Here is a 1153433-nt window from a genome sequence, read left to right as displayed (position 1 = left end):
ATCGGCCATTTCAAGGGCCCACATGGCTTAATTTCTAATGCGTCACACAGGCCTAGGCCTTGCAATGGCACACATACAAACATATCAAACCATACATTTACCTGTACTGTGCAAGCTGTGTTGTACGTACCTGTGAGTGAATTGACTCTGTACTCCATATTCTCCTTCCTAGGCACCGTCCGCTGGGACTAGCGATGAGAAGGAGGAATCCTCGCGTGTACCGGCCGCTGGTGGACCTGTCGACAATGGAAGAACGCCATATAATACTACGATACCGACTTGACCGAGCCTCCATCCATGAACTGTGTGCCCAGCTGGAGCCAGCCCTGATGTCCCCCATCCGCCAACCCACAGGAATTCCCCCTCTAGTGCAGGTTCTGTCTGTCCTCCATTTCTTTGCAACTGACTCATTCCAGACAACAGTGGCCATGTCATCTGGGATGTCTCAGCCTATGTTTTCCAAGATCTTATCCAGAGTGTTGTCTGCCCTGATGAAACTCATGCGGAGCTACATCATTTTCCCAGAGGAGGGTGATTTGCCTACAGTGAAAGCTGATTTCTATGCCCTTGGACACATCTCCAACATCATTGGTGCAATTGATGGGACCCATGTGGCTTTAGTCCCCCCAAATGACGATGAACAGGTGTACAGGAACAGGAAGAATTACCATTCAATGAATATCCAGGTGGTCTGTTTGGCTGACCAGTACATCTCCCATGTAAATGCCAAGTTCCCAGGGTCAGTGCATGACGCGTATGTTATGCGAAATAGCAGCATTCCCTATGTGATGGACCAGCTACAGAGACAGCGTGTGTGTCTAATAGGTGACTCTGGTTACCCCAACCTGCCGTGGCTATTGACCCCAGTGAGGAATCCCAGGACCAGGGCAGAGGAACGGTACAATGAGGCCCATGGGCGTACTAGGAGGGTGATTGAGCGAACCTTTGGGCTTCTGAAGGCCAGATTTAGGTGCCTGCATGTGACAGGTGGATCCCTAATGTACTCACCAAAGAAGGTGTGCCATATCATCGTGGCGTGCTGTATGCTTCACAACCTGGCTTTGCGACGCCAGGTGCCTTTCCTGCAGGAGGATGGTCCAGATGGTGGTGTTGTAGAAGCCGTGGAGCCTGTGGAGAGTGAAGAGGAGGAAGACTCTGAGGACGACACAGACAATAGGGACAGAGTGATACAACAGTATTTCCAGTAACACACAGGTAAGAATCACCCACGCCATTTCACAATTGCTTATAGCCTCCTGCATCTGTACTTTCTGTAGTTCCCCACAGATGTTTTTCATTAATTTTTGCCTTTCCCTTCCCTTCTCAGTGCTGTCTGACTCAGTACCTGACTTCTGCTTGGTTCGCCCATGAAATACAGCGTATTGACATTGGTATGTTGTCATGACTAATTGACAGAACAGACATTGAACAGTAATATGTAATACATTTGTTAATAATACAGCATGACTCAAAACAGATTTGTGTGCAAAATGTGATTTATTTACAGTGCTAGATATCGGTACATGTGATTCTAAGGGTGATGGGTGGGGGAGGAGGAATATCCATGGCAGAGTCCAGTTCTCAGTCTCACAGGTGCATTGTCCTTTTGCCTGTGGAAGGATGGAGCATAGGCAGTTCATGGTTGGACAGGGTGGCAATGTGGGACAGTGGGAAGACTTGAGGGGGTATGTCCTGCTGGCGGGGGTCTTGACATCCTACTCTGTCTTTTTTTTTGGTCTCAGGCTCCTCTTACGGGGTGGTTGTTCTTCAGCAGGAGGTGGGGTTCTGGGGGGGCTATCGAGGTGTTGGGACCTCCTGTCCACTAGCGCCGGCGGAGGTGGTAGGCTGTTCCTGGTCCGGGCTAGTGACAGGGGCCCTGTGTGGTGCACCATGGTCCCGCAACGCGTCCTCTATCCTGTTGAGGGCTAGGACGATGGTCCCCATTGCGGTCCCGATGATTCTCAGCTCCTCCCTGAACCCCATGTAGCGTTCCTCCTGCTGTGCCTGGATCTCAGTGAACCTGGCCAGTACCGTCGCCATCGTTTCTTGGGAGTGGTGGTAGGCCCCCATGAGGGTGGTGAGGGCCTCTTGGAGAGTGGGTTCCCTGGGCCTCTCCTCCCCCCCCTGTCGCACAGCAGCCCTCCGAGCTGCCCGGTTTCCCCCGGCCTCTGTCCCCTGGACGGTGTGCCCGCTACCACTGCCCCCAGGTCCCTGTTGTTGTTGGGGTGTTGGGTTAGCCTGGGTGCCCTGTAGTGGCAGACACACCGCTGATTGAGCTGTCCTAGAGACAGAGGCATGGGCCCGCTGGGTGGGAGCTGTGCTGGTGTTGGCAGAGGGGGTCGGGTCTGGTGTGGCCTGTGGCTGCCTGAGGGGAACCGACTGCCCAGAGGTCCCCGATGGTCCGGGCTGGTCATCAGGTTCACTGTCGACAGAGCTGCTATCCTCAGTGTGGGCCTGTTCCGGTGGTGGGATGGACACTTCTGGACCCTCCTGGCTGGTGTGTTGTCGTTCGGGTCCTGCATGGGGTAAGAGAGTTTGGTTATTGTTTCTGTGTGTGCAATAGCGTGCGTGTTATGGGTGCCCTTGTCCCCCAGTGCAGGCATTCCCTTGAGGGAGGTGTTGTGAGGGTAGTTAGTGGGGGGGGGGGTTTAGTGCAGTGGTCATGCTTAGGTGATGGGTGCCCATGATTTGTGTTGGCATGCAGGAGTTGGTGTTGGGATGGGTGGGTTGTGCTGGTGAGACATTGTCAGGGAGGATGTGTGCTGGGGGGTTGGGGGTGAGGGTGGGGGTGTGGGTTGGCATGCTGGTGGGGTGGGGGGGATATAGTAGTTGAGATTGGACTTACCAGATTCCATTCCTCCGGCTACTCCAGCGAGGCCCTGAGGATGCAGGATGTTCAAGACGTCTTGCTCCCACGATGTAAATTCGGGAGGGGTGGGTGGGGGTCCGCCGCCAGTCTTCTGGACCGCGATGTTGTGCCTGGAGACCATCGATCGGACCTTCCCCCGTAGGTCGTTCCATCTTTTGCGGATGTCCTCCCTATTCCTGGGATGCTGTCCCACCGCGTTGACCCTGTCCACGATCCGCTGCCATAGCTCCGCCTTCCTGGCTATACTGGTGTGCTGCACCTGCGAGCCGAAGAGCTGGGGTTCCACTCTTAGGATTTCCTCCACCATGACCCGGAGTTCTTGGTCCGAAAAGCGTGGGTGCCTTTGGGGTGCCATGGGGTGGTGTGGGTGAGGTGTGGGGTGGTGTATGTGATGAGGAGTATGTTGGTGAGTGGTGCTTTGTGCTACTATGTGGTGTGTGTGATGGTGTAGTGTGCCTCAGTGTGTCTTGCTATGGATTGTCTGCTGTGTCTCTCTCTCCTTCTCTCAGTAATTATGGTCGCAGGGGTTTGTGGGTGATGTGGGTGTGTGTTTTATAGTTGGTTGATTGTGTGGGAGTGGTGTGTGTATGTGTATCAGGTGTGTGTATTTCAAATTGTCCAATGTGGCTGTGTTTTGGTGATGTGTGTGTATTCTGACCGCGGCGGTGTGTAGCGCCAATGGAATACCGCGTTTGAATGACCGCCGTGTGGATTTGTGGGTCGTAATGGCATGGGCGTATTTCTGTTGGCGTGACGGTGGAGGTTTGGTCATCTCCAGTTTATTGCTGCCCGCTGATGTGGCGGGCTGCAGTGGAGGACGGATTTTTGGAGGTTTGGCCGTTGTGGGTCTGAATGACCGTGGCGGTTAACCGCGGCCGCGGCGGTGTTATGGCGGTCTTCTGACCGGCGGTAAGGGCCTTTTACCGCCGAGGTCAGAATGACCCCCATAATTTCAAAGAACGTCTCCTATCTTTTCTTCTATGGATAATGGAGAACGGATACCCCCTAAATGCATTGGTTCACTACTTTCCTGATTCTTAGCCTCTTCTTTTTTCTCAGCATGTACAACACTAAGACATGAATTATCTCCTCTACCTTTTTCACCTTTTCTTTCAATTAATCGATGATCAATTTTTACGACTAAATCGATAAATTTGCCACAATCTTCGGGCGGGTCTTCTATCTGAGACAAAACGTCTTTCAACTCATCTTGGAATCCCTAATAAAATAATGAGGTTCTTTTACTCTCTGGCCAATGGGTTTCTGTTACTAATCTATTGAAAGTGGTTACATATGTTAAGAGGTCTTTATTCCCTTGTTTCAAATTCAATAACTCAGTATCACTGAAATGCATAAAGGTGTGTTGAAAAAAAGTTTCTTCATTTAGGATTGAAACTCTGGGAAATTCTACAAAAGACGGTCATCATTTTGGGCTACGGGGATAGACCAATTAGCAACATTCGCTGCAAGGTACGAAAGCACAAAAGCAACTTTTGCAGCATCATCCGGAAAAGCTGCAGGCCTGCACAAAACTGCAAATTTACTACTAGCGCCAGTGAATCTTTCTGGCGGAGCCAATGGAACTGGTGTAGGGGTCACTACAGTGAGTTTCATAGGTGTTGCTTCTTCAGGTGTAGTAGGTTTATTAGGAACAAAGGTTGGTGGTTTGAGAAAGGGTTTGTCTGTTCTGGGAATTGCACCTAACCATGGTTCCCCACTAATCTTGGATTTCTCAAGTTGTTCTCTAAGGGAATCATTTTCCTCCCTCAATTGCTTTACCTCAGCCTGAACCTGCATCAGAGCCCGCACAAGATCCTCCATGTTGACCTCTGTCTGAGACATCTTCGCACAGGCGGACTTAATTTTCGTGGGCTTGGCTTTCTGACAAGACCATGTCCACTCACCTGAATTCCAGGTTCCGCGGGAACAAAGAGAATAAAACCCTCATCCCTAAACACTATACTCTTGTATCTGAAATGAACAGGGAACGACCAAATAGCCTCCACTGGAAAAGGATAGGGAACAGGGATTTCGGAAGGGAAGAGAAACAAAACACTGATTCACGAAGGACAGTCACTGTTGTTCTAAGAAAGTTACCTCAGGGCTTGGTGCAGAAATTCTAAGAACAAAAACAAATCAAAAACAAAAGACCTAAAAAAATTACAGAGGGCCTGATTACAACTTTGGAGGAGGTGTTAATCCGTCCCAAATGTGATGGATATACCACCAGTCGTATTACGAGTTCCATAGGATATAATGGGCTCGTAATACGGCTGGTGGTATATCCGTCACTTTACCGTCACTTTTGGGACGGATTAACACCTCCTCCAAAGTTGTAATCAGGCCCAGAGTCTTTTAGCAAAATAACAATAATTATTATCATTTGATTGGGCAATCACCTAGTCTTTCAGCAAAGTCAAAATAATTATTAGCGCTCGATTGCTCAACTATTAAGCACGCTTTTGTAACTCACACCAAAATCGTTATAAAATCAAACTTATGAATTTGTCTTTTGTTATTCATTTTCACACAATAGATTTGCTCCAAAACAATCAGAATAAATATTTAAGTTTGCATAGATATCGAGTGATGCTTTCAGGAGTTCACAACACTTAACTTCAATGCTGCTTTTAAAAATACTTCTCACGTTGTCTTTGGAAAATAGTCTTGTACCACGGGTTTCTCAGCATCAACGAATGTCTTTCATAATGCACCAAAAGGTCACTAACCTCAAGAAGGCCGAAAACAGGGAGACAAGAGGGGAATTACTCACTAACCGACTTCTCCTGGATTGGTTTGATTATTTGGGGAAGATGGAATACTACTCATAAATTCTCCAGCCGCTGCGAAAGTAATCTGCTCCAGAGAGGGAAGCTCCGATGAAGCCTTGCACTGAAAAGACGACTCCTGAAAGAATCACTGAACTCCAGCTGAACCGGGAACACCTGCGAGCGAAGGAAGACTGAAGCCAAGCACAGGAAACACCTTGGCAGTTCTATTTATAGACTGGTGATGAGTCATCAGACACATGCTGGTGATGAATTATCAATCACTTCTGATGATTCATATGAAGGAATTCTGGTGATGAGTCATCAGACACATGCTGGTGATTAGTCATTAAACACTTCTGATGATTCGTATGAAGGACTTCGATGTCTCCATAAACCACTTGGCACACAGTTAACAAATTAAACAACACTTGCTTTTATCAATATACACAAACATCCAATGTAGTGTTCCTCACAAGTTACAGGGAAGTTCTGTGCTGTAAACACATTCATGACATGTTTAATTGTTGTTCATACATACTGATTTATTTTGTGGGGGTGCAGCAAGAAGCATGCATGTGTGAGTGTGAGTCCTAACGCTGTTGCGATCATATTCCAGTTTAGTCACGATAGAAGTAGTCAACATGTGCCCTGGGAGGTATATTCATTATATGCCAATCATTGCAAGCAGTGTTAAGAATGGCCATCATATCCCCACCTATTACACCCTTCAGATGCCAATCATTATCATCAAATACTTAGGTACTTCCATTCTAAGACAGCAATGTAATTATGTACCTGTAACTGGCATCTCATCACTGTTTACCCATATGCCAAGCATTGCCATCATATGCAGAGGTGCGTACCTCGTCATATGCCAATCAATGCTCTCATATGCCCAATACACTCAAATGCTAGCTATCAACACCATAGGCCTAAGCAGGCAATCCAGCCAAACACTAGACATTACCATCACATGCCCTGTAGATGTCTGTACTTTCATATGGTCTACAGCTATTTTCCTATTTTGCTAGTCTTGTTGCTCGTCAGTCCAAGCCAGGTGGCGGGTCATCTGTAGCACTCGGTCAGGTGCAATCATTTGTCTTCCATTTCTTCAGTCGTCTTCCGTTGCTACAGTCTGGGCTCTGGGTACACGGTCAGAACCTGCTGCTTCCTCATGGTCACATAATGCACCTGCCGATGGCCCTCCTTCTTGGCATATGGTGCACCAGCGCGATGTCCCTTGCTCTTCACGATAGCCCCATCTGGCATACGCAGTTGCCAATTTAAGTCAGCACATGGGCAACAGCCCGATCGCTGCAACAACAGCTTCTTTCATGTCTACCCCCTCTGGCATAAGGAATCATTGACTTTAGTCTGCACACGGACAATGGTCTGTTTCATGCAACAGCCATTTTCTTCATGACTGCACACTCTGGCATACAGAGTTACTGACTTTACTGCACACTGACAACTGTCCAATTGGTGCAACAGCAATTATCTTCTTCGCTATAGAGATCCCCCACTGGACCTTGCTCCCACCACGTAACTTCCTCCTCCTCACAGGGTCCTCTGGTCTTGACAGGTAGGGAGGCAATGGTCCTCCAGGCTCAAGGGCAGTTGGTCTTGATTTCTGTGGGAGATGTCTCTTCACCCATCTGGGCGAATTGCAGACCTTGATCCCCTGTGCTGGTCACACATGGTAGAAATCTTGCTGGCTTCTACACATTGAAGTACAGGTCAGGCTGGCTATTTGATGGCTGATGACTTTGGAGCTTCCAGCTCCCCTTCTTATAATCCATTTTCAGACACAGATATGATTTAGTGGCTCATGCTTTGAAGTTTGTTTTATCAGGTATGCCTCCTTTGAAGTATCCAATCATCTGTCTTATCATTTGCCCAGAAAGCAGTCTATCAAGCTGAAGCGACTCTATCCCAGATAACCCCATAAAACAGCCCATGGGAGTTATTCATGGACCACACCTCAGTGTCAGCTTCACTGATATGTGCATGATCCTGTTGCATTAAGAACAGTCCACACCAAACTGCCACTCCAGGTCCTCTTTGAACCAGTGCAAAGCAACCCAAATCTGGATTTATGTAGGCATGTAAATATGTGCAGGCATACTGCGCCACCACAGCTATGATCTTGCAACATGTTTCAGGACGGTACTGGAGGGCTTTACAACTCTTGTGTGGACACCTGAAGTGTTCTTTTATGATTCCAAATGTCCTCTCTATGACATAGCGTGTAGTTTTTGTGAGCAGGCTGTATCTCCACTCACTCCTTGTACTTGGATTTAAATAAGGTGTCAGTATCCAAGGCCGTAATGCATATGTATTGTCTCCTAAAACATTACGAAACAGAATTCGGTATGACTTTTCACTTTGCATGCTAAACGATGTGTAAAAAATGTAATATGGCCTTACCAAGTAGAAAACTGCCACCAAAATTGTTGATCCCACTGTGGCGGGAAAAATATATGAGTGATGCCTGGAAATCGGGCTACAAGGTATGTTAATATATAGAATGTATCACCCACAACTGGTATATTGAGAGAATGACTATTTTTGTAGGTTCTAAAAATGATTTTTATTAGCAGATGGACAGATAGCAATGTGAGTACCATCAACCCATCGTATGACATTGGGAAAATGAGCCGGGCAATAAAAGGATATTTTTTGCATATTCTAAATCTTGTCGAGATGCAGGAAGATAAATACACTCATCAATTCTGGACAACATAACATCAAAAAACTTATGGAGAAAATGTGACAATGCACTTTTGGACACTTCCCCTGCTTCTGCTATTACTCCCTGGTAACTCCCAGATGCTAAAACGTATAGGCAATTCAGTGCCTGCACATGCAGTGGAATAGCATTGCTTCTATCTGTGGGGGGTCTGTAGGTGTGGATGTAAATCAGCAATCAATTCTAAAATGACCTGACCATTGAGCCTGTATTTATCAAATATATCCTCCTCATTTTGATCGAACAGGGTTACCCTAACCCTAACAATCCTTTCCTGTCTCCTCCTCTGCACCAGCCAAAATTTGCATCCTCCTTGCCAAGGCATACAATGTTGCTATTGTGAAAGGATCTGATGCATCTTTGGACTGTTTATGCAGGCTGCACCTGATTGGCACCTGATAGAAATTGGAGATAATTGCATTTCCTAAAATAGCATTTTTCAACTAGTCACAATGAGGAAATGCTACATACATATAAATTACAATTTGCAGCTTGGAAATCACAAGTTTTTATTCCTTGTTTGGATTCACAAAAATAGCGATTTCCGAAAGGAAAGAATTGCAGTTTTGGAGCACCCAAGTTGCCTTTCATATTTTCTGAAAGGGGCTTTTGCATTCGCATTAGCGACTCGAACCATTTGTGAATGTAAAAACCTTTGGTACATCTGGCCCTTAATATTTTTTGGCTCTTTAGTAGCAAATCCCGCCATACCATAGAAATGAAGACCAAGCACCCTACACCACTTTCATTTGATGAATTGATTTTAAAGATGGAAATGATAATACTTGTGAAAGAAGTATACTTACAACGAATTGGGCAATCCAAGAGATTTTGGACAAACTGGGGCCCCTTTGTGGGGTGAATTATCTAAATTTAACTACACTTCTAGGATAACTACCTATCTATTGACTCCCATAGGTTGAACCTGCTCCTGTGTACCATTTATTCTCTCTATATATTTTTTTCTTTTTCAGATGGGTCGAGAAAGATAGTGTAAATGTCGATATGAATTGGTATGTGCATTCTCTGTCTTTGGCCAGTAAAAATAAATATGAAGTAATATTGGATACCACACTGAAGTGGTCCATGTTTTCATTGTAAGACAACCACGATCACCTGGCTTTCAATGCGAGCATAACCGACAGCGGCAGCACAACTATGTAAATGTGAGCACATTAACAACACAAGACAATAAGTCATACTTTCATGATTGAGGAGCGCACATATTTCTGTGAACAACAATCTCGTCTATTTTATATTCAGATAAATGAAGTCCTCAGAACTCAAAAAAATGTTATTGGAAATGTTACAGATTTCCTATTAGAAAATATAAAATGGTGAAATGTAACAATAGTAATTCCAATATTAATTCCAAATCCATGTATGGACCAAGATACACACCTTGCTATTCGGATGTGAAACAAGCCTTACGTCAATGGCTAAGCTGACCTCTATTGAGTCTATCGATATTTCAAAGGGGGCAACGACAGAAGGAAGAGAACAGCCACACAATGGCTGGTGGAAATGGCTTTGCATGTAGGTCACACCAATTCAACAAAAGTCAACACTTGACTGACGCTATGATAACACCACTGGGTGGCCTTATATGAATGGCATTCAAACACCAGCCCATTTGATTGAACAGGTATTTGAATTTTAAGAGTGACGCTACATAACTTATTATCTCTTTTGACTGTTCAGCATCCATTACACAGAGCAGTCAGTCATTTTCACGTATACACATACACACACATGAAAATGACTTCTCGATATTTTTTGTCTGGGTGACCTGTACGTAAGAACTGAACATTTTAGGTTGTGACAAAATTAACATGCTATTAATGCCTCAAATCTATACCACTTCTATTCACCTGAGTTGGGAGCTCAATTGCCATTGGCTGCTTTCTTGATGTCTATGCTGGCACAGTAGCTTGCTCTAGAAGTTTTGCGAAGACACTGTCAGTACAACACATTGCCACACACATAAGAAAAACATCAGCATCAACACTGGCTTTGAGTATTTTTGGGACTGCTTTAGCTCAGCATACAAACAGGAAGAAATACTATTAAGGGTTTTTCATTAAAGGTTCTTAATGAGCCGACTTATAAACAGAGGGAAGCAGTCCTGCTCCTTCTTAATGGCTATTTTGTAAAGTCTGATAAAAAACACATATCAGCATGCACTGAAAGCTATATTATCAGAACTCCCATTGCAGCTCACTCCATCGGCAACCATCATCTTCCTCATTCCTGTCACCTCTATGCACCTCAGCATCAGCAAAGGACTCGCCATGGCACGGCTCGGAGCAGTACAACTCTGTCGCCTCCGACATCTCATCTCCTTCAGCATTTGATTCGTCTGGAGCCACATAGTACAGTAACGGATTTGGCCAAATTTCGTTTTTAATGATCTCCCAATATTCTTCGGAAGCACCACAGTTGTCTGTGAACCAATAGAAGACACTTCCTTGCCTTCCAGTCTTCCTCTTCCTCTTCAAACCATTTCTCTCCATCTGGCAGCGGCACCTGGTCAGGCCCTCTCCTGCTTTCCATTTGATCTCAGTTGACTTGATGCATACTTCTCTGCCCTCTTTTTGGCGAAATTCCTTGGAAAGGACTCGGTTTTCAAAGTACGGATTCTCTTCAAAATGAAATTCCATTCTGTAACTGTCTTCAGAGTCTGTCAACCGTATCCGGGTCAGATAGTGCAACACTTCTTTGTCCACTTCCTCCAGCAGCTGGCGGAGCCGAGGGTGACCCAGCAACGCGGTCGACCAGAATTGGGGGATTTTGGAGATCAGCTCGGACCTTCTCTGGAAGAGTGGTTGACACAGGTTATTGTACTTGATGTTTATTTTCAGAATCTCTGAGCTCCCCTGTCTGTCTAATTTGTTAATGTCACCTTGCACCTTCTCAAGTTGCCCTACGGTGTCCTGTTGTTCCTGGTCTGAGACGTCTTCACCCCATTCATGGTAAGTGCAGCTAACTTCGGTTTTACTCGTTTTGGACGTCGGTGCCATGGTCAGTGTTGTCTTCCTTCTATCACATTTCTTCAACTTTGTACAAAAAGAGGGATCTGGTAAGTTTCATCCACGCGTCTTCTGTGTCCTCTGAACACAATACAAAATACTGTTTCTGTCAGTGCTACTATGTTCTCAAGTGGCCTAAAGTGTTGTTTAGGGGCTGCTAATAAAATGAGGCAAGCTGAGCAGGCCCATCTCAGTGCCTTACAGAAGCCATTGTTGTTTCATCATTGCATCACAGGCTGAGCTGGTCCTGTCATATCTGCAGGGCAGCTATGCGCTTGACACAGAGGTCATATCTCCCTTCAGTTACAGCTGGTAGTGACTCAAGGACTGATTAATGAAGGTACAAGCATGGAAACGTCTCAGAAAATTGGCAGAATGTTTTTGTTCCAAGTGAGTTTGCAGCTCTAAAGTGTGATTTACAGTCCAACGAGATCATAGCAGAATAATACTGATTTACAAAAACATTATCATGGACTTGAGGTAGACGTCTCAACCTCCGAGGCACTTTCTCTGAACAAACAAATCTGGGCTTGCTCTATTTTGATAGCTGGATCAGAACCGACATGGGATGTGAATCAGCGACTCAAGCACAGGCCAAAACACATTGCACCAAGTATCAGACTAAAGATATAATTCACGTTTCTCCCTAAAGGAAGTTTATTGAGAAACGGGATTGTATTAGTTTTGTTTGCCCCAGTTCTTCTTGTGTATGTAAAATGTTCGGAAAAACTGGAACAAAGATCCTAAGAGCTGGACATTCCTTCACATTCTCCTACAGATTCTGTGACACAGAGAACTATGGGTCTGATGCAGGAAAGAAGTTGCGATAAAAACATACATTCTGAGACTATGAAGGGCAGAAGTATAACATGTCCAGAGGACAACTGTATGTTTCCCAATGCACGAGCCCACATTCACCTAGGGAAATCTGTGCCTCATGGACAGTTTGCATGTGAATTCAGTACCAAGGCCTTAAAGGACGTAGTGCGACATCAGTGGGTTTCAGTCGGAAAGCACTGGTTCATGTCACTGCAATAGGTAACAAAGGCAAGCCCCTTTCATGTCCCATCCTTCTCCTGTATCTTTATGTGTTGGATGGTGCACTTTCTGAGTCAAAAACATTTTGGACTTCCAATGTGTCTTAGGTTCATTGCATCTTATGGTTTAGCAGTCACAAGGCCTAGTGATTTTGAGAATTGCACATTTTGCGACCCACAAAACCATTTAGTAAAACAGGTCCTCGGTATGGAAACAGGTGTTTTTAGGCATGTTTCCAATATTACACCAGTGACTTCTAGAACTTGATTTAATTATGAGAGAAGGCCCATCCATAATTAGTGCCTTGGAAGGGCCTTTCACGTCTGTATCGCTGACTAGAAGGGTTAAGTGAGGTGGGGGTCTCTAAGGGAGACAACGCCCATGGCTGGGGTCTTCAGTAGCCAAGTAGTGTCTGAAAGACAGTAGTAACACCCTTTCAGTCATTGCAGTTGCCTGTCTCTCTCTGTCCCGCACGACTGAGCATCAAGCATCTACATTAGGAGTATTGGAGAAAGAGCAAAAGACAAGAGCGGTGCTGTCTCTTTTATGTAACGTTTTTCTCATCCCTATCAGATGTAAATACGTCCATGCACTCTTTCACAGCACTTCACCCCTATAAAGATGTGTATACTTCTAGTTAAAGTCATTACTCTAAACTGCATAGTTAGAGAAATGCACACATTTTTCCTGGCAATCTTGGACTTTGGTACGCACCCTAAGGCTCCCATAGATACTTCGAAGATTAAATGGAATAACACTCACCTTTGGTCTAGAGTTTGCAGCCATGAAACCCATTTAAGTGCTATTACTTTACTTTTCTCTACAGCAGAGAGATGAAGGCATGGACGTCAATTCACCAAAATGCCAGGGGTAGCGGAAGAGATATCATGTACCATTTAATCTTTACTTTCACTCACACACATGTGCTTACACAAACACACATTCATTCACACACTCACGTAAAGTGAACCATTTTGCCATGCTTAAATCTTCCTTTTCAGTACTTATGTCACACCTAAATTTGGCCCTAAACACTCCTAAGGCAGGGTGCTTAGAATTAAAAAAAGTAGGACATGTGTATTTAAGTTTACAAGTCCTAACATTGAAAACTCCTATAGTAATTTTTCACTGTTGTAAAGCTATCAGTCCCATACATTGGATTACTTTATTATGCTTAATGAATGATAACTTCAGTTTGGTAACAGATAGGGAAATGCTTCTTCCACTCAAATGAACTGTAATTTAAAATCCTCTTTGATTGTAAAGTTGAATTTTAAGATTCTGCTCTGAAAAATGCCACTTTTAGAAAGTGTCCAGGGTTGCATGACTGAATGACTCTCCTGTGGCTGTTTGTGTATTCTTTCCAGCCATGGGGACAAAAGGGCCTTGGGTGTGGGGAAGGGTGTCTCTCTAGTGAGCGGGTTGCCCAGCAGTTGTACTCAGCCCTTCGGCAGCTTCAAAGTCTAGCCTCAAAGATTTCCACCCTCTTTCTGACTTCTGAGTGTTGCTTACCCTGTCACTGAGGAATGATGCTTACACTAAGCCTGTCTGCTGTTTACTACCCAGGAAAGGAGGATTGTTAGAAAAAGGGGAAATCCCCCACCCACAGGCTGGCACTGGGGATAAATGTGGCACCTTCAGAACCTCTCAGCGTAACGCTCCCCGACATGTGGAGAATTCAAAAGAAGGAATGCCCTGTTACCTGATGAAGGAAGATTTGACCTGCTTGCCATGAATCCAGGCTCCCCAGAAGCCACTCCAAGAGTTAGTTGGCTGACCTCCTGTTTGAGCTACAGGGATACAACAAGCTTCCAGAGGCCTATATGACCATCACCAACTTCTTAAGCCCTGCTGATGGCCTCTGCTGAAGGAATTCCTGATTCCAAAGAGCATGGTTTCCAGGTCCCAGACTCTTGGCTGGCATCAGAGTGTACTTATCCTCAACTCAAAGAGAAGATACAGAAGTTTTGGGCTCCCTGCAACTGCAAAGTGGGCTATTTACGCCCAGAAATGACTGCCTGCACTGACCACCAATGTGAAGCTACAAAGGAACCTTCAGCACACACTGACAGTGATCATTCCTTATGACTACCAATTTACAGTTCTGGTAATGAGCAGTTCTGTGTTCCAAAAGCAGCAACCGTCCCAGATAACCAACCTGCTCCTTGCATAAATAATGACCTCCTCATGGCGCCTGCCAATGCGAAAGACATTTCCTTGCACAGACTTGAAAAGGTAGCTCTCAGCCAGGATAACCTCTCCCTGTATCTGTCCCGTGATCCTTCGCGGTTGGCCCGATCTTGTCACTTTACCCTGGTCCAGCATGACCAGATGACCACGAGTGGCACTTTGTGCTTTTTGGTGCTACTTTCACCTAAAACTTTAAAAACCTATATCTCCAGATCTACGAATTGGATTTTTGTCATTTTATTTATTACATTTTACTCTATTTCTCCAAAATTGGGACTTTTCTTATGTTATGTTTTCTCTTCGTTACTCTAAGGTAAACCTGGCTGCTTTTGTGACACTCTACCAGAGTGTAAAGCACATGTTTATTTAAAGGCTCTTGTGGTTTACCCTGACATGGATTGTCTTTATTATTTGAGTAGAGCATCCGTCTGTCTTAATGAATAACTCAATTACTTACACTCACTTACTAAAGCTTCTGTCTGTCTTAATGAATAACTCAATTCCTTACACTCACTTACTACCCCAGAGGGTTACCATTCGAAATTGTCCATAGCACCTGCAATGTTTTGAAATGAGGATTCATTTTTATACAAAATTCTTTTTATTGATTTTTAATAAAACATGTGACATGTTGTGCAGAGAAAGTGAAATGGTCTGACAGATACAGCAAGTGAATCATGCAATGTAAAGGCAAAACATTGTTAATAAATGTAACATACCTTTGGGAAGCTGAAAAATATAATTAAATATTTTTCACTCCCATCCTTCCTTTATAGACTGACTTGGAAGAAGTGTCAAAACTGATAAGTAGCTGATGACTGCCCGGAGAAAGTTCCATGCATTCTCATTTATCTTGTCAAAAAATCTGTGGGGCACCTCCAATAGGGAGTTTTGAAGAGCATACAAAAATTTAGGGACCACAGTCTTTTCATAAAGGGCCACTCGTTCCAAGATAGTGATTGGTAGTTTATTCCAATTTGTTGTCTTGCCAGCAGCGTATTAGGTAACAATTGATATACATGCCAAGACATTTAAAGTTTCCATTTGGACGATTTGGGCCTGATTTAGAGTTTAGTGGATGAGATACTCTGTCACAAATGTGATGGATAACCGTCTGCCATATTACAAGTGTATTGTATCCTATGGCACTTGTAATTTGGTGGACATGATATCTGCCATGTTTCTAATGAATATCCCATTTGCCAAAGTCTAAATTAGGCCCATGGTTTGCAATGCCAACTAACCACTTTCATTTCACAAGAGACTGGGATCTTGGTTATCTTCTCCCAGTTGATAACCCATCCTGATGCCTTGCCACACAATGTGAGTCTCTACGTTTAGCCTCTGACTGGTCGACTCTGGATAACTCAACAAAGGAGCATGTATTGTCCCAACAGACATATGCCGTCTTTTATGCCTCCCACTAATTAAAAAACCTGAATCAAAGCATCAGGTGGGATCCAGGTTGCAAGCAGATCCATAGCCAGAGCAAATAGCAGGGTTGCCTCTCCCAGTCAGGAAAGGTGGAAACTCACTGGAGCCAAGAGATTCCTCCATTTGCATACCAGCAATGACAACAGATATTTGTTCTGCTGTTAGAGGCGTCTCAAGGGATTCCCTGTCAGTGGAGTGGAGGTTACCGTCATGTCAGATCATGGAGAGGTGCAATATAAAGTGCCATAGTATGTTGCAAACATCTTGCCAATCACCAAGGCCACAGACAGGAGGTCTCTGGAGGACTTGTGGATTGCTTGGGTTATCCTAGATGCCAGCTCTTGGCCAGCCAAACAATAGAGAAGTTTACCAGTCCTAGAGGTGTTTCTCCAGTAGCAGGAAGACAAAAGGGATGTGTTGCCTGACAAACTGAAGAACTGTGCCCCTTTTTATTTTATTGTTGAAACCATCTACATTACAGTATATTATTCAATAGTCAGCCATTTGTTTGAGGGAGATGGAGTGTACTGTAGTATGCTGCACAAATTGAAATTGGCGTCTGCCTTGCTGTGCATTGTGAGCTACTGAGGAGAAATTTATTATTGTCAACTATAAAAAAATCCCCCCACCCAACAACACCTACTCATACTTCTTTTCTTTAATCATCTGTTGCCTGATATAACACTGATATCAAATTAAACAGAGGACTTGCCCAATAGTGTCATTTAAAGACAATGCTTGCGGTTTGGGAAATCAAATACTCCTCCATGAGGATAAGGGCAAAACCCTTATGGTGTTTTGATTGTCTATGAAGAACACTAAGCCTATGTAGCATGGTGTCTATAAGTTTAAATATCATTTGTTTGTCATCACTATCACAAGAGGATGCAATATTTTAGGATGCAGATGCTGTTGTGAACAGGAAGGATCACTGAAGTGAGTGTCTGCGGCTCCGGGAGCCGCAGCAGCCACCTTGACTTTTGTCATTATTATCAGAGACAGTTGAGGAGACCACCTGTGACCCTTTTGATGCTTGGCCTTCATCCTCTGTGATCTCCAATGGTGTAGCCAAATCACTGCCTCTGCTATGTCTGCACTGTATCTCCTTGCCTCCATGCTCTGCAGATCCACCTGACCTCACTCTCTGGGATTAGGTAATATCAATGGGTGGAGGCTGACATCTTCCTTCTCAATGACCCAGTCCAAAGACATGGGATTTGGAATTAAACATGACCAGAGAATAGATGAATATATCATATGTTCATGGCTCTCAGTATCTGCTTGACATTTTCAAAGGTTTTATGTCCCATTATGTGAGTGTTGTCAGGGTATATCATGATATTTGTGGACTCAAAGAGGATCAGGTTCATCATGTGCACTGCCTGAAGGATTTCAACACGATCCTTATAATTGAATATCCTGGCAGTCAAAAGTTGGGGCACAGCTACAGGAGGAGGCACTGAGTCAAGGGCTGTTACAGGAACTGTTTAGGCTTGGAACACTCAATTAGCTCTGTATTCTAATGAAGCAGAGATTGTTCGTCCAGGAGTGTTTCCCAGCATTTTCCGTGCATTGCACTATCATTTTATACACCAGAGAGTGGTGGTTTGGGGTTGTTTTAAGTACTTTGAGTTCTTTGGTTCAGCCCTCAAACTCTGTTACTCTATCAATGACAATAAGTAAGTCTTGCTGGAAGACAGCCACATCAATTCCCACCTTCTCAGTGTCCTTTTTTAGCGGTGTCCAAGATGTTTGGAGTGCCATAATTAAGGTACTGCAGGAAATACAGCTATTCTCAGAAACCTCAAGTTGCACAAACCCCATCTGAATTGAAATTCAGCTCTTAAGAGAGACCATTGAAGCCATAACTCAGGTTCTAAATCTGCAAGGCTACAAAGCAGGCATTCCCATTTTTTGTCCACTCACATTGTACAGAGCTGATAGAGAATAAAAAAAAACAATACAGCTTGAATAGTCAATTAGCATGTGAGTTTCAACACGTTAGTGCAGGCACGAAAGACAGAAATCAAAGTAGTTCAGGAAAGGTTTTCAATGTTATAACAGGCAAAAGGTTAATATGGCAATGGCAGAAAGATAAACACATTCCACAAACTGACACCACAGTGTTTCTGAGCCATGTAAACTTAAATGTCCGCCTTCACATTCAGTTATGGATATGTTGCCCCCTGTGAAGACCACTTTGACCTCAGTGTTGCCTGCCTGAAAGTTCTAAGCTCACTATACTTTGATTACCCTGATCGAGACATCCTTATAACCAGTAAAAGCTTTAAATGTAAAACACTTCTCATCTAAATACCAATTACAATATTATTAGTTTTTAGGGCCCGATTCGCAACTTGGCAGACGGATTACTCTGTCTCAATGGTGATGGACATCCCATCTGCAAAAATCTAAATCCCATTATATGCTATGGTATTTGAATTTCAGCAGATGGGATATCTGTCACCAGTGCAACGGAGTGACCCATCTGCCAATTTCTAAATCAGGCCTTTGGTCTTCACTACTTACAGAGCACAAAACATCAACGAGCATGAAATGTTCAGGGACGAGAATGACGACACTCCAGCCCATACTCTGATTTTCTTTAGATTATGTTCAATCTTTTAGGGAGCAGCAGAAGAAAAGGGAAAATAAATTCTGTATTTCAAAGGCATTAACAGTGAAACCTATCTGGTCACACATTAAATCTCAGAGGCGGAGAGTACAGTTCAAAAGTTTATAGCAAATTTAGGGCCAAACTAATAGAACTCAATCTCAAGAACATGCTATATAAGTACAGGATCACCAAAGGTGGAGTAAAGAATCAGACCAGATTACATTTTACAAGCATAAGGGATACAAGAATCTCAGTTTCAGCGTTACAGAAAATGAGGACAATTTCTGATGAACCGGGTACAAGTCACGGTCTTCTTGTCTAACCATTTGAGAATCTATATTAATCAAAATGTCCTCATCTAAGCTAAAGAAATTCTTAGTTAATTCTCAGGCAAAGTATAAGAACTAGAGAAAAATATTGGAAATAGCTGGAAAGTGTCAGCAGGACAGATACCTCAGTAGATGTTCTGTGAGAGAGATATTGGGTATCAGAAAGCCACACCAAGTAATCAAATCATAGAAGCCTGTTCCTCTCCAGGTCTCCAAAGGTTCTTCTCTCGACCAGTGGTAAAAAGGTTCTCCCCCACCTAACTAGATGCATTCCAATGAAGCCCATAGAACCTTCGCGAAAGCTACGTCATCACCACCAGTAGTTTTCCATCTTCTTTGCACAGTAGAAATTGGCAACATCCAGCAGGCCTTTCATCCCACAAACAAGCACCAAGATGACTTTGAGTGTCTCCCAGTTCATAGCGAATAGAAGAGAGACTCATCTTCATCAGTTCATTATACTTTCTCTGTCGGTGTCAACTATCTCAAATACACATCATGCCTTTCGTGAACTATAAACTCATGAATTCGCACCGGCAAGAAAGGAAAAATACAACACAAGCAAAACTGCACGTTTACAGTTAAACATAGGAAAACAACAATTTCAGGCCTTCAGTCAGGTTAAGCTAAAATACGGATTCAATGCATATTCATGTCACCTGGTTATACGTGCATGTCTCTTCATATGTGAATTACTGTGATTATACATACTTCAATCATAATACCATTATTCAAATGCATAAATGTAAATGCATTTACTTGTTACATTTCAGCAGGTGATTCAACATTAAACACATGTATACAAGGTTCGCTATTGTTCTACTTATAAGAGCATCTTAAAGTATATGGTTCAGATACACCACTCAATATTAATAGTATTAAAGCAAACAGTATATATATTGTTGATTACACTTTGATTACTTTTTTAACGCATAATGATATTATTAAAGTTTCATGTTATCAAGAACGATTAAGAAATTGACTGTTGGCTGCCAAACAAAAATATGTTATTTACTGGAAAAGAAATGTCTGAAATACTGCGAATTATTTGAACCACTGGTAGTTCATCTGGGAAAGTGGTGTACTTCAGACCATCACTCCAGACAGAGACAAGCCATGTGCAAATAAGAGTTGTCCCTCCTCTGATAGCACCAGTCCAGCCGATACTGCCAAGCCAGGTCCCCTTTAGATAGCAATGTAGGAACAGCAGAACGTTTATTGACTGCAGACAATCATCCATCTTTTTGTCTTCTTTACTGAAGAACTTCATATTCCAAACAAAAAAATATCATAAAGCAGTTAACTAAATTACAAGTTAGATAATCAAATCAGATCTTGAGAGAAACAAAAAATAATGGGAGTGAAGAGATAAAAGTTGTGTGTTCTCTATAAACAAAGTCCTTAAAGCCGCAAGGAAAACTGAGTTTCAAGATAGGATATTGTGCTTCTTAAAATCACAATTCCCACTGCATTGCCAATGAAATGTCAATCAACTGGAAAGAAAACAAAACATTTTTTTTTTGATTTACTGACAAATCATCATAACTCGTAATGTCATCCATTCTGTTTTTCACAACAAGGTGCTGGATGCTAAGGTTTCTCTGAGTGAGCCCTAAAAATAGATGTGTGAATCCTGGCATCTTGCAGGATTAAATCAAGACATTCGGCACACGGGCTGGAGGGGATAAACAACGGACCAGTGAAAGCTTATACAGGTTGGAACACTAGATCACTAGCTTCTCATTTGACTCATACACATTCACTTCACGGGGCGGGTTCATTTCCAGGTCAGAATTGGTGGAGCCATATTTATGACTTCTTTTGGACATTGTTCTTGCAATAAAAAGAGTTGTCTGGTTGCATTGGATTTCTGGTTTGGCTGCAGTTCGCACCCATTTTGTATTCCTCTCTGTTGTTGTTTTCTTCCCTCTCAGTCCCATGGTTCTTGTTAGTCCCTCCCTAGCATTGTCCTTTTGGTTGTGCTGTTGTTTGTCCACTTTGCTAGTAGAAGTTTACAGAGAGCGTTCATTAGCATCCACAGCACTTTGTCAGAATTTTGGTTGAAACCTTGTTCATTATAGCTCTATCTATTTCTGAAGTCGTGTTTTGTTTGTTATTTGTTGTTTGTTACTCAACGTGTATTTTTTACTGACCACATGACCTCTGCCTTCCAGTTGGTCAGATCAAGCTATCTCTGTAACATCAAACCAGGGTGGTGCCATCCCTTGAATAAAACAAGTGCAAAGGAGAGTGAGCTTCAGTCCATGGTTTCTCTCTCACTCTCTTCTCTTGTCTCTCCCGTTTTCTGTGTCTGGTGACACGTCCCATTCGCCTCTACCACCACAACGATTCAGTGATGGCAGGGGCTTTCAAATGGTTCGCAATTCCGAAACCTGACAGCATAATGTAAGATCCTCTTGACTCACCTACATAAAATGAAGCGATACATAGGAGAAATATTTGTCCTGAAAAATATGCAGTTTTGATTTAATCACTTAGGTACACTTGTGAGCTCTTCTATGTTTATGTTGTTCTACAGGTTGATTAGAAATAAATTACCTTATGCTTTTTGGTGTAGGTGCTAAAGAGAGAGGCGTGCCCTTTTTCGTACCTCAGCTACTCAGTTTACTCATGGCATTACTACAGACGCATCTGGAACTCTCTGATATTCCTGGAGCCCCATTGAATAATTTGAGCTGGTGGTTTCCGGTGCGAACACCAGCACTTATTTTTGGGGGCCAGCAGTTGTTTTCTGCATCTGGCATTTACTAAGAGCAAAAGACACATATGTGAAAGACGGCGGAAGAGAAATGTTTAAAAGCATCACAAAGGGAGAAAGCAAAAAGCTGCAAAAGTGAGCTGAAGGGGCAGAGATTGGCTGAAAATGGATTAAAGAGGCCTGGGATGGTGTTAGGGTTATTATGCCTCAGTATTCTGTGCTTGCACATTTAAATGCAGCAGCCGCATGTTTCAACGGAGAGGTTTGGGCATCAGCATGTTTTTATTTACAAATTAAGCACTGTGGAGCCCATGAATCTAAAATGATGTTGAAAATACCTGCAGTATTACAATAGCGCCCAAAATGCCTCCATGTTACTAGCACTCAAGCCATGCAGATCCTCCTCTGTTCGTGGCATTCAATGATTTTAATGGATGCAGACTTAAAAATCTATGCAAAGTTCTAGAGGAGAAAATTATTGTTTATTCTCGTGGCTTCCTGAGTTCTGGATCTGGAGAAACAGGTGCCTTCTTCCCTAGTAGCAGTCAAATTGGAGAGAATCATATATTTCAGCATTAGGGTCCAGATTTTCAAAACTGTCATACTACACAGGGCAGCATTCAAAACTGCTGCACTGCGTGAGAGGGAGAGAGCAAGGAAGGACTATATCTATTGAGATACAGCACTATCCTACTCTCTCCCTAGTTCTGGCTCATAATTAGGCTGCCAAGAACCACACACACACATTTGCAACATAGTGCAAAGGTGTCTGCATGAGCCTAGTATAGTTTTTGTAATGGAATGATACCCTTCAAGTACAAAATACTATGGCCCTCATCACAACCCTGGCGGTAAATGGCGCCTACCGCCGTGCTGATGGCTGCCAACATACTGTGACCGCGGCGGTAATCCGCCACGGGTATTATGACCCACACTGAGAATACCGTCACAATACAGACACCCACACAAGATCGCCACACCAAAGGTCAGTGATAAAGTGGCGATAGCAAAACCCACACCGTCACGTCAACAGGAATACGCCCACAGTATCACGACCCACGAATCAACGCAGCGGTCTTTCAACCGCGGAAAACCACTGGCGGTACCCACCGCCACGCTCAAAATACACACACATTTACAAAACACAACCACATTGGACAATTGAAAATACACACACCTGATACACATACACACACCACACCCACACACCAACACACCAACAACACTATAAAACACACACCAACAGTACCCACAACCCCTTACAACCAAAAAAAGAGACCAAGCACAGAGAGACAAGCAAAGAGCACACACTCACTCAGAGGCACAGAACGCCATCACCCATGCACCATCCACGCACATCACATTTTACATCCCAACACATCACCCCACACACATTTCACTCACACCACATCATGGCACCTCTAAGACACCCCAGGTTTTCTGAGGAGGAGCTAAGGGTCATGGTGAAGGAAATCATCTGGGTAGAGCCAGAGCTATTCGGATCACAGGTGCAGCAGACGTCCATTGCAAGGAAGATGGAGCTATGGCGGAGAGTCGTGGACAGGGTCAATGCCGTGGGACAGTATCCAAGAACAAGGGATGACATCAGGAAGAGGTGGAATGACCTACGGGGGAAGATGCGTTCCGTGGTATCAAGGCACCAGATAGCAGTACAGAGGACTTGGGGTGGACCCCCACCTCCTCCCCCACAACTAATAACATGGGAGGAGCAAGTCTTGGCGATTATGCATACTGAGGGCCTCGCAGGAGTAGCAGGAGGAATGTACCTTGGTAAGGCTAATCTTTACTAATTTATCCCCCCCACCCTACCTGCATGCTATCACATACCCCAACCCGTACCCTCACTCCCATCAATCAATCACCTCACATCCACCCCACCATCACAACCCACACATCCCGATCCCAAGTCCTGCATGCAACAACAATGCATGGACACCATCACAGACCTGCATGGACACCCATCACCACAGCATGCCCAGTAGAGAGACCCACCAAGCCCACACAATCAGCATTTCACACAAGGCCAAGGTGAAAGGGAAAGCACCAATCTAGAAGGGAAATACTCCCATTGCACAAGATAGCACACACAGATACAATAACAATGCATTTACATCACAACAGGATCCCTACCCAACGTCACCGGACAGAAGTTGCCAGCTACATCCAGTCCCCCCACAGAAGAGGCCCACAGTGGTGACAGCAGCTCTGCATGTCTGGATCATGATGACCAATCTGGGACCTCTGGACAGTTGGTTACCCTGCCACTGTCCCAAACCACCACAGAGCCTCCCTCCTCAGGAATCACCACCATAGCACCCACCCAGCAGGCCCATGCCACTGTCCCCAGGACACATCAATCAGCAGTGTGTACACCACTACAGGGACCCCAGGCAACCCCACTAACCCAGGATGATCAGGGACCTGGGGTCAGAGGCAGTGGGCACACGGTTCAGGGGACAGAGGCACAGGACAACAGGGAAGCTGGGAGGACTGCTGTGTGACAGGGGGAGGACAGGCCCAGGGAACCGACCCTCCACAAGGCACACTCAAATATCATGGGAGCACATCACCATTCCCAAGAGACCATGGGCACGGTACTGGCCAAGTTTCAGGAGACCCAGCGGCTGCAGGAGGGACAGTACATGGGGATCAGGGATGACCTCACAAAAATCTACACCTTCCTGGTCACCATAGCAGGGGTGCTGGCTGATATGGGCAAGACCATGAGGGAGACAGTGGCACAACAAAGGGCCCCTGACACTAGCCAAACCGATGAACAGCCTTCCACCTCCGCTGGTGCTAGTGGACAGGAGGCCCCACCACAGGACTAACAGGCCACCAGCACCCCACCCCCTGCACAAGGAGAACCACCCTGCAAATGGTCCCTATGATCCAGGCAGAAGACAGAGAACGTTGCCAAGACCCCCGTCAGGAAACAGGACCCTCCTGATTGTCACCCTTCTGTCCCACTCAGTTACCCTGTCCACCTTGAACTGCCATTGCTCCCATTCCTATCCCCCCTCAGACAATGCACCTGTGATGCCATGAGACTGGACTCTACCATGGACCTTTTTCCACCATCATCCCAGCCCCTTGCACATACCCCTATACTTATTAGCACCTTCAATAAACACCCTTGAAACACAGACCAGTCTGGAGACAGTCGGATGATTCACAAATGTATTACTACAACATTAGCAAAGCAGTGCAAGGTTTATGTTCATTTACACATGTCAATGTATGACAGTTGTTGAGCAGCAGTACACTTAGCATAAGCCAGAATGGGGTACACAGATCTGAAAAAAAGGAAACCCAAAGAGAACAGTCAGTGTCCATAGACAGAGGGTAGGAGGCTGCCATGTACAATGTCCTAAAGTATACTGAAATGTAAAGAGGAGTTACAGTCTCTTACCTGTGTTTCACTGGAAGTACTGCATCATAATATTTGTTCTGTTGTCAACATCTTCTTCCTCTACCTCCTCTTCCTCACTGTCCACAGGCTCCACCACTGCCACAAGACCATAACCAGGCTCATCCTCCAGCAGAAAAGGCACGTGGCATCTCAATGCCAGGTTGTGCAACATACAACAAGCCACGATGATCTGGCACACCTTCTTGGGTGAGTAGTACAGGGAGCTACCTGTTAGATGGAGGCACCAGAATCTGGCTTTCAGGAGGCCGAATGTCCTCTCAATAATCCTCCTAGTTTATCCATGTGCCTCGTTGTAACGTTCCTCTGCCCTTGTCCTGGGATTCCTCGCTGGGGTCAGTAGCCATGAGAGGTTGGGGTAACCAGAGTCATCTGCAAATATCGAGGGACAATTGTGAGACACACACTAACCCTTAGGAACAACCGCTTTCCCAGACACCTACTCATACTGTGTGGGGACCTTGGGCTCACCTATTAGCCACACCGGTGCGTCTGGAGTTGGCCCATCACATTAGGGATGCTGCTATTTCACAAGATATAGACGCATTGCACAGAGCCAGGATATTTGGCATTCACATGGGAGATGTACTGGTCCACCAAACACACCATTTGCACATTCTTCGACTGATAGCTTTTTCTATTCCTGTACACCTGTATATTTATGCGAGGGGGACAAATGCCACATGAGTACCATCAATGACACCAATGATGTTGGGGATATGTCCCAGGGCAAAGAAGTCAGCTTTCACTGTGGCCAAATCCTCCACCTGGGGGCACACGATGTAGCTGCGCATATGTTTCAGCAGGGCAGACAACACCCTGCTCAACACGTTTGAGAACATTGGCTGAGACATCCCCGATGCCATGGCCACTGTAGTTTGGAAGGAGCCGCTTGCCAGGAAATGGAGCACTGACAGGATCTGCACTAGAGGGGGGATACCTGTGGGCTGGCGGATAGCTGACATCAGGTCTGGCTTCAATTGGGCACACAGTTCTTGGATTGTGACACGATCAAGTCTGTATGTGATTATAATGTGTCTGACCTCCATTGTCGACAGGTCCACCAGGGGTCTGTACACCGGAGGATGCTGCTGTCGCATCATCTGCCTTAGCGGTTGTAGCCTATGGAGGAGAACGGTGAGCAGAAGGTAACTCATCACATAGATAGCACAACTGTGTCTGAATCAATGTTACAGAAGAGCAGGGTGTGAAATCGAGAGTCAGTATATGTGCCAATATGTGTTGTGACACAGTTAGGTGCCATGGCATGTGCCCCCCTGAAATGGCGGCTGCCTGACCTGTGAGGAGGGACAAGGGGAAATGAGGTAACTGCGCTGGCATTGTGCAGCATCGCGGTAGGCGGTCTAAGACCCCCGCGCTACTCGGCATTGGTTATCTTTGGGCCCTATGGGTTCCAGGAGCCAATGGCGATGTACGCCGGCAGTGACGGTACACACCCCCACGGACGTCACCGCCATTTTCTACCCATTCACTCACTTGATACCAGACCATCAACAGGAGAGGACCTACACTGCAAGTGCCTCTGTGACCTGAGTCTGGAAGCGACAATGGCTCATGTGTCTGGGGAGAGGGCCCCTGCTTTCACTGCAGAGGAGTTGGAGAAACTGGTGAATGGGGTACTCCCCCAGTACACGCTACTTTATGGTCCTCCAGACAAACAGGTGAGTACACTGTGAGCATGATGCGTCGGCAATGCCTGTTTGGAGTGGTGTGCATGGAAGCCACATGTTGGGGGGTGCTGAGGCGTCCTGGCCAGTCTGCTGCTTTAGAGGTGGTCACTGTATGTGCGTCAGGGCATGGGTGGGAACTGGTGGGCCATGAGTATGATGCTCCGGATGGGTGAGTAATTACATTTTCCGCTGTCTTTACCCTCTAGGTCAGCTCCCACCAGCAGAAGGGTATTTGGCGTGCCATCGCCAAGGAGGTTAGGACCCTGGGGGTCTATCACAAGTGGAGCACCCACTGCCGCAAAAGATGGGAGGACCTGTGCCAGTGGAGCAAGAAGATGGCGGAGGCCCAGCTGGGGCTGGCCTCCCAACGTGGAAGGGGTGCCCGTCGCACCATGACCCCCATGATGTTCGGCATCCTGGCAGTGGCCTATCCAGGGTTGGATGGGCGCATGAGGGCATCACAGCAGCCACAAGGGGGTGAGTACTGTTTCAGACAGTTGACTTTGCGTGCTTTAGGAACCAGCTGGGTGGGGGATGTGGGCTGTGGGTGACCCTAGGCCAGGGCGATCATGCCAGGGTAGGTCCCTTGTTTGCAGGCTCTGAAGCCCCCCTACCCCAATGGTACAAGTGGCCAACTACTAGTGTGCATGGTCCTGTGGGTGTCAGGTGTGCAGGTGCTGGCGGGAGGCATTGTACCCCATGGGCTGGTGACTACCTTAGTGAGTGGTTGGGCATGGCCTAGTGCATAGGGCAGCTCAGTGTGTGTTGAGTACGCCAACAGTAGTGGTGTTGCTGGCATTGACCATGTGTGTGCTCTGTCTATTCCCCCCTTCTTGTTTTGTCACCATGTCCTTGTGTGCATTAGCATCATCTGGCAGAGGAGCAGAGGCACCGACGACGGAGGGAGCTGCATCCCACATGACCCAGGACGGTGAAGCCACCAGTGGGACGGAGGGCGAGGGGAGCTCCACGACGGGGACAGGTGGGGAGACCAGTGACAGCGACTCCTCCTCTGATGGAAGCTCCCTGGTGGTGGCGGACATGTCTGTGCCCACCCCAACAACAGGTACAGCCACAACCCCCCCACCAGCACCGTCCTCCCAGCAGCCCCTCAGCGTGTTTCCTGTGCCACCAGGATGGTGGGCATCTCCTTCGCCCCAGGCACCTCAGGCCCTGCCCCAGTCAGCCCTGCTGCCCTCAGTTAGGAGGCTATTGACCTCCTGAGATCCCTCACTGTTGGGCAGTCAACCATTCCGAATGCTATCCAGGGTGTCGAGAGGCATTTGCAACAAGCAAATGCATACCTGGAGGGCATTCGTTCTGGTGTGGCGGCCCAACAGAGAGCATTTCAGGCTCTGGCCTCAGCACTGATAGCAGCCATTGTCCCTGTGTCCAGCCTCCCCCCTCCAACTTCCACTACCCAGACCCAATCCCCTTTACCTCAGCCTATCCCAAGCACACCTTCAGACCAGCATGCACACACATCAACACACAAAAGTGGCTCAGGAAAACATAAGCACCACACATCATCACACAGGCACTCATACAAGCACCGTACCCATGCACACATACCAACATCCACCGCCTCCACTGTGTCCCCCTCCCCATCCTCCTCTTCCTCCACCTCCCTCCCAGTATCGTCTCCACTCACACCTGCATGCACTACATCTTCATCCAATGCCTCCATCACCAGCACGCCCATCACAACACACCCTTCATGAGCAATCACCACCCCTACAACCATTCACACGTCCCCTGTGTCCTCTCCCAGTATGTCTGTTAGCCCTCCTCCCAAAGTACACAAATGCAGGCACACACCCACTCAACAGCCATCCACCTCACAACAGTCTCCAGCCCATGCACCTTCACCCAAACTCAGCAGACATACACCTCCTAAAAACTACCTCTTCCTCCACTCCCACACCCCCCATCTTCCCAACCCAGTCTGTCAAAAAAACTTTTCCTAGCTAATGTTGACCTCTTCCCTACACCTCCCCCCGTCTTTCCCCTAGTGCCAGGATGTATAGATCCCAGGCCAGCACCTCAGCCACCAAATCAGCATCCGTTGTGATCCCTGGAAGTCCGGGAGGATTGAAGGGCGCACCCGTCAGCTGCCAGTGTGTCACCTACAGATGGTAAGGACCACCCAATTCCGCCACCTGCCAAGGTTAAGAAGGGGCCGGCATGCAGCAGGGAAAACTTGCACCACCCACCCAGCAAGGCCTCATCCAAATACAAAGAGGACAGTGCCAAGGTTCCAGCAGCGACTACCAAGGTGGGGAAGGGCCACAAAAGCAAGGGCAAGTCACCTCAGGGTTGAAGCCTCCTGGTGATGGGCTTGTGACCACCATTTCCCCAGACAGGCCAGAAACCTGTACCACGGTCAGCACCGCCACACCGACCGCCACCTGCACCGCCACCTGCCCCGCCATCTGCACAACCCCCTGCACTGCCACAGAGTGAGTCACCAGCATCCTCCACAGTGATCAGACATCCGAGGCTGCTGGAGACGGTCTGCTCTCTCCCTCCACTACTACAGACACCTGCACGGGCAGCACCGGTAGCATCTCCGCCGCAGCCACCATCGCAGCCACTGCCACCTGCACCGCCATATGCACTGCCACATGCCCAGCCGGTACTACTACATCGGACATCAGCAGCATCCCCAGTGGGCAGCCATCCGAGGCTGTAGGAGACGTCTTGGACCCTGCACACACCACATGAGGCACCACCATCAGCACTCGCACTACCAGCAGTTTGCAGCCTAAGTCGCCGCAGTATGGAGTGTGGCTCTGCCTCCATGGAGTATCATGCTAACTGTTCCCTGCACATCTCGCAGCTCAGACACCCAGGTGGGGGTATGGGAACTGCCACACCCCAGGTGCAGCATCACTGGGCACAAGGCCCCCTCCAGAACCAATGGAGAGATGCATCCACTCCCCCCTTTCCTGGGCAGGATGAAGCAGACTGGGCACAAGACCCCTCCAGAACCAGTGGAGAGATACATCCACTTACCCCTTCTGTGGCAGGATGTAGCAGACTGAGCACAAGGCCCCCTCCAGGACCAGTGGAGAGATGCATCCACTCACCCCTTCCTTGGCAGGATGAAGCAGACTGGGCACAAGGCCCCCTCCAGGACCATTGGAGCGATGCATCCACTCACCCCTTCCTTGGCAGGATGAAGCAGACTGGGCACAAGGCCCCCTCCAGAACCAGTGTAGAGATGCATCCACTCACCCCTTCCTTGGCAGGATGAAGCAGACTGGGCATAATGCCCCCTCCAGAACCAGTGGAAGAAGGCATCCACTCACCCCTTCCTTGGCAGGATGAAGCACACTGGGCACAAGGCACCCTCCAGAACCAGTGGAAGAAGGCATCCGCTAGAGAGACTGTGGCTTTGCACTCCCCAGGACCAAGCAGTGGGCAAATCACCCACTAGAGAGACTTGAAAGACTGTGGCTTTGCACTTCCCAGGACCAAGCAGTGGGCAAACCACCCACTAGAGAGACTGTGGCTTTGCACTCCCCAGGACCAAGCAGTGGGCAAAGCACCCACTAGAGAGACTTGAGAGACTGGCTTTGCACTCCCCAGGACCAAACAGTGGGCAAAACACCCACTAGAGAGACTTGAGAGACTGTGGCTTTGCATTCCCCAGGATCAAGCAGTGGGCAAACTACCCACTAGAGAGACTGTGGCTTTGCACTCCCCAGACCAAGCAGTGGGTAAAGCACCCACTAGAGAGACTTGAGAGACTGTGGCTTTGCACTCCCCAGGACCAAGCAGTGAGCAAGCCACCCACTTGAGAGACTGTGGCTTTGCACTCCCCAGGACCAAGCTGTGGGCATGGTGCCCCCTCGAGGAGCAGTGGCGTAGTACCACCTTCAGCTGAGGTGCCCCCCCTTTCCCATCCCCCCGAGGTGCCTGTGTTTTTTTGACCTGATGCCCCTGCAGTGTTCTTTCCGTATTGAGGCAGGAGCCATGTGTGGGCTTCGCCCATGATTTTTGGGAGCACTGGTCCATGGACATTTACAAGGGATAGTGTAGGGCCTTCTGTAGATAGTGTAAATATTTGTATATACTGAATTATTTTTAATCAATTGCTATACTGAATGTTCCAAAATATCACTGGTTAAACTCATTTCCTTTCGTCCTTCCGTTCTTCCAGGGGGTGACGGGGTGTATCTGTCATGTTGTTGGATGTGTTAGTGTGTATGGTGTTGTGGGTGAGGGTGGGCGGTGAGGGTGTTGCGTACCATGTGTGTGTGTAACTCTCTTTTACCTCCCCCCCTCCCCTGTGTGCTTGGTGCATTACTCACCTTTGTCGTCACCTTCTTTTTATTTCCTGGTGTATTAGTAGATACACCAACATGGGGAGGACCTGAAATTCGAGCTCCATGGCGCCCTGGTTCATTATGGAGTGTCGGAAGGTGAGTGGTTCCCCTTCAGTGTAGTGTTTCTGACGTGATTTTGACGTCGTTGGTACCGCCCTGGAAAAGCTGGAGGATTGAACTCCCATAATAGGGTGGGTGGTACATTGTCTTCCGCCTGTCTGTTGGCGGCGACCGCCGCAGTGTTTGTTGCTACCGCCCTGGCGGTCAGAGTGTTAAAGTGGCTGTCTGTGTTGGCAGTTTCCGCTGTGGGTGTAATCCATTTATTTTACCGCTGGCCTGTTGGCGGGTTTACCGACGCTTTAACACCAACCGCCACGGTTGTAATGAGGGCCTATGTCTACACTAACACAACTTTTTCCACGTTGTTTCTGTGCTGTACAGTGCAGCAAACATGCAAAGTGGGAAAAGTTCTGACAAATAAAGGCATTTCTCCTTTTTAACACCTGCTTTCTATCAGTGAAATTTTTTGGTACCAAACACTGTCCACTATTGTTAGTAGATAGTATTTTGCGTCAAAAACCACAAGTCGTTGTGCTGAAGCATTTTCATCCTTCACAGGAATCCATGCTCATCGAGTCGGATGGATCTTTGGACACTGCAACTGGGTATGGTAGAACCATTAACACAATTTCAATACAACCCAATTAATTTACACACCATGACCAATGTGACCACTAAAGGAAAACTCCAGTCAAAAATAAAGTAAAGGGTTTCTTTTTACAAACTCAAGCTCAAAGTCATGTGAACAATTTGCTAAACCAAGTTATAAAGATACATAATCACCAGTGGTTGCCCAAGGCAACAACATAAATTCAGGTGAATTAACATCAACAAAACTAAACGTTCAAGATGAACAATGCATATCATCAGCAATAATATTTGTGAAACAGAAATTTTGTGTTGGTCAGGATTAGCAATCACCAGTCAAATCAATTTAGCAGAGTCATAGTTTTAGCTGGGCACAGGAAAAACCCTGCTGTAAGCTAAAATAGGGAAACACATGTATGGGGTGGAACACATGTGGTTAAAAGACGAAAAGGACAAAAATAATTTGGAAAAAGAAAATCTTGAGCAAAAGGAGACTAACTAAGGTGGACAAAAGATAGGTAAAAGGGGAAAGCATTATGTCAGAAACTCAATCAGAGTCTTCTGAAAGGAGTTAGGGTAAAGAATCTGTAAGTCTCAAAGGGGCATCTCAAAGGGGCAAGTGCAGAGAGGAAGATACCTCTCCAAGGGGCTCAGCATAAGGATTCTTCGTTAGCAAAAGTCTGATCACAGGGCCTCTGGACATCTGCAGGCATTGGAGGAATCTGGAGAACTACTTCAAGTCCAACTAAACAATTGTAAGTTAAACCTCATAAAACAATTTGACTCACTCCAAAAAGCAGTCCCCATTACATTGAAGGGGCATCATGCAATAGAAATCGATCACATTACTCCAGGTTGTAACATTAGCTTCCATTCCTAGGTCTGCTCATGGGAACATATTCCATAAGTGTGACTCCACGTAAGTTTGAAACAATTGTATTCAATGGCAGTCCATGTTCCACTATGTGCCGTTCTCACAGATGATAGGATACATTCTCTCTATATCTAAACAATAGGGCCTATTACCAAAATCTAGTCTTCTCATGGGAATAAAGTCTGAAAGAAAACTCATGTTATAAAAGAAATGAATCAGCATTTCCTGCAAAGTCACGAATTGCAAATCTAACAGGCCTCACTTAAGCTAATGCTAGTGAATTAAAGCAATGCATATAGGGCCTGATTTAGAGTTTGGCAGACGGGTTACTCCATCACAAAAGTAACAGATACCCTGTCAGCCATATTATGATCTCCCTGGGCTATTATGGGTTGTATTACGGCAGACGGTATATCAGTCACGTTAGTGACAGAATAACCCCCTCTGCCAAATTCAAAATCAGGCTCTTAATTAAGATGTTTTCCTAAATACACTTTGATTATGAAAACTTATGAATTCATCCTTAATAATGCTTCCAATGCATGCATGTTACATTCATTTTAAAGAAAAAGAACTCAGTTGATGCATTTCATTAAGTATGATAGAGGTACATTTCTTTCATTTTTGCACACATGTTTAATTCATTAATCATTAGAAATTCAATATTGTTTCAATATATTCTGTTAGTCTAAGTCCTATACTAGAACATTATATCATTTTAATCTTGCAAACACTTGACTCAATTCAAATACCACCTATGTTGAACTCTACATTAGTAAAATGTGTCACTACAATTTCTACATTCATGTTAGTGCTTCGATTAACAGAAGACATAAACTATCACATTTTGATTACTTTTGTGACATGAGGGATGACACTAAGATTTTGACTACATAAGTCCCTTCTTTGATGGCAAAGTGCCATCACAAAGTACTCACATTCTCATTTTAATGAGACAGTTCAAAATTCCAGAGTCTTATCCTGATAATGTCTTCTGTAATCTTCAAACCGCATAAGATTACAATAATATATACTTCTCCTAGTCTCCATTTCAGTCTCTTCCCTTCTCTGTCTATTTCCTTCTCTTTTTTCCTTCAGACATTTAATCAATATGTATAGGCCAAGTGCAACTAGGGCACACAAAGCTGTAATAAGCAGGGGTCTTAAGATGGTTTCCACAATTCCTCTTCTGAAGTTTCCAAACCATCTCCCAATGGCTGAAATACCACTACCAGTAGCTTCCCATGCACCAGCAGCTGTCAATCCTGTCAAATCCTTTTTCAGGTCAGTCATGTTTGCAATATATTTTCTTATCTCCTTACTGTTGTCAGGGATATATGTGCAGCATTGTTGCTCATGTAACATTTTGCAAACTCTGCCTTCTTTTGCACGAAGAATGTCTAACGCAAGATGATTTTGCTAAATCATTGATCTCATAGCAACCATTTCTGTGTCCATTAACAATATGGCACCTCCAGTGTCTGTAGATAACTTACCTACTTTTGTTGACAGCTTTCTAATCTTGATATCATTCAAGATGACACCTACTGATGGAATTATGGCACAAAACATTTCTCACATAATCTTTGAAGCACTGGCTCCTCTTTTGACTCTAGATTTAGATTTATCATCCCAGAGTGGATCATTAAAATGGTCCACATGATATATTTTTGATAAAACTACTCCCAAGTAACATGTACCATACCAGTCTTTTGGCAGCTTGTAATAGGTATTTTTTCCACAAATGAAATAAACACCTGGTATGTTAGAATTCTGTTCATTCAGCATGAAAGTCCAAACACCTTTAAACAAAAATACATATCTACATTCACTAGTTCCTACAAAATGTGTGTCCGTCTTTGATCTAGGTCTATATATACATAATTTCCCTATATGTTGTCAATGTAAGCCTAGGAATCCTTGACTTGCAGCCACTGAGTGTGTTGTATCTTTTTCCCAAGTCTATAAACTACTTCTTTTTCTATTTTGGATTTTATTGTTCTTCTTCTCTCCTCAACTTGTTCAATGAACTCCTTTTCTACTGGGCTAAGTATGCAGGTCAAATTATTCTTGCATGCACATATTGTTCAAAATGTCAATGTAGGTTCAAAGAAACCTACTGTGTCAATATTTTTCGCTTTGGCAATGCTGCTCCTGTTTTATAATGGGGACAATTGAAAACACCAGATCATAATTTGAATAGAAGTATTGATAATACTCCTGCTGATACAACAGTGTTAACAACAAACTACAGGAAATTCCATAGGTTAAGGGTAAGCTATGATAAGTGATTCCCTCACTTACTGATGATAGCAATTGTGTACATTCTTAGCAATCTACAGCTTCCATGGTATCTACATATTCATGCAAAAGCTTATAATACACATTGGCTACAGATCACCTCTAGAATCATCAGTTTGTAAACAATTCTCATCTTTGTACAAGGGATCTTGTTTTACAATGGACTTTGCTAAGTTTGGGGCACTTGTGGATATAGCTTTCTCTGAATCACTCTCTAGGAACAAGCTCAATTCAGTGAACATCACTATCATCATAATTACTATCACTACTAATACACCTATGCATACGTATTTGCGTTTGCTACATCTGTTTTGATTAATCTCCATGACTTTACCAAATTCAGACCAAAATCCCAATTCAAAAATCAAATATCGAAAATGCAAAGCAGCTTTAATGTATCACTGTCTCTTTTCAGTCCTTTTCATTCATGAGCAAAGCAATAATCAAAAATATTTTCAAAAAAATGCAAATTATTCACGAAGTTCCTTGATCTTGTAGAAAGTTCAAGAACTTTCTTCTACTTGCAAATGTTCAAAGATTGTACCAAAAGGTCACAAGTCTTTAAAAATGGCACAGTTTACAATCACTAATAATCACTTCCAAATGTGATGTCATGAAGCAGCAATGAGATTTCAAAGTTCAGCTCCACAGCAATTTCAAGAATATTGAACTGGATTTGAATTGTTAGCACAAAAGGTTATACATTCCTGCTCCCAGTCATTGGCAGCAAAATATGTCCATTCAAGTGCTAAGTATCTGTGACTTGGTACTCTTTTCCTTTTTTTCCTTCTGTTTACTTGAGTTTCAGAATCACTGTTACTCTGACTCGACTCTTCAGTCTCCTCAGCAATAGTTGGAGTCACTTTTACAGCTGGTACTAAATGCTTCTTAGGCCAGTTATTTGCAGTTACAACTCTTTTATTTAGCACGACTGATCCTTCGTCATTATCAAAGCTTGCATGAGTCAATTGAAGGTGTATCTTGACCCTTCTGTACCATTCACTGTTGTTGACTCGCTCAGAACCCAATCAGACTGAGTTGGTGCAGCTGCAGCCACTTGTCCAAGCCCAACAGCTTGACTAACCTGATCCCTCTCACTTACTGTAACCAACCCATCAGTAACAGGTGCTGTATATCAAGGGGACTTGGAATTTTGCAGGTATGGCTCATATTTACCCAGTTCAGTAGACCAGCACACTTTACTGCTGTAGTAGTAGTTTCAGGCATGTCTTCCTCATGTGCACTTTAATCATAACCCAGTCACCGGGACATAAGTCATGACAAAGCTCCTGCTGTGGCTGTGCTGTAGCTTCTACAACCTGATAAGACAAAGAACAAACCATGTCAGCTAGTCCTTCTCAATAATCCAGAACCAAGTCATCTGTAATGTTCAGAAGCACATTTGCAGTCACTTCTGTCAATCTCATGGCTCTCCTCATAATATTTTCAGGAGGGGATAACCCTGTCTTTCTATTGGGTGCACTGTGCATACTCATTAAAAAAGGAGGCAATGTGTCTGGCCATTTCAAAGTGGTGGATGCACATACTTTCTTCAGTGGGGACTTCAATGTTTTATTAATCTGTTCTACAGATCATGAAGCCTCAGGTCTTAGCTGTGATGCAATCTGTTCTCAACTTGTAATGCCACACACAATAATATGAGGATCTTACTAGTGAAATGAGTTCTGCATCTGATTCCAATGAGGTCGGAAAGCCGAAATGAGGAACCAACTCCCTAAGCAACAGCTTTGCCACTGTGTGACTATCATTTCTCCTTTTTGGGTAAGCCTTGACCCACTGTGAAAAATACAGACAGCAAATGGGATGTACCTTAACCCACTGCACACAAGTAGCTCTATGAAATCAAGTTGCATTCTTTAGAACGGTCTTCCTGATCTGCCTATATGACTCAGTGCAATAACTGCATGTTTCCCTACATTCATCTGCTGGCATGTGGCTCATCTCTGGCACACAGCTTCTTCAATCAGTGTGAATCTGGGGTTAAACCATGTCTGTCTGAATGTTCTGATCATTGCATCCCAACCTACACGTGTCTGTCCATAAAAATGTCTAGCCATAGGGAACAATAAGCTATTTGGCAGAAATTCTCTTCCATCACTTGAAACCCAAATGTCATCTCATTACTTTTGACACATCCTGCCCTGATCCAACTCTGTTGTTCTTCCTCTTTTCACTTCTTCCAGCAATCTTTAAAATTCTTCCCAAGTATCAATAGCAGTTCAAAATAAATTTTGACTTGGCTCCTCACTGTTTTCAGTGCTCCACTCCCCAGTAAAGGAAGTGCAGCTTAGTGTGCAATATATAGCAACTTCATCAGCGTACATATTTTCTAAGGTCACATAGTCAGCAGATTTTCCATGGGGGATGCATTTAAAAACAACAATTTTTGCAGGCAACTGTAATGCATTCAGTGGATAGTAAATCTTATCACCGTTTCAGATAGTGGATCTAGAAATGGTCATAAAACCTCTCTGGGACCATAACTGTCATAAAGCATCAACAGCACCAAAACCACACTGACTATCAGTAAAAATGGTCACTTTAAGCTGTTCAGAAACACGGTAGACTTTGGTAAGAGTGACCAGTTTGGCTACTTGGGCTGAAAAGACTCCTTGAAGCCAGGAGGCTTCTATCACACCTGAGTCAATGCAAACTGCATAACCTGCATTCAGAATTCCATCTTTATCTCTTAAACAGAAGCCATTGGCAAACATGATACAGTCATTGTCAACTAAGGGGACATCTTTAATGTCTGATCTTCGTTTGGTGCAGAATTCAGTCACACTGAGACAGTCATGCTCAACCTCATCCTCTTGGTCATCTGCGTTTTCAACAGAATTGGGCAAAAGAGTAGCTGGATTTAGAATATTACTGTGTTTAATGTTAACATTAGATAAGACCAATATAACCTGCTCATAGTGTGTCAAACAAGCACTTGTAAGTTACTGTGTCTTTGTACGAGTCAACCAAATTTCCACTGAATGGGGAACAAAAATGTTCAGGGGATGGCTTTCTCTCAGCTCTGAAGGCACTCATGCAGTTGTCATCCAATGGTACCAGATCAGACACATCTTTGTCTTTTAGCCTCTGTAAAGGCTAAGCCAAAAGAGAAAAGTTTGGAATCCACTGACGACAGTAGCCAAACTTTCCCAGGAAACATTCAGACTTCTTCCTGTGTGACAGGAGGATTAATTTGCATGAATGCCGAAATTCTGTCTTGGGCCACATTTCTTGCAGCTTTCTCAATGTGGTGACCTAACTACAGAACTTCCTTCTTGCAATACTGTAATTTTGCAAGGGGAAGCATTATGTCAGTTTTTTCCTAAAGGATTCAAGAGACCAATTGTATCTCTCCTGCATGCTTCACGGGTGGTTGATGCAACAAACAGGTAATCAATGTACTGGACTAAGCCTGAATGATAGGACATTTTAAGGGACTCCTCATTGTTTTTCAAGATCTGGTTAAAAATGGATGGTGACTCAGTATACCCTTGAGGAGTTCAGCACCATGCCAAAACATGACTGCCTAATTTGAATGCAAAGAGGAATTGACTTTCCTCGTGGAATAGTATGGAGAAAAATCTATGGCACTAATCAGTAACAGTAAACCATTCTGCTTCATAGGGAATTTGAAATAAAATCACTGCTGGATTTGATTCCACAGGACAACATGAAACAATCACTTTGTTCATTTTCTAAGATCCTAGACTATGTGGTACTTTCCATTGGGCTCCTGCAATCCTAGAATGGGAGAGTTAAATGGGCTTCCTAAAATTTCTTTCAAAATACCTTGTTCAATTGGACTAGTAATTAGGGGTGTATTTCCTTCAATTGTCTCTGGCGTCTTTTTATATGGGGTGTCTTTGGATACACTGTATTTGGCTTCACTGTTACTGAGAAATCACAAACTTCAGGGGTCAATGTGCCTTGTAATTCTTCTGGCAAATCATTATGTCAGCATTGGGTACAATGTGACACTCGGGTACTGCTCTACAATCTTAGGGCACATCTTTTTCATTTGTCTGAATTGCTATTCCATGGGGTGTGCAGCTAATCGAACAACTTAGCTTACATGGCAGATCATGTCCTAGCAAGCTCTCAAGACTTGAATCGCAAACCAATTTTTACAGGGACGTACCCAGTTACAGGGTTTGTTAAATGTTTATTTGTGACTCCTACAACCTGAATTTGTTTTGCTGAAAGGGTCAAATTTGGCACTTCCTTTGTTCTGACAGTTGAACGTGTAGCTTTACTGTCAACCAAAAATGACACACCGTATCCCATTACGTTGGCATTTATAAAGGGACCACATTGATCTATGTTAGAAATGGGGTCTTTATTTGGCAGTCGGTTTGCACCCTGTCCTAGTAGGGACCCTCACTGTATTCAGGATAAGGGAGATACCCGCTCAGATAACCCCTGCTCACCCCCTTGGTAGCTTGGCACGTGCAGTCAGGCTTATCTCAGAAGCAATGTGTAAAGCATTTGCACATAACACACAGTAATAAGTGAAAACACTAAAATGGACACCACACCAGTTTTAGAAAAATAGCCAATATTTATCTATATAAAACAAGACCAAACACAATAAAAATCCAAGATACAGTAATAAAAATATGAATTCTGCAAGATTTACTCAAAAATGCAGTTCCTTGAAGTCGATAGCTCCACCTAGGGCTAACACGGCGTCGTGATCAACAAAACCAACAGTTCAGGCTGGCCGCAGTGTTGCGGGCCAGCTACGGTGTCGGGAAGACACGCAAACAGTACTTTGGATTTGCAGGGCGTCGTGATCCTCATGGGGAGCTCCAGAGAGCAGCGTTGCTGATGTCGTGTGTCAGTTCCGGAGTTGGTGCAGTAGTCATCGGGCCCTTGAGGTCACACGCGTTGCGGATCGAACTCCAGGCGAATGAAGTCAGGTGCGCCGGTGTGGATGGCATCGGGGCTGTGGTGCGAAGCGGTACGATGCGATGTGCAGTGCTCACAGGTCACGGTGCAGGCAGCAGCTCGGTGACGGCATCCAGCGGTGTTGGTGAGACCAGGGCTGCGATTTGAAGTGGGGCGGTGCGATGTGCAGTGTCCACAGGTCATGGTGCAGGCAGCGACGGTGTCGTTGCTGAAACGCTGTCGTTGGTAGGCCCAGGCTAGTGGTGTGGGACGGGACGGTGGTTCGTGACCCTCACAAGCGGTGTCCACAGGCCACGATGCAGGCAGGATGCCTGGTGACGACACAGGAGTCAATGATGCTGGTGCCGGTGGACCGGGGCTGCAGTGTGGGATGGAATGGTGCTTCGTGTTCCTCACGAATGGTGTCCACAGGCCACGGTGCAGGCAGCGGCGCCGGTGTCAGTAGGAAAGGTGTCGTCGGGGATGCCCAGGCTGCGGTGTGAGCAGGCGATGCCGGAGTGCGGGGCCCACAGGTCGCGGTGTGATCAGCGGCTCAGTGAAGTCACCCGATAACGGTGCTGGTGAGACCAGGCTTGCGGTCAAAGCGGGGCAATCTGACTCCGTGCAGCGTTGGCAGGTCACAGTGCAGGCCAGCAGCGTCGATGGCGGCGTTGCAGTGGTTTCTCCTGTTGAACAGCACAAAACACACAGTTCCCAGTGCTGCAGGTCAAGGAAACTAAAGCCTTTGGTGTCCCTGAGACTTCCAACAGGAGGCAAACTCTACTCCAAGCCCTTGGAGAATTTTCTCAAGCAGGACAAACAACAAAGTTGACCCTTTGCACTCTTTTCAGGCAGAAGCAGCAACTGCAGGCCAGTCCAGCAAAGCAACACAGCAAAGGGACAGTACTCCTCCTTCAGCTCTTCAACTATTCTCCTATTAGGAGGTTCCTCTTGATTCCAGAAAGATTCTAATAGTCTGGGGTTTTGGGTCTTCTTCTTATTCCCAGTTCTGCTTTTGAAGTTGGCAAACTTCAAAGCAAAGCCTCAAGTGTTTGCAAGATCCTTCCTTGTCCAGGCTAGGACCCAGACGCCCACCAGGGGTTTCGGAGACTGCATTGTGTGAGGGCAGGCACAGTCCTCTCAGGTGTGAACGACCACTCCTCCCTCCCCTCTAGCTCAGATGGCTCATCAGGATATGCAGGCTACACCCCGCCCCCTTTGTGTCACTGTCTAGAGAGGTGCAAAACAGCCCAACTGTCAAACTGACCCATACACACAATCAAAAAACAAGCAGAGTAATAGAACGGTTTAAGCAAGAAAATGCCTACTTTCTAAAAGTAGCATTTTCAAACAGACAATTTAAAAACCAACTTCACTAAAAGATGTATTTTTAAATTGTGAGTTAAGAGACCTAAACTCCAGACTTTTATCTGCTCTCAAAGGGTATCTGCTCTTTAAGGATATTTAAAGGCAGCCCCCATGTTAACCTATGAGCGAGATAGGCCTTGCACAGTGAAAACCGAATTTGGCAGTATTTTACTGTTAGGACATATAAACCACACTAGTATATATCCTACCTTAAAGATGCATTTCACCCTGCCCCTAGGGCTACGTAGGGCCTACCTTAGGGGTGCCTGACATGCAGTAGAAGGGAAGGTTTAGGCCTGGCAAGTGGGTACACTTGCCAAGTGGAATTGGCAGTTTAAAACTGCACACACAGACACCTCTTTGGCAGGTCTGAGCCATGTTTAGAGGGCTACTAATGTGGGTGGCACAATCAGTGCTGCAGGCCCACTATTAGCATTTGATTTACAGGACCTGGGCACCTCTAGTGCACTTTACTAGGGACTTACCAGTAAATCAAATAAGCCAATCATGGATAAACCAATCAACAGTACACTTTACACAGAGAGCATATGCACTTTAGCACTGGTTAGCAGTGGTAAAGTGCCCAGAGTCCTAAAGCCAACAAAAACAGGTCAGAAAAAATAGGAGTAAGAAGGCAAAAAGACTGTGGATGACCCTGCAAAAAGGGCCATTTCCAACAATCGACTTCTAAGAATGCTGCTAACAAGCAATGCTCATCATCTGAGCTATCAGCTTGGAGAAACTCTGAAAGTTCATCTTCACTCAGGTCTATCAGTGGAATTTGTGATTCATGGTTGCACTTGCGATCTGGTTCATGTTCTTACTGTTGAGCCATCAGGGCTTGAGGTATTTGTATCAGCTGTCCTGGGGACACCTTCATATTTTGTACTCAGGGCTTTTGAACCTGATTATTGCCTTGAGATTGAGCAACTCCTACACTCTGCACTTGATTATTCACATTATTATAGGGACACTCCCTTCTCCAATGTCCTAAATTTCCACAAGCATGGCAAACATTAGTTCTCTTCAATGTCTGAACAACAACAACATTTCCACTCTGATCTACATGAACACCTAGGCCCTGATTCTAACCCCGGCGGTCTTTGACCGCCGGGGCGAGGGTCGGCGGGAGCACTGCCGACAGGCCGGCGGTGCCCCGCAGGGCATTCTGACCGCGGCGCTTTGGCCGCGGTCAGAAAGGGTAAACCGGCGGTCTCCCGCCGGTTTACTGCTGCCCTCAGAATCCCCCATGGCGGCGCAGCTTGCTGCGCCGCCATGGGGGATTCTGACCCCCCCTACCGCCATCCTGTTCATGGCGGGAAAGCCGCCATGAACAGGATGGCGGTAGGGGGGGTCGCGGGGCCCCTGGGGGCCCCTGCCGTGCCCATGCCAATGGCATGGGCACGGCAGGGGCCCCTGTAAGAGGGCCCCGCAAGGTATTTCAGTGTCTGCCTTGCAGACACTGAAATACGCGACGGGTGCTACTGCACCCGTCGCACCTTCCCACTCGATTACGAGCCGGCATCCTCGTGGGAAGGGAGTTTTTCCCTGGGCTGGCGGGCGGTCTTTTGGAGACCGCCCGCCAGCCCAGGGAAAAACTCATAATACCCTCCGCGGTCTTCTGACCGCGGAGCGGTATTATGGGGGCGGAATTCTGGCGGGCGGCCTCCGCCGCCCGCCAGGATTAGAATCACCCCCCCAGTCCTCTACCTCTGGGCTGAACTACATTTGCCACTTGTTGTGGCACACCTTGCGTTCCTCTAGTATTCACCATAATTTGTGGGCTCTGACTAACTTTCTGTGCAGCCTTCAATTGAAGCACCATTACCTTTTTCTTTAACCTTCTTTTGCTACAGTTCTAATTCATTACTGCAGTATTTTTCATACCGCAGGATCTCATCAATTGGTTTGTTCTACCAACAAATCAGGTGCTGCTGAATCATCTCACTAATGTTGGCTTTAATCCTTTCCTTTTGTCTCAATTGTCTCTGTACCACTATGGTGTTTGAAAGCACATAACAACCTTTCAGAGTATGCATGAATTGACTCTTTCGACTCCTGGGCCATTCTGTCAATTTTTTGCCATCTTTCAGGGACACTTTATTTTTTAAAGACTCAACAACCTTATAATACTTGTTCATCACCCCTTCAGACGGCGCACCTGTGACTGAATCTCTCAGAGGTTCACAATCAGGCCAATCAACATGCACCTTACATGCATTCTACAAATCAGTTGGAAGGACGATGTCAAACAATGTATTCAAATCCTCCCACACACATTTCTAAAGTTTCACGAATCCCTCTGTCTGTTTGTACCACACAACTGGCTTCTCTCAGAATTTTGGGTAATCATATGTGAATAACAAAATATTACTCCTACTCCAGGGCACGTGAATATAACCTCCACCTGGTATTTCTCTCATAGGCATCATTTTCACATTGTCCTTCACTTGATTTGCTCCTGCTGGAGGCACATTTGCCTTTGCTTTCTTCTTATCTTGTTTCTTTGCCCATCTGCCTTCTCAATTATTTAAGGCTCCCATTGTTTGAATGCGCATAATGAATTCTTTAATATGCATTTTTATTCCAGGAGACCTCGTGTTAACTATGTCTTTTGTACTGAACTCCCATCTGTAATTTCTCTTCAGAGGCTTTGATTTCTCTAAATCCACATCACAATTCTCTTCTACTGCCACTAATTTCTCATATGCCTGTTCTGCCCATTGAGTGATGCCTTTGCTCATGAACCGCAGTTCGTCTTCAGTGTAAGTTTCTAATTGAGTTGTGCTCTGACGAACCTAGATCATTTCATTAAATTCTAATTGTAATCTGGACACATTCGCTGATCTATCTCTCTCAGGGGTCTCTTCTGTCCTTGTGTTGCTGTTTGTTATACCTGTTGCACCTTGGGGTCGCAAAATATTTAACCAATCAGTTAACTGTTGTGCTGTGAAACCTTTCACGCTTATATTATTTCTCTGCAATACGTCTCCTCTTTGCTGTCTCCTATTCTGCTAAATTGGGGGATTAAATTGTGATATGCTGTCTGTAATGGTAAAGGGTACTCATCCTACTGGAGGGCTGCAATGCACATTTTGAATCTGATCAAGTCTAAGCATGAATGGAAGTGGATTTACCTGTGGAAACCATGCATCAGGAGTAAATCCTGTCTGGCTTGTTATTATATTTGGGTCTCCTATTCAAGTTGGGCTTTAACGGCCTGATAAGAGATGCAGACCTCTCCATTTCTGAACTTGGAATACACTAATCTCTGCACACCAAGTGGTGACCAAGGAACCATATGAGTGGTCTGATTCTGAGTAATTGTTATTTCTACACTTTGTCCTGTCAGGACTGTGCTATAGCTGCAGCTAGTACTATTGACAAGGCCAAGCGTAGGATACTGCATGTGGAATGGCTGTCTTTGCTTAAAAATAAACCAAAGGTTTCTAATAAGAGACCCAGAATGGCACTGATTACTGCTTACCATAGCTCAAGCAATGCGTGCTATAAGATTCTTCAGCAACACTGGCATGTCCTGGGTTTAGATAGCACATTTAGGCCCTCATTTCAAGCCTGGCGGTCGGTGCTAAAGCAGCGGTAACCCACCAACAGGCCGGCGGAAAACAAATGAGATCACAACCACGGCGGAAACCGCCAACATAGACAGACACTTTAACACTCTGACTACCACGGCAGTAGCAACAAACACCGCGGCGGGCACCGCCAACAGACAGGTGGAAGACAATGTACCGCCCACCCTGTTATGACAGGCCAATCCGCCAGCTTTTCCGGGGCCGTACCAACGGCTTGAAAACCATGGCGGAAACAGTACATCAAAGGGGAACCACGTACCTTCCAACACTCCACGAAGAACGTTACGCCATGGATCCTGGATTGCAGATCCTCCCCATGTTGGTGTATCTTCTCATACACCAGGAAGTGGAAAGATGCCGGCGGTGGCGACGATGGTGAGTACTGCATCTAGCACACAGGGGAGGGGGGAGGGAAAAGAGAGTGACACACACACACACGCAGCACGCAACACCCTCACCCACAACAACATACACACTAACACATCCAACAACATTACTGATACACCCTGTCACCCTCGGGAAGAACGCAAGAACAAAAGGAAATTATTCTAACCAGTGCTATATTGGAACATTGAGATATAGCAGTAGAATTTTAAATAAACAGTATATACAAACTTTTACATTATATACACAAGGCCGTACACTGTCCCTTGTAAATGTCCGTGGACCAGTGGTCCCAAAAATCATGGGCGAAGCCCACACATGACACCTGCCTCAAAACAGAGAGAACACTGCAGGGGCATCAGGTCGAAAAAACACATGCACCTCAGGGTGAAGGGGAGGGAGGCATCTCAGCTGGAAGATGGTACGACCCCACTGCTCCTCGAGGGGGCTCCATGCCCACTGCTTGCTCCTGGGGAGTGCAAGGCCCAGTCTCTCAAGTGGGTGGTTTGCCCACTTCTTGGTCCTGGGGAGTGCAAGGCCACAGTCTCTCAAGTGGATGGCATCTTCCACTGGTTCTGGAGGGGGCATTGTGCCCAGAGTGCTTCATCCTGCCAAGGATAGGGGGAGTGGATGCCTTTCTCCACTGGTTCTGGAGGGGGCTTTGTGCCCAGAGTGCTTCATCCTGCCAAGGATAGGGGGAGTGAATGCCATTCTCCACTGGTTCTGGAGGGGGTATTGTGCCAAGATGCTTCATCCTGCCAAGGATAGGGGAGTGGATGCCTTTCTCCACTAGTTCTGGAGGGGGCTCTATGCCCAGTGATGCTGCACCTGGGGTGTGGCAGTTAACATCCTCTCACCTGATTGTCAGAGCCACGAGATGTACAAGGAACAGGTAGCATGGAGAAACTCTGAAAGTTCATCTTCACTCAGGTCTATCAGTGGAATTTGTGATTCATGGTTGCACTTGCGATCTGGTTCATGTTCTGTTGGGGGGACAACCATTTACTGTTGAGGCATCAGGGCTTGAGGTATTTGTATCAGCTGTCCTGGGGACACATTCATATTTTGTACTCAGGGCTTTTTAACTCTATGAATTTGAACCTGATTATTGCCTTGTGATTGAGCAACTCCTACACTCTGCACTTGAGTATTCACATTATTATAGGGACACTCCCTTCTCCAACGTCCTAAATTTCCACAAGCATGGCAAACATTCGTTCTCTTCAATGTCTGAACAACAACAACATTTTCACTCTGATCTACATGAACACCCAGTCCTCTACCTCTGGGCTGAACTACATTTGCCACTTGCTGTGGCACACCTTGCGTTCCTCTAGTATTCACCATCATTTGTGGGCTCTGACTAACTTTCTGTGTAGCCTTCAATTGAAGCACCATTACCTTTTTCCTTAAGCTTCTTTTGCTACAGTTCTAATTCATAACTGCAGTATTTTGCATACCGCAGGATCTCATCAATCGGTTTGTTCTGCCAACAAATCAGGTGCTGCTAAATCATCTCACTAATGTTTGGCTTTAATCCTATCCTTTTGTCTCAATTGTCTCTGTACCACTATGGTGGTTGAAAGCACATAACAACCTTTCAGAGTATGCATGAATTGACTCTTTCGACTCCTGGGCCATTCTGTCAATTTTTTGCCATCTTTCAGGGACACTTTATTTTTTAAAAACTCAACAACCTTATAATACTTGTTTATTACCTCTTCAGACGGCGCACAGGTGACTGAATCTCTCAGAGGTTCACAATCAGGCCAATCAACATGCACCTTACATGCATTCTACAAATCAGTTGGAAGGACGATGTCAAACAATGTATTCAAATCCTCCCACACACATTTCTAAAGTTTCACGAATCCCTCTGTCTGTTTGTTCCACACAACTCGTTTCTCTCAGAATTTTGGGTAATCATTTGTGAATAACAAAATATTACTCCTACTCCAGGGCACATGAATATAACCTCCACCTGGTATTTCTCTCATAGGCATCATTTTCACATTGTCCTTTACTTGATTTGCTCCTGCTGGAGGCCCATTTGCCTTTGCTTTCTTCTTATCTTGTTTCTTTGCCCATCTGCCTTCCCAATTATTTAAGGCTCCCATTGTTTGAATGCGCATAATAAATTCTTTAATATGCATTTTTATTCCAGGAGACCTCGTGTTAACTATGTCTTTTGTACTGAACTCCCATCTGTAATTTCTCTTCAGAGGCTTTGATTTCTCTAAATCCACACCATAATTCTCTTCTACTGACACTAATTTCTCATATGCCTGTTCTGCCCATTGAGTGATGCCTTTTCTCATGAACCGCAGATCATCTTCAGTGTAAGTTTCTAATTGAGTTGTGCTCTGACGTACCTAGATCATTTCATTCAATTCTAATTGTAATCTGGACACATTCACTGATCTATCTCTCTCAGGGGTCTCTTCTGTCTGTGTGTTGCTATTTGTTATACCTGTTGCACCTTGGGGTCGCAAAATATTTAACCAATCAGTTAACTGTTGTGCTGTGAAACCTTTCAAACTTATATTATTTCTCTGCAATACGTCTGCTCTTTGCTGTCTCCTATTCTGCTGAATTGGGGGATTAAATTGTGATATGCTTTCTGTCATGCTAAAGGGTACTCATCCTACTGGAGGGCTGCAATACACATTTTGAATCTGATCAGGTCTAAGCATGAATGAAAGTGGATTTACCTGAGGAAACCATGCATCAGGAGTAAATCCTGTCTGGCTTGTTATTAGATTTGGGTCTCCTATTCAAGTTGGGCTTTAACGGCCTGATAAGAGATGCAGACCTCTCCATTTCTGAACTTGGAATATACTGATCTCTGCAAACCAAGTGGTGACCAAGGAACCATATGAGTGGTCTGATTCTGAGTAATTGTTATTTCTACACTTTGTCTTGTCAGGGCTGTGCTATAGCTGCAGCTAGTACTATTGACAAGGCCAAGCGTAGGATACTGCATGTGGAATGGCTGTCTTTGCTTAAAAATAAACCAAAGGTTTCTAATAAGACACCCAGAATGGCACTGATTACTGCTTACCATAGCTCAAGCAATGCGTACTATAAGATTCTTCAGCAACACTGGCATGTCCTGGGTTTAGATAGCACATTTAGGCCCTCATTACAAGCCTGGCGGTCGGTGATAAAGCGGCGGTAACACCGCCAACAGGCCGGCGGGAAAAAAATGGGATCACGACCACGGCGGAAACCGCCAACATAGACAGACACTTTAACACTCTGACTACCATGGCGGTAGCAACAAACACCGCGGCGGGCACCGCCAACAGACAGGCAGAAGACAATGTACCGCCCACCCAGTTATGACAGGCCAATCCGCCAGCTTTTCCGGGGCGGTACCAACGGCATGAAAACCATGGCGGAAACAGTACATAGAAGGGGAACCACTTACCTTTCGACACTCCACGAAGAACATTACGCCATGGAGCCCGAATTGCATATCCTCCCCATGTTGGTGTATCTTCTCATACACCAGGAAGTAGAAAGATGCCGGCGGTAGCGACGACGGTGAGTACTGCACCTAGCACACAGGGGAGGGTTAAAAGAGAGTGACACACACGCACGCGGCACGCAACACCCCCACCCCCCACCCTCACCCACAACAACATACACAGTAACACATCCAACAACATTACTGATACACCCCGACACCCCCTGGAAGAACGCAAGAACAAAAGGAAATGATTCTAACCAGTGTTATATTGGAACATTGAGATATAGCAGTAGAATTTTAAATAAACAGTATATACAAACTTTTACATTATATACACAAGGCCGTAGACTGTCCCTTGTAAATGTCTGTGGACCAGTGGTCCCAAAAATCATGGGCGAAGCCCACACATGACACCTGCCTCAAAACAGAGAGAACACTGCAGGGGCATCAGGTCGAAAAAACACAGGCACCTCAGGATGAAGGGGAGGGAGGCATCTCAGCTGGAATATGGTACGACGCCACTGCTCCTCGAGGGGGCTCCATGCCCACTGCTTGCTCCTAGGGAGTGCAAGGCCACAGTCTCTCAAGTGGGTGGGTTGCCTACTGCTTGGTCCTGGGGAGTGCTAGGCCACAGTCTCTCAAGTGGGTGGTTTGCCCACTGCTTGGTCCGGGGAGTGCAAGGCCACATTCTCTCAAGTGGGTGGTTTGCCCACTGCTTGGTCCTGGGGAGTGCAAAGCCACAGTCTCTCAAGTGGATGGCATCTTCCACTGGTTCTGGAGGGGGCCTTGAGCCCAGAGTGCTTTATCCTGCCAAGGATAGGGGGAGTGGATGCCTTTCTCCAAAGGTTCTGGAGGGGGCATTGTGCCCAGAGTGCTTCATCCTGCCAAGGATAGGGGGAGTGGATGCCTTTCTCCACTGGTTCTGGAGGGAGTATTGTGCCCAGAGTGCTTCCTCCTGCCAAGGATAGGGGGAGTAGATGCCTTTCTCCACTGGTTCTGGAGGGGGCTTTGTGCACAGAGTGCTTCATGCTGCCAAGGATGGGGGGAGTGGATGCCTTTCTCCACTAGTTCTGGAGGGGGCTCTGTGCCCAGTGATGCTGCACCTGGGGTGTGGCAGTTAACATCCTCTCACCTGGTTGTCAGAGCCACGAGATGTACATGGAACAGGTAGCATGATACTCCAGGGAGTCAGAGGCATACTTCATCCTGCGGTAACTTATGCTGCAAACTGCTGGTAGTGCCAGTGCTGGTGGTGGTGCCTCAAGTGGCGTGTCCAGGGTCCAGGATGTGCAGATGGTGGTGCAGGTGGTGGTGGATGTGGCGGAGATGCTGCCGGTACTGCCTGTGGTGCAGGTGTCTGTAGTGGTGGAGTAAGACACCAGACCATGTCCGGCTGCCTCGGATAGCTGATCCTTGTGGAAGATGCTGCAGACTGATGTTGTGGCAGCGGCGGTACAGGTGGCAGTGTAAGTGGCGGTGCAGGTTGCATTGCAGGTGGCGGTCGTTGCGGCGGTGGTGACCGTGGTACAGGTCGCTGACATCTCTGAGGAAATGGTGGTCACCAGCCCCTCACCAGGAGGCATCGTGCCCTGAGGTGACTTGCCCTTTGCTTTGTGTCCCTTCCCCACCTTGGCAGTCACTGCTGGGACCTTGGCACTGTCCTCTTTGTGTTTTGATGAGGCCTTGCTGGGTGGGTGGTGCGACTTTGCCCTGCTGGATGCCGGCCCCTTCTTGACCTTGACAGGTGGCAGAATTGGGTGGTCCTTCACATCTGTAGGTGGCACACTGGCAGCTCTGACGGGTGACCCCTTCGATCCACCCGGACTTGTAGGAACCACAGCAGGCACAGATTTGGTGGCTGTGGTGCTGGGCTGGGATCTAGACATCCTGGCCCTAGGGGAAGGAACGGGGGGAGGAGGAGGGAAGAGGTCAAAGTTAGCTAGGAAAAGTCTTTTAGACACACTGGGACGGGAAGATGGAGGGGGTGTGGGAGTGGAGGAAGAGGTAGTGGTTGTAGGAGGTGTACGTCTGCTGAGTTTGGGTGAAGGTGCATGGGCTGGAGGCTATTGTGAGGTGGATGGCTGTTGAGTGGGTGTGCGTTTGTGTACTTTGGGAGGAGGGCTCACAGACACACTGGGAGAGGACACAGGGGATGTGTGAATGGTTGTGGGGGTGGTGATTGCTCGTGAGCGATATGTCGTGATGGGCGTGCTGGTGATGGAGGCAGTGGCTGATGATGTAGTGCATGCAGGTGTGAGTGTAGACGAGACTGGGAGGAAAGTGGAGGATGTGGAGGAGGGGGACACAGGGGAGGCAGTGGATGTTGGTATGTGTGCATGGTGCTTGTGTGAGTGCCTGTGTGATGATGTGTGGTGCTTATGTTTTCCTGAGCCACTTTTGTGTGTTGGTGTGTGTACATGCTGGTCTGAAGGTGTGCTTGGGATAGGCTGAAGTAGCGGGGACTGAGTCTGGGTAGTGGAAGTTGAAGCGGGGAGGCTGGATACAGGGACAATGGCTGCCATCAGTGCTGAGGCAAGAGCCTGAAATTCTTTCTGTTGGGCCACCACGCCAGAATGAATGCCCTCCAGGTATGCATTTGTTTGCTGCAAATGCCTCTCGACACCCTGGATGGCATTCAGAATCGTTGACTGCCCAACAGTGAGGGATCTCAGGAGGTCAATAGCCTCCTCACTGAGGGCAGCAGGGCTGACTGGGGCAGGGCCTGAGGTGCCTGGGGCGAAGGAGATGCCCACCTTCCTGGGTGAGTGGGCACGGAAAACACGCTGAGGGCCTGCTGGGAGGGCAGTGCTGGTAGGGGGAGTGGTGGCTGTACCTTTTGTTGGGGTGGGCACAGATGTGTCCGCCACCGAAAGGGAGCTTCCATCAGAGGAGGAGTCGCTGGTATCCCCTCCTGTCCCCGTCATGGAGCTCCCCGCGCCCTCCGTCCCACTGGTGCCTTCACCCTACGTGGATTCACCCTCATGGGCCAAGTGGGATGCAGCTCCCTCGGTCGCTGGTGCCTCAGCTCCTCCGCCAGATGATGCTAATGCACATAAGGACAGTGTGACAAAACAAGAAGGGGGGTAGACAGAGGATACACATGGTCAATGCCAGCAACACCACAACCATTGGTGGACACAACACACACAGAGCTACCCTATGCACTAGGCCTTGCCCAACCACTCACTATGGTAGTCACCAGCTCATGGGGTACAATGCCTAATGCCAGCACCTGCACACCTGACACCCACAGGACCCTGCACACTAGTAGCTGCCCAATTGTACCATTGGGGTAGGGGTGTTCAGAGCCTGCAAACAAGGGACCTACCCTGGCATGATCACCCTGGCCTATGGGCACCCACAGCCCACATCCCCCACCCAGCTGGTTCCTAAACCGTGCAGAGTCAGCTTTCTGATAATGTACTCACACCCTTGAGGCTGCTGTGATGCCCTCAAGTGCCCATCCAACTCCGGATAGGCCACCACCAGGATGCGGAACATCAGGGGGGTCATGGTGCGATGGGCACCCCTTCCAAGTTGGGAGGCCAGCCCCAGCTAGGCCTCCACTGTCTTCTTGCTCCAGCGGTGCAGGTCCTCCCATCCTTTGCGGCATTGGGTGCTCTGCCTGTGGTAGAACCCCAGGGTCCGTACTTCCTTGGCGATGGCATGCCAAATACCCTTCTTCTAGTGGGCACTGACCTAAAGGTTAAACAGAGGGAAAAACTTTATTTACTCACCCGTCCGGACCATCATATTTATTGCCCACCAGTTCCCACCCATGCCCTGACGCACACACACTTACCACCTTACATGCAGCACTCAGGGAACCCCCCAACATGTGGCTTCCATGCACACCACTCCAAACAGGCATTGCCCACGCATCATGCTCACAGTGTACTCACCTGTTTGTCTGGAGGACAGTAGAGTAGCGTGTACTGGGGGATGACTCCATCCACCAGTTTGTCCAACTCCTCCGCTGTGAAGGCAGGGGCCCTTTCCCCAGACACTGTAGCCAGACTCAGGTCACAGCAGCACTTGGAGTGTAGGTCCTCTCCTGTTGATGGTCAGGTATCAAGTGAGTGAAGAGAGAGAAAATGGTGGTGACATCTGCGGCGGTGCGTACCGTCACCGCCAGCGTACATCTCCATTGGTTCCTAGGAACCATAGGGCCCAATGAGAACGAATGCGGAGATGCGCGGTGGTCTTCGAACGCCTACCGCGATGCTGCACAATGCCAGTGCAGTTACCTAATTTCTTCATGTCCCACATCACAAGTCAGGCAGCCGCTATTTCAGGAGAGCACATGGCCTATCACCTAACTGCGTCACAGCACATATTGGCACACATACAGACTCAGGATTTCACACACGCATTCTGTAACATTAGTTCTGACACAGTTGTGCTAGCTATATGATAAATGACTTTCTGCTCACTGTTCACCTCCACAGGCTACACCCGCTGAGGCAGCATATGAGATGGCATCATCCTCTGGTGTACAGACCCCTGGTGGACCTGTTGACAATGGAAGACAGACACATCATAATCACATACAGACTTGATCGTGCCACAATCCAAGAACTGTGTGCCCAGTTGGAGCCAGACTTGATGTCAACTATCCGACAGCCCACAGGTATACCCTTCTTGTGCAGGTCCTGTCAGTGCTCCATTTCCTGGCAAGTGGCTCCTTCGAAAATACAGTGGCCATGGCATCAGGGATGTCTCAGCCAATGTTCTCAAACGTGTTGAGCAGGGTGTTGTCTGCCCTGCTGAAACACATGCACATCGTGTTCCCCAGGTGACGGATTTGGCCACAGTGAAAGCTGACTTCTATGCCCTGGGACATATCCCCAACATCATTGGTGCCATTGATGGGACCGATGTGGCATTTGTCTCCCCCCCCCAGAAATGAACAAGTGTACAGAAATAGAAAAAGCTACCATTCGATGAATGTGCAAATGGTGTGTTTGGAGGACCAGTACATCTCCCATGTAAATGCCAAGTATCCTGGCTCTGTGCATGACGCCTATATCTTGAGGAATAGCAGCAACCCTCATGTGATGGGCCAACTCCAGAGGTATCGGGTGTGGCTAATAGGTGAGCCCAAGGTCCCAACACAGTATGTGTAGGTGTCTGGGTATGGGGTAGTCCCTAAGGGAGTGTGTGTCTAACAGGTATCCCTCAAAATTTGCAGGTGACTCAGGTTACCTCAACCTCTCATGGCTACTGACCCCACTGAGGAATGCCAGGACAAGGGCAGAGGAATGCTACAATGAGGCACATGGGCAAACTAGGCATATTATTGAGAGGACTTTTCAGTCCTCCTGAAGGCCAGATTCTGGTGCCTCCATCTGACAGGTAGCTCCCTGTACTACTCACGCAAGAAGGTATGCCAGATCATTGTGGCATGCTGTATGTTGCACAACCTGGCATTGAGACGCCAGGTGCATTTTCTGCTGGAGGATGAGCCTGGTGATGGTCTTGTGGCAGCGGTGGAGCCTGTGGACAGTGAGGAAGAGGAGGCAGAGGAAGAAGATGTTGACAACCGAACAAACATCATCCTGCAGTACTTCCAGTGACACACAGGTAGGGGACTGTAACTACTCTTCACATATCAGTTAACTTTAGGACATTGTACATGGCAGCCTCTTAAACTCTGTCTATGGCCACTGACTGTTCCCTTTGGATTTCCTTTTTTCAGTTCTGTGTACCCCATTCTGCCTTCTGCTATGTGTACTGCTGCCCAACAACTGTCATACATTGGTATGAGTAAATGGACATATACCTTGCAATTTTTTTCCTAATGCTGTAGTAATACTTTTGTGAATCATCAGACTGACTCCATATTGGTATTTGTTTAAAGGGTGTTTATTTAGGTGCTAATGAGTATAGGGGTATGTGCAATGGGCTGGGGTGATGGTGGAGGAATGTCCAGTTAGAGTCCAGTCTCTTGATATCAAAGGTGCATTGTCCAATGAGGTATAGGAAGGGTAGCAATGGCAGTTCAAGGTGGACAGCTTAAAAGAGTGGGACAGAAGGGTGACATTCAGGAGAGTCCTATTTTCTGGCGGGGGTCTTGGCAATGTTCTCTATCTTCTGCCTGGATCACAGGGACCGTTTGCGGGGTGGTTCTCCTTCTGCAGGGGGTGGGGTGCTGGTGGCCTATTGTTCCTGTGGCGGGGCATCCTGTCCACTAGCGCCGGCGGAGGTGGAAGGCTGTTCATCGGTTTGGCTAGTGTCAGGGGCCCTTTGTTGAACCCCTGCCTCTCTCACGGTCTTGCACATATCAGCCAGCAACCCTGCTATGGTGACCAGGATGGTGTAGATTTTGGTGAGGTCATCCCTGATCTCCATGTAGTGTCCCTCCTGCAGCCGCTGGGTCTCCTGAAACTTGACTAGTACCGTGCCCATGGTCTCCTGGGAATGGTGGTATGCTCCCATGATGTTGGAGAGTGCCTTGTGGAGAGTGAGTTCCTTGGGCCTGTCCTCCCCCTGTCGCACAGCAGTCCTCTCAGCTTCTCTGTTGTCGTGTGCCTCTGTCCCCTGAACCTTGTGCCCACTGCCACTGACCCCAGGTCCCTGATCGTCCTGTGTTTGTGGGGTTGCCTGGTGGCCCTGTAGCTGTGGACACACTGCTGATTGATGTGTCCTGGGGACAGTGGCATGGGCCCGTTGGGTGTGTGCTGTGCTGGTGTTTCCTGAGGTGGGAGGCTCTGTGGTGGTTTGGGACTGTGGCAGGGGAACCGACTGTACAGATGTCCCAGACGGGCCAGGCTGGTCATCCTGATCCAGGCGTGCAGAGCTGCTGTCATCACTGTGGGCCTTTCCTGTGGGGGTACTGGATGTAGCTGGCACCTCCTGTCCGGTGTTGTTGGGTAGGGGTCCTGTTGGGATGCAAATGTTGTGTTATTGTATCTGCGTGTGCCATCTTGTGCATAGATATGTTTCCATCTATGGTTATTATTAGCAAGGCACCTTTGGGTTGTGTGAGATGTTACTGATGTGGCTAAGTGATTGTCACTAGTGTGCATGCTGTGGTGATGGGTGTCCATGCAGGTCTGTGATGGGTGTCCATGCAGTGTTGTTGCATGCAGGGCTTGGTTTTGGTATCGGTGGGTTGTGATGGTGGGGTATGTGTGAGGTGGTGGGGTGATGGGTGTGAGGGTAGGGGTGGGGTTATGTGATGGCATGCAGGTAGGGTGGGGGCTATAGTAGTAAAAATTTGCCTTACCAGAGTCCAGTCCTCCTGCTACTCCTGCGAGGCACTTAGGATGCATGATCGCCAAGACTTGCTCCTCCCATGTTGTTAGTTGTGGGGGAGGAGGTGGGGGTCCACTGCCAGTCCTCTGTACTGCAATCTGGTGTCTTGATACCACGGAACGCAACTTCCCCCGTAGGACATTCCAACTCTTCCTGATGTCATCCCTGGTTCTTGGATGCTGTCCCACGGCGTTGACCATGGCGACGATTCTCCACCATAGCTCCATCTTCCTTGCATTGGAGGTCTGCTGCACCTGTGATCCGAATAGCTGTGGCTCTACTCAGATGATTTCCTCCACCCTGACCCTTAGCTCCTCCTCTGAAATCCTTGGTTGTTTTTGAGGTTCCATGATGTGGTGTGAGTGATATGTGTGAGGTGATGTGTGAGGTGCTGTGTTGTGATGTTTTATGTGATGTGCGTGGATGGTGTATGGGTGATGGTGTGCTGTGCCTCTTGGTGAAGGTGTGCTCTTCTCTCTCTGCTAGTTCTAATTTGTTCGTTGAAAGGGTTGTGGGAAATGTGGGTGTGTGTTTTACAGTGGTATGAGTGTGAGGGTGTGGTGTGTGTATGCGTGTCTGGTGTGTGTATTTTGAATTGCCCAATGTGGTGTCGTTTTGTAAGTGTGTATGTATTTTGAGCGCTTTGGTATGTACCGCCAATGGTTTACCACGGGTGAAAGACCACTGTGTTGATTCATGGGTCATGATACTGTGGGCGTATTACTGTTGGCGTGACGGTGTGGGTTTTGCTATCTCCAGTTTCTCACTGACCTTTAGTCTGGCGGACTTGTGTGGGTGGCTGTGTTGTAGCGGTATTCTCAGTGTGGGTCATAATACCCATAGCGGAATACCACCGTGGTCACGGTATATTGGCGGCCGTTGGCCTGGCGGTAAGCAGAATTTACCGCCAGGGTTGTAATGAAGGCCTTAATGACTTGACCTTCCACTAGACCTTTATTAACGTATAGCAGGAACAGAACATCATGTAATATACTTTGCCCCAATTGTTTGACGCAAGACACCAGACAGGTTGCCTCCGGGTGGTTACAATCAGAAGCACGGGACTTCTACAAGTGTGGGCATTGCAATTTGTGTTCGTATGCTGTGGACAAATTTAAATGTTTTCAGTATAAGACTTCAGAGAAGTACACTATCAATGTGTTTATCAATTATAACACCAAATGTGTGGTATATTGCATTGTATGTGATTGCCAACATATCTACTTAGTAAGTACAATAAGACCATTAAAAGAAAGGATACAGGAACACATGCGTGCCATCAGGAATGGAAATGGGAACTATCCTCTTGCATCCCACTTCTTGACCAAGCATAAGATCTATGACTTGGCAAAATGACGTTCCATGCCACTGGAGTGGCTGCATAACATCTGAGAGGTGTTGACAGAGTCCGGACTCTTCGCAGTTTGGAGACCTGTTGGATCACCAAACTTAGAGCTGTTGATCTAGGCTTGAATATAGACCGGGAGTGACATGTGTAAAAAACTGCTTTTTATGGGCTGTTTCCGATGGCTTTGTTCCTCTTTGGCCATCATTTATACATCCAATTCACTATTAGAAATAGAGGGGGTGATTCTGACCCCGGCGGTACAAGACCGCCGGGGCCAGGGTCGGCGGGAGCACCGCCGACAGGCCGGCGGTGCCCCGCAGGGCATTCTGACCGCGGCGGTTCGGCCGCGGTCAGAAGAGGCAAACCGGCGGTCTCCCGCCGGTTTACCGCTGCCCTTAGAATCCCCCATGGCGGCGCAGCTTGCTGCGCCGCCATGGGGGATTCTGACACCCCCTACCGCCATTCTGTTCCTGGCGGTTCGCCCGCCAGGAACAGGATGGCGGTAGGGGGTGCCGCGGGGCCCCCGTAAGAGGGCCCCGCGAAGTATTTCAGTGTCTGCTAAGCAGACACTGAAATACGCGACGGGTGCAACTGCACCCGTCGCACCCCTGCAACTCCGCCGGCTCAATTCTGAGCCGGCGTCCTCGTTGCAGGGGCATTTCCTCTGGGCCGGCGGGCGCTCTTTTGGAGAGCGCCCGCCGGCCCAGAGGAAATGTCTAAATGGCCGCCGCGGTCTTTTGACCGCGGTGCGGTCATTCAGCGGCGGTACCTTGGCGGACGGCCTCCGCCGTCCGCCAGGGTCATAATCAGGCCCAAAGTCTTTTGTTTAAATAAAGATGTGTCATCCCTCTCTTCTTCCTTGTTGTTTTCTCTATCTTTTTCTTCTTTTTTCCAGTAATTACTGTGGTTCTCTGTTTCTTTCTGCACGTTAGGTGTCTTACTGGCTAGGTCTATATTGATTTGCTTCATACCAGGGGCTCACCTGGGTTTATTGCGCAATTTGACTGTTTGTAAGCCTTGGAATTATGCTTTCCTCTGCTTTGTGTCTCAGATTTTGCCCTTCGTTGCTGTAATAAGTTATCTTTTTGGTGCCCCTTTTGTAAACATGTTAATTATCACTTAGGAAGTACCTCCTTGTAATGCATGCTGTGCGGTATGTCTGGTCATGATATTTGAGCATAAGCGTTTGCGCTGGTAACGTGTCCCTCTGGGAAGTATTCTATTCTATGCACCCCTGGGTCGGGCAGTTTCCCGTCACAAAGTTATTGTTTGTTTTTACTGTGCTTAGGCTCGGGTTGTACAACATGACCATTTTTGCACACATGACTATTATTATCCTTAGGGAACTTTCCCTCAAGAGTGGTTTACTGTAGGTCATTTAATTGTGACATCAATTATCACTATTCCTCTCGAACCCTAGATGGTTATTTGATACATTTGGGATACTTATTATGGTCAATATTTCCTTCCAAGATGCCGCTTAAGTTTTGCACTGTTTTGGTTTTAGACGATAGTCTGTTTTTGATTTCCTAGGCCTTCATATATGCAAGATTCAGTGTGTGAGGCTGTGCCGCCATTTGATTGAATCTACAGCAATTTTATTCCAGGTGAGACCATACATGCAAACAAATTAGTGTCTTCTGCGTTCTGCTGCCAGGTGGGATTCATGGATCCTCTTATTTGTATGGTTTTAGATTACACTGTATGTTTACTTTTTCTGTTGCAGTACTCAGGGGCTTATCATGGCATCGTCGTATGCTTAACTACAGCATCTTGGCTACCGGATCTCAGATTTGCCGTCTAATTAGGTATGTAGTTTGTTGGGACACAGTTGGGGAAAGGCAATAATGGATTACATGGGTGTGTTTTGCTGAGTACAAACATTTTAAAATGTGTTTTTTGGCCTTTTTCCCTGGCCTTTGTTTTCTTTCAGATTTCACGCTTAAGGGTGCCGGGTTTCTGGCCCCCGTCAGACAGGATTTAAATTGATCTGCTGTTAGAAAAATTGGGTCTTCGGTTGGCTGTCAGTTTACCCCATGTCCCAACAAGGACCCTCACTCTAGTCAGGGCAAAGGAGAAACACACCTGGTTAACCCTCACTCACCCCCCTTGGTAGCTTGGCATGAGCAGAAAAGCTTAACCCAGAATCAATGTGTAAAGTATTTGTACCAACACACACCGTAATATGTGAAGACACACATTATTATTATTAATTTTATATTATGACCGTTGGCAGCTCTCCGTCCTTTTACGGATGGAGAGCCGCTAACAGCCATACTGGCGGGAGGCGGGGAAGTGGAGGTTGCTCCACCTACACCGCCACGCCAACAGAACACTGCCCAGCGAATCATGTCCTGTGATTCGCCGTGGCGGTGTTCTGTTGGCGGTGTGGTGTCGGCGGAGCTGCCCCCATGGCTCCCGTCCCCTCCCGGAGGATCGTCGGATCAGGTAAGTCGATCGTCCGTGAGGGGAGGGGGGTGGGGGGGCGTTGTGTGTTGTATGGGTGCATGGGGGTGTGCGTGTGTGTATGTAGAGGGGGTGTGTGAGTGCGTGTATGCTTGCGGGGGTGAGTGCGTGTATGTCTGTGGTTATGTCTGTATGGAGGTGTGCGTGTATGTTTGAATGTGGGTGTGCGTGTCTGACTGTGTGTGTGGATATAGGCATGTATGTCGGCGTGTGTGTGTGTAAGTGTGTAGGTGGTGCCTGCGTGCGTGTCGTGTGGGTATGGGTGATGTGATGTTGGGGGTCGGGGTGGGGAGGGGGGCCCTGCCACCTTTGGGGGGTGGCATATGGGAGGGAGTCGGGGTGGGGGAGGGGGGTGTTTGAGACCCTATCAGTGCCAGGGATGGAATTCCCTGGCACTGATAGTACTTACCGCCATGGATTTCATAGCGGTTCAAACCGTTGGAAATCCACGGCGGTAAGCCGGGTCAAAATACCGCCGGCGGTCTAGTGAGGGCCGCCGGGCTGGAGACCCGGGTCTCCAGCCCAGCGGTCGTCTCCACCCTGGCGGGCGGAACGGAGAACCGGCGGATGACCATGGCGGAAACCGCCATGGTCATAATTCCACAAAGTAAGACCACCAGCCTGTTGGCGGTCTTACCGCCGGTTCTCTGCCTTCCGCCAGTGTCATAATGACCCTCAAAGTCTTCTTCGTCTTCTGTTACATGCCCACTTTCAAAAAGTTGCATTTTCAAACTCACAATTTAAAACCCAATTTTACCAGAAGATGTATTTTTAAATTGTGAGTACAGAGACACCAAACTCCAGATTTCTATCTGCTCCCAAAGGGAACCTGCACTTAAAAGTTATTTAAATGCAGGCCCTATGTTAACCTATGAGAGAGATAGGGCTTGAAACTGTGAAAACCTAATTTGGCAGTGTTTCACTGTTAGGACATGTAAAAAACACCTCAGTACATGCCCTACCTTTCACATACACTGCACCCTGCCAATGGGGCTACCAATGGCCTACCTCAGGGATGCCTTACATGTATAAAAAGGGACGGTTTGGGCCTGGCAAGTGGCTACGCTTGCCAGGTCGAACTGGCAGTTTAAAACTGCAGACACAGACACCGCAGTGCCAATTACACATACATTTTACACCAGAGCAATTGCACTCTGGCACTGGTCATCAGTGGTAAAGTGCCCAGAGTACCAAAAACAGCAGAAACAGAGTCCATCACACAGTCAAAACATGAAAAGCAGAGGCAAAAAAGACAGTGGGGACCATTCCAAGGATGCCAGATCTAACATCTGTTTTTTATACCAGCTGCCTTCTAGAATACTCTTTATGTGTTATTTACTACGCCTCTGAAATTGTTTGCATAATTGTATCTGGTACACAACTTTATTGACGTATATTGCCTGTGTATCTTAGGCATGGAGTACACCCATTCGTAAATGGACATGAGGGTAGCTCTAATTTGCTATGTCTCTTTTTATCTCTCCTTTCTTGGTTCTCTTGGCCCTGGCTACGTGTGTCCCGGTTCATCAATTCTGTGGGTGCAGGGTACTTGCCCCTACCTTGGTAAAGGATATACTTGTGCCACTGCCTTTGACTTTATCAAGGCCTTCTTGATGTTGAATCAGACTGGGGGTGATATTTGTGTTTTTTATGTAATTTCTTTTACGGTCACCATTGCTGGGGATGTACTTCTTGAGTGGTTTGTGCATAATGGGTGACAGTGTGCTCTTCTGCCTCTCTGTTTTCAAACTCTGACTTTTTCTGGCACTCTATGTGCACACTACATATTTTTTGGTTTGGGTTGTGTTCTTTCTTTGCATTGACTTATGGTCTTGGGTACATAGTTTACAGTTGTTATAAGTGTCTTATATACACTTATGTTGCATTTTGGTATGGGATTGGTATTATTTATGGGAATAGTTTCCGTATTATGTTGTGCTTATGTACATTTTTCTTTAATATTGTGCTTTTGCAGCCTTCAAAAAAAAAGTCAACATCAATTAAACACATGCTGGTTATCTGTATCTCTTGGAATTAAAAGATTTTTCTTTTATTGAACTGATGCTCTTACTGGACTGGTTGGATGGTCCTTGCATACTTTGGTATCACTGTATTTCTGCTCTAGGTGTACTTTATGTGCATGTCTGTTGTGTGATTTTTTCCCATATCATATGGCACTACTTGGGTTGCAAAGTGCTATTATCTATTGAACGGTTTATGTCGATACAATTGGCACTTAAGGAGGTGCTGTACACGACTGACCACTGCTACTTTTCTCTTTTATGTGTTATATAATAATAATTAATATGTTTAATAAACACACTTTAAAAATGCAATCTTGTGAATTATGAATTCTTCATCAATAATGCTTCAGATATATGCATGTTAGTTTCATTTTAAGCAAAATAAGTCTGTTAAAGCATTTCATTAAGTATGATAGAGAGGTACATTTCTTTCATATTTGCAAACATTTTTAATTCATTAATCATTACAAATGCATTATTGTTTCAATATATTCTGTTCGTCTAGGGCCTAAATTATAACATTATGTAACTGAAATCTTGTAAATACTTGATTTAATTCAAATACCACCTATGTTGAACTCTACAGTGCAATTGTTACATTTAAACCATGAGTGCTTCGATTAACATAAGGCATAAACTGTCACATTTTGATGACTTTTGTTACCTGAGGTATGACACTAAATCAGTTGCATGGCAATGCTCATGTACTACCATGGAACGCCCCCTTGATACAGAGTAACTGTTAGACAACTTTCCAGCGAAAAACAAGTTTTTCGCTTGAGATTTTAAAAAACATTTTACACAGGTTTGCAACACTTTGTGATGCAAACTCAAAACAAAACATTTGTAAATCTGCCTCCCAGGGTTTCAAATTGTGTGAAATGTTTTTCAGAATTGTGGTAATCACTTCATGGACTGACTGGTTCATTTTGGTGAGTTGGGAAGCCATGCGAAAAACCATTTCTTACTGATTATTCCGTACTAACTAAATACACTTTAGCACAAAGAAGATAATGAACTGTTGGAGAAGAGCTGGAAATCTTTTACTATTTGCTTCCAGGTCAGAAACAGTAATAAACTATATGATGCAGAAAATATGCACAACTGATTGAAATTAGGCAAAAAGAGGCAGAGGCAATGCCAGCAAGCAGTAGTCAAGCTACCCAGCATGGTCCCTGCAACCTTCAGGGCCAAAAAAAACATAAAGAAGGAAAAGGGGTTAAAATAGAAATTAACAAAAGTGTAAGGATAAAAGAAAACACCTTAATATACAAATTCATTCGAAATGAGACAAATATTTGTGAAACCGAACTCTCCAAATAAATAAGAGGAGGCAAGTAATTAAGGCATAACCGGTTGCAGTGGCAAGTAAAGGACAATCTCTTCCATGTAAGACCTGTTGAGGAGCTGTCCCAAAACCGGTGGAAGAATCAAGGCCTTGAACAAGAAGTGTTTCATCAATGATCAGCATAGGCCATGAGCCTTCTAAGTAGTCAAGCTCTCTCTCCTATTCTCTGAACTACGAGCACCACTGGGAGGCATGGGAAAGGGGTGTGGTGATGGTGGGGAAAAGAGAAACCATTGAGTGCACATAAAACACATATTACTCCAACACAAATAAGTATATTTGTAAACCACAACGTTGCACGGACATATAATCTTGTAAGTAGAAAACCTACATCCAAAATAAAGCAGTAACATAATGCACATGTGGCAAAAATGTAAATAAGTGTTGCCGCTGCCTGCAACAAACAAAGAAGACACGTATTCAGTTTCAGTTAATTATATCAAATTTACTCTGATTAGTGGAAAACAGTTTGTTATTATGGTTTTTAGGAATTTAGTTTTTCAGTCTTTTATTGGACTGTGCTACAGTAAAAGATAATACAAGATATTTGTGGCCTCATTTAGACTTTGCAGTATGGAATACTCCATCACAAACGTGGTAGATGTTCCTCCCTCCATATTACAAGTGCATTATAGCCCACAGCACTTGGAATACTCCAGATGTGATAACCCTCACATTTTGTTCAATGAGATTAAACATTTTCATGACCAAAGGCTAGCGTTATTAATCTAAATCCTCTAATGCCACTCCCCATAGCAACAACTTTAAGGACTTGTTAAAACACATTGCAATGAAACAGCTCTACCCTACCAAAATGCTGCATTTCGATTAGTTTCTAGATGGTCCATATCTAACCAGACGATGAATAACTAGTACCTGAGATGAGTACCATTACACCATACGGTATCAGCACTTTTTCTCCCCCTAATAGCTGCTTTGGAAATCACAGAGTTCCATTAAACAACTAAGCACTGGGTGATATGCTGCTGGAGACAACAGCTTTGGAAGTTTTCACTTTTGAGTGCAAAAGGCTGAGTAGCTGAAAATGGTTCCTCTGTTTCTGCTACAAGGATCTGAAATAAATGAGTCGCTTGAAAGTATTCCTTTCATTTTGTTTGTATTATATATTTAATATGTTTTCATTAATTAACTTTGAATGTACTTGTTCGATTGACTGATCATCTTTATTCGAGCATATAAAAATAGATCTTGAAAGATAACATGTTCATCAATACGGAAAACAGATAAAACTTAAATAAATATACAGATAAAATCTATAAAAGATATCAAGCCACATTGGATTTAGTCATGATGTTTTAACAAATGAGCTAGAATTCATATAAGGGTAACTGGAACAAAATGGTCCTCCTCAGTGCTAAAGTACCTTTTAAAAAGTAACCAACAGCAAAAATACTTCCATGATCATTTAGCAGTTTCAGAAAAAGCAAAGCAACCCTACACTTGGTGAACTTACAATTTCGCAATAAGGGTAGCAGATAACGCCTTGTAAAGGTCATATAAAAGTTACAGAAAAAAGGCAAAACATGCAATGAAGACTGAGGAGATTGCTCGTCACACAGATAAAGGCAAATATCAGCAGCTGAGAATTGCCCTTGTGGTAAACACAGCAACCAACGTTTGGACCCCAGCCTAAGCCGAGTCAAAAGTATTAATTCATATACATTCTGTACTTACAGCAGATATGGTGCAGTCCCCATTCACATTTGTATCATGCAGTACTCTCTTACCGTGGGCTTCATTAGCTCTTCAGCTTCCCAAGCAGCCTGCCTATATTTAACAAAACAATCCTGAACGAGGCTTTTGTCTTTTTTGAGTTTAAGTATGGTTTGTCAAACAAATGGGGACAGCTCAAAGCTATAGTAGTGTCCCTAATATTTGAGTCATGGGATATTTAGCTCGAAGGTGCTGGAACGTCAATCCCTGATAATTGCTCAATTGAGTGTTGCTTCTTTATCAGCCCAGATCGAGCACTAAAGCACCAACGGGGCTGCATTGATGGTATATTGTATTTAATTTAGGAACGTTCCAGATGTGAGGAAACGTTAGTTGTTCACAGAGGAACACACAACAGCCTTTGATAAAAACAATTCTCTTCCACCTGAGTGGAGCTAATTTCTCTATAACCCCACACCTCCATTGCATAAGTCACAATTGGTAAACAGTTCCTTTTATAGATTTCTAGAATGGGTGCAACAGGTTTTTACCTAATGCTGGCATCAAGGGAAAAAGTAATTCCCACCTCACGTGATAAGGGGGCCACCTTACCTTTAAGACAAGGGGACCAGGAGCAGACGTCATCAAAATCCAACCCCAAGTATTAGAAATACTGCATTTGACTCTAAATGGAGAAGTGTGCTCTCCATTGGACCCATATCTAACTGTGGTCATAAGATCCTGATGAAGGAGTCGTAGGTAGGAGGCCCAGCCCTTGTCAAGACCTATGGTCAGCAGAATATCCCAGAGCTTTGATCTATTAACACAATTGAACGCACTTATTAAATCCATAAATGGTAGGTGGCTAGAAGTGCACTTTGCATATTTATATTTAGCGATAAGTAGATGTAAATTGAGGCACTGTTCAATTGTACCTATGCCATTCTTGAAGGCATATTGCACCTCGGAAAGAATGTCATTTTCATGCACCCAGGAAATCAATTGCTCCAAAGCTACTCTACCAATTAATTATTTTGAAAGTGGAGTCAAGTAATGAAATAAGGCAGTAGCACCTTGGTTCGTGAGCATTTCCCTTTTTAGGGTCGAGCGTGCAAGCGCTCTGGCCCGTGTTGTATTCTCTCTGTGGGCTTTTAACCACGCCCATGCCACGCCTATCAGTTTGGTTGGTTTGTTGGCTTGCCTTTTAAAATTTGCTTGATTTCATTTGTGAAAGGCATGCATACGTCATGCCTTTTCTGGTAGCAGCTAGGCGGTTATAAATCAAATGCAGCTTAGTTTCCAGAAGCTCATCAAGCCTAACACTCAGGGTATCCCACATATCGACAATCAATGAAGACAGGATTCCCAAATCATCCGCTCTATGGGGCCCTGATGCTTGTGTGGGTTTTGATGGTTTGGCTTTCTTAGCCTTTTTCCTCCTTTTAGCTGTCGGCCCAGCATCAGACGAGCAAACTGTAATTATCATGGTATTGATGGCAATACTAGCCGGGCCACTCTGTACCATGCAGTCCCTTGTTAAGGAGACATGCCCATTTGGAATGTGGGGAGAGGCACCTATAAGGTTAGCAGAGCATGTAATCGGTGTCCCCATGGAAGGGGACAATGTGTCAAGGTCCTCAGATACAAGTTAACATTGCGTTCTGCCAGTTGATTTCATTTGAGACCGCCTGCACTTAAAAGACGATCAATTGAGGGATGCAAATGAGTTTGTGGGCCTAAAGTGGCACCAGTGTTAGTCTTTCTTTTACCTATCTCGAACAATAGACATCAGATTTTACAAAATGATAAAAAGATAAAAACTAAAGAAAATACCAGAAATAGTACATTGCACGCGGTACCTTAGAAAACAAAGAGAGGAGATAGGCAGGTCTTTGCAAACCCAGAAGAAAAAACCCCAAAAGGATAGGCCCGCCCAGCCTCTCATGGTCTATGATGGGCTCGTCTTGGCCCGGTCTTCGTCCGGGACCATGTCTGGGTGCGTCCCACACACATCCGGTGATGCGGGTCCCTGGATGTTCTTTAAGCACCTCCTGCCGCGGGAAGTGCATTGGTGGCTCCTCGCTGCCATGGGTGTGGCTTTGGCATGTAGGCAAGAGCCCCCAGTGACCAATACATAGGGGGAACCGACATTTGGCCGCACCACGGTCAAAAGACCGCTGGTGCCATTACAACCTTCCCTCTGGGCCGGCGGGCACTAACATTGTTAGCGCCCGCCGGCCCAGAGGGAAGGGGGCCTGCAACACTGAAGCCGGCTCCGAATGGAGCCGGCGGTGTTGCAGGTGTGCGACGGGTGCAGTTGCACCCGTCGCGCTTTTCACTGTCTGCTAGGCAGACAGTGAAAAGCAGGCTGGGGCCCTGTTAGGGGGCCCCTGCACTGCCCATGCCAGTGGCATGGGCAGTGCAGGGGCCCCCAGGGGCCCCAGGACACCCGTTCCCGCCAGCCTCTTCCTGGCGGTGAAAACCGCCAGAAACAGGCTGGCGGGAAGGGGGTCAGAATCCCCAAGGCAGCGCTGCTTGCAGCGCTGCCCTGGAGGATTCTCCCAGCCGGGGGAAATCCGTCAGGAAACCGCCCGACCCGGCTAGGCGACCGCGGCTGTACCGCCGCGGTCAGAATGACGAATGAAGCACCGCCAGCCTGTTGGCGGTGCTTCCGTCATTCGCGACCCTGGCGGTCTATGACCACCAGGTTCGGAATGAGGGCCATAGTTCCCCGTGCTGCAGGTCCCATGGTGTGCTTTAAGTGCCTCCTGGTGCAGAAAGTGCACTGGCGGCTCCTCGCTGCCACTGGTGTGGATAGGGTGTGTATGCAAGAATCCCCCACCATCAATACAGAATCCTCCACGCTGTGGGTCCCTGGGCATGCTTTAAGCACCTCGAGATGCAGGAAGTGTGTTGGCAGCTCCTCGCTACTGCCGGTGTGGCTGAGGCATTAAGGCAAGAGCCCCCAGCCACGAAAACAGAGTCCCCCGTGCTGCGGGTCCCCAGGTGTGCTTTAAGCCCCTTCTGGCACAGGAAATGAGTTGGCGGCTCCTCGCTGCCGTGAGTGTAGCTGGGGCACGTAGACAAGAGCTCCCAGCCACCAATACTGAGTCCTGAGTCAGAAGGAGGCAGGGTAGTGATACCCAGACCCCCTTGGTCTGGTAGTGGGGTTCCAGAGGGACCCACCTGGGCCAAAATTGTTTTTGTTTCTAAATATTGCCACAGATTCGAGGAGGAACTGTGAATCTGTAGGAAAATTTAAAAAAGAACAAATACTGGCTCCTCCTGGGATGGGCCATGGCCTGGGGGGGTGGCGCATATAATGTTTTTGGGGAAGGGTGCATAGCCCCCTCCCTGAGTCTCTGAGAGGCCCTGGGGCCTTATTCCCCAGGGCTGAGGTCAAGGAAGAAGAGAGGGGGCACGTGACACCTCTTCAGGGGTCTAATTAGGTTCCAGGGACCCCCATCCACCAGGGCCATAGTGTATTAAAAAGGGGCAGAGGCCCACACGGCCACTGTCTCCAAGTCTAAAAAGGCCCCAGAGCTGAGTAATAAAATGAAGCAAAGGTGGACCACACCCCCCTCCCTAAGCCTAGTTAAGCCCCGGGGACCCCATCCCTCAGGGCCGAAATGTAAATTAAAGGGGGTGAAGGCCATATGCCCCCCTCTGCAAGCCTTAAAGAGGAACCAGGAACCACATTCACTGGGGCTGTGACACTTTTTAAGAGGGAGGGGGGCCAGGTAGCCTCTCTGAGCTTTCATAGGCCCTGGGGATCCTATCCCCCAGGGGCAGCCACACAGCATCCCTGAGCTTTCATAGGCTGTGGGAGGCCCCATACTCCAGGGTCGGCTCACTGACTGTGTCCCAGGGAGCCCATGACCCAATAGTTTCCCTGCCCATACCAGCTGGGTCAGTTAAACATGTGTTTGTTCCCATATGGCGGGAGCATTTTTACATTTCCCACCAAACAGGAGCAAATATTAAGTCTGCTCCCAGCCGGTGGGAGATTTAGAAATGCTCCTGCAGGCTGGGGGCAAACTTGTTTTCTTTTCCCTGCCCGCACTCCTGCGAGCAGGGACACAAAACAGTCTTGGCTCTCATTATGAGCGCGTGGGGGATCATAAAGTTAATTAACGGAAAATTAAATAAAATAAAAACTTACCCGCTCCTCGACGCACCTCTTCTCCATCTCCTCAGGCCGCAGGCAGGCTCCCCGCCTGCCCTGCGGCTAATACTGACGCTGCTCAAATCGAATAGCACAATATAGTGCTTCAGTCCACATTGAACATTTAATTTTACATGCCATAAGTGTACTTTTTACACCATTTACAATGGCCTTTTAGTAAAGTTAAATATGCCAAATGGAGTTTTAAGCCAATCTCAACTTGGTTTTAGTGGTCAGAGTGCGTACACTGGGCACTGGACAGTATTGTCTCAGAGTTTGAGTACAAAATATCCATCACAAGTCCCAAAAACAATAAATGAAAAAGAAGGACGACCATCCTAAAAAGGTGTAAGTTAGCTTTTCTCAAAATTAATGCAGTTGGATTCTACATTCATACATGGATTTAGTGCATTCTACAACCTGTGCCGTTGTACCTCCATGTTTATCTTTTTCTATATTTGATAGTCAATTTGATGTGTTTTAATGTTCTATTATATATGGAGCCATGTGAGAACACTGAATCTTGAGAGCATGTTTATACTTTTGATTGTAGGTGCAGTAGAACTATGCCCTTTGGGTATTGTTAATATCTGGACATACTTGCCCTACCCACTGAGGTGACATGCTTCAACACCTGAGATCTTTTCAAAAGTGTAGAAGAGTATAGTTAATTCTACCAGATAGTATTATGTGTTAAAAATATTCTAAAGACTGTTAAAATTTTCTATAGGTAAACTAGGAATTTTTAGTAGAGTTTCTGTGGCAAGGTTAATGATGATGCAGATAGTAGTTGGAATGCTAAGGATTTTTAAATATTTTTTTAATCATGGTTTTCATCTTTAGTATACACAAATGAATGTATGACAGCTGGATTGTACATCAATCGTACATTGTCAACACAAGTTGCAAAACAACATCTCAGGATGTCAAGGGACATCTGCAATTTTAGAAGAGATTTCCTCTCTGATAATAGTGTGGTGCTAGAACACGATGAACGGGGAACCTTTTGCTTCTACCCACTTCCCTGTGTGAGGATCACGCACCCTAGAGCGTAACAATCTAGTCAGCTTGTTTGAGGTATTGTGGGTCTGGAACAGTCAATCAGGGTAGTGGTCCAACCACCCCCTTGCCCTGCTGCTCGGAACACTGTTTTTGTTATGGTCCCACTCCGCCCTCATCAATTGTGAAGGCTATAGAACCTTAAACCAGAGATCGGCTATGGGCTTCATGCAAATACCCCTCTGGTCCTCTTTTTGGAGGCCTGCCCTTCTGCAATGACTCAGTTCTCTACCTTTGTTTTTCACCTGCAGTGCGGTGGGCCATCTGCAGATCACCAATGCAGAGCTATGTCCCTCCGTGTCAAATGTAGAAGCAAGGCCCCATGCCCAATTTGGGGCCTCGACAGAGATAAGAAAGGCTAGGGGCGTGGCGCGGCGAGTCCTACTGCCGCACGCCGCATCCCGAGCCGAACATTAGGCTGCCGCAGCAACAGTAGGTCCCCCCTGGAGCCCCTGGATTGTGCAGAAACAACCGGAAAAATTGACGAATCAGCAGAGGGGCATGAACAGAAGAGGCATCTTCCCAAGAACATTCACTAAGAGGATATCCTTTCTAATGAATCAGATACTGAAGATGGTTCTGGAATATATGAGAGTCACATATTTCCTGTACTTCATATTCAGGTTCATCATCCACCAACAAAGGGGGAGGACATGTGTAATGTTGGGAAAAAGGATCAGGTATATAGGGTTTCAACTGAGAGACATGAAAGACTGTATGGATTTTCCAGGTTTGGGGTAAATGGAGACGGAAAGTTACAGGATTAATTTTCTGAAGAATACAAAAGGGTCCGTAGTACCGACGCTTAAACTTATTTTGGGAAAGACATAGGGGCAAACATTTTAAAGATAGCCAGACTTTATCTTGGATGTGATACGCTGGAGCCTCACTGCGTTTCTTATCAGCCAGTCTTTTCATGTATCTTTTAGTGACTAATAAATTAGATAGAATCAGTCTTTGAATTTTCTGTAGTCTTTTAGAAAGAGAGGTGATAGCGGGAAGAGCAGAGGAAGTCTTAGGAGTAGTAGGAAAAGAAGTAGGATTGAATCCATATGAACAGAAAAAAGGAGTGACCTTGGAGGCACTATGGACAGTATTATTGTAAGAAAACTCTGCAATGGGAAGATAAGTGCTCCAGTTACTCTGAGTGGAAGTACAGAAACAACGAAGATATTGCTCAAGTCCCTGGTTGAGACGTTCGGTCTGCCCATTGGTTTGAGGATGAAATCCAGATGATAACGCTACACTGATCTTCAAGATCTTACAGAAGTGTTTCCAGAACTGTGAGATGTATTGAGGTCCCCTGTCTGACACAATGCTTTGGGGAAGACCATGGAGGCAAAAAATGTGTTGAATAAAGATCTGACTTAATTCTTGTGAGGTGGGTAATTTCTTCAAAGCGGTAAAATGAGCCATCTTAGTAAAGGAATCTACTGTTACCATTATAACCCGGTTTCCAGCTGATGGAGGTAACAAACACATAAAGTCAGTTGATATCGTGTGCCAAGGAGCTGGTGGAACTGGTAATGGTTGAAGTAACCCTGCAGGCCTTGTGCGGGGTACTTTTGCTTGAGCACAAATAGGGCAAGATTTCACGTATCCTCAGTGTCATGTTTCAACGTAGGCCACCAGAAGGATTGAAGAAGTAATTCCTGCATGGCTTTAATACCTTGATGGCCAGCTACTGAGGAATCATGACACATCTGAAGTGCCTTTTCTTGCACTTTTTTAGAAGGGAGAAATAAGGTGTCCTTGTATCCTTTATGTTCACGTATCTTGGAACGCAGATCCTTTAGCTCTTGTTCTGAAAGGGTTGAGTATTCAGATTGTACTTCATCCAGGAATGACTGAACTACACCAATGATCTTGTCTGGTTTAAGTAGATATGGTGACGGGGTATGAACACTATTGGTATAACGGCGAGATAGGGCATCAGCCAGAATAGTTTGAGATCCTAGAATATAGGTAACATAGAAATCGTATTGACTAAAGAAAAAGGCCCAACGAGCCTGATGACTGTTTCGACACTGAAAATTGCGTAAGCATTGCAGATTACGATGGTCCGTTCTTACTTCAAAAGGCTCCTTAGAACCCATGAGAATTTGTCTCCACTCTTAGCAGGCGGTCTTTAGAGCCAACAGTTCCCTTTCCAGTACTGAATAATGTTGTTCAGAATCAGAGAGCACATGGGATAGATGTTCTAAACCATTGTCGTCTTGTAGTTGTAGTAATACTGCCCCAATGGTTCTTTCAGAAGCATCCTTAACAACAATAAGTTGTTTATTGGTGTCTGGATATCTTAGTATGGGTGCTTGGGAGAAGGCCAGTTTTTAGGTTTTGAAAAGCCGTTTCAGCCGCATCTGTCCAGATGAATCCGTTTCACAGACTCTCTTTTTTGAGTTTGTGTAATTTGACTGGTTTGTTTAGCAAAGACCAGGATAAATTGAGGGTAGAAGTTGGCCAGCCCTAAGAAACATTGAGTTTCCTTGATTGATGAATGGGATGGCCAAGCTAGAATGGCTTGAACCTTTTCCGGATCCATAGAGATACCAATTGGACTGATATGATAACCCAAATATTTCACCTCAGTTTTATCAAATTCGCATTTCTGCGGTTTACAGAACAGTGGATGTTGCCAGAGTCTATTTAAGACTTGCGTAACATGTGTAGAATTAAGTTCAAGGCATCTGGAATATAGGAGGATATCATCCAAATAACTCATTACAGTGTGGTTTAACAAATCGGAGAATATGGAATCCATAAATCTTTGAAACACTGAGGGGGCGTTAGTTAAGCCTAAAGGCATTACCTTATACTCATAATATCCAAAAGGAGTCCAAACGGCAGTCTTTCACTCATCTTTCTCGTTAATATGCAAGAGATGATAGGCTCCGCAACGATCCAATTTTGTGAACCTTTGTGCCCCTCTGACAGCCTCCAGAATGTCTTTGATTAAGGGTAGTGGATAGCGATCTTTTATGGTGATTTTGTTTAATCCACAAAAGTCTATACAGGGACAAAGCTCTTTCGTCTTTTTTGGTATGAAGAAGAGGGGAGCCCCCGCCGGAGAAGAAGATGGTGTAATAAGACCACTTTGTAGATTTTCTTGTATGTAATCCCTGAGAATCTTTCTGGCTCAGGGAGAGAATACATTCTCCCAAAAGGAACAATTGTTCCAGGTTCCAGGGGAATGGCACAATCATAGTTTCTGTGTGGAGGTAATATGGGCTTAGATGTTTTTTTAAATACGTCTTGAAATTCCAAATATTGGCTTGGTACCTACTGGACTGCATATATGGAAAGCCCTACATTTGGTTCTGAGGTTATTATCTTTTTGGGAGACCAATAGGTGTCCGAGGCATAACAATGATCGTGACAGAACTGGGAAGACAAAGAAATGGTTTTGGTTTCCCAGTTAATATAGAGATTGTGTCTTATGAACCACAAAATCCCTAGTATTATAGAATGATTGGGGGAGGAAATTAAATCAAAGGAGACATGTTCCTGATGTTTCCCAAATTGTAGACCTAAACTCGCGGTGGTAGCTATAACAGGACTGGAGGATAGTAAAGATCCATCTACAGTGTGCACTTGTTCTGGAACATCTTTACGCAGTGTTGGAATTTGTAATATTTTAGCCCAGGTCGTATCGATATAAATGCCACTAGTGCCACAATCTAATCATGCCAGGGTTCTTTCTTCACGACCATCAGGTAATTGCAGGATAACATGTAACATAAATAAAATAGTGGCATTTTCCTTGGAAGAACTGATGGAAGGTATTGCAGAACATCCCGTGCCCTCCCTTCTCACAGAGCACGGGAAGTAGCGTTTCCCGAAGACTTCATAGGATGAACTGGACAAGTACGAAGCTGATGGCCAGCGGCACAACAATAAAGGCACAATCCTCTTCTCTGTCTATCTTGACATTTGCTGGTTGAGAGTGGACAACGAGCAGTATCTACTTGCATAGGTTCTCCTTCAGTCTCTCTAGATATATGTCGAGGTTCTTCAGGACGATGTAGAAAGACACGTGAGGTGCTTGGCTGGGAAGATCCTCGATTCTTTCTTTTCTCCAAACGTCGTTCTTGGAGACGATATTCTATAGAGAGAACTAAATCCATCAGACCTTGAAGATCTTCTACTTGGGTAGAGCGTACTAATTCATCTTTAATTTCTTCTTGCAACCCTCTGCGAAACAGAGTTACAGAGGTACGCTCTACCCATGTTGTCTCAGCAGCCAATTGTCTGAAGCGTGTGATGTATTGAAGAACATCTTGAGTGCCTTGTTGAATATCTCAGAGCGCTTCTTCAGCTGATGCTTCCAATCCTGGGTGTTCAAACATTTGTTTGAATCTATGCACAAAGGCTGAGTAATCAGACAACACCGAGTCGTTGTCCCGAGCTGAACATTCTGCTCGACTCCACGCAAATAGGATAGCTGCTGTACATATAACAACACAAGTTACCCACTCCGTGTTGTTCCTCTAGTCGTGCGAGCACTAAATGTGCTACAAATGAATGCTCATTGTGAAATTCCTCTTGAAACACAAGCAGTGGTTAATGGGCAGGATAGGGTGTTCATGGATTTGGTGTAAGAGCACCATATGCATTGGAGGCATACTGGAAATTACACTGCATGGGCTTTTCAAATGTGGGTCATGTCTTTTTATTACCCAATTTGCAATGGGAGGGTCATTTTGATTCTTGCATCTGGGCCTGTTTTCTGTCTCATACCGACCTGAACCACAGTTACAGACACATTCTGGGTTCTGCTACGAAGCATTTCCAGACTTAATTTAGTTTCCCCCCTGGGGTGTTTGCAAACTTAATCTTGTAACCTTTTTTTAAAAGTGGAAGAGATCTCTGTAGGAGACATATTTGCAGGTTGATGCCCTTGACCACTGCATTCATTGAGAAACGAAGAGAAGCTCAGAGTTGAATAGTATCAAAGGTTCTCCATATCAGTTTGCTTGATGACAGCACACTTATGCTGAAAAGTGTGAGTGCGTCAGACCTTATTAAGTAAACTTACAAGGAAGATGCCTATAGGCCGATGGATCTTTTGACTGCGCTTTGAGTAGTTCCCACCATATAACTCCGTACCAATGCAAATCAATAGTAAATAACAATCAATGACATCAATAATCAATAGGAGTTGATAATTTTCACACACCATGACCTCTCGGCCATGAATAACCACACCTTTGTGTAAAAGTTAGAATGTTTATTTCCCTAGATTAACAATGCTAATGTCACGTAACTTAATCTCAAAATCAAATGATAAACATACGGAAACAATACCAGCTGACCAAAGCGGCAAAAGAATCGCAATCTAATCAAAGCTTGAGCTACTACACATTCTAATATTACAGTACAAATTAATAATGCGAATAGCTGTGCGAACCAAATAGCATACATTTAGATTCAGCAAAAAAAAAGATTATTACATATAGTGAACTTCATCAGTGAGAACCCTAACTAACATCAAATTAGAGTAGCATGTTTGGACTTCATGCAGAACAATTTAGTCACACAAATTTAGAAGAACATCTAACTATGGCTCTGTCAAAATTAGCAGTTGGTACCAAGGAACAAGGGCAAATAGACATTACAATCAGTAACATCCTCTTATACCTGTCCTCAATATGGTTCAGCAAGCTGTGACAGTCTTTGTCAATAGAACATCAGTTCGGTCAGCAAGAAATCCGGATTCAGCATCAAAGTTCAGAATGAGCAAAGTCTGTTTGTGCAGTTCGGAAAAAAATAGCTGAACATGAAAAACTGAAAATGGGCAAATGCTCTGCTCCTCTCGGTGCTGTCCGTCTAAGTTAGATTTCCTGAAACTACTTCCCACGTCCTTATTGGTCAAAGATTTGCATGTTTACATTTAGCCCAATGAAAATAAAACCCCATATCTAAAGTTTTACTACAAGTTTCACATGTCGATGATTGGCTCCCTTTCTCCTGTTGCTATCGTTCAGCTTGTCAGGTATCAATGTTGTTGCAGCTTATACTCCAGTCAGTGCATCCATTGTCTTTTCCTGGGAAGGTCACTCTTACACATACTACGTTAAACATTGCATCCTAGCTAGTACAGCATCTTCTAGCAAACAGTTTCTCATGAGAATGAACTTCAGATACAAGCACATAGTACAGTGAAAAATCACAATTTAATCCTAGTTACAAACATCCAAGTTATAAAATGCCAGAATATGCAGCTTGACATGAGGCTGTGCAACTCGGCCCAGAACTTACTAAGTTAAGGCCTATGATTAATAAGGCCAACACATAGGGGGTCATTCTAACCCTGGCGGTCCGAGACCGCCAGGGCTAAAATGACGGAAGCACCGCCAACAGGCTGGCGGTGCTTCCTGGGCCATTCTGACCGCGGCGGTAAAGCCGCGGTCAGAAAACCGGGTCCGGCGGTTTCCCGACGGATTTCCCCCGGTTGCCCAAATCCGCCATAGCGGCGCTGCAAGCAGCGCCGCCATGGGGGTTCTGACCCCCTTCCCGCCAGCCTGTTTCTGGCGGTTTTTACCGCCAGGAACAGGCTGGCGGGAACGGGTGTCCTGGGGCCCCTGGGGGCCCCTGCACTGCCCATGCCACTGGCAGTGCAGGGCCCCCCTAACAGGGCCCCAGTATGCTTTTCAGTGTCTGCTTAGCAGACAGTGAAAAGCACGACGGGTGCAACTGCACCCGTCGCACACCTGCAACGCCGCCGGCTCCATTCGGAGCCGGCTTCAGTGTTGCAGGCCCCTTTCCCGCTGGGCCGGCGGGCGCTATATTGGCTAGCGCCCGCCGGCCCAGCGGGAAAGTCAGAATGGCCCAAGCGGTCTTTCGACCGCAGAGCGGCCATATGGCGGTTCCCGCCAGGCGGGCGGCGATCGGCACCCGCCAATGTTAGAATGAGGGCCATAATGCATAATCCGCAATATGACATGTTACTATTTAATCAAACATAAGCTCAGCATTTCATATTAATGAGCCATTAGTAAGTACACTTCGTGAACATTGGCAGGCACTTGAGTTGGCACAACTTCAAATGCGTGCATTATTTTTCTCTATGTTTATACCTTTTCTATGCAAATTCAACACTCAGAATACATGAATACTCATTAATAAACCCGGTGTTAACAATCCCTCCTCTGATGACTAAATATGTCATCACACTAATAAGGGGGTCATTACAACATTGGCGGTATAAGGCGCTTACCGCCCTGCAGAAGACCGCCAATACACCGCCGCGGCCGCGGTAGACCGCCACAGCTAATATGACACACATCACGGAATCCGCCGAAATTCAGACACCCACACAATACCGCCACACCAAAGGTCAGCGAGAAACTGTCGGAAACACATCCTCCACCTCCACACCAACAGAAACACGCCCATGCCATTATGACCCACGAATCCACGCGGCGGTCTTTCAACCGCGGTATTCCATTGGCAGTACACACCGCCACGCTCAAAATACACACACATCTCCAAAACACCGCCACATTGGACAATTACAAATACACACACCTGACACACATACACACACCACTCCCACACACCCAATACTATATAAAACACACACCCACATCACCCACAAACCCCTACGACCAAAAATTCAGAGAGAAGGCCAGAGAGACAGCACAGAACAGACAACCCCATCACACAGAGGCACACAACACCACCATCCACGCAACATCCAAGCACAAAACATCACTTACCACTACACTCACCACACTCATCAACACATGCACCACCCCACACATCACACACACCACCCCATGTCACGCCAAAGACACCCCCGCTTCTCCGAGGAGGAACTCAGGCTCATGGTGGAGGAAATAATCCGGGTAGAGCCACAGCTATTTGGCTCACAGGTACAGCACACATCCATAGCCAGGAAGATGGAGCTATGGCAAAGAATAGTGGACAGGGTCAACGCTGTGGGACAGCACCCAAGAAATAGGGAGGACATCAGGAAGAGGTGGAACGACCTACGGGGGAAGGTGCGTTCCACGGTATCCAGGCACCACATCGCGGTACAGCGGACTGGCAGGGGGCCCCCACCTCCTCCCCCACAACTAACAACATGGGAGGAGCAGGTCTTGTCCATCTTTCATCCTGAGGGCCTCGGAGGAGTCGTTGGAGGAACGGACACTGGTAAGTCTAATTTTAACCTTCATACCCCCCACCCTACCTGCATGATATCACACACCCCCACCATCACACCCTCCCCTATCACCCTAAATCCTCACCTATCTACCCATGACACCAACCACCCATCCCAACCCCAAGACCTGCATGACATAACTAAGCATGGACACCCATCACCAAAGCATGCCCACTGCACAGACCCACAACACCCCTCAACCATCAGCACACAAGCCTCCACACAGGAATGCCTGCACTGGGGTTCACGAACACCCAACCATTGCACTCCATGAAACACACACATGCAATAATCATGTACTTATACCCCCGCAGGAACCCGAAGGAATGTCACCACACCAGAGGGTCCAGACAACACCACTCCACCCCCAGAAGAGGCCCACATGACGACAGCAGCTCTGCCCCACTGGATCTTGATGACCAGGCCGGACCATCGTGGGCCTCAGGACAGTCGGTTCCCCTTGCCCAGCCACAGCCCAACACCGAGCTTACACCCTCTGGTAACGCCAGCACAGCACCCACCCAGCGGGCCCAAACCTCCCTACCCAGGACAGGTCAATCAGCGGTGTGTCCCCCACTACAGGGCACCCAGGCTAACCCACCACCCCAACAACAACAGGGACCTGGGGACAGTGGTAGTGGCCACACGGTCCAGGGGACGGAGGCACAGGAACACAGGGGAACTGGGAGGGCTGCTGTGCGACAGAGGGAGGACAGGCCAAGGGAACCAACTCTCAACGAGGCCCTCTCCTCCATCATGGGAGCATACCACCACTCCCAGGAGACGATGGCCACGGTCCTGGACAAGTTGCAGGAGACCCTGCGTCTGCAGGAGGAACAATATTTGGGGTTCAGGGAGGAGCCCAGGACCATCGGCTCCGCCCTGGGCACCATCGTAGGGGTGCTGACGGACATTCAAAAGACCTTGAGGGACACCGTGGCACTCCAAGGGGCCCCTGACACTAGCCACGACGATGAAATGCCCACCACCTCCGCCGGCGCTAGTGGACAGGACGCCCCGCCACAGGACCAACACACCAGCACCCCATCCCCTGCAGACGGACAACCACCACACAAGCGGGCCCTGCGATCCATGAACAGGACAGAGCAAGATGGCAAGACCCCCGCCAGGAAATAAGACCACCCTGATTGTCCCCCCACTGTCCCACTTTGTTACCCTGTCCAAATCGGAACTGACCTAGCTCCACTTCCAATGCCCGGATGTGCAATGTTCCTGTGAGACTAATAGACTGGACTCTGCCATGGACATTCCTCCACCATCACCCATCACCAGTTTACAACCCCCCTTCATTTTTTTGAGCACTTAAATAAACACCCTTGAAACACTAAAAACAAATGGAGTCAGTCTATGATTTGTAAATCTGTATTATCAATTACAGTTTCATAATGGGTTTCCCATTGGAAGGCTAACATACCTATGTCACACATCACAAGCCCTTCAAGGATGCAAACAGTTGACACGTAGGTTACCACACTTGTGAAACTGAAATGGAAGGGTACAACTCCATTAACAAATAGTGAGTGAAATGTAGGTACAGGATAGAGGTAGATGTGTGAAAGTTAATGTAATGGTAAAACTGAAAATGTTCTCACCTGTGTGTCACTGGAAATATTGCTGTATGACTGACTCCCTGTTGTTTTCATCTTCCTCAGCTTCATCCTCATCATTGTCCACAGGCTCCACAGACTCCATAGCTGCCACAACACCGTCATCTGGATCATCCTCCTGCAGAAAAGGCACCTGGCGTCGCAATGCCAAGTTATGAAGCATGGAGCAGGCGATGATGATGTCGCACACCTTCTTCGGTGAGTAGAATAGGGACCCACCTGTCATATGGAGGCACCAGAACCTGGCCTTCAGGAGGCCGAAGGTGCGTTCGATCACCCTCCTAGTCTGCCAATGGGCCTCATTGTAGCATTCCTCTACCCTGGTCCTGGGATTCCTCACTGGGGTCAATAGCCAGGAAAGATTGGGGTAACCAGAGTCCCCCAATAGCCATACACAGTGCCTCTGGAGTTCACCCATCATATCAGGGATGCTGCTATTCCGCAGGATGTAGGCGTCATGCACAGAGCCAGGGAACATAGCATTTACCTGCGAGATGTACTGGTCTGCCAAACAGACCATCTGGACATTCATGGAATGATAACTCTTCCTGTTCCTGTACACCTGTTCACTCCTGCGGGGGGACCAGAGCTACATGGGTCCCATCAATGGCACCTATGACGTTGGGGATATGTCCAAGGGCATAGAAGTCACCTTTCACTGTAGGCAAATCCTCCACCTGAGGGAATATGATGTATCTCCTTACGTGTTTCAGCAGGGCAGGCAACACTCTGGACAACACATTGGAAAACATAGGCTGGGACATCCCTGATGCCATGGCCACTGTTGTTTGAAATGACCCACTTGCAAGGAAATGGAGCACTGACAGCACCTGCACATCAGGGGGGATTCCAGTCGGATGGCGGATTGGTGACATCAGGTCTGGCTCCAACTGGGTACATAGTTCCTGGATTGTAGCACGGTCAAACCGGTAGGTCAAGATTAAATGTCTCTCTTCCATTGTCAACAGGTCCACCAGCGGTCGGTACACCGGAGGATTCCGCCATCTTCTCATATGTCCCAGCTGATGGTGCCTAAGAAGGACAACAGCGAAGAGCCAGTCACTTTTCATCCAGGTATGTACCCACAGTTACACACAAGACTACAGCAGACACAAAACCCTTCCTGTATGTGTGTTGAGTGTAGGCCTCAGTATGTGTGACGCAGTTGAAAATGATTCCATGTGGGCCCCTGAAATGGCGGCTGCCTGACCTCTAAACTGGGACAATGGGATTGTGGGGTAACAGCGCTGGCGTTGCACACCGTTGCGGTAGGCGGTCGTAGACCGCGGCGCAATGCTGCATTGGTTAACATTGGACCCTATGGGTCCCAGGAGCCAATGAACAGGTGCGCCGGTGGTGATGATGCGCCCCGCCGCGGACGTCACCGCCGTGGACGTCACCACCATTTTCTATCTGTTCAATCACTAGATACCTGACCTTCGACAGGAGAGGACCTACACTGCTAGTGCTGCTGTGACCTCGGTCTGGAAGCGACGATGGCTGCTGCGTCTGGGGAAAGGGCCCCTGCCTTCACTGCACAAGAGTTGGAGAAACTTGTGGATGGGGTCCTCCCCAGTACATGCTACTCTACGGTCCTCCAGACCAACAGGTTAGTACACAGGGAGCACGTTGTAGGGGGCTAGGCCTGGGTGGACAGGGCTGGGTGGAAGAGGGAAGGGGCAGAAGTCATACTACAGTAAAGCATGGGAATAAATGGGCCACATGGTCAGAGTAGGGAGGGGGCCACTCACATTGATGGTGCTGTTGGTAATGACTGTTCCTCTTTCCTTGTGCATGTCATGTAGGTCAGCGCCCGCCAGAAGAGGGACATTTGGCGTGCCATCGCCAAGGAGGTCCGGACCCTGGGGGCCCACCAGAGACGTGGCACCCACTGCCGTAAGAGATGGGAGGACATTCGCCGCTGCAGCAAGAAGACGGCGGAGGCTCAGCTGGGGATGGCCTCCCAACGTGGGAGGGGTGCCCGTCGTACCATGACCCCCCTGATGTTCCGGATCCTGGCGGTGGTCTACCCGGAGTTGGATGGGCACTTAAGGACATCACAGCAGACACAAGGGGGTGAGTACACTCTCATTCTGCGGACTTTGCGTACAGTGGAGGTGTCTGGGTGGGGAGGTGGGCTCTGGGTGTCCCTAGGCCAGGGCGAGTTAGGTAGGCAAGGCCCCTCCGTAATGTAGGCCATGTGGCACTCTACCCCACCTCAGTAAATTATCAAGTTGAGGTATAGTTGCCCCTGTGGCATCCATGTGCGCAGATTTCCACCAATGCCATGTAGGCCATATCCCAGAAATTGCATGTGCAGAGGGCAGGAGCACGGCGTTGTGCATGGGGCTGCTGCGTCTGTCTTGTCCGCCAACGGTAGCGGTATGCCATGCACTAAAACTCTCTTTGTTCTGTCTCCCCCCCTTTTCCTGCTCTCCCTGTCCTTTTGTACATCAGCATCAACAGGTGGAGGTACAGTGGCACCGGAGCACGAGGGAGCTGCATCCCACATGGCCATGGAGGGCCACACCACGGACTCTGAATACACCAGTGAGACGGAGGGCGAGGGGAGCTTCACGTCGGCCACCGGATCACCAACCAGCGACACAGACTCGTCCGCCGATCTGAGCACCCCTGTGGTGGCGGCACCATCTGTGCGCCCCACTTCTACAGGTACAGCCACCACCCCCCCTACCAGCACTGCCCTCCCAGCAGCCCCTCAGCGTTCGCCCCGTGCCCGCTCACCCAGGAGGGTGGGCATCACCTTGGCCCCAGGCACCTCAGGCCCTGCCCCAGTCACCCCTGCTGCCCTCAGTGAGGAGGCCATTGACCTCCTCAGGTCACTCACTGTTGGGCAGTCTACCATTGTGAATGCCATCCAGGGTGTAGAAAGGGCGTTGCAACACGGTAATGCATTCCTGGAGGGCATTCATTCTGGTCAGGCTGTCCTTCAGCGAACCCTGCAATCTCTGGCCTCAGCACTGATGGCAGCAATTGTCCCTGTGTCCAGTCTCCCCCTTCCAACTTCCTCCACCCAGACCCAATCCCCTGTACCCCAGCCCATCCCAAGCACACCTACAGACCAGCATGCACACAAGTCAGCACCCAAAAGTAGCTCAGGCAAACATAGGCACCACACATCCCACAGGCACTCACACAAGCATCACACCCATACAGACACAGCAACATCCACTGTCTCCACTGTGTCCCCCTCCTCCTCTTCTCCCTCCTCCCTCCCAGTCTCGTCTACACACACACCTGCATGCACCACATCTACAGGCACTAGGACTCGCACTAGGACACCCAGCACCACACGCCGCTCACCTGCACTCACCACCTCCACTGCCATTTACACGCCCCCTGTGTCCTCTCCCAGTGTGTCTGTGACACCCCCTCCCAAAGTACCCAAACGCCGGCAATCACTCACCCAACATCCATCCACCTCACGACAGCCTCCAGTACCTGCACCCAAAACAGCTAAAGTGACAACTCCTACAACCAACTCCTCTTCCTCCACTCCCAGACCCCCTCCAGCTACCCATCCCAGTGTTCGTCACAAACTGTCCCTCTGTCAAATTGACCTGTTTGCACCCACCCCCCCTCCAATTCATCAGTCCCCTCGTAGCGCATCTGCCAAAAAGCCACCAGTACCAGTGGTGCGTGTTCCAGGTTTTTGGAGTGCACCGTCCACCAGGGCAGGCAGTAGGACCCGGAGCCAAGGCACTGGCAGCCCACCCCCTGTAAAGGCTCCGAAATTGAAGAGTGGACGACGGGACCGTGTCAAGACTCCTGGTGGGACAACAAGTGAAATGGGATCTAAGGCGATTGGTGAGTCAGCTGTAACTCCAAAAAAAGGTGGGGAAGGTCCAGAGGAAGTCTGCCCAGCCTGTTGTGAGTGTCACGGTGGAGAAGTGCACCATCATTTCCGGCGGTCCAGACACAACTGCCAGCACCGTCGTCACTGGTCCAGAGCCCACCGCCAGAGTCAGTGCCCAGGAGGGCCCAAGTATCGTCACTGGTCCAGAGACCACCGCCAGAGTCAGTGCCCAGGAGGGCCCAAGTATCGTCACTGGTCCAGAGACCACTGCCAGAGTCAGTGCCCAGGAGGGCCCAAGTATCATAACTGGTCCAGAGACCACCGCCAGAGTCAATGCCCAAGAGGGCCCAAGTATCGTCACTGGTCCAGAGACCACCGCACAAGACACAGCCCAGGAGGGCCCAGATATCGTCACTGGTCCTGAGACCACCGCACAAGACACAGCCCAGGGGGGCCCAAGTATCGTCACTGGTCCTGAGACCACCGCACAAGACACAGCCCAGGAGGGCCCAAGTATTGTCACTGGTCCTGAGACCACCGCACAAGACACAGCCCAGGAGGGCCCAAGTATCGTCACTGGTCCTGAGACCACCGCACAAGACACATGCCAGGCGGGGCCAGGATGTCACAGCCCCGCTGGGCAATGATGGAACGTCATGCCACACACCAATGTCCAGTGTGGAGATCGTCATGCCACACACCAATGTCCAGTATGGAGATCGTCATGCCACACACCAATGTCCAGTGTGGAGATCGTCATGCCACACACCAATGTCCAGTATGGAGATCGTCATGCCACACACCAATGTCCAGTATGGAGATCATCATGCCACACACCAATGTCCAGTGTGGAGATCGTCATGCCACACACCAATGTCTGTATCAGAACCGCCATGTCAATGCACCGTTGTACAGGGCAAAGACCGCCATGTCAAAGCACCGCTGAACAGGGCAAAGACCGCCATGTCAAAGCACCGCTGAACAGGGCAAAGACCGCCATGGCAAAGCACCGCATAACAGTCCAGAACCGCCATGTCAAAGCACCGCTGAACAGGGCAAAGACCGCCATGGCAAAGCACCGCTGAACAGTCCAGAACCGCCATGTCAAAGCACCGCTGAACAGGGCAAAGACCGCCATGGCAAAGCACCGCTGAACAGTCCTGAACCGCCATGTCAAAGCACCGCTGAACAGGGCATAGACTGCCATGGCAAAGCACCGCTGAACAGTCCAGAGACCGCCATGGCAAAGCACCGCTGAACAGGGCAATGCACCGGGTAGGAATGAATGGCCCACCACATCAGGCATCCTTATCCCATGTGCAGCTGGGACAGTGACAGGACACTACCTTTCACGGGGAGACTCATCCAGTCTGGGCACCAGTCACCCCCCAGTACCAGTATGGACCTGCATCGACTTGAGAGACTGTGGCTTTGCACTCCCCAGGATTGAACAGTGGGCAAGCCACCCACTGTAGAGACTTGAGAGACTGTGGCTTTGCACTCCCCAGGATTGAACAGTGGGCAAACCACCCACTGTAGAGACTTGTGAGACTGTGGCTTTGCACTCCCCAGGATGGAACAGTGGGCAAACCACCCACTTGTGAGACTGTGGCTTTGCACTCCCCAGGATGGAACAGTGGGCAAACCACCCACTGAAGAGACTTGTGAGACTGTGGCTTTGCACTCCCCAGGATGGAACAGTGGGCAAACTACCCACTTGTGAGACTGTGGCTTTGCACTCCCCAGGATGGAACAGTGGGCAAACCACCCACTGTAAAGACTTGTGAGACTGTGGCTTTGCACTCCCCAGGATGGAACAGTGGGCAAACCACCCACTTGTGAGACTGTGGCTTTGCACTCCCCAGGATGGAACAGTGGGCAAACCACCCACTGTAGAGACTTGTGAGACTGTGGCTTTGCACTCCCCATGATACATCAATGGGCATGGAGCCCCGTCGTGGATCTGGCTTTGCATTCATCTGGCTGAGGTGCCCCCCCTCCCCTTCCCCCTGAGGTGCCTGTAGTGTTTCTATCTGATGCCCCGGCAGTGTTCTCTCGAATTGTGGTCAGGTATCTATTGTGGGCCTCGCCCATGCATTTTTGGACTGTTTGTGCATGGACATTGTTGTGTACATATCTGCAATACTTCTCGGATTATTTATGTAAATATGAGTGATTTTGGAATACATATATTTGTATATTTTTGTATGACATGTATATTGGCACATTATAATGTTTTCCCTAAATTTGCATTGTCTTTGCATTCTTCCGGGGGGATTGTGGGTTGTTACTGTTCTTTTTGTGACTGCATTGGTGTGTATGTTGTACTATGCGAGGGTGGGGGTGAGGGTGTTTGGTGGGTGTCCCCCTAACTTTTGCCTCACCCCTCCCCCGTGTCGTAGGTGCAGTACTCACCAGTATCTTCTGCGCCTACGTCGCTGTTGGTCGTGAAGGAGCAGAAAGACAAGGGCAGGTAGGATTTGGAGTTCCGGCTCCATGGAGTCGTCGTTCCTCGTGGGATGTGTAGAAGGTGAGCGTTTTCCCATAGCAAAAGCTGTTTCTGCCATGTTTTTATCCACGGTGAATCCGCCCCGGAAAAGGTGGCGGATTGGCCTGTTGTGATACTGTGGGCGGTACATTGTCTCCCGCCTGTCTGTTGGCGGTGACAGCCGCGCTGCTTGTCTGTACCGCCGTGGCGGGCGGTGTGTTAAAGTGGCTGTCTTTGTTGGCGGTTTTCGCCAGGGTCATAATTCCCTTTTTGTGTCCGCTGGCCTGTTTGCGGTATTACCGCATCTTTAACACCGTCCGCCAGGGTTGTAATGACCACCTAAATCTTCCCACACAAAATTTGCTTTTGCTTCAGCTTAAAATTTTATCATCTCTGTTCCCTCAAATCTTCATTCCCTTTTTGAATTTTACATAAACAAATTTTCCCTTTTCATTTCTTCTTTCCTCTCATCATTTTTCACTTTCTTCAATTTAATCATCCCACACAATTTACATATTCCCCATGCTCCAATTAGGCAAATCACAATGATCAATATCCCTTGTACGATTTTCAATATTATCCCTTTCCTAATGCTGCTGAGCCAATTTACCACTGAAGCAACTCCTTTGCCAACCTTTTTCCAAATACCTGGTTCATTCAACTCTTTCAAATCAGCATTTTCATTAGTCAGATTAGTAAGTAAGCTTCAAATTCCTTTATGATTATCAGGAATATATGAGCAGGAATGCCTTGAATTAAGGATTTTGCAAACTCGGCCATCTTTTGCTAAAAGAATATCTAACGGAAGGTGGTTCTGAAGAGTCATAGATCTTACTATAGCCACTTCTGTATCCATTAGGATCATGGCTCCTGAAAAAATTGTCAGCGTGTTGTCCACAATAGTAGACAACTTTCGAATCTTTATAGAATTCAGAACAAATCCTACTGAAGTAATCATTGGTCCAAATATATCTCCCACTTTACCAGAAGGAGACTCTCCTTTCCCTACTGTGATATAATTCAGTCATTTTCAGAAATCTTTTCAAGTCAGTTGAAATATCTTTGGAAAAACTATCCCCAAGTAACATGTGCCATACCATCCTCTCAGAAGACGGTAATAAGCATTAGGTTTACAAATGTAATATATACTAGGAATCGCTGGATCCTGTCAATTCAACATAAATGTCCATTTACTCTGAAACAAAAACATATGTCTACATTCACTCGTTCCCACAAACAAAGTGTCAGTGTGAGATTTAGGTCTGTATACACAAAGCTTCCCAACGTGTTGCATATCTAAAGCTAATTTCCCTTGTGTTTTCATTTCACTAAAAGCATAACATTTATATAAGTCCTTTTCTCTAAGTCTTATTCTAACTTCTTCTTTAATGCCTTTCTCCTGTCATCTGTCTGATCTAAGAAGCTCTTTTCTAGTGGTGTAAGGAAGCATGCCAGATTATTCTTGTGCTCATGTTCAGTCCCAAAAGTTAACGTAGGCTCGAAGAAACCCCTTACTAATACTATGTCATAGTCCTTAGCTAGTCTACTCAAATACCTAATTATGGGGACAAATGAAAACACTACATCGTGGTTTGAATAGAAATATTGGTTATAGAATCTTGTTAGTAACAGACTGCAACTTATACAAGAAGTAAGAGCAAACTATGATAGGTAACTCCTTCTTCGACTGATGAAGTAATCTGCGTACACACAAAACAATTCCTTGCATCCATCATCTCAACATACTCACACAATAAGAGATAGAAGACATTAGAAGAAAGTTCCCCTTGTGCATTGTCTACGTGCAGATACCTCTCATCTAACCTAAACCTCTCTATCGCTGTTAACACAGTAGTCATCTCTAAAGCTGAAGTATGGTTGGCTTTACTCTTGTGAAGAACAGTCATATCCAAAAATCATGTCACGCACGATATCATGCCTACAATTGCTAAACCAATACTCATGTATTTACGGCACCTGTTCCTTCTATCCTGCTGGCTAATGTTACTCATGATCTGTAAAGAATCAGAAAGTAGAAGAGAAAAATATATAATTATGCAGCAAAGAAAACAAAAACAAATCTTCAATCTTCTTTCAGCAGTTATGTACAGCTTTCAGTCTCACTTCTATTATCCTTTTTCTCGAAATTGGTTAGTTTGTCAGAAGTTGGTTTAGCAGCCTGTCAAATCAGGTTATCTCATCAAAGCTGGTTAGCAACGTCTTTTCCGGTTACTTTCAACAGTCTCTTTTTCTTTGTACCTTTTCTCAATTTGTCTCAACTGTTCAGTTTATTGGCTTCTTTCAAGTGTCAAAGTATTGACCTGGAATGTCTCGATCAAAAGAAAAAGACAAAAATGATCTTTGCCATTCGATTGTTGTTGCATATGCCCATTCAGGACCTGTGTACCTTCGACTTGCCATTCTCTATCTCTTCATCTTTCGGTCTCCATTCAATTCTCCTTTACTCAGATACTCTCTTCTTGTCGTATCTACTTCTTCCTCAATTGTTGTCACAACAACTTCTTCCTTTCTCTTTGCTTGTGGCTCCAGACACTTATCTCCTTTCAGTGGACCCTTGGTCAATGCTCTTTTTAGTGTTGAACTCAAAACTTCTTCTTGCTCTGCAGGAGTTTCTCTTGACGGACCTGCAACTGGTTCGGGAGGAATCAGACCCCATTGGCTTTGATCTGCCTCAACTCCTTCCCCCTCTCGGTCTGCTGTTTGCTCTGTTTGTCTCCCAAAATCGTCTTCTCAAGGGACAGCCCTCCTGTGACTAGACTCTCCTGCTGTCTCAATCGAGATTTGTTCGCTGTCAATCTCCTGGAGGTCTTCTCCTTCATCTCTCACAGAGGTGACTGAACAGTTCTCAATGTGCCCAGATCCGGTCTCAGATCCTCTTTCTTCTCTTTCAAGCTCTGAAGTTTGTCTGGTTGTTGTTGGTACTCTCAACAACTCCTCTTCATTGTCCAAAGGACATGCCACTTTTCCCGTGCAGCTGGCGTGTATCCAGTTCGGAACTCCAGCACACTTTGCAGCTGAGGTAGTGATCAAAACTACTTGGAAAGGGCCTTTCCAATGAGGTTCCAGACACATCTTTCTCACATGTTTTCAGACCACAACCCACTCACACGCTCTCAGGTTGTGTCCTTGCTCTTGTGGCAGATGCAGTTTAGTGGCTTCCACCTGCTGAGAAAATGAGTGAACCACATCAGCCAGACCTTTGCAGTAGTCCAACATCATATCATCTGTTATGTTTTCAAGAGCATTTGCAGGAAATGCTGGCAACCTCATTGCTCTGCCCATGAGGATCTCGTGCAGTGACAATCTTGTCTGCCTGTCGGGTGCGTTTCTCACTGTCATCAGAACTAACTGCAGTGCGTCTGGCCATTTCAGATTCGTGGATGCACACATTTTCACCATTCCTGATTTCAATGTACCATGCTGCACATGGTTATTTAATTACTTCATTGTTGAAGTGACTTCCTCTATCTGATTCTAAAGAGATTGGAAACCCAAAACGTGGTATCAGTTCCCCGAGCAGCAGTTTTGCTACTGTGAGACTGTCATTTCTCAGTGTACGGTACCCTTCAATCCAATGACTAAAGATGCAAACAATCACTAACACATATTGCAAACCTCCACACAAAGGCATCTCATTAAAATCCATTTGCGTTCTGCTGAATGGACCTCCTGCTCTTCCATTGTGGCTCAAATTAACCTCTGCCCCTTTTCCCATGTTCAGTTGTTAACAAATGACGTAGCAAAGGCAAACTTCTTCAGCAACTTGTCTAAACCTTGGATTGAACCATTTTTGTTTAAAAATGTGAATCATGGCATCCCTCCAAAAATGTGCTTGACCATGAAAATACCTAGCCATTTGAGACAACAAACTGTTCGGCAAAACCAATTGAGCCTCTTCTGAAACCCACAATTCATCCTGTCACTGTACACATTTCATTTTGCTCCATGATTGTTTTTCCTCCCTATCAACATTATTCTGCACTGTTCTCAATTCTTCCAATATATCTATTACATGCAATGCATAACTTGAACATGTTTGATCTTCTTCATGTAACAATTCCCACTTATCCTTGAACGATATACAATTCAATGCGCAAAACCTTGCGACTTGATCTGCATGTCCATTTCCCATTGACACAAAGGCCCTCATTACAACCCTGGCGTTCAATGTTAAAGCGGCGGTAATACCACCAACACGCCGGTGAAAAAGAAAATGGGATTATGACCACGGCGGAAACCGCCAACATAGACACCCACTTTAACACTCCGACCATCATGGCGGTCACCGCCAACAGTCAGGCGGAAGACAATGTACCTCCCACACTATTATGACAGGCCAATCCGCCACCTTTTTCCGGGGCGGATTCAACGCAAACAAAAACACGGCGGAAACAGGACTTGGAAGGGGAAACGCTCACCTGTACACAACCCACGAGGAATCAGGAAGCCATGGAGCCTGAACTCCAAATACTCCCTGCGATTGTCTTCCTGCTCCTCTACCAGGAGCACGACCGACAGCGGCGACGACCACGGTGAGTACTGCACCTACAACACAGGGGAGGGGGGAGAGAAAAGAGAGTGACACACACACGCAACACGCAATACCCCCACCCTCACCCACAACAACACACACACCAATACATGCTGAAACATTACATGTACACCCCCCAACCCTCCCTGGAAGAACACAATGATAAAAGGAAATGAGTTCAACGATTGTAATCATGTAAAATCCATTAGTCAAAATTTTATATACACTATAAACAAATATGTACACCAAGAATTCAAGTCCAGGTACTGCACCAATATAGTCCGTGGACCACTGGGCCCAAAATGCATGGGCGAGGCCCACACAAGATACACGATCGAAACGGACAGAACACTGCAGGGGCATCAGATGGAAAAAAAAAGGCACCTCAGGGGGAAGGTAAGGGGGGGCACCTCAGCCGGATGAGTGCATGAAGCCAGCTCCACGAGGGGGCTCCATGCCCATTGATGTATCCTGGGGAGTGCAAAGCCAGAGTCTCTCAAGTCTCTCCAGTGGGTGGTTTTCCCACTGCTTTATCCTGGGGAGTGCAAAGCCACAGTCTCTCAAGTCTCTCCAGTGGGTGGGTTGCCCACTGCTTTATCCTGGGGAAGGCAAAGCCACAGTCTCTCAAGTGGATAACAGTCTCCACTGGTTCTGGAGGGGACTTTGTGCCCAGAGTGCTTCATCCTGCCAAGGACTGAGGTAGTGGATGCCTATCTCCACTGGTTCTGGAGGGGGCTTTGTGCCCAGAGCACTTCATCCTGCCAAGAACAGAGGTAGTGGATGCTTTTCTCCACTGGTTCTGGAGGAGGCTTTGTGCCCAGAGTGCTTCATCCTGCCAAGGACTGAGGTAGTGGGGGCGTGGCCTGACCGCCGGGCAAGATGGCCGTCACTATGTGAGGCTCTGCCTGGCCCGGGGCCGTTTATCCGTATATTTCCTCATCTGACGATGCTGGCGGGCGCGAGCCTAGTGCACCCTGCTAGAGGAGCCCCTGGGCTGCTTTTGGCGGCTTGGGAGCAGTGGTGCGGTCGGAGCAGCTGTGGAGAGACGCTGGCGGGCCTACTGACGCAAGGCGCAGGGCGGGCGAGCGGACGCGGAGGCCTGCGACTGTGTCCGGAGGTGTGTGGCCGGGAGCAGAGCTGTGCAGGACGCGGAGCAGGCGGGCGGACGTGGAGGCCCGCGGCGGCTCCTGGAGGTGTGTAGCCGGGTGCGGAGCCGCGCCGGGGGGCTATTCGGCGACGCGGTCGTGTCGCGGCCCTGCGGCGCGCTCGATCACGGCGGCGCGGCCGAGGAGGAGGCACCGCTGGGCCCCGTGATTCATCGGGGGCCTGGCGGCTTCAACTGGCGAGGAGGAGGCCCGAACGGAGGAAAGCTACCGAGGTGAAGCCTCTCAGGGGGACACTTGAAGTTCGCAGTTGCTCTCCCTTGGCTGCTGAGGAAGAACCGCCCGAAATACTTAGACGGGCCCCCCTGGGGGCCGCTACTTGAAGACACGAGGCAGTACCCGGTTGAGGGCGGTGAAGGCTGTGATCGGGGGGCCCAAGGAGGGTGAACGAGCGACGACTATCCGGCTGGGCAATGTGGGCCGAGCGGGCCTGAGGGAGCTGGCAGAAGCTCTGGGGCCCTGTTATTTGATGACTTCGGCTGTTGGTTCTGGCCCTACGGTGAGTTCTGCGCTGGCTGGTGGGGCCCCTGGATTTTGGGCTCCCTAGAGACTGGTTCTAATTGCTTGGTCACGGACAGAGGTGTTGGTGCAGAGTGGAACAATGGGCAAGGCTGATCAGCGCCAGGCCAAACTTACCTTTGAAGGGGGGAAAAAAAAGAACGCTGCTGCCGGCTCCCAGACCTGTGAGGAGACGAACGGAGAGGATGGCCCTGAGGTATCGGTGAAGTCCATGTTCTTGAACCTTAAGACCAGCCTGGCTGGCATTGACGCCAAGCTGGATCATGTAACTGAACAACTCGACCGCATCAGGGCACGTGTAGACGATCACGACTCCAGGTTTGAGGTCCTGGAGTCACGCACATCTGAGATAGAGGACGCACGCCAGGGTGACAGGGATCAGATTGCACGAATGGAGCGAATTCTTGAAGTCATACGCAACAAGAACGAGGACTTGGAGGCAAGATCCCGCCGTAATAACATTCGCATTGTGGGGCTGCCAGAGGCGACCGAGATGGGCCGAATGGAAGACTTCATAGAACAGATGCTATCTGATCTGTTCACTGGTGAGCTCTCCCGATGTTAGTGGTTGAGAGAGCTCACAGGTCTTTGGGACCCCAACCCCCGCCGGGGACTCCCCCATGCCCAATTATCGCACGTCTGTTGAACTACCGTGACGCTGTACTCCGTCTGGCACGGGAGAGACGTTCGTTGCTTTATAAAAACTCTGAAATAATTTTTTTCCCAGATTACACCCTCGGTGTGCAGACCCAGAGACGTGCTTTTCTGCCGGTTAAGCGACTGTTGAATCAAGCGGGAGTAAGCTTTACCCTGCTATACCCTGCTAAGCTGAGGGTGCGTCACGAGGGTAAGATGCTCTACTTTATGGATCTGAAGCAGGCGACCAAATTCGCTCGGCAGTTGCCTAAGAGACGGGAGACTGCGGAGCGCCGGGGCCGTGGCGATGACGACGACGCTTTGAGTGACAATGACTAATAAGCTCCGATCGCCCTGATGCTCATTGTTGGAGCCGTTTGGGTGCGCTGGCTTGCTCCTTGCCTGGATCCGTCAGCCTGATGACTTGTAGTTGGCCCACGGGCCCCTCTCTCCCGGTGTCAGCTGGGTGGAGAGGTACCAGGTCGGTTACAGCCCCTAGGATGAGTCCTGTTATTCACAGTTTTTTTCTCGAGGATGGTTTTGGGGTCAAGATGGGTGGGTCACTGGTTGGGTCTGATTGGGGGGCCTGAGTGGGTGGGGGGTGGGGGGTATCTCACATGTTTGTAGTGTATTGTTCCTTTCTCTCTGTATGGAAGTTTTCTTTGATCCTTTGCTAAATCTATGGCAGGTGGTGGTAGATCTTTGCGTGCAATGCTGGCTGATTGGTGACCGGGCTGAGGGGTGAGGAAGTGTCTGTGGTTAGATGTTTGACTTGGAACGTGCGAGGGCTTAATGATAGAAGGAAAGCTCGACTTGTGGCTGCATATGTTAAGAGACACGCAATTGATGTCTGTATGCTTCAGGAGACGCACTTGGTGAAGTCCACAATATGTAGACTAAGAACTGGGTGGGTAGGTGAGATGCACTGCTCCACGTACTCCGGTTATTCCCGTGGAGTTGCAATCCTTCTTCGTAAGGGTCTGCAGTGGCGCATGAAGAAGGTCCTGGTAGACCCAAACGGCAGATACGTACTGATGAGCGGTGTGCTAGTAGACAAAGCGTGTCGCCTAGTTGCTGTATATGGGCCGAATGTTGATGACCCAGGTTTCTTCTTGGAGCTGTGGCGTTTGGTGGAGTCGCTGAGGCCAGGTGCGGTGCTCTGGGGGGAGATTTTAATGTAGTGCTAGATGCTAAGATGGATAGGGAGAGCTTGGCCAGGATACAGCATGTTGTGGCGGCTAAAGCCTTGGAAGGCGTGATGCGAGATGGTGCGCTGGTGGACTTGTGGCGACAGCGGCACAGAGAGACGAGGGAAGGTACATGTTTGAACTATGTACACGGTAGCTGGTCTCGAATTGATCGCTGGCTGGGTACCAGGGATATGTTGGCCTGGACTAGAGAGGTCGACCATCTCCCTCGTACGTTGTCGGATCACTCGCCGGTATGTCAGGAATTGGAGATACCGACTGAATTTGGTAGGTCGGTTATGTGGCGGCTGCCTAGGGGGGCGCTTAGGGATGCGGCCTTCCAAGAGGAATTGCGTGAGGCGATTAAACTTTATTTCGCCGAGAACCAAGGATCGGTTGGGTCCCCAGGTACTCTTTGGGAGGCTTTTAAAGTTGTTATCAGAGGGGTCTGTCTCTCGAAACAGCATGGAATAGCTAAAACTCTAAGGCAAGAGATGGCTGAAATTGAGGCGCGGCTCGCTGAGTTGGAAAGGCGACTGGCATCACACTGGTCCAGTGATGTTCTTGCGGAGATTCATCGAGAGGTATCGCTGTATGAGGAGATCTCCCTTAGGGAAATTTGCTTCCTCGAGAGGGAGGCGCGCGCCAGTATGGGGAGGGCGAACGGGCTGGACGTACACTGGCAGCTTTACTACGCAAACCTTGGGCCAGTGATTATGTCTCTGAGGTCATGGATGGTGAGGGTGGGAGCGTGTCGGGATCGGGTGGAGTTATGCAGGTGTTTACCGAGTTCTACACGAGGCTTTATGTGGCTCCGGCGGGCGCCAGCGCGACTGATGCACAGGTGATCTTCGAGGATATTGCGCTAGTATGGTTCGATGAGGTGCACAGGAAATATTTAGACGAACCATTCTCAGTAGAAGAGGTGGCTGCGGCCATTCGTGGCCTGCCCGGAGAGAAGTCGCCTGGGGTGGACGGCCTGTCCCCCGCGTTTTATAAAGAGTATGTGGATATTTTAGCCCCCCGGCTGTTGGCGGTCTATTCAGAAGCCCTGGAGACTGGGTCGCTACCGGCCTCGCTCCGGGAGGCTTTGATAGTGACGATCCTGAAACCTGGTAAGGACCCGACTCGATGCGATTCGTATCGTCCGCTTTCCATGATAAATATTGACAACAAAATTCTAGCAAAAATGATCGCGGCGAGATTGCAACCTCTCCTTCCTAGATTAGTGCTACCGGATCAGTCGGGTTTCGTCCCGGGAAGGTCTACAGGCCACAACTTACGCACCTTTTTCGCGGTGGCCGGTACACTGGTAGAGGATGATAATGCAGCAGCTGTTTTTCTGGACGCAGCTAAGGCGTTTGATTCCTTGACCTGGGAATACATGTTCGCTCTGCTGGGTAGGGTGGGACTTAGCGCGAGCTTCCTTCGCTGGATTAAACTACTTTATACGTTGCCCACTGCTAGATTGCGCATTAATGGGAACATATCGGCTACGTTTCCGATCGCGCGCGGCACTCGCCAGGGATGCCCGTTGTCCCCTCTCCTTTTTGCAGCGGCGATGGAACCCTTGGCGGCCCGGCTTCGACAGAAATATAACGATAGAGGATTGCAATTCCGGCAGCGTCCTATCCTGATATCTGTGTACGCTGATGATATTGCATTATATGTACGGAATCCTGACCAAAATCTGGATATGCTGCTAGATGAGATCGTGCGCTTTGGTACCTATTCAGGTATTACTATTAATTGGTCTAAATCTGTGGTGCTGTCTCTGACACCCGGAGTGTCGCGGTATGACTCTCGATACCCTCTGGTGTGGGCAGATGGCCCGGTGCGATACTTGGGTGTACAGCTGAGTTGCGCTGTGGAGGAGCTGTGGCAGGCTAACTATGGGGCTGCCCTGGCGTGGTTGGAGAGGAAGGTTGAGGCCTGGTGGGCCTTTCCGTTATCATTGATAGGGCGTATTGCCATTGCAAAGATGGTGGTCCTACCGAAGTTTTTGTACCTATTTTTTAATCTTCCTCTCCCGCTCCCGAGAAGCTACTTAAAACGTCTGCGCTCGGCACTGATCTGTCTGGTATGGGCGGGCCGACGCGCACGCATTTCATGGGAGAGGTTGACGCTGTAATTTGAATTGGGTGGGCTTGCTGCGCCAGATATGGAATTATACTATCTTTGTGCTCAGGCGTATTTTGCGTATTACTGGCTGAATCCTATCCGTTTTTGCCGCACATGGCGCCTGAGAATGACTCTGTATGGCCGGATGACCTGACTCGGGCATTTGGTAGACATGTTCCGTCCCGGGTGCGGGCGATTGATACGGTGGCATGCACGATGCGGGCGTGGGGTATGTTGATGTGGCGGTCCGGGGTCGAGGTCCCGTTCGTCCCTTCTCTGCCAGTAATGGCGATAGCCGATGGACAGTTGTACCGCGACGGTGGAGTACGTGGGTTTCTCCGAGATGCCGGTCTGACTGAGATGAAAGATTGGATGGTGGAAGGTTGCCTGCTTGAGGTATCTGAGGTGCTGGCTGATCGTGAGTGCACGGCGCTTCAGCGTATGTATGTTATCCGAGTCCATTCTTTTTTGCGAAATCGCCTGCGTGGTTCGGTGGAGGCACCTGTGGAGTTCCGTGCACTGGAGGTTCTTTGCTGTGCGCAGTCGCCTAATAGGCTGGTCACCAAATTATATAACTGTATGCAGGAGCAGAGGAATAATCTCCGAGAACCGTCTAGGCTCGCGTGGGAGGCAGACCTGGGAGAGCCCATCTCGGAGGCCTTGTGGAGTGACTGCTGTGCGCAAATGAGACCGTTGACACCAAATTATAGATTTAGACTGCTACACTTTAAATTTTTGCACAGACTATATTACACTCCAGCGTGGTTGCACTCCTTGGGGTTGCGTGAGGATGTGCACTGTGTATGCTGTCGGGCGCTGGGAACTGGTTTTCTACATTTGGCATGGGAGTGTGCGGATGTTTATGCCTTCTGGGTGGCAGTTTTTAATGCAATCTCTGAAATGGTCGGAATAGAGATACCTGCCAATCCTAGAACCGCGTTGCTTGGGTGCGTGGAGGATCTTCGGGTAACACATAGGCGCTTGGTGGGTCTGCTATTGCTGCTGGCCAAGCGTAGAGTGGCCATGTGCTGGGGTGGGACGAGAGTGCCGCGCTGCTCTGAATGGTTAAGCGATGCTGCTTTTTGTCATGATCAGCTCATGGTCTACTGGAGCTTGATGCCTGAAGGGTCTAGACCCAAAGATATTTGGGCCCCGTTGAATAACTTCTTAGCGGCCCAAGTGGAGTGAGTGAAATAATTGAAGAAGCCCGGACTGTGTTGTTACCCCCCTCTGTCTGCTGGCATTTACGCCAGAAAGGTGAACGATTGCTGATGCCTGGCTGTATGCCCTACCTGCCTCTTTTGTTTGTATTGGCTGTTGTCCCCTTTTTCTGCGGTATGATACTGCCACTACACCACTACTAGAAGCTGCCCTGTGGTAGATTGGTACGGATTCTGTCATCAATAATGGATTGGGTAGCTTAAAAGGGCAAATTAGATTGCAGCGATTAATGTGTGCCTATCTGATTTTTCCCTACGCGACATGTACCCTGATATTGCAGATGATGGCAATTTTCTTTTGTTATGATGCTATGAAGGGACAGTTGTTTTCTTTTGTATGTTAATAAGATAAAATCAATTAAAAAAAATGTAAAAAAAGGACTGAGGTAGTGGATGTGACAGTCAACTGACAGTGGGGCAACATGGAAGCCGCCCAGGCCCCTGGAACTGACCACCAGCCTCGTATGAATGACCACTGGGGATGGCAGCCATGTCTGCGGTGTTTCCACTGGCTCAGGAAGTGGGGTGGCCGCTGGCGGTGCTGGCGGCGGGCTCAGTAGCGGCGGTGCTTGCGGAGGTCATTGGGCAGCGGTGCTGGTGCGAGGCTCACTGACCTCGGTGCTGGCGGCGGTGTCATGAGCGGTGTTGCTTGTGGCGGGCTCACTGACCTCGGTGCTGGTGGCGGTCTCATTAACTGCAGTGCTGGCCTCACTGACCTCGGTGCTGGCGGCGGTGTCATGAGCGGCGGTGCTGGTGGCGGGCTCACTGACCGCGGTGCTGCTGAAGGGCACAGTGTCTGCGGTGCTGGTGAAGGGCTCAGTATCTTGGATGTTGGCGGAGGTGCCAGTGGCGGCGATGCATGTGGTGGTCTTGTCCGCCGTGCAGGTTGGCAGGGACGTTGATTTGCCTTTCTTTTTCAGGCCCTTCCCCACCTTGGATGATGGTGCAGCTGTCTTGCCACTCCCAACTGTTGTCTTGGCTGAGCCCTTGGTGGCAGGTGTTTTGGCCTTCTGCCTCCAGGATGTGGGCAACATCTTCTGTTTTGGAGGTGGGGGAATGTCCTTGGACTCGCTCCTTGGGACACTGGCAGCTGTGTTGCTTGGCGCACTCCAGAATCCAGATATTTCTTGCACCACTGTGCCCGGTGATGTGGTGGCTGAGGTGCTGGGTTGGGACCTGGAAAGGCAGGCCCTAGGGGACAGACAGGGGAGGTGTAGGGAAGAGGTCAACATTTGAGAGGAAAAGCTTTTTTGACACACTGGGATGGGTAGATGGAGGGGGTTTGGGAGTGGAGGAAGAGGTAGTGGTTGTAGGAGGTGTTCGTATGCTGACTTCGGGTGAAGGTGCATGGGCTGGAGCCTGTCGTGAGGTGGATGGCTGTTGGGTGGGTGTGTGGCTGCGTTTGTGTAGTTTGGGAGGAGGGCTCACAGACACAGTGGGAGAGGACACAGGGGATTTGTGAATGGTAGTGGGGGTGGTGACTGCACATGAGCGGTGTGTGGTGATGGGTGTGCTGGTGATGGAGATAGTGGCTGAGGATGTAGTGCATGCAGGTGTGAGTGGAGACGCTACTGGGAGGGAGGAGGGAGACGTGGAGGAGGGGGACACAGTGGAGGCAGTGGATGTTGGCATGTCTGCAAGGGTATGATGCTTGTGTGAGTGCCTGTGGGATGTGTGGTGCTTATGTTTGACAGATCCACCCTTGTGTGTTGAGGTGTGTGCATGCTGGTCTGATGGTGTGCTTGGGATAGGCTGAGGTGCAGGGGATTGGGTCTGGGTGGAGGAAGTTGGAGGGGGGAGGCTGGACACAGGGACAATGGCTGCCATCATTGCAGAGGCCAGAGCCTGAAAAGCTCTCTGTTGGGCTGCCTGGCCAGACTTAATGCCCTCCAGGTATGCATTGGTCTGTTGCAACTGCCTCTATACACCCTGGATGGCATTCAGAATGGTAGACTGCTCAACAGTGAGAGATCTCAGGAGGTCAATAGCCTCCTCCCTGAGGGCAGCAGGGCTGACTGGGGCAGGGCCTGAGGTGCCTGGGGTGAAGGAGATGCCCACCCTCCTGGGTGAGCGGCACAGGACACACGCTGAGGGGCTGGTGGGGGGGTAGCGGCTCTACCTGTTGATGCAGGGGGCACAGAGGGGCCCACCACCACAAGGGAGCTCCCATCAGAGGAGGAGTCGGTGTTGCTGGACTCTGCTCCTGTCCCTGCCGTGGAGCTCCCCTCACCCTCCGTCCCACTGGTAACTTCTGACTCCATTGTCTCAGCCTCCAGGGCCATGTGGGATGCAGCTCCCTCCTTCTCCGGTGGCACAGCTTCTCCGCCTGATGATGCTAATACACACAAGAACAGGGAGACCACAAAAAGGGTGGTGGTAGAAAGAAGAAAGACATTTTCAGTGCATGCAATACCGCTACCGTTGGCGGACACTACAGACACAGCAGCCCTCTGCACTACACCATGAACTTAGAGTTCCCTAATTGATCACAGGGACATGGGGTACATGGCCTATGCCCGATTGCTGCACACCTTAAAGTCACAGGAGCCTTACTAGGTGTTGATGGCTCTTACCACTGGTGGGGTTAGGGTGCCACTTAGCCTGCCTCACAAAGGGTCCTTGCCTACAAAGCTTGCCCTAGTCTAGGGGAACCCACTGCCCAGCTCCCCCACCCAGACACCTCTAATGCGCGCAGAGTCAGATGGATGTGACGGTACTCACCCCCTTGTGACTGCTGTGATGCCCTCAAGCGCCCATCCAACTCCGGATATGCCACCGATAGGATCCGGAACATCAGGGGGGCATGGTGAGACGGGTACCCCTCCCACGTTGGGAGGCCATCCCCAGCTGGGCCTCCGCTGTCTTCTTGCTCCAGCGGTGAATGTCCTCCCATCTTTACCGGCTGTGGGTGCTCCGTCTGTGGTGGACCACCAGGGTCCAGACGTCCTTGGCGATGGCACGCCAAATATCCTTCTGGTGGGCGCTGACCTAAAGGAATAGTACAGGGCAAAAGGAAAAACTGTAATCGTCCGGACCATCACAGTCATTGGCCCACGTTCCCACCCTTGCCCAGACGCACATACATTCACCGTCTGATCATGCAGGCCTCATTCCCCCCGTATCTTCCATCCAGACCAATACAAACAGGCATTGCCCATACAGCATGCTCACAGCGTACTCACCTGTTTGTCTGGAGGAACGTAGAGTAGCGTGTACTGGGGGAGGACCCCATCCACTAGTATGTCCAACTCCTCCGATGTGAAGGCAGGGGCCCTTTCCCCAGACACATGAGCCATCATCGCTTCCAGACTGAGGTCACAGCAGCACTTCCAGTGTAGGTCCTCTCCTGTCGAAGATCAGGTATCAAGTGATTGAACAGACAGAAAATGGCGGTCACGTCAGCGGCGGTGCGTACCGTCACCGCCGGCGTACATCGTCATTGGCTCCTGGGACCCTTAGGGTCCAATGTTAACCAATGCAGGATTGCGCCGCGGTCTTCAACTGCCTACTGCAACGCCAATGCCAGCGCACTTACCTCATATCCCCTTGTCCCACATTACAGGTCAGACAGCCGCCATTTCAGGGGGCCACATGGCATTAATTTTAAATGCGTCACACATATCTAGGCCTTGCATACACACAGAGACAGGCACATAGCGGATTGAGAAATGTGTGCAATAAAATATGTATTTTTCCTGCCTCAGTATTGGCTGACTCTGTGCTCGCTGTTCTCGTCCATAGGGCACGTCCGCTGGGGCCGGTGATGAGATGGCGGCATCCTCCGGTGTACAGACTGCTGGTGGACCTGTCAGCAATGGAAGAGAGACATGTAATAGTCACCTACAGACTTGATCGTGCCACAATCCACGAACTGTGTGCCCATTTAGAGCCAGACCTGATGTCAGCTATCTGCCATCCCACAGGAATCCCCCCTCTAGTGCAGGTCCTGTCAGTACTCCATTTCCTGGCAAGTGGGTCTTTTCAAACTACAGTGGCCATAGCATCAGGGATGTCTCAGCCAATGTTCTCAAATGTGTTGTCCAGAGTGTTGTCTGCCCTGCTGAAACACATGTGCAGCTACATCGTGTTCCCTCAGGTGGAGGATTTGCCTACAGTGAAAGGTGACCTCTATGCCCTGGGACATATCCCCAACATCATAGGTGCCATTGATGGGACACATGTGGCCTTGGTCCCCCCACCCGGAGTGAACAGGTGTACAGAAACCAGAAGAGCTACCATTCTATGAATGTGCAGATGGTGTGTTTGGTAGACCAGTACATCTCCAATGTGAACGCCAAGTTTCCTGGCTCAGTGCATAACGCTTACATTTTGAGAAATAGCAGCATCCCTTATGTGATGGGACAACTCCAGAGGCACCATGTGTGGCTAATAGGTGAGGACAAGGACCCTATACCGTGTGAATAGTTGTCTGGGGCTGGGGTTGTCCCCAAGGGTTAGTGTGCGTCTAACAGTTGTCCCTTCGACATTTGCAGGTGACTCTCTGTACCCAAACCTGTCATGGCTACTGACCCCAGTGAGAAATCCCAGGACAAGGGCAGAGGAATGCTACAATGAGGCACATGGGCGAACTAGGAGGGTCAGAGAGAGGACCTTCAGCCTCCTGAAGGCCAGGTTCCGGTGCCTCCATATGACAGGTGGTTCCCTCTACTACTCACCAAAGAAGGTGTGCCAGATCATCGTGGCCTGCTGTATGCTGCACAACTTGGCTTTGCGACGACAGGTGCCTTTTCTGCAGGAGGATGGTCCAGAAGGGGGTCTTGTGGCAGCTGTGGAGCCTGTGGACAGTGAAGAAGAGGAGGCAGAAGAGGAGGACATAGACAACAGAAACAACATGATCCAGCAATACTTCCAGTGAGACACAGGTAAGAAGACATCACTGCCTCCTACATCTGATAAAATTGTAAGACCTATCGTCTGTCTGTCACTTTCACCCAGTGTATGGGCCCTGACTTGTCACTTTGCATTTCCATTTCACAGATGTGGGTCCCACTGTGTGACCTCTGGTATATTACCTCATGGAATAGAGCTGTGTGACATAGGTATGTTGACAATTTGAATGAACATTGGTATTTTCCTCAGTTATTGCAAATACACATTTGTGAAAGCACAGACTGACCCCAGATTTTTTTGTGATTCAAGGGTGCTTATTTAAGTGCAAAATGGTGGAGGTGGTATTAAAGTGGTCAGGGGTGAGGGTGGAGGAATGTCCATGGCAGAGTCCAGTCTATTTGTCTCACAGGTGCATTGTCCAAAGGGGCATAGGAAGTGGAGCTAGGTCAGTTTAAGGATGGACAGGATGACAAAGTGGGACAGAAGGATGACAATCGGGGTGGTCTCATTTCTTGGTGGGGGTCTTGGCATTGTTCTCTGTCTTTGTCCTGGATCTCAGGGGCCACTTGCAGGGTGGTTCTCCATCTGCAGGGGGTGGGGTGCTGGTGTTGTTGTCCTGTGGCGGTGCCTCCTGTCCACTAGCGCCGGCAGAGGTGGTGGGCAGTTCATCGTCCAGGCTAGTGTCAGGGGCCCCTTGTTGTGCCACAGTGTCCCTCCTGGTGTTCACAAGGTCTTTTAGCACCCCTACAATGGTTCCCAGGGTGGTATTGATGGATTTGAGTTCCTCCCTGAACCCCAAATACTGTTCCTCCTGCAGCCGCTGGGTCTCCTGAAATTTGGCCAGTACCGTTGCCATCGTCTCCTGGGAATGATGGTATGCTCCCATGATGTTGGAGAGGGCCTCGTGGAGAGTGGGTTCCCTGGGCCTGTCCTCCCCCCTGTCATACAGCAGATCTCCCAGTTCCCCTGTTTTCCTGGGCCTCTGTCCCCTGAACCGTGTGCCCACTGCCACTGCCCCAGGTCCCTGCTGTTCTTGGGGTCGTGGGTTTGCCTGGGGTCCCTATAGTGGTGGACACACTGCTGCTTGACGTGTCCTGGGGACAGAGGTACGGGCCCGCTGGGTGGGTGCTGTGCTGGTGTTTCCTTAGGGGGGAGGCTCTGTAGTGGCCTGTGATTGCGTCAGGGGAACCGACTGCCCCGAGGTCCCAGATGGGCCGGGCTGGTCATCTAGATCCAGTTGGACAGAGCTGCTGTCATCACTGTGGGCCTCTTCTGTGGGGGGTTTGGACATGTCTGGAACCTCCTGTCCGGTGACGTTGGGTAGGGGTCCTGCAGGGGTGTAAAGGCATGATTATTGCATCTGTGTGTGCCATGATGTGCAGTGGGTGGGTGACCCTGTACCCCAGTGCTTACATTCTTGTATAGGACATTGTGTGATATTTGGTTTGGGGTCTGTGTGGGTATCTGTTGTGGACATGCTTTGGTGATGGGTGTCCATGCTTTGGTGTTGCATGCAGGGCTTGGTGTTGGGATGGGTGGTTTGTGATAGTGGGACATATGTAAGGAGTTGGAGTGATGGGGAGAGGGTGAGGGTGAGGGTGAGGGTGGGGGTATGTGATAGCATGCAGGTAGGGTGGGGGAAATGGTAGTTAAAGATTTGACTTACCAGAGTCCATTCCTCCATCTACTCCTGCGAGGCCCTCAGGATGCAGTATAGCCAAGACCTGCTCCTCCCATGTTGTTAGTTGTGGGGGAGGAGGTGGGGGTCCGTTGCCAGTCCTCTGAATTGCAATGTGGTGTCTTGAGACCACGGAACGCACCTTCCCCCATAGGTCATTTCACCTCTTCCTGATGTCATCCCGTGCTCTTGGGTGCTGTCCCACTGCATTGACCCTGTCCACGATTCTGCGCCATAGCTCCATCTTCCCTTCCTAGATATGGAGGTGTGCTGCACCTGTGATCCGAATAGCTGTGGCTCTACCCGGATGATTTCCTCCACCATGACCCTGAGCTCCTCCTCACTAAACCTGGGGTGTCTTTGCAGTGCCATGAGGTGGTGTGGGTGATGTGTGAGGTGGTGTGTTTTGTGATGTGTGGGGTGATGTTTAGGGGTGTGTAGTCTTTTGTGCGTGGATGTGTATGAGTAATGGTGTAGTGTGCCTCTGTCTGCTGGTGTGGACTTTGCTTTTCTGTCTCTCTGCTTCTTCCAAATTTTTGGTTGTAAGGGTTTGTGGGTAATGTGGGGGGGTGTTTTATATTGTATTGGGTGTGTGGGAGTGGTGTGTGTATGTGTATCAGGTGTGTGTATTTCGATTTGTCCAATGTGGTAGTGTTTTGTAAATGTGTGTGTATTTTCAGCGCAGCGGTGTGTACCGCCAATAGAATACCGCGATTGAAAGACCGCCGCTTGGATTCGTGTGTCATGATAGTGTGGGCGTATTCCTGTTGGTGTGATGGTGGAGGTTTTGTTATCGCCAGTTTATCACTGACCTTTGGTGTGGCGGACTTGTGCGGGTGTCTAGATTTTGGCAGATTCCGAGCTGTGGGTCGTAATAGGTGTGGCGGAATTCTGCGGCGGTGTGTTGGCGGTCTTCTGCATGGCGGTAAGCGGGATTTACTCCCAATGTTGTAATGAGGGCCAAAATCTTGCGATTTCAGATGTGACTGCTTTTCACCACGGTATTTAGATAGCTTGCAACAAATCTCAGATTCTCTCGCCATTTCTCACCGGTGCACCATAAGAGGTCATGAAATCTCTCTGAGACCACAACTGGCCAAAATCATGGACTAATCCAAATCCATACTAGCTATCCGTATAAATGGTAACTTTCAGCTGGGCAGAAACATGGCACGCTCTAGTAAGGGCTACCAGTTATGCTACTTGTGCAGAATATACTCCTCGAAGCCAAGATGCTTCCAGTATACCAGTAAGTGTGCACAGGGAATTTCATGCTCTCAGTACTCCTGTATTGTCTCTTAGACAGGAACCATCAACAAAGATAATTTGGTTATTTTCTTCCAATAAGGTGCCTCTAATATCAGGTCTAAGTTTTGTGCACAGATCAGTTACTTCAAGACAATCATGCTCAATGTCTTCAAACTTTTCAACTTCAACATTTTCATTTGGAAGCAAGGTTGCCGGGTTAAGCACTGTACATCTTTTCAATGACACATTTGGGAACCCCAAAATATTTGTCTGATAACGTGTCAACCTAACACTTGTCAGGTACTGGGTTTCGGTCCGGGTAAGTAAAACTTCAACTGAGTGAGGGACCATTATGGTTAAAGGGCACCCCGTCACAATACCTTCACACTGTGTGAGGCTCTGTCCAACCACTGCAACTGCACGCAAACAGCTGCTGCAACTGGGTCCAAAGTAGCTGAAAAATATGTTACTGGGCAGTTTACACCTCCATGGGCCTGTGTCAAGACAGACAAAGAACATGCATCACGCTCATGACAAAACAACATGAAGGACTTAGTGTACTCAGGCATACCAAAAGCTGGAGCTTTACACAAACTCTCTCTCAATTCAAAAAACGCTTTCATGCAAGCCTGGTCTAACACTAGGGGATCAGTGACTTCTTCATGAGTCAACTTCTACAATGGTTTGGAAATGACTGAAAAATTGGGGATCCATTGGCGGCGGTAGCCTACCATCCTTAGAAACATCCTGACATCTCTCTGCGTGGTTGAGGTACTGATCTGCAAAATGGCTGTGACCCTTTCTCTGGATATTTTCCCTATTCCTTTCTCAATATGGTGACCCAAGTATTTCACTTCTCTCTGACAGTATTGTAATTTTAGTGGAGACACTTTATGACCATTCTTTCTAAAATGATTCAGCAAGGCAATTGTGTCATACTTGCACGCGCCCCTTGTTTGGATGCAAGCAACAAGTCGTCAATGTACTGTAATAATGTCGATTGGAAAGGCAATTCCAACGACTCCAAATTATTTTTCAACATCTGATTGAATATGGAAGGTGACTCTGAGAACCCTTGAAGAATTCAACACCAACAGTAAACTCTCTCCAAAAATTTGAGACAAAACAGAAATTAGCTTTCCTAGTGAAGAGGCACAGAAAAGAAGGCTTGTGACAAGTCTATAACTGTGAACCATTCAGCATTCCATAGAATCTGGAACAGAATCGTGGCTGGATTTGGCACCACGGGGCAACATTTGTCCACAACGCCATTTATTTTTCTCAAATCCTGGACAATTAGAACTTTCCCAAAAGGCTTTTTCAATCCCATTATCAGTGAATTACATGGGCTGCTCAACACTTCTTTCAAGCCCCCTTGTTTTAGAAATTCTACAATTATGTGAGCAACCTTCATAAGGATGTCCTGTGGCATGTGATACTGGGGAACCTAAGGAAAAATTGTGTTTGGGTTTATAGGAACTTTAGCTGGCTCAACTCCCTTTATCAGGCCAATCGCTTTCCCTGTCAGATCCCACACCCTCTATTTAACTGTTCCCTGTAAATCAGCAGGAAGCTCCTTCACTGTGAACACTGGAAATACATTAATCAGGGGGTACTCCTCATTTATGGTCTCACACTCTGGGGCATATTTATACTCTGTTTGTGTCGCATTTGCATCACAATTTTTGACGCAAATTCGGGGCAAACCTAAAACCATATTTATACTTTGACGCCCGACCCCGCAAACGCCACAATTCCGCCTTGTGCATCATTTTTTGGATGCGTGAAACCACTTTGCGTTAATGACATGCAAGGTAGGCGTTCCCATCCCAAAAATTACTTAAAAACCTGTGCGCCATATGTATCCAACCGTGCAAAAATGCCGCACGCCTGGGAGGCAGAGTCGGAAAATGTCGCACAGCCAGATTTGCGTAAAAAATTAATGCCTGAGTCAGGGCAGGCGTTCAAATGGGCAACCACACCAGTAATTAAGGAAAACACACAGAAGCAACATCAGATCTCAAAAAGGAAGACATGGAGGGGCTATACATCCAGCATGCACGAAGACGCAGAGCACAGGACCAACAGCAGCAGCTTCCACCACACCAACAGGGACCCCAAAGGCAACGCCGAAGGCAGGAGAGGATATTCCGGACCAGGGCAACCCTCTGGGCCTCAGGGAACATGACATCATCCATGGGAACAGACTAAACTGGCAAGCTATACAGCAGCTGCTGCACAACATTGAGCTACAGTTGGCACCCAGCTTGCAGACACCCCGCACCATTCCACCAGAGACCAAGCTACTAGCTGTCCTCCACATGTTGGCAAGTGGCTCTTTTCAAACCACTGGTGGCCTGGTTGCCGGGATCTCACAGCCCTCATTCTCTGCCTTCCTACCCAAGGTACTGGATGCCATCATTTCCCTCACACCCCACCGCATCAGCTTCCCCAACACACAGCAGAAGCAGCAGGAGACCGAACAGGGCTTCTACCAAATCAACGGCTTCCCACACATGCTTGGTGCCATTGAATGCACACATGTCAGGATTGTGCCACCTGCTTCAACCGAGCAGCTATACCGCAACAGGAAGCACACACACTCCATCAATGTGCAGGCCATTGTGGATCACTGGGGATTGATCACCAACATCGTGGCTAAGTATCCTAGGAGTGTACATGATTCATTCATCCTCCGCCACTGCACCATCAATCAACACTTCCACGATGGACCATATGGCAATGACCTACATGTTGGTAAGTACAGAAACCCACTTATATACACACTGCACCGCAACCCTGTAAGACACACAACACATACATAACTACATTTACACATGGCCAGGAAGACATTGAGGTTGTGACACTGCTAGTCATGTTTGATATCCTGACCCAATGGGATATACACCTATGGATAAATGACAGATGCAAATAACAACAGATGGCACTTCCAGAGCCACAAGGGAACAATTTAAAACCACACAGTGACAATGACATGGCCTTAACTGGAAGTACAACTTGGAAGATGCATCCTACAATATCACATCAATAACACTCAATCACACACCCTTCCAAGCAATATGTACTGTGTAAGGGGTGTGTAATGTGTTTTGCTGCAGGACAAACACCATGAGACACATAGCATGATGATGATGACTCTAATGAAGGTGACATGGAAACATTGAGGCAGTACCACCATCTCACATCACTCCTGGGGTGACATTGCCCGCTAACAATAAGCAAGTGCACTGTGCTAACAACACATATTGATGAGACACTAATGCAAAATGCACACTGCTACACATACCGATTGAGACAATGACACATATACATAACAGATGTACAGGCACATGGACCTTCTTACACTAAAACCTTCACCCCAACAACCAAGTTAGCCAGCTTACCTCGAGCAGGTTCAGTAGTGTACGTACACGTTTACACAGGAACCAACTCGGTGAGGGCACAAAAATAGGTTTGCATAGAACTTGTCACACATGTGATATTTGTGCATTGTCAATTGTCAACACTTCAGTGCTGTCAACTTATGAAGATGTGTTGTACATTGTCACCTAGCCAAATCAAAGGTCCTCACTGTTGTTTTTCACATGCCATTACATATGTTGAATACGATGGGCTGCTCAGGCCATATAGTGCAACCGTGTTACCACCACCGTGGAATCAAATTTTCACATGACAAAATGCATGGGAGTACACAATGTACTGCAAGTGTACAAAAATACTGCTGGTATCCGGTCAATCAGCCATACACCAGTTTAGATAATTAAACAACCCAATGCTGATAGTACATCCTAGAAGCCTAGGATTCCACAAAATAACACAATCACAGATGAGTCACAGACAACACAAGATAACAACTGCAATGCAAAGAGATAATCATGGTGCAAGCGACATCAAAATATTTTTCACTCATTTTCTCTTTCAGCTGATCAGGGGTATGGGATCCAGCCATGGGTCATGACACCATTTGCCAATCCAAGCACAGCGCGGAGCGTTCCTATAATGAGGCACATCAGAGGACATGCACCATAGTAGACAGGACTTTTGGCATCCTGAAGTCACAATTCAGGTGCCTTGACATCACCGGTGGCAGCCTCTTATATTCACCGGAAATGGTCTGCAAGATCATTTTGACCTGTGCCATCCTGGGCAACATATGTGTAAGGATGAACATTCCCCTCTATGAACCAGAGCCACAAATGGCTGAAGAGGAGGAAGAGGAGGATGTTGTCCATCAACATGAGGGGTACCATCCAAACACTGCAGCAGGATTGCGTCGGAGACAACACATTGTACAAAACTTCTTTTACCTCTACTTACCATCACCACTGTCTTACCATAGGTCATTAAACACCTCACTTCAATACTAATTCATGGACTGGGTAATTAGTTATGCATCACATGATCCCTAGGAATCATAATCATAGTTTAGCCTCATGGAGCATTGCAGATATACAGTTTAGGATACTGAAAAAAGCCACATCATATTTGATGGGTATGAATGTACACCCAAATTCACACACCGTGGAAATGACCTATATCCTGTCCATTTCACATTTGAAGGGCAATATCACAGAAGCACATCTATGGCACATATCCATGTTGGCCAAATGATTCATTGCAGCATATGGCACACAACTAATACACCATCTATCATAAGTTAAAAAACTGCTTCATACATGAGACAGTGGATGTGCTATTGCATTGGTAACAGGAATGTATGACCAGACCCTTGACAGCAGTAAGTGTGACATCATCTATCTCTGCAAGGAGCATGTGTGACAAGAAGTCCATCTAAGCTGAAAATGGATAGCACAGGTGCCCCAGGTATGACAAGCATTGCTCACAAGACATGCCCTGCACATGCCATCCCAGGATATAAGTCCTTCCACAGGCATGTTTTCAGTCTCTCCCCAACCTTATCCAGGGTGCCCTGTAAATGGACTATTTGTACCCTGATAATCTTTCATCTACACACACTTAGACTCACATTTTGACTCCAGCCAGGCTTTAATCTGCATCACCATTGCCTTTTCCTTCAACTTTCTCTGCTTCAGTTCGATCTCATCACTACAGTACTTTGCATACTGCAACACCTTATCGATCGGCTTTGCTTGCCAGCAAATCAAATGACTCTTCATCTGGCTAATTTCAGGTCTCAATCCTTCCACGAATCTGAACACAAAATTAATCATGTCTTTCGGCTTGATTATTTCTGTACCACTGTAATGCTATAAATGCCTGCAACAATCTCTCATAATACCATGTATTGACTCTTTTGCTTCCTGAGCTGTCCTGTCTATTCTCTGCCAATCAATGTTCTTGAGCGAGATTCTTGTTTTCAATCATTCATTCACTTTATAGTAATATTTCATTATTTCAGAAGATGGCGTACCCCTATTCGGATCTCTCTCTGGTTCTTTTGTCAGCCAATCTATACTCCTCTTACACTCCATTCATAAGTCAGCTGGAACTACTATCTCTAACAGCGTGTTCAAGTCTTCCCACAGGCACCTTGCAAGTTCCACAAACCTGTCGGTCTGCTGGCACCATTCACTGGCTTCTCTCTCAACCTGGGATAGTCATTTGTAAAAGACAGTATGTCACTTCTGCTCCAAATGAAATGGACACAATTCCCTCCTGGTATCTCTCAGTGGAATAATCTTCACCGGATCTTTGCCCTGCTGCACATTTGAAGTCAGCTCCGCAGAATCCCTTTTCCTTTTATTTCTTTTCTTTTCCCATCTGGCTTCCCATTTGTCTAATGCTCCCTATGTCTGGACGCTTTGGAGTAACTCCCTAAGGTGTGCCTTTATTCTTGCAGATCTCATGTGTTAAAAGTCTTTTGTTTCAAAATATAACCTGTAACTCCTTTTCAAATGATTTGTCTTCTCTGTTTCTGTGCCGCACTTCTCTGCCAGATCTGCTAACCTTTGATGCACGTTGCTCACTTCCCTTGTAATTTTTGGGCACAGATATCTCACTTCTGCTTCTGTGTAGGACTTTAGTCTGTTCACACCCATAGTCCCTTCAATGAGCTCACCCGCTTCCTTGTCTCATATAGTTCAAGTACTCCTCTCCCCTAGGAGCACTCTGTGGGGTGTTCAGTGTCTAACCATTCAGTCAATTGCTGGGCAGTCAGACCTTACAGCGAAATGTTGTTGGCCTGGGCATGTGGCACTTGTTGCACAACTGTATTCGGGGACTGCGGCATCAGTAATTTCAGGCTGTGACTGACATTCGATCCTATGACAGTATCTGGAGGAACTCCTAATAGACTAAACTCTAGCAATGATTCAGACGCTTCAAAGGTCTGTCCCACAGGTGAGACCACTCGGATCGTCTCATTGAGTCCTCCCCTCATTGAATTCTGACTCAGGACTCCCTGTCCATTTGCACTGTGTTTCTCTTGTGCAAACAACTGGTCAACTGGTACAACTGGACCAATTGTAACAGGTACAGATACAGTATTCGGGCTTGGTCTCAGGGTACTTAATTCATGTATTCTGGCACATCAGTACGGACCTGTCTGACTGTGTCCCTATTATCAGAACGTATGTTGGCACTGCTTGTGACTGCACTTGAGGCAGTAAAAGTGGAGTTGGCTCTGTCTGAACCAACATCGATTTCGGGCCAACCTGTCCTGTTGACACTATTAGGTTTGTGGCAGTTTCCACTAGAGGTACGTCTCTCCCTTTAAAGCACTCTTTAAAGCTTTGAAAAAATCATTTTTGTGACCTTTATGTAATTCAAATCAAATCAAGCAGCTGCCAATCTGTGTGCGACACTTCTCCCTCACCAATCTATCACAGGGCGGTTCCAATGACGACACACTCACACAGACTGCGGCTTGTCCTCCCAAACTCAGATTCACATGAAACTAATGCAAAATTATTGCGAGCACTAAAAAAAAATCAAAACCAATTTCTCAGTTTACTACAGGTAAGGTAATACAATCGCTTCAGAAACTTTACAGATTTTTCACTGACGAATTTCGCTCTAGCAACTACGCGCTCTTTCTCAGTTTCCCTGATTTGCAAGCAAAATCTGACCCGCAAATTTCACTCTCAACTCATCAGTCGGTCCGTCCTGGTGCACATAGGACTCACAAGTCTCAGTCAAAAATTCTTTGACTCACTTTGACTCACCCTCCGACTTGTCGACCGTGCCCGATCAACCTATTAAACAACACTTAGGGTCCATACACCAACAAACACGTGGACAACTTTTTAGCACAAAGTGCCAAACATGTGAAGTTACACGACTTCCCTACTCTCACACTTTGGAGTATGCACACTCCTTCTACAACTTCATTTGGAGTACCCAACCTCCCTAAACCCTTACAAATAACACAAGTCACCTTTGATTTGCATAAGCTGTGCAAGCGCAAAACCTACTTCATTGACAACGTCACTAGAACGCCGAGAACATCTTCAAAAAATCATTGGTAAGCTCCAAGATTCTGGGAAAGTCATTTAAGTACTTAGGGGCACATTATCTTTCCACTTTGTATCATCGAATCGAAAAAAAAACAAAATGTCACCAAATTTTCTAATTATTTTGCTCTTTGTAGGATATTAACCCTTACCTTATTACCATCTCTGGGACACCTGTTGTTTCTCGCTTACAATCTCTGGGACCAAATACTCTACTACCTATCTCTGGACTGTATGATGGGCTCTTAATGAGACAAACCATGTACCGGGCATCTTTGATGGGCTCTTAAGGAGACTAACCATCCTCTGTTACCATCTCTGTGAGCGCATCAGACCTTACTAAGTAAACTTACAAGGAAGATGCCTATAGGCCGATGGACCTTTTGACTGCGCTTCGAGTAGTTTCCACCATATCACCCCGTACCAATACAAATCAATAGCAAATAACAATCAATGACATCAATAATCAATAGGAGTCAGTAATTTCCACACACCATGACTTCTCGTCATGAATAACCACACCTTTATGTAAACGTTAGAATGTTTATTTCCCTATATTGGCAATGCTAATGTCACGTAAATTAATCTCAAAATCAAATAATAAACATACAGAAACAATACTGGCTGACCAAAGCGGCCAAAGAATCGCAATCTAATCAAAGCTTGAGCTAATAAACATTCTTATGTTACAGTACAAATTAATAATACGAATAGCTGTGCAAACGAAATAGCATACATTTAGATTCAGCAAAAAAAAGATTATTACATATAGTGAATTTCATCAGTGAGATCCCTATTTAACATCAAATTAGAATAGCATGTTTGGACTTCATGCAAAACAATTTAGTCACACAGATTTGGAAGAACATCTAACTATGGCTCTGACAAAATTAGCGGTTGGTACCTAGGAACAAAGACAAATAGACATTACAATCAGTAACATCGTCTTATACCTGTCCTCAATATGGTTCAGCTGTGACAGTCTTCGTCAATAGGACATCAGTTCAGTCAGCAAGACATCAGGATTCAGCACCAAAGTTCAGAATAAGCAAAGCTGCTTGATGCAGTTCAGAAAAAAAAAATAGCTAAACATGAAAAATGGGCAAATGCTCTGCTCCTCTTGGTGCAGTACAGCTAAGTTAGATTTCCTAAAACTACTTCCCACGTCCTTATTGGCCAACGAATCGCATGTTTACATGTAGCCCAATTAAAATAAAATCCCATATCTAAAGTTTTACTACTACAAGGTTCACATGTCGAGGATTGGCTCCTCTTCTCCTGGTCCCATCCTTCAGCTTGTCAGGTATCAATATTGTTGCAGTTTATACTCCAGTCAGTGCATCCATTGTTTTTTCCTGGTAAGGTCACTCTTACACATACTACGTTAAACATTGTATCCTAACTAGTACAGCACCTTCTAGCAAACAGTTTCTCATGAGAACGAACTTCAGCTACGAGCACATGGTCAGTACAGTGGAAAATCACAATTTAATCCTCTAAGCAACCAATTTATAAAACGCCAGAATACGCAGCTTGACATGAGGCTATGCAACTAGGTCCAGACCTCACTAAGTTGAGGCCTATGATTAATAAAACTAACACATAATGCATACCCCCCAATATGACATGTTACTGCATTAATCAAACATAAGCTCAACATTTCATATTATTAAGCCATTAATAAGCACACTTTGTGAATATTGGCGGCCACTCAATTTGGCACAACTTCAAATGCGTGCATTATTTTTCTCTAAATTAATACATTTTCTATGCAAATTCAACACTCAGAATACATGAATATTCATTATGAAAACTCAGCGTTAACAAAAGCCATGTTTATTTTGCAAGATTGCTTTTTTGCTCCTTCCCATTATTGGATTTGAGGGTGTTGGTATTCCTTAATAACATGGACTTTGGGTTCTTTATCTGTGATTTAAAGTTCCCCTTCCAAGCCCAGCCCTCCCTCGTTGATTACCAATCAAGTCATACCTAAAAACAGAGGTAAAGTGTTAAGCCTAAGTAAAGAACAACACAATTAGCAAAGTCAAATAATTCCATTAACCCCTATGGTGCCCAGGATAACTGGTCTCGCCATCGGCCACGGTTTCCCGATGCCGAGGAAGGGACCAGCTCGTCCTTCTACGTGCCGTCGGGGGACAGCTAGCGCTCCCCCCAAGGACCAAGCACCCCCTCCCCTGGGCAGGGATGGATGGTAAATCGCTTCCCCTTCCACCCCCGCACCCCCCAACCCCCCATGGCTTCTAGCACGGATCGGAGGAGAAATGCAAAAGCATCATTCCTCCGATCACGTGGAGGGGGTGAGAGAGGCATGAAAGGAGAGGAAAGACCTTTCCTCTCCTTTGCTGTCTCTCTCAGCATTTCTGGGCAAGGACCGCTCCCCAGGGGGGGCAAATTATTTTATGCCCATTTCTGCCCCCCCCCCGGGGGAAGATCAGCCTAATATAATTAGGCTGATCTGCCCCCAGGGGTGGCAGAAACCCCTTGACACCAGTGACCTTTTTTTTGTGTGTGTTTTTTTATGTATATGTGGGGAGCGACTCCTTAGGCAAGGGTCACTCCCCTGGGGGCAAAATTAACTGTAGGCCAGATCAGCCTATTTTTATTAGGCCAAAAATTAACTCTAAGCAAGATTGGCCTATTTTTATTAGGCCAATCTGCCGCCAAAGAGGGGCAGAAACCACCAGACACCAGGGATTTATTTATTTTTGTCAGTTTCATGTGAGGGGAGCAAATTTGTTTTAGGCCATTTCTGCCCCCCTGGGGGGGGGGGGGCGAAACCTCGAGGCACCAGGGATTTTTTTCTTTTATATGTGGTGAGCGAACCCTTAAGCAAGGGTCGCTCCCCTGGGGGCAAAATTAACTCTAGGCCATTTCTGTCCCCCTTGAGGGCAGATCGGCCTATTTTTACTACTAGACACCAGGGATTTTTTTTGTCAGTTTCACATGAGGGGAGCGACCCCTTAGGCAAGGGCCACTCCCCTGGGGGGGGGGATTTGTTTTAGGCTATTTCTGCCCCCATTGGGGGCAGATCGACCTATTGTAATTAGGCCAATTTGCCCCCAGGGGGCAGAAAGCTCTAGGCACCAGGGACATTTTTTTTTTATATGTGGGGAGCAACCCCTTAGGCAAGAGTCACTCCCCTGGAGGCAAAATGATCTTTAGGCCATTTCTGCCCCCCTTGGAGCAGATCAGCCTATTTATTTTAGGCTAATCTGCCCCCAGGGGTGGCAGAAACCACTAGACACCAGGGACTTTTATTTTCTGTGTCAATTTCACACAAGGGGAGCGACCCCTTAAGTGTTCCCCTTGGGGCAAATTTATTTTAGGCCATTTCTGTCCACCTTGGTGGCATATCAGTCTATTTCTATTAGGCTGATCTGCCCCCTGGGGTGCAGAAAACCACTTAGGCACCAGGGATTGGTGTGTGTATGTGTGTGTTCTGTTTTGGGTAAAGCCTCTTTGGCAAAGGTCACTCCCCATGAGGGCACATTACTGTTGGCCATATCTGCCCCCCATGGGGCATATTGGCCTATTTCTGTAAGGCCCACATGCCTCCCAGGGAGGCAGAAAGCCGACCAGATACCCTCACCCCAAATAAATGGGGGCAAAGTTGTTCTGTCCACCGGTGGGCAGATGGGGAAAATACCCCTCATCCACACCGGGGGGGCAGAAAGCCTACTAGATGTCAGGGAATTAATAAAAAATAGTGGTGTGGTGGCTACCAACCAGTATGGGCATGATTATGCCCCCACCCCAACTGAAGAGGGTAACAGTCTTTCAGCTCTCCCCTACACGCTAAAACATCTTATCCCATGGCAAGCAAGATCATATTTGATTATTTTGGATTTTGGTTTTACATTTGGGCCACGAAAGCTTGTCTAACTCTCAAAATCGTCCCACTTCGAGTGGTGAGGGCTGCACTTTTTGGACTTTGGCTGCCAAGTGGAAAAATCCACAAGACCTAGACACATCTGAAAACTAAACATCTGCATGAGTCCAGGGTAGTGTGCTTCACATGCACCAAGCACCATTTTCTTACCCACAATGTCTAGCAAACCTCCAACTTTTCTGGAAATCACACATTTTTCTCTTATTTTTGTGATGGAACCTTCCGAAATCTGCAGGCATACACTAAATTCCTACCACCCAACACTGTCACATCTATACCAATAAAAATTCTGCCCCACTTGTCAGCCTAAAAATATTTTTTTTTCAAACTGCCCTTTTGTACCTGCTTTGGTTCCCCCACAATTTTGAGATGTTTTTGGCTCTTCCCTGTCACAGGCACTCGGCTCACCTACACAGTGAGGTATCATTTTTACTGGGAGACTGAGGGGATTGTTGGGTGGTAGGAGATTCATCCCGGTGCGGTGATCCTACACAGAAATGTAGAAAAATGAGATTTGTTTAGCTAAATTTGAGGTGTGCTGAGGATTCTCGGTAAGAAAACACTAGGGGATCCACGCAACTCACACCTCCCTGGATTTCCTCGGGTGTCTAGTTTTCAGAAATGTTTGGGTTTGGTAGGTTTCCCTATATGGATGCTGAGCCCAGGACCAAAAACGCAGGTGCCCCCGCAAAAACAGGTAGTTTTGTATTTGTTAATTTTGAAGTGTCCAGATAGTGTTTTGGGCAATTTCCCTTCGCGGGCACTAGGCCTACCCACACAAGTGAGGTACCATTTTTATCGGGATACTTGGGGGAACGCTGGGTGGAAGGAAATGTGTGGCTTCTCTTAGATTCCAGAACTTTCTATCACCGAAATGTGAGGAAAAACAGTTTTTTGCCAAATGTTGAGGTTTGCAAAGGATTCTGGGTAACAGAACCTGGTCAGAGCCCCACAAGTCACCCCATCTTGGATTCCCCTAGGTGTCCAGTTTTCACAAATGCTCAGGTGTGGTAGGTTTCCCTAGGTGCTGGCTGAGCTGGAGTCCAAAATCCACAGCTAGGCACTTTCCAAAAAACAGCTCTGCTTTCTTTGGGAAAATGTGATGTGTCCACGTTGTGTTTTGGGGCATTTCCTGTCGCGGGGACTAGGTCTACCCACACAAGTGAGGTACCATTTTTATCAGGAGACTTGGGGGAACGCTGGGTGGAAGAAATGTGTGCTCCTCCCAGATTCCAGAATTTTCTGTCACCGAAATGTCAGGAAGAAGTGTTTTTTTGGCCAAATTTTGAGGTTTGCAAAGGATTCTGGGTAACAGAACCTAGTGAGAGCCTCACAAGTCACCCTATTTGGATTCCCATAGGTGTCCAGTTCTAAAAAAATGCACAGGTTTGGTAGGTTTCCCTAGGTGCTGGCTGAGCTAGAGGCCAAAAACCACAGCTAGGCACTTTAAAAAAAAAGCTCTGTTTTCTTTGGGAAAATGTGATGTGTCCACGTTGTGTTTTGGGGCATTTACTGTTGCAGCACTAGATCTACCCACACAAGTGAGGTACCATTCTTATTGGAGGACTTGGGCGAATGCTGGATGGAAGTAATTTGTGGCTCCTCTCAGATTCCAGAACTTTCTATCACCGAAAAGTGAGGAAAAGGTGTTTTTGGCCAGAGTTTGAGGTTTGCAAAGGATTCTGGGTAACAGAACCTCGTGAGAGCCCCACAAGTCACCCCATCTTGGATTTCCCTAGGTGTCCAGCTTTAAAAAATGCACGGGTTTGGTAGGTTTCCCTATGTGCCCGCTGAGCTAGAGGCCAAAATCCACAGATAGGTACTTTGCAAAAAACAGCTCTGTTTTCTTTGGGAAAATGTGATGTTTACAACTTGTGTTATGGGTCATTTACTGTCACCGGCATGAGGTCAACCCACACAAGCGAGGTACCATTTTTATCGGGAGACATGGGGGAATGCTGGATGGAAGGAAATTTGTGTCTCCTCTCAGATTCTAGAACTTTCTGTCACTGAAAAGTGAGGAAAAAGTGTTTTGGGATAGATTTTGAGTTTTGCAAAGGATTCTGGGTAACAGAATCTGGTGAGAGCCCCACAAGTCCCCCCATCTTGTATTTCCCTGGCTGTCTAGTTTTAATAAATGCACAGGGGTGGTAGGTTTCCCTAGGTGCCGGCTAAACTAGAGGGCAAAATCCACAGCTAGGCACTTTGCAAAAAACAGCTCTGCTTTCTTTGGGAAAATGTGATGTGTCCACATTGTGTTTTGGGGCATTTCCTGTCGCGGGGGGCTAGGTCTACCCACACAAGTGAGGTACCATTTTTATCGGGAGACTTGGGGGAACACTGGGTGGAAGAAATGTGTGCTCCTCCCAGATTCCAGAATTTTCTGTCACCGAAATGTCAGGAAGAAGTGTTTTTTTGGCCACATTTTGAGGTTTGCAAAGGATTCTGGGTGACAGAACCTCGTGAGAGCCCCACAAGTCACCCCATCATGGATTTCTATAGGTGTCTAGTTTTCAAAAATGCACAGGTTTGGTAGGTTTCCTTAGGTGCCGGCTTAGTTAGAGGAAAAAAATCCACAGCTAGGCACTTCCCAAAAAACATGTCAGTTTTCAATGTAAAAATGTGATGTGTCCATGTAGCGTTTCTTGTCGCAGGCATTAGGCCTACTCACACAAGTGAGGTACCATTTTTATCGGGAGACTTGGGGAACACAGAATAGTAGAACAAGTGTTATTGCCCCTTGTCTTTCTCTACATTTTTTCCTTCCAAATGTAAGACAGTGTGTAAGAAAAAAGTCTATTTGAGAAACGCCCTGTAATTTAGACTGCCGAATTCAGAGATGTGCAAATAACCATTGCTTCTCAATACCTTATCTAGTGCACATTTTGGAAATACAAAGGTTTCCCTAATACCTGTTTTTCACTCTTTATATTTTACCAAAAGAATTGCTGTACACCCGGTATACAATGAAAACCCATTGCAAGGTGCAGCTCCTTTATTGGCTCTGGGTACATAGGGTTCTTGATGAACCTACAAATCCTATAGATCTTCACAACCAGAACCTTGTAGATTTCCACCTCAAGGCCTGAAGTCAAAGGAACAGAAGAGGAAGAAGAAGTGGGAATGGGCTTTAGTAAACATTCTCTGTTGGTGCCATACATCCTCCAAAACACCACTCTCACGTATGGAGACTGGTGCAGTGCTATTAACTGCAAACTATGCCAATGCACACAAGTTTCTCTATTCACAACCATTATTGCAAAATCAATGTGCGTAATTTTCAGAAGCATTTCTAATCAAAAAGAACATAATAAACACGAAGAGCTTTAAACTGTCTAGACCACTTGGCAAGACTTCAGAGGGAGGCCAGTTAGGCACTACCCCCGGGTGGAACTACAGCACCTGAAAGCCTATAACGCTGCAATCAGAAAGGGCCTACCCAGAACATATTATGAAGGGCTACGTACAAGACTTCAGGGGTGGAAACCAAATAGAATCTTTCTATACCTCATGGTACACAAGCCGTGTCTCAGAAGACAGTTTGAGGGGTCCCTTGGCATCATGTCTGTCACAAACTGTTGTAAAAAAAGAGGGCAGGGGGAAACTTTGGGGACAAAACGAAAATAGTGTGGATGTTGAAGCTGCTCAAATGGTCGCAGACTTTGGTCTTTACTCCTAGGAAAATATATTTCATCCAGTATAATGTGTGTTCAAGGCAAGGGGTGATTGTGCCTGGTTCGTGGACATGCTTTTCAACGTGTCTGGTTGTAGTAATACGAATGTCTTATAGCATCACTAACTCAATTATCAGGTAATTTAGAAATGTAATTTATAGTTGCGTGTATATAATTTTTCTGCATCATCCTCATGATCTTGCCACTCGAAAGAAAAATGAAACATGGAAATGGTATGTATATCCAAACAGGGCTGTCACTTCTCTGCCTTGCATTTTATATGCCTTATTTTTTTCATTATTTTCATGTACAACATAAAGCAAACATAGGTGCCCATCGAAATATTAGTAGCGTTTGCGCAGTTTGTGTCAAAAAGTATAAATATGGGCCTTAGGGTCTGATTTATGAAAAGTAAGCACCGCCTTTGCGTCATTTTTTTTACGCAAAAGCGGTGCAAACTTAAAAAATATAATTATATTTTGTAAGTTTGTACTGCTTTTGCGTCAACAAATTACACAATTGTGGCTCTAACTTTTCATAAATCAGGCTCTTAATCTCCTTGTGCATAAAAATATGAATATGACCTAGTGTGATATAATCTGGTGCCCATGCAAAGCGCCCTTTGGCCAAGTTCACGATATATAAATAAATACGTGGTCTCCTGCACGTCACATCTACTCCAAATGGAACGGTAGGAATTCTGAGCTCTAGGGAAGCTGGGGAGACATCACAGAGCTTCTTGCAAGCACAGTTTAGATAAAACAAAGGTTGCTAACACAAAGCAGCGCTGTTTGTGTACACAGAGGATGTTTATTTTATTTTTAACAGTTCCTTTCACAAACGTGACCGTCACGGCTATCCTCCAGAAGGGATATGCGACTTTTCCTTCGAGAAGGGATATGTGAATGCGAACTATGTGCAGAGAAAATGTAGGCTATGCCGCGTTATTTGGTTTGTAGTATGCTGGGAGGCCATCATCTTCAAATGCCATCAGGTCATCTGAATTTAATCAGAATGTTCACTCAACATGGCCAGCTACACATGCCTTTGATCTACCGTATATGTCACACAGTAATTATAAAATGCATTAATGATGTGTTTAGCCGAAATGCGCAATGATGCAATTTTCTTTGTTTGCGCTGACTATATGGTATTGTTCTACATTATCAAAGTTTCAGGAGCACATTTACTATTTTTTCACAGAACATAGCACCACAACCAAATTTGCAGTGCTGCATTGCCCAAAGGGGAAAACATTACATGGACACATATGAATTGAGGGGCATATTTTAGAGCCCCTATCACCACAGGAGTGTTACTATTAATGTTGCCCCAGTGGCGCTGTGCACTGCACTGTATTTACAAGGTGGTGTTAAGCCACTTTTTGTGGCTTAATACCATCTTGTAAATATGGCCCCTTCACACGCATCACTTTGCGAGGAAAGGGCGTGCAATGGGTGTTGCTGTGGGCATGCCACAGCAACACCCATTGCATTTTGATGCTGCCCCAGATTTACACGTTTTCGTAAACCTGAGGCAGCGCCAAAATCTAACAGCATCCCAGGGGTGGCATTCACAGGGCACAACGAGGAGAAATGCTTTCATTTTTCCTCGTATTTTTCTCTTTCTGTGTGTGCTGCATAGAATGAGCAAATTGCCATTTAAGAATGTTTTTGTGCAGGAAGGTGTTTTTTCCTGCACAAAACCAATCTCCCTCTCAATGCAGCCATCCTTGCACAATGGTGCAAGGGTTGCTGCTTTGTCTCACAGCAGCAAATTTAGCACCGGCACAGGGGGAAACACAGGGGTGCACCTTATTTTATTAAATACAGCGCATCCCTGCTTTGTTAAAATGACGGTGTTGCGATGCTGCCACATTCTGTGTAGCGATGCACACCGTCATTATCCCTTACATCTGGCCCTATGTTTGGCCCGCTACTGTTCCCATGCTCTGGTACTCTAATTAGGCTGCCTTGCAAGATGTAGAGCAATGCCCTGAGCAACGGTGCCGAAGTGAGAATGCCCCATTTAGCACAAGATTTCTACTTGAAGCATAACCCTCCGGTACAAATTCCTCTGACTAGACAAACATAGAAGGATCTCACTCACGGGATTTGTGCCATGCATTTCAGCATACATGAAATCTGTGGGAGTATTTGGAGAAATTAAAACATATCCTATTGTTAACGCTTGCTTCAAGAAAGCGTTCGTTTTTTAACACAAAGCTCTGTCTGGCCATCTTAGCATATCAGACTCTGCATCAAAACCCTTCCATGAGTGTTTGTTTTGATCCACCCTAGTAAAGTCCCTCTAGCGCGAAGCAGTGGAACCCTCTTTTTGGGCTCAGAGAAGGGCCACATCTAGGGCAGAACACCTTTCACACTGGGGAATAAATACCAATGGATTGCGTTGCATCACTTTCCAATGTCCCAAAGCCTTAGTAAATCTAGGCCTCAATGTCGTCCTTCACTTATAGTGACTCTGCAGTATCAACTATAAACATATCCAAAAGGTAAGTTGATGTGAATTGAAGAAGAGTAAATCTATATTTTGGGTATATACTTAACTTAATGATTTGTTGTAAGTCAATGCTGTGCAATAATGTGCAAGTCAACATTATCAATCTCGATATTGTCAAACATATCACCCATAAGAAAGCAATTTCATACTTAGGCCACATGCCATGCAGGAGTATGCGTAGGGTGAAAAAAAGTAAATGCATCATTCAATAAAATTCATAATACAAGGAGGAGGTGGAAATGTCAAATGCAAAACAAATAGAGAGATACGATTTTATAGACTGCTGCGAAAAAAAACTGCTCTGCATGGTATTGGATGTGTACCTCTGCCCTGAGTGCCCAACCGTACTGTTGTCTGAATGCCTAATACTGAATTTTGATGTCATAGGCAAACACAGACCATACATGTACACCATAACATAAACATGTCTCATGGATAGTGGTCTTGTTGGAATGTGACAGACGGCCAAAGCTCTACCCTCATAGTGGTGGAAGGCTACCATCTTCACCAGGAGTTAAGCAGCACAAGCACAGTAGTGTTAGCATACCATATAGAGATCAGTCAGAATGAACAAGCCCTTTTAAACCTAAGTCACTGGAGTGATGCCTACAGACTCTTTCTCTATTTTTGCTTTGTGCTTCACTTACCCTTGGCCTACATTGATTAGATGTGAAGTGCTGTGCAGTGCAGGAGTGGTGACTCTGCAAGTGCCGTGTATGTGCCTGGGAAAGCAGTACTGTGCATTGTGTGCATGGTAAGTGCATGTACTAGGTGTACGTGCAACTGCGAGGAGTGCATTACATGAGAGATGCAGTGCTGCACAGTGCCTGCATGCTGAGTGCTTGTACTGGGTGTATGTGTACCTGCAAAATGTCCAATACATGAAAGGTGTAGTGCTGTGCAGCATGTACATGGTGAACATGTGTTTTGGCTGTATGAATGCCTGAAGGTGGCACAATGCAGAAAGGCTAGAGTACTGAGCAGTGCATGCAGAGTGAATGTGTGTGTTGAATGTATGCATGCTGCCACAATAGATGGAGGTAATAGTGCTGGACAGTCTGTATGTGCTGTGGACATGCACGGAGTGCAAGTGTACCTGTCATAGTACATTACATGGAGGATGAAGGGTTGCCTTCTGAAAAGTCCAGGCATGTCAGGTGAAGACATGATGAGGTAGATGAATCCCCCCCAAAGATAGATTTGAGTATTGCTGCATTTCTTGTTTGCGGGATGGGACTCACTGGAGAAAGTAAAGAGAGCGAGAATCATCCTGCACACTTCAAAGGATGCTCTTTGATTCAGTGAGAGATCAAAAGGAAGGGGCCTGGACACATCTCAGGAAGAAGATGGGCTGATAAGGGAATCAAAAAGAGGAGGACTGGGAGCCCGGGATTAATCTATTGATGCACATATCATTGTTACTGACATCCAGGTTTGAACTCTGGTCACTCCCATGGCCTGTGTCGTGGGACTAAACTTTGGAGCCTCTCCTGTTGTGACAGACTTGTATGTACTTCAAAAGAAGAAGAACCCCAACATAAAACTTTAAAGACCCAGACCATAAATCACATTTGGTGTCTGAAAATAGACTATAAGAAGGAGAGGTTGAGACCCTAAAAATATGTAAAGGGGGTAAGCTCTGTGTGACTTCTGCCTGTGTCAAGGCCTTGAGGGCAAGGCCTGCTAGTCTCCCTGCTGGATGATGAGGCATCAATCAGGAAAGCCAAGACCACCTGCCCTGAAGACTGGAGTAGCAGTGCCTGCCTGCTTGCCAGGACCAGGATGCCCTGTGAGGAACAGTAAAGCATTGGAGGGAGCAAGGTTCAGAGGGGAGCACTTTTGAGTGGCCTCCCATTGTGAGGCATGAGGAGACGGATGTCGCACTGTTCATGTTGCCTGTGTGCAGATTTGAGTTGGCAATACCCATATGCCAAGAGGGGGCCTCTTTGAAGATAGCTCTGGCATGAGTGCCATAGAGTAAGGGCAAGACATGTATGGCCCTGTTGTAGGATGCTTTATGCCAGAAAGGGCCGCTGTGGAAGATACTGTCTGTTAAAAAGGGTTGAAGTTTGTAGCCGCTACCCCTTATGCTGTGTTCCTGATTGCCATGCGGTAAGGGCTGGTGCCTTGGGTCGCAGTGGCGCAACAACCCCTTAAGACCGCAGAGGCTGCCAGAAACAATGGTTCCTTACAGATCGGGCCAGAGGCTGAAAACTGTGAACCATGGTGACCAGTCAGTCATGAGGAGCAACGGGGGCTGCAACTGACCCGACCCTGTGAACAGAGTGAGGATGCAATGAAAGCATTGCCTCATCACTTGGATCTAGATCAGGAGCATTGGAATCAGGACCCCCTTCTCTGGAGCATGGAAACATACCTTGCAGAAGGAGGGCAAAGACAACTCTGAATGCTTCGGGAGCCAACCACGTCAGTTCAGATAAGAGCTTTTCGGCCACTTAGTGTTGCCACACCTTCCACATGCAGGCGACCTACTGGGCAGGACTGAAGCTGTGAAAATGCCCATGGACTGGGCACCCTCCACAACAGTGCACGCTTCCTCTATGCCAGAGCAAGTAAGACTGAGTACAGGCCTACCCGACCTCTGGGTACTCACTGCTAAGAGCACAGCGCTGTCAAGACACTTGACTATTTGCAAAGAGTCGGAGTGGACACTTGAGTTAAGGCTAGTAGTGAGCATTCCCTGGCTGTGGCCACCAGTGAATGTGGAATTACCCCAATCACACTGTAAGGGGCAGGTGGGAAAGGGATTTGCCATTGAAGCCATAGAGCCCCGATCTCAAGGAGGAGAAACTTTGTTGCCTATAAATGTTATATGTAGCCTTTCTTTGCATGATTAGAGTGAGAAATACATTTCTTCTTTTATTATAGAAATAAGTATTTGACCCTGACATTGATTTATTGCTACTGTTGCACTTGTTTGAGCTACAAGTCCTATTTAATAACCTGTATCCACTTCTTCTCCAGAAGGGAGACTCACGGCCTGATTTAGAGATTGGCGAGTGGGTTACTCTGTCACAGACATGACGGTCATCCTGTCTGCTGTATTACAATTCCTTTATGGCCTATGGAAATTGTAACTGTCATGTTTGTGATGGAGTAAACCCTCCAACAAACTTTAAATCAGGCTCTTAGACTGCTTGTTCACATCTACCACTGACAGTCAAATGTAAAAGGGTTACTTGGCCCAGTTGCTGCAGATCCATAGTAGTTCGGGACCTACTTCATCAGGAGTAAACAGGCTCAACCCTCAGATTTGGGCTCTGTAACCTCCTGGTGCCCTCTGTCCTTCTGAAAGAGGTTCTGATATGGACCCAAAGGGCCATAGCAATGAGAAGCAATAGGGTTTGTGAATATTCTTGAATTAGGCATCATATACAGTTCAGCAACTGGCAGCAACTCATTGAATCACATTCAGACAAGTGGACCTAAACAAACCAGGCACCCAAATGATTTAGAGGTAGTAAATGCAGTAAAGTGATCAAGCTGACTATTACCGTCTTTTGTATTTATCTGTTCCAATAAACACTCAAAAATTAGAGGCAATTATCTTATCTTATCTGTTTTTGTTCAGCACATTTTAACTGTTTGTTTGGTCCCTCTTCCAGAAATGTCACACCCTTTATGATTCTAGCAGCCTGCTTGACTGACAGCCAAATGATATTTGAACATAGTGTTTAGGCAATATTATTCGAGGAGCATGACACTCACAGATGGTTATTGCCTGGGATGGTGCTAAGTGCCAGAACTGAAAGGCTTAAATGAAGACACATTTTCTGTAAAGTCACAAATGTTTTCATTATCTGTGTGAGAAAATATTAATCAAACAGCAGCAAAAACTGCCAGTTGATTCCCCGTGTTGTCAAGAGCTCCAGTGAAAAACTTGAGTACTGCCATTCTATATTCATGCATGTCAGCTGTGAGGGTGTCATGGACACCAGATTGCTGGAAGAGGATCTTGGTAATGTGAAGCATTTCCTGTGCAGCATGCCAAAAAAGTTAGCATTGTGGGGTTATGGCAGATTAGAGACCAAAGACCGCCTCAGCTGCCAGGGGGGTGGGGGGGAATCGCAATCGTCCATAAGTCTAACATCTGCCTGAGCACACACTCCGAAGACCCCACAAGCCTGATGGAACACCTTCATTTCCAACTACAGAGCAGCCTGACATCCACCCTCAGGGGAACCCTCATCTACCGCCCACCTGGACCCCCCACACTCTTCGCCGATTCCATCACCGACTGCATCACCACACAAGCCATCTCAGCCACCATCTACACCCTGCTGGGAGACCTTAACTTCCACTTCCACAACCTACAAGACCCCAACACTGCATCCCTCCTAGACAAAATCCACAGCATAGGGCTCTGACAGATCGTGCCGGAACCAACGCACTCAGCAGGACACACCCTGGACCCCATCTTCACCACAGGAACCCCTGTCAGCTTCAGCCTAATCTGCCATGGACAGGCCATTGATGCATCCATTTCACCTTCAACACACCCACCGCCCACAGTCCTTAGCACCAACCATCTTGCAGAAGCTGGGCTAAAATCACTGATGACCAGCTCACCGCCACACTCGCCAACTCCGCTCCCTCCATCGCCCACAACGACGACCCGCAGCACGCACCTTCTACCAATGGATCGTGGACTGCTCCAACACCATAGCCCCCCTCAAAAAGAACAGCACCCGCCCTAAGAAAGCCAGCTGTTTCACTGCAGCACTCGGGGAATCCAGAAGCACTTGCTGACACCTCGAGAAAATCTGGAGAAACACCAAATCCACAGAAGCGCAAAGCAACTTCAGAGCCACTACCACTGCACACCACTAACTCATCAGAAGCACCAAAAGGAAAGCAATACAAGACAGAATCTCCTCACATGAACACAACAGCAAGGATCTCTTCAGCATCATTAAGGAGTTTGCCCAACCCAACAGTGAAGCAACAGACATCCCACCCTCACAGGACCTCTGCGACAGGCTCAACAATTACTTCCACCACAAAATCAAGACCATATATGACAGCTTCAACAAGGACAACCTACGCGCAGAACCCCCCTCCACTGGATTCCGACACCAGCAAACCAATGATCACCAACTGGACCCCCCTCACCACTGAAGATACACTGAAGACAATGAAGTCCATAGACTCCGGGGCTCCCCACGGAGCCATGCCCCCACCACATCTTCAACAGCACCGCTGACATCATCGCCCCCAACCTCTACTCACCATCAACCGCTCCATAGCTGAAGCCTCCTTCCCCGACGACTGGAAGCATGCCAAGACCAACCCCCTCCTCAAAATACCCTTGGAAGACCCCACCGACCTCAAGAATTTCAGGCCCATCTCCCTGCTCCCATTTCCAGTGAAAGTCATTGAGAAAGTAATCAACAGCCAACTCGCCACTTTCATTGAAGATCACAACATCCTCGACGCCTCACAATCCGTATTCAGAAAAAACTATAGCACTGAAACTGCCCTCCTGGCCTCAACAGACGACATTTGCTCCCTTTTGGACAAGGGAAAAACGGCAGCACTCATCTTCCTAGACCTCTCGGCGGCCTCCACGAAGCCGGCATCAGAGACAAGGCCCTTGACTGGATCCAGTCCTTCCTCTCAGGCAGAACTCAACGAGTGAGACTTGCCCCCTTCCTCTTGGACCAAACAACTAACACCTGCGGGTTCCCTGGAGTCCTCCGTCAGCCCCACACTGTTTAACATCTACATGGCCCCGCTGGCCGACATCGCCAGAAGCCACGGAATCAACATTGTCTCCTACGCTGACGACACCCAACTCATCCTCTTCCTATCCAACAAACCCAACACAGCCAGACACAATTCCCACAAAGGCATGGGAGCAGTCACCAACTGGATGAAAAACAGCTGCCTACAACTCAATGCGAACAAGACAGAAGTACTCACCATGGGTCCTCAACCCAACGAGTGGAATTACTCCTGGTGGCCACCCACCCTCGGAAGCCCGCCCTCCCCCATGAACCAAGCCAGTTACCTTGGGATCATCCTGGACTCCAAACACAGCATGGACCGCCAAATCAACTCAGTCACATCCACCTGCTTCCACACCCTCCGCCACCTACGCAAGACCTTCAAATGGATTACCCTCGAACACAGAAAGGCCATCACACATGCCCTCATTACCAGCAGATTAGACTAAGGCAATGCGCTCTATGCCAGGATCAACAATAAACTCACCTGTAAACTACAGAACATCCAGAACGCCGCCACCAGACTAGTCCTTGATCTGCCTCGACAAAGCCACATCTCTCAAAAACTGTACACACTCCACTGGCTTCCCATAGAGAAAAGAATCACCTTCAAGAGCCTCACCTACGCACATAAAGCCCTCCACAACACCGGACCAGCATTCCTGAACAGGTGACTCAACTTCCACGTACCCCACAGGACACTACGTTCAGCCCAGCTCTCTCTAGCAGAAGTACCCTGCATCATGAAAACTAGAACAAGGGGATGCTCTTTCTCCCACCTCGCAGCCACAGCCTGGAACACCCTTCCTCTCAACCTCAGACGAACTACTCCCTCCTCAAATTCACAAAGGAGCTAAAGACATTGCTTTTCGAAGAACCTCCTCAGTGATGGACGCTACACCCCCCACCCGCCACCCCGCTGCACCTTGAGACTCTTTGTGGGTGAGTAGTTGCGCTTAACAAACACCTGATTGATTTATTAAAACTGTGAGGGATAATATGGGATTTAGTTATATATGGCATGATATATATTTAAAGGTGTAAGTAAGCACCTAAATATCACAGCAAAACAATATACTAAATGTTGGAAAGTAGATTATTAGTTGGGGGGGGTGGTAGTCCACCTCACCACAGGTAATAATGACATTATCATTGTTAGGTCCAGTAAGGGTGTCAGTAATTTAAACCTGAGTTCAGCTCAAGGTAGTAAAGGCACAAAGCAGACAGGCGTAACTTAAGAAACAAAACATTTCAATTTATAAGAATAGGGAACATTTTAATGATCAAAAAGAGACCAGACCAACACAAATTCAATAAGAGGATGTGGAGATATGAATGTTTAAAGTTTTAGATCAAAAAGTGCCAAAAAAGTGCAAGACCCCTATTGTCAGCAACTGGTCAAGGGACAAGAGTAAGGTTGAGGCAGACGGCAATGGAGCAGGACAATGGCTACAGAGATTATGTTCATCCCAGTCGGAAGTTCTACCTTCTGAGTTAGTCTATGAAATGAAAGTAAAAAATCTTCAGCAGGGCCAGGAAGTAGGCTGTGGCTGAGTTGAGGTTTAGGAGGACGGATACCTGTCAGATGAAGTCCTGGTGAACTTATTGACTTTTGGTGTGAAAGCTGGGAGGGGAAGATATTAAAAATTTGCAACCAAGAAAGGTTCCTTACTGTCTGAATACTTTTGGTGCCTTTGCCTGATGGAGATTTCTTACTTTGGACTCAGGGCCTGATTTAGATATTGGCGGACAAGTTACTCCATTGCAAAGGTGATAGACATTCCATCCACCAATATCTAAATTCCATAGGATATAATGCGATTTAGATTTTGGCGAACAAGATATCCGTCACTGTTGTGAAGGAGTAGTGATCCGTCAATATTTAAATCAGACCCTTAGTCACTTTTTTAGCTCTCATATTCCTCCAGTGTGGAAAAGCTGCAAGCTGTATCCAAACAGGGCTCCAGGAGGCTGGCTATCTTCTCTGCAATGTCCCACTGAAACAGATTTGTTGCTGCAGAAAAGCTCAGAGCAGAAGTAACCTGAACCCTTGGCCCAGAGGCAATGCAAATTCATTGGATTGACTTGGCAGGTTGATCCCAGACTTCTGTCTATTCTTCAGACCAGAATAGTTGAAAAAGTCCCAGCTTTTAGGGTTAGGCAGGAGCAGTAGACTCGGACGCTTATCTAAGGGCCCCAAGACCTTAGGGACACCACTTAGGGATCAGCATTTAATCTAGTAAAAGTCACCAGCATGATCCAAGGTAGGTCAGGTTGGAACTAGCCAGCTTGGCGCTTCAGGAAAGTGAGAGTTTGCAACTTTTGTGTCCCTGTAACTTAAGAGAAGGTTAACCAACTGACCCTTGGCATCCATTTCTCAGTTCTGCGTACAAGTGGGAGAAGGTCCAGTCCTTGGGGGTTCTTCACAAGTCACAATAGTGGGTGTAGTCCTTCTTCTGTCCTCCACAGGTCTAGAGGTGTTCTGAATAGGGTTCTGGTGACTGCTACATTTATACCTAGTGTCATCTTGTGGGTTGGGGAAACTCTTGGTCAATCCCTAACCAATGGGGTAAATGTTGCAAGAGGTGAATCTACCCGCTTTTGTAGCATGTTCTATATGTTTTAATGTAAACTATCCCACAGAGACCCTTTCTACCTAAAACCAACATGGCAGAATTTTTCTTTCCATGTGTAGAGCTCCCTGTTCCCACTCAGAGGTGTGGCTATGATAACCCTTATCCTCATAAGGAAAGTGGAATTAGATGTGAGCTAAATCTTCCAGTGACAGGGTAGGCTTCCATTGAAGCTGAGTAAGGGTCCCGGCACAGCCCCTAAGAAGTCCATCCTACTTAGGAAGAAAAACATTTCCCCACACTCAATCCCTTGGTCGACTTTTAGGGGTCAGAGCACATGCACTGAGGCCTGATCAGCAGTGCCCCCAGAGTAAAAGAACAGCAGCATCAGCCCAGAAAAAATGTGGGTGATCATACTAAAGGAGGCATATTAATTCACTACATAATTAGACTAAGGTAAAGCTACGGGCTCTTAGTCAAGCACTAAACATTCTACAGTGTCCTCTCCCTCTTTCGGGTGCCCATCCAAACATGTATGGGCACAGGTGAAAGTTTACTAAGAAATATTTTGATGAGGGGCAGCCAATAACAGCACAGCCGATTTGGGAAAAATAAAGAAAATAAATATGTGAAAAACAATTAAAAATATAAACATAGGGTTCCACACTGTATTTTCAGTTTTAACACATTTAAATCATCACAAAAAGTACCACACTAATACCTACTAATTATTGTGCTACGTAAACATTTTTTTAAAATGTACAGTTCTCCCTGTAAGATATGTAAAAAATTATAAATACATTTCCCTGACTATTATCACTTTCGTAAAGTGGTAATACATAGGGAACAGCAATAAAACCTAATAACTACCTAGACATAAGGCTCTCACCCAGAAAGCAGGGAAAGTGTACTGAAAAGTACATAGCTCCCTTTTAAGTTTTGTGAAGATAGCCATTAACCAATCAGATACTGCCTTCTTATTGGCATGAACTGGACTATACCACAAAGTTCCCTCTTTATACTGTGGCACAATATACTACTAAGTATGTAAACATTGGTAACTCTAACAGTATGTACACTATTTACACCTACTACTAGAAATAAATATTTACACCTCATAATATTTATTCCTGACACATTACAACTACATCTGTTCACCCACTTTCACGCGATGTCTGTTTCAAGTACCATACTCTACATCACTCCATTCTATGCTACACACACTACACCACTCTACTCTACATCACTCCAGTATAGACCACTTCACTCTTTGAATCAACTCTTTGCTAATCCACTCTAATCTCATCCACTGTATGTCACTCCACTCTACTGCACTCCACATCACTCCACCATTTTTTCTACTGTACACTATTACACTCTATGTCACTCCATAATACTGCTGTCTACGCCATTATATTGTATGTCCCTCCACTGTACGCTACTCCATTCTACCCTATTCCATTCTACTCAACTACATACTACGATATTCCACTCGATGCCACTCCACTGTGCACCACTCCAGTGTACACCACTCCACTGTATGCAAATCCACTGTATGTCACTCCATTCTACACCACTCTGCTCCACAAAACGCCCACTGTATGGTATTACACTGTACACCACTACACTCTATGCCACTCTGTTGTATGCCACTCTACTATACGCTACTACACTCTACCCTATTCCACTGTGCAACACTGCACTCTGTGCTATTCCACTGTATGCTATTCCACTGTATGGCACTCTACTCTACATCACTCTACTGTTCGGCACTACAGTCTATGCTATTCCGCTCTAGGTCACTCTACTCTACACACTCCACTCTATGGCACTTCCTGCATGCTACTCCGCTGTATGACCCTCCATTGTAAGCTACTCCTCTTTGCGCTATTCCATTGTATGCAACACCACTCTACGACGCTACCCTCTACTCTATTCCACTCTGTGCCACTCCATTGTATGACACTACACTCTATGCCACACCATTGTATACAGTTCCACTGTACACTACTACACTGTTCCTCACTCCACTCTACATCGCTCAACTGTATGCCGTTTGATACTAAGCCACTCTAATATATGCTATTCCACACTATGCCACTCCATTCTCCACCACTCTAGGCCACTACACTTTACTAGACCTCAATCTACGTTACGCCACTCTACACTGTTCGACTCTACAGTCTTCTACTCTATGCTGCACCACTGCACCACATTCTACGCCACTCCGTTCCATTCCATGCCTCTCAACTTTCCATTATTCCACTCTATACCACACCAGTCTATGCCATTCCAATTCCACTGTACCCACTCCACTCTTCGCCACACCACTATACAATACATACAACTACACGCTATACAACTACACTTTATGCTATGCCACTGTACACCACTCCACTCTACCCAACTCCACTCTGTGCCACCCCACTATGTGGTATTCCACTGTCAGCTGCTGCACTGTATGCCACAGCACTGAACACTACTCCACCCTACTACAGTTCACACTATACAACTCCACTCAATGCCATTCCACTCAATGCCACTATACTATATGCCACTTCACTGAACAAAAATCCACTTTCTGTCATTCCACTCTATGTCAATCCACTTTGTGCTATTTCACTGTATGGCACTTTATTGTACACTACTACACTCTATGCCACTTCAGTTTACACCACTCCACTCCACTCTTCTAAACTCCACTCCATGCAACTCCACTCTACACTTTCCACTGTATGCCACACCACTGTACGTCACTACAATGTACAACACTCCACTCTCTGCTCTTCCACTGTATGCAACTCCACTCTATGACAATCCATTTTACTCTATTACAGTGTATGGCAAACCCCTGTAAGCTACTATACTTAACGCCACTCCAGCTTACAACACTCCACTCCACTGTACACTATTGTATTGTGCACCACTCCACTTTATGCCACTAGATACCACTCTACGCTATTCCACTGTATGCCACTCCACTCTACGACAATCCACTGTAATCTATTTCACTGTATGACACTCCCCTGTAAGCTGCTACACTGAACACCACCCCAGTGTACAACATTCCACTCCATGACACTCTACGCTATTGTTTTATGCACCACTCCACTCTATGCTACTAGACTCTACGCTACTCCACTATATGCCACTTCATTGTATGCCACTACAGTCAATAGTATTTCACTCTACACCACTCCACTCTCCACTACTTCACTGTATGTCATCCCATTCTACGCCACTTCTCTGTACGCCACTCCACTCTATCCCACTGCAGTCTATGGCACTCCATTCTATGCTATTCTATTCTACACTACTGCACTCTATGCCACTCCACGCTTCACCCTCCCGCCAACACCACTCCACTGTGTGGCACACCACTCTACATTACTCCACAGTATGCTATTGCACTGTATGCCACTCAACGCTAGGCCACTCCACTCTAAGCTATTCACTGTATAACACTCTACTCTACTCTATGGCACACCGCTCTATCCCCCTAAACTCTGTGCTACTTATGCACTCTGCTGTACCTCAATTAGACTGGACACAACAACACTGTAAACAACTCCACTCTACCCCACTTAACTTGACTTCACATCACTCTATGCTATTCCACTCTAAGCCAATTCACTCTATGCCACTCCAGTCTTCACCACTCCAGTCTACACTACTGAACTGTACATGACTCCACTGTATGCCACTGCAGTGTACACCACTCCACTCTACGCTACTCCATTCTATGCTTTTCCACTATAGACCTCTACACTTTACCTCACTCTGCTCTATGCCACTCCACTCAATGTCACCTTACTAAATGCTATTCTATTCTATCCCACTCCACTCTACGGTATTCCACTGTACGCTACTGTACTATACATTACTCCACTCTATGTCACTCTACTCTGCCCCACTCAACTGTATGCCATTCGAATGTACGCCACTTCACTCTACGCCACTCTGCTCTACGACACTCCACTGTACTCTATATCACTGTACTCCCCTCCACCTTACCACACTACATTCCACTACATTCCACTACACTCTGACACTAAAACGTATGTTACTAAAGTGTACAACACTTCCCTCAACTCTTCCACTCCACCTAATGACACTCCATTTGATGACACAAAACTGTACGTTTTGAAATACATTTTTATTAAAATAAAAATAAAACATAAACATTCAATAAAAAAAAAACAAAGGTTCAACCTTTGTTATAGTTACAAAACTTTTATTTAATTTTTTCTATACAAACAAAACCTAAACTACACAAATATTACAATTTCTAAAGTTATAATTATATCTCAAATATATAATGTATGCCTCACCTTTAAATTAATGTAACTTTATTTATTCTTTAGAAACAAACCAAACTTAAACTACTTAAACATTATAAATGTAAAACTTATACCTTTAATTTTTAACGTACACAACATCTTAAAATTATTTTAACTTGCGCACCTCCATACACAATCTATTGCATGTGTTAGCCGCACCACTTTAACTATAATAGCCAGTCAAACACACTAATCTAACTATATTTCCTCTGAGGAATGTAATTACTATTCTTCCTGAAAACATAATTTTATTGCGTTTCATATTTGTTTTAGGTAGTCAATGCATAGATGCTTCGAGTTACATCACAGAGTAATGCAAGTCGGCTCACCAGGTTGTGTATTTGTCCATGTGGGAAGATTCTCAGTATGGGTATAGTCTTGAACAATTCCCAATCAATCTCAGTGCTGTGCCTCTCATTAACAATATGCGTACATCATATGTATAAAAGTATAAAATCATCAAGTACTGAAAGGCATAAAACTACTAACCCTAGAAAGAGGCTCTCTGAAGAAAATGTAGAAAATGAACAAAAAGTCAATCAAAAATAACAGAAACCAACACTCTGATCCCAACTTGATCTGTCGTTCTTGTAGATTGTAAGAGCTGCTTTGCTATAAAGCTCTAACCCATTGGCTATCGGCAGATGGTTCCAGCCCGTAACAGTGACTGTGGTCCCCCTTCTACCATTCCCCTAATCAGAGAGGTCATGACAAATATCAGGGAAACGGGTGGGATGGAGCCATCTTCATCTCTTTAGGGACAGAATTTCACAAGGGGATGTACTATGAATATTGGAAGTCTCATCCTAGTTCGTCCGCCCGCCATCATCATCCCCAAATCCTGCCTTAATTGCATCTCAAGCCTGATGGAACTTGGGTGTTATACCTGGAATCCTTGGCATGGTTTCCACGAGTCTTTTTACCTCTGTCTCCTGTATTTTTGGCTGTGTGCTGGATTTAGTTTTTGCTGGCTTTGGTATCTTGAACACTTCACCTCTGCTGATCAGTGCTAAAGTCCAGGTACTCCCTGTGTAAATTGCGATTATGATTAGTTTTCTATGATTGCCATATTTGACTCACTAGTAAATCCCTAGTATAGTGCACCCTGTGTGCCCAGGGCCTGAAGATCAAATGCTAGTAGTGGGCCTGCAGCACTGATTGTGCCACCCACATGATTAGCTCTGTAAACATGTCTCAGACCTGCCATTGCAAAGTCTGTGTGTGCAGTTTTAAACTGCCATGTCCACCTGGCAAGTGCACCTACTGGCCAGGCCCACACCTTCCCTTTTAGCACATGTAAAGCACTCCTAAGGTAGGATCAAGGAAGCCCCATGAGTAAAGTGCAGTGTATTTAAAAGGCATGACTTGTACTGGTGTGTTTTACATGTCCTGATAATGAAATACTGCCACCTTTGTTTTTTAACTATTGGAAGGACTATCTCTCCCATACATTACCATGGGGATTGCCTTGAAATATCTTTTAAGTGTAATTTCCTCTTGGGAGCAGATAGAAATATGGAGCTTGTGGTCTCTGAACTCACAATGTAAAAATATATCTTTTAGTGAAAGTTGTTTTTACATTGCATATTTCAAAATGCCACTGAAAGTGGGCATTTTTTTTGTTAAATCTGTTTATTGGTATTTTAATTTGGATACAACATACATAATAAAACATCACTGTATAAATGATCTGTTACATATCGTGATCAGGCTGTTATACAATCACGCATAGCCAGCAGAAACCAGAGATATGGATGAGAAAAACATATCTGTACCATCCGGGCATCACCTATTATCACCAATAAGGCACAAGTGGGGTGGTGCATATCAAATGTTGGGAAACATTGTATCCCGTTTATACAGAATAGGGAAAGTCAGAGATACATGAGCTAATAATTGAGTCTATAACATTTTATAAATAGTGACATTATGGGGCACAATGTAATCCAAGATAGGAAAAATATAGGGGGTCATTCTGACCTTGGCGGTAAAAGGGCCATACCGCCGGTCAGAACTCCGCCATACTACCGCCGCGGTAAACCGCCACGGTCATTCTGACCACCAACGGTGAATCCGCCAAAAACCCGACATCCAAGGAAGGCTGCCTCATCAGCGGGCCGCGGAAAACTGGAGATGACCAAACCTCCACCGCCACGCCAACACAAACAGCCCATGCCATTCTGACCCACCAATCCACGCGGCGGTCTTTCAACCGCGGTATTCCATTGGCGGTACACACCGCCGCGCTCAAAATACACACACAGCTCCAAAACACTGCCACATTGGGCAATTTGAAATACACACACCTGACACACATACCAACAACACTCCCACACATCCATACAACTATAAAACACACACCCACATCACCCACAAACCCCTACGACCGAAGATCAGAGACGAAGGAGAGAGAGACACATCACAGATTAGAGAGCTACATCACACAGAGGCACACTACACCATCACACACACCACATAGAAGCACAAAGCACCACACACCAACACACTCATCACCATATACACCACCCCACACCTCATCCACACCACCCCATGGCACCCCAAAGGCACCCACGCTTTTAGGACCAAGAACTCCGGGTCATGGTGGAGGAAATCATAAGAGTTGAACCGCAGCTCTTCGGCTCACAGGTGCAGCACACCACTATAGCCAGGAAGGCGGAGCTATGGCAGCGGATCGTGGACAGGGTCAACGCGGTGGGACAGCATCCCAGAAATCGAGACGACATCTGCAAACGCTGGAACGACTTAAGGGGAAAGGTGCGCTCTATGGTCTCGCGACACAACATCGCAGTGCAGAAGACTGGCGGGGGACCCCCACCCACTCCACCCGAATTCACAGCATGGGAGCAAGAGGTACTAAACATCCTGCATCCTGATGGCCTCGCTGGAGTACACGGAGGAATGGACTCTGGTAAGTACAATCTCAACTACTTCACCCCCCCAGCATGCTAACCCCCACCCTCACCCCCAACCCCCCATCACACATCCTCCCTGAAAATGTCTCTCCAGCACAACCCACCCAACACCAACCCCTGCATGCCCCCACAAACTATGGACACCCATCACCCAAGCATGACCACTGCACATACCCCCCCCCCCAAAACACCCCCACAACACCTCCCCCAAGGGAATGGCAGCACTGGGGGACAAGGGCACCAATCAATGGCACGCAATAGCACACACAGAAACAATAACCATACTCTCTTACCCCATGCAGGACCCGAACGCCAACACACCGGCCAGGAGGGTCCAGAAATGTCCATCCCACCCCCGGAAGAGGCCCCCAGTGATGACAGCAGCTCTATCGACCTGGAACCTGATGACCAGCCCGGACCATCGGGGACCTCTGGACAGTCGGTTCCCCACACACAGGCCACAGCAGACCCAACCCCCTCTGGGACCAACAGCACAGCTCCCACCCAGCGGGCCCATGCCTCTGTCTCTAGGACAGGTCAATCAGCGGTGTGTCTGCCACTACAGGGCACCCAGGCTAACCCACCACCCCAACAACAACAGGGACCTGGGGGCAGTGGTAGTGGGCACACCATCCAGGGGACAGAGGCCGGGGGAAACAGGGCAACTCGGAGGGCTGCTGTGCGACAGGGGGGGAGGAGAGGCCAAGGGAACCCACTCTCCAAGAGGCCCTCACCACCATCATGGCAGCCTACCACCACTCCCAAGAGACGATGGCGAAGGTACTGGCCAGGTTCCAGGAGATCCAGGCACAGCAGGAGGAACGCTACATGGGGTTCACCAATCAACTCACCAACATCTCTACCGCTATGGGGAGCATAGTCCAGGCCCTCAACCGGATAGAAGACACGTTGCGGGACCATGTGGCACCACACAGGGCCCCTGTCACTAGCCAGGAACAGCCTACCACCTCCGCCGGCGCTAGTGGACAGGAGGCCCCACCACAACCACAGGCCACCAGAACCCCACCTCCTGCTGAAGAACAACCACCCCGCAAGAGGAGCCTGAGATCAAAAAAATCGACAGAGTAGGATGTCAAGACCCCCGCCAGCATGAGACACCCCCTGAAGTCATCCCACTGTCCCACATTGCCACTCTGTCCAACCTTGAACTGCCCCTGCTCCATCCTTCCACAGGCATATGGACAATGCACCTGTGAGACTGAGAACTGGACTCTGCCATGGCCATTACTCCACCCCCACCCATCACTGTGTTTATATCATGTACCATTATCTAGCACAAGAAATAAATCACTCAATGCACTGAAATCAAACAGGAGTCAGGCTGTATTATTTACAAATGTATAACACATTACCGATCAATTATGTTCTGTTAACTTTGTGCTGAACACATACTGAGATCAATAAGCATTAGTCCATGGGCTAACCAAGCAGTAGTCACGGAGTGGGTCATACAGCACTGAAAAGGGAAGGGAAAATCAAACATCAGTTTAAAAGAACTGGGGGGTCATAGACAAAGTTGAGAAGCAGGAGGCTTGCAGGAAAAGTAAAATGGCGTGGTTGATTCTTACCTGTGTGCTACTGAAAATACTGTTGGATAACTCTGTCCCTGTTGTCTGTGTCGTCGTCTGAGTCTTCCTCCTCTTCACTCTCCGCAGGCTCCACAGCTGCTTCAACACCACCATCTGGACCATCCTCCTGCAGGAAAGGCACCTGACGTCGCAATGCCAGATTGTGAAGCATACAGCAGGCCACGATGATCTGGCACACCTTCTTTGGTGAGTACATCAGGGATCCCCCTGTCATATGCAGGCACCTAAATCTGGCCTTCAGGAGCCCAAAGGTCCTTTCTATGATCCTCCTAGTTCGCCCATGGGCCTCATTGTACCGTTCCTCAGCCCTGGTCCGGGGATTCCTCACTGGGGTCAATAGCCAAGGCAGGTTGGGGTAACCAGAGTCACCTATTAGCCACACACGTTGTCTCTGTAGCTGTTCCATTACATAAGGGATGCTGCTATTACGCATCACATACGCGTCATGCACTGACCCAGGGAACATGGCATTCACATGGGAGATGTACTGGTCAGCCAAACAGACCACCTGGACGTTCATAGAATGGTAACTTTTCCTGTTTCTGTACACCTTCTCATCGTCTTTTGGGGGGACTAAGGCTACATAGGTCCCATCAATGGCACCAATGATGTTGGGAATATGTCCAAGGGCATAAAAATCACCCTTCACAGTGGCCAAATCAACCTCCTCAGGGAATATAATGTAACTCCGCATTTGTTTCGTCAGGGCAGACAACACTCTAGACAAAACTTTGGAAAACATAGGCTGAGACATTCCAGATGACATGGCCACTGTTGTCTGGAATGAGCCACTTGCAAGAAAATGGAGGGCTGACAGAACCTGCACCAGAGGGGGAATTCCTGTGGGTTGGCGGATGGGGGACATCAGGGCTGGCTCCAGCTGGGCACACAGTTCATGGATAGTGTCACGGTCAAGTCGGTATCGTAGTATGATGTGGCGTTCTTCCATTGTCGACAGGTCCACCAGCGGTCGGTACACGCGAGGATTCATCCTTCTCCTCGCAAGTCCCAGCGGACGGTGCCTAGGAATGACAACATGGAGCACAGAGTCAAGCCAATCACTGGTACGTTCACCACAGCTTGCATAGCACACGGGTATCTATGTTTTGAAAGGCGTGTATGTGTGGCAATGCAAGGCCTAGGCCTGTGTGTCGCAGTAGAAATTATGCCATGTGGGCCCTTGAAATGGCAGCTGCCTGACCTGTGAAGTGGGACAATGGGATGTGAGGTCAATGCGCAGGCGGAGCACACCGTGGCGGTAGGCGGTCGAAGACCGCTACACGGAGCCGCATTGGTTAACATTGAATGCTATGGGTTTCAGGAGCCAATGATGATGTGCGCCGGCGGTAGCGGTACGCACCGCCGCGGGCGTGACCGCCATTTTCTATCTGCCTAATCACTCGAGACCTGATCATCCACAGGAGAGGACCTATACTGCAAGTGCTGCTGTGACCTCGGTCTGGAAGTGACAATGGCTGCTGCGACTGGGGAAAGGGCCCCTGCCTTCACGTCTGAAGAGTTGGAGAAGCTCGTGGATGGGGTACTCCCCCAGTATGCGTTACTCTACGGTCCTCCAGACCAACAGGTAAGAACACCGGGTGCACATGGAATAGGCGATGCCTGTGTGGAGTGGGGCGGATGTAAGTTGGTGGGGTGGGGGGCGAATGAGGAGTGCAACGCACGACAGATGAGAGCATGTGCCATATGGCAAGGTTGGGGAGGGGGGGCCAATCACATCTAACATGCAGTAAGTTGATGAATGTTTCCTTCCCACCCTGTACATGTCACATAGGTCAGCACCCATCAGAAAGTCGAGATTTGGCGTGCCATCGCCAAGGAAGTCCGGGCCCTGGGGGTCCACGTCAGACGGGGCACCCACTGCCGCAAGAGGTGGGAGGACATCCGCCGCGGAACCAGGAAGACCGCCGAGTCACTGCTGGGGATGGCCTCCCAACCTAGGAGGGGTGCCAGTCGTACCCTGACCCCCCTGATGTCCCGGATCCTGGCGGTGGCCTACCCTGATTTGGATGGGCGCTTGAGAGCATCACAGCAGACACAAGGGGGTGAGTATCAGCACATTCTGCTATCTTTCTGCGCAGTGGAGGCGTCTGGGAGGGGGAGGAGGGTTGTGGGTGACATTAGGCCAGGGCGCTTTCTGTAGTGTAGTCCTCTCCCTTAGGCATGGCCCTGTGCTCCCGGCCCCCACCTCTGTAGGGTGACAAGTACAGCTATTGATGGTCCAGCCTCACACATCTGCGCGTTTGTCCTCTCTTGACCTGTTGTCTTAGTCAGAAGTACTGAGTAGTGTACCCCGAATGCGCGGCTTAGTGCATGAGGCTCCTGTGTCTGTCCTCTCCGCCAACGGTGTTGACATTGCATGCACTCAACCTGGTCTTCTTTTTTCTCCCCCCCCCTTCTTCTTCATCTTCTTGTGCATGTGTGCATTAGCATCATCAGGTGGAGGAGATTTGGCATCGGAGCACGAGGGTGCTGCAAGTCACAAGGCCCGGTGGGCCCAGGAACAGACACCGAGGGCACCAGTCATCCGGAGGGCGAGGGGAGCACCACAACGGGGACCGGTGGTGAGAGCAGCGACACAGACACGTCCTCGGATGGGTGCTCCCTAGCGGTGGCGGAAACATCCGGGACCCCCGCCTCTACAGGTACAGCCGCCACCCAGCGCACCAGCCCCGCCCTCCCTGCAGCCCCTCAGCCTACGCTCCGTGCCCGCTCGCCCAGGAAGGCGGGCGTCTCCTTCGCCCCAGGCACCTCAGCCCCTGCCCCTGTCACCCCTGCTGCCCCCAGTGCGGAGCTCATTGACCTTGTGAGGACGCTCATTGTTGGGCAGACTACCCTTTTGAATGCCATCCAGGGGGTAGAAAGGGAGGTGCATCGGAGCAATGCCTACCTGGAGGGCATTCATTCGGGTCAGGCTGCCCATCAACGATCGTTCACTGCTCTGGCCTCAGCACTGACGGCAGCCATTGTCCCTGTTTCCAGCCTCCCTCTTCTGACTGCCTCCAGCCTGTCTCTGTCTCCTGTTCCTCAGCCTATCCCATCCACACCATCTGACCAGCCTGCACACACCTCAACACCCAAGGGCAGCTCATCCAGACACAAGCACCACAGATCCCACAAACACTCACCCAAGCAACACCCAGATGCAGACATTCCAACAGTCACTGCCACCCCTGTGTCCCCCTCCTCCTCGTCTCCCTCCTCCCTCCCTGTGACGTCTACACTCACACCTGCATGCACACCAACATCAGCCAGTGCTTCCATCACCACCACACCCTCCTGTACAGTCCGCACGCGTGCAGTCACCACCCCCACTGCCATTTACACGTCCCCTGTGTCCTCTCCCACTGTGTCTGTCACCCCCTCTTCCAAGACACACAAACGCAGGCAGCCACCCACCCAACAGCCATCCACCTCACGACAGCCTACAGCACCAGCACCTTCACCCAATGACAGCACACCTGACTCTCCTACAACCACATCCTCTTCCTCCACTCCCATCACCACTTCTCCTACCCTTTACCTTGGCCCTAAAAAAGTTTTCCTGGCTAATCTTGACCTCTTTCCCTCCGATGACCTACCCCCTCCATCTGCAAAGAGTCCCAAGAGCACCACAGCCACCACCAGCCCAGCTTCGGGTGTCACTGTTGTGCATGGGTTCTGGAGTCCACCCTTTGCCAGCAGTGACACCTCCATCAGCAGCAAGGACACATCCAGCCCCCCCCCCCCGGCAAGAGGACCAGGAAACACAAGGGCCGCCGTGCGAGGACTGACACGGCTGCCCCCAAGGAGCAAACTTTGCCCACTTCACCAGCCACATCATCTAGGGGAGGCAAGGGCCCGAGAGCCCCATCTAAGGAGCATAAGGGCAGCAGGGCGGAGAAGTCAGGCAGCAGGAGCGCGGAGCAGGTGGGCCCCACATGCCACATCCCAGCTGGAAAGGAGGACACCAAAGGGCCCAGGACTCCGTCCCCGAAGGGTCCAGAAGCATCACGGTCGGAGGGCGACTGAGAAGGGAGTACAGGCCAGGTCTGGCTCCCTTGACCTACTGGATGTGCACCGCTGAACAGGGCCCGCCGTGGAGAAGAGCACCGCTGAACAGGGCCCGCCGTGAAGATAGGCACCGCTGAACAGGGCCCGCCGTGGAGAAGAGCACCGCTGAACAGGGCCCGCCGTGAAGAAGAGCACCGCTGAACAGGGCCCGCCGTGAAGATAGGCACAGCTGAACAGGGCCCCGCCGTGCAGAAGAGCACCGCTGAACAGGGCCCGCCGTGGAGAAGAGCACCGCTGAACAGGGCCCGCCGTGGAGAAGAGCACCGCTGAACAGGGCCCGCCGTGCAGAAGAGCACCGCTGAACAGGGCCCGCCGTGAAGATAGGCACCACTGAACAGGGCCCCGCCGTGCAGAAGAGCACCGCTGAACAGGGCCCCGCCGTGCAGATGAGCACCGCTCCGCTGGGCCCCGCCATCTCAAGCACCGCTCCGCTGGGCCCCGCCGTCTCAAGCACCGCTCCGCTGGGCCCTTCCTCTCAAGCACCGCTCCGCTGGGCCCTTCCTGTCAAGCACTGTTTATGGTTCACTGTGCCCACCATGCCTCCTCCTTGAGCAGTGGACACTGTCATCCACCAGATGGACTGTGGCTTTGCACTCCCCAGGATGGTGAAGTGGGCAACCCACCCACTGTAGAGACTTGAGAGACTGTGGCTTTGCACTCCCCAGGATGGTGAAGTGGGCAACCCACCCACTGTGGAGACTTGAGAGACTGTGGCTTTGCACTCCCCAGGATGGTGAAGTGGGCAACCCACCCACTGTAGAGACTTGAGAGACTGTGGCTTTGCACTCCGCAGGATGGTGAAGTGGGCAACCCACCCACTGGAGAGACTTGAGAGACTGTGGCTTTGCACTCCCCAGGATGGTGAAGTGGGCAACCCACCCACTGTAGAGACTTGAGAGACTGTGGCTTTGCACTCCCCAGGATACATCAATGGGCATGGTGGCCCCTTCGTGGATCTGGCGTCGTGGACTCATGTGGCTGTGGTGCCTCCCCCTTCCCTTCCCCCTGAGGTGCCTGTAATTTTTTCATCAGATGCCCCTGCAGTGTTCTCTCCAAAGGACTCAGGTCTCCTGTGTGGGCTTTGCCCTTGTGTCGCTACACTGTAGCACACGGACTGTTCCATTTAACTTTCATGTACAGGACTAATTGCCTCGGTTCTCCATGGCAGTGTATATAGTATCATTTTGTTATGGATATTTTGCGTAGTTGACCGCTCCATATCAGAGTCTATTTTTTATATAAATTTTTCGTCCCAATTTATTTCTGTCTTTGCATTCTTAAGGGGGGTTTGGGTGGTGTCACTGTGCATTGTTGCTCTGCATTAGTGTGTACATAGTTTGGGGGAGGGGGTCGCATATGTGTGTGCCGTAAGCTTCCCTCCTCCCCCCTCCCGTGTGTCGTAGGTGCAGTACTCACCGTTGTCGTCTGCGCCGGAGTTCGTACTCGTGGTAGATGAGAAGGTAGACGAGAACAGGTAGGATGTTTAATTCGGGTTCCATGCTGTCCTCCTTCCTCGTGGAGTGTGTTTTGGTGTGCGTTTTCCCGTTCGTAGTCTGTTTCCGACGTGTTTTTATCGGCGGGGCTCCCGCCCCGGAAAAGGTGGCGGATTGGTGAGTTGTGATAGTGTGGGCGGTACATTGTCTGCCGCCTGCCTGTTGGCGGTGACCGCCACGCTGTTTGTCTGCACCGCCGCGGTGTTAAGGTGGTGGCCTGTGTTGGCGGTTCCCGCCAGGGTCAGAATTCCATTTTTTTGACCGCCGGCCTGTTGGCGGGTTGGCCGCCGCTTTATCACCGACCGCCAGGGTTAGAATCACCCCCATAGTGAGCTACAAGAACCAATAAGATCAAGAAACAGTGAAAACAACAATAAAGAGCTACTTGGTGAGTAGAAGGCACATCGGCAAACAATTTGAATAGGCACATCATCCAGGGAGGCGCAATAGTTTGATGTGAAACCACTACAATCAGAGAGAGCGGGGAGGAGAAGAAGACAATAAGTGGTGCAACACAGGAATTGTAGAATAGGGGTGAGACGATGTGAGGGAGCCTGGAGTTCAGAGCACGAGAACTGCCAGTGTGTCTGGACTATGGAACTGACATATACGATAAATTTAGCTAGGATTGGGTGGGGTGTCACAGAGTGAAGCGGTGAGGGGAGGAGCGGCCAATTTATCTTCTACTTTCACTAAATACGTGTCCCATAGTGTAATCCCACCATCACCCCCACGTTTGCGGCTGTCGTGTACAAGTGCCTGTGCCTCAACCGTAGCCCAGTGTAGCACCCCTCGAAGCCATTGCGATATATCAGGAGGTTTCGGGGCCTTCGAATTCATAGCAATCAAGCGTTTAAAGAGGATAAGGGCGAGATCCACAAATTTGAAATAATACTTGGACAATTTAGATCTGCAAGTTATCCCTAAGAGGCATAGAAGTGGGTCTAAAGGGATGGGAACGTCTACAATATCAGAAATATGCTGTACAACGTGTGCCCAGGTGAGAGCTATCTCAGCGCATTCCCATGTCATATGTAGGAAGGTGGCGTTGTTTTGGCCGCATCGCGGGCTTACCGAGAGAGCTCCCGGAAATATTCGATGCAGTCTATGAGGAGACAGATAGGTTTGATGGACGTAATTGAAATGTGTAAATTTCAGTCTAGCGTTCCGCAATACATATTTGACTTGTTGTAAGGCCATCGTCCATTGGGGGTCTGTGAGGGTCACTCCCAGGCCTTGGTCCCATTGAGATCTACTATGGGAGTGGGGAACCTCAGGTGTGTCTCTCAATAGGGCGTATAAATTTGCGATTGCTTTCCATTCCCCTGTCCTGGTCAATAAATGGTGGAGTATGGTATGGACTGGAGGTTCCAAGGAGCCAAGGCACCATATTTGTCGAACTACAGCCTGCAGGGCAGCATGGGCTAGGAATTGTCCGGGATCTAAATGATAGAGGGTACTGAGTGCCTGGAAAGTATGCAGTTTCCCATCTCGAAACAACTCACTGACGCGGGACAGCCCTCCCTCGCACCACACGTGGAAATCATATCGCCACTGGAGGTCATGAACCTGGGGTAGCTCCCAGAGTGGAAGCTCCGGGGAATAGGGAAATCACTGTCGACGTCTGTGGATAAACTTAACCCAAGTGGCCTTCGCCGTGCGGAGGAGCAAGCCTACGCGTGTGCCGGGCTGAGGACGGCCAAAGAGCCAATGCAATACCCCCACGCCACCTGTCATCTGGCGGATCATGGTCCCCTCCAGGGAAGGGGTCTCTGATAGCGAAGTCATAAGCCAGTGGAGTTGAGCCACAGCATAATAACGGCACAAATCCGGAATCGCCATACCCCCCTCCTGAGTTGGGTGGTGGAATACAATGAGGGAAACCTGTTTGCGGCCTGAGCCCCAAATGAGGGAGGTCAATAAACTGCATGCGGCTGCGAAGAAAGGTCTCCCCGGGAAGAATGTAAGGGCCTTGAAGAGATATAAGAACCGGGAAAGTATTAGCATTTTGGCTCTACCCATCGGGGAAAGAGGTAAACGCAACCAGAAGGGCATTGACCCACTAATGGAAGAAAGCACTCTATTATAATTGCCTTCCACAAAATCTGTGACAGTGTGATATACATCTACACCGAGATAGCGGAAGCTGTCGGCCGCCCACGGAAGTCTGTCCTAGGGAGACGTCCAAGGCGCTGCGTCGGCATCTCTGCGGAGGGGAAACATACAGGACTTACCCCAGTTCACTCGGAGGCCGGACAATTCACCGAACTGGTCTAACAGGAGGAATAAATCGGCCAGGGCAGTAGTCCTATCGCGTAGATAAATTAGTACGTCATCAGCGTATAAGGAGGTGATGTGCCAGTTACCGCCGGCCCGCAAGCCCCATGAAGTTTCCTCCTGCCGTAATCGTATAGCAAGAGGTTCCATCGCTAGGGCGAAGAGTATCGGTGATAGGGAGCATCCCTGTCGGGTCCCCCTTTGAATGGGAAAGGAATCAGATACGCAGTGTCCAGTACGAACCCTAGCATGAGGAGCCGTGTAGAGAAGTTTTAACCATCGTAGCATTTGGGGACCAACACCACAGCGCCCCAATACCCACAATAGATACGGCCATCCCAGACTGTCAAACGCCTTCTCAAAGTCTAAAGACACTGCTGCTGGACAGCCGTCCCCCCGGACAGTGTATCAATGAGGTGACAGAGACGTCGGACGTTACCATAAGTAGTTCTATGAGGAACAAATCCACTTTGGTCGGGATGAATCAAGGAAGGAAGTAGAGGGAGCAACCTGTTGGCCAATAATTTACTAAGGATCTTATAATCAATATTGAGCATGGAGAGGGGACGATAGGAACTCACTTCAAGGGGATCCTTACCAGGCTTGGGAAGGACCACAATAAGTGCTTAGTTCAATGTGGAGGGGAGCGCGCCTCGTTAGTACGATGTCTCGTACAAAGTCAATAATTTGGGTGCGAGAGTGGTCCCATAGGAGGCATAAAACTCTACGGGGAGACCGTCTGGGCCTGGAGTCTTCCCTCTGGCCATCTGTTGTATTACGAGGTTCACCTCATCAATTTGTAGTCGGTGGTCCAGGTCCTGTCTCTGTTGTTGTGTAAGGGAGGGTACTCGAAGACCACTTAATAATGGATGAAACTCAAACATAGGGGGGGTCGGTCGTGCTGTATACAAATTTTTATAATAATGAGCAAAGGCTGCGTTAATTGCTTCCTGCGTGTTGACCACTGTAACATGTTCGTTACGGATTGAACCTAGTACTGTTCGTGGAACCTCAGAACACAGTAACCACACTAATATACGTCCTGGTTTGTCACCCTCTCTATGTTGTTGCACAGAGAATGTCTTATAATCTTACTTGCCGAGTCTGTGGGAGTCCTCCCGGTGTTGGCGGCGCCGCGCGGACAGACATTGGCGGGTGGAAGGATCAGTGACAGCTGCCACTTCCGATTGCCGTATTTCGCGCTCAAGCTTCCCTATACTATGGGTAAGGGCTGATCTCGCTCCCCAGGAGGAGGCCATGCAATGGCCCTGAATCACAACCTTCATAGCATCCCATTCTGTTCTTGGGTCCCCAACAGAGCCTTCATTATGTTTAAAATATTCCGTATGGAGACCGAGTTGAGTTTTAAACGGCGCTTCTTGGAGAGCTGCCACTTGCAGCCTCCATAATGGGATTCGCGGTCTGGTTGGCCCCCATTGGAACAATACCCTAAGGGGATTATGGTCTGACCAAGTTTTACCTAGATATTCAGAGCTGCGAACGTGTGGCCACAGAAGGGAATTACAGAAAATATAATCTAGCCTAGTGTGTATATGATAATTAGGGGCATAATATGAATATTCCCTATCGTCTGGGTGATGTAGACGCCATATGTCAGATAGGTGCATAGTGTGTGACCAGCGTCAAAAATGTTTAGTGGCTAGAAGACCAGGAGTGTTTGGCAGAGGAGGAGTCGAGCGATCCATTGCAGTCTATTGAATACAATTAAAATCACTCCCCCACAGACTGGGAGTATTGGGATCTAACAATAAGGTATGAGTCAAATCATCGAAAAACGGGCCTTGTAGGGTGTTAGGGCCATATACAGAAGTCAAGAGAATAGGGCGCCCATTTAGAAGGCCGTCCAGTATGACATACCGGCCATCTTGATCAACCTGAGATCTAGTTTTCGTGAGTGGTACTTCCGGCGTGAGCCATATCAGGGCGCCTCTGGCATACGCGGAATAGCCGGTACCAAAAACTTGTCCCTTCCAGCGTCGCTGCAATTTAAGTAATTCACCATGGGTCAAGTGTGTTTCTTGCAGGCAGGCGATATGGATATGGCGCCGTCGGAGGTAAGTTTAGATTCTATATCTTTTTATGGGATTACCTAATCCACGAATATTCCAGGTTAATATATTATAATCCGTAGCCATAGGCAGCAAAAACACAAAAGCATAGCAGTACTCCCCCCCACCCTCCGAACTCCCAAAAAGAAGCGATCTCCCTCATGTCCAACGCCAAGCAGGCTCTAACTAAAAAAAACATTAGAACAACTCCCAGAACCCAGGCCTGTATCGTAACAGATAGCATGCCACAACCCCATAAAAAAGGAACAAAAGCACGTAACACTTTATGAGAAACAGCTCTGACTAAGAGATAAAGTACACGCAGTATCCCCTGCGGTCGGGGGGGGGGGTTGTATGTATCATGAAGCACAATGAAGAACATCCCAAGGACCCCAGAATAGCACCATACGATTGCGCCCTGGGGCTACGAGAGAGACCGGAGGTGCTACTAATATGGAAACAGAGGATAAAACATCACCAATATTCAGGAGCCATATATTGTGGTGTGTCAAAGATCATCAGCCAGTCTTGGAATCATCATGGGGGCACGTTCATCACCAGAGGTCTTGGAAGGTGACGAGGCCCCAGTATCTGAATCGGAGGGGAACTGAAACTTGTCGGATAAAGCCAAAAAGGAGTTGTGAGAGAAATGTGCTGTCTCCTGTATCGCTTTCTCTTGTTCAGTAACTACTTGAGCATGAGAGGGGCCGGCTTTACTTGATTTCTGCTTGCGTCGTTTGGGGTGTGGGGTCAACCAAGTGGCATCTTCCAGAGCATCCGAAGCTGAGTGCACCAAGCCCTTCGCATGCAACCAGGCCCACGCATCCTCTGGGGATTGAAAAAGTCTAGTGGCCTCACCGTCGATCACCCACAATTTAGCTGGGAATAAGAGTGCATATTTATAATTTAGTTCCCGGAGGCGTTGTTTCACTTTGATAAAGGAGTTACGTTTCGTCTGTACTTCGGCCGTAAAGTCAGGGTACGCTGATATTGCAGTATTTTCATACTGCCATGGGCCGTGGGAGCGAGAGTGCTGTAAGATTAAGTCTCTGTCGCGGAAATTCAATAACCGGACGATAATAGGTCGTGGCGGTGCCCCTGGGCGGGGGGGTTCTACTGGGGACTCTATGTGCTCTCTCTACGGAGAAGAATTTAGGGGGCTCGCCGTTTAGCACGTGGTCAATCAGCCATTGCTCCACAAAGAGTTCGGTACTGGGTGATTCAACCTTCTCGGGAAACCCCACAAGTCTGATGTTACTTCGACGAGATCTGCCCTCGGCGTCCTCTGCGCGGTTATGTAGGGTAGTCAGATCCAATTGCATTTGTTTCAGTTGGGAATGCATGTCTTGCACCGTGGGACAGAGAGCTGCTAATGAGGATTCCGTTTCTTCCACACGATCAGCCAATTTACGATGGTCGGCCCGGAGTAGGGTAACGTCTGTGGCGATTGTGTTGATTCTGGTTTCCAGGGACGTTTTGGTGTCGAGGATAGCCTGGAGAACCTTATCAAATTGGGCAGAAAGGGATTTGAGTGTAGTGTGTAGTGGTGCCAGGGTTTCCAAGACTCCCCCTTCCTTTAAGGTGAGATCAAGCTCAGGCCCCGGAGCCCTAGGTGCCTTAGGTTTGCCCATCATTGCCGCCCAAAGAGGAATACAGTGAAGCGATGGAGAGGAACACTGGGGGGAGCAAAGCAAGGAGCAGGGGCAGCAGTGTGGGGTTCCGTGAAATCGAGGGGCACCAACAAGAGCAGGCAGCGGCGAAGGGGAGTCGCCAGGTACCCCCAAAGCGTAAAGGAGTCGCAAAAGTTTCTAGGCGGGTAACAGTTAGGACAGCACCTTCTCACACCTATGATGCGACCAGCTCGAGATAGACCACTCCCTACCAGCACAAGGCAGTCCAGTAATCACCAGCATCAGTGCGCTTCCAACAGTTCTGCTCACCTCTACGTGGTTGTCCGTCACCTTGCCAGGTGCACACATAGATGAAAATCCCTCCTGGTGTCTGCGGAACGTGCGCCGCAAGTGCTATATGCAGGGTCCCAAAGTAGGGCACATTGGTAAAAGGAAGGATCAGCTGCCATATTGGGGCAGCTCGCTGCGGGTAGCCAGCGGTCACCAATGTCTCAGAGCCTCCAGAGACGTGACTCAAAAGCTCCGGGTCCTCCGGGCAGGGGCCCACAAATAATTTTGGCATACAGCGTAAGTATGTGAGGCCATAGGGAGTACAGCCGGGCAGATCGTGCGGGCCGCCGTCACCAGTGGGGGGAACACCCCGGGTGGGGGAGGTACGGCACGAGCACCCGCAGGGATGAGGGTGAGTCGTACAGAGCACGTGGTCCTCCAGCAGGTCGGGAGGTTCCGTGGGCCCGGAGGTGGGGTACGCCCACAGCGAAGGCCGAGCACCCACCCAAATTCACTTAGGTAGTGTCGGGTCCGGTCAGGGCATCACAAAAGGGGTCCCCTGTGCTGCTCCATTCAGTGCCCACTCAGTAGGTGCTGGCGTGTTAAAGTGCACCTTCTGGGAGGGTCCCCCCTCTGCTTGCGCCGCTTCAGAGCGGCGTCGAGCCGCACCGTCAAGGTCCCGGCCGCGGTGGTGTGTACGGGGCAGCGGGGCACCTCGCTACCCCAAAAATCACCAGCCAGCTGTCTCCGGAGCCACTCAGCCACCTCCAGACTACGTTCCCTCGGGCCCAAGGGCAGCGATACCGCCATGCCAGGATAGATATTCCGGGGCCGGTGCGGAGCTCTGAACTACGCGTCCGCTCCGGCCGCCATCTTGGCTCCGCCCCCTCCTGAAAGTGGGCATTTTCTAGCTTAACCATTCTGTTCCTCTGCTTGGTGGTGGAATACACATCTGGGTCAGGATCACATTTAGGCTGGATGTGAATTAACTCTAGAGCCTCACACAGAGGGAGCTGAAGTGTGCCCTGCATATTCTGATAGGTCTTCCTGTGCTTGAGTGGTGGGAGGAACTGACCCTTGTAACTGAATAGGGCTATGCCTGTCCTTACACAATGCAATCTCTCCCTAGAGTGTGTCATGAAGGGCAGGGTCTTGTGCACTACAAAGACTTCCCTTTGACGTTTGCCTACTTCAAAGGCAGAAATGAGTATAAGTATTGGACCCAAAACCCCAGCCTTTTAGAACACTCCTGGATCAGGAGGTCACTCTGCCAAGGAGAAGAGCTGAAGAACTGTTAGGAATAGCACTGCCCCTTTGCTCTGTCTGCTTTGCTCGGTTGGCCTGCAGTTGCTGCTTCTGCTGTGGAGAGGACAAAGACTGGACTTTGCTGTGCATCCTACTTGTGAAGTTCCTCCAAGGGCTTGGACTGAAGCCTGTCTCCTGTTAAGTCTCAGCGTGTTCTCGTGCTGAGGACTTTGACTCGCCAGGTGGTGCCCATTTCAGTTCCTGTACTATTGGAGTGAAAGCAGGCATGAAAACAAAAAGACCAAGGCACATTCACTCCAGATGTCTCCAGAATTAGTGTTGCTGCCCAACTCCGCACTGCTGCCTCCACCGAAGTCGTGGTCCCTGCTGAAGTGCAAGGACTGCCACCAACGGCACTGGCCTGATGCTGCGCAGCACCTCTAAAGTCCCACGACATTGTGTCAGAGTGCCATTTCACTGACGTCAGTGATATTTGACTCTGTTGTGGCACCTGTGGCCCCATGGTGTGATCGTGACAACGTGAAGTAACCTCATTGTGTCTTGACCCGCTAGACTCATCAACCCCCATCGGATCATCAGGAACTGATGCCTCACCACTGATGCTGCCTTATCTCTGCTGCCTCTGTAAGGAAGTGACTCCTCACCTCTGTAAGGGACCAACGCCTCACCTCCTGCATGGCAGCACGGATCTGATGCCATACCGGCTCCAGCAATGCCTCACCTCCCCAACTCCGTTCTACATCTTTGACTGTGCCTCGTTTCTAAGGTACTATACCTGGGTCCATGTGACTTCGGGACCGGTGCCGCACTCCCTTGCTAGTGGCGTTGGACTGTTGGGAACGACTTCATCATGATGCTGCGAAAGCACCAGTTGGAGCTATTGTGTTTTCAAGTGCTTTATTGGAATTTAATCTTAAAAAATTCATCTTTGTTTGTGTATTTTGGATTTTTGTCGTTTCGGTCTTGTTTTACTTAAATAAACATTGCCTTTTTTTCTAAACAGGTGTGGTGTCCATTTGTAATGCTTTCACTGTGTTACTGTGTGTGGGTACAAATACTTAGTACATTGCCTCTGAGATGAGCCTGATTGCTCATGCCAAGCTACCAAGTGGGTGAGCAGGGGTTATTTTAGGAGTGTGACTCCCTAACCCTGACTAAAGTGAGGGTCCCTGCTTGGACAGGGTGTGAACTGACTGCCAATTAGAGACCCCATTTCTAACATTGGTGATCAATGGTAAGCATAGGACTTGTGCTTCTATCTGACATACAGTGATTGGTGTACACTACTGCATAGTGCAGACCATTACACAACCACACACTGCCTTTTAATATTTTTGAGAAACCTCAGTGAACCAGCATATGAAGTTGCAGAGGTTGAGATTGAGAAGTTAAAATCCTACATGGTGCCTCGATTGAAACAGTTCTGCAAGGATCTAAATTGCCCTGTGAAGAGTTCCTCTAGGAAAGATAAGCTGCAAAACGTACTGAGGACCTTGTGGGAAGCAAGAGAACCTGGGAGGCTAAGAATGAGGATGTGGAGGTACCGGACCAGCAAAGAGACTTTAGGGCTCAGGGTCTGTCTGTAGGGAAACTATCTTCTAGGAGTGGCAGTAGTGTGTCATGCAGAGGTCTGACCCCAAAGGCGCAGGAGAATAGATGACAGGCCAGAGAGCATGCACTGGGAATTGAGAAACTCAAGTTGGAAGCAGAATGCAAAATTTTTGAACTGGTGCAACAAGAGAGGGAAAGGGCCCATGCTCTGGAGGAAAATAATTGGTTTTGGCTCAGGAGGTGAGTATGAGGTAGCTGGACCACAAACCCAGCAGGAATGGTGGCAGCATACTTACAGTGCAGTCTGAGCGAAGGGTGCACATTCCTATAGATCTAGTGAAAGATTATAAGAGGGAGGATGACATACACTTGTGGGTATGAGTCAGCTCTCCACATGAATGGAGTCCCTGTGGTACTCTGGGGGCAGGTCTGTGGAAGAGGTAGAGGGTAGGGGCACCTTGACAGCCCTAGGGGATCCACATGGGCCACAAACTCTACCATGAAGGACGCCCTACTCACTAGGTATGGTCTCACCCCAGAGCAGTACAAGGAAATGTTTAGGTCATACAAGAAGGTGGATTCCCAAACTTGGCTAGAATGTGTTGATTCTTTTCGCAGAGCACTGGATGGTTGGGTAAAGGGCAGCATGGTAACAGATTATGAAGGGCTGTACAATTTGATTGGATGGGAGCACTTATATGGTCTTTGTTTCCCAAAACTGTGCCAACATCTCATTGACAGCAAGTTGACTAATGCCAGGAAGCTTATCCAGGTAGCGGACCATTGGGAGATTACCAGGGTCTACAAGAGGTATGGGGGAGACTCCACAAAGGGGGGGGGGGGCAGGGTCCCCATCAGAAGAAGTGGGGGACAAGGATAAATAGGGGGAGTTCTCTGAAGGGCCTCAACCTAGGTCCCAGGGTAAGGGACCCAGGTGAGAAGAAGCCTTGGATCTCTACAGGGAAACCTGTAGAGAAGGGTCCCCGTAAGTCTTATGCATATGATCAGGAGGGTCACAAAAGAGGTGACCCCCAGTGTCCCCACTGGTGCACTGTTAAGGGAGTTGGCTAGTGTACCTCTTGGGAAGGAGTTAGTTCCAGGAGAAGGGTCGGTGCAACTGAGATGACCCTTGTCTCGCTAGGTAACAGTGAGATGGTCCAGAGGACCCTTGTGACTGAGAACACTAAGAAGTACAGAAAGCGGGTAACCATCAATGGACAGAGGGTGAAGGCTCTGAAAGACACAGGAGCCAGTGTGACTACTGTCAGGTGTCACCTGGTGACTGAAGAGCAAGTGGTTCCCAATGTGTTTTACCAAGCAGTTGCTGTGGACAACTCTGAGCACCAGTACAAGGTGGCATAGGTTCCCTTTGAATGTGGGGATCTCAGGTTCCTTGAGGGTAGCTGTGAGTTCAGCCATGCCTGTGGATTGTCTGCTAGGTAACAACCTGGAGGATTCCCCTTGGTCTGAGGTGGAATGCGGATCACATTTGCAGATGTTGGGTCTGCCTGAGTGGGTATGCGTGACCACTCAATCTAAAGCAGCCAGAAAGGGTGATCAGGAGGACCTGGAGCCTGAAAGCATGTCCCAGGTGCCTACCAGGAAGAGAAGGAGCAGGGGGCATGGGGACCCCTTCCAAGAAGCTCCCACAGCCCCGGAGGAGGCTAAACCTGAGTGGGATGCCCCAGAACATCCAGGGGAGCAGGTGGCTGGAGGATATGCCTTAGCTGACCCATCGGCAACAAAAAGGGGGTCCCACCAGGGGGGAGTTCTATGAGGCGCAGACAACATGCCCTTCTCTTTAGGGTCTGTGGTGGCAGGCTGCAGATGAGGCAGCTTGCAAAGAGGCTAAATCACATTGGATTTACTGGGAGAATGGTCTCCTGTATTGTGGGCCTAAGGTTGCTGAGCCTGGGACAGCTCGAGTGCTCGTGGTAACTTCCCTACTGGATCTGGATCATGATATGCCTTTGGTAGGACACTTGGGGCAGGACCAAACTTTTGAGAGGATTTGGCCCTAAATGCGCAAGCACTCTGATGCACTTGCACATTGTAGGTCTTGCCAGACTTGCCAGGCAAGTGGCAAGAGTGGGGGCGGAGATGCTAGGCTCCCCTCCAACCTTTCTCCATTGTGAGCACCCCTTCTGAGTGGATGGGAATTGTCATTGTGGGGAATCTGGACCCCAAGACAGCCACGGGCAACAGGTACATCCTGGTCTTGGTGGACCATGCCAGAAGGCACCCAGATGTTATCCCCCTGAGGTCAGTGACAGCACCTCTGGTGGGCCAGGCATTGATGGGGATCTTTTTCCACATGGGGTTCCCCAAGTTGATGGTATAAAACTGGGGTTCCACATTTATATCCACATATATGAAGTCTCTGTGGAAAGAATGTGAGGTAACCTACAAGTTCAACCTACTTACCAGTCCCAAGGATCTGGCTTGATTGAAAGGTTCAACGTAAGCTAAAAGGCATGATTATGAGTCTGTGACACTCTATGAGGCGTAAGTGCGATGTCCTCTTGCCATGCCTTCTCTTTGCATACAGGGAGGTACCGCAAAAGGGTCTTGTCTTTAGCCTGTTTGGTTTGCTGTATGGGCACCCTGTAAGAGGACCTCTTAGTCTGGTGAAAGGAGGCTGGGAGAAAGCTCCCTGTAGGCCACTTCTGGACATATTTAGCTACATGCTGGCCTTCAGAAACCATACTGGGTGCTTCAGGAAACTCGCTCAGGCTGACATGTTGGCTCTCATTGTACCAATGAGACTGCTGGATACAGTCGGCAGGACCACCAGGGTGTGGGAACTTAATCTAATTCCACACACCTTATGACAACTGTCAGCCTAACCCTTTCGGCCAGTTATCAGTACCTCACCAGCACCTGGATGTGGCGGTGATTTCCCCTGAGTCATTTGACATTCTGACTTCTCAGGGGAAACTGTGGTTGAACAGATCTCATCCTTTTCTCCCAGTTACATTCATCTCAAACATGCAAAGACACACCAATGCAAAAATTGGTCCAATATACGTTATTGAATCAATTGCTTTCTAGATAAATTGGCATGTACTGCAATGATTAGGATGATAAAACATAAAACATAATAATAATGTGGTGACAAAGAAAGTGAAACCTAAGAAAAGTCCCACCATAGTGCCAGAATGATAGGTGTTGGAATTTCTACCTACACCACTAACGTACTATATTAGAGCACTGCAGTGTTAGGCCTATTCTGCCTTCTGAATTCCTAGGAAGACACCATCCCCAATACTGGATTGTAGAAAAGAGGGCTCTTAGTCTACAAGGAGTCTTCTCGTATGTAGGCATAGAAAGACATCAAGGGGGTCATTATGACCCTGGCGGAAGGCCGAGAAGCGGCGGTAAGACTGCCAACAGGCTGGCAGGCTTTTTTTTGTATTATGACCGCCATGGTCATCCGCCGCTTCTCCGTTCCGCCTGCCAGGGCGGAGACGACCGCTGGGCTGGAGACCTGGGTCTCCAGCCCGGCGGCCGTCACTATACCGCCGGCGGTATTTGGACCCGGCTGAATTCCTTCCCTGACACTGATAGGGGTCTCCCCCACCCCGACACCCTCCCCTAACCCCCCACCACCCCTGCCACCCCCCAAAGGTGGCAGGACACCCCGACCCCCAACATAACATCACTCATACACACACAACACGCACGCAGGCACCACCAACACCTATACACGCACACACACCGACATACATGCCAACATCCACACACACAGTCAGACAAGCACACCCACATTCAAACATACACGCACACATCCATACAGACATACCTGCAGACATACACGCACTCATTCCCAAACACACAACACCCCCGCAAGCATACACGCACTCACACACCCCCTCTACATACACACATGCACACCCCCATGCACGCACAAAACACACAACGCCCCCCCATCCCGCTTCCCTCACGGATGATCGACTTACCTGGTCCGATGATCCTCCAGGAGGGGACGCGAGCCATGGGGGTTGCTCCGCCGACACCACACCGTCAACAGAACACCGCCACGGCGAATCATAGGACGTGATTTGCTAGGCGGTGTTCTGTTGGCATGGCGGTGGAGGTGGAGCAACCTCCACTTCCCCACCGCCCACCAGTATGGCTGTTGGCGGCTCTCCGTCCGTAAAAGGACGGAGAGCTGCCAACGGTCATAATAGGCCGAGCGGCAAACCGCCACCACTGGCGGTCCCTCGGCAGTCTTGGAAAAAGACCGCTGAGGTCAAAATGACCCCCATAGTCTCTGCAGACAGCTGCAATGAAGTGACAGCACATGGTGGCAATCTTCTGGCTGGTACTCTCCCTCTAACGTATAGGGGGCACAGAGATGTTTTATACTGAAACAGCTAATGTTCTAGGAAAACTTCCCTAACCTAAAACACGCATGTTTCCATGAAGTGGCAGAGATTGCGGTGTTCCACTTTGTGCTGGCAAAATATTGGAGATATCTTTGAGCAGAGCACAGAAAGAGAACGCCAGAGTATAAAGAATGAAAACAATTTCTGGGCAAAGAAGTATACAAGATAAAGGAAAATAAAGCATCACCGCAGAAGAGAACTTCTGCTCAGAAAATGAATAACCTGAATTACAATTAGGCTAAAGGGCACAAGCTGCAGGCCTATGGCTGAAATAATGTGCCCATACAGCTACTAAGGTCTCCTCAAGACACCCTCCCCTTGCTGGTTCAAAGTGTAGCGGCAAACCCAATCAAAACTTCATTAGAATGAATTAAAATATATGTATAAATGTCCAAGTTGACAAGCAAGCATTCTTGAAGAGGCCAAATTAAAAACTGTCCATTGAAACAGAATCATTTTGGAGATAAAAAGCCAAATTTCAAATTTAAAAAAGTCAGTGTCATTGTGAAAGCTGCCAATTATATCTAGGACAATTGAATCGAGGAAAGATCCTACTTCGGCCGGTGTTAAACAACCAAATTGATGCTGAGAAAAACCAAAGAACACTCGTGTTCCAAGACCTCAGCTCCAGCCAAGGTGGCAGTATTCCATGTAGTGCCAGATGTTGAAGTGCCCAGAGCCACTTGATCCACAAAGGGTGGCTCGTGGGAGGCTTCCCGTAGCAAGCGCACCCTCAACATGCATGTCTGGTAATGAACCCTCATCGAGAACATCAACAGATCAGTGTCCAGTGAAAGTAAGCGCCTTTTAGAAAGACACAGTTGTAGTGCACATTTGAAAAGGCATCAAAGGCAACAAAACGTGGGCTGCACACAGTTCAGTACCGTTTGAATGACAGAGACCAGTTGCACTCCAGTTTCTCAAGGAGTGGTGCACCGAAATACTGCATCATGCATTCATGTCACAGTTGCGCTGGTGGAAGCGTCATCAGTCCTCCCAGTTGAGATGGGGCAGCTGTGGTGAATGAAAAATAGCAACAGCAGAATGGCACCAATTAAGTCCAAAATAATTGGGAATCCCCCAAATACACCCAAAAGTATTGAGTGTATGACTGAAAGCATTATGCCAAATATAGATAAAAAGGTGCTGACAACCCCAGAATCAACAGCCTTAAAGAAATGTACAATCCTGGCAATATTAGACACATTAAATATTTGTATCACAAGTTCACTAAAGTGTCTCAGAAAGTTTGTATTTAAAATGGACTGTATTTCCGTGGACAACCTTGCTACTTGAAGCGCGTAGGTCTCATGTGTAGATGTAAGCGCTAAATTTTTCCTACACAAGAGCGTCTAGTCTGATCAGCTTGTCAAAATTTACATTAGAAGTAGCAATCTGGGGCCAGACTTTTGTCTGTTGCATAGGGAGAAAAAAGGACATTACAGCAACAAGTTACAACTTGGGAGACCAAAACTATGTAGGTAATTCCGGCTCGCATTCTGCAACAGCTCTCACTAATAAGAAGCAGATATTTCCATTAGAGAGCATCTGGAATGCTGGTAGAATGAAGGGGACAGGAAATCCCTTCAGATAACAGGCCAAATTTGCTGCTGAAGCATTACATGCTCCTTGCAAAGAAATCTGTTTGCAAGCCATCAAATGGCTCACAGAAGTCTTGCATTCACTGCTGCTAAAAAAGACCTCTTTCATGCCATTGAAACATTTGTAGCAAAGGGGTTGCTGCCACGCATCTTGAATGTATCTATCTCCCAGCCTTTAATATCTGCTCGCAGTAATGTGTTTCAAGCAGGATGTGAATTGAAGTGTTGAAATAGGCAGATAAACAACCCCATGAATTAGCATACTGTAGATGGTGTTTCTGCAACAGTAAAAGGCAACTTTTCAAATTTTTCAGTGTTCAGCATAGTATACGTGGCTTCTTTCTAAGCCATTATTTGTTGTTGTCACGTCAAATTAAATGCAGCAAACAGGTCCTTGGCATTGACATAATGCCATGGAATGTGACCATTTTTCAATGTCTATAGTGTCCAACCTAACTGCATACTGGACCTAAGTTGACTCTGTCCATGGTTTAAAGTTGACATGTCAGATGGCTTAATGTCAATTGCAGAGGAAATGATATTGTTGAGAGTGTAAATGCGGTAGGACAAGTTGCTAATCCCATTATCTTCAACAGCTAATGCTTTCTGTAAGTTTTCCTGATCTATTTGCCTTATCTGGGCTGCAGATTCTTGTTGTGAAAGTTTCCAAATTATAAATTGCATAAAAGAAGTGCTTTCTACGTTGCTTTCTGGGGCCTTGCAGAAAGCCTTGTACATCTATATTATTGGACAGGAGACTGAGGTGTTCTTGTACAGCATCTAGTGAAGAACGTTTTAACCATTGCTGGCATAATGTTCCTAAACTGTATGTTGTACAATACCCAAATGTTTTGGTGACACATAGCAAGAGTGTTGTTTGCTTGCTCTAAAACCCCTGTGGATTTTACAAAATGAGCATGACAACCATTTGTGTCCACTGGCCACACTAACCACCCACCAGGGCTTGAAGGTGGTGTGTTAAATGTTCCATTTTGAACCCACCCATTGAGCTGATCTTCAGTTGCATTAATGTATTTTTCCAATTTGTAAAAGTTTGCGGGAGTAGGGACACTGGGCACATTTAATTCTTTAATTTTCACCAAGCCTAAACAACTTGTCTGCTGCACTGTGTCATTTAAAATATAATTTGTAAATGTATCAGGCATGCTCTAAACTAAGCTTCCCTTCCCTGTATTTGCCAATATTTACTTCTCTAAAACCCCTTTAAATCAATCAGCTTCATTTAATATTCATAGCCTTCTACAGCCAACTGGGAAACAAAGGAATCAGAATAAATCAATGTTGTGTCAGTCTACCATACATTGTGCATTTCCATGGTGGGCAATTTAAAATAATATGACGTAGCATCTTTAACATTGTGACCAGAAAAATACGCAAACTTATCTATATATATTTTACATCTCCCCACTGGTGGGGTAGGACAATATTCCCATTGTATATAGCTAAAAATAGTATTTTGGGTACTTGCTCTATGAATGAAATAATGTCCATAATAATTAAAACAGAGAATATCACCATAATTTTCTTTTGATTGGTAAATATCTTCACTTTCAATTACAATAAAGTACTCTAATTCAAACAGCATCAACTCAACCGTTTTTACATCCCAGTCATTAGAAACAACCCCATGTATTACAGTTTGAAATCATATGGAATTTGAAGACCCTTCGTCGGAACAAACATATCAAAGGAAACGTTATCCCAAATAATACCATCAGGAACTGGTATAGCTGAAATGTTCAGTAGGGACCATTCTCGGCGGACCCTTGTGTGAAGAAAAATTTGGTTTTAGGACCTCATCTACCAGTTTAACTACAGAGCATTCAGGAAGGTAATAACCAGATATCAGTAAGAAAAAAATGATGATGAAACCAATGCAAAGAAGAAAGGTGAGTACAGTTAGTAAACGTCACTCATAGTTCCATGAATGAATGAAATTGTTATCTTTGAGCCAAGTTATCAGCTTAAATGCTCTTGAGGGGGGTGTCGCTGAAGAAGTGGATGAGCCAAAAGAGGAATCATCTCGATCCACAAAGTATCCAGAAGCGGTTAGTGCAAAACCTGAAGCCGTGTTAGGATTTGGAGAACTGACAGAAGTCTCCCTTGGTGGATCACAGTAGACAATTCCATTAGTTTGAGTTGCATTTGAGTAGTAGTCATCATTATTTCTGTTGTTTGTTGTTGTAGGTGAAGATAGTGGTATTAATAAAAGACCATTTTCACCCTCCCAAAGCTCAGGGAAGTTTCAGCATTGCTACTCAAAACCTGTAGGAGAACTTCCTTGTCTGTAGTGAGAGGGATTTGGTAACTACCCAGGAGTCCACTAGGTCTGCTGTGTAGGATTGGCCATATGTAAATAAATAAATAACTTTTATTCGGTATGAAAAAATTAATCCGTTACAATAAATAATCGTCAATACATTTGTTAAAATTAGCAATAAAACCATAAATAATAAGAACACCCATCAGGAATAAAAACATATATAACCACATACATAGAAACAATAAAATAGAAAGATTCATTCTAAAAACTCTACATTGTTACTCCAAGTAATAGCTCCCTTCAGAAATGATCCCAGCCCCTTCCACACCAATACATCTGAGGCCATCTGCAGCCACATAAAAGCCGGACGATATTGCACAAAACCCTTGGGCCTTAGGAGAGGTAATAAGAAACGAGTTCTGAATGGTGCATAAAAAACACAAAACAAAGTAAAATGGGGCAAGGTCTGTTGGGACACCCCATCACAGGGGCAGGGTCTAATACATTTGTCCCCATACTGACCTAACGGGAAACACAAATTACTTCTAATGATCCCCAAACGGAAATGGGTTATGAGAGACCTTTGCCTCACATCCTTTATCTCTAAGAGATAGCGCTCAGGACCTACCCACATCTTTAATATAATGAAATCCCTGATCGATTTTTTCCCTATGGCCTCCCCTTCCCTCCTGTTCTTCTGGATTTTTTAAAAGTTCTCCTTAACCCATTTCTTATCACACCTGGTCAGGCCTTCAGGATAATCAACCAAATCAGGCCGCCCCAAATCATGAGCCATCTTCCTTATGTGCATCAACCAGGGAATATTTTTTACATTGTCACAAGCCAGACAATCCTTTAAGATATCACTGTTCAGAGTGGCATGTTCGTTAGTCCAAATTGAAATCCATAGCAGAAGGGGAGCCAACTGAATAGTGTCCTAGACAAACTCAAGCTCCAGCTCCAAATGAAGGCTAAAACCAGGGATATTTTTTGTCCAACTCCCTATAGCCTTCTACAGAACCGATTTTCTTCCACCGTAAGGGCTCAGGAGTCCCTATACCCCCAGAGTGCAGAACCATACAGCAAGACGGGGAGGCATTTCCGCCTATAAATTTCAAGCAAGGGCTTGATGGGTTTACTACCTACCCTTACAGCAAAGTCAAACGTTGCGCCAACTGCTGCATGAAAAAGCACACCCCTTCTGGCAAAACAAGGTTTCCAAGATCCTTTTTCATAAAAAAATAATCCCTAGGTTTGGAAACTCATGGACCCTACTAATAACTTGATCCTCCACCCTTAGCTCCCCCACCCTACTCAGGGGTCTTCCACACACCATAATATGAGATTTCTTAAAATTGACCTCTAAGCCCAAAGCTGACGTAAAGGAGGCATAGGCTCTAACTATTTCCCGGAGACCATTCATAGTACGGGCCATGAGGACTGCGTCATCCGCGTATGTTAGTACAGGGATATCAGTACCATTCACCTTTGGAACATCCCTACAATGTTTCATCAGAAAATCAGACAATCCATTTGTATATAGAAGGAACAAAGTAGGAGCCAGAACACACCCCTGGCGCACACCCCTTGAAAGCTTAAAGGCCTCTGAGCATTCCCCATTCAACCCCACCCTCACATTAGCAACCGTCCCAGAATGTAAATATCGGAGCAACTCTACAATATTAGGATCCAGCCCTAGCTGATTTAATCTTTCCCATAATGTAGACCGGTTCACCTTATCAAAGGCACAGCTAAGATCCATAAAAGCAAGATAAAGCGTACCTTTCCTGGCCTGCATGTATTTGCCGATCAGCATCAATAGGTTGAGATATTGATCTTGCGTGCCAAGGCCTTCCCTGAAACCATACTGGTCCCGGCTTAAGATATCATTCCCTATCATCCAGGACTCCAGGCGGCTTAAAATAATCTGTGCCAGAATCTTCACTGAAGAGTCCAGTAGAGAAATAGGGCGGTAGGACTTAGGATCATTTCGGTCGCCCTTTTTAAACATTGGGACAATACATGCCAGTCTCCAAGAGGCAGGGATACCCACAGTAACTGCTGCATTAAGGACATTTAAGAGAACAGGTGCCCATGACTGGGGGTTCGCTTTATACAAGTCCATAGGGATCGAATCCGGGCCCGGAGCTTTATTGCTCGCACTACTCTGTATCGCATCCATAACCTCCTGGAGCGAAAACCTAATTGCTAGTTTGTGAGCCATCTCATACTCATTCTCCCGGTTATTTCTTAGGGGAGAACCCTCAAAGATACTACAAAAGTGAATTACCCATGCTTCCGGGGCGATGTTACAGCCAAGGCCCTCAGATGTGTCTGTTCTAAAGGATCCTCTATTTACCACTCTCCAAAACAGGCCAGGATCCTTCAGAGCTATGGCACGTTCTAACGCTTCCCAGGCTTTATCTTTATGTTTAATCTTGCTATCCCTCAGGGCCCTCTTATATTTCATTCTAGCTTCTTTTACGAGGACCCAATCTCTAGGATGTTTCTTAGTGGCCATCTTCAGGTTTGCCCTTGCATCATAGCATATCTTATCGTACCAACCACAATTACGTTTACTAGGTTGGCTGCTTACTGAAAAAAGGCAGTCTCTCACTGCTGCATTTACTACTGTTATTGCATTCATAACAGTTTTAGGATTAGGGGCCTCCGTCAAGAGTGTGTCCATAAATAGATGTACATTTTTCCCCACCACCCTTTCTACAATTTTTAGGGAATCCACTTGCTTCCACCCAAGCCGCCTACCCTGGTCCTTTATCTCCACTACTACCGGCCTACCTCGCCCTAAAATACGTAGGGCCCCAGGGAGTTTAAAGGATACTATAAGGGGATTGTGATCACTGAAACTCTCCCCCATCACCTCCCCCCCAGTCACCAGGTCTTTCATAGGTAGAGACATAAAGATATAGTCAATAGTGGATTCAAATCCTCTTCCCACATAGGTTGGGAGTTGATGAGTGCCTGCGGCTTCTATATCACACACATTCAGAAGGCCCATCTTTCTGATTTCCTTGATTAGAACCCTGCCTCTGGAGTCCTGCAGACCATCCACTGAATAATCCTCGCAGTCAAAAATAAAGGGATTAACCACAGTACTGAGCCTCCCCAGCTTAGCATTAAAGTCTCCAGAGACAATAGCACAGAATTCTAACCCCATCTCCCCCATTCTGTATTTCAAAACCTGAAGAACGGAAAACAGGGCCCCAATTTGGCATCCCATATCCCACACAGCGTTATAAAAGTTAACCAGTAAAATATTAAAATTATTAGAGAAAATTACCCATACCAGTAATATACCTTGGTGATTGCAGTTAATTTGAAATGCACCCACTATCTTAGAGAGGCGAATTAGGGTAACCAAGCCACCTTTTGAGTGGCCACCAAGAGACTTCACAGCTGGAATTGCAAATCTGTTATACCCATCCCACACAGACAACCCCTCTGACCAGGTTTCCTGAAGCATGATCACCTCACAATTAGTCACACACCTAATCCACGCCTTATCGGATAACTTAGCATCATAGCCCGCAATATTCCATGAGATAAGTTTACACTGTGGGGGCGCCTCTTCCCGTATAGCCAGGGTCTTGGCGCACTGTCAATCCACCCCTTCCAAGGATAGATTACTGTTAGTGACAGTTCTTCTGCTGGTTGCCTGGTGACTATTCTGACCCAGGGGGGGAAACCTACCAGAACCCGAAAACACCCCGGCACTCAATCGCATGTGGTCATAAAAATAACCCAAAGGGACCATACCAATTTTACCAGGTCTAAATATAGCAGGGCGGTAGGTAGAAAGGAGCCTTTGACTCAGGGCTGGGCATCTGACATTTATAATAATATAATCATCATCCCCCACCTTATTTTTGGGCCCAACCCATCCAATTCTTCTGGCAAACAGAATATCATTGAAATCCTTACATGAGAAATCACAGTTCTTGCTCAACCAATATCCAGCCTTGTTTGTGAGTTGAGCCGTGGACTCAGTTACCCCAGGGGCAAGAGCAGGTACATTCGTTAAAACCACCACATAAGGGGCACAAGCTGGGGGGAGATCCAAACAGGTCAATGCAGGCCTGGCCGTCTGGAAATTCAGATTATTATTCCCAACCAGCTGTTGGTCAGCCCCCCCCGCTACCACAAGTTCAGGATCAGGCTGCCTACTACAGCTAGGCCTATTGACAGTCCTATCCGCCCTTAATATAGAAGTCGGTGCAGCCGGCGCAATCTCAGCATGCGCGCCCTGACCCCCAGAATTTCCAGAATTAACCAATAGCTGAGATGATTTTCCCAGAGGCCCCAATGGCCCTGCAGCGTCCTCCGGCAGGAGCAACTCCTCACAAGGATGGGATCGTCTGGGCGGGGCCACACATCCACCTACACAATGCCTCCCCTGACTTCCTTGCACAGATATCAGAGAAACTGTCTTTTTTATGGCCGATAGTTTCGCCACAACGGGGGATAAAATCTCCTGGATAATTTCACGGAATTTTGACAATAAAATAGTAACATCACAACCCAGCTGGGATGTTTTCAATTTGGGAATCGATTTCTTTAAGGCCTTTTTTTCCTCGGGGGCTACATTTATCCAGGGGGCAGGCTGGGGGAGAAGATAATAAAAGCCTTTTGCTTCTTCTGGAAGGGCCTTGGCCACCAGAACCCTCTGTAGTCTCTATTAGCTCAATTTGAGCAGGTTCGACAGCAACCATAGCAGTACCTTGGTCTCCTGCCGGATAAGTCACCTCCACATCCACAACCTCACGAGGACCACTATCTATGGGGGCCAGACGCCAGTCCTCCAGTTCCATTGAAAACCTCCTTTCTGCCATATCAATCTCCTTTGTTACGACCCCGACAGCTCTTGCAAGGAAGGAGTCCTATGTGGTGGTACCACTTCCCTGTCTACTGCTGCCACCAACCCCTCCCATGGGGCCAGTTAACGGACCTCTTTTCCTGCCCATTTTAACAAGATATTTCAATAACGAAATAACAAACAAAACAGACTAAAAAATTGAAAATATTAAAAACCCACTAGACCCACTAAGAAGGCTCCAAAATGATCCCCAATATATAGTAAATATACAATAGTCACCCTTCCACTGGAGAGGAAAGAGGGGTGGCCCAGCCCAGCCTCTAACGGGCGATGATGGGCCATATGTTCTAGCTTGACATGATCAATGGAGACAAAGCAGTTTTCCTGCAGGTGTCCCACTTTATCATCTTCATTATGGATCTTAGTTCTATAGACTTTGGTATCATAGTGTCTCAGTCATTCATAACCCTGGGCCAGGTTCTTCTTTTCTTCAGAGATGGCTGGCTGCTTATTGGGGTTGAGTAACCTTTCTCTCTCTTTAAAAATGTTACCTTCTCCTACTGGCGATCTACCTCCCCCTTGAGTGTGCAAACCATGCACACTATGTTTTGAATACAATGCCCTCTGAGGACTATTTTTAGCTCTTCCCATTCAACCCCATGGTAGGCAACCTGATCACCAAAAGACCAAACGTAACATATCCTGAGGGACCTTCTGGTGCATAATCCAACACTTCAAGGTTTCTTGCCGTGCAGCCGGTGTAAGGCATGAAAAAAGAGCAAGAACAGAAGGGAGTACAAAGTCCCCTGTGGGAAAGGAAGTACAATGATGTGCAAATGCATATGTCTGTAATGTCGTAGTTAGAAAAATGGTTAAAAATACACCTAGATATATTAGAAACACTCAACAATTTGGTACTAACTGCTTACATGGCAATGGACACCTACACAAAAAGTTACATCAATCCCAACTCAAAATGTGTCTATACAGGTTTGTGCAATAATCTTCCCTAAACTATGATATACATAAACTGTATACCCAATAGGAATTACAGTAATCCATGATAATGTAGCAATTGCACTACAAAATGTTACAAGTGGTTGTACACAGACTGTACAACCAATATTAGCTCTAAACTGCAAACATGTCAGACATGTAGGAAGGTCACATGCTCCTTTTGTTTGTGTAATTTATGACAAACACATAAGCCTTTTCTAGTCATAAAAACAGACACACATATTTTTGGTGTAAGTGTCCAGTAATATTATGAATACTTGTACCAATATTAACAGGTCTGTCACAAATGTACAACACTAATGTGTGCATTCCAAAATATATAACAATTAAAACCCGTGCTTGCCACTGTTACAAATGAGATTAAATTAGTAACAATCAAAAAATGAGGCCAGGACAAAGGTATTGAAAATTAAATGAATTTTGAGCATGAGATACTGCTCTCATTTTATCTCATTTCATCATCAATGGGTATAGTCCACAATGTCCACAGTTGCCTCATAATTTCACTGCCTGGTACAACCTCCTCAGGAAGGAGCCTATATTGGGCAGAGAGCAGGCACCTCAATATTCTTCCTTGGGAGGGTCCTTGGGTTTGGGAGGGGTGGGTTTGGATTTGGGAGGGGCGAGTTTGGATTTGGAAGGAGGGGTTGAGAAGTAGAAGGGGTAGAAAGATGTTTGGGAGGGGTGGACTTACATTTAGCAGGGTGCTTTGGGATGTGGATAGAGTGGATTGAGGTGTGGAAAGACATTTGGGAGGGGTGGTTTGGGATATGGAAGGGGGCAGGGTTAGGGTAAAAAGAAGATCTTCTATGGTAAAATGGGTTGGGTGTTTGGCAGGGAGTTTAGGATGGGAGGTAGAAGGAGTGGTAGTGTCTGATGTATCTGTTGATGGTGCCATGCCTGTGGATGTGCTGTATGAGTTGGTTTGTGTCTCTTACTGGGTGACTGCTGCATGGGTGAGTGTGGGTGTTTGTGTACAGTGTTTGTAATATTCAATGTATGTGTGTGTATGGCTGAGGATGCTGTGGAGGTGCTGTGTGTGGTTGTGGTACCTGTGGATGTGCTGGTGCATTTGTGTGCTGTGGTGGGTGTGGATGTTTGTTTTGTGGCAGGTGTTATGTCGGCAAGTGTGGTGGTGGTGGGTGTGGATGTTTGGGTCATGGTGGGTAGGCATGTGGTGGTGGTGGTCGGGGTGTGGTTTCTGCATGTGTGTGTCTCTGTTTCTTGCTGTGTTTGTGTGTAAATATGCTGCTTGTGTGTTTTTGAGTGGGTGCGGGCAACTGTGTGCATGCGCTTTTAACAGGGCTGGAAAGAGGGATTTGTGATGGGGAAAGGTATGGGAGTCGGGGAAGAGGTTAGGGTGAGTGGGAGGCTGCAGGCAATGAGAAGGCCAGAACCTGAAATGACCTCTGAAGGCTAGACATGGCACTGTGAATGCCTCCTAAGTAAGTTAGCCTGTGTGTCATTTTGATACCAAGCCTCTGGATGGCATTCAGTAGTGCGGTCTGCCCTATAGAGATAGTCTGGAATAGGTCATTGAGTGCAACCTGGGAGACGGGGCACAGTGGTGCCTACAGCAAAGGGGACCCCACCCCTTTTAGGAGGATGGCTACGCCCAAATGGGGGGGGGAGTAAGAGGGAGGTGGAGATGGAAAAGTGGGTGGCAGACAACAATGCAGGTGGAATTGCCGCTCTAGGGTCCATCACCAGTAGGGTCTGGTCATCTGTGGAGCCCTCTGAAGATGATCTTGAGTCGCTGGTGACCTCCGTGCCAGCCCTCTTACCCCCTGTGACACTGGGTACCTCGATGCGGTTGGTGTCTGAAATGATAGTACAGTGCCCAGCTTCTTCCCTGCCGACATGGCTGCTATCACCTTTGCCTTTCCCAGATGTTTCTGAAAAAACAGATACAGCAATTTGAGTGTATCTGTGTTAAAAGAATGAAAAATGAACTTGGCTCACAAAACATTGGGCAAGTCTACATACTGAACTAGCTTCAAGGCCCTTAACTTGGCTTCTTTATCATGAGTATCTCCGGCATGTAGGGAAGAATTCCACAAACCATTTTCTCACAGTCTAGAAATTCCCCATGCTAGCACCCATATAATGTATGCCTTTTGTCTCTCATCCACTTTTGTTTTTCTGTATGACAAACGGTTTCAACAGCACATTAAAATACATAGGCCTGAATACATTACTAATCCAGTTCCGTACAGAGGAAAAACATATCCACAATTTCAAAAGAGTCATGTTTTCTGCCTTATATTGACTCATCAAAATGGAATACAATAACATCCATGTAGAGTACCAAATGTGCAACAGTGTCTTCAACAGTGAGTCACAAAGGGACTTGCCTCATCAATATTCATGAGGCAGGTCACAATTAGCAGCTGTGATGCTATTAATTGTGTTTGACCAATGACTTTGTGTTTCACCATTGCGCATATTAGTTGCTCAATGTTCACCAGTAGCACATTACACGTTGTGGTCAGTTTAGCTGCCTATTGGCTTTGACGTGGCATTAGACATTACATTTGGTATTTAGGTTAGCTGCCTATTGGCTTTAACGTGGAGATAGACATTGCAGTTGAGCTGTGTTTTTCCAAGCTGTGTTTTTCCACATGATAGACCAAGCTGTGTTTTTCACACCAGACTATAGCTGATAAGAGAGAGTACATTTGGTGTTTTCCTTTCTGCTCAGCCTTGGGAAGAGGAGGGGTCTAGGAGTTCTGGCCAGTCTCCAAAGGCTTGCTTAGTTTTTCCCAGTCTGTAAGGAGTCGTCACATTTTTGGAATGATGGCTCGGGCAAATGGCAGAGTTAGTTTGATGGAATCTGCTTTGACTTCAGACAGGAACGGAGACATCAGTTGCCTGTCTCCCGTTTGGGCAGAAAATCTCTTTCTCGCAGTTGAACGAAGTCATCAACTTGAAGCCCCAGAAAGATGAAGCTGAGTATAGGCCCTACAGCCCCACGGTGATGCAATTTTGACTTTTATGCTTTGCTTTGAAGTTATGCTATAATATAATCACATGTATTTGCTGTGTACATTGCAACTGAGAAGTACTTTGAGATATTTTGCTTTCATTGCTGCGACTACTTTTGAACGTGTGCGTCCAACCTACTAATTTCGTCTCTCAGGAACCTCGTGGTGAAGTAATAATAACAATAAATGTCTTCTTTAAACTCAGAAGTGCATTCCAGAGAGGTTCTGTAAGCTCGGTCATGAGATAAGAGCAGGAAAGCAGAACAGCAATTCAAAGTGAATGGCTATAATCACAGGGATAGTAGCCTGCTGGGGTCAGCAGACCACCATGTCTGTGATTGCTTTTGAAATAAAGCCATTTTTTATGATGTAGCATTACAAAAAGGAAACAGAAAAGTTTTCTTTTCATTTTTTATGAGTCGGCAGTGGTTCGTGGGACAACTGCCTGCTCTTAAAAAATGTTTGCACCTCCCTTTGCAAAGGGGAAGGGGTGGCTTTGGGATCTCTTCCCATTTGCGAATGGGTTACCACCAACCTGAAGTTGGTGGTAACTGCAAATGTTTTGTAACCACATTCCCAGTAGCAAAACATTCTTACCTCCCCCTGTGACTCGTTATTAGGAAGGGATGCCCTTGGCACACCCCTTCCTAGGAGCGAGCCCCAAACCCATTTTGCAAGTCGGTAAAGGTTACGGACTTGCAAAATAGGGATGAATCATGCCAAAAGGCATTTTACCAGTTGCAAACGGCATACTGGTAAAAGGCTTTGTACATCTAGCTCTATGTGATGTAACCTTCCATCTGCAAATGTCCTTTCAAGTACCACTTTTCTCACTATCATTGATTTCTCATTTGAACATAACTAAGGACACTTAAATGTAATCTTTGGTACGTGTAACTCTGTCACCAATGTGGACACATTCCTATCTGTTTCAATCAATACAGTTTGGCATAAGAATTCATGTAAGAATTCATGTTGGTTGACACAGACTGGCATAGATGCACATTTGTGAAGAATTAAGGCTTCATGACAGTCTGCAACCGTCTACATGAACTGACTTGAATGTTGCTGTGAGAACGTATTTCTGTCATATTTCAGGTAAGGATTGATGCTATTGTACATGTTTGCAGTCCTTTGTAAGCAGATGCTAATGATCATATTGTTATTGTACCAACTTACCGATGTAAAGTCTGAAACATCAACTATATCATAAGTGCATAATATGTCATGTCACAAGTAATAGGGCCTTCATTGCATACTTACATTTGGAGCATCACACCTGACCAAGTCCTTAAATGAGACATGTTTGATACAAATGTCTGTTATAACATGGATAAAATGTAGGTACCCCTTTTTCACATGCTGACAAGTGTTTACACAAAACAGTACTTGGCATGTGATGAAGAATCTAGTGAAAACCATTAGCACAAAACAATACACAAACACAGCATTAGACAATGTCTGAATAACTTACACCTCCCAAAATCCTCATCTGCATTCGATGTGTGTCAACCATTATGTGGATGCCAAACAACATTGCTTTACATTAAAAATGTTAAACAACAAGAATAGCTATATTCAATAACTCATCCCCTTCATGCTGCTGTTGAGCCCGCAACTGCCCCACAAGCTCGGGGAAGGCCACCGCAAGGGTGCAAGCATTAGGGGGTCAGGGTGCGGCACACAGGCTTGCCTCATTAGGAGTTCATGCAGAGCTGGACTTGGGATGACCTTTGGGTCCCGTGTCGGAGGTCCTTTCACCTCTTGCTGCAATGCATGCTGTTCTGCTAATGGACCCCCAGGAGCCGCACCTTCTGGGCAATGGCCTTCCAGATATCCCGCATTTGACGGGCGTTGACCTGTATGGATGAAAAAATAAACAGCAAAAGAGGTTTTGAGTGATTTGTTTGTCTGTAGTGGTGTGACACACTTTAGTTGCATCTCTCACATGCATTCCCAAAACAGTCAGTACAGATTTTTTTAAAACATTTACAATTTCTTAGGAACATACTAATTGGCAGAGATCTGTTGAATACCCTCAACACTTTCTATCTCCACATGTTACCACTCTAGGTCACAAACATCATCTAGGCCAGGGCTAGGTAACCTTTCTTGTAGTGAGAGCCACTAAAGGCCAAACAACTTGCACGTAGCCCCACGCACAGCTACATTGGCTTCATTCCTAATATTCATAGAGCCAAATGCTATGGTTTGCACCAGATACAGTGACTAAGGGCAGTATGGAAGGGCTGTCATGTGTCAGTCAGAGCATGATGCTGGGTGATGTATAAATAAGTGTATAAACAAGTGTGTGTAGTAATTGGACATACTTGTATGGATGATTGAGAACCTGGACCATTTAGACTTACAGCACAGGAACTACCTTTCCCCATTTGTTACACCATCACATGTTTAAAACATACCAATACTCTTATTTCAAATTATGGGATGTAATTTCACATGACAGAACTGCATCAGGCAACTCCACAACTCTGAAGATTTTTCTTGCACGTTACATTTCACTTATTTCAACATGGACTTTTTATGTTTTCACTTATACTAGTGGTACAGTAGCTACTGGTCACTCGCAGTGAAGGGCTTGCAGTATGTCTAATGAAATTTGGAATTATGAGTTACATGAACTGAAAATCGAGCGTATTCTTTTAGGTGACTTTTTATTTCAATGTGCAGACATTTCCAACATTGTCAAACAACATTCTGTACCAAGCTAAATCATTCAGTGCACTACACTCCAATGACAACACTTCACTCATGAACAAAAGGGGACAACTTAGTCTGTGTACAAAGGACAAGGGTATAATTTGTGATTAGTGAAACATACATAGGTGTAACATAACAGTCTCTACTCCACCAGGAATTCATGTCAAGCCTTCAAGATGTAGGATCTGCAAGACAGTGTCCTCCAAGGGAAAGAGTTGTAATGGGGATGGGAGAACCAGTACCAGTCCTCTAGGCCTCCAGGTGACACTTGGTGGCCAGGAAACGAGCTCTCCCCTGCAGGTCATTCCACCTTTTCCAAATATTCCTCCTGTGTGCGTAGATTATTAGCTACAGCATTCACTCTGTTGACTATTCTGTCCCACATTTGCCGTTTTTGGGATATGGAAGCATTTTGTATTTTTACTACAGCATTGACTCTGTTGACTATTCTGTCTCACATTAGCCTTTTCTGAGATATGGTAGTATTTTGTACTTTTACCCCAAACAATTGTGGCACTACTCTAATAATTTCATCCACCATGACTGTCAATTCTCTCTCTGTAAAATGTGAGTTCCTCCTCCCTGCCATAGCGATTAAAATATATATATCCTAGTGTCTCTATCGTGATGTGAAAAAACAAAAAAGAGAGAAATACAGGAGAATAAAAAAACAAAAAAAATAACCTGGCTGTTCAGTGGCAAGATCATCATCAGAATGGTGGTCAGCAGTGGAATGGTAAAGGATCATGGTCTGAAATGGAGTTTGTTTTATAGAGTGTTTTGGAGGTGTTCACAATTGTCTAATATATATCAGGTGTGGGCTGCTAACATCCATCAAATAGCTTCATCCATAGTACAATGGTGAACGGGTCCTGCAAGAGACTCCTGCCGTCATGGGACCACTGCCGTCCCAGCGGTGATGGAGTGCTACTTGCCAGCATTGGAGTCTGCCACATCGGCTGGGGTTTACAGCTAGCATGACAGATTACACTCTGTTGACGCGGACAGCGGCTGAGTAGCCATAGATCTAAATACGGCAGCCAGATCACCGTCAGCTTAACAGAGTCCTTGGGACCGCCTCTGCAGAAAATTGGCGGTTATACCATCAAGATCTAAATCAGGCCCTACGACTCCCATGAGCCTGGATTCTGAAGAAGAATTGAAAGTGCTTTTTGGGGAAGCTTTATTTTCTATCATTTATTTTGATTTACACAGAACTCACACACCCATACAGCCTCTGACACAACCACCCACATGGCCACTCTCCCACTCACAGTCTCTGACACACCTACACACATACCCACACAGCCACTCACACACCCATACAATCACTGACACATCCACTCACATACCCAATTACACAGTGGCATACTCACTCACACATTTATACAGCCACTATCAACCCATGTGAAAGACACACACAACTATTTACATACCCAGTCAGAGACCCACTCACAAACCCACTCATAGACCAAAACAGCCATATACACACAAACTCTTACACACCCATAAAGACACTCATATACTGATTGACACACCATTTGAGCAAGACACACAGATACTCATGCATATACAGTCACTGATGCACTGAGTGTTAGACACAAATAAGCAGTCAGACACCCACTGAGAAATTCAAACACTCACTTATGCACACAGTGAGAGACATATACAAACACCCACACACCTATTTACACACTGATAAAGCCCCCAAACTGTCTCCCATGCCAGTATAGCCAGATATTCGCCTACTGTAATAAATGTGCTGTTCTTGTGCATGAATGCTTTTGGTTGGGAAAAGATCCATGAATCTGTCGCAGAACAACATGTGTTGCTATTTTGTGTTGAATGTATGCTTTTGGTTTGGTATCCGGAACGCATCTGTGGATCTGAATGAGACAATTAAAAATAAGAGTTTAAAAACAAAATAATCTAGTATTTGGGAATAGGGTTAGCTCTGACTGAAAAGAGCCTTTTTTTTATGATGTGTAGATGATAATTACAAATAGGACAGGATGCAGTATTTCAAGTTGTTGAGATACACTCTATTGCCTTTTAAATGTACTCCATTGTTTCTATATAGTCCATCCATATCAAAGAGTAAATTGTTTTGGAATGTAGAGCCCATGGTTTAACTCTTTAAGGAATGCAGAAACCAATGTATTGACATGGTTTCTGTATTTGTCTATCTGTGGACAAAATCTGTTTGACCACTTCCACTTCTGCCTTTGGCAAATGTTTGAGAACACCAAGGCAGTGCGTATGAAAAGCACTGTTAATTTACCAACGATATCCTTTATTAGGATTTCCAGTCCTACCCAAATAATTGTGACTAGGTAATTGGCACCACAGTGCACAGTCATGAGGTCTGGATGTTGGCAATCCACAATGTTTTCAACCAAAGGCAGCAATTGATGCCACTTTACCGTCTCTGGCTAACCCAAGTAATGTCTACATTAGATAAATCCAATTGATTCTGAATGCCACTTTTTCAGGGGCTCTCTCTGACCCAAAACATAAAACTATGATCCACAATTCACACTCTGACCTTTTAGGAGGGAAGCAAAAGTAGCACACAAGAGAAGGGCACATTTGAATGAAGCAGGTTTGAAGATGAAAGGAAGTTAAAATGAAGGATAGCACCTACAAAATAAAAGAACATATCTGAGTGGATGACGGAGATGTGCAGGTAACTAAAATTAGGTAGTGATGTGAAGATAAAAGTAACTCCATCTGGGATTGGCTCTGAAAATAAATGTATGTTGTTAGGAATATGCTTGAACCTGGAACCAGTCAACCATACTTGCTACAGTTTGATTTGACACTGGTATGCTGCTTACAGAAAATAATGTGGATTTTTGGCCTAGTGGTAGCTAGAGAGTGTTCCAAACATGGTCACCATGGAAACTGAGCTAAGAGAGGGTGAGGGGAAGGGACCAAAATACTGCACTGTGAAAGTCAAAAGCAGAGTGCTGTACAAACATTGCTCATTGGGGAGTATTTGGTTTCTAGTTCAAAACTTTTAACAAGTAAAACATACATCCAAAACATTTACAGTAGATTTGTAAATGCTTCCAAGGGATTCTGTGTGGATCCGTGGACCTGCTACAATTTACATGGGTGGCCACTCTGAGCGTGCCGAATCCGCAAATCTGCAAAAAAAAAACCGACCAAATTGAGCTTCTTTAAAGGAGTCTGACAAAAGGTTAAAATACTGACCATTTAGAAGTGATATAAGAAAAATAAAAGATGAAAGGAACGTTGTGATTTGCTAAGTACAGGGCTACCATTGAAAGTACAGTGGGAAGAGTGGCGATTATTGGTACATTTGTAATGAGAGTGGAAGACCATCGCTATATTTGTGACTTGAGATTTTCACTAACAAGTGATACTGAGATAAAAATTTGAAAATAGCAAAGACATTTTTATAGGTATGCAAACTTATAAAAGGTGTATATAAATAATAGGTTATGAGTGTATATAAGCTGAAAGAAAATGTGCAAGTTCTGCACAACAGTAAAAGGAGAAAGAAAGGGGACGGTAGATGAGGATATTAAGCAAAATCATAGTGAGCAGCAAAGGAGGAAGAGATGGCTTCAGGTAAAATATTGTTATTTTATGATGCTGCTACGAATGACTGTTTGAAAGTAAACATAAGTTATTGATTACCGTGTGTCATGTAATGTTATATAATTTGTGCACAATTACAGTCAGGCAGGCACTCATACACCAGGTGACAGTCTCACAAAACTGCTTAGGTACTTATCTCTCATATAGCCAGACAGTAACTGACACACTCAGAAAGACACAATTAAAGCCATTCACACACCCATTTACTCACCTATGCATCCGCTTACATAGTGAATCACACACCTATGCAGGCACTGTCAGATCCATTCAAACACATGTACAAGCATTGATGTATCCAGCACTGAGTAAGTTACAGACACATTTACACACCAATACAGTCAATTGTACATCCAGGCACCTACCAATACAACTACTCATATACCTATTTAAAAAAACATACAGCCACTCACTCAGGCAGTCAGAGAGCAACAGAGAGACTCACACATCCACTCACACAGCAATACAGCCGTTATGTGGCCAGCACTAACAGAGCTACTTGTACACAAGCTAAAAACCACAACACCCACTAACACAGCCAGTAACCAATCTTTAAAGCCACTTGCATACCCATTAAGAGACCAATAGAGTTAGTAAGACAGCCAGTCACACACCAACATAGTTCCTTACGCATCCTGTCACACACCTAGGGAGGCACTGATACACTCACTCACATATATACTCAAATCCCCCAAAGCACCAAAAATAAAAACCTGCACTGCACCAGAATGCGTGGTGCCGGCGGTACTGCCAGGAAGAGGTGGATGGAGGACTACGGATTGTTGTACAACTGCAAAGCACCCAGGAGGCACCTAGGAGGCAGCTGGAAGCGGAGTCACCTAAGATCGAGGAGCCAGGAAAATGAGGTACGACTCTAGTATGCAGGTGCAGTGTTTCTTGAAGGCTAAAAAATAAATATAAAACCTTTTGGTGGCTCACACATGAGGCAACCCATCTGGGCAACACAAACTGATAAGGCACCAATGCTGCTGCCTTTACTCTACGCAGCTGTCTTACTCTACTCCTGTCCTGAGCAACCTGTACCTTATGGCAAATCTGGGTACGAACACTACCATTTAGCAACAAATGCACTGCCAGCAAAGGTCCTTCTGCGCGACAGTTTCAAGAATTCCCACTAGTACTAAACCCTCACTACAGTAGTCCTCCTTCAAAAACAACTGGTGCTGCCTCGGACCCTCCTTCTTTCTAGTTTTCTGCCATGAAGATTTCTGACTCATCGCCCTACTGCCTCATTATTTACCATACAGCCCACCTGAACTTCTACACCACCATACTTTGGATGCGGCAGGTCTGTGAATGTGAAGAAAAGGTTGGGTGAATCCTACCACCACAGAAGCGGCCCAGCAAGGGTTGCGTGCAGCTTGTAGCGGCAAACCTGTTTACCCATAGTCAAGGGTTCTGGAAGTCCCAGAGGAAACTCTAGCTGTCCCAGCAGGTCCTGACCTTCAGTGACCTCAACAAAAACCAGCAGTAATTTTGGGCAGCATTCAAGGAAACCACGCGTGCTTGTGCCCCTCAATCTGAGGTGTGGCGGTGCGTGAATCAGGCGACAAAGAAGTAGACAAGAAAATCTCAAGGGAAACTTATAGACGGCAAAGATGCAATCAGGAAAAGAAAGGGCTTTTCAGCCACAAGCAAAAAGAAGTAAGAAGCTTAACAAACCCTCCTCCCTGCCCTTAACGTCGAAATGGGAATCAAATATGAAGTTAAAACATCGACCCTTGATTTCCCCGATAACCCCCTTCTTTCAAAGATTTAAAAAATCAGCAAACATTCCATGCAAAATAGACCTCCTGAAGGATCCCGTTGATGCAATTTTTTCCTTACCAAATGGCTCCATGATTCTAGCTCATCCAATCTCCCCTATAAAAAGTGAAAGCACCTTGCTCTTCAAGCATGGCGACAAAAGTGAGATGAATGAGGAGGGGCAGACTGGAAAAACTGCCCTTGATAACACTAATATATCAATGGACGACAATCATAAAGAAAACGTCTGGGGGCCAATCAGTGACCTAGAATTACTGACCCTCCGGTCATCTTCGCCGTCCCCCGATACTTCCAACATTCTATCCTCGGAAAATTTAACTGACTTCTCACAAACAGGGATTCAACCTCCCCTTGAGGTAAACATAATTAGTAAAGGAGCCAAGGGGCCACAAAAGGCCAGGCAAAAGGGGAAGGGCATCACCCTCTAGAAACTATCCTCACCTTGGAGAACCCCAAAAACCCACTATCACCAGGGCTAAATCTTTCTCGACCACAAATGGATCTGAGTTCCGCCACACACACCTCTAACGGGCCCTTCCTTCATGATATGGGGGAAATCCAAATTAAGAGCAAGCTGAAATTTTAGGAACCGAACTGGACACCTCTACCCCCGAATACAGTTCCCCAAACACCTCTGTCACATCAAACACAAAAATAACTGAACCCGGAACTAAGGAGGTAAATTATGAGACTGTCTCACCTTCACAAATTATACAAAAACAACTGGATCAAAACGCTGTTTGGGATATTTTCTTTAAAACTTCCCTGCCCTATCAGTCCTCTAAAATGAATGTCCAGGTGGACCTATTAAACGCCATGGCTAAATCAGTATCAGGGATCGATCAGAAACTAGCAAACTTAAACAATTTGATAAAGTGAGCTCAGAACCTCGCAGAAATGACAATAACCGAGTGCACTTGTGAGCCCATAATCAACAAGCTGGCCTCACTCCGAGAAGTACTAAATTCAATGATAATTAACCTCAAAGAAAATCTGAATTTGAAAAGAGGGTGTGAAATTTCAGTCGAAGAATCACAAAGGCAAACGGAGGAAGTCATCCACAATGGAAATATTGGCAACAAAGCTCATGGCTACCCTATGGAAATGACTGACATGGAAATAGAATCCCTGGAATAATCAGGATCCGGTCAGAAAATAGCACCAAAGGGAAATGCGTGCTTATCAAAATCTCTGGAGATTGAGGAAAGAAGTGAGCCTGAGTTTCAAACAAATACACCTCCCCTCCTCCTCCCAAATCTGTGGGACACCGGTTATGCTTAGAAAAGCAACCCACAAAAAGACAAAAAAAAAAACAGCGTAAAGCAAGAAATGAAATGAGGGGTGTCTCCATGGGACCCCCGCTGTTAAATCCCTGCACTGTTAAATCAAGCCGTCTTTAAATCCGGATAAAATAAATGGTACGTCAATGTCTCATGACCCTATAAATAGCAAGATATGTATCCCAACGACAAGTAAATTATTTCCATTATTCAACTCCCAAACAAGGGGCCCCACCTCACAAAACCATAAGCAGCAAAATAAACCACACTCAAAGGTGCAGGTAATTCAATGTAAGGACAAAGAAGTCAAATCACAAACGTTATAGGCCAAAAAAAGCAGGATTCATTGAGCAATCTACAACAACAGGAGGCGGAAGTCAAATCAAGCCTTAGTCCTGTAACTAACATGATGCCATTTGATGAAGAGGGCATAACTATAACAGTTCCCAACACTGGATATGCTGAGCATCAAGGAGCTCAAACAGGGGCACGAACGGCTCGGCACCAGCCAAAATAGAAGAAGTGCTTAGTTCACTCTTGGAAGAAGAATCCCCAAATAGATCAGCTGTGAGGCAATTTGTTGCAAATTCAGGATGGTCAGATAGAGACTCTCCATCACAGATAGAGACGACAGAACATAAGAGAACAATAAAAATGGGAGTACTGGGGGTCTCTATAAGAAGCACCAATTACATTCTGTCTAGAGACCTCCAACAACAAATTTTGGAACCACAATATCAAACTAGGGGATTACATGACATCCTTAATAGAGGTAACATATTAAAATTGTTACAAGCTATTCCGGTTCTAAAAGATATCAAATCTATTGACATTGTCTCAATAGAATTCCTACAGGTGGCTAAAAACAATGAAGGAAGATCATATGAATCAACCCTGGTAACATGGAAGATGTTGCAAGTGCTTGGAAGAGTTGTCAAAGAAGAAATCTCCTTCTTAAAATGGGGAATTAAATTCAGCATACCCAAACAAACGGGCTATCCTGATCCTCTAGAGGACCAAATCAATATGCCAAGCCTAATAAATTCAATAGAGTTAAAAAAAAACTTTTCAGTTCTCAGATCTGCAGATGGAAAAAATGATGATCACTCCACAGGGTTCCAAGCATCTAGTACGCACCCCCTGCTGCAGCTAGATCTGGGCTGGATGTCGGAAGCAATTAATTTAGAAAATCGTCATTGACTTCCGAACACCCGAGCCCCTATGGGGCGGTCAACTCCACTTGATAAACCCCTTAAAGTCTGCTCTTGGAACATAAATGGGGTTAGATGAAATTTCAAACAAAAGACTTGACAAGCATTTAAAAAAAAAAAAATCATATTATCTTTCTGCAGGAAACATGGGCTACACACCCATTCACAATTGATGGATTTATAGTTTTTTTCCCCCCAGCAATCAGGGAGAAAAGGTTTGGCCACCAAAGGGGGATTAGCAATTTTTATTTCAGCAGAGTTAAATATTTCTTGCTCACGATTATATGAGTAAAACAAAGATTTCCTGTTAGTTAAGCTAGACGGATGGAATAAAGAACACTTAAGCCCTCTCTTGTTAATAAATGTATACATCCATCCGGATGCACCATCCAAGAAACATATATCCTCCAAACTGATTGACACAATACTAACTGCCTATCAGGATTTGAGATCCCTGGAGCTTCTAATAGCTGGGGATTTCAAAATGAAACTACTAAAACCCTTTGAAAGGGATGCCCAAACCACCATGCAAGATCATTTATGGGCAGTGCCCCAGCAGTCAATGGGGTTAATAAAGCGAGGGAAACCCAGTACAACTGCACTTTCCTTGGTTAAAGATCTCCTAAATGGCAGGTTTCCACAAGACACTCCGCCAGCAGCCACCTGGTATCTCACCGGAACTCAAGCAACAATTGATTACACGGTGGCCTCCTTATTTTAACTTACTCTAATTAATAAGTATGACATTGTAAAATCAGATAAGAGTGACCATGGTCAACAATGCCTGGAGATTGGATGTGGCGTTCCCATATTTAATTCGGCACTGACAGTACCAAGGGATGTTACCACAACGAACTACAAAAAACTTCGATGGACTAAAAAATCAATGGAATCTATTGGAGAATGGTCAATGGCGACAATTGACCAATGTTATAATGATACATCCAGGGACGCAATAAAAACCTGGTCGACGTTCCTGGATAGATTTGTGGCTGGTCTCCTCACAGTTAAATCACAAAAGCATTGTCAAACAAAAACAACCATGAATATTAAAATTTCAGTCCACATGATTAAATTAAGAAGCAAATGAAACAGACTCCTAAGATTATATAAGGCACATCCAACAGACTTACATGTGAAGGCCGACCTAAAAAAATATGGGATCATAAACAACAGGAAAATCATGTCTTTTGGGCAAAGGCCTTATTTCTAAGCAAAAAATCTAATGTACAGGGATCTTGGAAAATGATAAATGACTTAAACAAAGCCCCAATGACCCTGACCAGCTCCAATTTCATGGAATCTGTATGAACTGAATATTTAATCCACTATTTTGGTGAAAAAAAGGGAACCATTGAAAACCTGGACGATATACCAAATTTGTCAAGCCCAAAAGGATCTATATTAAAGCTCCCAACACACCCCAAAAAATCTGGAATTTTGACATTTACAACGTCAGAAGTTGTAAATTTAATAAAGAACAGTAAATATGGAGGTGCTTGAGGTCCAAATGGGATCACAAACGCACTATTCAAAATAAACCCAGCCTTTTGGGGAAAAAAACTGGCCCTGACTTGCAACAACTGTATAGAACTGGGAAGTATTCCAAAGTCATGGAGGGGAGCTATAATCCATCCGATATTTAAAGTTGGTAGTAAATTTTATTCTGAAAACTATCAATTGATTACTGTAATGGATGTAGAGGCCAAATATTATGCCAGGCTTTTAACTGGTGGAACTTTGCAGGTGGGCAACCGAGAATAGTACTATTCCCCCAACCAGACAGGCTTTGCAAAGGCCCCAGGAACTGCCACAAATATTCTAACGCTCTCCACTGTCATTGACAAATTTAAACAAAAGAATCAACCATTGTATCTGTGTTTTGTAGATTTCAAATCAGCTTTTGATTTGGTACAGCAACACCTTCTATGGGAGAAACTAGCCTCCTGGGGAATACCGGGAAATCTGCTAAAAGCCATCCAGCTCTTATACACAGATACATGGGTTACAGTTAAGATTAGTGACCGTTCCTTCCTTTCAATGGAAATTAAGACAAAACAAGGTCTGAAACAAGGCTGTGTGCTGGCTCAGTTTCTTTTTAATCTTTTTCTGTCAGATTTGACTGCGAAACTAAATAACGTGAACGCCCACGTCCCTAAGGTAGGAGACATGCCTATCTCCAACTTGTTATACGCCGACGATGTAGTACTTCTGAGTCAAACCAAAGTAGGATTACATCAGCTCATCGTCAAGTTATCAGAATACGCTGAACTAAATGGAATGGAAATTACTCAGAAAAAAACTAAAGTGATGGAAATAAGTAATAAAATCTTAAGATTATAAAATGGCACACTGAAAGGGGAGTACCTGAACAAGTAAACCACTATAGATACCTGGGCCTACTGTTTGACGAACGGGGGTCTTTCCTACCTCAGAAGCAGGAACTATATTGTAAAGGAAACACTCTACTGCTAGTTTTTCGCACCTTGAAGAAACAGCTTAATGGCCCTAGCTACTGTCCCTTGCTGCAAATTATTGCAGCCAAACTAAATTCGACTTTAGGATACGGTAGTGAAGCACTGTGTGGACAAGATGAAACCATCCTCAACAGAATCACTGGGAAAATATTTAGGTCTCTATTCAAGTTACCAGGATATACCTCCCAAGCACAAATTAGGCTGGAGTTTGGTCATATAAACCAGTGCCTAGCTAGGTAATCCAGTTATATAAAAATCTGGAAACACTTAGAGCTAACTAAAGAAAATCAGCTTTGCCAAGCACTTTGGAAGGAGATTAGTTCCAATCCTAAAGGCAAGCAAAGACGGTATTTAGATCAGGCATTAAAAGTCCTGGAAGTATGGGATCTATGGGACTCAAATCTCTCCTATAACACGTTCAAATAAATCTTAAACCGAACAGTGAAGAAAAGATCGGTAATTGTGGATAAGAGCCTATTAGCTACCAGATCACACTCTTGGATGATAATAAACGAATGCAAACTTCTGAAATATCAGCCTTACTTGGAGGCTGGATGGTCAAAAGCTGACAAGGATCTTTTCATTAGACATCGATTTGGCATTATTCCTGGTGATGCCCATCGACCCCCATGGGAATGCACCAAAACAATTCCTCAATGTAGGATGTGTGGATGCAGACTGGAAGACAAAACCCACCTGATCTGCATCTGTAACAGTTTAACCTCTTAGCTGCTGGGCCTTCCCCCCCCCCCGGTGCTGAGCCCTTTTTTGGCTATTTGGGGTAGTTCGCGCTTAGGCCTTCATAACTTTTTGTCCACATAAGCTATCCACGGCAAAGTTGCGTCCTTTGTTTCTAACATCATAGGGATTCTAATGGTACCCAGAGTTTGTGGTTTCCCCTGGAGGAGACCAAGAAATTAGCCAAAATACAGTGAACATTTAAAAAAAAAAAAAAATGGGTAAAAAGGGCTGCCGAAGGCTTGTGGTTTTTTCCCTGAAAATGGCATCAACAAAGGGTTTCTGGTGCTAAAATCACCATCATCCCACCTTTTAGGAACGGGTAGACTTGAATCAGAGAACCACATTTTTAAACACAATTTTGGCATTTTATTGGGACATACCCCATTTTTACTATTTTTGGTGCTTTCTACCTCCTTACAGTTAGTGACAGGAATGGGTGTGAAACCAATGATGGATGCTGAAAGGCTAAACATTTCTGCAAAGTAGACAAAATTCTGAATTCAGCAAGGGGTCATTTGTGTAGATCCTACAAGGTTTTCCCACAGAAAATAACAGCTGAAATAAAATAAAATTGAAAGTGAGCTGAAAAAAACAGCCATTTTTCTCCACGTTTGACTCTGTAACTTTTTCCTGCAATGTCAGATTTTTTAAAGCAATATACCGTTACGTGTGTTGGACTCTTCCGGTTGGAAGGATATATAGGGCTTGTAGGTTCATCAAGATCTCTAGGTTTACCCAGAGCCAATAAATGAGGTGCACCTTGCAATGGGTTTTCATTCTATACCTGGTATATAGCAATTCATTTGCTGAAATATAAAGAGTGAAAAATAGGTATCAAGAAAAGCTTTGTATTTCCAAAATGGGCATAAGATAAGGTGTTGAGAAGCAGTAGTTATTTGCACATCTCTGAATTTCGGGGTGCCCATACTAGCATATGAATTACTGTCCATTTCTCAAATAAACGTCTTTTTTACACACTGTCTTACATTTGGAAGGGAAAAATGTAGAGAAAGACAAGGGGCAATGACACTTGTTTTGCTATTCTGTGTTCCTCCAAGTCTCCCGATAAAAATGGTACCTCACTTGCGTGGGTAGGCCTAATGCTCGCGACAGGAAATGCAACATGGACACATCACATTTTTACATTGAAATCTGACGTGTTTTTTGCAAAGTGCCTTGCTGTAGATTTTGGCCTCTAGCTCCGCAGGCACCTGGGGAAGCCTACCAAACCTGTGTATTACTGATTCCATGAGTAAGGCTGTTGCCGAAACGCGTTGGATGTCTGTGTTGAAATAAATTGAATTTTGATATTGGAGATGTCCTGGTTCTCCTGATATTTAAGGGAGTGTTGAAGGTCATATATATATATATATATATATATATATATATATCACTTTTATATGTGGGTCTGGTTTTCCTGGGGGCCGATCGCAGCCCCCAGAGAAACCACACATGTATTGACAAAAGTGATCTATATATATATAATATATATATATATATATATATATATATATATATAGATCTATCTCTATATATATCTATCTACATAGATATAGCTATATATTTAGATCTATATATATATATATATATATATTTTTTTTTTATTTTTTTAGTAGTTTTATGGTTTCCTTGGGGGCCAAAATGGCCCCCAGGGAAACCCTACAACTACTGAAAAAAAATATTGCCCCCACAGGGGGTCGCCCTGCCCACGGGCGACTCCCTGTCCATTTATTTTTTTAATTATTATTTGTATTTTTTAATAAAATTTAGCCCGGGGGGGGGCGCGATCGAAAGTGATCGCGCCCCCCCAGGGGACACTTACATTTAAAAAAAAAAATATGCCCCTGGGGGGCAGCCCGTTTTCCGAGGGGGCCGACCCCCCCAAGTGAAATTCCTGGTGTCTAGTGGTGTTTCCTGATCGGGGGCTAGGAAACACTTTCAGGAAGGCCTCGTAAGAAATGGGAGAGTCTCCCCTTTCTTACAGGCCTTCCCGAATGTGGGGAAGGCCGTTTGGGGCCGTTTTCCCCATCGGAGCAGGAAGCGGCCGTAACAAGGAGACGTCACAAAGGGGCGGGTGGGGGGAGACATGGAAAAGCTTCTGTGTTTCCCGGGGATAAAAATAATAATAATAATAATCCTCGGTGATTTATTAACCCCCTCCCTGGTGTCGGCCACCAAAGGGGCTAAGAAATGAACGAAAACTCCTATTAAAGGCAGCTTTTAACTAAAGGGGAATACAGTCCTGTAGACAAGCAGTGATTGCTTGCTTTAATCCTTCACAGTTTGTTTTGAACGCAAAATTTACAAAGTTTTTACGCTTGATATCTAAAAAACTACAACAAGTTTTAAACTAGTATAAATGTAACATATGTACTTATAGACTTAGAGTCCTGGACTGATTCTAGGGAAACTTTTTTTCGTTCCTCACTTCAGATAAAATTAATCGGACCTTTATAGTCTTTAGGATCTTTTGTATAAAGATGTGGACACACAGAAAAAGATGTATTATTCAACTAACACAATACGGAAATAAATATACCTATAGAAATAGGGGGTTACTGTTAATAATAACATAAAAAAATGTACTCTTCCATAGAATATACACTCGGAAAGTCGTGGTTAGGCATGCAGGACTACACGTCTACACCTGGAAGGTTTTTAGATTAAAAATGGGAAGTCTTGATCTTTTTTTAATGTACAAGGGAAGGTATGAATTTATTTGTATTTTATCTTTTTTTTTTTAAAGTGTATGTACGATGCATTTGTTTTAATTAACTACGCATTTAAAATAAACTTGAACTTGAACTATATACTCAAATACTGACACACCTAGTCACCCATCCGTACAGTGACTCATATATACATTTATACATCCATACTGATAAACTTATACAGCCTGTTCCACATTGAGATCACCACTTATGTAGCTACGTACCTGCTTATAGTATGTAATGTAATGCTATGTAATGTAAAGATAAATATATTCTTTATTTGCATAACATACATCTACTTGTGTTTAAAGGAGACGATTTACAATGCTGGAAAAGAGAGAAAGAAATAAAACACAAAAGAAAGAGTGTTATTTGCTTAAACCTCAGAGTGAAAGGGACATGATGTGAAGATTCTGCTGGAAAAACAAAGTTTCTGGTAAGCTAGCTAAGGAGTTTCTTAAAATAATATGTGGAAAAATACAAAATGTGGGAAAACTTGCAAATACAAAGCAAGGTTTGAAATCAACTTAGAAAGGAGAAAGAGTAAGTGACATTGAAAGTAAAAATGTTATAACAAAACACAGAGACAGAAGCAATATAAAGAAAATTTAATGCAAATATTTCAAAGTAGAGTAATACAGAAATTGGTTTGAAACATGAATGAGTATAGGAGGAGAAATGCAGTACTGGAGCAAAAACATTTTGAGAGTGTAGTTGATAAAGCATTTGAAGTGAAGCAGAAACTATTTATCTTGATACTGAAAAAAATGAGAACCCTAGATAAAACAGTTTTGTGTATGACATAAAAAAGTGAAGAAAGGCTTATTAATAAAAGTTCCTTAATGTCTGTTTAGCGGTATCTTGGATTCCCAACCAAACGATAAATTACACTAGTTCTTATTGTCATAAATTGTTGAAAAGACGCAGCTCTGTTCTATTTCATTTAAGCAATTAATCTTCCTTTACCTTGAAATGAAGTTACTGGCTTGAAAATTCCAGAACAACCCAAACTGTTTTTGTTTTCACTTTTCTTATTTTCTCTCTTTTATAGGTAATACAGGATCGTCAACAGAAGTTGGAAGAGGAAAGCTGGGACTCTGCAGGAAGCAGACCGGAGGACGAGGATCGACCGGAACTTGGCTGGAGGCTGTCTGGAGGACGAGAAATGCTGGAATACGACTGGAAGCTGGTCGGACAACGAGGAACACTGGAACTCAGCTGGAGGCAAGCTGGAGAACAAGGAAGTTGATTTACACTAAAACTAGACTGGAGGTAGGCTGGAGGACAAGGAACTCGACTTGACTGAAAACAGGTGAGCAGAGAAATAGGTACGAGGCCAAGCAAGGCTTTAGACTCACAAGCATTCTTAAATAATAAATATGCACATTCTGAAGCACACATAGAAGTGCCAAATCACCATTGTAGATTGGTTATGAGCAGGAAGGGACACCTTCCTCACATAAACAATCATTTCCGTCAATGCAGGTACCCTTGCACCATGGTGCAAGGATGCCAATGTTGGCAGCTAAATTTAGTGCCAACGCTAGGGGAAACACAGGGATGTGCCATATTTGTGTAAATACGGCACATTCTTGCATTTCAGAAGTGATGCAGCAGGGCACTGCCAATTTTGGTGCAGTGCACTCCTGTGTAAATATCCCCCTAAACTTTTAGATGAAATTGAGGTACAATTTATACTGAAAAAAAATAGAAACTCATTGGAAAAAACAAAGCTTACAGGGACGGTATAGTTAGAGAATAGAATTTAAAAAGCTTTAAAAATTCACTGAAAAACTCACCGCCATGCACAATTAATAATTTGACTGCTAATCTTTCCTTTATATTTTTAATGAGTTATAGAAGTTGTCATGAGTGCTGTAATATCTTGGGTAATTAGCAGTGCTCGACGAGGGCGCAAGTTGTATTTACCTTAGGGCATGAATTATAGTTACTTGAAACAACTCTAACTCTAACTCCTGAATTTCTATTATTTTGTGCAAGTAAATTCAGAACCTAACTATAACGTCCCTGTAACATTTGGATTTTTAAGTGAATTTCTATGTTTTTTAATTCTATTTCCTAACTATAATATTTCTGTATCCTTTGTTTTTTCAGTGAATTTGTATGTTTCTTTTTAACGGAAATTAATTTGAATTACTATACATTAATACAACCACCGCTGCACATGGCCTTTGTCTGGGCCTGCGGCCAATCCCTTATAATCACCCAACCCTGCACCGCGCACAGCCTTTGGCCGTGCACGGCAAGGTTGACACAGGGCCTGACCACAACAAGGCCATGCGGCAAACCTCCTATAATCACCCAACTCTGAGCTGCCCACGACCACAGGCCTTGCACAGCATGGTTGGCCCTTATAACCCATCAACCCCGTCCCAATCCTTTATAACAACCCATAGAGTTTTTACAGACTTTGAATAAAGACATACCTAGAACGAGAAAATATAGGATAAATTGAAGTGAAAAATGTATTTGTCAAGTAAAAAGTGTGTGATTACATTTCGGTGTAATCATTAAATATTTAAATTGAAAAAGTAATTAAAACATAAATGTTACTACTGACACAGCTAGACTAGAACCCACATCCTTCAGGGTTTGGGCCTGAGACCTTAATCTCTAGGTCACAGGTGATTCTTTGCTATGTTGTTACCAGACATAGATATGACATTCAACCTAAAGATTTTGATGGCAAAAAGATGTAACTGTTTCAACACTGGGAATGCTTAACAGTAAATAAACAGACACACTGCATGGGATAGCAGGATACCAGGATTTGAACCTTCATTGAGTGACAGTCCATCAGCTTTACCAGTAGGCCAGAAGTGACTCGTTTTTAAAATCAAAATGTGACAATAATGTTTGAACCAAACATTTTGCTAGTGTCCTACTCTGTTGTCATTGTATGGATAGACCATTGCAATAATAGTCTGGCTCGCTCTCTCTCTTCCATCCCATTATGGGGTGGAAAAAAGAGGGTGATGCAACCGTGCAGATCGCAACCTGCTTCCAACTCCTGTGGGAGTTGGCATAGCTCCCTCAAACAGGGAACTGCTTTAAATAGAAGCTACCTGCTTGCAGGAGCAATGTTTTCAGTTGTTTCACTGCAAGCATATTTGCGTGCAGGAAAACAATTGCAAACTCTGCTTTCTGCCAGCAGGAGCTGCTTGACAGTTGGACCCATCCGTATACATATTTATTAGAGACGCAGGGAGATGGCAGTCCCCACGGCTGTGGGGGGCCCCTGGGCCCTCCTGCATTAATTTATAAACATTTGCCCCCAAGAGGTGGTGATCCTGGGGCTGCAGGGCAGGTGCGTGGTCCCACATATTTTTCTCTCAGCCCCCAGGTAGGTGGCCCATGCACCCCACAGGATGCGTGCTCCATGCACCCCTCCTTTTTTTTAGCCCTCAAAATCCCTGGGACTTGGCCCACTCGGGACAAGATAAAGGAAAAAGTATGGGAGATCGGGCTTTAAATATCTCAGAAAATTCCACTGATCCATCTGTGGATTTTTTAGAGATTTATTTAAAAAAATGCTTTTTAGCCCAGCAGGGTCCCCGGGGGGCCCCTGCAGCAAGGGTAGGAGATCAGGGTGTCCTTTCTTGTTGAAGTTTTGGCAAACAATCAGATATTAGCATGGGGACAGTTGGAACCACAGAGGATCTGCGACCCTAGATATCTATAATTTTTAACCTTCAGTTAAAAACGACTGAACAGATTTACACCAAATCACAAAAATTACACTTTCTTGACCAAGAAATAGCCTTCTACCAAATCTGGTGTAATTCCGTCCAGCGATCGGTCTATAGTTATGTTCAAAATCCCTATGGGAAAATTAATAGGAAATCTTGTTTTGGGACCCCTCCCCTCTTTTCCTTGGCCCCCACTTGACAAATCACCCCGAAACATTCGAAACAGCAGCTTATACAACTGAAGTGTACGTTTTAAAAATTTTGTGAAGATTCGTCAAGCAGCGCCAAAGTTATTGAGAAAAACAAAAAACACTCTTCCTATGAAAACTAGGTCCAAACTACAACTACCTACTGGCAACCGTCAGTAGGAAATTTATATATATTACCTAGTGGCAGTTGTCACTAGGTAGTTATAGTTAAGGCCATGTTTCCATAGAAACTGCATTTTTTTACTTACGTATATCGTTGGCATCTTTTGCGGATCTTTGTGTTTTTTTTTTAAAAGAGTGTGCCAGTGATTTTTTATGCGCATGAGAAGTTTCAGGGTGATCTGTCACGTGGGGGGCTTAGCAAAAGGGGAAGGGTAAAAAAACATGTGTTTCCTGAGTTTTGAACACAGCTACAGCCCGAACTACAGGACAGAATAACACCAAATTTGGCAAAAAGCTAGCTGTCAGTACACAGATTGTGCTTTTGGTTATTTGGTGTAAATTTGTTTGGTAGTTTTTGAGAGAATAATGGGAAAATAAATTTGTATATTTGAGGTTGTGACATTTCCATGACAATTGAAACATATTCGCTAATACGCATGTGAACAGGAATGCTGTGATTGGCTGACCGCAACCTGAGTCGAAAGTTGCTGCCACCATTTTAGGGAATGGGACAAAATTCCCAGGGCTGAAAATTTAAATGAAAAGTGTTAAAATCAGAGTTACCCTGACCCTTGGGCTGTGATATAGGGTTCTTTGTAGGTCGAATTATGACCTTGCTATGTTTTTATTTTCACACTGCGTGATATTCGTGAATATTTTGTGACTCGCAGCGTGACCCCTTGTGTAACATTGCAATGAATTTGCGAATATCGACAACAACAAAAATATTGAAAGAGTTATTCATACTTTAATTAATTCACTCATTGATGTTGTCAGAAATTCTTCCACCCATTCACTCACCCAGTCAGAGACTCACACACCCACTCACAGACCCACTCAGACCTTCTTGCACCCATTCACAGACCCACTTAGAAACTGATGCACCCACTCACCGACCCACTCACAGTCTTGTACACTCACTCACAGGCCTACTCAGAGTCGTATGCACCTACTCACAGAACCACTCATATGCTCATGCACCTACTCACAGACCCACTCAGACACTCATACATCTACTCACAGACCCAATCAGACCCTTGCACACCCACTCACAGACCCACTCAGGCACTCATGCACCCACTCACAGATCCACTCAGACTCTGACACACTCACGGACAGACCCACTCAGAATCTCATGCACGCACTCATAGACTGAGTCTGATACTGACACACCCACTCACAGACCCACTCAGATTCTCATGCAGCCAGTCGCAAACACACTCAGAGCCTCATGTACCCACTCACAGGCCCACTCAGACACCGAGGCACTCACTTACACCCTTACTCAGAATTTCATGCACCCACTCACAGACTCAGTCCAATACTGACACACCCACTCACAGACCCACTCAGGTTCTGATGCACCCACTCACAGACCCACTGACACTGATGCAGTCACTCACAGACCCATTCAGACAGTCTCACACCACTCACCGGCACACTCAGAAAGTTGAACACCCACTCACAGACTCACTCGGACACTGATGCACTCATTCACATACCCACAGAGACCCTCTCATACCAACTGACAGACCTACTCAGGCACTATTGAACCCACTCACAGACTCTGTAATACACTGATGCACACACTCTCAGAATCATTCTGTCTTACATAAGCAGTGACGGAGACACACATAGAGCATATATGCGTTTATGGAGTTATTTGCAAAATGTTGTCCATTGTGTGGTGTCAAAGAATTGTAATGTATATATATGTTGTCGCAAATATTTTAAAATGTGAACAAAAAAATATTTCAATGAACAAAATTTACAAAAATGTGGGCAATGGGGTGGCCCTGAGAAGTTCCTTGTGAGTATATGACACCTGCATGTACGAATGGATGCACAGTTTCAGGTTGGAAAGAAACACCCTGTTGCCTTCATGTGTGAAGTGCACAGCTTCACTTCTATAGATGCCATCCACATCAAAGCACAGGTTGAAGTGGTAGATACAACCCATGTGAAGGTCTCAGAGGAATGCAGAAACAGTTTTATTAATGTGTTTCCTGGTTTTGTCAGTCTGTGAACAAAAAGGATTTGACCACTTCCATTTCTGTCTTTGGCATGTTGGACTATACTAAGACAGTGTGAGGGAAAAGTGTCATCAATCGTCCAAAGGAATCCTTCATTAGGAATACCAGGCCTACCCCAGTCAGTGTGCCCAGGTTAATACCACCACAGTGCACAATCATGAGGTCAGGTACTTGATAATCTCTAATGCTTTTAACAAAGGGAGCAATTGATGGCACTTTAACCCTCTCTGGTCAATCCACTTAATGTCCACATTAGGTAAACCCACGTCTCTGTCAATATCACTCTTTCTAGCAGCCTCCCTAGCCCAAAAAACATAACTGTGTTCAACAATCGTCACTCCAACCATTGTGAAGTGAAGGAGCAGTAGCAGACAGAGAAGGCTGAGGTGAATGAGGTAGTATATAAAATGGAAGGCAGTTAAAATGGAGATGTGCTTCAGGGTTAAACAAATGAATGGTAGTGAATAAAATTAGGTAGTTAATTGAAAGGATTAATTAGTTGGTCTATGATTGGGTCTTGTAAAAATATAGAACTGCAATAAAGTCTTGGATATGCTTTTGAATCTGTACAATAAACCACACCTGCTGCAGATCCTTTTGTAACTAGTATGCCCTTCTGGAATGTTCCGTGAACTTATGACCTATTAGTTGAAGTGGGTTGTTATGGAGACTGTGATGAGAGTGTATTGGGGGAAGGGTGTTAAATCTAAAAACCAAAAGTGTTTGTGCTTATTATTTTTTAATAAGGGTTTAATTTCCTAGAGAGTGTTTGCTAATGAAGTGTGCTTTACTCTTGAAGTCATAAAACTGCCAATTTAAGTATGTTTTGGGAGTCTATTGACCGCCAGACTTGTAATAAGGCCCTAAGTCTAAAATGTAAACTTCACAATGCATTACCAGATATGACAGCTTTACATATGTATACATGATGTGCTGTTCAGAAATAATGTATTTCCATGAGTTCTGAGACTTGTTCTTCCATTTTAAAACAGGACTACAATACTTATGATTGAAATGGAAAGAAATGTACTACAGGTGTAAGTGTAGAATTAATCTGTAAAAGTTGACATGGTTGTGTTAGACATCTGTTAGGGGGGTATTGATAAATTATAGGGTGGTTTTCTATCTACTTAGATAATTAGATGTTCTTTAAAGTAATACTGAGTGAGATGTGTAGTACACGACTGCTAGCCGTAGTTAAACATGCAGTCGGTAAACATAGCTCAGGTCTGCTAGTACAGATGGTATATAATGTTCTTACACTTCCGGCTTGTCATGCCATGTACAACCTATTTGTGAAGTATCAAATACATGTTTGGTACATATTACTCATTTCTGAGATATATGTAGGTATCTTATGCAGTATGGTGCTTTCTGCTGAAAACATGAGAGATCTGATTTTTCGGTGAATAGGGTATTCATGTCCTTGCAGGCCCCTATGCAAAGTACTATGTATGGTATTCCACCCAGAAAGTAAGTGAGATACATGTTGATTAAATAAGATAGAGAGTTAGTGAGAGGTTGTCCTACAGCTACTGAAAGATTAATACATTCAGGCATGTGCTCAAACATTACTTATGTATACAGCATTATGAAAGGCAATTGCAGGTACACTGACATACCCCTATATTATGTAACAGAGGTATTGAGGTTTTTGTTCACCCACTTACAGATAGATTTACAGAGCCATACACGTACTAAAATAGGCAGTCTCATACTGGCACATGAACTAAAACATCTCACCAGAATACTACAGGTGGACAGCTACATTCACTTACATATGTAGGCAAATGCTGAAACAATCTTTTTATGTATACAGACAAATACTGCTTTAATCATGGGTGAGGCCTACTAGTGCAGAGCTTGTGTGTATGTGATATTGGTTTGTAAAACCTCTTTGTCAAGTCTCAAACTCAGATTTTTGTGCAAATATCTTACTTGTGTGGTATTACATAAAGCATACTGCAATGTGCTTAAGTTATGAAGAAATGTACTTTGCAGTTTTAGAAAGTTACTAATGCAGTTGTCGAACCTTCATCCTAGCAGTACATAAAGTATACTACTCACCAAAGAACTGACATTTATGTTTCCCAAGCATGTATCCTGTGTCTCAGCCACTGACAGAGCTACAGAGAGACTTCTACACTCACTCACATACTCAGAAAGTATGTTTATATGCAGCACTATCAAAGGTAATTGCAGACACAATCACATACCCCTGTATTCACTAAAACAGGCCTCGAGGTATTTGTTCAGCCACCTACACATATATTTACAGAGCTGTACATATATTGAAACAGGCAGTCATTTACCGGCAGATATACTAAAACATTTCATGGTGCTACTACAGGTAGACATGTACATTCACTCATATATATAGTCAGTTACTGACAATCATTTAATGTATACACACAAATACTGCTTTAATCATGGGTGAGGCCTACTAGTGCAGAGCTTGTGTATGCCGACACTGGCTACTGAAATTGTCCTGGAAAACCTGCTTTTCAAATCTTAAACCCAAGGATTAGTAGAAATAATTCACCTCTCAGATATGCCATCACGCAAGCTGCTTTGTGCTTAAGTGATTGAGAGATGTCATTTAAAATTTTAGAAACTGACTCACTCACTTGCAGACTCATAAGCCAAGCACTAAATAGAGCATACCACTCACCAAGAAACTGACATTCATGTTTCCAAAGCATGGATCCTGTGCCTCAGTCAGTCACAAAGCAACATAGAGACTTCTACATTCACTCACATACTCAGACAGTACTTATATATGCAGCACTATCAAAGGCAATTGCAGACACACTCACATACCCCTGTATTCCCTGACACAGACACTAAAGTATTTGTTCAGCCGCTCATGTACACATTCATGTAGCCATAGAGGTAGTAAAAGAGGCACTCACATAAATGCAGATGCACTGAAACATGTCTAGGTACTACTACAGGTGAACACCTAACACTGAGATATATAGGGAAGTACTGACAAAATATTGTAATTGATTTAGGCAAATACTGCTTGAATCATGGGTGAGGCTTAGTATTGCAGGGCCTGTGTGTGCTCTGTCCCTGTCTAACTAAAGTTAGCCTGTACATTTCCTTTGTCAAGTCTTAAACTCATGTTTTAGTACCAACAACTCACCTCTGTGACATGCTGTAGGTATGCCATCAACCATAGTGCATTCTGCTTAAGTGATTAGGAAATTTACTTTTCACTTTAAGAAACTTAGGAACTTGCAGACCCCTAAGCCAAGCACTACATAGACTCCACCACTCACCAAGTAATTGGCATTCATGTTTCCAAATCATGAATCTTGTGTATCAGCCAGTCACAGAGTAACAAAGAGACTTCTACATTCACTCACATACTGAGAAAGTACTGATATATGTAGCACTATCAAAGGCAATTGCAGATACACTCACTTACCCTTGCATTCCTAAACACAGGCACTAAGGTATTTGTTCAGCCAGTTATGTACACATTTACAGATCCATACAGGTACTAAAACAGGCACTCACGTGCAGGCAGATGTACTGAAACATATCCGAACACTAGTACAGGTAGGCACCTACATTCAGAGAGTTATATATGCAAGTAATGACACAATCTTGTCATATATTTAGACAATTACTTTTTAATCATGGGTGAGGCCTAGTAGTGCATAGCCTGTTTGTGCTCTCTCACTTCCTAACTAAACTTGGCCTGTAAAATCCCCTATGTGCAGCATCAAACGCATGTTTTAGTACGAATAACTCACCTATGTGATGTGCTGTATGTATGCCAACAAACAAAGCGGTAAGTGCTTAAATGATTAAGAAAAGTAGTTTCTAGTTTTAGAAAACTTACTCATGTACTTGCAAATCCCTAAACCAAGCACTACATAGACCATAGCACTCACTGAGCAACTGACATTCATGTTTCCAAAGCATGGATCCTGTGTCTCAGCCGGTCACAGAGCAACACAGAGAGTTCCACATCCAGTCAAATACTCAGAAAGTACAGATATTTGCAGAACTATCCAAGGCAATTGTAGACACACTCACATACTTCTGTATTCCCAAACACGGGCACTAAGGTGTTTGTTCAGCCAGTTATGTACACATTTACAGAGTCGTACAGGTGCTAAAACAGGCACTCACATACAGGCAGATGTACTGAAATGTCCCTGGGCACTACTACAGGTAGACACCTACATTCACTAAGATATATAGGCAAGTACTGTACTAAAACATGCACTCACATAGTGAATGATTTACTGAAACATCTTATGGCAGTACTCCAGGTTAACAGCTACATTCATTGAGATATATTGATAAATACTGCTTTATTCATGGGTGAGATGTAATAGTGGAGTGCCTCTGTGTGCTTTATCAGTGCCTATCTGAAGCTGGCCTCTAAAACTGCTTTGTCACGATAAACAGCCCTTAATATAAACTTTATAATTTATAGAACTATGATACTGATATTCTAATAATACAACTGTTTATATTGGTATTATATCATTAAAATGTTTAATGTAAAAGTATAAAATTAAAACAAAAATCTATTGTTTTTCATTTGGTTTCAGATATTAATTTCTTCTTAACTATGCACACTTATAATGCTGTTAAAAAGTCAGAGAAGAAGAAACAGAGACAACAGTACTATCTCCTCACAACTGAGAAACAAAAGGAGCACAATGCAAGAAACGTAGGGAAGGAAAAAAAAACACTGGTAAGAGAACAAAGACATTTCTTAAAATAGTATATACTCAGCTTGAAAGACAGCAAAATGGTGTATATAATAAACAAAGTTTGCATCAACTAACAAAGGAGTAAAAGTACATGATAAGGAAAATAAAACATCCTACAATGAAACACAGACTTTAGCTAGAAGGTATTGCCAGTTCAAGGAAATTAGAGTTAGGATGTTTTGTTGCAGAGTAATTCAGAACCTATTGAGGCATTTGGAGAAGTATAAAAGAAGGAGAGAACCTGTTGCACAAAAGGAGTGTGAGGATGTGTTTGATAAATCATTTACTCTGGAAAGTAAGCTGTTTATTCTGATATTAAACAGAATGAAAACACTAGATAAAATTCTCTTGAGTATGAGGAGAAAAAGTTAAAAAAAGATTGGTGAATAGAACTAACTTTTGCAAAGTTTTCAGTGGTGAATGGAGACATACTTCTAGTACTGAGCCTTTCTTTAATGAAGAGAGCTACAAGAGAATGATGATGAATCTGGATGACATTATGAGGTAAAAGATGGTTCTGCTATTGAAAAAGAGGAATTGGTACCTAGAAATGGAGATTAAGTCATAGCTGAAGAGGTGTAGGAAAGGCATAGACAGGCACCTGTAATATGTGGAGCTGTACCATTATTTTTAGTGCTCAACAGCAATCAATTGACTTCAGGTTAATTTTCTATGTATCTTTCCATGCAAAAGTCTTAAACAAAAGATTTCAAGTTAGCAAGGAGTAGATCCATGCAAAGTACGGAAATGTGCAAACATACAAGGATACTCACTTGCATGTCTATCAAGGAAAGTGTGCCAAAGCACCTTTTATCGTTTTATAATGTTAGCAGTATATCACTCTCTAATGCAAACTTTAGTCAGGAGGCTTTACCATGTGTTGACTCCTGCACTATGTCTACAACAAATGAATAGAGATCTTTTGCATGGTATATTGGCAGAGGTAGAAAAAGTTTGTGATGATGTAGTTTTGTTTTTTGGTCCTCAAGAGGACCGTAGAATAAATCACTACAAAAGTCAAACTCAGTACCTTATTGTGTCTTCAAAAACTGAAGAAGAGAATAGAGATAAGTGGCAAGAATTTGCAGCTTATTTGTTTGTAGAATAGCGCTTTGATTGTTTAATCCGTCAAAGTATATGTAAGTAGTGTTATAATACATTAGAGGACAATAAAATGACAGCCGGAGCAGTGTGTAAAAAATTAAAACTGATTTCAATTCCTCAAGACCTTCAAGATTTGAATGTTTAACAGTCTATACTTATACAATGTGTACACCCATTTCAAGCTAAAGTCCGTATGGAGCCAAAGACAATGAAGTTATCTCCACTGAGCTCCAGAAAGTTCTTAAAGAGAGAGTTGTGTACTTCCCATTAGTTTTCAAGCAACCTGTAGGTGTGCAGAATGAATTAGAAGAAGTACTTGTAATTCTAGTCAATGGTGTCCCAACCAAGAGTAAAAAGATATGGTAAGAGTTAGTAGATATTAGTAAACTAAAGAAAGCAGCATTTTGGGGGTCATTCTTACTTTGGCGGGCGGCGGAGGCCGCCCGCCAAAGTAACCCCGTCAGAACACCGCACCGCGGTCGAAAGACCGCTGCGGTGATTCTGAGATTTGCCCTGGGCTGGCGGGCGGCCGGCAAAAGGCCGCCCGCCAGCCCAGGGCAAATCAACCTTCCCACGAGGACGCCGGCTCAGAATTGAGCCGGCGTAGTGGGAAGGTGCGACGGGTGCAGTGGCACCCGTCGCGTATTTCAGTGTCTGCATAGCAGACACTGAAATACTTTGCGGGCCCTCTTACGGGGGCCCCTGCAGTGCCCATGCCATTGGCATGGGCACTGCAGGGGCCCCCAGGGGCCCCGCGGCACCCCCTACCGCCATCCTGTTCATGGCGGGTTTCCCGCCATGAACAGGATGGCGGTAGGGGGTGTCTGAATCCCCATGGCGGCGGAGCGCGCTCCGCCGCCATGGAGGATTCCCCCGAGCAGCGGAAAGTCGGCGGGAGACCGCCGACTTTCCGCTTCTGACCGCGGCTGAACCGCCGCGGTCAGAATGCTCGAGGGAGCACCGCCAGCCTGTTGGCGGTGCTCCCGTGGTCGGTGACCCTGGCGGTCACCGGCCGCCAGGGTCAGAATGACCCCCTTTATCTGTTAGAAAGTAATATTTACAACAACAATGTAGATGATCTTCAAGATATTACACATATGGAGGTTGCCACAGTTTCAGCAAAAGGTCAAATTAAAGACGTAGATCAAACAAGATCACAAGAAATGTGTGAACACTACAGTATTCATCCTCTGCATTCCAAAGAGATTATAGGAGATGCTATTGATCTCTTTCAGATGAAAAGAGCAAAAGGTGCTCCCTTGAGTGCGTAAGAAAAAATCCTTAGAAGCTCACTATTTTCCACAACTATTTTCTACTGGAGTAGGTGGTAGGTATAGTGAACGGCACACAAATACCAGCAGTAGAATACAGATCAACTTAACTTTACTCAGAGAACCCAGCATGTCGCCAGTGTATTCCTTACATATTTCTTCTACTATTTGAGAGTGACTAGTCTGGTTTATCTTATGCAGTTAATCACATTCTGAAAACAGGAGTGAATATGAAGAATCTGTCAGCTAGGTAGTTTGTTGAAAAAGTTTGTGGAAAAGATGAAAATCTGGAATACAACTTAATTAATTTGATGGCATGTTAACATGGTACCAACAAGTATTGGTATCGTCATCATGGTGAGCTGAAATGCATGTTGAGAAACCTAGAAATACCTATCTGGTTTCTGACACCCAGTTGTGATGTAGGCGTGGGATGACCTTCTTGATTTCTTACGAGAAGCAAATTCAAGGATAAAAGACATCAATCTAAAGCCACTTGGAGAACTCTGCTAATTGGACCCAGCAAATGTTTGTTGATATTTTTACCGCAGGTTTCAAGTAACAATGGCTTTCATCTTCAACAAAACTAATCCTCCTCTTAGCGAAGTGACGGATTTTCTTTTGGCGCAAAGAGTAACAAGCTATAGTTGCTCAACATATTCACATGTTGTTAAGAGTAAAGATGCCGTGATGTTTGGAACAGACACTGATGAGTGTGTTTTGTCTTTCATAGAACAGTATGCAACATGCACCATCCCAAAAGAAACTGCTGACAAAGGATAGACACATAAAGTTCTGTGATTTCAAAATCACAGGTGTGGTAAATATTGTCTTTGAAAGTCTAGGGCAAAAGTAACATTTTCCACAATATGTTGTTTTGGATTCCTACAACCTGTCATCTCAAAGGAAAGACTGAGCAGCTTTTTGTCACCTGTCAAACACATCATAACATGGAAATCACCAAAAAAAAGATACAATCTAAAACAAACAGAAGCTTCGAAACATATAAATGACTACAACCCCGTTATTCTGAAGATGTGGTATGAAAATATGGATGTACAATTTGTAGCAGAAAACTCCATTGCTGTTTCTCACGAAGTGACTTCTTATATCACATAGTCAGAGAAGACAGAAATGAAAGAGGTCTGGGAGGTGATTTCTGCACAAAACAGTCTTATCAAGTAATTATGCAGAGAAATTGGATCTTATGAATGTTCAGATAGATTAAGCTTGGCAAGTTTGTTCCCCAAGTCTAGAGGAATTGTGTGGGTAAGCATAGACCTTGCAAGCAGTCGTAATGGAGTATTGAAGTCTTTCCTACAAATTCAGTACCTTGCAGAATTTGATCCAGAGAGCACAGGCATACTATAATTAATGATCTGGATACACACTACATAAGAAGGAGTCCTCATCTTTAAAGCATGTGCCTCTATGAAGTACCTCACCATTATACAAATAGAAGTAATGCAACAGAAAATATAGATGAAGGGACTTTTTCAGTAATTGGATGTGACAGTTGTTTGGTGAGACACAACCAAGGTAATCTAATTAACCACAGAAAGCAAACTGCAGAGAGAAGAGAGTGTTTCTATTTGGCACTTTTGGAACTCTTCAAGCCTTGCCATGCTGAATCAGATTGACTTGGACAGTATGATTGTTATGAAGGTTTATTCAGTGCTGTAAAAGACAGTATTCAGTGTTCTGTGTTTCCAACGTACTTGCAGATGTTGAAAGATGAGATTGAACAAGAAGAAAACATTGCTGCTGACATAGCCAAGGAGAGTTCACAAAGCAGTCTTTTCTTTGGTGACCTACGCCAACGTACTCATGTAAAAGTCAACCTGTTCTCAAAAACACTTTGCATGAAGAAACATGAAATTCCCCCGGAAGTATTGGCAATGTGAACATTTAGTTAAACTTGGAATATAAGGAATTAGTGAAGAACATGCACCATGCATCTGATATGGAATATGAAGATATACTAAAATACAAAAGAGTGGGCGTCCTGATGAAACAGGTGAAATGTACTTTTGAAACTCACCTTATCAAGAGACTATTCCCATCTAACATTAAAGCACCAGAAATAATGGGCAATTTAATAATTAAAGAAGAGACATCTAGGGCCTCATTACAACCTTGGCGGTCTTGCAAAAAGACCTCCGAGGCTGCGGGAGCCAGAATACCGCCATTGCCGGCGGTATTCCGGGCTCCCTATTATGACTTTTCCGCTGGGCCAGCGGACGGTAACAGTGTTACCGTCCGCTGGCCCAGCGGAAAAGTCACATCAACATTGCTGCCGGCACGTAATAGAGCCGGCTGCAATGCTGATGTGCAGCGGGTGCAGTAGCACCCATCGCGCATTTCACTGCCCGAAATTCGGGCAGTGAAATGAGCGACGGGGCTATGCCTGGGGGCCCCTGCACTGCCCATGCCAAGTGCATGGGCAGTGCAGGGGCCCCCAGGGGCACCCGAAGTCCCCTTACCGCCACCCGTTCCATGGCGGTGTTTACCGCCACGGACAGGCTGGCGGTCGGGGACTCATAATCCCCAGGGCAGCGGTGCTTTCACCGCTGCCCTGGGGATTATGACCACCAGGCGGAAGCCTGGAGGTATGTTGGAGGGGCCGGCGGTATGGCCGTGGCTATTGCGCCACGGTCATAATTGCTGGCGGAACACCACCAGCCTGTTGGCGGTGTTACCGCCACCTTACCGCCGGCCGCCAGGGTCGTAATGACCCCCCTAGTGTTTGTTTAATGCCAACACTTCAACAGTGCTCCAACTTTAATGAAAAATGACTAACATTGGAGAAAGAAGATATTTTGGAAATTACAGCTACTCATAAAATGGAACATTAGGGAGTAACAGTACTACTGACACATAAACTACAAGCAAAATTGGATTATTTGGAGAAATCAGTATCCAAGACTGCAAGATTAGAAAAGCGTTTACATATCTGCAAAACATGTCGAGTTATTTTACAACATAACTTAAATGTTGAAGAAAGCTTAGTAAATAGTGCAATGGGTAAAGTTATTGATTTCATTAATTTTTCAAATAGAGAAGAAGTAGAATATTTGGCCATAAAATTTGATCAGATAGATGATGTGAAGAAGATTGGACAATATATTGTATAGTTTCTGCTTGTGAAAGATTTATATATCCGACGTAAACAGTGTCCTCTATCTTTAGTATATGCTATAACCATCCATAAATTTCAAGGTTTAAGTGTTGATACATCTTTGATTAATATTGGAAGTTCTGTATTGAAAGAAGGAATGTCATATGTTGCATTGTCACAAATTAGAACATTATCAGGTTTAGTTTTGATAGACTTTGATTAGAACAAAATTAGTGCTGATGTGAGCTGTGTAGGAGAGCACAATCAGTTAGAAAGTCTATACGCTCCTTATTTAGGCCAGTAGCCTGTTTATGAGAAACAGATACTCTGTCCAAAGTGGAAGATTACAAAACAGTCTACAGACTCTCAAGAAAAAAAGGAGAAAATAATAACACAGACAGAGATAAGAAAAGAAAACTGGAAAATGATGGTGAAATTATAGATTATCAATTGGAAAACAGTTTAGGAGTCAACTGCTATGCAAATGTTGTTCTCAATGGACTGTTCCATTTGCCACATATAGTAAACCAAATTGAACAAAGATCAGATAAGAGAATGTCTTCTGTACTATATAATTTGCTACAATATTTAATAAGTAACAGAACTGGAATAATGTTTGCTTCAAGGATCGGATGCATTTTAGATACATGTACAGGATCAATAATGTTTGCTTGCAATACTCAGTAAGACGCACAACGATTCATTATGGCCATTCTTGGAGTCTTAGAAGAAGAAGAAGAAGTAAAATTGATGATCTATTTGGACTCAATTACAAATGTAACCCATGACCGTGGAGACTGCTCTTTTACATCTTGCACTCAAATAAATTTTGAATGATTTCTCTACTTCATTTTACCGGATTATAGAACTCTGCCTTTTGACAAATTGCACAGATATGGTAATTGTAGGAAAGTACCATCTTGCCTGGCATGTTACCCCCATATTTCACTGTTTATATGTTGTTTTAGTGTATGTGTCACTGGGACCCTGTCAGCCAGGGCCCCAGTGCTCCTAAGTGTGCCCTGTATGTGTTCCCTGTGTGATGACTAACTGTCTCACTGAGGCTCTGCTAACCAGAACCTCAGTGGTTATGCTCTCTCTGCTTTCTAAATTATCACTAACAGGCTAGTGACCAATCCACATTGGCATACTGGAACACGCTTATAATTCCCTAGTATATGATACTGAGGCACCCAGGGTATTGGGGTTCCAGGAGATCCCTATGGGCTGCAGCATTTCTTTTGCCACCCATAGGGAGCTCTGACAATTCTTACACAGGCCTGCCACTGCAGCCTGAGTGAAATAACGTCCACATTATTTCACAGCCATTTACCACTGAACTTAAGTAACTTATAAGTCACCTATATGTCTAACCTTCACCTGGTGAAGGTTGGGTGCAAAGTTACTTAGTGTGTGGGCACCCTGGCACTAGCCAAGGTGCTCCGACATCGTTCAGGGCAAATTCCCCAGACTTTGTGAGTGCGGGGCACCATTTCACGCGTGCACTATACATAGGTCACTACCTATGTATAGCGTCACAATGGTAACTCCGAACATGGCCATGTAACATGTCTAAGATCATGGAATTGTCACAATTCCATGATCCCCTGAGTCTCTAGCACAGACCCGGGTACTGCCAAACTGCCTTTCCCGGGGTTTCACTGCAGCTGCTGCTGCTGCCAATCCCTCAGACAGTTTTCTGCCCTCCTGGGGTCCAGCCAGGCCTGGCCCAGGAAGGCAGAACAAAGGACTTCCTCAGAGAGAGGGTGTTACACCCTCTCCCTTTGGAAAAAAGGTGTCAGGGCTGGGGAGGAGTAGCCTCCCCCAGCCTCTGGAAATGCTTTGATGGGCACAGATGGTGCCCATCTCTGCATAAGCCAGTCTACACCGGTTCAGGGATCCCCCAGCCCTGCTCTGGCGCGAAACTGGACAAAGGAAAGGGGAGTGACCACTCCCCTGACCTGCACCTCCCAGGGGAGGTGCTCAGAGCTCCTCCAGCGTGCCCCAGACCTCTGCCATCTTGGATTCAGAGGTGTGCTGGCACACTGGACGGCTCTGAGTGGCCAGGGCCAGCAGGTGACATCAGAGACTCCTTCTGATAGGCTTTTACCTGTGTTACTAGCCAATCCTCCTTCATAGGTAGCCAAACCTCCTTTTCTGGCTATTTAGGGTCTCTGCTTTAGGGAATTCTTCAGATACCAAAAGCAAGAGCTCATCAGAGTTCCTCTGCATCTTCCTCTTCACCTTCTGCCAAAGGATCGACCGCTGACTGCTCAGGACGCCTGCAAAACCACAACAAAGTAGCAAAGACGACTACTGCAACCTTGTATCGCTTCATCCTGCCTGCTTTCTCACCTGTTTCCTGGTGGTGCATGCTCTGGGGGTAGCCTGCCTCCTTCTTGCACCAGGAGCTCTGAAGAAATCTCCAGTGGGTCGACGGAATCTCCCCCCTGCAACCGCAGGCAACAAAAGACTGCATCACCGGTCCTCTGGGTCCCCTCTCAGCATGATGAGCGTGGTCCCTGGAACTCAGCAACTCTGTCCAAGTGACTCCCACAGTCCAGTGACTCTTCAGTCCAAGTTTGGCGGAGGTAAGTCCTTGCCTCCCCACGCTAGACTGCATTGCTGGGTACTGCATGATTTGCAGCTGCTCCGGCTCCTGTGCACTCTTCCAGGATTTCCTTCATGCACAGCCAAGCCTGGGTCCCTGACACCCTAACCTGCAGTGCACAACCTTCTGAGTTGTCCTCCGGTGTCGTGGGACAGCCTTTTCTGACTTCGGGTGGACCCCAGTTCTCTCCTCTTCCAAGTGCCTGTTCCAGTACTTCTGCGGGTGCTGCCTGCTTCTGTGAGGGCTCCCTGACTTGCTGGGTGCCCCCTCTGTCTTCTCTTCCAAGTGGCGACATCCTGGTCCCTCCTGGGCAACAGCAGCATCCAAAAACCCTAAAGGCAACCCTTGCAGCTAGCAAGGCTTGTTTGCAGTCTTTCTGCATGGCAACACCTCTGCAAGCTTCTTCATGACGTGGGACATCCATCCTCCAAAGGGGAAGTTCCTAGTTCTCTTCGTTCTTGCAGAAACCAAAGCTTCTTCCATCCAGTGGCAGCTTCTTGGCACCCTCAGCTGGCATTTCCTGGGCATCTGCCCACTCTCGACATTGTCGCGACTCTTGGACTTGGTCCCCTTGTTTCACAGGTACTCAGGTCCAGAAATCTACTGTTGTTGCTTTGCTGTTGTTGGTCTTCCTTGCAGAAACCCCCTATCACGACTTCTGTGCTCTCTGGGGGTTATAGGTGCACTTTACACCTACTTTTCAGGGTCTTGGGGTGGGCTCATTTTCTAACCCTCACTGTTTTCTTACAGTCCCAGCGACCATCTACAAGCTCACATAGGTTTGGGGTCCATTCGTGGTTCGCATTCCACTTTTGGAGTATATGGTTTGTGTTGCCCCTATACCTATGTGCTCCTATTGCAATCTACTGTAACTTTACACTGCTTGCATTACTTCCTTTTGCTATTACTGCATATTTTTGGTATTGTGTACATATATCTTGTGTATATTTTGCATCCTCATACTGAGGGTACTCACTGAGATACTTTTGGCATATTGTCATAAAAATAAAGTACCTTTATTTTTAGTATATCTGTGTATTGTGTTTTCTTATGATATTGTGCATATGACATCAGTGGTATAGTAGGAGCTTTGCATGTCTCCTAGTTCAGCCTAAGCTGCTCTGCTATAGCTACCTTTTATCAGCCTAAGCTGCTAAAAACACCTCTTCTACACTAATAAGGGATAACCGGACCTGGTACAGAGTGTTAGTACCCCTTGGTGCCCACTACAAGCCAGGCCAGCCTCCTACATTGGTTGTGCAGCGGTGGGATAAGTACTTGTAACTACTTACCACTTTGTCATTGTGTACTTTTCATAAGAGAATAATATACAAAACAAGTTCAGTGTATGTACACCTAACCAAAAAGTTTTGCTTTTCTTCTCTTTGCTAAGTGCTGAAAAGTACTCCTTAACTTTCTAAAAGTTCCAAAAAGTTGAAAAAGTTTTTTTTCTGTTCTTTAAAAAGTCCTAAAACTTTTTCTCTCTTTTATCTGTCTCTAAACCTTCTTCTATCATGTCTGGTGTAGGAACTCCTCTTAATTTAGTCAATACAACTTATGACAATCTTAACTTTAAGAGCCTAAGGAGTCTCTGCATTGATAGAGGTTTAGTGGTAGGAAAGAACCCTTCTAGAGAATTATTGTCTAACATGCTCATTGAGAATGATAAGGCCTTAGCTGGCAGTTCAATTGAGAAGTTATGACATAGCTCACACTCTGACTCAGGGGAGCCCCCAGTAGGTGTGTTACAGGGTTCCCTTCCTAATCTGCCCCTTAGCAGACCTCATAGCAATGCTGGTAGTATAAGAAGCTCTCATCATAGTAGGGAGGATTTTATTCCTGAAGGCCAGGTTGTTAGAGTGCCAACTGTTAGGGACAGGTCTCCCTCTGCTCATTCCAATCTTTCTTCTGTGTCAAAACATTCCCAACCCACCCACCCTGATGACAAAATGTTAGAACGCAATAAGTTGAGAGTGGAAGAGACCAGGCTGAAGCTTAAACAGCAACAGCTGGCTCTAGACAGGGAATCCCTAGACTTAGAGAAAGAGAGACAGAGGTTGGGGTTTGGACCCCATGGTGGCAGCAGCAGTATTCCTGATAGCAATCCTGTGAGAGAACATGATTCCAGGAATCTGCACAAGATAGTTCCCCCTTACAAGGAGGGGGATGACATTAACAAGTGGTTTGCTGCACTTGAGAGGGCCTGTATGGTACAGGGTGTTCCTCAAAGGCAGTGGGCTGCTATCCTATGGCTATCTTTCAGTGGGAAGGGTAGGGATAGGCTCCTTACTGTGAAGGAAAGTGATGCCAATAATTTTACAGTTTTGAAGAATGCACTCTTGGATGGATTTGGCTTAACCACTGAACAATACAGGATTAAGTTCAGAGAAACCAGAAAAGAGTCCTCACAAGACTGGGTAGACTTTGTTGACTATTCAGTGAAGGCCTTGGAGGGGTGGTTACATGGCAGTAAAGTTTCTGACTATGAAAGCTTGTACAATCTAATCCTGAGAGAGCATATTCTGAATAACTGTGTGTCTGATTTGTTACACCAATATCTAGTGGACTCAGATCTGACCTCTCCCCGAGAATTGGGAAAGAAGGCAGACAAATGGGTCAGAACAAGAGTGAACAGAAAAGTTCATACAGGGGGTGACAAGGATGGCAAAAAGAAGGATGGTAAGTCTTCAGACAAGGGTGGGGACAAATCTAAAAATGAGTATTCATCAGGCCCACAAAAACACTCTGGTGGGGGTGGTGGGTCCAAATCCTCTTCTAATCAAGTAAAAAAAAACATGGTGCTATTTATGTAAAGTAAAAGACCATTGGACAACTGATGCCAGTTGTCCAAAGAAAAGCACCAAGCCTCCCACTACCACCACCCCTACTGCAACCTCTAGTACCCCTAGTAATAGCAGTGATGGTGGGAGCAAACCTACTAATAGCCAATCCAAGGGAGTAGCTGGTCTCACTTTTGGTAATTTAGTTGGGGTTGGTCTTGTTAGGGAGACCACAGAGGCTGTGTTAGTCTCTGAAGGTGCCATTGATTTGGCCACCTTGGTTGCTTGTCCCCTTAACATGGATAAGTACAAGCAACTTCCCCTAATAAATGGTGTTGAGGTTCAGGCCTACAGGGACACAGGTGCCAGTGTTACCATGGTAATAGAGAAACTGGTACACCCTGAACAACACCTACTTGGTCACCAGTACCAAGTGACAGACGCTCATAACAACACTCTTAGCCACCCCATGGCTGTTGTGAATCTCAACTGGGGGGGGGGGGGTACTGGTTCAAAGAAAGTTGTGGTTGCCTCAGATTTACCTGTAGACTGTCTACTAGGGAATGATTTAGAGACATCATCTTGGGCAGAAGTGGAGTTGGAGGCTCATGCAGCAATGCTGGCCATTCCTGGGCATATTTTGGAGAAAACAAGGGCTCAAGCCAAAAAGCAAAAAGGACAGGTTGCCTTGGATCCTGGAACAATGGACCAAGTGCTCCCTAAAGCTAGGGTTAGTAAGGGTAAATCCCTACCCACTATCCCTCCCTCTACAGATGATTCTACTTCTGAGGAAGAAGAATTTCCTCCCTGTGCAGAACCTTCACCAGATGAGCTGGCAGCAGACACTGCTGAGCTTTTGGGTGGAGGGGGCCTGCCAGGGAAGAGCTGAGTGTGGCACAGCAGCACTGTCCCACATTAGAGGGTCTCAGACAGCAAGCTGTCAAGCAGCAAAATGGGGATGTCAGTGACTCACATAGAGTTTACTGGGAGGAAAACCTCTTGTACACAGAGGCAAGGGATCCAAAACCTGGAGCAGCCAGGAGATTGGTCATTCCCCTGCAGTACAGAGAGTTCCTCCTAACTCTGGCACATGACATTCCTTTGGCTGGACATTTGGGTCAGATTAAAAAATGGGAAAGGCTTGTCCCCCTGTTTCACTGGCCTAGGATGTAAGAGGACACAAAATACTTTTGTAAATCTTGCGTGACCTGCCAAGCCAGTGGCAAGACTGGTGGCACTCCGAAGGCTCCCCTTATTCCACTGCCTGTGGTTGGGGTTCCCTTTGAAAGGGTAGGGGTTGACATAGTTGGCCCCCTTGACCCTCCTACTGCTTCAGGCAATAGGTTTTTGTCTTGGTGGTAGTGGACCATGCCACAAGATATCCTGAAGCTATTCCTCTAAGTACCACTACAGCTCCTGCAGTGGCAAAAGCCCTCCTGGGAATCTTTTCCAGGGTGGGTTTCCCAAAAGAGGTTGTATCAGACAGGGGTAGCAACTTTATGTCTGCATACTTGAAGGCCATGTGGAAGGAATGTGGTGTAACAAACAAATTCACCACACCTTATCATCCACAAACAAATGGACTGGTAGAGAGGTTTAATAACACTCTCAAAGGTATGATAATGGGACTCCCTGAAAAACTCAGGAGGAGATGGGATGTCCTGTTACTTTGCCTCCTTTTTGCTTACAGGGAGGTACCCCAGAAAGAGTGGGCTTCAGCCCATTTGAACTCCTATTTGGACACCCTGTAAGGGGTCCCCTAACACTTGTAAAGGAGTGTTGGGAACAACCTTTAAGAGCTCCCAAGCAAGACATAGTGGACTATGTACCCGGCCTAAGATCCAGAATGGCTGAGTACATGAAAAAAGGCCAGTAAAAACCTTCAGGCCAGCCAAGAGCTCCAAAAGCAATATCATGACCAGAAGGCTGTTCTGATTCAGTACCAACCAGGACAGAAGGTGTAGGTATTGGAGCCTGTGGCCCCAAGAGCACTCCAAAACAAACGGAGTGGACCCCATCTCATTGTTGAAAAGAAGGGCGAGGTCACCTACTTGGTTGACCTGGGCACTACCAGGAGTCCCCTTAGGGTGCTCCATGTCAATCGCCTAAAACCCTACTATGACAGGGCTGACCTCACCCTGCTCATGGCAACAGATGAAGGACAGGAAGAAGAGACTGACCCTCTCCCTGATCTCTTTTCTTCCACAAGACAGGATGCTCTAGTGGAAGGTGTAGTTTTGGCAGACTGTCTTACTGCTGAGCAGAAAGACAACTGCATAAATCTCCTAGGTCAGTTTTCTGAACTCTTTTCAACTGTGCCAGGCACCACATCTTGGTGTGAACACACAATTGATACTGGAGACAGCATGCCTGTCAAAAGTAAAATCTATAGGCAGCCTGACCATGTCAGGGACTGCATAAAACAAGAAGTTCAGAAAATGCTTGAACTGGGAGTGGTTGAACACTCTGAAAGCCCATGGGCCTCTCCTGTGGTGCTTTACCAAAGCCTCACTCCAAAGATGGAAAAGGGGAAATTAGGTTTTGTGTAGATTACAGAGGTCTCAACCAGGTAACAAAAACTGATGCTCACCTTATACCCAGGGCAGATGAGCTCATAGATACACTGGCATCTGCCAAGTATCTAAGCACCTTTGATTTGACTGCAGGGTATTGGAAGATCAAGTTATCCGAGGATGCTAAAGCAAAAACTGCATTTTCGACTATTGGAGGGCACTACCAATTCACAGTAATGCCCTTTGGTTTGAAAAATGCACCTGCCACTTTTCAGAGGTTGGTGAATACAGTCCTGCAAGGGTTGGAGGCTTTTAGTGCAGCATGTCTGGACGATATAGCTGTCTTTAGCTCCACCTGGGATGATCACCTGGTCAACCTGTGGAAAGTTTTGGAGGCCCTGCAAAAGGCAGGCCTTCCTATCAAGGCTTCAAAGTGCCAGATAGGGCAGGGGAAACTGGTTTATTTGGGACACCTGGTAGGTGGAGAACAGATTGCACCACTTCAGGGGAAAATCCAAACTATCATAGATTGGGTTCCCCCTACAACACAGACCCAGGTGAGAGCCTTCCTAGGCCTCACTGGGTATTACAGGAGATTTATTAAGAATTATGGCTCCTTCGCAGCCCCACTTAATGATCTCACTTCCAAGAAAATGCCTAAAAAGGTATTGTGGACAGCTAGCTGTCAGAAAGCTTTTAAGGAGCTGAAACAGGCCATGTGCACTGCACCTGTCCTAAAAAGCCCATGTTACTCCAAGAAAATCATTGTTCAAACTGATGCATCTGAATTAGGGGTAGGGGCAGTCTTATCACAACTCAATTCTGAGGGCCAGGATCAACCTGTTGCTTTTATCAGCAGGAGGTTGACCTCTAGAGAAAAGCGTTGGTCTGCCATAGAGAGAGAGGCCTTTGCTGTGGTCTGGGCACTGAAGAAGTTGAGGCCATACCTGTTTGGCACTCACTTCATTGTTCAGACAGACCACAAACCTCTACTTTGGCTAAAACAAATGAAAGGTGAAAACCCTAACTTGTTGAGGTGGTCGATATCTCTACAGGTAATGGACTATACAGTGGAACATAGACCTGGGAGAACCCACTCCAATGCAGATGGACTCTCCAGATATTTCCACTTAGACAATGAAGACTCATCAGGTCATGGCTAGTCTTATTGTCCTTCGTTTGAGGGGGGTTGTGTAGGAAAGTACCATCTTGCCTGGCATGTTACCCCCATATTTCACTGTATATATGTTGTTTTAGTGTATGTGTCACTGGGACTCTGCCAGCCAGGGCCCCAGTGCTCATAAGTGTGCCCTGTATGTGTTCCCTGTGTGATGACTAACTATCTCACTGAGGCTCTGCTAACCAGAACCTCAGTGGTTATGCTCTCTCTGCTTTCTAAATTGTCACTAACAGGCTAGTGACCAATTTCACCAATTCACATTGGCATACTGGAACACCCTTATAATTCCCTAGTATATGGTACTGAGGTACCCAGGGTATTGGGGTTCCAGGAGATACCTATGGGCTACAGCATTTCTTTTGCCACCCATAGGGAGCTCTGACAATTCTTACACAGGCCTGCCACTGCAGCCTGAGTGAAATAACGTCCACGTTATTTCACAGCCATTTACCACTGCACTTAAGTAACTTATAAGTCACCTATATGTCTAACCTTCACCTGGTGAAGGTTGGGTGCAACGTTACTTAGTGTGTGGGCATCCTGGCACTAGCCAAGGTGCCCCCACATCGTTCAGGGCAAATTCCCCGGAGTTTGTGAGTGCGGGGGCACCATTTCACGCGTGCACTATGCATAGGTCACTACCTATGTATAGCGTCACAATGGTAACTCCGAACATGGCCATGTAACATGTCTAAGATCATGGAATTGTCACCCCAATGCCATTCTGGCATTGGGGAGACAGTTCCATGATCCCCCGAGTCTCTAGCACAGACCCGGGTACTGCCAAACTGCCTTTCCCGGGGTTTCACTGCAGCTGCTGCTGCTGCCAACCCGTCAGACAGGTTTCTGCCCTCCTGGGGTCCAGCCAGGCCTGGCCCAGGAAGGCAGAACAAAGGACTTCCTCAGAGAGAGGGTGTTACACCCTCTCCCTTTGGAAAAAGGTGTCAGGGCTGGGGAGGAGTAGCCTCCCCCAGTCTCTGGAAATGCTTTGATGGGCACAGATGGTGCCCATCTCTGCATAAGCCAGTCTACACCGGTTCAGGGATCCCCCAGCCCTGGTCTGGCGTGAAACTGGACAAAGGAAAGGAGAGTGACCACTCCCCTGACCTGCACCTCCCAGGGGAGGTGCCCAGAGCTCCTCCAGCGTGCCCCAGACCTCTGCCATCTTGGATTCAGAGGTGGGCTGGCACACTGGATGGCTCTGAGTGGCCAGGGCCAGCAGGTGACGTCAGAGACTCCTTCTGATAGGCTCTTACCTGTGTTACGAGCCTATTCTCCTTCATAGGTAGCCAAACCTCCTTCTCTGGCTATTTAGGGTCTCTGCTTTGTGGAATTCTTCAGATACCGAATGCAAGAGCTCATCAGAGTTCCTCTGCATCTCCCTCTTCACCTTCTGCCAAAGGATCGACCGCTGACTGCTCAGGATGCCTGCAAAACCGCAACAAAGTAGCAAAGACGACTACTGCAACCTTGTATCGCTTCATCCTGCCGGCTTTCTCGCCTGTTTCCTGGTGGTGCATGCTCTGGGGGTAGCCTGCCTCCTTCTTGCACCAGGAGCACTGAAGAAATCTCCAGTGTGTCGACGGAATCTTCCCCCTGCAACCGCAGGCAACAAAAGACTGCATCACCGGTCCTCTGGGTCCCCTCTCAGCACAACGAGCGTGGTCCCTGGAACTCAGCAACTCTGTCCAAGTGACTCACACAGTCCAGTGACTCTTCAGTCCAAGTTTGGCGGAGGTAAGTCCTTGCCTCCCCACGCTAGACTGCATTGCTGGGTACTGCGTGATTTGCAGCTGCTCCGGCTCCTGTGCACTCTTCCAGGATTTCCTTCATGCACAGCCAAGCCTGGGTCCCTGACACTCTAACCTGCAGTGCACAACCTTCTGAGTTGTCCTCCGGCGTCGTGGGACTCCCTTTTCTGACTTCGGGTGGACTCCAGTTCCCTCCTCTTCCAAGTGCCTTTTCCAGTACTTCTGCGGGTGCTGCATGCTTCTGTGAGGGCTCCCTGACTTGCTGGGCGCCCCCTCTGTCTTCTCATCCAAGTGGCAACATCCTGGTCCCTCCTGGGCCACAGCAGCATCCAAAAACCCTAAAGGCAACCCTTGCAGCTAGCAAGGCTTGTTTGCAGTCTTTCTGCGTGACAACACCTCTGCAAGCTTCTTCACGACGTGGGACATCCATCCTCCAAAGGGGAAGTTCCTAGTCCTCTTCGTTCTTGCAGAAACCAAAGCTTCTTCCATCCAGTGGCAGCTTCTTGGCACCCTCAGCTGGCATTTCCTGGGCATCTGCCCACTCTCGACATTGTCGCGACTCTTGGACTTGGTCCCCTTGTTTCACAGCTACTCAGTTCCAGAAATCCACTGCTGTTGCTTTGCTGGTGTTGGTCTTCCTTGCAGAAACCCCCTATCACGACTTCTGTGCTCTCTGGGGGTTATAGGTGCACTTCACACCTACTTTTCAGGGTCTTGGGGTGGGCTAATTTTCTAACCCTTACTGTTTTCTTACAGTCCTAGCGACCCTCTACAAGCTCACATAGGTTTGGGGTCCATTCGTGGTTCGCATTCCACTTTTGGAGTATATGGTTTGTGTTGCCCCTATACCTATGTGCTCCTATTGCAATCTACTGTAACTTTACACTGCTTGCATTACTTCCTTTTGCTATTACTGCACATTTTTGGTATGTGTACATATATCTTGTGTATATTTGGCATCCTCATACTGAGGGTACTCACTGAGATTCTTTTGGCATATTGTCACAAAAATAAAGTACCTTTAATTTTAGTATATCTGTGTATTGTGTTTTCTTATGATATTGTGCATATGACACCAGTGGTATAGTAGGAGCTTTGCATCTCTCCTAGTTCAGCCTAAGCTGCTCTGCTATAGCTACCTTCTATCAGCCTAAGCTGCTAGAAACACCTCTTCTACACTAATAAGGGATAACTGGACCTGGTACAGAGTGTAAGTACCCCTTGGCACCCACTACAAGCCAGGCCAGCCTCCTACAGTAATCAAAATATGACCTGCCTAAACTGCAGATCTGACTTTATCTGTACATTGTTTCTACAAAGAACAGGAAAATACTTTATAGTAATGCTGCAGCGATGCAGACTAGAGGGTTCCAAAATGGAAACTCAAATTACAAACTTCAAAGCTGAGCAAGTATCAATTTCAGGAAGAACTTTTACTACCATGGCTATCATCTTTCACAAAGGAGTTAATACAACCTCTGGACACTACCTTTTATATTTAAAAAGTAATACTGGATGGACAGAATTCAATGAGAGCAACATGAAATGCAAACTACCAAACTCATAGCTTCTCTTTCTTCAACCAAAGTTCTGAGGAAAGGTTATGGTTAAAAAAAAGTTGTGTACAGTGTTTTCTCTATGTGGTTCATGTTTTTTTTGACATTATTCGGCCTAATAAAGGGAATGTCTTTAAAAAAGATGCTCAAATGTCAAGAGTCCTTGTAATGTTCCATAAAGGAGTTAATATATCAAGGCTATACTACAATCTCTAGTTGAAGTCTGAAATCGGAAGAACAATTATATTCGCCAAAAGTTAAAAGAATAAAATTCCTTCAAAACTGAAACAAGAGTCCCCTTTTGTTTTTCCGACCAAACATTTACATCCGAATTGAGAAAAAAAACGTACTGTTTTGGATTGTGTATAAATGGATTGTCAGCAGGATTTTTTTAACACAGTCTCTATTTCATTTTGAACACATTCAACATATTAATGCATGGTTTCATGCATCAGCTTATATATATATTTTTACATCACCTTTTTCTTGTTTGATATCCGTAGGGTATCCGGACCACACTATACCTCAGCACTGCACATAGTATAACTGACTAGTGTTATCCTTATCCCCCCTCATTCCCCTGCTATCTAAAAAACAAACTAACTGTTGGCTGTGTCATGTCTATTCTTTTAGTAATTCTAGTGAGGGGAGTTCCCCTGTGCTATATGCAGTTCTGAGGGTTAATTCTTGTTTCCTATTGCATAACAGCAGATCAGAGTCTGGTATTAATCAGCCTATGTCTTGTAGCATATATTTCAGGGTTTCAGACTAATCGTTTTCCTCTTAGAGAGTCATTTTGTGTGTATTGAAGGTTTCTAATAGCAGGTCCCACTCCATTGAGATTGGGTTCTTACGAATCCCAGGGTATTACTCCTGTCTAATAGCTGAGCTCTCTGCTTGGCCCCACTTTTTCACTTCATCTCTCCGTTCCTCTGGTCTAGGGGCATCGCTGCCTTCCACTTCCTAGTGTGTTGCCTTTTCGCTAATAATAGTGCAGGGTTTAGGATTTGTTTTTTAGTTTCTCTCCCTGTGGTTGTATTGGTATGCCCAGTAGACAGTGCTCCACACGTTTCAGGCTGCCCGGCCCACTAAGTCAGTAAGGCCCATGTTTACCTTTTTTACACTGCATTTGCGTTATTTTTTTATGCAAAAGTGGCGCAAACTTAGAAAATGCAATTTTCATTTTGAAAGTTTGCGCCGCTTTTGCGTCAAAAAATGACGCAAATGCCGTGCAAAAAAAAGTATAAATATGGGCCTAAGGGTCTGTGTTATCTCTGCCCAGTAGGTCGCCAGGTCTTGGGCATTTCCATAACATGTGCAGTAAATTGCCCCCCTCTTCTTGACATTGAGGACACTTGGTTGCAGCTGTGGATATCTTATTGATCAGTTGTGGTATTAAATATGCTCTATGCAGGATTAAAAACTGAAAAAAAAATTGTATTATGAGAGAATTTCCTAGGTAATTCAAGGGCTTTCTCCCATTCTTTATCTGTGAATTCTCTATCGAAGTCGGTTTCCAATTTCGTCTTTAACTGAGTAAGGGATATCTCGAGGTGCATTCTAAAGCCTCTATAGAGCCATTTTACTAAATGCTGACTTTCGCCCATCAGATTTAGGCCCATATTTATACTTTTTTAGCGCTGCATTTACGTAATTTTTTTATGCAAAAGCGGTGCAAACTAACAAAATACAATTGTATTTTGTAAGTTTGTGTCGCTTTTGCATCAAAAAGCGGCGCAAATGCGGTGCTAAAAAGTATAAATATGGGTCTTAGTGCCTTTACTAGTTCATGTGTTTTGGGTTCTTGTCCATTGGGTGCCCACTATGTTCTCACAAGTCTGATGGTACTATCATGTATGGTAAAGAGTGTACTCAGGAGATTATGTGCACTTATGAAGTCATTGTGTGTCATTAATAGGCCTCTATAAATAGGCTTCCCACTGTTGTACTACCTTCTTTCTCCCATCTCTCCAGTCTATGTTTTGTTAAGGTACCTGTTGCTGTGGAAAGGCTGCGCAAGGGAATGTTAGGGGTATAGGGGACCTGGAATGCGGGGTATTTTTTGCTAATTGGCAGTACCGTAGAGCCAAGCGTAGTATTAATGGGTGCAAGGGGTCCTGGAGAGCCTCTGAATAGATGTACCAGTGTAGTCGGCCTTGGTTGATGTGCATCATGTTATAGCCAATCTCAAATAAGTTACGGCCCGCCAACCAGCAGGATAGCCATTGCAGTTGTGCTGGGTAACAATAGGCCTTGAAATCCCGCATTCCTAACCCCCTCCTGCTCTATTGGGAGTTGCAGTTTAAATAAGCAAATTCTGTGGCGATTTTGTTCCCAGATATGCTCCATTAACAGTGCATTTAGATACTAGAATTTGGCCACAGGTACTATGATAGGGAGATTCACAAAGTAGTACAATAGGCGAGGCAGCATCACCATTTTAGCCAGTGCTATCTTGCTGTCGACAGTGCAATGGTAGACCAGAGTGCTATTTGCGATTTAAGCGCTGTAGTTGTTCGTGTTAGGTTTCCATCCAATACATCAGCACTCGCCCGATATACTAGTATTCCAAGGTATCGGAAGGTGTTCGGGCTGCTTGGATTTAACAGTGTCCAAAGTTTAGTGTATTTGTTATGGTCACATCTACAAAGGGGGTATACTGGTGATTTGGTAGTATTAATATGAAGGCCTGATAGTTTAATAAAGGTGGAGAAGAGTTGTGCCAGTTCTGTATGGTCAGTATGGAGATCTATAAGGTATATCAACAAATCGTCAGCATACAGAGATGTGATGTGCTCGACATCCCTGTCAGCACCATACCCCTATGTGCCATGTCCTGCTGGAGAATCTGGGCAATTGGCTCCATCGCCAGTACTAAGAACAGTGGGAACAGGGGTCAAACTTTTTGGGTGCCTCACCCAATTGGATATGCCTGTGAAACATAGGGGTCCATGAGTGCTCACGCTGTGGTAGCTTTATATAATAGTTTAACCCAGTCTATATAACTAAAATCCCAGTGAATAGTGTCAAAGGCCTGTTGTATATCGATGCTAGACATCCTGCTTATGGGTAGGTGTCCCCGCTGGCGTCCAGAATCTGAAACAGGTGGCGAATATTGAGGGAAATACTCCGATGTAGGACAAAGTCACTCTGATCCACATGGATTAATCATGGGAGCAAGGGTAAGAGCCTACTGGCTAGGATTGTGCTGAGAATTTTATAATCAGTATTAAGAATAGATGGGGCAATAAGATGACATATCTGTGCTGGGTCTATTCGGCTTTAGGATTGATGTTACCAACGCTTCTGTAGTAGGGGCAGGGAGCTGACCTGTTTCTCATGACGTATTTTATAATCTCAGCAGTTGCAGGCATAATTGCTTAGCATACAGTACATGTCATAGAACTCAACAGGTAGGCCATGTGATCCTGGAGTTTTGTTACACGCCAATGCTTAGAGGGTTTCTTTAACTTCTGTCAATGTGAGCGGGGGAGCTAGCAGTTCATTTTCTGTGGCTAGCATTTTGGGTAGATTCACTGGGTCCAATAAGCTCCATAGTGAGCCTCATAGTGTCTGTGGGGGGTGCCGCATATAACTGTGTGTAGTGTTCTCTGAAGGCCGTGTTAATTCCCTGCTGCGTGGTTGCTGGGCTCTGTAGTAGGGGATTCACTGACACGATTGGCGTGGGTTTTAGTGGCTGGTATATTAAGCGCACCAGTAGTACTCCCAGCCCGTCCACCTCGGTATATATTTTTAGAGTGTACTGGCTATAATTTACTACCCTAAGGAGCTCTAGTAGCTCTGCATATTTAATTTGGGCTTCTGGTAGATGTTGGGCCTTATCTGGATCGTGAGATGCAGCCTGCTCCAGGGGGCCTAGGGAGTCTTTTTTTGTATTTTAATTCCCGCTGTTCACTCGAGTGGCCCCCACAGTCGTACTAATAACCGCACCTCATACCACCACTTTGAAGGCTTCCCATTCCACTATCGGGGTGGAAGCGGTGTTAGTGTTTTTGGCAAAATACGTGGTGATAGTGATCATTAATTTGTCCTGTACTAATTGACTTCGAGCAGTGAGGGCCGCAATCTCCAAGTGGGAATTGGGGCAGGTATCAAGCCCCATTACACTCCTGATCTCAAATGGGTTATTGTCAGATATGAGCTTACCTAAATAACTGGCACTTGTAGTGTGTGTTTGCATCTGTATATAACATAGGAATCTATCCAACCTAGACTGTAATGTATGGGGTATGAGCAGAATGAGTATTCTCTTAATCCCTCATTGCATCCCCACCAAATGTCACAGAGGTCCCAACCATTTAGCCATTGTTTTAAGATACGAGCTTGGCGCACCGGCACTGTTCCCGGAAGGGGGGGGGGATGATCTGTCCAAAGTAGTGTCTAGGACTGTATTTAGGTCACCCACCCGCAGCCATGGATACTGGGCCCAGTCCGATAATATTGTAAATAAATGGCCATAAAATGCTTCTTGGTCTGTGTTGGGTGTATATATATTCCAGAGGACAATGGTGTTACGTCAAGGGACCCTAGTACTATGATGTATTTCCCTTGGAGGTCCTTTCATGAGTTAAGGACATTAAAAGGTACTCCCACCCTAATCTATAGTAAAGAGCCCCTTGCATAGGCTGAGTATGAAGTGTGGATTAGCTGGCCCTGCCACCTGTTACAGACTTTTATGATCTCTGGTGAGAGCAGGTGCATTTCCTGTAAAAAGGCGACATGAGTCTGCCGCCTGTGTAGTTATGCTAGAATCCTGTGGTATTTTTAATGCTCCCCAATGCCCATATGTTCCAGGTTATAAAATTGTATTATTTTACAACAGATATCATGGTCTGCTAGAGGAGCTGTAGTAAGATCTCCTATATTGCCCATGTGAACTCACCACCCTCCCTCTGCTTTCTATGACACATCCATGCAACCCAAAATGTATCCTTAATTCAGGGTCCATCAAGAAAACATTGCTTGACCAAACTTATAACCATAGTTGTAACTCTAGAAACATCATAGCAAACTTGCATGGCAGTCATGGATGGCCTACTATCCAAGTTGCGCTCAACTTGAGGCATTCAGTTTGGTTCATTTTGTTCATCATTTGGGTTGTCCAGTGCCTGGGCCCCAACTCAGCAGGCCACTCCCTACCCCAGCTATGATTCCTCCGAATATGACGTGGTCTCTTTTTTGTTTCTGTTTTTTGTTTCCCCTCTTTTCTTCTATAGTTTTGCTCTCCTTCAAGTGTCTATTGCATCAGAATGTTAGTCAATGTGAACATATGCAGCTGTTTCAGAGTCAGTCAGTCTGTACTGTTCCTGCATGTTTGTTGCTGCCATTCAAATTATTGATGTCCTCAATAAAGTTCTTCTGCAATTTGGAGCTTTACCAAGGGTAACAGTGCCTCACTGCCATTTGTCTCTAATTCACAGGCACTATCTTGAGAGGTACTTGTGCTAACCAGCGGGCGTGATGGCCTGAGAGTGGTTGCTGATTCCAATGTCCCCTGCTTGCCCTCCATCACCTGTTGTGGAGTTGGGGCTCCTCTAATCTGGTGGCTCCTGTTGGATTGACGCTGTTGGCATCTGGGGGCCTGTCGAGCTACAGTAGTGGGAGGGTCTCCCCTGTCCTGAGTAATGACTTGTGGGTAGGATTGTTCTAGCCATTGCATTTCTTCTTCTGGAGAATCATAAAAGAGTACGTATTGCTTGTGGCAGACTTTCAGGAGGGCATATTTGAGACTTATCCTTTGAAGCAGTCTTATGACCACTTGATAGGAGGCCCTTTTATATTGTACTGCAAGTGTATAGTCTTGGAATAATGAGACTCTCACATTTTCCACTGTTATGGGTGCTACTTTTCTTGCTTCTTGCAGTAGTTAATCTTGATCTTTGTAGTTTAATATCTTGGCAACTATTGTCGAGGGGGTGCTCCTGGGATCGGCTTCCTAGTCGGTACTCCATGCGCTTGCTGTACCACAAAGTATGGCGACAAGCCTGTGGGAGCTATCACCGTTCGTAGCCAGCCCTCAAAAAAGTGTGTCCCATTCAGTCCCTCGAGTCCCTCTGGCAGTCCTACTATTTGCACATTATTGCGGCGAAACCTTCCGTTGGCATCTTAAGCGCGGTGCTGTAGTTGCTCCACTCGTCGCTGCAGTCACATGACTATTGTCCCCAGGTCCTCTTGTCTAGGTGTAAGTGTGGCAAGTGACCTCCTCTGTGGTCTTCACTCTCTCAGTCAATTTGATATGGTCACCCCTGAGCAAATTTACTTCAGTTGTAATCACACCCACTTTTTGCTCCAAAAATGCATGCAGGTCTCTTATTTTCTGTAAAATTAGGTTGAGTTTATCTCCCTGTATGGGCTGCATCGCGGCGGGCATTACAAGGGATGGTGTCTTGGTCATGGAACTGTCGGACTGTGATGACTGCAGAGCTGGCTCCTGCGGTAACTGCTCCTATCTGGCCTTTCCTTTCCATGCTTATTCATTGCACTACTATTTGTCCCTGAGGATCAAGCTCTACCTTTGTTTGGCTTCCTGGGTCAGCTGTGTCCACTGGCTAGTTGCTGTCCCTTCTTTACTGCCCCAGTGTTAGTCCGATTAGTGTTAGTCTTGTTGCTCTGATTTCTGTGGAGGGGGAAACCCGGTTATGTTCCTTTCATTAGCAGTCAACCGCTCGGTGTATCCTGGTCTTTGCCCTTTGTTTTGTATTCTGTCCTTGTTTTTCGGTATATGACAGCGAGTACGGCACCCCGAGAGTGCAAATTAGTTGTATGGGTCCTCAACAGGCCACTGTTCTCAGCTGTGGATTTGTGGGTCACATTGCTTTGTCCATGGGTGTACAGCTCCTTGTCACTGCTATAGGAGCTCTTCTACGAGCCGCAGGGCAGAGGAGGAGCTTAGCGCAGGTGTCTTCACCCTTCTTTGGGCGCCTAGCCACTCTGTAAGCCCTCAGGGTCTCCCACACTCCATCCCTCCCTCCTCACGTCCATATGGCCTCTGCGGGTCTCCTGGTGAACTTGGCGGGCTTGATGGGCATTCCCACCCCATTTCCTGTAGGGAGGCCGGGCGTCCGTGCTCAGCAGGGGAGGAGGAGGGCTCCCCAGACGGGGACCCCTCTTTCAGTCTTGCACTCTCCACCTCCTGCTGCCGATCCTGAGCGTTATGCTGGGCAATGTATCATCGAGCCCCCAGCCCTCCACCAGTGTGCAGCTGCCTCTTGGGGTCTCTGCACCCCGGTCACCAGGGCTGGGCTGAGGATGCTGGGACCACTTTCACCAGGCTGCAGCAGAGGGAATCAGTGGGGAGGGTGGGGAAGCCCACCATTGGCAAGTCACTCTCCTCCCTCCCCATCACAGATGAGCTCCTTCATCGCGTCCTGGCAGTCTGCTCAGCTGCAGTCCTCACCGGCCACCATCTTAGGGAGCCATTGGGTCCGCCCACATGTGGCTGTGCTGTTTCGGCGCGATGTTGGTCTCAATTCGGGCAGTGTAATCCTCCTCCGGCATAGACAGCAGCAACGGCATCTGCTATAAGCTCCCTTGTGAACTGTGGCTGTGGTTTCACACCGATTCCAGGGCCCGAGCAGCGGAGCTCCATTCTACACGTCCACCATCTTCGGCTGCTGGCCATGCCCCCCCATAGTGCTTTACATTAATTTCTAATTTTGTACCAGATACATCATCAAATAAGATTTTATTTTTTAAATGTTTGTTTAGATTCCTATACTAACTCTAGAGGAAGCCACTAATTAATGAATTGTAGGGAGTACAATGCATAGTATGTCTTGTTTGTAGTGATCTACTGTGCAGCTTTGTTTTTAGAATCCATTGATTGTTTTTTCCAGACTGTTTAAAGATGATGCTTTATACAGATCATCGTTTATAGATGAAGTATAAAAGCTGAGAACAGTAAAACAATCAAAATGATATGTTTACTACAGTGTAATACAATATTACAGTATAAACAATCACTATTGTTTTATTTTATAACTATAAATATTAAATACTAACATATGTTTTTTCGGCCTCAGTTGCAGTTCAACAACGTGAGATTTCTCAAAACAGTTCTTGGACCACAAACATATTGCTCAGAAATACCACGGAGAGAGTTTTTGAACATAAACTGCACTTGCAAAACCTTTTCTATTAGTTTCTTTTGTCTATTTCAGGTAGTTGCACACTAACTTAATCAATTATTCAAACACTTGTTCATACAGACACATAAACAACCTTTCACTCACCCACACCCACTCACACAAGCATTCAGTCACTTAATACAACCATCACACAACCATTCACTCACCTGTACAGCTGCCCTCTCAACCAACAGTTACTCACAGAGACACTATCTCAGCCAAACAGTCAATTTTGCACCCTCTCACTCACTCATAAAAGCACTCTCTAACTCACTCATACGGGTATTTCAAACACTGATTCACTCACTAATGCAGTTACTCATACTATTACTCGCTCAGCTATTGACCTCTCACACTAGTGATCACTCTCCCATAGACCCAGTCATGTAAACACACACTCTCTCATAGAGGCACTCTCAGAAATATTCACCCACCCATAGAGCAGCTCATGCTCTTCATCAATCACCCATACATCACTGATACATTCATTCACTCACCGACACACCACTAATACACTCACTGCCCTACGCATACACACTGTCATATATGCACTCAATCACCCATACACCGCTCATCTACTCACTCAATCACCCATACATTACGCAGTGAATCCTAGTTCATTTTAATGGGATAACAGGAGTTAGCTTAGCCTCTGGCTTGCAGACTCGTACCCCCGTCACCTACTGACTTTTAACCTACTTAGCTTGCTCTGTCTTAGCCCATTTAATTATTTATTTCTTCTAAGATGGCTGCCTTGTTCATAGTTAGGCCACTTGTTATGGGTAACATTATCAGTGTCACCGCGCAAGGCGTCAAGATCAAGCACCAAAGACAAACAAACAGTAGGTGTTCACACTTAGGGATTTTCCCTATCTATACTTTCGAGGGATTGTTTATATGTCTGTTATCTATTGTTTAGGAACACACCTACGTCAGGGTTCCTTGTAGATCTGTATAAATATATCACACTTTAGACAGATAATCAGAGGGATTCCGACCAGAGGGCATCGCCACCATCGCTGATGCCGATGCTGCAGTCGTCTTGACGCTGACCCAGTCTTCGTGTCCCTGCGGAGTCTGAGATAGAGACCTCATTCCAAGGTAACGAGGGTTGGGGGCTCCTCTCATGGGCATGGTTTTGGCAGATTAAGATTAACAAACCCAGCTCTCCTGTAGGTAGGAGGTTAGGCCTTTCACATTAGGGTATTAGGGCATATTACATCTCATATATCTTTTCAACGTATTGCAAGATGGTGGGGGTCTTTGTAATAATGACTCTTGTCTTCACAATTCTGTTTCTTGCATTATTCATTATCCTAATCATTGCAGCCCATGCAATTTATCGCAAGTTGCAGTTATGTTAAATAAAAACTATTGAAACTCTACGGCATCTTTGTCATTGCCTGTGTTTGTATAAGACATGATATATCTGTGAGAAAAGGGTAATCTCCGTTTAACAACGACACTCCCTGAGATATCTTATTCTCGAGTACATGTGTAACGGCTGCCATAAATCACCTTTTACTATTGTGTTTCTGGTGAGGTGCTGCTAGTGAGCCGGTAAGGTTGGGATAACAGTTGCGACTTGTTGTAGGAAAGGTGTAGTCGCCTACAAACAAGAGTACTGTCATCCTTAAACCAGCAGTCTTGCTCAGAGCTACGACAATTACTCATGTAATTAGTCAATCATTCATAAACCACTCACACAACTAATTACTCATGTATTGACACACTCATGCACTCAGTCACTCCCCCATAGACCACTCATATACAAAGTTTGTCACCTATGCACCACTCATGCACTCGCTCACCCACCCATACACACACTCATACACTCATTCAGTCACCCATACACAACTCATGCACTCAATCACCCGTACATTGCTTATGTACTTAGTCAATCTCCCATACACCACTCATGCACTCTCTCACTTATCTGTACATGCACTCATGCACACAGTTGGTCATTCATACAATACACATGCACTCACTTTGCCACAAATACAGCACTCAAAGAGTCATGTATCAATGCAAGACCCACACACTCACTTCCTCAGTCATACATGAACTCATGCACTCGCTCACTCACCCATACACACACTCATGCAGTCAGTCAGTCTCCTATACACCACTCATGCACTTACTGACTTATCCATATATGCACTCATACACTCAGGCAATCACCCATTCACCACTCATTCACTCACTCACTCACTTATCGATACGTACACTCATGCATCAATTGCCCATACAACACTCATGCACTCAATTAATCCCCCATTTAGCACGTATGCACTCACTCACTTACTCATACATGCAATTCTCCACTCAGTCAACCACCTATACACCACTCATGCACTCACTCACCCATACATGCACTCATGCACTCACTTGCTCATATAGCCACTCATTCACTCACTCACCCATACACCACTCATGCACTTATTCACTTGCCCATACATCGATTCATGCACCCACATAACACACATACACTCACTCACATGCCTATACAATCACTCATTCACTTACTTATACATCAAGTCTCATTCGCTCACTCATACATGCAGTCATGCACTCAGTCAGCAGTCATCTATACAAGCACTCATGTAGTCAATCACCCATGCACCATTTATACATTAACTCATTCATACATGCTCTCTTGCATTAAATGATTCATCTATACATGGACTCATGCAGTCAGTCACTCACCAGTACATGCTCTAATGCACTCAGTCAATCACCCACACAGCACTCTTTCACTCAATTACTCACTCACTCACTCACTCACTCACCCATAGATGGATTTATGCACTTAGGTGATCTTCCATACATGCAGTTATTCAATCACTCACTCAGTCAGTGAGTCATTTCCTCAATGTACCAAACAGCCAGCAACTGACACCCTTTCACAATCGTACAAACATTTTCTCTTATACACACTCACACGTATCTTATCTTTTGTTTAACCAAGAAAAGTGGTTCTAAAGAGAACCATTTTTCTGAATTTTTTTTGAACAAATGTGATATTTTCAGAAACTTTTGTACATTTTTTGTTATTTGTTTTTTTTGAACTGGCAACTAGACCAAAAAAAGTCCCTTACATTTAGAGAAACTGGAAATCAAAACTAAGAAAGTTAAGAGAATTTTTTTTAGCTCTGGTAGCTTTTTACAACATTCTTTATCGGAGTGACCAACTGCTCGCCTGCAGTTGGCATTTTTGTACAATCAATGCAGAAGCTGCCCACTCTATCAAATTCTGGAACAATGTCTGCAAGTTGACTGTCTAACTCTGGTGGCACAACTTCTCCGACAGATAGTCTTGGCCCACTAAAATTTGAGGCTTCTCCAGCTCTTTGCTCCTTCACAGCTCTTACATACTGCCTATTGTGGTATGCCTTCAAATGGTAGATAGAACATGCTTGTTGTTGGGCATGGGTATTTCTCGCTTGAGCCCAGTGAAAGAATTTTCTCACATAAAATACATTTCACCAGTTGGGCCACTGTCTTCTTTTCTTCCGAAGGGAATACAAAAAGAAATCCAAGCAATTGACTACTTCTTGGCGGGAGTTTCTTCATCTGAAGATGAATCTGCTTCTGGATGTTCTTCAGGCTGCTGAGAACTACTAGATGGCATTTTATTAACAAATAAACAAAAATAATGAACAAAAGTTACCTGATACAGCAGTAGATTGAGCACAGCAAAAACAGCTTCTTCTCCCACTGCTGGTTCTAACCAAATGTGAAGACTGGGTGTGGTCTTCCCCAAGCTATAACTGAATTGATTCTTTCCCTATGAAATCCCTTTATTTGGAGATCATGTCAAATTCGCAAACGACAATGTCATTGCGAATAACGACGACATGGCAAATATGCGAAAAGCAACCAAAGAGCAATTTTACAATTCAATTAGTCACAGAAATAATAGTTTCCACAGCAAAGCAATGAAATATTGATGTGAAAGATTGGTAGGAAATGTTTGTATATATTTCAAACTTTCTGAAAAACACACTGAATTCGCTATTTATCACGATGACCGAAACACAATTACATATTTAAAAAAAATATTTGTAGATACATTACACACACTACTAACTATAGCCCAGCAAACTATAAAGTATCAGCACTAAAAGAAATATAAATGAGTAATTTGCTGTAGAATATGGAATCTGCACCTATTTCTCACACAGCTCAGCACTCAAAAACTCAGATGGAGCTGTATTTCCGCTACTGTTATTTACATTCACATGGGCTATATCAGGCATGTGCACATTAGTCCTGCTGTCTAGGGAAATAAACGTTAGTTCACATATTGTATAAGTTACTGGAAAATTTACTATTTTGAGATGATCCTTTGGCATACACTCACTCATTCACCTATGCGCCACATACTCACTCACTCATCCATACAGAACCACTTATAGATCCATGCACTCACAAACCTTAAAATACATTTATATATGTATTAACACAGCCACACAAACACTCATACACTCACTCACAGATCCACTCACATAGTCATGCACCCACTCAGAATTCCAGCCAGACAATTATTTACCTACTCATAGACCCACTTACGCACTGATGAACCCAATCACAGTTCCATACACACACTCATGTAGGTACTCACAGACTCACTCAAATACTGATGAACCCACTCACAGACCCACTAACCACTCACTTACTCACTCACTCACTCACTCACTCACTCACAGTCATCCATCCACCCATACACCTTCTAAATCACTCATGCACCCATTCACACACCAAGAGACTGGCACACCAAGTCACAGAGCCACTCTCATGCACTCACTCACACCCTCACTCTAAAATTCACAAACCCAGTCCCAGACCAATGAAACACTCATGCATCCACTAACAGACCCACTTTGACACTGCCACACCTACTCAAAATTGTATTTGGACAATAACTCACCAACTCACCCAGTTAGATGGTGATGCACTCACTCACAGTCTCAGAAAGATATTTATGCAAATTCTCACACACCATCTCAGACACTTACTCACCCACTCACAGACCAGTGACACACTCACACACCCACTCACAGATCTTGACAGGCATTCCTACACCAACTTGCATAGCCATGTTCACACCCCTAGGCCCATATTTATACTTTTTTTAGTGCTGCATTTGTGTAATTTTTTTACGCAAAAGTGGTGCAAACTTAAAAAATGTAATGGTATTTTGTAAGATTATGCCGCTTTTGCGTAAAAAAATGATGCAAATGCGGCGCTAAAAAAAGACCCACTCAGAGACTAATGCAGCCACTCACACACCCATAAGCTCACTCACACACCCACTGAGAGACCCATATTGCTACTCATACACCCACTCACCTACCTATAGAGACATTCACACACCAACCTTCAAAAGTTTCAAATTACAGTTAGTAAATAACATTTTAAAAAAGCTTAGAAATGCGCTAAAAAACAAACGTTACAAGGGTGTTTTAGGAAATATTACATTGATATTATCAGTGATGTTATCAAAGATATCATGAGTGCTGTAATTTGTGGGGTAATTAGCAGGGCATGGCGACGGCCTGGTTATAGTTACCTTAGTGCATGAGTTATAATTACTTTAGATAACTCTAACAATAGCAGGTGAATTTCTACAGTTGTGTACATTTGAAATGTGAGCCTCACTATAACGTCCCTGTAACCTTAATTTTTTTCAGTGAATTTCTATGTTTTTTTAAGTCTATTTCCTAACTAAAACATTCCTGTAACCTTTGTTTTTTTCAGTGAATTTCTATGTTTTATTTGATGCATAGTAATTTTCATTACTATTCATTATTTTAACTACTGCTGCGCACTTTCTTCTGCCATGCATGGCAGCAGTTGGCCAAAGGACCTGGCCTGTGATTAGACCCTGTAGCCAACCCCCTATAAGCACCTAACCTTGCACCACTCATGGCTTTAATCCGTGCATGGCAGGGATTGCCTGCAGGGCCTGGCCTACAGCCACACCCTGTAGCCAACCCCCCTAACCTCCCAACCCTATGCTGCACATGGCTCTTGAGCCATGTGTGGCAGGAGTTGGCCGCAACGTGTCTCTATGGGTGTGAGAATAGGTGTGAGAGGGTGTATCTTGTGGTGAGTGTGGCTGTGAGAGTTTCTGTCTGGGTGTGAGAGTTCATGCATCAGTGTCTTAGTGGGTACATCAGTGTCTACCCAGCTCTGTGAGTGGATGCATGAGGGTGCCAGGGGTTCTGCGAGTGGGTGTGTAAAAGTATGAGTGGGTCTGTGAGTGGATGCGTGAGGGTCTAAGTTGGGCTGTGAATGGGTGCAGGAGGGTCTGAGTGGGTCTGTGAGTAGGTGCGTGAGTGTCTGAGTGGGTCTGTGAGTGGGTGCGTAAGGGTCTGAGTGGGTGTGTGTGGGTGTGTGTGGGAGAAAGAGATTGAAAGAGAGTGAGAAGGAGAGAGATAGAGTGTCTTTAGGCTTTGATGGATGATATACTTAGAATGAGATATTTATGGATAAAGTGAAAAGAAAAATGTATTTGTCAAATAAAAAGAGTGAGATCACCTTTCAGTATGTGCCTTAAACTTTAATTAAAGGAGGGAATGATCACTGACACACCTGAAGTAAAACCCTCAACTGTCAGTGTGGGGGCCTGTGACCTTAACCCTTATGCCACAGGTGACTCCTTGATAGGCTATTTCCAGACATACCTATGACTTGCAACCCCCAAATGTGAGAGGAAAGAAACATGAATGTTTTGTTACTAGGAAGGTTTAACAGTCAAAACAGTAGTGAATAAACAAGCACACTGCCAAGTGATACTAGGATTTGAACCTTCAGCCTACGGAGTGACAGTACAAAAAGTTGACCATTAGGCCAGCAGTGACTCTGTTCTGCTTTGCATCCAAATGTAACTATAACATTTGTACCAAACTATTTTGCTGGTCTTACACTTTGAAGCTATTGCATGGAGAAACCATTGCAATGATGATTTTTCTCTCTCTCTTCCATCCCATTATGGGATGGAAGAGAGAGAGGGAGAGTGACAGGACCGCGGGTGAAGCCTGAAGGCCCCTGCGGTCCTAGCTGGCTCCCCGCATCCTGCGGCAGCCGGCATTGCTCCCAGAAGCAGGGAGCTGCTTCAACTAGGATCTCCCTGCTTCTGGCAGCAATGTTTTCATCTGTCTTCCCTGTACACATATTTGAGTTGAGGGAAGAGAGATGAAAGGTCTGCCTTTTGACAGCGGGAGCTGTTTAAGCACTCTCGCTGACAGAAAACGGACTTTGCTTGGAGGGAGCTGTCAGTTCCCACTAAGCCAAAGCAAAAAGCTATGTCCCGGGTTGGGCACTGTGGGACATAGCAGGAACCAGCCCTGGGAGGTGGTGGTTCCAAGGGCCATCAGTGGCTCCTTGAGGGGGGGTTACATGGCCCGTCTCCTACCAGCACAGCCCCGGAGAGGATGTAGTTCTCAAGGCTCAGGGGGTCCGAAACGGACCCCCTTAATTATTTTATTGAAGCCTTTAGGGGTGATGGTACCTGGAGCTGCGGGAGGGTGGGCCTGGTGGCCCCTGTTATATCTGTAAATGCCCCAGGGAGGTGGCAGTCCCTGGGCTATGGGGGTGGGGGCATGCAGCCCCGTTACAGTTGTAAAAGCTCCAGGGAGATGGTGGTACTCAGGGCTGCAGGGGGGCGGCGTGGCCCCCACACCACATTAGTTAAGTGACCCAGGAAGGTGGTAGTCCCCAGGGCTGCGGGGGGTGTGTGGTCCTGCACCACATTAGTTAGTGCCCCAGGGGAGTGGCGGCCCCTGGGGCTGCAGGGGGGGGCGGGTAAGTCCCCCACATCACAGTTCTATAGTGCCCCAGGTAGGTGGGGGTTCCGAGTCTGCAGGGAAGCCACCCGGTCCCCCGGACCACATTAGTTTAGTGTCCCAGGGGGGCAGCAGTACCAGGGCTAGGGGGGCCAGCTTGCCCCCCACATATATGAATGATTTTCCCCGGGACATGGCCCACCCAGGGGCTCTTGAAAACAAGCATGCATTTGTTTTTTTTTATTTTTGCCAGATCCTTGCGAATCACAACAAACATTTTTTTTAAATTGCTTTTTAGCTCTGAGGGGGTCCCTCTGGGACTCCAGCACCAGAGCTAAAGGATCAACCTGGCACCTTTTTTTTTTTTTTACATTTCTTTCTGGGACTCTGCTTAAGCAGAGTCCCAAGATGTCTGCCAACACTTCCTGGTATGAAGGGTTAGCAACCAATCAGTGCTAGTGCATTTGCCGTGCGCAAACTCTTAATCTTCGCGAAGTCATCTTGGCCAGAGATATACAAATTTAATTTTCCTTTAACTACAAGATGGATATACACCAAATACGCGAAAGCACAGTTTACATACCGAAAGCTATCCTTCTTCCAAATTTTGTGTAATTCCATCGAGTGGTTCAGGCTGTATTTGTGTCTAAAGGTCCTAGGAGAATTAAAATGGGAAACCCAAATTCTTTTACCCTGCCCCCCACCCATTTTTCTTGGTCCCGCATGATGGAGGCACTTTTTTTTTCCTGTTGAAGTGTTGGCAGCCAATAAGATCAAAGCACGAGATTGAGAGTGGATGCGAATTCTTCGCATCCCCATATATATAAATTTGGATTTTCTTTAAATTCTCTAAAAATACTGACAGGATTTACACCAAATTAAAAAAAGGTCATTTTCTGGACCAGGCCTTGCTTTCTGCCAAATTTGGTGTAGTTCCGTCCAGTGGCTTCTGCAGTAATGCTGTTCAAAATCCCTATGGAAAAGCGAATGTGGAAAAAGAGTTTTGAGACCTTCCCTTTTTCATGGCCCCCCTTGACGGATCACCCTGAAACTTTCCAGACAGCAGCTGACGTGACTAACAAATTATTTTGTAAAATTTCGTGAAGAGTAATCAACCGACGCCAAAGATATAGGCCATACGTGATATATATCATGCTGTAGCACCCATCCCAGGACTCTGGGAAATGGAGCCCATTGAAATGCATTGTAGTTAATGGCATGGTTTGAGGGTCACTAAAAGGCAAATGTATAAAGGGTGATAACATATTTTAGTTATAATATCCAGTATTTGTTGATGGCACCATACTAATGTTATGAATTGTGGTGTGTTCTAAGGTGATTTTCCCACGTGAAAAAGCCTTCTGCTGGGATCTCATGAAGCACTTTTGAGAGGAAACTGTTTTCTCTTGATTTTCCCATAAAGGTTATGAAAGGTGCTCCAGGAGCTAAAATGAGAGCAGATTTTATATAAATTCACACCATCTTTCTCCGCCATATGAGAAGTCTAACATTCTCAGTAAAACATGTACTCCTATCAGAAGCAGCCTGTCAGTTGATTCTGCTACTAGAATCTAACAGTCATACTTATGACAAAAGTGTGGCACATCTTGATTGAATCAAACTTGTAAAACTTAAAACATTAAAATTTAGAAAGGAACAAAATGATGGGGTTGATTTTGTCCTAGAAACTCTGGTTAGTGCTTTAGAAAGAAAAATTAGGACATGTTTTAAGTTAGTTCTTAAATACCTTCCTCTTCTATTTCATTAAAACATTCTGCCATTGTAGACTGAAACATGCACTTTCAGCACCACACACACCAACAGCAACACCCATTGCATGCCCCTTCCACGCAAAGGGCCCTGTATATAGGGGTCATATTTACAAGGTGACATTAAGCCACAAAAAGTAAATACGGCACAGGTCATTGCGCCACCAGAGCATCACGAAAAGTGACACTCCGGAGGTGCTAGGACTCAAAAATATGCCCCTTAATTTTTTTATGTGCAGTTTTATATAGCACGGACTAGACCTGAAGGTATTGAAGTACTTTACTTGAGCATCAGTTACATTACACAAGGGCACATTCATTTTGGTTTTAGGCATGAGGAGATTAAGGCCCTCATTACAACATTGTTCTGTAAATGTCTCCTACTGCTGTACTGATGGCCACCAACATACCGTGACCGCAGCAGTATACCGCTATGGGTATTATGATCCACACAGAGAAAACCACCACTATACAGACACCCACACAATTCTGCCAGCCAATAGTTCAGTGATAAACTAGTGGTACCAAAACCCACACCGTTAAGCCAACAGAAATACACCCACAGTATCAATCACTGCGGCAGTCTTTCAACTGCGGTACACCATTGGCAGTACACACCGCTGCGCTCAAAATACACACACACACTAACAAAGCCACACCCCATTGGACAATTCAAAATACACACACCTGACACACATACACATACCACACCCGCACACCCAATCCAATATAAAACACACACCCACATTACCCACAACCATTTCAACTGAAAAAAAGATTGCTAACTGAGAGAGAGACAAGCCAGGAGCACCCACTCAATATGAGCCACAGAACACCATCACCCATACACCATTCACGCACCTCACAGCACACACCCCAACACATCACCCCACACACCCTCACACAAAGCACCCACACCACATCCATGGCACCCCAAAGACACCCCAGGTTTTCAGAGGAGGAGCTAAGGGTCATGGTGGAGGAAATCATCCGGGTAGAGCCACAGCTATTCGGATCACAGGTGCAGCAGATGTCCATTGCAAGGAGGATGGAGCTATGGCGGAGAGTCGTGGACAGGGAAACGCTGTGGGACAGCACCCCAGAACAAGGGATGACATCAGGAAGAGGTGAAACGACCTACGGGGGAAGGTGCGTTCCGCTGTTGCAAGACACCAGGTAGCCGTACAGAGGACTAGCGGTGGATCCCCACCACCTCCCCCACAACTAACAACATGGGAGGAGCAAGTCCTGGCAATAATGCATCCTGCGGGCCTCGCAGGAGTAGCAGGAGACTGGACTCTAGTAAGTCAAATCTTTACTATTATATCCCCCACCCTACCTGCATGCCATCACAAACTCCTACCCCTACCCTCACTCCCATCACTCCACCACCTCACATATACCCCACTATCACAACCCACCCATCCCAAAACCAAGCCCTGCATGCCACACCAATGCATGGACACCCATCACTAAAGCATGCACATTAGAGATAATCACCTAGCCCCCACAATCACCGCTCACACAAGGCAAAGCTGACAGGGCAATCACAACCATACTGGGAAACACACCCATGCACAAGATGGCACACACAGATACAATAACACTGCATTTACATCCCCACAGGACCCCCACTCAACGTCACCGGAGAGGAGGTGCTGGCCACATCCAGTCCCTCCCCTGAAGAGGCCCACAGTGAAGACAGCAGCTCTGCACGCCTGGATCACGATGACCAACCTGGCCCAGCAGGGAACTCTGGACAGTCGGTTACCCTGCCACAGTCCCATACCACCACAGAGCCTCTCTCCTCAGGAAACACCAGCACAGCACCCACCCAGCAGGCCCATACCTCTGTCCCCAGGACACGTCAATCAGTAGTGTGTCCACCACTACAGGGACCCCAGGCAACCCCACAAACACAGGACAATCAGGCACCTGGGGTCAGTGGCAGTGGGCAAACGGTTCAGGGGACAGAGGCACAGGACAACAGGGACACTGGGAGGACTGCTGTGCGACAGGGGGAGGACAGGCCCAGGGAAACCACTCTCCACGAGGCACTTGCAGGGATCCTGGGAGCATACCTACATTCCCAGGAGACCTTGGGCCAGATACTGTACAAGTTGCAGGAGACCCAGCGGATGCAGGAGGGACAGTACCTGGGGATCAGGGAGGACCTCAAACACATCCAAACCATCCTGGTCACCATTGCAGGGGTGCAGGCTGACATGGCCAACACCATGAGGGAGGCAGTGGCACACCAACGTGCCCCTGAAATTAGCCACACCAATGAACAGCCCTCCACCTCTGCCAGCACTAGTGGGCAGGAGGCCCCTCCACTGGACCAGCAGGCCACCAGCACCCCACCCCCTGCGAACAACCCCTCAAATTGTCCCTGCACTCCAAGAAGAAACCAGCGAACATTGCCAAGACCCCCCCTTCTAATAAGACTCACTCTTCTGTCCCACTCTGTCACCCCGTCCACCTTGAACTGCTATTACTTCCCTTCCTATGCTCCATTGGACAATGCACCTGGACTGGACTCAACCCTGGACTTTCCTCCCTCATCAACCCAGCCCATTGCAATACCCCTCCACCTATTAGCACCTAAATAAACACCCTTTGAACAAATTCAAGTATGGAGTCTGTGGATTTTATGACAAATGTATTAGTTCAGTTCAAAGGAGCTTTATTGCGGCTACAAGAGCCAAAAAAGCGAAAGCAATAATAGATACAAATAAATACACATAATGATAATTACAAGTAAATATAATGATAAAAAGGAGTAAAAGATAAGAAAAAATGGAAAAAAAGTGGAATAAAAATGGAATAAAATGGAATAAAATTGAGTAAAATGTGCTGCACAGGACGATGGGACAGTCTTATTTGGAGTCTTTATCCAGAAGTGTTTTCCCTCTAATAAGCCAACTAGCTCCGAGGAATTTGGCGATAGCGATCACTAGTGTTGGCCTAGTGTCTGATCTGAGGATTTGCAGGGCTAGCGCAGAGCTGTGAACTCCCAGAAGTCTGCATGCCGGGGCCAGCCATTTCCTACGGGGGGCGGTGTATGCGGGGCAGGGAAAAAGGACGTGAGGAAGATTCTCGACGGGGGCTTTGCAAGCTGGGCATGCGGTTGATTCATTGTGTGACCAGCTACTGGTGAGAAGTCTTAATGGGAGTGTACCAATGCGGAGCTGGAAGTACAGTTTCCTTTCCCTTGGCGCCGTGATTAGGTCCCAAAAAGCTTCGTACTTGCATGACTCTTTTAGGTTGGCAAAGTCACAAGATAGTGTCGTGTGGAGTGCAGCCCTTGTGTCATCGTAATTTGCCATTTGCCAGTATAGTTTCTTTAGTTCGCTTTTCGTGGGAAAGACTGACGTGGTTGGTGAGTTCCAGAGATCGTCGAGCCCAAGTGAGTGCAGTGAACCCTTGATGCATCGTAGCCAGGGGATTCTGTGAAGATGGTCGGCTTTTAGGATGACCTGTAGAGCTTCAGTGAAGGTATCGAGCTCCGGAGTGGTCCAGAGACTCCTCCAGTACAGCAGAGGTCGCAGACGGGCTTTGTGTCCAATGCGTTTGATACCGAGATCCTTGAAAAGGGGGAACAGTGGGGTGCTTAGCGGAAGGGACACAAGGTTTCTTAGGAAGTTGTTTTCAGCAGTGGTTAAGTCTTGGGTTTTGGTGTAGCCCCATAGTTCAGCCCCGTAAAGCGCTGAGGAAACGGCCTGGGCTTCGAATAACTGTAATGCTGGACGAATTGGTTTTGTGTGTGAGAGGTGAAATTCTTTTAGTAGTACCCCTGTTGTTTGTTTTAGTTTTAGGGCTTGTTTTCCTATGTGTGGCTTCCAAGACATGTTGTCAGTGAATGTTATGCCCAGGTAGCTGAAAATGCCCACCTTCTCAAGTGTGGAGCCCTCTAGAGTAAACTTCCCTTTAAAAGATCTGTGGGGATTGAGGGTCATTAGTTTTGTTTTCGAGGCGTTGATTTCGAGTCCCTGTGATGAGCAGAAATGCTCGAAGCACGCAAGGAGTTTCCTTAGACCACTGGGAGTCTTGGATATCAGAAGGGTGTCATCGGCAAAGAGTAAGACTGGGATTTTTTGTTTGCCGAGTGAAGGTGCGTCAGCCTGCAGTATGAGGAGGGAGGGGACGATTTCATTGATATATAGGGAAAAGAGGGTCACAAATGTATTAGTTTCTGTGCCTGACATGTTACCCCCATATTTCACTGTATATATGTTGTTTTAGTTTATGTGTCACAGGGCCCCAGTGCTCATAAGTATGTGCCCTGTATGTGTTCCCTGTGTGATGGCTAACTGTCTCACTGAGGCTCTGCTAACCAGAACCTCAGTGGTTATGCTCTCTCTGCTTTCCAAATTTGTCACTAACAGGCTAGTGACTAAATTTACCAATTCACATTGGCATACTGGTACACCTATGTAATTCCCTAGTATATGGTACTGAGGTACCCAGGGTATTGGGGTTCCAGGAGATCCCTATGGGCTGCAGCATTTCTTTTGACACCCATAGGGAGCTCTGACAATTCTTACACAGGCCTGCCAGTGCAGCCTGAGTGAAATAACGTCCACGTTATTTCACAACCATTTACCACTGCACTTAAGTAACTTATAAGTCACCTAAATGTCTAACCTTCACCTAATGAAGGTTGGGTGCAAAGTTACTTAGTGTGTGGGCACCCTGGCACTAGCCAAGGTGCCCCCACATCGTTCATGGCAAATTCCCCGGACTTTGTGAGTGCGGGGACACCGTTACAAACGTGCACTGTACATAGGTCACTTCCTATGTACACCGTCACAATGGTAACTCCGAACATGGCCATGTAACATGTCTAAGATCATGGAATTGTCCCCCCAATGCCATTCTGGCATTGGGGGGACAATTCCATGATCCCCCGGGTCTCTAGCACAGAACCCGGGTAATGCCAAACTGCCTTTCCGGGGTCTCCACTGCAGCTGCTGCTACTGCCAACCCCTCAGACAGGTTTCTGCCCTCCTGGGGTCGAGGCAGCCCTGGCCCAGGAAGGCAGAACAAAGGACTTCCTCTGAGAGAGGGTGTAACACCCTCTCCCTTTGGAAATAGGTGTGAAGGCTGGGGAGGAGTAGCCTCCCCCAGCCTCTGGAAATGCTTTGATGGGCACAGATGGTGCCCATCTCTGCATAAGCCTCTCTACACCGGTTCAGGGATCCCCCAACCCTGCTCTGGCGCAAAACTGGACAAAGGAAAGGGGAGTGACCACTCCCCTGACCTGCACCTCTCAGGGGAGGTGCCCAGAGCTCCTCCAGTGTGTCCCAGACCTCTGCCATCTTGGAAATAGAGGTGTCTGTGGCACACTGGACTGCTCTGAGTGGCCAGTGCCAGCAGGTGACGTCAGAGGCTCCTTCTGATAGGCTCTTACCTCTCTTGGTAGCCAATCCTCCTTCCTAGGTAGCCAAACCTCCTTTTCTGGCTATTTAGGGTCTCTGCTTTGGGGAATTCTTCAGATAACGAATGCAAGAGCTCATCAGAGTTCCTCTGCATTTCCCTCTTCACCTTCTGCCAAAGGATCGACCGCTGACTGCTCAGGACGCCTGCAAAACCGCAACAAAGTAGCAAGATGACTACTAGCAACCTTGTATCGCTTCATCCTGCTGGCTTTCTCAACTGTTTCCAGGTGGTGCATGCTCTGGGGGTAGCCTGCCTCCTCTCTGCACCAGAAGCTCTGAAGAAATCTCCTGTGGGTCGATGGAATCTTCCCCCTGCAACCACAGGCACCAAAAGACTGCATCACTGGTCCTCTGGGTCCCCTCTCAGCATGACGAGCGTGGTCCCTGGAACAAAGCAACTCTGTCCAAGTGACTCCCACAGTCCAGTGACTCTTCAGTCCAAGTTTGGTGGAGGTAAATCCCTGCCTCCCCACGCTAGACTGCATTGCTGGGTACCACGTGATTTGCAGCTGCTCCGGCTCCTGTGCACTCTTCCAGGATTTCCTTTGTGCACAGCTAAGCCTGGATCCCTGACACTCTAACCTGCAGTGCACAACCTTCTGAGTTGTCCTTCAGCATCGTGGGACTCCCTTTTGTGGCTTCACGTGGACTCCGTTTCACTCTTCTTCCAAGTGCCTGTTCAGGTACTTCTGCGGGTGCTGCCTGCTTCTGTGAGGGCTCCCCGACTTGCTGGGTGCCCCCTCTGTCTCCTCCTCCAAGTGGCGACATCCTGGTCCCTCCTGGGCCACAGCAGCACCCAAAAACCTCTACCACAACCCTTGCAGCTAGCAAGGCTTGTTTCCAGTCTTTCTGCGTGGGAACTCCTCTGCAAGCTTCATCGCAATGTCGGACATCCATCTTCCAAAGGAGAAGTTCCTAGCTCTCTTCTTTCTTGCAGAACTCCAAGCTTCTTCCAACAGGTGGCAGCTTCCTTGCACCCTCAGCTGGCATTTCCTGGGCTCCAGGCCCACTCTCGACACTGTCGCGACTATTGGACTTGGTCCCCTTGTCTTACAGGTACTCAGGTCAGGAAATCCACTGTTGTTGCATTGCTGGTGTTTGTTCTTCCTGCAGAATCTCCCTATCACGACTTCTGTGCTCTCTGGGGGTAGTAGGTGCACTTTACACCTACCTTTCAGGGTCTTGGGGTGGGCTATTTTTCTAACCCTCACTGTTTTCTTACAGTCCCAGCGACCCTCTACAAGCTCACATAGGTTTGGGGTCCATTCGTGGTTCGCATTCCACTTTTGGAGCATATGTTTTGTGTTGCCCCTATACCTATGTGCTCCTATTGCAATCTCCTGTAACTTTACATTGCTTGCATTACTTTTCTTGCTATTACCTGCATAAATTTGGTTTGTGTATATATATCTTGTGGATATATCTTATCCTCATACTGAGGGTACTTACTGAGATACTTTTGGCATATTGTCATAAAAATAAAGAACCTTTATTTTTAGTACATCTGTGTATTGTGTTTTTTAATGATATTGTGCATATGACACCAGGGGTATAGTAGGAGCTTTACATGTCTCCTTGTTCAGCCTAAGCTGCTTTGCCATAGCTACCTTCTATCAGCCTAAGCTGCTAGAAACATCTCTTCTACACTAATAAGGGATAACTGGACCTGGAACAAGGTGTAAGTACCTCTGGTACCCACTACCAGCCTCCTACAGTTTCACAAACTGCAAACATTGCATTTCTAACCAACTGCAATATTAACATAGGTATAACCTGTAGTGGGCAGCAGTAAACACACCAGGAGCCAGAGTGGGGCACAGAGCTCTGAAAATAGAGATGCGAAAGGGTACAGTAAGTGGCCTTAGAAATAGGGAAATCAGGCTGCCATGTTCAATGTCAAACACAAAACTGCAATGGAAAGTGAAGTTACAGTGTCTTACCTATATGTCACTGGAAGTACTGTTGTATGAGTGATCTTCTGTTGTCCACATCTTCTTCCTCTGCCTCCTCTTCCTCACTGTCAACAGGCTCCAACACTGCCACAAGACCATCTCCAGGCTCATCTTCCTGCAGAAAAGGCACCTGGTGTCTCAAGGCCAGGTTGTGCAACATGCAACATGCAATGATGATCTGGCACACCTTCTTGGGTGAGTAGTACAGGGATCCACCTGTCAGATGAAGGCACCGGAACCTGTCCTTCAGGAGGCCAAAGGTTCTTTCAATGATCCTCCTTGTTCGCCCATCTGCCTCATTGTAAAGTTCCTCTGCCCTTGTCCTGGGATTCCTCACTGGGGTCAGTAGCCATGAGAGGTTGGGGTAACCAGAGTCACCTGCAAATATTCGAGGGATATCTGTTAGACATACTCAACCTTAGGGACAACCCCGCACCCATATACCTGCATCAACTGGGTGGGGACCATGAACTCACCTATTAGCCACACCCTGTGCCTCTGGAGTTGAGGAATCACATATGGAATGCTGCTATTCCTCAAGATGAAGGCATCATACACAGAGCCAGTATACTTGGCATTCACATGGAATATGTACTGGTCCACCAAACACACCATCTGCACATTCAGAGAGTGATAGCTTTTCCTATTCCTAAACACTTGTTCATTCCTCTGGGGGGGGGGGAACAGATGCTTCATGTGTACCATCAATGGCACCAGTGATGTTGGGGATATGTCCCAGGGTATAGAAGTCAGCTTTCACTGTTGCCAAATCCTCCACCTGTGGGAATACGATGTAGCTGTGCATGTGTTTCATCAGGGCAGACAACACTCTGGTCAACATGTTGGAGAACATAGGCTTTAATATTCCTGATACTATGGCCACTCTCGCTTGGAAGGAACCACTTGCCAGGAAATGGAACACTTATAGGACCTGCACTAGAGGGGGGATACCTGTGGGGTGGCGGATGGCTGAAATCAGGTCTGGCTCCAATTGGGCACACAGTTCTTGGATTGTGGCCCTATCAAGTCTATAGGTTAGCATAATGTGTCTGTCCTCCATTGTCACCAGGTCCACCAGGGGTCTGTACACTGGAGGATGTCTCCATCTCATATTCATCCTCAGCGGTTGAAGTCTAGGGAGGAAACCAGTGAGCAGAGGTCATATTAACACATCTATTGAAATAATGATGCATCTTTTCCTTTACAGAAACAGTATGTGACTCAGATAGTCAGTTGATGTGCCAATGTCTGATGTGACGCAGTTAAGTGCCATGGTCCGTGCCCCCCTGAAATGGCGGCTGCCTGACCTGTGAGGAGGAACAAGTGGAAATGAGGTAATTCCGCTGGCATTGTGCGCCGAAGCGGTCGGCGGTCAACGACCGCAGCGCAACTTCGCATTGGCGAACATTAGGCGCTATGGGTTCCAGGAGCCAATGGCGATGTAATCCGGCGGTGACGGTACGCACTGCCGCGGACGTGACCGCCATTTTCTATCTATTCACTCACTTGCTACCTGACCTTCAACAGGAGAGGACCTACACTTCAAGTGCTGCTGTGATCTGTGTCTGGAAACGACAATGACTCATGTGTCTGGGGAAAGGGCCCTGCCTTCACTTCAGAGGATTTGGAGAGACTGGTGGATGGGGGTCCTACCCCAGTACACTTTACTCTATGGTCCTCCAGACAAACAGGTGAGTACACTGTGAGCATGATACGTGGGCCATGAATGTATGGAGTGCTGTGTGTGTAAGCTACATGTACGGGGGGATGAGGTGTCCTGGGCAGAGTGCTGCATGTATGGTGGTCAATGTATGTGCGTAAGGGGATGGGAGGGATATAGTGGCCCATGAGTATGACAGTCCGGATGGTATGACTAATCCCTTTTCTGCTGTATTTTTCCTGCAGGTCAGCGCCCACCAGAAATAGGGTATTTGGCGTGCCATTGCCAAGGAGGTGCAGACCCTGGGGGTCTTTGACAGGCGGAGCACCCACTGCTGCAAATGGTGGAAGGACCTGCGCCGCTGGGCAAGGAAGACGGCAGAGGCCCAGCTGGGGCTGACCTCCCAACGAGGAAGGGGTGCCCATCGTACCCTGACCCTCCTGAAATTCCGCATCCTGGCGGTGGCCTATCCGGAGTTGGATGGGCGCTTGAGGGCATCACAGCAGCCACAAGGGGGTGAGCACAGATTCAGAATCATGACTTTGCGCGTGTTAAGGTTTTACCTGGGTGGGGATCTGGACTGTGGGTGCCCCTAGGCCAGGGCGAACATGGTAGGGTAGGTCCCTTTTTGGGTAGGCTCTGAAGCACTCCAAGCCCAATGGTGTAAGTGGGTATCTACTACTGGCAGGGCCCTGTTTGTTTCAGGTGTGCAGCTGATGGCGTTATGCTATGTACCCCATGGGCTGGTTACTATCTTTGTAACTGGTAGTGCATGGCCTAGTGGGTAGGGCTGTTCCCTGTGTGTTGTGTACGCCAACGGTAGTGTTGTTGCTGGCATTGACCAAGTGTATCCTCTCTCTCTCCCCCCCTTTTTGTTTTGTCACCCTGTCCTTATGTGCACTAGCATCATCTGGCGGATGAGCAGAGGCACCGGCGACGGAGGGAGCTGCATCCCACATGGGCCTGGAGGCCGAATCCACCAACGGTGAGGGCACCAGTGGGACGGAGGGCGAGGAGAGCACGACGAGGGAGACAGGAGGGGACACTACAAACAGCGACTCCTCCTCCGAAGGAAGCTCTCTGGTGGTGGCGGACACCCCTATGCCCACCCCAACAACAGGTATCGCCGCCACCCCCCATACCAGCACCACCCTCCCAGCAGCCCCTCAGCATGTTTCCTGTGCCCGCTCACCCATGAGGGTGGGCATCTCCTTTGCCCCAGGCACCTCAGGCCCTGCCCCAGACAGCCCTGCTGCCCATATTGAGGAGGCTATTGACCTCCTGAGATCGCTCACTGTTGGGCAGTCAACCATTCTGAGTGCCATCCAGGGTGTCGAGAGGCATTTGCAACAAACAAATGCATACCTGGAGGGCATCCACTCTGGTGTGGCGGCCCAACAGAGAGCATTTCAGGCTCTGGCCTCCGCACTGATGGCAGCCGTTGTCCCTGTCTCCAGCTTCCCCCCTCCAACTTCCTCTACCCAGTCCCAATCCCCTCAACCCCAGCCTATCCCAAGCACACCTTCAGACCAGCATTCACCCAAATCAACACACAGAAGTGGCTCAGGCAAACACAAGCACCAAACCTCATCTCACAGGCACTCACACAAGCACCATCCCCATTCAGACACACCAACATCCACTGCCTCCACTGTGTCCCTCTCCTCCTCGTCGTCCACCTCCCTCCCAGTAGAGTCTCCACTCATACCTGCATGCACTACATCCTCATCCACTACCTCCATCACCAGCACGCCCATTACTACTCACCCCTCACTGGCAGTCACCACCCCCACATCCATGCACATGTCCCCTGTGTCCGCTCCCTCTGTGTTTGTGACCCCTCCTCCCAAACTACACAAACGCAAGCACACACCCACCCAACAGCCATCCACCTCACAACAGCATCCAGCTCATGCACCTGCACCCAAACATAGTAGACTGACACCTCCTACAAGCACTCCCTCTTCCTCCACTCCCAAACCTTCACCCTCTTACCACCCCAATGTCCTTAAGAATGTTTTCCTAGTCACCATTGACCTCTTCCCTACCCCTCCCCACCCCTGTCCTTCACCTCAGGCCAGGGTGGCCAGAACCCATCCCAGCACCTCAGCCACCAAGTCCACATCTGCTGTCGTTTCTGCAGCTGTCAGAGGCTCTAAGGGGGCAGCCATCAGCACAGCCAGTGTGCCACCAACCCCTGCCAAGGCCAAGAAGATTCCGCCAACAGCAAAAGGTCAAGAAGGGGACAGCATCTAGCAAGGAGAAAGAGCCACAACCACCCAGCCACGTCACAAACTCCAGCTGCCAGACCCAAGGTGACACCACCATCTTCCAAGGGCAGGAAGGGGCACAAAACACCAGCCAAGGCACTTCAGCAGTCCGAGCCTGCAGGTGAAGGCCTGGTGGCTACCAGCACAACCGCCAGCACCACCACCTGCACCACTGACAGCAACGCCACCTGCACCGCCGTAAGCACTGCCACCTGCATCGCCGCAAGCACCACTACTGTCAGCAGCAGCAGCCCCAGTGGGTAGCCATCAGAGCCTGCAGGAGAAGGGCTGGAGCCTCCCCCCACCACTGGCAGCACCGGCACCTACACCGCGGCCAGCACCGCCGTGAGCCCTGCCGCAAGCACGGCCACCTGCACCACTGACAGTAGCACCACTGCCAGCAGCAGCAGCCCCAGTGGGCAGCCATCTGAGGCTGCAGGAGTAGGGCTGGAGCCTCCCCCCACCACTGGCAGCACCCCCACCAGCACCGGAACTACCACCACTGTGCAGCCGTAGCCGCCGGCGGATGGACTGTAGCCCTGCCTCCATGGACTATTAGGCATCCAGGCCACTGCAAATCTCGTGGCTCTGACACCCAGGTGAGGGACTGTGACCTGGCACCCCCCAAGTGCTGCATCACAGGGCACAAAACCCCCTCCAGAACCAGTGGAAGAAGGCATCCACTCAACCTATCCTTGGCAGGATGAAGCACACTGGGCACAAGGCCCCCTCCAGAACCCGTGGATTAAGGCATCCACTCACCCTATCCTTGGCAGGATGAAGCACACTGGGCACAAGGCCTCCTCCAGAACCAGTGGATTAAGGCATCCACTCACCCTATCCTTGGCAGGATGAAGCACACTGGGCACATGGCCCCCTCCAGAACCAGTTGATTAAGGCATCCACTCACCCTATCTTTGGCAGGATGAAGCACACTGGGCACAAAGCCCCCTCCAGAACCAGTGGAAGAAGTAACCCACTTGAAAGACTGTGACCTTGCACTCCCCAGGACCATGCAGTGGGCAAACCACCCACTTGAGAGACTGTGGCTTTGCGCTCCCCAGGAGCAAGCAGTGAGCAAACCACCAACTTGAGAGACTGTGGCCTTGCACTCCCCATGACCAAGCAGTGGGCAAACCACCCATTTGAGAGACTTTGGCTTTGCACTCCCCAGGAGCAAGCAGTGGGCAAACCACCCACTTGAGAGACTGTGGCCTTGCACTCCCCAGGACCAAGCAGTGGGCAAACCTCCCACTTGAGAAACTGTGACTTTACACTCCCCAGGACCAAGCAGTGAACATGGAGCCCCCTCCAGGAGTAGGGGCGTAGTACCATCTTCCGGCCGAGGTGCCCCCCTTCCCCCTTCCCCTAAGGTGCCTGTGTGTTTTCGACCTGATGCCCCTGCAGTGTTCTCTCCGTTTTGAGGCAGGAGTCAAGTGTGGGCTTGGCCTATGTGCTCTGGCCCAGTGGGCCACGTACTATTTTTGTGTGGACACTGTCCCTCATTTTGTATATATTGTATATATTGTACATACTGTTTATTTATTTTTTAATGTATTTCTCTAAATTTCTAATATTACACTAATTTGACTCCATTCCTTTTGTCCTTGCGTTATTCTAGGGGGTTACGGGGTGTATATGCAATGTTGCATGTGTTTGTGTGTATGGTGTTGGGGGAGAGGGTGGGGGTGTTGCGTGTGTGTGTCACTCTCTTTTTCCTCCCCCCATCCGCTGCGTGCTAGGAGCAGTACTCACCGTGGTAGTCGTCGCTGGCGTTGGAACTCCTGGTATATCAGCAGATACACCAGCATGGGAAGGACCTGCAGCTCGGGCTCCATGGCATCCTGGTTCTTCCTTGAGTGTCGAGAGGTGAGTCGTTTCCCTTCAGAACACTGTTTTCGCCGTGCTTTTGATGACGTTGGTACCGCCCCGGAAAAGGTGGCGGATAGGCATCTTGTAATACAATGGGCGGAACCTTGTCTTCCGCCTGACTGTTGGCTGTTACCACTGCGGTGTTTGTTGCTACTGCCGTGGCAGTCAGAGTGTTAAAGTGGTTGTGTTGGCGATTTCCGCTGTGGTCATGATTCAATTTTTTTTACCGCCGGCCTGTTGGCAGTATTACCGCCACTTTACCACCGACCACCAGGGTTGTAATGAGGGCCTAAGTGATTTGCCCAGAATCACAGGATGTTGAGCTGACGCCAAAACCCAAACTTGGTCCCCAGTTACAAAGTCTGCAGTTCTGGCTATAACTCTACATCCTCTCCCCTAAGTGTGACAAATAATCAAGTGATCAACTGGATAAAAAAAAAAAACATAAAGATAGCAAATAATTTAAAAGTGCTTTGTCACTTTTTAAGAACTCAGGAAATGTGTTCTAATTTTTTTGGAGTACTAACCATAGTTTCTATGGGAATAAGACCCGCTAATTTTTATAATTTCTAAAGTGAGTGCTTTAGGTATTACAGTTCTGATTACATCAAGATGACATCAGGCTTCCCACACTCTTGTAATAAATATAGAATGTTACCAATCTAGTTGTTCATTAGAATACTGTGGGGAGGTAGAGATCAGGGGCACAAACTTGGATAATTGAGGACAGGGAGAAAGATGCAGAGGCAACAGGTGAAGGAGGCTGGGCAAGCAGGAGAGTCAGTGACAGCACAATGGACCATGGAGAACAGGGGAAAGGGGGCAGGGGAAACAAACCAACCATGCAGGACTGGAAAGAGAGGCTGCAGCAATATAACAGACCATTGAGGGCAAAAGGAAGAAGCAGTTGCAGTACAACCATACATGCCAGCAAACCCGATTCAGGCAGGAGACTCCCAATGTTTTTAAGCCCAAAAGGGCTTAGAAAAGTTGTATCTGTCTGCTGCCTAAAATCTCTTTATTTTAATGTAAGTGTATGGTGAAAATCAATTCTCTAGGTTTGTTTTCAAAATCTCCCTCTTCCCACATTTAAAATGTTGCAAAGCATGGTACATTAGATCACGCAGGGCAGGAGGAATGGGGTACGGACATGAACTCGGATAACAGAGGACAGGAGAGAGATAGGCAGGGGCACCAAAGGGCAGGGGGCAGAGCAGGAGTAGCAAGCTGCCCACGGAGGGCAGGCGGGATGAGAACTGGAAGCACAACACATCATGGAGGGCAACTGTGAGACTATAATGGCATACACACAGACAACAGAGGGAAGGTGGGAGTGGGTCAGGTGCAGCAAGCTGGCCACACAGGGCAGGTGGGAGGGGCTGTGGAAGCACAGAAAACCATGCATACAAGCGGGAGGGTTAGTGGCAGTGCAACAGCCATGATGGGCAAGAGGGAGGGACATGGGTATGTATAACGGACCATGGATGACAGAAAGGAGGAGGTAGGGGCTGGACACAGGCCAGAGAGGGCAGTTGAAGGGACTTCACAACAGACAACACAGGGCAGGCAAGAGAAGCAGTTGCAGCACAATAGATCATGAATGGCAGAAGGGAGTGACAGCAAAATTCACTACGGAGGACAGGAGGGAGGGGATAGGGGCATGGAACCCAGGTTGGATGTGACAGGGACAGGAGGCAGCAATCTGACCCTTCTGGGCAGGTGGGAGGGGCAGTGGAAGCTGAACAGAACCCTCAAAGTAGATAGAAGGGCAGTGGCAGGTACATGAAACATGGTGGATACAAAGGAGGGAGCAGGGGCATGCACATAGACATCAGATGGTAGGGTAAGGAGGGTACGACTAGCATGCTGTATTATCCAGATGACTGATTGACACCTGTTCGGTATAAGTCAATAAGGACGCTCAATGAAGGACCACACGCCAATTATGAATACAATTTAGCTTTACTAGAATTTCAGGTAAATGCAGGCATTTAGCACATCAACAATACTGGAATAAGAATAGCAATGAAAAGCATCTATTCATATATAAGTACATTACAAAGAGCATCTATCTATACGTATGAGCAAAGAGTTCATTGACAGAATAAGAATGGCAATGGAAAAGCATCTATTTATATATAAGTACACTACAAAGAGTATCTATGTATACATCTGAGCAAAGAGTTCATTGACAGATATAAATTTGGATTAACTGTATACCAAAATGTGATACACTACGATGTTCAGGAAGCAGAATATAAACGAGTTGAATACTTCAGATAAGCTTTGATTTACTGCACACTAAAATGCATATTTCAATTACTGTAGCAGGCTCACACTACAATGTTCAGTAAGAAAAAAACTATAAACGAGTTGAATTCTTCAAATTATAAACACAGTGCAAGCATAATAATCAATCATAATAATAGAGCAGAGAAACAAAAGCCTTTCATCCCTGGGTGGAACTTAACTCAGTCCACGAAATGCTGGGAAGCCCTCTACCGCCCGCTTGGACCTCTCTCCCCCTCGAGAGTCACGGTCTTGGAACAGCACAACAGGGAGGCAGCTCTGGGTCAGAAGATGACAGTTTCACAACTCCATCTGCGAGCTTCAATTCCCTCACCCACCTTTCAGTGTTTAAGTAACCTGAAGCTTGGATTCTATCCCCTTCCAGTATTTTCTAGCTATGTTATCAGTACATGTCTCTTGGCTGCCTTGCCATTCCCTGGCCATTGTTTTCATTCCATCTTTTACTGTGGTCTCGTTCTCAAGGTTGAGACTGAATCTCCTTCACAGCCTGTTTCTCACACATGCAGCTGCGAATAAGTTTATCTACGGAATGTCAAAAGAAAACAAGTTTGAAAGCGAACATCGTGAATTTCTTCCACGTTGCTCTGGCTTTGGCAGGCATCACGCTCATCTACACTGTTCAAGCTAATTAACCCTTCGCGTCACAATGTCTTCTGCACCTTTCCCTATACTGATCACACGCTAAGCACAGAGGCTAAGCAGGAGAGAAACGATGGGACACAGAATTGGGCAACAGAAGGCAGGAGGAGTGGGCAGGGACATCCAGCTGAATGGAGGGGAGTGGTAGTGCATCGGACCATGCAGGGCAAGAGAGAAGGGGCTGGAGCATCGACCCGTGCAACAGAGGGTAGGTGGAGGTGGATTGGTCAGCAAGCTAACTGTTTAGGGCAGGCGGGAATGACAGTCACAGAACAGCAGCCACGCAGGGCTGTAATGAGGGAGCAGGGGTATGGGTTTGAACAATGTATGGAAAAAAGGAGACCAGAGGAGCAAACTTGGGTGGGGGCAGCACAATGCTAGGTCATATATAGATACTTTTTTTTACCATTTCATGTGCATATGTATGGTAAAGACATCTGTGGTAAAGGTAATGTGTGGTAAAGGCATTGCATGGTAAAGGATGCATGGTAAAGGCACTGGTGGTCATTATGACATTGGCGGTCTACTCCGAAGACCGCCATGGTGGCAGTAATCCGTCTGCCAGATTATGACACGCAATCACAAAACTGGCAGAAATCTGCCACAAACACAAATCCACCAGACCCAACTAAGGCAAAAAACTGTCAGACCCACCACTCACACCGCTATGCCAGCAAAACACTTCCCTCCACAGCGGACATTCAACAGCGGTCAAACATTGGTGGTGCACACCGCCGAGGTGGAATTGGGTACGCATCACCACTACAAGCCAACATTAGCCAGTTCAAAAACCCCACACCTAACACATAAACACACACCCTACACAGCCACCAACAGCACTATAAAATACACCCCCACACAACCCACAATCCCTTACAAACACGAGAAGACTGCCACACCTTGCTAGGCTGATCCCTTACAGAACTGCGCACACACACACACCAAATCCACCTATACATCAGTCATGCTCACACACCACACAACCTACCACAACCCTCTGCACAACACAAATAGGCACAAAAGCACCCACGTTTCACAGATGAGGAGTTGCGGGTGATGGTAAAGGAAATCGTCAGGATAGAACCACAGCTGTTTGGTGCACAAGTCCAGCAGATCTCCATTGCCAGGAAGATGGAGGTATGGCGGAGGATAGTGGACAAGGTGAACTCCGTGGGACGATTTCCACGCACAAGGGACTACATCCAAAAGAGGTGGAACGACCTACGGGTAAGGGTTCGTTCCATTGCATGAAGGCACCAGGTCGCCATCATGAGGACTGACGGTGGACCCCCCACCTCCTCCCCCACAGCTGATAGCATGGGAGGAGCGAGTCATGTCAATCCTACATCATGAGGGCCTCACTGGAGTCACTGGAGGGGTGGACACGGGTAAGCCACCAGTACTATCCTACCTCCACCAATTCATGCATGGCATGTCACCCCCTCACCCTTACTCTCCACACCCCACCCCATCCCATACAGTGCACCACCCCAATGACCACATGTAAATCTGTACCCATGCATGCCCTACCCACTGCAGGCATACCCTTCCCAGCACTGCATGAACACCCACCAGCAATGCATGGACAGCATTTAGTACTACCAATCCCACTATCTAACACCATACACTACCAAAGGTGGAAAGACAACACCAAACCCATAGGGAAAGGTAGTAATGCGGAAAATGTGACAGAAAATAACCCTAATAAATCAATTACATCCCCACAGTTGCCCCAGCCAATGGCAGTGGCGAGCAGGTGCCATGGCAACCCAGTCCTCCACCAGATGATGCCCCAAGTGATGACAGCAACTCTGGATGTCCTGAGCTGGCCCAACTGGGAACACAGGTCAGTTGGCTTCCATATCCCACAGTCAGTCCACCAGAGGCCCCCCCGCTGACTCAAACATCACAGCAGCCACCCAAAGCCTTCAATCCCTCTCCTCAGAACATGTCAATCAATAGTGTGCCCACCTGTATAGGGACTCAACACCACATAGGCAAGACGAAGAAGTTCCTGGTGGAAGTGGGAGTGAGCACACCGTTTAGGGGACACAGGCACAGGGGGCCATGGACAGTGGAATGTCAGCAGTGTGCCGGGGGGGCCAGGCCCAGGGAACCGACTGCCCAGGAGGCACTCACACATGTCCTGGGGCATACCAAAAATTCCAGGACAGGATGGGCCAGGTCATCACCATCATGCAGGAGATGGTGTAGGGTGTACACCACCAGGAGGTCATGCAGCAGTTGCAGGGCCTAAATGCCAACATGGCCTCCATTTTAGGGGTACTGGGTGACATGACCAACACCATGCAGGAGTACAGAGCATACAGCTGCCCACTACCACTAGCCACTCCACTAAACAGCCGTCAACATCTGCTGCAGCTAGTGTACAGGAAGACCTGCCGCCTGACCCACAGGCCACCAGCACCCTTCCCTCTGCAGCAGAAGAACCACCCCGCAAACGTTCCCTGTGGCCCGGACAGACACAAGAGACTGTTATCAAGACCAAGACCACTGCCAAGAAATGAGCCCCTCCAGAATGTCCCCCTTGTGTGCCACTGAGTCACCTTGTTCACTTTGGACTGCCATTGCTCCTCATCCTATGGTCCCATGGACATTGTACTTGTGCTCTAGACCAACTGGACCACTACACTGTAGTTTACCTCAACCTTCACCCCACTCTATTGCACTATCCCTTCATTATTGTCACTTCAATAAACACCCTTGAACACAACTGAAGTAATAGTGCTTTATCAGACAGAAATGTGCAATGTAATGAACTGTATTATCTTGTGCAAATGTCCTGTAAAATGTGAACCCATCAAACAAATGTTGTTAAGCAGTCTGTAGCCATCACATCAGTACACTGTTGTGACTACACCAACATCTGTAAAAAGGGAAGGCATAAGTGGCAGTAAATTGAAAGGTTAAGGCAGTGATTGGTCCAACACAGCTGGCACACAGCAGTCAATGGAAATGGAGACATGAACCAATCTACAGTCTTATCTGAGTGTCATTGGAAGTACTGCTGTATGATATGTGTCCTGTTGTCCATATCCTCCTCTTCTTCCTCCTCCTCACTGTCCTCAGTGTCCACTGCTGCCACAGGTGCATTGTCACACCCCTCCTCCTGCATGTAGGGCACAGGGTGTCTGAGGGCCAAATTGTGCAGCATGCAGCATGCCACCACACTACGGCAGACCTTCTTAGTGGCGTAGCATAGGGACCCACCTGTCAAATGCAGGCACCTGAACCTGGCTTTTAGTAGACCAAATGTGCATTCTACAACCTTCTGGTAAGGCCATGTTCCCTTATTGTACCGTCTGTCAGCCCCTGTTCTTAGATTCCTAACAGGATTCAACATCCAGGGCAGGTTTGGGCAGCCGGAGTCATCTGGAAGTAGTGAGGGACACACACTACACATTTACAATGGCATTGGGTAGATCTCCAGTTGCCATACATTGACATACATTGTGTGAAGACTCATGATCACCAATGAGTCACATTCTGTGCCTCTGTAGTCATGCGATCACCTGTAGGATGCTGCTATTCCTCAAGACATAGGCATCATGCACAGATCAAGGATACTTGGCAGTGACGTGGGAGATGTACGGATCTGCAAGGCACACCACCTGGACATTAATTGATTGGAAACTCTTCCTATTCCTGTAGATCTGCTCATTTGCCCTTAGAAGGACCAAGGCAATATGGGTCCCATCAGTAGCCCCGATCACATGTGGTATGTGTCCCATGGCGTAGAATCCAGCCTTCACAGTGGGCAAATCTTCACTCTGGAGGAATGCGATGTAGCTGCTCATGTGTTTGAGCAAGGTAGCCAAAACCCTTCCAAGAACTATCGAAAACATTGGCTGTAACATTCCTGTATCCAAGCCCCCTGTCACCTAGGATGAACTACTTGCCAGGAATTGCAGCACTGAGAGTACCTGTACTACAGGGGCAATAGCTGTAGCACTACGGATAGCAGGCATTAGGTCTGGCTCCAATTGTGCACACAGCTCAGCAATGGTGGCACTATCCAGATGATAGGTTAGTATGATGTGCCGGTCCTCCAGTGAAGCCAAGTCCCAAGGGGTCTGTACACGGGTGCTTGCCTCCTCATCCTCATTCTCCGCAGTGGTTAGTATCTAAGTGAGCCAAAAGTAAAATGGGTGTGACTACAGGGCCTATGGACACACAACATCATAGTGCACAGAGCATGTATGTATGTAGGAGACTGGAATTGTCTAGGTGTTAACATTCAATACCAATGACGCACATATTTATTTCCAACATGAGTACAAGCAGTAGGAAATGGCAACCGCCTGTCCTGTATGCAGGGACAGATGGAAGTGACCTTACTTTGTCGGCATTAGGCGTCATGCCGGAAGGTGGTCTGCACCACCATGCTATTCCTCATTGGCTAACGTGGTGCTTAATGAAGTACAGGAAGCAAAGATGATCAACGCTGGCGGAGATGGTGTTCACAGCCGTTGATGTCACCGCCATTTTCTTTCTACCACTTCACTTGATTCCTGACTCTCCACGCTACTACATCTCCACTGCGTGTGCTGCTGTGAGCAGTGTCTGGAACCTGCGAAGTCCTGTGCTACAGGGGAAAGGGCCCCAGCCATCACATCTGAGGAGGTAGAGAGGCTCGCCAAGGATGTGCAGACTCTGGGGGTCCACAGCAGGCAAGCACCCACTGCAGGAAACAGTGGGAGGACCTGAGACGCTGGGCCCAGAAGACCATGGAGGCCCACCTAGAGACGGCCTTCAATCGAGTAAGGGGTGCACGTCGGAGCCTGACCCCCCTAATGGCCCACATACTGGCAGTGGCCAATCCGGAGTTAGATGTGCGCTTAAGGGCAGCACAGCAGCCACATGGGGATGACTACAGACTGTGTGGTGTTTTGTATTTGTTGCCTGCCATTGGATTTGGGTGCAAGGTTCTAGTCAGTGGATGCCCCAGTATACCGGTTTAGCTATTCCTGTGTGGTCCTGCTTAGCTATGTAGGGTGGTATGCATATTTGGTATTGCTAAGTGCCTAGAATACCATGGCAGACAGGGCTTGGTTAGCCCCAGTGGGTGTGCAGTTGGTAGTGTTTGGGTTCCTTACTGCTGTTGTACCTAGGTAATGGTTTGTCACTGTGGTCCATATTGCGTAATGTAAGTCCCAGTGAGTGATTGTGATGTGTATGCCAATTGTGCTGTTGGTGCTGTGATTGACCCTGTGCTACCTTTCTCTCTCTCCCACCCTTTTTCATTTTGTCATCATGTCCATGTGTGCATTAGTATCATCTGGCGAAGGAGCAGGGGCAACGGCGAGTGGGGGAGCTGCAGCCCACCGGACCCAGGATGTGGAGAGCACAGACGCCGAGGGGACCAGTGGGTTGGAGGGCGAGGGAAGCACAACGGGGGAGATAGGAGTGACTACTACACATTCAGATTCCTCCTCCGATGGGAGCTCTCTGGTGGCGGTGGACCCCTCTGGGACCAACCAAGCTATGTCATCTTCTGCCACCCCTGTACCAGCACCGCACTCCCAGTAGCCCCCCACCCAGTTGCCCATGCTCGCTCACCCAGGAGTGTGGGCAACTCCTTCGCCCCAGGCACCTCAGGCCCTGCACCAGTCAGCCCTGCTGCCCTCAGTGAGGAGGCTATTGACCTCCTGAGATCCATCTCTGTAGGGCAGTCAATCATAGTGAATGCCATCCAGGGGCTGGGATGCTAGATGCAGGAATGCAATGCCTTCCTGGAGGGCATTCACAGTGGCTTGGCTGCCCTACAGAGATCGTTTCAGGCTCTGGCCTCCTCTCCGATGGCAGCCAGTGTCCCTGGTTCTTCTGTCCCCCCTCCAACTACCTGTTCCCAGTCCCATAGCCCTCTCGCCCAACCCATCCCACACACGCAATCTGATAAGCATGCACACAAAACAACAGACAGGACTCTCACAGTCAAACACAGGCGCCACTCTTCACTCCACAAGCACCCACACAGCCAACACCCAGATCCACATACTACAACAGCCACTGCCTCCACTGTCTCCCCTCCTCCTCCTTCCTCACAGTCACATCAGTACTCACACCTACATCCACTGCATCATCAGTCTCAGATCCTACCACCTGTACAGCCTTGCCCACAGTCACCACAACAGCAGACATGCAGACCTGCAACCCACCCCCCCCCCCATTGGCCCTAAGAAGATTTTCCTTTCCCGCTTTGACCCCTTCCCTCCCCCACCCCCGTCCTGCCCATAAGAGAAAGGTCCCAAGGCCAATTCTGTGCCCCCTAAACAGAAGGACTGGACCCGCTCCCTCCCAAACCCAAGCCCAAGGACCCCCCTCTCAAGAAGAATCCCCCACCCACCGCCCCCTGAGGCACCTGCCTACCATCTCCATGATGCACTTCCTAGTGGAGTGAGCGGGCTGTCAGGAGTTGAGTTGGGCCTTAGACGTTGCCCTGTGGCCATTTGTGAACTTTGGACTGGCCAATGGCCCTTGATGTACATATGTATAATTGTATATATGTTTATATTTTAGTATGCAGACGCTGTTCCCACATAATTAGAGTGGTTGGACCAGAGGTATGTGTACTGGCTTTCTTTGCTTCTGGGTTATGTTGATGTGATCAACTCTGCAGATGGTTCTGGGTGTGTAGTATGTTTGTTTGCTGTGAGTTGTGCATGTGGGTGTATCACTCTCCCGTCCCTCCCTTGTGTGCTAGGCGGCTGTGCTCACCGTCATCTTCTTTGTCGGCGTTGGTGCTCCTGGACTGCCATCACGTGGTACAGCATCGGCATGACTTCCAGTTCAGGTTCCACAGCGGCTGCAGACTCTTCTGTGTCCCTGGAGGTGTCTCCTTTTATATGATGTGTTTCTGCCAGGCTTTTGGTGGCGGTGATCCCACTCCGGAAAACCTGGCGGTCTGCTATGTCATAATATGGTGGGCGGGTCATTGTCTTCCGCCTGCCTGAAGATGGCTACCGCTGTGGTCAGTGGCCAGATCGCACTGGCGGTTCAGGTGATACATTGGCTGTCTATGGAAGGATCACAGCCATGGTCATAATTTGACAGTCTTCACCGCCTGCCTGGCGGCGATACTACCGACATTGCCGGCGTGGCGGTCAGCTGACCGCCAATGTCATAATGAGGGCCATTGTGTGGTGATGTTTCCCATTTGCCACACTCCTCCTTCACCGTCTCTGATTTCAATCCAATAATTGCTATTCTTAATAATCAAATCTGCTTTTTATATTAAATTTAGTGTGTTTTACATTAGGTTATAGACTGGCCTCGGAGGGAATATTGGGGCATTTATGAGCTTGAGTTCAGCTTCTGTGTTTCGTACTTTCCTATCCCTTCCACTCAGTTTCGCCAGGGTCTTTGACATCGGATTTGTACTTGTTCCTATACTAAGAACATATATTCCATCACTATGGGAAACACAGGGCCTTCATCGATATATCCTATGTATTTCTCATCATTGAGCATGTGTATGTTGCTAAACCACCCTGGCAGCTCATAAAACTCTAAGGTCACCTCCTCAATCGTTGAGTAAATGGTCTACCACTCCTACAGGCAAATCTAGCAACATCCTTTTTGTTTCTGCACTGTTGAAACACTAAAATTTTGTATTGGTAATTACTTCACATCCATTTTATTTCCAGCAGTTGAGCGTTAAGTTTCCTTCATATTATTTTCCACAAGTGTTCTAAGCTCTTCCATCTTCTAACAATGAAACATTACCGTCCTAATCTACAATGGGTGTTTTGTAATGAAAGTAAGAGTAATGCTTGAAAAGAGTGTAACTTATTCATGCATTTAACCTGATGCCTGAAAAGCGTGTAATTTATTCAAGCATTTACCCTGATGCCTGAAAAGGGTGTAATTTATTCAAGCATTTACCCTGATGCCTGAAAAGGGTGTAATTTATTCAAACATTTACCCTGATGCCTGAAAACGGTGTACCGTATTCTTGCATATATCTAGGGTTCACAAATGACCACGTAAGTGCACGGGATTGCGCAATACATGTGTGCAATTAACCTACAAATGCACATATTACATAAATGTTTTTGCAACAATGTACTTCAAGGCATTCTTATTTGTGTCACCAAAACCTAGTTTGAAAAATGTTAAACAAACGTAAGGAACAATTCCATTTATAATTTAGTGGCTATTAACAAACATTTATAAGTATATTATCCGGACTTTTCATCTCATGGTCATTGACCTTCTATCTGAAAGGAGGTGCAACTCCTTATGAAAGTGTTTGAAGTGCCTCAATTACCCAAATTTCCACAGAATGCTGTAGAACGAGAGGATGTGTTAGCAGACATTTTTGGAATTGAAAAGAAAAAACATTTTAAATGTGCCTTATGTAAAAACCTCAGTATTGTAGGTATTGTGAATCAGGCACATATATAGGAGCTTTACTTGGTAAATACAATTAACTTTTGCGTACTAATTCGAACAGACTTAAGTTACATGTACATAAATCCGATTTTTGTGTGAATAAGACAAACAGTTGTAACTCTCATCCATAGATATCCGAACTTTTGCATGAAATATGTTACACCATTTTTCATGATTCAGGTTATTGCTTCAAAGTTTCCTAGTGTGAATGTCTTGGTTAACCGCTTTTTGGTAAGTTAGAGTTTCTATCTTGTATCTATCGCCTTGTTGTGGTCTTGCACAATCTTGTTTTTATCTTGAATTACATGATCCTTTCATGTGATAACTTTTGGGTGACCCCCTGAATGTTTTTGCACTCCTAAAGTAAATGTAAACGGATTTTTATATAAACTGTCGAACAATACAATATTTTACTTTGTCGTGACCCTGTTCAGTGGGAGGTACAGACATGGATGGTGTCTGTGGGTTTGTTTTCCCACAGACAGCCGAGCACGGAAACAAAGAGATGCTGTTATTACTGTGTGTTTCTGAGCTATGTTGTCTGCAGCACATGCACAAACTGGGAACCAAAAAAAAGTTGACAGTTCAACATGAGATTTTTTTAGGAAAGACCAAGAAGATATCCACAAAACCATTAACTCTAAGTGAAGAACTCAGAACATCCAGAACCTCAAAGTAGGCAAGAGTCATTTTGGTACTTGGACAAGTCCTCTGTAGGGTGGTTTTCATTTGGTTGTAAAGTCTTTTAAAAATTATTTTGAACATTTTTATAGAAATGGCATTAAGACAGCACTTTCAAGCATACATAAGGACATTATAGTTTGATGGATATGCTTTAAAGTTGTCCTGCTCCCACAATCTACACCTAAAATATACAACACGGACAGAGAGGGTATTGCTCCCCCGGACCCACAAGTGCCTTCTATTATTGGGAGCATTTTGATAACCCTCAAAGTACTTCACGACATGCACCTGCTGAGATGAACCGAGTTCTTTAAATTCCCTCCAGGCAACATATGCAACACTTTAATGCATTAGTGAACCCTGTCATAGTGATTCATCTTTGCAGATAATGGGCCAGGAGAAACTTACCACCTGAGTGTTGCATGTTACAAAATCTCCTTCCTCTTAAATACTCCCAGATTGTAAATAAAATTAGCTTCACACCTTGCAATGCTCTTCACCTGTGCACATAAGTTTAGAATTTCTTAGAAGGACAAAGTTATATATTTTTTTCTGTCTGGCTAGGCTTCAATCTCTAAGATGACTTGGTCCACTCATGATTCCTTAAAGACACTAAAGGCCAGATTGTGATTAGCCCTCGTCGGATGCTATCACACCCAATAAAAATCCAGCATCGAGGTGTTTGAGATTGGAGTTTAAAATGGAATATGACTGCACCAAAATTTGGATTTTCGGAACACTTTTGTTTTGCCATAGACTTTAAGGTGCACATAGGAGACACTTATGAAAGGGCGTAATGGCATACAAATATGAGATTGATCAGACTTTTTTTCTCATGATTGCTCCTTTTTTAACTTGTTTACTTTTAGTGTCTTTTTCTTCATGTATTTTGTAAGACTTGTTCCTTCATTTTGTGGACTGCACTTTTCTTAGATAAGTCGAGAGTTTGGCATTCACTTGTTGATTCGTGTATCCTACAGTTCTTCCAACCTTAGGTCTGCACAAACATGTCAACTCATTTTGTCGGTATCACAATACTAAAACCTACTATATGAAATTAATTGGACCAGATATGTTAGACATTTCTACATACACTTTGGAAAGTAAAACATTTTTCACTTTACCAATGCTTGTTTCTTCATGTCTGATGCCCGTGGTAACCTCACTATAATCTTTGGCACTTCTTTATCAGTGTAAATAACGCACTGCTTGCATTAATCTACAAATATCCAGGGCATGCTGTACCATATATGCAAGGTGTTTAAAGAGGACCCGTAGGATTAGCTGCATGACTCCTAAGTGCACATTACGTGTGTTTAGACTTGTTGCGATTTTGTAGGTCGGAGTATTTTGGTGGTATTAAGCAATTTGTGGTATTCAAAATTTCTTAAACCCTCATAAGGAGTGGGTTATCTGGGAGGGATATTATTATCGCACTTTTTAGAATCCAATACCTCGGGGCTCAGTTTAAAGGGTACAATAATTACAGACTATCAAAAGTTCTTTCCTTGAAAATGGGTATAACATGCATATTTTGATGCTTTGTGAGCCAAAATCTGCATGACCAGTATTTACTAGTATTTTCGCTGGGTAACATTTGTCAGGTTTCACCTGCCAAAATATACCTGAGGAAAATTGTATGGAATGTTTGTTGGAACTACCACACGACTTGTGATTCTGATTCCTGTGCAAACAGTAGTTTTCCCAGGGATTGGAAAAAACATGAGCCACTCCTAATAAGATCATTAGTGTGCCCCAGTCTTTGGCTAGGGATTCTGTAGATCTAATTATTTGTTGCTTGTGATTTGCTTGAGAAGAGGCATGGTCAGGCAAGTGCCTATGTAGACATTTGTTGAGTAATTAGTAGTTTGCCTTTCCATGCTGTGTTCTGGGTTTCTAGATATAGACATTGTAGGAATTAAAAGGTAAAACCCTTCAGAATCCTGCCTTTAATTCGCAATGTCTTTAACTAGGCAGAACAATTGGTCCTCACACTGAAGATGGGCTTGTTTTTCACCCTGCCAGTAGAAGACAGTGGCGTTATACCATTCAGTTTGTTTGATCAGATTTGATCAGGTGTTGGGAATTAGGCACACATACTACTTAATTGAACTCCTGCTTTCCACACTTAGGGCCTCATTACGAGTTTGGTGGAGTGGATTATTACATCACAAACGTGACAGATATCCCGGCTACTGTATCACAAATTCCATTATATCCTATGGAACTTGTAATAAAGAGGACGGGATATCTGTCACATTTGTGACAGAGTAATCCCCTCTGCCAAACTCATAAGAAAGCCCTTAATCTACACCTCTGGTAGACTAGCTGCTATCAGTTGGGTCAAGGTAAACTGTGCAGGACATGGAAGTAGGTGCAAGTGGATCAGCCACTGCCAGCTTCCTTCTTCATCTTGGCTGTAGTGGCACTGGGGTCCAGCATGGGCCTAGCCTTGTTGGGGAATTACAGGATGTAATGCTCAAAGACCTGTGCAGGCAGCTGAGAGCATATTTTGCATTCCAGAAGGGGAAATTAATTTTACTGAATTATATATATAATAATGTTTTACATGTATTCATGCAAAGGAAGAGAACTGAAAGTCAGGAACTGAAGTGCACTTATAAGTCGAAATGTTGAATTATCATATGCCATTAACATGTATGCAGTATTATTCAATGTATGAATATTATGATTAAATAGTTAATCAACATTTCTATTGTTATTCCCCATCATTAGCACTTATGCGAAATGCAGGTATAATCATGTATTTGAATGTGCTAAGGTTTATGTTAAGTCAGCTGGAGATAAGGCATGAAAGGTTTTTCTGTGTTTAACCCTCAATGTGAAAGTTATGCTGTGTATTTCTTTACTTGCAGGTGGGTCTTCAGTAGTCTTCTCTTAATGAAAAGCATGTTGTTAGTTGTAGATAAGGGGGTATGGCAAGACGTATTGCCATGGATGGGAGTGTTAACAAAGAGCTGTGAAGAACTACTCCCCTCCAGGTTCTTGAAGGCAAGAATGATCCTAGTTCATCCTGATGCTTGGACTGAGAGATGAAAGTCTAATAAGAAGATACCATTCACATTTGTGTACAAACCATGGAAAGTTACTGGCAGTGACGTCAACTATCTGAATTTTGATGGGATGAGTGTCCTAGCCAGTTAGAGATTCAGATTCCTTCTGCCTTTTGACTAGAGTGGATACTTAGAGAATTAGGGAGATACAGACCTCTGTTTTCCCTTTTTCTGTCTCATGTGGTTTTGTGTTATGCACATCTCTCTCACAGGAGCTAATACTGAGCTTTCTGTAGTGCTGACACTATTAATTAATTCTCTATTGCCTTAGACTAGAAAACGTTAGGGTTTTCAATAGCCTATCAGAGTAGTTAGACCTCAATGGTTAGGCAGGAAAATCAAAGCTTAAATTCCGAGCACTGAGAATTGTCCCTCGCATCTAATTTGCTGCTACTGATGTTTTGGAATGCCTCATGTTGGTCTGTTTTAACCTAATCTGACACTTTAACTCACCTTTGGTAATTCTGTACATGTATAGAATATTTTGGTCTTGGTGTCAGGGGTATCCCTTAAATCCTAGAATTATGGGAGTTACGGGTATAGAGACTAGTAGCCAATGAATAGCAAGCTCCTAAGCTTACCCACCCATGATGTGACCACCTCCAGTGAGATGGGTTACCTTTTTCTACTCAGGACCCTCTATTCTGCCACTCCTAAGATGGCACAAATCAAAATGTAGCGCATAGACTGGGCTGCCCACCCTTGAGAAGTGGTTAGCCAGCTTGTGGGGGGTGTATATTTTCCTGCATATCTGGCCACAAGCAAATGTGCCTGGGGTTAAGGGGTGGGATGTTTCCTCCACTGGGGACAGCACAGAAGCCTTTGAAGCTCACTGCCCTAATGGCTCTATTCACTAGCCCTGCTGGGGGTGGGAGGTGTGACCTCCCTTCTGTCTCAGCTTTTGTCTCTGACTCCGGGAGTGTCCACACTATCTGTCAGAAGGTCAGAATCCTATCTTGATGGCAGCAGGCTTGCAAAAAAGTGCCGGCTGACTGGCGAGGGCACAGAGAAGTTGGGCAAGCTGTTGGGCAACCTCTGGGGTGCCACCTGAGTGCCTGCCAACAATCCCTTAATACCGGATTCAGGTTGGGGGAGAAAAAACACATTGTTTGACACCAAACCCAACATATCTAGGAATTACCATCAAGAAGCTAGCACTTGGGTCTGTCTGGGCTTAAGGCCCATGTTATCCTATGGACCGGCCTGCACTTATAGTGTACATTAATGCAAAAGACACTATAGAGACATATAAGCTTGCACTTACATGCCTCACTTTAAATATAATGCACCCTGCCTACTGTGCTGCAGAGGCCTTCCTTGAGGGTATCTAACCCATCCCCTCCCGGATGACTTCCTGGATGGACAAGGAAAGGGATCGTCTGACAGGGGAGGGCATGTATGCATGTGTGAGTGCATGTGTGAGAGTTGTGAATGCGGGGGAGGTGGTTGCATGTATGTTGGTGAATGCTGATGGATGGGGTGAGTGAGGAAGGGGGTGTGTGAATGGGTCTATTCAGTGGAGGGGGCGTGAATGGATGCATGCAGGTGAGGGGGAAGGGTCAGGAATGTGGGTATGTGCTGGAGGGGAGGAAAGGGGAGTGAATGCGTGTGTGTCAGTGGTGTTTGTCAGTGGTGGTTGACATACATACGTATGTCAGTGTGAATGGGTGTGTATGTCGCTTTTGCGTGGGTGTGTGTTTGTGAGTAGCAGTCTGTGAGTGCATAAGTGCAGGTATGTGGAAGTGTGTGCAAGTGTATCCTGGCGATAGGAATGCTTATTCCTGTCACCAGGATGCAAGACCGGCAGCTTTTTCTGGTGGTACGACTGCCAGAAAAATACTGACGGTCTCCCACGTTGTTATACCGCTAGCGGTATTACGGCATCTGCCATGCTGAAGGTGCTTACCTCCAGCCAGACAGACTGCGGAAAAACAGCGGGACAGGTGGCCCTGACGGTCTTCGGACCGCCAGGGTCGCATTGAGGGCCATAGTCACTATGAGGGCACCCATTTTGATTTTAGAATATTTTTAAAATGTGTGACCTCATAGTGACTGTATACCTAAGACCTAATTTATCATCCTAAAATTGTGCTTAGCTCAATGATCCACATTTTTTTTTTTTCAAGGGCATTTTATTATTCTAGATGCTTTTGCCTGAGTCTAAAAATTCATATCTCTAGCTCCCGTTATACAGTTGTGATGACTGTAGTGTCTTAGTTGCTCATTATATTTTCTTAATTTTTCCTAAATTAGTTTCAGAATTGTACTGTGTTGCTGTTTTGACTTTAAATTTGTTTAAACTACTTGAAGTTAACTCCACTTCTCTGGGGAATTCTCTGTTGCAGTGCTACTAGGGGATGCACATATTTTCTTGGTGTTTTGGACTAATCAAGATAATTTTTTAGGGGTTGGTAAGGGTCACCCCCTTCCAAATCAATGACCCAATTTTAGATTATTGTATTCTGCACTGCAGAGTGCTGTAGTGCTTCCACAAAGAATGCCTTTCTAGAGGGGCATTTAACTTTTTCCAGTGTTGTAGCTTTGCAGTTTTAATTAGTGCATGCTGTTGAAGGTGACAAGGCATTGACCTAAAGCAAGAAAGAAAAATGGAAGATAGGAAATCATCGATATAGGCAGTAAGCACAGATGAAGTAATGCATGAAAGATAAAGACAATAAGGTGTAGATTGGTGAGGAAAAGAGGCATCAGGTGAAAACAGAGCCATGTAATCTAGTATTCAGCAACCTCCGCACGCACAGTATCAGCCACAAATCCTCAAAACAATGTCTGTTTTTTCCCCATAAATTAAAGCACTGGAGCCTAGAATTGCTATCTCATGCTTTACACAGTGCTGCTTGTGTTGTCATCAGTGCAGGGGTGGCCTATTGTGTATATATTATGAGGGTGCAAGAAACTGGGGTATTTATTAAGGGTATTGGCTACTCACATTAAGTAACAAAAATAGTACTTGTCCACTAGTCACTAATTTAACCTCAGCTCAACACCCTGGTAGCTATGCCACAAAGCATGCAGAGTTATCTTAGAAACAATGTGTAAAGTATTTATGCTGTATTTAGGAAGGTACCCTCTTTTTTGGCATGGTTACCCCCACTTTTTTGCCTGCAAACAGTATGCTTGGACTGTTTTCACTGGGATCCTGCTAACCAGAACCCCACGATCCCAGTGAGTGTGCTCTCTCCCCCTAATGTGGTTGCTTAGGACTTTGCACACCCCACAATTGGCATACTGCTGCCCCCATAGAAGTCCATAGTTTATAGTACTTAAGTACCCAGGGCACTGGGACACCAGGGTTCTCCATGGGCTGCAGCATGTATTGCGCCATCTATGGGAGCCCATGCAAAATGTGAATGCAGGCCTGCTATGGCAGCCTGTGTGAAAAGGTGCATGCACCCTTTCACCACAAGTCACTGCACCAGGTCACTATAAGTCACCCCTACGGCAGGCCCTCCTAGTCCAGATAGCAGGGTGCAGGTACCTGTGTGTAAGGGCACCCCTGCATGAGCAGAGGTGCCCTTATGAACTCCAGTTCCATTGCATTGGACTCCGTAAGTGGGGGAAAGCCATTTTACCCATGTACTAGGCACAGGTCTACCTGTGTCCTGCTACATAATGGTAACCCCAAACCTCGGCATGTTTGGTATCAAACACGTCGGAATCATACCCCAGTATGTTGCCAGTATTGGTTGTATGATTCCATGCACTTTGGGGGCTCTTTAGAGGACACCCAGTATTGATCCTAGCAGTCTTCTGGGGTTTTCTGAGCATCCCGTGCTACTACCACCCCACAGCAGGTTTCTGCCATCCTGCTGCTTGACCAGCTCAGGCAGGGGAAGGCAGAACAAAGGATTTCGGTGGGACAAGGTGGCAACACCCACTCCCCTTCGAAATACGTGTACATGGCTTGGGAGGGATAGCCTCCCCAAGCCACCGGTATGCTTTGTAAGGCACATTTGGTGCCCTCCTTGCATAAACCAGTTTACACCAGCCCAGTTACCCTCAGTTCCTCCTCTTGTATGAAACTGGACAAAGGAAAAGGGAGTGACCACTCCCCTGTCCATCACCACCCCAGGGGTGGTGCCCAGAGCTCCTCCAGGTGGCCACTTGATTCTGCCATCTTGAATTCAAGATTGGCAGTGGCCCCTGGGAGCATCTGAGTGGTAAGGTCAGGCAGGTGATGTCACAGCCCACTCCTGATAGGAGGTCACCTTGCTAGGTGATCAATCCCCTTCCTGGGCTATTTAGGGTCTCCCTCTTGGGTGGGTCCTCAGATTCTATATGTAAGATTCCACCAGGACTCCTATGTATCATCTACTTCATCTCTGGCCACTGGAACCACAACGGGACTCTTCAAGAACCAACAATATGCCAATCCAGCGATGTCTCCACTTTGCAACATTGTTTCTCCAGCTCCTCCCAGCAAATGCAATATTTCCCCGGCTGTGCATACTCTAAGGTCGATGAGACTCCAGCCTGCACCAAGAAGTAAGAATGAATCTCCCTTGGAGCGAAGGAATCACTCCTCTGCATCTGCAGGCACCAACTGCAACGACGACCAGCAGAGTGGATCTGCTCTCCTCCGGAACTACGTGGATCCTGCATCACAGGTAGTGGTCTGAAGTGGTCCCTTTCTTCCTCTCTGCCAGCTTTCCAACAAGGGAGACAGTAAGCCCTTGCCTTTCCTTGTAAGACAGTACCCCTGAGCAGCATGACTCCTGCAGCTACCAAGGCTTGTTTGCTCCTGCTCCAAGAGATCTTCTTGCAGCATCGGCCCCCAGCACTTCTTCCTGCCAAGCACAGTCTCCTCTCTGCTGCTCCAGCAACGTGGGACTCCTCTTCAGGTGTGCTGAGTGGGCCTCATTGCGACTTGCTGTGCCTGCTGCCAATGGGGTGCCTGTGAGGACTGCATCCTCTTCTGGTGTCTCTACCAACTGCTGAGGGTCTCCCCAGACTCCCCTCCTTGGGTCGAGTCCTCTGGGCCTTGCTGGTCCTCTTCAGCCTGGGAATTCACATTCCTATTCTTTTACATTTGCCAAGACTTGTTGATAATCATCCTGCACCTCTTACCCACTGCAACCTGACAGCTGACCTGGGACACCATCTGCATCACTTCTGGGAATCCTCTTTAGCTCCTGTGCTGCACAACAAGTCTCCTTCGTCCCCTGTCGACCTGGTCTTGCATCCACAGAAGTGTGAGTAGTGGCTCCTGCCACAACCGGACACACCATCACAAACTGGACTTGGTCCCCTTCCTTTGCAGGACTTCTTCTGTCAGAATCCACCTTTGGGTTCTTCCTATCTGATCGGGGTCTTGCACAATCCTTTTCCAAAGTCCTCCTGTTGGGTTTGGGGAAAACCAGGTACTCACCTCTGCTCTCATGGTCGCTGGGGATCAGTCTGGTACTCACCTCTTGGGGTTCTTAGATCCTCCAGCTCTCCTCTAACAATTACACATCCTTGGAAGGACGAATGTATCTCGCATTCCACTTATTTAGTATGTGGTTTGCCTTTCCCCTAGGGCCTATACTGTTTCCTAATACTTTTGCCAATGCTTGTTGCTTTTATGCTCTTTACTGACTGCTAATGTGTATATATTTAGTGTGTTTACTTACCCCCAGTTTGGGAACTGCCTATTAGTATTCTAGTATTTGTGTTACCATAATAAAGTACCTTTATGTTTGTAACACTGTGTGGTTCTTTCATGATAGTGCTGTGTTACTTTAGTGGTATCACATAAGCTTTGCATGTCTCCTAGATAAGTCTTGGCTACTCATCCACAGCTACTCCTAGAAAGACCTGGCTTCCTAGACACTGCTACACTGCACTAATAGGGGATACCTGGACCTGGTATAAGGTGATAACACCAGAGGTGCTCACCACACACTAGGCCAGCTGAAGAGTACTGAAAGAGTAGCAAAGTCAAAACACAACAAAAGAACATTCTTATACCAGTTTAGGACAATAGAGTACATTTAATAAATTAAATGAACAAAATCTGAGAAGGGGAAAAAGGAATTTTAAAAGTTTTAAATAATAATAGGACCATAAGGCATTAGGTGCCAATTGCAGTTAAGTAATCATCGTAGGCCAGGACCTGTGTGTGATTTAAGGGTGACCACAGTAGAGAACATGTCAGATATCAACCCAAGAGGTCCAGCCTTCAACAAAAACCTCAGGGTGGGAGAAATGTGAATCTTCAGCTCAGCTGCAATGGACCTTGGTCAGATTGGCTAAGCAGATTTGTCACTGCCGTCCAGAAGACTTTGTAGCCAAAGCATTTCTAAAGTCCTCTGTTAAGGGGGTGGTAGGAAAAATCCGGCCAGGCATGGGCAATGGTTTCAGGACCTCAGGAACAGCACTTAGCAGTTAGGACTCACTCCAGTAGAGCCGACCAGCAGGGTCCAGGTTAGGTCCAGTCGCAAAGAGTCAGTGATGAATATTCAGAAAAGGCCTCTTTTAGCTTTTTTGTGTCCCTGTAGCTTGAGCAGGATGTCAGCCTTATCAACCTTAAAGATAGCAGGTTCAGTCCCATCTTCCATGGGCCAGTAGTGTTTTAGGAGGGTACTGTGGATGCTACATTTATGCCTGGCATTACCAATGTTGTAAATGTTCCCGGGGGTTACCCTACCCACTTTTGAAGTATTCCATGTGTGCTCTCCTGCAAACAATCCCACTGTGCCACTATATGGATAAATTCAAAATGGTGAAACCTTTCTCTCCTTGAGCTGACCATGTGTGCTCACTCCAGAGGTGTGGCTGGGGAAATAAGCAACCCCAACTCTGTGGTCTCTCCAAACCAGTTCTGGTGACAGCACTCTCTCCACTGCTTGTCTGGAGGAACAAAAGAAGGTGTCGGTCCAAGTGCCATCTACCTATGATAGGGGAGGGCCCTTTGAAGTAAATGTTGTTCCTGGGCATTACCCAAATGGGCATCCTGCCAGAAGAACAGAAAATAACCTGCCAGATCCAGGCTTTTGTCTTAGCTCTAGGGTCACAGCTGAAGAGTAATGCAAAGTAGCCTCCAGATACTTTGGACAGGGAAAAGATAACTTTCTAAAAGTACCCTTTCCTTAATATTTACTACAAGTCCACTAGTGGAGTTTATCTTATAGGCCTTAGGTATACCTTGTGCCAAATACTAGAGACCCATATGTAAGTTTAATATACCAATTAGGGTTATGCTAATTCAACCATGTTAAATGAAGGAGCATGTGCACTTTACTACTGGTTAGCAGTGGTAAACAGCACAGAGCTCCTTGGCCTGCAAAAATAGATGGGGGTACACCTTGCAAAAATGGTAATTTCCTACAGGGGGAGTTCTAATGACAGCATTACCACTTATTGTGATGCATTTGAAGAAGAAAAGATGGAGGGTTAACCCTAATGACCCCACTAAAGGCGCTCAATTAAAGACTAAAATCGATGCAGTTTACGTAGGAATCGGTGTCGAGAATATACGGTGAATTGGTGGAGCTCGCAAACAAAAAAGAAACAAACAAAGGAAAGCACCAAAACCAAACCTGTGGTCAGCTGGAGCTTCAATAAAAGTGATCTGGGCAAAAAAGTGGACCCGACCCATACTCCCGTGGCGAGGTGGACAGTTTCAGAGATCCAAATGTTACCAGTACTTCTTTCTTCCACGGTCCTGATGAGGACCGCAAATAATAGGGGCCAAAAAACGTCAACCTTTTTTTGAATAGGAGTGGTTGTTTTAATTTTTAATAATACCTACAAGGCATTGTTTGGAACACATCTTTTTTTTTAAATGGACAATAGTATTTCTTTGATGTGCCCATGATGCAACCATCTCCTCTGTGGATAACTCTATAGACTGAAGACCACAATCACATTTGCTTGGATTGAAAGGATGATCGGGGTACAATCTTTATGAACTGAAATGATTGAGCCAATATTTTTGTTTGTTTGTGTATTCTGTTTATATGTTCCCTATGTTATTTAAAGCTGATTGGAGTTTTTTATGTGTTCATTTTCTTTATCAAGGCTATTGTACCCTTTCTGATAAATTATGATTTAATTAGTTTTAGAAATGAATTGTTCCTCCAGTGACTGATTTAGGGTTTAGCTGGTCTACTATTCTTCCCTACTATTGAGCCATTCTTTCTTTTATGCATATACTTATTGTGATGCAGCCATTGTGTTCTAAACAGGAGTGCAAGCTTCTTCAGGTGGGTGTAACGGCTAATATTGCACCCATGCATCTATCTTAGAAATTGAATACAAAATAGTTGAACTGTGGGGACATTTCTGAAGAGTTCAGAGTTGGTGTATGAGCTGGTACAAAAGCTCAGAGGTTCAATGCACAAGTTGTTATAACTGATGGATAGCTTTATCCAAGGCCACAGTAAGTATGTGATTTGTAACCAGAGTTCCCATGTGAAAATGGATTTTATGAGTTTCAGAAAAGTCCACCAACTTCTCCAAAATGTACAGATTTCAATGAGAAAATGTGTTTTTAGATATAATTTGTAATAAGTTAATAAAATGCTGCACAGAGAATACCAACTGTTAGCTGTTAATGGCTGTATCCAGACAGTGGGGCTTTGAAACCCCTGATTTTGTAGGTGTCACGCCTGAAAGATTTCAGATTTCCTCATGTCAAGTGAAATGTGTATATCCTGGGTGGGCCTCTGCAGATAAATGGATAATACAAAGGTACTTTCCATCTGTCTATGGGCTATTACTGTAGGAGTGCAGGGTTGTTTGGAATGAGACAAACCTGCTGTAGAATCTCCTTTAAACTATAAATGACGACCCATTCTCTGTAGTCAGTACACTTAATATTTTACAATAATTAGTGTTTTTATGTGCTAATTGTGAGAAATTGGGTTGTTAGTTGACTGGAGTGTGAGCCATGGTCAAGCACCAGCCACAATCCCCTTGCAGGGTGAACCACAAAAAGTCACTAACTTAACCTGTGCTTAACCCTGGGTAGCTTGCCACAAAAAGCATTCAAGCTAAATTTAGAGGCAATGTGTTAAGTCTTTATGCAGTACACAAACAGCAGCACGGTGAAAACACAGAACAATAATAAGACAAATAGAGTAAATTGTAATAATTATCTGACACCAAAACCATCAAAATTCAATTAGTGGAACAAGAGTTATGATTTGTCAAAGTTTAGGCTGAAAATCACAAGTCCTCAGTTGTAGGCCACCTGGACATGTTTAGCACACAACCAAGGGTCCAGGAGTGGATGGAGACCTCATGGGGGTTTAAGACTCACTCATGCTGTTGCTAGTTGCGGGGTCGGGATAGTGGGAGCCTGTTAAGTCCCTGTGGCTCAGAGCAGGAGACCAGTTAAACTAGCCCTTGGAGTCACGTCTGGAGTCCTAGGTGCAGGTGGTGATGCAGGGCTCTACAGCAAGGCTGGCCTCTGAAAGTTCCAAGCAGGCGCCAGGCAGGAAGCAGTCCTTACATTAGTGAACTAAGGAGCAGGTCTGAAAGCCCTATTTTTTATACCCTGGTGCCCTGCTCCTAGACGTTTGGGGAAGTTTCCAGAAGGGTTCCAGGAATTTCCCGCATCACCTGCCCTGGCTCCTAGCTGGCTCCACTGATAATACAGGTTAGTTAAGACTATTATGCGGTTGCAGAGTCCAGCCTATATATGTGTAAATGGGGCTGTGCTTAGCTCCCCAATCAAGTCAGTTAATGGCCTGTTCAGGCTCTGCTAACCCCGCTATTGTGTGACTGTCTGGGGGTGAATTCGCAAAGTCTCAACTGTCAGTTATACCCATTCATGTGACATAAGGCAGACTGTAGGCAAAAAGGACTAAGGACAGGAAAATGACAACTTTCTAAAAGTGGCATTTTCAAACTTGTAATCATAAATCCGACTTTACTATTAAAGAGGATTTAACACTACAGGTTCATGGATACCAGACATGACATATCCACCCCTCCTGGTTTAGGACTTACAGTTTAATAAATCAAATAAGGAATCCCCAATGTTATCCTAAGGGAAGGGTAGGACTCACAGTAGTGAAAAAGACAAATTTGGGAGTCTTTCACTACTAGGACATGTAGAACAAAAAAGTACATGTCTTACCTTTTAATTACATTAAAACGTGAATTCAAGAAAGCCGAAATCTGCACTGTAATTTGATCAAAATTAATCTGTCTAAATATTTGAAGTTATAAATGATAAACAAGGCGAAAACGGGGTATCACCCTCGGTTCCAGGGGCGTAATATACAAAGTAGAAACAGCAGACCACCTATCTGGGGAAACATCTCTCTAATGCACTCTTAAAAGGAAGATTAATAAATCTTTAACCAATGTCACATTTCGTTATACAAATTTAATCAACCATTCTTTGTGCTAATCAGAATTCTTCCATATGCACTAATTAACTCGCCTATGCAGACTGTTTCCTTTCTCAGAATTTCCACTAAGGTTCACATCAGTCCATTAACTTTTTGGTGTTCCTTCACATACTTCTTAGTTTGATTTTCACCCTAAAGATTTGTTAAGGATTAGCACAATGGTATCTGTGTGGCACTCTAATTATTTATATTAGACAGGATGTATGTTTCTATCTTTTCTTCCTCTAACATCATTCACGTTGTCAGCATTTTAAAGAGATTGGATTCCATTCATGGCTCAACATGGACCTTTTGTCTTCATTGGAATAGACAGGTTGCTCTTTTGCTTATTGAATAGATGGTCATCTGTTTGGACCTTTTATTCTTTAATTTAACAAATAGGCTGTTTGTTTGTTTCAATGCGATTAGTGAGTGGTTAATTGAACTGTTGGAAGTCTGGTTGTTAGAATGGTAAGGCTCTTGTTTCATCACATTATTTCTGTTATTTTTACATTCCTAGGAAATATTACCCCCCTGACGAAAAAGGGCTGGAAGCTAGAAATGCATTGGGCCATAGTATGAACTGTTGAGTCAAGATTTAATTGTCCCCAATGGATTTTTATCAATGACATTTCTGAACTGTCTTGGATTTTCAAGTGGAATGTTTTGAGGCTAATTATCAATTAAAAGAATTTTGATTAGCACAAAGAATGGTTGATTCAATTTGGATAACTAAATGTGACATTGATTAAAGATTTATTAATCTTCCTTTAAAGAGTGCATTAGGGGGACATTCCCCCAGACAGGGGGTACCCTGTGTCTACCTTTTAATTAAACAGCACCCTGCCCTACGTGCTACCTAATGCCTACCTTAGGGGGGCTTATATGTAATAAAAGAGCAGCTTAAGGCTTGGCAAGGGGTTTTAAATGCCAAGTTGACATTGCAGTGTTCAGGCTGCTATGGCAGGCCTGGTACATGTTTTAGAGGGCTGCTTAAGTGGGTGGCACAATAAATGCTGCAGTCCCACTGGTACCATTTAATTTACAGGCCCTGGGTATGTGGTATAAGACTCTACAAGGGGCTTAAACTTAAATTAAATATGCCAATCAGATATATACCAATCAAACTGTGTTTTAGGGAGAGAGCACAAGCACTTTGGCAATTAGCAGTCATTAGCAGTGGTAAAGTGCACAAAGTCCCCAGGCCAACAAGAAAAAATCTTGCAAAAAGTAGGGGGAGGAAGGGAAAACATTTGGGGGTGACCCTGTAGAGAGGGGCATTTCCAACACTAATCATTTAAGAAAAAGGCGGGCCAGTGGAGCGCAGCAGCATTAGGTCTTAACATCCGCTGACCTAGGGAAATGACCAGAACTGAAGAATAGAAGGGCACAGGTCAAAGGAGTGAGCAGCAGTGCTTAATTTGAGCTGGTGGTTTTCGATGCTCAACACTGACAGTCTGCCACATAGTGACGCTCTATGCCAGATTTAGAGATGAGCGTAGGAGTGTGATGGGTAGTAGTTGTGTAGGCACTGTCTGTGGAAGTGCTGGCAGGGGCATTGTGTGCTGCAAGCTCCAGTAGCCTCCTGATGAAGGTCCAGGCACTTATTTTGTTACAAATTAAGCACTGAGGAGTTAGTACCATGCACCAACTTGGAAAAAGACCAAAGAGATAAGGAAAGAACGGTCATTTTATGAGGGTCTGCTCCACCTATCTGGAGAGATCAATTATGGCTACAAGTAAAAGGACAGGGCAATACCTTTTGGAAAAAGGAATGGTACGTACTTCCTAGTCAACCACACCTATGTTTTTAAAGACTAGAGATCCTAGGCGGAGATGATGTGATAGTAATTCTGCTGCCATGAGACAAAGGAAACTCCCAGCATACTGATCCATAGCGGTCAAAATGCAAAACAGCTTGAATCATGCAGAGGGGTAGATTTGTAATGGCAGGTGCATTGTGGGTCCGAATGTGAGACATGAGGAAGGTAAGACTTGCACTATGAGGCATAGTATATATTTTTAATTGGGGTGTCTCAAATGAGGTGCAACAAAAGCTGAGGGAACTGAATACAGTGAATCCAGTCAGGTATTGGTGCTGATGACAGCGCTGAAATAGAGAACTGAATTTCAGGAGATAAAGTGACAGTAACTCACTGAAAGATGAGTCATTTGATCTTAAAAGTCAGTGGGAGGTCTTGAGAAAGGTGATAGGACGTTCTATGGCACAAACAATGAACTGTTTGATTGTTCCAGTTGGACATACAGTACATAGTAATACTAGTAATACTATTAGAAAACAGCGCTGACACCAAGTGCTGATTTTGGTGGAATATAGCACCTCCACGTGCCAGTCCACCTGTAGCCACACTGTCCCCAACCATTGCTCCAAATAAACCATTTATGGATAACTCTACCAATGATAATTGTAATAATGTGTTTTGGTATAACTCATCACACTGGACTTCTACAGTTATTAAGGGCTGCAAAATATAAACGTTACCATAACTCAGAATAATGGCATTCACCTTACGTCAGAAAGATGGAGTACTGAGTTGGACATGCTTAGATTCATACTGCAAAACTACACGTCACAGAAAATGTCAGCAATAAACAGGTAAAAACATCAAAGAATGTCAGTCGGGAAGCCAAAGACTGACACTTGCTGCATTGTGTTGAAACTATGACTTTCACAACGAACTAGTTGAAACTTGTTAGCACAACTGCGCCAACATTTTTTGTGCAGTTGCGGTGCTTTGCTTGACTAGCGCCAAAAATGTCTGAGCTAGTCCAGCAAAGCTCAAGGAGGCCCATAGGACATAGCACTAACGTAAAAAACCCTCTTTCTGTATAGGTAATCTCTGTGGCCCCCACACTAGGTTAGTGGGGCCCTAAAATAATAACCCTTCCCACCAGTCTGGAACTTTTGTTCTATAGCTGAGGGAAGTTAATGTTTTAAGGGCTTTGTTTCTAATATTTTTGTAGTACTCCTGCCAGCCCTGAAAATGTGTAATCCACTACGCCCTCTGGGGACTCAATATGTGGTTTCAGCGCATTTTTTTCTGCCATTTTCTTTTTGTGTGGGTATACGCTCTAGGGGCTAAATATGTAGTTACCTGACCATGTTTCTTACAAATGCTATTATCATTGTGGTGTCTTCTATGGGCTGATCTAAGCATTAAAGTCATATCAACGCAATAAAATATTTGTTGCAAGGAAACTTGCCCCATAATGCTTTGCAGGGCATTACTTTTACAAAATGGTTTTCTCATAACTCAGCATGTGGTGGTCCTAGGACATTGGGACCACCTTCAAAACAGTGACCACAATGTGACCTTTCTGTCTACATCATCTCTGGGTCCCCACACTGTGTTGGTGGGTACTCCAAAATAATAACCCCTACCACCATTCATTATGTTTTTAAGCATTCTCATGTCTGACACTTTTGTTTTGCAGATGGGCGAAGTTATGTTTTACGAGCCTTGTTTGTAATATCATTGTAATAGGCCTTCTAGTCTTGAAAATGTGTAATGCAATATGTTCTCTAGGGGCTACATATATGGTTACATTGCATTACTTTCTCCCATTTTTTTATGTGATTATGCTCTCTAAGGGCCGTATGTAGGGTTACAGGGCCATGTTTTTTTCAAATGCTATTTTTGTTGTGGTGTTCTCTAGGGATGTACTGAGCATTGCAGTCAACAGACTGTAATATTCTCAGCACAAAAACTCGCTCTGTAATGCTTTACAGGGCATTACCTTTACAAAACATTTTAGCTCATAACTTAGAGTGTGGTGGTCCTAGGACAAAGGGACCACCTTCAAAATGCTCTTTCTGTCTACATCTTCTCTGGGTCCCCATAGTAGGAACCCAAAAAAATAACACTGCCCACCATTCATTGTCTTTTAAGCTTTCTCTTGGCTAGGACTTTTGTTTCACAGCTGCAATTAATTATGTTATAAATGCCTTCTTTGTAATATCATCGCAGTAGGCCTTCTAGCCCTAAAATGCCCTCTAGGGGCTAAGTAAATGGGTAAACTGCATTACTTTCTCCTATTTTCTTTCATGGGGTTATGCTCTCTCGGGGCTAACAATATGATTACATGACCATGTTTCTTACAAATTATATTTTTGTTATGGTGCCCTCTAGGGGCTGTTTTGAGCATTACAGTCTAATGCCAAAAGTTTATTTCTGATAAAGGTTTATATGATCATTGTATATGTCTTAATGAGCTCTCCTTCTTACAATTATGACCATTAATCAGGTCAACTTAACATCCTTATTACACAATGACTATTTGAACACTCTTGACATGTTTGGGTGATCCTTCTAGTTTATTTCTCCTCTGTGGATGTCTTGTGTTTTGTTTTGGGGAATTGTATTAGCCAAGCAGCAACTTTGATGGTGAGGTGGTGAACGTGGTATTCTATTGGAATTAGCATGGCAGATTTCAATTATGATGCTAAACGTCAACATTTTCATTTTTTGCTGCAGATAGAGAAATAAGGTAAATGGAAGTGCTTTAGTTATATGCAGGGTCACTGGAATTGTATGGCAGGAAAAGACAAAGTTATGAGGCAGAGTTGACCAATGTATGTGGCAACAATAAAAGTCCAGTTATGAATTTACAATACCAATAGCACAAACTCAAGGAAATGCGAGACCTATTGCATTGCAAATGGTTTTTTATTTGTTTCCATTCTGATGGTGTCCTGGATGCCGCTGAACCAAGAACCAGCAGAATCAGTGAGCTTGTAATCCAGATAGGCTGGGGTGCCGGTCATGATGGCTGTTTGACCTGGCTCTTTTTTGCAGGGTTATCAACAAATGGTTTGCCTTCTTCCTCCTATTTGTTGCTGACCTATTGTTGTTAGCTTTAGGACTCTGGGCACTTTATCACTGCTAACCGGTGCTAAAGTGCATATACTTTCTGTCTAAAATGTTTTGGGGGTTTGTCCATGACTGGCATATTTGATTTACTGGTTAATCCCTAGTATAGTGCATCAAATGTGCCCAGGGCCTTTAATTCCAATGCTACTAGTGGGCCTGCAGCACTGACTGTGCCACCAACATGAGTAGCCCTGCAAACATGTCCCAGGCCTGCCACTGCAGTATCTGTGTGGGCAGGTTTAAACTGTCATTTCAACCTGGCAAATGCACCCACTTGCCAGACCCAATCCATCCCCTTTACTACATGTAAGTCACCCCTAAAGTAGGCTCCAGGCAGCCCCATGGGCAGGGTGCAGTGTATTTAAAAGGCAGGACATGTAGTGGTTGTTTTACTTGTCCTGATAGTGAAATACTGCTAAATTCATGTTTTACTATTGCAAGGCCTATCTCTCCCATAGGGTAGCAAGGGAATTGCCTTGAAATATCCTTTAAGTGGAATTTCCCATTGGGAACAGAAAGAGAAAATGAGTTTGAGGTCTCTGAGCTCACAATTTAAAAAATCATCTTTTGGTGAAGTTGTTTTTTTAACTGTGAGTTTGAAAAAGCCACTTAGAAAGTGGGCATTTTGTTGCTTAACCATTCTGTGTCTATGCCTGTCTGCTGAATACTTGTCTGGGACAGGATGGCAGTTGGGCTTTTGCACATTCACTCTAGTCGGTCATACAAAAGGAGCTGAGGTGTGCCCTGCATATCCTGATGGGTCTTCCTGAGCTAGAGAGGTGGGAGGAGCTAACACTTGCACCTGAATAGGGCTGTGCCAGTCCTTACACAAAGCAATCTCCGACTCCCTGGAGTGTGTCTGGGTCCATGGCATGGAAAGGCAGGTTCTTGTGCACTACAAAAGATTCTCTTTGACGTTTGCCTACTTTAAACTCAGAAATGCTATAAGTACTGGGCCTCTGACCCCACATAGTTAGAATCCTTCTGGACTGAGGACATTCTACCAGGAAGAAGAGCTGGATAGTGTAGAGGTGGGACTGACACTCTGCCAGTTGATTTGCTGTGCTGGCCTGCTGCTTGCTGCTTCTGTCCTGGGAGTGAAAGGACTGGACTTTGCTTTCTACAGCCTGCTTCCAAAGGTTCTCCAAAGGCTTGGACTGTGCGTGGCTCTTGTTAAGCAGTCTCAGGGACATCAAAGACTTCACCTACCGCACTCTCGCCACTGAACTCTAGGCCACTCTTCTTTATGCAATTGCATTCTATGCCATTATACTCAACTTTGCACCACTCTCCTCTATGCCACTCAATCAATAAATCAATCAATTAATTAATCAGAGGACTTCTATGTTGAAGCCAATCACCAGGGAGGATATCCACAACTGGAGAGCCCCAAAGGCCACTCTACTGCAATCTACACCAGTGCACTCTACATCACCACACTCTATGCCACTCTACTCTGCTTCACTCTACTCTACTCCATGTCAATGCACATTATTCTGCACTATTCCACTCTACCCTGCACCACCCCACTCTGCAACACTCTGCTCTGCAGTACTGCACACTCTGCCACTGAACTCTCCTCCACTCTACTGTGCACCACTGGACTCTATGACACTCTGTTCTGCAACACTACACTCTTCACCACTGAACTCTCTGATGCTCTACTCTGCCGCTGCACTCTACTCTGTACCACTCTAATCTATGCCACTCTACTGCACTCAACGGCAATGCACTGTACTTCACTACACTCTACACCACTCTACTCTTCAGCACTCCACTCTGTGCCACTGCATTCTACTCCACATCTTTCTACTCTATCCCACACTACCTAACTCTATTCCGCTATACTCTCTTACTCTATTCTACACCTCTACTCTTCATCACTCCAGTCTATGTCACTGCACTCTATGCCAATGCATGCTATGTCGCTACACTCTACGCCACTCTACTCTGCCTCACTCCACTCTACACCACTGTACTCTACAACACTCCACTCTACGCCACTGCAGTCTTCGCCACTCCACTCTACCACGCACCACTGCACTCTACCTTGTACCACTCCATTCTATGCCACTTGACTCTACTCTCAAGCAATCTACTTTATGGCACTGCAGTCCATTCCACTCTACTCCACACTGCATTACTCCACGTACGCCATCCCACTCTTCACTACCGTAATCTATGTCATTGCAACCTACAGTGCGATATTCCTCTCTCCCCCACCTTCGCCTCTGCACTCTGTACCACTCTACTCTAAACCACTGTACTACACACCAATGTGCTCTGCGCCACTTTACTCCACACCAATGCATGCTACACCACTGCAGTCTACACCACTAAACTCTACACCATTGTACTCTATGCCACTGAACTCTACGTCACTTTATTCTACTCTGCACCACTGTACTTTTTGCCACTGCTCTCCAGGTCACTCTACCCTACTCTGCAGCCATCTACACCACTGTATGCCGTAGCACTCTGCACTCCATGACATGCTACTCTGAAACACTGCACTCCCCAACCAATTACTTCTATGCCATTCTACTCTGTATCACTGCACATTATGCCACTGCATTCTATGCCACTGCACTCTACTCTTCACCACTCTACAACAATACACTCTATGCCACTACACTCTATGACACTCCACTCTAGGTCCCCGCACTCTACATCAAAATACTCTATGCCACTCTAATCTAGTCTACAGCACTGCACTCTGTGATACTGTACCCTATGCCTATCTATTCTATGCCACTCTAAGTCACTCCACTCTACTGTGCACCACTCCACTCTACGCCAATTCATGCTACTCTGAAACAATCCACTCTATGACATTGCACTCCATGCCAATCTACTCCACTCTGCACCCCCCATTTTATGCCATTTCACACTATGTCACTTTTATCTATGCCAGTGCAATCTATGACACCCTACTCTAAACCATTGCACGCTACATCACTGCACTCTATGTCACAGCACAATACACCACTTTACTAAAAATTAATACACTCTAGGCCACTGCACTGAATGCCAATCTACTCTGCACCACTGTACACTACACCACTTCACTCTAGGCCTCTCTACTCCAGTCTACGACACTCCACTCTATGACACTACATTATACCTTACTCGTCTCTGATACTTTACTCCTTTCAGCTCGATTCCACTTTTCAACTCTCTACTCTATATACCACTGTATGACACTCTACTTCTTTCTGAGATGTGTTGCTCAACTTTCTCTTTTCTACTTCATGCCGCTTTAACCACTCTATTCTATGACACACTCCTCCACTCTATGCTACTCCACTCTCTCTCTGCCACTCAACTCTATTACACTCTACTCCACTCCACGACAATCCACAAGGCTCTTTGCCACTGTATGCAATTCCACTCTAATACACTCCATGCCACTCCACTCTATAACAATCTACACTGCTCTTTGCCACTCTAGTCTATGGCATTCTACTCCACTCTACGACATTATATTCCCCTCTAGGCCACTCCACTTCAAAACACTCTACTCCATTCCAGTCTACACCGCTCTACTCCCCTTTATGCCACTCTATGCAACTCCACTCCACTGTCTGCCACTCTATGCCACTCTGTCACTCTTCTCCATTCTACTCTATGACATTCTACTCCACTGTCTGCCACTTCATTCTAAGACACTCTGCTCCACTCTTCTTTACACCGCTCCTCTCTTTTTTACTCTGTGACACTGTACTCAATGCCACTCCCCTCTATAACACTCTACTCCACTCTACATAACTGCTGCCTGTGCCGCTCCACAACACTCTACTCCATTGTAAAGCAATCCACTATGCCACTCACTCTGTGTCACTACTCCACTCTACGCCACTCCACTTTATGACAGTCTATGCCACTCCACTCTATGCCACTGTACTCCAATCTAGGACAATCTATGCCACTTCACTCTACATCTCTCTACTCTACTCCACTTTATGCCACTCCACTTTACACCACTCCACTTTATGACAGTCCACTCTACAATACTTTACTCCACTCTACAACACCATAAGGCACTCTGTGACACTTTATGATATTGTATGACACTCCGCGACACTATGCTCCATACTACACCATTTCACTCTACCCCCCTATACCACTCCACTCTATGACATTCAACTCCCTCTACGCCACTCCATGTTACTTTGCTCCACTCTGCTCTGTCACTCCACTCTACTGCACTCTATGCCACTCCACTCTACAACACTCTACTCCACTCGACCACCTTCCACTCTACGCCACTAAACTCCCTCCTCGACACTCCAGAACACCTTATGCAACTCCCCTCTGTGCATCTCCACAACACTCCACTTCACTCCACGACACTCCACTCCTCGCCACTCCTTTACGCCATTAACTTTCAGCCATGTTGAACAGCAGCCACGCTGGTATACAACATGGCTAAAACATATTGACAAAGCCAATAGCTCTTGTATATGCAAGACCTCTTAGCTTTGCCAATGCTTGTTTTGTGACTGAAAGCATAATACAAGACATCCCGGGAGCGTGGCGGCTACAGTCCCTTTGCCAGATAATCCACCTAATTATTTCATTCACTATTTGTGTATTTTTACCACCTGTACTCTGGATTTCTGACACTACCATCATGTTATACCGCTGTCCTCTTTCTCCCCACTCTCTTCGTTGCCTGAAGTTATTACAACAGAAGGTCGGGTGTGTGACTGCACCTTATTTAGTGTCACTCAGATGATGTCACTGTGTGCATGCATCTCTAGGCAGAACCTTTTCACGCCCCCTCCCACAGGATGCCCTCCCTCTCTCAGCTGCAGTTTTCTCCCCTCCCTCGCTCCCCCTTCACGCCTCCCTTCCTTTTAGTCTCCTAAATGGATGGGACTTGCTTCAGTTAGGCACAGTTCACCGGGGGCCAAAAAGTCTGCCTCTCAGATCCCGTCTCGGTCTCTCTGACTCCCTCCACCCTCTGTGTGTGCCTCCCCTGGTCTGTCAGTCTGCTGCACTCCAACGGGAGCTGCGGGGGGAGAGAGCAGATTGTAAAACGCCTGGCTGCATGCACAGAGCCCCTGAAAGATTACTTTATCACTCTCTCTGTCTGTACAACAGCTAACAAGGATCAAGGCAGGGGAAAGAAGCCAGGGAAAGGGAAACTTTACTCTTCGATCTTCGCTGTCTTAACGTTTGTGCTGATTTGATTACTTGAATGAGGAAGAGCAGGACCTTTTTTTCGCCCCAGAGCAACATCTCATGGATTTTACCCACATGTGTGGAATGTGTTCTTGCTTTTTCGCTCTGAGCTGCTGGCTGGCTGCTGCAGCTGCAACTAGGATTGAAGGTATGAATTCATAAAAATATGTCCATTGATTATAGCACTGTCCCCTGCCTGGAATCAAGTAATTTACCCTAATTAAACGCTGTAAACTTGCTTGCTAAGAAATTAAACTAACCAGCATTGCTTTCCATGGGTCATTTTTAATGTATGTTCAGAACATTTCATTATCTAAGATACTGTGTGAGATGGGGATTTAAAAAGACACCGATTTTCTGGACTGTGTTATTACATTTGCATATCGTTTTTGCGTGTTTTTGAACTACATTCTAAAAAAAACGAGCTAAATTATTTTCTCATTATCAAGTTATCGACTGGTTTTGTGCTTAGATGCACAACTTCATGGGACGCTGAAATAAGCAGGCTTACCGAATCAATAGCTGCCCGGTTAAACGGTTACACTAGTAGAGGTGAGGGGTCAGAGAGCAGAGGGTATGGGTACCAACTGGGCTTTGATTATTTTTGTTCAGGGCACAGTGTAGCCTCAACTATGATTTATTTTCCCTTTGCGATAAGGGTAAAATAATCTAATGGCATGGATTTTTGTTGTTTCTGTGAATGATGGTGGTGATGTCTATTACATTGTCAGAGAAGAAATGTTACTTTATACAGTTGTGCCATGGGGTAAGTGATGCAATATTAATGAAGGTCAATGGTATCTTGTTTCGAATTACTTTGTTTTGCTCACTTGTCTTCTGGTTTTGGAATAACCTAAACTGCTAGCACTATACTAGGTTACCATCTTTAACCTGGTAGTGGTTGAACCCCATCCCGCTCCCATTATTTCATTTTATTCAAGGTCAGCGTAACATGCCCTGCTTGCCTAGCAGAATATGATGTAGGCTGGTCGGAAGGTGTGTTTGTCTGGAAATATAGCTTTATGGTATATGAGTATCTGGCAATTGACAGGCACAGAAAAATTAACCATCGTGCCACCCTATTGCTTGTAATCTAATGTAATGTGATGTAAAACAGATTTGCAGAGCGCTGCTAGTCACCCGTGAGGGTTTCCAGGCGTTCTAAGCTTTTAGTCTCACATGGGTTGCTACTCTTCACCATTTTGACTGGATTGGTGTAGGCGCATTGAATACAAAATGTTTTATAGCTACTCGGGGCTGTTAGGATGGTAAAGGCTACCATAGGACAGCAACTGGGGCGCACTCTGAATACAGTGCTTAAGAGTCTAGTGCCTGGGACTGTATGGTGTAGCCTTTGCAGGTAACTGTAAAGATGCAGAGATGTATGTGATTGTATACCATGGTCAGTGAAGCTTGTGTTTAAACGGTAGAATTGTGTACGAGGAAAGGAAAAGATAGCTGTTGAAAAGTCGTGGGAAATTGATATCAGTAAGACTGATGGTACTCTTGGAAAAACAACTTTACCTGTTGCTTACTGTTTCAATTTATTGACCATTCCTCACAAAATCTATATTTCTCTTCCATAGAGGATCGCTTTGCAAAGCTGGGTGAATATGGTGTGATTGTCCCATTCAGTACGGATTCCCGAGGCCGGTATCTCTCCCACGTGGTCTCAGCAGAAGGAGGCTTCAGGGGCAAGCACTCCTCACAGCACCCTTGGCAGAGGGTAGCCCGAAGCGTCCCCAATCTGGCTAGAACCCACAGCGACGAAGATAGTGTCTACTTTAACGTCACCGTATTTGGAAAGGAGCTACATCTGCGCCTCAAACCCAATAGTCGGCTGGTGGCTCCCAGAGCTTTGGCTGAGTGGCAGGAGGATTTCCAAGAGCTCTTCCAGGAGCCAGTCCGGCGGGGGTGTTTGTTCACTGGGGATATATCGGACATGCCAGGAGCGCGTGTGGCCATCAGTAACTGCGATGGGCTGGTAAGATCCCGTGGTCTCTGGCTTTTTTATTTGTAGTGGTGCCTGCTCCAGAGATCTCTTGAGAGACCCAAGGGTTAAAGGTTTGACCACTTGGGGGTGCTTTGCTGGTCTTAATTTGAGTACCATTGAGTTGGTTAAAAGTAACATCTCGTCTTTATTGAGCTAGACATCACCTCAATGTATTATTATTCCTAATGTTATAAGTAGTAGTAGGAGTCATAGCAGTAGAGTTAGTAATAGTTGCAGTAGTAGTTGTAGTAGTTTCACAAATAGTATTAGTAGTAGAAATAATAGAAGTAGTAGCTGCAGGACTGCCAGCAGTTGTAGCCCTTGTAACAATAGCAGTGGATGCAGTAGCAGTAGTATTATTGGTTGTGTCAGTAGTATTTGTATTAGTAATAGATGTAGTAGCCTAATTAGAGTAGTAGAAGCAGTACTTGTCACTGCTGAAGCTGTCGTGGCCATGTCGGTAGTAGTAGAATCAGTATCAATAGTAACTGTATCTGTATCATCATTTGTAATACTAGTGGTTGCAACAGCTGAAGCCATAGTAGTAGAAGTAGCAGTAGAAGTCGCAATAGTAGTAGTAGTGATAGCAGTTGTAGTAGCATAGTTGCATCAGACAAGATACTACTCATGTGATTTGACCAATTAATATCATGGAACGTTGCACTCTATTCATTCACTTTCTGAGACTTTTTTTGCTTGTTGACCTGAGAATATCTTATGTTTGCGAATGATGCAATCAGATAGATGCAGAGAGCGCCTCTGAATGTGTTTGAGTGATCAGGGGCACCTCTGCAATAACGATTTTGGTTCTGAAGCGCCCCTCACCACGCTCAAGGTCCTGCCTGCACTGGAATGTCCCTCGGGGGGAAGCGAGGGGGTGGCAGGGAAGTCAAGGAGCCCAATGCAGCATCCTTCCAAAAGCGTAGTCTGCGCATCAACATGCTTGACGAGTATATTTATTCATGTATTTTTAAACTGACCCTCTGTCTCCAAGTCGAAGCCTGCCAACTACCAAAAATACCTACACTTGTCCCTTGCTAAAGCCCGGTTATTTCTGGCTCAGAAGGAAACGCAGAAGCGTAGGATGGTGCTTTCCACGTGTCTGTCTGAGCTCTTTGGTGCATGTTGCCAGCTCTGTTCTTGGAAGTCCTGTTGTCCCTTGGCTCGGATAGAGAGAGGCGCCTCTGGTGCAAGGCACCCGCTGACCCATAGAGGCTGTCTCTCTCTGACGTTGTCCTTAAAGAGCCACCACAGCTTGTGGGCTTCGGTAGGAGCTCAGCTGACGAGTTAGATTTTAGTTGTTCAGTTGTGATGTACCTGTGATCATGACGGATCGTGATTTGCTGATTTTCTTCTATCTTCTGCGAATCAGAGTCCGTAAATGAAATAAACAATACGTACAGAAGAGGCTAAAAAACAGAACTGATTTACTTCCTCGTTGCCAGTTTCCCATGTGATCCCGCATAACCTGCATTTTGTGACAGGTGATGCATTCTACAATAACATGGTACTGCTAGCCAAGTTGGAGCGTTTTTAGCACCATGGGGTCCACAGATTTTTAATTCATACCAGTTCTGAATTGGCCCTAGAAATTAAGGGGTAGATTTACAAGAAAGTGGTGCATTGGTCCCGGTGCTGCAATTTTTTTGCGTCCCTCTACCGCTGCCTAACGACACCATGGTGCCCATGGAGATCATAAGCACAATAGTGTCAAAAAATTTTACGCTATTGGGGTGCTTTGCTGCACTAGCATCAAAAATGTTGACAGTAGCGCAGCAAAGCACAAGGAGGCCAATAGGTTACTATGGATTTTTAAAATTTCGCCGTTATTGTTTCTGGCCTACCTGCATCGGAATGCGCCCCCCCCCTGCATACAGTATGCCTGACACAGTCATAATGTGATGCAAGGGGTTGCAAAGTGCACCACTTTGTAAATCTGGCGCAGGTAAAAGGCCACCTTAGCTTAAAAAAAATGATGCTATGGTGATGCAAGGTGGTGCAAGGGGCTTGTAAATATGCCCCTAAATGAATACATTTTCCACATTCAATGTAAATGTTTATATCAATGCTTTGTCTTTTTCTGGATTCCTCCCTTTCTCCAACAAAAATCAGGGGCTTGTACAGGTCAGTCAAACTCTCTTGAAAGGCTGTATTGTTCACCAATGTCTTATTACAAAACTAGCAAAGGCTAGGTCTACCCATTGTCAGACTGGGAATAGGTCCAGGCACCAAAATACATTTTGCCCACATTAGTGAAGCTTTTAGTTAATTAAAAAAAAGGCGGCAGTATTAGGAAAATCAATTGTAAAAACCAGCTCACCTTGCCATAAAACTAACCCAAACTAGCTTAAAAATGGCACATTCACTGATCTGTCAGACCAGCCCATCGGGCACCTAAAGGCCAGTCCGACCCCGGATGTAACGAGGGCCCGATCAGGATGCGTTGCTGCTTGGTTCAAGAATATTGGCCAGAGGTAGTAGGGCCTTTCCTCTTGTTGGCTAAGACCAATCAACAACTTTTCTCCCTATTCTGACAGATTGAGGCTGACAGTAAAATCTGTAAAATCAGCAGTGCGAACTCCACCGGTGCTCAAAACCAGGCACTAACTCGCTCACTCTTGACCAATCTGTCCTTCATTTACTTTCAGGTACTCACAGGTTTGTTTACTCATCCACTCGCTTGCTTACTCATTCATTCCTTACTCAGTTGCTTTCTCTCATTCCTTCACTCACTCATTCACTTCCTTGCTGGTTTGCTCACTCCTACACTTCGATATTTACTCACTGATTCAATCACTCACTCCCTAGCTTGATCGCTCACTCATTCACTCCCTCACTCTCTACTCACCTCCAAACACGGGGATTTCTCCAACAAAACATTTCAGTGGGGGTTTAAGCCAGTCGTTGCTTTATTTTCATATTGTTCCTATATTTTATTAGGTCTATAATTAGCCAAGACTGTTTGATTATAAGAGGATTATATATATATATAAAAAAATACAGAGAGAGAGAGAGAGAGAGAGAGAGATATATAACCCTATTTCTCCATCAGTCCGTTGTTCATTCTTACACCCACACCAGCATGTGCAATGGGTCAGCCCACGTAAGCCATTGGCCTACTTCACTGTGATGGGATTTCTCTTCTTTCACAAGGAATGCATCTGCACAAAAAAGTAGTTCCGTTTAGTGCCAGGAGAAATGAATGTTTTTTAGACCAAAATATACTTAGATTTTTGTTTATTTCTATTTTTTATTTTTGTGGGGACTGCGCGGAAGCCCCAACAATAAAGTTGCAAAAAAAAAATGGCAGAATAATACAAACACTGACAAAGCCAAAAGGTTGGCTGAAAACGCCAGACCAATTGGCTTTAGGCATGCACATTACATTTTTAATGTTGAGAGGCTCACTAAAGTCGTGAGCTCATCCTTTTTATACTCCGGTCATTGCGGAAGAGGCTGGAGCAAGTCCTCTACTATGTTCTTTTTCATTGGCCTCTTTGGTATGTAGTGGTTCCAGATCAGTCGCCTGAAGCAGTCTGTAAACGTAATGTGCTTGTAATCACACTGTGTGGCAAATGGCTGAGTTAGGATCTGGTCTCATGACTTGTGACTGGAAAACCACTTCTTGAATCGAAGAACACACTTCTTCCAATGCAGGGGTGAAAGCATTAAAAGTATCCCAATCACGTAATCAATTAAAAACTAAGATACATAAAGATAAAATGTAAGCACATTGGTCACAGGCTGATCCTACACTTAAATAAATTTGCATTGACTCTTGGTAGAATGGGAGCATTCTCACTATGACAGAGCCAGAGATGGAACTCATAGTTAGAAGTGAAGCCTGAGTTGCTTAAGTTGCAACCGGGTAGCACTCTATCCTGTCAGCTTTTCATCTGTTTGCAAATACAAATGTTCCCAAAAGATCTGTCCACCCGCACTTTAACCTAGTACCCTAGATATGGCACAATATGGCAAGTTGCCAATAACGCAGTAGGTCGAGCTAAACAGAAGTTATAGACTGATCAACTAGATGCGTTTGCTCAACCACACGTTGTGCTGTCGAGCACGCACGTGCCTTGCGGACCAAGAAACGTCACCCACCAGCCTATAATTTTCAAGTGCAGTGCTGGACGTCAAAAGTTGACCGCGCTGTGCAGCCACTAGGAGGATGTTATGATAACGCAACCACAATAAATGTGCACAGCATTCTTTAATAACGGTATGCATCGAAAGGGGCAAATTAAAAGAAAAGAACCGTGCAATTCCGAGTTCTGAGCATCAGATTAAATATGAGCTGCTTTGAATACCTGCCGGCCACACTGGTACACTCTCCATTTAATCCTTGGAAAGTCTAGGATGTTGCACACTGTTGTAATGAGTCAGACACAATTCTCATCAAGGATTTACGCATATGGAACATGTGCAAACCGTCTTGCTAAATAACAAGATTTAATTGATGCCAAGTGTCCGAAATTGTGATGTCTGTTTGGTGCAGCAGAGCAAAGTACGACTCAGAAATTGATCACATCTGTTGGCCAAGGGTGAGCGCCTAGATCGGAGCAGGTACTCACATCGGGCATGAATACAGCACAGGGCTACATTAACAAGGCCAGCTTGAAAAATACCAAGAGCTGGCTTCTGCAGTAACTGGAGAGCTACAGGTCTCCACAGGACATAGAAGGGTAAGTGCGAAGGCAAGGAAGTAGCCAGAATAAAAACCCCGTCACCCACTTTTTACCACATTGCGATTGGCACTGAGTGAGTGATTGAGGTGGCGAAGCCCTGCACTTGCTTGCTTGCTTCCCTGAGAGAATCCTGAGAACAGTGTGGCCAAAGGGCGCCTTTCACAACTGAATTCTCATTGAATTCTGTCATCCATCCTTTTCTCCATCCTTCCTTCTTTACACCCTTTCCTTCTCACCCTCATCTTTCCTACTCACCATCAGCTATCCTTCCTCCCCAGTCTTCCATCCATCCATTTTTTACATCCTACCTTCTGTCCATCTTTCTCCCAATCCATCCTTGTCAGCCATATATCTCTCCATCAATTCACCGTTGTCTGCATGGATCTATCCATCCATACAACGACTAACTCACCCATCTCTTCATAAACCTTTTACACCGTCAATCTCTTTTCCATGCCTCCCTTTCTACTCTTCGTTCATGCTCCTTTGTTTCAAATTGTTCTCACAACCCACAGCTCTATTATGTGTATTTGTGTATTTGTAAAGCACACTATCACCCACAAGGATATCCAGGCGCTGAGCAGGTGTGTGCGCCTAGCCCTGCCTAGGGTAATTTGGTTAACTGAAAAGCCAGGACTTCAGCTTCTTGCAGAATGCAAGAAGAGATGAGGAGGCTCTTATGTGCAGAAGGAGCCCATTCCTGCTTTAGGAGTGATGTAAGAGAATGCATGGACTCCTGATATGGTTCGGTTTATGCATGGGATCTGTGTATTAGCACTGCAGAGCAGAGGTGCCTTGATGGTTGGTAGAAGGAGATGCAACTGTTCAGGCACATAGGACCTGAGTTGTAGTGCCTTCAATGTGTGTGTGAGAAGTTTGAAATGAGCACATTTGTGTATAAGAGGCCAGTGGAGTCTCTAACATGGTGTGGTGTGAGCTCTGTGGAAGAGGTTGAGGATGAGTTTGGCTGCCAGGTTGTGGATGATTTGTAGTCTTCTAGTGAGTTGCATAGTGATCCACTGTGGAGGGTGTTTCCATAGTTCACCTTGCTGATGACTAAGGCATGAGTGAGAGCTTTTCTAGTGTTGCTTGAGAACTATTTAAAGATCTTCGCGCACCTTGAGGGTCTGGAAGAAGAATGCAGTGACAGCAGTAACTTTGTTGTCAATTACTCTGAGGTTCCTGGAGAGTGGGACAGGAACGGCCCTGAGTTCGGAGGACCCATGGTGAGATGTTCTAGGGGAAGATCACTATTTCTGTGTTGTCAGTATTGAGCTTGAAGCAGTTGGCTTTCACCCAGTTAGTGGCTTCAGTGGTGCAAGTGGTGAACTTGTTTCTTGTGTTGGGTGCCTGAGAGGAAGAGTATGAGTTGCTTGTTGTCGCTATAGGAGAGGATATTGATGTCATGTGTGTGGATGCCATTTGCCAGAGGGATCATATATGTGTTGAAGAGGGTTGTGCTGAATGGTGAACCTTGAGACACTCCTCTTATTTCTTAGGAGTAAGGTGCCAGGCTGACACCTCATGTTCTATCTGTTAAGAAGGAGCAGACAAGTGGGGGGCAGGTCCTTGGATGCCAGTCTGTGTGCAGGTACCTGATGAGTATGGGGTGTGAGACAGTGTCAAATGCTGCAGAGAAGTCCAGGACAATGAGGACTGCCATGTCTCCTTTATGAAGGATCATACAATGTCATATATGATGCTCATGAGTGCTGCTGCTGAACTGTGGTTGGTCCTAAATTGGACTGCAGGGCATCAATGGGCTGGTGGTTGCTAATGTGGTTGGTGAGGCATCAGTTGATTAGTTTCTCTCTAAGACCTGCCGGGTATGGTAAGAGTGAACTGGGTCTATAGTTGGAAATTGTGGCATAGTCAGAGAATGATTTCATTAGCAGGGGCATGAACGCGGCATATTTCCAGGTATCCAGGAATGTCAGTGAATCAATGGAAGACTGAAGTTGGGTGTTGGTGCTTCACTGATCAGTAGGAGAAGATGATGTTAGTACTTTGTTGATCAGTAGGAGTACTTTGGTGAAGGCATGGTAAAGGCAAGGGTCAGATGGGGCCCCCAAGTCATACTAGCTTCTGGAAATGCTGCCTATAAACTTTTATTTGGAAGCCATTATCAACAAGGTGAGAAAAGCTATAAAAATTATACATGTTTCATGTCTCATGGCACCCACGTCCCAGTCAAAGTGCTAAAGTGGGGGGTTGCTGACTTCCTTGTACGAAGTCCTGCTTGGGACAGCACACTACCTCTTATCTGCCCCATAGTACAAGTCACAATATGTCCAACGATCGATCACAAGGGTAGGTGCAGACACAGTAGGAATGTAAAGTGCTTCTTGGTATTCATCACGTCATTTCCCTGAATAATAGGTTGTAGAGTGTGCGTGACGTAATCAGTCGTTTAGAGGCAATGAAGAGGAGAGATGATGATTGTAGAGCCACAGCTGTCCCTGTGGTCAGAAACAACTGTACAATCATCAACTGACATGGCGAGGGGAAGCCAAGCTTATTCAGGGCAGGTCTTCCTGCGCCAAGACAGACGTTTTTTCCTATTCATGATCAAACTGCCACCAGAGAAATACAGGACAGGAAAAAAATATTCAATGTTTAATAGACACTGGAAGAAAACTCTGGACTTGTTAGGCACATCCATTTTCCATTTTCCAAAAGAGTCCCAGGCATTGGGTTTTTGTTTTTGGAAAGAGTAAAAAAATGCTGACCAGTCCGGCCTGCCACAATGGCACGGTGGACTGGCCCACCATTGATTGGTTGTACTAAAGTTGCTTCCCCATTCTAAGTGGCGCAGTTGTGCCAAAAAAGGGCCACTACTTCAGCGGCGAATTCAAAATTTGGGAGATGGGTTGTGGCATGTCTGATAAACTGCATCTTTGCCTCTGCTACTCCCATAATTTGTTGGTCGGTCCATCAAACCGTAAATAAGGCCCTCCGTACAAATGAATGCAGTATGGCCCTCCTTCAATACTTTACGTTATCATTCTAATGTATTAGTAACATTTTCTGCCCTTAAGGATACTGATAAGGTATTATTTTAAGCACTTGAGTGTAAAATGTTTTTTAAATATTTTAAATGTTGTTTAACATCAACTTATAAGAACTGAGCATGACCAGTTTTCTGATATACGTTGTTGTCCTTGAGGAGACAGAGATTGTAATAATAACTGCATGAAAATAATACTAAGAAAGGTCCTCACAAGAAAAGGTTAAGTATAGTAGTTAATCTTCCTGTAGTGCAACATGCTCGTGTGGTCATGCTATTGAGTTTGTGTTCCAAGATACTTCATTCCTCCGCATAATTATACTTCATGTCATGTCATCCGTAATGTTCTGAGAGTCAGTTACTAAGCCTTGTGTTCACACTCGAAGATACGAACCAGTTAAGATCTTAGGATACATCAGCATGAAAAACGATCTGGTTTCCAAGCGGCAGCCAACTAAAAATAGTAAAAATGTGGTCATAGCCATGATTACGAGTGCACCGGTTCGGGATGCAATATTTATTTGACTCACAAAAATCTGATACTCCGTTTTTTTTTGGTATGAATTGGGTACAATTAATATTGCGTTTTACACGTTAAGCACTTCCAAATAGACCATCACATTTGGAGAATAGTGCTTTGCACACCAAAATCCACGTCCTCGTATTTTCCCGTCATTTCTCTAAATAAATATCAGCATGCTATGCTTATTTTCTGTGGGTAAAGTTCAAGGGTGTGGACTTTGTCACACACATAATTACCAGGTGTGATAAACTCCGCACAACTCTTAATTTTGACCCCCTGCGGAAACATGGGATTGCACAGTAGTGACAATTTTCCAGCCCAGTTGTAGTTAGGGCATATATGACATGTGATCACAAATATTTGCGAGAGAGATAAAAAATAATTAAAATCTAAACACATTCCAAAGCAATATCTTTAAGGGAATCTCCAATAAGGGCCCGATTGCGGGTGATGAGAGGAGGGTAAATTAGGAAGAGTTCGCAAGCTAGTTGTGCCTTTCCCCACTCCCTCACCACATGCCTGGCTGATTTATATTTATGCTTCTCTTTTCTGGAACTTTTTTTTCAGTTTTAGAAGAATCTGTGGATTCATTGATGGCAGACTGAGGCTGTGGTAAACGTGACTACGAGGCCCACTCAGTGCCTAATTTGAGCCGGTGGTTTCCGATACTCGGCACTGGCACTTAATTATCAGCACTGACACTTATAGCAGTCTGCCACATAGTGGCACTGTTTGTCTAATTTGAAAATGAGCACAACAACAGTTGTTCGTTAATTCAATATATACTGAAAATGACAAATACCTGCTGCCCAAGTCATTCTTACTGCTTTGGGGGCTTAATTGTCACACTTGTAGGAGTGTGATGGTTAGTAGTTGTGTTGGTCTGGTCATTGACAGGGCTGGAAGGGGACCCTGGTGGTGCAAGCTGCGGTGGCCTCCTAGTGATGTCCCTGGCACGTATTTGTTTACAAACTAAGCCCTCGGCCAACTTCCTGTGTTGGGGGTGTTTTTGGGTAATGTGAGCCTGTCCCTCTGTGCTTCCATGCTCCTGTTGAACTTTTATATATTATATGGGCACCCCTCAATGTGTTTTTATATAAAAAATCATGTGTGAATTCTCAGTAGCATCCTACTCCATGCGTTTTTTCCTCTACGTCCCTTATTTCTTCCCTGTTTGCTCTTAGCATGTTGTGTCTTCCAGTGGTGAGGAGCGGGCAGAGAAAAAGGAAGGGGTGAACTTGCAGCCTCACAGAGTCCACATCACGTTCGTAGTACTTTATTTAAGGATTTTTTAATACCATAATGCAAAGTGAATTTATGTAAGACACCCCGTAAAGAACCATCTAATGTTATGAAATAAGCGACCTAAATGCTGGTTACATAGAACACAAACACTTTAATAGCCCTAAAAAGAAGAGAGCATTGTAAGTGCAAATATTGAGAGTGAGAGCATTTTGAAGTTAGCGCCAGATAATGGTGAATCTAAAGTCTCCTCTGGTTTGCAGGTGAGACCTAGAGTTTCCATTATAAAAACAGAGCACACTGCATGCTCTGTGCTGAATAATGTGGTATTTTAATGATTTTGAGAAAAGCGGAGACTGGCTTTATAGATACATATCCAATATGCTACTTGATGTTAACTTGGGGCCTAATTAATACTACAGTGGTCGGCCAATTTCTTTATCCGGGAGACAAAGCAAATTACACCATCGCCCTGCTGGGGTTGCCACCTGCCAAATTTAGAAATGACCACCAAGCTGGCTGTCATTTTAGGACTCGGCTCTAGACAGCCTCATGCGGTGTCTTGAACAGAGACACGTTATTTCTGCTGTAGTGGGCTTCGGCCCGCCCATAGGCTTGCCATTTGCTTGCTCCCACGCTGCTCCATTATTCCTTCTCCCCATTGGCCCATGGCATGCATGCCTCATGGCTTTTCACGACTTTCACCTCCCCGAGAGTATCGAACAATTTCTGCTAAACATACGCAGTGGGCATTTTATCACATTGTTTCAGGACTACTTTTTAATTTTCTTTACAACACCCCCTGACTTGCTCTGCACCAGCATGCAGCTTTGTTCCTTTTGCCGCTTCTTCACATCCTCTTCCCCTCCATAACACCTTCAAGTTACTGCTTCAGGTACTTTGCCTTAGATTACGCGATGATGCAGCATTCCCACTGGCACCCGCACTTTCTAATAAAGATGCCTATCAGTATGTACCTGGTGTGATGAATGTGCAAACACACAAGATGAGAAAGAAAGTATGCTATCAACTGAAAAGACAATCCAGTGTTAATATGGCTGATGATTGAGACTTTGTTGAAAACATATTGGAAAAGACACTGAGGGGCTCTTTAGGTTCACCTCAACTAGCGGTTACTAGAAGTTTGCAAGACAAATCCATTCACAGTACCTTTGCTGCCTTTTGCACCAACTTTTACTTTTGGAGGCATGTCCGCAGCCCACAGCATGCACTACCTGCATACATAGGTTGGCTCATTGAGCGGAGCGAAGTGCCTGCAGGACCTTGCACACTTAAACACCTTCCAATGTTAAAAGAGGCAGGGAGTCTCTATGTACGAGAAAGCAGGTTGCAAGCCTTGCTCATTCAGATAATCCTGCATACAACTAGAATCAGATAACTATTACTGAAAACTATGTAAATATTTAAACCTTTTCAAATAAAAAACCTACAGAATTATTAATAGTAAACAAAGGACATTAAATAAAAATTAAAATTGAGTATAGTTATAACAAATATGTTTATTCCATGGCAATCTGTATCATAGTAAAGCCATGTGACTGTTCCAATATGGCCGGTCCTTGTCGTGGCATGTGAAGGCTGCTGGTTAACTGGCATCCATAGTCTATTTTTACTTTTGATTATTGTGTTCTGCGCTGGCTACCCCTTCTATGCCCTGGACTTAATGGTTACGTCCACCAGCACAGTGCTCATGTGCCGAGGACGTAACCATTACGTCCTCAGCACTGAGCTCAGAGGGAGCGCTAGCGCTCCCTCTGTGGGCTTCCCTCCCAAGGCAGGGATGGAAAGGGAAGCCCTTCCCCTTCCACCCAGACCCCCCCAGTTATGTCTGATGACATCAGCGTGCATTCGTGCGCTGACCTCATCAGAGGCCACTTCCTGAGCTTCCAGCGCGATCGGAAGAGAAATGCAAAGCATTTCTATTCTTCCGATCATGTGATGGGGGCCTGAGAGGCTTCAAAAGGAAGGAAAGGAATTTCCTTCCCTTTGAAGTCTCTCAGAGAATTTCAGAAGCCGGATCGTAAAGTGATCCGGCTTCTGAAATGCCCACTAAACACCAGGGATTTATTTTTGAAATGGAAATTGGCATGAGGGGAGCGACCCCTTGGGCAAGGGTCGCTCCACAGGGAGGCAATATTTTTCAAGGCCTTAAGATCAGCCTATTGTTGTTAGGCTGATCTGCCCCCGGGGGGGGGGGGTAGAAACGACTAGGCGCCAGGGATCATTTTTTTTGTTGGTTTTTCAGAGTTGGGGAGCGACCCCTTAGGCAAGGGTCGCTCCCTTAGGGGGCAAATTATACTTAGACCATTTCTGCTTCCTTGGAAGCAGATCGGGCTATTTTTATGAGGCCAGTCTGCCCCCAAGAATGGCAGAAACCACTAGACACAAGGAAGTTTTTATTTATGGCGAATTCACAGAAGGGGTCGACCCCTTAGGAAAGGGTCGCTCCCCGGGGTGCAAATTTATTTTAGGCCATTTATGCGCCCCCGGGGGCAGATTGGCCTATTGTTATTAGGCTGATCTGACTCCGGGGGGGGGGGGCAGAAACCTCTAGGTGGCAGGGATTATTTTTTTTTGTTTGTTTTGTTTGTTGGGGGAGTGACCCCTTAGGCAAGGGTGGCTCCCCTGGGGGGCAACTTGTATTTAGACCATTACTTTTAGCGCCAATTTCACGCAAGGGAAGCGACCCCTTAGGCAAGGGTCACTCCCCGGGGGGCAAATTTATTTTAGGCCATTTCTGCCCTCCCGGGGCAGATCGGCCTATTGTTTTTAGGCCGATCTGCCCCTGTGGGGCGCAGAAACCACTTAGGCACCAGGGATTGGTGTGTGTGTATGTGTGTGCTTTCTTTAGGGGGGCAGAAACCTCTAGGCACCAGTGATCTTTCATTTTTTTTATTTTTTTTTGCGATGGGGAGCGACCCCTTAGGCAAGTGTTCCTCCCCTGGGGGGGGGGGGCAAATGTATTTTTGGCCAGTTCTGCTCCCCTTGGGGGCAGATCAGCATATTTGTATTAGGCCGATCTGCCCCTGTGGGGCGCAGAAACCACTTAGGCACCAGGGATTGGTGTGTGTGTATGTGTGTGCTTTCTTTAGGGGGGCAGCCCCTTGGGCAAGGGTCGCTCCCCATGGGGGCACATTACTGTTAGCCATATCTGCCCCCCTTGGGGGCAGATTGGCCTATTTATGGAAGGCCCATCTGCCCCCCAAGGTGGGGCAGAAAGCCCACCAGAGGACAAGGATTTTTTTAATCCAAAATAAGAGGGTGGGGGTATGGCCATAACCCCACCCCAAATAAATGGGGCCAAAGTTGTTCTGCCCACCAGTGGGCAGATGGGGCAATTACCCCTGATCCACACCCTGGGGGCGGGGGCAGAAAGTCTACTAGATGCCAGGGAATGCAAAAAAAAAATAGTGGGGTGGTGGCTACCAACCAGTATTGGCCTGGTTATGCCCCCACCCCAACTGAAGGTGGTAACAGTCTTTCAGCTCTCCCCCGCACTCTAAAACATCTTATCCCACAGCAAGCAAGAAGACATTTGATTATTTTGGGTTTTGATTTTGCATTTGGGTCATGAGAGCTTGGCTAACTCTCAAAATCGTCCCACTTGGAATGGTGAGGGCTGCACTTTATGGACTTTGGGATGCTGCCATGTAGAAAAATCCACAAGACCTAGACACATCTGAAAACTAAACATCTGGGTGATTCCAGGTGGTGTGTTTCACATGCACCCACACCGTTTTCTTAGCCACAATGCCCTGCAAACCTGCAATTTTGCTGGAAATCATACATTTTTTCCCACATTTTTGTGATGGAACCTTCCGGAATCTGCAGGAATCCGCAAAATTCCTACCACCCGGCATTTTCTCATCTATACCGATAAAAATTCTGCTGTACTTGTCAGCCTAAAATTTTTTTTTTTTTAAACTACCCTTTTGGACCCGCTTTGGTTCCCTCTCAATTTCGACATGTTTTTGGCTCTTCCCTGTCACAAGCACTTGGCCCACCTACACAAATGAGGTATCATTTTTACCAGGAGACTGAGGAGAATGTTGGGTGGTATGGAATTTGTCCTGGTGCTGTGATTCCACACAGAAATGTGGGAAAATGAGATTTTATTGCTGAATTTGAGGTTTGCTGAGGATTCTGGGTAAGAATACATTGGGGGATCCACGCACTTCACACCTCCATGGACTCCCTCGGGTGTCTATTTTTCAGAAATGTCTGAACAGAACATGGTGAGAGTCCCACAAGTCACCCCATCTTGGATTACCCTAGTTGTCTAGTTCTCAAAAATGCAAGGTTTTGCTAGGTTTCCCTAGGTGCCGGCTGAGCTAGAGGCCAAAATCCACAGCTAGGCACTTTGCAAAAAACAGCTCTGTTTTCTTTGTGAAAATGTGATGTGTTCATGTTGTGTTTTGGGGCATTTCCTGTTGCGGGCGCTAGGCCTACCCCTACAAGTTAGGTACCATTTTTATCGGGAGACTTGGGGGAATGCTGAGTGGAAGGAAATTTGTGGCTCCTCTCTGATTCCAGAGCTTTCTGTCACCGAAATGAGAGGAAAAAGTGTTTTTTTTGGCCAGATTTGAGGTTAGCAAAGGATTCTGGGTACCAGAACCCGGTCAGAGCCCCACAAGTCACCCCATCTTGGATTCCCCAAGGTGTCTAGTTTTCAGAAATGCACAGGTTTGCTAGGTTTTCCTAGGTGCCGGATGAGCTAGAGGCCAAAATCCACAGCTGGGCACTTTGCCAAAAAACAGCTCTGTTTTCTTTGTGAAAATGTGAGGTGTCCCCATCTTGGATTCCCCTGGGTGTCTAGTTTTCAAAACTGCACAGGTTTGCTAGGTTTCTCTAGGTGCCAGATGAGCTAGAGGCCAAAATCCACAGTTAGGCACTTTGCAAAAAACAGCTCTGTTTTCTTTGTGAAAATGTGATGTGTTCATGTTGTGTTTTGGGGCATTTCCTGTTGCGGGCGCTAGGCCTACCCCTACAAGTTAGGTACCATTTTTATCGGGAGACTTGGGGGAATGCTGAGTGGAAGGAAATTTGTGGCTCCTCTCTGATTCCAGAGCTTTCTGTCACCGAAATGAGAGGAAAAAGTGTTTTTTTTGGCCAGATTTGAGGTTAGCAAAGGATTCTGGGTACCAGAACCCGGTCAGAGCCCCACAAGTCACCCCATCTTGGATTCCCCAAGGTGTCTAGTTTTCAGAAATGCACAGGTTTGCTAGGGTTTCCTAGGTGCCGGATGAGCTAGAGGCCAAAATCCACAGCTGGGCACTTTGCCAAAAAACAGCTCTGTTTTCTTTGTGAAAATGTGAGGTGTCCCCATCTTGGATTCCCCTGGGTGTCTAGTTTTCAAAACTGCACAGGTTTGCTAGGTTTCTCTAGGTGCCAGATGAGCTAGAGGCCAAAATCCACAGTTAGGCACTTTGCAAAACACAGCTCTGTTTTCTTTGTGAAAATGTGATTTGTCCACGTTGTCTTTTCGGGCATTTCCTGTTGCGGGCGCTAGGCCTACCCCCACAAGTGAGGCACCATTTTTATCAGGAGACTTGAGGGAATGCTGGGTGGCAGGAACTTTTTGGCTCCCCTCAGATTCCAGAACATTCTGTCACCGAAATGAGAGGAAAAGGTGTTTGTTTGGCCATATTTTGAGGTTTGCAAAGGATTCTGTGTAACAGAACTTGGTGAGAGTCCCACAAGTCACCCGATCTTGGATTCCCTTTGTTGCCTAATTTTCAAAACTGCACAGGTTAGCTAGGTTTCCCTAGGTGCCGGCTGAGCTAGAGGCCAAAATCCACAGCTAGGCACTTTGCCAAAAAACAGCTCTGTTTTCTTTGTGAAAATGTGATGTGTCCACGTTGTGTTTTGGGGCATTTCCTGTCGCGGGCGCTAGGCCTACCCCCACAAGTGAGGTACCATTTATATTGGGAGACTTGGGGAAACGCTGGGTGGAAGGAAATTTGTGGCTCCTCTCTGATTCCAGAACTTTCTGTCACCAAAATGAGAGGAAAAAGTGTTTTTTTGGCCAAATTTTTAGGTTTGCAAAGGATTCTGGGTATCAGAATCTGGTCAGAGCCCCACAAGTCACCCCATCTTGGATTCCCGTGGGTGTCTAGTTTTCAAAACTGCTCAGGTTTGCTAGGTTTCCCTAGGTGCCAGATGAGCTAGAGGCCAATATCCACAGTTAGGCACTTTGCAAAACACAGCTCTGTTTTCTTTGTGAAAATGTGATTTGTCCACGTCGTGTTTTCGGGCATTTCCTGTTGCGGGTGCTAGGCCTACCCCCACAAGTGAGGCACCATTTTTATCAGGAGACTTGTGGGAATGCTGGGTGGCAGGACATTTTTTGCTCCCCTCAGATTCCAGAACTTTCTGTCACCAAAATGAGAGGAAAAGGTGTTTGTTTGGCCATATTTTGAGGTTTGCAAAGGATTCTGGGTAACAGAACTTGGCGAGAGTCCCACAAGTCACCCGATCTTGGATTCCCTTAGTTGTCTAGTTTTCAAAACTGCACAGGTTTGCTACGTTTCCCTAGGTGCCGGCTGAGCTAGAGGCCAAAATCCACAGCTAGGCACTTTGCAAAAAACAGTTCTGTTTTCTTTGTGAAAATGTGAATTGTCCACGTTGTGTTTTGGGCATTTCCTGTCCCGGGCGCTAGGCCTACACCCACAAGTGAGGTACCATGCTGTGTGGAAGGATATTTGTGGCTCCTCTCTGATACCAGAGCTTTCTGTCACCGAAATGAGAGGAAAAAGGTTTTTTTGAGCCAGAATTTGAGGTTTGCAAAGGATTCTGGGTACCAGAACCTGGTCAGAGCCCCACAAGTCACCCCATATTGGATTCCTCTAGGTGTCTAGTTTTAAAAAATGCACAGGTTTGCTCGCTTTTCCTAGGTGCCGGATGAGCTAGAGGCCAAAATCCACAGCTCAGCACTTTGCAAAAAACAGCTGTTTTCTTTGTGAAAATGTGATGTGTCCACGTTGGGTTTTGTGGCATTTCCTGTCGCGGGCGCTAGGTCTACCCCCACAAGGGAGGTACAATTTTTATTGGGAGACTTGGGGAAATGCTGAGTGGAAGGAAATTTGTGGCTCCTCTTTGATTCCAGAACTTCCTGTCACCAAATTGAGAGGAAAAAGTGTTTTTTTGGCCAAATTTTGAGGTTTGAAAAGGATTCTGGGTAACAGAACCTGGTCAGAGCCCCACAAGTCACCCCATCTTGTATTCCTCTAGGTGTCTAGTTTAAAAAAATGCGCAGGTTTGCTAGGTTTCCCTAGGTGCCGGATGAGGTAGAGGCCAAAATCCAGAGCTAGGCACTTGGCAAAAAACAGCTCTGTTTTCTTTGTGAAAATGTGATGTGTCCACGTTGTGTTTTGGGGCATTTCCTTTCGCGGGCGCTAGGCCTACCCCCACAAGTGAGGTACCATTTATATCGGGAGACTTGGGGAAACGCTGGGTGGAAGGAAATTTGTGGCTCCTCTCTGATTCCAGAACTTTCTGTCCCCAAAATGAGAGGAAAAAGTGTTTTTTTGGCCAAATTTTTAGGTTTGCAAAGGATTCTGGGTAACAGAACCTGGTCAGAGCCCCACAAGTCACCCCATCTTGGATTCCCCTAGGTGTCTAGTTTTAAAAACTGCACAGGTTTACTGGGTTTCCCTAGGTGCCGGCTGAGCTAGAGGCCAACATCCACAGCTAGGCACTTTGTAAAAAAACAGTTCTGTTTTCTTTGTGAAAATGTGAATTGTCCATGTTGTGTTTTGGGCATTTCCTGTCCCGGGCGCTTGGCCTACACCCACAAGTGAGGTACCATGCTGTGTGGAAGGAAATTTGTGGCTCCTCTCTGATTCCAGAGCTTTCTGTCACCGAAATGAGAGGAAAAAGGTTTTTTTGAGCCAGAATTTGAGGTTTGCAAAGGATTCTGGGTACCAGAACCTGGTCAGAGCCCCACAAGTCACCCCATATTGGATTCCTCTAGGTGTCTAGTTTCAAAAAATGCAAAGGTTTGCTCGGTTTTCCTAGGTGCGGGATGAGCTAGAGGCCAAAATCCACAGCTCGGCACTTTGCAAAAAACAGCTGTTTTCTTTGTGAAAATGTGATGTGTCCACGTTGTGTTTTGTGGCATTTCCTGTCGCGGGCGCTGGGTCTACCGCCACAAGGGAGGTACCATTTTTATTGGGAGACTTGGGGAAATGCTGGGTGGAAGGAAATTTGTGGCTCCTCTTTGATTCCAGAACTTCCTGTCACCGAATTGAGAGGAAAAAGTGTTTTTTTGGCCAAATTTTGAGGTTTGAAAAGGATTCTGGGTAACAGAACCTGGTCAGAGCCCCACAAGTCACCCCATCTTGTATTCCTCTAGGTGTCTAGTTTTAAAAAATGCGCAGGTTTGCTAGGTTTCCCTAGGTGCCGGATGAGGTAGAGGCCAAAATCCAGAGCTAGGCACTTGGCAAAAAACAGCTCTGTTTTCTTTGTGAAAATGTGATGTGTCCACGTTGTGTTTTGGGGCATTTCCTGTCGCGGGCGCTAGGCCTACCCCCACAAGTGAGGTACCATTTATATCGGGATTCTTGGGGAAATGCTGGTTGGAAGGAAATTTGTGGCTCCTCTCTGATTCCAGAACTTTCTGTCACCAAAATGAGAGGAAAAAGTGTTTTTTTGGCCAAATTTTTAGGTTTGCAAAGGATTCTGGGTAACAGAACCTGGTCAGAGCCCCACAAGTCACCCCATCTTGGATTCCCCTCGGTGTCTAGTTTTCAAAACTGCACAGGTTTTCTAGGTTTCCCTATGTGCCGGCTGAGCTAGAGGCCAACATCCACAGCTAGGCTCTTTGCAAAAAACAGCTCTGTTTTTTTTGTGAAAATTTTATGTGTCCACGTTGTGTTTTGGGGCACTTCCTGTCATGGGCCTACCCCCACATGGGAGGTACCATTTTTATCGGGAGACTTGCGGAAACGCTTTCTGGAAGGAAATTTGTGGATCCTTTCTGATTCCAGAACTTTCTGTCACCGAAATGGGAGGAAAAAGTGTTTTTTTGGCCAAATTTTGAGGTTTGCAAAGGATTCTGGGTAACAGAACCTGGTCAGAGCCCCACAAGTCACCCCATCTTGGATTCCCCTAGGTGTCTAGTTTTCAAAACTGCACAGGTTAGCTAGGTTTCCGTTGGTGCCGGCTGAGCTAGAGGCAAAAATCCACTGCTAGGCACTTTGCAAAAACAGCTCTGTTTTCTTTGTGAAAATTTGATGTGTCCACGTTGTGTTTTGGGATATTTCCTGTCCCGGGCGCTAGGCCTACCCCCACAAGGGAGGTACCATTTTTATTTGGTGTGTTGGGGAAACGCTGGGTGGAAGGAAATTTGTGGCTTCCCTCTGATTCCAGAACTTCCTGTCACCGAATTGAGAGGAAAAAGTGTTTTTTGGGCCAAATGTTTAGGTTTGCAAAGGATTCTGGGTAACAGAACTTGGTCAGAGCCCCACAAGACACCCCATCTTGGATTCCTCTAGGTGTCTAGTTTTCAAAAAATGCACAGGTTTGCTAGGTTTAGATTTCCCTAGGTGCTGGCTGAGTTAGAGGCCAAAATCCACAGCTGGGCACTTTGCAAAAAACAGCCCTGTTTTCTTTGTGAAAATGTGATGTGTCCAAGTTGTGTTTTGGGGCATTTCCTGTTGCGGGCACTAGGCCTACCCCCACAATTGAGGCACCATTTTTATCAGGAGACTTGAGGGATTCCTGGGTGGCAGGAAATTTGGGGCTCCTCTCTGATTCCAGAACTTCCTGTCACCGAAGTGAGAGGAAAAAGTGTTTTTTGGCCAATTTTTAAGGTTTGCAAAGGATTCTGGGTAACAGAACCTGGTCAGAGTCCCGCAAGTCACCCCATCTTGGATTCCCTTAGGTGTCTAGTTTTCAAAACTACACAGGTCTGCTAGGTTTCCCTAGGTGCCGGCTGAGCAAGAAACCAAAATCCAAAGCTAGGCACTTTGCATAAAAACAGCTCTGTTTTCTTTGTGAAAATGTGAGGTGTCCACGTTGTGTTTTCGGGCATTTCCTGTTGCGGGCGCTAGGCCTACCCCCACAAGTGAGGTACCATTTTTATCAGGAGACTTGAGGGAATGCAGGGTGGCAGGACATTTTTGGCTCCCCTAAGATTCCAGAACTTTCTGTCACTGAAATGAGAGGAAAAGGTGTTTGTTTGGCCAAATGTTGAGGTTTGCAAAGGATTCTGGGTAACAGAACTTGGTGAGAGTCCCACAAGTCACCCCATCTTGGATTCCCTTAGTTGTCTAGTTTTCAAAACTGCACAGGTTTGCTAGGTTTCCCTAGGTGCCGGCTGGGCTAGAGGCCAAAGTCCACAACTAGGCACTTTGCAAAAAACTGTTCTGTTTTCTTTGTGAAAATGTGAATTGTCCACGTTGTGTTTTGGGGCATTTCCTGTCGCAGGCGCTAGGCCTACACCCACAAGTGAGGTACTATGCAGAGTGGAAGGAAATTTGTGGCTCCTCTCTGATTCCACAGCTTTCTGTCACCGAAATGAGAGGAAAAAGTTTTTTTTTGGCCAAAGTTTGAGGTTTGCAAAGGATTCTGGGTAACAGAACCTGGTCAGAGCCCCACAAGTCACCCCATCTTGGATTCCCTTAGTTGTCTAGTTTTAAAAAATGCCCAGGTTTCGTAGATATCGCTAGGTGCCGGCTGAGCTAGAGGCCAAAATCTACAGCTAGGTACTTTGCAAAAAACAGCTCTGTTTTCTTTGTGAAAATGTGATGTGTTCACGTTGTGTTTTGGGGCATTTCCTGTTGAGGGCACTAGGCCTACCCCCACAAGTGAGGCACCATTTTTATCAGGAGGCTTGAGGGAATCCTGGGTGGCAGGAAATTTGTGGCTCCTCTCTGATTCCAGAAATTCCTATCACCGAAGTGAGAGGAAAAAGTGCTTTTTGGCCAATTTTTGAGGTTTGCAAAGGATTCTGGCAAACAGAACCTGGTCAGAGTCCCACAAGTCACACCATATTGGATTCCCCTAGGTGTCTAGTTTTCAAAACTGCACAGGTTTGCTAGGTTTCCCTAGGTGCCGTCTGAGCAAGAGACCAAAATCCACAGCTCGGCACTTTGCAAAAAACAGCTCTGTTTTCTTTGTGAAAATGTGATGTGTCCACGTTGTGTTTTGGGGCATTTCCTGTCGCAGGCGCTAGGCCTACCCCCACAAGTGAGGTACCATTTTTATCGGGAGACTTGGGGGAATGCTGAGTGGAAGGAAATTTGTGCCTCCTCTCTTATTCTAGAACTTTCTGTCACCGAAATGAGAGCAAAAAGTGTTTTTTTGGCCACATTTTGAGGTTTCCAAAGGATTCTGGGTACCAGAACCTGGTCAGAGCCCCACAAGTCACCCCATCCTGGATTCCCCTAGGTGTCTAGTTGTCAAAACTGCACAGGTTTGCTAGGTTTTCCTAGGTGCCGGATGAGCTAGAGGCAAAAATCCACAGCTAGGCACTTTGCCAAAAAACAGCTCTGTTTTCTTTGTGAAAATGTGAGGTGTCCACGTTGTGTTTTCGGGCATTTCCTGTTGCGGGCGCTAGGCCTACCCCCACAAGTGAGGCACCATTTTTATCAGGAGACTTGAGGGAATGCAGGGTGGCAGGACATTTTTGGCTCCCCTCAGATTCCAGAAATTTCTGTCACTGAAATGAGAGGAAAAGGTGTTTGTTTGGCCAAATTTTGAGGTTTGCAAAGGATTCTGGGTAACAGAACTTGGTGAGAGTCCCACAAGTCACCCCATCTTGGATTCCCTTAGTTGTCTAGTTTTCAAAACTGCACAGGTTTGCTAGGTTTCCCTAGGTGCCGGCTGGGCTAGAGGCCAAAGTCTACAACTAGGCACTTTGCAAAAAACAGTTCTGTTTTCTTTGTGAAAATGTGAATTGTCCACGTTGTGTTTTGGGGCATTTCCTGTTGCAGGCGCTAGGCCTACACCCACAAGTGAGGTACTATGCAGAGTGGAAGGAAATTTGTGGCTCCTCTCTGATTCCACAGCTTTCTGTCACCGAAATGAGAGGAAAAAGTTTTTTTTGGGCCAAAGTTTGAGGTTTGCAAAGGATTCTGGGTAACAGAACCTGGTCAGAGCCCCACAAGTCACCCCATCTTGGATTCCCTTAGTTGTCTAGTTTTAAAAAATGCCCAGGTTTCGTAGGTATCGCTAGGTGCCGGCTGAGCTAGAGGCCAAAATCTACAGCTAGGCACTTTGCAAAAAACAGCTCTGTTTTCTTTGTGAAAATGTGAGGTGTCCACGTTGTGTTTTCGGGCATTTCCTGTTGCGGGCGCTAGGCCTACCCCCACAAGTGAGGCACCATTTTTATCAGGAGACTTGAGGGAATGCAGGGTGGCAGGACATTTTTGGCTCCCCTCAGATTCCAGAAATTTCTGTCACTGAAATGAGAGGAAAAGGTGTTTGTTTGGCCAAATTTTGAGGTTTGCAAAGGATTCTGGGTAACAGAACTTGGTGAGAGTCCCACAAGTCACCCCATCTTGGATTCCCTTAGTTGTCTAGTTTTCAAAACTGCACAGGTTTGCTAGGTTTCCCTAGGTGCCGGCTGGGCTAGAGGCCAAAGTCTACAACTAGGCACTTTGCAAAAAACAGTTCTGTTTTCTTTGTGAAAATGTGAATTGTCCACGTTGTGTTTTGGGGCATTTCCTGTTGCAGGCGCTAGGCCTACACCCACAAGTGAGGTACTATGCAGAGTGGAAGGAAATTTGTGGCTCCTCTCTGATTCCACAGCTTTCTGTCACCGAAATGAGAGGAAAAAGTTTTTTTTGGGCCAAAGTTTGAGGTTTGCAAAGGATTCTGGGTAACAGAACCTGGTGAGAGCCCCACAAGTCACCCCATCTTGGATTCCCTTAGTTGTCTAGTTTTAAAAAATGCCCAGGTTTCGTAGGTATCGCTAGGTGCCGGCTGAGCTAGAGGCCAAAATCTACAGCTAGGCACTTTGCAAAAAACAGCTCTGTTTTCTTTGTGAAAATGTGATTTGTTCACGTTGTGTTTTGGGGCATTTCCTGTCCCGGGCGCTAGGCCTACACCCACAAGTGAGGTACCATGCTGTGTGGAAGGATATTTGTGGCTCCTCTCTGATACCAGAGCTTTCTGTCACCGAAATGAGAGGAAAAAGGTTTTTTTGAGCCAGAATTTGAGGTTTGCAAAGGATTCTGGGTACCAGAACCTGGTCAGAGCCCCACAAGTCACCCCATATTGGATTCCTCTAGGTGTCTAGTTTTAAAAAATGCACAGGTTTGCTCGCTTTTCCTAGGTGCCGGATGAGCTAGAGGTAAAAAAACACAGCTCAGCACTTTGCAAAAAACAGCTGTTTTCTTTGTGAAAATGTGATGTGTCCACGTTGTGTTTTGTGGCATTTCCTGTCCCGGGCGCTAGGTCTACCCCCACAAGGGAGGTACCATTTTTATTGGGAGACTTGGGGAAATGCTGAGTGGAAGGAAATTTGTGGCTCCTCTTTGATTCCAGAACTTCCTGTCACCAAATTGAGAGGAAAAAGTGTTTTTTTGGCCAAATTTTGAGGTTTGAAAAGGATTCTGGGTAACAGAACCTGGTCAGAACCCCACAAGTCACCCCATCTTGTATTCCTCTAGGTGTCTAGTTTTAAAAAATGCGCAGGTTTGCTAGGTTTCCCTAGGTGCCGGATGAGGTAGAGGCCAAAATCCAGAGCTAGGCACTTGGCAAAAAACAGCTCTGTTTTCTTTGTGAAAATGTGATGTGTCCACGTTGTGTTTTGGGGCATTTCCTTTCGCGGGCGCTAGGCCTACCCCCACAAGTGAGGTAACCTTTTATATCGGGAGACTTGGGGAAACGCTGGGTGGAAGGAAATTTGTGGCTCCTCTCTGATTCCAGAACTTTCTGTCCCCAAAATGAGAGGAAAAAGTGTTTTTTTGGCCACATTTTTAGGTTTGCAAAGGATTCTGGGTAACAGAACCTGGTCAGAGCCCCACAAGTCACCCCATCTTGGATTCCCCAAGGTGTCTAGTTTTCAAAACTGCACAGGTTTACTAGGTTTCCCTTGGTGCCGGCTGAGCTAGAGGCCAACATCCACAGCTAGGCACTTTGCAAAAAACAGTTCTGTTTTCTTTGTGAAAATGTGAATTGTCCACGTTGTGTTTTGGGCATTTCCTGTCTCGGGCGCTAGGCCTACACCCACAAGTGAGGTACCATGCTGTGTGGAAGGAAATTTGTGGCTCCTCTCTGATTCCAGAGCTTTCTGTCACCAAAATTAGAGGAAAAAGGTTTTTTTGAGCCAGAATTTGAGGTTTGCAAAGGATTCTGGGTACCAGAACCTGGTCAGAGCCCCACAAGTCACCCCATATTGGATTCCTCTAGGTGTCTAGTTTCAAAAAATGCACAGGTTTGCTCGGTTTTCCTAGGTGCGGGATGAGCTAGAGGCCAAAATCCACAGCTCGGCACTTTGCAAAAAACAGCTGTTTTCTTTGTGAAAATGTGATGTGTCCACATTGTGTTTTGTGGCATTTCCTGTCGCGGGCGCTGGGTCTACCCCCACAAGGGAGGTACCATTTTTATTGGGAGACTTGGGGAAACGCTGGGTGGAAGGAAATTTGTGGCTCCTCTCTGATTCCAGAACTTTCTGTCACCAAAATGAGAGGAGAAAGTGTTTTTTTGGCCAAATTTTTAGGTTTGCAAAGGATTCTGGGTAACAGAACCTGGTCAGAGCCCCACAAGTCACCCCATCTTGGATTCCCCTAGGTGTCTAGTTTTCAAAACTGCACAGGTTTTCTAGGTTTCCCTAGGTGCCGGCTGAGCTAGAGGCCAACATCCACAGCTAGGCTCTTTGCAAAAAACAGCTCTGTTTTTGTTGTGAAAATTTTATGTGTCCAAGTCGTGTTTTGGGGCACTTCCTGTCATGGGCCTACCCCCACATGGGAGGTACCATTTTTATCGGGAGACTTGCGGAAACGCTTTCTGGAAGGAAATTTGTGGATCCTTTCTGATTCCAGAACTTTCTGTCACCGAAATGGGAGGAAAAAGTGTTTTTTTGGCCAAATTTTGAGGTTTGCAAAGGATTCTGGGTAACAGAACCTGGTCAGAGCCCCACAAGTCACCCCATCTTGGATTCCCCTAGGTGTCTAGTTTTCAAAACTGCACAGGTTAGCTAGGTTTCCGTTGGTGCCGGCTGAGCTAGAGGCAAAAATCCACTGCTAGGCACTTTGCAAAAAACGTTTTTTTTTGGTGAGTTGGGGAAAGCTGGGTGGAAGGAAATTTGTGGCTTCCCTCTGATTCCAGAACTTCCTGTCACCGAATTGAGAGGAAAAAGTGTTTTTTGGGCCAAATGTTTAGGTTTGCAAAGGATTCTGGGTAACAGAACTTGGTCAGAGCCCCACAAGTCACCCCATCTTGGATTCCTCTAGGTGTCTAGTTTTCAAAAAATGCACAGGTTTGCTAGGTTTAGGTTTCCCTAGGTGCTGGCTGAGTCCAAAATCAACAGCTAGGCACTTTGCAAAAAACAGCCCTGTTTTCTTTGTGAAAATGTGATGTGTCCAAGTTGTGTTTTGGGGCATTTCCTGTTGCGGGCACTAGGCCTACCCCCACAATTGAGGTACCATTTTTATCAGGAGACTTGAGGGATTCCTGGGTGGCAGGAAATTTATGGCTCCTCTCTGATTCCAGAACTTCCTGTCACCGAAGAGAGAGGAAAAAGTGTTTTTTGGCCAATTTGTAAGGTTTGCAAAGGATTCTGGGTAACAGAACCTGGTCAGAGTCCCACAAGTCACCCCATCTTGGATTCCCTTAGGTGTCTAGTTTTCAAAACTACACAGGTCTGCTAGGTATCGCTAGGTGCCGGCTGAGCTAGAGGCCAAAATCTACAGCTAGGTACTTTGCAAAAAACAGCTCTGTTTTCTATGTGAAAATATGATGTGTTCACGTTGTGTTTTGGGGCATTTCCTGTTGCGGGCACTAGGCCTACCCCCACAAGTGAGGCACCATTTTTATCAGGAGACTTGAGGGAATCCTGGGTGGCAGGAAATTTGTGGCTCCTCTCTGATTCCAGAACTTCCTATCACCGAAGTGAGAGGAAAAAGTGCTTTTTGGCCAATTTTTGAGGTTTGCAAAGGATTCTGGCAAACAGAACCTGGTCAGAGTCCCACAAGTCACACCATATTGGATTCCCCTAGGTGTCTAGTTTTCAAAACTGCACAGGTTTTCTAGGTTTCCCTAGGTGCCGTCTGAGCAAGAGACCAAAATCCACAGCTCAGCACTTTGCAAAAAACAGCTCTGTTTTCTTTGTGAAAATGTGATGTGTCCACGTTGTGTTTTGGGGCATTTCCTGTCGCGGGCGCTAGGCCTACCCCCACAAGTGAGGTACCATTTTTATCGGGAGACTTGGGGGAATGCTGAGTGGAAGGAAATTTGTGCCTCCTCTCTGATTCCAGAACTTTCTGTCACCGAAATGAGAGGAAAAAGTGTTTTTTTGGCCACATTTTGAGGTTTCCAAAGGATTCTGGGTACCAGAACCTGGTCAGAGCCCCACAAGTCACCCCATCCTGGATTCCCCTAGGTGTCTAGTTGTCAAAACTGCACAGGTTTGCTAGGTTTTCCTAGGTGCCGGATGAGCTAGAGGCAAAAATCCACAGCTAGGCACTTTGCCAAAAAACAGCTCTGTTTTCTTTGTGAAAATGTGAGGTGTCCACGTTGTGTTTTCGGGCATTTCCTGTTGCGGGCGCTAGGCCTACCCCCACAAGTGAGGCACCATTTTTATCAGGAGACTTGAGGGAATGCAGGGTGGCAGGACATTTTTGGCTCCCCTCAGATTCCAGAAGTTTCTGTCACTGAAATGAGAGGAAAAGGTGTTTGGCCAAATTTTGAGGTTTGCAAAGGATTCTGGGTAACAGAACTTGGTGAGAGTCCCACAAGTCACCCCATCTTGGATTCCCTTAGTTGTCTAGTTTTCAAAACTGCACAGGTTTGCTAGGTTTCCCTAGGTGCCGGCTGGGCTAGAGGCCAAAGTCCACAACTAGGCACTTTGCAAAAACAGTTCTGTTTTCTTTGTGAAAATGTGAATTGTCCACGTTGTGTTTTGGGGCATTTCCTGTTGCAGGCGCTAGGCCTACACCCACAAGTGAGGTACAATGCAGAGTGGAAGGAAATTTGTGGCTCCTCTCTGATTCCACAGCTTTCTGTCACCGAAATGAGAGGAAAAAGTTTTTTTTTGGCCAAAGTTTGAGGTTTGCAAAGGATTCTGGGTAACAGAACCTGGTCAGAGCCCCACAAGTCACCCCGTCTTGGATTCCCTTAGTTGTCTAGTTTAAAAAAATGCCCAGGTTTCGTAGGTATCGCTAGGTGCCGGCTGAGCTAGAGGCCAAAATCTACAGCTAGGCACTTTGCAAAAAACAGCTCTGTTTTCTTTGTGAAAATGTGATTTGTTCACGTTGTGTTTTGGGGCATTTCCTGTTGCGGGCACTAGGCCTACCCCCACAAGTGAGGCACCATTTTTATCAGGAGACTTGAGGGAATCCTGGGTGGCAGGAAATTTGTGGCTCCTCTCTGATTCCAGAACTTCCTATCACCGAAGTGAGAGGAAAAAGTGCTTTTTGGCCAATTTTTGAGGTTTGCAAAGGATTCTGGCAAACAGAACCTGGTCAGAGTCCCACAAGTCACACCATATTGGATTCCCCTAGGTGTCTAGTTTTCAAAACTGCACAGGTTTGATAGGTTTCCCTAGGTGCCGTCTGAGCAAGAGACCAAAATCCACAGCTCGGCACTTTGCAAAAAACAGCTCTGTTTTCTTTGTGAAAATGTGATGTGTCCACGTTGTGTTTTGGGGCATTTCCTGTCGCGGGCGCTAGGCCTACCCCCACAAGTGAGGTACCATTTTTACCGGGAGACTTGGGGGAATGCTGAGTGGAAGGAAATTTGTGCCTCCTCTCTGATTCCAGAACTTTCTCTCACCGAAATGAGAGGAAAAAGTGTTTTTTTTGGCCAAATTTTGAGGTTTGCAAAGGATTCTGGGTAACAGAACCTGGTCAGAGCCCCACAAGTCACCCCATCTCGGATTCCCCTAGGTGTCTAGTTTTCAAAACTGCACAGGTTTGCTAGGTTTTCCTAGGTGCCGGATGAGCTAGAGGCCAAAATCCACAGCTAGGCACTTTGCCAAAAAACAGCTCTGTTTTCTTTTTGAAAATGTGAGGTATCCTCGTTGTGTTTTGGGGTATTTCCTGTCGCGGGCGCTAGGCCTACCCCCACAAGGGAGGTACAATTTTTATCGGGAAACTTGGGGCAATGCTGAGTGGAAGGAAATTTGTGGCTCCTCTCTGATTCCAGAACTTTCTGTCACCGAAATGAGAGGAAAAAGTGTTTTTATGGCCCCATTTTGAGGTTTGCAAAGGATTCTGGGTAGCAGAATCTGGTCAGAGCCCCACAAGTCACCCCATCTTGGATTCCCCTGGGTCTCTAGTTTTCAAAACTGCACAGGTTTGCTAGGTTTCCCTAGGTGCCAGATGAGCTAGAGGGCAAAATCCATAGTTAGGCACTTTGCAAAACACAGCTCTGTTTTCTTTGTGAAAATGTGATGTGTCCACGTTGTGTTTTTGGGCATTTCCTGTTGCGGGCACTAGTCCTACCCCCACAAGTGAGGCACCATTTTTATCAGGAGACTTGAGGGAATGCTGGGTGGCAGGACATTTTTGGCTCCCCTCAGATTCCAGAACTTTCTGTCACTGAAATGACAGCAAAAGGTGTTTGTTTGGCCAAATTTTGAGGTTTGCAAAGGATTCTGGGTACCAGAACTTGATGGGAGTCCCACAAGTCACCCCATCTTGGATTCCCTTAGTTGTCTAGTTTTCAAAACTGCACAGGTTTGCTAGGTTTCCCTAGGTGCTGGCTGGGCTAGAGGCCATAATCCACAGCTAGGCACTTTGCAAAAAACAGTTCTGTTTTCTTTGTGAAAATGTGAATTGTCCACGTTGTGTTTTGGGGCATTTCCTGTTGCTGGCGCTAGGCCTACACCCACAAGTGAGGTACCATGCTGAGTGGAAGGAAATTTGTGGCTCCTCTCTGATTCCACAGCTTTCTGTCACCAAAATGAGAGGAAAAAGTGTTTTTTGGCCAATTTTTGAGGTTTGCAAAGGATTCTGGCAAACAGAACCTGGTCAGAGTACCACAAGTCACACCATCTTGGATTTCCCTAGGTGTCTAGTTTTCAAAACTGCACAGGTTTTCTAGGTTTCCCTAGGTGCCGGCTGAGCAAGAGACCAAAATCCACAGCTAGGCACTTTGCAAAAAAACAGCTTTGTTTTCTTTGTGAAAATGTGATGTGTCCACTTTGTGTTTTGGGGCATTTCCTGTCGCGGGCGCTAGGCCTACCCCCACAAGTGAGGTACCATTTTTATCGGGAGTCTTGGGGGAATGCTGAGTGGAAGGAAATTTGTGCCTCCTCTCTGATTCCAGAACTTTTTGTCACCGAAATGAGAGGAAAAAGTGTTTTTTTTTGCCAAATTTTAAGGTTTGCAAAGGATTCTGGTTAACAGAACCTGGTCAGAGCCCCACAAGTCACCCCATCTCGGATTCCCCTAGGTGTCTAGTTTTCAAAACTGCACAGGTTTGCTAGGTTTTCCTAGGTGCCGGATGAGCTAGAGGCCAAAATCCACAGCTAGGCACTTTGCCAAAAAACAGCTCTGTTTTCTTTTTGAAAATGTGAGGTATCCTCGTTGTGTTTTGGGGTATTTCCTGTCGCGGGCGCTAGGCCTACCCCCACAAGGGAGGTACAATTTTTATCGGGAGACTTGGGGCAATGCTGAGTGGAAGGAAATTTGTGGCTCCTCTCTGATTCCAGAACTTTCTGTCACCGAAATGAGAGGAAAAAGTGTTTTTATGGCCACATTTTGAGGTTTGCAAAGGATTCTGGGTAACAGAATCTGGTCAGAGCCCCACAAGTCACCCCATCTTGGATTCCCCTGGGTCTCTAGTTTTCAAAACTGCACAGGTTTGCTAGGTTTTCCTAGGTGCCGGATGAGCTAGAGGCAAAAATCCACAGCTAGGCACTTTGCCAAAAAACAGCTCTGTTTTCTTTGTGAAAATGTGAGGTGTCCACGTTGTGTTTTCGGGCATTTCCTGTTGCGGGCGCTAGGCCTACCCCCACAAGTGAGGCACCATTTTTATCAGGAGACTTGAGGGAATGCAGGGTGGCAGGACATTTTTGGCTCCCCTCAGATTCCAGAAATTTCTGTCACTGAAATGAGAGGAAAAGGTGTTTGTTTGGCCAAATTTTGAGGTTTGCAAAGGATTCTGGGTAACAGAACTTGATGGGAGTCCCACAAGTCACCCCATCTTGGATTCCCTTAGTTGTCTAGTTTTCAAAACTGCACAGGTTTGCTAGGTTTCCCTAGGTGCTGGCTGGGCTAGAGGCCATAATCCACAGCTAGGCACTTTGCAAAAAACAGTTCTGTTTTCTTTGTGAAAATGTGAATTGTCCACGTTGTGTTTTGGGGCATTTCCTGTTGCTGGCGCTAGGCCTACACCCACAAGTGAGGTACCATGCTGAGTGGAAGGAAATTTGTGGCTCCTCTCTGATTCCACAGCTTTCTGTCACCAAAATGAGAGGAAAAAGTGTTTTTTGGCCAATTTTTGAGGTTTGCAAAGGATTCTGGCAAACAGAACCTGGTCAGAGTACCACAAGTCACACCATCTTGGATTTTCCTAGGTGTCTAGTTTTCAAAACTGCACAGGTTTTCTAGGTTTCCCTAGGTGCCGGCTGAGCAAGAGACCAAAATTCACAGCTAGGCACTTTGCAAAAAAACAGCTTTGTTTTCTTTGTGAAAATGTGATGTGTCCACTTTGTGTTTTGGGGCATTTCCTGTCGCGGGCGCTAGGCCTACCCCCACAAGTGAGGTACCATTTTTATCGGGAGTCTTGGGGGAATGCTGAGTGGAAGGAAATTTGTGCCTCCTCTCTGATTCCAGAACTTTTTGTCACCGAAATGAGAGGAAAAAGTGGTTTTTTTGGCCAAATTTTAAGGTTTGCAAAGGATTCTGGTTAACAGAACCTGGTCAGAGCCCCACAAATCACCCCATCTCGGATTCCCCTAGGTGTCTAGTTTTCAAAACTGCACAGGTTTGCTAGGTTTTCCTAGGTGCCGGATGAGCTAGAGGCCAAAATCCACAGCTAGGCACTTTGCCAAAAAACAGCTCTGTTTCCTTTTTGAAAATGTGATGTGTCCACGTTGTGTTTTGGGGCATTTCCTGTTGCGGACGCTAGGCCTACCCCAACAAGTGAGGCACCATTTTTATCAGGAGACTTGAGGGAATGCTGGGTGGCAGGAAATGTTTGGCTACTCTCAGATTCCAGTACTTTCTGTCACCGAAATCAGAAGAAAAGGTGTTTTTTTGGCCAGATTTTGAGGTTTGCAAAGGATTCTGAGTAACAGAACTTGGTGAGAGTCCCACATGTCACCCCATCTTGGATTCCCTTGGATGTCTAGTTTAAAAAAATGCCCAGATTTGCTAGGTTTCCCTAGATGCCGGCTGAGCTAGAGGCCAAAATCCACAGCTAGGCACTTTGCAAAAAACAAGTCTGTTTTCTTTGTGAAAATGTGATGTGTCCACGTTGTGTTTTGGGGCATTTCCTGTTGCGGGCACTAGACCTACCCCCACAAGTGAGGCACCATTTTTATCAGGAGACTTGAGGGAATGCTGGGTGGCAGGAAATTTTTGGCTCCCCTCAGATTCCAGAACTTTCTGTCACCAAAATGAGAGGAAAAGGTGTTTGTTTGGCCATATTTTGAGGTTTGCACAGGATTCTGGGTAACAGAACTTGGCGAGAGTCCCACATGTCACCCGATCTTGGATTCCTTTAGTTGTCTAGTTTTCAAAACTGCACCGGTTTGCTAGGTTTCCCTAGGTGCCGGCTCAGCTAGAGGCCAAAATCCACAGCTAGGCACTTTGCAAAAGACAGTTCTGTTTTCTTTGTGAAAATGTGAATTGTCCACGTTGTGTTTTGGGCATTTCCTGTCCCGGGCGCTAGGCCTACACCCAAAAGTGAGGTACCATGCTGTGTGGATGGAAATTTGTAGCTCCTCTCTGATTCCAGAGCTTTCTGTCACCGAAATGAGAGGAAAAAGGTTTTTTTGAGCCAGAATTTGAGGTTTGCAAAGGATTCTGGGTACCAGAACCTAGTCAGAGCCCCACAAGTCACCCCAGATTGGATTCCTCTAGGTGTCTAGTTTTAAAAAATGCACAGGTTTGCTCAGTTTTCCTAGGTGCCGGATGAGCTAGAGGCCAAAAACCACAGCTCAGCACTTTGCAAAAAACAGGTGTTTTCTTTGTGAAAATGTGATGTGTCCACGTTGTGTTTTGTGGCATTTCCTGTCGCGGGCGCTAGGTCTAACCCCACAAGGGAGGTACCATTTTTATCGGGAGACTTGGGGAAATGCTGGGTGGAAGGAAATTTGTGGCTCCTCTTTGATTCCAGAACTTCCTGTCACCGAATTGTGAGGAAAAAGTGTTTTTTTGGCCAAATTTTGAGGTTTGAAAAGGATTCTGGGTAACAGAACCTGGTCAGAGCCCCACAAGTCACCCCATCTTGTATTCCTCTAGGTGCCTAGTTTTAAAAAATGCGCAGGTTTGCTAGGTTTCCCTAGGTGCCGGATGAGGTAGAGGCCAAAATCCAGAGCTAGGCACTTGGCAAAAAACAACTCTGTTTTCTTTGTGAAAATGTGATGTGTCCACGTTGTGTTTTGGGGCACTTACTGTCATGGGCGCTAGGCCTACCCCCACATGGGAGGTACCATTTATATGAGGAGACTTGGGGAAACGCTTTGTGGAAGGAAATTTGTGGCTCCTTTCTGATTCCAGAACTTTCTGTCACCGAAATGGGGGGAAAAAGTGTTTTTTGGGCCAAATTTTGAGGTTTGTAAAGGATTCTGGGTTACCGAACTTGGTCAGAGCCCCACAAGTCACCCCATCTTGGATTCCCCTAGGTGTCTAGTTTTCAAAACTGCACAGGTTAGCTAGGTTTCCGTTGGTGCCGGCTGAGCTAGAGGCAAAAATCCACTGCTAGGCACTTTGCAAAAAACAGCTCTGTTTTCTTTGTGAAAATTTGATGTGTCCACGTTGTGTTTTGGGATATTTCCTGTCCCGGGCGCTAGGCCTACCCCCACAAGGGAGGTACCATTTGTATTTGGAGAGTTGGGGAAACGCTGGGTGGAAGGAAATTTGTGGCTTCTCTCTGATTCCAGAACTTCCTGTCACCGAATTGAGAGGAAAAAGTGTTTTTTGGCCAAATTTTTAGGTTTGCAAAGGATTCTGGGTAACAGAACTTGGTCAGAGCCCCACAAGTCACCCCATCTTGGATTCCTCTAGGTGTCTAGTTTTCAAAAAATTCACAGGTTTGCTAGGTTTAGGTTTCCCTAGGTGCTGGCTGAGATAGAGGCCAAAATCCACAGCTAGGCACTTTGCAAAAAACAGCTCTATTTTCTTTGTGAAAATGTGATGTGTCCAAGTTGTGTTTTGGGGCATTTCCTGTTGCGGGCACTAGGCCTACCCCCACAATTGAGGCACCATTTTTATCAGGAGACTTGAGGGATTCCTGGGTGGCAGGAAATTTGTGTCTCCTCTCTGATTCCAGAACTTCCTGTCCCCGAAGTGAGAGGAAAAAGTGTTTTTTGGCCAATTTTTAAGGTTTGCAAAGGATTCTGGGTAACAGAACCTGGTCAGAGTCCCGCAAGTCACCCCATCTTGGATTCCCCTAGGTGTCTAGTTTTCAAAACTACACAGGTTTGCTAGGTTTCCCTAGGTGCCGTCTGAGCAAGAGACCAAAATCCACAGCTCGGCACTTTGCAAAAAACAGCTCTGTTTTCTTTGTGAAAATGTGATGTGTCCACGTTGTGTTTTGGGGCATTTCCTGTCGCGGGCGATAGGCCTACCCCCACAAGTGAGGTACCATTTTTATCGGGAGACTTGGGGGAATGCTGAGTGGAAGGAAATTTGTGCCTCCTCTCTGATTCCAGAACTTTCTCTCACCGAAATGAGAGGAAAAAGTGTTTTTTTTGGCCAAATTTTGAGATTTGCAAAGGATTCTGGGTAACAGAACCTGGTCAGAGCCCCACAAGTCACCCCATCTCGGATTCCCCTAGGTGTCTAGTTTTCAAAACTGCACAGGTTTGCTAGGTTTTCCTAGGTGCCGGATGAGCTAGAGGCCAAAATCCACAGCTAGGCACTTTGCCAAAAAACAGCTCTGTTTTCTTTTTGAAAATGTGAGGTATCCTCGTTGTGTTTTGGGGTATTTCCTGTTGCGGGCGCTAGGCCTACCCCCACAAGGGAGGTACAATTTTTATCGGGAGACTTGGGGCAATGCTGAGTGGAAGGAAATTTGTGGCTCCTCTCTGATTCCAGAACTTTCTGTCACCGAAATGAGAGGAAAAAGTGTTTTTATGGCTACATTTTGAGGTTTGCAAAGGATTCTGGGTAACAGAATCTGGTCAGAGCCCCACAAGTCACCCCATCTTGGATTCCCCTGGGTCTCTAGTTTTCAAAACTGCACAGGTTTTCTAGGTTTCCCTAGGTGCCAGATGAGCTAGAGGGCAAAATCCATAGTTAGGCACTTTGCAAAACACAGCTCTGTTTTCTTTGTGAAAATGTGATGTGTCCACGTTGTCTTTTCGGGCATTTCCTGTTGCGGGCACTAGTCCTAGCCCCACAAGTGAGGCACCATTTTTATCAGGAGACTTGAGGGAATGCTGGGTGGCAGGACATTTTTGGCTCCCCTCAGATTCCAGAACTTTCTGTCACTGAAATGACAGCAAAAGGTGTTTGTTTGGCCAAATTTTGAGGTTTGCAAAGGATTCTGGGTAACAGAACTTGATGAGAGTCCCACAAGTCACCCCATCTTGGATTCCCTTAGTTGTCTAGTTTTCAAAACTGCACAGGTTTGCTAGGTTTCCCTAGGTGCTGGCTGGGCTAGAGGCCAAAATCCACAGCTAGGCACTTTACAAAAAACAGTTCTGTTTTCTTTGTGAAAATGTGAATTGTCCACGTTGTGTTTTGGGGTATTTCCTGTTGCTGGCGCTAGGCCTACACCCACAAGTGAGGTACCATGCTGAGTGGAAGGAAATTTGTGGCTCCTCTCTGATTCCACAGCTTTCTGTCACCAAAATGAGAGGAAAAAGTGTTTTTTGGCCAATTTTTGAGGTTTGCAAAGGATTCTGGCAAACAGAACCTGGTCAGAGTCCCACAAGTCACACCATCTTGGATTTCCCTAGGTGTCTAGTTTTCAAAACTGCACGGGTTTTCTAGGTTTCCCTAGGTGCCGGCTGAGCAAGAGACCAAAATCCACAGCTAGGCACTTTGCAAAAAAACAGCTCTGTTTACTTTGTGAAAATGTGATGTGTCCACTTTGTGTTTTGGGGCATTTCCTGTCGCGGGCGCTAGGCCTACCCCCACAAGTGAGGTACCATTTTTATCGGGAGTCTTGGGGGAATGCTGAGTGGAAGGAAAGTTGTGCCTCCTCTCTGATTCCAGAACTTTCTGTCACCGAAATGAGAGGAAAAAGTGGGTTTTTTTGCCAAATTTTAAGGTTTGCAAAGGATTCTGGGTAACAGAACCTGGTCAGAGCCCCACAAGTCACCCCATCTTGGATTCCCCTAGGTGTCTAGTTCTCAAAGCTGCACAGGTTTGCTAGGTTTCTCTAGCTGCCGGCTGAGCTAGAGGCCAAAATCCACAGCTAGGCACTTTGCAAAAAACAGCTCTGTTTTCTTTGTGAAAATGTGATGTGTCCACGTTGTGTTTTAGGGCATTTCCTGTCACAGGCGCTAGGCCTACCCCCAGAAGGAAGGTACCATTTTTATCGGGAGACTTGGGTAAACGCTGAGTGGAAGGACATTTGTGGCTCCTCTCTGATTCCAGAACCTCCTGTTACAGAATTGATAGGAAAAAGTGTTTTTTTGGCCAAATTGTGAGGTTTGCAAAGGATTCTGGGTAACACAACCTGGTCAGAGCCCCACAAGTCACCCCATCTCGGATTCCTCTAGGTGTCTAGTTTTAAAAAATGCCCAGGTTTGCTAGGTTTCCCTAGGTGCCGGCTGAGCTAAAGGCCAAAATCCACAGCTCGGCACTTTGCAAAAAACACCTCTGATTTCTTTGTGAAAATGTGATGTGTCCACGTTGTGTTTTGGGGCATTTCCTGTTGCGGACGCTAGGCCTACCCCAACAAGTGAGGCACCATTTTTATCTGGAGACTTGAGGGAATGCTGGGTGGCAGGAAATGTTTGGCTACTCTCAGATTCCAGAACTTTCTGTCACCGAAATCAGAAGAAAAGCTGTTTTTTTGGCCAGATTTTGAGGTTTGCAAAGGATTCTGATTAACAGAACTTGGTGAGAGTCCCACATGTCACCCCATCTTGGATTCCCTTAGATGTCTAGTTTTAAAAAATGCCCAGATTTGCTAGGTTTCCCTAGGTGCCGGCTGACCTAGAGGCCAAAATCAACAGCTAGGCACTTTGCAAAAAACAAGTCTGTTTTCTTGGTGAAAATGTGATGTGTCCACGTTGTGTTTTGGGGCATTTCCTGTTGCGGGCACTAGACCTACCCCCACACGTGAGGCACCATTTTTATCAGGAGACTTGAGGGAATGCTGGGTGGCAGGAAATTTTTGGCTCCCCTCAGATTCCAGAACTTTCTGTCACCAAAATGAGAGGAAAAGGTGTTTGTTTGGCCATATTTTGAGGTTTGCACAGGATTCTGGGTAACAGAACTTGGCGAGAGTCCCACAAGTCACCCGATCTTGGATTCCCTTAGTTGTCTAGTTTTCAAAACTGCACAGGTTTGCTAGGTTTCCGTAGGTGCCGGCTCAGCTAGAGGCCAAAATCCACAGCTAGGCACTTTGCAAAAAACAGTTCTGTTTTCTTTGTGAAAATTTGAATTGTCCACGTTGTGTTTTTGGCATTTCCTGTCCCGGGCGCTAGGCCTACACCCACAAGTGAGGTACCATGCTGTGTGGAAGGAAATTTGTGGCTCCTCTCTGATTCCAGAGCTTTCTGTCACCGAAATGAGAGGAAAAAGGTTTTTTTGAGCCAGAATTTGAGGTTTGCAAAGGATTCTGGGTACCAGAACCTAGTCAGAGCCCCACAAGTCACCCCAGATTGGATTCCTCTAGGTGTCTAGTTTTAAAAAATGCACAGGTTTGCTCTGTTTTCCTAGGTGCCGGATGAGCTAGAGGCCAAAATCCACAGCTCAGCACTTTGCAAAAAACAGGTGTTTTCTTTGTGAAAATGTGATGTGTCCACGTTGTGTTTTGTGGCATTTCCTGTTGCAGGCGCTAGGTCTACCCCCACAAGGGAGGTACCATTTTTATCGGGAGACTTGGGGAAATGCTGGGTGGAAGGAAATTTGTGGCTCCTCTTTGATTCCAGAACTTCCTGTTACCGAATTGAGAAGAAAAAGTGTTTTTTTGGCCAAATTTTGAGGTTTGAAAAGGATTCTGGGTAACAGAACCTGGTCAGAGCCCCACAAGTCACCCCATCTTGTATTCCTCTAGGTGCCTAGTTTTAAAAAATGTGTAGGTTTGCTAGGTTTCCCTAGGTGCCGGATGAGGTAGAGGCCAAAATCTAGAGCTAGGCACTTGGCAAAAAACAACTCTGTTTTCTTTGTGAAAATGTGATGTGTCCACGTTGTGTTTTGGGGCACTTCCTGTCATGGGCGCTAGGCCTACCCCCACATGGGAGGTACCATTTATATCAGGAGACTTGGGGAAATGCTTTGTGGAAGGAAAGTTGTGGCTCCTTTCTGATTCCAGAACTTTCTGTCACCAAAATGGGGGGGAAAAGTGTTTTTTTTGGCCAAATTTTGAGGTTTGTAAAGGATTCTGGGTAACCGAACCTGGTCAGAGCCCCACAAGTCACCCCATCTTGGATTCCCCTAGGTGTCTAGTTTTCAAAACTGCACAGGTTAGCTAGGTTTCCGTTGGTGCCGGCTGAGCTAGAGGCAAAAATCCACTGCTAGGCACTTTGCAAAAAACAGCTCTGTTTTCTTTGTGAAAATTTGATGTGTCCACGTTGTGTTTTGGGATATTTCCTGTCCCGGGCGCTAGGCCTACCCCCACAAGGGATGTACCATTTGTATTTGGAGAGTTGGGGAAACGCTGGGTGGAAGGAAATTTGTGGCTTCTCTCTGATTCCAGAACTTCCTGTCACCGAATTGAGAGGAAAAAGTGTTTTTTTGGCCCAATTTTTAGGTTTGCAAAGGATTCTGGGTAACAGAACTTGGTCAGAGCCCCACAAGTCACCCCATCTTGGATTCCTCTAGGTGTCTAGTTTTCAAAAAATGCACAGGTTTGCTAGGTTTAGGTTTCCCTAGGTGCTGGCTGAGTTAGAGGCCAAAATCCACAGCTAGGCACTTTGCAAAAAACAGCTCTGTTTTCTTTGTGAAAATGTGATGTGTCCAAGTTGTGTTTTGGGGAATTTCCTGTTGCGGGCACTAGGCCTACCCCCACAATTGAGGCACCATTTTTATCAGGAGACTTGAGGGATTCCTGGGTGGCAGGACATTTGTGTCTCCTCTCTGATTCCAGAACTTCCTGTCACCGAAGTGGGAGGAAAAAGTGTTTTTGGCCAATTTTTAAGGTTTGCAAAGGATTCTGGGTAACAGAACCTGGTCAGAGTCCCGCAAGTCACCCCATCTTGGATTCCCCTAGGTGTCTAGTTTTCAAAACTACACAGGTTTTCTAGGTTTCCCTAGGTGCCGGCTGAGCAAGAAACCAAAATCCACAGCTAGGCACTTTGCATAAAAAAAGCTCTGTTTTCTTTGTGAAAATGTGAGGTGTCCACGTTGTGTTTTGGGGTATTTCCTGTCACGGGCGCTAGGCCTACTCCCACAAGGCAGGTACCATTTTTATCGGGAGACTTGGGGCAATGCTGAGTGGAAGGAAATGTGTGGCTCGTCTCTGATTCCAGAACTTTCTGTCACCGAAATGAGAGGAAAAAGTGTTTTTTTGGCCACATTTTGAGGTTTCCAAAGGATTCTGGGTACCCGAACCTGGTCAGAGCCCCACAAGTCACCCCATCCTGGATTCCCCTAGGTGTCTAGTTCTCAAAACTGCACAGGTTTGCTAGATTTTCCTAGGTGCCGGATGAGCTAGAGGCAAAAATCCACAGCTAGGCACTTTGCCAAAAAACAGCTCTGTTTTCTTTGTGAAAATGTGAGGTGTCCACTTTGTGTTTTCGGGCATTTCCTGTTGCGGGTGCTAGGCCTACCCCCACAAGTGAGGCACCATTTTTATCAGGAGACTTGAGGGAATGCAGGGTGGCAGGACATTATTGGCTCCCCTAAGATTCCAGAACTTTCTGTCACTGAAATGAGAGGAAAAGGTGTTTGTTTGGCCAAATTCTGAGGTTTGCAAAGGATTCTGGGTAACAGAACTTGGTGAGAGTCCCACAAGTCACCCCATCTTGGATTCCCTTAGTTGTTTAGTTTTCAAAACTGCACAGGTTTGCTAGGTTTCCCTAGGTGCCCTCTGGGCTAGAGGCCAAAGTCCACAACTAGGCACTTTGCAAAAAACAGTTCTGTTTTCTTTGTGAAAATGTGAATTGTCCAGTTTGTGTTTTGGGGCATTTCCTGTCGCAGGCGCTAGGCCTACACCCACAAGTGAGGTACTATGCTGAGTGGAAGGAAATTTGTGGCTCCTCTCTGATTCCACAGCTTTCTGTCACCGAAATGAGAGGAAAAAGTTTTTTTTTGGCCAAAGTTTTAGGTTTGCAAAGGATTCTGGGTAACAGAACCTGGTCAGAGCCCCACAAGTCACCCCATCTCGGATTCCTCTAGGTGTCTAGTTTTAAAAAATGCCCAGGTTTGCTAGGTTTCCCTAGGTGCCGGCTGAGCTAGAGACCAAAATCCACAGCTAGGCACTTTGCAAAAAACACCTCTGATTTCTTTGTGAAAATGTGATGTGTCCACGTTGTGTTTTGGGGCATTTCCTGTTGCGGACGCTAGGCCTACCCCCACAAGTGAGGCACCATTGTTATCAGGAGACTTGAGGGAATGCTGGGTGGCAGGAAATGTTTGGCTACTCTCAGATTCCAGAACGTTCTGTCACCGAAATCAGAAGAAAAGGTGTTTTTTTGGCCAGATTTTGAGGTTTGCAAAGGATTCTGAGTAACAGAACTTGGTGAGAGTCCCACATGTCACCCCATCTTGGATTCCCTTAGTTGTCTAGTTTAAAAAAATGCCCAGATTTGCTAGGTTTCCCTAGGTGCCGGCTGAGCTAGAGGCCTAAATCCACAGCAAGCACTTTGCAAAAAACAAGTCTGTTTTCTTTGTGAAAATGTGATGTGTCCACGTTGTGTTTTGGGGCATTTCCTGTTGCGGGCACTAGACCTACCCCCACAAGTGAGGTACCATTTTTATCAGGAGACTTGAGGGAATGCTGGGAGGAAGGACATTTTAGGCTCCCCTCAGATTCCAGAACTTTCTGTCACTGAAATGACAGCAAAAAGTGTTTGTTTGGCCAATTTTGAGGTTTGCAAAGGATTCTGGGTAACAGAACTTGGTGAGAGTCCCACAAGTCACCCCATCTTGGATTCCCTTAGTTGTCTAGTTTTCAAAACTGCACAAGTTTGCTAGGTTTCCCTAGGTGCCTGCTGGGCTAGAGGCCAAAATCCACAGCTAGGCACTTTGCAAAAAACAGTTCTGTTTTCTTTGTGAAAAAGTGAATTGTCCACGTTGTGTTTTGGGGCATTTCCTGTTGCTGGCGCTAGGCCTACACCCACAAGTGAGGTACCATGCTGAGTGGAAGGAAATTTGTGGCTCCTCTCTGATTCCACAGCTTTCTGTCACCAAAATGAGAGGAAAAGGTGTTTTTTGGCCAATTTTTGAGGTTTGCAAAGGATTCTGGCAAACAGAACCTGGTCGGAGTCCCACAAGTCACACCATCTTGGATTCCCCTAGGTGTCTAGTTTTCAAAACTGCACAGGTTTTCTAGGTTTCCCTAGGTGCCGGCTGAGCAAGAGACCAAAATCCACAGCTAGGTACTTTGCAAAAAACAGCTCTGTTTTCTTTGTGAAAATGTGATGTGTCCACTTTGTGTTTTGGGGCATTTCCTGTCGCGGGCGCTAGGCCTACCCCCACAAGTGAGGTACCATTTTTATCGGGAGTCTTGGGGGAATGCTGAGTGGAAGGAAATTTGTACCTCCTCTCTGATTCCAGAACTTTCTGTCACCGAAATGAGAGGAAAAAGTGTTTTCTTTGGCCAAATTTTAAGGTTTGCAAAGGATTCTGGGTAACAGAACCTGGTCAGAGCCCCACAAGTCACCCCATCTTGGATTCCCCTAGGTGTCTAGTTCTCAAAGCTGCACAGGTTTGCTAGTTTTCCCTAGCTGCCGGCTGAGCTAGAGGCCAAAATCCATAGCTAGGCACTTTGCAAAAAACAGCTCTGTTTTCTTTGTGAAAATTTGATGTGTCCACGTTGTGTTTTGGGGCATTTCCTGTCACGGGCGCTAGGCCTACCCCCACAAGGGAGGTACCATTTTTATCAGGAGACTTGGGGAAACGCTGGGTGGAAGGACATTTGTGGCTCCACTCTGATTCCAGAAATTTCTGTCACCGAAAGTAGACGAAAAACGTGTTTTTTGGCCGAATTTTGAGGTTTGCAAAGGATTCTGGGTAACAGAACCTGGTCAGAGCCCCACAAGTCACCCCATCTTGGATTCCCCTACGTGTCTAGTTTTAAAAAATGCACAGGTTTTGCTAAGTTTTCCTAGGTGCCGGCTGTGCTAGTAGCCAAAATCCACAGCTAGGCACTTTGCAAAAAACAGCTCTGTTTTCTTTGTGAAAATGTGATATGTCCATGTTGTGTTTTGGGACATTTCCTGTCACGGGCGCTAGGCCTATCCCCACAGGTGAGGTACCATTTTCATCGGGAGACCTGGGGGGATGCTGGGTAGAAGGAAATTTGTGGTTCCTCTCTGATTCCAGAACTTTCTGTCACCGAAACAAGAGGAAAAAGTGTTTTTTTGGCCATATTTTGAGGTTTGCAAAGGATTCTGGGTAACAGAACTTGGTCAGAGCCCCACAAGTCACCCCATAATGGATTCCGCCAGGTGTCTAGTTTTCAAAACTGTGCAGGTTTTCTATGTTTCCCTAGGTGCCGGCTGAGCTAGAGGGCAAAATCCACAGCTAGGCGCTTTGCAAAAAATAGCTCTGTTTTCTTTGTGAAAATGTGATGTGTCCACATTGTGTTTTGGGGCAATTCCTGTTGCGGGCACTAGCCCTACCCCCAAAAGTGAGGTACAATTTTTATTGGGAGACTTGGGGGAACGCTGGGTGGAAGGAAATTTGTGGCTCCTCTCTGATTCCAGAACTTTCTGTCACTGAAATGAGAGGAAAAAGTGTTTTTTTGGCCAAATTTTGAGGTTTGCAAAAGATTCTGGGTAACAGAACCTGGTCAGAGCCCCACAAGTCACCCCATTTTGGATTCCCCTGGGTGTCTAGTTTACAAAACTGCACAGGTTTGCTAGGTTTTCCCAGGTGCCGGCTGAGCTAGAGGCCAAAATCCACTGCTAGGCACTTTGCAAAAAACAGCTCTGTTTTCTTTGTGAAAATGTGATGTGTCCACGTTCTGTTTTGGGGCATTTCCTGTCGCGGGCACTAGGCCTACCCACGCAAGTGAGGTACCATTTTTATCGGGAGACTAGGGGAAACACAGAATAGCAAAACAAGTGTTATTGCCCCCTGTCTTTCTCTACATTTTTTCCTTCCAAATGTAAGACAGTGTGTAAAAAAGACGTCTTTTTGAGAAATACCCTGTTTTTCACATGCTAGTATGGCCACCCTGGAATTCAGAGATGTGCAAATAACCACTGCCTCTCAACACCTTATCTTGTGGCCATTTTGGAAATACAAAGGTTTTCTTGATACCTATTTTTCACTTTTTATATTTCAGCAAATTAATTGCTCTATACCCGGTATAGAATGAAAACTCATTGCATGGTGCAGCTGATTTATTGGCTTTGGGTACCTAGGGTTCTTGATGAACCCACAAGCCCCATATATCCCTGCAACCAGAAGAGTCCAGCTGACGTAACGGTATATTGTTTCCAAAAATCAGACATGGCAGGAAAAAGTTACAGAGTAAAACGTGGAGAAAAATTGCTGTTTTTTTCACCTCAATTTCAATATTCTGTTATTTCAGTTGTTATTTTCTGTAGGAAACACTTGTAGGATCTAGACAAATGACCCCGTGCTGAATTCAGAATTTCGTCTACATTTCAGAAATGTTTAGCTTTCTGGGATCCAGTAAAATGTCTCAATTGTGTTGAAAAATGGGGTTTTCTATTTCAAGTCAGCCTGTTCCTGAACGCTGGGAAGATGGTTATTTTATCACTGCAAACCCTATGTTGATGCCATTTTCAGGGAAAAGCCTTCTTCTGCAGCCCTTTTTGCCCATTTTGTTTTTAAAAAAACGAAAAGTTTGCTGCATTTTGGCTAATTTCTTGGTCTCCTTCAGGGAAACCCACAAAGTCTGGGTACCTCTAGAATCCCTAGGATGTTGGAAAAAAATGACACAAATTTGGCATGGGTAGATTATGTGGAGAAAAAGTTATGAGGGCCTAAGCACAAACTGCCCCAAATAGCCAAAAAAAGGCTCAGCACAGAAGGGGAAAAGCCCTGGCAGCGAATCAATCAATCAATCAATCAATAGATTTATAAAGCGCGCTATGTACCCGTTAGGGTTTCGAGGCGCTGGGGGGGGGTGTTGCTGCTATCGTTCGAAGAGCCATGTCTTGAGGAGTCTCCTGAAGGTCAGGAGGTCCTGGGTCTGGCGTAGTGAGGTGGGGAGAGAGTTCCAGGTCTTGGCAGCGAGGTAGGAGAAGGATCTGCCGCCAGAGGTCTTGCGCTGGATTCGGGGGATGATGGCGAGGGCAAGGTTGGCAGAGCGTAGTTGGCGTGAGGGAACGTAGAAGTTGAGTCTGGAGTTCAGGTAGCAGGGTCCGGTGTTGTGTAGTGCCTTGTGTGCGTGGGTGAGGAGTTTAAAGGTGATCCTCTTGTCCACGGGGAGCCAGTGGAGGTCCTTCAGGTGGGGGGAGATGTGACACTGGTGGGGTATGTCGAGGATCAGGCGGCCGGATGCGTTCTGGATGCGTTGGAGTCGTTTGATGTCTTTTGTTGGGATGCCTGTGTAGAGTGCATTGCCGTAGTCGAGTCTGCTACTGACGAGGGCTTGGGTCACCGTCTTTCTGGTTCCTTTTGGAATCCACTTGAAGATCCTGCGGAGCATGCGGAGGGTGTTAAAACAGGAAGAGGAGACAGCGTTGACCTGTTTGGACATGGTGAGAGCGGAGTCGAGGATGAAGCCGAGGTTTCGTGCATGGTTGGCTGGGGTGGGTGGGGGGCCGAGGGTGGTGGGCACCAAGAGTCGTTCCAGGCCGAGGGGGTGCGCCCGAGGATGAGGACTTCCGTCTTGTCGGAGTTAAGTTTCAGGCGGCTGTTGCTCATCCACTCGGCGATGGATTTCAGTCCTTCGTGTAGGTTGGTTTTGGCGGTGAGGGGATCTTTGGTCAGGGAGAGGACAAACTGGGTGTCGTCGGCGTAGGAGATGATGCTGAGGTTGTGTTGGCGGGCCAGTTGTGCGAGGGGGGCCATGTAGACGTTGAACAGCGTTGGGCTAAGTGAGGAGCCCTGGGGGACGCCGCAGATGAGGTTGGTGGCTTTGGAGCGGAAGGGTGAGAGTCGGACTCTCTGGGTTCTGCCGGAGAGAAAGGATGAGATCCAGTTGAGGGCTTTGTCTTGGATGCCGGCTTCGTGGAGACGGGTTAGTAGGGTGCGGTGGCAGACTGTATCGAAAGTGGCTGATAGGTCCAAGAGGATCAGGGCTGAGGTTTCGCCGTTGTCCATTTGTTGTCTGATGTCATCTGTGGCGGCGAGGAGTGCAGTCTCAGTGCTGTGGTTTCGTCTGAAACCAGATTGAGAGGGGTCTAGGATGGAGTTGTCTTCTAGGAAGTGGGCGAGCTGTGCGTTGACGATCTTCTCGATGACTTTCGCTGGGAAAGGGAGGAGGAAGATCGGTCGGAAGTTTTTGAGATCGTTGAGGTCAGCCTTAGGTTTCTTGAGGAGGGGTTGGATTTCTGCGTGCTTCCAGCTGTCCGGGAAGGTGGCGGTGTTGAAGGAGAGGTTGATGGTCTTGCGGAGTTTGGGGGCGATGGTGGCGTCGGCTTTGTTGAATACGTGATGTGGGCAGGGGTCTAAGTAACACAAGGGTTTAAGTAACACAAACAATGCCAGCTCTTGTTCATGCACAGGTCTCTCCAAAGCTCCAGCACTTTGTGGTATGGGTGCAGGCTTCCCAGCATCGGCTTAATGCTGAGGGTGTGTTGTCATCCCCGGCCAGCCGCATGTCTCGACCTCATTGTTTGGTGCCACCATGTGAGACTGACGAACGTATTGCTGGACCCGTGCGAGGGTGTATACACAGCATACAGCACATTTACTGCAATTTACAATCAACAGCTGCGCCAAAAAAAAGGGAAAACATTTGGCAACTTACTAGGGTAGATTTTTTTTTAAAACAGGAATTTTCAAATTAAATTGGATGGAAATGGGGCTTTTTTGAAACAGGACAATACTAAAAAAATACTTTTACCGCCTTTTAATTGTACATACTTCCTAAATAGTCTGTGTTGGCACGTACTCTTCCGTAGCAACAAAGGGGAGCCATATTGTTGAGTGTCGATTTCACTTACTTGATATCATAAATAAGGCCACATGGATTTGTTGGAGCTGTATCTTTACTCCCTGTAACCTGGCAGATATGCTGCCATGTCATTTATTTAAGAGCACTTTTTATGAGCGCACCTAGTGCCACAGAAAGAACTACAAATATTACTATGCAAACATGCACACATAACCCACAGGCACCTCCTCAAAAGTAATAACACACCCCTTTGAAACACACCAGCAACCTCACAAACATAAGGCTAAAAAACATTCGTATTAACAACGTCAAAAGCTCAGAACGTGGCCATTGCGAGACTAACTGACTTTGCCAATGCATGCTAAAGCTTTGTCAATGCTCTCTACAGTTGGTGCATGGCCCTGTGAACATGATGGAGCCCTGTACCAAACTGTTTTCTTTTTTATTTTCAAAAAGGAAATCCCGAAACAGGATTTAATTTTTGAAAATTAAAAAACACATCCTTTCTTCAGCATGGGACTCCTCTCACATGACAAGGGAAGCATCTAGCAGTGTTCACTACCTCCTACCTCTGATGTTTTTCCTCTCAATGACGGGCAGTAAAAACTGTCTTCTAATGCTGTCCATCTACATACAGTGGTTGGAATTAGAGGTCTGCCTCCAATGGCCTTTACTCTGCGGGGCTGTCAGAGGGGTTTAATCATGATAGAGATGGATTAGTTTCCGGCATAATTAAACCTAAGATACACCCATATAAAAATCTGGCAAGAGGACCATTATGTTGACGATATAGATAATCCATTTTCTTTGTGACAGAGTATCTATACTGCCAGGATATAAATTGGTCCCTTGATCTGAGACTCAATTGAAATTCCTTGACGTTCTCTTAAAATTAGAGGAACATATTCCCAAGATTTTTTCTTCAATAAAAGTTGGCTGATAGTCATTCATTTTCTTCAAAAGAAGCTTGGTAATTTGCTTCGACAACTAAAGCATAGGTTAAGCCAGTTAGTCAACTGACTGCTATTCTGGCCCCCACTTCTCTTTTGCCATCTGAATTAGGTATGAAATAACATTCTATTAGGATTTAAGGTTGATGCTACAGGATGGGAATCTTGTGACAATTGTTTAGAGTGCAAGAAAGGTTTACCCATTATTATACCCATATTTCTTGCTTTCTAAGGTGTAGAATGGCAGAAACAGATATGGAGATTTGGGCATCAATAAGTGTTGCTCGTAAAAATGGATTTTAAGGGCCAACGCTGAAGGCCTTTGATTTACCTTAACATTGCTGAAAAAATGTACTACCCAGTTGGGGATGGGATGGAGGTTTCAAAAGTACAAAACTGTAGCTGCCATCTACTTATGAATGAATGGGAATTTTATTGAAACAGATAATAATAAGCAAATTCCAAACCCAAATCATGGAAATGTTGGTTTAGATGAGTTTACAGCTCAACTATAGATTTGTCAACTTTTATCTTTTGGTGATGTTTTTTCTAAATATAAATAGATGATGAGGGTAATATAGAGAACTGATGTCTAGTGGCCTAAAATAATCAAGATGTTGCATTGGTCTTTGTTATTTTTGCAGAGACTTATACCTGCCATGGGGGAAGGCTGTTTCAATGCTCTGATAAGTGCAAAACAAGATTAAATACTAGTAATGGGGTATATATATGTTTTCGTTTTTTTTGTATTTTGGCCTGGAAAAGAAGTTTTCTAATATGACACTCATTTTCATCCATTGAATGAGTGAATCTGTTGTGCATTTCATGTTCTGTGATGTAGTTACTAGAAAGGTGATCCTCCCTATACTGACATGCCAGTAAATCAAAGAGACGATTACATCAAGATGATTTCACCTTGACTTAGCTGTAGAACTAAAACTGCTAAGACAGCAGTGGGAATATTGACACTGCCAGGTTAGCTCATGGCAGTTTGAGATAATGATCATACCGATGTAACAGGCGTGTCACTTGAATAGCTATTTCATAGAGGTCATGCCAGTACTATACAACCACCAGCAAGCATTAAGGATCAGTTATTTGCAAGAGAGAAGAGTTATCGCAATTTTTGTTCCCAGGGCTAACACTGCTGCAACGTTTGAGCACTTTAACCATTCCAGCACTTCGTAATATTATGAGGATGACGGGAGTTGCTCTGGGGTTGACAGCTTGCCTATCAAGGCTAGAGAGTGTTCATAAGCTAATGTAAGGGTAAATGTGCAGGCATGTTGGTCACTGGAGGGAAATGTCTTGGAGTAGAGTGTGGAGTAGGAACAGAATATGCTGAGTTTGACATTTGTTGGCTTACGGTGTTGATTTTAGTTTGGAAGAAGTTCGTCGCAGTGGTATCACAGAATGAGTTCAGTGTTTCTAGGTTTTTGGTGATGCATTCACGGAGGATTAGGTTTTGGGCTATTTTGATTTGAATAGTTAATTTGGATTGTTAGCTGCTAATGCAAGTTTGATGGAGAATATCATTTGTTTTCTTCTTAAGATTTGTTAGTAGTAAACGTTGCTATCTTAAATCAGTTTTACAAGATTTAGCTTTGTCGCCATTTAGGTTTAATCCTTACAACCTATTTTATTTGTGGGATGATCCAAGGGCAATTAATTTATTCATCTGAAAACATTGGCTTGGTGACCATGTTGTGTGCAGCAGTTGAGATGTGTGATGAAAGGTGTGAAGAAGGCTTGATTTGCAGAATAAAGCTTTTTAGTGTTAGCTTGTGAATGGCTTAATCATGGTGTGGTTAGGTTTCAAATTGGCAATTCAATTGACATTTCTTGTCATAAAGAGTGGGATGTTTTATGTGAGATAAGAAAGGGGTTAATTTCCATCACACTCTTGCAAAGAATTTGAGAAAGTATTTTCAATTTTTCCAAGGTCTTTTCTTATGAATACGTGAAGATTTATTCAGTATTTTTGGTTTACAAAATAATACTGCATACCCCCTCAATAATTCGGACATTTTACACATCTTTGGCTAAGGCAAGGGGTATGTAATGAGCTCTTTCAAGGCTTCAGTACAAAGTGTATATATATCAGCATTTAAGTAAATATATTATGTTGATTAGTCAGTGTTCAAGAGTTAAAACATTGTTTTATACTGATCAGTCGCTAAGGACTGGTAATAATGTTCAAGGTAAGCCCTGAACGATGTTTGTGCATATGTGTTCTGTATTTTCTTAAATTATCAATGCATGTTTATTGTGGTAATTATAAAGCAGGGTCTTGTCTAGGTATCAATGGAGCACTTTGCATATTAGTTGGGGAAGGTACCCACTCAAACTAATACAGTCTTATTTTGTCAGACCATTAATGTTCTGCATAGAAGTGAGAGATAGTCCTAGGCAGTATGTGTTTTCTTTGTAATGTCTGTTTTTAATTAGAGTTTGCCGTCCAAGATAATTCATGTGATTCAGTATTTGTGGCGATTTAGGATGTAACTTATCCTAGCTTCATACGAGAAAGCTATTCCTTGATCTGAACTTGTATGATGTTGCTGATGGGGAGAACAATTCACTTGCTTTGGGGCTCAGTTTATTGTAGGATCTGAATATTCAAATCTTGGCAAGGGGACGCAGTCTTTATGTCACTGGAGGTCCTTGTTTGTGGTGCTTTTTTTAAAAGAGCTGCATTTCATCAGCAGATTGGTGGATTTCAATTCTGTAAATTAGGAAGTCTGCAAGAAGCTCCATCAACATGCTGAATATAGGCTAGAGGGAAATGACCATTGAAATCCACCACAGTCAACCAGTTGTCAGTGAGACCTGGAGCTGTTCATCTGGATAACCTGATGTCAGCTGGAGAGAAAGGAGAACAACTGAAGTATGACGCCTGTGTGTACCATCTGTGAGGATAATGTGTTGATCAGGGTGTGAGAAAGTAGCCTCTTTCTAGCCTTGTTACCCCCACTTTTGTCCTGTTTCTGAGTGTATGTCAGGGTGTTTTCACTGTCTCACTGGGATCCTGTTAGCCAGGGCCCAGTGCTCATAGTGAAAACCCTATGTTTTCAGTATGTTTGTTATGTGTCACTGGGACCCTGCTAGTCAGGACCCCAGTGCTCATAAGTTTGTGGCCTATATGTATGTGTTCCCTGTGTGGTGCCTAATTGTCTCACTGAGGCTCTGCTATCCAGAACCTCAGTGGTTATGCTCTCTCATTTCTTTTAAATTGTCACTAACAGGCTAGTGACCAATTTTACCAATTTACATTGGCATACTGGAACACCCTTATAATTCCCTAGTATATGGTACTGAGGTACCCAGGGTATTGGGGTTCCAGGAGATCCCTATGGGCTGCAGCATTTCTTTTGCCACCCATAGGGAGCTCTGACAATTCTTACACAGGCCTGCCACTGCAGCCTGAGTGAAATAACGTCCACGTTATTTCACAGCCATTTACCACTGCACTTAAGTAACTTATAAGTCACCTATATGTCTAACCTTTACCTGGTAAAGGTTAGGTGCAAATTTACTTAGTGTGAGAGCACCCTGGCACTAGCCAAGGTGCCCCCACATTGTTCAGGGCCAATTCCCCGGACTTTGTGAGTGCGGGGACACCATTACACGCGTGCACTACACATAGGTCACTACCTATGTGTAGCTTCACAATGGTAACTCCGAATATGGCCATGTAACATGTCTATGATCATGGAATTGCCCCCTCTATGCCATCCTGGCATAGTTGGCACAATCCCATGATCCCAGTGGTCTGTAGCACAGACCCTGGTACTGCCAAACTGCCTTTTCAGGGGTTTCACTGCAACTGCTGCTGCTGCCAACCCCTCAGACAGGTTTCTGCCTTCCTGGGGTCCAGCCAGGCTTGGCCCAGGATGGCAGAACAAAGGACTTCCTCAGAGAGAGGTTGTTACACCCTCTCCCTTTGGAAAAAGGTGTTAAGGCAGGGGAGGAGTAGCCTCCCCCAGCCTCTGGAAATGCTTTCATGGGCACAGATGGTGCCCATTTCTGCATAAGCCAGTCTACACCGGTTCAGGGACCCCTCAGCCCTGCTCTGGCGTGAAACTGGACAAAGGAAAGGGAAGTGACCACTCCCCTGACCTGCACCTCCCCTGGGAGGTGCCCAGAGCTCCTCCAGTGTGCTCCAGACCTCTGCCATCTTGGAAACAGAGGTGCTGCTGGCACACTGGACTGCTCTGAGTGGCCAGTGCCAGCAGGTGACGTCAGAGACTCCTTCTGATAGGCTCCTTCAGGTGTTGCTAGCCTATCTTCTCTCCTAAGTAGCCAAACCCTCTTTTCTGGCTATTTACGGTCTCTGTCTTTGGGGATTCTTTAGATAACGAATGCAAGAGCTCATCCGAGTTCCTCTGCATCTCTCTCTTCACCTTCTGCCAAGGAATCGACTGCTGACCGCGCTGGAAGCCTGCAAAACTGCAACATAGTAGCGAAGACGACTACTGCAACTCTGTAACGCTGATCCTGCCGCCTTCTCGACTGCTTTCCTGGTGGTGCGTGCTGTGGGGGTAGTCTGCCTCCTCTCTGAACTAGAAGCTCCAAAGAAATCTCCCGTGGGTCGACGGAATCGTCCCCCTGCAACCGCAGGCACCAAAGAACTGCATCACCGGTACCTTGGGTCTCCTCTCAGCACGACGAGCGAGGTCCCTTGAATCCAGCAACTCTGTCCAAGTGACTCCCACAGTCCAGTGACTCTTCAGTCCAAGTTTGGTGGAGGTAAGTCCTTGCCTCCCCACGCCAGACTGCATTGCTGGGAACCACGACTTTTGCAGCTACTCCGGCCTCCGTGCACTTCCGGCGGAAATACTTTGTGCACAGTCCAGCCTGGGTCCACAGCACTCTAACCTGCATTGCACGGCCTCCTAAGTTGTTCTCCGGCGACGTGGGACTCCTTTGTGCGACTTCGGGTGAGCACCATTTCACGCATCCTTGTAGTGCCTGTTTCTGGCACTTCTGCGGGTGCTGCCTGCTGTTCAGAGGGCTCCTTGTCTTGCTCGACGCCCCCTCTGTCCCCTGACGCAATTGGCGACATCCTGGTCCCTCCTGGGCCACAGCAGCATCCAAAAACACTAACCACACGATTTGCAGCTAGCAAGGCTTGTTGGTGGTCTTTCGGCAGGAAAACACTTCTGCACGACTCTCCATGGCGTGAGGAATCCGTCCTCCAAAGGGGAAGTCTCTAGCCCTTGTCGTTCCTGCAGAAACCTAAGCTTCTACTGTCCAGTAGCAGCATCTTTGCACCCACAGCTGGCATTTCCTGGGCATCTGCCCATCTCCGACTTGCTTGTGACTTTTGGACTTGGTCCCCTTGTTCCACAGGTACCCTCGACTGGAAATCCATCGTTGTTACATTGTTGGTTTGTGTCTTTCCTGCAGAATTCCCCTATCACGACGTCTATGTCCTTTGGGGAACTTTAGTGCACTTTGCACTCACTTTTCAGGGTCTTGGGGTGGGCTATTTTTCTAACCCTTACTATTTTCTAATAGTCCCAGCGACCCTCTACAAGGTCACATAGGTTTGGGGTCCATTCGTGGTTCGCATTCCACTTTTGGAGTATATGGTTTGTGTTGCCCCTATCCCTATGTGTCCCCATTGCATCCTATTGTAACTATACATTGTTTGCACTGTTTTCTAATACTATTACTGCATATTTTGGTATTGTGTACATATATCTTGTGTATATCTGCTATCCTCATACTGAGGGTACTCACTGAGATACTTTTGTCATATTGTCATAAAAATAAAGTACCTTTATTTTTAGTATATCTGTGTATTGTGTTTTCTTATGATATTGTGCATATGACACTAAGGGGGTGATTCTAACCTTGGCGGTCGGTGTTAAAGTGGCGGCCAACCCGCCAACAGGCTGGCGGTCCAAAAAATGGAATTCTGACCCTGGCGGGAACCGCCAACACAGCCCGCCAACTTAACACTCCGACCGCCGCGGCGGTACAGACAAACAGCGCGGCGGTCACCGCCAACAGGCAGGCGGCAGACAATGTACCGCCCACACTATCATAACTCACCAATCCGCCACCTTTTCCGGGGCGGGAGCACCGCCGATAAAAACACGGCGGAAACAGACTACGAACGGGAAAACGCTCACCAAAACACACTCCACGAGTACGGAGGACAGCATGGAACCCGAATTAAACATCCTACCTGCTCTCGTCTACCTTCTCATCTACCACGAGTACGAAGTCCGGCGCAGACGACAACGGTGAGTACTGCACCTACGACACACGGGAGGGGGAGGACGAAAGGTTACGGGCACACACATATGCGACCCCCCCCCAATCATGTACTCACCAATGCAGAGCACCAAGTCACAGTGACACCACCCAAACACCCCTGAAAAATGCTAGGACATAATCATATTTGGAATAAATATTTATGTACCAAAAAGCTCCAGAAAATTAGCGTACAACCATGAAAGATATCCACAACAAAACAAATGACATACACATCAGTGTATAACTGAAGTACCAAGTCCTGCACATCCTACGAATTCAGCATGTCCGTGGGCCAAAGTCTTGAGAAACAAGGGCAAAGCCCACACAGGAGACCTGAGTCCTTTGGAGAGAACACTGCAGGGGCATCAGATGTAAAAACTACAGGCACCTCAGGGGGAAGGGAAGGGGGAGGCACCACAGCCACATGAGTCCACGACGCCAGATCCACGAGGAGCCACCATGCCCACAGGACCATCCTGGGGAGTGCAAAGCCACAGTCTCTCAAGTCTCTGCAGTGGGTGGATTGCCCACTGGACCATCCTGGGGAGTGCAAAGCCACAGTCCATCAGGTGGATGACAGTCTCCACTGGTCAAGGAGGAGGCATGGTGGGCACAATGAACCATCAACGGTGCTTGAGACGGCGGTGCCCTGTTCAGCGGTGCTTGAGACGGCGGGGCCCAGCGGAGCGGTGCTTGAGAGGAAGGGCCCAGCGGAGCGGTGCTTGAGAGGAAGGGCTCAGCGGAGCGGTGCTTGAGAGGAAGGGCCCAGCGGAGCGGTGCTTGACAGGAAGGGCCCAGCGGAGCGGTGCTTGAGAGGAAGGGCCCAGCGGAGCGGTGCTTGAGAGGAAGGGCCCAGCGGAGCGGTGCTTGACAGGAAGGGCCCAGCGGAGCGGTGCTTGAGAGGAAGGGCCCAGCGGAGCGGTGCTTGACAGGAAGGGCCCAGCGGAGCGGTGCTTGAGACGGCGGGGCCCAGCGGAGTGGTGCTTGAGACGGCGGGGCCCAGCGGAGCGGTGCTTGACAGGAAGGGCCCAGCGGAGCGGTGCTTGAGAGGAAGGGCCCAGCGGAGCGGTGCTTGAGACGGCGGGGCCCAGCGGAGCGGTGCTTGACAGGAAGGGCCCAGCGGAGCGGTGCTTGAAATGAAGGGCCCAGCGCAGCGGTGCTTGAGACGGCGGGGCCCAGCGGAGCGGTGCTTGACAGGAAGGGCCCAGCGGAGCGCTGCTTGACAGGAAGGGCCCAGCGGAGCAGTGCTTGAGACGGCGGGGCCCAGCGGAGCGGTGCTTGACAGGAAGGGCCCAGCGGAGCGGTGCTTGAAATGAAGGGCCCAGCGGAGCTTTGCTTGAGACGGCGGGGCCCAGCGGAGCGATGCTTGACAGGAAGGGCCCAGCGGAGCGGTGCTTGAGACGGCGGGGCCCAGCGGAGCGGTGCTTGACAGGAAGGGCCCAGCGGAGCGGTGCTTGAAATGAAGGGCCCAGCGGAGCGGTGCTTGAGACGGCGGGGCCCAGCGGAGCGGTGCTTGACAGGAAGGGCCCAGCGGAGCGGTGCTTGAGACGGCGGGGCCCAGCGGAGCGGTGCTTGACAGGAAGGGCCCAGCGGAGCGGTGCTTGAAATGAAGGGCCCAGCGGAGCGGTGCTTGAGACGGCGGGGCCCTGTTCAGCGGTACTCTTCTGCACCGCGGGCCCTGTTCAGCGGTGCCTATCTCCACGGCGGGGCCCTGTTCAGCGGTACTCTTCTGCACCGCAGGCCCTGTTCAGCGGTGCCTATCTCCACGGCAGGGCCCTGTTCAGCGGTGCTCTTCTGCACCGCGGGCCCTGTTCAGCGGTGCCTATCTCCACGGCGGGGCCCTGTTCAGCGGTGCTCTTCTGCACCGCGGGCCCTGTTCAGCGGTGCCCATCCAGCAGGTCAAGGGAGCCAGACCTGGCCTGGACTCCCTGTTCAGTCGCCCTCGGACCGTGATGTTTCTGGACCCTTCGGGGACAGACTCCTGGCCTCCTTAGTGTCCTCCTTCCCAGCTGGGATGTGGCATGTGGGGTCCACCTTCTCCGCGCTCCTGCTGCCCTTCCGCTCCTTTGATGGGGCTCTCGGGCCCTTGCCTCCCCCAGATGGTGTGGGTGGTGAAGTGGCCGCACATTGCTCCTTGGGGGCAGCCCTGTCGGTCCTCGCACGGCGGTCCTTGGTTTTGCGGGTCCTCTTGCTGGGGGGGGGGGGCTGGACGTGTCCTTGCTGCTGATCGATGTGTCACTGCTGGCAAAGGGTGGGCTCCAGAACCCAGGCACAACAGTGACACCCGAAGCTGGGCTGGTGGTGGCTGCGGTGCTCTTGGGACTCTTTGAAGATGGATGGGGGAGGTCATCGGGGGGAAAGAGGTTAAGGTTAGCCAGGAAAAGTTTTTTAGGGCCAAGGTAAAGGGTAGGAGAAGTGGAGATGGAAGTGGAGGTAGAGGAGGTGGTTGTAGGAGAGTCAGGTGTGCTGTCATTGGGTGAAGGTGCTGGTGCTGTAGGCTGTCGTGAGGTGGATGGCTGTTGGGTGGGTGGCTGCCTGCGTTTGTGTGTCTTGGAAGAGGGGGTGACAGACACAGTGGAAGAGGACACAGGGGACGTGTACATGGCAGTGGGGGTGGTGACTGCACGAGTGTGGACTGTACTGGAGGGTGAGGTGGTGATGGAAGCACTGGCTGATGTTGGGGTGCATGCAGGTGTGAGTGTAGACGTCACAGGGAGGGAGGAGGGAGACGAGGAGGAGGGGGACACAGGGGTGGCAGTGGCTGTTGGCATGTCTGCATCTGGGTGTTGCTCGGGTGAGTGTTTGCGGGATCTGTGGTGCTTGTGTTTGGATGAGCTGCTCTTGGGTGTTGAGGTGTGTGCAGGCTGGTCTGATGGTGTGGATGGAATAGGCTGAGGAACAGGAGACAGAGACAGGCTGGAGGCAGTCAGAAGAGGGAGGCTGGAAACAGGGACAATGGCTGCCGTCAGTGCTGAGGCCAGAGCAGTGAACGCTCGTTGATGGGCAGCCTGACCCGAATGAATGCCCTCCAGGTACGCATTGCTCTGTTGCACCTACCTTTGCACACCCTGGATGGCATTCAGAAGGGTCGTCTGCCCAACAATGAGCGTCCTTACCAGGTCAATGAGCTCCGCACTGAGGGCAGCAGGGGCAGCAGGGGCAACAGGGGCAGGGGCTGAGGTGCCTGGGGCGAAGGAGACGCGCGCCTTCCTGGGCGAACCGGCACGGAGCGAAGACTGAGGGGCTGCTGGGAGGGCGGGGCTGGTGCGCTGGGTGGCGGCTGTACCTGTAGAGGCGGGGGGCACGGATGTTGCCGCCACCCCTAGGGAGCTCCCATCCGAGGACGTGTCGCTTTCGCTGCTCTCACCAGCGGTCCCCGTCGTGGTGCTCCCCTCGCCCTCCGGATCACTGGTGCCCTCGGTGTCTGTTCCTGGGCCCACCGGGGCCTTGTGTCCTGCAGCTCCCTCGTGCTCCGATGCCATATCTCCTCCGCCTGATGATGCTAATGCACACATGCACAAGAAGATGAAGAGAAAGGGTGGGGGGAGAAAAAAGAAGACCAGGTTGAGTGCATGCAATGTCAACACCGTTGGCGGAGAGGACAGACACAGGTGCCTAATGCACTAAGCCGCGCATTCGGGGTACACTACTCAGTACCACTGACTAAGACAACAGGCCAAGAGACGTCAAACGCGCACATGGGAGATGCTGGACCTTCAATGGCTGTACTTGTCACCCTACAGAGGTGGGGGCCGGGGGCACAGGGCCATGCCTAAGGGAGAGGACTACACTACAGAAAGCGCCCTGGCCTAATGTCACCCACAGCCCTCCTCCCCCACCCAGACGCCTCCACTGCGCAGAAAGATAGGAGAATGTGCTGATACTCACCCCCTTGTGTCTGCTGTGATGTCTTAAAGCGCCCATCCAATTCAGGGTAGGCCACCGCCAGGATCCGGGACATCAGGGGGGTCATGGTGCGACTGGCACCCCTCCTAGGTTGGGAGGCCATCCCCAGCAGTGTTTCTGCGGTCTTCCTTGTTCCGCGGCGGATGTCCTCCCACCTCTTGCGGCAGTGGGTGCCCCGTCTGTTGTGGACCCCCAAGGTCCGGACTTCCTTGGCGATGGCACGCCAAATGTCGATCTTCTGATGGGCGCTGACCTATTAGACATGTACAGGGTGGAAAGGAGGAAATCATCAATGGCCTGCATGTTAGATGTAATTGGCCCCCCCCCACCCACTTTGCCATATGGCACATGCTCACATCTGTCGGGCGTTGCACTCCTCATTCGCCCCCCACCCCACCAACTTACATCCACCCCAATCCACACAGGCATAGCCCATTCCATTAGCACCCGGGGTACTCACTTGTTGGTCTGGAGGACCGTAGAGTAGCGCATACTGGGGGAGGACCCCATCCACGAGCTTGTCCAATTCTTCAGACGTGAAGGCAGGGGCCCTTTCCCCAGTCACAGCAGCCATTGTATCTTCCAGACCGAGGTCACAGCAGCACTTGCAGTATAGGTCCTCTCCTGTGGATGATCAGGTCTCGAGTGATTAAGCAGATAGAAAATGGCGGTCACGTCCGCGGCGGGGCGTACCGCGGCGGTGCGTACCGCGACCGCCGGCGCACTTCGTTATTGGCTCCTGAAACCCATAGGCTTCAATGTTAACCAATGCGGCTTTGCGCCGCGGTCTTCGACCGCCTACCGCCACGGTGTGCCCCGCCAGCGCAGTGACCTCACATCCCATTGTCCCACTTCACAGGTCAGGCAGCCGCCATTTCAAGGGCCCACATGGCTTAATTTTGACTGCGACACACAGGCCTAGGCCTTGCATTGCCACACATACACGCCTTTCAACCCATTGCCATTCTTTAACTGTGCAAGCTGTCTGTACGTACCTGTGGTTTGGCTGACTCTGTGCTCCATGTTGTCCTTCCTAGGCACCGTCCGCTGGGACTTGGGATGAGAAGGAGGAATCCTCGCGTGTACCGACCGCTGGTGGACCTGTCGACAATGGAAGAACGCCATATAATCCTTCGATACCGACTTGACCGTGCCACTATCCATGAACTGTGTGCCCAGCTGGAGCCAGCCCTGATGTCCTCATCCGCCAACCCACAGGGATTCCCCCTCTGGTGCAGGTTTTGTCAGTCCTCCATTTTTTGGCCAGTGGGTCATTCCAGACCACAGTGGCCATGTCATCTGGAATGTCTCAGCCTATGTTTTCAAAGATTTTGAGCAGAGTGTTGTCTGCCCTGATGAAACTCATGCGGAGCTACATCATTTTCCCCGAGGAGGGTGACTTGCCCACAGTGAAGGGTGATTTCTATGCCCTTGGACATATCCCCAACATCATTGGTGCCATTGATGGGACCCATGTGGCTTTGGTACCCCCAAAAGACGATGAGCAGGTGTACCGAAACAGAAAGAATTATCATTCGATGAATGTCCAGGTGGTCTGTTTGGCTGACCAGTACATCTCCCATGTAAATGCCAAGTTCCCAGGGTCAGTGCATGACGCGTATGTGATGCGAAATAGCAGCATCCCCTATGTGATGGAGCAGCTACAGAGACAACGTGTGTGGCTAATAGGTGACTCTGGTTACCCCAACCTGCCGTGGCTACTGACCCCAGTAAGGAATCCCCGGACAAGGGCAGAGGAACGCTACAATGAGGCCCATGGGCGTACAAGGAGGGTGATTGAGCGAACCTTTGGCCTCCTGAAGGCCAGGTTTAGGTGCCTGCATATGACTGGTGGATCCCTAATGTACTCACCAAAGAAGGTGTGCCATATCATCGTGGCGTGCTGTATGCTTCACAACCTGGCTTTGCGACGCCAGGTGCCTTTCCTGCAGGAGGATGGTCCAGATGGTGGTGTTGTAGAAGCCGTGGAGCCTGTGGAGAGTGAAGAGGACGACACAGACAATAGGGACAGAGTGATACAATAGTATTTCCAGTAACACCCAGGTAAGAATCACCCACGCCATTTCACAATTGCTTCTAGCCTCCTGCATCTGTACTTTCTGTAGTTCCCCACAGATGTTTTTTATTAATTTATGCCTTTCCCTTCCCTTCTCAGTGCTGTCTGACTCAGTACCTGACTTCTGCTTGGTTCGCCCATGAAATACAGCGTATTGACATTGGTATGTTGTCATGACTAATTGACAGAACAGAAATTGAACAGTAATATGTTATCCCTTTGTTAATAATACAGCATGACTCAAAACAGGTTTGTGTGCAAAATGTGATTTATTTACAGTGCTAGATACCGGTACATGTGATTCTAAGGGTGATGGGTGGGGGTGGAGGAATATCCATGGCAGAGTCCAGTTCTCAGTCTCACAGGTGCATTGTTCTTTTGCCTGTGGAAGGATGGAGCATAGGCAGTTCATGGTTGGACAGGGTGGCAATGTGGGACAGTGGGAAGACTTGAGGGGGTATGTCCTGCTGGCGGGGGTCTTGACATCCTACTCTGTCTTTTTCTTTGGTCTCAGGCTCCTCTTACGGGGTGGTTGTTCTTCAGCAGGAGGTGGGGTTCTGGGGGGCTGCCGAGGTGTTGGGACCTCCTGTCCACTAGCGCCGGCGGAGGTGGTAGGCTGTTCCTGGTCCGGCCTAGTGACAGGGGCCCTGTGTGGTGCACCATGGTCCCGCAACGCGTCCTCTATCCTGTGGAGGGCCAGGACGATAGTCCCCATTGCGGTCCCGATGATTCTCAGCTCCTCCCTGAACCCCATGTAGCGTTCCTCCTGCTGTGCCTGGATCTCAGTGAACCTGGCCAGTACCGTCGCCATCGTTTCTTGGGAGTGGTGGTAGGCCCCCATGAGGGTGGTGAGGGCCTCTTGGAGAGTGGGTTCCCTGGGCCTCTCCTCCCCCCCCTGTCGCACAGCAGCCCTCCGAGCTGCCCGGTTTCCCACGGCCTCTGTCCCCTGGCCGGTGTGCCCACTCCCACTGCCCCCAGGTCCCTGTTGTTGTTGGGGTGTCGGGTTAGCCTGGGTGCCCTGTAGTGGCAGACACACCGCTGATTGAGCTGTCCTAGAGACAGAGGCATGGGCCCGCTGGGTGGGAGCTGTGCTGGTGTCGGCAGAGGGGGTCGGGTCTGGTGTGGCCTGTGTCTGGGTGAGGGGAACCGACTGCCCAGAGGTCCCCGATGGTCCGGGCTGGTCATCAGGTTCACTGTCGACAGAGCTGCTATCCTCAGTGTGGGCCTGTTCCGGTGGTGGGATGGACACTTCTGGACCCTCCTGGCTGGTGTGTTGTCGTTCGGGTCCTGCATGGGGTAAGAGAGTTTGGTTATTGTTTCTGTGTGTGCAATAGCATGCATGTTGTGGGTGCCCTTGTCCCCCAGTGCAGGCATTCCCTGGAGGGAGGTGTTGTGAGGGTATTTAGTGGGGGGGAGGGGTTAGTGCAGTGGTCATGCTTAGGTGATGGGTGCCCATGGTTTGTGTTGGCATGCAGGAGTTGGTGTTGGGATGGGTGGGTTGTGCTGGTGAGACATTGTCAGGAAGGATGTGTGCTGGGGGGTTGGGGGTGAGGGTGGGGGTGTGGGTTGGCATGCTGGTGGGGTGTGGGGGATATAGTAGTTGAGATGGGACTTACCAGAGTCCATTCCTCCGGCTACTCCTGCGAGGCCCTGAGGATGCAGGATGGTCAAGACCTCTTGCTCCCACGATGTAAATTCGGGAGGGGTGGGTGGGGGTCCGCCGCCAGTCTTCTGGACCGCGATGTTGTGCCTGGAGACCATCGACCGGACCTTCCCCCGTAGGTCGTTCCATCTTTTGCGGATGTCCTCCCTATTCCTGGGATGCTGTCCCACTGCGTTGACCCTGTCCACGATCTGCTGCCATAGCTCCGCCTTCCTGGCTATACTGGTGTGCTGCACCTGCGAGCCGAAGAGCTGGGGTTCCACTCTTAGGATTTCCTCCACCATGACCCGGAGTTCTTGGTCCGAAAATCGTGGATGCCTTTGGGGTGCCATGGGGTGGTGTGGGTGAGGTGTGGGGTGGTGTATGTGATGAGGAGTGTGTTGGTGAGTGGTGCTTTGTGCTACTATGTGGTGTGTGTGATGGTGTAGTGTGCCTCAGTGTGTCTTGCTTTGGATTGTCTGCTGTGTCTCTCTCTCCTTCTCTCAGTAATTGGGGTCGCAGGGGTTTGTGGGTGATGTGGGTGTGTGTTTTATAGTTGGTTGATTGTGTGGGAGTGGTGTGTGTATGTGTATCAGGTGTGTGTTTTTCAAATTGTCCAATGTGGCTGTGTTTTGGTGATGTGTGTGTATTCTGACCGCGGCGGTGTGTAGCGCCAATGGAATACCGCATTTGAATGACCGCCGTGTGGATTCGTGGGTCGTAATGGCATGGGCGTATTTCTGTTGGCGTGACGGTGGAGGTTTGGTCATCTCCAGTTTATCGCTGCCCGCCGATGTGGCGGGCTGCAGTGGAGGACGGAATTTTGGAGGTTTGGCCGTTGTGGGTCAGAATGACCGTGGCGGTTGACCGCGGCCGCGGCGGTGTTATGGCGGTCTTCTGACCGGCAGTAAGGGCATTTTACTGCCGAGGTCAGAATCACCCCCTAAGTGGTACTGTAGGAGCTTCACTCGTCTCCTAGTTCAGCCTAAGCTGCTCTGCTAAGCTACCATTATCTATCAGCCTATGCTGCTAGACACCCTATACACTAATAAGGGATAACTGGGCCTGGTGCAAGGTGCAAGTACCCCTAGGTACTCACTACAAGCCAGTCCAGCCTCCTACACAGGGTTCAATAGTTTTGAAGGAAGCCAAGATGGCAACCAGGGCCAGGATGCCTGGATTGCCATTCTCACTGGTGAGAAAGACATCAGAAATTAATTGAAGCATGGTTTGAAGCATGATCCATATTCCTTCTGGAAAAGTGTGTAGTTGACCTGGTCCTACTATGGATTGCAATTGTGTTTTTGATTAATGTACATAACAATGATAGGTGTGTGCAATACTCTGCTCGTCATGCCCCCAAATCACACCTTTTTCTTCTGAAGCGTACATCACTTTCTGCTCCCCAATTGATCAAGGGTCTCATGAAGTGTGTCAGACTCTAACACAGCTTCAAAAAACTCCACTAGTTCCCTTAATCAGATGAAAAGTATGTTACATCACCTGCTTCATATCCGGCAAGCTTGCTCTGGTCTGGGCTCAAGACAAACAGTTGCAGGTCAGTGAATACATGATATCAAACCTTATCTTGTTACACCTATAGGATCCAACCATCCAAATCAGGCAGGTTCTCCCACTACTGCTCTTCAGGAAGGGACTGAAAGACAGTCTCTTCATTCACATGTAACTCTAGATGATGCAACTCAAGGTCAGTGTGTCTATGATATGCCCAAGAACTGAAGATTATTTTGAAAGATCCAACTCAGTGTATAGCGGACTTGATGAAAATCTGTTTTGCCCTTAGAATTCTTAAAAAGTTAACAACAAGCTATTGAAGTTTCCAAAAGTATTTATTTTTAACTTTGTAAAACAAGTGGAATTGAAAAGACATTGGGGGTTATTCTAACTTTGGAGGAGGTGTTAATCCGTCCCAAAAGTGACGGAAAAGTGACGGATTTACCACCAGCCGTATTACGAGTCCATTATATCCTATGGAACTCGTAATACGGCTGGTGGTATATCCTTCACTTTACCGTCAGTTTTGGGACGGATTAACACTCCTCCAAAGTTAGAATAACCCCCATTATGTTTCACAAGCAAACTATAACTTAAAATGGGGCACGCTTTGGGATTTGTACTTTCCTGAAATTGGTTACTAAAATTGTCTGCCAATGTGGAAAAGTATAATTCTTCAAATTCCTCAAAACTAATGTTGTAGATTTGAAATATTTGTTTGCCCACCATGTCTTTATCTGACTAACCGAGGCTGCTTTAAAAAAGAGAATGAACACCACACTCAGTTAAGCCGTGGTATTGTCGTAGCATGGGCAAGTAATGTCTTCCTATATACTGAGAACTGCATCTTGCTTAAAGTAGAAGAAATACACTGCCAATAACAACTGATATCACCTTCCTCATATACATTTCTACCAACGAAAATCATCCCAAGTATCTGTGAGTTCAGTTATATGATAGGTGGTTCCAACAAGGGGAGTCGTGCTGTAAAGTGTGTTTGCTGTACGAATTCCACAAATATTTTGTTTACATTTTGTTGTCATGTGAAGTGCCGCACACAAAGAGACCCAGCAACATAGTACAGTTCTGGGAAGTAGACATACGCTGAAATCTACAGCGAGCTCGCTTGCACTAAATCAGACATATTTCCTGACCCATTATCCCTTAAGTACAGAAGTACATGCACATTTTCTAAGGATGACTGTGAGAGTCTACTGAACTCCACTCATAACAGCAAACGTGATACTATCCAATATCCCAATTCTGCTCTCGAAGAAAATAATGCCTGATGTTAATTCACCGAAATGCCAGAGGTAACAGAAGTGACATCACACACCCTTTGACCCGATGGACATTACAGGGTTTCTGTCTCACAGCTTCTTATATGGTTCTTTGAAATAAGGTATTGACAAGAACTGAACACTACAGGAAGTGAACAGGGCTTTTAGAGCCCTGTTTACTGCCTGCTCCTGCCCCAATGACATCTGAGATTACAGATACGGAGGCAGTGCCAAGCGGGCACTATAGAGCAAGATGGTACCCCTGCTGACCCCTAGCTGAGGTCAAATATGCCACATATGCATGATTTACAACAGTTTTGGAGTAAAGCAAGGCCACCATAAGGACAAACATGAACGGCATTGTTTAGGTCACACACTGATTCATTCAAATCCTATAGCTGCCTTGTTCACAGTAACGTTCATGGAGGGCAATACATCCAGATACACTATTCAACACAAAGATTTCTGAAATGTAGATTTTGGTGGAATTTGCATAGGGTCACTTGCATTGAGCACATACATGTCCCTACCCTTCAGTACCTAGAAAGTCAAACACTGTTGTGTAAAGTACTTTTGTACATCTGAAAAGTACTGGAACTCCTACTAGCTGTATATACAATGCTAACCTACATGTCAATACTGATGCTCCTGGAAATAATGCTACATGTGAGTGTTTATAGATGTCAGGGTCAGGGTAAGGCCAGTATTACAGCCATAGAAAATGTGTTTTTGTTTTTTTCTGCACCACCTATTTACTAAATTTCCACATGTGACTTATTTGCAAGTTCTTGACTAGAGGTATTCTGCACAAAGGAAATCATAGTAAACTAGCATCCCAGGAAATGTTACATCAAGAGGAGTGCAGGGCATGGAGAATTGTGCTGATCTTTCTGTAGACATTCTACTCAATGAGCTGCAGAACACAGTTTGAGTTTATTTCTGATAGTTGTGTCTAGAAACGAATCCAGTGAAACATAGTAGCAGAGGCCCTAGCACGTTCTACACCCACAGCTCTTGTATCAGCAGTGGCATGCTTATGTGGGTTCCCAGAGATCATTGAAGATAGAAAAGAGTCAATGTCAAGGTGATTTGAGCAAAACAATGTTTCAACTCAAGATGCAACTTGCTTACAGTGTCTCTTTTGTAGCTGTATCTCACGAACACCATATATTGTATTTAACTGTAATTGCATTTATATTGCACTTACTACCCCTGATGAGGCATAGAAGTGCTTTGTAGTGGATATCATGCTACTTTGTAGCCCAACGTAGTGGTTAATCCATTGGTTAATAATTATCATTGTAGCATTGTTGGTCATTGGGTTAGTCTTGTGATCTAAGGAAACTGAAGAATTTCCCTCATTTCAAGTAGTGATGTGTTTAAGTTAATAGAAGTTCGGTGCAATTATCAGATCAACATAGTGTAAGTGGAAAAAGAGAGGTGAGTAAATAGGGTGGAGGAGCTTATATAGTGTGAGATAGCAAGAAGAGGTTAGCTGTAAGACTGTGATTGGCACTGACAAACACATACTTATGCCTATAACATGTATGTAAACTAATGGAATAAACAGGAATGCACTGTAAACATTTACAATCATTTAGGAGGGTTATTGCTTGTCTTTTGCGTCATGCAGGGTGGTCTTTCAGTGCAATTTTAAATACTTTTAGAGCAGGGATAGCACAGATTGTTGGTGGTAGAGAGCTATAATGCAGATGGCCTAGTTCAGTGGTTCCCAACCTTTTGACTTCTGTGGACCCCCACATTATCAGAACAGGAACCCGGGGACCCCCACTTAATCATTACTGGAATCTGGGGACCCCCCCAATGAGTCATTACTTAAAGCTGGGGACCTAATCTGTTACATTCTTTAAACTGCTGCGGACCCCCTGTGGAGGCTTCGCGGACCCCCAGGGGTCCCCGGACCACAGGTTGGGAACCACTGGCCTAGTTGACAGTATGATCAGAATGTATAGGCAGGACAAAGTGGCATGGGTTTGAAAAAGGTTTTGGTTAATTGATCACATATGTCAAGTAAGAGTGTGCAGAGCTACAATATCTGAGAAGTAATGGACTTGTAAAGCATATTCCTAAAAAAGTGCCAAGCATTGTAAGAGTGCTACATGCAGCTGCACACACACAGTGTGAGATCTGGTTTGTCAGGTCCCAGGGCAATCACATGTTACTGGATTCCAATTGTAATAATTCGAGTCATTTACCACTGGTGTCCGGGGGCCACCTTACTACTGAACCTTGACTGGATTACCAAGCACTCTTCTTCAACTCTTGGCTGCATACCAAAGGTGGTATTGTGCACTAGAAACTTGGAAGACAGTACATAATTGTAATTTCATTGAATAGGGTTACTGTTGAAGTCTATGCATACTTTGTAAACACTATGGGTGTTATTACAACTTTGGAGGAGGTGTTAATCCGTCCCAAAAGTGACGGTAAAGTGACGGATATACCACCAGCCGTATTACGAGTCCATTATATCCTATGGAACTCGTAATACGGCTGGGGGTATATCCGTCACTTTACCGTCACTTTTGGGACGGATTAACACCTCCTCCAAAGTTGTAATAACCCCCTATATTACACTTACTTGTTCAGTGAAGACCTACTTGGGAATCTAGAGTGGAATGAGTTATGTTTGTCCTGCAACCACAGCACAGAATTCCCTTTACTTACTCAGAACCATGCAAGCGTGAACATACTCCTATTAGCTCATACTCACAAGTACTTTGGGAACAATATGCTGTGACCTTCATGATCCATACATTCTATGGTATTAATGTCCAGTAGCTTGGCCTGCATGGTAACAAGAATGGTTTATAATACAACACTTATTACCTGCAACCGGAGACCCTCCTGCTCTGACTCTGTCCCTCAGTATTTCAAAGGTACGCGAAGGGATCTATTGATCAATGTTTAAAATAATTATTTTATTCTTCCTGAACTTTGAGACCATCGCACCAAAATCACTAGTAATTTTATTGTGCACCTTTTATCACAAGAGTCTCACACGACAAAGCATCACACTAAATTTGCCCATAATGTATGGTGCACAATTAGTTAAAAAAGAGGAGGGGCTCTAAGTTTTCTTGAGAGACTCACCACTGGTGCTGCTGAAGCCAGGCTTGCCAAATACCAAGGCACCCTAAGCTGCTTAGTCTTGATTCCACCTCATGCCTCTTTCTTCCACCACTCTGTGCTTTCAGTCTCTTTAATGCTGCTCTACATATCCTGGTTGACATTGCTTTTATCCCTTGTCACTGACTTTCCTCTTTGTTGTTGTATTCCTATCTTTCTCTTCTTCTATACTTCTCCATTTTCGCTCTTCTTTCTTCCTCTGGGTCAAAGTCTGATGCTAAAAAATAAATCCCGCCCCCAAAATGACTGTTGGTGCCTACGACCTGCAACCATTGGCACAAATTGCTGATGAATGTTTTTTAATCAATATAGAAAACTCAGATTACCTCCTCATCTCCCCTTCCTTGTCCCATTGTCACCTCCTGTTAAAGCTGCTGGTTCCCCTCCTATGAAAAGGAAAGATCATAGAGTATTTAGCCCCGCCTCTTCCTGTTGAACATCCTGTTTATCACCAAGCTCCAAATCAGGGTCTGATGAAAGAACAGGGAGAGAAGGGAGAGAGGTACGGAATGGGACAATGAAGAATCGGAGTAATGAAAATTACAGGTAAGTAATCCGAGCAAATACACACCTTTTGCGCAGACTATGGTTTACAACTGATTGTATGGATTTTTTATATGAATCAAATATTCTCAACACAGTTATGGTCTGTGCAAAATTACAAAAAGAATATAAACTTTGATTTTTGTGGAAACTAGGCCAGTAATCACTGCAACGTCCCGACAAAAATACTACTTGATTTTAGTTGTCTGAATTAGCACGTCACTATGCATAGAATCTATAAACAGTGGCAGCTGAGCGCGTAAATGCCGCTATTCGATTTCAGCTTCGTTGTTTTCTGAGTTTTAGAGTCAGAGACGAACTTCCTAAGAATTTTTTATATGGTTTAAGTTTGCATGATCTGAAATGTACATTGTGTAAAAGTAAAATAATCTGAGGCACGAAGACCCAGCTTAACATAAGCAGAGACGTACTCCAATGGAACCCATATGTATATAATTAGTCCGGAACTATGTCGAAGAAATGTGATTCCATCTCAGCCGGTTTCCAGAACCCCCCTCTCCCGTCCCAACCACATCTCACATGGCCCTTTGGAACAGACACCCTGGCTGCTATGAGCCACAAGGCTACAGCGAATCAGCGGGGACCTGTCAGGATTACAGCCAATAGCAACTAATTACGCTTAGCCTCCTGGGAGCATTAAAATTCACACACCCTACTCAAAAAGCCCATTGGAATTGAAATGTGTATTGCAGATATTTAATGGCGATTTCAACTCGTAAGCACTTTATTAAAAAAAAATATTTTGCACAAAAGTGAATGGATTTTTCTGTCTGCCTTTCTAAATTCCCTTCATAATTAGGGACATTTTCTCCATAGCATAGTATCTGAAGGAGTTACTCTAACCAGGACTCGTGAGACCAGGAATTTTGTGGTTTTAGGGGCTATGTAGGCCGTGACCAAAAATAGCTACTTTATTAGACATAAGATGCAAAGAAATGTATTCTACTTAAGTAGGTCAGTCAGGCACTTTTCGACAGACCACCTTACTCCGCGTATCCCTTGCACAATTCATTTGACTGCTGACCTCAACTGTGTTTTAATTCATAATGTCTTTGTTGTTCCTTTGGCCAGTTTTCCTGCTAAGCAGTTTTGGAGGGCCACCTGTGACAGTCCAGAGCCAGTCCAAATGAAGCTTTTCACAATGCCCCTTCAACTAGGACACTAAGGACCAACTTTACTAAGTTTTGTTGCATTTTTTTGATGCATTGCATCAAAGGGGGGTAGAAAATCAGTGCCATATTTACCATAATTACGCTACACAAAAGATTCCTATGGATTTTTTTTGCAAGAAATTTTGCCCACCGACAAAATAGCCCTACATTAATAAATTCTACAGCTTGGTATGGTTGTGCTCTTTACTCTCTAGGTAGGCTCATGCTCTTATAAATACCTATACATACAAACAGTGACAGCATGATTTTTGGCCAAAGCAAGTTATAATGTACTTCAAAATGTGTAGTCCTACTTGAGTAATGGCATATCTCTACCATAATGCATGTTAGATGTGTTTGTACAGCACTTACAGCCATTTGTATGGAACCCTGGTTGAAGTTTTCGGTTCTGCGCAGTGGGTGTTAATCATCACTGTGAATGGTAAATGTCTGGCTTCACAAATTTGCTTTGCGACCATGAATGTGAAGGCAGACTGCCGGATCGCATAAAAACTGTTATAGCAGATGTGAGGTATAATGCGAAAATTGCATGTTCAGTGACATGACTCCATAAACTTGTAAAGGCCCAGCACTCCAACTGGCATGGTTTATACTTACTTTTGTTTAACTGCTTTAGCTAAAACTAGAGTTTCAGATCAATTTTTTGTTTTTTTTTCTCCTCTACTCGTACTTTATTTGCTCTTGTAACCTGCACACGTCACTTTCTCCTTTCGTATTGCCTCATGTAATGTAACGTTTGTGTTTGTAACAGGCTCACTTGTAATTCCTCTCCTCTTGTATCTTTACTTTGCCTATTGTGAAGCGCTCTGACACCTTCGGGTAAAGTTGCGCTATATAAAAACGCATTAAATAAAATAAAATAAAATAAAAATTAGAGAAACCAAATCCCATCTGATAATCTACTGTTCAGATTCCATCATGTTCTTCTCCACCTGAGTCCTGTCTTAGTAGTTGCACAATTTGATCCATGTTAGAATTGGGGTCCCTGGGTGGCTATGGTAGGCACCCCAGCCAGACAGGGACCCCCACGCTAATCAGGTTGAGGGAGTTACACACCCAAGATAACCCCTGCTCACCCACTTGGCAGCTTGGCACGAGCAGTCAGGGTTATCCCAGAGGCAATGTGTAAAGCATCAGCGCAATACACATGACATAATAAATACACCTCAAAGGAAACACTACAACAAGTTATATAAAAATAAACTGTATTGTATAAAACATCATTAGACCTAACATGACATGTATCAGAAAAACCCTGCTACACAAGCAGTTGTCAGAAGATCGCACAGGTTACCAGTACTCCACGAAAGCAAGCAGTAGTCAGGTAAACATATAGGTTACTGGGATTCTGCCACACCAGCAGTAATCAGGTTGTCAGTATCACCAAAAATACACGTCATACTAAAAATGTTACCCTGAATGGCAAGTCATCGTCACCAACATAAATGCACCTGCATGAAAACATTCCCCTCTGCATATATCATGGATCCTGAGAGAATATACGTCCTCCCCAACAAGGTAAGCACAACATATATCCCTACACTAGGGCACACTGAGAATATGCAGAGATGAGGGCAGTATATTCTGTAGTGCAAATGATGCATCAGCAAGAATCACCACAATCACGACTGTGAGGCTCACAGGTCTCCTGCGCTTATGTTATAAACAGTATGGTGGGTCACAGCTCAACATGCCGATGCCGGGAGCTCCTGTGCTCCCATCACCAAGAATGCTGTACCTCCTCACTCCTAATGGGAACGGGACCTCCATTGAGGTTTCCGTCTGTCCTGCATAGGGCTAGTGACAGAACAATGCCCATGGCAGTAGGGGCAGACAAGGAAGCCCTCTGGGGCCTCCCCAAGTAACATTCCTGTAATGGTGTCCGCTGCCTCTGAGTATGTCCCACCACAAACCCGGTGGATCCGACTACAAGGATCACCGGCAGCCGCCCGTGATCAGGCAGGGTGGCCGTACCCAACACCAAGATTGGAGTGCCCCGCCCAACAAGGTCTTGCACAGAGAGTGCAGTGCGGGTGACAGGCATCCTCCCAACACTCCCTCTCACAAAAAGAGGGCAGCTTGAACACACAAAGAGGAGCCCTCAGCCCGTGCTTCCTCCTGATAGGCAACAATCAGCTCCTCTGCATCGAAGGAGACCATGGTGGTCATTCTGACCCTGGCGGTCTTTGACCGCCAGGGCGGAGGACCGCGGGAGCACCGCCGACAGGCCGGCGGTGCTCCAATGGGGATTCCGACCGCGGCGGTAAAGCCGCGGTCGGACCGGCACCACTGGCGGGGTCCCGCCAGTGTACCGCGGCCCCATTGAATCCTCCGCGGCGGCGCAGCTTGCTGCACCGCCGCGGGGATTCCGACCCCCCCTACCGCCATCCAGATCCCGGCGGTCGGACCGCCGAGATCCGGATGGCGGTAGGGGGGGTCGCGGGGCCCCTGGGGGCCCCTGCAGTGCCCATGCCACTGGCATGGGCATTGCAGGGGCCCCCGTAAGAGGGCCCCTACATGTATTTCACTGTCTGCTGCGCAGACAGTGAAATACGCGACGGGTGCAACTGCACCCGTCGCACAGCTTCCACTCCGCCGGCTCGATTCCGAGCCGGCTTCATCGTGGAAGCCTCTTTCCCGCTGGGCTGGCTGGCGGTCTGAAGGCGACCGCCCGCCAGCCCAGCGGGAAAGTCAGAATTACCGCCGCGGTCTTTCGACCGCGGAACGGTAACCTGACGGCGGGACTTTGGCGGGCGGCCTCCGCCGCCCGCCAAGGTCAGAATGAGGGCCCATGCGTCTCCTCCAATGGCAGGGAGGCCTATTGGGGTCTTCCCTGCATACAACGAGTTGCTGGGCAGCAGCTTGTGAATAGGCGGACCTTCCTCACAACAGCCGGATCACCTGAGAAGGGTTGCGGCAGGGCAGGCGGCCAGGTTCTCTGACCCCATGGTACCTGAGGGCAGGGGGTTGTCTCCGTAACCCCTCTGCATTATCCTGGCCCGATGTAGGCTGCGATTTCTGCGGCAGCTCCTCTTTATGCTCCAGCACTGAAGGAGATACCCGCTTGTCCCCTAGGGGCACTACTCAAAGCACTCTCATCTGCGCTCAGTCCACCGGCTCCTCACAACCTCTCCTGCGTCAAGGAAGGGTGAGGCACCGAGAATTAAAGTGCTTTGGCAGACAGCGCCATACACAATAGATGAGGTACTTCCTTATGCACAGTGCCCAGAAGGCGGTCTCCACACATTCAAGAAGGACCAGGGGATCTCCACTCGCCCAGCAGAGAAAATGGTACTGCATCCACAGAAAGGCAGCAGGTCACCACCCAGCCCTTGGAGACAGCTAAAGGGGACACCGAGCTGCAGGGCCCCTGCAAGCAGGCCAGTACAAGGGGTTAGAAACAGTGGCAGTCCTTCTTAGTGACCCAGCAGGTCACAGGTCAGCACAGCAGCAGAGCAGTCCCAAGGGGCTTCCTGGCGAGTCCTTCCAGCATCTGGTGTCCAGTTCTGCAGTCCAGTAGTGTCTAAAATTGTTGGGACAGCACCCTGTACTTATATCCATTTTGCACAGCTTCCACAAAAGGGGGAGAGAGAGTTATGACCAGCACTAACCAGTTCCAGATATGTCCCCTTTCTCCTTCAGCACTGGCTACAGACATTAGTAGGGTGTGAATGAGCTCTTTATGTGAGACCAGGGCACAGCCTTCACAGATGCATGTCTGCCCTGCCTCTACCTCTCCAAGCCCAGGAAGATCATTCAGTATGCAGATGTGCTCTTGTTACACCCCCACCCTCCTAGTGCACAGGCTGTCTGAGAAGTGTGCACGAAGCTCAGCTGTCACTCTGCCCCAGACGTATATTACGGTCAAGCTGCAAAACACCAGAGTTATAAGCGCAGAGAAATGCTCACATTCTAAAAGTGGCATTTTTATAATGGTAATAAAAGATCCACCTACCCCAGTAAGTAGCATTCCTCACTACCATTCCAACCAGACCAAAAATGCCTACACCACTCCTCATAGATCAGACAGTACCACTTAGAATTATGTTAGGGCACTTCCAATGCAATCCTATGAGAGGAGCAGTGATCACAGTAGTGAGAAACTGATTAGGCTGGTTGTCATTACTAGGACATGTAGTACATAAAGGCATATGTCCTACCCTTAACATACACAGCACCCTGCCCATAGTGCTTGCTAGGGCCTATCTTAGGGGTGACTTATATGTAGTAAAAAGGGGGTGCCATGCCTGGCAAGTAATGAAGGATGCTAGGTCCCTGTGGCAGTAAATTGCGCATACAGGCCCTGAGGTGGCAGGCCTTCGACAGGTTAGAAAGGCTTCTTCTGTGGGTGGCGCAAGCTGTGCTGCAGGCCCACTAGTAGCAGTTAATTTACAGACCGTGGGTATGAGGGTTGCCTTTGTACAAGGGACGTATAGGAAAATTAAATGTGCCAGTCAGGTGTAAGTCAATCATGCCAAGTTTAGAAAGGGGAGCACTTGGACTTTAGCACTGATCAGCAGTGATAAAGTGCCCAGAGTCTTAGAGCCAACAAAAAGAGGTCAGAGCATTAGGAGTAGAAAGGCAAAAAGTTTGGGGGCGACACTGCAAATAGGGCTAGGTCCAAAAATGCCAAAGGAGCCAAAAGCAAAAATTCAGAACGGTCAGCCACAAAAACTTGATGTGCAGATGCAGAACCGATCCTTGCATTTGTTTCTCTGGAAATTACACTGCCAACAGTGCATACATTAACTTGGAAAATCTACGAGTTAATGAATGAGAGAGGCAATTACAACTCTGCTTCTGAACTGTGCTGCCTGCAGCTCACGCTCTATCTCTGAGATATTAAAAGTAAATGTAACTGCAGATAACGCTTTATTGTGGAACATTTATGTGGCCTTTTCCATCGATCCAGCACTCAGAATGTGACTAAGATGCAATCATCCCTTGCAAGGAAGCTGTACTCTGTCTCTATTGCCACAGTTACTATAGCCTTATAGCCCACCATAGATAGGCTATACTGGCAATTAAAGGCCCAAGGCGAAGGGAGCAGGACTTTAATTCCCTGCAGGGAACGGCCGCATCTTGATCACATTCTTCCCCTGTACTTAGTTGTCATGTACTAGAAGGGCATTTGCATTGCTTATGCCTGTGCTGTTTGTGTGTGTGTGTGTGAGTGAGTGAGTGAGTGAGAGAGAGAGAGAGAGAGAGAGAGAGAGAGAGAGAGACAGAGAGAGAGATAGAGAGAGGGATTAAAATTTGCACTGTCAATTGTCTACTTTATTTCATTTGTGTGTGTGCAATAATATATATATATATATATATATATATATATATATATATATATATATAGTGAAAAGAAGACCCGGCACACCGAAGTATCTATTGGTATCTGAAAGGTTATTGTCCCATATTTTAAGTTGAGTCACAAATCACATAATTCAACAATCAAGTCTTGTTAAAATCACTGTTCTTTATTAATCCAGGTTGAAAATAAATAATCCATAGCCACGCGTTTCGTCCTATCGGACTTCTTCAGGGCTCATAGTCAAAGCGTGTAACGTGCTCCATAGTAGAACTCCATCTAGACGACGTAACTTGCTGAATTATCTGATTAGTGACTCAATATGGGACAATAACCTTTCGGATACCAATAAATACTTCAGTGTGCAGGGTCTCCTTTTCAATGTTTTAAACCAGGTTTCTGGTTTTCTGAGGCCTATGGGTTGGTCCTCAAGACCCGAGTACCAATAGCGTCACTAATTGTATATGTAACTAAATATGAAGGTGCGGCAATGATCACCTCGAGCCCCTTCCTATATTGAAAGAATATATATATATATATATTTTTTTTCACTAAAAAAAACAAAGGTTTCAGGGGCTGTTATAGTTAGGCACAAAACCATCGAAATTCAGCAGTTATAGTTGCCTGAGCTAACTACAACTTACGCCACGCAATGCACTGTTTATGACCTCACATATTACATCACTCATGACATGATCAGTGACATCACCGATATCGCAAATGAAATCACTGATGACATCATCCAGTGTGAGTGTTTCGTAACAGTTTATGACAGATATATACTGAGCTACTGCATAAGTTAAAGGTATATTCTCTCTGTACTACTAACAAGTGTTAGTATTTCTAACATATAACATCTGAACTATAATCCCATTTTTAAAGTGGGTATACTATTTGTGGGTGAACTAGCCACTACGCTTAATACATATGCTCTGCTGATGTATGTGTATGAAGTTCTTTACGACAGTCTAAAGACCTGATTTAGATGTTGGCGGTAACGGTCATGCTGTCAATTTTTGACTGAAAACCCATCGACCGCCATGATGATCCACCCGCTGGATTTAGTTGTTGGCGGTCCTATAGGTGAAAGCCTGCATTCGACCCACTGTCTTCCCCAAGAAACACCACCCGCGTTGACGGTACCATAGGGAAAAGTGGCTGACGGTGGGATCCTAGCACCTTTCCTGCCATGTAGATTTGGATGTGGCCTAGCACCAACCAAAAAGTGGCACTCTGACCACCATACCTAAGTTGGCGGACTGGGGGGAGGAGGTACGAACTTACCTTGTCCCCGATTCCACTTCTGTTTTTGACTGGACAGGACTGGACAACACCTTCCGTTGCTGCTGCCACCGACCCATGGAGAGAACATGACTCCCGACGCCAGGCTCAAAGGTGGGGATGGCGCATTGCCAGGGTATGTTGGGTGGGCACTGCATGGGAGTTCGGGACCACTGTAGGCATATACATTTCACAGTAAATATTTTAAATTACTGTGACATGCATATGTTGAGTACACAATGGTGCCAGACATGAATGGGAACACACTGGCACAACACGCATATCACACACATACACACTGTCATTGTGGTGTCATTATTTATTGCCAAATGAATGCTTGTACCACAATGACAGTACAATCACACTTGTCAATGTTGTCCATGTGTGCGCAGTGCAAGGGGACCAGTACTGTAAAGGTTGTGCTACCTGTTGTGTATGTGAGTGGGCGATGTGTTGTGTATGTTTTGTTGCCATGTGACACATTCAGGTGTGTGTTGTTGTTGTGTGGCAGACATTGTTGTGATGTTTGTATTTGTACCCTTCTGTGTTTGTGTGGCTAAGTGTGTAGTTGTGTTAGTTGTAGTTGTGTCATGTGTGGGTGCAGTGACAATGGTGTGTGTATATTGTGTCATGGATGTATGGCAATGTATGTTTGCAGCATGCACGGGTTGTGTTGTGGTGGAACAGCATATGGCTGATGGTGTGCATAAGGTGTGTTCTGTCGTGTTGTGCAAGTGGACACATATGGATATGGTAAAGTGCGTGTGTGACTTACATGTATTCCATAGCCACTCCCATTGCCAAATGTCCATTAGGTCCAACAATGAGCTCCCTCCATCAGCAATCCGCCGGTATGACACCGCCTGCACAGCTAAAACATATAGGTATGACGGACAGGAACCGCCTGCCTGACGGCTAGGAAGGGCGCACCATTGTGTCGCAATACATCTAAATTCAGCGGGCGGAACACCATTGACTTGACGGTCTTTTCGGGTCCGCCGTCATCACGGCTTGGTGGTCACACCGTTAAGATCTAAATCAGGCCCTAAGTTGTTTATTGAGACTTCACTCCACAGTGATAGCTGAATATAGTTGTGTTTTACGACATACTGTACACTTTTCTTAGATCTTTCTCCTTTGTGATGGACAACTGTAGTAATAGCCTGCAATAAATTCATCTGTTCACTAGGACCTCTTTCTTGGGTGATGGCTCAGTGTAGTTATGGTTTGCAACAGACTGACCTCTCTCCTGGCAACTTTCTCCAGGATGAAGAATAATTTTACTAGTGGTTTGTGAAACAGTGGCCTGTCCACTAAGACCTCTCCACTGGGTGTGTTGTAGTGATTTGTGTAAAACTGACATCTGCACTAAAATCTAATTCCAAATTGATGAATGATGTTGTGATAGTCTAGTCTGTGTGGTTAGACATCTTACTTTGGTCTTTAGTGTTTAGAGTAGTGGTTTAAAAGAGACATGACTATCCATTGAGAACTCTCTCCTAGGTGATAAGTGAGTATAGTAGTTGATAAAGTTACAGTGAACTCTGCTGTTAGACTCTCATCTGTCTCCTTTTCCTATTTTAATAAAAGGTATTTTATGAAGTATATTTAAGTTTACCTTGCCAGACAATGTAATCAGTGTTGTCATTTGAGATATCATCAGTGATGTCACTGGCCATGTTACAAGTGATGTAATGTGTGAGGTCATAAGCAGAGCATTGTGGTGGGCATAAGTTATAGTTAGCACAGGTAACTATAACTGCTGAAGTTCTATGATTTTGTGTGTATAAAACCTGAAACGAACTTTAACGCCCCTGTAGCTTTTGTTTTTTAGTGACTATCACTGTTTTTTCAATACAAATTGTACTGCAGTTTGACCCATAATACATACATATGAGATTGCAATATCTATAAGTATATCACTGCCTGTGTGTGATTGCCTGTGTGAGTGACTGTGTGGGTGTGTGAGTGGCTATATGGGTGTGTTAGTAGGTGTTTGGGTGTGTGAGTGGGTGTGCGGGTCTGTGAGTGGTTTTGTGGGTCTGTAAGTGTGAGTGGCTGTATGGGTGTGTGAGTAGGTGTGTCAGTGGTTGTGTAAGTGGGTGTGTGAGTGGGTGTATGAGTGGCTGTGTGAGGGGCTGTGTTGGCACAGTGCGCTTGCGCTGTGAAATAAAGAGAAAAAGTAGTCCAGAAATCATACGGAAAACATGGAGCCTTATATGTTTCCAATGGTTTACCGGTGCTCTCAAGGAGGACTAAACATCAAAAAAGGCATGACGTATGCATGCCTTTCACAAATGAAAACAAGCGGATCTTAAGAGGCAAGACCACAAATCAATAAAAGTGACTGATGTAACATGGGTGTGGTTAAATCCCTCTAAAGGGAGATTAGAAGATGGATGGAGTGCTTTGCGCTCACCCCTAAAAGACAACATCAGAGGTCTGCCCTCAGGAGGGCTGATGACCTGACATCCATGGACCATTGGGCCGTGGTTTCCCTGGATGAGGCCAGAGGCGAAATGATGGTTTGCCCAACTCAGAATAGAGCCGGTGGATCGAGAAATTGGCAGACAGGATATGATGTTCACCAAAATCTAAGTAAGGCTATGTCCCTGTTTCTCATCATCAAAAGGAGAGTGTGTTTCACACTTCTGATTGTGCACAAATACATAATGCCTGACTGTGCTTTATCTTCTTTCATTCCAATGCTTTCTGCGTGCCTACTGGTGAGGCCATACAACACTGAGACATCACTAAACACTTGTAACAAATTTTTAGAGGTAACTGGTCGTCTTTTCTTTTTAGCTATTATCCGACTTTAGAGCACACCTGTGGTATGTAAATAAACAAAATGACCTTGTAAATAGACAATAGACTCCTACGTAATATAATAGCACTCTGATTCATTTTGTTATTAGTAGAAACACACAACTATCTGCTCTTGTTTAATTTCTGGTTCAAATTCCAGTAGACGACTTTTCTTGATCTCAAAGTCTTCTTTTCTGAAGAAAAAGGCTTCTTTAACAGCTCTTTTTGTGATTTCGTTTTTAAATGTTACTTCACGAAATACTAGATTTAAAAGACTCAAGGAAATATGTTCCAGTTCACCCACATACACCGTACTATACCCCCATACACACCACAAGTTCTACCTGAACATGTTATTAAATTTTCTCAATATAAATGATGACACTCCTAGACACAACCAGTGCAATTTTTTATAAAAGTTTCTCAACACAAGCAAATAATGTTACTTTCACACAAAACTTGACATTTTAGGTTCATATTCCCCCACAGACAATGACATTTCTTACACACAGCGTGATATTTTACCCATACAATCTATTCAGATTCCTCAATACATGCCATGGATTTCTCCATAAGAGTTGCCAGAAGTCATGCCATTTTATCCACACACACTATGACATTCTCTGTGCACTCATCAACACATGGCTGGGTTACAGGGAAAGAAACATACAAAGTGGTATGTAACCTAAAGCCACAACCCACAATTGACCTCCCAGACTCAAGACACACACTGAATGTAACTAGACTTCTGTGGAGGTGGGTCAGAAAGCCCCCTAGATACCAGGGTTTATTTTTTTTAATTGTAGGGGCAGGGGGCAGCACAGCATGGGCATGGCCATGCCCCACCCAATAAAAATGGGGACACAGTCTTTCTGCTCGCCCCAACAGCAGATGGGGGCAATTTCCCCATCTGCCCCCTGAGGGCAGAAAGCCCACTAGATATCATGGATTTTTTTATTTTTATTGTAGGAGTGGGGTCAGCCCAGCATGGGCATGGCGAAGACCCCACCTCCCATAAAAATGGAGTTGCAGTCTTCCTGCCCCTCAGAGGGGCAGATGGGGCAATTACCCTCATCTGCCTCCCTGCTGGGGCAGAAAGCCTACCAGATAGCAAGGATTACTTTTTAAAATGTTAAGGGCGGGTGCTGCTCAGCATCGGCATGCCCCCACCACCTCAAAAATGGGAAAGCAGTCTTTCTGTCCCCCCAGGGGGGCATATAGGAGTAATTACCCTCATCTGCCTTCAGGGGGGGCAGAAAGCCCTCTAGACACCAGCAATTACCTTTTTTTTATTTATAGGGGTGGGGGCTGCCCAGCATGGGCATGCCCATTCCCCCACACCATACAAATGGGGATCAGTCTCTCTGTCTCCTTTGGGGGCAGATGTGGAATTTACTCCTGATCTGCCCCATGGGAGGGGGTAAATATCCCACTGTATTGCAGCAGTATATATTTTTAATAAAATAATGGTATGTTTCTTTCCCAGCCTAACATCAGGCCCCACCTTCACCCCTAAAATCTCACAGTCTCTCTGCTCCTCTGCAGACTAAAGCACCCCATCCCAATGGCAAGCAAGAGGACAATTGAGTCTTTTGGCTGCTGTTTTAACAAATGGGCCTGGAGAGTTTGGTTAACTCCCAGTATCATTCTACTTGCAATGGTAAGCAGCTGCACTTTTGGGGCTTGGATAGGCTACCCCCTGGAAAAACCTATCAAACCCAGACAGTTCTGAGAACTGGACATCTGGGGAAGTCCAGGGTGGTGTGTTTTGCATGCATCTCACACCATTGTCTTACTTACAATGCTCTGCAAACCTCAAACATTGACTAAAACACTAATTTTCCTCACATTTCTATGATGGAAACGTAAGGAATCCGCTGGAATCCACACAGCATTACCCCACATATGCCGATGATAATTGTGTGCCACTTGTGTGATAGGGCCTTGTGCCAGCCCTAGGCATGGATCCAACCAAGGTCACTAGGAGTTCCCATGCAAGGCCTCCCATTGCCCTTGGTTTGATCCATTCCTGTCACTGGCACTAGGCCTAGCCACACAAATGGTGCAGCATTGTTATCAGCAGAAGTGGGACAATGCTGAGTGGTAAGGATTTTATGGATTCCTGCAGATTACAGAAGTTTCCATCACAGAAATGTATTTTTTTAGTGAAAGTTTGAGGTTCGCAAAGGATTTTGGGTAATGCAGCCTGGTGAAAGCCATGCAAGTCACACCATCCTGGATTCCCTTAGGTGTCTAGTTATCAAAAATCTACAGGTTTGCAAGGTTTCCCTAGGTGCCTGCTGTGCTAAGGCCCAAAACGCACAGCTACCCACTTTGCAAAAAATGGATCAGTTTTGCTTAGAAAAATTTGATCCATGTTGCGTTTTGGCCCATTTCCTGCTGTGGCCACTAGGGCCACTAGGGTTACCTACACAAGTGAGGGACCATTTTTATCCCAGAAGACTTAGGGAAATACTAGGTGGAAATAAGTTTGTGGATTCCTATAGATTCCAGAACTTTGCATTACAGAAATGTGAGGAAAATGTATATTTTTAGTCAAGGTTTGAAGTTTGCAAGCGATTTTGGGTAACACAACCCTTTGAGAGCCATACAAGTCATTCCATCGTGGATTTCCCTAGGTGTCTAGGTTTAAAAAATGTGCAGGTTTGCTAGGTTTCTTTAGGTGCTGGCACTTAGCAAAAAATGTGTCGATGTTGCATTTTGGGCTGTTTCCTGTTGCAGCCACTAGGCCTACCCTCACAAGTGAGGCCCCATTTTTATCAGAAAACGTAGGGGAATGCTGAGTGGGAGAACATGTCTTGCTCCCCACAAAGTCCAGAATTTTCCATCACAGAAATGTAAGGAAAATGTGTATTTTCAGTCAATGTTTAAGGTTTGCAAGGAATTCTAGGAACACAAACCAGTGAGAGCCAAGCAGGTCACCCCATCATGGATTTCCCTATGTGTCTTGTTTTTAAAAATGTACAGGTTTGCTAGGTTTCCACAGGTACCAGCAGATCTAGGGCCCAAAAACCACAGTTACCCTCTCTGCAAAAAATGAGTCAGTTTTGTGTTGAAAAATGTGATGTGTCCATGTTGTATCTTGGGCCATTTTCTGTGGTGGGCACTAGGCCTAGTCGCACAAATGAGGTAACATTCTCATCAGGAGAATTAGGGGAACTCAGAATAGAACAGTTGTAATTACCAATTGTAGTTCTCTGCATTTACACCTTCCAAATGTATATGTAAGTCATTTTGAGAAATGCCCTCTAATTTGCATGCTAGGATGGGTATCCACAATTTTAGAGATGTGCTAATAACCCCTGCTTCTAAGCTCCATATCTTATGCCCATTTCCAAAATACATATGCTTCCTTGATACCAATTTTTCACTATTTATATTTTACCAGATGAATTTCTCTATACCCAGTAAACAATGAAAAACTATTGCAAGGTGCAGCTCAGTTACTGGCTCTGGGTACCTTGTTTCTTAGAAATCCCATAAACTGTATATGTTCCCACAACCAGAAGGATCTAGCAGATGTAATGGTGTATAGGTTTTGTAAATCGACCATCATGATGGGAAGTTACAAATGACAATTTTGCCACAAATGCCTGTATTTTCCTACTAATTTTCAATATTTTGTATTTCAACACTTTTTTAAGAAGACATTGAGGAGTCTACACGAATGACCCCTTGAGGAATTCAGAATTTTTTTCTAGTTTTCAGAAATGTATAGCTTTCTGGGATCCACCAGGGGTTTCACACCTGTTCCTACCACAACTGGGAGGCGGGTAAAAGCACATAAAATAGCAAAAATAGTCCATCTCCCAGTAAAATGCCAAACCTGTTTGAATGAAGCCTGCCTGTTCCTGAAAGCTGGGAAGATGGTGATGTTTGTGCCACAAAACTTTAGTTTATGACATTTGCAAGAAAAAAGACATTTTCTTCTACATCACATTTTCCCATCCCCTCCCCCAAAATAACCAACATCTAGATATATGTTGCCTAGTTTCTCATTCCCCTCCATAGGATTCCACAAGCCCTGGGTACTCTTGCAAACCTCAGGATGTTGAGAAAACAAAGACACAAATTTTACATGGATAGCGTATGTGGACAAAACTTTATGGAGATCTAAGCGTGAACTACCCCAAATGACCAATAAAAGATGTAGCACTGTGGGGGAAAGGCCTACCAGCGAAGGGGTTAACATGTTGATATGTAGGTTTCTTTGAAGCAGTGAGTCTTCAATTCCTAATTGACTCAGAGAAGGGTTGAGGTGGTTCTTATGATGATGTTGTTTTCTGTTTTTTTTTTTTGTGAATTGCAAAGGGACATTTTAAGTTAATAAACAGGTTTATGATACAATGTTCACATTATTATAAAAACCATATACAAACCTGTGAAATAATGAATGAAAAAATGTCATTACTTGTTCCTACTCTTAATATTCTTGTATTGTTGAAATGTTCTCAAAAAACCTTCATGCATGTAGTCAACTCATTGGATGTGAGTGTTTGGTAATGTTTAAATTACATAAAACCAATCATCCCAACTCACTGGATGTAAGTATTTGGTTATATTTATACCACATGAAACCATTCATCTCCACGTCATGCATGCATTAAATCATATATATGGTCAACTCATCATGCTATAAGTTATTTACTAGTTTCCATTTTTGTCAGAGCGTCGGCCATGATGCACTATAATGACATGTGATTTAGGGTGCTGTTAGGTGTTATCATGTCCCCAAATAAAGTGCACCCTTGACTGTAAGTATAGACCAAGCAAGTGGAAATGCACCCCTTGTCTGTAGCTGCCTTGTACAATGTAAATTTATGACCAGTGAATGCCCACTAGGTGGGTGTTTGGCACATGGTTTCAGGCAGAAGTACAGCATGAACCTTATTACATAGGCAAGGGAAGTTATTACCATTGTATAACCATTCGGACACTGTTCTCTCTTCCTGCTGCAACTGCCTCTCTCATTTCTCGATTCCAGTCCTGCTCGATGCACCTTGGTAAATGTAGTCAAAGGCAGTCCACCAACTCACACTATTCAAAGTGGTTGCTAAAAAGTTCAAGCGCAGCCAGTGCTGTAAATATGTTGACTGACAAATATTTGACACTCTTAGGGCCAACTTCCATTGGTGCAGCAGTGACAATGGCACAGGGGCCAATAGGCTTGAGGGATCCACTGAACTCTGATTATTGCGATATTTCCCACTTCAAACTGGCCAGAGGGTCCATTTCTTCCTTGCACTAGGGCCCGTGACACACTGTCTACACTGCTGCATACTCTCTGGTAATCAGGTACCATTGTGTCAAAATTTGTGTAGAGAAAAGTTACGAACTTTGAGCGCTATCAGGAATCTGAATAAATTCTAGTCCTACCACACACACTCAGATAATTTAGAAAATAGATGCTCCCACTGCCTGGCTCACTGTCTCTCGGTCCATCCCTTCAACCAACGCATCTCCATTTTCGAACCATCTCGAATCCCTTGGAGCACCTCACACACCTTGTATTTCAAAGAAGGCTCTAAAGAGTACGCAACTACAGAGGAACAAAGGAGCTTGTGTTGAAACTCGTCTCTGAGCACTCAAAGCAAACACCGAGGCTAGGCCAACCCTTGTCACTATGTAGGCATTTGACCCATTTAACACTTCAAGTTCAACTCTGTTGACACAGTTGACTGTTGAGCATCGCATCGCATCGTTGACTTCACAAGGATGAACTCTATGAAATGCTGCCTGGAGTTCTTCATGCAAATCTTGTGCATACACTGCTGCCAATACCCGCTAAGCGCATTTAACAAAAACAGAAACAGATCAGCATGTATTTACATACTTGATTCAATGCCATGCACCGAAAAAAAGAAAGCGATACTTTATTCTCACTTTTATAAAATGGCTATATGCTTTATTATGGAGGCGTGGCTAGCAATTAGCATTGTGTTGTTACATTGCTTCTTTAATGAAGAAACAGTGAAGTGGCTCTCAAATAAGCTGATACGTACAAAAAATGGTGTGAATAATGGAATGATTCAAAACTTAAGTCTACCTTGCCTTCAAATAAAAATCATTTCTGTTTTCTGAAATTTGTGAGCAGGAATATGACTCACATGTGAAGCTGAAATGAAGGCTATTTCTACTTTAGATTTGTTATACTGTTTTTAAGTATCTCTCAGTACCATCCCGCATAAGTTATTGTTATTTTGTGGTCTGGGTCCCGAATATATTTGCTTTATTTTCCATTTGACGGGACTCAGGTCACCGGCATTTAATCGTGACACATTCAGTATAATAGACATTGTCAAGATGTGGTCCACTTTTATGTAATTGACTACAAAAGCATTGGCTCCACCGTTTTTTTGTGCTTTTCAGTGTGTTCCTCCATACGGTTTTCTTTATTTTTTTCATTCCACTTCTTTTGCCCAATACATCTCTTTTTAGCTTTATTTGGATCTTTATTTTTGGCCTTTTCTAAACATGAAGCCCTGTTATTACTATGACACAGTAGGTATGACCACTTGTCTGTCTCTGTTCTTCCTTACACTGCACTGTCCTAGGGTTATGTTACATTTCCCAGAATAGTCACGATGTGTGAATAACCTTCCTTATTGGCGATGACTGGGGAAGATTGAGACTGATATATGGACTAGCCTGCATCATAATTGGGAACACATCCCTAATATTTTGTTCATGATTAATTGAAGTCGCTCTCCTCCCACACCAAATATGAAGGCAAATGAATTCTGGTTTTATTTTTGTATTTGTTTTATATTCATTTATATTTTACGTTTGTCCATTTCTACTTTCTTGACATGATAATACAATTATGTAAGAAATGTGAGCTGATACATTATTTATATTTGAGGGTGTCTTTGTATACAATGGAGAGTACCCCTCCGGGTTTGTGAAGGCGGTCTTGACGTGCAATCTTGAAATCCTGCTGGCTCGACCACAGCGATGTCGGGAGAAGAAGTAGGGTTCATCCAGGTTTCCGTCTGGAAGAGGTGGTCTGTGGAGCTCTTGATGCGGAGGTCCCAAATTTCGATTTTGTGTATTTTGAGTGAGCAGGTGTTGAAGAGTATACATTTGAGAGTTTGGTGAGGTGAAGCTGTGAGAGGATGGTGTAGCAGTTAAAGTACAGGGTGTTTAACTGTAGGTGAAGCAACAGTGAAGGCAAAAGAAAGGTCCTACCATGCTGAGAGGTGCAGTGCAGCAGCAGTGGATAGATAGGCATCCTGTGTTGAGCGTGCAAAGGGTCACTGCTGCATAGCAATGGAGAGTGATTCGACCCGGGGACGTGGCGCTGTGTGCAGTCCAGGCTTGGACAGACGCAGACAGGTTTGCCTTTTATGTGCCTTTTATGTGCTTTCAGTGAGGCATGGCCGAGCAATAGTTGCCAATAAGTAGGTCCTGGTAGGGGGAGGAGTGCGATGGGGGTGGGTTGGATCTAAAAAGATCAGGGAAAAAGAGGCTGTGGAGAGAGAAGACACAGGAAGCATGTAAGGAATTGGGGAGAGGCAGAAGGGTTAGGTGAAGCGCAGGAGCGGTGGGGGGCTGAAGGGGTCTAGGAGTGGTGGAAAGAGGGCAAAGAGGCACTGAAACCAAGGGGAAACAGGTCAAGTTTGAAATAGCAAAGCCAGAGATAGGTTTCGCACAAGAGCAGAAAGATGGTAAACATAGGTTGAGGAGTGTGAACATAGAAGACGCACAAGTGGAAGCTTGAGAGAGGCAGAAAAACTAGGCTAAAAAGTGATAAAAATTAAACAGCATGTACAAAGAGTGAAACATGAGAAAAGCAGAAGAAAAGCTAAAAAATGATAACAAGAGCGGGAACGTCTGAAGAAAGCATGCAGAGAGGCAAGGAAAGAGAGAGAGAGAGAGAGAGAGAGAGAGAGCGCTCAAAGCAGGGTGGACACATAAGAGAGTCTAAGGAGGGCCATAGCACTGGAGAGTGAAAGTAATGAGGCGGCAGCCTCAATGTGCATGTCCAGGTCCGAAGGGCCTAGAGTGGTCAGAGAACAAGTCCCATGTAAGTGGTGGGAGTTAGGCCTAGACCTCAGGTCCAGATTGCATGGAATGTGGTCCTTGAAACGATCCTTATCAGATTTCTGCATATCATTCCTCTGCTTTCATTAATGGAACATTGGAAGGTCCTCCCTCTGTGTACTCAATGCAGTTGGTACTTTCTCAAAGAAACTACAATCCTGTTCCTCACCTATTGCATTCGGAGGGCTGGAGTAGGCGAAGCAATGCTCCATTTCCCTGGATGAGAATGCCACTAAAGGCCCTTCCTCTTTCCCATCCCTGTTCTGTTGCTGGATAATGGACTCCAGTAACCAAAGGAAACTGCAATAGTCTTCATCAAACAAGGGCTGCAGTCAAGTGATGGCACCCATAGGTAGAATCATTGTAGAACTGAAGATTGGGACGTATCCTCTGATCTTAATAATGAATATCTCAACAATCCATCAGTAAAGTGTCTCAAATTCTCTCACCCGTAGAGGGGCCTGAGAATACCATATTCAAAAGATTAATACTTGTTGCATTTATCCAGTTACTCCATCTTAATTCAGTATTTGGTTGCTCTTATTTACTGTAAGATAACATCTTTATGTCTTATGGTATTTGTTTATTGCTAAACGCTACAGGTGCAACGCAGCCTGATATCTGCATTTGCCCCCTCAACTCTAGTTTAATGTTTTTTTTCATGAAAGTGCTGATATTCAAAACTTTAAAACGTTCTACATTACCCTTGCCCTTCTCATCTCGGAATATGATATTGGTCTGCTCAAGGGTCCTCTTAAATCTTTGTGTGGGCTCGCCTTTACCTGCCTCTCCACTTGTACTGCTCTCTAGATCCATTCTAATACCACCGCTCTATTGAATAACTGTTCCTGTTATGCACCTTTTACCTGTCCAAGGTCCTATTATATATGTACATGCTGCTTACCATTGTAGCAACGCCCAAGCGTTTCAGATTCAAGCTTTTCATTTGATTGGTTTTTTTTTATTTGAGCTCAAAATAACAGTTTTTAATGTGTGCCACTGTACATTAGCCAGGAGTTCCTTGATATACATTGAGCTGCATTCTTGTATTATTTGTATTATTATTTTAAGCACTTTAGATTAAAGGACTCAATTAAGATTACTAATCGCTGTTAATAAGGTTCTTGGGTTAAAGCACCCCCTACAATATTCTGTGGAAAATCTTCAGGAAACTCATTTAAGTCTTAAAAGGACCTCACAAGTCTTTCTTCTATTTCAGGTAGAAAGAACACATTCCATTGAGTGGAAAATAATAACACATGGTATTTTCAGTGCTACAGTATTGCAAATTATGTATTTACCTGTAAAATAGCTTCGAGAAATCCTGTAATGCAAACTGCAAAGGCATCAAAGGGTCAGTTAATTACCCTCTCTAAGAATTACCAATGCTGCGGGCATCTGCGGCTCAGGGCGGATAACTCCGGTGGTATGTGGAAATTTATTATGTTCTCTTCCAAGAAACCTCTTCCACGATTTATCTTTGAAGTATTTTTTATTTGGAAAAGTTCGGTGCATCACCAACGCGAGCACCTCAGGTCTTACTTAACCCTCCATCTCCAGTCTCCAACTGAACTCTCCTACATTCTTTTACAGAGCACGACAAGTTACAATTTCAGCAGAAACAACAACATTTTACCCGCAACAATTGTTTCTTTATTACAAGTTTTTGGGGAACTGTCATTCACACAGATTCCTGCATATTTTCCGGGTGTTTCACAAAGACACTTCGGATGCTTCACGCAGATAAATTATCCTGGTGAAAAACACCAGATGAATGATTTTTCTACTGGATGAGGCCAGTAACGCCTATTTATGGTCCACGTTCCAGTGATAACGAGGACCTATGTCTTCTGACGAGAGAACGACGTTTGTTAATGGTCCATTTGACTTTGATTTGCTCCCAAAAAGGCAACTGCTATGCAAGGAGGTGCAGAGAGGGATGTGCAAATATTGGCAAAGAGGAGAGTTGCATGGTCCGGCTGCTTTTAAGAACAAAGTACTGATTTTTCTACCTATCCATTGTCACACTATAGTCTTGAACAAAATCAGCCTGTGCCACAAAGTTAAGTCACAAGTAAGCATGGATCAAGTCTGAGACTTTACTATGATGACCGGAGAAAGATGGAATCAGGTTTATTTGCAGAGATATACCCCGGTGAAATTACCCTAGCATGCAGATTTTAAATTCATAGGTCGCACCTACAACAGAAATTGTGAACATTTCACAATGGGGCTAGTAAAATCCAATACATAATGGTGAACATCCAAATGCTGTAGCTTTGGGGGTATCTCTCACACACACATTTGCAGTACTTTGCCCAAGCCTACCTCCACTTTTAAACTGACAGATTATTGATGCAGTTGCCAGTTTAGCGTTAGGTATGACGATGTGCAGCAGAATTCCACTACTTTCACAGGAGATGGGGAAAGGAAAGTCTTTTCATAGAAACTCATTACCCAATAAGAGTTAAGTCATAAAGCTCACACGCCATAATTCTTTTAAAGACATTATTTATTGATTCGTCAAAAAGGAACAACAACAGTTACATAAACAATAGCCATCCCCAACCATGTCTCAGAGTTACAGGCTGTAAGATTTGCGGCAAACAATATAGCAGCAGGATTACATCCAAACTGGACTCCTCCTCAACCATGACATTATTCATCCATCATCTGGATCAATGGATTGTCCATCCTCCATTGAGGAATGCACTTGAGTGCCCTCAGGGTCTACAAATTTGGCCAGGAGTTCCACCCACAGCCCCAGGTCATCCTCCACCTTACCATAATGTCTGCATTGCTTCAGTTGCACGTCCTCAGCCACCACCCACACAACTACATCTGCCACCAATTGCTCCAAACTATGACCAGTCTGACCCATCCAGGTAAATGCTACCCGTTGTTAAGCCAGTAGCAATAATAAATGCGAACACTTAAACTCCATTTTACGGCCTTTCTGCTGATGGATGTCACCCAGTAGACAAAAGCAAGGGTCTTCCGTGACAGGCATCCGCACCGCGGTTTTTACACACTTCACCACAGCCAGCCAGAACGCATGTACTTCCGGGCAGTTCCAATTCAAATGTAGAAAAGAGGACCCCCGGAACTCCATCAGGAACAACTAAGCAGCTTACTGAGGTCCATTTGATGTAAAAGCACTGGTGTCACATACGTGAGGTGCAGAAAATGAAAGTGTTTATGTTTAAATTTAGTATTGCAGGATATAGACTGCACCAATGCACATATTACCCCACTGCTCACCATCAAGCTGTATCTCAGATGACCAGCCTTGCCGCCTGGGTGAGGAATGGGACGTGGAGTCCGCTGTCATACCTCTGTATAAATTGGAGACCAAATGGCACCCCTCCCCTCCAATTCTGACAGTCTCTGGAAAGTAAGGCGACGTGCATGGAACTGCAGAGAGGGTGGCCCATATATCCCTAACTATGGCTGCTATACTTACATGTTGTAAAAATTTCCCAATTCCTACCCTTAAGCATTCCCATGACGTTAAAACATAAGAAACTTCTTGCTTGAATATAAGTCTCCCAGTGTCCCGAACTGCCCTCTCCTCTCCCCCACCCCCCACCAGGCAAACACATCCACAGACTCATCTAGGACCCAGAATGCTGGTAAATCCACCAAAAATTAAATTGCGGGCAAAAGAAGCCTCCTCAGCACCACCTTAACAGTACATTCCCACAAAGAGGTCATGTGTCTAATAAGCTGCATACTGACCCCTCCCTCCCCCCACTATCAGAAGCTGCAGGAGAGACGATCCCCTCACTTCGTCCTGCAAGAACAATTTCTCACAGTTACACCTTCTGTAAGCCAATACGCAGCGTGCTGAATCTGGGAGTCCAAGTAGCATAACTCCAGATTGGCGTCCACCAGTCCCCCTCCTCCAACTATTGGAACAGAAAGTCCCTTGACACAAATTCTTCCCCAAAGCTCATCATCAAGATGTATCCCAGATGGCCATCCTTGCCGCCCGGGCAGGGAATGGAACGTGGACTCAGTCCACCATCTGGCCTCTGTATAAATGGGAGACCAAATGGCAGCCCCCTCCCAATTCTGACAGTCCCTGGAAAGTAAGTGACATTCGCCCAAACACTCCCTGCTGTTCTTCCTGGTTCCACCAATCAAGGTCGGTGCACTGCACCTACCCCCAGCCCATATCACTGTAGTAATGAAGGAGTGCAATCTCTGAAACACTGCACGGGGAAGAGTTTCAAACGTTTGTTGCATAGAGTACTGGTAACTGCAGAAACACCATCTTGGGAATGACCACTCAGCCCAGGAGGTATAGAAGAAGGGAATTCCAGAATGGGACAGAGAAACTCAGGCTCCAGTGGCCATCCCAATATTATACTGCATGCATTTCTGTTGCATATGTGCCACCATAACCCCTAGGTATTAGAACTGATCACTCTCCCAAAGCAGGGGCAAATGTGGCAATATGTCTGGCGCATGGGCAATCAAAGTCCCCAAAGTAAACACTAGTGATTTCCTGTGATTAATCCTGAGACCCGATAACTCCCCAAAAACACCCAGATGGTGAAATAAGAGGGGAAGGGGCCGCCGAGGGGCTGAAACATAAAAAAAGGTGCTGTCTGCATGGGATGATTAACTGTACCCACTCTGATCTCCCATCCAGATATGACCTGTCGGATTTGGATGTCTGGGGCTCCAGAGCTAAAGCAACAAAAAGAGGTGACAATGGACAACTTTGACGAGTACCCCCGCCTGCCACCCATGGATCTGAGCATAAACCACCCACTTGTACCCTAGCAGTGGGACCTGTATATCAAAGATGCACCCAACTGCAGAAGTGCACATGAAAACCCATTGCTACCAACACCTTCATATGGTTGTGCTGTGTTGAAAGCTTTCGCAATATCAGTGGAGACAACTGCCAGTTCCTCATCTCTACTTTCCACCTCATGAAGTACCTACGTTAGCTGCCATAAGTTCATAGTGGTGCTATGCCTGGGAATGAAACGGCATTGGTCTTCATGAATCAACTGTGAAATCAGCAGGCACAACTGGAGGGTCAGTGCCTTGCAAAGTACCTTCCTATCTGTGTTGATCATTGTAAGTGATCGATAGGCGGACAGTTCTGATGCATCAGAACCAGGCTTTAAGATCGTAGAGATTCAGCTGTTCCGCATGGATGGGGGGAGCACCCCAGGTTCCCTGGCCTCCAAGTATACCTTCAACAGTCAATGTGTAAGACTAGGGTTAAAAGTGTGATAACATCTGGTGGAGAAACCATCTCTGTCCAGAGCCTTCTGCCTGAGCAGGTGGGCAAGCACTGTCTGGATTTCTTCCAGGGTGAGATCTGCATCCAGATCTCCCACTCCATCAATTACAGTGTGTCCACAGTTTCAGGCTTCTGGTGGGTCTCTGTGGGCCGATGATAACATGTGTTAGATACTAGACCTTATAGTACTGCTTGGCATGCAGCATTATCTAGAGGCAGTGTTGTGTCATAGTGGTTGTAGTCTGTAGGTCTATTTCTCATGCTGGTGGCCATTATGACCACAATCCCCGGAGGGCGTCCAAAGAGTCCCTGTAACATAGGGGTGCTGAGTGTCAGTTGGGGATCATGTGCCTAGCAAAGGACTGACAATAGAGGGTTGTGTGGGAAGATCAAGCCAGTGTCTAAAGGATGGTGAGTGAACCCCAGGAGATTGCTTTTGCTGCCCCATCCTTGCAACCCAACACTAAAACTGATTGCTGACATACATTTGGAAATTTTCTCTGTCTCTCTCTTTAGACATGTTTAGTTGATGACTGAACAGCAATACTAATACATAGCAAATTGTAAGAGTCACTTGGCTAAATACTTCAGATTCTAAAGGATACATGTATGCACCTACAGGGCTCCTTGCAGTAGCCTCATGACTTAACCCTGATCAAGATGACTGAACCATTATGGATCGACAGGAGCCTTTAGAAATGAGAACTACCCTTCAGCTCAGGGATTTCAATTGAGAAAAAACAACTCTTATTTGTGGTAATATGTCTATGTAGAATTCTGCCAAAGCATCTCAAACCTGGGCTAAATTACTTATTGCAAGTGCCCTGTAAATAGTTTTGCCAATGCATCACAATTTTGGCCTGTAGGAAGGTGTTGGCACGTGCCTTTAACTGTGAGGACACAACTTCACTGGCATGTGTATTCTGCTTCTTTAACACAACAAATCTCCATCAATACATTCTGTCCTGATTTGAGAACCAAAGATAGTGCAACACTGGTGTCACACACACACACCTTTGAAAAGGAACCTGAATGCTGGTACAGTACTGCTTTCTAAAACAAATCCTGAGTAGACTGGTTAGAACCCTTCAAACCTCCTAAAGAATGTTCAAGGTCACTTGCTCACAGTGATTCAGGGTATTCTTTAAAGTTTGTTTGAGGGAGCGTATTATTTTTTGTGGCTACCCTCTGCCCAATAAAAAGGAAAAGCGGAAATAAGCTATTTTAAAAATGTAATTTCCAAATTCTATGCATGGAGGTTCCTCAAAATTGTTCATCTCTGAGAATGCAAGGTTAAGAAAATCTGCTCTTCTTCATAAATATATTTGGATATTATAGCCATGCACATACAAGTTCTGAATGTCGTAGGACTCTTACCTTTGAGTTCGTCTGAATAAATTGCCATAAATCCATGCAACACGTATCTATACAATGACCCAGAGGACACTGACATCTTCCTTCGGAGAAAAAGACAATGGCCCATATTTATTCGCTGTTTGCGCAGGATTTGCGTCATTTATTTTGGTGCAAATTCGGCACAAACTTAACTCCATATTTATACTTTGGCGCTAGACCCATCTAGGGCCAAAGTTATGGAGTTTGAGTCATTTTTTGTATGTGAAAACCTACCTTGTGCTAATGCCATTCAAGGTAGGTGTTCCCGTGCAATAAATGACTCTAAGGCATGTGCGCCTTATTTATCCTCTGGCATCAAAATGATGCACAGGAGGAGGCGGGCCTTAAAACATGCCGGATTTGCGCTGTTTTTTAACGCCTGTGTAAGGGCAGGCGTTAAGGGACCTGTGGTCTCATTTCCATGGTGGGAGACCATGGAAGCAGTCCACAGGTGCCCTTCCCTTCACCTAGGGACACCCCATGCCACCCTCGCTCACCCCTGGAAGCACCCATGGATAGGGTGACCCATCCATGGTGAGTGCAGGTAAGTGCAGGTAAGTATAATTTTATTTTTTTATTGAGTGGCACAGGGGGGCCTAACTTGGGGCTCCCTACATGCCACTGTGCCCAATTGCCATGCCCAGGGGACAGAAGTTCCCCTAGCACGGCCATTGGGCAGGGGGCATGACTCCTGTCTTTGCTAAGACAGGAGTCATTTCCATGGGGGATGTGCGTCAAAAAATGGCGCTAGTCAGGTTAGAACCAATATTTTTTACTGTAACCTGACTTGCACCATTTTTGGGTGCACAACCTCCAATCTTCCCTTTGCCTCCGCTGCCCGGTTACCATCATTTATTTTGACGCTAACCAGGCCGCAGCGCCGGCTAATGTCATTCCATAAATAAGGCGCCCGGCTGGCGGATTGGAATGGCGTTAGCCGGCGGTAAACTTTTTGACGCAAATCTGCACTGGCGCTGATTTGCGTCAGAAAGTATAAATATGCGCCAATGTGTCTTTCTTTGTTAAATATCCCTGCTTCTCAAAGTTTAAGCTCCAAGGATCCATATAGATAACATTTATGCCTAGGTGGGAACAATGCTTTTCACTTCATTTTCATGCATGTATTTTGAACATATTCTTATAAATAAGATTTAAATATTTTAATGTAGTGTAGCTGGTTTGATTGCTTGTATTGTTGTTTAATAGAACTTCCAAAAAAGTCTTCTTGTATTTGGTGGCAAGACATAACATTAACTAAAAATTCTTGCATGTGCTGTGAAATCAGAGAAGATTCATAAATCGTAGGCCAGTTGAAAACACCTGCCACACATCCATTTCCTGTATGACTTAAGATTACATGTAGTGCTTAATTTCTAAAAAAATAAAATATATTTCTTAGGAATCCAAAATCAGTGCTGCAGAATGCTTAAAAAAAAATATATGTTTAGGTCTCATGCCACATAATGCAGGATTCCTCCACCACCCCCCACTTCCTTCTTGGTTCTGTCACTCTTGCAGGATGTTTTTGATCCTTGTTTTCACCCTTTTCTGAATCTCTCTCTTGCTGTGATTCAAAGTGTGGAGATAAAAATAATAATTTCCATAACCTTGAAATGGACACTAGTGCCCACAACCTGCAAACACTTGCACAAATTAAGCATGGATATCATGGCAACAAGAAATTCTTCTATTGATATTATGAAGCTCTCTTTTATACTGTACACTGGTAGAAGACATACAAAGCATTTTCAGTATGAAAGTAAGACTATGTTTTGGCTCTTTAGCTTTTATGCTTTTATAGGGCAAAGCCCCATTTTAGGGCAATGAAATTCATTTTCAAATGTATTTAGTAGGTAAGTATAAGTAGGTATAAAATTATATCTATTGATTTACCTCAGGATCTTCCACAAGTAAAAAAACTGCAAAAACACAGCGACTACTATAACGCTGCATACATTCGTATAACTGACGTGTGTGTCATTCCTACAAATAATTAACTTTTCAAGCTTGTAGACTGGAAGACAGCTCTAAATGTAGAATCCCTGGTTAGTTTTTATACTGCTTTTTTGGCAACTCTATTACACTCAGATGTAAGTATTTATTAAGTGTAGAAGAGAAGAATAAATTATTGCTTCCCTGGGTTAAACAGAGCCACCTCGCAATATATTCTTTAATAAACATAGCATCCAGCAGGCATTTAAAATCAAGAGCTGTCTCTGTGCAATTGATTTATAAGCTTGTTGTGATAAATGTTTCTAAATCAAATTCTTCCACTTACAAATAATTTGTTGATTTGTTCTGAGGCTCGCTGTTGAATGAATCTCATAATAAAACAATTATTGATTAGTACTTCGGCTAGTTTTAAAAATATTAGAAAATATAGCAGATTGATTCTTTATGAAAACTGAAAAGCAATTTGGAATGTTTTTCAGATGATTAAACCATGTACATGGACTAAGAGCTGTAGTTCCTCTGGGTCCAGTTCACATAGCATTCGTGCATGAATAGATGGGACTTTTACAGTAGATCAGTTTATGTCAGCAGTAACTCAAAAGAAGTTCATCAATACCCAGAGAAAAGTAGGTGTGAAACACTGCCCTGGCATCCTGTTACGTCATTTATAGTTAACTATCCACAAATAGTCAAAACAATGATGTAAGCATGTTACTCTTGTTCCTACAATTGCTTCTTTTTTCAGCAATTACACTTTAGTGATCAGCCACATTATAAACTGGCTTTCCGACAAATAGGAAATTTCACAACAACACAGAATATCCATTTACTTAAACTTAAAAGTAGTTCAGAATTGTCAATTGTTGAAGTTACTTTATGTCACTCAATTTGATCAGAAAAGACTACATCTATTTACCAGCGACACTAACTTTCAAATCAATGTCATGATAAAATGTAATAAGATGTATCTATCTCCACTATTTGAAACTGTGACAATTGAAAAACTAGAAAGGTGTTCTTAAAGTTATTAAGAACAGAATACATGCAGAAAATGATTACCTTTCTGTGGTGTATTGAAAATATCATATAGTTGGTGAAAAAAGATTCCGGTAAACCTAATTATATCAAATTGAAATAATGTAGTGTGAAAAAAATGGTTTTGAAATTTAGGCTTTAGAAATTAGGATGTTTCTCAAATAACCTCTCAAAATGCTAGAGTAATCGTTCTATGTTTCACTTAAAAGAAGTGTTTAGTTTTGCTGTTTAGGAAAGTGCATGTGTGAACCAAAGATTAACAGGCTGAAAAACCCTAATTTACCCAGTTTACAACAGATAATATACACAATCAAGTTATGATAATATGCAGTAATTGTGTAACATATGAGAAATTCTGTGATGTCTTGCCAGAGGTGCAACACATGTGACAATATGCACAGGCATCTATTTTTAACTGCAAAGTACATCTGTACTGGGAACTGTATCATGAAATTCAACGGCTGTGGGGCTAGCTAGCTATCCTCCCCCCCCCCCCACCAGAGGGCCTCTAGAGAACTACAGGACCAAAACATGTGTAAACAGTTTGCTTCAAGACCACACTTTCCAGGGCCTAAAGGGAACGTTTTAATTAGAGCCCATGGCCTTAAATTTAACATTAAACTATTAAAAACCACCATGCGTTGGAAATCTGCACCAAAACAAATATGACTCAGATCAAAATGCCATTTCCAGAGTAGATCGTCTAAAAAATCACTGTGTGTGGCTCCCCTTAAGAAACTCCTGGTACCAAAACTGAAGGAGAGGTTAACTCTGTCTTCCCTAAATAGATTCTTTACCATCTTCCTAGAGGCACCAACGTTCTCCTCAACAATGTTAGCAGGAACTGTCTTTTTTAAAAACCTTTATTTAAATGTTTTCAATTTCACAATGTAACAAAGAAAACAAAAGGTGCATGTTATCTACCACGTGCCCCGTGTGCATTTACATTTCTCGCTGCAAGCTGACAGCCAAGATACATGATACATTTTGAACCAAGTCAACAAGTGATTCTAGAGTGTATACGTCATAACAACTACTGGTCTCCAAAGAGCTATAACCTGCTTTACACCCAGGGCACCTACTTTTCAGCTTCCTCCAGCTCCGAATCGTATCCTGTCCTCCATGGTTGTTAAAGCTATCTAGCAGTGATTCCTAAGTGTTGCCATCCTTCAGCACTTTCTCATATGATCGAGACAGTTGCATATGTTGCTCCTCCCCTAGCCCCCATGCAGGTACATCCTTGACCGCTTGTGTTAATTGCGGCGTGCAAGCACCCAGCCAACCAGTAGCGATCTGCCTCTTTGTCAATAGGAGTGTACTTTGCAAACACCTATAGGGCATCTTCCGCCCTTAGGGCCTCTTCACTATCCCCAGTAAACATGTCCCAATGGTGAATGGGACTGCAATCCTCATAACAGTCTACCCCCTCTGTACCACCTCTCTCCAGAACTCAAGGACCTCATCTCATAGCCAGGCAAGATGCAAAAAGGAGGCACCCTCCTCCCCACAGTGGGCACACTTTGCCTCCCCTGGTGTGGTCAAACTTATTCAGGACATGGGGCGTCACATTCATCCGATGGAGGTAATTAAAATGTCAAAGTTTGAACCTGTTATTACTGGAGACCATGAGGACCAATAAACATGCATGATTCAAGTCTATGGGGGTCATTCTGATCCCGGCGGTCAGAGACCGCCGGGGCCACGGTCAGCGGGAGCACTGCCGACAGGCCGGCGGTGCCCCGCAGGGCATTCTGACCGCGGCGGTTCGGCCGCGGTCAGATGCGGGAAACCGGCGGTCTCCCGCCGGTTTCCCGCCGTTTTCCCGCTGCCCTGCAGAATCCTCCATGGCGGCGGAGCGCGCTCCGCCGCCATGGGGATTCTGACACCCCCTACCGCCATCCTGTTCCTGGCGGGTCTCCCGCCAGGAACAGGATGGCGGTAGGGGGTGCCGCGGGGCCCCTGGGGGCCCCTGCAGTGCCCATGCCAATGGCATGGTCACTGCAGGGGCCCCCGTAAGAGGGCCCCACAAAGTATTTCAGTGTCTGCGATGCAGACACTGAAATACGCGACGGGTGCCACTGCACCCGTCGCACCCCTGCAACTCCGCCGGCTCCATTCGGATCCGGCATCCTAGTTGCAGGGGCATTTCCGCTGGGTCGGCGGGCGCTCTTTTGGAGAGCGCCCGCCGGCCCTGCGGAAATGTATGAATGGCCGCCGCGGTCTTTTGACCGTGGTGCGGTCATTTGTCGGCGGGACCTTGGCGGGCGGCCTCGGCCGCCCGCCAAGGTCTGAATCAGGCCCTATGTCTGGAAAGGGTCCTCTATCTCTGCCTCCCACGCCGGACATTCTCTGGAAGGTGAATTCATCATGTCTCCCCTGAGCGTCTTGTAAAAATGAGTGTTCACATGCCTTCCTTTCCCCTATCTAAGCAAGCCTCTCAACACCGGAGATGGCGGTGGCGCCACCAGGAAGTCATGCCACACCTCCCTGGCAGTGCTCTCTAACTTGGCTTAGTACGACAAGTATCCCGTCCCCAAATAGAAGGCCACCTGCACATCCTGTAAAGGGATTAAGACCTCCCCTGAGTAGAGGTCCCAAGCCTGACGGCATCCCCCAACTCTCCAACTATCCATGGAGATATCAGTGTCTATCTGGCAAAATGGTCCAATGTCCCATAATCCTAACTCTCTGTCAAACGGAGCCCTACAGAGTAATTTTTATCACTGTCTCCCATATTGAGGCTGTATGGGGCACCAAGAACATGACCCTGTGGGGTGTCCAAGCATCCCCACTTCATCAACAAGCATGCAAGCGAATCTCCTCCCAATATTTCCCACAGGAGTCTTTTCTCCCAGTTATCTGATTGAGCCAGTTATCGGGCCATGTGCTGCAGATGTGCTGCATAGTAATAGCGCTGCAAATGTTGGAGAGCTAACCTCCATATTCCGTTTCTCACTTAAGTACCAACAAGGCAACCCTGCTCCACTTTCCCTTCCACACCAAAGACAGCAACAAGCTTTTCAAGCCATGGCAAACAACAGCAACGAGAAGGGAAATAACCGCTGGGTGCACCTCTCGACTACCCAGCTCTCAGACAGTGTGCCCATTACCCTTAGGCAGACCCTAGGGCCCATGTTTAGAAGTTTCACCCACTTCTGGAAAGCAGTCTAAAAACCCATCCCGCCCCCACCTCCATCACCCATTGGCAATCTATGGTATCAATGCCTTTTCCAAGTTGATTGACACTAATGTCAGATCACAGTTTGCTCCCCTGCGGTCTTGTGTTGAATACATAAGTCAGTCTTCGAAAATTAAAGGCATTACTGCACACAGGTACAAAACTGCATGGATCCTTGTGTACCAGTTCCCATATACCCTCCCGCAGGCCTGGATGCCAATAGTTTACAAAGTATCTTGACATCAGAGTTTATCATGGTAAGGGATCTATAGTAGGATGTGTCCTCAGCATTCCCATCTGGTTTCAAAATAGGACAGATAATGCCTTTGCGTATAGTATGGGGAAGGACTCCTGAATCTCAGGCCTCCTGATAGAACTCAAAAGTCACTCAGATAGCCGTGCAGAGTATGTTTGGAAAAACTCCCCAGGAACCAGTCCCCACCAGGGGCCTTCAGTTTATTAAGAGCCTTTAGTGCCAACCTCAGTCCCTCTAATGTGATGTTCTTGTCCAGCTTCTGTGCCACTTCGACAGACAGGCGTGGCAATTCTACCCCTCAAGAAATGCCTGTAGCATGCCCTCTCGACTGACCTCCCCAGCTCAAAAAATGTCACAAAAGTACGCCCCCAGAATATCCAGGATTTCCCGACGACCCATCACCAACCTCCCTCCTTTGACCACGGCCCGTGCCTCCAGGATTCAACTCTTGGATGTCATGGTAGTCACCTGTTTCTTCAAGGTGGCCATCTCCACCTTAAGTTTATCAATTAACCCATCTGCTGCATTCACCTTACCAGACACTTTACACAAGTCCACCAAAGGAGATTAGCCTCAATGGAGACAGTTTCAATCTTCCACTCCAATGCCAATTGTGGCCCCTGGATTGCTGTCAGGATGTCTGCACAGAATGGCTCCCCTGAGGGGGGTTCTGGTGCAGGATGAGTGCAGGAGCCACCCTGATGAGTCTGTCTCTGTGACAGTAGGGTCTGGGTAGTGTAGTGCTACATCCCTGTGTTTCTAGAGTGGTGCAGTGCGGTGCTGCCAATTTTGTTGCAGCACAGCGCTACGCCACTTTCCCTTAAATCTTGCCCCAAGAGGGGGTTCATTTGTGCCTGTGGGCTGATGAGGACCTTTGTTTTGTACTAGTATTTCGATTGCCATAGGTGAGTGCCTTAACATTTGTATATCAGGTGCAACTGTAAAACCACTGGATGTACCAGAGTACCATACAGAATGACAAGTGAGTGGGAAAGAGTAGGGAATGCCCTTTAGTTGCAGTTATTAGTGTTGTCGACTATCCTTATTTCCTTATTTAGCTCATGTCTCTTGTAGTCGGATCTGTTCTAACATCGCGTCCACCCCATAGCAAATGGTCAATTGCGTAATCCCCTTTACTCTTCCCTGTGCATCGCTGTACTCTCCACCGACCCCTACGGCACATTTCCTCCTTCCACCATAGCACCAATGGGGGGGGCAATGATTCCCAGTGCCATGTTATCTGCCTTTTAGCCAGTAGTAGTGCCAAGTCTACAAAACAGGCATCTATATGGGCACCATCTTGGATAAAGCCCCAGTATGCAATGTTCTATTTATCTCAATATGAGTGTTCTATCAGTGATCTAAGTGAGTCTCTAACCCCTTCCCAGTAGAGCATCATCTGACGACATGCCTAAATAATGTGTGGTATATCTGCATCTTCTGTGTGCCATCTGGGACCAGTGGATGGCACCATCAGAAAGAGTGTGTGGATCTTGGAGGGTGTCAAACAGGCTCTATAAAAAAATCATAAATTAAATTAACTTAAATTGTGAATTACAGGGTATGTGAGAGGCATATTCTAGGAGGAATCACCATTCTTTGTCATGAAGTGCGTGGGCAGTTTCTGCCTCCAATGTGTCTTGTAATGGGGACAGTGATATCTGGATGTTTGGGCGTATGCATCTATTGAGCCACGTAACTAAATGGCTGCCCGTGCTCATCTCCTGTGCCGCTCGTACTAAAGCGTGGGTTTGGGATTCTTCCCCCGTCCATGTCCAGTGTGTCTTGATGTAACGCACTGTAGCAGCATGTGTGAGAAAGAGGGTTCCTGGAAGAGCATGCCTTTGGATAAGTTCTGCATGTGTGATTAGTGTCCTTCCTCAAATAAATCCCCCACTGTCAATATGCCCTGCTCTTCCCATTGTAAGAGTCTGACTGTCGACAGACCCTGTAGGTGTAGGGAGGCTGCATAATGGGATATTAGGAGCATATGGGTTAAATTTCATGTAAGACGAAGTGCCAAACATCAATATGCTAGGGCATTACTTAGTAACAATGGCAACCTTTGGGGATGGTATACCCTCCCACGTAGTAATAGAGAGTATAAGTAGCCATTACATTTCTGAGCGGGTGTATGGCCTATTTCGTGCAAGTTTATACTCGCTAATCAATACGAGAGCTATTGCAATTGCACTATTAAACCATAAACTCTATAATCCAGTGCATCCATCCCCCTTCATTAACTGGCAGCTGTAATTTCTGGAAGCTAATGCGGCCTGAGGCCCATATGAGGTCAGTTAAAAAAGATTTCAGTGTCTGAAAAACCATGGAAGGGACAATGATGGGAAGATTAACAAAATAATATAATAGCTGTGGGAGCAACACCATTTTCACCTTGGCCAGGCGGCCCGCCACCACTAGCGGTAGGTTATAGAGAATTTCACCTGGGATCGGAGAGGGGATATCACCTGTAAGAGGTTCCCATAAAGTAAGTCATTATGGACCCGGTAAATTTGAATGTCTACTTATCGAAAAGTGTGTTGGACCACTGGGATTTGTTCTTAGCGGGATTAAGCCAGAGGTAGGATGTCCCAAGAGGAGATTGCTTTTGGTTTGGCATGATTGACCCGCAAGCCTACATCTCTAAATAAATGGAGTGTTTTGGCTACAGGAGTCAGGGCCATTGTCATATCATATAAGCATATAACCTGCATATAAGGAGACTGTATGGGCTTGGTGTTCACCTGGTATGTTCCATCCCGCCCGTCCTGGTGCAGTCTTTGTGTGAGTGGTTCCATTGCCAGGAGAAACAGTAGTGGGGACAGTGGACAACCTTGTTGTGTGATACAGGATATCGGGTATTCAGAACAAATATATGTCCCCATTCAAGCTCTAGCTGTTGGGTGTGCGGAAAGAATCTTGACCTAGTTTATAAAGGCTGGCGGGAAATTAATATTTTATAATACCAGAAATAAGTAACCACTCTCTAGGGAGTCGAACGCCTGTTGTAAGTGAAATACAGCACACTCTGGGGTACGGGTTGTTGGAGACTTACATTATTTGATAAAGGTGCTTAATATCTAGTGAGGTGCTCCTTTGGGGGACAAAGCCACATTGGTCAATGCTGATAAACTGCAGAAGCAAGGGGAGCAATCTGTGTGATAACACCTTGCTAAGAATTTTATAATCAGTGGTTAAAAGGGGCAGGGTTCTATCAGAGGAGAGGTCCTCACGGTCCCTACCTGGTTTCAAAAGCGAGGTGCAAGGGTCTGGCTAGTCATGGAAGGTGATCTACCCCCCTGTAGTATGGTGCTATATAGCTTTACCAGTCAGGGGACTAAGCGTGTAGCAAACGCTGAGTAGAATTCTATAGGCAGCCCATCTACTCCCAGTGTCTTGTTGTACACCATTTCCTTAAGTGAAATGCGTATTTCCTCTGTTGTAATTAGTGCCACTAGCATTGTGTTCTCATCTTGGGAGATCCGCCGAAGTCTTAAATTATCGAAGAGCCTATGTTGAAGTGTTGGGGACGGTGCTGGGCCTCCTTAATATAGAGTGGCACAATATGTTTGAAAAGTAGTGTTGATTTCTAATTGTGTGGTGCAGTGTGTTCCCATTTGTGAGGTGACACTCAGTATCAGGTTGGGAGATCTTAGGGGTTGAATCACGTGAGCAAATAAAGTACTGGCTCTGTCACCCTCTGCATGCATTCAATTAGTGTAGGTTGTATAGTCAAAGGCTCAATGTTGCTCTAGTTTTTCTGTGTGGTGTATTCTAGTCTCCTGTAGATTTGTCAAACGTGTGGGATCTGTAACTGCTTCCTGATCTAGGACCCCCATTCGGTCTTCAGTGCGGAGTAAATTTGTCAATACTTTGTGCTGTGTCTCTGAGCCTACTGCCAGGGCCACCCCTCTGACTATCACCTTGAATACCTCCCACTCAATTAGTGATGTCGAGGCCATGCCCTCATTGGTCGTAAAGTAACTATCTATAGCCTCCACTAGTTTTTCTCGGAATGCTGTGTCTTCTAGTAAGGCTGGCTGCATTTGCCATGTAGGGATGGGTCTGGGGGAATGGCCCATTCTAAAACCATCTCCAAGGGGTTGTGATCAGAGAATGCCTTACCCAGGAAGGTCATTTAATAGTCTCGTCAAGGGCATAGGGCATACTATATGGTCCAATTGGGCATGTAGGCTATGAGATGGGGTGAAAAAAGAATATTCTTACATGCCTGCATTGTGTGCCCTCCAGATATCCTCCAGGGACTGATGCACCAACCAATTTGCGAGGGCTTGGGCCTGTTCTACTGAATTAGTGTTGGGCAGTGGAAGGTGGGATCTGTCTAGTGAGACATCTAAGACAGCATTAAAGTTTCTACTTATAACCCAGGGTATGTGTGACCACTCAGCCAGAACCCCAGAAAGCCATTCCAGAAATGTATCTTGTTCTGTATTTGGGGCAAATACGCTGTCCAATACCACTGGGGTCCCATCTAGCAGCCACAGACAAAAATATAAAGTCTTTCGTGTTGATTTTGATTTTGGTTACTTGTACTTTAAAGGGAGCCCCAGCCCTGAGACATTTGGCAGCCCTTTGGGCGAATCCCAAGGGTGTCGTAGTGAACAGTTGCCCCCTCCACTTTGCCTATAGTTTAACTGCTTCAGAGGTATAGATGTGGGTCTCCTGCAAATATATTATAGATGTTTTCCATCTGTGTAGTTGTGTAGGTCCCTATGCCTCTAATGTGAGGAACCCAAACCCCTGATGTTCCAACTCAGTATAGTACAACGTTAGTAGAGGCTGCTGCCAGGAAGGGGTGGGGGCAGCGCACAGAGCAGGGGGTGCGGGGCAGCACGCCGAGCAGAGGGCGCAATAAAAAAACAAACTTGCCTGCCGCCTCCATGTTTCACCACTCCAGCCACATCTAGTCTTCTTTTTCCTTCCCCACCCAATCCAGACGCTTCTATCATGCTGTTACACAGCATGAGAGAAGCACCAAGATTGGCCTGAGTGGACAGAAATGCCACCCAGGGAGGGAGTGGGACACTGTGCTTTGTCTCCACCCAGTTTTACATCACAGCCGGGCGGAGAGTTCTACGTGTGCATGTCAGTTTGTCCGACCTTAGATAGCCGGACAAACTGACATGCACACCACCAGTCCTCCTCCACTTGTTGACGTGAAGAATGCTGGCCCTGCACCACCCTACGAAAGCAGAAAAATAAAGGGATAATAAAATACTTTTATTATCTCCTTAGTTTTCTGCTTTCACCAGCAGGGCGATGCTCCTCCACCATAGCAGAGGGGCTGCCCGTATATAACGTTGTGGTACTGAAACCATTTTTGTGTTGTGTTTGACATTCCTGCTATTAATTTCTGTTGTAATTTACAATATGTTATATTAGCACAAATTCATATCTGATGTGAATAAAAACAGTTCCCCAATTCTAGGTCCAACAAAAGACATCTGTTTGGGCCAAACCATAATAACAAACGTATAAAAATATGAGCTATTTTCAAGGGGGTGGGAGTAGTTGTGTAGTACCTTCCATGGGATGGTCTCACCAAGGATAGGGCCAACTCAACTGGGAAAGCTATTGTCCAGACACCGGGAAACCAATGTGTAGTCTCCCATAAGCCTGCTCTCCTAAAAATTACTCCTCATTAGCAATGGCTGTAAACATTGTTTAATCCACAGCTTTAGAGATAGGGGCCAATGAGTCCCAAAATGAGAGCATAGCCCTGCAGGACAGACACCGGCACATAGGGTCTAGATGAGAAGGAAAAGTGGTTGTGTGACAGGGCAGTACAATGAGGATAGACAGCATCTTGGAGGGACTATAGCTGGGTGTTCTAGCAAATAGTTATAATCATGGCTGGAGGGCAGGTCATATCAACATATCAGCTGTCTGCGGGCTGACAGTAGGGAAAATAGTCATACTGACATTCAAGTCTGTGTCCGAGTATGCTGATCTGAAGAAGCTCGATGGGGACCTGCATTTCTGTGCTCTCATAGATGCCACTGTAGCAATTACTGCAGCTCTGTCCTCCGAGGCCGTTGAGGTGTGGGGGCCATCTCCAATTACATGCCCCGGCCTCGTCTCCAAGGCGTCCCCTGGGCGTTCCTTCAGGTCTGATGTGATGGGGGGTGGCAGCCAGTCGCAGGGTATTGTCATTCTAGCCAATCCCAGGCAGTCTCTGGGGAATCCAAAAACAGAGCATGGACAGGATGTAGGAATTTTAGCCAACCTGGAAATAATAGTGCATAAGTGAGACCCTCCTTGGGAAGTTGATTCTTCACATATTTATAGGACGCTATTCGCTGTTACACTTCATGTGTGTAGTCAGGGAAAAGTGAGATTGTAGCGTTAACCATGAGAATGGGTGCTGCCTGTCTAGCCTGTTGTTAGAGGAGATCTTGGTCTCTGAAACTCTTTGCTACCATAGGGCGAGGTGTCGAGCACTGAGTGGCAATTTGTGGGCTCGTTCAACCACAAAATATGGGACAAACCCTGGGGCGCCGCAACACTTCAGAGCCATTTTTAAATAAATAACGTTGGGTTATTCCCTCTGTCCCCTTCCGGCATTCCCACGATTCGTATATTATTGTGGCATGATCTGCACTCTAAGTCTTCAGCTCATTCAAGTAATATCCTAATACGCCTTTGAATTTCTTGGATGGCAGCAGTGTTTGAAGTCTGTTGGGGGGCCTCTATGTGATTTTCCCTTCTGATGTTTGCACTCTGGCAGCGAGTTTGCGGTGGTCATCGTGCAGTATGTTTAGATCTGCATCCAGGGAATTAATACTGTGTTTAATGGCTGTTCTTGAGTCACGTATTTCTCGAGGATCAGATAAAGTTAATCTACTGGGTGAGATTGATCCATTGAGGGATACAATCACCCGTAGCAGTCGTGGAGGGGTCCATGATGTGGTTAAGTTGAAGATTTAGCTCACCTTGTTGAGGAATTGAGAGAGTGGACATGGAGCAACCCATAGCCATTTTTCTGTGTGTGGCGATGATCGTCTTCAGAAGAGGGTCCTGGGCATATTATATTACTATATTAGGTAAGAGTGCAGTACATCCATGATGTTACAGCCAGATCTCCCTCAGGATTACTTGTAAAAATAAACCCTTGTGTTTTGTTGGAGCTAAACCCCTTGTGCAGGCGAAAGTATTTATGGCTGTATAACTCTGATCCTCTGTCTCATCTAGGGGTGGGAGCCCTCCTCGGCCTGGTTAAGTAATGTGTAAGGGCATTGCAGTGTTTACAGTTTGGGGGGGACCCAATCCAATGGATTTGTCCTTTTTAAGTAGTTTAGCGCTGATGACACAGACAGCTCCTGTGCTAGCACTCTATTCTCATAGAGGAGTGTTCCAGGATGCTCGTCTTAGAGTGTATATGGTGGCAAGCAAGCCAATCCTAGATACAATGGGACACAGGCTTCCAACTGGGAGGACCCTCAAGTCAAAGCTGAGCAAAAGTACGTTTTGTATCCCGTTTTTTGCCTGTTTAGAATTATAGGTGCTTGTTTTGGAGGCCCCAGGCTACCACTCGTAGTCCACCCTGGGCCCCACAGAGCCTGGGAGTCTTCTTTAGGAGCCATTGTCTGAATGTAGTGGAACTGTGGCTGGATTATTCTTTGGGGTTGCGTTTGTATGCCTGCCGTGTTACTCTCTATTTTCAATGTTGGAACCCACCATTGACAGCTCCCGCACCGCACCTCGTCTTGGTTGAGCAATGCACAATCAGGCAGGCCACCCACCGGTCCCAGCAAATGCTGGGCCATGCTCTCCCTAATTACTCGAGTCAGGAGAGGCAGGCAGTCAAATATATCACCAGACTCTGGTGCGCTTGAAGGGGCTCTGCTTTCCATCTGGACGCCATCACAGTCCAGACCCAGGGCTGGACTTATCAACAGCCACCACGTGGCCTTCCTCTGTCCCTGACAGGCTGCAGCGCCCGGAGGGCCACTCGCCGCAAGTATGCCAGGTCTCCAGAGCACACCTCTGCTGCTGCATAAGGTTCTGTGTTTTCCACCATAGACTCAGGAGCTGCTCAATTTAAGTTTGAGGATGTGGGACGCTGGAGAAGTATCGGATAGTGCCGACTTCCCAGGCAGCTAGTGCAAGCCTTACAGAAACATTGCCACCATGTTCGGCAGTTGGCCACGCCGCCTGGATAAATCTGTCGGTCATACTGTGACCTTAACCACCCTAGGACTAGGCAGGGATTTCCAGGTTGTACTTTTTAAGGGAGATTTGACCCTATACCTTATTAACTTTTCGAACAATGATTTTGACAACATTCCAAACTGTATGTTTCCCGATTTAACTCAATTGTGGGGAGAGCATCAGTAGAGGGGCGGCAAACTTATTTGTGTTTAGCAGGGGCTTCAATGTAAGGCTGCCCTCCCTAAGCTTGAGGAAAAGGGTGGATGCTGGTGGGGGCCCTGATCGGAGAGACAAGGAGCTGGAGATCCTCCTTAAATCATCAGATTTGCACAATCCAATGGAAGTGGCTGGTATTGGTGATTTGGGGTTGCCTACATTTAGGGGTAGGAATAGCTCATGTGTCCTTGACTATATTTCTGTCTTCAGCAACTTACTTAATGTGCTGCTGTATAGTACTATTATGTGCTAAAATATTGGCAACCACAACCCAATTGAGGTAACCCTAGGGTGAAATTCCAAGCAGAGGTTGGGCTCAGTAATTTAACGCCATTCACAGGAAATCTTAGAGTGCTCTGGAAACTTCACCAACCCGGAAAGTTGTATAGGAGAACATGGAATTTGTTTTGGGATGTCTGGATGACAGTGATGCAAATGGGGAGTTGGTTAGTTCCTTTGTGGCCTTTTGTTTTAGGATCAAAAAAATCTGTCTCCAAGCCCCCCAAACCTGTTCATACAGCCTGAGATTGTTTGATCAGGAATGCTCGGTTAGCTAATCACTCATTGCATAGGTCCCTTAATACCAGCCTAAGGGACCCCTCCGTTGTGGCTTTTCTCCAGAAAAAATACAAACAGCTACAACAAAGAGGTAGAAGGAAGGTAGAACGAAGTTGTTACCCAGCAGTGAGATGCATTGGCTCACACAGCTCAAACAAAAGATGGTAAGTCTTTTTGGAATGTTGTGTCAACTATGAGATCCGTTAATCAAACGGTGACCTCAATTAGCTGCCAGATAAATAGTAAGGCATGAGAGGCATATTTTTCCCAGATTTATTCCGTTGTGATGGAGGATCCTTGCTCAGCAATACAGGTTGCCCTACAGGAAGTTACTGCTGCCATACAACAGAGCACTGGGAGCAAGTCACTGGGCCAGACAGTGTTCCTATTTACTTAATGAAATGTAACACTATTTTATTGATCTTTCTTTTATATATTTGTATATTGTTGATTTGTGTGCTATCACATTTGTACTTTGTTCGTCAATGGAAAATGTCCTGGGAAAACTGGACATGTAACTTTTATTTTTATTTCACTTATGTGCTTTTGTGGCTGCTTCTACAACCAAATAAAGTTTTGTTAATGACTGACTGACAGACACATTAGTTCAGCTTCCTGGGCCCAGGTTTCAAAGCCTCACTCTTCTTTATTAAATCAGTTTTACTGAAATATACTTTTTATAGAATTTCATGTCAATGTAATATACAATATTCACTACATAGCTTATATGTCTTGAAAAAATAACTGACGCATCATCATCGATGCGTCAATTTTCTTGCGCCCGCCACACATCCCCTAATAGCACCACAAATGTGCTGTATTCACAATACAGAGCTGCATGGCACATGTTATAACAGATGTGTCAGATATCCTGACACATCTGTTTGAGCTAAGGTGATGCATTGGTGGAGTTGAGTCATTAAACGAACGCAACTCTAGCAATGTGAAGAGAGTCCGATTAGAAAAAGCCCTGCATCAATTGTTTGTCTGGTCAGAGCAGGCTGTAAAATTTTGATGCAGTGAAGCCGTAGGGTGACACAATGAAAAGTTGTAAATTTCACTGCCTCAATTGTATGTGGCTTTTACAGTGCGACTGTCTACACTGCTCACATCATTCTTGGCACAGGTATAATGTGGTGCAGAGTTTTCAAACTGATGCAGTGGGCCCAATGCATCAGTTTGTAAACATGGAGCAGTATAGTGCCCTGCTAGCTCCACTGCTACAACCAAAATTAATGCAGCAGCGACACAGGGGGCTTGTAAATGAGGCCCTAACTTCTTAGAAAAGAGCAAACACCTTAAAAGAAGAACCTAAATGATATACCATTTCAGTATCAGGGCTGCATCTGTCCCCATGTCACCTGTGTTAGTCATGGACACTACTCTCTCTTCCCAGCTTCGAGGGACTCGATCTGGACATTTGGTAAAAACTCATAAAAAACTAGTAATAAATGTATATATGGCTGTAAAATAAAGTATGGTATTTGTCTAACAAGATGGAGGTGTAGTGTCATGTGAGTAGTAATGACTGAGCCTTTGTTGTTCCTGAAGGGCTCCATAGAACTGTGATGTGAGTGTTTGGGTGTGGTGACTGAATTTCAGTTTTAGAATGTTGAGTTTGCGCTTGCACGCAGAAGGATGAATATGTGTAACACCAACCTCTGTGTGTGGCGTGTTCATTTAAGAGTATCTAGGCTGGAGAGGATGCTACAGATATTACTCAAGGACCATTCCTATGAGTAAAACACTGTCCCATCATCTGGAACCTGCTTTACACCACAAATGTTTGCCTAAGTGAGTTTGAGCTAGCCTACACATACCAAACTTTATATTAGGAGCAATCCAAGCTTTCAATGTAGCCTGTACAGTGAGGTGTATATTTTCACCTAGCAATGTTTTCAGTGGTTAAGGCAGACCCTGCCACTCAATATTGTCTAAAAGAACTATGGGCCAGATGTAGCAAGGCATTAGCGCCTCGCAAACGGCGAAAAACGCCGTTTGCGAGGTGCTAATGCCTGCGCGCGATGCAGAAACACATTTTGCGAGTTGAAACCGACTCGCAAAATGTGTTTCCGACTCTCAAATAGGATGGGGTATTCCCTTCCTATTTGCGACTCGCACCGCGATGTAAGTTGATTTGCGACCGCAAAAGCGGTCGCAAATCAACTCGCAGTTACCATCCACTTGAAGTGGGTGGTAACTCATTCGCAAACGGGAAGGGGTCCCCATGGGACCCCTTCCCCTTTGTGAATGATCACAAAATAATTTTTTCAGACCACTGCCTACTGTGAAAAAAAACGAAACAAAAGGTTTCGGTATTTTTTTCTAAGTGCAGCTCGTTTTCCTTTAAGGAAAACGGGCTGCAGATAGAGAAAAAAAAAACTGCTTTATTTAAAAGCAGTCACGGACATGGTGGTCTGCTGTCTCCAGCAGGCCACCATCCCCGTGAGTGCACAGACTCGCTATGGGGTCGCAAACTGCGACCCACCTCATTAATATTAATGAGGTGGGTCTTTGCGACCCCATAGCGAGTCGCAGAAGGTGTCTGAGACACCTTTCTGCATAGCAAATTGCGAGTTGCAATTTGCGAGTCGGAAGGACTCACAAATTGCAACTCGCAATTTGCTTTCTACTTACATCTGGCCCTATTTTCTGTTTTCGCACATAACTAGGGAGATGGGAAGTTAGCGGACAGAAATAGCTTATGCAAACGTTTGTGTAGTAATGATAGAGTGCCATGTTGGGCATTCTTATGCCTCCCAATGTAGTGTCAGTCAGTACTATAGCAGGTTTATGTCTAGGTTTCCTTTCTGCTCATGCAAATGTTTTAATGGAGATATCTGGTCCCTTATGACAAAGTTGGAAGTGGGTAATGACAACTAATGACAGTTATTCAGGGTACTACGAACATCTTCACCACTTGAACCGTACCCCAGAGAAACTGATGTAAGGCTGACAACCTAATTAAATAATCTTTTGGAGTTAAAGGTGCACAAGTTATTGAAGCCTATCCTTTGCAGTTCCCTATTAGCCATAATCCCCAAGTACTTTAATTTACTCACCAAACATTTGACCTCATAGCCTTTCACTAAAGCTCTGATGGTTCCCTTAGACAGGTCAACGTCCCGTATTCTAAAAAGGAAGAGACCGCATCGCTTAGTAACCTTAAAAGGGGAAGTAACCATCTTGGGTCCAACACGGTAAACAGAAAGTCATCTGTGTAGCGCACTATCTTCACGGGGCCCCTCTTTAAAAACACACTAAAGTAAAAATTTGTGCAGCCTGGCTTTCCATACTTTGAGTCTCATTTACAATCCCCTTGCGCCCTCGAAGCATCATTTTTTTACGCTACGGTGGTGCATAATAGTCTCCCACCCTATGCCATATTTACAAACTGGCGCAGTGATACCGTTGCGCCAGTTTGTAAACCCTTGCATCACATTATACCTATGCCCGGTATAGTGTATGAAAGAGAGGCATTTCCCCGCTAGGAGGCCCGCAGGATTAGCACAGAGAAATCTACAAGATTTCACTGTGTCATTCTAGTGTCATTTTTCAACGCCTGCCTGTTTTCAATTGGTCTCCCCAAGCTTTGCTGTACTAGGGTCAACATTTTAGACGCTAGTCCAGCAAACTCCCACACCTGCATCAGAAATTCTGACAAAGCTGTACTGACGATCATGATGTGCTGTATTGTCCTTGGGGAGGGGGGCAGGGAGGCGCAAGCAATCTGGAGCATCGTGATCGATGCGCCGCGGCCCTGTATCCGGTGACTTATGTTTGAAAAGTTAATGACTACAAGTTGTACAACTTAAAGTAGAGCAGAAAATCATGTTTTATCTTTGCTGTTTAAGTGCAAAAACAGCAAAAGTATTTACACTCCATCTTTGGGATGAGAAAGCCTTCTTGAGGGAACGGAAGCTTCCTTGCTCAGTCAAGGCCATGTAGAAAAGGTTTATCATTTTAAATGAATGCGGGCAGGTATACGTTTGTTTTCTCCCACCTTTTGATTTATGGATCTTTGGTCGTATCAGCAACCTACTGAGAGTGGCGTTTAGTTGCCCTCCTTCGTAAGACTGTCTGTTATGTTCAGGAAGACCTAATCCATACATTTTTTGGTTATTCACATAAAACACATTATCAAAACAATTCATCTACAATGCGTTTTTTTACATAGGCAATGGTTATACTGAAAATCGGAGTTTGATCGGTTCTTCTGGATATGATGGACACCACTATTGTAATCCATAATCAAATATTATTCGCTAGTCAACACACAAATTCATGAGATGACAATGCTTCATGTTTTCGTGTCTGTGAGGAAACTTGGAGTAAAATGCTATTTTTCTGTTTCTTCTCTTGGTTGTAGGCTGGCTTGATCCGCACAGACACCAGTGAGTTTTTCATTGAGCCTCTGGAGAAGGCGCAGAAGGTGAAGGAAGAGACTGGAAGAGAACATGTGATCTACAGAAGATCCGCCACGAGGAAAGAGCAAGAGGCAACACACGAGCAAGATGGCAGCAATGAAGGTACACAGATCGCGCAGTACACGCAATGGTGTAAATATGGTTCCAATGTGCAAGCCAGGATGTGCCTTTTAGCAGCATTTACTAATTAGTCACTTGAGGCTGTTGGCCAACAATTGATCAGATCTGCCCACGTTCAAACAATATATCCAGTACTGGACTTTGAAAATTACGATTATACCAAACTTGGCGGAGAGACAGCATTGCTGAACAATTTAGGTCATGGCTGCAGCATTTTCATACTTATGTCACTGGTTAAAATACATTGCAGGATTAACATTTGGCAGCTGGCCATCGCTTGAGTGAAATTGTGATCTAAGTCCATGTTTTGGGTCAGCTGTCCACTTCATAAACAACATAATAACTGACACTAATTGTTGGCAATATCAGTAGAAATGTCAGCAAATTAACATTGTTTTAAATGTATTTGGTTCGGTGTATGATGTCATTGGGGAGGTTACATATCATCTCATCGCTATTATTTGCAATGTCAGCTGTGGTGCCATGTGTGATCTAATGAGTAGACAATTAAAGGCCAGTTATTGTTGCACTGCCAACCATATTTGCCTATTTTTCACAAGTTGATCATAATGCCTCCTCTACTGCATATTTCTAAGGGAATATCTATGTTTTTTATTTTTTAGTATTCAGAGTACTAAATAACGTACCCTAAAATGTTTTCCATGAAAACTATATATTAAATTATAAAAAACAGATGTGCAGAGTGTAATAGGCTATCCATAAACATTGTGGAGAGTGGCCATGACTCTCGAAAAGGAAAGCAACATCAGCTATAGATTGCATCCACCTACTAAAGGAGGACATTCTTCTATCAAACCAAATCAGGGTTTATACAGCACAACTACTCACCGGTAAGGGTCTCAAGGTGCTAAGGGGGTTTGTCCTCTGAGCTTCAGTCGAAGAGCCAGGTTTTAAGGTCCTTCCTGAATTGGGGTAGCGATGGTGACTGTCTGAGATGCAGGGGCAGGGTGTTCCAGTTCTTTGCCGTGGGGTAGGTGAAGAATCTCCCACCAGCAGGGGACTTCCGTATGCAGGGTAAAGTGGCTAGTGCTTGTTGAGCGGAGCAGAGAGGTCTGGTGGGGGAGCACATGTTCAAAGAATGTAGGTGAAACTAACACTTTCTGACAGAGCACAGGTTCATGTTTTGCACACTAATATCACGTACATCTGCCTGGCAAACCAGAGCAAATCAATGTAATTCAGCACCCAGGTTTACAATGCACATTAGCAGCACAGCCACATCAAAGCACACTACTTCCAGTAATGCAGTTAATACTATTTGGGCAAATAAGGTAAGGGGAGATTAACCTAAATCATGCTGCCACTCAAGGCCCAAACACACTGGATTTTCAAATGATACCACAGTTCATTTTCATGGAGGAATCATTTGCATACAAATATTTCAGCAATATTAAATACTTTTAATGTTGTAATTATTTTAAGATCAAATTCCATAAAGGAACAAATCTTCAAACAGCGTGTAATTCGTTACTGGAAAAATGAAGATTTTTTATATATACACTATTCATATATATTCATCAATATAGCAAAGCGACAAAGAGAATTTTTAGTGTTTTTATACAAATGCAGTAGTGACACCTCTAGTCCACAATCCCTTAACATCCAAGGGACAGAAGGATAGCACCAACCTTCATAACTCTCCAGCCGCAAAAGTTCTGAGTCCTATATGCAGTCTTTCAAAACGATCAGAAATCACTCCTAATGGACTCCAGCAACTCATGTGAAGAATTGTGTCATGGAGAGTATAAGGTTGATGTTTTGGTCTCTTCAGTCCCTTGGAACTAAAGCACACTCAACGATGACTGTGAGTTCAGACTCAACATCTAGGAGTATTCCGCCATTCAGTGACAGTGACACTGAAGGAGGTGATGGAGGAATACAAACCCCATCTACAAGTAAAATACTTTTTTACAAGAGATCTGGAGGATCAAGCAGGGCAATCTGGAACAAAGTATGAGATGGGATCGAGAAGGAAAAGCTGAAGGGGTAGGAGAGGAGAGGAAGGGGCTCACAAGCAGAGAATGGAAATGAAGACAAGATCTTTGGGCAAAAAGGTGTAGGGGAAGCCCTAGAACAGCAGACAAATGTAGTCAATCTATCAAACAAAACCTTAACAGATATGATGACACTTTTGAATACAGGATTAGGATATTGTCCAACAGATAAAGGAGATGCATGTAGATCAAAGATAGACTTGTATAAATTTGTGAGACGTCTGAAATTGAAAAGGTTTTTCAAATTGAATGGTCAATAGGGAGAGAATCTGAGGACACTTCTGGAGAAAATTGTATTGAGTGACCTTTCAATCCAGGAGGTTTACAATACAATGGCTCTACTGTAAATGACAGATTATTAAGAGGTTCCAACCACTATATCAAGAGGGTTAAATGATCTTAATGTAGCACCAGATATGTATATAACTAGTGGTTTAAAAAATAAATCGAGTTGGATGCCTAAATCAGCAACAGATAGCAATATTGAAGTTTTCTATAAATTGGTATGTGAGAATTTGGATAAATGTATGGCCAAAGGCAAGGTCCAAAGACATGTAAAGAACCTAAGCTATGAGGAACCACAGGCTCTAAAAAGGTTGAAAGATGATAACGAGATAATAATCAGACAAGCTGACAAAGGAGGTAATATTATGGTGATAAACCCTTGTGATTACGATAAAGAAATGTACCTGCAACTAGAGGATGACAACTGTTATGAAACGATGAGGTATAACCCCATCACAAATTTGACTAGCAAGATAAACAACTTATTGAAACTATGGCATGAGAAATGTTTATTAGATGATAATGAGTTTATGTATCTAAAGATTCATTGTCCAAGGCTTCCTTGTTTTTACACTCTCCCTAAAATGCCTAAGAACCTCCTGTTTCCCCCGGGAAGATCAACTGTATCTGGAATTGGGGGCCCCACAGAGAGAATATCAGAGTATGTAGATATTTTCTTACAACACTTAGTGGTCAATCTCCCATCCTATATAAAAGATACTAAACACATCTTGAGCCTGTTGAGCGACATACAGTGGGAAACTAACATGTTTATGGTGACAATGGATGTGATAGCATTTTACAGAAGTATAAAGCATGAAATTGGCGCACAGGCATTGAGACATATATTGAACACAAGGTCTGCTAGTTTGTTAGATCACACAGAAATGTTATTGGAAATTATTCTAAATCAAAACTTCTTCCTGTTCAGTGGGAATGGTTCAGACAGAAACAGGGAGTAGCGATGGGTTCCAGGTTCTCTCCCTCATACACAAACCTCTTAATGGGGTGGTTTGAAGAGAAATGGATCTGGGGAACTGGAGCAGCGGCATGGCACACACACATTCTGTATTGGGGATGGTATATAGATGATTGCTTTATGATCTGAACAGGCAGTACTGACCAATTGAGGGGATTTTGCAAATGTTTGAACAATAACAATGTGAACATCAGATTCACATACCAATACGGTTCAGAACACATAGAAGTTTTGGAAGGGAATAAGACTGAAAGTAGATTATACCGTAAACCAACATCATGTAACTCCATTTTTCATGCCACCAGTGCGCACCCTACAAATCAAATAGAGGCAATACCAAATGGTGAGATGAAAAGGGAAAGACGTAATTGTAGTAAGGAGATGGACTTTCAAAGGTGCATCCAGGGTATGGGTCAGGGCTTTACACTAAGGGGATATCAAACACAAAATGTTAGAAAATCCCAACAAAAGGCTATTCAAACTCCAAGGCAAAGAACATTGGAATTTCACACTGGAGTAGAGAATAGAAGAAATAAGGACAAGATCAGAGTAGTGTTATATTACACAGAAAACTCAGTTACCTTATTAAGAATTATGAAAAACATTGGGGCATTCTAGTCCAAGACTCAACACTAAAAGACCGTATCACGAACCGACCAGAGGTGGCATGTCGAAAAGGGAAATCTGTAAAGAGCCTTTTTTGTCCACGTTATCCAAAGAATCAGATTAATGAGAACTGGCTAGCTATACAGAACAAGGGTTTCTTTAAATGTGGACAATGTGGAGTATGTAAATGGACATGGCATTCCAAGAAAGATTTTAAAGTGGGTGAGGTCAGAAATATTTAATTCAGACTCACATTAATGTAATACAGCCTTTGTAGTATACATTTTGGTATGCAAATGGGATCGCATCTATATTGGGAGTACAATTCGTCCCCTTAGAGTAAGAATTGGGGAGCATTGGAGGGCAATAAGACAGGAGGATGAAAGTTATTCAAATGCACAACACATGAAAGTATGCGACACACAGAGAGTACATAAGGAATTAAAATTTTGTGGGCTTCAGCATGTAACTAAGAACCCTCAGGGAGGAAATTGAGAACTATATCTGAGAAGGAGAGAATCATTATGGATCATGCGCTTAAAAGGGGTTGACAGTGGACTCAACACGGATCAAGAGTTGGAATAATTTTGGGGCAAATAATAAGATTATTGGAATGTGTGGTTATTATGACAAAAGCAGAATGTAATATTCATTAAAAAATGCAATAATGTGAAACGCAATGTGAAATTTAATGTAGGGTTAGGCACACACATGTCGAACAGAGACGTATTATATAAACAGAGCAGGGCCAGGAGGCAGAATAAGTTTAGGCAACTAACAAAATCATTATAATATTGAGTCAAGAAATTATGGCAAAAGTGGTATGCAACATGTAGCAAGGAAAGCACTAATATGAAGTGGGAGATGATATGCACACACATATTGAATGGAAACTTATTAAACAAAATAGAGTAGGGCCATGAGATGAAATTAACATGGGGATGTGGACCCACCCAGCTAGAGGGAGGAACCAGTAGATGGAGCTGGACATGCGGTATATAATTACGACCCAGTGTGTACAATAACAGAGATACTGATGAAGGCAGGGATCCACAGCCATTTATATTAAAAACATTGTAGAGGATGAATGAGGGAATATTGTAAATGTTGATAAAAGAAAGAAATATACTTTTCAATATAGATCGCTTGATATATTGTTGATGAAATGTGAGAACTTTTGCGAAAAATGGGAATGTACTAGTGAGATGGACTGTCTCGATATGAAAAATGACTTCGAAAGGATATTATTGTGTCAGGGACAATTGAAAGCAAAACGGGAACAGTCCCGAAATCACGAACATTATGGCTGACCAAGATGGTGCTAAGGGAATAGAGTTCAGTTTTGGGATCGGAAGGAAAGGACGTTAGTCCTCTCTCTATGATGATGCAAGGTTACGTATTTCGGGACAAACCAAATATGTGAGAATCAATTATTAGAAGGAAGCGTACTTGCGACATAGATTAAATACTAAGATTATACAGTGAGTGACGGGACTGAACTAAGCTAACAATGAGACATAAGGGGGAAGGGCGGGACTAGCCTGAAAAACTCAGCGCACTCATACCTCATTCTGAAGTTACACAGTGATACAGACAACAGAGTAGCCTATGCTAAAACTGAGGGAACCTTAGCCGGCAAATTAGCAGATTCACTCCATGTTCCAAATTTGTATAGCGATATAAACGATGGAGTGAAGTTCCTGATTAAACTATGGGGAACTTCACAATAGCAAAGTACAAGGATTAACAGAGGAATCAGGGCCATGCTATTGTTATTGGATTAGTCTGACAAACAAAGGAGTGGCCGTATTTTAGACGAATTGAAAGAATAGGGGTGGCTATCCAAGATCAAGGACACAATAAAATGAGGGGAGAAGAATTGGTTGACCATTGAGACCGGTGTTAATTAATTTTACAGGACAGGATTAAAAACATGTAGAAAATACAAGGACTATGAGCAAGGTATATGGGCAAGTCTGATTGCCATTAGGTAAGCATTATTTTCAGTAACACCTAATAAAGATATTATTTATTAGAAAAATGGATAACATTACTCGTACAGCCACCATTCTCTACCACTGTGGTTCTCAGCATGGTGGGAATTGATGCACAGAAATACACTTGAGATTTCGACAGAAGGATATAAGAGAAATTAACAAGCACAACAAGAGAGTTTCTGAGTGGATTATTGATGAGGTACTTATTTAACAGATTTAGAATGCAAGTTAGGATGTAAGGATAATATACGAAGGGTGTTTGAACCAGAATCGGTTCCACATGTGTGTGCATGCCTTTTGGACACAATCGACACATGAATAATGGATAGAGATATGGTTAGCCTTCATGTATTGATTAAAATATTTGTACGGATAGGACTTATTAACACAATGGTCAAATATGGAATTGTATAATGTGCGCACACAGATATGTCATTTTTGAGGAATTTCTTACACACCAATTTGGTTTCCACTTAAGGCATGAAAGGGAGACGGGGTGGATAAGTAATTGGGAATGGGAAAAAAATTTTAAATGACACTACATTATCGTATGTGTTTATTATTCACGGCCTTGATTAAGTCATTGTGTAACATCCCTGATGAAACACATGTTGGCTGATCTGGAGTTGAAGCAGAAGGAATAAATAAAGAAGACTACATTATAAATATAAAACAAGAAGGACATGTGCCTTATTTTTCATATAATTTGCAACATAATTTGCAATATAATTTGTTTAATGTTCAGATTTCACAACAAAGTTGTTTTTAGATCAAATGGATTAAATTAATACTTCCAGAGATTGTGACACATAATTTGCATTTTTGCCGCAATATTTACATAGCCTTGATGCATAATTTGGTCCTCAATGTATTGGCTATGACAATTGTAAAATTCTGCAGAGTGACTTGAGACCTCTAATTATGATGATGAATTCATATTTCAAATGGAGACAAGAACTACGTTTCTGTTTCATGGTTCCCTTAGAAATCCTGTTTTTTATACCAATGCAGTTTGTGCATTAAAGCACCTACACTTATCATTGGCTATAACTTAGGTTTTGCAATTCTCTCTGTGATTTTAGCAACCAAATCCGGTACCCAGGGTTCTCAAACCTGGTATGGATCCTCGAATCCTGCACCCATTATTCAAACCTCGAATCCTAAAAAAGAATTTAAAAAAAAAAAAAAAAAAAGTGGCACACTTCTGCTACAAATTCATGGACATAAGTAACATTTTGGAGCCCACCTGAGAACCGTGGTCTCAGAGTCAGCTCCTTAGCTACTTCTACCTCCATGATTCACTGTAAAGCACAGTGTCTGATGGACCATCACACTGAGCATGAAGGAGGTGTCCCTGGATGTCCCTGGATCAGCGCTTAGATTAATTAGATCAGCCCCATTTGGTTCTCCTCTCATCAGAGTAAATTTAGCATGGGTTCTGAGCTCTTACTAGCTTTTAGTGTTCATACGTTATGGGATATTGTACCCCTGCTGCACATTATAAGCATTGCAAGTCACTGGGTTCCGTGACCATATAGAACAAGCTGTAAGCCAAGCTCCTCTATAAGGTAATGGAACTCCAAAATGACTTGCAGTATTCTTTTAACACACGACCCAGGGTATTTTATTATTTATAATATATCGTTACACCATTACCTTTCCAAAAAACACTTAAATTATAGGTGTCTTGCTCTTTCATTCAAAAGAAAAGGTGTAGTTACGGACATGAAGAGAAAAAGCAAAATCTGTTGAGCTAAATTAAACATACAAAGAGCAGTTAGTAATTTGCTGAGCGGAAACATGAATAAAGATTCTATCATTGCTGTAATGATCTGTTTCCATAAATATCTCCTTTCTGCTGATTATTTAGGAAAAACATATCAAAATAAGCAAAAGTCAATTCTTGTTTTTGTTGTTTAAATTGCAGCTGCACTTATGCTCTGTGACCTGCCCTGTACCTCCTCTGGTGGCTCTGGCATCAGGCACTATGATGCCACAACTCCACTGTAACAACTTATAACTGTAATAACTTATTACAGTCAAACAATTATGCCATTTCAACTAGAAACGCCACAACACAACTGTAATAATTAAACTAGAGGTAGGCTTTTATACAGGGATTGCAGCAGGCTCCCAAGTAATCTGTTGATAATAAATAGAAAATGTGTATAGGACATTCTGCCTAGACAATGACATTATTATGCTGTAGACACCAGCCAGTGTAACTGCTTTCCAATGCCAGGATCTTTTTTCTTGAGGAATGCTCACATCTTGTTGATTGCACGGAATAATAAATCCACAAGAATGAACAGTAGCCAGTCAGTCCATCATTTTCATATCTGCAGTAACCTAGAAGAAAGAAACCAATAGTGGATGTAGGCTTACTTTGCAAAATAATTATAAATGGTGTGCAGCCTGAATATCAACCCCAGAATATCGATAGGGCACAATATTGAGGACAAAATTAAAAATATATTTTAATTGACAGATGAATCTAGATTTTCTATACCTAACACCTACTCCACATATATAAGTGTATAAATATATATATATATATATATATATATATATATATATATACAATAAATACATCTTCAAGGTACGTAGATATAGAGTTAGGAATAGTAAATCTATACTTCGCTATACATACTTACCTTTCAATATTTTGTCCCTCGATATTCTGTACTCAATTTTCTTGTACCACGATATTCTGGGGTTCACTATGCAATAGTCCAGTCTTGTAGGGTGGAATATTCAGGACACGCAGTTTGTAACAGCAAACAATTTCCAGTTGCTCTCTTTATTGAATTTGATAGGAATCTCAGACATTCTTTGCAGGACGACTAGTTGACAATTAAGATGACGTTTTTTTTAAAGGGGGAGCTACAATTCAAATCACTTGATCTCATCACTTGGGCTGCTGTAACAAACGGAGAGCAAAAGGCACCAGAGAGTTCAGAACACAGCCTGGAGCAGAGAAACGTCTATTAATGTTGTCTTTACAAAATGATCAAAACTGCAAAGGAAGGGTTGGCGCCTGCTTTGAGAGCGCATCAACAGCTCTTTTATGGATAAGTAAAGATATACACATGGAACAAAAATTTGGCAAAACTGTGTGGGCAAGTTATTTTAAGCTTATTGATTGAGGGAGGCTGGTGGAGGAGGTGAACTAGGGACACTTCAAAACGTTCACCCTATTTTTCATGTTCATGTGCAAGTTAAACAAAGTTCAGGTTTGCAGTTGGCCTCACAGATTACATCATTCTTCTTTAAACTACGGTGTATTAGCAAACACAGAAATTCTTTCGTGCCTCACGGTATGGGATGAGCTCTGTGTTAGCCAAAATAAGACTATGACATAGTAGATGTCTGAAACACCCACAGAGATTTGAAAGCTTTTTACTTCACAGTGTCCATAGCGCAGCCCAACATGGCATCACTACTCCAGTGAGTCATGTGAGAAGCTGAAGAGAAATAACTCGAGTGGATCGTCAGGGTAGTGCCTCAGTCATATCAAAGCGAGGCTTGAAGTCAGAGCTGCCTTCATTCTGAACACAGGCAACAGAAACGGGAAAAAAGCGTTAAATCACTATGTTGTACAAATGACAGGCAATATTGACGTGTGTCTACATTAAATAATGCAATCGACTGATATGCATTGTACGTGCTGCCGTGACGTCGGCAAAGAGAGGAGGAGAACCTTCATGGTGTCAGTTCAGTTTTCCCCATGTCATCCTGAAATTAGTGGTCTGCTGGAGATAATTCACAGACCTACCAACTTCACCAAAAACCTCACAGTGTGAGGAGGGGGCGGAGCCTTGGAGGGGTTGTGTGCTCCGGCTGAAAATCACCAAAGAGGCACTTTCACCCCTAACCCAGCCCCAAACCACCCCTTAAAAAAACAACCAAAAAATAGCTTGCTAAGGCTGCTGCTGATGTCTTCGGGTGTTTTCACACCCATTGATGGACGTCAGCAGTTAAAGCCTCTGAAAACGAGCTGAAAACCACTGTTTGTAGTGGCTTTCAGCTTGTTTTCCCTACCACCGTGTGATTTTGACTCCGATGTTTGTCACATGGTGACACAGTGTGAGTTGAAAGGTCTGAATTTATTCAACTACAAGCTCACTTTAGTGATTAAGTCAAGCATAAGGACAGCAACAGAACCAAAATGTCCAATTTGCCAAGAGGTTAAGATTTTTCTTGCTAAGCTCCCCAAAAGCCTTACCCTATTCCTTAGTTTTTCTCATTGGAGCAGTGTTAGACCTGGTATCCTTGTCATCCTAACTTTTTGGCCTCTGACCTCCTGTTTTTCGGACTCATTTTTGCTGGCATTTAAGATTCTGAGCACTTTACCACTGCTGACCAGTGCTAACGTGCAGGTGCTCTGTACTCTAAACAGGGAAACATTGGCTTCTCCACAATTGGCATATTTTATTTACTTGTAAGTCCCCAGTAAAGTGCACTATATGTGCCCAGGCCCTGTAAATTAAACGCGACTAGTGGGCCTCCAGCACTGATTGTGCTAACCACTACAGAAGTCTTTCAAAATGTCCCAGGCTTGCCACTGCAGAGCCTGTGTGTGACGTTTTATACTGCCATTTTGACCTGGCAAGTGTACCCATTTGTAAGTCCCAAACCTTCGATTTTACTACATGTAAGTCACCCCCAAGGTAGGCCCTAGACAGCCCCAAGAGCACAACTTACGGTGATGTTAGATTTTAAATTGTAAGTCTGAAAATGATGCTTTTAGAAAGTTGGCATTTTCTTACTTTAACCATTCTGTGCCTCTGCCTGTTTTTTAATATACTTCTGGGGTAGACGACAGCCGTACTCTCTGCGTTCCCTCTAGAAAGTCACACACAAAGGAAGCTTGGGTGTGACATTTGCATCCTGATGGCCCATCACCAGGCTGGTGGACCATTAACTGATTTGATAGAGGGGGGAGCTTGCACTGCATTCCTGACACCCGAATAGAGCTGTGCCTCTCCTCACACAACTGGTTGCATACCACCTGTAGAGTGTCTGGAACCAGGGAAGGAAGGGCAGGGACCTTGTGATCTTCAAGGTCCTCTTTGATGTCTCCTCCCCCAGCCCCACATAGACAGAGTTTTCTCAGATTATACACTTTCTGTAATTTAGTGTAAATCATTTCTGTATATTGAGATAATCACATTGTAAATTACATTGTAAGATGTAAATGTGCAACTTATAGTTACTTCAGTTAACTATAATGGGTGAATTTCTGTGTTCTTAGCCTAAAATTGTATTTTTAACTACTGTTTTCACTTTACTGTAACATAACTTAAACCTTTGTTTTTTACAGTGAATTTCTAATGTTTCTTTAAACATTTTGAAAGGTTTTTAAACTGTTAAGTTAGGCATTAACATGCCTAACTATAACATCACTTTAACCTTTGTTTTTTTCAGTATATTTCTAGGATTTTGTTTTAATGTGAAGTAAGATTTGATTACCACATCTAACTATCCAACACTCCCGCAGTGCACGGTCTACGATAGTGCTTCATTTGTTTTTCCCTCAATACTGGATTCTGCCTCTTTACTCTGCCTAGTTATACCACGTTGCTATCTATCTATACATTTTGAAACTTAATTTCTCTCAAACAGCCAAACGGGTTTTCACCAAACCACCAACAACGTGTTTTCTGGGTAAAGATCTAGCTTCAGGCCAGAATTTGTTGTACTTCTTTAAAGTTTTGGCTTAGCGATGTATAAAGTTCAGGTGGAAGATTGAGTAGGGAAAATGTGATTTGGGAGCCCCCTTTTTCTTTGCCCTGATTTTTCAAACCGCACCAAAGTTATTAGAAAAACAAAAAATCAATTTCTTATGGAAACATAGTTGTAACCATAATTACACAGTGGCAGCCACCACTGTGTAATATACCTAGCTTATAGTAAGGAATTGTAATTATCTTACTTTACATTTAAAAAATTCACTGAAAATAACAAAGGTTAAAGCAAAGTTATAGTTAGGTGCAAATTTCAGTGACAACATAATGTTTTAAATTAAAAAACACTGTATTGAATCTCAAATAACTATAACTCATGCCCTAAAGTAACTATAAATGCACTCCCGCCCGGGCCCACCTCGGGAGTCATATTTAAAAAAAAAGAAAAAATGAGCCTTTGTGTTTTTTTACTTTTGCTGTGATCCTGAGGGAGTACTGCTGGATCGCAGCAAAAACCAATTTTTTATAAAAACAAAACTTGGTAGGGGGTTCCTCTGGGACCCCTCACAAGGGCTCAGTGGAGCAAGGTAACACTTCTCTGTCTCCTGATATTATTTTTTAAAACTTTTTCAGGACAGGGAACTAAGGGGGTCATTAGAACCCTGGCGGATGGCGGAGAACCGGCGGTAAGACCGCAAACAGGCTGGCGGTCTTACCTTGGTGTATTATGACCATGGCGGTTACCGCCATGGTCAACCTCCTGTTCTCCGTCCCGCACGCCAGGGCGGAGAAGACCGCTGGGCTGGAGACCTGGGTCTCCAGCCCGGCGGCCGTCAGTATACCGCTGGCGGTATTTGGACCCGGCTTACCGCCGTGGATTTCCAGCGGTTTCAACCGCCATGAAATCCTTAGCGGTAAGCACTATCAGTGCCAGGGAATTCCTTCCCTGGCACAGATAGGGGTCTCCCCCACCCCCACCCCGACTCCCTCCACTACACCCCCCACCACCCCTGCCACCCCCCAAAGGTGGCAGGGTCCCCCTCCCCACCCCGACCCCCAACATAACATTACTCACACACACCCAACACGCATGCAGGCACCACCAACACACACACCCACACACCCCGACATACATGCCTACATCCACACACACAGTCAGACACACACACCCACATTCAAACATACATGCACACATCCATACAGACATACCCACAGCCATACACACACTCATTCCCATACACACAACACCCCGCAAGCATACACGCACTCACACACCCCCTCTACATACACACACGCACACCCCCATGCACGCACACAACACCCAAACCCCCCCCCTCCCCTAACGGACGATCAACTTATTGGTCCGTCAATCCTCCGGGAGGGGAGGGGAGCCATGGAGGCAGCTCCGCCGACACTACACCGCAAACAGAACTCCGCCATGGCGAATCACAGGACGTGATTCGCTGGGCGGTGTTCTGTTGGCGTGGCGGTGGAGGTGGAGCAACCTCCACTTCCCTGCCGCCCGCAAGTATGGCAGTTGGCGGCTCTCCGTCGGAATAACGACGGAGAGCAGCCAACAGTCATAATACGCCGAGCGGCAAACCGCCTGCACAGGCGGTCTTCCGCACAGCGGTCCCTCGGCGGTCTTGCAAAAAGACCGCTGAGGTCGTAATGACCCCCTAAGTGTCCAGTCTGTATTGGCCTCTGCAGCATTGTTGTTCATGTTGTGACCAGCCAATCTGAGCACTCGTTCTTGCAGGACCCTAACTCCCACAGGAGCCAGTTGCCCCAAGGAGAAAAAAGCTCACTAGGTCAATCAGAAGGCTCTATTCTTTTTAATTGTGCTCACTGGATTCTCTTAAGAGTTTCTCGAGCCCAAATGTCATATTTTTGTACCTAAGTTTCTCAGAAACTACTGAACAAATCGACACCAAACCACAAAAAACATGCTTTTTTAACAGGATTTAGCTTTGTGCCAAAGTTGGTTTAATTCCATTGAATAGGTTTGGCTGTAGCACTGTTCAAAATCCCTTTGAGAACTACATGGGGATTTTTACTGTTTTGGGACCCCTGTTTTTTTTCTGCCTCTCTTTTTCTGTCAGATCACCCCAAAACGTTCTAGGAAGGAGCTAAGCAAAGCAACAAAAACATTTAAAAAATTAAGGTATGGTCTTATAAGAAATCCTAACCATACTGGTACACATTAACTGTGTTTTTTCAATATCTCTGTGTGTATTTCTGCAGGAAAGTTATGGTTCAATTGAACTTTCCATTGAGGGATCTTGGAATTTGCCTATAATTGTGTCTACCGTGGTTGGACCTGCATCAAAACTGGCATCCACTTATCATAGTCCTGTAAAGTCTGACGTGCCAATTTTCATAGCATATTAAAGGGGAGTAGAGCCACTATAACACCTTTCCTAACCAGCAATCCCATAAAAACTTTAAAGAAACCCTCACCCACTAAAATTCACTAGTGGCATGCTTCATCACTGTGTCTACGATCAAGACACCTAGAGTGTGTGAGTGGGCTCAACCTCCCTGGGAGGGGGAACTTCTAAGTGATATTGTCAGTGGGATATGTAAAGTGTATGTAAAATTACCTCAAATATAAAAATGTAATGTATTCCTTTTATGGGTACTTGGGTAAGACTAAAAACAAAAAGGATGTAAAATGGGGGCATGTAAATGGCCCCATATATCTCCAAATGAAAACCGTCTACATGTTTCATCTAGGCCCAAGCAGGGTTTCACGGCTTTCCTCTGGGCCTCTCTATAGCAGATCCCTGTTATCCTAGGTGCTGGGACAGAAGCCTACACTCAGAATGTGTCAGTAGACACTATTTGTGATATATTAGTGTACATTGAGGTAGGTAAAGTGAGTCCATTCACTTGTGCAAGTCACATACTAATTCCATGAGTACGTAGGCCTGGTACCTGTAAGGATGAACAAAAGCATGTAAAACAGAATGTTAGAAATGGGGTCTCTAGTTGGCAGTTGGTTTGCACCCTGTCCAAGGACGGACACTCATTCTAGTCAGGATAAGGGAGATACTCAGCTCAGATAACCCCTTCTCACCCCCTTGGTAGCTTGGCACGAATAGTCAGGCTTATCTCAGAAGCAATGTGTAAAGCATTTGCACATAACACACAGTTATACAGTGAAAACACTACAAAAGGACACCAACTAATTGTAGAAAAATAGACAATATGTATCTGTGTAAAACAAGACCAAAGTGAGAAAAATCCAACATACAATAATAAAGATATGGATTTTGTAAGAATTAACTTAAAAATACAGTTCCTTAAAGTCAATAGCTCTTTTTGGGGCTATCACAGCGTCGTGAACTACAAATTAAACAGTTTAGGCCGACCGTGGCATCGCGGGCCAGCTATGGTGCCGGGAAGACCCGCAAACAGTACCTTGGAAATGCAGGGCATCATGATCATCGCAATGAGATCTGGAGTGTGACGTCAATGGCATTGCAGGTGTCGGTTCCAGAGGTTAGTGTGGGGGTCGTTGGGCCCTTGAAGTCACATGCGTTGCAGATCGAACTGCAGGCTGATGACAAAGTCAGGAGCGCTAGCGTGGATGGCGTCAGGGCTGCGGTGCGAAGCAGGACAATGTGACGTGCGGTGCCCACAGGTCATGGTGCAGGCAGCGGCTCGGTGACGGCGTCCTGCAGCGTCGGTGAGACCAGGGCTGTGGTGTGAAGCGGGGCGGTGTGCTGTGCAGTGTCTCCAGGTCACGGTGCAGGCAGAATTATCGTCATTGCTGAAGTGCTGCTGTCAGTAGGCCCAAGGTGGTGGCGTGGGGCGGACTAGTGAGGCGCCTGTTGCAACACTGGAGTCGATGGCGCTGGCGTTGGTGGACCGGGGCTGCAGTACGGCAAAGGACGTGCTTCGTGTACCTCACGACCAGTGTCCTCAGGCCACAGTGCAGGCAGTGGTGTCGGTGTCAGGTTGGAGCCGTGTCATCAGGGATGCAATGGCTGTGGTGTGAGCAAGGTGTTGAGGAGTGCAGGCCCCACATGTCACAGTGCAAGTAGCGGCTCGGTGACACCATCGGTTAGACCAGGATTGCGTTGCAAAGTGGGGCACGGCTCCGTGAGGCATTGTCAGATCACAGTGCAGCCAGCGTCATCGTTGACAGCGTTGCGGTTGTTTTTCTTCTGTTGCAGCACAAAACACATAGGGGGTGATTCTAACATTGGCGGGCGGCGGAGGCCGCCCGCCAATGTTCCCCCGACAAAATACCGCTCCGCGGTCACAAGACCGCTGAGGGTATTTTGAGATTTGCCCTGGCTGGCGGGCGGCTGCCAAAAGGCCGCCCGCCAGCCCAGGGCAAATCTACCTTCCCACGAGGACGCCGGCTCCGAATGGAGCCGGCGTAGTGGGAAGGTGCGACGGGTGCAGTTGCACCCGTCGCGTATTTCAGTGTCTGCTTTGCAGACACTGAAATACTTTGCGGGGCCCTCTTACGGGGGCCCCTGCAGTGCCCATGCCATTGGCATGGGCACTGCAGGGGCCCCGCGGCACCCCCTACCGCCATCCTGTTCCTGGCGGGAGACCCGCCAGGAACAGGATGGCGGTAGGGGGTGTCAGAATCCCCATGGCGGCGGAGCGCGCTCCGCCGCCATGGAGGATTCCCCCGAGCAGCGGAAAGTCGGCGGGAGACCGCCGACTTTCCGTTTCTGACCGCGGCTGAACCGCCGCGGTCAGAATGCTCGAGGGAGCACCGCCAGCCTGTTGGCGGTGCTCCCGTGGTCGGTGACCCTGGCGGTCACCGGCCGCCAGGGTCAGAATGACCCCCATAGTCCCCAGTGCTGTAGGCAGATGTAGCTGAAGTCTTTGATATCCCTGAGACTTCCAACAGGAGGCAAGCTCTACTCCAAGCCCTTGGAGAAACCCTCAAGCAGGATACACAGCAAAGCCCAGTCTTTGCCCTCTTTAAGACAGAAGCAGCAACTGCAGGCCAACTCAGCAAAGCACACACAGCAAAGGGGCAGTACTTCTCCTCCAGCTCTTCAGCTCTTCTCCTTGGCAGAGATTCCTCTTGATCCAGAAGTGTTCTAAACGTCTGGGGTTTTGGGTCCACTACTTATACCCCTTTCAGCCTTTGAAATAGGCAAACCTCAAAGGAAACTCTTTGTTGTTGACAAGATCCTGCCTCGCTCAGGCTTGGCTCCAGACCCACACCAGGGGGTCAGAGACTGCATTGTGTGAGGGCAGGCACAGCCCTTTCAGGTGTAAGTGTTGTCTCCTCCCTCCCCAATCCAGCCCAGGAGACTAATTAGGATATGCAGGCTGCACCCCAGCTCCCTTTGTGTCACTTTCTAGAGGGAATTCACAACAGCCCAACTGTCAGTCTGACCCAGACATGGAATACACTATCAGGCAGAGGCAAAGAATAGTATACGCAAGTACATGCCCCATATTTAAGTGACATTTTCAAACTGATAATCTACAAAACAACTTTACCAAAAGGTGTATTTTTGAATTGTGAGTTCAGAGATCCCAAACTCCATATCTCTACCTGATCCGAATGGGTAACTGTACTTAAATAGATATTTAAAGACAATCCCCATGTTAACCTATGTGAGAGATAGGCCTTGCAATAATGAAAAACAATTTTGGCAGTATTTCACTATTAGAACATTGTTAGACCTGGCAGCTTTTTGGCATATCTCCCCTGTCTTTTTGCCTTCTGATCTCCTGGTTTTGGACTCTGTTTTTGCTGGTTTATTGTCTCTGTGCACTTTACCACTGCAAATCAGTGCTAAAGTGCAAGTGCTCTCTGTAGGAAGTTGGCTCTGTATGTGCTATTTCAAAGTAAGGAATAGCATGCACAGAGTCCAAGGGTTCCCCTTAGAGGTAAAATAGTGGTAAAAATAGATAATACTAATGCTCTATTTTGTGGTAGTGTGGTCGAGCAGTAGGCTTATCCAAGGAGTAGTGTTAAGCATTTGTTGTACATACACATAGACAATAAATGAGGTACACACACTCAGAGACAAATCCAGCCAATAGGTTTTTATATAGAAAAATATATTTTCTTAGTTTATTTTAAGAACCACAGGTTCAAATTCTACATGTAATATCTCATTCGAAAGGTATTGCAGGTAAGTACTTTAGGAACTTCAAATCATCAAAATTGCATGTATACTTTTCAAGTTATTGACAAATAGCTGTTTAAAAAGTGGACACAGTGCAATTTTCACAGTTCCTAGGGGAGGTAAGTATTTGTTAGGTTAACCAGGTAAGTAAGACACTTACAGGGCTTAGTTCTTGGTCCAAGGTAGCCCACCGTTGGGGTTCAGAGCAACCCCAAAGTCACCACACCAGCAGTTCAGGGCCGGTCAGGTGCAGAGTTCAAAGTGGTGCCCAAAACGCATAGGCTAGAATGGAGAGAAGGGGGTGCCCCGGTTCCGGTCTGCTTGCAGGTAAGTACCCGCGTCTTCGGAGGGCAGACCAGGGGGGTTTTGTAGGGCACCGGGGGGGACACAAGCCCACACAGAAATTTCACCCTCAGCGGCGCGGGGGCGGCCGGGTGCAGTGTAGAAACAAGCGTCGGGTTCGCAATGTTAGTCTATGAGAGATCTCGGGATCTCTTCAGCGCTGCAGGCAGGCAAGGGGGGGATTCCTCGGGGAAACCTCCACTTGGGCAAGGGAGAGGGACTCCTGGGGGTCACTTCTCCAGTGAAAGTCCGGTCCTTCAGGTCCTGGGGGCTGCGGGTGCAGGGTCTCTCCCAGGCGTCGGGACTTTAGGTTCAAAGAGTCGCAGTCAGGGGAAGCCTCGGGATTCCCTCTGCAGGCGACGCTGTGGGGGCTCAGGGGGGACAGGTTTTGGTACTCACAGTATCAGAGTAGTCCTGGGGTCCCTCCTGAGGTGTTGGATCGCCACCAGCCGAGTCGGGGTCGCCGGGTGCAGTGTTGCAAGTCTCACGCTTCTTGCGGGGAGCTTGCAGGGTTCTTTAAAGTTGCTGGAAACAAAGTTGCAGCTTTTCTTGGATCAGGTCCGCTGTCCTCGGGAGTTTCTTGTCTTTTCGAAGCAGGGGCAGTCCTCAGAGGATGTCGAGGTCGCTGGTCCCTTTGGAAGGCGTCGCTGGAGCAGGATCTTTGGAAGGCAGGAGACAGGCCGGTGAGTTTCTGGAGCCAAGGCAGTTGTCGTCTTCTGGTCTTCCGCTGCAGGGGTTTTCAGCTGGGCAGTCCTTCTTCTTGTAGTTGCAGGAATCTAATTTTCTAGGGTTCAGGGTAGCCCTTAAATACTCAATTTAAGGGCGTGTTTAGGTCTGGGGGGTTAGTAGCCAATGGCTACTAGCCCTGAGGGTGGGTACACCCTCTTTGTGCCTCCTCCCAAGGGGAGGGGGTCACAATCCTAACCCTATTGGGGGAATCCTCCATCTGCAAGATGGAGGATTTCTAAAAGTTAGAGTCACCTCAGCTCAGGACACCTTAGGGGCTGTCCTGACTGGCCAGTGACTCCTCCTTGTTGCTTTCTTTGTTCCCTCCAGCCTTGCCGCCAAAAGTGGGGGCCGTGGCCGGAGGGGGCGGGCAACTCCACTAAGCTGGAGTGCCCTGCTGGGCTGTGACAAAGGGGTGAGCCTTTGAGGCTCACCGCCAGGTGTTACAGCTCCTGCCTGGGGGAGGTGTTAGCATCTCCACCCAGTGCAGGCTTTGTTACTGGCCTCAGAGTGACAAAGGCACTCTCCCCATGGGGCCAGCAACATGTCTCTGGTGTGGCAGGCTGCTGGAACTAGTCAGCCTACACAGACAGTCGGTTAAGTTTCAGGGGGCACCTCTAAGGTGCCCTCTGTGGTGTATTTTACAATAAAATGTACACTGGCATCAGTGTGCATTTATTGTGCTGAGAAGTTTGATACCAAACTTCCCAGTTTTCAGTGTAGCCATTATGGTGCTGTGGAGTTCGTGTTTGACAGACTCCCAGACCATATACTCTTATGGCTACCCTGCACTTACAATGTCTAAGGTTTTGTTTAGACACTGTAGGGGTACCATGCTCATGCACTGGTACCCTCACCTATGGTATAGTGCACCCTGCCTTAGGGCTGTAAGGCCTGCTAGAGGGGTGGCTTACCTATACTGCATAGGCAGTGAGAGGCTGGCATGGCACCCTGAGGGGAGTGCCATGTCGACTTACTCGTTTTGTCCTCACTAGCACACACAAGCTGGCAAGCAGTGTGTCTGTGCTGAGTGAGAGGTCTCCAGGGTGGCATAAGACATGCTGCAGCCCTTAGAGACCTTCCTTGGCATCAGGGCCCTTGGTACTAGAAGTACCAGTTACAAGGGACTTATCTGGATGCCAGGGTCTGCCAATTGTGGATACAAAAGTACAGGTTAGGGAAAGAACACTGGTGCTGGGGCCTGGTTAGCAGGCCTCAGCACACTTTCAATTGTAAACATAGCATCAGCAAAGGCAAAAAGTCAGGGGGCAACCATGCCAAGGAGGCATTTCCTTACACAACCCCCCCCCAAACGAAAGAGGATGAGACTAACCTTTCCCAAGAGAGTCTTCATTTTCTAAGTGGAAGAACCTGGAAAGGCCATCTGCATTGGCATGGGCAGTCCCAGGTCTGTGTTCCACTATAAAGTCCATTCCCTGTAGGGAGATGGACCACCTCAACAGTTTAGGATTTTCACCTTTCATTTGCATCAGCCATTTGAGAGGTCTGTGGTCAGTTTGAACTAGGAAGTGAGTCCCAAAGAGGTATGGTCTCAGCTTCTTCAGGGACCAAACCACAGCAAAGGCCTCCCTCTCAATGGCACTCCAACGCTGCTCCCTGGGGAGTAACCTCCTGCTAATGAAAGCAACAGGCTGGTCAAGGCCATCATCATTTGTTTGGGACAAAACTGCCCCTATCCCATGTTCAGAGGCATCAGTCTGCACAATGAACTGCTTAGAATAATCTGGAGCTTTTAGAACTGGTGCTGAGCACATTGCTTGTTTCAGGGTGTCAAAGGCCTGTTGGCATTCTACAGTCCAGTTCACTTTCTTGGGCATTTTCTTGGAGGTGAGTTCAGTGAGGGCTGTCACAATGGATCCATATCCCTTCACAAACCTCCTGTAATACCCAGTCAAGCCAAGGAATGCCCTGACTTGAGTCTGGGTTTTTGGAGCTACCCAGTCCAGAATAGTCTGGATCTTGGGTTGGAGTGGCTGAACTTGGCCTCCACCTACAAGGTGTCCCAAGTAAACCACAGTTCCCTGCCCTATCTGGCATTTGGATGCCTTGATAGAGAGGCCTGCAGATTGCAGAGCCTTCAAAACCTTCTTCAGGTGGACCAGGTGATCCTGCCAGGTGGAGCTAAAGACAGCAATATCATCAAGATAAGCTGTGCTAAAGGACTCTAAGCCAGCAAGGACTTGATTCACCAACCTTTGGAAGGTGGCAGGGACATTCTTTAAACCAAAGGGCATAACAGTAAACTGATAATGCCCATCAGGTGTGGAGAATGCTGTTTTCTCTTTTGCTCCAGGTGCCATTTTTATTTGCCAGTACCCTGCTGTCAAGTCAAAGGTACTTAAGAATTTGGCAGCACCTAATTTGTCTATGAGCTCATCAGCTCTTGGAATTGGATGAGCATCTGTCTTGGTGACAGAATTGAGCCCTCTGTAGTCCACACAAAACCTCATCTCTTTCTTTCCATCTTTGGTGTGAGGTTTGGGGACTAAGACCACTGGGCTAGCCCAGGGGCTGTCAGAGCGCTCAATTACTCCCAATTCCAGCATCTTGTGGACTTCCACCTTGATGCTTTCCTTAACATGGTCAGATTGTCTAAAGATTTTGTTCTTGACAGGCATGCTGTCTCCTGTGTCCACATCATGGGTACACAGGTGTGTCTGACCAGGGGTTAAGGAGAAGAGTTCAGGAAACTGTTGTAGGACTCTCCTACAATCAGCTTGCTGTTGGCCAGAGAGGGTGTCTGAGTAGATCACTCCATCTACTGTGCCATCTTTTGGGTCTGATGACAGAAGATCAGGGAGAGGTTCACTCTCTGCCTCCTGATCCTCATCTGTTACCATCAACAGATTGACATCAGCCCTGTCGTGGAAGAGCTTAAGGCGGTTTACATGGATCACCCTCTTGGGGCTCCTGCTTGTGCCCAGGTCCACCAGGTAGGTGACCTGACTCTTCCTTTCTAGTACTGGGTAAGGGCCACTCCATTTGTCCTGGAGTGCCCTGGGAGCCACAGGCTCCAGAACCCAGACTTTCTGCCCTGGTTGGAACTCAACCAGTGCAGCCTTTTGGTCATACCAAAACTTCTGGAGCTGTTGGCTGGCCTCAAGGTTTTTGGTTGCCTTTTCCATGTACTCTGCCATTCTAGAGCGAAGGCCAAGTACATAGTCCACTATGTCCTGTTTAGGCTCATGGAGAGGTCTCTCCCAGCCTTCTTTAACAAGGGCAAGTGGTCCCCTTACAGGATGACCAAACAGAAGTTCAAAGGGTGAGAATCCTACTCCCTTCTGTGGCACCTCTCTGTAAGCGAAAAGCAGACATGGCAAGAGGACATCCCATCTCCTTTTGAGCTTTTCTGGGAGCCCCATGATCATGCCTTTTAATGTCTTGTTGAATCTCTCAACCAAGCCATTAGTTTGTGGATGGTATGGTGTAGTGAATTTATAAGTCACTCCACACTCATTCCACATGTGCTTTAGGTATGCTGACATGAAGTTGGTACCTCTGTCAGACACCACCTCCTTAGGGAAACCCACTCTGGTAAAGATACCAATGAGGGCCTTGGCTACTGCAGGGGCAGTAGTCGACCTAAGGGGAATAGCTTCAGGATACCTGGTAGCATGATCCACTACTACCAGGATATACATATTTCCTGAGGCTGTGGGAGGTTCCAGTGGACCAACTATGTCCACACCCACTCTTTCAAAGGGAACCCCCACCACTGGAAGTGGAATGAGGGGGGCCTTTGGATGCCCACCTGTCTTACCACTGGCTTGACAGGTGGGGCAGGAGAGGCAAAACTCCTTAACCATGTTGGACATATTGGGCCAGTAGAAGTGGTTGACTAACCTCTCCCACGTCTTGGTTTGTCCCAAATGTCCAGCAAGGGGAATGTCATGGGCCAATGTTAGGATGAACTTCCTGAACAGCTGAGGCACTACCACTCTCCTAGTGGCACCAGGTTTGGGGTCTCTGGCCTCAGTGTACAGGAGTCCATCTTCCCAATAGACCCTATGCGTTCCATTTTTCTTGCCTTTGGACTCTTCAGCAGCTTGCTGCCTAAGGCCTTCAAGAGAGGGACAGGTTTCTTGTCCCTTACACAGCTCCTCCCTTGAGGGTCCCCCTGGGCCTAAGAGCTCAACCTGATAAGGTTCAAGCTCCAAAGGCTCAGTTCCCTCAGAGGGCAGAACTTCTTCCTGAGAAGAGAGGTTCCCTTTCTTTTGCTGTGTTGCAGTTGGTTTCCCAGCTGACTTTCCTGTTCTCTTGGTAGGCTGGGCCATTCTTCCAGACTCCAGCTCTACTTGTTCACCCTGTGCCTTGCACTGTGCTCTTGTTTTCACACACACCAGTTCAGGGATACCCAGCATTGCTGCATGGGTTTTTAGTTCTACCTCAGCCCATGCTGAGGACTCCAGGTCATTTCCAAGCAGACAGTCCACTGGGATATTTGAGGAGACCACCACCTGTTTCAGGCCATTGACCCCTCCCCATTCTAAAGTAACCATTGCCATGGGATGTACTTTTCTCTGATTGTCAGCATTGGTGACTGTGTAAGTTTTTCCAGTCAGGTATTGGCCAGGGGAAACCAGTTTCTCTGTCACCATGGTGACACTGGCACCTGTATCCCTCAGGCCCTCTATTCTAGTCCCATTAATTAAGAGTTGCTGTCTGTATTTTTGCATGTTAGGCGGCCAGACATCTAGTGTGGCTAAATCCACCCCACCCTCAGAAACTAGAGTAGCTTCAGTGTGGACCCTGATTTGCTCTGGGCACACTGTTGATCCCACTTGGAGACTAGCCATACCAGTGTTACCTGGATGGGAGTTTGGAGTGGAACCTTTCTTGGGACAGGCCTTGTCTCCAGTTTGGTGTCCATGCTGTTTACAGCTATGACACCAGGCCTTTTTGGGATCAAAGTTTTTACCCTTGTACCCATTGTTTTGTGAAGAGGCTCTGGGCCCACCCTCCTGAGCAGGTTTTTGGGGGCCTGTAGAAGACTCTTTACTATTTTTAGTTTTGGTTGTCTCATCACCCTTCCCCTGGGGAGTCTTTGTGACCCCTTTCTTTTGGTCACCCCCTGTTGAAGTCTTGGACACCCTTGTCTTGACCCAATGGTCCGCCTTCTTTCCCAATTCTTGGGGAGAAATTGGTCCTAGGTCTACCAGATGCTGATGCAGTTTATCATTGAAACAATTACTCAATAGGTGTTCTTTCACAAATAAATTGTACAGCCCATCATAATTACTTACACCACTGCCTTGAATCCAACCATCTAGTGTTTTCACTGAGTAGTCAACAAAGTCAACCCAGGTCTGGCTCGAGGATTTTTGAGCCCCCCTGAACCTAATCCTGTACTCCTCAGTGGAGAATCCAAAGCCCTCAATCAGGGTACCCTTCATGAGGTCATAAGATTCTGCATCTTTTCCAGAGAGTGTGAGGAGTCTATCCCTACACTTTCCAGTGAACATTTCCCAAAGGAGAGCACCCCAGTGAGATCTGTTCACTTTTCTGGTTACACAAGCCCTCTCAAAAGCTGTGAACCATTTGGTGATGTCATCACCATCTTCATATTTTGTCACAATCCCTTTGGGGATTTTTAACATGTCAGGAGAATCTCTGACCCTATTTATATTGCTGCCACCATTGATGGGACCTAGGCCCATCTCTTGTCTTTCCCTTTCTATGGCTAGGAGCTGTCTCTCTAAAGCCAATCTTTTGTCCATCCTGGCTAACAGGAGGTCATCTTCACTGAGAGCATCCTCAGTGATTTCAGAAATGTGGGACCCTCCTGTGAGGGACTCACTATTTCTGACTAACACAGTTGGAGACAGGACTTGAGGGGTCCTGTTCTCCCTATTTAGGACTGGAGGAGGGACATTGGCCTCCAAGTCACTAATTTCTTCCTCTGTGAGGTCATCATCAGAGGGGTTGGCTTTTTCAAACTCTGCCAACAGCTCCTGGAGCTGAATTTTGGTAGGTCTGGAGCCAATGGTTATTTTTTTGATATTACAGAGAGACCTTAGCTCCCTCATCTTAAGATGGAGGTAAGGTGTGGTGTCGAGTTCCACCACATTCATCTCTGTATCAGACATTATTTTGCTAAAAGTTGGAAGACTTTTTAAAGAATCTAAAACTGTTTCTAGAATCTAATTCAAACTTTTAACAAACTTTTAAACTCTAAAAAGACAATGATAAACAGGGACTTAACACACAAGGCCCTAGCAGGACTTTTAAGAATTTAGAAAACTTTCAAATTGCAAAAATGAATTTCTAATGACAATTTTGGAATTTGTCGTGTGATCAGGTATTGGCTGAGTAGTCCAGCAAATGCAAAGTCTTGTACCCCACCGCTGATCCACCAATGTAGGAAGTTGGCTCTGTATGTGCTATTTCAAAGTAAGGAATAGCATGCACAGAGTCCAAGGGTTCCCCTTAGAGGTAAAATAGTGGTAAAAATAGATAATACTAATGCTCTATTTTGTGGTAGTGTGGTCGAGCAGTAGGCTTATCCAAGGAGTAGTGTTAAGCATTTGTTGTACATACACATAGACAATAAATGAGGTACACACACTCAGAGACAAATCCAGCCAATAGGTTTTTATATAGAAAAATATCTTTTCTTAGTTTATTTTAAGAACCACAGGTTCAAATTCTACATGTAATATCTCATTCGAAAGGTATTGCAGGTAAGTACTTTAGGAACTTCAAATCATCAAAATTGCATGTATACTTTTCAAGTTATTGACAAATAGCTGTTTTAAAAGTGGACACAGTGCAATTTTCACAGTTCCTAGGGGAGGTAAGTATTTGTTAGGTTAACCAGGTAAGTAAGACACTTACAGGGCTTAGTTCTTGGTCCAAGGTAGCCCACCGTTGGGGGTTCAGAGCAACCCCAAAGTCACCACACCAGCAGTTCAGGGCCGGTCAGGTGCAGAGTTCAAAGTGGTGCCCAAAACGCATAGGCTAGAATGGAGAGAAGGGGGTGCCCCGATTCCGGTCTGCTTGCAGGTAAGTACCCGCGTCTTCGGAGGGCAGACCAGGGGGGTTTTGTAGGGCACCGGGGGGGACACAAGCCCACACAGAAATTTCACCCTCAGCGGCGCGGGGGCGGCCGGGTGCAGTGTAGAAACAAGCGTCGGGTTCGCAATGTTAGTCTATGAGAGATCTCGGGATCTCTTCAGCGCTGCAGGCAGGCAAGGGGGGGATTCCTCGGGGAAACCTCCACTTGGGCAAGGGAGAGGGACTCCTGGGGGTCACTTCTCCAGTGAAAGTCCGGTCCTTCAGGTCCTGGGGGCTGCGGGTGCAGGGTCTCTCCCAGGCGTCGGGACTTTAGGTTCAAAGAGTCGCGGTCAGGGGAAGCCTCGGGATTCCCTCTGCAGGCGACGCTGTGGGGGCTCATGGGGGACAGGTTTTGGTACTCACAGTATCAGAGTAGTCCTGGGGTCCCTCCTGAGGTGTTGGATCGCCACCAGCCGAGTCGGGGTCGCCGGGTGCAGTGTTGCAAGTCTCACGCTTCTTGCGGGGAGCTTGCAGGGTTCTTTAAAGTTGCTGGAAACAAAGTTGCAGCTTTTCTTGGAGCAGGTCCGCTGTCCTCGGGAGTTTCTTGTCTTTTCGAAGCAGGGGCAGTCCTCAGAGGATGTCGAGGTCGCTGGTCCCTTTGGAAGGCGTCGCTGGAGCAGGATCTTTGGAAGGCAGGAGACAGGCCGGTGAGTTTCTGGAGCCAAGGCAGTTGTCGTCTTCTGGTCTTCCGCTGCAGGGGTTTTCAGCTGGGCAGTCCTTCTTCTTGTAGTTGCAGGAATCTAATTTTCTAGGGTTCAGGGTAGCCCTTAAATACTAAATTTAAGGGCGTGTTTAGGTCTGGGGGGTTAGTAGCCAATGGCTACTAGCCCTGAGGGTGGGTACACCCTCTTTGTGCCTCCTCCGAAGGGGAGGGGGTCACAATCCTAACCCTATAGGGGGAATCCTCCATCTGCAAGATGGAGGATTTCTAAAAGTTAGAGTCACCTCAGCTCAGGACACCTTAGGGGCTGTCCTGACTGGCCAGTGACTCCTCCTTGTTGCTTTCTTTGTTCCCTCCAGCCTTGCCGCCAAAAGTGGGGGCCGTGGCCGGAGGGGGCGGGCAACTCCACTAAGCTGGAGTGCCCTGCTGGGCTGTGACAAAGGGGTGAGCCTTTGAGGCTCACCGCCAGGTGTTACAGCTCCTGCCTGGGGGAGGTGTTAGCATCTCCACCCAGTGCAGGCTTTGTTACTGGCCTCAGAGTGACAAAGGCACTCTCCCCATGGGGCCAGCAACATGTTTCTGGTGTGGCAGGCTGCTGGAACTAGTCAGCCTACACAGACAGTCGGTTAAGTTTCAGGGGGCACCTCTAAGGTGCCCTCTGTGGTGTATTTTACAATAAAATGTACACTGGCATCAGTGTGCATTTATTGTGCTGAGAAGTTTGATACCAAACTTCCCAGTTTTCAGTGTAGCCATTATGGTGCTGTGGAGTTCGTGTTTGACAGAATCCCAGACCATATACTCTTATGGCTACCCTGCACTTACAATGTCTAAGGTTTTGTTTAGACACTGTAGGGGTACCATGCTCATGCACTGGTACCCTCACCTATGGTATAGTGCACCCTGCCTTAGGGCTGTAAGGCCTGCTAGAGGGGTGGCTTACCTATACTGCATAGGCAGTGAGAGGCTGGCATGGCACCCTGAGGGGAGTGCCATGTCGACTTACTCGTTTTGTCCTCACTAGCACACACAAGCTGGCAAGCAGTGTGTCTGTGCTGAGTGAGAGGTCTCCAGGGTGGCATAAGACATGCTGCAGCCCTTAGAGACCTTCCTTGGCATCAGGGCCCTTGGTACTAGAAGTACCAGTTACAAGGGACTTATCTGGATGCCAGGGTCTGCCAATTGTGGATACAAAAGTACAGGTTAGGGAAAGAACACTGGTGCTGGGGCCTGGTTAGCAGGCCTCAGCACACTTTCAATTGTAAACATAGCATCAGCAAAGGCAAAAAGTCAGGGGGCAACCATGCCAAGGAGGCATTTCCTTACACTCTCCATATAAATTGTACTGTGGATTGGTTTATCCATAATTGGCATATTTGATTTACTAATAAGTCCCCTGTAACGTGCCCTAGAGGTGCCCAGGGCCTGTGAATCAAATGCTACTAGTGGACCTACAGCACTGTTTGTGCCACCACCATTAGTAGCCCTGTAAACATGACTCAGACCTGCCATTGCAGTGTCTGTGTGTGCAGTTTTAAACTGTCAATTCGTCTTGGCAAGTGTACCCACTTGGAAATATAAAGTGGTACACTGTTCCGAATAAGAGAAAAGAAAAGGAGTCCTGAATTTCAGGAGCAATGGTCCTCACACACCTTAGTTGGTGTCATGCTTCATCATCGGACAGCTCCTCGTCAGACCGGCGCTGCAATGTCTGACGGGCACCCCCCGAAGGGGGGCTCTTTGCCGGAGATCTTTTTATATATTCGATGATGCCGTGGGACCTAATATGGATCCGAGAAAAGGGCAGATCCAGAAGAGAGAGAAAGATAAGGATAAAACTGGCTCAAATCCCTCACTCAATGATTTATTGCTTGCTATTGGGAAATGGTCAAGATTAAAAAAATGTAGGGAGTGGAAACAGAGGTAATGCTCGGACACTCACACAAAACATTTAAGAAAAGAGGATGGTGGAAATAATCCACTCCTCATTACTATGCGGTCGACATGTTTCGCGTCTATGATGGTCCCACAGGATCCAGTGATGCTTCTTCAGGACCTACTAAATCAAAAAATCACTCTCACAATATCAATGTACCTATACTCCTGCTGACTACTGTTCACAGTCAAGGCGTCATCAGTCACTTACTGAGGTCAAACCGGACTGGCTTCTCTTTCCTACTAGTCACCCTAAATCAGGGGAAAAAAGGCTCAAATTAGCACTGTAAAAAATCACTCCCTCAGTACTAGAGAGTGATAGATTTGTGATGAAGAAAACAAATTGTGATAAACTGTGCAACACTCAGTGACCAGGTGGGTGCGAAGCAAGCCATGCTAATAACACATAGGGAGGCTTACCCTCTTTACTGAAAGAACAGGTTCCATGGGATCACGCTGGCCTCTTGCCTGGCTATCCGAAAATCTGGTTGGTAAGAAAACATATACCGAAATGGAGGACCACATGTTACAGTCCGACATTAGTCAATGGGATATTCCGCAAAGTAGCTGAGTATCAGTAAACCATAGCGTGGAGACAAAATTCAAAAGTAATACTTCACAACTGTGTGTAGGTATCTCAAAAACACACGCAAATAACAATATCCACACAGCAAAAAAAAAAAAAAAAAAAAGATAATGAGAAAGATATCGCAGAAAAAGATAATGCATAGTTTAGTACTGGTACATCACCCTTAGAGACGAATATGAAGTAGGGTGTTCAGTACAACCATATTTAGGTAGAGAGAGATGATCGTTTACTCTGATAGGTAATACGATATGACACAAATTGAAAAATAATTCGCCCTTGCGAGGAGTGTGAGGTTCCGTCACTACTGTGTCTAAGAGTAGTATAAACAATCTGAAAGTACCCTCTTAAAAGAAAGGCGTCTCACTTAGCCAAAGCAAGAGAGTACATAACAGAACCGGGTACGGGGAAAACAAAAAATGCTCTCATTTATATCACTCGCCCAGAAGGAAAATGTCCCAAAGACTAGAGAATATAGGCACCGTCTATCAAGATCGAGTCCGTCTGTCAAGACGCTCGAAAAGATCTATCTAGAGAGGCTGGGTCAGGGCACTTACTTTTCAGATCGCCGAGGTCCTCCGTAACACCTACCCTGGGGTTCGCGGTCCCGGATGTGATCGTCGCCCAGGGACCGGCGAGTTTAAATATAACGTGTAATAGGCGCGTATGTCTCAATTAGGGGAATCGGTATCCTAGCAACCTCCTAGTGAGTTGCAACCATATCTAAAAATAGACGATGGACTATAAAAACGAGGTGGTAAAAAACCCCTCGTTCGTGTCGGCCATCTTAAAATGGTAAATGGCCACAAATAATGAGCCAAGTCTGAAGTGATTAACCAGACATAGGACAGATCATTTGGAAATGCCAAAGATGTCGTTCGTGGCATTCATCAAGTCACACAGTCTAATAATATTGTACATCGTATGGTGACAAAAGGGGGTGAGAAGGTTGAAGACTGACATGAAAGGTGTCGTCAAAGGAAATCTATCCAAACAACAGGGATAAATACAGGGGGGTTACGAAGTCAGAACAAACATACTGTCTATTGGGATAAGTGGAACCAAGGGATGTCATCATTGAGTCCCTGACGGTGGGTATTCAAACGAAACACCCAGCGTTGTTCCAATTCAAAAAGTGAATGTGTGCCTGTTGAGTTACCAGTCTGTAGCACCACCCACCACATGTCATCTGGTGTGTGTTTGAGTTCATTGAAATGGATGCTGAGTTTGGTAGTGGCACGTGCACATCGGATATTACTCCGATGTTCATTTATCCTGATTTTCACAGGTCGTGTAGTCATCCCTACGTATCGTAGCTCACACGGGCAAGTAATCAGATACACACAATTCCGAGTATTGCAGTTAGTGTGTTTCCTCAATTGCCAAGTGAGGAAGGGTTCAAGGTGTAAAGTGTCGGTACGCTTGGTAAGTGAACAGATGTTGCAATTCCCACACGGAAAATGGCCCACGACTGGGGGAAGGTCCCATAAAGTCCTCTGTCTAGGAAGGGTGATGGTAGGTTTTGGTCGAGTATGAACCAACATGTCTTTAATGTTGGTGGTCCTTTTAAACGCAAACACAGGTTTGGGAATATCTTCACCACCACTGCAGAGGACTGACCATCTCTTATTGATTATCTTCTTCACCGTATTTGAGAAGGGAGTGAACGTTGATACACAGGTGAGTTTATGGTCTTCAGGTTTTGGAGTTAGTTGTAACAGTGACTCTCTATCACTGTACTTAGCTCGTTTGTAAGCTGTATTGATAACTCTCTCTGGGTAATGACGATCATGTAGTTTGATCTGTAGATCAGCAGCTTGGGTGTTGTATAGTCGTAAATTGCTGCAGTTCCGTCGAAGGCGTAGAAATTGTCCAAATGGTAAATTTTGTCTGAGTGCCTTAGGATGGTGACTATCATATAATAGTAGGCTATTCCGATCTGTAGCTTTTTGAAAAGTGCGGGTCTCTAATCGACCTTCCTCAATGCTGATTAACAAATCTAAAAAAGGAACCTCAGTGGTAGAGACAGAGGAGGTGAATTTGAGGAAAGGGTCCAGATCGTTTATCCATGTGGAAAAAGCGTCTACCAAGGCTAAAGGTCCGTGCCAAATGACAAGGATGTCGTCAATGTAGCGACGCCATAGCTTGATGTTTGTGAAGAATGGATTAGACTCTGGTAGAATAAAGCGTTTTTCAAAATTGTACATGTACAAGCATGCTAAGCTAGGGGCAAATGTACTGCCCATCGAGGTGCCATGGATCTGGTGGAAGAGTTTATCCTCGAACTGGAAAAAATTCTTAGTCAGGGCCAAACTGGCACAGTGCATGATAAAGTGGACAGGTGTCGTTGATTCTAGGTTGGTAGATGCAAGAGCTTTTTTAGGCCAAGGCAGGGGCAGAGGAAGAGGCAGAAGACGAGGAAGAGGAAGACGAGTCCACTGGTCACAGGAGGAACCACAGATGGTCACACGGAGCCAGGGCAAAACCCCTCCAGCAAAGATCTAGTGGTAAATTTGTCCTCTAGGCCTTTGTCCTCCGATGAAACTAAGGTACTGAACAAAGGTTTGGGATATGTCCCCACTCCTAAGGAGGATCCTTTCCGCTTACAATGCGAACTTTCTCGGTTCTTTAGAAAAATACGCTTGCAATTTTTCTTTAAAGACAGACCTACCACTGATTCCCCAGAGGATACCGGCCTTAGAAAACCCTCCAAGTTCATACCCCCACATACATCTATGCCTTGCGAGGTCCTGGCTTTCGAAAAAGCAGTCACCTCTGACATATTAAATATGCGTCCACAACGCAGATTTACTAACCAATCTAAAATTGAGAATGAGGCACTTCGAACTCTGGCAGCTGAAACTAATATCACTATTAAACCAGCACACAAGGGAGGCGCCATTGTTGTTTTGAACACAGAGGAGTATAGACAAGAGTGTCTTCGCCTCCTTGACGATGCTACCTATTATGCCCAAATTGATCAGGACCCTACTGCCTGTTTACAAATAGAGATACGGGGCATGTTAGAAGAAGCTGTCAACAATACTTGGATATCACAAAAAGAAGCAGATTTTTTGAATACGGAAGATCCCCGTATTCCTTACTTCTATTGTCTTCCCAAAATTCACAAGGGAATTCTACCTCCACCAGGACGGCCGATAGTCTCTGGCATTGGGTCTGTTCTTGAACCACTCTCGGTATTTTGTGACCACTTTTTACGACCTCTTGTACAACGGTCCTCTACGTACCTTAGAGACACTAAAGATGTCCTCAATCTGATCAAGACCATAAACTCATCAGTGTTTGTTGATGCCTTGATCACCCTTGATGTTGAGGCTTTATACACCAACATCCCGCAAGCAGCCACACTGGATGTAGTTGAGTCAGCTCTTGCATCTACCAACCTAGAATCAACAACACCTGTCCACTTTATCATGCACTGTGCCAGTTTGGCCCTGACTAAGAATTTTTTCCAGTTCGAGGATAAACTCTTCCACCAGATCCATGGCACCTCGATGGGCAGTACATTTGCCCCTAGCTTAGCATGCTTGTACATGTACAATTTTGAAAAACGCTTTATTCTACCAGAGTCTAATCCATTCTTCACAAACATCAAGCTATGGCGTCGCTACATTGACGACATCCTTGTCATTTGGCACGGACCTTTAGCCTTGGTAGACGCTTTTTCCACATGGATAAACGATCTGGACCCTTTCCTCAAATTCACCTCCTCTGTCTCTACCACTGAGGTTCCTTTTTTAGATTTGTTAATCAGCATTGAGGAAGGTCGATTAGAGACCCGCACTTTTCAAAAAGCTACAGATCGGAATAGCCTACTATTATATGATAGTCACCATCCTAAGGCACTCAGACAAAATTTACCATTTGGACAATTTCTACGCCTTCGACGGAACTGCAGCAATTTACGACTATACAACACCCAAGCTGCTGATCTACAGATCAAACTACATGATCGTCATTACCCAGAGAGAGTTATCAATACAGCTTACAAACGAGCTAAGTACAGTGATAGAGAGTCACTGTTACAACTAACTCCAAAACCTGCAGACCATAAACTCACCTGTGTATCAACGTTCACTCCCTTCTCAAATACGGTGAAGAAGATAATCAATAAGAGATGGTCAGTCCTCTGCAGTGGTGGTGAAGATATTCCCAAACCTGTGTTTGCGTTTAAAAGGACCACCAACATTAAAGACATGTTGGTTCATACTCGACCAAAACCTACCATCACCCTTCCTAGACAGAGGACTTTATGGGACCTTCCCCCAGTCGTGGGCCATTTTCCATGTGGGAATTGCAACATCTGTTCACTTACCAAGCGTACCGACACTTTACACCTTGAACCCTTCCTCACTTGGCAATTGAGGAAACACACTAACTGCAATACTCGGAATTGTGTGTATCTGATTACTTGCCCGTGTGAGCTACGATACGTAGGGATGACTACACGACCTGTGAAAATCAGGATAAATGAACATCGGAGTAATATCCGATGTGCACGCGCCACTACCAAACTCAGCATCCATTTCAATGAACTCAAACACACACCAGATGACATGTGGTGGGTGGTGCTACAGACTGGTAACTCAACAGGCACACATTCACTTTTTGAATTGGAACAACGCTGGGTGTTTCATTTGAATACCCACCGTCAGGGACTCAATGATGACATCCCTTGGTTCCACTTATCCCAATAGACAGTATGTTTGTTCTGACTTCGTAACCCCCCTGTATTTATCCCTGTTGTTTGGATAGATTTCCTTTGACGACACCTTTCATGTCAGTCTTCAACCTTCTCACCCCCTTTTGTCACCATACGATGTACAATATTATTAGACTGTGTGACTTGATGAATGCCACGAACGACATCTTTGGCATTTCCAAATGATCTGTCCTATGTCTGGTTAATCACTTCAGACTTGGCTCATTATTTGTGGCCATTTACCATTTTAAGATGGCCGACACGAACAAGGGGTTTTTTACCACCTCGTTTTTATAGTCCATCGTCTATTTTTAGATATGGTTGCAACTCACTAGGAGGTTGCTAGGATACCGATTCCCCTAATTGAGACATACGCGCCTATTACGCGTTATATTTAAACTCGCCGGTCCCTGGGCGACGATCACATCCGGGACCGCGAACCCCAGGGTAGGTGTTACGGAGGACCTCTGCGATTTGAAAAGTAAGTGCCCTGACCCAGCCTCTCTAGATAGATCTTTTCGAGCGTCTTGACAGACGGACTCGATCTTGATAGACGGTGCCTATATTCTCTAGTCTTTGGGACATTTTCCTTCTGGGCGAGTGATATAAATGAGAGCATTTTTTGTTTTCCCCATACCCGGTTCTGTTATGTACTCTCTTGCTTTGGCTAAGTGAGACGCCTTTCTTTTAAGAGGGTACTTTCAGATTGTTTATACTACTCTTAGACACAGTAGTGACGGAACCTCACACTCCTCGCAAGGGCGAATTATTTTTCAATTTGTGTCATATCGTATTACCTATCAGAGTAAACGATCATCTCTCTCTACCTAAATATGGTTGTACTGAACACCCTACTTCATATTCGTCTCTAAGGGTGATGTACCAGTACTAAACTATGCATTATCTTTTTCTGCGATATCTTTCTCATTATCTTTTTTTTTTTTTTTGCTGTGTGGATATTGTTATTTGCGTGTGTTTTTGAGATACCTACACACAGTTGTGAAGTATTACTTTTCAATTTTGTCTCCACGCTATGGTTTACTGATACTCAGCTACTTTGCGGAATATCCCATAGACTAATGTCGGACTGTAACATGTGGTCCTCCATTTCGGTATATGTTTTCTTACCAACCAGATTTTCGGATAGCCAGGCAAGAGGCCAGCGTGATCCCATGGAACCTGTTCTTTCAGTAAAGAGGGTAAGCCTCCCTATGTGTTATTAGCATGGCTTGCTTCGCACCCACCTGGTCACTGAGTGTTGCACAGTTTATCACAATTTGTTTTCTTCATCACAAATCTATCACTCTCTAGTACTGAGGGAGTGATTTTTTACAGTGCTAATTTGAGCCTTTTTTCCCCTGATTTAGGGTGACTAGTAGGACAGAGAAGCCAGTCCGGTTTGACCTCAGTAAGTGACTGATGACGCCTTGACTGTGAACAGTAGTCAGCAGGAGTATAGGTACATTGATATTGTGAGAGTGATTTTTTGATTTAGTAGGTCCTGAAGAAGCGTCACTGGATCCTGTGGGACCATCATAGACGCAAAACATGTCGACCGCATACTAATGAGGAGTGGATTATTTCCACCATCCTCTTTTCTTAAATGTTTTGTGTGAGTGTCCGAGCATTACCTCTGTTTCCACTCCCTACATTTTTTTAATCTTGACCATTTCCCAATAGCAAGCAATAAATCATTGAGTGAGGGATTTGAGCCAGTTTTATCCTTATCTTTCTCTCTCTTGTGGATCTGCCCTTTTCTCGGATCCATATTAGGTCCCACGGCATCATCGAATATATAAAAAGATCTCCGGCAAAGAGCCCCCCTTCGGGGGGTGCCCGTCAGACATTGCAGCGCCGGTCTGACGAGGAGCTGTCCGATGATGAAGCATGACACCAACTAAGGTGTGTGAGGACCATTGCTCCTGAAATTCAGGACTCCTTTTCTTTTCTCTTATTCGGAACAGTGTACCACTTTATATTTGCATATTATTGGGAGAACGTACACTGGACCGCCCAATTCTCCCTTTCCCCCCCCTTGTGTTTTGAAGTAAGTGTACCCACTTGCCAGGCCTCAACCTTCCCTATTACTACACGTAAGGCACCCCTAAGTTAGTCCCTAGGTAGCCCCAGGGGCAGGGTGCAGTGTATGTTTAAGGTAGGACATATACTAATGTGTTTTATATGTCCTAACAGTGAAATACTGCCAAATTCGGTTTTCACTGTGCAAGGCCTATCTCTCTCATAGGTTAACATGGGGGCTGCCTTTAAATATCCTTAAAGCGCAGATTCTCTTTTAGAGCAGATAAAAATGTGGAGTTTAGGGCCTCTGAGCTCACAATTTAAAAATACATCTTTTAGTGAAGTTGGTTTTTAGATTGTTAGTTTGAAAATGCCACTTTTAGAAAGTAGGCATTTTCTTGCTTAATCCCTTCTGTGACTCTGCCTGCTTGTGGATGCCCTGTCTGGGTCAGTTGACAGTTGGGCTGTTCACACCTCTCCTCTAGACAGTGACACAAAGGGGGCTGGGGTGTAGCCTGCGTATCTTGATTAGCCATCTGTGCTGGAGGGTAGAGGAGGAGTGGTCACCCACACCTGAAAGGACTGTGCCTGCCCTCACACAATGCCGTCTCCGACCCCCTGGTGAGTGTCTGGGGCCTGGCTTGGACAAGGAAGGATCTTGCAAACACTTGAGACTTTGCTTTGAAGTTTGCCAACTTCAAAGGCAGAACTGGGTATAAGAAGAAGACCCAAAACCCCAGACTTTTAGAATCTTTCTGGAATCAAGAGGAAGCCCTGCCCAGGAGAAGAGCTGAAGGAGGAGTACTGTCCCTTTGCTGTGTTACTTTGCTGGACTGGCCTGCAGTTGCTGCTTCTGCCTGAAAAGAGTGAACTTTGCTGTGTGTCCTGCTTGAGAAAATTCTCCAAGGGTTTGGAGTAGAGCTGGCCTCCTGTTGGAAGTCTCAGGAACACCAAAGACTTCAGTTTCCTCGACCTGCAGCACTGGGAACTGTATGTTTTGTGCTGTTCAAGAGGAGAAACCACTGCAACGCCGCCAATGATGCCGCTGGCCTGCACTGTGACCTGCCGACGCTACACGGAGTTGCATTGCCCCGCTTCGCACAGTGACCCTGGTCTCACCGACACCGTCATCAGACGACTTCACCGAGCCACTGCTCGCACCGCGACCTGTGGGCCCGCACTCCGGCATCGCCTGCTCACACTGCAGCCTGGGCATCCCCGACGACGCCGTTCCTGCTGACACCGGTGCCGCTGCCTGCACTGTGGCCTGTGGACACCGCTCGTGAGGTACAAGAAGCACCGTCCCATCCCGCACCGCAGCCCTGGTCCACCGACGCCAGCACCACGACTCCTGTGTCGTCACCAGGCATCCTGCCTGCACCGTGGCCTGTGGACACTGAACGTGAGGGTCACAAAGCACCGTCCCGTCCCGCACCGTTGGCTTGGGCCTACCGATGACAGCGTTTCAGCCACGACGACGACGCTGCTGCACTGTGACCGGTGGTCACCGCATGTCGCACCGCCCCGCTCAAACCGCAGCCCTGGTCTCACTGACACCGCTGGACGCCATCACCGAGCCGCTGCCTGCACCGTGACTGTGGGCACCGCACGTCGCATCGTCCAGCTTCGCATTGCAGCCCAACGCCATCCACGCCGGCACACCTGACTTCATCAGCCTGGAGTGCGATCTGCAACGCGTGTGACCTTAAGGGCCCACCGACTCTGGAACCGACACGTGACTTCAGTGACGCCGCTCTCCAGAGCTCATCGCGAGGATCACGACGCCCTGCAAATCCAAGGTACTGTTTGCGGGTCTTCCCGACACCGGAGCTGGCCTGCAACGCCGCGGCCGGCCTGAACTGTTGGTTTTGTAGATCACGACGCCGTGATAGCCCCAGTTGGAGCTATCTACTTCAAGGAACTGTAGTTTTGAGTAAATCTTGCATATTTCATATTTTTCTTGCTGTATGTTGGATTCTTATCGTATTTGGTCTTGTTTTATACAGATAAATATTGGCTATTTTTCTAAAACTGGTGTGGTGTCCTTTTGTAGTGTTTTCACTTATTACTGTGTGTTATGTGTAAATGCTTTACACATTGCTTCTGAGATAAGCCTGACTGCTCGTGCCAAGCTACCAAGGGGGTGAGCAGGGGTTATCTGAGCGGGTATCTCCCTTATCCTGGCTAGAGTGAGGGTCCATACTTGGACAGGGTGCAAACCAACTGCCATCTAGAGACCCCATTTCTAACAAACATGTAAAACACATTAGTACATGTCCCACCTTTAACTTACACTCCATCCTGACCCTGTAGCTACCTAGGACCTTCCTTTGGGGTGCCTTACATGTATAAAAAGGGAAGGTTTGGGCCTGGCAAGTGGATACACTTGCCAGGTCAAATTGACAGTTTACAGTTTAAAACTGCACACACAGACACTGCAGTGGCAGGTCTGAGACATGTTCACAGGACTACTCATGTGGGTGGCACAATCAGTGCTGCAGGCCCACTAGTAGCATTTGATTTTCATGCACTGGGAATCTCTGGTGCACTTTACTAGAGACTTACCAGTAAATCAAATATGCCAATCATGGATATACCAATCACCAATACAGTTTATGTAGGGAGCAATTGCACTTTAGCACTAATCTGCAGTGGTAAAGTGCACAGAGACAATAAACCAGCAAAAACAAATCAGAAAAAAGGGGAGGAAGAAGGCAAAATGTTTGGAGATAACCCTGCAAAAAGGCCCATTTCCAACACAGTACATTGAAGAAAGGTAAAGATTGTGGTTCTTTGGAAATATTGTTCTGGAAACCAATTGACATCTCACCAGTAGTGAGCACTGAAAACTAGTATAAAGAAATCATGATTCTGTGATGACTATACAACAGATGTGAAGAAAGACAACATCCATGGAGATATTTCTTCTTGTAAACCCCAGAGGCTAAACTGTACAGTACCTCTTTGGTGACTTTTGTGGGTAACACACTCATGCAGAGTAAAAGACTAGCATTTTTGTAAGTAAACACGGGTACCTCAATACAGGGCTTACTAGGGCCCCGAAGGGCAAAATAGAGGTTGGCAGACTCTGTGGTCACACACTGCAGACATGAAGTCAGGTATGGGCATAATTGAACTGAATTTATTTTAGGCAGGAGTTCATGAAAACACCCCCTACCTGCTTCAACACGGAGGACCACTGTCTGTTTGCCAGGTCCTGGCCAAGACATAGAGCCCACTTATCTCTGAAAGTTTTGTGTGTCAGAATGCAAAGTTCTGACAACCCGCTGTATAGCAGTTTTAGCATGTGCAAGCCCATACTGTGCGCCAACAATACCTGTAACCCTGAGAAAGTGAAAGGCTCTGTATGCTCCAGCCCCCACACAACTCCGACATCCTCCATCAGGGCATTGCATGCCAAGAACTGGCACTAATAAATGCCGTAATGCTCCCTGGGGTCCTGAAAGGACATCAGGAGTTGAAGTCCCCCATCGTGAGGACACCTGGCTCCGCCAAAGTGCCCGTGCAGTGATGGCATGTGACCTCATGAAATGCTGGGATCATCCACAGAATTAGAGTGGGTGCATATGGCACTGGGCTGGGCCGCACATTCACGTATTTATCCCAACAATGCTTTGCCACTCTGGCAGGCGCTCCAACCTCAGGATGCCACACCGGGGGCCCATGAGCCAGTACAAAATGCCCCATCTCCCTAAATCCAGACAATGCCAGCCAACTCGGGAGTGGGGACTGTTGCCAGCCATTGCATGGGCCACTGTAGCTGTGCAGTAGCGTAGTGCAGTTCATAAGGTGGCGATCCCAAGCCCCCCTTCTCCAGAGGGTCAAACAACTTGTGTGATGCCATTCTTTTCGTCGCAGTACTCAAAACCAAATCAGATAGGAGTGTGTTCAGTTCTCAAAAAAAGTGCTGCCATAGAAAGACAGGCAAGGCCAAAAAATGGTAATGCAACCAGGGTAATACCAGCATTTTTGCAATGGAGACCCTGCCCATTGGAGAGAGCGGTAAGGAGTTCCAGAACGTTAGGGAACGGTGCACTCCTGACAAAGCTATACACAGATTGCCATCAATCAGGCCCGATTCTTTATAGTAGATATTCACGTCAAGGTAACCAAAGATGTCATATTGCCAGAGCAGACCTGAATGACCCGGACCCTCCAGCTCCAACTCAGGGAGTCTGAGTAAGGGAAAAAGACAGGACTTAGTCCAGTTCAACCTCAAGCCAGAGGCCCCACTAAACATATCTAGTACTCCTATCACCTCAGGCAAGTCCCTGCAGAAATCCCACAAATATATTAAAGCATTATCCACATAAAGCAAGATGCTTCCTAGGAGGAACCACTCTGTAGGCCCCACTGAGGGCCCCAATGAGAAACCATATGACCCATCAGCAACTCCAGGGCCAACGCAAAGAAGATCGGGGAGAGCAGACATCAATTACTGGTGCCCCTGCGCACCCAAACCAGCACCGAGATTTCTCTACGGGTGTGCCCCTTAGTGACCGGCTCCTTATACAGGAGATCAATCCACTGCAATAACTCTGGGCCCAGACCCATGCGCTGAAGCACTCCACGTGGATAAGGCCAACTCAGGGTGTCAAAGGTCTTCTCAATACTTAACGAAAGGGTCACCCCTAGGAGCAACTTAGGAGGACGTTCATCCACGGGGCATAACATACGGCGGAAAACGGCAAATGTATTTCTTCCGGGAATTAAGACATTCCAGTCTGGATTGTCCAGTGTGATGACATATGGCAACAACTGATTTGCTATCAGTCAAATTTTCATTGTAAGGCTAGATTCTCAGAAACAAATTGTAACTTTAGATGTGTACTTTTACTCCTTCACATGGGGACAAATTTATAGATTTTTGGAATTCACAAAAATGTCCAGGAGTACTCTTAAAAACCAGGGCATCTTGGAAAACAGCAAAATTCAAAGGTTTTCAAAAAGTAGTCCCTGGATGTTTTTGTGAATTCCCTATGGCTGTATGCAAAGGTGGTTTTGCATGAATAATTGAATATAGTGTACAGTTATGCATATAAAAATGCCTTTGCAAGAGTGCAATTTACCTTTTTTTTTATTTACTTTTTCTCCTCCTCCTAGAAAATAAATTTCCATTTGCAACGCCTATCCCGTAAAACCCTCATCGAATTTGGGGCTGTTGCCCTCCCAATTTACACCTTGAAAACAGATACACATTTGATCTTGACCAGAGTAAATATCTGGACACTTACAGAGTGAGAATGGGCAAGTTTATTAATACAAACCTGTACATTTGTAGAACTGTTGAGTGCTCCCAAACTTGAGGGCATCCCCGACCTGGAATGCAGTTGCCTGCCCTGGTGTGAGATTTATTTAATATATAAAGGATAAAGTACCCCACAGTACATAAGGATATTTTGAGTCAACGAAGAGTTCAAAAACCATATAGAGGAACGAGGCCGAATGCTGTGTTCCTTTCTAAGGTTATGGAACTCCGAGGTGACATGTAATATCCTTATCAGGTATGCCAGGGGGTATTTCATCCCATATAATACATGATCACACCATCACCTTGCCCACAAATCACTTAAACCCTTGATGCGTAGCACTTTCATATGAGATATTTATGAGATATTTGTTGGAAACAGATATCAGAAATAATTCAATTCAAGTCAGGTTTTCTAAAAAAAAAAGGTGCATTAGCTCGGAAATGTGTAAAAACATGCAAAAAGATTCTAACTTTTAGTGCAAAAAATAAATATACTCTCTCCGCTTGTCATTGTAAGCTTTAAAATAGAGCAGAAGAAAGAAGTTTTGTTTGTTGCTTTAAACAGCTATTTAATTATGCTCTGTGACCTGACCTGCCTTTCACCGTGGTTGTTGGCTCTGGCAGCAAGCATTGAGACGTCAGACCTCAATCGATCAATCAATCAAGGATTTGTAAAGCGCAGCTAATCACCCATAGGGCCTCAAGGCGCTGAAAGTAGGCGTGCTGCTCAGTCGAAGAGGCAGGTCTGAGGTCCTTCTTGAACTGCTTCAGTGATGTGGTCTGCCTGAGCTTATGGGGAAGTGTGTTCCATGTCCGGGCTGCTAAATAGGAGAAGGATCTTCCTTCTGTTATACTTTTCCAGATCTTGGGGTTGGCTGCAAGGGAGAGCTGGGAGGAATGGAGACGTCTGTTGGGTTCGTAGAAGGTGAGGCGGTGGTTGAGGTATGCTGGTCCAATGTTGTGCAGTGCCTTGAAGGTGTAGATCAGGAGTTTGTATGTGATGCGCTTGTTGACTGGGAGCCAGTGTATGTATCTGAGGTGGGAGGGGATTCGGCTGTGCCACGGGATGTCCAGGATGAGTCTGGCTGCTGCATTGTGGACTCAATGTAGTCTTGATTGAAGCTTCTTGGTAATGCCGGCATGTGTTGCCGTAGTCCAGTTTGCTGGTGATGAGTGTTTGGGTGACTGTCTTCCTCATGTCAGGGGGAATCCTTTTGAAAATCTTCCGCAGGAGACAGAGGGTGTGGAAGCTTGATGAGGAGATGGTGTTAACTTGGCGGGTCATTGATAAAGTGGAGTCCAGGATGATGCCCAGGTTGCGTGCATGGTCCGTGGAGGCAGGGGTGTTACCCAGAGCGGTGGGCCAACAGGAGTCATTCCAGGCAGGAGAGGTGGAGCCGATCATGAGGATCTCTGTCTTGTCCAGGTTGAGCTTGAGGCAGCTGGCCTCCATCCAGGCAGCGACTGCTCTCATCCCGTTGTGGAAATTCCTCTTGGCTTGTACAGATTCCTCGGACAGGAAGAGAATCAGTTGGGTAACGTCAGCCTAGGAAACTATTTTTAGCTCATGTTGTTTGGTGATCTTAGCAAGTGGGGCCATGTAGATGCTGAAAAGGGTCGGGCTGAGTGAGGATCCTTGGGGCACTCCGCAGCAAGTGTCTTTAGATTCTGATGTGAACAGTGGTAGTCTGACCTTCTGTGTTCTTCTGGTGAGGAAGGACCTGATCTAGTTCAGGGCCTTGTCTCGGAATCTGGCGTTGTGCAGTCTGTCTCAGAGGGTGGAGGAGGAGACGGTGTCAAATGCAGTGGAAAGGTCAATGAGGATGAGGAAGTGCCTCCGTGTTCCAGTATGATGCGTATGTCATCGGTGGCTGCTACGAGTGCGGTTTTGGTGCTGTGATTGCTTCTGAAACTGGATTGGGAAAGGGTCCAGGATACAGTGTGTATTGAAGAACTCAGTGAATTGCTGGTTGACGGCTTCCTATGATAACTTGGCTGGGAAAGGGAGCAGAGAGATGGGGCTGTAGTTTGTCAGCTCCCTAGGGTCGGCGGTGGGTTTCTTGAGTAGCGAGCTGATTTTGGCATGCTTCCAGTCTGAGGGGAATGTGGCAGTCTTGAAGGATAGGTTGATGGTTCGGCAGAGCTCGAGTGCTATGGAGGAACTGGCCAACTTGAGGATGTGATGAAGGCATGGATCTGAGGGTGCTCCAGAGTGGATTGAGTTCATCAGTCTTTGGGTGCCCTCTGTGGGGATGGGGGTCCAGGAGTTCAGTATCTGGTGGGGTGCAAGGTGCGTGGTGGTGAACGGTGATGGCGGGCTTTGGTTCCTGAAGCCTTTGTAGAAGTCCTGGATCTTATGGTTAAAGAAGGTGGCAAGGTTGTTGCAGAGGTCTTAGGAGGGAGGGATGGATGAGGTGTCTGCCCAGGATTTGTGAACTCTTTGATGATGGCGAAGAGCTCTTTGCTTGTGAGTGCTGGTGTTGAGGCATGCTTGAAAGGGAGCTGTTTTGGTGGTTCTGATGTTCCCATGGTGCATGGTGACTGCTATTTTGTAGACTGTATGGTCTTCGGTGGATTTGCTGAGCCTCCATTTACATTCCAATCATCTGCAGGCACGCTTGGATTCCTGTAGTTCTGGCGTGAACCACTTGGATGTTTTGCTCTGTTGATTCCCTGCTGATTTCCTTAGAAGGGCTATGTTGTCGACGCAGTTTGAGAGCCAACGGTGTAAGTTGCTTGTGGCTTCATTAGCGTCTGATGCAACTGGTGGGAGGGAGTGGTTGAGAGCATTGGTGACCTGTCCTTATGTTTCTTTGTCTCAGCCTCTAACGGGGGGACAGAAGAGTGGCGTGTGGTGCAAGCCGGTGCTAAACTTTCTGGTGCAAAACTGAGTTAGTGCAGTTTTGCACCAAAAAGTATAAATCAGGGCCTAGGTTTCCACGTCCAAAAAATGACTTTAGCGCCAAAGTATAAATATGGAGTTAGTTTTTCACCAAATTTGCGTCAAACAAAATGACGCAAATTCAGCGCAAAACAAGTATAAATATGCCCCTTGGTGCGTCACAAGTCCCCAATTATAAAGAAATGAGTGCCTGCTGTTTATAACGGCATTGCAGAATCTCATGTATTATACCACAATATTAGCTTAATAGTATACAAGAGGGAATCACTTTACTAGTGCAGATTCACTGTTGTGAATCACAAAAGTGAATTGATTGTCACAATTAAAGCCATTTGTAGCTATATGCTGAGGATTCCTATGAAAGTGGTATTGTGAATCAGGACCCTGTTTTGAACTGCTCATATTTTCAACTCAAACTCTTGCCTAAACATTGTCCCTCATTTCTTTCAGATGCCACCTTTGGAATAGGGGAGCTCCCAAATTCCCTGGACATGATTGAGAGTAGCCTTGGAGAAGCAGAGCGCAAAAGGCGTCATGCTAAGAAGGATGACTACAACATTGAGGTCCTGCTGGCAGTGGATGACTCGGTCGTGCGTTTCCATGGGAAGGAGCACGTGCAGAACTATGTCCTCACCCTCATGAACATAGTGAGGTTTTTGGAGTTTTATTTTCTATAACGCCTTAATGAAGTTTGTGGGTAGGAATCCCTTCTGGTGTTTTTTGCGTTCCATTTAACTTGATTTTGAATCGCTTATAGATTCCAGTAGGTTATCAAACAAGAAGTTGGAAGAACATGATTAGGGAGTGGAGAATAGCAAATAAAATGGCTGGAGAAAGAGAGGCAACAGATTTCCCCTTGAATGGTCGTTCCTATTGGTCATTCACAGCACAAGTGATAGTAGTCAAAATGAGGGTCATCAGAATGCACTTAAAATAGGGTGAGGACCTCACTTCGGGTGTTACAGACACCAAGTCCAGAACTTTTTACTGACAAATCATTGATTGCTAGTCTAATTATTTCAAGGGAAAAAAGGCAAACCTTTAACACCCAGAATGTATTATACCATGACACAAAAGTCAAGGAATGGAATCAGTGCCCATAATGCTCTGGGAAGAGGTGACTACCATACCGTAAAAACTATCAAATATGGGCATTATACTGGGTGAGGAGGCGAAATGTAATTTCATCTAAAGGATAAAAGATCATTCACATAGGCACATTTGCTACGGGGCCTTCTTGTATGTTAACCATACTGCTGGATATTCCATGCCTGGACTGCAAGGATTACAATCACACAGCTGCAGGATCAGGTGAAAAAGTGTAGTTTTCAGCAACAGGGCACATAAGAGGTGGGACGGGATGGCACTCTTTGTGAAGACTGGGACACTCACTGGAAGGGAAACAAGCATCACATATACAAGAACTATTGGCTTTGGTAGTATGTTTTGCTGCCAGCATAGCTAAATGTTAGTGGCATGAAGTGTCAGAATGGTGTGGGGGAGTATGGATTGAATTGGGATAGATTCAAGTGGGATGGATTAGATTGGATTGGGGTGGGAGGTTTGGATTGGAGTGGGATGGATTGGATTGGAGTGTGGTGAGGTAGGGTGGGGTGGGCTAGATTGGACTGGAGTGAGGTGGATTGGATTGGAGTGTGGTGGATTGGGTTCACTAGTTTGCATGGGGTGGATTGGATTGGCATGGGGTGGGTGGATTGGATTAGAGTGGAGTGGGCTGGATGTATTGGATTAGAGAGGTGTGGATTGATTGGGATGGGCTGGACTGGATTGGAGTGGGATGGACTGGGATGGAGTGGGGTGGGCCAGATGCATTGGATTGGAGTGGGGTGGACTGGATTGGGATAGAGTGGGGTGGAATGGAGTAGAGTGTGGTGGATTGGAGTAAGTGGGATGGATTAGAGTGGGATGGAGTTGGGTGGGGTGGATTTAACTGGGGTGGGATCACGTGGATTGGATGGGGATGCGATGGTCTGCAGTGGGGTGGACTGATTGTAGTGGGGTGGGGTGGGGTGGATTGGATTCGAGTGGGGTGGAGTGGATTGACATGGGATGGGGTGTACTGGAGTGGGGTGGACTGGATTGGGGAGGGTTGGATTGTGGTGGATTGGGGTGGGGTAGATTGCATTGAGGTGTGGTGGATTGGAGTGGGTTGGATTTGGAGAGGTGGGGTGGATGGATTGGGGTGAGGTGGATTGGAGTGAATTGGTTTGGAGGGAATTGGATTGGCGTTGGGTGGGGTGGGTGGATTAGTTTGGGATGGATTGGATTGGAGTGGGGTGAATTGGTGTGGGGTAGGCTGGATGGATTAGATTGGAGTGTGGTGGACTAAACTGGTATGGGGTGGGGTGGATTGGATTGGGGTTGAGTGGGGTGAATTGGAGTAGAGGGGTGGATTGGAGTGGGGTGCATTAGAGGGGTGGAGTGGGTTGAAATGGGATGGGTTGGACTGAAGTGTGTGGATCGGATTGTGGTGGATTGTACCCAGATGGGTCAGATTGGGGTGGAGTGGATTAGGGTGCAGTGGATTGCTTTAAGTGGAGTGAATTGGACTGAGTGGGATGGATTGGATTGAGTGGGATGGATTAGGGTGATTGGGTGGATTAGGGTGGTTGGGGGAATGGATTGAGTGAGTGGATTAGATTGGGGTGGATTAGATAGGGGTGGAGTGGATTGGTTTGGGGTGGATTGGACTGGGGTAGGGTGCGGTGTAATGGATTAGAGTGGACTGGATTGTGGTGGATTGGACTGAAGTGGGGTGGACTGGATTAGAGTAGGTTGGATTGGACTGGGGTAGTTTGGATTGGAAAGGGGTGGTTTGGTTTGGTGTGGGGTGCATTAATTGGAGAGTGGTGGACTAGATTGGAGTGGCGTAGAATAAAGTTGTTTGGAGTGGGGTGGATTGAACTGGAGTTGGGTGGATTAATGTGAACTTGATTGGACTGGAGTGTGGTGGAGTTGGTTGAATTAGTGTGGGTTAGGTAGGACTGGAGTGGGGTGGATTGGGCTGGAGTGGGGTGGGGTGGGTTGGAGGGGTTAGTGGATTGTTAAAGAAGAAAAGATTGGGTGGTGCACCACTTTAAGTTGTAGACATATTCTTTATATTCTAATTGTAGAAGAGTCCCAGATAATTAAACAGGTGATGATACACGGTTTCTGTTGTTTTTCTTCCAAAAATTCTTTTTATTTGATCAAGAATACTTTTTATAACAGTAAGTTGATGAAAGCAAGCAGCCAACGCGTTTCGCCCTATACACTTGGGCTTCTTCAGGGCTGCAAGAGTAACATATAACCAAAGAAAAGTTGAATGATAGTGGTATTCCTGATATTATTTAATATGTAAGAACAAACAAGAAAAGTTTTTTACATAAATTTTATAGTGCAAGGCACAAAACAATATTTATATACAGTTGTGATTTATGTCCCAATGGAAAGAAACGATTTTTTATATTTGCCATAATTCCGTGTAAAAGTCAAACTCGAGTTATAAGTCTAGAAAAGAACCGGCAAGGACCATAAGAACTGTGGTAAGTAGAATAATTTAGTGAACCCTAAACGAAAAAGTGCCAGCATTACCATACCAGTGTGTTTAGAGAATATCATTGTGCATGCAATAATGGAAAGCCCTAAAAGAGAGCTGAAAAGTAAGATATTTTAAGTGAAACTAAAGTGAGACAGAAGTAGGATAAATGAAAAAATATATAAATTGGTATAACCAACAAACCACCTACCAAATGGAAGCCATAACAAAATACATTTAATAAGATAAGGTAAATGATATCCAACCTGACCGGCCTGCTACACCTATCTATCGACAAACGGCATATATTCATACCTTTTCAGGTAAGGCTGATATACGGCACTTTAACTCGCAATTACGACTTGGCCCATGTATTTAATTATAATTGGATATCATTTACCTTATCTTATTAAATGTATTTTGTTATGGCTTCATGCCGCCTTGAGCCTTTACAAAAGCCCCCCAGTCCGCTTTTATCCAATATCGGTGACATCTTCTTGGATATATGAATCGTTTTTCTTTTTGTCTTCTCTTATTTATTTTTAGCACTCTGAAACTTGGTTGTGCTCAGTCATATTTTGCAAACAACTTTTCAATACAGTTTGGAACTTACCATTTGGTAGGTGGTTTGTTGGTTATACCAATTTATATATTTTTTCATTTATCCTACTTCTGTCTCACTTTAGTTTCACTTAAAATATCTTACTTTTCAGCTCTCTTTTAGGGCTTTTCATTATTGCATGCACAATGATATTCTCTAAACACACTGGTATGGTAATGCTGGCACTTTTTCGTTTAGGGTTCACTAAATTATTCTACTTACCACAGTTCTTATGGTCCTTGCCGGTTCTTTTCTAGACTTATAACTCGAGTTTGACTTTTACACGGAATTATGGCAAATATAAAAAATCGTTTCTTTCCATTGGGACATAAATCACAACTGTATATAAATATTGTTTTGTGCCTTGCACTATAAAATTTATGTAAAAAACTTTTCTTGTTTGTTCTTACATATTAAATGATATCAGGAATACCACTATCATTCAACTTTTTTATGGTTATATGTTACTCTTGCAGCCCTGAAGAAGCCCAAGTGTATAGGGCGAAACGCGTTGGCTGCTTGCTTTCATCAACTTACTGTTATAAAAAGTATTCTTGATCAAATAAAAATAATTTTTGGAAGAAAAAGAACAGAAACCGTGTATCATCACCTGTTTAATTATCTGGGACTCTTCTACAATTAGTATATAAAGAATATGTCTACAACTTAAAGTGGTGCACCACCCAATCTTTTCTTCTTTAACAATTGGGGTGTTTTTTTCACCCCTGTGGTTCCTTAGTGCAGCAGGAATTTTTGTGGAGGTGCACACTACATTCTACTTTTTAATATTATTTGTGTTTATTGTGATTACTTGGAAACTATTAGGGATTGATGCGTCTCTTTATGAGCTTGCTGCACTCTGTTTAATTAATGGGTTAGTGGATTGGGTGGGGTGGGGTGGATTGGGTGTGTATTGGAATGGGGTGGGGTAGATTGGACCTGGTGGGATTGGGGTGGAATGAATTGGTGTGGGGTGGATTGGTATGTAGCCGACTGAACCGTAGTGGGGTAGATTGTTATGGATTGGATGGGGGTAAATTGGGATGGAGTGGGGTGGATTGGGTTGGGGTGAAGTGGATTGTATTAGAGTGGGGCGAATTGGAAAGGGGCAGATTGTTTTCGATTAGAGTGCGTTGTTTGGGACTGGAGTGGGGCAGTTTGGAGTGTGGAGAAGATTGTTTTAGATTAAAGTGGGGCATATTAGAGTTGGGCAGATTAAAATTGATTGGAGTGGCGTGGTTTAGAATGGGACAGATTGTTTTGGATTCGAGTGGGGCAGATTGTCATGTGTCAGATTGTATTAGGGTGGATTGAGTGGGGTAGATTAGATTGCAGTGGGGTGGAATGGATTGGAGTGGGGTGGATTGGGTTGGTGTGGGGTGGATTGGATGGGAGAGGGGTGGATCGGGGTGAGGTGAATTGGGATGGAGTGGGGTTAATTGGATTTGGGTGCGATGGATTGGATTGAAATGGGATGTATTGTTTTGGATTGGAGTGGAGTGGGGAAGATTGGAGTAGGAAATGTTGTTTTGGATTGGAGTGGGGTGGATTGGAGTTGGGCAGGTTTTTTTGGAGTGAAGTGGGGCAGACTGGAAAAGATTGGAGTGGGACAGATTGTTTTGGATCGGAGTGAGGCAGATTGGAGTGGGGCAGTTTGAGTGGGGCAGTTTGTTTTGGATTAAAGTGAGGGAGATTGGAGTGAGGCAGATTGAAGTGGAACAGATTGTTCTGAATTGGAGTGTGGCAGATTGTTTTGAATTGCAGTTGGACAGATTGGAGTGGAGTGGAGTGATTGTTTTGGTGTGCAGCAGATTGCAATGGAGCAGATTGTTTTGCATTGGGCAGACTGCAGTGGGGTAGATTTTGTTGGCTTGGAGTGAAGCAGATTGTTTTGGATTGGAGTGGGGCAGATTGGAGTGGGGTAGATGGGAGTGGGCATATTGTCTTGGATTGAGTGGGGCATATGGTTTTCCATTCGAGGGGGCAGACTAGAGTGGGGCAGATTGTTTTTAATTGGGGTGGTGCAGAATATTTTGGAGTGCTGTAGAATGTTTTGGATTGGAGTGTGGTGAACTGGAGTGAAGCACATTAGATTGGGGTGGGTTGGGAGGATTGGAGTGATGTGGTTTGGAGTGCATTGGATTGGGGTGGAGTTGGGTAGGGTGAATTAGTGTGGGGTAAAGTAGGATGGATTAGGGTGGATCACAGTGGAGCGGATTGGAGTGAGGAGGATTAGGGTGTACTGCACAATTATTTGTTGAAGCATCATTTCCGAAAATACATATGATAAAGAAACAATGTTGATTTGCAATATTTAGAACAAGATAATTATCATCTTTTGAGAACAGAATTCAGGAGCAAAAACAAAACATGAATGCCAAGTGAGAAAAGGTTACGTGGCACAATAAAAGAAAGTTAGCTCGAAAAAATAAAACTTTGCAATTTTGTTTGCCCTGCTGGGTACAAGCCTTCTGTTTGCAGGGCACTAGAAGTTAAAAAGAACAAAATAGTACCTCAATTTCATCAGGAGCAGCGGGGGAGCACTGATTAAGTTGAATCAATCCATGCTTGAACCCTGCTCCAAACAGAGGAATGGAAATTATGCGAGACCTGCAGTGATGAATTACGAGGCTGTAAAGAAGAGTGCCATGCAAGCCAACAAATCGTAAATGACAGGCGGGCTCCAAGCCCTTTACTGTAAACAACAGAGTCTTGCAAGTGAGACGCTTGTGCTAGCCCTTGCAGGCTCGACCCTAAAAAGCAGGGTGGGGATGCACACCTCTGTAAACAGATTACGTATTAGCATAGCCAATAAGTCTCTCTTTTAGGACCTTACAAGTGTTTAGCCAGAGCTATTGGCTTTGCCAATGTATTTAAGCTGTGTTGTAGAGCAGCGTAAGCTGTACAACTGACTGTGATTTGGGAGAACAAGGGTGGTTACACTCAGCTAATTTACAGTGGCAAAAAAGTCACCAATGTAATTAAAATAATTTGTAGTGATTTAGCTAAATTCAAGCATTCTATCCATTACTTTTTGTCTTGCCTAATCATGAATGCCACCGCACAAAATACGGATGGTACAAGGTTATATCTGTGAGATGCATAATTACATTACATTTTAAATGTGTTTTTGCTAAAGGGCAACAGGGGTGACTCGAACCCAGACCCCTTAGCTGAAAAATCAAAAGTGTGCTAATAGCAACACCCCTGGACTCTCACTGAGCCAACCTGGACTCATGCAGCACACAAGAGGGGACAATACCATTCAAGACACTGAGGGCGAGCACAGCAAGTAACTGGTGTACTCCACGCAACCACCAACTAAAGTCTTTGGAGCACCAGATCTGCACCAGAAAAGGGTGGATGGTGGTGGCCAAAAGCATTCAAGAGCGCATCCCAGGTTCAGGCAAAAATTGGGTTGAGATGTTTTGTTTACCTCGATGTATCAAGCAAGTGTCGTCAATGTGCACATCAGGGGACAAAGGGTGACAGGTACGGTCACCATGATGTGCATATCTTCTCTCTGCAGAGCCCAAGCCTTTACTTTAGTGAGGCTGTTTCTACTCTACCAGTGCGTGCGCTAAAGTGAAAGCTCCCCCTACAGCGTGAGCCTGTGTTCATGTTGTAGGTGCAGTTATTGCTCACAATTGCGTGTTGAAGTGAACACACTCCCATAGAGGTAGGCTGCGTTCGTGCCTGCCACAAGGTTTACTCTGATGGCAGTGCTCTTTAATGAACCAGCAAAAGTACGAAGGATAGAAACTAAAAATACTGAGGCTGTGTCTGATCTACCAGTGTGCGCTAAAGTGAAAGCAACCCCACCAGCACAGCGCAAGGCTGTGTTCATGCCAGAAGCTATTGTTTACAAGTGAACACTGAAGTGAATACGTTCCCACAGCACAAGTCTGTGTTTGTGTGTGCCGCGAGATTTACTCTGACAGCAATGGACATTAAAGAGCCAGCAACACTACAGATAAAAAGTTAAATAACTCTCAACTGTGGTACAGTGCGCAACGGAGCGAGTGCTGCTAGAAAATGTAAGCAGCTACGGGCAGGAGGCTAAACACACAACCACAGTGTAGCACAAGCAGGAAAGAAATAATAAAGTAGTCCCTCAAACCAAGAGATAATGAACCAAAGCGTAAAGATATAGTACTTGGTCCCTACTCTGTGGGAGGAAACAAAAGTGAAAAAGGAAGGACAAAGAGGAAGGATTGACCACTAGCAAGCAAGGATTTTTAAAGGACACTGAAACAAACAAATGAAAAGCCATGTGTGGGCTTTAAGCCCACAAAAGAAGCATAGTAAAGTATACAAGAGTCTTGAAAGCTCGACCTAAAAAAAGAAGGACTGCAGAAGATTATCCTAACATCTGAGCCACAGTCTGCACCACACTTAAATATACAAGAAGCTGCTCTTCTAAAAGGCATACAGTGGAGCCCCAAAAAGAAAAAAGAACAAAAATGATACATCTGGAAATGTGGGGTGGTGAGCATCAGTGGAGACGGATGAATTGTTGTGAACAAACACCAGTAAATTGAGTACATTAGGGTGAATCCCCAGCACATCTGAACTGTATATGGGAGTGGCTAATGGCTCTCTGTGATATGCGAAAGGTTCATAGCTTATTACATCTTACATTGATTTTTGTATGCAGTTGTACAGTTTTAAGAAATATTTGCAAGTAAGACTTCTTCCATGGTGGAAAAACATTCCATGCAGCATATGATTAAATTACAATTTTTAAAATGTTTTTTAAGAGCTGACTTGTGAGGGAGGCCACTTCGTAGCACTGTTGCAGCTGATAATGTAGATGAGGACTACACCAGTCCTCTACCCAGGAAATTGTAAAAATGTGATGGAAAGAAAATATCCTTGCTGTTCATGTTGATTGATCTTTCTCAGATGCAGTTCTGCACCCAAAACTGTCTTGTACCTTTCACAGCAGGGAAAACCTGGTTTGCTTTGATGTACGATAGGAGTCATGGAAAACGAAAGATTTCCATCCCATCTTTTCTTGCACATGGCGAAACATGGAAGATTCCTGAGGTCTGTTTGCATCAAGTCCCTTGGTTGTCCTCCCAACATTAGCATTGCCATTCCTCTGTGCTTTTGTGTCTTCTAGTTGACTCTTGACTGTGTGATCCTGTTTGTGTCATTATATCCCAGTTTGAAGTTTGGAATGTAGATCTGAAATAGAACTTGTAAATGTTTAGGGTCATGGTTGTTGTCAGTTGCCTAAATGATTCATGATGGCGGCAACATTTTTGTGTTATATACATCATCCTCTTCTATTCCTTGGACATGCATTTTGGTGGCAATTGTTATATGCCCAGCTTAGGCATCTTTGGACCTTTTCTTTGTATTGATCTTTAAGCAACACTCACAGTATACATCTGGATACAGTATGAAATATAGCAGGAAAAATACATTTTAGGTCCATCAGCAGTGCAGGACTTTTGTAACATTGTTTCTTAAGCACTTACGGGCATATTTATACTTGTTTTGCTCCGAATTTGCATAATTTATTTTACACAAATTCAGTGCAAAACGAACTCCATATTTATACTTTGGCACTAGACCCGTCTATTCCCCACATTTATGGAGTTAAAGTCTTTTTTTTGACGTAGAAACCTACTCTGTGTCAATGAGATGCAAAGTAGGCATTCCCGTGCAAAAAATTAGTCTATGGCCTTAGCGCCATATTTATCCCCACGTGCTAAAATCATGCACAGGGGGGAGGAGGGGTCAAATAATGGTGCAAAGCTTGCTTTGCACCATTATTTAATGCCTGGGTCAGGGCAGGCGTTGGGGGACCTGTGGGCCTAGTTCCATGGTGCAACAGCATGGAATAAGCTCACAGGTGCCCTCCCCAAGCCCCAGGGACACCCCCACCCACATTAGATGACAGCAGAGCATGGGGTCCCCATCCCAGGTAAGTATAGGTAAGTACAGGTAAGTATATTTTTTTTAAGTGCCATTGGGGGCCCTGAAATGGGTCCGCCTACATGGCACTGGGTACAATGGCCATGTCCAGGGGACCCCGGTCTGTGCTGGCCATCGGGGTGGTGAGCATGACTCCTGTCTTTTTAAAGACAGGAGTCATGTGGTATAGATGTTTTTGCGTCAGAAAATGACACTAGGCTGGTTAGAGTAATTGTATTGTTATTCTTCTAACCTGCCTAACGTCATTTTTTTGGTGCAAAACCCCCTTCTTCCATACCGCCAGCCAACCTAGCTAACGTCATTTTTATTTATGCTAGCCTACCCTTTGCACCGGCTTGCACCATTCAATAAATATGGTGCCCGGCTGGTGCTCAGAAATGGTGCAAGCCGGTGTTAAACTTTTTGGTGCAAAACTGCGTTAGTGCAATTTGCATCAAAAAGTATAAATCAGGACCTTACTATATACCTAAAACAATAAAGGCACACAGTTTCCAACAGAAAGAGACCATACCAGGGATCCACAAATTCATGTAACATAACTTAGAAATGGCATATGCTGGTTTCTTTGTTGATGGCATTGTACTGTATGGTACGGGATATTGATGGAATATTCATCAGTAAGATATTTAGTATGGCCATTATATCTCATGCCACCGGATTTGAAGCTTATGGTATTTCTGCCTCACAGTGTTTACAAAGGACATTTTGTATTTTTAGGGCATGATATGTCTCTTTCTTCATTTCACATTTTTCACTGTGCATCCAGTGCTTTCGTTCGGTACATAGTTTTCATTAAAGTAGAGATGTATTTTATTTTGCAAGGGACTATGCTCTGGGCAGTGTGAAAGGCCCAGGAGAAAGATATTTGTTGTGAGCGCCTCCCAAAGACTGTTTTAATAAAGTGCCCTCTATATTTCCCCTCTGAAGCTTCTATGATATTTAGCAAATGGCAGCACATTCTAAGTCTAGAGGTTTCATTTTGGAAAAATTGTCACAGGGTCACAGTGGACAGCAATGCACTGGCTACTACTTTCAATGTTAATGTTAGAAAACATGAAAGTCAAGAGTAATTATCAATGGCTGAGATAAATTCAGGCATTTCAACCATCACTTTGTGCTTTTTAGGTCAAGCGTAAGTGTACGACCTCTTGTATACTTTTAAGTATACTTCTTCTGTGGGCTTCCAAGTATTTGATTTGTTAGTTTCAGTGTCATTTAAAATCTTTGCTTGCTAGTGGTCTGTCATGCCTCTTTGTCCCTCCCTTCTTCTGTGTGGGAGCAGGAACCAACTACTGTATAATTACACTTTGTCCTGTTTATCTAGTCTGTAGGGAACATTTTTTACTTTGTTTCCTGCTTCTGTCCAGGGAACCCTCCATTTTCATTTCCAGAGCATTCTTGCTTTGAGCTTAGCTGTAAACAAGGCTTTAAATCAGGCTGTTATCTTGGTCACAATTGGTCTTTGTGGGCTCTCTGCACCCTGTCTCTGCTGCCTGGCTCCTGCCCTTCATTGGCTTGGATTTTTTTTGTTACCTCTACCAGAGCTCTGCAATCCTTAGAAACAGTGCCCACCTGTTCTCCATAGTGGGATCCCACTCGCAGCTTCATCAGTGCATCTCGGTTCACACACTTGAAGCCCTCTGCTGTGCCAGTACCAGAACCCCACACAGGCTGTCTACCAGAGCACCTCCGTTCTTCCAGTCAGTACGCCCTGCTGCTCCAGTACTAGGACCTCAGGTACAGCTCCATCAGTGCACTTCAGTTCCACACTCCAAGCCCTCAGCCATGCCAGTGCCAGGAACCCCCCCCCCCACACACTGTCTGTCAGAGCACTTCAGTTCTTCCAGTCAGTACACTCTGCTGCTCCAGTACTGGGACCTCGGGCACAGCTCCATCAGTGCACCTCACTTCTACCCCGGCGAGGTCACTTCCTTTCCTATATTGACACCCCGCTCACATACATTTCCATTACAGCAGCTCAATTCTAATATTCAGTCCCACTGCCAAGCCAATACTGGACCCAAAAGAACAGAGCACACCACAGCCAGTGCACCTCAAGTCTAACATCCAACACCACTGTTGATGGGAACCACCACAGCTCTACCAGAATCCATCAGTTATAGCATTCAGTGTACATTTCTTTTCAGTATAACGTCTCACACACACACCCTTCAGGACTCCTTGATTCTGTGGTTCAGAGGCAATGCCACTCCCATGCTGGGCCCTACCCACAGCTTCAGCAGGGCACCTCCAGGCTAACACTTGGCAACATTGGCAAGCCAATACTAGGTTCCACACATAGCTCCATTAACATACCTCACTTCTGACCTTATGTGCCCGTTACTATTCCAGTACTGCAGCCCACATACAACTCATGTCAGTGCACCTCAGCCCTAACCTACAGCGCCCCATTATTCCAATACCAGGAATTACACAGCGCTCCGTTTCTCATTCCTCACCCATTGGCTTTCTGTTATTCCAGCTCTTTTTTTTATTTCCCCCTTCCTCTTGCTACCCCTTCTTTCAAACTCGCAAAATCTTGGTTATTTCATTCCTTGTTTTGTTCCTCTCTTTTTTCGTCCTCAGGCGTTCATTCTTTCACTATTTTTTTCTCTCCCCTTCATTCTTTCTTTTTCTTTCTTATTTGCTCTTTCCTTTGACTTGGTATGCATCCTTTCACTTTTTTATGTAGATTGTTCTTCCTTGCTTTCTCTGGTGTTTTTCTCATCTTTATCTGTCAATTCACATTTTGCTATAAATCCCTCTTTTTCCCATCTGTATGTGGAAGCCACAAGTTACTTGTCAGGACCTGAATTGTCAAAGTGGTGTTCCCATTCCGTGTCTCTGGGAAATGTGCCAGATCATACATGCCCTGGTTCTTTCACTGCTTGTTTCTCTCACAATCCCTCTTTCCTTCCTCTAATGTTCATTTTTCTCTTTCTTTTCACACTTTTCATTATTTTTTCCTCTTTATCTTTTATTCTCTAGCTTCCTTCCCTTTTTCCTGTGTCTCACACGTTTGCTCTATTTCTTCTATTAATTGTACTTTCATTTTCTTGTTCTTTCTTTTCCTTCTTTATTTCTTTGCGACCCCTTTTCTTTGTTCCTTTTGTCTATTGTATTCCTTTCGCTTCTCTTTTTTTTACCCCATCCGCTTTCTCTCCTGAGGCCTAGTTATCAATGGAGCAACAGGAGCAGTGGCACCGGGCCCAGAGACCTACAGACCTCACTCAACTCTAATTACTGCTCTGTTTTCCTACCAAAATTCCAGTCAACCATTTTCCTTTCTAACTCCAGGGCCCATGACACCGTTACTAGGCCACTTGTCCTCTCCATCTTTACTCCCTACTACCTTTTTCCTTTCACCCTCCAATCCATCCCAAATGATATTTTTGTTATGGTGTTTTGAGCATTACACTCTAATGCCATAAGTTTATTTCTGATAAAGGTTTATATGAAAAGTGTATATGTTTTAAGATAGAGCAAGCAGGTAAATGGAAGTGCTTTAGTTGAATTCTGGACCACTGGAAATATATGGCAGGAAAATACAAACTTATAAGGCAAGGATGACCAATTTATGTGGCAAAAAAAGTCCAGTTATGAATGTACAATGCCAACAGCTCTAACTCAAAAAAATGCGAGACCTATTGCATTGCAAATGCTTGTTTCAGTATGTTGCCCTACTTAAGAAAGCTATGTCCAGACGCAGGACCCACAGCTCACTGTGACATGGAACGCAATTTGCAGATCAGTGATATGGCCAAAAAAAGCTGAAATATGCATGCCGTTGTTCTGATTCCATATGTAGAGGACATGGCTTAGCATTTCAGACTGGGCTCATCATATAGGTTAGAGCCAAGATTTATTTGCATATAATTAGCCCCGTCTGCATTAGCAGACTGAGAAAACAATTAAATGATGGAACACAATGCAGCCCAGAGTAATTTCCTGTGCAAAAATAAATACTCTATAAATACTCTATTGTTCATTTCACATTTCAAAAGATTTTTGAAACCACACAGCCCACACAGCCTTGCAGGCTATTAGACGGGCCGAAACAGACAGTGGTTAATTTGCGCCGGTGTTGGCATGTGGTTGCAGGCAATCGGCAGTGTCACTCAAATTGGATAATCGGGTCTAAATAATCAAATTTTGAGCAAGAGAGCATAAGGCAAACATAAGGTGAAAGAGAAAGATTTAAAAATAAGCAAGGTTGAAAAAAAAGTGTGAGTTAAAGAGACAAGACGTGTACAGTGGTGAAGAAAGAGAAATGAGAAAGTGACGATAAACTGACTTGGTGTTTGGCAAACAGTGTATTCAGCAGCATGGCAATTATTATAGCGCGGATGTGGACTTCCAGCTAAACGTCGGGCTCCAGCACTTACGTTCTTTTAACAAAATAAGCACTGAAAACAGGAGAGAGTATTTCAAGAGAGCCCTCACAAAAATCCTTCAACAATTTCACCTTGACGTTGACACATCTACTCCTGCTTTATGAAAAGACCACTGTTCCCCACCACCCTTGTATCCTGCATTTTTTCCCTCTCTGACCTTTACTTAAATAGATGACCCTGTTTTTCTTAAAAGACTCTGAACGCGGTAGTAGATCAATATTCATTGTATACTAACCTTAAGATAATGCACTTTGTTTTTAACCAGAGAATATGTAAAAAAAAAGTGTTTTCTCCTTCCGCGTAATTGCTTTTGCTCACTTTTGTTATCCTACTTTCTATTTTGCTAAACGTCAAGCTGTGGCTCTCTGTGTTTTGCTATTCAGATTAAGTAGCTGTCTGGGCGCCATATGTTTTGTTTAAAGAAACTGCTTTCACCTCATTCCTTTTCCTGCCTCTGCAGTGTTGTCTGGAGCCAAAAGTAAGATCCGGCGGCCTTTAATAGGAATCGTAAAATGTCCTATGCAAAAAGAAAAAGAAAAATGCCTTACAATGAGTTTGCAGTTGGTTTCCATTTTTATCATTAACGAAAGAACACCATGATATATGCCAAGTAGCTTATACTGTCCCTTCTCCTACTTCTGCTACTATTAATAGCTGGTTTAGTTCAATATAATCCTGCGAATGGTTATTTTACTACCTCACCTTTTGTGCCCACTCCCTTCAATCCACCCATACTTTTTCTCCGAAACCCACCCACTGCATCCAGTCCCGTCTCCCATCTGTAGTCACGTGACTGTGCGTAGAGTCAGACAACATCTAAATTAGGAGCATTACACCAACCAGGCCCAAGAGATCAATTTTACTAAAAGTCCTTCTTCTGGTTACAGTGTCCATTCATTATTCCCAAGACTTTCACTTATTTTGTTTCCAAATTACATCTAGCATTTGGACTGGGTGAAATGTAAACAATACTAGCAATGCATTAGTTCTGCCAAGTCAGAGACATTTCCGCCATACAAGCTGTAGGATGCCAAAGGGTTGGTTTGGCTATTCACAATGCTTTATTAGGGGCTGCCATCTTTGTTTGGGATGTTGCAGATGTTATGAGATGACCTTCTCAGTTGGACATTGAAATTAATTAATTAACAGTTTTAGCAGTTAACAGAATATAGATGCCTGGTACGCTGACACTTTCAAGAGGGTGTATTTCTTTGTATGTCAACAATTTCCTGTTGATTGCCAAAGCAGTTTTTAAGCAAATGTCGGTTTCCCATTATGGATTTTTCTTCCTCCTCTATGTACTGCATTGCGTTCCATTGTCTCCATGTCTTGCTAATGTTTGTAGAGCCTGGAAGGGAGCGGGCCGACACCAACTTGCCTTGGAAGATAATGACGGATAGGGAGTTCATGATTTTAACTATTTTTTCATTTTGCTGACCTTTCACTAAATTCCGAAAATGCCTTTCGTGAAAAACCCATACTTTGTGGTTTGGAAGCCTCAGGAGTTTAAAAAGGATAAGTTACAGTTTGTTGGGAAAAGATCGAAAAATGCACGCAAAGTGCTGTACATCAAAGTTGAAGGGAGACCACACAACACTAATATTCAACCCACCAGGGCAGGTTTGGCTTAAGCAGTTGTGCTGTAGTTGATGCTGTGACAAGGAAGATAATGAAGTTGGTCGGCACATTAAGCTAATATGATGAGTGCTTAGAAAGTGCCAGGAGGAAATAGTGCTTTTGGCCTCAAGTTCAGTGAAAAATCCTTCTAATGGAATACTTGATCAAATATTTGAATGACAATGTCTCAAGCCAATGGCTAAAGGTTCCTGTGCCAAAAAAGCCAGTGGCTGAAAGAAGCTGTACCATGCTTCTTATATTATGTATAAAGCACAATATAGCTGTCTGAATGGTTTATGCACCATTGCACTTCAAACATAAAACATCTGATCTCAAGATGAAGTAATAACTCAAGAAGTGTATGCACTGGTGAAATGTCCACCACCATTGAGTTGGCTTGCAGTAGGAAATTCCGTCCGTCCGCGGTTTGTCCTCCAGATTTGACACTTACTCCAGTTAATGGAGGCTTTTCCATTGCAACCCAACTCTGGATGTATCCTCACCTCATTAAGTGTTGGGCACAAAGTGAGAAATCTAACAGTTTTTTTCACTTCGCAATGCGATCAATGAAACTACAACCCACCCTAGGAATTTTTCACGTGCACTTTTTACCAGTTCCTACGTGGAAGAAATTGCACCCCAAAACTTTGTAGTAGCAATAAAACCATGAGAAAACATTGTCAGACAAATGTTTTCTCACATTGGGATTGATCTACAAAGATTACATTTGCAAACAAATGGTCTGAAGTTGAGCAGTGATTTTTTGTGAATGCAATCTGATTTTGCGAACCCACCTATGTAGACATATGTCTGTTCGCAAAATACCAAATTGGAGAGAGTCAATATTAACTAGGTATGTCGCAGTTTGTGACTCCCTGTGATTGGTTACAATCACATGAATGGTGGCCTGACAGAGTCTGCAGGCTACTACCTATATAATTGCTTTCTAAAACATTTTTTAAGCAGCCCAGTTCTTTAAAGAAACACGGAATGCTTTAAAAAGAAAAAAAAATGTTTTCCGTTCTGCAGCGGTTCAGCAAAGCAGACATTGCTCCTCTGAACAGGTCACATTGATTCTCAAAGAGGAATGGGTACAAAGGGAGTCCTCGCTTTGCAAATTAGCTTCAACCCCATCTTGGGAGTCAGTAACAGGTCAAAGGGGGTCAGTAACAGGTCAAAGGACTAATTAGTCCCAAATTATTAATATGTACATTACCGATTTACAATCGGGAAGCGAACGCCTTAATAAACCCCGTCCACATTGTGTTTCAGTATGGATTATTAAACATATTTTGCAATTAGGAAAACGTTTTCCGAATCGCAAAGTGGGATTAGTACATCAGAAAAGGTGATTTAGCAGTTGCAAACTATGTAACTCAGGGGTTGTAATCTCTAAACCACTTTGTACATCAGGCCCCTTATACCTTATTGCTTTATGGGAGATATATAATCAGGCAGAAGGCGGACATGACATTTACACCAGGGTGTTTTTCTATCCTTTAATACCAGCAAACTCAAAATAATGCTGCAAGAACTACAACCTTGCAATGGGCGTGTCCGGGATGTGGTATGATGGGATTTGTAACAAATTAGGAGCTCCCTGCCCGTTCCCCGCCCCCTTAAAACTCACAGTGCTGTTTTGCTGTGAAATTAGCCTGAAAGGTTTGAATGGTATGCCGAACGTCTCCGCTGCTGAGCAATGAAAAGGCACGTTTTTCCCCCAAGACATGGATCAGCAAGCAGCAGCGGGACAACAGCCCACTGCTTTCAGCAGTCAGCTCACAGCTGAGCAGAAGACACGTCAAGCTGCACATAGGGAAGCCCTATAAATGGGAGACTCCTGTTAAACCCTGGCAGCAGGCCAACTGTAGGTGAAGGCGGTCCTCTGTGGAGAGCGCCCCGCCATAGATGCATCAATGTGTAAACCCTTTGATAAGGGTTTTACTGAAGAATGTCTTGCACGTTTCTCTCAATATGTGTCTGTTCCAGCACCGTCCCTAATCACTGCTCATTAGCAGGGGTCCTCTTGTGAAGAAAGAGGGCCCTCTTCAGAGAAAAACTTCGGATCTCTAGGAATGCGTGGGCTTAACCAGTTAATTTTAATAACATTTTCTCTCATTTCTTAAAAAAAAAACTGCGAGCTGACTTCACAAACATGCATTGGTAAAGGCAATATGTCTGGTTTTACTTCACTAACCCATGCAACTAAATGCATGCTCAATGCTGCTTGCATTGCTTTTGCGATTGGTTTTGCCAATAATTGGAAACAGTACCAAACCAGACTTGCCTTTTTTATAGATGGCATTTAAAGGATTATGAACTGAATGCAGTTTTGTGATGAATGAGTGAACTCTTTAGAGGTAAAATCGTTTCTCATTCTTTCCAATGGAAGCACTTAGTAAAAGGCAAATTGATAAACCAAACAGCCAACAGCATGAAGTGAGCCGAGCGAGGAAGCAAAAGGGTTATTGTTCAGAGAAGGATTGGTTAAGGGCCTAGGAAAATATGTGGAAACCTTTCCTGGCTTAGATAATGTTAATAATGGTAGCCTCCAGTCTTGAAATGAAATCCTTTTTTTTAAAGCAGCCCATTTTCTTAAAGTGCTGTAAAGGAAAAATATTAAAATGTGGGAAGACATTGCGGGGTGCAGTGTGTGGCCCCTTAAAATACTGCATGCTCCCCTCGAGGTCACCCAGCACAATTAACAAAGTGTAAGCTGTCCAACCAGAACAGCTTGCCCTTTGTGAATCTGTTAACACCCCCTTTGAGGAGTCAGTGGCATTTGAAATGTCAGACAATTGATGCATCTCATTCCAAAACATAATTTGGAGGGGCAACCCTCTCATGGTACTTCCTAATTGTGATTCAGAATAAGCCAGTGTTGGGGCGGAAAAGTCCCTTTTAAGGCGATGGACCTGCACCTCTATCCTGAATGTCACTCCTGCATGGATATCTGGCTTTCAGGGGCTGATATTTGGTCATGGATGAACACAGATCATGGTTGTGTGCCATGAAATAGGCCTGTATCAGAGTACTGCAACCTGCTTAGACCAGGATTGGGGTACCTACTGCTACCCTTGTGAAGGTTGAGGCTACTGCACTTAACTGGAGTTAATTGACACAAGTAAAGGTGGTAGCATTCCCGTTTCTGTTTGATAGAATCTGTAATATGAACAGGTTTTTCTCCCAGTGTCACTGGAGCAGGGCCTACTCTCCTACTCACCCTTGGCCTGAATGGACTGCATGCAGTGCCGGACAGCCCGTGATTCCTGTATGTGTGTGCTGGGTTGCATGTGTGTGTCTGTAGATCATACATAACATGGAGACGGGTGGGTTCCATTTTGGTAGCCCGGTTTCTTTAAAGGCCAGAGAGGTGAGGACTGTATACCCCAGACAGGAAATCTCAATTGCTGATGATCATGAGGCCAGGGGTGGAACACATACTGAAAGGAGAGGAGCAAATCATCCCCTGTGCACATGAAAGGGCTCTTTGTTTCTGGGAAGAGGTACTAGTCATTGGGCTTGGCCTCATTGTCAGGAGAATGGTGGGAGTGATAAGGTTGGCACTACCGGGGAACCTTGATAGGGAGGAAAGCTTAGTCCTCTGAACCCTTATGGGGCATTTGCCAATGGTGGTTGATAGCCAGTTGTGATCCCCAAATACTCACTTGGCGTTAAATAATCATTTTAAAAAAACGAATATTTGTTGCCACAGTTCGTATGATAAGTTATGAGTCTGTGTAGCTTGTACTTCCTCCCTGAAAATCCTTTGACTCCTCGACCTGAGCTAAGTGAGACTCAAGTGCTGGATGAGGTAATACTTTCCCAGTTACTCAGGACTCACGGGCTAAAAGATTTCAACCACCAGGGTTGGGCCTTGTAGCTTGCCCAGTGACCCTCGGAAAGTGGACTTACAATGGTGGTAAGCGGTGGGGTGCCTAACGATTAGGAGACTAATGTGCAAACACAGCAGAGGCCATTTCTAGTTTATGCCTCTGTTGCAGTATGTCCAGATTTGTCATGCAAAAGTTGCATACGTAAATAATTGAGGAGCACCAGGCTGGGAATAGACTTCACCACAGTGTCCATAGATCAGCTATCAAATCTTTGTAGGGACAGAGGGTGGAGGGCTGCCAGGAGCAGGGACAGAGATGTCCTTGCTGATTTCATTAGGGACCAGTTGAGAAACTGAGTGAAAAGGAAGAGGCTGCAGTAGACTGAGGAGGGAACTATGTTGAAACACCAGGGTGAGAGCACTGCAGAATCAGGCTGTCACACCCCTTAGCACACATCTATCTCAGACACATAAAATGTGTCCCCTAACACACTTTCCAGTGTTTCCCCAATAATGTTCAAGATTCCCCCAGTGCACTCACCACCTCTAATTTCTAAGTTACCACTTTACTCAATTCATGCAGTTAATGCCGTGGGTGGGCTGAGCCTAATAGAGACCCTAAACCTGCAACTGGCTCTCCAGAAAGCTAAAGGTGAGGAGGAGAAGTCCAGGGAGTGTGAGAGGGAGAAGCTGAGGCAAGCCCGCAAAGAACAAGTGGAGAGGAGGCGGGAGAAACAAAAGGAATTGGTCCAGGAAAAGAAACTGAGAGAGCAGAATCAAAGGGATAAAGATAAGAGAATCAGAGGAAATGTTCAGAGAGCAGGAGGATGGGGAAAAAGAAAGGCAAATGGAACTGAAGAAGGAGGGAACTGCCCTTGAGAAAAAGCTTATGATGGCGGCTGGTGCTGTCCCATCTGCATGTAGCGACTCCACTTTCAGGTTGGATCTAATAGTCACCAAGAATCCAAAAGAGCTTATTTATGTGTATATGAAAGGCCCTTATACCAAGGAATAGCTTGCAAACTTTGAGGTTGCTTGTAAGGTGAAGGCATTGAGGCCCTCATTCTAACCTTGGCGATCTCTGACCGCCAGGGCGGAGGGCAGCGGAAGCACCGCCAACAGGCTGGCGGTGCTTCCAGGGCTATTCTGACCGCGGCGGTAAAGCCGCGGTCAGAAAAGGGGAACCAGCGGTTTCCCGCCGGTTTTCCCCTGGCCCAGGGAATCCGCCATGGGGATTCCGACCCCCTTCCTGCCAGCCTGTTTCTGGCAGTTTTCACCGCCAGAACCAGGATGGCGGGAACGGGTGTCGTGGGGCCCCTGGGGGCCCCTGCACTGCCCATGCCACTGGCATGGGCAGTGCAGGAGCCCCCTAACAGGGCCCCATAAAGATTTTCACTGTCTGCTTTGCAGACAGTGAAAATCGCAACGGGTGCCACTGCACCCGTCGCACCCCTGCAACTCCGCCGGCTCCATTCGGAGCCGGCTTCCTTGTTGCAGGGTCTTTCCCGCTGGGCCGGCGGGCGGCCTTTTGGCAGTCGCCCGCCGGCTCGCCGGCCCAGCGGGAAAGCCAGAATGGCATCCGCGGTCTCCTGACCGCGGAGCGGCCATTTGGCAGTGACCGCATGGTGGGCGGCGACTGCCGCCCGCCGCGGTCAGAATGACCGCCTGAATGAGGTGCCTAAGGCATCTGCCTTAATGGGGCACTTGCCTTTGGAAGGGACAGCCGTCACTGGGAGGATGGCTGTGGCATACCATATGGTATACAAGTGGACGAAGACAGTTTGGGCTGAAGCCTGCCCAGTACCTTCAGAGATTCCAGGACTGCAAGACTATAGATGGTGTTCCTTTTGAAACATGGATTCATGGTGTATTGCATGATTGGAAAGAGTAGGTAAGAGGGATGGAGGTCAAGGTATTTTTTCCATTAACCAGTTGATAGTAACGGTGCTCCACCCCACTTAGACAATACCTGACAGATCTGGCAGAAGGGGATCCAGACAAACCTGTAGTTTTGGCTGAGAAGTTGTTACCAGACAGTGTCCACAAAGGGTTAGAACAGCATGGTTTTAAGCCAAAAGATGAGAGGAACACTGCAAACTGGTGTCAAACCTGAGGGTAATGGCCAGGGTACTTCCTAAGCAGATAAGCAATCCCAGGGAGGGTCCTGTAGAGGTGAGAAGGGTATTAGTTTTCTGGTAAGGAGCACCATTGGAGCTGTGCCTACTGTGGAAGACTTTCTCTTTTTCAAAGTGCAGTGCAGAAGAGTGAGCACTTTAAAGATGTTGACATCAATAAAATGAATTTCAAAGGACAGACACTAAAGTACAGATGCGCCTTCATTTTGGCAATAAAGGTTGTTGGTACTTTGATGAACAGCAGCATCTCATCAGGATAGGGAAAGATCGCCAGGACTTCTTACTGCTGGAGCAAGGATGAGGGACTAGGGTCTGCCAACTCCTTGCTGGGTAAGGGACTGTTAGACCTGACAGCCTTAGTGTGGTCACCCCTAACTTTTTGCCTGCCTCCCTCCACTTTTTGGACACTGTTTTTGCTGGCTTTTAGACTCTGCGCACTTTACCACTGCTAACCAGTGCTAAAGTGCATATGCTCTCTCCCTTTAAACATGGTAACCTTGGATCATACCTGATTGGACTATTTAATTTACTTATAAGTCCCTAGTAATGTGCACTATAGGTGCCTAGGGCCTGTAGATTAAATGCTACTAGTGGGCCTGCAGCACTGGTTGTGCTACCCACTTAAGTAGCCCCTTTACCTTGTCTCAGGCCTGCCATTGCAAGGCCTGTGTGTGCAGTTTCACTGTCACCTCGACTTGGCATTTAAAAGTACTTGCCAAGCCTAAACCTCCCCTTTCTCCACATATGTCACCTCTAATGTGTGCCCGAGGTAACCCCTAGAGCAGGGTGCTGTGTGGGTGAAAGGCAGGGCATGTACCTGTGTAGTTTACATGTCCTGGTAGTGTAAAACTCCTAAAATTCGTTTTTACACTACTGTGAGGCCTGCTCCCTTCATAGGCTAACATTGGGGCTGCCCTCATACAGTATTGAAGTGGTAGCTGCTGATCTGAAAGGAGTAGGAAGGTCATATTTAGTATGGCCAGAATGGTAATACCAAATCCTGCTGACTGGTGAAGTTGGATTTAATATTACTATTCTAGAAATGCCACTTTTAGAAAGTGAGCATTTCTTTGCACTTAAATCTTTCTGTGCCTTACAATCCACGTCTGGCTGGGCTTAGCTGACAGCTCCTTGTGCATTCACTCAGACACATCCCAAACACAGGGTACTCAGCCTCACTTGCATACATCTGCATTTTGAATGGGTCTTCCTGGGCTGGGAGGGTGGAGGGCCTGCTCTCACACAAAGGACTGCCACACCCCCTACTGGGACCCTGGCAGACAGGATTGAACTGAAAGGGGACCTAGTGCACTTCTTAGCCACTCTTTGAAGTCTCCCCCACTTCAAAGGCACATTTGGGTATAAAACAGGGCCTCTGCCCTACCTCATCAGACACTTGCTGGAGAAGAAACCTGAACCAGAACCTGCATCCTGCCAAGAAGAACTGCCTGGCTGCCTAAAGGACTCACCTGACTGCTTTCTACAGAGGACTGCTGCCTTGCTGTTGCCCTGCTGCCTTGCTGAACTCTTGTCTGGCTGTAAAAGTGCTCTCCAAGGGCTTGGATAGAGCTTGCCTCCTGTTCCCTGAAGTCTCAGGACCAAAAAGACTTCTCTTTTTCATTTGGACTCTTCGTGCGCCGAACATTTTGATGCACAGCTTGCTCCGTGGCGAGAAAATCACCGCACACCGACGCTGATCGACGCGACACCTTCGGGGCGACCGGAACTTCGACGCACGGCCTCGCAAGGACAACGCCGCCCGACTTCCAGAGGTGAAATCGACGCAACGCCTGCCGTGAGAACGAGAATTCCACGCACAGCCTCCCGGAACGATGCGCAGCCGGAAAACAAGCCGAAGAATCCACGCACAGACCCCGGGACATCTGGTAATCCCGCGACCCACAGAAAGAGACTGTCCACGCCCCGGAAAACGACGCACGACTTCCCCGCATGAAAAATAACGACGCAAGTCCGTGTGTGCAGGGGAGAAATCGACGCACACACCATTTTTCCACGTATCTCTTCTTCTGTGGCCCTTTGCGGAGATTTTCCACTTTAAACCAGGTACTTTGTGCTTGAAAGAGACTTTGGGGGTCATTCCGACCCTGGCGGTAAATACCGCCAGGGCCGGGGTCGGCGGTAGCACCGCCAACAGGCTGGCGGTGCTCCGCCGGGCATTCTGACCGCGGCGGTACAGCCGCGGCCAGAAGCGGAAAGCCGGCGGTGTACCGCCGACTTTCCGCTGCCCATGGGAATCCGCCATGGCGGCGCTGCTTGCTGCGCCGCCATGGGGATTCTGACACCCCATACCGCCATCCTGTTCCTGGCAGGTCGCCCGCCAGGAACAGGATGGCGGTATGGGGTGTCGTGGGGCCCCTGGGGGCCCCTGCAGTGCCCATGCCAATGGCATGGCCACTGCAGGGGCCCCCGTAAGAGGGCCCCACAAAGAATTTCAGTGTCTGCTTTGCCCGCGGTACGGTCTTCTGGCGGTTCCCGCTTGGCGGGCGGCTCCCGCCGCCTGCCAAGCTTAGAATCAGGCCCTTTGTTTGCTTTTTCAAGACTTAAGACACTTTATATCACTTTTCAGTGATATCTCTACAATTTCACATTGCATCTTTATTCGTTTTGACCTACACTTATCCTGATAAATATTATATCTTTTTCTAAACACTGTGTGGTGTATTTTTGTGGTGCTATATTGTGTTATTGTATGATTTATTGCACAAATACTTTACACATTGCCTTCTAAGTTAAGCCTGACTGCTCGTGCCAAGCTACCAGATGGTGGGCACAGGATAATTTTGGATTGTGTGTGACTTGCCCTGACTAGAGTTAGGGTTCTTGCTTGGACAGAGGGTGACCTGACTGCCAACCAAAAACCCCATTTCTAACAGGGACCATCACCCAGTAAGTCAAGATGACTAGCTCCGAGCCTGAAGCACTAGCCTTCTGCCTGCCTGCCTGCCTGCCAAGACCAGAGCCTCCTGTGTGGAGAAGGAGCGCCTAGAGTCTGCTTGCCTGCTAAAGACCAGGGTAACATGTGAGACGGAAAGCATCTAGAGTCTGCCTGCCTGCCAGGGCCAGAGACCTCTGTGCAGAGGAGGAGACAGGGATCCTGTTGAGTAGATCATGGTGAGCTAAGTGTGAGGTGTCCAGTCTAGTCTGAACCATTGTAGGAATGGGACATCTGCCCAATCCTGCAGAAGATTGGGCAACTCTGAAGTGTGGACTGTCACCTGTTAGAGCGCTGTAGTAGGTGACCTTCTGTGCCAGGCGGGGGACATGTGAAGACAAGACCACTGCCTGTGAAAGAGTCATAGTTGGCAACCTTTGTTTGCCTGGAGGGGGCCACCGTAGAGTGGCGACAGAGCCGTTGGTTGCCTAGGTTCATCTTGCAAATTAACAATTGCTGCTGAAGCTGCACGAAGACATCCAACACCGACAAGGGCTTTCCTAGGACTGAGGAGGCCCGGCGCACAACTGAGGAAAGACTGCGAGAGGTTGTGAACCTTCTGAGAAGGGAAAACAGATCTTACAATGGAGCACCCTGGTACTCTCTGGATCTTCGTTTGCCAATGGTTCAGGTAAGACTGTTCTGGGCCACTGGGGCTGCTGAGGACTTGTATGAACTGGTGAACTTTTAAGGCAAAGCTTAGAATTTGGGTTCAGGTGACTAGCGTGGGCCACATCTGGGATTTGTCTCCATTGCTCAGATGGGGAGTAACCACCTTTGCTAGAAGGAACTGAGGGACTCAAAAATCCTGTTCTGGATAGCGCTAGCTCATTGACCTTATGAGGACTGTATGGATTATTTACTGTTCCGTACATGCTTTGTGTGTTTACATTAAATAGTCAATTTTTAATAAAAACTAGTATTTGAATTGGCAATCATCTCATTGCTGCTACAATTTCTAGGCTGAGTTAAGAGCATGTGCATCCCTAGCACATACCTCCCCAAAAGAAGCCTCAACTGCTCGACCTACACTACTATTGAGTGTTAAGTGCCTGATGGGGTGGTACTTAACCCAGTTAGTCAGCACCCATAGCAGACAGGGTCCAGTAGCTCCTTCTTGCCCCGTGGCCCTCTGAATGGGGTTCTGATAGCTAGTAAATCTATTTTGCAATTCAAAAGGGACTTTTGAATCACAAAATGAGTGATACATTTGAAAATGTCATTTTACGATCTCAAATCCTGTAATTTTGCAAATTGTGGGGTCTGCAACCACAAAAATGATTTGGTACAGCTGGCCCCATGACCTAAACTGCTATCCCCACCTACTGTATTAGCAAACCCATCTCTCATGCCTATGTACCATCATCATTGCTATGTTCAACATTTCAAAATGTGCTTCTTGCTGCTTATAAGTAAAAGAATAAATAAATGAATCTGTTGTACAGCTGGTTGATGGTTGATGGTTGATGGTTTATCGCAAGACTGAAAACTCTTGCAGCTGTTTTTGGTCATGCTTAAACTCAGAATGACTCTAACCCCTTCTGATTGCTTAGTTGTTTGTTAGTATACTTAGGGCTGTCCTTTCCCTGAGTCACAGATGGAAAACTCAATAACCATTGCTAACCAGTGGCGTCACCAGCTTGCCCAACTGATTCAAGTTTTACCCTGTGTCATTTCTAAAAGTGAGTGGCATGCCTACAACCTATAAACACGCGCACAAATTAACCTCCCTATAAGGCTCCCTATCTCCATCCTAAAATAACAAATGTGTTAGCTCCAACATCACCCCTGAAGGATGCCACCATAAGAGAACAGCTTTGGTCAACCTTGACTCTCAGATCACCTCTGAATATCCATAGATTCTAGAACACCTTTGAAATAAATGCAAAGCTCATTTTGTCTGTTCCCATTTTCCTTCACATTTCTGCATATTGCAGTGAAATGGAGAGCACCTTTGTATTTCTTTATGAAACAGAAAGTCACCCTAACGTGAAATAGTAAGGTTATTAGTGCTCACCGGTGCTTAATTTGAAAAAAGAAGTATAACAATAAATGTGATGCCCAAGTGTTTTCATAGGAGGCCACCAATGCTACGGGTATCCCTTACCAAAGATATCTGGGCTTGATTCCAACTCATGCCTCTTTGTGCACCTCCATACACCTCATGTCTCTCTCTCTCACTCTTGCAAGTTCTTTTTTCATTTCTGCTTTTTCGTTCTGTCTGCGTTTTCCTATTTTTCTCATCCTCCTTTCGACCATGTCTACCTTTCTCTCTCTCGCTCAAAGTGTGATGATGAAAAATAAGTCCCAGTCCCCAAATATGAGGGCCTCAGTCATACTACTTGCAACCTCGGGTATAAATTAAGCACTCTGCTTGGTTCATGTCTATCAAACACATGCATACATACTGATTGACAGGCGGGCGTGTCGCCACACAAGCCCACCAACATGGTATAAAACAGCTGCTGCTGCCGATAAAGTGAAATCAGTGAGAGCAAGTCACACATTTAGCGCATACAACATTCCTACGGTATTCTTGCTGCTCTCTAAGTCTTCATCTGCTTATGAGCTTTAGGGTATTTCTCTCCTAGTGAGTACCAGCTTTTTATGAGGAGTGCCACCGAGTCCTGCCACCCTAATCTGATTAGGCTGAGAAAAGCCCCGCAGTCCGATTTTCACAGGCGGTCAGTTTCAATCAGTAACAGTTACGATTTGGCACAACTACGGTGCTCTGATTAGCTGAGACAGCATGGGTTGTCACTTTCGGGAAAAGCTGGTTGAACAATGGAAGAGAAAAAAGTCAGGAAATACATGGGTCACTGCAAATAGCTGCATAACTTCAGAAGGAGCAAAAAGGTTTGAGCAAAATAGAAATGTTGTGCGTTATTTATATCACTCTCCACAAAAGAGCTCTTGTTATTTCTAAGCGCTGTAAATAACCGGTGTTATTATTATCACCTTAGACGAAATTTAATGTACTGACTTCGGATAGATGGAAAGCTAAGTTGGACATGTTGGGAGCTGTGATTTGCAACCATGGCTGATGTCACTGGTGAACATTATCTCACTGACCGAAGTATAATGTCTTATGCTACCATTTTCTGATTGGATTTCAGGAAGAATGTCTTGACTTTGGTTTCCTAATTAAATTTTCCTATTTTCCCTTTGACTGATGGGGGTCCAAATAAACTTTCATGTATTACTGTGATCTGATAGGTATTCCATTGGACCTTCTTGTATTGTAATTGTAGCCATAAGTAAACATTTGAGCCCGTATTTATACTTTTTGACGCTAAACTGCGCTAACGCAGTTTAGCGTCAAAAAGTTTAGCGCCGGCTAACGCCATTCTGAAGCGCCATGCGGGCGCCGTATTTATTGAATGGCGTTAGCCGGCGCTAGCAGACCGGCGCTGCCTGGTGTGCGTGGAAAAAAACCACGTACACCAGTCAGCGCCGGCGTTGGGGAAAATGGCGTTAGGGCGTCTTAAAAATGGTGCAAGTCAGGTTGACGCTAAAAAATCGCCTCCACCCGATTTGCGCCATTTTTAACAATGCCCAGACGCCATTTACATGACTCCTGTCTTAGTAAAGACAGGAGTCATGCCCCCTTGCCCAATGGCCATGCCCAGGGGACTTATGTCCCCTGGGCATGGTCATTGGGCATTGAGGCATGTAGGGGGGCACAAATCAGGCCCCCCTATGCCAAAAAATATATAAATTTATACTTACCTGAACTTACCTGAATGTCCCTGGGATGGGTCCCTCCATCCTTGGGTGTCCTCCTGGGGTGGGCAAGGGTGGCAGGGGGTGTCCCTGGGGGCATGGAGGGCAGCTGTGGGCTCATTTTGAGCCCACAGGTCCCTTAACGCCTGCCCTGACCCAGGCGTTAAAAAGAGGCGCAAATGCGGGGTTTTTTGCCCCGCCTACTCCCGGGCGTGATTTTTGCCCGGGAGTATAAATACGACGCATTTGTGTCGCAGTCATTTTTTTGGACGGGAACGCCTACCTTGCATCTCATTAACGCAAGGAAGGCGTTCACGCAAAAAAATGACGCTCTTTCCTCATACTTTGGCGCTAGACGCGTCTAACGCCAAAGTATAAATATGGCGTTAGTTTTGCGCCGAATATGCGTCGAAAAAAAAGACGCAAATTCGGCGCAAACGGAGTATAAATATGCCCCTTGGTTTTTCCCATTGGATACCAACGTAGATGTTCTTTATAGCCTTTCATTTCTTATAATGCCATTATCTGATAGAAATCCAAGTATAAGTTCTTGTAGTGCCATTATTTGATAGGGCCCCAAGTACACATTCCGGTATTGCCATTATCTGACGGCGATCCAGGTTTAATATTTTGTATTGCTATTATCAGATGGGAAACCAGATATATTTTCTTGGATTGTCATTATCTGATGGGGTCCAAGAAGACTTCTCATATTGCCATTCATAACCTGATTAGACTGTCTTGCTTTAGCATTATCTGATGAGGACTCAAAAGAGACTTATGTTGTCATTGATGACCTAGACAGAGTTTCTTCTATTGTTATTACCCAGATGAAGCAGAGCAGGCTTCAGACCATCAAGTGTTTTGTCTTCATGTCAGATCCAGATTAAATATCTTTCAAAGACAAACGAGTTAAAAAATAAATAAAGACAAATTAATATCCTGCATCAACTTCTACTACTCACTATGCACGTGTCTGAATAAACATATGATATAAGGGGCAATCATGCAATACACAACTGTACATCATATCTCTGTGAAATCTTTATTTGTTTCTAGTCTTTGAAAGGGATTGGACAGAGAGGTTAGAAAAGATAACATTTGTATTTTTTTCTGTAAGTGAAGTGATTAGTCTTTGAAAGTGCATTCCATAGATGTGGTCCCAGAACTGTAAAACATATCTACTTTTGAGGTACAGGCAGAGTGTGTAGGAATGTAAAGCAGATTATTTGTGTGAATGCAAGTGGAGTTTTGAAAAGTTTTGAGGCTCTGATATGGTAGTGACTCCTAGCTCTTCCATTACCAATGGGGTAATTGGTTACTTCCCACAGGTTACTCTACCTCCTTTTGCTGTGTTGCATGTGTGCCCTACTTCAAACAATCCCACAGTGGCCCTATCTGACTAAATTAAAAAATGGTCAAACCTTTCCTTGTGCAGGGCCTGTGTGCTCACCTCAGAGGTGTGGCCAGGGAAATAAGCAACCCCTACTATGTGGTCACTCTAAACCAGTTCTGGAGATGGCACTCTCCCCACTGGAATATGTGCCTGCCAGTGTGGGGCGACAAAAGAAGGGGGTTGTCCAGATGTCATATGCCTGTGATAGGGAGGTCCTTTGAAGTAAATCTAATTCCCTGGCATTACCCAAATGTGCATGCTGCCATAGGAATAGAAAACACCTGGGCACACCTAGGCCTTTGTTCCTTCTCTGCGCAGTGAGCAGCTTTGTCTAGAGCCTTGTAATCTTCATGGCTCGCTGCACATATGTAACTCTGTTGACTCGTTCAGGGGTTCCAGAAAGAAAGTAATCTATCCAATGTGGTTCAGTTTGTTTATTTATTTATGTACGTATTTATTTGCGATTTTTATTTCACAACAACATAGCCCGAGTGCATCAGAGTACTTTATAAGAGTACTAGTGACCAACAATCATCGCAAGAATATATTTGAGATATAACGCAGGAAAACTGAAAAAACAGACATTCAAGAATGTGTGGGAGATCACAGATTTAGCCCAAGTATCTTTCAAAGACAAAGGGGGTAATTCTGACCCTGGAGGTCATGGACCGCCATGGCCAACGACCGCGGAAGCACCGCCAACAGGCTGGCGGTGCTTCCGGGGGCATTCTGACCACGGCGGTAAAGCCGCGGTCAGAAAAGGGAAGCCGGCGGTTTCCCGCCGGCTTCCCGCTGCCCCAGGGAATCCTCCACGGCGGCGCTGCAAGCAGCGCCGCCTTGGGGATTCCGACCCCCTTCCCGCCAGCCTGGTTCTGGCAGTTTTCACCGCCAGAACCTGGCTGGCGGGAACGGGTGTCGTGGGGCCCCTGGGGGCCCCTGCAGTGCCCATGCCATTGGCATGGCATGGGCCATTGGCATGGGCACTGCAGGGGCCCCCTAACAGGGCCCCACATAGATTTTCAGTGTCTGCGTGGCAGACACTGAAAATCACGACGGGTGCAACTGCACCCGTCGCACCCCTTCCACTCCGCCGGCTCCATTCGGAGCCGGCATCCTCGTGGAAGGGGGTTTCCCGCTGGGTGGGCGGATGGCCTTCTGGCAGTCGCCCGCCAGCCCAGCGGGAAACTCAGAATGACCGCCGCGGTCATTTGACCGCGGTGCGGTCATTCGGCGGCTCCCGCCAGGCGTGCGGTTACCGCCGCCGGCGGGAGTCGGAATGACCCCCAAAGAGTCTTAAGTCCTTTTTAAAGGTAGGATGTCATGGTGTCATACTGAGGTGTGGAGGCTGGGAGTTCAAGATTCTTGCAAGGCTACGTAAGAATGAATGGTTCATGTTTCATTCTCATTTGAAAGTGAGAGGTCCAAGAGAAGAGATTGTGCTTTTGTTGACACCCGCTCTGCACTGAGATTTTCAATTTATTGATTAGGTAGATGGGCAAGGAGAAATACAGAGCCTTGTGTGTGGTTCAAGCAGTTTTAAATTGAACTTTCGCCTCAGCTGGAACTCACTGGAGGGGGAGCAGAATGAATGTGATGTAGCCAAATTTCTTGTGTCCAGTAACAAAGTGAAATGTAGAAATGCTTTACGTGAAGCTGTGTGTGCTTTGGGGGTACCTGAGAGGAATGTGATCCCATAGTTCAGTCTGGAGTGAACCAACGATAAAACACCTGATTTTAAGTCCTGTTTTGGAATGAACTGCCTGATTTCCCAGAGCAGGCTTACTCTGGAAATAGAGCCTGCTGTTGAGGAAGAGTGTAATTCCCAACAATGGTAGGTTGGCAATGCAGAAAAGAGAGGGATTCTATACATTCTTCTACAGGTAGGTTAGATTTTCTTTAAAGATGTAAAAAGAAATGGTGTCTTGGCAGAGTTAAGGTTATGGTGGTGAGTTGTACACAGGTGTGGTTTTAGATGAAGGGTTGCTTGCTGCTTGATTACTTCAAATAGAAGTTTAGGTATGTGCTTTGTAGCGTCCAGGAGGGGTCTGATATATGTTTGGGTGTGCTTGAGAGGTGCAAATTCCTTTATTAAGGTTTCCAGACAGTTAATTAATTTGTCTGTGGCAAAGTTGATATCAATTTGGGAAACTAGGGCAGCAAGATTCAGTTGAGCTTTGTTTGGACGGTCCTTAATATCAAAGTTTCTTATGTCCCTAGACCAAATGTTCTGTTTGGTTGACGAGAGGTGTTAATGCATGCAAAGGTCACTGTGAATGGGTTTAGAACGTGGGTTGACCAATCTATTGGGATTAGATGATCAGCTGTTAGGTGAAGAACTTTGGATATCATTAGCTCTAGAGTGGAGCCCTTGCAGTCTGTAGGGTTCTGGCAATGTTGTAGGAAATTATGGAGAAAGTGTCAATTTGTCTGCTGCTCTTGGTACCCTAGTGACGTACCTCAGGAAGATGATGTTGTTGGAGCTACTTACATAGAATGTGATGAAAGCCATGCATTCTTTAAAAAAGTGTTATTTTTTCCCACAGTGTGATATATAACGTTCACTCATGGATTGAGCTCACTGCAGGGCAAGATTTTCAGAGACATGAACTTGATAGAATGTCTGGCACTATTACTAGTTTTCTAGACCGGATGAATCTGTTAGAAGATCTGAGGGGTGCAGAGAAACACATTGAACTATTTTAATCATCTTACAGTGCAACCCATTTGGAATACACATTGAATCTTGGAGGCAAAATAAAAGTTCAAAAGGTTTATTACAAGTTCAAAGTCAGACTTATGTAAATGAGTCTCAAAAACTATGTAAGTACATAATTTCCAAAGGTGAGTTAAAGTATGGAATCAAGTTAAAGTGCACTAACATGAGACATAGTAAAACTTCAGTAGCAGCAATACAGAAGATAAGAAACAAAGGACCTCATTTACAAGGCCCTAGTAGCACACTGTGCCACTGGATCATCATTTTCTTTGACACTCCGGTGGTGCAGTGTACGAGCCCACATTTACAAGGCCACACAAAGGCACTGTGCAAGGGTTTTCATGGGCTTTTAAATATGGACCCCTTTTACGCCTATCACTGTGTGAAAGGGGCCTTCCATGGGTGTTGCTTGAGGTGTTCCCACATAATACACCTCGAATCTGAAGAATCTGATGGATTCCCAGGTTTACAAGTCTGGGAATGCGCCAGATTCCTACTCCACCTCAGAGGTGGCGTAAGAATGATGCAATGGGAAGAAATATCTTTATTTCTCCCCATTATTTCTTCTTTCTATGTGTGATGCATTCTGTGATTGTTTTGTGCAGGAAGGTGTACCTCCCTGCACAAAAACAATCATTCCCACATGCGGTCATCTTTGCACCATGGTGCAAGGATGGCTGCATTGGCTCATGGCAGTCATTTGTGCACCAGCACAGGAGGAGAGGATAGAAGTGCCCTGTAACTTGTAGACACGTGCATTTCTACCCTTTTCCAGAGGTGCAGGGTTTTTACAGTACAGCTGCCAGGTTGATATATTGTTTAAAAAATCATTAGAACGAGCTTTTGGTTAGCACCTTCAACCACTAGTTTTTTTTTTACAAGGCCCTTTCAGCCGTTGCCTGGGGACTTTGTAAATCACCATTTGACTCAGGCCAGAGAACAATTTTTCTCTCACCTGATGCTATTGGCTATTAGCGTGTTTCTTTCTCCCTCCATTACAGTGATTGCACAACCTCTGTGTCCTACTTCTGGGTCCCTCCTACGTGTTTTAAACTTTCCACATTGTGCTCCTCTTCTGCCACGACAAAACCCTCTCAGTCTTCTCTCTGAACTTGCTAGCTCCCTCCCGCCCCCCTGTCTTTCCCTCCCCCGGCCCCCTGTGTTTGTCTTGTTCTGTCCTACCCCTCCCTCCTTCACCTGTAGTTCCTTGTGCCCACCACACCCCTCCCCTCGTAGCACCTTCTAATAACTGCTCTCAGGACCAGGTATTTTTTCACACTTAAATGAAATGAAATGCGGGCCATCCTGATGGCCCCTTGACTTCAATATGGTTTTCTTATTCCTTCTAGTCTAAAAGAAGGAAGCTGGCATATGAGCTTTAGCTGTAGTCCTTCTTTGCTTTCCGTGTCAGTCTTTGGTACAGTCCACCTTTGGTTTCTTCTCTGGCTTGTGTTTACACTGCACGTGTTAGCGTTTTAACCCGAGAGCTTTGCCAATGCTATTTTTTAACATCCGATGCGTCAAGAAATAATTGGTTATTTTAAGAACATTAAAAAGAACATGAAGGGTGGATTTAAAGCACAGACACACTCACCTTTCTGTCTCAAAACGCCTCTGTGTATTAAACACCGTAGAAATTGAAATCACACACAAAGACACATAACCACTAGAGATTCACAGCTGATGAACATCTGTGAAAACCAATTCACACTTGAAATGTGAAAGCAAAGAATCAGTGCAGTGCACATCCCCACACTAAACAAACCTTTTATAACTTTCAAACTCCTTATGTCTCACACAAAGCTAAACCATCTATACCTCCGCTCTGATACCTACAAACTGACTTCATAACTGGGACTTACAGAAAAGTTAGCTTGCCGCAAAAGCTTATAGAAGCTAGCACTTGTGCAAATTATTGTAATTTGGCCTATTGCATATAGCTCTGTATCTATGCAAACCTGACTGAATCCCAACAGGATGGGGACTTATTTTTATAGTTCTAAGGTAATCAACATGGCGTCAAGTCTCCCTGCTTCTAATAATTGCACCGTGTAGGGTTATCAAGTGCCTAGAAAAACTAGAAAAATTCTGATTAGCTACGGGCAAGGAGGTACTTTGTTTTACATTTGTTTATGAGAATGTTCACTCTAAATAAATAGAGCAAACTACAAAAATATATGAAAAAGGTGTTTGAGTTCAGAAGCAAAAGAGAAAAGTAAAGTACATATTCCTTAAAAGTTATGTTATGTTCATTATTTGGATTGGTGCATATCGCACCCTACGCAAACCAATATCACTACAGGAAACCGCATGTAGTATGTTGACCATTTCTTCTGTCAGAGATGCCTATAATGAGATGGCCATTTGTATGCCAGGAATTTGATAATTCAGAGTCCCTTGCACACTGTAAGTCCGATTCTTAAATCTCCTTGTGCTCCTAAGTGCATATTTTGTGAACACAAAATATCATGTACTAGAACAGGTGAGGTTTTCCTAGAGGGATGTGTGGGTGTGAAGGTGTCCCTGAATCAGTACACTTGTAAAGAATGGTAAATATAGTGAATACCCACCATTTCATAATTTATTGTACATTAAAAGTCCATTTCAGGCGTTTTCCCATCCTGGCAAACATACAGAAGGTCAGCTCTGCCAAGACTAAGGTGAGGTCCTTGACTTGCTCAACCCTGCTCCCATCAGGACTCCTGCCTGATAGCCTAGGGTCTTTGGTTTCCAACCCTAAGCTGGCTCTTTTATCTCTATAGCCAAAAGCTTTCACTCCAGAAGTCTGTTCTTGGCCTCATGGTCACAGGTTCAAATCTTGGTGGTCCCATTCAACCTATCATGTTTCTGAGAAAGATAAAATGAGAACCATTGAGTTCGGTAACAATAAACATCTGTTATTGAGTCTGGACATATGTCAAGGGATGAATGCACCCATTACAAATACATATTATGCAAACAGAATTTGCAATTTTGGGGCTTTGTTGGTTCATACTTTGTCATTAATTCCTCAGGTAGACAAGATGATCTTCATCAGCTTCACACTGTTCAAAACATTAGGGAAAATCTTCATGTTTCTTCACTTGAAGGACAGAGCATGGCACTGCAGGCATCTGTTTTATCAACCCCTAGTTTGTAGCAATGCTTTCGACACATGGTTCCTAAAGTTTTGTCTGATTAGGCTCCAGATTGTGAAGAACATGGCCACCCACTTGCTGTAGGGCCTCAGCTTTGCCTTGGTAACAACTCAGACTTCCAATGTGAATGTCCTGCTTTTAAAAAATCATATAATTAGTAATTATTTTTGCCGGGTGCACCATGTGTTCAACCTCCGTTTATAAGAACCATAGATTTGCACTTTCACCCTCCACTGTCACCTTCACATCTGCATCCTTTTAATACAATGCTGTCACCCACTCTCTTCTTTATTTCTGGTCTGTGCTTATGGAAAAAAACGTAAAACATATATTCTCTCCATCTAATTTTCTCTTGTTGAGTGTGGTCGTAAAATATTTCATGACTCAGGAATATTGACGGGTCACAATCATGTGAGCAGAATATTAAGGGGCAAAATGTCAAGAGGTAAGTTTGAATATATTTTCTAAACGTACGCCACATATACACACCGTGGTGGTATATATTTTCAAGGTAGATAGATGTGGAGTCAAGAATAGCAAATTCTACCTCTGTCTGTGAACTTACCTTTTTCAAACGTTTTTCTCGATATTCTGGTCCCAATATTGTGACCAGGTGCTATTTTTAATAGATATTCCCTACTGCAATCCTCCTTTTTTAAATCATCCAATGCAGTGCCAAGGCCCCTTCAGAATAAGGGCTCTCAATAAACTGAGAATCATTAAGCAAATTTGCAGGTGCATACAAATTTACTCAAATCAAAGTGCGCAGCAAGTGCGCAACAAAGGAAAGTGGAGGGAGAGAGCAACGCATATTTCATGAGAAGGGGATCTCACTTTGAAAAATATTTTCAATGCTGAGAAATAAAAAAGGGTGTGTTACATTTTCAAATAATGGGTTTTACACTTGGTTGAAATAATGTTTAAAGCTATGGATTCACATCACAGTACTCCTGGGAATCAGTGACAGTTGCAGTTTTCGGTTGGGGGAGGGGAGCATGGTGAAATTCCTTGTAAATTCCCCAAAAGTAAGAAGTATGACATTTCCTCCATACATCATAGATACCTACACGAGAAAATTACCAACTTTTTCACACATTTTTGTGATTCAGTCCTTTTGTTTTGGATTTGGAGGTTTATGCCTGAGACAACACATTCTGCTTAATTTCGTTTTCTATCTGAAATGTTGGTGACAGTCAGGCTGCTGGAATGAAGAACCAGGACTGTGATGGAGGCTAGAGCACAGTAGCTTAGTGGTTCTATGATCTCTGAAACCTTATTTGCTAAAGCTCAATTAATGTGCCTAATACTAAATACTGGTGTGCAGTTGTGCTCTGCCCCTCGTGTTCCCGTGGAGGCTTAGCTCACTGCTCAGAGCAGATGGCCGTTCCAGAGGCCATGAATCTAAAATTGTGATTTTTGGCCAAACACGTTTTTTCCTCTTGCTACACCGTCCGGAGCCATATAGCTAGTTCTAATCGCCACCCACGCCGATAGCGTTGCCTGGCTCAGGGCTGCAGGATTTGGCTATTACCCAGACGTCATTTTGCTGTCCAAAGGGCGCAGCTGAGAAAGCTCTCATTCCGTGGCCGCTGTGTGTGGCAAGGCGAGATGGGAGGTTGTTAACTTCTCCCCTCCACCTCCGCCACTTCAGCCTTTTCTCCTAGCATGACATGCGCACCCACTTTGTCACAACCCGTAGAAATTCCCTTTTATCTCTGTAATCTCGTGAATAGGATTTCATGGAGAATTTCTTTTCAGAAGAAGCAGATTGAAACTTGGCGGGGGCGCTAGTGACAATAGCTACGACTGCCCCTTCCACTACACTAGACTGAAATAAAGGTTTGCCATTGCGGGACAGACCTTATGCCTGTCAATGCCAGTCTGCCACTGCTAGAAAGCAGCTTGCAGCCCACACTTGAAAAGGACAAGGGGAGAAAAGCGGTGAAATCATGGCGAGAAGGCGAGGCAGACGGAAGCTTGGAATTATTGGCACAAAGCATACAAAGACATCAACAGTCTCTCCGATATTCTTGAAGTCTCTCTTTTTCTAATTTGGCAAAATAGATTAACGATTGTATACTTTGGTGGAGAGACCACAATTCTCTGGCTTCCAACAAACTGAGAACAAGAGTGCCTCTGTTATTGAAATATCAATGGGCATTTCAAAATATTATCTGGCCTAATAAAATTGTTAAATACCATCAGCTTTAAAGTTTGATACAAAATAAACACTCACTGTAATCATCGGGGTCCCCCCAAAGGGGCTGTTATCTATTTTGTGGGCCTCAAAACCAAGAAGCAAAGTGAAGCCCTTCACTACTGGAGTAACATTCAAAGTTATTCTGCATTTATTTAGTTCGAAGTATTACTCCGGACATCTGCGTAATAATATTAAAGAGAACAACTTGGGCCTACATCTATTATACATTTCTGTTGGTAACAGAGCGGCGTAAAGCAGCGCAACTGGCAGCACTGATATTCTTTGACAAGCAAAATGTGTTTTATACACGAAGTTGACTCCGCGCCTAAAAAGCTTTGCATCCTCAAGCACTAGTCCTCTCGATAATGTATGCAAAAGGTTAGAGACCACTGTAGACATTCTTAGTATGCCACTCAAATCCAGATCGACTAATCTAGAGTGATGTGGCTTTGCATGAAACCCTAGCAGCAAATGATACCCGGGTAAACAATGGTCAAGATATTCTCACAGCATGTAGTGTCAATGAAATTACACACATAATGCGATTTATCCTTGGCTGGGTTCTGCATGTAGGAAATTATAGTAGAGAGTGTACCTTGTGCAGAAATCTCTTGTGAAACACTGCCAGTTCAAGTTTGTGCTGTGATGCATTCTTCTATACAGTGGAGGCTTCCATTCAACGGGGGTGGCGGGGTAAAAAAGAACCCCCAAAAGTATTAAAAAATGCTTACCTTCGGTGGAGACGAGTTCATCTCCCCTCCGTCCTCTTCCTCTTTCCAGCTGCTCCCAACCAATCACGATACTGCTGTCACCAGCATGACAGTAGCATTGTGATTGTTCTGAGTGGCCTGCTTCTCCGCTCAGACTGGAAGCAGAAGCCGTGCATGTTCTCCCCTCGGCTGTGCAATATAGCCAGACAGAAAACATGCAAAGTGCACATGTATATTTGGTTGGCCCAACCCCTCCTACAGCCCTCCTCTGGCACCCTCTCTCCAGCCCAGCCCCACCACGCCCTTTACTCAAAGGAAATATTAAAATGATAATAACATTGCATTGTTATCATTTCATTTTTCCTTTCCACACAATCCAGTGAGGTGACGCTCCTCTCCGCCTTAGCAGAGGAGCTGCCCCTGTTTTTTTATATACATATATTTTATATATATATATATATATATATATATATATATATATATATATATATATATATATATATACCAGCCAGTAGTTATAGTCAGAACCTAGTTTCCATAGAAAAAGCGTTTTTTGACTTGCCTATATCATATGCAACTTTTGACGAATCTTCATTACATTTTCCAATAACAGTGCCCTCTAGGGTCTGGTTGTGATTGAAAGTTTCTGGATGATCCGTCAAGCAGGGGCCGAGAAAAAAGAGGGGGGCAAAAAAAGTGTGTTTTCCATTTTAATTCCCGTAGACTCTTTAGACATTCCTGCAGCTCGAACTGCTGGACGGAATTACACCAAATTTGGCAAAATGGTGGTTTTTGGTCCACAGATCATGCTTTTAATTTGGTGTACATCCGTTCAGTAGTTGTTGAGATAATAAAGGGAAATTAATTTGTATATCTAGGGCTGTGGATCTAGGGAGATCTCCTGCTCAGATCTGATTGGCTGTCAACACTTCGAAAAAGATGTGTTGGCAGCCATTTAAGTAGTCAGCTCTTAGAGAAGAGAGAATGCTGGGTAGTTTCCAAGTTTAGGTGGAGAGCAGCTCCAGTATAGAGCACCCTATAACACCAGCAACACCCTTAAGTTTGCTCACCTCAGATGTCTGTTTTTCTAGCAAATTTTTTAAGCATAGTGCTAGCACAGTGTCATTCATGCCGAGCTAGAAAATGACAAAGGTGGTCATTACAACCCTGGCGGATGGTGTTAAAGTGGCGGTAAGACCGCCAACAGGCCGGCGGTAAAAAAATGGGAATTATGACCGTGGCGGAAACCGCCAACAAAGACAGCCACTTTAACACTCCGACCGCCACGGCGGTACAGACAAACAGCGCGGCGGTCACCGCCAACAGACAGGCGGGAAACAAAGTACCGCCACAGTATCACAACCTACCAATCCGCCACCTTTTCCGGGGTGGATTCACCGCGGATAAAAACACAGCGGAAAAAGGAATTTCAAAGGGAAAACGCTCACCTCTACACACTCCACGAGGAATGACGACACCATGGAGCCGGAACTTCATATTCTTCCTGCACTAGTCTTCCTGCTCCTATACGACGATCATCAACGCCGGCGGCGAAGACAACGGTGAGTACTGCATCTACGACATAGGGGAGGGGGAGGCAAAAGACAGGGACACACACACGCAACACCCCCACCCCCACCCCCACCCGACCCTCACCCACTACAACACACACACACCGATGCATATCCAAACATTACAGTAACAACCCCCAACCCCCCGGAAGAATGCAAAGACAAAAGGAAATGAGTGGAACCATTGTAATATATCAAAATACAGTAACCAAATATATACATATATAGATATATATATATATATATATATACACATTAAACAAAATATACACCACGATTAGTAGTGCAGGTAATGCACCATTCATTGTCCGTGGACCACTGGACCCAAAATGCATGGGCGAGGCCCATACTAGATACCTGATCAAAACGGAGAGAACACTGCTGGGGCATCAGATAGAAATACAACAGGCACCTCAGGGGGAAGGGAAGGGGGGCACCTCAGCTGGATGAGTGCACAACGCCAGATCCACGAGGGGGCTCAATGCCCATTGATGTATCCTGGGGAGTGCAAAGCCACAGTCTCTCAAGTCTCTACAGTGGGTGGTTTTCCCACTGTACCATCCTGGGGAGTGCAAAGCCACAGTCTCTCAAGTCTCTAAAGTGGGTGGCTTGCCGACTGTACCATCCTGGGGAGTGCAAAGCCACAGTCTCTCAAGTCTCTACAGTGGGTGGCTTGCTCACTGTACCATCCTGGGGAGTGCAAAGCCACAGTCTCTCAAGTCTCTACAGTGGGTGGGTTTCCCACTGTACCATCCTGGGGAGTGCAAAGCCACAGTCTCTCAAGTCTCTACAGTGGGTGGGTTGCCCACTGTACCACCATGGGGAGTGCAAAGCCACAGTCTCTCAATTCTCTACAGTGGGTGGGTTGCCCACTGTACCACACTGGGGAGTGCAAAGCCACAGTCTCTCAAGTCTCTGCAGTGGGTGGGTTGCCCACTGTACCACCCTGGGGAGTGCAAAGCCACAGTCTCTCAAGTCTCTGCAGTGGGTGGGTTGCCCACTGTACCACCCTGGGGAGTGCAAAGCCACAGTCTCTCAAGTCTCTGCAGTGGGTGGGTTGCCCACTGTACCACCCTGGGGAGTGCAAAGCCACAGTCTCTCAAGTCTCTACAGTGGGTGGGTTGCCCACTGTACCATCCTGGGGAGTGCAAAGCCACAGTCTCTCAAGTCTCTACAGTGGGTGGGTTGCACACTGTACCATCCTGGGGAGTGCAAAGCCACAGTCTCTCAAGTTTCTACAGTGGGTGGTTTGCCCACCGTACCATCCGGGGGAGTGCAAAGCCACAGTCTCTCAAGTGGATAACAGTCTCCACAGGTTCTGGAGGGGGACTGGTGCCCAGAGTGTTTCATCCTGTGAAGGACAGAGGTAGTGGATGCATGTCTCCACTGGTTCTGGAGGGGGACTGGTCCCCAGAGTGCTTCATCCTGTGAAGGACAGAGGTAGTGGATGCATGTCTCCACTGGTTCTGGAGGGGGACTGGTGCCCAGAGTGCTTCATCCTGTGAAGGACAGAGGTAGTGGATGCATGTCTCCACTGGTTCTGGAGGGGGACTGCTGCCCAGAGTGCATCCCTCACCCCGTGACGGTCCCAGTTGCGTCACTGCCCCTGCTGCCCATGGGCTAGCGGGGCTTGAGTTGGCTGTCTTTGCCCTGTTCAGCGGTGCTTGAGTTTGCGGTTCCTGACCTGTTCAGCGGTGCTTGCCCTGTTCAGCGGTGCTTGCCATGGCGGTCTTTGCCCTGTTCAGCGGTGCTTGAGTTTGCAGTTTCTGACCTGTTCAGCGGTGCTTGCCCTGTTCAGCGGAGCTTGCCATGGCGGTCCTTCATTGCCCAGCTGGGCTGGGGTTGGCGGTCCTCCATTGGGCAGCTGGGCTGTGGCTGCCGGGGCCCTCCTGGGCAGCTGGGCTGTGGCTGGCAGTGGCCTCCTGGCCATTGACGATCGGGCTGCCCTCCTGGGCACTGACTCTGGCGGTGGCCTCCTGGCCAGTGACGATTGGGCTGGCGGTGGCCTCCTGGGCAGCGGGGATGATGGCGGTCTTCTCCGCCGTGCTGCTCCTCCCAGACTTTGGCGATTTTTTCTGCCCCTTCCCCACCTTGGGAGGAGTCACAGCTGACTCGACACTCCCCCCGGTAGCCTTGTGAGCGGCTTTGCTGGCTGGAGTCTTCACCCTCTCCCGCCGGGCACTGTCCAACTTCTGGTGCTTCATAGGGGGGGGACTGGCTGTGCTGTGGCTCAGAGTCACACTGGCTGCCCTGGTGCCCGGTGCACTCGTCCCGGAGATTTTTTGGCTGAGGTGCTAGTACGGGACCTATGAATTGGAGGGGGGGCTGGGAAAGAGGTCAAGCTTGGTCAGGAAAAGTTTCTTAGGAACACTGGGACGGGTAGCTGGAGGGGGGTTTGGGAGTGAAGGAAGAGGTAGTGGTTGTAGGAGGTGTACGTTTGGTGACTTTGGGTGAAGGTGCATGCACAGGAGGCTGTCGTGAGGTGGATGGCTGTTGGGTGGGTGTGTGCCTGCGTCTGTGTACTTTGGGAGGGGGCGTCACAGACACACTGGGAGAGGACACAGGGGACATGTAAATGGTAGTGGGGTTGTGAGTGCACGTGAGCGGGGTGTGGTGGTGGGTGTGCTAGTGCGGGACGTAGTGGCTGTAGTGGTAGTGCATGCAGGTGAGAGTGTAGACGAGACTGGGAGGGAGGAGGGTGACGACGAGGAGGGGGACACAGTGGAGGCAGTGGATGTTGCTGTGTCTGTATGTGTGTGATGCTTGTGTGAGTACCTGTGGGATGTGTGGTGCTTATGTTTGCCTGAGCTTCCCTTGTGTGGTGAGGTGTGTGCATGCTGGTCTTATGGTGTGCTTGGGATAGGCTGGGTTACAGGGGATTGGGTCTGGGTGGAGGAAGTTGGAGGGGGAGGCTAGACACAGGGACAATGGCTGCCATCAGTGCTGAGGCCAGAGTTTGCAGGGTTCGATGAAGGTCAGCCTGACCAGAATGAATGCCCTCCAGGAATGCATTTGTGTGTTGCAATTCCCTTTCTACACCCGGGATGGCATTCAAAATGGTAGACTGCCCAACAGTGAGTGACCTGAGGTGGTCAATGGCCTCCTCACTGAGGGCAGCAGAGGTGACAGGGGCAGGGGCTGAGGTGCCTGGGGCAAAGGTGATGCCCACTCTCCTGGGTGAGCGGGCACGGGGCGAAGGCTGAGGGGCTGCTGGGATGTCGGTGCTGTTAGGGGGGGTGGCGGCTGTACCTGTAGAAGTGGGGGGCACAGATTTTGCCACCACCACAATGGAGCTCCCATCGGAGGACGAGTCCGTGTCGCTGGTTGCAGATCCTGTGACCGCCGTGAAGCTCCCCTCGCCCTCCGTCCCACTGGTGTATTCCGAGTCTGTGGCGTGGCTCTCCATGGCCATGTGAGATGCAGCTCCCTCATGCTCCGGTGCCACTGTACCTCCGCCTGATGATGCTGATGCACAGAAGAACAGGGAGACCACAAAGAGGGGGGGACGACAGAAGAAAGACAGGTTGAGTGCATGGCTTACCGCTACCGTTGGCGGACAATACAGACACAGTAGCCCCCTGCACTATGCCGCGCTGTTGGGCTCTACAGATGCAATTCCTGGTATATGGCCTACATGGCTATGGTCGACATCTGCACATATAGATGACACAGGGGCATGTATACCTGTACTTGGCACTCTACAGAGGTGGGGTGCTACATGGCCTGCATTACGGAGGGGCCTAGCCTACGGAACTCGCCCTGGCCTAAGGAAACCCACAGCCCTCCTCCCTCACCCAGACACCTTCACTGCGCACAAAGTATGCTGAATGATGTTGTACTCACCCCCTTGTGTCTGCTGTGATGCCCTCAAGCGCCCATCCAACTCAGGGTAGGCCACCGCCAGGATCTGGAACATCAGCGGGGTCATGGTTTGACGGACACACCTCCCACATTGGGAGGCCAGCCCCAGCTGAGCCTCCGCTGTCTTCTTGCTCCAGCGGAGAATGTCCTCCCATCTTTTACGGCAGTGGGTGCTCCGTCTGTGGTGGACCCCCAGGGTCCGGACGTCCTTGGCGATGGCACACCAAATATCCTTCTTCTGGTGGGCGCTGACCTACATGAAATGTACAGGGGAAGAAGAGAAGTCATTAGCAACTGCACCATCGAAGTGAGTGGCCCACATCCCTAGCCTTGCCATGTGGCACATGCATTCACAGTCCTTCATGCACGCAGAACTGTTCCCCCTTCCTTCTTACAACCAGCTCTCTCCACACAGGCATTGCCCATACAACGTGCTCCCTGTGTACTTACCTGTTGGTCTGGAGGACGTAGAGTAGCGTGTACTGGGGAGGACCCCGTCCACGAGCTTCTCCAACTCCTCTGCAGTGAAGGCAGGGGCCCTTTCCCCAGACGCACGAGTCATTGTCTCTTCCAGACCGAGGTCACAGCAGCACTTGCAGTGTAGGTCCTCTCCTGTTGAAAATCAGGTATCGAGTGATTGAACAGCTAGAAAATGGCAGTCACGTCTGCAGCGGTCACGTCTGCGGCGGTCACATCCGCAGCGGTGCGTAGCATCACCGCCGGCGAACATCGTCATTGGCTCCTGGGACCCAAAGGGTCCAATGTTAACCAATGCAGCATTGCGCTGCAGTCTTCGACGCCTACCGCGACGGTGTACAACGCCAGCGCAGTTACCTCACATCCCATTGTCCCACTTTAGAGGTCAGGCAGCCGCCATTTCAGGGGCCCACATGGCCTAATTACCAACTGCGTCACACAGATCTAGGCCTTGTCGCACAACACAAATACAGGCCAGATTCTGTGTATGAATGGTGTTCTGTGTAGACTGTGGGTACATACCTCTGAGTTGTTTGACTCTGTGGTCGCTGTTGTCCTTCCTAGGCACCGTCCGCTGGGACATGTGAGGAGATGGCGGAATCCTCTGGTGTACCGACCGCTGGTGGACCTGTTGACAATGGAGGAGCGACATTTGATCATCACCTACAGGTTTGACCGTGCCACAATCCAGGAACTGTGTACCCAGTTGGAGCCAGACCCGATGTCAGCAATCCGCCATCCCACAGGGATCCCCCCTCAAGTGCAGGTGCTATCAGTGCTCCATTTCCTTGCAAGTGGGTCATTTCAAACAACAGTGGCCATGGCATCAGGGTTGTCCCAGCCTATGATTTCCAACGTGTTGTCCAGAGTGTTGTCTGCCCTGCTGAAACACATGCAGAGCTACATCGTTTTCCCTCAGGTAGAGGATTTGCCTACAGTGAAAGGTGACTTCTATGCCCTTGGACATATCCCCAACATCATAGGTGCCATTGATGGGACCCATGTAGCTCTGGTCCCCTCCACAGGAGTGAACAGGTGTACAGGAACCGGAAGAGTTATCATTCCATGAATGTACAGATGGTCTGTTTGGCAGACCAGTACATCTCCCAGGTAAATGCTATGGTCCCTGGCTCTGTGCATGACGCCTACATCCTGCGGAATAGCAGCATCCCTTATGTGATGGGTCAACTCCAGAGGCACCGGGTGTGGCTATTAGGGGACTCTGGTTTCCCCAACCTGTCATGGCTACTGACCCCAGTGAGGAATCCCAGGACCAGGGCAGAGGAACGCTACAATGAGGCCCATGGGCGGACTAGGAGGGTGATCGAACGCACCTTCGGCCTCCTGAAGGCCAGGTTCAGGTGCCTCCATATGACAGGTGGTTCCCTATTCTACTCACCAAGGAAGGTGTGCCAGATCATCGTGGCCTGGTGAATGCTTCACAATTTGGCTTTGCGACGACAGGTGCCTTTTCTGCAGGAGGATGGTCCAGATGACGGTGTTGTGGCAGCTGTGGAGCCTGTGGACAGTGATGAGGAGGAAGCAGAGGAAGAAGACATTGACAAGAGGGACTCGGTTATCCAGCAATATTTCCAGTGACACACAGGTGAGAATACATTCCTGCCTACTACAAGTACTTTCACACTTCTACCTCTATCCTGTCTGTCGATTTCAACCAGTATATGGTAACTGAGTTGTACATTTCCATTACGGTTTCACAGGTGTGGTTTCCAACGTGTGTTATCTGCTTAGATTCCTCATGGACTTGAGATGTGTGACATAGGTATGTTGACATTACATTTGAGAACGCATTTTGTCACCCTCATTGCTAATACACATTTTCAAAATCACAGACTGACTCCAGATTGTTTTGTGCTTCAAGGGTGTTTATTGCAGTGCTAAATATTGGAGGGGGTTGTAAAATGGTGAGGGGTGATGGCGGAGGAATTTCCATGGCAGAGTCCTGTCTATTAGTCTCACAGGTGCATTGCCCATATGGGCATAGGAACTGGAGCTGGGGCAGTTCCAATATGGACAGGGTTACAAAGTGGGACAGTAGGATTACAATCAGGGTGGTCTCATTTCTTGGCAGGGGTCTTGGCATCGTGCTCTGTCTTGTTCCTGGATCTCAGGGACCGTTTGCGGGGTAGTTCTACGTCTGCAGGGGGTGGGGTGCTAGTGTGGTGGTCCTGTGGCGGTGCCTCCTGTCCACTAGCGCCGGCGGAGGTGGTGGGCAGTTCATCGTACATGCCATGCTAGTGTCAGGGGCACCTTGGAGTGCCACAGTGTCCCTCCTGGTGTTAAGTATCTCCTTCAGCACCCCTACGATGGTGCCCAGGGTGGTGCTGATGGTTCTGAGTTCCTCCCTGAAGCCCAAATACTGTTCCTCCTGCGGGCGCTGGGTCTCCTGAAACTTGGCCAGTACCGTTGCCATCGTCTCCTGGGAGTGGTGGTATGCTCCCATGATGGAGGAGAGGGCCTCGTGGAGAGTGGGTTCCCTAGGCCTGTCCGCCCCCTGTCGCACAGCAGCCCTCCCAGCTCCCCTGTGTTCCTGGGCCTCCGTCCCCTGGACCGTGTGCCCACTACCACTGCCCCCAAGTCCCTGTTGTTGTTGGGGTGGTGGGTTATCCTGGGTTCCCTGTAGTGGTGGACACACAACTGATTGACGTGCCCTGGGTACGGAGGTATGGGCCCGCTGGGTGGGTGCTGTGCTGGTGTTACCAGAGGGTGGAAGGTCTGTGGTGGCCTGTGACTGGGTGTGGGGAACCGACTGTCCCGAGGCCCACGATGGTCCGGGCTGGTCATCTGGATCCAGTTGGACAGAGCTGCTGTCATCACTGTGGGCCTCTTCTGTGGGTGGGGTGGAGATGTCTGGACCCTCCTGTCTGGTGACGTTGGGTAGTGGTCCTGCAGGGGTGTAAAGGCATGATTATTGCATCTGTGTGTGTCATGGTGTGCAATGGGTGGGTGAGCGTGTACCCCAGTGCTAGCATTCCTGTGTGGGGGCTTGTGTGATGATGGTAGAGGGGGGTGTTATGGGTATGAGCAGTGGCCATGCTTTAGTGATGGGCGTCCATGCTTTGTTGTGTCATGCAGGGCTTGGTGTTGGGATGGGTGGTTTGTGTTATTAGTACATTAGTGAGGAGTTGGAGTGATAGGGGAGGGGGCGAGGGTGGGGGTCTGTGATAGCATGCAGGTAGGGTGGGGGATATGATAGTTAAGATTTGACTTACCAGAGTCCATTCCTCCACCGACTCCTGCGAGGCCCTCAGGATGCAGAATTGTCAAGACCTGCTCCTCCCATGTTGTTAGTTGTGGGTGAGGAGGTGGGGGTCCGCCGCCAGTCCGCTGCACCGCGATGTTGTGTATGGAGACCACGGAACGCACCTTCCCCCGTAGGTCGTTCCACCTCTTCCTGATGTCGTCCCTATTTCTTGGGTGCTGTCCCACTGCGTTGACCCTGTCGACTCTTCTTCACCATAGCTCCATCTTCCTAGCTATGGAGGTGTGCTGCACCTGTGATCCAAATAGCTGTGGCTCTACCCGTACGATTTCCTCCACCATGACCCTGAGCTCCTCCTCCGAGAACCTGGGGTGTCTTTGCCGTGCCATGGGGTGGTGTAGGTGATGTGTGGGGTGGTGTATGTGGTGTTAAGTGTGGTGATATGTAGTGGTGTGTGGTGTTTTGTGCGTGGAAGTAGTGTGGGTGATGGTGTTGAGTCCCTGTGGCTGCTAGTTTGTGGATGGTGGTGTCTCTCTCTGGCCTTCTTTCAGATTTTTTTGTCGTAGGGGTTTGTGGGTGATATGGGTGTGTGTTTTATATAGTATTGAGTGTGTGGGAGTGGTGTGTGTATGTGTTTCAGGTGTGTGTCTTTCGAATTGTCCAATGTGGTAGTGTTTTGGAGATGTGTGTGTATTTTGAGCGCGGCGGTGTGTACCGCCAATGGAATACCGCGGTTGAAAGTCTGCCGCGTGGATTCGTGGGTCGTGATAGCATGGGCGTATTTCTGTTGGCGTGATGGTGTCGGTTTTGTTTTCGCCAGTTTATCAATGACCTTTGGTGGGGCGGACTTGTGTGGGTGTCTGAATTTTGTCGGATTTCGGGATGTGGGTCAAAATAGCTGTGGCGGATTTCCACGGCAACGGCGGTGTGTTGGCAATCTTCTGCACGGCGGTAAGCGGCTTTTACCGCCAATGTTGTAATGACCCCCAAAGTCTTTTGCCATTTATGCAGCAAAGTCTTTAAACATTAGCCTACCATAGTGCCACTCTTGCCGAACTGTAAATGACAAAAGCCTTTCACCACTCTAGGCACAATATCACAGCTTTCAATTGATAAGATAACATCTGAGCCAACCTGGAGTGAGCAAAAGCAACACCTGACATGTGTTTCCCTATCAAAATAGCTCTTCAGAGAGGTTTAGCTTTGTCCAGACACAAGAGAACACCCAGTTTAAGTCAAAACAAAACCCTTTCAGAACTTGAGTGACACACAAATTATGCAAAATAGAAGGGAGAACTCTGGGTAGTTCCCACAATAGCCACTGTGTAGTTATACATGAGTCAGAGTTCCCATAGAAAGAACATTTTTTGTTTGCTAATATCTTTTGTGTAATCTGAAGAATCTTTATGAAATCTTCAAAACAAGAAGTTCATCCACTTATGCCCCTTCTGGGAACATTCTGGGGAGATCTGTCAAGTGGGGGATGAGAAAAGAGGGGGACTTTAAACACTTTTTTCCCACAATGCAATTTCCATAGGAACAATTGAACAATACAGAGGAAAAGGCTGAGCAAAATTACACCAATTTCACAGACAGCTAGATCTTTACTCAGAAATTATGCTTTTTGTTGTTTAGAGTACGTCTTTTCAGTAGATTCTGAGGAAAGTAAGGTAAAGAATTTTATTGACAGTTTGTCCAGCGGGAGTCCAGGAGGAGTGCAAATTCAAAAGATAAAACGGTCCAATTGGATGAGAGAGAATTTCTTTTGGTCGGCTGGCTTACTCCTTCGGTAGTGCAGTGGCTTCATGGGAGCTTGCGCTGTAATTGGCAGGCCACAACCTGAACAAAATTGTTGTGGCCATCATTACATGGCTCTGGAACTCAATCCCTGTGACCCTCAAATTAAAAAAAAGGACATAAGGGAGAAGAGTAATGGCACCCTGACCCCCTGGATCTCGTGGAAGGTGGGTCCCAAAGGGACAGCTCCTAGGGGTCAATTTGTTTTTATTGGAGTGTGTTGAGATACTGTAGGAATTCTGCAGGAGACAGCTCACCCCCATGTGCTCTCATGGCAACCCCAAGGGGGCCAGCACGACCCCTTGGAAATCGAAGAATATGCTGTGTAGTCCATGGGTGGTTGCCCGTTAACGGGGGCCTGACTGGCTGTCAGCTGTGCGGCGGTTGGCAACCTGAATGGAGTTGGTTGCATGTCCTGGCCTCAGGGAGTTAGTTTTCCTATATGTGATGGAGATATAACAAAAGAAATTGAGGTCCCAGGGGGAAGTGTAGCCCTTAACTTCCACAACAAGAATTTGTGATCCTTGTATACAAACAAGGTTAGTCCATTAAATATTTATTTTATTCAAACAACATTTCCTCATAAATAAAATCATCATGAGTCAATCTATTAAGGTGTTCCTACGATAAAGGCACAGTGAACATAATTAACGTGACAAAAAGGTGCCAGGTGTTATATACAATACATACAAAATTGTGGTTAAAAATGTTGTGAAGACCCCTTCAATCCAGGTGTCCAGAAGTCACTCATCACATCACAAAATAATCCACAATAAATTATGTTGATGTTTCGACCCCCCATATAAGAACCAATTATTTGAGGGTCATCATCAGGACAGAAGTCATATTTTTTAGGTAGCACCTAAAAGGAACCGAAAAAACCTTTATCAGCCTTCCTACTTGCCAGAATAATATTTCGGAAAACAGTAAACGGATAACTCTCCAGTTCTTGACTACTTACCCTCAAAACACAAAATATAGAGACTGTTAATGTGACTTTCTTTCCACTGTATCCTATTCACAGTAAATGTGTCCTCTAATAAAAAAGAAACATAACAATGGGGCCCTTTTAGTATCTACGAAAGTCAAATCAAATGATCTTAGGAGGACCTTAATAGAATGACTCGTGATTTTATTTATGAGGAAATGTTGTTTGAATTAAATAAATATTTAATGGACTAACCTTGTTTGTATACAAGGATCACAAATTCTTGCTGTGGAAGTTAAGGGCTACACTTCCACCTTGGGGCCTCAAAACATTTTGTTATATTTACTTACCCGGGTCCTGGGCTTACTGGGTTTCCCTTATTTTTCTAAACATTACGGGTGATGGAGGGCAGGCCTTGCGGCGAACCCCACTTCTGCACACAGCTGAAGGCCGTGCATAGTGGGTGTTGACTGCTCAGGGGTGGGGTCTGGCCAGGCCGAGAAGCCAAAGTCCAGCCATGCACCGCCAAATGTTTATAGAAATTCCAACCATTAAATCTAGTAATGTAATTCAGATCTTTATCATGAATGAAATATTTAATTAAAGTCTTCAGTTCTGGTACACCCAATGCGTCTCCAATCACTGTGTCTGAAATCCAGTAAAAAAAAATTCAGAGGAGGCCACTTAGTTGAGCTACATCAATCAATTATAAGTCAAAACCACATATTCATTTTAAAAATGGAGATTTCTGATAAACCAACAATCACAAACGGTGTGGCACAGTGGAACAAAGAAAGAGACAATTTGTCTCCTCTATATGTAGGACTAGATATCGGATTGTCCCTCTCTTTGTTCCACTCCGCTGCACCATTTCTGATCGTTGATTTTTCTAGGCAGGATGTTTGGTGTTGAGGTGTCCCTCTCTCGCTCCCCCTGTGGTTTATAGCTATCTGCTGACCACCACCTTTGAACATGGTGTAGTGAAAGAAAAACCGATCATGGTAATCAAATGTTTGATAAGCCTTGTACTCTAGTACTTTTTGTTTGCTAGAAAAAAAAATCTTCGACCATTTTATGGTGTGCAGGCAGCTGCTCCAGAGAGCTGATGCCTCAGCCATGATAAAAGTGCAGTGGTGCTTGAGCACAGTACCATTGCCCATGCTGCACCAAGAATAGCTATGCCGCTGCTGTCTCTGAGTGGCATTGCAAAGAAGTCATGGGCCCTAATGTAAACAAGGAACATAATCCCTTCTTTTTGGCAAGATACATAAAGTTTGGATCCGGAGCGAACATTTTCTGATGAATTTTCCACCTTGTGGGGATAGCCTGTGTTTGCTGGCCAGCCAGGCAGCTTCCCATCCCGTGGCAAGATGGTTCTACTGTACATAGGTAGTGTTTTCATTATTGTTTGTAGTTACCGTTGCTACAAGGCTGCGACTCATCTTTTATCCTGAGAGAGGGACTTGGCTTGGTACATCACATTGAATGTTCTCATTGTTCTCGGAAAAACGGGACTTGCAATCCCTTTTTGTTTGCCTTTTCAACAGATCTTGTAATTGGAAATAACTTGCTTTCTTTTCAAAGGCTTCCTTTCCTTGTCAGAGCCAAATTTTCAGGGATGGGTGAATAAACTGCAATTTTATTTTTTTCCTACTGTAGCTAAACAATATTAGGTTACCGAAGGAGCAGTTACAAAGATTGTTTATGCGTGCTGCGCAATCAAAGTGGATTGTATCACCATGAGTATGTGCATGAAGCTAATGAAACGTATGGAATCTGGATTCTCCGGGTCCATTCAGAACTGTGAGCCAAAGTGTTTCTTGTTTATAACATTTGCCATACGTTTTTGGTCACAATAATGCCCTGTAAAAATTGGATCTCGTCTATGTTTAGTGTAAGTGGCAAATGACCCTTTAGCAATTAGTAGTCTTGAATGAAAATTTTAGCATTTACCTCTAGAAACCAGTATAACAGTTGAACATATCACCTCTAAGGCGTTGGAGACTACTTGGGTCCATATTTACTAACGTTCTGTGATCGGTTTTTATTACTATTTTAATGCACACCAGACACAAAAGGTTATGCATGGGTTTACAGTTCAACATAAATTAGGATTTGCATTGGATAGTTCTCAAAGTAATACAAAGTTGGGCTATGCTCTGCTTTGCGTTACTTTGTATCAAGGAGGTATTCCACTGATGGTACACGGGCTTTCCCATGCAACCACCCATGGATTTTGATGCAAATCCCTCTCTGCAAACATTTGTAGACAAGGATTTGCCTCCTAAAATCTTACACCTCTTCAAGGCTGGCATAACAAGGAGAAATATTCAAATTTCTTCTTATTTTTCCTATGTTGTATGTGTGCTGCATTGTACAGCACACATACAGAGGAGGAAGAGTATTAATGGATACTGTCTTTCAGTCGCGGCTCGTGGGTTATAAAGGGGATGGGGCAGCACGGGGGACTTGGGGGAATTAATAAAATTAAAAAACAATACACTTACCTTCCAGCGCCGCTCGGTGCCACTGCCATCACACTGCTCCTCTCCTGCAGGCACCAGGCACAGGCTCCCAGCCTGCCTTGCACCAATCCTGATGCTGCTCAGTGCTGCGTCAGGATTGGCTGGGAGCCCCAAGCCAGGGCGCTCACAGGAAGACTGGGAGCCTATGGAGGCTTGTTGCCGGGCTGGAGACAGGTTATTGAGCATGTGTATTTGGCCGGCCCGAGACGGCCAGCCAAACACACATGTGCTCTGAGGGGAGTGCACAGTGCACTCCCCTCATCCAGGTCACTCCACAAGGTCCGCCCCTTTCAGAAGGAAAGGATAATAAACGTGGTTTATTATCCTTTCCTTTTGAAAGGATTTACAGCAGTTGCTACTGGCAAGAGGGCGACGCTCCTCCTCCCTAGCGGAGGAGCTGGCACTGCTTTTTGTACTGGAAGGATCCTATTCCAGGGCGAAAGGTAATCCCTACAGAACACTCACACACTTGCACTATGGCACAAGGGTGTGTGCATTGGCACATGGCAGTCTAAAATGCACCAGCACATGCAGAGAGGAAAACAGCGTCACATCTTAACAGATATGGTGCTATTTTGCTCCCTCGCTTTCATGAACAGCAGCATAGCAATTAAATGACTGCATTGCTCCACTGCATTGTGCAGCCCTGAATTTCTGGGGGACCAGGGACGTGGGGCAGACAACCCTGGGGCGAGCTGAGACAGGGTCTTGCTTGGCTCTAAGAGCCAAAGCACGAAATGAGCCATACAAAGATGTAAATCAGCCAATAAATGTCATAAAAAAATTACAAAGACTTTAAAATTGATTAAATATATTTCTGAGTGTCCCAATTAACTATGTGTGATTGTATCACTGAACTGAGTGACATTTATTGAAAATGATATTTTTTAAACATGATACATTCAGAAATACCCCTATGCCCTGATAATGAGTTAACAAACACTTGCCAGTCATGTTCTCTATTTAATTAAATATGTTATTAAATGTAAACAAAGATTATTTTATGTTGACCATGCATAAGTGAGGTTTTCCTGTAATGAATTGCTTCAGTGAGCTCTCAAAATGAAAGTCTAAAGAAAATGATACATACTGAAATAAAGCGATGGGACAAATATGGTGAAGTAGGGAAACTGGATTTGAATCCATGGTTGCATATTATGCAGTTCGGAGGTTTTAGAGTTACATCCTTCTCTCTCCTGTTTAACACCAGAGGTCTGTGCTTTGTCTTCAGTTGCTTTAGTATTGTTATTCAATTAGTGTTGATCTATGGACTTTAATAAATAATATCACACCTTAAATCTAACTAACACTAAATACACATATAAATACATGTATGTAGACCTGAGACTTAAGGGTGTAGTTCAGAAGGAAGAAGATTTCTAAGTAGTCCACTTTATATACAGGCCACAGGAATTAAGTGGAAATAGAGGCCTGTTTGAAATTGGGCTACTGGTTGAGGCAGGGTGAAGCCCTACTCAAGCAGTAACCACAATTCTTGTCTGGGTTAACACAACCAAACCCCAAATTAACATGTTCTTAGCCTTCAGTAGCTCAGCACAAAGGCTTAACATAGAGGCAATGTGTAAAGTATATATACAGAATTTTTAATGGTAATAAAGTGAAAATTCAACACCAGAAAAATAACATACCAGTTTAGGAAAATAGAGTACAACTTAATAAATTATTTGACACCAAAAAGATGAAATTCCCATCAGTAGACCTGAAGCTATGCCCAAATGTTTAACTGAAAATCAAGCACCAAGAAGTAAATAGCACTGAGCACCTTTATCTGATCATGGTAGACTGGGTCAAGTCACAAGTCCAGGATGATCGTGATGGAGCTCGGGCCAGACACAGGACTGAGTTCAGTCCACTGAGAAAATACCTTGCGGGCCCTGGCATCGAGATGTGAAGTCCTTGCACTAAGCTGCGTGGTCCAGCATCCAAGAACCATTGACAAGGAGTCTTGTTGCGGGGCCCGGGCATCAAGATGAGTCAAGAGGCAGTGGGTTGATGAGCCATCATCGAGGAGATGTGTTGTGCAGTGATGAGTTGAACTGTCTGTGAAGAAGTGCAATGCCATGTCCTGTGTTAGTGTCAAGGGAGCCTCTGGGGCTAACAAGGACTTCTGATGCGATTCTTCAGCACTGAGGGTGAGCTTCATTGTGCTGGTTCGGGGTCTAGGATTAGCTCTGCCATGCTGTGTCTAAATGTGGAGAGATGCATCAACGTCAAAGAAGCCTGTTATGTCTCTATGGCTTAGAAAATAAGTCAGTCAAGTGACCGGTGGAGATTTACTGGAGTTCTGGGTCCACAAACACAGGCTGGATTCAGCAGGGCAGTTCACAGCAGCAAAATAATCCTGGTGCAGCAACAGCAGACCTTGAACAACAAAGTCCTTGATTATAAAGCAGATCAGTAGAGCAGACTTCATACCTGGGCAGTCCGTCTTCCTGGTCCAGAAGAGACGTGAAGAGTTGGGTCTGAAAGTCCAATATTTATATATGGTGCCCACTTTGAACTTTCTAGAGGCTTCCACTCCAGGAGGTGCATGGAATTTCCTGCCTCCCTATCCTGGCCCCAGCTTGCAAACTTTCCAAAAGTGCTATTTTCAGATTTGAGACTTAAAATCGGACTTTACTATTAAAGAGAGGTTTAAATTAAAATTCTTTAGACACCAAACTCAACAGTTTCATCTGCTCCCAATTGAAGGTTACCACTCATTAAGTGTAATAAGGAATCCAATTTTATCCTATGGAAGAAGTAAAGTTCATAGTAGTGAAAAACAAAATAAGGATTTCTTCACTACCAGAACATGTAAACTTTAAAAGTACATGTCAAGCTTTTCAAATACACTGCGCACTGCCCTCTGGGCCTTGTAGGGCCTTTCCTAGGGATCTCTTACAAGTATTAAAAAGGGATGTTTAGGCCTGGCAAGAGGTTTATCTTGTCAGGTTAAAATGGCAGTATAAAGCTGCAAATCACAGACTGCAGTGGCAGGACTGAGTCTTGTGTAAAGGACTACTCATGTAGATGACACAATAAGTGCTGCAGGCCTTCTTTACAGACCCTGGGTACATGTAGACATGTAGTATCACTTTACTAGGAACATACAATTAAATATGCCATTTGGGTGTAAGCAAATTTTACCATGTTAAAAGGAGAGAGCATTAGTACTTTAGCACTATTTAGCAGAATCCTAAGTCCAATAAAAATGGATTCAGAAAACAGAAGAAAATAGAAGGGTTGAATGCAAAAAAATGGTGAAAACAAGCCAAGGCTGACAAGTCCAACAAGGACCAACGTATGTGTCAGGATTGACTAAGGTATATGGCCAAAAACGGCAAATTGTTTGACATATTGTTCAATTGAAATCAGTTTGTGCAGCACAACATTTGGCTTTTTTATAAAGACATTTTAGCAGGAAGTTTCTAAAGTCTAAGAGTTCATGGAAAATAGATGTCTTTGCTCCACCATCCCTCAATATGTGCAGAGGCTTTGTGAAGGATAAACACCCCAAGGAGTGGCATCAAGGGACAGGAATAGAGCTTCTCTAGTGATGTTTTTACAGGTACCCTCATACTGTTGTACGATAAGTGAAGCACATGAGCCTGGCCAGCAAAGAAAGTGTTTGTAAATAGAAAAAGACAATTTGCTGCATACGTGATTAGGTAGTGCCTTATCTAAGCTGACGGTATCTGACACAACTCTCTTTCCAAGATCATTACCACAACACTGAGAAACAAATCATAACATAGGTTTATCAACTCCACTTTATAGGAGAGAAGCAAATCAGCAACATTTCAACGATATACACTAGTAGTCATAAATCATTAATTTGTTCTGGTCCCATCCAAAAATGCACACCTTCCCCAATGCCCGGACATGTTGGTGAAGGATGAGATCTTAAAATACACATTAGATAGTGAGAGAATTATGGCCCCTGAAGAAGGTGTGATTGTGTTAAAATACCTCACCATGAACTTCTCCTAAATGATATCTGATATATTCTTGCTGAGCAACAGTGAACAATAGATAATGCTTTTGTGTTGCCAGCATACGCGTAGCACACAGCACAATCAGGTGCAAGTTGCTATTCTCTGCCTAGCTCGAATTGATCCAGAGAGGCTGGAATCTGGAACCTGGGTCAGCTAATCTGCTGAACACACAAAGCACAGACGAAGACGGGACACATCTTTCCTAAGCAACAATGGGAACACATATGAACACAGACAACCCTTTTGTGAAAATACAAAAGCAGGCTTCAAAGGAGGGCATGAAACCCATAGACTAGTCATACATAGTCTAAAAGATAATTCAGTCTTCTTGTCCCTTAGCGAGATCTGACATCTCTCACTCTGACATCAACCACATTTCTAACCTCTAACACTCTCCTGTGCCTCATACCCTTAACTGCTTAACTGCGCCTGCATGTCCAGATGGACTCCTCATTTAGCCCAGTAGAATTATGCCGGTTGAAAATCACTTATATAACTTTTGAAATCATACTCTCTTCCTTCATTGCACCCCAAAGCAGGTTCACTCATATGTTATTCCCTACATCAACATCTGAACTCTAGGCAGACTACCAACTATATTACACTTAGATATTGTCTGTTTCTTTCTTCAATGCTAAACCTTCTTGACCAACTACTACACTTTCAGGCCTTCAGATACACGTACAGTGTCTTCTCAACTGTCCTTGAATTTCAACTTGCTGCAAATTAACCAAAACTTTGCTTGGCTTCCCTCCATGTTTTGGGTTTGTTTCTTTGAGGACTGTCTACATTTAAAAACAAATCTTTCTTTTGTGTCTCTGTCAATCAGAGTATTCACTGCTCCTAAACAGAATAGCATCTTCACTCAGTGTCCATCCACAAATACTACACCACAAGAGCCATTTAGCCCCAGCCTTCATGGACGTCTGCTCGCTCCTGCTCACAATCAAAGCACTATGCCTAACTTCACTTCTCCAACTCTTCCTAGTCTATGACCATCACCACCTTCACACTCTATTTGTACAAACAGCAAGATATATGATGTGCTGGGGCGTGCTGCACCCCCGCACTGGCAGTTCAGGCTGGACTGTTCCCATGAGGAACCGGGTCAAGACTGATTTGCATATGGCTGGGTTCAAACTGTGGTGGCATGGTGAGCAAAATAATGGATGGATTAAACCCAGATCTGTGACTGGGGGTGAATGTTTGATTGGTTCCGCATTCCGTCCATCCAGTTACGCTATCCCACAGCGTTTGTGTTTTGCTTTGCTTTTGCCGCCCTAAGTGCGCCGGGTATGCCCAGACGTGGGTCCCGGGCTCACTGTGCCACTGGATTCAAGCTATCTTGGCTGATGAGGGGTGAAACCCTGAAACCGGTCCCAGGATGCTTGTTTCCAGTCCAGGGAGAACTTGGCCTAGCAGTTCGGGCTGGACTGTTCCCATGAGGAACCGGGTCAAGACTGATTTGCATATGGCTGGGTTCAAACTGGGGTGGCATGGTGAGCAAAATAATGGATGGATTAAACCCAGATCTGTGACTGGGGGTGAATGTTTGATTGGTTCCGCATTCCGTCCATCCAGTTACGCTATCCCACAGCGTTTGTGTTTTGCTTTGCTTTTGCTGCCCTAAGTGCGCCGGGTATGCCCAGACGTGGGTCCCGGGCTCACTGTGCCACTGGATTCAAGCTATCCTGTCTGATGAGGGGTGAAACCCCGAAACCGGTCCCAGGATGCTTGTGTCCGGTCCAGGGAGAACCTGGCCTGGCAGTTCGGGCTGGACTGTTCCCATGAGGAACAGGGTCAAGACTGATTTGCATATGGCTGGGTTCAAACTGGGGTGGCATGGTGAGCAAAATAATGGATGGATTAAACCCAGATCTGTGACTGGGGGTAAATGTTTGATTGGTTCAGCATTCCGTCCATCCAGTTACGCTATCCCACAGCGTTTGTGTTTTGCTTTGCTTTTGCCGCCCTAAGTGCGCCGGGTATGCCCAGACGTGGGTCCCGGGCTCACTGTGCCACTGGATTCAAGCTATCTTGGCTGATGAGGGGTGAAACCCCGAAACCGGTCCCAGGATGCTTGTTTCCGGTCCAGGGAGAACCTGGCCTGGCAGTTCGGGCTGGACTGTTCCCATGAGGAACAGGGTCAAGACTGATTTGCATATGGCTGGGTTCAAACTGGGGTGGCATGGTGAGCAAAATAATGGATGGATTAAACCCAGATCTGTGACTGGGGGTGAATGGTTGATTGGTTCTGCATTCCGTCCATCCAGTTATACTATCCCACAGCATTTGTGTTTTGCTTTGCTTTTGCCGCCCTAAGTGCCCCGGGTATGCCCAGACGTGGGTCCCGGGCTCACTGTGCCACTGGATTCAAGCTATCCTGGCTGATGAGGGGTGAAACCCCGAAACCAGTCCCAGGATGCTTGTTTCCGGTCCAGGGAGAACCTGGCCTGGCAGTTCGGCCTGGACTGTTCCCATGAGGAACAGGGTCAAGACTGATTTGCATATGGCTGGGTTCAAACTGGGGTGGCATGGTGAACAAAATAATGGATGGATTAAACCCAGATCTGTGACTGGGGGTGAATGTTTGATTGGTTCCGCATTCCATCCATCCAGTTACGCTATCCCACAGCGTTTGTGTTTTGCTTTGCTTTTGCCGCCCTAAGTGCGCCGGGTATGCCCAGACATGGGTCCCGGGCTCACTGTGCCACTGGATTCAAGCTATCCTGGCTGATGAGAGGTGAAACCCCGAAACCGGTCCCAGGATGCTTGTTTCCGGTCCAGGGAGAACCTGGCCTGGCAGTTCGGGCTGGACTGTTCCCATGAGGAACAGGGTCAAGACTGATTTGCATATGGCTGGGTTCAAACTGGGGTGGCATGGTGAGCAAAATAATGGATGGATTAAACCCAGATCTGTGACTGGGGGTGAATGTTTGATTGGTTCCGCATTCCGTCCATCCAGTTACGCTATCCCACAGCGTTTGTGTTTTGCTTTGCTTTTGCCGCCCTAAGTGCGCCGGGTATGCCCAGACGTGGGTCCCGGGCTCACTGTGCCACTGGATTCAAGCTATCCTGGCTGATGAGGGGTGAAACCCCGAAACCGGTCCCAGGATGCTTGTTTCCAGTCCAGGGAGAACCTGGCCTGGCAGTTTGGGCTGGACTGTTCCCATGAGGAACAGGGTCAAGACTGATTTGCATATGGCTGGGTTCAAACTGGGGTGGGATGGTGAGCAAAATAATGGATGGATTAAACCCAGATCTGTGACTGGGGGTGAATGTTTGATTGGTTCCGCATTCCGTCCATCCAGTTACGCTATCCCACAGCGTTTGTGTTTTGCTTTGCACCCCTGTACTGGACCAGGATGTGGGGCTTTCTGCACAAGCACATTTACCTTGAAAGACACACAAGCTATGCAAGTCCGATGCAGAAGAGGCTGTGAGTTATCAGTTCATTCTGAGTTCTGTGCTGTAACGATTGAACACAGTAGTAGGGTCAAAGAGCAGTGTGTAGGACAGCACATGTTGTTGACATGGATCATATGATGATGGGCTCCACTCACAGAGAGCAAAGTGCCTGTCTTTTGCACCTGCATTGTGTAAAGTCAACCAATTTACCCTGATATCTCTCAGACATGGGGCCTGATTTAGAGTTTGACGAATGGGGTTACTAGATCACAAACATGGCGAATATCCTGTCCGCCATATTATGATTCCATTTTATCCTATGGAACTCGTAATATGGCAGACGGAATATCCATCACATTTGTTACCCAGTAACCTGTCCGCCACATTCTAAATCAGGCCCTTAGCGCATTATGTTATACAGCACTGCTCAGACACAGAAAAAGGCAAACCTTGCTAACTATTTCTGAGGTACACTGCATGATAATGAATCTATAAGTTGTGTTTAATAATGTCAATTTACATACTGTAAGCTCATAAAAACAGCCACTGGCTGGGATAAGCTCTATGCCAGCACAGTCCGTTATGATATGGCCCCATTGGCCTTATTATGAAATGCTTATTATGAATAGCTCAGTGCAGCTTCAAGCACCGTTTTTTTGCATTTGAGCTATCTTAATTTCACACATATAACTCATAATTTAAAATACTCACAGTTAATGCTTTAGACAGAATAAATTAGTCAAAAAGAAGAAATTTCTGCTCACTGTTTCCAACTTGTACTTATTATATTATATTATATTATATTCAGGGCCACTTGAATTATGTAGCATAATGTGGCACACTATGTAGTAATATTGCTTCATTATATCAAGATTTTTAGACTTGATAACCCTATCTGAGCATTGGTTGCACCTCATGAGTGCCATTTTAATACCCAAACATAGCAAAAAGCAAAAAAAAAGGTTACCAGTCCAGTTTTGCAAAGGGCCTTTCACTGCGTCCATTTTTGACCTGTTTGTCAGTGTTTGTCAGGGTGTTTTTACTGTCTCACTGGGATCCTGCTAGTCAGGACCTCAGTGCTCATAGTTTGTGGCCTATATGTGTTGTCAGTATGCTTGACTGTGTCACTGGAGTTCTGCTAACCAGAACTCCAGTGCTTATACTCTCTCTCATTACCAAATTTGTCACTATAGTTTAGTGACTCCATATTCCGTTTCAAATTGGCACACTGGACTCCCCTTATCAGTCACTAGTATATAGTACCTAGGTACCCAGGGCATTGGGGTTCCAGGAAATCCTTATGGGCTGCAGCATTTCTTCTGCCACCAATAAGGAGCTCATACAAACACTCCTTCAGGACTACCACTGCAGCCTGAGTGAAATAGTGCACACACTATTTCACAGCCATTTTCACTGACCCAGATAACTTGTAAGTCACCTATATGTCTTATCTTCAGTTACTGAAGGCTAGGTGCAAAGTTACTGTGTGTGAGGGCCCCCTTGCACTAGCAAAGGTGCCCCACGTTGTCCAGGACCAATTTCCCAGACTTTGTAAGTGTGGGGACACCATTATAAGCATGCACTACATATATGTCAATACATATATGTAGTTTCACAATAGTAGCTACGAATATTGCCATGTGAGCTGTCTAAGATTGTGAAATTGAACCTCCAATCCACATCTGATATTGGAGGGCCAATTCAATGCCCCCCTGGGGCACCACCATGGACCCCAGTACTTCCAAACCAGCTCTCTGAGGTTTCCACTGCAGCCCCAGCTGCTGCCACCTCACAGACAGGTTTCTGCCCTCCAGGGAATTGAGCAGCTCAATCACAGAAAGGCAGAACAATGCATTTCCTTTAGGAGAGGGGTGTTACACCCTCTCCATTTCGAAATAGGTGTTACAGGCATGGAATGGGTATCCTCCCAGAGCCTCTGGAAATGCTTTGAAGGGCACAAACTGTGCCCTCCTTGCATAATCAAGTCTACACCAGTTCAGGGACCCCCAATCCCTACTCTGGCATGAAACTGGACAAAGGTTAGGGGAGTGACCTCTCCCCTGTCCATCACCACCCCTGGGGTGGTGCCCAGAGCTCCTCCAGACTGTCCCTGGCGTTAGCCATCTTGGATTCCAAGGTGTGGGGACCCTCTAGGAGCATCTGAGTGGCCAGTGCCAGCAGGTGATGTCAAAGACCCCTCCTGATAGGTGCATACCTGGGTAGGTAGTCAATCCCTGTCTCAGGGCTATTTAGGGTCTCTCCTCTGGGTGTTTCCTCCGATTCGGTTTGCAAGACTCCACCAGGACTCCTCTGCATCCTCTGCTTCAGCTTCAGACCGTCGGATCAACCGCAGACTGTTTCAGGAACCACTGTAACTGCAACAAAGTATCCAGGAAGGCTACTGTGACCTGCAACTTCAGCTCCAGTCAGCAACTGCAACAGTTTCCAGGTTGTGCACGCTCTGAGGAATGCCCGTCTTCATTCTGCACCACAGGAACTGAAGGAATCCCCTGTGGAGTGTCAGAGTCACTTCCCTGTTTGAGCAGGCACTTCACTGCAACGACAACCGGTACTCTGCGACTCCCCTCCTGTCGACGAGCGTGATCACTGGAATACAGGTGGTGGATCGAAGTGATCCTGACTGTCCAAAGGTCCAGCGGTCCAAATTTGGTGAAGGTAAGAGCTTGCCTCCCCGTGCCAGACAGTACCCCTGTGCACCTCATCTTCTGCAGCTCCACAGACTCCTTTGCACTACTTCTAAAAGTTCTTCCTGCGCAGCAAAGCTCAGCACTCAATCATGCAATGCACAGCTCCCTGAGTTGTCCTCCTGAGGCGTGGGATCCCTTTGTGTAGTGCTGCAATGACCACACTTTGCAACTCCTTTGTCCCCCTGTCCTGGGACTCCTTTGAGTGCTGCCTGGTCTTCTGAGCACTCTGAAGTGCTGGGAGCCCCCTCTGGCTCCTCAGTCCAAGTTGAGACCCCCAGCTATCTCCTGGGCCCAGGAAGCGCCTCTTTGAAGCAAAACACGTTCTTGCATGAACCAAGGCTTGTTGGTGGAATCCAGTGACGCAAACAGCCTGTATCCAACGACTCAACGTGGGACATCACTTGCACCAAGCAGAAACCTTCAACTGTCCTCTCTGGTGCATTTCTGTAATTTTCTTCCAACCAGAGAATCCACTTTTGCTCCTTCATCCAGGTTGGCAGGGGCTCCTGTTCTTCCTGGACTCCTCATCGACTTCTGGACTGGGTCTCCTCTCCACAGGTCTTCAGGTCCAGGAATATATCATTGGTTTCTGGCGGGCTTGCTTGGTTCTTGCATAATCCTTTACCACGACTTCTAGTGTGTTCTGAGAAAACTTACGGTATTTAACTCTTGTTTTCCTGGGCTCTGTGTTGGGGTATTTTACTTACATTTGGTGTTCTCTTACACTCCCAGCGCCCCTCTACACACTACACTTGCCTAGGAGGGAATCTGACATTCACATTCCACTATTTTAGTATATGGTGTGTGTTGCCCTAGGCCCATTGCAATCTATTGTGTTTTTCACTGTTTGCACTATTCTATGACAATTTACTTACCTGATTTTGGTTACTAGTGTATATATTGTGTATCATACTTACCTCCAGTAGGAGTATTGCCTCTAAGATATTTTTGGCCTTGTGTCACTAAAATAAAGTACCTTTATTTTTGGTAACATTGAGTATTGTCTTTTATTGTGTATATGTAATGTGTGACTATAGTGGTATTGCAAGAGCTTTGCATGTCTCCGAGTTCAGCCTTGGTTGTTCTGCTACAGCTACCCCTAGACAGCCTAAGCTGATAGATACTGCCTACATATCACTAAGGTGGATCACAGTACCTGGTATAAGGTGTAAGTACCTCTGGTACCCACTACGAACCAGGCCAGCTTCTCAAAGCCGCAATATGTGTCGCTGCACTTTTAGTAACTTTTGAACAGTTTGAAGTAGAAACAAAAAGTATTTTTTTGTTAAAATCTACAGATTATGCAGCAGATGATTAAGTGGCAAATGCTGCAAATATGTAAGTATGCGAAAATTACTGCAACCCAACAATCGCATAATTCTAGTGACCCTGAATATATTATATTATATTATATTACAATTATTACATGTGTTACAGAGAATTTCTGAATGGTACATATGAATTTTAGATGGCTCACATTTGAAAAAAGAGGTAGACTGCTCTCCACAGAGTGTGAGAAGCTCCTCATGGTACTACCCATAGAATTCATGGGAGAAGGAGGGCATATGAAGCATGGGGTGTTGGAAATGACCCTCTTTGTCGGGTTATCCCCACACGTTTTGCCTTTCTCTTCCTATTTTTTTTATCCTCTTTTAGCTGGCTTTAGGACTCTGGGCACTTTACCACTGCTAATCAGTGGTAAAGTGCATGTACTCTCGCCCCCTAAAACTTGGTCTAATTGGCTTTCACCTGTTTGGGCTATTTAATTTACCTATAACTCCATTGTAAAGTTGTAGACCTTATACCCTGAGCCTGTGACAGTGCTACTAGTGGGCCTAAAAAACTACAGAAGTAGCCTTTCAAACTTGTCTCAGATCTATCACTGCAGTGCCTGTGCACACTGTTTACTGGCACATTGACTTGGCAAGTCAAACTACTTGCCAAGGCCTAAACTTCCTTTTTACTACAGCTAATTCACCCCTAAGGTAGACCCTAGATAGCCCTATTGGCGGGGTACTTTGTATGTAAAAGATAGGACATATATTTTTATGTGTTACATATCCTAGTAGTGACCAACAGTCTATTTTGTTTTTCACAACTGTGAGTACTGCCCCTCTCATAGGTTTGCTTTGGGATTTCCCATATATATATGTCCAAGTGGTAATTTCTGATCTGTGAGGAGTAGCATGGGCTTGTTTGGTATGTTTGGAATGTTAGTGAGAAATCCTGCTTACTGGTGTGAGGGGATTTTACATGACTATTTTAGAAATACTACTTTTAGAAAGTAGGCATTTCTCTGTGGGTGGAGTGACAGCTCTACTTTGTGCATATTCTCCATACTCTCCAGACAGCCATCCACCAGGATGTGCTAGGTGAGACAGGGTTACATCTGCATTCATCTATAAACTGATGGTCTTCTTGGGCTGGGAGAGAGGGAGGCGGGTGCATTTTACACAAGTGAAAAGGCCGTGTCCTGCACTCACACAAATGGCTCTTTACGTCCTGCTTATTTCTGGAGCCAGAGTAAGGGAGAAGGGGAAATTCTTAGAAATGGTTACATCTGACTGGAATCTTCTCCCACCGTCTAGAAGCTGGGAACTGGAGAATAAGTACAGGGACTATTGTCCTACAGTTTTTAGAGTACTTTTGGGACTAGGGCTGAACCTGTCAGAATGAGTGCTAAGCTGCAAAAATTACTCATCTGGACTGCGTCCTGTTTGTTGGCCTGCTGCCTGATTGATGTACTGCTTAAAGTACTCAACTGGACTTCTTTTCTGATTGTTACCCTGTTGCCAGCATGTCCCTGGACTACATAGGCATTGCTGGACTGTCTGGAGGAACTGCCACTACTTGCTTTGGTGAGCTGGCTTACTGCCCCTCTAGTGCCCCCATCTAAGTGTTCTCCCAGGGCTTGGTGGCCTCTGCCTGGGTCAGTCCAATTAGTGTGTGTGGTGCGCTGACTTCAGCCCCTTGCCTGCCTTGTCCATCTTATTCTTGTGGTCTCCTGGCACTTGTGGTCTCCTGGCAGGGTAAGAAGCATAATTATTTCATATACCTGTGTGGGGTCTCGTTTGTGATGTATTTATTGTGTCGCTGGTGTGGTGTGTTGTCCAAACGCTTTATATTTTGTTGTATTATGTTGTGGTATCTTATAATGCTCTTATAAAGCAAGACAGCGACCTAATACTAAGCATCACGGGGCTATAGGAAAGCACAGGAAATTCTGTGTCTAGTCGTACAAGAACTGCCCTACATAAACAAATGAGCTTTTAATTTATTTCTGAAAATTCAGCAAATTGTTATTAGACCGCAACTTGAGAGGAAGTGCATTCCAGATAATAGCTGCCCTACATGCAAATGATCCGCCGCCTCCTCTTTCTCTTTTAATTCTAGGAACATCAAGGAGGGAGAAGTTGTTGGATCATAACACTCTTTTGGCCACATGGGGGGTAATCTGATGTTGCAATGGATGATAACCTTCTGAGCATTTCCATCTATGTACAGATGGCTTTGAATTCTGTTCTCCTTTTGACTGGTAACCAGTGCAATTGGGCTAATACTGGGCCAACTGAATGCGTCTTTGGCACTCCTAATAGTAAGCGAGCTACATTATTTTTACTGATTTGTGACTTTTTTTTACATCGGAACAGAGCATTGCCATAATCAAGGCGTGCAAAATCAGGCCCTGGATGACAAGTTTCCTACAATCATGAGTTAACCATCTTAGTATTTTCCTTAAGGATCTTAAAAGCCCAAATCAGACAGCAAATAACTTCTGGGCCTGAGCCACCATAGACAGATATTTCTCTAGAACAATCCCCAGACTTTTTACCTCAGATTTAGGAAGGCTGGAAGGCCAGATGAATTGATCCCAAAATGCAGGGTTGTTTCCCAACACTAGCACCTCGGTCTTATCCCCATTCAGTTTTAGATGGCTTGCTGCCATCCGGCTGACTACCTTTTCCATACATGTAGTCAGTTTTTTTAGACTGAGGAATTCTCTGTGGATAGGGAGACAATAATGTGTGTGTCGTCCGCTTATGAAATTATTGTGAAACCAAAGGAGCAAATTACATGAGCGAGGGGCCGCATGTTATTATTAAACAGCGTGGAGCTTAGGGAAGAACCCTGTGGAACCCCACAGTCCAGTTTATATACCTCCGATAAAACAGATCCTTCCCTTACCTGAAAGCTCCTGTTGGCCACATACGACGTTAACCACTTAAGGGCTAACTTGTGATACCCGTAGCTTTCAGCCTATCAATCAGGACTGGATGTGAAACGGTATCAATGGCCACGCTTAGATCAAATAAACTAAGCTCTGCCAATCCACTCAAGTCAAGTTTAACGTCCTTGTGTCCCAGAGAAGGGTGGTCTCAGTACTATAACCCTGCCGAAAGCCAATTTGGGACTGATGCAAAAGATTGTTGGTTTCGAGGAATTTTGAAACCACTCCGTTGAGAATTTTCTCCAGAGTTTTCCCTATCCCCTGAAGCAAAGTGATGGGTCTGTAGTTCTCTGGTTTGTCTAGTTTGTCCTGGTTCAGAGAAGTTTTTTTTTTTTTAGAAGGGGCGAATCACTTCAGGCTTCCAATCTTCTGGCCCTGACTGGATTCCAGAGATTTATTATACATAGTTGTTAATGCGGAAATTACTTCCTCACCTCCATGTAATAAGATGTTCATTGGGGCAATGTCACGTGGTGAGCCTCACTTTATTAGTCTTGCTGTGTCTACAACTTGTGAACAATTCACTAATGGGAATGTGGCAAGAACTGACTTAGGATCACTGTCTAGCCCACAGGGCTCTGATTTCACTGGGAACCCCCAGTCCCCTCTAGGGAGTCATTTATTTTTTTGTCTTTAGCTAGGAAAAATTTGGTCAGCTTTTCACAGTGATCCTTTGAGGGAGGAGCACCTTTACCCGTTACTGTGGGTTTCAGAAATGAATTGATAATAGTGTACCGATCTTTAGCTGGGCAATTAGCCTGTTTAATCTTAGTACTAAAGTCGACCACCTTGGTCCTCCAAATAGCATGGTGGTCATCTTTGAATGCTTTCTTAAAGCACACTTAGTTTTCTTCATCATACCAACGTCTCCAAATCCTCTCCTGTTGTTTGCACCATTTCTTTAAGTCTCTTAATTCTGTCAAAAACCAACCTGGCCCAACCTTATCCCCTTTTAACTTCCCTACTTTGAGGGGAACCAGTGTATTTACTGCTTCCTCTATCCAGGTCTTGATGGTTGAATATTCTGAAAAGATATCACCTTCACATTTTGGGATTTGCTTGTTTAGGTCTTGCTGTCAGCTTAACAGGTCCAACTTGGCACATTGTTTTGTCAGTTTAGTCATGGCTCGGTCAGGACTAAAGGCTACAGTCTTTGGAATGTAACACTGTATCAGCGAATGGTCAGCCCAAAGCAGTCTCAAGGGCAGAGTTACTCTCATAGTCATCACATTTGAAAATATAGGGTCAAAAAGATGTCCCTTATACTGTGTGGGAAAAGTCACCACTTGTAAGATCTGTAGTCCCTTTAAATCATTTATCAACTCTACAGTTTGTAGATTTGTCCCATCATCAAAGTGGATATTGAAAATCACCTAGCATCCTGAAGTTGCTAGCTGTCTCTATGCTGTATGAGGCTATGGTTTCCTGTGGCTCTTGAATGAAGTGGCTGTTGGGCCTGGAGGCTGATGTACCAGCATGCTGGAGAAGGTAAAAGTATGCAAAAAGGTTTAATGGAAACAAAAGAGTTACATCTTGCCTCTTGGGATAAGCCTGACTGCTCTGTGCCAAGCAACTCGCGTGAACACAGGTTATCTTTGGTGTGTAACTTACTCTCCCTGACTAGAGTGGTGACTTCTGCCTGGCTGAGGTGCATACCCTAGCAAACCAGAAACTCTATTTCGAACATGGGGTCACTAGGATAACTTTAGGGTCATAGAAACCACTTAATAGTGACTGGCCAATTCTTGTTACACTGCAGCTTTCAAAGAAAATTAATACAATATGCACAATACTCAAAGTTTTCTGAAATTAGTCGGTCATTAGAAATTGTGACTTTCAGAAAAATACTCAGGTATGCAGGGCAGAGGATTATTCGGTCACTAAGTTAGATACCAGATAACTGGATCAATGTTCATTATGGCGAAGTTATGTGAACTTGTGTTGTACAATGCTCTAGAAAGCACAAGTTTATTTTTGATATGGCATATGTGTCATGGAAAAGAAATTGTATGTATATAAATATGTATGATCTGATTTGGTGCTTCGTAGGGTGAATGTATATTTCAGATTATGTCATCATGAACCTGGTGACAGGCTGTGTGGTAGTACTCTGATGTATCCCTAGGAGAGTTGCTGTGTGTGGTGTTATGAATACCAGATGTCAAGAATACAAATAGCCAAAGTGTTTTCAGTACTTCATGTCACATTGTTATGCTTGAATAAAAAGTTGTGTCCTTATGCCAGATAAGTTCAGTCGGACCCATCCTGGCAATGTGTTTAGGTAGTTTCGAGTGAATATATCAAAATTATATTTGCGTCAAAAAGCGGCGCAAACACTGCAAAATGTGCTAAGGAGAGCCAAAATGGATCCCATATGCTTGCACAGACCCCAGGAAGATGACAAAAGACCAGGAACCAGCCAGGAGGACCCACACAAGGCCCAGGACAGGGAGAAAAGAAAGTGTTGCTTCAGTACAGAGGAGCAGGAAATTCTAGTGAAAGAGGTGCTGGAACACCAGCACCAACTGTTTGTCACCTCAAAGTTGCCAATTAGTAGGAGAGAGGCAATATGGCAACAAATTGTTGACAATATCAACAGTGTGGCAGAAGTACAGAGAACAGTCATCGAGTGCAAGAAACGCTGGCATGACTGCAAGCGCAGGACCAAGGAAAAGATGGCCAGTAACAGGAAGGCAGCACTGCAGACTGGAGGTGGGAGTCCAGCACCGCAGGAGGCCCTGGACCACATGGAGGAGATGGTGGCAGCCATCATCCCAGAGGAGATTGTCACAGGGATTCAAGGACAGGACAGCGCAGACTACCAGGAGACAACGCACATGCAGGGTAAGTCACATAGGGAATTAAAATGCACAAATGTTAACTGTAAGCGGGGGGTGGACATTCCTACTACACAATGCATGTAAGTCATGATATTCAGGGAGTGGCATGAGTAAAGGGGCACGGCACGTGGCATGGGCTGTACAGAGGAAACCTGGGGCACAATACTACACAACACCAACAACCTTTGCATGGGGGTATGCTGCCATGCCAAGGATGTTGCAAAGGTAAAGCCAGGCCAGGAGGGCAGGGGACAATGTAAAACTGGCAGCCCGTCACACGTCAGCCAGTATTTTCCCTACATTAACTACGGCCCAATTAACAACCTCTGGCCATATCTGCAAGTGGAATGTAACATTGACAACAGTTGCCACTACCACCTCTGCTGTGTGTTCAGGTCAAGTAGCTAATGGCAGTAACGTCCCCATGGATCAAACACACCCAAATTAGAGGGTTCAGGATGACAATGTTATCAATCCCCTGAAATCAATACAAATGTTCCAATCCTGTCAAATGTGATTGTCCAAAGTTGCTACAAACATCAGCCATTGTCATAAACATTAGGAGGTACACAGCACTAATGCCATACCCATGCTGCCTATGTCAGGGTCCACCCTGTGCCTGGGTCACAATAGCTCCAATGACAACATGCAACATCCCAAATGTCATACTACTCAGACAACAGCATTGAGGGGGAGGACACATGTAACTGGTTACAGAAATACACCCGCACAGTCAGAGGAGGAAATGGAACACTGCTAGGACAATTAGTGCAATCCAATGTACCACACATTCCCCAACATCAGCAGTACACATTACCAGTGCTGACATCCATATCGTGCCATAACAATGCTATACATAGTATATGCTAGATCTCAGCAACATATAGGTGGATGTGAAAGATCAGAGATTGGGGCATTTCCAGATTGTTAAATGTGGTGCTAGTGCTATCAGAACACCCACAGCCAGTAAAAGGCCTCACCATGAGAATGGAAGTAGACGGAGGGTTGAGTAGGACAAGAAGGTGGCAATTCACAATTTGGCCTGAACCAACACCTAGAGGATGTGATGCTGACAAGTCCACAAACTGACCACAATACATGTGACATGCAGGTGGGGCCTAGGCCTGGGAGAATGCTAATATGAAAGACAGGAACAATGAACAGGAACCAAGATCACAATGTGAAAATAATCGGAAGGCAGGCATGCCACATTACAAATCCCACAACACAGGCACACTAATTGTACCATACCTCATTGCAGAGGACGATGGCTCTCCTGCAGATATGCCTGTCCAGGACTACCCTGATGACATGGATGACGAGCAGACAAACATCAGCCAGCAGACCCTCCAAGATGTCCTTGGAACCCTCCAGACCCCACCTTCAGTCACAAGGAAGAGCACAGAACTAGCAGACATCACAGAGGGCCCACCCACCACCCAAATTGTATGACCTGCCAGCTCCAACACAGCCTAGGACTCTGACGACCCTGGCACCAGCTTTCAGCGAACTGTAGTTGGAGTACAGCAGGAGTTGGCCAAGGAGGTGCGGGTGGGGATGCAAAATATGGCAGCCAGCCTCGAGGGGTTGTGTTTGTGCATGATGTCAACTGAAGAACAGGCAGCAGCTATGCAAGGGCGAACAACAATCTTGCAGGAACCTGAAAAAAGGTTGAAGGAAATCAGCACAGCTGTAATAGAGTTGACCAAACACCTACAACAACAATCCTGTTAACGTGTGCACAAATGCAATATTGTACCCCTCAGGGCCGACCTGGCTGCTTACCACTGTGATGTGGCTGCTATTCTTAAGAACCAGCAGCTCCTCCTTGCTGCAGTACTGCCCTTAAGAGCCGCACAGTTGGCAGCCACCAGGATGTCTGACTCCACGTCTTCAAACACTGAGGTGTGTGTTGCCCCTTCACAACCACCACCACCAAGGGCAGAGGAGACAACACACACATCAGAAGATGAAGACGTGGAACAGATCACATTTACCTATAAGAGTACCCGGTAGCACTAGTCCCTGCCACATGGTCACCTATTACCAAGTTCCTGTGCTTTGTAACATGCCAGTCTTGCAACAACTATACTCAAGCACTGTTCTTCAACCCACTGTTTATCTTGTCACCCTGCCCTGTAATTGTCTCTCACTACCTCATTGGCAAATCCTGTCCCTCTGCACTGTCTCACACTTCACCCCAGCATGTCCAATGACATGTCCTTTTGCACTTGTGTAGGATCACAATGGAAGCTGTCACACTAATGGACTCACATTCATGGACAATGTACATATAGCACTACATCACTTTTAAATAAATAGCACTTACACAACAGCTTTGTCTCTGTGTAATGTGACACATCAACCGTGATGGCCATCAGTGATTTTTACCGCAGGTCAATGATTATTGATTGTCAATACACCTGACCTGAACGAATCTTGGCTGATAACTATGCACAGTGGTCTGGATTGTACCATCATCTGCCCTCCCTGAGGGTTATTTCATAGGAAAATATAAACTATACACCATAATGCTGCGTTGTACAGAATAACGCTTCCTCAAGGGATGTCTATGCCAGAAAATAGTGCCTTCAATTTTTTCGGAAAGTCAAAACTTACGTGTGTGACATTTGCCCCAATTTTTAGCTAACACACACCATACAGCATGAATGGATGTGTATGAGCTTCCATATAAATAAGTCACCGGGCTGAACATTGTAACAAATGATAGGTGTGGGTTATGTATACCATACTACATGAGAGCATACTACCACTCACCTTACTGTATAAGATACGCTTGGGCATCAGGCCGCAGGCAGACTTAACACAGTGTCCTCAATACCAAATCTGTTAGCAAAGTATGTGACATTGGAAAAATACATCACAAAATAACCACACTTTTGGATCCATAGTAACCGGGAGTGGTGGGTGCAATGTATGGCCGAATCTTAGCTAAGTAGCTTTGGTGTAGCTGCCAATGTAACAGCTCAGTTGGGATATGGTTGCAGCATGGGACACAAAGGCTAATACAAGAGAGACACTGTTCACTCATGCCAAGGCCCTGATCTACAAGCATTTGGCACATATTGTAAAGGGTTACCTAGATATTTATTAAACAGTACAAACAGAAGCTAAAACCCGGGGAAACACCTTACCTAACCTAAACTACTCTAACTACACATTACCCACATCTGTCCCTAACTAATCTAAGCTAAACTTACTTATCACATTTAACGAAACGATCTAAACATCAACGCCCTACCCCCCTTATAAGATGGGACACATGGATGACAACATATACTAACCTAAACACATACTATCTTATACTAAACAAATATATATATATATATATATATATATATATATATATATATATATATATATGGATATATATTATTTTTTTTAACACCAAAACCCAACATCATCCACACACACATAGTAAAAAACTGTTGTAAAAAGTATGATACCCCACCCACTACTACTAACTAAACTAACAACCTATACTAACCTAACACTAAGCCCCCTAAACCCACTAATTTAAAGAGCCAGGAAAGAGGAGGGAGGGGAGGGATTCATGGCTGATTTATAAGCCTACAAGTCTTTTTAATGGCACGCACCCTCCAATTCACTTGTGCCACCTCCTGCTGCAGCCTGGTCATTTTACGCAACACACGGTCCAAGTTCCATTGCATCTGGTTAAAAGCTGCAGGGTCTATGACTGCAGCAGTGGTGGTCTGGGTGCCAGTGGAGGAAGTATGGGCCCTTGTCGGTGCCATGTCTGTAGGAGGAGGTGCAGGTGGTGCTGTGACAGGTCCTGGATCTGTGGATGTTGATGGTCCAGCAAAGGTCCCTGCTAATGTTGGTGCCACCTGGTGGTAGTGGTGGTGCTGGTGGTGGTGGCTGTGGTGGACAAGGAAGGGCCCCCTTGGGCAAATGCCCTCCACACTCCGGAGGCTCTTTCATGGCGATAACGCCTTGCCATGTTGCGGAACCCAGACACCACTTCCAGAATGTGGAGGTAACGCATTCCCCTGCGCTGAAACTCTCGAATCTGGATGGGAGTCATATTGGCAGCTGTTAAGACAAATAGAAAACCAAACATTAGGTACTTCATTGTGTGAAATGGCTCAAGAAGTAAATCAGACAATACATTTAGGGGGTTATTCTAACTTTGGAGGAGTGTTAATCCGTCCCAAAAGTGACGATAAAGTGACGGATATACCACCAGCCGTATTACGAGTTCCATAGGATATAATGGACTTGTAATACGGCTGGTGGTAAATCCGTCACTTTTCCGTCACTTTTGGGACGGATTAACACCTCCTCCAAAGTTAGAATAACCCCCTTAATGTACCTGAAACAGCCAATATCATCATACAGATCCCTGATTGTCCCTGAGGCAGTACATGCCAAGCCAGCCTACACATGTCCTATCATTAAACAGCACATCAAAACCCTAAAAGATGGGTAACAACTGGAATGACTTTGGCATCATTGTTCAGCCATTTGTCAGGTAAAAATCATGCTGCAAATCCTCCACCACTAACAGGCCAACAAATTACTGTGTTCTTGATGACAATCTAGGGCCACAAGATCTGCGAGTTGTAAATGGAATTGCCAGTATAGAATGCACTTGCTAATCATGAGTGGGTATCCTAGGTTTGGACAAGTGATTTACAGATTTACATGTCTGTGCACTAAACTTGGATCATCAGTCCTAGGCACACTACTCACAACCCTACGCCTGTGCCTGAGGGGGGGGAGTGGACAAGCAACAAATAATTTCACCCAGGAAGCTTTGGAAAGCTGTACATAAGTGTGGCCAGCACACCACAGGTAAGGAGGAAGTCCGACTAGGATACACCCAAACCTTGGACAATCCCATCAACACTTATCTTTGGAAATGCAGACCATTGTCAACATCATTACCTACCAGTAACCCATGACTAACAACAAACAGATAGATGCAAGCACACCTCTGGCAATTAGCTGCATGCACACCTAGGCCATTGTACTCAAGTGCCTCATACTCGTAGCACAACATGTGGAGCTACATGCTGCTAGGAAGTTAAACATACAGTCAAACATGTTCATTAGTGAATAGGGAAGCTGAAGTCGGTGGGTATGACTTTGGCATCCCTATTCTGGGAGAATCAGGGTCTGACTGGCTGACTAAATCACTAATATCGTCCACTGCTACATTTTCTGATGTCAGGTTTTACCCACATAACTCATCCCTATTCTCATTGCCATGCCTACAGGACTGACCTACAATCCCAAATTATGACAATACGATAAGGATTGGCCAACTCAAAGATGGGGAAAAAATGATACTCCACTCAAGGAACAAAACCGATCATTGACCAGCGCATCACACCTTGCTATGTGTCCAACACACAGGAGTCAATCATACATCATCAGCAAACACAACACAGAACAGAAATATCAACACTTACTGGAGATGTCTTGGTCCGCAAATCGAGCCACCTCTCCAATAGTGTAGGGTGCAGGTCCACCTGTAAGGCATGGAAGGGAGGAATGTGCTCAATGTCTGTGCACTGTACAACACTTCCAAATACAAATACTATGTGTAATATTAACTCAGAAAGTCAAGCCTCTCAGGCATAATGATAATGCATCCTACATACCACTGCAAACATGTACAGATCCAGGGACTCCAGTGAGTGAGACACACATATCTGCACACATGCAGTGGCCATAACTATCATGTGGTGACAAACATGCTCCTTCATTAGTTAGCAGAAAAATTCATGGAGTGTATTCCTCTCATCATGTGTATCCATGAGAAAAATGCAAAACCACTTTCCGTGAGGACTGCAATACCAGTCACCCAGACATTGTGACTAAGACCACTTTAGGACACACAGGTACAATGTACAGAGGGCCAGGGACAGTTGTTTGCCCTCAATTTGTATCATTTTCTTCGTTTGTTGTGCCACAGCTATGGTAAGTTGCACCAACCATAGAGATATGAACCTGTGTGCATACCTTTTGCCATCCATTCCTAATTTAAATGTGGCACTACAAACTCAAAATATCAGTCTAAGATGTTACCTGAGGTAAGCTATAACTTGTTACATATGTGTCAGAATCCAGTTCAGACATGTATCCGAAAACAATTGAGGGACACATTATTTCTTGAAAAAATCTGCATTTCAAACATATGTTTCCTGATACACTCACAGACCATACATGAAACATATGTTAGGGCCACATTGGCATCATCAATTGAAGTGAAGCCAGCACTAATTTACAGGCTCCTGTTGTGTATTGAAAGTTAGTCTACTCGTTGCATCAATAAATGATGGTAATGTGTAGGAAATATTGGATACCTCACAGGCAACTGTGGCCCATATTCATACAAATTTTGCACCACATTTGTGCTGCTTTTTTACACAAAAGCGGCGCAAACGTACAAAATACAATTGTATTTTGTAAGTTTGCACCGCTCTTGCTTCAAAACAGGTCGCAATTGCTGTGCTAACAAAATAGAAATATGGCCCTGTATGTTTAACTAGCATTCCACATGTTCAAAAACATTGCCTTTAGCATATAAACAAATCAGCTACTGTCACTACCGAGCATTTAAACGTGCACATTACTCTGATTTGTACTCACCAACAGGGCCACCAATCACAGTCCCCAGGTGGTCCAGCGGGTCTTGCTCCCTGGCAACAAGGTCAGCCCAGCGGTGCTTCAGCTGGTGGTCATTGTGTGGTTTGTTGTAGATTCTCTGGAGATGGTACAACACTTTTGCCCACCAGAGCCTCCTTGCCTCTGCCTTGTATCACACGACCACCTGCCTCTATCATTAAGGGTAGGAAGTGGCACACCAGCCAAATAAACCCACCCAGCTCCTCCTCTCCCATCCTGCCAAGATGAGGCCTACCCAACATGCTTGCACAAAAAAAGGGAATAAAGGGCTACAGAGGAGAATATAGGAAAAGTAGGACAGGGAAATGCAAAATAACTAAGAACATAGTCCAACTATACCCAAACTACCTCTACCCACAAAAGACTCCCAACACAACAAAGACAAATGTTGACACCACAAATGACCAAAATAACACTAAGACAGGATACCACAGACAGTTATGAAACACAAAAAGATAATTTAAAGACCACACTGGAGACTCTTCACTGACTCAATAGATGGCCAAACGTGTGGGATACAATTAGGTATTATCCAGTTAGGGCATGTTTTGTGTCAAGAGAGGATAGCAAGGCGACCCAACTCAATACAGTAACTCAATGCCTATGGGTCAATGTGTGTGATTTGGCTACTACTATTGTTGTTGTCCCACTGTGTGACCATCACAAGATGCATTTTTGCAAATCTGCTTGTCTGCATGTGGAGTCAATGTGTCCAACCCTCAGATGCTAGTCAGTGTGGAAAGGAGAGAGGACATGTGATAGTCTTACACGTAGCAACAACTGCTGTGTGCACTTCCTAGATTTTTTGGAACATAAGCACCACCAATGACAAAGCACGCACAGGATAGATAGCAGACGGTTTATCATGGCAATGTTCTAAAACTTAGCCATCACATGTTCTGGAATGTAGGATACTACTTCCTAGGCACTTGTTTGTTTACCCACCATGAGTCAGGCATGACATGGGATAATGCTATGTGCGCACTGTGTTTGTAATACACAATTGGAATGTTACGCCACAGTTGGAGTCATATAACTAAGCCATGTCTCTCCTGTGGCAGTGGAGGACCAGCAGACCAAGCAGCACATGTTCACATATTTCCAGTGGTAAAATGCACAGAGGTGTCTGGTTCATGTGTGTGGGCCAATGTTTAGCCTGTATCATTATTGGGGTCTATGTTGTCACAGTTACGTGCAGGTCTAGTCATGAGTATGTGGAGCCATTTCCTGTATCTACAAAGTATCCTTCGCAGATCAATAGAAGGAAAGCCAATGAGGAATTGAGAACACACATGGGGATGGTCCAGCTCTGTCACTGCAGATGTGTTATGAGACTGTCAACAGGGCAACCTTGGTGTGCTGACAAAGTTAATGTCTCAGGATTCTTACACCGGCAGGTGTCCTCACAACATTTGTACACAGGTTGGCCTCTAAAATTCCCACTGCATCTGGGAACATCAGTGCCTCTGTGCTGATTAATCTCACAGCTGTTCACCACACAAGCCCCATCAATATGTTGGGAGCAATGTGAATCAGGGTGTGGACTGTCAGGGTCCTAACATGTGTAGCCATTTCATACACATTATCTGATGTTGTTTGGTGTGCTGGAGGCACCCTGCCCAATCCATACATCCATACATACAGCCATGGTACACTGTCACTATTTGTCACTCATGCATACATGAAACCCAGACAAGAGATAGGCTATGATTAGGCTATTTGAAGACAAGTTTCCCCCATGGTACAATAAATAAACTGATTATGGTATACAATGTATTTGAGTATGCATTGTAGACCCACCTGACACAATACACCCAGAGGAATGTGAGGGTTGGGAAAGCATCTATGATACAAATATAGCCACAAGGAACCTTTAAGGTAACGCAAAGACAGGAGCCAGTCAGGCTAACAGGATGCAGGGTCAATCAGGATCCAAACATTTAACAAGGTAAATACACAGTGGTCAGAATGAGATTTGTCAAAGATGGAACAACACTGTGGAAACTGAAAACTGTGTTTCTCCTGTGTGTTGGAACGTAACACATTAACCCAAGGGCTGTGTTACACAGCTGATTTTTATAGCAATGCATAAAAGTGTTGTAGATAAAATGGCAGCTTCTCTGCTGTTCCAGGCAGCTGCAAGGGCAGTGCATGTTCAAATGTTGGGTCTCCATGAAGGTGCTCACAGGTGTGTGCAGCATCAGCCTCTCACAAGTCCTGTAGGTGAGATTCAAGTTCAAAGGGCCAACAGTACCTTTTACATGGGAATCAATGTACAGGTGATTACAGGTCCTACAGACTACAAGCCAGTGCATTATTTAACCTGACGGCCATGCAGAGAGAAGTACAATGACTATGGTATTCCATACTAAAGAGGGAAGCACACTGGATTAACATTGTGAGTCTGGGTGTGTTTAGAGGAGGGATTATCTGGGGACACATATTCACATTCCAGGGACCTCTGAAGAAGGGTGGGCTGAGACAGGGAACATGGGTGTGGCTAGACTTAGGACATGGGCTGCCATGTGCAGGGGATGTCATGTGAGCAATGCTAGTCATACTTGTGCTATCAATTTGCTGTTTATATGGACCTCGTGTCACACATAGTCCTTGCAAAGATAGGTGATGTAAGACTTACTGCTGTCAAGGGTCTGGTCATACCTTCTTGTCACCAATGCAATAGCACACCCACTGCCTCATATATGAGGCATTTTTTTCCCTTATTGACTGATGGTGTCTTAGTTGTGTGCCATATGCTGCGATGAACCATGTTGCCAACGTGTATGTGTGAAATAGGTGTGGTCCTCTGCTATTGCCCTTCAAATGTGAAATGTACAGGATATATGTAATTTACAGTGTGTGTGAATGTGGCTGTACATTCATACGCATCAAAATTGATTTGGAATTTTCTGTGTCCTAATCTGTATTTCAGCAATGCTCCATGAGGCTACACTCTTTGATTCTGATAGTTCGAGATAATGTTATGCAAAAATGATTATCCAGACCATGATATAGAGAATAGTATAGGTGTTTATTGACATATGGTAAGACAGTGGTGATGGATGAGTAGAGTTAAAAGAAATTTTGGACAATATGTTGTCTCTGACGCAATCCTGCAGCTGTGTTTGGATGGTCCCCCTCATGTTGATGGACAGCATCCTCCTCTTCCTCCTCTTCATGCATTTGTGGGTCGGGTTCATACAGGGGAATGTTCCTTCTGACACATATGTTGTGCAGGATCGCACAGGTCAAAATTATTTTGCACACTATTTCTGGTGAGTATAGGAGGCTGCCTCCGGTGATGTCGAGGCACCTGAATCTTGACTTCAGGATGCCAAAGGTCCTCTCGACTATAGTGTTTGGGTTTGCAAATGGGGTGATGATCCATGGCTGGATCCCATACCCCTGATCAGCTGAAAGAGAAAATGAGTGAGAACGTGTTGATGTACCTTGCCCCATTGATATCACTTTGCATGGCAGTTGTTCTCTTGTGTTGTCTGTGACTTATTGGTGTTTGTGTTATTGTGTGGAATCCTAGGCTTCTAGGATGTACCATCAGCATTGGGTTGTTTCCTTATCTGAAGGGGTGTTTGGCTGTTGACCGGATGTCAGCAGTATTTTTGTAGAGTTGCAGTACAGTGTGTACTGCCTTGCATTGTGTCATGTGAAATAGGTGTCCCTGTGTCTTAACTGGGGGTGACATGATACTTCCATACACAGAATCATGTTCCCCTGTGGTGGTGACACGGTTGCATCTATATACCCTGGACATCCCATCCAATTTCACATATGCAATAGAATTATTTAACCATCAGTGAGACCCTTAGATTTGGCAAGGTGACAATGTGCAACACATCTTGGTATGTTGTCAGCACTGACGTGTTAACAATTGACTATGCTCTAATTTCACATGTGTGACAAGTTCACTGCAGACCTATTTCTCTGCCCTTGCTAAGTTGACTCAGGTTGTAACGTGTACCTATACTACTGAACATGTTCTAGTTCAGATGGCTAACTTGGTTGTGAGGTTGTCATTTTGAGTTTCAGAAGGTCTGTATGCCTGTACATCTGTTGTGTGTGTGTTAATTTGTCGCAATGCGTTTGTGTAGGAATGTGCACTTTCAATATTGTCCCATCAAGATGTGTTCTTCGCACAGTCCACTTGCTTGTTGGTAGTGGGCAATGTGAGAGCAGGAGTGATGTGAGATATTGGTACAGCCTTTATGATTGCATGTGACCTTCATTGTAGTCATCATCATGCTATGTGTGTCATGGTGTTTGACCTGCAGCAAAACGACATTACTCACCCCTTACACAGTACTTATTGGTTGGAAGGCTGTTTGATTGAGTGTTATTGATGTGATATTGAAAGATTAATCTTCCAAATTGTACTGCCAGTTGGGGACATGTCTTTGTCATTGTGTTGTTTTGAATTGTCCCCTTGTGGCTCTGGAGTGGCATCTGTTGTTATTTGGAACTGCCATTTGTCCCTAGGTGTGTATCCCATTGGGTGAGGATAGCAAACATGCCTAGAGGTGTCACTACCTCATTGGCTTCCTGTCCATGTGTCAATGTCGTGGTGTATGTGTTGTGTTTCCTAGAGGGTTGCTGTGCAGTGTGTATATAACTGGATTTCTGTACTTACCAACAAGTAGGCCATTTCCATATCGTCCATCCTGGAAGTGTTGATTGATGGTGCAGTGACGGAGGATGAATGGATCATGCACACTCCCGGGATACTTTGCCACGATGTTGGTGATCAAACCCTGGTGATCAACAATGGCCTGCACATTGATGGAGTGTGTTTGCTTCCTCTTGCGGTATAGATATTCGGTTGCAGCAGGTGGCACACTGCGTACAGTCAATGGCACCAAGGACGGGTGGGAACCCATTAATTTGGTAAAACCCCTGTTTTGTCTCCTGCTGCTTCTGCTGTGTGTTGGGGAAGCTGATGTGGCGGGTTTGAGGGAGATGATAGCATCCAGTACCTTGCGTAGGAAGGGGGAGAATGATGGCTGTGAGATCCCAGCAACCAGGGCACCAGTGGTTTGAAAGGAGCCACTTGCCAACATGTGGAGTACAGCTAGCAGCTTGGTTTCTGGTGAAATGGTGCTGGGTGTCTGCAAGATGGGTGCAAACTGTGGCTCAATGTTGCGCAGCAGCTGCTGAAAGGCTTGCCAGTTTAGCTTGTACCTCTGAATGATGTCTTGTTGGCAGAGTCCCAGAAGGGTTGTCCTGGTGCGTAAAATCCTCTCCTGCCTTCTGCGTTGCCTTTGGGGTCCCTGTTGGTGTTGTGGAAGCTGCTGTTGTTGGTCCTATGCTCTGCGTCTGCGTGCATGCTGGATGAAAAGCACCTCCATGTCTTCCTTTTGGAGCTCTGCTGTTGCTTCTGTATGTTTTCATTAAGTACAGGTGTGTTTGCCCCATTTTAACGCCTGCGCTGACCCAGGCGTTATTTTTTTACGCAAATCGGGCTGTGCGTCATTTTCCGCCTCCGCCTCCCGGCCGTGCATCATTTTTGCGCAGTAGCATAAATAAGGCACACAGGAGTTTAAGTCATTTTTTGGACGGGACCGCCTACCTTGCATGTCATTAATGCTAGGCAGTTTCCCACATCCAGAAAATTACGCACATGCTGGAATTTTGGCGTTCGCGGGCGTCAAAGTTTAAATATGGTGCACGGTTTGCACCAATTGTGCGTCAAAATGTTTGACGCACATTCGGCGCAACAGAGTATAAGTATGCCCCCAAGTGCGGTAACTGCAAAGCTTCCAGATCCACAACTAGCGCGGCTACTACAGGACATTCCGGGTCTTCGCAGTGGAGATTCAAATCTCCCACCACGGAGAAGATGGCATAATGCAAACCCAAGGGAGGTAGAACCTTAGCCTGTGCTGTAATAAAACCGGATGCAGAGCCCGTGGGCGATAGAGGAGAGTTCCTGAGAGGACAACATTATTAGAGCATGCCAGGGAGATTTTCTATTAATTCCAGTCAAATTATATTTTTGTACACGATATTTAGGATACAAAATGTGTGTCATACAATTAGGGAAACAATATTCTGGTACCATACCATAATGTCCTGGTGCTTGGAGTATTCAGATTTGCATTAAACCATTTTGTTTTATTTAGTTTGCTTTGCTACCTAATAACACCTGAGACACCCATGGAAGGCCGTGTTTTACTAAAGTAATTGTTATGTATTTTTTAACATCTGTCATTCGTTGGCACTCTAGCACTTTGTGATGATATACAGTTCTGTTCTAACATAATACTGCAATGTATAAATGCGATCCACCTTGGAATTTAGGTCGATTTCAGTCGGTGTTGTTGAACATTAATGCTCGGTGTCAAATAAGCACGCACATCGCCTCTGTAGTTTTTGAGGTACAGAAGCGTCCAATAAGTCTCCTAAGGGGCAAGTCAAAGAACGCATAACATTTTGTGCACACATCTGAAGATAACTTTCTTTTATGATGAGCGAGAGTCTAAATTAGACAAAATGTGAACAGGGGTGCGAAAACAAATCCAGGCAGAATGGACCTGGGCTGAGCCTCAAATTTACACTATTTATCTCTCAACCAGAAATGGCTCAAGTGATAGATGCAGACATCATTTGTATTTCCTTCCTGTCAGAGGTACTCCACTTCCAAAGCTCATTTAAGGGTAGATGGCATTACATGCCCACTTTTCTTGCCTCTACTGTGAATTACTTTCATGGATCTCCCACTTCTCTTTGACTTAACATCTCTACTTCTGAGGTCTACGTGCCTCCACCCTCGTGTTTCTTCCCCTGAAATAATGTGTCACATGGCAATGCTTGCAACACTGCTTTCGCTAATATTTCTTATTATGACTAGCTTGATGATCTACCTATACACAAGGGGCCTCAATTACAAGGATTGATGCGTCACTGTGTTGCGGCAGTGATAAGTCAAAAAACGTTGTGCTCCGTCAAAATGGGTTATGATGCTATGGATGTGTCATATTAACAGTAAGAGGCACCATAGCGCAAAGACCCAAGGATGCATCAGAAATACTGACGCATCAGTGGGAACTCTGCTGCAACGCAAGAGCCTCAAAAGTGGTGCATTGCTGAAGTTGGCCTCACAACTTAAGCAACTTCAGTGATGTGTCAGAAATCTGTGGTAATGCGTCAGTTCAGACTGACACAAGTAGCCTGAAGTGCTGGGATCAATGTGAGACACTGTAAAAAACACTGTAAAATGGTGTAATAGCACCTTGAAAATCTCACATTGGTCCTGGATGTAGTGTAAGCAGTATGGTTATGTGTAACATACAGTGGGCATAGTCTACTTATTTGTATGTGGCGACCTGACTATGTGTGACATGACATAGTAAATAACAGTGTTCTGTGAGTGAATTCAAGTAGATAGTGAAATGTAAAGTGACAATACATGTATTACCTAACGTATGTGTATACTTACCTGTTGTCCTCTGGAGTACGCTGGCCTGGACTTGGGGACCACTTCCTCTTTGGAGAAGTGGCAAACCAGGCCTGTCCTTTACAGGGAGTGCACAATGTCACATTGCCTTGCTGCAGTGGATGATGATATCGTAGGTGCCATGGTTCCAAGTTGGTCAATGGGGGCCTACAACATGACTGTCACATGTGTAGACCCACTGCTAGTAGAGGAGATGTGAAAAACAGACATTCCAGTGTGTGTGGTTGTCAGAGAGCAAACATTGATAAATAAACATGAGTAAACTAAACGTAATAAATAATGTGCATTAAAAGCCTAATTAGAGAAACTCGTGTTAGAAATGTAAACCGTGCATGTTTGAAAATGTGGTTGACATGGTGTCTGCCACTTCAAGTTCTATGTGAAATAATAAATTACTGTGGAAATGTATTATTATTAACAGATAAATAATGTACTAATTATGGTTTTAATATCAGAATTGTTTTATTCTTCATGTATTGGCATCAGTCAAAAAGCCTACGTTTTAGTATTTTTTCACAAATACAGTATTGAGATTGAGATATTATGCTGACTTTATTGAAATTCTTTTGCAAACATTGTTTATTGGCAATCCCATTGAAAGCTCACAGTGGAAATCTACTGCTTTTTCATTTTGCTAATTCTGTGCTTCCTTGTGATAACTATTGAAAGTTTTAACAACGGTCTTTAGTTTTTGGTAGGAAGTAATGTTAGCTAAATGTCATGTTCTGTGCTGTGTTCCGCAATGTAAATATTCTGTGGAAACTACCGACCAGAGAGGTGCGTCAACGTGGCCCTATCTTGAAGAAGAATGAAGAAAGATACAAACTGGAGAAGAGATGCAATTCAATTAGTTGCTCATTGTCACACCTCATACTCTAGTCCAATGGGAATCTAGCTAGTGATTTTTGGGGCTTTAATTAGGCAAAGTTTTAGATGATATAACTTCAGTTCCTTCCAGTCTAGGTTCACTTCTAGTTCTGTTGCAGTTTTCAGTTGTAGTGTTATGTTCAGTTCTATTGATGACCTATGTTTCTAACAGTTCAGATACCTTAGGCCCAACAGTACTGAACTGTTGCCCTTTTCATGTTCCTGATGCCGATCGCTGAAGACCTGCTGTTCCCGTGCTCTGCTGACGAAGCCTCTGCCAACTGCTGTCACTTTTAAGAGAGGTATAACTAATGTGCATTTGTTTTCTTTGCAGGTTTTCCTTAAGAAATTCAACCACATTTTTGTTAGCACCATAGTTAGATGTTTTCCAAATTAATTTTTACAGTATTATAAATTTTGCATATGACAAAGCCCAGCCCCACACATGCTTTTTGAATTAGGATTTGGTAGCTAGAATGTCCACCCCAATAATTGAATTGAATGTTTATTAATTGATTATGATTGATTCAACTGCACAATTAATGAAATCTGTTGCTATTTTTCAAATAATCCTATTGTTATTCTGTATAATTCTTTTAGAGTGTTTAATGGTGATTTCACTTGTCAGACTAAGGGGCAGATTTAAGAAAAGTAGTGCTGCACCCAGTGCAGCGCCACTTTTCTTGCATCCCTTAGTTTCCCCCTATCGCCGCCATGTAATCGCCATACTTAAAACACTGTGCACCATGGTGCAGGGTAGGGTGCAATAGCATCAAAATTGTTGACAGTATTGATGTACTGTTCAGGGTTAGCACCAACAATTTTGCGCTTACCCTGAACAGTACATAGGGACCCACAGTAACCAATGAGGTGCCCACTTTTAATGCCCACTCTGAGCAGGTGTTAAAAGTAGATGCAAAATATGACACATTGGAACCTCTGATATTCCACTGCAACATTTTTGTGGTCCCCCTAATGGGGGAACGCCCCCTTTGCCTACATTATGCACCATGTGGCACAAAGGGTTACAAAGTGGCACAATGCATTCATTGTGCCACTTTGTAAATATGGCGCCGCGATTTTTGAAGCCTCACGCCACATTAGTGCAAAAAAATGACACTAGTGCTAGTGCTTCTTAAATTTCGGCCTAAGATTCTTCAGAGGTTTTGGACAGCCTGTGTTATTTCTGTATTGCTATCATTTGGGTTTGCACATTTTTTACATGACTTTAGTATTGTTAATATAAGGGCAATAAATGTTTAAACTTTAAGAAATTGGTGTGGTGATTCATGGCTACTTAGGTCATGGTGAGTGTAAAGTACTGACTCCTTATTACATATTTTTGTTGTTTATGGCTATTAGTTCTCATTGTTTGATTAGATGATCTTATTACTTCTGTCCGAGTCAAAGGATTTGAGTCGACCTCCGAGGGTAGTAAATGTAACTGCCCTATTACGTGACACCTAAGCCTAATTTAGGAGGTCACATGCCCACATGGTGACTTTAGATGGTCAAATTCCTGTTACGAAGCCACTGCATCAGTTCCTGCGCTCGGGTTATGAAGACGTAAGAATTGTGATGCATCTCAGGCTTTGCAAAATGCATCTAGAAAAAGTGGCACACAATAAGAACCTTGTAGATATCACTGTGTCAATGGTAAGTAGGTTTTTCCAATGGAACACCCACTCTGCATACATTAAATCTGCATGTTGCAGCCGGTTCCCGGGCAGGATTTTCTCACGCAGGCCTCAAAAAGAGACACATCTGGCCAAATGCGTCACCTTATAAATATAGAGCTACAATAGCACAGCTGCTGCGTCAAATAAATTGATGCAGCGGCAGTGCAAGCTTTTTGTAAATATACCCCAAGAAATCCTCATAATGAGATAGACCACTCTAATGTAGTTTAAAATAAAATCTGAGTGACTTGACATTTAAAATAACTGCTTAATCACATGTTTGTGCAGGGATTGAAAAAACAGGTGGTGCAGATGTTACTACAACCGTTAACTATCCCCCTGCAGGAAGCCAATAGGCCCAAAAAAGACTGTCATTCACAGAGGGCACAGACAAGGCAAGCCACCCTCAGTGATGATGTGCTGTACATTGACAGCAAATTTCAGAAGCTTCCATATCCCATGTTGTGTATGCAAGAGAGAAAATCCAGAGAAAGAGGATACTGTGACGGATAGTAATGTCACTGCTTCAGATGGCAACAACCAATTTTATAGGAACATACATTAGGCCTCTCTCATGGTCAACTGTGAAATTTAACATCTGTGCTCCGCTGACATACTGTCAACCGACAAGACAAATGGTGCCCTCCAGTCCTGAATGACTTGAGGACCGAACAAGGTAAATCACCACTGGTGACACTGCAATTTGCTAATGCACTTACGAAAAGAGAGATGAGACTCCAAGCAAATGAAGCAATATGTCCAAGGTAGAGCAGTGTTACCTAGTTGATGGGAGTAGGTAATAGTGGAAGGTACAACCAGAGCATGTCCAGGGAATGTGATTGCCATAGTTTGGTGCCAGAGCGAGAAGGATACTGTAGGGTCCTTAGTGACAATATACCACATGAGCACCATGAATTTCTGTTGGTTTACGTTTATGTTCAAATTCAGCATCTGATGTACAGGTCCAGTTGAATCACATTCTCCATGTTTTCTAATGCACTTGTTAAGTTTACGGAATAAATCTAATTTTTCCTGCAACTATCCTCATGCATTAATGTGTCACCAATGTGACTTCTAACTCACCTAAGAAGTAGTTGATGGTCACAGCAATTCACAAGTCATTCCCTCAGTTGATGTACCCCCACCTTGCATAAGGGGACTTCTCATTACCCACTCTCTACATACTCTGTATGTTTAGTGCATTCAGGCAAAACACCTCTACTTTCAAGTTCACGCTACAGTAGAATTTAGTATTACAAGACTCTGCTCAAATCTGGACCATGATTTTAAATGTGCATTATTGTATCTACAGCACCACATTGTGGTCGTTTTTTGACCAAATGAGAGCAACCACACAAGTATGACATATTCACTGATGTCTATACATAGCAGGAAAATAAAAAAATACTCAAAAAATTAAAGGGTTTGCTTGCTGGTCTTCAGCAAGACCAGGGGACCAAAGTGAGTCTAACCCATAAATGGACAGAGTAATACTGACGTTGGAGGTTGAGTTGGTCAGCAATTTTATCTTCGTGTGAACCCTGGATGAAAAATCTGTTCACTGGGTTGAACCAATAGGCTCTACATAACAAGGCATCTTCAAAACTAGATTTCAGAAATTACAGAACCTCTCAGGTTTTAGTTTTAATAAATGGGCTTGTTTCTTCTGGTACACTGTTTGAAGCATGAGAGGTTGTGGGATCTATGCAGGACTCTTGAAGTTTCATACGTGCTGCCTTTTTGAAAAACATACCATTGTTTTTAGGTCTGGCATTAGATAAAACATTGATTCTACTACAACAATCTATATAATCTACTTACCCATATGGTCTTTCCATTGGACCTCTTCATCTATTGGTCTGTTGTTGCTCCATGTACATTTTTCTTCCAGCCAATACACTGTATAGTATGATGTAATGGGCGAGCCCACTTCAGCCACTGAATAACTTGCCAGTGAGTGATGGCATTTTGCTTTGTTTACAAGGAGCACATTTACCCTTCAGTGCCGGTAGCTACAACACTAAGGGCCGTATGTACGAACACATTTCCCCATAGACACAGAATGGGTAAAACCCTTTGCTACATCTGGCCCTAAGTGTGATTTTTTTGCATTTTTTTTCTTATAGCCAATGTGTTTTGTTATTAGTGGTGGGGACCTGGCAGCTCCCAAAATAATAATGGTTCACAAACGAGTGACAAAATAAAACAAGCACAAACAAAGCAAAAAGGTGGACAGCTAACACCAAACTTAATGCCTTGACCAATGGTATTTGGACAAAATATTGAGATACAGAACTAACAGAAAAAAACAATTGTGATACAAAAATATTGTGATGCAGAAATATTGCTGATAAGAATATAAATTTTTAGGTAAGTGATATTGTTTTAAACAATATCTGTGTTGTTAATATTGTTTTCAATAATATAGTTGTAAAAACTATCATTTTAATTATCTTTGTGTTTTACTTCATGAATTAATTTTATGTTAAATATTGTTTGTGTAATTAACAATATTTTTAAATATAGTTTGTAATTTTAAGTGATTTATATTTGTTAATTTAATTTCTAATTGTAATGTATAGTGTTGTTATGGGTTTTGATGTTTGTAGGGGAACAGGATGTGAAGTTAACTATAATTAATTAACAATAAATTGATTAATTATTAATTGATTATTAAATAGTTAATGGTTAATTATGGAAATTGTGTCGTTATTATATTTTCAGTTATATATTAGGTTAGGGTTGCTGTGTTTGTGGAGGTATAGGGTGAGAGAATAATTAAGTAATATTTATTAGTTAATTATTAATTTAAAATAATTATTTAAATAATTGTTAATTATGTAAAATATGTAATAACTATATTGTTTAAGTTATATATTAAGTGTAGGTTTCTGGGTTTGTAGGAGTATAGGGTGGGAAGTTAATTCAGTAGTAATTAATTAGCAATTATTTATAAACATACTATTAGTTATTTAATTGATTATTAATTATGTACATTTTGTGATAGTTATAATTTTGAAGTCATGTATTAGGTCCAGGCATCTTTGAATGTAGTGGCATAGGGTGGGAAGGTATTTCAGTAATAATTAATTAACAATTAGTTATTCATTTAAATTATGTAATTGATTATTCAATATGTTAATTGTATTATACTTATTTAGTTTAGTTATTTTTTAAATGTGGGCTACTAATTGTGTAGGAGTATAGTGTGGGAACTTAATTAAATAATAGTGCAGATTGACCAGGCACTCAGAGAAGTATAGTCCGGTTAGATCAATGGGAAAATGTATCCCTGAGTAATGTGGATCCAGAAGCGGAGAAGAAAACACTGATTCCAAGTTGGTGTTGATCAAAGTCTTTAATCCTTTAGACCGCGTTGGTCATAGATGAGTTTTTCATTTTTGCAGAGAAACAGCCAACACTTGTTTCGTCACACAAGTGACTTTATCAAGGCTGTAAAACAATAATCAATGCTAAGTGTCGTATATTATTCAGTGTGTATACAAGTCAGAAAAATAAATAAATTGGACTCGTGCTCCGCTAATGTTGAAATGTGTGAGCATGCACACACTAGTGAGGAGAAGGTGATTGGCATGGCAAACTGTGTACTCAAAGTGTGTCCTTTAACAATATCGAGGTGAGAGGGGAAAGAGGAGGACGTGAATGGGACACCCAGATGATCCAGTGGAAAATAGAAAACAGGAGGTACAGAGCAGTTACGTATTAGGTTATTGTACAAAATAACCCAGGCGATGTGTAGTAAAAATAACACCGCGAGTGTTGAGACTGAAAGAGACGTGACAACTAAGTGACTAAAGCTGGTAGAAAAGAAAGAAGTCGTGTCAGGCGGTGGGTGGTGAAACCCACTAAAAGTCCCTGTACTCCGTAACATACCTGGGCCAGTCCGGCCAGGGAGAGTACGAGCGTGGTTGGTATGTCGGTAGGTTTGGGAGAAAGAGCTGGATCAGCTAAGTCGAGTGTGGTTTCTCCAGTCGTCGAAGAAGGGAGGCGAGGAAGCCCTGATAAGCCTCCAAAAGATTCCCTAGAAAATTAAGCAGTCTGAGGTGGAGTAGATGCAGAAGGTATAAAGTATAACTATCATGCAGAAACCTTCAAGTAAGTAACACTCAAAGCACCCGGGGGGGGGGAGGGGCCTGGTAAAGGGGTGTTGGAAGTAATAAAGACTAATCCATGGGTCAGAAGTGACGTAAGTATATGAGGAAAACGCAGAACGGCATATACCAAAAAGTTCCAAAAGGGAGTAGGTCACTTAGCGGTAAGGAACAAGTGTGTAATAGCGGATATGAGGGGCGAGGAGCTGTAGCATGCGTTAGTTACTAACCAGGATGTCCGGAGACAAAATGAAAAGAGTATCAGAAAACCAAAAGTGCAAATTAAAGTGAGCTCTGCCAGTAGGGTTACCCACCATGGGACCCGTAGTCAGTTAAGAAATTACGAAGGCACGAACACACCATAGTTTAACAAGTAACTGTACTGAGCTATACACACTCTGGTGTGTGGTGCCGGGTGGTAGATAGAGAGAAAAACCGTTTGGATGCAAGGGTCTGAGGTTCGGATAGGAGATTCAAAGAAATACACATAGCCAGTAAACATTGTGTGACCAAGTTAGTAACCTCGCAGAGGTGGTGAACGCGTATCAAGGGGGGCAGGTAGAAAGTCTTAGCGTCTGAGAAGCTAATAAAAAGGCGGAAATACCTTATAGATAATGCTCGGTTAATTAAATAATACATTAATACCATTGTTTAATTCATACATTTCTTAGTACTCATCTAAACTGGTTTATTGCTTTTATTGATATATGTATATATATATATATATATACATATACTATATTTGTACATGTTTACTGTGCAGATGAACACTTACAAGATGGTGCACACTTTTTCAAGTATTTTGTATGTATTGGAGATTGAGTCCATCTTTTATGTTTATGTATTTTGTATTTATACATGTTGCATTGAGCACTCCCCCATCCGTGAACAAGGCTACGGCTGAAACGCGTTGGGAAGAAGTCTTTTCGTGTTATTGCTAATATATTTTTGCAACTATTCGAAGGTGTCTTGACGTTTCCTTTAAATGGGATAAGGAAATATTGGATGTATATTAATGGGATTCCCGATCCCGTGTCAAGACCGCCGCATAGAGCCTCGTTATTTCGGGAATAATCTTTATTGAAAATAAATATATATATATATATATATATATATATATATATATATATATATAATTTTTCTAATAAGAGTTTATTATTTCTGGTCAACTTTTATTAAAATGTGTTGTTTTTGAAGTGAAGTACTTTCCCTGCTCCTGCACAAAATGGAGTGAGAATAGGGCAATAGTGACTATTACCCCTCCAGAGTCCAACACTTCCTATTGTTGCACAGACTGGAGTGGGAACAGTAAATTTAACCTCTCCGAAGTCAACGCTATCCCTACTGTTGCATGGACTGGAGCAGGTATATTAAATCTAACCCCTCCAAACTTCAACACTTTCCCTACTGTTGCACACAGTGGAGATGGAACAGTAAATTGTATTCCTCCGAAGTCCAACGCTTTCCCTACTGTTCACACAGTGGAGTGGGAGAAGTACATTTTACGCCTCTGAAGTCCAGTGTTTTCCCTACTGTGGAGCAGACTGGAGTGGGAATAGTACATTTAACCCTTCGGACATCTAACTATTTCCCTTCTGCTGCACAGACTGGAATGGGGGTAGTAAATGTAACCCTTCTGAACACTTTCATTACTTTTGCACAGAGTGGAGTGGGAATAATAATTTTTACCCTTCCAAAATCCAACTGTTTCCCTACCGCTGCCAGACTGGAGTGGGAATAATAAATGTAATCCCTCTGAAGTTCATTGCGTTGCTTACTGTTGCACAGCTTGGAGTGGGAAAAGTAGATCTAACATTTTCAGACTTAAATACGTTTTTAATGCTCTTTAAATATTTATATTATTATCATTTGTTTGATTTTGCATTGTTTTAATATTTAGATTAGTTCTGAATTTTTGTAAAATGTTCACAATTTTTTTTAAATATATTTGTATATATTCAATTAATTTGGTAATTGAATTAATGTTTTGCAGTTGACTTTTTAATATTTTTCTGTGTCATATATATTATTTTATATATATATTTATGATTTTTATAGTGGTACATTTGAAAAACATAATCAAAACAAATTGATAAAGTTTAAAATGTATGTTTCTATTAATAGTGTTACATTATATATATTTATCTATAAACATACATGAATGTATGATTATAATAAACATCACTGTGATACCACTTAGGCTTGTGGAATAAACACAGATATGTAAGAGCATGTGTTTATATGAATATATATTTAGATATTGTATTAAATAGTTTTATTTATTTAGTTTACATTATATTAATGTTATATGTTAAAATATATATAGTGAAAACTGTTTTTTGTATTTATTTACAATATTAATGTAAACAATATTTTTCCCTTATATTTTTTTACTTAACCGTTATAAGTAGAGAGAAACTATATTTTTATAATTTAGATTTTTCTCACAATATTTCATTTCACTCAATATTGTTGGTTCCGATATTCTGTCAGACATCCTTTGGCAATACTTGTTGGCCTTTTGCCTGAAATGGATGAAATAAAAATAGTTTGGGTGATAGGTCTTGAGGGTCTCTTTTGCATAACCGAGGAAGATGAATATTTAGTACCACTCACTTTGTGATCTCCAAATGTCCTCTTTCTCCGATGCTGTTAGGGCTCTTAACTCGTTATGGGATTTAGCTGCATTTTCCAATAAACAATGATCAGTAGATTTTTACTATCTTGGCTGGACCAGGCAGTAGAAGACACACCTCTGATTTCCTACTTTGAAGCCTCTGTAGAGCTTTTGTTATTTGCCATGTAGTTTGGTTGAATGTGTTTACATCTTCCAATGTTCTTGCCAGCATTACTTTAGAGAGGCAGCTTAGTATACAAAGACAGATGCATCGGCCAAAATCAGGACTTTTACATTGCTTCTCATTATGAGATCTCAGTTTTCACTGGATGACCCATTGCTACAAGGTTTGTTTGCCCACTACTTTCTATGGGCAGGAGTGTATTATTGTTCATTCCCATTGTGAAATTTAAACATTCTCGAAATTACAAAGTGCACAATATGTGCACACTAAGCTGTGTATTGTGGACAACTCCATTCAAGCAATAGGACAAAGGACCTTAGTACGAGTCTGGCGGCCAACAGACCGCCAGACTCACTGGTGCAGTCGGACCACCGTGGTTGTGGCGGTCCGACCGCAACATTACAAGGTTGACGGGCAGACTCACCAACCTACAGCTGTCCCCGCCAGGATCTCCAATCCCGACAGGATGACAGCGGTGCAAGTTGTAATCAGCCAAGGGAGCACTGAAGTCAGCACTGCCCTGCTGATTACAACCTTATTCTCCACCAGCCTTTTCATGGCGGTTCAACCGCCATGAGAAGTCTGGCGGTGAACAAGTACAGGAGGCCACAGGGGGGACCTGCACTGCCCATGGTATGGGCAGCTCAGCGGCCCCCAAGTCCAGCACCCTCGTATTGTGCACTGTCCGATGGGCAGACAATGGACATTTTGAGAGCGCTGGGGCCGCTGCGAGTAGCATCATTGCCACAGACTCTGTTATGAGCTGACAGGAATGCTGCTGCACCTTTCCCACTGGGCTAATGCTCGGTAATTTCGTAATAAGGCCGGTGGGGAGACCGCCACCTCAACGGCGGTCTCATTGTCAAGGGTCTGGCGGTCAGCAAAGCTGACTACCAAACTCATAATCAGGCCCAAAGCTTCACTTTTCCCAATCATCCCATCTCAAAGTCCTGGGCACTTGCTCCTGTTCTTATTGGGACATTGCCAGGGACCTGTCAACACCTGTCACTGTTGAAGAGCAACCAACATGGGCTGCGGCTACAGCAGGTATCTCTTTCACAGCCCAGGGTGTGTACCTGTATTTCCTGCTCAAATTTTTGTTTCTCGGGGAGTTACATCTTGACCATTCTGCACCTGTGCTTTTGTACACACGATGGAAAGAGCTGCTCTCATACAGAGAATTGGCACAGAAACCAACCTGATCCGAACTTCAAATCTCTACACTGCTGAAAATAAGTAAGATAAGGAGTCTGGCTGCTGGTATTCACATGGCATTCCTGGTAGTCCTTGTTGGAGCCATGTTGATTTTTCTCAGATGGTTCTAGAGCTAGGGCAATTAAAGTTTTAGGCCTACTGAGCGGGCTGATAGATTCCGAAATGTGCAGCAATTCGTGTTACAGCATGTTTTGTAATACATTTTCGCAAGTTAAACCTTCCGATTTCTATTAGAAGGGAATTGTTTGGTGTTTTCTGGACCATGTACATTTCAGTGCAGTAATAACTCAAAACCTCATAATAGACGGTAATTATCATACTAGGTAAATACCAAACACCTCTGTGTCAGTTTATATCGAGGTGATAATTATGATATCCGAATGGGGCATTTCATAATGCAGGCCATACTCTTCCTTTAGGGAAGATATTTCCCTGCTGGTAGTCATTAGGCTCGCTGCTTGTATTGCATATTGTTATTGCAAGTTTTAGGGGAAGGATAACCTACCACACGTTCTGCTGTTTTGCACAAAATACGATTTTGCACGTAGGATGTGGTTTCTGCCACTCTTTAAATTGTATGGGACTTGATGTGTCAAACTGGCACTGTCCTTCTGCCTCAGAGCTGATGAATTTGTTTTCAACTCAGCAGCTTCGTATCATTGGGTAGCCTGGCCATGTGTGAGATAGTTGCCAGCTGTTTTAGGAAGCAAATTAACTGGATGGTCAAGCATGTAGGGTCCTCTGCTGCCTGGGTTCCCTTCCTATGCTTTCATGCATGTGCACTTTTCCTAGGACGTTGACTCGAAGCTGTTGATCGCACGAGCACTATTGCTCCATGCCATAGGGTGTTAAACTGTGTATTTGATCAATATCCGATGGACGTTACCCATTTTTTCACTGTGTGCATGTATCACCTGATTGATTTTGTCTGGAGCATCTATTATGGATGGTACTCTGTCGTCTGTGCCCCCTTACACGTTTTTTATTTACTTGTACTACTTCAATGCTTTTCAGGGCCGGCTTTAGGGCAGTGGAACCGGTGCAGTCGCACCGGTATATGTATTATACAGTGATATACTATTTTTTTTCCGAGCAATTACTAATTGATTGTTTTTTATTTTGTGTTCTCTTTTTATGCCTTTTCTCACACGCATCTTACCAGGACTCTGTATTGTAGCCACTGAGAATATTAGTTTCATTGTCTATGTGTTTCATATTACCATCTTGCTTGTTCGACTGTATCAAATGTGTTTTAGGCATTTATGAACTATGTAGTGATATATTAAATTATTATTGTATTTGTTGTAAGGCTGGTAGCTGAAACAATAAACTTCAATTGATTTGAAACTTTAAGTGAATTGATTTTTCCCTAGTAGAACTGCAGGCAGGTCTTTTCATCCCAACCTTTTACTTGTTCTTAAATGGATCACGGGATCAGACATGGGGTGGGCTATGTCCTGTACAATGCAGCAAAGAAAGGTGTTGCTATGAAGATACAGCTTGATTTGTGTATGTTAATTGCAGCTCAGCCGATGAGCATCATTCCTGTCGTGCTGTAAGTCTCCTTGCCCCTGCTAGATACACCAAGTTCCGCTGCCCAAGGTTATGGCATTTTGCCTCTATCGTTTAGTACTTCGCTGGTTATTATTTGAGGATTTTGGTATATTTGACACAGGTCTCTGCACAATTATTATTTCATTGACAATGATGCGAAGTCTATCAACTTTTTAAAACTGATACTGAGGCAAACAATTACTGCAAAAACATATTTAATGCTGTTTAACCCTCTTTCATTCAAATGTTAGTTCCTCTTCAAAGCATGTGTCCATTGCCCACTGCGGCACTCTATAATGCTTCACCTGAGAGTACCTCAGAAACATCCTTCAAGTTTCCTCATTCAGTAAATAACTGTAGACCTAGCTCCTCTCAGGAAACTGTCTGAATTTCTGCATTTTGAATTAGTTATTTGTCGCACTTCATACAGACTGTGTGACACGTAATCCCCGTTAAATAGACACGAGAAGCAGACGAGGCAGGCTTTTCTAGCTGCATAGACACACATATTGACAACATCCTGGCATCTGATTACATAATCTGGTCGTTTTTTATTTTCTGGCACCTTAAATCTGATGACATTTCCATTGGCACAGGAAATTCTTTATCAATTTCAAGTGGAAAACGGGGTGTGAAAGGCACAGTTTGGGCCTATAGTTCAACATGCACTAGAAAGAACGCTATCTCACTCACTCTTGGGAAGGGTCATTTTGATTGTTGCTCTCACTTGAATAATCGCTAACTCATCTAGACTCCTTATCATTTTGATAAAAAGATGCCAGGAAGATTCTATCCAAATTGCACATTGTCTTTTACTTTGTAAAGCAAACAGTTGCTTGTGATTCATTCGACTGCTGCCAAAGGAGACATTTCAAAGGAGAATTTAATTGAATTCAAGAGCATAATCTGGGTTAAAATTTAAGGTTTTAATTTGCCTATGGATTATTCTCTGAAGCTCATCTCTAGACATAGATGGTAGGGAAGAGAATGTCAAAAGTTGGAGTTTTGTGAATGCACACATTTAAGGAAAAAATCTTTTAGTGGAGCAGTGGTTGATTTTGAAAGGATGATCGTGGGTGCATGGCCATAGGTGTATGGAAGCATCAGCTTTTTAAGGTAAGAGAGCATGGCCATGCAGTGCCCTATGAACGAGGCAGTGTGTGCTGAATTGCTGGTGCTGGACATTCATTTCGAGGTCAAAGGAAGAAACATAACCTATAGCTTTGTCCTCTCTATGGCTTTCCTTTTGTTTTGAGTAGAAATCCCCCATCTACCCTTTAGTAGCCAACCTGGAGAGGGACAATTTTGAGTACAAGAGCAATGCAGTACAGTGCTCACAGTACTGCGACAGGTGGGTGACGGTATTCTCACGCTGTAATGGAACAATTGTCAGGATCAGAAGACGGGAAGCAAAGCGTGGGAGAAAAGTGTAGGCTTGGCTTTCCTCAAATTTGTTAAGTTTTCAGTGGGGTGAAAAACACTGCAAAAGAACATTTTACTGGGAACAAATCCACAAATCATGCTTGATTGCTGAGAATTTTCCAACAGCAATGCTATGTGATAACAAATCTCGTCCAAAAATATAATTTCAAAAACACTTTTAAACATAAACTGACAAAATCTCGACTTTGCACACATCTGCTTACAAGAAATCAAGCTGCATCCATTATGAAGCTGTTGCATTCATTATCAAGCACTTGCCTCCCAACTATATTGAATTGAATTACTAACATAAATTTGCCCATTCTTAAATAATACCTGGGACGTACATTTTCTCTGATTTAGGAAATAATACAGGTAGGAATGTATTTAAGTAAGGTTGATAATTTGGCAATTGATTTTTCCAAATGCGGTTTTGCAGAGTATGTTTTACACGGGCCCAGCACTGATGGGTTGTTCTGGTTTGATTAAGGCAGCCTGGATTGCAAATGACTCTCACCACTGAGTGTAGTAGTACATGGAGATCAATCTAAAGGGTGGAGCACACAATACCCTAGAGAAGGTTTCAATCAGTGCTTAATTTGAGCCAGCAAGGTTATCAGGGGGGTCACGGTCACTTATTTTTGGGCACCAGCACTTATATGTCCGCATCAGATGGTTCCGAGTGTAATGGAGGTAAAAACACGCAGATCAGAAAACATAGGAAAAGAAAGACAGCAAAACCATCATGAAGGGAGAAAGCAGGGGCCTGAGAGAAATGAGACAAAGAGGCAGGGAGTGTCTGGTAGTAGAGAGAAGACTACCATGTGGCAGGCCGACGTTTAATTGCACAGGCCGCCAGCTTCTGAGCAGAGCTTCGGACTCCAGAACCTTTTCTTTCACAAATTAGGCACTGGTTTCAATATTCCACCTTTGGTGAGATAAGTGCTTGTGTCACAGTCTAAAGAACTGTGACAGATAAAAGCTGATTCAGAATGCATAGGCACCTGAAGAGACTATAGTGTTGAACCGAGAATTGAAAAAGATGTTGGGTTGCGAGTAACATTGGCGTTTTCACCTTTATATGATGAGAGAGGATGGAATCATTGTTAAGAGGGTCTGTGCAGAAAAAAAGTTGTGAGTTGCCAGCATTCTCAAATTTGCATCAGTTTTAGGGGAGTCAAAGATTAGGAATTCTGTGTTAGCTACATTCAGTCAAGCAGATTTCAGTCTTCAGATGTTGTAAACAGAATGGCTTCCATTTTGCTGAAGAATAAAAGATATTCTTAACCTCAGAGTTGAGAAGTCATTCTGTTATATAATAATGATCTTCAGTCCTTGAAATGCCCCATCACCCAACGACCTCAATCTAGTCTTTGTCAGTGACTAATATCTGGGTTTTATTAACATTTATATCAATTTGCAAATCAACATAATTTACATGAGCTGGCATACCGAAAATGGTTATTACATTGAGTGCATAACATATTGCCAAGTTACATGATCAGAAAAATCATATAGCAGGTTACAGAGCATAACATAACACCTATAAAGTTGAGTATCATCTGGATTGTAGCACAGTAAATATCTTTTCACAATTAAAGTTTGCGTGAAGCAAGCGGAACCATTAGTATGGGATATGTGCATTGCAAATAGTCATCTTCTATTGTACCACAGTGCACTGAAACTCTACCACAGTGCATTGAAGCTCAGACACTTTGTACACTTGTCATGTAACATGTAAGTCATTACCATATCAAATTAGCAACATTGCCTATGCTGCAATAAGACCATTTTAAGCAGCTGCCTTGGGTTACGCCCTCCCCTCCCCCCCCCCCCAAAATGGGAATCTAGACACTAGGGGCTTGTTATGTAAAGTGACCCAGGGATGCAATTGGCACGTGCACCTGCTTTCTGTAGCCTGGGGCACTTTGATGTTACAGAAGGCACATTTCAGGTTCTCACCTGTTCTGAGGCCAGGCATTATCAGTAACAAGGTAACTAGTTAGTTGTGCTCAATGGCACAAACAGGGACAATGCACCCTCACAACTGATTGCAACAAAATCCTTAGCAGCAAAAAGAACAAGTGGTAACATTACCTACTACCCACGCTGTTAGGACCTTTATAAGTTCAGAGCTTAAAAAATCTCTCATCAGTCTAGCCTCATCTATTAGTGCTACTGCCACGAGAGCATGTGAGGCCTGGCAGTGTTATTTTAAAAGACTGAGCCACAGTTACCTGATTATTCCTATATGTGGATAAAGTTCATTCGTTTTTTTCATATAGCCCACGTAATTCGCACAAGAACTATGGATTTTAAGCATACTGTCCATGAAGGGCAGCTTATGTGTAAATTGGGACTTTTGCAACACTTTTTACTTAAAGACCCCTATTTTAGGTTGAGCCTACCGAACAGCAAAGCAAATTCTGGAGTTACCAAGAATGTACATGAAGTCCACCCGTTTCTTACCATTGGTTGACTTTCCTTTCATTCTCATTTGGCCCCTTTTCCACTCAATAGCTTTTCTTATCAATGTTGTGTTTGTCCCTTCCAAGGAGCATTGGCTCTTTATCCATCTCTGCTTTTCCTGCTCGCTTTTAGGGTACTATTTTTTTTCATTTTGTTTAAGCACTTCATGAGAGTGACTGTGTTTTCCAATTGTCTTTCTCATGCGTTTTTTTCTCCCCTTTGCTATTTCTGCTCATGTACTTCTCGCCCCACACCCACAAGCTGCTCTCTCACCTCTATGTTTTTGCCGCCGCCCCACGTTCCTCTCTTTTGCCCTTGTTCTCACCGTCTTGTTCCTTCTTCGCAGTAATAATTGTCCCCTATCATCACCCCAGCCCCCCTCCTCAACCTGAAACCTGTGCATCCATTAATTTAATTATTAAACCACCATATTTTTAAACAGCACTTTAGAGTTATTTTTTTTAATTAACTGATCCTTCTTGGATCAATACATTTGAAAAAATAGTCCTTTTGTAGGCAAATGCACGTGTGTTGAAGCACCTGCAAAATGACGTGGTGGCAGCATCACCACTTTTTTGTTTTAACCTTGCTGCACAGCAGCCACAATGCTGTTCATCATGGCTGAACAAACATTAGCGAAGCTATAGGCGAGACCTACTAGCTTTACCAATGCTTGTTATCATATGTTCCTGAGAATAAATTATGCTGCATACCATTTTGGTGAGAATGATCATTGTCATGAGACATTTCTCCTTGAAACATTTCTTCTGCAAAATAAATATATGCGGTTGGCATAAAAAGAAGGGAAAAATTTAAAGATAGCCAATGATCAGGATCACAGAAGATAACATGAATGTATTAAGGATTGCACATTGCCTAAATATTTTATTAAGTTGATTAAAATATGATAACTTTGGTTTAGATGTCCACCTTTGGCAATAGTCTATTGTCCCACCACCGCATCAGGAAGGCTGTATTTCGTAGTCCCGGTGGTTCCCAGACTCTCAGATCAGGGGTGTAACTCTATAGCTTTTCCATTGATTGACTCGGAAGTCACTGTGGACTTGGTACAATGCAGAAACAGCCAGGTTTCTGTTACTCTCCTCCCCAGGACATTTTGATGAAGTGAAATCCAAGGAGTCGAGTGCTGAGTGACTAATCCCTTTCGTTTGCGGGACTTGTCTCAGGATTACTGTCAGCAGCTAAATGGTAGGCTACTGAATGGAGAATTATTTGTGTTTAATGAGCATAAAAGTTGTGCCTTCACTTCCTCACATGACTTCCAGTGTATTTTGAGCGTTTGGTTCTCAAGCTCCTTCTCCCACCAGAATGTGAACCTCGCCCCTCTTCATCCGCTCCATGCTCTCAGGAGTGTGCTTTTTACTTCGAGAGAAGAGCAGTCACATCCTTGTCTTGTTTCAACTCACTTAACTAGGTGCAATAGGGTCAGATGAATGCATTCTAAAGTAGTAAGATTGTGTTGAAGCATCCACTACAGAGGTCTTTGTGGCACTTGCAAGACATTTGCTAGTAGAGTAAAGTAGTAGTAGCTGCAGTAGTGCTTCTAGTAGTGCTACACATTTACATAATATAAATCAGTCTTTCTATAGCATGGGTGACAGCAGTACCCCTACTAAACATGCACCTAGTAACTTGCCATGATCCAGACCTGCAATAAAGCGTTGTGCTAAAGAAAGTTGCTATTCGTATGCGCTGTCTTAAGCCTCTTTATAATACATAAAAGCCTGCAATCCCGGTGAATGCCCTGACACCAATGTCCTTATTACTGGTGACTTGTGACCCTTAGGTATGTTGTGTTATGCAGCACGGATGGAGCAATAGTTGATTCCAAGCTGTGGTGGTCGTAAAAATAAAGCTCTGCCACTGTATCTGGAGGCGCAGATACAAAGGACGATCAATAGTGCGTTATTTCTGGACCGTAAAGTTCTAGTGGGGCAATAGTAATGCAATTTGTCCTTTAGGTACATGGGAGCAGTGACCATCAAAGACTTGTGAGCAAGGCAGTATATCTTAAAAACAGTACATTTTCTGACTGGAAGCCAGTGAAGAGCTCTAAGAATAGGCGAAGAAGGAGAGCCTGTTGGCATATTATAGACTGGTATTTTGCCCCACCTGTAGTTTGAACTATAAGGTGTGATTGGCTGCCATAACAAAGTGTTGCTGTAGTCCAGGTGACTTATAATTAGATCCGGGACCATTGTTTTCCCTGCAGACAATGGTACCCAAGAAAAGACTTTCCTCAGTAGCCACATGATCGCAAAGCAAGCCCCGCAGATTGAAACAATATGACTTTTCATGGATGGCCTAGTTTAACACCCAGATTTTTCACAGCTTACCCGGGGAACGGGGCTACTCTCAGTTCAGGGGTCGACCAGTCAGATGACCAAAGGTACTGAGCATTTCTGAAGAGCAAAATGTCAGTTTTTTCTTTGTTCAGTTGGAGAAAGTTTGTCAACATCCAAACCGCAGTCTTCCTCAGACAGTCCAGGAATATGTGCTTTGCACCGTAAATATCCTGTCCCAACAAGATGATCAACGGGGTATTCCCCTCGTACAATATAATGTCTAATAAATCAGCAAACTAATATAGGGCATTGCCCCAGACGCCAATCTCATGCAGTCTGCTCAGCAGTACTGCAGGATACACGGTGTCAAAGGAAGCTGAAAGATCTAACAGCATAAGCATGGCAAAAGAGCCAGTATCAAGAGATAAGGAGATGGTGTCAGTGACTGCTACCAGTGTGAGCAGCTCTAAATCACAATTGAGAAGGATCAAGAATCTTGTTGTCCTAAAATAATGCCATGAGCTGTTTGTTGACGCAGCTTTCCAGCATTTTCCTGATATAGGGCGGTAGATGGCCAAATGTTATGATCAGCATTAGATTTTTTTTAATATTGAAGAGACCAGCGTGGCCTTCCAAGCTAATGGTATTTTGGCTGAGTCTAAAGAGAGATTGAATAGCAAAAGAATGGATAGGGCTATCAAAGTTGCAAGTCTGGCAGAGACCCTGTAGGGACATACATCTGCAGGTGAACAGGGTTTAGCTTTGGTCAGCAGCCCAAAGATTTGGTCTTAAGTGAGAGGTCCGAACCTTTCTAGGTGGGGGTTTGAGTCAGTGGGAGGTGCAGTGGAATACTGTTAGAAATTGGATCTCTAGTTGGCAGAGGGATGCACCCTGTCCAAGTAGGGACCACCATCCTAGTCAGGATGTCTCAACACAACATACATTATCCTGTGCTCTCCCTCTGGTACCTTGGCACAAAGCAGGCAGGTTTAACTTATAAGACAATGTGTAAAGTATTTGTGCATGAACTCATACAGTAACACAGGGAAAACACCACAAAAAGTACCCCACACCAGTTTCGAAAAAAACAGTAATATTTATCTGAATTATACAAAATCAAAACGACAAAGGGCCAATATACACATGTCAAGATATCACTTTTTAGAGGGTTAAGTAAGTCTTAATCCATAGGAACCAGTGGTTATATCTCTTTAGCGCAAAGTACTTGGGATGCGTCAAAAACAATGGTGATGCAGGACACAGGAGAGATGAGGCGACAGAAAGCAAAGTGATGAATTGATTCCTTACTGCGAAGAGGAGGTGATGTGTTGATTCTTCCCCCGCAGGAAAGGCGATGCATCCATTTCGGGACACGCAGCCTCAGTTCCTTACTTCAGTGCGGAGTTTATGACAAGTTGAGGCCCGGGATGATGTGTGGAAAATCCAGATGCACTGTGATGATGAAACCGCAGTTAAACAGGTGCTATGTAGATTATGCAGGTGTTGCATCAATTTTTCAGCCACGAGATTGGTGTTGCATCGATTTTTCACGCAGAGCAGGCACTTTGAGGCATAGATTTTCTCTTTTAGTTGAAGTCTTTGATGGCCCTCAGACTTCTTAACAGGAGAAAAGCTGACAAGCCCTTGGAGATCACTTGCGGTGGGAAGGCAAAGTCCTTTCAACAGAGTCTGGGAGCAGAAGGCAGCAGGGCAACAAGCAGAAGAGCAGTCCTTCCAGAAAAGCAGTCCAGTTGAGTTCTTTGGGCAGCACTGCTGTCCTTCTGAAAGAGTCTTGCTGTAGGTCCAGACGTGTCTGATTTTAAAGGGAATATAGACCCAAATGTGTCTGTGAAGTGGAGGAGACTTTAAAGAGTGGTTTTGAAGTACACCAATTCCCCTTTCAGCCCACTCCTGCCTGGCAGGATATCTATCGGGGGTTATCTGTCCTTTGTATAATTGTCAGGTCACTAGCCTTTGAAGTGTAGATGAGAACCCCTCCACCCTTGAGGCCCAGGAAGACCCATCAGTATGCGGATGAAGATGCAACTGAGTGTCCTGTGTTTATGGCTGTCTGGGTGGAATGCACAGGGGGAGCTGTCGATCAACACAGATGAAGCATGAATTGGAGACCTGCTGTAAGGTACAGAGAGCAGTTATTGCACAGAAATGCTTACTTTAAAAGTGGCTTTTCTAAAATAGTAATGTTAAATCCAACTTCACCAGTTTCTCACTACCATTCCAACCATACCAAACATGATAGTGCCACTTCTTTCAGATCATAAATTACCATTTAAAAGTATATACATTTTCAAAGCTGGGCTATGAGAGGAGCAGGCTTCACCATAGTGAAAAACGACTTTGGGAGTTTTTCCTTACCAGGACATGTAAATTTTACAAGTGCATATCCTGCCTTTTACTTACATAGCACCCTGCCCAATGGGCTACCTAGGGATTACCTTAGGGATGCCTTACATGTAATAAAAGGGAAGGTTAAGGCTTGGCAAGTTGTTTTAAATACCAAGTCAAAGTGGCAGTAAAACTGCACAAACAAACCTTGCAATGTCAGGGCTGAGACATGGTTAAGGGGCTACTTATGTGGGTGACACAATCAGTGCTGCAAGCCCACTATTTGGATGTAATTTACAGGTCCTGGGCACATATAGTGCCCTTTACTAGGTACCTGTAGGTAGATCAAATATGCCAATTGGGTAGAAGCCAATGTTACTATGTTTAGGGGAGAGAGCACAAGTGCTTTAGCACTGGTCAGCAGTGGTAAAGTGTGCAGAGTCCTAAAACTAGCAAAAACAAGATCAGAAAAATGGAGAGAGGCAGGCAATAAGTTGGGGGAAGACCACCCTAGGGCTCCCAGGTCTAACAGATACAGTAAGCTAGTCTGACTCTGGTTGATGGAAAATGTTTTATAGATAGCATCAATCTTATTCTCAAAGAAGTCACCCAAAGAGTCACATAATTGTTGAGAAACTGGAATAGCCAAGGAATAAGCATGTGGCTTGATTAAATCATTGAGCACTTTGTAGAGGTATATAGGTGAGTTGCCAGCATTCTCAATTTTGTAAGAAATATAGGGGGTTATTCTAACTTTGGAGGAGTGTTAATCCGTCCCAAAAGTGACGGTAAAGTGACGGATATACCACCAGCCGTATTACGAGTTCCATAGGATATAATGGACTCGTAATACGGCTGGTGGTAAATCCGTCACTTTTCCGTCACTTTTGGGACGGATTAACACCTCCTCCAAAGTTAGAATAACCCGCATAGTTCTTAATAGTATTTATGATGTGTGCATGGTAGTTTGTGAGTGCAAGCTTGTAGGCTGCTCTGTCATCTAGGATTTTAGAGTAGCGCAATCATCTTTCCAGCCTAGCGCAGACCGCTTTTAAAGTGCTCCATTCCGAGGACAAGCATGGTGCATGAGCCCTGGAAGAGACATGCCTGGACTGCTTAAGTGTTGCTGGTTTATCAAACTGTACAATAAGAGTGTTGTGATAATTTGTAAGCGCTGTGTTGACAGCTGAGCTGTGGACTACATCTACCGGGATGAATGCCTTGGAAAACCTTTTGGTGAGATGGCGTTCCAGGCACTATGAACCTTTATTGCAACTAAAATGGACTGGTTTAAAATAACTGGCTTGGCAATCTGAAAATTGATTAAATGATCGCCCGTCGAGGTGAGAGGGAGAGGACAATCACTCTTTAAGAGTGGGGACTGGATGAAAATAAGGTCTGTGGTGTGACCAGACAAATGTGTGGGGCCCACAACACTCTGGTGGAGGCCCAGGATCTCTACATCCTCAAGAAGATGGGCGACCTCTGGTTTTGTAACATAATATGTGCATTTTTGTACACATTCTGAGCTACAACCTTTTTTTTTTTAAATTAAAGTCTATTTTGTATTAAACTGACTCTAATATTTAAATCCAACAAATGTATAACTGCTTTTTGATGTTTTTTAATTTTGTCTTTGAGACTCTAATTGTATTCTTCATGTTTACAAGCATCCTATGCCTTTCACTTGAAAGAGCAACTGACTATCAATTTAAGCTTTTTATGGGAAGGGTGACTATAACAAATGAAGCACCCTCTGCCATATAGGTTAAGAATATTACAAGTCACCTCTGAGTTCCATGGCCTTATAAAGGAACTTGGCCTTTAGCCTCATTCCTGTACATGGCCATGGAACTCCTCAGTGACTTGCAATGTGCTTATCAAATATGGCAGGAGGTACTTTATCATATGTACAAACTCAGAGTAAGAAAGGCTTATATATTGTTGCTTCTCAATATATGAGTAGTCACCACAGAAAAACCTATGTCGTGTATGTTTAGGATTTTGGCTATAGGACTCAATGTGCTGCAAGTGCTAACCAAAGGACATAATCAGGGAATGCTGTGTTACTTTAGTTTTTAGAAACTCAAATATATATGGTCATGGAACTCAGTGACTAGGGATTTATATATGAAGTAGTCACAAGAAACTATAGGTGCCATAGACTATAATACATTTGTAATAGAGGGATAGGACATCTGCCACATTATGGCAGAGAATTCCATTTGCAAAACTCTAAATAAAGCCCATATTTTTGTATTTATGCTTGGGGTATATTATTCTTTAAAATTTGTAGGCTTCTCACCCATATCACAAAAGTCTGCCTGTCTCTTCAATCCCAAGTGCCACTTACCTAATCCCCATTTGCTCTCAAATATATTATTTCTGTAAGGGTGAATTTCTAAATTATGAGCTGGGTTATGTTATGTTTAACATCCCGGAAACTGAGGTTTCTCTAACTGCAGCCTACGTCATCAACATAGGCTTATTTCCTAGTGCAGGGCATTTCGTACTGGAAGTCTGCAGTGCAAGCAAAGCTCCCCCACCTATCAGGATACAACTGTGCTACTCACAACCTTTGCCATCAACGATCAGCTGAGGCCCACCCACTCCAAGTGCCAAATTCAAGTGCTTGCTCTCTTACAGAAAGCCAAAGCCAAAAGGGCAGGGGATTGGACGTTTGGTCAAGAGTTGGCACTAACTATGGGCAGTATGGGCAGCTGCCTAGGGCTCTACTCAGTCCACCATCTTGGGGCTCTGCACCAGTGAGACACAGCTGGATTATGGAGGCCCACCGGTCCTCTTGTGCCTCCTACCCTTCCAATTGAAAGAAAGATGTCTTGTTGAAACTTGGCCCATGGGAGGGAGATCCCTGCCCTGGACCTTGCTGCTATGTAGAAGCAAGGCGAAACCCAGGGGAGGGTACTCCATCCAATAGTACCAGTTGCAAGGAGACATATTCAGCAGAGCTTTCCTTGCATTTAGGGATCCCACCTAGCTGCCCACACAGAGGCACTGTGGGATGCCTATTATCCTGCAGCTTACCTCTCCCAAGTATCAAAACATAAACAAACCTCTTACCTTTAGCCCTTTAATACCTTTAAAAAGGTGCTGAAGGTCGCTGAGAGTGAGGGGCTGCATCCCAGGAAGGGTCTGCACAAAGCAGCTTCAGGAGCAGGGGCATCTATTGTGATGCTAACAGCCCTGCATGTGTGCAAATTAGAGGAGCCCCACACATTCCCCTTCTCCCTGTGGCCCCAGGGAAAAATCCTAGAACCATCCCCGGTGTGGGCAGGGCATTTTGGTCGCAAACTATTAATACATAACATTCAGATTCCCTGTTTGGAAGGGATGCCCTGAACACGCCATTTCCAAATAGTGAATCTGTTTTTGTTTTTAAACCCAAACTGTGAATCAGTAACAGGTTACCAAATCACAATTTGATGTTTGTACATTACAAAAAACATTTTGGTTGCCTGATTCTGCGAACCGGGCTGTTTGAGACAGCAAAAATACTTTGTAGATCTAGCCCTTGGTCTCATATATACTGCAAAGTCAATTATTAAGCAAGTACATTGCGAAACTTGTTTGTCTTCTGTTTTAATGGCAGTGATATAGCTAAATGGTGAAGCGTCTGAACAGAGACCACCAGGCTGCAGATCTGAACCCAAGTAGTTGCAACTAAGTGGGCTACCCTTGTGAGGTCAATAAATTCATCCTGTTGAGTTTGATAGTGACAACCTTTATTCTTCAAGCACCTCAACACAAATGATTATCTGATGTGCAACATATACCGTTCACTGGTGGTTTATGAACTTTTAAAGTGATGGGGCATAAATATCTGCCTGAAAATAAACCGTAATCAAAGCAGTGGGGCTGACATTGTCTTAAGGAGAACATTTTGAAATACACAAAGTCAAATGTTGGATTTTGCAGCGCCTTCCCCGTGACGCTCGCCCCCTCTAAGAAATCGTGAAAAAAACGGTGGCAGATATTTACAACAGGACCTGGACCCCAGACCCTGATGGTGGGCAGTACTGGCGTGAGTCTTACCCCCCAAAGGCTGTTTATGAAGTCCTCGGACCCATGGTTGTGTCCCACTGGACTTCTAACAACTCTGAAAAGCTGGCATTTAGAAACTTTTTGGACTTTTCGATCACAGGATGACCAGAGCCATCCAGGACCAACGACCCAAGCTAAGCTGCCCAAGCCGTGACTTCTCTTGGCTGAAAAAGCAAGTTTTGCCAGTTTGAGCATTTCTGTAGCAGCAAATCCATTAAAACAGGCCCATGACCCTGCATGGTCCAGTGGAATTCATTGTCAGATGCATCTTGGTAACTTGTCCTGTTAGAGGACTCTGGAAGAAAGACTAAGGGGGTCATTCTAACTTCGGCGGGTCAAATGACCGCCGCGGTGATTCTGACTTTCCCGCTGGGCGGGCGGGCGACCGCCAAAAGGCCGCCCGTCCGCCCAGCGGGAAAGCACCAGCAACGAGGAAGCCGGCTCCGAATGGAGCCGGTGGAGTTGCTGGTGTGCGACGGGTGCAGTTGCACCCGTCGCGATTTTCAGTGTCTGCCACGCAGACACTGAAAATCAATGTGGAGCCCTGTTAGGGGGCCCCTGCAGTGCCCATGCCAGTGGCATGGGCACTGCAGGGGCCCCCAGGGGCCCCACAACACCCGTTCCTGCCAGCCAGGTTCTGGCAGTGAAAACCGCCAGAACCAGGCTGGCGGGAAGGGGGTCGGAATCCCCGTGGACCCGGGAAACCGCCAGCTTCCCTTTTCTGACCGCGGCTTTACCGCCGCGGTCAGCATGCCCCCGGAAGCACCGCCAGCCTGTTGACCCCCTAAGTACAAATGTATAAAACTTGACCAGGTGAAGGTGCCAAAAGTACCTGGCTGACACCAGGAACCTCCTGGCTGTGAAAATTTAATTTTCCGAATCTGGGCTTTTCCATTGTGATTAGCCCAAAGTCATTCCTAAGTCCCAAACTACTGGATGATAGACAGTCTTTGGCACTTAGGGGGTTATTACAACTTTGGAGGAGGTGTTAATCCGTCCCAAAAGTGACAGTAAAGTGACGGATATACCACCAGCCGTATTACGAGTTCCATAGGATATAATGGACTCGTAATACGGCTGGTGGTATATCTGTCACTTTACCGTCACTTTTGGGACGGATTAACACCTCCTCCAAAGTTGTAATAACCCCCTTAGTGCTTTTTGGGTTCATTTTTCTCGAAATCTTCTCAAATCTCAAATTCATATCCCTGGTTGCCCTTATTCGATTTGTTTCTCATTTTTGTTATTACATTTTGTTCTATTTTCCTAAATTAGAGTGGGATTTTTATTTTGTTGCATTTTTGATTTTCAGCTCTTTTGACTCTCCTAAATGCTTTAAATTGTTTCTAAGTTAAGCCTGTCTGTTCTGAGCCATAGATACCAGGGGTTGAGGAGAGGTTTAAATTACTGAAGTCTTTGACTGAATTGAACCGGTTAGTGTCTTTATTACTTGTGGTGGACTTCCGTCCACTCCAGTTATTAACTCACTTTCCTACATACTGCAAAATGCATATCAGACTGCTTCCATATGCCTTGAAGTTAAACTTGCCCATGTCAAGTTGGCTTTGCTGGACCACAGATTAACAGCGATTCTGTTCTGATGGATAGCCAGAATGTTATCAGGAATGATAACAATGTGAGGTACTGGCCAGGTTGAGCCCACTGACTCCTGTGATCACCCCCACAATCACACCCAATTTTGCACTGAGACATTTATATATGCAACACACATAGACACACAGAGGCTGTTTTCACCCGCATGCATCCCGACTTACCTACTGGTGATCCTCTGGTTTACCACCAGCCCTCCTTTGCCTGCACTGTGAGGCCCAATAGCAATTGGAACAGGACAGGAGCCTGGGCACCTGGAAACTGGAATGACTAACAGCTTCCACTTCACCTGCCAAGTTACTCCCTCCTCTGTCAACTAGCAGAGAAAGGAAATCTAGGGCAAGACTTTGCCTGAGTGAGGCTGGTGATTTCAGCACTCCTGGCTCTGGCTAATCTATAGGGACTTTTTTCACATGTAAACTGGATGTGGAAAGAGGGTTACAAGTCAGCGGTCCTCCTAAATGGAGTGTGCTAATAAAAGGGGTTGAGAATCACTAACTAAACCGGTAGCCCATGTTCAGTTTAGTCAATGGTTGTGTGTGTGGCAGCTAGAAAGTAATAGTGTTCCACACACTACATAATAAGGAGCATATTTATAGGCCCCTAGCGCCACTTTGCGCCACATTAGCTTCAATTTTTTACCCTAATGTGACCCAGCGAGGCCAACATCCTCACACCATATTTATAAATGCATGCATTGAGCCACTTTGTAATCCTTTGCGCTATACAGTATGTGCCTGTGCCAGGCATAATTTATGCAAAGGGGCGTTCCTCCATTCGGCAGGCCGAAAAAATGGCGCAAGGAAATCTAACAGATTTCCTTGCGTCATTTTTTACGGCACTTTTAACGCCTGCTTAGAGCATGCGTTAAAAGGGGGCTTCCATTATTAATAATGTGCTCCTATGTACTCTGCAAGAGTAGCGCCAATATTTTGGCGCTACTCCTGCAGAGTACATCAATAGTGTCAATAAAAATGACGCTATTGCACCCTACCCAGCACCACAGTGCGCCTTATCTTAAAAAAACGGTCCACCATGGTGGTGGTAGGGGGATGCTAAGGGGTGCAATGAAAGTGGTGCTGCACAATATGCCCTTAAATATTTTGCCACCACTATTAGAATTGTGGATGAATAACTATACGATGTGGATGTTTTCAATGAAAGCTTTTGAGTGACATAGTAAACTTGGCCTTCATTCTCATTGCCTGTGATGTCAGTCAGTGCCTTAAGGTGAAAGAGATCTTCCATTTATAATTTTATGTAGAATAAGACCCCTCTCTATTACTATGAGCCAGTAATGGGCATTGATAGGATTCATGGGAAAACCACAAAAATATGCCCACCCAACACTCTCTTAGTCATAACACCCCATCACCACCACTCTAAATATGTAAAACAAAATTCCAGACATCCTCAAATCCGCTACCCTCTCCCCATCAGTTATAGCCTTACACCTTCATGGTAATACAATTTACTAGTTGTGCTGCCACACACCACCGCATCCCTTAGCGGTTCCTCAACATTCCTATAAATGTTGGTATTTATTACCTGAGACCCTTCCAACATCCCACCAACTCCCCTGTAAAACCTCCCCCTTTCCCTGCCAGAATAATTCTGTTCTCCTGGTATACATGTATACCATGTTCAGTAGCGGTGGTATATGATAGAGATGCTGGTGAGCAAAGCAGAATTCCACTATCTCCTGCAGGTCAATATAGGAGAAATGACAGAAGGCAGCGTAAGGAGCCAGTCCACGCCTTTCCTGGGTCCGCGGAGATATTTTAGGTTTAGGGTACTTCTTTCTGGCCAGTAGAGAACCAGAGTTGGCTGCGGATAAGTAGCCGGAGAGGTGTGTAAAGAGAGGTGGGGAAATGCCTCTTCCAGACAATATGATGTTGCAGCAGTGAAATACCACTGTGGGTGTTCACTGCCGTGATGTGACAGCAGTGAACGATCAGGATTTGGGTGCACTATGGTTGTCGTGCATAAGGTATGGATGCCGTACACAGTCTGTAAATAGCCCACAATATTATCATAATCTTTAACTATTGTGTTAGATGTACCAAGCCATGGTGCAGATCTTGGAACTTTGCTATTTCTCCCCTCTCCACACGCCATCTAGGCATCATATCTCCCTGCAAGCAATCCTCATTCTTGCTAATATGGCTTTTTTCCGGAACAAAAAATCTTTCCACACCTTTCTGGAGTTCATAAGCAGGAAAATGCTATTTTATTATTTTTGGAAACAGATATTCCCCCAGGGAAATCTTCCCTGCATGTGTTTTCCACATGAAAGTAATAGTAGCTGCAGTTTTGTTCTTTGTTTGTTGCTACTTGCAGAGGAATACTATGCAGGTATCCACCGAGCAAGGGGGTTGGGGGTTGGACCAAAATAAGAAAATGGTTTAAAGGATGACCGATGTGGATTTAAAGCTTTGTCCTCTTGACAATCTGCTTTTCAAACTCACTGAGGTCCAAAAAGTTAAAGGAATGCTTCAATGAAAACACAATGTTGGCGTTTCGGTTCGCTCATTATATACGGATGATGAAATCCGACCTATTGCCAAAAAGACTTGGCGTTTTGCACTTCTCTGTGAAGCCACACAATCCGAGCTTTTTAAAATGTGGCTGCTATTAAATATATACTTGCAACAGATGTGTCAGCCACCACCTTTGCCAGAACTGCGCATCTCAATTAGATCCCTCCAATTTCTTGGCCACAATGGTTTAACGGTGCAATCTGTGGGCTATCGGAAGAGAAGTTTTTGAAGCCAATGAAAGTATGAGGCATTAGTAAATAAGATTAGAGAAGGTTCGTATTCACCCCTGATGACATTTAAACAGACATAACCTGGAGAATGGTCAATACTTTCTAAAGCACTATTACTATGCGGCCACTAAGCCCGATTTGGGTGCAAATTTCCATTTGTCAAGATTAGATTACGATGTGAGCGATTAGCATGGGGCAGAAAGGGCACGTGCGATGTCTGCGCAGCTTGGACCAGGGAGTAATAAGTGCTACAAACATGTTATTCCTCATTCAGAGATTAGAAACTCGCAATTGGGTGCCAATTATGGTCCAGCTGATTTGTGGGTCCGTCGTGATCGTGCCCTAGTAAACAAATTAAATCCTACATGTAGCGGAAACAAGGAACCCTTTAACTCCCATTTTGGGACTTGAACTGTATGAGACAAAAGTCTGGGGGAAAAACACAACTAATACCTTCTTTTCTCATCTGATGGCACTTGATGCATTTGCACTTTCTCTTATACACTGTCAATTAGGACCTTTCTTTTTTTTTTAAACAAAATACTGTTTGACGGACTTTATATGCCGTTTTAATTTCCTTTACTGTTATTTATACTGTGGATGGTATTACTACAGATGTAATTACTTGGCTTGTCGGAGCATCGGCATATTCGCTAGTAAAGAGCTGAGCACTTCGGAAGATTGCTTGGCAGGCTGGGAGAATGAGGAAGCTTTTACTCAAGTCTAGCAGATGAGTGACTGTGCCAAGCCCAGCCCTCTGCATCAGGAACCGCAAGCAGCCTATCCAAATTTACCGAAGAGTCATTCTGCTTCTCAGTAAATTAACACTTCCCAGTGCTCCGCCCCTCAGTAAAGTGAAATAATTACTTTTTCTATTATTGCTCCTATATATCGAACATTCTTGAAGCAATTACAGCTTGGATGCTCGCAGGCAAAAACAAAAAGATAGAACTGTAATGACAGTGGCGCAAGTAGCATCTGTCTTTAGACAACATCTGAAAATGAAAATGTTTGGACTAACTCAGAGAAATTGAGGAAGTTGTTCCTAGAATAAACCAAGATGTGTATTTGTAACTCTGTTGGATATGTATACCGGTTCTTGAATATGTGTATTGTTATCCAGCTCAGTGGTTTCCATTATATAAGTGGACCCATCAGCATTTGAACTTGTGACCATGAGATCAAACGCAAATTTGTGTGTGGAATCCTTCAAGTGATCCATTAGCCTCATGAGTCAGAAGACCTAATTAGGTGGGCCTCCTACACTGAAACCTTATTTGTCAAATCCAGCTATGTGAAATGTACATCCAGAAGGCCCAAAGGCAGTGCTTAATTTGAGCCAGTGGTTGCCCCCTTGGGCCCACCAGCACTTATTTTTTGGGGGATCAGCACTAACGTTTTTATTCAATTAGAGAGCAAAACAGGGAAAGACGCAAAAATCTGAGAGATGGATGAAGAAATAAAATATTGCAAAAGGGGGGAAGCAGGAACCTGCAAAAGTGAGATAAAGGGGGTGGGAGTGTCTGGTAGTAGGTTAAAGAGACTTGAGACTAATTTAAGGCAGCCAGCTGTGGTATTCCTCATTGCTCTGGCTGAGGGCCTACATGCAGAGCTTCGGGCACCGGAACTCTTTCTTTTACAAGTTAAGCATTGCTTAAGGGCCTTTTTATCAAAACTGTCCCTAGATGCAACTGGCTTGTGTGCCTGCATTCTGTGCCCCTGGGGCACTCTGATATGGCAGGAGGGGATGCAGATGGTTGTGTGCCCCCCTTCTGTAATAGAAATCGTGCTGATGCACATGTAGCACTGGCACAATCCTAAGGGCTGCTCTAATTAACATGGAAAATGCAGAACGAAAGTTTCTGTGGGACTCATTCAATTATATATACCATCCAAACCACTTTGTGGTATGTATAAATATAATATAAAGTCATGTAAAGTATATAAATGTTTACAAACTGAATAATTCACTACTAGAAGCACAAACTTTACAACAGCCTCTCTTTTCTTTGGAAGGGATGTACCATTTAACTCTCCCTTTGGGACAAAAATACATAAATAAATGGTGCTAAAAATCGAATGATATAGTGTATAGATAGAAGAGTTGTTATAACGTTTGAGCATCTAGTAGTGACTGATTAAACTTTTAGCTCATCATTTAATAATATGTACCACAGAGTGGTTTTGATGGTATATACAAATGAATGAGTCCCGTAGGATCTCGTGTTCCCCCCACATTGGTCTGTTTAGGTTACAGGGTTGTCCTATTGCATTTAATATAGTCTCATTTCAATGGGGTGTGACCTCATTCAAATAAGGAAACACTTATCTTTGCACCGGTGCTGTATTACAGACACAGGTACAGAGGCAAAGAGGCAGTCAGAAGGCACCACTTGAGGTGATGCACAGTCAGTGTTATCCCTGAGAATACCCGTGCGGAGAGTGTAATGGGGATCCCATGATCCATCAGACATTCCCTTGTAGGCAGGTGTAGTGACCCACTGCATCCGCCTACACCAGGAGCTCTGCCCCCACTTTCATACACAGATCTGATTACTGTCTGCACTGTGAAAGGGGGACTGATGGTTTCAGAGACAGCCGGTCCACCTCTCAGTAATGCACTGCCCTTAGGGCACGCACGTGTTTGTGGTTGCACTGAGGGAAAGCACATTCATTGTGATAGTGTGCGCTTATACACTTGGTCCTGGTGCACCAAGTTTAGGGCATGCCGTGGTGCAGACCAGGGCATTGAAACATGTCTATAATCTTGGCAGGGATCTTCTGATACCAGATTACCCCTTGGGATGTAGTTAGTAAATATTTTGTTAAGTTATAGCTGTTGTATGACACGGCTCGATGTGCCAGACATAAAATGCTAAACTGCAGTTTGGCAGCCACTGACAAATATTGGTGGCTTTTCTGTAAGCCATTTGTGTGATCTGTCTAGCAGAGACATCACCCCAGCCCAACAGTCACATTCTGCGCCTTCTGCAGAAGATGCATTTTGAAGCATTTACAATTGTTCTTCTGATGCTTGCAGGAGAAAAAAAGAACTATAATGGCATTGGTGCAAACGGGATCTTCTTTAGACGATGACAGTTTGACCTAATCAGAGAAAATGATTTATTGTTTCTAGAATATCACCATCTGAGTATTTGTAACCCTGTGGGGTATACTGACCCAGACTGAAACACGCTGGTATTCAGCCTAGTGCAAAACTCTGTGCTGGAATTCGCTAGGGTATGACCACCAAGAACATGATTTAGGATAAAATTCCATGTATGATGTAATCCAAGGAACGCTCACTCTATCAGCAAACTCTGAGATTCCTTATTTTGTTTTAAAGGATAAGAACACGAAAATAAAACCTGGTTTTCCCTGGCTCGTCCATCTCAAGGTCATCTATCACACAAAAGCAGACTACACCATTGAACAGCGTCACATTGCTCTGCTTCACAAGAATTAACCTGCATCCAGGGCACTACTACCTTGTCTATTACTTTATTTAACACCAGAAGAATAGAGATCGGACGAAAGTTAGCAAGCACCCTTGCTTCTGGCTTTTTTTGGTAATGGCTCTTCAGCACTGACCTTAAATTTGTTGGAGCTACCCCATCACTGATGGTGTAGTCTGGAAATACTGCGACCCAAATATTGATGGGACAGAATATCGTTACAACAATATCAAGGGACAAAATATCAAAACGTATGTGTCTATACATTTTCTGTTCCTAGTTCCACATATATGCACCATGGTGATATTTATATATATCCTCAGGGTACGTAGATGTGGAGTTAAGAATAGTAAATCTCTACCTCCCTCTGTACCCTTACATTTGGAAATTGTGTCCCTCCATGTTGTTGTAATGATATTCTGTCCCATTGATGTTCAGGATTCGATATTCCTTATAACAGTCATCACTGGGGGATTAACTAAAGATGTATTTAAAGAGCTGACAGTGGTCAGTGGTACAGGCCTGTGTAAATGAAGACTATCGTCCAAATAGGTTTTGGTTAGTTTTATTGCTGTCATCAGTAATAGGAAGGATGGACAGTCAAAAAATTGGATATACTTCTCTATGCTTACCCCATCAGGTGCAGAATTCCAAACAGACAGGTACTGGGAGACAGGTAGAAATGTTGACGGGGATAGCACATTTGAGGTAGCACTCAGGTTTATATATGTTGGGAAATTAGACTGTAAATTAGAAATTCTAAAAACATGCAAAAAACATTTACAAGACCTGTCTAACCTGGTGTCTCAAGAATGCATGATCTGTGTAACTTGCTGAGTAGCTTTGCCATGCATGCCTCATGAGTGCTAAACCTGAGAGTTCTGTTTTTCTTCTGGATGCAACCTCATACTGCCAATGTATCCTGAGTGTTGCTGACAGTAGATTATTTATTAGGTTTTGTATAAATACAAACCCGAAATTAAATTATAACTTTTAAGACAGTTCTGCTGAGTTAGGCCTGGAGCTCTAGTGAAATAGACGTGGGAAATGCAGACAAAGGCCCAGATGTAAGTTGGCCTTCTTGTGCAACATTAGCGTCATTTTTTGATGCTAATGTGCCCCAATGAAGCCAAATTCGCAGCGCCATATTTGCAAAAAGAAAGAAAAAACAAAAATATATGTTTGGTTTCTCCTCATTTTCCTATCCGTACTATTTTATGTGACAGCATATTAAAGGTAAGGCAGAACACTATTATTCACCTTTTTCCTAGGACTGGTGGGGATCATCGAAAGGCTATTCTTTATCTATAACTATTTCCAGTTATGACCCCAAAGAAGTTAAGTAATATTGGGCACTGGAGACTACAGACGTACTTGTAGTGGTCAAAATGCTAATGAGTGGAAAATTCCAGTTTTGTTCTGCCACATGTCTTATTTTCATTTTTGTGCTTAGAGTCTACTGATGGATTCCGTTTCCAAGTAAACTACATGTACAGAGAATATATATATATTTAAACCCGCAGTATAAACAATGTACAATGAAACAAAGGAATACAAAAGAAAATCAGATGTGTCTGCTTAAATATAGTTTTTGAGTTATGGTCCAAAACAGATAGGCTGTTTGGCATTTGGAGCTGTGTTTCGTGTATAAACATTTCTGGAAAGTGACAAACAAATCTGAGTTGGAATTGCTCTCACTTGAACAAAGTTACCATCTGTCTCTAAAAAAGAGCGATTGAACATCAGCTGGAATACGTCATGAACTGCTAATCGCCATTATAACAAACCCAAAACAAGCATTTGCAATGCAATGGATCTCGAGTTTGCTGGAGTTAGAGCTATTGGGGTTTTAAGTTCCTAACTGGACTTTTCTTGCCACATACATTGAAAATGAAAAGTAAAAGAGTTTACATAAGCGAGCCGATTCAAAGCTCCACAGCCGCCATGAGCATGAAGGAGGCACACAAAAGGAAAAATAAGTTTGCTCGCAGTCAAACATATCGGCAAATGTGCAATTATCCATGTAACAGGGTCGGTCCCCAAGGCGGTAACAAAAATGCCCCAAGGAGGGACAAACGTAAAGCATTTACCAGAGATAACAAAGGATTTTTGAAAGGCAAGCCCTTCAACGAGTGAAAGTGATGGGGGTGAGGTGGGCGTGGTTAAAAGTCCACATAGATACCAAGACATCGGAAAAACAGCGCCTGCGCCCTGCTATGCTCAACTTAAAAAGTGAAACACAAATGGTATTCTTATAGCTCTGTTCATTGCCACAGCGACTGTGTAGGTTTAATTTTCCTCTTTCTTTTCCCATTCAAATGTTTACAGATTTCTCACATCAAGAAACGTGCGAAATTTGATAATGGTGCACAAAGTTGTGTTTTCGTAATTTCTGATACAACTCGTTAGCACAGAAAGACTTCTCATCTTCAAGACAGCCAAGACAATGTTACTTAGTGGTCAGCAAATAGAAAACTTACCTCGATTCTCAAAACTCGAATTTTGAGTAATTTTGAGAATTTATGGAGGCTAAAAACACCAACAAATCTGGGTGATGCGAGTTTGAGATTTCGTTCATCCATTTGGTTGTATGTCGGAACAACGCATGCTTTTACCACGCATGTCGTTACTCTGCAGTCTTCACAATGAATACGTCTTAACCACGCATAGCCTTACAACAACATACCTTAGGGAAAGCACTGGACTTTGGAGTGGTAAAATTTACTATTTCAACTCCATTCTGTGCAACAGTAGTTAAAGTGTTGGACTTTAAAATCCAAAGCTGCTTTCCCTAAGGCATGTCGTCGTAACGACAGGCGTTTTAAAGGAATGCATGGTAAAGATGCATTCGATGTAACAGCCGCTTAGTAACAGCAGAGCGTGGTTCAGCCGTCATAGTAGAAGCTGCTTCCCGTACCAGTTATGAGCGACTTAACCATAGCCCCTTGTCAAAAACGCATTGTATTGAAAGTTTTTGTTGTACTTCATGTCTTCTCTACTGTATATATTTTTACCAATATCTCTGTGCAGAAAGTTTTCACCCATGAAGGCCTGCTTCCCACTTTAGAAAATCTAAAAAATATATACATACTATTGGTGAGCTGTGCTTAATTGAGTCTGATGCTTCCATCACACAAAAACCCTGTGACTTCATTCTTGAATTTCTCTAGAGCTCTATTTCTAGCGCACTCACTCCCTTTGATTCCTTCCACCTGTTTTGATTGGATAAACAATAAGTAAAAGATATTAGTTTAAAATTAGTTAACAGTGAGTTTTAAAATACTTTTGTGTGCATTGCCATACCGACTGTGACAGAGAAGGTAGGCTAGATGGTAGACTGGGGCTACTGCACTCCAATTGTGGTGGTTGAGGTCATTTGCCAATCCTATCCGGAGGTCTGTATTATTATGACTCTGTAAACTGGGCCAAGGACATCCGTCTCTGCACTTGACTGTCAGGCTAACATGGGCGAGCTATGGTAGGCTTTTTACAGAGGCAGTGTGGTGGGCATGGGCTCAAACCTCAACAGTCAACTGACAGGCCCAATAAAGTAATGTCCAGCCCAGTGCTTATCTTTTATGTAAAAAGAAAGTACTTTAGTCACTTAGCAGAACGTAATACTACACAATTCAATGGAAATAATATGTACGGGGTTGTGAACTGAGGTGTATTAGAAAATGAGGTGCTGCATCCCCTTGTTCCAGTATCCTTCTGGAATCCACTTTAGATCCCTTATCTACCCTTCCAAACATTCTATGTCGAATGTAGACATTAGGCAAGATTAGGAGCAGGTAGAGGTGGCTAAAACACTCCCACTGATCAAATGTGCAACTCGGTTCAATGTCTCTTTACTGCTTCAGCAAAAAATGTTAGTGTTTGCAAGCAGACTCATCTGTGTGCGTTTAGTTTCTTATCCCTAGTAGAGGCTAAGCTATGTGTTTTAAATGCCGGTAGCGTAGTAGTTCAGGCTTAGCAATTGATGTGGTCCATGCTCCCACCATCATGGCAGCTGCTTCTCTCCTGCAGGCACTGCACCTCTCAACAAAGTCTGCAGGGACAGCCAGTGAATCAGATCTACGTGGCAGAAATTGTCTTTCAGGTGAGTTTCAGGCAGGTATTATGGTGTCCCAGTTGCAGCCTCCGTGCTGAAATCATCACTGTAGTGTGTTTCTGGCTGTTGTTGCCTCCAGGCTGATCAGGCATCCCACTTCACTAGAGACACAACTTTCTCTTACGATATCAGCAACAAAAAAAAAACAATCTTTTAAGCCCGGGCCAAACCTCCAGATGACAGAGGATACTTAGGCGGTCATTCTGACTGCGGCGGGCAGCGGTCGCCACCCGCCATGCGGTTACCGCCGAATGACCGCCCCGCGGTCAAAAGACCGCAGCGGCCATTCCAACTTTCCCGCTGGGCCGGCGGACGACCGCCAAAAGGCCGCCCGCCGGCCCAGCGGGAAAGCCCCTGCAACGAGGAAGCCAGCTCCAAATGGAGCCGGCAGAGTTGCAGGGGTGCGACGGGTGCAGTGGCACCCGTCGCGATTTTCACTGTCTGCTAAGCAGACAGTGAAAATCTGTATGGGGCCCTGTGAGGGGGCCCCTGCACTGCCCATGCCAGTGGCATGGGCAGTGCAGGGGCCCCCAGGGGCCCCACGACATCCGTTCCCGCCATCCTGGTTCTGGCGGTGAAGACCGCCAGAAACAGGCTGGCGGGAAGGGGGTCGGAATCCCCGTGGCGGCGCTGCAAGCAGCGCCGCCATGGAGGATTCCCTGGGCCAGGGGAAAACCGGCGGGAAACCGCCGCTTCCCCTTTTCTGACCGCAGCTTTACCGCCGCGGTCAGAATAGCCCAGGAAGCACCGCCAGCCCGTTGGCGGTGCTTCCGCTGCCCTCCGCCATGGCGGTCATGGACCGCCAGGGTCGGAATGACCCCCTTAGTCTGGTACAGTTTTATGTATATCACACTGAAAGCACATAGAGTGACACTGCTCACTCCTAACTTTGCATTCTTTGCAAGATAGCTTTTTCTGGTTGCTCTTTGCTTCAGGTGCTTATTGGGATTCTTCTTCTTGACAGTTTCTCCACCTGCAAGTTCTGGCTCACTCCTTCCCTCCCTCAGAAGCCACTTTAGGCAGACCCTTGGCTCCTCATGCATTAAATGTAGACTTCAGATTAGATGCCCCTACCTCTGGGAGACAGTCCTTCAGGCAATCACCAGCCCTGTATACACAGCAGCTCTTTCAGTGCTCCTCCCATCCTTGGTCAAGAAGAACTTGGGATTGGAACAAAGTGATTAATCTCACAGAAGGTAGCAGTGGGGCGTGATGCAATCAGGGCCCTTCAAAACATGGCCACTAGGAAGTGTCTCTCTGCACCTGGCTGCCAACAGCTTTCCTGATGCAGTAATCAGTGACAGACAAATGGGCAGGTCCTGTCTAGAAACTTCCTCAGCTTTAACAATTGAAATCCAGTCTCACCACTCATAGTTGCAGTCTAACAAATGTAAGTGCCCAGGACAAATAAATTGCAGGCCTTTGCTAACAAGGCACTCACTGACATTCTAAAGTGAACACTTTCCACATCCTCCAGTCATAGGATTACAGCAATACAATTTCACTGTCTTGGGAAAGCTGTCTTCATTCTTCAACTTGTGCCATGCCTAACACCACTGACATCCAAAATGAATCCAAGTGACCTCAGTGCTCACACTGAAACAACACACACTGCACATAAATGCACTTAAAATGGGTAATCAACACTAGGTTCTGGGTGTCATGTAATAGAGTAATAGAAGCATGATTGGAGCTTTTACTTTCACCTCCACTTAGCACAGAGAAAAGAGTCTGCTCACAGTGTAGATTAAAAGAACAAAATACAGTGAGACCACCACACCATGTGAATCACCCAGAGTCTGGACAGTAATCCAAGGCCCTTTTGAGGCACATTTAGTGTGTCTCTGTAGGTCACAAAACCAGTTCTGGGTCCTATATTACCAAGGACAAAGTCCTTCTTTCACATGCTAGATTAGTGTGACACCAGGCCCAAAGTCAAAATCAGAATACTAGTTTAACAGGCAGCAGAGCTCTCAGGGGTGCATGCCTGTTTACCATGAAGGAGGGAACATTTTCGTCCCAACAGCAGTGATGGGCCCTAGAAACCCAAGCTGGTTACTTTACAATACTGAATGGAATCAATCATAATAATGCCAATTAGTATAAGGTGTTCATCAACTGGAGTCAACTCCATACAAAATCATTTTTTGCGGTTTCTTGTAGAAATTCCTTCTTTGCCTGTCTTGATTACTAGACCTAACCACCAACTTCATTTTGTCCATGTTTTCTTCTCTTACAAAACGTTACAAATGTTGTTAAATAGGGACTCACTGATACACACATGCAGGGTTTTATTCTGGATTCTTAATAGTCTAAGCACTTAAAGCATGTCCTCTCTGTACTAATGGAGAAATATATTCCACTAAATGAAAGCCTTCCATATAAACAGGCAAACTGATGATGCTGTGAGTTAAACAGATCAGAAGCGTGAATGTGTATGTTACCTGGGGATTGGATTCATGATTAGCTCAAGGGTTGCAGAGTTCCACAATCAATGTGTATACAAACTTAAAACATGATGGCTTTATGACTTTAAAGGTAAATTGACAGTTATTTTGAAAGGAATTTTGCAGTAGGTATGTGCAGTATGTTTTGAAGAGAAAATATTTTGGTTATTAAAGAAACACTGTATAAGAAACATTGAAATGTAATTTGAAATTAAACTGAATACTGAATTTACCAATTATGAAAGCAATTTCTCGATAACTCAGAAGCTCAGAGAAAGAAATTAGCAGTATAATTGCACTATGCGGTTCCTGCCATGTGGGTTTTTTAAGACCCTGGTTGTACCAAAAAGAGATCTCCTATTTAGAATAGTATCTGCTCAACACCTTTAGATTCCATTGTAGGTAGGTGCGAGAATTCCGTGGTATTGTGCTTTGCACCTTGAATGTCCCTTTAAAAATGATAATTTACCAGGGAAACCTCTGTTTCCAAGCCTGATTCCAGTCGTATTTCCCAATGTTCATCTGCTTTCCCACCAAGACCTTTCACCTGCTTTGAAATAGAGAAATCTCACAGTGGAACACACATGGAGTGTTGCATTGCTTCATCACTTGTGCTTCCCAATTTGGCTGAATCAAGAATGACATGCAACCTAACATGAGGGCTAAAATTAGGTGTCCTTTACATATCTCTGAGTCTTCTCTTAAATGGTTTCAATCTTCCACTAGGCCAAAATTAGATATTACCATTTGTCATAAAATAACTCAGTCTGCGTTGTCTTATGTTTTATGTTTTTGTGAACCAATCCAGCTCATGTCTGAAATATAATGATATGTTTTTCCCATAAAACTTCTGTGAGGAGATAGATGTATGCATCATATGAAAGTATGCCTTATTATTTGTGGCACAAAATGCAGGATATCAATCTTACTATGATCTTAGCCTCTGTATCTACGTCCAAGAGTGCACAGCATATAACATGCAAAGGAAAAGGAAGGAAATACATCCACCTTATAAACATACGGCTCCATATAGTACATACGTGTAACATGGCTTGTAACCACATTGTTCTCCATCATACAAGGTCAATAGGCATAAAATAACATACACCTTAGGGCTGCTGCTTCCAATGGGTAAGTGTCAAGGCAGAACATTTTCACTATGGCCCACAGATGAAATAGCTCATGTGATATTTACTTATGGTTTTTGCAGCCACCAGATGATTTTGGTGAATAACCTGGAATAGTAGTAAATTGCGATAAATGGGATATTAGGGGTGAAACTGGGAAAAGGGAAGGAAATTCGTATATACCTTGACTCTGACATCATCATTAAGCAGAGTTCTATAAATCTTGCATCTTCATCTCCTTAGGGTCAAGCCTGTGAGCGGATGCGATTGCGCATATGTCTCATATGCGAGATGCTGTTGTGTTCAGTAAAGGGCTTGGAGTCCGCCTGTCGCTCGCCATTTGTTGGTTTGCGTGGCACTATTCTTTACAGCCTCTTAATTCGTCAAGGCACACCTGGCATCACTTCCGTTCCTCTGTGTGGAGCAGAGATCAAACACTAATTGATGCAACTTAATTAGTGCCCGACCGCTGCTCCCAACGTAATCGAGGTACTATTTGTTGTTTTTAACTGAAAGTAGTCTGCAAACAGAAGGCTTGACTGGCAAAAATGTGCCCAGCGGGCACAAAATTGCAAAGTTTTATTTTTTAAAGCTAACTTTATTTTATTTTGCCAAGTCATCTTTCCTCAGTTTGTTCTCATGTTTTCTTTTGTTTTTGCTTGTGGGCGCTGTTGTCAAAAGATGACTATTAACTTGTTTGACATATGCAAAATCTATTGCATTGCAAATGCTTGTTTTTGAATTGGAGCAGGTGTGAGCTATAATTGACCGGTAGTTGTGGAGCGTGACTCCAATATCTTATTTTCCTTTAAGCTCAAAACTCTACCCTTTCACCATAGTTTTTAACTATCTGCCTGGGAAGAAGGGACAAAGAGAGGGAAGAGGAGAAATGCCCAAGCTCTTGTTCTTAACTATTTCCAAAACTAGCAGCTGCCAGGTTGATTTCACATTATTGTTCCCTCTAATCATTGCTTTGTCCTGATCCAGTCGGCCCTCATATATTACACAGTGCTTATCATTTAGCTTTTTTATACCTATTTCACAGCTTAATATACGCTGTTTACAGCATTCAGGTTGGGGTGCGTGTGTATGTGTGTGCTCCAAGGAGAGCTTACGTGTGCCTTTTGTGTAAGTGTGCATGTACCTTAGTGTGGGCCTGCGGTTGGCATAGATCAGTGGTCTCCAAACTTTTTAATGCCGTGCCCCCCCAGTTGAAAAATAAAAATCATTGGCCCCCCCTCAGAATTTTTCCCACTTATTTTATAAAGATGCAATGTTTAAATATGTCTAGACGTATTTAAACATTGCAGTTAAGTAATGTTACCCTTTTTATTAGTGCAGTAACATGTTTCTGCTTAAAACAAAACAGTGTTATCTCTCTAATGCTTATTTTGGGCACAGCCTGGCACCCCCCCCCCCCCCCCCCCCCACCCGGGATCCCTTGAGGCCCCCAGGGGGGCTCACCTCCCAGTTTGAAGACCCCTGGCGTAGATAGTGTGTGTTTGTGGTCCTGGATGCATATGAGAGGTTAAGGAGTGCAACTGTATCCAGGATGTGTATATCTCAGTGGAATCTGTGTTTGTTATTTTATTGTGTTTTCTACAGTGATTTCAATGTATAAGTAGCCCTCTCAACTCACTCAGTTTTAAAGGGCTGGTGATTCTGTGCACTTTGCGCTCAGGAATGTTTTGGGGTACATCAGAATTTACCGCTATGATGAAGGCATTGAGCTGGGTTCTTGGTCAGTTTTTGTTTTGAAGAAGTTTCTGCAAATTTCATAGAGTGTAAGAAGGTGGTACTTGACTCTCCCAAGATAGGGGATGAACTAGGATTCTTTCTTACATGTACTTTGACTGTGATTCAATCTTGTCAGCTCACTCAAAAAAGAATTGGCAATACTCCGAGCTCTGGCTGTCATCTACAATTTTGTTTTATTTTTTAATTCCTATAATATCATTGTACACAAAAATGTGACATCTATTTGAATCTACTAACATATTCATCATTACTAATAAAGTAATTTATGAAACAACATAAATAGAGGCACATTAAAAAGCACTATTACTATTGTAAAACCATTTATGCTAAAAGAAAAAATGAATCCCTCTTCGTAGAGAAAAATATGGCTAAAGTTAGCTGCTTAGTGGTGGTTGTGACCAACCATGATCTGAAGTGCCTGCATCTAGGGGTGCGTGCCATGACCCGAAGTGCCTGATGCTAGGAGTGACATGAGTCACCTACAGCAGCCATGGGCAGCCGTGACCTCAAACCTTACCAGGTATGAGCGACCACTCTAATCCTGTGCAATACATCACTGCAAAGCACAGAAGACACTTGCACTGACTCTACCAATATGTGTGGTCTCCATCAAGTGCGCCTTCACCACAAAAGAGTCGCCAGGCCAACCAAAGGTGGCCCTCGAGCTGCAACCAGCATGCTGATGTGCTGTGAGAATCCAAAGATGGTGGGGCAGCCCCCTGTGTGTAACTCAAGAATCCAAGGAACACGCTTATTGCATCTGAGCATCAACACCTAGGTAAAGTCAGGAATTGTGGAACTCCCTCATACATAAACTAACGTTGGTTAGGCCAACGCCATGACTTTAAAGACGGTTCTGGGATATGTTACAGACTGACCTATGGGTCACAGAGCCAGGGAAGCTGCTTGTAAATTCTTATGTGAATCTGCAGCTGCACTTAGATGAAACTTGATTAGTTTCTGTGAAGAAATCCTTGTGGAACAAGTGGAGAACCTTTTTGCCTTTGTTTTTTCTTTATGTAATACTACATTTTGGATTGTATTTAAGTACTCTTCCTTTTTACTAAAAGAAGCACCTGGCTGGAAGGAAAATATCGTGTCTGTTACATACCTGTTGGGCTCTGACTCTCTGTCCCCACACTACCTCCCTGAGAAGCTTTGGACCTCTCTCTTCCAACTATAAATGGTCAAGCGCTGAACGGGTTTACGTGGTGTGCAGTTTGTAAGATCATAGTAGGTCTAGCCCTGAGGCAATAGAGGCAAAAGTTCTAAACCACCACGATTGAAGCCTAGGAACCCCAGCATGTCCAAGGTCTGTAAATAGGTTAATAATTTACCACTATAAAATGTCCGTGACCTATGAAAGGCAAAAGGGGGAGGTAGTACTAAGGTCCATATTTATACTTTTTTGCGCCACATTTGCGTCAATTTTTGATGCAAAAGGGGTGCAAACTCACAAAATGCAATTATATTTTGTAAGTTTGCGCCGCTTTTGCGTCAGAAAATGATGCAAATGCGGCGCCAAATAGTATAAATATGGGCCTAAGTCCGGTAAATATGCAGCAATTGTGTTCTTTTACTTATCGGATGCTCGAGTTCCATACCACAGAATAGGGTAGAATGTGGTAATATTGAATTATTCTGACACTTCCGATTTGCATAAACTGGAATACTTGGGTATTTCCGTGAAAACAATCTCGTCAACTTTTACCTGTAATAATTTGTGCAGTAAAAAAATTGAAGTTACTGCAGTACTTATAATTACCATTCAGGTTTTGAGGCATATAGATTAAGGGTACAGCTGTGTAGTCCCTTGAACAGGATTGTTAGTTTACCTTTACAGTGCAATCTGATCAAGACTGTGCTTTATCAGTTATACTGAGGGATAGTGGAATTACGAGCTTTTTGCATCTGTGGCATTCTCTGCAGAGATATGGATTTTCAGCACTTGCCACATATTCAGCAAAAATGTTTCATTCTCAAAGAGATCAAAAGTTCCTAAACAAAGTAGCACGTAGTGCAGTGCGGAAACTGGACAACTTTTAGTTGCGTTTTTGCAGTACTAAGATGTTAAACCAGCACTAAAGCGATGAAACCTTTGCGCAAATAGCACAAATGTTTCTTAAAACTAGCAATACTGTCACAGGATTTGCTGCATTTTTACTCATAAATTGCCTTGTATTGCCACGTCATTTAGAAACCAGTGGTGAATATTTTGATCTTCCATTGCCCCATAGTTCAAGTGGCCCTCGCTATACATGATCAACCTCACTCCTTCCATGGATACAAACTCGGGCTCAATGTGTTCTCTTTCCAGCTTCTCAAACATTTGCCCAGGGGTCTGCACAGCTGCATGGAAGACGTTTAGACCCCATCCTGCTGCCAAATGGCCACCATTGTCCGCGCGGACTGCTGTCTGGGAGCCTCTGATGTGCTTCCAATGTTTGTGAACGCTCCTTGCCGAAGTAACAATGTTTTAAATGCACAAACTCATCTTTTTCTGAAGATTTTACTCTTGACATATGCCGTCATTGGCTAAACAATTGAACGCTGCGCTGCAAGAATTAATTTTGTGCATCTGTTTTACTCTTTTTGTATTTTTGTATGCCAGACAATATTTTTTATGGATTTTTTTAATTTACTGAGCCATAATCAGCATCAGGCATCTCTCTGATGCCATGAGTTCTCAGGCCTGCCTCTGCAGTTTTAGAGCTCGTCTTCCTTAAGCAGGAAGGGGCGTATTTTGAGCTTTCTTTTGTACCGGCCAGTAGCCATTTGATTAGCTCTTTATTCGGTTGCTCCTATGGATAAACTCAATTTGAATTAAGATGTTAGCTCAAATAAAAAAAATCCGTAGATTAGAGCCCTCAAATCTTTCCGTTTAAAGTCAGCCATCGACCCTCATGCAGCCTTTCCGTGCTTTGTATGTAGAGTGGGAAGATTGCGAAATGTCGAGCCCGCTTGCTAGGTGAAAGGAAAACCAGGAAAAGTACATGTTGAGCATATTTATTTATTATCACTGATGTTGATGAAGGGCCTGCATGCAACATGGTCTTATCATCCCCAGCCTGGGTCCCTTCCTGACTCCTCCCTTCCTGTACCTTTCAATATTCTCATTTCGGTTGAACGTTGCATGTACAGTGTGTTGCGGTGGCTTGTCAACCTGAGTTTCACTCAGGGGCCTAGGTCCCAAGTCGACACATTCCCACTTCTGTGTAGAGACTCAACCCACATTCCGTGCCCTCAATGAGTTGTTGGTCCCTGCTGGTGACCTGTCAAAGAGTCTAGATTCTGGCAGGGTCATTCTTATGTACACTTCACTGACACTTTCATCAAGGGCCTCCTGTTGCCTTTCCCTTTGATACAACCAGTTCCCTGTTTCCGGGTCTTGGGCTATACAATTGGTTTGAAATGTGAGAAGCTCTGGGTGACAGTTCCTCCTGATCTCGAGACAGTGATAATGCTACACTTTCTTTCAGTGGCAACCATCGGTTCCAACTCATATGCAGGCTTTTTCTTCTGATGCTGTCACACCAGTATCAAGTCCTCTTCATCTGTGCTGCTTTTCTGGGCTTCTGCATACAATGTAATTTTTCTCTCTTTGCGTCTGTATCTTGTAGACTGGAGTCTTGGCTTAGAGCAGTCCATTGCAGTAGTTTGCTGTGTAGTGGGCATGCAAACATTAGTGTGGAAATCATGTTTAGATATGCTCTTGGTACCTGACAAAGTGCTGTGCTCTGGTGTACTCCTTCAGTCTTTGCTTGTTCAGTCATCCTCTTTGATGAGCTCATGGAACTCTCAATGATTCCATTGGCTTGAGGCCACACAGGTGTAAATTTTAGGTGCTGAATTGCCAAGTGATTATGAAACTCATGAGTAGTGAATCCCGTCCATTGTTGGACATTAGGGTGTGGGAAGGACCCACGCCTCAAATGTATCATTTGTGTTGTTATTGTTTTGCTGCTTTGGTGGATGATGTAATCTTTTGAGAGGAGATCTGGTATATTTATCCATGCTTTCTAGTATATATTTCCTGATGACGTGGCCACAAAGTCAAATTTGAGCAGGCCCCCTGCTTTGTGGGAGTTTTGACATCTTCAGAGGTGGTGCCTTTCAGGACTTCATGACACACTGGCTTAAACGTCATTCTCACAATGTTTCCTCCACCATCTTGTCTAGCAGCTTAAACCAGTCTTTCTGACAGAGTTCACTTGGAGACATTATCCATGCATGCACCCGAGCCACTACGTGCACCTTCCTTCTTCCTCTGAACCCAACGGGTGCACTTAAACCCACCTGAATCACGAAAGCACATCTGAAGTAGTGGGGTGAGTGCCCCCGTTAGCAAGCGTCAGACTAAAAATATATGCAAAATGCCCAAAGGTGAGTGCAGAGTCAGATGAGAACAAGGGCAGTTTCAACCAACTGAAGATGGACTTGAGATCACAGTGTGTGTGCCTCATGGCAGTATGCCCGAAGCAGAGCACACCAAGTATGGCAACACTGAATGGTGACCATGGCATGCCATGAGGCCATGGCAGTCTTGAATGAAAGCAGACAAGGTGCAGGCAAACTCCATATTAGAAATCCACTTTTTAAGCCATGGACCTAATTTAGAAGTGGGTGGAAATCGATACTCCTCCAGTTTATAGAAGAGATGCAAAATCAGGAGTAGAATTTACTGCCTGAACTTCCTAAATCAGACTATTCTTTTGGCTCAAACAAATTCTTCCCTTCCAATATAGCACTTCTTTGAGGACAGAAAAGAGACTTTCAATGTCCAGTTAACTCTAAATGATACCCCTTGTTGACAATTGAGATTAGTTTGTAAAAGTAAAAAACAGTAAAAATAGATAATTAAATAAGTGCATAGTTCAAACATTTATTTTGGAGACCACAGCAGGAGCTTCCACATTACAAGTACATCACATGCTCTAACAAAGTGGAGCCCAATGACAATTTTATGGAAGAAGTCACCCATCATGGTTGTGAGTTCAGTCATCTGCATGTCTATATATAGGTCTGTGCTATGAAATAAAATACATTGAAGGTGCCATCTAGCCTAACATAGAAGGGACATGGTTAATGAAGAATAAGAGGGAAAACAAATCAAAGGGCTTGATTAATAAAGGTAAATTACACTCTTGAATATGTTTACACTTTTGAGTAGGTTTACTACATTTTGGTATTCATAAACTTCACTTTTATGGTAAATTACACTTTTGTAGTAACCTTCACTTTTGTAGTAAGTTCAGCACTACACCTGGTCAACCCCTGGTACTGCAACACCCTCCATAGAAAATAATGGTGGTAGGGACGTTATAAAATACCATAGGACATAATGATAAATTAAATTAAACTATTTAAAACAGTTACAAATTAAAATAAATATAAACTAATGTTAAAAGTATATGTAAAAGCAGTACTTTTTTATTGTAGTATATATGTACTACTTTTATATAAACTTTTTCAAATGTGCAGTTTGTGTACCAGGCCCAAAGTTAGTCTGCAGGTTCCCATTTTTACCCTTTTTATTTAATAGAGTTATTTAGATATGCCGTGAATAGCGCAGATGCGTATTTCCCTCTGTTTCCAGGTTTGCAGTATTGCAGTAGAAATTGAGGCTTTTAAATAATACTTTTACTGCCTTTTGAGGAAAGTACTGGATCTATTGTTGGGTGGAAATAGACCATGGTGATTGTAACATGGAAATTCCTGAAGTTTCTTCAATATGCGAATTCACATCATTATGTACCATTTGTGGTAAAAGTTTACTGCAACTGCAAATGCACAGTAAAAACATAATGTAAGTGGCTGTTGCTTGCAGTGCTTTTGGTTTTTGATGCTATTGTTTTAGCACAAAATGGATCATCAGGTCAAACATTGATGTGAGGACACATTTTGCGCTAAAATGAAATAACATATTTACATTTTGTATGATTGTATCATATTTTTCCTGACATTTTATGTAATTACACAAAATCAAATTACATAAAGTTCACTCCCAGATAGTGGAAAATCACATGCAGGAAGAGGACAGCAAACTGTATTCTGCCTCCACTGTCCATACACAAAATTAACCAATTCACCTGTTATTCCAGCCACCTACATCATTTATACTCATTTCTCCACTAGATCACCTGGGGAAAATGACATTACCCAGTGGTGTGGTATTTAGTGGATAGCCTCCATCAACCTACCAGTGGATCTCTTAAGTCCCATTTCCCCGGGTTTCTACACAGCCCTTTAAGGCTTAAGGAGGTTTTAGAATGGCACAAAAGAATCTACCTAGAATGGAACCATTACTATGCAAATCTAATGTATGACAGTGTCAGGACTATCACATGCTGTAGCGTAATCACACTTTTCACATTATGAGCCTTGATCTTTGAATTTGTTGTAGATTACTCTTGCACAAGTGTTTTTATATAAGCATCTGACACTTTTAAAGTCCTCAAAGTAAAGAGAAATATGAAAGATGACGGGATGAAGTACTCTCTGGCATGCATTATAGTGGTTTATCAAATAAAAGGAGTCTCTTGTGTTTAGGTTACAATTTTTCTTTCGCCCTCCCACAAGTCATCTGCACAAAATGATGTGAAGTTAACAGAGTATGTTGCCTTTTTAACTTTGCAGAAGAATAATAGTGAAAATGGTCCATGTACTTGGCTTAATCAACCCAAAACTGTGTCCTGAGGGAGACTGTCTGTACCCTCCACAACTGCAGAAACATGTCAGTTTTCCTTGCCTTTCACATACTAAATAAATCCAACTGATGCTTATTTATTGGTGTCTGTCCTTTTTTAATTTACAATATTAGATTTCTCATAAACGTTTTAGATGATTGTGTCAGGATGGGAAAATTAATTGCTTAGACAGATAGGGAATTTACTTCTAAGGAAAAAATAAAAAACAATACCTTTTAGCTAGCCATTGCTGATTTCCAGTAGTCCATTATGATACATATTAACATTAGATAACAAGTTAACTGTCAGTTTAGACTCAGAAATATTGTAAGATATGAAGTTTTATTGAAAAGCTTGCATTCCCCGTGATCTGTTATTTACCATCCACCATTTCTTATCCTTTTCTGCTTTAGGTGGATGAAATTTACCACGACGAGTCTCTGGGAGTACACATCAACATTGTCCTAGTACGAATGATCATGGTGGGATATCGACAGGTAAGCAAGTAGATTGAAAGATTTACACACAGGTCAATTTTGAACCATTAGTAGGAAAGTGTTTTTCTGATTTGAGTGGTTTGTGGCTGACTGTAAAATGAGTGTCTCCCAGAGAACTTGGTTACAGAGGATGCCATTGAGTCTCTGCATGGTGAGTGTGTTTTGTACCAATGGTTGGAGTCTGTAATCATGCTAAAGAAGGCTAGGTGACGATCCCTTTTGTACATGGACACTCTCCTGATGAAACTATCTGAGAGAGAATGACAACATTAAAACATCACAGTACTTAATTGATAGATATGCTTAAATCACTCTTAGTCACTGAGATTTCATATGGGGGAAGAATTCCCTTTATCATTTTTAGCTTGTCCATGTCTTTACAGAAATGCCAATTAGTCTCCCCTTCAACTCAAAATGAACAGCTACTTTTCCAAACATATTTGCCTTAGTCGTAGGTCTGGACCTAGCATTGTTTTTTTTTTGCATAGTTATTGCTGACTGAATAATTTGTTAATATTCAAATACATCGTTTTCAGACTGTAGGAGGCTGGCCTGGTTTGTAGTGGGTACCTTGGGTACTTTCGCCTTACACCAGGCCCAGTTATCCCTTGTTAGTGAATGTAGTAGTGTTCTAGCAGCTTAGGCTCATAGAGGTAGCTATAGCAGAGCAGCTTCGGCTGAACTAGGAGATATGCAAAGCTCATGCAATACCACTGATAGTTACACAGTACTTATACACAAGTAAAGACAATACTCAGTGTTACCAAAATAAAGGTATTTATTTGGGTGACACAGTACCAAAAATATTTTAGAGACAATACTCCTTCTGGAGATAAGTATTATACAAAATGTATATACTAGACACCAAAATTAGACAAGTAAATAGTCATAGAACAATGCATACAGTAAGAAATCCTATAGAATGCAATGGGAGAAAATAGGTCTAGGGGCAACACAAACTATATACAAAAAAAGTGGAATGTGAATCACGAATTCCCCACTAGACAAGTGTAGCGTGTGCAGACTCACATGGAAAGTAAAAATACAGTAAAGGTAAGTAAATTACCCCACCCCAGAGCCCAGAAAAGCAAGAGTAAAGTACTGCAAGTTTCCTTAGGACACCCTACACCTCGTTTGGGGATTTTGCAGCAGCCAACCAAGTCTGCAAAGAACAACTGCTGGATTATTGGACCTGAATACCTGCAAAGAAAGGGAACCAAGTCAGAAGTTGAAAAAAGTTCCAGGAAGGACAGGAGCCCCTGCCAACCCAGAAGAGGGTGCAAAAGAAGAGTCCCCGGTTAGTCAAAGACTGCAGAAATGCACCCTAGGAAGACGCCAGTGGGTTCCTGCATGATGCAAAAGATGCCCCACTGCATGAAGATCTTTGCAGATTAAATTTCGTGTTGGAAGGTGCCAACAAGCCTTGGCTATGACAAAAGTGAATTTTTCATCAAAATGGTGCTGGATGGACCCAGGAGGGATCTGGGGGCCTCAACTCTGTATGAGGAGGAAGAGGGGGGTCTGAACACTTTAGAGAGCCCTCAGGATGCCAGTCAGCACCCCCAGAAGCATGATCCGGGTTCAAAGGAGGTGCAAAATGTGGTTGATGCAGCACAACAAAAGACGGTCCCACGCCACCGGAGAACAACTCAGTGGGTTGAGCGTCACAAGGTGGAGTGCTGGGGACCTGGGCCAGGCTGTGCACAAAGGAATTTGGCAAAGAGTGCACAGAGGCCTCAGGAGGTGAAGAAGACACAGTACACAGGGGTACCAATGTTCTCAGGGAAGGCAAGGTCTTACCTCCTCCAAATTGCATCAGCAGGACCTCAGGACAGTTTATGTTGATGATGTCCACCCTCTGTGTCCTTAGGAGCACGTTCTTCATTGTGAGAGGAGTCCCGGGGTACTGGTCGTCATCTTGGAAGATGCTTGCTTGGAGCAGGGGAGTGACTCCGTCACTCCACGGACGATTTCTTCTGTTCTTCTTGTGCAGGATGAAGACAGGGAGTCCCCAGCGTGTGCACACCATGGAAACTGTTGCAGTTGCTGACTCTGAGCTGAGGTTGCTGAAGAAAAGTGTCTCTTGTAGACACTTTGTTGCAGTTACAGTGTTTCTTGGAGCAGGCTGCGGTTGATCCGAGGTCAGAAGAGTCTGAAGTTGTTGCAGAGGATTTCTGAAGGAAACGTTCAAGCAGAATCTGAAGAGAACCCACAGGAGATACCCTAAATAGCCCTGAGAGGGGGATTGGCTACCTTATCAGGTATGGACCTATCAGGAGGGGTCTCTGAGGTCACCTGCTGGCATTGGCCACTCAGAGCCCTCCAGAGTGTCCCCACACCTTGCAAAGCAAGATGGTGGAAGTCTGGGACAAACTGGAGGATGTACCCAAGGGTGGTGATTGACAGGGGAATGGTCACTCCCTTTTCCTTTGTCCAGTTTCCCACCAGAGCTGGGGAGAAGGGGTCCCTGAACCGGTGTAGACTGGTTTATGCAAGAAGAGCACCATCTGTGCCCTTCAGAGCATTTCCAGAGGCTGGGAGAGGCTACCCCTCCCCAGACTGTAACACCTATTTCCAAAGGGAGAGGATGTAACACCCTATTCTCAGAGGAAATGCTTTGTCCTGCCTTCCTGGGACTGGGCTGCCCAGACCCCAGGAGGGCTGAACCCTGTCTGTGAGGTGGTAGCAGCTGTAGCTGCAGTGCAAGCCTCAGAGAGCTGTTTTGGCAGTACTAGGGGTCCACGGTGGAGTCCTCAGGATGCATGGAATTGGCTCCCCAATACCAGATTTGGAATGGGGGGAAAATTCCATGATCTTAGACATGTTACATGTTCATATTCGGAGTTACCATTGTGAAGCTGCACGCGTGTAACGGCGTCCCCGCACTCACAAAGTCCGGGGAAATGGCACTGAACTATGTGGGGGCACCGTTGCTAGTACAAGGGTGCCCTCACACTTAGTAACTTTGCACCTAACCTTCAGCAAGTGAAGGTTAGACATATAGGTGACTTATAAGTTACTTAAGTGCAGTGAAAATGGCTGTGAAATAACGTGTGCGTTATTTCACGCAGGCAGCAATGGCAGGCCTGTGCAAGGGTTTGTCTGAGCTCCCTATGGGTGGCAAAAGAAATGCTGCAGTCCATATGGATCTCCTGGAATACCCATGCCCTGGGTACCTAGGTACCATATACTAGGGACTTATAAGGGAGGTCCAGTATGACAATTGAAATTGGTAAATTAAGTCACTGGCCTACAGTGACAAAATTAAAAGCAGAGAGAGCATAAGCACTGAGGTTCTGGTTAGCAGAGCCTCAGTGACACAGGTAGGCACTATATAGGCATACATATTAGGCCACAAACTATGAGCACTGGGGTCCTGGCTAGCAGGATCCCAGTGAGACAGGCAAAACACACTGACATATAGGTTTTTATCTATGAGCACTGGGGCCCTGGCTAGCAGGATCCCAGTGACACAGTAAAAACACACTGACACACACTCACAAACAGGCCAAAAGTGGGGGTAACCATGCTAGAAAGAGGCTACTTTCCTACACAGACTAATATGCTCTGTAACATATTCAGACAAATTGTTTTGGCCAATTAAATAAATAAAATAAAATAAATAAAATGATTTAATCATTTCGCCCTATAGTAAAGCACAATAGTGACGAATGTAAACAGTAGTTTGACTTTAAATATTGCCTTTCATCAACTTTGAAGGGGAAAAACACAAACTAAACTAACCTCTTACACAGTAATTTTCACTTAAAATAGCAATCCAGCATCTTAACCCGGACTCAATGAAACAATTTTTAAACATTCACAATTCTTTAAAAAATATATTCATGTTGTTTTTAATTTGAAGCATACAGACCATACATTTTCACCTAGAATGCCATCATATGGTGCCGCGAAGTCTGACCCTTAGTGAAAGGTTCTTGGGAGTTGTGAGTACCCGAATGCCCATTGCTCGACATTCTAACCTACATGTCATGGCCATTTTTCAAAGGCCACCTGATGAATGTCTTTTTCTGCCTTCCTCGCCTCTGCATTCCATTCATTTCGGGTCTTGTGTTGAAGTTGATATTTTAAGGTCATGAGGTCACAGTGGCCAGGATCAAAGGCTGCTGTATCTTCACAAAGCTGGAAGCAGGGAAATATGACTGAAATAGGAAGTGTGCGGCCTTCTCGACATAGCACACATAAACGCTGTGAAGTGAGGTTGTGTCACACATGTTTTGTTCATTTGTTCAAGTACGAAATGTTTAAATCAGCAAGAATTGCTTCTCCCAATCACTTCCCCGTTGTTCCAATAGGAATTACTGCACAACAAATACGTAACATACATGTTTAATATGTATGCCATATGTAATATGAATACACACATATTTATAATTCGGGTATCATATGCTTCCAACAAAAATATGTTGGCTGTCTCATATATAAATCATTGTTGCATAAGCATTTGTTTATTTTACCTACGAAACTACACCCACAACCAAAAATCAGAATTCGTTTATGGCTTGCTGACTCTGTAACATTGTAAATTTCTCCAAACAAATCAAAGTAAAGTTAAAATAAAAACGCGTCCTTGTAGAAACCTAAAGGTTGGTCCGCCAAAGCTGTTGACATATTTCTTCACAGTGAATATCTATGCTTGCCATCATTGCAGCATGCAAGCTTCCCACCAAGTGGTGCTAGAACAATTTTCAAAGATCAGCCTCCATCAGTTTTATATCACTGAAGTCATATTTAATGTGTAAAATCCAAGGGCTTCGCAAATAACAAGTATAGCTATGGCCCACACCAAGGCAGTAACAGATTGACAAAGGTGTATAGTATGTACCCGGCAGCATATTTTGGAGTGCACTGCTGCAAATATGTTACCAAAACATGGTGTGGTAGAGCACTGTCATTTACAAACAGCCCATTTCCCATTGAAATGGCCACAAAATTTGCAGTGACATGCGGTTTCATGGCTACAAATATATACTGCACAAATGATAAATTGGGAATAGCAGATTTCTGCAAATATTTATAATTTTCGTATTACCAAGTAATGTCTCTTGATTTGATACTTTTTAAATCTTTGTTTCCTTCACTCTTAAGAATTACAATAAAATGTGCATCATTTGCACTTTCTTATCTACTGATTTTGAAACATTTGTAAAGTTCATTTTTATGTATTTAAAGCTTGCTGTGTTTTGGAAAATCTGACATCCTACAGCTGGCCCCTTCACACTTTCTGTACTGCAGCAAGGTTTTCACTTTACAAAATACTTGAACTTTTCAGTGAGAGCAACAAAAGTAAACAACAATCCCCATATTAAAAGAATAAGCAGCAATTTGCCAGAAGACATAGATTGACCTTTGCCCTGTGTTATACCTGGCAGCTTTTTGGCGTGTCACCCCTGTCTTTTTGCCTTCTGAACTCCTGTTTGTATGGTGTACTGGGCTCTGTTTTTGCTGTTTTATTGTCTCTGCACACTTTACCACTGCTGATCAGTGCTAAAGTGCAAGTGCTCCCTATGTAATTTATATTGGTGATTGAGTTATCCATGACTGGCATATTTGATTTACTGGTAAGTCCCTAGTACAGTGCAAGAGAGGTGCCCAGGGCTAGTAAATCAAATGCTACTAATGGGCCTGTACCACTGGTTGTGCCACCCACCTTAGTAGCCCTGTAAACATGGCTCAGACCTGCCACTGCAGTGTGTGTGTGTGTGTGTGTGTGTGTGTGTGTGTGTGTAGTTTTAAACTGCCAATTCAACCTGTCAAGTGTATACACTTGCCAGGCCCAAACCTTCCCCTTTTTATACATGTAAGGCACCCCTAAGGTAGGCCCTAAGTAGCCCCATGGGCAGGGTGAAGTGTATTTAAAAGGAAGGACAAGTACTGGTGTGTTTTACATGTCCTAACAGTGAAATACGCCCAAATTCGGGTTTCACATTTGTAAAGCATATCTCTCTCATAGGTTAACATGGGGGCTGCCTTTAAATACATTTAAAGCACAGATTCCATTTGAGAGCAGATAGAAATATGGAGTTTAGGATCTCTGAACTCACAATTTAAAAATACATATTTTAGTGAAGTTGTTTTTCGGATTGTGAGTTTGAAAATGCCACTTTTAGAAAGTAGGCATTTTCTTGCTTATGCCACTCTGTGACATGCATGTTCGTGGATTCCCCATCTGGGTCAGTTGACAGTTGGCAAAGGGAGCTCGGGTACAGCCTGCATAGCCTGATGAGCCATCTGAGCAAGAGTGGGGGGAGGTGGGCTCACTTGTACTTGAAAGGATTGTGCTTGCCCTCACACTATGCAGTCTCTAACCTCCTGGTGTGTGTCTGGGGACTGGCCTGGACAAGGAAGGATCTTTCAAACACTTGAGACTTTGCTTTGAAGTTTTCCAACTTCAAAGGCAGAAAGGGGTATTAGTATTAGACCTAAAACCCCAGACTGGTAGAATCTTTCTGAAATCAAGAGGAACCTCTGCCAAGGAGGAAAGCTGAAGAGCTGGAGGAGAAGTACTGTCCCTTTGTTGTGTTGCTTTGCCGGACAGGCCTGCAGTTGCTGCTTCTGCCTGAAAAGAGTGCAATGGGTGAAGTTTGCTGTGTGTCCCGCTTGAGAAAGTTCTCCAAGGGCTTGGTGTAGAGTTTGCCTCCTGTTGGAAGTCTCAGGGACACCAAAGACTTCAGTTTCCTTGACCTGCAGCTCTGGGAACTGTGTGTTTTGTGCTGTTCAAGAGGAGAAACCACTGAGCCGCCACCAACGAAGCCACTGGCCTGCACCATGATCTGCTGACGCCGCATGGAGCCGCACGGCCCTGCTTGGCACCATGACCCTGGTCTCACCGACACCATCATTGGACGACTTCACTGAGCTGCTTCTCGCACTGTGACCTGTGGACCCCGCACTTCGGCATTGCCTTGCTCACACCTCAGCCAGGGCATCCCCAATGATGCCTCTCCTACTGACACCGGTGCCACTGCCTGCACCGTGGCCTGTGGACACCGCTCGTGAGGTACACGAAGCACTGTCCCATCCCAAACTGCGCCGCAGCCCCAGTCCACTGACGCCAGCACCATCGACTCCAGTGTCGTCATCAGGCATTCCTGCCTGCACGAAGCACCGTCCTGCACCGCCAACTTGAGTCTACAGATGACAGCGCTTCAGCAACAACAATGCCGCTACCTGCACCGCGACCTGGTAACACCGCATGTCGCACCGCCCCGCTTCACACCTCAGCCCTGGTCTCACCGTCTACCTGCACCATGGCGTGTGGGCATCACACGTTGCATTGTTCCACTTCGCCCCGCAGCCCTGATGCCATCCACACTAGCGCTCCTGACTTCATTAGCCCAGTGTTCGATCTGCAACGCGTGTGTATTCAAGGGCCCAATGACTCCCCCCCGACTACGGAACCGACAGCGCGACACCAGCGACGCCACTCTCCGGAGCTCACCATGAAGATCACAATGCCTTGCAATTCCAAAGGTACTGTTTGCAGGTCTTTCCGACACCGTAACTGGTCTGGGATGCCATGGCCGGCATGAACTGTTGGTTTTGTTGATCACAACGCCGTGATGGCCCCAGGTGGAGCTATCGACTTCAAGGAACTGTAATTTTGAGTAAATCTTTCAAAATCCATATCTTTATTACTGTATATTGGATTTTTATAGTAGTTGCTCTTGTTTTATATAGATAACTCTTGGCTATTTTTTTTAAACTGGTGTGGTGTCCTTTTGTAGTGTTTTCAATTATTATTGTGTGTTATGTGCAAATGCTTTACACATTGCTTCTGAGATAAGCCTGGCTGCTCGTGCCAAGCTACCAAGGGGGTGAGCAGGGGTTATCTGAGTGGGTATCTCCCTTATCCTTACTAGAGTGAGGGTCCCTACTTGGACAGGGTGCAAACTGACTGCGAACTAGAAACCCCATTTCTAACACACTTTGTCTATGAACACACAGCAAATGTGACAAGATAACAACAACATTTAAAGTCATGTTTAATTGCTCGGTTATATTCAGAATTCCATTATGGTTATTGTGGGGGTGTGGCAGCACCCCCATGACCTCTACTTCCAGCACCTATGTTCCCATCTTTAGAAAGTCCCAACAATAATGAAACATGCATTGACAAAGTCAGTGGGGCTGGTATCCGATCCTAGCCTTTTGTCTTTGTCAGTGCTTGTTTTGTTTTTGTGATGGCTCTTTTAAAACTGTATTGCTGGTGGAACTGTCAGGCCCTCGACAATGTTAAAAAATAAATATGAAAAATTGTCCAAAGGCAAAAATCTTTCCTGATCTCAAACAGCACACATTGCCACAGCAACCCTTTGCCCTTAAGGAAAGTACTATGGTGCATATTTATTTGCGTTGCTCTTGCTCCACACAATCTGGTGCATGCACAACATACGCCCAAAGTGCAATTTATGAAGCCATGCATGGCCACCTTGCGTGGCCTTGAATAGCTTCATAAATGTGGACTAAAGCAATGCAGTGCAAATCACTGTGTTGCGTTACTCTGCCCCAGGGAAGCGTCCCATGAGTGTTGTGTGAGTGTTCCCACACAAAACCTCTATGCATTCTGCATAGAAAGAGGAAAATGCTTCAGAGTATTGTATTTGTGCAGGAAGGGGCAATCCTCCTTACAACATAGGCACCTTTGCACTATGGTGCAAGAGTGTCTGCTGTGCAAAAAACGGCACCAGCACAAGGACACAGACAAATTTTAATCTACTTTGAACAGATTATTTCTCTATTCCATTTAGAATATGAGGGTCTAAAAATTTGCAGTTGATTGATGGATTCTCTTTTAGGAAGGATAAAAAAAACAAGTTGCACCTGATTGATGGATGCTATTTTAGGAAGGGTAAAAAACGAGTTTCATTTTGTTTAATACTTACAAAAATACACTTATAGGTCTGTCCACTTCTGTTTTACCATAAAGCACTACAATGCTATGCCACACCACTACTTTGGCAATTCCCATCAGAGCACCACAAACCACATCACCCTACTACTGCCTGCTAGCACCATAGCATCTCCTTTGTACGCCATATTGGCACCCCAAATCATACCGGAACCACCCTGAAAACTATTTTACAATAGCATTACCACAGCAGAACCACTGCCCATCACTGCATTACCTTCGCCACTGCCAAGCGTAACACCACCACCACCCTCAGCACTTCACTAGTACACAAGCCCTACTATTTAATGTCCAACATTGTAGTATCACCCATAATATTGAGCTGCACATACCCAGTTCTGCCTTTCCACACCAAATTGCATAATTGCTGTATAACACAAACAACCACCCTCAGGCACACTTACATCAATACCACAGTACCACACTACCACTAAAGACATAATATTCTCCAGGTAAAAGAGAGAATAAATTGTCTGCACAGGAATGATTAATGGGTTTATAATACCAATTCATTGCATTATAATGGCCCCAGAAAGAAATCAGCACCGCTGACAGATTAATAGTCACCATGTTCATCAGATAATATTTTTTTCTTGTATGAAGTTTGAAATTTGTAAGATGTATCTTTTAATCAGTTTTCTTAAGAACAAACCATTGGGGATCTGTCGGTGATTAATTGGGTCTTTTGAATCTTGATATTTCACTTGAAGAAAAAAGGTCTTGTAATCATATGCTTGAGATTAGAGAGTTGCTGATGACAGTTCTAGTTGGAATGGCACTTTCTGTAGTGAGTGTTATGTTTTGAGGGCTTGAACTATCCAGGGGTCCAATGAAAAATGTTAGTGCTTGTAGGAGGCTGGACTGGCTTGTAGTGAGTACCAAGGGGTACTTACACCTTGCACCAGGCCCAGGTATCCCTTATTAGTGTATAGGGTGTCTAGAAGCTTAGGCTGATAGATAATGGTAGCTTAGCAGAGCAGCTTAGGCTGAACTAGGAGACGAGTGAAGCTCCTACAGTACCACTAGTGTAATATGCACAATATCATAAGAAAACACAGTACACGGATATATACTAAAAATAAAGGTACTTTATTTTTATGACAATATGCCAAAAGTATCTCAGTGAGTACCCTCAGTATGAGGATAGCAAATATACACAAGATATATGTACACAATACCAAAAATATGCAGTATAGTATTAGAAAACAGTGCAAACAATGTATAGTTACAATAGGATGCAATGGGGACACAAAGGGATAGGGGCAACACAAACCATATACTCCAAAAATGGAATGTGAACCACGAATGGACCCCAAACCTATGTGACCTTGTAGAGGGTCGCTGGGACTGTAAGAAAACAGTGAGGGTTAGAAAAATAGCCCACCCCAAGACCCTGAAAAGTGAGTGCAAAGTGCACTAAAGTTCCCCAAAGAGCACAGAAGTCGTGATAGGGGAATTCTGCAGGAAAGACCAAAACCAGCAATGCAACAACGATGGATTTCCTGACGAGGGTACCTGTGGAACAAGGGGACCAAGTCCAAAAGTCACGATCAAGTCGAGAGTGGGCAGATGCCCAGGAAATGCCAGCTGTGGGTGCAAACAAGCTGCTACTGGACAGTAGAAGCTGAGGTTTCTGCAAGAACGACAAGGGATAGCTGCAAGTCGTGCGGTTAGGGTTTTTGGATACTGCTGTGGCCCAGGAGGGACCAGGATGTCGCCAATTGCGTCAGGGGACAGAGGGGGCGCCCAGCAAGATAAGGAGCCCTCTCAGAAGCAGGCAGCACCCGCAGAAGTGCCGGAACAGGCACTACGAAGTGGAGTGAAACGGTGCTCACCCGAAGTTGCACAAAGGAGTCCCACGCCGCTGGAGGACAACTCAGGAGGTCGTGCAATGCAGGTTAGAGTGCCGTGGACCCAGGCTTGGCTGTGCACAAAGGATTCCCTCGGAAAGTGCACAGGAGCCGGAGTAGCTGCAAAACACGCGGTTCCCAGCAATGCAGTCTGGCGTGGGGAGGCAAGGACTTACCTCACCAAACTTGGACTGAAGAGTCACTGGACTGTGGGAGTCACTTGGACAGAGTAGCTGGATTCAAGGGACCTCGCACGTCGTGCTGAGAGGGGACCCAGAGGACCGGTGATGCAGTTCTTTGGTGCCTGCGGTTTCAGGGGGATGATTCCGTCGACCCACGGGAGATTACTTCGGAGCTTCTAGTGCAGAGAGGAGGCAGACTACCCCCACAGCATGCACCACCAGGAAAACAGTCGAGAAGGCGGCAGGATCAGCGTTACAGAGTTGCAGTAGTCGTCTTCGCTACTTTGTTGCAGTTTTGCAGGCTTCCAGCGCGGTCAGCAGTCGATTCCTTGGCAGAAGGTGAAGGGAGAGATGCAGAGGAACTCGGATGAGCTGTTGCATTCGTTATCTAAGGAAATCCCCAAAGCAGAGACCCTAAATAGCCAGAAAAGAGGGTTTGGCTACTTAGGAGAGAAGATAGGCTAGCAACACCTGAAGGAGCCTATCAGAAGGAGCCTCTGACGTCACCTGCTGGCCCTGGCCACTCAGAGCAGTCCAGTGTGCCAGAAGCACCTCTGTTTCCAAGATGGCAGAGGTCTGGAGCACACTGGAGGAGCTCTGGGCACCTCACAGCGGAGGTGCAGGTCAGGGGAGTGGTCACTCCCCTTTCCTTTGTCCAGTTTCACGCCAGAGCAGGGCTGAGGGGTCCCTGAACCGGTGTAGACTGGCTTATGCAGAAATGGGCACAATATGTGCCCATGAAAGCATTTCCAGAGGCTGGGGGAGGCTACTCCTCCCCTGCCTTAACACCATTTTCCAAAGGGAGAGGGTGTAACACCCTCTCTCTGAGGAAGTCCTTTGTTCTGCCTTCCTGGGCCAAGCCTGTCTGGACCCCAGGAGGGCAGAAACCTGTCTGAGGGGTTGGCAGCAGCTGCAGTGAAACCCCTGAAAAGACAGTTTGGCAGTACCCGGGTCTGTGCTAGAGACCCGTGGGATCATGGGATTGTGCCAACAATGCAAGGATGGCATAGAGGGGGCAATTCCATGATCTTAGACATGTTACATGGCCATATTCGGAGATACCATTGTGAAGCTACACATAGGTAGTGACCTATATGTAGTGCACGCGTGTAATGGTGTCCCCGCACTGACAAAGTCCGGGGAATTGGCCCTGAACAAGGTGGGGGCACCTTGGCTAGTGCCAGGGTGCCCACACACTAAGTAACTTAGCACCCAACCTTTACCAGGTAAAGGTTAGACATATAGGTGACTTATTAGTTACTTAAGTGCAGTGTAAAATGGCTGTGAAATAACGTGGACGTTATTTCACTCAGGCTGCAGTGGCAGGCCTGTGTAAGAATTGTCAGAGCTCCCTATGGGTGGCAAAAGAAATGCTGCAGCCCATAGGGATCTCCTGGAACCCCAATACCCTGGGTACCTCAGTACCATATACTAGGGAATTATAAGGGTGTTCCAGTATGCCAATGTAAATTGGTAAAATTGGTCACTAGCCTGTTAGTGACAATTTGAAAGAAATGAGAGAGCATAACCACTGAGGTTCTGATTAGCAGAGCCTCAGTGAGACAGTTAGTCATAACACAGGTAACACATACAGGGCACACTTATGAGCACTGGGGCCCTGGCTGGCAGGGTCCCAGTGACACATACAACTAAAACAACATATATACAGTGAAATATGGGGGTAACATGCCAGGCAAGATGGTACTTTCCTACACAACCCCCCCCCCCAAACGAAGGACAATAAGACTAGACATGACCTGATGAGTCTTCATTGTCTAAGTGGAAATATCTGGAGAGTCCATCTGCATTGGAGTGGGTACTCCCAGGTCTATGTTCCACTGTATAGTCCATTCCCTGTAGGGATATAGACCACCTCAACAATTTAGGATTTTCACCTTTCATTTGTTTTAGCCAAAGTAGAGGTTTGTGGTCTGTCTGAACAATGAAGTGAGTGCCAAACAGGTATGGCCTCAACTTCTTCAGTGCCCAGACCACAGCAAAGGCCTCCCTCTCTATGGCAGACCAACGCTTTTCTCTAGCGGTCAACCTCCTGCTGATAAAAGCAACAGGTTGATCCTGGCCCTCAGAATTAAGTTGTGAAATGACTGCCCTTACCCCTAATTCAGATGCATCAGTTTGGACAATTCATTTTTTGGAGTAACAGGGGCTTTTCAGGACAGGTGCAGAGCACATGGCCTGCTTCAGTTCCTCAAAAGCTTTCTGACAGCTAGCTGTCCACAATACTTTTTTAGGCATTTTCTTGGAGGTGAGGTCATTAAGAGGGGCTGCAATGGAGCCATAGTTCTTTATGAACCTCCTGTAACACCCAGTGAGGCCTAAGAAGGCTCTCACCTGGGTCTGAGTTGTAGGGGGAACCCAATCTATAATAGTTTGGATTTTCCCCTGAAGTGGTGCAATCTGTTCTCCACCTACCAGGTGTCCCAGATAAACCACCTTCCCCCGCCCTATCTGGCACTTTGAAGCCTTGATAGTGAGGCCTGCCTTTTGCAGGGCCTCCAAAACTTTCCATAGGTGGACCAGGTGATCATCCCAGCTGGAGCTAAAGACAGCTATATCATCTAGATATGCTGCACTAAAAGCTTCCAGCCCTTGCAGGACTGTATTCACCAACCTTTGAAAAGTGGCAGGTGCATTTTTCAATCCAAAAGGCATTACTGTGAATTGGTAATGGCTTCCAATGGTTGAAAATGCAGTTTTTGCTTTTGCATCTTCTGATAATTTGATCTGCCAATACCCTGCAGTCAAGTCAAAAGTGCTTAGATACTTGGCAGATGCCAGTGTATCTATTAGCTCATCTGCCCTGGGTATAGGGTGAGCATCGGTTTTGGTTACTTGGTTGAGACCTCTATAGTCTACACAAAACCGCATTTCCTTCTTTCCATCCTTGTAATGAGGTTTTGGTACAAGTACCACAGGAGAGGCCCATGGACTTTCAGAGTGCTCAACCACTCCTAGTTCAAGCATTTTCTGCACCTCTTGCTTTATGCAGTCTCTGACATGGTCAGGCTGCCTATAGATCTTACTTTTGACAGGCAAGCTGTCTCCAGTATCTATAGTGTGCTCACACCAGGAAGTGGTGCCTGGCACAGTAGAGAAGAGTTCAGAAAACTGACCCAGGAGATTTATGCAGTGGTCTTTCTGCTCAGCAGTAAGACAATCTGCCAGTACTACACCTTCCACCAGAGCATCTTGTTCTGTGGAAGAGAAGAGATCAGGGAGAGGGTCACTCTCTTCTTCCTGTCCCTCATCTGTTGCCATGAGCAGGGTGAGATCAGCCCTGTCATAGTAGGGTTTCAGGCGATTGACATGGAGCACCCTAAGGGTACTCCTGGCAGTGCCTAAGTCAACTGAGTAGGTGACTTCACCCTTCTTCTCAACAATTGTGTGGGGTCCACTCCATTTATCTTGGAGTGCTCTTGGGGCCACATGCTCCAAGACCCACACTTTCTGCCCTGGTTGGTACTGAACCAAAACAGCCTTCTGGTCATGCCATTGCTTTTGGAGCTCTTGGCTGGCCTGAAGGTTTTTACTGGTCTTTTTCATGTACTCAGCCATCCTTGATCTGAGGCCAAGTACATAGTCCACAATGTCTTGCTTTGGAGCTTTTAAAGGTTGTTCCCAACCCTCCTTAACAAGTGTTAGAGGACCTCTCACAGGGTGTCCAAATAGGAGTTCAAAGGGGCTGAAGCCCACTCCTTTTTGGGGTACCTCCCTGTAAGCAAAAAGGAGGCAAGGTAACAGGATATCCCATCACCTGCGGAGTTTTTCAGGGAGCCCCATAATCATGCCTTTGAGAGTTTTGTTAAATCTCTCCACCAGTCCATTTGTTTGTGGATGATAGGGTGTGGTGAACTTGTATGTACACCACACTCCTTCCACAAGGCCTTTAAGTAAGCAGACATGAAATTGCTTCCCCTGTCTGAAACCACCTCTTTTGGGAAGCCCACCCTGGAAAAGATTCCCAGGAGGGCCTTTGCCACTGCAGGAGCTGTAGTGGTCCTTAGAGGAATTGCTTCAGGATATCTGGTGGCATGGTCCACTACCACCAAGATAAACCTATTGCCTGAAGCAGTAGGAGGGTCAAGGGGGCCAACTATGTCAACCCCTACCCTTTCAAAGGGAACCCCAACCACAGGCAGTGGAATAAGGGGTGCCTTTGGAGTGCCACCTGTCTTGCCACTGGCTTGACAGGTTTCACAGGACTTACACAATTCCTTTGTGTCCTCTGACATTCTAGTCCAATGAAACAAGGGGACAAGCCTGTCCCAAGTTTTCATTTGCCCTAAATGTCCAGCTAGGGGAATGTCGTGGGCTAGAGTTAGGAGGAACTTTCTGTACTCCTGAGGAATCACCAATCTCCTGGCAGCTCCAGGTTTTGGATCCCTTGCTTCAGTGTACAAGAGGTTGTCCTCCCAGTAAACTCTGTGAGAGTCACTGACATCCCCATTTGCTTGTTTGACAGCTTGCTGTCTTAGACCCTCTAGTGTGGGACAGGTATGCTATGCCACACTCAGCTCCTCCCTGGCAGGCCCCCCTTCACCCAAAAGCTCAGCAGTGTCTGCTTCCAGCTCCTCTGTTGTAGGTTCTGCACAGGGTGGAAATTCTTCTTCCTCAGAGGAAGAATCCACTGTAGAGGGAGGAATAGTAGGTAGTGCTTTACTTCTACTAGCCCTAGCTTTAGGGAGCACTTGGTCCATTCTTCCAGGATCCAAGTCACCCTGTCCTTTTTGCTTTTTGGCCTGAGCCCTGGTTAAAACAAAAATAAGCCCTGGAATGCCCAGCATTGCTGCATGGGCCTCCAACTCCACATCTGACCAAGCTGATGTCTCTAAATCATTCCCTAGTAGACAGTCTACAGGTAAATCTGAGGCAACCACAACTTTCTTTGAACCAGTAACCTCCCCCCAGTTGAGATTTACAACAGCCATGGGGTGGCTAAGTGTGTTGTTATGAGCATCGGTTACTTGGTACTGGTGACCAAGTAGGTGTTGTTCAGGGTGGACCAGTTTCTCTATTACCATTGTAACACTGGCACCTGTGTCCCTGTAGGCCTGTACCTCAACACCATTTATTAGGGGTAGTTGCTTGTACTTATCCATGTTAAGGGGACAAGCAACTAAGGTGGCTAAATCAATAGCCCCCTCAGAGACTAACACAGCCTCTGTGGTCTCCCTAACAAGACCAACCCCAACTAAGTTACCAAAAGTGAGCCTAGCTACTCCCTTGGATTGGCTATTAGTAGGTTTGCTCCCACCACCACTGCTATTACTAGGGGCACTAGGTGTAGCAGCAGGGGTTGTAGTGGTAGGAGGCTTGGTGCTTTTCTTTGGACAACTGGGATCTGTTGTCCAATGGCCTTTTATTTTACATAAATAGCACCATGGTTTCTTTTCTTTGTTTTGATTTGAAGAGGATTTGGACCCACCACCCCCACCAGAGTGTTTTTGTGGGCCTGATGAAGACTCATTTTTAGATTTGTCCCCACCCTTGTCAGAAGACTTACAATCCTTCTTCTTGCCATCTTTGTCACCCCCTGTATGAACTTTTCTGCTCACCCTTGTTCTGACCCATTTGTCTGCCTTCTTTCCCAATTCTTGAGGAGAGGTCAGATCAGAGTCCGCCGGGTACTGGTGCAACAAATCAGACACACAGTTATTAAGAATATGCTCTCTCAGGATTAAGTTATACAGGCTTTCATAATCAGTAACTTTACTGCCATGTAACCACCCCTCCAAGGCCTTCACTGAATGGTCAACAAAGTCTACCCAGTCTTGTGAAGACTCCTTTTTAGTTTCTCTGAACTTCATCCTGTACTCTTCAGTGGTTAAGCCATAACCATCTAGGAGTGCATTCTTAAGAACTTTGAAATCATTGGCTTCACTTTCTTTCATAGTAAGGAGCCTATCCCTACCCTTTCCACTAAATGATAGCCATAGGATAGCAGCCCACTGCCTTTGAGGGACATCCTGTACAACACAGGCCCTTTCAAGTGCAGCAAACCACTTGTTAATGTCACCCCCTCCTTATAAGGGGGAACTATCTTGTGCAGATTCCTAGAATCATGCTCTTTTGCAGGATGACTATGGGGAATACTGCTGCTGCCACCATGGGTTTCCAAACCCAATTTCTGTCTTTCTCTTTCCACTTCTAAGGACTGTCTATCCAAATCCAGCTGTTGCTTCTTGAGCTTCAGTCTGGTTTGTTCCACTCTCAATCTATTGAGCTCCCTTTCTAACACTCTGTCATCAGCGTGGGTGGGTGGGACATGCCTTGAAACAGAAGTATGGTGCGAATGAACAGAAGGAGACCTATCCCTAACAGATGGCACCCTAACAGCTTGGCTAACAGAAACATCACTTCTACTATGATGAGAAGGAATACTCTTACTGTGATGTGAGACAACACTATCAGTATGGTGTGAATCTACATCAGTACCAGCTATGCTAGGTTGTCTGATAATGGTCAGGCTAGGAAGTTTCCTTTCTAAATCTTTTGCTAGGGGTGCCCCAGGGTCAGATTGGGAACCATCAGCTAATTTCTCAACAGAAGTGGCACCTCTGGCCTTATCCTGTTCAACAAGCATATTAACCAACAGTTCTCTAGAGGGATTCTTCCTTACACTTAAACCTCTTTCTATGCAGAGACTCCTTGCTCCTTTCCAGCTAAGGTGATCATAAGCAAATTTGGACAGATCAACATTTTGGCCTGTGCCAGACATTTTAGAAAGTGTTTAAGTGATAGAAAAAGTGAGAAAAAGTTTTTCAGAACTTTTGGAAAGACAGAAAAAACTTTTAAAACTTTTTAAGAACTTTTTAGAAAGTTTAGAGGTACTTTTCAGCACTTAGAAAAGAAGTGAGAAAAGAAAAGCAAAACTTTTTGGTTAGGTGTACATACACTGTATATTTTTCTCTTATGAAAAGTACAATGACAAAAAGTGGTAAGTAGTTACAAAGTACTTATCCCACAGCTGCCACCAATGTAGGAGGCTGGACTGGCTTGTAGTGAGTACCAATGGGTACTTACACCTTGCACCAGGCCCAGGTATCTCTTATTAGTGTATAGGGTGTCTAGCAGCTTAGGCTGATAGATAATGGTAGCTTAGCAGAGCAGCTTAGGCTGAACTAGGAGACGAGTGAAGCTCCTACAGTACCACTAGTGTCATATGCACAATATCATAAGAAAACACAATACACAGATATACTAAAAATAAAGGTACTTTATTTTTATGACAATATGCCAAAAGTATCTCAGTGAGTACCCTCAGTATGAGGATAGCAAATATACACAAGATATATGTACACAATACCAAAAATATGCAGTATAGTATTAGAAAACAGTGCAAACAATGTATAGTTACAATAGGTTGCAATGGGGACACATAGGGATAGGGGCAACACAAACCATATACTCCAAAAGTGGAATGCGAACCACGAATGGACCCCAAACCTATGTGACCTTGTAGAGGGCCGCTGGGACTGTAAGAAAACAGTGAGGGTTAGAAAAATAGCCCACCCCAAGACCCTGAAAAGTGAGTGCAAAATGCACTAAAGTTCCCCAAAGAGCACAGAAGTCGTGATAGGGGAATTCTGCAGGAAAGACCAAAACCAGTGTTTTCCTGAAGAAAGACGCAAACAAGCCTTGCTAGCTGCAAGTCGTGCGGTTAGGGTTTTTGGATGCTGCTCTGGCCCAGGAGGGACCAGGATGTCGCCAATTGCGTCAGGGGACAGAGGGGACGCCCAGCAAGATAAGGAGCCCTCTCAGAAGCAGGCAGCACCCGCAGAAGTGCCAGAACAGGCACTACGAAGTGGAGTGAAATGGTGCTCACCCGAAGTTGCACAAAGGAGTCCCACGCCACCGGAGGACAACTCAGGAGGTCGTGCAATGCAGGTTAGAGTGCTGTGGACCCAGGCTTAGCTGTGTACAAAGGAATCCCTCGGAAAGTGCACAGGAGGCAGAGTAGCTGCAAAACACGCGGTTCCCAGCAATGCAGTCTGGCGTGGGGAGGCAAGGACTTACCTCACCAAACTTGGACTGAAGAGTCACTGGACTGTGGGAGTCACTTGGACAGAGTTGCTGGATTCAAGGGACCTCGCTCGTCGTGCTGAGAGGGGACCCAGAGGACCGGTGATGCAGTTCTTTGGTGCCTGCGGTTGCAGGGGGACGATTCCGTCGACCCACGGGAGATTTCTTCGGAGCTTCTAGTGCAGAGAGGAGGCAGACTACCCCCACAGCATGCACCACCAGGAAAACAGTCGAGAAGGCGGCAGGATCAGCGTTACAGAGTTGCAGTAGTCGTCTTCGCTACTTTGTTGCAGTTTTGCAGGCTTCCAGCGCGGTCAGCAGTCGATTCCTTGGCAGAAGGTGAAGAGAGAGATGCAGAGGAACTCGGATGAGCTGTTGCATTCGTTATCTAAGGAAATCCCCAAAGCAGAGACCCTAAATAGCCAGAAAAGAGGGTTTGGCTACTTAGGAAAGAAGATAGGCTAGCAACACCTGAAGGAGCCTATAAGAAGGAGTCCCTGACATCACCTGCTGGCCCTGGCCACTCAGAGCAGTCCAGTGTGCCAGCAGCACCTCTGTTTCCAAGATGGCAGAGGTCTGGAGCACACTGGAGGAGCTCTGGGCACCTTCCAGGGGAGGTGCAGGTCAGGGGAGTGGTCACTCCCCTTTAATTTGTCCAGTTTCGCGCCAGAGCAGGGCTGAGGGGTCCCTGAACCGGTGTAGACTGGCTTATGCAGAAATGAGCACCATGTGTGCCCATGAAAGCATTTCTAGAGGCTGGGGGAGGCTACTCCTCCCCTGCCTTAACACCATTTTCCAAAGGGAGAGGGTGTAACACCCTCTCTCTGAGGAAGTCCTTTGTTCTGCCTTCCTGGGCCAAGCCTAGCTGGACCCCATCAGGGCAGAAACCTGTCTGAGGGGTTGGCAGCAGCAGCAGCTGCAGTGAAACCCCTGAAAAGGCAGTTTGGCAGTACCCGGGTCTGTGCTAGAGACCCGTGGGATCATGGGATTGTGCCAACAATGCCAGGATGGCGTAGAGGGGGCAATTCCATGATCTTAGACATGTTACATGGCCATATTCGGAGTTACCATTGTGAAGCTACACATAGGTAGTGACCTATATGTAGTGCACACGTGTAATGGTGTCCCCGCACTCACAAAGTCCGGGGAATTGGCCCTGAACAATGTGGGGGCACCTTGACTAGTGCCAGGGTGCCCACACACTAAGTAACTTAGCACCCAACCTTTACCAGGTAAAGGTTAGACATATAGGTGACTTATAAGTTACTTAAGTGCAGTGTAAAATAGCTGTGAAATAACATGGACGTTATTTCACTCAGGCTGCAGTGGCAGGCCTGTGTAAGAATTGTCAGAGCTCCCTATGGGTGGCAAAAGAAATGCTGCAGCCCATAGGGATCTCCTGGAACCCCAAAACCCTGGGGACCTCAGTACCATATACTAGGGAATTATAAGGGTGTTCCAGTATGCCAATGTAAATTGGTAAAATTGGTCACTAGCCTGTTAGTGACAATTTGAAAGAAATGAGAGAGCATAACCACTGAGGTTCTGATTAACAGAGCCTCAGTGAGACAGTTAGTCATAACACAGGTAACACATACAAGGCACACTTATGAGCACTGGGGCCCTGGCTGGCAGGGTCCCAGTGACACATACAACTAAAACAACATATATACAGCAGTGAAATATGGGGGTAACATGCCAGGCAAGATGGTACTTTCCTACAGTGCTATGTATTTTGATTACACTGCTCTTTCAGTATTTTTTTATTTCATATTCCTATAAAGCTTTTTAAAATGAAATGTAATTGTTTCTTGGTGAGTTATTCAAAAGAGGTCAGATTATTTAACCCGCCAGAGAACATTGTCTTGTTGATGGTTGGTTGTAGTCAAGATTGAAAATCTTGTTCCTGAGTTAGAGCTTTTCAAGAAGGTGTGGTCCTCATAGTATTACAGGCTTCACAACTAAGGTGTCCTTGCTGTGGTGCAGTCTAAATAGAATTTTCAGAGGATCCAGTGAAGGTCCTTGGGTGGGCACTAGGCTTTTGTGATCTGCTTGGAATAATGGAATGTGTATTGCTTTCTTGATATATGAATTTTACACTTTGGTGTACTTTTGGAGGCACTAGCTTCTCATTTGGGTCTTGCCATTTCTTGCACTTGTTTTCTGGTGTACTGAATTCTGGCACTTTGCCTTTTAGTTGGACAATGGGAGTTAGGTCCTGGTATGAGGAAGCCTTGAGGGATCTCAATATGTCAAAGCCCTCAGAATCCAGGAATGGAATTGCTGCACTTTAGTTAAGGTCTCAGGTGGCCTATGGACTGAAAACGTGGAGCCAGAGCCATAGGGCTGAGCTTTGTACATTGTCTGGAGGTGGTCTGCTTTCTTCCGGACTTTCTGTCCACATTATAGAGAACACATTAGATATCTGTTCATTACAACAAAATAAAAGTCTCAGTTCTCAATGGCTGGTTAACATTGAGGGCACAGAAAAGCAAAATGCTGTGTTTTCAAGAGGGAGATGAAATTTTTACATTCACTAATGCACATCAAAAGGTATTTAAAATGAAAACCGAAGGGTGAATTGGATGCTGTGGAAAGGGCGCCCTTTTGTCTTCTCTTTCTGATGATCAACCTAAAGAATGATTATGTGAGCACCAGCAAGCTGAGTAAAAGTTCCTTTTGTTGTTTTGTTATTTTGTTATGTGCAATACCAAACATTAAATAAAATATTATAATTTTTTCATTAGGGCATAACATTACATAAAATATTATCATTTTGTCGTGCTATTTGCTATACTAGGTAAGGTAATAATGTGTCTAATATATATTCTGTTTTTTTTTTGGTCAGTCAGTTGGCTTGATTGAGCGTGGGAACCCTTCCCGGAGCTTAGAGCAGGTGTGCCGCTGGGCCCATGCTCAGCAGCGTTCAGACCCCGACCATTCTGAGTATCACGACCATGCAGTATTCCTCACCAGGCAAGACTTTGGTCCTGCAGGTATGCAAGGTACTGTACAGTGTGTCTTCTCGATCAGGTACGTGCATCTGCCTGGCTCGGAGTGGGGGTTGTGTCTGTAATCTTAAGGATACTTTCCAGGCATTTGGTAGTACATTGGAGGGACTTGCCAAACACCCAGTGCCTTCCATTTGTTGGTACACAATTGAGCATGGAACAGCTGCAACTCCTTACAGTTAATCTAATGGAATGAAGCCTGATTGTGGTCCAGTAAGGTTCAAAAAGGTTATAATGGTGAGAGACCATTGAAGAAGAGAGCTCTTTCTCTAATATGTTCTGAGTGCACCACCCTACTTTCCCGCTTAGGTCTCCATCCACCCAGAATCATAGCTTGTTGCTTACTCTTGGTTTCTAATGGCCTTCTCAGTAGACATTGGGTACGTTAGCTCCTTTGTGGCGTACCGTGGTATCAGATGTAGTGATTTGTCATTCAAGCAGGAGTTTGGCACTGTAGTACTTTGACATTCATGATACAGCTGTGGAAAAATACTACTGACAGAAAACTAATAGTCTGCTGTCCACAGTAGTGGTATTTAAGATTGGAGAACAGTTGCTCATATTGTAATTCTACCAATGTATACTTGCATTGTACAGATTTGGGGTGAATTCAAAGAATATGATTTCAATTCAATCAGATGATGCAACTCTAGAGTCAATGGAATAATTTGCAATAAAGGCACAGTTTAAAAACCATTGAAACAAGAAATAATTTCTTGTACATGCTAGTCCTTCATGAGTAGGAGGTTTATGCATAAATATTTTGAAGCATGCGCCCAGGATCTCTCAAAGCCTTAAACTCCTCTTAATATAAAATCACACTTCAATTACTTTCCTTTCTTTACCTAGCGAGAGATAGGACGTATGCAGTGGTCTTTTTTTCCTGTATTTCCTGATATATAAAAAGCACTACTTAACACTCTTCTGCCACTTCTAAGCACTTCAAATAATAGAGTTGTCTAGAAATCAATTTATGGTGTTCATTTACTTATCTCGGAAGGAAATAATTTTGTCAAACCTCAGCATTCATCTCATTGTACTATCCTGCAAGGCACCATCACCCATAGCCAGTTGAGATGCGGTAGACGTACAAAATATTTACAGCTTGTCCACCATTATCAAGGAAAGAGCACACGACATGATTACCTCCCAAACACAATGATGCACCAATTCATGCTGAGCACAGAGAGCTGTGAAGAGGAAGAGCCTCAACTTCCATCTTGAGAAGTTGAATAGAGGAATTGATTTGCATATATACATATTTGAATTAATATCTGAGCGAATCGGGAGCAGGCGTGGTAACTCTAACATGTTTTCTTCACTGATGTCTTGGACTTTTCAAGGCCAATTTAACCGGGGCTATCACGGTTCATGAGCTCGGTGTAAACATGAAAAGTAACCACAGAACACAAACTTTTAATAAATGTAAAATTAAGTGAATCTAAAATTATACACTATTACTATCGTAGAGTATAAGCAATGAGAGCCTAAACAGTACTTAATTTGAGCCTTAATTTGATTAATTTGAGCCCGAGGTTGCAGATGTGCCCATTGGCATACATTTTTAGGGACAGGCACATATTTTAACTCATCAGACTTTGACTCAGAGCAAGAGAGAGAAAAACACACGAGGGAAAGAATGAGCCTAAGACAGCCAGATAAACCATGACAAAGGGAGAAAGCACGAACGTGTAGGGTTTGATAAAGGGGCACAGGCGGAGACTAAAAGGTGTGCCTGATTACGCAGGTTTGCAGACAAAAGCATGTAAAGTCTCCATAGTAATTGGAGCCCATGGAAAGGCCTATCTCTCTTAACCACAATGATCTCCCTACTTTAGGAAGGACTTATTCACTTTTGGCACCGAGGTGATCTTGAAATTGTGCCGAGCGTTTCATTTAGACTTAGTCAGTGTTTAAAGCGGGTTCCCTTCAATTTGTGTGTACAATCTGCCCTAAAATTAACAGTCTAGTATTATGAGCTAAGCCCTGCAGTGCTTTGCTGCATTCTGTAGAAGGGGTTTTGGGTTGTTTCAAGGCAAACATGGAAATATTTGTTAATGTTCAAGGAAAAAAGAGTCTCAGAAAAACATCTCCTGCACATTCTATCACTTGTCATTTGGTTCAAAGGAAGAGATCTGCTAAAGCACTTCGCACTCTCCATCTGTCGTGAGTGGAAACTCGGTCTGTCTGCAGACAAATCATTACATGGCCAGTGGTCTAATAAGTAGCTCATATCAGGCTCAAATTGTCCAAAACGGACATGCTTATTCACACTTTGTTGCAAATCCTCCCGGGGTGATTTTCGAGGCTCCCTAAAATGTTTTATCGTAGTTTGATTGGGAATAAAGGCTTCTGTGTTGCTTGGGGTCCCAGGTGGGGCGGATAAAGGAAGAAAATAATATAATTTGTGAAGTTAAGGCATATTGTTGTCACTGAGATAATTTCTTCAGACATTTCAGAACAGGTTGTGTGGATTTTTACATATACACCTGACAGTAATGATTAATGTAAATAATCAGGGCAAGCCTACTCCCATCCTCTCTTAAACTTTGTGGAGTGGTCCTTGTTCACATACGTGCTCTTGCAGTCCACCATGTGGGATAAAAGCACGAAGAGATGAGCATGCCCAGCCAGCCTGACAGCTCTCCAAATGAAGTGAACTTAATACCGCAATATACACTGGAATTTTGTAACTGTGAATCATAATTATATATTGATAGGCCAATATACTAATTTTCACAATACTATAAAATGCTTCTGATTTTCAATAATTTTTACTAACGCACTCCTTCGGGATATATTCATCTAGAGTCCGTTTGTTAAAAATAGGATCCTCTTCGTGAAACCTTTTGTCAACATAAGTGTAATTTACAAGGACTAATTTTGGGACTTAATGCTGGAATTCCCAAATCCTGGTTTAGAGACTCAAAATATGTGGAATTTCCTGACCGTATATTGCACGTAGATAATTTGCAAAATCGGCATAATTTTCCAAAATAATTCTTATAGTGAGGTAGGGAAATAAGTGCTTCTGGTAATCGGCCTCTGGGAATTTTGGGAAAACCCACAAGGTTGTGCATCAGTGTGGATTCCATAAACATTTCCAATGACTTTTATTCCCCTACTTGTGCAAATCACATCACTCTTAAAAAACGTTAAAGTAGGGGTGCAAGTAGGGTGGAAAAGTGTTCCAAACCTCTGTATATTTTCTGGTGTGGAAGGAGAGGCTTTACTCCACATAAGAAATATTCCCATAAAGCGAGAAATAAAGAATAATTTTAGTAGGGAAGTAGAAGTACACCTGGAAAAGCATGACATGCATAAACATGAGAAGCACATTCCTGAGGATTTCGTGACTCCCAAAAATGAGAAAATATGTCCCAGAGTTCTATGATGCATAGATATTCAGATTTTTTTGTTGATAACGCTCAATGTCTTCTGTCAAGTCGTACCTTCTGCATTGTTAGCTTTATCTACCAACCAGTCATGTGCCAAGAAACTGAAAATCCAAAAATAACCTCCATTCCAAGAAGTTATGAATGATGAAAAAAAATTCAAATAAGAGAATTGGAGATTTTCACTCTCAAGTTTGAAAAAAAAAACCTTACTGGCCAAAATCATGTGTTCAATATCAAGGGGCAAGACTTTATATCTTGATGCACTATGAATGAAATAAAGTGTATGTTTTTCCCAAAAAATGATTCTAGAACCCAGTGTTTTGTGGTATAATGAGCAGTGAAATTTAAAATATGAGACCTGGGTTTCTGCCAATTGTATCCTACAAGAATGGCGTACTTCTGACGTCCAATTTTGACTTTTTCCTCTATCCCACTATCTGAACCAAAGCCAGAAACACGCTGGATGCTCTCTTCTTCAAATGTATAATAATATTTTGTGTATAATTGTATAGCTCGCAACTCGAACAGGACGGTATCCTGGAGTTGCAAAATAATCCTATTGCCCTATGTGAAGCCTAGGACTTTGTACTTATGCCCCATCTCAGAAAGAACAGTTTGCGTACCCTTGGCCTCAAACTGGTTTCTAGATTCATTTCTGGGCAAAGTGCACTAAATTATTTTTCTGCCTGCATGCCCTGTCGTTCGTTCCTGCTTCATAGTTTCCTACGCCCTCTCCTGTATGCTCTTAAAGCATGCACAATAAATGGATTATGCTTTGTCTGCTTAATGGCTGCAAACCTGCTTGTCTATTTTGTTGTCTTCATTGGAATGCTCTAGGTGTCCACATATTTACTGTTATGTCCCAAGTATGGTTACCAGATGTGCCCAATACTGGATGCTGCAGTATTCTTAGCCTTCCACAGCATAAAGTGGTATTTAAGGTCGCGTTCATTTACTAAAATTTAGACACCACAATGAACTGGTTCTATGTGATTTTAGTAAAAATCAGACATGAAGACTAAACTGGGCCACATGTACAAAGCATTTTCGAGGTTTCAAACTGCACAATTCGCAGAATCGAGCCATTTGCGACCACAAAAATGCTTTTTTAAATGTAAAAACGCCAAATTGTGATGCAGTAACTTGCTACCAAATCGCAATTTGTGTTTGTGACCCAAATCCGATTTGATATTCAGAAGTGGGGTGTTAAGGGCGTCCCTTCCAAATACCAGATCGGTATGGCATGTATTATTGTTTTGCAATGGAATTACAGTTGCAAAACATAATTATTTTTACCAACTACTCAAAGGCAGCGGTAACCATTTGCAACTGGGAAGGGTGTCCCGACACCTACCCCTTTGAGAATTTTGAAAACAACGGCCCACATTATGACATTGGCGGTAAATCCCACTTACCGCCATGCTGACTGCAGCCAACATACTGCCGCCGCAGTGGATTACCGCCACCCATATTATGACACACACATAGCAATCTGTCACTATACAGCCACACACACAAGTCCGATAGCCCAAAGGTCAGTGATAAACTGGCAGTACCAAAACCCACACCGTTACACAACAGAACTATGCCCACAGCATTATGACCCACGAATCACCGCGGCGGACATTCAATGGTGCTAACCCATTGGCGCTACATTTCGCCACGCTCAAAATACACACCCTAACAAAACAACACCACATTGGCCAATTTGAATAACACACACCTGACACACATACACCCACCACACCCACACCCATACACCACTATAAAACACACACACACAATACCCACAACCCTTTACCATTACAAACAAGTGAGACAAGAGAGATAGCAAAACCACAGACAAGACCACACCATCACCTATACACCATCCACACACCTTACATCACACACCCCAACACAGCACCCCACACACCCTCACCCACACCACCCCCAATACACCTATGGCACCGCAACAACACCCCAGGTTCTCTGAGGAGGACCTAAAGGTCATGGTGTAGGAAATCATCCGGGTAGAGCCACGGCTATTCGGATCACAGGTGCAGCAGACGTCCATTGCAAGGAAGATGGAGCTATGGCGGAGGATCGTGGACAGGGTCAACGCCGTGGGACTGCACCCCAGAACAAGGGATGACATCAGGAAGAGTTGGAATGACCTACGGGGGAAGGTGCATTCCACAGCAGCAAAACACCAAATAGCTGTACAGAGGACTGGCTGTGGACCCCACCTCCTCCCCCAAAACAAACAACATGGGAGGAGCAAGTCTTGGCAATCATGCATCCTGAGGGCCTGGCAGGAGTAGGAGGAGGACTGGACTCTGGTAAGTCAAATCTCTATTACTATCACCCACCCTACCTTCATGCCAACACATACCCCGACCCTTACCCTCCCTCCCATCACTCTACCACCTCCCACACACCCCACCATCACAACCCACCCCTCCCAATACCAAACCCTGCATGTAACACCAATGCAGTGACCCCATCACAGACCTGCATGGACACCCATCACTAAATCATGCACATTAGAGAGAATCACCTAGCCCACAAAATCACTACTCACACAAGGCAAAGCTGCCAGGGCAATAACAACCATACAAGGCAACACACCCATGAACAAGATGACACACACAGAAACAATAACACTGCATTTGCATCCCCACAGGGCCCCCACCCAGCGTAACCGGAGAGGAGGTGCCAGCAACTTCCAATCCACCCCCAGAGGAGGCCCACAGTGATGACAGCAGCCCCGAACACCTGGATCTGAATGACCAATCTGGCCCATCAGGGCTCTCCGGACAGTTGGTTACCCAGGCACTGTCCCATACCACCACAGAGCCTCCCCCCTCAGGAAACACCACCACAGTACTCACCAGCGGGCCCATACCTCTGTCCCCAGAACACATCAATCAGCAGTGTGTCCACCACTACAGGGACCCCAGGCAACCCCACAAACACAAGATGATCAGGGACCTGGGCTCAGTGGCGGTGGGCACACGGTTCAGGGGACAGAGGCACAGGACAACAGGGAAGCTGGGAGGACTGCTGTGCGACAGGGGGAGGACAGGCCCAGGGAACCGACTCTCCAGGGGGCACTCACCAACACTCTGGGAGCATACCACCATTCCCAGGAGACAATGGGGCAGATACTGGACAAGCTGCAGGAGACCCAGCAGCTTCAGGAGGGACAGTACCCGGGGATCAGGTAGGACTTGAAGGACATCCACACCACCCTGGTCATCATTACAGGGGTGCTGGCAGACATGGTCAACACCATGAGGGAGGCAGTGGCACACCACCGGGCCCCTGACACTAGGCAAAACGATGAACAGCAGGCCACCAGCACCCCGCCCCCTGCAGAAGGAGAACCACCCCGCAAATGGTCCCTGCGATCCAGGCAGAAGCAGGAGAACATTGCCAAGACCCCTGTCAGGAAATAAGACTCTCCTGAAAGTCACTCTTGTGTCCTCCTTTGTCACCCTGTCCACCTTGAACTGCCATTTCTTCACTTCCTGTGCCCCCTTGGACAATGCAACAGTGATACAAATAGATTGCACTCTATCCTGGACTTTCCTCCATCATCACTCCACCCATTGCGCATTCCCCTCTAATCATTAGCACTTAAGTAAACACCATTTGAATAATACAAGTATGGAGTCTGTCAAATAGTTTAACCATGTATTTGTTTAACAAGATTTAAACACTGCAATGTAACTGTACAGTATTGTATACACAGGAATGACCTGTAGTTGGCTGCAGTCAACAAACCAGGAGCGATAGTGGGACACAAATATATGAAAATAGAGATGCCAAAGGGTACAGTAAGTGGACATAGAAGTTGGAAAATCAGCCTGCCAGTGACAAAGTCAAATGCAAAACTGTCAATATAAAGTGTAATTACAGTGTCTTACCTGTGTGTCAATGGAAGTACTGTCTTATAATAGCACTTCTGTTGTCCTCATCCTCATCCTCTGCCTCCTCATCTTCACTGTCCACAGGGTCCACTGCTACCACACGCCCATCTCCAGCCTCATCCTCCTGCAGAAAAGGCACCTGGCAACGTAAGGCAAGGTTGTGCAACATACAGCATGACACGATGATCTGGCACACCTTCTTGGGTGAGTAGTCCAGGGATCCACCTGTTAGATGGAGGCAACGAAACCTGGCCTTCAGGAGGCCGAATGTCCTTTCTATTATTCTTCATGTTCGCCCATGTGCCTCATTCTCAAGTTCCCCTGACCTTGTCCTGGGATTCCTCACAGGGGTCAGTAGCCGTGAGTGTTTGGGGTAACCAGAGTCACCTGCAAATATCAAGGGACAACTGTTAGACACACACTAACCATTAGAGCCCACACCATACCCATACACCAACACCTACTGTGTGGGAACCAGGGCTCACCTTTTAGCCACACCCGGTGCCTCTGGAGTTGAGCCATCACAAATGGGATGCTTTTATTCCTCAGGATAAAGGCATCATGCACAGACCCAGGATACTTTGCATTGACATGGGAGATGTACTGGTCCTCCCACACACACACACACAATACCCACGACCCTTTACCATTACAAACAAGTGAGACAAGAGAGATAGCAAAACCACAGACAAGACCACACCACCATCACCTATACACCATCCACACACCTTACATCACACACCCCAAAACAGCACCCCACACACCCTCACCCACACCACCCCCAATACACTTATGGCATTGCAACAACACCCCAGGTTCGCTGAGGAGGACCTAAGGGTCATGGTGGAGGAAATCATCCGGGTAGAGCCACAGCTATTCAGATCACAGGTGCAGCAGACGTCCATTGCAAGGAAGATGGAGCTATGGCGGAGGATCGTGGACAGGGTCAACGCCGTGGGACTGCACCCCAGAACAAGGGATGACATCAGGAAGAGGTGGAATGACCTACGGGGGAAGGTGCATTCCACAGCAGCAAAACACCAAATAGCTGTACAGAGGACTGGCTGTGGACCCCACCTCCTCCCCCAAAACAAACAACATGGGAGGAGCAAGTCTTGGCAATCATGCATCCTGAGGGCCTGGCAGGAGTAGGAGGAGGACTGGACTCTGGTAAGTCAAATCTCTATTACTATCACCCACCCTACCTTCATGCCATCACATACCCCGACCCTTACCCTCCCTCCCATCACTCTACCACCTCCCACACACCCCACCATCACAACCCACCCTTCCCAATACCAAACCCTGCATGTAACACCAATTCACAGACCCCATCACAGACCTGCATGGACACCCATCACTAAATCATGCACATTAGAGAGAATCACCTAGCCCACAAAATCACTACTCACACAAGGCAAAGCTGCCAGGGCAATAACAACCATACAGGGCAACACACCCATGAACAAGATGACACACACAGAAACAATAACACTGCATTTGCATCCCCACAGGGCCCCCACCCAGCGTCACCGGAGAGGAGGTGCCAGCAACTTCCAGTCCACCCCCAGAGGAGGCCCACAGTGATGACAGCAGCCCCGAACACCTGGATCTGGATGACCAATCTGGCCCATCAGGGCTCTCCGGACAGTTGGTTACCCAGGCACAGTCCCATACCACCACAGAGCCTCCCCCCTCAGGAAACACCACCACAGTACCCACCCAGCGGGCCCATACCTCTGTCCCCAGGACACATCAATCAGCAGTGTGTCCACCACTACAGGGACCCCAGGCAACCCCACAAACACAAGATGGTCAGGGACCTGGGGTCAGTGGCGGTGGGCACACGGTTCAGGGGACAGAGGCACAGGACAACAGGGAAGCTGGGAGGACTGCTGTGCGACAGGGGGAGGACAGGCCCAGGGAACCGACTCTCCAGGAGATACTCACCAACACCCTGGGAGCATACCACCATTCCCAGGAGACAATGGGGCAGATACTGGACAAGCTGCAGGAGACCCAGCAGCTGCAGGAGGAACAGTACCTGGGGATTAGGTAGGACTTGAAGGACATCCACACCACCCTGGTCATCATTACAGGGGTGCTGGCAGACATGGTCAACACCATGAGGGAGGCAGTGGCACACCACCGGGCCCCTGACACTAGGCAAAACGGTGAACAGCAGGCCACCAGCACCCCACCCCCTGCAGAAGGAGAACCACCCCGCAAATGGTCCCTGCGATCCAGGCAGAAGCAGGAGAACATTGCCAAGACCCCTGTCAGGAAATAAGACTCTCCTGAAAGTCACCCTTGTGTCCTCCTTTGTCACCCTGTCCACCTAGAACTGCCATTGCTTCACTTCCTGTGCCCCCTTGGACAATGCAACAGTGATACAAATAGACTGGACTCTATCCTGGACTTTCCTCCATCATCACTCCAGCCCATTGCGCATTCCGCTCTAATCATTAGCACTTAAGTAAACACCATTTGAATAATACAAGTATGGAGTCTGTCAAATAGTTTAACCATGTATTTGTTTAACAAGATTTAAACACTGCAATGTAACTGTACAGTATTGTATACATAGGAATGACCTGTAGTTGGCTGCAGTCAACAAACCAGGAGCGATAGTGGGACACAAATATATGAAAATAGAGATGCCAAAGGGTACAGTAAGTGGACATAGGAGTTGGAAAATCAGCCTGCCAGTGACAAAGTCAAATACAAAACTGTCAATATAAAGTGTAATTACAGTGTCTTACCTGTGTACTGTCTTATAATAGCACTTCTGTTGTCCTCGTCCTCATCCTCATCCTCTGCCTCCTCATCTTCACTGTCCACAGGGTCCACTGCTACCACACGCCCATCTCCAGCCTCATCCTCCTGCAGAAAAAGTACCTGGCCATGTAAGGCAAGGTTGTGCAACATACAGCATGCCACGATGATCTGGCACACCTTCTTGGGTGAGTAGTCCAGGGATCCACCTGTTAGATGGAGGCAATGAAACCTGGCCTTCAGGAGGCCGAATGTCCTTTCTAATATTCTTCATGTTCGCCCATGTGCCTCATTCTCACGTTCCCCTGCCCTTGTCCTGGGATTCCTCACAGGGGTCAGTAGCCGTGAGTGGTTGGGGTAACCAGAGTCACCTGCAAATATCAAGGGACAACTGTTAGACACACACTTACCATTAGAGCCCACACCATACCCATACACCAACACCTACTGTGTGGGAACCAGGGCTCACCTTTTAGCCACACCCGGTGCCTCTGGAGTTGAGCCATCACAAATGGGTTGCTTTTATTCCTCAGGATAAAGGCATCATGCACAGACCCAGGATACTTTGCATTGACATGGGAGATGTACTGGTCCTCCAGGCACACTATCTGCACATTCATGGAGTGAAAGCTCCTTCGATTTCTGAACACCTGTTAAATTCTCAGGGGGGGGACAAATGCAACATGTGTATCATCAATCGCCCCAATAATGTTGGAGATATGTCCCATAGCACATAAATCACCTTTTACTGTGGCCGAATCCTCCACCTGGGGGAAAACGATGTAGCTGCTCATGTGTTGAATCAGGGCAGACAATACTCTGGTCAGCACTATTGAGAACATTGGCTGAGACATTCCTGCTGGCAAGCCCACTGTCACTTGGAAAGAGCCAATTGCCAGAAAATAGACATCAAATAAGACTTGCACAAGAGGGGGGAATCCCGGTGGACTGACGGATAGCAGTTATCAGGTCAGGTTCCAATTGGGCACCCAGCTCTGCGATTGAGGATAATGTTCCTGTCCTCCATTGTTGCCAAGTCCATCAGGGGCCTGTACATGAGGGGATGTCTCCATCTCCTATTCATTTGCAGCGGTTGCAATCTAGGGGACAAACGGTGAGTAGCTGGTCAGTATTCCATATTTACAAACACTACACTGCACTGCATGTTGTGACTGTAACACAATATTGTTGTATAGGCCCAAATGGTGTCTATATGTACTGTGACGTAGTTAGGTGCCTTGCCCTGCCCCCCCTGAAATGGCATCCACCTGTCCTGTATGGAAGGACAGGTGGAACTGAGTTAATTTTGATGACGTTGTGCGCAGTGGCGGGAGGCGGTCGAAAACCGCAGTGCAACTCCTCATTGGATCCCATTGGGCCCTATGGGTTGCAGTGGCCAATGGTGATGTACACCAGCGGTGACGGTACGCACCGTCACGGATGTGACCCCCATTTTCTATCTGTTCACGCACTTGCCACCTGACCTTCAACAGGAGAGGACCTACACTGCAAGTGCTGCTGTGACCTGTGTCTGGAACCAACCATGGCTCGTGTTACTGGGGAAAGGGCCCCTGCCTTCACTGCTGCAGAGTTGGAGAGACTGGGGGATGGGGTCCTACCCCAGTACCAAATGCTTTATGGGCCTCCAGACCAGCAGGTGAGTACACTGTGAGCCCAATGCATGGGGAATGAATACATGGAGTGCTATGTGTGAGGTCCTCGTGTGGGGGGGTTGGTGGAAGGGCCCTGGGCAGCGTGCTGCATGTATGGTGGGCAATGTATGTGTGTAAGGGGATGGTAGGGCTATGGTGGGACATGAGTGTAACAGGCCAGACAGTATGACTGATACCTTTTGCTATGTGTATATTTCTGCAGGTCAGTGCCCATCAGAAAAAGGGTATATGGCATGCCATCACCAAGGACGTGTGGACCCTGGAGGTCTATGGCAAAAGGAGCATCCACTGTTGCAAACGGTGGGAGGACCTGGGACGCTGGGCAAGGAAGACGGCAGAGGCCCAGATGGGGATGGCCTCCCAATGAGGAAGGGGTGCCCGTTGAACCCTGACCCCCTGATGGCCCGCATACTGGTGGTGGCCCATCCGGAGCTGGATGGGCACTTGAGGGCATCACAGCAGCCACAAGGGGCTGAGTACAGTTTCCCAATATACTACTTGTGCGTGGTGGGGTGGTCTCCGGGTGGGGGATGTGGGCTTGTGGGTGCCCCTAGGCCAGGCCGGACATTGCAGGGTAGGTCCCATGTTGGGCAGGGTATGATGTGAACCACCTCCAACCAAGCTAGTAGGCATCGACTACTTGGCAGGGGTCTGTGGGTCTCAGGTATGCTGTTATTGGCGTTAGGTATTACTGTCCATGGCCTGGTGACTAGCATTGTGACTGGTAGTGCATTGCCTAATGCGTAGGGCTGTTCCCTGTGTGTGTGTGTGTGTGTGTCGTGTACGCCAACGGCGGTGTTGTTGCAGCCATTGAGCAAGTGTATCCTTTGTCTCTCCCCCCCTTTTTGTTTTGTCACCCTGTCCGTCTGTGTATTAGCATCATCTGGCAGAGGAGCAGAGGCACCGACGACAGAGAGAGCTGCATCCCGCATGGCCCAGGAGGCCGAATCCACAGACGGTGAAGGCACTAGTGGGACGGAGGGCGAGGGGAGCACCATGGCGGAGACAGGAGGGGACAGTTCTGACAGTGATACCTTCTCCAATGGAAGCTCCCTGGTCGTGGCGGACACCTCTGTGCCCACCCCAACTACCGGTACAGCCGCCACCCCCATACCAGCACAGCCCTTCCAGCAGCCCCAAAGCGTGTTTCCCGTGCCTGCTCACCCAGGAAGGTGGGCATCTCCATCGCCCCAGGCACCTCAGTCCCTGCCCTGTTAGCCCTGCTGCCCTGAGTGAGGAGGGTATTGACCTCCTGCGATCCATCTCTGTTGGGCAGTCAACCATTGTGAATGCCACCCAGGGGCTTGCAGGTTATTTGCAACAAAGAAATGCATTCCCGGAGGGCATTCACTCTGCATGGTGGCCCAACAGAGATCAATCCAGGCTCTGGCCTCCTCTCTGATGGCAGCCATTGTTCCTGTTTCTAGGATCCCCCTCCAACTTCCTCTACCCAACCCCATTCCCCTCAACCCCAACCTATCCCAAGCACACAGGCAGAACTGCATGCACACAGAACAACACACAGCAGTGGTTCAGGCAAACACAAGCACCACACGTCATCCCACAGGCACTCACACAAACACCATCCAGATGCAGACTTACCAACATCCACTGCCTCCACTGTGTCCCCCTCCTCCTCGCCGTCCACCTCCCTCCCAATAGCATCTACAGTCACAACTGCATGCACTACATCCTCATCCACTACCTCCATCACGAGTACGCCTATCACTACACACCCCTTACTGGCAGTCACCACACCCACATCCATGCACAAGTCCCCTGTGTCCTCTCCCACTGTGTCTGTGCCCCCTCCTCCCAAAGTACACAAACACAAGCACTCAGACACCCAACAGCCATCCACCTCACAACACCACTCAGCCCATGCACCTGCACCCAAACACAGCAGACAGACACCTCCTACAACCACTTCCTCTTCCTCCACTCCCAAACCTTCACCCTCTTCCTGCTCCAATGTCCCTAAGAAGCTTTTCCTCTCCACTGTTGATCTCTTACCTACCGCTCCCCCCATCTTTTAGGCAGTTGGCAGCCGTCTGAGGCTGCAGGGGAAGGGCTGGAGCCTCCCCCACCACTGTCAGCACCACCACCACCACCACTGCCAGCAGAAGCTGCCCCAGTGGGCAGCCGTCCGAGGCTGCAGGGGAAGGGCTGGAGCCTACCACCACCACTGCCAGCCCTGACACCAGCCCCGCCACTGCCACCACTGAGCAGCCGTCACCGCCGGCAGGCAGTGTGTAGTCCTGCCTCCATGGGCTGTAGTGCATCCTTGACCTTGCAAATCCTGTAGGTGTGACACCTAGGTGAGAGACTGTGACATTGCACTCCCCAAGATCTGCATCGCAGGGCACAAGGCCCCCTCCAGAACCAGTGGAAGAAGTCATCCAATCACCGAATCCTTCCCAGGATTAAGCACACTAGGCACAATGCCCCCTCAGAACAGTCGAAGAAGCCACCCACTCGAGAAACTGTGGTCTTGCACTCCACAGGACCAAGCAGTGGACAAACCGCCCACTTGAGAGACTGTGGCTTTGCACTCCCCAGGACCATGCAGTGGGAAAAACCACCCACTTGAGAGACTGTGGCCTTGCATTCCCCAGGACCAAGCAGTGAGCAACCCACCCACTTGAGAGACTGTGGCCTTGCACTCCCCAGGACCAAGCAGTGGACAACCCACCTACTTGAGAGACTGTGGCCTTGTACTCCCCAAGACATCACACAGGGCATGTAGCCACCTCTAGGACCAATGGCATTGGACCATCTTCCGGCTGAGGTGCCCCCCCATTCCCTGTCCCCCTGAGGTGCCTGTGTGTTTTCGACCTGATGCCCCTGCAGTGTTTTCTCCATGTTGTTGCAGGAGGGAGGTGAGGCCTTGGCCTATGTGATGTGGCCATGTGGCCCAGGGACATTGAGGACTGGACAGTGTCCCTGCATTTGTAAATATGTATATACTTTTGGATTTTGATGCACTTATTCATGTTATTTTATCGTATTACACTCACTTTGTTTCAATCATTTTGTCCTTGCATTATACTGAGGGGTACGTGGTGGATATGTAATGTTTGTGCTTCTGTTTGTGTGTATGGTGTTGGGGGTGTTGCCTGTTCCTTGTGCGTGTCACTCTCTTTTTCCTCCCCCTCCCTTGTGTGCTAGGTGGCAGTACTCACCGTAGTCGTATTCGCCGGCGTTGCCGCTCATAATGCAGGAAAAGATAGATGAACATCGGGAAAATGTTCAACTCGGGCTCCATGGCGTGGTGGTTGCTCCCTGAGTCTCCAGAGGTAAGTTCTTTGACTTCTGTTTCCGCCGTGCTTTTGATGTCGTTGGTACCACTCCGGAAAAGGTGGCGGATAGGCCTGTCATAATACAGTGGGCGGTCCATTTTCTTCCGCCTGGCTGTTGGCGGTACCACCATGGTGCTTGTTGCTACCGCCGTGGCTGTCAGTGTGTTAAAGTGGCTGTCTGTCTGAGCGGTTTCCACCTTGGTCATAATTCCTTTTTTTTACTGCCGGCGTGTTGGCGTTATTACCGTCGCTTTATCACCGACCGCCAAGGTTGTAATGAGGGCCAATATGTTTTAAGAGCAGGCAGTGGTCTCCGGGACCACTGCCTACTCTTAATAAATTGAAACCTAAAAGTTTCATTTTCTTCTCTTTTACATGCAACCCATTTTCCTTTCAGAAAAAACGCCTGAATTTTGTTAAAAAAAAATGCTTTATTTAAAAGCAATCACAGACATGATTGTGTACTGACCCAAGCAGGCCCCCATCCTGTGGTGGCAACTTTTCCTAGTGCATCACAAATTGCAACCTACATTATTAATATTCATCAGGTAGGTCGATGTGCAACCCCACTAGTAATCCCTTATTAACCGTAGCATCAGTGCCCCCTTCTTTTTTCCAGCTTTCACTGTTGTTTTTCCCACTGGGTTGCAGTTAACCATGAAGAAAGATGACCTCAACCTTTTCTCTTATTATAGAATAACCTTTTCCAAAAAAAAAGCATTTTTTATGGAAAAGTTATTTCATCAGTTTAGCTTTTCTCCCAAATTTAGACCCGGATTTACTATAATTTAGTGTTTGGGTTGCATCCCTTCTGTGGCATCCCTTCTGTGGCGCAGCCCCATGTAGAATCATTTTAGGCATTTACTAAGTCATGCAAAGCTGCGTTGTGTGGCTTTGCGTTGTTTAGAAAATACAAAGTAACACAACACATCACATATCTCTACCTTGTAATTCTTTGCATTGGGTAGGCGTTACATCGGTGGATCATGGGTGGACCATGGGTGTTCCCATGCATCCACTTATGTATTTTGACACAAACACAGATTTACAAAGACTTGTAAATATGGGTTTTTGCCAAAATGGTGTGCCTACCTGACAGAGGAATAACAAGGAAAAATATATTTATTTCACTTTGTTACTTCCTCTTTCCATGTCTGCTGTATTCTGCAGCTCACATGGGAAGAGGGTTATGCCTCTTTGAATTGCTTTTGTGCAGGAAGATATCCCTTCCTGAACAAAAACCGACCTGCCCATCTAAAGGCTCCTTGCTAAGGGCTTTAACATAATATTATCTTTGTTTTAAGCCAACAGTGCAAAGCATGCTTGTAGTTACAGTATCACTTTTTCTGTTAGAAGTATGGGCCTACAAATGTCAGCATTCTCCATGCTACTGACTTAAAAGCAGGCCAAGCTGAAAGTCACCCACATGATATCTATGCTGTCCATTCCATTTCTGCTAGATGGTATTATATTGGTGTTTCTAAAAGCTTCTTGTAAGATTACTGACTCACATGCAGCAGTGTAGTCTAGTACACGCAACCATAGTAGACACCATTCTCAATTATCCTGGTATTCATATGTAAATTCACGTGACTACTGAAAGCACTACACAGTCACACCATTGACAGAATGTGCACATTACAAATATCAGTGTTATAACATAACAGCCACAACACAAATACACTTAACCAGGGGATTTCGTCCAATTGCAAGGCCAGGTAGCACAAATAAAGCAGACTCCACCACTGCCTAATGCCTTTTTATTACTCTTGTGCTTTGCTGTTCCACTCTCACGAATGTACATATGGATCTTCAAGCCAAGTATTCCATTGGCCGAAAAGCATGAAAAAAGTTGAAGTTGGAGATTATCACAGAGCCTATTAAGTATTATCTTAAATGGTGACCTTCTGGGTGGAAAGGTGTTTTCTTTATAATGATGCAGACAACATTCAGGATTTCCAGGGCCCAGAAGACATTATGTAGCAAATGCACTGAAAGTGGACCATTTTACTGTCGCAAAGCTTGGGAAATACTATATGGGGGGTTGTGAACTTTAGATTTCCAATAATCGTGCTGGCATATAATGTTAAAAAAACATTATTTGAAAAGTAGGGTGCATGAAAGGGCCCTAACGGAAGTTGAAAGGGAGAGGAATTCAGATTGGTAGGGGACTAACTGAGAGAAAATATATTTTGTAAAATAGCCATTTTTGAAGACTTTGAAAATAGAGAGAATAGTGTGGGTGCACATTGGTGTGCTTGGAAGTAAAAATTCCAGGTGAATTCTGACAGACACTGCATTTTACCTGACTGAAGATACGTGTACCAACTATTTACCAGAAAATACATTTATCAGGGGGTGTAACACTCCAAACAACCCCTCCCCCTAAGCTACGCTCATGCATTTTTAGCATCTTCTCTCATAAGGCAGAACTCTCCATCTTAAGATAGTAGAAATGCAGGTTTTCCCTGAGCATCTCAAACCATTCTCTGTACTGGCTCATATCAGATCATTTATTTGCAGTTTTTCTATGAGTCAGTGCACACTTGCTGTTTTCAGTAGGCCTCACAAATGATCTACTCTGAACACAAGAGTTGGCATTTTCAATTCCTACCTATGTCATAGAATTAGCAAATAACATAACAAGCAGTGATAAAAGCATTGTGATAAACGATGTTTCTCAATCAGTTAAAGCCTTATCATATTCCCTCCTTATTTGTAACATTCTGGAATCCTGATGGGGAGGAACCACTGCCAGTTAACCTTTTACTGGATATTGGTTCTTCTCTGTTGAGCTACAGCATTTACAGAGGTTACCAGGAGGTGTTACATACCGCATATCTCTTGATAATTGCCATAAATATCACCAGCTGCCTTTAGCTAATAGAGAAGCGATGTATACACAACCGACAACAACAAAGTTAGCACAGGTCATTCTGAGAATTTTCTGAGACTCCTTCTGAATACAGTACAAATGGCTGACTCTAAGGGTTACACCACAGCAGCCATTTCCACATATTAACTCAACACATCATAAATCGGAAATCCGGGCACACTCTCCTAAGAGGAGGAAATCCTTATGACAAGCTATTTACTCCTGATTTGTTAGGCTTAGCAGTGACAACTTCACAGAATACATATCAGGGTAATTATCCCTAGGGAATTAAAAAGATAGCAGGGTCCAAGAGGGAATAATTATTCTGTGCACAGATTTTAAAGATCATAAAATGGACAAAGTCTACTACCAGGATGGAAATCCTAGACTATGCTGCTGCAGGATATATTTCACTTCTGTCTGAAATGTATCAATTGCATATCTAAAAATTATCTTATATCCTGCCTGTAGAGGACTGTTGTTGAAAAACTTACCAAGTCATCTAAAAACAAAGCAAAGATTGGATAGCTCCAGTAGGTGCCTGTCTACAACATGAAATGCATGGAATGGAAACTGTACTTGTGGGACTTCAAGATGACATTCTCATGTTCACTGATGAAGGAGAATGACTATTATTTCTGCTCCACTGTCTGTCAGCTACATTTGATATATATGGATCTATGAGCTTTTCCATAGATTGCAGACTGAAGCATTTGTTTCCAGAAAAGTATAGGCTGGTTGAGGTCATTTTTTGATAACCCAAATAGTATCTGTTAATCTTGATTCTTTTCAATTATTGGACAGTTGAAGAGACTTCAGTCTTTCAACAATGTCCCCACTTTCACGCTTTCAGTCTTGTCAATATGTTCAACAAACTATTTAAAAATCTTGCAATATCAATACAATATGGGATCCCCATTAAGAGTTCACAAACTCTAAGAAAGTATTACAAGAGGTGCCCATTGTATGCTTGGTAGCTGGGCTAAAGGTAAAAGAAACTGGCAGAGTAGGGACTCTTGTATCTCAATCGTTGTGAATAATCATTAAATAATCCCTACCATTGGTCATGTGGAACTTTGTTAGTCAGCAAGGAGAGATGATAAGAAGCAATCCTTTACATTGATCAGCATGAGCAGTGAAGTCCAGTTGGGGCTTCACAAGATTTGATAAAGAGATTTGGTGTGAGTTTAAAGGTTCTTATTAACAAATTAATTGAAATCAATAATTTATTTAGTAAGCATTACATTTGGCCATCATTGATACAAATTCAAATAATCAATTTTATCGATATTTCAAAACAAGATAACATACCATATTAGTAAGAGTTACAGATAAAATAGAGAAAATGCAAAACATGTGTTCCATAAAGGAAAATCCCTAATCTAAATTAATAAATTAATGGGGTCTTTAGGCATAAAGGGCAATTATCTTTGAGAGGCAAGGTAAGGTGTAAGTTTCAGAAACCCAGAAGAAGGGCTCTTATGAGTGAGTAAGAATGTGTAGGTATCAAGCCTTAACACTGAAGCAACGTAAATTATCTAAAGGTGGAAGGAACTCTCAGCTGAAAGTCAGCTGTCATCTTTATGGTCTGCTTCCTACATTCTCCAGGAAAGCTCTCTGAAAGATGGAGGCTCTCTAACCTAGGGAACACATACTAATATAATTCTACCAAACATCAATAGCAAAAAATCTAACAATCCCCATTCCCACCAACCAATCAGTTTCTAGCCAAGTCTTGGAGCAGATAACCTCCCTAGTTTCTCATGTCTTAACAAGAATCATGCCCCTGGTTTCCTACTTTGATCAAATCTTGTGGCTCAGACACTTCTTAGCTTTTGTCAGGTTTCCTTACATCTCCTCTCCTCCCACTGACAACCTCACTATCAGTTGTCTAATACATAACAAATGCCTATTCACTAGCTAACAGGAGGCTTCTGGAAAATTACAATATCTGAAGCGGAAGGAGAAAAAGATCACATGCAAAACAACAGGTTAAATGTGAAAACAGGCCTTTTAACCTTAAAGTGTAAAGTCAGCATTTAAAATGGCATCAGCAGTTAGACTAACTTAAGTCAGTACAATATGTTACTTCATGTGTGTTTGCTTATAATGCCTAAGAGTGATTACTTACTACAAATATTCCAAAATGGTGAAATTCGATCTATGAAAACCAAGAATGAAGTAGTTCTTATGAACATAATTCCTAACACATGCAAGTTCTGCAAAGTTTTTCTAAACCTCTGTACAAAATGAACATCCCAAAAACTGAAATGCTAACTTTCAATTGTGGCCAGGTGAATACTGACCTACAAACACTTGATATTCTTTGCTAATGCATTAATGTTTCTTGAGTTAGTATCTCCCTGTCAATTGAAACAGACAACAAGATGCACATCCACAGAAAAATGCAAAATCTCACCCAATCCCTGGCCAAGTTTATCAACTAATCTAGATCTCTTAGAAGTTTCCACCACTTCGAGATGCAACTGGTATGAAATAATGAAGAATAATTGTCATTCAATTGCTACTTTGTCACCTCATTCATTATATTGTCAGTATTTATACTCCTGTTCACATTTAGTTTCTGTTTATTATGTCATGATGCTGGAATTGCTGTAACTCAATAGAAAAAAGCCCTGGCTATAAGTAGCCTAAGGGTGAGGTATTTATCACAACCAAAAAGACTAGTTAGTTGCCATGCATGTTAGGTACTTGTTCCTCTAGAAAATAAGGAAATGCATGAAAAACAATATTTTTCCACATTGAATTCTACGTGTATCATGATTTACAGCATGATTTTCCCTTGGTTTTTTATTGTCTGGTTCAATCTGCCCAAATGTAGGACTGGGAAATTAGGAGGGTGCAGTGTTTACCACTTATCTCAGAGTTCTAATTTATTTACAAACAAGAGATTCTACAGTAGTAAAGTCTTAGGAATACATTTCATCACTGATGACGTTAATGGGGACTGGGAAAGAGCTACATGAATCTGATTTGAAAAAAATGAATCTCTGAGCATATCTATAAGCTCTAGCAGGATCTGTGTAGTCTGTAATAGTCACTGTTACAGTAATGCAACTTGTTAAAATGTAGGGCACAACACCAGGGCATATGTGTTCCCAAAGTAGGCAGCAGAAAACTGACTTACATGATGAAAGAACTCCAGACCCTTAAGCCAGCATCTTGTATGATCTGTTATCATGGGATGTGTTCACATGAGCATATCCACATCACAAAAGATTCAGATTACCTGCAGAGTAACCTAGGGCTCCATACAGTCTCCTGTCATCTTCCCTATACCTGGAGCAGGTTGGTGCTTTACTCACAGATAACAACATCATGTTTCAACAATATCCTAACTATACACAACTCTGCTTGAGTTTCCTCTGCTTCAGATATCCAATGCCATAAGCATTGCTTGCTCTTGAGGACAAGCACACCACCTAAAGTGGATCGTTGAAGACCCTCAGTGCTTCATCAGACTGCAGCCTAAGTAGTGTAAAAAAAAATAAAAAACAAGACAGCAAGCCTTTTCCAACTATGCACCAAGGATCTGTGACAATATCTCTGTATCCATCAGGACCACCACGATGCTGCACCAATTTAGGAAAGATTCGAAGATTCACTTTTTAAAGCACACTACATCAGAATGCATTACCTATCCACATCCTGGCTTCCTCCCCTCCTAGTCGTTGACGTTATACCTGTCTTTCATTATGTGCAGTGTTCCATTACCTTTTCACTAGGTCTGAACAGTACAAATACCATATACATATTCACATACATACATACATATGACAAATGTTAGTTGTTGCTTTTGCAAGTAGGCAAGGTTTACATAGTATCATTTTAAAACACACAGGCCCTCATTATGACGCCAGGTTTAATGTGGCAGTATTACTGCCAACAGGCTGGTATTACATACTGTCACATTATGATATTGGCAAGTTGGCTTCAGCCAACCCACCACTTCTCCACTCATACCACCATGGCGGTATGAGCCACCGGGCCAGAGATGTCTATCTCCAACCAAGCGGCTGACATAGTACTGCCCATGGCATTTTGAGCCGGCCTCCCACCATGGTTTTCATGGTGTTAGCAATGCAACGAAAACCATGGTGGTGGACCCTACTTGTGACGGGGAATTCCTTCCCTGTCACTAGTAGGTGGCACTCCCACCCCCCAACACTCACCTCATGCTCCACACCCCCCTCCATCCAAACTCACCCCCACTTACCCACCATACACACACTAATCCCCCACCCCCATACACAAACTAATCTCCATCCCCTCCGATACATTCACACACCCAACACCCCCATACACGTGCACACCACACAACTGAATCCCACCCTCACAGCCACACACGCACACATCACCTTCTCCCCATCCCCACTAGAGTCACAGCGCCCCACAGCCCCTCCCCACATACATCCACACAGACACCCACGTGCACCACACATACACCCATTCACTAACACTGCCATACACGCATTCATACACACACTGCCATACACGCATTCATACACACAAATTTCCATACTCACACACATTTTTACACAGTCACACTGACATGCAGACACGCACTCACTTCACCATTCTTACACGCCTTCACTCACACGCATACAACCACGCAAACAACGCAACACACACAGACGCATTCACACACTCAGACACAACACACACAACACCCCCCACCCTCCCACCCCCCTCCCCTGTCAGACACCTGACTTACCTTGCCCAGCGAGGAGGTTAAGTCCTTGGCTCTAATTTTCAAATACGTACGTACAATGAAATCAAATCCATACGATTTAACATCACATTATTTGCATAATAGTTTGTGAAATAAAATTATTGAATTTCAGAGATACCCAGTAAGACAAATAATCAGTAAATTTAAACATGCCATCCTACCAGCACAATTGCATGAGCATCAGAGTTCTGTACATTTGAGATGATCCCTGAAAAATATTGCAACTCTCTAAAAAATATGAAGTTGCTATATAAATTGCACTTATGAATAAGACAGCATGCAAAGATTTACTCTTGTTGCTTGTAGAGGGTGTGGTAGTTGATAATGCTGGTGCTCATGTAAAGCAATCCAATATCTTCGGATCATTAAATTACACATTCATAATAAAAGAGTTACACATGCTACAGGATGCCACTGTGCATTGCACCAACGGGAGGAAAAAAACATGAATCATGTAGTCTTTATTTTAATATTTCTTAGGAAGCTAAAGCATAATGTTCATGCTGACAGTCTCTAAATAGTCTATTCTTAGGTACATTGGGGAGAAGGGGATTTCTATGTAGTGTGTTTGTTTCAAATTTAGTATTGCCTACTTCTCACTACTGTGGATTGTGTTTTTTGACAGATTCATGTTATTAGTCTGGCTTGACACCACAGCTGTCACCAGAAAATTATGTGAGCGTCACTAAAGAGGTGATTTGGCTCCACCCAAATGTTGGGAGCAGAAATACATGCGTTGATTGGACAGAGGGTCGTACCCTCCCCACAGCTGTGATCAATGTGTTTATCTATCTAGCTTCCTGAGTTTGACCTTTCAGGGGCACAGACATAAAGTTGTAAATGTATTAAAGTGTCTTAGATATACAGAAAATGTATGCAATGTTTTGTCTGCAGCAGCACGGTTAGGAGCAGTGAAGTCATTAACCTACATAGATGTTTAGCTTAGCAGGTGACAGTGTCACTGTCACCTGATCTTTTAACCTACACCAATAATATTCTACAGTTCTTTGATTCCACACAAACACATATCCACTGTCACAGTATAAACTTGTAATGTTTCACATTCCCATACAACATTCCTTTAAGGCCAGACCTATTGGCATTGCCAATGCTTGTTTACTCATGTTGTTGAGGTATATGGTATTTCCTTCACTTAAAACCATTCATATGACATTCTCCACTTGCTGATGTGGAAGCTTGCCTAACCTTTGACCTGCAGACAGCTTTGTTTGAAAACCAAGAACATCCTTGTACATTCCAAAGCCCTAAACTGTGGTTAAGCTCACAGAGTCACTGCTGACTGTGTTTTAGTCAGGTCAGTAAGTGTTAAGTACTCCTGTAATCATGCTGTATATCCAAGGTTTGGAGTGCAAGCCATCTGTGGAATAAAACTGGACAGCAGAATCAGTGACAGGATAACACACAAAAAAGCACACTCTCTCCCTGTCCCTCATACTTCTCCACCCTTTAACAGTAATGGAGTGTGCATTTGCTATTCTAACTCCATGCACTCTTTTAAAGTGTGGTAGGTTATACAGTGGGCCAATACAAATATACCAGTGCTTTTAGATTTTTTGATGCACGTGCTTGAAATTATCTAAACACTCTATAGGAACAGGTCACCGTAAAGCAATGGGCCTTTTAGGAATAGTGTTTGTCTGTTTTTTTCAGGATTCCCCAACACTGTGAGGACCAGTTTTGTGTCCACAATGTGGGATAAACATACACACATACACAAACATACACTCCCACCCACCCCTATGTTTTTCTTTTTTCCTTTAAATGCCTCTGGATGGATCAGTACATGTCTACGAGCAGGACGTGTCCTTGTGTCATGTCCTATGCACAGTATCCATAGCTGCAAAACGTACACATGATGACCAGTGTCCATGCCCCACATGCACTGGGCAATGGAATGCCTTTGTTATTGCAATGCAGAAAGAGCATGTCCGTGGGACCACTGCCTGCTCTTAAAAAATGTTTTCATCCATATTCACAAAAAGTAAGGGGTCCTTTGGGGGGGCCCCTTCCTATTTGCGAATAGGGTACTGCCTCCTCTGCGGAGTCGGTAAAGTACAAATGTTTTGTGACCGCATCCCGGTTGTAAAACATCCATACATTCCACTGCAATTCGGTATTAGGAAGGGATGCCCTAAACACCCCCTTTCCTAATACCAAATCGCAAAAGTAGGTTTTGCCTTTGGTACATTGTGCATTGTAAATTGTAAAAAGCATTTTTTTCTGGCCCAAAGTTTCCAAATTGTGAATGGAAAACATTCACTTTTTAATTTCAGTGGTTCAGGTCAAGAGCTCAGGAACGGTCTGATAAGAAAGGAAGAACTGCAATTAATAGTACTGTAACACAGGCTTCTCCAACATGTAGCTCATGAACTACTGGTAGCTCTCCAGCTATCTGTAAGTAGCTCTCACCTCTGCAGATCAGCCTCCTAAACTGCAACCTTTTTCATCACTAAGTAACCCTTAGAATAGGATAAGTGTGCAAGACTGAGAGACATGTAATGAAAAGTGTGCAGGTGCGCACATGCTTGGTCAATTTTACATTGCAGTAGCACTGTTTCTTTATTACATGTAGGGCCATATAGTCTCTTGAGCAATAACAGCGTACGCTTGCGCACTGTGGGTGTGGATTCATGCACCTGGTGAGGTATATATGTATTTGCAGTTTCTATAGCACAACCCCAGCCAAGCGTCTGCAGAAAGCAGTTCAGGGTGCAAGACAAGTATAAAGTCAACGAGTGACAGAAGAGGTTACTGGTTCCTGGTTTGTTAATGTATTGTGATATAGTGTTCTTTAAAAATGTGCATCTTTGACTGTTTGCCTGGTTGGAGCACTATTGGGGTGGACCTGATGGATATGGGGATGTTGTTCGGGTTTAGGAGTGCATAGAGAGACTATTTTGCCCTTTTTACACTTCTTAATCTGCAGTGTGATGGTCATGTTATGTTGCTAACACTTAAAACTGAAGGTATCCAAGCAGCATGATAACTTTTAATATTTGTGTAAAAGTTACTGGTTTAAGAACACCTCTTCACAATGGTGCAACCCTACTGACCTTGCTCCCAGGTGCAGGAAAGTTGCTCTATTGTGGGGTAGGGAAAAAGTATTTAAGTTCAGGGACAGTTCAAGGATTTTGGGGGGCCTAGACCAAACATATTTTGTGGATCCCTATTCTGAACAACTTTGAATTTATGATCCACTTTAAGCTCTATCATGCCCTCTTTGGCCAGGTCACTGACAGTGCACAGGCATACTTGTCCGAATTCTAAATGTGTTTATTTCTAATATTCAGGGATAGTGACGTGTGTTTTCAATATTTTAACGCAGCAGCAGGTCACTAATATTACTCACAATAATCCCTGACACCCTTCTATTTCACATATATAATGCCCTGTTTTATCTGAAAGAACTGTTTTCATGGATATTTCATTAAACATGAACACAACATTTCTCTGTAAAATGTCTGTAATCGATATCACACATCTACCACATTATAAATCTAAATAAATTAAAAGAAAATGGCATTTAAAACAATATGTTTAAGAATCATTTAAGAGCATCAGGGAAGCCAAATTTAGAAATGACTACCAAGCCAGCAGTCATTTCTGAAGCTTTTCAAAAGCAGGATTTCTTTTTTAAAATACAAAAATAATGCCCCCCTCACCATGGGAGTTATATTCCATGGTGAGGGGAGCATTAGACAGGTTTCAGTGCCCCTTACTGCCAGAGATTTCCTGGTGGTGACAGGCAGGGAAAACTGATCTGAATGGTCCATCCATCTAAATTAGGTGGGTGGATATAGAGGTCAACCTCAGATGGCTCTTACTCCACTGGGCCGTCATAGGGATGTAACCATGGTGGAGATGTAATTGTCTCCACTGTGGTTAGACCAAAGTTCTGCCCCCATTTAAATTAAGCTGGTGGACCGTTGTGATGCAGGTAGGGATACTCTGTCACTGTTGCAGTGGAGTATCCTTATTGACAGCATCTACATCAGCCCCAGAGTATGCCTCCAGCTGCTGTAGAATTGGATGTTGTTAGTACGACAGAAAGATATATTAAAGTCTCCATGCTAGAAAATCCTACTAATGGCAATAAAGTGCTATATAATATAAATCTCTTTGTTATAGTAGCCTGTAAAGCTTAGTGACTGTGTGAGAGATAAAATCAGTTTTCCTGTTTATATTGTAAAATACACCATCAATGAAATTGATTATCTTTGCATAGTTATGTGTAAAAAAATTAGCAAAATTAGAAACTTTTACGTAATGTATAATGAGCGCTGCACTTTAAGTTTAGCAGTGTTGCAGGTTAACTGGTGCACATTGAGTTGTTACAATATACTCTATAATTACCATAGGAAAGCCACAAAATGATGACAATAAGCAGTGACTTACTATGATTTTGCAAATCGAGTGATATTCCATGGATCCAGTTCTACCTACTGCTGCGGTTGGTGCTCATTTAAGTCCAATTTGCTTTTTTTTGTTTGTGCATCAGATAACTTAGCAAAGCATCTCTTTACTCCTGCTTCTTCTGCTGCTGCTGGCTACCCTTGTTGATTTTGCATTGGTAATTTGCATTGGTAATATTGACCTTCAGGAGTAAGGTCAAGGATGACAACACTCCTGGGGATTTTCCTCTTCTGTTGCACAGTGTTCCATGGGCACCTTGTTTAACCCTTTCCCATCAATCACTAATCTCCTCTGCACAGCATGCCGAAAAATACTGTTTGATTTATACCAACAAAATAGGAAAGAGTGACCCAAAACAGAAATGTAAATCCAAACATGGTGGAGCAAAAGGGTGGCAAAAAATGTCTCCTAATTGAGGTAAGAAAGAATGAGTTAAGAAGATCTGACAGTTGTTTCACTAAAACTTTCTCTGACGTTTGCTGCGCACGGCCCGCCAATGCACTGCACCTGACTCGATCGAAGACTCTTCTGTATGCATGGAAGTAAGGGGTGTTTTCTGCATGGATATTTATTCTGATGGGTTTGTGTTTGCATGGTTATTCTGTTTCTTGTGAGAAAAGGTGGGACCTTTGCAAGTAAGACTTTTTTCTGCTCACCTCACTGGTGTCTGCTTTTGAGGTCCTGCGAGTGGTTGAACAAGAATGTGTGTATAAGTTTTGTTCATTTACTTTTGGAAAGGTGTTGGTCACCACAAAATCATTTGACTCCAGACGCAGGTGTTGATAAGAGAGATTTCAGCAAAATTATCAGTATAGGGCGGTTTCTCCCAATCTTAAGAATTCTTTAAAATATTTCAGCAGAGTCCTAGGAGTGGTACTAATTGTGGGCCCTTTAAGCAGATAAACATGTGACCCCACCTAGTGCATTGACAAATCAGGTCTATGCCACCTGAACAGAACCTATACTTCCCTCAGAAGGTCATGGACAAAGGCTATGACTCAGGCTTCTCATTGAATAGGTCAGCTGTTCTGTAAGTCCACATAGGAGCTGTTATTTAATAATAGTCTTGGCATTCATTTGTTGATAAAAGTAGCAATCACAAAAATCATCTACTAACAGGGCCATGTATCAGCATGGACAATGAGCATCTCTTGGACCCTACAGCTGATTTATGCATCGAAAATCACATCTCAATATTGTTTTATTTATGATGGCAAAAATTCCCAATACTCCTGGAATGAGTGGCTTAGATTTGGCATTTGTAGTGTTTACCAATACAGTGACCTCGAGCTCTATTCCCTTCTGAAAAATATGTGGCTTCATATAAATGCAGTGCTGATGTTTAGATTCCAAGGGCCCATCCTTCTAAATATAGGTGCAGATCTCCATACTAACAGATAGATCATTGTGTCTGGGTTATTTTTTTAGAAATAACACCACTAATGCAGAAGAAACTCCCCACAACATGGGTGTGCAACAAACTTTAGAGATTCTCTTTAAACTGAACTCCTCAGCCGGAGTTGTTGCTAAATATATGGGCCTCATTACAGGTTTGGCGTCCGACTGTCAGACCACCATAGTGGAGGTCCTTCGAATGGCGTCTGGATGGCAATCCGAGGACAGTCGTAATATGAGTTTTACGTGGGGCTGATTGACTGGTGAGCAAAGGCATGGGGCAATACAATGAAGCTACTGCCGGCCATGCTGTCCTTTCTGTCAGCATGATGGGCAGCCTGTTTCCCATGCACCATGCTGTGCATGGGACACAGTGCACCCCTGAACCCTAAATGTTTTGGGGGGCCACCTGGGATCCTGCCTCCCCGTCCATGTGGCTGTACACATTAGGGCCCCCTGTTTTAGGCCCCTTACCTGCTGGACCACTATGCTTTCCATGGTGATGGAATTTTCAATGAAAAATTTATCGTAATTGACATGGTGGTCCCCATAGCGGGATCTCTAACACTGACTATCGTGGTGAAGAACCACTGCTGTCTCCGCCATACTGACTGACATTCAGTATGTCGGGTCGGCAGATGGCTGATGGCCTTTTGGTGGTCCAATAGCCAAACATGTAATATGGCAGTCGGACCGCTAGAGTTGCGATGGTTGGACCTCCACCCCCAACATGGTGGTCCATGGACCACCAAACCTGCAATGAGGCCCTAAATCTTGGAATAAGTAACAAAAGTTAGAAGAGAGTTAATAGAAAGTGAAATATGGGGTTAACTATTTCAAAGGAAGTCAAGAAAAGTGACAGTTAAAATAATTGTTTATGGAGACCAGTTTTATCCTACAAAAAAGTTTAAAAGGTCAAAAAAATTCCAAGTGTCACAAAGACCCTTTTTCCTGTGATTAGAGCAAAGGTCAGGCAACCTGGCTCACATAGTTTTGGCCAGTTGACCCACTGAATGACGTTAAACTGTGATGTCGATGCCTTGTGCTCCTTGGGATCTTGAGGAATTATCCAAGCAGATCTCAACAGAATCACAGTTCATGCAAGAGTTTGCATTGGAGAGGCGTTATGCTAATTAAAAGTGCTCCAATGGATGTCAAGTATTCGGATAGGCCGAAAATGTTATAACTTTTTTAGTTATGTGCTCAAGCATCCTCCCAGCTGTCAGTCAGATTTCTGCACATCCTGGAACAATGATGCTTTAACAGTGGCAGTGCTGGGTCATCTTCAAAAAACCACCGTACCCACCATTCTGGCTTGTTATGACCAAACACATGCACACCTCCAGAGCTGTGGGTACATATTACTTGCACTCTTATTGTTCGAAACATGGCACACGGCTCTGAGCTTTCACTTTCAAGATTTGTTTTCTGCATGAATTCAACATCTCTGTTCTTCTTGAACTGCACAGCAACCGTGGATGGCTTCTTGGAAGCTGGGCATCCAATAGCAGACTGACAATGCATCAGCAGAAGACAGAGTACTCCAGTCTTTCTGTGAGTAGATCTAAAAGTTGGTCTGTGATCTTTAGTCCAGGAGGAGAAGGAAAAAGAAAGAAAGAAAGGAAGGAAGGAAGAAACAAAGGAAGAAAGAAAGAAAGAAAGAAAGAAATACCAGTAGAAGTGAGTAAAAGAAGGTAAGAAGGAGAGAGTGATTCAAGGATGATGTGAGAGAAGGAGAGAGAAAGGGAAGAAGGAAGGTAGGGAAAGTGGAACTAACCTAAGCAAGGGGAAAGAAAAGAAGAAAGGAATAGCTGAGCAAGTAAAAAGAAAAGGAAGAGATAGTAAACAATCAAAGAATGGAGAAAAAAAGGAGGGAATAACAATGACAGAAGAAAAGATGGGAAGACAGAAAGAATTAAAGAAATCCGGATCATACATACATAACCCAGCTAATTCTGAGATACGTATGAATTGGCATACATCAGGCCTCAGTTACAAGAATCTGACGCATCGGATCCAATGTGCCAGATTTCTTGCGTTGCCCTATGACCCCCTGAAATGCCATTTACAATACAGAGCTCCATGGTACACGGTTTCACAGATGCATCAGAAATTCTGACGCATTTGTTCCGCTAAACTAATGCATCGCTGGACTAGCATAAAAAAAATGATGCTACTCTAGCATGCTAGGAAGGCTCCCATAGACAAAAAGCCCTGCGTCAGTTAAATGCCTGCTCTAAGCAGGCGTTAAAATTCGGATGCAGTGAAGTTCCAGAATGATGCAGTGTAATGTTTTACATGTAACTGCATCAGTTCTGCGTGGCTTTTCCCGAGGGAACGGCTACCTTGCATACAGTATACTTAGTCCAGGTATAATGTAACGCAAGGCTTTGCAAACTGACATATTGGGCCCAATGCACGAGTTTGTAAATGTGGAGTAGTGTAAAGCACTGCTTGCGCCACCGTTGCGTCAAAACAAAATGACACAAGGGTGGTGCAAAGACCTTGTAAATGAGACCCATTAAGTACTAACCTAGCTGTAAGGCAGGCAAGGCTGCTCAGGGAAGAGGTAAGGGTGCATTAGAAAAGGTGGACACGTACAACAGGCTGGTTTGCACTGTATGGATCTGCAGTACATTGCAATACAATTTAAGAGTCTGTTCAGAAGTCATCAATAGCATGAAAGCAGTGGGCACGTTTCCTTCTGGACGAGGTAATCCCGGAAAAAAGTGTATTTTCTGTTCCTTCCTGAAGAGCGGGGTGATGGTGGTGCATAAAGTACTTTACAGGTCATTAGAAAAGCTGCAGTTCAAAGGAAATATTCACTCACACTAGCCATGTGACTTGAAGCAGTGAAAATATGAAAGACAACATCTGGGGATGTTGTGAGTTTCACAGGTTAAATTTCCAGGATCTGCCAAAGGAGGCTGTATCATTAAAGATAGAACTAGTAAATCCATAGTAACCTCTAAGGGAACGCACAGCAACCCACAAAAGGGTTACACATCTCAACAGGAGCAGAAAATAACATAACGCTCACGTGCAATTGCTAGGTCTACTCTTTCCGATCACTGTCTCCCTGATGCACAGGCTAGTTTGCCTCACTGAATTCCCAAATCGGAATGTATCCGCGTGAAATCAAAATTATTAGTTGTGAAGTCGTTTCCGCATTTCCTAGTGTGAAGGTCTGCAGTCGCTTTCCTTTTTGGAGTGAAATAACGGTGCAACTGCGCTGGCACTCATTGGAAACAGCAGAGACTAGATCTGAATAAATCATTACGACCTTAAACATTCTCAGAAATTAAAATGTTCTTCTAACCCAGCTCAATTAGTTCAGTGTTTAAATGTGTTGTACTTCTCTGAGGCGTTTTTCTTCAGCAGGATATGAAATGTCTCGATATCTCATTTTAACCCTGTTTTGAGGATGAATGCTTCTGTGAGAGTGAAGCAAAAAGGATGTGGTAAATGGTGTTTTGTCTGCGGTGCCAGCAGCTGTGCGGTCCCACTCTATATCTCCACAGGGAGCAAGGCGTGTAATGTGATTGTATACGGCTCCCGCCTTTTTCTCATGAACTCTCTCTCCAATCTCTTTTTTTTCCTCTTCTCTTTTTTTTGTATTCGCCTTACAGGTTACGCCCCCGTGACGGGCATGTGCCACCCACTGCGTAGCTGCACCCTGAACCATGAAGACGGATTTTCCTCCGCTTTTGTGGTTGCCCACGAGACCGGCCATGTGTAAGTCTGTGTGAGAAAGTTGTTTCTGCTACATCTTGGCAAGGGCTTTGCATGCAGTGGGCCTTTGCTTCACTGATGAATGCAATGAAGTGGATTGCATTGTCAAGAGAGTGTGGCACAGTGTGCCTTCAAGAGAACTGCCGCTCAGTGCTTATGGGGAACCGAGCTTTCTTTTCCCAGCTAGCGGCCACCCAAGTCATTAGGCCATTTCGTCAAGGTTCATACTTTTGAAGTAATTGTGATTATTTTTACGAATTATGTTCATCATGTATACTTAGGGTGATCAAGTATACCATTATCCTGATTTTACCATTTGATTGCGGAAGAAAAGGGAAAGTATAGCGTAAACCACAGGGGTGTACACATACGCACCGCCCTCACAGGTTGTGATCCGTGCTATGCACATGGACGTCAATTCACCAAATGCCAGGGGTAGCAGAAGTGACATCACGCGCCCTTTGACCTCCACTTTCACTCACAGACATACTTACATGTACACATAAACGCACACTTACACACACACGCTCTCACATAAACACACACTTACCCGCAAGCACGCACACAACATTTGTTTAAACGTATTTTTACTTACCTCAGCATCCGTGGAAGGACATATTCACGTTTTAGTGCACTACTAGTGAATAATATGTTATTTAATATGAGTGGAAAAAAATGACAGAAAACAGAGCGGAGCCCGAACTGGCGCCAATAAGGACGAGCCGCCAGTGTTCCTGGCGCTGAACTTGTCACCGCTGAAGCGAGGGGGTCACAAAGGCAATGCTAAGGGTCGCAAAGTGCAAGCCAGGGGTAGCAGTTGCGACCCCTGGCGACACCTAAATGATGTTCATGGCTATGCAGTCAATTGGGCGCTGTAAACTCACCGTTTGTTATGGTTAAAAACATTATTATGCCAAATTTCTTTGCTCTAAAAAGTGAACCCAAGATCAATAATATCAGGGCGCGACATACACAGTTGTTATACATTGGTCTTCATGACCTTTACACACCTGTATTTCTCATGATCCCCTTGTTTATTTTTGTGTTTATTCTGTGTATCATTGTTAAAAAATCAGGAAAGATATCATGAAAGCCCCTCACCCAGCACAACTTTGCTGTCCTTGATGTGTACTTGTGCCTTTGTGGCACCTGCCAGATCCTCTTCTTGGCAACTTCTGCTCTTCACCTCCTCAGGCTTCCAGACTTCTCCCGATAGCAAGCCATCTTCTCCCAATGCTTTCTTGCTTCACTCGCTCTCTTCTCCTGCCGCTTCAGTTATTTAGGACTAAAGCCATCTCCCCTCATTCTCCTTCCAAATGTTCCATATTTTTCTTGTTGTCAATATCCTTCTTCAGGGTTGTTTATAAAAGTTTGTTTCGTCCCCCTTTCCTCCTCTGCCCGTTTCACATCTTTCTAAAAGACACTAACCGCCTGTTTCTTCATTCTTGCGGTAGAAACTATCACCTTTTCTCTATCCCTGCAGCCTTACAGATAGGCAAAATGTTCACTAATTTTCCACATTCTGATTATCAGAATATATTGTTAATGGCCAATAGATTCCATATTTTTTTCCAAAACAGAAAGCATGCTTTCTGATTTGTATGAGGAACAATATGAATATAGTTTGGCTATGTACATTGTTTGCCCAGTAGCTAGCCTAAACACCGACCTTCATAATTCCAGAATGAATGCTGAAAAGTTCAGAATTTGCGTGTGGAGTACAGGAACACAGCAGTAGGCTTCCACCACTTACAGAATAGCACTCTCTAGGTTGGTGATCTTGGGTGACTAGAGGACTCTTTTTCAGTTAATTTGTTTTCCCAGTGAAATTTCACTCTTGCCCATTAGACACCAGCTTGTCTCAGGCCCCTTTCCTCCATTTCCTCAAATACTAAGGGAGAAACTGAAAACTATACTTACCACTGACCCTTATAACATTGTAGCCTTTAAAAGCATAGATCACTCTTGTTGCACTTTGAGACATGTGACCCAACTCCATGACCTGGGCCAAACAATAATGAGGAGTGGCAACATGCCCCAGTGGACAAGGTGGTGGCCCAAGGAGGGGCCATGCTTGCATAAGTACTTTTCTTATGTGTCTTCCTGGATATCCAGGAGTTTCCATATTGCACCAGAAAGACTCATCCAGGAAACCTCCCCTCCTGGTCGAACAGTGAAATGCAGCATGGGTTGGTGTGTGACACGCAACTTGGATTGAAGTGATTGTAGAAGGTGGGGTTGGTTCTACAAAATTTTGATAATGATGTTGCTTTTAAATCAAATATAAACTGTGGACAAGCAAGTTAATTATCATTCCATCGATGTTAGTTTCCAAGGAGAGCTGCCTTGAAGGGGTTCTGCAGTTGTCACAAGAGGAGACAACCAAATTGGAGGAAATTTGCATAATGCTTGAGTCACTGGTGAAAATAACATTCCAGTTTAAGGCATGGTTTGAAAACCGACAATACCAGTGATATGTAGCCTTGATGCAATAAAGGATCAGCTCTTAGGCAAATAGGAAAAACACCCCTTCATTTATAAGAAAGGTGTCATAACACTATAGACAAATAGAGTGACAGAAACAAGGAGAAAAATAACGGCTACAACTTCCCGTGTGCTCTCCAATCTTTGACTTTTACGTGTTTAAGTTTAATTTCTGTGCATAATAATTATATTCTGCTGGGGTAATTGTCAAGAACCCGATTTACAGAGCTAGCCTCAATGGCTACTTAGGTCTGTACACTGTATACAGTATCATGACAATCTGCAGGTATAGCAGTTTTCAGCATTACTTAATTTATAGTTTGGGCCAGGAAAGGGGGTGGCTATACAACATGCAGTGAACACACACTCGTTTGGACATTTGTGGTTGATTCCTCCATTGAAACGTATGTGAAGGTTCGCCTTCTAAAGGTGGACTAAATGCATTTCCACGATAGAGCAGGGAAGTAAACGCCCCTATATTTCACGGGCTCCAAGGAAGTAAATTACCCACTTGGAAATAAAGCATGGTAATTTGGATGGAATGTATGTATCAATGCAATGTAAATAATAAAAGAGATTACCTTGAGAATGTTTCTAAGCTGCTGTCTCTGGTTGATGACAAAAAATAGAGTTGCCATAAGTTTGAAAACATATTGATAAAAGAGTGGGGGCATTAACATTAGAGAGGAAAGGAGGGTAATACGTATATCTAAAAATGGCTACAGGGATTAACCCTTTTAACTTTGAGGAATTTTGATTGCCCAGGACTCACTTTCACATACGAGGGGAGTGTAACGAGAAAGTCAGAACAAGGTTGTAATACAAAAGGCAAAATTGCCTTGTTTTCTGTGTTTGCTAACATAACAAACTGCAATTTGCCATTCCTCTTTGATACTTGTCAATGATCCAAGAAAGGCCTTATTCTCAAATGTAAATGCTGCACAAGATGTACACACAATGCATTGGTCATGTATTCAAAATGGAGATCTGTGGATTATGGGCTGTCCACCCAACAAAGGCTGGTCCACCCAGCCAATGCTCTTTTAGGAATGTATTAGTGTCAGACACTACCTTGTCAAGTGGCACCCTCCAAAGACGGAGGTCTGCAGGCAACCTACCTCGGTCTCTGATGTAACAAGGCTACAAGGACAGGAAATACGTAAGGGGGGCGACTATCATCAATTACATTGGTGCCACAGAATTCAATTGTGCCCCCTTTGAAATGGTAGAAATTAATTTCAGACAATGGCACCCGTGCTGTGCATTCAAGCTGCTTTATATTGCTCTACTGTAACGCTGATGCAAAAAAGACCTAGGAAAAATTTAATTTAAGTAGAAAATGCTTGTCATAAAAAAAGGTTTTCCATACTATGGAAAGTGAAACTTGACTTTGCTCCATTTGGTATCACACAAGCATAAAATAGTGTCAAATGGGTTGTCCTGTTTTTTGCACCAGTGCATGATTTTACCAAAGACTGGACGACTCAGAATTACAGGTAATTCTAGGTAATTATAGAAATAAGACACATTTCTCAGTAGACATTACTTGCAAAAATGTTAAGTTATGGAAATTCTGCGTAGAAACAGTGTCATCTTAAGGATTTTTGGGGTCCTGAGCCAAGCATATTTTGCGGCTCCTCCTCTGGAAAAAAAACTATTTTCTACTAATTCAAGCCTCTACGATGTCAAATTGTAGTACGTATACATTTCGGACCTAAAAATCATTAAAATGACACTGATATAGATAGACAGAGATAGAGGTGGGCAGAGAGAATTGAAGAGAAGCTGACAGAACGCTCAGTAACGAAAAAGTGAAACAAAGTTTATTTTTCCAGGCCGTCCGTGTGACGGTAGGGGCCCTGGGCAATTGCCCACTTTGATCATGCGTTAAAACGTCTCTACGCACAAACATCAAAGAACTGAGCAAACAATGAGAAACTGAGAGGTAACATTCATGCAGAACATTGTGTTTTCCAGTGCATGATGTTTAATTCAGCTACATACTCCTCCTAAATTTAATGGATTCTGAACTGAATCCTCTTTCTGAGGAGAATGCATCTAGGTGCAAATCTGGCTTCGGGCAAGTACTTATACTACTGTTATGGTATCTACTGGGTGCACAATATGTGCACCGTTCCGAGCTTCAGACCTCGGAGTGAGATATGAATCTCTAATTGCACGGTTCCTCCCATTCAAACGGATTCCCGATTGTACCTGTCGTGAATCATGTGGCCAAAAACCCATATGAGGCCTATTTAGGTCCCAAGTCAACATTTCAAATTTTTTGTACCAGATTTGATATTTGCACAATGATCATAATGAAAACCTAAAATGCGAGGTTGTCATTTATTAGTCCAACAATACAAACAAAACAGTTGCATGAGGAAAATATCAGGGGCGGGAAGACAAATGTGATGAAGAAAAGTGCACGCAGATGTTGCCACACTAAAATAAGCTGTGTTATGGTTTTCTTTCAATCCACTTCTCCGACACATTTAGAGGAGGTCGGGAATACTTTCTCCCCCCTCAACTTCCCTAAAGCCTGTTCTCTCTCTCTCTCTCTCTCTCTCTCTCTCTCTCTCCCCCTCCCCCCCCCCCCCTGTTCATTCAATGCAAAACGTACAAAGGCACACAGGGTCCAAAGATGTCTGCGATCTGTAAAAGCCTTTAACAATATGTGTTTCATAATGTTCCACCAGCTGTTTGTCTTTTAAATTCAAGCATGTGACTCTGAAAGAGACGCCCGAGACCACCACTGTAATTTGGAGAAGGGCTTTTAAGCATATAGGCCCTCATTATGAGTTTGGTTGGTGGCGGAGGCTGCCTGCCAAACTCATTCGTATGGACGACCCCGACGCCAGTCTTTCGCCCGCTGGCCCTATTACGAGTTCCCCGCCGGCCCAGCGGCGAACAGGACCTTAACATTGACAGCACCGTTGCACTTTTCACTGCCCATAATTCAGGCAGTGAAAAGCACAAAGGGCTGTCCGTGGGGCCCCTACACTGCCCATGACAAGTGCATAGGCCCCCATTGGGCCTCCAGCAACCCCTTTCTGCCAGCCTTTGCGTTGTTGGCGAAAGGGGACTCGTGATCCCCAGGGATGCGCTGCAAGCAGCGCTGCCCTGGTGGATTGAGACCACCGGCACCGCCAGGCTGTCAGCTGGCGGCAACCTGGCTGTACCAGCAGTCAGACCATGGCAGCCTTTGGATGGTCCGAGTGCCACCCCGAGTCTGGCGGTCCATGGACTACCAGACTCATAATGTGGCTAATAGTCTCTTTTGGGCATCATGTTAATTTAATAGTACTCTGCATAAAATAAAGCCTTCAAGAACTGTGTTTTGATCTTAACAGATAAATCATGCGGTTCTAGCCATTCTGATTGGTTGGCTTCAGCCAGCCAACACATATCTGGGGTTAGACCACACTGACTGGTGAGTGGCAGGCCAAACTAAAACAATGTGCAACTCACATGTCCCTGTACCTCTTGGTATTTCAGGACGCATGGAATACATAAACACAAGTCTTTTTTTCATGTTTTGTGATAGGAATTCACCCTTTATTTTAGTTTACTTCTGGAATGGATTTAAACCAGAAGGATGTGGCAACCTCAAAAACAAGCGTTTGTAATGCAATAGGTCTCGCATTTGCTTGACTTAGAGCTATAGGGAGTGTAATTTCATAACTAGACTTTTCTTGCCACATAAATTGGTCAGCCGTGCAGCTCCTTATCTGCTACAACAATGCTGGCATCCACAGAAGGTGGGGATCTGGCTGGTACTGTGGGGCCCTTCATGCTCCCCCCGCAGTCCCCAAAATTTTGACTGGGTGCTCCCACATGACCGGGCTTGTCGAGTTGGAGTCCCCGGTGCCGAGATCTGCCCAGGGGAGGGGAGCCAGGCGGCCCACCTCCTACCAAAAAAAGTTAATAAGTTGGCCAAGCCCTAGAGGATGTGGTCCTTGAGGCCAAAATCGGTTGTGAGAGGGGGGCATGCAGACCTGCTGCCAATTACCACTGTGCATGGTCAAAGGTCGTGCAGAGCATAGGGTTGGGTGGGTAAGGGGTTTGGCCCAGTGGTCAACCCCACTGCTAGTGGTCGAAGACCGTGCACAGCGAGGGGTTGGGTGGTTATAGGGGTTTTCCGCAGGGCCTGGCGGTGGTTGCATTCTTGTATAGTAATGAAAATTACTTTATATTAAAAATAACATAGAAATGTACTTAAAAAAATAAAGGTTACAGGGACATTATAGTTAGGCTCTCATTTAAAACGCACCTTACCATGGAAATTAACCTGTTATAATTAGAGTTATCTGTGAATGATGAAGGCGCGAGTTATAGTTACTTGAAAGAACTCCAATAGAGAAAACTGCTGAATTTCTATGGTTTTATATGAGTAAATTGAGAACCTAACTATAACGTCTCTGAAACCTTTGTTTTTTTCATTGAATTTCAATGTTTTTTTTAACATATACTGATTTTCATTGCTATTCGTGAATCCAACTACCAGGTCCTGAGGTTAACCCCCTATAAGCACCACATTTTTCACCGTGCACAGCCTTTTCCCTGAATGGATTTACACCAATTAACAAAAAGCAGAATCTGTGTACTGACAGCTAGCTTTCTGCCAAATTTGGTGTAATTTAGTCCAGCGTTTCGGGCTGTGGATGTGTTGACAAATCCCATGGGAAACAACATGGGAAACTCAATGTTGTTAAGCCCCCTTGACGGATCACCCCAAAACTTTCCATGTCCACCAAGAATCACTGGGCCACTTTTTTTGGAGAATTTCGTGAAGATTCGCCAAACCGTGCCAAAGATATAGGCAAGTAAAAAAATGCTTTTGCTATGGAAACATGGTCTTAACTATAACTACCTAGTGTTGACCGCTATTAAGTAATGTTATATAAATATATATATATATATGTATATATATATATATATGTATATATATTTATATATGTATTTATATCTCACAGCATATCTCACAGCAACTCCTCCAAAGTACAAAGGGCGTGCTCGGACAACAATATGTGGAGGCATCATTCTATTAAATATATGTGACCACATATTGTTGTCCGAGCATGTCCTTTGTACTTTAGAGGAGTTGCTGTGAGATATATGTGGATAGCTAGATCCACGCTCAGACTGTCACCATTTTTGCAGCTTCAGGATTCCGGCATTTAAGTTTGGTGATTCATATATATATATATATATATATATATATATATATGTGTGTTTGTGAATATGCCTCGGTGAGAACCGTGTATAAGGAGGAGTTTGAATCGTAGCTCTGGATTCGAAGACATTGGAGACTTTGACAGAGTCAGGATCACAGGATCAATGGTAAGGCTTTTAAGACTAGAGTGCTGGAGGTTCCGGGCGACTTAGAAGGTGAGTGCAGGGAAGTTGCTTGCGTAGGACTGGAATGAGACCAAGCTCCAACTCATGTTCAGAAGGGGTATTTATACCTGATGGAAAGACTGTTCTAGAAGGGCTCATGGGTCACATGAAAGTCTAGAAAGTTGCAATGGAAACCAGGGAGAAAACACACCTTTACTGATGGCAGGTACAAGTGATGTTGCAATTATTTAACCAAAACAGCTGGAACGAAAGAGCATTAGCCGTAAGAGTCAATAGGTCATGCCAATAATGAAAGCAGGTGGAAAAATATCCCTAAATGGTTACATGCAATGGGTAATGGCAGATGGAGCTAACAAACTACGAAACACATGATACTCCTACAAGATTTCAACCGGGGGAGTGCTAGGACTTTCAAAATATAGAAACACATAGGGCCTGATGTAGGTGTTGGCGGTAACAATCCCAACATCTCTTTTTCAATAGTTTTACCAACCACCGGCCTGGCAGTCCGGTCACCTGATATAGATGTTGGCAGGGCCACAGCCAACAGACTGGCACAGTCCCGCTGATTCCGCCAGGGATCTCAACCCATATAGACGGCATAATAGTGGCTGGCAGCGGGACTGCAGCCACTGTTACCACTGTGCAGATTTAGAAGTGCCTTCCCACCAGGCTGACTATGGCAGGAACAACTCCAACTCAAGGCTGGAGGACTGGGGGGGTGAAAAACAACCTCCCCCTTTTGCTCTTAACTTTTTGACTGGAAGACTCATGCTGTTGCTGCTGAGACTTCATCCCGAAGAACAAATTCCCTACCATCGCTGGACACAAAGGTAACTAATACATTGCGCTTATATGCAAAGGGTTGAGCCTGTACCATTGAACTCAACCCGACCGTTAACATACATGTAAGTATGTTTTTTTGTTTTTCATGTGTTTGGAATATGTGTTGACATAGGTAGTCACATACATTGCATGCAACACACCCATATCAACACATATATTCTAGGGGACACTCCCCCTTCGTCGCCAACCTGCTGCCATAACACTGCCCGTACAGCGGGAACATCCAAAATCAGGTCTGTGGTATACTGTCAGGCAGATAGCAGCCAAGTCCAGTCGGCCAGCAATAGTAAATCACTGCCTCCCCGTTTTGTTTCCCAACCACTGACATCTAAATATGGCGGGCGGTACTCCATCAACTAGATGGAGTACATGGAACCAGCATGGCAACGGGATGGCGCTAAGACTGCAGAGATCTGAATTAGACCCATAATGTCCAATTTCCAAGTACAGATTTTTCACCTTGAAGGAAGCCTTAGACAAATCTCAAAACTTCACTAGGGATTAGTGCGCACTAACCTATGGCTCAAGTACTTAGCCTAGTCTTTGATTCTCCAACTGGAATCCGGACGAATGCTGACGGCTGAGGAGCAAGAAGCCCAAGAGGAGGAGGAATCATAGCTCTGGACCAGAAGACACTGGGGACTCTGACAGAGTCAGGATCACTGGATCAACACGAAGGCTTGAAAGACTAGAGCACTGGAGATTCCTGTCGACTCAGAAGGTGAGTGCAGGGATGATGCTTGTGCAGGACTGAAACGAGGTCAAGCCCAGACTTAGATTCATACAGGGTATATGTACAAGATGGGAAGATTGTTCCAGAATGGCAAGTGACTCACATGGAAGGCTGGAAAGTTCCAATTGAAACCTGGAAGAGAAGACATGTTAACCTAACGATTGTGAGCTTTGCAGATGGCAGGTGCAAGTAAGGGTTGGAATCAATTAACTAAAACAGGTGGAACCAGACAGCATGAGCCGTTAGAGTCAATATATTACGCCAATAACCAAGGCAGGTGGAATTATATGCTTCCTTGTTTACATGCAATAGGTAATGGAGGATGGAGCTAATAAACTAGGAAACACGTGATACTCCTACAAGAGTGCAACCAGGGGAGCAATGGTACAGGACGTTCAAGGGGGTGAAGAGCTCTAGGAGATGAACAAAGGTTTGCAGTAGGCCATAAGGTGCCATGGGGAAAAGCAATACAACCCATTTCACAAAACACACAGCACAGACTGGACAAGAGGGGTTCATGACAGGAAAGTCATCCCTAACAACAGAGAAAAATATGTTATGGAAGCACAGAGACAATTGTGCAGGGGAGACCAATATGAGAATTTGAAAATTAATCCCATTAAGAAAAATAATTGTGCACATCATGGGATGTTAAAACGCTGGTATGATTGTGGGCTTTTTAATCAAGAAGACTCCCTCAAGATGGATAATCCTAAAAGTCCTATAATTTACTTCCTGCTGAACATTCATAAAGCCAAACAAAATGATCTTAGAAGACCTATCATAAGCACTATTTTTATGTGAATATGTAACTAATCTCTCATTGTATATACAGGCTACCAATGATTTCTTATGTTATGTGAACATCACCCCCTGAAAACCAACATATAATATGATGAAAATGGATGTGCCCTCTTTATACACATGCATAAAACATGCTCTTGAGGAGAACACATACTCAAATGTTTAACAGCACGACCAATCAACCATCCACAACACACTCAAATAATAATGACCATGTTACAATACTGTCTTACCTGCAATGTGTTTTTTTTTTTACAATAAGATATACCTATAAAAACAAGGACAAACAAACCTCCTGTGCCCTCACATGTACATATTCGTTTATGGAGTGGAGAGAAATTGGGATCATCAGGGCAGATAAACATACTAGATTAGTGAGGAAAATAGTATTGGGTGTACTATTTACTGGCAATCTGTTTCTTATTTCAGATGGAGGAGAATCACTATGAATGGCGTACATTGAAAGATTAATAAAATGAATTTAACATCCAATTAACCACAGTATGGAGCAAAACTAAATAGACTTCCTCAATGTAGCGATGTATCTTTAAAATGACAAACTAAACTTACAAATCTACTGCAAGGAACAGGCGAGTAACTTGTTACTGCATTTAAACAATGGCCATTCCAAGGCAGTAGAGTGGAGCATCCTCTATAGCCAGTCAAGGGCACAAAGAATTATCTCCTCTGATGAAGACTTTGAAAAGGAAGCACATATGATTGCAAGATTCTTGAACAGGGGTTATCGCAAAAAGATCTTTATGAACCTATCAACAAGAATATTCACAAAAAAGGGATGAACCATTATATAAAATAAATCAAAGAGAATCTTCTGGTATAGTGAGCCTCAGATCAGATTCTTTACGGAATGTAGTAGGGAACCCCAACATATTAGGTCATTTATAGAGAAAAACTGGCTTCCTTCAACACGGCAAGCATTTGAAAGACAGATTGAGTCTACATCCCAAGATTACATACCAGAAAGCAGACCATTGAGCAATATACTCACGAGTAGTATGTATGTCTCAGAGAAAAACGGAAACTGGTTGATAAATAAGAACAATTAATTTTTGAAATATGGAAAATGTAAGGTCTGTATTTATGGAGTGAATAAGAAGACGAGACACTCGAGGGTAAAACTTGAGAAATCGCAGGGAGAATGACATGCGATACAGAATTCCCGAATTTTTGTTTTGGAATTTGAATGTGAAATGGAATATGGATTTCACAGCACATAGCCATAAAGAATTAAGCAAGGAGTTATTCTATTATTAAACATTTTTGGGATGTGTGTAATAGTGATCTCACTGTCTTCGGCTATTAGTGAAACATATTAAATCACATCTACATAATGGAGATCGTGAGTTGGAACTAAGGAAATGTGAATCGAAAATGATCATATCACTAGGCTCTGAAAGACCTTGGGTTCATAATCTGGATGTGGAGCTCCATGTGCCTGTGTAGCATCTATATGTGGTTTATTGGACATCAGTTATAAGCACTCCTACGAACTGAGTAAAGAATGAAGTGTTTCAAAGGGATTGTTGGTGATTTATTCACTTAATTATTCATATATTGATGTTTATGTATCCCCTCGTTTCCTCCAAAAAAGGATTATGGCAAAGACTGTGCTCCATATTTTAACACTGTGGACTCAAGAGTGTTGAAGAGGCAATATAGGACGACTCTGGAACTTGGGCCCATATTTATACTTTTTTAGCACCGCATTTGCGCCGCTTTTTGACGCAAAAGCGGCGCAAACTTACAAAATACAATTGTGGGCCGTATTTATACTCTGGTTGCGCCGAATTTGCGTCGTTTTTTTCGACGCAAATTCGACGCTAAACTAACGCCAACTAACACCATATTTATACTATGGCGTTAGACGCTTCGGGCGCCAAAGTGCCCGGAGTGTGCGTCATTTTTTAGCGTGAACCCCTTCCTTGCGTTAATGATATGCAAGGGAGGCGTTCCCGTCTTAAAAAATGACTCCCAGGCCTTTACGTGGTATTTATACTCCCGGGCAAAAATGACGCCCGGGAGTGGGCATGGCCAAAAACGGCGCATTTGCGCCGCTTTTTAACGCCTGGGTCAGGCATGGCGTTAAGGGACAAGTGGGCTCAAAATGAGCCCAGAGTGCCCTCCCCTGCCCCCAGGGACCCCCCCTGCCACCCTTGCCCACCCCAGGAGGACACCCAAGGACGGAGGGACCCATCCCATGGACATTAAGGTAAGTTCAGGTAAGTATTTTTTTTTTTTTTTTGTTGCATAGGGGGGCCTGATTTGTGCCCCCCTACATGCCACTATGCCCAATGACCATGCCCAGGGGACAGAAGTCCCCTGGGCATGGCCATTGGGCAGGGGGCATGACTCCTATCTTTACAATGATAGGAGTCATGTTGATGGGGGATGGGCGTCGTTAAAAAATGGCGCAAGTCGGGTTAAGACGATTTTTTCGACGCAACCTGACTTGCCCCATTTTAAGACGCCCATACGCCATTTTCCCCCTACGCCGGCGCTGTCTGGTGTACGTGGTTTTTTTCCACGCACACCAGGCAGCGCCGGTCTGGTAGCGCCGGCTAACGCCATTCAATAAATACGGCGCCCGCATGGCGCTTCAGAATGGCGTTAGACGGCGCTAAATTTTTTGACGCTAAACTGCGTTAGCGCAGTTTTGCGTCAAAAAGTATAAATATGGCCCTGTATTTTGTAAATTTGCGCCGCTTTTGCGTCAAAAAATGATGCAAATGCAGCGCTAAAAAAGTATAAATATGGGCTGGTTTCCTGAAATTTGCTTGATAGAGTTCATGATTTTTTACAGCCTGTGAAATATCGTATAATGCATTTTTCTATCAGAATTTAGCATACTCATATTTATTAGTTATATGTATGGTACTGATCACTGCACTTTAATGTGTAAATATAAATATAGATAAGATAGAGGACACTGCTCATCTCTGAAATATGATTACACTGTTTCAGCACTAGGACACTTTAGGAATTTTGCACTTTGGCACAAGACATTTTAAAGAAAAGAGAAAAAGAAAAGAAAAGATAACTGTATTTGTATCTCTCGACTTCATGCATTAGTGATGTAGGCAAGTCAGATGATTTTGTAATATTCGTTGAGAAATGCTGACTGAAAACATCTGATAAAACGATATATTAAAAAGAATGTAACTGTGTTACTAAAACTATGAACGTTTGGGGCATTGTAAGGGCAGAAGATAAAATGATTAAAAGGAAACTGAGGTTAGCGATCTAGATGTTTGAATGCATTGGAGGAAGAACTAACTGGCAGTTGCCAGTAGGTAGTTATAGTTAGGCCCTAGTTTCAAAGCAATATAGGAGAAAGCTTAACGAGACTGGAATGAACGAAAATGTGGCTGGGCCTGTTGCATGTTGTTGAAACAAATGATAATCAGTCTTTTTGGAGTATAATTTCCCATGAGAGTGCAGACATTGTCAGTACACGTTGTCATTTTATATTCATCCCGAGAAATGGGAACACCACTTCTTTGCGCTGTGTGCCCAAGAAGCTCTTGGTATCCGCCCTGCTGTTGAAAGATCTGATAGTTTTAGTGGGAACATATGTCGGTTTGCTCCCCCAGACGCCTAGTGAGTTTTTTTTTTTTTTAGTTTAGAGGACAATCATTCTGCCATTTGCCGATTAAACGCAGCTGAAGCACCAGGCCTTGATCGGATTCCGGGTGACCTGTTTAAATCAGAGCTCCAAGAATAGTCTAGTTATGGTGAAATTCCCAATTCGTGAAAAAGGCCTGAAATTATTCCTGTGTTTAAGAAGGGCGGTAGTGGCAGTCCATTGAATTATAAACCCATACATTTAGTTGACAACCTACAAAAAATGTTTGCAAGGCATATTCTCGATAAGATGCAAAGCTGGATTGATTGTGAGATGATCCTAACCCCTTTACAAGTAGGATTTCGTACAAAAATGAGCACATCTGACCTGGTCTTTAGATTTGCACTCTTATATTGGAAATACTCTATGTTGCATTTAATGATCTGCGGGCAAAGTTCGACATGGTCTCACATGAGAATCTTTTAAAAGTGTTAGCCGCAACGGGCGTTCCTGATATTCTTATTAATCTTATGGCCAGGTTATACAATGGAAATTATGCACAGGTTCATGGAATAACCAGGGGGGAATTGACCGATCACATTCCTAGTTCTCAGGGTGTTCTCCCCCCCACATAGTTTACGTTCTATATAAATGGAGTGATAGAGGAGCTTATGGCCTTTATTAATGACTTCCCTGTTTTGAACGGCAAAAATGTTCCCATACTATTATCTGCTGATGATTCACGACTTATTTCGAAGATCCCCATGGGCCTGCAAAAACTCATTGATTAATATGTGGATTTTTGCAAACACAGGGGTCTAAAGCAGAATGCTGATAAAACCAAATGTATGCTATTTAGAGTAGGAACAGTTAGAAACTGCGTTATATATAGATTGCTACTGTGCTCCTCAAAAGTGTTTTTAGTTTTGATTATTTAGCAATCAAATTAACAGACAAATTAGTCTGGGAACCCCAACTTACTAAGAGTTCCCTGCTGACAGAACACAGATCAAAAGCCATTCTCCGCCTGCACAAGCGGTCTTACTCTCGTCCTAGTTCCCCTGATCTCCAGGCTTACCATTCTAAGGCTCAAAGGGCAGGTCTTTTTGGAGCTGAAATTGGGGAGTATGTTGATGCTTAGAAACTGCCCTAGTTGAGACTTCATTTATAAGATCATTTGTCTCAGTCCCAGTAAGAACCCCTCTCTTACTGCTTTTTCTTGATTTGGGCATCAAGCAAATTACTGAACTGCACAATTAAAACCACGAATTGGATATGGATTTGGGCTACACAAGAACTAAATGAATACAGAGATTCGCTGATGGATCTCCTGAAAATTAGCAAAGCAAAAAAACTTCCCTGTTTGAAGTTTATATCCAGTTGGCTCAAGAAGCTTGGTTTGTCGAGACTGTGGGAAAATCCATGTAATATTCATAGAACAGAGATTGCTACCTTGAAATCCTTTTATTGGGTACATGTTCATGACCATCAGATCATGAACAGGACCCTTGGGCACCTATCAATGCAGTTTTTAGAGTTTAAGTGAAGTTCCCATTTTGAGATTCTCTTGGATACCATCACATCACCCTTGGCTAAATATGCAATTTCGCCTGGGTTGCTTACCTCTCATGGACTTTGGCTCCACGTGGAAGAAAGATCAGGCCTCTGATACATGCCCAGCTTGTGACTTGGCTCCTGAGACAGAGGAACATATTATGTTCTCTTGTCCCGAGTATCGGGGATCTTGTTGCAAATAGTACAGCAGATATGTTTGAATATGAGAATATCTCATTATTCAGTAGCTACCAGAATTCTGAAAGCTGACACTTCAGGTCCTATTGTGTTTGCATCTAGCCTTTTTCTGCTTAGCGTATGGTATAAGCATATACAATTTCTGACTTAACCACACTAGTGTGGGAGTGATCAATGTAATTCGATATCGAGACTGTTGAGATGGTTGTAATCTCGAGCTCTGCTGCCCAGTGAAGGTTTTTGCAACTTTGTACTACTGTTTGGTCTATCCATAAGGGGGACTGTTTTATTCTGTTGCACATAGCACTTTAAACATTTATGGTTGGTGGGTACAATTAATTAGTTGTAATTTGTAGTTGTTTTATACAAATAATTCTATTTAATTGTCCAATCCTTTTTTTAATCAAAAATTGGAAATGTAATCCTATTTGGATTTTAGAACCCTTAGTCACTAAAACACTTTCAATGATAAATACTCCGAGGTTACATCTCCATTCCAAGTTATTGCCATCCAGGATCATACACGTTCAGCAAACTCCTGGACTGTGTCCCCTTATAAACCCGATGCTTTTTAACATGCTATTTGTTATTAACTATATGGAATTATTTATGAAAATTGGTGATAATGTAATTGTTTTGATTTTTACCAATTATTCATAATGGAGGCATTCTATGACAAAAAAACTGCTTGAACTAAAAATAGTATATTTTTAGCTCATATTTTTATATGGTTCATTTTATGAATTACGATCATGTTTATGTATCTCTTTACAATGTACTTTGATGGTTATGGTATCCGAATAAAGTATATTCTGACTGACTGATCTAGTTTCCATAGGAAAAGTATTTTTTGGGGGGGTAATATCTTTGGTGCCATTTGACGAATCTTCATGAAATTTCAGAAACTAGTTTGCCACTCACTTCAGCTGTAGTCCTGAAAGTTTCGGGGTAATTCGTCAAATGGGGGCCATAAAAGGGAGGGTCCCAAAACACCTTTTCCCTTGCAATTTCCCAGAGGGATTTTGAATAGAACTACTGCCTGAATGACAGAACGGAATTACACTTTATTGGGCAGGAAGCTAGATCTTGGTCCAAAAATATTGCTTTCTGTCATTTGTTTTAAATCCATTTAGTTATTTTGGAGTTATTAAAGAAAAAAAGATTTATGTATATCTAGAGATGTGGAGGGTCAATGGATCCCAGAAACCTCAAAATGAGATCAGATTGGCTGCCACCACTTCAACCAGGAAGTGGTGGCAGTCATCTTGGGACCCTGGCTCTTCACATGGAAGGCACCCAAGTTCCCCATTTTTTAAACTTTGCCATCCCTTATCAACCTCAGTCATGCGCAGCCATGTTTCTTTTTATGCTAGGCCCGGTGGTCAACACCCCAAAGGTAGCCAACCTGGCATGCAGCCTCCTCCACAAGCCAATTTCAGCCCCAGGGACGCCATCCACGGGTACGTGTTTTGGGCCTCCCTTTTCCTCTGCCCTCACTTGACGGATGAACCTGAAACTCTCAAAACACCAGCTGATGTGAGTGGCAAACAAGTTTTGAAAAGTTAGTGAAGATTCGTTAAACAATGGCAAAGTTATTACCAAAACAAAGAACGCTTTGTCTATGGAAACTAGGCCCTAACTATAGCTAGCAGCTGACGATGGGCAGTACGTAATATATATATATATACACTCTCACACACACACACACACACACTCACACATATATATATGTATATATATATATATATATATATATATATATATATATATATATATATATATATATATATATATATATGCTTTCTGTGTACAGATCCAGGCACAGACACCTTATTGCCCAAAAGTCATTTATCCGTGCATATCTACCATAACGCATTTCAGCCCGCCGGGCAGAAACCGCCGGAAGACCACACCGCGGTCAATAGACCGCGGGGGTCATTTTGACTTTCCCGCTTGGCCGGCGGGTGATCGCCAGAAGATCGCCCGCTGGCCCAGCGGGTAAGCCCCTGCAACGAGGAAGCCGGCTCCGAATGGAGCCGGCGGAGTTGCAGGGGTGCGACGGGTGCAGTAGCACCCGTCGCGATTTTCATAGCATAGCAGACAGTGAAAATCTTTGTGGGGCCCTGTTAGGGGGCCCCACGACACCTGTTCCCGCCATCCTGTTCCTGGAGGGTTTTACCGCCAGGAACAGGATGGTGGGAAGGGGGTCGGAATCCCCATGGCGGTGCTGCAAGCAGCGCCGCCATGGAGGATTCTCTGGCCCAGGGGAAATCCGGCGGGAAACCGCCGGATCCCCTTTTCTGACCGCGGCTTTACCGCCGCGGTCAGAATGGGCACTGAAGCACCACCAGCCTGTTGGCGGTGCTTCCGTTGCCCGTGGCCCTGGCGGTTTAGGACCGCCAGGGTCAGAATGAGGGCCTAAGTGGCATTGCTCACATGACACGCCGCACCATGACACCTCCTTTGAAAACACACCACGAAATTAAGCAAACATAAACATGAAAAATACACGTGTTTCTCTGTTATAAACCAAGATACTTACAAGGGAAGCAATTAAATCGAATTATAACATATCCAATTAAAATGTTGAAATTGTCCCATGCATATTAATTATGCTAACTAAAGCACTCAATATTGACACATATGATAACATTTTCTTCATGAAAAGTATACACCCACTTCACCACCTTCTTTTAGATAAAGGACTCACCTTACGTGCACTCCAGTTGATGCTTGCCAACAGCCTGGCTTCTTGATGCTAGTCACCAGTAGCCTTGACACTGTAAATAGCATGCCCAATATTTATACCCCACACAGTGCTTCTCATTTATATTTTTCCCAAAAATGCCTGAGAATGTATATGAAGCAATGTTTTCTGTTTCTCACGATCAACCTGATTACTGTATTCCAGCATATAGTTATACCGGGCAACCTATACCTGACATTTTCCTGCATCTGCCATTTCACTGTACCAATATACCAATCCCATGTTTTACTAAACATTTCATTTTCAGTTGTTCAATCACCATGTGCCCCTGCATTAACAATGAGAATTCATTACATCAATTTTGCACTGTGAGTAACCACCGTTATCACATAGGGGGTCATTACAACCCTGGCGGATGGCGGAGAAAAAGGCGGTAAGACCGCCAGCCTGTTACCTTGGTGTATTATGACCATGGCGGTTACCGCCATGATCAACCGCCGGTTCTCCATCCCGCGTGCCAGGGCAGAGATGACCGCCGGGCTGGAGACCTGGGTCTCCAGCCCAGCGTCCGTCAGTATACCGCAGGCTGTATTTTGGACCCGGCTTACCGCCGTGGATTTCCAGCGGTTTGAACCGCCATGAAATCTATGGCGGGAATTCCTTCCCTGGCATTGATAGGGGTCTCCCCCACCCCCCACCCCGACTCCCTCCCCTACACCCCCACCACCCCTGCCATCCCCCAAAGGTGGCAGGGCCCCCCTCCCCACCCCGACCCCCAACATAACATTACTCACACACACCCTACACGCATGCAGGCACCACCAACACACACACGCACTCACCCCGACATACATGCCTACATCCACACACACAGTCAGACTCGCACACCCACATTCAAACATACACGCACACATCCATACAGACATACCCACAGCCATACACGCACTCATTCCCATACACACAACACCCCCGCAAGCATACACGCACTCACACACCCCCTCTACATACACACATGCACACCCCCATGCACGCAAACAACATACAACACCCCCCCCACCCCCCTCCCCTAACGGACGATCGACTTACCTGGTCCGTCGATCCTCCGGGAGGGGACGGGGGCCATGGGGGCAGCTCCGCCGACACCACACCGCCAACAGAACACTGTCATGGCGAATCACAGGACGTGATTCGCTGGGCGGTGTTCTGTTGGCGTGGCGGTGGAGGTGGAGCAATCTCCACTTCCCCTCCGCCCGCAAGTATGGCTGTTGGAGGCTCTCCGTCTGACTAACGACGGAGAGCAGCCAACAGTCATGATACGCCGAGCGGCAAACCGCCTGCACAGGTGGTCTTCCTCACGGCGGTCCCTCAGCGGTCTTGCAATAAGACCGCCAAGGTCGTAATGACCCCCATAGTGTCCCCTTGCTTTTGTGGCAGCAGTCACTTAAATCATGATTCTAAAGTCTTTGCATCGTGCTTGTTGAAAACAACTCACCTGTGCTCTCCCATCCATATCTTTTCAGAACATACTTTCCTTTATATATATCTAGAATCACAAGAACTCACCAAAAAAACATAAAGTACTTCTTGGGTGTTAAGTCCATTTGGTATCTTGCTGTCTAATTTGATGTTGTATTTGCCCTCTCTTTGTTTCAATCTGTTCTGTGTCTCCTCCCCTAAGGTGTGGAGAGTGTGCATATATGACAAAATACCTCAGCTTCTCTAAGCCCCCCATACACAGTTTTGTTAGTCAAAAATGTTACTGTAAATATTACATTGGTATTATCAAAGATGTCCTGAATGCCATAATTTGTGGAGCAATTAACAGTGCATGGCGAAGGCATGAGTTATAGTTACCTTAGGGCACTAGGTATAGTTACTTGAGATAACACCGTCCATTTTGATAAAAGTCCCAGGGAGGTGGCAGTCCCCAGGATTGTGGGGGGCTGGACAGTCCCCCGCCCCAGGGCGGTGGCAGTTGGGGCTGTGGGGTGGGGGCTGGGTAACCCCCATGCAAAATCTAATTGTCCCAGGATCTGGTCCACCTATGGGCTATTTACAAAACAAGTGCAGGAGCCTCAACTTTTTAAAAAAGTTTCAGCGGATCTGTGCCGATTTTTTTGTTTAAAAAAATGCTTTTTAATCCCTGGGCGGGGGTGGGCTGGGATCCCAGCACCAGAGTTAAGGGGTCAGGTTGACTTTACCCTGGCCCCTTTTCTTATTTGTTTCACTTTTTTTCTGGGACTTGGCTGAAGTCGAGTCCTAGCATGGCTACCAATACTGCCAATACTTCCTTTTGAAGTGTTGGCAGCCAATCAGATTTCAGCGCAAGATTGAGAGGGTTTGCGAAGACTCCTCGTCTCTGTATATACAAATTCATTTTTTTCTTTAAATACTGAAAAACTGCTGAACAGATTTACAACAAATAGCAAAAAGTTCTCTTTATAGAACAAGAGCTACCTTTCTGCCAAATTTGATGTAATTCCATCCAGTGGATTGGGCGCTATTGCTGTTCAAAATCCCTATGGAAAAATGAATGGGAAACAGGTTTTTGGACCCCCCCCCCCATTTTTCTTGGCTCCTGCTTGACGGATCACCACAAAACGTTCCAGACACCAGCTGATGTTAGTACTTCTGTGGAAAATTTTGTGAAGATTCGTCAACCAGTGCCAAAAATATAAATGTTTTTTTCTATAGTAACTATAGCTACCTAGTGGTGACTGACACTAGGTTTCATGTGTATATGTATATAAATATATATATAAATATATATATATATATATATATATATATATATATATATATATATATATATATAAATATATATATAACCTAGTGGTAGTCGCCATAGAAAAAATGCTTTTTTACTTACCTATATCTATATATAAAAAAAAGTGACCTAGTGATTCTTGTTGCACACTGAAAGTTTTGTGGTGATCCATCAAGTGGTGGCTGAGAAAAATGGGTGGTCAAAAAACATGCATTTCCTTTTTTATTTCCCATAGGACCTTTGAACAAGGTGACAGCTCGAACCACAGAATTGAATTACACCGAATTTGGCAGAAAGCTAGCTTTCGGTATGCAGATAGTGCTTTCACGTATCTGTATAAATCAGTTCAGTAGTTTTTGAGATATTAAAGGTAAAACTAATTCATACACCTGAGGTCGTGACAAATTCACGAAGATTAAGAGCTTGTGCTCGGTAAATGTACATCTCTGATTGGCTGCTAACACTTCAAACCAGGAAGATTTGGCAGCAGTATTGAGCTGAGTTCCACTAAAAGCACCTTTTGACCCCTTAGCTCAGGTGGTGGGGGCCCAGAGGGACCCCGCCAAAGGAAACAGGCTTTTTTTAAAAACAATTCCAGCGGATTTGCAATGTTGTTGCAAATTTATGGTGCTTGTTTTTTAATAACCCCCGAGTAGGCCAGGTCCGAGGGGCATTGTTTTTTTTTTTATGGGGTGGCCTCCTGCCCTCCCCCCTCAGCCCTGGGGACCACCACCTCCCTGGGGCTATTGTTAATTGTATGTGGGGGCTGCATGGCCCCCGCAGTCTGGTGGTTCCTACCACCAATCTGGGGCTATAATTTACATCTATGATGAGGGTCTGTGTGGTTCCCTTGCAGCCCCGTGGACCACCACTTCCCTGGGTCAAACATAAATACTATCGGGGAGCACTCGACCCCCCATAGCCTCAGGGACCACCACCGCCCCGGGGCACAACATAAATACTTTGGGGGGGTTGTATGGCCCCCAGCAGCCCCGGGGGCCACAACCTCCCAGAGGAGTTCCTTTAATGATGAGAGGGACACATGCCCCTCCGCAGCCTCGGGGTGCAACACCTCCTTGATGCATAGTGTAAGAAATAGAAAGGGGGTCTGTTTCGGGCCCCCTACAGCCCCAGGGACCACACCTCCTGCACAGGTGGTCTTCCTCACGGCGGTCCCTCAGCGGTCTTGCAATAAGACCGCCAAGGTCGTAATGACCCCCATAGTGTCCCCTTGCTTTTGTGGCAGCAGTCACTTAAATCATGATTCTAAAGTCTTTGCATCGTGCTTGTTGAAAACAACTCACCTGTGCTCTCCCATCCATATCTTTTCAGAACATACTTTCCTTTATATATATCTAGAATCACAAGAACTCACCAAAAAAACATAAAGTACTTCTTGGGTGTTAAGTCCATTTGGTATCTTGCTGTCTAATTTGATATTGTATTTGCCCTCTCTTTGTTTCAATCTGTTCTGTGTCTCCTCCCCTAAGGTGTGGAGAGTGTGCATATATGACAAAATACCTCAGCTTCTCTAAGCCCCCCATACACAGTTTTGTTAGTCAAAAATGTTACTGTAAATATTACATTGGTATTATCAAAGATGTCCTGAATGCCATAATTTGTGGAGCAATTAACAGTGCATGGCGAAGGCATGAGTTATAGTTACCTTAGGGCACTAGGTATAGTTACTTGAGATAACACCGTCCATTTTGATAAAAGTCCCAGGGAGGTGGCAGTCCCCAGGATTGTGGGGGGCTGGACAGTCCCCCGCCCCAGGGCGGTGGCAGTTGGGGCTGTGGGGTGGGGGCTGGGCAACCCCCATGCAAAATCTAATTGTCCCAGGATCTGGTCCACCTATGGGCTATTTACAAAACAAGTGCAGGAGCCTCAACTTTTAAAAAAAGTTTCAGCGGATCTGTGCCGATTTTTTTGTTTAAAAAAATGCTTTTTAATCCCTGGGCGGGGGTGGGCTGGGATCCCAGCACCAGAGTTAAGGGGTCAGGTTGACTTTACCCTGGCCCCTTTTCTTATTTGTTTCACTTTTTTTCTGGGACTTGGCTGAAGTCGAGTCCTAGCATGGCTACCAATACTGCCAACACTTCCTTTTGAAGTGTTGGCAGCCAATCAGATTTCAGCGCAAGATTGAGAGGGTTTGCGAAGACTCCTCGTCTCTGTATATACAAATTCATTTTTTTCTTTAAATACTGAAAAACTGCTGAACAGATTTACAACAAATAGCAAAAAGTTCTCTTTATAGAACAAGAGCTACCTTTCTGCCAAATTTGATGTAATTCCATCCAGTGGATTGGGCGCTATTGCTGTTCAAAATCCCTATGGAAAAATGAATGGGAAACAGGTTTTTGGACCCCCCCCCCCATTTTTCTTGGCTCCTGCTTGACGGATCACCACAAAACGTTCCAGACACCAGCTGATGTTAGTACTTCTGTGGAAAATTTTGTGAAGATTCGTCAACCAGTGCCAAAAATATAAATGTTTTTTCTATAGTAACTATAGCTACCTAGTGGTGACTGACACTAGGTTTCATGTGTATATGTATATAAATATATATATAAATATATATATATATATATATATATATATATATATATATATATATAAATATATATATAACCTAGTGGTAGTCGCCATAGAAAAAACGCTTTTTTACTTACCTATATCTATATATAAAAAAAAGTGACCTAGTGATTCTTGTTGCACACTGAAAGTTTTGGGGTGATCCATCAAGTGGTGGCTGAGAAAAATGGGTGGTCAAAAAACATGCATTTCCTTTTTTATTTCCCATAGGACCTTTGAACAAGGTGACAGCTCGAACCACAGAATTGAATTACACCGAATTTGGCAGAAAGCTAGCTTTCGGTATGCAGATAGTGCTTTCACGTATCTGTATAAATCAGTTCAGTAGTTTTTGAGATATTAAAGGTAAAACTAATTCATACACCTGAGGTCGTGACAAATTCACGAAGATTAAGAGCTTGTGCTCGGTAAATGTACATCTCTGATTGGCTGCTAACACTTCAAACCAGGAAGATTTGGCAGCAGTATTGAGCTGAGTTCCACTAAAAGCACCTTTTGACCCCTTAGCTCAGGTGGTGGGGGCCCAGAGGGACCCCGCCAAAGGAAACAGGCTTTTTTTAAAAACAATTCCAGCGGATTTGCAATGTTGTTGCAAATTTATGGTGCTTGTTTTTTAATAACCCCCGAGTAGGCCAGGTCTGAGGGGCATTGTTTTTTTTTTTATGGGGTGGCCTCCTGCCCTCCCCCCTCAGCCCTGGGGACCACCACCTCCCTGGGGCTATTGTTAATTGTATGTGGGGGCTGCATGGCCCCCGCAGTCTGGTGGTTCCTACCACCAATCTGGGGCTATAATTTACATCTATGATGAGGGTCTGTGTGGTTCCCTTGCAGCCCCGTGGACCACCACTTCCCTGGGTCAAACATAAATACTATGGGGGAGCACTCGACCCCCCATAGCCTCAGGGACCACCACCGCCCCGGGGCACAACATAAATACTTTGGGGGGGTTGTATGGCCCCCAGCAGCCCCGGGGGCCACAACCTCCCAGAGGAGTTCCTTTAATGATGAGAGGGACACATGCCCCTCCGCAGCCTCGGGGTGCAACACCTCCTTGATGCATAGTGTAAGAAATAGAAAGGGGGTCTGTTTCGGGCCCCCTACAGCCCCAGGGACCACACCTCCCCAGGGCTATGCACGTTGGACGGGGGCCACAGAGCCCCCCTGCCGGAGCCATTGATGGTCCTGGGGATTTCCACCCCCCAGGCCCGGCTCCTGCTATGTCCCAGGGTGTCCACCCAAGGACATAGCTGTTTGCTGTGACTTGGTAGCAGCTTTGACAGCTTCCGCCAAGCCACAGCAAACGCTCCGGGCTGATCTGATGAAGGGAGAGCTGTCAAACAGCTCTCTCTTCGTCAGAGCGGAGGTTTCCTCTGTCTCCCTGCCTGCAGAGGAAACAATTGCTCTCACAGAAAAGCTCCCACTCTGTGACAGCAATGCTGGCTCCCACAGGAGGTGGGGACCCAGCTGGGACCATGGGGGGCCTCCTGGCTCTCCCCACGGTCCACAATATTGTTGGTGGGTGCCCTGGGGTCACGCAGGTCACATGACCTCAGGGGCTTTGGTCCCCAGGTCCGAGATGGTCCCTGGGGAGGGTGGCCATATGTGTTTGTATATATATATATATATATATATATATATATATATAGATAGATATATCTATATATATATATATATATATATATATATATATATATATATATATATATATACACACATACATATAAATATCCACACACAATGTGAGAAACTGGCATCTTGTTGCAGTACCCCCCACTTTTTGCCTGGTTTCTGAATGAAACTTGGACTGGAGTGCACTGGGATTCTGCTAACCAGGTTGCCAGTGTTCTTTCCCTAAAACATTGTAAAAGTAATTAGATACACCTTTAGCTACCAATATAAGTCCCTAGTGAAAGGTACTTAGGTACCTAGGGCATGGGGTACTATGGGTAAGTCCCTGAGGGCAGCAGCATTGATTGTGCCACCCTCTAGGGCTATCCATCCAGATGTACGCAGCCCTCCGATAGCAGTCTGAGTGTCCTGGTGCAAACCTAAAATACAAACACACGACATGGCACACTCCCAGTGTGCCCTATTCACTCTACACTGCATATGTTATGGATAAGTACCCCTCTAGCAGGCCTTCCAGCCCTAAGGCAGGGTGCACCATACTATATGTGAGGGCATAATTGCATGAGCAATATGCCCCCACTGTGTCCTTGCCAAACCTGGAACATAGTGAGTGAACAGAGCAGCCATTTTAATATATGTGCTGGACACTGGTCAATACAAGTTTCCCAGCTACATAATGGCTATTCTGAACCCTGGGTTGTTTGGTATCAAGCAACTCAATATGATAAATCCAAACTGGTACCAGTACTGAATTTATTATAAAATGTACCCAGGGGTCACCTTAGAGGTGCCCCCCTGCAAAAACAAACTATCCTGGCATGGTTGCTAACTGGTACCAACAAGCCTGCCACATCCAGACAGCCAATAGACAAACCTTGAGGGAGAGCCCTGTCTCTCTGGTTTGTGAAAGAAAGCCCTTTCTGGGTGGAGGAGCTAACACCCCCTCCCTCAGGAATGTGCACTGCCCTAGCAGTGAGCTTCCAAGGGCTACCACCCTTGAAACTCGACCCCCATGCCACCCCCTTTGCAAAACCCCACATATGGAGGGAGCTAATGCGGGAAATCACACAAAGGGTAGGAGGAGTGGCCTAACAAAGTATGCACCTCCCCAGGGGCTTGCAGACGCAGTGGACCCTCCATTTCATTTTCCTCCATTTTGGATGGCAGGAAAATAGCCTGTAAGGTTTGGGGAAGTGATCCTTCCCACAGGAAGTGATCACTGTAGCAGGTGTAGCCACCCAAGGGTAAGTGTCCCATTGAACACTACCAGGCTCCCCCTAAAACGCCCACTAAATTCAGTATTTAGTGGGCTCCCCTAGACCAAGAAATCAGATTGGAAGAAACAAAGAAGACCAGCACCAAAAGAAGACCACAGCTATAGAACTGAGGACCTGCTGCACAAGAAAAGGCACCAACCCCTGCCTGCTGCACCCAGGACCTGAAGATTGGTGCTACAGAGAAGCTGGATGCTGGACTGACCTCAAGAAACCCAGGGAACCTCCAGGCTTCAGGAATCATCCCAGATCTTCCTTCTGAGTGGAGGCACCACTCAAAAACCAGGCAAGAACCAACAAGCTGGTGAGGGTCACTTCACCGAATGGCTGATATCGCCACGACTGGAAGTTGTAGCTGGACCAGATGACACGCTGATGACCCCCTGGATGTGACCTACAAGTGTGTCAAGATTGGTGGCACTGCACCCTCTAGTGGCCGAGTTACACCAATACCCTGAGTACTAGTCAACTGACATTTGAAAAGCAGAAAACCAGCTCCCCCAGAGCTGAGAAAGGATCAGGAGGAAGCCCTAGTCGAGGGACTTCAGGAACTCCCTGGACCTCCAACCAGAGTGCCCCCTTTATCCTGTAAGAAGCCTTCATAGAGACTCACCTCCAACTCTGTTGTGCACAACTCCTGGATCGCCAACGCGCCCTGCACCTGGCCACCCTGGGCCATGCATCGTGGGATCTGCTGTGTGCCCCGGGTCCCCCACCCCTTGCAACCTCAACAGCCCAAGGGGACCCCAAGGCACCATCTTTAAATCTGCAAACCGGCTCCTTTTCCAAGTGGCCCCTCCAGGTGGCCCTGTGTCTGTGCCAAGAACCTCTCCAACGTTGCTCCAGCTGGAACCAGAAGCCGCCCAAGACTCTCCAGCTGGCACAGTGGGCCCACCGACTGCTGCGACCACCCAGCAAGAGAAGAGACTGGTAACTCAACTGTGTGATTTTTACTGCATTTCTAAAGGTGATAATGCATTGATTCCAATGGTGCGTAATTATGCACAGAAAGACTAACTTTGCCAAAACTTTGAAAAGCTTAAATTGAAAAGTACTTAACGTATTCTAAAGATCTTGGTCTTAAAATTCATTTATAAGTCTGAGGTGTTTTTATAAAATGTGGTCTCAAGGTTTTCATTGAGAGTGCGTTGTGCATAATTGGATTTGTGAGTACAGCAAATACTTAGCACATCTTCTGGATTAGCCTAACTGCTCGACCAGCTACCTTAAAAATTGGAGCATTAGGTGGTCTAATTTTTTCCTCTGGAAACCAACGTGTGGTGCCCGGACTTTCGGCATAGTGCACTCGATTTTACATAGATGGCCAGCCTCCAACATGCACACACACACACTTATATATATATTACCTAGTGGGTGTCGCCACAGGGTAGTTATAGTTAGGACCTAGGTGCAGATTTATGGGAAGTGGTGTTGGGCCACATTAACGCCAAAAATAATGATGTGCAAGGTGGCGCAAGGGCATTATAAATATGCCCCCTAGTTTCTATAGAAAAGGTGAAGGTGTTTTTTCACTTGCCTTTCTCTTTCGTGCCGCCTTATTAGTTTAAAAAAGCTGAAAATCCTTTTTTTCAACGTGCATGGAATTGCAACTCCGTCACGACACTCAGACTCTCATCATGACACTGGCGGTAAATCCCGATTACCGCCGAGGTGACGGCCGCCAATATACCACCGCGGTGGCGAATATCCGTTTGCCATATTATGACACACACACCAAACCGACAGAATACCACCACATACACAACTCCGCCAGCCCAAAGGTCAGTGTTAAAGTGTTGGTACGAACACCCATACCGTTACGCCAACAAAACAAGGCCTGCCACATTAAGACCCATGAATCACCACAGCGGACATTCAATAGCGCTAAACCATTGGAGGTACACACCGCTGCGGTCAGAATGGCAACCCAAATACAAAACAACATAACATTGGCCTAAACGAAAATCACACACCTGACGCTGATACACACACATACACAGCCAGAGCACTATATAACACGCACCCACATTACCCACAACCCTTTACAAACACCTATAATTGCCATGAGACTAACACGAAGACCACTGAGACAACTATAAACACACACCACAAACACCCATCCATCCGTCACACACCCTACATCCCACACACCACCACATTACTCAACACCCTCTGCACAACACACAACACCCATGTCCCCACTAAGGCACCCCCGTTTCACTGAGGAGGAGTTGCGGGTCATGGTGGAGGAAATAGTCAGGGTAGAGCCACAGCTGTTTGGAGCACAGGTACACCAAATATCCATTGCCAGGCAGATAGAGCTAGGGCAGAGGATCGTGGACAGGATGAATGCCATGTGATAGCATCCAAGAACAAGGGACGTTATCAGGAAGAGGTGGAACGACCTATGGAGGAAGGTACATTCCATGGCAGCAAGGTACCAACTCGCCATTCAGAGAACTGGCAGTGGACCCCACCTCCTCCCCCACAGCTCACAGCATGGGAGGAGCAAGTCTTGGCAATACTGCATCCTGAGGAAGTCACTGGAGTAGCTGAAGGACGGGACACTGTTGAGTCAATATTTACTACTTATTACCCCCCATACCTGCATGCCATCACACCCCCTCACCCTCGCTCCCATCACTCTACACCATCCTACTCACTGCACCTACACATCCGACTAACCCCAATGCCAAGCCCTTAAGCTATACCAATGAATGGACAGCCCTCCCAGCCCTGCATGTACACCCATCAACAAAGCATGCACAGCATGGAGAACTAACAATCCAACAATACATCACCATACACAAACAAAGGTGGCAGGGCTACATCAACGATAGAGCTGAAGCTAGGGATGTACAATGTGTCACAGACATGAAGCATAATACATCACTTACATCCCCATAGGTGCCCCAGCCAAAGTCAGCGGCAAGGAGGTGCCACAACTATCCAGTCCCACAACAGAAGATGCCCCCAGTGACTCTGCACTTCACGACCTGGCCCATCAGGGACCACTGGTCAGTCGGCCACCCCAGCCCACTCACAATCCACCACAGAGCCTCCCCCATCATTCTCCAACACCACAGCACCCACCCAACATTCCCACACCTCTGTCCCCAGGACACATCAATCAGCAGTGTGCCCACCTGATCAGGGACCCCAGACCACACCTCACACCCAAGTCAATCAGGAACCTGGGGTCAGTGGCAGTGGGCACACTGATCAGGGGACAGAGGCCCAGGGGAACAAGGACAATGGGAGGACCGCTGTGCACCAAGGGGAGGACTGGCCCAGGGAACTGACTCTCCAGGAGGCACTCACCAATGTCCTGGGGGCTTAGCAACAATCCCAGGACAAGATGGGCAAGATCCTTACCAACATGCAGGAGAACAAGCGACTGCAGGAGGAACGCCATAGCAGGGGTGCTGGCGGATATAGCCAACATCATGAAGGAATGGACAGCACACCAGTGGGCCCCTACCACTAGCCAGTCTACTGACCAGCCCTCCACTTCCACTGCAGATAGCGGGCCGAAGGCCCTTCGATGGGACCCACAGGCCACCAGCATCCTTCCCTCTGCAGAAGGTGAACCACCCTGCAAAGGTTACTGCGACCCAGACAGAAGCCAGAGACACTTGCCAAGACCGAGACCATCTCCAGGAAATGAGACTCTCCTAAATGTCCCTCTTATGTCTCACCCTGTCACCTTGTCCACTTTGAACTGCCATTGCTCCCCTTCCTATGGCCCCTTGGACACTGGACCTGTGCTACAAACAGACTGTAACAATCCCCAGCCTTTCCTCTACCATCACCCCATTTCATTGCACTTTTCCATCAATTATTTGCACTACAATAAACACCCTTGAACAAAACTTGAGTGATAGTGTTTTATGTGTTGAAAATGTATATTTATGGAAACAGTCACATCTTGTGAAAATGATCTGAACACTGTGATAGTATAGAATTAATGTCCTTCTAGCTGTATGTAGTCATCACATCAGTTCACAGTTGTTATATCACCAACATCTGCAAAATGAGAAGCCGTAGGTGACAGTAAGTTGAGATGCAAAGGGAGTAACTGCCATCCTGCTACAGCCACACTGAAAACATTGATAATCAGAGGAATGGTCATTTCCACTGTCTCACCTGTGTGTCATTGAAGGTATTGACCTATAGCTGATGTTCTGTTGTCCACATCCTCATCCTCACTGTCCTCAGGGTCCACAGCTGCCACAGGGGCAGTTCCAGTCTCTTCCTCATGCAGATAAGGGACATGTCATCTGAGGGCCAGGTTGTGCAACATGCAGCATGCTACTACTATCTGGCAGTAGCACAAGGAGCCACCTGTCAGATGGAGGCATCTGAACCTGGCCTTCAGGAGGCTGAAGGTTCTTTAAATATTTCTCCTGGTTTGCCCATATGCATCTTTATAATAATGATTCTCAGCCCCTGTCCTGGCATTCCTCACAGGGGTCAGGAGCCACAATAGGTTTGGGTAGCCAGAGTCACCTGCAAGTATTGAGGGACAAACATTAGCCTTACACAATGGCATGGGGTTAACAACAGAAGGCAGGCACTGACATACATTGGGTGGGAAGTCAGGCTCACCTATTAGCCACACCCTGTGCCTCATTAGTTGTGCCCTCATATTTGGGATGCTGCTATTCCTCAGGACGAAGGCATCATGCACCGACACAGGATACTTGACAGTGACATGGGATATGTATTGATCTGCCATGCACACCATTTGCACATTGAGTGAGTGGCAACTCCTCTGATTCCTGAACACCTATTCATTCTTGCAGGGAGGGACAAACGTAGTATGTGTCCAGCCAATCGCCCCAATAATATTGGGTATATGTCCCATTGCATAGAATCCTGCCTTTGCAGTGGCCAAATCTTCCACCTGGAGGTAAGCAATGTAGCTGCACATGTGTTTGACCAAGGCAGACAAAACCCTTGCCAGCACGATTGAGAACATTGGCTGTGACATTCCTGCTGCCAAGCCCACTGCCACTTGGAAAGAACCTGTTTCCAGGAAATGGAGCACTGATAGAATTTGCACAAGAGGGGGGATCCCAGTGGGATGACGGATAGCTGATATCAGATCAGGCTCCAATTGAGTACACAGCTCTGTGGCCCTGTCCAGTCTATTGGTCAGTATTATGTGCCTGTCCTCCAGTGTAGCCAAGTCCACAAGGGGTCTGTACACGAGGTTTTGTCTCCTCCTCCTATTTCTCCGCAGTGGTAGGTATCTAAGGGACACAAGAGTGAGAGGGTGTCACAAACTGAACAATGGAACCACCACCTCAGTGTAACCGAACAATGTGAATGGCGATGTATGTGAAATTTACAGCAATGATGCAGTTTCCAAATTCTGAATGTTGTCCACAACCATAAAATGGCGAGCGTCTGTCCTGTAAGTATGGACAGGTGGGAGTGATGTAACCCCCCCGGCATTGGGTGTCATGGCGGAAGGCGATCTTGCTCCGCTGTGCTATTCCTCATTGGCTAAAATGGGTCACTATGGAGTACAGTGCCCACTGGGGATGACCGACGGGGGTGACGGTGTACACCGCCACGGATGTGACAGCCATTTTCTGTCTACAACCTCACTTGATTCCTGACTTTCCACAGGACAACACCTACACTGCGTGTGCTGTTGTGACCTGTGGCTGTATCCTGCCATGGCCCGTGTGACTGGGGAAAGAGCCCCTGCCTTCACTTCGGAGGAGTTGGATCGCTTTATGGATGGGGTCCTACCCCGGTATGGACATCTGTATGGGCCTCCAGACCAACAGGTGAATACACCTTGGGCACAATGCATGTGACAAGTTTGCATGGAGATGTGTGTGCAAGCATTGTGTCATTTGGGGGGGTGGTATGTCTGGTGGTAGTGTACATGGTGGGCGCTGGGTGATGTGTGCACCAATGGAGATGAAAATGGAATTTGTGGGGCATATGTGTGACAGGCTGGATTGTATGTGTAATGGTGTCCTCCTGTCTGTGTTTCCTCTGCAAGTCAGCGCCCATCAGCAGATGGGATTGTGGTGTACTATCTCCAAGGACGTGCGGACCCTGGGGGTCTATAGCAGGCAGAGCAGCCACTGTAGGAAAAGGTGGGAGGACCTGAGATGCTGGGCCCGGAAGTCCGAGAGGCCCAGCTGGGGATGGCCTCCCAACGAGGGCGGGGTGCCCGTCGGAACCTGACTCCCCTGATGGCCCGCATACTGGCGGTGGCCTACCCAGAGCTGGATGGGCTTTTGAGGGCAGCACAGCAGCCACAAAGGGGGAGTACAGTGAGCGTGACAACCATTTTGGTTGCTGCCATGGGATCCTGGTGGTGGGTTTCAGTTAGTGGGTGCCCTTTAATGCCATATCAGACATTGCTGCATGGTCCATGGTCCAGCTCAAGGTAAATGGGTGTGTAGAAAAATCTTGTAACCTAGCTAGGCGGCATTTCATGTCAGACAGGGCTTAGTGGGTCCAAGAAGGGGTGTAAGTGCTCAAACCTGATCCCTGTGTGTGATGGTAATGTGTATGCCATCTGTGGTGTTGGTGCTGTCATTGACCCAGCACTCCCTTTCTCTCTCCCCCCCTTTTTTCTTCTGTCATCCTATCCATGTGTGCATTAGCATCATCTGGCGGAGGAGCAGGGGCAACAGCGACAGAGGGAGCTGCATCCCACAGGGCCCTGGCGGCAGAGTACACCGATACTGAGGGAACCAGTGGCACGGAGGGCGAGGCAACCTCCCCGCTGGAGTTATAAAGAGTTTCCTGCTAGGTCAGTGGGCGGAAACCTGAGTTTCCAACCAATAGCCTAGCAGGAAAGAGGCTACAGCATTGTCTTTGGCTTGTAATCGAACCAGAGGCAACGTTGTAGCCCGCAGGGTGTACCAACACCCTTGCAATATTCACTGTCTGCAAAGCAGTCATTGAACATAGCAACTGTACTGGCAGGGTGGCCCTTGCTTGCCCATGCCAAGTGTATAGGCAGTGCAGGGGCATCACTGAGCCCCCTTCACCTGTTCTCCACCAGCCTTTTCACGGCGTGTTACCACCATGAAAAGGCTGGCAGAGAACAAGGTTGTAATCCGTAGGGCAGCGCTGCCCTGGCGGATTATGATCTCTGCCACCACCAGGCTACCAGGATCATGGATCCTGTCAGTGCTGGTGGTTCCCTGGTGGTCTGACTGCCAGGGTTTTAATGTGGCTGGCAGCCTGCTGCAACAGCAACCACACATGTGGCAGTCTGAAGACCACCACACTCGTAATGAGGCCCTAAGTCTGCTCCCAGCGGACTGGAGCATGAATAATAGGGTTGGGCCCTGTGAGATGGGACCCCGGGGACAGAAATTAGCCTGGGGAGGGGCATTGAGGACCCCCTTCTCTATGAATCCAGAGGAGGGCCCGGAGAGTGGGGTACCTGGGGCAAAAACTGGCTAGGGTGGGGGCAACATACCCCTCTCCCCTAATAAATGTGGTGGGGTGAGCCCTGGGGGTTAGCTTCCCAGGGGCCAAAATCAGCCTGAGGAGGGGGTACTGCATGCCCCCTTCTCAGGTTGGCTGCACTGCGGGGGTTGGTCTCTCTATGGCCAAACCCCTGCCATGCATGGCCAAAGGCCATGCATAATGTGGAGTTAGCTGCATGTAGGGGTTTGGCCACAGGGGCTGGCTGTCTGCCAGGCCCTGTGGCCAACCCCCACCATGCATGGCTGAAGGTTGGATTAACGTATGGTAAGTATAACTCGCACCATCGCCTTGCACTGCTGATTACCCCACAAATTACGGCACTCATGATAACATCATTGATAATTTCAACGTAATATTTGCAGTAAAATTTTTAACAAAAAAAACTGTGCATGGCGAGGGCACAAGTTATAGTTAACTTAGGGCATGAGTTCTAGTTACTTGGGGTAACTTTAACTATGGGGGTTATTACAACTTTGGAGGAGGTGTTAATCTGTCCCAAATGTGACGGATATACCACCAGCCGTATTACAAGTTCCATAGGATATAATGGACTCGTAATACGGCTGGTGGTAAATCCGTCACTTTACCATCACTTTTGGGACGGATTAACACCTCCTCCAAAGTTGTAATAACCCCCTATAACTGGTGAATTTCTATGGATTTATATGCTTAAAATGTGAGCATAACTATAACATTCCTGTAACCCTTTGGTTTTTTAAGTGAATATATACATGTTGTAAAAACACTTGCAGGAAAGAAATAGCGGCATGCCAATTTCTTGCACTTCAATGTATTATGATTTATTTTGGGGGACCTGACACGTGACATAATATATGTAAATACATTTCTCCTTAACAGCTAGTTCTGTTATTATCCAAAGCATACATTCATGAAATCTGACTAATTGATGAAAATTATTGAAGCAGAGCCCCATTAGCTACATGGATGAATTTATGAATCTCATTGCTGTGTTTATTTTGTCTATGTCTAGGACCGGATACGAGATGCAATACGGATGACCATTTTTATTAAAATACAATATTATTTGACTTATATTCGATTGCACATTATTTCATGACAATTTGTATAATTATTTGAATTATTGCACTATGTAAATATTGAATTTTGCTGTGTCCTGACCAACTTTGAATGAATTGTTTTTCTATGTTTATGATCTTGATCTGCTATTTTTACACTGGATAGGGTATGTAGTCTCCACTTGAAAAAGGCTCTCATAGCCAAAACGCATCATACTTTGTTTCAATAAATTGGAATGCAAGAAATTGGTGTGCCACTATCTCTTTCCTGCAGAGGGATTATGAGTGTTTTTATGATTTTGGACAGAGCGAGAGCTGCTGCTGGAGCTAACGACATCATACGGCTGCACCAAAATATAGTTCTGCAGTTTCCATCGCACAAAAAAGATGACATTTGTATTTTTCAATGTTCATATTTTTTATTGCAGATAAAGTGCAAATATGGTGCTGCTTCCAAACAAACTGGGGTGTCAAAGCGTTTCGGCTGACGCCTTCTACTGGACCATGACCATGACCTGAGCTATCTCAAATATCACATTAGTCCTTTGTCTATTCTTACTGCTACACAATACGAGCCACTGGGGCGGCCATCTTGTAATGTAGAAAGTGCCACATTGATGATCATTGAACCTAATATTCACTTATGGTACAAGGTCGTCACAATAATATAAATGTGTATAATATGTAAACAATTATCAAATTAATCATAATGTCAAATTTAAATAACCAATGATAATACTATTAGGCAGAGTCAAATTTTCATTAAACAATAATATATGGGTTTAAATATGTACATATATATAAGATCGTCAATTTTACCTAACATATGTGCATTAATACCATAACTTATTGAGTTAAAGTGACATTTGCATAAATATAGTCCTAAAAGTTGAAAATGTAATGACAAGATGATTTCATAACATATAACATACATTCTCAAATAATATATTTATCCAATACTTTGATATATATGGTATATGTTTAATGTGACCTCGTGCCTTTCTTTCAACATGCTATGGTCGTCCAAAGTAATCTCGTGCTTGTATTGCATTGTGGCACATTAAAACATATAATAGTGGCCGCCTTGATATTAATAAGTCATGATTGACCACATCCAGTTATCCACAACTGAATGTACTATGCATGGCATAATATGTAGATTAGACCTCTAGTTTAAAAAAAACACCACTGTGAAAAAGAAATATACTCATAATCTAAAAAAGGTAATTAAAAATCATAACAAGTCTCAGTGATCATGATTCATACTTTCAGAATATAAAACATTTCAGTACAGTATTGGCGTGGAGTGGCAACCTAAATATAACCTAAGACATCTTAGATAAAGTGCCTCTGTGACCAATGTGACAAATCTATACATAGAAAAAGTGTATATGCAAACAAATATCAGATTAATTTTTCTCAATATCATACATGAATCTCTTTTTCTCCAAGTTCTATAATCTTTATGAAGTTACCAATAATTTAATATCAGAGGTCTGTCCTCACAGTAGTTGTAAATCCAATATCCACCATTCATCATTTATAGATGCACATGTAATTCAGCATCTGAGTTGTGTCCCCCTGGTTTTTCTTGAGCCCAACAATAAAATCATCTTCGATTCCATCCGCCTTAACTCCAGTGTCCTGTCACCCATCCTGGAACCTAATTTATCAATCTAATCCCATAGAAGGTTAGAGTGATACAGTCTCCTCCATGGGTGTCCCAGAAGTGTTTAGCCAGTGGATAGGATCTATCTTGATTCTTAATTGCTCTAAGATGTTGCAAAAACCTGATTTTTAATTTATGAATAGTGCTACCTACATTTTTATTTTCTGGCAGCCACATTCAATAACATAGATCACATATTCAGTTTTGCATGTAATTTTGTCTGTGATCATACACTTTCTTCCTTCAAATGTCTCAAAACTCTTCATGTTCACAGCATATTTGCAGGCTTTACAGCGACCACAATTCCAAAAACCCATGCTCTTTATCATCAACCAAGACATGTTCTCTTTTCTCTCTTTCTTCACAAATAAACTTGTGGTTAAGTGATCTCCCAGTGAACTAGTCTTACGATGTGTAATTTGTGGGTGTTGGCCAATTTAATTTGAATATGCTGATCTTGTTGCAAAACATGCCAATTACGTTTCAAGATATTTTTAAGTGCTAGATGTCGATGATTGTATTCTAAAAAGAGTCTTGGTGGGGACCTACTTTCTGCTGAGTCATCATTGAAATTCTGATTTTTAAAGAGTAATTCTTCCCTTCTCTTACATTTAACTCTATTATGTTCATCAATGAGAACTTTATATGGATATCCTCTTTCCAAGAATCTCTGCGACATAGCCTTTATCTCCTTTTCAAAAGTGATGTTGTCAGAACAAATCCTGCGAGCCTGTAGGAATTGACTGTATGGTATGCTCCATTTTAGCGCTTTTGGGTGCCCACTATTACCATGTAATATGGAGTTGCATGCAGTGGGTTTACGAAATACAGAAGTTTCTAGCTTTTTATTCTTTACCTCAAGTAGAACATCCAAAAACTCGATTTTGTTCTTACTGCATGTTGTTTCAAGTTGGATGTTCAAATCATTGTTAAGTATATCAATATATTCCTGTAGGACATTCTCTTGGCCATCCCATATGAGAAAGAGATTGTCTATATACCCTACCCACAACACTACTCTCTCAATGTGGGCACCAAGGGTGTCTGACCATGCTACTTCTTTTTCCCACCATCCCATGTAGAGATTGGCGTAGGTGGGAGCAAAGGATGCCTCCATTGCTGTGCCCTGTTTTTGGAGGTAATGTTTATTATTAAATAGAAAAACATTGTGTGTGAGACAAAACAACAACATCGTTATTAGCGTCTCAGTATGTTGGAGAAATTCAATAGGCCGTGTTTTAGAAAATACCTACAAGCCTCCGTACCATAATGGTGCTTGATTGATGTATATAAGGAGGACACATCCATTGTAACCTGAAGATAACTATTTTGCCGTGGAATATTTTCAATTTTGGACAGAAAGTCTTTAGTGTCTCATAGATATGATGGAAGCTCAGTAACATATGGACATAAGAAGAGATCCAGATATCTTGATGTGTTTTCCAAAAGGGAATTTATCATACTCACAATAGGTCTCCCAGGTGGATCACATAGGTAGGAAGTAAACACATGGAATTCTCGGAGAGTCTATTCATAAATATTGATACTCTTCATATTCCATGAGTTGACTTTCCAACCATTTGTCTAGCGTCTCATGGTACATCTTTTGGTGACTTATAGTCGTATTTTTTTGCAGTCTTTCATAGTGATCATCATTGGTCAATTGGCGATGGGCTTTCTTCATATATTCGGCAACATCCATAATGACGATGTTACCGCATTTATCTGATGGCTTAATAATGATGGAATTGTTCTTTTTAAGTACATTAAGGTCCTTCCAATCTTTGGGAGTGAAATTTCTAGATCTCATATTCCTTGTATTTGACTTCATACGTAATTTGTCAATGTCCCCCACTACTAATTTGTGGAAGGTGTCAATCAAATTCCCACTCAGTAACTGTGGATTGAATTTACTGGGTAATTTCAAATGACCGGCCTTAGAAAGATCCATGGTGAAGCCCATCGCTTTCATCCTTGTCAGGTCTGGGTCATCACTGGTATGAATAACCTGGTTATCCACTAAAGTCTCATATATATATATATATATATATATATATACATGCACACACATATAAATATATATATATGTATGTATATTTATATGTGTGTGTGTATATATATGTATATATACACATATACAAACACGCTTATACACTTACCCGACTTACTTTATGTATACTTACCATACTGTTGTAAAGGCATTTGTGGTAAATACAAATGCGTAGTAATAAAGGCTGTTTCCATTTGCAAGATAGCTATACAGCGTGCTTTCAAGTTAAAAAAAATTCTGATTTGCAAATGTGGGCCACTTATTTTAGCTACCCGTCACTAATGAGGGTGTTTGCGCGTCTGACCTTATTTGGTTTCTTATTGTTAGAATATAAGGGGATGCATTAGAGGTTTGATGGACCTTTTGACTGCGCTTAGAGTAGTTCCCACGATAAGACTCAGTTCCAATACCAATCAGTAGCAATACCAATCAATCTTGGAAGTCATTAATTTCCACGCACCATGACCCCTTGGCCATGAATAACCACATCTTTATGTAAAAGTTAGAATGTTTATTTCACTATATTAACAAGGCTACTATCACATAACTTAGGGGGTCATTCTGACCCCGGCCGGCGGCAGTAGCCGCCGGCCTGGCTGGGACCGCCAGAAGACCGTACCGCGGTCAAAAGACCGCAGCGGTCATTCTGGGTTTCCCACTGGGCTGGCGGGCGACCGCCAAAAGGCCGCCAGCCAGCCCAGTGGGAAACACCCTTCCACGATGAAGCCGGCTCCGAATGGAGCCGGCGGAGTGGAAGGTGTGCGACGGGTGCAGTAGCACCCGTCGCGAATTTCAGTGTCTGCTGAGCAGACACTGAAATTCAAAGTGGGGCCCTCTTACGGGGGCCCCACGACACCCCTCACCGCCATCCTGTTCCTGGCGGTCGAAACCGCCAGGAACAGGATGGCGGTGAGGGGGTCGGAATCCCCATGGCGGCGCAGCAAGCTGCGCCGCCATGGAGGATTCCCATGGGCAGCGGAAAGTCGGCGGTACACCGCCGACTTTCTGTTTCTGGCCGCGGCTGTACCGCCGCGGTCAGAATGCCCTGCGGAGCACCGCCAGCCTGTTGGCGGTGCTCCCGCCGGGGTCGAAATGACCCCCTTAGTCTTAAAATTAATGACAAGCAAAAAGAAACAATACTGGTTGACCAAATCTTGTAAAGAATCTTAAGTTAATCAAAGCTTGGATCACTACGCATTCTAGTGTTACAGTACAAATTAATAGCAAGAATAACTGCACAATAGAAATAGCATACATTTAGATTCAGCAAAGAAAAGGCATCAACTGTTGTTAATATTTAGCAGGCATCATCAGTGAGTAGCCTAACTAACCTTCTGATTAGAATGGAATGTTGGACTTTATGCAAAACAATGTAGTCAACACAAGTTTGGAAAAACATCTAACTATGGTTCTATCAAAATTAACAGTTGTTACCTAAAAAAATCAAATAGACATAGCAATCAGTAACATCATCTTATACCTTGCCTCAGTATGGTTCAGCAAGGTGTGACTGTCTTCGTCAATTGGACATCTGTTCGGTCAGCAAGACATCTCAATTCAGCATTAAAGTTTGAGATAGAAATGTCTCTTTATGCAGTTAGGAAAGAATAATAGCAAATGGCGCACTCCTCTTGGGACGGTTAGGAAAAATGGGGCCAATGGCGCCTCTCCTCTCGGTGCAGTCTGGCTAAGTTAGATTCCATAAAACTACTTCCCACGTTGCTATTGGTCAAAGAATCGTATGTTTACATTTAGTCCAATGAAAGTAGAACCTCAAATCTAAGAATTTACTAAACAGTTATTCACATGTCAATGGGCTTGTCAGGAAACAAATTTGTATTAGTTTATACTCCAGTCAGGGCATCCATTGTTAGTTCCTGGGAACAGCACCTATACGCACACTAAGGGGTCCATTATGACATTGGTAGTGAGTGCTAAAGTGGTGTCAATACCGGCAACAGGCTGACTGTAAATACCACCAAATTATGACCATGGCGGTGATACCTCCCATCAACAGCCAATGTACCACGCAGGGCGTTAACACCACTGACCACGGCGGTAGCCATCAACAGCCAGGCAGAAGCCAAGGTACCGCCCACCATATTATGACATCACAAACTGCCAGGATTTCCAGGGTGATACCAACACCATCAAAGGCCCGGCAGAAACACTGCACAGAACACGAAAGACTCACCTGCAGGGACACAGAGGATGCCACCACCATGGAACTGGAACTTCAGGTCTTCCCGATGCTCTTCTATGCCATGGCCCTCCTGGAACACCAACGACGATGAAGACGACAACGGTGAGTACACAAGGACACACAAGCACACAAGCAAGGGAGGGAGGAAAAGGAGATTGACACACACCCATACAACACACACCATTCACCCACACATCCTACACAGAACCAGCTGCAGAGTGAAATGAATGTCACAGGACCCACGTTAAATTAAAACAAGGACCACAATGAGAATGTACGAACACTGTAATTTGATGCCAACAGCTACCATAATGTCTATTGAAAGCAAATGCAGGCGTCAATGTCCAGAATGGGTCAATGGCCAATCCAAAGTACGAGTGGGCCACATGGCCACAGGGCACTGTCCAAGGCCCAACTTGACTCCTGACACAATCCGGAACCCACTGTGCAGGGGCATCATGTTGGAAATGGGCAGGCACCTCAGGGGGAAAAAAGGGGCTGGAGGGGCAAGTCAGCTGAAGTGGGGAACATGCCCACTGGTTCTGGAGGGAGCTCCTTGCCCAACCGTTCCTAGAGGGTGTGCTACATGCCCTCTGCTGGAGGTGAGGGCTCCTTGCCCACTGCTGGTGGAGGTGTAACCCTGTCTGCCTCTGCTGGAGGGGAGGGCTCCTTGCCCTCTACTGGTGGAGATGTAACCCTGGATGCCTCTGCTGGAGGTGAGGGCTCCTTGCCCTCTGCTGGTGGAGGTGTAACCCTGGCTGCCTCTGCTGGAGTTGAAGGCTCCTGGCCCACTGCTGGTGGAGGTGTAACCCGGACTGCCTCTGTTGGAGGTGAGGCCTCCTTGCCCTCTGGGGGTTGAGGTGTAACCCTGGATGCCTCTGCTGGAAGTGAGTGTTCGTTGCCCTATGCTGGAGGAGGGGGCCTCTTGCCTTTCTTTGGTGGTGGAGTGGGAACCTTCCCTTTCTTTGGTGGTGGAGTGGGATCCTTGGCAATTTTTGGTGGTGCAGGGGGATCCATGTGGCCCCTCTTGTGACGGGTCCTCTTGGCCTTTGACATGTCACTTGTATCCTTGCCTCCAGGACTAGGAGGTACCTCCACTGTCCCTGTCTCCTGTCCTTTTGTTTTCACTACCCTAATCCTCCCTTTCTGAGGCAGAGGTTTGCTCTCAGTAGGAGTGGCAGCCATCACACTCTGGGACCCCTTTGTGCCAGCAGCTAATGATTTGATAGGAGCAGTTGCAGACTGTTTGGCTGAGGTGCTATGCTGAGTCGTTGGGACCCTGCTCTTATGGACAGGACGGCGATGTAAGGGTAGGGAAGAGGTCAAAGTGGGCAAGGAAAAGCTTCTTAGGGGACGTTGGGGTGGGATGTGGGAGGAGGGATGGGAGTGGAGGTTGACAGAGTAGCTGTCAGAGGTGTACGTCTGCTGGACTTGGGTGCAGATGCATGGACAGTGTGCATGTGTGAGGTGGATGGCTGTTGGGAGTCTGAATTTGTGCGTTTGTGTCTCTTATGAGGGGGCAGACAGGGTGGTAGAGGACAAAGGGGACGCATTGATGGATGTTGTGGAGGTGGATACAAGTGAGGTGTGTTTGCTTCTTGATGTGGTGATGGTGGTGGTGGCTGTTGATGCAGTGCATGCAGGTGTGAGTGCGGTTATGACTGTGAGGGAGGAGGAGGAGGGGGAGACAGTGGAGGCAGTGGATGTTGTTGTGTGTGCAACTGTCTGTTGTTTGTGTGAGTGCTTGTGGCCTGACGTGTGCTGCCTGTGTTTGACTGTGCTACTCTTGTGTGATGTTTTGTGTGCATGCTTGTCTGTATGTGTGCATGGGATGGGTTGGCATTGAGGAGACTGGGACTGGGACTGGGAAGTGGTAGTTGGAGGGGGGACGGTAAGAACAGGGACACTGGCTGCCATCAGAGAGGAGGCCAGAGCCTCAAATGATCTCTGTAAGGCCACCAACCCTCTGTGTATGCCCTCCAGGTAGGCATTGCTTTGCTGCATCTGTGATGCCAGCCCCTGGATGGCATTCACTATGGTTGACTGCCCTAGAGAGATGAATCTCAGGCGGTTAATAGCCTCATCACTGAGGGCAGCAGGGCTCACTGGGGCAGGGCCTGAGGTGCCTGGGGCGAAGGAAAAGCCCACACTCCTGGGTCAGCGGGCACGAGCAACTCAGTGCGGGGCTACTGGAAGCACAGTTCTGGTGCGGGGGTGGCGGCTGTACCTCTAGCTAGGGTGGTTCCAGAGGTGTCCGCCACCACCAGGGAGCTTACATCAAGGGAGGAATCAGAGTCAGTGTGGTCACCTCGTGTCTCCGTCGTGGTGCTCCCCTCGCCCTCTGTACCACTGGTCCCCTAGGCCTCGGTGGACTCTGCCTCCTGGGTCCTGTGGGATGCAGCTCCCTCAGTCACCTGTGCCCCTGCTCCTCCTCCAGAGGACGCTAATGCACACATGGACAGGATGACAGAAGAAAAAAGGGGGGGGGAGAGAAAGGGAGTGCTGGGTCAATGATAGCACCAACACCACAGATGGCATACACATTACCATCACCCACAGGGATCAGAATCGAGCACTTACACCCCTCCTGGGACCCACTAAGCCCTGTCTGACATAGAAAGCCACCTAGCTAGGTTACAAGATTTTGCTATACACCCATTTACCTTGAGCTGGACCATGCCGCAATTTCTGATCCGGCATTAAGGGGCACCCACTAACTGAAACCCACCACCAGGATCCCATGCCAGCCAACCAAAATGGTTGTCACACTCACTGTACTCACTGCCTTGTGGCTGCTGTGCTGTCCTCAAGAGCCCATCCAGCTCTGGGTAGGCCACTGCCAGTATGCGAGCCATCAGTGGGGTCAGGTTCTGACGGGCACCCCGTCCTCGTTGGGAGGCCGTCCCCAGCTGGGCCTCCGTGGTCTTTGTGCCCAGTGTCTCAGGTCCTCCCACCTATTCCTGCAGTGGGTGCTCTGCCTCTATTGACCCCCAGGGTCTGCACCTCCTTGGCGATGGCACGCCACAATCCCTTCTTCTGATGGGCTCTGACCTGCAGAGTTAATACAGACAGGAGGACACCATTAACCTTACAATCCAGACTGTCACACATTTGACTCACAAATACCATTTCCATCTCCATTGGCACACCCATCACTCAGAGCACTGCATGTACACTACCACCAGACATACCCACCACCCAAATGACATGCTGCCAGCACACACATCTCTCTGCAACCTTGCATTGTCCCCTTGGTGTACTCACCTGTTGGTCTGGAGGTCCATACAGCTGTCCACACAGGGGTAGAAACCCATCCACCAGGCACTCTAACTCCTCCAAAGTAAAGGCAGTGGCCTTTTCCCCTGTCACACGGGCCATGGCAGGATCCAGCCACAGGTCACAGCAGCACACACAGTGTAGGTGTTGTCCTGTGGAAAGTCAGGAATCAAGTGAGGTTGTAGACAGAAAATGGCTGTCACATCCGCGGCGGTGTACACCGTCACCCCCGCCGGTCATCCCCAGTGGGCACTGTACTCCATAGTGACCCATTTTAGCCAATGAGGAATAGCACAGCGGAGCAAGATCGCCTTCCGCCATGACACCCAATGCCGGGGGAGTTACATCACTCCCACCTGTCCATACTTACAGGACAGAAGCTCGCCATTTTGTGGTTGTGGACAACATTCAGAATTTGGAAACTGCGTCATTGCTGTAAATTTCACATACATCGCCATTCACATTGTTCGGTTACACTGAGGTGGTGGTTCCATTGTTCAGTTTGTGACACCCTCTCACTCGTGTCCCTTAGATACCTACCACTGCGGAGAAATAGGAGGAGGAGACAAGACCCCGTGTACAGACCCCTTGTGGACTTGGCTACACTGGAGGACAGGCACATAATACTGACCTATAGACTGGACAGGGCCACAGAGCTGTGTACTCAATTGGAGCCTGATCTGATATCAGCTATCTGTCATCCCACTGGGATCCCCCCTCTTGTGCAAGTTCTATCAGTGCTCCATTTCCTGGCAACTGGTTCTTTCCAAGTGACAGTGGGCTTGGCAGCAGGAATGTCACAGCCAATGTTCTCAATAGGGCAGGCAAGGGTTTTGTCTGCCTTGCTCAAACACTTAGCTTTCCCCCAAGTGGAAGATTTGGCCACTGTAAAGGCTGGATTCTATGCAATGGGACATATTCCTAATATTATTGAGGCGATTGATGGAACACATATTGCATTTGTCTCCCCGAGGCACAATGAACATGTGTTCAGGGATCAAAAGAGTTTCCACTCACTCAATGTGCAAATGGTGTGCCTGGCAGACCAGTACATCTCCCACATCACTACCAAGTATTCCTGGGTCGGTGCATGACGCCTTCATTCTGAGGAATAGCAGCATCCCAAATGTGATGGCACAACTATAAAGGCACAGGGTGTGGCTTATAAGTGAGCCTGAGTCCCCACCCAATGTATGTCAGTGTATGCCTTCAGGAGTCATCCCCCATACCATTGTCTAAGGCTAATGCTTGTCCCTCAGTTCTTGCAGGTGACTCTGGCTTCCCAAACCTGTTGTGGCTCCTGACCCCTTTCAGGACAGGGGCTGGGAATTGGGTGGATAATAAAACGAACCTTCAGCCTCCTCAAGGCCAGGTTCAGATGCCTCCATCTGACAGATGGATCCCTGTGCTACTCCCCCGAGAAGGTCTGCCAGATAGTTCTAGTATGCTGTATGTTGCACAAGCTGGCCCTCAGACAACATGTCCCTTATCTGCAGGAGGAGGAGATTGGAAATGCCCCTGTGGCAGCTCAACTGACTGTCACATATGCCTTCTCCTTTTGCACATGTTGGTGTTATTACAACTGTGTACTGATGTGATGACTACAGACAGCTACACATCATTATTTGTATGTTATCACAAAGTTCAGGTCAATTGCACAAAATGTAACTGTTAACATAATTGCACATTTCCATCACATAAAGCACTATCACTCAAGTTGTGTTCAAAGGTGTTTATTGTAGTGAAATTTGTAGAAGGGATAGTGCAATGGAATGGGCTGATGGTAGAGGTAAGTCCAGGGTAGTGGTCCAGTCTGTTTGTAGCACAGGTCCAGTGTCCAAGGGGCCCTATGCAGGGGAGCAATGGCAGTTCAAAGGGAACAAGGTGACAGAGTGGAACACAAAGGGGACATTCAGGAGGGTCTGATTTCATGGCAGTGGTCTTGGCAAGTGCCTTTAGCATCTGATGGAATTGCAGGGAATGTTTGCGGGTGGTTCCCATTCTGCAGGGGGAGGGGTGCTGGTGGCCTGTGAGTCCTGTGGCAGGGCCTCCTGTCCACTAGCTGCAGCAGATGTGGTGGATTGTTCAGTTGACTGGCTAGTGGAAGGGGCCCACTGGTGTGCTGTATATTCCATCATGATGCTGGCCATATCAGCCAGCACCCCTGCTATGGAGACCATGATGGTGTTCAGCGCCTGCAAATCTTTTCTGATCTCCTGATGGTGTACCTCCTTCAGCCGCTGGTCCTCCTGCATGATGCTAAGAATGTGGCCCATCTTGTCCTGGGATTGTTGGTATGTCCCCAGGACATTGATGAGTGCCTCCTGGGCAGTCGGTTCCCTGGGCCTGACCTCCCCCTGGCGCACAGCTGTCCCCTGAGTGTCCCTGTCCCCCTGTGCTTGTGTCCCCTGAATGGTGTGCCTACTGCCACTGACCCCAGGACCCTGAATGTCTTGGCTGTGAGTCTGGACTGGGGTCCCTGTACAGGTGGGCACACTGCTGATTGATGTGTCCTGGGGACGGAGGTGTGGGGCTTTAGGTGGGTGCTGTGGTGTTGGATACTCAGGGGGGAGGCTCTGTGGTGACTGGAAGTGGGCTGGGGTGGCCAACTTGACCAGTGGTCCCTGATGGGACAGGAAGTGCATCCAGATCCAGAAGTCCTGAGTTACTGTCATCACTGGGGACACCTTCTGTTAGGTCACTGGATAGTCGTGGCACCTCCTCGCCGCTGAGATTGGCTGCGGCACCTGTGGGGATGTAAGTGATGTCTTATGCTTCATGTCTGTGACAAATTCTACATCCCTAGCTTCCCCTATATCGTTGCTGTTGCCCTGCCACCTTTGTTTGTGTAGGCAATGTATAGTGGGATTGTTAGTTCTCCATGCTGTGCATGCATTGGTGGGGGGTGTACATGCAATGCTGGGAGGGCTGTACATGCATTGGTATGGCATGCAGGGCTTGGCATTGGGGTTAGTGTGGGATGGAGTGGAGTGATGGGAGTCAGGGTGACGGGGTGAGATGGCATACAGGTATGGGGTGGGTGATAGGTAGTAAAAATTGACTCACTAGTGTCCAGTCCTCTGGCAACTCCTGTGAGTCCCTCAGGATGCAGTATTGCCATGACTTGCTCCTCCCATGCTGTCAGCTGTGGGAGAAGAGGTGGGGGTCCGGTCCTCTGGATAGCGAGCTGGTGCCTTGCTGCCATGGAACGTACCTTCCCCCGTAGGTCATTCCACCTCTTCCTGATGTTGTCCCTTGTTCTTGGATGCTGTCCCACAGCATTCACCCTGTCCACGATTCTCCTCATAGCTCAATTTTTCTCGCAGTGGTGATTTTCTGTACCTGTGTTCCAAACAGCTGTGGCTCTACCCTGACTATTTCCTCCACCATGACCTGCAACCCCTCATCAGTGAAACGGGGGTTGGCTTTGTGGAACATGGGTGTTGTGTGGTGTGTGTTGTGCAATGGGTGTTGTTTGATGTGGTGGTGTGTGGGGTGCGTGACGGATGGTTGGGTGTTAGTGGTGTGTGTAGTTGTTGCTGTGATTTGAGTGGCTATCTCTTGGCTGTTTTTCGTGTTCGTAAAGGGTTGTGGGTAATGTGGGTTTGTGTTTTATAGTGCTGTGGTTGGGTGGGTGTGGTGTGTGTATCAGTGCCAGGTGTGTGTTTTTAGGTACTGGCCAATGTTGTGTTGTTTTGCATTTGTGTGGCCTTTCTGACCGCGCCTGTGTGTACCGCCAATGGTTTACCACCATTGTTCGTCCGCCGTGGTGATTCGTGGGTCATAATGTGGTGGGTGTTGTTTTGTTGGCGTGACGGTATGGGTGTTCCTACCGACACTTTACCACTTCAATTGAATATTCTTTATTTCGGCTAAAAGCCATAAAAGCATCCGTATAAGAATAATATAATATATTCACACAATGGTCATTAAAAATCAGGTAGAAAAAAGTGCCATACAGTACACTATAATACAATATCCCTGACACACTCTAAAAAGTTAGACTAATATAAACATATATACATTGAATAAAAACTCAATAAAACACTCAATAGAATTACGCAGTTTTAGCCTTTCTGCTTAGGTCCCTTAAGTTAATCTGCATTTGACCAGGAATTCTCTTGATCTTACCACCCATGCACGACTGCAAAGACTACCTTATCACTTGTGTCACTTGTCAATATGCGAAGAGATGCCTTATAATTTCTTATCCCAAGAGATCTACATAGAGGGATAATCCACTTTTTCCTAGGGACGATGTATCTAGGGCAAAAAAATACAAAATGTGCAAGGGTCTCAGGTTGCATGGGGCAAAAATGACAGAAACTCAAAGGCTTTTAATGTAAGGAGGTTTTACATTGTCCATATAGGTTTCAAACTTTGGGGGACATTTGTGATCTAGAAACTGTATTGTCCTACTGCCTTGCCCCTGTTTGGACCAAATCTGCATCAGAACCATCTCCCAACAGCATCGCTTTATACGTGGTTTCACCTCCTTGGTTAAGCTGCAGGGATCTCTCCATATCTCCTCCATTTTAGTACTTTGGCACATATCTCTAACGCATTTAAACCAAGGAATTGACATTGCCCCTCGAGAGTTAGTAACTCTGTAGCAGCTACTTGGAAGGATACCAAATGGTCAGATGACCAGAGGCGCACCCAATACAAAAGTGGTTTCAAAGCGATTTCGTTATGGCTCTCATTAAGCGCTAGATCAAATCTAAGGGGCTTAAGAGGTGTGCTCATTTGCAAGTGCAACAAATTACGTATGAATCGGTTTTCAACCAATGTCAGACTCCTGGAGTTACAGTGGCCCCAAAGCTCGGCACCATAGTTTGAGGCTGCCACTGCCGCAGCCTTATATACAGTGATAGCCGGTGATATTTCCCCCTTATGTTTGGACTGGCGGATATGTGTTTGTAGAAGTATTCTGTCGGTTCAGTGTGTGTGTGTGTCATAATATGGCGACCGGATGTTTGCCACTGCGACGGTATGTTGGCAGCCGTCACCGCGGTGGTAAGTGGCATTTACTGCCAATGTCATAATGAAACCCTAATTTTTACAAGGTATCAGTAGCTAGTACAACATATTCTAGCAAGCAGTTCTCATGGGAAAGAATTTCAGCTTCTAGTATTTGGTCAACGCAATGGAAAATTACAATTTAATGCACTAAGCAGCCATTTTATGATTTCTCTAAGCGATACAACTTGACATGAGGCCGTGCAACTAGGCCCAAGACCTTGCTAAATTAAGGCCTATGATCAACAAAGCAAATACATAATACATGACCATTATTATGGCATTCTACTACAATAATCCAAACATGAGCTCGACATTTTACATTAATAAGCTGTTAATAAATACACTTTGTGATTATTGGTGGTCACTCAATTAGGCACATTTTCAAACTTGTGTATTATTTCTGTATATTAACTCATTTTCAAAGCAGATTTAACATTCAGAATACATGAATATTCATTAGTAAAATTTCAGAGTTAACAAGGGTCACTTTTATTTTAGTGTACGGGTCTATTTTTAGCCCCAGTCCGACCTGCTGTACCCCCTTTCTTTTTGCGTATTTATGATAGACTGTCCTCAATGTGCCTTTAAACAGGCATCAGCCACTTCATCTACCAAGAGGAAAAAGTGCTCTTATCACCACTAGTGTTGTAGTGGTGCATTTTGGTGACAGTGACTGTACACCTATAATCACTGTGGGCCATGCAGCCACAAAACTTTTCATTAACAGGAGAATTACAAATATTATTTCCCTCTTGCTCTCTTTTTATATAGGAGTCTTTTATGCAGGAGGTTTACTTAACGCAGTTGTCATACTTTACACTGGAGTCTACTTTTATACAAGTGTCTCATTTCAACTCGTTGTATCTCTACAAAGAAATGTTTCTTTGTATAGGTGTCTTTCTCAGTGCGGTCGTGTTTGTCCTTCTCCATCTGAAGAATTCTCACATCAAGCTTTCTTCTTTCTAGCATTTAATGTGGGGACAAACTGTTTCATACGCATCTAGAAATGAGTTCTATTTGATGACAACAATAACCGATGACGGCAGGTTAAAGACACAATATGGGAGGCAACATGATATAGTGGTACCTATCAGCAGCACTGGACACCTAATGACTATTCATTTATTTGTTTTCATGGCATACCAAACCCTAAAAAGCAACAGCGCTTCACAGTTGAAAGAACTGAGAACCAAGAACTGGAATGTACATGTCCAAAAATATTTTCCATGATTCCAGAAAGAGAGCCCAGGAGAGAATTTGCAGTTATTAAGAATGAGTGTCAATAGAAGTAACAGAGACCTTTCTATAGGTTCAAATGTACTTGAAACGCAGCAGACATTTATGGACCACTGTCTGAGTATGCGATCAAACATAGGAATCAGAGTGAGAGTGGGTAATCCAGGGACAGCTACTCTTAGTAGGTCTTGTGATGCTAAAAAGAGGGGCACATTTAGGATCAGTTCAATTACAGTTTAGGTCATACTGTTGAAGTGGGGAGAGAGTATGGTTCAAAAGCATTAAATCAGGGTTAGCTCGATCTGCTTTATTCTTCCTTCAATATTCTAGAATTGCAATGGGAAACAAATGCATTTTTAATGTATTGTTCCAATAATAACGAAAAGGGGCATTGTAATTTGGGTCCGAAATATTCAAGGCCAGGGAGAATGGAATGTTTTGTCCAAGGTAAGTATTTGTTTTGGCTATAAAGTATCACCTATGCTTTTTCAGAGGCACCATATGCCATAATCGCCCAATACTCTGTACCTATTATAAGGACAGCTAATCTTTTTGAATGCCCTTCGTTAATACCCTGTAAGGCTGCTCGGGCCCCAGATGATTTAACATATCTACCATTGAACGCCTACTCTGTGATTGTTAGTGCCATGGTACATGATGCACTATACCTTGATCTCAATCTGATTGGTCGATATGGTTTTCTCAGCCCATTTTTGGGAACCCAACTCACTGACTCTTTTAACAGGTTAGGTATGGAACACGATGGCCAGGGCAACCGGTGTGCTGATGAGACCAGCATGGGCAGCATAATGGCTCCTTTGGTGCAAGCTGCGTTCCACCGCTACCACTGGTCCAGATGCAGCAAGCAGGAGCTGAACCGATTCATACAGTATGTCAGTCTCCATTAATTATCTCTAAAAGGATATCTGTGCAATTGCTGTTTCTTTTCTCATCAAATTTTGCTGTAGTGAATATATTGGACAGAGCTGTATTTCTGTGTTTCTCACCTGCATGGCTTGCATGGACACCTATGTGTTTTTATTAACTGATATTCGCCTGATATTTGGCTAATCAAAAGAGGGTAACAAAGGACAACTCGACAAAGACGGACTTTACCAGGAGAACTCCAAGGTGTTCCCCTGGTAAGCCCCTCAAAATGACTGAAAAGGGAAGTATGTATTATTAATGCCAACATAAGTCTTCTTTAGTCTTTTTAAGGACAAGCTGCCTATTTGTACATCTTGGAGTTGCTGAATAAGTTAGCTGTCTCAACAAATAAAGAAGTGATATGTAGGCATACTTACAAGCCCCATGCACCACTCGAGCATCACTTCTTTTGACGCTCCGGCAGCGCAGAGTGCGGACCAATATTTAATAAGCCACGCAAAGCCACTTTGTGTGGCTTTTTGTGGCCTTGTAGATAAGGACTAAAGCAACGCAGCACATGTCCCTGTGTTGCCTTACTCTGCATCAGGCATCATTCCATGGCTGTTGCAGTGAGTTTTGACGTATTCCCAGATTTACAGGGCTCTGTAAACCTGGAAATGTCTCAAAGCACATAAGGAGGAGAAATTTCCCCATTTCTCCTCGTTGTTTCCTCTTTCCATGTTTGCTGCATACCGCAGCACACATTGAAAGAGGAAAATGCCTCCATGGATTGTTTTTGTGAAGGAAAGTGTCCCTTCCTGCACAAAAAAGCAATCTTGTATGTAACGCAGTCACCATTGTACTATGGCACAGGGGTGCCTGCATTGGCACTAGGCAGCCAAAAGGGCACCAGCGCAAAGGACAGAAATGAGCCGTATTTTTTAAATACAGTGCATTTCTGCCCTTTCCATGTGGCGCAACGCAGCAAGGTCACTTACTGTGCTGCCCTGCTCCACTTTATTGTAAATATGCCCCTTGGTATTTGATATATGTGCTATTCATCTATAAGCTTGGGTGAAACAGTACTCCGAATTGTTTCACAGTGAAAATGTTTCTCTTTCTTTAAAAATTCACTTGCAGACTGAATTCTGGCTAAGAAAAAAAAAACTGTGCTGCTGACGAAATAGAAAAGCAAACTGACTTCAGTCATTTCATGCACTTTATATGTGTCTTCCTGGCGACCAAAACTTGGCCAAGTTAGCGAGTTGTGTTCAATGCTGAGTGAGATCCATATCCTGTGACAATGCCAAATACAAGTGGAGGTACTTCAATCTTTCATCCGTCAGAGCTTACTAAATCATGTACCCTGTGCATAACAGTAGCACATGTGATTTTACAATAGTGATTTTTACGTAGAAGGGTAGAGCTCAGGTAGAAAGTCAAAGGTAAACAAAAAGTATTATTCAAGGAGCAATTTTACTGTTTTTCAAATTTCTGCTGCTGACAGATTCAATTTTATGAATTTTGGTCCACTGAACTCCCTTGTGTATTATTAGTGACCAACCCTCATTCCCTGGGATATTATGCCTCACCCATCAGCCAAAAGCAGCATGTACTACTATGTTCACACAAGGGCTTGATGTAAAATAAAACCTCTTTTGTGTTGCAAAATCACAGGATGTGCACCCGCAGAAGAGTGTTCTAAAATTTATTAAATGATTTTGCAAGTCGGAAAAGCCTTTCTTGCTCGCAACGTAACTTTGTGATCCTTTCTGAATTGCAAATTTGTGGGCGGATGGGTGATATGAAAGGGGCTGCCCCCTCTTATTCATGATTCATAGTTGTTAGAATTGGGGTCTTTGGTTGGCAGTCAGGTTACCCCCTGTCCAAGCAAGGAACCTCACTCTAGTCAGGGTAAGTCACACACAATCCAAATTATCCTGTGCCCACCCTCTGGTAGCTTGGCACTGAGCAGTCAGGCTTAACTTAGAAGGCAATGTGTAAAGTAATTGTGCAATAAATCATGCAATAACACAGTATAGCACCACAAAAATACACCACACAGTGTTTAGAAAAACATATCATATTTATCTGATACAATGCAGGTCAAAACGATTAAAATGCAATAAGTATATTTTGAGATATCACTGTAAAAGTGATATAAAGTGTCTTTAGTCTTTTAAAAGCAATAAATGTCTCTTTCAAGCACAAAGTACCTGATTTGCGTGCAAAATCTCCGCAAAGAACCACAGAGGAGGAGAATCGTGGAAACAAAGGGGGTGTGCGTCGATTCCTTGGGCTGCACATGATGATGCGTCATTTAGTTTTCATGCAGGGACGACTGTGCATCGATTTTCAATGCTCAGTCATGGATCCTCGTTGGGTTACAGGGTTTTCGGACGCCTTGGGGACGGTGCGTGGATTTCCTGCGCTGACAGGACAAAGTCACAAGGGCTGCGTCGATCCAGTGGGTGTTGCGTGGAAATTTCTACTGGATGGCAGGCGCTGCATCGATTCCTCTCTGGAAGTCGGGCTGCGTCATTCCGGCTCGGCTGTGGGTTGATCCAGTCGGCCATGCATTGAATTTCCAGTCGCTACGCTGGTGCTGCGTCGAGCTTCTCGTTGCGAAGATGGGCTGCGTCGTTCCGGTTCAGCATGCAGTGAATTTTTCACCATGATGCAGGCTGTGCGTCGTTTCTGGCAGGGTGTGCATAGATTTTCACCGCACATGGAGTGCTTCTTGTAGAGATGAAGCCTTTTTTGAGCCTGAGACTTCAGGGAACAGAAGGCAAGCTCTATTCAAGCCCTTGGAGAGCACTTCTCACCACAGCCAGAGAGCAGCAAGGCAGCAGGGCAACAGCAAAGCAGCAGTCCTTCACAGAAAGCAGTCAGGTGAGTCCTTTGGGCAGCCAGGCAGGTCTTCTTGGCAGGATGCAGGTTCTGGTGCAGGTTCTCTTCTCCAGGAAGTGTCTGTGAGGTAGAGTGTCTCCCCCTAGTGTCTAAAGTCTGTGGTTTTGGGTGCTCTTCTTATACCCATTTTGGCCTTTGAAGTAGGCTTACTTCAAAGGAAAGTCTCACTTGTTTGTGAAATCCTGCCTTGCCCAGGCAAGGCCTCAGACACACACCAGGAGGTTGGAGTCTGCATTGTGTGAGGGCAGGCACAGCCCTTTCAGTTGTGAATGACCTCTCCTCCCCTCCCTCCTAGCCCAGATGTCTCATCAGGATATGCAGGCTACCCCCAGCCCCATTTGTGTCACTGTCTAGAGAGAGGTGCAAACAGCCCAACTGTCAAACTAACCCAGACAGATTATCCACAAACAGGCAGAGACACAGAATGGTGTGAGCAACAAAATGCTCACTTTCTAAAAGTGACATTTTCAATCACACAATCTTAAAACCAACTTTACTAAAATATGTATTTTTAAATTGTTAGTTCAGAGATCCCAAACTCCACATGTCTATATGCTCCCAAAGGTAATCTATGCTTTAATCATGTTTAAAGGCAGTCCCAAGGTTAACCTATGAGAGAGATAGGCCTTGCAACAGTGAAAAACGAATTTGGCAGTATTTCACTGTCAGGACATATAATACACATTAGTAAATGTCCTACCTGAACCATACACTGCACCCTGCCCATTGGGCTACCTAGGGCCTACCTTAGAGATGTCTTACATGTTGGAAAAGGGAATGGTTAGGCCTGGTAAGTGGGTACACTTGCCAAGTGGAGTTTTGTTCAGCCTGACAGACACTCTTCATGTTCAGCCCGACAGACACTCTTCATGGGGGGCAAAAGGTGGGGGGGTGTGGCCCTAAAGGACGTGCCACCACTGGAATTGAGTAAATCGCTGCTTCAGACTTGTGGCCCTAATGCTATCCTCCAGCATGGATCCACTTACCTCTTATACACAGATCAGAACTCCAGGGGGTTGGAAGGGAGAGTTATGACTCTGAACATCATTCAAAGAGAAACCAGTTGGCACTTAATTACACCATCTGGTTTCACTTTCATCACTGTGATGTCTACACGCTCTGCAAGCAGCCCATCACAATGATAAAAAAAAAACTTGGGACATGGTGAGAGAGCTTCTCTTATGCCCGACTTTGTTTTTAAAAAAGAAAATCGTTCTGCTACTTGCACTGTCATAGTGTGCAGGAAATAAGAATTTACTTCCACTGCGCTGCCTTTCATGAAGGAATGAAGACATTCAAATCAAATATGTGTGTTGCACAAGCAAAATTCCAGCCGCTTGTAGTCCAACAACAAGCTCTCGGAATTCTTATGTAACGTAATCAACTCCACATACAGCAGCTTTGACCCTCAATTGTATCCCATCAATGTTGTAACTCAACTCTCCATTATGGCGGATGAATAAACTGTCACTTTAAGTCTGCCACCACCAGACATGCTCAAGTCAAACTCCTCAAACAGACATTTAAGGCACTTCACAACTCAGGCCCCACCTACCTTAACATTCACATCTCCTTCCACCAGCCACCCAGACACCTCTGCTCCGCAAGACTCCTACTCGCACACATCCCACAGATACACAGAACCAGATCATGAGAATCGGTGTTCTCTTACATTGCTCCTAGAGCATGGAATGACCTCCCACTCCACATCAGAGCCTCCTTCACTCTTCTTGAATTTCTTAAGAAGCCAAAGACCTGGCTTTTCAATTAACCAACCTACCATAGGCAAGGCTAGACCCACACACCTGCTCAACACCAGCATAACCTTGCTTGTGATAGTATGCTGTACAAATATGTTTAACATAACAATGTAACATAACTTCCATGCTGTATTTCACACCTGGATGTAGTGGCGAAGAAGCTGTCAGGCAGCACACTGATTGTGCTCCATGAGGTGGTGCACAGTCAGTATGCCACCAGAGGGCTAATCAAAGGGACAGGTTGTGTAGCTTCTGTGTGTTTTTGTTTTTACCCTGGCCAATTATTTACAGTGGTGTAGTAACAGAGCCTTGAGCCCTATCTCTAGGAAGAAAAATACCTACCCCAATCCTCTAGCTAGTTAGTAAGATAGCTATAATTGGAGATCCGCGTGCTCCTTATATCCCTGGGCCCCAATATAATTTAAAGTACTGCACCATTGGTATCTACACCCCTGGTTATTTAACAGCTGCTGCACTGGGTGGACCATTTCTGGAGTTTGCGGCACAGCTGTACCTCTCAACCACCTGAGTCGTGACTTAGGGCTACATGCTGTGGTTTTGGAGGGTAATACATTTGAAACCAACATGGATATAAATATTTTAGAGGGTGAGCAGGTTTTCAGGGGTAGTGATCTCATTCATTTATGTGGGTGGCAGTTTGATTAATTGGAGAGTGGAGATGAGTCCAAAGACCATGACATCCTCCAAATGAAGTGAATTGAGAGGTATTGCAGAGCAGTGTGTACAATTCTTTCCTTTGAAGCATTGGGATGGTTGTAGTTTACCTTGAAAGTGAAATTACCTTTTTCTACCCATCTCGCAATACAAAATGTACACTGTTGTATTGTATTGTTCATCTGAGTCTTCTGATCTATCTACAATCCTGTTGTCGCTGCAGTTCTTACGACTGTCTTCTGGATGATCCCTTCAAACATAATTGGCCAAAGCTGCCTGAGCTCCCAGGAATCAACTACTCCATGGATGAGCAGTGTCGCTTTGACTTCGGAGTAGGGTACAAGATGTGCACTGCGGTGAGTATTGCCTGTTTAGACACAGGAGAGTCGAGTTTGTAAAATGATTGATTCAATAGCTTTTTACTGTTTGAATCTGCCTCCAAAAGTGTTTGAGGATCTAAATGTAAGAGTTGAATCATTTTGCGATGTGTAGAGCGCTTTGAGAATTGGCTGATGCAGGGGACCAGTTCTGTTCTGATTTCTCATTAGATGCAATTTGTCATTTTTTGCAACTGGAATCTGAGTTGCCTTCCCAGAAAACGTACACACCTTTCCAAATAACCATTTATTGAACTAAAAATATGTTCATATCACTCTATAGTTTTCTCACTTTCGAGGCGGCTCTTCTAATAAAACCCTGTCAGTCTTTCCACCGTCAGGCATTGCTTCATAAAGCTTTTCCCACACATTTTTAGAGGGGAAATAAAAACCATCTTTTTTGCTCCTGGAAGAGTGGTATATGAACATTTGCGTGTGTAATGCCAGTGTTTATTGGACGGCGAATATGGGCCCGATGTATTAACCTTTCCCGCAACACAGTGCAGGAAGGCAGCTTCCTGCGCTGTGTTTTATGAAAGGGAGACAACAGAAATATGCCATATCTACTAAGATATAACAATGCTCTGCTATCTCATAGGGGTGGCACACTTCCGGCAGCCTAACTCCAATGCAGGCACCCAGGCACCACAATGCAAAGTTGCTTGTGTTACAGGGGGAATTCTTTTTGTGCAGCAAGGGATATCTTCTTGCACAAAAGCAATCCCTTGAGGCATTTTCTTCTTTCTTGTGTGCAAAGAAATAACGAGGAGTAAAAAGACTTTTCTCCTCGTTGCAGCATACTCTGGTAGGCGTAGAGATTTCTCGGAATCCCAAGTTTACAAAACCTTCACATTACATTTCTTTAGGAAGCCACTCAAAGTGGCGCAAATCGCCTCTTGCATGGCTTTGTAAATCTCTATTAGCATTATGTGTTGTCGCTGTAGTAAATCTGTTCCAAAGTGGACATTGGTTCAGAAAGCTAAAAGTATCCATGATGGCGTTAGTGGGGGAACATACGAGCCAAGTTCAATTATGACACACTCATTAACAACCTTTTGGGCATCCTGAAACGTTTATATGTCCAGAATATGCGGTAAATACACTAATTTGTCAAGTTACTCATAGTTGTAAGTTGGAGGGTTTCCATGTAGGCACACAAGCATATACAATAATCCAGAAAGCAGACCAACAGAAGAATGAGAACATAACTACAGCAGAAAAGGGCAAACTATGCAAATATTGGGACTAGTGTCCCATGTCCTCATCACCTTGCCAGAAAAAATAGGTTGTGAATCTGAAATAGAGGAGGACAGAATATATCCACATCATCATGGCACTGATAACTAAATTCATGTGTTTTCCACAGTTTAGGACCTTTGATCCCTGCAAGCAACTTTGGTGCAGTCATCCAGATAACCCGTACTTTTGCAAGACCAAGAAAGGGCCTCCGCTGGATGGGACAGAGTGTGCGCAAGGGAAGGTACGTGCAATTCTGTGCTATGCTTTGCTTTTCCAGGCTTTTGTGGTGTAATATATTATAAGTTCTTATTTTCATCTGCTGGCCCCCAAACACAGATGGCAAAGAAAGAATTATTGATATGTGCATATATTAACTAAAAATACAGTTATAGGTTGTGTGCCATTGCAAATGTATGTGGCCCAAAACAATTGGAGTGAAGTGTTGTAATTAGTAGGGCTGTGAACAATGTACATTGTTTGTTTTGCATAATTACGTGAGATATTGGTAATATTAAGTGAAAGTACGTTATCTGTAAACCTTTAGCTCTGATTTCAAACGCAAAATACACCTCTGCATCCATATTGGTCTCAGGGACTCGTTTTGCAGCTAAAAACCTCACATGAACGAATACCAGAAGCTTGCGTGATGTCCTTTTTAGGTTGAGCGTGCAAGCACTCTGATGAGTTGTGATCTATCTGTGGGCTTTTAAACCACACCCACCACACGTCCATCACTATCACTCATTCATGGGCTTGCCTTTCAACGATTCTTTGTCATCATTGGTACGTTTGTCCCTCCTTGGGGCAGTTTTGTTACCGCCTTGGACACCAACTCTGTTACATGGATAATTGCACAATGTCGATATGTTTGACTGCAAGTGAACTTCTTTTTCCTTTTGTGTCTCTTCTTCGCGCTCATGGTCACGGCGGCCGTGGCGCTTTGAATTAGCTTGTTTGTGTCTGTCTCCTTTCCTCTTTCTCCCAGTACAGCTTGGTTTCTCTGACTCTCACTGTCACACATCATGACAGAGTTAGTTGTTAATATATTATCACATGTATAAAATGTTAACGTATTGCAAGCAAGCTAAACCATTTTAGGAGGCCTTGAGGGCATCTTCCTATTGATTATAGACAAAATCTGATACTCAATAGGGCCTCTCAATATATCACAATAAGCATATGCAGTAAAAAAACATGAGTAAAAGGGAGACAAGAATTTTAAGCCAGATCAAAAAGAGGGCTTGACTATCCTAAAAGGAAAGTCTAAAAACGTTATTCTTTTTTATTTATTTTAAGTAAATCTAGTAGGCAACATTAAAACTTATGCAAGGAAAGTACAAACTTCCAGCGGGCTTTGTGCGGGACGTTTAAGTGGGTCAACCGTACGTGAAACGTTACCAAAAATGGTTGTTCTTAGTTATGTTTTACAGCCAAAATTATGTTTGTATTGTCTGGATATTTAGCTGTTCCTTTAAATAGCATGTTGTGCCAAGTATAGCTGCAAAATGCGTTTTGGTTTTCAAACGTGCGAGGTGGCAGGGAATGTTGTGGTGTCCCTTTTTGTCACACACTTTCACTCCAAAAGCATTCACTTGCCGGTACCTCGGTGGATATTTGCCCCCCACAGTTTGAAGAGCACTGCTCTGTAGCTATGAGCATTTGTTGACCCTGTATACCTATATACTGTATATTCAAGATTATTTATGGATCAATAGAAGTACTTATAGAGCAAATAGTAGAGAATTTCTCTAGGCACCGAGTCATTATGGGGCATATTTATACTCTGTTTGCGCCGGATTTGCGTCGTTTTTTTTTACGCAAATCCGACGCAAAACTAACTCCTTATTTATACTTTGGCGTTAGACCCATCTAGCGCCAAAGATCTTGGAGTTTGCGTCATTTTTTGCATGGACACCTTCCTTGCGTTAATGATATGCAAGGTAGGCGTTCCCGTCTAAAAAATAACTCCGAGGCATGTGCGCCGTATTTACACTCCCGGGCAAAAATGACGCCCGGGAGTGGGCAGGTAAAAAAAAATGACGTCCAGCCGCTTTAGCGTCATTTTTTAACGCCTGGTTAGGGCAGGCGTTAAGGGACCTGTGGGCTCGGAAGGAGCCCAGAGGTGCCCTCCCATGCCCCCAGGGACACCCCCTGCCACCATTGCCCACCCCAGGAGGACGCCCAAGGATGGAGGGACCCATCCCAGGGAACTTAAGGTACGTTCAGGTAAGTATTTTTTTTTTTTTTTTTTGGGTGGCATAGGGGGGCCTGATTTGTGCCCCCCTACATGCCACTAAGCCCAATGACCATGCCCAGGGGACATAAGTCCCCTGGGCATGGCCATTGGGCAAGGGGGCATGACTCCTGTCTTTGCTAAGACAGGAGTCATTTCAATGGGGGTTGGGAGTAAAAAAAAATGGCGCTAATCGGGTTGAGGCGAAAATTTTGCCTCAGCCTGACTTGCCCCATTTTTTGGCGCCCAAGCTCCATTTTCCCCTACGCCGGCGCTGCCTGGTGTAAGTCATTTTTTTTACGCACACCAGGCAGCTCCGCCGGCTAACGTCATTCCATAAATAAGGCGCCCGCAATGGTGCTTTGGAATGGCGTTAGCCGGCGTTAAATTTTTTGACACACAACTGCTGGTCTCTCTCTGCTGGTCTGTGGGCATGTGTGTCAGTGTGTGTGTTTGCCTCTCACATGTGCCCCTCTGACAGCTTGCACCATTCTTCTTCTCTCTTTTTGCACCCAAAGCTGAGGTGCATTGCACCAGAGCAGAATGCGGGCGACGGCCGTACTAAAGGAAGTGTGTCGATATTCCACACACATTACTTCACCTACCATTAGCATGTATCATTTAGTTCACCTGGCCATTAGTTCCACCTGACCCCACTCCATTACTTCAACATAACCTTTACTTCCCCACCATTACTTCAGCACACTATTACTTTTATGTGGCCTTTACTTCCCTGTACTTCTGCGTTGTTTGGTGAGCGAGATTTAAAAGGGAACTTTCAGTTAATTCCAACTTTATTTCAGCAGGGCTTTACTATAATAACTCCACTTTCCCCGGTAAACACAAACACCCAGGAAAATATAAGGACCCAATCCCTAAACCACATTAATTTTGGGGTGACTTGGGAGTTGCTCTGCCCACCACACATTCTGATGCTAAGAAATAATTGCAAAACCCAGAAAAAGGAGAAAGGGGGTGGCCCAGCCCAACCACAGTGAAGCAATAACACACATAGCAGGGGAGCATCCAAGCACTTTGTACACTAATGTCCTACTCCTCCCCCTGCAAGCTAGCAAGGTCTAATGGAGCACATAGTACTTCCACAAACAAATATCAAATGTCCACTAGAAAGGCAATTATTTGCCTGCCATGGAGAGCGAGAGATTGATATTCTGCTCTGACCCCCTCCAGGCAACAGGCAGCAGGCAACAGACAATGTGCAGGGTTCCAGGGCAGGTCCCAGTGTTAATATGAAAATATGCAATGTATCTCGTGTGTACCTTCTGGCCTTTCAGATGTTGAAGGAGTGTCCCAGCCAAGCCTCCTACTGGTGTTACTGGCGCAAGATGGGCCTGCCCTTGGCCCAGGCTTTGCCTGGGCATTGCCTGTGGACATCCAGCACAGCAGGAGAGCACGCAGTGCTTTATAGGCTGTGAGGGGTATAGCCACCCCTTTCCCATCGAAAAATCATTGGTGCCTCCTGCTGCTTGGTTGCCTGGGACTCGAAGTACCCTCTCCAAAGTCTGCTGATGATAGATGAGAGGTGTAAGAGCAGGATGATGAAGAAGACGTTTTACCACCTCCAAAGCATTTCTCTGACTTTTGAAAATATTTCTCCATCCCTTCAGGAGAAAAGAAAGTTCTTCCCAAAAGTTGTCCAATGCAAGAAGCCTTAAAGAGTTATAGTAAAGAAGTATTCACATGGCATAGCCGCTGTTTGGAAACATCTGAAAACCATACATAAAAGGACATATCACAAGATGATAGGAGAGAGAGAGAAGGTGGTGTGTCATCATCAGCAACTGGACCAAAGTGGGACACTTACATCTTTACCAGATGTTTGCTATCCCACTGCTCTACCAAAACTGGAAGACATGGTCACTCATTGTAGTAAATGCCATATGTCAGTAACACTAAAAATGTCATCGGTTGGCCATTTTATGGACTCTCTCAACAAGCATAATTGTTCAATTGTTCACATCACCGTTCCATCTTCTAGTCCTCTTTAAACACAAGTAGATATCTGAAAAGCAAATATACAATACATTTAACTTTATATTACATACTATTAGATTACATACTATAAGCAAGTGAGTAGCTACATAAGAGGTTATGTCAGTGTGTAAGAGGCTGTGTAAGTGTCTGAGGATGGGTGTATAAATGGGTATATGAGTGGCTGTGCAGGTGGATGACTGGGTGTGTGAGTCTTTAAGTGAATATATGAGTGAGTGTATCAGAGCCTCTATGGGTGTGTCACTGGCTGTGTTAGCTGGTGTTTGGGTGTGTGTGCTAGGGACTCTGTTAGTGGATACATAAGTGCTGTGTGGGTGTATGAGTGGATGTGTAAGTGCCTCTGTTGCTATCTGACTGGGTGTGTGAGTGGCTGTATGGTTTTGTAAATAGGTATGTGGGTGGGGTATCGGGTGAATACATGGGTGTATGGGTTTGTATGGGTTTGTATGCACGTGTGTAACTGACTGTCTGAGTGCTCGGTACATAAATGGCTGTGTAGTTGTGTGAGTGGGCGTGACAATGCCTGCATAGGTGTGTGAATGAGTATGTAAGTGGATGGACAGGTGATAAATGGGTGTGCAATGGTTTTATGGGTGTGTGACTAAGTGTGTCAGTGGCTGTCTGTGTATGACTGGTGGGTATGTAAGTGCTTTCATAGGGGTGTAACTGGGTGTGTAAGTGCCTGTCTGACTATCTGAGTGGGTACAAATTATACTATTAAACTGCATACTATAAAAAGCACCCACATCTAATTTCAAACACATTCATACATACTGGCTTAGTAAAATAACTATATTTTCAGTATACTAATTGCTCTTCCTCCTTTGCTTTTCACTATATTTTTACTTAATATTCTCATCTAACTTCCCTTCTATTTTGCCTTCAACGGAGTGTCTGCATGCTACACATTTTCTTTCAGCTTATTTACACATAGTTTATTAAATATACTTTTTATAGTAAAACCTAATTAACATGCACGTAAAATGTATTTGCTGTTGTCCTACTTTTATTTTCATATCTCTTAACATCTGCTTTCCACTGCAAATTTCAAGTCAGAAATATGGCAATCCTCCTCCACTCTCAGTAGAAAAGTACCAATAATGGCCACCCTTCATAATGACATAATCATCATCAAAAAGTTTATTTCGGATTCAGAAAATCCTTAAAATTCACATATAGTACATTAACATAGTTCATTAAAACACAATAGAATATTAAAATATCAATAGAATAAAGAACATCAAATAGTTACATCGTCAATGCCTTTGCAATTTGTGCAATCAAAAGATTACTTCATTAAATTAATGCTATTTCATAAAACTTGTATGAGCAGTTTGTAACAAAGCAATGAAACACATTTTCATAAGACAGAGTTGAAAAAAGTTCCTTCACCAACAAACCAGAGCATTTTAATACAGATAACAATTGTACACAAACATCTGGCAGAAACAGCCCATCATCATCATTTGATGAAGTGAATAAAACAGTCTATGATGTGAGGCTGTCAAAACACACCCAAGAAAGAATGGCATTAACAGGGACCTCGGTTTCCCTAATGTAGACATTACTTGGGTTGGCCAGAGAGGGTTAAGGATGCATCAGTTACTATCTTTGGTTGAAAGCATTGTGAATTGCCAACATCCAGACCTGATGATTGTGCACTGTGGTGGCAATGACCTGGGCACAATTACTGAAATAGGACTGGAAATCCTAATGAAGGATACCTTTGGTAAATTACTGTCACTTTTCCCACACACAGCCTTGGTGTTCTTCAACATTTGCCAAGATCGAAATGTCAGTTTTCAACTGAATTTTGTCCACACATAGACAAATCCAGGAAACATGTCAATAAAGCTGCGTCTGCATTTTTCCAAGACCACAACATGGGCTCTGTATCATGATAACTTAAACTTTGATATGGAAGAAATATATCGAAAAGATGAAGGCCATTTGACAGACTCAGGCAACAGTGTGTTCCTCAACAACTTAAAAGATTGCATCCTGTTCTAAGTGTAATTATCATCTTCATACCATAAACACAAAGGCTCTTTTCAGAGCCAACCCTTTTCCAAAACACTGACACTTCTTGTTTTCAAATCCTTTTTTAAATTTTCAAATCTGCCAGGGATCCCCTGCCAAATAAAGTATCTGCCTGTTATACTGCAGGAGGATCCGTGACAGATCCACAAATCTGTTCCAAACCAAAAGCAGATACTCAATACAAAACAACAACACTATTAATACACACAAATCCCATTGCAATTTATATAACAATATCACTGCCTATGTGTGGCTGTGTGAGTAGCTCTGTAAGTGACTGTGTGTGTGTGTAGCTGTCTAGTGCCAGTATGGGTATGCAAGTGGTTTGCTTTATCTGTGAGTGGTATTTAAGTAGCCGTATCGGTGTGTCAGTGGCTGTATGGATATGTGACTAGGTGTGTGAGTGGCTGCATGGGTGTGTGAGTGGGTGTGTTGGTGGATTTCTGGGTCTGTGAGTGGGAGTGATTGTGTTGCGTGTGTAAGTGGGGGTGTGAATGTGTTGTAGATGGGTGTATCAATGGGTGTGTAAGTGGCTGTTTGGGTCTCTGAGTGGTGGTCAGTGGCTGTATGAGTGTGTGAGTTGGCGTGGCAGTGATTTAGCTGTATGGGTGTGTGTATATGTGTGTGTCTAAGTAGCTATGTGGTATCTGTATTGGTTTGTAAGTGTATGGGTGTCTACAAGGTTTTGTGAGTGTGTGTGTAAGTACCTGTGTGGGTTTGTGAGTGGGTACGGGAGTTGTTCTCTCGGTCTCTGAGTGGATGTATCAGTGACTATGGGTGTGTGAGTGGCTGTATGGGTCTGTGAAAGGGTATGGTAGTGGTTTTGTGGGTCTGTGAGTGGGTGTGTGAATGAGTGTGTGTGGGCGTATAAGTGTGTGAATGGGTGTGTAAGTGGCTGTGTGGATCTGTGAGTGGGTATGGTATTGGCTTTAAGGGTCTGTGAGTGAGGTGTGTGAGGGTGTGAGTGGCTGTGTGGGTCTGTGAGTGAATGCTGTAGTGGTTGTGTGGGTCAGTGAGTGGGTATGTGAGTGTTTGAATGGGTGTGTAAGTGGCTGTGTGAGTGGCTGTGTGAGTGGCTGTATGGATATGTGAGTGGGTGTTTGAGTGGTTGTGTAGGTGAATGAAGGAGTGTGTCTGTGTGTGGGTTTAATTTTTTTTAATGTGCTTTAGATCTGCAGATCAATCCCGGATTCACTCAGGGGGCCGCAATGAGCACAGCGGAGAACTTGCAGACCCTCAGTTGCCCCCCAAAAGGCATGTTTGAGCAATTTCTTGCCAATGGCGGGTCCCTCGCAGACCCCTCCATCAGTCCTTTGGGGTCAGGATACCTCTCTCCTGGACCCTTATGTTATACTTATTTTTATTTTCCCACCTTGGGAAACGTGTTGCAATTCACAAAATGGGGGCTGCGACTTTTCTCTCAGGTTGCTGCCAGTCAAATCACAAGATTTCTGCTGGTGTGTGGATACGCAGATCCACACTCGTGTCTAAAATCCCTATAGGAAATTGCATGGGGAAAGCACATTTTGGAAACCCCCCTTTTTCTTAGCCCTTGATTGATGAATTACCCCAAAACATTTGTGAAGAATTGTCATACAATGTGAAAGTTATTAGCAATACATAAAATGCTTTCCTCTGCATTCTAGGTCCTAACTAGTTACCATTGTTTTTCAGTGAAATAAATATATATATATATATATATATATATATATATATATATATATATATATATATATATATATATATATATATATATATATTCCACTGAAAAAAAATGGTTGAAATGGATTTATATGTGAGTAAGGGAGTAAGATTTTAACTACATTAAATATACCTTATTAATTGTTCTAAAAAATAAATGTTAAAGTGCTATATAATTGGTATGGTAATGAGATGCTACTTTACACTAAAAATCCCTAGAAAATCACTAATAAGCCAAAAAGTAAAGTCACGTTATAGTTGCGGATGGTAAAAACATATACATTTATGTTAATGACCTCAGATACCACATCACTTATGACATATTCAATGATATCATTGTTGACATGATTGATGACATGGCGATGTTCTGACACATGTCTCAATGATTGTCCTGAGGAGGTCAGCTATGTGTAAAAGCTTTGCTACAGAGCAAAGTTTGTACTTAGTAGGTGCTTTCTCTCCTAATGGGCCTTGAGGGTTTGGATGTGGACTCTGCATTAAAAGTTGAGGATAGTAATTGTAGGAATTGGGGTCTCTAGTTGGCAGTGGTTTGTACCCTGTCCAAGTAGGGACCGTCATTCTAGTCAGGGTAAGAGAGCCACACAGCTAAGATATCCCCTGCTCACCCCATTGGTAGCTTAGCACAAGCAGTCAGGCTGATCTCAGAGGCAATGTGTGAAGTATTTGTACACACACAAAGTACCACAGTGAAAACTCCACAAAGGTACTCCACACCAGTGTGGAAAAGTAGCCAATATTTATCAGAGTCAAACAAGACCAATCCGACAAAAATCCAACATATACAAATAAGAACATTACTTTTTAAAGGTCTCAATGAGTCTTAATCAGATGTGGGACGCGTGGGAGATGAGGTGCCAAAAAGCAAAGCTATGCGTTGGTTCCTTACTTTACAGGGGAGTTGATACAGCAATTCTTTCCTCGCAGGAGAGACTTTGCATCGGTTCTTTACTGGTTGCGGAGGTGATGCATTGATTTCCTTCCTCGGATCCTTACTGTGGTGCGGGGTCGATGAGAAATTGATGCCCCGGGGATGATGTGTGGAAAATCCAGACACACTGTGTTGATGTAGCCATGGGGATACAGGTGCAGCTTCAATTCTCCAGCTGCGGGACAGGTGCTGCATCGTTTGTTCTGCCGTGGCACATCAGTGTTTTGATTTTCTACTTCAAGTCACCATCTTGCACTTCCAAGGGCCCAGGAACTGGAGTTGGCACCATTTGGCAAGTCAGGACTCTCAGCAGAAAAGCCCAGGCACTGGCACATGAAGTCTTTGATGTCCCTGAGACTTCTTAATAGAAGGCAAGCTCAGTCCAAGCCCTTGGACAACCTTTGGAAGCAGGATGTAGAAAGCAAAGTCCAGTCCTTTCAGTCCCAGGACAGTAGCAGCAAGCAGCATGCCAGCTCAGCAGGGCAACAGGCAAATTGGCAGTCCCTCCTACAGCATCCAGCTCTTCTACCTGACAGAATGTCCTCAGTCTAGAAGTGTTCTAAGTTGTGGCCTCAGAGGTCCAGTACTTATGCTAATTTCTGCCTTTGAAGTAGGCAAACTTCAAAGGAACGTCTTTGTAGTGCACAAGACCCTGCCATTCCTACCTTGGCCCCAGACACACTCCAGCGGGTTGGAGACTGCTTTGTGTAAAGACAGGCACCATCCTATTCAGGTGCAAGTGTCAGCTCATCCCACCACTCTAACCCAGAATTTGCAGGGCACACCTTAGCTCCCTTTGTGTGATTATCTAAGGTGAATTCACAAACAGCCCAACTGCTATCCTGACCCAGACGTGCATTCCACAGCGAAGCAGAGGCATAAAATGGTTAAGCAAGAAAATGCCCTCTTTTGAAAAGTGGCATTTTCAAACTTGCAATTAAAAAACAACTTCACCAAAAGATGTATTTTTAAACTGTGAGTTCAGAGACTCCAAATTATATCTCTCTATCTGCTCCCAATGGGAAATTACACTTAAAAGATATTTCAAGGCAATCCCCATGTTCCCTTATGGGAGAGAGTGATAGGCCTTGCAATAGTGAAAAACAAATTTAGCAGTATTTCACTATCAGGACATGTAAAACACACCAGTACATGCCCTACATTTTAATACACTGCACCTTGCCTGTGGGATTGCCTTAGGCCTGCCGTAGGTGTGACTTACGTGTAGTAAAAGGGAACATTTGGGCCTGGCAAGTGGGTGCTTTTGCCTGATGGAACTGGCAGTTTCAAATTGCACACACAGGCACTGCATGGCAGGTCTGAGACATGTTTACAGGGCTACTCATGTAGGTGGCACAATCAGTGCTACAGGCCCACTAGTAGTATTGGATTTAAAGGCCCTGGGTACACATAGCACACTTTACTAGGGACTTACTAGTAAATCAAATATGCCAATCATGGGTAATCCAGTTACCAATACCATTTAGACAGAGAGCACTTGCACTTTAGCACTTTTTAGCAGTGGTAAAGTGCTCAGAGTCCTAAAGCCAGCAAAAACTAACTGCAGCACAACGCCAAAAGCAGGAGGTCAGAAGCAAAAGGTTTGGTGATAACCCTGCATAAAGGGTAATTTCCAATAGTAATGAATGCTGTACACCCCTGGTATTTGACCATTTATGTGTGCTTATCTACACACAAGACATCGGCAATCTGCCAAGTGTTTTGCACAAGGTGAAGCCTATGCATAGTAGGATGTTCACCATCTAAGAAGCCTTTGGTGTGCACAGGGAGTGGGCTCTTTGAGGAGCAGTTCTGCACAGGGATAAAGCAGTTTGCAATAGGTACTTTTCCATCAATGTGTGGTTGATTGCTCGTGAGAGATCAGCTTTCTGCGAAGGATTCAGTACAGGACAAAGGCTCTACATAGTACGGTGTTGGCCACCTGAAAGGTCCTGAGTGTCTGGAAGGAGTAGATTCTCAATATAAAGTCGTTGACAGGGCAACCATCATCTGCAGCATGGGCTTGCCTACTTGTGTTCGTCTATCCACAAGGTTTTCAGTAGACGGCAAAAGCTGTGCGTAGAAGACCGCTGGTACACCTAAGGATGCTTTTGTGTATGAAATACATGATTGTGTGCCATTTAGTGCTTAATTTCATATTTGAATTCCTCTACTGGTTTATAGAGTTATAGGAACAGCAGTAGATTTGTTGATGTCTGCAGTGATATCATCAGTGATATCCTCAATGATCTCATTTGAGATCTGTTTACTGATGTTGTCCGTGATGTCACTGAAACTGTCACATGTGATGTATATGTGAGGTAATAAGCAGGGCATGGATGGACTTACACCCTCGCCATGCACTGCTATTAACTCCACATATTGCCACACATGTGGCAATTTTCATAACGTCATTGATAATATCAAAGTAATATTTGCAGTAAAATATTTGACGGAAAAACTGTGCATGACGGGGGCACGAGTTATAGTTACCTTAGGACGTGAGCTATAGTTATTTGAAATAACTCTAACTATAACAAGTGAATTTCTATGGTTTTGTACATTTAAAATGTGAGACTAACAATATATATATATTTATATATATATATATATATATATATATATATATATATATATATATATATATATATATATGTATACACACATACATGTATTAATAAATGCAAACACACATATCTAAAGAAACATACACTATAATCTCTCTCTATACTATAAACTATAACTTGTGCACTAAGGTAACTATAAATTGCGCTGCTGCCATGCACAGTTTCTTATCAATAATTTCATTGTAAATGTTCCAGTGATATTTTCAATGATGTCATAGAATATGTGATGAGTGATGTAACATATGGGGTTATTAGCAGTGCATGATGAGGGCTTGAGTTACAGTTACCTTAGGGTATAAGTTATTGTTGCCAGAGATATCTATAAATGGTGAATTTCAGTGGTTTGTACATTGTCACAATCTCACCTAACTATAATGTTACTTTAACCTTTGTTTTTTCACTGAATTTCTCAGATTTTTGTAAAGTAATATTTTTTTACCATATGGAAAGCCAATCCCCTAAAGGCTGTGTGCAGCAGGGGGGTTGACCGCAGAGTCTAGCCTATTGCCAGGCCATGCATCCAACCCTCCATGCAGAGAGCTAACTGTATTCTGCATGTGGCCTTTTGCCACGCACAGTGGAGGATTGCTGCAAGAAGCCAACCTCATGCCGTGTACAGTGTGGAGTTGGCTAATAAGCCTGCATCCAGCCTCCCTCATGCATCCAACCCCTTGCCATTCATAGTGCTGCATGGCAGTTGTGGCCAGGCCCTGCTTCCAACCTATTAGCACAGAATGCTCCCCAAGCCACTACGGGCCGAGGAGACCCCATCCCTCAAGACTTTTTTTTAAAGGGAAGGAGGGGCAAGGCCCCACTCTCTGAGCCACTTTAGGAACGGGTTTCCCATCCCTGGGGCCAAAATATATATTTATATGGGGGCATGCATACCTCCACTCCCAAGCCGTAAAGGACCAGATTTTTTATCTACCACCAGCTGGAAACTGACCTGCCTTCCTTGCTCCTGCTGCTGCAGACAGGGAAGGCATGATAGCCCCCGCCCAGCAAGAGATTTAAAAATGCTCCTGCCAGGTGGGAGCAAACATATGTTTCCCTGCCCACACTGAGAAGGGCAGGGAAAGTACTCAGTCCCAGGAGCGGGCTCCTCAAGACAAAGTAATTGAGTGCCCACCACAAATGGGGTCCACAGGCCTTAAGAGGCTCATGGAGGGCCCCGCGTGGCCCCCTCTTCCTTTTAAGTTTTACTCGATCTCCAGGACCTTTTCAGGCTCAGGGAGGGGTCATTCACCCCATCCCCTAAATGATTCATGTGCCACTCACCCAGGCCCTGGTCCCCTCCAGGAGGGTATTTCATTATAGGGCAGTAGCTTTTTTTTTTTTTTTTACATGTTTGAGCAGATTCGCGAATCCATGTGGAATGCACGGCAAAATTGGAAAAAAAAATGTGGTCTTCTGGTGGTGTCCCACTGGGACCCCACCACCAGGCATAGGGGTCAGGGTATCCCTACCCGCTTATGTATTTTTCCCATTTCACGAGGAAGGTGAGGTGGAAGAATTTTTTATGTGAAAGTTTTGTGAAGTTTCGTCAAACTGTGCCAAAGTTATTAGAAAGGCAAAAAATACTTTTCAAATCGAAATGACCGCCACAGGTAAACACATATATTATTATTATATACATATATATGTATATATAGATATATGTATAAATATATATGTGTGTATATATATAATAATATATATATGTATATTATATATATATATATATATATATATAAACACACATATATACACATTTGTCTTACACTCTATGTGTGAGCGTATAATTACATGCTACATGTTTGATGCCTTTATTGCACTAAATGCAGCAGTATGAGCACCCATATTGAATCAGGACCTGTGAAATATGTTTCACTGGTTTCTGTGGAATGTGGGGTTCATCACCATGAAAGCCCCAAACCACTTTGAACAGCTTTACAGTTGTCCATTATTTAAGCAACGTGCTATTCATGAAATGTAAATAAAATTTGAACTGTCTAATTCCAAACATTGCCGAGTGTTAGCTGAAGCTTGCAAAGAACAGCTCAAAAAAGGTATTCTTTCTGCACACTGCTTAATGAGTTTTTCAATCAACCAAATGGTGATTTTCTGAAATTCTGCATTCCTAACTTTTTTCTTCGTCTTTTTTTGCCCTAACTGTATAATTGTGTTTAACTCACTATTTTCAATAAACATTATCATAAATGAATATGTTTTTTCAAGCTAATTACCAAGAATGAACATGTAATATGGAAACTAGCTCAAGTCTTCACACTTGATAAAACATTTTACATTCAATACAGCATAACTGTTGACGTTTTTGGGAGACTGAGGTGCATGCCCTTGCAGATTGCCTTAATCAGACTTACCTTTATTGTCGTAGTGCATGTGAAGCAATTATACAGCTTCCAGGCACTTCATATTTATTTAACAATCAAGTTACTATACGCTACCTGGCTCACCCTCAGGAGCGCACCACTGGATTGTGGGTAAAGGAAAAATAAAATGGTAATAATGGTACGTTATTAGAAAAATAAAATTATGGTAACGCTACATTATTATCATCGTATTTTTCCTGGGAGAAAGGAATGGGAGCGGCCTGGCGTGGCTGGAGGGAGGGGGCCGGAGGAGGGATATGTGCACTATAAAGTGTGCATGTCTGCTCGGCTGGCTGTGTTGTGCCTGCCAAACAGACATGCGCACTTTGCATATTCTCTACCCGGTTGTACAGCCGAGTGGAGAACATGTCCAGGCTCCCACTCCAACTCTGGGTGGCGAAGCAGTCCACTCAGACCAATCATGACGTGGTGACAGCAGCAACCTGATTGGCTGGGAGCCTGGCACCATGAACAGGACTAGGACGGAGGGGGAGACAATCATGTCTCCCCCACAGGCACGCTTTTTAAAAAAAAATTATTTTCACCCTGTTCCCCCTCATGAGGCTTCCCCACCACTCTGTTCCCCGCGCCACCCACGTTGAGTGGCAGCCGCCACTGCTCACACTACCACTGGAGGAGACTTCCTGATCTTTCTCATATGGGCCTACTATGGGCTACTCATATTTGTTTGTGAATTCCTCCTTCACTTCTTAGACTTCATCCAAGATGAATCTATGTGGCAAGATGTATGAAAGTGTTGCTTTTAGTCATTACCTGCCCTGGAAATAAGAATTTAAAGTGAAAGAAACAAATGCAAATTACTTTATGTAATGCCAGCGTCTTTAATTTGGTCCTAGCAAAGTCTCCTTTCTTCCATGTCGGACCCAAAATATCATTCATCTGAACCTTCTGATTTTTTGCAGCAGTGATGTGACCAAAGGTGTACAAAAAAGGTTGCCATGGAATTTAAACAATTATGGTTTTGTACTTCCTCTAAATCAATGTACATACTGTATTATTATTTTACTAAGAAAATTGTATATAAACGTCAGTCTTTTGGGGCCCTGGAGTAGCAGTGCCATTGACAAATAATTCAAGTTTTGTGTGCCAAATGTGCTTCTCCTTTGCCCATTACATGTCCTCTATTTCTGGCCTTAGTGGTGTTTCAAAGGTCACTGCATCTGGAAGACCCCGGAACAGCCCTACAGCCAAGATGGAAGTTGGGGTTCCTGGTCTAGATTCAGCTCTTGTTCAAGGACATGTGGTGGTGGAGTACGTTCACGGAGCCGGCAGTGTAACAACCCACCGTAAGTTCTCAACAACCTTTCTGTTACCATTTGCACAAGGCACAGAACTATGAATATTATGTCTACTAGGGCAGAAAGATACGTCAGCGCTTAAAACTCAGATATAATGCTTACAGAGTAGTCACCTGGTCATTCGTGCTGAACGTATTAATGTTTTTACATTTTATTGAAAGTATGTATAGTTGATATACTACCGTATTCCCTATTGCAAGTTATAAGGCTATTTCATGTTGCCGAACAATTCTGTGAACATAACTGAAATGAGGCCAAAGGATGGGTTCTCCTTATGAAGTCTTGGAATCGGAAGGGACTTGAAATATCCTTAAGTGTTATAATAGCTGTGAGGTGTTTGATTCCTCATAATACATTCCACACCATCAAACCTTTTAAATACTTTGGGGGCAGATTTAAGAAAAATGGCGGTGCATCCAGTGCAGCGCCACTTTTCTTGCACCCCTTAGCACCCCCCCTTCTGCCAACATGTGTGCGCCATATTTCAAATACGGCGCACCATGGCACAGAGTAGGGGGCAATAGCATAAACATTTTTGATGCAATTGATGTACTGTTCAGGGTTAGCGCCAAGATTTTGGCGCTAACCCTGAACAGTACATAGGTGACAATTACAACCAATGGGTGCCCCCTTTTAACACCTGATTTGAGCAGGTGTTGAAAGTAGCTGCAAAAAAGACAAAGTGGAATCTCTAAGATTCCACTACATTATTTTGCATCCCCTAACAGGGGAACGCCCCCTTTGCATACATTATGCATGGTGCATGCATAATGTGACTCAAATGCATTGCACCACTTTGTAAATATGGTGTGGTGATGTTTGAAGGTTAACGCCACATTAGGGTAAAAAAAAAGCCAAATCTGGGCCATTGTGTCTTGCTCTTTCATACAAAACAGATAGTGGAGTTGCAGGCATGAAAAATAAAAACAGAATCTAGCGCAAAATTAAGCAGATCAAAAAGCAGTTATCAATTTGTTACAAAAAAGATAACAGAAACAGTTTAATGACAGTAGGGTTAAAAATTATGAGACTTACAGTGTGTGAAGGCCTTTACTGTGTTTATGCTCGCATAAACATCTCTTTCCTGTCCATCACTGTTCATTTAAGAAAAAAATCAGAAGAATGAAACGCCAGTTTTCGTGTTTGCTGCTTAGTTTAAACTGCTGCTGCAATGTTCCTTGATAAGCCTTTCAGCTTGGCTGCTGGCTCTGGAATCAGACATTATGACGCCATAACTCAACTGTAATAAATTACTACAGTTGAGCAGCCAAGTCATTTCATTCTTACAGGTGACTAGAGGTGTCACAATTTGCCTGTAAAAAAGAAATTAGACAGGCTTTGTTGACAGCGATAGCATGCTCCCTTGTATTATATGCCCCATCTTGCCAAATAGCCGGGAATGGGCAATGGGAATTTTCTGAAAAGAGGTGTTTCAACTTATGAATTTAGAACTCAAGTTCAGAATTCTTATTGTAGCTATTTTGAATTACATAGCGAGGACTAGCATTTAATCATAGGGACAAAAATGGATGGCTTAAGTTCAGAATGTAGACTTTTTTTAATGTGGAGTTCATCTATCATGCATTTTCAATTGAAAAATGGCCAGCTTCTGTGATTCTATTATTCAGGATTGAAAATATTCAGTAATATACAAGTGGGATTCATCATGTGCCTTTGATACATTGTCGGGTTATAATGATTGTTAAGTTTAAGGCACAGGAAATGTGTGTCTCTTTTCTATTATGTTTTGTTATTGGTCTTTTATTGCACGCTCATTCACGTGTTATGGTTCCTTGGCAGTAGAGCAAGAAATCTACAGTTGTACGCCATAACAGTACAATAACAAAAAAAAGACAACACATTTTTCTAGATTTATGGAGGATGGATGTTAGGACTGAAATGTACCCCCCATAATAGCTGGACATGCACCCCTTTCCTGTGTTATCTTATAGTTAGTGAATCTGGTATCCTGACATACATTTGGCCCCACCACCCTTGAAAGTCTCTGTGCATCATGAGCCCTGGGCCTTAATTTGAACCTGACACCAAGAGACTGTCTCTGACAATTAAGTGGGGAGCTCCAAAAATGTACCTTTTGACAACTCATTCTGTGTCCCTGTGACATGTACTGTTTGAGCAGTGGTGTCTGTTTGTGAATTATTAGTATGGGGAAAGACATTTTGCCTTCTCCCAGGACTGAGCGTGATGTCTACCAGTCTGCATGTGTAAAGTTGCAATCATATGTCATGCACAGACCCTGCACTTATATCTGTGTGTGAGTGCCAAGTGTATTTGGTGTTGTTAGAAATGGGGTCTTTAGTTGGCAGTCAGGTTATCTCCTGTCCAAGCAAGGACTGTCACTCTAGTCAGGTTAAGTCACACACAATCCAAATTATCCTGTGCCCACCCTCTGGTAGCTTGGCACTGAGCAGTCAGGCTTAACTTAGAAGGCAATGTGTAAAGTATTTGTGCAATAAATTATACAATAACACAATATAGCACCACAAAAATACACCACACAGTGTTTAGAAAAATATATAATATTTATCTGGATATTTGCAGGTCAAAACGATCAAAGATGCAATAAGTAAATGTAGAGATATCACTGAAAAAGTGATATAAAGTGTCCTAAGTATTTTTAAAGCAAACAAAGTCTCTTTCAAGCACAAAGTACCTGGTTCGCATAAAAAATCTCTGCAAAGGGCCGCAGAGGAGGAGAAGCGTAGAAACAAAGGAGTGTGCGTTGATTTCTCAGGCCGCACAAGGCGATGCGTCGTTTAGTTTCCACGCTGGGATGGTTGTGCGTCAATTTCCAGCGCTCGGTTGTGGATCCTCTTCGGGTTGCGGGGTTTTCAGACGCCCCGGGGTCTGTGTGTGGAATCCTGGGCTTGTGGAGTGAAGTCCCAAGCGCTGCATTGGTCCGGTGGGCGTTGCGTGGAATTTTCTCCCGCAAGGCAGCTGCTGCGTCGATTTCCCTTCTGGAAGTTGGGCTGAGTCATCCCAGGTCGGCTGTGCATCAATCCGGTGGGCCGTGCGTCAAAGTTCCGTTCGCAACGCAGGCGCCACGTCGATCTTCTCCTTGCGAAGTTCCGCTTCAGCGTGCGGTGAATTTTTCACTGCGGGGCAGGCTGTGTGTCAGTTTTAGCAAGCTGTGTGTCGAATTTTCGCCGCACAAGGAGTCCAGTTGCAAGAGAGAAGTCTTTTTGGTCCTGAGTCTTCAGGGAACAGGAGGCAAGCTCTATCCAAGCCCTTCGAGAGCACTTCACCACCGCCAGAGAGCAGCAAGGCAGCAGGCCAACCTGCAAGGCAGCAGTCCTTCACAGAAAGCAGTCAGGTGATTCCTTTGGGCAGCCAGGCAGTTCTTCTTGGCAGGATGCAGGTTCTGGTTCCATTTCTCTTCTCCAGGAAGTGTCTGAGTTGGAAGGGGCAGAGGCCCTGTTTATATACCCAAATGTGCCTTCGAAGTGGGAGAGACTTCAAAGAGTGGCTTAGAAGTGCAGCAGGTCCCATTTCAGTTCAATCCTGTCTGCCAGGGTCCCAGCAGGGGGTGTGGCAGTCCTTTGTGTGAGAGCAGGCCCTCCACCCTCCCAGCCCAGGAAGACCCATTCAAAATGCAGATGTACAAGTGAGGCTGAGTATCCTGTGTTTGGGGTGTGTCTGAGTGAATGCACAAGGAGCTGTCAACTAAACCCAGCCAGATGTGGATTGTAAGGCACAGAAAGATTTAAGTGCAGAGAAATGCTCACTTTCTAAAAGTGGCATTTCTAAAATAGTTATATTAATTCCAACTTCACCAGTCTGCAGGATTTTACATCACCATTCTGGCCATACTAAATATGACCTTCCTTCTCCTTTCGGATCAGCAGCTACCATTCAAAAAATGTATGAGGGCAGAACCAATGTTAGCCTATGAAGGGGGCAGGCCTCACAGCAGTGTAAAAACGAATTTGGGAATTTTACACTACCAGGACATGTAAACTACATAGATACATGTCCTGCCTTTTGCCTACACAGCACCCTGCCCTATGGGTTACCTAGGGCATACCTTAGGGGTGTCTTATATGTAGAAAAAGGGGAGCTTTAGGCTTGGCAAGTACTTTTAAATGTAAAGTCGAATTGGTAGTGAAACTGAACACACAGGCCTTGCAATGACAAGCCCGAGACACAGTTAAGGGGCTACTTAAGTGGGTGGCACAATCAGTGCTGCAGGCCCAGTGGTAGCATTTAATCTACAGGCCCTGGGCACATATAGGGCACACTACGTGGGACTTATAAATAAATTAAATAGTCCAATTGGGTATGATCCAATGTTACCATGTTTAAAGGGAGAGAGCATAAGCACTTTAGCACTGGTTAGCAGTGGTAAAGTGTGCAGAGTCTAACAACCAGCACAAACAGTGTCCAAAAAGTGGAGGGAGACAGGCAAAAAGTTAGGGGTGACCACCCTAAGGCTGTCAGGTCTAACAGGTGTGTTTGGTGACTGCTAGCAGGATTCAATGTTGGTCATAGGGGTACAAATGCTATAGGTCCATGGGATACATTGTGCCTGCTCCTGGCTTTAACATGGCACAAGATAGAGGTGTTGATAGCCTCCCTAGACAGTGGAAGTGAGCTGGACAGTGTGTGGTTGGAAGAGTTTTGATTTTGTTAAGAGGTTTGTGGGTAGAGTTTTCTTGTAATGCGAGATGACCACTAAAGTGCTGTAGTAGTGTTATGGGACTGAGGGCTTGATGGTGTGATAGTTGAGGGCATGTGAACGATAAACTATAAATAAATTATAAATTATAATTGCTAATTAAGACTGAACCTATTGTCAGCTACACTACCTGCCCATAAAGGCAGTAGGATGTTCGAAATGAGTATGCCAAAATAGACGGGGGTTATCAGATAAGGTCCAGCAACCAACATGACAACATGTGCCAAGCAGAGATAGTGTAATTGGTGACATGAGCACTTTTTTTAAAGGCAAGCATACTGCCTTCTGATTAACAAATATACCCCATGAACAAGGAAGGAAGTGGAAGAACAATTCAGTCTGGACACTTGAGCAGAATCAATGCATATTTAAACCTCCCAGATTCTACCTACTGCAGCCAGGACAAAGTAAGCCAAGATTTTGATTAGGGGTTCAGACTCCGAGCCCCTCTCTAGCTCTCCAAGGCATCAAGTGGCAGATAGGCTTTAGGGAGACAAGCCCCAGTCGATCATGGCCCAGATCCTAGGCATACTGATACCCTGTAAATGGGAAGGTAAGGGACAAAGCATTGGGTCAGTTGCTTCTTTGACAGCACAATAATGGGTTGACCTGCCTCATGTTTCTCCTATTTCCTCACCCATCCATGTGAACCTGATACTTTTCTTAGATGGTAGAGACCCTTGCCATTTCTAGTTTATATAAGTAGGCATCCTCCTCATGATCTAAATTGTGCACCCAAACAACTTCCACTTTAGTGACTGTTAGAAATTGGGTTTCTAGGTGGCATAGATATACACCCTGTCCAAGCAGGGACCACAATCCCACTCAGGGTAAGACAGATACACACCCTAAATTAACCTGTGCTCAGCCTCTGGTAGCTTGGCACAAAACAGTCAGGCTTAACTTAAGAGGCAATGTGTTAAGTATTTGTCCAGCACTTTACAGTGACCCAGTGAAAGACACCACAAAAATACTCCACACCAGTTTAGAAAAATAGAGGGTATTTATCTGAGTAAAACAAGACCAAACAGCAAGAATCCAATAAGTAAAAGTTGAGATATTAATTTTTAAACATTGTGGCCCTCATTCCGACCTCGGCGGTCTCTTTGAAAGACCGCCGAGGTTCCACCGGGCCGAAGACCCCCAACCATATTATGACTGGTGGCGACCCTCTGTCATTTTTTGGACAGAGAGCCACCAGCAGCCATACTGGCGGTCAGCGGTGTAGTGGAGGCTGCTCCTCCATCACCACAACATCATCAGAACACCGCCCACCGAATTACGTTCCAGTATTCGGCGTGGCGGTGTTCTGGTGACGGGGATGCTGGTGGCAGAGCAGCTCCCATGGATCCCGTTCCCTCCCGGACGACCACCGAGGCAGGTAAGGTGATTGTTCGACAGGGGCGGGGGTGGGGGGAGTTTGTGGTTTGTGCGTGATTGGGGGTGTGAGTGTTTAAAGGGGGCGTGTGGGTGCGTGTATGTTTGCGGGGGTGTGATGTATGTAGTGGGTATGTAACGTGTATGTATGTGTGCATGTGTGCATGTATGTTCGCATGTATGTGTGTGAGTGGTGCATGTGTGCGTGGTTGGGGGTATGTCTGGGGGGCAATGAAGGTCAGGGGCGGGGGAGGAGAGGGGGCCCTACCACATTTAGGGGTGGTAGGGGGGTCGTGGTTGTTGGGAGGGACTCCTGGGAGAAGGAGGGGGAGACCCCTATCAGTGCCAGGGAATGAATAGTGCCTACCGCCATCGATTTCGTGGCAGTTCAAAATCCACAAAATCCATGGTGGTATGCAGGGTCATGATCCCGCAGGCGGAGTAGTGACGGCCGCCTGGCTGGAGACCATTGTCTCCAGCCTGGCAGTCATTACCGCCGTGGCAGACGGTGTGGGACGTCATAATGGGTCGGTAATTACCGTCAGCCTGTTTGCGGTCCTACCACCAACATTGCACCGTCCACCAGGGTTGTAATGAGGGCCTAAATGTGAAAACAGTCCTTAGAAGTCACTATCAGTCAAAAGGTTCCTTGAGGTCATGAGAGACCTGTGAAAATCCAAAGTTAAGGCTGACCGTGATGGTAGGCCAGCTACACAACCCACACAGGGTCTTCAGAAACAGCCTCTTTGATGGAGCAAAGCGTCGACGTCGAGGGCACAATGCATCAGTTTTTGAAGCAATCAGCTGCAGAACCCACTTATGAGGCCCAGGACTGGATGGGGCACCTCAGACTCACAGATGGCAGAGTCCACCAGGAGAGTTGCAGGCAGTCTTTGATGACCCAGAGACTACAGAGAGAACAGGGTGCAACCCAACAAGCCCTTAGAGAATCTTGGGTTCAAGGATCTAGAGAATAGGTCCAGTCCCTCTCACTGCAGACAAGATGCAGCAAGCAGAAGGCCAACATAACAAAGGAAGTAGCAAAGTGGCAGTTACTCCTACAGCACAGAACACACCAAGCAGTAGGCCAAAATAGCAATGCAGTTACAGATCACCAGTCCCTCTTGGCAGCACAGCAGCATTCTTCCTGGCAGAATGTCATTGGTTCCAATAGGGCTCTGATTTGGTGGGGTTTGGGGTCCAGTATTTATACTTTGGTGCCCTGATTGTGAAAGGTGGGAGAAGCTTCTAGAGGCATGCCTTTGAAGTGCACAGATGCTTGAACCTGTCCATTGCTTACTGTTGATTCACTTTCCTTGTCACGCTCGTTTGCCTGTTTTTTAGTTGTGTCCCAGCTTTACATTCTTGGGTTTACCCCTCCCAAGGAGCATTGCATCTTTACAATATCTGTGATTATCTGGCATTGTTGCTTTCTCTGCTTGATTTTCATGCACTACTTTTTTCTTTTGTGGGTAGGACTCCATTAGAATGTATAGTTTTTAGTCCTCTCCCTCATCATGTACATGTCTTGCCATCTCCCTCATGTACGTCTCTCCCTGTGCACTCTGTGAAGCTCCGAGACCTATTGACTTTGCCAGGGCTAACTTTTGTTTTTAGCCTAAGTGTTTTCATGTTTTCATGTTTTCATTTCATAGAGGAGGTACACAACAAATGTAAAATGGAATATATTTTGTTATTTGGTGTAAATTCATTCAGTTGTTTCTGAGATATTGAAAAAAGTCCTGATTTGGATATACGCAAAGGCTCCGTGAACACTCTGGATCTCGTGCAGAGATCTAATTGGCTGCCAAAACTTCAACCAAGAAGCGTTGCCAGCCATCTTGGGACTCAGTTTCAGCCGAGTCTCAGAAACAATCATGCAACATAACAAAAAGGGGCCAGGGTAAGGACACCCTGACCCCTTAGCTCTGGTGGCAAGGTCCCAGAAGGACCACCCAAAACAAAAAAAAACACTTTTAAAAAAAACAATTTGCTGCAACTTCGCGATAGGGTTGCAAATCTGCTGCAAAAATGTAAAAAAAACTAGTGCGGTATCCCGAGCTTGTTTTACTAATGCCCCCAGGTGGGCCAGATCCCAGGGACATATGAAAAATAAAGGAGGGGTCATACGGGGCCCCCCTCCTAGAGCATTTTGTATGCCCCGGGGACTGCCACTTCCCCAGAGCTTATATTTAATTATATGCAGGGGGCCATTCAGCCCTCCTGCAGCCCAGGGACTGCCACCTCCCGAGGCAAAAGATGAAGTTAACAGGGGGGACCCACATGGCCTCCCCACAGTCCCAGGGACCACCACATCCCAAGGGTTGAAAAAGATAATGAAGGGGGTTTGTTTCTGACCCTCAAGCCCCTGAAACCACCACCTCCCTGGGCCTGCTTAGATTATATTCAGGAGGGTATGCTGCCTCTCCGCAGCCCCAATGGACTGCCACTTTCTATGGACAGAGGATGAACTTATCGCAGGGGTCCGCGCGTCCCGCCACAGCCCGGGACTGCCACCTCCCCATGACTGAAAAAAGATAATGAAGAGGGTCTGTTGCTGACCCTGTGCCCCGGGGACCACCACCTTCCTGGGGCTGTTTAGATTATATGCGGGGGGCACGTGGCACCATCTGCAGCCTTAGGGACCACCACCTCCCCAAGGCTGAATTTTAAGAGTGAAGGGGTCTGTTTACATCTCCCTGGGGCTGTTTAACCTTGAAGGGGGGGCATGAGGCCCCCTTTGAAGAACCTGTAAGGACCCTGGGGACAGTCACCCACTACGGAACCTAGATGTTTGCTCTGACTTGGTGGAAACTTTGACAGCTCCCATCACGTCAGAGCAAACGCTCTGGTCCCAGCACGCGAGAGCTGTCAAACAGCCCTCACTTGCTGGGAGTGGAGGTTTCCTCTGTTTCGATGCCCACAGAGAGATGGTTGGATTAACATAAAGTAATGAAAATTACTTTACTTTGAAAAAAATACATTAAAAATCACATAAAAAAAAAAAGGTTTACTGGGATGTTATACTTAGGTTCTGAATTTACTAATACGAAACCAGAGAAATTCAGCTGTTATAGTTAAAGTTATTTCAAGTAACTATTACTCACGGCCTAAGGTAACTGTAATGCGCACACTCGCCATGCACTGCTAATTGTACCAGATATTACAGCACCCATGACAACTTTTAAAACATCAATAAAAATATCAATGAAACATTAGAAGTTAAATTATTGAAGGAAAAACTGTGCACGGTTGGGGCGAGTTCAAGTTACCTTAGCCTACAAGTTATAGTTACTTGAAATAACTAACTATAACTTCTGAATTTCTCTGAATTTGTGCGAGTAAATTTAGGACCTAACTATAATGTCCCTGTAACCTTTGTTTTTTTAAGTGAATGTATGGACTTGAACCCCCCAAGCATCAGTGGCCCCCCTCCATTTAGGACATAGCCCCGGGGAGTGGTAGTCCCAAAGGGACTCCCTCTTATACTTTTATTAATGCCCCATGCGTGGTGGTCCCCAGGGCATCTGGGGGCCGTAGGCCCCCTGCATACATAAAGAAGGAAGCCCTGGGGAGGTGGCGGTCACTAGGGTAATGGGGGCCATGGGCCGCCCCCGCATATTCATTAAGGGAAGCCCTGGGGAGGTGGTGGTCCCCAGGGCAGCAGAGAGGGGCTGCGGGCCCCCCACAAATTTTAAAAAGTAAGCCCTGGGCAAGAGGCAGTCCCTAGGGAAGCATGGGGTCGGCGCCCCCCGCATATTTAAAAAGTGAAATCCCTCGGGAGGTATTGGTCCCCGGGGTAGCAGGGTGGCCGCAGGCTCCCCCACATATAAACAAATTAAAGCTCCAGGGAGGTGGTGGTCCCTAGAGCTGTGGGGGCCCCCCCTCACACTAAATCCCTGATTTATACAGTTTTGCACCAAAAAGTTTAGCACCGGCTTGCACCATTTCTGTGCACCAGCCTTGCACCGTATTTATGGAATGGTGCAAGTCGGTACAAAGGGTAGGCTAGTATAAATAAAAATGACGTTAGTCGGGTGAAGGTGGCGGTATGCAAGAAAGTGGTTTGGCACCCAAAAATGATGTTAGGCAGGTTAGACTAAAACAAATGACTCTAACCTGCCTAGCATCATTTTCTGATGCAAAACCATCCATACCACGTGACTCCTGTCTTAGAAAAGACAGGAGTCATGCCCACCACCCCAATGGCCAGCACAGGGGACCAGGGTCCCCTGGGCATGGCCATTGCACCCTGTGCCATGTATGGGGGCCCATTCCAAGGCCCCCTATGGCACTTTAAAAAAAAAAAAAATACATGTACTTACCTGTACTTACTTGGGATGGGGTCCCCCATCCTCTGCTGTCCTTATGGTGTGGGTGGGGGTGTCCCTGGGGTCAGGGGAGGGCACCTGTGGGCTTATTCCATGGTGTTCCACCATGGAAATAGGCCCACAGGTCCCCTCACGCCTGCCCTGACCCAGGCGTTAAAAAATGGGGCAAAGCAAGCTTTGCACCATTTTTTGACCCCTCCTCCCTATCTTGCACAATTTTTGCACAGGAGTATAAATATGGCTTTAAGGCCATGAGTCATGTTTTGCATAGGAACGCCTATCTTGCATCTCATTAAGGCAAGGTACGTTTCCACATCCAAAAAATGATTTTAACTCCATAAATTTGGTGCTAGACGAGTCTAGTGCCAAAGTATAAATATGGAGTTAGTTTTGCACCGAGTTAGTTTTAAAAAAATTACGCTAATTCGGTGCAAACAGAGTATAAATATGCCCCTAAATTTGTAATGCCCCTGTGACCTGGCCCACCCGGGGGCCTATAAAAACCAAGTGCGGCAGCCAACGCTTATTTCATTTTTATTTTTTTGCCGCATATACATGAATATCGTGAACTCACGTTAAAAAAAAATATTAAAAAATGTTTTTTTGACCCGGGGGTGTCCCTCTGGGACCCACCCACGAGTGCTAAAGGGTCAGTGTGTCTCTACCCTGACCCTTTTATCTTATTTGTACTTTTGTTCTGGGCACTCAGCTCAAACTGAGTCCCAAGATAGCTGCCAGCACTTCCTGGTTTGAAGTGTTGGCAGCCAATTAGAGCTGTGCATTTCCCTGCATGTATGATGGAACAACGTATGCACCAACCACGCATACCTGAACAATGAGGTCAAAACAACAACCACGCATGCCTTTAAAACGATTTATTGTTGTAAAGGTATGTCTAGTAAAGGCATGCGTGAAACAGAATGCGTGGTTTTCACATGCCACCCACTCTATAAACACAACAACCCCAACCCCTCCACCCGCCCTAAAACCCAACTACCCCGACCCCCACTCACAAAATAAAACTACCCCAACCCCCCACCCGCCTCCAAAATAAAGCTACCTTAATCCCCCAACCCTCCCTTAAAAACTGCCCTGATAATCCCCACCCACTGTGAGCTCTAAAACCTAGCCCAACCCCCCACCCACCCTAAAAACAACTAACCCCCACCCCCAAAAAAATGACCCCACCCCTAACAACAAAATTGCCCTGACCCCTCACCCCTGACCCTAAAAACCCAGGCCTCCACCCTCCCTAAATACAAAATTACCCTGACCCCCACCACTAAAATCCTGCCCCCACCCGTCCTAAAAACAAAATATCCCCGACCCCCCACCCCTGCCCTAAAAACCATAGTACCCTAACCCCCCACCCCTGCCCTAAAAACAAAACGACCCTGACCCCCAGTCCACCTCTTAAAAAAAATAACCCAACAACCCCACCCCTAAAAATTACCACACCCCTAGAACTACGTCCAAACCTCTTCCAGCCCTACTTACCTACCCCACCCCTAAAAACAAAATTACCCTGACTCCCCACCCCCACCCCTTAAAACCTGACCTCCCCACCTGCCCCTAAATACAAAATTACCCCGAACCCCCACCCCGGCCCTACAAACCTGCCCTCACCTGCCCTAAATACAAAATTACCCAGACCCCACATTGTGCCCCTAAAAACATGGAAATATATATATGTCCAGTTGAAGGCTTTTGCCGAAACGCGTCGACATTTGGCCGGGACAGCGTGTGTGAGTTGTTCTTTTTGGGCACTTAATTGATTAATTATTTTGTATATTTTTTTAAGTGCCGTTCACTTGTTATCTGTAAGAATTTTCTCAAATAAATGGAGCCGAGGATTTTCTACTTGACTGATTTTTGAAATTGTGCTCATTTTCTACTCTTTACGAGCGTTTGGATATTTTGCAGCCTGTTGGTGCCTTACTAGGCTGCACCGTTTTTTGAAAATTATATATATTTATATATATAATATATATATATATATATATATATATATATATATATATATATATATATATATATATAATAATGTATAACCCCTGACAGAACAATGGGGAAAGGACAGTTAGTAAGCTAAGTCTAAATTTCTTCCAATCGTAGCAGAAGTTTCATTGAAGAACAGGAACCATTGAGATGTTGGTTCTTAATAATGGACCTTAATTACACGGAGCTACCAACACTAGAGTAATAAGTATAGCCTTACAGTGAAGTGGATCGATTCGAGTCACTTTACTCTTTGGATATAGTAAACATAATACAAACCTATTTTGGAGTTCAGGAGCTCCAAAGCAGTTAACATCAGTAGGCAGAGGAACAGGGAGATAGGTTAAAAGTAGTCTGAGCAGATTAGCAGAAGACTGTCGACAAAGGTCCGAACTAGTTCAGAGCTAAGGCAACCAGACACACTGGCTACACTTAGGCAACTGAGGCTAAGATGTGGCACACAGATGGAAAAACACAAAAGTAAACTAGTCTGGGCTCAATAATTACAACAAGATTCCGTGCCTACAGATCACAGGCGAAATACAAGGTTTGCCTTCGAGATATAATACCTTAACAAGAGTGTGGCATTAACACTGCAGAGACCCCGTATAAGAGTTGTTGGAAACACAGTACAGCCTCGAAACTGGTAAAGCAAAACTCATTGGAAGAACAGGAGATGTCGGAAGATATATTCAATGCTCAAATTGTTGCATACTGGGAAAACCCTGAAACATCGTTGCTGGGACTTTTTCTCATAAACTATAATCGTGCACACAACTTGTTCCAATAGCACATTTAGGCCCATATTTAAGAACAATTACCCACAACTCCGCTAGCAGTGTTGTCCGTAATTTTTCTTAATGTGAGCTAACGCCATTCCCTAACGCATCCGTGCGCCATATTTAAGTAATGATGCACAATGGCGCTAAAGAATGGCAGCATCTCAAAAAAAGATGCTAGTCGGTGATGGATGGCATTAGGGGATATGGCGCTGGTGTGTCAAAAATGATGGTAGGCTGATTAGCTGCAAGATATCTGCCACTAGTCAGCCTAGCATCATTTTTTGCCGTACAAGCAGCCAAAATATTAATTCTGTCTAAGTATAGATAGGAGTCATTACCACTACCCAAATGCCCATCACAGAGGACCAGTGTCCCCAGGTCAAGCCTAACATACCAAGTGCCAAATAGGGGGCCCCTTGTAAGGGGCCCCCAGTGGCACACCACACACATACACTTACCTGTGATGGGAATAATGACGGTAATCGGGCTTAGCTCCATTATTTTGGTCCGCCTCCTAGTTGTGTGTGGTTTCAGCATCAGGAGTTAACTATGGTGCTGTGGGGCTAGCGTCATTTTTAGGAAGGGAACGCCTACCTTGCATCTCACTGATGCAAGGTGGGTTGGCTTGTCCTAAAAACAGCGCTAACTCCAAAATTTTGATGCTAAATGGGTCTAGCATCAAAATGTAAATATGGAGTTAAGTTAGCGCTGATTTAGCATCAAACTAAATGACGCTAAGGTGACGCTAACTTTCCTTAAATATGGGCCTTAGCATGTAACCAAAACTTATGCAATTCTCAGCTGATCATTTTACTACCCAGCACATCAAATTGTGAACATATGCCTAGTTATTTATATATATATATATATATATATATATATATATATATATATATATATATATATATATATAATTTGTTTAGCGCTTAGTACCCCTGATGATGCATCGAAGCGCTTTACGTTGAGTAGCACGATACTCAGAGCCTACCTAGTTTGTTGTCAGTCAATTGGTTATTGGGGTTAGTTTGCATTCTGTGTGGGGGCTTGTTTTGTTTGATGTGATTATTAGAGGTGGTACATGAGGCAGAATTACCAGCTGGAATTAATATTGTTATGGTTTCAAAAGAGTTTTAAGGTAGATAGTTATGAGATTTTTAGAGTAACTTGTACACAGATGAGGGAGAAAGAAGGTAGGCAGAAAGAAACAGAGGTCGATTTAAAAAAGATAAATGCTTGGAAGGTCAGTTTTTCATGCAGGAGTTTAAGGGATACAACAGGTTGAGATTTTTGACGTGCAATTTGTGGATGTAAACCTGTTGAAAGAAACAGTTTCATTGAAAGATACTTCTCACAGTAAAAAAGGAAGCACAGTGTGACAAATAAGAGCATCTTTTTATATACCCACTACACCATATTAAATACTATACTATACAAGTATTGGAGTTCATGCAAATTATATGCGCCATAAACAATATAGTATAAAAAATGTTTGTAAACATCCATCAACTTGAAAATATAACAAGGCAATTAATATAGACACATTGCAGTAACCATTGGTATATTCGGTGCCAGGTTTGTCACTCATTCAATGCCTGATTTGGAAGGTGCCTGAACCTGAAGAGCACCCCAACAGAATAGACATCATGTCCAGCAGAATGGATGTGTCTGTAGTCACCTGCTCCTTCTACGATCCACCTTGCCTCGTAGTGGCAAGTGGCATAACTGCACATTGTTAAAGTACGGAATTGAAAAAGAATGTGGTATGTTCGGTCTAGTAGTGTCCAGAAGCGGTTTCTTCATTAGTACGGGGAAGTGTCACCCTCCCCCATCGACTCCCCTTCCCGGCTGCAGGGTGGAGAACAAGCACAGGCCTCCAGGGCCTGAAGAAGCAGAGAAGCATTTGGATTGGTTAGGGGATCCTCCTTAGTGCATCAGACTGGAGAGGAACACTGAGGAGGACGTGGAGCTTGTTGGTAAGTACAATTTTATTTTATTTTATTTATTAGGAATGTGTAATGCATGTAAGTGTAGTGATTACGTCAGTACTTACGTTTTATGGCTTTTGGATGGAGGGGTTGTTTTTATTTAGGTTTTGGGATGGAGGGGTTGGTTGTTTTTTAATTTTGGATAGAGGGGCTGTTTAATTTAGTTTTTGGGAAGCGGTGTGGCACTTAGCTCGCCCCACCACTTTCTAAGGCTACCAGCCACCCCTGGAAATTAAACAGCTGCATCTCCCCCAACAACACATCCCTGTAAGTCAATTTGAACTGGACCCCCTCAACCATCACACAAAACTGTTGTTAACGCGTCTCTTTATGACTAATTTATACACTTGGGACTCATTTTAGGCTAATGAATCTTTCGACCCTGATTGAAGACACCTTAGGACGAAATAGCTAATCAGCATGTCAATCAATATGTCAATAACGTCATCAATATTTATTATAACGAGGCAATTTACTTTAGTCAAAGACATTTAATAAGACTCAGGACACCACCATGACCTTTCAGTCATGAATACCCACACTAGTTTAGTACATTTTGTGATATTTATTCCCTATTGATTACAATTCTACTAGTAAGTTTATTAATCTCAAAACCAAGAAGCACATTAGCATAGTCACAATATGGCAACTCTGATAAGACTTCATCAAAGCGAGAATCATGAATATTAGAACATAACACGGCGTCAACATAGATCTCTCTCAGCAAAGTAATGTCAGCACGTTGTTCAACAAAGTATAGATTCAGTCATTTGTCTATTTGCGTCTGTTTAGTGAACCCCTTAACTAACCTCGAATTAGCATTGGCATGTTGGGCTTCATGCAAAACAATTTAGTAACATCAATTTGGAAAAACCTCTAACTATGGTCTCTGTCAAAAGAAGCAGTTGGTACCTAGAAAGGAAAAGCAAACAGACAATCACAGTATCATTGTCATATAGTTACCCTCCGTATTGGGTCAGCATACAGATTTTGTCTTCGTCCTCAGGACATCAGTTGATTCGCCATCAGTCAGGAACTGAGCTTGGGTAGGAAGGGCAAAAGGGTACTTCCCTCATAAGGAGGTAAAGTAGAAACTGGCAATATAAAGGCAAGGTTGGTTTTAAGAACCAAACAGCAAAGTCTCTATGCAAAGTGACAAAGTGTCTGGGTCATAGCAAATCGCATCAGCATCTCCCCTCTCCTAGTCTCCTCGTTCTCCAGTCTAAACTACTTCCTTGTGTCAAGGGTTTTTATCCCTTTTTCGTTGTACAGTCCCCTAAAATCTAATTGGTTGGGGTCGATACCCCACTATCTTCCACCAATAGAGTTTAAATTATCTCATCAAATTTGTCACCCCATAAAAGTTCTCACGTAGTTTATTGGTCCTTGTGATTGACGTCTTCAGTGGGTAGAATGTCCGGTATGATTTCATCCTCTCGTGGTCCTTTGCACATCTTTAGTCAGTGGCTCCATTGTCTGTACCGGTTCAGGCGACCTTGTACCTGCGAGTAGTCCACAATGTTGCATTCAGCTAAAATGTTTCTTCAAGAAAGTCGAATTTCACGAGAACGGATCTACTACAGTTACATTCAGCTTTTAGCTTTGGAAAAACAAGAGTTCATGTCCTTTAGCAAGTCAGCACACTGCACATTAGAAAAACACATTTAATATGAGAGCCAGGCATCTGGGCCTCGACTCATGCTATCTAAGGCCTAATGATTTTTTAGCAAAACTTTAGCATATAACCTTTAACAATTAATGTAAAACTATCTCTTAATATAACATTTCATCATTATTAGTAATTTTCATGAGTCCCCGTAGATATTGACGGCCACTCCCCGTGGGCACATTTCAAGCATGCGTTTTGCAAAATACATTAGTACATTTTTCTATGCAGCATTATTATACATTAGTTCATCAACATTTCATGTTAATATTGATTATATAAGCTACGCTTTCTCACTGTTATCATGTTCGAGATGTTCATGTTGCAATGACACTTCTCCCTCTCAGTCTCAGCTGGTCTACTGCATGTAGCCAGGCTTGTGCTATATCAAAATCTAAAGTTAGAATAAAAAGAGTGTGCCTCTGATTTGCTAATGACAGGTCTATGCATGGTTTTAGGATATTGTGGTCTTGCAGCTGGAAACCATTTGGCTTTTACCTGCAGCATGACTCAGACATGAGATGTGAGCCAGCAGCTGGGGATTGTTGGTAGTGCAGTTGAAAATAAATTTTCCTTGAACTACAACACAGTTGGCTGCCCTGCAGATGACATAGCTGGAGCATAGAATGGATACTTTGTGCTCAGAAACATTCTACATAGTTCCAGCAACATTCTGTGAAGTCAGAACTAGTAATATTCAAGGTTCTGCTTCCTGTGACATGACTTCCCAAGGCAATGGCAACCAATGGTTCATTTTTATTAATGAATAAAATGTATTTGATGTAAAACTAAAACTATAAGCATCCACCTTAAATAACACACCTGATCGTAGATATTCAGTTGTTAGCGTGCATGGTCCTTAGTAAGTAAACTTACAAGGGGATGCGTATAGGTCAATGAACCTTTTGGATACCATTGAGTATCCTAGTCATGTAGTGACTACTAAAATCCGAAATCAACATAACCAATCTTCAATATAATATTAACAACAACTATACCATCTATTCACGAATAACCACATCACGGTGGAAAGTTAAACAATTTTATTTCCTAATTGATTACAATACTAAAGCATCTGTTAGACCAAACTTTATTCAATCATCTTAGTATTAGTTCATTATTGAACATCAATAACATAATCAAATCAGAAACTTGAAGAAGCATATGCTTGAATACTCCTACAAAAGCTAATAAAAGACTTCCAGCATCAAATAGCAGAGTTCAGCAGTTAGCTCATCAGTCATTTGTCACCGTCAACATCACCTCTAAGAGCCTACCTAACCAAGATTAGCATTAGCATGTGGGACGTCATGCAAAACAATTTAGAAAACATACATTAGGAAAAACATCTAAGTGAAAATCTATAAAAACAGCGCTATTGGTACCTAGAGGAAAAGGCACAAGTTAGTCAGTCACATTTTAATAGCTACCTATCCACAGAATGGATCAGCAACAAAGTCAGTCTTCGTCTTCAGGTCATTAATTGATCAGCTTCAGAGTTAAAGCCCAACGACAGAATCTCGAACAGCGTCTCCTGACGTCATCAATTCTTCCCTCGCATCTGAAGTTTTAGCCCCTTGTCATGGCTTTTTATTAGGGTCTCCCAGTCCATCCCCCTAATTGCCAATTGGTCAGTCAGTCAGCAGATATGACTTTATCCTATGATAATATTTGTTTACCAAATCTACAGATTTTAATATCAGTCCTTTCACAAGTCGTGGATTGGTCCACTATACGATGTCAGCATCATCTGGCTCTTCAGGTATCAAAATAGTTGCATGTTCCTCTTCAGTCAGTGCATCCATTGTTCAAGTCCTGGGGAAGTACATTTAGCCTACTCTACACATAATTATATCAAAATGTCTTCATCCTCTCCTGTCCGCCGGTACATTGCAGAAAATTTCTAGCTAAGCTACTTTAACATCGGGTGGATCAAGGACAGGTCATACATACAGCTTCTTGCAACGCGGTTAACATTCCAGCTCTTGGTGTGCGAGGCCTAGGAAGACTAGGCCTTAAATTCTGTTAAGTTAGCACTACAAGTTAATACAAAACATAGGTTATACATTTCGATATGACATATTACTACATTATTGTTTTACATTTTTATTATTTCACACTGTTTTAGTTATTTTAATACAATATCATATGAATGGCTGACATGCCCAGAGGGTGCATTTCCAAACGTGCACATTATTTTCTCTACGATTAATTTCTCTATCACTTTTTTATTATTCAAAACAAGTAAACATCATTAATAATTTTCTAATTAGCATATCTGCTTCAGCAGACCCTCCCTCCTCTGATGACTAAATATGTCATTACACCTTTCTTTACCAACATTTTACAGTTCTGTCTCGGCTGTATTTTGCCTTCTTCTCAAATTTCCTCTATAGATTCTTCCCCGGGGTGGTTCTTCCCTCCTCTGATTATTTTTAGATCTCCTTAATTTTATCTTTTGCCATAATCTGCATATGACCCATAATCCTAATATATAAGCAATGACAATTAATATTCCCTGTACAATTTTCAATAAAACCCCATTCCAAATTTGATTAAACCAATTGCCTACTGAAGCAACACCTTTTCCAACCTTCTCCCAAACCCCTGGTTCCTTCAACTCGTTCAAATCCTTACTTGAATTAGTTAAGTTAGTGAGTAAGGGCCATATGTACGAACACTTTTTCCCATAGACACAGAGGGGGTCATTCCGACCCTGGCGGTCCATGACCGCCAGGGCGGAGGGCAGCGGAAGCACCGCCAACAGGCTGGCGGTGCTTCCTGGGCGATTCTGACCGCGGCGGTAAAGCCGCGGTCAGAAAAGGGGAGCCGGCGGCTTCCCGCCGGTTTCCCGCTGGCCCAGGGAATCCGCCATGGCGGCGCTGCTTGCAGCACCGCCATGGGGATTCCGACCCCCTTCCCGCCAGCCTGTTTCTGGCGGTGTCCACCGCCAGAACCAGGATGGCGGGAACGGGTGCCGTGGGGCCCCTGGGGGCCCCTGCACTGCCCATGCCACTGGCATGGGCAGTGCAGGGGCCCTCAAAGATTTTCACTGTCTGCTTTGCAGACAGTGAAAATCGTGACGGGTGCCACTGCACCCGTCGCACACCTTCAACTCCGCCGGCTCCATTCAGAGCCGGCTTCATTGTTGAAGGGGCTTTCCCGCTGGGCCAGCCGGCGGTCTTATGGCGGTCGCCCGCAGGCCCAGCGGGAAAGCCGGAATGGCCGCCGCGGTCTTTTGACCACGGAGCGGTCTTTCGGCGGGAACCGCTTGGCGGGCGGCGACCGCCGACCGCCGCGGTCAGAATGACCGCCAGAATGGGGAAAAATCTTTGCTACATCTGGCCCTAAGTCCCTTATCTCTTTACTATTGTTAGATACGTACGAACAACAATGCCTAGCATTAATCATCCTACAGGCTCCGCCGTCTTTCGCTAAAAGTATGTCTAAAGCCAGCCTATTTTGAAGCGTCATGGCTCTATCCGCAGCTAATTCAGTATCTAACAGTATCTTCAGTATTACCCTGTAAAATTTATCAGCATATTATTCACAATAGTAGACACATTTTGTATCTTTATTGCATTTAAAATAACTCCTACAGAAGGAATTACTGCACCAAAACTATCTCCCACAATTGCAGAAGAGGTTTCCCTCCTCTGTCGCTTATGATGTAATTCAGTCAGTTTCGGAAACATCTTTAGGTCATCTATCTGATAAATTTTAGGGAAAACTATCCCCAAATAGCATGTCCCATACCATCCTCTAGGATAATAAGCATTCAGTCCACAAATATAATAGATCCCAGGAATTGCAGGTTCCTGACCATTCAGCATAAAAGTCAATTTGCTCTGAAACAAAAACACATGACTACATTCACTCGTTCCCACAAATAAAGTGTCAGTGCGTGATTTTGGCCTATATATACAAAGCTTCCCTACATGTAATGCATCTAGAGCTAACTTTCCTTGCGTTTTAATAGCAGTGTAATCACAATCGTTCTTATAAGTTATTTTCTCTAATCCCTTCTCTATCTTTTCCTTCAATGCCTTTCTCCTGTCATCAGTATGGTCTATAAAGCTCTTTTCTAAAGGTGTAAGCAAACATGTTAGGTCAGTGGTTCCCAACCTGTGGTCCGGGGACCCCTGGGGGTCCGTGAAGCCTTCTCAGAGGGTCCGCGACTGCTTAGAAAATTACAAAAATATTAACAAATTTTGACAAATAAGGTTTCCAGTAATGACTCAGTGGGGTCACCAGATTCCAATGATGATTCAGTGGGGGTCCCTGGGTTCCATTAATGATAAAGTGGGGGTCCACAGAGGTCAAAGGTTTGGGAACGAATGTATGTCGGAACAACGCCTGCCGAAACAGCGAATGCCTGAACAATGAGGTCAGAACAACAACCTCGTTGTTACCACTAATGCCTTTACCACGAATGCCTTAACAACGATTTTTCGTTGTAAAGGCATTCCTGGTAAAGGTATTAGTGATAGGCATCCATTGTTCCTGCATGCATCCACCCTGGCCCCCCACCCCCACCCCTAAAATTTACCGCGACCCCCCCTAAAACCACACCAACCCCCCACCCTTGCCCCTAAAACTACCCCAACCCCCACCTCCTCCCTAAAATTACTGTGACCCCCACCCTACCCCCAAAACCTAAAACAACCCCAACCCCCACCCATCCCTGAAACCTAAAGTACCCCAACCCCCACCCCTAAAACTACTCCGAGCCCCCCACCCTGCCCCTAAACCTAAACCCCCCAACCCCCCATCCCGCCCCTAAAATTACCCGACCCCCCAACCCACCCCTAAAACCTAAAACCTAAAACCCCAACCCCCCATCCCCCCTAAAACTGAAAATACCCCGACCCCCACCCCTGCCCCTAAAACTAAAACCCCAACCCCTCCACCCCGACCCCGCCCCTAAAACAGAAAATACCCCGAACCCCACCCCGGCCCTAAAACTAAAACCCTGCCCCCGCCCCTAAAACAGAAAATACCCCGACCCCCCAACCCGCCCCTAAAACTAAAACCCCGACCTCCCACCCCGCCCCTAAAACAGAAAATACCCCGACACCCCACCCCGCCCCTAAAACTAAAACCCCGACCCCCCACCCGGCCCTGCCCCTAAAACTAAAACCCCGACCCCCCCACCCTGCCCCTAAAACAGAAAGTACCCCGACCCCCCATCCCTGCCCCTAAAACTAAAACCCCGACCCCCCACCCCGCCCCTGAAAACAGAAAAAACCCGACCCCTGGCCCTAAAACAAAAACCCCGACCCCCACCCCTGCCCCCGCCCCTAAAACAGAAAATACCCCGACCCTAAAACTAAAACCTGACCCCCCACCCCGCCCCGCCCCTAAAACTAAAACCCTCACCCCGCCCCACCCCTAAACAGAAAATACCCCGACCCCCCCACCCCCGGCCCTAAAACTGAAACCCGACCCCCCACCCCTAAAACAGAAAATACCCGACCCTCACCCCGCCCCTAAAACTAAAACCCTGACCCCCGCCCCCTGCCCCTCTCCCCTACAACTGAAAATACCCTGACTCTCCACCCTGCCCCGCCCCTAAAGCTAAAACCCCGACCACCCACCCCCACCCCACTTTCCCGAGTTGTCGCCTCGTCACGTCGTCCTCCTCCACCGACTCCCTTGTTTGTGCCTTAACCACAGAGGTGCGTTGTTCAGCACATGCGTGGTTAAGGCACAAAACAACAAAGTCGTGGTTAAGGAAAGCGTTGTTCCGCTTTCGTTAACCAGGACTTCATTGTTCTGGTGTCGGCCTTAAGGGCATTTCCCTTTGGGAACCACTGTGTTAGGTTATTCTTGTGAGCGTATGCGGTCCCAAACGTTAATGTCGATTCAAAGAAGCCTCTAACTAATACTGTATCATGTTCTTTAGCTATTTACTCAAATATCTAATAATAGGAACAAATGAAAACACTACGCCATAATTAGAGTAAAAGTATTGTATATACTCTTGGTTATAGAATCTTGTTAGTAGCAAACTACAGTTTATGCCATATGTTAAAAGCAAACTATGGTACGTAACTCCTTCTTCTATTGAGGAAGGAATTTGCGTACACACAAAAAAATTCCTTGCATCCATTGTCTCAACATATTCACTTAACAAGCGATAGAATACATTAGAGGAAATCTCTCCTTGAGCATTGTATAATCATGCAAGTATTTCTCATCAAGCTTAAACCTTTCTAAAGTTGTTAGTGTAGTAGTTTCAGGAACAGAAACAATAGTAGCCCTTTTCATATCATGAATAGACATTCCCACAATCATAATTACAAACACTATTCCACACATAACTGCCACTCCGACACTCAAATATCTACAATACCTAACAATTCTAACTTGATTATTTAGCTCAGCCATGACCTGTAAAGAATCAGAAAGCAGAAATAACTCAGAGATAAATACAGCACAAAATGTAGAAAATGAAGAAAAAATTATTTCCTACAGTTCAGTTTCACCTCCAGAAACCCTTTTCCTTTTGTCAAAATCAATTAGCAGCTTGTCACATCCGGGTTTTCATTTGTCACATCACGTTATCAATGTATCTTTTGGTTTTATTTCAACAGTTACTTTCTTAAATTTCTTAGATTAGCTCAACAATTCAGTTCTTCGAACACCTTCAGGTTACATCAAAATACTGACTCGGAACTTCTCTATCAAAACAAAAGAACATAAACTTGTGTTGCCATTCTTTGGTAGCTGCATATGCCCACTCAGGACCTGAGTATCTTCGACTTGCTATTCTCTTTCCTTTTAACCTTTGTTCACCACCTAATTCTCCTTCACTCAGTTCTTCCTTTCTCGTAGTATCCACTTCTTCTTCTATTGTTTCATTTATGACCAATGCCTTCTTCTTCCCAATCTGTGATTCAGGCCAATTATCTCCTTTTCTTGTTCCTTCTGTCAATATTCTTCTCAAGATTGTACACTTTTCATTTTCTTTCTCTATGGTGTTTTCTCTTGATGGACTTACAACGGGCTCAGGAGGAGTCAAATCACCTTGACTTTGTTCTGTCTCATCTCTTTGACCCTCTTGGTCTGGCACTTGCTCTATCTGCTTTTCAGCAGCGTCTGCTTCTGGGAGAACCTCCGCTGAGCTAGGCTCTCCTGCTGTATCCATTGATATAGGCTCTTGCACACACTCCTGTAATTCTTCACTCTCGTCTCTTACAGGGGTGATACTCCCACCTTCTTCAAGTCCAGGTTCAACTTCAGGTTCTGTTGGCTTTTGTTTTGGTTCAAGTGTAGTTACCTGTTTCGCTGTTGTTGGTGCTCTCAACAACACTTCTTCATGCTCTTGTGGACTCACCACTCTCTTTGTATGACTTGCGTGTATCCAGTTCGGGAGTCCTGCACACTTCACAGCTGTCGTCGTTGTTAGCACCACCTGGGAAGGACCTTTCCAACGCGGTTCCAAACAGGTCTTGCGGACGTGCTTTTTGATGACGATCCAGTCTCCGGCTCTCAGATAGTGACCTGGGTCATGGATGGGTGGCAGGGTGGTGGCCTGCACCTACTGAGAGAAAGAACGAACCACATCAGCCAGACCCTTGCAGTAGTCCAATACCATATCATCTGTAATATTGACAAGTGCATTTGCTGGAACTGCTGGCAATCTCATTGCTCTGCCCATGAGGCTTTCATGGGGCGACAGCCCTGTCTTCCTGGCAGGTGTGTTTCTCATTGACATCAATACCAAAGGTAATGCGTCTGGCCATTTCAGATTTGTAGCGGCACACATCTTGACAATTCTTGATTTCAAAGTACCATTCAATTGTTCCACTAGTCCTGATGCTTCAGGGCGATAGCTACAATTCAACTTCTGCTCATTGTTTAGTGCTGCACATAAGAGTTTAATCACTTCGTTATTGAAGTGAGTTCCCCTATCTGATTCTAAAGAGATCAGAAATCCGAAACATGGTGTTAACTCTCTAAGCAACAACTTCGCTACTGTGAGACAGTCATTTCTTCTTGTGGGGTATGCTTCAATCCAGTGACTAAAGACACACACAATCACCAACACGTACTTCGGACCTCCACACGCAGGCATTTCAATGAAATCCAATTCCATTCTGCTGAATGGACCTCCTGCTCTTCCAATGTGGCTTAAATTCACCACTGTCCCTTTTCCCACGTTCAGTTGCTGACAAACTATGCATCGATGGCATACTGCCTCTGCTGCTTGCCTGAATTTAGGATTGAACCAATCAATCTTGAACAATCTAATCATGGCATCCCTTCCAATGTGTGTCTGCCCATGATAGTAACGGGCCATCTGAGACAATAAACTATTAGGCCCAGACCATCTGACCCTCTTCAGAAACCCTAATTTCATCAGTTCTTTGAACACATTTTATTTGAACCCAGTCGTTTTTCTTCTTTGTCTGCATTGTCCTGCAATGTTTTCAATTCTTCCAATGTATCAATCACCTTTAATGCAAAACTTGTGCAAGTATTATCTTCTTCAGGAATCAGTTCCCACTTGCCTTTAAACGATATACAGTTCAATGCGCAAAACCTTGTGACTTGATCCGCATATCCATTTCCCAATGAAATGTAATCCTGTGTCTTTTGATGTGCACTGCGTTTTACCACTGCAGTCTCTTCAGGTAACTGTATTGCGTACAACAAGTCTTTTATCTTGTCGCCATTTCTCACTGGTGTGCCAGTAGAGGTCAGGAAACCTATTTGTGACCACAATTGACCAAAATCATGAACAATTCCAAATACATTTTGACTGTCTGTATAGATTATGACTCTTAGTCTTGCAAAAACATGGCATGCTCTAGTAAGAGCTACCAATTCAGCCACTTGTGCAGAATATACACCTCGAAGCCAAGAAGCTTCTAATGTGCCTGTGATTGTACGTAATGTATATCCTGCTCTCAATGTCCCTGTTCCATCTCTGAGACAGGAACCATCAACAAAGACAATTTGGTCATTTTCCTCTAATCGCGTATCTCTAATAACATGCCTTGGTTTTGTACACAGTTCAGTTACCTCGAGACAATTATGCTCGATGTCCTCCACTTTTTCAATTTCAACAGTATCACTTGGAAGCAAAGTCGCTGGATTCAACACTGTACATCTTTTCAATGTTACATTTGGAGCACCCAATATGCTCGTCTCATACCTTGTCAGTCTTGCACCAGTCAAATACTGCATTTTCGTCTCTGTCAGTAGGATCTCAACAGAATGTGGTACCATTACCATCAAAGGGTATCCCATGACTACTTCCTAACGTGGAGGAAGACTTTGACCAACTGCGGCTACTGAATGCAGACAACCTGGTAAAGCCGCTGCGACTGGGTCCAAGGTAGTTGAAAAATAGGCTACTGGGCGATAAGCACCTCCATGGACCTGTGTTAGAACATACAAAGAACAAGCATCATGTTTATGGCAAAACAATATGAATGGTTTCGTGTTCCCACTGCTGGAGCTCTGCACAAACTCTCTCTTAGTTCAGTGAACGCCTTCATCTGAGTCTCATCTAGGGAAATGGGATCTGTAATTTCCTTATGAGTTAACTGCTGTAATGATTTGGCAAGCTCAGCAAAATTTGAAATTCACTGTCGCAATACCCTACCATTCCCAGAAACATTCTGACATCTCTTTGTGAAGTCAGAGGTCTTCTCTGCAGAATCATGGTAATTCTTTCCCTTGATATTCTCCTTGACCCTTTCTCAATCTGGTGTCCCAGGTATTTCACTGATTTCTGACAATACTGCAGTTTTATAGGTGACACCTTATGTCAAAATTTTCCCAAATGATTTAACAGGGCAATCAAGTCGTACTTACACTCGTCCCTTGTCCTGGATGCAATCAGCAAATCATCAATATATTGCACTAGAGTCGATTGGTATGGTAATTCCAACAACTCCAGATTCTATTTCAGGATCTGATTAAACAGAGATGGTGACTCCCTATACCGTTGTGGAAGCCTGCACCAGCTGTAGACTCTGTCTAGGAATTTGAAACTAAAAAGAAACTGACTATCCTCATGAAGAGGCACAGAAAAGAAAGCTTGTGACAAGTCAACCACTGTGAACCACTCTGCATCGCAAGGAATCTGAAACAGTGTCACTGCTGGATTTGGCACCACTGGGCAACACTTGACCACCAAATCGGTCACTTTTCTCAAATCCTGTACAATGCACACTTTTCCACACGGCTTCTTTAAGCCCATTATTGGTGAATTACATGGACTGCTCAACACTTCTTTCAAAACCCCCTGTTTCAGAAAATCTCCAATTATATGCGCCACTTTCATTAGGACATCCTGTGCCATGTTATACTGTGGAAGTTGTGGGAATACTATGTTTGGCTTCAAAGTGATCTTAATCAATTCTACTCCTTTAATCAAACCCACTTCTTTTCCTGTCAAATCCCACACATTTTCCTGCGTGCAATTGTTTCACAGTAAACATTGGGAAAAACTCAATCAATGGGTATCCCTCATTAACGTTGTTGACCATTGTCTCAGACACCTGTTCTTCTTCATCATCACTATTAGTTTGTACCTCAATCCCAGTGTTTGAACAACTAATGGAGCATTTTGTCTTGCACAGTAAGTCCCTTCCCAGTAGGGATACTGGACTCGAATCACAGACTACAAATCTGTGTAGCCCCTGAAAGTTACCAATCTCAACCTGCACTGGATCTGTGATTGGATTGTTAACTGTCTGTTCTCTACTCCCACAACTTGAACTGTCCTGCCTGAAAGAGGTAAATTTGGAACTTCTTCACTTCTTATTGTAGAGCGTGTAGCTCCCGTGTCCACTAAAAATTAGACCTTGTAACCCATCACCTTCCCTTTCACAAAAGGTCCTCTCTGATCTACTTTTAAGGACCCTGCAAGCATACACAGTCCTTCTTCTGAACTGTCACTCATCCATTCTTCGTTTAATTCTTCCTCACTATGGAAATGGAATTGGTGTACTATGTCATTACTTCTGTCTTGTCTTTGACCTGTGACCTGCTGAGTAAGCATCATCTGTTGCTGTTCCATTGGGGCTTGAGGTATCTGCATTTGCTGTCTAGGTACCATAGGAACCTGCTGCTGTATTGGTTGCAACTGTGTTAGTTGTGCAAGCGGCACTTGCATCTGCTGCACAGGTTGAACATTTTGCACTCAGTACTGAATATTTGGAATAAATCCTCTCATTTTTGGGACTTTCACAGTTTGAAATGTACTGACATCGCCACCTTACTGAACAACACCATCCTGCACCATCAACGGACACTCCCGCTTCCAGTGTCCCACGTTTCCGCACAAATGACACGGCAACATCTTTTTCATTCCCTGCATGTCATTCTGAACTACCACAGTACCCAAATCTGGGCCACGTGTCATGTCAATGCCACAATCTCTACCTCTCATCTGAGGCTGGAACATAATAGTTCTCTGCTGCTGCGGCATCAGTTGTACTAAAGCTCCTTGCACTCCTGTCTGAGCTGCCTTTATTTGCATCACCATTGCTTTTTCGTTCAGCTTTTTCTGCTTCAATTTGATCTCATCACTACAGTATTTTGCATACTGAAACACCTCATCAATCGGTTTCACTTGCCAACAAATCAAATGACTCTTAATCATCTGTCCTACTTCTGGTCTTAACCCTTCGATGAATCGGAACACAAAATGCAGCATGTCTTTCGGCTCAATTGCTTCCTTACCTCTATACTCTTTAAATGCTTTCAGAAATCTCTCATAGTAGGTGTGTATCAACTCCTTAGTCTATTGCACTGTTCCGTCAATTCTCTGCCAAGCAATATATTTAGGCAAAATTCTCGTCTTCAGGAATTCAATCACCTTATAATAATGTTTCATCACCTCAGGTGAGTTTGCACCTGTATCTCTATCCCTTTCCGGTCAATCCACTGCTCTCTTACATTCAACTCATAAATCAGTCAGAACCACTATCTCCAATAATGTATTTAAGTCTTCCCACAGACATTTAGAGAGTTTTACAAACCTGTCTGTCTGCTGATACCATTCAACTGGTTTCTCTCTCAGTTTCGGGTAATCATTTGTGAATGACAATATATCACTTCTGTGCCATGGGACATGAACAAATTGCCCTTCTGGAATTTCTCTCATTGGTAACATTTCTACTGGATCCCTTTCTTTCTGAACACCTACAGACCCTTCTTGTGAGTCTTGTTTCCCTTTATCCTTCTTCTTTGCCCATCCACCTTCCCACTTCTCTAATGCTCCCCAAATCTGAGCGCTCTGCAACAATTCGTTTAGGTGAGCCATCATTCCTGCTGACCTCATGTGCTCAAAATCCTTTGCCTCGAAATCTAACCTGTGACTTCATTTCGAATGCTTTGCTTTCTCAATCTCGATATCATGTTTTTCTGCTAGCTCTGCCAATTTCTGATGTGTCTTACTCACTTCCCTTGTAATTCTTGGACACAAGTACCTCAGCTCTTCTTCGGTGTAGGATTCTAACCTGTTCACTCCCATCGTTCCCTCAACTAGCTCTGTTACTTCTGTAGCTAACCTTACACGATTTATCTGCTCTTCACCCTTGGACGTATTTGGAGGTGTATTTAAACTGTCCAACCATTCACTCAATTGCTGAGCTGTCAGTCCCAGTAAAAAGATGTTACTTACATTTGGCACTGGTGCCTATTGCATTGCTGCACCTGGAGTTTGCGGTGTCAAAAGTGTCAAACTTTGACTCGCAATCGGGTCATTTACTGCACCTGGAAGTGCTACAAGTGGACTAAGATCCATTGAAAGTCTAGATCCATTAAAGGTCTGACCCATAGATGACATCATCTGCACAGGATCATTCACTCCCCTCCTCACAAGGCTCTGTGACATTTCACTCTGATCTCCTGCTTTCTTTTGTGCAAATAGAGGTACCGCTGGACCAACAGTAATCGGTAGTGATATCGCACCTGAGGCTGACCTGACACTCGCACCTTGTGAAAAAGTTACCCCCATAGCCTGGTTCATCATTGGTGTGACATGTGACTGTGTCCCTGTTATCGGTGTAAACTTTGGCAAACCCTGTGACTGTGCCAGAGGCAATAACATTGGAGTAGGCTCAGTCTGAACTAGCATTGGCCTCGGAAGAACTTGTTCCAATGGCACCACTAAGTTTGAAATTGTCTCAAGAACTGGTCCTTCTGGATAAATTCTATGTATCGATGGTGGATGCATCTGGGCTTGGACCACAGAAGTAGTCCCTGCATTAGGAGTACTCTGTACCACCCCTTGTACCTGTCCATTATGTGTCTGCGCTGGTCCCACTGTCCCTGATGCTTGTGCTGGAGCAGTTGGGGCAGAACTAGTACTTGGACCCCCTGGATGAGTCGCATATGGCGGAGGTGGATCCCTCAACAGCTGTGTAATAAGATCCTCAACATCTGAATCCTCATCGTCTACATAGGGCTTTTTCTTTTTCTTTGTCCCTGTACTCTCATCTCCCTTAACAGTATCTTCTTTCTCTGACTCTTCTTCTTCTGCGATTGCAGGAAATAATTTAATTCCCTGTAGTGTGTCTGTTCTCCACCTTTTCTGCTCCCAATACCACCTGGCTTCTGCCAATGACTTTTCCACCTTCTTTATTCTCCTCTTAAATTTAATCTCTTGTTGCTGTCTGGCTACTAACTCCCAAACTGCTAAAGCCTCAAACTGTTCTGGTCTCGGTAATGGCTTTGTCTCATATAATGACATTCGCAATTCATCCAAAATTCTCAAATTAAACGTTCCATGCTCTGGAAATGCTAAAGCTCCCAACTTCTTTGTCATCTTGCACCACTGTTTCAACCAAAGACATGGTGCGACACCTCGCTCCTCCATCACAATATGCACTGGAGAATTTTCCGGTTGGGTTGGCTCCCCAACTGATGCCTTAATGTAAGAATCACCCTTCATGGCACTTCTAAACACTTTGAAAAACTTAATTTTGTAAATTTAAAATATTTCGATTCAATAATGAAACAACTTATACTCCCAAGATTCCTTTCACCCACTTACTCAACCAATTGCCTCTTACGGACGGCTGCCAATGCGCTCGCGACTCTTCTTACTAACCAACCTATCCCAGGGTGGCACACTCTGATGTCACTCTCACACACTGCGGCTGACAAAGACTTGCGGCTTGTCCTCCTAGACTTCAACTCACATAAACTAATGCAAAATATTGCGAGCATTTACCAAAAACCAATAACCAAAACATATCTTCTGGTTTACCACAGGAAGGTACACAATCGCTTCAGAGACCGTACGGATTTTCACTAATGGCCCTTTCGCTCATATAGCTATTCCTCTTTCTCAGTCTCCCACATTCGCAAGCAAAATTCGACCCGCGAATTTCACTCTCAACTGATCAATGGGTCTGTCCTGGTGCACATAGGACTCGCCAAATCTCAGTCAAAAAAAATTCTCTTACTCATTCATCTCACACACCGATTTGTTGACCACCCCCGATCAACCTACTTAACAAGGCAGATTACTACATATAACCAAGTGTCTCTTACACTTGTCAATATACTCCGGAGTCTTAGACCACACAGGGTCCGTACATCACCAACAACCATGTGGACAATTTTTTAGCACAAATCACCACACATGTGAAGTTTGGCGACTTCCCTACTCTCGTACTGCGGAGTACGCACACTCCTACTAACCTCAACTGGAGTACGCAAACTCCCTACTTTACATCACATACATCACAATTCACCTGCCATTTGCTTAAGCCTCTGGAAGCGCAACCTACCATTTTCATACTGTCACAAAACACGCCGATCCAGAATCTGGGAAAGTCATTTCTGGGCTTAAGGGGACATCATCTTTGCTTTGGATTGTGGGTGAAGAAAAACTGGTGAGAGCCAAGCAAGTCCTGCACCCTTGAACTCCGCTGGTACTAGTATGTTAAAGTTAATCCACCACTCACACTAGTTAGTTTTAGCACCTCCAGAAATTCTGGTTTCAAAGCAGAAATACTTATCAAAGTATCTGAATATTGAAACCAAGCCTTCTGAAGGTGAACCATTAAGCCTCTTCACAGCACCAACCACTTTATGGTCTATTCACACACCATTCACGCACAACCCACAACACTTTCATACCGTCAGCCATGGGTCCAATCCAACCACCATTGCACTCACATCAACTTTCTGCTGCCAGACAAGGGCCCATCACTTTCATACGCCACAGGACGAATACGTTTGACTACATTTTACCACCTGTCAAGTAACCTACTCCTTGTTCCTGAACATTACCAAACGCATGCATAAGGAACCTTTACTAATGGCTCCCCTGACATCCTCATGAGGCTGAGGAAGATGTGTCTTTCATGCACCTTTGGTGCACTCACTGTGCTAAACCCAGCTCCTTACAGTTTGTGGATGCAAGCTGGGGGTGTCCAAAGATGCCCTGTGAGGCCCATTCATCAAACTGAGTGACCATATCTATATTTGAAACTAAGGCAAATTTGCTGGGGAATTTTCACGAAGTTCCCTAATGAGAATATCATAACCTATGAAGAAGGGTAGTGTTTGGCACACAGGGTAGCAAATCTCCCAGCCACCATTATGTGCACTCCTGTGACTGTAATGCAATTATATGGCATGAACATGGCAAGCAGGTCAAACACTGACTCATACGTGTAAGTAATTCAGTGTGAGCACAGTACCAATGGGTTTAAATCCATAGGTGTAGATGATGTGTATCTGTACTATCTTTCCTATCTGCCATCTACCTATGCAATATCCTTGAGAAAAACACACCTACCGTAAGCTTTTCTTACCTGTTTTACATCTCTATCCTCATCAGAGTCCTGACTAATCCTGTACAATTGCCAAGTGAGCGTATACTAATGCCTTCCATCATCAGCTACTTGAAGCTCAAGAAAACATGTTTTTCATGCGCCATCAGTGCACTTACTGTGCTAAATCCAACACCTTTCAATTTGTGGATACAAGTTAGTGGTGTCCGAGTATGCCTTGCAAGGTCTTTTCCTCAAAATGAGCAAGCATATCTATTGTTGAAACTAAGGCAGGCATGATGGTAAATACTACCTAAGGTCTCTAAAGTAAAAAGCCAAACAAATATCCAGTGGGGCTCATTCACCATCTATTCTTTTTTTGCTTAGAAACTGAAGCTACAATTTGAGGCCCAGATCTATTCAAAAGTGGCACAAAAAGTAGCAGTGCCACGCTGCGCCACTTTTGAAACATAGGGATGCCCCATATTTGGAGGAATACGGCACACCCCTGCATTTCTCCTTGCGCCAGCGCTGAATTAAGCTGCCAGTGCCAATGCAGGCATCCTTGCAGCATAGTGCAAGGGTGTCTGCGTTGAGGGGATAGATTGTTTATGTGCAGGAAGGTGTCTCTTCCTGTACATAAACAGTCAGTAATGGTGATTTGGCACATCTGTGTGTGCTGCAAAAGCAGCACACATAGAAGTTCCAAAGCGTCATTTTGGAATGGAGGGACACCTTCCTGCACATAAATAATGACCTATGGCATTTTGCTCTTTCTATGTGTGCTTCAGAATTCAGCACACATAAAAAAGCTAAAAACGAGGAGGAATAAAAGCATTCCTCCTCGTTTTGCCATGCTAACACCACCCGTGGGGTGGTGTTCGTTTTTGGCACTGCTACAGGTTTACGATTACTCGTAAATCTGGGGGAGCGTCAAAAGCAATTGGTGTTGTGATGGAACACAGAACACTGCATCAGAGGATTCCATATTTACAAGAAGGTGTAACACCACAAAAAGTGGCGTAACACCTCCATGTAAATATGGAGCAGTGGTTAGCACCACCAGAGTGTCACAAAAAGTGACGCTCCGTGGCACTTGGAGCTCTTAAATGTGCCCCTGAGTTTGCATACTTTCAAATGCTGGTGAATATGTCCCACAGGACATTTGTTTGACTTATTACACTTACTGTGGTTCTCATTGGCAATCAGGGTGGTCCTTGTGTGGCATCCATAAGTTCCCTACCAAGTATTTCAAAATTCAGTCATGCCTTTAATATTTTGCCACACAGGGTACTCTGTGACAACATGGCCTATATTCCGTCCACTAGTATGTGCAGTGTGGGGACTATAATGCACATTAATCATCGAACAGAGCACCTAGCATGTCCTAACAGTGAATAAAGGTGTTGAGCAGGCCATAAGGAAGTTCATGATTTCCTGAAGTAGATGAATTAAAATTCTGTGGTTGCTTGCTTAAAGAAGTAGTGGCCCATGGACGTTAGGTATCCATGCACATCCACTGAAAAGTTTCCCAACAGCGGCTCCACCTCAGTCATTTTCCCAGAAGTTTGCTTTAGTATGATACAATGTAAAGCAAGTAGGAAAACACAGGCCTGGCTGAGATGGGCACTGGGACAGTAATAACGACTTGCCTGCCTCTTTCCCTGCTTCAAGCACACTTTATATCGACAACATGATCGATCCTTTTTGGATGTTTTAGGAATGTGATCAGCAAAGGGTGGCTCCTCCAGCCTTGTTGCATCCTCCAGAACATAAGAAGTGGAGGTTGCTGTTTCTGTAATGGCACTGAGGCTTTCAATCACAGACAACTGAAAGTCAAGGAAAGACATTACTTTTACTGTGGTTGTCTGACAATAAATAACACATGCATTGTATGTTGCCATCTGGATCAGGTGGGTAAACAGTTTCTTGTACCAAGTGTGAGTTTTATGATTCACTTTGCATGGATGAAGAACCTGGTCGTTCTTGTCCACGTGCCCATGTATTTATTGTAATGAAGTATACACGTGGGCTTGTGGACTTCAGCCATCTGACCCCCAAACCATGATGGAGGAAGTGCTCTCATCATGAATTGTAGTGAGCATGTACACATTACGCCTATCCAAGACCTTGACGGCGAGCTGTTCATTGGAAAGCAACGCAGTACTATTGGATTTCTGGAGCTTCTCGCAAAACAAGCTCCAGCAGCATTCCTTTGCGGTGACATTTACCTGTACCGGAGGCCACTATGCCAGCTTTGTAGAGCTCACTGAACAGCTCTTCTCCTGTACAGTAATTGTCAACATAAAGGTTATTACCTTTGTGAAGCAGTGGCTGGACAAGCTCCCATACAATCTTTCCTGTGACCCCTAGCATGGGAGTCCAACCTACAGGGTTTAGCAAGGAGCTGTATACCCTCTCAAGCTGCACACATAGCCATTAGAGCTCTCAGGCTGCATGTACAGCTTGATGCCGTAGCGAGCTCTTTTTATCGCAATATACTGCCTGAACAGCAGTTGCCCTTTGTACAGGATCAAGGACTCATCAACTGCTGTATTCTTTTCAGGAATATAGATTTCTGGAAACCTGGCGGACAAATGTTCCACGACAGGCCGAATTTTGAACAACCTGTCATGGTCTGGATGGTTCGGGGGCAATGCAGCAGAATTGTCATTGAAATGCAGCATGCGCCTCAATAGAAAGAAACAATCTCTGCTCATATATGGTGCGAAGATGGGGGTTACCCAAACTGTGCAATTTGTCCATAGGACTGCAAGGTGGGTTTCTGCACTAATCCTGTTTTGTGTGTAAGGACCAAAAATATCTTCAACTCCGCCAGCGAAGTGGGAGTCCACTGGCATGCCCTAGAATAGGGCCCTAGAGTGCCTCCATGCTCCCTTAGAAATTGTTTGGCACGCAAATTTGTTTGCTGCACAATTTGCTGAAGGAAGTCAACATCCAAAAAGAGATTGACATAATCCTGGTAAAAAGTGGGCCATCGACTTTACATCCATCGTCACCAGTAAAAGGTGGAATTTGGGGCTGAATTAAATTGTGGGGATTCCAAGAGAGCACTCTGAGCTTGCCACCACACACACCTGCTCTCTGGGTTGGGTTAACCTGCTGTTGTACTGCTGCACAGACTGTACTTGCGAAGGGACAGCAGAACTGTCCTCATCGTCTCCCTCAAAATCAATGGAAGAGGAGACGTCGGATGGGGAAAATCACTCCCAGATTCTTCTCCTTTGTCCTCTCCCTCAGATGCTGTCTCAGCATCTGCTGTCTCAGTCTCTGATCCTGCCTCAGAGCTGTCATCCATAACCTGAGTTAGGGCTTGAGCAGCCGTCATCCAATGAGATGCCATCTCTGCTACTAGCTAAACTGTCCCTCTAAAACACTAGCCTACGTAGAAAGCAGATATGGTCACAAAATTGCTAGTGTGTGTGTGTATGTGTGATGTGTGCAACAGTAAATGTCAGTCACCTTACCTTCGCTTCTTCCCTCAATCAGCAGGTTCTCTGAAGAGAGCAAAAAAAAAAAACAAAGAAGACACACTATCACTTCACCTTGGAACATACCCATCATCACAGAGTTTAGCACTGGTGGTGCCCAGTGCAACAATCATTTTTGGTGCTCCCCTCCGATGACCTCCTCCTCGGATTCCCTCACTTCCACCCAGAAAAAAGTGCCCTAATTTCTCCATAGCCACCCTTGCACATACATTTAATTTGTTTTAATGTGCAGGTAATGGCTGGCTTCACTAATCCACTCAGATATTCAGATAAAACACAGATCTGTTCTTTTCAGCAATCATGTTAACCCTCTGAGCAATTTAATGGCAAAACTACTATAATATGCTAATGTCTGTCTCTAGCAAGAACGTAATCACAAGAGTTAGCTTTACGTTTTGATTGCTGCACAAAAGTAAACCTATATACACACATATAGATGTTCATATATATATATATACAGATATATATAGAGAGCTATCTTTCTCTCTCTCTCTCTCTCTCTTTATATATATAAAGAGGGTCTCTTAAGCTATATATATATATATATATATATATATATATATATATATATATTTATATCACTTTTTTATATGTGTGTTGTTTCCCTAGGGGAAGAAATAGAAAGATATAGAGTCTCTCACACTGTGCGCATATATATATATATATATATATATATATATATATATATATATATATATACACACACACACACACACACACACATATTTTTTTCTACATGTGTGATTTAAATGGGAAAGCAATTATCTGTGAATAAAAGTAGCCACCACAGGGTGTCGGGCCATGTATCAAACGTCTGACCTCCTGACAAATTCACATCTGAAAAAATTATTATTTTTCATTTTCCCCTGGGGGGTGGGCAGGATCGCACCACCCAGGGGGAAAAAACAAATGTATATAAATAAATATGCTCCCCCCAGGTGGCGGGCCGGCCCATTACCATTTGGGTTGACCCCTCTTGCGGTCTCCATGGTGGCCATTTTTAATGTACATTATTATCGCTTGGGAGGTGCGATTACTCCCCAGGGGGAAAAAAACATAGATATTTTAAAACAATATGCCTCCCGAGTGGGGGGGCCAGCCCGTTACCATGTGGGTCAACCCCCCGTTTGCCTTTCCCTGGTGGCCTAGTGGGGCCTAGTGGGATTCTAGATCATGGATCACAGCACGCCACGATCCATGATCGGGAATCTGTTTCTAGGAGGCATTGCTGGAAGGGGGAGGCTCTCCCTTTTCCAGCGATGCCTCCCACAGACATGGGTGACATCTAAAACCCCACCGGACGTTGGAGAAGACCTTACCTGCTTCCTCTGAGCCAATCCAGTGGGGGTTTGTGATGCCAGTGCACCTCGCAGCGCACTAATGTCACAGATGGGCCGGTGGCAGATCCGGGGGAGACGCGAAGCTCTTTCACGTCTCCCAAGGGAATTTTAAAATATAATCCTCTGGTGCTTTGCACCAGAGGATTTTTAGAGCCCTCCCAGGTGACGGCCAGTGGTCTGGTGTGGGTATGACAGCCATTGGCCGTCACCACGCTGAAAGGGTTTTAAACATTCTTGCCTCACTTAAAAAAAACAGTTTACCGCCAGTTGAAGATGTCCAAATCTAACTGTATGCATGTTATTAGAAAAGGTCTATGTAAGCCATTCAGAATTAGGAATTTGGTGAATGTGTCCCTCTACAAGCATGCAGAGTATCTTCAGGAATCCAATCATCCATCTAGGTAGGAGTACATTGACTAAAACCAAACATTTTTAAGCTTTGGATTTCCTCATATCTCGCTGAAGCAGTTAGAGGGCCCTTCCAACACTATATATCCCTGACTTACTTGTAGGCTCTATAATATCCCCAACAAATTCTTAGTAGATATTCTATGTCCCAGCTTGTGTGACATGCGAATGACATATTTGACGCCAACTTTCAACATTCAAACATTAAAAGAAGCCACAAGGCTTTGTTTTTCCAACAGCTTCCTAGGGAAATAGACCAAGTTCCTGGACATAGCATATGAGAGACTGAAAAAAACGCAGACAGTCATAAACAGGAGGTTAGAGCTGTGACCAATTAGATCACCACAGTCGAACAGTATAAAGTGCTGTCATCCAGGCCACAATCTGACTTGTTGTTTCTTCTCTTTGGTCCATGACTATGACTTGTTTTTAATCCTTTTATTTATTTCGTTTTGGTACTTCACAAAAAAGGAGAAGTAGATTTATATCTAGTTTGTAGGCGATTTTGATATTTTTTTGTCTTTTCTATAATAAATTTTGAAATGTACACAATAAATTAGCATCATGACTACTAAAACTTTCAGGCAGTGGGTGAACTTTCTACACCATATACTAGGGACTTAAAGGCAAGTTAAATGTGCCAATTAGGAATAAGTCAATTAAATTTAACCATACTTAAAGGGGGGGACTGGTACTCTACTCTGCTCTACCTCTGGGCTAAAGGGAACAGAGTTCTAAAGTACAAAGCAGATAGGGCAAAAATCTGGGGTTCTGATGTTTAGGCTTATTTCACTCTAAGAAGCAAGACAAATAGTGTTTGTTTTCATATAAACCATCAGAGAGAATGTTTGTAATATGTGGTACCTACAAGCTTCTTGACGTGATAGGCATTTTCTCTGATCCTACTTAATGTTCATTTTGATAGTGCTTCTAATATTTGCAATATCAGTAGTGACATCAGATATTTGTAATCCATGAAATGTCTAGCAAAGGTGATATTTAATTTTTACCCACGATGTGACATTTATTTTGACTGCTTTTCAACTTTATCAGTTTTACATTTATACTGTTACTCAAAAGGACAATTTATGCAATGCATACAAACATTTGTAATGCAAACAAAAACATGTTTTAGCTGTATTGTTTATCATGGGGTAGAAGATGTACTTTCCTCTTATGTTTATCATGCTATTACAATGAGTACAGAATGTTTTTTTCTTTTCTTTTCCACTTTAACTTACTGGTGTGGTTAATAATTATTTCTAGCTTTGTATGCGACTTCACTAAAGATTTCAAGTGTTCTAAGTTAATGAAACACATATTGGTTTTGTGCTATATATACCCTGAGGCGTTGGATCTGTTTGTAATATATCCAAATGTATATTAATAATCTATTTGATCTGTTTGCTAAATCTGGTATATTTAAATATATACACCATTGACTAGTTAGTTAACAGTGCACTGGGGTTTCTTCAACAACGTTTCTATCTTTTTGATTCTATTTTCGTTTTTCTTCTGTATGTTTAGTACCTATCCTTTTTCAGCGAAAGGCAACTGGCCAAAAACAAAACAGTGTAAAAATAGGCTTGTCCTTAAATGGTATTAAGACATGAAATATGATTGGTCGCGTTTTCCAGCAAAGGGAGGAGGCGGCACCAGCGGCAGCACTACAACCGGTCAGGAGCCCTTTAAATTCCTTTCTCGCGCTCGGCGGGAAGCGCGTTTTCCAGCAAAGGGAGGAGGCAGCACCAGCGGCAGCACTACAACTGGGCAGGAGCCCTTTAAATTCCTTTCTGGCGCTCCCGCTCGGCGGGAAGCGCGTTTACCAGCAAAGGGAGGAGGCGGCACCAGCGGCAGCACTACAACCGGGCAGGAGCCCTTTAAATTCCTTTCTTACGCTCGGCGGGAAGCGCGTTTTCCAGCAAAGGGAGGAGGCGGCACCAGCGGCAGCACTACAACCGGGCAGGAGCCCTTTAAATTCCTTTCTGGCGCTCCCGCTCAGCGGGAAGAGCGTTTTCCAGCAAAGGGAGGAGGCGGCACCAGCGGCAGCACTACAACCGGGCAGGAGCCCTTTAAATTCCTTTCTCGTGCTCCCGCTCGGCGGGAAGCGCGTTTTTCAGCAAAGGGAGGAGGCGGCACCAGCGGCAGCACTACAACCGGGCAGGAGCCCTTTAAATTCCTTTCTCGCGCTCCCGCTCGGCGGGAAGCGTGTTTTTCAGCAAAGGGAGGAGGCAGCGCCAGCGGCAGCACTAAAACCGGGCAGGAGCCCTTTAAATTCCTTTCTCGCACTCCCGCTCGGCGGGAAGCGTGTTTTCCAGCAAAGGGAGGAGGCGGCGCCAGCGGCAGCACTACAATCGGGCAGGAGCCCTTTAAATTCCTTTCTCACGCTCCCGCTCGGCGGGAAGCGCGTTTTCCAGCAAAGGGAGGAGGCGGCACCAGCGGCAGCACTACAATCGGGCAGGAGCCCTTTAAATTCCTTTCTCGCGCTCCAGCTCGGCGGGAAGCGCGTTTTTCAGCAAAGGGAGGAGGCGGCACCAGCGGCAGCACTACAACCGGGCAGGAGCCCTTTAAATTCCTTTCTCATGCTCCCGCTCAGCGGGAAGCGCGTTTTCCAGCAAAGGGAGGAGGCGGCACCAGCGGCAGCACTACAATCGGGCAGGAGCCCTTTAAATTCCTTTCTCGTGCTCCCGCTCGCGGGACGTGCGCGGGCGGCACCCGGGCAAAGCCCGGGCCAAGGGCGGGCCCGTCCTGCGCCCGTCAGCGGCCGGCAGAAGCTGGGCTGGGCCACCCCACTGAGATCTTCTCCGTCACCCCAGGATCTGGTATTCATATCTCCAAAACAGGTACTGTGTCTCTCTCCCTTGGCCCTCCGTGACTATACTTCTGTAGCCTGCATCTCGCCTCTCTTGTTTCCATCTTTTTTTTAAAAAGCAGCAGTCTGTTACTCCACCTCTTAAGTGTACTTTCTCTTAGTAAACAATTATCGCAGAACTTTTGTCCTCAAGGCAGCCAGTAATAATGGGGAAAAGGAAACAACCCAGTGTAAATGACATTCCATTTAAAAAAAAACACACGTCAATCCTGAAATTCATATCTGGAGCAATGGGAGAAATCGTCAAACAGATCATCAATGTTGAGGGGAAAATACTCACCCAGAATAAGTCATTAGTAATCCCTAACTCTCCACCTTTAACAACAATCCCTGAACATCCGGCAAAGCTTTTTGGAAGTGAAACCCAGTCTAAAATTACTAACGGCTGCATCCAAGATATAATTGACACAATCTCAGATGGTGATGACCATCCTCCCTCACCAAAACGTAAGAGGAAACCCCAACCAGCAAGGAAGGATGTCCCATTCAAACAAGAGCCGCCTGTGAATGCTAGACATGGCTCTTCGAAAGTACAACCCAATGTATGTATCCAAAATGCTCAAACCTGCCCCCAAAATAAAAAATCTGACCATAAGAATAAACCTCATATAGTGAAAGGGAAAACTAATACCGCAGAGACACTGACTGCTCTAGAAAAATTAGTTAGTACACGTTTTGATCAAGTAATGGAACGTCTAACTCAGTTGGAGGGGAAAATGGATTATCTACTTAAAACACTGAAACGACAATTAATAAACCCCTCATCCCCAACCGCACAACAGCTTTGTCATTCTGATTTTAACGTCAGGCCTCCTTTCACGCACCAGGCCCAACCACCCACTTTACAGATTACCCAAAGACAAGTCGACCCCTGTGCCTCACCTGAAAGAACTGGCAATGCCCAACCCCACAAAATATCGCCAAAAAGAAGGGAACATGTAATCACTCCTAAAGTTTACCAGGGTGCCCCTTTAACCGAGAGAGATATACTTGACCTCCCGCCTGCGGCAACCGCTTACGTGGCAGTTCTTGCCAATGTCCCCATTTTATCTGGAGCAGGGGGGGAATCATGGGCAGCTCTGAGGAACAAGGCCCTGCACTGGATTGCAACTCGCCTGAAACCTGGCCTGACAAACAAACTTTTTGAAGACATCAAGATGGTCAGAAGGGTAAAATGGGTGGGTAGAAACTGTAAAATATTCAAGGGTGATTGTGTAGTTCTTTCATTTAAAACCCCTACGCTGGTCAAAGATATCTTAAGAAACTTAAGTCCACATCAGATTACGGACCATGGTGTTGCCCTGCTTCCGCTGGGTTTCTTTTATACGAGCACCAAAAACTACGATGGACCTGGCCTTTGTCTTGAGGATCATAGAACCAGGCCTGAGTCACAATATATGATTTCTACCGCGAACAGATTTTGGGAGCTCAGTATGGAAGATACTGATTGACTATTATCCAACAAGGAACCTTGTAGACTCAAGCACCTTACAGAAATATCGGACCACGCCCATCTGGTTGTAGATAATTCAGTAGCAGACAATGGAGAAGAACGATCGAACATGGAACCCTCTTCTAGGCAATCTGTCAATGATGAATCCTTATCAAGAGCCCTGCCCAAAAAAACTTTTACTTGTGCCCTGACTCCTTTGGTATGCACAGAAACCATTACTACCTCAGGGAACACTCAGATAATTGACAAGTCTTCTGTTGATCATGCTAGAACAATGCATAAAGACCATCTTTCTTTCTTATTCTGGAATGTGGCTGGCCTCCGATCTAAGGTGGAGAACGAGGTCTGGGTAGAATACATTCAGTGTTTTCCCTGGGTATGTCTCCAAGAGACCTGGTCTGTGAATCCGATTCATATATATGGCTACAGGACACTACATACTCCTGCCGTTCCTTCGGCACGGGGCAGGGCTAAGAGTGGCTTGTGCACCTTTATATCCAACAAGTGTGATATAATCAAGGACATTGCTTTAATATCTAATATGTTCTACCAAGTGATTTCATGTCATTTAAAAAATATTGCACAATTGGTGGTCATTAATTTCTATAATAATGTACCTTTTCAAGATCTTCGATTAATACTTAACCTCCTCCAGGATGATATAGACCGAGTATGTGACTCCTCAAATAAACAATCTTATATTGTGTGGGGAGGTGATTTTAACATATACCTGTGCCCCAGCTCAACTAAGGGCTACTGCCCCCACGCCCCTGATGGTGAAAACGATTTATTACATTTCATACACAACAACTCAGGCAACTCGTTGAATGAAGTTCTATTTAGCCTCGACCTCATCCTATGCAACTCCCTCACTCAGGGTAGGCCACAACTGAAACCCACCTTTAACGGTAGGCAAGCCAACACGATAATTGATTTTATTTTATTTTCCAACAATCTCTTTCCTTATGTACTTGATTACAGCATTCAAGGCACCATATTCAGCGACCATAACCCTCAAATCTTAGGCCTTACATTTCCCCAACACGCCTTTATACACAGGGACACGGAAGAGATAGTAGGAAATATTGAACTAGGAGCAAGAAATGGTTACACCATCCGGTGGTCAGATATTGAACCTACAGGTTTTATGAACCAACTAGTGACCAATCATGCTAACGAATTTAATACTTGCCTTGCAGACAACACGTGCCCACAATACCGTATTGAGGCCTTTATGGTAATTACGGCTGGTATAAAACAGTCTCTTAAAGCAACTTTTAATAAACCGAAAGCGAAAGAAGGCAAAGGCTGGTTCAACGCCGAATACACACAAGCCCGTAAGATCTTAAAAAGTTACTTACATTCACAAAACCCGGATAAATGCCAACTAAGTTTAAAAAGGAAGGAGTATAAAAATGCCATAAAGAAAAGGAAACAGAACTTAAAAAATGAGGCATGGCAATCCCTCTATGATGCGAGCATCCGGAACGATAATGTAAAATTCTGGAAAATTGTGAATTCTCCACTCCTATGTGATGAAGAAATACCCAAAATTGAAATTGCCATCACGGAAGAAGAGTGGGTTGCCTTCTTTTCCGCTATTTACTCCTCAGAAAATTTGGCACTAGAAATAAATCACCCTAAACTATACTCCTATGACCCCATCTTACCATTTACTCTAAATGAGGTCACTGACGCTATTAACGCAAGTAGAAGCGGAAAAGCCCCAGGCCCAGATGGAGTTCCAGTTGATATCTATAAATCTAATACCTCTCTTTGGGGTCCACTATTGACGCAGGTGCTACACGTCTGTTGTTCAACTACTTTCATCTCGACCTGGGCTGAGTCAATAATTATCCCAATCTATAAAAAGGAGATCGCCATAATCCCGCATGTTACCGTCCTATTTCACTGCTTGATACACTTGCAAAGATTGCGGGACGCGTCATCCTAAATAGACTACAAGATTGGATGGAGGAAAATCATATCCTCTCTGATCTATAATACGGGTCCAGGGCTGGCATGGGGACAATGGAACAGGCTCTTAACTTAGAGATCATACTTGCTAAATATACAAGGGCCAAGCCCGGAGCATTATACCTTGCATTTGTCGATTTAACTTCCGCATTCCATTGTGTGGTGCATTCAAAATTGTGGCCCATTTTGCTGGACATGGGGGTCGATACCACCATAGTCCATTTTATTAGGGAATTGTATGCTGGTGCAAACGCTAAGGTTCGCTATGGGCGTCAAGGGGAATGTACTTCATCTTTCCCCATCGAACGAGGGGTGCGTCAAGGATGCATGCTAGCTCCCCTATTGTTCGCTTTGTATATTAACAGCTTAGAGGGGACCCTTTCTGATGCCTGTAGTGATCTCCCACAAGTAGGCTTTCGGAAAATTCCGGCCCTCTTGTATGCGGATGATGCAGTTTTGATGGCCCGAACCCCAGTTGCTCTGCAAAGATTAGTTACAAACTTTGATAACTGCATGGATGTTTTGGGCCTCAAAATCAATCATACTAAAACTTTTTCTATGACATATCCTAGATGTAGTATAAAAAATTGCCATATAGCCTTAAAAGGTGTAAAACTAGTCAACACAGGGACATTTTCATACTTAGGTATTATGTTCGATGATAAAGGTACATGGGTACAAGCCATAAAAGCGAGAAGATTGTTATTTACGAAAACCGTTATGGCGGTAAAAAACTTCTCTAAAAGGGTGGGGAGAGTAATTCCCAAAGACATGATGACTCTTTACAATGCGAAATGTGTCTCAGTAGCACTGTACGGGGCCGGACTTTGGGGATATCAAGACTGCATTACTTTACAGCTGACAGAAAACGCTCTCCTGAAAACAGTCCGAAGTGTCCCGCAATCAACATCAACAGTAGTATGCCATTCAGAAATGGGAGTAACATACCTTACAGATCTCATTCGTGTTCAACCAATCCTACTTTGGCATAAAGCATGGACTTCAGATCCTGCGAGGTTGAATAGGACTATTATAGTAGATGCTCTAGCACTTACTCACTCGTCCAAAATTCCATGGCTAAATTATATAAAGCACTTTCTTATTAAATTAGGCCACCCTGAGCTGTTTTTTACCCCAGATGAACTGAAAACAATCTCCAGGAAAGACCTGAAAAATACTTGCCTCACCCATCTGGCTGAATTGAGATGGGACGTGGAGGCAAACAAATATAGTGTCAGAAGAAACCATATGATACAACAAACGAATGGCATGGAACCATACTCATGCAAAGTCACAAACCGAAGACATTGGTTTGTCCTTACGCGCTTGAGACTAGAGTCCTTTCACCGCCTCGTTAGTTATCCTCTGATTAATGATTGGTCTCCACAATTGGAAAAATTTCCCTGTGATAATGTCTCTGACCAAAATACAATGCACACACTTTTCTTTTGCAAATATTATTAAACTTTTAGGAAAACTTTTGTGATACCACTTTTAAAATTAATGCATTTTAAAAAATGTCGTCCAGCTTTCTTGTATATTTTATCCCTTCCATCAATCATGGTTTGTAATTGATTAGCCTTTATTCCTGGGTTCAGTGATTAAGACCAGAAAATGTCTTGAGGCAAATGGGTGAGATTTCCAAGTACTATATTCAAGGCCTTTTTTATTACTCCTCTAAATCAAACTGTTCATTAACTTTTATTTCTTTTTTACATTTCTAAATTTTTAAATTTTACCTGTTTATATTTATATTCATATTCATATTCATATTTATATGTATTTTACTCTTTGCATCCCTTCTCCTGCTGAAAATTGTTTTTTATGTAAAATGAGTTTTATGATTGCTAAAAACAATTGAATAAAGTTTCTTTGATGATGATGATGATGATTGGTTTTACCACCTGTTATCAGGAAATTGGATTAAAACATGTTTGTGCTAAGATACTCCACAGCACAAAAATAGCTCAAGTTCTTCATTCAATCCTTTTAAATGTTATTTATTGAGTCGTATTGCTCGATTTATGGTAAAAATGCTTGCACATCTACAATACTAACCCATTGTACTAGCATTAAGGAGTTTTATAAATGCATTAGAAAACAACCAAGGAGGTCTAAGCATTTTGATTGTGTGGCAGTTGTGTTAGCACTATTAATGATAATTCTATTCATATGACCTGTACTTCAGTAGTCTCGCACACATTTAATAGCTCCTGTCTTAAAAGACATTCCATGTAATCAAGTTCTAATCGGCCATTAGGCAGCAAATCATGGTCCAAGGAGTCAGTTGTGGTATCACTTTACTTGGACGGACTAATCTTACAGTATGAACTTTATGACCACAGTATTTTCTCAGCCACATGTATAGTGTTCTTGGTATTCTGTTTATATTTTTTACTAAGGAGAAAGGGTGTCATGCCTGCCTGGAGGACATGGGTAGGGAAACTATCACTGTAACCTGATTGCCTGTGATGGATGGGCCATCAGGTCAACAAGGTATACCAGCTGAACCAGCGGTGGTGTAAACCAAGCACTTCCCTTGCTCTTACCATAGCGGTGGAACCATGACTTTGGCAAGACTAAAGCATTGCTTATCGTTTGTGGGTCTTCTGTTCCATCAAGCTCTAAATGACGTTTTATCATAGTCCAGTACCATTATGCTCACCAGCCAGCTGTGCCACCAGAACATCCTGTAACCAGTGGCGTAACAAATGCCCCTGCAGCCCCTGCGGGGGCGAGCTCCAGGGGTCCCCCTCAGCACAGAACACTGTGCACAGGCGGCAGGCCCCTGTCTGAGTCTGGGGGGCCTCCAGTTACTTTGCTGGGGAGCCCCCTCAAGTTTCGTTATGCCACTGCCTGTAACTAGCCACGACCTGTAGCAGACCAAAATTTCCACATTACAATTCGATCCCTCGTTACTACAGATAATTTCCAAATGATGACACTCTATTCCAACGTTGTTCTCCTGAGATAGAGAGTGACAAAATCCAGATGGATGTACAGAAAATGCAATTGCATAGATTTAAACAAGATGTTTTGGGATGTAGTTTGTAAACTCAGTCAGTCAATCAAACTTTATTTCGGCAACAAGCCATAAAAAGCAAGGTACAACAATGCACAGACATAAAGAGATAAAAGGTCTTATAAATAACACCAGAGCAATAAAACCTAAAAATCACTATTAATAAAATTCCCAAAAATCAGAAGGAAATTACATCCCTTTCAGATTAAAATCTCAGGTTAAATGTAGATTTTCCTAGAAAGTTTGCGAAGGAAAGTCTTAATTTTATTAAAGACACGGAGGTGAGTATTATGCGTCTCTTTTCTTATTTTATTAAACAGCAGCTGCAGCCAAAAACTATAATTCCCATGAGGCCATGAACAGATGGCCAATGAGTAGCAAAGTGTAGTCCGAATAATCCACCAATCAACAACAATGAAGCCGTATAATACATATCCTGACTGAGAACAGCCCTCTTTTCTAGTGCGAGCTTAATAAGTAAACAGAGGAATAATAGAACAACAAATACATAACGCCATGACCACCGACAAAAGTTCTTGAACCACAACTAACAGTCCCGATATGGAATGTGGAAGATCCTGGAATCTTGAAAATTGGAAACGGACGCCGTAGAAGTAGTGGCACCAGAGACGAGGTGTAGAACGTTGAGATCCTTAAGAGGAAGATTGTGGAGTCGTTGAAGAAGTCGCTGGGAGGGAACAAAAAATAATAAGTATTAGAATTTGCAGAGGTGGGATAATACTCGCCTCCGTGTCTTTAATAAAATTAAGACTTTCCTTCGTAAACTTACTGTAGGAAAATCTACATTTTATGACAAGACCGGAGGCTCATATTATGCTATTTCAAAGAAAATCAACAACATCTAGAGAAGCATGGTGAACAGGCTTGCAATAATACATTCTGAACACTTTATCATTAGACCAGTCAGCCGATCTGAGAATATCTTCCAATCGAGATCCAGCCCAAAAAGCTTTGGAAGCCATAGCTCCCCTAGCTGAATGAGCCCCAAAGGCAGACGTATCAATACCTGCAAGGGACATAACCCATCTGACCCAACAAGCTAAAGTAGGAGAGGATACAGGTTTGTAAGGCTTTCTGAAAGAAATCAGAAGTGACGAGGAAGGAGTTCTCAAATCGGCTGTCTGATGTTCATAAACTTTTAAACACTGGCCAACACATAATTTGGGATGGTCTGGAAAATAAGGATAGAAAACTGAGGAAAGACCAGTCTTCGTACGTTTGTGAACGTTGAATAACACACCTGTTGGAGTAAAAGACCGTGCTGTAATGTCTAGAGCTCTAACATCAGAAAGGCGTTTAAACAAAACAAGGCACAACAACATGGCTAACTTGGCCGATAATTTTTTTTAAAGATAGGAACTCATTGCCCGGCCAAGACAAAAACAGACTAAAGACAACATTTACATCCCATAAGGAACTGTATTTAGGTTTAGGAGGATTAGAAAATGTTACTCCCTTTAATAGTCGACACACCAAAGGATGTTCTCTGATTGGTTTTCCGTTGCTGAATACATGAGAAGAAGATATAGCAGACCTATAAGAGTTAATAGTACGATAAGTTTTGCCTTTGCTAGCTTCTGCTGCAAGAAAATTTACTACAAAAGTTGCATCTGCTGTAACGGGATCAATATGTTTTCCCAGACACCAGCTACTCCAGAGAGACCAAGCTGATTTATACACTTTCTTTGTTCCAGGAGCCCAAGAAAGCTCGATGAGGTTTGAAGCTTCTGCCGAAAGAGAAGGGAAAGAGTCGGATTCCCTGAGATTTTCCATACTGACAGGGTTAGGAGATTGTCTCTGATGAGGGGATGAGGAAGACCGAAGGGACTGGAAAGAAGTTCTGGGAAGGAAGTGATCAGAAACGGAGGTTCGATTGATAGTTGCAGAAGAGTAGGGAACCAGACTTGTGACTGCCAAAAGGGAGCGACAAGGACTAATGTCGCCTGTTGACGACGAACTTGCGCCAGCAAACGCGGAATCAATATGAAAGGAGGGAAAGCGTAGTTGAGAGAAGCCGACCAATCCTGAGAAAAAGCATTGAAGGCTAACGCCGCGGGATCTGGGCTCCAGCGGAAGAACTGTGGAAGTTGCGCATTGAGGTGGGACGCAAAGAGATCTACGCGAAAAGGTCCCCATCTGCGGAAGATTGACTGGAACATCGCGATGGAGTTTCCAATCGCTTGAATCTCGAAAATGACGAGAATGGCAATCTGCCACTGAATTGAAACTGCCTGTAAGTATTCTGCTTGGACTGAGATTTTGTTTTGAAGACAAAACTCCCAAAACCCTTTAGCTAATTCCGCCAAAGGCTTGGACTTTGTTCCTCCTAAGCGATTTATGTAACAAACCGCCGAAATATTGTCCATCCTGAGCAGAACGGAACAACAAACCCTGTCTCTTGCAAGGCTTCTGATCGCAAAGGACCCAGCAAGCATCTCTAAACAATTTATATGCAACTTGGACTCCTCTAGAGACCATGTGCCCCCAGTCGAGATTGGACCACACCGGCTTCCCCAGCCCTGCAGACTTGCATCTGATTCTAATACAAGATCGGGGGCTGACGCAAAGATAGTCCTGCCGTTCCAAGCGTCTAAATGGTCTATCCACCACTGCAATTCTGTGCGCGAATCTTGATCTAAGATCACGGAATCCGAATAAGCTAACCCTTTTTGAAGATGACGTATCTTTAGCCTTTGGAAAGCTCGATAATGCAGAGGACCTGGGAAGATAGCTTGAATTGAAGAGGACAGGAGGCCTACGATTCTTGCTAGAGATCTGATGGAAAGACGAGAACTGCATAAGGTCTGAAGAATTTCCGATTTGATAGACTTTATTTTTGCCGAAGGGAGAAGAAGACTGGCGGACACGGAATCCACCAGGAAACCTAAGAACTCTATTCTTTGAACTGGAGTCAGGGAAGATTTCTCGTCGTTGGTGATAAAACCTAGATTGGATAGAAGCGAAGAGGTTAGATGAACATGATGAAGAAGGGTTGAATGATTTTGGTTCATAAGCAGAATGTTGCCACTGGTTTCATGAGTTTCGTGAAACACCAAGAGGCGGAAGACAGACCGAACGGAAGGGACGAAAAGTGATACATTTGACCGAGCCATTGGAACTGCAAAAACTTTCTCGAATCTGGATGCATAGGTATGGTAAGATAAGCATCCTGGAGCTCTAACCGAAACATCCAGTCGCCTTGAAGGAGCGAATCCCTGAGTTGAAGAATGGTTTCCATCTTGAAATGCCGGTAGACTACATACTGATTGAACGATTTGAGGTTGATCACCGGACGCATCTTCTTGTTTTTCTTCTGAACTAGGAAAACTGAACTGACAAACCCCGAAGGATCGAGAGAACAAGGGACAATTGTCCGCTTTTGGAGAAGAGATTGAACTTCCAGGGAAATCATGTTTTCCATTTCCAACTAAAATTGTGGCGGATGAGGAGGAAGAACCTGAAAAGGCTCTGAATAAAGTTCTATAGTATAACCCTGAACTGTGTTCAAGACCCAGAGATCTGCTGTGAGAGACTGCCACTTTGGAAGGAAAAAAGCAAGGCGACCTCCCACCGGAATAGAATAAGGGTGACTTACCGGGTTGAGAAGAGAAACGGGAGCCCCGGCCGCCTCTGCTTCTGAATCCTCGGTTCTTCTGAGGGTAAAGCTGAGGTTTGAACTCCTGGTAAGAGTTGGCGAAGGAACCACGGGAACCTTGGTTGCTGTGTGATCGGCCGGCAAAGTGGTTCCTGCCTCTGCCGGCCCTGGAGAAAACCCGATTTGAAAATACCTTCTTCAAAGATTGTTGGGCTTTGTCCAGAGAGGCGAATGTTGCAACATATTTACTAAGTTCTTTAATAAATGATTCACCAAATAGGCAACCCTCCGCCTTGACTCCCGGATCTGCGGTTGCCAAACTGACAAGCTTAGGGTCCAACTTGAGTAGTAGAACTTTCCTACGTTCATGAGTTATGGCACAATTAGCATTCCCCAATAAAAACACAGCTCTTTGTACCCACAAAGACAACTCGACAGGTTCCAGGCTAGCATTGTCCAAGCGGGCTGCTTCCGCCATATAAAAAATTTGTGCTAGGGGGCCCACCATATCTAAAAGCTTATCCTGGGATGTAGACCAGACTTTGTCAACCCCCTTTCGAGGGTCCTTTCCAAATTTGGAAAAGAAGGTGATGAGAGATTCATCTATAACCGGAGTAGTCATGATTTTTGAAGGAAGGGAGGGACGCAGACACTCCGATCTGAGCTTTGACCTAACCTGTTTATCAAGGGGCGAGCGTAGCTTTGAGATGAGATATTCTGCCACATGATCCGCAGGTAACCACTCAGTAGAGAGCGGATGCTGGATATCATTAGGATCGAACATGGGTTCACCCTCAGAATCAAAAACTTTAGCTGTCTTGGAACCCGAAAGAGTTTGGGTCTTTGCTTTTTTAGGAGGAGGGGAAGAAGAAACGGAGTCTCTATTGTCTTTATCGGAAGTATCCGAGTCCGGGTAGTTACCATGCGCTTCATCATCATCAGAGTCTAAAATTTTGGAAATCACAATAGGAGTAATGTGTTTCGTTTTGGCAGCGCATTTTTTTGACGATGTTTTAGAGAGTATCCCCTCCCTAAAGGGAGGCCTTTGAGGAACCGCATCCTCCGCCTTGTGTGAGGAATCCTCACAGTCCAACAGCGTCGTCTTATTTTTCAGAATTCCTCGACGCTCTCTACCTTCCCCCGCAGAGTGGGCCAGCATCGTCTTAGACATTAATTGTACCACTGAATTCTGTAATGTGTTGGACAATTTATCCATAGAAGCAGAGACTGCTTGCTCAACTGAAGACTGTATAAAATCATTAAGATTTTCTTTAATCATTTCCTCCTCCTCTGTGGCAGCATGGGAAAATGGGGAGCTATCCATAATAAACAGAATTTCTAGGCAAAACTGGATAGAAAAGGTAAGGAGCTGAAGGGGTTAACTTTTTTCCTCACAGGCTGGCTGAATAAACTAACCCCGCCTCTGGGCGGAGAAAACAGGCACCAGGAAACGTGAGGAGAGATGAAAACGGCTCCCTGGCAGTCGTCGAGAGGTCCGGAACCTGAATCAGAGCTGGAAAGTGCAAAAAACAGAAGGACACGACCTGAGGGCAAGGTGAGGCAACAGAGACACTGAACTTCACTTCAGTGCGATCGCCGTATAAAGTGGCGGTCGTGCTGAAGATCGAACGGCCGAAACGAGCATCGGGCAGCACGCGCGCAGGGCCAGGGGAATGCGGCCACAAGCCGACTGGAATCGGGGCAAACAGCACGGAGTGATAACGCGCTTGTAAATACAATCAATTAATGACAAACACTCAATATCGCTAACACGCGAATTACCAAAGATAAAAGTATAATGTAAATAAATACTTATCCTTGACTGTGAGCAGCTTAGAAAAGAGGGCTGTTCTCAGTTAGGATATGTATTATACAGCTTTGTTGTTGTTGATTGGTGGTTTATTCGGACTACAGTTTGCTTCCCATTGGCCATCTGTTCATGCCCTAATGGGAATTGTAGTTTTTAGCTGCAGCTGCTGTTTAATAAAATAAGAAAAGAGACGCATAATATGAGCCTCCGGTCTTGTCATAAAATGTACAAGCTCATATTCGAATTGCAGTCAATAAAATTTAACACAGAGTGGCATAAATTAATCGTGGTTAGTTTCTGTAAGAATTCCATTGCAGGACGATGTTGCCTAAACTCCAATCGATGCCAGAGTGGAGTCAAAAAGGACCTTCTTTGATCTGCATAGAGTGGACAGAACAAAATAAAGTGACAGGTGCTTTGTTTGGTGACATAGTCACGACAACAAGGGGGTTTGTCCCGCAGCAAAAACATTGGCTACTTTAAAATGGATCAGGTTGAATCTAAAATCTGTGAAAAAAAGCTGGTGATTTGGATTCTCTATCCTTCTCAAATATGGTTCCAGGGCTTTAACTGTAACAGGTTCATCGATTTCATATCCAAAACACCTCTTAGCCTCTCCTCCCCACAGAGGGTTGCATATCTGTCTTTCACAATCATCTTGGCGTTCCTTGGAAGACATGCGGGGAATTAAACCATTCAATTAAACCTAAGTCTTGAAGGGACAATTTTGCATACATCAACCACGGTATCTTGTTCACATTCTCTAGAGGTAGACAATCTAGCATACAGGCTCTGATTAAATCTGCTTCTGGGTTTTGCCAACACTCAATCCACACTTAGGCCCCCGCCCGCCAAGATCTGACCGCAGGGCGGCAGCCAATTGTCACGACTCACGTGCTGCTTGCGCCTGGAGTTTGCAGATCTTGAGGCGTGGATCTTGAGAGTTCGACTTTGGCCCAAAAAGGGGCGACTCTTTCTGGTAGCCACGGTGCTGTAGGCAAAGGAAACGCCAAGGACAGACCGTGACCGTGAGAAAGTAGCGCCAGAGGGAAAAAACCCCTTCAGAAGAAGAGGAAAAAACCTCCAAGAAGATTCGCAGAGGATTCCTGAAACAAGAACAGAGGAACAGGAATCAAAAAGAACTGACGTAATAACACAGAAATGGCGAAATCCAGAGCCAAAGGCTAGGAAATCAGGAGCGAGGACACTAACTGAACAGAGAGTGTTGCAGCGCAAAGAGGAAAAGAAAACACCACCCTTAAATACCATAAAACAGGAAGTGACCCACAGGAAGAAAAAGGACACCATCTTGGATAGGGAAAAGTAGATAGAATAGACTGGAGCAGAAACCATAGAGAATAGGGAAGGAGGAATGCTGGGAAGACAAGGGTAACCTGGGAAGGGGAAAAGACATAAAGGAAAGAGTAAGAAACAGACCCAAAAAGAAAGAAGACAGAAGAAAGAAGAAAAGGAGCCCAAACAGGTAAGAGGGGTCAGGAGACCCCAACAAAACGGAGGGAGAGAGCAGCGCGAGGCCCCAAGTAAGCCTTGGGGCCTCGTAGGGTGCAGGAAAGGCTCGGGCGCGCCGCGTCTTAAAGACGCGAAGCGCGGCCCGAGCCGAACGCGCGGCTTGTGCCGAACGCTCGGCTCGCGCCGCGCGGTGCGGCGCGACAGTAGGCCCCCCTCCCGAAGGCCCTGGTTTGAAAGGAAATAAACGGTGAAAGCGCTGAGTCAGAAGAGGCGCATGAACAGAAGATGCATCTTCCCAAGAACATTCACTGAGAGGATAACCCTTCCAATGAATCAGATACTGCAGACGGGTGTGAAAAAGACGAGAGTCACAAATCTCCTTAACCTCATATTCAGGAACATCATCCACTAAGACAGGAGGAGGACAGGAAAACTGACGAGAATACGGATCTGGTACATAAGGTTTGAGTTGGGAGACATGGAAGACTGGATGAATCTTCCACGTGTTAGGCAAGTGAAGACGGACAGTGACAGGATTAAGCAACTGGAGAATACGGAAAGGCCCGTAGTAGCGAGGTGTGAATTTGTTCTGAGAAAGACGTGAGGGTAAGAATTTTGAAGAAAGCCAAACTTTATCTTGTGGATGGTAGTTCGGAGTGGCCCTACGTTTCTTGTCTGCTACTTTCTTCATATATCTCTTGGTGTGTAAGAGATTAGAACGAATCAGTCTATGGATTTGTAGAAGACGTTTGGAAAAATGAGTAATAGCGGGCAAGGGAGTGGGAGACCGAGAAGAAGTAGGAAAAGAGGTAGGATGAAAACCATAAGAACAGAAAAAAGGAGTGGTCTTGGAGGCACTATGGACTGAATTATTGTAAGAGAATTCAGCAATAGGGAGATAAGTGTTCCAGTTGCTTTGAGTTGAGTTGCAAAAACAACGAAGGTATTGTTCTAAGCCTTGGTTCAGACGCTCGGTCTGTCCATTGGTCTGAGGATGGAAGCCCGATGACAGAGCTCTATCGATATTTAGTGTCTTACAAAAATACCTCCAAAATCGGGAAATGTACTGAGGTCCTCTATCAGATATAATAGTATGAGGAAGTCCATGAAGACGGAAGATATGTTCGATGAATATCTGGCTTAATTCTTGGGATGTAGGTAGCTTTTTCAAGGCAGTGAAGTGAGCCATCTTAGTAAAGGAGTCCACAGTGACCATGATTACCCGGTTTCCTGCTGAAAGTGGTAACGAACACATAAAATCAGTAGAGATGGTGTGCCATGGAGTTGGCGGAACCGGCAAGGGCTGGAGTAATCCTGCAGGTCTGGTTCGGGGAATCTTGACTTGAGCGCATGTGGGACAAGCCTGAACGTATGTTTCAATATCCTGTTTCCAAGTAGGCCACCAGAAAAATCGTGATAACAGTTCTTGTGTGGCCTTGATGCCTCTATGACCAGCAACCGGTGAATCATGACACATTTGTAATGCCTTTTCTCTAACTCTGTTAGTAGGGATGAATAACAGATCGTGATAATAATAGTATCCTTGTCTCTTATGTAAAAGAGGCCTTAAGTTCTCTACTTCATCATCCTCTTGTTGTTGGAGTAGGACGGCACCAATGGCTTTTTCAGAAGCATCGGTGACGACAATAAATTGTTTGTTGGTATCTGGATGTCTTAAGATGGGAGCTTGTGTAAATGCCTTCTTTAAATCCTGAAAGGCTGTTTCGGCAGCTTTAGTCCAGACAAACCCTTTAATAAGATTTTCCTTCTTTAAAGTGTGAGTTATATGGCTAGTTTGTTTTGCAAAGTCTGCGATGAATTGTCGATAGAAGTTCGCTAATCCTAGAAAGCATTGTGTTTCTTTAATAGAAGATGGAGAAGGCCAATCTAGAATAGCTTGTACCTTTTCTTGATCCATAGCTACACCGGTGGTACTTAAATGATATCCTAGATATTTGACTTCCGTCTTGTCAAACTCACACTTTTCGGGTTTGCAAAATAGTTGATGTGCCCGGAGTCGTTGAAGGACTTGTTTCACATGGGAAGAATGGAGTTCGGGATTTCTAGAATAAATAAGAATATCATCAAGGTAGATTACAACTGTCTGATTCAGGAGATCCGAGAATACTGAGTCCATAAATCTCTGAAAGATTGCCGGGGCATTAGTAAGACCGAAAGGCATTACCCTGTATTCAAAGTGACCAAATGGAGTCCTAAAGGCCGTTTTCCACTCATCTCCTTCTTTAATGCGTAAAAGGTGGTAGGCTCCCCGTAGATCTAGTTTGGTAAACCGTTGGGCCCCTCTGACTGCCTCTAAAATGTCCCTTATGAGAGGCAAAGGATAACGATCTTTAATAGTTATTTTATTCAGGCCTCGAAAATCCAGGCAAGGGCGAAGATCCTTTGTATTCTTGGGTACGAAAAAGAGAGGAGCCCCGGCCGGAGAAGACGATGGAACAATAAGACCACTTTGAATATTTTCATCCAAATACTCCTTTAGTACTTCCTTTTCAGTTTCCGTGAGGGAATACATCCTGCCAAAAGGAACGATAGTGCCAGGTTCCAAGGGAATAGCACAATCGTAATCTCGATGTGGAGGTAACACAGGTTTGGAAGGTTTTTGGAAGACATCTTGAAAATCCAAATAGTGTTCAGGAACTCCTTGGACTGTATTTATGGTCGAACCGGTAGTACCCTCCGTGATTATTGATCTCTTAGGCAACCAATACTTGTGTGAAGCAAAACAGTGCTCGTGACAGAACTGTGAAGACAAGGAAACCGTCCGGGTAGCCCAGTTCACATATGGATTATGTCTGATGAACCACGGGATTCCAAGAATGATGGTATGGTTGGGGGAAGTTATAAGATCAAAGGAGATGTGTTCCTGATGGTTACCGATCTGTAGATTCAGCATCAGGGTAGTTGTATCAACTGGACCCGATGATATCAAAGATCCGTCCACCGTGTGTACTTGTTCTGGAATCTCCTTAGGTTGTATAGGAACTTGTTGAGTAGTGGCCCACTTCTTATCCATATAAATACCACTAGCTCCACAATCTAGTAGCGCCATAGTCTTCTCTTGACGGCCATCAGGTAATTGTAACATGACTGGTACAATGAACAAGGATGTGGTATTGTCATTGAAAGAACTGATGGAAGGTATAGCTGCTAATCCCGTCCCCTCCCTTCTTACAGAGGACGGGAAGCGGCGTTTCCCGATGGCCTTGATGGACGTACTGGACAGGTACGCAGTATGTGGCCGGCAGAACCGCAGTATAAACACAAACCCTTCTTTCGTCTATCTTCTCGTTCGCTAGCGGAGAGAGGGCCTCGAGTTGTATCCACCTGCATGGGTTCTCCTTCGGTGTCTCTGACAGGAGGGCGAGGTTCCTCAGAACGATGCGGAAAAACTCGTGAGGTGCTTGGTTGAAAAGACCCTCTGCTCTTTCTCTTCTCTGCTCTCCGTTCCTGAAGGCGATACTCGATGGAGAGGGCTTGATCCATCAGGCCACGAAGATCTTCCACTCTGGTGGAATGTACTAGTTCATCTTTTATTTCTTCTTTGAGTCCTCTACGAAACAAAGTCACCAAAGTACGTTCCACCCAGGTGGTCTCTGCCGCTAGTTGACGAAAGCGTGTAATGTATTGAAGGACATCTTGTGAACCTTGATGAATATCGCATAAGGCTTCTTCCGCTGAAGCCTCCAATCCCGGACGACTAAACATCAGCTTGAAGCGGTTCACAAAGGCGGAATAATCCGACAATACCGGATTGTTAGATGATACCATCGGGGTTGCCCAGGCCAAGGCAGGACCGGATAAGGCACTGATGAGATAACCCACCTTTGTTCTGTCATGGGAGAATTGGGTGGGTCGGAAGGCGAAGTACACTGTTAAGGAATCAAGGAACTCACGCAGCTTGGTTGGTTCACCAGAAAAACGATGGGTAGAGGCGGAGAGCGTCGGAACATCACCACTACGGAAAGCCAAAGCCTGTCGCAGCGCAGCATTCTCACTACGTAGTTGCTGTAATTCTTGAGCTTGTTGCTGAATTGTAGTTAGAAGAGCTTGATCCGGATCTGCAGCAGCTACCACAGTGTCTTCCATGGTGTTAGAAGACGTCGGGATGGTTAGGCGCTGCAATCTGTCACGACTCACGTGCTGCTTGCGCCTGGAGTTTGCAGATCTTGAGGCGTGGATCTTGAGAGTTCGACTTTGGCCCAAAAAGGGGCGACTCTTTCTGGTAGCCACGGTGCTGTAGGCAAAGGAAACGCCAAGGACAGACCGTGACCGTGAGAAAGTAGCGCCAGAGGGAAAAAACCCCTTCAGAAGAAGAGGAAAAAACCTCCAAGAAGATTCGCAGAGGATTCCTGAAACAAGAACAGAGGAACAGGAATCAAAAAGAACTGACGTAATAACACAGAAATGGCGAAATCCAGAGCCAAAGGCTAGGAAATCAGGAGCGAGGACACTAACTGAACAGAGAGTGTTGCAGCGCAAAGAGGAAAAGAAAACACCACCCTTAAATACCATAAAACAGGAAGTGACCCACAGGAAGAAAAAGGACACCATCTTGGATAGGGAAAAGTAGATAGAATAGACTGGAGCAGAAACCATAGAGAATAGGGAAGGAGGAATGCTGGGAAGACAAGGGTAACCTGGGAAGGGGAAAAGACATAAAGGAAAGAGTAAGAAACAGACCCAAAAAGAAAGAAGACAGAAGAAAGAAGAAAAGGAGCCCAAACAGGTAAGAGGGGTCAGGAGACCCCAACAAAACGGAGGGAGAGAGCAGCGTGAGGCCCCAAGTAAGCCTTGGGGCCTCGTAGGGTGCAGGAAAGGCTCGGGGCGCGCCGCGTCTTAAAGACGCGAAGCGCGGCCCGAGCCGAACGCGCGGCTTGTGCCGAACGCTCGGCTCGCGCCGCGCGGTGCGGCGCGACACCAATGCGGGCGCACTCCTGCCGCGGTCATTTTGAGATCCCCGCTGGGCCAGCGGGCAGAAACCTGGTTTCCACCCGCCGGCCCAGGGGGGACCTCGGCCGCAACACAGGAGCCGGCTCCAAATGGAGCCGGCGGCGTTGCGGACGTGTGACGGGTGCAGTTGCACCAATCGCGCTTTTCACTGTCTGCTATGCAGACAGTGAAAAGCTGCGTGGAGCCCTGACAGGGAGCCCCCGACTCCCCGTACCGCCAGCCTTTTCCTGGCAGTTCAAACCACCAGGAAAAGGCTGGCGGTCGGGGACTCGTAATCACTGCCCAGGCCGATTATCACCGCCGGGGCAAATGTGGCGGGAAACAGCCGGCCCCGGCGGTGCGACCGCAGCGCAACCGCTGCGGTCGTAATGCGCTTGGAAGCACCGCCAGCCTGTTGGCGGTGCTTCCGTCAAAACAGCCCTGGCGGTCTTGGACCGCCAGGGTTGTAATGACCACCTAAGTGTGGTAAGACTTTTATTTGATCGGTTATGTAAGGGAGTCCCACCTCCTCGTGGCATATAAAATTTGCTGTATTTTTTGGGACTGCAAGCAACCTATGGGTGAAGTCATTCTCAATATATTGGATATTATCTGATTTCTGGTAACCCCAGACCCCTGCCCCATAAATAGCTGCAGCAATGCATTTGGCTTTATCCAGAGGTTTATGGCCTAATAGCATAGCAAATCGAAAAATGCCCTCCACATTTCTTTCCAATTGTTGTACTTTCACAAGGATGTGTAATTTCCTCCCTAGGGAAGAGCTAAAAATGATACCTAAATAATTAAAATCCTTTGTACGTTTTAAAATGGTATCCCCATTCTAAAGTGCGTCACTTTCATACATAATGGTCCACATGTTATGGTATATGATTTTGAGTGGTTTACTTTTAAGTCCAGGCCTTCCATATATTCAGTGAACAGGTCTAATAACTTCTGAAGTGCAATAGGTGTGCGAGCAATCATAACCACCTCACCCACATACAAGAGTATTGGCACGGAATGATCCCCCACCTTTGGAACATCCAGACCCGCCTAGGATAAATGATCTGTAATACCATTTCAATATATTAAGAACAAAAAACGTGCTAAAACTCAACCCTGTCTGACGCCTCTCATGGACTTTATTGGAGACGATAGTTCCCCTTGTGGGCCATTTCTGACTGATACTTTAAGATCATAATGCAGTTATGCAGTTTGTAAACTCTTTATCCCTTTGACTGTGGTATTATGCTCTTAAAGTATTTCAGTGGAATGCCATTCTATTCAGGGGTATCCCCAAGTCCTCTTCATTCCTGTTACTAGCCAAAAATTAGTATATACCATAATTCAGAATTTATATAGTGCTTAATACTAGGGGTGGGCTCATAATTCCACTCTACCGGCAGACTTCACGAAGATTGCCCACTCAGCCTACCGTTTGGAGTGTGGAGTTCTGGCAAAACTCCGCCATCCCCCATGTGCCAGAGTTTTTTCTCACGTACAGCTCATCAAGTTTAAGTTGGCAAGAATGTGAGAGAATTTGCGTCCCATAGCATGGTTTCGGGCACCAGAATGCCTCCTGGTGAGATTTCTCAATGAGGGCAGTTGCAGCAGGTCACAACTGTTCGCATTGAGAAAGCTGCGACTTGAGTAGAAAATCTGCTTGAACTGCGGAAAGAAGCAGCACCCTCTGGCACGCTGTGTGGTGCAGTTCGTGCAAAACAAGCCCCATGTGTTAAAAATCAGAACAAGCACATGATGTGCCCAAATTGCACCGGCTCGCTGAACTCTGCAGAATCTTACAGAGTTTTTCTGTAACTCAGCGGAATTTCGGAGAGTGAAACTCCACGAGTTCCACCCAGGCCAACTTAATATTACACTTCTCCTGTTTGAAAGTGGTGCAAATCAAATAGTTTTGATTAATTTAATTATACCCTAAGATAATGTCCATGGCCTGTTCCCATATCAGCCACTTCTATATATGGTATATATTTGCCTTTATGTTAACACTTCTGCCACTGTCTAACTAACTTGGTTTAATTCCAGACCTGCCTATGGAGGACGTGAGTGTCCTGGCTCCATCTATGAGTACCAGATCTGTAATAGCGAAGAATGTCGGGGGCCATTTGAGGACTTCCGAGCACAACAGTGCTCTCAACGCAACTCCTACTACACTCACCAGAATTCTAAACACACTTGGCTTCCCTATGAGCATCATGATGGTGAGGATATGTCATTGGGTGTACCTTAGTTTGTGACTCGTGTCAAAGATCAAGTAAGCAGTTTAATTTTTTTGTTTTAAAATGCTTCAATACAATTCATACTGATTTAAAAATATGATGAAATCTAATCCACTTTTTTGAGCTGGGAAAAATTGAAAAGAAATACAAGTTTTGTAATTACTCAGAGGTGATTATGGAGTATATCAGGTAACAGGTAGAAGCTCATATCCCATTACATGAAATGGGTGGTGAGGTGTATGGAATGCTGCCTACCTGAAACTGTCTTCATCAGAAGCCATTGTTGCCTCCAGTAGATAACGAATGGGTATCACCTCACTTGCTTTGAGGCACTTATATGAAATTCAGGGCAGCTCCCTTGCAACGCTGGCTCGTTATACCATATTGGTATTATCGATGATCTAAAGAAGACTATAAGCAGAGGGCCCCTGCAAGTCTCCATCAGATGGATTGTATGCGAGGGAGCTGAAAATGGCACTATGGACAGGGAGGCAGCAACAATCTAGCACAGTTATTTAAATTCATCACTGCTATTTGAAGACATTCTTTAGGTATTGAGTTGTGTATATGGTCATTGTAAGCCAAAAAATAAAATCTGTTTTCTACAGTGTTCCTGTTTATGCTGAATAATAAAGTTTCCTCTTTTAATAACTGACTACTTTAAACATTGCAATAAAAAGAGCAAAGAAAGAGTGCAGTACTGACAAATACATCTCACTAGGGAGAATGATGTGAAAGTTTATTAAGAAAACTGCGGCAAGCAGCATAGTGCATTGGACCATGACTGTGCTTTCTGCTCTCAATTTAAAGTGGGACATGGCTGCCTACAAGTAGCTGTCAGAACCCAAAAATAAATCCCTATACATTTAGTTTGATGTATTAAATCAAGAGGTTTGACATTTTTATTTGCCCCATATGTACCTTTAATTGAATCCTACATCCTGCCTATATGTTAAAGAGTAAATTATATTGTTATGTGCCCTTAGTAACACATTAAAACAAGTAGTAGCGCTGTTCAGCAAATTGATGAATCTGAGTGTCAGCCCCTCAGGCACATAGGAGCAAATGAATCACCCTTCGCTTGAACGAACGCTTGCCCCACGATGGAAACTATAACTTGAAGGGCTTTCTGCAATAGTTTTGGGGCCATGGTGCACTTGAGGTTGCTTCCTGCAAAGAAACATCATCAGAGATATAGGGTCTTGAATAAGGCCTGTTGATGAGTGAGGCACGGTCCTTCGAAAAGATTTATTCCAATTAACTGATTAATGTGCTAAAGATTTTTATAATAAGGTAAATAGGTCTTTCCGAGCTTTAATGTTGAAGGATAGGTCGCGTTTGTTTCAAGGGTGGGAATTCATGTCTTTAAAGCACCTCCTTACACATTTAGGGCCAGATGTATCAAGCTCCTGGTTTGCATGTCTTAAATAGCGAATTTTAAGAAATCGCTATTTAAGAAATGCAAAATGGGATGTATGAAAATTGACAGCCGGTAACAGCGATTTCTTAAACTTCACCATCGCTATTACTGAATCGCAATTAGGGAATATGACTCCATTCATCCCTATGGACCTGTAGGCCCATAGGTGCAAATGGTTTTGCATTACCTAATTTGCAAATTCCAGATAGGAAATCGCGAATTAGGTAATGCAAACCCCAGATGCACCCCAAAAAAATATTTTGCGGACATGAGAGGTGCACACATGGCCTAGGGGTATGTGTGCGCTACATGCCATTTTAAAAAATGCATTTTAAAAAATTGCACATGCTTACCTCCAAATTGGATTTGGTGGTAATTGAATTTCCTAAATGCCCAATTCACATTTAGGAAATGCTTGATACATGTGCTTTGGAAATCGCAAATAGGAATTCCATATTTGCGATTTCCTATTTAGAGAATCGCAATTTGCAATTCTCTAAATGGAGTCGCAATTTCAGGCAATCACTATTTTAGGGATTCCTTGAAATTGCATTGTGAATGCCTTTCATAAATCGTTAAAGGCATTTTTGCATTCGCAAATGGTCGAATTTTGCGATTCGCACCTTTGTGAATGCAAAATTGTTTGATACATCTGGCTCTTAGTTTGTCTGGGTTTGCTCTGACGGTATTCTCAGACATCCATCATATCCCTCGACGTTTAGTAGAGATGGACTTTTTTTTCACAAAAGGCCCTTCGCATGATGCAGAGCACTTATAACTGGATCCTTTATTATACTGGTTGCAAGTGGAGGGCAATCAGAGCAGGTGGTGATTAGCTCATGTTTATATAGATTGAGGCACATCATAACGTTCTATTTATGGATTCTTGTATTTATGATTTGTGTAGGCCTGCAAAGATGATGTTGCAGTAGTTCAGCTTTTTTTTAAATAAAGAGTTTATTGGATAATATGACCAGCTGTACAACTGTACAGAGGGTGCAGTATAACAACCATCCCACCCATCTAAAACGGGCCCAAGCAAACACCAAGATTAACAGTGAAAACAACAAGTTTTATAGATGCCAGGTCTGTGCAGGTCCCAAAAATGACATGCATCATGTCAGTGTAACCCAGAGATCTTCAAATGTTTTGCTCAGAGCCCCCTAACCAAGATGTTTTGATATGGGGCCCCCCTCCAAACTTTATGGCAAGATTTGAGGGAGGGGGTCGAGCAAGGCTGATTGAGATGGTGGGGATAATGAGGTCATTTTCTGGGCTACTTTTTCCTCAGCTCACAACCCACACTAAAAGTGAAACTTCTAAAAGAACAATTACAGCAAAATAGAAATGGACTAAAACACAACTTCTCGCCCCTCACACTTCTAGGCCCCAATGCAACTGCTGCACTAATAATAGCTATGAACGTGAGTACCAGGCTGTCTCCTCTGCCTCTTTCACTGCTTGTCCGCCATGCCTGACGATCTCTCTGATCTTGAAACAGACTCCCTGTCCCTTTCAGAAAAAAGGAACTTTCACAGGTTGCTCCTCTCTTTGCAGCATGGATGCCTGTAGGTCTAATGCTAGCATTAAAAATGAGCTGCCATGCCTCTTTTGTAAGGTGAAACAGTCGTAATTGTGATGGGCAGTGCAGGGGCCCCCAGGGGCACCCCAAGACCCCCTTACCACCAGCCTTTCCATGGCAGTGTTTACCGCCATGAACAGGCTGGCGGTTAGGGACTCATAATTCCCAGGGCAGCGCTGCTTGCACCGCTGCCCTGGGGATTATGACTGCCTGGCGGAAGCCTGGCGATCAAGTGGAGGGGTCGACGGTATGGCCGTGGCTAATGCACCACGGTCATAACTCACTGGCGGAACACCGCCAGCCTGTTGGCGGTGTTACTGCCAGTGTACCGCCGGCCGCCAGGGTCATAATGAGGCCCTAAATCATTTGTGGCAGCATATTTTATACTCTGGGCCACTGAATTTATGATTATATAATTCTGTGGCCACAGAGTTTTCCACATATGCCACATTATCCGACATCTGATGCATAATCTGCATATTTTAAGAAAAAATAATTGCTTGTAACTCAACAGAAAATACTACAAACATGTAACATGTTTTCTTGCGCACTAGAAAGCCTGCGAAAAAGGTTGACTGGTCTTTCAATTGCATATTGCTGTATTTGGGTGTTTAACCGGTACTAATCAGGTAAAACTCTTTGCCCAGGTATTGCTGCAATGTGTAAAAATTACAAAACAAATTAATAATACTATCACAAAATGGGCCACATAATTTGCCTTTTCTTGCCGCTTAATTCAGTCAGCTCTGACACACAATTTGGTCCTCACCTGCCACATAAATCCAGTAGTCCAGCTTATACTGTGCTTAATACATTTTAAAATAATTTCATATATTCTCAGTGTTTGCCGTTAATGACTGGCGCTTCTTAGCTCTCTATATGCACAAGTCACTCTTCTGAACTGCACCAACTAAGATTCAAATCTGTTACTATATGGTCTCACAGACAGGCATTTGGAGTAATCACATTAACCAACTGAGGTTTCAATGCGTAAAAGTGTGCCTCTCCCACCATTACTTTATTTTGCATTTATTTTTCACTTAAACATGTACGCATTATTTTAAATGCTGTTGTCTAAAGGTGAAAAAACAAAAAATACTTTAGAATATTTTGTTCATTTTAGCTACCTCTTTGACCCCACCACCACAGAGTTCAGGATTATAATTGCCATGCTTTTTTATGAAGTTGAAATGCTGGATGTAAATGAAGATAGCCTGTAAAGACAACAAATAATAGAAACCTGCCTTCTAGGCCATCTTCATTTACAATTACTTAGAGGCTTTTGCGCCACCCTGAGAACATGGCCATAGCCCCCTTCCCCTCCCACAGTTTGCCAAATCAGGAGGCCCAAGAGAAGGGGGGGCGGTTGTCAATGGGGGAGGCAGGGAAAGGTGCTGGCCAGCCTTGCGGCCTGCCACGCTCTTAGAGGTGGGGGGAGACGCAGGAAGGCACAGTATGACCTAGAAAAGGTCATAAAGATTCACAAAGATTCAAAGGGTCAAGTGGCATCGTCCTCGAGTCCAAGATGGGGGCCAGATGGCCTTGAACAGGTCATCTTTGTCCTGGAGCCAATACAATTTGCTCACAAGATGCCACCATGTACATTTCAGTCAACCATTTGTTATGTGTTGGCGCATGTGGTGATCGCTAATTGGAAAATTACTGAATATGGGCATGGCTCTACCTTTCATCAGAGTACTACGTTCATGGTTCGTGAGATCAGGGAGGTCAGAGGTGTCGTGTAGCATGATTAGGGCCCTCAGCGATGGAAGAGGCAACTTCAATATAAGGATGAGAGTGTTGTCTGCTTGGGACGATAAGCGAAAGATGGCAGGGCATCCACACAGGATATGGACAATATTGCAGTTTGAATGGGCTCATATCCAGCATTTTGAGTGGTAAAGGAGACCCTGGGCTCCGGGTTCAATACCAATTCTGGATCCTTTTAAAAATGTACAATTTCTTTTTGGCTTCACGTGTCCCCGTCTCGATTCTCTACCAGCTCTCTCAGTTCTTCGTCTGCGTGCTGCACCTGAAGAGTATTTTGCCAGGCAGTGGGAAGGATGGTCAGTAGGAGCAGGAAAGTGTTAATTAAACCAGAAGATTATAGGTTGTATGACAGAACCACGCACACCATGTTTCATGGACCTGCTACTGCCCCTCCTATCTACTCTGAGTGTTCTGTTGAGCTGCCACTGCCCTCCCACCTGCCTTGCATGGTCAGATGGTTGCCGCCTGTTACTGCCACCACCACCACCGCCACCTTGCCTGTCCGAGTTCCATGCCCCTATCCCCTCCCTTCAGTCCTCCATGGTCCATTTTGTGGCCACTCCTTTCTACACTCCATGCTCTGTTGTGCTACAACTGTTCCTCCTGCCGTCCCCACATGGTCTGTTATGAATCCCCTTCCCCTGTCCTCTCTTGTCTGTGTCCAGCCCCTACCCATCCCTTCTGTCCTCTATGGCCCTTTGTGCATGCCTCTGCCCCCTCCATCTTGCCCACCATGGCTATTGTGCTGTCACTAACCCTCCTGCTTGTCATGCATGGCCTTCTGTGCTGCTACAGCCCCTCCTACCTGACCTGTGTGGTCAGCTTGCTCCCCTGACCCACTCCTACCTCCCCTCTGTTGTCTGTCTGTCTGTATGCTATTATAGTCTCACTGTTGCCCATCCGTGGTGTGTTGTGCTTTCAGTACCCCCATGGTCAGCTTGCTGCTCCAACCTTGCTCCCTTGCCCCTTGCCCTCCATTTTCTATGTGCATACCCCTCTCCTTTCACTTCTGCCTTGTCTGGCCCATTTTCGTGCCCCTGCCACCTCCCTCCTGCCTTCATAGTCCGTTATGCTGTAACTGTCTCTCTGTCTGTCCAGTATGGTCAGCTTGCTGCCCTTGCCTCTTTCCCCTTTGGTCTCTATTGTCCATGTGCATGATCGTGCCCCCTGTGTTTTCCATGGTCCACTGTGCTGCACTGCTGTCCCATATGCCCTGTGTGCTGTATTGTGCTGCTGCAACCTCCAAATTCCTTTCCTGTTTGATCAGTCTTTTTGCCCCTGCCCATCTCCTCCTGCCCTCTGTTATGCGATTCCATGTCCCTACCCCTTTCCACCTACCATTAGTGATCCAATGTACCATACTTGCCAACATTTTGAACTTGGTAAGAGGGAGATTTTGAAAAAACCTGGGAAATTGATTTCCCCATTGACTTACACTGAAAAGGAGGAGATTTTAGGCAGGAGACAGATACAATAAAGTCCTTTTAGACTTGAAAAGATCAGGATTCTCCTACCTCGGTCTGTTGGCATGTGTGGTTGTACTGCCAATGCCTCTTCCTTCTGCCCGCAGTGATCTGTTATATTGCAACAGACTCTCTTGCCTGTCCTGCATGGCTGGTATGTTGTCCCTGCCCCCTTTCCTCTGCCCTCAATGGTCCATTGTGCTGCCACTGCCTCTCCAGCGTGATCAACTTGTTGCCTCTGCACCCTCCTCCTTGCCCTCAAATATCCAAGTCCGTGCCCCTGACATCTGCATTCCCACAGTATTCTAAGAAACAATCAGATTGCTAACATTCTATATTTATTACAAACATTGTGGCACACCTGATGTCATCTTGACGTGAACAAAACTATGGCCCTCATTACAAACCTGGGGGTCGGTGTTAAAGCGGCGGTGATACCGCCAACAGGCCGGCGGTAAAATAAATGGGATCACGACCACGGCAGAAACTGCCAACTCATACAGCCACTTTAACACTTCGACCGCCACGGCGGTAGCAACAAACACTGCAGCGGTAACTGCCAACAGACAGGCGGAAGTCAAAGTACCGCTCACCCCCATCACAACCCACCCATCTGCCAGCTTTTCCGGAGCGGTACCAACGCCATCAAAAGCACGGTGGAAACAGTACCCAGAAGGGGAACCACTCACCTCTCGACACTCAACGAAGAACCAGGATGCCATGGAGCTTGAGCTGCAGGTCCTCCCCATGCTGGTCTACCTCCTCACCTACCAGGAGTACGAACGGCGGCGGAGACGACCACGGTGAGTACTGCACCTAGTACACAGGGGAGGGTGGAAGAAAAATAGAGTGACACACACGCAACACGCAACACCCCCACCCTCACCCACAACACCATACACACAAACACATGCATCAACATTACATTTACACCCCGTAACCCCCGCAAGAACGCAAGGATAAAAGGAATAGAGTCAAATCAGTGATATTTTAGAAATAGTCAGATATACGTAATAATTTTAAAAACAGTATTTACAAAAATATACAATATGTACATAAGGTGGTACATTGTCCACTCAAAATGTCTGTGGGCCACTGCGCCAAAACCCATAGGCCAAGCCCACACTTGACTCCTGCCTCAATACGGAGAGAACACTGCAGGGGCATCAGGTCGAAAACACAAAGGCACCTCAGGGGGACGGGGAAGGAGGGCACCTCAGCCGGAAGATGGAATAACGCCACTGCTCCTGGAGGGGGCTCCATCCCCACAGCGATGCCCTGGGGAGTGCAAAGCCACAGTCTCTTAAGTGGGTGGTTTGCCCACTGCTTGGTCCTGGGGAGTGCAAGGCCACAAGTCTCTCAAGTGGATGGCGTCTCCTCTGGTTCTGGAGGGGGCCTTGTGCCCAGTGTGCTTCATCCTGCCAAGGAGCCTTTCTCCACTGGTTCTGGAGGGGGCTTTGTGCCCAGTGATGCAACACTTGGTGTGTGGCAGTTCACAGTACCTCACCTGGGTGTCTGAGGCACGAGATTTGCAGGGACCAGGTTGCATGATAGTCCATGGAGGCAGGGCTAGACTCCATCTGGTGGCGGCTACGGCTGCAAACTGGTGGTAGTGCCAGTACTGGTGGGGGTGCTGCCAGTGGTGGAGGGAGGCTCCAGCCCTTCTCCTGCAGCCTCGGACAGCTTCCCTCTGGGACTGCTGCTGCTGACAGTAGTGGTGCTTGCGGCGGTGCAGGTGGCAGTGCTTGCGGCGGTGCTAGCAACGGGGCTGCTGGCGGTGCTGGCCTCGGACGGCTGAAGTGCCTTGCCTGGTGTTTTCTGACCCTTCCTCACCTTGGCAGATGGTGGTGTGACCTTGGGTCTGGCAGCTGGAGTCTTTGAGGTGGCCTTGCTGGGTGGTTGTGGCTCCTTCCCCTTGCTGGATGCTGTCCCCCTCTTCACCTTACCAGGTGGCGGAATGGCTTTGGCCTTGGCAGGGGCTGGTGGCACACTGGCTGGGCTGACGGGTGCCCCCTTTGATCATCTGATAGCTGCAGGAACCACAGCGGACGTCGACTTGGTGACTGAGGTGCTGTGCTGGGTTCTGGCCACCCTGGCCCGAGGGGAAGGACAGGGGGGAGGGGTAGGGAACAGGTCAATGTTTGCTAGGAAAAGCTTCTTAGGGACACTGGGGCGGGAAGAGGGGGAGGGTTTGGGAGTGGATGAAGAGGGAGTGGTTGTAGGAGGTGTCTGCTGAGTTTGGGTGTAGGTGCAGGTGCATAGGCTGGATGCTGTTGTGAGATGGATGGCTGTTGGGTGGGTGGGTGCTTGCGTTTGTGTACTTTGGGAGGAGGGGTCAAAGACACACTGGGAGAGGACGCATGGGACATGTGCATGGATGTGGGGGTGGTGACTGCCAGCGAGGGGTGTGTTGTGATGGGCGTGCTGGTGATGGAGGTAGTGGATGAGGATGCAGTGCATGCAGGTGTGAGTGGAGACGCTACTGGGAGGGAGGTGGATGATGAGGAGGAGGGGACACAGTGGAGGCAGTGGGTGTTGGTGTGTCTGCATGGGGATGGTGGGATAGGCTGGGGTTGAGGTGATTGGGACTGTGTAGAGGAAGTGGAGGGGGGAGGCTAGAGACAGGGACAATGTCTGCCATCAGTGCGGAGGCCAGAGCCTGAAATGCTCTCTGTTGGGCAGCCACGCCAGTGTGAATGCCCTCCAGGTATGCATTTGTTTTTTGCAAATGCCTCTCAACACCCTGGATGGCATTCAGAATGGTTGACTGCCCAACAGTGAGGGATCTCAGGAGGTCAATAGCCTCCTCACTGAGGGCTGCAGGGCTGACTGGGGCAGGGCAGAGGTGCCTGGGGCGAAGGAGATGCCCACCCTCCTGGGTGAGCGGGCCCGGGAAACACACTGAGGGGCTGCTGGGAGGGTGGTGCTGGTAGGGGGGGTGGCGGCTGTACCTGTTGTAGGGGTGGACACAGAGGTGTCCGCCACCGCCAGGAAACTTCCATCGGAGGAGGAGTTGCTGTCTGTAGTGTCCCCTCCTTTCCCCGTTGTGGTGCTCCTGTCGCCCTCCGTCCCACTGGGGCCTTCACCGTCGGTGGATTCAGCCTTTTGGGCCATGTGGGATGCAGCTCCCTCTGTCGCTGGTGCCTCTGCTCCTCTGCCAGATGATGCTAATGCACACGAGTACAGGGTGACAAAACAAAAAGGGGGGGAGAGACAGAGGATACACTTGGTCAATTCCAGCAACACCACTACCATTTGCGTAAACAACACACAGGGAGCAGTCCTATGCACTAGGCCATGCACTACCAGTTACTAAGATAGTCACCAGCCCATGGGGTACAATGCCTAACGCCATTAGCTGCACATCTGAAACCCACAGGACCCTGCCCAGTAGTAGATGCCCACTAACACTATTGGGGTTGGAGTGCTTCAGAGCCTGCCCAACAAGGGACCTACCCTGCAATGCACGCCCTGGCCTAGGGGCACCCACAGCCCACATCCCCCACCCAGGTAAATCTTAACGTGCGCCCAGTCATGATTCTGAATCTGTACTCACCCCTTTGTGGCTGCTGCGATGCCTTCAGGCGCCCATCCAACTCCAGATAGGCCACCGCCAGGATGTGGAACATCAGGGGGGTCGGGGTACGACGGGCACCCCTTCCTCGTTGGGAGGCCAGCCCCTGCTGGGCCTCCGCCATCTTCCTTGCCCAGCAGCACAGGTCATCCCACCGTTTTCTGCAGTGGGTGCTCCGCATGTCAACGACCCCCAGGGTCCGCACCTCCTTGGTGATGGCATGCCAAATACCCATTTTCTGATGGGCACTGACCTGCAGAGAAAAGACAGTAGGAAAGGGAATTAGTTAACCGTCCAGGCCGTCACACTCATGGCCCACCAGATCCCTCCCATCCCCTGACGCACAACCATTGACCACCATACATGAAGCACTCTGGCCAGGACGCCTCAGCCCCCCCTACATGTGGCTGACATACACAGCAATCCATGCATTCATGGCCCATGCATCATGCTCACAGTGTATTCACCTGTTTGTCTGGAGGACCGTAGAGTAACGTGTACTGGGGTAGGACCCCATCCACCAGTTTCTCCAACTCCTCCGCAGTAAAGGCAGGGGCCCTTTCCCCAGACACAGGTCACAGCAGCACTTGCAGTGTAGGTCCTCTCCTGTTGAAGGTCAGGTAGCAAGTGTGTAAATAGATAGAAAATGGCGGTCACGTCCGCGGCTGTGCGTACCGTCACTGCCGGCGTACATCTCCATTGGCTCCTGGAACCCATAGGGCCCAATGATAACCAATGCAAAGTTGCGCGGCGGTCGATGACTGCCTACCGCAACGGCGCACAACGCCAGTGGAATTACCTCATTTCCACATGTCCCTCCTCACAGTTCAGGCAGGCGCCATTCCAGGGGGGCACAGGCCATGGCACCTAACTGCGTGACAGCAGACATTGGCACAGCAACTGACTCTCGGATTCACATACAGGCTCTGTAAAGGAAAAGATGCAACATTATTTCAATTGATGTGTGAATATGACCCTCTGCTCACCGTTTTCCTCCATAGGCTTCAACAGCTGAGGATGAATATGAGATGGCGACATCCTCCGGTGTACAGACCCCTGGTGGACCTTGCAACAATGGAGGACAGACACATTATACTAACATACAGACTTTATCGGGCCACAATCCAAGAACTGTGTGCCCAATTGGAGCCAGACCTGATGTCAGCTATCCGCCAGCCCACAGGTATCCCCCTCTAGTGCAGGTCCTGTCAGTGCTCCATTTCCTGGCAAGTGGTTCCTTCCAAACAACAGTGGCCTTGGCATCAGGGATGTCTCAGCCAATGTTCTCCAACGTGTTGACCAGAGTGTTGTCAGCCCTGCTGAAACACATGCGCAGCTACATCATATTCCCCCAGGTGGAGGATTTGTCCACAGTGAAAGCTGACTTTTATGCCCTGGGATATATCCCCAACTTCATTGGTGTCATTGATGATACACATGTGGCATTTTGTTCAGGAATAGAAAAAGCTATCACTCTATGAATGTGCAGATGGTGTGTTTAGCGGACCAGTACATCTCCCATGTGAATGCCAAGTATCCTGGCTCTGTGCATGACGCATTTATCTTGAGGAATAGCAGCATCCCATATGTGATGGGCCAACTCCAGAGGCACCGGGTGTGGACAATAGGTGAGCCCAAGGTCCCCACCCAGTATAAGTTGGTGTCTCGGTATGGGGTTGTCCCTAAGAGTTAGTGTGTGTCTAACAGGTATCCCTCGATATTTGCTGGTGACTCTGGTTACCCCAGTCTCTCATGTCTACTGAACCCAGTGAGGAATGCCAGGACAAGGGTAGAGGAACATTACAATGAGGCACATGGGCGAACAAGGAGGATAATTGAAAGAACCTTTGGCCTCCTGAAGGCCAGGTTCCAGTGCCTACATCTGACAGGTGGATCCCTGTACTACTCACCCAAGAGGGTGTGCCAGATCATCATTGCATGTTGCATGTTACACAACCTGGCCTTGAGACGCCAGGTGCCTTTTCTGCAGGAGGATGAGCCTGGAGATGGTCTTGTGGCAGCAGTGGAGTCTGTGGACAGTGAGGAAGAGGAGGCAGAGGAAGAAGATGTGGACAACAGAAGTAATATAATACAGCAGTACTTCCAGTGATACACAGGTAAGACACTGTAACTTCACTTTACATTTCAGTTTTCGGTTGGACATTGTACATGGCAGCCTGATTTCCCTATGTCTATGGCCGCTTGCTGTACCCTTTGGCATCTCTATTTTCAGATCTCTGTGGACCACTCTGGCTCCTGGTATGTTTACTGCTGCCCACTAAAAGACATACCAATGTATATATAACTGAACATATGACTTGCAATGTTTTCAGAATGTTGTACTAATACATATTTCAATCATTTGACAGACTCCAGATTTATATTTGTTCCAAGGGTGTTTATTTAAGTGCTCATACGTAGAGGGGGATGTGCAATGGGCTGGGTGATGGTGGAGGACTGTCCAGTTAGAGTCCAGTCTCTGGGTATCACAGGTGCATTGTCCAATGGGGCATAGGAAGGGGAGTACTGGCAGTTTGAGGTGGACAGGGTGAGAGAGTGGGACAGAAGGGTGACAATCAGGAGAGTCCTATTTCCTGGCAGGGGTCTTGACAATCTTCTCTGGCTTCTGCCTGGATCGCAGGGACTGTTTGCGGGGTAGTTCTCCTTCTGCAGGGTGTGGGGTGCTGGTGGCCTGCTGTTCCTGTGGCGGGGCCTCCTGTCCTCTATCACCGGCGGAGGTGGAGGGCTGTTCTTCGGTGTGGCTAGTGTCAGGGGCCCGTTGGTGTGCCACTGTCTCCCTCATGGTGTTGCCCATGTCAGCCAGCACCCCTGTAATGGTGACCAGGATGGTGTAGATATTTTTCAGGTCCTCCCTGATCCCCAGGTACTGTCCCTCCTGCAGCCACTGGGTCTCCTGCAACTTGTACAGTATCTGGCCCATGGTCTCCTGGGAATGGTGTTATGCTCCCAGGATGTTGGTGAGTGCCTCCTGGAGAGTCGGTTCCCTAGGCCTGTCCTCCCCCTGTCGCACAGCAGTCCTCCCAGTTTCCCTGTTGTCCTGTGCCTCTGTCCCCTGAACCATGTGCCCACTGCCACTGACCCCAGGTCCCTGATCGTCCTGTGTTTGTGGGGTTGCCTGGGGTCCCTGTAGTGGTGGACGCACTGCTGATTGGCGTGTCCTGGGGACAGTGGCATGGGCCCGCTGGGTAGGTGCTGTGCTGGTGTTTCCTGAGGGGGAGGCTCTGTGGTGGGTTGGGACTGTGGCAGGGTAACCGACTGTCCAGAGGTCCCTGATGGGCCAGGTTGGTCATCATGATCCAGGCGTGCAGAGCTGCTTTCATCAATGTGGGCCTCTTCTGTTGGGGGACTGGATGTTGCTGGCAACTCCTCTCCAGTGACGTTGAGTAGGGGTCCTGTGGGGATGAAAATGCAGTGTTATTGTATCTGCATGTGCCATCTTGTGCATGGGTGTGTTTCCCTTTATGGTTGGGATTGCCCTGTCAGCTTTGCCTTGTGTGTGTGGTGATTTTGGGGGCTAGGTGATTCTCTCTAATGGGCATGCTGTGGTGATGGGTGCCCATGCAGGTCTGTGATGGGGGTCCATGGATTGGTGTTACATGCAGGGCTTGGTTTTGGGATGGATGGGTTGTGATAGTGGGGTATATGTGAGGTGGTGGAGTGATGGGGGTGACGGTAGGGGTAGGAGTTTGTGATGGCATGCAGGTAGGGTGGGGGATATAGTAGTAAAGATTTGACTTACCAGAGTCCAGTCCTCCTGCTACTTCTGTGAGGCCCTCAGGATGCATTATTGCCAAGACTTGCTCCTCCCATGTTGTTAGTTGCGGGGAAGGAGGTGGGGGTCCACCGCCAGTCTTCTGTACAGCTACCTGGAGTCTTGCAACCACGGAACGCACATTCCCCCGTAGGTCATTCCACCTCTTCCTGATGTCATACCTTGTTCTTGGGTGCTGTCCCACAGCGTTGACCCTGTCCACGATTCTCCGCCATAGCTCCATCTTCCTAGCAATGGACGTCTGCTGCACCTGTGATCCGAATAGCTGTGGCTCTACCTGGATGATTTCCTCCACCATTACCCTTAGCTCCTCCTCAGAGAATCTGGGGTGTTGTTGTGGTGCTATGGGTGTAGTGTGAGTGGTGTGGGTGAGGTTGTGTGGGGTGATGTGTTGGGGTATGTGCTGTCAGGTGCGTGAATGGTGTATGAGTGATGGTGTTTTGTGGCTCAGATTCAGTGGGTGCTCCTGGCTTGTCTCTCTCTCAGTTGTCAATTTCTTTGGGTCGTAAAGGGTTGTGGGTAGTGTGTGTGTGTGTGTGTTTTATAGTAGTGTGGGTGTGGTGTGTGTATGTGTGTCAGGTGTGTGTATTTTGAATTGTCCAATGTGGTGTTGTTTTGTTAGTGTGTGTGTATTTTGAGCACATCGTTATGGTTTACTGCGGTTGAATGTCCGCCGCGGTGATTCGTGGGTCATGATGCTGTGGGAGTATTTCTGTTGGCGTAACAGTGTGGGTTTTGGTACCTCCAGTTTATCACTGACCTTTGGGCTGGCGGACTTATGTGTGTGTCTGTATAGTGGTGGATTTCTATGTGTGGGTCATAATACCCGTAGCGGTATACCGCCACAGTCGTGGTATGTTGGCGGCAGTCAGCATGGCAGTAAGTGGCCCTGAGGGCCTCAGTAGCCCCGCTATTTTCCATTCTTTCCCCATTACCTATCAACCACTCACCTGGACTGCAGCATTTTTCCATAGGGGCACCAGAAGGTGTAGTTGAGCATGACAGTGCAAGGGTTTATGGGAGTGGTTCCAGACCCTCACCATTGTTTGCATTATGGGGTTGGAGGTCAGTGTAGTGGTGGTAAAGAGCCTCTGTGTGTCATGTTGTGTTCTAATTGAACCTAGAAAGGTGTGTCAGCCATCTTCTGCCCCATGTAAGGCAACAGCGCCAGGTGTAAAGCATGGTATTAGTGTTCTATGCAAGGTGCCACTAATCCATTGCTTTTTCTTATGAGCAATCAACTAGAAGGACAAATGTGGTCTCATGTTGCCCCAAATAAATGATTTGATGCACTTGTCTATCACCCATAATATGGAGGGCCAAGCAAGCGGAGGCAACATTCCCAGAACGTATGTAAGGTGGAGCGGGGGCTACCACCATTTTAATTGCTTGTGTTCTCCCCCACAGTGATAGGTTAAGATGGTGCCATTTCAGATAGTCAACATTGCTTTCAACAATGAGTGGGTCTAGGTTATCTGAGACTATTCCCTCCAGGGCCCTATTGATCATGATGTGTAGATATTGGAGGCTTTGTGGTTTCCATTGAAACAGGTATCCATTAATGGCTGCCTTCATTGTGACACATGACATGGATAATGCATCACTATTATTTCAATTGCTTTTATATCCCAAGATCTTAGAGAAGGCTGAATTAAAGGAATTCAGGGCCAGAAGCTACCTGTCCTGGTCCATGAGTGGGGGCAAGGTGTCGTCTGAACGGAAAAATATTTTTTTGCATTCCTACTGTGTTAGATATACTCGCGCACAGCAGCACCTGGGGGAGAGGAGGAGGCACCGGCATCCCGTCAAAGGGCAGAAGCCCTTTAAATCTTTGATAGCGCTCCCGCCTCACGGGACGCGCACAGCAGCACCTGGGGGAGAGGAGGAGGCACCGGCATCCCGTCAAAGGGCAGGAGCCCCTTAAATCTTTGATAGCGCTCCCGCCTCGCGGGACGCGCGCGGGCGGGGCCCGGGCAAAGCCCGGGCCAAGGGCAGGCCCGTCCTGCGCCCGTCAGCGGCCGGCAGAGGCTGGGCTGGACCACCCCTCTGACAACTTCCTCGTGATCTCAGGATCTGGTTCCTAGGACTCCAAGCAGGTACTGCATCCTTCTCTCTTGACTCCCTGCGATTGTCCCTTCATAGCCTGTACCTCTGTCCTTCAGTTAAAAAATCTCCAAATACTGCGAGAAATTTATTTACCCTTCTTTGTCTCCACTTCTCTATAAACAAACGCCAGCTACCATACCTTTTGAAAGAACTCTTACCCCGTAGGTAATTACTATAGAACTCTTCTGCCCAAAGCAGTCAGTGATAATGGGAAAAAGGAAGCAATCTAGCGTAAATGATATTTCCTCCCAAAAAAATCATACGTCAATATTGAAATTTATTTCAGGAGCCATGGGGGAAATTGACAAACAGATTACTAATGTTGAAGGAAAAATACTTACCCAGAATAGGTCACTAGTTCCCCCCAATTCCCCCTCACTAGCAATAACTCCTGATAACCCGGCAAAGCCTGTGGAAAGTGGAACCCAGATTAGAAGTATAAATGGTTGCATTCAAGACACAATTGATTCTATCTCAGATGCTGACGAGCACCCACCTTCACCAAAACGCAAAAGGAAACCCCAATTAGTAAAGAAGGGCAAAGTATCTAGACAAGAGCCACTCGCAAATATCAGACCTGGCTCTTTGGAAGCCCAATCCAACGCACTTACGCAAAACGCACAAACTGGCTCCCAAAATGTAAAACCTGATCATAAGAATAAATTTCATACGGCGAAAGGGAAAACTAGTGCTGCAGAGTCGACGACTACTTTAGAAAAATTAGTTAGCTCATGCTTTGACCAAGTAATAAAATGCCTAACTCAATTGGAAGGAAAAATGGACTATCTGCTCAACTCATTAAAGGCACAATCTATAAATCCACTGGTTTCAACTATCCAGTATTCTGGCGATAATAACCCCAACGCTAGCTCCCCTCTGATGCACCAGATCTTACCACCTATTCCCCAGACCACCCAAAGACAAGCTGATTCCCGTGTCTTACCAACCTCATAAAATGGTGCTAAATAGTGGGGAACATGTAAATATTGCTAAACCTTACCAGGGCACTTCTCTAATAGGGAGAGGCACACTTGATCTCCCGCCTGCGGCAACCCCCTATGTGGTAGTCCTCGCCAACGTCCCCACCCTACCTGGAGTACAGGGGGAATCATGGGCAGCCTTGAGGAACAAATCCCTGAATTGGATTGCAACCCGTTCGAAACCTGGCTTGACAAATAAACTCTTCGAAGACATTAAGATGGTTAGAAGGGTGAAAAAGGTGGGCAGAAACCACAAAATATTTAGGGGTGATTGTGTAGCTCTCTCATTTAAAACCCCTACACTGGTCGAAGATATTCTAAGAAATTTAAGCCCACAGCAGATTACTGATCATGGTATTGTGCTGCTTCCTTTGGGTTTCTTTTACACGAGTACCATAGGCCATGATGGTCCTGGCCTTCATCTTGGGGAACAGACAAGTAGGCCTGAGACCCAATACATGATCCCCACTGTGAATGGATTCCGGGGGCTCAGCCTGGAAGATACAGATTGACTATCACCTGATAAGGAACTCCTCAGGTCCATGCATCCTACAGAAGCATTAGCCCCCGTCCAACTGGGCATTGACAGCCTGGCAGCAGATCCCGGAGAAGAATGGCTGGATATGGAACCTTCTCTTAGACAATCTGCCAAAGACGAATCGCTTCCAAGTGCCCTGTCAAAAAAATCGCCCACCTGTGTATTGACTTCTTTCGCACGTAAAGAAAGCAACACCTTTCCAGGAAGAATCCAGGCAACCAACAAGCTCCCCGTGGGGCAGGCCACAAAAACGTATAGAGAGCATTTCTCACTTTTATTTTGGAACGTGGCAGGCCTCCGATCTAAAGTGGAGAATGAGGTTTGGTCAGAATATATTCAGCGTTTTCCCTGGGTGTGTCTTCAAGAGACCTGGTCTGTGAATCCGATTCACATAAATGGCTACAGGACATTACATACTCCTGCTATTCCTTCTGTACGGGGCAGGGCTAAGGGTGGCTTATGCACCTTCATTTCTAACAAGTGTGATATAATCAAGGACATTGTTTTAACTTCCAATACGTTCTATCAAGTGATTACATGTGATTTAAAAAATACTTCACAATTGGTGGTCATTAATTTCTATAATAACGTTCCTCATCAAGATTTTCGATCAGCACTTAACTTCTTACAGGACGATCTAGATCGAGCTTGCAACTCTTCAAATAAACAGTCTTATATCGTGCGGGGTGGTGATTTTAATACACATCTGTGTCCTCAAACGATTGAGGGTCCCTGCCCTCACGTCCCTGGCGGAGACGATGAGCTACTACACTTCACACATAATAACTCAGGCAATTTGTTGAATGAAGCCTTATTTAGTTTTGACCTCATCCTGTGCAATAGTCTGACCCATCGTAGACTACAATTGAAACCCACTTTTAATGGCAGGCACGCCAATACGATAATTGATTTTATTTTACTTTCCAACAAGAGTTTGTGGATCTGTAAGACCACTAGTGCAAATCCAAGGAAGTGGGCCAAGCAGACATGGAGGCCAAGGGAGATGTTGGGAAAAGGTAGGGGGAAAGGACTAGGCAAAAGGTAGGAGAGGCCTCTATTAGTGAACCAGTAGGCAAGTGACAATGATGGTGGTGCTGTACTGAAATAGGGAGTCATGTATGTAGGGAACAGTAACATTGTGCACTGCATGTGCAACTGTCTTGACTTCCCAAGGAATTCAAGAAATCCAAGGTCACCATGGGCTATTTGTAATGCCCAGTAAGAGAGAGTCCATAACAACTTGGCCAAAAAATATGACAAAAAAATAGAAAGGGGTGAGTGGAAGTATGGATGAGAGGTAACGAGGGAGCACACAGCATAGGATGCCAAGGAAGCCATAGCCAACACCTGTACAGAACAAATAGGGTAACGGGGTGGGGGACAATGGATGTGAAGTTAGAATCATCAGGCAGTACAACCGAACAAGTGACATGGATCACAGCCCATTGCAGCTAGCTTGGGCAAATTTCACAGGATGAGGAAAATGGTGGGATGCTCAGCCACAGTGCATGCCTGCACAAGAGGACTGTGAATGGTCTTGGGGAAGGGTGGGTGGTGCTAAGTCAGAGGGGCCCAATTGGGGTCCCTAGAAAAGGGATAACACAGCAGGGGTCCAAAGTAAAGAAGGATAACTGGAAAAATAAATGGAAATCTAGCCACTCCCAGCTACGGGCAGGGGTAGGAGAGGGGTGGAAACCCTCATGGAGAGAGACCCAAAAGGAAGCAGCAGCTATCCCAGAACACCAAGTAGGAGGTGAAGAGGGAGAGGGAGAAGGGTAAGAGGGTGGGACAAAGGGTAAGGATCAAAGTGCTGCCTGCGGGGATACCAAGGAGTGTTGGGACAGAGAGGCAAATAGAAGCAAGTCCTTCAGGAGAGAGGACAGTAGAGGGAGCAAATAAGAAGGGCTGCGGGGAACAAGTACTGGAATGGCAACGCCAATATGAACCATAGCAGCAGCGGTAAAAGCCATAAAAAAAGACATGAAAACTATACCTCAATTCTATAACGCTGTGCAGCAAGGGGCCTACATACCCAAAGTTTAGAAAGTAGAGGGAAGGGGGACTGTAGAGAAGGGAGGAGAGTTTGGGTGAGAAAGGGAAGGAAGGGAGATCTAGGTGAGGGGGCTGTGAGGTCAAGATGCAAAGAGGTTGAGACCGTGTCTTAGAAAATAAGATAAAAAAGGATGAATGAACAGAACTGTCGTCACCCCTGCCAGAGTCATTCTACATGGTATTCATCTGCCCAGGAGGCTGGCAAAGTTCATGAGACTGTTTGTAGAGGTATGGCAGATCCACCTTCTGGGAGAGACAAAGATCTTATGGGTGAACTGGATTTGTCTCTGGTAGCCTGAGTCAGTTCTTCCACAGCCTTAATCACTCTTTCTCTCGCCAGTTGTTTTCGGGAGGGTTGATCAAGTGGGCATCCACATCGATGAAGGTCATTCCCAGAAGCAACAGAGCCCCTTAAGTTCTTAGGTGACGGAGGAGCAACGTCCATGCAGGAGTCGCCCAGTGACGCAGGAGCAGGGCTAGGTCAGCTTGTTCATGAAAGTCCCTAGAGAGCCCATCCATGGTGATCCACATAATGGTTGGTTCCAGAAGCCCATATCTGATGCCCCATTTCTTCAGCTGGGGACGTAGATTGAGAAAGACCTCTATTTAGCATTGGTGTCTGAAGAGAAGTCTGCAACTATGTGGATCCGGACTTCTATCACTATAGACCGTGTTTGCGTGCCTTCAGGAGGGTTTGACTAGTATGACCATGTCACTGAAAGCAGGCTATGATGGGCAATGCCTCTTCTCCCCATTGGTGGAGGAAGCCGACTCCAGATGCTGTGTGCCTTCTGCATTTCAATAGGAGGAGTGAAAGGTAAGACTGTCACCCGCAACATAAATTTGAGCAGGAAGGTCCATGCATGCGATAGTTCCATCTTCTCCTGCACCTCATAGAATCTGATATTGCCAAGATGGGACCTGTTTTCAAGTCAATCATCTTCTGTTTGATGTGCCATAGATGTGGGTGACCAACCTCAAACTCCGCCACTTTCTCCTCTCTTGCAGTGAGACATTGGCCCAGAATGGTCACTTCTGTGTGGAACAGGCCCATGTCTGTTTTTATGGTTTTTACATCCCGGGTGAGATCAGTGATTTTCGTATCCATGGTGAGAAGGTGAGCTCCAGTGGAGGTAATTTCTTTAAGCATGGTATCCACTGGTGCATCCAACGAGGCTTGTGAGGTTTGCGTAGTGTGAAGGTAGATAGCCTTCTCACCGCCAACTACCTGCGTGGAAAGTAGCTGTCGAGAGGAGCTGCCTGATGCCAGCGGGAGATGATGGTTGACTTCATCATTAGAATATGGCTGCTGGAGGAGACAGGGGGCGAGACCGTGGGTGGTTGGAGTAGCTGCCCGAAGATAGAGGCACCACCACAGTCAAGTCTCTGGAGCAATAGGCAGCAGAAGGGGGAGGCCAGGTAATGGGGAGGCCAAGCAATCCAGTGAAATGTGCTTAGTATTTAAATTTTTAACATCTCAATTATAAGCAGAAATAAACCACTTCCCGTATTGATGATTGTATTCAAACCACTTCCAGTTTTCAATTCATCGATATAAATGATAAGAAAGAAAACCCTAAATTATAGGTGATTGTTCGATATTGTCCATAAAAGTTTTAAGCATATTTTTTACTCAATAGTAATCAGAATATTTGTTTTCCGAGCTTAACGTATGGAGAGAAAATTCAAACAAAACAAAAATACAACAGTAAACCAGGAGGCAAGAAGAAACATTTCTCGTAATATAGTAATTATTATGTAAGACTAACGGTGTTTCTTAGTACAACCTTCTGTGAGTGTTCTGTCAGGGATATAACATTTCCATCTATGTACCACAAATACAATTACTAGTTTGTGTCAGAGTTGTTAAAATTGTGCATGTTTCTTTACTGCAGATGCCCAGAAGTGTGAACTTATATGTCAGTCCAAGGAAACAGGGGATGTGGTTTTCATGAACCAGGTTGTCCACGATGGCACCAGATGCAGCTACAAGGAGCCGTACAGTGTCTGTGCCCGCGGAGACTGTGTGGTAAGGAAGTGTGGCAGAACACGTGTGTGTGTGTGTGTACACCTTAAAGTGGCTATTGCTTATGACCTCATTCTCGTGAGAGTAAACAAAGTTGGAGAAATATGTTTTGTAACGCACAATAGAAAGCAATGTTCCCTATTATTCACTACACTACCTTCATCACACATTTAAAGCAAATGTAGGAGATGTCGATATGCACATTTACATCATGAAGACATGCGTTTTGTACTTCAGTGTGCCAAAGCAATCTAAGATTACAGGGGCTAGTTAGATAAATATAACACTGAGTTTCTTCTCAGTTGAGGAAACACACATGCCAGTAGATCACCTTGGTCCTTAACCAAGCAACAAGCGAACTGTAGCATATCACGAAGAGTGATGATCTGACTATTCATCAGTGGGGAAGGAGTTAAACTGTGTTATGTTCTAAAAGATCAGGGTTGCCATTTTGTTAGCCAGTCTGTTGCATTAGTTGTGTTATTAATGGAAGTATGGCCGAGTAATGATTGTGGGCTAGTAGTTGTTGGGGTTTGAGCAGCATAACACAATGCTTAGCTGGGAAGGTCAATTAGAAGGGTTTCCAGCATGGGAACATCAGATCACTGGATTCGACAAATGAGAGTATGTGTATTGTCTTTGTAATCACTCAGGTCTAGGTTCAGTCGATGCATGACGTTTTGTTCTGACCTGTGACTTATTTTGAACAGCATGTCGGGTGTGATAAAGAAATTGGTTCCCTCAAAGAGGAAGATAAGTGTGGAGTTTGTGGGGGTGATAATTCACATTGTCGCACTGTGAAAGGAACGTTGGTCAAGACGCCAAAGCTGTCTGGTGAGTTTATCATTTACTTTGGAGAAGATATGCTCTTGTTTAGTAAAACTATTATTCAGCATCTGCTGTTCAGTAGTTACCTTTACTGTCTAGTAGGAAATTATCCATTGCCAGCCGTGGCCACAAGAGCATTTATGTGATACCGATGTTTGCAGTCTGAATGGTTAACAAGTGTGTATGTGCCATCTTCGCAGAAAGAATACATAATGAGGTGGCTCTGGCTGATACCTTTAAAATTATTGTTTTAAATATTAATCTATCAGGTTACGTCATTAAAAATATTATAGAAACACCTAAAATTGAATAAAGCAGCACTTGCTTTCAACTGTTCACCATCCTCTACTATTAAAACCAGTTTTTACAATCACTCCCTTGTGTGCCCTCCTTAACAAGATTTTGCATATATTTGAGGTGGGATCCCCATAGTTGGTTATTACTAGAACTTACTAGCTGCCCTCCCCATTCAGCTCTGAATTTTGGACCTGAAAGAACAATCCCTTGAAAATTAGTTCTGTGTTTCTCTCATTGGGACTTGATTATCAAGAAAGAAATGTTTGTTGCCTACTGAGGTTACAAGTTATTTGCTGTGTTTAATTTCTGCTGGTGCTTCCAGGTGGTAGTCGCAGGCACTCATTTTTGTTGACTGGATCTCAGTTTTCATCATAAGACTTTGATCAATAGCAAGAAAGAGATAGGGTGGAAAGAGAAAGAATGAGGAAAAAAAGATAGAAAAACTTAAGCAATAGGTGAAAGCGGGGATTAATAAAAAATAACATGCATAACTAAGATTAAGAGACTGAAAGTTTTGGGTAGTGAAAAAAGGGAACCCTGGTACGGAGTCAAGTCTAGGCAGCCTTGGTATTTGGCAACCCTGGCATTTGGCAGAGTTGGTGGTGGGCTCCAATGAAAAACTATGGGGCCTTTTATATTCTTATGAGGTACACGTTGGATATTTAACATTTTAGTGGACTATCCAGTGACAATGTTTTGTTCAATTGAGGCTAAAAACAGCGCACCCACTCGCAATATTCAACTTTCTTCGGTCCTTCAAAGAATGATTGCAGTACCTGATTGGTCACATTCAGGGCACATTCTTAGCAATTTTCAATTTCAAGTCATTAACAGTATATTTAATGAGCTAATGTGAACGAGGAAGCTAATTTGTGCTATACAGATGTCATAATGCGTTAGGACAACGTGTATGTATTTTTTGCATTGTGTTATTAAATATTTCATTATTTGAAACAATAACTGTGCATCAAATACAGAGTATCCTTAAATGATTGCCATTACAACTCTTATAAAATGTACACTTCTCATGCAGAGCCATTCTGTCAGCTTTTCCTCCCTTCCAACCCTTGTCCCTTTGTGCCTTGCATTGCTCAGAAATACACCTACCCACATCATATTTTTCAGAATACCAACCGATTTCTACTACTTGTACAACTGCCCCTGATTTATTCTACAGAACAGCACACCCACCACAGAGGGTCTCGGCTACATCTTCCCGCCCACATCCACTTAAAGTGCAGTCTACTTCGTGTTAGTCTTGCCCCATATACCCCCAAATCTTTTCGAATTTCTTCACACATCCCATACCCGTAAATATCTTTCCCTCCAGTAACTGATCCATCCATAATTTTCAGTCTCGATAACGGAGTGGTATCCCGTCTGCCCACTTCCGGGCAATATCTTGTTTGGCAACCATGCAGCCGGTATTGACCAGAATCAATTGGCCCGCCTTTAGATCTATGAGACCCCAAATACCCAATAGAGTTGCCCGAGGATTTAGAGCCGTGGGCATTCCAGCCGTTTACCTCAATGAGTCACACACTCGATGTATGTATTTTTATCATATTTATAATGTTTGAGCTGTATGATCGTGGCGCATCGAGGACAGGACAGATCTGACAGTAGGAGCTTCTGCAGAACAGATGACCGCACTAGTTAGGACTGATGTTCTTGTGCACCCGCTTTCACCTTTATTCTCCCTACTGCCATGCCCAGGCCGGACGATGTTGGACTATGTGTGTGCTGCGTCTCAAGTAATAAGTTTGGGCCAAGTGGTGCTTTATTCCTACTAACATCTTCAAACTTCAAAAATGGTGAGGTAATTCATGGCAGTGAATGTATTATTATTGTATTCCCGGTGGCATCTTCTATATTGTTGGTCAGGTAAAATGTGTGTTGAGATAGTCTTTAATGGGCTTGTAGACAGATATGAGATTACATAGCGTGTGTTGCCTACTTCATCATGGACATACTATATACATGGGAACATTGAACATGGCAACATATTTCTTATTTATGATATCCTCGTAGTCTATTCATGCATACATGCCAATGCCATAATGACGCCAGGAGAATTAAACCCAAGGTGCATGTTCAGTTTGTTAAGGATTCCTCTTTTTCATTGAAGTCACTCACTCCCCCTCCGCCCCCATCCAGGTTCTGAACGAGATGACACTCATGGTTCTCTAGTATTTAGAACCAGGGTAATGTGAGAGATTCTGTGCAGCAACACCATTTCTTGGGAGGAGGCAGAGAAAATAGCAAGAGTCCTTACAGAACCAGTTACAACAAAAGAGAAAGAGACCCCAGGCACCACATCTACAAGTAGTAGATTTAGCGCATAAAAAGTGAAATATGCTTATATGTTTTGTAGGCTCCTGATAGAAGAGGAGTGGACTAACACATATTATGTACACATGCAACCACAACGTATGGACTGTGGGCTTCCAGCGATAATTAGGTCTGGTGACTTTCCCAGCTGTTTTATTTGTGTGGAAGATCGGGGTGTTTGAAGTGAATGAGTTGACGTTATACAAGAAGAAATATGCACTCATATCTGACATGTGACTGATGCAGAAACTATGGTTAAATCAAAAATCCTGTAAGTGTGCAACCACTATATATGGGCTGTAATTCAGCTTTTCTCTGATGTTATAAATGTGCTTGTGAATGTTGTACTGTTATAACTCGTTTGCCTTTCTAAGGTGCATAGATCATTTATTCTACTCATATCGATGTTTAAAGGCACACCAATAAATGTTGGGATGGGAGTGTCACCTGTATGGTGTACGGTCTTGTCCCCTGCCCAGTGTGCCCTATCATGAGTATCTGGTCTTTCGGTTTCTGGATTTTTGATTCCAGGCCTATGCTAACCCAGGGTATATGGAAAAGCCTTGGTCTGCCCTTGACTTGCAACTTGTTCTGGACCAGGAAGGGTGCACCAAGTGGGCCCTCAGTAATGACAGGGAGCAACAAGTTTATACATATAGCATGGCTGTGGCAGCATGCCATATTTTGAAGTTATCCTAGAATTACCTTTTTCACCGGTGTCACAAGAGTGGGCCCCTACTAACATCTTCATAAAGGTCTGCTACTAACAGTTAAATCAGATCTAACACTGAGAACTCGAGCAAATACATTAATACATGTTGTGTGAGGAGTGTGTTACATACTGCATAAGTGAACCAGCATAACAAAAGCCAGTAGGTTCCTTTTTGGATGCCCCTGACTTGTCCATGTTCACAGGTTGGAGGTGAAGTTGCTGTCTTAGACAGTGGAAGTGTCCTGTTGGCAATCCTAAGACTAGAGAGAGGGAACCCAGACCCTGAAATGGGGAAAGAGGAGATAGGCTTCCCATTTGAAATTCGATTAGGTTCTTAATGATTCAGAGGGCTGCTGTTTAGTCTTCATGAGTCTGCTATTTGGTGGATTGTAGAAGTGATGAGTGGAACTGCAGTTCTTATTGGCAGGGTGTGAAGGGTCCTTTTAGAAAGGGGTACGTCTCAGTCCCTCTTCCTGATCCCTGTAAAGTGTGGCTGTTGATGCTCACACACTCTTTCTGCCACTGTTGTGGGTATTCTAGTCTGGAGACAACCCCACTGAGAAGAAGACCATGTATTATGATGTGCTGTGAAGGCTGAGTTTAGAGGACAGGCTGAGGACACATGAAAAGAGAACCAACCCAAACCAGTTCTTAAGCTTCATTTCTTATCTGCTATCTTTGTGTAAGAGCAGCTCATGCCATCACACTTGACGTTCCAGTCCAAGTTTTTTCTGCCCAGGGATGGAGTGCTCCAGAGTACTGAGAGGACTACTGTGCAGCTACGTTTGGGGTTTGACTGATTGTCACAATCCGAGAGATGAGTGGGTATCACCTGGAGCATGATCTGGAGGAGCTGTGTGTCTTGTTCTGAAAAAGTGAGGTTCATGCCTGAGCATGAGGAAAGGAGTTAGCTGACCCTGCAGGAGTAGCCGAATGTTGGTATGGACAAAAGGAATTGACTCTGGTGCCATGATCCATCCACCAGAGACTGTCAACCTGTATGACTGACGTGCTTCAGCGTGCGAGCTAGTTAGTTCCTGAACTGCAGCACTTCTGAAGCATACCCGGGCGGACTCCATGGTTATCCTGGCCGTTACAGACATAGCACTTGTTCAAGTGTGCCTGATCGATCTGCCCAATTAAAGAAGAGATCAACATTTCCAGATGGCACCAGCTATGTGCATTGATTGTGGACAGCACAACAGTGGCACTTCCTACCCCATTATCAAGCAGTCCTTACCACCCAAAGAAGAAACCTGCAATCTGAGGTGTCCACTACAGGGTACCTTGCCAACCTGCATGAGTTAATGTACCTAATGTGTCGAACAGACTACCCCATTCAAAAGAACCAAGCTCCTGCCTCAAGGCACAAAACACTGACTAGCTGCCGTGGTACTAAAGATCTGGGTCCTCAATTGGACTTGGTTGGCATTATCCAAAGCACCTCAAGGTTGTTGAAGTCGCTGGAGGAGCCAGCACCTGGAGAGAAGACTCTGACATCGCCACTTCCCAGGGAGGCCTCATTGCAACTGCAATTGATACTTAACAGAGTGGAGAAATCGCGCCCGCTATGCCCATTATGCCCACCTCCTGCTGACATCGCCGGAACCCTGAAGAGGTCCACTACCTGAAGTCATCCGCTTTCACTGCTGCCTTCAGGACCCTGCTGAGCATCCTGCATCTGTCTGTCTGAGCAGTTCTGCTACATGACTCTCACACAACTCCAGTGAGGCAGACCATGAGAGGAAGGCACACAGTGGCCTGCTGCCACTCAGAGGAATGTTTGAGACACTACTTGGCCGTTCCAAGCCAGAATGAGACTGGAAGGGAAGTGCTGCACCTAGTGACTAATCCACCTGACATTAGATCACCAGAAAGTGGGGAGGGTGAGTAGCGCAGGCCGAACTTAACTCATCAACTGCAACAACAACAAGGTGATGGATGGAATGCTTGAATTAATCTCAACCACTGGCATTCATTAGGGCCACATCCCAACCCATCGTTTTTTGCCCATTGTGCCACTTCACTTCAGATTTCCTGTTGCTGGTTGTCACTGGTGGTTGCTGTAGCCCAAAGAGTCAAGTTCACTGGCGCTTCGCATCGGAGGTCAGTGCATGCGGCAAGATCTGGGCGCAGACAAGCCCAATCACGGTCATAATGAGCACAAACTTTAGAGTTTCTCCTTTTCTTTTAGTTAGAGCTAAACTGATGCTACTTCAAGGGTCCAGGATCTCAGAGGCACCTCTTAGAGATCAGGAACTCTCACAGCATAGGCCAGAAGGGCTCATGCAGGTTCAGTGTCAGTTCCAGGCTGGTCCAGTGCAGCAGGTCAGCTGGGGAGTTGTAGAGAGGCCTCTAGAGCTCGTAGTGTCTCTGCAGCTCAGAACAAGGGGTCAGTCAGCTGACGCTTGGAGTCACTAAGATAAAATATCCAGGTCCAGTTTTCATTTTCAGACAGTAGTGCAGGCCTCATGCAGCAGGGCAGTTCTCTGGCAAAAGGGCAGTCCTTCTTCTGTAACATCCACAGGTCCAGGAGTGCACTGAAGAGTCAGACTGGGGGCTCCATTTTTATACCTGGGACCCGCTTTGATGTAGAATAAACTTCTAGAGCCTTCCCCTTACAAAAGTGTCTGGAATTTCCTGCCTCCATGCCTGGTCCCAGTCTGTCTGTAGGCACAATAGAATAGTGTGATGTCCTATGTGTTGAGTGAAGCAGTGTCTTTGAAGTGCAAGCTAGACAAGTGACAGCTGAGCCCCTCTCATCCTGTAACGCTGGCCCATCCTGCCAACACCCAGGCCCTCTATTGTGTGACTGTTTGGAAGTAATATACAAAGGCCAACTGCCAACGACACCTAGTCATGTGACCCAAGAAACAGGCTGCATTTACCACATAATTAAGAGAAGAAAATGACAACTTTCTAAAAGAATGCATTTTCAAAATTGTGACTTAAAATCTGACTTTTTTTTTTAATTAAAAAGAGGTTTAAATAACAATTCCTCAGAAACCCAACATGACATTCTTACCTGCTTCCAAACGAAAGTAATTGCTTATTGAATGTAATAAGGTGACTCAATGTTATCCTATGAGAGAGGTAGGCCTTCCAATAAAAATAAAAAAAATCTAGGAGTTTTTCACTACCATGACATGTAAAACTTAAAAGTGCATGTCCAACTTTTTAAAAACAACACACTCTGCCCTATGGGCTGTTTAGGGCCAACAGAGGTGTGAGTTATAATTACTAAAAACAAAAGGTTTAAGCCTGGCAAAAGGTTTATTTTGCTAGGGTGAAATGGGAGTTCAAAACTGCACACACAGGCTGCAATTGCAAGTCTGAAACATGTTTTAAAGGACTACTTAAGTGGGTAGCACAATAAGTGATGAAAGCCAACTATTAGCATTTAATTTACAATTCCTGTTATACCACTTTACTAGGGAATTACAAGTAACTTAAATATGGCAAATGGGTGTAACCCAGTTTTACCATGTTTACAGGAGTGCGCACAAGCACTGTAGCACTGGTTACCAGTGGTAAGGTTGCAGCATCCTAGAGCGAACAAATCAGTAAATCAGGAGGAGTAAAAGCAAAATGTTTGGCTAAAAACTACACCAAGGATATTGGGTCTAACATGTGGTGTGGCATTGTGGCATTGTCCCTTTTAGTAGAATAAAGATTTGTCTTTTCTAAAAATAAAAAATAAAAAAAGCACTGGGCTGGACAATCATGTTATTGTGCTCTTGGGTGTAATGTTGAGCTCTGTGCCTGCCATCCCCTGCCATCCCTTGACACTAACCTCCTTGAGAATATTGTGGCAACTCACCATCACTACCACTGAACGTCATGTGCTGAAGAGGTTGTTATACTTAGCCAGCTTTGTACATCCAAATTAGGAGGACTGTGAGACAATACAGGCCCATGACCATTGCCCTCATGGCTGTGGCCCAGTAGCCACTGCCACCCCCGGTCTGCCTCATGACCCCACAAATATAGACTAACAATGTTCTCAGATGGTTTACTCCAGACACTGGTCATCACATTGCAGACACATTATTTTTTTGCCTTTACTTGTATATTTAGCTGTCTGACATGACAGTCATACAATACGTCAACAGAACTAAAATCTCATGCACAAAGGCAAATTATAATTTTAGAGCAGTGATAGTCATGTATGCATTTCAGTTTTGAGTCATCACCTTATTTCCATTCCATTGGTTACACATCTTTACCTTATTGCCTACTCTGGGTTTCCTTTTCAAACTCCACACTTCTGCCACCTTGTCATGGCTCGGTGACTAGGATGGAAGACTGCCCACCCCGATCCACCTTCCCTTCATTCAGACAAGCTGTGCAGCACAGGTCAACTCACTCATCGATTATCTACCAGTTAGTTTATCATCTCTGTCCATTCCCTTCAGTCCTCTTACCTCCTATAATCTATTCTATTCATTTTTAAATGCAGCTATTCTTCACCCAGAGTCCACTCCATCATATGCTTGCTCCATTTCAGCATGTTGGGTCCCCTGTTTGACAGCCAATCTATTGCTATTTGGTGTTTCACCAGAAGTGGGACAAGTGTTGTGAATTTGTGTTGCAGTCTCCCGTTTTGATTTGAATACAACACTCAATAGGGAGTGTTGTACAGTAATTGGAGGTTTACATTTGTCACCTCACTAATACCTGTCACCACCTCTTCTTAGTACCCAACTAGTTTTCTACATGTCCAGAGCATATGTAGGAATGTTGCCTCTTGTTCAGTACATTTTGGGATGGACATGGGTATGTTGTGGTATATTCTACATATACCCGTGGGAACCAGATGTGTGCAATCTTAAATCTAGCATTACTGCTACGTCTTGAACTTGTGTACAGGCCCTTGCCCTTTCTGCATCTGTCAGATCATCACTACTAATGATCTGTCTTCCTTTACGGAAATGCGGGGTACAAGCCCCCTTCCCTTTCCGCCGTCCAAGAACAGCTCCATTGTAGTGGAGAGCTGTGGCATAGTCAGGATGCTAGTCCAAACCTCTTTAGCTGTATGTGCCAACTTGGTGAATTGTAGGAATCATCAAGCAGTAACCACACATGTGTCTCTTACCAAATCGAATCTTAGATTGCGTAGAGATATCCCATTGTTACGCAAATTCCCTCCTTCCAATGAGCCATCGACATCGCCTCTGATCCCTATCAAGGCAGGGGTCAGTTTGGCAGGGGTCTGCTGAAAGGTGGGCATTTCAGCACACGTTTAACTGCCCATTCTCCTGCTGCAGTCACATGCCTAACTACTCATGAAGTGTCCACAAACTGTACAGACAGATTGGTGGGGTGACATCCTCTATGGTACCTCTAAGGAGTCTTGGTTCTCATTCGTCATCACACCACTCAGCTGCATGCCGCCGTTGTCAGGCAATGTAGCAGAGCCCAGATGAAGGAAGGCCAGCTCTCCTTGCTCCCTATCCATTGTCAGCACCTGCAGCTAGACTCTACTCCTTCTCCACATGCACGCTAGTGAAACAAGGAGGCCATTCATCTCATAGAAACTCGACCTTGGTAGGGAGTATTTAGTGTTTGTAATGCAGCAGGGGAAGAGCTCCACTGTTGCCAGTGCCACTCTCCCCATTATAATGTGAAAGTGAGCAACAGAGATGTATTGAGGCCTTAAATCCCCGCAAAACCCTGCTGATATTATGTTGAAAGTGTGATGCAGCCGTACGAGTCACCCACGTTTCTATCTATCAAAACTCTTCTTGTTCCCATTGCGTCATATATCTGGTAAGTCGGTTGGAGGATGGGGGGGTTCCCAGGGTGGGGGGGTTCCCAGGGTTGAGGGGTTCCCAGGTCCGGCAAGGGTATAACACAGCCATCTGCTTATTAATGCAGAGGCCTAAGATCACAGTGAATGAGCCTAATTCTTGCAGGAGGATAGGGATAGGTACTTGTACACCACATATATTGAGACTATTTGCAAGGAGTTTCCCCTCTCATCCCCTAAGGCTGCAACCTCAAGCTCAGTTGGATAGCCAGGGGCTCCACTCCCAGGGAACATCGCAGCAGCGTCAGAGGGCACCCCTGTCATGTTCCCCTCTCTATGTTCCATGTCTGGGAGTGTTTACCACCTGATCTGACCCTTGCTGCAGGATCCCGAAACAGGAACGCAATCTAGCTGAAAAAAATGGAACTAAAACCCATCTTAGGGCTTTAAACATGTACTTCCAACTAAGGGAGTCAAAGCCCTTTTCAGTATGGGGCGCCATAATGGCATATTCCATTAGGGAGACCTCCATACAGGCCTTGACATGATGCAGGTGACAAAGAGGGAAGTTCTCCGGGATTCTTTTCAAGATTAGGTCCCATGACTATTATAGCCTCCCTCGTGAGGTCTGGCAGGTCTGCATCTTGATAGGGCCCTGATAGATCTCTAAGAGTCTGTCTGCTATCATCTCTGCATACTTCTGAACCTTTGCATGTGGCAGTCTGCCTATGGCAGCCATTACCTCCTCCGCAGTGATGCTCCAGAATTTTCGTAGTCTGTAGCACATCACTCAACCCGGGTCTCCCATATAAGTGGACCACATAATTTCATAGTGCCTCATTTATATTAGCCTGAGTTATGAACATCATCCCAACCGGCTCCGTCATTCTGTCAAAACAACTCTAAGTAAAAAGCTGATGCGTCTGTTTTGACTTGCAGAACAGAAATTAGACCTAAGCAGGATGCAAGGTGGCATGCACAAGAAGCCAAGTTCCATTCTAATTTGAATGTGGGGCATTTGCAGTGTTCATTGATCATTCAGGTGATTTGTTCCACTTGAACACTATGCCACCACCTTTGGCATTTATTGGTATAGGTGATTTTTTAAAGTCCCTGGAGTCTTGCTATTACTGACGCTTTTTGCATACAAAATAATATTTACTTTTTGTCAATAGCCAAAACTCTTTCTGATTAACGGTTTAAGGCTAAGCGTCTTACATAGTTTAACAGATGATTGAGAATATTCACATGCCGTGAATTTGTTATATTATTCCTTTTATGTTGAGGGGGTTTCACACTTTAACACTATTTCGCTGTAATTACAAATGTATGTAACAAACAATTGAAGCCAAGAATGTATTTGTGATTACCCACACCATGTGTATTATTAAAATAATGGGTGACAGGGGTCTACTATTGAATCTTCAGCAGCCTAGGATCAATTTAAAACCAGATTTAATGATCAGTATGTTTTTTCCTTTTTAGAGTCTATATAATTCCATGCCTCTAGCTGCGGGCTAGCTTTCTTATGACCAACTCTAACTAAACCCTCTTTCTTGTGCGTTGAACTGGCCACAGTTCCCAGAGGTTAAAATGCTATACCTTTAGTTAACTATACCAGGTTCAGCCTCGGCATCTTTGTGAGACAAATCTTTAGATCTACCCTAAAAAATGTTTAAGACAACTGATAACTGACAATTGAGTCCTCTGTAATTCCTTTAGAAACATTGAGCATTGTTTGCTTGCCCCCAAGAAGAGTTTCTACAATGTTTACCACATTACATTAATAAGGACCCTGCATACTCTTGTATAAGGAAATCTGGGTCGTCAGAGGATGTTAAAAATTTGAGGCCCTTGATACGGTAGAATATAATGCTAAATTCTGACTACTAGGAGGAATGGGAAATGGGTTAAAACACTTTTTGACATATACTGCAAGCCTGGCTAGTCTGCTATGGGTTCCTGCAAAAACAAAGGGAGCTGTCATGAAGACAAAAAGTGAGCCACCTACTTAGAAAGGTATTGTGTCCATCTCCATTTGCAAACTTGTTATCTGAATGTTATGTCCCCATAGAAGATAAGCTAAGAGGTCCTCAAAAAGACATGCTGTTTGGATGGCTCGTACCCCAGTGGTCTTGCAACGATTAACAACAACCTTTGATAATTGTATGGATGCCCTGGGTCTTAGAATTAATCACACTAAAACTTTTTCAATGATATACTGCAGAAGTCGCACAAAGAACTGTCACATCGTGTTAAAAGACGCAAAATTAGCCAATACAGGGACATTCTCGTACCTAGGTATCACGTTCGACAACAAAGGTACATGGGTACAAGTCATAAAAGCGAGGAAACTGCTATTTACAAAAAACGTTATGGCGATAAAAAACTTCTCTAAAAAGGTTGGGAGAGTAACTCCTAAAGATATGATGACTCTCTACAACGTGAAATGCGTTCCAGTTGCATTGTACGGGGCAGGACTTTGGGGTCATCGGGACTGCAACACTTTACAGCTAGCTGAAAACGCTCTTCTGAAGACAGTCTTAAGTGTCCCGAAATCAACCTCAACATTAGTATGCCACTCAGAAATGAGAGTAACATATCTCACAGATCTTATTCGTGTCCAACCAATTTTACTTTGGCATAAAGTATGGACCTCTGATCCTGCGAGGTTGAATAGGGCCATTATAGCAGATGCTCTAGCACTCACTCACTCGCTCAAAATCCCATGGTTAAACTACATAAAGAATTTTCTTGTCGAGCTGGGTCACCCTGTATTTTACCCCAGACAAAATGAAAACAATCTCCAGGAAAGACCTGAAAAATACTTGCCTCACCCACCTGGCCGAATCGAGATGGGATATAGAGGCAAATAAACACAGTGTTAGGAGAAATTGTATGATACAGCAAACAAACGGTATGGAACCATACCTATGTAACGTTTTGAACCTAAGACACCGGTTTGTCTTTACCCGTTTAAGATTAGAGTCCTTTCATCGCCTTGTTAGTTTTCCCCTGATTAATGATTGGTCTCCACAATTAGAAAAATGCCCTTGTGACACAGTCTCTGACCAAAACTCAATGCAAATACACCTTTTTTGTAAATTTTATTCAACCAAGAGGAAAACGATTGTGATACCATTTTTAAAATCAATGCATTCTAAACAATGTCGCCCAGCTTTCCAGTATCTTCTGTCCCTCCCATCTATCATGGTTTGTAATGGATTAGCTTTAAACCTGTGCTCAGGGATTAAGACCAGAATACACCTTGAGGTAAACGACTGAGATTTCTTAAGCGTTATACCTGAGAGTATCCTTCCCGTTTTAACTAAATTGTTTACTGATCCCTTTTAACTTTTTTATTCTCTTACATGGTCGTATTTATATTTATATTTATACATATTTTGTATTCGCTTTTTTTTTATATTGTTTTTATGTACAACTGCTTTTATGATTGTTAAATTCAATCGAATAAAGTATCTTTGATGATGATGATGATATACTCGCTATCTAGGGAGACTGGTGGATGGATGCCACCAGAGGGTCTATAGCAGACTGAAACAACAGAGGTGAGAGGGGGCATTCCTGCCTGGCACTGCTATAAACTTAGAAAGATTTCATTAGGAAGCCACAGTTGATTTGAGCAGTAGGTATGGTGTAGATCAAACCAACTTTTGTGATTAAGTTTTCCAGACCAAATATGCAGAGGACCTGAAACTGATATCCCCATTGTGTGCAGTCGAACACCTTTTCAGCATCTAGGGAGAGGGTGATCGTGGCCTCCAGAGAGTCCTTGAAGATCCACAAGAGATGAGCCAGGAAGCAGAGGTGATTACAGGAAGCTCATGTTAGAATTAATCCCACCTGGGTATTGTGTATCAGACTTGAGTTGGGTAGCCAGGATGCTCATCTGGATCGTAACACCGATGTTTAGGAAAGAGATTGAACAGTAGCTGCCACAAAGCAGGGGATCCTTGCCCAGTTTCGGCAGCACTGTAATCACAGCTTTGTTGGACATGAGTGAGATGGACACCATATGTTCTGCTTCCTGAAAAGCAGTATGTAGGTGGTCCACTGTTTCATCCTCGATCCAGAGATAAAATTATCCGGGGAACTCATCCTCTCCAGGGACTTTGTTATGTTGGAGGTTGAAGATGGCCAACACCACGTCCTCCATCTTGATCGCCCCTTCCAGAAGGACTCTGCCGCCATCATTGACTCTGGACAGATTTATGTTAGCAAAGAAAGCCTCAATCTCATTTTCATCATCTTGGATGTCTGAGCTATAATATATATACATATAAAACCCTGAAGGCATCAGCAACGCCTAGCAGGTCTTGGATTAGGCGCCTTGAACCATCCCTAATGGCTGGCATGTCTGCCATGGTTTCCCGTTGTTGGAGCTGTGCAGCCAGGAGTCTGCCCGTCTTCTCTCTGTGTTTGTAATGGTGGGCTTTAAGTTTGTAGAGTGAGATTTCCACCCTAGACGCATAGAGGAAATTAGGGGCCAGATGTAGCAAAGTTGGGAATTGCGACTTGCAATTTGCGAGTCGGAGTGACTCGCAAATTGCAAGTCGCAATTTCCAATGCAGAACGGTGTCTCAACGTTGGTCAAGACGCCAAAGCTGTCTGGTGAGTTTATCATTTACTTTGGAGAAGATATGCTCTTGTTTAGTAAAACTATTATTCAGCATCTGCTGTTCAGTAGTTACCTTTACTGTCTAGTAGGAAATTATCCATTGCCAGCCGTGGCCACAAGAGCATTTATGTGATACCGATGTTTGCAGTCTGAATGGTTAACAAGTGTGTATGTGCCATCTTCGCAGAAAGAATACATAATGAGGGGGCTCTGGCTGATACCTTTAAAATTATTGTTTTAAATATTAATCTATCAGGTAACGTCATTAAAAATATTATAGAACACCTAAAATTGAATAAAGCATCACTTGCTTTCAACTGTTCACCATCCTCTACTATTAAAACCAGTTTTCACAATCACTCCCTTGTGTGCCCTCCTTAACAAGATTTTGCATATATTTGAGGTGGGATCTCCATAGTTGGTTATTACTAGAACTTACTAGCTGCCCTCCCCATTCAGCTCTGAATTTTGGACCTGAAAGAACAATCCCTTGAAAATTAGTTCTGTGTTTCTCTCATTGGGACTTGATTATCAAGAAAGAAATGTTTGTTGCCTACTGAGGTTACAAGTTATTTGCTGTGTTTAATTTCTGCTGGTGCTTCCAGGTGGTAGTCGCAGGCACTCATTTTTGTTGACTGGATCTCAGTTTTCATCATAAGACTTTGATCAATAGCAAGAAAGAGATAGGGTGGAAAGAGAAAGAATGAGGAAAAAAAGATAGAAAAACTTAGGCAATAGGTGAAAGCGGGGATTAATAAAAAATAACATGCATAACTAAGATTAAGAGACGGAAAGTTTTGGGTAGTGAAAAAAGGGAACCCTGAGACGGAGTCAAGTCTAGGCAGCCTTGGTATTTGGCAACCCTGGCATTTGGCAGAGTTGGTGGTGGGCTCCAATGAAAAACTATGGGGCCTTTTATATTTTTATGAGGTACACGTTGGATATTTAACATTTTAGTGGACTATCCAGTGACAATGTTTTGTTCAATTGAGGCTAAAAACAGCGCACCCACTCGCAATATTCAACTTTCTTCGGTCCTTCAAAGAATGATTGCAGTTCCTGATTGGTCACATTCAGGGCACATTCTTAGCAATTTTCAATTTCAAGTCATTAACAGTATATTTAATGAGCTAATGTGAACGAGGAAGCTAATTTGTGCTATACAGATGTCATAATGTTTTAGGACAACGTGTATGTATTTTTTGCATTGTGTTATTAAATATTTCATTATTTGAAACAATAACTGTGCATCAAATACAGAGTATCCTTAAATGATTGCCATTACAACTCTTATAAAATGTACACTTCTCATTCTGTCAGCTTTTCCTCCCTTCCAACCCTTGTCCCTTTGTGCCTTGCATTGCTCAGAAATACACCTACCCACATCATATTTTTCAGAATACCAACCGATTTCTACTACTAGTACAACTGCCCCTGATTTATTCTACAGAACAGCACACCCACCACAGAGGGTCTCGGCTACATCTTCCCGCCCACGTCCACTTAAAGTGCAGCCTACTTCGTGTTAGTCTTGCCCCATATACCCCCAAATCTTTTCGAATTTCTTCACACATCCCATACCCGTAAATATCTTTCCCTCCAGTAACTGATCCATCCATAATTTTCAGTCTCGATAACGGAGTGGTATCCCGTCTGCCCACTTCCGGGCAATATCTTGTTTGGCAACCATGCAGCCGGTATTGACCAGAATCAATTGGCCCGCCTTTAGATCTATGAGACCCCAAATACCCAATAGAGTTGCCCGAGGATTTAGAGCCGTGGGCATTCCAGCCGTTTACCTCAATGAGTCACACACTCGATGTATGTATTTTTATCATATTTATAATGTTTGCGCTGTATGATCGTGGCGCATCGAGGACAGGACAGATCTGACAGTAGGAGCTTCTGCAGAACAGATGACCGCACTAGTTAGGACTGATGTTCTTGTGCACCCGCTTTCACTTTTATTCTCCCTACTGCCATGCCCAGGCCGGACGATGTTGGACTATGTGTGTGCTGCGTCTCAAGTAATAAGTTTGGGCCAAGTGGTGCTTTATTCCTACTAACATCTTCAAACTTCAAAAATGGTGAGGTAATTCATGGCAGTGAATGTATTATTATTGTATTCCCGGTGGCATCTTCTATATTGTTGGTCAGATAAAATGTGTGTTGAGATAGTCTTTAATGGGCTTGTAGACAGATATGAGATTACATAGCGTGTGTTGCCTACTTCATCATGGACATACTATATACATGGGAACATTGAACATGGCAACATATTTCTTATTTATGATATCCTCGTAGTCTATTCATGCCTACATGCCAATGCCATAATGACGCCAGGAGAATTAAACCCAAGGTGCATGTTCAGTTTGTTAAGGATTCCTCTTGTTCATTGAAGTCACTCACTCCCCCTCCGCCCCCATCCAGGTTCTGAACGAGATGACACTCATGGTTCTCTAGTATTTAGAACCAGGGTAATGTGAGAGATTCTGTGCAGCAACACCATTTCTTGGGAGGAGGCAGAGAAAATAGCAAGAGTCCTTACAGAACCAGTTACAACAAAAGAGAAAGAGACCCCAGGCACCACATCTACAAGTAGTAGATTTAGCGCATAAAGAGTGAAATATGCTTATATGTTTTGTAGGCTCCTGATAGAAGAGGAGTGGACTAACACATATTATGTACACATGCAACCACAACGTATGGACTGTGGGCTTCCAGCGATAATTAGGTCTGTTGACTTTCCCAGCTGTTTTATTTGTGTGGAAGATCGGGGTGTTTGAAGTGAATGAGTTGACGTTATACAAGAAGAAATATGCACTCATATCTGACATGTGACTGATGCAGAAACTATGGTTAAATCAAAAATCCTGTTAGTGTGCAACCACTATATATGGGCTGTAATTCAGCTTTTCTCTGATGTTATAAATGTGCTTGTGAATGTTGTACTGTTATAACTCGTTTGCCTTTCTAAGGTGCATAGATCATTTATTCTACTCATATCGATGTTTAAAGGCACACCAATAAATGTTGGGATGGGAGTGTCACCTGTATGGTGTACGGTCTTGTCCCCTGCCCAGTGTGCCCTATCATGAGTATCTGGTCTTTCGGTTTCTGGATTTTTGATTCCAGGCCTATGCTAACCCAGGGTATATGGAAAAGCCTTGGTCTGCCCTTGACTTGCAACTTGTTCTGGACCAGGAAGGGTGCACCAAGTGGGCCCTCAGTAATGACAGGGAGCAACAAGTTTATACATATAGCATGGCTGTGGCAGCATGCCATATTTTGAAGTTATCCTAGAATTACCTTTTTCACCGGTGTCACAAGAGTGGGCCCCTACTAACATCTTCATAAAGGTCTGCTACTAACAGTTAAATCAGATCTAACACTGAGAACTCGAGCAAATACATTAATACATGTTGTGTGAGGAGTGTGTTACATACTGCATAAGTGAACCAGCATAACAAAAGCCAGTAGGTTCCTTTTTGGATGCCCCTGACTTGTGCATGTTCACAGGTTGGAGGTGAAGTTGCTGTCTTAGACAGTGGAAGTGTCCTGTTGGCAATCCTAAGACTAGAGAGAGGGAACCCAGACCCTGAAATGGGGAAAGAGGAGATAGGCTTCCCATTTGAAATTCGATTAGGTTCTTAATGATTCAGAGGGCTGCTGTTTAGTCTTCATGAGTCTGCTATTTGGTGGATTGTAGAAGTGATGAGTGGAACTGCAGTTCTTATTGGCAGGGTGTGAAGGGTCCTTTTAGAAAGGGGTACGTCTCAGTCCCTCTTCCTGATCCCTGTAAAGTGTGGCTGTTGATGCTCACACACTCTTTCTGCCACTGTTGTGGGTATTCTAGTCTGGAGACAACCCCACTGAGAAGAAGACCATGTATTATGATGTGCTGTGAAGGCTGAGTTTAGAGGACAGGCTGAGGACACATGAAAAGAGAACCAACCCAAACCAGTTCTTAAGCTTCATTTCTTATCTGCTATCTTTGTGTAAGAGCAGCTCATGCCATCACACTTGACGTTCCAGTCCAAGTTTTTTCTGCCCAGGGATGGAGTGCTCCAGAGTACTGAGAGGACTACTGTGCAGCTACGTTTGGGGTTTGACTGATTGTCACAATCCGAGAGATGAGTGGGTATCACCTGGAGCCTGATCTGGAGGAGCTGTGTGTCTTATTCTGAAAAAGTGAGGTTCATGCCTGAGCATGAGGAAAGGAGTTAGCTGACCCTGCAGGAGTAGCCGAATGTTGGTATGGACAAAAGGAATTGACCCTGGTGCCATGATCCATCCACCAGAGACTGTCAACCTGTATGACTGACGTGCTTCAGCGTGCGAGCTAGTTAGTTCCTGAACTGCAGCACTTCTGAAGCATACCCGGGCGGACTCCATGGTTATCCTGGCCGTTACAGACATAGCACTTGTTCAAGTGTGCCTGATCGATCTGCCCAATTAAAGAAGAGATCAACATTTCCAGATGGCACCAGCTATGTGCATTGATTGTGGACAGCACAACAGTGGCACTTCCTACCCCATTATCAAGCAGTCCTTACCACCCAAAGAAGAAACCTGCAATCTGAGGTGTCCACTACAGGGTACCTTGCCAACCTGCATGAGTTAATGTACCTAATGTGCCGAACAGACTACCCCATTCAAAAGAACCAAGCTCCTGCCTCAAGGCACAAAACACTGACTAGCTGCCGTGGTACTAAAGATCTGGGTCCTCAATTGGACTTGGTTGGCATTATCCAAAGCACCTCAAGGTTGTTGAAGTCGCTGGAGGAGCCAGCACCTGGAGAGAAGACTCTGACATCGCCACTTCCCAGGGAGGCCTCATTGCAACTGCAATTGATACTTAACAGAGTGGAGAAATCGCGCCCGCTTTGCCCATTATGCCCACCTCCTGCTGACATCGCCGGAACCCTGAAGAGGTCCACTACCTGAAGTCATCCGCTTTCACTGCTGCCTTCAGGACCCTGCTGAGCATCCTGCATCTGTCTGTCTGAGCAGTTCTGCTACATGACTCTCACACAACTCCAGTGAGGCAGACCATGAGAGGAAGGCACACAGTGGCTTGCTGCCACTCAGAGGAATGTTTGAGACACTACTTGGCCGTTCCAAGCCAGAATGAGACTGGAAGGGAAGTGCTGCACCTAGTGACTAATCCACCTGACATTAGATCACCAGAAAGTGGGGAGGGTGAGTAGCGCAGGCCGAACTTAACTCATCAACTGCAACAACAACAAGGTGATGGATGGAATGCTTGAATTAATCTCAACCACTGGCATTCATTAGGGCCACATCCCAACCCATCGTTTTTTGCCCATTGTGCCACTTCACTTCAGATTTCCTGTTGCTGGTTGTCACTGGTGGTTGCTGTAGCCCAAAGAGTCAAGTTCACTGGCGCTTCGCATCGGAGGTCAGTGCATGCGGCAAGATCTGGGTGCAGACAAGCCCAATCACGGTCATAATGAGCACAAACTTTAGAGTTTCTCCTTTTCTTTTAGTTAGAGCTAAACTGATGCTACTTCAAGGGTCCAGGATCTCAGAGGCACCTCTTAGAGATCAGGAACTCTCACAGCATAGGCCAGAAGGGCTCATGCAGGTTCAGTGTCAGTTCCAGGCTGGTCCAGTGCAGCAGGTCAGCTGGGGAGTTGTAGAGAGGCCTCTAGAGCTCGTAGTGTCTCTGCAGCTCAGAACAAGGGGTCAGTCAGCTGACGCTTGGAGTCACTGAGATAAAAAATCCAGGTCCAGTTTTCATTTTCAGACAGTAGTGCAGGCCTCATGCAGCAGGGCAGTTCTCTGGCAAAAGGGCAGTCCTTCTTCTGTAACATCCACAGGTCCAGGAGTGCACTGAAGAGTCAGACTGGGGGCTCCATTTTTATACCTGGGACCCGCTTTGATGTAGAATAAACTTCTAGAGCCTTCCCCTTACAAAAGTGTCTGGAATTTCCTGCCTCCATGCCTGGTCCCAGTCTGTCTGTAGGCACAATAGAATAGTGTGATGTCCTATGTGTTGAGTGAAGCAGTGTCTTTGAAGTGCAAGCTAGACAAGTGACAGCTGAGCCCCTCTCATCCTGTAACGCTGGCCCATCCTGCCAACACCCAGGCCCTCTATTGTGTGACTGTTTGGAAGTAATATACAAAGGCCAACTGCCAACGACACCTAGTCATGTGACCCAAGAAACAGGCTGCATTTACCACATAATTAAGAGAAGAAAATGACAACTTTCTAAAAGAATGCATTTTCAAAATTGTGACTTAAAATCTGACTTTTTTTTTTAATTAAAAAGAGGATTAAATAACAATTCCTCAGAAACCCAACATGACATTCTTACCTGCTTCCAAACGAAAGTAATTGCTTATTGAATGTAATAAGGTGACTCAATGTTATCCTATGAGAGAGTTTTTCACTACCATGACATGTAAAACTTAAAAGTGCATGTCCAACTTTTTAAAAACAACACACTCTGCCCTATGGGCTGTTTAGGGCCAACAGAGGTGTGAGTTATAATTACTAAAAACAAAAGGTTTAAGCCTGGCAAAAGGTTTATTTTGCTAGGGTGAAATGGGAGTTCAAAACTGCACACACAGGCTGCAATTGCAAGTCTGAAACATGTTTTAAAGGACTACTTAAGTGGGTAGCACAATAAGTGATGAAAGCCAACTATTAGCATTTAATTTACAACTCCTGGTATACCACTTTACTAGGGAATTACAAGTAACTTAAATATGCCAAATGGGTGTAACCCAGTTTTACCATGTTTAGAGGAGTGCGCACAAGCACTGTAGCACTGGTTACCAGTGGTAAGGTTGCAGCATCCTAGAGCGAACAAATCAGTAAATCAGGAGGAGTAAAAGCAAAATGTTTGGCTAAAAACTACACCAAGGATATTGGGTCTAACATGTAGTGTGGCATTGTGGCATTGTCCCTTTTAGTAGAATAAAGATTTGTCTTTTCTAAAAATAAAAAATAAAAAAAGCACTGGCTGGACAATCATGTTATTGTGCTCTTGGGTGTAATGTTGAGCTCTGTGCCTGCCATCCCCTGCCATCCCTTGACACTAACCTCCTTGAGAATATTGTGGCAACTCACCATCACTACCACTGAACGTCATGTGCTGAAGAGGTTGTTGTACTTAGCCAGCTTTGTACATCCAAATTAGGAGGACTGTGAGACAATACAGGCCCATGACCATTGCCCTCATGGCTGTGGCCCAGTAGCCACTGTCACCCCCGGTCTGCCTCATGACCCCACAAATATAGACTAACAATGTTCTCATATGGTTTACTCCAGACACTGGTCATCACATTGCAGACACATTATTTTTTTGCCTTTACTTGTATATTTAGCTGTCTGACATGACAGTCATACAATACGTCAACAGAACTAAAATCTCATGCACAAAGGCAAATTATAATTTTAGAGCAGTGATAGTCATGTATGCATTTCAGTTTTGAGTCATCACCTTATTTCCATTCCATTGGTTACACATCTTTACCTTATTGCCTACTCTGGGTTTCCTTTTCAAACTCCACACTTCTGCCACCTTGTCATGGCTCGGTGACTAGGATGGAAGACTGCCCACCCCGATCCACCTACCCTTCATTCAGACAAGCTGTGCAGCACAGGTCAACTCACTCATCGATTATCTACCAGTTAGTTTATCATCTCTGTCCATTCCCTTCAGTCCTCTTACCTCCTATAATCTATTCTATTCATTTTTAAATGCAGTTATTCTTCACCCAGAGTCCACTCCATCATATGCTTGCTCCATTTCAGCATGTTGGGTCCCCTGTTTGACAGCCAATCTATTGCTTTTTGGTGTTTCACCAGAAGTGGGACAAGTGTTGTGAATTTGTGTTGCAGTCTCCCGTTTTGATTTGAATACAACACTCAATAGGGAGTGTTGTACAGTAATTGGAGGTTTACATTTGTCACCTCACTAATACCTGTCACCACCTCTTCTTAGTACCCAACTAGTTTTCTACATGTCCAGAGCATATGTAGGAATGTTGCCTCTTGTTCAGTACATTTTGGGATGGACATGGGTATGTTGTGGTATATTCTACATATACCCGTGGGAACCAGATGTGTGCAATCTTAAATCTAGCATTACTGCTACGTCTTGAACTTGTGTACAGGCCCTTGCCCTTTCTGCATCTGTCAGATCATCACTACTAATGATCTGTCTTCCTTTACGGAAATGCGGGGTACAAGCCCCCTTCCCTTTCCGCCGTCCAAGAACAGCTCCATTGTAGTGGAGAGCTGTGGCATAGTCAGGATGCTAGTCCAAACCTCTTTAGCTGTATGTGCCAACTTGGTGAATTGTAGGAATCATCAAGCAGTAACCACACATGTGTCTCTTACCAAATCGAATCTTAGAAGCACCTCCATTGCGTAGAGATATCCTATTGTTATGCAAATTCCCTCCTTCCAATGAGCCATCAACATCGCCTCTGATCCCTATCAAGGGAACAGCTGTGACCATTCAGTTTGGCAGGGGTCTGCTGAAAGGTGGGCATTTCAGCACACGTTTAACTGCCCATTCTCCTGCTGCAGTCACATGCCTAACTACTCATGAAGTGTCCACAAACTGTACAGACAGATTGGTGGGGTGACATCCTCTATGGTACCTCTAAGGAGTCTTGGTTCTCATTCGTCATCACACCACTCAGCTGCATGCCGCCGTTGTGAGGCAATGTAGCAGAGCCCAGATGAAGGAAGACCAGCTCTCCTTGCTCCCTATCCATTGTCAGCACCTGCAGCTAGACTCTACTCCTTCTCCACATGCACGCTAGTGAAACAAGGAGGCCATTCATCTCATAGAAACTCGACCTTGGTAGGGAGTATTTAGTGTTTGTAATGCAGCAGGGCAAGAGATCCACTGTTGCCAGTGCCACTCTCCCCATTATAATATGAAAGTGAGCAACAGAGATGTATTGAGGCCTTAAATCCCCGCAAAACCCTGCTGATATTATGTTGAAAGTGTGATGCAGCCGTACGAGTCACCCACGTTTCTATCTATCAAAACTCTTCTTGTTCCCATTGCGTCATATATCTGGTAAGTCGGTTGGAGGGTGGGGGGGTTCCCAGGGTGGGGGGGTTCCCAGGGTGGGGGGGTTCCCAGGTCTGGCAAGGGTATAACACAGCCATCTGCTTATTAATGCAGAGGCCTAAGATCACAGTGAATGAGCCTAATTCTTGCAGGTGGATAGGGATAGGTACTTGTAGTCGGGCCGGATACACCACATATATTGAGACTATTTGCAAGGAGTTTCCCCTCTCATCCCCTAAGGCTGCAACCTCAAGCTCAGTTGGATAGCGAGGGGCTCCACTCCCAGGGCACATCGCAGCAGCGTCAGAGGGCACCCCTGTCATGTTCCCCTCTCTATGTTCCATGTCTGGGAGTGTTTACCACCTGATCTGACCCTTGCTGCAGGATCCCGAAACAGGAACGCAATCTAGCTGAAAAAAATGGAACTAAAACCCATCTTAGGGCTTTAAACATGTACTTCCAACTAAGGGAGTCAAAGCCCTTTTCAGTATGGGGCGCCATAATGGCATATTCCATTAGGGAGACCTCCATACAGGCCATGACATGATGCAGGTGACAAAGAGGGAAGTTCTCCGGGATTCTTTTCAAGATTAGGTCCCATGACTATTATAGCCTCCCTCGTGAGGTCCGGCAGGTCTGCATCTTGATAGGGCCCTGATAGATCTCTAAGAGTCTGTCTGCTATCATCTCTGCATACTTCTGAACCTTTACATGTGGCAGTCTGCCTATGGCAGCCATTACCTCCTCCGCAGTGATGTTCGATTTCAGCTCTGGCATATCCTCCTGGTACTTTAGGATGCTCCAGAATTTTCGTAGTCTGTAGCACATCACTCATCCCGGGTCTCCCATATAAGTGGACCACATAATTTCTTAGTGCCTCATTTATATTAGCCTGAGTTATGAACATCATCCCAACCGGCTCCGTCATTCTGTCAAAACAACTCTAAGTAAAAAGCTGATGCGTCTGTTTTGACTTGCAGAACAGAAATTAGACCTAAGCAGGATGCAAGGTGGCATGCACAAGAAGCCAAGTCCCATTCTAATTTGAATGTGGGGCATTTGCAGTGTTCATTGATCATTCAGGTGATTTGTTCCACTTGAACACTATGCCACCACCTTTGACATTTATTGGTATAGGTGATTTTTTAAAGTCCCTGGAGTCTTGCTATTACTGACGCTTTTTGCATACAAAATAATATTTACTTTTTGTCAATAGCCAAAACTCTTTCTGATTAACGGTTTAAGGCTAAGCGTCTTACGTAGTTTAACAGATGATTGAGAATATTCACATGCCGTGAATTTGTTATATTATTCCTTTTATGTTGAGGGGGGTTTCACACTTTAACACTATTTGGCTGTAAATACAAATGTATGTAACAAACAATTGAAGCCAAGAATGTATTTGTGATTACCCACACCATGTGTATTATTAAAATAATGGGTGACAGGGGTCTACTATTGAATCTTCAGCAGCCTAGGATCAATTTAAAACCAGATTTAATGATCAGTATGTTTTCTCCTTTTTAGAGGCTATATAATTCCATGCCTCTAGCTGCGGGCTAGCTTTCTTATGACCAACTCTAACTAAACCCTCTTTCTTGTGCGTTGAACTGGCCACAGTTCCCAGAGGTTAAAATGCTATACCTTTAGTTAACTATACCAGGTTCAGCCTCGGCATCTTTGTGAGACAAATCTTTAGATCTACGCTAAAAAATGTTTAAGACAACTGATAACTGACAATTGAGTCCTCTGTAATTCCTTTAGAAACATTGAGCATTGTTTGCTTGCCCCCAAGAAGAGTTTCTACAATGTTTACCACATTACATTAATAAGGACCCTGCATACTCTTGTATAAGGAAATCTGGGTCGTCAGAGGATGTTAAAAATTTGAGGCCCTTGATACGGTAGAATATAATGCTAAATTCTGACTACTAGGAGGAATGGGAAATGGGTTAAAACACTTTTTGACATATACTGCAAGCCTGGCTAGTCTGCTATGGGTTCCTGCAAAAACAAAGGGAGCTGTCATGAAGACAAAAAGTGAGCCACCTACTTAGAAAGGTATTGTGTCCATCTCCATTTGCAAACTTGTTATCTGAATGTTATGTCCCCATAGAAGATAAGCTAAGAGGTCCTCAAAAAGACAGTGAAAGGGTCACTATGGACTAGCATAGAAAAGAAGTGTCAGAATGCTGCTTGATTCTAATGTGTTATAGGGTTCTGAACCAGGCAAATCTTCCACTTGAAATGTTGCATAAATTTGCCTCTGTGGTGAGTTTCCACTGCTCCAAATGCTGACACTGTGAGGCCTCCTTCATGGAGGAAGACTGGGATTGTGGCCCTCTTGCAGACCTTAGAGTCAGACTGTGATAAAATAGAGTGGTGCATTGCCTGTTCCTTGAAAGTTTGTTTACTGAGTTGGGTTCTGGTGAGAATGAGGAGAACACCCATCTTAAAAAAAACGTATCTCTCTGGGCCTAGTTTTGATAATACCACTGCTAGCACTTTTTTGGAAGTCTGTGTATGCACGAACATTGAAAATGCTGAAAAGACTTACACAAGCAGGCATGTGCCACAAAAACACCAAGTGGTCCTACTAGAAGAAACAGGAATGCTTGTCCAATCATACAATGTGGGATTAATTTGTAGATTCCCTGGAATATCCATCAGACCGGATAACCCCTTAAGAACCAAACTGAAGTATTAAAATAGTAATAGGTCAAGTTAGCAACATTTCTGTTTATGTTATTGGAAAGCTTGCCTGTGTTTTTTTGTGATTGTTTCTGTGTTTGGGTGGTGAGAAGGTACAGCGGAGCAGTTAATCAAGAAATCTATGAGTATTGTAAAAGCTTTCTTAATGTATGGGGAAATATACCTCTCTAATTTGCCTTTTTTTTATTTCAGTCTTTCAATCTTTGACACTCAAAATTAATAAATAACGGCAAAAGGTTTTCTACGTCATAAAATTCGTGTTGGCTTATGGTGATCCAAGAGTGTCATTTGGTGATGCTGTGGATCCTTAGTTCTAGAAATGTGAGAGCTCGTTTTTAGAAAGGAGTCTAGTGTCCTTGTGAAAAGCGAAGGAGAAAAGCGCGTGTAGGTGAGAAATAATGGCAGTACGTTAATCGAATAATGGTGGCTACAAACATTTACAGAAAAGGACAGATAATCATGAGTAGGATCTCAAAGAGTTGGAATTATCAACAGCATGAACCCATATTGGATTATGAAGGAGTGCATGTCTATTGGGATGAGACTGCGAGAGCACTAAGAACATGATTTTGAAGAGCAAAGGATTAGCCCTATGTATGTGCGCTGTCAGGGTGTTGGAATGAAACATTATAGCTAGTTATGAACAAGCATATAAAAAGGATGAGGAATGCTCACTTGCTCGAGGATTAGGTTTAGAATTTGTTCAGTGCTGCAAAGCTTGTGAATCCTTTGGCATACGCTTCACATTGATGGAAGGGGGTCAGTCCCAAAATAGGCTACTTCTCTTACGATCTTACACTGTGTGTATTTGTGTTTGTCCAAATTCGAGCTACTTGCATGCACATTTCAATATTTTATTAAAAACACTTGTCCTTATTTGGAGTTTAGCTGTCGGGATGCTCGATCACAAACATGATGAATGTCCCATCCACCATACAACAAGTGCATTATAACCTACAGCACTTGTAGTATGGTTGACAACATATGGGGAATACATCTGGAATAAACCTTTGCCCCGTTTTCCAGCGCTTTTGTGACTCAAACACGATGCAAAATGGTAGCAAATATCTTTATAATAGTCAGATGATAACCTACCAGTGAACTGTTATCTTTTTCACATAATCTCCCCCCCTTCCAGTTCATAAATGGTGCACATATCAAACAATGTAATTCCTGCCCTTCTATCCACGTACACAAGCCAACATTCTTCGCCACCTTGCTAATTGCTGCATGCTGACTAAAAGACATGGGCCACCCACACCTTTAAATACCAAAATTTAACAGGTAAATTCGAAACCGGACCTTCCTTGGTACTGAAACGAGCATTGGCATCCTAAAGTTTGTCAATCTGTTAACAACTCAGTCATCTTTCTTTCAGGAAGTCACTAAAGCACATCTTCTTTGGATGCACATGAAATGAGTTCTTTCCCTTCTCTTGCGTTCAGCTCTATCTGCTCTGGAATGAGCGCATATCCTCGTTTGGTTCAAGAGCACCAATGAACACCGTAAAATAAAGAATTATTAATAAAAACATCATAAAACGGATAGCCCTACTTCGGGGTGTTTATATTTCTTGTTCAAGCATATTAGAAGTTAGCTCTTGAATTTGCGAGGCTATTTCGTGCACCAGGTGTAAAAGAAAACGTATACATTGTTTTGTTAAAAATGTCTGCAAAGCTGATTGCTGGGGCAGTAAATACCTCCTGGACGGTGAGGTATGTGAGAGATATTATCGACAGAGAGGCATTATCACAGAAAATGGTCAGTGTACCCACATTTGTTCCCTGGGCATTGTGCATAAAATAAATGAATTCCTTTGCCTCACATTGAATGGTTCTGTTGAGAGAACAAACTGACAGAAACAGTGGAGTTGCTAGTAAAAAGTGGATTACCACGGAAAGATGTGGGCATCGTTTGGATATACCTCAGTACACCTCATGCTGCTGCGGATCAGTGACCACTTAGGGGACTCAGAGGAAGGCATCTCTGCGATGGGTGTGGCAATCAATCAATCAATCAATCATTGGATTTATAAAGCGCACTACGTATCCGTGAGGGTCTCAAGGCGCGGGGGGAGCTGGTCGAAGAGCCAGGTCTTGAGGAGTCTTCTGAAGGTGAGTAGGTCTTGAGTCTGTCACAGGTTGGTGGGGAGGGTGTTCCAGGTTTTGGCGGCGAGGTATGAGAAGGATCTGCCGCCAGAGGTCTTTCTTCAGATGCGGGGGACGATGGCGAGGGCGAGGTTAATGGCGCAGAGCTGACGGGTGGGGGTGTAGAAGCTGAGTCTGTTGTTTAGGTAGGCTGGTCCGGTATCGTGGAGCGCTTTGTGAGCGTGGGTAAGAAGCTTGAAAGTGATCCTTTTGTCCACAGGGAGCCAGTGAAGGTTTCTCAGGTGGTGGGAGATGTGGCTGTGGCCGGGTACATTGAGGTTCAGCCGGGCGGAGGCGTTTTGGATGCGTTGGAGGCGTAGTAGGTCTTTTGCTGTGATGCCTGTGTAGAGTGCGTTGCCGTAGTCCAGCCTGCTGCTGAGGAGGGCCTGTGTCACTGTTCTTCTTGTTTCTGTCGGGATCCACTTGTAGATTCTGCGGAGCATGCGGAGTGTGTTGTAGCAGGAGGAGGAAACTGTGTTGACCTGTTTAGACAAGGTAAGGGAGGAGTTGAGAATGAAGCCCAGGTTGCGAGCGTGGTCGGACGGTGTTGGCGGGGTTCCTAGTGCGGTGGGCCTCCAGGAGTCGTCCCAGGTGGAGGGGGTGGGTCCGAGGATGAGGACCTCCGTCTTGTCCGAGTTCAGTTTCAGACGGCTGTTTCTCATCCATTAGGCACACAATTATAGTGAAGGTGAATTACAACAAAGTGGTTTAAAGGCACTGTGGCTGCCACATCCACTCAGAGAACTTGGACATGTTGTTTAGAGGAATCTGGGACTAGACCCATTGACTTGCTAACTTTTCTCAGCCCCTACCTGGACTCTCTCTTGTTGAATGCCCATGAAGCTGGTTAATGATTGTCTCAGCCTAGGATGGCAGTCCTGTCTGGACGCTAAGTGAACTGATGCAAGCTATTCAGGGATTTGTGTTTCGGCTTGGGTACATGTCCAAACCTCACCCAAACTACTCAGACTTTCATCCTCCTGAAGCCGATAAAAGTGGTAATATCCAGTCGGGTAACACTATACACCTTTTATTTTCAAAGCGCCAATTGATCTCCATCAGGGAAAGATGTGCTCTACACCCAGTATTTTATGCCAAGCTGTGGCATTCCCAGAATGGTACACATTAGAACACAGAGAGCGCAGGTCAGTGACAGCGGGTGCCACGACGCGAGGAAGAGATGGCACAGGGCTTGGTACCTCCTACAGTATGGGTAACTGTCCTCTGTCATAGGTTATGCAAGAGAGTGGAAGTCCGCACTCACCGTGAGCTGTGATGCAGGGGATGTTAATTCTTCTTTGCACCGCATCTTGCAAAGCTGCCAAATGCAAACCTGCATATCTACTACTATTCAGTGCTGGAGGCTGCATGTACATACTGTGCTAGTGTTAAAAGATAGCCCTGGCGCCCTCTAGCGGACTCCTTGCTCTCAGCAGCATGCACTGACCTGGTGCAGAATGAGTTAAGCTCCCACCGGATTCCTTTGCCAGATCAGACTTTTTCTCAGATACCTTCTGTGACTATCTCTGGCGGGTGGCACTGATTCCTTAGTTTATTGTCTCTTTGTTTACTTCTAAAGTTCACAAGAGGTAGTTCGTGACTCAACAAAGGGCACCCCCCTGATAATGAGCCACAACTATTTCCAGAGACGGAATTCTAAGAACTCGCAGATGTGAAGCAGATGTGCTGCCTTACAGGTTTCCACACTGGTATTTGAATCGTCTACACATTAGAAAAAAAAACATCTCATCTGGCATGTGCGTGGAAGTGGCGCAGATATTCCACAGTTCAGACGCAGACAGTTATCTGTGCACGTTAATCTCGAAGACACCCCTTTTATCGTCGCTCTTCAGAGAAAACTAGTTAAGGAAGTGATTAGCATGTGTTTTCATGGTGAAGAGCTACTGAACAGGAACAGCAAATAATCTCATGCTGTTCCATAAGACCTACATCTTGCCATAAATCAGGCTCATACGTTAAAAACAGAAACATATAGGTACCCTGCAACCGCAAAAAGAGTATCTCATCAATTGCCCACAGTATCTTCCCCCCTGCCCCCCCCACCCCCCACACACACACACACCACCAAGCGCATAGGCTGCCGCCACCACTGACAACATTTGGATTCTCGGTTATGGAGTCCGATTTTCCAATTTAAAAAATATATTTTTATTGATTTTCACAAAGACAATAGACCAATAGTCTAGTTTTCGAGGTCGCACGTAGGTTATCAGTAAACAAAATGTGATGGGATACAATACATTCCCACCTATTGGTCGAAGACAAATAGAATTGCAAAACGCATTAACAATGAAACAGAGAAACATTGATCATAGGGCCATATTTATGAGCCCCTAGTGCCACCGGAACGGCACTTTTCATGATGCTTTTGTGGCGCTATTCCCTGCGCTGTATTTACAAGGTGGTGTTAAGCCTCTTTTTGTGGCTTAACGCCATCTTGTAAATACGACCCCTTCACACACAGCCCTTTGCGTGGAAGGGGCATGCGATGGGTGTGCCACAGCAACACCCATTGCATTTTGACTCTGCCTCAGATTTACAAGTTTTCATAAAACGGAGATAGCGCCAAAATCTAACACCACCCTAGGGGTGGCATTAGGTGGCACAAAGAGGAGAAATGCTTTCAATTCTCCTCATTTTTTGCTCTTTCTATGTGTGCTGCATTTTGCAGCACACATAGAGCAAATCCCCATTTAAGATTGTTTTTGTGCAGGGAGGTGTTCCTTCCTGCACAAAAACAATCTCCCCCTCCTAGCAGCCATCCTTGCTGTACATGCCAGTGTGGCTGCGTTGGCACACAGCAGCAAATTTTGCCCCACACAGGGGAAAACACAGGGGTGAGCCGTATTCTACTAAATGTGGCGCATCCCTGCATTTTGAAAATGACGGTGCACAACGCTGCCAAATTTAGCGCTGCGCTGTGCACTGTCATTTTCCATTAAATCTAGCCTTTAATGCGCTGTTTCTCAGTTCATGTGTGAGCGCCACACCAAGTGCAGGGATTTTCTTTGCATTCTGGTACTTGTGCTACTGATTTTTTAAAGAGCTACAACTCAGTCCCAGAATACAAATGACAAATCCTAACTGTATGAGCTAGTCACACCCAGTCTGAGGGCTTTGCTTGCATGAACTTGTGAATGGATGAAACTCTCAACCTCCCTTCAACCCCTGCCTCCTACGTGCGTCCTGAAAGGGACAAGTCACTCTGATACATTGAAGGTAAGTGTACCATGGCTGTGGGATGGCAGTGTAGAAAGTCAGTCAGCTGACTGACAATAGCAGACCATGGTATATACAGATTGCAATATTATAAGATTTGCAACCCTCTGCCTATCTCCTTATTTGCATGGTTTGGTGTATCCACTTTCCTTGCCCAATTGTATTCCTATTTTTGTGTGGATTTATGTAAATCTGGGTTCTTCGCTCAATGATAGAATCCAACTGATGGACAGCATCTTTGCGGATTCAATATCCTTTAATGTAAAAGCATAATTATTGTCTCGTAGTGCAGAAGTACACGTGGACTTTAAAAATGGCTGGGGCGCATTTAGAGGCCTCAGTCAGGACCGTGCTCAGTCAGGACCTGCCCGTATACTCTTGTCTTTAGTCTTATGTTACCTGTTTGAACCAAACCTTCTGTGGTGGTGCTATGATGTGCTGCAGTGGACTTCCTCCGGCTTACTAGGCCAGTCACTACTGACGTATAAACTACCAGAGCCTCCACCAATGTCAGGCTGACAGTGGTGCTCTTTCTATACCTCTGTGTTTCTGACATAAAAATAGACTGTCTTCAACGCAGACAAGAAAGTGCTGTTTAAAGTCCTTGTACTCCAGGTGTCCCTGCTGCTGCTCCCACACTCTGGCAAATACTGGTAGGTCTGTTCTCAGCCATTTCCTAGGGCCACCAGTCAATAGTAAGTATTTTCAAACTTTCTTTTAAATTTAAAGATACATACGACTCAGTAGCATAATGAAACTTTAGGGGGCACCCCTGCAAAGTACAATGTGGGGTGTCCCCACTGTATCCCCAAAAATCTTGTCTCCCCTACACAACCTTCACAAAGCTTCACGGAGACTGGTTCAGCGGGGTAATGGAGCCAATAATTACCACAACAAGGAGATTTTGGTGTGTATTATTCCTCTCACTGGGAAAACTCTGCATATCTGCTATCTAGGTGCCATTTATTGCACTTGATAGATTTCAAACCCAGGTGCATTGAACTTTATTTGGTGCATTAAATACCAAATATTTCTCTGGGACACTCCGAACCAGGGCCAAGTCATGTAGTTCCCTTTCACTTCGTCTCTTCTTCTTCTCTTATTCCACCTATCACTTGTCACCTTTCTCTTGGACTCTCTCACCTTCCCTGTCTCTGTCTCTTTGTTAGGAATTTGTTGTTCATCTGAGATTTTTATAGCCTGCATGCCTCTCCCCATATCGGTCTGGATCTCCCTTCTCTCTCTTTTAAGTCTCTCTTTTTTCACTATTCTTCTACTTTGCTCTGTTCCTACTCTCCCTCATGTGCAAAGTGACAAAGAATCACACGAGGGCCTAGTTGGGATCTGGGATTTTCTAAATTGCAACAAAACATTAGTAACTGTTGCAACAGTATTCTTTTCAACAAACTGCCAAGAACATCTCACAGAGCAGGGTTTGGACAAGCAGCAGCAATTGATGTTCTTTATTCTGACAGATTGTATTTGCATTGGATAAGTGCTTGAGGGCCCCCCTCTACTTCCTGGGCCCCGTCACACCACAGTTGTTGTGGGGCATGCACAAACCAACTCCAGCTTATCATGGTCCAGTCTGCCTTTAGCAGGGAGCAGAGAGTCTCTCTTTTCAAGGGGTGACTCCTCCGCAATGGTGAAGGAGCGTCACCCCGCCGGCTAAGAGCCAGCAGGTGAAAAATAAACCAATATTTTATTATCGTTTTATTTTTCAGCTGCTGGCTTAGCCAGCATGTGCAGGGAGGGGTGGGGCTGGACCATGGGAGGGGGGAAGAGGAGTGGAGTGCACCTAAGTAACCATGTCAGTTTGGCCAGCCATCATAAGCAGTTTCTGCCCCCCATGGGGGCGGATCATCCTATTTTTATAAGGCCCATCTGCCTTCAAGGGGGGTAGAAAGCCCACCAGAGACCAGAGAAGATTTTTTTTTTTAAAGGGAGGGGGTATGGACATACCCCTACCCCAAATAAATGAGGACAAAGTTGTTCTGCCCACCAGAGGGCAGATGGGGTAAGTACCCCTGATCCACTACCCAGAGAGGGCAGAAAGCCTACCAGATGCCAGGGAATAAAAAAAAAAATATTGGGGTGGTGGCTACCAACCAGTATGGGCATGGTTATGCCCCCACCCCAACTGAAGGGGGTAACAGTCTTTCAGCTCTCCCACGCACACTAAAGCATCTTATCCCACGGCAAGCAAGAGGACATTTGATTATTTTGGTTTTTGGTTTTTCAATTTGGCTATGAGAGCTTGGCTAACCCTCAAAATTGTCCCACTTGGAATGGTGAGGGTTGCACATTATGGACTTTGGGACGCAGCCATGTGGAAAAATCTGTGAGACATAGGTGTAAGGAAATGCCTCCTTGGCATGGTTGCCCCCTGACTTTTTGCCTTTGCTGATGCTATGTTTACAATTGAAAGTGTGCTGAGGCCTGCTAACCAGGCCCCAGCACCAGTGTTCTTTCCCTAACCTGTACTTTTGTATCCACAATTGGCAGACCCTGGCATCCAGATAAGTCCCTTGTAACTGGTACTTCTAGTACCAAGGGCCCTGATGCCAAGGAAGGTCTCTAAGGGCTGCAGCATGTCTTATGCCACCCTGGAGACCTCTCACTCAGCACAGACACCCTGCTTGCCAGCTTGTGTGTGCTAGTGAGGACAAAACGAGTAAGTCGACATGGCACTCCCCTCAGGGTGCCATGCCAGCCTCTCACTGCCTATGCAGTATAGGTAAGACACCCCTCTAGCAGGCCTTACAGCCCTAAGGCAGGGTGCACTATACCATAGGTGAGGGTACCAGTGCATGAGCATGGTACCCCTACAGTGTCTAAACAAAACCTTAGACATTGTAAGTGCAGGGTAGCCATAAGAGTATATGGTCTGGGAGTTTGTCAAACACGAACTCCACAACACCATAATGGCTACACTGAAAACTGGGAAGTTTGGTATCAAACTTCTCAGCACAATAAATGCACACTGATGCCAGTGTACATTTTATTGTAAAATACACCCCAGAGGGCACCTTAGAGGTGCCCCCTGAAACTTAACCGACTATCTGTGTAGGCTGACTAGTTTTAGCAGCCTGCCACGAACCGAGACATGTTGCTGGCCCCATGGGGAGAGTGCCTTTGTCACTCTGAGGCCAGTAACAAAGCCTGCACTGGGTGGAGATGCTAACACCTCCCCCAGGCAGGAATTGTCACACCTGGCGGTGAGCCTCAAAGGCTCACCTCCTTTGTGCCAACCCAGCAGGACACTCCAGCTAGTGGAGTTGCCCGCCCCCTCCGGCCAGGCCCCACTTTTGGCGGCAAGGCCGGAGAAAATAATGAGAAAAACAAGGAGGAGTCACTGGCCAGTCAGGACAGCCCCTAAGGTGTCCTGAGCTGAGGTGACTCTGACTTTTAGAAATCCTCCATCTTGCAGATGGAGGATTCCCCCAATAGGGTTAGGATTGTGACCCCCTCCCCTTGGGAGGAGGCACAAAGAGGGTGTACCCACCCTCAGGGCTAGTAGCCATTGGCTACTAACCCCCCAGACCTAAACACGCCCTTAAATTTAGTATTTAAGGGCTACCCTGAACCCTAGAAAATTAGATTCCTGCAACTACAAGAAGAAGGACTGCCCAGCTGAAAACCCCTGCAGCGGAAGACCAGAAGACGACAACTGCCTTGGCTCCAGAAACTCACCGGCCTGTCTCCTGCCTTCCAAAGATCCTGCTCCAGCGACGCCTTCCGAAGGGACCAGCGACCTCGACATCCTCTGAGGACTGCCCCTGCTTCGAAAAGACAAGAAACTCCCGAGGACAGCGGACCTGCTCCAAGAAAAGCTGCAACTTTGTTTCCAGCAGCTTTAAAGAACCCTGCAAGCTCCCCGCAAGAAGCGTGAGACTTGCAACACTGCACCCGGCGACCCCGACTCGGCTGGTGGCGATCCAACACCTCAGGAGGGACCCCAGGACTACTCTAAGACTGTGAGTACAAAAACCTGTCCCCCCTGAGCCCCCCCCCCAGCGCCGCCTGCAGAGGGAATCCAGAGGCTTCCCCTGACCGCGACTCTTTGAATCCAAAGTCCCGACGCCTGGGAGAGACCCTGCACCCGCAGCCCCCAGGACCTGAAGGACCGGACTTTCACTGGAGAAGTGACCCCCAGGAGTCCCTCTCCCTTGCCCAAGTGGAGGTTTCCCCGAGGAACCCCCCCCTTGCCTGCCTGCAGCGCTGAAGAGATCCCGAGATCTCTCATAGACTAACATTGCGAACCCGACGCTTGTTTCGACACTGCACCCGGCCGCCCCCGCGCTGCTGAGGGTGAAATTTCTGTGTGGACTTGTGTCCCCCCCGGTGCCCTACAAAACCCCCCTGGTCTGCCCTCCGAAGACGCGGGTACTTACCTGCAAGCAGACCGGAACCGGGGCACCCCCTTCTCTCCATTCTAGCCTATGTGTTTTGGGCACCACTTTGAACTCTGCACCTGACCGGCCCTGAGCTGCTGGTGTGGTGACTTTGGGGTTGCTCTGAACCCCCAACGGTGGGCTACCTTGGACCAAGAACTAAGCCCTGTAAGTGTCTTACTTACCTGGTTAACCTAACAAATACTTACCTCCCCTAGGAACTGTGAAAATTGCACTGTGTCCACTTTTAAAACAGCTATTTGTGAATAACTTGAAAAGTATACATGCAATTTTGATGATTTGAAGTTCCTAAAGTACTTACCTGCAATACCTTTCGAATGAGATATTACATGTAGAATTTGAACCTGTGGTTCTTAAAATAAACTAAGAAAATATATTTTTCTATATAAAAACCTATTGGCTGGATTTGTCTCTGAGTGTGTGTACCTCATTTATTGTCTATGTGTATGTACAACAAATGCTTAACACTACTCCTTGGATAAGCCTACTGCTCGACCACACTACCACAAAATAGAGCATTAGTATTATCTCTTTTTGCCACTATCTTACCTCTAAGGGGAACCCTTGGACTCTGTGCATGCTATTCCTTACTTTGAAATAGCACATACAGGGCCAACTTTCTACATTGGTGGATCAGCGGTGGGGTACAAGACTTTGCATTTGCTGGACTACTCAGCCAATACCTGATCACACGACAAATTCCAAAATTGTCATTAGAAATTCATTTTTGCAATTTGAAATTTTTCTAAATTCTTAAAAGTCCTGCTAGGGCCTTGTGTGTTAAGTCCCTGTTTAGCATTGTCTTTTAGAGTTTAAAAGTTTGTCAAAAGTTTGAAATTAGATTCTAGAAACAGTTTTAGATTCTTTAAAAAGTCTTCCAACTTTTAGCAAAATAATGTCTGATACAGAGATGAATGTGGTGGAACTCGACACCACACCTTACCTCCATCTTAAGATGAGGGAGCTAAGGTCTCTCTGTAATATCAAAAAAATAACCATTGGCTCCAGACCTACCAAAATTCAGCTCCAGGAGCTGTTGGCAGAGTTTGAAAAAGCCAACCCCTCTGATGATGACCTCACAGAGGAAGAAATTAGTGACTTGGAGGCCAATGTCCCTCCTCCAGTCCTAAATAGGGAGAACAGGACCCCTCAAGTCCTGTCTCCAACTGTGTTAGTCAGAAATGGCGAGTCCCTCACAGGAGGGTCCCACATTTCTGAAATCACTGAGGATGCTCTCAGTGAAGATGACCTCCTGTTAGCCAGGATGGCCAAAAGATTGGCTTTGGAGAGACAGCTCCTAGCCATAGAAAGGGAAAGACAAGAGATGGGCCTAGGACCCATCAATGGTGGCAGCAATATAAATAGGGTCAGAGTTTCTCCTGACATGTTAAAAATCCCCAAAGGGATTGTGACAAAATTTGAAGATGGTGATGACATCACCAAGTGGTTCACAGCTTTTGAGAGGGCTTGTGTAACCAGAAAAGTGAACAGATCTCACTGGGGTGCTCTCCTTTGGGAAATGTTCACTGGAAAGTGTAGGGATAGACTCCTCACACTCTCTGGAAAAGATGCAGAATCTTATGACCTCATGAAGGGTACCCTGATTGAGGGCTTTGGATTCTCCACTGAGGAGTACAGGATTAGGTTCAGGGGGGCTCAAAAATCCTCGAGCCAGACCTGGGTTGACTTTGTTGACTACTCAGTGAAAACACTAGATGGTTGGATTCAAGGCAGTGGTGTAAGTAATTATGATGGGCTGTACAATTTATTTGTGAAAGAACACCTATTGAGTAATTGTTTCAATGATAAACTGCATCAGCATCTGTTAGACCTAGGACCAATTTCTCCCCAAGAATTGGGAAAGAAGGCGGACCATTGGGTCAAGACAAGGGTGTCCAAGACTTCAACAGGGGGTGACCAAAAGAAAGGGGTCACAAAGACTCCCCAGGGGAAGGGTGATGAGACAACCAAAACTAAAAATAGTAAAGAGTCTTCTACAGGCCCCCAAAAAATTGCACAGGAGGGTGGGCCCAGAGCCTCTTCACAAAACAATGGGTACAAGGGTAAAAACTTTGATCCCAAAAAGGCCTGGTGTCATAGCTGTAAACAGCATGGACACCAAACTGGAGACAAGGCCTGTCCCAAGAAAGGTTCCACTCCAAACTCCCATCCAGGTAACACTGGTATGGCTAGTCTCCAAGTGGGATCAACAGTGTGCCCAGAGCAAATCAGGGTCCACACTGAAGCTACTCTAGTTTCTGAGGGTGGGGTGGATTTAGCCACACTAGCTGTCTGGCCGCCTAACATGCAAAAATACAGACAGCAACTCTTAATTAATGGGACTAGCATAGAGGGCCTGAGGGATACAGGTGCCAGTGTCACCATGGTGACAGAGAAACTGGTTTCCCCTGGCCAATACCTGACTGGAAATACTTACACAGTCACCAACGCTGACAATCAGAGAAAAGTACATCCCATGGCAATGGTTACTTTAGAATGGGGAGGGGTCAAGGGCCTGAAACAGGTGGTGGTCTCCTCAAATATCCCAGTGGACTGTCTGCTTGGAAATGACCTGGAGTCCTCAGCATGGGCTGGGGTAGAACTAAAAACCCATGCAGCAATGCTGGGTATCCCTGAACTGGTGTGTGTGAAAACAAGAGCACAATGCAAGGCACAGGGTGAACAAGTAGAGCTGGAGTCTGGAAGAATGGCCCAGCCTACCAAGAGGAAAGGAAAGTCAGGTGGGAAACCAACTGCAACACAGCAAAAGAAAGGGAACCTCTCTTCTCAGGAAGAAGTTCTGCCCTCTGAGGGAACTGAGCCTTTGGAGCTTGAACCTTATCAGGTTGAGCTCTTAGGCCCAGGGGGACCCTCAAGGGAGGAGCTGTGTAAGGGACAAGAAACCTGTCCCTCTCTTGAAGGCCTTAGGCAGCAAGCTGCTGAAGAGTCCAAAGGCAAGAAAAATGGAACGCATAGGGTCTATTGGGAAGATGGACTCCTGTACACTGAGGCCAGAGACCCCAAACCTGGTGCCACTAGGAGAGTGGTAGTGCCTCAGCTGTTCAGAGAGTTCATCCTAACATTGGCCCATGACATTCCCCTTGCTGGACATTTGGGACAAACCAAGACGTGGGAGAGGTTAGTCAACCACTTCTACTGGCCCAATATGTCCAACATGGTTAAGGAGTTTTGCCTCTCCTGCCCCACCTGTCAAGCCAGTGGCAAGACAGGTGGGCATCCAAAGGCCCCCCTCATTCCACTTCCAGTGGTGGGGGTTCCCTTTGAAAGAGTGGGTGTGGACATAGTTGGTCCACTAGAACCTCCCACAGCCTCAGGAAATCTGTATATCCTGGTAGTAGTGGATCATGCTACCAGGTATCCTGAAGCTATTCCCCTTAGGTCGACTACTGCCCCTGCAGTAGCCAAGGCCCTCATTGGTATTTTTACCAGAGTGGGTTTCCCTAAGGAGGTGGTGTCTGACAGAGGTACCAACTTCATGTCAGCATACCTAAAGCACATGTGGAATGAGTGTGGAGTGACTTATAAATTCACTACCCCATACCATCCACAAACTAATGGCTTGGTTGAGAGATTCAACAAGACATTAAAAGGCATGATCATGGGGCTCCCAGAAAAGCTCAAAAGGAGATGGGATGTCCTCTTGCCATGTCTGCTTTTCGCTTACAGAGAGGTGCCACAGAAGGGAGTAGGATTCTCACCCTTTGAACTTCTGTTTGGTCATCCTGTAAGGGGACCACTTGCCCTTGTTAAAGAAGGCTGGGAGAGACCTCTCCATGAGCCTAAACAGGACATAGTGGACTATGTACTTGGCCTTCGCTCTAGAATGGCAGAGTACATGGAAAAGGCAACCAAAAACCTTGAGGCCAGCCAACAGCTCCAGAAGTTTTGGTATGACCAAAAGGCTGCACTGGTTGAGTTCCAACCAGGGCAGAAAGTCTGGGTTCTGGAGCCTGTGGCTCCCAGGGCACTCCAGGACAAATGGAGTGGCCCTTACCCAGTGCTAGAAAGGAAGAGTCAGGTCACCTACCTGGTGGACCTGGGCACAAGCAGGAGCCCCAAGAGGGTGATCCATGTAAACCGCCTTAAACTCTTCCATGACAGGGCTGATGTGAATCTGTTGATGGTAACAGATGAGGATCAGGAGGCAGAGAGTGAACCTCTCCCTGATCTTCTGTCATCAGACCCAAAAGATGGCACAGTAGATGGGGTGATCTACTCAGACACCCTCTCTGGCCAACAGCAAGCTGATTGTAGGAGAGTCCTACAACAGTTTCCTGAACTCTTCTCCTTAACCCCTGGTCAGACACACCTGTGTACCCATGATGTGGACACAGGAGACAGCATGCCTGTCAAGAACAAAATCTTCAGACAGTCTGACCATGTTAAGGAAAGCATCAAGGTGGAAGTCCACAAGATGCTGGAATTGGGGGTAATTGAGCGCTCTGACAGCCCCTGGGCTAGCCCAGTGGTCTTAGTCCCCAAACCTCACACCAAAGATGGAAAGAAAGAGATGAGGTTTTGTGTGGACTACAGAGGGCTCAATTCTGTCACCAAGACAGATGCTCATCCAATTCCAAGAGCTGATGAGCTCATAGATAAATTAGGTGCTGCCAAATTCTTAAGTACCTTTGACTTGACAGCAGGGTACTGGCAAATAAAAATGGCACCTGGAGCAAAAGAGAAAACAGCATTCTCCACACCTGATGGGTATTATCAGTTTACTGTTATGCCCTTTGGTTTAAAGAATGCCCCTGCCACCTTCCAAAGGTTGGTGAATCAAGTCCTTGCTGGCTTGGAGTCCTTTAGCACAGCTTATCTTGATGATATTGCTGTCTTTAGCTCCACCTGGCAGGATCACCTGGTCCACCTGAAGAAGGTTTTGAAGGCTCTGCAATCTGCAGGCCTCTCTATCAAGGCATCCAAATGCCAGATAGGGCAGGGAACTGTGGTTTACTTGGGCCACCTTGTAGGTGGAGGCCAAGTTCAGCCACTCCAACCCAAGATCCAGACTATTCTGGACTGGGTAGCTCCAAAAACCCAGACCCAAGTCAGGGCATTCCTTGGCTTGACTGGGTATTACAGGAGGTTTGTGAAGGGATATGGATCCATTGTGACAGCCCTCACTGAACTCACCTCCAAGAAAATGCCCAAGAAAGTGAACTGGACTGTGGAATGCCAACAGGCCTTTGACACCCTGAAACAAGCAATGTGCTCAGCACCAGTTCTAAAAGCTCCAGATTATTCTAAGCAGTTCATTGTGCAGACTGATGCCTCTGAACATGGGATAGGGGCAGTTTTGTCCCAAACAAATGATGATGGCCTTGACCAGCCTGTTGCTTTCATTAGCAGGAGGTTACTCCCCAGGGAGCAGCATTGGAGTGCCATTGAGAGGGAGGCCTTTGCTGTGGTTTGGTCCCTGAAGAAGCTGAGACCATACCTCTTTGGGACTCACTTCCTAGTTCAAACTGACCACAGACCTCTCAAATGGCTGATGCAAATGAAAGGTGAAAATCCTAAACTGTTGAGGTGGTCCATCTCCCTACAGGGAATGGACTTTATAGTGGAACACAGACCTGGGACTGCCCATGCCAATGCAGATGGCCTTTCCAGGTTCTTCCACTTAGAAAATGAAGACTCTCTTGGGAAAGGTTAGTCTCATCCTCTTTCGTTTGGGGGGGGGTTGTGTAAGGAAATGCCTCCTTGGCATGGTTGCCCCCTGACTTTTTGCCTTTGCTGATGCTATGTTTACAATTGAAAGTGTGCTGAGGCCTGCTAACCAGGCCCCAGCACCAGTGTTCTTTCCCTAACCTGTACTTTTGTATCCACAATTGGCAGACCCTGGCATCCAGATAAGTCCCTTGTAACTGGTACTTCTAGTACCAAGGGCCCTGATGCCAAGGAAGGTCTCTAAGGGCTGCAGCATGTCTTATGCCACCCTGGAGACCTCTCACTCAGCACAGACACCCTGCTTGCCAGCTTGTGTGTGCTAGTGAGGACAAAACAAGTAAGTCGACATGGCACTCCCCTCAGGGTGCCATGCCAGCCTCTCACTGCCTATGCAGTATAGGTAAGACACCCCTCTAGCAGGCCTTACAGCCCTAAGGCAGGGTGCACTATACCATAGGTGAGGGTACCAGTGCATGAGCATGGTACCCCTACAGTGTCTAAACAAAACCTTAGACATTGTAAGTGCAGGGTAGCCATAAGAGTATATGGTCTGGGAGTTTGTCAAACACGAACTCCACAACACCATAATGGCTACACTGAAAACTGGGAAGTTTGGTATCAAACTTCTCAGCACAATAAATGCACACTGATGCCAGTGTACATTTTATTGTAAAATACACCCCAGAGGGCACCTTAGAGGTGCCCCCTGAAACTTAACCGACTATCTGTGTAGGCTGACTAGTTTTAGCAGCCTGCCACGAACCGAGACATGTTGCTGGCCCCATGGGGAGAGTGCCTTTGTCACTCTGAGGCCAGTAACAAAGCCTGCACTGGGTGGAGATGCTAACACCTCCCCCAGGCAGGAATTGTCACACCTGGCGGTGAGCCTCAAAGGCTCACCTCCTTTGTGCCAACCCAGCAGGACACTCCAGCTAGTGGAGTTGCCCGCCCCCTCCGGCCAGGCCCCACTTTTGGCGGCAAGGCCGGAGAAAATAATGAGAAAAACAAGGAGGAGTCACTGGCCAGTCAGGACAGCCCCTAAGGTGTCCTGAGCTGAGGTGACTCTGACTTTTAGAAATCCTCCATCTTGCAGATGGAGGATTCCCCCAATAGGGTTAGGATTGTGACCCCCTCCCCTTGGGAGGAGGCACAAAGAGGGTGTACCCACCCTCAGGGCTAGTAGCCATTGGCTACTAACCCCCCAGACCTAAACACGCCCTTAAATTTAGTATTTAAGGGCTACCCTGAACCCTAGAAAATTAGATTCCTGCAACTACAAGAAGAAGGACTGCCCAGCTGAAAACCCCTGCAGCGGAAGACCAGAAGACGACAACTGCCTTGGCTCCAGAAACTCACCGGCCTGTCTCCTGCCTTCCAAAGATCCTGCTCCAGCGACGCCTTCCGAAGGGACCAGCGACCTCGACATCCTCTGAGGACTGCCCCTGCTTCGAAAAGACAAGAAACTCCCGAGGACAGCGGACCTGCTCCAAGAAAAGCTGCAACTTTGTTTCCAGCAGCTTTAAAGAACCCTGCAAGCTCCCCGCAAGAAGCGTGAGACTTGCAACACTGCACCCGGCGACCCCGACTCGGCTGGTGGCGATCCAACACCTCAGGAGGGACCCCAGGACTACTCTAAGACTGTGAGTACAAAAACCTGTCCCCCCTGAGCCCCCCCCCAGCGCCGCCTGCAGAGGGAATCCCGAGGCTTCCCCTGACCGCGACTCTTTGAATCCAAAGTCCCAACGCCTGGGAGAGACCCTGCACCCGCAGCCCCCAGGACCTGAAGGACCGGACTTTCACTGGAGAAGTGACCCCCAGGAGTCCCTCTCCCTTGCCCAAGTGGAGGTTTCCCCGAGGAACCCCCCCCTTGCCTGCCTGCAGCGCTGAAGAGATCCCGAGATCTCTCATAGACTAACATTGCGAACCCGACGCTTGTTTCGACACTGCACCCGGCCGCCCCCGCGCTGCTGAGGGTGAAATTTCTGTGTGGACTTGTGTCCCCCCCGGTGCCCTACAAAACCCCCCTGGTCTGCCCTCCGAAGACGCGGGTACTTACCTGCAAGCAGACCGGAACCGGGGCACCCCCTTCTCTCCATTCTAGCCTATGTGTTTTGGGCACCACTTTGAACTCTGCACCTGACCGGCCCTGAGCTGCTGGTGTGGTGACTTTGGGGTTGCTCTGAACCCCCAACGGTGGGCTACCTTGGACCAAGAACTAAGCCCTGTAAGTGTCTTACTTACCTGGTTAACCTAACAAATACTTACCTCCCCTAGGAACTGTGAAAATTGCACTGTGTCCACTTTTAAAACAGCTATTTGTGAATAACTTGAAAAGTATACATGCAATTTTGATGATTTGAAGTTCCTAAAGTACTTACCTGCAATACCTTTCGAATGAGATATTACATGTAGAATTTGAACCTGTGGTTCTTAAAATAAACTAAGAAAAGATATTTTTCTATATAAAAACCTATTGGCTGGATTTGTCTCTGAGTGTGTGTACCTCATTTATTGTCTATGTGTATGTACAACAAATGCTTAACACTACTCCTTGGATAAGCCTACTGCTCGACCACACTACCACAAAATAGAGCATTAGTATTATCTCTTTTTGCCACTATCTTACCTCTAAGGGGAACCCTTGGACTCTGTGCATGCTATTCCTTACTTTGAAATAGCACATACAGGGCCAACTTCCTACAATAGGCACATCTGAAAACTAAACATCTGGGTGAGTCCAGGGTGGTGTGCTTGATATGCACCCTGCACCATTTTCTTACCCACAATGCCCTGCAAACCTTCAACTTTGCTTGAAATAACAAATTTTTCACACATTTTTGTGATGGAACCTTCCGGAATCTGCGGGAATCCACAAAATTCCTACCACCCAGCATTGTCACATCCATACCGATAAAAATTCTGCCCCACTTGTCAGCTTAAAAATGTTTTTTTTCAAACTGCCCTTTTGGACCTGCTTTGTTTCCCCCTCATTTTCAACATGTTTTCTGCTCTTCCCTGTCACAGGCACTTGGCCCAGCTATACAAGTGAGGTATCATTTTTACCGGTAGACTGAGGGAAATGTTAGGCAGTAGGAAATTTGTCCTGGTGCAGTGACACGACACACAGAAATATGGGAAAAATGTGATTTTTCAACAAAATTTGAGGTTTGCTGAGGATTCTGGGTAAGAAAACACTGGGAGATCCATGCAAGTCACACCTCTCTGGACTTCCTCAGGTGTCTAGTTTTCAGAAATGTTTTGGTTTGGTAGGTTTCCCTAGATGGCTGTTGAGCCCAGAAACAAAAACGCAGGTGCCCCCGCAAAAACAGGTAGTTTTGTATTTGATAATTTCGATGTGTCTAAGTAGTGTTTTGGGGTATTTTCCTGTTGCGGGCACTATGCCTACCCACACAAGTGAGGTACCATTTATATTGGGAGACCTGGAGGAACGCTGGGTAGATGGAAGTTTGTGGCTTCCCTCAGATTCCAGAACTTTGCAGCACCCACATATGAGGAAACATATTTTTTTTGCCAAATTGTGAGGTTTGCTAAGAATTCTGGGTAACAGAACCTGGTCGGAGTGACACATGTTACCTCATCTTAGATTCCCCTAGATGTCCAGTTTTAAAAAATGCACAGGTTTGGTAGGTTTCCCTTGGTGCCGGCTGAGCTAGAGGCCAAAAACCCCAGCTAGGCACTTTCCAAAAAACAGGTCTGTTTTCTCAGGGAAAATGGGATGTGTCCTCGTTGTGTTTTGAGGCATTTCCTGTCGCGGGCACTAGGCCTACCCACACAAGTGAGGTACCTTTTTTATTGGGAGACTTCGGGGAATGCTGGGTGGATGAACATTTATGGCTCCTCTCAGATTCCAGAACTTTCTGTCACTGAAATGTGAGGGAAAAGTGTTTTTTTGCCAAATTTTGAGGTTTACAAAGGATTCTGGGTAAGATAACCTGGTGAGAGCCCCACAAGTCACCCCATCTTGGATTCCCCTAAGTGTCTAGTTTTCAGAAATGCACAGGTTTCCCTAAGTGCTGGCTGAGCTAGAGGCCAAAATCCACAGCTAGGCACTTTGGAAAAAACAGGTTTGTTTTGTTTTGGAAAATGTGATATGTGCATGTTGTGTTTTGGGGCATTTCCTGTCGCGAGCACTAGACCTACCCACACAAGTGAGGTTCAGTTTTTATCGGGAGACTTGGGGGAATGCTGGGTGGAAGGAAATTAGTGGCTCCTCTCAGATTCCAGAACTTTATATCACCGAAATGTTAGCAAAAAGTTTTTTGGGGTCAAATTTTGAGGTTTGCGAAATATTCTGAGGAATAGAACTGGTGAGAGCCCCGCAAGTCACCCAATCCTGGATTGCCCTAGGTGTCTAGTTTAAAAAAATTAACAGGTTTGGTAGGTTTCCCTAGGTGCTGGCTGATCTAGATGCCAAAATCCACAGCTAGGCACTTTGCAAAAAACACATCAGATTTCAATGTAAAAATGTGATGTGTCCATGTTGTGTTTCCTGTTGCGGGCACTAGGCCTACCCACATAAGCGAGGTACCATTTTTATCCAGAGACTTGGGGAAAGACAGAATAGAAGAACAAGTGTTATTGCCCCTTGTCTTTCTCTAAATTGTTTCCTTCCAAATGTAGGACAGTGTGTAAAAAAATACATCTATTTGAGAAATGCCCTGTAATTCACTTGCTAACATTGGGACCCCAGAATTCAGGAATGTACAAATAACCACTGCTTCTCAACACCCTATCTTGTGCTCATTGTGGAAATACAAAGGTTTCCTTGATACCTTTTTTTCACTATTTATATTTCACCAAATGAATTGTTGCATACCCTGTACACAATGAAAACCCATTGCAAGGTGCAGCTCAGTTATTGGCTCTGGGTACCTAGGGTTCTTGATGAACCTACAAGCCCTATGTAGCCCAGCACCCAGAAGAGTCTAGCAGACGTAACAGTATATTGCTTTTGAAACTTTGACATCCCAGGAAAAAGTTACAGAGTAAAATGTGGAGAATAATGGCTGTTTATTTCACCTAAATTTCAATATTATTTCATTTCAGCTGTTATAATCTGTAGGAAAACTTTGTAGGAGCTACACAAATGACCCGTTGCTGAATTCAGAATTTTGTCGTCTACCTTTCACAAATTTTTTACTGTTTGGGATCCAGCACTGGTTTCACACCCATTTCTGTCACTAACTGTAAGGAGGCTAAAAGCACAAAAAATAGTAAAAATGGGGTAGGTTCCCAGTAGAATGCCAAAATTGTGTTGAAAATTGTAGTTTTCTGATTCAGGTCTGCATGTTCCTGAAAGCTAGGAAGATGGTGAGTTTAGTACTGCAAACCTTTTGTTGATGCCATTTTCAGGGAAAAATCCAGAAGCCTTCTTCTGCAGCCCTTTTTTCCCATCTTTTTGTATTTTGGCAAATTTCTTGGCCTCCTCCAGGGGAACCCACAAACTCTGGGTACTGCCCCAAAAAGCCAAAAAAAGGCCTGGCACCTGAGGGGGAAAAGGCCTGGCAGCGCAGGGGTTAATCATAAAGTATGGGGACAAAGTTGTCCTCACACTTCAAAAACCTCACACTTCATTGTGCTTATGTTATGAGTGATTCAGTTTGTAATGAGCCCCAGAGGTACCTGCTGTGAGAAGCATCACTTCAGTATATACCAGTGGTGGACAGTGACGCTTAACAGTTGAGGGGTTCCAGCAACATAGTGAATTTTAACCCAGTGACAGGCACTGTAATAAATCAACAATCCTTTTAGGCTCAGTGCTAAAGCTCTAAGTCATGGCTTGTTAACAGATTTCAGTTCATGCCGTGATTTAGAACTTCAGAGTTGAGCGTGAAGGCATTTTTCACAGTGCCTGTCAGCGGGCTAAAAAGGAAAGAATAAAAGAAAACATTTAGTTACCCATGCTCCCTCATCCTTGGTGTTCTCTTCTGGACTGCAGTCCAAGCGCAAGTCCTCTTGGAGCCATAGCAAACTCCCCTCTACCAATCCCAATTCTGCTCTCATGTTTCTGATAATGTTAAGCAGCATGAGAGAAGTGCCAAGATTGGTTGAATCGGGCTGCCTTGACTCTCCGTGAGGCACTGGTGTGTGCCTGCTTTCCACTCAGCTAAGACAGGTCAGGTTTGAGAGGTTTAAAGTGCACATGTCAGGCTGGCCATTGCAAGAAAGGCGTCCAAAATGTGAGATGCACACTTTAAACTGGAGTGAGCACCACAGCGTCCCTGCTGACAGTCAGCAGCAATGGCCCCACCCTCAAATGCTCCTCGGGCTAGAAGCAGCGATAGATAAAATGATAATAAATTACTTTTTTTCACCTGTGCTGCACTGGTAGCAGGGGGGTGATGCTCCTCTCCGCTAATGGTTAGGGCGCTGCTGGTTTACATAAAGGTTGCATCTGGAGAGTAGCCCGAGATGAACACTTGAAGGAGAAGGAGACTTATCCCAAATTGGTTTTGAAGGTGGAGGTGGCACATCTATGTCCCCTACCTAGAAAATCTCCATACATTTAGGACCTAAACCAGACCACTTGGTTCCAGTTCCAAGTCACTTATAACCAAGTAAAGGAGTGTTCCATAAAGTACTTGAAGGATTGTTTTGTGAGTAAGACTGGTGTCTGCCTGACAGACCATCTCCCACAGGCGGGGGGACATTACCTGAAGTCTGTAATTTCCAATGGAGGAGTTGAGGGTACATTTAGTGACTGGAAGCCTGTCTGCCTGCTGAGAGAGGGAAATAATCTGTCTGCCCTGTAGGAGGAAAGAATCCAGGGTGGAGAAACCCAGCAGGTCCCAGAGACTTAGGGCACTCAGAGGATGCAGACTACCTGAGCAAGAAGCCAGGAATTACCCTTGCTGCATAGAGTCCTTGTGGTCTCTCAGAAAGGGTTCCTGGAAGGAACCTCTCCAAACCTATGTGATTGATTCAGCCCAAATGATGCTCCATCTGCATTTATTGGCCCGATCGGGGATGCAACTGCCTGTGTTGGCCCACTTGGGGCTACAATTGCAGTAGTGACTGCACCAGCTTCAACATGGCTAAAACTACCACAGGGACTATGCTGGCCCTATTAGGGTTACATCTGTCATGGTAAGTGTGCCATCCCATTAGTAGCTTTACCTAATTTGGCTAAATTGCCAAGTAACGGCTAAATCCCAAGGTGTGGCTGGCTAGAGCCACAGCATTCAAGCCTGCACCAGCACATAAGCACCAGGGCTCTGTTCACCACTGTACTGAGCCAGATGGCCATGTGTATGAGACAAGGACAACACCTCGCTTCCTCTGTGGCCCCTGAGACTGTCTTCACTTGCCTTGGGCCACCTCCCACAACAGAACAGTGAGGATACTGCATCTGCTAGGGAAGATGGTGAAAAACTAAAGGCCTGATTTATACTTTTTTAGTGTTTCATTTGCGTAATTTTTTGACGCAAAAATGGCGCAAATATACAAAATTCCATTATATTTTGTAAGTTTACGCTGCTTTCGCGTAAAAAAATTACACAAATGCGGCACTAAAAAAGTATAAATCAGGCCCTAAGTACATTACCCAACTGACAACCAGGGGGAGAACCTTAAAAACATTAACTGGAAGCACATTTGTGTCATAGGGTAATTGACACAACACCTCAGCCTGGTTCATGCAACTTCCTGACTTCTGTGGGGATGTTAGAAATGGGGGCATCTGGTTGGCTAGGGTATGCACCTAAGCCAGGCAGAACTGACCACTCTAGTCAGGGCAAGTAAGTTACACACCAAAGATAACCTGCGCTCACCCTCTGGTAGCTTGGCGCAGAGCAGGCAGGCTTATCATCAGAGTCAAGGTGTAAAGTATTTGCGCAACACACTCACAACACACTCACACCAGTAACACAATTATACCATAAAAGAGACTCCACACAAGAGTATTTAAAATATATGGAGTGGATTGTACATACAACATTGACCAAAATTACATGAATCATAAATTATGGCCATACTGTGTAAATACTCGAGTAGTACTCGTGATCTTGGGCTATAGAAGAACCATAGCAACACGAATCAGAAACACTGTGCATGTGACATAAATACAGCGATAGTACTCATGACCCTGAACACAGCACTGCAAAACCGACCCGGATTAGTAATTACTTAGGGCACGTAAATTGCTAAACAATGTAGGGCAGATTATGAAAGAAAAACACATGACTCATCAAGAAACCATAGGGCACGGCACACCTGTGCCCCTATTAAACTTTATACAGTAATATTGGGTCCCATGTGGGGCACAGGAGCACCTACATGCCTACCAGTGGTGTTACGGTAATTTCTACTCTCAACAGATAGACATATATGGTAGCGTTGTCAGGCTGTGCACATTTCTAACCAACAGACATCAGATATATGTACCCTTCTCCAATCATGTCGCCATCCTGACATAGGCAATACCACAACACACAGAATCACCTTCAACTTCTGCCATGATGCAGACCTTGAAATGGCACTGGGATGTGGAGCTCCATTATGCCTATTAAGGAATATGCACACTTATTGGGAAATATATAATTGCACTTACAAGGGTGCAAGCTCCCATGAAGTCTGGCACTCATCAAGGGGAGGTAATTGTGGCTTTCCTTGCCAGGTCCCAACCTCGTGTCACATATGTGCACAGGGCGTCCGCTGGAGAGGGCTTCAGCCACAGACTGCAGACAGGAGTGGTGCACTTCTACTACTTGGGGCTCACCTTTCAGACAAATAACCTTGTAGTACGTTTGTTCAGCCCTTGATCAGGCGGCACCCACCTCTCCTCACTCCTGGATCTTCCTGGTCACAGCGGAGGCTGCAATCACAGACTTCTCACGGCAATGACTCCAAAAGGATGAGGTGGGCCACTCCCATAGGACTTCCCTTTGAAGGTCGGGTGCTCCCAGCTGGCTTTCTCGCGCTAAAGCGCTATTTTAGAAAAATTAAGAGCTTCACCTCTGCTGATAGAAAATTGAGTCCTCAACACACAGTAAGAGATAATAAAGTGCTCACCACACGCTAGGTTAAAATGACTTGGCTGTCCAGACTCAAAGTGCCACGGCAACGTCTGTGCAGCCAACAGTCCCAGAGAACACTTGGGATGCAAAGCAGGGCACAGGTAGGCAGACTAGCACACTAGGGTCCTTGTTGCAAAGTTGCAGTCCTTTTTGCAACCCAAAAGGCAGCAGGTCAGTGCAACAAAGCAAGTAGATTCAATGGCGGTTCCTCCTGGTGGCATAGCAGTCCTCTGGCAATTTGCAGCATCTGGTTGCAAATCCCACGCAGTGTTCTGTCAAATCAGAGTCAGGGAGCAGCTGGCAGCAGGGCAACAAGTCGAAAAGCAATCCAGTGAGTTCTTTAGGCCACCCAGCATTTAGCAGGTAGCAGGGCCAAAGCAGAGAAGCAGTCCAGATGAGACCTTTAAGTAGCACAGCAGTCATTCCAACAGAGGTTTGGTTCAAGATCCAAAAGTACTCACAAAACATGGGGTCAGTGCCCCTGTACTTATACTCAAAAATGTCTTTGTTCAAGGGAGTCTTCAAAGGAACTCTTTCAAGTGTAACACAACCCCTTTCAACCCAGTCCTCACTTCAGACATCAGTAGGGGTAAATCAACCCTTTGTGTGAGGGCAGGCTACAGTCTACTGACATGTAAGGTGTGGCACACCTATCCCTATCCCAGCCTAGGAAAACCATCAGTATGCGGATGGATGCAAATGTCTCTCCTGTCATGCCCAGCCCCTCCTTTGATATGTTTGTGGAAAGTATACACAAAGTGTAGCTGTCACTCTATCGCTAGATGTGGATTGGAGCCAGGCTGCAAAACACCACAGTTATAAGCACAGAGAAATGCCCACTTTCTAAAAGTGGCATTTCTAAAATAGTAATGTAAAATCCAACTACAATAAGCAGGATTTCTCACTACCATTCCAAACATATCAGACATCCCAACGCTACTCCTTTCAGATCAGAAATTACCACTTAAAAACATATAAGGGAATTCCAAATGCTAACATATGAGAAAAGCAGATCTCACCGTAAAGCAAAATGAAATAGGCTGTTTGTCACTACTAGGACATGCAAAACATAAGAGTACATGTCCTACCTTTTATATGCACATCACCCTCCCCACAGAGCTACCTAAGGCCAACCTTAGGGGTAACGTAGGTGTAATAAAAGGGGAGTTTAGGCATCTCCTGTCACACAAAGCCCCTCCTGTGTTGTGTCTGTTGGAAAGTATACAAAGTGTAGCTGTCACTCTGCCCTAGACATGGATTGGAGCCAGGCTGTGAAACACTAGAAGTATACGTACAGAGAAATGCCCACTTTCTAAAAGTGGTATTTCTAAAATAGTAATGCAAAATCCATCTACATCAGTAAACAGGAGGTCTCACTACCATTCCAAACATACCATACATGCCAACGCTACTCCTTTCAGATCAGAAAATACCACTTAAAAATATTTAAGGGAAATCCCAATGCTAACCTATGCGAGAAGCAGCCCTCACAGTAAAAATACAAATAAAAGTCTGTTTGTCACTACTAAGACATGCAAAACATAAGAGTACATGTCCTACAGTTTACATACACAGCACCCTGCCCACAGAGCTACCTAAGGCCAACCTTAGGGGTGACTTAGGTGTAATAAAAAGGGAGTTTAGGACTTGGCATGTAGTTTGAAATGCCAAGTCAAGATGGCAGAAAACTGCTCACACAGGCCCTGCGCTGGCAGACCTAAGACAGGTTTGAAAGGCTTCTTCTGTGGGTGGCACAATCAATGCTGAAGGCCTACTAGTAGCATTTAATTTACAGGCCCTGGGTATATGGTATACCACTTTACAAGGGACTTACAGGTAATATACATATGCAATCAGGTGCAAGCCAAACATGCCAAGTTTTAGGGAAAAGAGCACATGCATTTCAGCACTGATTAGCAGTGGTAAAGTGCCCAGAGTCCTAAAGCCAACAAAAAGAGGCGCAGAAAAATAGGAGGAGAAAGGCAAAACATTTGGGGATAACCCTAAAGAAGGGCCATTTCCAACAGGGGACGAGCTAAACAGGGGTCAACTGATAGGATTAACAAGAGGGAAATTAGAAAGTGTAGTACCACAAAGGAGAATCGTAACCACAATCACTTTCCTGCATACTGGATTGAATTGTGTAGTAGTACTTAGTACTGCTGTGTGATTAAAAATACTTTAATTTCTTAAAAAAGACAAGCAATTGTCTGGACATTGAGGTTATTGTGTCTGTTGGTTGATTGTTCAATTATGAGTGTGTGCACCTCATTTTACCTCCTGAAAAGCTGAAACTGCTCATCCTTGCTACCAATCAGAGTCAAGAGCAGAAAGATTTGTTCTTGATCCAGTATGCAAAGCCATAGTAGAAACAAAACTGACGAAGAACTAACCACAACAGTTGAGCTCCTGTAGCCCCTGTTTGCCCTGTGGCCTCCAGAATGGGAACAGACAAGGTTCATCTAGAAATACCCTCCAGAACACACTTCATTAAGATTGTTTTCCCCAGAAATGCATACACCTGCACACACATCCAACTTTGTTAGACTTGCTACATATGAGAGTTTATTGTATTTTAGACGATTTAAAAATATTCCAAGGCTCTTTTCATCTCTGGGCTCAGTATTTGCAGAATAACACTTTTGACAAATGTATTGATAACAAACTGAAACGTTTATACATTTAGAAAGTTGGAGAAGTGGTACTAGTCGCAGTTCGAGTTACAGCTTTTTGGGAACCACATGTTAAAATGTGCTGAAGCGATGGTTGCTTTCTGAATAAGTGGACAAAGTCAACCTCCTGAAACTTTGAGCATTATTACCAGGTATCTCAGTGAATGTTGGTAAACAGCATTGTCTGGAATGCAAATTGTCTTCAATATACTAGACTAGGGTATTTTATTGTGTGAACAGGTTCCTGAGATCAAGCTAGTTGCAGCAGGCTGCACTACTGTACAGGGCCAATGCAAATATTTTACAATTGACATTCGTCAGAAGGGCAGCACTGCCATAGTGTGTTCCAGACAACATCAGCGTTTGCACCTTGGTGTGTTGGTCATTTGTGAGGCTGTGACCTCTTTTCTTAGGAGGCGGAGGTGAAATTGTGCTTCACTTAGTGTAGGTTTCCTATAAATATCATATTGCAGTTCTTTGTTATTCTTGAAGCTACAGATGATTTCATTGGTCATAAGTGTGGTTGAGATTTTATTTCCTGATAACGCTGTTAGACAACCTTGGAAACCTAAGGAGATTATTAACATTTTTGGTTTGCTTTTTTTCCTCCACGGAAATGTGAAAGCTGGGGTGGTTTTTGTCTATAATATTTTTAAGTGCTGTTGAGTGTGATATGCAAAGTGGTGGAATGTTGAAGGCCAGCTGTCAATCAGTGCTAAGGAGTCAAACAAGTCCAGAACTCATCAGCCAAGCAGTGATAACTATAACACAAATTTCCTTAAGTTCAAGTAGGGCGATGATACATTAATCACTGCTATCCATCTTTCATATAACCTCGGTCAGAGTGTGCTATCTGTTGATTTCCAAGATGGCGGCTCTCTATCAGAAGACGGTCCGCATTTCCTACCTTATTTGTTGATGCAAAGGAGGGATTTCTGAACATTGGGTTACCTGGCTTATGCTACTGTGAACTCAGTTGGCCCAACGTTGAACGTGGTTTAACTATAGAAGTTATTATGCACTCCAAAGCGTTGTTGTTTGGTGTAATACTGGCGACAGCTTTTTGTTGCTCCTTTTAGTAGAAAAGGTGACTATGTTAGAGGGGTTTCGACATGAACAAATGTTATCATGCAATTTCAAATGCCCTCGTTTTGAAGGATTTTGTAAATATTAGGTATTACTGTCTACAGTAGTAGATCGGTATCTGTTATATGGAGATAGACATGTTTACAACCTTAAAGATTGTCTTGTGGTCGTTTCTGCCTTCTGTTAATTGTGATTTGAAAGAGGCTTAAGTAGTCTTAATTTTTTGCAAGCATATTGTTGTTCATTATGTTTCCTTTAGTAATTCATAAAGCTTTTGTGAAAAATGCAGCTACCATAAATATCATTAAATACATATTTTAAATGATGTTTAAGAAAACAGGTTGCATATACCAACAGAAATAGTACAAATAATACACTGTAATCTATACACTGGTTTACATCTGACTGGCCACAGATGCATTCCAAGTGTCTCAAGCAAACTTTTTAGTAATTTATTTGGCATGTTTGACTATAAAGGTGTGATGATGATTATCTTTTTTTAATGCTTTTAGCGGGAATTTTGAAAATGTTTGAGATTCCAGCAGGTGCCAGGCATATCCATATAGAAGAAATGGAGGTCTCTGTTAACAGCATTGGTAAGTGAGGCACTGAGTGAATTTCATGTTCTCTGCACGATAACTGTTACAGAGCTCTGAATTCCACAAATTAATCAAGTGCTGGTTGGAAGTACTGGACTGGGCTCTTTGTAAATCCTGGGTATATCAAGGGAGAATTCAGTGGGTGCTCTTACACATATAGGCTCCCCTAGGTATACAAATAGGGAGGGGTGGCTCCTCCGTTAGGGTGGAGGAGCGTTGCCCACACCAGCAGCAGAAGCTGCAAAACTTTACCAATGAGGAGATAATAAACTAGGTTTATTATCCCCTCGTTGTGAAAGAGGCGGGGCATCTGGGATGAGGAGCAGCGAGCGGGAGTGCTCAGCACTCACCCTCACTGCGCATGTATGTTTGGCCAACCTTCTCGGGCCAGGCTGGAGAGAGCCTGCAGAGGCTCACAGTCTGCCTGGGAGTGCCCTGGCTGGGTGCTCCCAGTCAATCCGTCAGGGCAGGCTGGGAGCCTGTGCTAGCGTGCAGCCAGCAGGAGCGCGGCGCGGGACAGTGTTGAAAAGGTAAGTGTTCATTTAAAAAAAATGTAATTTAATAACATTTTAGATCACCCTCCCACCCCCCGCACGCCGAACCCACCCCGCTCCTTTTGAGCAAAGCGAGCCGCAACTGCAAATAGGGTACAATGAAGAAACGCTGACTTCTGAAATTTGTCTAGGTGCAAGTAGCATAGCCACTGGCCCACTGAGAACTATTCTGAGGCCACTATCTTGTTTAAATCAGGCCAAAGTGAGTGTAACTGGTGAGATCCAAGTAAAATTGGCTGAATTACATCAGTATTTATTTTTATACCCATGAATGGTAACATCAATTAAATCTTTGTATTTTGATGCAAATCAAAGACTACAATCCCAACCCAACCTCTGAATCATTCAAAGCAGGTAGAAATGTGTCCATCGCTTGTTCATTTTATTAGAGCCAGAATTGTCACGGTTTCAGGCGGGTCTGATCAGGACTTTGGTTGGGACACCCCTTGAGGTCACCGCATATCCTAAAGAGGTACTATACTGGGGCAGAAGAGCAGCTAAAGGCATACACGGAAAGGACAGCTATGGACAGGCACAGGAAAGTAAAAGCGGAGCAACCCTTGTGTGAACAAACCGGAAACAGATTACTAATGGACAAACACCCTGGGGTTGTACACAGAGTAAAGCGCAGAACCTCCCACAGTGACAGGGAGTGTCAATGCCTCTGTGCAGTTTGCTCTTACAGATAGTCACCCTGCCAGCCCCATAGAAAGGAGGCTGCAGAAGTGATTCTGTCTCTGGACCCCAGAGCACAAACAAGGATAGTACTTACATACACAAGACAAGCTCTTGTGGGTCCAGATGGAAACACAGTGGCGATTCCTGGAAAAACAGCAATAGCACACTGTCACTGTTAGGCACGAAAGACAACATATAACACTAGACAAGGATGGGGGCTGGAATTGCCTCCTGGAAACCAGGAGCCAACCCCAGTACAAAGGAGGACACTTATACACTGGTGAAGACTGATAGAACACTTACCAGACACAAATACCGAGAAGAAACAGAAACAGAAGGGACAAACTAAGAGACAGAGGCAGGAACTGGGAACAGGCTCAGGCTGAAGAAAAGACAGGACTAGGACTGGAAAACAGGGCGCAAACTTCTGGCTGGAACAAACAGAGACAGGACTGAGAAACAGAGAGCAGGATCAGGCTGAAACAAGGCAGGAGCAGGACAGAGAAACAGGGAGCAGGCTCTGGAAGAAACAAACAGGTGCAAGGCTAAGAGGTAGGGAGCAGACTGGAACAATCAATGAGCAGGGCAGAGAAACAGGATCAAGCTGGAACAGAACAGGAAAAAAACTGGAACACCATCCGATAAGGGGTCTGTAACACAAAGGAATCGAACTCCAATGCACGACGGGGATCTGGAGGAAATGGCTGCTTATAAGCTGTTCCAAGCTGGGCTGCACAGGAGAGGTCTCAGGTGTGTGTAGTTTCAGACACTCGCAAGTCCTGGAGCAGAGGATCCAGTTAAAAGGAGCAACTGGACTTCTCCCATAGAAAACAATGGGAAACAGAATCCAAGCTTTTCTGACTACCAGGCTGTGCATTATGGGATTTGCAGTCCCAAGAAGCAAATGTAGTACTACACAAGTGTACCATGGTGAAAAGAGAAAAAACAGGAGTCAGCAAGGGACTCTACATAAGTGTTTAAGGTGATTCCCAGGCGTCCGACAGTCCTCTTACAGCGCCCCCTAGAGATGGGACAACAGAGTCATAACTAGAATAGCATTCATTTACTCATGAGGTCGCCAGCGTTTTCTGTAACTGGAGCTAGTTATGTTTAATAAAAATGATCCAGAACTACTAATATTATTAGTGCAATATTGACCACATCAGACATGATTCCATTAGTGGCCACCCCATGTAAAATTTCCATCAGCGATCACCTCACTGCATTATGCAGAGTTGTCAGCACTAATGTAAAAAGGTTTTTTTAAATTTGGAATTTCTCTACATGAGTAATATATGACAGCCATAGTTGCAGTGCCCCAGTCACAGGGGTAATATTGGTAATTTTGTATGATTTATCAGGCAGATGTAAGCTTTAAACATACTTTGGAAATTCATTTTTCTCCAAATGTCAGTTTAGGACTTCCGAAAAAACGCATATTGTAATTACGAAGACACACCTTCCAATTTTGGGACACATATATCAATTCAACCAAACAAAAGTTTCTAATTTAGTATGCTTCATTGCACACAGGCGAGCTACTTCCAGGTAGATTGAGAGCTACTAGTAGCTCACAAGCTACTCACTGGAGAAGCCTGGTTACTTTGATGTGTACTGAAGTGGCGGGTTCAAGGGTTGAGCAAGTAGGCAGGTCATGGGAGAAGAGGGGTGGTACATTCCACGACTCTGCGGTAGACCTTTCAATGCCCAACATTTTAATTTGAGAACTTTTCATTATAGGCCACATCTATTGCATCATACCTACAATGGAATAAACATAACCAGATAGAAAAATCAAGACTTTAGCAATGTCTTAAACATGAGGAGGTTGTCTCAGCATCTTAGGTTCTGCTTTGAGGCTGCCTTATGACTTTCATATCCTGAAAACATATTATTTTTTTTCACTATTTTTTGTAGCTTAAATCAGTCCCAGGAATTTCGGAAGCCAGAAAATGCAGTTCAAAAGCAGTCTTAATCCAGGATACATCTTTCATTAATCATGTCCATCTTTCCTGTCTTTAGAGACTGCCCAAAGTCAGGCAAAAGCTTCACTGGGAGTTAGTATCAGAACTGTGGGCTGGGTATAGAACAAGAATGGTCTTCTTCGTGGTAGAGAGTAAGCCCTAGAACTTTCAAGTATACACATGATAGCATTGAGTTCCATTTTGTCTGTTAGACTGAATGGAGTTAGGCCATCAATGCGTTTGCATGGGATACCTCTTATTTAAAAATGTATTCATACATTGATAGCTAGCCACTGTAGTTCTGTAGAGAAACAAGTACATAGGGGCATAGGTGGTAAACTAGTCAAGTGAAAAGTTCTGGATTTTTTTAATTTGACTTGTTATACGGTTCCTACTAAAATAATAGGACTGTGTATTAGAATGATGGAACTTCAGAAGGTGTGAAACTAAGGGGCAGATTTAAGAGCCCCTAGCGCCACCGTAGCACCGCCATACAGTCATTTTTCTGACACTAAGGTGGCACTAAAGTGGCATTTTCCCTGTGCAATATTTACAAAGCTGCGCAATGCATGCATTACGCCACATTGTAAACCTTTACATCACATTATGCCTGCGCCAGGCATAATGTATGCAAGATGGGCGTTTCCCCCATCGGGCGAAAAAATTGTCCAAGGAAATCTAAGAGATTTCCTTGCGCCATTTTTTCTGCACTTTTAACACCTGCTTAGAGCAGGCGTTAAAAGGGGGCATACCATTATTTATAATGGGCCACTATGTACTCTGCAGGAGTTGCACCCAAATTGTGGCGCTATTCCTGCAAAGTACATCAATACCATAAAAAAAATTATGCTATTGCCCCCTACCCTGCGCAATGGTGCACCATAATTTAATTACGGCACCCACATGGTGGCGGTAGAGGGCGCAAGGAAAATGGCGCTGCAATAGGTGCAGCACCACTTTTCTTAAATCTGCCCCTAAGTCCATCCACAGCATCAAAAACAGCCAGCCCAACTCCTCGCTAGCTCACAGTACCTCACCTACACACCCAACTCTGCCAGCGTGAAAGTTGATTATGGCAACCTGAACATGTCACTCTGACTCCCCAGGGAAGCTGTGGAAACAGATCTCACCCTTTCATCGCATTACTCAGGCATTCCCAGGCAAAACACTAGAGAGATATAAGATACGTTTTCAATACATTTATTAAAACAATCGTAATTTTGCATAGAGAGAATGAATGATATGCAATAATTAGACAGATGAAACAAATTAAAAATTGCAGCATAATGACCAAGATAAAGACAATGAACAATCAAACCATGGTGAATAGGTTCTAAAGATCCTAGAGGTTCTTACCTGACCCTAAGACTATGCTGACAGCACGCAGGTGTACCATTCTGCCTGGCCTGATCTAAAGGATTAGCCTTAGCCCCATACCTGGAAATGGTGTCAGATGTCAGCCTGCTGTGTAGATGGCAATCCTCTCAGGAAGCTGGTAGATTAGCACCAGCAAAGCTGCATATAGAACACAACATTCATCCGAAGATGGTCGCAGCTGTAATGCCCCTCTGCCCCATCTGGGTTAGTGCATTACTTATATAATAAAGAGACGCTATTTTAGAATAAAGGCTCTGATGCATTCTATGCCTAGATGTTTGAAGCTGTTACCTGAATGGGCACCACAAGCACTATTAAGGACGTAAGTAAAAAGCAATTTTTTTTTTGTTATTTCAAACCGTAACAATATGCCTTAAAACACCATGCAAATGTCAAACAAAATAAAATCAATTATTCAATAAGCCTTGTAACCAATGAGCCCATTCATGTTAATGGTTACCTAGGCTTATTACTGCCTGTGTGCAGCGGACATAATGGTTACATCCTGGCACTGGAGCATGAGGGGAGAGCTAGTGCTGCCCCTGTGGGCCTTCCCCCCAGGGCAGGGATTTTGAAGGAATTCACAAAATTCCTAGCACCCAACATTGTCGCATCTACACTGTTCCACTTGTCAGCCTAAAAATGTTTTGTTTTTCAAACTGCCCTTTTGGACCCGCTTTCATTCCCCCTCAATTTTGACTTGTTTGTGGCTCTTCCCTGTCACAGGCACTTGGCCCACCTACACAAGTGAGGGAAATGTGTGCTGGTGCGGTGATCCCACACAGAAATGTGGGGGAAAATTGGATTTTTTAGCTAAATTTGAGGATTGATGAGGATTCTGATTAAGAAAACACTGGGGGAGCCACGCAAGTCACACCTTGCTGGATTCCCTCAGGTGTCTAGTTTTCAGAAATGTCTGGTTTTGGTAGGTTTCCCTAGATGGCTGCTGAGCGCAGGACCAAAAACGCAGGTGCCCCCCGCAAAAACAGGTAGTTTTGTATTTCATAATGTTGAAGTGTCCCTGTAGTGTTTTGGGGCATTTCCTGCTGTGGACACTAGGCCTACCACACAAGCGAAGTACCATCTGTATCGGGAGACTTCAGGAATGCTGGGTGGAAGGAAATTTGTGGCTTCTCTCAGATTCCAGAACTTTCTATCACCGAAATGTGAGGAAAAAGTGTTTTTTTGCCAAATTTTGAGGTTTGCAAAGGATTCTGGGTAACAGAACCTGGTAAGAGCCTCACAAGTCAATCTTGGATTCCCCTCGGTGTCTAGTTTAAAAAAATGCACAGGTTTGGTAGGTTTCCCTAGGTGCTGGCTGAGCTAGAGTCCAAAATCCACAGCTAGGCACTTTCCAAAGAACACGTCAGATTTCAATGTAAAAACATGAAGCGTCCATGTTGGTTTCATGTCGCGGGCATTAGGCCGACCCACTCAAGTGAGGTGCCATTTTTATTGGGAGACTTGGGGAAACACAAAATAGAAGAACAAGTGTTATTGCCCCTTGTCTTTCTCTACATTTTTACATTCCAAATGTAAGACAGTGTGTGAAAAAGACATCTATTTGAGAAGTGCCCTTTTATTCACATGCTAGTATAGGGTCGCCGAAATTTAGAGATGTACAAATAATCACTGCTTCTCTACACCTTATCTTGTGCCCATTTTGGAAATACTAAGGTTTCCTTGATATCTATTTTTCAATCTTTATATTTCACCAAATGAATTGCTGTATAGCCGGTATAAAATGAAAACCCATTGCAAGGGGCAGCCCATTTATTAGCTCTGGGTACCTAGGGTTCTTGATGAACCTACAAGCCCTATATATCCCTCCATCCAGAAGAGTCCAGCAGATCTAACGGTATATTGCTTTAAAAAATCTGCCATAGCTGCAAAAATGTATACAAAAAAACATGGACAGAAATGTCTTTTTTTACCTCAATTTCAATATTTTTTTTATTTTAGCTGTTTTAGCTGTTTTCTGTAGGAAAACCTAGAAGGATCTACAGAAATGACCCCTTGCTGAATTCAGAATTTTATCTACTTTTCAGAAATCTTTTGCTGTTTGGGATCCAGCATTGGTTAAATTAAACCCTGGCTGACAGGATGACATCAACCAGGTGTACAAGAACAGGAACAAAGTAAATCCATCCCCATCAATTCCCTACTCAATCTGAACAGGGTTTGATTGCTAAGCTGAACACAAGTAGCAGTACCCACTGAGATTGTAGCCCTGTGCAGCTTTGTAGGACAAGGTGGGTGAGCACTCCAAGCTCTTGTAAGATTAGAAAATGTGCCACAGAATCAGCCAGTCATGCCCAGTCCTCACTGACCCTGGCCAGGGTATAACAACCCATCTATGAGGAAAGGGCACGCAGCAGCTATGGCTCAGGTTCATGTCAGCCGCTGTGTCTTTTTAAACGGAGCCCAAATTCAATAAGGTGAGCGATTCCCTGAAAAATGTCACACATCTAGCTGAAAGCTGAACATCAGCGCCACTCATGCAGTCGATAACGGCTTTGTTGCACTGAGTGATGCCTAGGCACATGAATATAGGTTTTAGCCAATAGCATCTTAAACTATTGAGGGCAGGATTAAGGCAGATGATGTACAGCAGTGACCCCTTTCTGAAATTACAAAGATGTCAGTTATACTCCGATTAGCCTTTTAAACGCTCAAATTTGTAGGCTTTCAGTGGGATTAAGTCAAATCACAGCCTCTTAAGGTCTATTTTGAGTGCCAAATTCATTGGGCTGGATAATTATGAGGCTCTCCCCAGGTCTCAGTAGAGCGATGCACATAGAGCGGCAATTTTCTGAGCTAGCTCTTGCAGATCCCCTTCTTTTCATTTTATTTTTGTAGTTTTGATTAGCATTTTGGAAGTTAGTTTTGGGGGCGCATTTTGTTCAAAGATGCTTTTGGCTCCCAAATGTTCCATCGCAGTTTTCACCTTAGACTTCCATCTGAATTTCCCTTCCTGAATGCTACACCAAATCAAATTTTTAGGGGATTCTTTGGGGGGCACCTTGAGCTTAGCAAAGTACCCCAGAAATTGAGCTTTCATGATGATGGATTCTTTGCTCATTCCAAATTCCAATCAAATTCGTGATGACAGGGTAGAGACGGAGAGACGGAATAAGCTTCTATAACATCATGTTTGTGCATTGTACAGCCATGAATTGATTTAGTCATTGAATATCACTGAACCATAAGCTAAAGTTGCCATAAACTTGGCATCAATCACTTTACATGTACCATTAAGATCTGGATTATGCATCTTTATTCCCAGTTTTTTAAAGCTCATTATCATGGACAAGGATATTTCTTTTAAAGCTGAGAGCTGTGTTACTTGGGACCCACATTGAGAGTTGAAACTTGCTCCAGAACTACCTCATTCATGATAAACCTAAATTTTGGGGTGGAGTTGTCTCTTCCTGCACCACAAACCATAATTATCGTTTTTGAATGGTTGGCTGGTAGTTTGTTGTTCTTGCAATACAACAAAAGAGTTTCCAATGAACACTACAGCCCCATTTCAGTGTGACCAAAAAGCATTGTGTCATCTGAGTATTGGAGACAATGGATGTGAGTTTGTGCAAACTTAGGAGGGAAGGCACGGACTTAGACTAGGGAATCATTTATATCTGCCAAATAGAGATTAAACAATAATGTAGCTGAGATGCATCCTTGTTTAACACCAGTGTTGGTTTAGATCTTATGATTTGTCACTCTGTTTGCAGATGTTTTCACATGGACCCAGGTTCTGGTGTATAGACTCCTAGTGGCTCTGAGCAGGTTTTCCAAAATGCCTCAATTGGTCAGCTTTTGTCAGAGCCTTGGTCTGTTCACTTTATTGAACTTAGTTGTAATGTCAATAGAAGCTACATGGAGTGGAGGTGCGTCATTGCTGTTAGCAGCAGAAATTTAAGAAGACAGGATAGTTAAATTCTCTTCAGTTCTGTGCACATGTCTGAAGCCTGATTGAGTGATGGGCATTATAGACTTCATGTTGGTCCATTCCTCTAGCTCATTATTCTGGATTTTTGTGAAACTTTTGCCCTTGTTGTCAAGGAGGGCAATTAATCTAAATTTAGCCAGTAGATCCAGTGAACCCTTTTTATCAATTGGTATTTAGATTGTGGCTCTCCCGCTGCCTGGCACATCATTCAGCAAGGGACAATTCTTGAAAAGGGGGCTTAGCACAGACGCCCATTTCTCAGGAGCTGATTTAAAGATTCTGGGTGGCAGACCATTGGGCCCTGGGGCACCAGCTGAACAAAATGATGCCAGAGTTTGTGAGATCTTGTTTTTGTCAGCCAGTACTTTGCTCCAGAGCTCCAGCATTTCTTGGCAGTGGCCCTGCATGCAATCTGGTAGGAGGACTGAACCGGAATCATTATCCACTGAATTGTAGAGATTCAAGATATATTCAGTCCACTTGAGAGCTGTGATTGAGAGAAGGCCTTTGGGTTATTTTTGCTGGGTCTTTTCGGTACTAGTTTCCAGAATTTAGCAGAGTTTAACTTTTGAAGCCTTGTGTAGTTCAACCCATAGTGTTTCGTCTTCTTGCCTAGCCAACTCCCATACTTTGGCCGGATAGGCCATCCTAGCATTCCTGATCTCGTCGGAGTCATTGTAGTGCTTTTGTTCTTATAGGGTGCCCTCAGGAGCTTGTTTAGTTTATACTTCAGATCTCCTAAAGCCGGATGGGGGTTCTTGGTTCACATGCCTCATGGGGCACTTTCATTGCCAGTGAACTGCTTAAGCAGCTTTTCCAGCAATTGGGTCCAGAGGCGAGGAGACAATGAATACTCCTTTGAACCCAGAGCCAGCATTTCCATCAGTTCCTCTTGTTTCCTTGCTGACAAGGATATTGACCATTTTATTCTTTGCGGCCCTCAGACACCTTCCCCGTTACCAATTCTCATAATTTGAGGGAGGCTAGTAGTTTTGCCGGAGAGAGTGCAAACTAATTTTGCATGATCATTGGTCAGGCTGTTCAGAACTTAGAATTTCCTTACCAGGGAAAAGTTCTGGGTAGATACCCAAATATAATCAATCAGTGATGAACTTGAGCTTGTTATATGGGTGCTGGATGCAGGTTGGTCCAGAGTGCTTCTCCCATTAAGGGCTTTAAGGCCCAGAGAGCTAGGAGTAATGGCAAATTCTTCTCCCCCCTATCCTTTTTTATTTTCCCCAGCATCATTTCAGGAATGTGCTCTTCAGTGTCTTCTTCTTGCTGGCATAAGGGAATTTTTGCTGGTCCGAGTAAGAACATGCTAAAGTCTCATGCCGTTAGCCACCAGTTTGCAGGAAATTGTTGCGTTAAGCCTTTGATGGTACTTGAAATTTCTTTAGTGATTCATTTTTTCTTGGGTTGTTTAGGATCTATGTAGATGCTTCCCATGACCATAGTGGGCACTTTTCTGCCCTGCTGTTTTTTTTGTAGCTATGACATGCAAGAAGATGTAAGCCCCCAGGCCACTTGCTAGCACTTTTACTTTGATATCCAGAGCTTTATGTATAATCATGGTAAAACCACTCGCTGAGTGTTCCCCTTTAGCTGAACGTTCAACTGCTGATACAAATTCAAAGTGATTCTGCCAATTGGTGGAGTCCAGTTGCCAAGTTTCTAGCAGGTAGATTATGTATTTTTGCATATTTCTTGCATTGCATCATTGGTGGCAAGGAGGTTGTTTAGGCCTTAAATATCTCATGAACATAGTTGCTTGTCCAAATTATGAATAGGGGAAGTCCTGTGTGCTTATTCAGTTGCTTGCTGGTTCACGGGGTAGGTTACTGACATTCACTGGGTGCTTGAGCCCAGCCAGCAAGCTCTTTCATTGGCAACTGGTTCCGTAGAGATCGAGATCGGTTCTGCTGGGATTTTTGGACTTGTGAGCCCATGGCACAGCAAAGGAAAGAGTCTCACTGACGATACTGCTGACTTATTTTGGCAAGAGGCCAAGTATATTTTGGTTTTGCAACTTGGCTGATGCTAATGTTCCACTCAGCCAATACATTCAACCGGCCTTCCACTCACCTTGATATCTCTTCATCACAGAACAGGACTTTGATTGCCTTATCTAGGCGGTCATTTCTCCCTTGGATGATTGAGATGAAAACCAAGTCTTTTGATGCCAGATTTTCCAGACCGGGGAGAGCCAGAAGAAGTTTAAGAAGGTCCCTATGTTCAGGATGTCTTCCCTCCCATAGGAGATGCATCAGGGTGAAAAATGAGGATTGCCTCCGGAGCCTCGATTGTCGATTGTTCTGGAATGGGCACTGGTGGGGCCGGAATTGCAATCTCAGTTGACTTGCTTGACCATGTGCGGCCCCTAGTTGCTGCTGCAGGGGAACAGAAGATTCTCACTTGCTGAGGAGAGTATTAAGGTGGATGCACATGCCTAGGGGTAGGGTTTAATCCATCAAACCAGCCAACTCCGCTGGACAGACCATACCCGAGACAGCGGTCGGTGGCATGGGTCTTATCTGATGACGTTGCTGAAAGTGCAGAGGAGTCCCTTGGTTGAAAATGTAAGTTGGTGCTAACTGATTGTTGGCAGTTTTGGTTTGTGAAGTCTGTTTTTCCTAAGTGGATATAATGCAATAGCTGGTCCTTTCTGGTTGCTTTGCTGAAAGGAGATTCCCTCACCAGTCCTTTTAGTGGCATTCTCCCTACTTGTGTGGTTACTTTTCAGTCTGGGTAGCAAAGTGCTTGGACCAGTTATATTTCTTGTTGTCTATGCTGAGACAATTGCTAAAGATTTTGGAGCACTTGGAGGAAAGCACTGTACAGTGCTGCCCCTGTCAGGGCCTGCTGCAGGTCTAGGTTTTACCGTCCATTTGGCTGAGTGTCTTACCTCAAAATGAGGTGGAAGACCCCTAGGCAAGAGATAACCTGTGACCAATGGATTCTCCTTCACAGAGGAAGTGCTCTTTAGCTTGTTTTCTATTTTAGATTTTTCAAATGTAGGGAACATTTTTTGGTCTGATTTTATTTGGTATTTATGTCTTTTATTTATTCATTGAGTTCTTCAGTCACTTTTGGTTCTTGTTCAAGAGCTTATTTGTCTGAGGATCACCACTTCCTGGACTGGAAAGTTTTGCGACTCAGGAGTCTGCACTGCCCTCCTTCTTGGGCAAAAGATTAAGAGTTTCCAAAGCTTGGCCATCAGATGACAGTTTGGATGAAGAGTCAATACAAAGACAAGCTAGTATTCTGGCATTGGAGTTCAGAATTTCTGGAGTGGGTCTTGGCCAGCTGATTGACGTATTTGCAGTGCATGTCTGATATGCCCTCCTCAATTGACATGAGATCCTGGAGGGTTGGTAATTTCTGGGTCTTGATCGTCATGCAACAGATCAGGTAAAAGGCCAATGCACAGACATGATGGAGTTCTGACTTTAATGTTCAATGTTTCAGGGGATGATCTTGAATGGATAAAGGACTTATTTACTTTGCACTTGGTCACTCGATCGAACGTTATCCCAGGGAGAGTTTAAATGTTTTCTAGAAGAAGTTGGCAGTAACATAAGTTGGAAGACTTGTCTGTCATTTGCTAGGCTTTCCAAGAAGAGCATTCAATTTATCCAAATGGGCTTTAATAGGTTTGACACAGTTTGCCAGTGTTTGGAGGATTTATATTTGTGTGTCTGGTTTGTCTGCATGCATTATAACTGCCTGACTCATAGTTGTCAAAGTACTGTTTATGGGTGACCACCAACACAGACCCATCTCTCCTACAGTCGCTTTGCATTTATTAGAAAGTTTGTGTTTGAATCTTGTTTTAGGTTTTCTAAGTGGAAGCCCTCGCTTGGTGAGCACTGCACAGGCAATGGTGCACCCTTATGGATCACAGGGCTAGTGACTTGGTGCCCACTTGTGAACAATGGCTCTTGGTGCATCCCAGTGGGTCTATCTGGGTTTGGTTCTTGAATGGAGACCCTGCGGCTGAGAAGGGCGGCTTTTCCTAGTCCCTAATCCCTGTGGACAGGCTGCAGACAGAGATGCCGGCAGGGATGATGGCAGAGGGATTGCTCACATGCGCACAAGCTGCACTGGCCTATAACCGGCTGCCTCCGTGCGACAAGAAGGAACCACAGCCTAATGCTTGCTATCTGCCCCACACCACTGCTCCAGTGATCCAATGCTTCACTGCCTAGCCACTGCCGCATTGCCACACTATGTGCCTCCAGTTAACTTTCCATTCAAACTTTGAGATTAAACACTTGCTGGGTGGCTGTCTCACCTTCACTTTTTGGCTGCCTGGCGCCTCAGTTACAGCTCTGGACTTTGACTTCGGCCCCGGCTGTGGCCCAGATGAATCAGACACTTTTTAAGCCCGTTCCTCTTCTCCCTCAGTGACCCACCACCTGCCGCGATAGCTAGGTAGGTTGGTTGGTGCTGATGCTGGCACTCGGCTGTACTCGCCACTCACACCATGCAGCACACAGCCAGCACAGCTCGCTCAGCCCCTCTGCCCTCCCCTCCCCCGGAGTCAGTGGGCTTTACTAAGAGCAGACAGTGGCAGCGAGAGCAGCTCAACTGACCTGGACACACGGCAGAGTTGGAGCAGCGGTGGCAGCTCCTACCTCACTCCTTCTTCGCAGCTGGACAGTAACTCCTACTCTCCTCTAACCAAAAGTATGCCGGTTTCCAGCAACACAAGCACTAGGATATTGTGTACTATGTTCCTAGCCTTGAAAAGAATCTACTGATTGCATGTTGAGAAAAGACTAACTAAAACAACCAATTTGTACAATATAATACTAGAACAGCATCATGCATGTGAAGTGTGTAAAATGTCATTGCTAAAAGTGATGCAGCTAAAATGTGTAAAATATGAAATTTAAAATGAGACTAAAAAGGTCGGAACCAACTCTGGTCCAAAGGGTCCTCTCAACAAATGTATGCATTTATGTGAAGGTTGAAGTAAAGAGTATTACGCTGGTCCAATGTACTGCAGAGTTATTGCCCCTTTTGCAATTATCGAATTACACTAGGGAATGAATCAAACTTTTCTGTACTATTTGTTTGAACTTTAGATGAGCTCACCAGTTAGTCAATGTGTTGTTTTGAGAAAAGAGAGAGAATTTCACCACTCATGCCGCCAAGTCTACTTGCTGTGGTTGTATGGGCAATAGGAATGAATACGGAGATGAATTCAACCAGACACTGAGGCACATATTTATAGTTTTTTAGTGCCGCATTTGCGTCATTTTTGGATGCAAAACCGGCGCAAACTTACAAAATACAATTGTATTTTGTGAGTTTGCACCGCTTTTGCTTTAAAAAGTGGCGCAAATGCGGAGCTAAAAAAGTATAAATACGTGCCTGAGTTTTAGAGGTTCTTGATGAAAGTCATCAGTGGTAAATGTTAAATACATTTCAAGCATCCTCAATGAATTGATGGACTGAGGGCACTAGAACAATTACCATCTTATTTCAGCTTCAGCAGTCTTGATAATGAAAAAAACTTGGGGGCTGGTAAAATAAAAGAGTGGACTAAGCATTCCCTGCACATATATGCACCCTGGCAGGACTCTCTCAGCCTTTCTTTTTTTTAAAGTTGGAGCATGGTGCATGATTGATATGGTAATAGTGCCTATAGTTAAACGATCAAAAGCACTTTTTTTTTTTTAGTGTGCACTATACTGATTAATCACCAAGTACATATAGGTTAAAGTACCTCCTGCTGTGCATTATAAGAATATTGCAAGTGACTGAGGAGTTCCGGGATCATAAAGAGGAACCAGGCTGAAGGGCCGAGTTTGTTTATAAGTCATTGAACTCTGGGGTGACTTGCAATATCCTATTAACATAAGACATGGATATTTTATGCCATATGATATTTGGTCACATTATTATCCTTCCCACATACCACTTACATTCTTCGTGGCTTGCTCTTTCATATGACTGAGATTGTAGTGTTGCCAACGTGACAACTAAAATCAGAATATGTAGTGTGCAACTGAACGCATCAAAAAGCAGCTGGTAATTTGTTTAATGTAAATCAGTTTAAAAATATACCGTAGGTCGAGATTGTGAAGAAACATGCACAGAGATTAAATTTTTCCTTTATAATGTATAGCATGCAAAAACACAACTTGTTGCTATAAATAGCTTTTTCCCATTATTTTAGGAAAAAATGGATTAGAAAAAAGAAATGGCAATTTTTATTATTGTTGTTTGAAGTGGAGCTGTAATTATGCTCCTTGATCCGCTTATTACCTTGGCCGCTGGCTTTGGCAGCATGCACTATGACATCACTAATTTATTACAATTGAGCAGCTACATCATTTCTGTATTACATGTGACTAGACACTCACAATTGTATGTTAATAAGGACATTAGTGATTGTTTTTAGACAGGGATTGCAGGCTCCCATGTATTGGGTATAGCATTTTAGATAGGTAACAGATAATTTCAGGGATGTTTTTTGCCAAGGTGTTCTGAGAGACACCATAGAATCGTCTATTATGGCCCTCAGATCCCAAGGAGAAAATTATACCTGTAATTAACTATTTACTCATCTATGACTTTGGGATATGTATGGCCCTAACATCCTGTGTCACTGCTTACAAGTGCTACACATGGGTAGAACAGTAATGAGAAAAATCATTCATAACATGACCTATCCTACCTGACTTAAATGTGAAAAGAATGAGCTTGATATCAACTGTGGCTACATCATATCAGTGAATTACCACATTTAGAATCTGGTGTAACTAATATAGGTGTCCTATGGAAGCCATGCATAACATTATTACATTATAGTAACATTGTTATAGTTGTTCAAACTAGAATTGGCGGAACCAACAAGTCTTGCCTATGGAAGCTATTGGATTTAGCAATATTAAGTAGCAGTGTGGCTAAAACTAATTTAAAAAAATCTATGACACAGCCAGGGCTAATGTGCTTTCTTTGAAGTGAATTAACACTGAATACTTCATAGTCCTTTTTATTATTCTTTTTAACCATGCTGCTTAGCAGCCACGCCACTGTACAGCATGGCTACAAATCATTGCCAAAATTAGCAAAGCCTATGCTGTACAGCATGAAAAAAGGCATTGGTAGAGCCAATAGTATCAAAGGTGAGACCTATTGGCTTTGTCAATGCATATTAGGTCTCAGCACAACACCAAGCAAATTAGTTATTGTCCCCATGCATTAAAAAAGAAGAAATATGATATTTGCCCACGCATCCTATCACACAAAGAAAGCATGTCCATGTCTTAGTGAAACAAAGGAAACAAATAACATCAAGTATCACCTATAAAAGCAGATAAAATCTGGTGTCACAATAAACATTCATTGCGAAGAATAACAGGGCTTCTTTGAATTGTGTGTGGCATAGTAAAACATCGCTACAAATTGCAAGAAGCTCAACAAGGAAGACAGTGAAGAAAAAATAAAAGTAGAACCTCAAAGCATGATCAGCAGAAGGACAGCAATCAAGCTGGAGCAATCAGTAGTTGGACCTTGAGGAAGTAATGTCATCACACACTGCCCAATTAAAAGTCAGCAAATAAGAGTGACAATGAAGACAGCTAATTTTAAGCAATAGGTGAGCTGCAAGCCCCTTGTTGTATACAATATCTCTTGCAATCAGGAGAACGTGCAGCACATGCCCTGTGACAGGCAAGACCTTAACATGAGATAGTGATTCTGGTTGGTATTCGCATAATAAAAGCCTTGGTCAAACTTCGTTTTTAGGACTGAATAGTCATGTAAACTGGACCACATTCTTTACCCAACAGAGTAGAGCTCTCCAGTTTTGGTTTGTATCAAATGCTTATGGTACAAAGCACAGTTGCGGTACATGATGTATTGGTTGGGAACTGCACAATGTATTTAGGATTCACAGTATCATGCACCTCCAATATTCATGAGTCAAAATTCCTTCTGAGAATCCTTGCTCTCTTGCTGCGACTACAGAGATGGCACCTACAAGGATCTGCACGTCTGTGTCTACATTCTCAACCTCAAAACCTAAAGAAAGTGGCACTTCAAAATGGAGATGGGGGAGCATGCATCACTATCTGGTATATTTTCTCCTGATACCCACAGCTGGCAGTCACAGAAAAAAAACATGTCCGTCATAGGAGACGTGCTCTATGCTAAATTTGTGAGTTGCAGGAACAACTGTAACTGTAATGCACGTTGATAAATTTCAAGTTTATGTTTTTATCTTGCTTGCCACTGTGCCAAAATGGCCATGTGATGTGGAAATCCTTAGATACATCATGCCACAGTTTTGAAACGTAATGCACACATTTGCTTTTCAAACTATTCTTCCACAGTATGTATCTGTACATGACATTCATACTTATAAATACACATACACACATAAATATATTTCTATATGTATTAAAAGACACACACATGGAGGCAAGTGCACCTTTGCACACAAGAATGCACTCTCCCGGATTAAGTCACTTAATGCCGAGCACATATTTGGTGTAGCCATCCTCTAAACATATGTCCTAATTAAAAAATATTTTACTGTTCACATCGTCTTTTAATGTAGATCCATGAATGTTTATGGCATGTTTTGATTGACATAAAGCATGCCAGCATACTCTAGTGACAGTGTTTTTGCTTTTTGAAATTGTATTCTCATAAATAATCCATTCAGCTATCCTTTCACAGCTGTCAAGAACCAAGTCACAGGCAACTTCATCCTCAATTCAAAGAGCAAAGATGTAAAGGCCAAAACATTCATAGATGTTGGCCTGGAGTGGGAGTACACTATTGAGAATGACAAAGAGAGTCTGAAAACTAGTGGGCCTTTACATGAAACCATTGCCATTTTGGTAAGTAGTTTTTGGTAAGTAGTACCATCTTAATCTGTTCAAGAAAGCATTATCTAGTGTGTGACACTACATGCCCAAAAATAGATTTAAGGCAGGTAAAATTTGATTTAGATGACATTTAAGTTTAGGTCTGAACACACATTAGCAAAACAGAGCTTCAGTCTTGACATAGCCTTCCCAAAATGTAACTAGTTCTATGTAAGACCAACAGCTCTTTTGATGAAGGCTGGATTTAGATTCATGATCCCAATTGACGTTTGGCTATTTTGATACTTTGCATGAGACTGGAGCAACAACAACAAATGTTGAATGTTGTGCTTCCTCTCCTTGATCTTTCTTTAGATAGAATTTATGAAAAAGCAAAGCATGTTCTGAGTGATAACTTCGCAATTTGGAAATCAAGTAAAATGGGTTAAATTAGTGAAAATATGCAAATGCTAGGTAGGGATGGGTGGAACTCGTGGAATTTGACTTCATGGAATTCCATGCAGTTACATAAAAACTCTGCAAGAATCCGTGGAGTTCTGAAATAGGCACGTTGCGCAGATGGCACTGTGATTTACCACTTGAAGCATGATCTTTGCTGAAAAATCACCGAGAACAGCATCACACAGTGTGCCAAAGAGCACAGCTACTCAAGTTGATTTTGCTGCTCCTCAAGTAGATTTTTGACTTGAGTGGTGGTTGCGACCACGTAAAAAAAATCTTACTGGATATCCTCTTAGTGACCGGAGACCAAATTTCACTCACTTTCGCCAAATTACTTTTCTGGAGCCGTGCACAAGATAAAATTCCACCATTCCACCATGGCAATCGGTGGAATTCGTCCAGAACTCTGCATTACAAGAGTAGTGGAGAGTCACCAAGATTCTGCCAATTCCACAGTAATAAAGGAATATTCCGCCCACCCTTAGGGGCATATTTATAGTGCCCTAGCGCCACCTTGCACCACATTAATACAATTGTTTTTTACGTTAATGTGGCCCAACAAGGCCGAAATCCCCGCTCCTTATTTACAGGGTGGCAGAATGCATGCATTGTGCCACCCTTTAACCCTTTGCGCTACATTATGCCTGCATCATGCATAATGTATGCAAAGGGTGTGTTTCCCCATTAGAGGAGCCGGAAAACTGGCATAAGGAAATCTATGAGATTTCCTTACACCATTTTTTACGGCACTTTTAACGCCTGCTCAAGAGCAGGTGTCAAAAGGGGCCTTCCATTCAATATTTTGGCACTACTCCTGTACAGTACATCAATAGTGTCATGAATAATGATGCTATTGCCCCCTACCCTGTGCCATGGTGCGCCGTATTTTAAATACGGCGCACACATGGTGGCCGTAAGGGGGGGCTAAGGGGCGCAACAAAAGTAGCGCTGCACTCGGTGTAGCTCCACTTTCCATAAATCTGCCCCTTAGTACTAAATGGCTACCTAAATCGGAAGTGCTTCAAATACTGTATGAGCAACGTGTTTGACCATTTGCTACTTCACTTCATAATCAGTGCTAATGTCAGCTCCTGTGGGTACTAATCACGAAGATACTTTTGAGACTCTAGAAAATTCTTTCTATCCAGTGCTTAAAATTCAGCTTATACTTACCACAGTTGTGTGACTACCTTGAATCTCCAGATTATTTCTATTCTTGCCTACAAGTTTACAATTTGTTTAATTGCAGGATGAATGCGTTCACAAGCCCACCAGCTTTCCTGTCATTGTTCTAATAATGTGTTGTTTTATTATGATATAATAGATAGAATGCATAGGTTAAAAAGGTATCATCAATTAGAAGTCAAATCCAAACCAAACACCCATTTGACAAACGTGTGTATTAGAGGGGATTCTAAATTTGCAATCCTTGTTTGATCTCAGGCTTGGGATAGAGGACCAAATCCATTACTGCAGATAAGAGCTTTCCTTTCATAAAATGGGTGAGATTATTCCACCATTACCATATCAGGTTATGTCCACAGACACTTCTTTAAATAAAATAACAAAGGGGTTATTGTAGCAACATATGGTTGTTACCCATTGCAAAGACTATGAAATATGATGGGAAAAATCGTGTAAGCTGATATGATGAACTTGAAACAGTATTTATTATCTCATCATCATCCTCTGAATATTTATTTTACATTTCTTGGCTTTTTTGGTGAGAAAACAACATGACAACAACAGGGAAGAGAATAGGGGGCGGGGGGTCAGGGGTTAGGGGAACACTGTGTGGAAGCAGATTTGAATACATGAATAATCATCACATTGACCCACCAATGGAGAGATACGTTTACAGCAGTATCAGCATAAGTTATCCACATTGTATTCAGTCCATGATCTGATGAGAGAATGAAACTGGTGGGTGACCATAATATCTCCAGACTCTGACTCAAGATACCCATATATCGGGGAGCAAGTGAGCGGGAGAGAGTGACTTTGGGAATTATCATATAGTTGCCTGGGGTTGGGGGGGGTCACTGTCGGGGAGGGACCTTCGGCATCCAGCTGGAGAGGTGAGTCCCTCTGCCTGAGGGATGTCTGCAGTGGTTCCCAGAAGTCTTTTGGGCCTGAGCATGGTGATATAAGCTCCCAGCAGGTGGAGAGTTGTTCCTGACAGCAGGCTGCATTATGCAGCCATGCCTTCAATATGGGAGTCAGGGTCTTCCACTGTGCATGGACATGGCAGTAGAAGCATATCAGTGAGGTGGCAGACCTCAGAGGGAACATCCTTGAACATATCACAGGACACCAGTCAATGAGGCCTGGGGGGAGTGGCCCATAATCAGGGGCACAGAGAAGAAAACTCCAATTTAGTAGACCACCAGTAGGCACTCTCAGGAAAGATGGAGGAAGGAGGTCAGAGGGATAGTACAGTGTTGGCAGCATGTGGACCGCCATAAGCCCCATGCAGTGAAGCTGTATCAGGATGCAATACAGCTTGCGGCGAATTTGAAGTGGATGAGTCACAGTCTATAGTTTGGGGAAAGGGCTGCTGTTTGGCCACAACAGAATGACCACTGGGCATCAGTGTTGGGGGTTAATGTCTGGTTACCAGACAGAGCGGGATGACAGGACTTGCACTTGAGCCATTTCTTGCATAACAGAGTATAGTTGGGTGACTAGTCTGTGGGGCGATGGGTTAGATAGCATGTGTTCGAGGGCATGCAGTGTGTGGAATGTGTCATAAATTGCGTGGCAGGTGGCTTGGAGCTGGTGATAGAAGAGGACCTCGAGCGCCGTAGGATGGGGGGCTCAGTGGATGCAAATGGGTGTGGGAACTGGTCATCAGGTTATAGGTCCGTGAAGGTCATGAGGCCAGGCCTGTGTGCCCTCACCCTGGCACCCTTGTCCAGTAGCAGTAGCAGTAGGGGGTTGCTTGCAATCGGGACAGAGGGAGCATACAGGCAGGTCAGTCAGGCACACCATTTCATGCCATCCTACGCCCGCCGCAAACACTCCACCACATCAATTTCAGTCTGCAGCAGCTTGTATGCTTTGTAGAGTACCATGGCAAGGGGGCAGGGTGATGTTTCGTCAACCCCAACAGTGATGTGTGGTTGAAATTACGTGGGGTAAGGCCAGAAATAAATATATTGAGCCAGGGTGCATAGTGCATAAAGGAACATGTCGGGCACACTCAAATCCCCTTGCTGGAGTGGTAATGTAAGTATCTCCCATGTGATCCTCGATTGCCTGCCAGCCCAAACCAGGGTAGAAAGATTAGAACGCAACTACCAGAGGAAGCATGCAGTGAGCTGGATCTGCATGTTTATGAAGAGGTATAGAGACTTAGGCAACACGACCAATTTTGTGATAGCTATCCAACCCACTACAGATAGTGGCAGGTGAGTCCACACTGCGATACTCTCTTTCTGCTGCGCAATAGCATGGCCATAGTTGGCCTTCCAGAGTTTGTCATAGTCACAGCTGAGGCCCATTGCAGCAGACACTATAAGGTGAACAACTGTGTACAGTCAGTGAGGGCGAACAGTGTGGACTTTGCCCAGTTGACATGAGTACCTGAGTATCCACCAAAATATATGGCCTCTCCAATAACTGGATATAGGTTCTCTTGGAGTTTTTGGATGAATAGCATCACATCATCCACATACAAGGACAACAACAGGCTCCTGGCCATGAAGCTGAGCACCTGCAGGTGTGGTGGTGCTGCAGCCGAGCCGCAAGTGATTCCATCACCATGGCGAATCAGATCGGAGACAGCAGGCCCCTGTGGTAAGTCCCACTGTCAATTGGGAATGACTCCAAAAGCATGCTGTTGAGGCGAAGGCGGGCCATTGTGGAGGTATATATAAGGTGAATCAGATGGATAAAACGCAGGCTGAGGCAGAGTTTTAAGAGTAGCTGAAATAGATACAATCACTCCAAGGAATTGAATGCCTTCATGGTTTAAGTAGTACAACAGCTGCGGCAAGCGGAGGGACAAGGGAGTGCATAAGGGCAAACATTGTGTGGAGGTTGTGCAAAGTGGATCGGCCAGGCACAAACCCAGACCGGTCTGGGCAAAAAATGTCAGACAGTAGGGGGAGGAAGAGATTCACAAGTTTTGTGAAAATGTTGTTATCGACAATTATCATGAAGAGTGGCCAAAATGAATCGCAGCAATTTGCTGTCTTGTCAGGTTTCAAATAGTAACTGTAACTGCTTTGCACAAGGACCCTGGGAGCGCCCCAGATGTCAAGGAATTCTCTTACATCGCCAATAAATGAGAAGCTAACAGGGCCACATACTACTTTGTAGAAGGAAATGGTGAGTCCCTCCATTCCCTGGTGCCTTGTTAACAGGATGGCCCTGTATGACCTGTATGACTTTCTCAACCATGAAGGGCTAGTCCAGGTATAGGCAGTGAGTTTGGTCCACCCAAAGCAGCTGGATCATGTCCAGGTATGCAGTTAGCTTCTCCTTACCGGGCACTGTTGTTGCGCTGTAAAGTTTTGAGTAGGAGGTCATGTTTTGAAGGAGACCGGCAGGGTGGGCTGCAGCTCCTGTCACTCATCCAGGAGCTATACAATGTAAACGGAGGCCGAAGGTTTGTGCAGCATGCTATCAATCATCCTGCCAGGGCCATCGCCTTCCCCATATCAGCATGCAGTCACCTCTCAGGTCAGGTATTTCTTTTCACTCAGGGCTTCTTCTTCATATCCATGGTAGTGGCATTCTTTGAAGTATAAAATTCCAACTCCAGGAACCAGAGGTCCCGCTGCAGCATAGTTAGTTGCCCTCGTATTCCCTTGAGGATGCCCGATTGTTTAGCAATGCTGGTAAAAAGAACAAGTGATGGATGGAACGCTGAACCATATCAAACATTCCCCCCCAGTACAGAGATCTGGGCCTAAAATCATCCTTTTGTGTTGCTAAGTTGCCCTAAGTGGGAAGGGTATGCCCAGACATGGGTCCCTTGCTCACTGTGCCACTGGATTCAAGCTAGCCTGGCTGATGAAGGGTGAAACCCTGAAACCGGTCCCAGGATGCTTGTTTCCGGTCCAGGGAGGACCTGGCTTGGCAGTTCGGGCTGGACTGTTCCCATGAGGAACAGGGTCAAGACTGATTTGCATATGGCTGGGTCCAAACTGGGGTGGCACGGTGAGCAAAAGAACGATGGATTAAACCCAGATCTGTGACTGGGGTTGAGTGTTTGCATTGTTCAGCACTCCGTCCATCATCCTTTTGTTTTGCTAAAGTTACCCTAAGTGGGAAGGGTATGCCCAGATGTGGGTCCCTTGCTCACTGTGCCACTGGATTCAAGCTAGCCTGGCTGATGAAGGGTGAAACCCTGAAACCGGTCCCAGGATGCTTGTTTCCGGTCCAGGGAGGACCTGGCTTGGCAGTTCGGGCTGGACTGCTCCCATGAGGAACAGGGTCAAGACTGATTTGCATATGGCTGGGTCCCAACTCGGGTGGCATGGTGAGCAAAAGAACGATGGATTAAACCCAGATCTGTGACTGGGTTTGAGTGTTTGAGTTGTTCAGCACTCCGTCCATCATCCTTTTGTGTTAGCAATGCTGGTGCCACAAACAGCCACATTGAAGCCCTCCAAAAGCATCAACAGGGATGCCGCTGAGGCTTTGTTATTGATGAGGTAGTCTATGATTGCAGTGCAAACTTTGCATTGGAACACAGTGTCCCGGTGTGCCCTGAGGGTTAATCACAATGTGAAGACCCACAAGACTGACAGTGTCAGCAAGAGTTCCAGCAGGACAGGGGCATAATCAGAAAGGGTGAGGGGCATGTGTGTCGCTGAGATGGACCAAGTAAGGGCATCTCTGGAGAGAAGCCAGTAATCTATTCATGACCATGCAGGTTGTACACAGTCGCATGCATGAGCCACCAAACATCGTTCAAGTAATTGTTGTGCATGAGAGTATGAAACTCAGCTGCTGCATTGGGACAGGGTGCCTGCCAGCACTTGAGCTGTCCACCCCACCATCAAGGACCAAACTGAAGTTCACCCCCAATATGACAGCTCCTGGTACCAGGCTAGTGATCAGTTTCCAGACCTCAGAGAGTTGGGGCCGTACATTGAAACCAGTATGACGGGGTGTCTGTGCATTGGTATCACATAGGACTGTCACAGCTGCCAGGGGAGGCCTTTGCACAGGAATAGGGCCACTCCTCTATCATAGTTAGAGTGTAGGGATGTATGGGCTTCAGCACATCATCATGTGCACAGTCAGGGTGCAGTGGATGTTGTTATCTGGAGTTCCTGGAGAAAGCCAATATCTATTTGATGCCTGTTGATGTAGGCGTGTACCAGTCTGGCCTTCCTACGGTCATTTAGCCTGGAAATGTTCCAGGTTAAGGATCTGGTGGTGGTCATCATGCTGTGGAGAAAGGGTGGTAGGGAGGGGAAGGGCCAAGCTGAATTCACATCTGGGGAGGGCGGGGCATAGTGTTAGTCCATGCAGGGGATCGAAGAGTGGGGTGGAGAGTCAACCAACAAGAACTCTTGAACAAAATCTACTCACTCAAACCCCAAACATGATTGAGAACTTCAATCCCACCCCACCCCAAAACCCATCCCAAGAACAATCAAACAGCGTGGGAATCATCCCTCGAGGTGGCAGAGAGCCAGATGAACATTCCAGTCCAGGTTGAACTGGGTGGCCGATAGGGTGCAATAGCACCAGACATGGAGTCAGCAGGCCCTCAATGTGGGCTGTCAGCATTAGAGTATATGGCATCCATATGCATGTGGGTTCCCCGCGAGTCCGTAAGTGGGCCACCTGGGAGACAAAGTACAGTACTAGTGTGTTGAGGGAGGTGATGTCATCTGCATGGGGATTCAGTCACTGGTACTGAGGTGTTTTGCATGGTGATGCTGATGGGATGCCCGAGGCAATCCCTTCTGGGTGATGGTGTGTATTACAAATTTTAGGGCAGCATTAGCATCTGTAAAGTAATGAAGTTTCCCGTCATGGTGAATGCAGAGCTTGCTGGGGTAGAGAAGTGTGTATGGGTTGTCTGGTTTCTGGAGAAGTCGCTTTGCTGGTAGGAATTTCGAGCACCCGGCTTGCACCACCAGTGTAGAATCGGGGTTGAAGGAAACCAGGTTGCTCTGGTATTGGACAGAGTGGCGCTCGCGAGCAAGCTGGATGGCTGCATCTCAGTCCTGGTAGTTAAGGAGTCTAGCGACTGTGGGTCAAGCCGGAACCCCTGAGGGGGTGCGGTCCGAGGGATCGGTGGGTGTGCCCGACAACGAAGACCCGGGAAAGAGCATCTTCAAAGAGTGTGTAGAGCATTGTCTCTATGTATTCTTCCATTTTATCAATGCAGAGATTGCTGTTCCAGACCGGGCTTCAGGGGTCTTTGTTTTTTAGTTTAATAAGTTTGAGATCTTTATCCATGCGTAGAAGGTGCTTGCCAGTGGCAGCCTGGGCATTGTCTCCCTTTAACACATGGGCTTCAATTTGATCCAGCTGGTCTTTAGGTTTGTCAACTCTCTCCTTCATGTGGTTGATGTGGCTGGTTAGGACATCTTTTTTTGCGTACATGGCATTCAGGCTGTCTTAAACGTCCACTAGTATCTCTTTTAGGTCGTTGTCCTGTAAGAAGTCCCCATGGGTCCGGTCCGGGGGGTCCTTGGCAGTCTTATCCTGTTGAGAATGGCGCATTTGTCACTTGCCCATAAAGAAAGGTCTGTTTAGATTGTCATGCATTCTGTTTCCCTATAGATTCCCGAGTTGTAAGGTGGGCACTGGACCAGTATGGACGGCAGATGACTGTTACGAGGGTCCAATAGGTGAAACAATGAGGTGAGCATGGCCCAGAGTCTCACGCCAGCAGTATCTTAAAATTCTCAAGGGATGCGTCCAGGGGTCCCAGCCTTGGACCTGATGCAAGAGAGCAATCTTTGTGGTGTGGTAATAATATTGTCTGGCAGCCTCATGGTGCCCGCCACTGCCTAGTAATGACAGCATCCACTGAGGAGCACAGGCAGGCCCAGGATGTGAGGGAGGGTCACTGTGAAGCAAGTCATTTGCTGGCAGTAGGACACCGCAACATTATTAGGAGGGCTGCAGTTTTAGCCAGCCAGTATGGGGTTAGCATTTTCAGTTAGGCAGGAGGGCACATTGGACTGCTCGGTAGTGCAGGGATTCAGTGCAGGACCCAAGCGGGTGCGCTCTAAGTGGGGAGATCTTCAGAGTGACCCTCCACAGTGTGGCAGAACAAGCAATGTCATTGGGTCCAGAGGTATGGTTGGATTCTAGAAGAAGGCACCATCTGTAAGCTGTGGAGTCCAGGGGATTGTTGCGAGTGGCGCTGCTCACTCACCACTACTCATGGTGGTTGCAATGTCCTCTGCGGCACTGCTGCTCTTGGAGGCCGCGGGGACCCCCCGGGAACCGTCAGCCCCCGCATGTTGCTTCAGCACCTAGCACCAGTGGCCTCTTGGGTGGGAGAGCAGCCATGTTCAGCGGGGGATGGTGGTCACCGGGGGTCTCTGCTTTCGCACCCCTCCTTGAGAGCCTGGTGTCGCACAGCCCAAGGGGAGGGAAAGGCCATCCTGGAGCTCGCAAGTGTTGGGTCCCGCACATGCCGCAAGGCAAGTAGGCTTCTCCGGCCACCCAAGACCATGCCCAGTCAGGCGGCACACTGAGCGCTGCAGTCGTTCTGGAGCTTGGCATGGCTCTCTGAGGAAGCAGGGCAGGATCAGCCCACGTCTGTCACACACTCACCTGGTTCCGATTGATGAGGCAACACGGGACCTTTTATGCCCCCAGAGGGCAGCCCGTGATCAAGGAGCCCTAAACCCTTAAATCATACACTGCCTTCGAGGGGAAGGGGGTTTGGGACAAAATAAGAAAAAATATAGGCTTCCGGCACTGGTCTTGCTCTGCTGCTTTGCGGCACTGCATAAGAGGTTCAGCACTCCCTGGACCTTTTGTGTTGGTGTGGATGTAGTGCACTGGAAATAACAAGAAAAATAGTTTAGCAACTGTTCTCAACATACAAAGATTACATAGTTATTCACAATATTGTACACTTACAGGCTTCACTACAAGTACTGCATAAGAGCAGGTACAAAGCAAGATTTAAGGCTGGAGTTTCTGACACTCTAAGAATAATTTACATTCAGTTCTCTGTACAAGTTTGTATACATATAGAGAGTGCTCTAATAAGTCTGCTCTCCTTCTTATTACAATAATATGTCAAGAATTACTGGTGGGTGGATTTCCGTTCTGAAATTATTCAAGTCAGGAGTGGCAACTCTATAAAGGAGTTCAGAGCACTAAAGCTTTCGAAACAAAGGTAGTGTCCCATTTCAGAACAGCGAGCTTTCTCTATTCAGAACTCATTCTTAAAGACAGTCTCAGGCTTAATTTTAGGATTAGTATGCACTAACCTGTGAACAAGTACTTAGCTTTGTCTCTTCTACTTAAAACTCGAATCCGGAGGAAGTCTCTTTTAGCTGTAGTGCAGGGAGCTGGAGTGAGAGGAATTGCCACACTGGAAGCCAAGACTACAGAAGCAACAATGTAGCAAGGTTCACAAGTGCTGCAAGAAGGTGTGGGCTGAGGAAGACTAGAGCACTGGAGGAATCCAGTTTGACTCAAGAGGTGAGTGCAGGGATGACGCTTGCTCAGGACAGGAATGAGGCCAAGAAGCGACTCAAGTTTCAGGTGCAGTTTAAATAGTCTATGGGTGTGGCTGACTCCTGAAAGGCACGTGGCTCTCATGGAAGACAGAAATGTTCCAACGTGCCTTGGGAGAGAACAGCTGTCAGTCTAATGGTTTTGAACTTTAGTGCAAGCAGGTAAAATCAATTAACCTTATCAGGTGGAGTCAATAAGTCATGGCAGTTGGAACCAATAAGCAGGAATGACATTCCTAGAAAAAAATGTTACTTGCAAGTGTGCACACCGTAAAACTAATTGAACAAATGTGCCAGTATGTTCTAATGGTACCATGTGCTCCAGAAAGGGGTCTGCCAAGGGGTTAAGTATAGTGGGGCCATGGGGCCTGACAGATGTTAATCCTGGGGTTGCAGGAGGCCATGAAGTGCCACAGGGTTATTACAACATGAGCCCTGTGTGCCAGACCCACTGTACAGAGGGTGCAAGAAGGCGTCATGACAACGTTGGCCCACCTCACAGCTCCCTGAGAGCCCCAGGTTAGTGCGTTCTCTGTGAGAAAGCTCCTGAAGCTGTTCAAGGGATCGGGCCATGCCTAAGGCCTGGCACAGGCCTGCATGGGGGCTGATGCTGAAAGTGCATCACCTCTGTCCAGGTGGCTCACCGACTCAGTCTTCTTTTGGCTGACTTCATATTTTGGACCATTTACGAGCCGCTGGTGCTGAATTTTTGCCGGATTCTGGCATCGGTTGGCAGAGCGCTCTAAAGAGCGGCCATCTTGCTGATGGGCTCAGTTCCATCTCCCCTCTTCCGAACATTGTTGAAATTTTGTCATTGCAGACAAGCAGATTGATTTATCATCAAATTGTGTATCATTGGTTGACTTTAAAATTCACTTGCAGCTATATTTTCATTTTAGGAACTCTGTGACACCACTGAGAGGATATAAATTTAAGCTTATGCTTTAAAGCTAATCTCAGCTTGGCCAGTTCTTGAACATTGTACACACTTGAAGTTGTGGAAAAATGGAGCAGATATTGAAAGCCCTGGGGGGGATCATCGGCCTGTGAATGCAGAAGGAAAGATAAAGGGTGGAAGTGTGAATTGTAACATACTTAGGCCACACAAACTGTTATTTTGTCTTTTCTCTTGCCACTCTTATCATTATAATCTGGCATGTGCACAGAGATCTACGCCTATCCTTGTCTTGTGAGGTCCAGAACTTGCCATGTGATCGGAAGAGGGGCACCAAGTGTGCCAGCATTATGAACAGAAGATTACTATCCCTCTCCAAGGCATAGCAAAAAGCAGCAGTGGCAGCATACTATATTTTGATTTTGATATTGTGACCAGGCCTTTTTCAGTGAGACGCTGGCCTGCTGGCCTTCCCGTGTAAAGTTCTCCTGTTATGTGAATATAGAGAAGCCTTGAAATTACGTAATCTGTATATAGTGAGTTCTTGTGGGTGCAGTGCGCATGTAGAATGTGTGTAGTAGTATGACTGTGTGTTTGTGTGACTCTGAGTACTAAAAACAGTGTTATCCATTTTGGATGCCCCCTGTTCAGCAAGGCAAAAGATGAAGAATGGGGGCATCTTTCTTAAATCGTGGAAGTGTATTGCCAGCATTTCTGTGGCTGATCTGTGGAGATGCAGGCAATAAAATGAGGAGTATTGAGAGAGGACGACCTTTAGAAATTCCATAAAGGCTTTTGTCAGGAAGGAGCAGCCGATTAGATCTTCCTGCATATTGCCATTGGCAGATGGTAAGGGTCATGAGTGGGACTACAGTTTCTGTTGTTCAAGGTGAGGGCATTTCTGGACCAGGCCTACCCTTTTGTCTTTTCCTGCTTTCTGCTTTACAAAGGCTGATTACAGCTAGGTACAAAAACATCACAGTTGATTGTGCTCATGTTGTTGGTGCTCTAGTTTAGAGACAGCACCAGTAGTATCAGCTCTAAGAAGTATCACTTCACAAAAAACCTGTATCTGAGGAGAAGCCTGAGAAGTACACTTATAAAACCAGAATCAATCCAAACTGGAATGAAAGTTTGAGGAAGTGAATCTATATACTTGTATAGAGACTTTGGCCCAAACCACCCCACTTTGTCCCAGTCCCAAGTCTTCATGATCAAGTAGGGGTGTGCTCCCCATACTACTCAAAGAATTGCTGTTTTACTAGGGTTGCTGTCTGTCTGACAGCCAATCCCCGAGGGGTTAGGTCACATTACCTGAATTCTGCACTTTCTGCTGGAGTAGCAGAGGATCAGCCTACTGCCTAAAAGCCTGCTTGCCTGCTGAGAAAGGAATGTAGTTTGTCTGGCCCTGCAGGAGAACAGTCTGGGGAAGAGGACCAGAATGTTCCTCATTGAAGGGACATCCAGAGGAAGCAGAAGGTTGAAGAGTGAAGCCCGGAATAACCTGTGATAAAGTTCATCCCTTGATCTCTGCGGTGTTCTAGGCAATGATCGCTATAGCTTTTGTGAGGTTTACCTGGTCGGATCAGCGATACAACTGCTGTGAGGTCTGCCTCGCCCGATGAGGGCTGCAACTGACATGAGATTCTCCTAGGATGATTAGGGCCACAACTGCCATGAGGTTCATCTGGAACAATCAGAGCTACAATTGTGATGTGATTAGCATTGCCAAAGTAGGGTTACAAGTACTGTGATACTTGGATCAGCTCAGTCCTGGCTGCTTCGGCTTTATTGGTGGTCTGCAGGGACAACCTGTGCACAAGTACCCAGATCACTGATACATAGTAGATGAATAACGCATGACCATGTGTGAGATAGACACGGGTTGCGGCTATCCTCCTTGATAGCCTCCGAGTGAGTGCAACTTAATGTGACAGGCCTCCACCTGCAGAAGAATCACATCATAAGTCCACTCCTGTCAAGCGTGAAGGACTACGAATTTAGTACCTACCCATTACACCACGAGAGGTAAGAATTCAAGCAAATGAGTGAAATGGTTATGGCTTTGGCTTGAGGGGATCAGTGATCTGCAACCAACTCAGCCTCATTCATGTTCCTACAATTTTCTATGGGGAACAAGTCATTCTAGGGTCACCCAGGGGGAAATAGCACAAAAAGAGACTAGAGGAGATGAAGCTCCTCATGAGGGAGGCATGACCAGCATCACTACCCCGTATGCTGAATTGAATTGTGTACTACTAATTACTGGTGTAAGATTAAAAATAACTTTCTTTTCTAAAATGCCAAGCACAGGACTAGACATTGAAAATATTGTGTCTGTAGATTGATTGGTGTGTTCTCAGCTTGAGCAACCACCACACTATCTCCCTGAGAAGCTTGTGACTGCTTTTCTTATTAAAGACAAGTGACAAAATGTATGTACTTGGTCCAGTTCACAGAGCCATAGCAGGGAGGTTTCCAGGACACCAGTGGAAAATGACTCAGCCTCCACGGTTAGGGCCCAGTAACCCTTGTCTTCTCTGTGGCAACCCGAACAGAGGTATGACAGTGAAAATAGCAGTTCAGAGATGATGATTATATATGGAAAGTGTCATTGGTGTTTGTTTAATATTTTCTGAAAGAAATCAAACCCCTAAATAAACTGTTTAAAAATAATAAATGTGAGCATGAAAATAAGTTTCAGAAACATATTAACCATGTGGTGAAGATCCTTTGTATAGCACGTTTAGAGTTAAGTGTAAAATTATATTAACAATAAACGCAAGTTTGTCATGTCGTATTGCCTGGCCTGGCCTATGTCCAAGTAAGAAGGATGTTTCCATTGTATTCGGTATATGTATATGTTTACAGAGACAGACACTAAATCACTGATATATTTCTGGACACCTCAGTAATTCACCACAAAGAGTGCAGGTCAGATAAAACCCTAAAACTGTAATATGCTTAGCCATTGTTCAGAAATGCAATGTTGTTCAGAATTGCAGGGTTGTAATATAGCATGATTGGCTCATTCACGTCAACTAAGTTACACAATAAAAAAGAAAATGTGAGAGAAAATGATTGGTGGCCCTTAATTGACACCCAAGTATTACAAAGAAGTATGCACCCTCAGTGATAAGTTGTGGAAACGGTGGTGCCACCTTTGTAATTGGTGAATCTCCAGAAAAAATGTAGTTAAAATGAGCCATTCTTTTAATAGTTCCCTTTTGCACATTGAAGCCGTGGTATAAATGCAAAGGTATTGGCTGACTAACGGAAAAAGAGTTTAGAATAGAAATGTGCCATAAAAGTTGCAGAAGTAACTACAATAGTGATTTTGTAGAAAAGATTTGTAGTTGCGAAGGCATACTTTAAAAGGTGGGGGTAGACAGTTCTATCCTGCTTTGACTTAAGGAAATTTACATTTACATTATAGATGCAAACCATACCTAGTGCTGAATGCAATCCAGCTTGGATACTGCACTCAAAGGTGGTTGATATAGGTTAATGTTAGATGAAGGAAACTGTGGTCTTGATTTAGAGTTTGATGGATGGAGGTTAAACCATCTGTATGGCAGAGTACCAGAGTACTTTACACTCGCCAAACTGAAAGTTCTCCGTCTACTAAGTTTAGAGATGTCCACTGGTTAGCGGCCATCTCTTAACATTTTCCAGGAACCGCAGTCACAGTGGTTCATTTCAATGTATAGATAGTTTGACAGACAGTTCTATCAACATGACGGTACAGTTCATCAAACTTCTAACATATTTCTGTATTTTCACAAAGAAAATCCTAAAGATGGATTTTTTTTTTTCAATATACAAAAATAATGACCCCCTGCACCATGGGAGTTGCCTCCCATGGTGTTGGGGTCAATTGCCAGTTTTCACTGCCTCTTACTGCCAGGTTTTTCCAGGCGGTGACTGTCAGTGAAAACCAGCTATTTGAATGCCCACCCTAAATGGGACAGGTGTTAGAATGGCCAAACCTTTGTCAGCCCTTACTCCTTGAGGCCAATGGAGAAGTATGCCAGTGAAGGAGACTGAGTAGTCTCTGTTGTCAACATACTGAAGGTACACCTGTCTGTAAATCTGGTAGTTGGACCTTTAGTATAGCGGAGAGGGTACTCCATAGCGGTCTCACAATAAAGAAGGAAGGAATAGGGACAATAATGATACATACTCTTTGTGTGCCTTCTCTTCACATTCTAAGTTACCCCTATGAGGAGAAAGCACTGGGGATTTTGTGATGTATATGAACAAATGCACATAATTAGCGAGGCCTCATTCATAATGGTGAATTATGACTAGCTTTGGAGTCCACATTTTCACAAGAATAAAGAGGGGTTGAGGAACAGTCACAAAAGTAACAAAGTTTGACATGACTTTCTAGACATGTTCGTGTGGGTAGGCTCAAGAATTTAAACAGACACATACTAGGACCAGTAAAGGTTAGAGAGAATTTGAAAAAAACATTCCATTTTGTCAAAATGAAAAACACATAATATTAGAGGAAATCCTTTTTTCTGTGTTAGAGTAGTCCACCCTGGATCTAGATGTCATGGTATGAGAATGAAAAGAGCAGCTTCAGGAGTAATGTTAAAATGTATTTTCCAGAAAAGTTAGCAAACACATTGAAGTAGAATCCCAACAGAAGTAATTGAGATGCACCAGGAGAACTCTAAAAGATTTGGTGAGGCACGGGCTAGCAATAATTCTGACAAAGCAAGGATAAAATCTTTTGACACTGGCAGTGTTAGTGTGCCAAAAGTAGGCATGGAAATGAGTAGACATGATTGGCTTGAATTTTGAATATCTGTTCTCAAATTCCATTACTGTAATTTTAATGCTGTCACATTTTCCTCAGATTTTTCTAATAACAATTTTGCCTTTTTCCGTTGCTTCGTCAAACTTCCCATTAATTATCTATTTTTCGTCTTTCTCTTTAGTCAATCTTCTGTTGTTGCTCTCTGTCGCTCATTTTCTATATGCTCTTTATAATTTCAGGTTGTCCCTCATGAGGAGGATACAAAGAGCAGCCTACTATATAAATACATCATTCATGAGGACCTTTTGCCCATGATCGGAAACAATAATGTTCTGCTAGAGGAGATGGACACACATGCACATGAATGGGCGCTCAAAAGTTGGTCCCAATGCTCAAAAGCCTGTGGAGGAGGTCAGTTGTCATCACTGTCTGACAAAATCACTTTATGGAATTATACTATGGAGGGCAGGGGGATGCACTTATACTATTGAGGGCAGAGGGATTCACAATGCTAAAGAACTTCACTGAAAAATTACAATCATAGATTGTAAACCCTGCTCATGATGGTGTGAACCTTGAATATTAACCCCAGAATATCGATGGGAGATAATATCATAGATAAAGTATATATGTATGTGTATACATATCTCTATCTCTCTCTCTCTCTCTCTCTCTCTCTCTCTATATATATATATATATATATATATATATATACATATATTACCTACTGGCAGTCACCAGTGGGTAGTTATAGTTCGGACCTAGTTACCAAAGGGAAAGAGTTTTTTGTTTTGCCAATAACTTTAGCACCGCTTGATGAATCTTCACAAAAGTTTCTTACCTTATACTTTGGTCAGTTTAGCTGCTGCCTTGAATGTTTTGGGGTGATCCATCAAGCGGGGTGAGAAAAAGAGGGGGTCTCAAAACACAATTTCCCAATTAATTTTTCCATAGGGTCTTTAGACACACCTACAGCCTAAACTGCTGAACGGAATTACACCAAATATGGCAGGAAGGTAGATCTTGTTGCACAGATTGTGCGTTTTGTAATTTGGTGTAAATCTATTCAGTAGTTTTGGAGTTATTAAAGTTATTAAAGGTAAAACAATATAGATTTCTAGGGACGCGGATCCTCCACAGATCCAGCTGTCCCTGTACTGATATCTGATTGGCTGCCAACACTTCAAAAAGGCCACCATCTTGGGATTTGGCTTCAGCTGAGTCACAGGAAAATAGTGAGAAAAAAAAGATAAGAGGCCGGGGTATGGTCACCCTGAGCCCCTCGCCCTGGTCTAGGGGTCCCTTATGGACCTCTCCAGGGCTAAAAAGCATTTTATTAAACAAATGGCAGGAAATCTGTGGATCTGGATCAGTAAATGTTTCTGTCATTGTTTTTTATTTTGCCCCTGGGTGGGCAAGGTCGCCCGGCATTTTGGGCTCTAAAAAGGAGTAAGGCACATGGGCCCTCCTCCCAGGGCTTGTATTTGCCCCAGGGATCGCCACCTCCCGGAGCGATCACAGAGTAACGTGGGGAGCCATGCGCCCAACTACACCCCGGGGACCACCACCTTCCCAGGGCAAATGTATAATTTGATATGGGGGAGGCCCATATGGCATTCCTCAGAGCCCCAGGGACTGCCACCTCCCCGGGGCTAAAAATTAAAATAACTCAGGGGGACCGTGTGGCCCCCATGCCACCTCCTCAGGGAAAATGATGAATTCCATGCCGGGGGATGCACAGACCCCTGCTGTCCGAGGGACCACCACCTCTACGGGGATAAAATAAAAGAATGAAGGAGGACTGATAAGGGCCCAGGGGACCACCACGTACACGGAGATAAGTGAAATGTTAGAGGGAGGCTCTATGGCCCCCCTCAAGGATCCAGTAGCCCTGGGGACTGCTACCTCCTGTGCCAGCTCCTGCTCTGTCCAGGGGTGCCCACCCCTAGGACATGGCTGTTTGCTTTGCCTTGGAGGGAGCTTTGACAGTTCTTGACAAGTCAGAGCAAGCACTCTGTGAGAGCTGGCTGGAAGTGGAGATTTCCTCTGTTTTCCTGCCTGTGGGTAGTGGAACAGAGGTGTCAATCGCTCTCACAGAGTGGGAGCTGCATGCTTAGCAGCTCCCTGTCTGTGACAGCAATGCCAACTCCCACAGGAGGCATGGAGCCAGCTGTGACTGTGGGAGACCTGAGACTCCCTCCACAGTCCCCAACACACACTGGGTGCCCTACGTGGCATCCAGGACTGATGGCTGAGCCCTGGGGCATAGGGTCCCAGGTGCCAATATCAGCCAGGAGAAAGGGGGCCACGAGCCCCCCCCAAAAAAAGTAGATGGTGAGGCTGAGCCCTGGGGGATGGAGACCCGGGGCTGAAATCAGGCAGAGTAGGGGGGTCGGGCATCCCCTCTCCTACACAAATAATAAAAGGCTGGCCCCTCCTGGGGTATGGGCCCCTGGGCAGATTTTGTCTGAGGGAGTGGGGCCAAGTAGCCCCCCAATGGAGTTATAGTGGGTTCCGGGGTCAAAATCGGCAGGGGGAGTGGGGCTGCACTGCCCACCTCCCCTAGAATGGGCATTTATCAAACGAGGTAGAACTTAATTCGCAACCAATAGAAAGTGCTCCAGTTCGATAGATATTTTGTGCAAAACTGTAGAATGTTATTGGATAAATGAGCAGGTTAGCTTCTGTTCTGCCCTCGCTGCTTATTTCACAGAAATTAAACCTCAACAGAAAGCACTTACAAATATACATAGCAGATGTCCCAGTTGAAGCTTTACTTCTAGAAAGAACAAATGATCCTAACTCCTGGGCTTGGTGATGGCAAAGCAAGTGTGCTCACTCAGTGTTTCCATATTGAAAAACGATCTGAAATCCTTCATGGCAGTGAATGTATCTTTCATCTAGCAGAACGCAATCAGGCACTCTCACACCCACATAAACGCACTCACACCCAATCTCATACCCAGACAGACACTCTCAAAGCCACTGTCACACCCAGAGACATCCTCTCCCACCTATTCCTCCACCCAGGGAGACAATGGTTGTGGTCAGTTCCAGCTGCACATGGCCAAAGGCTGCGTGCAGCGTGGGGTTGGGCGGTTGGGGGTGCTGGCTTCAGGGACTGGCTGCAGGCCAGCCCCTGCGGCCAACCCCACCGTTTGTGGCGGTGGTTGGATTAACGTATGGTATTGAGCATTACTTTAGTTAAAAAACCCATAGAAATTCATTGAAAACAAACAAAGGTTACAGAGACATTATAGTTAGGAAACTGATAAAAAAAACTTAGAAATTCACTTAAAAAACAAAGGTTACAGGGATGTTATAGTTAGGTTCTGAATTTATTCGCACACAACCAAAGAAATTCAGCAGTTATAGTTAGAGTTATTTCAAGTAACTACTATTCCCTAAGTAATATCTGGGGTAATTAGCAGCGCATGCCGAGGGTGCAAGCTATAATTGCTTAACCCCTTGGGTGCGGGCGTCGGCCACTGGCCGACGCCCGCACTACCTCCCTGTTGCGGGTCACGACCAGTGGCCGACACCAGGGAGGGGGTAAATAAATCCTCGGATGCATCGCAACCGAGGATTTTTTTTTTCTCTCCCCGGGAGACACAGAAGCTTTTCCGTGTCTCCCCCCACCCCCACACGGCCCTTTGTGACGTCAGCGAGCCGCGAGGTGCACTGACGTCACTTTGTGGATTTCTCCATCGGAGCAGGAAGCGGCCTTGTGGCCGCTTCCTGCTCCGATGGGTAAAACGGCCACAAACAGCCTTTCCCACGTTCGGGAGGGCCTCGTAAGAAAGGGGAGAGTCTCCCCTTTCTTACGAGGCCTTCCTGAAAGTGTTTCCTGGCCCCCGATCGCTGCGATCGGGGGCCAGGTAACACCACTAGACACCAGGGATTTCACTTGGGGGGGTCGCCCCCATCTGAAAACGGGCCGCCTCCCCCCCGGGGGCATTTAATTTTTTTTTTTTAAAAGGTAGTTGTCCCCTGGCGCGATCGCGCCCCCCCAGGGGCTAAATTTTATTTACAAATTTTTTTTAAAAAAAAGAAATGGACAGGGGGTCGCCCGTGGACAGGGCAACCCCTGTGGGGGCAATATTTTTTTTAGTTGTTGTAGGGTTTCCCTGGGGGCCATTTTGGCCCCCAAGGAAACCATACAACAACTAAAAAAAATATCGATCTATATATGTATATATAGATCTATATATAGATACATCTTTGTAGATATATCTATATACATGGATATATCTATAGATAGATCTCTCTCTCTATATATATATATATATATATATAGATCTATCTATAGATATATCTATGTAGATATATATATATATATATATATGTATATATATATATATATAGAGAGAGAGAGAGAGAGATAGATCTATATATATATATATATATATATATATATATATATATATATATATATATATATATATATATATATATATATCAATCACTTTTGTCAAGACGTGTGTGGTTTCCCTGGGGGCTGCGATCGGCCCATCGGCCCCCAGGAAAACCAGACCCACATATAAAAGTGATCTATATATATATATATATATATATATATATACATATATATATATATATATGTATATGTATATATATATATTTGCCACCAGTTGTCTTGCAGTTGCAGCTTGCGTCTTCAAAGCAATGCACATACTTCAACTGACACATTTCAACTGTAGCTTTTAGGCAGCAATAAAAAAGTCAAGTAAGTATTGTGATTATGTTTCTGCTACAAAAGGGTCAGACTTGTCTAGTGGCAGTTTTACTACCATAAAGAAGCGCAGAAGGTTTATATGCCTACTGCAAAGATCAAATCTGTATTTTATGTAAATAGCTGATTACATTAGTAAAGTCAGCCATTACCTGCGCTATAATACAAATGAAATGTATGTGCTGGGTGGAGGGCGGCTATGGAGAGATGAAGGGTACTTTTGCGGGGTGGTAATGAGGGAATCCGAGGAGGAGGGAGTGGGAGCACCAATAATGATTGTTGGACTGGGCGCAGGAGGTGCTAAAGACTGTGACGAATGGTATGTGACAAGGTGTTTTTTGAGTGTCTTGAAAGAACGTGCTGATTGAGGGAAGAAGCGCAGGTAAGGTGGCCTCTACTGTTGCACGTATCTCACACACACCATCGATTTTGTGACTGTCTACGTAGGCTAGTGTTTTAGAGCAACAGTTTAGCCAATAGCAGAGATGGCATCTTGATGGATGACTGCTGCCGTCACTCGGGTTATAGAGGACAGCTCTGACATAGGATCAGAGACTGAGACATCAGATACTGAGACAGCATCTGAGGGATAGGACAATGGCGCAGACTCTGGGAGTTATTTTTCAGTCGGAGGAGTCCCATTCGATAACTCCTCTTCCAGTAAATTATGAGGGAGGTGATGAGGACAGTCCTGCTGTCCCTTCGCAAGCACAGTCTGTGCAACGGGGTAATAGTGGGTTAGCCCAACCCAGAGAGCAGGTGAATGCGGCGGCAAGCAGAGAGAGAGAGTGCTCTCTTGGGAGCTCCAAAATTTAGTTCAGCCCCAAATTCCACCGCCCAAATCGTATTGTGGAGACATCAAAATGATCTATCGCAAGACAAACTGGTTTTGTAAGGCAGGCACCTGTGTTTTTGGTCCTGAGTTCGGCGGCCATATAGAGAAACACACTAAACCCAAACATTTCTGGAAACTAGACATTCGGGGGAGTCCACAGAGGTGTGACTTGTGTGGATTCCCCAAAGTTTTCTTACCCAGAATACCATGCAAAGCTGAAATGTTGAATAAAAACTCTATTTTTCTTGCATTTCTGTCACGCAAACTACCGGAATATGCTGGGATCCACAAAATTCCTACCACCCAGTGATTCCTCACCAGTCCTGATAAAAACACTACCCCACTTGAGTGCCTACACCTAGTGCCTGCGTCAGGAATGGAGCACCCCAGGGTCAACAGCTGCCTCATGTAAGGACCAACATTGACCGTTGTGTGATCTATTCCTGTCGCAGGCACCAGGCCGACCCACACAAGTGAGGTACCATTTTTATCGGGAGACTTGGGGGAACACTGGGTGGAAGGAAATTTGTGGCTCCTCTCTGATTCCAGAACTTTCTGTCACCGAAATGTGAGGAAAATGTGTTATTTTAGCCAAATTTTGAGGTTTGCAAAGGATTCTGGGTAACAGAACCTGGTCAGAGCCCCACAAGTCACCCCATCTTGGATTCCCCTAGGTCTCTAGTTTTCAAAAATGCACAGGTTTGGTAGGTTTCCCTAGGTGCCGGCTGAGCTAGAGGCCAAGATCTACAGGTAGGCCCTCTGCAAAAAACACCTCTGTTTTCTGTCAAAAAATGAGATGTGTCCACGTTGTGTTTTGGGGCATTTCCTGTCGTGGGCGCTAGGCCTACCCACACAAGTGAGGTATCAATTTTATCGGGAGACTTGGGGGAACGCTGGGTGGAAGGAAATTTGTGGCTCCTCTCAGATTCCAGAACTTTCTGTCACCGAAATATGAGGAAAATGTGTTTTGGTAGCCAAATTTTTAGGTTTGCAAAGGATTCTGGGTAACAGAACCTGGTCAGAGCCCCACAAGTCACCCCATCTTGAATTCCCCTAGGTGTCTAGTTTTCAAAACTGCCAAGGTTTGCTAGGTTTCCCCAGGTGTCGGCTGAGCTAGAAGCCAAAATCTACAGCTAGGCACTTTGCAAAAAACACGTCAGATTTCAATGTAAAAATGTGATGTGTCCATGTTGCATTTCCTGTTGCGAGCATTAGGCCTACCCACGCAAGTGAGGTACCATTTGTATCGGGAAACTTGGGGGAACACAGAATAACAAAACAAGTGTTATTGCTCCTTGTCTTTCTCTAAATTTTTTCCTTCCAAATGTAAGACAGTGTGTAAAACAGATGTCTTTTTAAGAAATGGCCTGTAATTCACACGCTAGTATGGGCACCCCGGAATTCAGAGATGTGCAAATAACCACTGCTTCTCAACACCTTATCTTATGCCCATTTTGGAAATACAAAGGTTTTCTTGATACCTATTTTTCGCTCTTTATATTTCAGCAAATGAATTGCTGTATACCCGGTATAGAATGAAAACCCATTGCAAGGTGCACCTCATTTATTGGCTATGGGTACCTAGGGATCTTGATGAACCTACAAGCCCTATATATCCTCGCAACTGGAAGAGTCCAGCACACGTAACGGTATATTGCTTTAAAAAATCTGACATTGCAGGAAAAAGTTAAAGAGTAAAATGTGGAGAAAAATGGCTGTTTTTTTCAGCTCACTTTCAATATTTTTTTATTTCAGCTGTTATTTTCTGTAGGAAAACCTTGTAGGATCTACACAAATGACCCCTTGCTGAATTCAGAATTATGTCTACGTTTCAGAAATGTTTAGCTGTCTGGGATCCAGCATTGGTTTCATGCCCATTCCTGTCACTAACTGGAAGGAGGCTGAAAGCACCAAAAATAGTAAAAATGGGGTATGTCCCAGTAAAATGCCAAAATTGTGTTGAAAAATGTGGTTTTCTGATTCAAGTCTGCCCGTTCCTGAAAGGTGGGAAAATGGTGATTTTAGCACAAGAAACCCTTTGTTGATGCCATTTTCAGGGAAAAAACCACAAGCCTTCTTCAGCAGCCTGGTTTCCCCATTTTTTTTTAAAAAAAACTAAATTTTCACTGTATTTTGGCAAATTTCTTGGTCTCCTCCAAGGGAAACCACCAACTCTGGGTACCGTTAGAATCCCTAGGATGTTGGAAAAAAAGGACGCAAATTTGGCATGGATAGCTTATGTGGACAAAAAGTTATGAAGGCCTAAGAGAGCACTGGGGGGGGGAAAGGCCTAGCAGCTAAGTGGCTATGGGTAACTTAGGTATGTGTATCCTTTTTCCAAAACAAAGCCGCCAGACAGAGCAGAACAGAGCACTCAGTGGATTCCAGCCATAGTGTTTCTACACCAAACAGGTAAATCACCAACATTAAAAAAGGCTTGTATGCTGCTGAATGAAAGCTATGGCTGGAATCTGCTAAGTGCTACGGTCTGCTCTCTGTCTGGGGGCTTTGTTTTGGAATTTAACACGCAGTGGCCACAATTGCAACGGAAGCACCCATTCTCAAATTGAGTTCAGCAGTAATCAGTGACAATTGGTGAAATGTCTATCTATATATATCTATATATATATATGTGTGTGTGTGTGTGTGAGTATATATATATATGTATAAATATATATATATATATATATATATATATATATATATATATATATATATATATATATATATATATATATAAAAAATAAATCATCAAAGTCGCTGGTATTCACCGGGGCTGTTGTTGAGGTGATTCCAGCAGGGCTCCGGCTGCCCTCTCAAATACAAACACACCTTCCAAAGGAAAGAAATTCTCAAATCTCCTGTGCGTGCAAAAATTAGTTTATTCCAGGTCTCTCCCGGCGCGTTTCGGTACCAACGGACCTTTGTCACGGGTAACAGTAGTAAAGTTACCAAACAGATATAAACAAACTAGAAACAGTGAAAGGACCAGTACATCGTCACTAATGTGGGCGCCATCTTGGAGTAGTATTTTACAAAATGCCTACTAACTACCTATTACTATATGTACTGATTGTAGTCTTCCATTCTTGAATGTGTATAATAAATCTAAATCATCATATAATATGAAAGTACAGTATCTTATCTCATGCTATATACACTGCAAAACTAAAGTCCTCATTTTCCTATAATATGATTAGGTTCAGGGGTAACAGAAGCATGATCAGTTACAGTGTTATACATCATAATTATAACTCTATAAGAGAGAGCTATTCTATTTCTTATGCATAAAAAATATTCATACTCCAGAAACTAGTACAACTGAAATGTAATGTAAGTATCCTTCATCCATTCAGTTTCTTATGCTAGAGCATTTGTCTATCATGTCACAATGCTACGTTTAGCCAGTAGATGGCAATCTCATCGCACAAAGCCTGTGATATCTGCACTAGCAAGGAGAAAAAAAAGTATGAAAGAAAAACACATCTCAAGTGAAATAATTACATTGATTCTAGAAACAGCAGTTGGCATGTTCCCCACTGGTCTAACACAAGTATATAAAACTGAAAAAAACTATGATAAACGCCTTATAACTGTATGAATACAAATTGTCTCATGCAGTGACTATGTCACCTTCAAGACAGGTAACCACGTCTCAGGGTGGTGGGTGGGGGTTCTAGAAACAAACGAATAAGCGATAGGAAAGCAGAGTTTTGGGCTAAAATGTTGTAATGCATGCCACAGCACCCACCTGCTGTGTTTGAATGTTTTCCCATACTAAAGCTAAACCTATTGGCTTTGTCAACACCTCGTTTGCATTGCAAGGATATGGTCGGACATGCAAACGCAGGCATACGGATTCACTCACTAACACCACCATTGTTTTTTTTTACGGCTGGGGCTTCTGTAAAGACCTTTCCAGATCCTCCGCGTGTATCATTATTAATTAAGTAGATAAAGTTACGACCCCCAGGTGCTTGAATCCCATTGACAAAATATAAAGTGCATTTCTTTTTACAAACTTCCGACGCGTCTGTTTTCTAATATGACCGTGCGTATAGTCATCTAATTCATCTTGGTCTCTTTTAGGCATCCAGTACACCAAATATGGTTGCCGGCGGAAGGGCGATAACAGAATGGTGCACCGCAACTTCTGTGACAATGGCAAGAAGCCGAAACCCATCCGGAGGCGCTGCAACCTGCAGGAGTGTTCGCAGCCAGGGTGAGCTGAGCTCAGATATAGAACCACGACCACCCTAGGAGATTGAGGAGGCGGGCTTAATAGAGTCACTGAGATCTTGCCATATGTATTTTTATTTTATGACTGGTATTTTTGGTGAAGTCCTTGCTTCAGCCTCATCGGGGTGTTAAACAAAGGACATGAAGATCTCTCCACCACTCCTGTGTCCAAACATGAATGCTCAGCACCCTGACATTTAAACAGAATGCCAGGTTGGACAACCCAGTGTAGTAACAAGTTAAGTAAACTATAATCATAAGAAATACCATAGAGGGCCCTGCAGAGCTGCTCAAAGCCCCCAACTTACTCAAAACCTTTAACTGCATGTCTCTCACAGCTCTTCTTTCAACACGCTGCTAAGCATTGCATCACAAAACAAGATAAACGCACCTCAATGGTCATCATGCATGTCATGAAAATGCTTCCCAAATATGGTCAAAAAGAAAGTCAGGACCCTTCCAGCCACACTCCCTACACAACATATCTTCCCGCCCATGTAGGCAAGCATTGCAGTGCCCCACAAAGGCATAGTAAGTGTTATATAAATGTTGCAATACAATACAGTAAACATATGTGCTGAAGCATGATCCTTTTGTAACTGTGCAGTTCATAAGTTACAATCGTAATCTAGCACAGTGAACTATGAACTGCCATCAAAGAGCTGTATCCAAAATGCATGGGACAGGTTGAAACGTTATGTGTTTTTCCCAGTCTTTGATTATCTTAGTTATGCTAAAAAGGGTTTGTAAGGTGCAAAAAAACAAATGAAATACAAGTGAGAGAGGGGCTATAGAGAGATGAGAGGCACTGTTAGAGGGTGATGGTGAGAGAATTATTGAAGAGCCCTAAGTAAAATTGCTCTATCCTGGGACAATGTAAAGTCAAAATTTGCTATGCTTTAAAAACTAATAAAATTGTATATACAATGGTAACTGTGTTGTAGAATACATGGTGTTGGCCATTTATCTCAAATTTTCTTGGGGGGAACCTCCACCCTATGGGGGCTGGTCTGGCAAAATTTGCCTGGGCTGCCTTGGGTTTCTAGTCTGGCCCTGTAAGTCGGTGCAGGATGTCTTCAATATATGCGCAGAAGAATACAATTACATGCACTTTGAGGGGCAGTAAGGGGTTAATAAAGAATCCCAGGAAATTGATGTTGGTTGAGTGTATGGTTGAGAAGCCACTAAGTTGCTTCTTGAATCTCATCCATTGCCTCCTTTCATGAGCTGGAAGTTTCTTTTTTTGTAGGATTTAATATTATCTGTGGACATCCAGTATAAATGATGCCCCAGCAGAGTCTACCCATGTGCGTTGGCAATGTCCTAAAACACTTTGAATTATAACTGTAAACCATTGGGTCTTAGTTGCGGACAATATATTATTTGCCCAACACGACCCCTTGGATAACTTTTTGGCCAGTAAGTCCTCAGTGTTTAAGAACTGAATAAAGATCATTAGAGGAAAAAAATGTGCCTGGATGCAGTCTCCATAAGTGATTAGGAGGTGGGAATGAGTTGAGTTAATCTTGTCAAAATGTTGTGTGTGAGTATGAAAGAAGGCTAACATATTGATAACCATGTGCCATGTGAGGTATGCCCTTGCAAGACAGAAGGAGTGTAGGACTTGGTGGTTGTGATGACCACATACACTATTGAACAACTTATGTTCTATGCACTGTATTTCTTAATAACATGGGGTGAGTGGCTACTTATAAGGGATTGGCAAATGCATAGATATCTTTGCAGACTTCTGAATTCCTCAGGTGCTTTCCAGGCACTATGACATGCTACATGGATTTCTGAAAGGCCTGGAAAACCTGACTCTTCCATGTTTTGGACTTTTTCGTTCCTTGCCTATACAACTAGTGCAAGGATGTTCTCTGCCATTTTTGCACATAACTAATTGGAATGTAAAGAGAAAATGCACTGTTTATTCTAGTCCGTTATAGAGACAAAGGTACCAGAAAAGATACAAAAAAAAAAAACATCAAGTTTGCTGTGACTTTTCCGGTCTCATTTCTTGGGTCCCTGGTTGTAGCGGTAGACAGTTTAGAGGGATTTGGCCTGTGTGACTGGGTTTCCAGAACAAAAGCAGTTCAAAAGCCAGTAAGCCTAACATCTCACCACTCAAACATGATCAAGGGTCAGATCCGTATCCAGAAATGTAGTTTGAAAAGTCCAGGTCTCGCATTGCTTTGGTGTCTCGTTAATGGGACTATCAGGATACTGGTAAATGAAGCGACTGTTCACTGGGCACAGTTCTGAAGATTTTCATTAGAGAATGTAACTGGTCTGGCAAACAGTGCAGGAGGAATAGGTGCTGGACTGGGACAGTCACCCACAAGGGAGTACCTTGGTGTATCACACTTCAAAGGCCTCTAGCTCAGTAGGATGGGGATCCACTCGAGCCTCAGATTACACCATATTAATTGGAAACTGGTATTATAGAGCAGGATCCATTCATAGTTTAAATAGACATTCAATAAGACTGTAAGGTCTAGAATCAAAATTCAAATATTTATGGATTTATAGTGACCAGCCACTGTCAACAAAAATCTTCCAGGGGGCCTGGGCCGAAGCAAAATCTCTGTTTCTTTCTGAGGTGGCTGGATCGAGGCAGACCTCTCAAAGTCAGAGATAAACCTGGGATGACCATGAGGATTGCATGCTCACCAGACTCACAGTTCTTGAATTTGTCATGCCTCTCATTGACACTCTGACAACCTGTGTAGTTCTTTGGTTAGCGATGGTCTGGTGGAAGTATGCCACCATGATAGGATATTGCTTTAAGAGTGTGAGGAGTGAGGTGTATTATATGGTTTGGTTGTGAGACCTTACCATGTAATACACTTGCAAAGCTGTCTTGGGTCCAATCAAGCTTGTTTTGCAAAACAATTAGCTCAACGCTGTGTAGCTTTGACTTCAAGCAGCAAGGCTTAAACAAAATAACTAGGGTAAAGCATTTAGAAGCACCAACAAAAAAATAAGAAAGCCACACAACATGGAAAAATCAGACACCAGCTTATAAAAAATAGATTATACTTTTATGAATGTTTGGAGACCAAGATTAGCAAAATCCACTGTAGGTTTTCAGAAATAGAGATTTTTAATAGAAATATATATCTCAATTGTTTTAGTCATGACAGCAAACAAGCCGTAAAGTTAACCAAAAAGTTTGGAAACTTTTGAAAAGTGAGAAAACCTGGCAGGGAGAAGTTCAGGGGAGGCACTAAGGAGGATTTGGACAGTTACCTGCTGACCAAAGCATTCGCCAGTCGAGTTCTGACATTACATCACAATTGTTGTAAACTTTAATGTAGTGGCCTGATGCTGGGGATGCAGGAGATGGAGGATGGTCAAGCGTTATCTCAGTGCTGTGTGGTCTATCCGGGTGTCTTTGACGTTTCTTCTTGGTCGATAAGTCATAGGGGGATACTTTTGCCACAGAGGTCAGGGGTCCCTTGAAGTCTTCCGAGGAGTGCAGAAGGCTGTCAGGTGGCCAACAGCTGGGTGAGGCCACTGGACAAACTGGGCAATAGAGTGGCAACTTTCTAAAAGTTGCTTTTCTTTCAAAGAGACATTAAATTCAACATTGGCATCAAGTCAGGTTTAATGCCGCAATTAATTTGATACCTCGAAGTACCCATTTTAGTAGTCCCATTCAGAAGTTTGCTGGGCTGAGGGATCACATCTTTTCCACAGCAAAAACAACAATTTGGGAGTTTGCTGTTCGGGCATATTGAAAATATGATTCCTACTTAACAATATACAGCTCCCTTCCTTAGGGGTTGGTAGGCCTTTCTTAGGGGAGACTTACATATTAAGGGAGGTGGAGGGCTTTGCAATTGGCTTAAGTGGCAAAGTCAAACTAGCAGTTTTAAAACTCCTCTTCCTGGCTAATCCGGCAGGCTGGCAGCTGTTTTGTACTTAGTCACACACAGGGTGGCACAACCAGTGCTGCTGACATCAGTGGACAATCTGTCTTACATTTCCTGGTTACCATATACTAGAGACTTTTAAGTAAGATGGCTTATTCCAATTGCGGGTAGCCAATTCAACATGCACTTTGTAATGGATTAGAACACTGGCACTGAGGTCTGATTAGCAGGCCTCAGTGCACTCCCAAAGTTGAAAAACCAGCAGTATCAGTCCAAAACTTTGAGGTGATCACGCAAAAAGAAGCATTTCCTGACAAAGGGATTTTAAGCAATTTACAAGGTCATCATTATAGGGGAATTTGAAGGTGTGCTATGTGTGACAGTGCAGTTGCTTTGTTTTAGTTCCCATGTGTACTGTGCATTTTGTATTTTCTGGTTATTTTTGTCAGCTTAATACAACTGTGTAAAGTTTTATTTAGGAGATCTATATTACTTAATCTATATACATTTTTAAATATTTTTCATATTGGTATGACAATTAGGGATACTAACTGAGAAAGGGTCTTTTCCTAACACAATGAGCAAGTCTACGAAGAGCTTTTATTTTTATGCTAACGTGTTTGGTTTGACTTCCTTTACAGGTGGGTGGCGGGGGAGTGGGGAGCCTGCAGCAAATCTTGTGGCAAGCTTGGAGTCCAAGCCCGGCTAGTGCAGTGCATCCAACATCTACAGAATGGCACCAACAGGACTGTTCACACAAAGTACTGCGCTGGGGAGCGACCTGAACTACGCAAGCCTTGCAACCGCCTACCATGTCCAGCCCAATGGCGGATGGGTGCTTGGTCCCAGGTGAGTCCATCTATTCTTAGGAAAGTGTATACAATTCTTCACCGAAAGGATGCACTCCTCTATGGATCAGAAGTCACGGGGATTTATACAAATGTTAAGTGTTATTCTCAGTGCATATGAATATTAGAATGCAGCAGGACTGGAATATATGGCGTGATGATGGCTATTAAATGACAAAGAGAAATAAGATACATTTTTCAGTAGACAAAGGCATCTCAAACTAGGGAAGGCATCAGAGTACCGCAAAAGATGATGAAAAGAGCTGAAATTTGAATGACACACAGGTAATTCATGGATTGAAGTGTGATCGTAAAGGACAGGAGTAAGACTAACAGAATAGCTGCATTGGAACCTTGCAATTAGCAGTTGGAGAGATACACCAAGAGAAGCGGAAGAAAATAACCAAATAATTAACTATCAAACAATGTAACCCTACAGTAAATCAACAATGTATATAAGAGATCAAGAATTATCATCCGTCTCATTTAAGAGAATTTGGCTACTTTTTTAATTCAACATTTTTCCCCTATTGCCCTCTGCAACCCTGAAAAAAGGATTCACTAGTTGCCAGAAACTCACCTCATTAATACTTTGCTCCGCGGTGACAACTTGGGCCAGAAAGGAATAGGAGTCTGCAGCTAAAGTGTTGATAACGGCACGCGGATGACAAGAAACACCACCTGCCATCTTTTTGAGAAATGAAATATGACTACAGATGGCTGAAGCAAAACAATCTTAGGGCCTTTTCACAAAGTTAAACCTACAGTTTTGAGAATGTTTACTATTTTTTTGGTATTACAAATAGCAAGTTTAATTTTATTAATAGTATATCGACAACCACACAGACTCCGCAAATAAAAAGATTGACGAGTGCTATGTTTTTAGGACTAGAGTCTCCGCAGTCGTAACATAACTGTTAGGAAAATTAAACTGGCAGTTTGCGAATACAAAAAAATAGCAAACTTACACCTAAGCGTACGTTTATCTTTGTGAACCATGCCTTTCCTTTAGATCATGTGAAAGCACATAAAGTTGGCACATCTCCACTGACATGTCCCACTCAGATATAATTTGGCAATTTTGGGTGATAAAGTAAGGGTTCTAACAACCATACTCACAAGTACAAAGAATAGTTCCACAGAAGGAGCATTAAATAAAGGTACCAGGAAGTCTGTGAGTATTTAGTTCAGCAGTTTCAGTGAATTTCAATTTGCCCTATTTCTGCAGGCCATGCAGCTTGCTTTATCTTGAGGAATCAAGAGAGGGATCACTTGAGGGACTCTTTTAGCAAGTGAAGGAGGGGAGATGAGCGCTGATAGTCCTCCTACATTTTGTAAAATATCCTCGTGCCCAACAACAAAAACTTCTAATGAGATTGATAATTACTGTAAGGTTTAAAGTCTGCTGTCACTGGTGACGGTAGTCTGAGTGGCTCACCTTTTCTCTTCAGGTAAGCTACTCTGTCAGAAGAATTGCAACTGCCACAACAATCAACTTAAAATGGTCAAATCACTCTTCTTGCAATCAGCTTGAGCATCAGAACCACATTTCAAAGGGCCTTACGTTTTCTATTATTTTGTAATGAGCTCCGCCAATGAGGTGTTCACGTTGTGTAGCTGTGTACCAGTTTTACTGAAAAGGAAGTCTGATGTTCATGTGGGTTGTCTGCTAAAATGTTTTTCAAACTTATTAAGTGTTATGGGACTCTCACTTTTTTTAGAATGACTCTGCCTCAGTGATAATTGAAGCATAACATTAAAAATGGATATACCTTGGGAATGTTCATCGACATTTAGGTTTAAATCTAATTTAGTGTGAAAGAAAAACAATCTTATCAGGTGCCGGTCTATGATAAATTGCTTTTATTGCTGCCCTGCACTTAACTAAGTCTGTAGGTTAAAAGGATTCAACTAGACAACTAGCAGCAAGTAGTTCTACAAGGACCTCAACTATGTAGGCACTGGGGCACTGGAGTAGGATGAAGTATGGCAGGAGACAAACGTAAACAAATGTTGCCCACGGAGCAGTGCAAAGAAACATATATGTTAATTATTAATTATGGTTTCTAACATGACAAATTATTTTGTTTGTAACATTTACATAGAACATCGTACTGCTTTATGGTGTGCCAAAGCGCTTTATGGGATGAGGTACAGAACACACCTTGAGTGAGGTTGGCAACGTGTTTTACTTGAAGTGATCCTATGAGGGAGGCACTTTGGTGTTGGGTTGTGCATGAGTGATCAGGGAGGTGCTCTTGTCTTTGGGTGCAGCATCTAGCGGTGTGATTAAGGAGGTAGTGTGAGAGATAGGTCTGCAATGGGAGGAGGAACAGGGAAAGAGAGAGGTGAAAAATGTAGAGATCTAACTGAATAGTCTGATTAGTCTGATTTATAGGTAGTACATTTTGGGGCAGAGGAACTGAAACATATCCGCAGCTACACAGTTTGCACCTAGTCAGAGAAGTCGAGGGGTGCTGTGTGCTTGTACATTAAAGAAGGGGACAATCACAGGAGGCTTATTAATCCATGTGTGCAGATATGTGGCCAAATGATCAAAATGTTTCCAAATGGGCAAGAATGGAAGTGATGACATGTCAGTAGCCACGCATCTTATTCAAAGCTGGGATTCTGCCGACCTCCGTACAAGTACTTATTATGCAGAAAGAAGTGGGAGAGCAATCGATGTTGGCAACTTGAGCAGAAACTGCAGTCTTCAAGGACCAGATTTCACCTACTCCTGCAGATCTGAAGGATGGTAAAATTTCAAGCAGGGGTTCACGCCTCAAACCCTTCTCATGGCCCAGAAAGCTCCCAAAGGCACATGAGCTCCAGTAGCTCACACCCTAGCCAGTCTGGCACCCAGCACACGTGGGGTAGAAATTCAAAGCACACGGTGGATCGTATAGGAACAAACTGGCATGCCCCTTGTTACAACTCTGTCACCCTTTTCTGTGAATCCAATCATTTTCCTTAGGTCCACGAGCCCTCAGCTCTTTCTTGTTTGCAGTAGTCGGCATCCTCCTCCCTTTTAGAATTTCATCCCTAACAACTACCACTTTCATTATCATTAGGGAATGGCATTTTAGGTCAAAGAGAGACACTGTGGTGTAAGAAGACTTACCCTGCTTCTGTTGTTACTGGCAGGACAGCAGCACTGGCACAGATTTGAAAGTTCTTCTTCAGTTCAGTCTTAGTCCAGTTCTCTGACCCGTTAGCTTTCCAAAAAAGTGTTTATACATGTGTGCACAAGTTTACTTTCACTCTGATCTTATCTGTCTGCTCCCATTAACTCTCCTCGCACCACTAGCAAGAGGCCTTGACCCCTAAAGAAAAGTAACCTAATCGGTATCTCAGAATGCTGGTCCAGCCAGCAAAGTGTGTGGATTGGGTCTACTGGAGTTCACTCTGCCCTTTGGTAGAGGAGCTTGTCGCACACTTTCACGGTATTTTATTGTAGCATTAATAGCAAGCTTCGTACTCAGTTCAAAGAGCACTGAAGCACCTTATTGAACAGGTAACATGCTACTCCATGGGAGAGTGTGTAGTTGGCAATGTTGAATTTGCTGTGCTCCTATGTAAGGGTAAAGACAGTGGAGCTATCATTCAGGTCACATAGGTCTTGAAGGTGGCATGTAAAGTCAGCAGAGCTATCTGTGAATTCACATATCTATCCGATACAGTGTTAGGGAAACAGCAGAGGTATTGTTCTGGTCACCCAAAACTTGCAAAATATAGCTGCAAGACAGCAGAGCTATCACTTAGGTCACACAGGTAATATGCAATGGAAAATTCAGTTTCATTTTCATAGTTTAGGACATGGCTCAGTAAGGCAAAGAAATCCATAGAGATACAAACCCTGACTATGAGCTGCTTGTTAAATTCTGATCCCAGAACAAAGAGAAGTTTGAATAGGGATTACAATTCTGAGTTGTATGATCATTATAACACCCCTGCTACGCAGTGCTACCCCTGGTTTATTTCGGGAGGTAAAATGTGTCGGAATTTATCAGAAAAAAAAGCCCCGAAAAAAGATAAAACATGAGATTTAATGTGCTAAATACTGATTTTGCATGGTATGGTAATTTAAAATTAAAAAAAACTCGAACAGGAGATTTTTATTCACATACATTAAATACCTCAACTCGGGGTAATGATATGTCCTGTGTGTGGTAGATATGTCATCCTAATCCGAGCAACTTGGAATCTTGGAATTACCAGTGTAGTGTGTAGTTCTACAGAGGTCAGAAAAAGAGTCAGCTAAAAAAGATCATATACAAAGAAAATTGAGCTCCTTTAATAGCCATTGGACAAATCCCAATAGAAATGTCAGTGTACGTTGACTAGCATAAAAGAACTGGGACCAGTGCTCTATTTGTAATTGAGTAAGTGCCGGTGCCCAAAGCTCTAGTCAGCAGCCCGCGGCTGCTGCTATTAAAGGCAGCATGCTGAATATCAATACTGCATAGCCTTGAATCCACCCCAGGCATCTTAAATCACTGCCGGGCAAATCCTACCCCTTTAGCTCATTCCTTTCAGGTTCCTGTTTTCTCCTTTTCTGATGTTTTTTCTGTCTTTCTTCCTTCTGCTTTCCACTTTGCGTGCTTTTCCCTCTATTGCTCATGGAAAATTTCTGAGAAGGGAAAACAAGCTTCGGTTCCCAAAAATGAGTGCCAGTGGCACCCACTGTCAACCACCAGCTGAAATTAAGCACTGACTGGGGCATATGTTCAGTTCAAGTTGCCTGATGCTTATCACTACTCAGTCTGAAAGGTAAAATACTTTCCCTGCCACTAGTGAGGTCTCACATGTGGCAGAATGTGTTTGTGATCATGAGGTCAAGCATAAGTGCAACTCTGTTGAGGAGATTGACTCTACTTCCAGTATGAACAGCGCACCACCACAATCACTCACTTGTTGGTTTCCCACAGTTTCAATTTAGCTCCTGCATAGAACAACTTGGATGTGCATCAGAATCTCTAAATTAACCAGAAAACTCAGTCTTTTTTTTTTAAAGATTTTTTTTATTGAGTCAAATACAAGAACATTAACTTACCATTGCCAGGACAGAGATATGCAGTTGTGAATATATATGCATAAGCAATATTGTACTTACAAATGCATATTAAACATGTACATGAATTAGGCATATACAGCAATATAGTATCAAAGACTCCAAGTTTGAATAAAGAAAGAAGAAAGAGAGAGGGAGAAGAGCTATAGGGATAGAAAAGGGAATCAAGTGATAGCGATGTGGAGAGAGAGTAATAGACATAGTTACAGCGAATGTAAGATGAAATAAATATATATAAGAAGAAAAACAGGAAATATATTGACATTTTTTAAAAAGGAGGAGAAAAATCAATTTCCTTCGCAGTGCATGAGAGATAGTTACTTAATGGCAACCATAGCTGATGACGTTTGAAGAAAGTTCCTGTTGAATCAAGCTTGTAGCTATCAAGTCTATGATGATGACATACAGAATTCCACCACTGTCTGAGAGTAATGTTCTCTGAAGATTTCCAGTTAGAAGTAATAAGAGAGATTGCAATAGAAATCAAAAGGTCCACCAATTTTCCAAGAGGCCAAATGAACTCCAGATATCGTGTATACCACCCAAAAACAGTAATTCATATGACATTGGTAAGGAGATCTGAGTTATTGCTGAAATGCGAGACCATATGAAGGACCAAAAAGTAGATAGGGATGGACAGATAAAAAAACATGTGAAAGTCAGTACCCTGCTGAGTGTGGCAGCGCCAACAATTGTCATTTTGTGCAAGTTTGAGTTTGTAAAGGCGTACAGGAGTGTAGAAAAGTCTATTATAAAAAAAATAGGGTCTGTGTGAGGCTTGCAGTGCGTGCAGTGGAATGTATCTTATACCATATTCTATCCCATAAAGAAGTTGGCCAAACAACACCAAGATCTGATTCCCACAATGTCTCAATAGGTAATTTGAGTCTAGGTGAAACAGACGTTCTTAAAAGTTTATAAATTCCAGCTGCCCTAGGATAATTAGGAGTTACAATCGGGTGTGGAGATGATGCAAGAGAAGAATGATTATGATGTATAAGTTTATTGTGGGCCTCTTGGACTAGAGTAGAAAGAATGATATATTGGGATTTCATGCGAATAGGGAGATTATAAATTGCTGAGAGAGTAGTAAAAGGGATGATAGAGTCTTTATGATATAATTGGGAAATGAGAAGAATACCTTTAGTCATCCAAGCCTTCCAACACAAGGTTTTACCTTGTTTCCTAAGCGAACTATTGTGCCAAATAGGACTGTTAAAGAATTGATTAATGGGGGTAAGACGCGAAATAAAAAAAGGTTTCAGTAAGTTGACTGAATGGGAGATAGTGCTGGGCAACCAGAATTTTGTGGGGGTTAGACATAAATATAATGTATTTATGGGAAAAGGGAGAAATAAATGTTTCTTCCAAAGAGAACCATAGCTTTTGAGGGGCATCATTGAGTGTAGATAAATAGGGATGTATTTGCTTAATGCCAAAAGATTTGTGATAAGTTATAAAGTCAGGGAAATTAACTCCACCTTGTACTTTAGGAAGTTTTAATTTCGAGAGAGAGATTCAGGATTGTTTACCGTTCCACAGGAACTTGGATAGAATTTTATCAATTGAACTAAAAAATAGTTTAGGTATCTTAATAGGAAGTATCATAAGGAAGAAGTTAATGATAGGGAGAAGCATCATCTTAATGGTGCCCAAGCGGCCCGAACACGTGAGATATAACGGAGACAATTTCTGTGTGAGATCTACAAGCTTTGCAGATAAGATTTCTAAATTAGTCCTTAAAGTATCCTTGAGAGTAGTGCAGTACCATACCCCTAGGCATTTAATCTTAGAAGAATTCCAAGATAATCCTGCATCAAGGAATACATAGCCAGTGCAATGAGCCTTAAGTGCTAAGACCACTGTTTTGTCTATATTAAGTTTATAGCCAGATACATCAGAATATAAGTTGAGCTCATGCAGGAATGCAGGAAGAGAAGTGTCAGGGTGAGACATGAACAAAAGAATATCATCAGCATTTGCCATAAATTTGATGTGTGCATCATTAATTTGAAACCCCGTAAATTGTTCAGACGTTTTTAATTGGTATAGAAAAGATTCGAGAGCCAAAATAAATAGTAAAGGAGATAATGGGCATCCCTGACGCATACCCCTTTTAAGAGGAAAAAAGGAGATCGGATACCGTTTGTTATAACCGAGGAACATGGTGAGGAATAAAGAATGGATATAAAATGTCGGAATTTAGTATCTAGTCCATGCCATTCCAATGCTTTCGACAAGAAACCCCAGTAGACCCTATCAAAGGCCTTTTCTGCATCCAATGATAAAGCTGCCAGAGGAATCTTAAGTTTAGATGCCTTGTTAATAATATTTTAAAAAGTACAGGAATTATCTGCTACATTTCCATTAGGGATAAAACCAGATTGATGAGAATCAATAAGGTCAGGTATATATGGGAGTAAACGGAGAGCTAAAATGTTGGCATAGAGTTTACAATCAGTATTAATTAAAGATATGGGTCTATAATTTTTACAGTCAGTCGCATCCCGATCTTTTTTGGGAATAAGACAAATCATGGCCTCCGTAAATGAGCCAGATGCAGAACCTGACATTATAAAGTGATTAAGTAATTGAAAGAGTTTGGGGAAAAGAGACTTAGCAAACTGAATAAAGAATTCTACTGTGAAGCCATCTGGGCCTGGAGCCTTACCCTTGGGGAGAGATTGTAAAGCTGTATGTAGTTCGGTAAGTTGTAGGGGTTGGTCTAAAGATGAGAGGTCAATCTGCAATGGTTCTCTTGGTTTGAGATTAGAGAAATATTGGTTGAGAGATTCAACTGTTGGTATGTGTTCTGGAGTGTACAGGTCCTTATGGTAAGAAGCGAAACACAATGCTATATCTTTATCTCTAAAGTGTTTAACACCATTGTTATCTGTGATAGATTTAATAGTTGTTTTTTCTTTTCTTTGTTTCAAATATCGAGCTAGAAGAGAACCAGCTTTATTGTTACCACCATAATATCTGGCATTTATTTTCAGGAGGGTGCTGCATGCTTGTTCAGTGGTATATTGGTTAAACTCCATTTTAGCTGAGACTAGTGCCTCAAGATGTGATTTACTAGTTTTGTGAGTATAGTATTCATGTTCTAGGGACTTTATATTTTCAAGGATGGAAGTCGATTTTTGTTGAGCAGACTTTTTTTTTGAGTGAGCGTAACTTATGATGAAACCCCTAGAGGCTGCTTTGAATGCATCCCACACAAAATTAAATGATAGTTGATCACTATCGGTGATGTGAAAGTATTCTTCTATAAACTTACTGTAGGAAGCGATAAAAGTAGCATCTGAAAGTAGAGAGTTATTAAACCTCCATGAAGATGTTTTAGAACCATTAAGAAAAAGATCAAGGTCAGTAATCACAGGTGCGTGATCTGAGATCAAAATAGCACCGATTTCAGAGTTGAGCATATGTTGCAATAAACCTTTACTCAGAAAGATATAATCAAGCCTAGAATGGGAATGGTGGGTAGGAGAATAAAAAGAGTATTCCAAGAGGTCGGGATTGCATACTCTCCAGGAATCAGAGAGAGAATGCTGTAAAATAAAGTTTTTAAAAGCTTTGTGGGAGGCATGTGGAATGAAACGTGACGTGGAACGTCTGTCAAAAAATGGATCGAGAATTTGGTTGCAGTCACCACCTGTTAGTAAATTGTTTGAGGAATGTTCAGAGACAATATGTGAAAGATTCTTCCAAAAATTTTGATCTGGATGTGTGGGGCCATATATATTTAGGATAGTAAGAGAAATATTGTCAATTGTAAATGTAGCAAGTACCCAGCGACCTTCTGTATCTTGATGCTGTGAAATTATGGTAGGTTTGAGAGATTTATGACAGAGTATAACTACCCCATTTTTGTTTGTGATGGAAGGGGAGTAGAAAATGTCGCCCACCCATTGTTTTTTAAGCTTAATTGTCTCAGAGTCGTTGAGGTGAGTCTCTTGCAACAAAGCAATGTGGCATTTCAAACGAGCTAGGTGAGATAAGACACGCTGACGTTTAATGGGGTGTTTAAGCCCCTTAGCATTCCAAGTAACAGTTCTAAGTTGCATAACAAGAAGTATTAATAAACAACTGCTGTAAGAAGGAAAAAGCTAGGCATATCAATTTTGCAAAAGCAAAGAAATGGGAAAGAAACAATATAGTAAAGAAAAAGGAAAGGAGGAAGATGACCTACGGAAGTTGTATATACATGGATGTGGCAATACAGAGACTAAAGTCCACGAAAGCTAAAGAGAATAAGATAGAAAGTGAATACCCCGAAAGGTAGAGGGACAGCGGAGAACCTGAAAAGACAGGCAAGAGTGGCTTCAGCACAAGAAAAGTGATATTAGATATTAAAACATATGAAGGCAAGTTTCATGGAGAAAAAAAAAACATACAAACGAAAAATGTACCATTCAGGAGACCAAATAACGTAATAACTACAATAAAGGACTGTGACATGAAAAACAATAAAAATCAAAGCTTACCAGTGGAACGTGTAGGAGAACAGTTTGGATGGTGAGAAAGGGATACGGTTGGGAAAGGAACATGAGGATTGCACAAAGAACACTATCTAAACAAAAAATATATATATATAAGAAAATAAGAATATGCAGAGAAGGAAAACCATGGATATAAATATTAAACAAAAATATTACTATTAAAATGTCCAGAGGAAAAAAAAAAAAAAAAGAAAGGACATTAACCCCTTTGCTGCCAGGCCTTTTCCCCCTCCTGTGCCGAGCCTTTTTTTGGCTATTTGGAGCAGTTCGCGCTTAGGCCCTCATAACTTTTTGTTCACATAAGCTACCCACGCCAAATTTGCGTCCTTTTTTTCCAACATCCTAGGGATTCTAGAGGTACCCAGACATTGTGGGTTCCCCAGAAGGAGGCCAAGAAATTAGCCAAAAAACAGTGAAAATTTCGTTTTTTTCAAAAAAATGGGAAAAATGGGCTGCAGAAGAATGCTTGTGGTTTTTCCCCTGAAAATGGCATCAACAAAGGGTTTGCGGTGCTAAAATCACCAGCTTCCCAGCTTTCAGGAACAGGCAGACTTGAATCAGAAAACCCAATTTTTCAACACAATTTTGGCATTTTACTGGGACATACCCCATTTTTACGATTTTTTGTGCTTTCAGCCTCCTTCCAGTCAGTGACAGAAATGGGCATGAAACCAACGCTGGATTCCCAGAAACCGCAACATTTCTAAAAAGTAGACAAAATTCTGAATTCAGCAAGGGGTAATTTGTGTAGCTCCTACAAGGGTTTCCTACAGAAAATAACAACTGAAAAAGAAAAATATTGAAATTGAGGTGAAAAAAACATCACTTTTTCTCTACGTTTTACTGTGTAACTTTTACCTGCAATGTCAGATTTTTTAAAGCAATATACCGTTACGTCTGCTGGACTCTTCTGGTTGCGGGGACATATAGGGCTTGTAGGTTCATCAAGAACTCTAGGTACCCAGAGCCAATAAATGACCTGCACCCTGCAGTGGGTTTTCATTCTATGCCGGGTATACAGCAATTCATTTGCTGAAATATAAAGAGTAAAAAATAGCTATCAAGAAAACCTTTGTATTTCCAAAATGGGCACAAGATAAGGTGTTGAGAAGCAGTGGTTATTTGCACATCTCTGAATTCCGGGGTGCCCATACTAGCATGTGAATTACAGGGCATTTCTCAAATAGATGTCTTTTTTACACACTGTCTTACATTTGGAAGGGAAAAATGTAGAGAAAGACAAGGGACAATAACACTTGTTTTGCTATTCTATGTTCCCCCAAGTCTCCCGATAAAAATGATACCTCACTTGTGTGGGTAGGCCTAGCGCCCGCGACAGGATATGCCCCAAAACACAACGTGGACATATCACAGAAAACAGAGCTGTTTTTAGCAAAGTGACTTCCTGTAGATTTTGGCCTCTAGCTCAGCCGCCACCTAGGGAAACCTACCAAACCTGTGCATTTCTGAAAACTAGAGACCTAGGGGAATCCAAGATGGGGTGACTTGTGTGGCTCGGACCAAGTTCTGTTACCCAGAATCCTTTGCAAACCTCAAAATGTGGCTAAAAAAACACATGTTCCTCACATTTCTGTGGCAGAAAGTTCTGGAATCTGAGAGGAGCCACAAATTTCCTTCCACCCAGCTTTCCCCCACGTCTCCCGATAAAAATGATACCTCACTTGTGTGGGTAGGCCTAGCGCCCGCGACAGGAAACGCCCCAAAGCGGAACGTGCACACAGCCAAATTTTTGAAGGAAAACAGAGGTGTTTTTTGCAAAGTGCCTACCTGTAGATTTTGGCCTGTAGCTCAGCCGCCACCTAGGGAAACCTACCAAACCTGTGCATTTCTGAAAACTAGAGACCTAGGGGAATCCAAGATGGGGTGACTTGTGTGGCTCGGACCAGGTTCTGTTACCCAGAATCCTTTGCAAACCTCAAAATTTGGCTAAAAAAACACATGTTCCTCACATTTCTGTGGCAGAAAGTTCTGGAACCTGAGGGGAGCCACAAATTTCCTTCCACCCAGCATTCCCCCACGTCTCCCAATGAAAATGATACCTCACTTGTGTGGGTAGGCCTAGCGCCCACGACAGGAAACGCCCCAAAGCGCAACGTGGACACAGCCAAATTTTTGAAGGAAAACAGAGGTGTTTTCTGCAAAGTGCCTACCTGTAGATTTTGGCCTGTAGCTCAGCCGCCACCTAGGGAAACCTACCAAACCTGTGCATTTCTGAAAACTAGAGACCTAGGGGAATCCAAGATGGGGTGACTTGTGTGGCTCGGACCAGGTTCTGTTACCCAGAATCCTTTGCAAACCTCAAAATTTGGCTAAAAAAACACATGTTCCTCACATTTCTGTGGCAGAAAGTTCTGGAATCTGAGGGGAGCCACAAATTTCCTTCCACCCAGCGTTCCCCCACGTCTCCCGATAAAAATGATACCTCACTTGTGTGGGTAGGCCTAGCGCCCGCGACAGGAAACGCCCCAAAGCGCAACATGGACACAGCCAAATTTTTGAAGGAAAACAGAGGTGTTTTTTGCAAAGTGCCTACCTGTAGATTTTGGCCTGTAGCTCAGCCGCCACCTAGGGAAACCTACCAAACCTGTGCATTTCTGAAAACTAGAGACCTAGGGGAATCCAAGATGGGGTGACTTGTGTGGCTCGGACCAGGTTCTGTTACCCAGAATCCTTTGCAAACCTCAAAATTTGGCTAAAAAAACACATGTTCCTCACATTTCTGTGGCAGAAAGTTCTGGAATCTGAGAGGAGCCACAAATTTCCTTCCACCCAGCGTTCCCCCACGTCTCCCGATAAAAATGATACCTCACTTGTGTGGGTAGGCCTAGCGCCCGCGACAGGAAACGCCCCAAAGCGCAAAGTGGACACAGCCAAATTTTTGAAGGAAAACAGAGGTGTTTTTTGCGAAGTGCCTACCTGTAGATTTTGGCCTGTAGCTCCGCCGCCACCTACGGAAACCTACCAAACCTGTGCATTTCTGAAAACTAGAGACCTAGGGGAATCCAAGATGGGGTGACTTGTGTGGCTCGGACCAGGTTCTGTTACCCAGAATCCTTTGCAAACCTCAAAATTTGGCTAAAAAACCACATGTTCCTCACATTTCTGTGGCAGAAAGTTCTGGAATCTGAGAGGAGCCACAAATTTCCTTCCACCCAGCGTTCCCCCACGTCTCCCGATAAAAATGATACCTCACTTGTGTGGGTAGGCCTAGCGCCCGCGACAGGAAACGCCCCAAAGCGCAACGTGGACACAGCCAAATTTTTGAAGGAAAACAGAGGTGTTTTTTGCAAAGTGCCTACCTGTAGATTTTGGCCTGTAGCTCAGCCGCCACCTAGGGAAACCTACCAAACCTGTGCATTTCTGAAAACTAGAGACCTAGGGGAATCCAAGATGGGGTGACTTGTGTGGCTCGGACCAGGTTCTGTTACCCAGAATCCTTTGCAAACCTCAAAATTTGGCTAAAAAAACACATGTTCCTCACATTTCTGTGGCAGAAAGTTCTGGAATCTGAGAGGACCCACAAATTTCCTTCCACCCAGCGTTCCCCCACGTCTCCCGATAAACATGATACCTCACTTGTGTGGGTAGGCCTAGCGCCCGTGACAGGAAACGCCCCAAAGCGCAACGTGGACACAGCCAAATTTTTGAAGGAAAACATAGGTGTTTTTTGCAAAATGCCTACCTGTAGATTTTGGCCTGTAGCTCAGCCGCCACCTAGGGAAACCTACCAAACCTGTGCATTTCTGAAAACTAGAGACCTAGGGGAATCCAAGATGGGGTGACTTGTGTGGCTCGGACCAGGTTCTGTTACCCAGAATCCTTTGCAAACCTCAAAATTTGGCTAAAAAAACACATGTTCCTCACATTTCTGTGGCAGAAAGTTCTGGAATCTGAGAGGAGCCACAAATTTCCTTCTACCCAGCGTTCCCCCACGTCTCCCGATAAAAATGATAGCTCACTTGTGTGGGTAGGCCTAGCGCCCGCGACAGGAAACGCCCCAAAGCGCAACGTGGACACAGACAAATTTTTGAAGGAAACAGAGGTGTTTTTTGCAAAGTGCCTACCTGTAGATTTTGGCCTGTAGCTCAGCCGCCACCTAGGGAAACCTACCAAACCTGTGCATTTCTGAAAACTAGAGACCTAGGGGAATCCAAGATGGGGTGACTTGTGTGGCTCGGACCAGGTTCTGTTACCCAGAATCCTTTGCAAACCTCAAAATTTGGCTAAAAAAACACATGTTCCTCACATTTCTGTGGCAGAAAGTTCTGGAATCTGAGAGGAGCCACAAATTTCCTTCCACCCAGCGTTCCCCCACGTCTCCCGATGAAAATGATACCTCACTTGTGTGGGTAGGCCTAGGCCCGCGACAGAAAACGCCCCAAAGCGCAACGTGGACACAGCCAAATTTTTGAAGGAAAACAGAGGTGTTTTTTGCAAAGTGCCTACCTGTAGAGTTTGGCCTGTAGCTCAGCCGCCACCTAGGGAAACCTACCAAACCTGTGCATTTCTGAAAACTAGAGACCTAGGGGAATCCAAGATGGGGTGACTTGTGTGGCTCGGACCAGGTTCTGTTACCCAGAATCCTTTGCAAACCTCAAAATTTGGCTAAAAAAAACACATGTTCCTCACATTTCTGTGGCAGAAAGTTCTGGAATCTGAGGGGAGCCACAAATTTCCTTCCACCCAGCGTTCCCCCACGTCTCCCGATAAAAATGATACCTCACTTGTGTGGGTAGGCCTAGCGCCCGCGACAGGAAACGCCCCAAAGCGCAACGTGGACACAGCCAAATTTTTGAAGGAAAACAGAGGTGTTTTTTGCAAAGTGCCTACCTGTAGATTTTGGCCTGTAGCTCAGCCGCCACCTAGGGAAACCTACCAAACCTGTGCATTTCTGAAAACTAGAGACCTAGGGGAATCCAAGATGGGGTGACTTGTGTGGCTCGGACCAGGTTCTGTTACCCAGAATCCTTTGCAAACCTCAAAATTTGGCTAAAAAAACACATGTTCCTCACATTTCTGTGGCAGAAAGTTCTGGAATCCGAGAGGAGCCACAAATTTTCTTCCACCCAGCGTTCCCCCACGTCTCCCGATAAAAATGATACCTCACTTGTGTGGGTAGGCCTAGCGCCCGCGACAGGAAACGCCCCAAAGCGCAACGTGGACACAGCCAAATTTTTGAAGGAAACAGAGGTGTTTTTTGCAAAGTGCCTACCTGTAGATTTTGGCCTGTAGCTCAGCCGCCACCTAGGGAAACCTACCAAACCTGTGCATTTCTGAAAACTAGAGACCTAGGGGAATCCAAGATGGGGTGACTTGTGTGGCTCGGACCAGGTTCTGTTACCCAGAATCCTTTGCAAACCTCAAAATTTGGCTAAAAAAACACATGTTCCTCACATTTCTGTGGCAGAAAGTTCTGGAATCTCAGAGGAGCCACAAATTTCCTTCCACCCAGCGTTCCCCCACGTCTCCCGATAAAAATGATACCTCACTTGTGTGGGTAGGCCTAGCGCCCGCGACAGGAAACGCCCCAAAGCGCAACGTGGACACAGCCAAATTTTTGAAGGAAAACAGAGGTGTTTTTTGCAAAGTGCCTACCTGTAGATTTTGGCCTGTAGCTCAGCCGCCACCTAGGGAAACCTACCAAACCTGTGCATTTCTGAAAACTAGAGACCTAGGGGAATCCAAGATGGGGTGACTTGTGTGGCTCGGACCAGGTTCTGTTACCCAGAATCCTTTGCAAACCTCAAAATTTGGCTAAAAAAACACATGTTCCTCACATTTCTGTGGCAGAAAGTTCTGGAATCTCAGAGGAGCCACAAATTTTCTTCCACCCAGCGTTCCCCCACGTCTCCCGATAAAAATGATACCTCACTTGTGTGGGTAGGCCTAGCGCCCGCGACAGGAAACGCCCCAAAGCGCAACGTGGACACAGCCAAATTTTTGAAGGAAAACAGAGGTGTTTTTTGCAAAGTGCCTACCTGTAGATTTTGGCCTGTAGCTCAGCCGCCACCTAGGGAAACCTACCAAACCTGTGCATTTCTGAAAACTAGAGACCTAGGGGAATCCAAGATGGGGTGACTTGTGTGGCTCGGACCAGGTTCTGTTACCCAGAATCCTTTGCAAACCTCAAAATTTGGCTAAAAAAACACATGTTCCTCACATTTCTGTGGCAAAAAGTTCTGGAATCTCAGAGGAGCCACAAATTTCCTTCCACCCAGCGTTCCCCCACGTCTCCCGATAAAAATGATACCTCACTTGTGTGGGTAGGCCTAGCGCCCGCGACAGGAAACGTCCCAAAGCGCAACGTGGACACAGCCAAATTTTTGAAGGAAAACAGAGGTGTTTTTTGCAAAGTGCCTACCTGTAGATTTTGGCCTGTAGCTCAGCCGCCACCTAGGGAAACCTACCAAACCTGTGCATTTCTGAAAACTAGAGACCTAGGGGAATCCAAGATGGGGTGACTTGTGTGGCTCGGACCAGGTTCTGTTACCCAGAATCCTTTGCAAACCTCAAAATTTGGCTAAAAAAACACATGTTCCTCACATTTCTGTGGCAGAAAGTTCTGGAATCTGAGAGGAGCCACAAATTTCCTTCCACCCAGCGTTCCCCCACGTCTCCCGATGAAAATGATACCTCACTTGTGTGAGTAGGCCTAGCGCCCGCGACAGAAAACGCCCCAAAGCGCAACGTGGAGACAGCCAAATTTTTGAAGGAAAACAGAGGTGTTTTTTGCAAAGTGCCTACCTGTAGAGTTTGGCCTGTAGCTCAGCCGCCACCAAGGGAAACCTACCAAACCTGTGCATTTCTGAAAACTAGAGACCTAGGGGAATCCAAGATGGGGTGACTTGTGTGGCTCGGACCAGGTTCTGTTACACAGAATCCTTTGCAAACCTCAAAATTTGGCTAAAAAAACACATGTTCCTCACATTTCTGTGGCAGAAAGTTCTGGAATCTGAGAGGAGCCACAAATTTCCTTCCACCCAGCGTTCCCCCACGTCTCCCGATAAAAATGATACCTCACTTGTGTGGGTAGGCCTAGCGCCCGCGACAGGAAACGCCCCAAAGCGCAACGTGGACACAGCCAAATTTTTGAAGGAAAACAGAGGTGTTTTTTGCAAAGTGCCTACCTGTAGAGTTTGGCCTGTAGCTCAGCCGCCACCAAGGGAAACCTACCAAACCTGTGCATTTCTGAAAACTAGAGACCTAGGGGAATCCAAGATGGGGTGACTTGTGTGGCTCGGACCAGGTTCTGTTACCCAGAATCCTTTGCAAACCTCAAAATTTGGCTAAAAAAACACATGTTCCTCACATTTCTGTGGCAGAAAGTTCTGGAATCTCAGAGGAGCCACAAATTTTCTTCCACCCAGCGTTCCCCCACGTCTCCCGATAAAAATGATACCTCACTTGTGTGGGTAGGCCTAGCGCCCGCGACAGGAAACGCCCCAAAGCGCAACGTGGACACAGCCAAATTTTTGAAGGAAAACAGAGGTGTTTTTTGCAAAGTGCCTACCTGTGGATTTTGACCTCTAGCTCAGCCGGCCCCAGGGGGGGGAAAATGCCCTAAAATAAATTTGACCCCCCACCCCCCCAAACCCCCCCTGCCCAGGAGCGACCCTTGCCTACGGGGTCGCTCCCCCTGCGTGACATTGGCACCAAACAACAAATCCCCGGTGCCTAGTGGTTTCTGCCCCCTTGGGGGCAGATTGCCCTAAAATTGACCAATCTGCCCCCAAGGGGGGCAGAAATGGTCTAAACACAGTTTGCCCCCCAGGGGAGCGACCCTTGTCTGATGGGTCGCTCCCCATCTCTAAAAAAACAAACAAACAAACTAAAAAACACAAAAAACAAGTTTGCCCTGGCGCCTACATGTTTCTGCCCCCCCTGGGGGCAGATCGGCCTAATAATAGGCCGATCTTCCCCCAGGGGGGGCAGAAATGGCCTAAAATAAATTTGCCCCAGAACCTCCACCCCCCCCCATGGGAGCGACCCTTGCCTACGGGGTCGCTCCCCCTGCGTGACATTGGCGCCAAAAAACAAATCCCCGGTGCCTAGTGGTTTCTGCCCCCTTGGGGGCAGATTGACCTAAAATCGACCAATCTGCCCCCAAGGGGGCAGAAATGCTCTAAATACAGTTTGCCCCCCAGGGGAGCGACCCTTGTCTGATGGGTCGCTCCCCATCTCTAAAAAAAAACGCACAAAAAAAAATTGCCCTGGCGCCTACAGGTTTCTGCCCCCCCTGGGGGCAGATCGGCCTAATAATAGGCCGATCTGCCCCTAGGGGGGGCAGAAATGGCCTAAAATAAATTTGCCCCCCCAACCCCCCCCTCGGAGCGACCCTTGCCTACGGGGTCGCTCCCCCTGCGTGACATTGGCGCCAAAAAACAAATCCCCGGTTCCTAGTGGTTTCTGCCCCCTTGGGGGCAGATTGACATAAAATCGACCAATCTGCCCCCAAGGGGTGCAGAAATGGTCTAAACACAGTTTGCCCCCCAGGGGAGCGACCCTTGTCTGATGGGTCGCTCCCCATCTCTAAAAAAACAAACAAACAAAAAAAAAAAACACCAAAAAAAAATTTGCCCTGGCAACAAGAGGTTTCTGCCTCCCCCTGGGGGCAGATCGGCCTAATAATAGGCCGATCTGCCCCCAGGGGGGGCAGAAATGGCCTAAAATAAATTTTCCCCCCCAACCCCCACCCCCCCACCAGGAGCGACCCTTGCCTATGGGGTCGTTCCCCCTGCGTGACATTGGCGCCAAAAAACGAATCCCCGGTGCCTAGTGGTTTCTGCCCCCTTGGGGGCAGATTGACGTAAAATCGACCAATCTGCCCCCAAGGGGGGCAGAAATGCTCTAAATACAGTTTGCCCCCCAGGGGAGCGACCCTTGTCTGATGGGTCGCTCCCCATCTCTAAAAAAACAAACAAACAAAAAACAAACAAAAAAACAAAAAAAAAAATTGCCCTGGCGCCTAGAGGTTTCTGCCCCCCCTGGGGGCAGATCAGTCTAATAATAGGCCGATCTGCCCCTAGGGGGGGGCAGAAATGGCCTAAAATAAATTTGCCCCCCCAACCCTCCCCCTCCTCCCTCGGAGCGACCCTTGCCTACGGGGTCGCTCCCCCTGCATGACATTGGCACCAAAAAACAAATCCCCGGTGCCTAGTGGTTTCTGCCCCCTTGGGGCTGATTGACCTAAAATCGACCAATCTGCCCCCAAGGGGGGCAGAAATGGTCTAAATACAATTTGCCCCCCAGGGGAGCGACCCTTGCCTGATGGGTCGCTCCCCATCTCTAAAAAAGAAAAAACAAACAAAAAAAAAAACACAGAATTTTTTTTTGCCCTGGCGCATAGAGGTTTCTGCCCCCCCTGGGGGTAGATCGGCCTAATACCAATAGGCCGATCTGCCCCCAGGGGTGGCAGAGATGGCCTAAAATAATTTTGCCCCCCCTACCCTCCCCTCCGGGGAGCGACCCTTGCCTACAAGGTCGCTCCCCTTGCGTGACGGCGCAAAAAAAGATCCCTGTTGCCTAGTGGTTTCCTAAAATCGGCCGATCTGCCCCCAAAGCGGGCAGAAATGGCCTAAATACATTTTGCCCCTCCAGGGGAGCGACCCTTGTCCAAGGGGTCGCTCCCCATCTGTAAAACAAAAAAACAAAAAAATCCCTGGTGCTTAGTGGTTTCTGCCACCCTTGGGGGCAGATCAGCCGAATCAAAATAGGCTGATCTACCCCCCAGGGGGGCAGAAATGGGCTAAAATAACCCCCCCCCCCAGGGAGCGACCCTTGCCTAAGGGGTCGCTCCCCTTGCGTGAAATTCACGCAAAAAAAAAAACTCCCTGGTGTCTAATGGTTTCTGCCCCCCTTGGGGGCAGATTGGCCTCATCAAAATAGGCCAATCTGCCCCAAGGGATGCAGAAATGGTCTAAATATAATTTGCCCCCTAGGGGAGCGACCCTTGCCTAAGGGGTCGCTCCCCACCTAAAAAAAAAAGAAAACATAACAAAAGTAAAAAATAAAAGAAATGATCCCTGGTGCCTAGAGGTTTCTGCCCCCCCCTGGGGGCAGATCAGCCTAATAATAGGCCGATCTGCCCCCGGGGGGGCAGAAAAGCCCTTCCCAAAAAAATGCCCCCCATGGGAGCGACCCTTGCCCAAGGGGTCGCTCCTGTTGCGTGAAATTTGCGCAAAAAAAAAACTCCCTGGTGTCTAATGGTTTCTGCCCCCCTTGGGGGCAGATTGGCCTCATCAAAATAGGCCAATCTGCCCCCAAAGGGGGCAGAAATGGCCTAAATATATATTGCCCCGTAGGGGAGCGACCCTTGCCTAAGGGATCGCTCCCCACCTAAAAAAAAAGAGAACATCACAAAAAAAAAAAAAAAAAAAAAAAGCTCCCTGGTGCCTAGAGGTTTCTGCCCCCCCTGGGGGCAGATCGGCCTAATAATAGGCCAATCTGCCCCCAGGGGGGGCAGAAAAGGCCTTCCTAAAAAAATGCCCCCCCTGGGAGCGACCCTTGCCCAAGGGGTCGCTCCCTTTTGCCAATTTCATTGAAAAAAAAAAAATCCCTGGTGTCTAGTGGGGTTTCAAAAGCCGGATTGCAAGCAATCCGGCTTTTGAAACCTGTGAGAGACTTCAAAGGGAAGGAAATACATTTCCTTCCCTTTGAAGCCTCTCGGGGCCTCCCCCATGGGATTGAAAGAGAAATGCAAAAGCATTTCTCTTTCAATCGCGCTGGAAGCCCTGCTTCCAGCGCGATGGGGGAGACCCTGTGACTAATCAGCGTGCGCTCGCGCGCTGACGTCACAGGGGGGGTTTGGGGGGGGTCGGGGGTGGGAGGGGAAGGGCTTCCCCTTCCATCCCTGACTTGGGGGGGTGGGGGGGAACCCCACAGAGGGAGCGCTAGCGCTCCCCCTGGGCTCTGTGCACAGGACGTAATGGTTACGTCCTGGGCACAGCAGCACTGTGCCTCAGGACGTAACCATTACGTCCTGGGCACAGAAGGGGTTAAAGACAAATTACATTATATCTTCAAGTAATTGCAGATGCTCCTAGTTCCATTGCTTCTGTTTTGTGTTGGTTAATAAACATTTGTAGTGCTGAAGGTTCCTCAAACGAGTAAGATTTGTCCTTGAATGTAATTTTGAAAAGGCATGGGTGAAGAAGACCATATCGAATATTCAAGGATTTGAGTTGTGGACATAAGTCCAAAAACTGTTTGCGACTTGCAGCTGTAGCAGGAGAGAAGTCTTGTGTGAAAAACACTTTATGACATGACCATAGCAAAGATCCCATCTTTTTGGCTTCTGAGAGTATTTGCATCAAGTCAGTAAATTGGAGAAAGAGAATAATAATTCCTCTAGGGAGGGCCAGTTGAAGTCTGTGGACCTAAACAAGGTGCCCGTTGGATAGAGAGGGGAGAGGTAGGAGGCAAGCGAAGAATTGAAGGTATTGCTGTTTGAAGGAATGCAATCATGTTAGAGCCTTCAGAACTTTCTGGAATCCCAAAAAGGCGAAGATTATTTCTCCTATTTCTGTTTTCTAAGTTTTCGGTAAGCCTTTTAAGTTGAGCTATGTCTTTAGAGATCTGAGGATTGACAGTGTTACAATCTTCAAAGCTACTGACTCTCTGTTCCAGAGTACAAATTTGTTGTTCGCGTTGGGACCATTGCTCCTCAATACGTTGCAAAAAGGCATTAGTGTCCATCATAAAGGGCTTTAGTGCACGCAATTCCTCCATGACATCATCTAGAGTAAGATGTGTAGGTGATTTTGAGGGAGAATCAAGGTATTTTTTGGGGCGCTTGACGGAGGAGGTGTTAGATGTTTTTTTCGCAATTGCGCCAACAGCATAAGCTGAAGAGGCACTATCCTTTAAAAAGACTGCAGCACTATCCATTGTTAAAGCAGATGGTAGAGAAGATTTAGTTATATGTGTGCGCACCACTCGAAGAGGATCATTAGACTTGGAGAAAGATGATGACTGGCAACTCTGAGAATTATGTGGTCTCCCCATAAAAGCCAGGAGCAATTTGGTAATAGGAAGCCAGCAATGTGAGGTGTTGATGAAATTATATTATGATGAGAAGCTGCTGCCAGAAGTTTCCAACAACAGAGCAAAATATAATAAAAAATATATAAATAGAAAATCCTAAATTATTCTCTCATAACAGACATGACAGAATACCACAAGAGCAAAGCACTTTACTGCACATAGTCAAACAATTGGTGACTAGTTTTAAGGGAACCTTCTGAAAAGGAAAAAATCCCCTCCATCAAAGGAAAGCATTTACCATGTTATGAAGAGCAATTTGAAAGAGCTCCTTGACAAGAGCTGCCAGTGAATACTGAAGGTTGAAAACCTCAGCTAAATGTGTTTGAAGAGAAAGGTCAAAAGTTCAGCTGGCTGTCAGAAGGTAATCAATATTCCATTGCAGAGGAAACTAGATTTGTAGAATCACATCCAGGCAAGCAGTTAAAAGTCAAATAGAAACATCTCTGTGAAAGTTTAGGTTTGTGCAGAGGCTTACAAGTGAAAACGCAAATGACACAGATAAATAATTACCTCAAGCCCTCACATGAAGTCTCTGAAATGACTTAAAAACTCAATGTCTCTGTAAGATAAAGGCATATTTATGCCTGGCAGAGCTCCAGTGCTCAAAAATGTTGAAGAAATTAATCATTTTGATGTGAAAACATCTCCTTCTTTCCAGGAAGTGCTGAAGCCTCCTGGATCTCTAAAGAGCAGCGGCCATCTTGCGTGACCTCCAGCCACGCCCCCCAGAAAACTCAGTCTTGATTGCACTTGCCGATCCCATTAAAGAGTTCATTTACAATACTGACGGTCAATCGCAGATAGATCAGATTGTCATCTTGACTGCTTATGACCTGCAGTGGTCGGTTTCAGACTGCCCTAAATTTACCTGTTGGATATTCTAGGTATTTTCTTGTATCTTGCATCTCTTACTATGTTTAGATTTAGTGGTCACAGGGCAAACTATCTGAGAAGAGACATTATGCCCTTGGCAACATTTTACGGACTTGGCCAAGATGTTGTTTCCACTGCCCCTAGACTGATTAGAAGTATATGTGCATATTAACCTGAACCAGTTGCAACTGAAATGAAAACACTTAGATCTTTAGGGATACAGTCTTCGGACCAATGCTTAACTAGGATTCAACTAGGCCTCGCTGCCATTTTGATTAAGACACCTGCTGCTTAATAATGTTTTTGCATGTTTATTTTTTTCATTTTGACGCAGCACACAACACCATGTGCACTGTTTGTTTTATAATGATATGCTGTTCTCAAAGCCTGTGCGACATCCAGGCTCTTCCTGCTAGCACATGGTAGACAGAACAATGATGAGTCTTTCCATTGTTTATTGTAAAGCAATTGTTATCCCAAATGAAGTTAGGTCAGAAAGAGTTTAAATATATTCATATTAGGGGATATTATTAACATGGTAGGTTTAAAATGCGTTTAATAATGCTGAGCTGTGATTTGCTATCAAAAAGATACATTTGCTCATCAGATACTGACTGTGCCATTGTTCATGGATGTCTATGCTAGAGAGTACTATAAAAAGCCCTTTTTCGGTTATCTACTAGGGATGCCCGATTTCTTTTTGATTTGCTGCACATTTGGACTTAGGACCTGATTATGACCTTGGCAGATGGGATACTCCATCACAAAAATGACGAATATCCCCGCCGTTTTACAAGTTCCATAGGATATAATGGAACTTGTAATAAGGTGGATGGGATATCCATCCCATTTGTGATGGAGTATCCCATCCGCCAAGGTCAAAATCAAGCTCTTAGACTGTTATCCTGATTTTGCTCATTATTGCATCTATTCTATTACCAATAGCCTTTACAGAAATTTATTTTCTTTGTTCTGTGGAATTGACCAGTATTTTTGTCTACCTGTAGGAAAATGGCTCCTTGTTGCAGTTACCCCCCACTTTTTACCTGATATTGATGATGACTTGACTGAGAGTGTGCTGGGACTCTGCTAACCAGGCCCCAGCACCTGTGTTCTTTCACTAAAAATGTACCATTGCATCCACAATTGGCACACCCCTGGCACACAGATAAGTACCTTGTAAAAGGTACCAGTGGTACGAAGGTCCTTGTAACGAGGGAAGGTCCCTATGGGCTGCGCCATGTGTTGTGCCACCCTAAGGGACCCCTCACCTTACACATGCACACTGCCATTGCAGATTGTGTGTGTTGGTGGGGAGAAAAAGGCAAAGTCGACATGGCATCACCCTCAGGGTGCCATGCACACAAAACACTGCCTGTGGCATAGGTAAGTCACCCCTCTAGCAGGTCTTAAAGCCCTATGGCAGGGTGCACTATACCGCAGGTGAGGGAAAAGCTGCATGAGCATTATGCCCCTACAATGTCTAAGTCCGTTCTTAGACATTGTAAGTACAGTGTGGCCATATTAAGTATATGGTCTGGGAGTTTGTCAAAACAAACTCCACAGTTCCATAATGGCTACACTGAACACTGAGAAGTTTGGTATCAAACTTCTCAGAATAATATACCCACGCTGATGCCAGTGTTGGATTTATTAAAAAATGCACAAATAGGGCACCTTAGAGATGCCCCCTGTATTTTATCCATTCCTTCAGTGCAAGTCTGTGCCAGCCTCCCACTGAGAGGCAAGTTTCTGACTCCCGGGGGTGAGAGCCTTTGTAATCTCTGGGGTCAGAAACAAAGCCTGCACTGGGTGGAGGTGCTTCACACCTCCCCCTGCAGGAACTGAAACACCTGCTGGTGAGCCTCAAAGTCTCAGGCCTGGTGCTACAATGCCCCCAGGGCACTCCAGTCAGTGGAGATACCTGCCCCTTGGATGAGCCCCTACTTTTGGCAGCAAGTCCAGAGGGATAATGAGAAAAACAAGGAGGAGTCCCCACCTCAGCCAGGTCCACCCCTAAGGTGGCCAGAGCTGAAGTGACCACCCCTTTGAAAAATCCTCCATCTTGTTTGGAAGGATTTAGCCAAATAGGGATAGGGATAGGGATGTGCTCCCCTTTCCAAAGGGAGGGAGCACAAGGAGGGTGTAGCTACCCTCAAGGGCAGTAGCCATTGGCTACTGTCCTGTGACCCAAACACACCCCTATATTCAGTATTTAGGGGCGACCCTCAACCCAGGACTTCAGATTCTTGATGACCTACAAAGAAGAAAGACTATCTAGCTGAAAAAAACCCACAGAGAAGAAGGAAGACGACGACTGCTTTGGCCCCAGCCTACCGGCCTGTCTCCAACTTCAGAGAACCTGCATGAGCTACGCATCCTGCGGGCCCAGCGACCTCTACCGACTCAGAGGACTGCCCTGCAACTACAAAGGATCAAGAACTCCTGTGGACAGTGAACCTCTCCAACCAAAGAAAGAAGAAACTATCTTTAAAGGGACTCTCACCTCACTCCAGGAGCGTGAGTCCCCACCACTCTGAACCTGATGCCCCAGGCCCTGTCCAGAGAAACCAATGACCGAGAGAGGATCCCCAGGCGACTCTGATGATGTGTCCACCCTGGCTGACCTCCCTCCACCCCAGCGATAACGCCTGCAGAGGGTATCCCGAGGACCTCCCTGACCGCGACTGCCCAGGACGAAGATATCCGACGCCTGGAGAAGCACTGCACTCGCAGCCCCAGGCCTGTGAGAAACCGACCACTGGTTCAGTGGTGACCAGCAGGAGGCCCTCACCCTTGCCAAGTCGGTGGCTGGTCCGAGAAGCCCCCCTTTGCCCTGCCTGCAATGTCAGAGTGACCCCCAGGTCCCTCCATTGAATCCTATTACAAACCCGACACACTGTTTGCCCACTGCACCCGGCCACCCCTGTGCGCTGAGGGTGTGTTTTGTGTGCCTACTTGGGCCCCCCCCAGTGCTCTACTAAACCTCCCTGGTCTGCCCTCTGAGGGTGCGGGTACTTACCTGCCTGCAGACCGGAACCAGAGCACCCCCTGTCTCCATAGGTGCCCATGTTATTTTGGCTCCTCTTTGACCTCTGCACTTGACCGGCCCTGTTTTGCTGGTGCTGGGTGTTTGGGGTTGACTTGAACCCCCAACGGTGGGCTACCTATGCCCTGGAGACTGAACTTGTAAGCGCTTTACTTACTGTATTAACTATACTATACTTACCTCCCCCAGGATCTGTTGAAAATTGCAGTGTCCACTTTTAAAATAGCTTATTGCCATTTTATGAAAAACTGTGTAAATTACTGTTTTGATTCAAAGTTCTAACTATACCTATGCAAAGTACCTTACATTTAATGTACTTACCTGCAATCTGAATCTTGTGGTTCAAAAAATATATTAACAAAAGAATATGGGCCTGATTCTAACTTTGGAGGACGGTGTTAAACCGTCCCAAAAGTGGCGGATATACCACCTACCGTATTACGAGTTCCATAGGATATAATGGACTCGTAATACGGTCGGTGGTATATCCGCCACTTTTGGGACGGTTTAACACCGTCCTCCAAAGTTAGAATCAGGCCCTATGTTTCTATTTAAAAAACCTATTGGCCTGGAGTTCAGTCATTGAGTGTGTGTTCTCACTTTTTGCTTGTGTGTGTACAACAAATGCTTAACACTACCCTCTGATAAGCCTAACTGCTCGACCACACTACCACAAATAGAGCATTAATATTCTCTATTATTGCCTCTGTCAAGCCTCTTTGGGAACCACTGGACTCTGTGCACACTATGGGGGTCATTTTGACCTCAGCGGTCTTTTTTGAAGACCGCCAAGTGACCGTTGTGCGGAAAACCGCCAGTGGTGGCGGTTTGCCGCTCTGCCTATTATGACCGTTGGCAGCTCTCCATCCTTTTATGGACGGAGAGCCGCCAACAGCCATACTGGCGGGAGGCGGGGAAGTGGAGGTTGGTCAACCGCCACGCCAACAGAACACCGCCCAGCGAATCACGTCCTGTGATTCACCGTGGCGGTGTTCTGTTGGCAGTGTGGGGTCGGCGGAGCTGCCCCCATGGCTCCCGTCCCCTCCCAGAGGATCGTCGGACCAGGTAAGTCGATCGCCCGTGAGGGGAGGGGGGTGGGGGGGCATTGGGTGTTGTGTGGGTGCATGGGGGTGTGCGTGTGTGTATGTAGAGGGGCTGTGTGAGTGCGTGTATGACTGCAGGGGGGTTGTGTGGATGGGAATGAGTGTGTGTATGTCTGTGGGTATGTATGTATGGATGTGTGCATGTATGTTTGAATGTGGGTGTGCGTGTATGACTGTGTGTGTGCATGTAGGCATGTATGTCGGCGTGTGTGCGTGTAAGTATGTAGGTGGTGCCTGCGTGCGTGTTGTGTGGGTATGGGTCAATTGATGTTGGGGGTCGGGTGGGGAGGGGGGCCCTGCCACCTTTGGGGGGTTGCAGGGGTGGTGGGAGGGTAGGGGAGGGAGTCGGGGTCGGGGTGAGGGGTGGGGGAGACCCCTATCAGTGCCAGGGAAGAGATTCCCTGGCACTGATAGTGCTTACCGCCATGGATTTCATGGCGGTTCAAAACGCTGGAAATCCACGGCGGTAAGCCGGGTCCAAATACCGCCGGCGGTATAGTGACGCCCGCCGGGCTGGAGACCCAGGTCTCCAGCCCTGCGGGCGGAACGGAGAACCGGCGGATGACCATGGCGGTAACCGCCATGGTCATAATTCCACAAAGTAAGACCGCCAGCCTGTTGGCGGTCTTACCGCCTTCCGCCAGGGTTGTAATGACCCCCTATATCTAATTTTGATATAGTATATACATAGCCAGCTTCCCACACTACCGTAGTGTAATATTTAAAATAAACATTCATTGTTTTCTCTAAATTATCGTACCCAAACTCCTTCTTGAGTCATACCTTTCTTTTCTTATTGACTGTATTTCTGCTTTTGCAATGCTGTTTCAAATCATGTCTTTAGGAACATATTGCCTCACTAATTTTTTAGGTCAACACCTTCCCCAATTCCACATTCAAGCTCTATTATCATGCAGATTGTCTAAGCGATAGCGCAACCTCTCTCTATGTCCACCAGTTTTATGAAGTGGACTAGCTAGACACAAGAATAGTAAGCATCATACCTCAGGAAAGGTTGATACTTTCATTCATTGCGTTTATTTTACAAGTTCTTAGCCAACATTCCAAGAGCAGCTGCAAATCTACAATAATTGAATCTAAGTTGCAGATTTGCAAAGGGTGTCCTGTCGGAGGGACCAGAGGCAGGACAAGTCACAGTTCCACACTAGTATGATATAAACAGAAGGGGGTTTAAAGTATGTATCTGTGTATGGATCCTTAAACCCAATTTGAGACATTTTAGCACATTTGAAATGTGTAGGATTGGATTGAAACTGCCACAGTTATTAGCTGTTTACTAGTGTTAAGAAAAAATAATAAGGGCCAGGTGTGTGAATCTTTTTTCCATTCACAGAAAGTCCAATTAGCAGAATTAGGCAATTAGCAACCTCACAAAAAGCTTTTTGGTATATCTGAAACCCAATTGTGATCTGATCAAAAGTGACCGAATTGCAATTTGAATTTGCGACTACACACTGAATCAGTATTTATAAGGGGCGTCCCATCCACATACCAATTCACAGTGGAATGTATTAATGTCTTGCAGTGGAAATCTGGTTGTAAATCATTAATGTTTTATTGATAACCAAAAGGTAGTGGTGAGGCATTTGCCAAAGGAAGGGGTCTCAAGGGGCTCGTTCCCCTTTCTGAATATTGGCAAAACCATTTCAAAAGAGAAGGCAGTTGTCCTATGGTTGCTTAAAAAAATGTAAGTTAAACTTTTCTTTTTTTTAAGGCACCCCTCTCTCCTTAAAGGAAAACAGGCTGTGTTAAAAAAATTGCTTTATTTAAAAGCAGTCACAGACATTGTGGTCTGATGACCCCAGCAGGCGTCTATCCCTGTGATGGCAGCAAACCATAATAGGTCACAATTTGTGACTTGACTCATTAATATTCAAGGGGAAGGTTGAATTGGGACCCATTATGCTTTTGTTTTTGTGAACAGATCTATTTGTACATTTATACACATTCAGCACATCGAAGAGGTCGAATGGTTTTGGGAATATTATTTCTGTTTCACCTTCAAATGCTCAGTGTAAAACATTACAGTTGGTTTCTCCTGATGTGAATATTTCCTCACTGTTTGACTTTTGTATATGTATCTGATATAGGTTTGTTTGATTTAGTGTCTGGTTGAGTTGAAGGGTGGAGTCAAGCAGAATGAATACGCAATGCTTATGGCTCATTTTGTAATACAAGTTTGAGAACTTTTCAAATATACTCTCTACTCAAGACTAATTTTCAAGATATACTTGATTAATACATTGAAATATTATTTTAAATAATAATCAGTCTTCTCTGCCCAAGGGCCATTGTGTTGTTTAATATCTATTTGTGCATATGTTAGTTTGCAAAATTAGAATGGATTCAGTAAAAGTTGGTGTGCAATTTGCAACCACTTTTGCCCACTCTCTTCTTGGTACACCAATACGTCTGTCCCTAAGTTCCATATTGGCTGTTCTCTAGCTGTATATTTACTTTTCTAGAATTATCAAAGCTTGATACTGAAACAAAACCTACAAAATACCATACCAGTGTACCAATGCCTTTTGAGACTACATTCTGTCATTGTGCAGAGGCATTGCAAATCACTTTGAGAAATGTCTTTCAGATCAGCTCCTTTCTGATTTTAATTTGTGAGGTGGGGTGGGGTGGGGTTAGGTGTGCAGGTGGTTGGGTTTGTGTGTGTGTGTGTGTGTGTGAGAGAGAGAGGGAGAGGGACAGAGAGAGAGTGTAAGTGGGAGAGAGGGATCTTGTTTTCTAGATTCTCGGGTACTCCTCAGACCCATGAAGAAGGACCTAGACAACCACATTCGTGGGCGAAGGTGTGCATCACCTATTTGCCAACTACTTGTTTGTCTATTTCCTCTTCTGCGTTTATCTGCTGGTGGGAGATTGTGACACTCGCACTTCTTAAAGATAGTCATGCACAATAGTAAAATCTAATTTTGTATGCATTATTTATTATTTGGTTATTTATGTATTGCTCCCTTAAACCCAGTGCTCAGCTAGTTGTGGTGAAGGGATCCAGCAGCGCCAGGTGGTATGCAAAGCCAGCGATAACAGCATTGGCCAGTGTGACATCGAGAAGCCAGAAACCTTTCAAGTCTGCAAACCACCACCATGTCCAGGTAACAGAATTCTAACTTTTAACTCAGTACACCATGGCCTGGGACACATTGACCCCTATTGTTTTGTATTTGAGATAGGTTTCCAGATTCTACTTTTGTGTTCTACTCTGGCAGCTGCAATGTGTACCTATTTGGCACAAAATCTATCATTTGAATCAGATTCAAATGTATGGCACTGAAAAATTGAGTAAAAGACAAGTTCAAATACGAGTCCAAATGAAAAAGATATTTTTTCCAAGGATATTAACAATAACATAATAATTTATTTTTAAACAAGAAACATTTATGTCTGTGGCTATTAACAGTGACATAATGAGATATGTTTTTATTTCTTCCCTAGAGACTATGTGGAATTAATCAAATTAAGTTGCAAACAGATGGAACATATAATATAGGCCAGATTTCAAAATGAGAGTCCTGCAAACAGTGAACTTGAATTGAGATACTGGAAGTAATATGCTACATGTATCAAAGTTATGTTTTGCGACTCGCAATTTGTGAGTCGCAAAAACGTATGTAGTATAGTGTCATTGACACTATTTGCAACTCGCAAGGGGGTCGCAAATGCCCACCTCATGATTATTCATGATGTAGGTCGCAATTTGCGACCTCCTTGGGAATGGTGGCCCTCACAGGGATGGTGGCCTGCTGGAGACAGCAGACCACCATGTCTGTGGATGCTTTTAAATAAAGCAGTTTTTCTTGTTTTGAAATGCAGCCCGTTTACCTTAAAGGAAAACGAGATGCATTACAAAAACAAAAAATGAAACGTTTTTGTTTCATTTTTTCAGAGCACCTCTGACTGCTCTGAAAAAATGTTTTCAGTGACATTCACATAGGGGAAGGGGTCCCATGCGAATGTGTTAGCACCAGTGTGACACTGGTGCTAACTGCAATTGTTTTGAAACCGCATTCGCAGTCACAAAACAATCATACATGGGAACACCCCTTCCTAATTGCGAGTCGCAATCCCGTTTTGCGGTTCGGTAAAAAGTTTACCGAATCGCAAAACTGGGTTTGTACATCAGGAAGTGCATTTTGCACGTCGCAAACAGCCAGAGTCGCTGTTTGCAACGTGTAAAATTGTTCGTACATGTGACCCATAATTTGATATAACATGAGGCAAACCACTTTAAAGTAAAATTATTTCTTTAAAAATAGTAGTAAATGTGAGTGTATTAAGACAGCATGTCCATATAAACAATACACTTTTGTCAAAACAATGTATGACCATCATTAGTTAAAATGCAGTTGCTTAAAACTTAATTTGATATACCTTCCCACAGCAATAGAACCCCATAAGGTATCATACAAAGTTTGAAAATACAACTAATGCAGTAAAACTGTGGATACTAAAATCAACAAAAGTCATATCTGGGTCTGTGTTGCTTACAGGGAGTACTTACCCTTACTGAAAGTGCACCCTATTATGGTGAATGTGCTGCTTCCTGGCAAACTGCAAACTCGCAAACCTTGAGGGCTGCACATTAAAGTGAAATAAAGAGCTGCTGCCTCAAAGCCACTCCATCTTTCACAGAAGAGGCAGAAACACACCAGCACATCAAAGAATGGAGAGAGATCCCTTACAAACTACAGCCACCTGCCGACGGATACATGGACCCCATATCCCCTCTCATTAGAGCTGCTCTCCGGGGGTGAATTAACAGTTTGCCCCCTTTTTAGCGGTGTACTGTCAGTGCACTTCCTGAAGTCTTCTTTGCATCTGTGTTATCATTACAGTGTAAAAACCAACAGATTTCAGGGTATCACCCTTCATCAGCCAGGCTAGCTTGATTCTTTTGGCATAGCAAGCACAGGACCCACGTCTGGGCATACCCTTCCCACTTGGGGAGACAAATGCAAAAACAACAGATGATGGACGGAATGCAGAACAAATCAAACATTCACCCCCAGTCACAGTCGTGGGTTTAATCTATCAGTTTTTTTGCTTGCCATGCCATTCCAGTTTGGACCCAGACATATGCAAATCAGTCTTGGCCCTGTTCGACATGGGAACAGTCCCGCCCGAACTGCCAGGCCAGGACCTCCCTGGACCAGAAACAAGCATCCTGGGACTGGTTTCAGGGTATCACCCTTCATCAACCAGGCTAGCTTCAATCTGGGGGCATAGCAAGCATGGGACCCACATCCGGGAATACCCTTCCCACTTGGGGCAACAAATGCAAAAACAACAGTTGATGGATGGAATGCAGAACAAATCAAACATTCACCCCCAGTCATCTGCGTTTAATCCATCAGTTTTTTTGCTTGCCATGCCATTCCAGTTTGGACCCAGCCATATGAAAATCAGTCTTGACCCTGTTCCCCAAGGGAACAGTCCAGCCCAAACTGCCAGGCCAGGTCCTCCCTGGACCAGAAACAAGCATCCTGGGACCAGTTTCCGGGTATCACCCTTCATCGACCAGGCTAGCTTGAATCTGGTGAAATAGCAAACACGGGACCCACATCTGGGCATACCCTTCCCTCTTGAGGCGACAAATTCAAAAACAACAACTGTTGGACGGAATGCAGACCAAATCAAACATTCACCCCAGTCACAGATCTGGATTTAATCCATCAGTTTTTTTGCTTGCCATGCCATTCCAGTTGTATTTTGTAAGTTTGCGACGTTTTTGCATCATAAAATGCAGTGTAACCTTACAAAATACAAATGTATTTTGTACGTTTACGCCGCTTTTGCATCAAAAATGGACAGAAATGCATCAGAAAAAAAGGGTAAATCAGGACCTTAGTGACATTATTCACTAATACGCTGCTTTGCCCGCAGAGTTTGCAACTGTCCTTTCACCATTTACTTGATTGCCCCTTTAACTCTCTCAGGTGCACATTCCTTACCATATTTTAAACTTGTACATGAATTTAGGCCAACTGATTATATGATCTCCTCTTGAAAAACACAAAGTTTTATCCATGCCAGAATCAAGATGCCTGCAATGCCCCCCACAACACTCATGGGTTAAGCTTAAGTCTACCTAGGGCATTGATCAACTGTACAACAGAACACTGAACCATTTCAGGCACCAAGGCCCAGATTTATGGTGGCCTTGCATCATTCCAACGCCACATTAGCATCATTTTCTTTTATAGTAATGTGGTGTTAGAAGGGCAAAAACGCCACATCATATTTACAAAGTGGCATAATGCTTGCGTTGCGCCACTTTGTAACCCCTTGCCCCACATTATGCCTGCCTCAGCCATAATGTATGTAAAGGGGCGTTCCGGCACCAATGGGCCATAAAAATGGCACAACAGAATCTATGAGATTCCTTTGCGCCATTTTTATCACATTTTTTAATGCCTGCTAAGTGTAGGAGTTAAAAAGAGGCTCCTATTGGTTACAATGGACCTCTGGGTGCTTTGCAGGATTAGCATCATAATTTTTTACGCTAATCTTGCAAAGCTCCGGACTAGCATCAAAAATTATAACGCTAGTCCCCCTTACTACCGCCATTGTGCACTATATTTTAAATACAGCGCACACATGGTGGTGTTAAGGGGGAGCTAAGGGGTGCAAGAAAAGTGGTGCTGCAGTAGATGCAGCGCCATTTTTCATAAATCTGCCCCCAGATTTATATGCAAAATTCATGCTTTGGTGTCTTTACGTTAAAAGTGAGAGTTGGAAATTAGGAAAGATGTAGCAAGAAAGAATGGCGTGCACTACAATTGCTCGACATATGCATTTTTTAATAAGCTGCTTATAGAACGTTACACTTTGAAGGTAGAAATAAGGCCTCTGTTTCACAATTTTGGTGCAAAAGATGGTCATGTAGGATATGGTCTGTGCTGAACAATCGAAACCTTATGCGTGGTGATTGCAATTTTAAGATATTTAAAGACAGCATTTGCTATTCAACTGAAACATTTAGTGCTAGCACTTAAATTCTTTGGACCATGGATTTTATGTCCTGCATATTACGCTTGTGAAATTGTTATAATGCTTTTACATTATCGATTGATTATATTTCGAATTTGAGTTTTATTATCAACTGTGCCATATTATGTCTGTTCATGATTATGCCACAAAATGTCCGACTCCCGGTTGCATTGGGCTAAGTGTGTGCACATCTGTCAGTTTCATTTACCCCCACGATTACTTAGATTCTTCTGAAACATTTTAGCTGAGGGTCTCAGGTTTTAGATGTGCCTAATCCAAGCCACAAGCCACTGGATGGATGGTCAAGTCAACCAGCCGGTAGGATCCCTTGATACCATTAAGTTTTTGAAAAGGTGTAATGAGATACAGAATCAGACACAGGGCTTCTGAAGAAACCATGTGTGTTGTTATTGCAACGACTGCTGACACCCAAATGGTTCCCCTACACGGATCATCAGGTAAATCATTGACTTCAATTGTTCATAGCTGCATTAACCCAGTAACATGCGGATTTCAAACTGAAGAATAGGACGGACTGTCAGTTGTGTCTCAAGTCATTTATTCCTTTTAGCAGTGATGAGTTAACTCCGCCATTTATGGTCATTGTGTTGCTTTTGATTTTGACAGGAAAACCTCCGAGTCTTGCATCAAACATAGACACCAGTGATCTGGTTACTCCAAAAATGCAGTGGGTGCCACCTCCGAATGTTCAGAAAAATCCTGTGAACAAAATATCTTCAAGTAAGTTTCTGATCCTACCTATTAAAGATTGACTCCATAGATAGACACATTTCTCCCTCTGCGTGTTGTGTTTCTTAATTCTTAGGGTAGAGTGACGTCTTGAACCATGACTCTAGGAGCTCAACTCCAGATACATTTGATATAGGATTTGTAAATGAAAATATAAGTATTATTTCAAAATATGTTGTGTCAGGATATTATCTAGTTTACAGGCATGTAGCATAGGTGTACACAAGCTAAAGCCACCCAGATTTTCAGGAAATCTGGCTATTTTTGTGTTTCTAATTTAGATTCACTGTATGTGCATTTTTTTAGATGGATGTCTGTAAAGTCTGGCACATCTCTGGACCTCATCAAAGATGATGGACACCCCAATCTAAGAAATACCTATATATAAGGAATTCCAACTTTTAGGCAGAGCTATATATAGCAAATACTGACCATACTTCTTTTTTGTTATTCATGTTATGAGGTTTAGTTCATTTAGAACCATACTCAGGGGAAGCACAAAAAGTGGCTCACTTTGACTACAGACAACAGTGGCTCAGATTGACTACACCAGCTTTCTTAAGCCGCAGGTACTGCTGTATTCCATTCCAGCTGCAAGAAACAAAGGTGCTTGAATAAGTCTGAAATAGATGACTAGGGGCCTCTTCAACACTCTAGGGTAGGCCTTAGCTCATTCCTCACATTTCTGCAAGCGTATATCATCTCAAAAGGCGAGTGGGCGCTTTTATGATACCATTCTGTATTACAGCTCACAATTCTCTAGGTAAACATGAGGATGATTAATTGTCTTGAAATAATTGCCCGACGGGTTCTCCGATGTTTATTATTAGTCATTAAAATAGATGCTCACAGTGGTTTCAAAAGGTGTAGGATGTTTTCTCATACTCAATTTTATAATAGTTTCTTTAATAATTGCTCCCATTCTGATAAGGACCTTCACTTTTGGCTTGAATTGCTCAATGGCGTGTCAGCCTGATGCGCTACTGCCACATTAGTAGCTATTATGGTACATGTGCTGCTAAAAAGATATTGGGAAACCTATAAAACTGTAATTTCTCATCACAATTATCTTATATTAAAAGATAAGCAACATTAAAGTGCTCCATCTATGCAAACTTTTTCTATGCTCGGTGCCTAATGTCATAGCCTTTCTTATGCTGAGCCCTCGCTACGTATTTATTTATTTATTATTTATTTATTGGTTATTGAGTTACCTAGTTTACCTCAGTGCTTCCAACTTAATGGAAACCTTATGTTGCTATTAAGCTATTAAAAAATCGATCAGATTTGTGATTGGGAAAGTGAGAGTAGATGTGATGTATTGGCTAATCTGCCAATCCTGGAATTTGAGAACCTGGGTTATAATGCCATCTCAAGCACTTAACTGTAAAGTGTGTGATTCCAGGAAAGTTATTCAGGGGTTAATTTATAGTATGGTGTACATTATACTCCATTGCAAACACAACAGAGTACCCGGTCCTCCCAAACTGAAGGTCCGCCCGCCCGCCTCATTTAGAAATGGGTGGAAATTAGCTTTTCTTCATGGACCCTATGCTCTGAGAGCCTGATCTGATAGGGACTGTTGTCAAAAAGCCAACTCTCAACCTAATTTATTTAGAGTGGGCAGTCTGATACGTTTTTTTTTCCTGTCTGTCACTGCTAGAAGAAACTTGGTGGTGAGGGACAGAAATAATAATGACCCACACACCCCGGGAGAAAGCGTACAGGGTGAGTGGGTCGTTCAGTTTTTGTTTTTTAATAGGAAACTCAAACTTTCGAATGGACGGCCAAGTCCACTGAACATTTTGTTCCTTGACAGCAACTGTCATGATGGTGTGCTCTTTCAAGCTACAGAATTCACCACTAGGCCTGTGGTGAGCTCTGAATTTAGTGGACAGTAGTCTGTCAGGATGATTGACCTAATGTCCTCCGCCTCCCTGATGGATTAAGTGCCATTCACCAAACTTTAAATCTGGCCCTTAGTCTAGAAATGTAAATGTGGTGTGATGTTGGGAAATTAAAGTGTGTAAATCCCCAAATGATGTAAAATACTCTTTTTTGCACTGCTAGGTTAATGCAATAGAAACTACAATATGTACATAGGATGTGGGAATGGAAGAGAACTTAACTGGGGATAATTTTGGAAGCTCAAATTGAGTAAGAGTGAAACTAGATTGGAAAAACCAGGCAAATGCAAGCAGCCCATTTATGCAGGTACCCTATTGATACCTATGTGTAGTTTTGATTTCAAACCCGATATTATATTCCTCTTATTGTAACAAAATATATCTAAATCCATTGTAACTCAGTTTTATAGGAGCATGCATTTGCACAATCAAATTGTGGTGATAGCCAAGAAGAGTCTTTCATAAATACTTATTGTAATATTAACCCCCTTAGCTGCAGGGCCATTCCATCCCCCAGTGCTGAGCCCTTTTTTGGCTATTTGGGGTAGTTCGCGCTTAGGCCCCCATAACTTTTTGTCCACGTAAGCTATTTGCACCAAATTTGTGTCCTTTTTTTCCAACATCCTGGGGATTCTAAAGGTACCCAGAGTTTGTGGATTCCCCTGGAGGAGACCAATAAATTAGCCAAAATACAGCTAAAATGTTTTAGTTTTTTTAAAAAGGGAAATACGTGCTGCAGAAGAAAGCATCTGTTTTTTTTCCCTGCAAGTGGCATCAACAAAGGGTTTGCAGAGCTAAAATCACCATCTTCCCAGCGTTCAGAAACAGGCAGACATGAATCAGAAAACCAAATTTTTCAACACAGTTTTGGCATTTTACTGGGACATACCCCATTTTTACTATTTTTTTGTGCTTTCAGCCTCCTTTTAGTTAGTGACAGAAATGGATGTGAAACCATTGATGGATACTGGACAGCTAAACCATTCTGAAAGGTAGACCAAATTCTGAATTCAGCAAGGGGTCATTTGTGTAGATCCTTCAAGGCTTTCCTACAGAAAGTAACAGCTGAAAAAAAAACATATTTAAATTAAGTTGAACAAAACAGCCATTTCTGTCTACAATTTCTTCTATAACTTTTTCCAGCTATGGCAGATTTTTGAAAGCAATGTACCATTACTTCTGCTGGACTCTTCTGCTTGTGGGGATATATAGGGCTTGTAGGTTCATCAAGAACCCTAGGTACTGAGTGCCAATAAATGAGCTGCACCTTGCAATGGGTTTTCATTGTATACCGCGTGGACAGCAATTCATTTGGTAAAATATAAAAAGTGAAAAATAGGTATCAAGGAAACCTTTGTATTTCCAAAATGGGCACAAGATAAGGTATTGAGAAGCAATAGTTATTTGCACATCTCTGAATTCAGAGGTCCCCATGCTAATATGTGAATTACAGGGCATTCCTCAAATAGACTTCTTTCTTACACACTGTCTTACATTTGGATGGAAAACATGTAGAGAAAGACAAGGGGCAATAACACTTGTTCTTCTATTCTGTGTTCCCCCAAGTCTCCCAATAAAAATGATACCTCACTTGTGTGGGTAGGCCAAGTGCCCGTGACAGGATAGGCCCCAAAATGCAACATGGACACATACAATTTTTACATTGAAATCTGAGGTGTTATTTGGAAAGTGCATAGCTGTAGATTTTGGCCTCTAGCTCAGCTGGCACCTAGGGAAACCTACCAAACCTATACATTTTTTAAAACTAGACACCTAGGGGAAGTCATAATGAGGTGACTTGTGGGGCTCTCACCAGGTTGTGGCACCCAGAATCCTTTGCAAACCTCAAAATGTGTCTACAAAACACTTTTCCCACACATTTAGGTGCTGCAAAGTTCTGGAATCTGAGAGGAGCCTCAAACTTCCTTCCACCTAGCATTCCCCCAAGTCTCCCGATACAAATGGTACCTCACTTGTGTTGGTAGGCATAGTGCCCGCAACAGAAAACACCCCAAAATGCACCATGGACACATCAAATTTTTACCTTTAAAATTTATGTGTTTTTTGGAAAGTGCTAGCTGTGGATTTTGGGCTCTAGCTCAGCTGGCACTTAGGAAAACCTACCAAACCTGTGCATTTTTTAAAACGAGACACCTAGGGGAACCCAGGAGAACTTGTGGCACTCTCATCAGGTTCTGATACCTAGCATCCTTTGCAAACCTCAAAATTTGGCAAAAAAAACTTTTTACTCATATTTCGGTAATGGAAAGTTCTGGAATCTGAGAGAAGCCACACATTTCCTTCTACTTAGCATTTCCACAAGTCTCCTGATAAAAATGGTACCTCACTTGTGTGGGTAGGCCTAGTGCCCACGACAGGAAATGCCCCAAAACACAACGTGGACACATCACATTTTTCATTTTTCTAATGAAAACAGACCTGTTTTTTGCAAAGTGTCTAGCTGTGGATTTTGGCCTCTAGCTCATCTGGCACCTAGGGAAACATACCAAACCTGTCAATTTTTGACAACTAAACACCTAGGGGATTCCAGGATGGGGTGACTTGTGGGGCTCATCCTTTGCAAACCTCAAAATGTGACTAAAAAGTGCGAAGGTCTGGAATCTGAGGGAAGACACAAACTTCCTTCCACCCAGTATTCCTCCACATCTCCCGATAAAAATAGTAACTCGCTTATTTGGGTTAGGCCTAATGCCTGCGGCAGCCAAGGATCCAAAACACAACATGCACATATCAAAATTATCTGATTTAAAACTACCTGTTTTTGCAAGGGGGGCACCTCCGTTTTTGGTTCTGGGCTTGGCAGCCATCTAGGGAAACCTACCAAACCCAGACATTTCTGAAAACTAGACACCCGAGGTAGTCCACAAAGGTGTGGCTTGTGTGGATTCCCCAAAGTTTTCTTACCCAGAATACCCTGCAAAAGTGAAACATTGAATAAAAACTCTATTTTTCCTCGCATTTCTGTGATACAAACTACAGGAATATGCAGGGATCCACAAAATTTCTACCACCCAGCGTTCCCCAACTTGTCTCAATAAAAACTCTACCCCACTGGTGTGCCTGGTCTTACTGCCCGTGACAGGAATGGATCACACAACAGTCAATGGTAGTCCTTCATGAGGGTTACTGTTGACCCTGGGGTGATCCGCTCCTGATGCAGGCACTAGGCACAGCCACACAAGTAGGGTAGCATTTTTATCAGGACAAGTGGGGAAATGCCGGGTGGTAAACATTTTGTGGATCCCTGTATATTCCCATAGTTTGTGTGACAGAAATGCGAAGAAAAATAGAGTTTTTATTCAATGTTTCACCTTTGCAGGGTTTCTGGGTCTTTGGGGAATCCGCACAAGCCACACCTCTGTGGACTTCCCTTGGTGTCTAGTTTTCAGAAATGTCTGGGTTTGGTAGGTTTCCCTATATGGCCGCCGAGCTCAGGACCCAAAACGCAAGTGCCTGCCTTACAAAACCAGGTTGTTTTTGATACATAATTTTGATGTGTCCACAAATATGATTTGGGTCTTTCCTCTGTGAGATGATAGGGGTTACCAAAACCATGTAAGTCATCCAGCAGGACTGCAACATGGGTTTTGCACTAACCGCATTTTGAGCATAAGGCCCAAAAATATCTTCAACTGCACCAGAGAAGCGGGAGTCTACAGGCGTGCTCTAGAACAGGGCCCTAGAATGCCTCTGTGCTCCCTCAGAAATTGTTCGGAATGCAAATTTGTTTGCTGAACAATTTGCTTAAGAAAGTCGACATCTAAAAAGAGTAACCGTAGTCAGTTGGCAAAAATTTGGCTGTATCTACTTTACATCCAGGGTCACAGGTAAAATGTGGAATTTGGGACTGAACTAAATTGGGGGGGGGGCTGCCAAGAGAGCACTCTCTGTGCTTGCCGCCACACGCACCTGCTCTCTGGTTCGGGATAACTCACTGCTGTCCCGCTGCACAGACTGTGCTTGCGAAGGAACAGCACGACTATCCTCGTCTCCCTCAGAATAACTGGAAGAGGTGTCATCAGATGGGACTCTGCAGACTGAAAAATCACTCCCAGATTCTGCTCCATTTTCCTCTCCCTCAGATGCTGCCTCAGTATCGGATGTCTCAGTCTCTGATCCTGCCTCAGAGCTGTCCGCCATAACCCGAGTGACAGCTTCAGGAGCCGTCATCCAACGAGATGCCATCTCTGCTACTGGCTAAACTGTCCCTCTAAAACACTAGCAACACAAAAGCATGATGGACGGAGTACTGAACAATGCAAACACTCACCCCCAGTCACGGACCTGGGTTTAATCCATCGTTCTTTTGCTCACCATGCCACCCTAGTTTGGACCCAGCCATATGCAAATCAGTCTTGACCCTGTTCCTCATGGGAACAGTCCAGCCTGAACTGCCAAGCCAGGTCCTCACTGGACCGGAAACAAGCATCCTGGGACCGGTTTCAGGGTTTCACCCTTCATCAGCGAGGCTAGCTTAAATCCAGTGGCACAGTGAGCAAGGGACCCACGTCTGGGCATACCCTTCCCTACTTACTACCTACTTATGATTCAACCCCACGCTTTTTCAACCACCACCGCCTGTCTCTTTATCTGTCTCTTGCAGATTCTTTTTCATCCCAGCATTCTCCTTTTTCACTGTTTTTAATTAATTTTAGTTAAATATATGTAATGAAATATGTATAAAATGGAAATCAAAACCGGCTGTAAGCTTCCACTTCACGCAAGTGCTGTAGAAAAATTGTTGGATTAAGCTTCTTGCATTTTTAGGTTGATGTGGTCACTGTGTAAGAGGAAGATGTGTAGGCATGTGCTTCTTCTGTTCCCTTCATGATACCTCCTTCTGCCCGTACTGGAATGTTAGTTCTATATGGAAGTTGAGGATCTCAATCTGTATATATGTGAACATGGATATAAAATGGATGAGGAATCTGAGTATGGAGCTACCTGGCTTCTGGTGGGGCTTCTAGATGTACACACATCATCATGTATACTGTACGTCTTGGTAAAGGAGCTGTCGGCATGAGCATAGGTACCCAGCATCATTGCACAAATATTTCATTCTAAATACCCAACTGCGCTTAGGGACTTGAGACAAGTGGAAGAGAGGCGTCTCCTTTCACTTGTTAAAGGATCAGCCCAAGCTCTCTATGCAATGAAGAATATACAAGTAGATGTATACAATCATTCCATTGTTGTTCACTCACTATGTATATCTTTTTCTTTGCAGAGGAGCCGTGCCAGGGGGACAAGTCAATATTCTGCCAGATGGAAGTCCTTGTCCGCTACTGCTCTATACCTGGCTACAACAAGCTCTGCTGTGAGTCCTGTGGTAAAAAAACCTACACAACCAGCCTGCCGCCAAACTCTGAGCAAGCAGCTTTGAAGAGCAGAGTTCCAAATGGGGCCATCATATCAACTCCCTTTGTACAGACGCCGTCTCTCCCAACGGTTCTGAGTAAGTTGGTGACTGTGGCGACTAGAGCTTCCACGCCCATGAATAGCCTCCAGGCTGCCCAAGATGCTCCAAATGGATCTGGAAGAGCAGAAGCAAACAGGACCTCAATGACAGAGTCTGAGGACAGAAATATCTCCACTGTGGGTTCAGAGAGACAACTTAGCCAGTTTGCAGCAATGGCTGCCAGGCATAACCCAGAGGAACACTGGGACAGTCCTGTTTTTCTTTGGGGCAAAACTTCAGCTAAAAACCACAAAAAGGTCAGCTTGACATTATCCCAGGACGCAACACAAAGAAGAAAGGAAGGAAATGACACTCAAGGGGGTGTGCGCAGTTCTCCTGTGGTGACATGAGTCCACAGTTCCCATTGAAACTCTCGGGTGTATCAAGGCATCCACATGAAAGACAAAATCTTAAACAGTAGTAACAAACACAGATTTTTTTATGCTTTGACTCTAGCACTTCTTCAATTTGCAAAAAACAAAGGAAGATCACTCTGGTGATCACTCGGCTAAAAGAAATGATAGCCAGTGTTCTTTGAGACAACGAAGCACAGTTCAGTTACCTCATAGTGCAAACTGAGTGCACTTGATATTTTCCTAAATGTTCCATACGCAGGTGGTTGAACAAAGTTCTTCTAACAAGTGGTGCTATACTTAAATTATAAACACATGCTGTTAAGCTCAACGTTAATCAAGTGGTGCTGTTTTTGCATTAAAAAGGACTGTTCAGAACTTGTAATCCATCTTGGATGAAGGAAGTGCAGCTGAATTACGTTTTTTTTTCTTACCCTTTTCATCCCAGTACAGTCATGTTTGGTTCGCAACAGGTACCTCTGTCCACCATAATTCCTATTCAGATTAAGATAGACTTTTGAAGTAAGGTGCAAACCAGTTGGATGGAAAGAGATAGAGCAAAGGATGACAGTGAATCAACAATGAGGCAAGCACACTCCTATATTATCGAACTGCTTTTTTGTGGCCTGACATACCCAAGGAATTAGAAGTGCCTGTTTCAACCAGAGTGAAGGAGGGAGAAGCTCATCTCAAAACACCTTGAGGAATAGTGAATACATAATGTTTTAGATGTTTGATTGAGACATTTTTAACTTCCCTGCCCAACATAAAACAGTCAGTTTTTCTCAATCAGGACAGCTTTGGGCCCATTGTTAGTCATGGAATTAGACATGCCATTTTTAGTTGTGGCCAATATTTTCACATTGTCATGTTGAACTCATTTCTTCTTGTTAAATCATAACGTATTTGTACTATCCTATGACATACTGATGGAATGTTCTGTATGAACAGGGATGAGAATTGCACAGCTACATCTGGATCTCTTACTGAAAAACCAGCAAATGGAAAGTGTTGACAATGAATTATGTTGTCCTGCTTGACTGTTTGGGATCATACAAGGTGACGTCTTCTGCAGTGAGGCAGCATGTTCTGGGTGTGCAGAATGTGAATTGCTGGGGATATCAAGCACTATTTTAAGCAGAAAATTAAGACCAAAATGTGGCTAGGAAGGAGAATTCGTTACTAAAACTACATTTTCGAAAAGCCAAGGGTCTAGGGAAATATTCCATGGGAATGTGATTCTATTACAATGGCCTAGGTCTTGATAGCCAGGATGCAGCTATTCCGGAAGTCTGTATTTTTTCACGAAAAGTGAGTTTGGCAGGTGTTACGCTGTAACATATTGGTGTATTAATGAAGGCATATTCCCCAAGAATAAACTGCTGAAAAGAGAGACATCTTGTGACAGATTGGGAACAGAGTCTCAGTCCCCATTCTAGGGTTAGAATCGATTTTATAACCGGCGAAACAGAAAAACACTTATTATGGTAAATCTGTATTACCAGATTGTGTGCTATTGTAAATGAAAGTCAGTTCGGAAGTTTTGATGTCAGTTTAGGAACAAGCTCAACAAGTGGCATGATGTTATAGAGGGCAGAAAGAAATCATTTAAATCTCCTTATTTTCACTTGAGAGTTTTGTTATATTGTTGCTATCGGTGTAACTGGTAATGTAGCATCTACTTTTTAAAATGTATGTTGTGCCTTTGAAAGTGATCTCTTCTTGTGATTGTAGTGGTCACTGAAAGCCATTAACGCACAGTTTAGCATTGCCTGCCTATAGAAGATGTAACTATTAAGCCATGACTGCATCAATGTAGTGCCTTTCATGGAGTAGGTAACCACGACAGTGCCCTTCACGAGGAGGATGCGAGTCCATATAGGGCCCTGTCCACTTCTCCCATCGGCCGCTGATCTGATGTGTACGCATCATATCAGCATGCCGTGCATCGCGTGAAGCTCATGGTCAGTTTACATTCCAGCGATGCACAGCTTCTCAAAACCACACAAACATACACCATAACCAGTTGGACTCAAGAAAATGTAATGCTGCTCAAAGGTACTCCAGGCTGTGGAAAGTTAAGAAGTAAGCGGCTTACAGCAAATAGATAGCCAAAATGACTCCTACACATTATACAGTGGATCTAAAACAAGATCAATACGAGGAATCAGCTACGGTCTCTCCATTATCAGGGTTTCTAAAAGGCCACTACACCTGTTCACCACACCAAATAATTGATTATACAAAGTAAAATGCATCGGCAGAAAAAGCACACTGCTGTGCTGTACAAAAATACAATACATTTCCTCCCCAAAATCATTAAAATAGACCACCATTTCCCTTTGCCTTTAAAAGCCATATCAGAATCGTAGAACAGCCAGAAAATGAGTTGACATTTTCATAGAGGAACACTCAAAAGTAAAACTACTTCCATGCCTATATCATCCACTTGTGCTTTGAGTCACCCTTACGTTGTACAGCAGGCAAATGTATTTTCAGTAACTAGGAACTTATTAGGTGACTATGCGACGTATAAACGCTTAAGAAGGAGGTTAATTAAGGATTTAGTTCAATGATTGGTTTCTGGTAGATGTCCCCGTAGTGCTTATCATGCACACTTCTAAAAAAGAGGCGGGACAAACTGAATAGCGGTTAGCCACTGTGATTTTAAGTCCTATGTTTAAATGTTTAGTTGATCTGCAAGAACTGCCATAAGAGGCTTTTGTCAGTTTTTACATGAAACTCTCTTATTTCAGTCACAAGATCTTGCCATCAAATTAAAGACTGCAAAAATAGAGATCCAAAGAAACATTTCAGGCAGAAATATTTTCCTATCTGTTGTCAATCAACTAATGAAATTGTAAGTGCCAAGCAGCAGGGTGGAAACATGGTGCTCGAACCACCATAAATGTGATTTTCTATTGCAATATATTATATTTCACGTTGACATGTATAACGTTAAGGAGCTTTACAGTGAATGTTAATTTATAGAAGCCAGACACAGTTTTAGACAGTAAGAATAAACAGCTTCCACTCTACCACCAACCGGTTTTGATCAGTCCATTAGTTCAAATGAACTTAAGACCAAGTTACCATTTTGTACCTTATGGGGAAGATAGCCATATACATTAATGAACGTTAGTTCAGAGGATTCAGCTCCAACCATCATCTCTGAATATTTGTGCTCATGATCTTCCCTGCCTCAGGAAACTTTCACAAAAAATAGACTGATAGTGCGTTCCTTTGTAAGAGGACACCTCGACCTGCTCGTGTTGTCTACATGAAATAGAGAGAGGCAAATTGTACTGAGGTGTACACTGTAGACTGTCGGAAAGCGGAAAACCAGTCGCTGATGAAGTTTCCATATTAGAATTAAGGCCCTGAATTATACTTTTTGACGCAAACCTGCTCTAGCACGGGTTTGCGTCAAAAAGTTTACCAGCTACCGCCATTCGTACATGCCAGCCGGGCGTCATATTTAAGGAATGACACTAGCTGGCGCTAAGGCCCGGTTAGCGTCAAAATAAATGACGCTAACCGGGCGGTGGAGGCGTAGGGAAGAATGGAGATTGTGCATCAAAGAATGGTGCTAGTCAGGTTAACGTAAAAAATATTGACTCTAACCTGACTAGCGTCATTTTCTGATGCACAACCCCCATGGACATGAACATGACATGACATGACATGACAGGAGTCATGCCCCCCTGCCCAATAGCCATGCCCAGGGGACTTCTGTCCCCTAGGCATGGCCATTGGGCACGGTGCCATGTTAGGCCCCACTATGGCACTTAAAAAAAAAATAGAAATACTTAACTGGACCTACCTTGGTGGGTTCCCCCATCCTTGGGTGTCCTCCAGGGGTGGGTGGGGGTGCCAGGGGGTGTCCCTGGGTGCAGGGAAGGGCACCAGTGGACGGCTTCCATGGTCTCCGACCACGGAAGTGAGCCCACAGGTCCCCTAACGCCTGCCCTGACCCAGGTGTTAAATAATGGCACTAAACAGGCTTAGCGTCATTATTTAAGGCCCTCCTCCTCCCATGCGTCATTTTTGCATGGGAGCATAAATAAGGCACAAATGCCTTAAAGTCATTTTTTTACTAGGGACGCCTAGCTTGCATCTCATTGAAACAAGATAGGGTCCGACGGTTAAAAAAATGAGGCAAACTCCATAACTTTGATGCTGGACGGGTCTAGCACCAAAGTATAAATATGGAGTAAAGTTTGCGCCGGATTTGCGTACAAAAAAAATGACACAAATCCAGTGCAATCAGAGTATAAATATGCCCCTAAGTGTCCAAGTCACTTGTGTATAATGACATAATAGTCGGGGTATGCCATAAAGCATGTGTAACTCTTTCCATAAACTTACCAAGACAGGAAGTGATGGCAAAGCATTTGGAGTATTTACCCATCTATTTTCAGTTCTTCAGATCTGCAGTTGGTCACATTAAAATGTGATTCCGGAGGGAATGTTCTGTTCTTTGGTAATGTCCTGGCATATCTGGTTGGGATAGTGACCCCCTTCTTGGTCTTGCAGTGTCAACTTACATTTTGTCCCTAGTACTTCTGGTACTATGGAAGCTACCTAAGTACCCCATTTTACAGGGCTGACTTTAGCTAATTCAATTAGTTAACTAGGTTGTGGTCAATGGAAATCAAAAATGTTGCTTCTTGTAACCTCAGTTAATAAATGCTTGATTGTTTGTGTTGAAATATGTCATACGTTTTGAGACCAGGCTAACAATGTTCAGCATTTTAAACATTCCGGCATTGTTGTGGACCATGAATATGTAATTTGTAAATTTGGAAGACTGAAAAATACTTTAGTTCATCTCTTATTCCATCAAAACTACTGTGAATTCAAATGAGGCAATTGAAGGGGCGTGTTTTCTAAAAAACTAGAGCCTTTTAATTTTAGTTCAAGCAGTCTAAACTGTTGTTTTATCATGTATCTCTAAATACATATATAATTTGTGGAGACAAGTAGATACACCTAAAAAATAATGTAAGCAATATTCAGATGGGCGTAAGTAGCCACATGAAAAAATGCTTGCTGGTTCTGCACTTCTTCACCAAGATCATAATGTTAACAGAAGGGACCTTACACACCTTTTGACCATCTGATCAGGTCACAGAAAGTAACTGCACATGGCCTTTATCTGATGCCATAGTAAAATTTGGCTTAGTATGCCATTTTAATATGCTGAAATCGAATGAATAATATTAATATTAGTATAAAACTCTGGAAAACCAGGAAAACCGGAATCACAACACCATTATATGTAATGCAAAGGTGCATTACAGTGTCAAAAGGAAGAATTAAGAACAATAATCAATCAACTGTATATCAAACGTACTGGAGTATTATAGCCGCATTCCCCATATTTTCTTATGTTTTAGCCACTGGATTCATAAACATATTGTTCTGCTCCTGCACACCAATTTATCCTCTGGACCCATTCTCCCATAGGGGGTGGTCTGGTACAGCACCACTGTCCCGATACATCACTTCTAGCCAATTTGTTTTAATTAGGGGGCATGACTATGTTGTGTAGAAGAAGGTTCCTGGTGCAGTGCACCTAAGGCAGTTGGGGGCTAGTCCCTGTTTCATTCTACTGAGCCACAATGGGCTATGTAATAGACTCTGTGCAAGTACCTTTATTGTATAAGGAGAAACACGGTGGAGGTTGCCAGGGTTCTGGGGGCCATCTTTCCTCTGTTGTGTCAACCTCATCTAGGAGACCAGTGTATTGTGCCCACCTGTCCCTCAGCGCCACCATGGGGTCAGGGATGGTGTTCACTAGTGATCGGTATAGTTTTGAGATAGTTTTACTCCCAGTTGGGGATAAAGTGGATGAGATTCACTTTTTTGATCCATTTCTCACGCAGAGAACATACTTCCAAAACGTGTACAGCAGTTGCAACTGAAAAATAGATAGTTGACCCAACAAATGCCTCTAGTAGAGCTTTCTGTGTTTCCTTTCTGGCACACAAAGTTCTCAATGAAGAAGAAACTGACATATGTGCATTGCCTGTACATTACAAGCAAAGCTGGGATATGTCTCCAGGATGAGCTTCTTCCATGGAGAATGAGAAAGGCTTATCACAATAAAACCTTCTAGTGGCATAATGTATTATTGTGCAGAAGAGGCATCCAATGAAGGGATACGCCCAATTAAAATGGTGTTGTTTATTGGTCACCTAAACAGTATTAAAATCATGATAATCAAATAAAACTAACAGCAGGCTTCATCTATATAGTTGTGAAATCATGCCATCCCCATTGGTAATAAAATGGTGTTCACAAAAAAAACAGAACATATTGTCTCTTTTCTGATAAGATCTTAGTTTCAGAAACATTCAGTCCACACCAGAAATAGACATACACCATCACTATGCAATTGTGTGCTTTGTTGCATTTGGTATACCACACCCATTAGCCAAATCTACACCTACACCACAGCCATTGCCAAAACCTACACCTATGTACATGGGTTAACCTTTCCTCTGATTGTTTTAATAACAGTGTATCATCAAAAACGTACTGCCTTCTCCAGCACACATTACAGGTGTGTCACAATAGATATTCCTACATTAGGTGACTGTACCTCATTTTAATATTCAGAGGTAAGAAAGCACCCCAGATCTGACGGCAACCACAGATTCAATGAGACTACCTCATGAGCCAAAGTTCTTGCTAATTGTGATACAACACTAAACTGGAACAAATGGCTGCTTATCTAAGGCAGGATTTTAGTATTTTTCAGGGGCAGGTTGTGCTGTGTATTATCTACCATTTATTTCAAATGGTGCTACCAAGTGTGTCTTAGTATCCTCAGTTTTAGGAGCTTCTTAGGATTCTGTCTTCTAGGTGCTGTATGAGGATCGCACTGACCGATAATATTTGAGCCTTATCCCTTATCCCTTATCAACACAGGAAAGATCACATGATTGACTGAACATCTCAGCATATATGAATTACTTTTATTTTTTTCTACAGCCTACTTGTAAGTAATATTTTCTATAATACTACATCCAGTTGGAGTCGTGTAGAACATTTTTGAAGCAGCCCAAATAAAATTACATACTTTAACTCATACTTTCCAGATTTTCAATAGTTTTAGGCTTGCCAGTCTCTCAGTTCTATCCACATAGACTTTCCTTCCCACTTGGGATATGGGCTGGAGGGATGATTGCCCTTCATTGGACTGACACCACCGTCATTCATTCCTGCTGTTTACCGGTGTCCAATGTTATGGGATTTGTATAGTTTTGTACATACAAGATTCAGAGTTTTAAATTTTTAATATTTATTAATTTTGATGTTTTGGAAATTTCACCTGTGTATAAATGTACTTTCCTTTTGTGTTTTGGATGAAAAAAATCCTAGCAAATAAAAATATATCATGTGAGTTATGAGTCTCGTGTTGCTGCCACTGTGGTTGTTAAAATCAGGTGGTATGTAATCGAACTTTGGGTGTGTTTCTATCCAACATGCACATTATGAGACATTGCAGTCCAGGCTGAAATTAGATTGAAGATACCAAAATGTGAGTCACAGAAACATTTCTTTACACCACTTATGTGGTAAGAGAGATTTTCATTCTGTGGGTGTATGTGTTTTGAAATCAACCTTGCCACAGGTACGTAGTTTGTGGTGTGTCAGATCTTGCAGTGCATATGTATAGTGTGAAATGTGGCAGGTTAAGTTACTGGTAGTGTTACAATTGTGTGACCACACACACAAGGACCATGCATTGGGGAAGAATTTCCTTTCAAAGCCCTTACCTGCACAACAAGCAAATGAGTCCCTTTTCTGAAGAATAAGTCAAACCTAAAATTTATCATCACACCGTCCTCAAATTCCTTATACCTGTATTAGATTTTATGACTATTCAGTTACAGCCAGCAATGATCACCATGGGATTGTTCACCACTTCCTGCTCATCGGGCACATTTTGATGCAATCTTACTTGGTCCGCCCCTCCTGCCTATTCAACAAATTAAACTTACTTAACACATATGTCTGTATTTTCCTGGAGATTCAACAAGGTCATTTCACTACTAAGTGCATGTATGTGTTCCAAGAGACAAGCTTCTCACTATTAAAATGCATTTTATCTGAAGGTGTGTGTGAGCTCTATCTCACTTTACCATTTCTCCTTCTTCACGTTAGTTGGCAGAGTCCCTGAGGGCTTATTTGATGTATTTCCCATTTTTGCTGGGGCTTGTGCCAATCTACAGCTGATTTAAAAAAAGTTACAAAAACACTATGGAACGTCTCAGAAAAGAGTAGCCACTGGTGTTCTAGCCAGATGGATTTCTGAAATGTGGCAATTGACTCTGGGGCCCTCACCACTTCCAGACCAATATGTCAGAGTCCTAGGAATTTGGATTCTAATGGCAGATCTCACACCGGATCAATGCCAGTTTTTTTATCTAAATCTCTTAAAGCTTATTCTCCCATTTCTGCTTTTCTTACGTAAAGTCCATGCTGTCCTAGTCCCTCTGACACCACAACTATATGTTACAAATTTCATACATGTGGATGAGCTAAAACCTACATTATTCCTAGAATGAAACTACCAGGACAGTCATATCCCTGTAAGCCAGACATAAAACGTATATCTCCCTGGAACTAAATTATCTGTATTTGCTCCCTCTCAACAAGAGAATTATTTTGAAGACTTTTAGTATGATTCACTGAGCATTCTGCAAAATGGTCCCCCTTTCCTGCTCAATTAATGTCATTAGCACTGGCCACCTTGCTTATTGTGATCCACATCACACCTAGGGTTGTCGCAGCTCACATTTCAATGTCTTTGTTACAGTGCCTTATGCTTCCAATGATTTTTAATACATTAGAAAATCTGTATGCATTTTGTGATGGAATGAGACAAAGTGGTGCTTCATGGGTCCTCTCTTCTTGGCTCTGCAGGGATTAGAATCAAAACATCAACTTGCAGTTACTGAAGTTAATGATCTGGTATTTATCAGAATTCACATATCACTGCCATGCAAAACACCTCTGCTCAATACTTTTAAACTTGGACACAATGGCATGGCAATATTCCTTACCGGTGGGAGGGGGGTTGAGCTTTGGAGTGGTGGAGTGTTTGCTGAGCATGCATTATATAAATATAACACCATGCACAACTGACCCACAATAATTACTGCTCTGTTATTCTTAGCTGCTTTTCTACATCCATGAGCAGGCCCTAACGAGAGAAAGAGATAGCGGGTAAGAGAGAGAGAAAGACAAAGAGAGAACAAATCTCATCTGCTCCTGTGCTGTACATTGTACAAAAGCCACTTCTCTAGGCAACCGCAGTGTGTTAAGCAAACCCATGACATATTTGCCTTTCTTAATGCAGAAGCCAGCGGAAGTTAAGAAATCCCTCTGGGATCACAACTGCTCAGCACCTCGCCAAAACTGCACTGACTATCATTGTAAGTGGTAACACTCAGGCTGTTGGAAAGGAAACATGTATTAGTAAGAGCAAACAGCAAAAGCCTCCTTCAGCGCTCCTCGCCCATCTCTCATGCATGAACCATCCACAATCTCTTCTAAAGGGATGTCTCGAATGCCAGATCTTGGCTTGATACACCATTCAGTGACTTCTAGACAGTCATGATCAACCCAATCATCATCTGCACCATTCACTGGAAGTGACAAAAAAGTAGGAGGATTCAGTACATTGCAGTGCTTTCAAGATACATTCTCCATGACTAAAATCACTTGCTCATAGTGAGTCTGCTGTTTGTCATGTGGTGTGTTCAAGTGTGGGTCAACAAGGGTGCAACTGAATGTGGAACTATTACAATAAGTGAGTTTCCAATAACAATGTCTTAGCACTGTTGGACACTGACACCCACTGCAGGACCCCCCCCACCACGCCATTAGACGTCCTGACAGTGCCAGGAAATACTGGATCAAGTGTAGCAAAGAAAAAAGCTTCTGTCCTTTTTGCTTCACCATGAGTCTGTGTCAAAACAGACAAAGTGCACCTGTCACACTTGTGGCAAAATACCACAAAATCCTTCTCAAAACCTGGGTTTACTTATCCATAACAGCAGGAGAAGGCACATTCATCCTTGCAGCTCTCTGTGGTTCACCTTTTGGACAATCTATGGCCAATATCCATTCTGATCACACAACTTTACAAACCACATTGTCAAAGAAATTATTCAAGACATCCCAAAGCATTTTTAAGTCTTCACACTTTTGTCCAATGCAGGACTCCATAGATTCAACACCCACAGAGTACACATGCTGCCAAGACTGTGGTCCCCCGCCAAATTTATATGCGGGCAGATCATAGATTTAATCATGGCAGAGACTGTGGAGTAAGGCCTGTCAAAGGCAGCCCTCTAATTCCACCCACCTGATTTAGATGGGCTGAATTAGAGGTCAGTTTTCATTGCCCATCACCGCCTGGAAAATTCTGGCAGGAAGGGCAGTGAAAACTGCTAAATGCTCCCCTCACCAGAGGAGAGGACCCCCATGGTGAAGCAAGCATTTTTCTATTTTAGTTTCAAAACGAAACTAGTTTGGTGCACAGCTCCATCATGTTGGTGCAGCCCTGTACCAAACTATAATTAGCATTGAATAGAACCTCAGTGACAGCAATTCCTGCCAATGTTTTGGAAATAACCACCAGCTTGGCGGTCATTTCTAAAGTTGTCAGGCAGAGTATTCTCTGCCTGGCAGATGTTAAGTTCTCCGTCAGGCCAACACAAATTACTTCTCCGCTAAAATATATATCAGGCCTGTTAGAAATGGGGTTTTTGGTTGGCAGTCAGGTTGCCCTCTGTCCAAGCAAGAACCCTCACTCTAGTCAGGGTAAGACACACACAATCCAAAATCAGCCTGTGCTCACCCTCCGGTAGCTTGGCACGAGCAGTCAGGCTTAACTTAGAAGGCAATGTGTAAAGCATTTGTGCAATAAATCATACAACACCATAGCATAACACCACAAAAATACACCACACAGTATTTAGAAAAATATATAATATTTATCTGGGTATCTTCAGGTCAAAACGATCAAAGTTGCAATACGAATTTGTAAAGATATCACTGAGAAGTGATAGAAAGTGTCTTAAGTCTTTAGAAAGTAAACAAAGTCTCTTTCAAACACAAAGTACCTGGTTTCTGGTGGAAAATCTCCTCAGAGGGCCACAGGAGAAGAGGTGCGTGGAAAACTGGTGTGTGCGTCGATTTCTCCTCAGCACACACGGACTTGCGTTGTTATTTTCCACGCGGGGAGTCGGGCGTCATTTTCCGGTGCGCGGACAGTCTCTTACTGTGGTTTGCGGGGAGTACCAGATGTCCCGGGTCTGTGTGTGGATTTTCCTGCTTGTTTTCCGGCTGCGCGTCGTTCTGCGCGGCTGCGCGTCGAAGTTTCGATCTCACGGCAGGCGTTGCGTCGATTTCTCTGGCGGAGTCGGGTGGCGTTGTCCTTGCGAGGCCGTGCGTCAAAGTTTTGATCTCACGGCAGGCGTTGCGTCGATTTCTCCCGGGAAGTCGGGCGGCGTTGTCCTTGCGAGGCCGTGCGTCAAAGTTTCGGTCGTCCCGAAGACGTCGCGTTGATCAGCGTCGCTGTGCGGCGTTTTTCTTGCCGCGGAACAAGCTGTGCGTCGAAAAGTTCGGCGCACGGAGCGTCCAAGAGGAAGAGAGAAGTCTTTTTGGTCCTGAGACTTCAAGGAACAGGAGGCAAGCTCTATCCAAGCCCTTGGAGAGCACTTTCACAGCCAGACAAGAGTTCAGCAAGGCAGCAGGGCAACAGCAAGGCAGCAGTCCTTTGTAGAAAGCAGACAGGTGAGTCCTTTGAGCAGCCAGGCAGTTCTTCTTGGCAGGATGTAGTTTCTGGTTCAGGTTTCTTCTCCAGCAAGTGTCTGATGAGGTAGGGCAGAGGCCCTGTTTTATACTAAGTTGTGCCTTTGAAGTGGGGGTGACTTCAAAGAGTCTCTAAGAAATGCACCAAGCCCCCTTTCAGCTCAATCCTGTCTGCCAGAGTCCCAGTAGGGGGTGTGGCATTCCTTTGTGTGAGGGCAGGCCCTCCACCCTCCCAGCCCAGGAGGTCCCATTCAAAATGCAGATGTATGCAAGTGAGGCTGAGTACCCTGTGTTTGGGGTGTGTCTGAGTGAATGCACAAGGAGCTGTCAACTAAACCTAGCCAGACGTGGATTGAAGGGCACAACAAGATTTTAGTGCAAAGAAATGCTCACTTTCTAAAAGTGGCATTTCTAGAATAGTAATATTAAATCCGACTTCACCAGTCAGCAGGATTTTATATTACCATTCTGACCATACTAAATATGACCTTCCTGCTCCTTTCAGATCAGCAGCTGCCACTTCAACAATGTATGAGAGCAGCCCCAATGTTAGCCTTAGAAGGGAGCAGGCCTCACAGTAGTGTGAAAACGAATTTAGGAGTTTTACACTACCAGGACATATAACCACACAAGTACATATCCTGCCTTTTACCGACACAGCACCCTGCTCTAGGGGTTACCTAGGGCACACATTAGGGGTGACTTATGTATAGAAAAAGGGGAGTTCTAGGCTTGGCAAATACCTTTAAATGCCAAGTCGAAGTGGCAGTGAAACTGCACACACAGGCCTTGCAATGGCAGGCCTGAGACAAGGTTAAGGGGCTACTGAGGTGGGTGGCACAACCAGTGCTGCAGGCCCACTAGTAGCATTTAATCTACCTGCCCTAGGCACATGTAGTGCACTCTACCAGGGACTTACAAGTAAATTAAATAGTCAATCATGGATAAACCAATCAGTAGTACAATTTACACAGAGAGCATATGCACTTTAGCACTGGTTAGCAGTGGTAAAGTGCCCAGAGGTCAAAAGCCAACAACAACAGGTCAGAAAAAATAGGAGGAAGGAGGCAAAAAGTTTGGGGATGTCCCTGTCAAAAAGCCAGGTCCAACATGACCCCCTTGCAGCCTAAAGCCAGGGGAGAACAATCACTATCCTGATGTACTTCCCTGTTTGAGGCGACAGAACAAGGACCCAGGCCCACAACAGCAGGGGCATGCTCCAGTTCTTCGCCTTCCTGACTCCAATTGGATCACTCTGTCCATACTCTCAGGGCCCACTAAGCCAACCCATGGGGAACCTTTCTCCTTACCTGCGGATCCCATCTGTGCAGCACCTAACCTTACTTTGCTCACAGATGTATCCCAGGAGCAGGATAGTACCACCATGACCAACACAGTGGTGTTGCCCACTCTACCCCCGGGGTGTGACACTTGTCCCCTCCCCAGGGATAACTCTGTCCACCCGGACAGCAAGCCACAGTGATTACTGACAGCTGCCAGGGATGAGAGCCAGGCCCCAGGCCTCTCAAAGCTCTCCAACCACTGTGGCTGTGGAGAGTGGGGGGCGGTAGCCCCAGGTGCTGGGCACCCTTTAACCACTCTCCCTTCCACCAGGTCAGGGATGACAGCCTGAACCTGGTCCTCCCCTCTGGGGCGGTACCCCCAGAGTCCAACATGGTCAGGGTGCTTACAGAAGTCGCCCTGTACCATTCCTACACCAGTGCAGGGCTGTTAACCTGCCACTGGCCCTCCAACCTGGGGCCTGTACCTTCAGGTTGGACTAGGGCCCGGGGTGAGGCTTCCCTCCCCCTGCCCTCCCTTCTGGGGTCCAGCACCCTCCAACTAGGAGTGGCCTCCTCAGAAGACAACATGGTAGGGGCACTGTTATCAGTAGCCCCTCCCTCCAGGTCCGGGGGGACACCCTGAACCTGGTCTTCCAGCCCAGGGTCTGTACCCTCAGACTGTTTCACTGCCTGGCAAACCAGGACTTCCTGGGGGGCACACCTACCTCCCACCAGGTCAGAGTTTAACCTCTGCACCTGACCATTCAACTCAGAGTCACCACCCTGAAGTTGAACAATTGCCTGGCACGCCAGGACTTCCTGGAGGGCACACTGACCCTCCACCAGGTCAGAGTTTAACCTCTGAACTTGGCCATTCAACTCAGAGTCACCACCCTGAAGTTGAACAATTGCCTGGCATGCCAGGACTTCCTGGAGGGCACACTGACCCTCCACCAGGTCAGAGTTTAACCTCTGGACCTGGTTCTCCAACCTAGGGTCACCACCCTGAGGTTGGGCAACTGCCTGGCACGCCAGGGCTTTCTGGGGGGCACACCTACCCCCCACCAGGTCAGAGTTCAACCTCTGAACCCGGTTATCCAACCCAGAGTCAGCACCCTGAGGTTGGACAACTGCCTGGTACACCAGGACTTCCAGGGAGGCACACCTACCTCCCACCAGGTCAGAGTTTAACCTCTGAGCCTGGTGCCCCAACCCAGGGTCACCACCCTGAGGTTGGGCAATTGCCTGGCACGCCAGGACTTTCTGGGGGGCACACCTACCCCCCACCAGGTCAGAGTTTAACCTCTGAGCCTGGTTCCCCAACCCAGGGTCACCACCCTGAGGTTGGGCAATTGCCTGGCACGCCAGGACTTTCTGGGAGGCACGCCTACCTCCCACCAGGTCAGAGGTTAACCTCTGAACCTGGTTTTCCAACCCAGGGTCACCACCCTGAGGTAGAACAATTGCCTGGCACGCCAGGACTTTCTGGGGGGCACACCTACCCCCCACCAGGTCAGAGTTTAACCTCTGAACCCGGTTATCCAACCCAGAGTCAGCACTCTGAGGTTGGACCACTGCCTGGTACACCAGGACTTTCTGGGGGGCACACCTACCCCCCAACAGGTCAGAGTTTATCCCCTGAACCTGGTTAGCCAATCCAGAGTCACCACCCTGAAGTTGAACCATTGCCTGGCATGCCAGGACTTCCTGGGGGGCACCCTCACCCCCCACAAGGGACATACCGTCCCCAAGGGTCACACAAGAGTCTGGTTGGCGCAGGTCTCCCGACCTCTGCCCATCCGGCAGAGTCTGGGTTTCCCCCAAACAAGAAACGGTTTCACCTGGGTCATTCCTGGGGGGCTCTGCTCTCAGAGCTGTCCCCTGACTCTCAAGGTCCTCCACTGGGGTCTGCAACCCCCTCTCAACCCTATGTCTGGACTTCTGCACCCCCTCACTAGGAGGGGTACTGCCAGACACCAGAACTGTTGGGATGCTGGCTACAGTCACCCCCCCAAGTTCTTCTGATACTGCGGGGCTTCCCTCAAAAGATGGCCCTACGGTACAGGCTAGGCTTCCCTCCTGGTGTTCCCTCATGGAACCCTCTAGGACCTGGGACCTACCTGGGACACTACAATCCTTTCCCACCTCACTCGGTTGGGAACCACCTAGACCACTCCCTTCAGGAGCACCCCCAAATGCCTCTTCAGACTCTCTGGTACTCACCCAGAAGTCTGCCTCCATTGTAAGGTCCCTGGGGTCAGAGAACTCACACTCCACCTGGTGTTGGCGTAGGTCTGGAAAATGAGGACCAGACATATGCTCTCAAGCAATTACATCACTCTGCCCTTCACATGTATTAACTACAGTACCCTTCACCCAACCACCCAGTAACTCAACCTTGGAAAAGCACTCTACTTCACCCTCCTGAGACTGGTGAGACAGTATCTGTCTGTCCCTGACACTCAACCCATACTCTTCTGGGATGTCTCTACACTCTATATCCAGGACGTCCACCAGGGGGGAACCCTTTTCTCTGTCACTCTCTGCTAGAGTCATTAAAGTGTCCCTCCCCCCAGTAGGAATATGACTCCCTGTGCCAGTTCCCCAATCCTTCTCAGGGACCCTGTGCATAATGGGAACTACCTCATACCCTTGAACCGCCTGGGGAGTGTCAACTCCCTTCTTCAAGTTGGGCACCACATCTCTGGGCTTGTGCCCTCCTTCAGCAGTACTAGATGCAAGATTTTTGTTGCCACCATCTGAACTGGACTCAGCCCTTCCGGCCTCCAGTTTCAGCTCTTTACAGCTCATATCTTTAGCTGCAATCTTTTCTTCTTCCAGGGCTAAGAGTCTTTTTGCCTCAACCTCTGCAAGATACTCCTCTAACTGTTGCTCCTGTCGCCTTTGACCTCAGAGCCATTCATCTATTTCTGGGTCACTGTCCAAATCTGAGTAGTCTTCCTCCTCAGGTGCGTAGTCCTCCTCCTCATCTGAGGGGTACTTAGTCATTTGGTTTCTTGCTGCCTCTCTCTCTGCCCATCTTTCTTTCCCCCAGACTATGTAGTGATGGAGCATCTCCGCCTTAGTAGATCTCCTTGCTACAGGAAGGCCCCATTTTCTGCAAAGCTTCCTTAGGTCAGCCTTAGTGAGGTGGTCAGTACGAACAAAGAATGAGTAGGTACACAATCCCATTCTGATAAGATCTCATCAGCAAAAAACTAAATTCAAAGTCCAAAATATCAATAGTATATCCAGGAGGACATCAGAGAACCAAAAGCCAAAAAATGATGAAAAATCAAGTTGACCTTCAACTGTGGGTAGGTAGTCAAATACTTAGCTATTGTATGTCACTGCACAAACACAAGTCCTATCCTCACCGCTGATCAAAAATGTTAGAAATGGGGTTTTTGGTTGGCGGTCAGGTTGCCCTCTGTCCAAGCAAGAACCCTCACTCTAGTCAGGGTAAGACACACACAATCCAAAATCAGCCTGTGCTCACCCTCCGGTAGCTTGGCACGAGCAGTCAGGCTTAACTTAGAAGGCAATGTGTAAAGCATTTGTGCAATAAATCATACAACACCATAGCATAACACCACAAAAATACACCACACAGTATTTAGAAAAATATATAATATTTATCTGGGTATCTTCAGGTCAAAACGATCAAAGTTGCAATACGAATTTGTAAAGATATCACTGAGAAGTGATAGAAAGTGTCTTAAGTGTTTAGAAAGTAAACAAAGTCTCTTTCAAACACAAAGTACCTGGTTTCTGGTGGAAAATTCCTCAGAGGGCCACAGGAGAAGAGGTGCGTGGAAAACTGGTGTGTGCGTCAATTTCTCCTCAGCACACACGGACTTGCGTCGTTATTTTCCACGCGGGGAGTCGGGCGTCGTTTTCCGGCGCGCAGACAGTCTCTTACTGTGGTTTGCGGGGAGTACCAGATGTCCCGGGTCTGTGCGTGGATTTTCCTGCTTGTTTTCCGGCTGCGCGTCGTTCTGCGGGGCTGCGCGTCGAAGTTTCGATCTCACAGCAGGCGTCGCGTCGATTTCTCCCGGGAAGTCGGGCGGCGTTGTCCTTGCGAGGCCGTGCGTCAAAGTTTTGATCTCACGGCAGGCGTCGCGTCGATTTCTCCCGGGAAGTCGGGCGGCGTTGTCCTTGCGAGGCCGTGCGTCAAAGTTTCGGTCGTCCCGAAGACGTCGCGTTGATCAGCGTCGGTGTGCGGCGTTTTTCTTGCCGCAGAACAAGCTGTGCGTCGAAAAGTTCGGCGCACGGAGCGTCCAAGAGGAAGAGAGAAGTCTTTTTGGTCCTGAGACTTCAAGGAACAGGAGGCAAGCTCTATCCAAGCCCTTGGAGAGCACTTTCACAGCCAGACAAGAGTTCAGCAAGGCAGCAGGGCAACAGCAAGGCAGCAGTCCTTTGTAGAAAGCAGACAGGTGAGTCCTTTGAGCAGCCAGGCAGTTCTTCTTGGCAGGATGTAGTTTCTGGTTCAGGTTTCTTCTCCAGCAAATGTCTGATGAGGTAGGGCAGAGGCCCTGTTTTATACTAAGTTGTGCCTTTGAAGTGGGGGTGACTTCAAAGAGTCTCTAAGAAATGCACCAAGCCCCCTTTCAGCTCAATCCTGTCTGCCAGAGTCCCAGTAGGGGGTGTGGCAGTCCTTTGTGTGAGGGCAGGCCCTCCACCCTCCCAGCCCAGGAGGACCCATTCAAAATGCAGATGTATGCAAGTGAGGCTGAGTACCCTGTGTTTGGGGTGTGTCTGAGTGAATGCACAAGGAGCTGTCAACTAAACCTAGCCAGACGTGGATTGAAGGGCACAATATGATTTTAGTGCAAAGAAATGCTCACTTTCTAAAAGTGGCATTTCTAGAATAGTAATATTAAATCCGACTTCACCAGTCAGCAGGATTTTATATTACCATTCTGGCCATACTAAATATGACCTTCCTGCTCCTTTCAGATCAGCAGCTGCCACTTCAACAATGTATGAGAGCAGCCCCAATGTTAGCCTTAGAAGGGAGCAGGCCTCACAGTAGTGTGAAAACGAATTTAGGAGTTTTACACTACCAGGACATATAACCACACAAGTACATGTCCTGCCTTTTACCCACACAGCACCCTGCTCTAGGGGTTACCTAGGGCACACATTAGGGGTGACTTATGTATAGAAAAAGGGGAGTTCTAGGCTTGGCAAATACCTTTAAATGCCAAGTCGAAGTGGCAGTGAAACTGCACACACAGGCCTTGCAATGGCAGGCCTGAGACAAGGTTAAGGGGCTACTGAGGTGGGTGGCACAACCAGTGCTGCAGGCCCACTAGTAACATTTAATCTACCTGCCCTAGGCACATGTAGTGCACTCTACCAGGGACTTACAAGTAAATTAAATAGTCAATCATGGATAAACCAATCAGTAGTACAATTTACACAGAGAGCATATGCACTTTAGCACTGGTTAGCAGTGGTAAAGTGCCCAGAGGTCAAAAGCCAACAATAAAAAAAGGTCAGAAAAAATAGGAGGAAGGAGGCAAAAAGTTTGGGGATGTCCCTGTCAAAAAGCCAGGTCCAACAAGGCCCTAAATGCCAAATTTGAGATTTTACAAGAGGCATACTGTAACAAAACTGAATCTGTGAAGATAAGAAAAAATTGGGTTTGCAATGTTTTTTTCATCATCAGTTCATCATAAAGGAAGTCAAGCCATTTTGGTTAAAAACTGAAGTAGTTTCTTGTGAGTGTGATGATGATGGTCATTGGATATTGGTGAAAATCTGAAGCGGATAAAGGGGGTCATTCTGACCCTGGCGGTCCATGACCGCCATGGCGGAGGGGGGCGGAAGCACCGCCGACAGGCTGGCGGTGCTTCCTGAGCGATTCTGACCGCGGCGGTAAAGCCGCGGTCAGAAAAGGGGAGCCGGCGGTTTCCCGCCGGTTTCCCGCTGGCCCAGGGTATCTGCCATGGCGGCGCTGCTTGCAGCACCGCCATGGGGATTCCGACCGCCTTCCCGCCAGCCTGTTTCTGGCGGTGTCCACCGCCAGAACCAGGATGGCGTGAACGGGTGCCGTGGGGCCCCTGGGGGCCCCTGCACTGCCCATGCCACTGGCATGGGCAGTGCAGGGGCCCCCTAACAGGGCCCCACAAAGATTTTCACTGTCTGCTTTGCAGACAGTGAAAATCGCAACGGGTGCCACTGCATCCATCGCACCCCTGCAACTCCGCCGGCTCCATTCCGAGCCGGCTTCATTGTTGAAGGGGCTTTCCCGCTGGGCCGGCCGGCGGTCTTCTGGCGGTCGCCCGCCGGCCCCGCGGGAAAGCCAGAATGGCCGCCGCGGTCTTTCGGCAGGAACCACTTTGCGGGCGGCGACCGCCTCGGTCAGAATGACCGCCAAAGTGTATTTAACACTTTTGAATATATATGGACTAGTTAATCCTGATCGTTATTTTTGAAATTGCATTAGGAACAAGTTGTCTACTATTCCAAACCCTGGTAATATTTTAATGATGATTTTAACCACTTAAATTACCCATTTTTAGACAGAAAATCTAAATTTAATATTGTACCTGCACAATCTTCTAAAGGTTTCCATGCAGCAGTGTCCTCCTGATCTTTATATGACTTTTTGAGAGCTTATAATCATGATTCATTTGAATTTTCTTATTATTCTAAAACACATGCTTCCTTGTCAAGGACTGATTATATTTTGTTTTCTAAACCTGTATCAAAACGTGTATAACCTGCTGAGGTGAGTGTTATTTTTTCTATCAGATCATGGTTCTATTTTTTACTTCCATATATGCCTCTGACATTACTACCAAATCTAAAAGATGGAGATATAACAATCACCTTCTCTGGGATAGTTAGGACCAGATTTACTCAAAAGTGGCGCAGTGCGGTGCTGCGCCAAAATTGGCAGTGCTGCGTTGCATCACCTTAGAAACGCAGGGATGCACCGTATTTATTAGAATACAGCACACACCTGCAATGGCGCTACATTGAGATGCCTAGCACCAACGCGGTTGATTGTTTATATGTGGGAAGGTGTCTCTTCCTGCACATAAACAATCACTAATGGTGATTAGGTACTTCTGTGTGTGCTGCAGAATGCAGCACAGACAGAAGTGCCAAAGCGTCATTTCGAAATGATTGTTTATGTGCAGGAAAGGACACCTTCCCGCACATTAAGAATCATTTCTGGCATTTTGCTTTTTCTATGTGTGCTACAGAATGCAGCACATATAGAAAAAGCAAAAACCGAGGAGGAATAAAAGTATTTTTCCTTGTTGTGCCTTGTTAACGCCACTTCTCGGGTGACCAGAAAGTGACCAGTTTGTTGCAGAGGTCTTGCGATGGGAGGATGTTGGTGGCTTCGGAGAGAGAGGATTGGTGAATTCATTGATTACCGTGAAGTGTTCTCTCGTGTTGTGCAGGGAGGTGTTGATGCGTTCATGGAGTGGAGCTTTTTTTGGCATTTTTGAAGCGTTGGTGATGGGTGGCAATGACGGCTCTGAAAGAGGTGAGGTCTTCGCTGGTTTTGCTGTTTCTCCATTTCTTCTCTAGGAGTCTGCAGGTGCGTTTGGATTCTTGGAGTTCGACGGTGACCCAGCTGGCTTTTTTTTGGGACGGCCTTGACCGAAGTTGGTCAGAGGGGGAGGGAGGTGGGGGGGTCCGGGCAGCGGGAGAGTGGGAAAATGCTTTGCAGGGAGCAGAGGGGCAGGTCGCAGGGGCACAAGCGGCATGGGAGGGAGAGGCAAACAGAAAGGTAGAAAATAGTAGAAGAGAAAGAAAGAAGAAGAAAGAACCAGAACAAGGTAAAATAGAGGTAAAATGCAGAAGTAAAAAGTGGGAGCAAGGAGAGACAGAGAGACGGAGATACTTGTAGATGTCCACTAGGCCACAAGGGATGGGGCGCAGGCAGGAGCCTGCGGGCGGAGGAGTGCCTCGAACTGAGAGTCAGGCAGACTCTCAGTTCGTTCCCTGAGGCAGAGGCAGCAGCAGCAGGAGGAGCTGGGGAGAGCAACAGACGCTGGCCAGGAGGTCAGTGGAGTCCTACAGTCGGTCAGGTGCACCAGTGGTTTTTATATTCCAAGTATTTACCAAATAAACTTCTTAGCAGTCCCGGGTCATCAAGGTTTGGGCCCTAGTTACCGACACAAACAAATTTAACCCCTCCAGAAAACCTTTCCACTATTACCCATCTTCGTTTATCGTCCACCTCATATCATCTGCAACTCTGGGTTTGTGGCTCTAGGATGGTCACCCATTTCATTACATGTCATGAATCCACTGTTGTTTTGATACACGCTCTCTCATTTCGGTGCCTGACAAGTGTGACTCCTGCAGCACCACCGGGCCTGCTATAAGTTATCTTATCTCCTGCAAGATCACCTTTTGCCTATTTCTAACCCAAAGACCATTTACATTCCACAACATAAATTTAATGTGTTGACTGTGACTATTCATAACCCTAATTTGTTTCATATGTGGCTACTTCTACAACACTGTATCTTACCCATTTCAAGCTGACAATTGACGGCTTATGCTTGATTCTATTAATGGTGATGAGGATAATTTTTTTTGATTCAACACAGTTTTCTTTTCTTACCCCTTCCTCATTGTTTCTCCTTTCCTGCCTTTGTCTCTCTCTAGCTAGGGGTTATAATTTAATGATGAAAAGTAAGACCAACCCCCAAAATGAGTGGCTATGCACTTTACCTGCATGGCCACCAAAATTGAAACATTGTTTTTTCTGAAATGCACTTGTTCTGAGGCCTGTCGTGCTTTCAAGGAGTACATCCCTATGTTTGTATGCTGAGTTATATTCCCATTGGTAGAGTGGCTATGCAGCCTAGCAGCACTTGAAAGCAATGGTGTCCTGAGAAAAGAACAAAGGAAGTGGGTCTAAGGCGTTGGGAGGACAACGAAGGAAGGCTTAAGCCTGTCTCGACGCTTGGTTTCATTTTAGTGGTGACCAGGCATGCACAAAACTCATTTTATGTGCTTTTGCGTAATTACGTGAACTTTCTGGAAAACTATGTTAAATTGTTAGTCATTACAATAAATGGAAAACCAGCATTTGGCAAAATGAAAAACCATACATTTTGGATGCAAGGACACACTTCATGCTAAAAATGTGCAAAAAAACACAAGCCCCGTGAGCAACAGACCCTTGCATTCTGTTATTCAAGTTGCTCTGGCGTACTTGCCCTATATTTTTACTGTTAAGGTACATAATTATGTGATGTGGCATAATAGCATAATTTCACGAATTTTGTGTAACAGAGTAACATTAAATTACCTAGATTTTGCCAGTGTAAAAAATGTTTTGCCTGGGCCTACCACTTTGCAAGGAAAAAACTCAAACACAATCCTCTTGAATCATAGCTACTGTAACACAATTTGGATAAAATTCATAACAAAATATGTGTTCTTCTACTTCCAGTCAAACTGAACGAAATAAATGCAGAATAAAAATCGAAAAAAATATACATACCCTTCTCAGCCGATATGAACTTCTCAGATCCCTCTCATTTAGAGCACACAAACTTAAGCAAGCCGCATGCCAACTCTGGTTTAATCATTTTGCTGATCTAATTTGTTGCCTCTGTTGGGAAATAGTGATTCTTGGTAAATTGTTTTGTTTATTAAGTCAATTAAGACCAATGTAGCCTTTTTTCTTAGTTTGCTATTCATTATTTTAAATCTGTTTTTGTTGGCTGGATTAATGATAATAATCTTTTGTGCCCTCGCTCCTGTTCTGATTTCATAGCACTCAGCTCCATTAAAATATTTCTACTAGATTATACATATTGTGTTAGGTTTATTTGAATACTAGACTAATCCTGTTTATCAAGCAAAGGGTACTAACTGGACTTGTCAAAATCAACTATGCACAGAATATCTTGTATTCATGTAAACTAATGACAGAAGGGGACGATATACTATGATATGTTCACAGACTTTGGGGGTCATTCTGACCTTGGCGGACGGCGGAGGCCGTCCGCCAAGGTACCGCCGTCAGAACACCGCACTGCGGTCAAAAGACCGCGGCGGTGATTCTGAGATTTGCCCTGGGCTGGCGGGCGGCCGCCAAAAGACCGCCCGCCAGCCCAGGGCAAATCAACCTTCCCACTAGGTGGCCGGCTCAGAATTGAGCCGGCGGAGTGGGAAGGTGCGACGGGTGCAGTTGCACCCGTCGCGTATTTCAGTGTCTGCTAGGCAGACACTGAAATACTTTGTGGGGCCCTCTTACGGGGGCCCCTGCCATGCCCATGCCATTGCCATGGGCACGGCAGGGGCCCCCAGAGGCCCCGCGGCACCCCCTACCGCCATCCTGTTCCTGGCGGGAGAACCGCCATGAACAGGATGGCGGTAGGGGGTGTCAGAATCCCCATGGCGGCAGAGCGCGCTCCGCCGCCATGGAGGATTCTGACGGGCAGCGGAAAGTCGGCGGTACACCGCCGGCTTTCCGCTTCTGGCCGCGGCTGTACCGCCGCGGTCAGAATGCCCGGCGGAGCACCGCCGGCCTGTTGGCGGTGCTACCACCAACCTCCGCCATGGCGGTAATTACCGCCGGGGTCAGAATGACACCCTTTGTGACTAGGAAAATTGGGTTCAAATTCTGAATTCTGGTCAAGAGCAAACTGTGCAATTCTAAGCAAGCCAGTTTTGTGCACTGTGCCTCATTTCCCTTAATGGCAAAATGTGGGACAACCTATTGGGTATCAGTGTGAAGTGCATATATATATATATATATAGCTTAACAGGCTATAAAGTTGCATTAATGACAATTGATATAGTGCAGACTGAAAACTTAGCAGTCTTTTGAATCACTAATGACAACATCACCAGGAAATTCTTTTTTAAATACAGAGCTGTGTTAATCTATTTCCTTGGCTGAGTCTGAAAGTTAAATTTCGCAGTTTTGTTCTGATTGAGGACATTTTTAATAGGTGTTTACTGAGAATGTCTACATACAGCACACCATAATCCAGCACCATGTCTCAAACATTAAAGCCACTTGTGTATAACTTTAATGTGAGCTTCAGGTCATGAGTTTGAAAAGTCCCAAATCGAACTTACACCTTCCTTCTTTTTTAAGTCGATTAATTGATTACTTTTAAATTGTGTGATCATAACAAATATTACTTAGAACACTAAGAACTGCCAAAACTGTGGTTTTTAACATATTTAAAAGCACATGATTACTAATATTTCCTTATAATCTTTTCATGATATGATTACAGCTCCAATTAAGATGTATTTTCTGGGAATTAAGAACAAGGGGTGATATTCCGTGTCATCTGTAACTTGAGGTTTACTTTTTTCACTGTATGGTAAGGTTGTAGTGGAAATTAGTTTGGGTTTTCACGATGATTCTGTGCTGCTTGACCTTATCAATCAGCTTGATAGTATCACCAAAGGCGTTTGGTCAGGAAAATTAAAGTGTTTTTTCAGGCAAGACCCTTGTATGGTTGTAATAGCCATTTTCAGGCACTCGAGGCTAGGCTTGAACGTTTGATGTATAGTTGGAATTCCACTTTTAATCACGGTGGCTCTTTTTTCAGTTTACTGGAATTATGATTAAAAAAAACAAGAAAAGCAATGTACATTTAGAAGAACATACGATAATATCAACAAAGCCATTGGAATAATTTTATTGAATCACCAATGGGATGATAAAACATACAAAATATAAGAATTTCAGAAAAGAGAGAATAGGAAAAGGAATACGAAAGTAGACAAGAAAAGAAGAAGAAAAATAAATAGGCTAACATACAGATTAAATGTGACGTAATAAATTAACTCACAAAAATGTTTACACAACTGCATAGGTAAGTAGTAAGAGTATGAGGCAACCATAAGAAATTGTTACTAATTTTGCTCTTTGTAGCTAAAGTGGAGGCTGTTTCTATCCTGTGATTGCCACATATATAATATCACCAGGACTGGTAGAATAATTTTGATAACTCCTTCCAACAAGTCGTTATTTGACAGAACGCAAATGCAATAAACACGTCCAAAAAGTTACCATTAAAAGTAAAGTTGGAATAAAAAATTATGATGAACCTTAAAAAAACATTTTCCAAAACGGGAACATTACACTGCAAAACGGCAGAGCATTTAAACAACACCTTGTTCCAAATGTATTAACAGGTTTCCAAGAAAATAACTTATCTTGCAACTTTCTTTATGTTTAAATGACCAGTCCATTTGAAGATGAAATTATCAATTTTAGAAACATGCATGGGTGTAAGGCGTACTATATTGTAAATGAAAAATAAGACACAATATTTTGGCTTTTTGCATTTTTTAATAGCTTGCAAAACTTCCTATAGTGTGTTCCCGCTACTGAAGGCCACTGTCCTGCAAACTAGATTGGGAATGACGGGGAAAAACGTATTTAAGTCCTGAGATAAGGGGTCAACTTCATCTGTATATAGGTGGTATAAAGCTGTTCAAAAGCAGAGGAAATATCAATATTGGAAATAACAGTAGAGTTATCATGGTCATTGGTAACACTACTATGTAATCTGTACTCATGTTTGACCTTTAAATAATTGTGTAACATTTTGCCAGGTTTATTTTGTCGACCAGGAAACTTAAATGAAACGCAAAGTCAGAAGTTGCATGCATATATATTAGCAATTCAGCTTGATTTCACTTTTGATAAGATCTTTCAGACCCAAATTTGATTTCAACGAAAAATAAATATGTTCAAGTGGCTTTAATAGCTTTAATTATATTCATATATTAAGCATTAGCTGTTCTATTTTTCTGTGCCACAAAAGATATAACAAAGGTTGTTAGTGAAGCCTTAAAAGTATCTTAGTTGTTAAATGATGGGGTATTAGAAGGTTTATTGTAATAAAAATCTTTTTTAACAAAACTATTCAAATTGTTAATAAACTTAGGGGAATATTTATGAGCCCCTAGCGCCACTGGAGCGTCACTTTTCGTGATGCTTCGGTGGCACTATGCCCTGCACAGTATTTAAATGAGGCGTTAAGCCACTTTTTGTGGCTTAACGCCACCTTGTAAATGCGGCCCCTTCACACGCAGCCCTTTGTGTGGAAGGGGCGTGCAATGGGTGTTGCTGTGGGCGTGCCACAGGAACACCCATTGCATTTTGACGCTGCCTCAGATTTACAAGTTTTCGTAAACATAAGGCAGCACCAAAATCTAACACCACCCGAGGGGTGGCGTTAACAAGGCACAACAAGGAAAAATACTTTTATTCCTCCTCAGTTTTTGCGGTTCTATGTGTGCTGCATTCTGTAGCACGCATAGAAAAAGCAAATTGCCAGAAATTATTGTTTATGTACGGGAAGGTGCCCCTTCCTGCACATAAACAATCATTTCAAAATGACGCTTTGGCACTTCTGTGTGTGCTGCATTCTGCAGCACACACAGAAGTGCCAAATCACCATTAGTGATTGTTTATCTGCAGGAAGAGACACCTTCCTACATATAAACAATCAAACCCCTCAACGCAGACTTCCTTGCACGATGGTGCAAGGATGCCTGCGTTGGTACTAGGCAGCTCAATGTAGTGCCAGCGCAGTGGGAAATGCAGGGGTGTGCTGTATTCTAATAAATACAGTGCATCCCTGCATTTCTAAGGTGGTGCAGTGCGGCACTGCCAGTTTCGGCGCAGCACCGCACTGTGTCACTTTTTAGTAAATCTGGTCCTAACTATCCTAGAGAAAGTGATTGTTGTATCTCCATCTTTTAGATTTGGTAGTAATGTCAGAGGCATATATGGAAGTAAAAAAATAGAACCATGATCTGATAGAAAAAATAGTACTCACCTCAGCAGGTTATACACGTTGTGACAGAGGTTTGAAAAACAAAATATAATCAGTCCTTGACAAGGAAGCATGTGTTTTAGAATAATAAGAAAATTCAAATGAATCATGATTATATGTTCTTAAAAAGTCATATAAAGATCAGGAGGACACTGCTGCATAGAAAGCTTTAAAAGATTTGGCAGGTACAATATTAAATTTACATTTTCTGTCTAAAAATGGGTCATTTAACTGGTTAAAATAACCATTAAAATATTACCAGGGTTCGGAATAGTAGACAACTTGTTCCTAATGCAATTTCAAAAATAACGATCAGGATTAACTCGTCCTTATATATTCAAAAGGGTTAAAGACACTTTATGCACTTCAGATTTTCATAAATATCCAATGACCATCATCATCACACTCACGAGATACTACTTCAGTTTTTAAAAAAAATTACTTGACTTCCTTTATGATCAACTGATGGTGAAAAAAACATTGCAAAACCAATTTCTTCTTATCTTTAGAGATTCAGTTTTATTACAGTATGCCTCTTGTAAAAACTCGAATTGGGCACTTAGGGCCTGATTTATATTTTGGAGAAGAAGTAATTTCTGTTGGCCTGAAGGAGAATTTAACATCTGCCAGGCAGAGAATACTCTGCCTGCCAACTTTAGAAATGACCGCCAAGCTGGTGGTTATTTCAAAAGCATTGGCAACAATTGCTGTCACTGAGGTTCTATTCAATGCTGTTTATAGTTTGGTACAGGGCTCCATCAACATGATGGAGCTGTGCACCAAACTGGTTTCGTTTTGAAACTAAAAAAGAAAAATGCTTGCTTCACCATGGGAGTCCTTTCCTCTGGCGAGGGAAGCATTTGGCAGTTTGAGGACATCTGTGACAACTTCCTACCGCAGAACCCACACAGCATCAGAACCTACAACTAACCCAGGCCCCCCAAACCCACCCAAACCATCCACAGCTGGTCCACGCTCACCACAGATGAGACTGAAACCATCATGAACAACATTCACTCCGTAGCTCCAACAGACCCCTGTGCTCACCAGATCTACAACAGAGCCATTGCGGTCATTGCCCCCGAACTCCGCAAGACGCTGAACTTCTCCATTGCAACAGCCACCTTCCTCGAAGATTGGAAACACGCCAAAGTCCACCCCCTCCTGAAGAAACCCACAGCCGATCCATCAGAACTCAAGAACTTCCGACCCATATCGTTGCTTCCCTACCCAGCCAAAGTCCTGGAGAAAGCCATAAACTTGCAACCGCGACAGCTCCTCAAGGAAAACAACTCTCTGGATACCTATGGATTCCGCAGCAACCACAGCACAGAGACAGCTCTTCTTGCAGTCACGGATAACATTTGCACATACTCCACAGCACTCATACTCCTTGACCTCTCAGCAGCGTTCTATGTGGTCTCCCACAGCACCTTATGCACCAGACTGCTCGACGCAGGAATCTGCAGAAAAGCCTTGCAATAGATCCACTGCTTCCTCACCGGAAGAACACAGAGTCAGGCTCTGACCCTTCCCATGCAAACCAACAGAAGTCGGCTGCAGTGTCCCTCAGGGATCCTCCCTGAGCCCAACACTCTTCAAAATGTACATGGGCCCGCTGGCAGCCATTGTCAGATACCACAAAATGAACATTGTGTCTTATGCCAATGACACACAACTCATCATATCCCTCACTGAAGACCCAGACAAAGCTAAGAGGAACTTTCACACTGGGATGAAAGCCGTTGCCGCCTGGATGAGGGAGAGCTGCCTCAAGCTCAAAATGGACAACTCAGAGCTCATCATCTTCAGAAATTCCACCTCAGCCTGGGACGACTCCTGGTGGCCCACATCACTCAGCGCACCACCTACTCCGACTGACCATGCCCGCAGCCTAGGAATCATCCTCAACTCCTCCCTATCAATAACCTGACAGGTAAACGCAGTCACCTCTTCCTGCTGGCACACCCTCTGCCAACTCCACAAAATCTTCAAATGGATCATGGTAGACTGCCGGAAGAAAATCACCCATGCCCTAGTCACTAGCAAGAACATCAGGAAACTACAACTCATCCAACACGCCACCACAAAACTCGTCCCGAACCTCCCCCACCAAGAACCCATCTCCCAAAACCTGAGGACTCTGCGTTGGCTCACAGTAGAGAAGGGAACCAACTTCAAACTATTCACCCACACCTAAGAGGCCCTGCACAACATCAGACCGGCCTCCCTGAACCATCACATCTCCTTCCATAACCCCACCAGACCCCTCTGCTCCCCCCAGCAGGTGCTAGCTACCATCCTATGCATCCGGAAAACCACCGCAGGAGGAAAATCTTTCACATATCTCGCAGCCAAGAGCTGGAACAACCTGCCCACGCATCTCACACAAAGCCCATCTCTCACCATCTCAAGGAAAAACCTCAAAACATGGCTCTTCATAAGAGGCCCAGACACACCACCAGCCCCTTGAGAACCCCTCGGGTGAGTAGTTGTGCTTTTCAGAAGCTGCTTGATTGATTATTGTATGGGTATGCAATTTTAGTATTTTGATGGACAGAAAGCTTAATAGCTCCAATTACTGAACCCATGTCTACTTCCCAAAAATGACAAGTAGTTTGAAGTCTATGTTGAGTGATTTAATCTTGAGAGATCTTTGGAGGGTGAAAATGGGTGGTCAAAGGGCCTATTCTTTTTATCCTTCTAAATATGGACACAGCTCTAGATTAAATTATTGGTTCATTGACTATAGGTACATGGAAAAAGTTGGTCAGATTAGATTTGATCCTACAGCACTCTCGGATCATAAAATAGTGTGGTTGGAACTGGTAGGGGAAGACTATGACGTGGCCAACTGACTGAGGCAGTGGATGCTGGAAATAAGGTGTCTTATATACCTGTTTTGCTTTCACTAATGACCGAGCTGACAAAAATCTCTGTAATGCACTTCTTAGTTTAAAGAAGACATTTATTATTACTTCACCACGAGGTTCCTGAGAGAGGACATTAGTAGGTTGGAGGCACAAGTTTAAAAATAGTCACAGCAATGAAAGGAAATATATCAAAGTGATTCTAAACTGCAATGTACACAGCGAATATATGTGATTATATTGTAGCATAACTGCCAAGCAAAGAATAAAGTCAAAATTAATCACCTTAGGGCCTATCACTGCCCTTCATCTTTCTCATACCACCAAGTTGATGACCCCTGTTCAACTGCGAGAAAGAGTTTTTCCACCCTCACGGGAGGTCAGGCAGTTGACGTCCACTCCTGACTGAAGTCTCGGAAAATTCCCCTTGCTGCTGCCCAGGGATACCTTTTATAGAATAAATAATCATGAGAAAAAGCCTTCTGAAAGGCCTTCCCTCTCAGATGAGAATAATTAAAAAATGCTGGCTTGTTTAAGTAAACCTTGACAGGAATGTGTTGAAAGCTGGCTACCATTTTGAGACACGCCTTTTAAAGTCAATCTGTTTTCTGCACTAAAGAAAAACACAAAATATGCACTTCCTTATCATGCTATCGTGTTCGGTAGGAGAAAATACAAAAAACACAAGCTTAGTTTACCATGTGGAAAAACACAGCTCTTCTGCAATGTCTCAACTGCAATGGCTAACGTCACGATAAAGCCAATAGGCTGCTAGACTGAATACAAAATGTAATATTTAATGCCATGTTAAAGCCAATAGGCAGCTAAACTGAATACAAAATGTAATGTACTACTGGTGAACATTGAACAACTAATATGCACAGTGGTGGAACACAGAGTCAGTGGTCAAACATACTTATTTTCACTACATCTCCACCCTCTGACCAATGACTTTTGTTTACTTTTCTCTTAGTTCAAAGAAAAAACAAAAATATTATAAGCAAATTAGGTTTGCACTGTATACAGCAACATAATGTGATGATAAAAGCAATCACTGTAAAGCAATGGAAGTGGATTAATGTATTGATCTCATAACCTTTCAAATCAGATACACCTACAATAAAAAGAATGAAGCTTATATATATTCTAATTTGGATAATAACTGTCTAACATAGCAAGTTGGTGTAGAATAGGATGGAAACATCATGAGTTCTAATCATGAAAAGGTACACAGTCCACCTGAAAGGTTTGCTGGAATGTAAGTGAAAGTCAGGTTTCCACACAAAAAACAGACAGCTACCTGGCAATGTTGCAAAATGAGACTGGCAGCAGTCATTAGATAATAAGCCATGAGTTAGTTCCAGTGGAAGAATGTAATCAAACAAGTTGACAGAACATCCATGGTACTCTATATTGATCCCATGTAGAACTTGAACCGGAGACGCAAGTTGCTCAAAATGGATCCATGGGTTTTGTATTTTAATCAATCAGGTTCAGGTTGGGGGTGCGGTCCCTCCCCCGACCGCAAACGCCCGAAGGGAGACCACACAGTACACTCATGGTCAGTGGCGAGTTGTAGTAGATCTTCAAAAGAAACAAGTATGACCTTTCTTGCAAATAACATTTGTCATCTGAAATTTGCTCTCCTTTTTCCTTTCCTTGTTTTATATTCAGCAGGACGTTATTGGGGCCCTTTGCTATAGTTTCTGCAGGTTCTGGAGGGCCATTTGGGGGTTCAACCCACACCTTAGCACTGAGGTTTTTATCTGCTGCACCATAGCTTCCCTTTTCTTGCACTGTCAGAAGGGATGGGGCAGACTCCTTCCTTACCAAACCTCATTCACTGCACTTATGACAAGTTGGGCAATTCTGTCTCCAATCTGTATGAATAAATCAGCTCCTGCACTATTTAACAGAATAACTTTGATTTCTCCTTGGTAATCTGCATCAATAACTACCCTTAAAACCTAGTGACAAATAGGACATTGCAAAATCACAGTTTTTATCAAATCTAGGGGAATGTGCATCTTTCTAATCTCTGCCTACCTGTAAGTGGCTTTTTCTCCCAGGGGTCCACATTTCTGGTACGCCCACTTAGCCATCCCCACCAAGTCAGAATTCTGTGTTGACACTTCTGCCTCTGCACTTTTGTCTTTAACATCTGCAAGGGAATTGAACCAGCGTCCTGATGAGTCAATAGGACAAGGAGCATCTATGACTTTACTCTGTTTTAACATTTCCCAAATTTCCTGCTGCAACTCTTTGCTCCTCATCTCCTTTCAATAAATGAACCAGTTATGTGCAAGCCATGTGGAAAGCCAAATGGCTAATCCATTGGCAGTAAACCAAGAATCAATGTGTAAATGACACAGCTCAAGCAGCTCTTGCTTTAAAGTCTGACACACATTGTACAACTCTGCATTTTGGCTACTTTTTCCTTCTCCTGTGGTAGACAACAACTTTTCAGTAATTGGATTGTATAACACGGCTTTCCATTGTCTTTTAGTACTCACGTATTTCAATGAATCATTAGTAAAACAAACACGCTTTCTATCCTCGGGGACAAGAATTCAAATGGTGCACTCAATTTCACTGGTGACTCTTTTACCTGTGGTACTCCCTGCACCCTCTCCTCATCCTGTAAAGGGGTTTGTGACACCTGTTCATGTGGGGCTGCAGTGCCTGTCGGTCCTACTCAAGCCCTGTCTTGTATGTACCAGATCCAGTGTATAATACTAGCCTCCTGTGCATGTCCTATACGGTCAGATTTAAGTGAACCCATCACCCACTACCTGATTGGTAGTTCAGGTTTCAGAATTACATCATCATTTAATGTGATTTGCTCAGTATTCACTAGAGCCAAATAACAAGTCAAAAATTGGTTTTCAAAAGGAGTATAGCGTTCTACAAAGTCAGGTAGTTTTCTAATCCAAAGCCCCAGGGGCGCCCTTGTCCTCCCCTGTTTCTGCCAAATACTCAAGTTTGCGTATTGTTGCTGAACATTTACATGTACATGTAACTCAGTGTTTCCATCTTGCACTGCGCACAAATCTGAAGTCTGTTGAATTATTTAATTTGCCAAATCAAAAGCACGCAGCTGCTTCTCACTCCATTCAAATTCATGTTTTTTCTTAGTTACTTTGTACCAAAGGGTTAAGATTTTACTCAGATGAGGGCTATACTGTTTCCAAAAAACAAACAATTTCATGAAACTCGGTGTCTCTTGCTTAGTGCAAATAGTAGCAAACTCCAAAATCTTTTGTTTCATCTGTAACAACATCTGTCTATGTTCTGGATTCCACTGAAATCCCAGAAACTGCACAATTTGCGACATTACCTCTGTTTTGTCTGAATTAATTATACACATCGTACTCTGCAAAAGTGGTCTGAATATACCAGTAACATCGTCAACTTCTTGCCCAGTGTAATCTTTTAAAGAATGCACTTCAACTTCTGCCAAAAACTGTGGGCTGCTCTGCGCACGGAGAACTACTCTCTGCTCATGAGGCTCACACTGGACCCCACTTTTTTTAACGTCCTCATTACTGGAATGTGAAAAGCCAGATTCTCCTGTAAATTTCAGCTTTATCTTGCAATAATTTGTTCTGGCTAATTTGCTCACGTGAATTCTTATTTTCATGTTCTAACTATTTACAACCCTCATGTATTTTTCTGTAAGCAGACAAAAGTATCCAAACCCTTCTGTCAAGAACAAAAGGGACATCATTCCTTTCAAAAAGCACCTTTTCTAAATATGAAAACACTTTTGTTTTATCCAACCACTCATCCCAAAACTTAGAAAGTCCTGATAAACAAGAAAACATGTTTCTCACAACACCATAAGGCAGTTTAACTTCACGTGCATTTTCAAACATGGTCTGCGATGCTTCCTTTAATTCTCTAAACAACAAAAAAACAAATTACACTTTTAAATCGTGCACTTCCAAACTGACGACTCTACGCCAAAATGTTTTGCTTTCACTAATGACTGAGCTGACAAAAATCTCTGTAATGCACTTCTTAGTTTGAAGAAGACAGTTATTATTACTTCACCACGAGGTTCCTGAGAGAGGAGATTAGTAGGGTGGAGGCACAAGTTTTAAAATAGTCACAGCAATGAAAGGAAAATATATCAAAGTGATTCTCAACTGCAATGTACACAGCAAATATATGTGATTATATTAAAGCATAACTGATAAGCAAAGAATAAAGTCAAAATTCATCACCATAGGGCCTATCACTGCTCTTCATCTTTCTCATGCCAGCAAGTTGATGACCCCTCTTCAACTGTTAGAAAGAGTTTTTCCACCCTCACGGAGGTCAGGCAGTTGATGTCCACTCATGACTGAAGTCTCAGAAAATTCCCCTCGCTGCTGCCCAGGTACACCTTTTACAGAATAAATAATCATGGGAAAAAGCCTTCTAAAAGGCCTTCCCTCTCATATGTGAATTATTAGAAAATGCTGGCTTGTTTAGGTAAACCTTGACAGGAATGTGTCGAAAGCTGGCCACCGTTTTGAGACACACCTTTTAAGGTCAATCTGTTTTCTGCACTAAAGAAAACACAAAATATGCGCTTCCTTACCATGCTATCATGTTCGGTAGGAGAAAATACGAAAAACACAAGCTTAGCTTACCATGTGGAAAAACACAGCTTATCTGCAATGTCTAACACCACGATAAAGCCAATAGGCAGCTAAACTGAATACAAAATGTAATGTCTAATGCCACGTTAAAGCCAATAGGCAGCTAAACCGAATACAAAATATAATGTGCTACTGGTGAACATTGAACAACTAATATGCAAAGTGGAGAGACACAAAGTAAGTGGCCAAACATACTTATTTTCACTACAATACCCAGAATTCGTACAAACCTTACAGGTTAATACAAAATGAATATTTTGAAATCAAGAAGGGCAGCTGCGAGGAGAGGATGGTATCAGATGCTTCCAAGGCTTATATGAGAGGTGTGATCATCAAGTGGGTGAAAAATCAGAGAAGGGAAGAAAGAAAGTTGAGGTATCCTTGCAGGAAAATATTCAGTAGACATAGACAGTTTGATCAGCGGCCCAATTAAAAGTAGTCAACATGAATCCCTGAGCGAGGAATTAGAAAAGCATAGGCAAGAGTATAGAGACCATGTGGGAAAGCAGTAGCAAGACAGCTGGGAATATGAAGAAGTTTAATGACAGGGAAGAGATTGCCTTGCATGTGAAAACACAGATCACCCGCAACGTCATTAAAAGAATCTTAGTAAACTTTATAGATCAAGCTGAGGAGGAATAAGAGTTAAACCAGCTGGTAGAAATTAGAGATGCTGTTCAGAAATTTGGTCAGGATCTCTATAAAGATGACTTGCTGTCTAACCCACAGTGTATTAGAGAGTGGCTGGGGCAATTAATTTGCCATGTCTTTCGGATAAAGTCAGAGCAGAGTTAGTCCAGGAGATAACAGAGGTAGAGGTTAGGGAAGCTATCAACAACATTAGTGGTAAGAAGGTGGTAGGACCAGACAGGATACCAGTGGAAAGATATAGGGGGTGATTCTAACCCTGGCGGTTGGTGATAAAGCGGCGGCCAACCCGGCAACAGGCCGGCGGTCGAAAAAATGGAATTCTGACCCTGGCGGGAACCACCAACACAGCCCGCCACATTAACACTCCGACCGCCGCGGCGGTGCAGACAAACAGCGTGGCGGTCACCGCCAACAGGCAGGCGGCAGACAATGTACCGCCCACACTATCACAACTCACCAATCCGCCACCTTTTCCGGGGCGGGAGCCCCGCCGATAAAAACACGGCGGAAACAGACTACGAACGGGAAAACGCGCACCAAAACACACTCCACGAGGAAGGAGGACAGCATGGAACCCGAATTAAACATCCTACCTGCTCTCGTCTACCTTCTCATCTACCACGAGTACGAACTCCGGCGCAGACGACAACGGTGAGTACTGCACCTACGACACACGGGAGGGGGGAGGAGGGAAGCTTACGGCACACACATATGCGACCCCCCCCCCAAACTATGTACACACTAATGCAGAGCAACAATGCACAGTGACACCACCCAAACCCCCCTTAAGAATGCAAAGACAGAAATAAATTGGGACGAAAAATTTATATAAAAAATAGACTCTGATATGGAGCGGTCAACTATGCAAAATATCCATAACAAAATGATACTATATACACTGCCATGGAGAACCGAGGCAATTAGTCCTGTACATGAAAGTTAAATGGAACAGTCCGTGGGCTACAGTGTAGCGACACAAGGGCAAAGCCCACACAGGAGACCTGAGTCCTTTGGAGAGAACACTGCAGGGGCATCTGATGAAAAAATTACAGGCACCTCAGGGGGAAGGGAAGGGGGAGGCACCACAGCCACATGAGTCCACGACGCCAGATCCACGAAGGGGCCACCATGCCCATTGATGTATCCTGGGGAGTGCAAAGCCACAGTCTCTCAAGTCTCTACAGTGGGTGGGTTGCCCACTTCACCATCCTGGGGAGTGCAAAGCCACAGTCTCTCAAGTCTCTACAGTGGGTGGGTTGCCCACTTCACCATCATGGGGAGTGCAAAGCCACAGTCTCTCAAGTCTCTACAGTGGGTGGGTTGCCCACTTCACCATCCTGGGGAGTGCAAAGCCACAGTCCATCTGGTGGATGACAGTGTCCACTGCTCAAGGAGGAGGCATGGTGGGCACAGTGAACCATAAACAGTGCTTGAGAGGAAGGGCCCAGCGGAGCGGTGCTTGAGACGGCGGGGCCCAGCGGAGCGGTGCTTGAGATGGCGGGGCCCAGCGGAGCGGTGCTTGAGAGGAAGGGCCCAGCGGAGCGGTGCTTGAGACGGCGGGGCCCAGCGGAGCGGTGCTTGAGACGGCGGGGCCCAGCGGAGCGATGCTTGAGAGGAAGGGCCCAGCGGAGCGGTGCTTGAGACGGCAGGGCCCAGCGGAGCGGTGGTCTTCTGCACGGCGGGGCCCTGTTCAGCGGTGCTCTTCTCCACGGCGGGGCCCTGTTCAGCGGTGCTCTTCTCCACGGCGGGCCCTGTTCAGCGGTGCTCTTCTCCACGGCGGGCCCTGTTCAGCGGTGCTCTTCTCCACGGCGGGCCCTGTTCAGCGGTGCTCTTCTGCACGGCGGTGCCTTGTTCAGCAGTGCCTATCTTCACGGCGGGCCCTGTTCAGCGGTGCCTATCTTCACGGCGGGCCCTGTTCAGCGGTGCTCTTCTCCACGGCGGGCCCTGTTCAGCGGTGCTCTTTTTCACAGCGGGCCCTGTTCAGCGGTGCTCTTCTCCACGGCGGGCCCTGTTCAGCGGTGCTCTTCTGCACGGCGGGCCCTGTTCAGCGGTGCTCTTCTCCACGGCGGGCCCTGTTCAGCGGTGCTCTTCTGCACGGCGGGCCCTGTTCAGGGGTGCACATCCAGTAGGTCAAGGGAGCCAGACCTGGCCTGGACTCCCTGCTCAGTCGCCCTTCGACCGTGATGCTTCTGGACCCTTCGGGGACGGAGTCCTGGGCCCTTTGGTGTCCTCCTTTCCAGCTGGGATGTGGCATGTGGGGCCCACCTGCTCCGCGCTCCTGCTGCCTGACTTCTCCGCCCTGCTGCCCTTACGCTCCTTAGATGGGGCTCTCGGGCCCTTGCCTCCCCTAGATGATGTGGCTGGTGAAGTGGGCGAAGTTTGCTCCTTGGGGGCAGCCGTGTCAGTCCTCGCACGGCGGCCCTTGTGTTTCCTGGTCCTCTTGCCGGGGGGGGGGCTGGATGTGTCCTTGCTGCTGATTGAGGTGTCACTGCTGGCAAAGGGTGGACTCCAGAACCCATGCACAACAGTGACACCCGAAGCTGGGCTGGTGGTGGCTGTGGTGCTCTGTTGACTCTTTGCAGATGGAGGGGGTAGGTCATCGGAGGGAAAGAGGTTAAGATTAGCCAGGTAAAGTTTTTTAGGGCCAAGGTAAAGGGTAGGAGAAGTGGTGATGGGAGTGGAGGAAGAGGATGTGGTTGTAGGAGAGTCAGGTGTGCTGTCATTGGGTGAAGGTGCTGGTGCTGTAGGCTGTCGTGAGGTGGATGTCTGTTGGGTGGGTGGCTGCCTGCGTTTGTGTGTCTTGGAAGAGGGGGTGACAGACACAGTGGGAGAGGACACAGGGGACGTGTAAATGGCAGTGGGGGTGGTGACTGCACGCGTGCGGACTGTACAGGAGGGTGTGGTGGTGATGGAAGCACTGGCTGATGTTGGTGTGCATGCAGGTGTGAGTGTAGACGTCACAGGGAGGGAGGAGGGAGACGAGGAGGAGGGGGACACAGGGGTGGCAGTGACTGTTGGAATGTCTGCATCTGGGTGTTGCTTGGGTGAGTGTTTGTGGGATCTGTGGTGCTTGTGTCTGGATGAGCTGCCCTTGGGTGTTGAGGTGTGTGCAGGCTGGTCAGATGGTGTGGATGGGATAGGCTGAGGAACAGGAGACAGAGACAGGCTGGAGGCAGTCAGAAGAGGGAGGCTGGAAACAGGGACAATGGCTGCCGTCAGTGCTGAGGCCAGAGCAGTGAACGATCGTTGATGGGCAGCCTGACCCGAATGAATGCCCTCCAGGTAGGCATTGCTCCGATGCACCTCCCTTTCTACCCCCTGGATGGCATTCAAAAGGGTAGTCTGCCCAACAATGAGCGTCCTCACAAGGTCAATGAGCTGCGCACTGAGGGCAGCAGGGGTGACAGGGGCAGGGGCTGAGGTGCCTGGGGCGAAGGAGACGCCCGCCTTCCTGGGCGAGCGGGCACGGAGCGTAGGCTGAGGGGCTGCAGGGAGGGCGGGGCTGGTGCGCTGGGTGGCGGCTGTACCTGTAGAGGCGGGGGTCCCGGATGTTTCCGCCACCGCTAGGGAGCACCCATCCGAGGACGTTTCTGTGTCGCTGCTCTCACCACCGGTCCCCGTTGTGGTGCTACCCTCGCCCTCCGGATCACTGGTGCCCTCGGTGTCTGTTCCTGGGCCCACCGGGGCCTTGTGACTTGCAGCTCCCTCGTGCTCCGATGCCAAATCTCCTCCGCCTGATGATGCTAATGCACACATGCACAAGAAGATGAAGAAGAAGGGTGGGGGGAGAAAAAAGAAGACCAGGTTGAGTGCATGCAATGTCAACACCGTTGGCGGAGAGGACAGACACAGGAGCCTCATGCACTAAGCCGCGCATTCGGGGTACACTACTCAGTACTTCTGACTAAGACAACAGGTCAAGAGAGGACAAACGCGCAGATGTGTGAGGTTGGACCATCAATAGCTGTACTTGTCACCCTACAGAGGTGGGGGCCGGGAGCACAGGGCCATGCCTAAGGGAGAGGACTACACTACAGAAAGCGCCCTGGCCTAATGTCACCCACAACCCTCCTCCCCCACCCAGACGCCTCCACTGCGCAGAAAGATAGCAGAATGTGCTGATACTCACCCCCTTGTGTCTGCTGTGCTGCTCTCAAGCGCCCATCCAAATCAGGGTAGGCCACCGCCAGGATCCGGGACATCAGGGGGGTCAGGGTACGACTGGCACCCCTCCTAGGTTGGGAGGCCATCCCCAGCAGTGACTCAGCGGTCTTCCTGGTTCCGCGGCGGATGTCCTCCCACCTCTTGCGGCAGTGGGTGCCCCGTCTGACGTGGACCCCCAGGGCCCGGACTTCCTTGGCGATGGCACGCCAAATCTCGACTTTCTGATGGGCGCTGACCTATGTGACATGTACAGGGTGGGAAGGAAACATTCATCAACTTACTGCATGTTAGATGTGATTGGCCCCCCCTCCCCAACCTTGCCATATGGCACATGCTCTCATCTGTCGTGCGTTGCACTCCTCATTCGCCCCCCACCCCACCAACTTACATCCACCCCACTCCACACAGGCATCGCCCATTCCATGTGCACCCAGTGTACTTACCTGTTGGTCTGGAGGACCGTAGAGTAACGCATACTGGGGGAGGACCCCATCCACGAGCTTCTCCAACTCTTCAGACGTGAAGGCAGGGGCCCTTTCCCCAGTCGCAGCAGTCATTGTCACTTCCAGACCGAGGTCACAGCAGCACTTGCAGTATAGGTCCTCTCCTGTGGATGATCAGGTCTCGAGTGATTAGGCAGATAGAAAATGGCGGTCACGCCCGCGGCGGTGCGTACCGCGGCGGTGTGTACCGCTACCGCCGGCGCACCTCGTCATTGGCTCCTGAAACCCATAGGCTTCAATGTTAACCAATGCGGCTCCGTGTAGCGGTCTTCGACCGCCTACCGCCACGGTGTGCTCCGCCAGCGCATTGACCTCACATCCCATTGTCCCACTTCACAGGTCAGGCAGCCGCCATTTCAAGGGCCCACATGGCATAATTTCTACTGCGACACACAGGCCTAGGCCTTGCATTGCCGCACATACACGCCTTTCAAAACATAGATAACCGTGTGCTATGCAAGCTGTGGTGAACGTACCAGTGATTGGCTTGACTCTGTGCTCCATGTTGTCATTCCTAGGCACCGTCCGCTGGGACTTGCGAGGAGAAGGATGAATCCTCGCGTGTACCGACCGCTGGTGGACCTGTCGACAATGGAAGAACGCCACATCATACTACGATACCGACTTGACCGTGCCACTATCCATGAACTGTGTGCCCAGCTGGAGCCAGCCCTGATGTCCCCCATCCGCCAACCCACAGGAATTCCCCCTCTGGTGCAGGTTCTGTCAGTCCTCCATTTTCTTGCAAGTGGCTCATTCCAGACAACAGTGGCCATGTCATCTGGAATTTCTCAGCCTATGTTTTCCAAAGTTTTGTCTAGAGTGTTGTCTGCCCTGACGAAACACATGCGGAGTTACATTATATTCCCTGAGGAGGTTGATTTGGCCACTGTGAAGGGTGATTTTTATGCCCTTGGACATATTCCCAACATCATTGGTGCCATTGATGGGACCCATGTAGCCTTAGTCCCCCCAAAAGACGATGAGCAGGTGTACAGAAACAGGAAAAGTTTCCATTCTATGAACGTCCAGGTGGTCTGTTTGGCTGACCAGTACATCTCCCATGTGAATGCCATGTTCCCTGGGTCAGTGCATGACGCGTATGTGATGCGTAATAGCAGCATCCCTTATGTGATGGAACAGCTACAGAGACAACGTGTGTGGCTAATAGGTGACTCTGGTTACCCCAACCTGCCTTGGCTATTGACCCCAGTGAGGAATCCCCGGACCAGGGCTGAGGAACGGTACAATGAGGCCCATGGGCGAACTAGGAGGATCATAGAAAGGACCTTTGGGCTCCTGAAGGCCAGATTTAGGTGCCTGCATATGACAGGGGGATCCCTGATGTACTCACCAAAGAAGGTGTGCCAGATCATCGTGGCCTGCTGTATGCTTCACAATCTGGCATTGCGACGTCAGGTGCCTTTCCTGCAGGAGGATGGTCCAGATGGTGGTGTTGAAGCAGCTGTGGAGCCTGCGGAGAGTGAAGAGGAGGAAGACTCAGAGGACGACACAGACAACAGGGACAGAGTTATCCAACAGTATTTTCAGTAGCACACAGGTAAGAATCACCCACGCCATTTTACTTTTCCTGCAAGCCTCCTGCTTCTCAACTTTGTCTATGACCCCCCAGTTCTTTTAAACTGATGTTTGATTTTCCATTCCCTTTTCAGTGCTGTATGACCCACTCCGTGACTACTGCTTGGTTAGCCCATGGACTAATGCTTATTGATCTCGGTATGTGTTCAGCACAAAGTTAACAGAACATAATTGATCGGTAATGTGTTATACATTTGTAAATAATTCAGCCTGACTCCTGTTTGATTTCAGTGCATTGAGTGATTTATTTTTTGTGCTAGATAATGGTACATGATATAAACACGGTGATGGGTGGGGGTGGAGTAATGGCCATGGCAGAGTCCAGTTCTCAGTCTCACAGGTGCATTGTCCATATGCCTGTGGAAGGATGGAGCAGGGGCAGTTCAAGGTTGGGCAGGGTGGCAATGTGGGACAGTGGGATGAGTTCAGGGGGTGTCTCATGCTGGCGGGGGTCTTGACATCCTACTCTGTCGATTTTTTTGATCTCAGGCTCCTCTTGCGGGGTGGTTGTTCTTCAGCAGGAGGTGGGGTTCTGGTGGCCTGTCGTTGTGGTGGGGCCTCCTGTCCACTAGCGCCGGCGGAGGTGGTAGGCTGTTCCTGGCTAGTGACAGGGGCCTGTGTGGTGCCACATGGTCCCGCAACGTGTCTTCTATCCGGTTGAGGGCCTGGACTATGCTCCCCATAGCGGTAGAGATGTTGGTGAGTTGATTGGTGAACCCCATGTAGCGTTCCTCCTGCTGTGCCTGGATCTCCTGGAACCTGGCCAGTACCGTCGCAATCGTCTCTTGGGAGTGGTGGTAGGCTGCCATGAGGGTGGTGAGGGCCTCTTGGAGAGTGGGTTCCCTGGGCCTGTCCTCCCCCCCCTGTCGCACAGCAGCCCTCCGAGTTGCCCTGTTTCCCCCGGCCTCTGTCCCCTGGACGGTGTGCCCACTACCACTGCCCCCAGGTCCCTGTTGTTGTTGGGGTGGTGGGTTAGCCTGGGTGCCCTGTAGTGGCAGACACACCGCTGATTGACCTGTCCTAGAGACAGAGGCATGGGCCCGCTGGGTGGGAGCTGTGCTGTTGGTCCCAGAGGGGGTTGGGTCTGCTGTCGCCTGTGTGTGGGGAACCGACTGTCCAGAGGTCCCCGATGGTCCGGGCTGGTCATCAGGTTCCAGGTCGACAGAGCTGCTGTCATCACTGGGGGCCTCTTCCGGGGGGGGGGATGGACATTTCTGGACCCTCCTGGCCGGTGTGTTGGCGTTCGGGTCCTGCATGGGGTAAGAGAGTATGGTTATTGTTTCTGTGTGTGCTATTGCGTGCCATTGATTGGTGCCCTTGTCCCCCAGTGCTGCCATTCCCTTGGGGGAGGTGTTGTGGGGGTGTTTTGGGGGGGGGGGGGGGGTATGTGCAGTGGTCATGCTTGGGTGATGGGTGTCCATAGTTTGTGGTGGCATGCAGGGGTTGGTGTTGGGTGGGTTGTGCTGGAGAGACATTCTCAGGCAGGATGTGTGATGGGGGGTTGGGGGTGAGTGTGGTGGTGGGGGTTAGCATGCTGGGGGGGGTGAAGTAGTTGAGATTGTACTTACCAGAGTCCATTCCTCCGTGTACTCCAGCGAGGCCATCAGGATGCAGGATGTTTAGTACCTCTTGCTCCCATGCTGTGAATTCGGGTGGAGTGGGTGGGGGTCCCCCGCCAGTCTTCTGCACTGCCATGTTGTGTCGCGAGACCATCGAACGCACCTTTCCCCTTAAGTCATTCCAGCGTTTGCGGATGTCGTCTCGATTTCTGGGATGCTGTCCCACCGCGTTGACCCTGTCCACGATCCGCTGCCATAGCTCCGCCTTCCTGGCTATAGTGGTGTGCTGCACCTGTGAGCCGAAGAGCTGCGGTTCAACTCTTCTGATTTCCTCCACCATGACCCGGAGTTCTTGGTCCGAAAAGCGGGGGTGCCTTTGGGGTGCCATGGGGTGGTGTGGATGAGGTGTGGGGTGGTGTATATGGTGATGAGTGTGTTGGTGTGTGGTGCTTTGTGCTTCTATGTGGTGTGTGTGATGGTGTAGTGTGCCTCTGTGTGATGTAGCTCTCTATTCTGTGATGTGTCTCTCTCTCCTTCGTCTCTGATCTTCGGTCGTAGGGGTTTGTGGGTGATGTGGGTGTGTGTTTTATAGTTGTATGGATGTGTGGGAGTGTTGTTGGTATGTGTGTCAGGTGTGTGTATTTCAAATTGCCCAATGTGGCAGTGTTTTGGAGGTGTGTGTGTATTTTGAGCGCGGCGGTGTGTACCGCCAATGGAATACCGCGGTTGAAAGACCGCCGCGTGGATTGGTGGGTCAGAATGGCATGGGCGTGTTTGTGTTGGCGTGGCGGTGGAGGTTTGGTCATCTCCAGTTTTCCGCGGCCCGCTGAGGAGGCGGCCTTCCTTGGATGTCGGGTTTTTGGCGGATTCACAGTTGGTGGTCAGAATGACCGTGGCGGTTTACCGCGGCCGCGGCGGTAGTATGGCGGAGTTCTGACCGGCGGTATGGGCCTTTTACCGCCAAGGTCAGAATGACCCCCATAAAGCCATAAGTCAGGAAATAAGTCCAGCCTAAAAACACAACTCAACGGCATATTACTATCAGGACAATCACCTCCTCAGTTCTGGTATGAGGCAACTATCTCAATAATTCTGAAACCTAATAAAAACCCAAGAAAATGTGAATCATACCACCCTGTCTCATTACTGAATACAGATTATGAGATCTTGGGGGAATTCTGGGAAAACGTTTAGGGCAGGTAGTTAACAAAATTATCCACCTCGACCAGCAAAGGCTTTATGACTGAGTGCCAAATGCACAACTTAACCCGTTTGTTATTAGACTCTATTCATTTTGCAACTACCAACAACCTCCCCTTAGCAGTACTTACTTTTAAATCAGCTAAGGCATGTGACTTGGTCCATTGGGCTTATCTGTGGCTTTGTCTAGAGAGATTCAGTATCCCTAAACGATATATAAAGACTTTGAGATTACTATACTCGAACCCCATGACTAAGGTCCTTGTTAACGGGGTCTTGGAAGATTGCTTCCCTGCAAGTAGAGGCACCTGGCAGGGGTCTCTTCTATTACCCTAATTGTTCAATTTATATACTGAACCTTCATGGATGCTTAAAGAAGATTGTTGTAACTCAACATGGGTGTGCGGCTCGTGATCGAGCTGTAAGGTGTTGTTCGTGGCATCAGTGCTTTCATGGAATGCTGATGCTGGTGTTTTATGGCAGCGGAGGTGTAGCAGGCAGACAACCGTTTAAACTATGCTAAGCAGTTGGTGTGCACTGAGAGCTACCTGGATTGTTTGCTACTTATCAAGGAATACATTCTTCAAACCTTTTTTCAGGATTCTGGTATCTCCCTGTACCAATGGCAATGAGGAGAAGCTTTTTAACTGGTGCAAAATCTTGAATGTGCTGGTTAAATTGCTGTGTGGTATGGGATCCCTTTGTCAGAATTGTAGGCAGCTGCCATCCAAATGTCTACCAACGATGGATGTACTGTGGCAGTGTGCTACGGTGGCACCACATTAATGGAAGGAGATGCAATTGGTGCGAAGAATCAAAAGATATCGGAGTACGGTGGACTTTGCCGAGTACGGTGGACTCTTACGGTGGCAGATACTATACTTAATCAGTCATTTGTTATTGAAGTACATTGGCCATCTTCGATTGCCTCATGTGTCCTAGAACAAGGTCAGGCATTTGCTATTACAGTACGGTGGCTATCTTGTATTTCCTGATGTGTCCAACAACAAGGTCAGAGATTTGTTATTAAAGGATGGTGGCCATCTTGGATTGCCTGACATGTCCCACTACAATGTCGGCCATTTGCTATTGCTTTATGGCAGCCATCTTGGATTGCCTGATGGGTCTTACTACAAGGTCAAGTATTTGCTATTGCACTACGGTGGCAATTTTGGATTGTCTGACTTGTCCTACAACAAGGTTAGGCATTTGTTATTTGAGTGCAGTGACTATCTTGGATTGCCTAATGTGTCCTAAATAAGGTCAGGAATATATTGTTTTGTGTTACCCTGACAATATATTATTTTCTTGCTTTTCTTTTTAAACTTTAATGAGTTGGGTATATTTATAGTCATCCTGGTCATCCTCTACCTTTACTGCACATTGTGATTATGTTGTGTTTGACATGCAAGCCATTAACCCTCCTCCCCCATTCTTACAGTCTCCTGGGGAGCCAAACATTCCCTGGAAAGACGGGGTTGGAGCTTCCATTGCTTTACTTGGAGCCATTGATGTGTTCAAGTTCAAACCTGATAGGAAACAGATTTTTGCTCATCTTCCTGTGCAGATGCCCGAAGTATGATGATGATGAATTGGATGAGTAAGAGGAGGCAGTGACAAAGTTGGAAAACCATTTTTCAAAACCTTCAAATTTGGTTGTGAAAAGACTCAATTTTTTTTGAGAGAGTAGACCGCTTTATAATCTATCGACATGTATGCAGCCTCATTGTGTGTTCGTGCAGCCAAATAGATCAGTTAATCAGAGATCAATCAGTAACTCAATGTCACAACAAAAAGGTACAATAAAGACTTCTTACTTGCAAAAACCTGCCATTGGATAAAGCTATAGATAAAGTAAATAATATTCAGGATTCAAAAGAATCTACCAGAGAACTCAACTAGGAAGATGACAATGTAATTTTTATTGAGGGAAAGAAAAACAGTGTAAACGCACCTGTAGACCAAAGAAGAACTTTACATTCTGGAAACAATTGCTATTGATGCAGATCTAAGGGGCTTATTGGACTCCATTTAAGTTCTCGAAGATCTCTACTATGTCTGAAATTTGCTGTCAGAAGTGCAGTCTGGTGATTGCGGATGATCTCCATAAGCTCCTGGAATGTCCTGGATTTGAAGCATTCTTGAGGCATATAAGTTCAGCTATATCGGAAATTATCAACAAAGAGATCAAGATAAGTGATCACCTGGTTCTATTTGGGACAACCCCAGGAATGGAAGAAGAATAGACTACTGAGAAGAGAAGGAACCAAATTATTTATTTGATAACAATAGCGAGGCATGTTATTTGTAGAAAATGTATTTACTCTGATTTCCCCAAGTTAAAAGGCTGGTTGGTACAAGTACAAATAATCTGTTTAATGTACTTTGGCAAAGAAAGAGGGCAAGAGTAAAGCTGATGTGGTCCCCAGTGGTTGAATGGTTATGAGTGAGACATAAAACGATCCTTTGATTAAGAACACCTCTTGTATGCTCCTTTCCTTGCTGGTTAGGAGCTGAGCAAGGCCCTAAAACCCTGTGTGAAAACAAATGGCCCTTTCCCACACCATGGCTGGATGTAGTGGTTTGTGCAGCTATTATTGATGATTGTGTCAAGTGGGTTTGGTGATGAGGACTAAAACGTTTTAAATTAAAAAATGAATTAAAACAGCTGCAAAAGCAGAGTTATATAAAACCCTTAAAGGGGGAGTTAAATAGAAAGAAATGACCAGGCAGCGAAAGGAAGAGTCAAGATGTAAAATCATGAACAGGCAGCCTTAGAATTTTCCTTTGTATTCTACAATTGGCATAACCGGCAATGGGCTTCTAGAAAGTCTTTGGGCACCGCTACATAGTGATTTATTTATTTATTTAATTAATTTAAAATGTAATCTTTTAAGCATGGGGGTTTGCCAGCCAGGAACACCAGCACTCCTTTCCCACTGCATTTGTTGCCCTTTGGCCAATGCTCGGGAGGCTTTAAAGGACCCTCTGGTCTTCTTACCAAAGGTTTCCTTTCTTTTTTATTTTCAGACCGGACTTTTGGGAAACAGCTTCCCAACAGCCTGAGTCTTTTTTTTTTATGAAATCATGATCAGTGGTGCATGACATGCTGATGTCATTTCCACTGAAAGTGAAAGTGAAATTTCACTGGTTGGAAGCATACCTCAGCCTCAAGAACACCTATTTGCATAGGAGAGGTATTGTTGCAATAGGGAGAATCTCCACTTTCCAATTATATCTCTCCCAGTGGAACTCTGCTTGGGGGTCGTCCCAAGCAGGGTTCCATCCAGAAGACACCAGGGATGAGGATAGTGGGGAGAGTGACCCTACTGAGCATAGGCCTCTGTCCCCCAGCCCTGAGCCCCATTAAGTCTTTCTGCCCCACAGGGTGGTGAATGGGGGTGTTCGCCCCAATTTGCCCGCTGTGGGGCAAAAAGCCCACTAGCAATATTTTTTAGGGTGGCAGCAGTCCCCTTAGAATGCACCCCTCCCCGGACCCCGTAGACTTTCTGTCTCCCCTCTGGTGGTGAATCGGAGTGATCATTCCCAATCTGCCCCCTGGGAGGCAAACATCCCACTAGACTCAAGAAATGTGTTGCCTGCAGTACTTTTTGGGAGGGACAACTCCCCTGGGTATGGGCCTCTGCTCCCCCTCCCCAGGTCGCATTAGTTTTTTTGACCCCTTGGGAGGTGGATACCAGTGTTCACCCTTAATAAGCCCCATCTGACATTGACAGAAAGCCCAACAGACACCAGGGATTTGTTGACTGCAGTATGTTTGGGGAGAGAGGCCCCTCTGGAAATGGAACTGTGCCCTGCTGGCCCCATTAGTCTTTTTCCTCCCTTGTAGGGTGGATGAAGTGTACACCAGCAATATGCCCCTGTAGGGCATGGAAAGACCACTAGTCACCAGTGAATTTTACATTACACTATTTTCTGGGCGGAAAGTGGCCCCTCGGGGCAGTGAGCTGTGCTGGTGTCTGCCCTGGGCCACATTAGACTTTCTGCCTTCTTGGGGGGGCGTATAGGGTTGTTCACCCCCATTCTTCCCCACTGGGGAGGTGGCAGAACCCAGTAGATACCAGGGATTTGCTGACAGCAGTATTCTTTGGTGGGAGAGTGGCCCCCTGGTATGGGCCTGTCAGTCCCCCTGCCAGTGGCCCAAAATTGGTCTCTCGGGCATAGATGGAACTGTTTACTAGACCATCAAGGAAACTTTATTTCCTAAAAAAGAAGGGGTGAGGGGGCACCCACCTAGGCATCAGGCGTGTCCACACCCCAGAACACACCCAACAGTCTTTTTATACCCAATGGTTGATTGTGGTATATTACCTCCAATCATCACTCTGGGGCACATAAACCACACTAGACACCAGGGATACATTTTATCGGTTTGTGAGTGGACAGCCCTGGTGGTAGGCCTATTGTCCAGCCCTAAAACCCAAAAGTCTTTCTGCCTGCCTGGGATGAAGAGCCCTATTCCCATGGCAAGAAGGAGGAAATTTAGATTCTTTTGGCCGTAATTTTGAAATATGAACCACCAGTGTAGGAGTAAATTCAACATTCTTCTTGCCATGGTCAATGTTCGCACTATTGGGCGCATGCTCTCCCACACAGGGTAACCAACTTTACCTAGCCATTTTGCAAACTAGATACCGAGGGGTCTACGGGATAGGGTGCCTTGCATGAATCCCACAATGTTTTCTTACAATGCCCTGAACCCTCAATATTTGCCTAAAATCATGCAATTGCCTCACATTTATATGAAGGAACATTCCAGAACCTATGAGGGAATCACAGATTTCCTGCCACCCAGTGTTCCCTGTCTTGTTCCAATAAAAACGGTACCCCACATGTGTGGCTGACTGTAAACCTGCAACATGAATGGCCCCAAAAGGCAAAATGAAGAAATCTGGGTTGCAGCAGTATTTGGGCCAAGGCTGGACAGCCCCCCAGTGAAACCTGCCAAACCCAGACATTTCTGAAAACTGGGCACACAGGGAATCCAGGGTGGTGTGCTTCGTGTGGATCCCCACAATGCCTTGCAAACCTCAAACTTTGTCTAAAATCACACATTTCCTATGCATTTCTGTGACAGAAAGTTCTGGAATCTGCAGGGTTCCAAAAAATTATTACCACCCTGATTTTTCCCAATAAAAACTTGCGTGGCTAGGCCTAGTGCCAACAAGAGGGATTAATCAAGATAGAATCAGGGGAATCATTGCAAGGTCTCTCCACAGATTCCAAAATTTCCTTTCCACCATACAATGTGAGGGACTTGTGTTTTTTTTAGCCAAAGTTTGAGGTTTGTAAGGGCTCCTGTGTAGAAACACGTGGTGAGAGTCATGCAAGTCACTCCATCATGGACTCTCCTGGGTGTCTAGTTTTCAGAAACGTGACCGTTTGGTAGGTGTCCCTGGGTGATGACTGAGCTAGGGCCAAAAAATACACAGCTGCCCAGAATGCAGAAAGAAGGGTTGGCTTCCAGTGACAAAAGTGATGTGCTCTTATTGCCTTTGAGGCCCCTCCCTGTGACTGGTGCGGGGCTCACGCAAACAGATGAGGCACTATCTTCAGAGAGAAACTTGGGAGAATGCTAGATGGTAGAAGTTTTGTGGCTCCCCACACATTCCAAAACTTTCCATCACACAAATGTGAGGACATTGTGTGTTTTAGCTGAAATCTGAGGTTTGCAGGGGTTTCTGGTGAGAGCAACACATGTCATGCCACCTTGAACCCCTACAGGTGTCTAGTTTTTAAGAAAGTGCAGCTTTGGTAGGTTTTCCTGGGTTCCCAAATTAGGCCGCCCCCATCATTTCAGAAGAGGTTGGTTTTGAGTGGAACATAATGATTTGTTCATGTTGTGTTTTGGGTCTTTTCTTGTCGCAGGCACAATTCCCTCTCACACAACTGAAATACCATTTTAATTGGGAGGTGTGGGGGAACACAGGATGTTTAGAAATTTGTGGATAGCTGCAAAACTTTCTTTCACAGAAATGTTAAGGTAAATGTAGGTATTAATGCACAGTTTGAATTTTGCAAAGGCATCTTGGTAAAAATTACCTTTAGATAACCACAGATGTCAACTACCCTGGACACCATGGGTGCTTAGTTCTCAGAAATACCTGGGTATGGTTTGTTTTCCTAGATGGTGACATATTTAGGGTCCAAAAACTGCAGCCAAAAACGTAAAAAAGGCAATGATTCTGTTGGGTAAAATATGTTGCCTCCAGGTCACTTTTGGGTGTGTATAGTGTCGCAGGTGCTAGGCCCAGCCACACAAGTGGGGTATTTTTATTGGGAGTTATATTGGAACTCAGAGTAGTGGAACATCTTACCAATTAGATTTATTTGCATGTGTGTGTTCCAAATGTAATCAGCTGTGTAAGAAAGAAGACATTTCGTTAAATGCCCTCCGAATCACATGCTAGCACGGGTACCCATAAATTCAAAGATGTACAAATAACCACTGCTCCTAAACTCCTCATGTGGTGTACATTCCAAATACACATAGGATTTCTTCAACCACATTTTACTCATTATATTTTACAATATGAATTGTTATATACATGGTATACAATGAAAAGCCATTGTAAGGTGCAGCTAGATTGTTGGCTCTGCGTACCTCAGGTTCTTGGGGAACCTACGAACCCTATAAATACCCACAACCAGAAGGGTCTAGTGGATGCAGCAGTGTATTGCTTTTGCAAATAAGCCATTGTGACAAGACAGAACAGATGAAAACATTGTCAGAAATGGCTGTATTTTCCTACTCGTTGTTCATAGTTCTTTATTTCAGCAGTTAGCTTCTTTGGGAAACCCTTGAGGAATCTACACAATTACCCCTTGATGAATTCAGAACTTTGTCTACTTTTTATAGATGTATAGGCTTCCACCATTACCCGTGGGTTTTCCACCTTTTTCCACCACAAGGTATACGTTTTGAAAAAGCACAACAAACAGGTAAAAGTGGACCACCTCTTAGAAAAGTGCCAAAACTATTGTAAAAAAATGTTTTTGATACAATTCTTCATGTTCCTGAAAGATGAGAAGATGGTCATTTTAGCACAGGCAAATATTGCTATTGATGCCATTCCTAGGGAAAAAAAGGACACTTTTTGCCAAGCACGTTTTCCTATTTTTCCCCAAACCCCTAAAACTTAACTTTTCTTTTGAAATTTTCTCAGCCCCTTCCATGAGAATCCACAAACCCTGGGTATGTTTAGAATTCCCATGATTGTGAGAAAAAAGATTGACATTTGGTATAGATACCTTATGTAGGTATCCTAAAGTATCCCAAACAGCCAAAAAAGGGCTCAGCCTGAGCAGTTAAGGGGTTAAGCACTAAGTAAATTATGTTTCTCTGCTTATTCTCACCTACAAACCCTATAAAACCGAAACCAAATGTCAACAAACAGGCAAGCATAGGCACTGGGTGACAGCATCGAAGTGCTCTTCTTAGCAACCTATAGCATGGATTTCTTTGCCTATCATCCCTGAAAGTTGAAGCAGTCACAATGAAATTGAGATTAACATGTGTAATTTGGTGCCTTCCTCAACAAAATCTGAATCTACTGGTATTTGTGCCCATATTTATACTTCAGTTGCGCCAAATTTGCGTCATTTTTCTTACGCAAATGTGGCTCAAACCTAACTCCATATTAATATTTTGACACGTCTAACATCCAAATATAGGAGTTGGCACCATTTTTTGGATGCGTGCACCTCCCTTTCGTCAATGAGATGCAAGGTAGGTGTTCCCATCTAAAAATGGTGCAATCGCCATAGCCCTATATTTATCCCCCCATGCTAAAATGACGCACATGTGGGAGGAGGGTCAGACCAGGTGTTAGGGGACCTGTGGACCCATTTAGATGGTTAGACACCATGGAATGGGTCCACAGGTGCCCTCACCAAGCCCCAGGAACACCCCCACCCACACCAGAGGATTTCCAGAGGATAGGGGACCCTATCCCAGGTAAGTAGGGTAAGTAGTGGTAAGTAAGTTTTTTAAGTGCCATCGGGGCCATAACTTGGGGCCCCCTGCATCGCACATGGTGCAATGGTCATGCCCAGGGGACACCTGTCCCCTGTGCTGGCCATTAGGGTAGTTGGCATGACTCCTGTCTTTCCTGGGACAGGAGTCCTTTTTTTGGTGATGGTGCACCAGGTTATGGCACTAGTCTGGTCAGAGGCATTTTTCTGCGTCTAACCAGGCTAGTGTCATTTTCTGACGCACAAGCCCCTCCTTCCCTACCGCCATCCCCACCCGGTTAGCGTCTTTCTTGTAGACGCTAGCCCAAGTTTAGTGCCGGCTTGCACCATTTAATAAATACGGTGCCTGGCTGGCATTGTTAAATGACGCAAGTCAACGCTAAACTTTTTGACGCAAAACTGCGTTAGCGCAGTTTTGATGCAAAAAGCATTAATCTGGGCCTTAGAGTCAAACTTTGCCCTCGGAAATGTTGGTATTTTTGACTTCCCAACACTACCTGCAGAAAAATGTATGAAATTTAGAATTTACATGTAATTCCACTCCTTGCTCAAAGAGGCACTGCTGCAAGGATCAAAAAATAACAGGCTATTTGCCACTAAGTCCCAGAGGATGGCAATGCTGCTCCAGACGATGGCTGAAAAATGGAAGTATTGAAGTGTGAATTCACATCCCGGAATTAAACGATAGTGGCACAACTCCGCTTTTATTTAGTTTGCAGTTGAAATAAGTGAGCAAACCCAAACGTGGCATTGAAATCGTAAGGCACCCATACAAAGACCACGACGAACTGACGTTCAAGGCTTGACACTGCTAAACAGTTCTCATCAGGACTACGGGGTCACTATTGCGAATATACTGCAGCTGGATGCTTCTGCCCGAGCACTTCTAGTGCTTCTTCATATTTCCTTCATCAATCCTCTGTTCTCAAGAATTATATCACTGCCTCACTTGATGCTGGACAAGGCTAAGATTGGCTCTACTTTTACAACACTCTTAACTTCACTCATAAGGATGAATCATTTCTGGAAAAACATCAACGTTTATTCAGAGCTAAGAGATACATTAACATCAGCATACCCTAATCACTCCTCCTCCCCACGGTGGATGCCACAGTACGGGTTCTATTTTAATAAATGCACCCCTAACAGTTCAGGCGTCAGAACATTATTAAACAACATAATCACTGCCCACTTGGGAGTGTTTTCCATGTGTCACAATTACATGAAGAGGCTATAGGGCCGGATTTATACTTTTTTAGCGCCACATTTGCGTCATTATTTGACGCAAAAGCGGCCCAAACTTACAAAATATCATTGAATTTTGTGTTTGCTCCACATTTGCATCAAAAAATGACGAAAATGTGGAGCTAAAAAAGTATAAATCAGGCCTTATATTTTTGCAGGGAAGTGGTAATTTTCAGTGACCTGTGCAGGAGTCATGAAAATGAATCCTGCTTTTTAGCACGAGAGATATTTCTTCACTTTACATCCGTAACTCAACTTTTCAACGTCTAATTACATGGGGAATAATTTGAGGCAACTTCTAATTAAATGGGGAATACTTTGAGGCACATTACATGCGGAATACATTGATGAAGTGATGAGTTTCCTGCACAGAATGCTCCACAGCCCAAAGGTGTGTCAGTATTTGAGTCAATGATAACTCCTGGGGGCAGAAATTAGATTACACGATTTTCAGGGACAATATGCATAAACCAGTGTTCCACACAAATTCTTGCTTGGATTGACCCTGTATTTCACCCATCTCGGGGTAAAATAAGTCTAATCCACGGAAGTACTGTAGTCTTCCATAAACCCAATGTGTCAAATTACTCTTGTTACTCGCTCCATTGACTTTATTGTGACACTCACAATTAGGTCCTTATTAACCACATCGGTTCTTCTGACTTTGTCTCCTGAACAATAAGACTTTTATCCCAGCTCAGTTGACGCAAAGGTCACGTTAAAGCACCTAGGGCAGGGAATCCCTCAGGTGCAGACACCAGAGGGATATCCTTTTTAAAACTTCAGTAAATCCCCAATTTGCACACCGTGGGGGCAGAAAGCCCACAGACACAAGGGAAAAAGGATAGAGAAAGAGGGTTAGGGGCAGCACACCCTGGCAGCAGGCAGAGCCCGCACCCCAAAATGTGCACAACTGTCTTTCTGCCTCCCTAGCAGGGATTGAGGAAAAGCCCACTAGACACCAGGAGAAAAAAGTTCAAAAACAAGGCAGTGGTGCCTCACACAGTTATCAGTCAGTGCACCCACCACAGAAAAAGTGCAACCGTCTTTCTGTTCCATTTGGGGGTGGATTGGGGGAGTTTACCCTGTATCTGCACACCAGTGGGGGAGGGCAGAAAGCCCCATTTGAAGCAGAAAAAAAAAATATAAAAAAAGGGTGGTGTAGCCTACCAAAGCATTGGTGCTGAGGCCCTACCCCAGAACAAGTCTAACAATCTTTTCTTTCTGCCCCACTCCCGGGGGTGTGGATTGAGGGTATTATGCCCAGTCTGCACCACCGGGGGCAGAAAGCCCAATAGACACCAAGCATTTCCACACTGTGGAAAAACCAAGGGGTAGGCCCATGACTCCATCCAAAAAGGAGAAATACAGTCGCTCTGACATCCTGAGAGGAAAGTGAGCGGTTTGCCCCCAGTCTGCCTGTGTGTAGCAGAAAGCCATCTGGATGCCAGGGATATTTTTAAAAGAAATAACATGATGGGCGCTGGCTCATCCTAACATCATTCTTCACCCAAACCCATAAATCCCTGCAGCTTTTCTGCCCGGGGACTACAGCATCCACATCTCTGTGACAAACAATAGTTATCTTTGCTTCTTTTTAGGCATAAATTTTATATATTTTACGTATGGGACAGATAAGTGGGGGGAAATCCCAAACGTCTCTCAATCGACATGCTCAATGACTGCACTATTCAGGGATGTGGTCAGCCAGCACTTAGGGAAAACTACTGAGTCCAAACATTTCTGAAACATAAACACCCAGAGGAGTCCTCAAACATTAGATAAAAATATACATTTTTCTAGGAGTTTTGTGAGCTAATGTTCCAGCAGCTGCTAGGATTCAACACAATATGTGCTTTTGGCCTAATTTTAAGGTTTGCAGTGCATTATGGGTAAGAAACGTTAGAGGGATTAAAGCAAGCCAGACCACCCTGTTGTCCCCTTGGTATCTAGTTGTCAAAAATGTCTGCGTTTAGTTGATTTCCCTGATTGGCATGCAAGCATGGACCCAAATTCCGCAGTTAACCACATTGCCAAAAAAGGCTCATTTTGATTGAAACAAATTGAAAATTTTTGCCAAATGCCCACCGAATCTCATGATAGAATGGGTAACCCCAAATTCAGAGGTATGCAAATAATCACTAGTCCTAAATCTGTCTTATTCATATTTCAGTAGTGCATAGATTTCATTCATACCCATTTTTCATCCATTAGATTTCTCCATATTAATTGCTGCATGGCTGGTGCACAATAGAAAATCATTATAGACTGCAGGTCCCTTGTTGGCTCTGGGTATCGATTGTTTATAGGTAACCAACAAACAATATTTTACCCTAGCAAAAATTACTGATAAACACTGTCAACAACTGTTATTTTATTTCTATTAAGTTTCATTATTTTTTAATTTCAACAATTACCTTCTTTGGGTAAATCATAATCAACCTACACAAACAACCCTCTACCGAACTCAAAATGTTATCTAGTCTTTAGAAAATGTAGTTTTTCAGGTTCATCCATGGGTTTCACACCTATTTCCACCAAAAGTGACTTGTAGACTGCATAGAGCCAAAAGTAGGAAACATTGAATATTAGTTAAAAAAATGAAAAAATGAAAAAACTGTGGTAAAATGTATTATACAGCAGTGCTTGTAAGTTCATGCACAGGGGGATTAGCGCATGCAGAAGGGTGAATAGGGAGATAGGTGTAGGTGGGTAAATGGGTGCATATTTATGGTAGAAAATGCATGGATTTTACTTACCAGAATAGGCAATGTTTATTTAAAAAGATGTGCTACTGATTGATGATTATTTTATAAGCAAGAAACACGAATGTGAACTTTGCCAAACCTTGTCGACTTACTCATCAAATTCCCAGTCACGCCAGATGCAGCTGGTCCACTCCCTCTGCCCATAAACTGTTTAGACATATAGAAAAGCATTCATCAACAGTCTTCTAAAGGAACTCTTGTTCATGATTCTGTAAATAATACCTAATCAAATTCTCTCTGTGACCTTTCACAGAGGATAAAGAAATGAAACGGTTGATTGTCTAAAATCATTGCCTACAAATAATTCGTCTGATATGTGTTTTTGCCAATAAAAGACATAAGATTTTGCCAAATTATATTTTGAGGTACCATACCTGATTATTAGAACTGTACACAACTTGTGAGTTCGGATTTTTCAGAAACAGCTTGGTTACCTAGGCCTTCTCAAAACCTTAATTCGGTCCACAAAATACCTTTTGAAATCCTGTGTGCTTCAAAGTGCAGAACATTTGTAGAATGGCTTTTCTGGAGTTCCTGATAGTGGAATTTCATCACACAAGCTCGAAGGCTCATTCCATTGTGTGCAGGGCAAAGCAAGAAGACGTAGGAGCCTAGCAATGAACTATAGCAACACGACTTATTTACTGACCAGGAAAAACAGAGAACACAATCACGACCAGCCTTTTGAGTCTAGAATACTTCATCTCAAAAGTTCATTTGCTCAAGACTTAAAATGTGGCTATTATAAGTTTACCTAGTCACCACCTGCACTTTTTTTTTTTTTAAATATTTTTATTAACGATTTGCTGTTATACACATACAGAATGATTTGATGTGGCATCTGGTCTTTCTTATGCAGCTCAGGATGTTACATGCTTTGCTCGAATATCACCTACTTTATTATACCTTTACATCAGTTTTAATTGCTTATAGTCTAATTCTGAAGTCTCATATGTTTATCTGTGAGCTATATGAGAGCTATGCCACCGATCTGATTTTTGTACATCTAAAACAGTCTTTAGCTAAAGTTTAACAAGTTAATGGTGCGATGGAACTTGTGTGGGCAGGCGGTTCCATTGTCTGGAGTTAACCTCTTCTCTGTTAGCCTTTGGCTCCTTTCATGCTATCAGTCCCCTTTAATCCCAAAACAGTAACTCCTTCAAGTAATGCCCATTTCCTTCTAACCTCGCTCTGTCATTTCTAGGATCTTGGGCCGTGTATCCCATGTCTATCTTCATTTCCCTTCTAGTATCTTCTAGATTCCAAACCCTGGTTTCACCCTTCGTTGCCACAGAAGTTGTGGCACTACCCACCTCTATTTCTCTCCCTCAGTTTTATTTTTATGTCAGTCCCTCTGTGGTTGTGTCCGTACCCCTCAGCATCCCCTCCCATTTCGTCAGTATCTCCTCCCATTCTAGAGCGATGGGGGTCTGGCGGAGTCCACGCTCCTCCTCTCTCTTCAGTATCTGCAGTTCTGCTCTGGCCCACTTCTCAACTTCCCGTCTCTGTTCCGTCAGTGATGGACATCTGGGGGATTTCCACCCCAATGTAATCAGTCTCTGGTGTATAACCAGAGCCAGGTCCAGAAAACGACCCCTCACCTTCCCACATAGAAGTCCCGTTCTAAGACCCAATATGCACACATTGGGGGATAGGGCCAAATCCTTTTCAAGCAGTCTAGACAGGTCCGCCAACACACTGCTCCAGCCCAGATCGGGGAAGTTCCATACCATGTGGTCGAAGTCTGCGTTCGCGTCACTGCACCTGGGGCATGTCCTGGGGACCCCTCCGTATATTAAGGATAAGCGGTGCGGGGTAAGGCACATCCTGTGCGTATAATTATATTGGGTATATCTCAGTCTGGTGTTTCTCGACACCTCCCTTGGGTACGCTAGCACTCTACTCCACTCTGAGTCTGTTTTCTCATTTTCCCCACCTCTCCCTTAGGGATTGCATTGGGTCAAGGGTCCTCTCCTGTTGGGCTCGATACAGTCTTGTGATGCAGTGTGCATCATCCCCCAATGTTAGAAGGAGGTGTAATATTTGATGGGTGGTAGGCTCTGCATTCACTGTTTCCCAGTGTTCCCGTAGGTTATGTGTTAACTTCTGGTACAGAAGAAATTGTCGCTGATGGATTCCCCTATCATTCACTAGGTCAGTAAAGGGCCTCAACACCCCATCCCGGAATAAGTCACCTACCGTCTCTACTCCCACTCTTTTCCAAATCCCGAGCCCTGTACCCACCAAGCCATCCTCCCTCAGATCTAATATTAGGGCAGTCAGTGGCAAGGCCGAGGAATAAGGGGATCCCACTAGTCTTGCACTCCTCCTCCAGCAAAATATGGCTACTTTAGTCATCGGACTGTCCATTTGGCGTGCCACCTTCTTATTAATCAACTGCGCTATGACCCGATCCGCACCTCTATCTTCAACGGTAATCCATCTGTCCAGATATCCCTTCCCAGCGAACTAACTGGAGACCCATTGCAGTTGGCACAACAAGTAATAGGCCTCAAAATCTGGAACCCCCAGGCCTCCCACCAACTTTGGTCTACATTGGGTTGGGAGTGCTGTCCGTCTGCGGCCGTCATCCCACATAAGTTCCCTAAGTAGAGTATTTAACTCTCAAAAACACACTGAAGGGATCAATAATGGTAAGTTAGTAAAGTAATAGAGGAGGCGGGGGAGTATGATCATTTTAGATAAAGAAATTCTGGCCATGATGGATAATTTTAATGAGCGCCAGAAAAAGGTTTCCATCCCTCAGATCCACGGTCTCATGGTATATTTGTATACCCAAATACTTATAGGTGCGCGGAGCCCAAACTATGTCCCCAGGACAGGAGGAGGGCTGCCCATAAGTTTGTGTTAGGGAAAAAACAAATGTCTTGCTCCTGTTGAGGCATAAACCTGACAGTGCACCGAAATGGTCTAGCATCAGCAAAGCCCAAGGCAGGCCCGACTCTCCATCATTGAGGTATATGAGTATATCATCGGCATACAATGAAATGATATGTTATGATTGACACCATTTTATTCTCCTGCCAGTGCCCTTGCTTCGCATTGCAACCACAAGCGGCTCTACGGCCAGAGGAAATAGAAGTGGCGATAGCGGGGACCCTTGCCGCATCCCTCAGTAGATAGGGTAAGTATCCGATATCTTTCTGCCCGTCTTCACCATCGCCAACGGGGACATATACAATAAGTCCACCCATTTTATCCAGCCTTCTCCCATTCCCATCCGCTGCATCACTGTTCTCAGATAGTCCCATATAACCGAGTCGAAAGCTTTCTCAAAATCTACTGCAAGCAGCACTCCTGCCCTGGGTCTCTCTTCCTTGGGCATGTGCAAGACAGCGAACAAGCGCCTCAAGTTCAAAGAGGTGCTGCAGTTCAGGACAAAGCCATTCTGATCTGTATGCACTAACCCGGTGATGTGGCGTAGCAGTCTATTGGCCAAGGCTTTGCTGAGGATTTTAAAATCATTATTCAGCATCGATAGAGGCTGAAAATCAGTTACTGAGGGTTCTTTAGATTTCGTTTTGGGCAGAGGGACCACCAGTGCCTCCCTAAGCGAGTCCGGCAGCATTCCGCATTGCAATGCTTCCGTATACATCTCCACCAACTGGGGGGCTAACAGTGTAGAATATTTTTTGTAAAAGTCCATGGGAAGTCCATCCGTCCCTGGGGTCTTACCGGGGGCCACCTGTGCTATAGCCTCCTGTACCTCGTCTACCGTCAGCGGGCCCCCTAAACTATCCTGTTCCTTGGGTGCCAGCATGGTCAGGGGGAGCGGACGCAAAAAGTTATCGCGATCATATGCTCTAAGCTCTCCCGGGGCCCCGTAGAGATGGGAGTAGTACTCTTTGAAGGCGTCATTTATGTGTCCCGGTATACACAGACGTTCCCTCCCCTTATCATAGACACTTGTAATGGGTCCACTGTCCCCTTCAGCCCTTACTAACCACACCAGCATTCTACCTGAGCGGCCCTCCTCAGCCTGGAGTGATGCCAGATATTTCCAAAGGCTGTGACAGCGGAGCTGTTCTTCCACCTGGGCATATGACTTCTGTGCCTGGACATATCTTTCCTCTACTGCATCCCCGTTCCCCCCACCTCGCTCCCCTTCATGTATTATCCTCTCCAAACTATTCAGTTCGGGTTCTAGGGTGCGTCCCACTCCGACTGTCTGACCTAGACAAAAACCTCTAGTTGTCACCTTGAAAGCCTCCCATTCCAAGGATCTTGAAGAGGCCGATCCTTTGTTAGTTTTAATATAGTCTGATAGGTGTAGGCAAAGCGATTCTCTATATGCTTGGTCCTCTAACGAGCTGGGGGTCAGTCTCCATGTCGGGACAGGGGGCCTATCCATTGTCACCCTCCAGGTAAGCAGTAGGCGGTTATGGTCTGATAATGTGCGAGCAAGGTATTCTGCGCGGGTCATTCCCTTTGTGAGATCTGCTGTACACACTACCCTATCTCTTCTGGCATGTACTCGGTGTAGTCCCGAATAGAATGAGTAGTCCCTCTCAGTGGGGTGTTGTTCCCGCCATACATCCACTAGGCCCCATGCATTCATCCATTCTCTCAATTTTCTCGCCACTCTATGTGTCGCTGCCCCTGTAACAGGTGGAGAGGACCGGTCTAAGTCCACATCTAATATTCCGTTAAAGTCTCCTCCGATTAGTATACCCCCGGTTTGTTGGCATGTGAGATGGCTCGAATGTTGTGTTATAAAGGGGACCTGATCTTGGTTGGGGGCGTAGACACTGCCAAGGACAATTGGAGTTCCATGAACCCTCCCCTCCGCTATCACAAACCTACCCTCATGGTCTATGTCCTTAGATATGACTTCAAAGGGAACCCTGCTCGTATCCAAATCAAAGCGCCCCTCGCATACGCTGAATAGCCAGTGGCAAACACTTGCCCTCTCCATCTACGCCTCAATCTCTCCACCTCTCCCGTGGTTAAGGTCTCTTGTAGCATTGCCACTTGTACACCTCTTCTGTTCAAAAAGGACAGTATTCTGTGACGTTTGGATGGAGACCCCATACCACGTACATTCCATGTTAGTATATTATATTCCGCCATGGGGTTGTCTTATTAGCATTCCAGGTTGCCCACCCCTGCCCCGAGTACAGTCTCCTCATGTTTCGGAATGTATACCTGATTACATCTCTCCACCCTGCCCATTGCACCAACAAGAATTGGAACTGTAAAACCCAACTCCCTATCCCCAGGGCGCCTCGCAAACAGTAGGTTGCCCAATAAACTGTGCAACAGTGCAACATGTTCAACAGAGTATCTAAAATTCTCGCCAGTCTAATTGGTTGGACGAGAACTTGTGTGGGGGGGCATAGCCCGGAGAGGCCTCTTGTACATACAATTCACCTTGTCCCAGGACCGTGGTACCACATCTGCTACCCAAGTTCGTCTGATGTCTGGGGGGTCACCCTCGGAGCCCCCGCTGAGGACTCCGAACATACCATGGAGGACACAGCCGTGCCATCCGAGTCCACCCCGGAGCCTCCCGGGGGGTATGCCTCTCTGCTCATGGATGCTACCGCTTCAAGGGCCGCCCGCTTTCCAAGTTCTTTCTGTGTCTGTGTTGGTATCCCACGGGAGCGGCCCCTGTTCCTCCGCTTCCCTGAGTCTCTGCGCTTTCCATTCTCTCCTGCGTTGACTCTTGCACTCTGGGCCGATTGGCCCCCATGGGCTTCAAACCATTCCCAGGCCTCCTGGGGGTTCTGGAAAAACAGAGATTTACCCTCGTGCATCACTCTCAAGTGAGCCGGGAAGAGGAGCGAATACTGGATCCCTTCCGCTCTGAGGGCCTTCTTGACTGCCATGTACGAATTTCACCTAATCTGGACCTGAAAGGTGAAATCTGGAAATAACGTCACCTCTCCATTTGCAACTCTGAAGGGGCCCGCCTCTCTTGCCCCTCTGGAGTAGGGCATCCCTGTCTCTGTAATGCAGTACTCTTGCTATCACCACTCTGGGTGGTCTGCCCGGGGAAAGGGGTCTTGAGGGCACACGGTGTGCTCGCTCAAGAGTAAAAAACAGAGTCAGATTGTCTGGTGCCACAACCGTGCGCAACCAACTTTCCAAAAATGCCACCACGTTCGTCCCTTCCGCTCCCTCCGGCAGGCCTACCACTCGGATATTGTTCCTTCGATTCCTCCCTTCTGCGTCCTCAGCTCTCTGTTGCAGCCGCTTCACTCTGTCATTGAGATTCTCTACCGTGGTTATTATGTCTCTTTGTTTAGGAGTGATATCCGCCAATGCGGTCTCCGCCTCTTTAACTCGGTCAGTTAGTTTTTGATGGTCTGCCCTCAGAAGCCCCACCTCTACAGCCACTTGATTGATATTGTGCTGTAATGTAGCTTTGGTTTCTTCGATTGCACCTAGGATCTTGTCTAGGGTATCCTGTACTCTAGCCTGCAAAAAGTTCAGAGGGTCCCCCTCTTTGGGGGCAGTGTGTGTTGGACGGTCCATAGCTTTGCTCTTGTGCCGGCTTTTGGACGACATCGGACTTGCAGTGCTTCACTTCAGCGTTGACGGGAAGGCGAACGGGGCCGTTATATTTTACTCATTTACATAGGCTCAAAAGCTTATCTTAGGCCAGTCAATCACATCCATCAGTCCAGATCAGCTCTTCCACTCAATAGTGTTGTGGCTCTCTTAGAGTGTTCCCCCCCTTTCACCTGGTTCTCTCTCTCCTGAGGGCCCCGCTGACCCTTCTTATTGTCGCTCTTGGCACCAGGCCCTCCACTTCCAGCGTTTCCTCTTTCGGGTGCAGTACACCACTCAGGGCAGTAGCGGCTATTACAGGCCTTCTCGTTTCCACTTTCATCTTAGTCCCAGTGCGCTCCCTCCTTCCAGCCAAGTATGGTAGGATTCACCCCCTCACTTCTGCTTCATGTCCTTAGAGGGAACTGGGCTCATTTCTGGTGTCCAAAAATCGTGTGTAGTGCGAGATCGCTCTGCCCGCCCAGGCGTTTCACTTACTTTGCTGGGGCACTGCCCCAACCCCGGTCGCCGACACCGCCATCCACAAGTGAGCCAGGCTCCCACCAGCACTGTTTTTTGTCCTTGTGCCTTGATGTTCCTGTGTCCTGCAAAGGTGGGACCCAATACGGCCTTTGTGGGGCCGCCCCGGTAGCCCGGGATGCCTCTATAAATCCACTGTGGCTGTGTCCCGTACTTCGTTCCCCAGCGTCACTTCCTCGTTGTGGGTGCCGGGCCCGCACTGACACCGCCGGTGGACCACACACACGGGCACTTTATCAGATGCACTGCAGCGTGTTCTCTGCTAGGTCGGGGCGAGACCGCCCTTCGACGTCCTCCTCCGGCAAGCGCCAGAGCCGCCGGCAGGACCGCGTCACCACGCAAGTCCCCGGCCTCGGCGACGGCCGCGGGCCCCGCAAAACTGGCTCCAGCGACGCCCCCTATGCTCTGGGATCGGGCTCCCCCTCGTTCCTCGAGGCCCCCAGAGCCCCCGGATACCGACTTTCTGAGTCGAGGGTCCCCGAAGGTGGGCTGTTTTCAAGGATTGATCGTAGGCCCTTCCGTAACCGCGTTTTCAAGCGTGCACCATCTTGGCTGCCTGGCCATGCCCCCTAGTCACCACCTGTACTTGATGAGGTATCTTGTGCAACTGAAATGGAAGGAGTCATTATGATTGCTACTATATTTTCAAAGAAATGCTCTACACTATATTCCCTTCATCTTGAAATGCTGCTACTCTACCCTGTCAAAATGCATCTCTTCTACGACGGCATAAAATGTCTGTTTCGAAACAATGCCTTTTAATTCATATTCTCCTTCCTTCTCTGCAGTTCTTTTTTACCAGCTTCCGCTTGCCTACTCTCTCTCGCTCATCTTTCCCCACGCCTCCTCTATTTCAACTCATCCTCTCTAACTCACTTCTCTCATATTTCATACATCTCCCTCTCAGCTATCTATGTACAGCCTCTCTATGTTTCTGTTACACTCTCACTTCTCTTATTCAACCTCGCCCTTCTCTATTCTTGTGAAGGGGTCGGAAGCTTTTCATCTTAAGACTCCACTTTAATGGCATGACACTTCCTATTTGAACAAAAAAAGTTATTTTGACTCCTATGAAAGAATAAGGACTAATGGCCACATGTCCGAATATTTGGAGTTGCGATTTCCTAATTGCGATTCCATGCTAATTGTAATGAGGGAATCGCAATTCCAAATGTTAGTAACTCCATTGAGTTTCTTTTGCAATTCCCAGTGGGTCGCAAAAAGAAATGCCTCATTAATGTTAATGAGGTAAATCGCAATTTGCCACCCACCAGGAACCACAAAAATCACAGAGTTGGTGGCCTGTTTGTGTCAGCAGACCACCATGTCTGTGATTGCATTTAAATAAAGCAATCTTTTTTTTCCTTCAAGGAAAACAGGCTGTATTTAAAAAGAAAAAAAAATTATACGTTTAATTTTTTAAGAGCAGGCAGAGGTCCGTGGGATCACTGCCTGCCTTCAAAACAAGTTTTTACATGCGGTTCCTTAGGGACCTCTTCCCCTTTGTGAATGGGTTAGCACCAATTTGAAATTGATGCTAATTGCAATAGTTTTGCGGCTGCATTCACGGATAACAAAACAATCATACATACCATTTAGATTCGGTATTAGGAAGGGACACCCTGGACATGCCCCTTCCTCATACCGAATCGCAAAACCCAAATTGCGATTCGGTAGCAAATTACCGAATTGCAGCTTGGGCTTTGTACATCCCAATGAGCATTTTTTGTTTTGCAAACGGGTCAATTCTGCAAATCGGCACATTTGCGACTAGAAACATGCTTTGCACATGTGGCCCTTTACGTCATACCTGCCGTGCTTCTGCCATTTCAGACCATAGAGGAGTCTGTGTTAGATTTTTTCCTGAAATATTTCTTAGTGGCCTGCAGTCAGTTCTAATGTTCATCAACAGGTTGGGCCTGATTTAGAGTTTCCCATCCCCCCTATATCAAGTACATTATATCCTATGTCACTTGTATAAGGCAAACAGGATATTGGTCACATTTATGACTGAGTATTCCATTCCCCAATCTCTGAATCAGGATCATTGTTTCATGCATCATTTGTGCATAGTAAGAGGCATAATTACAAGCCCCTAGCGCCACTGGAGCCTCACTTTTTTGTGATGCTCCGGTGGTGTTGTGCACTGCACCGTATTTACAAGGCGCTGTTAAGCCACTTTTTGTGGCTTATCCCCACCTTGTAAATACAGCCATTTAACACATAGCACTTTGCGTGGAAGGGCCGGGCAATAGGTGTTGCTGTGGGTGTTCCACAGAAACACCCATTGCATTATGACTTCATAAATCTAAGGCATCGTTAAAAACTAATGCCACCCCAAGGATGGCGTCAACATGGCGCAATGAGGAGAAATGCTTTAATTTTTCCTTGGATTTTGCTCTTTCTGCAGCACACCTAGAAAGAGCAAATTACCATAGAACATTCTTTTTGTGAAGGAAGGTGTCCCTTCCTGCACAAAAACAATCTCCCCTGCAACACTGCCATCCTTGCACCATGGCCCAAGGGTGGCTGCGTTGGTGCTCGAGAGCAAATTTAGAGCAGGGAAAAACACAGGGATGTGCCGTATTCTTGTTAATATGGTGCATCCCTGCGTTTCTAAGGTGATGTGGCGCTGCCACTTTTGGCACAGCGCTGTTCTGCGCCACTTTATTGTAAATATGCCGCATATTTCTTAGGGGCTTATTTACAAGCCCCTCTGTGTCGCCGGAACATCACTTTTAGTGGCGGACCGTCATGCACACTGCAGGCCATTTTGACAAGTAAAGTCACTCTGTGAGGCTTTTCATGGCCTGGTAAATATGGACTGAGGCAACGCAGCACAAGTTCCAGCGCTGCCTCACCCTGAGACAGGGATTAATGCCACGGGCATTACGGTGGGTGTACCTCAAAGAAGCCATTCACAATGCATGTTGTGTTTTTCATGCTCCCTTGACCCCAGATCTTCCTTGTGAAGAACAAGCTGTTTCAGTGTGCCAAAGAAGCTCTATATATAATTTTACATGTAAAGAAAGCAAACCTTACCATCGTATTTCAAATGTGGTTCTTTTAATGTTCATCTGAACCATGTGACTTATATTTAACAAGTTTATTTGTACCTGTCATTTCCATTGCTTGGTCTTATAATAATCCATCAGTAAATCTTTTTTTTTTGGTTTAAATAAGGTAGATAAAAGTACCTCCCCATCATTGGAAAACTTGTTCCAGTCCAGAAGATCAGTCACTATTCATCGCCATTTCAAAACTAGCTTTTTGTGAACTCAGGCTGACAATTAATTAAAAGTGTTTTTCTCGTTCTCTGATTTGATGTACACCAGTTATCTGCTCAGAATCTGTTCTTTTTTAAGTAATTGCCCCTTTTTTGGGCAAACACTTTTTCGCCAGTCTTTTTACTCATCATTCACCAGCCCTCCCATTCACCTCCTGCATCTGACCTCCTATTCATCACTCCCACCCTCCCATTAAACACCCAACCCGCCCTCCCATTCACCGCCCCACTCACCCTCCCATTCATTGCCCCACCGACTTCCTGTTCACCCACCTCACCCGATTGCCAAAGCCAATAGCTAGCCCATAGGCAGTGCCGCCAGCAAAGGCATGAGTATTTAAATGTGTTCCTAGTGTTTTTTGTTATTGCAGGAAGAGCATGCCAAAACTTCAATCCCGTTCCCCAGTCTTGTTCAAACCTGCAGGTGACAGAGCCAAACCCTTGTGCATAGACTAGTGCTCAGTGGGACTGACATCTATCTTCTCAGCACTTTGGGAAAGTGCAGTGATTTGTCTGCCTGCTCACTTGCATGGTGCATCATAAAACAAAGGAAGGAAACAAATTAAATCTGCCTTTTTACATTTTGTGGTGTTTTAACAGCAGACACCGTGCTCTACAATATTGATTCAAGACATTGGCAAATCCAATAGCTCTGGCTAAACACTTCACTTGGTCCCAAAGCCAAGACCTAAAGGGGCAATGCCAGTGCTTTGTGCACTACTGCTGTGCTGTATCTGTGCTGTGTATGAGGGAAACTTGCACTGCAGCCTGAACTGTATGTGTGCTGTGTGTGATGGAAGCTTGCACTTCTACCTGTGCTGTATCTGCACTGTGTATGAGGGAAGCTTGCACTGCTGCTGCCTGTGCTGTATCTGCTCAGTGTGAGGTGAGAGAAACTTGCACTGCTGCGGTGCTGTAACTGTGCTGTGTGTGAAGGAAGCTTGCACTGGTGCTGTGCTGTATATGTGCTGTGTGTGAGGGAAGGTTGCACTACTGCTGCCTGTGCTGTAGCTGCTATATGTGAGGGAAGCTTACATTGCTGCTGTATCGGTGCTGTGGGTGAGGGAAGCATGTACTGCTGCTGTGCTGTATTTGCTGTGTGTGAGGGAAGCTTGCCCTGCTGCTGTATCTGCACTGTGTGTGAGGGAAGCTTGCACTGCTGCTGCCTATGAAGATGTGGTGTGTGTAAGGGAAGCTTGCATTGCTGCTGTGTTGTATCTGCTGTGTGTGGGGGAACCATGCACTGCTGCTTCCTGTACTGTTTATGCTTTGTGTGAGGGAAGCTTAGACTGCTGCCTGTGCAGTATCCGCTTTGTGTGAGGGGCGCTTGTATGGTAAATTCTGTGAGGGAAGCTTGCATAATACCTTCTATCTGAGGGAAGCTTGCATTGTATCTTCTCAGTTAAGATATAAACCACCTATCCCTCTCTATCTTCCTTTCTATGTATTCTATGCAGCTCTCACCCATATATTTTCACCATGCCACATAATTGCACTATACAAATACACACAGTACCACACAATTTCACACCACACATTTCCACAAGTAACAATTCAAATACAAAACACAAATTTCGACTCCACACCACATACATCCTCTACACTCCAAATCAAAACACATAAATAAAAGACATTGTCATTTACAACACCATTAGCTTGCACTCTTGCCAATGCGAGACCTATTGTATTGCAAATACTTGTTATATACTGTCCTTCTAATTGACTGATTTGGATAATCAGAAGGCCTAGCTTTAATAACATGCTGCAAAACCAGAGAACACAAGAAGGATAAGTGCCAAATGCTGTACTCTGTACTGAAGGTCACAGATTAGGTAGCTGGTTATTGTGAGGAATACCCTGAGTTATGGATGGGCTAAAGTCACTGTCCGCATTAACAATCCTGGGACTAAGCAAACTACGCCTTAATGTTGTCTGTTTTTTGAGCCCCCGCCATGACTTCAGTTTGTAAGATGCACTATATTCAGGGCCACTAAAATTATGCAATTGTGTGGCCGCAGCATTTTTGTATAATTATAGATTTGCCACATAAACAAAAATCTGCAAACAAAATACATTGTTTTAGCTCAAACGGTTCAAATATTACTAAAACCCACCGCCACATGAAGACGTGCAGTGGAAGACCTTTCTTGTTACCTTTCTGTTGCTTGCTGTGAGTGCATGTGCTAGCGCCTGCGTCTTGCTTGGGAGACTGTTGTGTACAGTAAATGGCTTGGAACCTGCCTATTACTATTTGTTGGCTTGCGTGGCACTCTTCTCTACAGTCTTGTAATTTGTCACTGGAAGCCAAGCATTATTTGCATTCCTCTGTGTGGAGCAGGTACAAAGCACTGATTGATTCAACTTAATCTGTTTCCCTTCGCTGCTCCTGATGTGAACGAGATACTATTTTCTTCTTTTTAACATCTAATGCCCTGCCTTTTTTGCTTTAGTGGTAAAACAAAGCTATGGAGTGACAAATGCCAATGATCTTGGTAGTTATGCGCTGTGCTCGTGTGAATGGTTAATTTCTTGGCGCACGTATCCTTGTCTGCAGCGCACAGAGACCTTACGCTGCTGCACACAGTCAAAGAAAATTAGAGGGAACATTGCTCACATTTTTGATTTTGTGCAGGAAGGTGTCCCTTCATCCCTGCAATGCAGACACCCTTGCACCATGGTGCAAGGGTGCCTGAATTGGTGCATGGTAGCCCATTGTGTAGAAGCACAGGGGAAAAGGACAGGAACGCACTGCATTATATAGATACAGCACATTCCTGCCCTTATCTTTTGATGCAAGGCAGCATCTCTAGAAGGCTTGTGGCGCTGCCCTGCACCAAAAGCTTGTAAATATGCCCCTTATTTCCAACATTTTGGGTATTTTTAGCATCTATTTGTATTTCCAGAACCATGGCACACATTATCTGCTAATGTTATAGTGGATTTCCCACCCACAGAAGGGTTTTGAGTTATAATCTTTACATATATGATATTTTTCAAAAAAGCCTCATATTGTTCATTTGGCTAAGCTTCCTACACCTAAAAAATGATTCAATATTTTTTGACAAACTTTTTGCTATTTTCATGGCTTATCAGATATAATAATTTCAGATGTAGAAACCCAAAGTTTTAACGCTTTTAGAGAGCTTTTTACAATGCACTAGAAATTGAAAAGGCTACTTTTTGTGGTTATGATCCCAGTCTATGGGCATACAGAGTGACCTAATCAAGTTATGAGACAGTATCTTTGTTGTTACTTCAATGCCACTCAGGAGGACTGTGTTTCTGATTTGTCAGTAGTTGAATTTGCTTGTAATAAGGTAACTCATAGTCTCATGGAGACCCTTTGGACAAAGCCCCCCATAAATTTTGACTTTAAACCTTCAAGCAAAGTATCTCCAAGAACAAATAAAGGCTTTTCAGAATCTAAGAGAAGACACCAAAAGACATTCAACAGGGACCCATCTCAATCTCTAGATAGCTCTAGATATGTTGAGAAAGCATATGATATGCTGTTTGATGTGTTAAGTTGAACATTTCTGCTAGCATTTTTAAAGCAAATAGGTATGAAAGACAACAGGTCAAAAACAATATTGTACTTTGTAGGAACCCAGATTACTATTTGGGATGGACAAGTGTCTACTTCAAACTTTAAGTCTATCACCTGCTATATGTAAAAACATCAAATAAAATAAAGATGTGCTCAATCCCTGGTAACGTGGCACAAAGCAGTCAGGCTCTTTATTATTTTTTAAACTTATATCTTTATTGATTTTTCCATTTCGCATATATATTCCTCAAAGAGTAAAGCAAAACGATACATATACCAAACAGGACTCTGTCGAGGAAATACCCTGAACCCTCTCTGACAATATACCTTTGTATCATGTACTGGTCCAGTAGCGTATTTACCCCCGGCCATGTAGTGTTACTCTCATCCTATCCAACAGTCCCTTTTACATTGTACCATACATATTAATTCAATTGTATGTGGATATTACAGTGTGCCATGCCCGTAGGTATTGCTCCATCTCTGCTACTAACTTTTGTTCATTGGCACACATACAGTCAAGCTTAAATAAAAGTTAATTTCTAAAGTATTTAAGCTGCACGTAAACATTAGAAAAAAACACATTAAACACAATAAAACTTCACAAACAATTTTAAACTAAAGATACAGAAATTATGAGTAAAAGAAGACCTAAACCACAGAGATCAATTAACGGGAACCAGAGATGTAAATTTATAGAGAAAAGTTTGCAAGAAAAATAAAAAACCCAATTTAAGTCAATGGTCACTGCAGACAATGATAAAGGTGTAATTTCAGGGATACATGATGAAGCCCCAGGTTGAAGACGCCAAGTCATTTGGTCCTAGTGGAAGTTCATAATTCAAAACGTTTAAAAACATTTCTAAATCCCACTTGAGAAGGTACTTTGGGACTTTTTTGGAAAACAAATGTTGAAATTACTAAGGACCTAAATTAGATCTTGGTTGGACACCTGTTGTCCCTTAAGGGCGGAGTACTCCTCCAAGCTGATGGAATCCCACCCTCCATATTTAGATGTGTGCTGGATGAATCTCCATCCGAGTCAACAGAGTGTTTTCTGTCGCATAAGCGGCTCAGCTCTGCCAACACAGTGGACTCATCTGCTGACGAATATTATTCTGTTGCCATCAGGGTTGGCATGATTGCGCAAAGCACAGTTCGATTTCACAGTTGTGCTGGCATTATCCTAGCAGCAGATTCCTGATGGAGGGATTCTGTTGCGGGACACGTTCAACAATGTACCATTCTTGTGGCAATTGGATGGATGGTAACATCACACACCTGATATGTATTGGCTAATAAGTTCACCTGCATACCACCCTATAAAACACACTCCATGTCCGACCATGATCCTTTGCCATTCCACTGCAGCATAAGATTGTCAAGCAGACATTTAACAGTGTGATCAGTTTTTTTTTTATTTCCCTGTTTCTTGTCCCTTTTCCTCCTTTCTTGTTTTGTCTTGGGTGTTTATAATTGTTTTTTTTAAATAATGGAAGGTAGGAGAAATCCCCATTTTACAGAGGGAGAACTGTCAGTCATGGTTGATGAAATCATTAGAGTAGAGCCACATAGGTTTGGCTCTCAAGTACAGAAAACAATCATAGCTCAGAAAAGGAAAATGTGGCCAGAATAGTTGACAGAGTGAATGCTGTAGCAAAAGACGAAATTAGGAAGAGGTGGAACAACCTGTGGGAAAGAATGTGTTTCCTGGCTTCTAAGCGTCACCTTGTGGCCCAGAGAACTGGAGGTGGTTTACCCAGCCCCACCTTACAACTTTTTCCCTAGGAGGAGAAGGTCTTGCAGATCCTGCATCCTGAAGCCTTGTCAGGAATTCCTGCTGGAGTGGAGACTGGTAAATTAGACTTTTAAATGTTTCACTAAACTTAAATATCATTTTTGCTTGCTTTTAAATTAGCTGTTGTTACTGGGTTTCGCCCTTTATTTATTAACTTAATTTTTGCAGCAACATTGTAGCATTATTTTGCATCTCTCATATTACTTATGGTAAATATGTGTTGGCAATATGTCTGTTTTTTCATAGATGATTTGTTGTTTTTGCCTTGTTTATTTGCTTCTTTGAATGTATTCTGTTGTAGTTAAGAGAACAGGTTCCAGTCTCCATTTAATTTCACTTAACCTGTGGTGCTTGTAAGTGATTTTCACCTAATAAAATATTTCATACATGTGCTATATACTGTAAATGCCTGTTCATTTTCACTGCAAATATTTTACTAGGTGTGTTCAAGTCACAATTGTGCAAGTGTTGTTAATATTTAATTCAAATGACTACAACTACCATGATGCCTTGTTTTTGTTTAGTGAAAGTAATATTGCAATATGATGATGGTCATTCTCCCTTTTCTTTCATAAATGCACATATGTTAAAGTGCTATGTATTTATCAATCTCTATTTTACGTTATATATTGTCATTGTCATTGTTTTGTTACATTTTGTATGTTGTCACTTTCTTGTTATTTCATTGAATTGATGCACTTGGTTTCACAAATCAAAGGATGTTGCCTTAAAAAATTCATATATGTTATGCTGTATGCTGAATATAAATTGTATTCATAATAAATGTACTTTGCAATGGTTAGATGATGACTAATGCTATTGATCCTTCTAAGGTATTTAATAGTCACAATTGTAGCCTCCTAGTCCTTTGAATGGTTTATTTCACATTTCTCATCTCTAATGTGTTGTGTTGAACGTTTGGTATATTTTATGTATATTTTCCAATTCATCTTTTTGATTTTATGACATCTCTTTACCTGCTTGTTAGAAATATTTATGTGTGTAATTTAAACTGTTTATGTAAATTATCATTATACCACTGAAAGGCATAATCATTCTATCAGTTATCTTTTTCCTTTTAGGTTGCTTCATTTGTAGCTTCAAAATCATTTGATGTATAATCAAGACTTCTACAATTAGTTTTTTGTAATCCCTATTAAGTCCAAAACCCAGAGTACATGGATAACTATCTGCCACTGAGGATACTTCCACTCGAAACCAGGACAAGCCTTCAGTGAGGATGCCACTTTTGCAAGTCTGGAAGATGAGGAGCTGCCTGGCCCACCTGGTCTGCCTGTGAAGACAACTCCAGTGAGTCTCACTTGACCCCCCCCCACACACACACACCTACACCTCCCACCCCAGCTGTTACCACACCACAGCCTATGAATGCCTCAACTTCCTGTGGCCAAAGAAACATCAGCCCAATCTTCTGCCCCCAGACCTGGCTGCTGTTGATCCAACACCACCACCTACAGTTCAGCTAGGACCCACTGGGATGGGGCACACTGGGTGAAGGGCACAGGGTAATGGGTTGGGGTTCATGGGAGGGAATCTGTGGAACAGCAAAGTGAGGCCACTGGGTTAACTGCCACCCAGGCCACCATTGACTAAGTCTTGAGATCCCTCCATCAGTCTCAAGACATGATGGGCCAGGTCTTTACAGAGCTCTGGAACATAAAGCAGTTGCAGAGGGAGAACAATGTACAGATGGTGAATCTAAACTCCAATTTGGGCACCCTGACTGGGGTCTTGTCTGATATTTTTACACAAATGTGGAGGGATTTTCCAAAAATACCGTCCCCTTTCTGTGGTCCAACAACATCTGGGCCAACTACATCTACCTCAGCCATAGAAAGGAAGGCCTTACCACAAGAGGGTAACAGCTGCACCCAGCTCAATCCCTGCAACTGTGGATGCACCTACCCACTACCCCCAGGGAGAGGACATTCATTCAGACCACCAGGAGAGGATGGCAAGACCTCCACCAGCAAGAGACACAGAATCTAATTTCCTCCAGTGCGTGACTACCATTCACTCTGTGGAGTATTTTCTGGACACATTTACCTTTTTGATGCCAGTTCTATTTTGTGCCTTTGATTACAAACAATTTTGGCTCTACAATAATAGTTTCATTCACCCTGATTGACTTCTTAATTTTTTGTTTGGGTTGTTGTTTTCATACTGTTTCAGTTTATTTGAGTCTGTTGAATAAAAACAAAACTAACAAAGGCAAATACTGCTGTTGTATTTCTTTATAAACTTGTTCATTTTTTACCTTCCTTCGTACATTTTAAAATGTAGATAATTAAAATGATTGTTAGTTCAAAATAAATTCCATGTAGGTAATGTTTATTGCAACAAATCAAAAACTAGTATTTTATTAACTTGCAATAAAGAATTGTTTGCCAAAGTTTTCCAAAAACATTACAACTCATGCATAACCCAAATACTCAGTGCCATTTTTTACATTAACAGTTCCAGCCCTTGCCACCATAGAAGAATAGGATAAAATCAAACTAATCAGATTAAATAGGCAAACTATTATTGATTTATGTCATCAGATGGAGCCAGATCTTCAAGCTCACTATAGGAATCCCACATCAATAAAAACAATTGTCAAAATCATGGTACTACATTTTGTGTCCACAGGGTCATTCCTAAACACTGTTTCAGTATGTGGTTGAATGTCATAACTGACTTTAAGTGGTGTGCTACAAGACGTTCTTTCTACAATGATGAGACACATCAAAATCTTCATACGCTTAACACAAAATGTGGCTAGATCTATTAAGCAGCACTTATTGGCTTGGTGGCAACATTCAACAGAAAACAAGTCTAATGCAACCTCAAAAGCTTCAATTCAATCACTGTGCACATTTTCTTGGTACAAGATATGTACACCCAAAGTGTGTGTGCATCTTTCACAAGATCAACCCATGTTCCCTTTGTGCTTTATAACAGCAGCATATAACAGCAATTGTCACAACTTTGAAATGTCCCAATGAAGATGACATGGTGAAGGAACCTAAAACAGAATAAAACCAAAAGATTCTTTAAAATACATGAGAAAATAGACACTTAACAAATAAATAATTTTGAGGACACTTTTTCAAAGAACAATCAAAGATAAACAATGTAAATAAACACAATAGTCAACGTGTCAAAACTTTAATCAACAAAAATCTTTGTCCTGGATTTTCCTTAACTTGCCGTTACTAAAAAATGTCCAGCACAGACTTTCATACCCATTAGATTAAAAGTTGGTTTAACATTTAATGTAAGAATATGTAAAGATACTATTACAGTCATGTGAAGACATTGTCAATAACATCTTGATGTACGTCAATTCTATCCTCATCACCACAATCGTCTTCATTTGGCATTTCAACATCCTCACACAGTGGCTCATCTTGGTTTCCATCCTCTGTAATGTATGGGATGTTCCATTGCATAACTATGTTGTGCAACATGCAGTAGGCCATAGGGATTTGGCACACCTTATCGGGTGAGTAGAGGAGGGCTCCACCAGTCTTATCTAGACATTGAAACCTGGCCTCTGCGAGCCCATAAGCCTGCTCCATTGGCCTCCGTGTTCATCCATGTGTCTCATTGAAGCAGACTTCCACTGGCATTGTTTTATTTTCTCAGCGGTGCTAACAACCTTGGTCAGTTAGGATAAGCTGAGTCTCCTATAATTAAAAAATAAAATGAGGCAACAAATGTAATACTATGTGGATCATTCCCCTTAAAATTAATCAAAATTATATTAACAGATTGTAATTACCAACAAGCCCGGCACTCTCAGGTCCAAGTTGTGACACTTGCAAGGGTATGTTGTTGTTCCGCAGTTCAAAAGGAATCATGTGTTAAGCCTGGAAAATGCATATACACGCTTGTGATATACAAATCAGGTAAGCAGCCACTGTGCACATTGACTGAATAGAAATTCTTTTAATTGCATTAGACCTGTTCTCTGTCGTAAGCTGGCACTAAGGCAGCATGTGTGCCATCAATTGCTCCAGTCACATGTGGTAGGTGATCCAAAGCATAAAAATCTGCCTTCACATTGGCAAAATCCTCATTTTGTGGAAAGTGTATGAAGCTGTTGATGTGTCTCATCATTGAAGAGAAGAAAGCACACCAATTAAAGTTGGTAGTCACATTCCACCAGATACTGCCACAGTGTATTGGAATGATCCTGCGGCCTCAAAATATAGTACTGTGATTATTTTCAGTATTGGTGTTATTGGTGTGAGATTCCTATTGTGAGGCAGAAGATCTAGCTCCAGCTGATGACATAAGTCAAGATTAGTTTACCTATTCAATCTGAAATTTTTGAAAACATCGCTTTCTCCTATGGTGGCAAGGTCTCTAAATGGGTGAAAAACGTGACTCTATCATCTTCTCCCTCTCCCTGGGCTCATATATCTTTTTAAAAAGTAGAAAACTATTTTAAAAAATTTGCCAACCTTTCTTTGAGATTTAAGACAAATCCCATGTATTTGTAAAAATCTAGTTGGTTTCTTAATATATCGATACACAACATTTATTAGTGATTTTGAAAATTAAAATAACATTTTTGACATGTTGATTATTGTTTTTTAATTAAATAATACATTTCAAATGTATTATGTTGACATTTTAAAAAATATATTTTCATTGAAAATTCCATCAATAGTAGTATAATCAAAACCACGCAACTATTGCAGTTAACCACAGTAAAACACTAAATAATACCGTTTTATTTTTTAAAAATGAGTAATATTAGCATTTTGTATACGTTTACAAACTAGCCACCATTTTGAGTGGTGGTAACATACTTAACATTTACAAACACGCTATTTCACAATGTAAAATGGCAGGTGTCTGACCTCTCCATCAGGACAGCCGTCGGCGGAAGTTGACCGGGAAGTGGGTGTAAAACTCCACAATTGACACAGCCATAGGCTAACGTGTGAGACAGCAATGTACAAAAATCTAAGGATGTGTCTATCTTCATTGACGATCACGCACTTGTGTTGATGTATTCAATGTTTCAAAAAAAGCTCACCCGCCTCCTAACACTGCAGCCAACACCACCTCCTCAACTTTTGCCACTGTTTCCGACCTCTGGGAGCCGATATGCCAGGGAAATCAGGTGACAAGGCCCTTAACGTCTTGCCAGAAGAGCTGGAATAGATGGATACTGCAGTCCTGTTCCTGTACAGCCAGCTGTATGGCTCACCAGAGGAACAGGAACATGGTTAAAATGAAAATGTAATTCTGGCTAGCTTGTTTTTTTATTTAAACACAGGCAAGAATGTCCCTTTTAGTTCCTGAGTGAAGTGTAGTGATTGAAGAAAAGCTTCAGTTCTTTTTAAATTAAATAGAAAAATTATGGTCTACATTATGAAGCACATTAAAATTAGACAACACCACAACATTAGTATATATATATATATATATATATATTTATTTTTTAATGTATATATAAATTCATTTCATGTTCATAGGATTAACATTATTTTAATTCAGAAAAATATACTATATTTGCAATACAAATTAACACATGTATATATTTTTTGCCATACCAAATAAAAATGATTTTTGCTATTTGTATTATCCCACAAACAACTCAGCCTAGGTGAGGTGTCTAGGTGTCTCCATCCAGTAGATTGTAAGCTACCAGTAGCTCCCAGACACAAAGTAACATTTTCCTTTGCAAGTTGAGGGAAGGCTGTGTTCATATTACAATTATTATCATCAGACTCCAGATACCGTAGCCTGATAATGAGCAGTGCGCAGTCAGATTTATGAGTCACAGAGGTGAACAAATAAAGCACTGAGGTATTTAACTCTTAACTAAAAGTCCTTGTGAACCCAATATTTGTTCTGTGAACGAAATTATGTTTCTGAATGCTTTTTAATGGCAGAAAATTAAGATGGAAAGATATCCTAATGATTAAGTGTACTCTTCATTTCAAAATGTTGCATATAGACACAAAAGCACCCTTACTCCCAGTGGCTGGCAGGCAGTGTGACATAAGTATAACAGAACAATACAGTCATGCTTTTAAATGAGAGAAATTTAAAGTGCAGAAAAATACCCAATATTATGATATATTTTTTTTACAGATTATCCTTCTGCACTTTAAATTTCTCAAATAAAAAAAAACCAACAGTATGTTTGTGTAATACATGTAACAGTGCTACATATGGCGAAAGGTATGTGCTGTGCTACAAGTACATACAACACTAGCTCTCAGTCACCCGTACAAATATTTTCCATTCATACACACACATATTCATACATACCCAAAGACCATGCTCTCTCTGTCACACATGGCAGCCCATTTATATTGCCCTTAGTCATAGTATTTGGTTCAAACAATAGTATTTGGCCCTATGGACATTATGGCTTAAAGTCAATGAAGCTGGGCATGAGGGTGTCGTGTAACAATGTGAAAGTTCTTTAGCTTTCAGTAGCTCACGAGGATTTACACTGACAGAAGTATTTTTGGGAACCTCCTGCCTAGATGATGTAACTGACCTGGAATAGTAAAATAAGGACAGGAGAAGGGATAAGGGTACTCAACAGATATTTACAAATTTTTATTTTTATTTAATAAAAATATAAAAAAGATGTATGCTGTTGTAACTTTTTAAAAATGCTTGCGATTGATTTCTCAAAATTGTGTAACATCACTACAAAAAATACTCACAAAGCACTTTTCTCTTTCATTTTTTTATCCATACAGGTCAACTCCCATCAAAGGAAGACCAGCTAGAAGGTAATCGCGAAGAAGCTGTGGACTCTAGGGGGGCTACAAGCGGCGCAGCATCCATTGCAAGAAGAGATGGGAGAACCTACGATGCTGGACCAAAAAGTCAACTGAAGTCCAGCTTGGCTAGTCCTCCCTCCTGGGAAGTGTATGTACCACACCCTGACCCCTCCTAATGGCCCTTTTACTTGTGGTGGCCTATCGCCAGATTGATGGGCAGTTGAGAGCCCAACAACAGCATCAAGGGGCTTCTTGAAGGTGTAAGATTTTCACACAGTGTTTGATGATGTGTTTTGTATATTAATTTATTGAAAATTATACCACTATATTTCTGATCACTGCCAAAGTACTGTTTTGAGCAGACACATGTCTGCCTAAAAAAAACATACATGAGTTTGTTTGATGTTATAAGGGACAGGTGTATTAAACAGGCCACAATTTATAATTGTGTCAGGTGTGATGCTCCATCACAACCACAAAGTATGTGACATTGTCTCTATTACAGGTGACTTAGCACAAAATACAATTATGATACAGTAAATGTTCCAAGCATCACATAGGTGAGTTGGTATATAAACAAACAATAGTGAACATGTGAGCCAAAATGACTGGAAACATGAGAATAAATAGCTACATTTTTTATTAACCCCTTTGCTGCTAGGCTTTTTCCCCCTCAGGTGCCAGGCCTTTTTTTGGCTATTTGGGGCAGTTTGCGCTTAGACCCTCATAACTTTTTTGTCCACATAAGCTACCCATGCCAAATTTGCGTCCTTTTTTTTTCAACATACTAGGGATTCTAGAGATCTCCAGAGTTTGTGGGTTCCCCTGGAGGAGACCAAGAAATTAGCCAAAATACAACGATTTTTTTTTTTTAAATGGGAAAAAAGGGCTGCAGGAGAAGGCTTCTGGTTTCTTCCCTGAAAATGGCATCAACAAAGAGTTTGCAGTGCTAAAATCATCATCATCCCAGCTTTCAGGAAGAGGAAGAGTTGAATCGGAAAAACACATTTTTCAAAACAATTTTGGGCATTTTACTGGAACATACCCGATTTTTACTATTTTTGTGCTTTTAGCCTTGTTAGAAATGGGGTCTTTGGTTGACAGACAGGTTACCTCCTGTTCAAGCAAGACCCTCACTCTAGTCAGGGTAAAAGAGAATCACCCACAGCTAACCCCTGCTTATCTCCTTGGTAGCTTGGCAGAGCAGTAGGCTTAACTTCAGAGTGCTAGGTGTAAAGTATTTGTACCAACACACACAGTAACTTAATGAAAACAATACAAAATGACACAACACAGGTTTAGAAAAATAGGAAATATTTATCTAAACAAAACAAGACCAAAACGACAAAAATCCGACATACACAAGTCAAGTTATAAACTTTTAAAGTTTAAACTCAAAAATAGAGCTTAGAAACACAAAATGCTTCAAGGAGGTGTTAACACGGCGTCGTGACGGAGTCGTTCCCAACAAGCCGACACCAGCGGCACAGGACAAGGAGTCGCGTAGACCCCCAAGTACAGTACCTTTGGTGAAGAGTGAAAACAAGTCGATGCGCAAAGTCGGTCACGACGTGGTGCGGCGACTTCCACTGAGTCGCGGACTTCAGCGGGGCTGCAGCGGCATCGGGCCTGCGAAGGTCGTCGTGTTCCAGCGAAGATCACGGAGTTGGTTGCAGGCGGCGTCACCAACTATCCAATATCCACCCTTTCAAATACCCTGCTTTCACCTATCTATCTATTTGCTCATGCATCATTTGCTACCATTCACCCATCCTAACCTGAGCATCCTTTTACCCATCCACCCTTCACCCACTGAGGCATCATTTCACCCCTTTCATCCATCCTTTCACCCACTCATGCATCTCCTATCACTCAACTATGCATCCTTTCCTTTCACCCACACATCCTCTCACTCATATACCATTTCACCCATTCTTTCTTTTATCCGTCCATCCTTCATTCAATTTTCCATCAAACCATCATTTCTAGTGTCTGTTCATTATGAGGTTTTGTCTGCTGAATTACAGAGAGAAGAGGCCATTAAGAACTCAACCCCCACTGTAACTGCCAAACCACAGGGTTCACAAGAAACGCCATTGCAGTGAGTATACTAGTAATTGTCGATGAGCAAGAGCAAATGACTTACCAACACCTGTCCCTTCTGCCGCCGGCTCTGCCCCTCCGACCGCTGCTGCATCCAGTGCACTGATGCTGCTGGCCCCTGCACTGGTGGTCAGTGCTACTGGAAAAAACATAACATGTTTGAGATTTTAACAAAATATAACCGCAATACACCGTTCTATCATATTCTGTAATTCACTTTATGAATTTTGTCAGTTCATTACGTTAGAAAAGCCAGGTAGACAAATCAACCGCAAATGTTTCATTATGAAGGGGCAGAGCAAAGTCAGTGAAGTGCAATAAAGGGGTGGAATACTTTGGTCAATCCAGGAGGACATATGGTGACGTCCTGGTTGGCAAATGCAATGGGCATGAGCAAGACAAAGAAAACCTTCACAAACATGCATTGAAAAGCTGACTTGGGCATGCAATCATGTCAGTAGAGTACTTGTCCTAAAAATCTGTCCTCTTAGTATTAAAGAACCAGTATACAAGATATATACGACAAGAAGGGAAAATTGAGTTTAGTAACAAAGCAGAAGAAAGCTGGTACAGACAGGAGGAAGTCAAGTACAGAAACATAGAAAATAGATCAATGCAGAGATAACAAGAATTTAACAAAGTTTAGATAGAACAAAAATAAGTACAAAGAAAGGTAGACAGGTACAGTAAAAATAAAATACAAATTATTTGAAATGAGGAGAGGTGAAAGTTAGGGAAAAATTATAATAATATAACAGGAAGACTTACTGGGGCCAGCAGATCCACCAGCTTCTGCTCTGGTGGTGGCACTAGCACCCGTGTCTCCTCCTGGACCCACCTCGGATATTGCCCTCTTCTTCCCTTTGGGGGCTGAGGTAAGAAATAAAGAATATAACAAAAAAACACATGGTGAGGTCTTAGTTGGCAAATGCAATGGGCATGAGCAACAAAAAGAAAACCTTCACAAACATGTGTTGAAAAGCTGACCTGGGCATGCTATCTTGTTGGTAGAGTCCCTGTCCTAAAGATCTGTCATCTTAATAATAAAGTACCAGCCTGCAATATATATAAGGGAAGAAGGCAAATCTAAGCTTAGTAACAAAGCAGAAGAAAGATACTATAGACAGGAGGAAGTCAGGCAAAGAAACATACAAAAATAGATAAATGCAGAGATAACAAGAATTTAACAAAGCTTAGATAGAACGAAAAGTACAAAAAAAGGTAAATAGGCACAGTAAAAATAAAATAATTTTTTTTAGAAATGAAAAGTAGTGAAAGTTAGGGAAATAATAATAATAATATAACAGGAAGACTTACTGGGGCCAGGAGATCTGTCAGCTTCTGCACTGGTGGTGGCACTGGCACCCTTGTCTCCTCCTGGACCCTCTTCAAATGTTGCCCTCTTCATCCCTTTAGGTGCTGAGAAATAAAGAAGATTAAAAAAAAATTAGTGGTACAGCTAATTACACAAAAAAATATTTTGACATGCAGAGGCAAACACAGTTACGTATCTTTCTAAATCAGATCGCCTAGTATTGACTCAACTCAAGTTGACCTATTACTTTTACTTTCTTAATTCCTTCACCTAAGCCCTAGTCCAAATTTCCTAAACTGCATTTGCAAAACTACATCCCACTAACAATGCATTCATATTGCAATGAGTGATCTTTGCTTCTTAACCACCTTTGATGGGGCACCTCAGCCTCCTATTTTCAGTGCATAGATGCATACTATGATGATATCACACATTACCGTGAGATTGCAATTGGGAGGCACTGCATAAGCTACATAAAGAAAGGCACAGAGAAGGGAATGCTAACCTACTCTTATGACTTATGACTACTACCGCTATCACTACTGCAACAGGAGGAGTGTGAGTCTGCATGGCTTCTTAAATAATCAGCCCAAACGCATGCCGATGAGTACAATTAGGAAACGCTGACTGAGCACCTGGCTAGCTTAAACTGGATCAAATAATAATTATTCATTGTAAAGTAAATTCAACTTGCGTCTGTCAGTCAGCTCTGCTATTAGGAATAAATAGCATTGTGGAACACCCACAACAAATAAATACCTATTTCTCAGTGAGCCATGACACCTTGACACCCAAAAGGTCGAGCAGGCTTCACTGTCTATTACGTCCACTGTCAACCAGGTAAGCGGCTACCAGCCACACCAGCGCTGCCACTCTCTCTGCTGCCCTTTTCCAATGGTGCTGGATGGAAAAAAGAAAGGGGAAGAAACAGAAGGAAGGAATAAAGAAAAAAATATAAAGGAGTAAGGGAAAAACAAAAAAAAATTAGGTATTCCAAAAGTCACAAAAAACACACCAAAAAATGACAGAAATGTAAAATACACAAACACAAAGACGCAGACTGATGAAATAAAGGAAACTGAGGGGTGGATAATTTTATTAAAGTGTGGGATGACTCAGATTTATGGAGGATTAAAAGTTAGGCCCGGCACCATTCACAGAGAGACAGAAAAAACTAAATTGCTAAGCCCATTTGTGCTGTGTGGTGCCGTTTGCGTGATATTTGCAATGCAAGAATGTAAATCATTCTCCAAAATGTGAAAAATGTAGCGCGGACGGGCACACAGAGGAACTCCACCCACTGGCGCAATTCCGTGGAGCTCGCTGAGTTTTTTAACCACTTATCAGAATTTAGCTAAACGTGACTCCGCCCACTCCTAGGAAAAAACAGACAGAAATGTGTACTCACTGGTGACAGAGTAACAGATATCCAAAAATTATTTTTATGTCCTTTGTTATGTCCGGATGATAAATCAATAATGACAAAAAATGACTAGTTAAAGGGACATTTGCAGATGGAATGTTTTGTCCCATATATATTGGTGTACTCCATCTGTAAAACTCTAAATCAGACACTATTCATGACTCCGTTCAAAATTTGAGAAATGCATCAAGGTTTAATTTGTTGCATATTGTGATATGAATTTCAATTATTATTAAAAATATTTGAATCAGTGCAATGTTAAACCCATATTTGCCTATAGTGAAAGCCAGCACATTTTTACATTGTTTCCACAATGGTAAAACAAATTGAAAATAACTTAAAATTGTATGGATTCAAATGTAAATTTATGTTTGAATCAAGCCCTCTATATTTTCTTATGCTGTGGAAGTCATTTCAAAATACCAACAAAATTCTTTTTGATTTTTTTCAACAGCATAAGTAGATACATAGGATGTGAGACATTATTAAGCAACTTAAGTACTGAATCCATAAAATTAATTCTGACATTTGAAAAATACTTAAGTTATTTGCAGTAAGTGTTACCACCGTGAAATGCCCAAACAAAAGAAACGGGCTTTCAGTTTATCCAAATATTGGTACAACATTGCAGAAAATATACATTGATTCATGTTTTTATATTTTTGCCATGCACCCACAATGTACAAAGATTTTTATGCTTTGTATTGATTTTGGTAACATAGGTTCACTATTCCAAATAACTAATCAGAACCATCTAGAGGTGTTAAAGAGTTCCTGGAGAAAATTGATAATGGTGAATAGAAATGATCAAAAATTATATTGGAGCAATGATAGAAAATTACAAAACTGTGACCAAATGCTTTCTGAAGAAGTTTCCTACGTCGATGAGATAATGGTACAATAAACCTAAGTTTGAAAGACTTGAAGCAGGTGAAAAATTAAATATTGCAAAATGTCTTCTGAAAAACGTTCATTAACAGTTCTTTTTACACAGATGCAATAAAACTATTGTATATGTCTTTTCAGCATCTTCAGGAGCAGTTGATGGGGACGTTGGCCACGAAGGTGGGGAAGCTGCTTGGCCCCTGTGTGTTAGGTGGTGAGACTTCAGACACCTGTGGACACAGTGGCATGGAGGGTGAAGGGACTGGAGGCTATCACCACATCATCCTCTTCAGAGGCTTTCACAAGTGCCTAGTCCCTAGTGGTGGAAGACCCTATAGGAACTGTACCAACCAGATCCTTATATGCCACCCAGACCCCTCTCCACCCTCCCTCTTGCTTCACCCCCAGTTGTCCAAACCACACCCGTAAAAGGTCTGGGGTCTAATTTTCGACAGGCACCTCACCCCCTGCCCCTGCCCATCTGTCTGCCCTGAGTGGGGAGGCTAAAAAAGCAGAAGAGGACATTTCTGTGAAGAATCCCAGTGGATCAGTGGCAACTGGACTGAGCTCGAACCTTGTGAATCTATTAGTACTTTCCCCTGTGGCCTTGGGGCCCTAAGAAGTACACTTCTGTGATTGTCTGGGCACCATTATAAAATGCAGCTTGCACATCTTATATATTTATTAATGTCACATTTCCCCTGGTCTAGTGTATTTTCTGTATAATATCAAATTTTAATTTACTCTTAATTTGTTCAAGGTGTAATGCATACATGTTTATTTTGATCACTTATCAAGATAACATAAACATACCTATGTTCACACAAACATTTTTAAAACTTGTTTAATTTTCGTGTAAATTACTATTATCATGATGAAGGCTTTGCACCAAAATGTCTATGTCCATTAAAAATGTTTATCCTTAATGCTTGCACTATAAAAATATGTTATTTAAAAAGGCTTTTGTCTTTATTGTCATGATCGTATGTAAGGATATGTTTTCCACATTATCAACATTACCATGGTTTCTAATCAATGACTTGTAAATGAATAATAATGTCAGGCCAAACTTTGCAAAAATAAAAATATATATTTTTATATGAGATATGTCTCTCACATTTTTTATTACAAATTTTAACAGAGGACAAACATGTTGCACAGCAACAGCCTGTGGGATTTCTGGCCAGAACTTACCTCCTAAACAGAATGCCAAAGGGTATCCTCCTCAGGAAGGGCATCTAGTGAGGGCAGAGCAGGCACCTCAAAGATCTTAAACAAAATGATTAAACACTCCCGTATAGGCACATTTTGAAGTAAGAACTAATGTAAATGTTTGTGTAGGTGCCCATTATCATGAAGGCAGCTTGCACCAAATTTGTAAATAAAACAAAATTGTACAGGTGTGTTTCTTCAAATTTCTTAAACAACCACATTACACACAAATGCATTGCACATTAGTAAAATATTGCTTGTAAGAGTGAATTAAAAATGCAAGAGTCCAGAGCTAATGGAAACAGACAATTCAAAAAGTATCATGTAACAAAGTAGCTTACCTTCGACTCTGATGATGACAAGGTTGATTTTCTTCATGGTCAAGTAGCAGCAGCAAATGAAGAACTTGGATGATTAGGTTAATGGGGGAAAGGGAAGTGGAAAAAAGGTAGGTGTTGACCTGATATCCCCTCCAATCTGCCAGCTCAGGTGTGGAGGTTTTCCTGCAACAATTACAACAGCAGGAAGGCACATCATGAATGGCCCAGCGGACAAACTGGCTTTACTCCCTCCGACAGCCACTTTTGCCTATGGCACCGTCAACGCAGGAGGAAAATTCTGATAGAGACTCCGACTGACTTTTGTCCATCGACCCGCCAGCATCTAAACAGAGTGGATAAACTGCCTAGTAGGCGGACATAGAATCAGATGGAAAAGCGACCACAGGACCAGATCCCCAAATTTTTATTGAGGCCCTAAGTCTCAATATGGAACGTTTTCACTTTTTGGGCGATGCATCTGAAACTGTAGCCACAGAGCTAACTAAACCTGGATACCTGAAGCAGGTGGGTCCAGCTGGTGTTCTAGAGCTTTTAAGGTATCTTGCTGAAAAATGTCCAGGTCCTAATTCAGAATGGGGCTCAGTCATTTATTTTAGAGGTGCCAAGATCTCTGCCTGGGACAAAGCTGAAATCAAATCGGATGCTGTGGAACTGCCGGTGAGATACATTTTGCAAGAAGTACCTCTGGAGCTCTACAGGCAAGGTTTTCAAACGTTTCAAAACATTCTTATTGTGTCTAAGCAATCACAGAAGTCTGCTTCATGAACACAGGGGAAAGTACCAATAGATTCCCAGTGTCCAGGCTCAGTCCAGTTGCCACTGGTCCACTGGGATTCTTCATAGGAATGTATTTTACTGCTTTTCTACTTTCCTGGAGCCACCCAAAGAGTCAGCCATTTCAAACTTTGAGCTCCTTCTGTCCTTAGGTTTCATTCAAAGGGGGGATCCAACCTCCTTAGGACCTTCTTACAGGTCACAGATGACAAGTGCAGGAGGTTCAGCCTGCCTGGGTGAGGGTCCAGCTTTGAAGGGTTCACCAACCTGTGGGTGGGGGACACTCTAAGGCATTCGTAGTCTCTCTCTGACCAATGAAGTAAATGTTTCCAGGCCCTGTGCTAACTACTTTTTCGATAGTTCCTGATTGCCTTACTGCAGACAAGCCCAAAATGCAATGTGTCAGGCCAAATTAAAAATGGTCAAAGTCTTCAGCCACAATAAACATGGGCATCAAGATTTGGGATGTAGGGGAATGTACTGTGGAAATTACTACTATCCAATTTGAAGTAGGCCCTGGATTCACAACCTAAAATGAGACAGAAGTCTTGGAAACTAATTCTGGGTGAAAAAATAATTGTGAACTGGGCCTGTTTAATCCCTTTCAAAGTTTCAAAGGTTTTACATGTCCCACTAACAGTCCTGGTATGCAGGTTTTGACACTGTTGTGCAATTGCAGTGGTGGCAGCAGCAGCCTCACCCTGAATACTCTACTGAGCTCAGATGGATCACCACTGCCCATTTGGTGGATCTGTCAATTAAAGTTTTCTATTGGTTTGCTCAGCAAGAAATATCACACATCTCATGACAAGGTGGGCTGCAATTACAGTGCATGGCTTATTAGCCTATGGTGGCTCAAGCAAATAACTTTAACTTTTCTTGAAGTTATTTTTCCTAGCAGGTTAGAAAAACATGTTTACAAAGGAGTTGGAGTTTTTAAAAATAGTTTGGAAAGGTTTCTGAACCTTCTCTGTAGCGGTTTCCTACTAGATAATTCAAATAGTGATTCAATTTGCTTTATCCTCTATCCTGTGGCACTAGCTAAACGCAGTACAGTGTAGGGAGCTTTTTATGATTATTCACTGCTGCTGCATGCTAACATTCATTTAGGCTTGTGACACTTCTAGGCACTATGAAATCTACTTTATGGCCAATAAGATAATTTTAGGGCTGACTTATTTAACGCTTAGAAGCATTTTTTCAGGCCTACAAAATAGTTTATTTTTGCAGGTCTGTCTGCAAACACAAGAGCTTGCAGGCTGCAGCGGGCCGGTCCTGAGGGGAGGCCTGTGTCATGTTTCAGGGTCTCAAAATCAATATAGTGCCTCAGCCCACAAGTGACATTTAATTTCACGTCATGTGTCACTTTTACACCATATACAATGGCCTTATAATAAAATCATAATAAATATAGTTATAATAAAATTAAGTATGCTAAAAGCGGTTTAAGCCAATTTTGACTTTGTATTAGGGGTCTTTGCACACAGTGAACACTGGATAGCAGTGTCCCACTGTTAGAGTTCAAAATTACCGGTGAGTCTTAAACAATGAAAAACATGGATTGAGCACCAGGAAAAGGGGGTCAATTTGCAATATGCGAACCTGGTCACCCGAGTGAAATTGGACAATTTGATCTTAACCCCCTAAAACAGAATTTACTGGGGCACTAGGCAAGGGTGCCCCTCTCAACAATGCTCTTCACTTTGGCCATAGAGCCATTTGTTAAAATAATTTGTGTAGAGAACAAAGACGGGGGATCATTTTGGAAGATGGGACACATACCACATCTCTTTAAGGTGGATTCAATGCTATTGTTTCTGAAACAAGAGGAATGTACCCGGTGGAACAACTCTTACAATAATATTGGAGGCCTTGGCCTTGAGATACTTAAACCTAATCCTGAATTAGTAGCGGAACCCAAGCAAGCACAGAATTGGACAATCACAGAGGAAAGACATACCTTTAGAGACCTAGGGGTGAGGATGTAGCAATTAGAAGATGATCTAATGGAAAGTAACCTGAGGCGGCAATGAGATCTTTAAAAGGGAATATAGATTTCAGTAGGACTGTTAGTAATAGAACAGATAACCCATTCAAAATGGAGATGTTGCCTAGAATGTGATAATATTTTATTAATCTACTGATTGGGGTGTGTACAAATTGGTTTAGAGATTTAGAAATGCTACTGAAACATATCATGAAGGGCAGAAGCCAACATTCAGTGTGACTTTAAGGGCCATATGTATCATGCATTTTAACGGTCACAAAAGGCCCAATTTGCAGAATCTGGCATTTTGCAACCAGTAAAATGCTTTCTGGTATGTATGAATTTCAATTTGCAATTCAGTAACATGTTACTGAGTCACAAATTGGAATTGCACATACATAATGATTTGGTATTAAGAAGGGGCGTGTTCAGAGCATCCCTTCCTAATACAGAATTACAGTGGTATGTAGGAATGTTTTGTGACAGAAATGAGGTCACAAAAGATTCACATTTTACCATCTACAAGTAGGTGGTAGCCCATTCACAAAGGGAAGGGGTCCCTATGGGACCCCATCCCCCTTTGTGAATGCATGAGAAAACTTTTTTCAAGAGCAGGTAGCAGTCCCATGGAACACTGCCTACTCTTAAAAAATGAAAAGAAAACTTTTCATTTTTCTTTTTTACATGCATCCCATTTTCCTTTCAGGAAAACTGGTTGCATTTAAAAAAAATGCTTTACTTAAAAGCAATCACAGATATGGTGGTCTGCTGACCCCTGCAAGCCACCATCCCTGTGGTTTTTGAGCTTCCTAATGAGTCGCAAATTGCAATCTGCCTCATGAATATTCATGAGGTAGGTACATTTGTGATCCATTAGGAAATGCTAAATGAAACTCATGAAGTTTCATGCATTACAATAGTGATTACCTAATTGCGATTCATATAAGATATTTGGAATAATGATACATCTAGCCCAAAATGTTTTGAAAATACCAATGTCTGGAGGGGAACAGGAGCTAAGACCTCAATATCTTTTTTTAGCTAACAGCCCAGATCCAAAGGATCATAAGATTACTAGATGAGGGACTACCCCAAGAAATGGCAAACTCAGAACTGAATATGATAAAGAGACATTCATAGCGTTGCTACTGAAGAAGAGAAAGAGAATATCTGAGCAATGCAAAATGGTAAAAATAGCAATAGAATGCTGAAGGAGATGTGTGCAAAAAGCATTCCATAGTGCTCTATAAACCTCCACCACACCACAAAATAGTCTTTTGAGAGGACATGAGCTACTCAGAGTGACCAACCTGGCTTAACAGATTAAGGCTGGCTTAAAGGGTTATCAGGCAGGAGGGCTGATGCCTTTGGCGACTCCAGTCGTGGAGTATGGATTACAGGCCTTACAATTCATAATAAATGGGGCAATAGCAGTGAGAATAAGATGGGAGACAGACTTGGTGTAGCCGCAGACACACAAAGTGTTACAACTCTTATTTACAAGAGGGAACAGCCATAATTAGCATGTGTGCTCTTTTTATCGCTGCTGAATATGACCACGCACAGCCTGCAGAGCACTAGACCGCATTTGGAGAACAACATTGGCAAGGAATTAATGGGCAAAAGAGTGAGGGGATTTTGGACTGTTAGAACCCATTTCAGAGGGCAACGGGTCAAGCAGGAGCTACTGGGCCCAACCGTGGGGGTTGAGGTCTTTTACTCCCAATGTCTTAGTGTCCGACCTACTATAGAGCCTCACAACTTGGTCAAGTGCTCCTTCAGCTTTTGATTCTCAGTCATAGCACAGGTTGAGGAGTATAAGGCTTCTTGGTGGGAGGTAGACACAAGTCACAGAAAAGTGTCTAATTTATACCAGCATTATTCTGCTTCAGCCTGATTTTACTGATTTTCTGATATTTGGATATGTTCAGCACTGACTTTTTAACATAGTGATATTTCTCTTGGGCACACACATTATATTTTACTTTGGGCTCAATTACATTCTGGTCCTCCACAGAGTGGCTGATTGAGATGAGAGAGTTATTAGGTCTGTCCCACTTCCTGGTTGACATATTTGCACCATTTTGGGGAGGTTAGCAGTCCAGGCGCTTTGCTCTTTGCTTAGAGACACCTACTTAGGACGAATGAGGGAGCGAACGTGCAGCCGCTCGAAGCCAAGCTTCTAATTTATCTTGCTGCCAACGATATTCTGCTTTAGCCTGGTTTTATTGATTTTTTTATGTTTAGGTATGTTCATGACTATTTTATTTTTGAGGGTGTGACTTTTTAACATGGTGATATTATTCTTGAGCACGCACACTTTGGCCCATATTTATACTTTTTTAGCGCCGCATTTGCTTCATTTTTTTACACAAAAGCAGCGCAAACTTACAAAATACAATTGTATTTTGTAAATTAGTGCCGATTATGCGGCAAAATACGACGCAAATGCAGCGCTAAAAAAGTATAAATATGGGCCTTTATTTTACTTTGGGCTCTATTACTCTCCGTTACGCCACGTCATGGTCGATTGAGTGGTCAGAGTTACTGGTTTTGCCCCACTTCCTGGTTGACATTTTTTATGGCAATTTTGGGGAGATTATGGGTCCAGGTGCTCTGCTCTTTGCTGAATGACACCTACATAGGACCAATGAGGGCGCAGATCGCAGGCAAGCATCTAATTTTTCTTTCCTCCAACATTATTCTTCAGCCTGATTTTTTTGTTTTTGTGATATTGGAGTATGTTCAGTTCTCTTTTATTTTCTGGGGTGTGACTTTTTAACAAAGCAATATTATTCTTGGGCACACATATTTTATTTTACTTTGGGCTGATTGAGCGGAGACAGTTACTAGGTCTACCCCACTTCCAGGCTGACCTTTTTGTCAGACTGCATCTTGTAGCAGATTCCGAGGCAGTTTAATCAGCCAAATCAAGCTTCTCACTGGACTCCCCCCCCCATTATTATGGCAACTCTGTCTGGCTCCATCGCTCCTTCCATCATATCGCTCTTCAACCTCTCCATGCACTTAACCTCAGTCCCAATGGCCTGGAAGTTGCTCAAGTTTCATTCTTATTTTAAAGAAATCCAACGCTGACCCAGGAAATCTCTTATGTGAGTGCCCCAATTTGCTTCTCCCTCTCTTAAGCAAAATCTTACACAACATTATAAACATGCAGCTTTCGGCATTCCTGAAAGAACAGAGGCTCCTGGATCCTCCTCAGTTAGGATTCAGAGCATTCCACAGCACGGAGACCGCATCAGTTGTAGTCCCGGACACCATTTGGCGGCTCCTTGATGCGTTTACTCCAGCCATGCTTGTGCTTCTGGATCTGTCAGCAGCTTTCAACACGGTCTTGCATCATAACTTAAATTGCAGGCTATATGACAATAGGGTTTATGGCAAAGAACTCCAATGGTTCACTAACTTTTTGAATGATCATACTCAAACAATCTCTTTGAATCATTTTAAGCCTTGCACCATGCTTGTTGACTCCTCAGTAAGCGTTACTTCATTTAACATCTATGCTGCCTTCGGAAATGCTTTACTGGTAGCAGCTACTGAGTCGAAGTTATGTAAACTTCAGGTGGTACAGAATACAGCAGCCAGACTAGTTCGTAATCTCCCATATGGTTCTTTCTCTGCTCCTATTTTGAGTTTTTTGCTTTGGCTGCCAAAAGGGAAATAGAAAATCTTTAAGCTATGCTATCTCACTCATAAGTCGCGAATGGCAACAGTCCATCCTACCTGCAAAGTAGGCTTAGTTACTACTGCCCGATAAGACTGCTTAGATCTAAAAACATAGCCTTACTTCAGATTAGGCAAATCTGTACTTCAAGATTCGGCAGGAGGTCTTTTTCTTAACTTTCCCCCAAACCAAGCCCCCCTCCCCCAATCGAACAAACGTCCTCTGCAAATCCAGTCATGTATTAAGCGTGGTAAGTATTAAAAAATCTTCTAAAAACTTGGCTGGTTTAGTAAGTTTGCCTGCCCTGAGTTAGCTAAGTGCCGAGATATTCCTTCGGGTATGATTCATTTCACTATACTAAGTGATTCTAACATAAGATAACAGGTGGGTGAACAGTGGCTCACGACTTAAAATATGTTCAGTAGGAGAAATAAATAACTGTCCAGCCAAAAAATTACTTTTATGAAAAAATAAGTATTTATATACAAACACAAAGTAAAACACAGCATTCACAAACAATGTGCATAGTCCACTGATGTCAGGGCTCTGGTGTTTTAACGGGCAGGCCCCTCAGTCCCACTCCCCTGTTGGTACTGGTAATGGTTAGTACCCATTTACTAAAGGGGACATTCAAGTTAAGCCCCACTAGTAGTCCAAGTCTCAGGAGTCTCATTCAGACTCTTTATTAAATTCATAGTTGGTCAAGCATCGAAATACTATATGGCAGGCAAGTTCCCCAGGGACCTGCAGGCCCCAAACTCTATCTTACCTGCACCAGCAGGGTTTGAATGACTAGAGTCTCTGAGTGTACCACCTCCGCTGGTGCTGAAGCTGCACCAGCTGTCTCCAGTAAGTTCCTTACACCCGGTCTGAGAGGGGCAGCAGTTAGTAGTCCTCAAGTTCCTCACATGCAGTCCTGAGGAGGCAGTGGCAGAGGGATCCTCAATGCTCCTCCGATGGTGGTAAGTGTTTTGGGATCCTCCCCACAAGTGGGTGAGGAGGCACAACACACCTGGTGCTGGTCCTCAGTCGGGGCTTGGGACCGCTTGTGTTTCTATGGCAGTCACCTCCTCACAATCCCACAATGACGGTGTCAACCAGACCAGGCTCCTTACCTTATCCCAGTGCCTCCACCGCATATGGGGTCACTGTCATCACTCTGTACATGGGCTACGGGCAAATCAGCACAGCTGCAATCTTCATGTCGACCTCACCTATCATATACGATTACCAACTTCACTCTTACACATAGGCAATAACCTGATTGGTGAAGCAAAGCTCATAGCTCACTACAGGGCAGCCCTTCCTCTAGCATACAGGGATCACAGACTTTTTCCTGCACATGCACAGTGACCCGATTGGTGCAGCGCCCGATTCCTTGCTATAGTGATCCAGTCATCAGGATCCCCCACTATATCTTTCTCCCTCTGATGCGGTCCTCTTCCTCACTGGGCACACCAGTTGTGTAAAGCAGGCAGGCACAAGTGCTCCAGGGGCAGATGGTCTTGGATTCCCTGGTGATGTCCCCTCACCCAGACAGGAGACTGACGTGACTTAACCCCTAGTCCTGGTCACAGGCAGAAGTCTTGCAGAGGTTCTCCTTGAACTACAACTAGAAGAAGCAATAATGGTGCATTAGTCCATGCTCTCGTCCTATCACTCATATGGAAAGCGGGACAGGTTCTACAGAACCTTTCTGTGTCTCTGTGCATCCCTGGACAGTAGAACAGAAGGTCCTCCTATCCAGGGTTTTTGTAAGGCCAGGGTGTCTTGTCAAGGTCACTTCATGGGCCAGTGACAACCGAAAACATTTTTGTACTAATGGAACCACTAGCATCTTGCTAGTTCCTGGCTAGGCATTGCATTCCCAGAGTGCCCTTTCCTGCAACCTACACTGTCCTGGTCTCTGCAAATCAGGTATGATCCCAGGCCCACTAAGAGACTGATGTGCAGTCTGTTCATTGGTCAACACAACTGACGTGGCACAAGCCATAAAAGCTTCCGGTCTTGGCATCAAGCCAGGGGCAATCAAATCATTGCCCAAGAGACATCTAATATCTTGCTTTTCCCTCACCCCCACATCAACCATGGCTGTTTGCCATTGAGCTTAATCTCAACCATCGCAAGCAGATACTCTATGTTCTCTCCCTGGGCTACCAAACCTGTATTCTTTGTACCAGGAAAAATCTCTTCTGGCTTAAAGCACTTCCTCTCAATCATAGTGTGAAAGGCTTTAGTGTTCGTAGGGTAGGCACTTTACTCGCATTGATACTTTCTCCACAAACTGCATTGTGTTAGGATGAACGTGCTTCAGAGTACCTGGGTCCTTTCCCAAGATCTCCTTAGCTACTAGGCTAAGTGCAACTGGGCCCTCTCAGGTCTTTTCACCCACGTGTAACACACCAGCTCTTACAGGTGCTGTTGGGTCAGGGTCCTTCACCTGACAATCCCTTGTGAAGTGTCCCAATTGGTGGCACTTTTATCAAGTCACCATCTTGAACTTAGTCACTATGAACTTTCCAGGAACCCCATTACCATTCCAATTTCGTTTAGGTCTTCTTCGAGTCTCGTGTGAATTACCCTGGCTCTTACCCTCTGGTATGGAACAAGTCTGTGGTGAGTTCCTCTTCCCCTTTAGTTTAAAACCATGCTGTTCTAGACACTTGTGAACCCTGTTAGCTTACCACTTGTCAGCCAAATCAGAAATGTATTCCCTAAGTGGAGTAGAGCACTCCTCCATGAGTTGCTCTGTCACCATCAACGGGTTAAGGGACTGAAAGTCCCAGGCCTCAATCCCTCTCACCCACTCGTTCCAATCATTCAATACACCATGAACCCAAGTCTCAAATGGAACACCATCGGCTTTCTTGCAGTCCCAAAATATCTGAAGATACTGAGATGTCTTCTGCCCAAACCATCTAATCAGTGCCTCCTTTATTAGCTTATAGACCATCTGGTCTGCCACAGGCATCCTCCCAATGATGCCTGCCCCTTCTAATGACATGTGCCCCACAAAGGGATCTGTCTTAGCAACCTCAAAACTCACAAACTATTCCAAGATTTCCTAACCTTTCACATATATATGTACCAGACATCCTGGAACCTTGGCCACAACCTGGCCAGAACTGGATGAAGAGTCACTTATCCTAGGTGGAGTTGCCATTGCTGCCATTTCTCTCTTTTAAGGGCTATTGTTTCCCTCTCTATCTACCTTTTCTTTTCCTTCTGTTTTATTTTCCCATTCTCTTTGTTTCTTCTCCCTTTCTCTCAGTTTCCCTTCTGCCTTTTGCAATTTCTCTTACCTGCAATTTCTCTTACTGGGCCCATTCCTCCTGTTTCCACGGGCTCCATTCCTCCGGTTTCCAATGAGCTAGTATCAGCTTTTCCTTCTCCAACTCCTGGCCTTCTCCTCTTCCTCAGCCTTCTCTAGAGCCAGCTGCAAGCTCAGGGTCTCTGCTAGACTCAAATCCCTCTTACTCCCTTATTCAGGGACAGACTTACCCTAGAAATGCAAGTTGATGTACACACCTTGGACATTCTAGAAACTAAGGCCCATATTCATAATTTTTTTGCGCCACATTTGCGCCACTTTTTGATGCAAAAACGGAGCAAACTTGCAAAATACAATTGTATTTTGCAAGTTTGTGCCATTTTTGCACCACAAAAGGACGCAAATGTGGTGCTAAAAAAGTATAAATATGGGCCTAAACGTGGTGAGTGTCTTGGTGAAACTCTGGAAAATGTATTAGGGGACACACTCTCTGTGTGTCCGGGATAGATCTGTTCTAATGATATTCTGGAGCCTGACTTCAAATGATCTCTTTCTGGGTCTCTAACATGGTTCACTCCCCAGAGTCATATACTTCCTCCCCCTTTCACCCAATGTCTCACACTGGTCCCTAATGAAATTAGGTTATCTCCCATTCCGGCTAAGTCCCACTATTAGTACAAGTCTCAGGAGTCTCACTGCGATTCTTTTTTAATTTATAAGTTTTCCACCACTGAAGTGCTATATGACAAGCAAGTTCCCCCAGCACTGTCTGGCCCAAGAATTGGTCTTACCAGCACCAACAGGATCTGAATGACTGGAGTATCTGTGCATACCCACTTCATGTGCATCAAGTGAAGTGAAGTTCTCCACATGGCCCAGGACGGGCAGTGGTTGGGTGTTCCTGAGTTCCTCACAGACTGTCCTGTAGATCCTCAATGTTCTTCTGATGCTGGTAAGTTTCTTGAGATCCTTCCCACAGGTAAGGGATGGTGTGCTGTGCTCCAGGTGCTGGTCCTCAGTCGGGGCTCGTGTCCACTTGGGTCACTAAGGCAGCCTCCTCCTCATGATGATGGTCTCACACAGACCACACTCCTTGCCTTGTCCTTTTGGACCCCAGCATATGGGGTCACCATCCTCACTCTGTACATACACTATGGCCCAATTGGTAGAGCAGTAATCTTCAAGGCAGCCCCACCTGACATACTTGGTCACTGACTTCCTTTTTGTACATAGGCTATGACATGATCAGCATGGCAGCAATCTTCACAGTGTCCTCGTCTGGCATCCAGGGGTCACAGACTTCACTCATGCACAGGCAATGGCCGGCTTGGTGCAGCAAATTTCACAGGTCACTTCACTGTGGCCCTCCTCTAGCAAACAGGGGTCACAGACTTTTCCCTGCACATGGGCAGTGACCCGATCTGTACGGTAGACGACTACTCACACCTTGCTATAAAGATCCAATTGCCAGGATCCCCCACGGACCTTGCTAATTCTAATGCTTTCCTCTTCCTCACAAGGCACACCGGTCTTGGAAAGCAGGCAGGCACTGGTGCCCCAGGATCCAGGTGCAAGAGGTCTTGGATTTTCTAGGTGATGTCCCCTCACCCAGCTTGGAGCCTGGAAGACCTTGACCCTCAGTCCTGGTCACAGACAGAAGTCTTGCAGAGCCTCACCTCTTCGCACAGCCCGACTGGCTGCTTGACAGTTGACAGTTTTAGGGACCTCGAGCTACCCTTCTTGTAGTCCACATTCAGGCATAAAATGTGATTTAGAGTCTGAGGCCCATATTTATGAGAAAAGGACGCTGTGTGGCATCTACAGCCAGGTTGCTGCGCCGCACTGCGCCATTAGGAAAGTGCAGGGATGGATCATATTTAGAGCAATATGACACATCCCTGTACCTTCCTCTACGCTGGCGCACAATTGGCTGCTGAGCGCCTATGCAAACACCCTTGCACCTTGGTACAAGGGTGCCTGCTATGCAGGGATTATTGTTTAGAACACCTTCCTGAACATAAACAAACATTAAAGGTGTTTTCCTCCTTCTATGTGTGCTGTAGAATGCAGCACACATAGAAAGAGCAAAAAAGGAGGAGAAAAAAAAGTATTTGTCCTCGTTGTGCCACTTTTACGACACCCTTTGGGTGGCCTAGGAATCTGACACATTCCCTGGTTTATGAAACCTTGTAAATCTGGGAATGCATCGGATTTCATTGGTGTTGTGTGGGAACACCCACAGCAATACCAATGGAACACCGCTTTCAAGCAGAGTTATGCTTGAAAGGAGGCCATATTTACATGTCCATAAAAAACAATGCAAGGTGGCTTTACTTGACCTTGTAAATATGTGCGAGCCCACTGCGCAGCCAGAGCATCACAAAAATTACCAAAGTATTGCACTGCAAGGGCCTTGTAAATATACCCACAAGTCTTTAAGTTTACATTGGTGGTCTGCTTCCTTTTGAAGTGTCCTATCCTCTGCCCTGTCCTTTCTCCAGAAACAGCCTGTTACAACAAGACCGACGCCAAATCACAGAGTCACACAACACAGGCCATAGTAGTGGGTAGAGGTTCATAGTGATATGTGTATGAAAAGGTTACCCCGGGCTTCAGCCCTCCTCTTAATGATTCTCAAATCAGCCCCATCTCCTTCCTGAGATGTGCCCAGGCTCCTTTCTGGTGACCTTCTCTGAATCAAGGAGCACCCTTTAAAGTCCATTGAAGAGCCAGACTCTCCCTTCCTCCAGGGTGTCCTACCCAGCTATCTGGAATGCAGTAATTCAGAAATCTTTCTGTAGGGATTCCTCTACTCTCTCATGCTCCTCCACCTATCCTTAAGTCTCCCTAAATGGAACCCAGAATCTTTCATATACTGTGCTATTCACAGGCACACACACCCAGCACATTCATATTATATGGACTGCACAGCACTACACTGCCCCATTTATTGTACCATTAACAGGCATATACCCAGCACATGCAGATAACCTACACACACTGCACGATACCTGTATTGTACTATTCACAGGCATACATACACCCCACACATGTATTTAAAATACATGCACTGTGCAGCACTGCACACCAAGACCGGTGTAGCCCAAAGGTGAGTGAAACATACAGGAGCAGAACTATAAATGAGTGAGCCTGCACTCCTCACTCCAATCCTCCTCACTATAGGGTATGCTGCTCCCAAGAAGCTTGTCCTGCTTAGCTCCTGGCAAAGGCAGTATTCTTTCACCACAATGAGGGTAGTACTTTGGACAACCCTCTTGGTTCAAAAGGCCACAATACATGAGACAGGCCTGTGTCATGGTGCACACGCCCATGCAAAAAAAATCAGCATTAGAAATCCAGACATTATCACAGTTGTGGCACTCAGGGGAGGATTACACTTTCATCACCGTGAGAGGGACTTTTCCTTTCCACAGGGACACACCCAGGAATTATCCAGGAACAGAAGGCTAAAATAAACTAGTTTAACTATACACATTACCCTCAACAGGATAAATTTGATACCTATTGTCGTATAATTAGGTCCCAAAGATTGATCTCCCCGGGACAAGAATTTTTCACATGATATGGAATCATACTATCATCATATTTTGGAGGAAGAAAACAGAGCTGTTGGGGAACACATTGGACAGGGAGAATTTATGTATGCCAGATGTTTGTCTGATGGGCTTGTTTTCCAGATCCAAAGGTATGAAAGCCAGAAATAGGTTCATGGATGTAGAATAGGCCTTAGCAAAAAGGTGTGTGTCAATGGGGTTGGGTCCTCTGGTTGAAAAGTGGAGGAAGTATTTACGCAAAGAGTGAGAACATAGGCCCACATTTATACATTTTTAGCGCCACATTTGCGTCATTTTTTGTGATGCAAAAGCGGCGCAAACTTACAAAATATAATTGTATTTTGTAATTTTGCAGCATTTTTGCGTCAAACAATTACGCAAATGTGGCACTAAAAAAGTAGAAATATGAGCCATAGTATTATTCCATGGAGAAGAAAAGAGAGAATGCACAGAAGGCCAATTTTCGACCTCAGTGATGAGATACTGTAAACCTTAAGCAACCCCAAAGTGCAAGTTAAATTTGCACCAAGGCAGTAACCCCAGATTAGAAAAGAGTCACCGTACCAAATGTGTTGAATGAGGTGGGTGGTTAAAAGGGTGACCAGAGGTCAAACAGGAAGAACAGTCACAGCCACTAGTTGTTACATAATTTTATTTGTTGTAGGAAAGACAAATCTGAGTTATGACAACTCACTATTCCCATGATGTGACAACATGTGAAGCAAGACACTGGAATATGTGTAAAATGTAAAATAGGAGAACACTTCTGTATAACATTGACCGAACTCTGAAAGGTGCTAAGCTATGTGTCATTGGTAATTGCATGTTAAAAATCTCATAAAAACTAATGTACAGGTTTGAAAAAAACACAAAGGGACTCATAAAGCCACAGAGATTTCACTATATTTCTGTTTGCAAAGTTTTCATTAAACCATTTCTCCTTCTCCACCTCACATTGATTCATTGGTTCAGCTAACCATTACATGAATCATCTGCAGAAAAAAAGCAGTTGCTTTCAGAAAGTCCACATCCTAAGCTCAACAAGAAAGTCTATGCGGCAAAAGTCTAGCACAACAATTTTTCTTTTGCTTTAGGGTATTTAAGTTACCTTCTCACTTTCTTCATGTTCCCACATTTCCTAATTATCTTTTGACCACAGAATTTTGTTCCTTTTTTATTACTCCTCAGGTTAATACCATAGCACTTTGACTAAAGTGGCATCACACTTGGAGAATTCAACCTGGGTTTCATACTTCATGAAAGCAACCATGTGCTTTTAATCCAAATAATCATCTAAGCTCGGAGCCACTACAAATCACAGTGCAAAGGCAACCGAAATATGAGTTTAAAGAAATCAGTGATTCCTGAATTTTTCATGGTCATCTTCAATTTTTGATACTACAAATGTTTTAATCTATTCCTAGCCTACTTGGTCACCTTCTAAATGTTTGTTGCCTGATGTTCCCAATCCAAATTATTTTTCTGTGAAGTCTTTTCCTGTTAGTCCATATATAGGTAGACTTTGGCCAGAGAAGGGTCTACTGCAATGCATTAGCTCCCCTGTTTTTTTTATCATACTCATTGTCCTTTTTGATCCCTTTTTATATCCTTTTTTAGTAGTAGGATTCTTGCTGGATTTTTTCTTCTGGAAGACTTTATGCTGGCTGTTTTGCAACGCTACTTTAGGGGTGCCTTGCTTGTCAAATCCTGATCATCTGTTATCTTCAATCAAGAAATAATAATAATGCCATGTAGGTTTTTTCTGCCGTTTGTGGCTTTTTCCTCTTGTCTTGAACCAATTTAGGGAGGCACTTGAAAACATTCAAATGCAGATTAAGATTAGGATGCCACAATGACAACTGATAGGAGTAATCAAGATGAAACTAGAAAGACCATCACAGCATCCAGTCCTTAACACTACTGCCCCTAGGGCCAGATTTAACAGAAAACGATCGTGCACGTTGCTGCTCCAAATTTGGCAGTGTCCCGAACCGTCATGTCCAAAATGCAGGGATGCGCCGTATTTACTAGAATATGCCACAACCTTGTGTTTCCCCCTGCTCCATTGGTAAATTTGCTGCTGTGCACCAACGCAGCAACCCTTGCACCATAGTACAAGCACGGCTGCATTGAGGGGGAGATCGTTTTTGTGCAGGAAGGAACATCTTCCTGCACCAAACTATCTTAAATGGAGGTTTGCGCTTTCTATGTGTGCTGCAGAATGCAGCACACATAGAAAGAGTAAAAAACAGGAGAAATTAAAGCATTTCTCCTTGTTGTGCTATGCTAACGCCATCCCTGGGGCGGCATTAAACTTTGGCACTGCCTCAGGTTTACGAAAACTCATAAATCTGGGGCAGCATCAAAATGCAATGGGTGTTGTTGTGGCAAACACACAGCAACACCCATTGCATGCCCCTTCCACGCAAAGTGCTGCGTGTGAGGGGGCCGTATTTACAAGGTAGTGTTGAGCCACAAAGATGGTTTAACGCCACCTTGCAAATATGGCATACAGCACAGGCCATTGCGCCACAGGAACGTCACCAAAAGTGATGCTCCAGTCATGCTAGGGGCTCTTAAATATGCCCTCTAGTCTTTTCTTCACCTAATTTCTCTCTATATCTCGTCTACCCTTTAGCCCTCTCTAGCTCTACACTCTGGATCTTTACCTGACCTACCTATGACTCCTCTCATCCTTCTCATTTATCTACTTAACAGCTCTCTACCCTGCCTCACCCCTCTATGATCTGCTTCTACATTTCCCTGCCTCTAACTCTCTCCAACACTCGTTCTTTCTAATTAACCTTGCTCTCTGTCTTCCTTTGGTTTGCTCCACTCCATTCTCCTCCTCTGCATTTCCTTTTCCCATGTCTCTCTCTTTCTACCCCTCTACATCACTCTAAATTCTTACATTTGTCTCTACCTCTTTTTCGTTATCTTTTGCTTTTTCTCCCTTGCTATATCTTTCTTTCTTGCTATCTAACCTTTACCCCTTTACTTTATGCCTCTCTATACTTCACCTATCTTCCTACCTAATATCTATCTCTACCTCACCTCTTACCCTTTTTAACCTCCTTTGCTTTAACAGCCTCTTAATAGCACTGCCTTCTACTGTCTCCTATCCTACTCTCTTACTTAGCAGAATCAGAGGTCACTGTTGACCCACAGAAATGCACACACGGAAAAAGGAGGAAGGACAAAGCACTGTTAAAGAGTTATGGAGAATATTATCCGATTTCAGTAAATGAAATGATGAAAATCCTCAAAGAAGTTATTTGATTTTCACTTATGCTGTAAGAATGCCAGTAGTGGAGGGAGGGTTTATTTGTGATTACAAACATCTGACAATTAAAGTTACAATTTCAAGTGCTATTGTGCATATGGCTTCTCTTACAATTATGTACTACACCAATAAACTTCCCTTATGTTACCCCAACAATGTCTTTCCCACAATGGGACTCACAAGCTGGTTAGACAATGAATTTAAAAATATTAGTCTTGTTGCAAGAAAAAAGAAACCTATCGCCAAATGAAAAAACAGAAATGGCTTTACCAGTGCTTGTTGAAGTGTTCTTTTACTACTATTTGGCTGGTACATGTTTGAAGATTAGACTTTTGGCTGTCTTTACAAACCCCATTTCAGAAAGTTTAATGCATAAATCAATATTGTTTGCCAGTTACCTGTAAATAGGCAATACATTAATAACAAGGCCCAATATATGTCTTGCTCAGGGTCTTGAAAATCCTTAACATGGAGCTGACTTCCAAAACACTTTCTTGGAGTGCCCAATAATACGCTTGTATGTGTCATTTACCAGTGGTGGCCGACACAATTTAAAAGTAGTAGGGTGGGTGCAAGGGAGGGTGCGGGGGGGTAAAAATAAAAATAAAAAAAATCTTACCTGGTACTGCCAGCCACCTTGCACTCCTCTTCCTGGTCAGAGCAGTCCCAGCAGCTTCAGAGAGTCCCTGTGCAATCCCTGAACTGCTCTCACATTATTACCAAGCAGGAGAGCAGTGCGGGGATTGGCCGGAGCAGGCTGGTTTAACACTCGCTCAGGCACAGGGAGAAACGGCTGTTTCTCCAACCGGGCTGTCAAACACATCTGGGTTGGTGAAGCCTGAGTGTGGATGTTTGTTTGACCAGCCTAAGACAGCCGCCCCCCTGCACAAGCTGGCTCAGCCAGCAGCTGAAAAATAAAATGATATTAAAATATTGTTGTATTTTTCAGCTGCTGGTCCTGAGCCAGCGGAGCCGCACTCTTCCACTTTTGCGGAGGAGCCATGGCTGTCATTCACACATCGAACGAGTTTGCGAATTGTGGCACGTGTGACACTGTCACATTCACAACTTAGGCCCATATTTATACTTTCTTAGTACCGCATTTGCATAATTTTTTGATGCAAAAGCGGCGCAAGCTTACAAAATACAATTGTATTTTGTAAGGTTGAGCCGCTTTTGCTTTAAAAAGCAGCGCAAATGCGGTGCTAAAAAAGTATAAATATGGGCCTCAGATTGTAAATAGCCTGTTTTGCATGTGGAGATGCCAAATTTTCGGTTCGCACTTTTGAATTTTGAATCCTCAAATATTTGCTACTTGGGCCTGCCTGGATTACTCTATAGCCCATCATTCATCCTCTAAAAGGTACAACTCACTAAACAAATGAACCTGAATAGGATACAACACTTGGGCCCAGACTTACTAAAGGTTAGCAAAGCTTTGCGAATTGTTGTAATGCGATGCAAAGATGAGCAGCATATTAATTTTAGATGTGAAAGATATTTTGGCTGAAAGTCAGCCCTCTTTCTGCACCCAAACCCATACATGCCAACGTTTCAAAACAGGAAGGAGGAATTGGGAACATTTATTTTCCGCATTGACTAACATTGAAAAAGGGTGAATTTTAAGCAGGAGGTACCTAAAATAAAGTCAGTTCTATCTTGAAAAATCTGGAGCCTCCGGCTTGAATGAGGTTTGTTGGCATATGTGAACAACCACTTAGTAAAGTGTGCAAAGAAACGTGTGGAGCAGGCCACTGCAAAATCTTAGAGGTAGAGGGGAAGATTTAAGAAAAGTGGTGATGTACTCAGTGCAACGCTACATTTCTTGCTCCCCTTAACGCCCCCTAACTCACACCATGTGTGCGCTGTATTTAAAATACAGTGCACCATAGGGGCACTAGCATCAAAATATTTGACACTATTGATGTACTGTTCAATGTTAGCGCTAAAATGTTGGCGATAACCCTGAACAGTACATAGGGGCTCATATTAAATAATAGTGAGCTTCTTTTTAATCCCTGCTCTGAGTAGGTGTTAAAAATGCTGCAAACAATGGTGCAAAGAATTCTTTCACATTTCTTTACAACATTTTTTCACCCCCTCCTAGCAGGGGAACACCCCCTCCCATACATTATGCCTGAAACAGGCTTAATGTGGAGCAATGGGTTACAAAGTGTAACTCTGTAAATCTGACTTGGCGATTTTGGCCTCATTGGGCCACATTAGCATAAAAAAATTACTCTAATGTGGCGCAAGGAGGCACTAGGCCCTCTTAAATCTGGGCTAGAGTTACCAATATTTCACACAACGCAATTCAGCAACACAACTTGATGTGCTGTGTTGTGTGAAAGGAAGTGAGCAGTAATTCACCATACCATCCATATTATGCAGTGCATTTTTTCTGTTGACTAGTGCTGGAGCACTTGTGGTTGCCTAACACCAGAGCAAGCACTCTTGCACCATGCACCTTGCATCCTGAAAGGCATTTTCCTCTTGGTATGTGTGCTCCGGAATGCAGCATGCACACAAAGAAGAAGCAACAATGAGAAATAAAGGCATTTCTCCTCATTATGCCGCGGTCAGGGAGTCTCACCTTTTTGGCGTAATCCTATGTTTACAGACCTTTTTAAATCTGAGATTGTGTCAAAAATCATCAGTGAATGCGTGGCAATAACCACACTCCACCCATGGAAAGCCTCCCTGCCACAACATGTGCTGCTTAGTGTTATTTTGGACCAAGAAACCATGCAGAGCCATACAAGGTAGCTTTAGGTGGCCTAGTAAATCATAGTTAAGGAGCTGAGTTGCCTTGCATTGACTTGTGTGATGCTAATCCAAAGCAAATCCTTAGTAACTCTGCCTATTAGTTTTTTGTGCAAAGTCAGTTTTACTGAATTAATTGATTTAGCTTTGCCCCGGTTTCGCCAAAAAAAAAAAAAAAAATAGGAGCAAGTAAGGGGTCAAGTGTTATATCATCTGATACACCTACAAATAAACGGCATGCTTTAACCCAAAAGCACACACCTTAAATTTTTGACTCTTGTCCGATGCCTATGTATAGGAATTTATACTGGAGACTGTACATCGAGAACAAAGCCTATGCTAGACAGTACAGACTCTGTAATGTCCTGTCACGACCCCATGTGTCTGTGCGTGCGGGGCACGCCGTGCGCTGCTTTTAGAATGTTGGAAAGGGAAAGCTGCATGAGGAGGGCTGGGGGGATTTTGTGAGTAGAAAGAAGGCAATAAAGAAGATTTTTACTTAGCTCCGTGTGCCTCGTCATTACACATGTGAAACTGGCGACAAACGCGGAGAAACCATTAAAGAAGTCACCACTTCACTTCAAACTTCAATAGCTAGAAGCAGCGCTGTATCCACAGCTTCTGAAATACGTTGCAATTCAGTTACCGGCTTGACGAGGTGAGAGGAGCATCTTAGTCTGAAAATAACACCTATAAACATATCCATTTAATTCTCAAAGGGTTTCTACTGGCAAGGAAGATCCCTTGGCTCCCCCTCGAGCAACCCCTGGGAGGAGTTCATCCACAGGGCAAAAGGAATTAACCCATTACACACATAGAACTTATTAATATGTTATACACCAAATAACCACTGGAGGGAGCCAGATCCTTAAAGATAAAATTAACATCTTTAACTACAGAAAACTACAAGTATAAGAAGTACATTTAAATGTCTATTGAAAATAATATATTTTAAGCTTCTTCCCAGTAAATTACAACTGAAATGGCTGGCATAATGAATGCTGTGGCAATGCCTAGTTCCTTTTTAGAAGTGCCAGGACCACCTACAGAAAGTTGGACACAGTGGATCAAATGTTTTTGAAAATACTTCGACTCTATAGATGGATCTAAGTATGAGCGAGCCAGAAAGCAAGCCATGATGTATAATTGTCTGGGAGTTGAAGAAAGAAGATTATATGACCACATAAACCCAGCTGAGAAGGAGGAAAAGGAAAACCAAGAATGGGATGTGTTCATTGAAGCAAAAACTAGAATGAAAAATTATTTTGATACAACAATGAGGGTCATTGTGGAAAGATACAACTTTTACTACTGCTACCAAGCGCCTGGACGGCCTATTGAATCTTAAGTTGCAAGGATGCTGGCCACAACATGCTCATTCAAAGACTTAGATGAAATGATCCTCAACCAAGTAGTTAACACCACTTGTGTTAAAGCACAAGAAAAGCTACTATGTCATTGTAATCCTAGTTTGGAAAAGGTTATATCAACTGTGAAGAGTATTAAAAGGTCTGCACAGGAGTAAAATTGCTGCGCAAATCTGATAACCATCATACGGAGGTCAACCTAATTCACAAAGGAGAAAAAGCATCTGTGAATCAGTCAAAAAAATACTACAGAAAGAGTGGTTCAAAGCCAAGCAACATAAAATCGTCCTGCTATTGCTGCGGATAAAGTTCCCACTTGGCGTCAAGAAAGGAGTGTCCTTCAATTGGAAAAATCTGAAAAGGATGTGTAAAGTCGGGACATTTGTTAAAAGTTTGCAGAACATCTTGAATAAAAAAGGCTTCAAAGTAGAGGAATCTAAATCAGAGCAAGACTCAGATGACAGTGAAATGATGGAAAATGTAGTGTTACTAGTGGGCTTCATAAAAAAGGAAGACTTACAGAACCAACCCAAGTGTTGTGTGCATATGAATGGTGAAAGTGTGGAGATGCTAGTTGACACTGGATCCAGAATCACAATTTTATCAAAGAACACTTAGGAAAACCTAAAGTGCACAGCACCTCTACATGCTAGCAGGATCGTTCCAGGAGCCTATGGAAGTCATAAAATAAAGCTGTAAGGAGTGTTTAATGCCAAGTTGATGTTCAAGGAAAAAAGTGCGTCATCAAAACTATTTGTAGTAGACTACAATGTCAACATCCTTGGTTGGTTGGAACAACAGAAACTGAAGATGATGATTAATCCATGCCAACCTCCTTATGTGTTCAGCATCCAAGAAAACAGTTTAAAAGCTATTCTCGAAGAGTACAAGATGGTGCTTACTGGAAAACTTTGATGCTTAAAGAAATTTAAACATAAAATAATTCTAAAAAAGAATACACAACCTGTCAAACAACGTATAAGAAACATACCCTTGTCAGCCCGCTTCGAGGTCAAAGATATCTTAAAGAGTTGGTGTGACAATAGAGTAATAGAACCCATCAACGCATCAGACTGGTTGTCACCTGTGGTCATAGCTTAAAAAAAATGGATCAATCCGTTTATGCATTGACCTTCGCCAACTCAATCACAACATGGCAGTTGATTGTCAACCATTGCCTCTAATAAATGAAATGGTGATGACCTTGGAGAAAGCGAAGATCTTCACAACTCTTGACTTTAGTGCGTCTTATCACCAAATACAATTGGAGGAGAGCTGAAAAGGTTATACAGCATTCGTTACTCCTGAAGGAGCTTACCAAATTTGCAGACTACCATTTGGGCTATGCTCTGCATCGGCTGTCTTCCAGCGCATAATGAACCAACTTTTCTCTGACATGAAAGGCGTAAGGTCATTTGAAGATGACATTCTAATTTACAGTAAAACAGAAGAAGAGCATGTGTTTATTTTGCAGAATGTTCTACAAAGGATCCAAGACAGTGGTATAACGTTACAATAGGACAAATGTATATTTTTCAAGGAACGGTAGAGTATCTCAGACACCTCATTGATGAACATGGAGTTCGACCTAAGTCATCCTTGATATCGGCTATCTCAAAGTCCCCAACCCCGAGAAACAAGGAGGAACTCGGACCGTTTTTGGGCATGTGTGAATTTCACTCTAAATTCATAAAGAATTGTGCAATAAAATTTGAACCACTGCAAAATCTAATAAAAAAGGATGCAGAATTTATATGGGATGAAACATGTGACCAGAGCATTAAGAACATAAAAAAAGAACTTGAGCTGGTGCCATCCCTGCAATCTTTCAAAGACAAATTACATAGCATTGCGACCACCGATGCTAGCCAGGTGGGATGGGAGCGGTGCTCAGCCAAAGAACAATTAAAGGAGAAAAAAGCATCATCTTTGTATCACAAAAACTGAGAGGTGCAGAGTCAAAGTACTCTGTAATTGAACATGAACTATTAGCAAGTGCCTGGGCAGTTACAAAGTTTAAAAGTTTTCTTTGGGGCAAGGAGTTCATTATACGCACAGATCACAAGCCGTTAGTTAGCATCTTGGAAAGGAAAGGTTCTAGAAAACTTACCCCAAGAATAGCAAAATTAGAATGCAAATTGCAAGAGTACCAATTCAAAATGGAGCATATTTCGGGCAGAATTAATGTTTCAGCTGACTACTTGTCCCGTACCTCATGTGATAATGAATTTGATGGTGAAGAAGATGAGTGTGATGATGATTTCCATGTTGCATGTTTGTTTGATAGTGAAGAAGCAAGTGGTGCTATCAACAAACAAGAGTGGAGGAAGGCCGCTAGAAATAACGATGTGTTTGTGGAAATACAAAAGTATGTGATTGAAGGTTGGCCACATGAAAAGTTATTGACGGTAACATTGCAACCTTATTGGAAAATTAGAGATGACATCACCATTGTTGATGAGGTTCTCCTCCACGGAGAAACCCTGATTGCACCAGTTTAATTAACAAGTAAATTCATAGCTCTTGCTCATGAAGGTCATGAGGGAATGACAGGAACGAAATAAATGCATAGGGAAAGATATTGGTGGCCAGCCATGAATCGCAATGTAGACATATTTGTCAGTCAGTGTTCCATTTGTGCAAAAGAAGACAAAACCATGACTACTCACCGGTGCCCCATGTCATCCATAGAGCTACCTGAGGGTCCCTGGATAAAAGCTGGAATCAACTTTATCGGACCAATGAACATGTTACCAATACACATAAGTTATGCCATTATTATTATAGACTATTTCAGTAAATGGATTGAAGTTAAGTTTGTACCACAACCCACCACATCTGAAGTGATAATATTTCTGAAGGAATTATTTTGTAGAGAGAGTTATCTACGTCAGTTAGCCTCTGACAATGGAGTGCAGTTTCTTTCCCAAGAAATGGTTGCATTCCTGAAGGTTAATAACATAGACCATTTACGATCTTCCTTATATCACCCCAAAAGCAATTGGCAGGTCGAGCGAGCCAATTGCTTAGTCAAGGAAACAATTCAAATGGCATTAAGATCTCATATTCCTACTGAGGTGGCCCTTAGGACCAGACTATGGTCATATCGCACCACTCCACACAACACCACAGGTAGAACGCCCTTCGAGTTGCTCAGCGGCAGATTAGCTATCACACAGTTGCAGCCATACTGGAGTTTAGCATGGAAGAAATGGGAAGAGGAGAACATGAAGGAGAAAGAAACCAAAATGCAACATTTTTTTAGACATACGTCAAAAACACATGTGCGCCAACTACAATGCTAGGAATTCAGTCACGAAAATGAATGTGTGTGCTGGTGATTTGGTAAGAGTGAAGTATCGAAAGAAGGGAGCCTATATGAGCAACTACAGTGAACCAAGACGTGTAGATAAGACCAAGGGCACTGCTGTTTTATTAGACATTGGTCAATGGTGGAATGGATCAAATGTGGTTGGCGTTAGATTGTTAGAAGTTGTTCATGGTGATGTGCCTGATTCCAATGAAACAACTGAGCACAGTGAACAATGCAAAACAAGCTATGCCAGTGATGCAAACTGTAACCCTACTGACATGTCTTCGACTGTGACTGTATCTGATCCAAAGGGTACTGTAACAACCAGAAGAACCATTGTACCACCTGTCAGGTTCAAAGATTACATATTAAATTAATTGTTGTAAAAAGGGAAAAGATGTAATGTCCTGCCATGACCCCGTGTGTCTGTGTGCACGGCGCATGCTTTTAGAATGTTGGCGAGGGCGCGATGCATGTAGACGGTTGGGGGCATACTGTGAGGAGAAAGACGGCAATAAAGAAGCTTTTTACTTAGCTCCGTCTGCCTTGTCATTACAACTCACTTTTGCTCCACAGCGTGTGTCTCTGTGTCACACAGAACAACCAGATTTAGGATAAACACTGCCAATGACATCATCAGTAGGTGACTCACAGGGACATATTAAAGATATTGGGTGCCCTTGTCCAAACATATTTTGTGTGCCCCTGGTCAGAAAATCTTTGAATGTATTAACTATTTAAGCTTTTTCACATCCTCTTGGGCCATTTCACAGGCAGTTCTATCTTAAGAACTAATTGGTTCTTGGACACAAACATATTTTCTGGAAACCAATTGATACTTAGCAAGCATACAAACTGCACATGTTCAAAAAGCAATTCCCTTTATGAATTCCTGAGTAAGGAAGAAGCACTCCAATTTACAAGAGGCCATCATCTTAGAAGAACTGCAACACCAGTTCTCAAACATAGAATTAAGACTTGAACACCAGTGAACTCAAAATATAAAACGGTATTAAGGATGTTTTGTACAAAACATCCACTCAAGAGAAATATGGGATGTACTCCTGCCTTTTCAGGATCATCCGATGCCTTCTGCGCACATGTTTTTTTTTAATATATAAAATACTACAGCATTGTGAGGTAGTGTTAGTTGGGGTCAAGACAAAACCTATAGCTCTGACTTTAGAATACTGAGGTTTGTTCATCTACACTAATCATATGCATTCCTACATTAGGCCCTAGGTAGCCCCACGGACATGGTGCAATGCATGCTATAGGTGGGACATATACTGATGTGTTTTTCATGCCCTAACAGTGAAATACTGCCAAATTCAGTTTTCACTGTTGCAAGGCCTATCTCTAATATAGGTTAACATGGGGGCTGCCTTTAAATAAGTGCAGTTTTCCTTTGGGAGCAGATATAAATATTGAGTTTGGTGTCTCTGAACTCACAATTTAAAAATACATCTTTCGGTAAAATTGGTTTTTAAATTGTCAGTTTGAAAATGCCACTTTTAGAAAGTGGGTATTTTCTTGCTTAAACCATTCTGTGACTCTGCCTGCTTGTGTATTACCTGTCAGGCTCAGAATAACAGTTGGGCTGTTTGTGAATCCCCTCTGCCTGCATATCCTGATGAGCCATCAGAGCTAGAGTGGAGGGAGGAGTGTTCACTTACACCAGAATGGGCTGTGCCGGTCCTCACACAATCCAGTCTCTAAGCCCCTGGTGTGAGTCTGGAGCCAGGCCTGGGCAAGGCAGGATCCTGTAAACAACAGAGACTTTTCTTTGAAGTTGAGCAACGTCAAAGGCAGAAAGTGGTATAAGTAGTGGACCCAAAACCCCAATCTTTAGATTTCTCCAAGATTTGCTTCTGGAACCAAGGGGAATCTCTGCCAAGGAGAAGTGCTGAAGAGGTGAGGAGAAGTACTGCCCCTGCCTGTGACTGTGCTTTGTTGGGCTATCCTGCAGTTGCCTCATCTGCCTGTGAAAGGGGACAAATACTGGGCTTTGTATTTCTGAGAAGAATCTCCAAGGGCTTGGACTGAGCTTTCCCCCTGTTCTGAAGTCTCAGGGCCATCAAAGACTTCCTCTGCCAGCACCTGGACTCTCTGCTGAGGCTCCTAGCCTGTCAAGTGGTGCCCAATCCGGTCCCTGGGCCCTTGAAAGGAGAAGCTGGTGGAACAACCAAGAAAAAACAAGTAAGCTGACTTCAAACAACTTCAGACCAACGTCATTGCCAATTCCCATGAACCTGCAACCGAAGCGGGGTCCTTGCTGGAGTGTAACGACCCCGCAGGCTTGACGCTGCTGCAGCCTCATTAAAGTCCGCGACTTTGTGGAAGTCCCCCCATTATTTAGTGACCACGGATACCGACTCTGTCAGAAGTGCGTGAATCCAACATTTCGAACCGGCGCCCCCTCACCTCTGCCGCTCCACGACAAGGACCCAACACCTCTTTGTGACACCTCCGCTCTGTAGCACCGGAACCGAAGCCACCTCGGATCCAGTGACGCCTCGATCCCCGACTCCGTGCACCACCTTGTTTCCTCATTTTCACAAGGTACTGTACCTGGGGGTCCATGTGACTCTGTGACCCACTGTCATAGGATTGTTGGGAATGACTCCGTCATGGCGCCGTGATATCATCAAATCGAAGCATTTGTGTTTCTAAGCGTTAAATTGAAGTTTAATCTTTAAAAATTCAGAACTTTGCTTGTGTATGTAGGATGTTTGTGGTTTTGGTCTTGTTTTGTTTAGATAAATATTGGCTATTTTTCTAACCTGGTGGTGAGTAATTTTGTAGTGTTTTCACTGTATTACTCTGTGTGTTGGTACAAATAAGTTACACATTGTCTCTGGGTTAAGCCTTTCTGCTCGTGCCAAGCTACCAAGGAGGTGCGAGGGGGGTTAACCAGGTGGATTTCTCCTTTGCCCTGACTAGAGTTTTGGGTCCTTGCTTGGACAAGGGGTAACCTGATTGCCTACCAAAGACCTCATTTCTAACACTCATAAATTGTGAGTGTAAGTGTGCACAGTGAACTTCATAATTCATGAAAGTCAATGATGTACACCATTCCTTGGTCTGACCCAGTACCTTCCATAAGGATTTATTAGAGCCCCATATGGAGTGTTAGAGGTGGATGGATCTTGTGGTCACACATTTGTCAAGGGTTCATGTTGGAAATGGCCTTTCTGCAGGGTCACCCCTAAACTTTTTGCCTTCCTCCTTCTCTTTTTCTGACCTCATTTTTGCTGGCTTTAGGACTCTGCGCACTTTACTACTGCTAATCAGTGCTAAAGTGCATATGCTCTGTCCCTAAAACATGGTGACATTGGCTCATACCAAATTGGCATATTAAATTTTCTTGTAAGTCCTTAGCAAAGGGCCCTACAGGTGCCCAGGGCCTGTAAATTAGATACTACTAGTGGGCCTGCAGCACTGGTTGTGCCACCCACATAAGTAGCCCCTAACCAAGTCTCAGGCCTGCCATTGCAAGGCTGTGTGTGTAATTTCACTTCCCATTCGACTTGGCATTTAAAAGTACTTGCCAAGCCTTAAACTCCCCTTTTTCTACATAAGTCACCACTAAGGCAGGCCCTAGATAACCCATATGGCAGGGTGCTATGTAGGAAAAGGGAGTACATGTACCTGTGTAGTTTATATCTCCTGGTAGTGTAAAACTCCTAAATTTGTTTTAAACTGCTGTGAGGCCTGCTCCTTTCAAAGGCTAACATTAGGGCTACCTTCATATACTGTTTGAGTGGTAGATTCTGATCTGAAAGGAGTAACAAGGTTATATTTAGTATGGTCAGAATGGTAACACAAAATCCTGCTGACTGGTGAAGTTGGATTTAATATTACTATTTTAGAAATCCCACTTTTAAAAAGTGAGCATTTCTCTGCACTTAAATCCTTCTGTGCCTTACAATCCACATCTGGCTGGGTTAGTTGACAACTCCCTTGTGCATTTCACTCAGAGAACCCCAAACACAGGATGCTCAGTCACACCTGAACACATCTGCATACTGAATGATTCTTCCTGGGCTGGGAGGGTGGAGGGCCTGACACTTACATGTCAAAGGACAGTGGCCTGCGCTCACACAGTGAACTGCCAAACGCCCTACTGGGACCCTGGAAGGCAGGATGGAACTGAAAGGGGACCTGCTGCACTTCTAAGCCACTCTTTGAAGTCTCCCTCACTTCAAAGGCACATTTGGGTATTTAAACAGGGCTTCTGACCCTACCAACTCAGACACTTCTGGACAAGATACCACTGGGCAAGAAACTCTGAACCAGAACCTGCAACCTGCCAAGAGAAGCTGCCTGGCTGCCCATAGGACTCACCTGATTGCTTTACTGAAAAGGACTGCTGCCTTGTTGCCCTCTGGCTCCACCGAGAAGTGCTCTCCAAGGGCTTGGATTGAGCTTGCCTCCTATTTTCTGAAGTCTCAGCGCCAAAAAGACTTCATGTCTGCAAAGAACTCATTTTGCTGTGAAAAATTGACGCACAGCCCGCATCGTGGTGAGAAAATCACTGCACGCCAAACCCGGAACGACACAGCCCGGCTTCCGGAGTGGAGATCGACTCAGCACCAGAGTCGCGACTGGAACTTCGGCGCAAGGCCCACTGGATCGAAGCATAGCCGAGTCGGAATGATGCAGCCCGACTTCCTGCAAGAAGAATCGACCCAGTACTTGCCATGCAACAGAAATGTCCCTGCATCGCTCACCAGATCGACGCAGCCGCTGTGACTTTTTTCCGCACACCCAGGATTTCTCTACATCCTCCCCGGGGCGTCCAAATACCCCGCAACCCGAAGAGGATCCGAGTCCGCATGCTGGAAATCGACGCAAGGCCCTTGCTGCCTGGAAAATATTGCAGCATTGTCTGTGTGCGCCCGGAGAAACCGACGCACACCTCCTGTTTTCCACGCATCTCCTCCTCTGTGGTCCCTTGCAGATAGTTTAGACACAAACCCAGTACTTTGTAGTTGCAAGAGACACTTATTGCTTTTAAGAACTTAAGAGTCTTTTTATCATTTTCTAAAGGGATATTTCAAAGTGTACTTATCAAATCTTGATTGTTTTGATCTGCATTTAATCAGATAAATATTCTATATTTTTCTAAACCTGTGTGGTATATTTATGTGGTGTTTATACTGTGTTATTGCATGATCTATTGCACAAATACTTTACACATAGCCTTCTAAGATAAGCCTGACTGCTCAGTGTCAAGCTACCAGAAGGTGGGCACAGGATAATTTGGATTGTGTGTGACTTACCCCGACTAGAGTGAGGGTCCTTGCTTAGACAGGGGGTAACCTGACTGCCAACCAAAGACCCCATTTCTAACAGTTCCGGTCCATCCAGAGTACCTACAGTGACCTCCAAGGGGCGCTGATTCATTTTTGGGTATGATTAGAAGTTAAGTGGAGGTATCGTCTGTACTTCTATCTCTCCTTTTTTGATTCTCTTAGACATAGATCTCATATTCTGAAGCTTCGTACATCAAAGGTATATCTCAAGGTGCAAATGCCTTATAGGTTACAGTCTCAAAGTGAGGCAGAGGCATTATCTTACATTTATATCACATGCTCAGGCATTAAATGGGATATCTATACTTTTATTTACATATATCTTACAGGTGTGGCATCTACAAGTAAAGCTAACACTCTGGGCTGTGGTTCCTGACACTTAAGTTATCCTTAAAGTGTTAAGGTCTGCAGACTAGTTAATGTTGATTGATATGGCAGGGTTTGAGATTCTGGGCCTCATTTACACTGTGGAAGATGGAGTAATGTCCATCAGAGTGACAAAGTGAATTACTCAATTGCCCTGATGGACTTCCGATCCCCTCTAAATTTAGAGATGTTTACAAGCACTGAAAAGACACTATTGGCAGGTCTGATCCTGTCATTGTTGTTAAGGACTGCTTTGTCAAACATGATGGCTGGCTGTCACACTTTTACAAAGTTTAGATTTTTGACAAAAGTAAAACTAATGACACCTCACAGGAGTTTTCTCACATTGTGTTTGGGCTTTTTTTTTATTTACTGTCCTTTACTAGCAAGTGACAAACAGCAAAAAAAGGCATCTAGCAATCCACTCTAAATTGGGTGGTTGATCAGATGGCATACCTCTGATGACCCATAATCTGTCAGGCTGTCAGATGTGTAAATTACCAGCAAATCCAGAGGACACCCCATTGTCAACATACTGTTGGTCTACCCATCTTTAAATGGTGTGGCCATGACTTGACAGAAAGAGTACTCAATCACCATTACGACAGAGTACACTCTCCACCAAACTCTAAATCAGCACCTCTGTATCTCTGTAAAAACACACCTGCATGGGTTTCTGGAAGTAAGTGGGAAATCGGCAGATTGCACCCGGGGTGCAAAAAAAAACCCAAGTTAGCACCATTTTAGCCAGCATATCTTCTTGAATCACTCCCACATGAATGGCATAACCATGGTAGGCTTGTATGGTGTGATACTCTCAGAGCTCTCCCTAACACAGACCAAGGGAAAATAAAAGTCTCCCAGAATTTCTGAAGCGCATCAGTAGAATGCAAGGTAGACCCACAAGGCAACATTAGTGTATGGCTTAGTGTGGATGTGAAGCTGACAGACCTATGTCTTCTGGATCTGAAAGCCATAAAAGCTTATTTTTATTATGTTGACTGTTATAATTATTACCTTTATTGTTATCAGTGTGATGAGAGTAATAGGAATAACAACTATAACATAAACATTATTTTAGTTACTATGATAATGATAACAATAATGATGTTGCTGATGATGATGATTATGATTATTATTATTATTATTATTATTACTGTATTGCTTTGCTATTGTCATCATTATTATTCTTTTTATTTTATTCCTCCTCTTCTTCTCCATTGTCTTATTATTATTATTATTAGTAGTAGTAGTAGTAGTAGTGGTAGTAGTAGTATTGTTATTGTTGCTATTAGTAGTTGTAGTAGCAGCCATGGTATTATCATCAAGTCAATATGCACCTTGTGTCACAAGGAAACACCATGATGGAAGGCAACTACCTCTACGTTCATTGCCCTTTCTTACGTCTGTCCCTATCTGACATTTCAGAGGAGTTAAGTATCTCACTGGATAATGCATTTACTGCACTCATTCATCTGGAAGCTCTCATTGATTGTCTTTGTAGTCCTAGCTATACACTCTTTGTTTCACCATTATGCCTCTCAAGCACAATTACATCTATTTTCGTCCTCTAACATACCTCTTCATCACCCCTGTAACCAGTCTCAAGCAGTCTAATGACTGACCGCTCTCCAACTCACAAAACCAAGAAAATTGGCTTCTAAGCAAAATGGAGAAAGTCGTCAAACCTATGGCTGGGCCATGCTCCCCATGACTGCTACCATAGAGGCCTGAATTGCAATCTCAATAATGTCCAGGTCACATGCTTGAAAAACCAATCATGTCTTGAACAGCTAAGGATCAGAGATGTATACCACATCCTTCACCACCAACTAATATTGAAACATTAAACATTGACCAATAGAATTTGCAAAAGACCATAACAATAACTCACTCAAAATCTCAGTTCTACAAAATTCTAGCATTAGGGATGCGATAAACACTTTCTGTTACCAATAGACAGGGACAAAGTAGCAGAAAATGCTCCAGAAATCACAATAAAATAAATGGGTGTTGGAAATTGGGTCATTAATTGTGTGACCAGCAAAAATAATAGTTCCTCAATTGTCCTCAGTGGGAACCAAACACCCCATTGTAGCACTTGACTCTCAAAGAGTAGCAAAGCGGATCAGTCTAAAGCTTACTCAAGGGAGGTGGAGTGGTCCAGGACTCACCAACCACTGGCACATGCTAATAACACTCAATAAATGATTGTCCAGTCAGTACTTTTTCTTTAGAAAAGGAGAAGTGCATTTTATTTTGCACACTCTACTAAATATTATGCAATAATTTACACATATACATTGGCAGATGGAACATACCATAGCTGACATTGTGTAACTGAAGATGACCCCTTAGAGGGGTCACCCAGATATTTCAATAGTGTTCAAACAGTCAAGTTGTAATAGGGATGTTACTTGTGCAAGAATCATTGCAATGGATCAATAAACATATGCAATAATCATAAAACATATGCCATAATCATGTAAATGTAATAAAAGCATTTCTCAGAAAGGGGGGTTGTGTATTCTTTCATACACTTGGCAGTACGCTGTAGTGTTCACAGCTGCCACTTCCGCCTCCTGCCAGGGGAGCGCGATGGCGCTCCCCTCATCCTGGAAATCCCAGGGGAGTGTAATGATGCTTCACCTGTGGTTAGGAATACTTGGGGTCAGGAATGGGGTCCCAGCCCCTTCCAACATAAGTCTGCCAGAGAGATGAGTTCCCTGGGTGGGATACAAGCACGGGGAGGGGGCCCACACACGCACTCTCTCTCAACAGATAGCTGAGCAGCTTTCCTGTAACATCCCCCAGGCCCTGGTTCACCTGAGGGGAAGTTGATAGAATGGCAGCAGAGCCCCACGCACTTTAAGGGAGGAATTGGGTCAAAGGTCACCAAACTTATAAATGACATAGCTCGAGCCAGTTAGGCTGATTTGAACGATCCTGGGCTCATTTTACTCCTGGTGGCAAGCGCTATCTACCAGGGGCAGTTGCAACAACCCTCCTTACCTCCAAAGTGGTGTAGCCCTCCAAACGCTGGTCTTCCTGGCTCCCTGCCCAGTTTTCCTTTCGGATTCATTGGTAAGCAAAGAAAAGTTCAGGGCTTCCCCCAACTGGTCCTCAAAGGGAGTAAGGGGACCAGCTTCACTGGCTCTTGGGAAGGCCCTCTAGTCCTGGGGTCAACTGGACAGAGTCCTGGGTCCTGAGTAGGGGTTGGGGTGCTGCCTTCCAGTTTTCCAAGGCAGTCACATGATCCAACAGCGAAGCAAGTAGAAAGTTTGCAGGTCAGAGAGAGTCTTCCCCTTGTGCAAGAGTTTATAAAGGGGTGAGGAAGGTTCCAGAAGACAGTCACCCCTCACCAATCCTGGGGTGCCACATCACCTCTAGTCTCCATTCCTGTCCCAACCCTCCTGCACAGCATGTTGGGACATTCCAAAGTGGTGTTATCAAAGAGTCACTGGTCACATCAGCTCCTGGGATCTCAGCTCCACCCATCACTGACGTCCCTGTCAGCGACCTGCACACTAGAATTTCAAACGTGCCCCTTAGTGGTTTGGCTCCATGGGGATCCTGAGCAGGCCCATCCCTGGTGAAGTGTGACAGCTAGGTGATTGACACAGAGCATTCCATCCCACCTTTTCCTCTTCAGGAGCAAGGAGAAGTAGTACTTATTAATTTCCTTGGTTGGGGCGGCTTTTGTTCCTGCTGCAGGTGAGAATGTAACTACTGGACGCAAAAGGGCGACAACAGACCTGGGCTCTAATCCTGAGCTGAGCCAGGAAATCATGAAAACTCTGAATGACCCACAAGATGTACCGTTACCATTTTGGAAGTGACAAATTTGATTTTCCTTCACATGCTTTACTTTAGTTGAAGACATCAATGGTCTCTCTAGGCCAAGGAGAAGGGAAACTACACTCTAAGGCAGTTCCCTCCCTAGGAGTATAATGGAGTGTCAATATAGTTAAAACAGTAATGCATACTGACCTCCCCTAATAGTGTACACTATGTCCATGAGGCCTATGCCAGGTGAATGCCTGTACCTGCAAAGTTCCCATTGCATCACGCTACTTGAAACCTGTTACTGGGCTGTGCACAACAGTAGTCTCCCACGTGCAGCCTTCACATGTGTGCACACAAGGGTGTAGATGTGTTCACGTGTACCCAGCCAAGTGCCCCTTACCCTTGCTGCGTTGCAGCGGCCTTATCTTAAAATGCGGGCACTGGCGGTACACATGTACAGTCCGTTTACCACTGTGAGTGAAACACCAGTAGAAAGGATGACCAACAGTGAAATGTCCAAAAACCAGGGGACCCAAAAGCAAAAAACTTGAATGTACTACTGGGGCAGAACCTAGTGCAACAATGGGATTCTGCAATCCTTGTATAAACACCTGTCTCTAATTTCTTTATAAACTGTGACTTGTTATCCTTGTATAAACACCTGTCTCTAATTTCTTTATAATATGTGGCTTGTTATGCACCCAGTCACAAATTAGTTTTAAAAAATGCCATAACTCGACTTTAATAAGTTATTGCAGTCGAGTTTTGACGTCACAGTGCCTGCTGCCAGAGCAAGCAGCTGTGGTGAAAGGCAGTTCAAGTCACAGAACACCTGCTTCAAGAAACGAAAATGAAATGTTTTTTCTTCTGCTCTATCTTTCTAGCTTAAAGTGACTGGCAGAAAGAGCATGATTCGTTTTTTGCATTCATTTGATAATTATAACAGAGTTAGAATCTTCTACACATTCTGCATGACTATTTTTTTAATATAAAATAAATGTATTGAAATATTTCTAATATCGTTTTGAAACAAATATCTAAGAGGTGTTTGATGTCTATAAATGTGCACTAAAGGTTCTATTTTAATTCTTTATCTTTGCAAACATGCCTGTCTTTCATATGAAAGAGCTAAGCACCGAGGTTTTAAGTGGTTTGTGGGACAACTGTTGGTGTGACCATGTATTATATGGGATAAAGCACCCCTGCAGTTCATGATAAGGATACTGCACGCACTTTGGTGTTCTAAAACCTTTGGCCTCGATCGTCTACATGAGTATGGAACTTCTCGGTGACTTGCAATATCCTTGTAATGTACAGCAGGGGGTACTATATCCCTTATATTTAGTCCAAATTCAACAATTTCTCACTGACTCCAAGGAATGCTGCAGCATGGACCAGAGTAAACTAATAAAATTATTACAATAAATGCCTCTATAAGTACTCCTCTACCAAACTCAAATAAGAAGTATTAAAAAATACTTTACCACTGAAAAGCCCTCCAGTATGAAATATGGAATGTGCATCTGAAATCATTGATCATAAGCCAACCTCAACAAACAAGACCATAGAAGCGTGAGCAATCATCAGCCGGACACTACAAACCAAATTTCTTAACCATACCTGTCCAAAGCATTATCAGTAATATATGCTAATCATTACTATAAAACTTAGCAAAAACAGCATTTACATAATAACCTTCCAACGGACCAGAATTTAGGCCTTCTTCTCATTACAGAATCAAGACAAGGTATGTTTCCTACTTGCTGACTCAGTCCCAGCAACAACGCCTCACAGCCTGCATTGTACCAATTACAATAACATTGCAGCATTAGTAGGTGGCCATAGATCATGGCCAGCGGTGCAACAAACTCAAGAGGTTTGAGCGGCCATTCCCAATAGAAGCAGGGGTCCCAATAAAGACCAAATGAAATGTGTAGCCCATCTCCATATCCATGTCACTGTCGGTCCAGAAAATTAAAACAAAGAAACCACTTCCAATGGAAATATGAGCTAGCAGCAAAAAATGGGGACATGGTAAAGGAAGCATTAAGGTTAATAGAGATGAAGATTTCACTATGGGGCAAACACGGACGTATAGTGTGCGTTTTGAATTCAGCAGCAAAATGACCACAAATCCAATGCAATGATGTGGTACCTATTCTACTATAAGCAACCCCAAGATGATTTACCCTCTCCAGAAATCGGACAAATGAGTGGGGGCGTTGTGGTCCGTAACATTATACTATGCGCATCGTACATTAAAGACCATCTTGGATTGCAAAACAGTGCTAGTGCGGCAGATTTTCTTTGCAATTTTCTCAATCTCCTTCCTCCACCTCATACATCCCCCTCCCCCACACAACCCCAGTCGGCAGATGCTCTCCTGTGTAGACACGTGGCGCAGCGCATCGCTCAATGAAACACGCATGGACCTTCGGTGTTGCTACCACACTCGGAACTGCGTCACCGCAGTTCCTTTCTTTATTTATAGACTGCTGCTCCGTGCCCCTCCCGGACACGTCGAGCACGTTACTGAAACACGGAGAGCCCGCATGGCTCTCCGTTCACACTTTACATCTCCCCCATGTTTTACTCCACATGGACAGGGATTAACCAAATGAACTTAAACAAATGATAAAAACATTTTCATATGAAAAGCTTCAATATAAAATTGAAATAACTCTCTCTTCGATAACAAATAACTGAAAACACCACAAATTTGTTTCTTAACACCCTGAACCCTAGTGTCGCTCACAGAGTCCCTTTTAGACGGCTGGGGGTCGTTGCACACTGTTCCCATCGTTCTTCTCACAGTGTGCTTACACTCCAGACGACACCGACACTTACTTTCCAACAAAATATTCAACAAACAAAGGGGGTGATTCTGACCCCGGCGGTTCCTTACCGCCGGGGCCAGGGTCGGCGGGAGCACCGCCAACAGGCTGGCGGTGCCCCGCAGGGCATTCTGACCGCGGCGGTTTGGCTGCGGTCAGATGCGGAAAACCGGCGGTCTCCCGCCGGTTTTCCGCTGCCCTGGGAATCCCCCATGGCGGCGCAGCTTGCTGCGCCGCCATGGGGGATTCTGACAGCCCATACCGCCATCCTGTTCCTGGCGGTTCTCCCGCCAGGAACAGGATGGCGGTATGGGTTGTCGTGGGTCCCCTGGGGGCCCCTGCAGTGCCCATGCCAATGGCATGGGCACTGCAGGGGCCCCCGTAAGAGGGCCCCACTTTGTATTTCAGTGTCTGCATTGCAGACACTGAAATACGCGACGGGTGCCACTGCACCCGTCGCACCTTCCCACTCCGCCGGCTCAATTCTGAGCCGGCGTCCTCGTGGGAAGGGTCTTTTGCACTGGGCTGGCGGGCGGCCTTTTGGCGGTCGCCCGCCAGCCCAGTGCAAAAGCCAAAATACCCTCAGCGGTCTTTCGACCGCGGAGCGGTATTTTGGAGGGGGGAAGTCTGGCGGGTGGCCTCCGCCGCCCGCCAGACTCAGAATGACCCCCAAAGTCTTTTAGCTGACTGCTCGGCACAGGATTAGGGCGTAAGTCATATCTCGCTCTTCTAGTGCTACCACTTCCATGTTCAAAAACACAACCAGGCCTGGTTTGTTCGATCCTCGTTGGCTCTGTAACATCCTTCCTTTCTTCAGCCAGTATTGGTGAATCATATGAAATGTCCTCTATCTCTCCATCTTCACTGGTCAACTCTCTTAGACCAGCCCTCTTAAAATGTGATACGTTTCGTGTTACTCTTTGTCTCCCTCTTGCTGCCGTTATCATGGATCCTTTTATGCCAATCACTTCCCACACATCAGGCTCAAACGGCGTTCGGAACTTCCCTCCTCCTCGCCGACATCTCACTACCACTCGATCTCCTTCTTGGAATCCTCGATACTTCGCTCGTCGTTGGACACTCGCCCTCTGGTTAGTGGCTTCTCGCCTGCTTTGAGTGGCCTTTACATCCAATACAGGAGGTTTCCATTTAGGACCGGAGGGAATACAATCACATGGAGACACTTTGAACATCAAAGAGGAGAGAGCACAACCAGTGGTGCTATGAGGCGTTTGACGGTAAGCACTTAAAAATTGATACAGACATTGTTCACTATTTTCATTTTGCTCCACTCCAATCCTGAGAGCCCTGTTCAAAGTTCGCATGAACCTTTCCACATCCCCATTTGCCTTAGGCCAGTAAGGCATTATCTTACGATGACGAATTGCCAGACCGTCAAGGTATGACCTAAACTCTTGTCCATGGAAAGGAGGACCATTATCAGTTCGGATTTCATCAGGCAAACCAAACAAAGCAAATGTCTTTTGTAGAATTGGCCTTACATTTTCAAACGACGTTGACGCCACAACTTCCACCACAGGGAATTTGGTATAAGAATCAATTAAAACCACAGTCAATCTCCCATCTGGGAAACTCCCAAAGTCCATGCTCACTTTAGCCCAGGGTTTCAGAGTGGCCGGTTCAGTTACCACTGGGCAGCTCGGGGCCTCTGTTGACGTGATGATGCAAGAATGACATCTCCCTACCATTTCATCAACCTGAGTATCCATACACGGGAACCAGACTTTAGCCCGTAATCTTGCTTTGGTTTTAGCAGCCCCTTGGTGCCCTTGATGAGCCAACTCGATCACCCTTGACCAGAGACATTGTGGAAGCACGATTCGCCTTCCTCTCAGAACCAACCCATCACAATCAGTAGATAGCTCATCACGCACCTTCCAGATACTCTGCATAGCCACTTTTTGATCAGGGCAAGACATGTGGGTCTTCTCTAGAAAATATTTCCACCTTTTGTGACTTAACGCCTCTTTGACGTTATTCAACATCGCATCTTCCTGGGTAGCGTTCACAATGTCAGTTATGAGGAGAGCATTAGGACATGCCGACTGCACAACCATGCTAACAAAAACTTCAGTATTTTCTTCATCCTGTTCTTGATGAACATCAAACACCTTTGGAGACGGGTGTCGAGACAGATAATCTGCAGGATTATTCGCACCAGGCCGATATACAACCGTGAATCTATAAGGTTGAAGTAGGAAAGTCCATCGTTCAATTCTCGGAGGTGCAAGACGCGGACTACCCGTAAACAAGGGGACCAAAGGCTTGTGGTCAGTCACTACTTGAAACTCGTGTCCATACAAATACAGGTGGAAATGGCGGCACGCCCATCGAATGGCTAGAGCCTCACGCTCGATCTATGCATACCGGGTTTCAACCGCCGACAACGCCCTACTGGCGTATGCAACAGGGATCCACTCTTGATGCCTCTGTTCCTGTAAGAGCACCGCTCCAAGCCCAACGGGGCTCGCATCCACCACCACTTCAGTTTTCCTACCTGGGTTAAAATAAGCCATAGTCGCTTTATCCAGCAATGCATTTTTAATATCCATAAATGCCTGTTGCGCATCTGGAGTCCAGTCCCAACGGTGCTGCCCTTTCGTGAGTTGTCGAAGGGGTTCAGACATGGTGGCAAGCTGTGGTATAAACCTTTCGCAATATGTGGCCATTCCTAGAAAACTACGAACTTCCGTTGGATTTTGCGGAACAGGGGCTTGACGGATCGCTTCAGCCTTCCGTGGGTCCACTTGCAGACCATCTTTTGAAAACACATATCCGAAAAACTCTACCGAGTTTTGATAGAAGGCACACTTCTTCTTATGAAGTGTTAGCCCCGCTTCAGTCAATCTTTTCAATGTCGCCCTTAGATGACGATGATGCTCTTCTCTAGTCTTAGAGTATATCAAAATGTCATCACTTAAATTGATTACCCCCGGTAATCCGGACAGCGTTTCTCGAATCGCATTCTGAAATACTTCGGCGGCTGACGACACTCCAAAACTTAGGGGGTGATTCTGACCCTGGCGGTTCTCTACCGCCAGGGCCAACGGGGGTGGGAGCACCGCCGACAGGCCGGCAGTGCTCCCTTGGTCATTCTGACCGCGGCGCTTTGGCCGCGGTCAGAACGGGAAAACCGGCGGTCTCCCGCCGGTTTTCCACTGCCCCTTCGAATCCTCCAAGGCGGCGCAGCTCGCTGCGCCGCCGAGGGGATTCTGACCCCCCCACCGCCATCCTGTTCATGGCGGGAAAGCCGCCATGAACAGGATGGCGGTAGGGGGGGTCGCGGGGCCCCTGGGGGCCCCTGCCGTGCCCATGCCAATGGCATGGGCACGGCAGGGGCCCCCGTAAGAGGGCCCCGCAAAGTATTTCAGTGTCTGCCTTGCAGACACTGAAATACGCGACGGGTGCCACTGCACCCGTCGCACCTTCCCACTCCACCGGCTCGATTACGAGCCGGCATCCTCGTGGGAAGGGAGTTTTTCCCTGGGCTGGCGGGCGGTCTTTTGGAGACCGCCCGCCAGCCCAGGGAAAAACTCATAATACCCTCCGCGGTCTTCTGACCGCGGAGCGGTATAATGGAGGGCGGAATTCTGGCGGGCGGCCTCCGCCGCCCGCCAGAATCAGAATCACCCCCTTAGTCTCTTGTACCTTCTTAGCCCTACATGTGTCGAGAAGGTAGAAATGTTCCTGCTTTCCGGGTCCAGCTCCAGCTGATGATACCCCGCATTAAGATCCAACTTTGAGAACCACTGGGCCCCATTCAGGTCTGCAATAATGTCATCCATAGTAGGGGTTATGTGCCTCTCTCTCTTGGTAGCCTTATTCGGCAGGCGCATGTCCACACATAGACGAATCGCTCCCGGCTGTTTAGGTTTCGGTGCGATCACTAACGGTGACACCCATGGCGTGGGCCCATCCACTTTTTCAATGACTCCTTGTTCTTCCAACGACAGCAACTCCTTCTCAACAACCGGCCGTAGATGAAAAGGCACCCTACGATGTCGTAAGGCCACAGGAACCACATTGTGGTCTATGTGCAACTTGATGCGTTTTCCTTTCAAACATCCTAATCCCTCGAACAGCTGCGGGAACTCATGGAGAAGGCGTTCCACTTGAGTGTCATATATTTGACGCGCAAAGAATACTAACTCTAACTCTTCAGCCGTGTGACATCCTAGCAAAGTGCCACGATCCCCGGCCACGACATAGAACTTTGCCTCTGTTGATCTGTCTTCACTGCTTACAGCCACTTCTACGGTTCCTTTGAGGGGGAGGGGATCTCTTCCCCCATAATTATATATTTTGGTAGCTGTCAAAGTAAGTGGCAGGGCAGGTACTAATTTTTTTTAAAAGGGTTTCGTCCATGACATTGACAGACGCTCCTGTGTCAATGAGTACAGAAACCAGCGTGCCATTGACGTGAACGTCACTCATGGGCGGGGGTCTCTTTTTTCTTGGTTTTCCTCCCGTAAAGGATATTACAAAAATGTCCTCTTCATCATCCTCCTCAAAGACTGGACCACTTGCTGTCGCCTGGTCCCTTACTTCCTCCGCACTTTTGGATACAGCTCTGATATTCATGTCTCTTCCTTTCTGTTCTCCTGGCTTATTTCTCCTGGACCTGCACATTTTAGCAAAATGGTTTGGTTTCCCACAGCGGTTACACGACTGCCCTTTTGCCGGACACCCCGCATTCGGTCGATGTTCATAGCCACAGCTTCCGCAGGCTCTATCACTGGGTTTAGTAGGGTTCATCTTACGAGGTGTTGCCTGACGTGTCTGGACGGCAACCACTTGTTCCTCTTTGACTTGAACTACGCGAGTCGATGACGCAGCAGCCAATGACTGGCCTCTCACTGCCGCCATAGCATCTGCTCGTACTGCCGATAGTTCATGTGACCTCGCCAGAATCAGAATATCATCAAGGGACATGCCCTGTTGCCGAAGGATAAGCTTTCTCAAAGCATTAGACCGACATCCTTGAATGATCTGTGCTCGGATCTCTTCTTGTTGGTTGAGACCCGTGCACGAACTCACCAGTTTTCTCAATCTGGCGTAAAACATATCCATTGACTCGACTTCGGTCTGTTGCGCCTGTCTCAGTTTAAAACGTTCATAATCCGAGTTAAGTTGAGGATCAAAATGCCTGTTCAAAGCAGTCACCTCTGCGTCAAAATCAGACTTGTCCCCTGTATCAGGGAGAGAATCAAAAATCTCCTGTAGTTCATCTCCGCCCATCAGCAGCATCACAGATCTACGCACTGCTCCATCCGTCTCTCGGGTAGCGCAAAAATAGTTCTCTAGGCGATTTATCCACAGATGCCACCTTGGCGCAGCTGTGGCCGGGTCAATCAGTTGGCTAAACGGTGGTAAGGAGGTAATCAAGGAGTGAATACTATTATTTAGTTGTGCTGGGAGTTGAGGATTGCCTGGTGGTTGAGGAGGATTGGCATTGTTAGCATTGTCTTGTGGTGGGGCACTCATTTTCACACTCCCTCACTCTAGTGTGTTGCAAGGGTTAGTAATGTCTTTTTGTTTTCTTCTTCTTTTTTTTCTTTTTTCTTATTTATTTATTTTTTTCTTCCCTTTTTATTCCACCCTTTCTTTTCTTTTTCTTTTTTATTTTTTTTCTCTGGGGGTCCGCCTGCCAGTTTCACCCCCTCCTTCACTCTGTCGTTGTCAATTTCTTTGAGACACGCCTTCCCTTTCTTTTATTTAAACGATCCCCAGCCTGGGGGAAAACACGCGTCAATTTCAGCTTTCTCAGTCCCGAGACGCTCGTAAACAAAGAGCTCGGCTGAGAAAGCCCAGGTCGTCAGTTTCAGCTGCTTCCCTTGCAGCACGGACACGCCCGAAGGCAAGGCGTTCAACGGAGCGATCCGCTCCACGTGACGGTCCTCTTCTGGGGGCGGGGCCGGGCTCACCTTCTTGGGTTTCCCCGACCGGGAAACCAAACGGCACCACCCTCCTCCGACGCAAGGCACACCACTCAGTGATCGGGCTCCAGCAGTGACTTTCAGCTCCTCACAGCGGCCGGCACCGCACCGCGTGGTTTTCTTCTTCTTTCAACGGTCGACTGGACCGCTTTTCAGGTACGTTCTTTCCGCGCTCATACCCCTTTTTTTTAATTACTTAATTACAGCACGATGTCTCGCATCCCGCTCGTCGCCATTGTAGACACGTGGCGCAGCGCATCGCTCAATGAAACACGCATGGACCTTCAGTGTTGCTACCACACTCGGAACTGCATCACCGCAGTTCCTTTCTTTATTTATAGACTGCTGCTCCGTGCCCCTCCCGGACACGTCGAGCACGTTACTGAAACACGGAGAGCCCGCATGGCTCTCCGTTCACACTTTACAGGCAGATGCTCTCCTGAACTCAATAGTGGCTACATCAATGGTCCATGAGAACTGGGATGGAACCAATTTTCATACAATCCAAACTCAGATTATAAAACAAAAGGAGAAAATAGATCTCAAGTGTAGCCCAGCATGGAATAATTCCCCCTTATCAAAAACTCGCTTGGGTGAAAGCTCGATGCAGACATACATGCTTTTGTTATACCCTAACGAAGATAAGATGCATCAAATATCAACAAGAATTCAGTAAATAAAGGTCTGTTTTTCCCAAAATAGCACCAGAAGGATTCTTAGGTGACAGTGTGTGACTGTTTTTTATACGCTATCTTCGCTTCTATTCTGTGCTTACAGTAACCTTCATAAGAGATTCAAGAACATGCTGTGCTAAGCTTTATACATTCTCCAGGCCTAACACACAACACTCAAACTAAACTCAAATTAATCTCACTACAGCCACGCATTCTCCAGTCACGCACCAATGAAGCAGTCTCTACTGACTTAACCATCTTGAAAGCAGCATCGGGACTCCAAAAAGATAGGGACACTCTATAGAAATGCTACAATACAGTAACGTACTCCACTGTCGTTATCCTGTTAGCTATCTCAAAGTTGAATTTTTAAATTGTTGTACACCAGTAAGCCACGAGATGGCACTGCAACAATGGTAAAGTGTGTACTTCGAGCGTAATAAAACATATCACACTTTTCCATTTCGGTCCTACGTTCAAGTAAGCGATCCATTAAAACGTTTGGCATTTAAAACGTGCAACAAACATCACATTGAATATGATAACGTCTCTTCAAACTTTAAAAGCAATATGGGTACCGATATACCTTAGTGCAGCAGATTATTTCACTGAATTCAGGGGCAATTGTCAGACGCTGCATTATTTAAATATAAACTTGCACAACAATGATGTTTCCCCCTTTCGTGAAACCCTTGTCGTGAGGACAACGCCATTAGTGAAATGGAAGGCAAGTCAGTTATCACGTGCACCCGATATGTGGTCTAAGTTCTTGCTCTCCCACTGCATTCTGGGCAGTGAGGTACTTCTATGAAAATCTGCAGCGCTTTCCATGAAACAAAGCTTGATAACTTTTAGTTTCTTCCAATATTACATTTTTTTTGTGTGATCATTATTCGTATCTTCCGATATTTCATTTTCCTAGCTACAGACACGAGTCTTTAGTGGAGCACATCGGTAATGGATGCCAAAATTGTTTACAGGAGATCATTTAAATACAGGTGCCTTCTTGACTGTTTATCTAACAGCCTGCTTTTGCAAGGGTCATTTGGTCCTCAAGGTCATTTAAGGGTCGCCTGGGGTTGCAGCTGCAACACCTGGCTTGCTCCTTGCAACCCCTGGCACTTTCATTGATTCCTAGCCTCTTGCAGAAGCAGAGCTAGGAGCGGACGGAAAACTGGGCTGTGGGAGCTGTTTCCCTCTTTGCTCACGCAGTCCCCTCCTTGAGATCTCAGAGAAGCACTCTCCTGCTCATGGTGAGCAGCAACAGCATCTTTTGACCTGGAGAGCTGCGAGTAAGCTGTGGATCAATTAAAGAAACAGAAAGTTAAACAGGATAGGCCCCCGTCCTGACAATGTTCTGCTTTTTATGTGAACTGACGAAAACGAGTTTTTCAGGCTCCAGTTGGATGAGTTTTAGACTCTTCTGTTACATTGTATAGAATTTCTGATTTGAAAGGCACAAGCACCCCCAAGCCTTCCTGCACTAAACACCTGAAACACCTTAAGTGATTCCAGGGATTTTTATACTTGTAAATATGAATAGGATCGAAATTAAAAAGCAATTTTTGTGAGACCCCTGACCACAGCTGTCTGTTATAACCCCTGAGCTATCAGCAAACAAAACACGCCCATGGTAATCAATAACAGAACTACAAAGAAAACACGGGGGATGCTTCTTCTGAACCGGACCATAACTCTATTATTTAGTGGAATCTCCAAAGTCCAAACTATTAGTGGATGGTACCAGACGCGGCTAGGCTGCGAGACCCTGCTGTCATGCAAAGATTTTGTACAGGAAGGAAAGCCTTCCCATACAAACCCTATGCTTTATTATTGTTCCCACCTTTTATGTGCGTTGTGTATTACAGCACACAGGCAAAGCTGGAACAATGTGGAGATTTTTAAAGTTGCTTCACTGTTACACCTACCTCCAGCAGATGTCAAATCCATGTCTACGAATATTAATAGATAGGGGTTTGCATAAAAACCTTTGGGTAGTTTTATGGACATGCCCTTAGAAAACATATATTATGCCTCTTTCATATTAAGTAGCGCATTGCGCTACTTTGTGCTATTTTGGGCACCATTGAACTGGAAATTATGATTTGTTTTGGAATGTAATTCACACTACAAACTTTTTCACTAGGTTTGTTTCTCTTTTGTGACCAAATCAGGTTAAATGTGTTAGTAAACCTGAGTCAAGGCATCCTTTTGAAATGGAATCCTATTTTAGCTCTAGGGGTGCATTTCTAAGTTGTGTGCTCCAAGTGTTTAGAAATCAGACGAATTATAATTTATGATTGAAGTGCAAAGTGTGCACTGTGTGAGTCCCAGTGCCGAGTTACAGTGGGTGTTGAAGAACAGCTTGCTGTTTGGACCTATCTTAGGCGTCTTATTCAGTTCCTGTGGTAATCAGTGGTAACTAGGTAGGTAATACTTATTAACTAATGTTCACCTCTTGATTTAGTGGTCTGATTTAGAGTTTGGCAGATAGGATACTCCATCTCAAAAGGCCTTAAGTGCCTTGTGTAACATTGTACTTCACAATAAGTTCCAAGTATTCATAATTAGCTCTATAGTTTGGTTGAGCATTTAGTATTTAGTCTAGGAGGTAGAGTTTCCACCTTTCTAAGTGAAAAATATTGTCTATATGCTCATGTTTTAAGAGCCTGTTGGACATGATACTTACATGTACTTTTATATAAAATCATATTTTTTCAATGTTAACATAGCATTTCTATCTGTATTTACTTTAATTATTGGTCAGGTTTAATTAAGGGAGCTCTGGAACAATCTTTAAGGTGTTGCCTTTTATATTTGTATTGTTTTAGGTATGTACTAGTAAGGGGACAAAATATTGACTGTAAGTGGTTTTTATCCTTTTTTTGGACTTACTAGGTCATAAAAGTACTGTTCATAATGGTAAAAAAAATACATCCAAGTAGCACTCCTACCAGGAGAAGATGAGTTTCGACATCAGATTCAGTAAATCACAAAGAAACAGCACTAGTTAAAAGGTACTATCCAGTCAGGGCTACATAGTAGAGGTCTTTTTACAGTACCTTGTAGTAAAGCAAAAAATAAATATGGAGCTGTGAGTCCTGGTGTAGGAATACAAACAAAAACAATTTAGTAGTGTTTAGGCAGCAAGGTGCTACAGCACCAAATAATATGGACAGCTATGGCACAATGTTATTTTACGTAGGAAAGATTTTGGAGTACATTATGAAAGCTATCATGTGAGTCAGACTTAGTGAGATCAATAACATGAGTACCATTTGCTTAACTAGTAAAGTTGGAGGCCTTTTCATTTTTGAAACTAATTTTTTGCTGATTTGGCAATCTATTATCTATTTTCTTATGAATGTATCAGCTTCCCCCTGGCAATGGCTACTCCAAAACATATCATTGCCACTCCCTAGTTAATATATAAGTGGTAACCAAATTAGTTTAACTAGATATTATCTGTGTTAGTAACTTTCTTGATATTGTCCTAATATTCACCTTATTGTCTTATTGTATATTTCTTAAAATAACATCAGTGTTGTCATTTCCCGTGGTGTCATTAGGGTCAAAGGTCAAGTGAGATCACTTCCTTTGGGCTCATTGGGGTGAAAGGGTGTGTGATGTCACTTCTGCTGCCCGTAACATTTTGGTGAATTGACATCTATGCTGTTAGTTAGCCACCGGCGAGAGCACCACTGTTTGATACTACAACATTGATGCAGCCCACTTGGATCAGGACAGGCACTTAACAGTAGTCTTCAGCTGTGTCTTTCAAGTGAAACATGTCCCAGTAACCCTCCAAGTTCATTGTGGCCAATATAGCCCTTCTGTGCAAAGCTGCAGCTGTTCAAGTGGAGCCAAGCTGGTCTTTATATGTTATGCTGCAACACGTTTGGCAGTCAGTACCTGCTGTACCCCACCGAAGACCTCATGAAATGTGGAACACAGGTGGCTGGAGCTAGAAATTTAAATAGTGGAAGAAACTAAAAGTTATAAAGCTCTGTTATTATATTGGATTAACTGCAACTTTAGATAGAAGGACAGCATCGAACAGAATTAACTGGAGATGCTACACAGTTGTGCTTGAGTTTAAGCTCACAGTTGAATGCTTCTTATGAGTGGCAGCCATGTTTTGCTTGCAGCCACATGACAAGTTGTTCTCACATTTACTGTAAAGAAGTACATGGATGAACGTGTGGAATAAGCTCTGGATCAAGAAACATTAATTATATTGACAAGGGTGAAATGGAGGAAATGGAGCCTTGCCTATCACGAAGCAATCTAGTAAGCACATATCTGTCATGGCCTGCCACCAGTGGATTCACTGAATACATTTTCAGCATAGCAGTGTCATTACAGGGGCATAGAGGTATGATACCACTCTGCACACATGTTGTTGCAGTGATCGGCCTCCTGTCAATCGACTGGGAGAGCTGTTTGGGGAGAGCTGTTCCCAGTCATTCAAAAGGAGTGTATTACTGTCTGTCTGCTGATGTTTATTTCTGCCAGGGACACTGATTATCTTTATTAATGCTCATTCCTACCAAGGACCGTTGACGTTCATTAACGACCGAGGGCCACTGATGCTCATTACTTCGGGGAATATTGATGCCATCAGTGCCTGGACCCAGATAGATTAATTATTGCCTTGGGCCACTGAGGTTAATTACAGCGTGGGCTATTCATGTTCATTATTGCCTCGGCCCTTTTCGGTTCTTTACTGCTTAGAGCCATAGCAGTTCAATACTGCCTTGGTGCCATTGAGACTTATTAATGCCTGGGGGCTTTGATGCTCTTTTCCGACAGATTAATTGAGATTAATCACTGTCTTTGTGCTTGGGTGTCTTTAGACCTGTGTGTATGGATGCCTGTGTGCATGCTTGTCTGTGAGCACTGATGTTTGCTGATGTGCTAGTAAATGTCAATGAATAGTGTGGGTATGTTTCTCTGTATATGAATATATGATCTATAAAAATGTGTGTGTGGATACTGTGTGTCTGTGTGTCTGAACTATTAACAAGTCAACGTTTTGCTTGTCCTGCACTGCAGAGTATTGTGTTATGTGTACTATGCCACATCAGACAGGGATGACCCATATGCAAATCAGAATTGCCCTGCTGCAATAGGAACAGCTCGGCCTAATCTGCTAGGCAAGATACTTATTGACAGGTAAACTCCATGATTATTTCAGTCTTGCTGGGTCGCCTCACTGACAAGGTGGGCACTGGTCCAACAAAGGGGCAATGCAATCGCACTTAGGGTGTCACGCTAAAACACAAAAGGATATGGGTGGAATGCTTTGTAAAAGTCTCAGCCACTGCCAATTGTATGAGCAATATTCAAACCTGTCATCGCTTTCCCCTTAATTTCACTCCAGTTGAGGACCAGCCATAGGTAATTCAGAGTCAAACCTGCTCTGATAACAAAAGCCTCGCTTGACGACTACGCCATCCTGTCCTAGACAGGAGTGTAGTGTCCTGCTGGACAAGTTCTAGCGTCCCACCAGCCTCTCAGCTGAGGGCTGGCTTTACACACACACCCCACACCCATCCAACACAGGCGTCACCGGTCAGGTGACCCTGGCAATAAATAAGGGCCGGGCACACGTTCCCGTGGCCAGTTAACAGAACCCTAACCATGTGTTTGTGTCACCTCATATCAGTAGCATGAGGGCCTAGGGCCACCAACACTACAAGGAGCACAAGATCCCAGAATGGTTTATCCCTTGCTTGGCCTTTCTTTAATTAGCGGAATGAGAGTTGAACAGCAATGGACAATGCACAGCAAGCAGGACTGAAAGGTACAAATAATACAGCACAGAAGTTTAATGGAGCTCAAGCAGGGCCTTTGAACATGGTGCATAGGTTATGCCTGAAAAGTTGTGATCAGATGAGAGAAATTAACATATTTAGAAAGTCACAGGGAGTTTTGAACGAGTATATCACATTTTCACAATGGTTGTCCAACATCTGACAGCCTTTCATAAGGTTGCAATCAACTCGGTAGGACTAGAGAAGAGAAATGATGAAAGCCAGCTCGTAATACTGTGTCTTAGATCGATCTGCCATGCTGAGTAAGGGAAACGTGTTCTTGCACACTGACATACAGCTTCTCCTTGAAAATAAAAAACTGATACTTGGGAAGGGAAGTCAGCTGGCATAAAGGGACACTGCTTTGAGCTGAAAAAAAACGGGCAAATTGCATAGCGGAATACTGCTTTTGTATGCAAGGTTGCTTAAGCTTAAAGTTGTGCGGCTGCAAAAATGTATTTCAATGTTAGAATGCAGATAGAAGGGGGTTCAAGGAGGCACTGCAATACTCCATGTTGAATTCTCCTTTTAGGGGATCAGCTATGCCCCTAGAGCTTGAAAAATGCAGCCCTTTGCATGTATGGGGCTGTGTTATGAACCTTTATTGCACCTATGTACAGACCCAGAATGGAATTGCCCATAATTATCAATTAAAATCACTCTTCCTACAAAGTACACCTAACTCTAGTGGGTGGGCTGAAAACAGCAGAGCTGTCATGATTCAGGCACAAATTGGGCTCCGGTGTATTGCTCACAGTCGTATTCTTATGGCTTATTGAAGTTTTGAACACCACCTTCTGATCAATATTACAACACAACCCTCACCTGGCAACATAAATGGAGAGCAGTTCGGCAATTGTTTAACATGCTCATGTTATTAACTAGAAATGGAGCAGCCATCAAATTAGCAGGGAAAGCAAGAACCAGTGCCAAACCATTTGACATATTTCCTAGCCCTGTTTCATCGCTCTTGCACCACACAACGTGATGCAAGAGCGATGCAATGCATAAACGAGATTTATGAAGCCAGGCAAGGCCACCTTGCGTGGCCCTGAGTGGCTTCATAAATCTAGAGCAAAGTAATGGTGCAAATCGCTGCATTGCCTTGCTCTGAGCCACGGAGGCATTCAATGGGTGTTGCGTGGCTGTTCCCATGCAACATCCATTGATTTTGACGCATTCCCAGATTTACCAGAAGTAGTAGACTTGGGAATGGGCCAAAAACCTATGCCTCCCTAAGTGAGGCAGAATGAGGAGCAATATCTTTATTTATTTCTCCTAATTTTAACTCTTTCTATGCGTGCTGCATTGTACAGCACACACAGAAAGATAAAAGCCCCGGGAATTGTTTATGTGCACGAAGGTGCCCCTTTCTCCATAAAAACAATCCTACATGCAACAGAGGCATCCTTGCACCATGGTGTAAGGGTACCTTTGTTGGCGCTAAATAGCCCATTGTGAACCAGCACTGGAGAAGGGACAGGAATCTGCTGAATTGGCATACATAGAGTACATTCCTGCCCTTTCCCGGTGACGCAGTGCAGAAAGGTGACTTACTGTGCTGCACCACTTGGCTATAAATATGACCCCAAGGGTCTAGCGTGGCTTTAATTCCCACTGGACAAGCTGAGCTATGAAAATAGTTGGCATGTAAATCAAACAAATTTGAACGTAGGTGTTAGAAATGGGGTCTTTGGTTGACAGTCAGGTTACCCCCTGTTCAAGCAAGGACCCTCACTCTAGTCAGGGCAAAAGAGAATTGAAAAGGTGAGGCGTACACCGGAATTGATTCCAAAATTCTTCTTTATTTCTGAGCTCCAGTAATACAGCCTCCACTCCCGTCCTCCCGCAACAGCTCTGCCCACCAACCACCCCCAACACCTTCAAACCCAAACACATTCTAAGTTAGAATCCATTTAGGTCGCACGCATAGTCGCACGGAAGACCGCGTCGCGTGCACAACCCAACACATCTCCCTCCTTATAACAACACTTACAAAATGATTACAAACAACATTAATGAAACATTTACATGTTGCCACAATATGGTAAACATATACACATATGCGTACTAATTATGGTGCAGTTACATCAGTACATAATCATTGAATTTCTCAGGCAGATTAATGTTCCTAGAAGATCGTCTACAATGCTCTGCAGATGGATTACATGTTCTTGAAGAACGCAAACTAACACGTTCAACTTGTTTGTCGTCGCACACGTCAGATACATTCGAAGTTTTAGACAAGGAAAGACTGCCCTTGTTCCACCATTTACCGTCCACCAACTTAACGGCACTGTTTCCTACACGAACAATCTTCTTGCAGTCGCCAAACCTGGATTGACCCTTCACCATGACTCTTGGATACTTCACCCTCACTAGATCCCCCACCTTCCAATCAGTAACACGGTTGCGACATCTTTTGGTTGATTCAACATCAAATTCAGAGTCCCCCTTAGTTATATATTTGTGTTGTGCTGCTACATGTTTCTCCATAACACCGTCAACTTTATGCCATGGCACACCGAAACAACCCATCCATTTCTTAGTTAATTTTGAAGACGGAATACGGCCACGTAGCAGGACAAAGGGCGAAACTTGAGTGTCAGAATTGTTCGTGGTACGAACTGCCCACAACAATTTAGCTAACTCCGACTTGCAGTGTAGACCACTAGACTTGGACAACTGAATATTATCCTTGAGTACCCTGTTGAACCTTTCTACAAACCCATTGCTACGAGGATGATACAATGATGTCTTGGAATGTCTGATGCCCAAAAACCTCATAAAGTTCTCAAATTTAGCTGAAATAAACTGGGGTCCATTATCCGTCAAAATCTCATTCGGAATACCTTCTCTAGAAAAAATACATTCCAACCATTGGATCACATTGTTAGAATCGGGAACCTTAACAAATTTTACTTCTGGCCATCTGCTATAGTAATCGATAAGCACCAATCCATACTCTTGGGACCCATAAGACAAACTTACCGGACCAATAATGTCAATTGCAAGCTTACTCCAGGGTTTATTCGGAACTGCAACAGCTTCAATTGGACTTGGAACAGTAACTTGGGACTTATCGCTGACAGCGCAATGCACGCAATCCCTCACAAAGTGCTCTATGCTTTTATCAACACCAGGCCACCAAAACCCCTCTCAGACCCTTCTTTTCATCGCACGCATTCCAATGTGGCCTTCGTGCGCCAAGCATAAGACTCTCTTCCTCATACTATCTGGTACTACCATCTGCCTTGATCTAAATAACAACCCATTGATCACTGATAGTTAGTCAAAAACATGTTTGTACTTGTTCTTTAGATCATCATCGGAGGACCACGAAGACCACACATTGAAGACAGCATGCACGACAGATTGCATGTTCTGGTCTGTCTCACAAGCCTCCCTCCACTCCTGTTCGTTAAGCGCACCATCCAACAGTTCACTCACTGAACACACCATTTCATCATTATCATCTTCCTTGGAACTAAAGCTAGTTGATAATTCTGTAGAAGAGTCAGAGCCAGATAGTCTAGACAAACAATCCGCCAAAATGTTTTTTATTCCTGGTACATATTCTAATCTAAAATTGTGTTCACGCAATGTGTACTGCCATTTAGCAATTCTCGGAGTGGCTTTCTCAGAACCTTTGGCAGTGAAAAGTTGAACTAAAGGCTTGTGGTCAGTTCTAACAGTACATCTAGTACCCCAAATAAACTGTTTGAAATAACTGACACCCCACCAACATGCTAGAGCCTCCCGTTCAATTACAGAGTACGTCGCCTCAGCACCTTTCAGACTTCTCGATGCAAATGCTACGACTTAGTCCATACCATCTCTCCTTTGTAATAACACGGCCCCCAACCCTTTTTGGCTGGCATCTGTCATAATAATAGAGTGAGCCCGGGTATCAAAAGGTTTTAAAGGAATCGCATGAGCAATCTCTTGCTTCATACTTTCAAATTCATGGTTGCAATTAGAGTCCCACAAGAATTTTACATTATTCTTCAATAGATTTCTCAGGTTATAGGTCTTTTCTGAACAATTTGGTACAAACCTGGCATAAAATTCTATTAACCCCATGAAAGTCCTCAATTGGTCTTTGTTTTCTGGGCATACAAAGTCCTGAATGGCTTTTACCAAACTTACTTTAGGTTTGATGCCTTCAGCAGATAATTCAAACCCCAAATAATTCACAGAAGACTCACCAAAACGACATTTGGCGGAACTGAGTGTTACACCTTTCAACTTCAGAACATCTAGCACAAGACTTAATCTTTCATCATGCTGAGATTTATCTCTGCCATAGACCAAGATGTCATCCTGAAATGCCTTCACACTACTTAACTTATTGAACATACTTTCCACTGTTCTCTGAAATACGGCTGATGTGGATGCTAACCCAAAAGGCATACGCTTGAACTGAAATAAACCAAAGGGTTTCATAGAGGCTGTATAATGTCTTGAGCTAGGATGTAGACTAATCTGATGGTAAGCGGATGTCATATCGAGTAAGGAAAATACTTTACCATCTTTGATAGATGATAGCATTTCCGAAATGTTGGGTAGGGGATATTGATCTACCCAAATTTGGTCATTCAAATCACGCAAGTCCACACACATTCTTAACGATCCATTCGCCTTACGAGCTAATACAACAGGTGCGACCCAATCTGAGGATTCAATAGGCTCAATTATATCTAGGGTACACAATTTGTCTAGCTATTTCTTAAAATCGTCTCTTAAGGTGAAGGGAACCTTCCGTACCTTGTGTACCTTTGGTTGTGCATCCTTATTAACTTTAATTTTGTGAGCAAAACCCTTGAACAAACCTACATTACTATTGAAAATCTCAGGATAACGCGATTCCCATTCATTACACATAATAGAAGACACCTGCAAGTACTCATTTTTTATAACAACTTGCTCAGGATTGTTTGGATCTAATACCAGCATTAATTTACCCTGATCATGCCATCCTAAAAGGCATGTGTCATCCTTAGCTACGTAAATAGTAGCAGGAGAGATGTTATTTTTAAATTTGAGTGTAGCTTGGAATTCTCCCACCACATCTAGAGCTTTCCCTCCATTCCCAATAGGATGGATAGGTGAAGGTTTTAAGGTGACTCCGCAGGGACTAAACAAGTCATTCCACATGGTTTCGCTCAAAAGGGTGAATGGTGACCCCGAATCAGCCATCATGTGAACCTGAACACCATCTATCTCAACCAAACAAAATGGTCTTCTAAAGTCCCTCACTTCACCAATCACGGGTTCTTTGTCATATACTATAAATATTTCCCCTTCCTCACTACTAGAAGAAGAGTAATTATTTGCAACAACACTATTGACCTTGTGGTTGAGTTTGTTTGAACTATTGGATTGCCTGATCTACATACTCTCGCGAAATGTCCTTTCTTATAACATTTAGCACACATCTTATCCAAAGCTGGGCAACATTTAGCATTTCCTAAATGAGTAGTACTACCACATCTGTAACACTCTAGAGGTTTGGACACATTTTTTCCAGTCTTGTTTCCACAAGATTGCGGTGCATTTCCATTTTTCACATTCCTATTTTTGTATTTAGACTTAACTGCTAACACCTCTGATCGCAACGACTGGTTCTTATTGTCAGGGATTTACATTTGTTCCATGAACAACACAGTGCTTTCGATTCTGGTAGCAATCTCTAAGGCTTTCTGTAAAGTTAAGTTGGGGGTGGATAATAACGCTTCTTGTATTTTCTTATTGTTTGTTTTTTCCACCAATTGGTCTTTTATCATTTCTTCCTCAAATTCTTTATAATCACATGAGACAGCTAAAAGTCTTAAAGCCCCAACATAACTGGACGCAGATTCGCCTTCAGATTGAACCCTTTTGTAGAATTTGTGTCTTTCCAAAGTGACATTTCTGCATTTTTTAAACCTCAAATTAAGCGAATTGATAGCAGTCTGATACTCGTCTTCTACACCGTCACCCTCCTCTTCAATTGCTAAAACAGGCACTTTGGGAATATATTTTAACATTTTACGGCCTTCATTGCCCAAACAATGTCTTAAAATTGCAAATTTCCTCTTATGTGTGAAGGTTTCACCCTCTAAGGCATCCAAATACGCCTCAAATGCCTCTTTCCATTGTTCCCAATCTGCATCTGGTAACGCTGGATTGGGAACAAAATGAGGAGGAGGAGCGATTGATCGCTGCATAATAATAATTGCAGGAAGTAAGAATGGATGAAAAAATGGCAGCTACAAATGATCAACAGGTGTGCGTGTCACCGTAACACGCAAGAGGAATACAACAAAGTGCTGAGCTTCCAAAATGACTGTCGATGTGTCCAGCAGAGTGTAGAAGCTGTAGACTAGTTGGCGAGTACACAATACATGAAGTCCGTCCAAAATGGCCGTCGATGTATTCAGCTGAGTGTAGAAGTTGTAGACTAGATGGCGAGTACACAGTACAATGATGAGAATTGCCCATAAAATGGTTGTCGAAATGTTCAACAAACGTAACACTGTAGACTTAAATGAGTAGAAATGTTCGATCACAGTACAATTGTAATTTAGTAGGAATGAGAATAATAAATTTAACACTATCAGGTGTGCGCATCACCGTGACACGCAGCAGGACCAATTTCAAATTCTCCCAAGATGGCCGCCGAGGTGTGCGTGTCACCGTGAAACGCAGATGACCTCGAAATGCTGTGCTTCAAAATGGCCGAAGGAGTGTACCACTAGAAAAACAGTGGTCTAGATACAAAAGAAAATGTACTTACAGTGTGTCAAGAAAGCGTGCTGTACAGTATTAGCATGCGCTGAATCCCAAAGCGCAAAACAAAGCAAATGTCTCCCAGGGCGCAGAGTAGAGCGGAACCAGCCGTGGAAAACGTGCGCTGTTCTCCAAGGCGCGACACAAGGTAAATGCCTCAGCGGTACAGAGCGGACCGGACTTGGTTGCGAAATGGAAAGCGTGTGAGCAGGGCACACAGCGGAGAGGCACTAAAAAGTGGAAATGGCAGGTTGCAGCACTGTGATCCGAACATGAGAGGATGTAGGTACAGGAGAAGAGGCTGAGTAAGAAGACCCTCGTCGCCACTGAACAGGTGAGGCGTACACCGGAATTGATTCCAAAATTCTTCTTTATTTCTGAGCTCCAGTAATACAGCCTCCACTCCCGTCCTCCCGCAACAGCTCTGCCCACCAACCGCCCCCAACACCTTCAAACCCAAACACATTCTAAGTTCGAATCCATTTAGGTCGCACGCATAGTCGCGCGGAAGAGCGCGTCACGTGCACAACCCAACAAGAATCACCCTCAGCTAACCCCTGCTTACCCCCTTGGTAGCTTGGAAGTGCAGTAGGCTTCATTTCAGAGTGCTAGGTGTAAAGTGTTTGTACCAAAACACACACAGTAACTTAATGAAAACACTACAAAATGACTCAACACAGGTTGTGCGTGGATTTCTTCCTCTTAGGCTGCCAGCTTCTCCTTTCAGGGTCCCAGGAACTAGATGGGCACCACAGGGCAGAGTAGGAGTCTCTCCAGAGACTCCAGGTGCTGGCAGAGAGAAGTCTTTGCTGTCCACGAGACTTCAAACAACAGGAGGCAAGCTCTAAATCAAGCCCTTGGAGCGTTCTTCTCAAGATGGAAGGCAGAGAAAGTCCAGTCTTTGCCGTCTTACTCTGGCAGAAGCAGCAACTGCAGGATAGCTCCACAAAGCACAGTCACAGGCAGGGCAGCTCTTCTTCCTCAGCTCTTCAGCTCTTCTCCAGGCAGAGGTTCCTCTTGTTTCCAGAAGTGTTTCTAATGTCTGTGGTTTGGGTGCTGTTCTTATACACAATTTCTCCTTTGAAGTAGGCCCACTTCAAAGTAAAGTCTCTTTTGAATGTGAAATCCTGCCTTGCCCAGGCCAGGCCCCAGACACTCACCAGGGGGTTGGAGACTGCATTGTGTGAGGGCAGGCACAGCCCTTTCAGGTGTGAGTGACCACTCCTCTCCCTCCTAGCACAGATGGCTCATCAGGATTTGCAGGCTACATCCCAGCTCCCTTTGTGTCACTGTCTAGTGTGAGGTGTAACCAGCCCAACTGTCAAACTGACCTAGACAGGAAATCCACAAACAGTCACAGAAATGGTATATGCAAGAAAATAACCACTTTCTAAAAGTGGCATTTCCAAACACACAATCTCAAAATCAACTTTACTAAAAGATGTATTTTTAAATTGTGAGCTCAGAGACCCCAAACTCCACATGTCCATCCACTCCCAAAGGGAATCTACACTTTAATCGGATTTAAAGGTAGCCCCCATGTTAACCTATGAGAGGGACAGGTCTTGCAACAGTGAAAAACGAATTTAGCAATATTTCACTGTCAAGACATATAAAACACATTACTATGGCCCTCATTATAACCCTGACCGTCGGTGACCACCAGGGCTATAGTGGCATTAGTACCGCCAAAAGGCTGGTGGTACTAGTCACCTTATTTTGACTGTGGTGGTTCCACACGGTAATACCGCCGGTCCCGGCATTATACCGCCATGGGGGTCCCGGCAGTCATAATCCGCCAGGTCAGCGCTGCAAGCAGCGCTGCCCTGGGGATTTCGACTCCCCTTACTGCCAGCCTGTCCATGGCGGTAGACACTGTCATGGAAAGGCTGGCAGTAATGGGACTCGGGGTGCCCCTGGGCGCCCCTGCACTGCCCATGCACTTGGCATGGGCAGTGCAGGGCCCCCCAGGCATAGCCACATTGTGCATTTCACTGCCCAAATTTCGGGCAGTGAATTGTGCGACAGGTGCTACTGCACCCCTTGCATATCAGCATTGCTGCCGGCTCTATTACGAGCTGGCAGCAATGTTGATGTGACTTTTCCACTGGGCCAGCGGGCGGTAACATTGTTACCGTCCGCTGGCCCAGCGAAAAAGTCTAAATAGGGAACCAGACATACCGCCAGCAATGACGGTATTCTGGTGCCTGCAAACTCAGCGGTCTTTAGGAAAGACCACCGAGGTTGTAATGAGGGCCTATATGTCCTACCTCAACCATACACTGCACCCTGCCCTTGGGGCTACCTAAGGCCTACCTTAGGTGTGTCTGACATGTAAGAAAAGGGAAGGTTTAGGCCTGGCAAGTGGGTACACTTGCCAAGTCGAATTTACAGTTAAAACTGCACACACAGACACTGAAGTGGCAGGTCTGAGACATGATTACAGAGCTACTTATGTGGGTGCCACAACCAGTGCTGCAGGCCCACTAGTAGCATTTGATTTACAGGCCTTGGCACCTCCAATGCACTTTGCTAGGGACTTACTAGTAAATCAAATAGGACAATCATGGATAAGCCAATTACATACACATTTTGTAAAGAAGCACTTTAGCACTGTTTAGCAGTGGTAAAGTGCCCAGAGTAACAAAAACAGCAAAATCAGAGTCCAGCACACATCACCACCCTGGGGAACAGAGGCAAAAAGTTAAGGGAGATCACGCCAAGGATCAAAAGTCTAACATTAGGTTTTATAGTTTGTTTGTGCAATGCAGCCACTAGATATTTATCCCCTTATTTATCAGATTTTGCATCAAAGATTAATCCTTTATCTTTAAGTGTGGAGCAGTATGATGCTGCAGCATGGGTGTCAGGCAAAAGCCGTAAGAAAGCTCAGCTTGTTTTGGACTTGCACGTCCAAGAGGACCTTGAGCTGAACCAGAGTCAAGTATCAGGTTCGCCCACTTCTACTATTAACTTGCCAGACCTGACTATAAAAAACAGTGCAATACTCAGTTATAAGTACAAGGCCATGATGGGTCCAGTACTTGTACTTCAGGTGAAAGAGAGGGAGTTTTAATGCATTGCCATTTCATTATAAAATGCCTTTTTACTTATGGGCACACTGGCAGCTGCTACGCATTATCTGTAATTGAAAAAATCGACTCCAATACAAACAATATTAACAATATTACATTGTGGCAGCTCCAGCCCCACTTGGTTACACTGTTGTGGGGTATGAGGGTGGTGGCTGTGTGCTAATAATGCATGGTGCAGCCTGTGCTCCGTTTTGTATCTCATTCGTATTCACTGAAATTTAAAAATTCAGTTAAAAATGGAATTATGGTTTGGTTCAAATTGATCAAACCACTCAAACTCACAAGTTATGGTTAGCACTGGACATATCAAATGTCATAATTCATGTCACCCACCATGGGCCATGTGGTTCTCCTGATCTCTCTTTTGTTTGTTTCTGTGTCTTTGCCAAACAGGCGTTTTGAGCATGGCATGTGGCTTGGGGTATGTTGTGTTTTACATACACTGCTAACCATAAATGACAAATTTCAGTACTATGAGTCTGAGCCAGAGCCATAACTCACTTTAACTGTGTTTTATTTAAGGGAGTCGCATTGTTTTTTATTGTTTACTTTATCTTTAACCCCTGCTTGGCATGGCCTTTAACTGAGTCCTGCAGGGGTTGGCAGCAGGACAAGGCTCTCTTCTCAACGAGCTGTGGCCTTACAACCCCCGACTGTGCATGGTATGTCATGTACCCATTCTACACCATATGATGCATTTGGTCACGCACTGTCAAATCACTTCAGCTATGTGCAGTAGAGCTTAGTTTCAGAGGTTGCCCAGCACTGGGCTTAATTTTCTAGTTCCAAATGTCATACAGGTTCATTGAACAGCACCAAATTTATAAAAAAAATATATATCATTACTTTCCATTTTCGTTGGTTTTGAGACATTTACTCAAAACGTAACAACAACCAGCAGTAAGGTAAACCTACTAAACCTCTTACAAACTTTGTATGGATTCTTCAAACAGTGCCAAATTCATTATCAGATGAACACTTCTCCCACCTCATACCCCCTACCCGAGGTATTTTGCCGTTGGCGAGCTTGCATGAAATTGAGAAAACCAAAAGTAGGGTATTCAGACTAATGTTCCTGACAAATTGCATGCAGATCCATCTTATAGAGCGAAAATGTAGATTTTCCTAGTTTTAATGACGGAAAGTCTTAATTTTATTAAAGACACGGAGGCGAGTATTATGCCTTCTTTTCTTGCTTTTATTTTACAGCAGCAAGTGAAAAACTACAAATCCCATGAGTGCAGAAGAAATCTGCCAATGGGAAACATTCTGATGAACATTAAACAACAACCAATGAACATGGGTGCATGGCATTATTACGTAACTGGACTGTAAGCAGCCCTCTTTTCTTGTGCTAAAACACGTCAGCTAGAACGAAATAAAGGAACAATTGAAGCCAAAATGAGAATAGCCATAATCAACAATAACAATTCAGAGCAAAAGTTCATAAGTCCAGGAAACTGATGATGAAGAGAAGCACAATGATGATCCGCCAGGCAGAGCAGAGGATAAGGCGATATGGCAGATGTTGAAGGTTTCTCCACATCCTGAGTGTAACGATTATGTAGCAGGTTGGACAGACGCTGTTGACACTAAAGGGATGGGAAAGAAAAAATGTGACAGTAGTTACTACACCAGGGTGGGATAATACTCGCCTCCGTGTCTTTAATAAAATTAAGACTTTCCGTCATTAAAACTAGGAAAATCTACATTTTATGGCAGGACCGGAGGCTCCTATTATGTGAGTTTAAAGCAAATTAACAACATTTGAAGACACATTATTTACTGGTTTACAATAGAATACTCTAAAAACATTGTCATTAGACCAATCTGCAGATCTAAGAATGTCCTCAAGACGAGAACCTGTCCAAAAGGCTTTAGAAGCCATCGCACCTCTGGAAGAGTGAGCCCCAAAAATAGAAGTATCAATACCAGCCAATGACATTATCCATTTAACCCAGCGAGCCAAGGTAGGTGACGCCACTGGTTTATGAGGTTTCCTGAAGGAAATAAGCAATTGATGTGATGAGGACGTTCTTAGATGTGCAGTCATAAGTTCATGAGCTTTTAAACATCGAGCAACACATAATTTGGGGTGGTCAGGAAAATATGGATAGAAAACAGAGTGTAGATTTGTTTTGGTTCTACGAGACACAGTAAACATTACACCAGACGGAGTAAACTGTCTTGCAGTAATATCTAAGGCTTTAACATCAGAAATTCGTTTGATAGAAACAAGACACAATAGCATGGTGAGTTTAGCAGACAACATTTTCAAAGAAAGGGAGGAATTATCAGGCCATGAAAGGAAAAAATGTAAAACAACATTAACATCCCATAAAAACCTGTATTTAGGTAATGGAGGATTGGCAAACTTTACTCCCTTCAAAAGACGACAAATCAGTGGATGTTCGCCCACAGGCTTCCCGTTGACGAAATTATGATGAGAAGAAATGGCTGATCTGTATAGATTGATAGTACGATAAGCTTTGCCCTTACTGGCTTCAGCTGCGAGGAAATTTACTATAAAGGAGATATCTGTTGAAGGGAATCGATGTGTTTTCCCAAACACCAGCTGTGCCATAAAGCCCAAGCTGACTTATAAGCTTTCGATGTTCCAGGAGCCCAGGATTGTCTGATATATTCTGAAGCTTGTGCCGAAATGAGAGGGAAACTTCTGGAACCCCAGAAATTTTCCATGCAGAAAGGGACAGGACGTTGTCGAGGATGAGACTGTGGGGACGTTGGAGAGGATCTAAAAGGAGTTCTGGGAAAGAGGGAATGAGGAAAGGAAAGTCTGAAGTTAATTCCAGAAGGGTTGGAAACCAAATCTGAGACTGCCAGAAAGGTGTAACGAGAATTAAAGTAGCCTGCTGGCGTCGGACCTGAGCTAAGACCCTGCTGATCATGACGAAGGGGGGAAAAGCGTAGGAGAGGAACATGGACCAGTCTTGAAGGAATGCATCTGTGGCCAAAGCCAAAGGATCCGGGCGCCAACTGAAAAATTGGGGAAGTTGTGAATTGAGACGAGATGCGAACAAGTCGATCATCATGGGACCCCATTTGTTTTGAAGGAAACGAAAGATCGAGGGATGAAGCATCCAATCGCTCGAGTCGTGAAGATGGCGAGAGTGCCAATCGGCGACTGAGTTGAGAGTTCCTGGAAGATATTCTGCATGAACCGAAATATGGTTTATAAGGCAAAATTCCCCAAAACTCTTTGCTAATTCTGCCAGGGGTTTGGATCTTGTTCCTCCGAGATGGTTTATGTATCGAACCGCCGAAATATTGTCCATTCTGAGAAGAATAGCGCAGCTGACCCTGTTCTTTGCAAGGCTTCTGATCGCAAAGGAGCCTGCAAGCATCTCTAAACAGTTGATATGCAATCTGGACTCCTCTAACGACCATAGACCTCCAGTCGAGATTGAGCCACAGCGGGCCCCCCAGCCTGTTAGGCTTGCATCTGACTCTAATACAAGATCTGGGGCTGATGGAAAGATAGCTCTTCCGTTCCAAGCATCTAAATGGTCTGTCCACCATTGTAATTCTGTGCGGGAGTCGTAGTCTAGAGGAATAACATCTGCGTAAGAAAGCCCTTTTCGGAGATGCTGAATTTTTAGACGTTGAAGAGCCCGGTAATGCAAGGGACCTGGAAATATGGCTTGTATGGAAGAGGAAAGGAGTCCGACGATACAAGCAAGAGACCTTAGGGAGACTAGAGAATGGCGTAGAACTTGAAGAATCTCTGACTTTATAGACTTTATTTTTGCAGAGGGAAGACAAAGATTGGCCGAAACAGAGTTTATGAGGAAACCTAAGAATTCTATATTTTGGGAAGGGAGAAGAAGGGATTTTTCCTTGTTGATAATGAAACCCAAGTCCGAGAGGAGAGAACATGTTATGTTGAGATGCTCTTTGAGCAGATTTGGTGATTGACTCATGATGAGAATATCGTCAAAGTAAATGAGGAGTCTCACACCTTGGGCTCTGAGGTGAGCAACCACTGGTTTCAAAAGTTTGGTGAAGCACCATGGAGCTGATGATAGACCGAAAGGAAGAGATGTAAAGTGGAAGAAACAACTGAGCCATTGGAATTGGAGAAACTTTCTGTGCTCTGGATGTATCGGTACAACCAAGTAGGCGTCTTGTAGATCCAGACGAACCATCCAGTCGTTCTTCAACAGGGAGTCTCTGAGATGGAGAATGGTTTCCATCTTGAAGTGGCGGTAAACCACAAACTGATTGAAAAGCTTGAGATTGATAACAGGACGCATTTTCTTGTTTTTCTTCTGTACCAGGAAAATAGAGCTGATGAAACCTGTGGGATCTGGATGAGTGAGAGCAATAGCCTGTTTCTGAAGGAGGGACTGAACCTCCGAAGAAATAAGAGCGGACATATCTGTAGAAAATTGAGGGAGTGGAGGGACAATGTACTGTGTTGGAGTTGAATAAAACTCTATCGTATAACCCTGAACTGTACTGAGAACCCAAGGATCTGAGGTAATCAATAGCCAATTTGGAAGAAAATGACAAATCCGTCCACCCACGGGAAAAGGAGAAGGAAAAAGATTTACCTGTTTGATTGGCATTTCTATTGTTCTTGAATCCTCTGGAACGAAATCCTCTGGATCTTTGCGGGTAGAATTGAGGTCTAAACTCTTGGTATCCTGCATTGAAGTTGCCACGGGAACCTTGGTTATAATAGGATCGGCCGGCAAAGCGGCTCCTGCCTCTGCCGGTCCTGACAAAAACCCGCTGATGAAACACTTTCTTTAAAGATTGTTGAACTTTGTCAAGCGAAGTGAACGTAGCGACGTATTTGCCTATTTCCTTAATGAAATTTTCTCCAAATAAAAAACCTTCAGTTTTGACTTGAGGTTGAAGGGAGGCGAGATGAACCAGTTTGGAGTCCAGTTTAAGGAGAATGCCCTTGCGTCTTTCCTGGGATATAGCGGAATTTGCGTTTCCCAGAAGACAAAACGATCTCTGTACCCATAATGACAACTCTTCGGGGTCGATAAAAGACCCATCAATCCTGGCCGACTCGGCCATGTCAAAAATCCGGGTAAGAGGACCAATAATGTCTAAAAGTTTATCCTGGCAGGAAGACCAGGCTTTATCAATACCTTTTCTAGGATCTTTGCCAAATTTGGAAAAGAATGTCAGGATGGGTTGATCCAAAACCGGTGTAGTGGAAGACTTGTGCGCCAAAACGGGACGGGGGCACTCGGATCTGAGTTTAGCCCGAGTTTGTTTGTCTAAAGAGCTAAATAACTTGGCTGAAACGTAATCTCCAACATGAGTTGCCGGATACCATTCCGTAGAATTAGGGTGTAAAATAAATGAGGGGTCAAACATGGGTACGCCTTCGGAATCTAAAATAAGACTGGAGGTATCCGGGACAGAGGATTTACATTTTTTGGTAATGGGCGAAGAGCTCACGTCATCATGACCAGATGGGTCGACATCTGAATCTGTATCAGGTACATCATCGTCGGTATCCGGAATAGAGGAAATTATCAGAGGGGATATGACATGTTTAGCTTTAGCCTTTCTTTTAAGAGATGTACCATTCGACGTATTAATCTCCTTAATTGGAGTCTTTTGAGGAACCGCGTCCTCTGCCATGGGTGAGGGAGCCTCACCAGTCTTTAGCGCCAATTTTTGTACAGCTTTTGATTTAGGGGAAAGGCGCTGACTGCAAACCCCTGCAGACTGGGAAGATAAAGTCTTGTTTAACATTTATAACATTGAACCTTCTAAATTTTTTGTTAATTTATTCATAGAGGTATTGACAGCCTGCTGTACGGAATTCTGAATAAACAGATTAATATCTTGTTTAATGGCAGACACTTCCTCTTGGTCAATTTGAGGAGATGGGGAACTGCCAGACTCCATTATGTAATAAGAAGGACTAACAAGCTGCTCAAACTGCCGCTTAAGGGTTAACAAAAATACAGGGGGAGTTTCCACTAGAAAATAAGCCCCGTCCCAGGGTGTGAGCTACCAGTTGTCGAAAGGCAGGCACACTAACGGATAAGGGGAACCCCGTCGAGCAGCAGAACAGCGCGTCGGTAAGAAATAACAAATTATTTATAAATACGGGCGACAACACTGCTGGTCGAAGCGGCGTGAAGAGAACTCCTCTTTCCTCAAGCGCGAGCCGGAATAACGGCCGAACGCTTGAGGAAAGAGCGAAACATCGGGAAAAAACGGCGCGCGCGTGTGGGAAGCGCGAGGCAAAATGAAATAAAGCAACTATTTCTGAAACGTGCGGCAACTTGCCGACTGCAAAAGAGACACGAGGGACACAATAGTTATAGGCACGCGTCGTACCACACTTAAATATAAAATAACAATATTTTAAAACATACGATACGAAATGGAGATAAAAATATGACTTAACTGGCTTGTAAGCAGCAAGAAAAGAGGACTGCTTACAGTCCAGTTACGTCATAATGCCATGCACCCATGTTCATTGGTTGTTGTTTAATGTTCATCAGAATGTTTCCCATTGGCAGATTTCTTCTGCACTCATGGGATTTGTAGTTTTTCACTTGCTGCTGTAAAATAAAAGCAAGAAAAGAAGGCATAATAGGAGCCTCCGGTCTTGCCATAAAATTATTAGTGAATCAAAAATATTCTGCCTCACCCTTAACTCCTCCCCCATTAAAAGTTCACAAACCCTGGAAAACTTTGCCTCCACAAAACTTCAGATGCCGTTCAAAAACCAAACCGTTCAAGCTTGCACTGAATTCGGTGCAGATTCATAAACCTGTACCAATTTCATTGGCAAATTAAAACTTTCCCCGCTTTTTAACTTCAGCTCCCCCTTGGTGGATCTGCACAAACATAAAAATACTAAAATAAGTTTAAAGTGTTAAGTCCCTGTCATGTCTCAAGCAGATCCATGAAACAGTGGCAAACTTATTAGTGCCAACGTTATTAGTAAATCCGCACTGGGTATCTACTCGCTAACCATTTGCTACAGTTGGCACCCTCTGATCAAACAGCATCACAGTTCAAAGAAATTACAATTTTAACTCTGTTCCCTCCTACTTGATTGACTGGCAGAAAATGTGACATTCGATGAGCAAACTAACCCGTCCTAGCTTCTGCCAAATGTTGTGCAGATTCATCGCACATTGACAAGCTTATTAGAAAAGTAAAGTTTTTTTGGTCATCCGTTCTTTAGGAAACTCAGGACCCTTTTATGGATTTGCACAGATTCAAAGGCTCAAAGTACGCTCAGATCACCATTGGTATTTTTGAATCTGTGCAAATCCATAAAAGGGTGCTGACTCACAAAAGTAAACATACACTAGATATACATCCTGATTTGAACAGGATCTAGCAACTGCCCTTAACCTCGTAAATTCAGAAGAATGTGTAAATTGGTACTGGAAGAGCGCAAAGCTTGATTTGGAGAGTAACATACAAATTTGCTTTGTAAATAGTGGTGCTCACTGTGTGCATGAAACAAAGTGAGTTAAACATCTCCATATGTAGGTTGAGCGTCAAGCACTTTGGCCTGTTGTAAGTATTGTGGGCTTTTAACCCTTCCCACCTCACACCCATCACTTTCATTTGTTCGTGGGCTCGCCTTTCCAAAATCACTTTTGCTTTCCGTTTGTCCCTCCTTGGGGCGGTTTAGTTACCGTCTTGGACACCGGCCCTGTTAGAGGGATAATTGCATGATTGCCAATATACTACTTTTTTCTTTTGTCGGCGCTGGTGGCTGCCATTGTGTTCACAGCGCTCAGAGCACTAACTCGTTCGGCAATATTGTTTTTACATTATATACAGTCTGATCTTTGCAGAAGACATATTAACCCTGTGTGCTACCTTACGATGACTCTAAGCTTCTACTAGACAATATTTACTTCTCTCTCCAGAAAGAACATTAATCACCAGAGTTACTTTGACATATTTACATTATATGCACTTTGGGATTTGCCTAGTACATGTTCTTTGCAGCAGGCACACTAATCCTGTGTGCTACTTTATTGTGACTCCAAGCCCCCCTTAGAAAAAAGTATGTTCTCTCTCCAGAGAGACCATGAATCACCAGAGTTAATTTGACATTTTTACATTACATGCACTCTGATCTGCTTAGTACAACATTCCTTGCAGCAAGCATTTGGACCTGGTGCACTACCTTATGATGAATCCAAGCTTCCACTAGACAAAAGTATATCCTCTACCAGAAAGATTATAAATCGCCAGAGTTATTTTGAAATTTTTACATTACATGCACTTTGTGATTTGGCTAGTACACATTCTTTGCAGCAGGCACATTAACCCTGTGTACTACCTTATGATGACTCCAAGCTTCTACTAGACAAAAGTTCTCTTGAATGCCATGGCACTCAGAGCGCAAACTCGATCAGCTGTATCGTTTTTACATTATACGCACTCTGATCTGCTTAATACACGTTCATTGCAGTAGGCATGTTAACCCTGTGTGCTACCTTATGATGACTCCTTGCTTCTACTAGACAAAACTATGTTCTTTCTTTAGAAAGAACATAAATCAGCAGAGTTATTTTTACATTTTTACAATACATGCACTTTGTGATTTGCCTAGTACGTGTTCTTTGCAGCAGGCACATTAACCCTTTGCGCTACTTTATGATGACTCCAAGCTTCCCCTAAACAAAAGTATATTCTCTTGGCTGTCATGGCACCCAGAGCACAAACTCAATCGGCAGTATCATTTTTACATTTTCTGCAATCTGATTTGCTTAATACACATTCTTTACAGCAGGCATATTAATCCTGTGCGCTACCTTATGAACACTCCAAGCTTCCACTAGAAAAAAGTATGTTCTCTCTCCAAAAAGAACATTAATCCCCAGAGTTATTTTGATATTTTTACATTACATGCACTCTGATCTGCTCAGCACATGTTCTCTACAGCACACATTTTGATTCTGTGACATGTAGTTTTATTTTTATAACGTGGTTCACCCTGTAAACTAGCCCTTGGAGTAATATTCTTAGAGTTGTCCAGCTCCCTAGTTCGAGACGTGATTCACTCAGTTAGTTTATGCTTCAGCTTTGCAGTCTGGGACTTGTAGTTTTATTTTTATAATGTGATAAAAATCTGCTAATACAGAGCAGAAACCTGACTTCACGAACTACACATGTTTGAGTCTGTGATAATTGAGCTGCATGTGTTTGTATTTATAAAACAAACCTCAAGGAGAGCATACAGTTGGTTATGCTGTACAATGGTCAATATTGTATAACTAATATTTCAGTTCAAGGCTGAATGATAATCATTAATGTCATGCAAGGTGGCACTCCTCAAGCATATGAAAAATCATGGACATTTTGTTCGACTCCCCATACTGCAGTAAACGGACAGTGGTCCAGTAAGCAGGCGTTCTTAGAGTACAATTATTTATTCATTGCCCTGCGGGCAATGTCACCTGTACCACCTGCCAAGTAAATATATTTTGCACCTGGGAGTAGTTTGTGTTTTAAAGGCCTTTTTTAAAAAAAATCCAGTAGGCCTACTAGCCCTTTAGTTATATGCAGGGCCACTGGAATTATTTGGCAGAAAGGACCAAAAATGTGGCAGGGTTGACCAACTAATGTGGCAAAAAAGTCCAGTTATGCATTTACAATGCCAATAGCTCCAACTCAAGTCAATGCCACATCTATTGCATTGCAAAATGCTTGTTTGTAAAGGCAACCAGCATAAATCATCTAATGCTTCTGTCGCCAGAGTCTGACGAGGGGGAAAAAGCAATAGTCCCCTTGTCGCCACTTGGATATGGTAGAGGCTTTTCTGGATTCTGGAGAATCCAAAAACAAAGAGTTCCATTTATTCTAATATGCTATGGATGGCCAACTGTAACACAAATGGTAGTGTGTCACTGGGTAGAAAGGGATGCATTTTTCACATTACATTCATGATGGAAAACAAGTGGAAGACACTTGATTTGCATGGCTGGTGAGATATACTTCTTTATCTGTGTAAACACCAATATTTTGAAAGGATGTGGAATCTATTGGGGCAGAGATACCTGGATAAAGTCAAAGATGTGACAGAGAGGAATAGATAGGAACAGCACAATATTTCAGTCTTTCACACATTGAATTGTAGGGAATTTTGAGTAAGCCAATAAGTAATATCTAACATACGCTGATGGAATGCCTCAAAAAGAGTAGGGAAGTAGGATCAACTGTCATGATCAATTGAGTGGCATCAGCGTAATTCATGAACGTGATTCCCTGAGATCTAATCAGTTGTGCCAAAAGATTAGGGTGGATGTTAAATAGGGCTGGACTCAAGGAAGTCCCTTGAAGGACTCATTGGTCAACTACCTTGCACCAAGACCTTAAAAGTGGAAGATGGACAGCTTGAGATCTATTTTGCAAGTAAGATTGACTTCACATGAAGGCTGTACCTCTCACCCGGTCTCAAAAAGCCTCAAAATCAGAATGTTGTGATTGACTGTATCAAAGGCTGCAGATAGAGCTAATAATACTAAAGGTATAAAGTGGCCTTCCTCTGCCACTATTCAAAGGTCTTCTAGAACAGATAAAAGAGCAGCATCTGTTTCATAAGCAGGTCAGAACTCTGTCTGATTTACATCTAGCAAATGATGCATTCCAAAAGGAGAACATGAGTCTACTGACATATTGAGTGTAGTTCCATGTGAGTTCCTATAGACTCTTGTTTTCTGTTCAACGCTGTCAATAATATTTTTGATTTATATCTCAAAGAAAGAGGCAAGGTTGACTGATCAGTGTTGACTGATGAATGCAATGGAAAACATACAGTCAGTTAAGGTACCACAAGCTATCACACATATATTGTGTTAAACATGCAACATATATCAAGTTAAATATATGCAAACATAATAGTGCCCTCAAAAGCCATAGACTTCCTTAGTATATTTTTACAGAAAGTGCACCATACAACCATGGTAAAAATATATAGCTGATAGTAAAGAAAAAAGATCCACCACCATTATGCTGTAAAATGAAAAATAAAAATCCATTCAATGCTATTCATTACTTTTAATTTATGTTTCCTGATACTGGAAGGTAGCGTGCTCCGAAACAAAGGGGTGTCAGCTGTTCTGGAGTATGCAAAAGCTCCAATAAACACTGGGGGCCTGATTTAGAACTTGGCAAAGGGTAATACTGAAATGTGACAGATATCTCATCCACCATATTACGATCCCATTACATCTTACGGGGATCGTAATATGGAGGACGGAATATCCGTCATGTTTGCGACAGAGTATTCCATTTGCCAAGTTCTAAATCAGGCCCTAAATATACTCTTTTTCATCTCCATAGAAGGCACTGACATTGGGGATTAGGCCTCATACACATTTATTTCATGTTGCCCACCATGACATGTTTTGGCTACCTATGTAGCATTACTCACAATCAGATGTGCCATTTTCTGTTTCTATATATTGTGTTTCCATAACCCAAAGCAAACATCAAAACAAATTAATTTCAAATCATACTTATTCAATTCATGTTGTTCAAATACATTAAAATCATATGACAACCATTTACATACATTGCTTCCATCTGTTATGTCAGTCACCGATCATTCTTCATTTTGTCATCCGTTTTTACATCTTATTTGACCACTGGTAGAAGAACCAATATTCCACATTCAACAGTGAAATATGTAGAATATTCCATGGTTCCCTGTGACATATGTGCTTTATCATTATATTAACAGCCCCCAAACCATTCTACAGAGCTTTCCTAGTGTTAGTACTACTTTATTAGGTCGAATGAAAGTCCAAAGTGCACATCATGTCATCTAAATTATGTGGCAAAAAATGCTAATTAAGCACCAGGGGCCAGATGTACCCAACAGTTTTGCCCATTCTGTGTCTATGGGAAAATGTGTTTGTACATATGGCCCCACATTCTTTTGCAGTATTCTTTTTTATCCAAGTGTTGTAAAAGCAACAGTTTTTGGTAAATGTGCAAATTATGAGGTACGTGTGGTCAATCCATAAATATGCAGTAAATGCTGCAGAAACAGAATCACTTAAATTCACTGGCCCTCATCATTGTTAAATGTGTTAACCACAATTTATTTCATGAAAGGAAATTCAATCCTACACATTATAATTTCAATCACTGCCTATTCATGAGTGCACTTTAAATAAAACAACTTTGTCAATCTAAGTGCCCTGAAATAATCATGTAATATAAAAATAACATGGGCCAGATTTACAAGGCCCTATTGCCACCAGAGCATCACATTTACTGATGCTCTAGAGGAGCAACACACTGTGCTGTATTTACAAGGTGGTGTTAAGCCACCTTTTGTGGCCTAATGCCACCTTGTAAATATGGCCCCTTCACACACATCACGTTGCATGGAAAGGGCATGCAGTGGGTGTTGCTGTGGGCATGCCACAGCAACTCCCATTGCATTTTGACGATGCCTCAGATTTACGAGTTTTCATAAATTTACGAGCACTCTGCAGCACACATAGAAAGAGCAAAAATCTCCCCTGCAGCACAGCCATCCTTGCACCATGGCCCAAGGGTGGCTTGGTTGGTGTTAAGCAGCAAATTTAGCGCTGGCACAGGGGCAGCGTTTTCCTCTGTCATTTTCTTGTAAATCTGGACCTTAATGCTGAACATGTAATATGGACCTCTAGGGCCATCGAAGGTTCTGTTGATAGTTAACAGCTAAAGTGGAGTTAAACATACATTTTCTAATAATAAAAACGGTTTTAAAACTAAAAAGATTTTTTAAATCACCAATTATACTAAATAACATAAGTATAACTTATACTGCTTGTGCCCTCACATGTTACATCACTGATGTCATATAAAACTATGGCCCAAGCCCCTGCTACGTTTGTCCTTGCTCCCCGTTTAGGCCCCACCAAAAACCTGCTGAACATCACCCATGCGGGAAGAAAGCATCTCATTTTGCCAAACACATTATGGGCCTTATTATGGCTTCAGCGCATGGAAAAGCTCGTCCATGGAACTCCAGACGGCTAGGTTGCCTCCAGTGTGGCAGCTTCCCCGCTGGGCCCATACAAGTTTCCACCTGCTGGGTCAGGGGGTGGAAACTCAGTTTCCGCCCACTGGCCCAGCGGGAAACAGCCTTCAGCATTTTCTCCAGCTCGTAATAGAGCCGGCGCCAATGCTGTAGGGCATAGGGTGCACCAGCACCCGTCGCAATGTTCACTGTCTCCAAAGCAGATAGTAAACATTGTGACAGGCCCCTGCACTGCCCATACCAAGTGCATGGGCAGTGCAGGGGCCTCCATGGGGCCTCCTGCACCCCATCTCTGCCAGCCTTTTTATGGAAGCCTTATTGTCATAAAATCACTGGCGGAGAAGACGGTCGTAATCCACAGAGCAGCGGGTGGATTAGGACCGCAAGCACCGACAGGCCAACATTAAATCATAATCTGGTGGTTCTGGTGGTCTGATCACGGTGCTACCACGCAGTCATAATATGGCGCTCAGACCGTCGCATTCGCGGTGGTTTGACCGCCACCGTGACCCTGGGAGTCATTAGACCACCATGGTCGTAATGAGGCCCTATGTGTGGCTGCCCTTCATGCCATAGCTCTGATGCCTACATATTTACTTAAAATGTTTAAATTTGACTTTCTATATATATGTATGTTTCTATATTTACACAGATATATATACACACATACACAGAAAGTCCCATTTAACTATTTAAGGTAAACAGGTACTGTATGTATACACGATCTCTCTCGCACGCTTTCTCTTTTTTCCGATTGCCTTTCGTAGGTGGCCCTATCATTTTCATCTGTGTCTCATTAGTACCCCTACAAATCACTTCCAGAGACGCCACTGCCCTGCCGTCTGTTATTTTTATTTACTGAGTGCCATATTGCCACAGAAAAATTGCAGACTCAGGTGCTAAGTGCTCCTCATAAAGGCGGTGGTATCACTGTGGCAACAATAGAAATGGCTTGAGTTTGGAAAGGTTACTGCAATACAAACTAATGCTTCTCAGCCTAGAGAGGCATTTGCACATTGTTGCTTAATGATTAACGAAATCTGCTGTTCAGAGGAAACCCTTACATCATTAGGTTATTGGCGGTCACATTCTCCAAGAAGAAAGGCCTGACTAAGACAAACAGACTGTGAAGCAGAGAGACTACCGACAGAAACTACACCAGAAAAACCTCCAGGCAGCGACGCCACACGTCATTGACTGTGAGTGATGCGTGTTGGTCATGATATTCCACTTGTTACAGAAATCTGAAGGGGAAATTTAGGGTGGATTTAGAAGCAAGTGGAAATCCTGCAACTTCTAAATAAAATTCTGAACACTTTGGAGAAGCAACCAGCGGGATTTCTTTGATTGTTATATGGCTATGCTCACTTTTCCTATAACAATCCACTTTCTCGGCAGTGCCTCCCACGTTTTAAACAGATGGCGGGGGACAATGGAAGAATTAGTGGACAACGGCAGGAGAATTAATTATATCATCAAAACTGTGGGCAATGTTGGCCTAGATCTCCGCATCAAACTATCCCATGAGGGATGCTGAAGTGCTCTGACCTGGAACACTCCTGCACTAAAGCTGTTTTCGCTGAGCAAACAGTAAGCTTGGAGAGGATTGAGAAGGACCTAACAGACATAAGATTTCTATAAATACGAATTCACTGCTGTTCGGAAATGTGAGTAGTTTCCACAAATCTCACATGGAATCCTTGAGATTTCCAGCATGAGTAAAGATTAGCAGTGATTTCCATCAGTCCGGAAAGTGGTAATGCCTTAAAATGCCCTTCCTATTTGAATCCTGTTCAACCAAGAAAATAATTATTCCCTGAGCTACAAGTCTGGTTGCAAGATCATAAATTTTTATTTGACCATATTACTCCCGTTTTCTATTCCTGATTATATGATGGAATGTTGATGCAAAAATATTGTGATACGAAAATACCATTTAAAAAGTCAATCAAAAATATCAACTTTACCTATTAACAATATTAAGTACAAAAATATTGTAATCATAAATATGGACATATAATGGTGAGAGTGTATATTGTAATGTAATTAACATTACTATCATTTAAAATAAAATGTCAATTAATTTATAAAATTAGTATATTAAACAATAACAAAATCTTATGAGTATTTTAATAACTTAAATTTTTTAAATGTACACAACTTTAAAACAAAAATTAAAATTAATTTAAAAATCAATAATACATTGTATATTGCAATTAATTTATAATACACACTTAAGTAATTTTTAAATACATTATATAATAAATGTAATTGATGAGAAAGAATAAAACACCACTTAAACAAATTCTTAATAATCACTTTTAACTAAAACATATTTTAAATGTATTTAAAATATACATGAAAACGAAATAATTTTAAAATACCAATTTTAACTCCAAAATGCCCCTAATCTCTAACACAAAGCTAATAAAAACAAACATTGAATAAAACGCATACAACATGGTGAGGGTCAGGTATCAACTATTCTTACTTATATCTAACAAACACGCAAAAAGTGCATACATTAGTGAGGTCAGATTTAATACTTCAACATCTGTCTAATAAACATTGTGGAAAGTCTATGCATTGGAAGGCCACGAGTAACTATTTTAACTCAGATATTACAAACATTCCAGGAGGTGCAAACATTAGGGTAGTAATTTTATTACTAGGCCTGGTTGAAATTTGTGTACTTATTTTCTCGGAAATGATGGAAAATGTCTAAATACATTATTTGAAAATATTACTTGAAATACCGTTCTGCAATTTTGCCTTATTTTTAATGCAAAATGCATCCTCATGTCCACCTCGGATGCGAGGACGTATTCCGCTCTAAAAATATAGTGAAAAATCACATGTAACGCAGTTGCTCTTGTTCTGTTCATTTCCATTGTTCCCATGCACCCCAGAAGAGATTTTACCCTAACAAAACCTTTGCTATGCGACATAGCATAATTACTCAATCTTGGGCAGTTTCTATAGCAGCTGTAACAGTAAATGTAGAAAACTAAGCGAGGTTTTACGCTGGTGTAAAAAAGAATTGTCTAGGCCAGTTTCTAACTTCCTTGTAGCAAACTTTGAGTAAAGTGCATATGTTTGGCACGTAATATTTACCATTCTTCAATCTAACTAACATTGGAGCCACTGCATACACTGGGGAGGCTAGCTTTACTATTCTAAAACCAGTCTAACAAACATTAGGGAAGTGCATATGAGAAGTGCTGCAGATTTAATATTCTAACTCAAGACTACTGAGCATTTCAGAACGTGCATATATTGAGGGGTCAGAGTTACTATCCTAACTTCAGGCTAACATCTGAGAAAATACATACATTGTGAGGTTAAATTAGAACAAACCAAGATAAATTAAATAGACATTTTAAAAAATTTCATAGAAGTAACTAAAGGTCTGATTCTGAGTTTGGCAGTCGGACGTCCGGGCCGCCATGTTGGCCGTCCCAAAAAGACCGGTGAACTGGTGGTCCCTAGACCACCGTAGTACAATGGAAACAGGCAGAATCTCCGCGGCCAAGCAAAAAGGAAGCCCGCAAGAGGCACAGATGTCTTGTATCTAGGCAGTCTGACCTTCAGCACCATCAGCGACACCGTCAACCACTGAGCCTATTACAAACACAAAGTCACAGTGGCGGTCCCAATGAGGTGGTTAGCCATTGGCTGTCGACCACTGTGGTCCACGTTCAGCAAAGTAACAGATAAGTGCACATTGGATGAATTCATAAATAACACAGCTGACACACATTTGTCCAGTGGACACACCTGCAAATCACACCATAAAACATGCACTTCACAGAACACAATCCTTTGCATCTCCCTGCAAGAAAGACACTAGATACCACATTTTGATAGAACTGATAAGTAAGGCACCACTTTTTTCACCATCCCATTTAACACCTTGCACACACTTTTGTCCATTCACTCCCTATTGCATGTCCCCTGTTAAGTAAGTCCTTGTCACCCACTTTAGTTGTACACCATGTCACGTGCCAAAAGTCCTCATTTCTCTAAAGATGAGTTGAAAGTCGTGGTGGATGGAATCAGAAGAGTAGATCCATAAGTGTTTGGATCCCAAGTCCAGCATATTTCTCTCAGTAGGAAAATAGAACTGTTCCAACTCCCTGTTACTTTCTATATGTATTCATTTCTCCCATCTGATCACAACTTTTTAGGCACGAATGATGCACCATGTTCAAAGACCCTGCTTCAGCTACATTAAACTTCTGTGCTGTACTATTTGTACCTTTCAATTCTGTGTTTGCTGTGCATTGTCCATTGCTGTTCAACTCTCATTCAGCAAAGAACCTACCATCCCTTACTTACCTGAACTTACCAGTGGTTGATTCCAACGCCGTTCTAATATAAGTGCTTCTGATTGGCTAGCATGCCATCTACTTTCCCTCCCGCTCTGCTTTGCCATCCTTGCCGTGGTGTGGAGCTTGGATGAAGTACAGCTTCTGGTCACTGGCACCTAGCCAGTGTCCTTTCATTTGCTACATCTCTGAAGGTCCTTTTTTTTCAAATCCATTAAGCACTCCATATGAGTGCATCAGCATGCTGTCTTCTCTCCCCACTGCCGTCTTCTCTCCTCACTACATGCTGTCTTCTGTTCCTCGCTGCATGCCATCTCCTGTTCCTCCCCCACCCCATGCTTGCTGCTGTTTAGTGTTACCTAACCCCCCAACCCTCCCGGGCTGTTTTTTTAATGGAGGCAGTCTGTGCCTAATGCCCTACCTGACCGTGCACAGAAACACAGACTGCCCCCACAGCTTGCGCTCACTTCACAGACCTTTAATGACCCATGCTGCTCCTACAAACACAATCCTCCGGCAACCACTGCTTCTTTCATTGCTTGACACCCCCTGTTGCTTGCCCCATCCAATCTCTGCATGTGTGACAGACACTCTGGCATTCATTGCGAACCTGGCGGTCTCATGACTCATGACTGCCAGGTTCGCAGTGGCAGTCGTACCATAGCCAGTGTGGCAGTCCGAGTGCCATATTACGACCGCAGCGATCTTGCCGGGGTCAGACCACCAGCACCGCCAAGATTAGTTGTCCCGGCAGTCTGCGGTCCTAATCCACAAGGGCAGCGCTGCAAGCGGTCCTAATCCACCAAGGCAGTGCTGCAAGCAGCACTGTCCTGGCGATTACAACTTCGTTCTCCACCAGCGATTTCATGGTGGTAGCATCGCCATGAAAAGGCTGATGGAAAATGGGTGCAGGGGGCCCCAGGGGTGCCCCTGCACTGACCATGTACTAGGCCCTGCTGAACTGCACCGTTGCAATATTCACTATCTGCTTTGCAGACAGTGAACATTGCGAGGATGCTGATGTACCCTGCACACCACAGCATTGCCGCTGGCTATATTACGAGCTGGAGACAATGCTATAGCCCGTTTCCCGCTAGGCCAGTGGGCGGATACTCAGGTTTCCACCGGCTGACCCAGCGGAAAACTCATAATCGTCCTGGCGGGGAGGCAGTCGCAACCTTCCCGTCGGAATTTCAGTGGACAGCATTTCCGACTGTCAAAATTGTAATGAAGCCCTCTGTGTTGGACTGTAGGCCCCTGCATCTCCATTAAGCTAGGTACATGGTTGACTTCATGCATGGTGTTTTGCACGCATGGGTGCACATAGGTAACTGTGCAGGAATATCTTTGGGCTTTATGTAAGTCTGCATATGTCATAAGGTGTGCGAGGGTGTTGCTAAGCATGTGAGGGAACATCTACATTGGAATATATGACTCATCTGAAACAACGCCAGCATAATACATCACTGTGGGAATGCACGTCTTCTAAAACGATAATATACTTTGTGGTTTTTCTCTGCTGTTGTATAGTTAGTTCACATCTTTTCTGGGTTAAAAAATGCAGCACTTTATGTATTTTACATTTTTATTTCACATCTATAATTCATTCTCCATTTGAAGTATTTGCGTTTCTGTCCCTATTGTGCAGGGAAGCATCAAAACTGTAATGTGTTCAACTGAGCTCATCCCCCCTCACCCAACCTAGGCCCCACCGTACAGCACACAGATTGCATAATAAAAGTGATATTAAACGTTATTAAATATATTCACAAATAAATAACATTAAAAAATTAATCACTTAACTTTATCAGATCCCCTGCATTTATCTAACAGTGTTACAGCTGGCTTCAATGGACGGTCTCTCACATACACTTATAACGACCCCTCATCGCCCTCTGCTAAATAACTTCAAACCACGGCGGTTCTGCTCGTGTTCGAAATCAACTGCTGTCAAAGGTGATTCGAGGGCAGGTTGAGGCAATGCTCCATGTGAGTGTCGCACTGTAAGAAGGGACACTTGGTACCATAGAAGACTTGACTAAATTATGTGGCAACGAAGGTAAGTTATGCGGCATGTTGTCAATAATGCAACACATTGGGCCGCATTATTATCTAATTACTGGTATAACGACGTTTCTGCTAATGTTAAACTTTTACCTAATAGTGCTTACTTTCCTTTGTAGCACTCCACAGGACTGCATCGTTTTTTAGGCTGTCTGAAAGCAACCCCCCCCCCCCCAAAAAAAAAAACACCTGCATTCCGTTGCTTGCCCCTTTTAGCAAAACTCCCTTGCTGTTTGCCCCTTTGTTGCTTGCCTCCTGTCGCCCCCTCCCATGTAGCTTGATCCGTAGCCCCACCCCCTGCACTGGTTCTGTTATCTCATGTTACTCATATTTCTATAGCACAAATCTGACATTTGTATGGCCTCGCAGCGCTGTGCGCTGACTGGAATGTGCATCTGTTATGTTAAGAGGTATCTATGCGCCATGTTGTTGTTTCTGAAGTTCATTATTAGTAACATTTTGCTACAGTAGCTCCCGATGTGCATTAATCCGCATCTAAACTCTCTGCTCGCAATCAGTCCAAAACAATAAAAACGTTGCTGTCCAGTGTGGCAGGACAGGGCGCTGACGCTGCTTTTAAAAGTGTCACAGCACCTCACGCCCATATGACTGGACTCGGGGATTCCGACACCATCTGACTGAATGAGTAACAATTCTACAATTTCTCAGAATATGCGTCAAGCGTGGAGTCTGTAGCTACCTCTGGGGCGCCTTGACTTGTTTAAATAGTTACTTAAATGTTTATAGGTAAGGGCCTGAAGCCATTGCAAATCTGCCAAATTTCATGCTTGTTATTACACCAGAGTGTCTTCAGTTCTGTCTTTGCCCACACACGGTGAATACATTATATAAATTGAGCAAACCTTACATACAGTGTCGGCTTTAGCTCTGGTGGTCCTGGTGCAACAATCTTTTTTGGCGCCCGTCCGATGACCTTCTCTTCGAATTCCCTCACTAGCACCCAGCAAAGTGTCCCTCATGTCTACATAGTCTCTCTCTCACATACATTTAATTTGTTTAAAATCACTGGTGAAGGTAGGCTTTAATAATCCACTCAGCTATCCACATAAAAAAACAGATCTGTTCTTTGCAGCAGGCATGTTAACCTTCTGAGCTACTTCATATGGAGTCAAAACTGCCCCTAGCAAATGATCTCTCTCTCTAGCATTAACATTAATCACAAGAGCCATCTTGACATTTGTATTGCTGCCTGAAAGCTGAATACACAGGGAACTCTGCAGCAGGTGCTTTTAAATCGTACTTTTATATCGTAAGTCATGCTAAACACAGGGCCCCATCTGAGGTCAATGCTCCCCTTCCAGGGCAGCGCCCAGAGCTGTTGCGCGGGTCCTGCTTACCTACCTCAGGAAAGCAGGAGCCGAAATGCTACTGTAGTGCAAATAATCTCTTCTCTCCGGCTATCTATTTGACTATTATATTTCGGGGCTTTGTGTGTTGTTGTATGCAGGCACTGGTGTTTGTGTGCACATGGTACAATATTTACGTGGAATTTTGTACCAAATTAAGGCCTTTTAATAGCATTGCATGCAATACGTGTCACAGTTGCTATATATTCATGATATCCTCTGAAAGATGAACGGTTGAGGATGCCAGTGACAGCAACAAACACTTTATTCACAGAGCTATATTGCCTTTAGAACAGGGAAGTACGGGCGCAGATTTGTTATATATAGCACAGGGGAGTGATAAGCATATATGAGTGGTTTGGCTAAGTTTATCTATGTGTGCACCCCAATAGTCAGCAATTGTTGCAACTGTTGCCATCCCCGTAGAGGCACCTGGCAGCAAAAATGTCACATTGAGAAGGTGAACCTGTTTTCTCATCTATTGCAAAGCAGCACGAGCTGTTGTGCAACATGTTTTAAACGACAAAACCTCTATAATGTAGTCAACTCTAGCTGCGTCAAAGCATTTTTTTTTTAATTTAAACCATGCTTGTGCTGCTGTGTAACATGTCTACGAAAACATTAACAAACCCAATAGATATCGCAAAGGTGAACCCTATGGGCGTTTCCAATGCTTGTTGGTTTTATCTCGACAAGGAACATTTCAATCTTGCAGTGTTCTGATTTGATGAGTTTTCCCTTCCACTACATTCCTGAGGGGACTTTTTGTTTATTTTACATTGAACATTCCATGGAAGTGCTGGCATGTCATTGCTCTCCGTCGTGCCTTTGTCTCCTCTTCCTCCCTTAACACTCTAAGCCCTCATTTCTTTCTTCCTGTCCCCTGTTTCCTGCACTTTCTGGTAACCTTTCCACTGCATGCCCTCATGCTGTACCCCGTTTTTGTTCTATGCTACTTTCTTGTTATTACATTTTTAAGGGCCTGACAGTAGCAAAGTGCTGCAGGGCCGTTCGCTTCCTTTTTCATGCCTCACACAGACACGTTTTTTAACATTTTAAATAAGTGTTTTAACACATCCTTCTGCCAGACTAGAAAGGTAAACTGAAGGTGGCACATGCCTGCACATGTCACGAGCCATGCGCTGCCTTTGACGAGTATCTTTGACTGCTATCTTCTGCTGCATCAGTGCTTCTAGTTTTGCATGCAACATTTTGTAGATTGGGGAATAGTGGCAAGACTTAAAATTATCAATGGCAAACCTTTCAATGGTGCACAATTAAGGCGTTCCATGCAGGGCAGGTATCAACCGGAGGAAAATGATATCTTTACGGCCTCAAGCAAAGTGATATGCGCAGCGGTTCTTGGCCACGATTAAAAGGCTTAGTCAGAAAGCAAAATTACTACCAATAACTACATCAAGCGATTTCTCAAACACTGAGGTCCTCACTTATGCGTCCCTAGAGGCACATTGCACCACCTGAGCGTAATGGTTTTGACACTTTGGTGGCGCAGTGTGCTGCCCCATATTTACAAGGCCATACCAAGCCACCTTGCATGGCTTTTCATGGCCTTGTAAACATGACCCCATTTCACGCATAACTCTGCGTGAAAGGGGCATTCAATGGGTGTTGCTGTGGGTGTTCCCATGCAACACCCATGGAACCTGACACAATCTGGCGCATTCCCACATTTACAAGGGTTTGAATGCGTCAGATTCCAACTCCACCTCAGGGTTGGCGTTAGAGTGGCTCAAAGGGGAGGCATAACATTATTTCTCCTTCTTTTTTAATCTTTCTATGTGTGCTGCATTAAATAATGATTGTTTATGTGCATGAAGGAGGCCTCTCAATCATATCTATGAGGCGACTCAAAGCCACCTTGTGTGGCTTTGCATGGCCTCATAGATATGGACTAAGGCAAGGCAGCGCAAAGCTCTGTGTTGCCTTACTCTACGTCAACGAGGCGCTCCGTCGGCATTGCAATGGGTTTTCCCATGCAACACCCATGGGTTGTGGCACTTTCTCAGATTTACAAGAATCTGTAAACCTGGAAATGCTTTATAACTGTGCACCTCTCGAGTAGAAATAAATTTAGTTCTCTTTTTTCCAGTTTCTCCTCATTTCCCCCGCTTTCTATGTGTACTACATTCTGTAGCACACATAGAAAGAAAAAAACGCATCCATTGATTGTTTTTTTGCTGGAAAGTGTCTCTTCCTGGTCAAAAACAATTGTGCCAACAACGCAGACACCCTTGCTCTATGGTGCAAGGGTGCCTGCATTGGTGCCAGGCACCAATGTGTGAGTTAGCTCAAGCAGGAAGGACAGGAATTGTCCATTTGTCATTAATATGGCGCATTCCTGCCCTTTCTTTTTGACACATGCCAGCGCAGCAAGGAGCCTTGCAGGGCTACTCTGCACCAAAGAGTTGTAAATGAGCCCCTATGTGATTATCGTACAATATCTCATTCAACAACAGAAGTTTTGCTTTCAGAATTAATGTTTGGATGAATAATTCAGAACCATTTGCCTCAGCTCTGAGTGCCTCGGCTCCTGGGAATAGAAACACGTGAACTTGGTAGTGTTTGTCACTATGACAGATATGCAAACCAGAAAATCAAGTATGCTAATGCTTTTCATCATGTATAGCATTCTGATATTAGACCGGTTAGATGAGTGTTAGTAAGACAAACAAAAGCAAGGAAAACTGCCACCCTTTCAGATGCATCCCTGTGTGAGTTATTCAGACGAAAGGTGCCATGGTATCTGCAGCTGACTCAGTGAAGTCAGTAACAAGGAACGTGTCTCATTTTTTTATGAATAGTAAGAGCTAACAGTCCTCAATAGCTAGCAGAAACTGAAAGATGTTGTCAGAGAAGGATGCTGTTAGAAATGGGGTTCCTGCTTGGCTAGGGTAGGCACCTCGGCCAGGCATGGACCACCACTGTAGTCAGGGTAAGAGAGCTACACACCGAAGATAACCCCTGCTCACCACCTTGGTAGCTTGGCACGAGCAGTCAGGCTTATCTCAGAGGTCATGTGCAAAGTGTTTGCACAACACACACACATCAGTGACACAATAAAATAGACCACAAAAGAGAATCAGCACAATATTTTATGAAAATATAAAGTATCTTGTACACCAATAATAGGCCAACAACAATACTGGAAAATACTGCACTTACTATGCAGGTTCTGACTCAGTGTTCCTGTGACCAAAGACACCCTATGCCATACATATTGTGTAGGTTATGCAATTACTGAATAATAGCTTTGATTCTGAAGATGTTCAGTAGAATGATATAGATGAGGCATACTGAGTATATCCTACCAACCCTAAAGTTACACTAGATGTCCAGATCTTGTAGAGACCCCAAAATAACATACACATGGAAACATCAGGACATGAAATGCAGTAGGATAGTACAGGAGTAATCATCTGTCACCATAATGCCATGGACATCAGGAATGATCACATAAATCACTAAACATGATCAATCTCCCCAGATATTACTCAAAAAGTCATCAGGCACGGGGTGTCTTGATCTTACTATTCACTACACAGTGGTTTGTCCCTACATAGGTTATAGAAACACCTGCACACCTATTGCAGGAGTTACAGTAATCACAGCAGTTCTCAGGATGGGGCATGTTTCTCATAGAGTGGAGGGAGGCTTCTGTCGAGGACTGCCCACGTAATGGTTCCGACTCAAGTAGATGCCCCCAGGTCTTGCTCCAAGGACGGATGGGGCACAGCCACACCTGAATTCTGTGGGTACCTCACTGGGTCCCCTCTGTGTGAAACAATGAAGGGTGGCTGCTGGGAGAGGAGAGGTGCCAATCCGATTCCTGCGTGCGGTCTTTCTCCTCTTGATGTGGTGGCACTGGTCCCAAGTAGGGACCCCCTGAGGGGAGTTTCCGCCGGCTGGCCCATGGGGAAGACAGTCACCTGGGGGGTGCCTCGGGACAGCACCTTTTCCCCTCTCTCTCCTTGGGGCAGTGTGGCACCGGCAAGCTCAGCTTGCCCTGTCACTGACAAAGGTGAGAGGCCTGCTGGGGGGGTATCGAATAGATGGTGCTACTGCTGCCTGGTGACTGGGGTTTCTGCAAGACGGTACTTCTCTCTGCTCTCTTGTACGTTGAGGCCCTTCCCCTTCACTGAAGGGGAAAAGGAAATAATGGGTGAGACATGTGAAAAGGCAACACTCTCCTTCTCTGGTGAGATAGGAGCACCCACCGGTGAAGTGAGGGCACTCCCCGTACGTGATGCCCAGAAGATGCTGATAAATCAGTAAGTGGACATCCCACGCAAAAGTGCCCCAATTTCTGCTTTGGGGCAGAGCAAAGGATCCACAAGAGTTCCTGGTGAGCAAAGGTAGCGGGTCTCACACACCACAGTCTATGAGGCGCTCGCCGTGCGCTAAGGGAACAGTGAAGAATGCTCACTATGCGCCAGCTGTTTCAGTAGGAAAACAGTTGGACAGTGCTCCCCTCATACCCAGAGAGTCAGGAGGCAAAACAGCACTCAGGAGGAATCTTTCAGGGTACCTGAGATTCCTTAATTAACAGGTGGGGCCAACCAGCAAGACCCTTGAGAGCACGGGGCCCAGGGTAGGGTACGGTAGACAGGCAGGCCAGCACACAGAAAAGGTAATAGTTCCAGTGGCAGTTCCTCCTGGCAGCAGTGCCCCTGGAGCTTGACGGAGGAGAACCACAGTCAGGGAGCAGCTGGCAGCAGGGCAACAAGCAGAAAAGCAATCCAGGGAGCCCTTTATGCCACCCAGCAGCAGGTAGCAGGGCAACCACAAAAGAGCAGTCCAGATGAGTCCTCTTTTGCAGTCCAGCAGTCACCAGGCAAAGGTGCAGTCACATGTGGCTTTCTAGGGTCTGCCTTAGGGGTGACTTAGGTGTAGTAAAAAGGGAGTTTAGGCCTTGGCAAGTAGCTTGACTTGCCAAGTCACGGTGGCAGTAAACTGCTAACGCAGGCCCTGTAATAGTAGGCCTGAAACCTGTTTGAAAGGCTACTTTGGTGGGTGGCGCTATCTATGCTGCAGGCCCGGTAGTAGCATTTAATCTACAGGCCCTGGTTATATATTATACCACTTTACAAGGTACTTCTAGGTAAATTAAATAGGCCAAACAGGTGTAAACCAGTTATACCAAGTTGTAGGGGCGAGGTAACATGCACTTTAGCACTGATTAACAATGGTAAAGTGCCCAGAGTCCTAAAGCCAACAACAAGAGGGTCAGAAAAATAGCAGGAGAAAGGCAAAACGTCTGGTGGATTACCCTGCAGAAAAGGCCATTTCCAACAGATGCTCCTGGGTCTGATAATAGAACTAGGGTTATACTGGAATATGTAAATGTTCAAGGCTCTGTGGGTGGTGAATTGTCTTCACACCTTCAAAGGAACATTTTGCAACACCTGTTAGAAGGTCCTTGAGACCTGTCAAGAGATTACAACAATTAGCTGATACTCCCTTATCACTCCAAAGAGGCGGTTGCGTGGGTTAGGTATCACTGTGTCACTAAATCGAAGTGACGTACAACTAATTGGAACCACATACCACAACTATTATGTTTTACTGTTTAGTTGTTAAAAAATGTAGTCGCCACTAGGTATAGTTAGGACCTAGGGCCAGATGTATGATTCTGGCACATTGTGATTCGGTAATTGGGATTTTTAAGAAATCGCAATTACCGACTCGCAAGGGGCCATGTATCACATTTGCGATTCGGTAATTGCGATTTCTTAAAAATCACAAATGCAATTACCGAATCGCAAATTGCGATACTGGCCCCATTCGCAGCTATGGGCCTGTTGGCCCCTAGCTGCAAATTTTTTGCATTTCCTAAATTGCGATTTCAGAACCAGAAATCGCAATTTGGGAAATGCAAAAGGCCAGGGTGCTGGGGGCCTAAGGCCCCCTCTCCTGCACCCCAAAAATTTTCTTTTACCATGTAAAGTACACACATGCCAAAAGGGCATGTGTGCTTTACAGATTAAATTTAAAAATGCAGTTTTACTGCATTTTAAAATTTTGCACCAGGTTACCACCTGGTTGCAGACAATGGTATTTTGCATGTGCAAAATAGCATTCTGCGAAAAATCGCAATTTGCGATTTTTTGCAGAATTGCCTTGCGACCTGATTTTGCGAATCGCAAATTGCGATTCGCAAAATCCAGGTCGCAACGCAGAAAATCGCAATTTTCGCGATTTTCATTTTGTGGTCTGCGAATGCCTTTGATGCATTGCAGACCACGATTTTGCACTTGCAAACGGCCGATTTCGCCGTTTGCGAGTGCTAAATATTTTGATACATCTGGCCCCTAGTTTCTATAGAAAGGCTGTTTTTGTTTGCCTATATCTTTGGCGTCACTTGACAAATCTTCACAGAAATTTCCCCAAAAATTTACTTGAGCTGCTGTCTGGATGGTTTCAGGGTGATCCATGAAGCGGGGGCGAGATAAAGAGGTGGGGTGAACTTTAGAGTGTTTCCGATGTTAACAGTGATAGTGCCAAAACCACTGGACGAAATTATACCACATTTGGCAGAAAGATATCCCTTGGCCCAGAAAGAGCTCTTTTTAGGTCAAACGTAAGCGTTTGACCTCATGTATACTTTTGGTATAGTTCTTCTGGCATAAAGCAATTTCATTTGTTGGTTACAGTCTCCTTTAAAAATCTTGCTCACTAGTGGTCAGTTCTGCCTTTTTCTCCCTCCTTTTTCTGTTTCAGAGCAGTGACAAACTACTGTAATATTCCACTTTGGTTTCTTTATCTGTTTCTGTGACAGACTACTTTTGTGATTTCTTTGTTGCTGCCTTTTCACAGTGGGTGTTTTAGGCTGGTAGCTGCCTGCATTTTATTGCAGCATTCCGTTCCTCCCACCCCATCCCATGTCGCTGGCATCTCTTTAGGCTTTATTCCAGTGCTGTCCTCATTTACCCCTGTCTCCATCATTACATTTTTAATAAAAGGTAAATCCTAGGCTTCGGTTTTTAAATATAATGTTATTTTACCACTGCCCAGAGTCTGTTGATTAATGTTCTTTCAGTACAGCCTAGCATGTGAGTTGATTTAATCTTGAAGTAAACTTATTTTTGTGCATATTTATGTAACAGTAAAATAAGCTTATTTTCTAAAAAAACACCCGGTGCGTAAACGTTTAGCTCACTGCTCAGGAAAGCCACAATATGCCCTTTCTTGTAGGATGTAGCTAAACCTAGAAGCAATGATGTGAAACTTGCAGAGCCTGGCATCAGCAGTCTCACTCTCTCCACGGCACCTCCCAACATCAGCACACAGGGCATTGCTTATCTCCTTTATTGGGGGCTTCAATTCTTCTCAGGCTGCTCTGCAATTGTTAACTTCATTGGAGCTTTGTTGAAATGCAGGCAAGAATGCTTGCAAGATTTCATTCTGTTAACATAAAAAGAAAATATTTTTCCAGCCTTATTTTTCATTTTCTGTTCAGACATTTACAGAACTCTAGGTAGTGCAGGCATCTTCTCATCTCTCCTCAAGGGTTTGCTTTTTTTGGAGACTCCAATAGGATCTTTGTTCTCTTTCATGTGCCGCCAGAGCCCAATAGCAGGAGTAGAGGCTTGCCTGCAAACTAAGTTATGTTTGTTTATTTTCAGCAATTCTGTTCAGATCGCCTTGTGTTACCCCACTGTCTTCAATGTTTTGCCTGTCAGCTAATGCTTTCTGTCTTACTCCTGTGGAAGCCCTTTGTACAATTTTCTGGGGGTAATTCTAGTGCATGTTGTAACACTTACTGTATCCTCTGCGTAAATGGATTGCGTTAATTTTTGTATGAGCAACTAATACATTTAGAGGAAGTGTGGCTGTACATCTGTTTGAACCATCATTGTCGGTAGACTTTCTATTATCGCATATTCATCTTTGTGTGTATATGAATTGTGGGAAAACAGGGCTGATTGCAGAGGCCCCCTAACTTTTTGCCCCCATTTTCCACTTTATGCTGGTGTTTTCCTGACTCTGATGGTGCCCTGGGTACTGCTAACCAGTCCCAGGGCCTGTGCTCTGTGTAAAATGGATATGCAAATTAGGCTAATTATAATTGGCTAAGTTAACCTACCTATAAGTCCCTAGTAAATGGTGGGGCATGTAGGTTTAGGGACCACAGCATAGGTGGTGCACACCTAGGTGCACTGCTGAGGTGCCCAGTGTCATTTTAAAAGCAAGCCTGCCTTGCTGGCTGCTTTTAAATTAAAGTTATATGCAAATTCGACTTTGGAATTAAAGGTACTTCCAAAGTCTTAAACTACCTTATTTTTACATATAAGTCACCCCTAAGGTGTGCCCTATGTGCCCCTAGGGCTGGGTGCCATGTAACTATAAGCAGGGACTTTATAAAAATAGATTTATAAGCCCTGGTGAGGTAAAAACAGCCAAATTCGTTTTTCCCTCATTGAAGTAAATGGCCTTCATAGGCTAGAATGGGCAGACTTTATTTTAAATTTTAAAGTCTCCTTAAATGTTACATACCAAGAATTTGGTATCAAATTGATTGTTGTAATAAATCCCACAACTTCCAGTTGTTGGATTTAATATAACTAGTTCAGGTAAAAAGTTTAGACTTTACATAAAAAGTTGCCAATTTCAGCTCTGCATTGTTTTTGCTGCTGTGCTCTGATTGGCCAGCCTGCAGCAGCTTCTGCCAGGCTACCTTGATGAGGTGTGAAGTGGCCTGACTTCACACAAAGGAATGTGCTTGGGGGAGAGAATCTCCCCTCAGCAGATGGTGAGGCAGGAAGGGGGAGGGCTGCCAAACTGGTCTTCAAAGGCAGAGAAGGACATTTGCAGCACCCAGCAACACCCCCACATCCTGCAACCCCAGACAATTAGGTGCCCCCTTGATTAGATTAGGAGAGGGCAGGAGAGGGGTGTGTTTATGATTTTTAGCCACACCAGTGGGTGGGCTCAGCCAGATGTAACCTCCAAAAATCAGATTCATCCATGTTGGATTTTTAGAGACTGTTGCCTTCTGGGATGGATTTTTGCCACACTTCCCAGGAAGTGGTCATCACAGGGGGACGACCCTGTCCCTGATTGGAGAACCAGGGCCCCCCTGCTTTTCACCCAGGAGCAAGGATAAAACTGACAGACCTGCACCCACACCTCAGATCCCCTCCAGAATTCAACAAGAAAGGAACTAAAGAAGAAGAAGGACTGCCCTGCTGGACCCCTGGCCTGCACCTGGACCCTGCACTCAGAAGGACTGCACCAGCTGCACACTTGGGCTTCACCACAAGAAGGACTTTGCCTGGCTTCAACTGGTTCAAGGAGGGACTCCCTGTTTGCTACAGGTGAAAAATTGCTAACCAGAGTCCCCTGCACCAACTCCTGAAGAAAGCGACCAGCTGACCACTGTCCAGTGGCCAAAAAGGAGTTTGCGCCAGGTGCATTCTGGGAGTTGAAGTCCGCACCCCCCAAGGACCATCACAGAACGTCTGGACCCTTGGGGTGAGCTGTGGACCCCAAAAGAACCTTAAAAGAACATCTGGGTGAAGCCCCAGAAGTTTGGAAAAGATTTGAGAATTTTTGGAAAAAAGCTCCAGAGAGGGACCGACCCGCCGCGGAAATTCGAGCCGGCTTGCCTCAACCGCGACCCGGCCTGACTTCGTGGTTCGTCCCGGTAAAGAAAAACATCAGAAAAAGAGACTAAGTCCGAACGTAAAAAGTTGACCGGGACCTCCCAGCCATCGTATCCGAGAAGGGCTCCAGGAGGTCGGATCAAGATCCAGGTTTACCCCGGTCGAAGGATTTTCATCTAGAAAAAATGACTAAGTCCGAAGGTAAAAGTCTCCACCGAGGAAACCCACATCGCGTATCCGGACAAGGGCTCCAGGAGGTCGGATTCAACTGGCAGGTTCGTCCCGGTGAAGAAAAACTTCAAAATAAAGACTAAGTCAGAAGGTAACTTTTTAACCGAGGCCTCCCGCGACCTGTAGCCGAGCAGGGCTCCATCGCGGTCGGCCTGAAAGTTTGACTTTGCCCCGGTCGAGGTGCAACCAGATGACCCGATTGGCGCTTTTTGTTTCTAAGCGCTAGAAAAGTAATAATTCTTTTAAAATTCATATCTCCGGTTCCCCTGAACCGATTTTAATCGTTTTTGTGTCATTTTAAAGATAAAAATATAAACTATTTTTATAAATTGGTTTTGGATTTTTAAACTGTTTCCTGTGTTTTATTTAATTACTGTTTTGTGATATTTGAATGCTTTACACTTTGTCTCCTAAGTTAAGCCTTGACGCTCGTTGCCAAGCCACCAAGGGTTGAGCTGGGATTAATTTACTGAGACCTAACTGTACCTATGTGGAGGTTAGTGGCTTGTTGCTAGGTGTAGGTACCTACCTGCCCTACCAATAACCCATTTTCCAACATAATTGGAAGCAGCGACGGGATCCTGTACTTGTGTTCAATATCACGTTGCAGTTTTAGGTAAAACAAATTAAAAATCCTTTAAATTGTCCTAGTGCAAAAATTGTTTTTAATTTTTAATTTGGATTAATTTCAATTATTGAATTTTTGTAATTTTTCTAAATTCTTGTTTCCAATTTTTGCAAAAAGTTTTTGTTGACACAAAACTAGGGAACCATGGAGCTTGATCTGGCTAGCCTACCCACACTGACAGTAGTCCAGCTTAGGGGGTTGTGTATTGAAAGAGGGTTGCCTGCAACCACTGATCTCAGGAAGCAAATCCTGATCACATCCCTGACAGCATGGGCTGAGGCCCAAGAGGTAGAGTCAGAAGAAGCTCCAGAGGAGGGAGAAAGAAGGGAGGATGCAAGCTCTAACCACTCAGGGGAGGGAAGGCATCTGACCTTAAGTGAGGACGAGGAAGAACGGTCCTCAGTAAATACAGTCACTAGGGGCAGATCCAAAGCTAGTGGTGGGAAGGGGGTCCTTTCAGGAGGAGAGAACCCATCCATCAGAGAAAGAGAGCTGAAGGCCCAGCTAGCATACATAGCTTTGGAAGCAGAGAAGCTGGCCCTAGAAAAGAAAAAGTGGGCATACAAAGAGAAAAGAGATGGAAGCAGCGATAAAGAAGCTGAGGTGTCCATGGGTGGGGGAGTGTGCCCCAGATTACCCAAGGGGGTAGTTCCTGCTTATGTAGAGGGGGATGGCATAGATAAGTGGCTGGGGGCCTTTGAGAGGGCACTCCAAATGAGAAGGGTTAGGCCTCAATACTGGGGTTCCCTTTTGTGGGAGTTGGTCCCCAACTCAGGGAGGGATAGGCTTCTGACCTTAAGGGGGGAGGAGGCAGATTCATACCCTAGTATGAAGAGGTGCTTAGCCAAGAAGTTTGGTCTGACCCCAGAGCAATATAGAATGAAGTTCAGGGACACCCAGAAGGTCAGTACCCAGTCTTGGGTTGACTTTGTGGACATTTCAATAAAGGCACTAGAGGGCTGGATTATTGGTAACAAAGTAGATACTTATGAGGGGTTATACAATCTGATCATGAGAGAGCACATCTTGACCAATTGTATCCAAGAAAGGTTACGCCAGCATCTAGTGGACTCTAAGCAGACCAACCCTAGAGAGCTAGGGGAGGCAGCTGATGAGTGGTTGAGAACCAGGGTGGTTGTCAAGTCCCAGGGGGGAGACTCCAAGAAGGGGGGGACAGGTCCCCAAAAACCTAAGGAGGGAGGTGGTAAGCCCACCACAGAGACTCCCTCTGTACCCCAGAACCCTAAGAAGGAGGAGAGTAAATCCCACTCTGACCAGCAGAGACAGTTAGACCCAGGGTTAAAAAAGCTCTTGGACAGTAGGGCTTGCTTTGACTGTCAGCAGACAGGTCACTTCAGAGGAGATGCAGCCTGTCCAAGGAAGGTGGTTAGCACTGGGCTGTCCAGTGTAGCCATAGAGGAGGATTCCTCAGATGATGAAGTCCTCCTAGCATTGTGCTGGGAGACAGGACCAAATGGTAAGCTGGTGATCCCTGAGGGTGGGAGTAGGCACTTCCACCACATTCAAGTGAATGGGATCCCTACCACTGGCCTGAGAGACGCCTGTGCCAGTCACACTATAGTGAGTGACCGGTTAGTGACCCCAGACATGTATGTCCCAGGAAAGACAAAGAAAGTCAGGATAGCCACAGGGGAGGTCACCTCCAAACCTGTAGCCATAGTGCCCCTAGAGAGGGAGGGTATCCTTGACTGGATTAGGGTGGTAGTCAGTGCTGACCTTCCCCTAGATTGTATCCTGGGCAATGACCTGCCAGAGGTGAGTCTGGTCACAGATGGGGTGGTCGCCCAGTGCGCCCCCCCAACCCAAAGTCCTGGGGAGTCAGTCCCTACAGTTAGGAGACAGGGGTCCCCAAGAAAAGGAAAGAAGAAAAGGAAGGGTAGGCCACTCTTAAAGAGAGTTCCAGGGAGCCAAGGGCCTTCTGCCCCATTAAGGGGGGAGCCCAGAGTTGGCACTGGTGAGGCCTCACCTGACCCCAAGGACGTCCTGAGTAGTCAGGCAGCTGTCCAGATGCAAGGTGTTGCCCCTGCACTGACAGAAGGGAGAGTGGAAGGAGGGTGTCTGCCACAGGAAGTGGTAGCCCCCCACTCTACACAGCAAGAGGGGTGCCAGGACCTCACAATTGCCCCTAAAGCAGCTCAGCCACCTGTCAGTGGAGAGCTTAGGGTGTGGTTCTGGGTACTGACAGCTGTCAGTAGCCTCTGCTGGGTGCTAGCCTTCCTGGCAGCACTGTACTTGGCCTGGGAGGCAGACCCCAGGGCCAATAGCAAAGTAGGCCCCCTGACCCTATTGGTCATGGTGGGGTTGCTCAAGTGTTGGGTGACCTCTTTGGGTAAGCTAGGTGTTGCCCTAGCAAAGTTTGGAGTAGGGGAGGTGGGCACCTCACTACCCAAGTTGGCAGAGAGAGAGGAGGAAGACCCCCCTAGAGGGAAGTTTCAGTTTGAATTGGGTCCTTTTACTGTTGGGATGGCTTCACTACCCAGAGGGAGTGACCCTGACAGGAGGATGTAAGGCAGAGTAGGCCCTGCAAAGGGACAGCCAGTTTTCTTCACTGTCTTCCTCGCCTAACAAGCCAGGAAGACTCTCCCAGGGTTGGGCTGAGTCTCCTGGGCATGTGGGCTGGGGGGGGGGGGGTTGTGTGGGAAAACAGGGCTGATTGCAGAGGCCCCCTAACTTTTTGCCCCCATTTTCCACTTTATGCTGGTGTTTTCCTGACTCTGATGGTGCCCTGGGTACTGCTAACCAGTCCCAGGGCCTGTGCTCTGTGTAAAATGGATATGCAAATTAGGCTAATTATAATTGGCTAAGTTAACCTACCTATAAGTCCCTAGTATATGGTAGGGCATGTAGGTTTAGGGACCATAGCATAGGTGGTGCACACCTAGGTGCACTGCTGAGGTGCCCAGTGTCATTTTAAAAGCAAGCCTGCCTTGCTGGCTGCTTTTAAATTAAAGTTATATGCAAATTCGACTTTGGAATTAAAGGTACTTCCAAAGTCTTAAACTACCTTATTTTTACATATAAGTCACCCCTAAGGTGTGCCCTATGTGCCCCTAGGGCTGGGTGCCATGTAACTATAAGCAGGGACTTTATAAAAATAGATTTATAAGCCCTGGTGAGGTAAAAACAGCCAAATTCGTTTTTCCCTCATTGAAGTAAATGGCCTTCATAGGCTAGAATGGGCAGACTTTATTTTAAATTTTAAAGTCTCCTTAAATGTTACATACCAAGAATTTGGTATCAAATTGATTGTTGTAATAAATCCCACAACTTCCAGTTGTTGGATTTAATATAACTAGTTCAGGTAAAAAGTTTAGACTTTACCTAAAAAGTTGCCAATTTCAGCTCTGCATTGTTTTTGCTGCTGTGCTCTGATTGGCCAGCCTGCAGCAGCTTCTGCCAGGCTACCTTGATGAGGTGTGAAGTGGCCTGACTTCACACAAAGGAATGTGCTTGGGGGAGAGAATCTCCCCTCAGCAGATGGTGAGGCAGGAAGGGGAGGGCTGCCAAACTGGTCTTCAAAGGCAGAGAAGGACATTTGCAGCTCCCAGCAACACCCCCACATCCTGCAACCCCAGACAATTAGGTGCCCCCTTGATTAGATTAGGAGAGGGCAGGAGAGGGGTGTGTTTATGATTTTTAGCCACACCAGTGGGTGGGCTCAGCCAGATGTAACCTCCAAAAATCAGATTCATCCATGTTGGATTTTTAGAGACTGTTGCCTTCTGGGATGGATTTTTGCCACACTTCCCAGGAAGTGGTCATCACAGGGGGACGACCCTGTCCCTGATTGGAGAACCAGGGCCCCCCTGCTTTTCACCCAGGAGCAAGGATAAAACTGGCAGACCTGCACCCACACCTCAGATCCCCTCCAGAATTCAACAAGAAAGGAACTAAAGAAGAAGAAGGACTGCCCTGCTGGACCCCTGGCCTGCACCTGGACCCTGCACTCAGAAGGACTGCACCAGCTGCACACTTGGGCTTCACCACAAGAAGGACTTTGCCTGGCTTCAACTGGTTCAAGGAGGGACTCCCTGTTTGCTACAGGTGAAAAATTGCTAACCAGAGTCCCCTGCACCAACTCCTGAAGAAAGCGACCAGCTGACCACTGTCCAGTGGCCAAAAAGGAGTTTGCGCCAGGTGCATTCTGGGAGTTGAAGTCCGCACCCCCCAAGGACCATCACAGAACTTCTGGACCCTTGGGGTGAGCTGTGGACCCCAAAAGAACCTTAAAAGAACATCTGGGTGAAGCCCCAGAAGTTTGGAAAAGATTTGAGAATTTTTGGAAAAAAGCTCCAGAGAGGGACCGACCCGCCGCGGAAATTCTAGCCGGCTTGCCTCAACCGCGACCCGGCCTGACTTCGTGGTTCGTCCCGGTAAAGAAAAACATCAGAAAAAGAGACTAAGTCCGAACGTAAAAAGTTGACCGGGACCTCCCAGCCATCGTATCCGAGAAGGGCTCCAGGAGGTCGGATCAAGATCCAGGTTTACCCCGGTCGAAGGATTTTCATCTCGAAAAAACGACTAAGTCCGAAGGTAAAAGTCTCCACCGAGGAAACCCACATCGCGTATCCGGACAAGGGCTCCAGGAGGTCGGATTCAACTGGCAGGTTCGTCCCGGTGAAGAAAAACTTCAAAATAAAGACTAAGTCAGAAGGTAACTTTTTAACCGAGGCCTCCCGCGACCTGTAGCCGAGCAGGGCTCCATCGCGGTCGGCCTGAAAGTTTGACTTTGCCCCGGTCGAGGTGCAACCAGATGACCCGATTGGCGCTTTTTGTTTCTAAGCGCTAGAAAAGTAATAATTCTTTTAAAATTCATATCTCCGGTTCCCTTGAACCGATTTTAATCGTTTTTGTGTCATTTTAAAGATAAAAATATAAACTATTTTTATAAATGGGTTTTGGATTTTTAAACTGTTTCCTGTGTTTTATTTAATTACTGTTTTGTGATATTTGAATGCTTTACACTTTGTCTCCTAAGTTAAGCCTTGACGCTCGTTGCCAAGCCACCAAGGGTTGAGCTGGGATTAATTTACTGAGACCTAACTGTACCTATGTGGAGGTTAGTGGCTTGTTGCTAGGTGTAGGTACCTACCTGCCCTACCAATAACCCATTTTCCAACATAATTGGAAGCAGCGACGGGATCCTGTACTTGTGTTCAATATCACGTTACAGTTTTAGGTAAAACAAATTAAAAATCCTTTAAATTGTCCTAGTGCAAAAATTGTTTTTAATTTTTAATTTGGATTAATTTCAATTATTGAATTTTTGTAATTTTTCTAAATTCTTGTTTCCAATTTTTGCAAAAAGTTTTTGTTGACACAAAACTAGGGAACCATGGAGCTTGATCTGGCTAGCCTACCCACACTGACAGTAGTCCAGCTTAGGGGGTTGTGTATTGAAAGAGGGTTGCCTGCAACCACTGATCTCAGGAAGCAAATCCTGATCACATCCCTGACAGCATGGGCTGAGGCCCAAGAGGTAGAGTCAGAAGAAGCTCCAGAGGAGGGAGAAAGAAGGGAGGATGCAAGCTCTAACCACTCATGGGAGGGAAGGCATCTGACCTTAAGTGAGGACGAGGAAGAACGGTCCTCAGTAAATACAGTCACTAGGGGCAGATCCAAAGCTAGTGGTGGGAAGGGGGTCCTTTCAGGAGGAGAGAACCCATCCATCAGAGAAAGAGAGCTGAAGGCCCAGCTAGCATACATAGCTTTGGAAGCAGAGAAGCTGGCCCTAGAAAAGAAAAAGTGGGCATACAAAGAGAAAAGAGATGGAAGCAGCGATAAAGAAGCTGAGGTGTCCATGGGTGGGGGAGTTTGCCCCAGATTACCCAAGGGGGTAGTTCCTGCTTATGTAGAGGGGGATGACATAGATAAGTGGCTGGTGGCCTTTGAGAGGGCACTCCAAATGAGAAGGGTTAGGCCTCAATACTGGGGTTCCCTTTTGTGGGAGTTGGTCCCCAACTCAGGGAGGGATAGGCTTCTGACCTTAAGGGGGGAGGAGGCAGATTCATACCCTAGTATGAAGAGGTGCTTAGCCAAGAAGTTTGGTCTGACCCCAGAGCAATATAGAATGAAGTTCAGGGACACCCAGAAGGTCAGTACCCAGTCTTGGGTTGACTTTGTGGACATTTCAATAAAGGCACTAGAGGGCTGGATTATTGGTAACAAAGTAGATACTTATGAGGGGTTATACAATCTGATCATGAGAGAGCCCATCTTGACCAATTGTATCCAAGAAAGGTTACGCCAGCATCTAGTGGACTCTAAGCAGACCAACCCTAGAGAGCTAGGGGAGGCAGCTGATGAGTGGTTGAGAACCAGGGTGGTTGTCAAGTCCCAGGGGGGAGACTCCAAGAAGGGGGGGACAGGTCCCCAAAAACCTAAGGAGGGAGGTGGTAAGCCCACCACAGAGACTCCCTCTGTACCCCAGAACCCTAAGAAGGAGGAGAGTAAATCCCACTCTGACCAGCAGAGACAGTTAGACCCAGGGTTAAAAAAGCTCTTGGACAGTAGGGCTTGCTTTGACTGTCAGCAGACAGGTCACTTCAGAGGAGATGCAGCCTGTCCAAGGAAGGTGGTTAGCACTGGGCTGTCCAGTGTAGCCATAGAGGAGGATTCCTCAGATGATGAAGTCCTCCTAGCATTGTGCTGGGAGACAGGACCAAATGGTAAGCTGGTGATCCCTGAGGGTGGGAGTAGGCCCTTCCACCACATTCAAGTGAATGGGATCCCTACCACTGGCCTGAGAGACGCCTGTGCCAGTCACACTATAGTGAGTGACCGGTTAGTGACCCCAGACATGTATGTCCCAGGAAAGACAAAGAAAGTCAGGATAGCCACAGGGGAGGTCACCTCCAAACCTGTAGCCATAGTGCCCCTAGAGAGGGAGGGTATCCTTGACTGGATTAGGGTGGTAGTCAGTGCTGACCTTCCCCTAGATTGTATCCTGGGCAATGACCTGCCAGAGGTGAGTCTGGTCACAGATGGGGTGGTCGCCCAGTGCGCCCCCCCAACCCAAAGTCCTGGGGAGTCAGTCCCTACAGTTAGGAGACAGGGGTCCCCAAGAAAAGGAAAGAAGAAAAGGAACGGTAGGCCACTCTTAAAGAGAGTTCCAGGGAGCCAAGGGCCTTCTGCCCCATTAAGGGGGGAGCCCAGAGTTGGCACTGGTGAGGCCTCACCTGACCCCAAGGAAGTCCTGAGTAGTCAGGCAGCTGTCCAGATGCAAGGTGTTGCCCCTGCACTGACAGAAGGGAGAGTGGAAGGAGGGTGTCTGCCACAGGAAGTGGTAGCCCCCCACTCTAGACAGCAAGAGTGGTGCCAGGACCTCACAATTGCCCCTAAAGCAGCTCAGCCACCTGTCAGTGGAGAGCTTAGGGTGTGGTTCTGGGTACTGACAGCTGTCAGTAGCCTCTGCTGGGTGCTAGCCTTCCTGGCAGCACTGTACTTGGCCTGGGAGGCAGACCCCAGGGCCAATAGCAAAGTAGGCCCCCTGACCCTATTGGTCATGGTGGGGTTGCTCAAGTGTTGGGTGACCTCTTTGGGTAAGCTAGGTGTTGCCCTAGCAAAGTTTGGAGTAGGGGAGGTGGGCACCTCACTACCCAAGTTGGCAGAGAGAGAGGAGGAAGACCCCCCTAGAGGGAAGTTTCAGTTTGAATTGGGTCCTTTTACTGTTGGGATGGCTTCACTACCCAGAGGGAGTGACCCTGACAGGAGGATGTAAGGCAGAGTAGGCCCTGCAAAGGGACAGCCAGTTTTCTTCACTGTCTTCCTCGCCTAACAAGCCAGGAAGACTCTCCCAGGGTTGGGCTGAGTCTCCTGGGCGTGTGGGCTGGGGGGGGGGGGGGTTGTGTGGGAAAACAGGGCTGATTGCAGAGGCCCCCTAACTTTTTGCCCCCATTTTCCACTTTATGCTGGTGTTTTCCTGACTCTGATGGTGCCCTGGGTACTGCTAACCAGTCCCAGGGCCTGTGCTCTGTGTAAAATGGATATGCAAATTAGGCTAATTATAATTGGCTAAGTTAACCTACCTATAAGTCCCTAGTATATGGTAGGGCATGTAGGTTTAGGGACCACAGCATAGGTGGTGCACACCTAGGTGCACTGCTGAGGTGCCCAGTGTCATTTTAAAAGCAAGCCTGCCTTGCTGGCTGCTTTTAAATTAAAGTTATATGCAAATTCGACTTTGGAATTAAAGGTACTTCCAAAGTCTTAAACTACCTTATTTTTACATATAAGTCACCCCTAAGGTGTGCCCTATGTGCCCCTAGGGCTGGGTGCCATGTAACTATAAGCAGGGACTTTATAAAAATAGATTTATAAGCCCTGGTGAGGTAAAAACAGCCAAATTCGTTTTTCCCTCATTGAAGTAAATGGCCTTCATAGGCTAGAATGGGCAGACTTTATTTTAAATTTTAAAGTCTCCTTAAATGTTACATACCAAGAATTTGGTATCAAATTGATTGTTGTAATAAATCCCACAACTTCCAGTTGTTGGATTTAATATAACTAGTTCAGGTAAAAAGTTTAGACTTTACCTAAAAAGTTGCCAATTTCAGCTCTGCATTGTTTTTGCTGCTGTGCTCTGATTGGCCAGCCTGCAGCAGCTTCTGCCAGGCTACCTTGATGAGGTGTGAAGTGGCCTGACTTCACACAAAGGAATGTGCTTGGGGGAGAGAATCTCCCCTCAGCAGATGGTGAGGCAGGAAGGGGGAGGGCTGCCAAACTGGTCTTCAAAGGCAGAGAAGGACATTTGCAGCTCCCAGCAACACCCCCACATCCTGCAACCCCAGACAATTAGGTGCCCCCTTGATTAGATTAGGAGAGGGCAGGAGAGGGGTGTGTTTATGATTTTTAGCCACACCAGTGGGTGGGCTCAGCCAGATGTAACCTCCAAAAATCAGATTCATCCATGTTGGATTTTTAGAGACTGTTGCCTTCTGGGATGGATTTTTGCCACACTTCCCAGGAAGTGGTCATCACAGGGGGACGACCCTGTCCCTGATTGGAGAACCAGGGCCCCACTGCTTTTCACCCAGGAGCAAGGATAAAACTGGCAGACCTGCACCCACACCTCAGATCCCCTCCAGAATTCAACAAGAAAGGAACTAAAGAAGAAGAAGGACTGCCCTGCTGGACCCCTGGCCTGCACCTGGACCCTGCACTCAGAAGGACTGCACCAGCTGCACACTTGGGCTTCACCACAAGAAGGACTTTGCCTGGCTTCAACTGGTTCAAGGAGGGACTCCCTGTTTGCTACAGGTGAAAAATTGCTAACCAGAGTCCCCTGCACCAACTCCTGAAGAAAGCGACCAGCTGACCACTGTCCAGTGGCCAAAAAGGAGTTTGCGCCAGGTGCATTCTGGGAGTTGAAGTCCGCACCCCCCAAGGACCATCACAGAACTTCTGGACCCTTGGGGTGAGCTGTGGACCCCAAAAGAACCTTAAAAGAACATCTGGGTGAAGCCCCAGAAGTTTGGAAAAGATTTGAGAATTTTTGGAAAAAAGCTCCAGAGAGGGACCGACCCGCCGCGGAAATTCTAGCCGGCTTGCCTCAACCGCGACCCGGCCTGACTTCGTGGTTCGTCCCGGTAAAGAAAAACATCAGAAAAAGAGACTAAGTCCGAACGTAAAAAGTTGACCGGGACCTCCCAGCCATCGTATCCGAGAAGGGCTCCAGGAGGTCGGATCAAGATCCAGGTTTACCCCGGTCGAAGGATTTTCATCTCGAAAAAACGACTAAGTCCGAAGGTAAAAGTCTCCACTGAGGAAACCCACATCGCGTATCCGGACAAGGGCTCCAGGAGGTCGGATTCAACTGGCAGGTTCGTCCCGGTGAAAAAAAACTTCAAAATAAAGACTAAGTCAGAAGGTAACTTTTTAACCGAGCCCTCCCGCGACCTGTAGCCGAGCAGGGCTCCATCGCGGTCGGCCTGAAAGTTTGACTTTGCCCCGGTCGAGGTGCAACCAGATGACCCGATTGGCGCTTTTTGTTTCTAAGCGCTAGAAAAGTAATAATTCTTTTAAAATTCATATCTCCGGTTCCCCTGAACCGATTTTAATCGTTTTTGTGTCATTTTAAAGATAAAAATATAAACTATTTTTATAAATTGGTTTTGGATTTTTAAACTGTTTCCTGTGTTTTATTTAATTACTGTTTTGTGATATTTGAATGCTTTATACTTTGTCTCCTAAGTTAAGCCTTGACGCTCGTTGCCAAGCTACCAAGGGTTGAGCTGGGATTAATTTACTGAGACCTAACTGTACCTATGTGGAGGTTAGTGGCTTGTTGCTAGGTGTAGGTACCTACCTGTCCTACCAATAACCCATTTTCCAACAAGAATTATTAGGATTTGAGGGTATATATTTTATACACATGCATTTGTGTGTGTGTATTTATAGAAAAACATTTACTTCTTCATAGAGGGGCTTCCAGAAACAAACAGAAACATTGCCACTCTACAAGTAGGGTTATACACAGACATCTATTTGTGAGTTATTGATGTAAGGGCTACAAAGTTCATTGCATGTAGAACTCTGGAAAGAGCACGAGTGCACACAGGTGAAATAAAGTGCAGGCAAAGCATATCTATATGTATTTATCAATTTGAGATTGAAACACAAACATTTAGTTGTTTAAATTGCTTCTCAGAGTAATAACGATATTGCGCAAAGGTGAAATGTATTGTTTGGGATTGAAAAACACAACTGTAATGTTTATGAATGCTTTGTCATGGCTGTAATCAGGAAGAGTAATAGTATTTCTTCTGTATTATCTCAAGGGGGAGGATATATAGAGCACTAAAATGAATTCCACATTATTTTAGATACAGATTGAGAAAGGCTGTTGTTCAGCCGAAACGTGTCTCTGTCCTGTTCGAAGTTGCCTGGTGCAATAAATGAGTTGATTTTCTTCTGTCTCCGAGTGCAGGTGCTCTTTTGATTTATATATATATATATATATATATATATATATATATATATATATATATATATATATATATATATATATACACACACATACTTACTGCATATGTCACATTTCTACAATCTGCAGATTATGCAGTAGGTGGTAGATTTATGTTGCATATGCAACCTAATTTGCCTCTTTATTCTGCATCATTTAGTCAACCCTATTGCATAACTGAAGAATGTTTTGCGTTACCAACATAAAAATTATGCTGTGATATTGGGTATGTGATAAGGTGAAGTAACACTGTGGCCCTCATTCTGACCTCGGCGGTAAAAGGTGCCTACCGCCGGTCAGAAATCCTCCATAATCCCGCCGCGGTCGCGGAAACCCGCCACGGTCATTCTGACCCGCAGAAGGCAAACCTCCGAAAATCCGACCGCCACAACAGACCGCCAGACCAGCGGTCGGCGGAAAGGTGGAGGTGACCAAACCTCCACCGCCACGCCAACAGAAATACGCCCATCCCATTACGACCCACGAATCCACGCGGCGGTCATTCAAACGCGGTATTCCATTGGCGGGACACACCGGCGCGGTCAGAATACACACCAACGAACAAAACTCACCCACATTGGACGATTTGAATCCCACACACCTGATACACATACACACACCACTCCCACACACACAATACAATATAAAACACCCACCCACATCACCCACAAACCCCTACGCTTACAAAATCGTAAAGAAGGCAAGAGCGAGACACCAGCATCCAAAACATAACAGCCACAGCCACTCAACACCATCACCCACACACTATCCACACACAAAACAACACACACCACCACACTCAACTCACTTAAATACACATACTCCACCCCACACATCATACACACCACCCCATGGCACCCCAAAGACAACCCCGCTTCACAGACGAAGAACTCAGGGTTATGGTGGAGGAAATCGTTCGTGTAGAGCCCCAGCTGTTCGGCACACAGGTCCAATACACCAGCATTGCCCGGAGGACGGAGCTATGGCAGAGGATTGTCGACAGGGTGAACGCAGTGGGACAGCACCCCAGAAATCGGGAAGACATCAGGAAGCGATGGAACGACCTACGGGGGAAGGTGCGTTCCATGGTATCCAGGCACAACATCGCCGTGCAGAAGACTGGCGGAGGACCCCCACCTCAACCCCCACAATTCACATCATGGGAGGAGGAAGTCTTGAACATCCTGCATCCTGACGGCCTCGCAGGAGTCGGCGGAGGAATGGATACTGGTAAGTTGAAGCTTCAATACTGCTTCCCCCCCACCTGCATGCCAAATCAGACCCCAACCCTCACCCCCATCCTCGAACCCCACCCTCACCCCCACCCTCACCCCCACCCTCACCCCCACCCTCACCCCCACCACCATCCTCACCCCCACCACCATCCTCACCCCCACCCCCACCACACCTATTCCCCGCCAATGTCTCACCATCACAACCCACTCATCCCAAAACCTAGGCCTGCATGCGTCCACTAAGCATGGACACCCATCACCAAAGCATGCCCAATGCATATACACATCCCCCCCACAAGCCACCCTCACCAAAGCCCCCACACACGAATGCCAGCACTTGGGGACACGAGAACCCACAGATACACCCATATGCGACACATTGAAACTATAACCATACCTCTATACCCCTGCAGGACCCGACCGTCAACACACCGCGGCGGAGGGGCCAGAATTATCCACACCCCCCACCCAAGAAGCCGTCAGCGATGACAGCAGCTCTGTCGATCTGGACACCGATGACCAGCCCGGACCATCGGGGACCTCTGGACAGTCGGTTCCCCTCACACAGGCACAGGCCACTATAGACCCTAACCCCTCTGGGAACACCAGCACAGCTCCCACCCAGCGGGCCCATGCCTCTGTCTCCAGGGCGCGTCAATCTGCGGTGTGTCTACCACTACAGGGCACCCAGGATAACCCACCACCCCAACAACAACAGGGACCTGGGGGCAGTGGTAGTGGGCACACCGGCCAGGGGGCAGAGGCCCAGGGAAACAGGGCAACTCGGCGGGCAGCTGTGCGACAGGGGGGGGGAGGAGAGGCCCAGGGAACCCACTCTCCACGAGGTCCTCACCACCATCATGGGAGCATACAACCGCTCCCAGGAGACGATGGCGACGGTACTGGCCCGGTTCCAGGAGATCCAGGTGCTGCAGGAGGAACACTATCGGGGGTACAGGGAGGACATCCGAGCCATCAACACCACCCTGGTTACCATGGTAGGGCTGCTGCAGGACCTCGTAAACAGCAGGGCGGACACTGAACAACACCCAAGGGCCCCTGCCACTAGCCGGGACCAAGAACAGCCATCCACCTCCGCCGGCGCTAGTGGACAGGAGGCCCCCGCACAGCAGCAGCCCACCAGACCCCCACCTCCTGCAGGAGAAGAACCACCCCGCAAGAGGGCCCTGAGATCTCGCAAGACAGAGTAGGATGTCAAGACCCCCGCCAGCAATGGATACCACCTGATGTCATCCCACTGTCCCACATTGTCACCCTGTCCATCCTCGAACTGCCCATGCTCCATCTCTCCACAGGCCTCTGGACAATGCACCTGTGTGACTGTTACTCTGGACTCTGCCATGGACATTCCTTCACCATAGCCCCCACCCACTTGAAACCACCCATCCCATTTTGAGCACTTCAATAAACACCTATTTTGCACCAAAATATCAGGAGTCTGGCTGTGATTTCAATAGATTGTAATTGACATGACAGTGCAAATATGTCCTTGTACATGGTGAAGTCAACAAACAGCTGCCACAAAGCTGTAGTCCATGGGGAAACGAAGCACAGGACTCGTAGTGGGGACCCCAGATCTGAAATAGGGAGGGAAAAGCCAAAACTCAGTCATCATACACTGGGGCAAATAGACAGGCAGCAGAGATGCTGGAGAGTAGTTAACTTTTACTAAATTATCTTTGAAATGTTACCTGTGTCCTATTGGAAGTACTGTTCAATGATTCTGTCCCTGTTGTCTGTTTCAGCCCCGTCGTCTTCCTCCTCGTCACTCTCCTCAGGTTCCACCGCTGCCACAACACCACCGTCTCGACCATCCTCCTGCAGGAAAGGCACCTGGCGGCGCAAAGCCAGGTTGTGAAGCATGCAGCAGGCCACGATGATGTGACACACCTTCTTAGGTGAGTACATTAGGGATCCACCGGTCATATGCAGGCAGCGAAACCTGGCCTTTAGGAGGCCAAAGGTGCGTTCGATCACCCTCCTAGTACGCCCATGGGCCTCATTGTACCGTTCCTCTGCCCTGGTCCGGGGATTCCTTACTGGGGTCAGTAGCCACGACAGGTTGGGGTACCCAGAGTCCCCCACTAGCCATACACGGTGTCTCTGTAGCTGTTCCATCACGTAAGGGATGCTGCTATTCCTGAGGATGTAGGCGTCATGCACTGACCCTGGGAATTTGGCATTTACATGCGAGATGTACTGGTCAGCCAAACACACCACCTGGATGTTCATTGAATGGTAACTTTTTCTGTTCCTGTACACCTGCTCCCTGTCTCTTGGGGGAACCAAAGCCACATGGGTCCCATCAATGGCACCAATTACGTTGGGAATATGTCCAAGGGCGTAGAAATCACCCTTCACTGTAGCCAGTTCGCCCACCTCAGGGAAAATGATGTAGTTCCTCACGGATTTCATCAGGGCAGACAACACTCTGGATAACACCTTTGAAAACATGGGCTGAGACATCCCAGAAGCAATTCCCACGGTTGTCTGAAATGACCCACTTGCCAAGAAATGGAGTACTGACATGACCTGCACCAGAGGGGGAATCCCTGTGGGTTGGCGGATGGGGGACATCAGGTCGGGCTCCAGCCGGGCACACAGTTCATGGATAGTGGCACGGTTAAGACGGTAGGTCAGGATAATGTGGCGTTCTTCCATTGTCGACAGGTCCACCAGCGGTCGGTACACGGGAGGATTCATCCGTCTCCTCGCCCAACCCAGCGGACGGTGCCTAGGAAGGACAACATGGAGCACACAGTCAGGCAACCCACAGGTACGTACTCACAGCTAGCACAGTATACGATTCTCTATGCAGTGAATGGCGTGTATGAGTGGCTATGCAAGGCCTAGGCCTGTGTGACGCAGTTGAAATTGAGCCATGTGGGCCCTGGAAATGGCGGCTGCCTGACCTGTGAAGTGTGACAATGGGATGTGAGGTCAATGCGCTGGCGTGGCACACCGCGGCGGGCGGCGGGCCAAGACCGCGGCGCGAAGCCGCATTGGTTAACATTGAAGCCTATGGGTTTCAGGAGCCAATGGCGAAGGGCGCCGGCGGTGGCGGGACACACCGCCGCGGTACGCACCGCCGCGGACGTGACCGCCATTTTCTATCTACTTATCCACTTGCGACTTGAACTTTCACAGGAGAGGACCTATACTGCAAGTGTTGCTGTGACCTCGGTCTGGAAGGGACAATGGCTGCTGCGACTGGGGAAAGGGCCCCTGCCTTCACTGGAGAGGAGTTGGAGAAACTTGTGGATGGGGTCCTCCCCCAGTATGCGCTACTCTACGGTCCTCCAGACCAACAAGTGAGTTTAATTCTATCTGGATTTGGGGCCACTGGCTGGCTTGGGGGCCTGGCGGGGATGGGGGGCATGTTGGGCCTGGCGGGGGGCCTGGCGGGGGGCCTGGCGGGGATGGGGTGCATGTTGGGGCTGGCGGGGGGCCTGGCGGGGATGGGGTGCATGGTGGGGCCTGGCGGGGGGCCTGGCGGGGATGGGGGGCATGTTGGGGCTAGCGGGGGGCCTGGCGGGGGGCCTGGCGGGGATGGGGGGCATGTTGGGGCTGGCGGGGGGCCTGGCGGGGATGGGGGGCATGTTGGGGCTGGCGGGGGGCAGGGCGGGGGGCCTGGCGGGGGGCCTGGCGGGGATGGGGTGCATGTTGGGGCTGGCGGGGGGCCTGGCGGGGATGGGGTGCATGGTGGGGCCTGGCGGGGGGCCTGGCGGGGATGGGGGGCATGTTGGGGCTGGCGGGGGGCCTGGCGGGGGGCCTGGCGGGGATGGGGGGCATGTTGGGGCTGGCGGGGGGGCCTGGCGGGGATGGGGGGCATGTTGGGCCTGGCGGGGGGCCTGGCGGGGATGGGGGGCATGTTGGGCATGGCGGGGGGCCTGGCGGGGGGCCTGGCGGGGATGGGGGGCATGTTGGGCATGGCGGGGGGCCTGGCGGGGATGGGGGGCATGTTGGGCATGGCGGGTGGCCTGGCGGGGGGGCCTGGCGGGGATGGGGGGCATGTTGGGCATGGCGGGGGGCCTGGCGGGGATGGGGGGCATGTTGGGCATGGCGGGGGGCCTGGCGGGGATGGGGGGCATGTTGGGCATGGCGGGTGGCCTGGCGGGGGGCCTGGCGGGGGGCCTGGCGGGGATGGGGGGCATGTTGGGCATGGCGGGGGGCCTGGCGGGGATGGGGGGCATGTTGGGGCTGGCGGGGGGCCTGGCGGGGGGCCTGGCGGGGATGGGGGGCATGTTGGGGCTGGCGGGGGGCCTGGTGGGGATGGGGGGCATGTTGGGCCTGGCGGGGGGCCTGGCGGGGATGGGGGGCATGTTGGGCATGGCGGGGGGCCTGGCGGGGGGCCTGGCGGGGATGGGGGGCATGTTGGGCATGGCGGGGGGCCTGGCGGGGATGGGGGGCATGTTGAGCATGGCGGGTGGCCTGGCGGGGGGCCTGGCGGGGATGGGGGGCATGTTGGGCATGGCGGGGTGCCTGGCGGGGATGGGGGGCATGTTGGGCATGGCGGGGGGCCTGGCGGGGATGGGGGGCATGTTGGGCATGGCGGGTGGCCTGGCGGGGGGCCTGGCGGGGATGGGGGGCATGTTGGGCATGGCGGGGGGCCTGGCGGGGATGGGGGGCATGTTGGGCATGGCGGGGGGGCCTGGCGGGGGGCCTGGCGGGGATGGGGGGCATGTTGGGCCTGGCGGGGGGCCTGGCGGGGATGGGGGGCATGTTGGGCATGGCGGGGGGCCTGGCGGGGGGCCTGGCGGGGGGCCTGGCGGGGATGGGGGGCATGTTGGGCATGGCGGGGGGCCTGGCGGGGATGGGGGGCATGTTGGGCCTGGCGGGGGGCCTGGCGGGGATGGGGGGCGTTGGGCCACTGGAAAGGAAAATGCTGAGTAACTTGAACGTGGTATTTCTCCCTCCCTGTACGTGTCACATAGGTCCGCGCCCATGAGAAGATCGGGATTTGGCGTGCCATCGCCAAGGAAGTCCGGGCCCTGGGGGTCCACCATCGACGGGGCACCCACTGCCGCAAGAGGTGGGAGGACATCCGCCGCGGGACCAAGAAGACCGCCGAGTCTCTGCTGGGGATGGCCTCCCAACGTAGGCGGGGTGCCTGCCGTCAACTGAGCCCCCTGATGTTCCGGATCCTGGCGGTGGCCTACCCTGATTTGGATGGGCGCGTGAGGGCAGCACAGCAGACACAAGGGGGTGAGTACAAGCATCATCTACTCTGTTGTCGTGCAGTGGAGGTGTCTGGGTGGGGGAGGAGGGCTGTGGGTCCCCCTAGGCCAGGGCGATATCTGTAGGCTGGGCACCCCCGTAAGCCCCTGTGTCCCCAGCCACCACCCTCAGTAGTGTGTCAGTACAGCCATCCCTGGGCCGTGTCATCCATGGGTGCAGTTGACAACTCTAGGCGTGTAGGGCATGTTCCACGGAATGCGTAGCGGACCCCAAGTGCGCAACTTAGTGCAGGGGGCATCTGTGTCTGTCATGTCCGCTAACTGTACCGGAGATCCATGTACTCAATATCCCTTTATTTCTCTCTCCCCCCCCCTTTTTGTTTGTCTTTCTGTGCTTGTGTGCATCAGCATCATCAGGCGGAGGAGAAGTGGCATCGGGGCAGGAGGGAGCTGCATCTCACATGGCCCAGGAGGGCCATGCCACAGAGTCAGACTGGACCAGTGAGACGGAGGGCGAGGGGAGCTCCACGACGGGGACGACTGGAGCCTGCAGCGACACGGACACGTCCTCGGAAGGGGGCTCCCTTGCGGGGGTGGCACCATCCGTGCCCCCCGCCATTACAGGTACAGCCGCCACCCAGCGCACCATCTCCGCCTTCCCAGCAGCCCCTCCGCGTTCGCCCCGTGCCCGCTCTGCCAGGAAGCCGGGCATCTCCTTCGCCCCAGGCACCTCAGGCCCTGCCCCTGTTACCCCCGCTGCCCTCAGTGAGGAGGTCATTGACCTCCTCCGAACGCTCATTGTTGGGCAGACTACCCTTTTGAATGCCATCCAGGGGGTGGAGAGGGAGGTTCATCGCAGCAATGCGTACCTGGAGGGCATTCATTCGGGTCAGGCTGCCCATCAGCGATCGTTCCAGGCTCTGGCCTCAGCACTGACGGCAGCCATTGTCCCTGTCTCCTGCCTGCCTCTACTAACTCCCTCCTCCCAGTCTCCTGTTCCTCTGCCTGTCCCACCCACACCATCAGACCAGCCTGCACACACCTCAACACCCAAGAGAAGCTCATCCAAACATAAGCACCACAGATCACGCAGACATTCACAGACGCAACATTCCGATGCAGACATGCCAACAGTCACTACCACCTCTGTGACCCCCACCTCCTCGTCTCCCTCCTCCCTCCCTGTGACGTCTACACTCACACCTCCATTCACCTCACCATCAGCCAGTGTTTCCATCACCAGCACACCCTCCACTCCAGTCCGCACACGTGCAGTCACCACCCCCACTGCCATTTACACGTCCCCTGTGTCCTCTCCCACTGTGTCTGTCACCCCCTCTTCCACACCACACAAACGCAGCCACCCACCCACCCAACAGCCATCCACCTCACGACAGCCTATCCCTCCTGCACCTGCACCCAAAGACAGCAAACGTGACTCACCTACAACCACATCCTCTCCCTCCACTCCCATTCCCACTGTACCTACCACTCTCCATTGTCCCAAGAAGCTCTTCCTCGCCACTACTAACTTCTTTCCTGACCCTGAGCCCCCCCTCCTTCTCGTCGGGGTAAGAAGAGCACCTCAGCCACCACCAGCCCTGCAGCCCCCTTGACAAGGGTGCAGGGGTATTGGAGCCCGCCAGCCCGCATGTCTGGATCTTCGCCCAGCAGCAAGGGGACAGCCAGCCCACCCCCTGGGAAGAGGAGCAGAAGGCGGAAGGGGCGCCGCAGGAGCCCGCCTTCTACATCCCCCCCGGACACCACCCAGAGACAGTCACCTGCCACAGCTCCAAAGGGAGGAAAGGGCCACAGGCCGACGACTAAGGAGGGCAAGGGCAGCAAGTTGGAGAGGTCAGGCAGCAGGCCTGCTGCCCAGGAGGAGCCCACAACCCCCATAGCCGCTGCCCCGGGAGGAACCGGCACAGCTGCCCCGGGAGAGCCCACCACCCCCATAGCCGCTGCCCAGGGAGGACCCAGCCCAGCTGGCCAGGAGGGCCCCACCACCCACAGCCCAGGTGGGCAGTGAAGGAGCACCATCCCCGCTGCCCAGGAGGGCACCACCAGGCATTTAGCAGTTGGCCATAGACCGTCCGCCGTCTCAAGAACCGCTGAACTGGGCCCTTCAAGGCAAGAACCGCTGAACTGGGCCCCGCCGTCTCAAGAACCGCTGAACTGGGCCCTCCAAGGCAAGAACCGCTGAACTGGGCCCCGCCGTCTCAAGAACTGCTGAACTGGGCCCTTCAAGGCAAGAACCGCTGAACTGGGCCCTTCAAGGCAAGAACCGCTGAACTGGGCCCTTCAAGGCAAGAACCGCTGAACTGGGCCCTTCAAGGCAAGAACCGCTGAACTGGGCCCCGCCGTCTCAAGAACCGCTGAACTGGGCCCTTCAAGGCAAGAACCGCTGAACTGGGCCCCGCCGTCTCAAGAACCGCTGAACTGGGCCCTTCAAGGCAAGAACCGCTGAACTTGGCCCTTCAAGGCAAGAACCGCTGAACTGGGCCCCGCCGTCTCAAGAACCGCTGAACTGGGCCCTTCAAGGCAAGAACCGCTGAACTGGGCCCCGCCGTCTCAAGAACCGCTGAACTGGGCCCTTCAAGGCAAGAACCGCTGAACTGGGCCCCTCCGTCTCAAGAACCGCTGAACTGGGCCCTTCAAGGCAAGAACCGCTGAACTGGGCCCTTCAAGGCAAGAACCGCTGAACTGGGCCCCGCCGTCTCAAGAACCGCTGAACTGGGCCCTTCAAGGCAAGAACCGCTGAACTGGGCCCTTCAAGGCAAGAACCGCTGAACTGGGCCCTTCAAGGCAAGAACCGCTGAACTGGGCCCCGCCGTCTCAAGAACCGCTGAACTGGGCCCTTCAAGGCAAGAACCGCTGAACTGGGCCCCGCCGTCTCAAGAACCGCTGAACTGGGCCCTTCAAGGCAAGAACCGCTGAACTGGGCCCTTCAAGGCAAGAACCGCTGAACTGGGCCCTTCAAGGCAAGAACCGCTGAACTGGGCCCTTCAAGGCAAGAACCGCTGAACTGGGCCCCGCCGTCTCAAGAACCGCTGAACTGGGCCCTTCAAGGCAAGAACCGCTGAACTGGGCCCCGCCGTCTCAAGAACCGCTGAACTGGGCCCTTCAAGGCAAGAACCGCTGAACTGGGCCCTTCAAGGCAAGAACCGCTGAACTGGGCCCCGCCGTCTCAAGAACCGCTGAACTGGGCCCTTCAAGGCAAGAACCGCTGAACTTGGCCCTTCAAGGCAAGAACCGCTGAACTGGGCCCCGCCGTCTCAAGAACCGCTGAACTGGGCCCTTCAAGGCAAGAACCGCTGAACTGGGCCCCGCCGTCTCAAGAACCGCTGAACTGGGCCCTTCAAGGCAAGAACCGCTGAACTGGGCCCCGCCGTCTCAAGAACCGCTGAACTGGGCCCTTCAAGGCAAGAACCGCTGAACTGGGCCCTTCAAGGCAAGAACCGCTGAACTGGGCCCCGCCGTCTCAAGAACCGCTGAACTGGGCCCTTCAAGGCAAGAACCGCTGAACTGGGCCCTTCAAGGCAAGAACCGCTGAACTGGGCCCCGCCGTCTCAAGAACCGCTGAACTGGGCCCTTCAAGGCAAGAACCGCTGAACTGGGCCCCGCCGTCTCAAGAACCGCTGAACTGGGCCCTTCAAGGCAAGAACCGCTGAACTGGGCCCTTCAAGGCAAGAACCGCTGAACTGGGCCCTTCAAGGCAAGAACCGCTGAACTGGGCCCTTCAAGGCAAGAACCGCTGAACTGGGCCCCGCCGTCTCAAGAACCGCTGAACTGGGCCCTTCAAGGCAAGAACCGCTGAACTGGGCCCCGCCGTCTCAAGAACCGCTGAACTGGGCCCTTCAAGGCAAGAACCGCTGAACTGGGCCCCGCCGTCTCAAGAACCGCTGAACTGGGCCCTTCAAGGCAAGAACCGCTGGCCCTTTGGCAGACGTGGCAGGGCAGGATCTATCTCGGGCAGGGCTGCAGGATGTCCTCTGGCCAACTTGCCTCCTCCAGTGGCAGTGGGGTCTGTTATGGACTGTTTGGACTGTGGCTTTGCTCTCCCCAGGATGGCCCAGTGGGCAGGCCACCCACTGTATGGACTGTATGGACTGTGGCTTTGCTCTCCCCAGGATGGCCCAGTGGGCAGGCCACCCACTGTATGGACTGTATGGACTGTGGCTTTGCTCTCCCCAGGATGGCCCAGTGGGCAGGCCACCCACTGTATGGACTGTTTGGACTGTGGCTTTGCTCTCCCCAGGATGGCCCAGTGGGCAGGCCACCCACTGTATGGACTGTATGGACTGTGGCTTTGCTCTCCCCAGGATGGCCCAGTGGGCAGGCCACCCACTGTATGGACTGTTTGGACTGTGGCTTTGCTCTCCCCAGGATGGCCCAGTGGGCAGGCCACCCACTGTATGGACTGTATGGACTGTGGCTTTGCTCTCCCCAGGATGGCCCAGTGGGCAGGCCACCCACTGTATGGACTGTTTGGACTGTGGCTTTGCTCTCCCCAGGATGGCCCAGTGGTCATGGAGTCCCCTCGTGGATCTGGCGTCGTGTACTCAAGTGGCTGAGGTGCCCCCCCTTCCCTTCCCCCTGAGGTGCCTGTCCTATTTTCTTTCTGATGCCCCTGCAGTGTTCTCTCCGTGGAGTTCTTGTCGTGGGACTGGGCCTTGCCCCTTTGCACAGGACCCCTGTGATCCACGGACAGTGGTTGGACTACATTTAGTAGCTGTATATATTTTGTACATAGTTTATTTATTTATTGGGATTAATGGCGTACATATTTCAATATATCTGCCCGTTTCTGATCTCTTCTTTTGGTCTTTGCATTATTTCGGAGGGGGGTGGTTTGTGGGTTGTGACAGTGATCTGTGGGAATGCATTGATGTGTGTGTTGTAGTGGGTGTGGGTGGGTGGGTGTGTGCCGGTAATCTTTTCCCTCCCCTGTGTCGTAGGTGCAGTACTCACCGATGTCTTCCGCGCCGCCGGGCGTGCTCCTGGTATATGAGGAGGAATAGGAGTGCGGGGATGACCTGTAACTCTGGTTCCATACTGCCGGAATCTCGCGTGGAGTGCGTAGAGGTGAGCTTTTTCCCGTTCGTAGTCTGTTTCCGCCGTGTTCTTATCGGCGGTGCTCCCGCCCCGGAAAAGGTGGCAGATTGGTGGGTCGTAATAGGGTGGGCGGTACTTTGTCTGCCGCCGGGCTGTTGGCGGGAACCGCCGCGCTGTTTGTTTGTACCGCTGTGGCGGTCGGAGTGTTAAGTTGGCGGGCTGTGTTGGCGGTTCCCGCCAGGGTCAGAATGCCATTTTTAATACCGCCGGTCTGTTCGCGGTCCGACCGCCGCCTCTCCGCCGACCGCCAAGGTCAGAATGAGGGCCTGTGTCTTTTTTGTCCTTTTTAGTTTTCTTGGGGTAACCTGCAAATTCAGGAAAGAAGATAAGGTAAGGTGACTTTGCCTTTATTTACTGTTGCACACATCTTACAGGCACACACCCACCCAGTGTTTTAGAACAACAATTCTGCCTTCTGCATAAGACAGTACATCAGAATAACGGTTTTATCCAGTAGCAGAGATCACGTGTCAGTGGATGAATGCTGCCCATGCCCTAACTTAGGTTATGGAGGACATCTAAGAGGCAGGATCAGATACTGAGACAGCAGATACTGAGACAGGGTCTGAGAGACAGGAAAATGGAGCAGTATTTGGAAGCGATTTTTCAGTTGGCGGAGTCCCATTCAAAGACTTATCTTCCAGCAATTCTGAGTGGGCCTGGGCGAAAAACTCTGCTCCACTGGCGAAGTTGTGGAATTTGGCAACTCCACGTTCTGTGGAGAATGTGGAGTTACCGATAGACTCGGCACTCCACAACGTAGTGGAGTTTTTTTCTGTGTTTCACCCCGTGATGCATGCTTTATGTTATTTTCCACGTGCAAGATGTGAGACGAAAGACTTCTGCTCTCTCGCGATCACAAACAAGATTTTTACCCGCTCACGAGAGTTAGCGCAGCCCAAGCAAAATACGGCACGTCTTTTTTGACATAGGCGAGCACAAGTGAGCGCGATCGACTGCTGCTTCAACCTGGCGAAGCTGAAGCAACTAAAATCTACAACTTCGAATAAAAAAATCTTCTCTAATTGACCGTTCTAGTTGATATTGTTGTGGTAGGAGTACTTTTTTTTTTTTTTTTTTACAACAAGAAGTGCCTCAGAGACTCCAACTTCCTGTTCCTGCCCAGCAGGCTCCCCCCACTGCTTTGTCCATCTCCTGGTCACTTTTCACTTGGACTTCAAGCTAGAAGGATCACTTTTTTGTCTCCTGGATATGTCATTGGATTTAAGGACTGTTGCATTTGAGTTTTCACAAGTAAGTTAAAAAACACTTGTATAAGGGTGTTATACAGCTTGTGTGTTTGAGAGGGGGCATGCACCAGGATTTATCTGTACTTTCATTCGATTTTTTAAATGTATTTTGGTGGGTGGCCTGCATTTGTGGCCTAGTTATATTTTTACTTGAAATTTTTGTTTTACAAAGGAAAAATGTTTAACAGTTCACTACAAATTCTCTGTGTTTTGTTTTGTAAATTTGCAATATTCATTAAATTAAATGTTAAAGTTATGTGGCGTAGCCTGTTTATGTAATAGTCCTTCCAGCCCTACGCTCAGTACTACCCATGAGTGCATGATGAAAAAACAACTGTTTGTGGTGTCTGTGGAACTAAAACACCATAGATGGCATTGGATTAAAGATAACAAAATGTTTTTTGGTGGTATTTCAAATTGTTTTCTGCAAGCCGGGTATGGGGGAGGGGTGATAGTACTTGATGCCTTTGTATGATGTGTGGTGTTGTTGTAACATTTTTTAGCCCCTTTAATTTTAGTTTTTGGAATTTCTAATTCTGACAGTGCTGTTTTTTCTCCTCTACCAATGCCTGCTTTGACTGGCGAGTGCGTGAGAGTGTTTGTCAGAGGCCACCATTTGTCTTTGTTCCCCATGCCATGTGGCCAGGGGCCCTTTTTGTATAGTTAAAATTATAGTCCTATAACTATATGTGTTTTTTGTTTTCTATTCATCCTGCTTGCTGTTAGATGTGGTTGGTGGCCATTTTGTTTAGGCAGCCAGTAGTCCTGCTTGTGTTCTTCTTTGTTGTGTTGGCAATGCCTCCTTGCTGGTTGTTGGTTGACCATGTGGGTGGCTACCATTTGGTGTAGGCAGCCAGGGTGCTTTAGGCCTGCATGTGTTCTTCTTTGTTGTGGTGGCCATGCCTCCTTGCTGGTTGTTGTTTGACCATGTGGCTGGTGGCCATTTTGTGTAGGTAGCCAGTGTGCTTTTAGGCCTGCATTTGTTCTTTTTGCTGGGGTGGACAGGTCTCCTTGCTGGATGTCAGCTTGTGTAAGCACCAGTGTGCTTTAGGGCTACATGTGTTCTTCTTTGTTGTGGTGGCCATGCTTCATTGCTGGTTATTGCTTGACAATGCGGCTGGGGGCCATTTTGTGTAAGCAGCCAGTGTGCTTTAGAGCTGGATGTGTTCTTCTTCTTAGTTGTGGTGGCAATGCCTTCTTGCTGGTTGTTGTTTGACCATGTGGCTGGCAGCAGTTTTGTGCATGCAGCCAGTGTGCTTTAGGGTTGCATGTGTTCTTTTTTGTTGTGGTGGTCATGCCTCCTTGGTGGTTGTTGTTTGACCATGTGGCTGGCCTTTTCATTTGTTTATTCGGGCGTAGTAGGTCAATGCTTCTTACTAAGTTTACTGTATGAGCACTTTTTTATATTTTATTATATACTTTTTTTGCATTTTTCATCTCCACCACTTCTTGCCTCCCGAATCCCTTTGGTTTTTCATGCTAGTCCCTGTCCCCTAGTACATCAGCAATTGCAAGCTATTTTAAACATTTGTTATCCTTTTCTTCTCATTTCTATCACAACCTTTATTTTATTCAATTTTATAATATCAGTCTAATAATAATATTATTTTTGGGAAAAAATGTCTTGCTTTTTTATTTTATTTTTATTTGATTTTTTTGTTTTTTTTCCTATTTTTTCCATTAGCCCCATGTCTGCCTAGGAGTGCAGTCGCACTACATTACATAACGTTATATTATTCAAGGATTATTATTATTGCATTTGTCACCAGCACCTCCTTGAGTGTCACATGCCAACTTGATGCTGACAGTTGAAGCTAACAGCTACATTCTGTATGTTGTTGTTGTTCTTCTTTCTTATCCTTCATGACTGTACATGATAATGAAATTTAATGTTGGTGTGTTGTTTTTAGGAATGGATACACTTTATTTCATAATTATTTATATGTTTATTTATGTAACCATTCTATGATATTCCACCCACATGAGTCTTAGCACTCATATAGGTTCCACAACATAATAAAGAGTTGAACAAAGCCCAACCACCCAGCGGCACGTTTGTACAATGGAAAGCTGGCTAAACTGTTAACGTTGGACCTCCTTCCTTTTTCTTTTGTGCAAGGAGTGGGTTTTCTAGAATTTGTGGCAGCTATCTGCCCGAAATGGAAGGTTCTCAGCCAGCCATATTTTGCCAGAGCTGCTGTTCCAGCTCTACATCACGATATGCTGGAATTGATTGGACAAGCTTTGCAGCAGAGTGAAGTACAAACAATCCACCTGACGACAGACATGTGGACCAGTTGCTAAGCCAGTGATTACATGTGCATCACTGCACACTGGATCTCTTTTGCAGGGGTTAGTGAAAGGATATCTGCAGGTGTTGACTCAGCTGAAATTTTAATGGTGCTAGGAAGCGTGCAACAGTAGCTATGTTCGCCATGGAGAAATCCCATATAGCTGCAAACAACTTGGATGACTTTAACAACAAGGTCTTTCAATGGCTGTGCCCCAGTGTGCTTAACGTTGAATTGGTTGCCACAGACAATGGAAGTAATATAGTTAAGGACATGTCAGATGGTGGCTATTTTAGAGTCCTGTGTTTGGCGCACTGCATAAACATCATTGTACAGGACTTCCCCAAAAACGAACCTTGAGTCAATAACTTACTGTTCACATGCAGAAAAATTAGGACTAATTTTGGCCATCCTTTTAAAGCCTGCAAGCTGTTGAAGATTATCCAGCGTGATAACAGAATGCCAGCTAAAGCCCTCAATCAGGAGGTGCCAACACTTTGGAATTCTACTTATTACATGTCACAACATCTGGTTGAGCAGCACAGACTGATCAATGAATATATCATGCAAAGAGGAGATGCAGCTGTGAAAGTCATGATCACTGAGATGGACCAATGGGGTCTGGTCAAATGCCTGACAGCAATGCTGCTTCGTTTTGAAATTTTCACATGGAAAGTCAGCAAGGAAATCTGTCCCATGAGTCAAGCTATCCCATTGGGGTATATACTGTAGAAACAGCTAAAGGAGATGTCTGAATCAGATGCAGGTGTGGATGAAAAGCAGATGCGCAGGAGTTGGTGGAGAGCTTAATCCTTCCCTTATCCATTAATACAAGCCTTTAAAGAGACCTTGTATCATCCAAAACTTACATCTGTGCCACAATTCCTGAACCACTATACAAATAATTACTGGCCACTTTCATTCCCTTTTCAGATGGGGATGTTTCAACCTACAAAGCATGGATTGCTGAGTGAGCCAGAGACCTAGAAAAAGAATGGCTGAAAATTAGAGGCTCACTCACGGGCAGAAGTTCAGGGGTGCAGCCTACAACTTCCATAGAGTCTTCAGACAGTGCTGGTGGCTCACAACAGATAAACTCAACACCAGCAACAACAACAGGAACAGAAGTAGCAGTCCCAAAATTTGCATTTGATTGTTTTTTAAAGGCAGGGCTTAAGTCCACTGCAGAGATGAAGGCAAAAGAGCTTGAGCAAGGTGGAGCATCAAAGACTATTGAGCGGATGGTCCAGGTCTGCCTAGATGACCTAACAGAGGTCTTTCTGGATAGAAACCCATTGCTGTATTGGCATGGGAAGAGGCACCAATGAACAGCGCTCAGTAGGCTGGCAATAAAGTATCTGGCTTGCCCTATAGTCAGTTTGTTTGCTGAACGTGTGTTCAGTACAGCTGGTGCATTTGTTAAAGTGAGAAGAACCAGTCTCTCTTGCCCCAAAACATAGAGAGAATGACCATGATCAACATGAATCAGCACTTTATACCACCAAATTGCAGCATAAATGAAGTACATCAGGAGGTGGATGACAGTGATGATCGGTCAGACTCAGGTCATGGTAGTGCGTTAGCTGACCAACTTCTGGGTGAACCACCTGAGTTTGAGGATGAACTCTACTTCACTGACTAGACCTGGGCACCATAGAGCTTTCTACTTTCTACTATGAACAGGTTTGAGAAAAAAAATTAGCTAGCTGTGGGAGCCTTATTATTGTATATTGTTTGTTTATGTCTAAGTGACTAATAAACTGCAACTGTTTTAGGCACATGTATAGCCGAATTGTGGTTGGACCAATGTGAATTGAAGAAGCCCCCAAATCCCGCGAAATCACTTATCACTTCAAGGACAATGCCTGCCTCTATTCTTTGCCTATCCTTTCTTTTGTCCTCAAGAAGGACTGCCCCAAATATTTGATTTACAACTTACTGGCAAATGTGTGTTTCATTTCCTGAATCGAAGAGGATCAGCAATGTGCCACTATGCTTGATTGGAACAGGTAAGTAATGCTATATATATGCCTCAATGATTGATATGAGGGATACTTGTTTCAATGTTGAGAATTGAGATGATTCGTGAGACTCATCATGTCTAGTGGTGGCAGCTAGTGAGAGTGGGTGTTTATATTGTTTAAATATATTACACTGGTTGTGTTTGTGTTGTGATCGATTTACAATGTTGGTGGAATAAAAATAATAATGGGGGATAATTTTTTCCTGATGGTGATATTTTTTCCCTTCCCCTTGCACAATTAGGGAAATTTGTTTGATGGAGTTTTTACACTGCTTTTTTTTCTGGTGCTCTGCTTTCTGATTCACATTTGTCAAAGAAGACCACATTTAGCTAGCAAACAAAATTCTAGTCCAGAAAAAAATACTCAATGTTTCTCTTGTTGTTAAGCACTTACAGGTAACTCTCTCTCAGTTGGATAGTGAGACTGTGACTCTCTAGAGCAATTGGTATGCAGTTGGACATAATAATCTTTGGTCAGAGCTTGGAGGATGATGGAAGGAATCAGAGCGTGATTTGACAGCTCAAACAACTGCCAGAAGAAGGAAGTTATCAACTTAATGGAAATCAACATGAGAGATGTGAGTCTAAGAGGCCTACACCAATGTGTGAACTGGTGGTGAGAGGTGTGTCAATTAGTTGATTTGGGAAATGCAATGCTGCTGTGTGTGTCTGCCGGCTGGTTCAACCTTGAACCTATGTGGTTGGGTGGGGCGCCTGCTATACGAAACTGGAGGACACAGACATGTGATGGATGATAATGTCACACTATGCAGTGCTCTAAGTTAAATGTTATGATGAGCATGACAGTTGGGAGTTTGATCATCCCTAAACATTTTGATACCTGTCTGTGATTGTTGGTGGATGATCACAGAGATCTTTGCTCTTGCTCTGCCACTTATGCCTCTTCTTGGTACACTACTCCTCATGAAGCTTTTTTTCCATTTCATCCTTCTTGATTCTACAATATCATGATGATAATCATTTCTGTTCTACAATCCACAGACCTTCTCTTCTCCTTCACATCGCCGCCGCCTGCAAGGAAGGTGGCTGACCGATGGGGGCCTGGCACTGCTGCTTACCCTGCTGTGCCATGGCCCATGGGACTTTGGGGGAGAGATAAGGAAGGCAGGATTAGCAAAAAGGAAGGGAAAAAAAGTAAAGCAAAAAAATGAAAAAGTTAGAAAGTTGCAAAAAACACAAAACAATACGAGAAAAGTTAATATATAAAAAGAGAAAGAGAAAAGGTAATATAAGAAAAAGAAACTAGGGGAAAATAGGTTTTATCATCAGAGGGATGGGAGAGATATAGAGGGATAGAAAAGTAGGCCCCAGCACCATAAGCAAAAAGCCAAGATGGCCTCGCCCATGCGAACCACATGGTGCTGTTCACGCAAGAATTCCAACATGAGGAAGTACTTTGGGTTGCCAGTGACATTAAACGTCATGCAAACGGGCACAGCAAGAAACTCCACCCGCTAGCGGAACTCGCATTAGCACAACAGAGTTTTTTCTGGACTCCGCATAGGAGTGGATAAGAATGACCAGGATCTTCAGCCATGCAATATGAGTCGTAAAACCTGCACTTGATACAAGAAACTGTTTACCCACCTGATTCAGATGGCAACATACAATGCCTATGTTCTTTATCGTCAGACAACCACAGGAAGACTCATGCCTTTCCTTGACTTTCAGTTGCCCGTCATTGAAACTCTCACTGCAACAGAAGCAGCAACGTCCACTTGATATGTTCTGCAGGATGTGGCAAGGCTGCAGGAACGACACTTTGCTGATCGCATTCCTGAAACACCTATAAAGGCTCGAACATGTTGTCAATTTAAAGTCTGCTCTAAGGTAGGAGAGACATGTTTAATGTCCCCAGTGGCCATCTTAGCCAGCTCTGTTTTTCTACTTGCTTTATGTAGTATCATACAAAACTGAAGCACTGGGAAATTGACGTAGGTGTAGCTGCCATTAGGTAAACCTTTCAATGGCTGTGCATGAATACCTACCTTGTATGGACCAGCCCGTCGCTATGGAAGCAGCTGCAGAATTGAGTTCCTCTACATGAGGAAATCATGGACTTCCTTATGGACTACTCAACACCTTTATCTGTAGTCAGAATGTGGTAGGTGTTCTGTTTGCCTACTGACAAGTGGATTATAGTCTCCAAACTGCACATAATGGTGGATGGAACATATGCCACATTGTCCCTGAGTACCTTGTGCGGCACAATGTTAAAGGCTGGACTATATTTTGAAGTGCTTGTTAGGGAACTTATGTATACAACACAAGGACCACTATGATTGCCCACGAGAACCATAGTAAGTGTAATAAGTCAAACAAATGTCCTGTGGGACTTATTCATTGACATTACTACTTGCTATGAAAGTGTGCAAACTCAATTAGTAACTTTTGTCATAACCAAAGCTATTGAAAAAGGGTACAGGACACAATATCTTGTTTGATGATTGTTTTCACATCTTCAGTATAAGGACAATATACACTTCCTTCGAATTAGTGCAGACAATGCAGTGCTCAGACAGTGAATAATTGTATCTACAACAACATACATCCGTGGGATCTGTTCATTGTCTTTGTCTACGTTGTTGCATAAACACTTGTTCACTGTCTGAGCACTGAGTCGTCTGCACATATTTTGATATATAAGATATTGGCCCTCATTCTGACCTCGGCGGTCTTTTCGCAAGACCGCCGAGTTACCGCCGCAGTGAAGACCGCCAACCGCGGCGGTATGCCGCTGTGCGCATTCCGACCGCTGGGAGCATTCCGCTGGGAAACCGCCGGCAGCCAGACTGGCGGTCGGCGGGAAAGTGGAGACTGGTCAACCTCCACCGCCACGCCAGCAGAACACCGCCCCCAGAATTACGACCCACATTTCTGTGTGGCGGTCTTCTGTTGGCGGTGTGCTGTCGGCGGTCACGTCCCTATGGCTCCCGTCGCCTCCCGGAGGACCAACGCACAAGGTAAGTTGATCGTCCGTGAGGGGAGGGGGTGGGGGGGGTGTTGTGTGATGTGTGCGTGCATGGGGGTGTGCAGATGTGCATGTTGGGGTGTGTGCATGTCGGGGTGCGTGTATGTGCATTTCGGGGTGGGGGTGGGGAGGGGGTTCGTACCACCTCTGGGGGGTGGCAGGGGGGTGGAGGGGGTGGGGGGAGGACTTGGGGGGGCAGTGGGGGGTGGGGGGGGACCCTATCAGTGCCAGGGAAGGAATTCCCAGGCCCCGATAGTGCCTACCGCCATGGTTCGCATGGCGGTTCCCGACCGCCAGAAACCGCGGCGGTAAGCAGGGTCATGATACGGGTGGCGGTCTTGGGGCGACCGCCAGGCCGGAGTGCGCAAACTCCAGCCCGTCGGTCATGACCGCCGTGGCGGTCGGAGTGGGGAAGTGGCGGTCGATCGCGGCAGTGACCGCCGCGGTCAGAATGCCATTTTTTGGACCGCCGGTCTGTTCGCGGTCCGACTGCCGCCTCTCCGCCGACCGCCAAGGTCAGAATGAGGGCCATTGTGTCCTGTACCCTTTTTCAATAACATTGGTACAAGTTACTAATTTAGCTTTTGCACTTTCAAAGCAAAAGTAGAAATGTCAGTGAATGAGTTCCATAGGACATTTGTTTGGCTTACTACTTTAGGGAACGTAGGCAGTATTGCCCAGCATGTTTGCCTTAGTTTCAATGGTAGATATGCTCACTCTGTTAGAGGAATGAGGCCTCGGAAGGCATACTCCAACACCCCCAACAGCATGCCTTAGTTCCCCCTTAGATTTGAGAAACCTTCCAGGTATCTTTGCTCAGCATAGGCAGCACCAGAGCATGGAGAATAGACTTCTCCTAATTGGCACCAACAGGATGGAATGGCCTGCCTCTACACAAATGCGCCATCTCTAAAATTAGTGTGTTCTGCACAAAGCTGAACACTTGGCTCTTCGACTAGGTTTCTCCAGGGATCACCCCGTCTCTTGCATTGTCAACAGGATACCCTCTCTGGTCACAGTACATTGTACAAAAAAAATCCTACCACTACAGAGAACTCTGCATCCAGCGCTACACATATCGGTAAAATGTTTCACTTGCTTGCTATGTTCATTCTCTGTCAGAACTTGTAATGTGTTCAGTTTGCTGTATGATAAGTACATTACAGTCACAACACTGCACATCACGGTGGATGAGACATATGCTACGTTCTCAAATACTGACCTTTGTGTCAAAAACTACCAATTTTCATAGTTTATGACATTCTCCATAGGAAACGTTGTCAGTATTCCCAAACATGTTTGCTGTAGTTTTAAAGGTAGATATGCTCAAGCAGTTCGAGGAATGATGCCTTGGAGGCATACTTGGACACCCCCAATTTGCATCCACAAACTGGAAGGAGCTGGATATTCCACAGTAAATGCTCTAAAAATGTATCTAAAACATGTCTTCCTGAGCCCCATGGCTATCATGGGAGCCATTAGTAAAGGTTCACTAGTCATGTGTTTGGTAATGTTCAGAATGAAGGTGGGTTCTTGACAGCTGGTAAAATCTAGTCACACTGATTCCCTCCTGTGGCATATGAATGTTATGGGATCTTGCATGGCAGCGGTATGTTGATGTGAGTGCACTGATCTGTTGGATTGGGCCCATGGCCGGCAATCTGAAAGCCTTGTGTGTGGTGCGTGAATAGCGTGTGAATAGACCATAAAGCGGTTGGTCCCTTGGCATGGCTTTATGGCTCACCTTCAGAAGTCTTGGTTTCAATATTCAGATACTTTGATTAGTATTTGTGCTTTTAAGCTAGCATTTCTGGAGGTGCTAAAACCAACCAGCTAAGTGGAGGATTAACTTACAAAAATAGTACCAGATTTATATCTGTGGCTGTATGATGGCCCTTACTGAAAACGCCTTTGTTTTTTTTCTTCATTGTGGGTAGCTGTGGATTTTGGGCCCTAGCTCAAAAGGCCCCCAGGTAAATCTGCTAATTTTTTAAAACTAGCCAACCAGAGTAGTCCGTGGCTGTACATGACTTGCGTGGCTCTCACTAGGAAATATTACCTAAAAGCCCTTGGAGATGTAAAACTTTGAAATACACATTTTCCTTACATTTCTGTGACGGAAAGACGTGGGCTCAGATTTGAGATGGCCTTGCGCCATTCAAACGCCACATTAGAATCATTTTTTTATGCTAATGTGGCGTTAGAAGGACAAAAATGCTATACCATATTTACATAGTGGTGCAATGCATGCATTGCGCCACTTGGTAACCCTTTGCGCCACATTATGCCTGTGCCAGGCATAATGTACGCAAAGAGGGCATTCCTCTGTTAGGACGGCCAAAAAATAGCAAGATTTCCTTGTGCCATTTTTTGTCACTTTTAACAGCTGCTCAGAGCAACCATTAAAAGGAGGCTTCCATTGGTTTAAAAGGGTCTCTGGGTGCTTCGGAGGATTAGCGTCAACATTTTTTACGCTAATCCTGCAAAGCACCGGACAAAAAATTATGACTCTAGTACCCCTGACTACTTCCGTGATGTGCAGTATTTTAAATATGGTGCACACATAGTGGCGTTGGGGGGGCACTAAGCGGCGTAAGAAAAGTGGCACTGCACTAGGTGCAGCACCACTTTGCATAAATCTGCCCCATTGAATCTACGCAGAGCCACAGGTTTCCTACTGCCATGAGTTCCTTCATGTCGCCCAATAAGAACGGTACCCCACTTGTGCAGATGGCCTAAAAGAAAACAACACAAAAGGCCCTAAATTGCTATGAGAGATAAGCAATGGGGGTAGGTGCAGTATATAGTGTGCCTTGCATCGATCCCACAAGGTTTTCTTAGCCACAATGCTCTACAAACCTCAAACGCTGACTGAAATTGCACATTTTCCTTCCATTTCTGAGATGAAACCTCTGCAGGAATCCACAAAGTTCCTGCCATTCTGCATTTCCCTATTTGTGCCAATAAAAATGCTCTCCCACTTGTGGGGCTGGGCCTAGTGCCTGAAAGAGGAACAGCTCAAGCCAAGGTCAATGGCAGCCCTCGACAGTGGACTCCCATTGATCTTGGTTTGATCCGGTTCTATCACGGCCATCAGACCTACCTACACAAGTGAGGTACCAGTGAGGAAAATGTGTTTTTTACACAAAGTCTGAGGTTTGCAAGGGATTCTGGATCAAAAAACTTGCTGAGAGCCACACAAGTCAGATCCCCTGGACACCCCTAGATATCTAGTTGTAAAAAATATACAGCTTGCTAGATTTGCCTAGGTGCTGAATGAGCTGGAGTCCAAAATCTAGAGCTACCCACATTAGAAAATAGGGTCATTTTTCTGTAGAAAAATGTGATGTACCCATGTTGCATTTTGGGACATTTTCTGCTGTGGGCAATAGGTCTACCCACACAAGTGAGGTACCATTTTTATCAGGAGACTTTGGACAATGTCAGCTAAATGGAAGTTTGTAGCTCCCTGCAGATTCCATAACTTTTCTTCGTAGAAATATGAGGAAAATGTGAGTTTTTTTAGTCAAAGTTTGAGGTTTGCAATGGATTCTGGGTAATAAAACTGATGAGAACCACGTATGTCAGCCCACCCTGGATATTCCCAGGTGTCTAGTTTTCAAAAATGTACAGATTTGCTACGTTTCCCTAGGTTCTGGCTGAGCTCGAGGCCAAAATCCACAGCTAACCACATTGGAAAAAACGGTCAGCTTTCAGTGGAAAAATGTGATGCGTCCATGTTGTGTTTTGGCCCACTTCAGTCACAGGCACCAAGCCTACCCTCACAAGTGTGGTACCATTTTTATTGAGAGACTTGTGGGAGCATAGAATAGTAGAACATTTGTTATTATCAATTGGATTTCGCTGAATTTGTACTTTTCAACTGTAAGCCAGTGTTTAAGAAAACACCTTCTAAATCATACGCTAGTACAGGTACCACAAATTCAGAGATGAACAAATAATTGCTGCTCCTAAACTCTATAACTTGTGTCCATTTCAGAAATACATAGATTTCCTTGATACCTGTTTTTCACTATCCTTGTTTTGCTATTTGAATTGGTCTCTACTCGGCACTCCATGAAAAATCATTATATTGAGGAGTTCAGTTGTTGGCTATGGGTCCTTGGGTTCTTGTAGACTCTACAAACTCTAAATATCCCCACAACAAGAATGGTCTAGCAGACTTAATGGTATTTTGCTTTAGTAAATCGGCCATCGTGACAAAAAGTTATAGATGAAAATGTTATCACAAATGGTAATTTTTTCCTGTTCATTTTCAATACTTCCTTCTTTCAACAGTTATTTTCCTTAAAGAAACCTAGAGGGATCTATACATATCACTTCTTACTGAATTTGGAATTTTGTCTACTTTTTAGAAATCTATAGCTGTCATGGATCACCCATGGGTTTCACCGTGGTTTACACCACAAATTAAAAGTAGGTTGGGAGCACAAAATAATAGGAAAAATCAGCTACCTCTTTGAAAAATGCCAAAAATATGGTACAAAAGTAGGTTTTTTGAATCAGCTCTGCAGGTTCCTGAAAGCTGGGAAGATGGTGACTTTAGTACAGCAAATCGTTTGTGGATGCCATTTTTAGGAACGAAACAGACACTTTTATCTGAAGCAATTTTTCCTTATTTTTCTCAAAAAACTCAAACTTTTACTACATTATGCTTATTTTCTCAGTCCCCTCCAGGGGAATCCTTAAACTCTGGTTACCTTTAGAGTCCCCAGGATAACAGAAAATAAGGATGCAAACGTATGGAGCCCTAAGCCCGAACTACCTCACATAGCTAAACAGAGGCTTACCACAGGGGGCAGCAGCGTAGGAGTTAAGCAATGTTGAGTAACTTGTTACTGGTCCCATCAGAATTAACAGACCACTTGTAAAAGGGCTCTAAAATACATGGTGGGAGAACAAAAGTTATGCTAATCTTGGTGTGAGGGTCATTTCATTCATGGTGAAGAGGAAAGTGATAATATTAGATCTGAAACTTTAAAACCGTATGAAAAACCGTCCAACGAGATTTTTTTAAATTTTGTTCATTTTTGAGCCTGGAAATAAACTGAGTATTATAATGAGCTGAAACTCAACAGCCTTGTTTGGTTTTATTTTAATGCACAGTGCGAGACGAGGATGTGCGTTGTTCACTAAAAATAAAAAGTAGCCAGAGAATGACCGAACTGCTGAGAAGTAGGCAGACTTTCTGACCTCCCTATAGTCCGTTTCACATCTTCAGAAAAATCAACTCCAATTTTGTCCCAGTGACCCTCTACGAGTTCCCGTCTTATGGTGAACTAAAAATAGCAACTTCATCTTCCCAATGATTAATATAGCTTTGTGCAAAAAAACAACAATAATACCAGGGAAAATGTGGAAGTGCATCATTGCAGGCAGAGGTTACTCTGACGCGTTAGGATCTGAGTGGAAAGTTTCCTGGTCCTTTTCAACTCAGAATAACTACATTCATAGGTCGAAATCTTTCATTCTTACTTTCAGATAAACTAACAAACACAAAATTGAAAATGCGCATGTAGAATTCTTCAACTGAACCACTATTCTGTTTCATATATATATATAAAGTGCACAAGACTCTATTGCCATCCCCCCACATTTTAGCCAACACCCCTCTGTGTATAAGTGCAGAGGAGAAATGTAGGCCCCTCCAGGGGTTCACATTCTGCCTTACGGCTATGAATACTGGAGACATATGGTTGCTCAGGGGCCCTTGACATATTATGCAGCGTGGTCAAAATATTTTAGGTTACACCACTGACTAAGTCCTGAAGTATGTTTTCTTTCTCATTGCTATGTAACTAGGATTTCAGCCACCAACCTTCTAGAGGGGTGCAGACTCTTCTGTACAGTACAGACTGCCTCGCTAGTGAACTTACTAGCAGCAGCAGGCCACCACGAGGTGCACCACCTGCAGAAACGTAACTGTTGCGCCATCGGAGACATAGAGCTATAAACTGCCCAGCAGGTGAAGTAGTACTTGGGCCCTGAGGCATTAAAGACCAACTAAAACATGGTTATCGATGTAGTTTAATAGCCAACCTAAGTTCACACAGCCATTTTGTTAACTTGTACTAGAGCCCATGGCACTCCTACTACGCCAAATGTAAAATTGCAGGGGGCAGATTTATGAAAGTGGCGCTGCACCTAGTGCAGCACCACTTTTCTTGCGCCCCTTAGTGCCCCCTAACGCTACCATTTGTGCTCCGTATTTAATATACGGCGCACCACGGTGGCAGTTAAGAGAACTAGCATCATAATTTTAACGCTAGTTTGGCACTTTGCAGGACTTACGTGAAAAATGTTGACGCTAATCCTGCAAAGCACCCAGTGGGCCATTGAAAACAATGGAAGCCTCCTTTTAATGCCTGCACTGAGCAGGTGTTAAAAATGCCAATAAAAATGACGCAAAGAAATCTCTTAAGTTTCTTTGTGCCATTTTTCCAGCCCCCCTAACAGGGAAGCGCCCCCCTCGCATAAATTATGCCTGGCACAGTCATAAGGGGGCAAAAGAGGTTACAAAGTGGTGCAATGCTTGCAAATATAGCGTGGCGTTTTTGGCCATAATTGCCACATTAGCGCAAAAACAATGACGCTAAGTGTCATTAGGATGGGGCTAGGCCCTCTTAAATCTGGGCCCAAGTACAGTAACTCAGGGGACACCCCTCTACATCGCCAAGAGCCCCTTACGCATTCCTAGACCTTAATATTAATAATGGATACAATAATATGTACCTAAGTAGGCTAACATTTGAGGTTTGTGCACCAAATAAGAATTGCACACAACTAACTTAAAGCCGATCCTGACAATCAAAGCAAAGGGAGAAACAATACTTGAAAGCAGTCCTTCTTTCTACATTCTAGACAGTGGAAAAACTGTGGGGCGTTAAAGTCTGCAGTGCTTGATCAACTGCAGAACTTTAAATGTATTTTATTGTGGTTCAGTGGAAAAAACTTTGTGAACCATGTTCACTTCTTCTTAATATTTCAGTTATTGATCTTGTTAAAAGACCTGCAGATGTGTGGTTTTGGGGAGAAAGATGATTAGGTTAAAGTCAAAGGTACTATCTAAGTATTTGAAACAGCATTTATGAGTCCATAAAGAAAGTATCCAGCATCAAAGCATGGTTACGGTTATATAATTGTCCCTGAATTGCATTTATATCCCTGGTTGCCCAACACATTCTTTCATACCTAAGTTCTCTGACAAGCAAGAGATGTGCATACTTACTCCATTAAATAGCTAAAAGGTTGTTCAGTGATAGCTAGTTTGAGAATTATAGTGTGAATTCAATACGTAAGTTAGAAATTGCCCCCAGCAACATATGTAAGGGTTACTTTGACATTTAAAAGCCACAGAGAAGACGGATGGATGGATGGATGGATGGAGGGCGGGAGTGAGGGATGGACAAACCCTCTAACGACCAGCTGGTGGACAAAGAGCAGACAGACACCTATAACGAGTCATTGCTAAATAACTACCCATATCAATGAAGCAAAGTAAAAGCCCATAAAGCATGGTAGCAGGAATTATTGAAATTCCCTACTGCGTCTATTAAAATCTCTAATTTCCAGCATTTTCAGATGCTGTAGAAATTCCCTATGACAAAGGTACCTGAGCTCTCATAACAAGGGGCTGGGTAATATACCCTGCTATTTCCCACTCCCTGAAAGTGCCATTTAGTTATGGTTCTGTTAAATCCTGGTTGGGGAGGGGGTTATTATGAGGTTTTGCATAATAACATGCAGGAATGGAGTTATACATCATGATTCTCACATGTTTTCCCGGTCCATCACCCACTTGAAGCAGCTGAAATCTCTGGTTGAAATAGGCCTTAAATGTGGTATTTCACGTAATTGTCAATTCAAAAGCGGTCTGTAACTTATGTGACTGACCCCATCAGTTTTAACAAACCACTGGCAGTGAAATGAATGACACTACTGTGACATTTCAAAATGTTACCGGAATAGTTTGTGGCTAGAGAGGCCAATAAGGCTCCCCCACTACATAACTACTCTTCACGCATGAACATGTCATTTAAGAGACATCGTGAACAAAAAGATCAAACGCCCAAACCTAAAGTACCCTATCTAAGAAAGTATTGCAATGGTCTAGGCAGTCCCTAGGCCATCGCTAAACTGCCAGGGTGGTAGATGAAAGGCCCAGGGGCTAGTTCCCTAGAGTTATAGTGGCCATCTGGAAGCTCTAAACACATTCAACAGTTACTCTAGATAAGGATGGTAAAATGAACTGATTCTTACATATCTATGCTATGTATCACTGTTAAAACATTTTTCCTTTGAAACTTGCATCCGTTTTCTAAAAGAGCAAAATCCACTTAGAGCTAAAACTGGGCGGCCCAGCATAGGCCCGAGAGGGTAGGATCAATGGCCGATTTTCAGGATACCCAGATACATTATTTCACAACAAATAATCAAAAGTGAAATAATTTACATTGTCAGCGTTTTTCATGAAAATGGATGATTGAGTATTCATTCTTGCCTTACAATGAGCAGCACTGGATTTTAGACTTAAATCAAGCATTATGCCTGCGGTTGATTTGAAAGGATTTAAAAAGACTGCTTGAGCAACAGTTGTGCTCTATATGTTACACTTGTTTTATTCAAAAATAGGTTCCGACAACTAGGCCAAAGAAAGCTAGGGTGCTCAGAATGGTATAAAGAGCAAGGAAAGAGGAGGGTATGAAACCAGCTACAGTGTGAGCAATTAAAAAAATAATAATCTTGGTGTCAAAAGTTATCAACTCGGGACCAGTAAACACAGGATCAGTGCCACCACAGACTCAGGTGGTTTTACCATCATCAAATAAACGTTTATCTCTGCGTGTGAAATGGGAGGGGCATTCTGGAGGCATAGTACCAGCTCGAATCACTACCACAGCTACGAGGGCTTTTCGCGATGTTAAGAATTTGGACTTGGAAGGTGATCATTGGCGATGGGGAAATCTTGGTTGGTACAAGGAGATACTTAGTCAAACATGTTTTCAGGACAGGAAACAGGGCATATGACATGTACCAAGTTTGGAACTTGGTATGAAGTCCCCGACAGCCCATTGAGATAGTTACTTATTTAAATGAAATATACTAAGGAAATTGAGAGGAGGGCTCTAATACTTGACTCTATCTAGATAAACAAGTGGATTTCATGAAACTTTAAATGTAGTACATTTCCACTGTGCATAGATGCTCAGAACGTTTATGTTATCAGCTCTGAATGATTCACTCATTAAAGGTTTCATGTGGAGAGCTAGATCCCTTGAAAAGGAGAAGTCCTCCAGAGGATTTGGGTTTTCCAGAAAGCATGTGTTGGACCACAATATTTGGATAGCAATTGAAGGTTACCTGAATATCCTATCTCTTCGCCATAAGTCAATCACTGTGAAGGGTGGAAGGCTTGCAGTGCATCGGCAGCTGAGTGTAGAACACCCATCCCCAAAATATGACGGCAGCTAGCAATCTGTACATAACAGCCTTACTCCAAATATGACAACTTCTGGCAATCTGTTTAGAACACCCTGACCCAGAATATGTTTTGTGCACTTACAGAATTTTAATTCTTTGTAACTGTGCATTAAGTGTCTTGATTAATAGTGTTGGTAAAGGTTTTGTTGAATTGTTATTTACAAAAGAATATTGGTCATTGATTTTCATCCAATCAAGCGTGGAGATGTCGGCATAAAAAATTGTTCTGACTCTTTGTAATTTGCATTTAGAGCTAGCAAAACGTATGTTGCATACATTGCAGGGGGACACCTTTGATCAATCTCTCACCCTCTCCACTTTTCTGATGTCATTAGTTGAACCACCCATCATTCAGCCTTTTTAATGTATGGTATGTAACAGTAGTGGGCTAGTGTTGGTTGAAGGTGGGTGATAAAAAACATTGGTTCAAAACATCATCACATATAGTTTGCTTCTGCATGTAGTCATGTGATTTAAATAGGGTTCTTGGGCCTCGGAGGGAACCGGGCAATACTTGTAACAGGGACTACCTGTTGCTCCTGGAACAAAAGGATCCAGATACTACTACAAGCTTACCAAACTGCCAAGTACCTCCTTTTTAGGTTCTGATTTTCAATGGGTAGAGAGCTAGCAGTGAAGACTTAAGGCGAGATTTGGAGTTTGGCGGATAGAGCATTGTGTCACTAATGGGACTGAGTACCCTTTCTGCCAAACTCTTGATCCGCCTGCCTTATTTAGAGGTGGTGCTGGTCATAACCTTTCTGTTAGCTCTTTGATTGAAAGTTTACTCTGATGACCCGACAAAGTGGGGGTCATTGGAGTAAAGCCACCACACCACTGCTCTGTTCCTTGACGGACACAAGAAAAACAACCTAAGGAGTAGGGAGCATTATTTTTGGTGTTTCAGAAACAAACTCCAGCATAACACAGCACCAAAGGGGAAAAGAAGTCAGGGATGGGCTAGAGAAAGAGTGCTTCTGCAAGCCACGTTTTCAGTAGAGGTTCACCTGGGAGGCTCTTGAACTCGTCCATCAATTGCCTGGCTGCTGTGTTGAACTACTTTTCTGTCATCTCTCATAGGGATGGGGAGAGGTCAAGGAGAGCTCTGCTCTCATAGGTGACAATCTTGGGACTGGGGTGGACATCAGTACCAAGTCTCTGGTTTTGGCAACTCCCTGGAAGAACTCACAGCTTTGCCTTCAGTTCTGGGCTGACAAATGATGGTGCTCTGCACACCAGGCAGACTGCTTCTTTCTTTTCAGGCCTCACCAACAGCGGATCCTTTCCTCATCCTTGAGCATGTATTCTACACCTTTAACGGAGATAGTAACAACCGAGCTTACGACCTCTGGGCCAATCCTTTCCCCTGTACAGGTGTACAGAGGTACTTGCAGTAGGAAAGTAAACCTAAACATCTGGGTCTCAGACTAGCTTACATTCTGAACAGTGGTGGTTAGCCTGCACAGGCTAGCCACCCAAATTATAAATTCTGCCCAAACCGTTAGAGAGACCCAGTCATTACAAAGTCGATCTAGATTACACTGTGAATAGAGTGTGTCTCCATGAAAATCAGCCTCTCAAAAGTTGCACAGACACTCTGGATTCTATAGTTTTTGCAGGCACCCCATAATGTCCACTAGATACAGGTGTCAGGTTCAGACAGCCCCAGGCAATCAGGGGATGTTTCTCCACTTCTCACCACACAACAGAGTGGGACAAACAATGCTGAGGATTGGCAGGCAAGCCATCTCCTTTGCAAGGATGTTTTGCAGTGGACATGCCATTTATCTGTGTTCAGGTGCCAATTTATGCGAGCCGTATATGCACCTACTGGGGCAGGTTTTACCCAGAAAGGTAACACAATGAATCTTTCCCGTTCCATTGAAGGAGTGTGATAACAAACTACACAGACAGCCCCAGGCTACAATGGCTGCTGCTGAGAAGGGAGAGGAAACCAGCTCAGATGGCATGCAGGAAAAGAGAGACACAATATTTTGTGAGTCACACCAATTCTCTGATGCACTATACAAACTTAGGGCTATTGCTATCGGGAACAACACCAAATTGAGACTGACTGGGTTTTAACTGGGAGAGTCACTGGGCAGTCTCCCCAGTTTCGGGTGGCTGTAAAAAGGGCTGTACTGGAATAATAAAGTTCTGGTGCCACCAACTGTTTCTCATGTCATAATGTCACGGACTGGTATAGGGTTTTGGAGCCACTATTTCAAAAGGAGTATCACACTGGATGTATCCCAACAGCTCAACAGAGCCTGGAACTCTGCCAGTGAGGAAACTAAGGGGCTTATTTACAAGCCCCTTGTGCCGCTGGTGCGTTACTTTTTCCCATATAAAATAAGCCCCTAAAAGTCACGCAGTACACCTTCTAGGAGTCTCATGACATGAGTACTCCATATATAAAAACATACCACAATGACCAAAATAATTAAATGAAGGCCAGGATGGTGCATGGCAATTGCATTGGAACCCCTTTTCATTAGAATAGATCAAACGTGCGCGGCATCATGTGCCATAACAGACCGATGTGAAACCAGCAGTTTACGTAGAAAATAAGCAAACTTCCACAAGTGGAAGTAATCATCCATTTACTGAAGGAGCAGGGGCATCATAATCCATAAATATCTGAGGACATATTACATTAATATTGTGCATGATCCTAGTTTGCAGCAGACAGCTGGGCACAGTGAAAACTAGCACTGTGCACCATATTACAAAAATAAAATGTTCTATTCCCAATGCACCTGCAAATTCAAACCTGAACTTCGACAGCTTAGCACTGAAAGGAAGAGTGGCAGTACCAGCTCAGCCTTTCAATTTAAGGAGTCTGGCCTGCTTTTGCAGAGTGGACAGGTATCCTGTCAGCCAACCAGTGCCATGGCCGACTATACCCATGTGACCCTATGCTCACCTTCAAGGCTGCCCACTGACCGCATTCCACTTCATACCTGGCATAGAGTATGTCTACAGATGGCCTGTTTGTCCCTGCAGCGACACCTGTAATATGGCACAGGTGTAGCAGTAAAGTCGCTCCCTCATTTGTTTGAGTATCCATCCCTTGCAAATGATGGGCTCGCAAAGGCACAAGGGGGCATATTTACAAGCCCCTTGCATCTCCTTCTGCCCCCGTGTAATTTTTTTCACACTAAGGAGGCATTAAGCAGGCCCCCACCATGCGCCATATTTACAAAGTGGCGCAATGCATGCATTGTGCTACTTTGTAACCCTTGTGTCACATTATACCTCTGCCAGGTATGATGTATGCAAGGGGGCCGTTCCCGTGCAGGGAAGCCCCAAAAAAATGGCATTGAAATTTACAAGAGTTCACTGCGCCATTTTTTCTGTCATTTTTAACACCTGCTCAGGGCAGGTGTTAAAGTGATGCTCCCATAATGACCTATGGGCCTCCCTGTGCTTTGCTGGTCTAGCATCATAATTTATGGTGCTAATCCAGCAGAGCGCAGCAATTGCATAATAAATTATGACCCTATTGTGCTAACATGCGCCATGTGGCGCTGTATAGTAAATACAGAGCTACCATGGTGAAGTTAAGGGGCGCGGGGCGACGCAAGAAAAGTGGCGCATCAGAGCTGATGTGCCACTTTCTTATAAATATGTCCGTAAATGTGTGCAGGCATGATCAATGCTGCAGAACGAGCTGCATAAGGGCCTACTGCTCCTTCTGACATAGCCAAGTGCAAAAAAACAGGTTCAAACAATCCAACCAAGGCACTTTGAGTAACACCTACTGTGTAAAATATGCTAACAGATCGCTTGGTTATACTCTTAATGCATTTTTTGGGATTATTGTTGCTTTTTAACTGGATTTAAATGTAAGTTTTTTAATATATAAAATATGCATTTATATTGGTTTTACCTGAAACAAATTCTCTGATTAGTCCCACAACCACAGATTGTGTTACGAATAAAAGAACTGATTTAGGATTCACTAAGGTCTGAGAACTGACCGTCCCTAACGCTGCAAATCAAGGTTGTACCAGCTGTTCATTTTTTGCAGTTTTACACAGTGCGAACGCCATCCGCGGGTATTGAAGCGCTTTATATGAGCACCAGTTAGGTTACACAAGGACAGATTTATTTTCTTTAGTAGGCGGGGAGATTAGGTGATTTGCTCTGAATCACAGCATGTTGAGGCTACGCCAAGACTGGAGCCTAGCTCCCCAGCTCCAGAGACTGCAGCTCTGGCCGCTAGGCCACATCCTCTCCCACTTTAACTGAAGTCCAATTTTAGGGAACATGGCCTTCACAGTGCTCCTTATCTCTACCTGAGCGTCCATTCTAATGCATTTACAGCACTCATATCCAAGGGTTACATTAGTTGTAATTTCAGTGTGTCAATACAATGCCTGTAACTATGTGCGGAAAAATAGTACCCATAGCAAAGAATCAAATATAATTTTATGTGCGGTAGGAGGCATGGTCAGAAGGGAGAACAGTTCTACATGAGTTATCAAACTGACCCTTTTCCTGGTTATCAGGATGACATTCTGGGTCAAAATAAAAATCAGCATGTGTACCTAGATCTGATTTATAAAGGACGGCCGTTCACTGTCCTTGCTAAAGAATAATTTGTTCTCAGTTGCCAGTACATTTTGTAATCTCTAATGTCTACAGAGAACACACAAGTCCGGCGTGCTCATGACAGAAGTTGGCAAGCAAAATGCCTGGGTCATGGCAGGCGTTAGGAGACCTGTGGGCCAATTTCCATGGTGGAACACCATGGAATAAGCCCACAGGTGCCCTCCTCAGTCCCCAGGGACACCCCCACCCACACCAGAGGGACAGCAGAGGATGGGGGACCCCATCCTAGGTAAGTACAGGTAAGTATTTTATTTTATTTTTTTAAGTGCCATAGGGGGCCCTGCAAGGGGCTCCCATACATGGCACATGGTGCAATGGCCATGTCCTGGGGACCCTAGTCCCCTGTGCTGGCCACTGGGGCGGTGGGCATGACTCCTGTCTTTTCTAAGACAGGATTCATGTGGTATGGATGGTTTTGCATAAGAAAATGACTCTAGGCAGGTTAGAGTCATTTTTGTTTACTCTAACCTGCCTAACATCATTTTTTGGTGCAAAACCCCCTTCTTCCATACCACCAGCCCCACCCGACTAACGTTATTTTTTTTTACACTAGCCTACCCTTTGCACGGGCTTGCACCATTCCATAAATATGGTGCCCGGCTGGTGCACAGAAATGCTAAACTTTTTGGTGCAAAACTGCGTTAGTGCAGTTCTGCACTAAAAAGTATACAACAGGGCCTATATGTCTTGACAGTAAAAACCCCACATTGTTTTTTTCAATGTGGAAACGCTAATGGTCCCGTTGGCGAGTACTGAGTTATATGCTAACAACACAGCAGTACTTACTTTTGAATGAGACTACTAAATATGATAATTTAACCTGTCAAGTCAATCATTGCGCTAAAATTACCTTGATGCCCAAGTAGAACATAATGTAACTTTTATGCAAATGGCAACTTTAGAAATTTGCCACTTTGTTGCCCAAAGTTTCAGTGACCGTTTATGGTTGCTGACATGCTGCAGTCCCAAGGCAGCCTTCTGCCCTCCTGGGGAGAGGTATGAACGATTTTAAGAAAGGAACACAAAGAGCCTGTCATTGGTAGAGTGTGAACTCCTCCTGGCAAGATGACCAAATGGGAAGCCAACTTTAAATGGAAAATGGTGGTCACAATCAAGAGGGTCTGCTCCTTTTGTTTAGCAGCCAGGCTGGCATCTTGGACAGAGAGGGCGAAACCACTGCTATTTGTTTTCTTTGGGGGTGTAGCACCTAGGTTGCCCAAACTCTGGGATGGACTTATGAGCTCCATTAAACCAAAAGAAGGGTTCTTTCATGTTGGAAGTGGACAGAATGGTGTATTCTGGGCTAGCTAAAAGCCAAACTTCACAGGATTATGTCACTAGGTTTGAGGAGACCTGGTAGTCTATTGGCTAGTAAAAACTACATTTTCCAACGGCAAGAAACTGGCATAAAAGTGGCACTACTGGCACCCAGACCTGAGATCACGTCTGCAGAAAGGACTGAAGAAGGAGTGCACTGATGTTCTCTGAATCCAGCATAGAGAGGCTGCAACAACAACTGTACTGCAACTGTTGCTCCCTGGGCTATCAAAGAGAGGACTATGCCTATAATGCCCTTCTTAAAGAAAAGTAGTCCTGAGCCCCAGACATAAAAAAGGTAACTTCAAGAGTCAGTTGGCTGACTCCTATTACAGCACCAGTGCCATATAGGATGAATAAGCCTGTCTTGTAGAATTGGTAGCCAAGAACACCTAATCACCACTGGTTTGGTTACCATGCACAGAGGTTGCTGCAAGTTAAAGGGGATTGCTGATTTTGTTGTAACCAGAAAGCAGTTGACCAGGTGCAACTGTTTTTTGGCTGCGCTTCACCCAGAGACTTCCACCCTTGAGGTCAAAGTTGCCCC

The 1153433-nt window shown here is 45.2% G+C and overlaps 2 protein-coding genes across 2 annotated transcripts; one reads left to right on the top strand and one right to left on the bottom strand.

Annotated features, from left to right (window-relative positions):
- Positions 1 to 10587: 10587 nt before the first annotated feature.
- Positions 10588 to 11409, bottom strand: LOC138301748 (protein SET-like). Its single transcript, XM_069242260.1, has one exon. The coding sequence runs from the start codon at positions 11407 to 11409 to the stop codon at positions 10588 to 10590; it is 822 nt and encodes a 273-aa protein (XP_069098361.1).
- A 271939-nt stretch (positions 11410 to 283348) lies between these two features.
- Positions 283349 to 938164, top strand: ADAMTS14 (ADAM metallopeptidase with thrombospondin type 1 motif 14). Its single transcript, XM_069240367.1, has 22 exons — positions 283349 to 283765; positions 285204 to 285601; positions 397126 to 397285; positions 441679 to 441875; positions 575048 to 575131; positions 596987 to 597134; positions 629295 to 629400; positions 680644 to 680787; positions 686334 to 686466; positions 687854 to 687967; positions 702820 to 702968; positions 764044 to 764219; positions 785411 to 785544; positions 786252 to 786375; positions 840667 to 840750; positions 857979 to 858142; positions 874151 to 874322; positions 883568 to 883700; positions 888237 to 888444; positions 918112 to 918241; positions 922764 to 922877; positions 930042 to 938164. Exons 1-22 carry the CDS (start codon positions 283678 to 283680, stop codon positions 930620 to 930622), a joined length of 3741 nt encoding a protein of 1246 aa, XP_069096468.1. The 5' UTR covers positions 283349 to 283677; the 3' UTR covers positions 930623 to 938164.
- The last annotated feature ends 215269 nt before the right edge of the window (positions 938165 to 1153433 follow it).

The sequence above is a fragment of the Pleurodeles waltl genome, chromosome 6 (assembly GCF_031143425.1).
Source record: "Pleurodeles waltl isolate 20211129_DDA chromosome 6, aPleWal1.hap1.20221129, whole genome shotgun sequence".
Taxonomy (NCBI): domain Eukaryota; kingdom Metazoa; phylum Chordata; class Amphibia; order Caudata; family Salamandridae; genus Pleurodeles; species Pleurodeles waltl.
Note: the sequence above shows the minus strand (reverse complement) of the source record. Positions and strands in the feature narration are given on the sequence as shown.

Excerpts from the sequence above, each read along its gene's own strand:
- LOC138301748 (XM_069242260.1), bottom strand. The coding sequence starts at position 11,409 with ATGGCACCGACGTCCAAAACGAGTAAAACCGAAGTTAGCTGCACTTAC.
- ADAMTS14 (XM_069240367.1), top strand. The coding sequence starts at position 283,678 with ATGGATTTTACCCACATGTGTGGAATGTGTTCTTGCTTTTTCGCTCTG. Across the intron at positions 629,401-680,643 it reads GCCCACGAGACCGGCCATGT|GTTAGGTATGGAACACGATG; the intron begins GTAAGTCTGTGT and ends CTCTTTTAACAG. Across the intron at positions 922,878-930,041 it reads TGTGAACAAAATATCTTCAA|AGGAGCCGTGCCAGGGGGAC; the intron begins GTAAGTTTCTGA and ends TTTTCTTTGCAG.